This window comes from Gorilla gorilla, chromosome 1 (assembly GCF_029281585.2).
Source record: "Gorilla gorilla gorilla isolate KB3781 chromosome 1, NHGRI_mGorGor1-v2.1_pri, whole genome shotgun sequence".
Taxonomy (NCBI): domain Eukaryota; kingdom Metazoa; phylum Chordata; class Mammalia; order Primates; family Hominidae; genus Gorilla; species Gorilla gorilla.
The window spans coordinates 169575032-170728464 of record NC_073224.2 but is presented as its reverse complement, the minus strand read 5'-3'; the positions used below and the strand labels follow the sequence as shown (position 1 = coordinate 170728464).

Genomic DNA, 1153433 nt, shown 5'->3' with positions numbered 1-1153433 from the left:
TTTGGCTACAAGAATCAGTAACAAAGATGATGCTGGTTTGAGGTCTGACAAGCATTTGCTGGACAGATGCCCTCTCAGAAATTTTATTTTGTGTAAAGTTGAGATGGCTGTTGTGAAAGGTTGGAGTTTTTGAGTCTTTTATGATAGTTCTTGTTATCAGGCATTCATGTCTGAGAACCCTCCCTTTATAGCTTTTTTTGGCTCCATTTGTCAGGGTTTTTAACACGAGTGACTCCATTTTGATTCTGCTAACTGTCACAACTGTAAGCACTCAAGAGAAGCCAAGCCACACCTTCAACACTTTGTTTAGAGATTCTTCCCAAATATCCAATTTTATTGCTCACAAATTCTATCTTTCACAAAACACTAGAACCAAGCAGAATTCAGCCAAGTTATTTGCTATCACTTTATAAGAAACACAGTCTTTCCTTCATGGCCCAATAATATGTTCCTCATTTCCATCTGAGAACTCATCAGAATGGCTTTTCTGTCTGTATTTCCAAAGCTTCTTTCACATTTTTAGATATGTGTTACAGAAGTACCTCCATTTCTCTGTACCATTTTTCTATCCTAATCAATTAGGGCTGCTATTAATAATAAAATACTATAAACTGGGTGACTTATAAACAACAACTATTTGTTTCTGATAGTTCTGGAGGCTAAGAAGTATAAGACCAAGGAAATTTTGGTGCCTGGCAAATGCCTATTTCCTCATAGGTGGTCATCTTCTCATTGAAGCCTCACATGAAATGACTAGCTAGCTCTCTGAGACTTTTTTATACAGGCATTAATACCATTCATGAAAGCTCCACCCACATGAACTAATCACGGTTCAAAGTCCACACCTCCTAATACCATCTCCATGGGGTTTAGGCTATTAGCAAATAAATGTTGAAGGGACCCGAATCTTACATCCACTGTACACTGTAACAGACCAGGAGTTTATAGTAAACTGTTTGCTTTAATGCATTCCAAAGAAAACTCTCAGCCAACTTTTCTCTTTGGCAAGCAATTCTTATTTTGAGTAATTTATCTGCACAGATCATATTTATTTAGCCTTTATTTTGCCTGGTACTGTGATATCAGGAAGTAAAGAAGGCATGTTTCTTATCTTTTGAGAGGTATAGGAAGAATATATATATATATTTACATATATATATATATATATATATGCAACTGACCATAAATACCAAGCAGAATAAAATAAGTGGTAGACATATTTCTTACATTGTATGTAAGAAATATTCTAAATTTAATATTGGAAATATTGTAATATGAAGGAGGAGAAGAAATGGGAGAGTTGATCATGACTGGGTTATCAGGAAAGGCTTTATGGAGAAGGTGAGCTGAGAACCCTGATATATGGATAAAAGCTCAAAATTATGAAGACAAACTCCAGAAGAAGACATGTTATGATGTATAAACCTACACAATCACAGCAGTCAACCAAGTAACTAGCAAATATCTAACAATAAGTGATTATTAAATTAATATAAAAATTAATTTAATGGTGTGTATTTAACATTGAACAGGAAGAAAGATCAAAGTCACAAGGTTATGAATGTTCATGTGGCATTTGGGTAGTGAGTAGTCTGAAGAGTCTGAATGATGAGTTATTTGGCAAGGTTTATGGACAGGTACTTATGGAAGAAAGAGGAAATGATACTCATAAAAAACAAGTAGGAATCAAATTGTGGAAAGCCTTGGCTTTTTAATTGAAACTTGAAGTTAATCCATCAGGAAAAGGCAAGCCTGTGACTTTTAGCACCTAGCATCTATCACAGTGTGTTAAACAATAGTAAACAATAAGTGTTTGCCGAGTGAATAAATAAAAATGTGAAATAACATATGAGTAAGAGAGTAACACTCATCAGTTTATTCAACAAATATTTGTTGAGCACTGCTCTGTACTAAGCACTGTGCTACAAAAGCAAGAAAGAAATTATCTTTGTCCTCATACACCTCCCTGGCTACTGTGGCATACACACGTCAGTGAGCAATGATAATGGTATATGAGATGAGCACTAGAGAGGTGAAAAAGAACGTTCTTTGGAGCAGTTCAGAAAGATTTTCTAACCTAGTTTATGTGAATTTTCAGGTTTATTTTATTCTTATTTTTTCAGGGAAAAGTGGTTAGTGAAGGACAAATAACATAAGAAAATGACCTCTATGTTAAGGCATAAAATATGAGCAAGAGTTACGAAGAAGAAAGAACAAAGTGTGCAAAGATTTAAAAGATAGAAACGTTAAGTAAACCATTCAAAGAAAGCCATAGGAAGAGCTATCCTGGAGATATAGAAAAGAAAGAGACAAAAGATAAACTTATAAAACTGAGAAGCTAAATGCCAGGAGGTCAGTGAGGTAACTAACACAGTAGTTCATGGGAGAAGTGACTAAGGCAGTGGCAATGGGAATGGAAGAGGGGGACATCTATTTAACTGTCATGTACTCAATGTTCAATAAATACTACATGGCAACAAAATCTGGAGACTGATTGCTTATGTAGAATAAAGTAGAAAAGTCAGACAAAATTGACCCTGAGGTTTAAAGTTTGTGGCATTAAATTGATTTTTACTATGTAATTTTACATTGGAAATACAGTCATTATATCAATCAGTGTTCTCCAGAGAAACAGAGCCAACAGGACATATGTATAGATACGTAGAGAGGGAGATTTATTATTATTATTTTATTTTATTATTGAAAATTTGGCTTACATGATTATGGAGGCTGAGAAGTTCTAAGATCTGCTGTCTCCAAGCCAGAGACCCAGAAAAGCTGATAGCATAGCTTCAGTCTAACCCCAAAGGCCTGAGAACCATGGTAACCAAAGATAAAATCCAGTTCAATTCCAAAGGTCCAAGAACGAGCAGGACTCATGTCCAAGGGCAGGAGAAGATGGAAGGCCCAGATTAAGTTGAGAGTGAATTCACCCTTCTTCTACCTCTTTGCTCATTCAAGCCCTCAGTGGATTGGATGAGGCCCACCCACACTGGTGAGGATGATCTTTTCTCCTCAGTCTACTGATTCAAATGCTCATATGTTTAGAAAACACCCTCACACACACACAGTGTTTTACCAAGTGTCTGGCCATCCTGTAGGCCAGTCAACTTGACTCATAAAATTAACCATCACAGACATTGAGGAAATTTTGAGGCTAAGTTAGTAAATTAGTAAATTTAATTGTATGTATTTTATATACATTTAAGAAGTTGATGAGGTTCAGGGCACACTGCCCCAAAATATGGCACCTTGGCAATTGAGAAAACGGCAGCAGAAAGCTGCTCTCTCTTCCCCCTCGCCTTTCTCCCCTGAAGTAGATCATAAAATCTTCACTCCAGAGGTACCCTCTCTATAGTTGGCACTAAGGAGTATTCTTATCCTCCAAGACACAGACACATCAAAAAGAACAAACAGAACTTGCTAAATTTCCCTCAGTTTATTACCAATAGATCAGTCCCCATTTGCTCAATCATACCTCAGTTTATTACCAATAGATCTGTCCCCATTTGCTCAATCATACCTCTGTACCACTGTCTACTCTTCATCAAACCTAAGAAGAAACCTAAGAATAAGAATACATGTTTCCCTGTTTTTTGGGGTCTTCATTTCTAAAGAACCTCTGTCATGGTCATGTAAAATTTATGTGAAAATATTTGTATGCTCTTCTTTTGTTAATCTTTTGTTATAGGGGCCACAACGATGAACCTTGCAATGGGTGAGGAAAAGAAATTAATTTTTTCCCTTACAAAATCTACCTACCATCTCTTTGGTATTACCTAACAGAGTGTGAAATATTGTATTTAGAGCTCAAATATCATATTGGTAAAGGGCAGTCCTCAGGAAAATCCTCTTCCTCACACAACCTTGTAGCAATTTTTCCTTTCCGTGGAAAGCAAATGGGATTAACAAATGGTATTTTCTATTGTTCTTAAGCAAGAGATTGTCAATATGGGATTAACCTTTCCAAAAAGGTAGGCTGCTTCTCTACATTAAGAGAATATACAACACCTGAAAATCTCCTACTCAAAGGCTTTTAACTTTTGTTTAATCTTTTAAATGTATATGCCTAAATAAATAACTTGCAGGAAAATATGTTCCTTTGAACATTGAATAAAGCAAAACAAAATTATGCTTGGATATTTCTTAATTTCTGCATAAGGAGGATAATGATAAGAATCAGAATGATCTCTTCTCCCTTGATGAAAGTGTTTCCCACAGAAGCTTGTCCTTAGGCTGCTACCAAAGATCCTTCCATGTCCACTCTTTTCCCTAAGCGAGCCCTTATTTCTTAGAACATTGAAAAATCCCATCTTTGACAAAGATCCACATGCAGTATTGCTTGGCATTTACTTAATAGGGAATTAAAGGAAAGTGAAATCCCTTCACTGGAGTTTGTGTATTGATGTTCCAAAATATCTATCTCACTGCAACCAGAGAAATCAAAGTATAGTTTAGCCCAGAGAGCAAGGCATCCATCATTTTGGGAGATCTTGGAATATTTAGAAAGACAGTTATAGCATTTGAGCCCGTGAGAAAGAGTAAGAGAGTAGAGACAGAGAGGGGAGGGAGAGAGGAACAGAGAGAAAGAAAAGGAGAGAGGTGTGAAGAAAGGGGAAGAAAGGAGAGGGGAGAGAAAATACAAAATAGTTGAGGCCAAAACTCAGAGGAAAATATCTCTAGAGAGGCCTAGTGAAGACAGAAACTTTTAGAGGAGAAGGCTGAGATGAATAATTTAAACTGAATATTTTGAAGAAACAAAATTTTAGGAGAGAGGAAAAGTGAAACCAATTTAATGGAAGTCGTTAAGAAATGGTTGAAAGGGTAAAGACAGAGGCGAGACTATTGGATCTGACCACGAGGAGTTCTTTGGTAATTCTGATAGAGCCATTTTCACAAAACATTTCTACTAGACACAAGGGAAGAGAAATGGATATTGTAGAGATCATATTTATGATGGCAGTGATAAATGTGAAATGAGATAGGGAGTGTGTGAAGGTGAAATGTTTTTGGATTTTAAGAGAAGTCGTATTTCTACAGCATTGTGGCCTATTACCCTGAGCTCAATTTCTTAGTCTTAATAGCTGTAGTAAGGTCTAGTGGGATGACAAAATTAGCCTCCTGTGGAGAGTCCATTTCTCACTAAGTCCATCCTTCAATATTTTGAGCAAACAACAGAAATTAAATACACAAGGTCGGTGCATTTCAGTCATTCAGGTTAATCTTTTTAATTCAGATACATTAGCCAGATAGATGACACTTACATTTCATTACTTTTCAAGTCCAGTTAATCCTTAATCCTAATTATGCCTGACCTGATCCAAAGTGAACAGAAATTCATTTTCAATGAAGTAAACAGGAACTATAGAGCTTTTGTTATTTGTTAGAACAAGCCTTATTAAATAGCAAGCATCTGCTCTCCATTCCAATTATTGTTCATAGGTTTTAAGAGTCTAGGTTAAGTAGAGTTGTCAGATTTCACTTTTTTGGGTAATGAAGTCAGAAACATGAATTAATCACAGCTTGAATTTGTGTTATATATTGCAGTTTGCTAGCACATTTATTACTTTATTTGATTCTGATAATGCTGGGAGGTAAGTAGGTTTGACTCCTTACCTATATAATGGCAATAAAAATTATGCTTTCATTATAGGGATGATGTGAAGATTAAATAAGTTAATAAATTCAAGGTACTTAAAACTGTACCAGGCACATAGCAAACGTTCAATAAATGGGAGCTGCTTTGGTTGATACTATTATTATGATTATTAAGGTCAGTGTACTTTGTATAGTCTGTATCTCACTGAAAGAAGAGGGAGAGAAAACAGGATGATCAGAGGGACAGGGAAGGCAGAACAAATGGAAAGAAAAAGGATGGATTAATGCTGGGCATATAGATGAGAGAATCCGAACCTTGCTGATTTGAAGAGGCTCTTTGGGTTAATGCCATGCCATTAAGAAAAGTGGATTGAAGCTGATATATTAAACTGGTATTGATTAGCTTTGTAAATGTCCATTCTCTTGCAGTCAGTAATGGGAGATCATTTAGCTAAGAAGAAAGTGTGAAGACACAGGGCATTCTAGGGATTAAATTAAAGGACTGAGAACCACTGACCATCTGTATGACCCTGTGTGCTTGAAATTAGTCTGTCGGGGCCTGAGCTACCTTCTCTACAGCATGGACTTAAATAACAGTTTCTTATGTTTATATTGCCGTGAGGCTATTAAAGCCAGAAAGGCATTTGGGGTCCTTCACATAGGCTGAATCCAATAATAAAGAATGTCAACAAATTGCACCCTCAGTTGTTTTACTCATTATTTGCTTTGTTCTATCTAGCCTGAGTTCAAACCTTCATTATGCCTCACCTGAACAATTTCATAACTTAATACTCCAGTTCTTCCTCCCCTCAATCCATCTGCAATGGTATCTACCAAACATATATATGATCAACTTAATCCCACTGCCCAACAAATAATCAAGTCAAACTGCAGCCTGGGTTTCACAACATGAGACTAGAATTTTTATATTAAAGCTTAGTCATTAGGTCCTTGGTTCTACACTTATACAGACTAATTTCCTATTGCTGTTCCACCATCATTAGCTGTGTGACTTGGCCTTTCCTGATTTCTATTTTTATTTATTAAAAAAAACTTTACTGCTTATTATGTATCAAACACTTTACAAATATTAACCTGTTTAATCTTCTAACTTGCCCTATACAGTAAGATCAAGTCCATTTTACAAATGAGAAGACTGAGGCACGGGGCGATTGCTTACTACACTAAAGTCACACAACTTATAAGTTATAGATGTGAGATTTAAACCTGGTGGTCTAACTCCAAGTCTGCATTCTACTTGTATATTGTGCTGCTGTCTTATACTCTACCACCAATCACTTCAGACTTCTGTTTATTTTGATAATATAGCAAGTATTTTTATACTACTGAACAAAAGATGATATGCTTTTTAAAGACAAGAGCACATTGTTGTTCTTAAAATCCCCTGTAACTAGAACAGTGCTTAGCAGGAAGTAGATCATACATGAATAAATTAATCAATCAATCCATCAATCTGTCAGCCAGAGTCCCCGATGCAATTTTCCTTCCATTAGTAATACAGGATCCCAGGTACTGTCTTTGACCCTAGAGTAGAATAAAGTTCCCAGAAGACCCAGAGTTTAGATTTAGAAACCTCAGATTTAAGTTCCAGTTCTGCTGCTTCCAAACTCTGTGGCCTTGGCCATGTCAATTAACCTCTCTGTGTTTTTCTTTCTTCAACCTCAGAGAAAGGACATTAATACACACACACGCACACACACACATCACAACTATTGCAAGGATCAAATAAGAGAAGCTATATGAAAGTACCTTGAAAAGTTCTATAAACAACTGCATGAGTTTGTTAATAATAGGAAAGTAATGATTCCCCGTTGTAGTCCTCAGAAAGGGAATAGGCTAAAAGACTGATTTAGGAGTGTTACTAACTACAAAAGTCATCTATAGTAGCTGGAACAAATTGACTTGAAAACTAGGCAGTGCTGCTGATAGTTCATATTTGAGAACAAGTGCAGTTTTTATGAACTGCTATGAGCTGTATCAAGGTCTTTTAGCTTTCTGGAACCCTCATTTTCAGAGTAAGTAATCCATCAATATACCTGGCCCTATTCTCCTCCTCCAAGTTGCCCTCATTGTCACCTTCATGACAGGAAGTGGACATCACTGTTCTTTACATGGAAACTCCACCAAGCGCTCTGCATGCACTCAGGGAGTTGTCCACATCCACCCCACTTCTGTTTCTATGATGTTCCTGGATACAGATTTAGATTTTGTAAAATGTTTTCGTGTTTTTTTACATACTTATAGCCTTGTCCTTTGAATTTGATTCCCTAACTTGATGATTTTTAACAAAAAATCTGGTTCATAATCGTAATAATGCTGCCTCATGGCACTCTTGGAGAAACACTGACCTTATCCCTCCCTCCCAGTTTCAACTCAGCTCCGAGATCATGCAGGCTTATGGCAGCCCCCAGATCAGGCACCCAACTGTTGAAAGGAAAACCTTAGACAAATTAAACTTAACGGAGTTTAATTGAGCCAAGAATTACTGGCAAATCCTGCAAGACCCAAATCAGAATAGGTCCAGTGAGGTTCCAGCGTGGTTCCACATGATTCCACATGGTTCCAGTAAGGTTCCACATGGTGGAAGAACATTTAAAGATAGAAAAAGAAAAGTGAGATATAAAAAATGAAATGAGGTATAGAAACAGCCAGATTGGTTACAGGCCAGTGTCTTTGCCTTGTCTGAACATGATTTGAACAGTTGGCTGCCTTTGACTGGCCAGACTTCGTGACTGGCACAAGAGTAGGTTACAGTCTATTTACATATCCAGTTAGGTTATGGTTCATTCTGTATGGAGAAATTTTTAGGCCAAACTTAGAATATGTAAGGAGGCAGATTTAGGCTAGAATTAATTTAACACAACTCATCACGTTCTTTGTAAAACTGTACTTCTGAGTATATGTGCTTTGTTATTGCTGACGAGAGAGCTGATTGCTAAGCTTGGTAGTACATGTGGTATTCTCTATCTATTTCGGAAAAGTCATGCACCTATGTGAGAACCTAAACATCATGTAATAAAATTTACTTACTTAGAAATCTTGCATTGATTCATGTTTCTACCCAACAAGAGTTTTAAAATAAAAGAAGGGCTACTTGGGAAGCTGAAGTGGGAAGATTGCTTGAGCCCAGGAGTTTGAGATCCAGCCTGGGTAACAAAGCAAGACCCAGTCTTTGTCTAAAAAACAAACAACTTAATTAATTAATTAATTTAAAATTAAATTAAATTAAATTAAAAAGACCATTAAAGCCAAAGCAGCACATGTGGCAGATGCTTTGCAAATACAGTGTTCTCAAACCGGAGTTTATTAAAGCCCATTGTCTTCCTTTGGCATGAATTGCTAATATACTTCACTAATGTGAAGCTCCTTGCAGAAGAACTTCACAAATTCTTGATACAACTCAATTCCCTGTCTCTGCCATCTGGGTATAGGGTGACAGAGAAGTAAAAAAGGCAAGCTAATCAGATAGAGCCATTAAGATCCCCGCCGGGCATGATCACAAATGAAATGATTTCACCTCTGCTGCCTTCTTGGCTAATTGACTGGTACTTTTTAAAGTCATTCTAATTCAAATTCAGTTCCTGAGCCCTCATTCCTTAAGTTGTTCTAATTTGTACCAAAATGAGCCAAAAGAGGTTTCATCAAAGGTCAATTTTCAGACTCAAAGAGGATGAGCCTTAACAAAGAGATAGTTTAAGTAAGGCTTAACTACTCTCAACCAATCAAAGAAAGAAGAGTGAAACTTTGGGCAATTTTAAAATAAATATATTTTGGAGAGTATAATATCTTATTGTCTGTTGAAGATTTTTGCTCTCATAAATAAATCAGATGCATTTGGGAGCATCAATCTGAATACAGTCCTTATAGTCAGCAGATTAAAAATTTCCCCTTTCAATCTTCTTAACCCAATATAATTTAAAAGAAGCTATGAAAATATAGATAAAACAAAAGAAATTCTCAGTATTTCAAATCTCAAATTCTAAAAATGCACAAACTCAGTTTTCTTTTTACCAGAAGTAAAAAGACCTGGGTTCTCTTCTCAGCTCCAAACGTTTCCACATCAAATTGTTTATTCAAAAACAATGATTTAGTGTCAACTCTGTGCTGTTCAGTGTTTCAGACCCTAGAGATACAGTGGTAAGAAAAATTGCACACTGCATTATGCATCTTAGTTTGTAGTTATAAGAGAGAGAAGTTTTTTTTAAGTAATCATATAAATATACAGGCATCCCTGAGAATTGATCCCAGCACCCTGGCATATACCAAAATCTGTGGACACTCAAGTTCCATAATCAGCCTTGCAGAACCACGTAAATAAGAAAAGTCAGCCCTCCAAATATGAAATTTTATATCTCACGAATTATCTATTTTCATTCCAAATTTGGTTGAAAAAAATCTGTATGTAAGTGAACACAGGCAGTTCAAGCCCATGTTGTTTAAGCATCAACTGTATATAATTTCACACAGTGGTTAATTATATATTTTAAAAATAACTCTGTAAAGAAATAAAATGTGAAGTGGTATAGGGAAATATGTGAAACCAGGAATTCTACTTAATATATGGTGATTAAGGAATCCCTCTGTGTAGCTAACATTTGAGCTGAGCCTTGATAGGATGGTTACTCACATTCTATAAACCTCACACTTCTTCGCTAAAAAATGAAAATAATATAATATATATACCATGTAAGGTTGTTAAAGTTATTAAGATCTTGCATTGGCCAGGCGCGGTGGCTCACGCCTGTAATCCCAGCACTTTGGGAGGCAGAGGCAGGCGGATCACGAAGTCAGGAGATTGAGACCATACTGGCTAACACGGTGAAACCCTGTCTCTACCAAAAATACAAAAAAAAAAAAAAAAAAAAAAAAGCCAAGTGTGGTGGCGGGTGCCTGTAGTCCCAGCTACTCGGAAGGCTGGAGCAGGAGAATGGCGTGAACTCGGGAGGCAGAGCTTGCAGTGAGCAGAAATCATGCCACTGCACTCCAGCCTGGGCAACAGAGCGAGACTCTGTCTCAAAAAAAAAGATCTTGCATTGGAGGTTCTTACCAATCAAATGATATTGTATTTTAAATACTCAATGAATGAGATTAATGTTATTGTGTTAGCTATTACAGTGATGACAAGATTGGCTATATTTGAATAATCAAACAAGTAGCAAATGTTCTGTAGTGTGGATGAAATCAGGTGGCATCATTGTTGAAAATATGTAGTTAATTAAGAAACTAACTAGGTAGAGTGATTACAACATAGCAATAAAACTAAAAATATCAAAAGCCATATTATGGCCTATCACAGTTCTATTACCACTCATTATCATATTAGATCAAAAATAATTCATCTTATTTATGTAGTACCTTTTATCTATGCATTTTAGCATGCCTGGATCATATCCGATTGAGTTAGGGAAGTCATTCCTGTGGATGTTTGATAGTAATAAGTTTTGACAGTTATAATACCACAAAGTTGAATCAGAATTTTACAGGTGAGCTTGAGTCTTGTATATTATACAGAACATGATTTTCCATCCCTGTAGAACTTCAAAAGCGGCAAGATGGTGTAGAATGTACATTTATTTGAGAATCACAGATCCAGGTAACAATTATTCACTTGTCACTCACTAGTTGTACCTAACATCCTGAGACTTAGTTTCCTATGTGTAAAACAGAAGACAGTAACTCCTAATCACAGGATACTTTTGATGTTTAAGTGATATACAAAAAAATCAACTAGCACAATGTTGGTGAGAGTCATGAGAGAGCAAATATAGTCCCTCTCTCATAGAATTTACTCTCATGAGGAAAAGAGACAAAAATAAATATGATTAGGATTGGGCAAAATACTATTAAAAATAAAACAATATAAAAATATGAAATAGCATGAAAATATCATGAAGAATATTAAGGGCTATTTTTTGTAGTTGTTCCTGTTTGGAAATAAACTTGAAGGGAGTGGAGGTCATATTTTCTTCAGTTGCTTGGTAGAGAGACTAATACAACAAAAATGTCATACTGAAAAAATTTATTTGATAAAGGTGATTGATTATTGCAATTTCGAAGTAAAAGTAGGTGAGGTACTCTGGTTAATGCTACAGGAAAATAACAAGCTAACTAACAGACAGTGTCTCATACATCAATGAGTCTAAAATCCAGAGTGGGGTGAAAAGGTAGGAATACCTTTGGGCGTAGGAAAATAGTCCTCCTTTGTCTGGAAAGATCATCTTCTGAAACAGCTCCTGGAGGAAAGAACAAAGACAAGGAGATGCAAGGGAGAAAGAAAACCTGTCTTGCCAGCAAATCACCCCAATTAGCTCCATCAACCAAAAAGTTGATTATCTTTGTCAGAACCACATCCTTCCCAGTGGCCACGAAAACAATGCAGAATGCTACAACTGACATAAAAGAGAAACAAATAAGTTGGCTCTGTCCCATATGAGATAAAATAAACAAACAAAAAGAAATCTCTGGTGATCCTCCAGATTTGGGGATTCCAGAAGTTTGTTTCCATTGAAAATAACTTTGAAAGTACTCCAATTTAACTGATAAATTTAGACAAAATAGATTGTAAAAAGAATAATTAATTGCGAGGCCATTAAGCTGAGTGACTTTTCCTGCCTAAGCAAATTGAATTATCATAACCTTAGAAAAACAGAATATTAACCAATCAGAAACTACCAACTAAATTCTAACTAGAAACTTTGCCAGTCAGAAACTATTAAGTTACCTCTAACTATGGACTCTCCACTTGAACCAATAATTATTTTCTCTGTCTTGCTTCTGGGAATACCTTATAAAAGTTTTCCACTTGTGCCTCTTCATGGAGCCCTAAACTGCTAGTGGTCTGATGCTCCCCAATTCATGAGAGGCCGTTTGCTCAGATAAACACTTCAAAATTTTGATGTACCTAAGTTCTCCTTTTAAAAAATTAACTTTATAATTGCCAAGTAAGTCTTAGGAGGGAAGTTCTCTACTGTTAGTTACTTCACCTTGTCATTTTTTCCTTGGATATCCACTCATTTAAAGAACAAAAGTTGTGAGCCACCCAAGCCAAAAGAAAGATACTGGTCTCTTTCGTGTAAGATAAATACAAAGATTTTGCTTATATTGCTTCAGAAAATGTGTGCCAAAGAGTAAAAGAGGCCATAGGGCTCCAGCACACTGTATATTTTTCTTACACAGAATAGAAACTTAAAGATCATTATTGAATACTTGTCCCTATTTTACAAGACTATTTGTTAAAAGGGCATGTTTACATACTCTCTGGCAGCTCATTAATTATCCTGCCACTTCAGTTGTGGAATGTGGAAACCAAAAAAAAAAAAAGAAAAGAAAAGAATCTAGAAATGGGAATTTCATTTTTTTCCCTTTAAACAGTACAATTTTTATATATACATGTGCAGTGTATTTCCTTCAAGCAGATTTACTAGCTTCTGCCACTCACTTAACTTCTCTTGTTTCTTAGGAAAATGCAAACTCCTTGTCTTACTGAGAGCAGTAGGCTCCTTGCAACACAGAGTATTAAAAAATTTGGCAAATACAAACCCCAGAAAGAGAAAAACAATTAATGAATAGGCCAAATGCTTCATCAGCACTCCATTCTTATTCTTAAGATAAACACCTATGAAAAAGTACTAATCCATTTTATTATTTTAATAAAATGTAGAATTGGGCAGATATGTGAAACAGGAGTCCTGAAATTCTTTTGAATAATAATTCTATTCAAATATTAAATGTCATATTTGTTGAGGATGAATGAGATAGGGAGCAGTGGAGTGACTTAGTCAAGTTCACACATTAAGTCAAGGGCAGAGGAATCAGATATGCTGATTACCAGTAGCATGCCCTGTTCCCGTGAATGTGCTGAGTGCAGTTATGGACTCTTTACCAGACACATCAATGTAAGGGAAAACACTGAAGCTGCTAGCAATAATAATAGCAACATTTTCTTTTAAAGGCTGAAGGAAAGCACCCAGCCACAGAAAATTGCTCTTTGAATCTTAAAGGTACTTAACGTATATAAATATGTTAAAGAACATAAGGTGGGTGGGATAACATCAGCAGTACCTGCCACTCCACTTCCAGTTTGTAGCATAGAGGAGAGAGGCCTTCTGTTGTCATCTTTGTGCTCCCCTACCACATCCATTGGCAGAGGAATGCTGTCAACCCAGCATGTCTCTGGATATCATGAATACCAGAGTCAGATACATTTTGACAATGATGGGCGACTACCCTTGAACTTTAAATATATCTAGAGATATCTTTTTCTCCAAGAAACTTGAAGATGTTTCTGAAATAAATATTTAGGCTCTTAAATTATAGATTGCAAAGGCTGTAAAATCATAGCAAAAGTATCAAAAGAATCAGCTTCCCTCCAGATCACAGCATGATGAGATTTGAAAACACAATATTTCAAAGGAGCCATGTTCTCTGGTTTGATGTAACTTATATGAAGTGCTAGCAGCCCTATATTTTTAACCACACCAATAAAAGTATAGCGTTATTAATTATTATAATAGGCTAATAATTTGGAAGAACGGAAAAATAATGTCTACTATTTTTCCATTTCTAGTCCTTTCTTGTTAAGAGGATTTTTCCTGTTAAATACAGATTTAAGTGTCTTAGAAAGCTGTAGTTGGAAATGTGGAAGATCTTTGTTGTGGAGGCAGTGCAACACAGTGGTTGAGGGCCAGCTCTGTAGGCAGTCAACCTGAGTTGTACTCTCAACTTCACTGATTACTAGCTCTATATGATGTCATAATTACTTATTCTCTGTGTCGGATGTAACTTATTTGCTTGGTACTCATAGTACCACCTTCTAGTATGCCCTTCTTTACAGAGTTTATAAGGCTGAGAACTATAATACATTTCACAGATGTTCTTGCAGTCAGCCTTCTGGAGGCAAATTAGGTTCACCAATTAGGTGCACTTAGTCAAGTGCTTGAAAGTTGGAGGGGAGATTATGTAGACCATATTCTCATTGCAGTTAGCTTTTATTCTGGCTAAAAATACCATGGAAATGAGGGCTTTTTCTGCAGCAGTGCATTAGTGTCTAGATTTGTAAATATCAAGAGAGAGCTGTGATGTTTTCAAGAGCTCCCTTATCTTGTATTCCAGTTCTAAACTGTGCAGCTCCAGCTGTATGTTCTCAGATTGAGTAACTCAGCAGGGACCTCCTGATCCTCCACCTTTTTCACTGGAGATTAGGCCTGCCTGTTATCTCCTTTGGGTGGTGTTCCTAGGCTCCCCACCGAGAGTCCACTCCTTCCACTCTTCAGTGATTTTTGGAAGTACCTTAGTCTATGTGTTAAATCCATTTCTGCATAAACTGCCTGGAATAGTTTGTTTCTTGGACTGAAAACTGACTGTTAAAGCTCTCCTTCAGCAGGAGCTTCCTCATTTGTAAACTGGTGCAAATTGGGTGCTTGTTAAAGTAAGGGTATTGTGAAAATTCAATCAGATGGCTGTGTGAAACGTTGGACCCAACACCAGTCATACAGTAAGCGACCAGTATACATTAGGTATTATTATTTTAGATGTCAATTTAATGCTGCACTGCCCACTGATGTAGTCTTTCTAAATTTTGTGCACTTATTCAGTAACAGTAATAGGAACAATTAAGAAAGAGAAATTGAATAGGAACAATTGAGATAGTTATACGTATTTTTAGGGTTCATGTGATATTCTGATACATAATGATGAAATCAGGGTAACCGGGACATCCATCACTTCAAACATTTACCTGTAAGATCTCTTGACTGTATGAATAACAAGGCAATAAAACAGGCATATTCCATAAAGATAGATATGGGTCAGATAATTATCTGGAAAGAGAGGCTTCAAGACAAAAGAGGAAATCTGTCTCTGGCCAGCAAAGAAAATAATAGTAGGATGATATAGGAATAAGGAAGCAACTGAGAGTGAACGGGATGGAGAAATCTTTTAGGCCAACTCTGTCACATTAAAACAATTAACTGTGGAAATTTAATAGAAATGAGCTCGTACTGGTTTTACAAACCAGAATGTAAAACTTTTAATACTAGATAGCCAAATGTCGTTGGGTAAAGCATTTCTTTTTTTTTTTTTTTTTTTTTTTTTTTGAGACGGAGTCTCGCTCTGTCGCCCAGGCTGGAGTGCAGTGGTGCAATCTCGGCTCACTGCAAGCTCCGCCTCCCGGGTTCACGCCATTCTCCTGCCTCAGCCTCCCGATTAGCTGGGACTACAGGCGCCCGCCACTGCGCCCGGCTAATTTTTTGTATTTTTAGTAGAGATGGGGTTTCACCGTGGTCTCGATCTCCTGACCTCGTGATCCGCCCACCTCGGCCTCCCAAAGTGCTGGGATTACAGGCGTGAGCCACCGCGCCCGGCCCGGGTAAAGCATTTCTTTTTCTGTCTCCAGTACCTGAAATGCCTGCTGCCTTCTTCACTGCCCCTTAACCAAGAATCATTTTATTGATATTTTATCTCTGACATAAAAGAAATGCAGTATATTCAGGGGTTTAATTTTAAAAGCTATCGGAAGTAAGGATTATAAGAGTATTTATAGCACAGTCCTTAATCATTTTGCCATCTTTTAGATATGCTTTAAATTAGGCAGTTGCTCCCCCACCTTTGTTAGGTTAAGTCAATCAATCCTGTCTGTAAGTGTAAGTAGTCTCTCCTATGCAAATTGGAGGTCACATCATAGGAGATAAAATTAAAAGAGGCCCTACAAAGAGACTTTAATGAAAGCTATTGATCTGCTCATTACTTGGCCTTCAGTTTTTAGACGTCATTAGCAGGAAAGAACTTAACTGAAAAGCCTCATTAATACAGGGAAGGTGTGCTAGCATGAGAAATGTATGAAGGTAAAAACAGATATCAGAACTCTTCAGACAGGTGTAAAGTAGTCCCTGTGCAAAGAAAAGAGCAGAGAAAATGCCTTTCTAAAGGCAGCTTTCCTTTTGCCTCATGGTTGTCCCAGCAAAATAATTGTGATTATTAATTATAATAAAATAAAATACATATTTAATTATAAATTAGTATACAAATACAACTTTTCAATAGAAATCCATTTTTTCCTGTAACTGTTTATGCACTTCTGAAATCTTAAAAATTATAAAACTAATATATAGAATCTATGACCCCATTGGAAGCAGAGCCCAGATTCCCTGATGCACCATTCATGTGAGTTCGCTATCATATTACACTTCTTCCCCCATACTTTGTTATTTGCAATTCATATAATTTATGCCCTAAAGTGATTTATTTTTTTCTGAGGTATCTGGTAAGACTAAACACACAATTTAATTTAAGTGTTTCATTCTCAGCTTTACATTTTATTATATACTGGGTAACACTTGTGTCAGAGAGATTCACAAATCTTTATATAAATGTCTTTTCTCAACATTTCAATTAATTGTCCATGGGGTAAATCTAGTTTTAGAGAAATTCATAAATCTTTATATGAATGTGACAGTCATCATGGAAACTAGGTTTTGAGAAACATAATTTACAAAGTTTAAATGAGAGTCCTCATCTTTACTCTCTTAATAGACTGTGACAATGTGAGACAGTTTTTAGTAAAAAGTCACAAAAATAACAAAGAGGGAAATCCCGAGAAAAGTGAGGAGATGGAGAGTATTATTTTTATTTTTTATAAAGTCAAAATATGCCTTTGTTTTAGGAAAGATAAATTAGAATTTCAATGGGATGGAAACACACATTATTGGCATCTGAGCAAGCCACACCAAACTCATTAGGAAACGTCCTCAAGAAATTTTGGCTTTTCTCCTGATCTTGTCAAAAATTCTAGTGTTTCTTGCTAGTCAAATGAAAAGATGGCTCTGTGGTTCAAGCTGGATTCTGCAGTTCCCTGGGCTCGGCTTCCTCTTGAAAGTCCATGAGGATAAGGGGAAATCTATATGAGTGGGACTTCAAGAAAAATAGAGCAGGTGTGCTTTTGTCTCTTTCATACATTTCACTTATGATTTTGTTTAAAAATAGGAATTCACTCCTTAAAAAAAGAAGTCATCCCTATCATTTGAGTATATTCCCAGCTCTGCAATTCTAAGACTCTAAATGGCTGATTTACTTGTCAGATCTCACTTTTAGTAGTTGAAGTAAGCCATGTCAGAGGAAATTTGCCTTAGAAGTGGAAATAAAGGAATGTGGCCAGTGGAAAATATAGGGTAAGATTTTCTTTCCCGTGAGAAAATATATTAGTTAGGCCTCACATTGCACCCTGCTGTCTTGAGTTCACCCTAGTGTGGGTATAACTTCTGTTAGAATCAGCCGATAGTAGGCGGTGGCCAAGTCTTCAGCATGCGGTTACACTCACTGAGTTAACACATGTTTCCCGAGCTCTTACCAGGAGTTCTTTTGATTCTAGGCCCCAGAAATAAAGAGATATATAGTCCTGCTCATTGACCTCTGAGACTTACAGTGTTATGACAGAAGCAGACATTACACAAATCTACACCCAATAAAAATGTTCACTCTTTTAAAAAGTTTTTTATTCTGAAATAATTTTAGATTTTCAAAAAAGATGAGGAGACAGTACAGAGAGTTCCCAACAGTCTTCACCCAGTTTCCCCTAATGTTGACCTCTTACATAACCATGGGATATTCATCAAAACTAAGACACTAACGCTAGTAAATACCACTAACTAGAGACTGTATTTGGATTTTTCCAGTTTTTCCACTAATGTCCTTTCTTTGAAATCCAATCTAGGGTACCACATTGCGTTTAATTGTCATGCCTCCTTAGGCTCCTTCCTTCTGTTTCTCAGTTTTCCCTAACTTTTTATGACTTTGATACATTGGGAAAAGAACTAGTAAGATGTTTTGTAGAATGTTTCCCAGTTTGGGTTTGTCTGATGTTTTTCTCATGATTAGAGTGAGGTTATGGGTTTTGAGGAAAAGTACCACATAGGTGAAGTGCTATTTCATGTTGTCACATTAGGAGTACATGCTAGCAACATGACTTATCACTGGAGCTGTTAACTTTAAGTTATTATTTTAACTTTTTCATATACTATTTTTTTTTTAATGGAGTCTTGCTCTGCCACCCAGGCTGGAGCGCAATGGCATGATCTTGGCTCAGTACAACCTCTGCCTTCTGGGTTCAAGTGATTCTCATGCCTCAGCCTCCTGAGTAGCTGTGACCACAAGCTCATGTCACCTCGCCCAAATATTTTTTGTATTTTTAGTAGAGATGGGGTTTCACCATGTTGGCTAGATTGGTCTCAAACTCCTGACCTCAGGTGATCCACTTTCCTAGGCTTCCCAAAGTGTTGGGATTACAGGCATGAGCCACAGCCCCCAGCCTTTCATACACTATTTATTAGGAAGGAATCGCTGAGTCCAGCCCACACTTAAAGGGAGGAAAATTTAGCTTCTCTCTCTGGAGGGAGGACTGTCTAAGCTTATTATTTAGAATTGCTGTCTAAGAAAGAGTTGTCTCTTCATCCCATTTCCAATAAAAAGTTTTACAAATTATGATAAGAGCTATGTAGGAAAATAAAAGAGAGATGTAGGAGAGAATAACAGGAGAGATCTATTTGGAAGCTCTATAAACAAGATATCAGCCTTCAGATGTCCTAGACTGATACCTGTAAGGACATTAGAGAAGCAAAAGAGAAAATGACAGGAGAAAAATGTACCCTTACTCATGTCCTTTCCTCCCCCATCACCTACAGCAGGGATAACTTACAGATATTCAGAATTAGTGGTGCGGGGAGACAGCATCATAAAAAAACAAGGCAAAACCAAAAAATGCTACATTTTTTTTCCTAAGGCATGAACAGAACTTGTATCGGGCAATGATGGCTACTGTTGAAACAGTATCCTGAAGCAATTCTTGAAGAAGCAGCTAACTTGAGCAAAAGAAAAGAAAAAGATCACAAGTTAATTTTGCTCTCTGGGATGTACTAGAAAGATTACTTTCTCTTTTTCATACTTGTTAAACCCAGTTTGTGTACAAAAGATAGGAATTATAATACACAGTATCACAGGATCTGAGATTGATATATTTGAGGTGTACAAATGAGAAGGGTAATTGAGGTAAGGATATGGAGGACATAGGATGGAGTTGGCATCGCAGAGCCAGCTGGACTGAAAGGAGTCAGAATGAGTTCACATCCTAGTTTAAACCCACGTAGCCCTGGCTTATTGGACTAATGAGAAACTGGCAGATATAGATGTCTGACTTCAGAATTTTTTCTCAGTGGAATGTGAAACCACAATCCCCTTGTGGGTTTGCAAAATTATACAGAGATAAAATACAAAATGTTGAGAAAACAAATATTTTAAATAAAAACTTAAGATAACCAAATTATGAGACCAAAGAGGAAACAGATTGGTTAGTTAATTGGTACTCTACTTCCAGCAGGAGAGAAGATAAAATAAGCAGACAGAAGTGCTATCTAAGCTTCCCTGCCCTTGTTTTATGTGCTTTAACTTTCTTTCCACAGCTCTCAATCCTGTGCCCTATTTTGGAGCCTTTTTTTTCCTACTCATCTTGTGAACCTCAGGACACTGAGGAAATTTGATGTTCAGACATTTTATTTTTAGGATATCACATTATGTAATATCTTAGGCTGGTGTCATTCATCCCAAAAACTGCTGTTTTGAACGAGAACTGAGACAAATGTGCCCAGTGTATATCAATCTTTTACATCCAACCTGTCTCAAAAACACCTATAAAAGCTCAGTAATCGCTTCGGAAAACATTTTTCTTCTTTCCATTAACAAATATGTATGTGACTCTAGGTTCATTTTCAAAGTCTAATGCCTGCATCTCTATTTCTGGCAGTATTTCTCAGGTAATTAACATTCCTGGGAGCACAGTCAGGCACAATACTAAAAAAGAAAATTTTTACTTATTTGATTTTTCTGCTGTGTAAAGAATGTTACAACTCTACTTCATCGTTTGAAAAAATACACTCTTGTTCTCCCATCAAGGACATGCATAAAAGCAAAATATAGAAAAGGAAAAAGGAAAAAAAGTTACAAATACAAGGAATAATAAAAGATGTTGCATGTGTACTAAGGCTCCAAATATCTATAGGGCTCTGCCTGATAAAGGGCCCACAGTCACGTCTGCCCACCACTCAATGTGATCTTTTCATCTCAAAAAAAGAAATTTTGTGGGGTGTCACTGACAATGAGACCAGTGTCAATTTAAAATTCCACATGGAAAACAATAGTGAGCTTCTGATCAACAATTGTTGTAAAGTCAAAACATCTTATACTTTTATGCTGAATTAGTAGAGTTGTTTTGATATGATATTTATTTAAAAGGCTTTTCATCAACTCTATCAATCATTTCCTCAGTGCATCTTGGTAATGTAACTGGTGTGATGTTTAAACAGAAAACTGCAGCAGTAAAGTGGGACAGCAGTCCTAGAGTGCTGCTGAAATGCCCGTGGATCAGCCAGCCTACTCATTAGCTTTATTGCTAACAAACAGGAAAACCATGCATATAATTACATGAATTGCAGAGCCAGCAACACAAGTTGGCACTGGGAATTCGTTCTCTGCCACCATTGCTTCATCAGGATCAGACATTGCCTGTACGCCTTCAAAGGGGCAAAGGGTTGGAAACAAAATAAGCAAGTGTTCTTTTTTCACTGTAGATTATTTTTCACCCCTAAGCAAACCTCTCTCTAGCCATGGACAGCCCACCTACTTTTAGAAGTCAGTGCACACAATGAGTCAGTGAATTTAGGCTTCTTGTAACTAGTGTCAATACAATATTACTAGTAATGTTACCAGTGATGTAAAAAATAATGACAATATTATAGAGAATATGACTTAAGAACTGAGATTCAGAGAAGTTTGAGTTATTCAAATTTACAAGCCTAGTAGTGTGTGTGTGTGTGTGTGTGTGTGTGTGTGTGTAGGGAAGCTGGAGCCAGAACCTAGGTCTTCTTGCCTGTCTAGCATCTTCTACATGTTCTTGTTTATTGTCATCACTACAGTAGGAGATAAAACTTTTGAGGCTCATTCACTGACAGCATGCCTCTAAGTGCCATGATCAAACATAAATACAGGACCAAATAGACTTACTACTTGGAACTGCTTTGAGAATTCTTATATTCTTACTCTATATGGTTCCTTTGGATATCAGCTTCATCGTTATTTTGCATTTCTATTATTTCTTCTATGAACTTAAATATGATAATATGAATAATCCACCAGCATGGCTCCTGACACAAATCAGACATTCTCCATTCTCCAGATACATTCTTATTTCTCTCTTCTAATGTAGTAGAAGGGCTCCCACCTTGGGACACAAAAGACTTTTACTGACAATGATTTTTAGTCATTCTAATTATTCCCTGTAGTGTGCAGTTTATACCAACTGCCCTACTTTTCCTAAAGAGTTGATATAAAAATTGAAGGAGAAAATGCATATGAAATTATTTAATTTATGATTCATTGGCTGATTTTACTTCAAAGCTAAACAGAATTTTTATGAAGGATTGTTGCTTGAAGCCATTGGGATTCCTTTTCTCTAGGAAACCAGACCTCTCACTATCCTTGATTTTCTTTGGCAAATCATGGTATCTATTGATTGTAGAAATTCTTTTCAACATGTCAAGTGCTTAGAGATTTATAAGCAAAGGGGAAAAAATCCCTGTAAGCTTCATCAATCTGAGGATATTTGCAAGATGAAATATTACCATGTAAAATGAAGATAAATCACAGTTCCAAATAGCCTTGTGGCTGGACGCCTCCCAGTGACCCACCCCAGCTCATAGATGCAGCTGTGGCAAATAATAGCCAGGAGTGATGATCATTGTGCTTTCAGTCCGTTACCACAAGCCTGATATACATAAAATACAGGTCAAAGCATTCTATTTAATGCCATATTTATCTTCGGAACATGAAGCATGAGAATGTTGTTATAGTACTAAAGAAACAGGAGTGATAAATGAATAGTTTCCTAAATGCTATTTAAATGACTACATACAACTTCTAGCTCCTCATTGAAGTATAAATTCCACAAGAGAGAAGACCATGTTTGTTTTCTACTATCTCTCAGGACTTAGCAAAGTGTTTGTCTCATATCAGTACTCAATGAAATACATGTAGATGACTTAATTAATTAATTTTATTGAGATCTATATTGCTGCACTTACTTACTTACAACTGTTTTTCTTTACTAAACCATCCCCCAGTGTGGGAAGAGACTATGTTGTATTCATCTTCTTTTTCTTTTTTTTTTTTTCAAAGATGGAGTCTCACTCTGTTGCCCAGGCTGTAGTGCAGTGGCACAATCTGGGCTCACTGCAACCCCCACCTTCCAGATTCAAGTGATTCTCTTTCCTCAGCCTTCTGAGTAGTTGTGATTACACGCACCCTCCACCACGCCCAGCTAATTTTTTGTATTTTTTAGTAGAGACAGGGTTTCATCATGTTGGCCAGGCTGGTCTTGAATTCCTGACCTCAAGTGATCCACCCGCCTTGGCCTCCCAAAGTGCTGGGATTACAGACGTGAGCCACCACACCCAGCCTGTCGTATTCATCTTTAGCCACCACCTATGTAGGTGCTCATTCAGTGGACAAATGGCTATAAGAAGAGACACAGTATAAAGAGTAGTTGAGGTCAGTTACTTCTCCTCCAGGTCTTAAGCATATGTAAGAAGAGAATAAAAATTCCGTAATGGGGAAAGTTGTTTTCAAGGATTAAACCAGCAGGAAGAGGAACTGATCAATGAAAAAAGAAATTATTATGGATAGAAAAACTTATAAGAAAGACAAAAAAATGGGATTTTCTAGGCATAGGCTTATTAGCACGGAAGACTGAAGGTAACTCTGGAACAAGTTGAGAAGAAAGAAATGCAGGGAATTCATAAACTCAGAGAGGTTTCTAGAGAGTGGTAAATACAGCATAGTATATTGCTTTTTAAATGTCAGAGCATAAAGAAAATTTCAGAGTTAAGTTATGGATTTCAACAGTAAAAATTTAAAAGAAACAGCATGGAAACAATTGTTGGAGGGTTAGTGATGTGTTTAGATGTAATTATGTGAAGAATATGGCAGTTTTCATTATGAAAAGCTGTGGTTAGAAATACAGGAAACTGTTTTTTAAGCTAAATGAATTCAGATTGCTGGAGATGATCCAGCAGCTGCTGTGCATAGAATTTAGTGTTTGCGTCTTGGAGACTAACACATTATATTTGGCCTTTAATTAAAAATGATTTATTCAATGCTTTCTCAGAGACGATATGAAATTTATCACAAATTATATTCAGACATTTGAAAATTCTGGGGTAAAAATTAGGCAGTGGCTGTCATTTATACAAACTTTTAAAAATGTACCTCGCTGTCATATAAAGATGAATTTTAACAGTTTGTCTGTTACCAAAATATGCTTCCTAAAAATTATGAAAATAAGAATCTTAAAGGTGAAAAAACTGGCTGAGCAATACTTTGTATTCCTCAAAATGATTGATTTGTTGATTTAAAATTACATTTATTTTAAATTTTAAAAGTCCTTTCCAGTGTATAAACATTATCACCTAACAGATAATAATAATTCAGTAATCAACCATAGTGAATTGCGTGGTGATGCTTAAAGCCAATAATTTTTGTAGAAAATATTTAAATATATCAGTGAATTAAAATGATTGTTGTTATGCTAAAGTTAACACTTAAAGAACCAATTGTCCTATTTTAGTTACAAAAAGATATACTGTGTGTTTATAAAAAGGTTAAACAAACAAATTGGTAAAATAGCAAACATTTTAATACACATTGATTACAGGTAGGACTTCTACTTCTAATTAATGTCCTCACTATCTGGATTTTTTAATGAAGATCTGAAATAGCTACACTATTGTTGTCACTTGAGTTGCTACCAGTCAAATCTGAACAGTTCAAGTGTGGGTTAATGTTTCTGTCTGACTGGTTGGGGATTTATTTAACTAGATTTATCATCCAGTTAATGTTAAAATTAGAATGTTAATATTGATTTTGATTCAAGTCTAACAAGCACTACACATGATAAAGTTCAAACTAGAGCATTTGACTACGTAATTATGGGCAAAAGTCAAAGCTAAAATCAAGTATTTTATAAGTAATGTTTTGTAGACAGTTTCAAGTTTCAACTGTTTTATAAAGAGCAATGACATAAATTGAATGACCTTAAAAAAAAAACAGCTCTGGAGCACATGTCTAATTACGTCATGAACAGCTGTGAGTTTGACTTCCTTAACTTTTATTTTAAGCATAAAACTATTGTGGCAGTGCTATAAGGAATATAATTAGGTTTAATTGTCTATTTACTTATGTGCGACAATGAAATCAAAACGTCTTTCTAAAAAAAAAAAGAATTTATCCTACTGATGAGTTTTCAGATAACTGTCAGAATGGATGTTTATTCCTGTCTCTCGTGATCTGTTTAGGCACATGGGTTTTTAAACAATTGACAGCATAAAATACCTGTTTACCAGTACCTTTTATATGACAAAACAAATTTGAGATAACTATAACGTAATTTTGTCAAAGTTTATTTGAGAGATACAATATACCAAAAAAATTACATGCAAAGCAAACTGTCCATTCACTTTTCCAGATATTCTAAAATATCAAGCTAGGTCAGTGAAGACCTAAACATACAGATTATATATTAAAGGCTACAAACACTCCAGAGTTGCTTCTTCTGGATTGTCTTTTGATGTGATGATAACTTAAGCCTACATTGACAGTCGTAAGAGATAGTCTTGTGAAATTCAATTTAGTTAAATGAATTATTGAGCACCTGTTATGTGCTAACTATTAGACTGAGGGAAAAATACAACAGTAAGCAAAACAGAGATAGTCTCAGCACTGATGAAGCCTGGAAAAGTGTCCAGCTAATTACAACTCAGAGAGATAAATGCTGTGGTGGGAGCCACATACAGTATTCTGGGAGCCACAAAGAAGAGCATGGAAGGCAACCTGGTGGTTAAAGAAGGGCTTACTGCAGAAAGTAATATCCCAACTGCTGATTTGAGGGATGTGTGTGAGTTAGCCAAGGAAAAGGACAATGTCATACATCATTAAATCTTCTTTTGTCAAGAAATATCCTCAAGAGGATATTTCCAAGTATATTGTTGTTTTTTTTTTAATGTCAGAATGCTATTTTTGGCTTTTTTTTTTAAAAGTAGCCATAAGGTCTGGCCTTAATACTATGATTGTTAGCTTATAAGAATTCAGATCAAGTGGTTAGGTGACTGTGAGCTAAATGTTTTATCTAGTTTCTGGCAATGACTTATGTCTCTATTCCTTTTTTATTTTATTTTTCAACCAGTTTATTTCTTGTAAATAATTTTTCTGGTTCCTAATGCATTACATGTTCAATGTAGAAAATTTTAAAATTTTCTACAGTGATTTTGTATCCTGAGACTTTGCTGAAGTTTTTTATCAGCTTAAGAAGCTTTGGGGCTGAGGCTATGGGGTTCTGTTATAGATATAGGATCATGTCATCTGCAAACAAGGTCAGTTTGACTTTCTCTCTTCTTATTTGGATGCTCTTTACTTTTCTCTTGTCTGATTACCCTAGCCAGGACTTCCAATACTATGTTGAACAGGAGTAGTGAGAGAGGGCATCCTTGTCTTGGGCTAGTTTTCAAGGGGAATGCTTCCAGCTTTTGCCCATTCAGTATAATGTTGGCTGTGGGTTTGTCATAGATGGCTCTTATTATTTTGAGATACATTCCTTCGATACCTAGTTATTGGGAGTTTTTAACAGGATGGACATTGAATTTTATTGAAAGCCTTTTCTGCATCTATTGAGATAATCATGTGGTTTTTGTCTTTAGTTCTGTTTATGTGATGAATCACTTTTATTGATTTGCATGTGTTGAACCAAATATTATATTGTATACCAGTATGAAGCCTACTTGATCGTGGTGGATAAGCTTTTTGATGTGCTGCGGGATTCAGTTTACCAGTATTATGTTGAGGATTTTTGCATCGACATTCGTTAAAAATATTGACCTGAAGTTTCCTTTTTTGTTGTATCTCTGCCAAGTTTTGGTATCAGGATGATGCTGGCCTCATAGGATGAGTTGGGGAGGAGTCCCTCCCCCTCAATTTGTTGGAAGAGTTTCAGCAGGAATGGTACCAGCTCTTCTTTGTACATCTGGTAGAATTCAGCTGTGAATCCGTCTGGTCCTGGGCTTTTTTTGGTTGGTAGGCTATTTATTACTGCCTCAATTTCAGAATTTATTATTGGTTTGTTCAGGGATTTAGTTTCTTTCTGGTTCAGTCTTAGGAGGATGTATATGTCTATAAATTTATCCATTTCTTCTAGATTTTCTAGTTTATGTGCATAGAGGTATTCATAATATTCTCTGATGGTTGTTTGTATTTCTGTGGGATCAGTGGTAAAATCCCCTTTGTCATTTATCATTGTGTCTACTTGAATCTTCTCTCTTTTCTTCTTTATTAGTCTAGCTAGTGGTCTATTTTATTATTTTTTTTCAAAATACCAGCTCCTGGATTCATTGATCTTTTGAATGGTTTTTCCTGTCTTTATCTTCTCCATTTCAGCTCTGATTTTGGTTATTTCTTGTCTTCTTCTAGTTTTGGGATTTGTTTGTTCTCGGTTCTCTAGTTCTTTTAGTTGTGATGTTAGGTTGTTAACTTGAGATCTTTCTAGCTTTTTGATGTGGGCGTTTAGTGCTATAAATTTCCCTCTTAACACTAGAGCTTACCTGTGTCCCAGGTAAATTCTGGTATGTTTTATCTTTGTTCTCATTCATTTCAAATAACTTCTTGACTGCTGCCTCAATCCCATTATTTACCGAAAAGTCATTCAGGAACAGGTTATTCAATTTCTATGTAATTGTGTGGTTTTGAGTGAAATTCTTAGACTTGATTTCTAATATAATTGCACTGTGGTCTGAGAGACTGTTGTGATTTTAGTTCTTTTGCATTTGCTGAGGAATATTTTATTTTCAACTGTGTGATTGATTTCAGAGTAAGTGCCCTGTGGTGATTAGAAGAATGTATGTTGTTTTTTGGGGGGCTGAGGGATTGGGGTGGCAGACAGTTCTGTTGATATCTATCAGGTTCATTTGATCCGGTGCTGAGTTCAGATCCTGAATATCTTTGTTAATTTTTTGTCTCAATGATCTTCCTAATATTGTCAGTTGGGTGTTAAAGTCTCTCACTATTATTGTGTGGAAGTCTAAGTCTCTTTGAAGGTCTCTAAGAGCTTGCCGTATGAATCTGAGTGCTCCTGTGTTGGGTGCATATATACATATATATTTAGGATGGTTAGATCTTCTGGTTGAATTGAACCCTTTACCATTATGTAATGCCATTCATTTTTTTTTTTGTTGGTTTAAACTCTGTTTTGTCAGAAATTAGGATTGCAACCCCTGCTTTTTTCTGTTTACCATTTAGTTGGTAGATTTTCCTCCATCCCTTTATTTTGAGCCTATGTGAGTCATTACATGTGAGATGGGCCTCTTGAAGACAGCATATGAATGGATCTTGGTTCTTTATCAAATTTGCCACTGTGTGTGCTCTTATTGGAGCATTTAGCCCATTTACATTTAAGGTTAATATTTATAGGTATAAATTTAATCTTGTCATCTTGATGTTAGCTGGTTATTTTGCAGACTTATTTATGTGGTGGTGTTATAGTGTCAGTGGTCTGTGTACTTCAGTGTGTTTTTGTAGTGACTGGTAATGCTCTTTCCTTTCCATATTTAGTGCTTACTTCAGGAGCTCTTGTAAGGCAGGTCTGGTAGTAAAAAACTCCCTTAGCATTTGCTTGTCTGAAAAGGATCTTATTTCTCTTTTGTTTATGAAGCTTAGTTTGGCCAGATATGAAATATTTAATTACCTAGAATATTTCTCAGCAAATAATAGATTCATAATAAATATTTTTATTGACAAAAAAAGAGATCACTCTATATACCCTGTTTTGTGACATGGTGTTGTTTTTGCTTAATAAATAATATATGTAAAAAAATTTATAAAAGTAATATCAATCAAAAATCAGATATGAAAATAAATTGCCCAGAAATAACTTCAAAACAATCTTCAAATAAGAATATGCTGTATATTCAGAATGTTTAGATAGAAAAAGATAATGACATAGATTTTTTTAATTGAACTACACTGCATTTTAACTAACTGTTTACTTATCAATGTATCATTAATGCCTTCTGATATCTTTAAATCCTATTTGGCAAAAGTAATTTAGTGGTTATATAACAGCTTATACTCTGAAAGTATTATAATTAATTTATCAACTAGAATTATTTTCAGACATCTTTTTTTAAAATTTAGCCCACATACACAATTCAAACTTTCCCTTAAGAAATATTTTATCGAAGTATACCTCCATCTTTGTTTTCTTTTCTTTTCGTTTATTTTCTGGCCTTCATATAGTGTAGTTTTTAAAAATATTGAATATCCATCTCTGCTGTGAAAAATTGTATTGTTAATTGAGATTTGATTAGGATACTGAGAGTTGGCAATTGGGCCAGCTACCTAGGAATTTCTGAAAGTGCCTTATTTAAATGTTTATACTTTTCTTTAGGTATTTGACAGTTTGATTTATGATATATTGTAGTTTTTTCAACTTATTTTGATTTTATCTCATATGTAGTTGAAAGTTATTTCTGGAATATATTAAAACTCACAAGAATGTTTCTTTATGTTTATATCTTTGGTTATATTCTTGGGAAAGCACTTCACCATACCAATATCTACAAAATGCACACACACACGTATATATTTCTTTTTTTTTTTCTTTTTTTACTTTGGTTTCCTATACTCTTAACTTATATCACCTTATTTTATTTTACATACTCTCTTACATGTTGTTTTAAGTCATTTCTGGAACAAAACAGTATATAAATAAGAATATATTTCTTAAGATCAAAACGAACTGAAATCTGAACACATATATTTAATGTTTAACTTAAAAAACAATGAAAATATTTTAAAGTAAAATCTTTATTATTTTTATGTAAATATTAAATTAGCAGCTTATAACTTGACTGTAAAAATCATAAGTTTCACTGAGTTAAGGGATTTATTGTGAAATGCAAGGTATATAACATTTAAATATAATTTTGAAACTGAGAGCATATTTTCACTTAGTCATACTAATTAATGGTCTTCATCAAGAGAAAGTGATAACATCTTATTTAAGCCCAGAAAAGCATAATTTTCATAGCAGAGGTGCACAAGTGTGTGCATTGCTAGTCTTTACTGTAGACATTAATCAGCATTCAGCATTTTCCTGTGATGTTCATGAGAAAAGATCCATTAAAAATGATAGCTTGAGGTAATCTTTTTATTGCCATGTAATTGGGAAAACTATGTTTTTCCTATTTTAAGCATAAGTTTAGTCTCTGGAGATGACACATAAGCATGCGATGGCAAAAGCAAAAACTTTTGCCTCCTCTTAATCAGTAGCTTTTGGATATATACTAAATTGGACCAAATGGATTAAACACACATAAAAGTCTCTAATATTTTAGTGTCTATATTCATAATTTTGGTGCTGAGTTGAGACATTTGATTTTGCTGAAAACTAATTTAGTCATTACAGTGGGTAAAATTTTTTTTATAGAGAAAAGAATATGGATTACAGTCAGAAACATCTGGGTGTACCTCCCAATTGGCTAGCATGTTGTATCTATGACTTTGAAAAATTATGCAAGCTGCATGTCTCAGATTGTTATCTATAAAATAAGAGTAAAATAATTACCTTAACATGGCTTACTCTAATAATTAAATTAGGTTACAATAATGTAATTTTAAGGCATGAAGCAGCCAGCCCAGAATAGAGAAGGTTCTCAATGGTTATTTATTTATTTTTCCCTTAAATATTAAACTTCATTATTCATGTTTATATAGAAGAAAGAAACTTCAGTTTAGCAGTTAGGATATTATAAGCATTACTGGACACTTTTTTGACAGTAAAAATTTATTAAATATTTCTGGTTCAAAGTGGTAGAATAAAGTTCACATTATCCAACTTTTTCTTCTCAGATACCACCACATTCAGCAAGAATAACAAAACTAGAATCATAAACACTCTTTACTATAACTATGGGCTGTCTTATGGCTACAATATGCAAAATATATAGAAGTGTGGCTGCAAGTAATAAACACCAAAAATGCTGAAGTAGGAGTAAAAAGAGAATGTCAATCCAGCAATTTCACTCCTAGTCATATACCCATAAGAACTGAAAGCGAGGACTCAAACAGATATTTGTACACCAAGACATAGAGCAGCTTTACTCACAGTACCCAAAAGATAGTAATAACTCTTCCATCAACACTTTAATGGATTAAAAACTGTGATGTATACATATAATAATATACTATTCTGCCATAACAATTTTGTTGTCATGCCACAACACAGATAAACTTTGAAAATATTGTGCTAAGTGAAATTAGCCAGACACAAAAGGAAAAATAGTGTATGATTTCATGTATATGAGGTATCTAGAATAGGCAAATTTATAGAGAAAGAAAGTAGAATAGAGTTTACCCAGGGGAATGGACAGTTATTGTTTAATGGGTACAAAATTTATGTTTTGGGTAATGAAAATGTTCTGGAAATAGATAGTGATGATTGTTGCACAACGTTCTGAATGTACTTAATACCACTGAATTGTACACTCAAAATCATGAAAATGTTATATTTTATATTACATATGTTTTACCACAATATAAAGGGGATGCAGAATACCACTGACTACAGATCTCAGAAAAACTGCGAAGTAAACCTCTCCAAGATGAAGGAAATGCCCTTAAGGGAAGAACCACAGTATCATATTTACAACAAAGAGAATAGAATATCTTGCCCTAACAATGGCTACTTTTTTAAACTTTTGTTTAACTCTAAGTACCAAAATAGGAAAGAAAGTCTACATTGTGAGCAATCTTACAGCTACCTGGATCCACTAGCATGCTAAAGGTGAAAGCTAAAAGATTTCATTCAATCCAAATAAAAATTTCTGCTGACCCAAAATATGGCCTTGGTATCCTGCTAACATAAATCTGCTGCAAAGAATTAGCTGGGGAGAAAAAAAATCACAACCAAAAGCCAAAGTGAAGAGCAGGAAAAATAAGCTGCAGATTACAATCACCCACCAGAAAGATGGTATTATGAATAAATCAAAATTATACTCAAATATGACCATATATTGGATTTTTAATTATTAATGAAGTAATGTTATTAAACAAGACTATAGGCAGAGATATAAGAGTTCAGAGAAGCAATTTGGAGAATTATAGAAGAAATAAAGAAAAAATAGAAGCAGCTCAAGAATAAATAGAAGTGAAAATAGATACTAAAGACAGGAATGAAAAACGGAACAAAATAAAATGGAGATAAATGTCTGACAAGCTTATAGAGAAAATGATAAATATCAAAAATAAACAAAGGAGATTTGAACTTCACATTATAGAATTCCACAAAAAAAGCAAATTAATGAAACAAAAGAAATTTCAAGAAGTAGAAGAATTAACAGGGGCTATCTAGCAAAATTTGGTATCACATAATTGATCTTGTTAAATCTGTTAAATATCAAATGTGAAAAATAAATCCCTGTTTAACAAATGCTAAAGTTGAGGCCAGGACAGTAGCTCATGCTTGTAATCCTAGCACTTTGGGAGGCCGAGGGGTGGATCACCTGAGGTCAGAAGTTCGAGACCAGCCTGACCAACATGGAGAAACCCCATCTCTACTAAAAATACAAAATTAGCCAGGCATGGTGGTGCATGCCTGTAATCCTAGCTACTCGGGAGGCTGAGGCAGGAGAATTGCTTGATCCCAGGAGGTGGAGGTTGCGGTGAGCCGAGATCACGCCATTGCACTCCAGCCTGGGCAACAAGAGCGAGACTCCATCTCAAAAAACAAAAAACAAAACAACAACAACAACAACAACAAAAAAGCTAAAGTTGAAAAAAGAGGGCATGGAAAGGAGAGGAAGATAAAGTCATATCTTCATTTGTCAATAAGAACCCCTCAGAAAAACTGGCCTCATAGTTTATCTATGAAGTTCCTTTCCATAGGGTTCCTGGCCAATGGAAAGTAGAGACTGTCACTTTCTGACAGACCTAGAAACCTCAAGTTGTTTTGGGTCCTCAAGAAGAGAGGGGTTCACTCAATTCTTACAGGTATTTTTAGGTGCAAATGGATCCTTGGCTGGGCTCAAGAGGCCTTTCGAAGTCAAGTCTGAGATTCCTAGTGAGAGATTCCAGCAAAGCCCATTTAGGAGAGCCCAGTTAGACAATGATTCTTGCTGTACTCTGTGTGGGGTAGTCAGACCAATTATAGTGGGACTGAAGCTTATTTTGCAGGTAGGTTGGTACTGCTGTGATTTGTTTTTGGTGCAAGTGGGGGACTGAAGAGAAAAAGATTATGTTTCAGAAGAAACCCATAGTGTTTAATATTTGATTCCTGGGTGGCCATGCAGTCACCCCTGGTATGAACCTGCCGACAATGTCCATCCTCAACATGTAGCAGCCAGAAGGATTGATGACCACATTCCCCATGGTTGAGGAAATGATAAATTGAAAGGGAGAGACTAAAACCCACCCAATTTTCTCATAGAACCGATGTTTGTGGTTTCATCTGAATAAACATAGAAATTGACTCTCCCAGTCTTAAAACTTGAGAAAGTTTTATTTGTCTTATCTGAGTTCCCCTCCCAGGAAACCAGCCATCAGTCCTCCCAGATACTATCAAGGAACTGAATCTTGCCAGATCACTGCATCTGGACACTGAGATGCAGGACCCCTCACCTGTCATGATTGCTCAACCAACCACCTGCTTCCTATTGACAAACTCCTCTTCTTTGTCCCTTCAACATTCCTGTTTTCCCACACATAGCTACATTTCTTCCCTGCCATAAAAACCCCTAATTTTATTTGGTCAGGGAGATGGATATGAGAATTATTTCCTATCTCCTCAAGTGCAGCACCTGATTAAAGCCTTCTTCCCTGGCAATGCTCACTGTTTCAGTGAATGGCTTTCTGTGTGGTGAATAGCAGGACCTAGACCAAACCCCTGGCATTTCAGTAACAATATCAGAAGTACCAGAGTCAGGGGTAAGAATGGTCAGTTTGAGCTTCACGCAGAAGCTGACATTTGAGCAAAATCTTGTAGACATTAAGGCAGTTAGTTGTAAGAAAATTTTAAGGGTTTTATAAGAATATTTTAAGGACTTCATAAGAATATTATAAGGAAGTGCTAATAGAAATATCTTAAGGCAATAACACACTTGCAATATTTGAAGAAGTACAAGATCAGTGGATTTAGAGTAGAATAAGCAAGAAGAAGAATAACTGGTGATTAAGTCTGTGAATGAATATGGGTCAGATCATGTAGGGAACTGCAGGTGTAAATAAAACCAGCATTGGAGGGTTTGTGCAGAATAGTGACACATGATCTGAATCGCAATTTAGCAAAATTACTCTGTTTGTTATGTTGAGATTAGATTGTAGGAGAGCAATAATGAAAGCAAAGAGATCAAGTCAAGAGGACTTTCCAATTGCCCAATGATGTGGTTTGAATCTGTATCCCTATCTGATATGGCTTGGCTCTGTGTCCCCACCCAAATCTCATTCTAATTGTAATCCCCATGTTTCAAGGGAGGGACCTGATGGGAGGTGATTGGATCATGGAGGACAGATTTCCCCTTGTTTCTGTCAATTGTGATAGTGAGTTTTCATAAGATTTGGTTGTTTAAAAGCATGCAGCAGCTCCCTCCTCTCTCTTGGTCCTGCTCTTGCCATGAAGATTCCTCCTCCATCTTTGCCTTCTGCATGAATTAAAGCTCCCTGAGGCCTCCCCAGAAGCAGATGCTGCCATGCTTTCTGTACAGCCTGCAGAACAATAAGCCAATTATACCTCTTTGTTTATTAATTATCCAGTCTCAGCTATTTCTTTATAGCAGTGTGAGAATGGACTAATATATCCAAGTAAGAAATGTCAGTGGCTCTTCGGTGTGATAGTAGCAGAAATGATAAGTGGTTATACTATTTCTATATTTTGAAGGGGCAGTCAATAAATTTCAGAATAATAAATACAAATAAGTATTAATATATTAAGAGTTTATTGTCATTTATATTAAGAGAAATTCAAATTAAAACTATACTAAGGTATAGCCATTAGAATAGCAAATAAAAAATATATGTAATTGCAAATGATAGTGAGGATATGGAGCTACTCGAATTCATATACATTGCCGGTGGTGGTGTAAATTAATATGACCACTTTTTTCTACTTATGACCACAAATTTAGCAGAATCTACTAAACTCAACATATGTATACCCTGTGATTTCATAATTTTACTTCTAGGTACAAATCTAATAGATATGTATATAGGGGTCTACTGAAAGACATACATAAGAATGTTCAAAAATCACTATTTGTAAAAACCACAAACTGGAAATTTCCCAATGCCCATCAGCAGTAGAATATAAATTGTGGAATAATTGAAATCAGAAAAGTTCCTTTATCCCTCCCACAGATGGGGGGTGTGGCTAACTTCTTCAGTGCCTCGCAGCTCAAAACTCTAGGGGGAGCATGCGGACAGGCAGGTTGTGGGGCTCCGACCCCACGGCAGCATCTAGCGATAAATGCTTACAGTGTGTGTGTGTTACAGTGTGCTCTGATTCAGTTTAGTCGTTGTGTTCATCAGCTCAATTCGACCCTCTGCCTTATCGCAAGGAGAGAGGGCTTTCTGTATCCTGGGTTCTTGCCTTGGTGTACCAGAAAAATTGGATCACATGAGGGCTTGGAGGATGGGTGCAAGGTTTTTTATTGAGTGGTGGTAGCTCTCAGCGAGGTGGATGGGGAGGCCAGAAGCAGGATGGAGTGGGAAGGTGGTTTTCCCTGGAGTCAGGCCACCCAGCAGCTGGGCTCTCCTCCCACCACCCCGGCCAAACTCCCCAGCGTTCCACCAGTCGATGGCCTGCTGACATCTACCGGTGCCTGTCGGTGTGCTCTTCTGCCTGTGTGTTCCTCTCGACATCCAGCCACTTGTGTCTGTGCCTGCTAGGATCTCAGGGTTGTTATAGGCATAGGATGGGGGCGTGGAGGGCCAGGATGGTCTTGGAAAATGCGACATTTGGGCGCAAAACCAGAAATGCCTGTCCTTACCTAGGTCTGTGGGCACTGGCCTGGGGGTTGAACCCTAGTCAGGGACCCGCCTTTTTCTACCCAGCACTCCCCTGCCCCCTCCCGTATCATAATCACACAATGGGGTATAATACAGAAATGAGAATGAATGAGAAATTGCATCTCTATACAAAAGTATGGATAAAGCCCACACACAAAAAAAAAGTTGAGTGGAAGAATCCAGATACATAAATCATCATGGAATCAGTTCACATAAAGATCAAACCCAAGAAAAGTTAATCTATGGTGATAGAAATCAGATAGAGGGCTCCTTTGGATAAGAGTTAGTGACTGTGCCTAGGAATACAAGGGGGGCTTCAGGGATGCTGTGAATGCCGTTTCTTGATCTGGGTGCAAGTCATATAGGATGCCAGCCCCCCTCATTTTCTTAATCCAGTCTATCATTGATGGACATTTGGGTTGGTTCCATGTCTTTGCTATTGTAAATAGTGCTGCAATAAACATATGTGTGCATGTGTCTTCATAGTAGAATGATTTATATTTCTTTGGGTATATACCCAGTAATTGAATTACTGGGTCAATGGTATTTCTGGTTCTAGGTCCTTGAGAAATTGCCATACTGTTTTCCACAATGTTTGAACTAATTTACATTCCCACCAATAGTGCAAAAACATTCTTATTTCTCCACAGCCTCACCAGCATCTATTGTTTCCTGACTTTTTATTAATCGCCATTCTCACTGGCGTGAAATGATACCTCATTATGGTTTTGATTTGGATTTCTCTGATGATCAGTGATGTTGAGCTTTTTTTTTTGTATGTTTTTGGCCACATAAATGTCTTCTTTTGAGAAGTGTCTGTTCATATTATTTGCCCACTTTTTATAGGGTTGTTTGATTTCTTCTTGTATATTTGTTTAAGTTCCTTGTAGATTCTAGATATTAGACCTTTGTCAGATGGATTGATTGCAAAAATTTTCTCCCATCATGTAGGTTGCCTATTCATTCTGATGATAGCTTCTTTTGCTGTGCAGAAGCACTTTAGTTTAATTAAATCCTGTTTGTCATTTTGATTTTTGTTGCAATTGCTTTTGGTGTTGTTGTCATGAAGTTTTTGCCCATGCCTATGTCTTGAATGGTATTGCCTAGGTTTTTTCTTCTAGGGTTTTTATGGTTTTGAGTTTTATATAAGTCTTTAATCCATCTTGAGTTAATTTTTGTATAAGTTGTAAGGAAGGGGTCCAGTTTCTGTTTTCTGCATATAGCTAGCCAGTTTTCCCAGCATCATTTATTGAATAGGAGATCCTTTCCCCATTGCTTGTTTTTGGCAGATTTGCTGAAGATCAGATGGTTGCAGATGTGTGGTGTTATTTCTGAGGTCTCTGTTCTGCTCCACTGGTCTATATATCTGTTTTGGTACCAGTACCATGCTATTTTGGTTACCGTAGCCTTGTAGTATAGTTTGAAGTCAGGTAGCATGATACCTCCTGCTTTGTTCTTTTTGCCTAGGATTGGTTTGGCTATATGGGGTCTTCTTTGATTCCATATGAAATTTAAAATAGTATTTTCTAATTCTGTGAAGAATGTTAATGATAGTTTGGAGGGAATAGCATTGAATCTATAAATTACTCTGGGCAATATGACCATTTTCACAATATTGATTCTTCCTATCCATGAGGATGAAATCTTTTTTCATTTGTTTGTGTCCTCTCTTATTTCCTTGAGCAGTGGTTTGTAGTTCACCTTGAAGAGGTCCTTCACATCCCTTGTTAGCTGTAGTCTAGGTATTTTATTCTCTTTGTAGTTACTGTGAATGGGAGTGCATTCATGATTTGGCTCTCTGCTTGCCTATTGTTGGTGTAAAGGAATGCTTGTGATTTTTGCACATTGATTTTTTATCCTGAGACTTTGCTGAAATTACTTATCAGGTTAAGGAGTTTTGAGGCTGAGTTGGTGGGGTTTGCTAAATATAAAATTATGTCATCTGCAAACAGAGACACTTTGACTTCCTCTCTTCTTATCTGAATACCCTATATTTAGTTCTCTTGCCTGACTGCCCTGGTCAGAACTTCCAATACTATGTTGAATAGGAGTGAAGAGAGAGGGCATCTTTGTCTTGTACTGGTTTTCAAAGCAAATGTTTCCAGCTTTTGCCCATTCAATATGATATTGGCTGTGAGTTTGTCATAAATAGCTCTTATTATTTTGAGATATGTTCCATCAATACCTAGTTTATGAGAGTTTATAACATGAAGGGATGTTGAATTTTATCAGAGGCCTTCTCTGCACCTGTTGAGATAATCATGTGTTTTTTTCTTTGGTTATGTTAATGGGATGGATTACAGTTATTGATTTGCATATGTTGAACCAGCCTTGCATCCGTGGATGAAGATGATTTGATCATGGTGGGTAAGCTTTTTAATGTGCTGCTGGATTGGGTTTGCCAGTATTTTATTGAGGATTTTTGCATCAATGTTCATCAGCAATATTGGCCTGAAGTTTTCTTTTTTTGTTGTTTCTCTTCCAAGTTTTCTTATCAGGATGATGCTGGCTGAATAAAATGAGGGAGGAGTCCCTCATTTTCAGTTGTTTGGAATAGTTTCAGAAGGAATGGTACCAACTCCTCTTTGTATTTCTGTTAGAATTCAGCTGCAAATTCATCTGGTCCTGGGCTTTTTTTTGTTGGTAGGCTATTAACTACTGCCTCAATTTCAGAACTTGTTATTTGTCTACTCAGGGATTCGACTTCTTTCTGGTTTAGTCTTGAGAGGGTGTATGCATATAGGAATTTATCTATTTTTTTCTAGATTTTCTAGTTTATTTGCATAGAGGTGTTTATAGTATTTTCTGATGGTAGTTTGTGTTTCCTTGGGGCCAATGGTAATATCCCCTTTATCATTTTTTTTATTGTGTCTATTTGATTATTGTCCCTTTTCTTCATTAGTCTAGCTAGTGGTCTGTTTTTTGTGTCATTGTTTTGTTTTGTTTTTCAAAGAACCAGCTCCTGGATTCATGATTTTTTTTTTTTTTTGGAGGATTTTTTGTGTCTCTAACTCCTTTGATTCTTCTCTAATCTTAGTTATTTCTTGTCTTCTGCTAACTTTTGGATTAGTCTGTTCTTGACTCTCTGTTTTACTCGTGATGTTAGGGTGTCAATTAGTGATCTTTCTAGCTGTCTGATGTGGGCATTTTGTGCTATAAATTTCCCTCTTAACACTGCTTTAGCTGTGTCTCAGAGATTCTGGTACATTGTATCTTTGATCTGATTGGTTTCAAAGAACTTCTTGATTTCTGCCTTAATTGCATTATTTACCCAGGAGTCATTCAGGAGGAGGTTGTTCAATCTCCATGTAATTGTGTGGTTTTGAAAAAGTTTCTTAATCCTGAGTTTTAATTTGATTGCACTGTGGTCTGAGAGACTATTTGTTATGATTTCAGTTCTTTTGCATTTGCTGAGGAATGTTTTACTTCCAATTATGTGGTCAATTTTAGAATAAATGCCCTGTGGCACTGAGAAGAATGTATATTCTATTGATTTGATGTAGAGAGTTCTGTAGACATCTATTAGATTCACTTGATCCAGAGCAGAGTTCAAGTTCTGAATATCCTTGTTAATTTTCTGTCTTGTTGATCTAATCCTGACAGTGGGGTGTTAAAGTCTCCCACTATTATTGTGTGGGAGTCTAAGTCTCTTTGCATGTCTTTAAGAACTTGTTTTATGAATCTGGGTGCTCCTGTATTGGGTCCATATATATTTAGAATAGTTAGCTCTTCTTGTTGAATTTACTGTTTACCTTTACATTTACCATTATGTAATGCCCTTGTTTTTGTTTTTGCTTTTGGGTTTTTTTGGTTGTTGTTATTTTGATATTTGTTGGTTTAAAGTCTGTTATTCAGCGACTGGATTGCAACCCCTGCTTTTCTTCTTTTCTTTTTTTTTCTTCCCATTTTCTTGGTAAATATTTCTCCATCCCTTTATTTTGAGCCTATGTGTGTCTTTACACATGAGATGGGTCTCCTGAATACAGCACACCAATGGGTCTTGATTCTTTATCCAATTTGCCAGTCTGTGTCTTTTAATCGGGGCTTTTAGCCCATTTACATTTAAGGTTACTATTGTTATGTGTGAATTTGATCCTATCATTATGATGCTATTTGGTTATTTTGCACATTAGTTCATGCAGTTTCTTCATAGTGTCATTGGTCTTTATATTTTGGTGTGTTTTTGCAGTGGCTGGTAACAGTTTTTCCTTTCCATATTTAGTGCTTCTTTCAGGAGCTCTTGCAGGGTAGGCCCAGTGGTATCAAAATCCCTCAGTATTTGCTTTTCTGGAAATAATTTTATTTCTCCTTTGCTTATGAAGCTTAGTTTGGCTGGATATGAAATTCTGGCTAAAAATATATTTTCTTTAAGAATGTTGACTATTGGCCCCCAGTCTCTTCTGGCTTGTAGAATTTCTGCTGAGAGGTCCACTGTTAGTCTGGGCTTCCCTTTGTAGGTGACATGGCCTTTCTCTCTGTCTGTCCTTAACAGTTTTTCCTTCATTTTGACTTTGGAGAATCTGATGATTCTGTTTCTTGGGGTTGATCTTCTCATGGAGTATCTTAATAGTGTTGTCAGTATTTCCTGAATTTGCATATTGGCCTGTCTTGCTAGGTTGGGGAAGTTCTCCCAGATAATATTCTGAAATGTGTTTTCCAGCTTGTTTCCATTCTCCCCGTCACCTTCTGGTACTCCAATCAATCGCAGGTCCAGTCTTTCTATGAAGTCTCATATTTCTTGGAGGCTTTGTTCATTTCGTTTCTTTCTTTTTTCTCTATCTATACTTGTTTGCATGCCTTATTTCAGCAGGGTAGTCTTCAAATTCTGATATTCTTTCTTCCACTTGGTTGATTCAGCTACTGATACTTGTGTATGCTTCACAAAGTTCTCGTGCTGCATTTTTCAGCACCAGCAGGTCATTTAAGTTCCTCTCTAAACTGGTTATTCTAGTTAGCAATCCCTCTAAACTTTTATCCAAGTTCTTAACTTCTTTGCATTGGGTTAGAACATGCTCCTTTAGCTCTGCACAGTTTTTTGTTACCCATCTTCTGAAGCATACTTCTGTCAATTCTTCCGTCTCATCCTCTGTCCAGTTCTGTGCTCTGATGGAGACACGTTGTGATTATTTGGAGAAGAGGCGCTCTGATCTTTTGGGTTTTCAGCAATTTTTCATTGATTCTTTCTCGTCATGAGTTTGTCTAGTTTCAGTCTTTGAGGCTGCTGACCCTTGGGTGGGTTTTTTGTGGGGCTTTTTGGTTGTCGTTGTTAATGCTGTTGTTGTTGCTTTCTGCTTGTTTTTCTTTCAATGGTCAGATCCCTCTTCTGCAGGGTTGCTACAGTTTGCTGGGGATTCACTTCAGGCCCTATTCATCTGATTCTCTCCCACGCCTGGAGATATCACTTAAGGGGCCTGGAGAACAGCAAAGATGGGTGCCTGCTCCTTCTTCTGGGACCTCTGACCTCTAGGGGCACCAACCTGATGCCAGTAGGATCACTCCTGTATAGGGTGTCTGAAAAGTCCTGTTGGAAGATCTCACCCAGTTGGGTGGCATGGGGGACAGGACCCATCTAATGAAGTACTTTGTCCCTTGGTGGAGGGGGTGTGCCTTGCTGGGGGGAAATACACTTGTCTGGGCTGCCTGGATTCGTCAGAAATACCAGGAGGAAAGGCTAGAACTGCTGGTCTGCAGAGACTGTGGCCACCCTTCCCACTAGGGGCTCAGGCCCAGGGAGATCTGGGTTCTGTCCCTGAGCCTCTGGCTGGAATTATTGGAGTTACTGCAGGGAATCCCCACCCAGTGAGGACAGATGGGTCAGGGGCAGGCCTGAAGAAGCACTCTGGCTGCAGACTGCCACATCCAGTGTGTTGGGCTGTGGGGCACAAGTCTTGGGACCAAACCCTCCAGTCTCCCTGGCTCCAGCAGGGGAAAAGCACAGCCTGGAGCTATAGAGATGGATGTCGCCCTTTTCCTGCCCAAAGAGCTTAGTATGTTAGGCAGTTGCCAGTCCCAGTGCTGGCTGCTGCCCCTCCCACAAGGAGCTCCAAGGGCTTAAACAACTGGCAGCCACAGCGTGGTGCTGGTTGCCCCTCCTCCCAGAACTCAGCAGGCTTAAGCAGATTACAGGTGAGAGAGGCTGATGACGATCTGCGTGTTCCGGGGTTGGAACGCTAGGCCCCGGTGGCTAGGTTTGCGATGTTGTACCTGACCGAGTTAGAGAAAACGCCACACTTTGAGACGAATTAGGAGTCCGTTTATTTAGCCGGCGGCCAAGAGATGGCTAACGCTCAAAATTCTCTCCGCCCCGAAGGACGGGCTAGATTTTCTTTTATACTTTGGTTTAGAAAGGGGATGGGGGGGTGGATCTAGTTAAAACAATTTTACAGAAGTAAAGTAGTCAAAAAGTTAAAAGGATAAATGGTTACAGGAAAGTAAACAGTTCCAGGTGCAGGGGCTTTAAGACCATTACAAGGTGATAGACCCGGGGCTTTGGGCTTTATCAATCGGACTAATTCCTGGGAACTTCGGATATACCTTGCCACAGTATCTTATCAGTTAATTGCATTCTTGGATGTGCTGGGAGTCAGCTTGCACAAGTTAAGTCCTTGAGGAAGGGGCTGCCAGTGAAAGAGCCAAGATGGAGTCTGTCTGGCTCTCTTAGCTAAGGGAGAGTCAATTCAGGTGGAAACAAGGCTAGGTGATTAAAGGAAAGGGAGAGTCTAAAAACAGGGTTAGTAAAAACCAGGTTGGGCATTACAGCGAGTGGGGGTCTTCTGATCTGTGGGTTGCACAGTTTCATGAAAAATCACGGTTTCCCCTCCCGTGTAGCATACTCACTCACCACTCACCGTCTCCCTTGGCCGCGGGGAGGGGACTCCTCTGCCCCATGTGGCTCTCAGGCTGCAGGACCACACTGTTCCTTCTCTCTGCGCGTCACGCCAGCCTTCTAGTCAGTTCTGATGAGAGAACTTGGATATGTTGGTTGCTGGTGAAGGATTAACACTCTTATTATGTTTTTCTCCAATGGGAGTCACACGCTGCTGTTTCTAGTTGGCTATCTTGGCCCCACCTTATACTTTATTTTTAGGTTTTTATTCTATTGTTATAAGAATACTTAGCATGAGATATATCCTTTTAACAAATTTTAAGTGTACAATACAGCATTGTTGACTAGAGATACAATGTTGTGCAGCAGATGTCTAGAACTTACTCATCTTGCTTACCTGAAATTTTATAACCATTCATTAGTAATTCCCCATTTCCCGGCCCCCCTGGCTCCTGGTAACCACCTTTCACTCTTTGATTCTAAGAACATGACTATTTTAGATTGTTCATATAAGCAGAATCATGCAATATTTTTCTTTGTGTGACTGGTTTATTTCACTTATCATAATGTCTTCAAGTTTCATCAATGTTCTTGCATTTTGCAGAATTTTCTTCCTTTATAAAGCTGAAAAATATTCAATTGTATGTATATTCCACATTTTTTTTTTTAGCAGCAGGGGTTTAATAGGCAGAAGAAAGAGAAAGGAGAAGGGAAAGATCCTATTCCACATTTGTAATCCATTTTCTGTTCAAGGACATTTAGTTTGTTTCCATATGTTGACTATTGTAAATAATGCTTCAATGAACATAGGAGTGCTTATATCTCTTCTAGATCCTAATTTCAATTCTTTAGAGTAAATATCTAAAAGTGGGATTGCTGGATTATATGTTGAAGCCCTTGACTGCATTTGGTATTTCATTCATTGAATTATTCAGTTTCAGGATTTCTGTTTGATTCTTTTATTATTATTTTTTTTTTTTTATTATACTTTAAGTTTTAGGGTACATGTGCACATTGTGCAGGTTAGTTACATATGTATACATGTGCCATGCTGGTGGTATATCTCCCAATGCTATCCCTCCCCCCTCCCCCCACCCCACCACAGTCCCCAGAGTGTGATATTCCCCTTCCTGTGTCCATGTGATCTCATTGTTCAATTCCCACCTATGAGTGAGAATATGCGGTGTTTGGTTTTTTGTTCTTGCGATAGTTTACTGAGAATGATGGTTTCCAATTTCATCCATGTCCCTACAAAGGACATGAACTCATCATTTTTTATGGCTGCATAGTATTCCATGGTGTATATGTGCCACATTTTCTTAATCCAGTCTATCATTGTTGGACATTTGGGTTGGTTCCAAGTCTTTGCTATTGTGAATAATGCCGCAATAAACATACGTGTGCATGTGTCTTTATAGCAGCATGATTTATAGTCCTTTGGGTATATACCCAGTAATGGGATGGCTGGGTCAAATGGTATTTCTAGTTCTAGATCCCTGAGGAATCGCCACACTGACTTCCACAATGGTTGAACTAGTTTACAGTCCCACCAACAGTGTAAAAGTGTTCCTATTTCTCCACATCCTCTCCAGCACCTGTTGTTTCCTGACTTTTTAATGATTGCCATTCTAACTGGTGTGAGATGATATCTCATAGTGGTTTTGATTTGCATTTCTCTGATGGCCAGTGATGATGAGCATTTTTTCATGTGTTTTTTGGCTGCATAAATGTCTTCTTTTGAGAAGTGTCTGTTCATGTCCTTCGCCCACTTTTTGATGGGGTTGTTTGTTTTTTTCTTGTAAATTTGTTTGAGTTCATTGTAGATTCTGGATATTAGCCCTTTGTCAGATGAGTAGGTTGCGAAAATTTTCTCCCATGTTGTAGGTTGCCTGTTCACTCTGATGGTAGTTTCTTTTGCTGTGCAGAAGCTCTTTAGTTTGATTAGATCCCATTTGTCAATTTTGGCTTTTGTTGCCATTGCTTTTGGTGTTTTGGACATGAAGTCCTTGCCCACGCCTATGTCCTGAATGGTAATGCCTAGGTTTTCTTCTAGGGTTTTTATGGTTTTAGGTCTAAGGTTTAAATCTTTAATCCATCTTGAATTGATTTTTGTATAAGGTGTAAGGAAGGGATCCAGTTTCAGCTTTCTACATATGGCTAGCCAGTTTTCCCAGCACCATTTATTAAATAGGGAATCCTTTCCCCATTGCTTGTTTTTCTCAGGTTTGTCAAAGATCAGATAGTTGTAGGTATGCGGCGTTATTTCTGAGGGCTCTGTTCTGTTCCATTGATCTATATCTCTGTTTTGGTACCAGTACCATGCTGTTTTTGTTACTGTAGCCTTGTAGTATAGTTTGAAGTCAGGTAGTGTGATGCCTCCAGCTTTGTTCTTTTGGCTTAGGATTGACTTGGCAATGCGGGCTCTTTTTTGGTTCCATATGAACTTTAAAGTAGTTTTTTCCAATTCTGTGAAGAAAGTCATTGGTAGCTTGATGGGGATGGCATTGAATCTGTAAATTACCTTGGGCAGTATGGCCATTTTCATGATATTGATTCTTCCTACCCATGAGCATGGAATGTTCTTCCATTTGTTTGTATCCTCTTTTATTTCCTTGAGCAGTGGTTTGTAGTTCTCCTTGAAGAGGTCCTTCACATCCCTTGTAAGTTGGATTCCTAGGTATTTTATTCTCTTTGAAGCAATTGTGAATGGGAGTTCACTCATGATTTGGCTCTCTGTTTGTCTGTTGTTGGTGTATAAGAATGCTTGTGATTTTTGTACATTGATTTTGTATCCTGAGACTTTGCTGAAGTTGCTTATCAGCTTAAGGAGATTTTGGGCTGAGACAATGGGGTTTTCTAGATAAACAATCATGTCGTCTGCAAACAGGGACAATTTGACTTCCTCTTTTCCTAATTGAATACCCTTTATTTCCTTCTCCTGCCTGATTGCCCTGGCCAGAACTTCCAACACTATGTTGAATAGGAGCGGTGAGAGAGGGCATCCCTGTCTTGTGCCAGTTTTCAAAGGGAATGCTTCCAGTTTTTGCCCATTCAGTATGATATTGGCTGTGGGTTTGTCATAGATAGCTCTTATTATTTTGAAATACGTCCCATCAATACCTAATTTATTGAGAGTTTTTAGCATGAAGGGTTGTTGAATTTTGTCAAAGGCTTTTTCTGCATCTATTGAGATAATCATGTGGTTTTTGTCTTTGGCTCTGTTTATATGCTGGATTACATTTATTGATTTGCGTATATTGAACCAGCCTTGCATCCCGGGGATGAAGCCCACTTGATCATGGTGGATAAGCTTTTTGATGTGCTGCTGGATTCGGTTTGCCAGTATTTTATTGAGGATTTTTGCATCAATGTTCATCAAGGATATTGGTCTAAAATTCTCTTTTTTGGTTGTGTCTCTGCCCGGCTTTGGTATCAGAATGATGCTGGCCTCATAAAATGAGTTAGGGAGGATTCCCTCTTTTTCTATTGATTGGAATAGTTTCAGAAGGAATGGTACCAGTTCCTCCTTGTACCTCTGGTAGAATTCGGCTGTGAATCCATCTGGTCCTGGACTCTTTTTGGTTGGTAAACTATTGATTATTGCCACAATTTCAGCTCCTGTTATTGGTCTATTCAGAGATTCAACTTCTTCCTGGTTTAGTCTTGGGAGAGTGTATGTGTCAAGGAATGTATCCATTTCTTCTAGATTTTCTAGTTTATTTGCGTAGAGGTGTTTGTAGTATTCTCTGATGGTAGTTTGTATTTCTGTGGGATCGGTGGTGATATCCCCATTATCATTTTTTATTGTGTCTATTTGATTCTTCTCTCTTTTTTTCTTTATTAGTCTTGCTAGCGGTCTATCAATTTTGTTGATCCTTTCAAAAAACCAGCTCCTGGATTCATTGATTTTTTGAAGGGTTTTTTGTGTCTCTATTTCCTTCAGTTCTGCTCTGATTTTAGTTATTTCTTGCCTTCTGCTAGCTTTTGAATGTGTTTGCTCTTGCTTTTCTAGTTCTTTTAATTGTGATGTTAGGGTGTCAATTTTGGATCTTTCCTGCTTTCTCTTGTGGGCATTTAGTGCTATAAATTTCCCTCTACACACTGCTTTGAATGCATCCCAGAGATTCTGGTATGTTGTGTCTTTGTTCTCGTTGGTTTCAAAGAACATCTTTATTTCTGCCTTCATTTCGTTATGTACCCAGTAGTCATTCAGGAGCAGGTTGTTCAGTTTCCATGTAGTTGAGCGGCTTTGAGTGAGATTTTTAACCCTGAGTTCTAGTTTGATTGCACTGTGGTCTGAGAGATAGTTTGTTATAATTTCTGTTCTTTTACATTTGCTGAGGAGAGCTTTACTTCCAACTATGTGGTCAATTTTGGAATAGGTGTGGTGTGGTGCTGAAAAAAATGTATATTCTGTTGATTTGGGGTGGAGAGTTCTGTAGATGTCTATTAGGTCCACTTGGTGCAGAGCTGAGTTCAATTCCTGGGTATCCTTGTTGACTTTCTGTCTCGTTGATCTGTCTAATGTTGACAGTGGGGTGTTAAAGTCTCCCATTATTAATGTGTGGGAGTCTAAGTCTCTTTGTAGGTCACTCAGGACTTGCTTTATGAATCTGGGTGCTCCTGTATTGGGTGCATATATATTTAGGATAGTTAGCTCCTCTTGTTGAATTGATCCCTTTACCATTATGTAATGGCCTTCTTTGTCTCTTTTGATCTTTGTTGGTTTAAAGTCTGTTTTGTCAGAGACTAGGATTGCAACCCCTGCCTTTTTTTGTTTTCCATTTGCTTGGTAGATCTTCCTCCATCCTTTTATTTTGAGCCTATGTGTGTCTCTGCACGTGAGATGGGTTTCCTGAATACAGCATACTGATGGGTCTTGACTCTTTATCCAACTTGCCAGTCTGTGTCTTTTAATTGGAGAATTTAGTCCATTTACATTTAAAGTTAATATTGTTATGTGTGAATTTGATCCTGTCATTATGATGTTAGCTGGTGATTTTGCTCATTGGTTGATGCGGTTTCTTCCTAGTCTCAATGGTCTTTACATTTTGGCATGATTTTGCAGCGGCTGGTACCGGTTGTTCCTTTCCATGTTTAGCGCTTCCTTCAGGAGCTCTTTTAGGGCAGGCCTGGTGGTGACAAAATCTCTCAGCATTTGCTTGTCTGTAAAGTATTTTATTCCTCCTTCACTTATGAAGCTTAGTTTGGCTGGATATGAAATTCTGGGTTGAAAATTCTTTTCTTTAAGAATGTTGAATATTGGCCCCCACTCTCTTCTGGCTTGTAGGGTTTCTGCCGAGAAATCCGCTGTTAGTCTGATGGGCTTCCCTTTGAGGGTAACCCGACCTTTCTCTCTGGCTGCCCTTAACATTTTTTCCTTCATTTCAACTTTGGTGAATCTGACAATTATGTGTCTTGGAGTTGCTCTTCTCGAGGAGTATCTTTGTGGTGTTCTCTGTATTTCCTGAATCTGAATGTTGGCCTGCCTTGCTAGATTGGGGAAGTTCTCCTGGATAATATCCTGCAGAGTGTTTTCCAACTTGGTTCCATTCTCCGCATCACTTTCAGGTACACCAATCAGACGTAGATTTGGTCTTTTCACATAGTCCCATATTTCTTGGAGGCTTTGCTCATTTCTTTTTATTCTTTTTTCTCTAGACTTCCCTTCTCGCTTCATTTCATTCATTTCATCTTCCATTGCTGATACCCTTTCTTCCAGTTGATCGCATCGGCTCCTGAGGCTTCTGCATTCTTCACGTAGTTCTCGAGCCTTGGTTTTCAGCTCCATCAGCTCCTTTAAGCACTTCTCTGTATTGGTTATTCTAGTTATACATTCGTCTAAATTTTTTTCAAAGTTTTCAACTTCTTTGCCTTTGGTTTGAATGTCCTCCCGTAGCTCAGAGTAATTTGATCGTCTGAAGCCTTCTTCTCTCAGCTCGTCAAACTCATTCTCCATCCAGCTTTGTTCCGTTGCTGGTGAGGGACTGCGTTCCTTTGGAGGAGGAGAGGTGCTCTGCGTTTTAGAGTTTCCAGTTTTTCTGTTCTGTTTTTTCCCCATCTTTGTGGTTTTATCTACTTTTGGTCTTTGATGATGGTGATGTACAGATGGGTTTTCAGTGTGGATGTCCTTTCTGTTTGTTAGTTTTCCTTCTAACAGACAGGACCCTCAGCTGCAGGTCTGTTGGAATACCCTGCCGTGTGAGGTGTCAGTGTGCCCCTGCTGGGGGGTGCCTCCCAGTTAGGCTGCTCGGGGGTCAGGGGTCAGGGACCCACTTGAGGAGGCAGTCTGCCCGTTCTCAGATCTCCAGCTGCGTGCTGGGAGAACCACTGCTCTCTTCAAAGCTGTCAGACAGGGACATTTAAGTCTGCAGAGGTTACTGCTGTCTTATTGTTTGTCTGTGCCCTGCCCCCAGAGGTGGAGCCTACAGAGGCAGGCAAGCCTCCTTGAGCTGTGGTGGGCTCCACCCAGTTCGAGCTTCCCGGCTGCTTTGTTTACCTAATCAAGCCTGGGCAATGGCGGGCGCCCCTCCCCCAGCCTCGCTGCCGCCTTGCAGTTTGATCTCAGACTGCTGTGCTAGCAATCAGCGAGACTCCGTGGGCGTAGGACCCTCCGAGTCAGGTGTGGGATATAGTCTCGTGGTGCGCCGTTTTTTAAGCCGGTCTGAAAAGCGCAATATTCGGGTGGGAGTGACCCGATTTTCCAGGTGCGTCCGTCACCCCTTTCTTTGACTCAGAAAGGGAACTCCCTGACCCCTTGCGCTTCCCAGGTGAGGCAATGCCTCGCCCTGCTTCGGCTCGCGCACGGTGCGCGCACCCACTGGGCTGCGCCCACTGTCTGGCACTCCCTAGTGAGACGAACCCAGTACCTCAGATGGAAATGCAGAAATCACCCGTCTTCTGCGTCGCTCACGCTGGGAGCTGTAGACCGGAGCTGTTCCTATTCGGCCATCTTGGCTCTCGAGTCTGATTCTTTATATATATATATATATATAATATCTATCTCTTTGGTAAATTTCTCATTCATATCCTGAATTATTTTTCTAATTACTTTGTATTGTTTATCCATGTTATTATGTATGCCAGTGAGCATCTTTAATACCATGGTTTTGATTTTTTTTTTTTCAGGCATTTCATAAATTTTCTTTCATTGGGATTGGTTGCTGAAGAATTATTGTGTTCCTTTGGAGTGTCATGTTTCCCTGCTTTTTCATGGTTATTGTGATCTTTTGTTGATACATAAGTGCATCTGGTGTAATAGTTTCTTCTTTCAATTTTTTTAGTTGGCTTTTGCAAGAGGAAGAAACTTTCCTGTAGATGTATTTATGGTGTTGGTTAGGTAGAGTACATTAGCTTTGATTATGGGTATGTGAAGTAGTATAAATTTCATATCTTTTTTTGGCTGTAAATAGCATCAGTGGTATATGAGATTTCCTCAGTGGTTTATGGTATGGTTTTTAATGGATGCTGTAGTGAGGTTTTGCTGGTGAAACCAGATCAGTCAGTACTGAGGCACCAAGAGTGGGAGCAGTGGCTGGCTGTGCCTGTCCTTGGGGCCCCCAGGTGATGTACACAGGCACCATTGTTTACAGGTCAAGGAGGGCCAATTCTTTGATGTCCCGTCTGCTTGCTTAGGTGCCAGTAGTGGCAGCAGTGGGGTGGGTGAGTAGGCAAGTCTTTGGGCAGCTGGGCAGCATATGTGCTATGGGTCATGGTAGTAGTAATAACAGGACAACCCTAGACCTCTAAGGCATCACTTTGTGTTAGCAGTGGCTGCAGTGGGACGAAAGGGCCAGTTCCTAGGTTCCCAGGTGGCACATGTGGGGGGTGTCAGCAGCGGTAGTGGTGGCACACTGAATGAACCCTTCATCAGGCCCCTGGAGGAGTGCCCAGATGCCGGCAGTGGTGGATGGGGTGAGTAATCCCCAGGCCTTCAGACAGCTTGCCTGGGTACTGGAAGCAGGTTTTCTAGGCCTGTAGTTAGACACCCTAGTACTGCACATGTAAGCCTGTGGCAACTGACAAAGTAAGCTTATCTCCACAAACCCAGGTAGAATGCATGGTTTCTGGTGGTGGGGGTAGTGTCAGGTGGTGTAGGCCTATTCTCAGATCCCTCTGATGGCACACATGAGCATGGGGTATATAAGCAGGGCAGGGCAAGCTCCAGGCCTCTGGTCAGTGTGCTAGGGCACTGGCAGAGGCATGTGTTCTGGGGTTGTTATTAGGTCTCTGGTACTGTGTATGTGCACCTGCGGTGATTGACAAGGCAGGGCAATATCCAGGCCCCTGGACGCCATGTTCAGGCACTGAAGTCGGGGTGATGTCTAACCAGGCAGGTTTGTCCTCAGTCCCGGCAGTGGTGTGCATGGGCACAGGCTGTGGTGAGCAAGGCAGGGTGTTCTCTAGGTCCTGTGCAGCCAGCTTGGGTTGAGGCAGCAGAGGCAGCAGTAGGTGAGGCAAGCCCATCCTCAGGGCAGAAGCAAGTATGCAATGGCCCTTCTTCCACTGCTGAGGCGGGTGGGTTTTCTGTCTGTGGTATCCACACTAACCAGGCTGGTTTCAGGCTCTGGAGAGCGCACTCTTCAATCTTTAGCATTGGTAGTGGCAGCAGCAGCAGTGCACAGGGAGAGCTTGTCCTCAGGGTGAATTCAAGTGCTTGACAGCTTTGCTGATGGGGGAGGGGGTCAGGGTCTGTCTGTGGTAGCTGTACCAGGCAGGTGGCTGTCAGGCTCTGGGAAGCACATGCTTTGCTTCTGGCAGTGGCAGTCCTCAGAGTGCATGCAAGTGCACTATGACTCAGCCTGTCTCTGGGACAGGGTTGCTATTGATGACAGTGGCCCTAGGCAGGCAGGTTTCAGGCTCTAGAGAGCATTTATTTGGCTGTAAATGCTTCATCTCCCTTTGTCATGAGGGCAGCCTCCCTAGTGTGCTATGCCGCCCTTTCCCCAGCATGCAGGTTGCTGTGTGGGCTGGAATGCTGGCAAGCCAGCCACTCTGCTGGGTTGAACCTGCGTTGCACCACTGCAGCCTTTGAGGCAGATGTAGGGAGATATCAGTGGGGCTCCATGGACAAGGAGATGCAGGGGGTGTTCGGTCCAGAACAGGATGCAGTCTGGTGCAGGTGGGATTTCAAAATGGCATCATGCTGCAGCTGCCCAGAACTTGGGGGGTGCATGGGCCTAACATGCCACTCTCTGGAGCAGTACCATCGTGAGGACTCCAGGGAGCTCTCTATGGTAGTTTCAGGAACCACAGAGGACAAAGGGCTCCCTTGTTGCTAGTATTGCAGTTCCCGGTGAGCATGTGGACAACTGGAGATGTCTCATTTGCCCTTTCTCTTGCACTGGGGCATCTCTCCAGGCTCCTGACTGATCCCAGCCAGCTGTCCGCCTTGCCTCCCTTTTCTTCAGTACCTCACGTGTTTTGTGTCATTTCTCTGATGGATTCCAGCATTCTCTCTTGGATATTCTATACAAAGTGTGATTATCCACTCGCTATTTTGGTTCTCCTTTGTGGAGGAGGCAGGTGTCCGGTGCCTCTAGTCAGCCATCATGAAGCCCCATGTGTCCTTTTTAAATTAGGAACTTTTAGAGCTCAATTGGCAGGATGTCCATTTTCAAATGCCAGATATTATTTGCTTAGGCAATTTAATCCCTATGTGTGACATTTTCTTTCCAAATAAAGTATAACGACATGCATATGTAACCACATATCATGATTTTAAGTAATGCTATACTCAAAATCTTTTTATCTATGTTATATAGGATCAAAATTTTGTTTTGAAAGATTCTTATACAGCACAAATTTACCACTTTAATGTCAGAATAGACTTATTGATTGATTGACTGGTTAAGTTACTCACTAAGCATATTTATTATAGGCTGACTATATGGAAGACACTGGTAAAGGCAGGAAATGTTTGAGAGTTGCTGCCATCAAGGATTTTCTAGTTCAGTGGGAAAAATAGCTTTATAAACAAATTATTGTAATCAATGTTAATATATTCAGAAAGAAAAATAAGGGGCTACAGGCATAGAGAAGAGAGCTCACAAATTTCAATTTTTGGAGAAAGGATTCACAAAGTGACTGATATTTAGGGTCTTGAAAGCTAAGAAAGAGTTCTGCCCTGAAAGAAAAGGGTATTCCACACAAATGGGGAAAAAGAATCTTCCACTCAGTAGCATGGAATATATGTACACAACCATGAATGGGGGGAAGAAAGAATGTGCTCCAGATATGTTCCAGAAGCTGCAAGTCTTGTGCTCAAGGTGACTGGAGTACAGCATGCATGTGTCCAGGAGATATACCAGGACAGGTTGGAAGAGGGGCTGTACTGGGGAGCTTTGACCTATATCTATAGTATGGACAATAGGAAGGCACTGAAGAGTGTATAATCCATGAATAAAACCAAATTTCCTGGTTTTGTAACAAAGAAAAGGATGAACCGAGAACTTGGGCAAGTTAAGAGGTAAGGAGGCTAGGTCCCATAACAGTTATAAAAATGAGTGAAAAGTTCTGAGGGTCTGAACTAAAGCAGTTGTGGTAAAACTATGATTGGAACAGAGAGAGATTTGATAAGTATTTAGGAGGTAAACTTAAGATGATTTCTAATTCGAAGTAGTTAATGCATATGTGTGTATATTCATGTGTATACTGATTCATTCATTCATTTCAAAAATGTCTATTGTGCAGTCTTTATGTAAAATACCATAATAGATCAGTTACAGTTCCTACTGAGCCAAATCACAGGTGAGAAATAAAGAAATGGCATATCTAAATACCTGAAAGGGAAAGTAAAATGTGATTAATAGCTCACCAGTCAGAAACTTGATCTATAAAGTGTAAAAAGACTTGGAAAAAACTTGAAAGTAGAGTATTATAGACATTACTAGCACATTATCATGTAAAATGAAACATTGATTTTGAAAATTAGGGCACAACCCATAGGCATATTCATTCTAGGAATACTAGTTACTTTATGTAACAAGCCTTCATATGTACCCCCTGAACCTAAAATAATAGTTTAAAAAAATAGAAATATATATATCTCAAAACAAAACAAAAAAAGTGAAATGACTTTCTTTTATCTTCTTGAAGATAGTGTTATTAAACTAAAAAAAAATATGTATTAAAGGCTTCCAACCTTGTGTTTAGAGTGACACAGAGGGAATGGAAGGTATTTCAGGCTGGGGAAACAGTAGGAACAGATGAAAAAGTGAAAAGGAGATTCCCTACCTGACCAGTATTAAGACTGAATTTTTAAGGAGGATCATTTCTTAAGAACATGGATCTTAATGCTAGGGAAAGCAGCCTTACTGTGAAACATAAACCATTAACAAGAACAAAGAAAAGGTGAGGAGAAGCAAATATTTATCATTATTTAGAAACTACTCATTGAAAGACAGTAAAATGCCATTAAGCACTGGGTCATTAGAGGGTTGACCTTGGATGAGCTGCTTGAGGTTTCTGTACCTACATTTTATCTGTGAAATAGAAATAATAATACTATTTATGGGATTATTAATTAGTTGATATGTATAAAGTACTCAAAACAGAATATAACACATAGTAGCTACTCTGTAAACATTAGTTATTATCATATACAATATTATAGGCAGTTTTTTATGGTAGAGAGCTCATAACCTATGGCACATGGTAGGTTCTCAAAAAATATTTGCTGAAAAAAGATGAAGAAATGCTGAAAAAGAAAAAAATATGAATATGAATTCCTGCTCTGTTATTCACGATTTTTGTGATCCCGGGCTAATGGGTTAACTGATCCATGCTGTATTTATTCATTCACTTATTAAATAAGCACTCACTGAGTATCTATTTTGTGCCAGATACAATAGAAAATGAGACAGATCTGTTCTTTGTTTTTATAGAATTTACCTTTAGAGGAAAAGACAACAGCAAACATGTGAACAAACACATAATAAGAAGAATTTCAGTTTGTGATAATCATCCCAATTCTCTCATCTTCAGGTGGAATATAGCAATACTTACCCTCTGATATGGTTTGGCTCTTTGTCTCCACCCAAATCTCATGTTGAATTGTAATTCCCAGTGTTGGAGGAGGGACCTGGTGGGAGATGATTGGATCATAGGAGTGGATTTCCCCGTTCTCTTCTCATGATAGTGAGTGAGTTCTCAGGAGATCTGGTTGTTTAAACATGTGTAGCACTTCACCCTTAGCTCTCAGTGTCCTGCTCTGACATGTGAAGACCTACCTGCTTCCCCTTTGCCTTCTGCCATGATTGTAAGTTGTAAGTTTCCTGAGCCCTCCCAGCCATGCTTCCTGTACCGCCGAGGGAAATATGAGTCAATTAAATCTCTCTCTTCATAAATTACCCAGTTTCAGGTAGTTCTTTATAGCAGTGTGAGAATGGACTAATACACCCTCTAAAGTCACAGTAATGATTATAAATAATATGCATAAAAGTACTTGCATAGTGCCTGGAATAAAATGTAAGCAAGTACTCAATGACTCACTAGTAGTATCATCAGTAGTCAAATAAATATAGCATGATTTTGGCATTTAGTAGCCAATGGTTTAATAAAGCTGTCAGAAATGGACAGTCCTTGGGCTGGCCAATTGTTTTTGTTTTTATTTTATAAATAAAGTGTTATTGTAAGTAAAGTTTTTGTAAATAAAGGTTTCTGGGTTTTTATAAACAATCATGCCTATTTGTTTATATGCTCTCTAGAGTTGCTTTCTTGCTACAAAAACAGGGTTGAGTAGTTACAACAAAGACCATATGGCTCCCAAGCCTAAAATTTTTTATCTGGCTTTTTAAAAAGTTTTCTAACTCGTGATCTAGTGTTCTAGTTATGCTGTATTTACAAATAATTAGATCTAACATAGGGCTATTATGATACATCCAGTGATGGATATAAATCTTTTATGTTGTATAAGAGGAGAGATTGCTCCCGATTATCAGAGAAATCTTCCTAGGGGAGAAAATATTTGAACTAGACTTTGAAAGACAAATAAGAATTTAGGAGGTGGAAATCACTGGGGAGAGGGCATTCCAGGCAAATTCTATATAGAGAAAGGCCTTAGTTGAAGCATAGTATGTGACACACACTATGATTTTAGGAAATGTTTAGTTATAAGGCTGAAAAACATGGGAGGAGAAACACTGAGAAGTTTTTTTAAAACCAGACCAATGTGTTTGAACTTAATTTGGTAGGCAATTGAAATTCACTGAAAACTTCTGAGCATGAGAATGACATAATCAGTATTTTAAAAACATTCATTTGCCAATTGGTGTGCAAAATAAATTGAAGCAAAGCAACATTTTTTTAAAAAGGCAACTCTCAGTAAGTGACTAAAAAATTCACACAGGCATAAGATAATGAGGCTTAATTAGCACTAGGATGATAAATGGGGAGAGAAAATATGACCACAGATATTGCCACAGTTCTCTAACAGATTGTGCATGCAAGGTAGAATTGGGGGAAAGAGTGAAAGCTGGTATGCGCTAACAGCATAAATGGTACTGAGAATTGATAAGAATGATGAACAACGTCAAAGTCAGCAGAGAAATCAAGATGAATGTGGACTAAGAAAAGATCAGTGGATTTTGGTGTGTAGGAAGTCAATTGTTTCCTCTAGAGTGATGGCGACAGATGTGAGATTATGACTTAAAGAGGTGGTGTGCTTGAAGAAAAAGGGGAACAGAAACTATTAAGATGGTGATAATAAAACTTATCATCATTGAGAGTTTATGATGTGCCAGGTAGTGCTTTAAGCACTTCAGGGAACTACTTCATTTAATCTGCATAATGACCCTATGAATAGTCACTGTTATTATCATGCCCGTTTTACAGATGAGGAAATTAAATTTCAGCGTGATTAATTTTCCCCAGGCTTTCGCGGTTAGTTATGCTAGTGTTTGAACTCAGATAGTCTGACATCAAAGCCTTGTGCTTAGCCACACAACTGCACTGCGTATCCCGCAGGAACAACAAAAAAGTAAAGTAAAATGAATCAAAGCAATGGTGCTTTTAAATTTTCCTGTTGGTTATTGAAATTTTTTGTTGCTGTTTGATAAGTGTTACCTGACTACTATTTATAAAGAAATCTTCATTGTTATGTAGATGATGGCTGCTTAATTTAGAATCTAACATCTAGTCATCAAAAATGTAGCATGATGGTATTTTCACTAGTTAGCTTCTTGGTAAGTGTTGAGAGGAGAGAGAGGAGCTACCTAAGGCTGACCTGGTTTGTAAAAGAAACAGCAGGACCCTGCAACCACCTCCTATAATTGTGGTTTCCAATTCCCCAGCTTCCTGTGTGCAGCAGAGGTGGCCTCTCTGGTGGGCCAGTTCTGCAGGGCTGTTCTGTGAATAACTTCTAGAAGTTCAGCCTAAAGCCTGTCAGACTGACCTCCAGCTCTCTCAGTGATTTTGTAAGCACCAAATTCCCTCTGTTAAATTCCTTTTTATTTAGTCTACCTGGAGTGATTTCTGTTATATGAACATTAACTTATCCTATAGAATATTGAAGTAATAAAATTAGCAAGCATGAGATTGATGACATTGACATTCCAGGAATTTCTCTGGAACTTCTTTTTAAACATTCTCTTCCAGACAAGGGCCGTGCACCATCAGGCAAGGGTGGGATTAAAAATGATGTTTCTTTACTTGTGGCTGTTTTCCAAATTGACAAGTGGGTAGAGAAAAATGCCAACAGCCAATAGATAAGGTTTTTCAGGTTTAAGATTTGTGTATTTGGATACATTTTAATTCCTTGTGAAATTGACCGGAATCAAATAGTCTTGATGCCTTCTAGGATTTTAAGGAAACTCCTCCTAGAAAATCTGCCCAGTAGCTGCTGGTGGCCATTCCACCCAAAGCAATCCCTGGGCTTCTGAATCCACACCAACAGGAACAAGTTGTTAATTCTGTGCACTTCCTAGAAGAGCAGCCTCTTCACAGCCTGAGACAGGTGATTTTGGGGGATTTTATATTTGCTCTTAATTTCCAGTTGAATTGTATTCTCATCTGATAACACAGTCTATACTAATTCAAATTTGGAATTGAATGACTTTTTCTTTGCAGTTTAATATATAGTTTGTTTCTATAACTGTTTCATGGGTGAGTTCTTTTTTTTTCTGCACTTCTCTATGGACCTATATTTATTCACCTTTCTTATAAGTTCCATTAAAATCCCTTCTGTTCTTATATATTTTTTCTATTTAGTCTAACGTGGAAAAAAGAGATGCATGTAAGATTTGGTTTTCACTATTTTGTTACTATGACATTTAAGTATCAGGGACAACTATGTCCTTATTGTGGGTTTCTGCATTATGATTATAAAGTGGTACTGCCTATGTAATTTAATTCTTCTTAAATTTAATTTTGTCTCGCATAATTTTTAAAACTTTAAATACATGCTCACCTGGCCTTATTGAAGAATCATGAAATTTAAAGATAGTTAATGAGCAAAAAGAACCACCACCCCAAAGATAGTGTCAGTATTTCTTCTCTTTCACAGTCAGCCTGTTTAATCTGAAGTTTGTAGATAGAAAAATGATTATATCTTGCAAGGGTCATAAATTGTTTGTATTTGTTTACATATTTTTTCTTTATATGTGAATAATTGGGGGATTAGAATTTAAGTGAGCCTTAATTCTCAATATTTAATCCCCTCAAAATCCCAGGTAAAATGTTATTAAGTAATTCTCCCACTCTTTAGTCAATATAATAGATTTTATTAGGGCTTTTAGTAGAAGCATGCTATTTTCTACCAAGCTTATAATTCATATAATAGATATTTCATAGCTTTGTGGACTTTTTCTTCAATCTCATTGGGAATTTTAGAAAATTAATCTGATTCACCAGAAATATTACCTGAATAATTCTTACACGTGTTAAATAACCACAATGAAATGAAAATATCTTGAAGGGCAACTGTGCCACAATCCAGACGGATAGTTATGATTGGGCTTGTTTGGCTAATCAATGCTTATAGTCATCATTTAGATCAAATCTAGAGTGTCTGCCTTTTTTTCTCTTTTATTAGTTTTGACCTTCCTTTATATAGTCATGACACGCTTAGCAATCAGATTAGAAAATTTATTTTTGGCATTTGAAAAATGTCCTCAACTCTGAGGGGCACCCACTGCAAATGAACAATAGATGCGGCTCGTGGGTTATTACTAGTTGGCACTTAGTAGGAGCAAAGAAATGTACAATAGAACTGAGGGAAAAAATCTTATTTTATACTTTTCTATTTTTCTATTTCCTCTTAGATTTTATTTTTAATTTGTCAAGTTTATTGCTTTTCATACTTATTAATTTTTAACAAAGTTCTCAACATTAATTGTTTTATAGCAGCTTCCCTACTCAACCTAGTAAAGTCTTGATAATTTTCCAAACTGGAAGATACACTTCTACTGTGATGAATCTTTTCTCAAATATTTTGGCCAATCTGATGCCTCTCCCCCAAGAAGTGTCTGAGTTTACAGGTATCTCCACATTTATGACTTCATTGTCTGGTCTTCCACAGGGCTAATTTGTGAGTCTATCCAGATCCTCTATGCTGGTTTCACCTCCTGTTTTCATTCCTTCCTCTGCTCTTTCAATTCCATGTTACCCTGCCTCTGTTTGTCTACTACTGACCCATCCCTGTCACCTGCTAGGCTTCTTCTTCCTCTAAGTCTATGTCAGCCTAAATGGGCAGACTTATATCTTTATTCCTTGAGTCAAGATTGTCATCACAGGGTTTGCTGTGAAGAGTATAGAATGATTTTTGCTCTAGCAGTTACTCAGACTAGTTCAGTGTTTTCAAGTCTACCATCTAATATGCAAAAATAATGATCTCACTTAAGTCATTTTACTATATTACTTTTTAGAATCTTTCTTCCATTTATGAACATTTACACTTGGTACCCTGCATACTGCTGGACAGATTTCCCTGCATAGTGGCAATCTGGTGACATTAAACCACACTTCCATCTTTGTATTCTTCATATCTGCTCCTCAAGAACTTACATTCTCACTAGAGACTTACTGGATCACACGGTCTTTTGAGGGACTCTTCTCTAAATCATAGGTCACAGATCAGGGACCTCAGGTCTCACATGTTCTGTCTTCCTGGCTTTCTTGACTATATTATCTGTCTGGCATCCCCCAGACTGATCCTTTCTTTGAAAAGTAAAAATAAAAAATATTATCTTTCTCTCTGACACATACACTTAATATACACAATCACACACAGAAACTAACTCAGAAAAGACTAGGGATGGATCAGCTATTTCTAGGGGATTAAATACTGCTTCATGTGGATGACCAACTAATGTATTTTTAAAAGTAAGGGTCATGTTTATACAGCAATATATAAAATTTGAAATGATCAATTATTTATACAAATACAGCCTACTATTGTCTTAATTTGCATACTTGTTAAATGTCCCGAAATTTTTTGCCTGTGCCATTGGCTACCAAGATTTAACTTTATTATAGAAGCAGAGATAATGTCTATTTCCATTGCTTTCAATAGCATGAGGGCAAGGCTTACTAGAAGATTTTTTTTTTTAATAAGGATGAGATTAAGTCAGGCCTATTGTCATGTTTAATCCCAGAAAGATTCAAAGGTGAGATTGATAATTTCTTGAGACAAATCCCTAAATTAATCAGCTATACAAGACATCACTGTCAATCAGTATCTAGCTATAATTGGTCCCCAGATTTTTCTTTGTACTGCCCATGGCCTCGTAGGACTAAAGGGAAATTAGATAAAGCAAAGACTGGTTAGCTCACAGGCACTTGGAACATTTTTTAGCTATTAGAAGTCACAATATCCCAATCCAAATCTAACTCAGAGAAAGACTTTCATGAAGTTCTTTGGGTTTCAATATTAAAGTTTTTCTCCAGTGTCGCTTCTAATCTTTTTCCTTCTATTACATCCACCAAACCAGGTAATGTCTATCCAGTCCTTGTCTTTTATCTGAAATCACATGTTATATATATTTAAAAAATCTTCTAGCACCAAGTTTAGCCATTGTGCCTTTGAAGATTTTAAATATTATAAATCTACATAGATGAGTTTCTTTCAAGGAGCTAAATAGGTAAGCAATAGGTTCAATAGTTTAAAAACAATTAGTGGGCACAATGGGGAAAATGAGACTAATCATTTATTACACGTTGAGGAGATAATGGTGCATCTTATTTATAAAGACAAACAAATGTTACTTTCCTCTTTGCTTAGTGTTGGTAGGAAAAAGGATTCAAAACTTGTAAATAAGCAAAAGGATGTTTGCATATCTTTTCAATGTCACACTAAAACATTGTTTAACAGAATCACAGAACCTACAGTTACTTTTTTAGAAGAATATATTACTGTTTGACTTTGTTATTTACTACTTATTAAGAGTTAAGACTGTAAAGTTATATGTGAATTTTGAGATTTTTTATCAGGTAAAAATAGAAATAGTTTCTGTTGCAGAAAAGTTGACCTTACAGTTTAACTGTAGGACACTAATCTTTTTTTTTTTTTTACTCTAACCTAGTAATCTTTTTCTGATATTCCTTTATCAATTATCCTATAAATAATCTGGTTCCTAAATAGTCTTTGAAGCATCTTAACTATCATTCAATTACCCTCATTAATTAGTGAGATGAATAAATTTTGGGCATATGTTTATTTTACGTTTGTATGAGGGTCAAAAGTGTACCTTCCGAAAATTATTTTTTGTTGTTCTATTCCAACTCTGCTTGAATTCTAAGCCTTTTATTGCAATCATTTTTAGACTGTATGGCAAGTGCTTCTGCAAATGTAACTCACTAATTCTCCACAGATTATGAAATTAAAAGGATTCTCCAAAATGAGGAAAAGAAGGCCCCTTCGGTGAATCTACATTGTTTTGCTTAGGCACTAATCTCATCTGATTTCCTGGGCTTCCTGACAGAGGAAACAACTACTAGAATAGAATGAAGATAATCAGCTGACATGGTCCTTGAAGGTTCAAATTGGACCATTATAAATGTGGTTTCCAGGCTGCCCCCAACCATCAACTGTCTGTTATGTTTCCATGTTGATGCTGTTTTGATTACTGTTATGTTAACATTTCTTGCCGAAGCAGGCCTTTTGATTTTACCTTCCGGCCCCTTCACTTCCACTATACAAATATCTTGCTATTGCTGCTGGCCAGTTAACTGGGGTGCCAAAGGAAACCTAAAATATCATAACACAGTTCTTATATTCTATTATATTTTGTAAATAAAAAGGATTCAATAGAAAACAAAACCATTCAAGGAAAGAAACAGCAGGTGAGTACAGATTTCTTCTGTGATAATGGTTTTAGAACTAAGCAGATATATTTATTTTCTACTTTTAAGATCAAAAAATTTGAAAGAACATATCAAAGAACCAACATCATTATTACAGAAGTTCCCAGGGGTCAGAGAAAACAGACTGCAAACAGTACTGTGGGCACTGGATATGGCCACTGTGCAGACTTCAAAGAGCAAAGAGGGTCTGAAGGATGCTAAAGTGGTTCTGTTGGCAAGTTCTAAAAATGGTTTGCCAAACGGCATTTTAAAGCTGGGATAAATTTTGCAAAACCCCAGGGTAATAACTGACATGGAATGGAAATAAATCCTTTTCTGATGTTACCTGTGTAGCCCAGCTTGTTTTTAATCCTTGCATCCTGAAATAGAGGCAATTAATAGTGGGCATTTCCTGTTATTTTCTTTTCCAGGAAAAAATCCTATTGTTCTTATTTTAATTTCAGTGTGGTGCTATAGTATTTATCTTAATAGTTAGCTGGCTTAACAAAAGTGACTGAATAAAACATTTTGACTTACTAGGCTGATTAGTTCCATAAAATTAACTGCATATTTGGTGAAGCAAGCAGTGGAGGTTTGGTAGGGAGATTGTAAGACACTCTTACGTCTTGTGTGTTTGTTTACTGAACTTATTGAATTACTTTGGTTCAGAGACCAAATACTTGAGCTGTATGTGAAAGTAAAATAACAAATTGAAATAATTATATTTTGTTTTTAATCAAACCAATTATTCAATACTTTATAGACCAAAGACTTGATTAGACAAACATACTGTGTTTTTCCAGAATGCACTTAAATGACTTACGTGCTAGTGTGTATTTTTAAAACCCATACAATGAAATTCCTGAACATACTCAAGAAATCTGACTTTAGAATATGCCGACATCTCTCTGAGGGAACACAGCAGGAAATCCAGCATCTGCTACAGCAACAGGAGAAATCCCTTGGTTTCAAAACCGCCTCTGTCTTAATTTCTTGTCCTCCTTTTTGTTAGCTTATTTAACCTGCAATTTTATAATTAACGTACAATGTTTTCAGCTCACTAAAAATACTCTTATTCAACGTTTCTCCCCTCATGTGGATACAGAAGCCCTGGTGGATTTTCAACAGGTTAGAGAAATGTCTCTTTTTTTCTGAGCTTCTCCACTCGGCACAGAGTTTTACAAATTGAATGCCTCATCATAAAGCACAGAAGAGAAGAAGATATGACTACTGGTGTGGCATTTGGATCAAACAGTCTGGGTTTAATTCCTTGATCAAAAATAATAATAACAAAATGACCCATTGAGGATGTTTTGTCTGGAAGTCTAAGGAACCTTTTAAAATGTCAGGCCTGACAAAGAAAAAGCCATATATTTCCTTTAAAATTCAGAAGATTATATGCCGGAATAAAATTCACATTCTATCTTTAATGTGATTTTGCATATTTAATTCTTATTCATTAGGTGTTGATTTCTTGGTTAAATTTACACAGAGAAATCTTATTTTCCTAATTTAAAGGGTCTTATGGGAAGCATCTCAGTGGCTTTATCTACTGACATCGGTGTCATCTTTACATCTTTTCTTTTGAAATTTCTTTCCTTTCTTTTTTGCTTAGCAAGCCTTTCTCCATCTAGCAATTAGAAAATGCCTACCATATTAATCAGGATTCTTTCAGATATAAAAATCTAATTCAAACCTGCTTGAGCAAAAAGAAAAACATAGAGGAAATGTATAAATTCTGATGGTATGCAGCCTGCTCTCCTCAACTCCTGTCACTTTTTATAATAATATTCTCTTTTCCTTAGGTAAAGATGGATACCATGGATTGCAAATATCATTAGGAATTTGTCTCTCTTCATTCCTTCGCTCTACTTCCCTCCAGGCAGTCTCTACATGAGGTGGCCTGTGGTAATTTCAAACTTACCTCATCCCAGCCTAGTAACCGCAATGGACACAAAGTGCTTCTTTCCCGAGAATTCTAACAAAAGTGTATAATCTAATGTTTATTGGGATAGTGTGGATGTCTTTTCATTTGCTTGTGTCCTCTTCAATTTATTTCATCAGTGGTTTATAGGTTTCGTTGTAGAGATCTTTTACTTCTTTGGTTAAGTTTATTCCTAGGTATCTTTTTTTGTTTTTGTAGCTGTTGTAAATGAGATTGCTTTCTTCATTTCTGTTTCAGCTAGTCTCAGTATGGGTGGATGGAAATGCTACTGTTTTTGTATATTAATTTTGTATTCTGCAACTTTATTGAATTCATTTATCAGCTTTAAGTGGTAGGCTGCTGGTGGAGTCTTTCAGTTTTTTATATATAAGATTATGTCATCTGCAAACAAAACCAATTTGACTTCCTCCTTTTCAATTTAAATGCTCTTTATTTCTTTCTATTGCCTAATGCCCTGGCTAGGACTTTTAACACTATGCTTCATGAAAGTTGGAAAAAGTGGGCATCATTGCCTTCTTTCAGCTCTTAGACAAAAAGGCTTTCAATTTTTCTTCATTCAGTATGATGTTAGCTTTAGGTTTCCCATATATGGCCTTTATTATGGTGAAATACATTCCTTCTAAACCTAATTCATTGAGATCTTTTCTTGAAGAGAAGTTAAGTTTTGTCAAGTGCTTTTTCTGCATCCATTGAGATGAGCATATGGATTTTGTTTTTAATTCTGTCAGATGTGATATATATCATTTATAGATTTGCATATGTTCAACCATTCTTGCATTCCCAAGAAAAATCCCACTTGATCATAGTGTATACTGTTTTTGATGTACTGTTGGATTTGATTTGCTAGTATTTTGTTGAAATTTTGTACATCTATGTCAATCAGGGGTATTGGCCTGTAGTTTTATTTTGTTTATGTGTTCCTGTCTGATTTTGGTATCAGGCTAATGCAGGTCTCATGGAATGAGTTTGGACGAATTCTGTCTACTTAATTTTTTTTGGGATTATATTTTGAAAACTGTGTGTTAGTTCTTTTAAAGTTTTATAGAATTCAGCACTGAAGTCATCTATTCCTAGCCCTCCTTATTGGGGATACTTTCTGTTACTGATTCTATCTCATTACTCATTATTGATCTGTTCAGAGTCTCTATTTCTTTACGGTTCAGTCAGGATATGTTCTATGTGTCCAGGAACTTATCCATTTCCTCTAGGTTTTCCAGTATGTTAGTGTATACTTGTTCAAATTATTCTCTAATGATCCTTTGCACTTCTGTGGTATGGTTGTAATGTCTTATTGTTTTTCATTTTATATATTTGGGTCTTCTTTTCTTTTATCTTAGTCTAGCTAATGTGTTGTTGATTTGGTCTACCTTCTCAAAAAAACACGTTTTTATTTTATTTAAAAAAAAGCTTTTAAATTTCTGTTTAAGTATCTATTTTGTTTATTTCTTTTCTGCTCTTATTATTTCTATCTATTAATTTTAGGGTTGGTTTGTTCTTTCTTTAATAGTTCCTTGAGATGCATTGTTAGGTTATTTATTTAAAATCTTTCTACTTTTTTGATGTAGACATTTATTGTAGCTTCTCCCTTAGTACTGCTTTTGCTGTATTCCATGGGTTATGTATATTATGTTTCTATTTTTATTTGTTTAAGGAAACTTTTCAATTTCTTTCTTAATTTTTTCATTGACTCACTGGTTGATCAGGAGCATGTTGTTTAATTTGCATGTATTTGTGTGGTTTCCAGAGTTCTTCTTGTTTGGAAAAGAAAAAAAAAGAGCTGAAAAAAAGTTGAGAGTTGAATGTTAAAGTCCCCAGCTATTATGGCATTGGAATTGATCTCTCTCTTTAGATCTAATAATATTTTATTCATATATCAATATGCTCTGATTTGGGGTACCTATGTATTTACAATTGTTATATCCTCTTGCTGAATTGATCCCTTTATCATTACATAATGACTTCTTTTTTCTCTTTTGGTAGCTTTTGATTTAAAATCTTTTATTTGATATAAGTATAGGTACATCTGCTCACTCTTGGTTTCTGTTTGTGTATGTATTAGTTTGTTTTCATACTGCTTTAAAGAAGTACCTGAGACTGTGTAATTTATAAAGAAAAAAGGTTTAATTGACTCACAGTTCTGCATAAATTGGGAGGCCTCAGGAAGCTTACATCATGGCAGAAGGTGAAGGGGAGGCAAGGAATATCTTACATGGCAGTAGGAGAGAGAGAGAGAGGGCAAGTGCAGCAGATCTCATGAGAATTCACTTTCTGTCAGAACAGCATGGGGAAATTCACCCTCATGATCCAGTCACCTCTCACCAGGTTCCCCCCAACCCCCTGACATGTGGGGATGATAATTTAACATGAGATTCATGTAGGAACAGAGAGCCAAACCATATCATTTCACCACTGGCCTCTCCCAAATCTCCTGTCATTCTTACATTGCAAATTACTATTCTCCCTTCTCAACAGGCCCCCAAAGTCTTAAGTCATTCCAGCATTAGTCCAAAAGTCAAGATTCAAAGTCTCATCTGAGACAAGGCAAGTCTCTTCCACCTGTGAGCCTGTAAAATAAAAAACAAGTTGGTTACTTCCAAGGTACAATAGGAGTACAGGCATTGGATAAATTCTTCCATTCCAAATGGAAGAAATTGGCCAAAACAAAGGGGCTACAGACCCTATGCAAGTCCAAGATCCAGCAGGGTAACCATTAAATCTTAAAGCTCCAAAATAATCTCCTTTGATTCTGTGTCTCACATCACATCTAGGGCATGCTCATCCAAGGGATGGGCTCCCAGGGACTTGGGCAGTTCCACTCCTGTGGCTCTGGAGGGTACAGCCCCTGCAGCTGATTTCACAAGCTGGCTTTGAGTGCCTGTGGCTTTTCCAGGCACACAATGCAAGTTGTTGGTGGATCTACCATTCTGAGGCCTAGAGGATGGTGGCCCTTTTCTCAGAGCTCTGCTAGGCAGTGCCCCAGTGGGGACTCTGTGTGAGGGCCCCAACCCCACATTTCTCCTCTGCACTGCCCAAGTAGAGGTTATCCATGAGGGCTCTGCCCCTGCAGCAGAATTTTGCCTGGTCATCCAGGCATTTCTATACATTCTTTGAAATCTAGGCAGAGGTTCCCAAATCTCAGTTCTTGTTTTTTGTGTATCCACAAACCCAACACCACGTGGAAGCTGTCAAGACTTGGAGCTTGCACTGTCGGAAGCAATGGTGCAAGTAATGGCCCAAAATGTACCTTGGCTGCTTTTATCTATGGCTGGAGCTGGAGCAGCTGGGATGCAGGGTGTCATGTCCCAAGGCTGCACAGAGCAGCAGGGCCCTGGGCCCAGCCCACAGAACCATTTTTGCCTCCTAGGCCTCCAGGCTTGTGATGGGAGAGGCTGCTGTGAAGATCTCTGAAATGCCCTGGAGACAGTTTCCCCAATGTTTTGGTGATTAACATTTGGTTCCTTGTTACTTATGCAAATTTCTGCATCTGGCTTGAATTTCTCCCCAGAAAATGAGTTTTTCTTTTCTCCCACATGGTCAGGCTACACATTTTCCAAACTTTTATGCTCTGCTTCCCTTTTAGATATAAGTTCCAACTTCAGACCATCTCTGTCTTTGCGCATATGAGTGTACACTTTTAGTAATAGCCAGATTACCTCTTGAAAGCTTTGCTGCTTAGAATTTTTTTCCACCAGATACCTTAAATCATCTCTCTCAAGTTTAAAGTTCCACAGATCTGTAGGGCAGGGTCAAAATGCCACCAATCTCTGTTCTAAAGCATAGCAAGAGTGACCTTTTATACAGTTCCCAATAAGTTCCTCATCTTCATCTGAGACCACCTCAGCCTGGACCATATCACTATTAGCATTTGTGTCACAACCATTCAACAAGTCTCTAGGAAGTTTCAGACTTTTCCTTGTCTTCCTATATTTTTCTGAGTCCTCCAAACTGTTCAAACCTGTGCTTGTTACCCAGTTCCAAAGTCTTTTCCACTTTTTCAGGCATCTTTATAGCAATGTCCTACTTCTCTTGGTACTAATTTTCTGTATTAGTTTGTTTTCTCACTGCTATAAAGAACTACCTGTGACTGGATAATTTACAAAGAAAGGATGTTTAATTGACTCACATTTCCACATGGTTGGGGAGGCCTCAGGAAACTCACAATCAGGGCGGAAGGGGAAGAGGAAGGGGAAGCAAGGCACATCTTACACGGTGGTGGGAGAGAGGGGGAAGTGTCACACTTTTAAACCATCAGATCTCAAGAGAACTCATTCACTATCATGAGAACAGTGTGGTGAAATCAGGCCCCATGATCCAATTACCTCCCACCAGGTCCCTCCCCTGACAGGTGGTGATTACAATTCAACATGAAATTTGAGTGGAGACACACAGCCAAACCTTATCAGTGTGGGATATCTTTTTCCATTTATTTACTTTCAGCCTATGTGTGCCTTTACAGATGAAATGAGTTTCTTATAGGTATCATATCATTGGGCCTTTTAATTTTTATTTTTTTTACTTATTTAGCTAGTCTATATCTTTTAATTGGGAAGTTTATTTGTTTACATTCAAAGTTATTATTAAGAAGTGAAGCCTAACTCCTTTCATTTAGTAATTGGTTTGTGGCTGTTTTGAATGTTCTTTGTTCCCTTCTTTATTGTTGTCTTTGAAATTTGTTGGTTTTCTGTGGTGATAAAGTTTAATTTCTTTCTTATGCCCATTAGTATATTTGATATAAAAAAGTGATTTTTATCATTTCATGTGCTTCCATGATGGCAGTTATTACCCTTTTTCTTTCTGATGCAGGACTCCCTTAAATATTTCTTGTTAAGGACAGTCTAATGGTGATGAATTTCCTCAATTTTTGCTTATTAAGGAAAGATGTTATTTCTCCTTCATATCTGAAGGATAGTTTTACTGGGTACAGTATTCTTGCCTAGTAGGTTTTGTTTTGTTTCTTTTGTTTTGTTTCTTTTGTTTTGTTTTCAGCACTTATATCATCCCATTCTCTTCTTGCTTGTAAGATTTATGCTGAGAAATCTGCTCTTAGCCAAACGGGGATTACTTAACATGTGACTTGACACTTCTGCTGTCTTTAAACTTCTTTAACTATAATGTGCCTCAGAGGGGACCTTTGTTGGTTGAAACTATTTGGAAACTTTTGGGTTCCTGGGATCTAAATGTTCATGTTTTCAGAGATGAGATAAATTTTCAGTTACTATTTTATTAAATAAATTTTCTATGATTTTTCTTTATATATTCTTTTTCTGAAATTCCCATAATGTGAGTATGTGTTCACATTTTTGTCTCACAAGTCTCTTAAGTTTTCTTCTTTTTTTAATTTCTTTTTTTCTCTCACTAAGCTATTTCAAAAGACCTGTCTTAAAGTTTAGAAATTCTTTCTTCTGTTTAAACCTGTCTGTTTTTGATGCTCTTGCTTTTATTTTTTATTTCAATCATTGAATTATTCAACTCCACATTTTCTGTTAGGTTCTTTTTGTTAGGTTCCATAATAATTATCTCTCTGTTGAATTTCTCATTCTGATAGTGAATTGTATTTTTGATTTTGTTAAATTATCTATCTGTTTTCTCTTGTATCTTACTAAACTTTCCTCATAATCATTATTTTGAATTATTTTTTCACGCATTTCATAGATTTCCTTTTTTGTGGGTTCTGTTACTGGAAAATAATTGTGGTCCTTTACAGGTATCATGTTTCCTTGCTTTTTCATGTTTTTGTGTTCCTACATTGATATCTGCAAATCTGGTGGGATAGTAGCCAATTCCAATTTTATGGAGCAGCCTTCATAAGAAAAGACTTTCCTGTAGATATGCCCTATAGAATAAGTTGGGTAGGGCATTTTTGGCTTTGGTTCTAAGTGAGTGTGGCACACAGCAGTTCCATTGGTCAAAAGAGCAAAGTTGCCTGTTGCAGCAGGTGCTGGGCCAGCCAGCCTTTGGTCCCAGGAAATGCGTGTGGTATTCAGGATCAGCAGTGGCAGTGTGGTTAGATAGCTGATCCTTGGTCCCTGGGGACACATGCCTTGCTTCACCCATTTGTGAGAGTAACCTCCCTGCTATGCTGGGCCACTCATTTTTTAGTGTGAATGGTGCTGAGTGGGCTCAGGTGCCAGGTTCATGATTGTACCTCTGAGTCTATTTGGGGTCATGGCACTGCAGCCTTTCATATGGGTGTGGTGGGATGATAGTGGGACCTCAGAGATGTGGAGATGCTCAGGGGCATTCGCTCCTAGTACAGAATACACTCCAGCAGTGACTCTGTTCTCAAATGGTACTGTGCTACAGCAGCTTGTGTACTTGGCAGTTGGGGGTACCCAGTGTGACTTCCTTCTCTTGAGCAATGCAGCTGCATGGACTGCAGGCAGCTTCTTATGCTGAGCTCCTGGTCTTTGAGGACTGCGGGTCTCTCCTGTAGCTAGAATACCAGGCATCCACAGTGGCAAGGGGGACCACCAGTGATCTCATGCCTACCTTTTCCCTACAATGAGGAGTTCATCTTGTCTTTGAGCAAATCCCAGCTAGGTGCTTCACTCTCCTCTCTGTGCTGTCATCCTGAACTTCTATGCTTTAGAAGACTTTTGTCACTTCTGTCCTAAACTGCAGTGTTCTCTCCTAGACACCTTGCAGGAATTGTAGTTATAGACTTGTTTCCCTGGCCCTTCCTATCTCATGATTTTGACATTATTTTTCACACTAATTTTGAGTGGCATCAAAGTTAAAACCACTTCTATATTTGTGAAGATTCAGTGAATATTTCTTTTTTTATTTGAATTATAAAAATCTCTTTTCAACTCAAAGTAATGACTGACTGATTATACACTCATCCTATAGAATGGCAATGACATGAAAATCCAAATATGCTCTCATCCTTTTATACCTTAAAACATTTAATTCTGATTTTTCAAGCATCTAAACATCTGTTTGCCAAATAGAGAGCTTGAAAAGTGTTAAAAACATTTGATTGGACAAGTATTATACCTTTATATCAGCTCTCAAATTTCAGGTGTTACTATCTTTAGCAATCCAGCCATATTTACCACATCTGTGAGTGATTAATAATTACTGAAGTAGGTTTATGCTGATTTTCATAAAATTAGATTGATAAGACGATATTTGACTTTAAGGTTTTTAAAAACTTTGCATCACAATTTGGAATATGGTGTCTATTTTGTGTCTGTTTGGATGTGGAGTATTGATTGAGTTGCTGAGTGAAATTTCTCAATACTAAGGTTGCAAACCTTTAGAAAGAGTTAATACAGCACAGTATAATTCATTTCACTTTTAAGTGCTGATGCATAATACAAGGGTTTATTATAACTATATATGACAACATTTAACACATTGTTTGTAACACACATGATACAATGTAGTATAACATACTGTATTATAATTTGTTGTGTACTTTCATATAGAGCAAGAACTATGCAATTCATTTCACTAGTTCACTGCTTAGCCTAGGGCTTTAATAACAAAGTATTTGATAAATGATTTTTGAAAACAAATCAATCAATACATGTACAGGAGTTCTACATTTTAATATATGAAGTTTCTAGTAATGAAATGAATATCAATGTTTTCAGCATATAAATTAATCCACATAATGATTTCTTTATAGTTGCATTATCTTTTATTATAAATAATCAAATCACAATTAAGTTAGTAACTGGCTAATGTTAATTTTAAAAAAATCGCCTAAAAGTTTAGGCCTGTGATACATTTTTTAATGTTTTTATTGTTTTGTTTATATTGAAAGAAAAGATCATATGTATTTATTGAGTTCAATATGGTTTTTTGAAATATATATATATTATGGAATAACTAATGGTTTATTTTAAAATTTCCATCCGTCTTTGAAGCCATTTAATCAACTAAGGTGTGTTTGTTGAATCTATCAGAGGGGAAACATGTTTAAACTGATTTTTTTTTTCGTTTTGGAATGATCTTGTCACCGTGAATATTCTTATCATATTTGTGACTTGAATTTTACATGTTTCTATATTCATAATCATATTTTACTTTAACAATCTTATATAAATATAAAACTAATATTGTTTAATTACAAACACTTGAAAAATACAGAAAAGTAAAAAGGAAAAAGTAACCCATATTTCCATGAATGAAATGCCCCATTTATAAGTATGTTATAATGCAATTCATATGTAAGTAGCGTTACATTTGTTTACATTTATACATTATAATAATGTACTTCTGTTTTATAGCCATTTTATGTTTTACATAACATTTACCAACCAGGCAATAAATATTTTAATAACATTATTTTTAACATCGTACATTATTTAACCATGATTTAATAAATTAATTCCTCATTGTTGAACATTTAGGTATTGCCATGTTGCTAGTATTATTAAATATAATGTCCTAAACCTTCTTATATCTGTTTTTGGTTTGTTTTGTTTTGTTTTTTGAGACAGAGTCTCGCTCTGTCGCCCAGGCTGGAGTGCAGGGGCGTGATCTCGGCTCACTGCAACCTCCGCCTCCCGGGTTCAAGCAATTCTCTGCCTCAGCCTCCAGAATAACTGGGATTACAGGCATGCACCACCACGCCTGGCTAATTTTTGTATTTTTAGTAGAGACGGGATTTCACCAACTTGGCCAGGCTGGTGTTGAACTCCTGACCTCGTGATCCACCCACCTCGGCCTCCCAAAATGCCGGGATTACAGGCATGAGCCACTGTGCCCGGACTCTTCTATCTGTTTTTGCACACATATCTGCAATTTATTGGTAGACAAAAACATAAGTGAATTGTTGTTTCAAAGTATATGTACATATTTAAGCCACACTTCACCTAAAAGATTATTTCAGCTTCCATTGTCTTCTCCCAACTTAATTATAGAAGTATTTGTTTCATGGTATTTTTAAAAAATCACTATAAATTGAATAAGCAATTTGCCTTACCTCACAACATTTGTTTCACAACCACTTATAAATTGTAATGAACTCCTCTGATATTAGACAGTATCAATAGTATAAAGAAATAACTGCAATTATAATCATATTCAGTACTGACTGAGCGCTAACTAATGTCTGGCACACTCCTAAGACCAGCATGCTGTAGCGTATTAACTCACTTAATTTTGCAACTCCTATGCGGTCAGTACTATTAGTTTTCCCATTTTAAAAGTGAAGAAACAGTCACGAAGTTAAGTAATATGTTCGTGGTAAGAGAGATAGTGAGTGACAAAGCTAAGTACTCTGGCTCCAGAATCTATATCATTAATCATTATGTTGCAGTCTCTAATATGGCAATTGAGATATGAATAGCCTGAATAATCTATTTTCTATTGATTGGCAATTGGCAACCCCTAGTGTATACTTCATGGAAACTATGTCCAATTTTTTTAAAGTGCTTACAGACTTATTTTAGATTAAAATGTTTTCAGGTGAAAGTAATAGCCATTGATCGGGCCCTTACTTAGGGTTTCATTTATAAGATGTTTTATGTATACTGTTTTAAAATATGGAAAACTGGACATCTTTCCCCTTGTGGGATAATGTATCAAGTATAATATTTGAAGAAAGGAAAAATATGATCTGATGGATACCTCAGCAAAAGCATTGCTAGTCTTTCTATGAAAGCTAATCAAATATGTTCATAGCTGGTACAAAACAGAACCCTCTAGATGAATTTCATTTGAAATCTCTTGTTTCAAAAGGCATGTTTACTTCTGAAAGGAAATTAACTACTACAAAGTCTTATTAGCCTAAACTACAAAAGAGATTAAATTGCTCCATTCTTTCCTACAGCTGAGACCTTGATCTATTAATTTTCCTTACTCTCTTAGTCTACTTTTCCATATCTGCTTATCTCTTCCTTTAAATTAAACAATGGAACACCACGGACTTCGGAACCATGCAGAATGATGCCATCAGGTAAGAATAATATAAGAGGCCAGTGCAGTGGTTCGCACCTGTAATCCCAGCATTTTAAGAGGCCCAGGAGAAAGGATTGCTTGAACTCAGGTGTTTGAACCAGGCTGAGCAAAATAGGGAGACCCCATCTCTACCAAAATAAAAAATTAACTGGGCATGATGGCATGTGATAGTAGTCCCAGCTACCAGGAGGCTAAGGTGGGAGGATCGCTTGAGCCTGGGAGGTTAAGGCTGCAGTGAGCTTAGATTACACCATTGCACTCCAGCCTGGGCAACAGAGTGAGATTCTGTCTCAAAAACAAAACAAAACAACACAAAAGAAAAGAACAATAAAAGGAATGAGGATTATAGTAACACTGTTGTACATGGATTATTTCATACTCAGTCTTTGAGGTAGATAGCTTTCTTATCGTCATTTTACAGGTGAAGAAATGAAGGCATAAAGACATCACGTGAATTACCCCAGAATACACAGCTAGTAGGTAGAAGATCATAGACTTCAACCCAAGCCCTTTGACTCCATAGCACTTGCTTGTAATTCACTATTATCAGATTTTCTATAGCATTGAAGTAGCAATCACTATCTAACAGAGTTTCTGTGAAATTATCTATCACAGCGGCTGGAACATGATGTACAATTAACAAATAATTGAATTGTTGTTGATATTGCTATTGTCCCATTAAAAATATACCTTATTATACATGTTAAATATTTAATACACACAAATAATATATTTATTATGAATAATCATAAAACAAACACCTACCCACTACCGATTTTAAGAAATAAAACATGACCACTGCCTGTAAAACACTACACAGGCCAGGTACAATGTCTCATGCCTATAATCTTAGCTCTTTGGGAAGCCAAAGGAGGCAAATCGATTGAGGCCAAGAGATTAAGGCCTCTCTAGCTATCAAAGTCCTAGGTGGCTCATATGGTTTTGTTGTGTCCCCATCCGAATTTCATTTTGAACTGTAGCTCTCATAATACCCATGTGTTGTGGGAGAGACCCAGTGGGAGGTAATTGTATCATGGGGGCAGGTTTTTCTCATGCTTTTTGTGATAGTGAATAAATCTCATGATATCTGATGGCTTTCATAAAGGAGAGTTCCCCTGCACATGCTGTCTTGCCTGCCGCCACTGTGAGATGTAACTTTGTGCTTCCTTCACCTTCTGCCATAATTGTGAGGCCTCCCTAGCCATGTGGAACTGTGAGTCCATTAAACCTTCTTTCCTTTATAAATTACCCAGTCTTAGGTATTTCTTATAGCAGTATGAAAAATGAACAGGACAGTGGGGTGTGGCTGTAAAGATACACAAAAATGTGGAAACGACTTCGGAACTGGGTAACAGTTAGAGGTTGGAACAATTTGGAGGGCTCAGAAAAAGATAGGAAAGTGTGAGAAAGTTCAAAACTTTGTAGAAACTTGTTGAATAGCCTTCACCAAAAGCTGAGAGTGATACGGACAATAAAGTTCAGGCTGAGGTGGTCTCAGATACAGATGAGGAACTTGTTGGGAACTGGAGTAAAGGTCACTCTTGCTATGCAAAGAGACTGGCAGCATTGTGCCCCTGCCCTAGAAGTCTGTGGAACTTTGAACCTGAGAGAGATGACTTAGGGTATCTGGTGGAAGAAATTTCTAAGTGGCAAATTGTTCAAGACCAAGCAGCACTTAAAAGTTTAAAAAATTTGCGGGCTGATGCTGCAATAGAAAAGAAAACCCCATTTTCTGGGCAGAAATTCAAGCCTCCTGCAGAAATTTGCATAAGTAACAAGGAGCCAAATGTTAATCACCAAGACAATGGAGAAAATGTCTCCAGGGCATGTCAGAGACCTTTGTGGCAGCCCCTCCCATCACAAGCCTGGAGGCCTAGGAGGGAAAAATGGTGTCGTGGGCTGGGCTCAGAGCACCCCTGCTTTGTGCAGTCTCGGGACTTGGTGCCCTATTTTCTAGCTGTAGCTAAAAGGGACCAATGTGCAGCTCAGGCCATTGTTTCAGAGGGTGCAAGCCCAAAGCCTTGGAAGCCTCCACATGATGTTTTGCCCATGGGTGCACAGAAGTCAAGAACTGAGGTTTGGGAACCTCTGCCTAGATTTCAGAAGATGTATGGAAATGCCTGGATGTTCAGGCAGAGATGTGCTGCAGGGGTGAAGCCCTCTTGGAGAACCTCTGATAGGGCAGTGCAGAAGGGAAATATGGGGTGGGAGCCCCCACACAGAGTCCCCAATGGGGCACTGCCTCGTGGAGCTGTGAAAAGAGAGCCACTGTCCTCCAGACCCCAGAATGGTAGATCCACCAGCAGCTTGCACCATGCACCTGGAAAAGCCACAAACACTCAATGCCAGCCCATGAAAGCAGCCATGAGGGGTGGCTGTATGCTGCAAAGCCACAGGGGTAGAGCTGCCCAAGACCATGGGAACCCAACTCTTGCATCAGTGTGACCTGGATGTGAGACATGGAGTCAAAGGATATCATTTTGGAGCTTTAAGATTTGACTGCCCCACTGGATTTTGGACTTGCATGGGTCCTATAGCCCATTTGTTTTGGCCAATTTTTCCCATTTGGAATAGCTGTGTTTACCCAATGCCCGTACTTCCATTGTATCTAGGGAGTAACTAGCTTGCTTTTGATTTTACAGGCTCGTAGGCAGAAGGGGCTTGCCTTGTCTCAGATGAGACTTCAGACTATGGACTTTTGAGTTAATGCTGAAATGAATTAAGATTTTGAGGGACTGTTGGGAAGGCATGATTAATTTTCAAATGTGAGGACATGAGATTTGGGAGGGGCCGGGGGCAGAATCATATGGTTTGGTTGTGTTCCCATCCAAATCTCATCTTGAATTGTAGCTCCCATAATTCCCACATATCATGGGAGACATCTGGTGGGAAGTAATTGAATCATGGGAATGGGTCTTTCCCTTGCTGTTCTCATGATAGTGAATAAGTTTCATGAGATCTGATGGTTTTATAAAGGGGAGTTCCCCTGAACACGCTCTCTTGCCTGACACCATGTAAAATGTGACTTTGTTCCTCCTTAACCTTCTGCCATAATTGTGAGACCTCACCAGCCATGTGGAATTGTGAGTCAGTTAAACCTCTTTCCTTTATGAATTACCCAGTCTTGAACATGTCTTTATTAGCAGCGTGAGAACAGTCTAATACAGTTGGTGTCATGCATGGAGCTCATCTGTGATCCCCTGGACACTGCAAAGGAAATAGGACTCATTCCAGATTCCGAGTATTAGTGGAAAGTAGCTCTTAAGACACTAATAGATTTTTTTTTCCTCTAAATTCTCAGCAATTGTCTGCCGTGGATGACACTTGAAGTTTAAATGTTTCACAGTCTGATGCCAAGTAGAGCTGGTGAAGAAAGCAGGGCATATTCCTGTTTCTGTGCCTTCAGTTTCTACTTCCCCCTTCCCTTCTCTCTCCCTTGTAAATGTGGTCTTTAGTTTTAACACTTTACCAAATTTTCCCCATTATCTTAGTTCTTCAGCCCATTTTCCTTTATTTTTTCAAACATTGTCACGCATTGCATAACATTGTTTCTGTCAACAGTGGGTAATATTACAACAGTGGTCCCATAATATTATAAAATCATATTTTTATTGTACCTTTTCTATGTTTGGATATGTTTAAATGCATAAGTAGTTACCATTGTGTTCCAGTTGCCTACAGTACTCAGTACAGTAACATGCTGTGCAGGCTTGTAGTCTAGGAGCACAAGGCTATATCATATAGCCTAGATGTGTGGTAGGCTATACCAACTAGGTTTGTGTATGTAATCTCTATGTTGTTTCACAAAGATGACATCACCTAATGATCCATTTCTCAGAACATATCCCCATCATTAAGTGACTCATGAGTATATTTGAAAATACCAACCAGTATTTCTAAATCTCTCATTTTCTTTTTTTCTTAAAATGAGTATCTCCTGGTTCTCCTATTATTATTCTGTATCTTACTTGTTTATCTCATTTGCTGGTTGCCATTCTACTTCCTTTTTCCTAAATATAATTTCAAATGATTTGCCTTCATATTATTTTTTCATAATTTCCACGCGACCTTCTGTTGACTAACCCATTCCTAGAATTCTGAACTATTGTCTAACCTCTCTTTTGAATTCTTGTTCCTCACTTCCAACTTGTTATAGGTAGCCTTACACACATATCCCACATCTATTCTTAGTATAATCTATAACTGATCTAATTAGCTTCTGCCCCAAAATTGGCCATTCTCACGTTTCTTGTTAATAATTAAATGCATCGACATTATGCCCAACACCCAAACACAAAACCTTAGTGCCGCAGTTCTCAACCTCTCAGATAAATCTTTCCTGATGAGCGCATTTTTAACATTTGTAAGGCCTGTTGAGTTGGGATTGTCATAACAATTGAGGTTTGCTAGTACCAGTAAGTACGCAGAAGGTAAGAATGCTACACATCTTGCAGATCAAGCTGCCCATGCACCAACGAATTGTTCTACATTTTGAATGAATTTAAAATGTCCTACTAGACATTTAGATAGGTGAAAAAGAAAAACCTATTTTAGAAATTTCCTCAGCATAGAATCTAACTGTTTTACATAAAACATAAAGAATTTTTGGCAAAGTTTTAATATATATTGAATTTCCAGAAATTCATACACTATGTAAATTGTCCTTTTTCCTCAAACATTGCCAGGAGTTTTTCACCGTTATAGAAAAGTATATCATTGTTGGCAACACAGCTCATGGTGTTTGAGTCAGCAAGTACACAAGCAGGCCATAAGTTTGCATTTGCAGCTGTTGCAATTTATAGTGATTATTCATGTGGATGCAAAGATCTGAAGAATCACTTTTTCATTTATTTACTCATTCAAAACTTATTGACTTTATTATTTCCTCACAGGTTACTTATGTTGAGGATTTATATACCTTAGTATTTGCTATAAATTATTTTTCTTTAATTTCTCTTTTATATGTCACATTTTAAAAATTTAATCACTTTGTTTTGGGTATATAAAAAATTACCTTGCAGAGTAAACAAAGGGAAGTTGTTAGTAATATTTTTATATAAAGGGAGTTTAGTGGTCTCATAGAATTGAGAACTATTAACTTGGAGTCCTTTGTAAATTTTCCCTCTCTCCTCTACTATCATAAAAATATTACCAAATTCTATAAATGTAGGTTTCATTAATATTCTATTTTTAATAATCTTAACTTTTATTTTAGATTCAGGGAGTACACATGCAGGTTTGTTACATGGTGTGATGCTAAGGTTGAGTTGTAATTGTCCCATCAGCTACATAGTGAGCATAGTGCCCCCAAAGTCTTTCAATCCTTGCCTCCTCATTACTATTCTTACCTGTTTTTTCACACATTACTATCATTAATTTCAGTTTACATGCTCTTCATCTAAATGCTCAAAGGCTTCCTAATTAACTTTGTTTCTTTGAAAGTTTAGGTTATATAGGTTTTTAAAATATAGGCTTTGGAATCAGACTGACATAGATTTATATTTTATCTTTTCACTTATTATAGCTTAATTGTTTTTATATTTAAGAAGAAATTGTTCATATCCTTTGCCCACTTTTTGATGGGGTTGTTTGTTTTTTTCTTGTAAATTTGTTCAAGCTTTTTTGTGTATTCTGGATATTAACCCTTTGTCAGATAGATTGCAAAAATTTCTCCCATTCTGTAGGTTGCCTGTTCACTCTGATGATAATTTATTTTGCTGTGCAAAAGCTCACTAGTTTAATTAGATCCCATTTGTCAATTTTGGCTTTTGTTGCTATTGCTTTTGGTGTTTTTGTCATGAAGCCTTTGCCCGTGCCTATGTCCTGAATGGTATTGCCTAGGTTTTCTTCTAGGGTTTTTTATGGTTTTAGGTCTTAGGTTTAAGTCTTTAATCCATCTTGAGTTAATTGTTGTATAAGGTGTAAGGAAGGGGTCCATTTCTAGTTTTCTGCATGTGGCTAGTCTGTTTTCCCAACACCATTTATTAAATAGGGAATCCTTTCCCCATTGCTGTTTTTGTCAGGTTTGTCAAAGATTAGATGGTTGTAGATATGTGGCATTATTTCTGAGGGCTCTGTTCTGTTCCATTGGTCTATATGTCTGTTTTGGTACTAGTACCATGCTGTTTTGGTTACTGCAGCCTTGTAGTATAGTTTGAAGTCAGGTAATGTGATACCTCCAGTTTTGTTTTTTTTGGTTAGGATTGTCTTGGCTATACGGGCTCTTTTTTGGTTTTATATGAAATTAAAAGCTCATCATCACTGGTCATTAGAGAAATGCAAATCAAAAACACAATGAGACACCATCTCATGCCAGTTAGAATGGCTATCTTTAATAAGTCAGGAAACAACAGAAACTGGAGATGATATGGAGAAATAGGAATGTTTTTACACTGTTAGTGGAAGTGTAAATTAGTTCAACCATTGTGGAAGATGATGTGGCAATTCCTCAATGATAAAGAACTAGAAATACCATTTGACCCAGCAATCCCATTACTGTGTATGTACTCAGAGGATTATAATTCATTCTACTATAAAGACACATTCACACGTATGTTTATTGCAGCAATGTTCACAATAGCAAAGACTTGGAACCAACCCAATTCCTCATCAATGGTAGACTGGATAAAGAAAATGTGGCATATATACACTGTGGAATACTATGCAGCCATAAAAATGATGAGTTCATGTCCTTTGCAGGAACATGGATGAAGCTGGAAACCGTCATTCTCAGCAAACTAACACAGGAACAGAAAACCAAACAGCACATGTTCTCACTCATAAGTGGGAGTTGAACAATGAGAAAGCATGGACACAGGGAGGGGAACATCAAACACTGGGGCCTGCCAGGGTGTTGGGGGCTAGGGGAGGGATAACATTACGAGAAATACCTAATGTAGATGATGGGTTGATGGGTGAGCAAACCACCATGGCAGGTATATACCCATGTAACAAACCAGCACATTCTGCACATGTATCCCAGAACTTAAAGTATAATAATAATAAGAAAGAAGAAACAATATTTCTTATCTACCAATAACAATGTTGTTGGAAACAAATAGGCAATGTGATATGCCTAATGTATAAAAGTAAATATTCATTTAATGTTAGATGTCTCTTTCAGATCCCTGTTATGTATAAGGTAATCATAACATTCTAGATTTTCTAAAAGAATCTTGATTGTACTGTTATATACAGTTGCCAAACCATGTGACATGATGTTAGGCTTAGAAAATAAGGTGAACATAATTACAATGTATCTTTTGGTGTATGCGGTGAAGTCTCAAGTGTGTATGTATCCACAGCTCAAATAATTGAGAACTCCTTTAGTAACAGGCATTACATGACCTCAGGAGATAAATTTTCATTACTTCTCCAATAATCTTGCAGCTAAATTTGATGCCGGGCATGAGCCAAATTTTCTTCTCCCTTGCAAACTGCCATTTCTACTGAATGTCAGGAGCTTACTTATTTTCAGCTTACTTTTTTTATAAACTCTATTTCCATTCAATTTCTGCTCACCTGAAATAAAAATATGAAGTACTTATCAGAAAGCAGGACTTTTTCTGCCTTGCTATAAATGAAACATTCTTGAAAATTAATGTGGTACCCTAAGTTAACAGCAGTAATTTGAATGCCTGCATGAATGCTACCTAAAGGAACTGGAAACATAAGTCTTTTGTTATTATCATTATTATTATTATTTGTAAGGCCCATTTCAGAAGATTGTTTATTTCCTCTAGTTTGGACTTTCTTATTTTAAATATTCATTTGTAAGATAAGTTGTCAGAAAGCTAGTTTGAATCTGCAACACTGGCCAGTTTCCTTAGATGACTTTCTTAAACTTTCATGGATTAGTTCATTTATGTCAGGAATATTCCCAAAAGGAGATGAGAGACAACTGTAGAAAAGAAGGAATGAGTCAAGTCTGGGACATTAGGGACAGTAAAAAAAAACTCGCCTTTAACTGATTTTAAAGGGCTTGGTATACCCACAGAAATACAGAGCGGGAGCTCAGAGTATCTTGAGTCAGCAAGGAAAATGTGTCAGGTTGTTGGTGAGACAAGATTTGTAGGCAGAGAGGAGAACATCATTCCAAAGATGCAGACTACAAACAGTTCTGAAAAATAAATACAAATGTATTGGGAGGATTACAGAGTAAGAAAATATGAAGAGGATTAGGGAACAGGGAGATGTAAAATTGATCACATTAGATTGAAAGAGATTTTGAAAGATTTTGAAAAGAGAAGAAAGGAGGAAGCTTGAATTTAATAGAAAATGTAGGTATCAAATTGTATATGTGTTGATAAAAACATTGTCAGACAAAACATACAGTCAAAATCCAGGATGAATATGCTTAATATAAGAAAACTAGATGGCTCTTTTAGTTAAATCAAACAAAACCTAGAGTTTCATGTATGACTTTACATTTGCAGCATCTATTTTTTAAAACATAAGTCCATTGTCAGGTGTCCAGCAATTAAATCAATAGCTTTCTTTTACTGTTAATGACAAAAATTAATCAAATTTGAAATCATCTAGATTTTCTAATTAGCTAACATTTTAGAAGCTAGAAGATTCTGGCTATACTGTTAACCCAGACTTTCTGAGAATTAATTTAAAATGTCAACGTTTAGGGACATAAAATACAAATGATCATTGGAAATTCTGCTTCCAGCCACCACAGGAAGTTATAGAGTAAGTGGACTGAAATTGCCATCCTGCTTTAAACAGCTGTAACACTACACAAAATATACAAGGCAACTGATTTCGGCATTGGAAAACCTGCAGTGCAGGACCGGATACTTGAGAGAAGTTAACACAAGGGGTGGTGAACTCCCTGTTCAACCCTTTCCATTTAGATGGAGGCATTCCCCTGACCATGGCAACAGAAGGTGGACACCCAGTAGAGTACAGTGAGAAGCACAGACTGGAGCTCGAAGCTGCTGAAACACTTGTAATTTCCAGGGCAGAGAACCAAAGGATAGCTGTGGAAGAAACTATCAGAAGTCAGGAGAGGGTGCCATGAAATTTATTGCCAAGGACAGTACTGCACATCACAGGGCAAGATTCTGCAATACCTTGCAGAAAGCAAGTGTTGTGGGTCTGAGAGTGGAATGATATGCCAATAGACACACAGTGCTGAGAGGCATTGGGGTTCTAATCTAGCTGTGGGGTAGAGACCTCACTGAATGAAGAACCTCTGACATTCAGTAAGTAAGAAAGAGTAAGGACCAAAATAACAGCCTAGAGTAAAAGCCATATCCTAGAACTGCAGTAAAACACTAAAATAGATTATTTTTCCAGTAAAGAATAAACTCAAAGTTGATGAGATCAAAAGTATTTGCTAGTAACTTAATTACCTGCCAGAACAAAATTCAGTGTCAATTAAAAGAAGACATCATAATCTAGACTCTCTACAACACATGATTCACCAAGTCATCCAAAAGAATTCCACATGTAGTGAAAATAAGGGCATTTTCAGGTAAACAAAAGCTAAAGGACTTCATTTTTAGTAAACCAACACTACAATAAATGCTAAAGAATTTTTTAAGGCTAAAGGACATTATACTAGATAAAAACATGGATTTATAAATAATGTATTAGTTTGCTATAGGTACTATGGCAAAGGACCACACACTGGATGATTTAAACAACAAAAATATATTGTCTCACCATTCTGGAGGCTAGGAATCTGAGTTCCAGGTGTTGGCAGGGCTGGTTCCTTCTAATTCTGGAGGCTGTGAAGGAAAGTATGTTCCATGCCTCTTTCATAGTTTCTGGGGTTTTACTGGCAATCTTTAGTATTTCTGGGGTTGTTGAAGCGTCACCTGATGTCTGCCTTTATCTCCATGTATCATTTTCCCTGTGGGTGTCTCTGTGTCCAAATTTCCTCTTTATATAGGACATTAGTCATGTTGGATTAGGGCCCATTCTGTTTACCTCATCTTAATTAATTAAATCCATAAAGACTATTTCAAGTAATGTTAATTTTGAGGTTCTGGGAATTAGAACTTCAACATATAAATTTAAAGGGGACATACTATAACCCTTAATAAACAAGGATAAGGAATACTAGAAGGTATAAATAGCTGGATAAATATAATAGACTACTGTACATTTTTTCCTTTACTTTTTTAAGAGATAATTGATGGTTTAAATTAAAAAATAATAGCATTGTCTCATAAACTTTATAATGTTTATAGAAGTAAAATATATGACAATATAACAGTGAAAGGAGAGGAAAAATGGAGTTATTTAATTGTAAGGTGTATTTTTGTTCAAATTTAATGTGAAATACATAATGCTAACTCTAGGAAGACTTCGTAAGTCACAGAAGCATATCGGAATACAAAAGTAGACGTTAAAATGAAAAAACCCACTAGAATAATAACAATGGAATACTCAAAAATATTTATCTAATTGAACAGAAAACAAAAAAGAAGAAATGAAAATGGGGACAGACCCATATAGAACAAAAATTATACAACTATCAAGATTTTTTAATTAAATTAAAACAATATAAAGATTACATGAAATATAGCTGAATTAGGCACTCTAATTAAAAGCTGGAGATTCTCAAGCTGAACAGAAATGTATATCCCAACTACACACTGTCTACAAGAGATGTACTTCAAACATAAAGTCAATTCTTTATGACTTTTTAGATAAGTAAATATATAGAAAATATATATCATGCAGATAGTAACTTTAAAAAGGTAAGTATGGCTATATTAATATTAGACAAAATATATCTCAAGACAAGTAGTATCAGAGATGAACATTGCTTCAAAATGACAAAAGCGTCAATTCTTCAGGAAGTCAGAGTGATTACATATGTGTCAGTGTACGTCAGTGTGTACACATATACACACACATGTGTGTACTACATATGTGTCTACATGTGTGTATATATTATATATAATTACATGTATTATATATGCGTCAGACTTCAAAATACAGGAGGCAAAAATGGCAGAAATAGATAAATAAAGCAAATATGTAATCATATTTGGAGATTTTAACAGTGCACAGTCAGCAATTGATAGAACAACTAGATTACAATCAACCAACTCAATCCAACTGATGTAGAATACTGTACCCAAGAACTACAAAAACCACAGTCTTTTCTGAAGTGTACATGGAACATTTACCAAGGTAGACCACCTACTGGGTCACAAAATACTTCTCATTAGTTGCAAAACATTGATTCTTCTAGAGTATGTCCTTTGATCACAAGAGAATAAAATTAAATTGGTAATCAATAAATTAAGATAGCTGAGATATCTAGAAAATATCCAGTTATTTGAAAAGTAAACAAGACACTTCTACATGAGCCAAGGCTCAATAAAGAAATGACAAGGGGAATTAGAATTTATAATAAGCAACTATAATGAAAAAGCAACATAGTAAACATCGTGAGAAACAGCTAAAGCAGTGCTTAAAGGGAAATTTATAGTTCTAATTTCTCATGTTAGAAAAGAAGTAAAATTTAAATTCAATGTTTTAATTTTTTAGCATGAGAGGGTAGGAAAGCAAGGAAAATTTAAGTCAAGTAGAAGCATGAAAAATAGGACTAAGAATAGAAATCAATAAAATGGAAAACATATAATAGAGGAAAATAGCAAAGGCAAAGTTGTTCCATTGATAAAATCAATACAATTTTTAATACTGTAGATAAAATGATAAGGAGCAAAAGGGAAGAAAATATAAATTACCAATATCTAGAATAAAATATGAGATAAATCTATATATCTTACTATATACTAAAATGATCAAAAGGAAATATTATGGACAATATAAAGCTAATAAATTTGATGACTTGGATGAACTGAACAAATTCCTTGAACTACATGACTCAAAAAACTGAAAAAAGATGATAAACTAGAAAATATAAATAACAATTATATGTTAAAAGAATTCATTATCAAAATCCTCCCAAAGTAACACTCAGGCCCACAAGATGTTCTTGTGAATTCTATGAAACACTGAAGGATGAAAACAATAATCATCTTCACAAATTATTTTAGAAAGTAGAGTACCCAAGAACACTTCCCAATTTATTTTATAAGGTCAGCATGTCTCCAATACCAAAACCTAAAGTATTAGAAATAAATTGAACAAAAACAATGTAGGACTTCTACATTTAAACCACAACACTTTGCTGAGGTAAATTACAGAAGGTTTAATTGAGTAGTGATATATCATATTCAATGATTGGAAGATACATTGTTAAAATATGAACAGACCAATTGAACAGAATTTGTAGTTCAGAAATAGATTTTAATCAAAGGCACCAAGGTAACTGAACAGGGAAAAGAAAGTCTTTTCACAGATTGTGCATCTCAATAAATGAGTAGACAAAAATAAACCTTGACCTCCTAACTCACATGATATCCAAACTTTAATTTAATTAATTATTTTTTTAGAGAAGGAATCTTGCTTTGCTGCCCAGGCTGGAGTGCAGTGGCACAACCTTGGCTCACTTCAGCCTCAACCTGCTGGGCACAAGTGATCCTGCCACGTCAGCCTTCTGAGTAGCTGGGACTACAGGTGCATGCCACCATGCCTGGCTAATTTTTGTATTTTTTGTAGTGAGAGTCTCACCGTATTATGTTGCCCAGGCTGGTCTCAGACTCCTAGGCTTAAGTAATCCTCCTGCATTGGCTCCCAAAGTGCTGAGATTACAGGTATGAGCCACTGTGCCCAGCCCAAAATTTAATTTTTGACAGATTATAGAATTAAATGTAAAAGGTGAATGTATACTGCTTATAAGAGAAAACGCAGAAGAATATCTTTTTGACCTTAGGGTAAGTACCAACTTTTAGACAGGATACAGAAATTACTAACATAAGAAAGATAATAACTCATACATCATCAGTATTAAAAACTGCTCATGAAAAGACAAGTAAAATCAGGAGCTGCAGAAGGAATAATATTTTGCAATACACATATATGACTAAAGACTTGCATCTGGTATTAAAAAATTTTGAAGATGAGTAGTAAAAAGGAAACACTGTAAGTCTTAAACATTTCACAAAAAGAGATGTAGAAATACTCAACTCATTTAGTCATAAAGAAAATGAAAATTTAAATCACAATGCAATGCCAATTTACACTAGAGAGGATAAAATTTAAAAAAATGGCAATGTGGCAATGTTAAATGTTGATGAGCAGGTGAAGCAAATGGAAATCTTATACTTTGTTGTCTATTAGGAAGAAAGTGTAAAATAATATAACCACTTTGGAAAACTCTCTGGCAGTTTTTTTTTTTTTTTTTTTTTTTTTTTTGAGGCAGTGTCTCGCTCTGTTGGCCAGGCTGGAGTGCAATGGCGTGATCTCAGCTCACTGCAACCTCCATCTCCTGGGCTCAAGCAATTCTCCTCCCTCAGCCTCCCAAGTAGCTGGGATCACAGGCATGGGCCACCATGCCTGGCAAATTTTTTGTATTTTTAGTAGAGACAGGGTTTCACCATGTTGGCCAGGTTGGTCTCGAACTCCTGACCTCAGATAATCCACCCGCCTCGGCCTCCCAAAGTGCTGGGATTACAAACGTGAGCCACCGTGCCCAGTAGCAGTTTATTAAAATGTTAAGACAACCTACATTATGATTCAGTAATATCCTTACGTATTTACCCAGTGAAAATGAAAACTTCCATATACTCCTAGGTGTTTCCCCAAGAGAAAGGAAAACATATCCACAAAAGAGAAAGTTTACATGAATGTTTATATGTTTAAACATATATATTTATCCATAATATGAGAACGTTTATAGCAGTGTTACTTATAATGATAAAAAAACTGGAAACAAAGCAAATGTCTGTTAATGAGATAACGAATAAATATACTCAGAAATTCAGCAATAGGAAAACAACTGAACTACCAATAGACACAGCAAAATGGACGAATCTCAAAAATATTATGTTGAACAGAAGAAGCCAGGTACCATGGAGTACATATCATAGGATTATGTTATATGAAGTACAAGAATAGTATAAAATTAACGTATGTTGATAGAAATGAGAACCTATGGCTGGGGTCTGGATGAAGTGAGTGGTTGGAAGAAAGCACAAGGGAATTTTCTGAGATAGTAATGAAATTTTATATGTTGATTTGAGTGTGTGTTACAAAATTTTGCTAAAATATATCAAATCGTACCCTTACAATTTTTACATTTTACCATATGTACATTTTAACTCAAAATATTGATCATGATAAACCATCTCAAAAACTATTGTTAAAGTTCAAGTGCTCATTTTTCAAATATCTATAGAATCCCTCTGCCTTACCTAATGAAAAGTCAACTATCTTCAACCTCCTCCTCTCTATTCTTATAAACCAGCTCTTCTTGTTTTTCATATCATTTCCAACAATGGCAACATTCTTCTCCCAGTCAGTAAGAGCTTGGAACATTCGATTTATCTTCTCTAAATCTCTTTCTTTCAAGCCTGTTGTGGCCAAATCCAGCCTCCTTTTCAGAGTTACTTTTTATCTCATATCAACATTTTAATTTAGACCAAAGGTGAGTATGCTTTTTCTGCAAAGGATCAAATAGTAAATACTTTAGGCTTTTCAAGCCATACTATTCCTGTTGCAAAGACTCAACTCTGCCTCTGTAGCACAAAAGACATCTGATATAGACAATCTACAAACAAGTGAGCATGGCTGTGTTCCATTAAACTTTATTTACCAAAACTGGTTGTAGGCTGGATTTGGCCAGTAGACCAAAGTTTCCCAACACTTGATTTAGACTCTCATTGAGGTTAAAAATTTTGAAAAATATTTTGACCTTTAGTTACTTCAGTAAACCCAAGCTGCCACTAGTGCCATTAAAATTTATTTTCCAAACATCATCCAAAGTGATGGTCAAAAACATAAACCAGATCATATTATTCTGTGGCTCGAAATCTTCCAGTGACTTCCCATTGGTCATAAAATAAGACACTTAATCTTTAGTATGATATTTAAAGGACTTCCTATCCTGGCCCTTGCCTACCACTTTAAGCTCATCTTCTATCACTCTATGCTTTCTTCGCTATGATTTGCCCACATTGTCTTTGTGAATCAATAATTCACACTAAGCTTCTTTTTAAGGGGACGTTTTATTTCCTGTCCTTCTGCCTGGATTACTTTTTCTCTAATCATCACAAGCCACTTCTTTTTATCATTCACGACTTAGCAGAAATGGCACTTCCTCATAGTATCATTCTAATATAACCCTCCAAGCCTCTGTCACTATTACGTTATCCTATTTTACTTTTTTTTTTTCTTGAGACGGAGTTTCGCTCTTGTTGCCCAGGCTGGAGTGCAGTGGCGTGATCTTGGCTCACTGCAACCTCTGCCTCCTGGGTTCAAGCGATTCTCCTGCCTCAGCCTCCCCAGTAGCTGAGATTACAGGCATATGCCACCACGCCTGGCTAATTTTGCATTTTTACTAGAAATGGGGTTTCTCCATGTTGGTCAGTCTGCTCTCGAATTCCTGACCTAAGATAATCCACCGCCTCGGCTTCCCAAAGAGCTGAGATTACAGGCATGAGCCACTGTACCTGGCCCCTGTTTTACTTTTTATAGCATAAGTCTCTAGTGTTATTTCACTTATTTATTTTTTGTTTATTTCTGCTGTGTTTCCTATACTACACATTCCACATAAAACAGCAACTTTGTTTTATATTCATTACTGTCTCAAATAATACCTGGCCACAGTAAGCACTCAATTAACATTTGTTGCATGCAAGCATGCATGCATGAATCCTGAATCACATACACAACTAGGAGGTCCATTTTCATACACACCAGTCAATCTGGACTATCAGGTCTTCCCTAAAAGTCCCATCTTTTTCTTGTTATTCACTCATTTTACACACACACACACATGCCCACATGCATACACACACACACACACACACACACACACACACACACACACACTCCTATTCCTAGAAATCTTACCTATGCTTTTAGGCTCTTCTAAAATGTAATCTACTCTACGAAGCATTTTTAATTCACTAACTAAATGCAATCTCCTCCTCACTTTAAATCAAATTAGAATTATACTAGTTGTAGGACATTTATCTTACATAGATATTCATTTAAATTAATCTGGACATTTGCTTTTCTCTTCTAAGCTACAGTCATATGTCACTTAACAACAGGGATACATCTGAAAAATGCATTGTTAGGTGATTTCCTCCTTGTGTGAACATCATAGCGTATACTTACACAAACCTAGATGGTATACCCTACGACCCACCTGGGCTATATGATATAGGCTATTGCTCCTAGACTGTAAACCTGTATGGAATGTTACTGTAGTGAATACTGTAGGCAACTATAACCGAATGGTTGCTATCCATGAATACAAATATAGAAAAGACAGTAAAATACAGTATAAAAGGTAAAAAAACATAACTTATATAGGGCACTGACCATGAATGGAGCTAGCAGGACTGAAAATTACTCTGGATGAGTTGGTGAGTGAGTGTTGAGTGAATGTGAAAATCTAGGGCTTTTCTGTTCACTACTATAGACTTTATAAACACCTTCCTCTTACTGTACAGTAAATTTATTTTTAAAAAATTCTCTTACTTCAGCAATAAATTAACCTCAGCTTACTGTAACTTTTTGCTTTATAAACTTTTAATTGTTAAAATAGTTTTGACTCTTTTGTATGAACACAGCTTAAAACACAAACATATTGTACAGCTGTACAAAAACATGTATATCATTCTATAAACTTTTTCTATTTTTTAATTTCTTTTTCTTACTTTTTAAAACTTTGTTAAAAACTAAAACACACACACATTAGCCTAGGCCATCAATAACACTGTCTTTCACCTCCACATCTGGTCCCACTGGAAGATGTTCAGCGGCAATAACACACATGGAGCTGTCATCTCCTAATAGCAATACCTTCTTGTGGAATACCTCATGAAGGAGCTACCTGAGGCTATGACTACCTTTTTTTGTTTTGTTTTTACAAGTAGAAGGAGTACACTCTAAAGTGATGCAAGTATAGTATAGCAAAGGCATAAACCAGTAACATATTTATTATCATTATGAAGTGTTGATGCAGGCAGGTGAGCCCCCAAATTGGGGCTTACCCCAGGAGGGTTCTTGGCTTCACCTAGGAAAGAATTCAAGGGAGAGCTGGTAGTGCTCAATAGCAACTTTTATTTAAGCAGCAGTATACAGCAGCAGTAGACATACTGCTCCTTGTGAAGCAGGGCTACCCCATAGGTAGTGTGCCCAGGGTAGCAGCTCAAAAGCCATTTTGCAGTCATATTTATACCTACTTTTAATTATATGCAAATTAAGAGGCAATTTATGCAAAAATTCCTAGGATAAAGGTAGTAACTTTTGGGTTGTCAGAGCATTGCCATGGAAAGGGGTGTTAGCTTCTGGGTGTTGCCATGGCAATGGTAAATGGACATGGCACACTGGTGGGCATGTCTTATGGAAAGCTGCTTCCATCCCTGCACTGTTAAGCTAGTCTTCAATTTGGTCCGGTGTCCAAGCCCCATATCTAGAGTCAAGTCCCACCTTCTACCTCAGTATTACATGCATAATCTATATGCTGAATTTCTATAGGACTGAAAGAACAGCAGGTTTGTTTACACCAGAATCACCACAAATGTGAGCAATGCTATGGCATTACACCTACCATGTCATTAGACAATAGGAATTTTTCCCCTCCATTATAATTTTATGGGACCACTGTCATGTATACAGTCCATTGTTGACTGAAATGTCAGTATGTAGTTCATGACTGTGTAAGTCTTTGAAGGTGAAAATTAGTTTTAATATATCTTTATATGGTTTCCAGTACTTAGGTACATTTCACTAAGCTCTTTCTGAATTTCGTTGACTTTGAATAACAAGGACTCAAATTATATATTAATGTCATTTTAATGTACAAAATAATCATAATGGTGTTATAGAAGTCTAGCTCATGCTACAGTGAAATAATTTTTGTATTAAATTTTTATAAGATTTGCTGGTTTCCAAAATTAATACTTAATATTTTATCTTAATTTTTGAATATTTTTACATAATATTATTATTAAACAAGTAAAAATACAATAAACCATTAGGATTTCTTGGCACTCTTGGAGTTGTTTTTTAGGAAGAATTGTGGGAAAGTGCTAGCTCTTCTCCAGTATCTGTTCTTTCCTTCATCTACAGTTACTTTTTACTATGAAATGGGACACAGACCAACTGGAATAAATACTACTTTGTATTGCCTGCCTTGTAACTAAGTGTAGAAGCAAGTAAATGCTGCCTAGTGAGAAACAAATGAATTGTCTTTCTACTCCTCTCTGGAATGTGGACGTAATTACTGCAGTTCTGTAGCCATCTTGAACCATGGGATGATCTTGGGAAAGGAATCCACTTTTAATAAAGCTACAAGATAGGTCAGGCTCATAAATTGTGGCATATGCCATATTAACCTAAGACTGACCACACTACTTCTGACTGTGGCAGAAAATTAGTCTTTACCTTGTTCCAACTGTTGCCAGTGGAAGGGTAGCCAAGTTCTTGGCATCTTGAACAAAGAATTGAACAAAATGCACAAACAAAGCAAGGAAAGAATGAAGCAACAAAATCAGTGTGGGGCAGGCCTAAGCATAGGGGTTCAAGTGCCCAATTACAGAATTTTCTGGAGTTTAAATATCTTCTAGAGGCTTCCATTGTTTATTTGGTGTACCCCTTATATAAATAAAGAGGATATTCCAGTGATAGCTGAAGTGTTTCCATTTGATTTAGTTCTAGGAAGTCCTTAGGTTCTCTGCTTCCATGCCCTATTCTCCTGATTTATGCCCTGAAAGATGTGATCCCCATAAATCTTTATGGTAGGCAGAGGGACCACTGGTCTTTCTTCTGTAACCACTTTATTCTGGCTTGGGGCATAGCCCCTACTTCTTAGGGATCATGGAACTCTTGCCCTGCTTTGTCTAGTGGAGGCAGGGTAGCTCCTTGATGGCCAGGTGTGGAATGGGCTGGAACCTTTGTGGCATGATCAACTGAAGCTTGATAGTGTCTAGGAGAGGGGAAATGAATTTGGTTAAAAGATTTAATGGGAACTTCAAGGGGGTGGATACCTATGCTGTCAGGAATATTTGTTATAGAGATTTGCAGGAGAAAAACAAAACCTGGTCTGTTCTAGGGTCTATGTGTTTCCTTAAAGTGTTGGCATAAGCGACTTCATTTTGGTTTGGTTTGGTTTGGTCTGTTGAAACCTAGTGCATAAGCTCAGTCCACAGCAGTGAACTACCATAATTTTGTTTAAAAAAATTCCCCCTTTTTGGTAAGGTTCTCACTTAGGTGAGAGTGTGACCAAACCTTAGGTCCTTAGTGCCACTCTCAGTTAACATCATTTTGGGTTTCTGGTCTCAGCATGTCACTCCTAGTTTACAGTGTCCTCATGGTCACACATTTCTTTCTGCTCTTGTCAGTTGAAGAGATATCATTTGAGATTCTAGAGATGGCTGCATGTAAACATATAAAACACTTGAGAGAATACAGCACTCCAGGGAGACTATTATTATGACTATCGGGAGGATAATACCAAGAGTTTGGAGTACACTCCTTACCCAGGGTCCCCATAAACTAAGCCTCCTAAAATCAAAGACATCAAAGAATGAGCTACATAAAGAGTCTACTCACTTAATTAAGCAATCTCTTTATTAATCCCCTACCACTGAATCTCTATAATCTTCATTTGATGTGTTTCTCCATAGGCCACAAGTGTCAGGAGCTGCACAGATACTTCTCCATTCAGCCAATTCTATCATAACTTTCACAAGAGAATTTAAAGTCTGTTGTGGAACCATAGGCTTTATAGGAGAATCTGGTATAGAGCCTATTATGAGGGATACATTTCTAATCATTGCCTCTTTTATTCCAAATCACGGAAAAAGGACATAAGGCCGGCTGCAAAATCCTTCATAAATAAACGTATACCCATAAATGTACACAACAGACCCCTTTTTCACTTCTAGTGCTCATAGAGGAATAAGCAAGGAAAAATATTTAAAGATAAGCATTGTGTGATATTAGAGAAGTCTTGATCCATGATCTTGAGAAAAACTATTCACATCACGCTTCTGGGAAGAAACTTCCCTGGTTAGCTTTACCTTAAGGGTTCCAATGGGTGTACAATTCCAACAGTATGGAGGGACTCCACTCAGTTGTGACACTATGAACCCAAAGTTCAAGGTTCCAAAGTTTTGCTTCAGTGTGGATGGCAAGGACAATCTTTCTCCGATGTTCTCAGAAGATCTAATCTTAGGGTTCTAGACTGTGAATAGGTTGATTGTCCTCAGTGAACCATAAAAAGCTTTCTTTACCTGGTGAAAATACACTGCATCATAATAACTTAGTTATATGTTATTTAAGTGTGTTGAGTGTACTTTCATAAATAGAATTTGCGTCATATTTCTCTCTCTGCCTAATTTGTCCAAAATTTGTAAACTATTTGTGACTATTCTTAATTCATGGCATATTCATGTTATAACATCAGCCTTCTTGAACAGGAGAGCTTTTATATAACCAGAAACCATGCACTGAAAATAACAATTGACAAATAACGAATCTGTTTATAAAATGTACAAATCGCCCATCAGGTGACTCAACGTACCTGACGCTTTGATTGTTTTCCCAGGAATATGGGACCAAACATTGGTTACAAACTGTTTTAGCAATTTATTAGCCACCACACCAATATATTCAATTTGTATCATTTTATCTTTTCCATGGTGAGTCATGGAATGCAGAACTTTTAATTACAAAAGCTTTAAGGACTCAGGAATGACAAGGTGGCCATCCTTGTTCTCCATGAATACATGCTTAATTAACATTCAACTTATATCCTCTTGAATACCAGTTATTTCTCCAAATTAGGTGAATAGCACTGATAACTGATGGGTTATCATAGATAATTTGACTTAGACTGTGGAGTTCATTCAAATGGTATAAACAATTTCAGTATCAGTTGGCTTAACATGAAAATCTGGCAAGGTATTTTATTGGTATTCAATTAATTTTTTTGCCCTACTTGGGTTAGTAGTTTTATACATGACATTTGGTTCTTTCTCTGGTGTAAAATAACTTAAAACAATTTTTAAAAATAAAAAAAGCAGTTTATGACCTTGAAGTATTTAGTGAACCTAGTATCTGACCCACATAATTTAGACCAAATGTTTACATTTTTGAAGATATCCTTATTTTACCAATAATCTTTAAAACTGTCTTATTTCCCAAAGATTAGTTAAGTGACATGAACTAAATAAAAACTATTATACTTTTCACTTTTCTGACAAAATATTTGATTGAAGTTCTTCTTATTATTAAACCAATTAATTAAAGCTTTTTTACACAACACATATAAATACATAGACAGATAGATGATAAAGAACTCATTCCCTAAGCCAGAAATCGAACCCTAAACCCAGGCTGCCATTGTGAAAAGAGAAAACAAAGCCACATGGTTACAAGGTCCAGATCTCAAGGACACAGCTGATCAGTTTGCTGGGCCATCTTAAACAGTGGGCCTATGGCGTCCTAGGTATGCATTTTATCCTAAGATACCCCTCTTTATGACACAATAATACAGAAAGACACACAAAGCACACCAGATTCACTACAGCTTAAGACCAGCCTCAAAATTCTTTTTTGCATTAATCAGAACTTTACAGAGGAGATAAACAGTGACTTTTACCATTCATTTAACCATTTTGTACAGAGAGAGGTGTCAGAGTCTGAATGGTGAGAAATAATTCTTACCCTTTGCTGGCATGCCAGGCTTCTGGGTTCCCTTTCCCTGAGCAACCCTTGCAACCCTGTTCTGTCTGTATGCAAAGATATACATTGCCATGAATTAAGAATAGTCGCAAATAGTTTACAAATTTTGGACAAATTAGGCAGAGAGAGAAATATGACTGAAATTCTATTTATGAAAGTATGCTCAACACACTTAAAGTATCAGGAAGCCTAAACTCCAAAAAGTTAGTGTAAGGTTAAAAAGCTGGTGTGCTCCATCAATTCCTGCCAGCCCAACAGAGGTAGCCTAGGAATTCCAGATAAATAGAACACATGCTAACTTGCTAGAAATGTGTAGGAAATGAAGTAACTATTCACAGAACCAAATAAAAGCCTTTCACTAGAAACTAAAAAAAAAAAAAAAAAAAAATTATGGTTTTCCATATATGCACACATAAGCAAAGCACAGAGAATAAATAGTAAATTAATTAAAATTAGAAGCAAAAACAAATAAAAAAGAAACCAACACTAATGTTTTTAACTCAATCTCAATCTACTCTGGAGATTACAGTGTTACCTAGAGCCCACAAAAAACCCACATAATGAATATTTTATTCCTGATACACATTCAATGACCTTAAGTCCGCCAATATCATCAAACATCCTGTGGAATCAAGAAATTCACTCTAGGCACATGACCAATAAGTACTCCAGTGCCAGCACTATTCATGAAAAACAGTAAATATAGTGTGAAGCAATGCAAGCATGTATGTGAAATTTGGTTCCACACTAAATCCAGCTTCATGCTTAACTGTAGTAAAACAAACAAACAAAAAAAAGAATTGCCAAACTGCTGATGAATTTCTTTACAATACTTCTTATTTTACTTTAATCAAGACTAAGAGCTTTAATTATGAAAATGTTAATTAGCCAAATGTCTCCAATTCTATATCAGGTTTTAAAGAAGATTTTATTATCTAAACTTATTTTTTACATCTTTCTCCGCTACTTACTGGTTCCTTACTACATTGTTTCATAAATAAGCTTTTCAAATCTGTAATTTGAACTAACTTTTAGATAACATCTGAATTAGACAAAATTATTATTTTACTCATTAATAACACAACCCTTTCTGGCATATTTTGTATACAGAATTATGTGTTAACTAGAATTCTTATCCTCAGTAACCTAAAACTTTGGTGAAACCCTAAAAAGCAAAAAATCCTGAACTGTCAGTATTGGGCATTTAGGTAAGAATTCCACGATTTTTAGAAACATATTTCCCCAAATCATAACCCTTTCTTAACTGGAAATGATACAGATATTCAACGAGCATCAAAAATAATTTTAAGATTTAATTTACACAAAAGTTTACCTAAAATATTTATCCCATTCATTGAACTAAATTCTTTCACTTTTAACAGTTTATCTAGATTACTTCTGTAAACTGAGATATTAGACACTATCATTTAAAGTTAATTACTTCTTTTGTTAATCACATTTTTAATAGTCAGTAAACATCAGGTGCTCACCTAAACCTAAGTAAGAGCCTCAAAGTTAAATACATAGGTATTTTACCAATAACTCAGAAGACTTAGCTAACGTTAAATTATTCTCATTTGTCAAAAAAAAAGGCATGCAAACCAAGATCATTTTGTTTTGGCTGGGTTTATAATTTTATAACCTTCTATGCCAAATGCTGACATCTCAAAATAACTAGCAAAGACAAACTTAAAATCTAGAAAAAAAAGTATGCTGACAATTCTGAAGGCATTTCTATTTTTATTTTACCAATAATTTTAAAGCTGGCTTGTTTAGTAAAGTTATACTTAAGTAGCATGAACTTGAAAATTGCTTAGACTTATTTGCTTAATTTATGGGCACTCTTTTGCTTATAAGCCAATTCGGTAGCCACAACATATAACAATAAGTGTACATACAAATAAACACATCTAGACATGTACACACACACACACACAAAGACCTGATAGCTTTGAACCCTAGCCGTGAGATAGCAATACAAGCTCACCAGTTTTACTTTGTTTGCCTTAATAGATAATCCAACGAAGGCCAGGAACCAAAATTTTGGGGAAAGCAGTTTCCATGGCAGTTTGATTTTTAAAGACCAAACCTCCCCACACTCCAGAGAACACGGAGGCCAAACAGCACCAAAGGAGAGCATCACACGTTAACCAGCCCTACTGCTTAGAACAGCAGCACAAAAGCCTGGATATATCCAATGCCCTCCCACTTTCCCATTCGACAGTAAACTCCAGATTCCAAACAACACTGGGGCCAAACAGTATTGAAACTGTGAGAGAAAGTTCTAAGGAGGGTTTAGCGCTAAACCTCAGAACCTTTGCCAAGGATGTCCCTTTTGGAGAGGTTGAGCCACAGGATTCCCTGGGGCGTCCCCTTGTGAGGTCCAATCTTAGAGTGCCAGACACCTCTGACCTTAGGTGGGCACCAGTGCTGCTTTGCATGCTTTCCTCCAGGGGTGATGGCCTACTATGAGCTTCCTTTGGTTCCTGGGTATAATCCCTGACTTTTAGCATCCTTATGATTTGGTAAGGCTACACTTTCCCATGCTTCCCATTCCACTAGAGTGATAGCCATGAACTACAGTGATAGGAATTGGAGTCTGAGTAGTCTTCTTTTGTCCTTAGCCAGTTGAGTAGGGGAAGGGAAGAATTTAGCATAAAAAAGAAGGTTTAAAAGTCTCCTGAAACACGTGGGAGTTTGCTCTGAGCTGCATCACACTATGGATCAGGGATCACAACTGGAAAAGATAGAAAGAGTCCTTCAGAACGGCCCCTGGCTAGAACTCTGCAGTTGCCACCATGTTTAGGTGCTACCCACCAAGGGCCCCAAGTTGGAAAGGAAAAGAGAGAGGGAGAGATTCCTCTGTATGAAGCAGAAAGAAAAAGGAGAAAAATAAATCCCAAACTTTGGGCTTACCTCCTGGCTAGCTTGCCAAAATATGTTACTGGTGGAGGGTGTCCAGGTTCTTGATGTCTTGGAAAAAAGAATTGGACAAAACACACAAACAAAGCAAGGAAAGGATGAAGCAACAAAAGCAGAGATTTATTAGAAACAGAAGTATACTTCACAGTGTGGGAGCAGGCCCAAGCATACGGGCTCAAGAGACCAATTACAGAATTTTCTGGGGTTTAAATATCTTCTAGAGGTTTCCGTTGGTTATTTGGTGTACACCTTAAGTAAATGAAGAGGATTTTACCTGTCATAGCTGAAGTGTTTCCATTTGATTTAGTTCTAGGAAGTCCTTAGTTTCCCTGCCCCCAGGCCCTATTCTCCTGGCTCACAATTATTCTTATTTCTTTATTTTTGCTTGTTTATTTATTGTTATTATTATTATTTTCACTGGAATGGAGCCACAACTAACAGAATAATATTTCCAGAGTTTAAGAAAGTCAGCATGGAATTCAATAGGATTGAAACTGATTACTAACTACGATGTTTATTTCATATATTGTCTTGAACCACTTACACAGCTGACCTAAGATCCAATTCTTTCATCTGTAGAATGGGCAAAACAACAACAAAAACTTGCTTGATAGGATTGTGGAGAGGAGCGAATGTCATAATAATACATCAAGCATGTAATACACAACAGGGCACATGGAGGTGCTAGGTTAGTGTTAGCAGTTACTAATAATATTTACTAATGTTACTATTTTGAAGCCAGTTTCTTATTCTTCTTATTTTAATATGACTTTCAAAACAAAATCATAGAGATTAAATCAAGGACCAATCCTCATAAGAGTTGATGAAATGAGCGAGAGGTAGTGTACTTCTGAGAGGTGTTGACAACACTGCTCTAATTCATCTAGCATATCACAGAAACTGGCCCACAGCTCACAGGTAACCAGAGAAATCTGCAGTATGACACGATCATCACAGCAACAGCCAATATTTTTAAACTGATTAGTATGTGCTGGTCCAGAAAGCATAGAGAATATGCTTACCTCAGTGGCTGGCCACTGATGTTAGTCGAATCTGAATTTATCTCTAGACAAATGAATGTCTCAAAACTAGACAAACTTCATAGGAGACATGATCTAAGCCTAGAAAAAAATAGTAAAGTAAAAAGACAAATAGTACAAAGTCTAATTATTAAAAATTTGGAAAAGTGCTTGATGAATGTGACATCTGCCTTCTGTTTTACATTTAAGGCACTTTCCTAAATATTATCTCAGACCTTTTATTTAATACTAAACTAATTTAGCAGCTCAACAGAATTTCTGATAAGGCTTCAGTATGCTAATATGCATTACAAATCTCTAAGAGATGTTATAAAATTAATCATTTCTCATTCATTTCCCTTCAAGCATTATTAACCTTCCATGGGTCCAGAATTCCACAGAACACAGCTTAGAAAGTGTTTACACTGAAAGGTTTTGAGGTCTTTAGGTGTATGGCCTTTGCTTCAATCAAATCTCTATCTTCAGAACCAAGATCACAGATTTTTTAAAAAAACAACAGCAAATAAAAACAACATTTTAATGCCCATATCAAATAGTTAATGGCAGAGATGGGATTTAATTATTATTTGCAGTCTTCTGCTATGTGAACTCAGGTGGTCAGGCTTCCTGCTGGAGGTGGAGAGGAGATAGGGCAGAAAGGATATCAAATTGGTAATTAACAAATAAATGCTCTGGTAGTGTGACTTGAGGCAAATTATGCAAACGATCTGGGCCTCATATGCTTCCTCTGGTAGGAAATAGAGAAAGAATTAGCTTAATGACTTCTGAAATGCCCAGTATCTCTAAAATTATCTTATTTGATTTGAGTTTTGAAGGAATGACGATGTAAATTGGTGAAGAAGATGAGAAAGATAGTTTCAGTTATGTGGAGAACAACTTGACCCTTCAAAGCTATCTGTTGGCAGACTCTTCCTAAACCTGAGCAACCATCACTAGTCATCTTGTTTAATTCATATTGCTTATGTTTTTAATCTCTTTATTATTATCAATAACAGTATTAATAACAATAATAATGGTTGCTTAAATTAATAGAGCATCTTCATTTCTTAAAACTGTTTCATCATTTATTTTCCCATCTTATCCTTTGCTAATTATGAGGTAGAAAGTGAAGGCAGACATATCTCATTGTATCTATTCTGTTAAGCAACAGGGGATTTGCATAATGTCCCCCAATAAGCAAAATGCAGAGCCAAGGCCTACTGACTTCCAGCCTTATGTTCTTCTTTAAAAAATGCTTTTTCCTTTCTCTCACTAACATTTAAATTTTTTTAAACATGTAGACCTCTTCCAGATTTATATTTATCAACATTAATTTTGCACAGGGATTGTGACTTCTATATATCTGGAGCCAGAGCTGCTTATTTTCTTTAAGCCCTGCAGCTTTCTTCCTTACCTACCTATAGATGATTAAAACATCTCACCACTTGTAGGGATGCCCCTTGTAACATCATTGTAAATGCAGACTTCAAATCTCCTCTGATGAAAATGCCTTAAATGTCAACTCACAGATAAAAGTATCAGGCATTGAAACCGTATCAGAGATTTGATCGTTCTCTCTTTAAAGGCAGTTTTCATACAAATTATTTTATATATTCACAGTATAATAAAAGATAAGAAAGTATTTTAGGTTGCAAACATGTTTGTCAATTACTTAATGGTGAAGATGATGTTGGTAATAAAATGTAACTACAAAATTTGGCAATGAAATATAACTACAAAATACCTGATAGATTAGTTAACACAATAATGTTCAATAATTCTCAAATGATGTATCTTAAATGCGTAAAATCATTCCTTTTATGTGGTAACATTTATTCTTCCATTAAATATTCATTGACCAACAACTTTTGCCAGGTTTTCTGCTAGGCTCTGGTGGATTTAAAGATAAGCAAGATAAAAAGAAAAAGAAAATCCTTGGCTTCAAAGACTTCATAGTCTATTGGGGCAGAGAGGAGAGAAACAGCTTTATATTGTTAAAGTTCAAGAGAATACAGCTCTAATGGCAGGTCCTTTTCAGGACCAGTTCAGAGAGGAGGTGAGGCTTGAGTTGAATCAAAAAAGATGGATGGAAATCCTCCAAGTAAAAAAATGGGTGGGGATATGGTAACTCCAGGAACAAATTTTAAAATATGGAAAAGGCATATCACTTTACGGGTAATGGATACTCTTTGTTATGGCTAGATTATGCATATGGATGTGAGAAAGATCTATCTGATGGCTATGTGAGGAAAATTGGCTTGTATGAAAGCGTGTGGAAAGCTTGCAGAAATCTGAATGAGGATAGTGTCTCTTGTATTGGGTTGATCACCAAGTGAGAGAGAGATATAATGAAATAGAAAATTTTGGATATAGAATCAATATGGGTAATGGATTAAAAAGAATAAATAAAAATTTTTCTCAAGTTGTATGTATTAACAGAAAAGTAGTTACTTTGAAAAGGGAAATTTGGGAGAACAAGGGTTCTCCATTACACATAATATTAACTATCCAAGTAGAAATATAGAAATTTGGATACACAAGTATATAATGTAGGGAAGATTTATAGGCTGAAATTATAAATTTTAGCTACATCAGTATAAAGGTAAGACTTGAAACAAGGGTACTAATAAGTTCACCTAGAGAAAAAGTGTACGTAGAGATATCATTCAGTACTTTGGCTGAGAATATATAAGGAAGAGATTATTATTTGAAGAAAATAACTGCTATTAGAGAAAATCAAACCTCATTCCTTCCCTTCCATTACCAAGTGCAATCCAAGAGTGTACCTGCAGCATAAACAAGAAAGTCTCTCTGCAAAAAATGAAGGCATTACTTAAGTTTGAGGATACTCATTTGTGGATAGAGATTGCAAAGCAGATAAAATGCTAGCTAACTTTAACATGGGCTGCTCTTCTTCCTCTTCTACCTATGTTATAGAGGGACCTATTCTTTCAGGACAAGAATGACCCTTTTGTCTCTTCTTTTTGGTAGACGACCTTTCTCTTTCCCATGTGACTGTGAAGCCAAGGACTATTTCTCTAACCTGGGCAACCTTGATGCAAACAGCTTTGACTATATCTGTTTAATGAATTTAATTTTGTTAATTAAAATAAATTAGCACAATGAACCATATCTGATATGTAAATAAAACTTTGAAATGTTACAAATGGAGTATTAAAATTACTAGCAGAGTATCCTTCTGTGACCACTGTTTTTCATTGTTGATGTCAATATTGTCAGGCATTTCTCTTTCTAAATCTTCTCCTATATTTTTTACGATATGGAGGCTGATGAACAATTTCTGAAAATGTGAATATGGGGTAAAAGAATGTATTCTAATCAGTCATATTTTAATTACCTGTCTTAAGGAGATCTGTTTTATCTAGCTTATATCTTGCTTACAAGCCTCAACTAACCAATTAGACTGAAGCAAATGTAATATTTCTTATTGACCAACTTGTGAATGGGTCATGGTTCACACCATGACTGAAAACTCTTCCAGGGGAGGGGTGAAGACAATGTGTGTTCTTGTTATTATCACACAAAGCCAGAAAGTGCAGTTGTAACAATAGATATTCACTTTATTTTTAATTTTTATTTTAGGTTCAAGGGTACATGTGCAGGTTTGTTATATGATAAACTTGTTTCATGGAGTTCATTGTACATATTATTTCATCACCCAGGTAATGAACATAGTATCCAATAGGTACTTTTCAGTCCTCTTCTTCCTCCCACCCTCCACCCTCAGATAGGCGCTAGTGTCTGTTGTTCCCCTATTTGTCTTCATGTGTTCTCATCATTTACCTCCCGCTTATAAATGAGAACATGCAGTATTTGGTATTTTGCTCCTGTGTTAGTTTGCAAAGGATAATGGCCTTCAGCTCCATCCATGTTCCTGCAAAGAACATAACCTTATTCTTTCTTATGGCTGCATAGTATTCTGTGGTGTATATGTACCACATTTTCTTTATCCAGTGTACCAATGATGGGCATTTAACTTGATTCCATGACTTTACTATTGTGAATAGTGCTCCAATGAACATACATGTGCATGTGTCTTTATAATAGAACAATTTATAATCCTTTGGGTATACACCAGTAATGAGATTGCTGGATTGAATGGTAGTTCTGTTTTTAACCTTTGAGGAATCACCACAATGCTTTCCACAATGGTTGAACTAATTTACACTCCCATCAGCAGTGTATAACCATTCCTTTTTATCTGCAACCTCACCAGCATCTGCTATATTTTGCTTTTTAATAATAGCCATTCTGATTGATGTGAGATGGTATCTCATCGTGGTTTGATTTGCATTTCTCTGATGATCAGTAATATTGAGGTTTTCATCATATGCTTGTTAGCTGCTTGTATGTCTTCTTTTGAAAAATGTCTGTTCATGTCCTTTGCCCACTTTTTAATGGGGTTTTTTTTCTTGTAAATTTAAGTTACTCATAGATGCTGGATATGAGACCTCTATCAGTTGTGTAGTTTGCAAATATTTTTCCCATTCTGTAGATTATCTGTTTACTCTTGATAGTTTCTTTGGCTGTGCAGAAGCTCTTTAGTTTAATTAGCTTCCATTTGTTGATTTTTGCTTTTGTGCAATCACTTTTGGCATCTTTGTTACAAAATCGTTGCCAGTTCCTTTGTCCAGAATAGTATTGCCTAGGTTGTCTTCCAGGGTTTTTACAGTTTTGGGTTTTACATTTAAGTCTTTAATCCATCTTGAGTTGATTTTTGTATATGATGTAAGGAAGTAGTCCAGTTTCAGTGTTCCACATAGTGCTAGCCAGTTATCCCAGCACCATTTGTTGAATAGGGATGCCTTTCCCCATTGCTTGTTTTTGTAAGCTGTGTCGAAGATCAGATGGTTGTAGGTGTGTGGCCTTATTTCTGGGCTCTCTATTCTGTTCCATTGGTCTATGTGTCTGTTTTGTACCAGTACCATGCTGTTTTGGTTACTGTAGCCCTATAGTATAGTTTGAAGTTAGGTAGTGTGATGCCTCCAGCTTTGTTCTTTTTGCTTAGGATTGCCTTGGCTATCTGGGCTCTTTTTAGTTCCATATGAATTTCAAAATAGATTTTTCTGGTTCTATGAAGAATTTCTTTGGTAGTTTGATAGGAATAGTATTGAATCTATAAATTACTTTGAGCAGTATTGCCATTTTAACAATATTGATTCTTTTTATCCGTGAGCGTGGAATGCTTTTTCATTTGTTCGTGTCATCTCTGATTTCTTTGAGCAATGTTTTGTAATTCTAGTTGTAGAGATGTTTCACCTCCCTGGCTACCTGTATTCCTAGATATTTTATTCTTTACATGGCTATTGTGAATGAGATTGCATTCTTGATTTCACTATCAGCTTGTGTGTTGTTGGTGTATAAGAATGCTAATGATTTTTGCACATTAATTTGTTTATTCTGAAACTTTACTGAAGTTATCAGTTTAAGGATATTTTGCACTGAGACTATGGAGTGTTCTTGGTGTAGAATCATGTCTTCTGCAAACAGGGATAGTTTGACTTCCTCACTTCTTATTTGGGTGCCCATTATTTCTTTCTCTTGCCTGATACTTTCACCAGGACTTTCAGTACTATGTTGAATGGGAGGGGTGAGAGAGGGCATTCTTGTCTTGTGCCAGTTTTCAAGGATAATGCTTCAGGCTTTTTTTCTATTCAGTATGTTGTTGGCTTTCAGATTGTCGTAGATGGCCTTTACTATTCTGAGGTATGTTTCTTCAATTCCTAGTTTATTGAGAATTTTTGACATGTAGGGATGTTGAATTTTACTGAAAGCCTTTCTACATTATTGAGATGATCATGTGGTTCTTGTCTTTAGCTCTGTTTATGTGATGAATCACATTTATTGATTTGCAAATGTTGAACTCACCTTGCATCCCAGGGATAAAGCCTACTTGATCATGCTGGATTAGCTTTATGATGTGCTGCTGGATTCACTTTGCCAGTATTTAGGTGAGGATTTTTGCTTCAATGTTCATCAAGCATATTGGCCTGAAGTTTTCTGTTTTTGTTGTGTCTCTACCAGGTTTTGGTATCAGAATGATGCTGGCTTCATAGAATGAATTGAGGAGGAGTCCTTCCTGCTCAATTTTTTGGAATAGTTTCAGTAGGAATGAAACCAGTTCTTCTTTGTGCATCTGGGAGAATTCAGCTGTGAATTCGACTGGTCCTGGGCTTTTGTTGATTGGTAGGCTATTTATTACTGATTCAATATTGGAGCTAATTTTTGGTCTATTCAGAGAATCAATTTCTTTCTGGTTCAGTCTTGGGAGGGTGTATGTGTCCAGGAATTTATCCATTTCTTCTAGATTTTTTAGTTTATGTGCATAGAGATGTTCAAGTTGTCTCTGATGGTTATTTGTATTTCCCTGGGGTCAGTGGTAACATTCGTTTTGTTGTTTCTAATTGTGTTTATTTGGATATTCATTCTTTTCATCTTTATCAGTCTAGCTAGCAGTCTATCTATTTTGTTAGTTTTTTTTTTTTTTTCGAAACACCAGCTCCTGAATTCATTGATTATTTGAAGGTTTTTTTGTGTCTCAAGCTCCTTCAGCTCAGCTCTAATTTTGGTTATTACTTGTCTTCTGCTAGTTTTGGGGTTGGTTTGCTCTTGCTTCTCTGTTTTTTTTTTTAGTTGTGGTCAGGTTGTTAATGTGCAATCTTTCTAACTTTTGGATGTGGGCATTTAGCACTGTAAACTTCCCTCTTATCACTGCTTTATGTATGTCTCAGAGACTCTGGTAATGTTTATCTTTTTTCTCATTAATTTCAAAGAACTTCTTGATTTCTCGCTCAATTTCATATTTACCCAAAAGTTATTTAGGATAAGCTTGTTTACTTTTCATGTAACTGTATGGTTTTGAATGATTTTCTTAGTCTTGAGTTTTATTTATTTTTTTTTTTTGCACTGTGATCTTAGAGAGTGGTTGGTATGATTTCAATTTTTTGTTTTTGGGGGTTTTTTTGCATTTGCTGAGGATTATTTTATGGCTAATTGTGTGGTTGATTTTAGAGTATGCACCATGTGGCAATGAGAAGAATGTATATTCTTTAGTTTGGGGGTAGAGGGTTCTGCAGATATGTGTCGGGTCCATTTGGTACAGTGTTGAGTTCTTTGTTAATTTTCTGCCTCGATTATCTATCTAATACTGTCAGTGGGATGTTGAAGTCTCCCGCTATTATTGTGTGGGAATCTAAGTCTCTTGGAAGGTCTCTAAGAACTTGCTGTATGAATCTGGGTGCTCCTGCATTGGGTACACATATGTTTAGGATAATTAGGTATTCCTATGAAATTGAACCCCTTACCATTATGTAATGCCATTCTTTGTCTTTTTAAATCTTTGTTGGTTTAAATTCTGTTTTGTCTGAAATTAGGATTGTAACCACTCCTTTTTTCTATTTTTCACTTGCTTGGTAGATTTTTCTCCATCCCTTTTTTTGAGCCTGTATTTGTCATTGCATGTGAGATGGGTCTCTGAAGACAGCATACCACTGGGTTTTGCATCTTTATTCAGCTTGTCACTCTGTGACTCTTCATTGGGGTGTGCAGCCCGTTTAAATTCAAGGATAGTATGGATATGTGTAGATTTGATACTTTCATCATGTTGCTACCGGTTTATTATACCACCTTGTTTTTGTGGTTGCTTTATAGTGTTAGTGTTCTGTGTACTTAGTGTTTTTTGTAGTGGCTGGTAATGATCTTTCCCTTTCATAGTTGGTGCTTTTTTCAGGCCCTGTTTTAAGGTAGGTCTGGTGGTAACAAATTCCCTCAGCATCTCTTTGTCTGAAAAGGGTCTTATTTCTCCTTTGCTTATGAAGCTTAGCTTGGCTGCATATGAAATTCCTGGTTAGAATTTATTTTCTTTAAGGATGTTAAATATAGACCTCTGATATCTTGTGCTTGTAGGGTTTCTACTGAGAGTCTGCTGTTAGTGTAAAGGGCTTCCCTCCATAGGTGACCTGTCCTTTCTCTCTAGCTGCCTTTAACATATTTTCTTTCATTTCAATCTTAAAGAATCTAATGATTATGTGTCTGGGAGATGATCTTGTGAAGTACTTTGTAGGTACTCTCTGCATTTCCCGAATGTGAATCTTGGCCTCTATAGTTAGTTTGGGGGAGTTCTCATGTATGATATCCTTAAATATGTTTTCCATGTTGCTTCCATTCTCCCCATCTCTTTCAAGGATGCCAATGTGTCATAGATTTGGTCTCTTTACATAATCACATACTTCTCGGAGGTTTTGTTCACGCCTTTTTATTCTTTTTTTCTTTATTCTTATCTGACTTTCTTATTTCAGAAAGTCTCAATTCAAGCTCTGAGATTTTTTCCTTCACTGGGTCTATTCTGCTATTAATACTTGCAATTGCATTATGAAATTCTTGTAGTGTGTTTTCCAGCTCTGTCAGGATGGTTACATTATTTTCTATATTGGCTATTTTGTCTGTCAGCTCTTGTGTCATTTCATTGTGATTCTTAGCTTCCTTAGATTGGGTTTTGTTGTTCTCCTGAATCTCAATGATCTTCATTCATATCCATATTCTGAATTATATTTGTGACATTTTAGCCATCTAAGCTCAGTCAAGGACTCTTGCTGGAGAGCTAATGCAGTTGTTTGGAGGAAAGAAGACACTTGACTTTTTGAATTGTCAGTTTTTGCACTATTTCTTTCCCATCTTTGTGGCTTGATGTTCAATCTTTGAGGCTGCTGTCTTATTTTTTCTTACCATTTGATGACGTTGGGGGTTTGCTTGTGGTATAAGGGGGCTTTAGTTGACTGGCTTCATTTCTGGAAAATTTTAGGGGGCCGTGGCTCAGCTCATAACTCCTGGACTGTTTGCTCTAACTCTGGGAGACTGGTATCTGGCCTTGCCTTTGTTATCTGGCCCCTCAAGGTTAGGACCTGCTGCGCTGAAGAAACTGAGTTGCTCCCCAACCGCAGGTCACAACATTCTGATGGGCGGTGTCAGCCAAAGAACTTCATAGTTCTGCTACATAGGTGGCAGCAGGATCTGTCCTTCTTCACATCTGTCTGCAGCAGCAGCATCACCAGCACAGCAGGGGTACCCCTTGTTAGCTGAGACAGGGTGCTAGTGGGTGCTGGTTGTAGGCCTCCATGCAGACGTTTGCAGCAGCAGCAGTGGCAGTGCAGCTCAGGGGTTTGGGGGATGCCATCAGCAACTGTATGCATTCTAGCTGGTGTCGTGGTGGTGTTAGCATGGGGGCAGGGCACTGGTGGCTGCAGGATGGTTTGTGTTGTCTGTGCACATTCATACCGGTAGTGGTGGCCACTCAGGCCAGGGGCAGGTCCTTTGTATTCCATGTCTAGTTTCATGCCAGTGGCAGTGTCAGCACAGGGGCAGGATGCTGGTGGGTGTGGGACTGGCAGACAGGGTGCCCTCCAATGCTCTGACAACAATGGTGATGTGGTGGAGAAGGGGTGCACTCCTGTTGGCAACAGTGGCAACATGCACACTGGTGGGGAAGGGAAGGCAAGAACATCCCAAAGCTTCTTGAGGGGGTGTCATGGGTGGTTGCATGCAAGAAAAGCAGTATGGGTGAGGCTGCAGTGGAGGGGATAGTAGGGGTAAGCTGGTTTGTTTCCATTGGGGCTGCTCTGCTGGAGCATCCTGTCAGTCAGGCACAGTCCACTAGTATAGGAGCTATGATGTGGGCCCCCAGGAGGTATCTGGGGGCTGCAGTGCAAGCATGCACAGCCATACTGGGCCCCAGGAGAGGCCAGCAGACCAAGTAGTGCTCAAGTTAGACTGGCCCCATCTCATGGGCAAGATTGTCCTGCAGAGTTCAGTTTCAACTTTTCCCCTAGGGCTGAAGTCTCATATTGAAGGAAGCTGAGTCTGGGGGTTGAGTGTCCCTGGCCATGTTTCCCTACAAATGCTCCTGTTCCAAGCCCTCTGGGCTTTGCAGGGGCTGGAGTTCTGCCCCTACCACTTCTCTAAGTAGCTCTCCCTGTCAGCTCAAGTGTCTGTGGTGGTCATGGGACCCCATCCTCTTGGCAGGATTCCAGAGACGTGTCGTGAGAGCAGGTTGCTCCTTATTTGTTCAACTCACCCCTTCTCCAGGAGTCACTGGGGCCCAGGAATGAGTCCTGGTGTGCAGAATCCCCATGAAACATTCCCAGCTTCCTCCAACTTCAGCCCAGTGTCTGTGTGTTCCCTCCATTCAACGTCAATGCCTTTCCTCTGAAGATGTGCTAGAAGTACACCAGTCTTTCCAATGTCCCATTCCCTTGGTGGAAGATGTTCCTCTTGACTATGTCTAGTTGGTCATCTTGGAGCAGCTCCTGGATATTCTCTTTAAAATAACCTGGAAATGTAGTAATCTTGACCTGTATTTCCCTTGAGTGCTGGCAAGATTATTGCTTTGCCATCCTATTTTGTTTCTCAGGAAAGTCAAACCATAACTACATATGCTGTTCAAGTGACAAAGAGCACAAAAAGTGCCATAGCCGCACATGTAAATGCAGCATGCTGCTTCTGGTGGTTTCCAGGGAATAAAGTTTGTTCATATGAAGAAAGTAAACATATAGAAGGTAAGAATTATTCATCCATTTAAATTTCAATGTATGTTTTCACAGACAATAATAAAAATCTTCTCAGCATTCCTATGCTTAGTGTTATTATAATTTTATAGATGAAATCCAGAGAGTATATAGATTCACCTAATCTTACGGGAATAAGTAACCCAACTAAAGTTCAACACAAGACTCCCCAGAAAGGTTCATGAGCAGCTAGAAGAGAAAATGAGATCTCAATACATTAATCATGACAAGTGCAATAAGGAAAGAAATCCTAGGTAATGTTCTACAAATGCTTAGTGAATTTTGACACACTCAATAAAGTCTTCAGAGTCTCCATAATCCTTTATGAGACTCTTCTTTGACCTTTTTGTTTCCCAACCTGCTTCATTTAGCAAGTACAGTTTGCAAAGTGAAGATGCTGATACCCAAGTGCCCTCCACTCCAAGCCCAAGATCTTCACTTTCTTTCCAAGGGGGAAAAATAAACAGAATCGAGGCAGATGTGTGTGTGTGTGTGTGTGTGTGTGTGTGTGTGTGTGTGTGTGTGTGTGTGTGTTGATCACACTCAGGCTAGAGATAGTGACTGGACCTAAGACTGAATTTATCTCCAAATGTAGACCGACAAACCAAGTTAAACAAGAAGGATTATGAACACACAGTAAAAATGAAACCAGAGTAGGTTTAATCTTCTAAAATATATACATATATATTTACTGTCACTTTGAGAATTTGGTTTATTTGATAGCTTGGATAAATATTTATGTATTACATCATGCATTTGAATTTAATATAAAATCAGTTTAAAATATTCCCAATTGCAACATAGCTAACAAGCTGAATACTGAATAGGATTACTGTTGTAAGTCAGAGTGTTCTCCTGGTTTTCCTTAGGTGAAATGATATTCTCATATGCATGCCCCTAACATCAAATATATCAACATGTTATCAAAAGGCCAGTTTGGAAGACTTCCATTTTCAATTACTCCCTTATCTAGTCAAATAGAATTACAATGAATAAAAAAATTACAGCCAATGTAATTCCAAACATTAGAGGGTAGACAAGAAACAGTCTCTTGCTCTCAAAGAATAATGCCTTACCTGAATATGACACTTTGTTATTTTTAACTTTCTTTAACACAAACAATCCCATTTTTGTTTCCTTTAATAAATACTCCATTTTATAAATAAGGAAACTGGATCAGCTACCTAAAATTACGCAAGTGGGATGAGGTGGGCCTACGGCTAACATTAGATGTCTGGTCTACTTTCTAGTCTCTAGAAGTCTCTGGCACCAACTTCCTCTAGTATTTCCAGAATATGTTATTTGCAAATTATAAATTTTGTGGCAAATTAAGGCAATCATTTATTGTAAGGACTAAACTTTCATTAAAGCTACTTCACTATTCAAAACCAAGAGGCTATTTCTCTTATTGCAATAATAAAGTTTAGAAGTTCTGCTTTTGTTGCCTTTCTCTTCTGATAATTGGAAGAAAAGAGAATGGAAGGGAAGATAAAAATAAGACTGAGTGAAAACAGAAGAAACAAAAAGAAAGGAAGAAGAAGAAGGAGGAGGAGGAGAGGAAGGAAGGAAGGAAGGAGAGAGGGAGAGAGGGAGGGATGGAGGGAGGGAGGGAGGGAAGGAAGGGAAAGCAAAGGTGGGAAGAAAGGAAGGAATGATATTGTGAAATTATTCAGATTAATTGTTTTAGCTATATTAAATATAAATAATCCAGAAGATGGTAAATCTATCTTTTCTTCACTATTTAAGACAGAAGGTACCTAATGTGTAGCTGTTTTATAATTTCCACAAAACGATAAGCTAGTTCATAAGCAGGCTCTCTCAGCACCAATTCTCTTATATCACCTAGATATTATTTTCAGATGAAATCTAAGTACTTTATTTCATTATTTATAGGTTTAAAATATACTACATGTATGACATACAAATAAATGTTCTTTTTCAGTTCACTAATTCTACAATAAAAGCCTTTTGATTCTATTAGCCAAACATTCCTGAGCTGGCAGATAGAGGCCTTGGAAAACAGTACAAATGCTTGCTTATCAAATTACATCTTGCTTATAAATTAAGAAACAATTCAAACAGCAATTGTTTAACATGCATAGCTACTTCAATAGAAAGGGAGAGATGGTTTCTGGACTCTAAATTGAGTATAGTTTGAATTTGAGGAAACCTGATGTTAATAAGTAAAAGTTTTTACTATGCAGCATAATATGACTTTTATATAAACAATTACTTTGTAGCCTTTTGAAATTATACAATTGATAACACAGAGGAATACTTCATTTTTAATAACTTAAAACTTTTATCCTATGAAATTTTCATAGCAGAGCTTATCATTACTCTGTAGCACTATTTGTAAAATGTATTGCTAAAGCCCTGCTCTTAGGGAAAATATATTCTAGTATAGTGGGAAAAAAAAAGAAAAAAGAGAGAAACAGAGTTAGAAGAATTTGATTATGTTAAAATTGTTTATTTAGCATATTGCCTAAAATTTCCCATGTATGAGAAAGTGTGATTTCCAATTATTGAATACATTTCTATGTTCCACAGCCATATAGAGATATAACTAAAGGTGGAAAAAATATCACCTACAAGAAACAAAATATAAAACAATATTCATGTAGGGATTATATTTTTAGGAAACTTCTTTATTCTTTTATTTAGCAAATATTTATTAAGCTGTTATTCCATTGAGGGCACTGTGTTTGTTTCCCTGGTATGTAGCAATCCATCTCCTCATGGGGGTGGTCATGTGTTATGAGAAGAGTTTTGACTTTGGTATATGTAGACCAGGGATTAATTTTCGAATCCATCCCTTGTTAGTGGGCTAGCACTGCATTATCCTGAGATTGTTTCTTATCTGCAAAATAGAAGTACAACAGATGTGTCATGAGTTCATGAGCATTAATTGAGATATTGTCTATAAATCAAGTGGCAGAGCATCTGATTTAGAATTCAGTAGTTCTTGGGATTTTTGTGCTGAAAGAGGTAAAACCAAAGATATTTACATGCTAATAAAATCTCTTTCATAATGAGAAAATAACTTTATGTAAAAATATGTGCTGAAATCACTTAAGAATGATAAAATATTTTATAATGATAAATAAATAATAATGACATTTATTTTAGTTTCAAAATACTTAATTATTAGTTATTGATGATGGTTAATTTTATACGTTAATTTGACTGGACTAAGGGATGCCCAGATAGTGGGTTAAACATTATTTCTGAGTGTATTATTCAAGATGCTCCCATAAGAGATTAGCGTTTGAATCAGTTAAACAAGTGAAAAAAAAAGTCTATCTTCACCAGTGTGAGTAGGCATCATCTAATCTATTGAGGGCCCCAATAGAACAAAAAGTGGAGGGAAGAAGGGCGAATTTTCTCTCTTCTTGAGCTGGGACATCCATCTTCTCATGCCCTTAGTTTTGGATCTTCTAGTTCTCTGCCTTTAGACCCTGGGACTCACATTATTAGCGTCCTGGTTCTCATGTCTTCAGACTCAAACTAAATTATACCACTGGCTTTCTTAGTCCTCTAGCTTGTAGACTGCAGATTGTCAACTGCTCAGCTACCATAATCTTATGATCCATTTCCCAAAAAGTAGGAATATATATATATATATATATAAAACCTATAAATAAAGAATATACGTATGTATATTCCTTATTTTTGGGAAATAAGGTACATGTATTAGTCTATTTCTTCAGAGAAACAGAACCAATAAGGAATTTATATATGTATCATATATATTCCTTGTTTTTTATTTATATACATTATATATATATATATATATATATATGGAATAATATTCATGATGGTTAATTTTATATGTTAACTTGACTGGACTAAAGGATGCCCAGATAGCTGGTTAAACTTATTATTAAAACATATATGTATCAACAAACATATATATTCCATATATATGGAATATATATTATAATATATGGAATATATATAAATAAGAACTAAAGAATATATATCTTATAAATAAATAAGGAATATATATATTAATTATTGGTTCTGTTTCTGTGAAGAAACAGACTAATACATGTACCTGACTAATATATTTACCTTAGGTTTAGAGAGTTTGAAAACATATATTCAAATATAAATAATATTAACTAAAGAAATAACTAGAAATCCATAACTAAAGTTAAGAAGTGACATGGCAAGCATTTTCAAAGTTTTGTCATGTTCCCTGGGTGTCCCTCCTCAATTATACCAGCCTTATTCACCTTCAAAAGGAAACTACCATTCTGATTTGTGTGCTAATAAGCCCATTACATTTCTGTAGTTTTTGCTATGTATACTGGTGACTCTAAGGAATATATAATTAGGGTTTTCTATTTTCACATTTTTAAATTACAAGGTTATATTTTGTTTGGTTACATGATATATTCCTCCCAATATTATGTTTTGGGAATTAAATTAATCTAATTCATAATTGTAGTTAATTTATTCTGACTGCTGAGCACAATTGTTAATTCTACAACTGATCAGCATTTAAAATGTAAACTTTTCTTTTTTCTATTGCAAATGCTATTGCCTTGTAAATTGCCTTCTGCAAATGTGCAAAATTTTCCACAATGTGTACACCTAGGAATGAATTTTGCCCATTCGACTTTACTACACACTGGCAAGTTATCTTCCAAAGTGTTTGCAGCAATTTTCACCTCATGAGCAGTGGATGAATGTTGCCATTGTGCTGCATGGTTGTCAACACATTGTGTTTTAAAATGATATGTTATTGAAACATCAATATACACTTCCGGGGTTGCTAATAAATTTAAGCGTCTGTTCATGTATTCAAAGGTCATTCATCTACCTCCTCTATGAAATGCCTGTTTGCTTTTTGTTGTTGTTGTTCAATTTTAATTGGTTGTTTCCTTTTTTTCTTGTTGATTGATTGGTAGGATACTAATCCTTTGTTGGTTATATATGTTGTGAAATTTTTTCTCAGTTCTTAGTTTGTACATTGTAGTCTCTGTGATGTCTTTTGATGACCAAAAGTTCATAATTTTAATCAATAATATATTTTATGTAAAATATATTACACTCTATCATGAGCATTTTCTGTTTCTTGCTTAATAAACTGTCTCCTTCCCTGAGGTCATAAATTGTCCTGTAATAATTATATAAGTCTCCATTCCCACTTACATTTTTATTCATCTACAGTTGATTCTTTAAATGATGTAGAGTTAATCTGACATTTTTTCTCAAGTGGTAAACAATGATCCCAGAACCATTTATGAAAAACCATACTACTCTCCATTGATATACATTGCCAACTGTCAAAAATTAAGTTAAATTTTCATATATGCATGTGATCATTTCTGAACTGTCTATTCTGTTGCATTTGTCTAGAATTCTATTCTTGAACCAATGTGGTATTATTAAAATTACTATAGCTTCACAGTAATTTTTATTATAGTTAAGAAAATATTCTTCTTCAGGACTAGTTTTGGCCCTTTATTCTCTCAAATAATTTTAAAAACTAGTTTGTAAAATTTTACAAAGATCCTGAGAGAATATTGATTAGAACTGATCCTTAGAAAAGTGGCATTTTTATTATAGTGAACGTTCCTAACTAAAGATGTAGACACCTATTCATATTCAGGTCTTGTATAACATCAAATCAATGTCAAAATATTTTTCACCAAGCTCTTGAACTATTTTCTTAGCTTTATTTATAGATAGCATTTGCTTTTTCCTCTTCCTATAAATAATAAATGGTTTATCTTGAATTACATTGTTTAGTCAATCATTACTTTTAGTTTACATATTGGTTTGGTATCCATTATCCTTGTTAAGGTCTTGTATTAATTCTACTATGCTATCTGTGGATTTTTAACTTCAATTTTATCATCTGCCATCATGACAGGTTTTTTTTTGCATTTTACTCACAATAGCTTATTTGTTGTTGCTGTTGCTGTTGTAACTGTGCTGCCAGGACCTTCAGTGCAATATTAAGGAAAAGGGGCAAGACTGTGAAAGTGGGCATCCTTGCCTTGTCTCTGATATTAAAAAGAATAATTTCAACATTTCACCTTTATATACAGCATGCGCTCTAAATTTTTTTTTTATGTGTCCTATGTCAGCTTAAGGAAGTTCCTATCCTCTTTTATCTCTGTTTGTTTTTACTTCTTGAATGGACGTTTTTAGAATGCCTAGCCCTTACAAATGATCAAAACAAAAAGTCTTACACTTTCTAGCTCCCAGTGATCTTCCCCATCTCCCTTTCCATCCCACTTCTACTCTACCACAGTCCCAGTCACACTGGACCCATTTTTACTCCTCTAACACTCCAGTCATGCTTCTACCTCATGTTTTTGTTTGATGTATCCTCTACTCTTTCCCCAAAATACGTGCATGTGTTCCCTCTTCCTCCTTCACAGTCTTTGGGTTATTACTAGAAAGTCTCCTTCTTAAAAATGCATTCCAGGGATGCCCCACTTAAAATTGCAATTCTTACTCTCACTATGATACTTACTGTTTTCCTTCCTCACTTTATCTTGACATTGGAACTTATTTGTAGTATGCTATATGTATATTTTTTATCTTGTTAGTGTTTTATTAAGGAAAAATTTCTCTGTAAGTATGAATCTCTGCTTTCACAAATAAATCAACTGAGAAACTGTGTTAGAGACAAATAGACTTGATTCTGTCTCCTCCATTAAATGCTTACTATCATTCTAGGTAAGCTGAGTGTTCTTTGTCAAAAGGGAAAATAGTTCAAGAAGCTTTCAGTAATATATAAATATATTTGCTGCAATTTATTCCATTGATCATGTCTTCTCTGACTAGGCACAAGGGCTAAGTTATGGTTATAGTTGTTGTTCATTTGTTTTTTATATTTTATCTATGAGATAATTATTGTCTCAATTACAGAAGAATACAGTTCCTTTCCTAGTTAAAAAAAAAGTGACATATAGGGTAACAAAAACTTATTTTTTAACATGAAGCAGATTGACTAGAACTATGTTTCTATGGCTACTAAAATTATCCAACAACAAGAGATAAAATAACAGGCAGATTACTGAATATTATGGTCTCAGTATATTTTGTTTTCTTATGGGCATTTTACAAGTAATAACAATTGTCTTTTATTTAAACTAGAGAAAAAGTGAGTAAATTTTCACTTATTTATAGAATCACTGCATTGTGGTAGACAAAAGTAAGCTTGTTGACTTTGTCTGACTTTGAGCTGTTGTTGGTAGTTTTACAAGAGGAGGAAGGATTAGGTAGATTATAAATGGAAAAAGGGCATTGTATTAGTTTGTTTTCATGCTACTGATGAAGACATACCGAAGACTGGGCAATTCACAAAAGGAAAAGGTTTAATGGACTTACAGTTCCACGTGGCTGGAAAGGCCCCACAATCATGGTGGAAGGTGAGAGACACATCTCACACGGTGGCAGACAAGAGAAGAGAGCTTGCGCAGGGAAACTCCCATTTTTAAAACCGTCAGATCTTGAGACTTATTCACTGTCATGAGAACAGCATGGGAAAGATCGCCCCCATGATTCAATTACTTCCCACGAGGTTCCTCCCACAACAAGTGGGAATTCTGGGAGTTACAATTAAAAATGAGATTTGGGTAGAGACACAGCCAAACCATATCATTCTGCCCCTGGCCCCGCCCAAATCTTATGTCCTCACACTTCAAAATCAATATTGCCTTCCCCACAGTCCCCCAAAGTCATGACTCATTTCAGTTCAAAGTCTCATCTGAGACAAGAAAAGTCCCTTCTGCCTATATGAGCCAGTTAGATCAAAAGAAAGTTAGTTACTTCCTAGATACAGTGGGAGTACAGGCATTGGGTAAATACAGCCATTCCAAATGGGAGAAATTGGCCAAAACAAAGGGGCTACAGGCCCCAAGCAAGTCCGAAATCCAGTAGGGCAGTCAAATCTTAAAACTCAAAAATGATCTCCTTTGACTCCATGTCTCACATCTGGGTCACGCTGATGCAAAAGGTGGGTTGCTATGGTTTTGGGCAGCTCTGCCCTTGTGGCTCTTCAGGGTACTGACTCCCTCCTGGCTGCTTTCACAGGCTGATGTAGAGTGTCTGTGGCTTTTTCAGGCACACAGTGTAAACTGTCAATGGATCTACCATTCTGGAGTCTGGAGGATGGTGGCCCTCTTCTTACAGCTCTACTAGGTGGTGCCCTAGTAGGGACTCTGTGTGGGGACTCCCACCCCACATTTCCCTTCTGTACTACCCTAGCAGAGGTTCTCCATGAGGACCCCACCCCTAAAGTAAACTTCTACCTGGGCACCCAGGCATTTCCATACACCCTCTGATATCTAGGCGGAGGTTCCTAAAACCCAATTCTTGACTTCTGTGCACTCTCAGGCTCAACACCACATGGAAGCTGCCAAGGTCTGAGGCTTGCACCCACTGAAGCCACAGCCCAAGCTCTATGTTCGCCCCTTTCAGCCATGGCTGGAGTGGCTGGGACATGGGGCACAAAGTCCCTTGGCTGCACACAGCATGGGGACCCTGGGCCCAGCCCAGAAAACCACTTTTTCCTCATGGCCTGTGATGTGTGGGACTACTGTGAAGACCTCTGACAAGCCCTGAGGACATTTTTCCCCATTGTCTTGGGGATTTACATTTGGCTCCTAATTACTCCTGCAAGTACCTGCAGCCAGCTTGAATTTTTCCTCAGAAAATGAGATTTTCTTTTCTGTTGCATTGTCAGGCTGCAAATTTTCCAAACTTGCATGCTCTGTTTCCCTTTTAAAACTGAATGGCTTTAACAGCACCCAAGTCACCTCTTGAATGCTTCACTGCTTAGAAATACCCTTAATCATCTCTCCCAAGTTCAAAGTTCCACAGATCTCTAGGATGGGGCAAATGCCACCAGTCTCTTTGCTAAAATATAGCAAGAGTCGGCTGGGAGTGGTGGCTCACAGCTGTAATCCCAGCACTTTGGGAGGCCGAGGCGGGTGGATCACCTGAGGTCAGGAGTTTGAGACTAGCGTGGCCAACATGGTGAAACCCCATCTCTACTAAAAATTCAAAAATTTGCTGGGCATGGTGACACACATCTGTAATCCCAGCTACTTGGGAGGCTGACGCAGGAGAATAGCTTGAACCCAGGAGGCAGAGGTTGTAGTGAGCCGAGATTGTGCCTCTGTGTGTCTCCAGCCTAGATGACAGAGTGAGACTCTGTCTCAAAGAAAAAAAAAAAAAAGAAAAATAGTAAGTCACCTTTACTCCAGTTCCCAACAAGTTCCTCCACTCCATCTGAGACCATCTCAGCCTGGATTTCATTGTCTATATTGCTATCAGCACTTTGGCCAAAGCCATTCAACAAGACTCTAGGAAGTTCCAAACTTTCCCACATTTCTCTGTCTTATTCTGAGATCGCTAAACTGTTCCAACCTCTGCCTGTTACCCAGTTCCAAAGTTGCTTCCACATTTTCAGGTACCTTTTCAGCAGCACCCCACTCTACTGGTACCAATTTACTGTATTAGTTCGTTCTCATGCTACTGATAAAGACATACCCAAGACTGGGCAATTCACAAAAGGAAAAGGTTTAATAGATGTAAAGTTTCACATGGCTGGGAAGGCCTCACAATTGTGGTGGAAGGTGAAAGATATGCCTCACATGGTGGAAGACAAGAGAAGAGAGTTTGTGCAGGGAAACTCCCATTTTTAAAACTATCAGATCTTGTGAGACTCATTCACTATCACAAGAACAGCATGGGAAAGACCTACCTCCATGATTCAATTACCTCCCACAAGGTTCCTCCCGTGACTCGTGGCAATTCTGAGAGTTACAATTCAAGATGAGATTTGGGTAGGGACACAGGTAAACCATATCAGGCAGACTGTGGCCAATACTGCAGATTAGCTTTTCAAGTCCCTTCCAATCCACTCTATTGGGGAAGCTGAAAAACTTAAAGCTTCTCACCGTGGGGTGGGGGGACTAGGATGAGACAAGTGAGGTGTCTAGGCCCCAAAATTTAAGGAGGCATTCAACTTCAAGCTTATGCAAGTACGGGACTGGCATGTGAGAATGAGTGCCTCCTTAAACTTTATGCCCTGGATATCTTTCTTGCCTTGCACTAGTCCCAGTCTTGCTTCTCAGGTTCCCTGTAAGCTTATCTCCATATGTGACCCAGCTTCTGCTAAGACAGTGCACCTTTGGAGATTTAGAAGTAAGAAGTGATGCAGGATCCCTGCTCCTGGGAATTTTTTTGTTACTACTGGAAAGCAAGGATGAGAAACTTGGTGTTTGGGTTTTATTAGCATCATCAGAGGTTTCAGTAATTGGTCCCCACATATGTAGGCATTGAAAGGAGAATTCAAGGAAGGACATTCATTTGCTGGCATGAAACAAAGATGTGCTGAGTAGTGGGGTCTTAGAGCTAAGAGTTTGATGGCAACATCTTGATCTTCAGACTTCAGCAGAGCTGGGATGATCCTGGAACCAGGAACTAAAGAAGCAGCTCCTGACTCCAGAAGCTTCCTGATCAGACAGGCAGCAACTCCCTTAGTGGCCTTTCTATGTTGGTGTTCAGGAAGTAATCTTAGATGCTTAACCTCCAGCTGCCCTTTTGATGTGCCAACAGTTTTCTTAGCACATTATTTCCTTTTTGCCTTTCTGATACCTGCGACATGAGCCTTGACTGATACAAATAGAGAATGAATGGTTTTCTCTATTTCTCTAAAGACTAAAATAAGGAGTTTTCTGGTATATCACCAGGATTGACTAGAAACAAATGAGTCCCCAGAAAATATGTGTTTAATACATATTTCTTTTTACATATATACATATGTTTATATACATATATTATTTTTAATATTCACCATATTAAACATATAGATGCTAGTTTAGACTGATAAAGAGAAAATTCACTTTGTGCCATGCAAATAAATCAATCAACAATTCTGTGATTGTGATTAGACTCTGCTCTAGAGTCTGGGAGATGAGAAACACAAAAAATATATGATATAAGTTCTTCTTTAAAAAACATATAACTGGCCGGGCGTGGTGGCTCACACCTGTAATCCCAACACTTTGGGAGGCTGAGGCGGGCAGATCACGAGGTCAGGAGATCAAGACCATCCTGGCTAACATGGTGAAACCCCATCTCTACTAAAAATACAAAACAAAATTAGCCGGGCGTGGTGGCAGGCGCCTGTAGTCCCAGCTACTCAGGAGGCTGAGGCAGGAGAATGGCGTGAACCCGGGGGGAGGAGCTTGCAGTGAGCTGAGATTGCACAACTGCACTCCAGCCTGGGTGACAGACTGAGACTCCGTCTCAAAAAAAAAGAAAAGGAAAATATGTAACTATAATCATTTATCATTTTAATGAAAATAAAGAACTCGAAGTTATGAAAATAAGATTGCTCTCCAAGAAGGCAAGAAGTTTCTGTAAGAGCCAATATATAATGATTCAGGACATTCATATTCAAAGGATCTAACTGAATATATGAGTGATTACAAAGAAAGAGTCTATCAATGAAAGGGGTGAGGGACTGGTCTGCCACAGAATAATGATAAAAGAAGAGTCACAGAGGCAAGACTGTTGTCTCTACTGAAGTACTGGCCAGAATAGAGGAGCCATAGTCACGGGTCTTGAGTAGCTCCAGTTTCTACCGCATTGGAAAGAGCATTCCCATTATACAAACGTGACAAATTATTATAGCTTTATACCACTACACTTCCGGTTTCTCCAATGCCCTTTATTCTATTTTTTTGCCCCAAGTGATAGTTTAATTATGTTTTGGAGGAAGTATACTGATCATGTTCATCCACTTTCTGTTTTGTTGCAGTAGCTATACGTCTCATAAACTGTGATATTGCTATTCTTTCCTCATTCATCACTCTTCGATTCACTTTATGGGTGTCTGTGGCTACAAAATATATTCCTTCTTGATATCTTCATAAAATCAAGTTTGAAGACTAAAAACTGAAGGCCTGGACTCTGGAAAATTTACCAGTACTAACCCATGATGCCTCTTCTCAGAAAACGAATGCATCCTTCCACAGGAAACAGGCACAAACCAGACACTGCAAGACAGCAAGTAAAATGTACTTTCCTAGAAGCATAAAAGAATGACTCTTATAGGTCCTATGCTACTTACTGACCCATTTCATCTGAACTTCTAAAGTTTCTAAAGCTATGCCCAAATTTTCTTTTCCTGTACAGGTATATTGAAATCTAATCCAAATAATGCATATATACTAAAATAGAATATCCATGTCATATAATTTTAAATGGCAGCAAATGTTTTCTATATGATTTATTATTCTAGATGATCTCTAAAATAATTTTCAACTATACAAATCTAGAGTATCTAACATGTTCACCATCTCTTTAGGTTCCTGAGTGCTTCCAATATGGCAGATTTAATGTTAAATTATGAATGCTTAAAAATAAAATTTAATCTAAACTTCAAAATGCTTATACTTCTTTTTCGTCATGTAGGCTTCAGTGAATAGTAAATGATTTACAAATGTTTCTTGATAATGATGAAACAAGTTTATTTTAACTAGACTATGCTAATAAATGAATTATACCTTCTATAATTTTCTTCTATAGCCAAATTTGAGAAAATGAGTAATATATTTGCCACTTAATCTCTTTATCTCTTTTAAAAAATAGTCAGGATAATTTAGATTCAATTTTGTACCAAGAGAAGGGGATTGTGACTTGGGATTTGTGGACCCTTTACCAGCCCTCCAAAGTATATCTAATCCCAGACTATTTATAAGCCACAAAATATCATCCCCAAATTTTTGATACAATAATAATATCTCATAACTCATTTCTAGTGCTTTGCATTTTTAAAGGTGCTTTTGCAGCTATCATCTATTAACTTTAGCTTGTAAGCAAACTTGTTCTGTAGGCTGGACAAGTGTAATTTACTATTCCTATCACGTAGTTGTAGAAAATGGGACTTACAGGGTGTTGTACTGGGTTCCTACTCACCTGCTTACTTAGTAGTAGATCGAAGTCTGAATTGAAGTGTTTTTTTCCTTCCTTAAATCAACTATATTAAGGTATAATTTACAAACAATGCAATTCACTCATTTAAAATATAAATTTGGTGTTTGAAAATTTTATATATCCATGAAACCACTATCACAATAAGGATTTACAACACCTACATCAACTAAACCAATTCTCTTGTGCCATTTTGCAACAAATCCCTCACCACCACCACACATGGCCCTAGGCAATCATTGACAGGTTTCTCTCCATAGAGATTGGTTTTACCTCTTCTAAAATGTCATATAAATGAAATAGTGCAGCGTGTGCATTTTTGTGTCTGGCTTATTTTGCTAAACATGTATTTGAGATTCACTCAAGTTGCTGTGTGTGTCATTATGGACTAAGACCTTTGAATCCTACAAATGGTTATTTCTAAGAGACAGTGTTCTAATGCTCCCTTCTTTCCATTCCAGCTTTAAATAGCCCTATATTTTCATTCCATTGGACTATTAAAAGTCTCTTAACTAATATGCTCATTTTGAGTCTCCAGCCTATCTATCGTACTGTTAAAGAGTGCTGTTTCAAATATACAGCTTTGTCAACCCATTGCCTAACATCACTTCTCCTAAAGCAGTAGTTCTCCAAATGCTCCACAGAATGTAATGGGGTGGCAAGAGGAAGATGGGTAAGCTCTGCTTCTGGATCCACCTTTCTGCCTTCAATTGGAGCAAACCAATGTCTTATCCAGTTGTATATCAGACTTACATGAAAATTTTTAATTGTAGAAAAATTTATTTCCTTTAAACATTTGTAGCTAATCTATGGAACACATCTATTCTCTGGTGACTGGCTGCCCCTCCAATTTGTGTTTCATACAGAACCCCCTCTTCAGTCATTTTTCTACCATCACAGATATAAATCCCACATAGCCATGCACCACACCCTTAAATCACCAGGCTCTTTCACTGGCAAGTCCTTTGCTCCAACTGCTCCATTTTCCTGGAGTAGTTTTCTAACCCCCACTTTTACTTATCTAGCAAGCACATACTCATGGCTTAAGACTTTAAGCTATAGGTACATCTTATTTATGAAGTTTCCCATACTTCATTCCCTAATATGTAGAAATAACAGCTTCTTACTTATAACCACAGTTTCCTAAACATATTAACACTGTACTGGGAAAATACTTTTTTATATCCATGCCCATTTTTTAGTAATTATATACATTTATATGATTATCTTGAAAGTAACCACTGTACATAACACTGACACTAACCAATGGCCACAGCTAATTTATATGGAGTAATTCATGACTCAACTCAGGCCAGTGAGAGACTCTCCCCACTTGCTGCCACCTAGACACATCCATGGTTCAGGATGGGCATGTGATACAGAATAGGTCACTCAGAGGTCATAAGTTTTCATTTTTTGCTTAGGCTAGTTCCAGTTAAACTTTTGTTACTTGTGACTGAAAACACTTCTAAAAGTTTTTAACACCAAAGTGCATTTATTTGTTTTTTCTAATTTGCATTTTATCTTTCTTTTTTTGTTATTATACTTTAAGTTCTAGGGTACATGTGCACAACATGCAGGTTTGTTACATTGTATACATGTGTCATGTTGGTGTGCTGCACCCATTAACTCATCATTAACATTAGGTATTCCTCCTAATGTTATCCCTCCCCGCTCCCCCAACCCCACAACAGGCCCCAGTGTGTGATGTTCCCCACCTTGTGTCCAAGTGTTCTCATTGTTCAATTCCCACCTATGAGTGAGAACATGTGGTGTTTGATTTTTTTGTCCTTGCGATAGTTTGCTGAGAATGATGGTTTCCAGCTTCATCCATGTCCCTAAAAAGGACATGAACTCATCCTTTTTTATGGCTGCATAGTATTCCATGTTGTATATGTGCCACATTTTGTTAATCCAGTCTATTATTGATGAACATTTGGGTTGGTTCCAAGTCTTTGCTATTGTGAATACTGCTGCAATAAACATACATGTGCACGTGTCTTTATAAAAGCATGATTTATAATCCTTTGAGTATATACCAAGTAATGAGATCTCTGGGTCAAATGGTATTTCTAGTTCTAGATCCTTGAGTAATTGCCACACTGACTTCCACAATGGTTAAACTAGTTTACACTCCCACCAAAAGTGTAAAAGTGTTCCTATTTCTTCACATCCTCTCCAGCAGCTGTCATTTCCTAGCTTTTTAATGATTGCCATTCTAACTGGGTGAGATGGTATCTCATTGTGGTTTTGATTTGCATTTCTCTAATGACCACTGATGATGAGCTTTCTTTCATGTGTCTTTTGGCTGCATAAATGTCTTCTTTTGAGAAGTGTTTGTTCATATCCTTTGCCCACTTTTTGATGAGGTCATTTCCTTTTTTCTTGCAAATTTGTTTAAGTTCTTTGTAGATTCTGGATATTAGCCCTTTGTCAGATGGGTAGATTGCAAAAATTTTCTCCCATTCTGTAGGTTGCCTGTTCACTCTGATTATAGTTTCTTTTGCTGTGCAGAAGCTCTTTAGTTTAATTAGATCCCATTTGTCTATTCTGGCTTTTGTTGCCATTGCTTTTGGTGTTTTAGTCATGAAGTTCTTGCCCATGCCTATGTCCGGAATGGTATTGCCTAGGTTTTCTGCCAGACTTTTTATGGTTTTAGGTCTACCATTTAAGTCTTTAATCCATCTTGACTTAATTTTTGTATAAGGTGTAAGGAAGGGATCCAGTTTCAGCTTTCTACATATGGCTAGCCAGTTTTCCCAGCACCATTTATTAAATAGGGGATCATTTCCCCATTTCTTGTTTTTGTCAGGTTTGTCAAGGATCAGATGGTTGTAGATGTGTGGTATAACTTCTGAGGGCTCTGTTATGTTCCACTGGTCTATATCTCTTTTTTGGTACCATACCATGCTGTTTTGGTTACTGTAGCCCTGTAGTATAGTTTGAAGTCAGGTAGCGTGATGCCTCCAGCTTTGTTCTTTTGGCTTAGGATTCTCTTGGCAATGCAGGCTCTTTTTTTTGGTTCCATATAAACTTTAAGGTAGCTTTTTCCAATTTTGTGAAGAAAGTCATTGGTAGCTTGATGGGGATGGCATTAAATCTATAAATTTCCTTGGGCAGTATGGCCATTTTCATGATATTGATTCTTCCTATCCATGAGCATGGAATATTTTTCCATTTGTTTGTGTCCTCTTTTATTTCACTGAGCAGTGGTTTGTAGTTCTCCTTGAAGAGATCCTTCACATCCCTTGTAAGTTGGATTCCTAGGTATTTTATTCTCTTTGCAGCAGTTGTGAATGGGAGTTCACTCATGATTTGGCTCTCTGTTTCTCTGTTATTGGTGTATAGGAATGCTTGTGATTTTTGCACATGGATTTTGTATCTTGAGACTTTGCTGAAGTTGCTTATCAGCTTAAGGAGATTTTGGGCTGAGATGATAGGGTGTTCTAAATATGCAATCATGTCATCTTCAAACAGGGACAATTTGACTTCCTCTTTTCCTAACTGAATGCCCTTTATTTCTTTCTCTTGCCTGATTGCCCTGGCCAGAATTTCCAACACTATGTTGAATAGGAATGGTGATGGGGGCATCCCTGTCTCGTGCCAGTTTTCATAGAGAATGCTTCTAGTTTTTGCCCATTCAGTATGATATTGGCGGTGGGTTTGTCATAAATAGCTCTTATTATTTTGAGATAGGTCCCATCAATTGTTTATTGAGAGTTTTTAGCATGAAGGGCTGTTGAATTTTGTTGAAGGCCTTTTCTGCATCTATTGAGATAATCATGTGGTTTTTGTCTTTGGTTCTGTTTATATGATGGATTATGTTTACTGATTTGCATGTGTTGAACCAGCCTTGCATCCCAGGGATGAAGCCAACTTGATCATGGTGGATAAGCTCTTTGATGTGCTGCTGGATTCGGTTTGCCAGTATTTTGTTCAGGATTTTTGCACTGATGTTCATCAGGGATGTTGGTCTAAGATTCGCTTTTTTTGTTGTTTCTCTGCCAGGCTTTGGTATCAGGATGATGCTGGCCTCATAAAATGAGTTAGGGAGGATTCCCTCTTTTTCTATTGATTGGAATAGTTTCAGAAGGAATGGTACCAGTGCCTCTTTTTACCTCTGGTAGAATTCGGCTGTGAATCCATCTGGTCCTGGACTTTTTTTGGTTGGTAAGCTATTAATTATTGCCTCAATTTCAGAGCCTGTTATCGGTCTGTTCAGGGATTCAACTTCTTCTTGGTTAAGTCTTGGGAGGATGTATGTGTCGAGGAATTTATCCATTTCATCTAGATTTTCTAGTTTATTTGCATAGAGGTGTTTATAGTATTCTCTGACGGTAATTTGTATTTCTGTGGGATTGGTGGTAATATCCCCTTTATCATTTTTTATTGCATCCATTTGATTCTTCTCTCTTTTCTTCTTATTAGTCTTGCTAGTGATCTATCAATTTTGTTGGTCTTTTCAAAAGACTGGCTCCTGGATTCATTGATTTTTTGAAGGTTTTTTTGTGTCTCTTGTCTCCTTCAGTTCTGCTATGATCTTAGTTATTTCTTGCCTTCTGCTAGCTTTTGAATGTGTTTGCTCTTGCTTTTCTAGTTCTTTTAATTTTGATGTTAGGGTGGTGATTTTAGATCTTTCCTGCTTTCTCTTATGGACATTTAGTGCTATAAATTTCCCTCTACACACTGTTCTGAATGTGTCCCAGAGATTCTGGTATGTTGTGTCTTTGTTCTCATTGGTTTCAAAGAACATCTCTATTTCTGCCTTCATTTTGTTATGTACCCAGTAGTCATTCAGGAGCAGGTTGCTCAGTTTCCATGTAGTTGTGCGGTTTTGAGTGAGTTTCTTAATCCTGAGTTCTAATTTGATTGCACTATGGTCTGAGAGACAGTTTGTTATAATTTCTGTTCTTTTACATTTGCTGAGGAGTGCTTTACTTCCAACTATGTGGTAAATTTTGGAATAAGTGTGATGTGGTGCTGAGAAGAATGTATATTCTGTTGATCTGGGGTGGAGAGTTCTGTAGATGTCTATTAGGTCCGCTTAGTTCAGAGGTGAGTTCAAGTCCTAGATATCCTTGTTATCTTTGTCTCCTTGATCTGTCTAATGTTGACAGAGGGGTGTTAAAGTCTCCCATTATTATTGTGTGGGAGTCTAAGTCTCTTTGTAGGTCTCTAAGGACTTGCTTTATGAATCTGGGCAGTCCTGTATTGAGTGCATATATATTTAGGATAGTTAGCTCTTCTTATTGAATTGATCCCTTTACCATTATGTAATGGCCTTCTATGTCTCTTTTGATCTTTGTTGGTTTAAAGTCTGTTTTATCAGAGATGAGGATTGCAACCCCTGCTTTTTTTGTTTTCCATTTGCTTGTGTATCTTCCTCCATCCCTTTATTCTGAGCCTATGTGTGTCTCTGCGTGTGAGATGGGTCTCCTGAATACAGCATACTGATGGGTCTTGACTCTTTATCCAATTTTCCAGTCTTTATCTTTTCATTGGGGCATTTAGCCCATTTACATTTAAGGTTAACATTGTTATGTGTGAATTTGAGCCTGTCATTATGATGTTAGCTGGTTATTTTGCTCAGTAGTTGATGCAGTTTCTTCCTAGCATTGATGGTCTTTACAATTTGACATGCTTTTGCAGTGGCTGGTACTGGTTTTTCCTTTCTGTGTTTAGTGCTTCCTTCAGTAGCTCTTGTAAGGCAGGCCTGATGGTGACAAAATCTCTCAGCATTTGCTTGTCTATAAAGGATTTTATTTCTCCTTCACTTATGAAGCTTAGTTTGGCTGGATATGAAATTCTGGGTTGAAAATTCTTTTCTTTAAAAATGTTGAATATTGGCCCCCACTCTCTTCTGGCTTGTAGAGTTTCTGCTGAGAGATCCGCTGTTAGTCTGATGGGCTTCCCTTTGTGGGTAACCTGACCTTTCTCTCTGGCTGCACTTAACATTTTTTCCTTCATTTCAACCTTGGTGAATCTGACAATTATGTGTCTTGGAGTTGCTCTTCTCGAGGAGTATCTTTGTGGTGTTCTCTGTATTTCCTGAATTTGAATGTTGGCCTGCCTTGCTAGGTTGGGGAAGTTCTCCTGGATAATATCCTGCAGAGTGTTTTCCAACTTGGTTCCATTCTCCCCGTCACTTTCAGGTACACCAATCAAACATAGATTTTGTCTTTTCACATAGTCCCACATTTCTTTTTTTTTTTTTTTTTTGAGACGGAGTCTCGCTCTGTCACCCAGGCTGGAGTGCAGTGGCGCGATCTCGGCTCACTGCAAGCTCCGCCTCCCGGGTTCACGCCATTCTCCTGCCTCAGCCTCCCGCGTAGCTGGGACTACAGGCGCCCGCCACCATGCCCGGCTAATTTTTTGTATTTTTTAGTAGAGACGGGGTTTCACTGTGTTAGCCAGGATGGTCTCGATCTCCTGACCTCGTGATCCGCCCGCCTCGTCCTCCCAAAGTGCTGGGATTACAGGCGTGAGCCACCGCGCCCGGCCCCACATTTCTTGAAGGCTTTGTTCATTTCTTTTTTCTCTTTTTCCTCTGAACTTCTCTTCTCACTTTAATTCATTTGATCATCAATCATGATACCCTTTCTTCCACTTGATCTAATCATGTACTGAAGCTTGTGCATTGATCACATTGTTCTTGTGCCATGGTTTTCAGCTCCATCAGGTCATTTAAGGTCTTCTCTGCTCTGTTTATTCTAGTTAGCCATTCATCTAATCTTTTTTCAAGGTGTTTAGCTTCTTTGTGATGGGTTTGAGCATCCTTCTTTAGCTCAGAGAAGTTTGTTATTACCGATCTTCTGAAGCCTACTTCTGTCAACTCATCAAAGTCATTCTCCATCCAGCTTTGTTCCATTACTGGCGAGGAGCTACGATCCTTTGGAGGAGAAGAGGCACTCTGATTTTTAGAATTTTCAGCTTTTCTGCTCTGGTTTCGCCCCATCTTTGTGGTTTTATCTACCTTCGGTCTTTGATGATGGTGACCTACAGATGGGGTTTTGGTGTGGATGTCCTTTTTGTTGCTGTTGATGCTATTCCTTTGTGTTTGTTAGTTTTCTTTCTAATAGTCAGGACCCTCAGCTGCAGGTCTGTTGGAGTATGCTGGAGGTCCACTCCAGACTCTGTTTGCCTAGGTATCACCAGCAGAGGCTGCAGAACAGAAATATTGCAGAACAGCAAATGTTGCTCCCTGATCCTTCCTCTGGAAGCTTCATCTCAAAGGGGCACCTGACTGTATGAGGTGTCAGTCGGCCCCTACTGGGAGGTGTCTCCTGGTTAGGCTACTCGGGGGTCAGGGACCCACTTGAGGAGGCAGTCTGTCCATTCTCAGATCTCAAACTCCATGCTGGGAGAACAACTGCTCTCTTCAAAGCTCTCAGACAGGGTGGTTTAAGTCTGCAGAAGTTTCTGGTGCCTTTTGTTCAGCTATGCCCTGCCCCCAAAGGTGGAGTCTACAGAGGCAGGCAGGCCTCATTGAGCTGCAGTGGGCTCCACCCAGTTTGAGCTTCCTGGCAGCTTTGTTTATTTAGTCAAGCCTCAGCAATAGCAGACGCCCCTCCCCCAGCCTCGCTGCCACCTCACAGTTCAATCTCGGACTGGTGTGCTAGCAGTGAGCAAGGCTCCATGGGCGTGAGACCCCCTGAGCCATGCACGGGATATAATCTCCTGGTGTGTCGCTTGCTAAGACCATTGGAAAAGCACAGTATTAGGGTGGGAGTGTCCCCATTTTCCAGGTACTGTCTGTCATGGCTTCCCTTGGCTAGGAAAGGGAATCCCCTGACCCATTGCACTTCCTGGGTGAGGCAATACCCTGCCCTGCTTTGGCTCACACTCCGTGGGCTGCACCCACTGTCCAACAAATCCCAGTGAGATGAACCTGGTACCTCAGTTGGAAATGCAGAAATCACCTGTCTTCTGCATTGCTCACAGTGGGAGCTGTAGACTGGAGCTGTTCCTATTCGGCCATCTTGGAACAATCTCCTATCTTTCTCTTTTTAAGTATAATTTTTTTTTTTTTTTTTTTTTACAAAAGACAGGGCCTTCCTCTGTCACCCAGGCTACAATGCAATGGTGTGATCATATGCAGTCTCAAATGTCTAGGCTCAAGTGATCCTCTTGCCTCAGTCTCCAAAGTGGATGGGACTACAGGCATATTCCACCACGCATGGCTTATTTTTAAAAAATTTTTGTAGAGGTGGGGTTGCACTACATTGCCCAGGCTGGTCTTGAAACTCCTGGCCTCAAACAATCCTCTCACCTCAACCTCCTAAAATGTTGAGATTACAGGCATGAGACAGCACACCTGGCCCTAGATTTGCATTTTACCTTGACTGCCTTCTTGGTCTTTATATATCTAACACCTAGCCCAATGCCTTCTACAAAATGGATATTTAATACATACTCAAGGAGTGAATGTACAAATGGGTGAGTGAAAAAAATATGCCTGTAGAACATAATCATTGAGAACTTATAGCAGTGAATTTACTTAGTAATTAAAATTAAAGGCAACTATACATAAAATATGCAGAAAAACTGATGGAATTTAACATAATGAATATGATAGAATAAAGGCATAAACCCAAGTGGATAGAGAAGGATTAAATCAGAGAACAAGTAACTTGAAATTTCAGACTGCCATAAGGATCTGATAATTTTGAGTCTTGTAGGGTACCTTCTTTAATAAACTTTTTTTTATACACAGTCTTCCTTTGGTATCCATGGAGAATTGGTTCTAGGACTCGTCCATGGATACCAACATTTGACTGATATTCAAGTCCCTCATATATTAATAAAATGATGCAGTATTTGCACATAACCTAAACACATCTTTCCTATTACCTAAATTATCTCTAGATTGTGTGTAATACCTAACACAATGCCTACACATCACTTCATTCATGTGGGATTAATGTAGCACTCAGGGCACAGCAAATTCATATTTTGCTTTTTGAAACTTTGTAGAAATTTTTTCCCTGAATATGTTCTATCAGAGTTGGCTGAATCCACATATGTGTAACTCACAGATACAGAGGGCCAATAGAGACCAACAATATATACAATTGCTAATAGTGATCTCCAGGAACCCCAAAAAACATGAACCAAAATTGCAGAAGTAAGCATTTTCACAGATGAGCAGATAAGAGTGAAAGTCACAGTATTGGCCTTTGCTTTTTAACATAAATAAATGAGGTTTGTGTATTCATTCTTCGATGGATAATATATAATAGAACCTGATTAATATCTCATGTAATCTTCAATTTAAGGTGAAATAATAAAGATCATTTGACCTCTAGACTTTCTTTAAATGTCATTAAAGCATTCATATAAATAATGATATGGAGAATGCATTTTCTTTATTTTACCACAGAATTTGATTTAGTGCGTAAGGAGTACCAGGCATTTGTTATACAAAATCAGTACAACAAAGACCATATCCTAGAATGCATTACAATACTATAGGGGAAATCAACAGAAAACGAAATTATAAGACAAAATGATAAAGTGCTGTAAAAGGGTATGAATAAAGCACAGCAGAGGTAACCTTAAAATTCACCAAACAAAATTCTCAAAGATCTTAGTAAAGAGATTGAAGGATATGATCTATTCTGAAAGTGAGTGTTTTAACAACTATTTGCATCTCTTTAGCTGAGTGTAGCAAATTTGATTGGCTGTCTCTTCCCCGCTTCCTCATATTTCATTGAGTGTCATATTTACTAAAGTGTTCTGGGGAGAAAGGGTAATTCACTAAATAGAATAGAATCAGAATGGGAGAATGATTTGGGCCCTATTATTTGTTACCATCATAAATATTTATTGCATATTCTTGTGCTTGATCATCTACAAGGTGCTAATTCTTATGAGCTTAAAAACCAAGGATAATTAATGAATTACCTCCATACATATATGAGATACATTTAATAATTATGCACAGGTAGGACTGACCTTATGAAAGACGGGGATGGGCAGCTCTTTATTTGATTTGAGAAATACAGGGTCTTACCTGCAAAAGGGGTTAAACATATTAAAGTTTGATTTGGCAGTGAATTTGTTTCTTGTGACTGAAAACACTCCTAAAAGTTTTTAACACCAAAGTGCACTTATTTTTTTTTCAAATTTGCATTTTATCTTTTTCCTTTTAATTAAAAAAAAATTTTTTTTAAAAAAAGGACAAGGTCTTCCTCTGTCACCCAGGCTATACTGCAGTATATTTAACCCATAAATGGGTTAAGAATATTACCTTCCCACAGGGCTGCATTTGAATAAATTTCTTTTGATGCAACCTGTATTTTTTGTTTAAGCTATTTCCTTTAGAAAGTCACTTATATTGTGCATATGAATTTACTGGAAAAAGAAGGCTCATTGGAATGCTGGCAATGGCTAATGTGCTCATGTGTCAATTAGTGTCCTGTCCTAAGAACAATATGAGGAGATAGGATACAAAATTGTTAAGTCTTTCAGGAACAGAGGGAAACTAAAAGCATCTTGAGGATGAGAAGACTTTTTTAAAAAACAGATCCAGAAAACAACAACAACAACAACTACAGTTGGACGAAAAGAAGGGAACGAAGCTCAGAAAATACAGAGAAGCACAAACCATTCCAACATGGAGAAACCCCATCTCTACTAAAAAATACAAAATTAGCTGGGTGTGGTGGCGCATGTCTGTAATCCCAGCTACTCGGGAGGCTGAGACAGGAGAAATTCTTGAACCCAGGAGGTGGAGGTTGCGGTCAGCCGAGATCACGCCATTGCACTCCAGCCTGGGCAAAAAGAGTGAAACTCCATCTCAACAACAACAATAACAACAAAACACGCTGCTTCACACTTTATATTGTATGTTATCCTTGTAACCAATGTGATTTATATATCTTTAGTACAGTGTGTGTACATGCGTGTGCGTGTGTGTCCTATTTTAAGTAACCTACACGTTTATACAAGGGATTGCTATTGAACACCTACATGTGCCAGAATATTGTGGGAATTGGAGATGTAATAGTAAGTAAGAACCCAGATTTCTACATCTTAAAGAGCTTACAGTATGGTGGAAGACACGGGCACATTTAGTGAAATACGCTGTATGATAGGAGATATGCTGGAAATATGGGAGCATTGAGAGGAAGTTATGTCTGATGTGAAAGGTTAAGGATGGCTTCCAAAACCAGGGATCTCTGAGATGAGATATGCAGTATGGGCACAAACGTGCCAGGTGAGCCAGGAGAGGTAAGAAGTGAGAAGGCAGAGAGGGCAGCATGCGAAAATATCTAGCAAGAGGAAAGATAATACCCAATTCAGGGATCTAGGAAACATTTGCTAAGGCAGAGAGGGCAGCATGTGCAAATATCTAGCAAGAGGAAAGATAATACCCAATTCAGAGATCTAGGAAACATTTGCTCCTCTAAAGTTTAGAGGATGAAGGGGGAATGTTGAAAGATAACAGCAGGAAAGTGTATTAGAATTCTTTTGGAGCAAGACACAAAAACAGATAGCTCCCAGCTTAAGTAAAGTAAGACTATATTACAAACCTAATATGATACATATCTCATAAATCCAACTCTCAGGAATCTCTTTGGCTTCAATAAAGAAAGGAATTGAGAACTTAAATGGTATCAAGATTGCCTCTGCATCATTCCTCTCTGCTCCACTGCCTGGGTTGGCTCCATTCTCCATGCTCACTGCTGACAGACTGTCTCTACTCAGTAGAGAGATAATTTCACCCTCCTTACTTCTTATAGTGGATACCCAGGAAATTATTTGTTTAGTGCCTTGTCTTATACTGAAAGACCTCCTTATACACCCATCCTTGTGGATTCCAGTAGCAATTTTGTACCTAATTGATCGATACAAAAATGGACATTAGGCCCAAGATGATACAATAAGAATATTTCCCCTGGCCAACCTCTTTAATGGAGACATTTTAAGTTTGGTTTATATAGGACCAACATATCACCATGAGGCTCATATGAGGAGTTATTTAGAATTAGGTAAGGGGCTAAGCAAACGCCTCTGCAGGTATTCACTACAATATGATAAATGGGATTGAGAAATTTGGACTAGAATATATTAAAAATGGGTTCATCAAACTGCTGAAACTTTTTCCTTTTTTTTTTTTTTTTTAAATGGAGCCTTGCTCTGTCGTCCAGGCTGGAGTGCAGTGGCATGATCTCGGCTCACTGCAACCTCCGCCTCCCGGGTTCAAGCAATTCTTCTGCCTCAGCCTCCCAAGTAGCTGGGATTACAGGTGCCTGCCACCATACCTTGCTAATGTTTGTATTTTTTTAACTAAAGACGGGGTTTCACCATGTTGGCCAGGCTGGTCTCGAACTCCTGACCTTGTGATCCACCTGCCTTGGCCTCCCAAAGTGCTGGGATTACATGTATGAGCCACTGCACCTGGCCTTTTTTGCTTTATTAAAATAAAAATTGTTTGAACTAGTGTGCTTTTCTTGTATATTTAACATTTGCTAAATTTTCATTTGCTTGCAACTTATTAGGAGCAAATTCACTGCAAAAACAAAGTGAATTTCTTGTGTGGTTGAGTCCCTTGGTGCATGTGAATTTCTGACATCAGGTCTGAAGATGTGAGCCATCTCATCAAATACCACACTGGCCTCCACAGAGCTCTCCATGATTATTTGATCCTTCAGACTCCATGCGAGCTAGAAGTGGTGGGTGGGAGCAGATGCTATCCAAGCATTTCCATCACTTTTGGCATTTTGGTTGCTGATCTGATAACATTTTCCTATATTTATTTTGGATGTAGTCCTGCAATTTTCTCCCAGGCACTACTATCTGCACTTGACAGACTGTGTACAGCAGAAGTGCTGATCCTTGATCATGGGGTAGATTATATGACATATGAATGGTGCAGTATGCTACACACCAATAAGCAAATCCCTTGGAAAAGCATGGAATAGTACAAACAGGCTGAGTGGCCCTTTCTTATTCCTACTGACACTGTTTTGAAAAACAGTTTTAAAAAGCCCTGGATCCTGTCATATTGAGAAGAAAAGGACATTTTTGTTTCTTGTGCTGTCACAAGTAAGAAGAATAACAACTATCTTTTATTAGGTACATGTCATGTTCCAGGTACTTTGAGTAATAGTAGTACATTCATATGGGAATCTTTCTTACTTGGCTTTGGTTGAGATTTAAAGTTGGGATGGCAGGGAGCACAACAGATACCTCTTCTGGTTATTACCAGGTGACAAATGAAACCAACATTTAGCAGCTGAAGCAGCCCTTTGATTGTGCTGACGAATTCTGTGGGTTGGGAATTTGAATGCAGTATCCAAGGCCTCAGCCGATTCCAAGGCAGGGGGTAATTCAAAACCCAGAGACCAAAATCACCTGAAGTCTCATTCATGCACACTCCTGGCACTTGGGATGGAGGATTCAAGGACTAGAATTGACAGCTGGAGTTCCTCCCCGTGTCTTCTCCAGGTGTCTTGGCTTCCTCATAGTATGGCCACGTCAGGGTACTTGGCCACTTACATGAAGCTCAGGGAATCCAGTGCAAGTGTTTCAGCAAACAAGGCAGAAGCCTCATCACTTTTCATGACCCAGCATCAAAAGTCACACAGTGTTACTTTTAATATATTGTATTGATCAAACCCCACCCATATTCAAAATAACATAGATCTTCCTATTAATGGACACCAAAATTTTGGTACCATGTTTTCAAAAAGCCAAAGTATCAGACCACAAAGGCAAAGTGGCATTGTCAGTTTAGGCTGCTATAAGAGAATACCATAGACTGAGTAACTTAAACAACCAACATTTATTTCTCACAGTTTGAGAGCCTGAGAAGTTCAAGATCAAGAAGCCCATAGATTCAGTGTCTAGTGAGGACACTTCCAAGTTATAGAATGCCAAGTTCTTTTTGTATCTTTACATGGTAGAAAGCAGAAAGAGCTCTATGGGGTCTCTTTTATGTGAACACTAATCCCACATATGAGATTGGTATTACCTCCCAGTCGAAGTGCCTCCCAATCTAATTATTTCCCAAAGGCCCTGTCTCCTAATACCATCACATTGGAGGTAAGGATTTCACCATATCACTTTGGTGGGGAAAGGGTACAAAAATGTAGATCATAACACTTACCATGGTTTAAAAATTATAAAAATGGTATTGCAGCCAGTAACAGTGGCTCACACCTATAATCCCAACTTCTTGGGAGTCTGAGGTGGAAGGATCACTGTAGTGAACTATGACTATGCCACTCTACTCCAGCCCAGGCAACAAAGAGAGACCCTGTCTAGAAAAAATATTGTAAAAATGGTACTGAAATTCTTAACTCACCATCTACCTCAAGGATTAAAAAAAGATGTGAAGGATTAGAGAAAGCAGACATGAGAACTGCTTTGGAGAAATTGTCAGTATTTCCTGTATTCCGCTGCTCCATGTCAACCGCTATGAAAAACAGAATGAGAGGAGATAACTTTGCTCTCGCCTGAGAGGAAGAGATGCTTTCAGAGTTTGGAGAGCCTGATATGATATGCATCTCCTTAAATTTGAGGGATGCAGTGACTGGTATCTGACTCATGCCTAAAATGTCTAACATTAGCAGTTTTGACTAGCTGAAATAGTCTACAGCAGCAGAATAAAATAGTCTTCACTGAAGCAAGCCACCTTTTCAGAGTTTGGCTGGCTAAGGACACCTGTGTGATTTCCATATGTCGGAAAAGAGATCACTGTGAATTGTCTTCAAAATGACTCAGCTGGGCACGGTGGCTCATGCCTGTAATCCCAGCACTTTGGAAAGCTGAGGTGAGTGGATTGCTAGAGCTCAGACATTCGAGATCGGCCTTGGCAACATGATGATGCCCCATCTCTCCAAAAATATAAAAATTAGCTGGGCGTGGTGCTGCGTGCTTGTAGTCCCAGCTACTCAGGAGGCTGAGATGGAAGGATTGCTTGAGCCCAGAACGTCAAAGCTGCAAGTAAGCCATGATCAGGCCACTGCATTCCAGCCTGGGTGACAGAATTAGACCCTGTCTCAAAAAAAAAAAAAATAGAAGAGAAATTACTCTATGCCAATCTCTTTTCTTCAAAGATTAAGAAGACCTTGGCATAAAGAAGCTAGGATTAGAAGGAAGAGCTAAAGGGGATTGGATGTTACCAGCTTGAAATTATCACCTGCACCAAGGAACTGAAGTCAAAGATTCACAGAAGTGATGCAGGGAATATGTAAATGGTTTCAGATATCCACCACACCTAGAAAGCATCACTGCAAGATTACAAGTAAGATCTCCTTTGTCTAATAACTTTCCCATCTCCCATTGTGTTACGAAAGAACCATCTGGTAATGGAAGTGTCATTTGAAATCATAGTAGAATCCCATTCACACTAGAGGATAAGGGAAAAGAAAAGTTTTTAATTGAATGAGAATCCTGTGTTTCAACATCTATGGACTGATCTGTTGTTATTAAAACCTGGGAAAAGAAAGTATTCTTGGAGTACCTGAGAATGACTAAATGTTCTGTGATATCTGCCAGAGATTTTATACAGGATTACAGATAAATGAGCCCTAAAAAGATGACAATTGGCAGGATCAGTTGGTAAGAGATAATAAAAAATTCTTGCTTCCTAACTTTTTCAAGTATTTCTATAAAGTTGACTTATATACAGTCATGCACTGCATAATGAGATTTTGGTCAACAATAGATCATATATATGACAGTGGTCTCATAAGATTATAATACTGTATTTTTGCTGTACTTTTTCTATGTTTAGATATGTTTAGGTACACAAATAGCTAAAATTGTGTTACATGAGGACAGTACAATAATATATTGTACAGGTTTGTAGCCTGGGAGCAATAAGCTATACCTTATAGCTTAGGTTTTCAGCAGGCTATACCCTTTAGGTTTGCATAAGTACACTATGTTGTTTATACAACAACAAAATTACCAGTTGATCTATTTCTCAGAATGTATCCCAGTCATTAAGCAATGGATGACTATATATTAAATTTATTTCATTCTCATAACTCTATTGAGGTAGGAAATAATATTCTCTGAGGCAAATAAAGGATGGCTATAAACTCTTTGTCATTCTTCCCATCAAGAGCTGGAGTCTGTGTCCTCACCTTGAATATAGGTCATCTCTGTGATTGCTATCATAAAAAGAACATAGCAGAAGTGATACTGTACCAGGTTCCCCTGACGCCTAAAAAGACTGACAGCTTCCATTTCCTTTCTCTTGGAAAACTCTCTCCAGGGGTCTGGAAGACAATGAAGTCCAATTACTCTGAGAGCACCATGCTAGAGAGGCAGTGTATAAAGCTGACTAGTGCCAGCAGAGCCCAAACATTCTCCCCACACAGGTCCCAGCTCAGGGAGGGAGTGAAGTCATCTAGGATGCTCTAGACTAGACTATCTCCCAGACGAATACCGTTGAATGATTCTTAGTCAATACCTCATGGAGCAAAGAAATTGTCCAGCTAAGCCCTGCCCAAAGTAATGACTCATGAAATCACGAGCTATAATAAAATAGTTCATGGTTATTGTTTTAAGACATTGAGTTTTATAGTAATTTGTTGTGCAGTAATAAATAGCCAAAATATCTCCAATTATAAGTAAGGAAACAGACTAAGAAAGGTCAATATTTTCCCAAGAAAACCTGTTTAACAAATGGACAAGAGTAATATCCTTATAAAGCTGACCTACTAAAAAGGGGAATAGAGATAATAAACAAGATAAAGGATAAAGGAGAAAAAATAAAGCAAGGAGTGGATAGAGGTTGAAATATAAGAAGTGGTGGCCAAGCAAGGCTGAACTGAGAAGTTGACTATTGAGTAATGAGCTCAAGGAATTGTAAGAAAAAAACATGTGGAATCCAGGAGAGAATATTCTAGGCAGAGAGAAAAGAATATGCCAGAGGCACAGACAAAACCAATATTTTCAAGTAAACTTTGTATTATTCTGTTCACATGTATGAAAGATTATCATGCACATTATTAGTAATATGCAGTAAAGAATTAAAATGAAGGTGGCTTAGACCAAGCTAGTAATAGAGCAGATGTTGTTGAGAAGTACAAATATTTTGAAGGGAAAGTCAATGGAATTTGATGACATATTGGATATGGTATGTGAGAGGAGTCAAGATTAATTTCAGTGTTTTGACCTATGTAACTAGAAAACTGGAGTAGCCGTTAACAGGGATGGTGATAGCTTTGGTAGATCAGGGTCTACTCTGTGGGAAGAATACAGCAATGAGCAGATGAGTGGATAGAAAGGTAGCTATAGATGGAAGAAAAATGAAAACACATAAATGTCACCAATGCTGAATCTAAACTCAGCTATTCATACATATTATAAATAACTAGTATTTATTGAGTTCTTATAAAGAATTAGGTGTTATACCATGCTTTACTTACTTCCTTAATCAGAGTCCTGTTAGGAAAACAGCAAGTATGTCAAATATTTAAACAGAGTCTATTTTACGTAGGGAATCAGTTACACAACTGTAATCACATTTGTTGTCAGCTTTCCCCTAGATCTGGAAAAATAAAATGTTACAGAAATGTAAGATTAGGTAGATACCATGAGCCAGAGTCAGGTAGTCAGGCTAGAACTCATAGAAAACAACACAATGTTTTCAGGAAAAAAAAAAACAGTGGTGAGATGTCAGGTGGATGAGACCTAAGACATTTCAAATTTGCTATGGTAAAGCAAGTATTGAAAAGTGCTGTCCTGCTTTTTGGATGTGTCAACTTGGCTAGACCATAGTTCCCAATTATTCAATGGAACATCAATTTAGGTGTTGCTTTGAAGGTGTTTTGTAGATATGATTAAAGTTCATAATCACATTATCAGTTGATCTGAAGTAAGGGAGATTATCCCAGATAATCTGGGTAGCTGTGATTCAATCAATTAAAAGGTCTTACAAATAGAGCTGAAGTTTCCCTGAAGAAATTCCATCCATGGATGTCACCTCTACTTCATGTCCCAGAGCTCTAGTCTGCCCTTCCTGATGGCCTGCCTTAGTGATTTTAGATTTGCTGAGTCAGCCCCCACAAACAACATGAGTCTTGCAATAAATCTTTCACCTTCAGGTGAGGAACTATGGGAATGGAGCACACACAACAATAAGAAGATGGAATCATGGTGAATGAAATAACTTTTGCCTCAGCCATGGGGCTTTAGGTTATCTTTTCTGTTTGGATAGTAGTCAGTCCTTACCATGGGAGCCAATCACAATCCCAAATGCCATAATCCTGAACACCATAATTTTGAACGTTGAAATCCAGAAAGGTCAAAATTCTGAAATATAATTCTGGAAAAATGATAAAATTATTTAAAATAAATTTACTTACATGTTTAAAAGCGGATTTATTTGAGAAACATAAAAATACAACAGAAAACTTCATAGACCACTTACATAATAGGCAATAATAGCATACATATTTTTGAAAGCATAAGCACTCAGGTATACTAACAAGAGTCACACGGGTATTTTAGTCATTAGCAGGAAAACTGGATTCATGAATAAATAGCTCATATAACTATGGTAATTTGAAATACCATGGTTGACAACCTATGTGTTTTGACAAGATCAATCAAAAACCTTGATAGGTCACCAATACATTTACAGTCATCCAAAAAGCCAAGATCTGAGGAAATTTTATCTTTCACAAATGCAGATGTACAAAAAGGACATCTCTACATTTATTGAGGAAGTTTCAATGTTTTTATGTACAAACACAATGCTTAAATACAAAGTCAATATTGCGATAATGCACCTTTGTGGAGTCAAGTTTGCAAAAAACACATAAAACAAATTACGACTTCATAAACGTCTACACGATTTATACCTCTGGTATTGTAAATAATGCAGAGATGAAATAAATACATAGCATAGCAAATTGTACCAAAATAATGCTGACAACTCAAAACAGTGAGAGCAAAATCCAAAAAACAACAACAAAAAAAAACCTAACAAGGAAATTTGGTGTATGAGAAAGCATCTTACAGGGGTAGATTAAGGGCAATTTCACAGAGGTAGTCCATAAGAGCTGGCCAACTTTCCATTAACTATATTTCAAAATCTTGCATTGCAATGAATAGCTGCTTTTTCCTTGGAGAATTTTTTGCATGGCTTTCCTTGGAGAATACATTCATATTAATTTTTTTTAATAGAGGCAAGGTCTCACTCTGCTGCTCAGGCTGATCTCAAAATCCTGGGCTCAAGCAGTCCTCACACTTCAGCCTCCCAAAGTGCTAGAATTACAGGCGTAAGTGACAGTGCCGGGCCTCACATTCATTTTCTAAGTGGTGTTGCTCTTTTTGAAATTATTTTGTGATTCAATATACATGGACATGAGCATGCACTATTAAATTTTTCCATCTTATGTGCCATGCTTCTATGTAGTTTTCAACACGCACAAGTCAATTTCACATGAACTCATATATGGACCACAAATTTGGTGGAGTGGTGAGTGAACTGCAACACCATTGCAAGTCTTCTTATCCTAGAGTGCATATAATTATTTTCAAAGCAGTCAGTAATTTCACTGGTTTTTTAAAAAAATTTCTATTTTAGGTTCAAGGGTATATGTGCAGGTTTGTTATATAAGTAAACTGTGTGTCATGGAGGTTTGCTGTAGAGATCATTTCATCACCCAGTTAATAAGCATAGTGCTCAATAGGTAGTTTTTTCATTCTCTCCCTCTCCCCACACTCCACCCTCAAGTCAGTTCCCATATCTGCTGTTACCCTCTTCGTGTTCATGTGTTCTCATTGTTTAGCTCACATTTATAAGTGAGAACATACAGTGTTTGGTTTTCTGCTTCTGCATTAGTTTTCTTAGTATTATGGACCCCAGTTCCACCCATGTTGCTGCAAAGGACATGATCTCTTTCTTTCTTATGGCTGCATAGTATTTCATGGTGTATATGTACCACATTTTGTTTATCCAGTCTACCATTGATAGGCATTTCAGTAGATTTCATGTCTTTGCTATTATGAATAGTGCTGCAATAAAGATATGTGTGCATGTGTCTTTATGGCATACAATTTATATTCCTTTGGGTATATACCTAACAATGGGATTGCTGGATCAAATGGTAATTCTGTCTTAAATTCTTTAAGGAATCACCACACTGCTGTCCTCAATGACTGAACTAATTTACATTCCCACTAGCAGTGTATAAGCATTCTCTTTTCTCCACAACTTCACCAGCATCTGTTATTTTTTGAGTTTTTAATAATAGCCATTCTGACTGATGTAAGATGGTATCTTGCATTTTTGATTGCATTTATTCAGTGACTAGGGATGACAGGCATCTTTTAAGGTGTTTGTTGGCTATGTGTATGTCTTTTCTTGAAAAGTGTCTGTTCATGTTCTTTGCCTACTTTTTAATGGGATTGTTTGCTTTTGTTTTTTTGCATGTAAATTTGTTTAAGTTACTTATAGTTCCTGGACATTAGAACTTTGTTGGATGCATAGCTTGCAAATATCTTGTCCCATTCTGTAGATTCCGTTTACTGTGTTGATTGTTTCTTTTGCTGTGCACCAGCTCTTTAGTTTAATTAGGTCCCATTTGTCAATTTTTGTTTTTGCTGCGATTGCTTTTAGCATCTTTGTCATGAAATCTTTGCCAGTTTCTATGTCCAGAATGATATTTCCTAGGTTATCTCGCTTTTTATAGTTTTAGGTTTTACAGTAACGTCTTTAATCCATCTTGAGTTGACTTTTGTATATAGTGTAAGGAAGGAGTTCAGTTTCAATCTTCCACATATGGCTATCCAGTTATCCCAGCAACATTTATTTTATAGGCAATCAATTCCCCATTGCTTGTTTTTGTTGACTTTGTTGAATGTCAGATGGTTGTAAGTGTGAGGCATTATTTCTGGGCTCTCTATTGTGTTCCATTGGTTTATGTGTGTGTTTTTGTACCAGTACTATGCTGTTTTGGTTACTGTAGTTGTGTGGTATAATTTGAAGTTGGGTAACATGATGCCCCCAGCTTTGTTCTTCTTGCTTAGGATTACTTGGCTATTCAGGTTCCTTTGTAGTTCCATATGAATTTTAAAATAGTTTTTCTAGTTCTGTGAAGAATGTCATTGGTAGTTTGACAGCAATAACATTGAACTTATAAGTTGTTTTGGGCAGTATGGCCATTTTAACAATATTGATTCTTCCTATCCATGGGCATGAAATGTTTTTCAATTGTTTGTGTCATCTCTGATTTATTTGATCAGTGTTTCATAAGTCTTGTAGAGATCTTTCTCTTCCCTGGTTAGCTATATGCCTACATGTTTTATTTTTGTCTGTGTGGCAATTGTGAATGAGATTCCATTCTTGATTTGGCTCTCAGCTTGGATGTTGTTGATTTATAAGAATGTTACTGATTTTTGGCCGGATGTGGTGGCTCACACCTGTAATCCCAGCACTTCGGGAGGCCGAGGCGGGTGGATCATGAAGTCAGGAGTTTGAGACCAGCCTGAGCAACATGGTGAAACCCCATTTCTACTAAAAATACAAAAATTAGCCAGGCGTGGTGGTGTATGCCTGTAATCCAAGCTACTCAGGAGGCTGAGGCAAGGGAATCACCTGAACCCAGGAGGGAGGCCAAGAGGGGGCTGAGGGTGGCTCAGCACAGGCCTGCAGGTACCTCTCAGCATGAACAGCCTGGGTGCCATGGACAGTGGTAGGAGTCAACAGCCTGGGTGCCATGAACAGTGGTAGGAGTCAACAGCCTGGGTGCCATGAACAGTGGCAGAAGCCTGGACAGAAAGGAGAAGGTCTCCAGTGAAACTCCACCTTCAAGCCAGGGATGGCCTGAAGCTTGGGGGCTGGGCTGCCAGTTCTGTGGACTGGAGTGAGCACTTATCATGTTTTTTCTGGCCCTGCCCATGGCCGCCTATGGACCAATCAGCACACACTTCCTCCCCTCTGAAGCCCATAAAAACCCTGAACTCAGCCAGACTCAGGCAGATATTGGGATGACCTGCCTGTGGAAAGAAGCTAACCACTTTGGGTCACTTGAGAGCTTCTCCATCGCTCAGTGAATCTCCTCTCTTCCTTGCACAGCCTCCAGTTGTCTGCATTCCTCATTGTTCCTAGATGCAGGACAAGAACTCGAGAGCTGCTGAATGGTGGGACTGAAAGAGCTGTAACACAAATGGGGCTGAAACATGCCCCCACTTGCCATGTTTCAGGCAATAAGAAGGAAAGAACTGTGGCCCTTTGGGGATCCCAAACCTAGGGGCTCCCTGAACCAGGGCTGTGACACCCTCTTTGGGGTTCTATGGTTCCTGGCATCTCCAAGCTTCTAGATACCAAAGCATTCCCCGGTGCCTGCAGTGGAAGGCACTTGCAGTACACTTGATCCAGCCACAGCCTTGGATGCAGCCAGCACCTGTGCTGGAGCCTGCAGCTGCTCACCCCTCTGCAGCCAGCACACCTGGCTGTGCACAGCGTCTGGACCCCATGCTTGCTCACCCACCCCTCACTTCTCTGCTCCTGGCCCACCCTGGCAGGCATGGGATCCAGGCCAGTAGTGCTCCCAGGGGAAGCCTGCCAGGCCAAGTGGGCAGAATGAGACCAGTGGGCTCAAGCAAAACTTGGGCAAAGGTGCCACCTTTCACAGATTTCTGGCTGGAAAAGTTACACACTACAGATCCTATGACACTACCAGTTGGTATGCTCAGCCATGGGTGGGGTGGCTGTTCTGTGGTCCTGAGCCAGGGGCTCTGTTTAGTGAAGAGTGTGGGGTAGGGCCTGGGAAGAGAGACTTGGCTCCCCTCCATATGGTGGCTGCAGTGTGCTGGAGTTGCCAGCACAGCCACCAGGCCCTTTGTTCCTTCCCCAGCCCGAGGGCAGTTAGGGCAGTACCACTTCAGCTAAAGTGATGGAGGGGCTGTGGATTGTCTCTGGGATTTCCTCCAGAGAGAAAAGCAGAGCTGCCACCCACTGAAGTTTTCAGATAGAGGCAGCGTAGTTGTGCTAGGTCAGAAGGACCCACTAAGTGAGGAGAAGCAGGGAAGGGAACTATGGGGAAAACAGTCTGGCCACTTTTCCATGAGGTGGCTTCACTGTGCTGGGGTTCCGTGGCAGTCCCTAATCACCATGCACCATCCAGAGCCTGAGGGCAACAGGGTGAGGGCTGTGGGGCAGCAAAGCTGGTGGCCAGCCTCTATCTCTGGAAGCTCCATCCCAGGGAAGTACAGAGATGCTACTGGTCTGAGAGCCTAGGCAAGTTTGGTGTGGCCATGCTAGAGTCCCAGGCCAGTGGGATTTTTCCTGCGAGGTGCATTGGAGGCAAGGCTTGCAGTCTGTCCCTGCTCAGATCCATAGTTCTTGTCCCCTTCCTGGGAGCGTGCAAGGGAGCCTGACCTCCCTGTTGCCAGACCTGCAGCTGTGAATGCCAGGATGCCCAGGGATTCAAGGCTCCCAGGACTCTGGGTGTACATGAGCAGAAGCCAGACTCCACAAAGCTCTCCATGTTAGTCTGGAGGCCTAAGTTGTTGGGGGTAATAGCAGATCTCCTGAGCCCAGAGTCGCAAAGGTCCATGGCAGAAGTGTGGGCTCCTGGGGATTCTCACTCACTCACCATTTCCCTGCAGTGTGAGGTCTCTCCTGGCTCCATGCCATGCCTGGGTGGGTGGTCATCCTGTCTCACTCCTCTCCATTCTCCATGGGTCGAATTGTTTCCTTGATGAATCCCAATGTGTCCACCTGGATGTTGCAGTTGAGGAGCTAGTATTTACTTGACACTTTTTCTTCTGTGAAAGCAGCACACACTAGCTGCTTCTAGTCAACCATCTTAGTGCCTTCCCTATCACTGGCTTCTTAAGGCAAATGCAACTTTAATTTATTAAAAGCTCCTCGAATGTTATCAGCTGGAAGGGATTCCACTGCAGGCAAATGATGCATTTTTATTTTTATTGACACATAATATGTCTTCATATTTATGGAGTACATGTGATATTTTGTTACATGCATAGAAAGTATAATGAGACAGTCAGTGTATTTAGGGTATCCACCACCTCCAGCATATATCATCCAGGATATGGAAACATGTCCTATCTTCCAGCTATTTTGAAACATACACTACATTGTATAAATAAAGGTTTTGATCTTTTGGGATTTCAACATTCAGGATTGTCAATGGAGATTGTGTGTTTGGGGATCATGATCCAAATCTGTGAAGTAAGATAGTTATAATAAGCTATAGGCTAAGTTTGTGGAATATAGTGAGCATTCAATATCAGTAGCTGTTACTAGTGGCCGTGGTTGTTATTTTCACGTGTTTGCTGGAGGGAATACTTGAAATTCTTCCCAGCTAAGTAAATTAGAAGACCAGTCTTTATCAGTAACTTATTTTGCTGGCCCACAAAATGCTAAAGATCTCAGATAGGAAAAATGTCACTTTTTCTCATTTGTTAGAGAAGGTAATTCTGGATTGTATTTAATGAGCTTTACATCTGTGGACTTGAGGCTGAGTCATTCATCAAAGTCTGCTATAAGTCTTCTCTACCTGCTCTAACAGTGGCAGTGTCTCTGCTCCTGGTGACCCTCATATTGTGCTATCACTCACAGGTGTTAAACCTGCTTTATCCATGACATGGCTTTTATATACAGAACCTCCAAGCAAGCTCCAAAGTGCTTTATCAAAATTGGGCACTCTGAAAATGAAAAGCCCAGTGTGTGTGCTGAAAGTTATCATAATACACGATCTCAATAATTGGTTCCACAGAGCAAAGGACAGGCATTTGGGCTATGCTGCTTAGAAAGCTCTATGTGGACAAAATCTCTTTTCTAAGACAGAGATTCTTTGCAGAGAGTAAGGATGATGTAATGAGATAAGCATTGAACCTGGCATCAGGAGAACTGGCATCCCAGATCAGTTTACATATGAATTTATTCCAATGGTTTACATCTCTGTGTCTCAGTTTCCTCACTGGGAAATTGGAGATAATTATACCTACTCCAGAAGGCTCTGTGAGGTAATATATGTGACGGAACTTTCCACTGTGCATATTAAATAGTGTGTATATGAATCATGTTTGCACAGGAAACATTTAAATGTCAATTCCTGGGCCCTCCACCAGAGATGTGGACTTAGATCTGGGGTGAGACCGACAAATTTAAATATTGATCATGCATTCTGCAGGTTATCTGCAAATATTGATCATGCAGGTTATCTGCTGACCATACTTTCAGAAACTTTGGAATTTTTGTATATTGTGTACATATGAGTTACTTAGTACTACTAATGGCTATAAAAGAAGCAAATGTAGTAAGTTATTTTCTCTGTTTGAAAATATTAAACAGAAGACTCCCCAAGTGAAATATGTGGATTCAGAATATTCCTGTCTTCCCCACTATTTTCAGCATAAGTATTCTTATCAAGAGAGAAGCAAGTGATGAAAACATTAGTGTACCCATAAATAAAGACAGATTATAAGGCCTTATTGTATCATGTGGCTAAACAAACTTAAGGCTTGAATATAAATAGAAAGACTGAGATAGAGAACAGAGGGTGACATAAACTAAATGTATCTTTGTTTTGGCTTGAGTAAGATAGGCCACTAACCTGTGGCTTCTCCTTAGCCACATAGCTATGGCCTCAAAATTAACTAGCAGTGTCTTTTTAATCAATATCAAAGTCCTGGGACAAAGTAATAAATGGGGAAAAATCAATACCTGAAGGAATATCACAGTATTTCTGTCCTATCAAAACCAGGCTCTGAGCCACTATTGTCTGTGCAATTTATACTCTAGAAACAGGTGTTATGATTAGTTTCCAGACACCACTATTACAAGCACAGGTGACCTCTACCATCCCTGTTACCAGGAAAGCTATTTACAGAGACAGAGTCAGAGTTTCCTTCTGGGTTATTATTTGAAAGGTGCATAACGGACTCCCTTCTCTGGCCAAAAATGTATTTCTTCCGCTGACCTGTCCCAGCTGATTTCATATAACCTCTCTTAAAAGAGCTTTCAGGAATCAACTAAGTACTTTTGATGAGTTAAATTAAATAGATGTTTTATTATATGGTAGGAAGAGTCAGAAACACAGGAATATTCTGGATTCCTATCTCTTTTAGGAAGTTAAGTAGTCATTAGCGGTCTTAAATTACATTTTGTAAGTTTTGTTTCAGACAATGTAAACTAGTTTATTTTTAAAGAACTCTCCTGCTTAGAATGACTGGAAAATTGCAGACAAAATAATAAAGTAAGGTCTGTGTGTAAGCATTGTTTGTAAGCTATCAAGGAAATAAGGTTCATCAGACCAAGATCCGAAAAATGAAAGAAACACAGAAATGTGAACCTGATACTTGGGACAACTCACTCCCTTAAAGCATTTGCTGATTTGAAAGTGGAAGTCGAGAGGCTAAGAAAGTGAAACAAGAACTTTTGGTAGGTTCAGAGCCTAGGGGAATAAAAATTGGAGATCAAAGACCATCAAGAGTGAAGGGTCCCAAACTGGGACGTCAAAAGTTTACACCCTAGGAATAAGAGTCAACCTGAAATATACCAACCCTTTCAAGATTAAAATTTTCTCAATCCCTGTTTTTATGAAGGTAGCATGCTCTTCCCCTAGGTATCTGACAGGAGCAAATTCATGACCCCACTAGTGTAATATATCATTATCCAAAACTTCAAATTATCTCTAGAAATGTTTACCTGATCTTTTCAACCAGTGCTACTGGTTTAATTGGATTATCTGCACAGAAAAACAATGGCTTCATTTTTACTTTGTACTGTACACAGAAAATTCCAGTTATTTAATAAAACTAAAAGTGAAAGGCAAAACAGTAAAGCTTATAGACCATTACAAGAGGTAATAACTATCTAGAAGAACATTTTTAACTACATTAAAATTAAAACCTCTCTTAAACAAAAGAAATCTTTAAACGTGAGCAAAACAAAACGTGAGCAAAACAACCTATAGACTAACACATGACGTTTGCAAAATATGTTGTATCCAGTAGGATGTGAGGCCAGATTATACAAAGAATTTCTGTAAATCAATAGGAAATTGTCAGACCCCAGTGGAAAAATGAGCAAAAGGCTTGAACAGGCACTTCAGCTGAGAGGACACCCAAATTGTCATCATTAGGGAAATTGAATGAAATGAAAAATAAAACTGCAGTGAGCCATCATCACATAGCCACCATAATAGCTAAAAAATTGTAGAAGATTGACCATAGTGTTGATAAACACATAGAGCAATAAGAGCTATCACATACTGCTTGCAGAAGTAAAACTTAGTATAATTACCCTCAGAAAGCTACATGAAAGTAAGTATAAATGAACATATACATGCTTTATGACTCAGCAATCACCATTCTAGAAATGTGTACACATGTGCACCAAAAGACAGTTATAATTTGGAAACATTTACAGAAGCATCATTTACAATTGCTCCAAACTGGGAAATAACCCAAATGTGCATCAACAGATAAATAATTGTAATGTATTTAAACAGTTGAGAAAATATAGAGAATAACAAGAAACAAACCTTTGCTACATACAACGGCGTGAATTAATCTGGCAAATACAATATTGAGTGAAACAATTTAGATTTTTAAAACTCTATTACTTCATCAGTATGAAATTCAAAATAGGTAAAACTATCTTTGGTGTTAAAATTCAAGGAAATGGTTGCCCTTGAAAAGGCAGTGTTTAATGCTTTGAAAGGGGTATGGTTGGGGGAGAGGGGCTCTGATTTTTTTTATTATTCTATTTTGTGACATAAGTGTGTATTACATGGGTATGCTCCTTTCTGATTATTCATCACTTGTGACATTGTACTTTACCTATATTAAACCTTAATTTTTTTTATACTTTAAGTTCTGGGATACATGTGCAGAACATGCAGGTTTGTTACATAGGTGTACACGTGCCATGGTGGTTTGCTGCACCAATCAACCCGTCATCTACGTTAGGGATTTCTCCTAATGCTATTCCTCCCCTAGCCCCCACCCCCAACAGGCCCCAGTGTGTGATGTTCCCCTTCTTGTGTCCATGTGTTCTCATTGTTCAACTCCCTCTTATGAGTAAGAACATGCGGTGTTTGGTTTTCTGTTCCTCTTTACTGTTTTAGTTTGCTGAGAATAATAGTTTCCAGCTTCATCCATGTCCCTGCAAAGAACATGAACTCATCATTTTTTATGGCTGCATAGTATTTCATGGTGTATATGTGCCACATTTTCTTAATCCAGTCTATCATTGATAGGAATTTGGGTTGGTTCCAAGTCTTTGCTATTGTGAATAATGTTGCAATAAACATACATGTGCATGTGTCTTTATGGTAGAATGATTTATAATTCTTTGGGTATATACCCAGTAATAGGATTGCTGGGTCATATGGTATTTTTGGTTTTAGATCCTTGAGGAATCACCACACTGTCTTCCACAATGGTTGAACTAATTTACACTCCCACCAACAGTGTAAAAACTTTCCTATTTCTCCACATGCTCTCCAGCATCTGTTGTTTCCTGACTTTTTAATGATCACCATTCTAACTGGCATGAGATAGTATCTCATTGTGGTTTTGATTTGCATTTCTCTAATGAGCAGTGATGATGAGATTTTTTTTCATATGTTTGTTGGACACATTAGAGTCTTCTTTGGACAAGTGTCTGTTCATATCCTTCACCAACTTTTTGATGGGGTTGTTTGTTTTTTGTTGTAAATTTGTTGAAGTTCCTTGTAGGTTCTGGGTATTAGCCCTTTGTCAGATAGATAGATTGCAAAAATTTTCTCCCATTCTGTAGGTTGCCTGTTTAACCTGATGATCATTTCTTTTGCTGTGCAGAAGCTCTTTAATTTGATCCCATTTGTCAATTATGGCTTTTGTTGCCATTGCTTTTGGTGTTTTAGTCATGAAGACTTTGCCCATGCCTATGTCCTGAATGGTATTGCCTAGGTTTTCTTCTAGGGTTTTTATGATTTTAGTTCTTATGTTTAAGTCTTTAATCCATCTTGAGTAAATTTTTGTATAAGGTGTAAGGAAGGAGTCCAGTTTCAGTTTTCTGCATATGGCTAGCCAGTTTTTCCAACACCATTTATTAAATAGGGAATCCTTTCCCTATTGCTGTTTTTGTCAGGTTTGTCAAAGATTAGATGGTTGTAGATGTGTGGTGTTATTTCTGAGGCCTCTGTTCTGTTCCATGGGTCTATATATCTGTTTTGGTACCAGTACCTTGCTGTTTTGGTTACTGTAGCCTTGTAATATAGGTTGAAGTCAGGTAGCGTGATGCCTCCAGGTTTGTTCTTTTTGCTTGGGATTGTCTTGGCTATACGGGCTCTTTTTTGGTTCCATATGAAATTTAAAGTACTTTTTTCTTATTCTGTGAAGAAAGTCAATGGTAGCTTGATGGGGACAGCATTGAATCTATAAATTTCTTTGGGCAGTGTGGCCATTTTCATGATATTAATTCCTCCTATCCATGAGCATGGAATATTTTTCCATTTGTTTGTGCCCTTTCTTATTTCCTTGAGCAGTGGTTTGTAGTTCTCTTTGAAAAGATCCTTCGCATCCCTTGTAAGTTGGATTCCTAGGTATTTTATTCTCTTTGTAGCAATTGTGAGTGGGAGTTCACTCATGATTTGGCTCTCTGTTTTTTCTATTATTGGTGTATAGGAATGTTTGTGATTTTTGCACCTTGCTTATGTATCCTGAGATTTTGCTGAACTTGCTTATCAGCTTAAGGAGATTTTGGGCTGAGACGATAGGGTTTTCTAAATATACAATCATGTCATCTGCAAATAGAGACAATTTGACTTCCTCTCGTCCTATTTGAATGCCTTTATTTCTTTCTCTTGCCTGATTGCCCTGGCCAGAACTTCCAACACTATGTTGAATAGGAATGGTGAGAGAGGGCATCCCTGTCTTGTGCCAGTTTTCAAAGGGAATGCTTCCAGCTCTGCCCATTCAGTATGATATTGACTGTGTGTTTGTCATGAATAGCTCTTATTATTTTGACATTTGTTCCATCAATACCTAGTTTGTTGAGAGTTTTTAGCATGAAGCAGTGTTGAATTTTATTGAATTGTAAAGGTCATCAACACTATGCAGAAACTGCATCAACTAATGGGCAAAATAAACAGCTATCATCGTAATGACAGAATCATTTTCACACATAACAATATTAAACTTAAATGTAAATGGACTAAATGCCCCAATTAAAAGCCACATGCTGGAAAATTTGATAGAGTCAAGACCCATCGGTGCACTGTATTTAGGAGGCCCATCTCATGTGCAAAGACACACTAAAAATAAAGGGATGGAAGAATATTTATTAAGCAAATGGAAAGCAAAAAAAGCAGGATTTGCAATCCTAGTCTCTGACAAAACAGACTTTGAACCAACAAAGATCAAAAGAGACAAAGAAGGCCATTACATGATGGTAAAGTGATCAATGCCACAAGAAGAGCTAACTATCCTAAATACATATGCACCCAATACAGGAGCACCCAGATTCATAAAGCTAGTTCTTAGAGACCTAGAAAGAGACTTAGACTCCCACATAATAATAGTGGGAGACTTTAACACCCCACTGTCAATATTAGACAGATCAATGAGACAGAAAATTAACAAGGATATTCAGGACTTGAACTCAGCTTTGGACCAGGCGGATCCAATAGACATCTACAGAACTCTCCACCCCAAAGCAACATAATATACATTCTTCTCAGCACCACATCACACTTATTCTAAAATTGACCATGCAATTGGTAGTAAAACACTCCTCAGCAAATGCAAAAAAATGGAAATCATAACAAACACTGTCTCAGACCACAGTGCAATCAAATTAGAACTCAGGATTAAGAAACTCACTCAAACCACACAACTACGTGGAAACTGAACAACCTGCTCCTGAATGACCACTGGGTAAATAATGAAATTAAGGCAGAGATAAATAAGTTCTTTGAAACCAATTAGAACAAAGACACAACATACCACAATCTCTGAGACACAGCTAAAGCAATGTTTAGAGGGAAATTGATAGCACTGAAGACTCACAGGAGAAAGTGGGAAGATCTAAAATTGACACTCTAACATCACAATTAAAAGAACTAGAGACGCAAGAGCAAACAAATTCAAAAGCTAGCAGAAGACAAGAAATAACCAAGATCAGAGCAGAACTGAAAGAGATAGAGACACGAAAAACCCTTCAAAATATCAATGAATCCAGGAGCTTGTTTTTTGAAAAGAATAACAAAATAGATAGACTGCTAGCCAGACTAATAAAGAGGAAAAGAGAGAAGCATCAAATAAACACAATAAAAAATGATAAAGGGAATATCACCACTGATCCCACAGATATACAAACTACCATCAGAGAATACTATAAACACCTTTATGCAAATAGACTAGAACTAGAAGAAATGGACAAATTCTTGGACACATACGCCCTCCCAATATTAAATCAAGAAGAAGTTGAATCTTTGAATAGACCAAGGATAGAACAGGTTCTGAAATTGAAGCAGTAATCAATAGCCTATCAACCAGAAAAAGCCCAGGACCAGATGGATTCACAGCCGAATTCTACCAGAGGTACAAAGGGGAGCTGATACCATTCCTCCTGAAATGATTGCAAACAATGGAAAAAGAGGGACTCCTCCCTAACTCATTTTATGAGGCCAGCATCATCCTGATACCAAAACCTGGCAGAAACACAACAAAAAAAGAAAATTTCAGGCCAATATCCCTGATGAACAGCTATGCGAAAATCCTCTTTAAAATACTGGCAAACCAAATCTGGCAGCACATCAAAAAGCTTATCCACCACGATCAAGCTGGCTTCATCCCTGGGATACAAGGCTGGTTCAACATATGCAAATCAATAAATGTAATCCATCACATAAACAGAACCAATGACAAAAACCACATGATTATCTCAATAGATGCAGAGAAACCTCAATGTTTAAAGTTAACATTAAATCCTTGGTGCAAGGATCCTTGGTGCAAGCTGATTTTTCAAGTATCTTTTTTTTTACTGTAGATTGTGAGCTTCCAAAGGACCTTGGCTATTGCCATTTCCAAGATTATGGCCATGACCTGCAATTGAATTAGAATCTTTCAGAATGGGACCCGGGAATTTCTTTGTTTGTGTTTTGTTTTACTGTATTTTTTTTACATATGCTAAGTGCTTTTTGGCAGCCAAGATTAAGGACAACAGCACTAAGGCCTCTAAGTGTTTCTCGGTTGCACTTATATACACAAAACTATTTTTCCCCTTTTGTACCCAATAGTTACATTTATTAGTATGCAAATGTGTATAAGGTAAAACAAACATTTTATTATCTTTCCATAATTATTTCTATAAGCCCAATTTTTGCAATAAAAGATATTTGATCTTCAGATGAAACTGAATTATTTGTATTTAAAAGACTTTTTCTTCATGAATGATTTATATAAAACTTAAGTTTCTGTTATATTTAGTGTATTGAGTTTTATCTCAATATAGAATTTACTGGGATTCATCAAGCATTACTTAAAATAGTAAAGCTCAGAATACAAAAATTATGGGAACTTTGCAACTATTATTGCCTCCTTGTTATTATATCTGAATGGGAAAAAAAAGAATTAAACCTGATTTATATAGGCCTTTAGAGGCAGACATTGAGCTAGATGATATCCTTCCAGATAATTTAACATATTATTATAACGGTAGGTAGAAGTCTAAGATGTCTCCCCAAGATTTTCCTTGCCTCTGAAGTGCATGCCCTGTATAATCCTAGGGATCATGAAGACAATAGATTTTACTTCTCTGATTAGGTTGTGTTACAGTTGACTTTAAGAAAGGGAGATCATCCAGGTGGGCTTGACATGATCACATGAACCCTTTAGAGTTCTGTCCAACTCATAGCAGAAGAAGTTGTAAGAAAGATGCATTCTGGCTGGCAGTAAGAAAGCAAGCATCATCTTGTAAATTGCCAATAGAGAGGGGTAACCATGAGGAGTTGAGGCCCCCAGCTGATAGCCACCAAGGAGAGAAGGATCTCAGACCTACTATCACTAGAAACTGACTTCTTCCAACATACAGTGAGTTTGGCAGGGGACTCCAAATCTCAAATGAGAACTGCAGCCCCAGAAGACATCTTGATGTCAGCTTTTGGCTACTTTGAGCGAAGAATCCAGTTGTACCATGTCCATACTTATGACCTAAATAACTGTGAATTGACAAATGGGTGTTGTCTTAAGCTGTTAAATTAAGGCAATTTATTACATTGCAATAGAAAACTAATACAGATTTTGGTACCCAAAAGCCAGGTGCTACTGTAACAAATACCTGAAAATATGGAAGCGCTTTGGAACTAAGCAGTGAGAAGAAGCTGGACATTTGAGAACAGTGTTGAGAAGCATGCCAGAGAAAGCCTCAATTGCCTTGAACACACTGCTAGTAGAAATACGAATGTTGAAAATGCTACTGATGAGGGTTCAGGAGGAGAAGAATATATTATTGAACATGGGAGCAGGCAGGTTGGATCCTTGTTCTATAGTGGTGGAAACTGTGTCCTACAGTTATGTAGAAAGCTGAATTTATATGTGATGAACTTGGGTACAGAGCTAAGAAGATCTACAAGCAAGTGATTGAAGATTCTGCCTGATTTGTGGCTTATAGTAAAATGAGAGAGGAAAGGTGAGAGATTGAGGGAAGAACTATTAAACTAAGAAATTCGCTGTCTGGAAGCATATTCTAGAGAAAAGACTGACCCTTTTGCTGAAACTTCAAAAAGCCTTTTGCTGAAACTTCTAAAGATCAAAAGGTCAGAGTCACAAGATATTAAGGGCTTGCCCTACAGAGCATCTCAATCAAACCAGAAAGCCTTGAGGAAGCTCGAGAGTATTATTCCTAAACCACCTCAACAGAAGGCCAGAACAGAAAAGCCATTATTTCAAAAATCTGTGGATGTTGCCTTTATCTAATAGAATAAATGCCCTATGAAACCACACAAGGTCCACAAAATTCTTGAGAATAGTATGTCAGCAGAAACATTTCCCGCTTGGAGGACAAGAAACAGAAAGAGTGTGAAATAAAAAGAGGCTTTTGAACGCTCAGAATTTTATAGGAAGGTTGATAAAAATACTCAGCCCCACTGTGGATAAACAGAGATGACTCAGAGGACAGAAACCAAAACTCGAAGGTATAACCAAGTCCCAGGAGGCAAAATCAAGAGCCTCGGAGGATTGTTCCTAGGCCTAGAAACCTAATCAAGGAAGTCTGGCTGGATTGTCCAGCGGGATTACAAGACTTCTTACTTTATTTTAATATTAATATTTGTGTTTATTTTTGGTTCTACTTTGAGCAGGAATGCCTGTAATTGTTATCCTATGCCTGCCCCATGATGATTGTTTGTTGGGAGTGTTTGGGGCACATAACATGTTTCTTTAGTTTCAAAAGTTCAAAGATGTAGAGGAATTGCGTCCACAACTTTCATTTAATGGGTTACTCATTGCCACTTGATTTAAACGATTTAGATGAGGAAATTTGGGACTATGAACTGAGGCTGTAATGAGATGAGATCTTTGGTCACTTTGGGAAGTGGAAGGGGAAGATATAGACTGGACTAAAAGTGTGCAGCACCTTAAGGATAGAACAAGTGGTATATTCCTTAGGTAACAGGAAATCAGAAATAACTCATTAATTTTAAAAAGTGATAAAGTTCAAGAAATGCCTAAAGTAAAAGGCTCTGCCTCTGTAATGTAAGATTTTTTTAAAAAAAATTAGTGTGTGAAATGAGGCATCATTCAGAAAACGAAAAAAATTACTGTAAAATAAGCTTGATCTCAAAGAGATTTAGCTTCTTGTCAGGGATGACCCTACAGATTTAAAGGTTACATAAAGTAGGATGTAAAGATTTTTCATCATTAATCATTTTAGAATTTGCATTTTGGTTGGAAATATTCATTGAGCTCTTTGATGTTTCAGAAATTATAAGCTTTCTTCCCTTTATGTCAAGAATGGTTGCGTAAATACTCTCATGTTTGTATTTATTTATTCCTTACAGATTTAAGGCAAGTGCCTCATCAGTATTACATATGTGATAGTATTTTAAAGTATAAATTATAAAAACCTTAATTTCCCCCAATTACCTTTATTTTAACTGTAAAGGATGCCATTTCTCCCAGAGTATTATTGTACCATGCATTCAACTATAATGAGCCTACTTTTTTTTTGTTTAACAAATTCCAGAGTTGTATGCTTTATGCTCCCAAAAACCTTGTCACAGTTTCTTTAGCAGATTATGACCTCCCGCACTGTAACTGATGACAGTATATCCTGGATTTATAATGTGAATAAATCTTCTAGACTCTGTTGACTGTGGAGTTTTCTGAATTTTAGCAGAAGCATTGAACCATAGTCCCACCAATTAATGATAAATCAGCTGCAATAATAGAGCATTTTCACAGAAATTTTGGCATAGGCCTGAGCAATCTAGAAACCGTGTCATATGAGGAATGACTAGAGAAATTAGGGACATTTAATCAGGTGGAAATGATGCATACTTAGCGTTCACTAAAGGGGCTGGTAGCAATGGGAGAACATTAAATACAAATCACTATTTGGAAGTCATATCTAAAACCTTGATTTTTTTTTCAGCAAAATAGTTTCTCCTAAATGATCTGTGATCATTTTCTAGGACAGCTAATTGATAGCCTATCAAGTATTCATTGGGCACCACAAACTTTACTGTTTGTGTAGCAGCATCGGGTGAAATTGATTAAAATTCCTTTCAGCACTCTCTAGGATTCTATCTTGCAGGATTTCTGATGTAAAGAAGGCCAACTCAGCTGGTACAAAAAGGAAAAAATACATGACTCAAGGTGACCTATATTATTTTTGAAATAGAAACTTTGCCTAACAGAATTCAAAGCAAAAGTAAAAGCATATTATTCCAAAAAGATCCGACAGCAACTTTGGAATTCATCTGGTTCAAACTCCTAATTTTTCTAATGAGGAAACTGAGACCCAGGGAGTTGAGGTGACCTGCCTATGATCACACTAAGGTCACACTCCTAAAAGATAAACAAGTGAACTCCAGATTCCTGGTACTTAGGTTGTAGCTCTCAGCACTGGCCTGGGCTGTGTTACAACTGCAGCTCTGTTGGTTATTTATTCCTTACTGAATATCCTTAAATATTAGTGTATCCTTCCTCAATTTCCCTCTATCATCTCACACAGTTAATTGACAATATTGATTTCTTCTTCTCTTCCCTATCCTTCCACATCCTCTCCAACCTCACACTAAACACTCAAAGACCTAACTACTTCAGTGGAATAACAATGGGCAGACAGCTGCCTGATCTCAAGTAACATGGACTTGAGGTCTTAGGGACAAAGTAGCAATACTAAGAGGGGAAAAACTATTACTTGCTATTGTCAGAGCAGATCAGAAACCCTGATCAGAAACCAAAAGTCATGACAACGAAAATAAAAGGGAAGAAGAAATATAAAGAGGTGATTCTGTAGGAAACCTAGGACTAAAAGATTTCTAGACACAGACAAAGCACGAAATTTTGGTGACAAACTCCCTTTCCCTTCCTTGACCTTCTGAAGCTCTGATCCTACTCATTACATAAGAGACCCACATACTTGCCCTAGAATATAGACACTGTCAACAAACTCTGACACCAAACTTACATAGAAAAACACATCTCCTACAGGTTTCCAGCCCTTTCTGGAATTGTTTACTTACACTAGGGACAACAACACAAATATTAAGGTGCTGTTCTCTTTTATTTAGTGGGTTTCAAATATTTTTTATAGATTTTTCTGATGATAGCTTAAACATTTAATAGAAAACTAGTTCAAATTGGTTATCTCAAAATTTGATCTTAGGATTCAGAATGAAAAGAAAACTTGTTTTTAGCTGGCAATGCATACTTCGGCTAACCCCACCAAGCACCCCCAGGCCTCTGTCAATGTATTTTTTGGTTTAAATATGTGTATCAAGTACTATGTAGGATGTTAGTCTGTTTATTCTCAGATCCTTTTATGTGAGGCATTTCAATGTGTAGGGTAGTTCAGTCTATTCTTCTGTTTTCACTTAGAAATTTTATTTCCCTTCCGCTATTATACATTTTATATTCTAAATAGGAAAGTGCATTAAGTAACCATTGATTTTTTTTCTCCCACTCTCCTCTGCACACTGAATACTTTTGAGAAAACATTAGGCTTCCACATGGGAATCTAGGTTAAGTATCAAAATATATTTTTTACACAGTGAGGCTAGAGTGGGATTGATAGAGATGAAATATTGATGTCATTTTTTGATGATCAATTAACTGCTTGTTTTCAAAAATGTAATTGATAAAAATTTAGAGGAAATTATATCCATCCATATACAGTTGGAAGGTTGAGGTGTTATAACATCTATGTCAAACAAGTCCAAGGACTCCAGCATGGATATACAGTAGTCAGTAAACCCAGAAAATAAAGAAGCCTTGATAAAATACATTTGGTAAGGTATATTGCTAACTTATTTTATCCATCCAGTGTTCTCCTGACATAAAAGTCAGAAAGGAGCTACTTTGGTCAAATATCTATCTGTAACAAGGCCTGAAGGTGTTCTTAATCTCGGGACATATGAAGACAAAATGCCTTGTTAAAAATGACCAAACTCACCATGAGAAAATAGACGTCAACTTATGTTACTATACGTAATTATATACTACTTATGCTAAATTATATTTAGGTTGCAATAAATATTTGAAATTTATCCTTTTTAAAGACTGACAGAAATGAGATTCTGTGTCTTTAAGTCTAAGTCTCTTCTCATCCTCTTCTGTTCCTCATTCTTCTGCCTACATGGCCTATGTACTGAATCATGGGATGCTCTTGTTTATACTCACTTACAGTGAATGTTGATATCTTGTATTTGGCTAACATTTCTAAATCTGGAAAGTATGTTATCTTTCTTCAAAGCTAGGTTGAGCACTAGATCCTTATCAATGGTATGTTGTATGTATTGGGAAAGCCACAAATTGGAGTGTGTAAAAACTGAAGTGTTATATTTTATTTTAGTGGCCTTAATTTATTTTAAATATAATTTCAGAAATTGGCTGTACAAATTCCAGAGGAAGGGTGGGTTTATTTAACACTGTGGTCTTCCCATGTTAGGAGTGAGGTAACACAATAAAGTCTATATTGTTGTTTGTCTATTACAACACCTATTGACACATACATGTTCCCATCTGACCTATGGTCATAGATTCACCCAGGCTGCTGTTTATTCCAAATTTAGGGCACTAATCCCTATGCCATGGCTGTACTGCTCTCCATGCATAAAGGATATGTTTTATGAATTTGAAACACATCAGGGTCTGGGTACCTTTCACACTAATACTTTGGAAGGCACAACTTTAGCTCTATGAGCATTCTTAATGTGTGGTCACACCAAGTGTATCCTGAATAATTTCCTATATCCTTCCTCAAGAAATCTTCATGTGGTGTGGCAGGGGCAGAGCGCAAATCTACTTCTTGAGGAAATGCCACATACTAAGCTGTTTACATTCTCTCTCATCCTTCTCTCATTTTCTCCCAGAGAAACTCCATCTAATCTGGGGAGAGAGATAAGGTGGGTAGTCTGTTTTCTCATCCTTTCTTTCAAAGTTATCACTTGTGTCATGTGATATCTGAGTTCTTGAGAGTTTAGGCTTTTGAATAACTGAGGACTGCATTTTGGTAATCCTATAGAATTTTGCTTTTTAAAATGCTGTATTGTTCCTCCAAAGGGAGAAGTACAAAGGGTACAAGAAAATCTGAGGAAAACTCTTTGGTAAATATTTCAAATACCAGCCTTGGTATTTGCTTTCCTCTAAAATGGTTTGCACACATCCTGCTGTGCCTTCCAGCACTATGTGAATTTCTCCTCCAGTTGCCTCTGTCTTCTACACAAACTGCAACAACAGGAGGGAACGTTACTTTCCCTACAAAAGTGCTGATTTTTAATTTTCTGTTTACGACATTAGTGGCTCCCCTATTGAGAAGAAATATGGATGCCATGACACACACTGAGCTATGTCATTAAACATTTTCCACTCTGCCACACCTCCATCCTGCTGGCTTTGGTAGCCCAGCAGTATAATCATGTAATAAAACTATACTCAATATTTGATGAGCTTCAGAAGCATATAATAAACTCTTAAGTGCTATTGATATATGTAATGCCAAGCAATCAGTACAGATCAAAGAATCAGCTAGTTTAGCAGGATGAGATCCAATTTGAGCTGCTGTCATTGAGGAAGGAATGACTCAATATCAAGAGTATTACAGTAATTGACTTCTGTTGAGTACAGTGCAGATGTTAACACTACATTGCAGTAGAGTAACATATTTAATAAGTAAATGACACAACCTCAATCTTGGCTTAAAGGACAGTAGCTGAATTTGCTGCAAGGCCGACATATAACATGAACACTATAGACTCTATGTCCATAATACATAAACCTTATGACTGCTAATAATTAATTAAACTGAAGAATTATTGTCTTCTACAACACATCCTTCCTGAACCTTAACTGAACTATGTTGTCTGGTTAGAAAAAAAAAGTTAAAATAAAATTAACAAGTATATAATTAAATTTTAAAAAGCAGGACAAGCATCATATGAGAAGTAATTTTTTAATGTGTTATGGAAGGTAGATTGAATGTTCACATTCAGTTGGAGAGATCCAAAAGTCTTCATGGAGAAGTTGTCACCTAAGACAAGTTTTAGAAGATGACTAAGACTTTAAATAGCAGACATCATGCATAAAAGTAAGAAAATATTAACTTGAGTAAGATGGAGAATAACATGACTAAATAAGAAAAATATGGGGGACATCCAACAAGTAGGTTTGATCTATGTGACTGGAGCATAGGGTAATTAAGAGCAGAAGGTAAACTAAAAATGGGTCTGGAATTGGTAGGTGCAGCAAACACTATGGTGCATATATACCTGTGTAACAAACCTGCATGTTCTGCACATGTATCCCAGAACGTAAAGTTAAATTAAAAAAAAAAAAAAAAACTAACTACGACTCCTGCAAAAAAAAAAAAAAAATTGGGTCTGAAGCCAGATACTGAAAGACCCGACATATCAAGTTAAGAGTATCTACCAAAGTTGTTAGGCAATAAGAAGCTACTGTGGGAATCAAACTATGTTGACTGTGTTTTCTGCAATTTTTCTGGATTGAGAATAAGCTGTCACATATAAAAACTAACTCTTACTCTTTTTTCTTGATCCTTTTTTCTATGTCTATTTTTAAATCTAGGTTCCCAATGTCAATCCTTGTATTTCACTCACCTCTGCCACATAAACACACAGACACACGTACGAATGATCATGTGTCCACACAACCTGGCAAACTCCTTTCCAAGCTGACCTACTACTTGTTGTTTTATTATTGCCTATGTGTATTTTTTTTTCTACCATGAAAATATACTCAATAGTTTTAGATTAAAATTATGATGATTTCTGGTCAATTTTTTGAGAAGCCCAACTTCCATTCACTACATTTTTTTCTTTTGCTGTTTATATCACAGAGGCTAAAAAAAGAAAAAAATAAATACTCACTCTGTCAGATTTTCTTGCAATGGAGAGCTGTCCTGTGATAGATATCTTGGTACAGGAACACAAATCCTTTTTGGTGGCTTCTGGGAAAGCTCTTGCCCAGGCACAAGGGTTGAATTAGTATCATTAGCACCACTTCCTTCCTCTGTCTTCTTCCTGAAATGTGAACATGATGCTTGTAACTGAGGATAGTGGGGAGACCAAGGGGATTTCAGAAATGCTGGTTTTGATATCTTTGAGCTATTGAACTAATACTAACAGACTATCTACATATATCTAATTATATGAGAAAAGTAAACCTCAAGTTGCTTAATCCAATGTTAGTATACTTGCTGCCAAAACAATATTCCTATTATACGATGTTTATTTACTTCACATAAATCTTGACTTTACGTAAATCTATAGAGTGTGTTTAAGTCAAACAACTTATTTGCTGCAGTCCACATATGCCGAGTCTCACTTTTTTCATTTATAAAATGAGGAAAATATCACCTACTAAGAAGAATTATCAGAACTAAGGGCAATAAAACATCTAATACAGGATTTAAAAAGACATCTAGCACAAGGCCTGGCCCAGAGCAGTCAACAAATAAATACATTAAAATAAATGAATAGATGAATGAATAAGATATTTATACCTCTGAGAAGCTCATTTGAATGGTATTAAATTTTTATTGGGTTGATTGCTTAGATGTATCTTTGAACAACCTTTTTGGTGATCTTTTCTTGCTATTAGAAGAAAGTTGAACATCAAAGAATATTTGCAACCAGTCCAAATATAGATTTGGAGGTCAGTATTATGTCTACAGTCAAGGTAAATGATTGAGACAGCATTTTGGGTTTGGTGTCTCTACCTTGAAGCAGAACTTGATACTAAATCAATCTTGGTGATCAATAGGTGACAAATATCATATTCAAATTTAATGCTGATGTGATTTCACAATGTTTGGAAACTTGCTAATGAAACCTTTTGACTTCTATGACCCAAGATTATATTCCTTCTTTATTTGTGAATGGCTTAAACACTTACTATACAGATAGTTGGATATACTAAAAGCTCTCAACATTATATAGGAACTACAGAATACTGTTTGTCAAGGACTCTTGCTATATTATGATTCCACTCAATACTATTGACCTTTAGCATGATGCTGACTGATACTAAAAAATATTTATTAATTTAGTGCTTTAACAGCAAAGAAGCAGCCATTGTATGAAGAGGAGTATTCACATTTAGTCACTGTCAAATCAATATCACGCTCAAGAATTTGATACATGAGCAGAAGATAATATCTAGCTCCTAGATGAAGAGGATGCATAGCAAACAAAGTCAGATCAAAAGAGGTTGAAGAGTATGTAGGTTGAAGCTGGCAGCTTGGGGACTGATCATATCAATCTTCAGCATCTTCTTGTAAGATTAATCTATGACAATTGGATTTGTATACAGATTCTTACAAAACTTTATTTAGAATTTTTGAAACTGATTTTGTTTTCAATCACAAAAGTTGGCTACAAGGTCTTGTATTTAATTACATCAAAATATTTTCCTTTATAAATGATTCCTACCCAGAACTCCTGCTGAACATGTAGAAAGTCAGAAGAAATTTTACAGAGGGCTCTTTATTGGGGCTCACTCCCAGAATCTAGGTTGAACCTTTAAAACAATAAACATGACCTCATTGGTCACAATGTCACAAGTGAAAGAATCATGGACTTCAAAAAGCTCCAGTAAAACTCTTTGCTTTTGAAGTTGAATAAAGGACAAGTAGAAATATGCTCAGCATTTAAACAATTTAATATTCAAAGAAAAATTTTCCATTCGTAGCATTTTTCAAGGTCTTCATATCAATGATGTGAATGTATTGTTTAGTTCCTTTATTATTTCAGTGGATTGTAATGTGGACACTTTCTTCACACATCAACATAGGAGAGAGCAAGGGTGGGAACTTTTGAACAGAAATAATGGATGTGGTTTTAGATTTAAAAAATTTTTCTCCAGTAAAAGTGAAATTTTTCCTAAATTTCCCAAAAATATTTTTTTATTAAACAATAAACAAGTATTTCAAACCATACTGAAGATAGTGGCTTTTCATGTCAAAATTTGCTAGATAAATTAAGATAGAGCCGGGCACAGTGTCTCACTTCTGTAATCTCAACAGTTTGGGAGGCCGAGATGGGTGGATCACTGGAGGTCAGGAGTTTGAGACCAGCCTGACTAAATGGTGAAACTCCGTCTCTACTACAAATACAAAAATTAGCCAGGAGCGGTGGCACAGGCCTATAATCCTAGCTACTCAGGAGGCTAAGGCAGGAGAATCATTTGAACCCAGGAAGCAGAGGTTGTGGTGAGCTGAGATTGTGCCATTGCACCCCAGCCTGGGCAACAAGAGCAAAACTCCATCTCAAAAAGAAAATAAAAATAAATAAAAAATAAAAACAAAAAATAAAAAATAAAGATAGAATAAGCTAATCACAATGGCAATACCTTTGGTGTATGTCTTCACAGTCAAGGAGCACTTTGCTAACACTAAGAAGGGGATAAAAAAAGAAAAAAGCACATTTGTGTTTATGGAAACTTAACATAAAGGTAATTAAGGTAAGGACTGAGATTATATCATTCTGAATTAGAGGTGGGCCCTAAATTCAATGAGAGAAGCCACAGAAGTGACAGAAAAAGTTACACAGAGACAAAAAATGGAGGTCACGTGAAGACAGTTGCAGAGACTGAAATTATGCCGGCAACAAGCCGAGAGATGCCAGGAGCCACTGGAAGCAGAAAGAGGCAAAAAACCACCTACTAGAGCTTTTGGAAAGAGTATTACCCTGCTAACATCTTGATTTTGGACTTCTGACCTTCAGAACTATTAAAGAATACATTTCTGTTGTTTTAAGTCATCAACTTTGTGGTCGATTGTTGCAGCAGCTCTAGGAAGTAAATATAGGTATGTTCCATCCTCTGAGACTTCTTATGCTTTGAAAGCTACAAAGTTCAGATACTCATTTTTCCAACATTCCTTACAGACAGGGCTCAGGCCAAAGGTCTAGGTTCTGTCACAGATTTAGTTATCTATTGATAAATACCAGTAGCCACACTCTTGGTGGCTTAAAAAACACACACTTTTAATTTCATAATTTCTGAGGGTCAGCAGTCTGAGCAGCACTTAACCGGTGGATGCTCTGTCTTGGGGTCTCGTAACACCTCAAATTGTCATCCAGGGTTGTAATCTCATCTGAGGCTCAACTGAGGTAGGTTCTGTTTCCATGTTTATGTGGTTATTGGCAGCATTCAATTCCCTAAGGATTCTGGACTGGGGGCTTCAGTTGTTGCTGGCTGTCATCTGATGCTACCCTCAGTTTCTTGCCAGGTGGTCCTTTTCAGCATGGCTGCCTGTTTCCCCAAAGTCAGTAAGGAAAAGGGTCTCTTTGGAAAAGGAGTATTACAGTCTTATGTAACATAATCGCATACCTTCCAATCACTGTTTTCTATTACTTACAAGCAAGTCTCAGCCTCTGCCCACACCCAAGGGGAGGGGATTACACAAAGGCCCTAGGAGGTAGGTATTGTAGGAGCCACCTTAGAGTCTGTCCACACAGTAAGTTGGACCCATCTGTACTTTAAATGGGGAAATGGTGACATAGAGAATTAGGAAGAGTGAGGAATCCATTCTGGAGTCACTAGCGATAGTGGCAGCAGTATTCTGCCCCCAGGACAGCGGTCTCCAGGGTCCAATACCTGCGTTTTACTGGCAAAATACCAGTACTAGTAGGGGGTGCTACTGAGACTTGAGTTCATGGGGAGGAGCTGCTGTCATCAAATTAGTTCTAAAGCATGATTTTGGCTATGGTTTTGGCTACAAAACCTCTCTTGCTTTTACTCATTTTATTCGTCTGTTTCTTAACCTTCCCTGTGATTTTGTGAGCTACCTGAAAACTTTCTAATACATTCATTTTATGCTTTAATCAACTACACTTGATTTCTATTGTGTGTAATCAAGAACCCTCACTGATACACTTAGTAAACTAAAGATTGCTTTCTAGGATTCCAGTCTGCCTACCTACACCTCTCCTGCCTTTCCTTACTATAAACGATAGAGACTACAATCATTAAACTTGGATGTAAACATAATCTTGTTTCTCTCTAGAAGAGCCTCCCTGACTCCTCAATTAGGTTAAGTATTCCATCTATATGTTTCTATAGCATTTCCCCTTCGTAACAGTTATTACGCTTGACTGTCATTATTTTTCAAATAAAGTATTCCCAAGTAAACTCAAAGTCTCCTTTCTCCACAGCCTTTATTAACCTCTAAATCAGTGCTGTTAGATAAATAGAGTTTAAGTGCTAAAATAATAAAGGTATAAGTGAAATTTTATTACTATGTTCTCTATAGTCCCAGTCCCACCTAGTAATCAGTTGTGTCTAACATTGGATAGCTCTATTTGTCAAAAGTGTAGAGTTAACCTTTGCTGTCATTATTTTGAATTTTTATTCTGAAAATACTGGTTGCAAAATTCATTCATGCTAAGAATTCACATTTCCTTAATTCAGTGTCAGAAAGCAGAAGTATTATTTCATCTTTTTGTCTACCTAGATTCCTTATACCATGTTCCAAAACTTTATGATATTTATACAATAGCAGATTAAATTCTTACTGGATGTTTGCAACCAAGTTTATCTGTTTTATTGCCATATATTCACTACACTTTCAATATTCCTTTTTTCTTCCCTTCACATATTCTTTGCTGATCTACTATATCACCATGTTCTCTCAGCATAGCTTTGTTTATATCTTTCCTTTCATTCCAGTGCTCACTTCCTCCTTCTACAAATATTGAAATGCTACTCATCCAACAAAAATATAATGCTTTCTGCTACCATTTCCCTGCCAAGCCCAAAGTGACATTTTCCTACTTCAAACTCTCACACTTATTATTTTATAACTTCTGTAATAATTATGTATGTCTTATCTCTTTTAGTACAATATAAGTTGCTTGAGTATAATGTATGACTGATTCATCTTTATATTCTCTGATTACTTTATATATACCAGGCATGCTGTAAATACCTGCCTGATCTTACAGTGAGGAGAATATAGGATGGAATGGATATAAGAGCAATCCCATTAAAGACTACCTGTGGATATTAGTCATCTTACAAACAAAAGATTCTGAGTTCTCTAAATTGCTTCATGTGAGATGTAACACAAAACCACATGTGAGTATAACCTAAAAGAATTGTGTAATCCAAATAATACCATGCATAAAAACCTTGTAGAATTAATCACCTCCCTCAGTTTCTGTAGTATTCATTAATGGTACTGTGTGCCAAATATTTTTGGATTTATTCCGTCTATCTTCCAGGCACAGGCACAATTTGGGATTGTGTGGAGTTATGTGACTTGTTCAATGAGTGTGAGTGAGAGTGACATCTGCCAATCCAAAGCCATAGAATTTAATAGCCTAATGAGATTTTAAGAGACCTTCTTGCACTTGGGCATGGTGACTTACTGCATTTGAGATGATGCCACCCCACATTCTGGGTCCCTGACACACTATGATGAAGAGAGCTTTTTGCTAACCTAAAATGGACATTTAGCATGAATGAGAAATAAAACCGTGGATTGTAAGTGACTGAGAATCAAAGTTATTTGTTAAAATAATGTAAGCCTACTTATTCTAACTGATGATACGTTTATTTTCTTTACCATCCAGGAAGCCTGGAGATGTTTAATAATATAGTATGCTTATGATTTTTAATTTCTCACTATTCTTTGCTTCACATTTCCTGTCACCAACTGTTTAGAACATCAGCCATAATTTATGCACATGCAAAAGGAAGTTAAAATTATTGATGGGAAAAATTAGCTGTTATGAATTGGATATGGAGAATGATTTATTCAATAAAAATATAGGAATATAATAGAATAAATTCTTTTAGAAAAGAAGTAAAGGATTATATGTAGAACATCATTAATATTATACTACTCTCATATTCCTATGGACTTTTGTTGTTTATTTTGAGAATTATCTATAAAAGAAAGACAAGATGATGAATGCAACTGATAAAATGTGTGGGTTTTAGGCTATGATTATAAAGGTAACTTTTTCTATGGTAAAAATCTGAATTTTTATTAGATGAGCATGTTCATAGAGAAAATTTATATTAATATACAAATATATTATTATACCTTTTAAAGAAGTGTGTTACATTTGTCATATGTTACCCCAAATTTTAATGAATTATTTTTCTTTTATAGAAGATCTAAATTTTAGAGATAAGTTACTTGCCATAGGACACAACTGCAAGCAATAAAAGTTTAAAAAATAATATGGTCTGCACACTTAGTCTTGGAGTTAACTATTTTAACCATCTGATGGCCAAGAAGCAATTTTAGCATAATAAGCTTTTTCTATAGAAGATTACAGTAGGAATTCTAGCCTAGAGGATCCTTAATTATGATGAATTAAGAATTCAAAATACTTAATTATGATGTTATTTTAGCTCACTATGACTTTTGAGGTGTTAGGAAACTTCTTTATGTGTCTAAGAAGGACCATTTATGACAATGGTAAAGTATGGAGAGGCCAGTAAACAAGGGGGCCATCACAGTCTTATGGGAGCCATGAGGAAGGATAGAGTAAGGTCTTATCTTGGAACATGCAAGGGCAAGAGGAGTTGAGGCGAAAGAGTGAAAGTTTTCATAACTATTGTTATTTTCTAGGCATACAGGGCTCAAGATAAAGTTTATCATCATCAATCCCAAATCCAAGTTTCAGTCAGGACACAGAAATCACTCTAAGTACTTTTTAACAAAGAGAGATTTCACATAGGGGATTAATTGCTTACAAAATCTTTGAGAGAACTAAAGATGCAAAAGGTCAGGGATAACTTCTGCTATCTTTTAGGTTCACCACTACAGGAATAGTGTGGAAAACCAGGTGGTAATAAGGGTCTGCCAACCAGGACAAGGAACTCCAGAAAACTATTATTGATGATCACAGCAAAACCTCTGCAGAAATTTCACATCTGCTGAAGCCCATGGCATTTGCCTAGCACTGCCAAAGGAAAAAATAATGTCTTCTGGTCTCCATTCCACCTTCAAAATCATGCTCCACTGCACCTTGTTGTTAGAACATAAATTGTATTCTATTCCATAGAGTCAAGAGAATCTAGAGAATTTGATTTCTAAATTCCCAGCTCCTTCAAAACAGAAGAAACCTTAGAAGGGTTTTGCTGCTTGCAAAATGAAATTAAACCTGCACACTTATTTCTGTTCTCTTAATAAAGACTTTGAAGAGATTAATTCATGATACCTGCAATGTTTCTCAGATTTCCTTGGACAATCTCAAATCATTCATACCTGTGCCTCTCCCTCACTTTTCAGTTGCCCTGCTCCCAAACACCTTCACTCTCATCCACTTTTTTTTCTCTTTGTCCTACTCCCTTCCCTTCATTCCTTTATGCTACTCAACTTAAAAATGAAAAGCAAACAAATGAACAACAACAACAACAAAAACATTGAACAAGCTTTGGATTTCCCACTGGATGTAAGCTTCAGGCTTTTAAGAAATTGTATGAAAATTTCCTAAGCCCACTCAATGTGTTTGTCTTTTAAGTTCTTAGGTGTTTATGAGATCCTGGCCACTATGTATATCTAATCAAACTGACTTTTTTTTAATATAGGACCTAGTTCCTTTCTTTTGTTTACTCACAACAGCACTCTTGAAAGTCACTATCAGTGCAAAACGTTTGGCCTGACTGGGTAAGGGATACGTAACAACACCATATGGCAAAGGTAAGATTAGATATTCAACACTTCTTTTTATTTGGCCACCCATACCACCGAGAACTTCTTTCTCTTGTCCTTCTCTTCCCCTGTTTTCACCTTCCTTTCTTCCCAACTCCTAATCACTCTTCGTTTCTTATGCAGAACGTAAGTTTCAGATCTCCTTTTAGTTTCATGATCTCCTTTTACACTACAGTAGGTGCAGGGAGTTAAGGAGCATCTCACTTTCCCTTCCCAAGGAGACCTATGAAGAAGTATTTTATTAAATGAAAAATCTTCTACTCTGAACAGCAGTTATGTCATTTTCATAGCGACAGAAGTAGTGGCCAATATTGTTATTCTAAGTGGAGCAATTTATTTTGTACTATGCTATTCAAAGAAAGACCAGTGCTTTCATTCTCAGTTCTTAACCTCATAAAAAGGTGAACTGTATAATTAGTACAGAAGCAAGCTGAAAACCAGAATGCACAGAGAAACAGACTATTGTTTTTACTAGTTTGATAATCTGGCATAGAACCCAGAGCAACACAGGCTTCCTTAGTGAAGGCTTCAGTGATGTTTGAATGAGTAGAGGAATTGCAATCCTCACTTCCTGAGCCATGTTTGAATTATTTCTATGGAGAAATGGTGGGTGAAGTGGATAAGGGTGCAGAGCCTGGACTCAGCCTGCCTGAATTTGAATCTTTTCACTGGTACTTAATTGTCATGCAATCTAGAAAATCTGGATGTAGGACAACTTCGCTAACATTTCTAAGATTCTGTCTCATGGAAAAGAAATGAAACACAGACAAAAATATTCCCTCCCTCATAGCCGTTGAAAGGACTAAATAAGGTGATATGTGTAAAGCATTCAACAACACACACAGATATGTGCATTAATGCACACATGCTTTTATAAAACGCAAGTTACCAAAACAAAAAAACTCATTGTCATTCCAGGCTCCTTTCTCCACTCAGCCTCCATATCCAGTTGTTCACAGCATTTAGCCAATTATACCTTTTAAATATCTTCCAAATCTTTTTCCTCCCTACTTTAGTTTAAACCCTCAAAAACATCTCCTGCCTATACTGTGGCAATCACATCTTAACTCATTTTTATTATTATGGTTGTGTCATACCCCCACCCACCCCACATTCCCATTGATTACTTACACCACAGCCAGTGTTCTCACTGTACAGAAAATGTGATGTCTAACTCTAATTTAAATGCCTTCACTGTTTCTGAAATACCTACAGAGTAAACTTTAATCTATATATTTTAGTAAATATGAACCTTATCATCCAAATTTGCCAACATCTACAACAGTGAGCATCAAACTGCAGAGCGTATCAGACTTTCCAGGGATATTGCAAAAAAAAATGCAAATTTTAGATCCTTACTCCATGAACAGCCTCATACGCTAAGTCTCAATTAAGACCATCAGTCTGAATTTTATCACTTAATCCAGGAAAGTCTGAAGCAAGATTCCTGTGGTCATCCCATAAGACCTGTGGCTTCACTCTGTAGCCACATAGTCACCCATTTCTTCACTACACCCACTCTCTGTCTGCCCTATACAACCAGTGGGTCTTCAAATACAATATAGTTTAAATGTCTTCATGCCTTTACTACTATTTCTACTTCTTGGAAAGTCCCCCCACCCATTCTGTCTAGCTAATTCTCATTCATCTTTCAGCATTTCATTCAAGGTCACTTCTATGTGAGGATATCCCTAGTCCACTCATGGGGCTGTCTATCTTCTCCTGCATTTCAGTAAGCTCTTGTACTAACCTCTACTTGTGCTTGTTGCATTGGGTTACAAGCGAATTTTAAATGTTATTCCTCCCTACTAGACTATGAAATTATGGCATGCAGGGAAAACTTCCTACTTATTTTTGTGTTGCCATTATTCAGTACCTGGCACATGCTAGGTGCCCAAGAAATAAATATTTGTTAGCTGAATGAATAAACTAATAAATATTAGAAAGTCACTTACTTGGGATTATTTAAAAATTGAAGTCACCTCCACATGACAAGATATTTCTTCCACAAGCTTTCTGCTCTTATTCGAACAACAATCTTTGGATACCATCTCAAATCTTTACAAGACTAAGAGCTAAATGTTATTAACTTTATACTTAAAACATCTGACAAAATTGAATGCTGTTTTCTATTTATTTGATTAGTTGGTTTAACTGAATAAGAAATTACAAGACTCTGATGAGATAGAACGTGGAAAGGTGTTTTACTTTTCCTTTATTCCCTTTTAAATACGATGGCTGGAATAACCCAGGTGTCACCTGAAATGTTGATGACTTTGCCTGAAAGTGGAATTCTCTAACCATCTGCAGCTGGTGCAATTCAGTTGACTGTGGATGATCTATAGGTTTACCTGACACTTGTAACCAAGCTCTGTCGGCACAATAGAGTGACCATTTAAACAAGGGCTAGCATTCTTTCCAACTTTTTACATTTTCACTGAAAGAAGATATTAAAGACTAAGAGTGTTGAACTTTACCTGAGTTTTGTGCTCCCAGAAAACAGCAATGATTAAGAAATCCTTGTATCCTTTTGTATTTTTAGGAAATTGCTTATTACAAAGAACCATCCTTTCTCATGTGATTTATGTAAGACTCCCAGATGACCTCCTTGTTTTTCTATGACAAAGCCAGATGCAGATCCTCCAAATGTTCATTATTTGTCTTCTAAATGATTAGCTAAAGTTTTTACCCCCACTCACCGATCTGGAAAAAATGCCTGCTAATTTGACTTCCCATAACTGTCTACAGGCTTCTCTGCTTTCTTAGGCTCCTGAATTGGGCCCACCCTGGAGCTTAATAAGCAAGCACTGAGAGCTTATTTATGCATTAGAACATGGAAAAACTCCATTTAAAACCCCTTCTTCAGATTCGGCTGGTTGTCAGAATGACACGTCTGCTCAGTTATCCACTCATGCCCACCTGCTTATCCAGCTTCCCATACTCATGCACCAAGGCATCAGGGTAGATAAAGAGGTAAGTCATGATTTTCTTCTTGTCAAAAGGCACTGGTCTGCAATAATTTCTTCTTTAGAATCATCATAGAATAGTCTTTATGACAATTTATTAAATGCAGAAGGATGAGAAGAGTAAAAAACGCTGATCATACACTGAGTAGGGTTGCTCCTAGGGGCTAAAGAATGTGCTAGGATTTTACTTCTCAATGAAATTGGAGGAAACCAGAATTAAAAGGTAACTAATAATGTATTTCTTAAATAAGGTAACCATGAATCAAGTTTGAGATTTAGTTATGGGAACCAGTAAACACACAAAAGTAGATTACCAATTATCAGACTTTTCTTAATTTTAATAGGTAGAAGCACAAGGCATTAGGCACTTCAATTTCTGGGCATATTACCCTAGGAATTGCAGAGAGAAAAGTGCGGAAAATTATAGAGGAGAATTGTCTAATACAAATGTCACACTGGCTTTTAAAAAATTGATTTACTTACCTTCAGTTGGGTCCTGGCATACAGCTGGAGGCGCTGAAAGATTTTTGTGAGAAGGGTAAAATCTTAGGCAGCTCTACTTAGCATGATTGTTTTTTTTCTCAATTGCATGATTCTCAATTAGAGTTCTTTATCCAGGGTATTTGTTAATTGAGATATCTCTGTACAAGGCAGCCTGGCATGCAGTGTATTTATTTTAAAAATGGCATTGTTCTTTGGCTTGAAATTCTACTACATAATACCAGACTGTTTAGGTTTTGTAAGTTTACAAATTGAATGTTTTATTATGTCCCAATTCTAAGCATGTTATAGAAATCATTATCTTTTGCCTGCATAGTCTAATCACATTGCTAAGAAATATAGATGTGATTAGAAACACTTTGATATTCAATGTAACACAATGACTTTGAAAAGTGATATTTATGGCTGATAATATGTATGCTTCATTATTCTCTATCTGAGCTATCATTGTCTTAAAGAATGGAGATAGCTATCCTTATAGTAATGAGGATAGAATATTCAATAAAAATTAACAATAAAACAAGAAAATAACATTTCCCAAATTCCACCATTACAACAGTGGATGACTTATAAAAAATAAGAATATCAAGAGAAGGTAATAGAAAACTGTTAGCAATTAAAATTTAATTATAAAAAGACTAGTAGTACTAGGGTAGGGGTAGAAATACTGAAAAGCCATCATCTGGCACATATGATTAATCATGCAGCATTTTACCAAGCACTCATCACTTAATCAAAAACAGAACAGTTACTTTTACACAACTATTAATATTAGAATAGCTCCAAATTCATATTAAGAGGGATTCACAACTGCTGGGTAGAATAGTACTCCTGTTCTGCATTATGCTATTTTTATTTGGAAAGTGTTTTCTCTTAATTACATTGGCTATCCACCTATATCTTCCTATTTAGGAAGATTATTTTTCTTTTAAGACAAGAGTTTCTATGAAATTTTCTGGACCTAATGCACTGAAATCAAATTTGACTATTTCCAGTATAGACTACTCCTCCTCACAGAATCTTAGTCAACTTCAGTTCTTCTACCCACTTCCTCGACTCTCTTTTTAAAATTCTATTTATAAAATATGGCCATGGAAGAAACAACACCATGTTTCAAAACATATTGCTGATCTTATAGGACACCACCCCAACCTCACAAGGTGTTGCCTCCAACATGATACTGTAGTCAATTAGTTAATGGGCCATTTCTACATCTGATAAGGCCAGCTGCAACATGGTAATTGAGAAACAATGAATCCTATAGTTTTAAGCCATTGCTATGCTTCTTTTTCTGTAAAATTAGTTATTTTGTCAGGAACAATCTTTTTTAGCATATTATACTGTAAATCGGACATTTTATGAGTCCACATATGGAAGCATTGCAAGTATGGAAGCTACATTCGTATCAAGAAAAAGTGTCTGACCAGTTAGGATTAACCACTACTCACTTCATGAGAGAGAGGCTCTGATGTAATTATTCTGCTACCAGTGCCTTGGTGGTGGAGCACATACATAGTCTTCAACCTCTGATGCCACATCCACCTAGCCATTGAGCAAGTACCATGTGTTAGGTTTCCTAGGGCTGCCATAACAAATTATCCCAAACTGAGTAGCTTAAATCAACATAGTTTTCCTTTTATAGTTATGGAGGCCGGAAGTCTGAAATCATGGTGTTGGTATGGTTGGTTCCTACTGGAGGGCCTTAAGGAAAAATCTGTTCCACCCCTCATCCCTGGATTTTGGAGACTGCCAGAAACCCTTGGCACTCCTTGGCATAACTTCAATCTTTGCCTCCATCTTAAATGACCTTCTTCCCCGTGTGAATTCGTATCACAAATCTCCCTCTTCTTTCTCTTTAAAGTATACAAATTATTGAAATTAGAGACCACCACTAAATGTAGGATGATATTATCTAGAGCTTCTTAAATTAATTGCATCTACAAAGACTCTATTTCCAATTAAAGTTATATTTACATGTACCAGGTCCTAGGATTCAGTAATAACTTTTTGTAAGACATAATTCCATTCTATGCAGCAGTTGAAGAAAAGTGATTGACTGAACTTGACTGACTACAACTAAAAGGTTTTTTTTTCTCCCTGAATATTGAGATATTTTTCTGCTCTGAACACCCTTTGTTATTCACATGAGGCACAAATATCATCATAATCTGTGCCTGTCTTAACATGACCACCCATATACCTCGTCTGTACATCTTTTTAATAACAATTCACCAACCTTTTTCTCTCCAAGTTCTGACCATTTGGCCAAACCATTAGCCATGCTCCATGAATCAATGTAAATACCTTCAGCGTAGATCCATTCATTGTAGATTCATCTCTCAATTAAAGTGTCAGTAAGATGTACTGCTTTAATTTCTGATGTACTTTCTTTAATCCCTTTCAGAGAATTCCTTACTCTTTATCTTTCAGGAATTTCCTTAAGTAGAACTTTAATGTTGCAATAGTTCTCTTCTGGCTAGTGCAAGTATATTGTGGAGAATGATTAGTAAGCCCAGACCAATATTTTTCTCTTTCACTCAACTAGGTGTAAGAAAATTTCTGTGATAGGGGTTGGTACACTATGGTCCATGGGCCAAATCTAGCCCTCTGCCTGTTTTTATAAATAAAGTTTTAGGAAACCACAGTCATATTCATTTGTTTACATATTGTCTGTGACTGCTTACACACTATAATGGCAAAATTGAATAGGTATGATCAAGGCCATAAGTCCACAAACCTAAAATATTTATTTATCTAGCCCTTTACAGAAAAAGTTTGCAAGCTTGTTCTATGAAGTCTTAGAAGTCGGTTGAAAGAAAGTAAACGATATAGTTTTCATAATAGTCTAAGATCACATTCCATTAGGCCTTCAAAACCTATTCATGGCCAATTTTGTATATCTACTTCCACTTAGTGATGATATACTGGTATACTCACTGAACTGATGGGTCAGATAAGTCCCATCTTGATCATTTGGACCAAGTGGAGAGAAGCTTGCATTGCATAACAGATCTGTTACAAATTTTATCTTGCTTAGGCACCTCTTAAAACTATTAAGCTTATGGGTTATTTAGTAATTGGATAAGAGAAGCTCCCATCAATAGAGTATATGTTGTTTGTAAAACATTATGCCTTTTTGTTAGTGGTAGATTTTACCACTAAGAATGAAATTCTTTTTCCAATTTGTTCATGTCTCAGATTACTATATTAAAACAAACTTTACTAAATTCCCAGAATTTTCACAAATATGTCTTCCACACTGGGATTTTTGTGTTTTGCCAAGTCATTTAAGACATTTCTTGCAATGATGTCTAATTAGGAGAATGTTGTCAATGCAGGGGACCAGTGGGTGTTTTTGTAAAGGCAAAATGGTCAACATGCGCGTGATATAGATCATGACAAAGAGTCAAAGAGCTGACATATGTCTGAGACAACACTCTACGGCATACAGTTGTCACTGTCAGATGATATCAAACTCTTTCTTCTAGTCATCACTAAACAGTGTTAGAAGAGCATTTTTCAGCCCAATAACTGTACCAAATGCCAGTGGCTGTGTTGATTTGCTCCAATTAAGAGCTCAATCTGGAACAGAAGCTGCAATTGGAGTAAACACCTGGTTAGGTTTAGGATAATGCAGTCATTCTCCAGGACCCATAGAACTTTTTAATAAGTCAAAAAGTAAATTAACTGAAGATGTTACAGGAATCACTACCTTGCATCTTTCAAATCTCTGATAGTGGCACTACTTCCTGAAATGACCCCAGAGATGCAGTATTACATTTGATTTTCTATTTTGGTAGGTATTGACATTTCAGTAGCTTCTACTTGGTCATTCATAATAATAAACCTCACTGAACAGGTCAGGAAGCCAATGTGGGGATTTTACAGGTTGCCAAAAATATCTATTTCAGCTATACTTTCAGGAACTGATTGTCTGCAAAATCACTGGGGCTATCTTTGAGAAGGTCTTAGGCCCAAATTCAATTTAACACCTGACCTCTATAAGCCCCTGTTTGGACTATTGAACCACTGTGTTATTTTAGGTCTCTGGGGATTAATGTCACATCAGAGCCATTGTTTAGTAATCCTCAAAAGGTCTAGATGTTTCCCTCTATTTCTTCAATTTCTTTAGCAAAGATGAAGATTTACAGTATTACTTGTGACAGTATTTCAAAGCAATTTGATTTTCCCTTCAATAAAGTGGCTCTGGATCTGTGTTATTTTAGGTATTGAGACTAGATAAAAACCACTGTGACAACTCAAGTCAGAGTTCTAAGCACCAGAGCTAAAGTTTTATTTTGATGTTATTTAGATCAAGTAATATTTCAGTAGGCTCTTGAGCCCTTTCCTTCCTAGGAACACCATGCTTACTTAGCCACTACCAAAACTCCTTGCAGGTGAAACATTGTAATTGCTCTCTGGTTTTGCTGCCATTTTGTTAACTATACCCCAGTTTGTATATGTGTTTTAAGTACTATCAACAGGCCTCCTCTATTCCAGGATCCTATTATCCAAATATGGATACATTCTAAGGTTCTGGGGTTGGGGCTTCAATATATAAATTTGGGCAGGAAGGACAGAATTCAGACAATAAGTGTCAGGTAAGTGCAGCCATATCAATAAATTCATCTCAGTGTAAGGTGATTTCATCCTCCTTGTTCTGGTACAATCCTATGTAAGTTTCTTAGTCTCTGCTGATACAAATTGTCAAAATCTTGCAAAATTTTTAGTGGCTAGATTATCTCCTCAATGCTGAGACTTTATATTTGTTGTGCTGGGACTATCTGAGGTATCTGATGCTAGTTAAATGGAAATGAAGGCTAGTGGGATGACAATTGAGGAAAATGGGCATCGTTAGATAAGGTCATTGATGCTCTTCAAGCAAGAGATGACTAATTTCCTCAAATAGAGAAGAAAGGGTTGCTCTTACAGTCAAGGGAGGCTCTGATTCTATGGGAGTTCAAAGTTCTCTAATCCATCAAATCCACCTGAATATAATTCTCATTCTCACGGTCTCACTCCTTTACAGTCATTGATTTAATATCAGAGACATGGAAAAGCTGAATTCAACTTATGTTGTAATTCTATAACCTACATAAAAGTCTTTGTATCCCCAGTGTAGTAGCTATTCAGCATCTCAAGAAGTCTTTCATCATTGACCCTGCTGAAGACAGTGGAATAAAAAACACCAAAAGTCTGGCTACTCAAAGTCTAGATATCTTGGTCCTAGAGAGAGTATCACATTACACAGAAACCACTCAAGGTTTTTAAAGGAGGCAGAAATTTTTTTTTTTTTTTTTTTTTTTTTTTGAGACAGAGTCTCGCTCTGTCGCCCAGACTGGAGTGCAGTGGCGCAATCTCGGCTCACTAAAGGAGGTAGAAATGTAATCCAGGCTTGATTTTTAGGTAATTTTTCTGTTTCTGAAATAAGAGAGAGAATTCCAGAATTTTAGATTTAAAAAAAATGTCAGCAGGGCTAAAGGAACAAGAGTTTGTGCTATTATCCTTGGATTTAAGAAACATGAGAAGTTATAATCATCACTCCATAGGAGTCCAAAGGTTCCCTCAGAGCTGATATTCCTCAAACTGCCAACTCTATTCTTTCGCAGGAGCTGAGTGGCTCTCACTCAGCATTGTCACTTCTGGAGCCATTATCTGCAACTGGCCTTGCTGGAGCTATTGTTGCTGTTACTTCCTAAGGCAGACTGGCTTCTACCTTCCCTCTGCCTGGTAATCTCAATTGAGTGATTCTCACAGTCTCTAGAAATACTCCTCCACAGCATTTATTTTTGTTGATTTGTTTTCTCAACAGGGTTTTTCTAACCTAGAGATACATTTAAGGAGGTAAAAGTCAAGAGAAGTTTCTAATACATCTGAACACAGACATCTGTGGTCTGTGGCCTCGTGGCTCCTCTCTTTACTGGGATTCTGCCAGCTTCAACAACCAATGAAGCCCCTTCCTCACTGCTACTCTCGATTTACATGACCATCCCTCTTCTGTCCATAATTTTGTTGGTAGATAGGTCAATGTTACTGATTAAACTACAGTCAAATCACTGATCCTAACAACCTAGTAGACCTTCTATATTCAAATATGAGTTATCTAGCTTTTTTATCTAACAAATAGTGCTTTAAAAATACTAACACCTTTTTGAAAGGTGATAGACCGCTAGCAAGACTAATAAAGAAGAAAAGAGAGAAGAATCAAATAGAGTCAATAAAAAATGATAAAGGGGATATCACCACTGATCCCACAGAAATACAAACTACCATCAGAGAATACTATAAACACCTCTATGCAAATAAACTAGAAAATCTGGAAGAAATGGATAAATTCCTCGACACACGCACTGTCCCAAGACTAAACCAGGAAGAAGTTGAATCTTTGAATAGACCAATAACAGGCTCTGAAATTGAGGCAATAATTAATAGCTTACCAACCAAAAAAAGTCCGGGACAAGACGGATTCACAGCCGAATTCTACCAGAGGTACAAGGAGGAGCTGGTACCATTCCTTCTGAAACTATTCCAATCAATAGAAAAAGAGGGAATCCTCCCTAACTCATTTTATGAGGCCAGCATCATCCTGATACCAAAGCCGGGCAGAGACACAACAAAAAAACAGAATTTTAGACCAATTTCCCTGATGAAATCCTCAATAAAATACTGGCAAACCAAATCCAACAGTACATCAAAAAGCTTATCCACCATGATCAAGTGGGCTTCATCCCTGGGATGCAAGGCTGGTTCAACATACACAAATCAATAAACGTAATCCAGCATATAAACAGAACCACAGACAAAAACCACATGATTATCTCAATAGATGCAGAAAAGGCCTTCCACAAAATTCAACAGCCCTTCATGCTAAAAACTCTTAATAAATTAGGTACTGATGGGACGTATCTCAAAATAATAAGAGCTATTTATGACAAACCCACAGCCAATATCATACTGAATGGGCAAAAACTGGAAGCATTCCCTTTGAAAACTGGCACAAGACAGGGATGCCCTCTCTCACCACTCCTATTCAACGTAGTGTTGGAAGTTCTGGCCAGGGCAATCAGGCAGGGGAAAGAAATAAAGGGTATTCAATTAGGAAAAGAGGAAGTCAAATTTTCCCTGTTTGCAGATGACATGACTGTATATTTAGAAAACCCCATCATCTTAGCCCAAAATCTCCTTAAGCTGATAAGCAACTTCAGTAAAGTTTCAGGATACAAAATCAATGTGCAAAATTCACAAGCATTCTTATACACCAATAACAGACAAACAGAGAGCCAAATCATGAGTGAACTCCCATTCACAATTGCTTCAAAGAGAATAAAATACCTAAGAATCCAACTTACAAGGGATGTGAAGGACCTCTTCAAGGAGAACTACAAACCACTGCTCAATGAAATAAAAGAGGGTACTAACAAATGGAAGAACATTCCATGCTAATGGATATGAATCAATATCATGAAAATGGCCATACTGCCCAAAGTAATTTATAGATTCAATGCCATCACCATCAAGCTACCAATGACTTTCTTCACAGAATTGGAAAAAACTACTTTAAAGTTCACATGGAACCAAAAAAGAGTCTGCATTGCCAAGTCAATCCTAAGCCAAAAGAACAAAGCTGGAGGCATCATGCTACCTGACTTCAAACTATACTACAAGGCTACAGTAACCAAAACAGCATGGTACTGGTATGAAAACAGACATATAGACAAATGGAACAGAACAGAGCCCTCAGAAATAACAACACATATCTACAACTATCTGATCTTTGACAAACCTGACAAAAACAAGAAATGGGGAAAGGATTCCATATTTAATCAATGGTGTTGGGAAAACTGGCTAGCCATATGCAGAAAGCTGAAACTGGATCCCTTACTTACACCTTATACTAAAATTAATTCAAGATGGATTAAAGACTTAAATGTTAGACCTAAAGCCATAAAAACCCTAGAAGAAAACCTAGGCAATACCATTCAGGACACAGGCATGGGCAAGGACTTCATGTCTAAAACACCAAAAGCAATGGCAACAAAAGCAAAAATTGACAAATGGGATCTAACTAAACTAAAGAGCTTCTGCACAGCAAAAGAAACTACCATCAGAGTGAACAGGCAACCTACAGAATGGGAGAAAATTTTTGCAATCTACTCACCTGACAAAGGGCTAATATCCAGAATCTACAATGAACTCAAACAAATTTACAAGAAAAAAACAAACAACCCCATCAAGAAGTTGGCGAAGGATATGAACAGATACTTCTCAAAAGAAAACATTTATGCAGCCAAAAGACACATGAAAAAAAGCTCATTATCGCTGGCCATCAGAGAAATGCAAATCAAAACCACAATGAGATACCATCTCACACCACTTAGAATGGCGATCATTAAAAAGTCAGGAAACAACAGGTGCTGGAGAGGATGTGGAGAAATAGGAACACTTTTACACTGTTTGTGGGACTGTAAACTAGTTCAACCATTGTGGAAGTCAGTGTGGCGATTCCTCAGGGATCTAGAACTAGAAATACCATTTGACCCAGCCATCCCATTACTGGGTATATACCCAAAGGATTATAAATCATGCTGCTATAAAGACACATGCACACGTATGTTTATTGCAGCACTATTCACAATAGCAAAGACTTGGAACCAACCCAAATGTCCAACAATGATAGACTGGATTAAGAAAATGTGGCACATATACACCATGGAATACTATGAGGCCATAAAAAAATGATGAGTTCATGTTCTTTGCAGGGACATGGATGAAGCTGGAAACCATCATTCTCAGCAAACTATCGCAAGGACAAAAACCAAACACCGCATGTTCTCACTCATAGGTGGGAATTCAGCAATGAGAACACATGGACACAGGAAGGGGAACATCACACTCCGGGGCCTGTTGTGGTGGTGGGAGGTGGGAGGGATAGCATTAGGAGATATACCTAATGTTAAATGATGACTTAATGGGTGCAGCACACCAACATGGCACATGTATACGTATGTAACAAACATGCACATTGTGCACATGTACCCTAAAACTTAAAGTATAATAAATAAATAAATAAAATAAATATAAATAAAAATATTTATAATATTTTTTATTTATAAATGTTACATAAAAAATATTTATAAACAATATATTTATAAAATAAATATTATATAAAAATATAAATAAAATAAAATAAAAAAATAAAAATACTAACACCTTAATCTTAATATGAACTTTATGAAAAAAATGTAGTCATGCTCCACATAATAACATTTTAATCAATGATGGGCTGCATATATGATAGTGGTCCCATAAGGTTGTAATGGAGCTATATGATGGAATAAACTATACCACCTAGGTTTGTGTGTGTATATTCTATGATGTTCACATGACAAAATCACCTAATGATGCATTTCTCAAAATATATTTATGTCATGAAATGAGCATGCATGTAGTATTATTACCTCCATCTTACAGCTGAGAATTGAGGTAAATAAAGGTTGAATGACTTGTTTAAGGGCATATAATTAATAAATGGTATAGCTGGGAATATCAGCCCAAGCAGTCTGACTCCAGACGCCATGCTCTTAACCAAGATGCTATGCTGCTTATGAAGCTAAAATTTTATAATTTTATAATCCATTTTATGTATCATAATTTAGTTTCATAGTATGAATTTTCTCTTGATGTTGTCTCTATCTCGCCTTTGCTAAACCTCCCCAATGCACATGTGAGTACACATCACATCTGTGTACGTACGTGCATGCACACACACACATATACATGCATACATACTTCGGGCTTCAGAAATATTGAACCACTGGTTGTTCTCACAGCACAATCTGTTGCTTCCTACTTAAATTATTTTGCATTTTCCTCCTTCTCCCTAGTATGCCCTCCCTTACCTTATTAGCCTGAAGAGCACTTCTTTATGTGTGAAATTCTCCTCCCCCACCATGCACATACTCCAAATAGAGTTTGTAGCTTTTTTTAATCAGTGAAGTTTGTACACACTTCTACTACTGCAGTTGTTATTTATATGTCTGCCTCTGTTATTACACTACATGCCCAGTGAAAAAAAAAAACTCAGGTCTCATTTATCTTTATAGCCCCAGCGCCTAGCATAGTTCCTCGTACATAGTATATATTCTGTAAATATTTTGTCATGTTTAACTGAAAGCCATTTTTCCATTCATTTGCTTAAAACAATCTTCAAAAAGTCTATTGACTATATTTTTAAAAACCTAAAATCCCTTAGCACATTGGTAAACCCTCCTTTGTTTGCCCACAATTTACTTTTCCAACTTCAACCCTCACATAAATACAGGTAAAAACACACACCACTTTGCGCTCCAGCAAAACAAAACTGGGATCCCGTGAAGGTTTCAGACCACAATTTTTAGGGGGAGCAAAATTCACCATTTTACAAACACATCTTGTGGTTTCTTGCTTTGTGCTTTTTCTCACATTGTCTTCTCCATCTAGAATGCGTTCTCCAGTTTCCACTGTCCTCTGAATTCTGCTGAGCTTTCAGTGCTCCACTTAAATGCCATTCCACATTAGATTGTCTTTTATTCTCTAAATCAGATGAAATTTACCGTTTTATCTTCTGTTCGACCACTCACTATACTTAGCTCTCCGTCTAATTTATAAACGGCCATGCTTTATTTCATGCAATGCAGCGTTAGCTCCGTGGAGGCAGGCACCGGCACGTATTTAACTTTGCATTTTCCTTACCATCTCCTCAAAGCACTTTGCATTGAATCTTGCCCCCATACAATTTCCCAGTATTTGCTATTGCACTGACGTAGTAGAGTGATACTCCTGCCCACGTTGTTACTCATTGCTAAGTATAAACACGTGTATTTTACGATCCAGTAATAATTAAGGTATGCTAATAGCAGAATAAATATGGCTCACCAGTCACATTTCATTAATAAACACGTAGATTCATAATACTTGAAAAAATAAAGTCAGAAAGTAATACAAGTGGCTACCATTTACTAAGTGCTTACGGTATGTCAGCACTATGTTACCCATTGATCTAATAGTGAAAGTTTTAGCATCTGTATTTTTGAGATAAGAAAACCAAGGCTCAGAAAGTTTAAGAAACACGCCTAAGATCACACATGTAGTAAGCTGAAGAGCTTTGAGTTAAATCCTGGTCAGTCTCCTGCACCTGTGCTCATAACACAACCCTAACTATATTTCCCACTTTTCATACACAAATACATTACCCTGAGCATTTTACGTATACTATCATATTTGATCCTTACAATAACCTACAATAATCTCGTAAGGTAGGTATTATATTCTTCACCTTACAAATGAGAAAACTGAGATTCTGGAAAATTAGTTTATTTCCTAGAATTCAAACAGCCAATACATGATAGAGTTGAAATTTGAACCAGGACCCACTGATGTCAATCTTAATCCTAAATTCTATACTGTCTTCTGCATGGATTTTTCTGCTCTAGCACTTTTTTTCGTTTTTGGCTGTGGACTATTTGGGGTGTGGAGAGGAAGCCATAACAGACTCACCAGGTTTTAAGATGTTTTCTTCTGGTAGATAAAGGACTTTGAATGCCCCTAATTTACAAGCCATTATCCATTTTATACTGCTAAACAATTTCTTGTTTCCCCTGGCCTTGGAGTAGAAGAAAGACCCTAAATCTACATCTAATTGATTCGTTGGGCACCTAGTTCTTATTCCATGAAACATTTTTGGAAGGATTATTGATTCAAGTGTGAGCTGACTTTTAATTAGTTTATCTCTTTCTTACAATAAAATTTATATTTAAATTGATCAGCAGGCAGGTAAATAACTCATGGCAGGTATACATGCACTTAAATTCTCAATCAGTGTCTGACATTTTGGCTTTGATAGAAACCTTGTGTTCAGCGATTTGTTGAGACACACTAAGGTTTCTAAAGGGGAGAAGCCCATACTCTCAGGCAACAGCCGGTAAGGTAAACACGGGGGGCTGGTGCTAATCCCCAGGAAGGGAAGGAGAACTGAATCCCCAGCCTGGCCTGGCCCTGATGCAAGCAGCCAGGCCTCACCACACTGCATCTACCCATTAGAGCAGATACCCCAGAGAAAAGGCAGCTGCATATTGGCATCCTAGCTAATTTCCTTACCAAAGCAGTAGGCTTATGAAAAAAATAATAGGAACAGTGATGCCTTTCACAGTTAATAGTTGTAAAGGCTTTTCCTTGTAGCTGTACTTCTCAAGTTCCATGGGCATATATCTTGGAGATATGTATGCACTCCAGAGGTTGGCACAGCTTCTGAGACTGTCAATTCTATTCTGTTTTAAGTAATGTAAAACATTATTTCATATTAAGTCAAACATAGGTATATTACGAAGTAGACTGAAAAATAAGCATAAAATTTCAAGATAAAACTACAACTTCAAAGAAACATGTCTAAGTTTTACCTATAAGTTGTTTCAGTTAACTTGAATTATTCATTCAGAACCTTAGGGAGGTTGCTTTCACTCTCTTTTCCCATTGGAGGTACTTATGAAGAAAGTTTGGAATGCATTGATACATAGTTCATTTAAAGTTTATAAATCGGAAAAATTCTTTTATAATTTTACTAAGTCAGAATGATTTTTATGGTTGTAGGCTAGGCATTCTAAGATTTGCAAGATATATCTATAATTCTTGCCTTTCCCACCATCCACTTTAAAACCACTCAAAACTCTGGGTATTTCCTGGAGAATATGGGAAATAAGTGGGTGTTCTAAGAACATGAAAGAACCCACCATACTCTACCTTTGTGCTTTCCGTGAATGTTGCATTAGCACTCATTGACCATTTATTGTCTTTTTTTTTAACCTCTCGGATTAGCTGTTTGTTGTGACTCAGTAAACTGTTTTGGATGGCATAAGTGATCAGTTGATATTTTAGATAACCAATGGCTCACTTTTTCAAACTTCAGTTCATAAGAACCTACAATTAGCAGTAATTCTGCCAACATTCCCCAGTTTCTTTCGTAACTTGATCTCATAATTATATCTTATGTGGTACTTCGTCATTCTAGCCTAAATGTTTTATCATATTTCTTATTTGCAACTTCTCTTCTATACAGATCTTCAAAGGACAGCTCTTTCCTTCAGTGGGTGCAATAGCACATAGCACTTGGGAATGGTATTATGGAATGATTTAACGCATGCCCTCTGATGTCTGTAGACCTGGGTTTTATTCCCAGCTCTACCGCTGACAAGCAAATTGTTTAACTTTTCTAGAATCAATTTCTTAGTAGTATAATGAATACAATATCCTCATGAAACACACAAGCATGGCACATGTATACGTATGTAACTAACCTGCACATTGTGCACATGTACCCTAAAACTTAAAGTATAATAATAATTAAAAAAAATAAATAACATGCTAAAAAAATTAAACAATCACTTAAAAAGCACTCTGTTCTTAACTTAGAACGTCATCAAAAAATGATAGTCATATTTATTATTGTTGATATTATTTTTAATATTCACGTGTAATATTAAAACTTCAAAAACCTTATTTTTACAACGCAATAAAGTTTTACAAAGTTGTCCCATTGTAGGCAGACCTATGCCATCCTACTTGTAAAAGTCCAAAGAAGCTGAGAGGACAAATAATGTGGCTGACATATACAGTTCCTCAGAAAGAAACATATAAACATATAATGGGCATTTACAATCAGAAGCCATGTCTATTTCTTAGGGAGCAGCAAAACAAGATGGTGAGTCTGCATGCTATTGTGGCCCAGACCCAAGGAAAGAATATATGTGCTTCAGAAGGGGTGTATAGGACAGTTGCTTAAAGGTAGGATTAATTGTAAGTATGATAACATCAAAGTTGTCTTTACCCAAGGGCAGGATTCACAGTAAGTACATGCTCTTACACAAGGAAGAGTAGATGTAACAGAAATCTTAGAGGCCTTCTCCAAACCAGGGTTAATCAGAAGTCAACATGATGGATTAGTATCCAAGATGGAGTTGCTTTAGCCTTCACAAAAGTAGCTACTTAGGTCAAGATATCAGCACACTTAAAACCTTGCTCATGCCTCCATTCAGTCATTAAACGTCTCAAGGAAATGATATTTTTACTTCTATCATCATGCTATGGCTTGAATGTCCCCTCCAAAATTCATGCTGAATTTTAATTGCCATTGTAATAGTGTTGAGAGATGGGACCTTTAAGAGATGATTAGGTCATAAAGACTCTGTCCTCATGAATGGATTTATGCTGTTATTGCAGGGGTAGGTTAGTTTTCTTGAGAGTAATTTCATGATAAAAGGAAGAAGTCTGGCCTTCATCCTCTCTGACTCACGTACTTGCTTGCCCTTCTGCTTTCCACCATGGAATGATGCAGCATGAAGGCCTTTGCCAGAATTAGGTGCCATGCTCTTGAACCCCTCAGCCTCCATAACTGTGAGCCAAATAAACCTCTATTGTTTATACATTAGTTAGTCTTTGATATTCTCTTACAGCCGCTGAAAATGGACTAAAAACAGAAAATCGGTACTGAGAATAAGATTGTTGCCATTAAGAAAACAAAACAAAAGGTAAACCTGAAAATGTGGAAGTGGCTTTGGAACTGGAAAGTGGATAGAGGCTGGGAGAATTTGGAGGAGCAAGCTAGAAATAGGCTAGATTTCTGGTGAGTGGAGCTTTAAGGGCAATTCTGGTGAGGGCTTACAAGAAGAGAAGAACTGTAGGAAGAGTCTGAAACTTCTTAGAGGTTACTTAAGTGGTCATGACCAGAATGTTGGTAGAAATATTGACAGAGAAACCATTCTGATGTGGTCTCAGTTGGGAATGAGGAAGAAGATACTGGAAATTGGAGTAAAGGTATTCTTGTCATACAGTTGCAAAGAACTTGGCAGAATTGTGTCCATGTCTTTGGACTTCATGAAATGCAGAACTTAAGAGTAATGAACTAGGATATCTGGTGGAAGAAATATCTAAGGAGCAAAGCACTCTGGCTACTGTGTGGCTACTTGTGAACACATGCAATGAAATGTGAGAGAAAATAAATGACTTAGTGATGAAATTTATAATTGAAAGAGAAGCAGAATAAAAAGATTTGGAAAATCTGCATTCTGGACATGTGAAAAGTAAAAAGGCATGTTTGAGAGAAAATACTAAGAGTATGGCCAAGTAATTGTTTGCTAAAGAGAATCATATGGATAGAAGGGAGCTAGGCGCTGTTCATCAGAACCATGGGAGAAAGACTCCAAAGGCATTTAGATCTTGGAGGTCGTCTCTCCCATCACAGGTCCAGAGCTCTAGGAGGGCAGAATGTTTTGGGAGAATGGGCTTGGGGCACACTCTGTGGACTCACTACCCAAGGCTGCCTCAGGATTCTTCTTCCTGCATTCCAGCACCATGCCCCTTAGGCACCCCCAGCCATGGCTCAAGCAGGCCCACGTATACTTCAACCCACTACTCTGGAGGTTACAAGCTATAAATATTGGTGGTGTCCATGTGGTGCTAATTCTGCAGTAATGCGGAATGCAAGACCTGTGCAGGCATGGCTACTTTCACCCTATATTTCAAAGGATGCTGTGGACAGCCTAGGGGCCCAGAGAGTCTTCTTACAGAGATGGAGCCACTGCAGAGATCTCCTACCCTACTAGGGCAATGCCAAGTGGAAATGTGAGGTAGGAGTCACCACAGAGAGTTTCCACTAAGGCAATTCCTAATAGAGCTGTGGGAGTGGGGCCATCACTAAGACCTCAGAACTGTAGAGCAACAAGTGTGCAATGCCAACCTGAGAGAGCTGCAGGCACTAGACTCCAATGGAGAGAGCTGAAACATGGGCTGAGCCCAGAAAAGCCATAGGGACATGGCTGCCTGAGGCCTTGGAGGCCCAACGGCAGTAACGGTGTGCCCAGGATGTAGGACATGAAGTCAAAGGAAATTATTCTGGAGTGTTAAGATAGTGGTGTTCCCTGTGGAGTTTTGGACTTTGTTGGAATCAATTACCCTTTCTTCTTGCTTATTTCTCTCTTTTGGAATGGAGTTGTCTGTCCTGCACCTGTTTCACCACTGGATTTGGAAGCACTTAAATTGTTAATTTCACAGTCTCACAGCTGGAGAGTAGTTTGCCTCAGGATTAATTGATCCTTCAGTCTCACTTATGTCTGATTCAGATGAGACTCTGGATTTTGGACTTTTGAGTTGATGCTGGAACTAGTTGACAGTGGGGCTACTGGTATAGAATGAGAGTCTTTTCTATGTGAGAAGGACATGGGTTTTGGGGGGCCATGGAAGGAATGCTATCATTTGAATGTCACTTCCAAAATTAATGTTGAAATTTAAGTGCCATTGAAACAGTGAAACAGATGTCAGACCTTTAAGAGGTGATTAGGTCATAAGCTCTGCCCTCATGAATGGGTTAATGCTGTTGTTGTGGGAATGGGTTAGTTATCATAAGAGTAAGTTCTTGATAAAAAGAATGATGTTTGAACTTCATCCTCTTCCTGTCTCATGTTCACTTCCCCTGCTGCCTTCCTCCATGGGATGACATAGCACAAAATGCATTGCCAGATGTTGGCACCATGCTCTTGGAATTCCCAGTTGAGCCGAATAAACTTCTATTGTTTATAAATTACCTAGTCTGTGGTATTCTGTTATAGCAGCAGCAAACAGACTAAGACACATGATAAATTAATTTTTGTCTGTGTTTGTAATTTACATGCATACAGTGAGATTACATGTACTCTTCTGTGTCTGACTTCCTTCTCTCAATATTTTATTGTGATTCCTTCATGTGGTTGCCTACAGCAGCAATTTTTTCATTTTTATTTCTTCACTGCATCAATATAAAATATTTTCATTCATTCTTTCGTTGATATTTATTCTACCATTAAATGTTGATAACATGTATTTCTAGTTTCGAACTAATGTGCTAATGCTGCTGTGAACATTCTTATACGTCTTTTGTTCTCATTTTTGTTAGGTTTATACTTTGTTTGGAATTGCAGGACTATGAAATGCATATCTTTGGCTTTAGTAGATACTACAAAACACTTTTCTAAAGTAGTTGATGTAATTTACACTTGTACTAGCAATGTATGAGAGAGTTGCAGTTGCTCCACACCTTCATCAACAGTTGGTATTATCAATTTTTAAAATTTTGCAGTTTGAGTATGAAATGGCCTCTGACTGAGGATATAATTTGTATTTTCCTTATGATTAGTGAGGTTGAACACCTTTCAATATGCTTATAGTCAATAGGATATATTCATTTTGTTTAAATCTTTCACTAATATTTCTATAGTATCTACTGTCTTTTTTATGACAATACAAATTTTGTGCATACCATGGATTTTAGTTCTTTATAACGTATCTGTATTTCAAATATTCCTATTTATTATGTGGCTGGAGTGTTCATTCTGCTAATGGAGATTTTGATGAACAGATTTTTAAAAATGTTAATGAAGTCCAATTTTCTATCTTTTCCTTTGTGATGAATTTTTTTTCGTGTTTCTAAAATATTTGCTTATCTCAAGGCCACAACATTTTTTTAGTGGTATCTTCTGGAAGATTTACTGTGTTAAATTTCACAGTTGGGTGTAAAAATCATATCTTTATATATGTGAATTAGAAGTTAAGGTTCTTTTTTCTCCTTTAATTATACCAATCAATCTAGCATCAGGTATTTAAAACACCATCATATTTTCCTCACTGCATTGCGGTGTCAACTTGTTGTAAAGTGACCATATGTAAGTGGGTTTGTTTCTGAGCTTTCTGTTTCATCAGTCTATTTATCACTCCTTGCACAGTACTATACTGTTTTAAATGTACTAACTCTGTACTAAGTTTGTATACCTGATAGTATAAATCCTAGCTCAACTTTGTTCTTTAAAATATTGTCTTCACTATTCTTGGGCTTTTAGGTTTCCATAAACATTTTGAAATTGGCTTGTCAGTTTTTAACACCCCACCTCAAAAAATGTCTTGGGCTTTTAATTGGGATTGTATTGAATCTAAATTTTTGTAGCCTTAAAACATTTGATATAGGCAAATATTTTACAAATATAAATATTTTTTATAAATAAACCTATTTCTTCTTGGGAGGAAATAATATCTTTCCAATACTGAATTTACTAATCTATGGATATTCAATATTCTGTCATTTATTTAGGTCTTCGATTCAAAAAGAGATTGTTCATTCTCTCTTTTGTCTTGGTCAGTTTTGCTAAGAAGTCAGCATTTTATTTGTTTTTACAAACAATCAACTTTTAGGGCCTCCTTTGTTGTATGTATGTTTTTATTTCATTGAAGTCTACTATATTGCATTATTTGCTTTATGACACATTTTGTGATATTTTCTGTTCTTTTTGTTGTTTTTTGAGACAGGTGATTATAATCATTGATTTTCAGCTTTCTTATTTTCTAATTTATGGGTTTATATCTAAACGTATATCTCTAGCTGTTCTTCATGTTTTGATAAGTCAAATTCAAATAATTTATTCTGAATATTTTCAAATTTTTATTTTTAAATAACCCATAAGTTACTTACAAGTGTGTAGCTGAACTTCAAATCATTTGGGGATTTTCTAGCTATCTTTTTTATTATTCCATACTAGCTTAAGTTCTCTGTAGTCAGCAAATTCTCAGAATTATCGTGAGATTTGCTTTATGGCATAGTAATCTATCACTTTTGGTAAATGTTCCATGCGTAATATGGTTTGGCTCTGTGTCTCCACCCAAATCTCATCTAGAATTGTAATCCACAGGTGTTGAGGGAGGGACCTGGGGTGGGGGCAGTTTTCCTCAGCTGTTCTCCTGATAGTGAGTGAGCTTTCACGAGATTTGTTTGATAAGTACTTGGCATTTCCTCTGTGCTCTTTCTCTCTCCTGTCACCTGTGAAGAAGGTGCTTGCTTCCTTTTGCCTTCCACCATGTTTGTAAGTTTCCTGAGGCCTCCCCAGCCATGCAGAACTGTGAGTCAATTAAAACCTCTTTTGTTTATAAACTATCCAGTCTCAGGTAGTATCTTTATAGTAGTGTGAGAATGGACTAATACGATGCGTATTTGAATACAATGTGTTTTCTTCATTCATTGATGCTGTGTTTTAAACATGTGAATTAGAACATTTTGTAAATTATGGTGTCTACCTCTCACTAACTTTTTGGTCTGTTTTTTTCCTCTCAGTTACTGACAGAGGTATGATCAAATCTCTGGCTGTAATTATAGGTTTTCCTGTTTCTCCTATAATTCTGCCAGTTTTTGCTATGGATATTTTGGATCCATGTAATTAATTGCATACAGATTATGAATAGTATGTTTCTATTGAATTAACACTTTTATTATTGTGAAAAGTATCTTTTGTCCCTGGTAATATCTTCTTACATTGAAGTCTAAGCTGTCTTCTATTAGTATAGCTCTCTGGCTTTCTCTTAATCATGGATTTTATAGTGTATCTTTTTTCATCATTTTACTTTCAATCTTTATCTGTCTTTATGTTTTTCACTCTAATATTAAAACCTGTCTTTTTAATTGGATGTTTAGTTTATATGCATAATAAAAATACTAATTTATTTTGATTTTAATTTATCATATTAGTTTTTGTTCTTTGTTCCATCTCTTCTTTTTTTTCCTATTACTGTCTTATCTTCTATTTGTTGGATCAAGCATGTTTCAGTATTTGTTTCCCTATTAAGCTTGTTAGTTACACTCTCTTTTACTGTCCTAATTGTTTCCTTAGAGGTAACAATAAATATTAAATTAGTACAATAAATGTACTAATTTAAGGTAGAATGTACCTTAATTTTCCATTTTGTAACGTTTTTAGAACAAAACACTTTTTACTTCACATCCAACTTCTACCCTATTTTTACCATGCATTGCAGTCATACATACTATGAAACTACTCAAGACAGATAATTAGTAAACCAATTATGAACTGATTGTTTCTCAGCCCCAAACCCAACCCTGTTTGCCTGCTTTTCTCAAATTCAATGGCACCCTCTGAATGTTCCCCTTGCCATCTGGAGTAATGCTAGACTTTGTCAATAGAGGACACTGTGATGACAATAGATGACAATAACAGCAAGGAGACACTCTTTCTGGCTGGGGTATTCCATGTTTTTAGTTAGCATACCCAGCAAAGCTCACAGACCAGTTTCAACCAAACCTTCAGGACTTGCTTTCCTCACCCAATGGCCATTTCCAAGTGCACCATTTTCTCTGTTTTGGCAGCCATGGCTGAACCCATTTCTCCCCACCTTACAGCACGTTCTGAGAAGGTCCACTGCAGTGCTTGCCTGGCAGCTCTGGCCACACCCTCAGGCAACCACCTTCCCCCTTGGAGGTTTTTTTCCATATGTCAACTCTAGCCTGCCCACACGTCCCAGCACTAGCAGGACATTTCTAAAGATCATTCCTGCCCTATTACCTCTGGCATCTTGCTTCACAGCTGTTAGGCAGCATTTGCTGTGGTACCCATGCTCTCTTTAAAGAAGTCTGCATCTCAGCTTCGGGGTGGGGAAGCTGTCTCTTGAGTTCTCAGTTTTTTAATTTTATTTTCTGTATTCTCTCAACCTAGAAATATCAGCTGTTTTATGTTTGTTTTGTATGCACATACTACTAATGGACCCCTTTAAGTCTTTACTGTCCTTTTTAGTAGTTAGTTATCTTTGAAATGTACAATTCTTCACATCACATTTTCTTTGTTCTAATAACTGGTTTGGTTTCTGTCTCCTGACTAATATACTCAAAATTGGTGTTTCCATAATTTAGCATTTCCGATGCTTTTTTCCTTTCTGCATTTCTGTGATTCCATCTGAGAGCATTTTCTTTTTGTCTAAAGAGTACTCTTTAGTGTTTTTATAGTGCATGTCTGCTGACAATAAATTATTTAAATCTTTGTCAAAAATGACTTCATTTTACATTACTTAATAATTAATAATTTTGCTTTGTGTAGAATCTGAGGTTGGCAGTTACTTCTCTTCAGCACTTTAATGGTGCCATTTCTTGTTTTTGGTTTTACCATTTCTATTGATGAGTCAACTGTCATTCCCATTGATGTTCCTTTGAAAATAATACATCTTTTCTGTTTGTTCTTGCAGAAAAAGTTGTAGATTTCCTTTGTGTTTTTAAGCAGATTTTACCATTATGTGCCTAGAAATGGTTTTCTTCACACTTTTTCTTAGAATTCACAGAAATTCTTGAATCACACTGACTTGACATGGTTCATTCGTTTTGGCAAATTCTCAACCACTGTTTTTTCAACTATTGCCTTTTTCCCAGTTCCTTTTCATCTTCCTACTGTGACTCCAATTATATTTATATTAAATCTTTTCATGCCCTTTTCACTCATGTAATTTTATTTTTGTCTGTGCATCAACTCACAGACTCTTTATTGACCTGTCTTCTAATTTACTATTATTCTCTCCTATAAGGTCTAATTAGTTGCTCAAATAAATATACAAAGTTTTTTATTTTCCATTATTAATTTCTCGTATACAGTATTTTCATTTTTTTTTTTTACGTAGGCCTTTTGTCTCCACATTTTCCTCCATTTCTATGAACACAGCAACATGCTGTAATGTCCTGTTTCACATCTTCAATATCTGGATCACACATAGATTTATTTCTATCACAAACTTTCTTCATCATTTGCTCTTGCTTCCTGTTAATTCTTGATTAAGCAACAGAAGTTTTATAAAATTTACAAATATATATTTATAGTGCATACCCTGTTTCGATTTTTGTTGTTTTATTTTTATAATTTTTGAAGTATTTTCTAAATAAAATATAGATTCTAGGCTGGGCTTGATGGCTCACTCCTGTAATCCCAGCACTTTGGGAGGTCGAGGTGGGTGAATCACGAGGTCAAGAGTTTGAGACCAGCCTGGCCAACATGGTGAAACCCCATCTCTACTAAAAATGCAAAAAATTAGTGTAGTGGTGGGTGCCTGTAATCTCAGCTACTCAGGAGGCTGATGCAGGAGAATCGCTTGAACCCGGGAGACGGAGGTTGCAGTGAGCTGAGATTGTGCCACTGCACTCCATCCCTGGTGAGAGTGAGACTCCATCTCAAAATATATATATATATATATATATACACACACACACACACACGTATATATACACACATATATACACACGTATATATACACACATATATTCACACATATATACACATATATATATATATATATACACACACACATATATATATTCTATATCTAAAGAAAAGTAAAGTTCACTCTGACAGGAGTTTTTCTGCATGTCTATCTTTTTATAGGGCCTAATTCTAGAATTACAGTTTCTAATTAAAGTCGTTATTATAAACCACTACATGTTTATTACTGGTCTTTTCACTTCATTCTGATATCTTCTAATATCTTTTTATGGAAAAGTATATGTAATGTATTTTTGGAAAGATTATACAAAAGTAATATGAAATAAATATCATCTTTATTAAGGGAGTGGGTCACATTTGGAAGAGATTTACTTTTGTCCTTAGGCATTCATAATATAAACCTAGAACAAATAATTGTTTTTGAAATGTAACAATTGCTATTAAAACAAAGAAGAATATTCCAAGCATTTAAAATATTTATAGACCTTGTAAAGTCACACATAGGTCACAGCTAGACATTTAATTTCTGGATATATGTCATCATCACTTAATGTTTTAAAGCCAGAGAATTTCATATTGAAAAAATATTTGTGGAGGAAAAACAAATCTTTAAGCAGTGGTGTAGGTACATGACTATGGGCAAAGACAGGGAAAAAAATTACAGATGATACAGAGGAGAAAATGACATATAACAAAAGGTAATATTTCCAAGGAATTTTATATTCCACCATTGTGGAAAAATTGTATTTGTATAAGTCATATCTAAATGTAACATAACAAGTCAGTATGGTGAGAAAGGGTATTAAAATAGAATTGCCTGGACCTGAGTGTTAACAGGCAACAGAGGCAGACTACAAATTTCAGTCTGGAGGAAGGTATTTTCTTCCTATATTTTACTCCTCTATCTGCACCTCCTGAGGGTATAAATAAGCAATAGTTTTCATAAGCAATACTGTCTGCCTAGGTTAATTCACCCTGGGACCACTGCTATATAATAATTTTGATACCTACTCTCTCCTATGGCCCAATACTTGAACAGTCATGTTTACATAATAACTTATAGAGGTGGAGCTACTCCAAATATCTCAGTTTTCAAACATTGGACATTGATCCATATGGCTTCAGGGATAATGAACTCGGATCTCAAAGGATCTCCATATTTTTAGTAACAATACTGTTAATTATGCAATGGGATAAATATAAATAAAATCAATCTTCTTGTTTTTCTATGTTCGACTAAAGACCATTATGTGTATGATGGTCTGCGTTAACAAGATTGGATGTCAGAATATTGACTGCTAACTTTAGGACCTATGAAATGTTGAACTTTGATGAAAGGAAGAGTAGATAATTATGCAGTAGGAACTCAACATGGCTTGTTAAACAAATCTTTGGTGGTTTTTGTCAAAATCCAATACAAAGTATTGAACACTACAGACTGAAGTTCCTGGATTTCAAGAGAGATTTCAGTTGAAAAAATTATTGCAATACAATTAGAGAATTGTTTGATTTTTATTAAAAATCACATTTAATAGAAATTATTTTGTAAGTTTAGGAAAACACAGGAAAATGACAAACCCAGAACACTTCATTTTATATTTAATTTTTATATTAAATTCTGGGGCACATGTGAAGGTTTGTTATATAGGTAAACATGTGCCATGGTAGGTGGCTGCACCTATCAACTCATTACTTAAGTATTAGGTCCAGCATGCATTATCTATTTTTCCTAATGCTCTCTCTCCCCCAACCCTACCCACCAACAGTTCCCAGTGTGTGTTGTTCCCCTGCTGTGTCCATGTGTTCTCATTGTTCAGTTGTCACTTCCAAGTGAGAACATGCAGTGTTTGGTTGTCTGTTCCTGTGTTAGTTTGCTGAGGATAAAGCCTTCCTGCTTCATCCATGTCCCTGCAAAGGACATGATCTTGTTCCTTTTTATGGCTGCATAGTATTCCATGGTAAATATGCACCACATTTTCTTTACCCAGTCATCATTGATGTGCATTTGGGTTGATTCTATGTCTTTCCTACTGTGAATAGTGCTGCAATGAACATACGCTGCAATTAACATACAATGATTTATATTCCTTTGAGTATATGCCCAGTAATGGGATTACTGGGTCAAATGGTAGTTCTGGCTTTAAATTTTTGAGGAATCACCACACCATCTTCCACAATGGTTGGAATTTACACTTGCATTTCCACCAACAGTGTAAAAGCATTCCTATTTCTCCACAACCTCACCAGAATCTGTTGTTTCTTGACTTTTTAATAATCGCCATTCTGACTGACACAAGATGGTATCTCATTGCTGTTTTGGTTTGCATTTCTCTAATGATCAGTGACGTTGAGCTTTTTTTCATATTTTTTAGCTGCATAAATGTCTTCTCTTAACAAGTGTCTGTTCATGTCCTTTGCCCACGTTTTAATGGGATCGTTTGTTTCTGGTAAATTTGTTTAAGTTTCTTATAGATTTTGTGTATTAAATCTTCATCAGATGGATAGACTGCAAAAATTTTCTCCCATTCGGTAGGTTGCCTGTTTGTTCTGATGATAGTTGTTTTTGCTGTGCAGAAGTTAAATTCTATCCCATTTGTCAATTTTGGCTTTTGTTGCAATTGTTTTTGGTGATTTAGTCATGAAGTCTTTGCCCATGCCTATGTCCTGAATGGTATTGCCTAGATTTTATTCTAGGGGTTTTATAGTTTTGAATTTTCCATTTAAGTCTTTAATTCATCTTGATTTAATTTTTTTTATAAAGTATAAGGAAGGGGGCCAGTTTCAATGTTCTGCATATGGCTATCAGGTTCTCTCAGCACCATTTATTAAATAGGGAATCCTTTCCCTATTGCTTGCGTTTGTCAGATTTGTCAAAGATCAAATGGTTGTAGAAGTATGGTCTTATTTCTGAGTTTTCTATATCCATTGGCCTATGTGTCTGTTTTTGTACCAGTACCATACTGTTTTGGTTATTGTAGCCTTGTAGTATAGCTTGAAGTCTGGTAGCATGATGCCTCCAGCTTTGTTCTTTTTGCATAGGATTGTTTTGGCTATATGAGCTCTTTTTTGGTTCCATATGAATTTTAAAATAATTTTTTTCTACTTCTGTGAAGAATGTCAATGGTAGTTTTAATGGCTATAGCATTGAATCTATAAATTACTTTGGGCAGTATGGCCATTTTCATATTGATTCTTCCTATCCATTAGCATGAAATATTTTTCCATTTGTTTGTGTCCTCTCTGATTTCTTTGAGCAGTGGTTTGTAGTTATTCTTGAAGAGGTCCTTCACTTCCCTTGTTAGCTGTATTCCTGGGTATTTTATTATTCTCTTTGTAGCAATTGTGAATGGGAGTTGACTCATGATTTGACTCTCTGCTTGCCTGTTGTTGGTGTACAAGAATGCTTGTGACTTATCCACAATGATTTTGTATCCCGAGACTTTGCTGAAGTTGCTTATCAGCTTAAAAAGTATTTGGGATGAGAGGATGGGGTTTTCTAAATATAGGATCATGTCATCTACAAAAAAAGACAATTTGACTTCCTCTCTTCCTATTTGAATGCCCTTTATTTCTTTCTCTTGCCTGATTTCCTTGGCCAGAAGTCTCAATACTATGTTGATTAGGAGTGGTGACACAAGTCATCTTTGTCTTGTGCTGGCAAAACATTTTATTTATTTATTTATTTATTTGTTTATTTATTTATTTATTTATTGAGATGGAGTCTCACTCTGTCACCCAGGCTGGAGTGCAGTGGCACGATCTCGGTTCACTGCAACCTCTGCCTCCCAGGTTCAAGCAATTCTCCTGCCTCAGCCTCCTGAGTAGCTGGGTTACAGGCATGCACCACCACACCCAGTTAATTTTTGTATTTTTAGTAGAGACAGGGTTTCACCATGTTGGTCAAGCTGGTCTCGAATTCCTGACCTCAGGTGATCCACCCACCTCGGCCTCCCAAAGTGCTGGGATTACAGGCGTGAGCCACCACGCCCGGCCAAAATGCTTTATTTTAAATACTTCGGTTTAGATCTTCAAAAGTCATTTTCTGCTTACCAATAATTTTTTTTTCTGTATTTGGTCACCAATCAAGCTTTCATTAGTTTTAAGAAATGTATAGCTTATATTACAAAAGCATTGCAATGTTTCTGGAAAAAAAATTGATGACACTCTCAGTGAACATTTCCACTTGAAAATTCTCTGAAAAAGCTTGCAATGTTAGTTTCATTTCATCCAGACCTATTTTGTTCAAGAAACTCTGCTAGCCACAGGGAGAACAAAGATAAGTAATAGAGATTTCCCGCCATTAAGAGATAAGACACGAATTTGCAGGAGGATGCGCTATGCTAGTTTAAATATGGATTTCATCCTGGTTTTCTAACTAATCTTTCAGCTTCCTCAGGGAAAAAAAAATTAGATATTTGATCATATTATGGGTCAAAACATAGTAATGAATTAAAATGAATGTCAATACAAGCTATTTTATTTTTTATTTATCATACTTACAAAAATTTTATATAGGTGAAATCATGAAATAACCTCTTCTTTATAAAAATAAGAAAATATGGCCCTGAGATAAAGTAAGTCACAAAGCATTTCCAAAATCTTTTTTTGTGAAAGCATTAGTTGTGTAAGATTTTTTAAATAAGAAGAGTTATAAAAACAATTTTGTGGGGCTGGGCACAGTGGCTCATGCCTGTTAGCCCAGCACTTTGGGAGGCCAAGGCAGGAGGATCAGCTGAGGCCAGGAGTTTGCGACCAGCCTGGGAAACATAGTGAGACCCTGTCTCTCCAAAAAAAAAAAAAAAGAAAAAAAATGTTTTGAAAATTTTCTGGGCTTGGTAGTGCATGGCTGTAGTCTCAACTACTCGGGAAGCTAAGGTAAGAGAATTGCTTGAGTCCAGAAGTTTGAGGATACAATGAGTTATGATTATACCACTGCATTCCAGCCTACGTGACATGGTGAGACCCTGTCTCAAAAATAATTAAAATAATTTTGTGAAATTTCCATCTGTGAAGAATCCCTATATATAGTACATTAAAATTTTTGCAAGATCATCTGATTTAAAAATTCTATTTCAGTTTGTTTAGCCTAGCTTTTCCCAAATTTATTTAACCACAGATCCTCCTTTGTGAAATACACACAAAAAAATGAGTTGTGACAATGCAAAAAGAGCAATATCAGAATTTTTATTCTCAAGCCTAGATGCTTTCTCCTAAGTACACTTGGCTGGCCAAGTGATGATAAAAGAGTAAAGTTAACATCCTCAAGTGGAGATTGTTTCCATGGCATGAGTCTTGTAAGGCAACTGACTAAAAAGTGAAACATTGACCAGAATGCAGAAAGGAGCTATGTAGGAGAAAACATCAAAAGTTTCTGGAAAAAGTCTATGTCATGCTTAACAGCAAGGGCTCTGGATCCAGATTGCTTGTATACGAATCAACTTCAGGCATATGAGCAGTAGGACACTGAAATTTTCACTCAATCCTTGCAGGCCTTAATTTTCCTGTATGTAAAATAGAAACAGAGATTAGCACCATCATGTATTATGATCACTAAATTATTTAATATGATTCAGGCACAGTGTGTGGCACCTAAGAAACAGCCTTTAAGTTTATAAATAAATAATCCTTAAAGTTTTTTTTCTTTTCAAGTCTCCTACTTGATGAATTGTTTTCTTCTAATTGGGAAATTCCATTTTTCTTACAAAGTCAAGTTCACTGGACTAACACCCATCGATACCATATTTGGGAAATGTTTAAAAATGTATTTCTGGAGTGAATAGAGTGAATGGAAAAAAGGAAATACTTCTTTATATATGCTAGCCAAATCTTTAATGCATGTTCATACCCAATACCTTGGGGCATATTCACTGGAGAAAACCAGCCAACCTCCTGTAATAAGAACAACAAATTATTTCCTGTATTGGTCCCTGTTGCCTCCAAATGCTTGCTTGTAGGCCTTGGTTACATAATGTTAATAATAATAGTCTGTTTACTCAGTGCTTACCATGTGCTGTGTGCTCTTCTTAGGGGTTCGTATGTCATTTTTCAATAAATCCCTACAACAATCCTGTGCATGGGATATTGTTATCCCCATTTTACAGATGAGAAAATAATGAGAGATGTCTTCTTGCTACTAAATTTAAAGTTTCATAATTTGAAAAAAAATTCCAAATGTTTTCAGTTTTTAACATAGAAAATAGCTATTAAATAAGAACCTTTTTAAAATATAGAATTGTTGGGGACAATAATCAGAGCTTACAGGTGGATATTCACAATTTTTCTGTTATACACCAAGAAGAGCATGGATACTTACCCAAACTTATGAGATTGCTATTATTATTCCATGTTACTGTAAAACAAACTGAAGTTCAGTGAGACTAACTCACTTTGTCTATGTTCACAATAAAAATGATTTATCTCCTTTAAAATAGGCTAAAAATTTTGAACATAAACTGCAGATACTTTTACCACCAAAGCTAGAGAAAGAACTGTTAGCAGCAGAGTAGGTATGTAGGAGATTATTGAACAAAGGAAGGTGCTCCAGTGCTGAGCTAGAAAAGTAAGACATAACTCAGATCAAGCTTTAGTGGGATTTTTATTACTACTCATTTTTACTGCAAAGGCTGATTATGGATTTATATATCTTATCAAGAACAAAGCATAAGGAAGTTACTTTAGTATGTGTTAAATAGGACAAACAGAAGATGAACATTTAAATATTTCAGTATTTCCAATACAGGCATATGTCCACCTCTGAATTGAGCATAGGTATTTGAACCACTGTTGCAATTATAGGAATGGTCAAGAGAAAACTCACAAAGATTTCTTATTATCTCTGATCTTAGCCTGTTTTGTGTTATTACAAAAGAATACATGAGACAGGTAATTTATAAAGAAAAGAGGTTTATTTCACTCACAATTTTGCAGGCTGGGAAGTTCAAGGGCATAGGCCTGACTTCTGGCAAGAGCTTTTGTGCTGCATTATCACACGGTGGAGAATCTCAAAGACAAAGCAGACAGGTGTGAAGACATCATATGGCAGGACAGGATGCAAGAGAGTGAAACCGAAGAAGCCAGACACTTTTTAATAACCTACTTTCTCAAGAACTAATCCATTCCCATGAGTGAGCAAGAACTCACTCACCCCAGCAGGAGGGTATTCATGTACTCATGAGGGATCCCTCCATGACCTAAAAAACTCCGACTAGGCTCCACCTCCCAATACAACCATGCTTGGGGATGAAATTTCAACATGAGTTTCAGGGGAAACAAACAAATCATATCCAAACCATAGCAGTATCCATTTATATCTGGTTTCCTTAATAAAATGACATGGAGCACCCTCCAAACAGCATAAATATGCATACCCTAGTTAAGTGCATATTTTCAATTCACTGAACAACCTTCAGTTTCAACAAAGAATGCATTGTTTATTTTTCTCTGTACAAAAAGCTTGCTGTGAGTCTGTCTCCCCCAGGAGAAAAATAAATAAATTTCATGACTTTGTAATTGTCATCTTAAAAACTTTCTTGCCTTCATTTAGTTATTTAAGAAAAAAATCTTTGCAATGCATCAAGTACTGTTTATGTCATTGTAAAGGTTGGAAAAACATCAACTAATTGTCAGGGAAAAATTCAGTTTATATTCAAAGTTTCCAACATTAAATATTGTGAAAATGCAAAGAAGCCCTTCTACTTTCACTTCTCACTTGTAGGATTTAGATCTACTGTCTAAAATATGATAAAATATTGGGTGACAAATTTCCTTTGAATACAAGGTGTGGAAACTAAAAAAAAAATGTGATTCAGTTCTCTCTTGTAACCTAGATATAAATAATGCCTGGATTAAAATTCTTAGCACATTCAGAGAACTTCAAGTAGTTCATGGTGGCCATAATGTGTAGGTTAGAATCCTGGGCTCTAGCAGTAGGCTAGCTTGTTTTTGAATCCCACCCAGCTATGCCACTAACTGGTTTCATGACTATGAGCCATCAACTTTACTTTTCTTAATCTCAATTTTTTCTTATGTAAAATTGTAGTAATTATAACAATAAATTAATAATAAAATATATGTTTAAATTATTTATGTATTAATTTCCAATATAAAAGAATGTTATTATAATAAAGCTTTGATGAGATAATGAATGTAATCTACACATCATGCATTGTAAATGGTAGCCAGTATTACTTCTTCAGCTAGATGAAAAATCGTATTCGAATTGGAGGGGTCATACCCACAGCTTGAAAGTCTGTTATTCCATGTAAGGATTTCAGATTTCATACTGTGGTAGACAATGAACAATCACTAAAGAATTTTACCCAGAAGACTACTATGTTGCATTTTGCATTCTAAATGATCATTCTGCTTGCTATATGAGGGATGCACTGGGGGGCACAATAAGGAAAACAGTTACAAGACTATTCAAATGGTCCATGAGAGAAATGATAATTGCTTGAACTAAGTCAACCACAGAAAAAACAGAGCAAAATGTATGAGATTATGAGAAGCTAGAAGTAATGGAACATAGTTACTAATATATGCTGCAATGTGGGAAAGGAGTGAATCAAGAATGACACCCAACTTCCCAAGGGATGACTTTTATCAAATACAATAGTATTTTTACAAATACAATAGTAGACCCCGGTAAGGGAATGTTGGGAGTGTGGGGAGGATGTAAGGAGGGCTAAGTGAATGGAAGAAGGTTAATTTTGAAGAAGTAGAGTTTGAGTTATCTCTGGAACATAAAATCACAGGTATTTATTATGCAATTTGTTACATTGGTTTTAATTTGGAGTTCAGAACATTCATGAGTCACCCACACATAATAGGTAGATTAAGTTATGAGACTGTATGTGATTGCTTATACAGACTAGATAGATTAATGAGAAGAGATCTGGAATTGAACATAAAGAAACATCAAAATATAAAATATAGGTAGAAGAAATAGTACTTAAAATGGAGACTGGGAAGGCAGAGCTAGGTAGTACAAGGGAAATAAGGAGATACTAATGCCAATGAAACAAAAGTGGAAACGTATCAAGAAAAGCAAGTGGTAAACCATGACAAACGTTGCAGGTATAAGTAAAATAACCTTAGGACAAAATAAATATCATATGATTTGGCAATTGAGTCATTTGGGATGTTTATAGACGAGTTTCATTGCAGTGGAAAGACTGTAATCAGATAGCCAAAGGTTGAAGTAAAATGAAAAGTTCTGGTAGATTGTCTTTTTCCAAAAGTGGACACAGCAATATTGCTGATCCCAAATCTTTCAGAACCTTGCTACACACCATCATAGGTGGAGGCTGTTTCCTATTTCCTTGAACCTAGGTAGGGCTTTGTGACTGCCTTAATGAACAGAACGCAGCAAAAATGATGCTGTGTGACTTCCAAGTCTAGATCATAAAAGGAAATAAATGTTTTGTGCATCTCCTCCCATATTCCCTGACACCCCTCTCTCATTCTTGAAACCCACTATCCACGTTTTAAGAAAGTTCAGACCACATGGAGAGTACATGTATAGATATTCTGGCCAACAGACTTAGCTATCATTTCAGTTGTAATCCCAGCACCAACTGCTTAAGTGAGCAAGCCTTTGAATGATTTTCATACCTAACCTTTCAGCTGCTCTAGCTGATACATTGAAAATAGACATAAGCTGTCCCTGTGGAGCCCTTCTCAAGTTGCAGATTAAATATTCTAGATGTTATAGGCCACTAAGTTCGGAGCCATATTTTACATAGCCATACTAGTACAAAAGCAAAGGAGAAGAAACCATAAATATAAATTATCCATTGAAAAGCCTTAGCACTGAAGAATTGCAGGATGAAAAGAAACTAATAACCAGATGAGCATAGAGTCAAGAATGTTAAGGAATCTTTTTAATTTTGTTATTAAAATAAGGTCAACATGAACCCTAGAAGATGTAACATGAAAATGCGTGTTAGAAAGAGGAAAGAATCATTGGTGTAAATTCTATGTCCTGGTGGATACAAGGGATATCACATAGAGAGCATACGAAATGTGATAGTTGTGAATAGGGAAACTGACATTTGTACATAAATAGATGCTTGCAGATGTGGACACAGGAAGTTAAAGAAGATCATTCTCAATATTCTAAGTTGTCTCTATGAAATCAGAGGCAAATCATCTGCACTGAAAAAGAAGTAGTGACGTAGATGGTAGGGGGAAGGGGTATGGTGTGCAGAATAGTAGATTTTTTAAATAAGGGAGCATGTAGAAGAAAAACAAAAGGAGGAGATAATCAATAATAATTTTAAAAAATTGCTAGGCTCAATTGAAGCTAGAGACCATAGTTTTTAGTGGCAAAATCCTATCAGCTGTATCATTTCATTTTTAATAATGCTTAGTACCTCAGATGCCTGATGATATAAGCATTACATAAATATAGCAGCTCACTGATTCGTCCTTTTTTAAACTTTCTGCAGAGAGGCACTACACTTAGCTAAGAGTTCTTGGATATGGAGCCGAGTCCAGCAATGTCAAGGAACAACTCACAAGCTGTAGGGTTCAGAGCTACAGGATATAACTGGAGTGTCTGTATAATTCAGCAGTTACTCTCCCTTTCCTGACAAATACCTCCTTAACAGCATCCCCCAATACAGGCAGCTTTTTGCCTCCAGGAAATTTATTCTATTACCTACTCCTTATTCTAGGTACTTACTACTTACTTCTTTCAGAGCTGATTAGTGCAAAGTGAATACTTGACTCTACTGCACCAATCATATTGTCTCTGAGGGAATTTGGCATTGGGATAAAAACAGATTCAGTTCATTTCTTCCTTCCCAAAACTTTAATGATTAAATTCAGAGGCTTTAAAATATCTATATGTGAAATATTTAAAGTTATATATATGGTGATAAATAAAACTAAATTACAGAGAGAAACAAAACCAAGAAATTGGTACAGAATATTGTCTAGGTTTCTAAAGATTTTTCTATTACTATATCTTGATTTTTTTAACTGAATTTTTGCCTACAGGATATAGACAGACTGATAATATAGATATGGAGATAAGTGTGGATACAGGCATAGATATAGAGATAGATAGTTGATGTAAGAGATTGTCTTACAAGTATGTAGCCAGAATCAAGAATATAAAAGAAATTATAGAAGAGACTCCAAACTGAAACTCAGGCAGTGAGACAGAAATCAGAAAGATCCAAAAGAAGAGTAACCGGTGGAAAAAAAAAAGTGGGAGATTTCTCTTAGAATCCTTAGAATTCCATGCATAGAAGTTTCATAGCATGCCCTCTGTGACCTGGAGAGAATTCTCAAGGGGTTGAAGCCAGATGAACAAATAATACAAAACTATATTGTCAAAAAATAAATGAAAACTTTTAGTTCACTAAATATACTCATGATTATTTTTGAGAACCAGAGTAAAGAAAAGCATTTGATACCTGTTAACCTATAAACTGTTCATACTGTAGAAAACACACATCTTTTTATTCCATATATTTAATTAGCAGATCAGGCACCGTGGTTCACACCTGTAATCCCATCATTTTGGGAAGCCAAGGCAGGCAAATCACTTGAGGCCAGGAGCTTGAGACCAGCCTGGCCAACATGGCGAAACCCCATCTCTACTAAAAATACAAAAATTAGCCAGGTGTGATGGAGCACACTTGTAATCCCAGCTCCTTGGGAGGCTGAGACAAGAGAATTGCTTAAATGGGGGAGGCGGAGTTTGTAGTGAGCCGAGATTGCACCACTGCACTCCAGCCTGGGCGACAGAGCAAGACTCTCTCTCCCCACCCCCAACCCCCACCCAAAAAAATTCAATTAACAAACATCATCAAATTCCCCTTATGCCCAATCCTTAACTCTGAGGTTAACCATTATATAGTGTGACCTCTATCACCATTAACTAGTTTTGTCTATTTTTGAAATGTATGTAAATGAAATCACAGAGTAGATACCCTTGTGTCTGGCTTGTTTTGCTCAACATTATGCATATTAGATTCAAACATGTTTTGCATGTAGGAGCAGTTTGTTTATTAACATTACCAAATAATATTACATGATATTAACATAAAAGTCATTTTCTCATTTGAATTATTTGGACATTTGGATTATTTCAAGCTTGGGGCTATTAAAAGTCATGCTTTTATTGGATATTTTTGTGCATGGCTTAGCTGCAAATATGAATACATTTCTGTTAGGAATATACTTAGGGAAGAAATTTCACGGTTAAGATATGCATATTTTCAGCTATAGTTCATATTATGAAACAGTTTCACAAATGGTTATACCAATTTACATTTCCACCAGCAGTGTATGTGAGTTCCAGGCATTCCACATCTTCACCAACACTTGGTGTCACGGATCATGTTAGTTTTAGCTGTTAGGGTGCATGTGTAATCCTTTTCATTTTTCTATTAGATTTATTGTCTTTTTTCTTAAATATTTGTAGAAGTATTTTTAATTTTCGATTTTGTTCTTATTTTTAATTTTGGCTTCAAATCTTTTTTCATTTATATGCATCATAAACATTTTTTTCCTTCTGTGTGGTTTGCTTCCTCACTCTCTTAAGAGTGTCTTCTGAAGAAATAAAGGCCTTAATTTTAAGGTCATCTATTTTATCAGTCTTTTCCTTTGTTGTTAGTGTTAAGTAAATTAAAATGGAGAGCAAGAGGTAGAGCAAGATACAAATAAAATCCTCGAGCAACCATCTTCCTGCAGGAACACAAAATTGAACAGCTATCCTCACAAGAAAACACCCTAATAAGAGCCAAAAATCAAGTGAGCAATCACAGTACTTGGCTTTAACATCATATCAAGGAAAGAGGCACTGAAGAGGGTAGGAAAGACAGTCTTGAATTGCCTACATCAACTCTTGCCCCCATACCCTTGGCAGAGGGAGAACGAAGTAATGGTAGAACTTTGTATTGGCATCCAGTGCTGCCCTGTCACAGTGGAAAGCAACTCAGGGCAGAATTCAGCCAAGGACAGAACATTTAGACCTGCCCCAGACAGAGAGGAATTGTTCGTTCCAGTAGTTGGAGCTTGAGTTCCAGCTATCCCCACCATCACAGACTAAAGTGCTCTGGGGTACTAAATAAATATGAAAGGCAGTCCAGGCTACAAGGAGTACAATTCCAGGGCAAGTCCTGGTGTTGTGGACTTGGTGTGCTCGTGACCCAGTGATACACTAGCTGGGGTAGCCAAGGGAATGCTTATGTCACTCCTTCCCCAAATCCAGACAATGCAGCACACAGCTCTCGCAGAGACTCCTTTTGCCTGGGCAAAGGAAAGGGAAGAGTAAAGAAGACTTTGTCTTGCAACTTGTATAGCAACACAGCCACAGTAAAATAAAGCACCAAATGGACTCCTAAAGCACCCATTCCAGGCCCTAGCTCCCAGAGGACATTTGGAGATCCACCCTGGGCCAGAGGGAGACTCCTACCCTGAAGGGAAGGACCCTGTTCTGGCAGGATTCATCACCTGCTGACTGAAGAACCACTGGACCTTGAATAAACATCAGCAGTAGCTAGGAAGTAGTCCAGACAGGCCTTTGGTAAGACTCAGTACTGTGCTGGTTTCAGGTGTGACCCAGCACATTCCTAGCTATGGTTGCCATGGGTAGAGACACTTGCTTGAGGAAAGGAGAAGAAATAGTCAAAAGGACTTTGTTTTACGACTTGGGTACCAGCTAAGCCAAAGTAAAATAAAGCATCAAGCAGACTCCTAAAGTCTCCAATTCTAGGCCATAGCTCCCACAGTACATTTCTAGATCCACCCTGAGCCAGAAAGGAACCTGCTGCCCTGAAGGGAAAGACACAATCCTTGCAGGATTCACCACCTGTTGGCTAAAGAGCCCTTCGGCCTTAAATGAACATCAACAATAGCCAGGCAGTAATTGCCACAGGCCTATGATGAGACCCAGTATTGAGCTGGCTTCAGATGTGACCCAGCACAGTCCCAGCAGTGGTGGCAGTGGGAGTGCTTGCATCACCCTTCTCTCAACTCCAAGCAGCTCAGTATGCAGAGAAAGACTCCAGTTGTTTGGGGGAACGGAAGGAGAGAGCAAGAAACACTGCCTGGTAATCCAGGGAATTCTGCTGGCTCTTACCTAAGGCCACCAAGGAAGAACTTCTGTGACTCTGCAAGAGTCACAACTTCAGTGGGCTTGGGATGCCCGCAAATGCAGATATAGTTGCAGTGACCCAAGTGTTAGATCACAACATTCAATTCCCTTCAAATATTTGGAAAGCTTTCTAAAGAAGGACAGGTGAAACAAGCCCAGACTGCAAAAATTAGAATAAATACCTAGCTCTTTTTATTTATTTTTTATTTATTTATTTATTTATTTTTGAGACGGAGTCTCGCTCTGTCGCCCAGGCTGGAGTGCGGTGGCGCGATTTCGGCTCACTGCAAGCTCCACCTCCCGGGTTCGCGCCATTCTCCTGCCTCAGCATCCCGAGTAGCTGGGACTACAGGCGCCCGGCTAATTTTGTGTATTTTTAGTAGAGACGGGGTTTCACCGTGTTAGCCAGGATGTTCTAGATCTCCTGACCTCGTGATCCGCCCCCCTCGGTCTCCCAAAGTGTTGGGATTACAGGCGTGAGCCACCGCGCCCGGCTAAATACCTAACTCTTAATTGCCTCAACATTGACAAACATCCACAAGCATCAGGGCCATTCAGGAAAACATGACCTAACCAAACGAACTAAATAAGATACCAGAAACCAATTCCACAGTAAGAGATATGTAACCTTTCAGACAGATAATTCAAAATAGTTGTTTTGAGGAAGCTCAAGAAAATCCGAGATAACACAGAGAAGGAATTCATAATTCTATCAGGTAAATTTGACAAAGAAAAAGAAATAATTTAAAAGAGCCAAGCAGAAATTCTGTAGCCAAAAAATTCAGTTGACAAACTAAAGAATGAATCAGTCTCTCAACAGCAGAATGCATCAAGAAGAAATAATGAGTACCTGAAGACAGGATATTAGAAAATACACAGGCAGAAGAGACAAAAGAAAAAAGAATAAAAAAGAAAGACGCATGTCTACAAGATACAGGAAATAGCATCAAAGGGGCAAATCTAAGAGTGGCCTTAAAGAAGAGATAGAGAGATCAGGGTAGAAAGTTTATTCAAAGAGATAATATCAGAGAGCTTCCGAAATCTAGAGAAAGATATCAACACTCATTTACAAGAAGGTGATAGAACACCAAGCAGGTTTAACCCAAATAAGACTACTTCAACACATTTAATTATCAAATTCCCAAAGGTCAAGGGTAAAGAAAGAATCCTAAACACAGCAAAGGACAAGAAGCAAATAACATATAAAGGACCTCCAATATGTTGTTACATTCTTTTTGCATTCTGTTTAAAAAGTCTTTGCTTATCTCAAAGTCATAAAGATATTTTCCCATGCTATCATCTAGAAACTTCAAGTTTATTCTTTGCATTCATATAAATAGTATATTGGGAGTTAATTTTTGTGTATGATTTGAGGTAGAGTTCAAGCTGTGCCATTTTTTATGCAAATGACCCAGGACCCTTTCATTTAAAAAAACATTATTTCTCCATTGTACTAGTGTCATTTTATGAGCATATGTGTCAGTCAGTTTTTTTTGGACTCTATTTCATTTGTCTGTTAGTCAGTCCTTCCACCAACACAGCACTCTATTTTTGACTGTAGCTCTTACGTTAAATACATTAAACATTGATTAGTGACAATGTTAAGCATCAAGGTTTGTTATCCTGAAGATAGTCTTGGCTATTGTTGGCTCTTTGCATTTCCATATGTATATACTTTAGAATTACTTGTCATTTTCATAAAAAATAAGATCTTGCTGCAATTTTGATTGGGATTACAGTAAATATATAGAGTAATTTGGAAACAATTGACATTTTTATAATATTGAAACTTCCAATCCATGGACATGATATATTATCTATAGATTCATCCGTATTGTAGGAGAAGCAAAATTTTACCTCTACTTTCTCTGGGTTTTTCAGCCGAGCCTAATAAAAAGAAACTGACATAGGACAGATTAACAGGAAGAAGTATACAAATTTACTTAAGTTTTATGTGTCACCAGATCTTCATAAGAAAATGAAGACCCAAAAATGCAATTTGTATGTGTGTATATATATATACATATATAGATACATGACTTTTAGTTCATCCTAATGTATTGACATTTTTATGATTGTAAAATGTCCTTTTTTCTCTCTTGTAACACTGCTTATTTTGAAGTCTATTTTATCTCATATTAATATAATGATTATAGACTTCTTTTGCTTGTTGTTTGCATTGTGTATTTGTTCCATCTATTTTCAGCCACCCTCTGTCTATATTTAAAATTTATCACTTGTGACAACAAATAGTTGGATCTTCCTTTTCTTGAATCCATTCTAACAATCTTAGAATTTTAGAGTGTTTACTACATTAAAGTTTAAACAATTAATTACATGATCAAATTTAAACATGATGATTGTTTGTTTACTGATTAACATTAACCTCACTCTGTGCTTTTGGTCTCTGTTTATCCTGACCTGCCTTTTGCATTGCTTAAATACGTTTTTTAGAATTCTGGTTTAATTTTTCTATTGGTACTTTAGTTGTGCCTTTTAGTATTGCCATTTTGGTGGTTTTTCAAGGTATTTCAATAAACATTAATAATGTTTTACAGTCTAGTTAGGGCTAATATTGTAGTATTTCATAAAACAGATGTAGAAATTCTGTAATCATGTAGATCACCCTTCCTTGTTTATGCTATAATTATCGAATATATTAACATATATTATAAACTACAAAAGAAAATGTCATAATTTTGCTTTAAGTAATACATGTATTTCAAAGGAAATTGAAGAAGACATTTAAATCACCCAGATACTTAACAAATTTTGATGCCATTTGCCATTTCCTCCTAAAGAGTCAAATTTCCATCTAATCATTTCCTGTCAATCTGAAGTACTTCTTTAGCATTTCTTGTAGCACACATCTGCCAGCAATAAATTATCTTAGTTATTTTTTAACAATATCTTCATTTGCCGTCTGTATTAAATAATATTTTCATTGCATGTAGAATTCTAGGTTGAATTATTTTTCTTTTAGCACTCTGAAAATGTTATTTTGTTATCTTTTTGGTTCTATAGTTTCTAATAAGAAATCAGTAATTTATTTTTCATCAATGAGCATAGTTATAATAGCTACTAAAAGTCCTTGAAGGCTAATTTCAACATGTGGGTCTTCTTGGTATCCTCCATTTTGTCTTTTCTCTTGAAAATTGATTGCATTTTTCTGCTTTGAGTTTTTGTGTTCATTGTTGTTGCTTACACTGTGGACATTGTGAATGTTGTTTGCAAGTCTGAATCCTATTATAATCCTCTGAAGAGTTTGGATTTGTTTTTACCATACATCCTTTCTCTTGATCCTAATTCTTGATATGTCAAAATATATTTTCCACAGGCTTGGGATAAAGTTATCCCTCTCTAGAGTTGATTTACCCTCTACTCTGATGAGTAACAAAGAACAAATCACCTAGATCTAATCATGCCTGAACTGACTTGAAGCTGGCTTGCAGTCTGGCTGAAACTCTTTTCTCCATCTTCCTAGAGGAAAGCCCTCCAGAATTATTGATTGACAGCCTGGGTTGTATTTTAGAGCTCTCCTTCTTGGTGGCTCCTAAACTCCATTTCTTTTCTCAGCATCAGAAGACTGCTAAAAACTCTTCTCTTTTTTATAGTCACTTTCTACATAATTCTTAGCTTCTTGCCATTTACAACTGCAATGGTAAATGTTTTGGTGGTTAAACATGTGTTCAGTGTCAAGGTGACTTACTTGCACCTTTGTACTCTCCAAGATCTTATTCTTTCAACCACAGGTTGCTTTGGTAACTGCAAACCAAATTTTTATCTTTCCATACTGAAGAGTTGTCTTGAAACTTGAGTGGCTTCTCTGCCAGCATCTACTCTGGCCAGTTCTTTGGCCTCTTGGCCTCCTGACCTCTTGACCCATACTGAAAATGGGCAAATGCATTGAGAGGAAAAAAAATGCAGAAAGTTGGAAACACTTCAATGAATTTTCCTTCTTTGTTTGATCTGGCTACCCTCATATCCTGGTAGCTTAGAAATTCTCTAATATCTTATAGATTTTTGTGGGTTTTTTTTTCTTGACTTTCATAAGTCATAGTAAAAGTGTTAGTCTGCTACAAACTGTCCCACCATTGCCAGAAGAGGTCCCTACAATAAATATCTCCAGAAATTTGCCAAATTATTTATAACAAAATATTTATGATTATGTTATATTACACTGAACTGGTGTTCTATAACTTTCTTAATGTCTTCCTATTTATTGCATTTACAATAATCTTATTTTTAAAATTTTTTGCAGTGGGCATAGTAATTTATGTGTTTTTTTTTTCCCCTGAGGAATTTATTTTTTTCCAAATGAATTCCCAGGAGCAAGAAATCCTTTAGTGTTTAAAAAAATATGAACAATGTATTGCTCATTAAAGGCTTTTTTTGGATAACCTTTCAAAAGGATTGTACCAATCTATAACGCCACATAAAATGTATAATTGCTGCATTTTTATTACAAGCTCTCCAGCAGCGAACAATTTTATATTTAATTTTGGATGATTTAATAATTATAAATAATATACGTTATTTCAGTTTAAATTCTCTTTGATCACTTACAGAGTTAAGAAGCGTGTTATATGGGCAGACCAGGAGTAATTTCAAAGACTGCATGTCAGTAGAGCTACGGGGGAAGTTTTCATAATTGTAACAGCACATGAGTTCATTTCGCAGTTGTTTCTGGTGTATTCTTCCTTGTATTCTCAGAATTTTGCACAGGCTATGTTCAATAAACATTTATTAATTACTACCATTCTTCTTTCATTTTTCTTTTATTTTTTAATGACTTTAGACAGAGTCTTTGAAAAATATTTCTGATGCTTTAGTTGCACATGATACAAAATTGTGGCTTATCTGTTTAAAGCACTTACCATATGTCCAATATCCTCCTTTCCTGGATGCCTCTTTCTGATCTATTTTACCATCAGGAGAAATAATAGATTCATAAGTTATGTATCTGTTATCTAGACTTAGATTGGTAGATTTTTCCTTTTTATCTGTAGCAAACTGGCAAAGAGGACACAATTGTATTTCTGGACTTGAGCAGGCACGTAATAACAAAGTTTTGAAAAATGAGGACATTATTCAAGGCTGCAAGATAAAGCATGACAGACAGAGTTTTTGATTGGGCAAACAGTCAGTTCTGCTCAACCATCATTCTGTAAATGCCCATCTTTCTGTAAGCAAAAATAATGCAGCTAATTTATCATCAGTAGTGTGGTTTTGAGTTGCTTTTCCAGGAGTAGTAATCAATTTGCAATAATTTTATCTTGTATTGTAAAATTTCCTGACAAATTACAATTATGGCAAAGCAGAAAATATTAATTTTTTAGATAATAGTCACTTTAAAATACATAATATCCTCTATAAATTTTTATAGGCTCTTCACTTAGAAACAAAATACATGCATCTTTATTTTCTCACAAACTATTATGTTTGCTGTGTTAAATTCAGATGTACAGTTTATTCAAGCAATAGCTGCAAATGTCCTAATTTAATTTGTTTGCAGTTCTTTTTTTAAATATGAAGTCATAAACTACTTCACATTAAAGATAGAATCTCTTGAGTTACACAGGTTAAAATTTGTAAAAAGGAGAAAATGCATTTGCTAAATAAAAATAAATATAAATACATACTTTAGATCTACTCTCACCTAGAAAGATAAACAGGTAGAAAAATATTTTCTTTTACATAGAGACGATAAAGAGAAAAATTTTAAAGCTTGGAATAAAATTTTATTTATTTGGTTTTATTTCCGGGTTGGAAACAAACTTTAAATTTGTCCAGTCCTTACTATCCAGTGAATCAATACCCTTTCAGTTATCTCTCATAAATAGTTTTCTACATTTTGGGATTTCATGGTTGAAGAAAGATATGCATTTCAGGAAACGTCCAGAGAAACAAATGTTGTTTCGATAACTCATCCATTTTGTTAAGTTAATGACAATAGAAACAGCAACCAATAAAACCTAAAATCTACAAATATTATTTTCCAATAAAAAGTGGATTTGAACACCTAAATAGAGGCAAAAAATAGTCTCAGGGTAAAGACAGACTTTTCATCAAATCCATTAACCTTTTAGAAAAGTTGTTATTGGTTTTATAGTTTCTTTTTCTCACTTTTACATCTTCATGTGCAATATTTATTGCCAGAACTACATGTCAATTACATGGGTATGTTCACTTTGCTTCAATAGAACAAAAATTGTTTAAAAATTGGAAAAATATAAAAAAACTTTCCCCACTGCCTGGAGCCAATACTCAGACAAACATACATCTAATCTAAACACTGCCAACCACAGAAAATTTACTGCTTTATAAAATTGGAAAGCTTTAAGTTTTAAAAATATTTTTATTATTTTAAAACAAAAGTTACTTCCCTATAATTTCCTTTCATGTTCTCTAGGTAAGTCTTTTGGAACTATTTAGAACAAGTGCATTCTCCTTTTCTGTAAGAATTAAGACAATTAGTGAAGTAAAAGGGTTGGGATCGTATTAGTAGTTTCCAAATGTCTTCATGCCACATTTCAGCATTTTCAGGGACTTCTGAAACCCAAAGCTTTGAACATATTCAATACAACTTTCCAAAATTTAATGGGCTAGTTTATTTCTTGATTTGGTCTGAGTTCAATCCTGATATGTGAGCTTCAGATAATGATGGCCATCTTTGAAGTAAGCAAGAAGCAATAATCAGATACCTTACCCACAGAGTGCCAGAAGGCTTTTCTTCTTTGGCAGCACCTGCGACTGCATTCCTGGATCAAACAGTGGAAGGTGCATTCTGTTTTCTAACTGTCGAAAATGCCTTTCCACCACAAGTCTTCATGCGCAGCATGGTTTTCTATCGCATGCGTGCCATTATAGCACTGCCCTTATCTAATGAGAAGTGTCCCTGGAGGCAGACATGAATCTCACTTGCTTTCGAGAGATGTATCATTTGTCCATGGTTACAGAAATAGTGGTGATCTGCTCCTGTGTAATTTAACATCCTCCTCTTGCAACATTCATAGGAATCATCTAAGGGAGTAAAACCTGAGTAACAGTATCACGGCATTTAACCAAAGGGATATAATTCTAATATTATTCTCATCCTATTTTCCACGCTGCTACAACACTTTTCTGTAAGTATGTTCTTTGCTTTTATACTGGTATCATATTATTTTCAGGATAAAACTTAGGGTCTTCTATGTGGATTAGAAAATCTTTCTGACCTGATCCTGCCTGCCCTATCTGCATCACCTTTTGCTGTAACTACCCTGACTCAAAACTCTGACACTGAACCACAAGTTCCTTGAAGCCCCACGCTCATTCTTGCCTCAGTGGCTTTGAGCTGGTTACTTCCTCTTCCTAAAACGCCTTGTGCCAGCAATCTTCTTCTGGCTTATATACCAACAGTTCTCTTCTCGTCAGATAAGCATCCCCTAACTCCTGCATGTCTCTATATTACCGCAGCATGCCACATGCAGCTCCATTCTGTACAAGCCACACTTATATTAGAGCTTTCATTTTGTATTTCTATGGATTGTGAGCATCTTAAAAGTAAAGACTCTAACATATCTAACTCTATATCCTCAGCAGTTTTCACAGTGCCTGGCACAAGCTAGTCTCCTTGGATAATTTATTTTTCCTGTTCTCCATTTTGATAACTGATAAATGCTCTTTCATATTATCTTTTCTACAGCCAGCTGTACACATATATAGGAAAGCTGGCCAGAAGATAGAATGAAAATGGAAAGAAACATACCCCGCCATACCCCAATGCATATCAAAAGAGCGTATTAACCTCATTGCCAAAGTTGTCCAACTACATGGTGAATACATCATGAACCTTTTGATATATTTTGTCTTACTAGGTGTAATTGTCATTTCCCTTTTTGGTAGTGCCGTGATATTTGGCAGTTTTGTAACAATACATAGATTCTGCTGTTAGTGACAACCACAGTGCCTGTTTGACCACTGTATGTAGAATAGCTGACAACTGTGAAGTTGGGATGACAATGAATTTGTCATGCATTCTTATAGTGACAAGTAGAAAACACTGCTTTATATTTTCAGCTTCTGGATAAGTACACTTTGTATCTTCTTTCAAATATTTCCCAGTCATCATGGCTGATGGATTGACAACCTCAAAATCATTTTCTCACAGGAAAAATTTAGCAAAGCATCACAACCTGGTTCAAGATAGAATAAAGTTCGGAAAATAAAAGAACATGGATGAAAGAAAATACAGGGTGCATCAGGACATACACTACTTAGATTGAAAAGAAAAGTCAGAAGACATTTCTCTGCATAAGATCACTCCACCTTTATACACACACCTGCACACACATGCATTTTTTGTGTGTGCAGTAAAATAATAAATGCTGCCAAACAAAAATTCTAAAAACAAAGCACCTTTTTTCTTAGTAATAATCTATCAATAATAATCAGGTAACCAGCCATTTTAATTAAAAAAACTAACCAATTTCTCTTTGGAAACCTCAGCAAGTCTGTTGCTATTGATTTGATCAGTAGAATTGGCATATCTGTGTGGTGGGCTCCACCATTCTCAGCATATTCAATCACATGTTGTATTGCAAGTGTGGCATAGGCAGAGATGGGGTGTAATATGAGAGAGCTATTTACTCAACACCAACTCTTCACCAGCTATTGGGTCAGTTTTATTACATGATTATTTAATCATTATGTGAACTCCATGGGTAGTTGTATCTCCTCTTTGTGAAGGAGGAAGCTGGCTCAATTATATAGGCAACCCAGAATTCAAATCGATGTAAAAATGACTTCATAGCCCCTACTTATGCTATGGTGTCACAATATCAATGAGATATCTCATTTGTGGTTCCATTTTCATCTAGTCTACATCAATACTGAGTAAGACAGGAAATAGTTCATGAGGAGCTGCCAAATAGGTGACGTGTATATTTTACCCTATCAAGTTGGCCCAGTTCATATGCTTCAGTATTATTTGCTCAAATTTCTTAAAATCCATAAATCTAAGTATTACTTCAGGTCTACATAATCAGAAAACTTAATGGGTAGAGCCCAGTATCTGTAGTTTTAAAAGCTTCATGGATTATTCTAATGTGCGTGCTAAACTATTTTCTGAACTTTTCTATTCTTTTAAATCCATAATTACTTATTGAAAACCTACTAAGGCATCTACCAAAGGCAAATTTTGTTACAAGGACCTGGTAAGTACCAAGAAATACATGTTATTATTTTCCTGACATTTTCCCAGGGCCTGGAAAGTGACTTTGATTGACCAAAGATTGTCTCAAGGGTGCTTTAAATATATAAAGAATTCATCAGCCTATACAGATGTCTATCACATACAGGTAAAACTAGGTACATTGCTTTGCTTATGCTCATCAGGAAACAATCTAACCTTGGTCTCTATTTTTTATTGGCAAGAGTGATATACAATCCTATGGACACATGTTCTGGCCTTTTCTTGAATCAAATCAACAAACAGCATGATTTTGGTACTTGAAAAAGAATCAATGAAGTTTGAAATATTATGCTAATGGTCCCATTACATTATGAATAATGGCCTTATTTTCTTCAAACTAGAAAGAAAATAAATTTTCTCTAGATGGGGAAAAATAATTTACTATTTAGGAAAAATCACAAACCACAGATTCCTGGTTTCCAGTCAGGCACATAAAGAGCTTAGAAGTCACCACTCTACCCTAACAAGTGAAAAGCTAAACAAACTGAGAAATCAACAACTCTTCTTACATCTATCAGGGATTTCAGGTCACTCAATTCAAACACTGCTACTCCCAAAATTAGAGAGACAGACAGGCAGATACAGAGAATCACACTTCACTGGAGCAGAAACTCACTAGTAGGAACCTCCACATGAACTACTGCAGAAGTAGGAAAACTAAACTATAATTGACCACTCGCTGGAGGCTTGATATGGACAAGTATGAGAGTTAAAAATTTCAGGTAGACGTAATCATAGGACAGCCTTCATGCTTTAGTGAGTTTTCCCTCCAGGAGACCTACCAGGTCCTCACAATGTATGTCAGGGAAAAAAAAATCCCCTCCCTGCTTCTGTCAGGGAGAGGAGAAAAGGAGCCATTTTATTGTTTTTTGGGTTTTTTTTGTTGTTGTTGTTATATATATATTTATTTATTTATTTATTATACTTTAAGTTCTAGGGTACATGTGCACAACATACAGGTTTGTTACATATGTATACATGTGCCATGTTGGTGTGCTGCACCCATTAACTGGTCATTTACATTAGGTATATCTCCTAATGCTATCCCTCCCACCTCCCCCCACCCCACAACAGGCCCTGGTGTGTGATGTTCCCCTTCCTGTGTCCAAGTGTTCTCATTGTTCAATTCCCACCTATGAGTGAGGACATGCAGTGTTTGGTTTTTTGTTCTTGTGATAGTTTGCTGAGAATGATGGTTTCCAGCTTCATCCATGTCCCTACAAAGGACATGAACTCATCATTTTTTATGGCTGCATAGTATTCCATGGTGTATATGTGCCACATTTTCTTAATCCAGTCTATCATTGCTGGACTTTTGGGTTGGTTCCAAGTCTTTGCTATTGTGAGTAGTGCTGCAATAAACATACGTGTGCATGTGTCTTTATAGCAACATGATTTATAATCCTTTGGGTATATACTCAGTAATGGGGTGGCTGGTTCAAATGGTATTTCTAGTTCTAGATCCCTGAGGAATCGCCACACTGTCTTCCACAATGGTTGAACTAGTTTACAGTCCCACAAACAGTGTAAAAGTGTTCCTATTTCTCCACATCCTCTCCAGCACCTGTTGTTTCCTGACTTTTTAATGATCGCCATTGTAACTGGTGTGAGATGGTATCTCATTGTAGTTTTGATTTGCATTTCTCTGATGGCCAGTGATGATGAGCATTTTTTCATGTGTCTTTTGGCTGCATAAATGTCTTCCTTTGAGAAGTATCTGTTCATATCCTTTGCCCACTTTTTGATGGGGTTGTTTGATTTTTTCTTTTAAATTTTTTTAAGTTCTTTGTAGATTCTGGATATTAGCCCTTTGTCAGATGAGTAGATTGCAAAAATTTGCTCCCATTTCGTAGGTTGCCTGTTCACTCTGATGGTAGTTTCTTTTGCTGTGCAGAAGCTCTTTAGTTTAATTAGATCCCATTTGTCAATTTTGTCTTTTGTTGCCATTGCTTTTGGTGTTTAGACATGAAGTCCTTGCCCATGCCTATGTCCTCAATGGTACTGCCTAGGTTTTCTTCTAGGGTTTTTATGGTTTTAGGTCTAACATTTAAGTCTTTAATCCATCTTGAATTAATTTTAGTATAAGGTGTAAGGAAGGGATCCAGTTTCAGCTTTCTGCATATGGCTAGCCAATTTTCCCAGCACCATTGATTAAATAGGGAATCCTTTCCCCATTGCTTGTTTTTGTCAGGTTTGTCAAAGATCAGATAGTTGTAGATGTGTGGTATTATTTCTGAAGGCTCTGTTCTGTTCCATTGGTCTGTATCTCTCTTTTGATACTAGTACCATGCTGTTTTGGTTACTGTAGCCTTGTAGTATAGTTTGAAGTCAGGTAGCATGATGCCTCCAGCTTTGTTCTTTTGGCTTAGGATTGACTTGGCAATATGGGCTCTTTTTTGGTTCCATATGAACTTTAAAGTAGTTTTTTCCAATTCTGTGAAGAAAGGCATTGGTAGTTTGATGGCAATGGCATTGAATCTATAAATTACCTTGGGCACTATGGCCATTTTCACGATATTGATTCTTCCTATCCAAGAAATGGAATGTTCTTCCATTTGTTTGTGTCCTCTTTTATTTTGTTGAGCAGTGGTTTGTAGTTCTCCTTGAAGAAGTCCTTCACAAAAAGGAGCCATTTTAAAATACACCAGAACAGTCTATTCTTCACAAGGCCTGCTCTCAGGAGAAGCTATTTTACCAGAACCTAATCTGCTGGGGTTTTTATCAGAGTCTGACATACCTAGGGAAAAGAAAATGCCCAACTCAAGTTCCCGCTAGGCTTCCAGGTGGGAGAAGAAAATAGCCAGTTCTAGGCCCTCTAGCCATCCTGTCCTACCTAAGAGGGGAGAAACACTGAGAAGCACTTGAGAAGTTCATAGTTCATGAGCACAGGCTCACCAAAAGACTGAAACCTAGTCATAGGACCACAGTATGCATCCCTTTCCTTCACACCTTAACACTATTATCAAAGTCTCATTCATCACAATTCCTTTTACCAGAACATCATGCACATCTTCCAACAAAAAATTACAGGCATACTAAAAAGGGAAGAGATGGAACATGCATCAGAACCAGAGTCAGATACAGCAAGAATGTTAGAATTGTCGGATCAGAAATTTTTAAAAATCTGTGATGAATATGTTAAAGAATTTAATGGAAAAAAGTAGACAACATGCAAGAACAAATTGGCAGTATAAACAGAGGTGAAAATTATAAGAAAGAATCTAAAAAATGCCAGAGATCAAAAACACTAACAGAAATGAAAAATGCCTTTGCTGGACTTACTAGTAGACCGGACACATCTGAGGAAAGAATCTTTGAGCTTGAGTGTATTATAATAGAAACTCCTGAAACTGAAAAGTGAAGAGAAAAAAAAAAACTAGAAAAAGAAGAACAGAATATTCAAGAACTGTGGGACAACTACAAAACGTAATGCTAATGTGTAATGCGAATGCCAAAGGAGAAGAAAGACAGAAAGGAACAGAAGCACTATTTGAAGCAAGAATGCCTGAGACTTTCCCCCAAATTAATGTCAAACACCAAACCACAAATTCAGGAAGCTCCGAGAAGACCAAGCAGAAGATATGTTTTAAAAAAACTGCACCAAAAAATACATATTATATTTAAATTTCAGAGAATCAAAGACAAAGACAAACTCTTGAAAAGGGCCAGAGGAAAACCACACCTTACCTATAGAGGAGCAAATGCAAGAATTAAATACAAGCAAGAAATATTTGAAGTGCTGAGAGAAAACAAAACAAAAAGTATAGAACTCTGTTACCCTGCAAAATTACCTTTCAAAAGTGAAGGAAAAATAAAACTTTCTCAGACAAACAAAAGCCAAGGGCATTGTTGCCTGCATTGCAAAAAATGTTAAAAAAAATTTCTTCAGAAAGAAGGAAAATAGTAGAGGTCAGAAACTCAGATTTACATTAAAAAAGGAAGAACATCAAAGAAGGAATAAATGAAAGTAAAATATTTTCCATTTTTTATTCTTAATTGACCTAACACATAACAGTGTTTAAAATAATAATAGTAGCAACGTATTTGATTATATATTTCATATATATGTATATGTAATTTATACATATTTAAATATTTATATATGTCTTACATATATACATATACATATATACACTTATGTATACACTTATACATAAGTGAAATGAATGACAGCAATAATATGAGAGATAGAAGAAGGAATTAGTAATACTTTGTTTTGATAAGGTACTTGCACTATTCATGAAGTGATAAAGTGTTGTTTGAGAGTGGAGTTGGATTAGTTGTAAATGTATATTGTAAACGCTAGAGCAACCACTAAAAATTTAAAAAGGAAACATGTAATTGATACGCTAAGAAAAGAAAGAAAATGGAATCAGTGAAAACCCCAGAGGCAGAAAAAGCATGGAAGACAAAATAGGAACCGAAAATAAGGGCAACAAGTAGAAAACAGTAACAAATATGGTAGATATCAATTCACCTATATTAACAACCACTTTAAGGGTCAAAGGTCTAAATACACCAATTAAAAGACAGAGATGGTCAAAGTAGATCAAAGCAAGATCCAAATACATATTGTTTACAAAAAACTTACTTCATGTAATATATAAAAATATATGAATAAAATTGATGGAGAAAGATATACCATGTTAACACTAATCAAAGAAAAGGCAGGAGTGGCAATTTCAAGCAAAATCTGAGCAAATTATTTTGAGGATATCAGCAAATTGATTCTAAAATTTTATTTAGGAAGGCCAACTACCCAGAATAATCAAATAATACCGAAAGAGAAGAAGTCACAGGATTGACACTACCTAACTTCAAGATTTTACTATAAAACAATACTAGCCAAGACTGTATGGTATTGGTGAAAGAACAGACAAATAGATCTATGGAACAGAATAGAGAGCCCAGGAATAGACTCACATAAATGTAGTCAACTGATCTTTGGCAAAGGAGCAAAGACAATGGCAATACAATGGAGCAAAGATACTTACTCAACAAAGGGACCATTTCAACACATGGTATTAGAACAAGCAGACATCCACAGGCACACACAAAAAGGGCCTCAACACAGATCTTTCATCCTTTGTAAACATTAACTTAACAATAGATCATAGACCTAAAGGTAAATTATAAAACAATAAAACTTTTAGAAGGATAATGCAAGAATAAATCTAGATGACTTTAGGTATGGTGATGATATTTTAGGTATAACATAAAAGGCATATTCCATGAAAGAAGCAATTGATAAAATGGGTTTTCTTAAAACTAAAACTTCTACACTGTGAAAGACAACATCGAAAGATTAGAAGACAAGCCACAGAATGGGAGAAAATATTTCCAAAGACATATCTGATAAAAGACTGTTATCCAAAATACACAAAAAGTGCTTAAGAACTCAACAGACAAACCAACAACTTGTTTTTAAAAAAATGAGTAAAAGACTTGAACAGACACCTCACAAAAGTAGATATACAGATGGAAAGTATGCATATGAAAAAATGTTCAACATCATATATCATTTACAAGTTGCAAATTAAAAATAACAATGAGATACCACTATTGCCTATTAAAATGACCAAAATTTGAGAGGCCGAGGTGGGTGGATCATGAGTTCAAGAGATCGAGACCATCCTGGCCAACATGGTGAAACCCCATCTCTACTAAAAATACAAAAATTAGCTGGGGGTGGTGGTGTGCCTGTAGTCCCAGCTACTTCGGAGGCTGAAGCAGGAGAATCACTTGAACCCAGGAGGTGGAGGTTGCAGTGAGCTGAGATTGTGCCACTGCACTCTAGCCTGGTGACAGAGCGAGACTCCATCTCAAAAAATAAAATATACATAAAAATAAAATAAAATAAAATGACCTAACTACAAAACACAGGCAATATCAAATGCTGCCAAGGAATTTGGCAAGGAACAATAGGAACTCAGATTTATTTCTGGTGGGAATGCAAAATGGTACAGCCACTTTGGAAGACGATTTGATCATATCTTAAAAAACTAAGCATGCTTTTCTCATATGGTCCAGCAATCATGCTCCTTAATACTTACCTAAATGAATTGAAAGGTTATGTCCACACAAACACCTGTACATGGATGTTTATAGCAGCTTTATTTATAATTGCCAAAATTTGGAAGCAAACGAGATTTCCTCCAGTAGGTTAATGGATAAACGGTGGTATATCCAGATGATGCAATATTATTTAGCCACAAAATAAATGAACTAGCAAGCCATGAAAAGAAAGGGAGGAAACTTAATTGTATTACTAAGTTAAAGAAGCCAATCTGAAAAAAATTACATGCTTTCTCTTTCAGTTATATGACATTCTGGAAAAAGCTAAACTATGGAGACAGTAAAAAATGAGTTACACCAAGAGGGTTAGGAGGGGGAGAAAGATAAATAAGTAGAGCACAGAAGATTTTTAGGGCAATGAAACTATTCTGTGAATGGCAGATACACATCACTATGCATTTGTCAACACCTATTGAATATGCAACTCCAAAAGTGAAACTTAATGTAAACAATGGACTTTGGGTGATAATGGTGTGTCAATATAGGTATATTGATTGTAGCTAATACATCACTGTAGTGTGAGAGATTATGTCAGGGGCCAGGGAGTACATGGAAACTCTCTGTACTTTATGCTAAATTTTGCTGAGACCCCAAAACTTTAAAATTAAAGTTTATTAATTTAAAAAAATTCCCAAACTATTTAATATTATGTCATAGTCCCAAAGATATTCCTTAGGAGTGAAAATAATATGCAGTAAGTAATACCCATGATTTTTAAAAAAATTTGGGACACATTGATCTCGTGATACTGAATTTGTTTAGATCTCTGTCTTTACCTGGAGAAAGTGAATAATTTGTTAATGGATTAGGACTCAACTCATTCCATGGTTTACTTATTTCACTTAACGATAAATGCCTATTATAATTTGACTCCCAAAAAGGGACAAGCAACAAGAATGTGCTTTTTTAAACCATTAATCAACACTCTATATTTTCTCATTAAAATAGCAGGCTACATTCTTAGTGAATGACCTACCATGTTCACAAAATTGACAATATTGAGGAATATTCTTTAGATTCCTTGGTTATAAACAACCACTTTATTGTCTGATTAGAGATAATCTGCACGCACACACACATAACGATATAAACCACAAAACTGCTATTCACAGCCATAATGCTTTTTGCCATTGTGTGAACTCTCAACTCCTACCTTTCTGCTCCACATATACATAGGACCTATGGGACCATGCACATAGCCAGCATGATAAAGTTGGGGGAAACAACCTCCCATGTACTCCATGTACTCAATATTATGCATGGGCTGGTTACTAGCTTCTTTGTGCCTCAGTTTACTGTTTGTTAAACATTCCTTATGACAACCAACCATATCAAAGGAGAAGAAAATATGAACTAACATGCAAGTATAGAGATGCTGCTACATAAGCAAAATCTTACCAAACTGTAATATTAATGTGGAGTGATAGGAAGCAAGGAATTGAGGGTTAACAAAATTTCCCTTAATGGAGGGAATGTTTTGAGAATTTGAGAGGTTCTGAGAGACCTTGGTGGTTTGAACTTAACAAAGATCTTATGCAACCAACACCTGTAGCTTGGTTAAGGGAGTGTAGGATACAGCTGCTTAAAAGGAATTTTCCATCTCTACAGGAATCTAGCAGCCCAAAGGGACATTGCAAATAGTAAAGATGTGGGCTACGGAACAGCAGGCTTAAAACCCCCTATCAAAGCGGGAAATAAAAGGTCATTCTCAAAGTGGGTAAGTAGACATTTATCCAAAGGTCAGAGGGATTGAGCACACGTGAGCGCATCTTGAGAGTTTGTTGGCTTGGTGTCAAAGGACATTTATTGATGGGACACTGAGCAGTGTCACACAAATGTACTTTGTTTCAGCTTAATTGGACTTTCCCCCAGGTATCTAGGGTAAGTAATGCTAGAGGTATCTGGGGACCTAAAATCAGAGAGTATGGTGGAAAATATGATGATGTACTTCAACATATCAAATTTTCATGAAATTTTTTATGCAAGGAATTTTTATAATAATATCAAAGTTTTAATAGTTGTGGTTTATACTATCTCAAGAAGCAAGGACAAATACAGGTTATTCATAGACTACTTCTGTTCATACATTCCATATATGTTTATTGAATGTCTAGTATGTGTCAAACACTATTGGCCTTGAAGTTGGGCTGAGTCTCAGTCAGCAGTTTTTTCAGCAAACTGGCCTTACAGGTGTGTCAAATATTAGTAAATGATCTAGGTGCTTTGAATGTAAAGTTATCCAGAGGTAAAGGACTCTGGATAACTTTACAAAATCAAAGTAGCAAAATCATCTTTACAAGATAGTAAACATAAAGAAGCCGCACCCAAGTTAGAATTTGGAGAAGAACCAGATTCACAGGAGACTTTGGTTACCTCAGGTCGTCATTCAAAGCTCGAGGAACAGCAGTGATACTTCCAACTCATGTGATGGAGTGAACAACAGCATGAATGATAACTGGCAGAAACAGCAAATAGTGAGAATATTTACCAGGGACACCGCAAAATGAAAGGACTTCAGTGTCATTCTTCTCACTCAGTTGAACTGAGAGCTAAATGTGCTTTTTCAAATCGTTCTATTAACCAAGTACTCCATAAACAGTATGGACCAAGGATACAAGAGTGACACAAATAAATAAATCTAAAAATTAATGATGGATATAGGGGGAAACTATTTCTTAAAGAAATTAACAACAGCCTAAAAGCAAAGAAAAAATGAAAATATATAGATCTCTGCAGATGAGTCATGAATCTATAAATATAACCTCATTTTACTTAACTCTCACACCAAAAGACAAAGATCAGCCAAAAAGGTTTAAGTACTAGATCCAACATGTTGATCTGTCTCTACCCCATATCAGTTCAGTTTCAAAGGAACTTTGCCAAGACTGTCTCCTTTGAAAAGGGTACATAAAAGCACTTCAGAATTTTCCCTTAGGAGAAATATGAGTCATCATTTGCTTTATACAAGTTTCTGTGTGATATTCAAGGGGAAAAACAAAATACCTGCTTTTAGAGATGGTGTTAGAAACAAATTTCTTAGACAAACTGAAAACAATGCCTCAGAAATGAAGAAATAAAATTTCTTAGACAAACTGAAAACAATGCCTCAGAAACAATGCCTTGAAATGTGTGTTTCAAACTTAAAATGTCTGTGAATGAGGTAAAACTATTTGTAGGAAATGTATTTGTATCTGTATGAGTCAAGGTTCCCCAGAGAAACAAACTAATGGGATATGTATATATATCCAAAAATATTTATTTTAAAGAATTGGCTCACACAATTACAGAAGCCGGCAAGTCCGAAATCTGCAAGGCAGACCGGCAGACTGGAAGACATGCAGGGCAGACTGGCAGGCTGGAGGATTGGCACCCAGGAAGCACTGCTACTCAGTTTAGGTCCAAAAGCTGTCAGGCTAAGAAACCAGGACCCAGTGTTGCACCTCAAGTCTGAAGGGTGTGTGGCATGATTCTCTCTCTCTTGACAGAAGTCAATCTTTTGTTCTCTTCAGGTCTTCCACTGCTTGGTTGAGGCCCATTGACATTTGTGGAGGGCAATCTGCTTTATTCAAAAGTCACCAATTTAAATGTTACTTTCATCCAAAAACTCCCTCAAGGAAACCTCAAGAACAATGTTTGATCACATATCTGGCATCATGGCCCAGCCATGTTGACACATAAAATTAACCATCACGGTATCTATATAACCCACATTATTTTTTAAAAATTTTAGTCTTTTGTCCAAAAATCATAAACACGTTTCCAGAGAAGACCCCCTAAATGTAGAATATTATATTGATTGCCTACAATTATGAAATAAATGAACTTTTCATAGCTCCTGTTAATACCAATACTTCAGGCACCAAATTCTCTGACATTTTTCTCAGTGGGTCAATAAATAAGCTCAAAATTTGCCAAAGAATTATGTCTGTGCTCAACAATTACAGAAAGAGAGTATGAGAGACCACTATTCCCAGAAGAGAGTCCTTTACCTCTGGATAACTTTACATTCAAAGTACCTACATCATTTACTAATATTTGACACACCTGTAAGGCCAGTTTGCTGAAGAAACTGCTGACTGAGACTCAGCCCAACTTCAAGGCCCATAGTGTTTGACACATACTAGGCATTCAATAAATATGTATGGAATATATGAACAGAAGTAGTCTATGAATAACCTGTATTTGTCCTTGCTTCTTGAGATAGTATAAACCACAACTATTGAAACTTTGATATTACTTATTATAAAAATTCCTCGCATAAACAATTTCATGAAAGTCTTTCAGTCTGGAATTTGTGTCTTTGATATCACTAAGTGGTGCTCAAGCTAATTTTTGAAAGTGTTCGAAATTCATTTTTATTTATGCCTGCATGCAGCTCTCAATACAAATGTATGCTCCTTTTATTATGTATTCCTTTCTTCTTTCTAATTCATCCCTTTCTTTTCTCTTCTTATTTTTCTCTTTTAGCATTTTTTGTTTCTCTTTTCTTCTTTGCAGTGTTTTAGGCTTAAAAGAGCCCTCTCCTGCCCCGTGTGATATTATTTAATCCTTTTACAGGCACTTGAAACTATAGTCATTCAGCTTTTCAATGGTCTTAAATTCAATCATTTGTTATTTGCATTAATGTGCTTCAGTGTTTATCTCATAGAGTTCTTTCCACAAAGTGTAAAGTTAATGACAGATATTATAAGGATGAATCATGATTGATGAAAATGATGGTGATGATGATGCTGTTGTTGGCAAATGACTTGCAGAGTGGACTACTGACATTTTTAACCGCCTGGCTTCTCTCTCATTTTGATAGAATAACTGCCCTTTGACAAACATCCCTTTTAAACTTTGCTTTTTAATTTTTTTCTAAGTGAGACAAACAAACAAAATTGCACCTGGCAAATGCTGATTAAGCCGAGGGCAAATGCCTGACTCTGGAGAAAACTCATATAGGTTGGCCAGTGATTTGTGGAATTGTTAGAAAAGAGAAGCTGGTTTATTATTATTCCAACTCCAGGACTTTGATATATAAAAGACTCTGTTAGTAAAATGTGCTACAGCTGGGAGGTCACAATAAAAGTTTACATTGGTGGCCATTGCCCAAATATATGTATAAATCAATCAAGCAGAGGGTGGATGGAGTTAATGGTGTAGATAAATACAGCCAATTCAGGAGAGTAAGAGTACAGAGAGATTGTATAGCACCTGAGAGATGCAGAGGAGCCTAATTTTACACTTGAAATTTCTAGTTCTACTTCTTTCTAAGATTCATGAGATCCCCAGGTGGTTTTCTGTTTCTTGATATCAGAAGAGTCATAAAAGATTTTCAGGAGTCTCTGCCTCAGAAGAAAGAACAATTATAATTTTTTATGTTATCATAACCTTCAACATATACTTTACATAGGTATATTTGTTCAGCGTCTACTGTATACAAAAGCCTCCCCAGAAATCACAGAAATAGTATAGGATATAGTAAAGAAATAGGATATAGTAATCCTGTATTTTATCTTCACAGAATTGGATGAGTTTTAGTAGGTCACATATTCCAGCAAAAGCATGTTTCTCTTAGTTTCCCATGCAGCTAGGTGAGGTCACGTGAGTAGCTTCTAGCTGTGAATTGGAAGTGCTCTGTGCAACTTCTAGGTGAGGTCTTTAAAGATGGGGAGCATGCTTTCTGTCCTCCCTTATACTTTTCCTGTTGAGTAGGATATAGCCATTACAGTAACAATCATCTTAGACTACAATATGGTAGCCAGACCATGGTGATGGCAGTTTCTAATATTATGGACCTTTCATTTAAGATCTGGATTATTTACCCTTGTATTCTTGCATGAAATCTCCATGTTATTTAACTCAATGTTACTTTGTCTTTGCTGCAGCAGCCAAAGAGATATACTAACAAACAACATTGATGAGAAGGAGAATCTGTTAATAGGAGGAAGGAAAAGCATCAAAGGTAATTAGATGAAGTAAGATGATTTAGTTTTGGAATTTAGAAGGAAGTGCATACTTCAAGATGTTAAAAGAAATAGGCAAAAAAAAAAAAAAGAGGAAAACTGCACAAAGTTAATGTGTTCTCAACCACAAAAATAAAGTGAGTAAAGAACACAGCAGATGTTTCCCCAAATATAGTTGAGGTAGTGGTTAAGGATGAACTTCATATGCACCCTCCTGATTGCCCTAAAAAAAAGTATACTTCTCTATGTTTAATGTAATCTACATGCAGATATAGAAAAAAAGATATAACCTGCTACATATTATCTAATTAGCGCCTCATCCAGGGTAGATCCAGGTATTTCTGCCATCAACAATAACTAAGGTCATGGTTAGAGAACTTTAATTATATAGAAAACGATTAATTTGAACTTGTGCTTGAAAAATCTCCTGTGAACGGCATGCTCGTTTTTCCCTAGGACTTTGCTAAAAGTAATGTAGATAATAAGTATGTAGTCCGTATCTACAGTCTCACCAATTCCGGTTATTGGCCTTACTATCTTGAAGAACTCTTTATCTGAGAAATGTTTTAAGTTCTTTTTCTTGGTGACCTGTGCGAGATGCTTTGGGATTCAAGTAATTGTAGAAGCTTGCTGTTAGATTGTTTTCCTTGCGCTTATCATCAACCAGGGAGAATGGAATGGCCCAGCGAGGGCTGTGGGAGAAAGGGAGGGAGACAAGAATCTGTAGAAACCTTAAGAGTTTAATAAAGGTTCCAAAAACAAATATGCTGTATCTAGATCTGTAATCAACATGAAACGTTTCTGTTTTGATGATAGTGGGATGGACTGTCCTCTCCACAGCTATGATGATGGTTAATCTAAGATAGAAAGCAAATCTTAATTAGACACGTTAAATGCATTTATTCCTATTAAATATTGGCTTCATTTCTTGTAGGACAACAATAATGATTAATGTTACAGAATTGCATTTGTGTAAACATAGATTTTAGTACTTAACAATAATTATAGAAAGCTGTGAACTTGGATTTCCAAGGACAGAGATAAATAAAGAAGGAAATAATACTAATTTATATAGACATATTATATCCTAAATATCAGAATAATAGTTTCTTCCCTTGAAAGACTTAGATAGTTTTTGCTCGGGGAAGCCTTCTCAGAATTCCTACCCGTGTATCTAGGTTAGGTGTTTCTTTTCTGTGCTTCAACAGCACAACTTATCACTCCATTATAACACTTTTGTGAATTTATTTTTCTGCCTCTATACAGTAAACTCTCTGATAGTAGGAACATATATTACTTGATCACCATATGTTCCAGTTATCAATTTCCAGATAACAAATAACTCCAACACATTGTGGCTTAAAGGAACAATCATTCTGTTCACAATTTTGTAAACACATGTAACAAATTATGTACAAATTCTGTTGTAAACAAATTCTGTAAAATTCTGTAAACAAAACAGAGTGTAGAGCCCTGCCATTTGGACAGGACTCAGTGAGAAAGTCTTGGCTTTGTTCCACACAGTGGATGAACTGGGGCTGGAAAATCTGCTTCCAAGATGGCTTCTTTGAATGGTTTGTGTATTCATTATCTATTACTGCGTGACAATTTACTTCAAATGTAGCGGCTTAAAAATATAATTAGCATTTGGGGTTTTTTTAACACAGTTTCTGTGGATTGAGTATGCGAGGAAGAATTAGCTGGGTGGTTCTGCTCAAAACCTGTTCTCAGAACAGTTTTGTGGTTGCGAATAGCTGGGTGGTTCTGCTCAAAACCTGTCATGATACTGTAGCCTAGGGTTGCAGTCACCTGAAAGTATGATGGAGGCTAGAGAATCTTATTTATAAATGGCTCACTCACACAGATAGGGAGCTGGTATTGGCTATTTGTAGAAGACCTGAGTTCCTTACCACAAGGACCGATCATCGGACTGCATGACACAGCAGTTGGCTTTCCTCAGAGTGGTCTAAAAGACAGCAAAACAAAAGCTGCAATGGCTTTTAATGCTTACCCTATGAGGTCACACGCTGTTATTTCTGTAATATCTTGTTGGTCACACAGTTCAGTCCTATTCAGTGTGGGAGGACCCTATACAAGGCCATGAATACAAGAAGGTAGGAATTATTCTGGCCACTTTAAAGTCTGGCTACCCACCACAGCTGCTATATTGGCATTAGCTATTACCTGTGCTTTCCCATAAGGCTCCTTGGACTTCCTCAAAGCATGGTGACTGCATCTCAAGAGAAAGAACAAGTAAGGAAATTAAGACGCAGAAAGTAACACAGTGACTATACCAGTTTTTAAAGCCTATACCCAAAGATGGATACATTATTTCCACTTTATTCTACCAATGAAAGCAGTTATTTATCCCACACAGAATAATCTATAGAAGAAATGATAAAGAATTTGTGATTTTTTTTTTTTTGAGATGGAGTCTCACTCTGTCACCCAGGCTGGAGTGCAGTGGCACTATCTCGGGTTCAGGTGATTCTCCTGCCTCAGTCTCCCAAGTAGCTGGGACTATAGGCTCGCACCACCACGCCCGGCTAATTTTTGTGTTTTTGGTAGAGACAGGGTTTCACTATGTTGGCCAGGATGGTCTCCCTCTCTTGACCTCATGATCTGCCCATCTTGGCCTCCAAAAGTGCTGGGATTACAGATGTGAGCCACTGCGCCCAGCCATTTGTGATCATCTTTACAGTCATGTGTATGACATATAAACTAAGCACAATGTTCTGAATTCCATAGGCAATCATTAAATATGGGTTCAAAACATGAATGTATTTTGAGTTTAATTTTTAAAGTATTGATTGGTATAGTTATATGCAATAAACATTTTAGAAATGAAATTTTTACATACACTAATACATTCACAAATAGAATAAATAAAAGATGCTTTTATGTTCCAGTTAAAATGCATATTATATTATTTAATATTAGCCATTATCATTTCTTCCATGGAAGCTGCTTTCTCAAAACATTTTTTTTTTCTGTAAAAATGAGTTTTGAGTGGAACCTGAGACTATTAAAGGCTATGATGACATAATACTGTTATTATTAGATCAGGCACGTGGCTCACATGCATAATCCCAGCACTTTGGGAGGCTGAGGTGGGTGGATCACTTGAGGTCAGGAGTTTGAGACCAGCCTGGCCAACATGGTGAAACCCCGTCTCTAAAAAGAAATGCAAAAATTAGCCGGGCATGCTAGTGGGCACCTGTAATCCCAGCTACTCAGGAGGCTGAGGCAGGAGAATGGCTTGAACCCAGGTGGTGCAGGTTGCAGTGAGCTGAGATTGTGCCACTGCACTCCAGCCTGGGTGACAGAGCGAGACTCCATCTTAAAAAAAAAAAAAAAAAAACTGTTACTATTTATGGTTGAGTTAGTAGACAATATATAGTACAGCCATTAAGGAAACTTCATAGAATTTATTTGAAGGGATGAAGACCTTTACAAGGTAGAAAAATCAGAAGACAGCTAAGATAAAGTTTCATAAAATGTCTTATAACATATGGCTTACTCATAATGAACTATACTAAGAAAGTATAATTCCGAACATTTATTTTTTTTTTTGCACTGTTATAAAAAGATATACCCAAATTGGTTCAGGCAATACTCACCTAGTTTAAAAATAGCACTTAAAGCATAAATGTCTATGTTGTTTATACTTTTTAACAAAGAGCTAAGTGTATTTTTTGAAAGGTAGTAAAATAAAATTTCAGTTCTGTTGGATCCAGTTTCACCTTTAGACAATTCTTTTAAACCAAATTATAAAGGTTTTATAAAAGCAAGGTAGGCATTTAATTACTATCCCAAGAGCAGTACCATTCCAATATAAGTCAGTAACAACACATATTATCAATCAAATTGAATTTTCAAGACTGCTTTGTGCAGAATACACACTTGATTATGTACTTTGTGTCATGAATACTTTTCTAAGGACCTTAATCCATATTGGCTTTAACCCTGTCCCCTAAGGTTCTTTGTGGCATTCAATCTGGAGTGAGAATTTGTAGTGAATAGATAAACAGTATGGTGTCTAGTCGTTGTATGCAACCATAGCATGGACTGGATTTTGTTGCTATTTCACAGCTAAGCACAAGCTGCAGCAACTTGACCATGACCTGAATAATCAGAAAAAAAATGTGCATTAATTTTCACCTTGAATAGCTATACTGAAGTTTTATTTAGCAAATAAATTGTCCATAAAGTTTTCTCTTTATTAACACTTCTCCTAGTAAATTATTTTGAAAACAAGGCAAAGTCTATAATACTTCTCTATATTAAATACTATACACAGTGAAGGTAACTTGGACAGACTGATATGTGTTCACAGGGAAAAAAGATCCCCTGCTTTATTACCATAAGTCAATAAATAGAAAAAAATTCTTTTCAGAGGTGATATTTAAACTTAAATCTGAAATATGAGAACACGGCAGATTTCAAGGATCCCCAGGAACATGATTTTGCAATGAAAGAAAAATGCAGAGCAGAGGAAAGAAATGAACCTAGCATATACAAGGGAATTTCAGAAGCAAGTGGCTGAAGGGTAGAGATGAAGCAAGGAGGAGGGTGATACAGTATGAGTTTGGACAGGTGGGCAAGCAACAGCTTAGGCAGACAGTAAGTGCCATGATAAAGAATGCAGACTTCTTTCCAAAGACAGTGAAAGTGATGGAAGCGTTTTAAATAAGAAAGTGTTATGATGAGATAAAAATTTAGCAAATACATTGTAAAGGTGCAAAGGGAAATATGGAGACAAATTAGTACCTGATTCCAACAAGGCTGCAGATGGTGGTTACTGACACTAGAGTGGAAGTAGTGATGATGGAGCCAGAGAGGCATATTTGAAATGCATTGTATAGAACCAGTGGGACTAGGAGTGGATCAGATGTGGGATCTACACGAGATGAAAATATTAGGAACAATTACCAGGTTCCTGAATTTAGCAACTGAATCTATTTTAGTGCCATTTAGTGAGATGAGGGTAGATTAGAGGAAAATATTTAGAAGAAAACTTATATATTATAATTTGGGTATATGTTAACTCTGAGATGCTTATGAACTATGTAAGTGGGTAACAGTTCTTACTTTGGTTATAAGAAGTCAGAATATCAGGGGAAAATGTCCATACTGTAGGTATAAATATGGGAGTTCACAGCATAAAGATGATTTTCAAAGTCATAAGAATTGATGAGTTCACCCAGCAAGAAGATATAAAGACAAAGACCAATGACTGTGCTCAACACGGAATTGTAATAGTTTAGTATAGAAAGAGAAGCTAAATTCTTTGGAAGAAAACCAGTGAACCATAGTATTATTAAAAATTGAGAAAGGATTTGTTCAAAAAGACAGTGGCCAATTAAGTAGAAAGATACTTCGAGTTCCAATAAGATAAGCACAGAAAATCTCCCATCAAGATTTAACAATATGGATGTGTTTTGTAAATTAGAGAACATCAACTGCAGTGGCCTAGTGGGGACAGAAGACTGATTAGAACGGTTAACAAAATGAATGGGATGTGAAGAAATGCAGACAGTAGATGACTCTTACAAAATATTTTACTATGGGAAAAAAGCAAAGAATTGTGTAGAAACTAGGGGCATATGTGGGATCGAGGGCAGATATTTTTAAAATGGGAAATACTCTAGCAAGTTTATATATGTCTAGAAATCATGCATAGTAGAAAAGGAGAAAATGATGGTGCAGAAAAGGGTTGTTGTCAGAGTGTCCTCTTGCCTGGCTGATGCAGAGGTTTAAAAAAAAAAAGAGGAAGCATAGTGAGACTCTGTCTCTACACAAAATAAAAATTAGCCAGGTGGCTGTAGTTCCTAGCTACTCAGGAGCCTAAGGTGGGAAGATCACTTAAGCCCAGAAGGTAAGGCTTCAGTGAGTAATGATCCTGCCACTGCACTTCAGCCAGAGCAAAAGAAGATTGAGGTTTTAAAAGAAAGAGTCATTTTCTCAAGAAGACTAGAAGAGTGGAATGTAGAAAAAGAAAGAAAAGATGAGGGGTACTTTCTCTTTTACAACTGGAGAAATCAGGGACAGATGGGGCAAGGTATGAAATAATTATTTCACAGAGTGAGAAATAAATGTTATAGGAAAACACAGCAAAACTAATGTGCAGAATCAGGGACCTGTTTGAGGTTTGTACTTATGAATTTAAAGTGAAACCAGTGCTGTGTGATTATCTCTGGCAATATTCATTTCCTTGGGTACAGGCACAGAGGAGTAAATAATGTTGTTACTCTATGATTGGGGATATATCAGGTGATAACAGAGGGAGAGAGGGGCAAGTGAGCTAGGGATATTTGCTAAGATATGAGTATAGTTATAGACAAGGGAATTTAACCTGGACAAGGAATGCAGTAAAGAGGGAGGGAAAGAAGCAAAGAGATAGTGAGTGATGGTAGAGAGCCTGTTTAGGACTCAGGGAAGTTGAATAATTAAAGAAGTTGTGGTTCTAGAGCAAATGTCTTAGAAGTATAGAAAGTTATGGTTAGATATTGGGATATTTGAAATCTAAATCTAAGAGAAACCTCAGTTTCTGGTGATTGCCACATCCAGTGTGTATCTAGAGGAGCAAATGACTAGGGTGGAAGTAATAGTCATTGGAGGTGGAGAGGGAAAGAACTCAGATTCAAGTTTCCACAGAGATCATTGATATATAACCTACTAACGATGCGTGGGGAGAAAGACTGTGAGCCGAGAACAGAAGTCTTCAATGTGCAGTAAACCAGATTGTGATTGCTACCCCTACGAGGAATGGAGCATATTTATTTTATTGAATTGATCTTTTTAATGCAATCAGATTTATTTCTTTTCAGTTCACATAAACTCATGAAAAATGGAACTTTTTCCAGTTCAAGTTTTTCAGTTATATATTCTGAAAATTTATGCATTATAAACCAGAACACTTTGCTACTGCAGTTCTGGGAAATGTTGAATCTAGAAATGACGAGGGAGAGCTGTTGAGGATGCAAGACAAAACCAGGGAACTCACAGAGGAGCAAGACACCTAGGAGCAGAAGAGAGAAAAATCCAGGAGCAAACTACATGGGAATGGAAAGGGGAAATTAATTTAGGAAAAAATAATAATATAATATTAAAAAATGCGTTATCTATTCACATCTTTTCTCCACTATATATGAGCTGAAAACCTTAATTATTATGTAGCCTAGTGTTTTGAGCAGAAGAGCAAAATGGAGATAATACTCAAGATATCTGGTGGTTTTAAAACTTAAATGAGGAAATACATCTGAAGTTCATTTATTAGTTGTGGTACAGGCTAAGATATTGTAACAAAGAGATCTAAAATTGTAGTTACTTAAAAAAGAAATAGTTGTTTTTGTTTATATGGGGTTTTTTTGTTTGTTTGTTTTTTTGCCACTAACAGACCAGGGTAGGTAGGTGAACTCTCCTTTGCAAGGCCAGCCCAGGACTTCAGTTCTTTCCACCCTGTCATATCCTACGGTGTGGTTTTCCTTTCTCATGGCTGAAACTAGCTGAACTTCATGTCTGCATGTCTGTTAGGGAGGAGGCAAGAAAGAGTGGAAGTCCAGGGCAGACAGCTTATCTTCAGGAAGTTGACACATACTGTACCTGTTATTTCAACTTGCATCCCACTGGCCCAAACTTAGTCAAATGACTAGTGTGGTCTTTAGCAGGCTAGTCTCATCCTCAGCCTTAATTTGGGGGCTTTGGAATCTATTACCAAAATTAGTAAGAGGAACATGAATTCTGGGGGAGAATTTCAGTCCCTATCATGGTACCTATCATAAAAATTGACCCATATTTTTTCTAATTAATAGTTTCATTAACTACAGTTTCCAGATATTTTTTATTTCTTTATTCAGCCTTTATCAATTTTACAGACATTTAAGTGCAAGCACAATGGATTTTTATTTATAAATATAGGTAAAACTGAATTTGTTAATGATTATAGACCTAACCTATCAACAGTTCAAAAACACTTTACAAGTACAAGAATTTAACCTTGTCTTTGGCTGAGCCTATTCACATAATAAAATGGTAACACAGTTCATAGTTTAGGTAGACAGAGAACTTTAAAATGGAGCATACACTCAGACACTCGTTATGTCTGGAGACGGATGCACATGACTCTATTATTTAACTAAGTGCAACAGATTTCCAGCCCAAAGAAAACTACTCCTAAGTAGCAAGTTAATGCAACAATCATAAATCACATCTTATTCACTTAATTTGGTAGATGGCTTCACAGTAATACATTATCTCTGCTAAAAAAAAAAAAAAAAAAACTGTGACTATTTAGTTTACTTACCTCTATTTTACTTATTAAGCATCTTTTTGCTTTTGAATGCCTCTGATTGTTCATCATATGTCCAGGGAAGCAAGAGAACATTTGCCTCTGATTCCACCAAAACATTTCCAATAATGGGCCTATGCTAAATAAAGCAGCTGTAGAGGCACCAGGGACATGGAAATCAGGATGTTAATGAAGAACTGAATGCTCTCAGATTTAAAGAGTTTCCAGGGACATGGCCCACGGAACTAAAACAGGTCATTACTACTCAAAGTAAATTTTACTGGGGAAATAAGGTATTTAACTTCTATTGACAAGTGAAGAACTTTGTAAGACGAGGTCTGTAAAATCAATGAAAAAAAATTATACAAGTGATTTTTATTTAAAACAATAACTTTTTAATATATGTACCTATGTAAAGTGCCTCTTCACTTCCCTCTTTGAGTCAATATGCATCATCTCCTTTAAGGTCATTTTATAGTTCTACTTCTCCAGAAGGTTTTTCTTGATTATTATACTCCTATGTTCTATTTTTAATTCTTTAAAAATGTTTGAAACCTTTCTATACTTGTTGATATCTGGGTCTGTGAAACAGAAACAATATTATTATGATTTTATTGTTTCGCTACTAACATTATCAATAAAATCAGGGAGGGAGAGAAAGAAACCAGCATATACTTAGCACAAGATATGCATGTGTTATTCACATAAATATTTTTATTTATTTCAATGCAGTATTGTATAGTGGTTGAAACTCAAGTTCCAGAATCAGACAGTACCAGGTTTTATTGCTGACTTGCCAATTTTTGCTTAAATAACCTCAGGCAAAAATCAGCCTAAATTTCTTCATTTTGATAATTATAGAACCTATCCAACAATGTTGCCGAATGATGATATGAAGTAACATGTGTAAAGCTCTTAGATTATCCTAATATGGAATAAACTGTAAATAAGTATTAGTTAGCATTGTTGCTATTACCAATTCCTTCTGAAGCAATAGTTATGATAACTCTATTGTATAGGTGACAAAACCAAATTTAAAGGTTGCGGGTAACCTGAAAATACATATAGAATGGAAGATTTAGAATTCAAAACCTTGTCTGAATTCTAATGTGTTGTGCTTTCTTATCACTTTTTTGTTTCGTTTTGTTTTTTGTATCTTCCTCTCCACCAACACCTAAGCAAATACTGTTTTTTTCAGAATGACTACTAGAAACAGCAGCTCATTTGGAGGAAGAGGGCTGATTGGTTATTCCGTATCTTGAGTGGCTTGAAATAGAAAGATAATAATTGCTTTTTCATACACTTTGGCTCCTTTGCTTTTCACATGATGTTGTTAGATAGGCAAACGTTTTTACTATTAAGTAGCTTTTGTTCTGCAAATCCATCTGCCTTCCTTCTCTGTCTTCTCTTTAAGGGAAGGGAGAGGACGGAGAAGGAACTAAAATGGATCCGACCAAAAGCAAAATGTGTAGACAGTGAGTGGACAGTGAAGGAGCTCTGCATTGGGTCTGAAAAGTCTGGATTACAGGATTACAGACTCCAGAGCTAACATTTTTACTATGTTACATGATGCTACTTCTCCTTGAGAGAAATAACATTTATTATCTTCTTAGAAGCAGTGTAAGGACTTTTAAGCTGTAAGTTTTGTGCCAAGCAGAGTTTAAGACAAATCCAAGTTCAGATATCGAAGAGAGAATATATAAATATCAAGTTTAAGTGTCAACATTCCGAGTCACCGAATTGTCACTGTATTGTCCATCCTGTTTCGGAGAGCAATTTGCAACCCAGCCATAGTCATAATATTCGTATATATGTATATAACTGAAGTTGAGTACTCCTAAGGTTTAGTGCTGATTTTAATTCATAGGAAATTTATTTCTTTTATCTCAATATATGTCAGTGTATTGGCAAGCATGTTCCACTTCTACATATATCATTTTGTGAAGACAGGTGGTAAAATGCTCTGCGTGCTACTGGTGTATGGACCTACTTTTTTACCACCATTTTATTATTATTGATTTTTAATCCCAGTGTATGGACCCACTTTTAGGAGTAATGTTATGGAAGTTGCTTTAGTGGGGGCAGGATGGGTGGCAGGGAAATAGTTGATCATTGCATTGTTGTGTGTGTGAGAGGGGATGAGAAACTGAATTAAGTGGAGATGTGGTGACAGAAAAAAGGTATGTTAAAATACCTGCAAGCATCAGGCTAGATTAATGCTTGGAATTTAAGAGGAAAAAAGAAAGAGACTCGGGATGAAGCTCAGATCCGGGTTTTGATGACAGGTTAAAAGGTTTGTAAAAGAAAGGTAAAAGTAGGAACAAGTTGAGTTTTAAGGATTATAAAATCACAAAGGTCATGCAGATGAAATTCAACTATATACAGTAAAAAAATTTTTAAAAATGTTTATCTGAAATCTTATTTAATCATTTAAAAATCTACATCAACCACTATGTGCTTCTAAGCATCATTTAGGGATATTATTCTTATTTTAAGATGTAACCCAAAGCTAAATGTAGTATTTTGAAGACATTCGTTAAAAATGTTAAAAGCAGTATTTTGAATCTGTCTGAAACTTTCTCTTTGTTCAAGGTTTGTTTTGGCTTAATGTAAGATTCTCTGACCCAATATAAATATAGTTTACTCTGGTTATTGCTGGAACATTTACAGATGAAAGTTTTACATATTATATAGTGGGTTATATTTGTTTTAGTTAAAATGATGTCCTAAAAAGGATTTAAAAAAAAAAACCTTAGCTCATTGCTTTGATATCATCATAACCAGGCAGCATTCATTCCATCCAGAGGCCATGTCAGACATCCAGACTAAGGTAAAACACTCATTTAATTTGAATAAGCCAAGGACATTGCAAATACTACCACAAATCAAGAATTCCATTTTAGCACTTTTTTTAATTAAAGAAAGTGAATTTTATCCAGATTTCTCATACATTGGGATACCAACAGTTCAGATACTCTAGTTCACCCAGCTGTTTACCAAAATTCAGAATGGAGATTTTAATTATGAATAGAATAAAATAAAATATATATTTTACTTTTATAGGTGGGATTCTATTGACATAGCCTTAGACAAGGCAGCACAACATTAATCAACACTTCATTTCTTTCTATCTGTCACAAGGACATTTTCGGTTTTAATTCTACTTGATTGGAAATAGAAAACAGTTTTGCAGCAGTGATTACAGCTTTCTTTACCATTGTTCCCACTTTCCATATAGAAGCCCTTAACTACAGTGTCAAAATAGCATTCTAATGACGTAAATTTTCTAATAGATGTGACTCTTTTAATTTGTTTCTTCTTATTCAAAAACTTTATTTATGTATTTATGTATTGATTTAATTTTTTTGAGACAGAGTCTTCCTCCATCACCCAGGCTGAAGTGCAGCGGCACAATCTAAGCTCACTGCAACCTCTGCTGCCTGGGCTCAAGCAATTCTTCTGTCTCAGCCTATTCAGTAGCTGGGATTACAGGTGTGCACCACCATGCCTGGCTACCTTTTTTTTTTTTTTTTTTTTTTTTGAGACGTAGTCTTGCTCTGTCGCCCAAGCTGGAGTGCAGTAGCGCAATCTCGACTCACTGCAAGCTCTGCCTCCCGGGTTCACGCCATTCTCCTGCCTCAGCCTCCCGAGTAGCTGGGACTACAGGCGCCGCCACCACGCCCGGCTAATTTTTTTGTATTTTTAGTAGAGACGGGGTTTCACCGTGTTAGCCAGGATGGTCTCGATCTCCTGACCTCGTGATCCACCCGCCTCGGCCTCCCAAAGTGCTGGGATAACAGGCGTGAGCCATGGCGCCCGGCCCTACTTTTTAAAATTAATTAATTTATTTATTTTTATCGTACCGTAAGTTCTGGGATACATGTACAGAACGTGCAGATTTGTCATATAGGTATACATGTGCCATGGTGGTTTGCTGTACCTATCAACCCTAATTTTTATACTTTTAGTAGAGGTGGGTTTTCTCCATGTTGGCCAGGATGGTCTCAATTCCTGGCCTCAAGTGATCCACCTGCCTTGGCCTCCCAAAGTGCTGAGATTACAGGCGGCAGCCACTGTGCCAGGCCCACTTGTCTATAAAATTAGATAAACAACCCAATTCTCAGAGTTAGTGCAGGAGTGAGATAATAATTGAGATATCAAGTGAGAGTAAGATAGTAAGATATTGAGATAGTAAATACAAGGCATTTTGTAAACCTGCTAAATGTAAATAGAAAACCCTATTAATTGCAAAAAGTAACTTGTGCATTCAACAAACATTAAACATTAAAAAAACATTAGCTGGACACAAACTGTGTGCCAGCTATTAGGGATATGAAGATAAACAAGGCAAAAGCCCTTCTTGTAAGAAAATCCCAGTCTAGGTGGAGATATGGTAGCATAAACAAACACAATCTGTTTAATACAATATGACAGTAAACACAGTAAGGTGTGCACAGGGTTTGAGAGTATGTAGAGAAGTACATATCTACATCTGCCAACAGAATCACTTATGGGAATTCCTGAAGGGTGAGTAGGAGTTGTTCATTAGGTTAACAAGGTGAGCATGGCAGTCTTACCTTAGGGATAGGATGTCCAAAAGTAGAGAAGCTTAAAAGGAAATGTTGAAGCCAGGCATGGTGGCTCCTGCTGAGTAATCCCAGCATTTTGGGAGGCTGAGGCAGGAGGATGGCTTGAGGCCAGGAGTTCAAAACCTGCCTGGTCAACATAGCAAGACAGTGTCTCTATATTTAAAAAGAAATGAAAAATAAATGTTAAAAACAAAAAGGGAGTGTTGAGACTTCAGATTCCATGAAGATGGAGTAGCTCTATTCTTCCAGGTTCTGTCCCTTACAATTAAAAAAGCTTGAACCTAACTAAGTAAGCATAGGAAATCTCTAAAAGGTAGGAAAATGTGGAAAACCTAGGGAACTCAGGATTTGAGGAATGACTCAGTGATGAGTTCCCTGGTTTTTCTTATTGCCTCTCATACATCTCAAAAATGGTGCTACAGACACTTCCAATCCACACCACCAATAAGCACAGAAAAAAAATAGGGTTTTTAAAAAGCCCTTACTCCTGATAAAGGACCAGGAAAGGGGTGACTAAACAACAGAGAACGTTTATGGCAACACTGGTCCTACTTCAGCCAAATATCACCTGGGAAAATCATACCTTCCCCTGTCCAAGCCATCGCTCCCTGTGGTTTGAGTGAGCTCTCTGCCCCTAGAATAAAGTGATGCTCTCATTCCCCTAACAAGTAGTGTCTACAAGACAGAGTGAGAACCACATGGTGTCAGCAGGTTCTAGTGGCCAGCTGAACCACTGCTACCACCTATCAAGATTCCAGTGGTGTGAGGAAGAGCTAGACTAGTAGGTTGACAGCTCAGCTCTGTGGGGAGCAGTAAAGTGACCTGAATCAGCCCCCTACTTCTTCCTCTCCAGCAGGGAATTGTTCTTACTATCCCACTTGGATATAATCCGGCAGTGCCCACTTTGACAGAGAAATATCATCAGGGTCAAGGGAGAAGGTGAACTTCCACCATGCTCATCTGCAATAAGGCAGTGTGAGTCTCAAAGTCACAAAATAAATAATCTAAATTCTTACTGCAAGTAATTAGAAAAAGAAGAGCAAAATAAAACCAAGGCAAATAGTAAAGATACAAAGAGAAATCAGTGAAATTGAAGACAAGAAAACAATATAAAAAATCAATGAAAACAAGAGCTGGTTCTTTCAAAAGGTCAATAATATCAATAAACATATAGCAAAGTTAACAAAAATAAAAAGAGAGAAGAGAAAAAGCACAATGAAACTGGAGATATCCCTACACATATGGCAAGCATTAAAAGAATAATGAAATACTGTAAACAACTACATGCTCATAAACTTGACAACGGAAGAAATGGACCAATTCCTTAAAAACCACAAATCAGAAAAACTCAACCAAGTTAAAACAGATGTCCTGGATAGTCCTACAACCATTAAATACATTAAATTTTATTTTAAAAACTCCTGAAGAAGATATATCCAGGCCTAGATGGCTTTACTGGAGAATTCTATCAGGCTTTTGAGAAAGAATCAACACCAATATTATAAAATCTCTTCCAGCAAGTAGAAGAGGTGGAAAAACATTCCAACTCATTTTCTGAAATTGGTATCATTCTGATACCCAAACCAGACAAAGAATGCAACCAAGAAAACTACAGGCCAATATCTCTCATGCAAATAGATGCAAAAATTCTCACAATGTTAGCAAAAGGAATCCAACACTGTGTAAACAGAATTATGTACCATGACCAAGTGGCTTTATTCCAGGTATGCAAGGCTTGTTTAATATTTGAAAATCCATCAGCAAATGTAGCTGACCATCTCAATAGACTAAAAAAGAAACACCACATTGTGGCATCAATTGATACAGAAAAAGCACTTGACAAAATCTTACACTCATGCATAATAGAAAACCCTCTCAACAAATTAAGAATAGAGGGAAACTTCCTCACCTGACAAAATCTGCAAAAATCCTATAGAAAACACTGTATTTAATAATGAAAAACTCAGTGCTTTCCCTTCATGATCAGGAACAAGGTAAGGATGTTCACTCTCACCACTTTTATTCAGTATGGCACTGAAAGTTCTAGCCCTTACAATAAGGCAAGGAAAAGAAGTAAAAATTGTACATATTGGAAAGGAAAAAATAAAACTATACCTATATCACCATGACATGATTGTTTATGTAGGAAATTCCAAAGTATATACTAAAACAAAAATAAATTCTTAGAACTAATAAGTGAGTTTGGCAAGGCCAAAAGGTAATACAATACTAACACTCACAAATCAATAACATTTCTATATACGACAATGAACATACACAATCCAAAATTAGAATACAATGCCATTTACCAAAACTCCAAAGAAAGCGAAACACTAAGTATTTAGTTGTAAACTTAACTAATCATGCACAAAATCTGTATTCTGAAAATTACAAAAGACAGATGAAAAAATCAAGGAACAGCCTACCTACATATTTGAAGATTAATACTGTGTTCATGGATTGGAATGGAAGGCTCAACTTAGTAAAAATATCAACTCTCCCCAAGTTTATCTATAAATTTAAATTTAATAAAATTCCTTTCAAACTACCAGCAAGTCTTTTGTAGACATAGACAAGATTATTCTAAAATACATATGGAAAGCCACACTCTCTAGAATACCTAAAATAATCATGACAAACAATAAAGTAGAAGAAAAGGAATCACTCTGTCTGATACTAAGGCTATTATATAGCTACATTGATCAAAAAAGTGTGATATCAGTGAATAAGTACACAAAAAATATGACAGAAAATACAGAAATAGGCCAACACTAGTCCATACAGCAAAATGATTCTTGAAAATGGTTCAAAAGCAATTCAACAGAGGATGGAGGGGGAGTATGAACTGCATCCAGTGATATCCATTTTTTCTTTATTATGCATTCCTTTTCTTTACTTTTTTTTTTGGTGGTTTGTTTTCTGATTTTTTTTTTTTTTTTGACAGAGTCTTGCTCTGTCACCCAGGCTGGAGTGCAGTGGCACAATCTCAGCTCACTACAACCTGTGCCTCCCAGGTTCAAGCCATTCTCCTGCTTCAACCTCCCGAATAGTTGGGACTACAAGTGTATGCCACCATGCCTGGCTGATTTTTTTTTTTGTATTTTTAGTAGAGAGGGGTTTTACCATGTTGGCCAGGCTGGTCTCGAACTTCTGACCTCAGGTGATCCACCCACCTCGGCCTCCCAAATGCTGTGATTACAAGCGTGAGCCACCACACCCAGCCTTCTTTATTATGTATGCTATTAACAAAAATGTTTGAATCCCGAGATATGGAGACCATAAACAAGCTACAACATTTTTAAGTATAAAAATATAACTAGGGGTTCTAATAGTTTATTTATTTAATCCAATAGATCATCTTGTATACTTTTGGGATGTAATCACCTCATTTTGGTGATGGCCATTATAAACAAATAAAACTTGGTATTCTTTTTTTGGTTGTTGTTTTAGAATAACATTTTATTCTATTTATTTTCCTGAAACCACTGCCCTGACATATTACAAAAGGCTAAATAATATAGGTGATATTCTCACAGTATTAGTCAGAGCACACCACAATTCTCTATAGAATATTTTCTGTATTATTCATAGTGGGAAATTAACCACTTTCTGAAGGCATGAGAAATGTGAAGTAGCTTGAGTTTGCTCATTATATTTAAAATATGAGTGATAAGTTTGTAGTGGTAAGGGTGCAGGAAATAAAAATGTACTTTTAAAATTTTTCTTCTAACCAGTCTTCTCTTATACTTTATTCATTATAGTTCCATGCAAAATACATGTTAATTGAAAACTATAGCTTTTCCAGTATGCATACATGTGTGTATACTTTCATATTCCATTCTGCTAAAAGCTGATGAGGACTTACTGTACTAAATACATTACCATAAAAGGTTTATGTTCTCTGTTTTTTTAAAATTTTTTTCCTGGAGCTTATGGAAACAGCTTATAACAAGTAATCTCTGAGTTTTTTATAGACAGGACAAACTTTTTGTGTCGTATTTCTTCTTATGTGACCTATAGTTATACTTTGGTGAGTAAATGTTAGAAAGAATACTTTGTATATGAAGTACAAAATAATCAATAACAAATACTCCAAATGCATTATGGAAAACACTAAGGAGGACTTCCAACAAATATTGTGAAAATTTTGGAATAAATATATTTCTAAATCACCATCTTTAAAAACCAAGGATTTTAATAATAACAAAAAAAGCCCAAATAGAGAAAAAAATATTGTCTACCCCGATTCCAGAATAGAACTCAATATTTTGCCACAAATTCTAATGAAAACTCATCTGATACAAAACAGTCTGGACCAGGTTAAGGAAGGATGCTAATAACCAATATACAGCTCAGTTGTAAATTCAATAAATATGTGTTCATTGATTACACAGATAAACATAAGAGAGAGTCAAGGAGACTTCACCTGTAGTATTTCATGACAAATGAACTTAAATAGCATTTATTCTACTTAAACATAAGTAAATAGAAAAAAAATAGGACCTTACCAAAAATGTGACCAAAAATATATTTTGCAATCAAGGACAGCAAAGAAATCGTGGGTTTAAGAAGCAGAAGTTATGATAATCAATTAAATGAAAGAGACTGAAACAGAACAAGGCAATAAATTATAGAGAACAACAATGATAGTGCAGAACTTATGTATAAACCTAGTAAAAGAAAGAAGGCAGTCAACTTTTCAGAAGACCAAAGCAATGACATGTGGTGGAGACTTCAGAAAATCACAAATAATACACTGAAAAACAATCAATGAAAAGGTAATAAATGAGAAAGACAACAGATATCCAGCAAAAAGATTATTGGTGTGCCTGGAGAAGAGAACTGAGCTAGTAAACACACACAAAGAAAATCAAATTCAAAATATAAATGAAAGAAAACTTTCCTGATATGAAAGATGGCATAAATCTGCATCTACAAAGTGACTCACTGAATCTACTTGGCAGTAAAAAATAAATAAATAACAAAGCCTGACAATTACAAATTTTTGTCATAAATTTTATATTTTAAATTTTTATTATTTACATTGCATTTATAATTATATATGTATAATACATAATTAAATTTAAAATATTTACTTTCTCCAAGAAACATTTAGTTAGAAGTACTAGGTCTCCTATAAAGGAATAAAAAGTAGGCTGACCTCAGATTTCTCTGGCAACTATAGATGTGAGCAATAGAGCAGTGTCCAAAGCTGAACAATAAGGGTACAAATCAAGAATGTAACCCCATCAAGATTGTCATTTACTCGTATTGGTAATAGAGACATTCTCAAATACACCAGGACTCTGAAAGCATCACCTTTGTATCCTCCTTCAAAAATAAAAATAAATGTTTAAAGTATTTTGGGAGAAATGAATAAAAATAAAGAATGTATAAATAGTAAAGCCATTGTCCCGATCTCAGAACTTACAATCTCTATTTTGAAACTCAAAGCTGAGCAGTGACTTCTTTGTTCAGTCAGTATCTGTCTTCTCTGATACAGTGAATGGTTTCATGGGTAAATGGCCACAGAACAGTAAGAAAAGAGACAGTAAGAAGAAAAGAAAATTTGGTTCATAACCTCAAAATACCTCACCTCAACTGCATTTAGGAGGAAATATTTTAGCTCAAACTTTCTGCTTATAGTTCTTTAGTTTATCTCATTCTTCTACTAACCTGTCTATTGATTTTTTTCCCAGATAGTCAACATTTTTTTCCAGTATTTCTAGTTTTTAAATTACACACAGCATCCTCAGAAATAGTCTGTTATATCTTCATAAATACTATTTATTTTTCTTTTTTTTTCTTCTTTTTTCTTTTTTTGGAGACAGAGTCTCATTCTGTCACCCAGGCTGGAGTGCAGTGGTACAATCTTGGCTCACTGCAACACCACTTCCTGGGTTCAAGGGATTCTCCTGCCTCAGCCTCCCGAGTAGCTGGGATTACAGGCACACACACTACACCCGGCTAATTTTTGTATTTCTAGTAGAGATAGGGTTTCACCATGTTGTCCAGGCTGGCCTCAAACTCCTGACCTCAGATGATTTGACTGCCTCAGCCTCCCTAAGTGCTGAGATTATAGGTGTGAGCCACCGCACCCTGCCCTGTTTATTTTACCAATATTGATGTTTAGTTAGGTGTCTCTCTTTCATGGTACCTTTTTAAAAATTGTCAAAGATTACTGGCTATCTTCCCATATTTGTACTGAGATTCTCTCTTTGCCCTCCTGCCTCTGGTTCTTGTGAAGGATTATGAGGAGAAGTGGGCTAGTAAGTTGTCTTTGGAGTTCGGGTGCCACCTATCCCTGCTAGAGTTATTAGCTAATGTGAGCACTATCTGATTTCCCAGGTTTCAATGTAGACTTTTACTCATTTAAAGCTGCAAGCAAATATACCAACTACTCACTATTCAGTCAACCATGAGGAAAGAAAGGGACAACCATCCAACTGCTCCAAAAGCAGATCACCAAGCGATCACGCTATCATTTTCTGTCCCTTCACTTCTATCCATGCTCTCTGAACTCAGTTTCCACAAATCACTCCCATCACCTCAGGAAAGTTTTGCTGATATTCTTTACTTTTTATCTCAGCAATTCCTTGAAATTTCTGATCTAGTGTCCTTACTGACTTCATTTAAGCAGAGCAAAGTGTTAAAATAGGGCCAGGCGCGGTGGCTCACGCCTCTAATCCCAGCACTTTGGGAGGCCGAGGCGGGCGGATCACGAGGTCAGGAGATCGAGACCATCCTGGCTAACATGGTGAAACCCCGTCTCTACTAAAAACACAAAAAATTAGCCGGACCTAGTGGCGGCGCCTGTAGTCCCAGCTACTCGAGAGGCTGAGGCAGGAGAATGGTGTGAACCCGGGAGGCGGAGCTTGCAGTGAGCCGAGATCGCGCCACTGCACTCCAGCCTGGGCGACAGAGCGAGACTCCGTCTCAAAAAAAAAGAGATAAAGTAAGAGAAGACCTTTGGGGAGATGGTGTTTGAACACAGACCTGAATGAAATGAGCCATAATATCTTTAATATAATATAATTTACTATTACATTGTTATATATCTAGAAGACTAGTATTCCACATAGTAAGCATAGCAAATATAAAATCTCTGAGTAAAGAATATGCTTGGCTCATTCAAAAAATCCAGTAGGACTGGAGTACAGTGTGATCATTGCTTCTTGGTAGAAATGAGAAGGGTAAGACCATGACTGTGTCACAATATAATGAGGGTGACAGAAACACAGACATACAGAACAATCCAAAAGGCAATACGATCAAAATATGAGAATAATTATGTGCCAAGCGAGTATAGGAATGGGAGAGACTAATTCAGACAAGGTAGATCAAGCAAGATTTTGTGAAAGACTTGGGAAATGAGCTTATCTTTAAAAAAGGGGGGTTAATTTTGTGTTTATGTAAAAGTGTGAGTTTATTTGTTGACCTTGCAACATGATTTAATGAAAGCCTTCATAATTTGTAAAGGGTTGCTTTTGTCTCAGTAGTCTAAGAAGTCTCATCACTGCACAGGCATTGCAAAGAGAAGAAAGAGGCCAGAGAAAGTTGTGATCATTACCCCTTCCTAATAAGGGCAGACTTGAAAATGACACTCATCACTTCTACTTACATTCCATTGGTCGAAAGTTTAATCACATGGCCAACTTTGCTGCAAATGCAGGTTTAGAAGTGTAACCTTTATAACAAGTTGCACACTACCTAGCTAATCGCTATTACATTGGAAGAGGAATGAAGAAATATGAGGGAAAATTGAGTGTCTATATCAAACTTTCTTTAAAAAAACGTTTATAATTCCAATAACCAAAATATGTCAGTTATAAACTGCTTAAAGCTCTACTGATATATAAACTTCAGTTTTATTAACTATTTCTAATAGTTAATATTGAGTATCAACTTGTTTGGATTGAAGTATACAAAGTATTGATCCTGGGTGTGTCTGTGAGGGTGTTGCCAAAAGAAATTAACATTTGAGTCAGTGGGCTGGGGAAGGCAGACCCACCCTTAATCTGGTGAGCACAATCTATTCAGCTGCCAGTGAATATAAAGCAGGCAGAAAAACGTGAAAAGGAGAGACTGGCCTAGCCTCCCAGCCTGCATCTTTCTGCCATGATGGATGCTTCCTGTCCTTGAACATCGGACTCCAAGTTCTTCAGTTTTGGGACTTGGACTGGCTCTCCTTGCTCCTCAGCTTGCAGATAGCATATTGTGGGACGTTGTGATCATGTAAGTTAATAATAAACTCCCCTTGATATATGTGTATGTATATATATATATATGTGTGTGTGTGGTCTGTGTGTGTGTGTATATATATATATATATATATATACATGTATATATATATCTCCTGTTAGTTCTGTACCTCTAAGAGAACCCTGACTAATACACTATTTAAAGAATCACATTCACCTTAGGGTGGGGCTATATCCACCTTTCCTCATATTTAGCTATAGATATTATATGGAATATTATTTGACTTGTTGAAATACTGGGCTAGCAGATTATAGCATAAATTCTTTGAATTAAGTAGACATTCTCCATCCAAATGACAAATACTTCATAGGTTACCTGTCAGAGTCCGAGATGTATTGAATGGAATTTTTATTACTTTATTCCCCATCACTTTCATGGATTTTTATATTACCATTTGTATGGGTCTTTTCTACTTCAAATTTGATAGATATGCATATTATATGAAGTACTCTATATTTATGTTCCCTGGAAAGGCCGGAAGTTGAGTAAGCACATCTCGAAACTGCTCCAGTAAAAATGCAGTTGCACACATCATGAATACATTATTGCTGTTGCAGCATCTGCAGTGCACGTGGCACAGACTGCTGCAGGCTTTCATTAGACTGCAGCAAAAGGCAAATATATGCTGCTCTTTGCTCCAAGAAGAAAATTCTGCATATTTTTTGTGAAAGTATAATCCCCAAATTTGCATCAACTGCAACAAAACACAAAAACCATATATAATTTCAACAATTGTGATTTTCCATAAATGTAAGTTTAAGTAATTCTACACATATGCTAATCTGCAAAAGAAGTTTATTGTTCTATATTATCATTGACTTCAAAATTAAGATTCTGAATGAATGTTAATTTTCAATCTTGATTTGTTACACAGGTATTTTTGTGACCAGAATTCATCTACAAACACTATAAATATCAACAGAAGAAATAATTTCTAATGTATTAAATGATGTAAAAAATAGCTATTTTCTGTTACTTTCATTGCCTACATAATAACAAATAGTCCCATAGTTTAATAAAAAAGAAAGAAGAAAGTAGACATTTCAATAACCAGGTACATTTTATTTATTTTTTGGAGGAAAGAAACAATTAAAGTGTATTAAAGAAAATATCACCATGGAAATCAACCCTAATTTACAGAGCCCCATGACCAGTTTATTTTGAAAAAACTAAAAATTAGAAGCATCAGAATGATAAGACATTGAGTTGGTAAAAGATAATGTCATAAAAATGGAACAATCAGAGAAGAATGAGATTTTGAAAATTTTAAAATTACAACCAAAATAAAAATATTCAGAAAAATAATTGAAAATGTTGGAAAATAACATCACTTTGGAGAAGTAAAAGATATCAAAAATAGAAAGGAAGGCTAAAAAATTAAATGGCCAATATAAAGGATCATATATCTGAATAATAAAATTTTTGAAAGAACAGAGAAAAAGAAGGGCGATATTATAAAAGAAGTAATAAATATTTCCTAAAACCAAAGACATGAATCCCTGCACTGATAAGACCCAGCAAGCTTCCACCACATTAAATAAAAAGGATTCATACCAAGGCAGCATTATAAAATTTCAGAATATTAAGAAATCCAAAATGTGGATGCTGAGAAAATTCTAAAAACTCAGACAGGAAAAAGTTAAGATTCAAAGGCATGAGAGGACAAAACGTCACTAGACTTCTCAAGAGCAACTCGGGATGCTAAAAATCAATTAGCAATGCCTTCAGTATGTTGAGAAAAAAAGGAGTTTCAACTTAAAATGTTATATCCGGCCAAACTCTTAACCAATGGTGAGGGTGAAATTTTTATCATATAAGAGTAAAAAATTACTGCCTGTCATGCACCTTACTACATGACCAATGAATGGTATGCTTCAGCAAGATAAGGGAATAGAGAAAGAAAGATCTCAGCAACAAAAAAGACAGGCAAAGGGAATTTCCAAAATGTGGGCAAAAGAAGTCTCTGGGTGGCTGCTATTTGCCAGGGTGAGAAAGAAATCTGTCCAAATTAGAGCAAAAAACACAAAGAGTTATATGAAGGAAGACTGGGGTGTAGAAAAAATAAAAGCATGGGAATGATAGATCATCTGATGTTTGGCAGTCTTTGAAAATATTACTGCAAGGTATTTGACAGACTTGGTAGTACTTCGGAAAAAAATAGCAATTGCTATATGTAACACTAAACAAATGGATAAAATGAGACAATAATTAGCTCCAGGTAAAATTAACTGTTCTTTTAAAAAGGAAGCAGAGTCCTGAACAACACGGAGGTTAGAGGTGCCATTCCCCACTCTGCAACAGTCAAAAATCTGTGTATAGCTTTCAAATCCCCTAAAACATAACTACTAATAGCCAACTGTTGGCTGGAATCCTTATGGATAACATACATAGTTGATTAATCCACTCTGTATGTTATATATATTATATATACTATATTCTTTAACATAAGTTAGAGAAAATAGAATGTTACTAAGAAAATCATAAGGAAGAGAAAATATATTTACTATTTATTAAATGGAAGTAGACCATCATAAAAGTCAGTCTTCACCATCTTCATATTGAGGATGCTGAGGAGGAGGAAGAAGAGGAGGGGTTGGTCTTGCTGTCTCAGACGTGGAATAAAGGGAAGAAAATCCATGTATAAGCCATGTATAAGTGAACCCATGCAGTTCAAACCCATGTTGTTCAAGAGTCACCTATATAGTCATGGTATACCACTTGGCTCTGTAATTTGCGTAGTCCTAGTAATGTAAAAACTGACTATTGATTTCACCAAAAAATATAATATGGAGAGGAGAGGAGGGATGTTAGCTCATCCAAACTCTTAACTACTATAACTTAAAATTAAATAGATTCTGTCAAAATTAATCAATCAAAACCAGGCATAGTGGCCTGTGCCTGTAATCCCAGCTACTCAGAAGCCTGAGGATCCTTGAACCCAAGAGTTTAAGACCAGACTGGGCAACAGAGCAATTACTCATCTCAAAAAAAAAATCAATAAAAAGCAGAATATGTGTCATATTTAGATTTATGGATGCAAACACCAGAAAACACCAGAAGCAGCAGCTAAAAATTGGAAAGTGGCTGCCTCTAGAAAGCATGACTAAAAGATAGAGAGTAATTGCTGGACACAGCTTCTTTTTTAATATAAGGGTAATATTTTATTATATGGACAAAATTTAATAATGTGCAAGGAGAAAACAAATTGATGCTTCCTCTGCTGTTTCAAATATTAGCTGCGGTCTTCTTTTGTTGTTGTTCTTTGTTTTTTTTGCGTAAAATTTCTAATAGGTGCAATAACTATTTTAGGTTATCCTCAGACAATAAAGTATCCTCTGCTCATTTTTAGACCCAGCATAGTAACTGCATTGTCCACACTCAGGTCATGATAGTCGAAATCCATATTCTTTCCCAATTTAAAGCTTTTCCTGGATCCTGCCTCAGTATTGCTGTGGGCTGGGTGTGCTGATGGGAGAGAATGAAAGCCTTCTTCTCTATTTAGTGCGTTTTCTTTTCCGTAACCTCCTGATTTCTTTTCTGTGGTGAGGGCACTTTTGTGAGTTTCTCCAGGATACTTTGTCTTTTGTTTTTTTCCGAGACGAAATCTTGCTGTTGTCGGCCCGGGCTGGAGTGCAATGGCACGATCTCAGCTCACTGCAACCTCCTGCAACCTCCGCTTCCGGAGTTTCAGCAATTCTTCTTCAGCCACCTGAGTAGCTGAGATTACAGGCGCCCGCCACCACGCCTGGCTAATTTTTTTTTTTTTTTTTTTTTTTTGAGACGGAGTTTCACTCTTGTTGCCCAGGCTGGAGTGCAATGGCGCGATCTCGGCTCACTGCAGCCTCTGCCTCCCGGGTTCAAGCGATTCTCCTGCCTCAGCCTCCGAGCAGCTGGGATTACAGGCATGAGCCACCACGCCCGGCTAATTTTGTATTTTTAGTAGAGACGGGGTTTCTTCATGTTGGCCAAGCTGGTCTCAAACTGCTAACCTCAGGTGATCTGCCCCCTCTGGGCCTCTCAAAGTGCTGGAATTACAGGCGTGAGCCACCACTCCTGGCCCAGGATACTTTTTCTAAGGTTCCCATCACTGAAGCTTGTTTGCTGTGGACAATAATGGCTCGCCATTGGTAACCTGTCCTCCTAGGATGGTAACCTCGGGCTCTAAATTCAATGATAACACTTTCAGCCTATAAGATATACTATTTTAAGTTGTCTCCAGACCATGAACATCTTATGGGTCAAAGGGGCTCATGGGAGAAAGTCTCATATCTCTGCCAGGCAAAGTAGCTTCCTTACAAGGCAGCCTCCCACTTTTGCTCTGCTCCAGGCAGGCAACTCCACCTGCTCATTTTCACCTTTAACCTTTCCAGATGTGAGTTGCTTATTAGTTCTCATGTTCCTTTAAAATCTAAGAGATGTGTACAAGTTATCATAGTGATCCTGTAAGACTCCTCTCATGTATCTTGAGATGTGAGGGAGTCATTCCTTTCCCTCCACTTTATAGTAGTGAAAACCACATAGCATGTGACAATACTTTCCAGGAATCTTCTCTTCCACTGCCTCCCATCTTATTGCTGAATGTGGGTGATTATGAAGGCTGGAAGAATGTTTCACAATTGCTGAGTCTATATAACATAGGTCTACAACAGACCAGCTTCAGAATGCAGGGGTATTTGGGAGCTATTTTTTTGCTCCTGGCCTTTAGGCATCAGCTAAAACTAAAAAAGAAGTCTCTATTTATTATCCCATTGCATTAGATTTTTAGTAGTTTTTGAACTATGTACTTTTTTTATTTGGATAAAAAATAAAGTGTTTTTTTAAGTGAAAGCATAATAAGATGCCACAATGTGAACTAAATTTTTAACTGACTTTTTTTTTGTCGGGTTTCTTGGTAAAGGAAAATTTGGAAACGTGTCATCGTAAAGCAGCAAGCTTCAGGTACGAATCATGGATCTGACATGCAAAAGTCACAAACTCAAATGCCCACAACAATCAGACATATAATGTACATGCATGAAGTAGTGTAACTGTGCTGTAATAAGAAATGTATTTGGTCTTTGTCCCCAGTTCCTGGCACAGAGCTACTAAAAACCGTTAGAATTTCTTAAGTGATAGGAGTGTCTTTTCTTATTCATAACAAGGTACTGAGTTCAGATCACACATGATTTTATGCCAAGAAGGTGACTTAAGGTGTAGCCCCAAGATAACCTCAGGATTGGAACTGGTCACCAGAAAAACCAGGTGATTAGAAGGTTGAAACTTACAGTACCACATGAGCTCTGGGGAGGTGAGAGGGTCTAGAGATTGAGACTTATAAAAACTTTTAAGCAAGGAGATTTGGACAGCTTCTAGGCTGGGGAACACATAGACACCGTGAGGTTGGTGAGCTCAGAGAGGTCATGGAAGCGCTACACACCATGCCCCATTCCTTGAACTATGCATCTATATTTTCTGGCTATTCTTGAGTTGGATCCTTTGTAATAAACTGGTAATGTTAGCACTAGAGAATGTATCTGAGTCATGTAGCACTAAAGTATGTTAGTGGCAGTGAATCTGTATGGGTCTGCAGCAACCTCAAATGCTTGCCTCCTCAGAAGAAAGAATTTGACTGAGGAGCACATGGCAGAGTGAGAGACCAAGGCAAGCTTTAGAGCAGGAATGAAAGTTTATTAAAATGCTTTAGAGCAGGAACAAAAAGAAGTAAAGTACACTTGGAAGAGGTCCTAGCAGGCGACCTGAGAGATCAAATGCGTGGTTTGACCTTTGACTTGGGGTTAGCATGCTTCTGAGGTTGCATTACTTCTCACCTGATTCTTCCCTTGAGGTGGGCTGTCTGGATGCACAGTTGCCTGCCAGCACTTGGGAGGTGAGCATGTGCAATGTGTTTACCAAAAATCATGCATATGCTCACTTGAGGCGTTCTTTCCTTACTGGTCAGATGTCCTTAGGGGAAGGTCATATACCAGTTAAACTCTGCTATTTTTGAGGGCTGCATGCTTGAGCCCACTTACCCAACCCTTGAGATTTTATCAGGAAGCTGCTGATCACCAACTTTAGGTGTTTCTATCTATTGGGAGACCCCGTTTCCCTTGAATCAGCTGCAGCCGATTATTATTTTAGAGAGGCAGTTTAACAACTGCCTGCCCATCACCTGATGGTTGCCTGGCATTCCTGAGGGCTAGGGGCTCTCCTGTCCTGTTTATGTCTGACTAACTACCTACTGTAACAATGAATGTAAATAAAGTGTTTCCCTGAGTTCCATGAGCCATTCTAGCAAATTGCTAAATCTCAGGAAGGGGTCATGGAAACCTCCAATTTATACCCAGTGGTTGAGAACTACAGGTGGCCTGGGATTTGTGACTGGCATCTGAAATGAGGGCAGCCTTGTGGAACTGAACCTGCAAATCTATGGAATCTAATGCTAATTCCAAGTGGTTGTTGTCAAAATTGAATTGAATGATTGGACACCTAGCTGGAGTAAGATAATTGGTGTCAGAAAACACCCCAGAGTAACCTTAACAAAAACTACAATGCAAGTATACTGAGAGGAAGCAACCAGTGTCAGAAAGATGGGAGTGAGTAGTGAGGATTTTAAGAGTCCACATAATCTAAAGCAGGCAGCTACCACTCAGTTTCAGCTAACTATGCAATGATTTTAAATATTCCAGTTTCAAAGAGGAACTCTTAAAAATAAAAATGACAGCTGCTTGAAAAAAATCAAAAACATTTTTAAAACAAACTTGTCTGTCAGCCAGATCTAGCATGTGGACAACCTCTGGACTGTGGGTTTCTTTGCACAATGCCTGCAGTGTATCAATGCTATTAAATAGGTAAATTATTTCCCCCGATACTGTGCAACTTTCTCTGAGACAATTGGTTCTAGATTACGGAACCAACAAAACCAAGGTCAATAACTCAGTTCATTCAATCATTTAACAAATACTTATTGAGCACTTATTATGTATAAAGTACTATACAATACAAAGAAATAAGACAATGCAAAGGTCTACGATTATAAAACCTTCCTTTGTGTAAACATTAGGGTCAGAATCTTCAATCAAGTAGTTAATCTGTCATAGATCAAGTGTATCAAAAATAAAGACTTTCAAGAAATGAAAAATCCTTTAAGGAGAAATAACTGATGAAAATTAAATTATAAGCTTAACCTAAGTATAGTATAAAAAGACAGTAGATTCTTATAGAGAAAAGATTAACCATGCTGTTGGTGACAATATCTTTTATTATAATTCTTTAATGCTATTGGAACTGGGCACACACAGCGACAACTTCTCCTTTAATAAGCAGTGGCATCAAGAATTTCTTGTATATCTTTTAGAAACCTATCCATCTCAGACCCTCAATTGCAAGAGGCAAGACAATATCTTGAAATGAAACTGCCTCTGTAGCTGGGAACCAACAACATGTTTACTTGATCTAATCAGAGTACCAATTTTAAGTCCTTTGCTTTTCCTGTGTTTCTAGGGCTATGAAGAAAAATTAAATATGAATCCCTTGAGTTCACATGCACACACACACACACACACACTTAAAAGACAGTTGTATCCTTCATATTTTTTATTGTTGTATCTTTCCATATTTTACTTTTTCATTTGTAACCGTTTTTTAAAATATAACTACTATAGGCTGGGTGCAGTGGCTCACACCTGTAATCCCAGCACTTTGGGAGGCCAAGGTGGGCAGATCACGAGGTCAGGAGATTGAGACCATCCTGGCTAACACAGTGGAACCCTGTCTCTACTAAAAAATACAAAAAAAAAAAAATTAGCCCGGCATGGTGGCGGGCGCCTGCAGTCCCAGCTACTCAGGAGGCTGAAGTAAGAGAATGGTGTGAACCTGGGAGGCAGAACTTGCAGTGAGCCGAGATCATGCCACTGCCCTCCAGCCCAGGCAACAGAGCAAGACTCCATCCAAAAAAAAATATATATATATATATCTAGTATAAACATTAGGATGTTATTTGTAGATATTCTACACACATCTTCAATTTATAATGGAGTCTTTTATGAGTTTATTATCTCAATAATGTAAATAAATATAATCATCAGAACCCCAGTAAACAGCAAAGTCATGGCTTATATATCTGGTTTACATTCTCCTTTTCTCCAGCTATTCAATTTCCCTTAATTAGTGCCTAACCCATTGTGTCAGATGCTCTCAGTGCTCTGATCAAATATTCAGACACCTTTACCTATTTTCCATGTATCACCTGCTGGTGTGCTATTCCTCCCAATAGCTGGAAGTTATCACCCATGTATCTTTGCTGTGGCTGCTGGCTACTTTATCTGCACACAAGGAAGGCCAGAAGTACCCCCCGTTCCCCACTCCCCAATCTCAGTAGGCAGCCCTTAACCAATGACAGATGTGTACAGGAGTTCAGAAGCTCCTGCACCCTTGCCCCTGTCAACCTTAATAACAAACAGAGACTTGGTCTTTAATAGAAAATGATGTTTATTTAAGAATAGGGTATTGCAGTGGGAATACACGTGCCATAATAAGCTATGTGCATATTCAGAGAAATAGGGAAGACAAAGGTTTTCAAAGGAAAAATTAGGAGGATTACTTGTTTTGACATAATGATCCTTGGCTACAAGAATCAATAAAAGGATGGCATCAGTTCAGTGTTGGACTGGCAGCTGCTGGGCAGATGTCTCCATGGAAGTATTTTGTGTGTGTGTGTGTAAATAATATGGTTTGGTTCTGTGTCCCCACCCAAATCTCATCTCAAATCATAATCCCACATGTTAAGGGAAGGTCCTGTAATCTCCATGTGTTGAAGGAAGGAGGTAATTGGATCATGGGGGCGGTTTCCCCCATGATGTTTTTGTGATAGTGAATGAGTTCTCACGAGATCTAACGGTTTTATAAGCATTCGGCATTTCCCCTGCTGGCACTTCTCTGTCCTGCTGCCATGTGAAGAAGGTCCTTGCTTCCCCTTTGCCTTATGCTGTGATTGTAAGTTTCCTGGGGAGGAACAGTGAGTCAGTTAAACCTCTTTCCTTTATAAATTACCCAGTCTCAGGTAGTATCTTTATAGCAGTGTGAAAATTGATTAATACAGTAAGGTTATGATAGCCTTTGTGTGAGATTGTGGGTTTTGCAGATTCTTTTGTGATAGTTCTTGTTATCAAGCAAATGTGCAGGAGAACCCTCCCTTGCTCTGGCTCTATTTGTCAGTGTTTTATTGTTGTTGTTTGTTTGTTTTAAATACAAGTGATTTCATTTTGATTTTGACAAGTTTCAAATTTCTCCCTTTTGATCAAGATCTTTTTCCAAAAGCATCGCTGATCAATCATCCTGTAGTTAGGTTTTGATGTCCCTCAATGCCAGGATGGACCTGTCCTGGGTTGCTGATTTGTTTCTGTGTTGGAGGGAGTGGCTGGTGATTAGGAATCATAGCAAAGCACTTTCAGCCACATTTGAGCAACAAGGGAGGGTTGAAGGGAGTGGCTCTCAGGCTAAGTCTACCTGAAGTCCATTGTTAAGTTCAGTTGTGTCTGTTCCATAGGCTTTTGCTATCATCTCAAAGTGCAGGACCAGCATTATTCTGTTAGGAGTTGTATTTGTGCAGAACTTTAACAAGTAATAGGTGCAAATTTGAAAAAGGGAAAATGCAAAGCAAAATTAATATTACTATAGTAACCCCAGTTTGTGTAATGGTTTTGAGTTGTGAATCTAAACTTAATAGCAACCAACTGAATAAATAAAATGACCATGGGGAATTAGGTGAGACCTGTTGTAACCATGTGAGTTGTTTTGTTATTTTGTGTGTATAAGTGTCTCAACTTCCTCAGAGGAATTTATCTAGGCGCAGCAGGTAGTACTGGCGATAGCACAGACATTTCCTTATTTAACCATTGGATACTAAAGGATCCCTTTGGTCAGGTTCTGTCAAGTTGTTAGCAGAAGCTACTGATTCACAAGTTTTAAGCATGCTACTGTTCTGCCAAGTGAAAAAGATAGCATTAAGAGGAGTAAGAGTCTCATGTTATGGAGGTTTGTTCCAACATCTTGGGAAATGCTACCTACAGAGTAAAACTGTCAACTTCCTGTCCTGGTTTGTAGTTTGAATGTGTCTGATTTGGGCACTGGGCAGCTTAGTGAACTTTCCTTGTGACTCATACCTCAGGCAGTGAGACTGGTTTCTTAAAATTCATCTAGTTTTAGCTTATAGGGCTTCAGGAAGAGAACAACTCCCATTTTTAGTAATTCTATAGAAGAAAGTTGGATTGGAGGGATCTAGAAAAATCCAAGATCTAGTCTAGTCTGTAGGTAGATAACAAGAACTTGAAACAATGCAAAAAGCTACAATCTAATAGCAGGTGTATCATAGCTATTCTTTAGAAACACACCATTTTCTCTCTACATTGATCACATAGAAATCTTAGATCTAAAAGTCTCTTGAGGCTAGAAAGCCAAACCAAAGCAGTCTTAAGTTTCTTGGGCCTGCCAGGAAGTGACAGTTTCTATTCATTCACTGTAAGGCTGGGAACCCTTGAAGCCAGGCATTCTTTGCACATTCTCAAATATGACATTCCAGTCAAAACCTAGGTAATATAACCAATGTTTCTAGTTGTATCCTGTTATAAAGAGAGAGAAGATTTTCATTGAAAATATATAAACAATTATATTGTCATAAAAAATAAGACTACTCAAGAATAATGTTTAAATTTTGAAGGGACCAAGCAGGGTAAAAAGGCAAATACTTCCACCTTTCTTCACAAAAATATACTTTACCAAATTGCTGTAAACTGTAGACAGCATAAGAGGGAATATTTTCTTAATTCTGAAAACATGTCTGTAAAGAACAAATATTGTTTCAAATAAAAGTTATCAAAACATGATCTTTATCAGTTACTTAAGCTCATGTGATTAATTTTTACTTTGTCTTATCTTTATTAAGTTTTATAAACCAATCAGTTATAGTGAGGAATTTTTTTAATCCTGGAAATTTTTCATTTTATTTATTGACCTTAAGGTTATTAGAAACCTGCATTTAAAGTATTTGTTAGAGTTTTTTCCATGAATCTGATTACGAATGCTTTTAAAGGAAAATCAACACGGTAATGCTAGATGACAGACTTTGAATAACTATGGTTAAAATTATGAAGAAAGTTTATCATAACCAGAAATTGTAGTTACTTCAGTGGCATACAACATAATAATCAGAATTATGACTGATGACATATTAGATTTCGAAGAGTTTACACAATTTTAGAGCATTCATATCAATCACATACCCATAAACGTAACTGATAGATCTTGTATCACTCATCATTTGGCAATGCCTCCCATACAATTTACCAAAAAAGTATAATCATTTAACGTCTCTGCAAGATGAAAACCACATTCTTTGAGACTCTCCAGAGGTCCAACTGGAAAACCCCAAAGTTAATTTTAGACCAAAAACTTAATTTAGGGTTTTGATCCTAGGGAAATCTGCCAAAGATGTAAGAACTTTCACATTCAAAATACTTGATCAAAACAAAATCACAGGTCATTGTTAAATATCAGTTATTCATTTAACCAGAGTGATATTCAAAGAAGTCAAACGCAATACAGAAAGTTACATGGGTATGAAAACCTTAACCATCTTAAAGCAGAGTATTCTCAAGTAAACTAAAACCTAATAAAGACAATGCGGAAATTATCTTGATAAAACGTAAACTCTGATTTTTCAGGCCACTTACCAAAAAGATAAAAACTTCATGCAGCCTGATTGCTTCTCCTTATTGGAAGCATACTTAGGTATCCTGGAAGTTGAACTCGATGAATTTAATCAGACACAGGAAGAGTGTTTACGAGGTTCTGAGTGTACGCCATATCCTAGAGGAAGGCAAACAAGAAAACCAGTACATTGATCAGGGGAATACATGGCTCTTAGAGAAAGTAAAAGTGTGTGAAATACCTGGTTACATAGAACAATCAGGCATATCAAGAAAAGTCAAGAGTACAGAATCCAATTATACTGGAAGAAAACTCTGCTTTTCTAGGCCTTTAATATAACATGAGAGTTAAAATCAGAGAAAACAGTTACAAGAGCTGATGCAAATTTTGAAGGAGAGCATTGTCATCCCAGACAAGCAAAAAGATACGCATTTTCAAAAAGAAAGAGACGAGAGAGCTGAAGGCAATCATGTCAACAACAAAAACAGCAATACCTGACTCATTCACTATTAACTGTGCATCCAACACTCTTGTAAGCTCTTTATATATTCAACTTATTTCATTCTCACAATAATAATATGGTTCCCATTTTATAGATGGAACTTAAGCACAGAAAGATTAAGTAACTGGACCAGAACTGTAGCCAGACAGTCTCATGCCAGAGCCCATAATTCTAACTGCTATGCCAGTGGAAAACTTTATTTATTTATTTATTATTTGTTTTCTTTTAATTTCAGGAGAATTACTGTTAGAAGTCAGTATTTGTCCTGTCTCTGATTCCAAATCTGGTGTAAAAGATCTAAGCAAGATCTAAGCAAGACTACCAAATCTAACAATTTTTAATATTTTAATGTGAGCTTTGTATCATTGACTCAATTGATTTCACCATGTAAAGCAGCCACGTTACAAAAACGGAATTTTCAAACAAATCATTATTGTCCGAATAGATACAACTTGATCTAGTCAAATACAGCATAATTAAATCTCAGTGGTAATGGATATTTTAAACACTTCAATTTAAAATGAACATTTTATTTTGCTAAATTTCATGACTAGGCTAAAGTCATGTTATATTTCAATGTGTTGAAAAGAATCATAGCATATTTGATAAAAGAGGATACAAACAAATGGAAGAACATTCCATGCTCATGGGTGGGAAGAATCAATATCGTGAAAATGGCCATACTGCCCAAGGTAATTTACAGATTCAATGCCATCCCCATCAAGCTACCAATGACTTTCTTCACAGAATTGGAAAAAACTACTTTAAAGTTCATATGGAACCAAAAAAGAGCCCTCATCACCAAGTCAATCCTGAGCCAAAAGAACAAAGCTGGAGGCATCACACTACCTGACTTCAAACTATACTACAAGGCTACAGTAACCAAAACATCATGGTACTGGTACAAAAACAGAGATATAGATCAATGGAACAGAACAGAGCCCTCAGAAATAACACCACATATCTACAACTATCTGATCTTTGACAAACCTGAGAAAAACAAGCAATGGGGAAAGGATTCCCTATTTAATAAATGGTGCTGGGAAAACTGGCTAGCCAGATGCAGAAAGCTGAAACTGGATCCCTTCCTTATACCTTGTACAAAAATCAATTCAAGATGGATTAAAGACTTAAATGTTAGACCTAAAACCATAAAAACCCTAGAAGAAAACCTAGGCATTACCATTCAGGATATAGGCATGGGCAAGGACTTCATGTCTAAAGCACCAAAAGCAATGGCAACAAAAGCCAAAATTGACAAATGGGATCTAATTAAACTAAAGAGCTTCTGCACAGCAAAAGAAACTACCATCAGAGTGAACAGGCAACCTACAAAATGGGAGAAAATTTTCGCAACCTACTCAACTGACAAAGGGCTAATATCCAGAATCTACAATGAACTCAGACAAATTTTCAAGAAAAAAACAAACAACCCCATCAAAAAGTGGGCAAAGGACATGAACAGACACTTCTCAAAAGAAGACATTTATGCAGCCAAAAAACACATGAAAAAATGCTCACCATCACTGGCCATCAGAGAAATGCAAATCAAAACCACAATGAGATACCATCTCACACCAGTTAGCATGGCAATCATTAAAAAGTCAGGAAACAACAGGTGCTGGAGAGGATGTGGAGAAATAGGAACACTTTTACACTGTTGGTGGGACTGTAAACTAGTTCAACCATTGTGGAAGTCAGTGTGGCGATTCCTCACGGATCTAGAACTAGAAATATCATTTGACCCAGCCATCCCATTACTGGGTATATACCCAAAGAACTATAAATCATGCTGCTATAAAGACACATGCACACATATGTTTATTGCGGCACTACTCACAATAGCAAAGACTTGGAACCAACCCAAATGTCCAACAATGATAGACTGGATTAAGAAAATGTGGCACATATACACCATGGAATACTATGCAGCCATAAAAAAATGATGAGTTCATGTCCTTTGTAGGGACATGGATGAAATTGGAAATCATCATTCTCAGTAAACTATCACAAGAACAAAAAACCAAACACCGCATATTCTCAGTCATAGGTGTGAATTGAACAATGAGAACACATGGACACGGGAAGGGGAACATCACACTCTGGGGACTGTTGTGGGGTGGGGGGAGGGGGGAGGGATAGCATTGGGAGATATACCTAATGCTAGATGACGAGTTAGTGGGTGCAGCGCACCAGCATGACACATGTATACATATGTAACAAACCTGCACATTGTGCACATGTACCCTAAAACTTAAAGTATAATAATAATAAATTAAAAAAAAAAGAATCATAGCATATTTGAAAAAGTGCTAAAGCTGGCATTTTAGTTTTGGTTTTATGCTTTGAATTTTTTTCCTCTTTCAAATAAGGAAGAAGAACTAGATTGTTTCTAATTTTGCTTCTAGCTCTTACATTCATAAATAGAAAACTGATAAAATTTCTCAAAAACATATTTCTTACAGTGTAAACCTATATGTACTTAAACATGGTTATATTAAAAAGCCCCAAAGCATCTGAATTTATACACTAAAACATTTTCATATATATTATATATGTGTGTATACAAACACACACATATAAATACATACACACATACACAAACACATACACACATACCATTTTAGAACATGTATTAAAATATTGATTAAGCAAATAGCCTTTTCTCTCTCAGACAAATAACTAAAGGCTAAATTTTCACAGGCAAATTTGGAGTATGTCTGTTAAGTACATTGTTTCATTGGCATTCTAAAAACTAATATAAGACATTGGTATGGTTTTAAGTGTCAATTATAGTTTCTCTCTTTGAGTCAAATGAATGTGAAACAGAAAGTAAGTTTAACTACTTGACATAGAGCACAAAAACACCAACATTAATTTTTCTTTTTCTCCTATATAGTTCTAGTAAAAGCAGTTACTTATCAGGTATTCACTTTGACCCAAGAGCTTTGTCCACACATCGGCCCTCAGCACACAAAACAGCTCTCAGCAAAGCTAAAACAGACACAGCAGACAAAATAATGTCAGAAATTCTAGCTTTTCTCTGATATGGATTTGATATTTTATAATACGCATTGAGGGTAATGAGTTAAACTTTCAGTACATAGAATAGCACTCAGGTTGTCTAGAAAGTCACACTAAAACTTGGAAACAGCCTTATGGAATAGAGAACTATGTATTTGGAATTAATGTCTTGCATAATCATCCTGGTTGTATCTGTGACCTGTGGGTATTTTATCTAATCTTTGGCTTCTTTATCTATAAAGAGAGGATGAAGATGATACTTACCAAACAGGGTTGTTACTATAAATTCTCTACTAAGCTAAAAATATATAGTTTTCTTAGTAAATGAGTACAGTAAATGAATTCAGATTTCTCTCCTAAGCACTAAATGTGTACATCAGCTGTCCAACAATGAAACCAAAAATACTGTTAGTTGAGCACTTATGATGTGTCAAGATTTTTAAAAATGAAAAGACTACCTACATTATTGGTAGAATAAGTTGTCATGGAAAAGTCTTCTGCTTAAATATATAGACTACTTGATGAAATATGGAAATGTAAAGATGCATAACTTAAAATAGAAAAGATGAAAAGCCTCAGATAACAGAAGTAATGAAATGCCATTTCAATAAGAGCATGGGTTGATTGCGTGAGAATTTGGGGAAGCATTACACCACATATAATCCCTAAATATTAGGGTTTGTGATTCTAACAAACAGCAGGAAGCAAGAGATGAGGCCTTGGCTCACAACAAGGTAAGGATCTAAAAGTTAGATATATGTGCTAAGGTGACACCCTAGAAGAGCTCATCCCCACACTAAAATGAAAAAAATTAAAGCTCCTATCTCACCCTGGGTTTGACATGGTTTGGGAGTTCATACTGACACTATTTATATGGAATAGAAATTTCAAACTTTGAAGTATAAAAGTTGGCCCAAGAGGAGTAAAATTCTGGTATTCTAACTATGGAATTCCAAGAAAAAGCAAAACTTTGCATTAAGGAAAGTTTTACAACCCAGGACACATGGGATGCCCCCAGGGATGGAAAATACAAACAAACAAACAAACAAACAAAACAAACAAGCAAATAAAAACCTCCATAGAAAATGACCATGGGGGAAAAAAAAACTGATCAGCCACCTCCAAGTAAAGAAATAATTCATCAAGAGGGAAAGTTAGAAGAAAATAGAAACAGAAGAATTAGCAACTGAAGAAATTGACATTAAGTCTGCAATAACCAAACATTCCTGTTTAACAACAAAACAACAGTAGCTAACATTAATCTTGTGCTTACTATGAGTCATGCACTGTTCTACCTGCTTTATACGCGTTGTTATTGTATTTTTACAATTACATGTACAACACGAAGACAACTTAAAAGACCGGTCATCTATAAAGACAATATTTAAATGAATAGCAACAATAGTAAAAGTCTTACAGACTGAAAAATACTGGAATATCTTCTTTAAAATGCTACAGAAAAATAACTTATCAATCTAAAATTCTATAATCAAATAAATTATAAACTAAGAGTGAAGAAACAAGCGTATTTTAGACAAAGCCTAAAAGAGTTTGCCATACATAAACCCTGTTTCCAATAGCCACTAAGGTCTATATTTTAATAAGGAGAAATTCAAATCCAGAAGAAAAGAATGTTATGTAAAGAATAATGATAAGCCTAGTAATTGGTATTGGCAAATCTAATAAGCATTGAATATATAAAATCATAATGATGATGATGACTAATTTGTGGATATAAAGTCAAGTTGGGACTAAAATACTGGACATCAGCATGTAAGATGAGAGGGGAATGTAAATGTTCTAAAATCTTCATAGTTTTCTAGAGGAAGTTTAATGGATTAAGGATAAATTTTATTAAGTCAAGTATTTAACAAAGGAGTAAACATGAAAATGCATAAACCTCCAATCAATAGAGGAGAAGAAAATAAAATGGTTATGAACACATTAGAAAGTAAGAAGGGAGTAAAAAACGCTAAAAGTATTGTAAAAAGAAAACATGAATAAGATGTTAAATATAAGTCAAAATAATCAGGAATGACAATAAAAATAAACATAACTAATTTAGTCATTGAAAAACAGACCACTACACAATCTATGCATGTAACAAAATTGTACTTGTAGCCTATAAATTTATATATATAATTTTTAAGAAAGTTTCAGATCATATCTAAATATTAAAGTCCAGCTATTTAATAAGACATTCACCACTATTTCAGACACACATTGAACATATAAAGATAGACAATTTTTAAAAAAGGGATAGAATATTGTATGCCAGCCAAATACTAACTAAAAGATGCTGTGGTTCCATTAATATCAGCTCAAACTGACCAAATAGCAAAAATATTATTTGGGATGGCAAAGGCAAAATTACAACAAATTTAGTTATAGATCTAATTGGCTTTTATTTGTGATTCATGACTCAGGGGCAGCCTCCGTTCTATAAAACAGAGTGAGTGCTCCACTGAACAATGTCAGAACAACGAGTTTTGTAAAGTGGGAGCAAGGAAACAGAACAATAGGTAAAAAACAGATTGGTTAACATCAGGGTGCTTCAGGTTACTTTTCTGTAGGAATTAAGGCAGAGGAGACTTTCTTATTACCCTGACTCAAGTAGACTAGAATCTCCTATTTTCAGGGAAAAAAAAAAAAAAAGAACTGGTCTGTTTGGTAATCTGTTTGCTTCCTTAAAACTTCAATTGATTCTGTGGCATTAACATGAGTGACACCATTGTTTGGTCTGGTCTGCTGGGGTTAGGCCAGGGCCTCTGTCCAAAGCAAGCACCTCCTTTAATTTCATATAATAGGACAAACAAGTATAGCACTCATCATGAAGAAACTATAATTCTAAATACACACACACTGAGTAACAAATCCCTCAAATACATAAAGCAAAATTGACAAGATTACAAAAATAATCACAAGTAACCACGATAATAGTAAATTTTTAATTGATGGATTGTGCAAACAAACATTAGTGAGAAAATGGAATATTTAAACTACATAATTATTAAATAAAACATTGAACTCATCAATTAGAGAATCCGTTTTCTTCTCAAGCACATGGCACGTATAGAACATGCTCAAAATTTGATCACTGTCGTAGTTCATTTTTTTTAGCTATAAAGGAATACCTGAGCCTCTGGATAACATAAAGAAAAGAGGTTTGTTTGGCTCAAAGTTCTGCAGGCTGTATACAAGAAGCATGCCACCAGCATCTGCTTCTGATTCAGCCCATGGCAAAGGGCAAAGGGGAGCTGGCTTGTGCAGAGACCACATGGCAAGAGAGTAAGCAAGAGAGCATAACGTGCCACATTCTTTTCAACAACCAGCTCTCTCAGGAATGTATAGAACCAGAACTCACCCCTCTCGAATCCCTCATCCCAACCCCCTACCCCCCAGGCCATTAATCGATTCATGAGGGATCCACCTCCATGACCCAAATACCTCCAATTAGGCCCCACCTCCAGCATTAAGGGTCAAATTTCAGTAGGTGATTTGGAGGAAATAAACATCCACACTGCAGCAATTACCTACTAAACTACAAAGAAAATCTCAACAAAGTAAAATACAAATTACAAATTCAATAATCTCTGTCCATAAAACATTCTTACACTCAATAACACTCCCTAATCACTACATGATTTAAAAAAGAACTATAATTCCAAATATCATATTGGAACAACTCAATGAAGAAATATGAATGCAAACTGAAAAATGTTAAGAATATGACAATAAAGGCACTAAAAATACAAACTTTTGAGATGTCACAGAGAAATCAATGGCATTAAAATGTAAAAAGATTAAAAAGTAATGTTAAAAATTATGTAAGAACAAAGTAAATCAAAAAATCAAAATAGTGAGAGAGACCGGGCACTGTAGATGGCGCCTGTAATCCTAGCACTTTCAGAGGCTGAGGCAGATGGATAGCTTGAACCCAGGAGTTGGAGACCAGCCTGGGTAACATGGTGAAGCCCCATCTTCGAAAAAAAAATACAAAAATTTGCCAGGCATGCTGGTGGCCACCTGCATTCCTAACTACTCAAGAGGCTGAGGTGGAAGGATCACCTGCCTGAGCCCAGGAGGTTGAGGCTGAGGTGAGCCATGATTGTACCACTGCGCTCCAGCCTGGGTGATAGAGTGAAACCCTGTCTCAAAAAATAAATTAATAAATAATAAAATAAAAAAAAGAAATAGTGAGAGGAAGGTAATAATGAAGATATACATAAAAAGTATTGAAATATAACACAAAATGACAGAATCAATAAAAGTAAAAGCTTTTAATTGTGATGTTAGGGTGTCAATTTTAGATCTTTCCTGCTTTCTCTTGTGGGCATTTAGTGCTACAAATTTCCCTCTACACACTGCTTTAAATATGTCCCAGAGATTCTGGTATGTTGTGTCTTTGTTCTCGTTGGTTTCAAAGAACATCTTTATTTCTGCCTTCATTTCATTATGTACCCAGTAGTCATTCAGGAGCAGGTTGTTCAGTTTCAGGTATATACTCAAAGGATTATAAATCATGCTGCTATAAAGACACATGCACACATATGTTTATTACGGCACTATTCACAATAGCAAAGACCTGGAACCAACCAAAATGTCCAACAATGATAGACTGGATTAAGAAAATGTGGCACATATACACCATGGAATACTATGCAGCCATAAAAAAGGATGAGTTCATGTCCTTTGTAGGGACATGGATGAAGCTGGAAACCATCATTCTCAGCAAACTATCGCAAGGACAAAAAACCAAACATCTCATGTTCTCACTCATAGGTGGGAATTGAACAATGAGAACACTTGGACACAGGAAGGCGGTCATCAAACACCAGGGCCTGTTGTGGGGTGGGGGGAGAGGGGAGGGATAGCATTAGGAGGTATACCTAATACAAATGACGAGTTAATGGGTGCAGCACACCAACATGGCACATGTATACATATGTAACAAACCTGCATGTTGTGCACATGTACCCTAGAACTTAAAGTATAATAATAATAAAAAAAAAGACAGTGTGGGGCAAAAGTCAAATATGAACCAGCCCTATGGCTTTTGTCAGCAAAAAAAAAAAAAAAAAAAGTAAAAGCTAAATCTAGAAATACCAGTGAAACGTGGAAGTTTATTTAAAAGCTAGGGTTGGGGAAAGAGGGAAAAGTGAGAGACAATTATTAATATTTAAAATGAAAGAATCCAGAAATACAAATCTGATACACAGTATAAAATATTAATACCGTAAAAACAAATAACAGCAAAAAGCCTCCTTTCTAGAAAGTTCCTTCCCCAAATACCTACATTGCTTTTTCTTTGCCTACATTTAGTCTGTATTCAAATATGCCTCCCAACTGACTGGTATAGGTAGTTGGATGGAAAAAACAATAACATATTATTACTGAGTGATATGACAGCATATAAAACCAGTCAAATCTACAAACCCTTAGAATTAATAACTAATTGAACTAATAGCTATTTACTAATCAGAAGTTTCTGGATATAAGTTCAATATCTAAAAATTAATAATAATTCCCATCTTATATCAATATCAGTTAGAAAATACAAGTTTTAAAGAAATGGTTATATTTACAATATGAAAATAATTTGTAACTAAACATAAATCTTAATGGTCAGAAAGATCATGAACGCATGAAAGAATATTTTATTATATCTAGCAATCTAACATATTCATCAGTTGTAAACCCATGCTTGCTAAAAGATAAATTTTCCCTAAATTGAATCTGTACATTCAATGCTATTCCAATCAAAATTTTATCAGGGTTTTTCAGTAATTTTTGAAAAGCTTAATCAAAAATTTGTGTTTTGGTTAATGGATGAACCAGAATAGCCAGGAATATTTTGAAGTATAATGAAGGGGAGCTTGTCCTATCAGATACTAGAACTTACTATATTTATTTTATTATAGACTCATTTGATATAGTGTCACTTGTAACAGTGAAACAGAAATGGTTCCACAAGTACAGAGGAAATTGATTTATAACAAATTTTGGAAATTAGTAGAAGAAAGACCAAATAGTTAATATATGGCATTGGGAAAATCAGCTATCATATGACATAACAATGAATTATTGCTATTTTCTTCTCATTTCCAGGAAAACTCACCCAAAGAAACTTCAATGTTTTTATCATCCAGTATTCCTTTAACTTGAAGTTTTGTTTATTTGTTTGTTTGTTTTTTGGGTTTTGTTTTTTTTTTTTACCTGCCAGTATACCAGGCTCTTGATCTTTCCATTTTATTTGTTTCTTTCTGATCTCAAGCTCTTCCCTAGATTTCTTGGTTGATTACATGAACCACTCTCTCATCAACACCCTCAGATTCTTCAAATTCATGGGGTTTTTTTGTTTGTTTTTTGTTTTTGTTTTTGTTTTTTTATCTTCCATATGGAAAAATCCCAACCTTGGATCAATTTCACAGTTGGCCTTTTCTGATCCAGAACACTGACTGCATGGTAAAAATTACACAGTCATGCACACTGGGGCCATGTAGATTCAAATTCATGGATTTCAGTCTCAGCACTCGATCACTGTTTATATTTAACCAGAACTTTGGTTATCTCCTCTATAGGACTTTTTGGACCTTCACTATTTTTTCAGTTTTCTTCAAATCTCCTATTCTAATTACTCTCAGCAAATATCTTTCCTTCCTACTTTAACAAAAATGTAAGGCTGTTTGGCCTGAAATACCTCGTCTCCTCTGCTGTCCACTTAGAAACATTTGACATTTTTGCGCATGCACACTTCTTTCTTCCTACCTGCCTCAGGAGCAGAGGTGGCTCTCATCCTATTCTTGATGTAGCCTTCCTTTTGTAATCTTGATCTGACCCAACTTCATGGCCTTTGGGACCTTGCTCTATTCTCCTTTCTCTATATCTTCAATAGCTTACTCTGAGTAACTCATTTCCCTCCATGTAAACATCTTCATGTATCACCCATCAAAAGCAAATATTTCCCATCGAGGGTCTCCCCTCTAGCCACTGCCCCATTTTACTCGTTCCTCAACCAAGCTCCTTGGAAAAAAAACAGTGACACTCACTGCTCCCATTTTCTTACCTCCCACTCTTCAATCTCCTAAAACAAGCAAACAACAAACAAAAATGTCTTAACATCCCCAGGAAGTTCATGGATCATTTAGCAGTGCATCCCAAGTTCTCATCTTTCTAAACTTTTCACTTGTATTTTACTTGTGGTTCATTTGTTCCTTTTTAAAACTCTACATTCATTCTTGGCATTTCAAGAAAATTTGTATCTTGAAATATTCTTTTTGTCAAAAGGTCTCTGTGATCAAGTTTAAGAGAAAAAAGCAATAGATCACTTTTTTGCAGATCTTTACATACATGATTATATTTAAGTGTAAACACATACTTTTTTACTCCTCTGTCATAAAAATCATGCTCACTACAATATTTCCATTAGTCTAGCTTCAGAGAATGGAAAATGGAGTGAATATTTTCTCTGGAAGGAGTATTCTATGGATGAAAGGAAATCTGGTCAAATCCTGGGGAAGTGGAAATTTCGCCTCTTTGATTTCAGATAGATACTTGGAAGGAGAAGAGACCCTGGAGAGGAGGAATTAAGCGATGGGATGTGTGTGGCCTGTTCTTTCATTTCCAGCCTAAAGTAGGGCTGTTTGCTATGTAGGTGAGGAGAAATTCAGGGCCAGAAAGGCCATTCTGTCATTGGTTTTAGTAGGGAGAACCTCCTGCAAAATTATTCTGCATAACCAATGGCAACTATATTAATGTGTTTAAACAAAGTCAAGTCAGTGGCATCATGTGTTTGGACAGAGGCTAACAAGAGTTACCCGTCCAGTGTCAATTCCAGCTTGCCCTGTGGGTTTAGCAGGTGTCCATAAGTTCCAAGTGGCCTTCGAGAGGCACGCAAAGCTGCTGGCTGGCAAGCTTACCCTACGAGTTGCTGTGACTGGGAAAAGTAACTCTGCAGTTGTAGATTAGGGTTCAGTTAAGGTACATCCAGACCTCAAGTGCTGGTGAGGACTAAGATAGGGTCGAGTTATCAGGGAAGACAAGAGGCCCTGGCCAAACTCAGAAAAAACATCATATGCTCACCAGCTGCCAACTTGGATAGTAAATTTTAGCTGAAAGAGCAGTGACCAAGTAGACAAGAGAGTAATCGCTGCAGAGTCCAAAAGGAACACCCATAGATACAGGGCTCTCTTTCTAAGACAAGAACACAGTAATCTCCTATAGAAATCCAAATGCCATTTGCGGGAAAAGCAGAAGTTTGCAGAACTGTGAAAAACTGAGCATGTACCTATAAGAATTTAAACTAATTTAAACTAAAAATTATTACCACTAGGTAGTTTTTAAATTTAAAATGATCTTTAAAAATAAAAAGCAACTCCCTAACTACCCAGAAAAGTGAGCGTGAATTAGAAATATTAGATTTGAAAATATTTTAAAAGTTCACATTTTACACTTTACGTGATTGTGCTGAGTGCATTTAAAATGGCACCAAGAAATTCCCCAGATATAATTACAGCAAAACTCTTTCTTTCTTTCTTTGTTTTTAGCACCTATTAGCATGCAATAGAAGAGATATTCTGAGGAACTTACTTGATTACTCTCTGCTCTACGAATTTATTTTCATGATAATTTGCTTTCACAGTTTCTGAATTACTCAAGTTTCTCCAGAGAAATAGAACCAATAGGACAGAGAGAGCCAAGGGGTGTGTGGAGAATAGATATATGCCTGGCAAGTTCACATCTGATCCGAAATGTGGGCCAGTAGGCTTCAGACCCGGGAAACCTGATGGTGCAGGTGGAATCTGAAAGCAGTTTGCTCAAGAACTTTCTCTTCCTTGGGAAGGCTGGTTTTTTTGTCCTATTCAGGCTTTCAGTTGATTGGATGAGACCCACCCACCTTACAGAGAGCAATCTGGTTACCCTAAATTCACTGGTTTAAGTGTTAATATCATCCAATAACAGTTTTGCCCTCATCTTTCTGCCTTTTCATTTGCAATGTCGTCCATAGGTTCCTTTTCCCCTGCTAACTCTCGTTTCCTGAGATATCTACTCTTGGTCCCCTGCTCCTTTCTCTCCACAGTCTTTTCACTATTTCATTTAGTCTCACAATTTTAATTGCCTTTTAGACACTAACGATGTAAATCCATCATACCTATGATGTCACCTTTAAGCTTCAGGTGCATATATTTATATTCTAGCAGTACCAATTCATTTGGCATGTCGTAAACACAGATTCAACAGCTTCCAAATTAAACTCTCCAAATTTCCCTTTTCCCACTCCACTCCTTATTGCTACCTGCTAACATTCCTTCTTAGCCTAATTCATCTCCTAGTCCTGCTGACATAAGCTCAGCATTTTAAAGTTGTAACAACTTAGCTGGGCACACAAAGCTCTGAGTGACCTAAAACCCATTTTTTTCTAACTTCATTTTTTGAAATACTGAAGTCTGTATACATGTTTTGTCTCCATACCTTATTTCAGGGTTACTCTTTGGCCTAGAGCACTATCCCATCTCCTGTTTATTCACCTGGGTAACCTCTTTTCAACTCTGGATGTCATTGCCTGAATCTGCAGACAGAATGAGGTGTTTCCCTGTCTTTCTGTGTTCTACTCATTTCCCTCTGCTTGTCTAGCAGAGCACTGACATTAGAAGGCTCAAAATTCTACTCTCAGGGCTAGAATGATTCTAGCATGTTCCTGCTCCTTGAGAGCAGAAGCATTCTACATCTTTCTAGCCTTAGCACCTATCACAATGCCAAGGAGAGAAGGCGGTTAAAAAGATTTTTTTTTTAACCTTTGCATTGAATGTACAGGTTAAATTGGCTGACTTTACAAGGTTTCTGAAGAGCAGTAGTTCTCAGACTTTAAGACCCTTGAATGTACTTAAGGTCTTTACAAGTAATGTGAAAAGCCAAAACTATTTTCATAATAATATCAAGACATTGTTTGCTTTATTCATTACATTGAAATTTTCACTAATGGTGCAAGAGCAATGGTCAGAAAAATTGCTGGCTTTAAGGCAAGAATCAAGGTGGTGGCCCTGAGCTATACTGTTAGCCATTGCATTTTACCACACACTTTCATTTTAAAAATAAAATTACATAATAGTCATATTAATAATAATAGAATATCAGTTTCACTTAAGAATGGTTTTGATGAAAAAATAAAAATTTTAATTTTATTAAATGTCAACCTTTGAATATACTTCTTTTCAATGTATCCTGTGGGAGAAAAATGAGAAAAATGCCAAAACACTTCACTACATAACCAAACATATTTGTATCAAGAAAAGCACTTGTGTGATTGTGTAAATTGCAAGCTGAAATAATCTCTTTTCATAGAGCACCATTTTAATTTGAAAGAATGACAAATAGCCAAACTATAGCTATTCATACTTGGATATTTGGCACACGTTTTCTCAAAAATGAACAAAGACAGCCTGACATCTCAAGGACAACTGACAGTATTGTTGCCAGTAATAAAATTTGAACTTTCAAGTGAAAGAGTTTTGGAAAACTTACATCTGCTTCTGTAAGCTTGACAGCTTCCCAAGACAGACTTTCCTGATGAGATCAGTGGCAATATTAATAAATATGATGTTTATTGCATAATGAAATATGTCAACATTGGAAGATCTGTATAAATGAGTAAACTAATATTTTCAAATGAACATGCATGACAGTACAAAATTATACATGAATAAAAGATTCATTCAAAATTCAAGAGAAGCCAATGGATTTTGTTGTAACAGAATACAGAAAATCCAGTGATATGGTTTGATTGTATATTGCAACTACCTCTTATAAAGTACCACATGTCAAGTTTTAGAGTACTATCGAGGAAGAACATACAAAATTATCTTAAAATACTCATTCTTTGCCCAGCGTGGTGGCTCATGCTTGTATTCCCAGCACTTTGGGAGGCCAAGGTGGGCAGATCACTTGAGGTCAGGAGATTGATACCAGCCTGACCAACATGGTGAAACCCCTTTTCTACTAAATATACAAAAACTAGCGGGGCGTGGTGGTGCATACCTGTACTCCCAGCTACTCAGGAGGCTGAGGCAGGAGAATTGCTTGAACCCGGGAGGAGGAGATTGCAGTGAGCCGAGATCGTGCCGTTGCACTCCAGCCTGGGCAACAAGAGCAAAACTCCGTCTCAAAAAAAAAAAAAAAAACTGAAACAAAACAAACAAACAAAAAAACTCATTCTTTTTCTATTCACATATTTATGTAATGACTTTGTTTATACGCTTCAACCAAAAAATATACAGCATGGATATAACAGATAAAATAACCTAGCTGTCTTCTATTAAGTTAGACATTAAAGAGATTTACAATAATATAAAGCAGTGCCCCTCTTTTTAATGAATTTTAAAATTTGAAATATATCATTATTTTTAACAAAAATTTACTATTTATGTTAACATGTAATAGGCTTATTAATGTTATTTGAAATGAATTAACAATTTAAATTTGTTTCCAGTTTTAATTTCTAATATGGTAAATAAAGACAGGTATAACACATATTTTTAAATCTCTTTATGATCCTGAATGGTTTTTAAGAGTGTAAAGGGGCCGTGAGGCTGGGTGCAGTGACTCACTCCTATAATCCCAGCACTTAGGGAGGCCAAGAAGAAAGGACAGCTTGAGCCCAGAAGCCTTGGCAACATATAGAGACACTATGTCTACAAAAAAAAATAAAATAGAAAAATTAGCTGAGGGTAGTGACTCATGCCTATAGTGCCAGCTACTCAGGAGGCTGAGGCAGGAGGATCACTTAAGCCCAGGAGATTGAGGCTGCAATGAGCTGTGATCATGCCACTGCACTCCAGTCTGGGTGACAGGGTGAGACCCTGTCTCAAAAAATAGAAATAAATAAATAAAGGAAATCTTGAGATCAAAATGTTTACAACCACTGCTATGGTAGTATTTACCTTAAGCTGTGAACAACTGACATAGATGTATTTTTCACAATACCACTGATTCCTAAATTGGTTACATTACTTAAATATTTATTTAAAAATATATTTAAAGTAATTTATTCTGTATGTTTTGATACTCAATTAGACCACTGGTTAGAGAGGTGTATGGACCACTGGTTAGAAAGGTGTATGCAGACCAATCTTCAAATCCTGGCTCCATGACTTAGATGCATTAGGAGTAAGGAAGGAGAGAAAAAATGGATGTCTGTTAGAGGTGATTGAGAGAGTGTATCACAGTTTCCAATTATTGTGAGAGGATTTGATTTTGCTTATGGGATAATTTGACTTTCCTGCAGTCATGACATCAGGAATGGCCGTGAAATTTGCTTTACCCAATGAAATGTGAGTTGAAGTGATATATGCCAATTCATCATGAGGTTCTGACGTTTTCTTTTTCCCTCTCCCACAAAGGCCCCCAAGTCTCATACAGGGCTACTCCTTCAACCTGGGTCCCAGAAGGAAGAAGACATGGAGCAAAACTGTATGGACAATGTAATGTGAACAAGAAATAAAGCATCATTTTTGTAAGACAGCATAACCTAGCAAAATTTGATAGATGTACTAGGTCACTAATAGTGTCTATCACCATAGTCACTGTTTATATAGATAATATGATAATTACTTATTTTATGAATAATAATCTTATTATAATACCTTAATATAGTAGGCTCTTGGTGAATAAGAAATGCAATTGACTTTTTAAAAAAACTTATCCTCACCCATTCACTTCTTTCTTCCCATGAGAACCTCATTTTACTTTCATATAGTAGCCTTTTCTATGCAGGAAAAGGCTCATGATTCAGGACAAATGTCTTCATTTCTTTAGCTCTGAGATAGCCCTCATTATTCTAAGAGTCCTATTCCTCCTTGTCAGAAATTGGTCAAAGAACATGCAAATGTGTTAGTCAGTTCAGGCTGCTATTGAATATAAAATGTATAGCAGACTGAGTAGCTTATAAACAACAGAAACTTATTTCCCACAGCTCAGGAGGCTAGATGTCCAAGATCAGGGTGCCAGTATGGTCAAATTCTGATGAGATCCCTTGCTAAGTTTTGAATGTCACCTCCAAAACTCATGTTGAAATTTAATTGCCATTGTAGCAGTGTTGCAAGGTGAAAGCTTCAAAAGATAGTTAAGTCGTAGAGGGCTCTGCCTTTCCTGCATGAATTGATGCTGTTATCATGGGAATGAGTTAGTTATCAAGGGAGGGGGCTCCTGATAAAAGGATGAGTTTGAACTCCATTTTCTCTGTGTCTTGCATGCTCATTTACCCTTCTACTTTCCTCCAAGGGATGACCCTGGCCAGGTGTCAGCTGCATGCTTTTGGACTTTCCAACCTCCAGAACCATGAACCAAATAAATCTCTTTTCTTTATTCATTACCCCAGCTGTGGTATTGGGTTACAGTAGCAGAAAACAGACTAAGATAGCTATCTTCCAGGTTGCATCCTGCAGTCTCCTCAGTATATCTTTACATGATAAAAAGAGGGTGAGAGAATTCTCTAGAGTTTCCTTTATAATGGCACTAATCCCATTCATGAGGGTTCTACCCTCATGACCTAATTATCTCCCAAAGGCCCTCCTAATATTGTCACATTGGGAGTTAAAATTTTAACTTATGAATTTTTATTTTGGTGGCGGACAGGGTGGGACAAAAACATTCAGTCCATTGCAACAAGTGACCCAATTCCAGCTCCCTGAAACAAAACCTAGAAAAATGTTTGGTGGAAGATTCTAGAAAATTTTTCTTTCTTTTCACTTGATATATTTGTATATGAACAAGAGAGAACATGGATTCAATTGCTACTAGCTATAATCCAATCATCTAGGTGTCTGTAAGTAGGGATATAGAAAGAACCTGGGTTTTTAACAATACTGTTGCGATATTAGATCAACCAACCCTGAGACCTATTCTCCATTTGGACTTCATATTATTTGAGCCATTGACTTTTGTTACTGTTAAACTAATTTGAGTCATATTTTGTGATCTCTATAGCCAAAAGCATCCTAAGTGCCATAAGATATCTATTTTTTATTATCAAATTTCTTACAAAGTAGAATTTTATAGATTTTTGACCCTCATATGTTGCTTTTTGCCATAGGTAATAATTTGCAGGGAAACTCATGTTAATGTTATTCCACTAGTCTAAATCACCCTCCCCACCCATTTGGCTGACTTATTCAGGCCCCAGGTAAGGTCTTTTAAACTTCGGGTTTACATTTTTCATAGCAATGAGAATTTATGATACTGCACTAACAGATTTGCTGCTTAACTACAATTGCTAGTGGTTTCATAAATGCATCCTTATCTTTTCACACTTTTGAGAACTGTATTTGATAATAAAATTATACTAATCAAGTAATGCATTGATGACTATCCAAGGATGCTGTAATTTTACTCCAAAATGCACTGTTGATGTTTTGTCCATCATATTTGGTGTGTGATCAGATATTAAATAGATTAAAATATAGACTAAACACATAGTTCATGTCTTTTAAACTAGGCCCATGAAAACTACCCCATGAATCTGTAAAATGTAAGAAAATGCATAATTAAGTGTAACTTAAAATTGTTGGTTTTTTTTCAGTAATAACAAAATATCTGGCAGGAGGTAGCCCAGGATTGATTCAACAGGTGAAAACTGTCAGCATGCTGAGTCAGGTTATCAGTGATTCTCTGGGCTTTTCTTCATAGTCTGAACATGACTGCCACAGTTCCACATGACTTTCTCAACTTATACAATTCAAAGTCAGAAGCAACAGAGAGCACGAGTCTTTTTTTATTCCTCTTTCTTTTCTTTCTTTTTTTTTTTTTTTTTTGACTGTGGCTTCCTTCTGGACCTCTTTCTTTTTTATCAGAAAGGAACTTATTCTCCTAGAAAATCAGGGCATACTACCCCTCCCATCTTATGGCAAATGCAAACCAAGCACTGACAAAGTGTTATGGGATTATTATGACTGGCTAGCCCTCTTTTCTTTGTCATATTGATACTCAATATCTGAACAAAATTGGGACTTCATTAATAAGTAAGAAGAGGGTACAGCCTGAATATAGGCAACCAAAAATATCTTCCCCTTACCTTTCCTATGTGAGATGTAATTTCATCCTGTTTCTCCTAAACAACTATACTCTCTCCCAAATTGAATCAACCACTTATCACTTTGGAAAATTAAAGTTGTTTTCACCTACTTCAGAAGACAAGTAGGTTGACAGTGCAAACCGAGAAGGATGGGAAGGACTAGTCTGCAAATCAGTGTCATTCACCTATGCATAATAGAAAAGGTGACCCAATCTGGTGTATTCAACACCTGGCGACTTAACAGATAGCACGTTTCCTAAAATAATGACATTTCAGCATAAAAAATCACAAATGATGTAATCTCAAAATAAAAGGTAGTTCTCATGAAGAGTACAGCTGTAAACCTACACTGATAATGCATAGACAGACGTAGATAGGTAGGTCAATTTTTTTTGCTACGTTTGAATTTCCCTCTGGACCAAGACTGGTCCTCAGATTAACAGTGTAAGTGAGCTAAGTACACATTAGAAGTAATATCTAAACAAACTGAGGCATTGGATAGCAATATTTAGAAAAAATACAAATCCCTTTGTGCAGTCAATTTCCCATCATTTTTTCTCTAAATTTCATCATCAGTCACAGATTAAAATAATCCAACTTTACTAGTCCCATCTTTCTAAGTATCTTTAATTTATTCATTTATTTAGTCTATTGGCACAAATTGAGCATGTATTGCGTGTAACCACAGTGATAGATGCTTTAGGAACATAGTGAAGTAACGCAGGGGTCCTCAACCTCTGGGCCATGGACTGTTGGCAGAACCAGGATGCACAGTAGGAGATGAGCAGCAGGCAAGTGAGTGACAATTCATCTGTATTTACAGCTGCTCCTCATCACTCTCATTACCACCTAAGCTCCTCCTCCTGTCAGATCAGAGGCCGCATTAGATTCTCACAGCAACACAAATCCTATTGTGCATGCTCCTTATGAGAATTTAATGTGATGATCTCCCACTGTCTCCTTTACCCCCATATGGGACCATCCAGTTGCAGGAAAAGAAGCTCAGGGCTCCCACTGATTCTACATTATGGTGAATTGTATAACTATTTCATCATATAATGCAATGTAGTAATAATAATAGAAATAAAGTTCACAATAAATGTAATGTGCTTGAATCATCCTGAAACCATCTCCCCCGCTGCCCTCCACCAGTCGGTGGAAAAATTGTCTTCCATAAAACTGGTCTCTGGTGCCAAAAAGGTTGGGCACCACTGATGTATAGAACCAGGTCCATTCTGTCAATACTCTCCCCATTCCCCAGTTCTGTTCATCAGGTTCCCAAGGTATTAAAATGTCTTGCTTAAAACTTATCAAATAAAATGAGAATATTTTTGTCTTATTTTTCCTTTTTAAGTTCTTTGTGTTACTTACTGTGTGCATTTCTCTCTGTTATAACAATGACTATCTTCTTTGCCACATTTAGAAGAAGTTGCCTTTAATTTTTTTTTTTTTAACTTATAGGATTAGCTTTACAATCAGGCGTATCCTCTTCTTATTTGCTTTCGTAGTGCTTTCTCCTTCATAGAATTTACTGTGAGAATAGGCGAATTATGGCTTGATGTCTATTTTTCCTGCTAGCCTACAATCTGTATTAAGGCATAGTCAGAACCAGCCAGTGCACCATCATATCCCCAGTACAAAGAGCAGTTTCTTAAACATTGTTAGAACCCAGTCAGGTTTTCTGAGGGAATAAATGAATGAATTCATAACCCAATTCAGCGTTATCTTCATTTTTCACTGTCAGTGGTTGGTTTATACCAAAGCAACAAATATCCATTGAGCAAAGGTTGAATGAGCACATGCTACATGTCAGGTATAAAGGTTGAATGAGCACATGCTATGTGTCAGGTAATGGAGAGTTAAAGCTTAGGCTCTCAAGGAGCTTACGGTACAGTGAAACTTATTTGACTACATTTGAAAAGTTGAATCTGATTTATAAAACCAGTAAAAATGGTGCCTAGCCATTCATCCATATCACTCTCCAGACATTACTTTTCTTTCAGTATTTTAAACAAACTTGAACATAAGGAAATTGCTTTAAATCCAAGCTATATAATCTGAACTACAAAAATAATGATCACAGTTACATGGATTTCTTTCCACTCAAATAGTGGGATTCATAAGAATTGTTAAATACTATTTTTATTTTGGAAATGTGGTATTTTTTCATATTATTCTCCAGCTGTCTGACCCATGCTTCAAGTGCCATCTCTTATAAGAAGTCTTTAGTGATTCCTCCAGCTAAACGTAATCCTACCTACTGCATAGAATTGTTAGGAAGAGTAAAGAACAAATTTATGTGAGTGCACTTTCTGAACTATAAATATTAAACAACCATTAGTTTATTCATTCTTTATTTCAACAAATTTTGATTTTCCACTATGTATCAGCATCCATTTTTCCAGACACTGGACATACACTAATTAAGAAAAAGACAAAAGGTATCTCATGAAATTTACACTATAGTGAAAGAAACCAACAATTAAAAATGTAAGTAAAATGTATTATGTGTAGAGCTAAATGCTTAGGAGAATAAAACAGAAAAGAGTGATATGAGATAAGCATATGTGGTTAAAATTTATATAGGACGATTGGGAAAGGTCTCATTGAGAAAGTGATTTTTGATTAACAATCAGTAAGTAAGAAGGTGAGCTCTATGGGGATCTGGCAAAGAAGAACTCCAGGCAAAGGAAAAAGAAAATACAAAATTCTCTAAAGAGGACTCGTGTTTGGAATATTGGAGGAACAGTGAGTAGGTGTGTGGCTAGAGTAAATGAGTGAGGGGTAACAAATAGAGAACGAGGTCAAGAGATCAGATACATAGATTATATAAGGACTCAATTATCAAATACGCCAATCAATCGGTTATTGGCAATTAGTTTTTATAATTAACAATAAATATTTCCCTACTTGAGCACTCAAAGTGCACTTTAATGGTACCTCCTTAATGGTGCTCATCATTCTCTTTCTTGCATTCATGGCTATTCTTCTCTATCAGATCATAAGATTAAATCTTACTTATCATTTTGTACCTTTCAACATTACACTGAACAAATTGCTGCCCATAAAGTTATGAGACTAAAACCCGAATCACTTAATTGACCTTTACTGGTGTTTTTATCATAGAAAAATGGCCATAAATATGGCTCACTCTCACATCAGCCAAAGAAGGATTCACTGAAATTTTACAAGTTTTATTTAGTCACCGTCCAAACACCTGATGATTGACCCTATGTAGATATGTACTTTTCCAAATTTTGTTTGAGACTATTAATGTTCTCTACAAGTTGCCTAGATGGTCCATATTCATTCAGTAAGTCAGCAAAGGCTATTCAATGACTACCACATGCCAAGCATTATGAGGATACAGTGGTCAATATGATAGACATTATCTCTGTTCTCTAAAACTTACACTCCAGTGGGGAAAACATTCAATTTTGTAGTTGTAATGCTTCTGATATAAAAGTGAATGTTTTTGCTTCTAGACTAAATTAACATTTAACTATGAAGGTTAATGGTAAATAACAACTACCATTTACAGAGCTTTTATGTGCGCCAAGCATGTGTGAAACACTTTATAGGTATTGCTCTATTTAATATTCATACAATCTAGAGAAGTAGATATCATTCCTATTTTCTAAATGAAAACACTGAGGCACTGATAGTTTTAAAATTTTGTTTCCGAAATACAGACAGTGTTTTGCAGAACTGAGATTTCAACTGAAATCTGCCTAACTTCAATGTCTTATTCTTAACCTCATAGACTGTGTTTCTAACCAGTTACCTCTTTAGTGTATTATATGAAGTTTTGTATATATTGATTACTTTAGTATGGCAAAATGTCAGGAGGAAGTAGGGGTTAATTTTGGGCTTCCTGTAACAGTTTTCTCATAATGTCTGAGCACTGTAAATGTCCTTACAATATCCAAGTTATCAGATGTTACTTCATGTGATATTGAAAATTAGTGTGTGAGTGACCATAAGGAGAGCAGTAAGAGTATAAGTAGGATTCAGGACAACTCAAAGATAGCCCAAGCATATTAATTCTTAGTGAAGGTAATACCTAATTATTCTAATTAGTTGTTATTTCGAGGATTTTTTGTATATGTCTTCACAAACACTTCATGGTTGCTTGAGCTAATTTTAAGAATGCAATTTAAGATACCATGTCATAATGAAGCAGCATCGTTGTCTGGGGTAAATACCCAAGGTTCATTGTCCTCCGCCAAGAAGATTAAGAACACAAACACACATGAGGAGTGAATTCAGGAGCAGAGGTTTCATAGGCAAATGAAAGAGAAAGGAGAGCACTCTGCTCTCTCTCTTGTGAGAGAGGGGAATCCAAAAGGGAAAAGCTGGCCTGCAGCGGACGGTAGCAGATTTTGTAGGCAGGCTTGAGGAGGTGGTGTCTGATTTACATAGGGCTCACAGATTGGTTTGACAGATGTGACATTTACATAGCATGTGGAGAAGGCTGGTTGCCCCACCCTAATCTTATTATGCAAATAGTCTTTCCACTTGGCCAGCGCCATCTTGTCTGATCCTTACTGTACATGTGGCTGGCCAAGAGAAGAGAAGATGGAGCGGCCATTTTGATCATGCCTAGTCCCAGGTAACCTTTTCCTATTGGCACAACTGCCAACATTCACCTGTGCAAACTTCCAACTTGCTCGTCTATTTCTGCAGCTTGATTTTACAGGCTGCTCTCTGTTAGAAAAGAAAATGATTTGGGGGCTGCTTTTCATTAAAAGGAAGGCCTTACCGAGGATTCCTTAACCTCACTATCTGCCTAAGTAATTCCTTTTTAACTCCTACATCAATAATTTGACAACATATCTTTTTTGAGAACTCCAAAAGATGCAGTGTGCTCCTCTGTCCCATAAAGTAGGCAGAGAACTGACAAAAGCTTTAAAGGAATTGCTTTTATGTCAGAGCTTTATGAGAGAGTTAATAACAATTTCTCTGATAGATAATTTGTCCCATGTACTGTAAAACAATCATAATCTAGACTTTACTGTCCAGGCTAAGAACAGGACTAGAACCTATTGTCATAATCTCTGAAACATATAGTCATTTTCTGATATGGGCATTATCCACAAGTGCATATTTGCATGCTCTTCTTAAGAGCTTTAAGATACCCTGAGCTTTGTGAGTTATATAGAAAAACAGTTTTCTATATAGTTATATAGAAAACTGCTTGGATTACTAGACAGAGGTGATTTTCAACACCAACTAGCAAGGACTTAGACATCTCCTCTCCTTTATGAAAAAATTCTTGATTATCCCACTGTTGAATTCATAAAATATTTCCAGTTGATGTATTCATTCGGAACTAGTCATGCTCTGCCATAAATTCTTACTACATTTTTATATGTATAACCCACATGTAAGTTGATCATTCTCATAGGCAGATTTTTCTCACCCATTCAGAAGCTGGTAGGTAGTCTTTGGAGGCCTCATTGTTGCAATAAGATTCTAAACACAATTAGCATTTTCTCACTTTAGTCTTTTTTGCAAAGATTTGATAAGTTACAGGGCAGAATCACATTTTGGCCTTTAATTCCCTTAATCTCACTACGTGATTTTCCAAACTTTCTCATTCCTTGTGATTTCTTCTCTAGTTCTACACCAAATAGTGTCCAGTATCCTAGCCTCTACCCTTTTCTTTGATTTTCTCTTCATGGCAATTGTCAGCACTACCACTGCCCACTTGATTTTGCAGAATAATGTATCCAGTATCACCTTCTACCCTCAATTATCACACTCATGCCCATTTTAGTCCTCCAAAAATATGACAATAATAATAAGCAATTTCCGCTACAATGAATGATCACATCCTAGGAAACAATGAGAGTTACAAACAATTCTAAAAGATTTTTGTATATTTTACCTTCCTTACTGGTTTGAACATCCTTCAAGGGATTGCTTTGTAATTGTCTATGTCATTTAAAGTTTTTTGCACTAGGCACTCTAATATATGTTGTTTGGTTTATTTCCCCAGAATATATCAGCTGTGAAAATAAGTGAAAGAAAGATTTTCTTATCTCCAACATTTCTGGGAAGGGGTGTGTCTGTGGATTCTATGTTACTGGAAAGAGACAATCCAGTAGTCCACTTTGTCAGGAGTGTTTCAAAGAACATCTGTGAACCCACTGGACTTCAAGTTCCTACAGGCTAGAGATTTGGTCTATTTCATCTGCATTGTGAAAGGTCCTGGAGACTGAGAATCAGGAATTACTAGACTATAATGGATGAGATTTATAAAAAATAAGATGAAGGTAAGCAGCTGCTCTGCTATATTGTGAGGAAACTAGAACAAAGACACAAAACGAGTTGCAAGGGTATATGTACATGTTCTGCTTGTGTTTAAGAGCCTATCTATGTTGCATTTTGAGTTATCTTGCTGGAGGATAAGTTTGCAAGTTTGAGGCAAAAAGGCTTTGTGCTCTTGTGGTAAGATCATCAGGGAACAGCTCTCTGGGGGTGGTGCAGTGCATAAGAGAGAAACTGGCTAGTGGTGGAAATAATACACTCCTTGGAAAAAGAAAAAGAAAATGTAAAATGGAGTCTACCTTCTGGATGCAAAGAAATTCTCATCATCACGTGAGAGCAAGGTACCATATATTTGCATCAACTATATTGATTATTGAATAAGTTGTATTATGTGGCTAGGATATTTTTACCTTCTTTCTATTCTCTAAGACACCCAAATATCTAAGCCAGTCACTGCCAAGTTAGGTAGTCTTGCTATTATAATTTATATTTTTTATTGCACTTAAAGTGTTTTGCTCATAGTATGTGCTCATTAAATGGGTCAGACAACATTTTGTACAATTAATCACGTATTCAGTAGAAGTAAAACGTGCAAACAGAACTTTAAAAGGCTTAAGTTTTATAATTTTATAGAAATCAGCTAATGTCCTATAATTTAAAGAAAATGGGCATATTATTGAACACAGAAACAACATAATAGTGAAAGCATAAATAAAAAGGAATTTTTACTTAAATCATTTTGATGTAGATTACAGTTACAAAGATATTTGAACATACATTGTGGCTAATATAAGCAGGCAATTCCATCTTAAATTAAGAAATTTTTAATGTAATAGCTCTTCTACCTTTATAAAGTTTCTATTTATTTCTAGGAAAGTAACCTAATCTATTTAAATTTAATGTTAACATAGCTTGAAGATCTTAAATTAACCAGATGTGTACTTTAGAGAAACAGGAATACATCTAGACATATTTAGATATACACAATCCCTAAAGGTTAAATACCATGGCGAGAGCTTCCTGGTTCTCTTAGATATGCGCTTAACATCATAAAATAACCTGTTGGATTTTAGAAGATAGTGTCAACATTCTGATCCAGTATCTACTTATGTAATAAAAGTAAATCACTTCCACAGGTTTAATACTGCAAATAAATTGCATTCATAATGATTTTCATATTATCTATTCATTCTCAAAACTTTTCAGATTCTTACTTATTTTTAAGCGCTTTGTATTATATAGAGAAACTACTGTAGAGAAAAAGACACTTCATTTTTATTTGAAATCAAATATCAAGCTTAAAACAAAAATGACTGACTGAACTGTATTTAATTTTATTTTCTTATGCAGGAAAAAATATACTAAATAAGTCAAGCTCAGATATACTGGTCTATGGCATTTTCAAGCCGTGAAACTAAAAAAAAAACTAAAACAATGTTATTGAGTTGAAAATTACACAATGTGAACTAACAGTGTGTGATGACAAGAATAAGGTTATCAAAAACCTTTTGGCTGTACCTATGTAATGCCGAATTCCTGTATGAATCTTAAAACATTTCTTTAACTCAAGTGGGGTAAGGTTAGTTTATTGATATGGTTTAAATCTTAGAGAATATCAGAGATTCTCAGCTCTATGAACTTTTCCTGAAAGAAATGAGAAGGAGCTGGACGATGGGATAGTGGGGATATATAATGAGTTGACAAAACTTCAACACGTTTTCCTTTTACTACTATAAGGTATCATGAAACTTAACTAAAAACTGATTTTCTATGGGAAAAAATTTATATCTATATTGATACCTAATTTTCATGTATTTTTTGCCACAGATAGAAAATATGGTGACAACAAAATTTTGGCCATTTATAAATAATAAGGTAAGTCCTCTGCATTTCAAGCTTATATAATTCTGTATTTCAAATTTTCGTTGTTATAGAGATTAAATAAATGAAATATGTTTGTCTATCAGACAAGGAACAGTTAAATGATGATTGGTACACAGTTTGGTAGTATGAAAACAGGAATTCTGAACATGAACTAGTTTAACATTTTGGGAAGGAAAGGTACTATCAAATTTTCGTAAATGTATAGTTTTTGTATTGTCAATAATATTTCTAAAAAACATATGCTATAAAAGTGTTACACAAGAATGCAAAGACATATGTACAAAAATATTCATTGCAAAAATTGTTGCAATAGTGAAAAATTTAGGATCCATCTAATAATCATTAATAGGAAAGGGGTAACATGCATGATAGTACATCATGCAATAAGATTCTACGAAGCCTATAGAAAGAAGGGATGATTAGTACATTGGTACTAAAATAGAAGGATATTTCACAATATATTCAATAAAAAGCAAGTTATAAGGCAGTTATATATAATAAGAATACATTTCTGGGAGATAAAACCACTAATATAACTATGTTTCTATACACTGAATAAATTTAGAGAAGTATTCGATATTAATAACTGCAGTTATTTCAGGTATATGAATTATACAGAGCTTTTATATTTCACAACATAAAATGTCTATATTGCTTTGGATCTTAACAATAAGAATATATTACCTCCATGTTCAGAAAATATAAAAAATATAAAAACTGTCAGAGAAATAATTAGGTAATTTTTGTTCCTTTCTTGAACAATGCTATAATGCTACTAGTTTTTTATTACATAATTTCTAGTTTATTGAATTATCTTGTATGTGTTTATCAGAAAATTTAAAAAGAGCTGAATTTGCTTGGCTTTCAGTTTTTTAGGTCTCAGTGTTAATTGTTAACTGAACAGTCAGAACACCTTTCATGATTCAACTTGTTTATGCATTTTGTGTTTACAATATGAAGAGATTTCAATCAAGTAATTACCATTAATGCTAACCATGAGTGTGCCCTACGATAAAAAGTAACAAATTTTGCATCTAGCTGATGGAAATAACTACTATTTAAAAGAGATTTTTGCTTACACTGACCCTGAAAACATATTAGGGTCATTAAGAAAACAACCAAAAATATGTTTTTGTTTGTTTCACTTAAAAGCTATTGGTAAGTAAAGTTACCATTATGTCCTGTGTAACAGCATCACGGTGGCAAGGCTTATGTAAACAGATGTTAGTCTACTTCCAAAATATGGCAGGCTAAATACCATGAAAATACCTCTAGGACAAAACACCTGGAAATGCTGGGGAAAAAATAACAAACTACATTTTTTATTGTTTTGTGAACAGTGAACTTCCAAAAAAGAAGGGAAATGTTTGGAGACCAAAATTAAGAGAAGCCACAATGGTAAGAAACATTAAGTTTACAATTCTGCTAAAGGAATTTGTCCATTTTCGTAATCTAGAACTTGTCTACAAAGTGGTAGCTGAACAAGATCCTAGACGTCTAACCTAAGAAAAGTGGGAGGTAACTGAGATCTCTACTTAAATGTGAGATCCTTGAAGGGTTACATCTTCACTAAATGGTTTATTTAGAAAATATCTACCCTCTTGAAAATACAGATTATAAGACACTTGTCTGCTTCAATCTTGATTCTAGGTGGGGAAGAAAGTCGTTCTAAGGATTAATAATCACAGGTGTGTCCTTTTCAGCCCTCGGGGTTTATCTGAGTCATCTGGGAAGTCCACAGCTTAAGTTGAAACAGTTTAGGTAGTTAGCTCCCTGAAGCACCTACAAGAAACAAATAAAAATCCTCATTGGAAAGAAACAACCAAGGGTTTATGTAATTTCCCCAGATAAAATCTAACCCAAAATCCAAGAAAACATACCAGCATAAGCAAAACTAAGGAGAAAATAAATTAGTACCTCAAATTAGATCCCATGGAATTCAGATAATAAAATTATCAGATACAGCATGAAATATGCTATATACAGCATATACAATTCACTCCTGTATCTGAAAGAGTGAATCAAAAATATGGGGAAGGAACATGATGCTTTCAGAAAAGATTAGAAAAAATTGGCATATAACTTCTTGAAAAAAAATCAAAAAATTTTTTGAGAACTTTTGCATCACTGTTCATCAGGGATATTGACCTGAACTTTTCTTTTTTTGTGTTGTATCTTTGCCAGGTTTTGATATCAGGATGATGCTGGCCTCATAAAATGAGTTAGGGAAGAGTACCTCCTTTTCAATTGTTTGGAATAGTTTCAGAAGAAAAGGTACCAGCTCCTCTTTGTACCTCTGGTAGAATTCAGTGTAAATCTGTCTGGTCCTGGGCTTTTTCTGGTTGGTAGGCTATTTATTACTGCCTTAATTTTAGAACTCCTTATTGGTCTATTTAGGGATTCAACTTTTTCCTGGTTCAGATTTTGGGAGGGTGTACAAGAATTTATCAATTACTTATAGATTTTCTAGTTTGTTTGCAGAGAGATGTTTATACTATTATTTCATGGTTGTTTGTAACTCTGTGGAGTCAGTGGTAATATCCCTTTTATCATTTCTGATTGTGTCTATTTGATTTTTCTTTCCTTTCTTCTTTATTAGTCTAGCTAGTGGTCAATTTTACCATTTTTTTTTTTTTAAACAGCTCCCTCCTGGATTCCTTGATGTCTTGAGGGGTTTTTGTGTGTGTGTGTCTCTATCTCCTTCAGTTTGCTCTGATCTTGGTTATTTCTTGTATTCTGGTAGCTTGGGGTTTGTTTGCTCTTAATTCTCTAGTTCTTTTAATTGTGATGTTAGGATATTGATTTGAGATCTTCTAGCTTTTTGATACGGGCATTTAGTGCTATAAATTTCCCTCTTAAAACTGCTTCAGCTGCGTCCCAGAGATTCAAGTAGGTTTTCTCTTTGTTCTCATTAGTTTCAAAGAACTTCTTGATTTCTACCTTAATTTCATTACTTACCCAGGAGTCATTCAGGAGCAGGTTGTTCCATTACTATGTAGTTCTGTGGTGTTCGTGTCTTAATCTTGAGTTTTAATTTGATTGTGCTGTGATCTGAGAGACTGTTTGTTATTATTTTAGTTTTTTTGCATTTGCTGAGGAGTGTTTTACTTCTAAGTATGTGATCAATTTTAGAGTAAGTGCCATATTGGCGCTGAGAAGAATGTATATTCTCTTGTTTTGGGGTACAGAGTTCTGTGATATCTATCAGGTCCATGTGATCCAGAGCTGAGTTTAGGTCCTGAATATGTTTGTTAATTTTCTGTCTCAACGATCCCTCTAATATTGACAGTGGGATGTTAAAGCCTTCCACTATTATTGTATGGGAGTCTAAGTCTCTTTGTAGGTCTCTAAGAATTTGTTTTATAAATCTGGGTGCTCCTGTATTGGCTGCATGTATATTTAGGGTAGTTAGCTCTTCTTGTTTAATTGACCCTTTACCATTATGTAATGCCCTTCTTTGTCTTTTTTGATCTTGGTTGGTTTAAAGTCTGTTTGCCAGATACTAGGATTGCAACCCCTGTTTTTTTCTGTTTTACGTTTGCTTGGTAAATATTCCTCCGTCCCTTTATTTTGAGCCTATGTGTGCCTTTGCGCATGAGACGGGTCTCTTAAATACCGCACACTGATCGGTCTTGACTCTTTATCCAGCCCGCCATTCTGTATCTTTTAATTGGGGCATTTAGCCCATTAATATTTAAGGTTAATATTGTTATGTGTGAATTTGATCCTGTCATCGTAATGCTAGCTGGTTATTTTGCAGACTTGTTTATGTAGTTACTTCATAGTGTCACTGGTCTGTGAACTTCAGTGTGATTTGTAGAGGCTAGTCATGGCTTTTCATTTCCATATTATGTGTTTCCTTCAGCTGCTCTTGCAAGGCAGGCATGGTAGTAATGAATTCCCTCAGCATTTGCTTGTCTGAAAAGGATTTTATTACTCCTTCGCTTATGAAGCTTAGTTTCGCTGGATATGAATTTCTGGGTGGAAAATTCTTTTCTTTAAGAATTTTGAATATTGGCTTCCACTCTCTTGTGGCTTGTAGGGTTTGTGCTTAGAGGTCTGCTGTTAGTCTGATGGGCTTCTTCTGTAGGTGACCTGGCCTTTCTCTCTGGCTGCCCTTAACATTTTTTCCTTCATTTCAAACTTGGAGAATTTGATGATGATGTATCTTGGGGATGCCCTCTCTCACCACTCCTTTCAACATAGTGGAAGTTCTGGCCAGCACAATCAGGTAAGAAAAAGAAATTAAAAACTTATTTAATGGGAAGATACAAAGTCAAATTGTCTTTGTTTGCAGATGATATGATTCTATATTTAGAAAACCTCATCATCTCAGCCCAAAAGCTTCTTAAGTTGATAAGCAACTTAAGCAAAGTCGCAGGATGCAAAATCAATGTGCAAAAATCACAAGCACTACTATACACCAAAAACAGGAAAGCAGAGAAACAAATTACAAATGAATTCCCATTCACAATTCCTAAAAAGAGAATTAAATACCTAGAAATACAGCTAACAAGGGAAGTGAAGGACCTCTTGAAGGAGAACTACAAACCACTGCTCCAAGAAATCAGAGTGGACACAAACAAATGGAAAAACATTCCATGTTCATGGATAGGAAGAATCAATATTGTAAAAATGGCCATGCTGCCCAGAGCAATTTATAGATTCAATGCTATTCCCATTAAACTACCATTGACATTCTTCATATAATTTAAAATAAAACTATTTTAAAATTCACATGAAACCAAAAAAGAGCCCAAATAGCCAGGACAATTGTGAGTAAAAATAACACAGCTGGAGACATCACACTACCTGACTTCAAACTATACTACAAGTCTACAGTGACCAAAAGAGCATGGTACTGGTACAAAAACAGACACATAGACCAATGTAACAGAAGAGAGAAATCAGAAGTAAGACTGCACGTCTACAACCATCTGATCTTTGACCAACCTGACAAAAACAAGCAATGGGCAAAGGATTCCCTATTTAATAAATGGTGCTGGGAGAACTGGCTAGCTATATGCAGAAAATTGAAACTGGACCCCTTCCTTACACCTTATAAAAAATTAACTCAAGATGTATTAAAAACTTAAATGTAAAACCCACAACTATAACAATCCTAGAGGAAAATCTTGGCAATGCCATTCAGGATATAGGCATGGGCAAAGATTTCATGATGAAAACACCAAAAGAAATAGCAATAAAAACAAAAATTGATAAATGGGATCTAATTAAACTAAAGAGTTTCTGCACAGCAAACAAACTATTATCAGAGTGAACAGACAACATGCAGAATGAGAGATTTTTTTTTGGCAATCTATCTATCTGACAAAGGGCTAATATCCAGAATCTACAAGGAACTTAAATTTACAAGAAAAAAGCATACAACCCCATTAAAAAGTGGGCAAAGAACATGAACAGATACATCTCAAAAGACATTCATGCAGCCAACAAACATATGAAAAAAAGTTCAACATCCCTTATCATTAGAGAAAGGCAAATCAAAACCACAGTAAGATAACATCTCAGTCAGAATGGCGATTATCAAAGTCAAGAAACAACAGATGCTATTGAAGTTGCAGAGAAATAGGAATGCTTTTACACTGTTGGTGAGAATGTAAATTCGTTCAACCATTATGGAAGACAGTGTAGTGATTCTTCAAAGATTGAGAACCAGAAATACCATTTGACACATCCATCCCATTACTGGGTATATACCCAAGGGAATATAAATCATTCTATTATAAAGATACATGCAGGCCAGGTGTGGTGGCTCACGCATGTTACCCCAGCACTTTGGGAGGCCGAGGTGGGCAGATCATGAGGTCAGGAGTTCAAGGCCACCCTGACCAATATGGTGAAACCCCATCTCTACTAAAAATACAAAAATCAGCTTGGTGTGGTGATGCATGCCTGTAGTCCCAGCTACTCGGGAGGCTGAGGCAGGAGAATCACTTGAACCCAGGAGGCAGAGGTTGCAGTGAGCCAAGATTGCACCACTGTACCCTAGCCTGGGCAACAGAGTGAGTTTCCATCTCAAAAAAAAAAATAATATACACACACTTATGTTCATTGCAGTATTATTCATAATAGTGAAGGCATGAAATCAACCCAAGTGCCCATCAATGATAGACTAGATAAAGAAAATGTGGTACATACACACGTGGAAAACTATGCAGCCATAAAAAGGAACAAGATCATGTTCTTTGCTGGGACATGGATGGAGCTGGAAGCCATTATTCAGCAAACTAACACAGGAACAGAAAATCAAACACCACATGTTCTCACTTTTAAGTGGGAGCTGAACGATGAGAACACATGGACACAGGAAGGTGAACACACCCACAGGGGCCTGTCAGGGGCAGCAGGGCACCATGGCTGGTGCATGCTGGGCTTAATACTTGGGTGGTGGGTTGATAGGTGCAGCAAACCACTGTGGCAACCATTTACCTATGTACATCCTGCACATGTGTCCTGGGAGTTAAAATTAAAAAAAATTAAGAGCATGCAATTTCTTAATATAATAACACAATTTTAGAATTAGGAAAACTTTTGCTTGCTTTAACTACATAATATCCATTTTAGAATGAAAAAAAGCATTTAAAATTTTTGTATACCTATAAAACCACCTAGAGATGGCAGAGACTTTTTCAGAATGTTTGTATATGGTAATGTGTTGGTGAAGTTATCTACATTGTTTTTAAAGATATATTTCATTCTTGACTAGTCTTTTTACTCAGTTTTTATCTAAGGTAAACTTTCTGTTGGAGTACTGGCATGATAAATTTAGTCTGAATTTCTTGTGAGACAGAATTGCTAATTTGTTATAACACTACACAGAACAAGGTCTTGTGAAATAGCAATCTGTTTTTAAAAGACTTGTGGTGTGAGAAAAATTTTAAAAACTATTATGAATTTGCATCATGCTTAAAAATTAATAGTACATAAAGAAAGGATGAAGAATAGTCAAACATTTTGAAGAACAAGATGAGGCTCCTTGTTCTCCCTAGATATCAGTGCTGATTATAAAGCTTGAGTAATCAGGACAGTTTTTTCAGTTTTCAACTTGCATAGAATAGAAAGAACAAATTGCACATCCCCAAAAATAAACCAATGAACTGATACATGATATGCTATGCAGTAATGTAAGCATTCATTCCATGGGGAGGAAAGTAGAAAAGTAGAATGAATCCCTACCTCACACCATACAAAGAATCAATTTCAGATGATTTAAAGTCTGAAAGGTAAAACATTAAAGTTGTAAGCCTTTTAGAATACAACATAGAAAAATACATTCATAACCTGGGTGGGGGGGGTAATAAAGGTTTTCTTAAGCTAGATATAAAGCATATTCCATAAAGGAAAGTATTGATAAAGTTATCAATTAAAGCTTATTTTTATAAAAATACACCACCATGTGAAGATTGAAAGCCAAAGAAGTGATACAACTGACAGAGGATTAAAATCTAGGCTACACACACAGACATAGATATACAAATCAAGAAAACCCAATGAAAATTAGTGAAATATATAAATAAGCAATTCATATTGAAAATGGGAATGGTAAACCTATTAAAAGGTGCTCAACCTCATAAGTAAGCAAGGAAATGTGAATGTAAACCTTAATAAAGTACCTTTTTACACCCCTTAGACTGGACAACATGAAAATGTCTGATAATACCAAGTATTGCCAGAGTGTGGACCAAGAAAAACTCTTACAAATACTAATAAAACTGTAAACAATGTGAAAAACAATTTAATATTGACTGTGTCATACCCTGAAACAGAAATCCACTCCTAGGTGACACATTAACTAGAAAAATTTTTATGCACATTCATAAAGAGATATAAACAAACATGTTCCCAACAGTATTATTTATAATAGTAAAAACTGTCATCAGAATGTGAATGTGATGAGTTTATACAATTAACTATTATGCAGCATTAAAAATCAGTCAACCAGAGTGACACATATGAAGATGAATCATTCTTATTTACATACTGTTGATATTTTAAAAATCAAAAGCAATTTGCAAAAGAATGCATACTGTATTATATCATTTATATAAGGGTTACCTATGCTAAGCGATACAAAAATATTGTTAGTACTCAAAGTGCACAAAATGTATAAATGTATAAATGTACAAATAAATACAAAATTTAGAAATGAGGATATCTTTTGTGTGTGGGGGAATGGGGTGGACAGAGAGAGGAATGGGAGAGGAGGCTTCAGTCATATCCATAATGCTTTCTTAATGGGCATAATGGGTATATCAGTGGTCATTGTATTTTTTCATCTTAAACAGGCAAATTAATGTTTAGAAAATAATTATTCAAATGAATTAAAATCCACAATAAAGAAGCATTTTCTTTAGCTAGAACAGATTGTTAATTTGAGAGGCCAATTTCATAGTAAAAGCCCTCTAACAAATTCATTTGAAGAAAAATCTTAATGACCTACCTCCATTTTCTATTCAGAACCTCAGCCTGGTTTTTCAAAAACTAACCACAAGCATCACTCTACACCCTTACAGTACCCCACTCATACTGATCCTGTCTTACTAAGGTCTACTGTCTCTGAGGTTTTCAGACCTTCATCTTCATGCATCAAAATTCAGTAATGTTTTCTATTTCCCTAATTACCAGTATCTAATTAAGCCAATCCTGTTAAGATACTAACAACTCAAAAACTAAAAGTGTTATCTTCTCTATATGTAGTTTTATTTTAATGAGTAATTGACAAAGGGGATATCTTTTACGACAAGTGTAGCATTTCAGGCATCCAAAGGGAAATATTCAAAGATATTTGACATCTTATTGTTTAATATCGCCATGAGTTTTATTTTCAAATAAGGTTAGTCTTGCTTATCCTAAGAAGCATTATCATTTCAAAGATTTTAGCAGTGTGGGTCAAAGAAATTGATTAACAACTTGCAAAATTTTATAGCCTTAATGTCTAAACATTTATAGATGTAATAGGAACATCAAATCTGTTAAAACTGCCTTGATCTAATTTGTAAAATGGTGATAGTTTTTAGTGTTAGGCCTCTGCTTGAACAACATCCAAAGTATATTTAGCATTCATCTTTCTCCAATTTTTAGACAGTCATCTGCATTTCCAGAGGGTTGATGACAGGGCAGCTTGAAGTTTAAAGACAGCACCTGAATTTGCATTTCAATAGTTCCATAATTCTATGAAACCACTGAAATCTCTTCAATGTCTCATTGTTTAAATAGTAAAGGTGGCCAGATTTTGTTCAAGATTCATAATCTTACAAAAATATGGAGCCGTTGTATTCAAAGCTTATTCTAAAGAGAATACCTTCTCTTTACACCTTATAATCCTGTTTGTTAAAACCCGTAACCATTAGGTGGACATCTGAACATATTTAAAACATTTTATCCATTGGATTTTTATGGTCCAAAATCAAGATTCTAGGACAAGATAAATGGGAAAGGAGGACATGTAGTTTGAAATGCGTTATATCAGCACCATCAATTTTTAATTCGGGGTTCCAAAATTATCTTTTTCTCCATTGGAAAGGAATACGTTTGTTTTCACGTAGGAAACTACTTCCACTTAACACACAGAAGGTAACTTCATTGGTAGGTATGCTGCCTGTATGCAAGGATCTGCAGTTACTCATAACTGGCTGTGTTTTTAAACAGAATAATTTTTGTCAAATATTTTGATACAAAAGAATGAAGCCTGAAGTTAAAATAAGAAATTCTGGGCTCAAGTGCAGGGCAACTGGACACCCTTATGAGATGAGCCTTTGTGCCCTTCCTGTAAGTGTGGATTAGATTACCCACCACCTAGATTTAAGAAAGGATTAAATGAAAGAATATATGTGAAAGTACTGTGTTGACTGTATTAAAAAGAACTGGAAACCCATAAAGGACCGCTATAATTGTGTAATTGTTGTGCCAGGTTATTTTGTCAATACATTTTTAATTAGCACCTAAAATATTTCATGTCACTTCATCCAGCAGAGACATTGAGATGTGGCAAAATGTTTAAAAGGACAACACTATAGGTGAAAAAAAGCAGAGCACAACAGTAGTCAATTCAAAAAAAATTCTTTTAACAATTTTATTCCATTTCCTTGCCATTTTCAGAACCCTTTCTTTTGGTGTTTTGTAACAATATAAAAAACGATCTGGCTTTTCAAAATATACTCCTTTTCCTTTCTATATGCAAATGATATGAAACACTGGCAAGTTGTCCTTAAAAGTCAGCCCACCTTCATGGCCCAGATAAAGTGGGCAATAATTCCTCTCTAGGTCCTCCGCACATTAGGTGCCAGTCTTTGAAGTCTCTTCCTAGACAATTTCTAGCAGCCAGGAAACATAATTTTTGACCTTGAAGACTTTAGCATTCCAAATCTAAGAATACAATCAGGTGTGTTTTCTTTTGGCAAACTGTGAGCTTACACACACCCCCAGAGTGGCATTTGAATGCTGTGCACAGTCTTGACTGTGTTCGAGGTTAGAGAACTAAAGACAAGATTCTTTCTCTCTTGTAATGAAGAAACAAAAACCACATAGCCTATATTCCACAAAAGAATACCAGCATAATATATCCTTTTTTAAAGATGTAATTCATTAGATGTGTGTAGAGAATAAACGTGTAAATATAGGCTGGGAATGGTGGCTCACGTCTGTGATCCCAGCATTTTGGGAGGCCGAGACAGGTGGATCACCTGAGGTCAGGAGTTTGAGACCAGCCTGGGCAACATGGTGAAACCCCGTCTCTACTAAAAATACAAAAAAATCATCCGGGCGTGGTGGCACGCGCCTGTAATCCCATCTACTCGGGAGGCTGAGGCGGGAAGATCGCTTGAACCGGGGAGGAAGAGGTTGCAGTGAGCCGAGATCGCGCCATTGCACTCCAACCTGGGCAACAAGAGCGAAACTCCGTTTCAAAAAAAAAAAAAAAGTGTAAATATAGTACTAGCTTCATCGATATGTCTTGCTGCTTCTGGGACTTTAGAGAAGCGTACGAGAAGAAAAGAAAGTGTGTGTGCCTTTACGTAAGGGAGCATATGAGAGAGAGAGAGAGTGTGTGTGTGTGTGTGTGTGTGTCAGAGGGAGAGAATGTTCATGGCAGGAGGAGCGGCGGTGAATATATGAAGGGAAGTTGGGAAAACCCTTCCCTTTTTGTGCATTCCCAGGGCAGCAGCCGCAACCCCAGAATGAGGAGAGGACTTGAGAGCAGGCACAAGGTTCGCTGCCATGACTGATGTGAAGCGACCTGACGCACAAGCGGAGACTTATCTCCTTGGCAGCCAACAACCTGCAGCAGGCAAGGCGGGCGGGGGAGGAAACCCCGAGGAGGCGCTCCCGGCCGCCTCTTTGCTGAGATAGCAGGAGCAGCAGCCTGAGGAGCCACGAGCTCAGCGTCACTAAGCTAGTGCGGGTGCAGGGGCGCTCAGGCAGGCGCACAGGCCGGGAGCCGCTTCTGCCGCTCAGGCGGCCGCGCTGCAGGAAGCCAAGCCGCGCTGCCCGAGCGCCCGGGGCTGGCCCGCGAGCGGGAGGAGCCGGCGGCCGCGCTCCGCCCCCCGCTGAGATTCGTGCCACCTGCCTCGAACACCACGGAGGCGAGAGGAACCCAGAGAGCTCGGCCTCTCGTCCCGTTCTCGAAAAGCAGCCTATCGTGACGGAGCCGGGAGAAGGCTAGCGTTTCAATCCTGTGCAGGACTGGGATTTTTCTTCTCATAATTTGGGGGAGCCGGAGTAGAGGTCAGAGGGACAGGCGAGGATCTCAAAAAGAGACCGAGGGTTGTGAACATGGTTACCCCCTCCTATCATTGGAAAATCTCCTTGACATTTTTCACACTTTGAAGCAGCTGCAGCTGGTGTCGTCGGAAAAGGGGGTGGGAAAAAAGAGAGGGGGCGGGGAGAGCGGTGAGACACAGCCAAGAGCCATGAGCGGCGCCTCCTCGCCTGCCAATCCTGGCACCTGTGCGCCGAGCCACTGCACCGAGGAGGACCCTACTCCGGGTGAACACCGGGCTTGAAGCCACGGACACCCAGCCCCAGTGCAGCGGGTTCTCGCCGGCGGGACCTGCAGCCGCCCACTCGGGCCACCGCCACCGCCTCCTGCAGTTGCGGAGCGCTCAGCCCCTCCGAGACGCCCGCTGCGCCCTGGCCCCTGGGGATCCTCGCCCTGCACAGGCGCGGCAACGGGCAGGGGTTGTTACGGAGTTGGGTGCAGGATTCGCCTTTCCTGCTTGTCTCTTCTCCGCCCAGGATTTATTGTCTGTGGAGCCTTCTGGGGGCGGGGAGGGAGCTGCGCCTCCGCCACCGCCGCCGCCGCCGCTGCTGCTGCGGTCGCTAGCGCGGCGCGCTGGGTAGGCTGAGGCTGGGGAGTGGACGCGCTCCTGCCTCCCCCGCCGGCGCTTCGGGCTTCCCCTCAGCCGCTTCCCGCGGGAACCTCTCCAGCCGTCCACCTGAAGGGCACTGGCATCATGGTCTAACGTGGCACCTTCCTGGATTCCCCTCTATCTCCTGTTCTTCCTACCTTCTACTCCTTCCCTCCTCTTCTCCTCCTCCGAGGACCCTGGCGCCCACTCCACTGCGGACCCCTGAACACTTAAGGAATAACCCTTGGCAGCTGCACGACTACGCTCTCCAAAACCTCATGGGCAGTTTCTCCCGCCGGCGATGTGAGTAAGGCACGCTCGCTCCGTGGCGGAGGGTGCTGCGGGGGCCCAGCCGCGTGCGGCCGCGGCGACCGTAGGCGCGCGAGGTGTGGGACCCCAGAGGCCGGCCGGGGGCGGGGGTGGCAGGGCGGGAGGCTTCGGCGCTCGCGGGGAGCTGCTTGTGCGGTGGCCGAGGGAGGCGGCGATGATGTGGTAGGTTGCAGAGCATTTGGAAATGGGGTGCTAACTGGGCGGGTGCATGGGAGCACCGAGTAGCTTGAGCTGGCAAGAGACCTTAAAGGGTTACATACTGCGAAAAGGAAAGGTAAATGTTGGGCGCTGGTGCTGGGACCATTGGTTCCGCTGAAATTAGGTTTAGCTCCTCGTTATTATCTTGGGTATCTCCGGTCAGCTTTTTTCCCAGAGGTGCCTGAGGGATGAAGCGCGTGTTTGATCGTGACACACACACACACTCACACACACTTGTGGCAGGACGCACTTGTCTCTTTATCTTGGAAGGTGTTGTATCAATGTCTCGATGTCTGTTTGAAAAAATACAATTAGAAGATTTTTCTGTGATTGGGATTGAAGGGAAAGGGTGGGGTTTGGGGGGATGGAGGGGAGGAAGGAACATGAAAGACTGGAGGACGGAAAGAAGTGGGGGAGCGTGTTCCCTGGGAGTCAGGGAGAACCTTGCCTCCCTCCCTGTCAGCTAGACAACTCCTGCCCACACATCTCCTTTGTGTGGCACGAGAAGCTGGTGAACCTGCCTATTCCCAATCCAGCGCTGGGTCCCCTTGAGGATCTTGCGTCCTCCTCTCCGAGTTATTAAGGATGCAGGACGTGTTTCGGATTCGACGTGGAAAGAGGGAGGGAAGCACATTAGCATTAAGGTAATCATGGCACCCTGGCTCGTGGACTATTAGATTGGCTACCAGTGGTCTCTAATCTTACTGTTTGCAGAGTCAAGAATGGGGGCGGGGGTTGGGGGACTGTATAGATTGCCTTTTAAAATAGTGTGACTTCATAATAACGGAGATGGCTGCAAGATTGCTTCCTTACACTACTTCTCGGCCATCAGGGCTGAATAAAGGACCCGCCTCCGCCCTCTACTCCCGCTCTTCTCTGGCTGTCTCTTCCCCATCAAGTCATAAAGCGAGCGGGTTGGGCGAGAGGGCACAGCTCGAGGCAGAGAAGAGACGGGGTCACTTTCACAACTCCCAGGAATCGGCTTCAGAAAGGAACCATCTGCGACTCCCACGTTCCTTTCGAAGTTCTCCTTCAAAAGGAATTACAAAAAAAAAAAAAAAGCGATGGGGGTGGGGATCGGTAAGACACAGGGGTCCTCCCCCTGCTCTTTTCAATTACTTTCCCAATACTCTTTCAACACATCGAATTTACCTGCAGTGGTAACTGGGTCAGCAGGTAAATAGATTTGTATCTGTACATGTCGAAATGTGGCTCTCCTGATGGATGAAAAGCAATTTTTTGTGAGCATATTCTAACCTAGGCGAAATTGCTAAGCACAATAGAGATTTTTATAGCGTGGGCGAGAAGAGTGCATTCCAGCGAAAGCAGGACACGTGATCCCTCCAACGGGTGAGATACAGTATTAGGAACTCGATTTTCTTTGTTCCAGCCTGAGCCTATGAGATGTTCAGCATCCTGGTTGCTTAAGTCCTCCTATAGAAGGAAAATAATAATAATAATAAAGTTGATCGGAGGCGAAATAGAGGGAAAATAAGCACAGGTAGACATGCGTGAACGGTTTGAAAGCTTCGCCTCTGCCTTTTTTTACCGCCCACCCTTCACCCCCACCCCTTGCTCCAGCCAGCCCCCTATTTTAAAATGAGGCATTTCCTCTGGGAGACGGTGGAAAAGTTCTCCAGCCCCTGCACACGTGGGTTCTCCAGCACTTCAGAACCTGCTGTGATTCGCAACAGATTACACCACCTTCCCAGTCCAAGTGTCACGCCTCCGTCCAGGCTTCCTTGAATTGGCTTCCAGGAAGGACTCTAAGTGAACTACCACGAGGTGTTTTTTGTTTGTTTGTTGTTTTTTGTTTGTTTGTTTTTACAAAAGACAGTAAAGCAATGAAGTCTTTACTTTTTAGAAATCATTGATTGCACAGGGGGAAAAATGAGCAAGTAGGGATGTAGGAATGATTTTATGTTTCCTTAAGATTCATATGGCTAAAGTATATTGGGGGTGTGTTTAGTGATTGCGTTTGGACTTCTGAGGTGTCTCAGGCCTGTGGAAAATGTCCTGAGGTCAGAATATTTATTAATTTAGTGGAGATATAACTTGTTTATGACCCAACATTTAGAGTTACCTGACTTGGAGATTTCTTATTTCATTTTCACTTAATGTTTTATAATCCATCTTAGTAGGCTAAAGTTTTTAAAAGGTGGTTTATTTATGTGTTATGCTGCATTGCATCATACTAATATGTAATGATAAGAAAAAGTCAATTTTCATGACTTATTATGAGGTGAGAGTTCTTTATACATTTTTAAGAAAAAACTGACTATCCAAGAAAAAATGTGTACTTACCATGGCCAACACTTAAATTCTACATCACTTGTGTCTGCACATATGCAGCTTAGAATTAGAAACAACTTCATAAAGAAACCTGGTCCAGTTGCAGTAGCCATGTTTTATTCAGAATTTTAGTGCAGCTTTAGGCTGTCATTAACATTTTCCCAATTAAATTCTTATTCCACTTTCTTTTTTAAGCTTTTAATTTTTCTAATTCCCTTATAAAATACAGAACATAAGCTTAAAGTGTTTTTGTGAGTCTGCATTTTTGTTTTCTTTGGATTTCAAAAAATCACGAAGATATAAATTAATATGAATGTTATTGCTTATGAAAGTAATAAACTATATTATCTATATGATGTTCATTCCAGTGGTACTTGTAGATCTCTCTTATTTCAGCATATAGTACATGATTAAATATTTGATACAAAAACTTGGTCTTGTTAATCACAACTTTAAAACATTCACTTTTTAGAACAGGTAAAATATTGATGTTAGGTTTTAATTGATGTATCAAAATTACACTTATAGATACTAAAATTTTATTTTCTGAATGACTGTGGCCCCAATATAAGAAGGAATCACACATTCCATGAGATTATAACTTCATTGCTTACTCAGATTAACCGACTACACGAAGAGTAACCAATTATTGATGAATTATTATCTGAATTATTTATGGATTCTTATTACATTTTCTTTCTTCACATAAATTATTTCATAGTTTTTTGAAAAAATTATTTCAAACATATATGCTGTTGAACACAATAGTTATAATAGCCACACTATCACTGAAAGACATTATTTGTTGTATTTTGTTGTCTCTAATAGCAGTGACTGCTTTGCAGAGTATCATCCACATTCTTTTTTGGAGCCATGTAAATTTGCAAGATGACTTTAGGGGAATGTTAATTCAAATCTGTGACATATAACAGACTTTTAGTTTATGACGAGCCGAGTTACCATTAACTAATTTTTATTGCCACGGAAAGATATCATTGGAGATGACTCTAGGCTCTTTGGAGAACGTTGAAGTTTTCACTCTGAATTTCTTTAATTTAGCAGTCAACATCAGTCTTCAATAGAGAGTTTTCAATGTTTCAATATTAAGAAATAAAATTTTAATATAAAGATAGCAATTTAAACCTATAATGAAGCAAATTATATTATATTCTGATGGAACAAAAAAGCAAATTATATAAGCTATTATAATTAAATCAAATGCCTAAATCAAAAAAAAAGGAGATTCATAGACAGGCTTCACATATGTTTTAAAAAACTTATTTGTGAATTGTCAATAAAAACTCAAAATGAAAAGTGGCACTATAAATCAACAATGTTCGAATGATGGTTGCCACAAATCAATAGTATTTTTTCTTTATGTGGCTTTTAACCATGTTATTTATGTGACTCAGGTTTCAATCATTAGAAATAATTACATTTTTATAGAAACAACTGTAGAGTATTACCCTGAGATAGTGAAAGAGGAGTAAGAAAAACTTAGGTATGTCTAGAAGTAATATGCAATCTTAGGTAATACATCTCTTTTAACAAGGTAAAACAGAGGTGGCAATAATTACTATTTTATAACTGCAGGACATACCAAAGAAGACAAAGGGGTACATGAAATGTGGTTTGGAAATTTTAGAAGAGTGAAGTATAAACTTTTTTGTATAGATTAGTTTTTCTGTAGTAATGTGTGTGTGGGGTATGTGTGTGTGTGGTTCTGTTTAGTGATAGCATAGTATAATTATGTATATTATATAATGGTGTAATTAAAAGCATGCCATTTAAATAATCAAATATGTCTATTTCCTATCTCAAAAAAAGTGAATATGCTCAGAAATCCATGAACATCACTTGTCATATTGCCTCCCCTACCATAGTACCTGAACTGTAATCATAATTATAATAAGTTACTGCTTGCTAAACTCCTACCATGAGTCATGTGCTTTACTTCAAAATAATCCTATAGGAAGCATGATTCTCACTGTTTTAAAGATTAGAAAACTGAAACTCAAAGACAGCAAGTGGCAAATCCATGCCACGTGGAAAGTGATGGGCCAAGATTTAAGCCCAGATTTGGCCCCTGTTCATTTTTCCCCATTCTGTGCTCTCTTCTTCATGGCATAAATTGAAGTTCGGTAAATAACTGAAATCTGTAGATTATGGAAGTTTTTCCTGGTGTACAAAGAAAAATTAAGATTTTGAACCAGCTTTTGAAAGCTGTATATTTGGTGATAATACACCCTATTATTTTTGGACTATTATTTAATGTAGGTATAGAAAATACTGTTGCTTATTATCTTGGAATAATTCATGACAGAAATTCAATAATCTAGTAGAATCTGTCATATAAAAGTACATTATGGAAGTTTTCAATGAAGCAAATTTTGAGTCAATAGCTGTCATGTCTATTTTGAAACTATGATGATGCACTTGATAATTAAGCCCCTGGGGAGGCATCATATATGCTAATTAAATTATTATTCATAATAGAAACATTATCATTTGTCATTCAAAGACATGAGAAAAATATTAAATACATTAATAACCCAAAGGATTTCCTGTGTACACTCATTCTCATTTTATTGTTCGTCTCTTAATAAACTACTTAAAATCTCTATACAAAATATTATTTTATTTCAATACACGTGAAAGGAATAGTAGTTGTCAGAGATGAAGCATTGAAATGTCTATTAACATTGACATGATGTGTTTAAATATTTTAACAATGGAGCAGTTGTTTACATTGTTTAAAGAATTCATTTATAGGCTTCTTAAAGATGCAGTTTCTTCAGTTGTGCCAGGATATTTTTGCTGTACATGAAGTTCAGTAAGGTTGAAAGCATACTTAACACAAGGGGATAGGTATGCCCAAGGTAGTATCATAACAAATGGCTTAAGTTAAAAACAGTGGAACTCTAGGATACTTGTGTGTGTGGCGGGGTGGGTCAGATGAGGGAGATATTTAAATGTTGTAGTACTCAAGAGGTAAAGTAGTATGAGAACAAGTGAGAAGCTATTGATTTCAATTATAGAAAAGAGGTAGCTGACCTTAAAACAAAACAATAGCATAAATATTATCATTATCATCATGAAATTTTCATAGGTAAAAAGAAATGGTACTGTGAAAAGCAGAAAAACAGAGCTAACAGAGGAAAATTTGGGACAAACAATTGGAAAAGAGCTGTTAGACAAGTCACTGAGAAACTAGAGGATTTTATGTTATTATATTGAAAAAGATAAGAATACTCTGGTGTAGTGGCAAAATACTTTATAGATGCTTGGCCGTATTGTCAATTTGTTCAATAATGGAAGGAAAGGTAAGAAATGAACTTTATTAAGATAGTGCCTAAGTATTATGAAGACATTTGTTGCACTAAGAAGGTAGGTAATGGACACAAAGCTAAAATATGCCAGCTGAACTTAAAGAATTAATGTGTCACAGATGGTGTAACTAAAACAATTAAAAATTGCAAATAATAGACTTATAAATACTAACTACTTAAGTGTTCTGCATCAAAAGTATTCATCATTGTAGTTCTTACCACCAGTAGGCACCTTACAGAACCATGTTGGATGGAAATATACCTTGGACCACATATTTTGAGCACTCATAAAATTAAATAGTTACTATCCAGTGTTATTCTGATCAGTGTAATTCAAGACATGAAAAAAATTTCTTCCCTATATCAAGTGTGATTAATTTATTAAGACAATTATAAAAGCTATTGTAATTAAATCAAATACCTAGTTAAACTTAGAGTGAGTGTTAAATATTAGCGAAGTCCTTAGGCTAATATCGTATTGTTGAACACTGGGCACACCACACACATACACATACAGCTGTAATTGTTCTATTTCACAACACATATGCACACACAAACATAGCTGTAATCTTACTATTTCAGGAGTTTATAACACTTCAGAGCTGAAAAGGAATTTAGAGGGTCTCATTTTATAAAAAGAAGAAACAGAGGCCCCACCAAGTATACTTTCTTGCTGAGGGTCATCCAACTGTTAATGGGAGAAATAGCAATAAAATCAGGTCTTGTAGCTCCCACTGTCTGCCAGTAAAATCACACCCTTGGAACTACTGGGGTCTCTTACACCCGAGCAAAGTAGAAGAGAGAAAGGAACCTTAATTCAATAGATCCAATTAATATAGCTAGCCAATTTGATGACACTATCCAAAAAGCATTTCTTTTTCATTGACTTTTTGGCCTGAATTTCAATCTGAGTTTAATTTTTGGTCTTAATTATGCCCTGAGTTTTTATTTGGCTTAAGCATTTTGGACAATTGCCTTATCCTCCACTTTGACTTGACTGTCTAGGCAGACTCCTATGCTATAAATTTAACATCTGTTAAGTATCCTATTTTTAAAATATCTTTATTTAAGAAATGTGGAATTAATTTTCACTAATATTGAAGCACTCTAAATTTGGATACTATATCCTTTCTTAAAACATTAAAATTAAAATGTTCTTTTTAAATCATTGATCTTTTTAGGATAATGCCAGCTAAATGAATGTTAGATGATGAAGAAATGTTCAATTCATTTTAAATAAATAAATTATCTTCTAAATTTGCTCATTTTATTAGGGGTCAACCAATGAGTTTTCTCACCAAAAATCAAGGAGGACTTTAAGTGCTGTTAGGGCTTTCTATAAACTATTACTTCAAATATGAATTAGGAAACCATTCTAATCAGGAAAATAAAATACAATACAGTTGGAATTTGTAAAACAGACTCATTTCTGAGAAGTTTTTTGCATTATTAAGTTACATTTTGGGCTGGGTGACTGTAATCCAGCACTTTGGGAGGTTGAGGTGGGATGATTGCTTGAGTCCAGGAGTGTGAGACCAACTTGGGCAATTCAGTGAGATGTTGTACCTACTTTTTTTTTTTTTTAAGTAGCCAAGAGTGGTGGTGCTCACCTGTAGTCCCACCTACTCAGGAGGCTGAGGTGGGAAGATTGCTTTCGCTTAGGAGGCAGAGGTTGCAGTGAGTTGAGATCACACTACTGTACTCCAGGCTGGGTGACAGAGTGACACTCTGAAAAAAAAAAAAGTTACTTTGGAAGGTCCTTTAAAATAGTAAGATCCTTCCTTCTTCTAAATACCTGGTTAAACATCTGTTATGACTTAGTTCTTCTGTTACAAGACAAATTTGAAATAAACGTTTCATTTATATTTTTTCTAATGCTAAAATTCTTAGTCCACCATATCTAGAAGCTTTGATTACAGGTAAATTTAAGGCAAGATGTTTTATAACCCGCCAGCAAACCATATTAGCAATGATTATAAAGCATTTTTGAAATTGTGGTATAAAGCTCTTAAAATAAATATTTGGGTTGTAAACAATGAAATGTAGAAATATTTACAAAGAAAAGTTTTGATTAAACAAGATATCTACATACTTACACAGTCCCATCTAATAACCCTTTTTAAAAGACATAACTCCTTATTAAGGAAATAATGTTTTAAATTGAAGAAACACCATGATGACTAAATTAATGCATCACATATCAGCACATTAGCTATGCTTTTCATTTGTAAAATGGTTCCTATTCATGCCAGCTTTCAGTGTACTGTTCAGAGGCTCGTGGGTGTGATGGAACGGAACATATTTCTGCATCTGTGAATGTAATCCCACACACCATTTTACATGACAAAATCTGAATGTCCTAAGTCTAGGTGTTAACAGTAATACAAGATGTCAACTTTTCCCAGTCCAGGGTTCGAATTATTCCAAAATAATACCTGTTTTATCTTTTGCACTATCTGATTTTATTTAATGAGCGGTTATTTACACATGTAATATAAGGAGGATGGACGTTTTTTGTTTGTTTACTCACTTTTTCTGCCTCGTCATATCTAAGGTTTGCTTCCTGCAGACAAAAAGCAAGCCACTGAAACTCAAACACAGTAGACATCAATGTGGGACGTGAACACAGGGGGCTGGATACAAAGATGATGTGCTTTTGTACTTTGGTACAAGAAGAAACTACTAGAACTGTTATGCATGTTTAAGTTCCATATAAAAATCATAGGTAAACTTACCCATAATTTATATAAAGGAATATGTTGTTAATCTCCTTCCCCCTCTTCCCTAGTAGAATTTCTTTGTATAATCATGTGTGAAAAATAGATAGAAATGCATGAAAATCTGATGGTAGTTTCTTTTGCTGTGCAGAAGCTCTTTAGTTTAATTAGATCCCATTTGTCAATTTTGGCTTTTGTTGCCATTGCTTTTGGTGTTTTAGACATGAAGTCCTTGCCCATGCCTATGTCCTGAATGGTAATGCCTAGGTTTTCTTCTAGGGTTTTTATGGCTTTAGGTCTAATGTTTAAGTCTTTAATCCATCTTGAATTAATTTTTGTATAAGGTGTAAGGAAGGGATCCAGTTTCAGCTTTCTACATCTGGCTAGCCAGTTTTCCCAGCACCATTTATTAAATAGGGAATCCTTTCTCCATTGCTTGTTTTTCTCAGGTTTGTCAAAGATCAGATAGTTGTAGATATGCGGTGTTATTTCTGAGGGCTCTGTTCTGTTCCATTGATCTATATCTCTGTTTTGGTACCAGTGCCATGCTGTTTTGGTTACTGTAGCCTTGTAGTATAGTTTGAAGTCAGGTAGTGTGATGCCTCCAGCTTTGTTATTTTGGCTTAGGATTGACTTGGTGATGCAGGCTCTTTTTTGGTTCCATATGAACTTTAAAGTAGTTTTTTCCAATTCTGTGAAGAAAGTCATTGGTAGCTTGATGGGGATGGCATTGAATCTATAAATTACCTTGGGCAGTTTGGCCATTTTCATGATATTGATTCTTCCTACCCTACAAAATCAGAGAAAATTTTCACAACCTACTCATCTGACAAAGGGCTAATATCCAGAATCTACAATGAACTCAAACAAATTTACAAGAAAAAAGCAAACAACCCCATCAAAAAGTGGGCGAAGGACATGAACAGACACTTCTCAAAAGAAGACATTTATGCAGCCAAAAAACACATGAAAAAATGCTGACCATCACTGGCCATCAGAGAAATGCAAATCAAAACCACAATGAGATACCATATCACACCAGTTAGAATGGCAATCATTAAAAAGTCAGGAAACAACAGGTGCTGGAGAGGATGTGGAGAAATAGGAACACTTTTACACTGTTGGTGGGACTGTAAACTAGTTCAACCATTGTGGAAGTCAGTGTGGCGATTCCTCAGGGATCTAGAACCAGAAATACCATTTGACCAAGCCATTCCATTACTGGGTATATACCCAAAGGACTATAAATCATGCTGCTATAAAGACACATGCACACGTATGCTTATTGTGGCACTATTCACAATAGCAAAGACTTGGAACCAACCCAAATGTCCAACAATGATAGACTGGATTAAGAAAATGTGGCACATATACACCATGGAATACTATGCGGCCATAAAAAATAATGAGTTCATGTCCTTTGTAGGGACGTGGATGAAATTGGAAATCATCATTCTCAGTAAACTATCGCAAGAACAAAAAACCAAACACCGCATATTCTCAGTCATAGGTGTGAATTGAACAGTGAGAACACATGGACACAGGAAGGGGAACATCACACTCTGGGGACTGTTTTGGGGTGGGGGGAGGGGGGAGGGATAGCTTTAGGAGATATACCTAATGCTAAATGATGAGTTAATGGGTGCAGCACACCAGCATGGCACATGTATACATATGTAACCTGCACATTGTGCACATGTACCCTAAAACTTAAAGTAGAATAATAATAAAATAAAATAAAGTAAAAAGAAATGCATGGAAAAAAAGTTGTATTTTAGTCCTGGTAATATCGATGAATACTTCCTTGTTTTAAATGCCACTTAATGGTTTTAATATTATTGCTTAACAATGGAAAAAAATAGCATATTTTAGTTTAGAAGATAGAAACTTTATTGGGTGTCAAGAGTTATAATTTAATGAATCAACATAATAAAATGTAATGTGATAGCTTCTAGTATTTATATTAAAAAGGAAGGTAACAAAAAAATCCTAAAATGTTTACTTGGGTTTTGTATTCTCTTTTTCTGGATGTGAGTCCAGTGAGAAATTTACCCTCACACTGAGTAAAGATCACCATTAATTTGAATATGAATATAGTTTAATGAAACTTCAGAATCCCTTGGTTACATTCTCCACATATCTTTTTTTAAAAAATAAAAAAGGTTAAACCTTTAAACTGTGTGATTTGTGTGATCACACAAAGGTCACTTTATATTGGTATTTTTAGGATACTTCAATATATGGACCATTCATTCATTCCCAGCATCATTGTTTAAATAATTATTTAAATGACTGTTTCCCAAACCAGTATGTATGTGGAGACTCACTGGATATTTTATCCCAAGCAAACTAGCTCACAGCCTGGTGCAGAAAAAGATGCATGTTGTGTGAATGAATGTTTGAATGAATGAATGGTTCCACTTATTCTTCTGAATGCCTCTAAATGACTCTTGTAGCCATTAGCACAGTTTCCCTCAATTCCTTCTTCTCCTCCTTTCTGAGAACATCATAGGATTGTGCTTCCCAGCCATAGCCATATGACTTGCTAAGGTAAGGAGTGTCTCTTTTGAATAGAAGCTTTTTTTTTTTTTTTTTTTTTTTTTTGGTAGAGCCAGCATCTTCCCATGTTGCCCATGCTGGTCTCAAACTCCTGGGCTGAAGCAGTCCTCCTGCCTTCGCCTCCCAAAGTGTTGGGCTTACAGGTGTGAGCCACTGCACCTGGCCTGAATAGAAGTGTTTATGACCCAGTGCACTGCTTGCTCTTTCCCTAATATAGTAATTGTGGAAGCACATGTCATGATAGAGCCTCCATCGTCCTGGTCCATGAACAATTACACTAAATGCAGTCCTCCTGGCACATAGGTATTTGACATGTGGTGTGAGAAAGAAATAAAGCATTGATATGTTGGGATTTGGGGAGTTGTTTGTTAATAGAGAATAACCTACTCTTCCCTCCTTCTCAAATGTATTGAGTTTCAAAGACAAAGGGTAAGTGAAATCCTATTCTATTAAAAGTAGAATCCTAATTTCCAGTTTACAGTGTCACAACTACAGAAATAAGTATGCTACTAATTTGGATCGTAATATTAAAATATATTACATTTTTTGACTGGTTAAAAATATAATTTTTAACAAAGCTATTTAATACATAAAGATATTATTTTAAAGATAAAAAAATCAACCTAGTTGAGAAAATTTTATAAGTCTTAAGCACTTTGACTTTCTCAGTTGGTAATTTTGTGCACAATCATATTTTAATACACCAGAAGTCTAAGAACTAAGCTACTGTTCTTGTACAACTCAGGAATAGCTCCACCGATTTGTAAACAAATCAAAGAAACTAGGGTGCAATATATTTTTTCATTCTGTATATTGTTAGGAGAACTTTTATAATAAAAATCTACCATATCTACTGGAATCTGCAACTTTTTCAGTTTAATAAATTTTACTAAGTTCTTGCCTGCCTGCATTCATTCATTCTAAATATTTACTGTGTGCCAGGCCTTGTGCTAGACACGGTTGAGTACAAACCTGGTCTCTGATTTCATGGAGTTTACAGTCTAATGGTATAGACAGACCTTAAATAAATAATAATTCTAGGGATATATAATTACAAATTATGATAAAAGCTAAGAAGAAAAAGACCAAGGTACTTAGAGTGAATATTTTGAAGTTCTGAGAAGAAGTAGCATCTTTGATGAACTGCTATTTAAATAAAACCTCTAAGATGATAGAAGTTAGCCAGACAAAGAAAGAAGACAGGAGTATTCTAGTCAGGGCAAATGGCAAATGCAAAAACTTTAAATCAGAAGAGGATGGTACATTGGAGGGCAATGTGATTGGCAGGAGGTCAATGTGACTGGATATGGGGAGCACAGGGAGACTGGCACATTATGAGGCAGACATGAGCCAGACATCCAAGGACTTACTGACCAGGTTAAGAATTTAAGTCGTTTATCCTACATTCTGTGCAAAGTCATTAAGCATTTATGAACACAAAAGTGGTGTGAATTGATTGACATTTTTAAATGATTACTTGGGCTGCTATGTTTACATAGCTTCTACTTAGATGAAGGTGAGAGTGGAAATAGGGATTCATGAATTAGGAGATGTTTACAGTGAGTTGGACAATAAATTGTCTTGGGCTAGAATTTTGGTAGTGGAAATGGAAAGAGATAGATGAAAGTGAAATAAGCTTTGTAGAAGGTATTGGATTCACTGCTGAATTGATAGTAGTGAGGGCTAACAAAAGAAAGTGTGGTATCAAAGATTATTCCAAGATTTCTGGCATGAAAAACTGGATACATATAGGTACAATTTGTTGACTGGAGAATCTGGAGAGGGAACTAATTTATTCGTGTATAACTAGAACATTGACAGAATGAAGGAAACTGAATAACGCTGACATATTGAAGAAGCATCAACTTGTAAACACTTATTCCTATATAAAATTACTGGAAATGAATTGAATACTTCTATAGGGAAAAGTAATTAAAGCCTCTTTTTAAGAAAAAAGTTTTTAAATACATGAAAATTGGGTATGCATTAGAGTGACTCACCTTATATTGCTATCTTGGCTTTGTTTTAATTATTTTTTTGGCATGAAAAGAAAATACTAACTTCTTCCATCTTTACTCACTATGCTTTACAGTTTGGAAGGGCAATTTACTCCTGGTCCTTTTATACTTGGATTCCTAAGATGAGTAGAAGAGTGTAAACCATTGATAGTGTTTGTTTTAAGCCACCCATCTCAAGCACTTCCTTAGCCTCTTGCAGCACTGTTGCTACCAAGGGATCCATGCTGTGGGATTCTCTGGGCAAGGTTACACCCATTTGCAATTTGTCCCATATGTGGTACCTTTTCCTGGAGCTCTTCATCTTCAAAATTTTTTTCACTGCTGAGTTCTGTCATTTAAGACATGCTATAAATTGTTGCCCAGAGGGTGTACAAATAAGTAGAATGAGAATCCTTTGCTCATGGATACATAATCTAGGAATGTATTTAGCTGAAAATAAAAGAAGTATTAATGATTAGTAGCTTAACTAAGATACTTATTTTACCCTTTCTTCCAGTTAGCTTTTGCAGTGGTAATTATAATCTCAAAATATCTCAGTGGCTTACACCACAAACATTCATTTCTCCCCTACAGACCTGTGGAACAGCAGCAGCTCCACTCAGCTCTCTTTACCCAATCTTCTCACTCCAGGATCCAAGCTGAGGGAGCAGCCTTCATCTCAGATGTGCTGTTTTCCCAGTAGAGGACAGGAGCAAGAGGCCAAACTGGCCGACTGAAGTTCAATGAAAGCTTCTGCTCACACATAGCATATTTTAGGTCCATTTGCAGTCCTTTGGCCAAAACAAGTCACATAACCAAGCCTGGCATGGCAAGGGAACAAATGGTTAAGCATCCATCTGGTATAAGTGGCTCAGTGGTGCCATCAGGAACTCCAACTCATTCCAAATCTTTATCTATTTCTTTGGTAGTAGTTTAGCATTTATACTTTGAAAGACAGTTTTTTCCTTCTTAACATAACTGCCTCTGAGTGGACTGGCACCAAAGGAATGGCAGTAATGGATATCCACCAACTGTTGAGTTCCCTGGGTCTCTTCCTTGGCCCTTGTATCCTGGCCAGCATGCAAGTCTGTTTAATGCAGTTGTACTTATGAATATGTTTTGATTTTTTTCTGCTTTGATTAGCTTGAAATGTATTTTACAAATTTCTCAAGTAAATTACTTTTGCCCTATTTTCCTAAGTTATAAGATATTTGGGGAAAAGTAACATTCATATTAACATTTAGATATTAATCTAAATATCTAATATCTAAACAAATCAGTTTTAGTTTGGTTAAACAGTTTCTTTCAAGCACTGAAGTTTAGTTATAAAATAAAATTTTATTTTTTTATAATATCTGGAGGATTTATGGAGCATTTTATATTTTAGGAATGGACATACTTAAGAATTTTTGAGGTAACTATCAATTCATAAAGCCTTAAATTCCCTTTCATATTCAAAACCTCATATATTTTAATTTTGCTCAGATCTACTGTATCTAAAACTTTGGATTATAACTATTATTTATTAAATTAACTATACTTTTACAAATAAATTTTTTGTTTTATTAAATAAAATCACTAAAATATGAAATATAATCTAATTAATTAAATTCTTCAGAAGTAAATAGATTATTTATGTTGCTACTTCCTTAGGTGTTCTTGGGAAACTAGTTGGACTCCTACTTTCAAGGGTAACACAGTCACCACTAGGTCAGTGGTTTTCAAACATTTTTATAATTGGGGACTGCTTTTATCCAGTGAAATATTACAAAGAACTCCAGTACATAAAACAGAGACAAGTAAGACTGCTGTGTTTAAAATGACTGTGTTTTATGTTCAAGAATTATTATGCCAATGTATAATTATTTTATAATTTCTCACTTCCTCTTTTAACAGAAAAACAACTTACCCCCAATTGGGGAAATGATATAAAAATATAGGCATTATTTGTTATTTTCAGCTACAGATTTGTCAACAAACTTGGGGTTGAGCAAAGTCATTTGAATTGTTTTATGGGTACAAATAGGGCTGCATTGCACTATCTGTCAATTTTTTTCTTTGATTGACAAAGGGTGATATTATCCACACAAAGACTTTCTGAGGGGTTCATTTCATCACACCAATTATCAGTATGTATGCAAGGCCTCTCCAAGACAGAAAGGTATTTGGGACTGCCAGTTCTGCCTCTTAATGAATATCTTCTGTGCCCAGCTAAATAAGCAAAACGGCAGAGAAAAACACAACTTTAGGGTAATCTGCAGCAGATGAAAAGACTTACTCATTTTGATGAATATGGCTCATTAGGGTGGCTGGTTTTGTAGTTGTCAATGCTTGGAATCGCTTACTTCTCTCATCCTAAATATCCAGTTGACATCGGCTATAGTTTTGTGAAAGTGAACTCCAGGCTGATCAGCAAAAAATAGTTTCAGAGGCAAAGGTGGAAAGAATTATTATTTCCTTAAAATTTATTTCTCTGTTATCCCATTAGACAAAAATATTTGAGGTTATTTTGGGGGTCTTCTATTCTAGAAGACTTAGAAGTTTTACTACTCTTTGTTGCCTAACCTCCGTTACCCCCTTGCCATCTGCTGCCCTGGCCTTCAAAATTTTATTTTATCAAATGTCTCTCAAAATTGTGTTTTGCCAACAGCTGTGGTTTAGTAGCATGCATAGTTGAATTTCAGTAATACCAAAGATATGGATTTAAATTTGTTTTCTGTTACTTTTTAGCTAGGTGACCTCAGAAAAGTTATTTTAACTCTCTACATCATAACTTATCCTAAAAGTGAACATAATACCCATCTCACATAAATACTGTGAAGATAAGTAATTTTAATTAGGGAAAGCAATCTAACACACTATTACCGTAATAATTCTTTAGAAAGAATACTTTAGATATACAAATTGAATCATCTTACCCCTTCCCCAGTTAAAACAATTTATTGCTTTGCAATTTCTTTTGAGATAAAGACAAAAATTAATATGTTTTCTTATGAGGCATAGGAAAACATATGGATTCCTGTAAGTCTAGCTATTATCTACACTCCAGCTTCACTTCCTCAGTGTCCACAAATGTGAGTGTTCTTTCAGACTAGAAAAGGCCTTGTTTCCTACCACCTCAGGCCCTTTGCCTGTGTTGTTCTCATTAACTTCTCTTTTTACCTGGTTAACTCCTATTTTATCTTCCAATTTCAACTCAGTGATCACTTCCTAGAGGAAGCCTCTACTATCATCTTCTCTTTTGGCACTGTACATATAGCAAAATGTTATACAAAATGTTCCATCCATGTTCATTGATTGTAAACTGCTAGACTGATACACAGTTATATCTTCCTGATATTTTGAAATGCTTTATCTCAAATATTTACAAAACTACTTCAAAATGAATTTGTATTCAAATGGAATAAAAGGAGAAGAAATGAGTTAATATTTATTGGGGGTCTACTATTATTTGAGGAACTCATCTAGGCATAATGTATATACTTTTCTTTATGTAATCCTCACCATATTTACTCTGTGAGCAAATATGATTTTTTAACAAAAGAATGAAAATATGTAATCATTAAAGATCTTTGTGCCAATTCAAGGAGCAAAAGGGAAGCATATACAATTTATAGACTAAAAAAGTACCTTTCTCTTTTGTTGAAGAGATAGAGGAATCCAGGAAAGTTTTATTACATCAGAAAAATTCTGTGTTGTAGAATATTCTAATCTTTCCAAAGATGCCTTTACCATTTGCATATATCAGGCTAGATGAAATGCAAAGCTTCTAAAAAGTTGATAAATAGTATATAACTTGGACATAGTGTAATATATTTACAAATTGTGTCATTATGAAAATAATTCCCATCATATGTATAAGTATCTATGATACCAATACTAATTTGCAACATAAACACAAAAAGAGATACTTTGAAAGAGTCTGCAGATGTCAAGAATAAGTTGTGAGCTATCACAGTAAACATTTCTTGGAAGTACAACATGTGATAAAACACTTGCATCCTGTTAAATTAAGGCCACGGACCCTGTCAGAATGACACAGCCAGCCACCAGTGAGTTCAGAAAGAACTACATAAACTATTACCAAGAAATATATCCTTGTAAGACTTTTAATTAGCAAACTGTTCCATTGTTTATCTTAAACATTGCACAAGAGACTGCTTTTGCTTCTTTTATGTCACAGACGAAATCAGCTACTAAAAATCTGGCTTACAAAAATGATTCTTAAAATGAAGAAACTATAAATTTCTGTAAATCTGTAAAGAATTGAGATTTACTGTAGACTTAAATCTACTGTTGTTAAATAGTGAAAGTACCAAGAGCTAGTCTGATACTCAGCCAGCTTTACTACCTCCAGATGTTAGAGGATAAGTCAAAATACTGAAATAAAATTAATTTAAATTTTTGTCAATTTAAAATACTGACCTACTTAAAAGACTTCTTTCCTTGTCCTTCCTTCCCTATGTGTAAGAACTTAGATATTATTGTAATTGGTCTGTCTGACTTTAGTTTCTGTCACCATCTGTCAGACTAATCTTTGTAAATGCCTTCTTTGTAGAATTAATTTTCCTTTTAGAAGATCCCCAATAGTTTCCCCTCGACTTAAAAAAATTCTCATTTTGGCGGGGGGTGGGACAGGCACAGATCACTTTATTGATGGTACATGGCAAAATGGGGCTCCCTAAGCCTCTTCCAGTCTTCAGGGTGTCTGGCATGAAAACTGTGAGATGGGGAGATTTTCAATGTGGTGGGGGACTGGATGCAGCAGGGACTCGCCAGCAGCTGAGGGCCTCTCTGTTTTTCTGGGATCCTAGGGGGAGAATTCAGTGAGGTACTGCATACCATTTACTTAAAATTATTCCAGTAACTCTTGATAACTGTTATTTATTATTATCATAATTGAAGAATGAAATAAATCTTTCAGCTAAGTAGACATCAGTGTCGATTTTGAAAACTGAACTGTTGATCTAAAAAAGGCATTTTACCAAAGTTTATTCTAGGCATTTTGAGTGTTATTTAAGGCTGTAATATTTGCGCCTTAATTCTTTAAAATACTACCCTTTGTTGATTATTTAGCATCAAAAGCTGAGATTCTAAGAAATTCCATTTATTGTTAAACTTTGGATTTTCTATTTTCCGAATTCTGAGGAACAATATAGAATTCAAGTGACTCTAGTAACTCCCAGAATGTTCTTGCTGTTTCACATTTCTATCTAAATAATGACATTTGTAGAGGTTTTTTCTGGCATTCAGTATACTTACCTGAAGAAATATGTTGTACATGTTTGCATATCTAGATATCTGTTGTGCCCTTGGAATATTTGTAAGTATGCAAGTAGTAAAATGTGGTATAATATAACAGTGTTTTTCTGATTGATAGGAAATGGCTTCCTTCTTAAATCCCTTCTCTTTGTCTTCATATTACTTGCTCATCCAAACTTAAAATATTCTACTTCTTTCTTCCCTTAAGAGCATATGCTTTTTCTTCTAATTTTATGATCTCCAATTTCTAAATAGTTTTCATTTTCCTCTTCTCTCATTGTACCCACAACAGTTCCCCAGTTCAGGACTCTTTAATGTCTCCTGTGCCTGATTCCAGTGGGCCCTGAGTGGACCTCACTGATCCCTCACTTCCTTTGGACTTTTCTTCCTTCAATCTCACCTCTGTGGGTGGGGTCCTCCCATCTTGAGATTTTGTGAAATACAGGCCTATATAGGACACTTCTCCTGATTAAATCATCACTGACTCCTTGTGCCCCAGCTCTTTGATGTGGATAACATATTCACACAGTTGTTCTGCTCTCACCCTCTGATAAGGTTTGGCTCTGTGTCCCCGACCACATCTCGTCTCAAATTGTAATCTCCACGTGTTGAGGGAGGGATCTGATGGAAGGTAATTGGATCGTGGGGGTGGTTTCCCCCATGCTGTTCTTGTGATAGTGAGGGAGAGCCATGATAGTTCTTGTGATAGTTCTTGGAAAAGCTGATGATTTTAAAAGTGTTTGGAAGTTTCCCTATTATTATCTCTCTCTCCTGCTGCCATGTAAGACGTGCCTTGCTTCCCCTTCACCTGTCTCCATGATTGTAAGTTTCCTGAGGCCTCCCAGTCATGTGGAACTGTGAGTCAATTAAACCCTTTTCTTTATAAATTACCCAGTCTCAGGTATCTTTATAGCAGTGTTAGAATGGACTAATACACCCTCCTATGTGCATTTGATATTCTGGCCACACTGAGCTATCAGGAGCTCTAAAAATATACCCTGTCTTGCCCAAGCCTTATTATTTGCCAGAAATACTGAAAAATTCCTTCTATTCATTCCTTAGGTTGTAGTTCCAAATGTCATTTTCTCCATGACAGCTTTCTATACCTTCTGCCTCCTTCCATCCCAGGGAAAGTTAGTGGTTTTTTTCCTCTGTGTTTTGAAAGTGATTTACATACATTTCTACTGTAAGACTGACCATGTTATATTTTAATTGTTGATGTGTCTCTTTTTCAGTAAGATGACCATTATTTTATCAGAAATGGCATCTTATTTTTTTTGCATACCTAGCTCTTAACATACATTATCTATTCAGTAAATATTTATTTGAAGAATAAATGAATAGCAAAAAAATGAATAAACCAGATGTGAAATTAATGACTAACCTATAGACACATCATACTTTATCAGGCATAATGTGATCAGGCCTATATTCTAAATTATATGAAATAATATATTAAGCATGTAGTTTTGTAAATTGAATAGATAAATATAAAATAAAACAAATGCAATATAGTGGATAAAGTATGAGCTTTGACATTGTAAAACCTAAATATGGATTCTAACCATGCCAAGTAATAGTGAGGAAATTTGAAACAGGCTGTATAATTTTTGTAAGCCTTGTTTCTTTCATCTGTATGAAGAAAAAATATTAATATCTATCTCACCATTTGGTCGTAAGAATCAAATGAGATAAATGAATGGAAATATTTTCTAAACTATTAGTCTAGAGGTTTTTATAGTTTAGTAGGTTTAAATTTATAGTCACTGTCACAAATTCTGATGTGACAAAATATAACTTTAAAAAATCTATAACTGATATCAAGGTATTTCACAAGGCCTAATTTCTGTACTTGTTAAATTTCTGTTTCCTTGACGAACTTATCAAGTTGCTTCATGTCTGAGACAGTATGTTCTTCTTTCCTTCTTCTCTATGCAGTTAGTGCTGCTGCTCCTGCTGGGGTCTGTGTGTGTGTGTGTGTGTGTGTGTGTGTGTGTGCGCGCGCATGTGATGTAATATACATGTTATATACATTTTTAGCTCAATTTGTTCATATCAATATCTAAGGTTTCTGAGAACTTTTTGTGTTACCACTTCATTAAAAAGGGTGTGTGTGTGTGTGTCTGTGTGTGTATGTCTGTGTGTATGTGAGAGAGAGAGACATGCTGTGGGAGGGGTACTTATTCCCTGTGCCATCCTCTTCCTCTGCTGTCTCTGGCCTCTGCTGAGGTGTCCAACCACTGGATCAACTGACCTCACTGAAACTGTCCTTAAAATTTCTGTACATCCGTCAGGACTACTAATCACTCAGGTATCTATACTTTATGTTCTTATCTGAACTCTCCATCCTTTCAAATCCTTCCACCCTTTCAGCACTTCATGCTCACATCAGAAACATTTAGCTCAGACGCGTTCATGTCTCACTAGGGTATGAAGAATCCAATCGGGAGTGAGTCCTCTGGCCCATGTCTGTAGAGATCTCCCTTAGTCTCTAAATGGACACTTTGTTGCTCAGACCAATTGTAAATCTGAGATGTTCTTAGAGGTTTGTAGACTTCCAGGGTTGTATTTTGGGAAGAGAAGCACAAACTTGAATAAGGGATGCTATTAAAACTATTAATATTTGGATGTTTCTGCCATACCCACCCTGAACTTTTAATCCTAGTGATGGGCCCCTTATTAGGCACCCACTAGGATTCACACTATAGTTTGACTTACTTTGAATCATTCTCTCTTTCTCGATGGTGAAACACTCATTTCCCTTGGGGTGGGAAATCAGATACTACATCAACCACTCTTTTGTAGTCTGTGGCTAATAATCACAATCTATGCCTGTTTCTCCTAGCTTCATACATAATGTCCAGCTTTTGAAATTTCAAGAAAAATCTCTCAGCAAGTGTTTGGCTTTCTGACTATTATGTCAGAGAATGACATTAAACACTATATTTTGAAATTCAAGCCTGAGCAATAGCTTCTTTGTCCTCAGCTATATTTATCCTCTCCTTCTGCAATGAAAGCCACTGCCTCCACAGTTGTAAGGAAGAAAATGTAGGAAAAAATATTATCCATGAAGTATCTACAAATATTTTCTGTTCATAATATTATTAGTATAATCATCTGCAATTTGAAGATTCCACTGTTTCTTTAAGCTACTGATAATATCCTAAAATTTCCCCAAAATATAGGTAACAAATTTCATTGTTCTGTGTGGTATAGTTCCAACTAGATTATAAGCTAAAGTCAGGAGGCATGGTTAAGTTTCCTGATCTATAAACTGGGGCTAATAATGTCTATATCATCAAGTTATTCAGTATTAAATGTGATATAGCACGTGGTAGGTGCTCAAACAAGTTAACATCTTAATCTTACTTTCATGGTGTTATGTTGTATTCCTCCAAAGTACTTAAAAGAATTAGTTGGCAACCAGGATCAGCAAAATCTAATAATATTAACAATAAATGCAACAGCTCACAATTATATCCTGTGCTAAGTAAGTCCTACTGTACTCCAAAAATGGTCCGCAACAATGGGGACTGGAAAGCCTCTTCCACAAATCACTACCATGACAAGTGAAACACATATAAAAGAGACTGTAGCATCACATAAAAATAGCTTTTCATGTCTTTGGGGCATTTAGAAAGTAGTAGGTTTCTAACTGGTGTGTCCAGCTAATCACAATGCCAGCCATAGGCTAATTGCATCTGCCTATATTGTATTGTTAGGCTCTTTTAGATAGTCTCTGGTTCCAGCCAGTTCTTTAGTCCAGGCTCGATATCAAATATGAGCTTTAGAGATAAAAAATTCATACAGGAAGTAATCTTTGTAGAAATTTAGCCTCTCTGAGTTCTTTAATCTCACAGAGAGGTAAGGATTGAGAAATAATTAATGTTGAAAAAAGTTTAAAAAATATAAAACATGATGTAAAATGTCAGAGACAAGTATTATTATTACTATTATTGAGAAACAATTGTTAGAAACTATAACTGTTTTTTAAATATAGAATACCTTAGCTACACATAAAGTTTAATTTTCGATAAAGATGATGATGAATTGACATTGGAAAAATTAATTCTAAAAAATCCTATTAAAACATTGATCATTGATTTTGTATTACATACCAGAGGAATACCCTGTGCCAAGCCAATTATAGGAGTTTGCTTGCTGTATCTCTCGAAACTTTTCAAAGATTTCCTGACAATAAGCAGGCAGAAACAAAAACGTGACAATCAATGCCAAACAAACATGAGATGTTCAGTTACTGTGGAAGAGCTTCCACAGAATATACATTTTAGTTCAATTTGTTCATACCAGTATCTAAAGTGTCTGAGAATTTTTTTGGGTTGCCACTTCATAAAAAGGGTGGGAATAAGAAGCTATTTGACAGAACAGTGGTTTCCTCATAGATGTCAAGAGGAAAAATCTCTCTGCCCTGCAAACATACATCACACATACTTTGAAGGAAGGCCATATGATCCTCAAATAATCTCCCTATAAAAAATTGTAGTAAAACCGATGGCTTCCGTGATGGATTTACTCTAAGGGCATTTATAAACCTGGTCCTTAGTGTTTTCACAACTCTATGGTTCCACAGTTTTACATAATCCAATATCACCAAGATAAATATTTTTATTTTCCTATATTATCTGGAAATTCACCAGAAATCTAATATGTGATTCAGGATTGATGATCAGGTGAGTACTTACCTATCCATTTCTTCATCCAATCAGAATAAACAAGAATCAGATGAAGCAAGGAGTGGCCATTTTTTATTCTTATTAATGAGTCATTAGCAAGCTTATCACATCCATCTGCAGATGCTCTCTTCAAGGTTGGTCTACTGTTTTACCTCAGTAATACAAAAACTCCCTCCCCCATATCATTTCTTCTTTTATTTCCTCTTTTTTAATTCTTTTTGCCTTGTATACATTTATTCAAAAATATATTAATCTAATTAAGTTCCCTATGTGCAAGGCAGTATGTCCAGTGTTGAGGAAGGAATTGATCTCTAGTCTCATTCACCTTATAGTCTACAGGAAGATAAAGGCAATTACATTACTTTGTGCTGCTTGCTATAGGGTAGCATAAGTAAACAGAACTCTGCCATAAATTTAGTCCTAACTCTCTCGTTTTATCTTTCCTCTTTCCCCTCCCTCACACACATATACACATACCACCCACAACACATGTACTGTATCTCTTTAGTTTGTAAAAAGGTGCAGACATTCCATTTAAATAAAAATTTTAAATGAAATTAAATTTTTACGTAAAGTCTGCTGATTCAAAAGAACATAGGAACATTGCCTAAAATGGATCTGCCTCTCAAATTCAGGCAGATTGTATTGTAATTCAGACAAACAAAATAATTAGAAAAGAAAGAGTGAGTGCATATATTTTTTTTACTCGAAAAAAGCTGACTTTTTAGAAACACTTGAATATTTTCATAACTTTTAAGCTTTAAGTCGTTACATTAAAAGTACCTAATGCTAGCCAAACACTATTGTAAATGTTCCATCTAGCTGGCGAAGATCGCCTGATTTGAGTGCAGGACTGAATTTATGGCTGTTTTCTTTCTGTTAAGATTTTGGCTGAAGCATAGCTGAGCATTTAGGGGAAATTGTGGAAATTTAAGAACGTATCATAGGAGTAGAAATGCTAAGCCTCTCACTTTTATATTTAGCGATAACAGCTAATATTTTCATTTACCAGATATAATTCAGTATATGCCTGACACATACAAGTACTTAAGCTTCACAACGTATCTGGGAAAAAGAAAAATTTATATTCCCAATTTTACAAATAAGGAACGTGTGGATGAGTGCTTGGGGAAGATGAGTAATTTCCCCAGGTCTTAAAAGGCAAAGCTAGGATCCAAACCTGGGAATCCTGACACTTGAATGCTACCTTCTAATATCTAAAAGTTTTTAGCATTTTTTCTTTTTACATAAATATTTTAAACACACCCACACAATGCAAGTTTAATTCTTATATATTGTAAAAGTTCAAATATAGCTGATCCTGGCCATGCATCTCACTTCTAAACAAATGTTTCTAATTAATATTTGTTTAATTCTGTATACAGGTTTTTCAGAGAATCAGTTCCAGAGAATTAAATTTGTTTGAATTTGTAGTGTATAGCATGGAAGACAGGCTGAGTAATGAAACATAAAAAAGAACATTTTAAAACTTGAATTATTAAGAAATCTCATTATTAGAATTTAATTAAGAAATTAAAAAGTCATATTCTATTATAAGCAAATTCGTGAAAAATAAAGTAAGGTCATGAACAACCTACAGTAGAATCCAAACGTATTTAGTAATAACAAAAAAATATTTGGACATGTAACACATGCTTTGTATTGTTTTTTATTGTTTTTATAGTTTTGCTTTTAGAACCAATCACAAATGGTTGAAGGGATATTTCAAATGTATTCCTAAGCAAATAGGAGATATTTATTTTCAAAAATATACTGACAGTTTAAGGTGTCAGCAAAAGATTTGGGTGTGTGAGATATACTATAAAATACATAAGTATTCTCATATGATTCTCATTTTTTTCTTAACCTTAATATCCTCTTGTTTTTAAATGCTCTGTTTTTGTAACACCAAATTGCAACAATAAGGAAATGTTTAAAACTTACAAAACACAGCAGTTTTCATTTCTCATGTAGTCTTCTTTTATTTGCCTTTTAGGCGTACATATTTACAGTTGAAATCAGAGACTGGGCATGATTTTCATCTTTTGTCATTTAAACAATAATTTGTGAGCTGGGTATTCAGAACACAGGTTTTGCAGTCAGGTAAACCCGATCTGAGTCTGAATCTATGTTCTATTATTTCCCATCTGTGGAAGCAGGGGCTGGGAACTTCTTACAACCATGAATACACACAATTGACCCTAACTCCCTTAACACAATCTATCCCTGGGCAATATCTCCTGAGTCTTTGCCACTCATAAGCTGAGAGACCTTAGGAAGTTTTCTTAATTTTCTGCAGGTATTTTTTTTTCCTTTTGAAATGGAGATGACAATTCATATTGTGGTATATTGAGATGGATGGATAAAATAAAGTGTCTAATATATTGAACTCAATAATTGGTAGAAGTTATTAAAATATTAATTTTTACTGTCCGTATAACATTCAGTGAAGTTGACATACTACATACCCATCTAGTTTAAACAGATATACACAGACATTTTCCCTATTATTAGTAATTACCAAATTACATCTTTGTGTACGCTGCTCTTTATCCCCTTACTGTAAACTCATTGAGATAATTTATTAGAAGAAAAACTCTAGCATGTTAGATTATGAACAATTTTATGACTTTTTATGTGTACCATTAATTTATTTTCCAAAAGGATTATAGTAACTTTTAGTGTTTACTGGGACCAGTTTTATTTGGCAAGCATTCCAGATATAAACAATCAAATAAGTATTCTCATGTTTTCTTCTTCAAAGTAGCCCCTAGGACGGCTCTGCTTTGATGCTAACAATTCTGTTACAGCTCCTAACCATTCTGAAATGGCTTTGGAATTACTTTTATTACCTGCCTCTTGGGGCTTCATATTGAATTTTCCCTCTCCTTCCATTCCTATATTCTACACTAAGTCTTGTCCATACTCCATCCGTACAGACTTTCACACTCACGCTATTATCTTGTTATTAGTATACTAGTCCAGATCCTCATAATCTCTAAACTGAAATATTCCAGTTGCATCTTAACTTATCTCTGCCACTCATATTTTTCCCCTCCAAGTCATAGTCTCTGGTGCTAACGGGTATCTTTCTAAAACCTAGATGTGGTCAAATCATCACCTTGCATTGAATCCACTCATGCTGTTTCTCTCCTCAGTGACTTTGTTACCTGTTTGTTTGGCTGACTCTTACTCAACCTGGAAGACATGCTACCTAAACTATATGAAAAAATGAAGAGTTTTTCATCAGTCCCTTTTATTATTAACATACATAGAAGATGACATTACTATACCTAGTGTTTTGTAAAAATGATCATTTTTTTTACTGTTTATATATCAGGCAACTTCTTTAAACATTGAATATAGACCAACTCATTTAAACCTCACAGCTGTGTTATGAGACAGGCACTATCAATGTCTCCACTTTTCAAATGAAGAAACTAAGACACAAGCATGTTAAGCAATCCCAGCACTTTGAGAGGCTAAAGCAGGTGGATCATGAGGTCAAGAGATCGAGACCATCCTGGCCAACATGGTGAAACCCTGTCTCTAGTAAAAATACAAAAATTAGCCAGGCATGGTGGCGGGCACCTGTAATCCCAGCTACTCGGGAGGCTGAGGCAGGAGAATCGCTTGAACCCAGGAGGCGGAATTTGCAGTGAGCCGAGATCATGCCGTTGCACTCCAGCCTGGCGACAGAGAGAGACTCCATCTCAAAAAACAAACAAAAAACAAACAAATAATGTTAAGCAACTTGCTGAAGATCTGCAGTTGATAACTGATGGGGCTGGGTTTCAAAGCCAGGAAGTCTGGCCTTCAGCCACTACTGAAACAACAGCATCCTAGTAACTCATATATTTTTCAATAGTGGTTACTCTGCTGCAAGTACTAACTTTACAACCTTATTTTCCCTGCCTTGGCTTTCCTAACTGTGCTAATGGACACAACCACACTTAGTAAAGTTTAACTTGTACTGACTTCACAGCGTGTCAGATGTGGTGAAATGATGCATGGCATTCCTCATTTCGACAACATTTCAGTCTGCCAGATGGCACTTCAATAATATATTACGGTGTATTACGAAGACTGTACAGATATCCCAGCATTTACCTCTTGAAAATACTTAACTACAATTATACCATTTAAGTCTCCAGTCACTTTTCCTTAACTTCTACAATAAAGCACATATTTTTATTAAAAAACATTTAATAACATACCCAGTGAGTGATTGCCTACTCGTAGACTGTTAAACTGTCTCATATAAAGTAGCTTGTGTGATTTGATGTGAGAATTTAATTACTTTTTAAGTGAATCTTTTATACAATTATCCTTAATCACTCACAAGACGATGATACCTGTGAGTCTGCATCTGCAGAAGGACTGCCCAGGTGCTTTAAAGCATAAGACTTCTTGTTTTCTGTTCGCAGGCAAGTCCATTATAAGAAGAGCACCAGCGTTATTCTAACCAGTTTAAGAAGATTATCTCCTTTGCTCTTTGCAGCAATACTAGTGTCACTACCCTATTTGGATAAAAAGTTAAAAATCCGGAGAGGTTAGATAACTTGATCAAGGTCACACAGCATACTAAGTGATTAAACCGGAACAAAACCCTGGAAATTTGGCTCCAGAGCCTTTATTGTTAATGACTGTGCAACAGCTGTCTCACCATAATGTAATGTCCCTGTGCCTAGATTCCTGCATGTAAATCTGATAATACTTATTTCTTCACAGAGGTCAGTTGAGGCATAAGCAAGCTGGTACATAATAACATGCTCTAAATTCTGATGATAAACCACCTGATGTAAACAATAGTATCCATGGAAGTGTCACAGAAAGAACCTGTTTTATAACTAAATTGTGGTTATAAATACATGTTAAGCTTTAAGTGGGACAAACTATTTTCTTTCAAGTGAACTGGAAGTCAATCATTTGAATATTGGAAAAATCTGTCACAAGATTTAGCTAAAAGCTAAACCACTTATCTTCTCCTTTAGAATTAAAACTTACTTTTAAACATTTCCTTGTACCTATTTTGAGAGCAAAATGGATGGCAGATGATATCAAATGAATTCCCACAAGTTCACCCACAAATTGACTTCAGATTCATTGTGCAGTGTGTGGTTATAAAGTGAGCCATGTTCCTCTTTCTCCTCTTTCACTGGTGTCAGTTGGTTGCATTTGGTGTACATAGAGCTAATTTCAGTGTATTGAGTGAGAACAATCTGGTGTCAGTCACTTACTGTGTTGGTGAGGCATGCAGAGAATGATTAACTTCAGATATTAATTCAAATTTTTAACTGATGATTTTATATAACTGAAAAATCAAAGCCAATAAGTATTCACTTTCCAAGTTTCCATTTTCTAATATTTTCCCCTCTTATTGGAGCAGTAATCAAATGAATGATCAAATAAAAATAAGTCTATATGTGATGGTAAGTGTCTTATGACATTTACTTTTAGGTTTATCTTTCAATTTTAAACATAGTTTCAGTGTCTATATTAATGGAGGGGAGGACTAGGAGAAGGAGTAAAAGACAGGGGTTAGATAGACCTGGGAATTAATCTTATTCCACCACATTCTAGCTAACCTTGGATGGGTTATTCAATTTTGCTGAATCTCAGGTTCTTTACCTATAGAACAAGGATACCTGTCTGAAGAATCATTACATGAGTTAGAGATAATATATGTAAAGACCTTAATATGTTGCCTAAAACAAAATAAAAAACCAATAAATAGTATCTACTATTACATATGGTTTTCCCACTCTTCTAGGTTTCTACCATATGCTATAAATAAAAAATTTCCATTAAATGAGACTGGTCTCACTAGCTATAATTTGAGCAATACATCTTCCAGATTGAATTTGAATCCTGGCATCAAGCATAATGTCTCTAGCACCTAAGAAAATGCCTGATCCATAACAAATCTCAATAAATTGCTGTTGACTCAAAAAATGTATTGATTTGAAACCCCAAAGTGGCAGATTTCAGAATGGATGTGAAGATACAAAGTAGAGCTATCCGAGGGACATTCTTCTAGATGGACATCTATTTCACATGATGGCCGTTTACGTGTAACTTCAAAATAGAGTACTAGGATATTAATTCAAAGAATTAGCATCATGCAATACCATGCAGCAATATGATCATTTTCTTTGCAGTTTGCACCTTTCCAAGTATTTGTGATCTCATTTAAATCATAGTAATAGAAAATAGGGAGAGTGGAAACAAGAAAGACTCAACTACCTCTCAAAATAATCACTAGAGAATATTCTAAGAGACTCCTTTCATCTACCAAACAGAATTTTTAAAGTGACATAAAATGATTTGTTGAGCAAAATCCTGCTAATATATACTTGAATCGATTTAAAACCGAATGTGTTGTCCTGTCTGCTAATGCATATCTGGTAGGATGGGTTTAGTCACAGGTAACTAAATTCCAGCTTTCTAATGAGGTGTGGGCTTTTCCTACTCTGCTGCTATAGGGTCAGGTAATGAAGCTTCATTTACCTATGATCCTGAGACTAAACTTTCAGGAATATAGTCTATGGTAAAATACCAGAAAGTATGTTTTGATCTGGTTTAAATAAACTAAAATAAGTAGTGATGGCAAGATCTTGGGCAAAATCAGTAGTACAATTATGGCCTGATATATGAATATATATATTTAGATATATCTATCTATCTAGAGAGAGATTTATTTTAAGAAATTGGCTCACATGATTGTAGAGGTTTTGCTCACAGGATAGGGTAGGTTGTGGAGACTCAGGGAAGAGTGTGTGGGTCCAAAGGTAGTCTACTGGCAGAATTCCTACTTGCTAGGGGAAGTCAATCATTTTCTATGAAGCCCTTCATCTAATCAGATGAGGCCCACCCACATTATGAAATGTAATCTGCTTTATTCAAAGTCCATTGATTTAAATGTTCATCTCATCCAAAAAACAACTTCACAGAATAATGTTTGACCAAATATATAGGCACCATGATCTAGCCAGTTGACCCATAAATTTAACCATCACACATTCCAACATGTTTCCAGCCAAAAATGTTTCTCAATACAAAAGGATATTGGATGCAATTAGTTAAAGATCCCATCAGCAAAGTCAATAATCCAGCATTCTACAGATTTCATGTTCCAAATATTTCTACTGAACATTATTCACTTTGGTCCCATTTGAGGCTCTTACTTTCTTTAAATATCCACTTGTTTCAGACTATTTCAGGTCATCAAGGAATTCATATATTTTGTTCATACATTTCCTACCTGACCTAGCATGACAAATGAAGCATAATAATTGGCTCAAATGTGACTGAAGCTCTAGGAAGAATCCCTATAAAGTAGAAAAAAGAAAAACAGCATGTATGTGTACCACTAGCTGATGTATGCCACACAGGAATGAGGTAGACATTATCTCAGTTTTACAATAAAAAAAAGGGCCAGATAGGATAAGTTATAGGTCTAGGATCACACAAGTAGGATGGGATATAGTTGGAGTTTATGCCCATTTCTTTGTGGTACATGTTCTTTTCCTTTTGTTCCATGTGCCAAAAATAATTGTGTATATCTGAAGATGCAGACTGGCAACTTTCTTGCCACTTATCTTGTTGCAATTTTCTTTTAGTCTGTGAGCATATGTGCAGGCTAACTTTGCACTGGAAACCTTCTATTCTCATGAAATAATTTATGTAATTTATAACAGGGGACTAGATAGAACATAAAATGAACTCTAGTCTTTATGTCCTAAGCCATTTTGTAAGCTATTTGCCAGTATCTTTAAAACTCATTATAAATAAAATCTATAATAAGATCTCTGATTATATATGCTTTAGAAAATAATATTCATCAGGGAGTCACATGTGACAAATTAGAAGCAACATACTATAAGTGAAAACTAATAGAAGTTGAAGCTTGGGTTATATAGCCTTGGCTCCCAATTCCTTGGTTCTGGGATGGCAGCAGACATAGCTGGTTATCTGCTTGCCGTCCAGTCCCTTTTTCTTCCTTGCTGGCAGAGCTCCAATTTTATTTGGATATCTTTCCTTCCCCACAAGTCCTGGGGAAGGATAAATCTATTTTCACCTCCAGGATAAATCATGGTTGTTCTAGCTCAAACATTGCCATTCCGGTCTCTTTGCCAAAGATTGGTTTAAACCCAGTTCTGAGACTTGAAAGGAGGTCTGCAAAAAACGTTTACTCACTCCTAAGAAGACACACAGAAAATAAACTGCCACTTTGAGCAGAATGGGCAGATAGAAGCTACCTAGTTCCTTGTGATATTTTGAGACACAGATTAGACTAAGTCTAGAGCCACTCCACCTCTAGGCTTTACCCTACAGGTCAGGCAAAACAATTCTTAAAAAAAATTATTAAATTTTATTTTAAAATACATTTAGATTTATAGAAAAATTGCAAAGATATTACAGGGTGTTCCCATATAACCCTACACCCAATTTCCTCTTTATTATCATGTATTAGTATAATACATTTGTCACAATTAATGAACTATTATTGAGATATTATTAACTAAAGTCCATATTTTATTCAGACTTCCTTAGTTTTTACCTAGCATCCTTTTTATGTCCCAGAGAATCATCCAGGATATCCAGGATACCACATTGCCCTTAGTCATCTTGTTGCCATAGGCTCCTCTTGGCTCTGACAGGTTTTCAATGTTGCGTATTTGTAATGACCTTGACAGTTGTGATGTGTAGTGCACAGGTGTTTTTTTAGAATAGTACTTAACTGGGATTGTGTTATTTTTGTTCTCATAGTTAGACTAGGTTTTGAGAGGAAGGCAAGAGAGATAAAGTACCATCTATATCAGTATGGACTCATTGATGTTGACTTTATATTTTGAGTTATAATCCAATACTACTTTGTCTATTGTATAGCACACCTTGTTCTAGCTTTCACTATTCACTGCTCTTCATTTGGCTCCTATGCCCCTTTGACTTTCCCCATGCTTTTTTCTTGTAATAACTTTCTTGCTTCATGGACAGTACAAGATACTCCAGGCTTATCTTGTATTTATTTTCTGCTCCAATTTTAGAATTAGCCATTTCTCCAAGGATCTCTGGTTCTTTTTTTTTTTTTTTTTTTTTTTTTTGAGACAGAGTTTCTCTTTTGTCACTCAGGCTGGAGTGCAATCGCACGCTTTCGGCTCACTCCAACCTCTGCCTCCCGGGTTCAAGCTATTCTCCTGCCTCAACCTCCTGAGTAGCTGGAATTACAGTCACCTGCCACTATGCCCGGCTAATTTTTGTACTTTTAGTAGAGACGGGGTTTCGCCATGTTGGCCAGGCTGGTCTTGAACTTCTGACCTCGGGTGATCCGCCTGCCTCAGCCTCCCAAAGTGCTGGGATTACAGGCATGAGCCACCGTGCCTCGCCTCTGGTTCTTTTTATTAAAGAATTGTATTAAAAACCAAGATCAGGACACTAGGTGTACTATTGCGGTAAGAGTGTCATTGCTTCCAGGCCCTCTCCGCTGACAAAGCAAGGAAATATATGTGTGTATACTAAAATGTATAGATACATATATTCAGAAATATTTCTGTTTGTAACCATCTGTGTCTGTATCAGCCAAACATGAGTTCATACTCTTTCCAACTCTAATCCATTACTGCGTGGATCATTCTAGCCTCCCCCTTTTGCCTCTCTGTAACCTCCCCGTCCAACAGTAAGAAAACTGGTTTCCAACATCTACCATCCATCTTTTAATGTTTAAATCCGAATATACATGTATAATGGTTTCAGAACTATTCAATCATATTCTTGTGGGAACCTATTTTCTCAACTAGAGGATAATGCTTCTGTGTGGTTACTTGTGCCTTTAGTGTTATAGGCTCTTTTCATTTACAAAGTTACTTAGATCGTATTTTTCCCCAGTTAATAATGCCACTTTTAATTTAACAATTTAATCTTTGATTTGTTAATGATAAATATGTTTAAAACAAATATCAATATATAAAACTTTTTCCAGGTCAACATGGGAAAATAAAAATATTGGGTTAGGCTACTGACCTCTTTTTTACTATTCCCTTTTTTGCTTATTAACAAGGATAAAGTGAATATACATGCTCTTTTGAGGCCCAGAGCATTTTCAAATTTAAAATTTGTTAGTCTAAAGTATTATTTTTTGCACCCTGCTGCTTTGGGACAGCTGAATTCAGTTTTGTAAGGGTACCTCCACTAGTTCACACGTGTATTTTCTTTGTAGTTTTTATGATAAAAACATTATTTAAATAAGAAAACTTTGAAGTATGTAAATCCAACAATGTATAAAACATTCTTATATACCTGTCATTTAGTTCAAAGAGAATCTTAAGAAGTTGGAAGGGCAAATTCTATCAGTTTTACTTTACAAATAAATGAATTGAGACTCAGTTACTTTTATGTTCACATGACTTTAAAATGTCAGAACAAGAACAGAACCCAGATGCTCTGTCTTCTGTCATTCAATTATACATTTTCCAGAATCTTTCTGTTTTCTCCAAATGGATTCAATCTAATACATACATTTCATTTTTTTTACACTTCCATAGTCAACCGACGGTATTGATGACAAAAGTAACATTCCTAAACAGCAGTGCATGGTTGACTGTAGCTTTGCGTTAGAATATTGTACACAAAGTACAAGATGGTGAATGTCCTTTGGAATAAACTAATGACTCTTTCAAGTGGCAGACAGCTAATGCTATGATAATATTTTATTATTTTACAAAACCTTAAAATGGAACATTTTAAATAAAATAACATTTGGTAAAAATAAAGTTGATTTTAAAAGTATTGGTGTTTATTACTAATGTCAAATCTTTGTTCTATGCTATCATAGTATTTAGTTTTCTAGGGCTATCATAGCAAGTTGTCACAAACTGGGTAGCTAAAACCAACAAAAATGTATTCTTTCATAATTCTCGTGACCAGAAGTTTGAAATTATGATGTTAGCAGGTTGAAGCTCCGAGAGAGAATCAATCTGTTCCATGCCTCTCTCCTAGCTGTTGGTGGCTCAAGAATCATTGGCTTACACAGTCATGCACCGTATAATGATGTTCAGGTTAGCAACTTATGGCATACACAGCAGTGATCCCATAAGATTATAATACCTTATTCTTACTGTATCTTTTTATGTTAAGATAAATTTTGATACACAAATACCATTATGTTACAATTGCCTGCAGTATTCAGGATAGTTACCTGCTGTACAGATTTATAGCCTAGGTGTGTAGTAGCCTATGCGATCTAGGTTTGTGTGAGTACACTTTACTCTGTGAGGTTCACACAATAACAAAATTGCCTAACAACACATTTCTTCGACTGTATTCCCAGTGTTGAGTGAAGCATGACTATACATGCATTATTCCAATTTCTAGCTCTGTCTTCACATGGCTTTTCCCCTTTATGTCATTTCTCTTTTTCTCTCTTACATGGATACTTATGATTGGATTCAGCACTCGCCATAAATCCAGCATGATCTCATCCCAAGATTTAAAAACTCTATTCCCAAATAAAGTTATATACACAGATACCAGAAGTTAGGACTTGGTCATATTTTTTGAGGCAATTATTCAATCCACTACAGATATATAGCTTAGATAGAATTCATGAATACATTTTGTTAATTACGTTATCCTGGTGACATTTGGTAATGCTAATGGTAGTTGTGATAAACAGAACTGCTCCCTTGCATCTTAGGAAAACAGTTTAAGTACGAAGTATTTTGCAAATAATTTAGTATGTTATAGTTGTTACATTTTATAATGCTTTTGTTACATAAAGTGATAATTTCTACATATACTGTAATTCATATTAACTTGTATTACTGAAGTAGCATTCTGCTAGATCTTTTTTACAGATATTATACAAATAGGATATCTGTTTGTCTAATATCTTAATCCAGAAAACTAATAGAAATGTAAGTTTATAAGAAAAATGTAAGTAGAAATTCTTACTTTAATTATTGCTTTTTAGGTCCTAGAGGCTAGATATTTTGTACACGGTAGCTGAAAAATAATTGTATTGTTTTGTAATAACTCTTTGATAACATTGCAATTTCTTATTTTCTTTTAAATTTATTTTATATTATTTGAAACACCAGAATGTAGATGACAAGTTAGGAAGCACAATAACCACTCCCGTTTGTGGTTGCTTTGCTTGTGCCTTTTTCTTCCTTTATTCTTAGTAGTTTGATACATTTGTGATATTAAAAGATAATTCTATTTTTCATTCCCAAAAAATTTAATAAAAAATAAGTGAATAATTCTTCAAATATATGAATAGTGTAAAAAATTCGAATATCAAATTTATAAAATTGCTTTTTTTACCTTATCAAACTCTTGAATATTTTAAGATTTTGTTTCCTTTTCTTCGGACCTGGGGAAATGATTTGTATGCTTTGGACTTTTTAAAAAGACAAGCTATGGCTTCTGTGTTGTTTTCTCTGGGAATTTACGTAGATGAATTTTTCAAATTCAAAATCTAAAACTCCAAACCTCTCAAAAATTGTATAGTTTGCTAATTTTACATGATTTGGCCAAGTCATTCCATATTCTATCCTACAAAGTTAATGCTACAAAGTTAAATGCTACCATTTTATTTTTGGTCTTCAAAACAAACTGATTCTTCATTTTAAATGTGTCAATAAAAAATAATGCGAAGTTATGTATTGGCCCTTTAAAGGAATTTACAGCTTGTAAAATCCCCAAATAGTTCTCTTGATTGGTGAGAGGCAGATGAATTGTAGAAGTCTGCTGTTAATATTCAAAACATGAAACTAGAAAAACATTAATTCACTAATGCCTTAACTTGATTTAGTGATTTGGTTTATTGGATTAGCTCTAGCAGACAACAGAACCCCAAGAGAGTAACACACATGATAGATTGAGTTTTAATGAAGGAATGTGATGTTTTTGGCATCACTTTTTATTGTTTTATGAGTTTTGCTGTAATTATTTTTAAGTAGTTCTAAATATACCATTTTTTTTTCACATTCCCTGGGTTTGCTTACATTAGGTTTTAGCTGGTAGCATATATTAGGGTGGCTCTAAGGAACTTCTTGCCACGTTAAGATTTGTAAGATAAGAAAATAAGAATTAAAAAGTGTCCACTCTGTAAAAGAAAGTTAAGCTATGTTACTACTAATGACATTACACAAATAAATTAGAAAAGACACTTCATGCACATATAACAAAATGTTAAAACTAGTCTTTCAGCAAATGTGTGAGAACAATCTAGTTTTAACATGTGATACCCCATTGAACATCAGAGTGATTGGCTAGGCTGGCTTGATAGGCAGGTGTCTTCTCACCTTAGTGAGGATGTGATATGGTGTGGCTGTGTCCCCACCCAAATCTCATCTTGAATTGTAGCTCCCATAATTCCCACATTATCATGGGAGAAATCTTGTGGGAGGTAATTGAATCATGGGGGCGGGTCTTTGCCATGCTGTTCTCGTGATAGTGAATAAGTCTCAGGAGATCTGATGGTTTTATAAAGGGGAGTCCCCCTACACAAGCTCTCTTGCCTGCTGCTATGTAAGACGTGCCTTTGTTCCTCCTTTGACTTCTGCCATGATTGTGAGGCCTCTCCAGCCACGTGAAACTGTGGGTCCATAAAACCTCTTTTTCTTTATAAATTACCTAGTCTGGGGTATATCTTTATTAGCAGCATGAGAGCAGACTAATACAGGATGATTGCCCTAATTGACCTGGATGATTCTATTAAATACATAAAATGCATTGAACAAAGCTATTGAGAACTTGCTTTGTGCAGGGCACTTACTGCATGTCATAGAGGATGCAAAAATTAATAAAGCATCATCTCTTATTTAGAAGTAGTTCTGTTAAGGGACATGCAATGTGTATATGGATAATCATGATTGATGCTACTGGGTAAGTGCTATGTGATGATAGTTTTGATTACGTTTAGAAAATCCACAACTGGCTCAGGTACTGGAGCACAGTTCCTAGAAAAGGAGACATTTCATTTGGGTCTTAAAATATAGAAAGTATTTTAATAGACCAAGAAGAAATAAACATATGCTACAGAAAACACACACACATATGCTCAAGTAAGAGGACATGAGTTTTTATTTATTTATTTATTTAGAATGAAAATCTACTTTGACTAGATTGTAGGGTTATTTTAGGGCTCAATGAGAGTTATGACTGGAAAATAAAGTGTGCCAGACGTAAGGAATGATTCTAATGCTATGCCAGAAAGTTAGAGTAATATTATCTAAAAAACTTAAGACAAACTAAAAGTCACTTTTTTATCTTTCAAGTAATTGTGTTGTTCTTTTTAAATGGATAAACTACAGTTGCTTTAAGTGCGTATATGTTTATACATGTCTCAAACTTTCTGGACTGAACTAATTCCCTTTCATGCAAGTACAAAATGCTCTTAGCATTCACACATTCAGCATTTGAGATTTTTTACTAAATAAGGAGCTCTTCAGAAATTCCATAGCACAATAATCTGGTTTTGCTGAGGCATCACACTGAACAGCATATCTTTAGAGCTGGTTCAAAGCTATTCAGAACACCCCAAGCCTAGAAAACCATCAGTTCTCTAATTATGATGTCACACATTTAGTCTGAGAAATATAACAATGGTATAAGGGATTCACAAGCAACTTAGGATGAACCCTCCTCTAAATGTCAAGGATTTACTTTGCTCAAATATCATAATAAAGAGTTTTTAAAAATCTCCTATCTTCAAAAATCATTCACTCTCCTATATCCTACCAAAGAAAAAAATAAGATACCAAAAGCTGATAATTAAAATCTTATTAATTTCCAATGATGTCACTGTAATATGCATTTATACTAAAAGAGTTTTAAATTAGTATATGAAATCTCTATTATACTGTACAAGTCCAGCTATTTATATTCCAAAGGAAAAATAAACCTAGATTTATTAAAGGCTTAAGGTAAAGTATACTTTTGATGAAGTGTTCATGAGCTGTAGAGTCCATGGCAGTTTGACCCACTTGTGTACTATCTTATAGATTCTTTCCTTGAGCAATATGGGGGAGGGGGTAGGTGTAGAATGAATTGCAACAACAGCCAACAAAAGCATCATTGCATTTGGTTAATACTTTCTTTTTTAGAGTTTTCTTTTTATTATTGGGAAATAGAAGATTTCAAGAAACAAATTTTAACAGGTGCCATCTTGTCAGTTTCAAAGTGACTTTGGGTTCCTTATAATTCATGCTGGCTGTGCACCTACACTTAGGTTGTCAATGCTGGGCTTCATTATTTTTTGGAGAAACATTTGGTTTTATGATTTGACTATAGGAGATAAATAGACATTGGTGATACTCTTCAGAATGAAATGAAGTGACTGAAGAGTTTCAGGTGGTCCAGCGATGCGAATTTTTGTTGGTTTGGAATATTCAGTCTACTTTTCTATATTTAAAACCCAAATGAAGTATGGTTTAATGCTCTTCTGGATGGAAGCATGGTAATTGGGCTCCTGTCTGATTCTTTGGCAAGATTTTGAGTGTACTTGTTTATGTTTTTGAAAGGCAAGTAGAAGTCATTTTAATAATCTCCTGGACTTGGTTCACTAGGGCTCATCTCAGACTCATTGCTACTTTCTTCTCTTTTAGAATAATTTCTCATTTTATTTTATTATAAAGGAGTGATTTAACACAAAATTAACATTGTAAGCATTGCTAAAAATGACAGGCCCCTCCCAATATTTTTAGAAAGTTTTTTTTAATTTTCATTTTTCTTCCCTTTATACCTTGATATACATTTTGATTGGTTCCTACTGTTACTTTTTCTGCCTTATGCATCTCTAAGCTTAGCTTTAGCTTGTTCATATTTAGGATAAAAAATGACTACTTTTGATTTATAAGTCTTCCTAGGTGAATCAGCCTTGATGATAGGTTAATTTTGTCCTTATTTCATTGAAAAACATTTTGTTCTACATTTTCTAGTGTGTGTGTGTTTACTAGAAGCCCAGCAAATCTAATTTTTTTCCCATTGAAAAGATTTTCCTGCCAAATGATTAGATTAGGTACAGTTCTATCAAAGACATTGTCAGTAGATTATGTTCAACTAGAATAGTCAATATCAATTTTTAGTTTGTCCTGAGGAATAGCAGGTATTGACTCTTCTATTTGGAATGATATTCCTTATCCTAGAAGGTCAGTTTCCTGAAGAGGAACTTGTGTAAACCCTTCCCAAATGAACCTTGGAGTTGTCATTACTGTTGGAGCCCATTTCAAAGGGATATATTTCCTGGTTTTGAGCACGATCTTCTGTTTCTTCTGAAATACGTTTATCTTTTAAAGCAAATAGCTGACGTGGGAGGTAGTAACATTCTTTTCTCATGTTGGATGATATCTTGGACTTACCTCACTTTGGGTTTTTCATTTCCCAAATCTCAAACTAACATTCTATTGTTGTCCAGCTAATTTTCAATAATATACAAGTGTCGGTGATTATTTAGCATAGCATATCTACAAAAAATTTGTCATTTACCAATTTCTGCCAAGTTTTTCTTCATTTCTTTTAGTCTTCAAGGCTAATCTGAAAGGGCTTTTTAAGGCACCTTTTCTTGGCCATTTTCTCTCTTGGCCACCACCTCTGCCACAGCCCTCCTTTATATTCCAAGGCTCTGCAAGCCTATTAGCATGGCCCTGGGCCCCAAGACTATGGCATCATCTCCAGTCACCTATGACTTCTGCAAGGGTATTTAGAATTGTCTGCTGCAGTTGCCCACTGGCTGGCTGAGAGGTAGTCACATGAGAAGATCATGCTGCCAGCCAGTGCAGGCAGAGCCTAACTCAGCCAGTCAGTGTCCCATAACACCTTAAAATCGCTTAATAAAAAAGTACCACAGACCAGTCACGTTGCCATATTCAGTTCCTAAAATAATTTCTTTACAGCTTCTTTAACAAATTCAGTTATATTTGTTAAGTGCTTAAACAGGCTGTACATTTTGCTGAGTGATTGACATACAGAAGTGGACAAGAGATGTAAGAACTCTGACCTTAAAAATCCTGTATTTTACCAAATATTTTACCTAAGTAAATTTAAAGTAAGAACTGGCATCTCCTATAAATTGCTCTGTCTCTCTCTCTCTCTCTCTCTCTCTCTCTATATATATATATATATATATATACACACACACACACACACACACACACATATATAAAATTATATATATATAATTTCATACAGAAAAAGATATATTTAACAGGAAATATGTTCATATTACCTAACATGATATGATTTTATAAAATTGGCATTTCTCCATGGAAAAAAATGTCCAGATAATGGGATATTTGAAATATGAGCAGAGGCAGCTTGAAAGCACCCAGCTTTGCAGTTTGGATGGGAGAAAAACTAGTCTGTAAAAGCAAAGAGAAAGAACAGAGGGAGACTATGGACTCCACAATTTGACCTTGGGCTAATTTGTTTATTACAGTTCTTAGAATATTGCTTTTGATCTTTCATCAGAAACTGTGATATACTCCAGTTATTTAAATCTGACTCATGTCTATGTATTCATAAAGGTGATTAATTAGGCAGAACAGTGGTAGAAAATGATTTAATATGTTAATCTATATATTATTCTAATCTCAGCTGATGAAAAGTTTTATTGTATGAAATTGAGATGAAATAAATTTGTTAGTTTATCTTAATTTTTTTCATATATATACATAGAGAGAGGAAATAAAGTAAAAGTGCAAGAAAGAAAGAAAAAAATAAAAATGACCACTGTTTATCAGAAATGAATACTGATGACACTCAACTCTAAAGATATCTTGTTAATATGTGTACTATTATAATTACCATCTTATGGATTAAGAAGTTAATGCTTAAATGAGTTTAATATATGTGATGGTGCTCAGCTGGTACATGGAATAGATGCTATTTGAACCTGTCTGCTTAAGTTTAAAGCCCTGTTTTAGCCAATGTGAGAACTGCTCTTCTAAGTTACAATTTTTAATGAGTAATATATATCTACTTTATCTGTATTTTCTGATATTTAGATTGTTTCTTTTAATTATACAATGCAACAATAAAACATTGAACATTCCTGCCCATTGTTTACATAGAATAATGCCTAGAAATGAGATGACTCATACAACTGGCATTTTATAAGCTGTATTCCAGAAAATTTTTCACAATTTTTATATTTATAACCAAAAAGAAAGAATGTTAAAATGGACCCACTATGTCCAATCAGCTATCTTCAATAGTGATCACCATTTTATTACTCTTGTTTCACCTATGTTGGTATTTATTTTGCTTACTATAACATTTTAAAGAAAAATCCTGATATAATACCATATAATTTCACCAACAAGTGTTTCAGTGTATATCTCTGACAGAGAAAAACCAAACTCTATAATGGGTTCTTGTCTCTTTCTTTCTTGCAATTTATTTGTTGAAGAAACAGGATCTTTTTTCTAAAAAATATTCAATACCCTAAATTTGACTAATCCTTCACTGTAGTGTTCAACCTGTTCCTTTTTCCCTCCTTTTCTCCTGTGAACTGATGGTTAGATCTAAAAGCTCAATGAGATTCAAAATCAGTTTTTCTTTGGCAAGAATATTTTATCTATGGTGCTGTGTACCATGTCAGGAAGTATCATAATTGCGTAACCATTTTCAGTGAGACAAGATTGGTCATTGGGTTCAGGCACATGTCCTTTAGTCTGTGTCTCCCACTTCCTTTTTCTCCCCTTAGCCTGAAATTGATGACTTCTTGTTGTTTTCTATGTCTATGATTACTACTAATTTGATTTTTTAAACATGCTTATTGGCCTTTAAAGTGTCTTTGTAAATAGCTTCTTTGTCTTTTGTTCATTATAATGTTTGGTGTTGTGGAAAAATAAATATTTTTGTTGTATTTTAATGTAATTAAATTAGTGATATATTTAATTTTTTACATAGGACATTTTTAAGAGAGACCACTTTTAAAAATATGCTTAATGTAACAAGAAAACACATACAAGATTGTTAAGTATATTCATCTCCAGGGCAAAAATATTTCACAAACATAAGAAAAAAATACTTTTCTACACCAAATATTTTAACAAATATAGTTTTCAATAATAAACATCTGCAGACTGAGAATTACATACCAACAGTCCTTGATTTCTTAATTAAATCTATTGTAGGAAAGACCATTGCTTTTCTTATTAAACACACTTAGGCAAAATGCAGCTTTATGATGACATGATACAAACTAGTATAAATTTAATTAAAGTATTTTTATAAATATACATAGTATTTGCTAAATTGAATTCAACAAAAGGCAAGTAAACACATTGTGTTTTCATTCTCAAAACACTTTTGTCAACAGCTCTTTTAAACTTTAACTTTCCCACTAATACTTTTGAAACTTTTGACCAATGATTTTAACTATAATTTATCAAAAGCTAAGTTAAAGTCACTCCACTTTAAAATACTTTATTTTTCCACCTTTATCTTTTTTTCATATATCGTCTATATTAAACCTTTGTTTTCCTAAGTATTATAAATATTTTTCCTAGGTTGTCATTTGCCTTTTACCTTATTTACCTTATTTTGATTTTATATTAATTTTTTTAATATGTGAGATAGTATAGGTCAGTACAATAAATTCTAATTCGTGTTCTATCACGTTGTGTTTCATGAAGTGATAGTTGTATTCTGAAATGTTGCTACAGGAAATACTGAATTAGTGAGTACTGAGTCATTGCTCTTAGAGGAAATACAAGTTTAGTTTCCTGCAAGCCTTTAGCCACAACATGTTCATTAACTGATCAAAACCTAATCTTGTTTTATGTGTTTCTGTTTAAAGACACTTCACTTCATACATTTTGCTGATTAATTAATGTTGAACTCATGGCCAACAATGCTATAACTCATGCCTGAATCAAGCTTACCTAACACGCACATTGTCTCCGTAAGGCACATGGAACCCTTTTTGCTCTTAGCAACACTAGACAGTACTTCAGCACTATGATAGCTGTTTTCAACAGTGGAATCTCCAACAAAAAAAGCACAGGAAGCAACAATGTGGCACTAAAGATCTCAAAAAGAACATTTGTTGTTCTAGATCCCTGAGGAATCGCCACACTGACTTCCACAATGGTTGAACTAGTTTACAGTCCCACCAACAGTGTAAAAGTGTTCCTATTTCTCCACATCCTCTCCAGCACCTGTTGTTTCCTGACTTTTTAATGATCACCATCCTAACTGGTGTGAGATGGTATCTCATTGTGGTTTTGATTTGCATTTCTCTGATGGCCAGTGATGGTGAGCATTTGTTCATGTGTTTTTTGGCTGCATGAATGTCTTCTTTTGAGAAGTGTCTGTTCATATCCTTCACCCACTTGTTGATGGGGTTGTTTGCGTTTTCTTGTAAATTTGTGTGAGTTCATTGTAGATTCTGGATATTAGCCCTTTGTCAGATGAGTAGGTTGCGAAAATTTTCTCCCATTTTGTAGGTTGCCTGTTCACTCTGATGGTAGTTTCTTTTGCTGTGCAGAAGCTCTTTAGTTTAATTAGATCCCATTTGTCAATTTTGTCTTTTGTTGCCATTGCTTTTGGTGTTTTGGACATGAAGTCCTTGCCCATGCCTATGTCCTGAATGGTAATGCCTAGGTTTTCTTCTAGGGTTTTTATGGTTTTAGGTCTAACGTTTAAATCTTTAATCCATCTTGAATTGATTTTTGTATAAGGTGTAAGGAAGGGATCCAGTTTCAGCTTTCTACATATGGCTAGCCAGTTTTCCCAGCACCATTTATTAAATAGGGAATCCTTTCCCCATTGCTTGTTTTTCTCAGGTTTGTCAAAGATCAGATAGTTGTAGATATGCGGCGTTATTTCTGAGGGCTCTATTCTGTTCATTGATCTATATCTCTGTTTTGGTACCAGTACCATGCTGTTTTGGTTACTGTAGCCTTGTAGTATAGTTTGAAGTCAGGTAGTGTGATGCCTCCAGCTTTGTTCTTTTGGCTTAGGATTGACTTGGCGATGCGGGCTCTTTTTTGGTTCCATATGAACTTTAAAGTAGTTTTTTCCAATTCTGTGAAGAAAGTCATTGGTAGCTTTATGGGGATGGCATTGAATCTGTAAATTACCTTGGGCAGTACCATTTGACCCAGCCATCCCATTACTGGGTATATACCCAAATGACTATAAATCATGCTGCTATAAAGACACATGCACATGTATGTTTATTGCGGCATTATTCACAATAGCAAAGACTTGGAACCAACTCAAATGTCCAACAATGATAGACTGGATTAAGAAAATGTGGCACATATACACCATGGAATACTATGCAGCCATAAAAAATGATGAGTTCATGTCCTTTGTAGGGACATGGATGGAATTGGAAATCATCATTCTCAGTAAACTATCGCAAGAATCAAAAACCAAACACCGCATATTCTCACTCATAGGTGGGAATTGAACAATGAGATCACATGGACACAGGAAGCGGAATATCACACTCTGGGGACTGTGGTGGGGTGGGGGGAGGGGGGAGGGATAGCATTGGGAGATATACCTAATGCTAGATGACGAGTTAGTGGGTGCAGCGCACCAGCATGGCACATGTATACATATGTAACTAACCTGCACAATGTGCACATGTACCCTAAAACTTAAAGTATAATAAAAAAAAAAGGACATTTGTTTATAACATGATGACACAACAAAGCAAACATCACCTTAGCCAAACTCAGCTGGAAATGTGCACATCGAATGACTCAAATATTTTACCATTTTCTGCATGCACATGTCCACAAATGACCACGGAAGTGTCACAAGCATTGATTTTGAGGTACAAATTAATTCTTGCCAGTAGGAAGCTACATAAATTTGTAAGCTATGCATATTGAGGATCGACTGTAATTTCCTTCATGATTTTCCCTTTGCTTTTCTATGTCACCCACATTTAATGATGACTTAGAATAATTCGTATGCTACCCTAATATCATTGACTTATATTGCATTAAAAGTGAATAAATGTATTTAAGCAAACTGAAATAATAATATACCAAACCAGTGTTTTCAGCAATAAAATAGTATACTATATATTTTTCAGACTTAAGAATTAATGCTACTATATCAAAACTTGATCTGATATGAAATTTAAAAATCATCACTCATACTTTCTTGCAATCAATAATAATTATATTTTATATAACTTTCTATTTCATTTCACTAGACTTAGTATCCCAATAACTTGAAAATACTTGAATACTGATGAATTAAAGACAATTAGGTTATTGGACATTCTGCTGTATGCTTTAATATACTGGGTTTTATTACTAGAAAGTGGCTACAGCCTAGCATGAATGTAAGAATAATAAAATATTCTTACATTCAATATAAGGAAGGTGGAAGATTAGGTTTATTCTAAAACTCTTGTTACTGTCATAGAAGCTTTCTTTTGACTTAAGGGAATACCCATAATGGTGAAGGAACATGTAAGGAATTTCTGGATATTGGTGTGAAGAAGTGTCTTTTTTGAATTAATTTGTGTATTTTATACCATATACTGTAATTTACCTAAATAAGTTCTAATGTTTTGACTTAATTTTGTAACCGTAACTGAAACATATGTATATACCTATATAGTCATTTTTACAATTCTATATTCAATATATTATTATCTCTGCTATACAGATGAAGAGACTGAGGCTTAGGGATTCAAATAACTTAATAGGGTCAAGTAGCTTGCCCAAGATCACATAGCAAATAGTGCTAAAGCCAAGACTCATCCTTCTACCCCCTCATTACAAGCTCTAGACACACTAAACAAATTCAGGTTCTCTATGTGCCATATTTTTTCTCACTCCTTCACTTTTTTACATGCTACTTCATCTTCCTGAAATAATCTTGCCTACCCCACCCATCTTCACTTAATGAACTTTCAATCACTGTCTTAGCCAGTTTGGCCTGCTATAACAAGTATAGCATAGACTAGATGGCGTAGACAGCAAACATTTCTCACAGTTCCAGGACACTGGGAAGTCCAAGGTCAAGATGCCAGCAGATCCTGTGTCTAGTGAAGGCCTTCCTTCCTGATTTGCAGATGGCCATCTTCTCATTTTAGCTTACTTAATCTGGCAGAGATCAGAGAAAGAACCAGCAAGCTCTCTCAGGTCTCTTCTTATAAGGACATTAATTCCACTCATGAGGGCTCCATCCTATGACCTAATTACCTACTTCCCAAAGGCCTCCCCTCTAGATATTAGTATCATTACATTGGGGGTGAGGATTTCAACATATGAATTTATGGCGGACACATTAAGTCCATAGCACTTATCCTTTGATTTTCACCTCAAATATCATGTATGAGGTGCCTCTCAAATGATACCGCTGAATGCTCAGTGCATCTCTGTTGTTATTTACCACAGTGTATTAAATGAAGCAGCCTTCTTTGCCTGCATTTTCAATTGGTGAGGTCAGAGAGAGCATGTGTCATTCACTGTTACATTCTCAGCCCGTAGCACAATGACTGGCATACAGTGGGAACATTTGATTTGAAATATTTGCTCATTAAGTGGATGTATATTTCAAATGTTGGGCAAAGCAACATGTTTCTAGATTTGGCAAGCAGAAGCATTTTGATAACTACTGGTGGATTGCCTCAAACCATTATAACTGGCTTATGGGAGGAAGTTAGAAAAGAATTATTCTGGAAGTATGTCTTTGTGCCATTAGGTTACACTTGCAGAATAAATGGCAGAAAAAGTACATATCAAATAAGAGAGAATAATGAAAGACAGTTACAGATTTTATTAAAAGCCTGGAAAACAATCAGGAATAATAAGAAAATATAATAATATTTATCTATCCTACAATTGTGATAATTATCATTTATAAAGTTTCAGACATTTGAAAATTATCATTTATGAATGATAATTATCATTCATAAAGTTTCAGACATTTGTTCTTGACAAATCTGCCCACTTTTCATTTCATGTTCATTAAGAAATACACATGGATACATCATATACAAACATAAACTCTTCACTGAAAAATTTTATTGGTTTATTTACATTGCCAGGAGCATTTGTTAATCACCTTTGTGCTTGAAGTGGCGTATGTGATAACAATGGAAAATGAATGTGACAGACACAGGTCCTCTCCTCAGATTTTGTTGTAAAGACAAACGCCAGGAGCATAATAAACTGTTCATTATGAAAAACAATTTCCAAATGCAGTCCCATTTATTTCAAGCAATATCAAATACAATTAGAGTACACCCCTGGAGTACATGATAACTGTGTATCGCTATTTTCTTTGCCACTAAAACTGAATGCAAATCAGCTGGGGAATGTGTTCATTTTTACCTATTAGTACTGTAGGCAGATAAAACTCTCATTTGCCCTGGCCTCTGAGGCACGTTGATATCATTGACCAAACACCAATTTGGACTGTGCTCTTTTGTGCAAGAACAGGAGCAATTTAAAATGACCCTTAGGCAACCTTCATTGTCTTCATTCATGTTTCCTTTCTTGGCACTGATTTACTTATCTTGGCTCTCCTGTTAACTTCTGTGTGACTTGAGGGATACAAAAATTTAACAACATGTGTGATCTCTCTTATTTGTAAAATGCAACAAATCTACTTACTGTGGCAATGTGTGAAATTCCTAATGACACCAGGCAACTCTAATTTCTTGACTGACTAGAAATAATTTGCCCCAAATTTACAGACTAGGCATGGGTTCTAGAAAAAGTCTCTCAGTGTGACATATAGATACCTTCGCAACCTATCCCACCTAACAGGATAAAACTAGCTGAAGTAAATTTTATTTGTGGTTTTGCAAGAGCCTGGGATAATTTTCTTCTACTTTTTCCATCTTTGAGCCAAATATTTGGCATAAAACAATCAGACCAAATATAAATATGCTGAACTATAAATCCATGCAATTATCTCTGCTTTAAAATTATTGTTAAATTTTATCACCAATAATCCCTTTTATGAAGAATTTATAAACACTTTTGTAGGAAACACTCTTAGCCTCCCTCTCCCTTGCCACTTCCATTTAGGGACTGAAAATTAATTTCTTTTTAAGAATTTTTTATTTCCATCTCCCTTTCCTCATATAAAGATTAATTCTCATTTCCTCAGCTTCCCTTGGAGCTAGGGTTGGGTTTGCAACAACAGTTCTGATCAATGAAAATTCAGCAGAAGACTACTGGGAGTTTCTTAGAATATTTTTGCTTTCCTTGTAATAGAAGCAGGGACTGGTGATAAGGTGTCTTCTCCCTTCTCATGTTGAAAGAAAGTTGCATTAGCCATCTTGAGGGAAAAAAAAGCATAATAACAGACAACATGGAGTTGACATTGTTAAGCTACTCAATCAATGCCAACAGCTTTCTACTTTCAGAATTCTAATCATGTGAGAAAAATAAGACTTTTTGAAATTTAAGCCACCATAAGTGGATTTATTTTAAGCTAAACACAGTCTTGAAACAAGATGAAAGAGTCTACATATACATGCAATTTTATATACATGCATATACATATGATTGTTAATAAAGGAAGAAATTTGAGAAGAAAGGGTTCAAAAGATTCAATTGTACAAAATTCAGATTTGGGTTACTGTGAGGTTAATGAAAAATCACTACTTTAGCATAATTAGTATAATTAAAGATTAAAAAATTTATACAGTTCATGACGAATCACATACTGAATTGGAAAATCTCAAATGATCAGGAAGCAATCCCTTCCTATGGCTAAACCCCACACTTACGCCCCACCATAGGAAAGACATGAATTTTTGCTCCTTGGGGGCTGGTCAGAGGATGGAACTTAATCACGAATTATGTATTACCCAGATTTCTATTAATTTACTCTAATGAAAAAGACAAGGCAAATTTTAATTGTGTTTATCAAAGAAATTCAACAACTGTTTCTCTACTACCACTTATGAATCCAATGTCATGTTAGCATTGTGAAGTATACAAGAAAGCACAATTCTTAATACCTGTCTTTAAGTAAATATCGCATTTACTTAAAATAGTCTTCAATGTTGTAATCATAACGCAGTAAATAAAATTTAATGTCAATTTTAAATGTCTGGGAAGTTAATTTTTCATTGGTAAAGCCTAGGTCTTTTGGGTTACTTTAAACAAATATGCCTAACTTTTGCACTTACATTTGAAAATGATTAATGGATCAATTATTCTCTATTAAAATTAAAATTGCTAGTACTATACTGTACGTAAATCCATAATAGTACCCTCATAATAAAAATTTTTAGTAAAATTAAAGTATTCTATAAGATAGCATAGTGAGACCTTCAAGCTTTTTGTGAGTTTGCTTCCTCAATTAAGCAATCAAAGTTTCAGCAACCTTTTATTTAAAGTTATTATTATATTATAGAAAGCTTAATGTAAAATGTTTCTTTCCAATGGCTTGATGACTTGATACATTTATGGACTTTATGATGAGGAAAGATAATAATGTAAAGCTCAGACAGACTACTATTAGAAAATAAGTTTCACTTAAAATATTCCACATTGCTCATGAGTGACCAGCTTAGTTTAGGCTCTGCCTTAAAGATATGCTGTCAAAAATGTCAACCTTGCTAGGCCTCTAGAGAAATGAAGTGGTATATTTCACAGGAGAAGGGCATATTCAAAATGGCAAGGGATAGGCTACTGTAAGGACGATGCGAGTAACTTAGGAATTGTCCTATAATAAATCACTTATTTACAACCAATCAAACTTCAATGTTTTGAATATACTACTGGAAAGTGAGAGGAACGTATGTTCATAAAGAAACTCTGTCAGAACTTGTGCCTAACTGTATATCACTAGATAAAATTCAAATGTTAGAAGTCAAGGTTATTCACTGTCCTTTGAGAAGAATTTAATTTTTGTAACGTATTTGCATTTGTAATCCTACATCTATATATCCCAAGCTGCATGTCAAAGAAATTCAATTTCGAATCCGTAACATGGCTGAGAATTGTAGTGGTCAGTTTCACTGTTAATGCCTCTCTTTTTCAAACATTTGATTCACAGCTGTGATAATTGAATGGCTGTGCAAATTATATTGGAATATGAGCAGAAGCAGTTAGAATTTGGGGTTCAGTATTAAGCAGGACTAGTATGGCATATAATGCAAATCGAGTCAAATGCAAATATGTCAGCAAAAGCAATCATATTTATATGAGAGGAGGGACCACATCTGATTTGCTTACCATTGTATCACCAGCACTTGCTACAATGCCTGGCACTAGTAGTTTCACAATCAACAGTTTTTGAGTCTCCAATTTTAAAAAGTTTAGAATCATTTTGGGAGTCATTTATAAGAATGTATTAGTAACAAGGATAGATTGTGGTGCAAAAATCTTTGTGAGCTGAAGGTTGTTATATACTCACAGTAAAAAAAAAAAAAAAAAAAAAATCAGAACTACTCTGAGACCTTGTGGGAGCTGGAGTCTACAAGTGGAGGAAATGATTTTGTCTGCAGGACTCAGCATCCGGGCCCTTAGGGTAGTCGGTTAGTATAAGCACTAATAGTACCTGTTGCAGTCTGCTCTTCCTAACTTCATGTATCTGTTTTACACTTCTTCCCACACATAGGGTGTACTCACTCCTCCTCAGGGAAGTTAATCCAAGATTGCATTTAGCCACTGGATCCAGGTCAACATATAGCTACTTGGATAACAAGCAGTTCTCCTTATGGAGAACTGGCAGAACGTGGGCCTGCAGCCCACAAACTAAAAAGAGAAGTAATCCAAAGCCCCATACGTGATGACAATAAACAGCGTTGGGGCATAATCAGAGGGACATAATAGGAACTCTCTCTAAGATAGAGAAATAATGGAAGACACTGGCCCATAACAATTATGAAATCTGACTAGACAAAATGGGAAGATCCCTACTACGGTGGTGGTGGTTTAAGGGAGTGGTGTCCCTTAATTAGAGTTCCATTCTGCTATGTAAGAACACACTTATCTCATTTTTTCCCCCTCGGGAACTCTGGCTCCAAGCTCTGGGAATTTCTTCTTTTTCCATTACTCTCCATTACCAGATCTGATCGAAGCACTGGGGCTGTGCCTTTCTTGAGGGCTACCTAATTTTCACAGCCCGCATCTGTCTCATGCAAGTATTGAGGCCAGAGAGTTATATAAATACCAAAGTTTCAGGTTCCTAGTTTCTTTGGCCATACAGTTTCCTTGAGAACTTAGTAAGCTTTTGATCTATTTTATTTCAGTCAATTCTGTTTCAGCAACTATACCCAAAGTTCTTTCATCTTCATTCCAGTGTCTCTCTGCTTAATCACTGCTACATGAGGCCATCCGACATAGTTGGAGAGGCTATATCCTTTGTTCCATCTTTGCTATGAAGGCTGTCTTAGTCAACTTAGACTCTCAGAGACAATTGTTTTTGGTCTTATCCTTTATTGCAAGAAGCCTACAAGTAGTTGGTTTTCACATTCCTTCAAGGCTTCAGATTTATGAACTTCTTCTTCCCTATCATTTCTGCTAATGAAACCTGCCAATTCTTGTTTGAGCTCAGCTCTTTCTGGTAATATTCTACTTAAAACAGCAATAACAACTAACACACATGACCATGGTGATATTTTCTCATCACTTCGCCTAAAGCTATAGGATCCTGTAAACTGGTGCCTGCTTTCCAAGTTATCACTAGTAATAGTTTTACCAAATATTTGAAAAGGCAGAATAAGGCTTTCTAGCCTCATAGCTTCTGTCTCCTTGCCACCTGTGTTGTGAACACTTAGTATTAGCTTAATGACCAGTATTTTAATTTTGTGTCATAGTTGCACCCAATTTCAAACTATCAAATTTAGAAGCACTTACTGCTGCAATAAACAACCTTGACAGTGAGTGGCTTAGACAATAAATGCTTATTTCTGAATCATGTCTCAGTCCAGTGTAGATCTGTGTTTGGTGGAAGGGTCAGCATGTGTGAGGGCTTTGCTCCAATCCATCAAAATGTATGTCCCTTTCATCTGTGATTTCACTTTCTCCTGATCAGCAGTTCTCAAACACCGGTCCATGGACCTGAAATGGAGTGCTCTGCAAGATCAAAACTATTTTCTTAATAATATTTGAACATTATATATCTTTTTCAGTATGTTGACATTGGCACTGATAATAAAAAAGCAATGGTGAGTAAAACTACTATTATCTTAAAGCAGTGGCATCAAACTGTAATACTAGTACTTCTGTTCTTCACTGCAGCTCTCTTACTGTCAAAACACCACCGGTTTCTACTAAGAATGTCCTTATCATTATCATTCATTCTGCATGAAGAAATGGGAACCACATATAAAGAACTGCTGCACACAAAAGTACAATTGTTGTCTCAAGGAAAAGCTCTTGAAAAGTCTGAATTTCAAGCTGAATTTGTCTTTTTTCCCCTAAGAAATACTATTTTTGCTTGAAAGAACAGACAGCTCGGACTTGGACATTTCATTAATTTCTCCCAAAAATTAACAGAGTGAGCTAATCATTTAAAGGACAACAAACAGAAGGTATTTGTGGCAAATGGGTTCAAGTGAAAATTGGAATTTTGGAAAACTTTTATCGGCCATCAGAAGCTTGAAAAATTCTCAATATTTAAAAACTTCTCTGATAAGATTGGTGGTGAGATTGATATTGTATAATGAAATGTGTCAACATTTAGAGAATATGTATAACTCAGTGAACCAGTAGTTTCCAAATGACCAATGAATGAAATTGCAAACCTATGTATTAGTAAACAGTGCATTAAAAATGAAAGATAGAGTCATGGATTTTAATATAACAATATAAAAAGTTCATTGCTTTGATTGCAGATTCTATCTTGCAAAGAGACTTCAAGAAACAATGAACTTTTGTGTCATATCAAAGAAGAATATCCAAAATATTCTGAAGACACTCCTTCCTTTCCCAACGATTTATCTGTGTGAACCTGGATTCTTCATATGCAGAAGTAGATATGATAAGCCAGCTATCTTACATGAAGCCAATATTAAAGAAATTTGCAACATTCTTCTCACTATTTTTTTTCTTTTAGAAACCGTAGCCACTTTGATTAAACTGTTTTTTAAATTAACATTTAATGACTTCAAATGGATTGATAACTATTTACATTTTTTTTTACTTTTACACTCTAAATACAGTAAATATATTAGATATAATCCACATTTTTTAAAACAAAGCTCCTTGGGCTCCTTGGATGATCAATAATTAATTTTAAAATTATATATATAATGTATATATGTATATAAAATGTATTTTTATGTATATAAAAATTCTAAGCCCAAAAAGTTTAAGAACCACTGCTCTAGAATTGCACTCTTTCAACTGGTAATGGGGAAGAAGACTAAGTATTACAAGTGCAGGTTTTAATAGTTTGGCCCCAAATTGACACATATCACTCTCATTTATTTGCATTAACTAGACTTCAGTCAGACAGCTACATCGTGCTGCAAGGGAGCTGGACGGTGTCTTGGTGTATGTCCAGAAATAAGAGAAGAATACTAGTGAGCACTGACCATCTCTGACATGGCACTGAAAGTCCATAATGACTATATTTTAATGTGACTGTAATTGGAAAGTTCTTAACGATATTCCTCCTTTCATAGGATATTGTTCTCATCTTCTCCTATTCATTTCTACTGGATGTTTGCCTGTCTTGTAAATATGTGTCCTCCTTTTATGTAAATGCACTTTGTTGAACCGTAACCATGAGTTGGCCTTGACAAGATGCTTTACTTGTGTTACTTAAAGTAATACTTACAAATATCTTATGAGGTAGTTTTGTTATCCCTGTTTCACAGAAGTCTAGGTAAAAGACTGAGATAGCTTACCCAAAATCCCCTGGAATTAGAATTCAAATCTAAGTTTATCTCACTGCCTTTTCTCTGTTCTTTCTACTTTCTTATATTTCTTTCTTCTTTTCTTTTTCTTTTTTTTTTTCTTTTGAGACAGATTTTCACTCTTGTTGCCCAGGCTGGAGTGCAATGGCGCAATCTCATCTCACTGCAACCTCTGCCTCCTGGGTTCAAGCGATTCTCTGGTCTCAGGTTCCCGAGTAGCTGGGATTACAGGCATGTGTCACCATGCCCGGCTAATTTTTTATGTTTTTAGTAGAGACAGGGTTTCTTCATGTTGGTCAGGCTGGTCTCGAACTCCCAACCTCAGGTGATCCACCCGCCTTGACCTCTCAAAGTGCTGGGGTAACAGGCGTGAGCCACCGCGCCCAGCCTCTTGTATTTCTTTATAGAGAAAAATGACTGTTCCACATCAGAGTCTGACCATTTGATCTGCTGTCAGATTCTATTAGTTCTTACATATTCTGTAATTCAGATTGGATCTTAAAACATCAGCGAATCTTTAGAACTGAATTTACATCATGTTCTTGACTCAGATGCATACAGGAGATTTTCTCTCCCTAGAAAATTTCCTAGTTGAAATATCATAATTGTTTAATAATCACATGTGATCTCTTTACTAGAATAAGGTCTTTATTTTTCTACTGTCAGAGTGTTAGCTTTCAAATTGCCTTGTCAGGTTATATTATATTTTTTTGTGAAAGTATGCCCATACCAGACTTTATAGCTGGTCTAGCAGCAACTGGAATTGTATTCAAAGCTTCTTTCTATGCCTTGGCCTCTTTCCTTACTGCCATGTAGTTTCCCTAAACCCTTACTGGACTGGACCACTCTTTTTCTGACTTCTATTGCATTCTGTCAGCCATTTCCTTTCATCAGTAATGTCTTCTTCATTCTATTCAATGCTTTTGATTCTTCAATGTCCCTCTGAACCATAACCTTTCCCAAAGCTTTACCAGATTATTATCTATAATGTTTTCCTTTCTGAACTTGAAGTTTTCTATTTGTATCTTTTTTAGAGACTCTTATATGTTATATTTTACCTTATCTCTATTTGCATATTTGGCTTATCCTGAAATTAGACTAGTAACTTCCTCGAACAAAGAAATGCTAGCTACTCATCTTCTGTCTTAACAATGCCTTATACATAACAGCTGTTAATTCTGTGTGACTGTAGGTGAATATTATTTCTCCCCTTCTCAGTTTACTAATTATCCACTAATAGGCAAAAAATTCTGAGTTTTAACATCGTAAAGAAAGTAAATGGCTTTCCAGATTATAATTCTCTTGACACTAGTTTTGGGACAGAAACTTTCTTGTTTATATGTGGCTTACACTTTCACTTTAATTATTCTACAAATGACTTTGTCTACTTATGGCTTTTAAATTAGTTCAGACCATTTCCTACATGCTAATCTATTGAGAAAAGTCATGAAAAGATGAAAATTGTCTGTTTTCTAAGAGTCTGGAGATAATTTATTATTTTGGCCCCACCATCTCTGATATGGACTTCAGGACAACCCAAGATTATTCTAAAACTGGAATAAGACATCATAGACTTTATATATTGACATACAAAGATGTAGAACTCTTAGGAAGTACTGGCTCTTGCAAAAACACAAGACCTGAGGTAATGTTGAGAATTAAGAGATTCTGGAGAACTATATAGAAACTCACCTTGAGGGTGGTGGTGGTTAGAAAAACAATAAGGAATTTTTATGGGACTCAAGGTCTCAGGAGAAATAACAGTGCTCTAATCATATGTGTTGCTTTTCCAAGGAGAGGAGAGATCTTCGGAATAATTCTCTATAATGTATCAGAAACCATGCTATTATTCAATTTGGCAAGTAAAAACTCAAGTTACTTGGCAAATGAAAACTCAAGTTACTAAATATAGGCCAGGATAAGAAGCTTACCAGTCTATTTGAGGTGGCTACTCTTAAGAGATGATGGGCTCAGGTCCTTCTTAAGACTGTGTCTGAGTAGCTCCTACTTCCTTGTCTGTTTCCTCTGGACAAGAAGCAAGTTGTCTACTGCTGGGGGTGTTCAGAGTATCCCTGTAAATCAGAGTTCAGGTTTTCTACCACTTGGATCTTTGAGAAGGGAGAGAAAAAGCCTTTTACCCGTATCCTAAGTTCTGATCCTATCTGAAAATAAAATTCTTCCCTGTATAACTGACAGTGAAAATTGACATTCCTTCAGGGAAACTCCAACTCCAACCACAGGAACATGACCTTAGGAAACCTTGTGAAGGAAAATTAATTAAAATTGAATTGACTTAAATCAATACCTTTGGGGTTATGGAGTTTTAAATGGTACTTTAAGACACAAGATAACTTTTCTGTAGTCCTCCATGACTTGGAAATGGAGTGATTATCTATTGGCACAGAGAAATCTCAATCAACTGAGAGAAAATGAACATTTTAATCTGAATTCCAAAGATACATAGCTCTGCTACGAGAAAAAAAAAAACAGGTCACATAAACCTACCATAAACCTAAGGAAATTACCAATTTAACTTCTAAGAACAAATAGTTGATTTTGCTTACCTTAAGGCAACTTAGAAAAAGACATACTTTTTTTTTTTTTTTTTTTTTTGAGGCAGAGTTTCACTCTTGTTGCCCAGGCTGGAGTGCAATGGTACGATCTCGGCTCACCGCAACCTCTGCCTCCTGGGTTCAAGCAATTTTCCTGCCTCAGCCTCCCGCGTAGCTGGGATTACAGGCATGCACCAGCACGCCTGGCTAATTTTGTATTATTAGTAGAGATAGGGCCACTCCAAGTTGGTCAGTCTAGTCTTGAACTCCTGACCTCAGGTGATCCACCCACCTCGGCCTCCCAAAGTGCTGGGATTACAGGCGATGCATGATATTATATTTATGAAATTCAGTTTATCCATGTTCATTTTTGTATAGCTTCTATTGTTTGGCCATATTCACCTCTATTTGCTTGTTTCTTTGTTTTTGTAATGATTGATGAACACTGTATGTTTCTCATTTGGGGCTACTATAAATAATGGTTCAGTGAACATTCATTTCGTGTACATGTGCACACATTTCTCTTGGCTATATATACCTAGGTGTAGAATGGCTGAAAAATAAGAAACATAATACTCAACTCCAGGAGATGATGCCAAATTGTTTCCCAAACTTATTGTACTGTTTACAGTCCCTCCAGAAGAGAATTTCTGCTATTATATATCAGCCCTAATGCATAACAGTACTATTAGTAATTTTTAATTGTAGACATTCTGGTGGACATGTAGTAGAATCTCATTGTTTCAATTAGCATCTTCTTGATAACTAATGATATTGAGCACCTTTTTATATGTTTATTAGCCATTTGTATATGTTCATTTAAGAAGTTCCTGTTAAAGATGCACATATATATATATGTATATATGACAATTCATTTTGGTCTTATTTATTAAGAGAAATCCTTTATTCCACATAAATATTCTATATTGATTATTTGCAAATATCTTCTCCCACTCCATAGTTTGTTTTTTCCACTTATCATTCAACAAGCAGAAGGGTTAAATTTTTTTAATATCAAATTTATTAATCTTTTTTCAGTGGGGTAGGCTTTTTGTATCCTGCTTAAGAAATATTTAGATATCCAAAGTCATGAAAATATTATCCTGCATTAAATTCCGAAAGTTCTTTGATTTTTACATTTTAATCTACACTCATCTAAATTTTACTTTTGTATATGTCGTGATGTGGATGTCAAGTTTTATTTCATTTTGTCCATTATGACTACCCAATTCACCTAGCTGCATTTACTGAAAAGCTCATCCTTTTCTGAATGTTTAGCAGTGTCATCTTTGTTACTAATCAAAGTCCACATATGCCTAGTCACCTTCTGGACTCTTGTTTTTCATTGATCTATTTCTCAATCCTTAAGCCATTACCGTATATCTTTATTACTGTAAACTTATATTAATTTATACCATTTGTGAGAATATTCTCTTTCCTTATTCTTCAATACTGTCATAAAACTAAGCTATACCATCCCCATTTTCATATACATTTTAGAAACAATTCGTCAAAGACCTCAAAAAATTGTCATTTTTATTGAGAATATTTGTGTAAGGCTGGCATTATTTTTTCCTTAAATGATTAGCAAAATTCATTTCTAAAGCCATCTGAGCAAGGAGTTTTCTTTGTGGGGAGATTTTAATTACAGATTAAATATCTTTAATAGTTAAAAGGAGTATTTTGGTTTTTCTCCTCTTACGTCAATTTTACTAAGCTGTATTTTATGGGAATTTGTCTTTTAACTTGATTTCAAATATGTGAGCATAAACTTGGTTATAATATTCTTTAACAATTTTTTATATTGTGGAACCTATAGTGATGGCCTCATTTTAATTCCTGATATTTATACCTCCACTATTTTTTTTTCTGAATCAGTCTTAGGATCTTTATCAATTTTGTCAGTCTTTCCAAAGAACCAAGTTTGGGCGTTATTAATTATCTGCACTCTATGTTTTCTTGATATTTTATTAATTTATTCTATTAACTTTACTATTTCCCACCTTCCTATATTTTTAGATGTTTAATTTACTGTTATTCTTAAGAATTGTAAATGAATGCTTGATTACTTATATCCAGACTTTATTTTTAATTAATATATTCATTTATAGCTATAAACACCTCACAAGTTTGGCTATAAATAGATTTTAGCTATAAACAAATATAGCTACAAAATTCCCACAAATGTGGCATGTAGCATTTCCATTATTGTTGTTTCAAAAATATGTTTTAATTTGTATTTTGAGTTCTTCTTTGATCCGGGGGCTGTTTAGAATACTTTTTTCTGAATTTCTAAACATCTGGAATTTTCTAGTTACCTTTATGCCAATTATTTCTTGCTAAATTCCAAATATTTGAAATTTGAAGAAACTCGTATGTTCCATGTGTATTTGAATACAATGTGTGTTTTGCCATTGGTCTGGTGTTCTATAGATGTAAATAAGATAATTTTTTAAAAATCGTATTGTTCAAATGTCCTATATTCTTACTAATTTTGTTATTGCTTGTTCAATGAAAATTTCTCACTATGATTGTAAATGATCTATTTTTGCTTTTAATTCTATCAACTTTTACTTAACTTATATGAGGCTCCATTATTAGTTATGTAACATCTGAGAATATTCTGAGATGGATTTCAGTCCATCTTGGGACCCGTTAATATCTGATTCATTCTTATTTCTAGGGTGTAACCCTCAGGAACATCTTGCTTGAGGACCTTGATCTTATTTTGGCCCCAAAAGACTGTCAGAATCTATGGTATGTTTTGAGAACTGGCAGATGCCACTGAGGAAAAGGCTAGACTCAGCTTTCTGGGTATTTATTGCCCTGGATCTTGACCCCATATTTCTTTACTGCCTTGTTAGCTCTCTGATGCATTTACTTAGAATCTAAAAAAAAAAAAAAAAAAAAAAAGTCCAGATTTTTAAATCTATTTTCAGTTAGAAGGGTTGGTCTGAATTACTTTCATCACCATTAATGAAAGCAGATTTTTAAATATTGCTTATGATTTTATTCCTCCAGAAGTTTCACTTTAGTGTAGACATTTCTTACAGTACTTTATTTTAAAATTTTATTATGATTATTATACTATAAGTTCTAGGGTACATGTGCACAATGTGCAGGTTTGTTACATACATATACATTTGCCATGCTGGTGTGCTGCACCCATTAACTCGTCATTTACATTAGGTATATCTCCTAATGCTATCCCTACCCCCCCGCCCTCCTCCCCCCCATGACAGGCCCCGGTGTGTGATGTTCCCCATCCTGTGTGCAAGTGTTCTCATTGTTCAATTCTCACCTTTGAGTGAGAACATGCGGTGTTTGGTTTTTTGTCCTTGCGATAGTTTGCTGAGAATGATGGTTTCCAGCTTCATCCATGTCCCCACAAAGGACATGAACTCATCCTTTTTTATTGCTGCATAGTATTCCATGGTGTATATGTGCCACATTTTCTTAATCCAGTCTATCATTGATGGACATTTGTGTTGGTTCCAAGTCTTTGCTATTGTGAATAGTGCCACAATAAACATATGTGTGTATGTGTCTTTATAGCAGCATGATTTATAATCCTTTGGGTATATACCCAGTAATGGGATGGCTGGGTCAAATGGTATTCCTAGTTCTAGATCCTTGAGGAATCACCACACTGACTTCCACAATGGTTGAACTAGTTTACAGTCCCACCAACAGTGTAAAAGTGTTCCTATTTCTCCACATCCTCTCCAGCACCTGTTGTTTCCTGACTTTTTAATGATCACCATTCTAACTGGTGTGAGATGATATCTCATTGTGGTTTTGATTTGCATTTCTCTGATGGCCAGTGATGATGAGCATTTTTTCATGTGTCTGTTGGCTGCATAAATGTCTTCTTTTGAGAAATGTCTGTTCATATCCTTTGCCCACTTTTTGATGGGGTTGTTTGATTTTTTTCTTTTAAATTTGTTTAAGTTCTCTGTAGATTCTTGATATTAGCCCTTTGTCAGATGGGTAGATTGCAAATATTTTCTCCCATTCTGTAGGTTGCCTGTTCAATCTGATGGTAGTTTCTTTTGCTGTACAGAAGCTCTTTAGTTTAATTAGATCCCATTTGTTAATTTTGACTTTTGTTGCCATTGCTTTTTGTGTTTTAGACATGAAGTCCTTGCCCATGCCTATGTCCTGAATGGTATTGCCTAGGTTTTCTTCTAGGGTTTTTATGGTTTTAGGTCTAACATTAAAATTTTATCATTAGAAAAGTCTTCCCACTCAGAGAATATCGTGAGTATATTATTCTCTTAATTTTTGTTGTATATGTTTTGGTTTCAATTTGTTTTTTAAGTCTTCAATTGAATTGGAATATAATTTGGTATATAATGTAAGATAAAGATCTAACTCCTTTTGCTCTAAAAGCTTAACCAATTATTCCAACTTAATTAGTTTTTACAAATACCACAGTTTACAGTTTACTTTTGTTGGCTTTATATTATACTTAATATATTTGGTATATGCCTCTTTTCACTAGGCATTGTATTCTCAAAATTGTTTTCTTAATACCATATTTAATGGGGAGAAACTGAAGCTTTCCCAGAACAAGGCAAAAATATCTCTCTCACTACTCGTTCTCAGCATTGTACTGCAAGTCCTAGCTAATTCTATAAGAGAAAAGAAGGAAATAAAAGGTATATGTATTGGAAAGAAAGAACGAAAATTGTCTTTGTTTGCAGATAACACAGTCATCTACATGAAAAGTCAGAATGAGTAAAAAAAATACTTTTGGAATAAGTGCTTATACCAAAGTCATAGGATAGAAAATCAACACACAAAAGTCAGTTGCTTTTTTATATACAGCAATGAACAAGTGAAATATGAAATTAAAACACAATACCGTCTATATTAGCATTCCCTCAATGGAATACTTAGGTGTAAGTCTAACAAAATATGTACAAGATCAATATTAGGAAAACTGCAAAACTGTGATAAAAGAAATCAAATAACTAAGTAAACTAAGAGATATTCACCATTTATAGATAGGATGATTCAATATTGTCAAGATCTCAGTTCTTCCCAGCCTGATCCATAGATTCTATGTAACCCCAATCAAAATATCATCACGTTCTTTTTGGATATCAACAAAGTGTTTTTGAAGTTTATGTGAACAGGCAAACACACAAATACCTAACACAATATTGAAGGAAAAGAACCAAGTCCAGATGATGAAAGTACCGAACTCCAACTACTATGAAGCTATAGTAATCAAGACAATGTTGGTATTGGCAAGGAATAGACAAATAGATCAGTGGAACAGAATAGAGAGCTCAGAAATTAACTCATAGAATATAGTCAATTGATCTTTGACAATGAATCACAAACAGTACAATGGAGAAAAGACAGTCTCTTCAACAAATGTGCTAGAACAACTGGATATATATGGGCAAGAAAATGAATCTAGACACAGACTTTACACCCTTCACAAAAAATAGCTCAAAATGGATTATAGACGTAAAGGTAAAACTTAAAACCGTAAGACTTCTAGAAGATTACATAGGAGAAAATCTAGATGACCTTGGGTTTGGAAATGCATTTTTTAGCTATAACACCAACGCATGATCAATGAGAGAAATCATTGATAAGATTTCATTAAAATTTGAAATTTCTGTTCTCTGAGAGAAACTGTCAAGAGAATTAGGCAGCAAACTGGGAGAAAATATTGGCAAAAAACATAACTGATAAAAGGCTGTTATCCAAAATGTACAACTCTTAATATTCAACATAAGAAAATGAATTATCTGATTAAAAAATAAGCAAAAGATGTGGACAGATACCACTTTGGCAACTTTTTTAGTTGAATAGAGATTTTGTTTGAAACTACAAATAAGAATACATAAATTAAGAAGTATTAAAATATTTATAGTATTTAGACAGTATTTCCATCGAGGAGTATATTATGCCTGCCTTGAACCATGTTATCAGCTGGAAATACCAACTCTTTGTAACCTTACACTTAAGCATCCCACTCTGCAACCTGCACGTCTCCAAGCTCAGTCACTTGGTCTATAACCTATTATTCAAACACACAGAGATTCTAGTCCCAGGATGACTACACCTTCTCTCTCCAGATTCTCTTTATTTCATCTCTATTTTGACATAGTTTTGACTCTTTAGTATGTCACTTTATCCAATGTATCTTCAATATATTCTCAATTACTTTCTCTTTGTTATTCTTAATTACTGTCATGTTCTTTCCCTCTCTCTCTGCCTATGTTAACTGTAGAGGAAAGTAAATAATGCATAGATTGATGCTATTAAAGTTAATATTTCTGTATTTTACTATTAATCTCTTGTTCCCATTTTATTCAGTAACTATTTCTTATCTTTGTCACTTCCCCAAAATCTAACTTCACTATCACCCTTTCAACTCTCAACAGCTGAGCTAGTTTTCTTCTTAAATCACAGAGAATATAGACATCATCAGATGTGAAATTTATCAATTTCTTGTCACCAAATATGTAATCATCTTGGCATGTGCACCTATCCTCTTTTTTTCCCTCCAGTATCCTGCTTCCTATAATGGTGATTTCTGTGCCTGTGCATTAGATTACATTGTATTCTGCCTCCATCCATGCATTTATCCATATTTTCTGTATCTCCAGCATCTCTCTATTTTCTTGTTCCTTCCTTCCTCATTTTAACTTCTACAAGAATTTTCTATTAATAGCAAACAACTTCGGATGTCTTCCGTATATATAATCTATTTCTCTGCTATCCACCGCAAACATTCTTAAAAGAGTTGCCCACTTACCTATTGGTGGACAGTTTTCAATATTGTGCTATTTCAAACAATAGTAAAATTAGCACATATTTCTATAGGGTAGATTTACAGAATTCCTATTAATAGGTTGAGAGTTAAGTGTTTGAAGGCATGATACTTACTGCCAAATTGGCTTATAAAATGTCTGTAACGATTGCCAATCCATCTACAGTCCAGTTTACCTATATTTGCTACCTTTATTTTGTTATTAATAACGAATATTATTTAATCTAAAATCTAAATGTTTTAATCTAAAATCTGAAATTTTCTGTCAATCATTTTTAATTTTACATACTTTTGATTAATCATTTTACTTCATAGTTTCAATTTTTTATTGATTAATAATATTGGGCACCTTTCCAAATATTCATTGGCTATTTCTTTTTCTATTAGTTGCCTATTTCCTATCTTTTACCCTTTTATTTTTATATTTCTTGGAGCCATTTGTGAATAAATATTATAATTTTTTTCTTTTTTAATTGCTTGATATACCAAATAAAGTTGAAATTTCTGCTGTGTGAAAGAAACTGTCAAAAGAATTAGACAAGCAACAAACTAGGAGAAAATATTGGCAAAATACATGATGTATAAGCAATTTTGTAAAAATTTTGTAAAAATTGCTTATATAGCCAGATCTGTAACTTCTTCTTTTTGGCTTTTGGGTTACATGCTTTAAAAATCACTCCTTTTGAGGAAATTGTGTACATTGACTGCCTGCACTTCTTTTTTTCATTTTTTTATTGAATCTTAATAGAAGTACATATTTTCAGAGTACCTGTGATAATTTTATACATCCATATAATGTGTACAGATCAAATCAGGGTAATTGAAATGTCTATCACCTTAAATATCTTTTCTTTATGTCTGCACTTTTCGAAACCCTATTATACCTTAATTCACTGCAATGTGGATTTCTGTCTTCATTGGTCGACTTAACTTGCCCTTACCAAGGCTGCAAGTGACCACAGTAAGCACATTTTCTATGAAATTTTTTTTTCTGCTGTTTTACATGATACCATATCCTACTCATTTTGGTCCTTGCTTTCTGACTACTCCTCAGTCTTTACACGCCTTGAACTCAAATCATCTCATTGTTGATATTCTTCAGAGTTTTGCCATAGGACCGCATCTCTCCTCATTTTTCAAAACTCTGACTTGTAGCTACAAGGTTTATCTCAAGGTTTGATGTCATCTTGATGATTGTGGATGAGGGTGATGTTCTAGTTTTGTTTGACATCATTATGGCCAGGGCCCCGGGGAGGCCAAGGTCCTCCCCCGACAGTCGCTTCTTTCCCCTCTCCATAAAGCCCCGTGAGAGCTTTTTTGGCAAGAGTTGCCAAAAAGTAAAGAGAAAATGCCATTTTGTTATCAAAGGTGGGCTGGTGTGAGATAACCCTCAATGCAGAGCTCTGTTCAATTAGATAATAGTGAAGTGTTTAGGCTTCTTCTACCACTTCTCCTAAAAGCCCGATCTCTACCTTTGGATCTTACTACACCCTAGCTGGCTGCTTGATAAACTCAAACTCATAATCATCCTGCTCAGTGTGTTCAGAGTCTGTTTTCAACTCTCTTGCCAGAGTATACATCTTAATGTTAAATCTGATCATGTCTGTTTCCTACTCATATCACTCCAAAGCCTCCCTTGTTGACTTAAGGTTTAAATACAAAACCTTTATCATGTCTTACAAGACTTTCTGATTTAAAGTCTTTCCTCCTTTTCCAATACAGCCTCTTTTTAAATTTTTAAATATTTTTCTTCTCTCTGCATCAGCCAGTCTGAATCTTTAGGTTATCTAATAAAATGTCTTCTCTATAACCTTAGTGACTTTGTGCAAGCTGTTCCCTCTGGCTAGGACCCCATGCATTTCTTCCCGGGGCAAGTGGCCACTCCCACGTGCCCACAGCACCCATTGTTTCCCTCCATCCCTCCAGCAATGATCACATTATATTGTACTTCCCCAGATACTTCACATTGTAGCTTCCACACTAGACTCTGAGCTATGCGAGGCTAGGACACAGTTTTGTCCTCAGCACCTAGCACAATACCTGCACTGTGATATATGGCTTATAAATAGTTATTAAATTTACAGTTAGCTGAGTGCCAAGTACTCCCTTATAGCATTTTAAATTTTCTCTATCATTACTTCTAAATTGTATATAATTTTGATTAATCATTTTATGTAATTAGAGAGATAAAGCCCACTTTACTGATGTTATTTTTCAAGAAGCCATTTTACATTAATTTTCCCTTTAACGTCTTTTAGTACTCCAAATCACTGTTCTATTATCATCATATTTTGTTCTCTTCTCATAGTGTTTTGCCCCACTGTGGTTATTTGATGACTTGGGTTTATTGAGTGAGTAAGTGATTGAGTTAATGAGTAAATGCCTCTCACTTTTCCCCAAGCAGACACTAAGTGCCATCCAAGCAAGTACCGAATTTATCTTGTTCATTATTGGAGTCTCAGTGACTAGAATAATGACTATATATGGGATTAATTAATAAATATGTAATTTTATGACTACCATTTTGCTAAGTAGTTTCTAATTTTAGAAGTAAAATTAATTAAAAATTAAATAGTTTTAATTTTCTCTTTGGCCCAAGAGTTAAGTAGAGCATTTCTATAATTTCCAAATAATTGAAAGTTTTTTCTTTCATTTTTGCTTTGTATTAGTACTTTGTAATTTTAATGCAGTGAGATCACAGAAATAGAGTATTTACAATTGTACTATTGAAAACTTGTTAGGTCTTTCTTTGTGGGATAATATCTGAGTAATATTCTTAAATCTTCCATGATTACTTCATAAAGTTTCCATAAGATACCAAGTTTGACCTGGAACTATTAAATCAACAATAATATAATATCCAGGTGTCATTCCTTATATATTTTTTGTTTACAAGTTCTGTAAAATACTTTCTTAAAAAATGAGTTGAATCTACAATTACTGTCCTTTTTATTTTAATTTTCTTGATTCTAACACTTATACAGATTATATGTTAATGTCCTGTTATTGTTAAAGATTAATGATTATGGAATAACTTTATCTTTTTATCAAAATTATATTACTGTATCTGTCCAATTTAAGGTGATTTGCTTTAAAATGTGCTTTTAATTTTTTTTGTTATTTATTTATTTAATTTTTGAGACAAAAATCTCCCTCTGTCACCCAGGCTGGAATGCAGTGGTGCGATCTCAACTCACTGCAACCTCTGCCTCCCAGGTTCAATCAATTCTCCTGCCTCAGCCTCCCAAGTAGGTGGTATAACAGGCATGTGCCACCATATCCAGCTAATTTTTCTATTTTTGGCAGAGATAGTATTTCACCATGTTGGCCAGGCCGATCATGAATTCCTGACCTCAAGTGATTTGCCCACCTCTGCCTCCCAAAGTGCTGGGATTACAGGCATGAGCCACCGTGCCCAGCCAAACATGCTTTTAAAATGTTATATTTTATAAAAACTCTTTTTATTGTTTTACTTATTTATTTTTTAATCTAAGGCCTGCCATGGGGCTAGCAGACCCCTCACCTTGGCAAGAGGAAATAATTCTTAAATAATATTGTCTTAATGTTTGATTTCTTTTTTTGTTCTTGTTTGCTGATATATTTTTGTCTAAACTTTACATTTAATCTTTCCTGTCATTTTGTTTTGAGTGTGACCCTTGTAAATAGCTTATAGTTGTACTTTGTTTTCTGATCCAGTCTGAGTCTTTTCAACATGTTAGAAGAATTTAACTCACTTATACTTAGTGACATTAAAGCTAATATTTAATAAAAAATTAACATTTTGAAAGTACTTACAATCTGTCATGTGCTACTCTAATTTTATCTATTAATAGATTTAATTTTTATAATAGTCCAACTAGATAAAGAGTATGAATATACTCATTTTACAGATATGGAAACTGAGACATAAAAAGATTATAAGTGATTTGTTAAGGTCACAAGGGTAAAAAGTGAAAGAGCCATGAAGTGTTCCTAAGTAGTCTGGCTCTAGAGCTTGCTATAGCTACAAGCTATATTGTCATCTAATTTTATGTTGATTTTGAAAACATTAGATAATACATTTTGTATTCATGTGGTCTGCAAGATCTTTGAGATAATCATTTTAAAATGTTGCAGATAGATTCCTTAAGAATCTGTTTTCCCATGTGGCCCAGCTCTTCCGTGACAGTTTTCATCTATGCTTTGAGTCCTAAAAATACTTCTTGGTTCTGGAAGAATAATGCTGTTCATACCTGATTTATGGTTCTATCGAAACCTTGTAACTTTTATGTTTTCCGGATAAGCAGATGCTCACTCTGTCAACCTAACTATGAATTCCGTTAGATTTCTTTTCCTTTATGTCTATGAAATCCAAATTACCCTTTCTCTCTTAGCTTTGAGCTCTGGTTGTATGTACACAATTCCTGTGACCACCTTTCTTAGGGTACTTTGGACATGGCACAATGCAGCCACTGGCATCTCAGCTTCTGGGATGGTTTTTAAACTTAAAGATGATTACAGAAAGCCAGTGATCCTAATGACAGAGTCAGACTGGGCTGCAGACTGAAGCACACATAAAAGAAAATTTGACTGAGTGGAAAATTGAGAAGTGAGAAGCAGAAAATGTCTGACGTTCAAGACATTCAAATTAAAATTGCTTGTTTAAACTTTTTATTTTAAGTTCAAGGATACATGTGCAGGTTTGTTACATAGACAAACTTGTGTTACGGGGGTTTGTTGTACAGATTATTTCATCAGGCTAGTACCCATAACTTGTTTTCCTGATCTCTTCCCTCCTCCACCCTCCACCCTCCAAAAGGCACCAGCGTTTGTTCCCCTCTATGTGTCCTTGTGCTCTCATCATTTAGCTCCCACTTATAAATGAGAACACGCAGTGTTTGGTTTTCTGTTCCTGTGTTCATTTGCTAAGGATAATGTCCTCCAGCTCCATCCATGTCCCTGCAAAGAACATGATCTCATTCTTATTTATGGCTGCATAGTATTCCATGGTGTATTTAGTGTTCGCTTTAAGCTTAGAAAATGTGATTAATCCATAACTACCAAAAGACTAAAAAGAATTCTATTAAAACTGCTTTTTAAAAATGTTTATTATGGCAGTAATAATTTTGGTGCATTGAATTTAAAAGGATAATGCAGTTATTTTGAGAATCTAAAATAGATAATAGATAAGGTCAAAAAGCAAAAATTAGAGGTAATAAATGGTATAGATAACCAAACAGTGCAAACTTTGTATTTTTGACCAAAAAAGATTTTTTAATTGTTTATCCATCTAAAATGCTTTTGTAATAAAAATAATTGGAATTTTTCCTGTTGAAATTTATTTTACAGACCACATTTTCAATATAATCTTTTTATGATGTCTGGATTTTAAAAATAATAACAATTTAGAACAAAGGATAATGTTTGCTCACAGAAAACAACCAAAAGTTGATGGTGTGCTTGCACAACCTAGCAATATACTCCAGAACCTATGAAACTAATGCAATTAAAGATATATCAAAATAAGATACACATCACGTTACTGATGTTTTTTAAAAAAAATAGTATGTCAGTATTAATGACATGAATCATAGAAAATCATCTAATAGCGGATATTAAATTAGTGAAAATGAGCAAAACACATATCAATTTTTACCTAAATCATGCAGATATTAGTAAATAAATTAAACAATTTCCCTTAATAAATGGGATTTGTTCATCTTTTTAAGTTGGTAGGTAAAATATTAAATTGAAAAAGTTTGTTTAGGACATATTCATTGAATGATTGAATAAATGAATGAATACCAAACCTACTTCCTTGTTTCAAAGAATCTACTATGCGTCAATTCAATAGTACCTAGGATAAGTGTAGAGTTATATATTTCTTGAAAAAGAATGGCCAGATTTGTGTTTTCAGGTCATGCAACCACATATGTGATTCTATTCAGTTCCGTTCAATTCTAAATCTATTGAGAAATTTTTATGTTACTTGTATATGACAGTTTCATCTGTTAGGCATTTTTCTTAGGCAAAATGAGAATTCAAAGTCCAGCTACATTTTAGAATATATTCTCCTCACCAATAAATTCAAAAAATGAGTTCTACTATCACTACAAATCCAGAGGATTTTACATCCAGACACAGATACACACACACACACACACACACAGAGAGAGAGAGAGAGAGAGAGAGAGAGAGAGAGAGACAGATACATTTTGTAGTTAGCAAGTAGGAGGATTAAAGGCTATGGTTATCTAAACACCTTCTGTAATCTTGTAACCATTTTTTTTCTTATTATGGCTGTTCAGAAGTTCCAGCAAAATGTTAAATGCAAACGTTGATAATGGATTCATTTATTTTGTTTTTGGCTATAAAGGGAATGTTTCTCATGTTCACCATTAACCATGATATTTGCTTCTTTAACCTTTCTCAGGTCAAAGAAATTTCGGTATTCCTCATTTGTTGACAAATAAAGACCTCAGAGTTGAAATTCACCTAAAATATTTCTGCACATATTGAAGTGGTTGTATTATTTTTATCCTTTAATATATTCATTGTAGGAATTACAATGGACAGTCTAGTGTTAAACCAACCATGCAGTCTGGAATACTTGGAAACTTATATTGATCATAAAAGATATAAATATTTATATCTGACTGGATTTAATTTGCTAATATTTTATTCATGATGTTTCAACTTTGTTTATGAATGAAATTAGACTCTAATTTTCTTCTCTCATATTGCCCTTGTTGTGTTCTTTGGTATAAAAGTTACAGTGACTTCGTATTATTGGGAAACTCTCTCTTCCCTTCCTTCGCCTTCACCCTTCTCTCTCTCTCTCTCTCTCTCTCTCTGTCTTCCCCTCCCCCGCTCCCCCGCACACAGAGTTTATATAATGTGGGTTAACTAAACACCTAGATTCAGTGGGGGGATTTAGGGTGGCATTTGTTTCATTTTGAGGAGGTAGGTTTTAAACTACTGAATAAATGTCTTTAATAGCTCTAAATAAATTTAGGTGGTTTTCTAATTCTTCTTTGAGTTTGTTTCACATCAAGGTCTCACACTGTTTTTATATTTTCCATAAAAAATATTATTGTCCTTACATCTTCATATTAAAAATAATTTTGTTCTAAGTCTTGGGGTTAATTCTAAATAAATATTTGAGCATTGCAGAGCTGGACAAAAGAGTAGCAATACAAGACTGCTAGTTAGAAGGCCTGATCTCTTATCACATCCCACAACCCACTTATCACAACTAAACATGGAGGCTTTGGCAAGATATTTAATCTTACCAGCTCTATTTCTACCTAAAATTTTGGAAAATTGACTGGATTTTTTGGGAATTAAATGAGGTAATTTATTTAAAAGTCAAATAGTATTCCTCAGGGTTATGAAATACACATTAATTCTCTTTCCCTTTCTTTTCTTTCATGACTATTTGTAAACATCTATTCTGTTAAATAGTTTTACCTTATGTAATCCATCTCCCTGTAACTAACATATTTTACTTAATTACACAGAATCATTTTAATATGTCAACTGTTGATTTTCTAAAGGACAAAGAATGTTTTTTAAAGATAAGCAGAGACTTGATGAAGCAAAGCTGAATTTCTTAAGCCTAGTGCAGTAAAAGAAAATGCCACCTTGAGATAATCTTAGTATTAGTCCAGAATAGAAAGGTGACACATTTTTAGGGTTTAAGAGCCTTGCCTGAGATTTTAAGGCCGGTTTTGCAAAGAGAGAGAAAGGGTGGGATTGGAGGGCACAATGAAGTGAGTCTTGATGACCAATATGTTAGTGTCAAGAAAAGAAATTTTGGGTTAGTTTACAGAATTATCTTTCAGAAGCAAATATTTCCTAGAGAATAGCCAAGTTTATTTTGTTTGTTCTCAATTTTAATATAAAGATGGGAAGGTATGCACTGTCTCAATGTTGCTTAATTTAAATACAAGAAAGTAATCCAGTTCTCAGTAGCGTTTAACACTATGTCAAAAATTATATTCATTTTAGTACTAAATATTAATCATTCATTTGGTCATTTCTAACCCTGTGCCTGAATACAGACTATTATTGTCTGGGAATAATTAATTCAGATCTGTACTTCTGTTTGATACGTCATGATCAAGTGTAGAATTTCTGATGGTAGTCATTCCAGTTTCTGAAAGTGGCATATATTCTTGTTCTTTTCATTAGAAAATCATTTGTTGCATTTTTAATGAGACAGAACAGTGACTGTGGAGCAGCACTTAAAACTGGAGATAACAATTTGATTCCTATAATGGATGCAATAGAGGATTAGTATCCTTGGAGTTTGTAGTCTGCTTGCAAGTTAAGAACCGAGAGTATATCAATTAAGCCAAGAGCACTCACCCCTAATCTGAAGAATCTGTAGAACCAGATATGGGTACATTAAATAAATTATCTAATTTTACTATTTCTTTGTTTTATGAAATTATTTTTGTTTTTTGGAGCCATAGAGATCTGTTCAAATGAAAGTACAATGTTCTTCACCTAAGACAACACATATTCCACTTCAAGATTATTATTATATTTAAAGCAACTCTGTTTTGAATCACCACTTGACCAATTTTATGAACCTCTTGGGTGAGTTCTATGGTGTATTGTCTTGTTATCCTCCTCATCTTTGCACTGTACTTTGTTATAGCAGGTAGCCATCTGCCCAATTTTCAGACCTCCAGTAGAAAGAGTGAAACAAAGTGTGAACAAAGAGGTTTGGGCTGAAAAATTTAATCTAATCCAAAACTCCTTTTAGTATCTAAGTTTTTTAACTCAAACTGAAACCCAGTTTTCTCTTTCTAAAATTTTCTATTTTTTTGTCAAAGGGGGAAAACTGATGGTCCAAACAGGATTCTGGATAATATCAAAGACTAACTTAATGACAGGTATCAGTTTATTAAGTAACAGATCCTGTCTAAATTATAGGTAGTAACCAATGGACTTTTGTGTCCCAAATTTAGTAAGAGTTATTAAAGGCTACCCAATGATCTGTTTCAGCCACAATAACCAAATGGTGTTTTTGAATAGTATTGTAATGTTCTGTCATGACTCATCAAGAATTATCATGCATTAGATAATGAAACTTTTAGTATATAGATCATCAGTTACCCCTAAAGCAAAAATTTAGAGATGAGCCTAAGTGGTATGGTTTTCTAATCACTTCTGTAAAAGTGAAACATCAGCCTCACAATTATACACCAGTACTTCTTTAGCTTTTCTGCAAACTCTATTTTTGTGAAAATTTTACTACCCAAACAAGCTCTATGAAAGGACTCTGAGTGTTGATTCTGTGAAGACAGGAGCCTTCCTGTATAAGGACATCTTTAAAGGGGTTTTAGATTTCTGGCTCTCTGGCCCATGGCATTGTTTGCCCTCAATTAATGCTTTAGTAGTTAGATCAAATATCCAGGAAACCAAGTCACTTACTTTTATAAACTGGTATCAAAAGAAGCTGAGTAGAAACAAACTCAATGGCTAGATTGCTTATATATTTTAGCTAAATCGTAAGAAATTAAATTGCTGCCAGGATTTGAATTATATCAATACCTACAAATGCAAAAAGCAATATTAAGGATAGAAACTTTCAAGAATCATAGTTACCAGCTTAAAAAAAAATCGGTTAATAATCCACAACTTTAAAACAGGAAAGAGGAAAGAAAATAGCTGGGAAAATAAAAACGTGCAGTTCGAACCATAACTGTCTGTGAGTCTAGATATCTGGTTCTTGTTCTGTTGGCATTAGGTGCAAGATATTTACTTCTTGCAATTGTCTACTTGATCTGAGGGTCTTTGGCAAAAACTTTATCATACTCTCAAAATTTGTCCATTTCTGGAGGGTTCCTAAATGTCTTCAGCTTGAAGTCTCCAGAAGGATACAGGTCTGAGGAAAAACATTCTAGCATTTTACTGTTGTTAGTTTTTAACAGTACCAGATAACATCCCTTTCACTGTCTTAAAGGAGATTTTTTTTCTGATGTCTTTTCCGCAAGATGAAATCTCTCAGAACGTTATAATGGTAGAAATTGAAATCCTCTATTTACATATAACACACAATTAATTCTTGAGGATGTAATCCATGATTGTCCTGGGAGGAAGAACATGTTATAAACAGTGTAAACTTTTTGACTTGTATAATAGATACTTTTTGACTTGTATAATAGTGAGCACTATGATTGTTCCTGATTAGTAAGAATAATGAATTAATAACTCAGAAACAAAGTCACTTTTTAGACTCATTATGCATTGTTCTTTTTAGAGAACACAAGGGTGTTTCTGAGAAATACACAATCATTAAACATAGATATTTTAATTTATTATGTTAATATAAATAAATATTTTGTTATATTTATTTTATTTAATTAATATAGGAGGACTGAATTTCTCTTTTGTCATTTTTTTAATTCTAAGTTTGGTAAATAAAGTACCTGTAATTTTGAGTTAATTAAAATTTGAGAAATGAATCACAAATAGTTCCATTGTCTTTTCACTTGTAATATGGAGGAGCAAAGATAATTCAGGTTTAAATGAAATCTTAAAAGTTTTATTATTTTGAGTTGCTGCTTGAATTTGGAAAAGAAAAAAATCAATAAAGGTTGTTAATGCAGTAAAATACTAACATAAGTCATAATATCTACAAAGTCATTATTGGCAATATTTCATAAACACAATTAAGATGTTTATTAGGAAATTACCTTTCAAAAATAATGAAATTTTCTTTCAAAATGATTCAGGAAACAAAAAAGTTCAGAGGGTTCAATAAAATATTTTTGGTGATACAAGGAAATTCTTTTACCTGGATAGAGAACTTGGACGTTTTATGACAAGACATCCCAGATTCTGAATTTATTCCTTTACTTTTTCCATGTAACAAGTTATAGTAATATTTTATAAACTTTTTACATTAGGAATAAATTCACTCACTCTGGAACAACAGTACTCAAAACAATTTTGAAGACAATTCATATATTTATTCCACTTATATATTTCTCATACATTTCATATATTTATTCATTCTCCATCAGCACTAGAAACCTAGACAAACTGAAATTACCTATCTCAGACCTTTTACATGGACAGTACTTTAAGTTTGTCTTCTATTTTCTTTTTGTTATAAATCTTTCAATTAATCCTTAATACTCTGTTTATTTATTTAGACATATACAAATATATATGAGTAGAGGGAAATAAAGGGTAAAATGAAAACGCTAAACATTAGCTTTAAGAAATTAATCAGCATTCATGTATATATTACTAAATTTATCATATTGATAACCTTTACAGCTTATTAAAATTACAAACTACTTATAATTTGTATGCATATTTTTATTCCTATGGAAGCATTATAGCTAGCATTATCTCAATGTTTTATATTAATTACCACCTTTAACCAAAATAATCAACTTGCTTTTCGGGCAAAAGAGAACTAGAAGATGAAAAATTAATAATTTTGTAGCTATATTTTCTATAAGCACACTTTTTTTTAGAACTTAAACAAATTTTAAAATATATAATCATCAAGACATTTGTACATAGCATTGCTTGATAGCCATTCTACATATAAAAATTTTAAAAGTTAATTTAAAACTGTATGGTGACATATGCCTGTATCTTTTCCTTAAAATTAAGTAGTCAAATATCATTTATTAGTTAACTCGTTTTAATAATAGTAAAAAGTTTTAAGTTGAATAAAGATCTGGAAGTTATAATTTAAGCTAGCCGTTAGAACTTCATGGTTGGTAGCATGGTAGCATTAAAATAATTCATAACAGTAAACCATTTAACTGATGCTTAATATTATTTCATGTGGTTGAATACAATTTTAGGTTTTTATAATTTGAAAACCTTTGAGGAAGCAATAATAGTTTACAAGGCCTATTGCTATTATGATAATTTTATAAAGTTTAAATCATGAAATGTTATAACTAAATTTTCTTTTAATAAAAATACTATGCCGATGCTATTTTTACATGGGTACCATATCAGAGAGAAAAATGTAGTCATTTTACATTTTAAATTAAATCACTCTAACTTATTCAAAATATCGCAAATCTTGCTTGAAATTTTTCTACTGCAAATAAACCATTATATTCAAATATCAAAAAGTTATGATCAATTAATGTGTAATATTTCCCAAGAAAAAAGGAAAAGATAAGGATAGGAAGGTAAAAAAGGAAATATGAGAAGAAATCACCTTCAAGCAAAAGTAAGGAGATCTATTATAGTAAATATAATAACTTACTTTTTAGGCAGACAAGACAGAATCTGTTCATGAGGAGTTTCTCTTTCTTTCTCGTCTTTTCTTTTTCTTCTTGTTTGCTCTAAAGTGCCTCTCAAACACACTCAATAATGTCAAAGTTTTCTCAAAATAGCCAGTGCAACTTCAGATTTTCCCTGATAAAATCATGCCAGTTAAAAAGATATGCATATGGCTGACAACATGAAAACATCATGTGTTTAAGTAGAGGTTTTAAATAGACTGAAAACTTTATGAAAATTGCAAAAGTCATTGTATCAGTTGGTATTCTCTAGAGAAACAGAACTAATGACAGATGATACATAGATAGATAGATAGATAGATAGATAGATAGATAGATAGATAGATAGATAGATAGATAGACAGACAGACAGACAGATAGATAGATAGATTATATGATAGATTGGAAGGGATTTATTGTGGAAAATGGCTAATGTAATTATGGAGGCTGAGAAGTCCCATGATATGCCATCTGCGGGCTGGAGAGCCAGGAAAGCCAGAGGTGTAATCCAGTCTGAATTAGAACCAGGGGAGCTGATGGTACAACTCTCAGTCCAAGGCTGAAGGCATGGGAATAATGGGGGCAGCCAGTGGTTTAAGTCCTGAAATCTGAAGGCCCAAGAAGCAGGGGCTCCTGTGTCCAAGGGTGGGAGACAATGGGCCTCAGCTCAGGAAGATAGGGGAAGCATTGGATCTTCATCTGTCTTTTGTTCTTGGTTCTAAATGGATGAGATGATACCTGCTCACATTGTTGAGCTTGGATCTTCTTTACTTAGTCTGCTGATTCAAATACTAATCTTTTCAGGAAATACCCACACAAACACACAGAGAAATAGTGTTTTACCAGCTATCTGGGCATCCCTTAGCCCAGTTAAGTTAACATATAAAATTAACTCTCACAGTCAGTAAAAAAAGAGTGCTTGTACAAATGTGTATCTGCAGAACCTGGCCAACTGCCAGCCAATATCACATGAGGGCCCAACAAAACAACTCTTTTCTCCAAAAACAGAAATTCCTCTGCAGCACATTCTCCTCCAGCCTCCTTCAGCTGTTTTCCTAATGGTGTGTCCCACATTCTTTTGCAGTTCAAGTCCTCTTTCCCAATGATGAGCAATATGTCTTATTAACCACAGGAAAGTTTTGCTCCTTGCTAGGTCATGTGATGGATGCACGTAAACTACCCTAATCCCTCTCTCTGTTTAAAATTACTCTCAACTTCTTTGCTCTCTTTACTCATCAGGCTGAGGGATTAATGTCAGATTACTATAGGAAGTTGACAGAAATTCCAAAATTGTATGATTGTTTTGAGGCATCCTCCACTCCCTTATTTGATTTGGAAAGAAGGCCAAGTAACCCCTCTGCTGGCCTGTGAAGTGTATTTTCTGGTAACAGCATAATTAGGAATTTAAAAAAAACTAGAAGATCCCTAAATGTTCTAAATTAAACAACGTATTTAAAAATAACCCATGCATTGAAGAAGGAATCACAAACAAATTAAAAATATTTCAAGCTGAATAGAAATAAAAATGTAGCAAAATTTGTGGGATGCAGTTAATGCAATGCTTGGCAAAATTTTTAGTTTTAAAGGATTTCATTGTTTCAATGTCCTATATATGGTCTGTCTTGGAATATATTCTATGTCCATGTGAAAAGATTGTCTGTTCTGCATTTGTTGGATATAGCGTTCTATAAATATCCATAAGAACAAGGTGATTGAGAGTGATATTCATATCTTCTGTACTCTTACTAATTTCCTCTAACCTTTTTCAATTTCCAAGAGAGAGGTATTGTGTTTTTTAAGTATGGTTGCATATTTTTGTATTTCTCTCTTTTTTTCTGTGAGTTTTTGCTTCGTACATTTAGAATCTCTTACTTGGTGCAAACACATTTACGGTTGCTACATCTTCCTGATGAATTATCCTGTTTATCATTATCAAAAATCTCTGTCTCTCTTTTTAAAGTCTTTGTCTTATATTTTACATTTTTCTGATAAAGCTGTAGCCTCACTAACTTTCATATGCTTCCAGTTTGCATGATAGATTATTTTCCATCCTTTTATTTTCAGTGTACTTCTTGTAAACAGATAAAATTGGTTCTTGCTTTTTTAACCATATGGTTTCACTGGTGACTTCTATCAACTATTAAAGGAAGAAATATTACCAATATTAAGCACACACGTTCAAAAAATACTGGAAGAGTAAACACTTCCCAATTAACCTTGATACCAAAACCTGGTATCAAGTTTTTTGCTAAGGAATAGACACAAAAATCTTTAACAAAATGTTAGCAAATTTAATCTACCAATATATAAAAAAATGCATCATTAACAAATTAGGCTTATCTGAGGATTAACACTGAAAAATCAAACAATTTTATTCACCATATTAACAGGATAAAGGAGAAAAACCTTGTGACCATCACAATAAATGCAGAAAAAAGCATTTTACAAATTAAATAACCTTTAGTCATAAAACCCCTTACCAAGTCTAGAATAGAAAAAAATTTCCTCCATTTAATAAGAGTGCCTACAAAAATCTATAGCTAATGTTAGACTTAATTACTCGAGTGCCTTCTTCAAGATAGAGAACAAAGCAAGAATATTCATTGTTGTAACTTGTACTCAACATTGTATCAGAAGGTCCAGCCATGGTAGTACAGTAAGAAAAGGCACAAAGTTTGGAAAATAAGTAAAATCTTTTTTTAATCACAGATGACATAATTAATTTTATACAAAACCCAAAGGAATCTATAAAGCCAACTACCTGAAATAATTAAGACTGACAAATTCTAAATATGCAAATTCAATATAAAATAATCAATTGTATTTCTGAAAAATTTAAAACTGCATTAACTGTAGCATCAATAACTATAAAATACTTACTCATAAGGTGGGCCTTCACCATATAGAGGCTCAGGCCTTCAGTTCTGGAAAACTACCTTGTCTTTCTGCAATGTTTCCTTCATTTTGTGTGTTCTTTATGGAATTGCAATTAGTTAAGATACTTGACCTCCTAAATTAATAACATGAATTTTCTTTTCCCTTTTTGTTCAACTCTCAACATTTTCTTTATATTTTTCATCATTCTTCACTTTTAGAATGAGGCACAGAGAACCTGGGTAATTCTTCAGGATCACTCAGTCTTTGTTTGAACTGCTCTTTGGAAACAGAGCACATGACTTTAGCGACTACACAATACTGCTTTTTTTAGAAAATGCTTTTGTAATGAATAACCTGATGTTTAATTAATGAGTGTATCCTATAGGGCAGAGAAGCCACAAAAAGATATTAAAATGCGTTTATAATACTATGAGAAAATATAAAGATGAGGTTTTATAAACGTGATACCATAAAATGTTCCAATTGTTTTGGTTTGGAACTATGATAAATCTTGGTATTGAATTGATTTTTCCAGCAAACATTTACAATAAAATAGAACTGGAATTTTTTCTTGTTCCAGATTGCAAATTCCTCAAGGTCAAAGGCCATATTATATTAAGTTTTATACCTCAGAATGGAATAATAGCTTGTTATAGATGACTTATCACTGATATTCTAAAATTTTGGAAGTCAAGTTATTTATATGAATGATTAAAAAGATGTACATTATGGCTAATTGGACAGCATACTTATAATTAGGCTCAGAGCTTACTCCCTTTTTTTCAAACTGAAAGTATGGATAATACATGCCATATGTTTTTAAACTCATTTTTGTAACTATAACTTAAAATTGCTATTAAAGTGCTAGAGCCTTATATATTTATTTTACTTTATTATTTTTTCCATCTGCTAAGGGATATTTTAAATAGATATGAGAGTCTGATGAGTATCTTTGCATAGATTTCTACTTAAGCCATTGTTTACATTTTTCTTCATCTTTTTGGAATAAGGCAATAAAATAGTGTAAATAAGTAAATTCATATTTCAAACAGTTATAATAGTATGTGGTACATATATAACATTTAGAATAGCGCTAATATAAAAAGGGATATTAGGGACTTACCAATATTTGGCTTTGTAGTTTCATGCATAATCAAAGTTAAATGTTGACTTCTAATTTGAAAGTCAACACTTCCTAATCTAGCTGGAGTCCTTGATGAAACTCCTTGGCTGCATGTGCTATGCTGTCACAAAGAGGGAAGCTGCTACCATTAAAGACAGGAATGTTGGTCTTTGAGCATTCCTATGCAATCTTCGCATGGCTTCAGTACACATTCTCTGCTTCCTATGATATCTACTCCTTGGTTCTGAAAAATCTGTATCAATTTAAAACCAGTGCAGCCGAACCTCTATAGTAGTGCTTATCAATCCTGGCTGCACTAATACATCTGTTAAATGATTTGACACCAACACAGTCTTTTTTAATAAATCTGAAATAGGGTTTAAGGATCTCTATTCTTAAGAGGTTTCACTGGCTATTCAGATTGAGTACCCTGCATCATGGGAGCTGCTTTTAGAGGCAGCCAGAAGTTGGGTCCAGCAACCACATATCAGAGCTGGCCTACATCATTCTAAAGATTACAACATCTAGAGGAAAATCTTGGAAAGAAAAAAAAAAGTCATAGTAGGAAACAGAATCCTAGAATATATGTCCCCACTAGAAATGTATTATAGGCACAAACCAAAAGATTCCTGCTATTAATGCCAAAAAATATATAACACATTTTCAGGTCTTTTGGTCTTCAGTGGGAAATGAGTTTGTACTTAAATGGGCAGAAAATTAGCCAAAAGTCATCCACACACTTTGCTAGCCAGCACTAGATGTGTATAAGGCCCATGGGGTGGACGTTTGAATTCTACTTTCCTACCAGATTTAACTTTCTTTTTATAATGCACCCTTTAAAGATTCTGTGAAACAAAAGAATGTCTAATTTTCAAATTAAAGTGCCTTTATTTTGCTTTCAATCTTGAGTGCTAGAACTCAAGTGGATGTAAAATGCTAAATTTTTGCTTACTTTCCTCAACACAGAAGATATTTTCAGTTCTGGCAACCACCTTTGTGGATAAACTGGCCATGATTCTGATTTTGATGCTCTGTAGGCTCCCTAGTAACTTTCAAGAATTTATTTTGTATCTAATGTTTTCCATTCCTTCTACAATTTATTTAGTGTAGATTTATTTTTACTTGTTTTTTTTCTAAAGCCTATAGGCCCCTTCAATTTGAAGCTTATATTTTTATTTACTTCTGGAAAAATATCTGTCAGTTCTTCAAATACTATTTCTAACTCATTCTCTCCTTTTCAAAATCCCATTATATGTATATTAAGTATGCATAAGCAATCATACATGTTTCTTAATATTTCTCTCATATTTTCTATCTACTTTAGACTACATGCTACACATGGGATGATTTTTTCAATTGATATATTATTTTATTGAGTGTATATTTGCTATTTGCTTCTTTTCCAAATTTACCTGAGATAGCTAGCTAGCTAGATACATTCCAGATCAACACATGTAAAATTCAGTGATTCTTTCAATAGATTTCTCTAAATACAAATGAAAATGCCTTTAGCTAATATAAAATGTTTTCAAAAGTTTATCTAGTAATCCTTTTTTTCAGATTTATTTCTAGGAATTTTAATGATTCAATAAGAAAGTATGGATTTCCGGAATACTAGGTTAATAACACTAAACAAGGTAAATAGACATGGACCCTGTCTTCATGGAACATAACCTTTAAGAAAAAATACATACTTGATGTTATGATTGTTTGGAGGTTTAAATGAGTGTGTGTAACATTTAGTGTGTGTCTCTTGGTAATTGTTCATAAATTAACTATTATTAATTTGTATGAAAATAATACTCGAGGTGTTATGAAAAGTGAATTGTATGGTTCTGTGGGAGTCTGTAAGAGGAACAGGGAGATCTCCTGAGGAAGGCCTAAGAACGACATACTCACTAGATGAGCAAGGGTGGAGCCTATTAATCCTGAAAACCAATTATTGTCCTTCTTCTGCCTTGCTCCATGTCCAGGGAGAAGACCTATTAGCTGGTTTCTGGCTGCAACTAACCAGTGGGAGACACTGGTTGGAGAAGAAAGAGAAATGGGAAAAGCCAGAGTATTTCTCTCCCACCACAGGGGCCTTCACTAGCAGCAGCTACATATCCTCCATCACGTTTTTGGCTCCTGCCCAATAAGCCTACTAAGGTTTCAACCTCTGCTATATGAATCAAGGCCCTGGGCTTCCGAAACATGCCTCTTCCTGTTTACATACACACTGGCTTCCAGCTCTTGCTACTCTCTGCCCTCTCTTGGACTTCTCAGCTCCTCCACCTCCTGTGTAACCAATTTCCTTGCACTCAATTCTCTCTGTGACAAATATTTGAAGTGGTTTTTTACTTTTAGTAACACTGTGAGACACTAGGTTAAAAACAGGTGATGAGATATGTTGTAGACAGCACAAAGAGTATACTGAAAGGTCTCACTATGAGAAAAGGCAAATGGGATTGTATTTTTATGGATTCTAGAAAGCTACCAGAAAATGTTGAGAAAATATTCTTTTGAGAAAGTAATCATGTGCTGGCACAGAATTAAAGATTTTTTAAAGATTTATTAAACATTACGATGCAGTTTTTCAATATTTCCCATTCTCTAAAATGTTATTACTATTGGAATGTGAACACACAGATATTGTTAGATTCTGTCTCACTCACTATACACTTCAGTACCTGGCTTCACCACTCACCAGTTACATGACGTACAAGTTACTTTACTTTTTGTTGCCTCAGTTTTTTCATACATAAAGTGGAAATTATAATAGTAACTTATTTACTTCATAAAGTACCTACAATGGTGCCTAGTTACAGTGAGTATTCTCAAATTGTTAGTTCTTGTTTTGTTCTTATTTTTTTTCCTCAATTTTGAAGGGAGAGAAAGCTATGGGAAGTGAGGATGATATATGTGCTTTGCCTAACCAAGATTTTAAGCAGACCTACAGTACTACGGAAGAAAGGAAGTGAAATCTGGAAATGTTACTAGGCTTCAGATTTTGAAGATTTGTGTATGACATATAAAAGGTAATTAAATATCTAGAGCATTCAAAAATATTCTGGGACTGCTTTAGATAATGAAATTGGAAGGAAATGATAATAGAGATTAGAAGTAATTTGGAAAGTTCTGGTAACCCTCTAGGAAAGATGTCAACAAAGAGACCACTAGCCCATATGGCACCTTTGCTAATTGAAAAATGACTCCCCTTCCTCCATGCACATGCAATTCCATGCAAAAGTATATGGTTTGGTAGACAGGCTCCTAAGCCTGGTTCTTTTATGCAGTTCACAAACTGCCCCCAGCTTTTTGTGCAAGCAGCTTTAGACATTACAAAATAGCTTAAGAGTGGTAAAGATGGCTTAAAGAATCAAAGTGATTGAAAAAAAAAAAACAAAAACACCCTCACAGGATAATTCTTGGCCTTCAATGACAGTCACATAAGGATTAGGCTCACTCCTCAAGGAGATTTAACAGATATGAATACTTTATGGATTATGACAGGCAAGCATGTGATAAGAGATGGTAAGATACAGTTAGAGAATCCATCAATGTTTTCCAAAACAAATATTAATTTCAAGTCAGTGTGACTCTTTCTGCTTAATGAAACTCAAGGACATAGCACAACAGTAATAATCTTACTCCATTATTAATTTTGTGGTTTTTTCTTCAAGGAAAATTATTTCCCTGGCACATATTAATTTTATTTATTCCTTATAAAAGAAGAGCAAATTTGTTTTTTAATATTCTTTGGAATATTATTGAAAAACATTTTCATAAAAAGCCAAGCATCAGCCAGGCGCGGTGGCTCACGCCTGTAATCCCAGCACTTTGGGATGCCAGGACGGGTGGATCACGAAGTCAGGAGATCAAGACCATCCTGGCTAACATGGTGAAAACCCGTCTCTACTAAAAATGCAAAAAATTAGCCGGGCATGGTGGTGGGTGCCTGCAGTCCCAGCTACTCGGGAGGCTGAGGCTGGAGAATGGCGTGAATCTGGGAGGCAGAGCTTGCAGTGAGCCGAGATCGCGCCACTGCACTCCGGCCTGGGTGAAAGAGAGAGACTCCGTCTCAAAAAAAAAAAAAAGAAAAAAGAAAAAGCCAAGCATCTTTGGCATTTGTTACACAAGAATACATTGCTTCATACATGTAGCAAATATTCATTAAGCATGCATTATAGGCTATCTGTGAAGTCTTTGTGTTTGATACACACGTCTTTAAGCTTTGTTTAAAATTAGTGTTTTTAGCCATAGCTTCCTAAACAAAATATAATGTTGTGCAATTTCTTATAATCAGAAAATTTTAATCATTTCTTTTAAAATATACTCTGAGTGCTTCAAATTTTCAGACACTCCTTGGCAGAATTTGGGAGCATATTGCAAGCATCATTGGTTTGGCACTGTCGATAGCTTACCTAATTTACTGGGTATATTTTAGCACATTTTTCATTTGGTTATAGCTGCCACTGATATAAATGCTATCCTCACATGAAAGTTACAGCAGTAGTGACAAGTATAGATGTCAATTTCAAAATTATGGACTGAAGCATCGAGCTAAATTATTCCCTGAGACAGTTTGGCATGTCTAGATTCATGAAAATAAGTGATGAATGTCAACTCTTTCTAATTAGGTGACATGCTGGAGGTACCATATGAATACAGCTAAGTTTTGGCATGAACTTAGAGGCATAAATATGTTAACTTTTCCATATTTTATTCATATACTGTATAAATAATTTCAAATCTGCATATTTATTTAAAGATATATATTTTTAAAAACATTGTTTTCTGAGGCAAGTTTAACCTGGTTTACAAATCATCCTACGGTACTGATTAGAAAAAAAAAGTGCACTACATTTGAAGCAAGAGCAACTATAACTTTCTCTATAGTTGAGAGCAAAATTACGCATCCTTTGGGACATAATGGAACTTTGCAAATCCAATTATATCTGCCAATTCAAAGAGTTTTCATTTTGTCTTGCTGTATCTACCAAAGTTATTTTTAAAAGCACTGGCAGATAAAATTAACATAATTTATTTAAAAGTTAAAAGAAAAGCACTGTGGGAGTACTGACATCAGTAAAATGACATAATAAGAAGTCCTAGCCCCTCCACAGAAATATTGATTAAGCAATAATACATGGAGCAAAATACCTTTATGAGAATTCCAGAATCCAATTAAAAAGTTGCAGTATCCCAGGTGAGCACAAAACTGAGAACACTTGCATTAAAACAGGTAAGAAGAGCAATTTCACTTTACCTGCATCAGCCCATTCCCAACACCAAGAGAGAATGTCCTGGCTCCCTGCTTCTCTGTCAAGGGAAAAGAGAAGAGTGGAACATGCATGTAAAGTTCTAGCTCTTTGGAGGGCTGTCTGGGGGACTGGTTTCTGTCAGTACCTCATTCAGAGCACTGACAGAACTGGCAGAGTTTGCATTCCTGGAGGCCCACTGAGAACAAGAAGAGGAGGGCATGGCTTGGTCCAATCAGCATGACTTGGTGTGAATAGAAAAGTTACACAACTTGAAGCTTCTCCTTCAGGAGGAAAGGAGAGGAGTGGAGAGTGTATCCTGCATTTCAGCTCCTGGAATGGCTACCCAAGCAACTGGTAATAGTCTTGCCTTACTTAGGGCCCTGATTAGAAGCCAGAATACTTTGGATTTGGAGTTCAACTCTCCTTACATCTCAAGGAACTGTCCAGAACAATTAGGCAAGAAAAAGAAATAAAGGGCATACAAATAAGAAAGAGATACAATTTTCTCTGTTCACAGATTACATGATGTTATACATAGAAAACCCTAAAGATTTCACAAACTGTTAGAACTAATATATCAGTTCAGCAAAGTTGCAGGATACAAAATCAACACACAAAAAATAAATTACATTCTGTACATTAACAATGAATAATTCAAAAAGGAAATTAAGAAACTTATCTATAGTAACACCAACAAAAATAATTAGGGAAGCAAAAGACCTGTAAACTGAAAATTATTAAATATTGATAAAATGAATTAAAGAGGACCTAAATAAATGAAGAGGCTCTTGTGTGCATGGATTTGAAGACTTAATATTGTTAAAATGCCCATGCTACCCAAAGCAATCTACAAATTCAATGCAATCTCTACCAAAATCCCAATGGCATTTTTAAAGTGAATTGTGTAATTGTTTTTTCAATTCTATAATTTGGAAAAACTCCCCTATCTCCCGTGGAACCTCAAAGGACTCTGAATAGCCGTAACAGTCTTCAAAAAAAATAATAATAACCAAAATAGAGGCTTCACATCCCTTGATTTCAAAACTACAGTATTAAAACATTATATTACTGCCATAAAGACATATAGACCAATGGAACAGAAGAGAGCTGAGAAATAAACTCACTCATATATGTTCAAATGATCTTTGTCAATGGCATCAAGACTGTACAATGGGGAAAGGATAGTTTCTTCAAGAAATAGTGTGGGGAAAACTGAATACCCACACACAAAAATCAACTCAAAATGGATTAAAAATTTAAAGATAAGATGGGAAACCATAAAATTCCTAAAAGAAAACACAGAAAAAGCTTCTTGCCAATTGGTCTTGGCAATGATTTATTGGATTTGACACCAAAAACAGGGTCAACAAAAGTAAGGATAGATATGTGGGATAACATCAAACTAAAAACTTCTGCATAACAAAACAATCAACAGAATAAAAAGGTAACTACAGAATGGGAGAAAATATTTACACATGACATATCTGATAAGGGGTTAATATTCAAAATATACAGAAACTGTTAAAATTCAAAAACAAAATAACCCAATTTAAAAGTGGGCAAATAATTTAAAAATTTTTTTCCAAAGAAGAAAAACAAGTGACCAACAGATCTGTGAAAAGATGCTCAGCATCACTAATAATCGGGGAAATGCAACTCAAAACCACAATGAGGTATCACCTCTTATCTGTCAAGATGGTCATAATCAATTTTTTTTAAGTGTTAGCAAGTATGCGTGCTAATAAAAAAAAAGAAAACTGTTAGCAGGGATGTGGACAAATTAGAACCTTTTTGCATTGTTGGTAGGAATGTAAAATGTGCAGCCACTGTTTTCTAACAGTATGGAGGTTCCTCAAACTTTTATAAAAAGAACTACCATATAATCCAGCAATCCCACTTCTAGGCATTTATCCAAAACAATTGAAATCAGGATCTCAAAAATATATTTATGCCCTTATGATTATTTCAGCCTTTTTCACAATAGCCAGGAGGTGACAACATCTTGAGCGTCCACAGTAGAATATTACTTGCCATAAAAAAGGAAAGCCTGTCACGTGCAAAAACATGGATGAACTTTGAGGATGTTATTCTAAGTGACATAAGCTAATCGCAGAAGGGCAAATACTAAATGTTTATACTTATGTGAGGTATCTAAATAGTCAAACACATAGAAACAGAAAGTAGAATGGTGGTTTCCAGGAGTTGAGAGGAGAAAATGGGGAATTGCTGTTCAATAACTATAGAATTTCAGTCATGCAAGATGAAATAGGTCTAAAGATTTGCTGTACAACGATGTGTATATAATTAATAATCCCGTAATGTACACTTAAAAATTTGTTAAGAATTTAGATCTCATGTTATTATTTTTTTTTTTTTTACCACAACAAGCAAAAGCACTATAGGACTAGAATAGGCATGATACTAAGCACCTTACATTTATGTTAGGAACAAAATGAAAATATCAAAGTGTGAAAGTACAAGAAACTTTAGATAAAAATATCAAAAAAGGGGAAACTTAAAACTTATGTCATTGATTTAATTATGTTGTTATACTTTCATCTTATCAATGGAAACTATACGTATAAAATGCAAATGAAATTCTGGGTGAATTATAATAATGTAAACTGCTGATAGTTTACCTTTTATTTCAACAAATTCAAGTGAGCAAAAATATATCATAATTGCTTTTTCTCCATTTTAATTCCTGATAGAGCCTTGCTTCCAAAATTAGAGTTGTGATAACAAGTCATGATAACCCTTATTGAAGTTGCCAGTCTTATTACACAGATCATGTGCCAAATAGACTTTAAGATGCCTCTATATCAGTGCACTTATGTAGTTATGCTAGGTGAAGAAGCAATGTTAGTACTCTAAATATAGGAAATCCAGCTTCTTAATTTAAAAAACCCATTTGTGAATCTTTTTTCTATAAGTTCATTTTTACAAAGATGATAACTGCTATTAGGTTTCAAGGGAAGTTATACATATTATCTTTCTTCAAACAAGTGAGAAAAAAGTTGGGACAAGTTAATAATGAATATGGCAACTTGCCTGCTACTTATTCACCATTAATAAATGATAAATTGTTTTAATAACAAACTGGCTGTGCTTCTCAGAAATGAAATTAATTTTTAAAATATACATTTTGATAAATTATCAAAATTATCCATTCCAAATATGTTGGCCAATATTTCAAATAGTTTGGCTTCAACTTGGATGTCCTGTTGTCATTCATCAAAATTGAGGTTTTCCCCTAAGCTGGTGCAATGTTCTATATCTCGAAGCTAATTTGTCTTATCCAACCAGTAGGCAAATTAATCCCTGGAGCAAGTTAGGCACTTCAAGAAAGCTATGCACTTGCTCAGGTTCTGTGATAAATTACTACTCCATAAATATTTAATGAAGTTAAATAAAAGAGTTCACAAACCTTTCAGGTATGGTTGAATATATTTACTACTAAGACAGTTGATAAGTTATGGGTTACATTCAAGTGCTAGTAATATAAACCACCCAAAACTGTCCCAAACCAACCTGTGTTTTATTTTTTCTGTAATTATCTCCACTACCACGTAGGAGGCTGATGAGATAGCTCAGAGACACCCCTGGAGAGTACAGCTTCTTGTAGTTTTCTGCCTAGCAATTTGGCTCTTGTCTTCCTGATGTTGTGTGCATGTTGTATTCGCCACTGATACCGTCATATCCATATTACAAGCAGAAAGATGGGAAAGGCAAAGTGAAGAAGACACTGAGAAGCCAACAGAACCTGTCTTCTTTTTCCTTTTAAAGAGCTTTCCCTAAGACTCCTAGTAACTTTGGCTTATATCATTTTAGCTTGTATTGGGTCACATCGCCACTCTTATAGTCACTGAAAGTTAGGAAATGCAAGATTTTAACATTTATATACAAAATTGGGGCTCTATTAGTAAAGAAAACGAAAAAGGATAAAAGGCAGCTAGCAACATCTTCCAAAACATGCCTGAATAAAAATCTTTGACTTTTACTTGAACGTTAATTGATAAATGCAAGAAATTTTATGGTTTGTTTCTTGAGCTATAGATACTAGAATTTTATCACATGACATGTAAATGATTTAAAACATAGTTTGTACCTAATGTTAATAATGCTTCCTGCAAGTCAAACCATCAAATCTTCAGTGTGGCCCAATATTGTAAATAAGAATATCCTGACTTAATATTAGCTATTTGAAAAGCCTGTATGTTAATTTGAATATTAGACTACATATTGAAATTAATGTTTCATATTTACATTGTTTTCCAGATAAGGAGACATTTGAACTGCCTACATTCTCACTTACAGTTATGGCTGTTTCATATGTTGATAAGAATGCCTTTTGTCAAAGAAACAATAAGTGGTTATTTAATTTAGATTTGATATACACAGAAATGGGATGCAAAAGAGCCAGTTAGTATATTTTTTCAAGTAGAAAAAAATAGTAAGAATTTTAAGCATTCCCAGTACCATAATCACCAAGATGGAAACATGCTTACTTTTTTGTCAGCTTTTAAAATTTTACCCACAAACATTACTCTAAGGAAATTCCTGAAAATTTGAGTTCTTAAATTTATGAGATGGTATATTGTCAGTTTGACATACTTGCTTCTGTAATAATAATAAGCTATGTAATAACATGAACAAAACTGCAACTGTATAATAATTGTTAGCAAGGCCTGATGAGTGATCCTGCAAATAGACTATATTATATCATATTTGTCATATGAGTTTGTAGCACTAAGGTAGACTAATGCTGTTTTGAAACAATGTAGTACTTGGTTCAATTCCAGTATGTGGAATGGTAACTTTCTTTTTTACTAACTCATATTTTGGGGAACCTTCTCTGAAATACCCATAAACTGAAGACTTCATAGTTAAAACTGCAGGTGTTATATTATCAAACTCTGTTGCAGCATATGTTTATTTAACATTCGTCAAATGGAGTACTGATTTGTTCAAACCACTTTAATTGACATTGAGGCTACAGTGGTGAACATGACTTGATTTCTTCCCTCAAGGAGTTAATAGTCTGATTCAGTGAATGCCAGTGGTAATTCACACTTGAAAGATGCTTCCTCCGTGTTATTGTAATGAGAGGGCTCTGGGTTAACCACTTGGGTATAACAATAACAATAGTAGAAATAAACAATTTTAGCAACAATGTAACGGGAAGTATCAAGAAATAACTACCATAATCCTTTATTACATTATAATTATTTAAAAGGAAAAGAAAGGGAATAGAAAAAAAAAGGAAAGGAGAGGAAAAGGAAAACTAAAGGAAAGGACAAGACAAATATTTAATGAGAAGCAAAACATTATAATGTTTCATTTTATTGTAAACCTCCACAGTCTGTTATAAACCCCAAATTAGATACTTATATTGTGTGTCTGTGTATGTATGTGTGTGTGTGTGTTACTGGTTACTGACCTAAATTCACACTGACCTAATTTCTCACCAGCATTTCTATGTTACTAATGTGATAAACATTCCTAACATATCATTATTCTATGATTAATCTGAAAGACTAAAAGAATAATATTTTACAAGTATAGTGACTAGCTAGGAGGATTATAATTATTTAAGACAATTTATTGGAATTTCAATAGCACTATCTTTTGCATAGATGATTTCATGCAAAGGATTAGCAGTGCTTCAAGATATTTATTATAGGTAGAATTATTTCAGAATGACATATAAAATCATATATGGAAGCAGATTATAAGTTTATCTGTATCATCCAATTTGAAAAGTATAAGATTCGCAAGGATCCTCTTCATCCAGGTGCTATGTATCTGAACTGCCACAAGTAAAATGTATACATTGTATTTTTCCCCGATGGGTCTTCTGTATGTAAAGTATTAAAAGTTATAATATTGAATTAATTTACCCTATGATGTTATTGACTTACCTAGGTCTGCAGAGAATGTAGAAGGGATAAAAGCAGAGAAAGCATAGGAAGAAAGGAAAATTAACAAAAGGAGACTTGAGGGCTCATGCAGATGAATTTTCTTCCTATTTTAAAATTTTGTCTAGGAATAGTCCTGCCAAAATAACCAGTTTTTGTCATGTTATGTTTCAGGCTGTTCCTTATTTCAGGTTCTTCACCACAGTCACAGACTTATTTATCCTCTGTGCTTTTTCATAGAACATTTACCCGTGAAATAAATTCCTTTGATTTAATACTATCAAAAATGATGGGAGCCTTTTGGTTAAAATCCATATACTATTTTATTGATTCTTTCCAATGTATCTCATAGCAGCTGTTTTTCAATTCATCATTTTTATACCCATAGAATCAGCATTTAATGGCTTTTACTTGAGCCTAAAGTAACAATATGTATTCTTAGTAATATTATTCTGATGTAATACAAAAAAACTAGGGTTAACAGAAGTGTTAGAGATTTTGGAATGAGTGAAATGTGAATCCTATCTTTGCTACTTCCTGTCTGTGTCATTTCTGGCAGCTTAGAGATGGCATTTCTAAGGCTCCATTACATCATATTTTTAGTATAACATATTTTAACTAATTCATATTAGCTTGTTTTATCTCTTCTAAAATATATCATCATGACAACTGAATTTATTTGTTTTTTAAAATGGGATCTCCATTATTGTCAGCATGAAGCACTAAACACCCTGAAAGTACCTTTCCATAAAAACAACTAAAAAATCTGGATAAAATACAGGCGATATATTTTTAAGTGAGTTGCCACACTGGCTAAAAAATTAGGAAGTAGCTAGAAGCTAAATCAAGGAGAACCTCCTAGAAGGTAGGTAAGAATTGAAGGTAGATTTAACTGTAGACCTTCAGCTCCTGTTTAGTGGCTGGAAATGCTCTTGGAGTCTGGAAATAAAGCTTAGATATTCTTTGGAGTAAAATACACTAATGAGGACCTAAAAAAAATCCTCAAAGACAAATGTCCAGAAAAGTAAGTTCATTATATAAAACATACAAAGAAACAAGAAACCATAAAAGGAACCACATCCTGTATCAAAGTCAGCAGTAACAAGAATCAGAAGAATCACATCGCAAAGTTTTTAAATACTAGAACCTTCTAAAGTGTATGTGTTTCAGGAAATACACAATGGAAACGGGAGAAAAGAACAAGAGTCTATAGCAATAAATGGGTGGATTTCTGAAAATAAGAAAGGTATAATTAAATAAACCAACAAGGTATGATGACACATCCTGAGGCTAGCAACAGCAAAAAGCCATTTTTGCCTCCATGTCTAAAGGAGCATAGAAAAGGAGAGGTTACAAGAAATTGGAGGTAGCTGTAATTGGAGCTATAGGATAGGGTTGTCCAAGAGGAACTGCAAACTTTGGTAGAAGAATGCAGCTTCTGCTCACCCACAGCCTACTAAGGAGGCAGGTTGGGAAATAAATACTCCTTTCTCTCCCCACACTCAAATGTCCTGCTGGTACTTTTCATTGGCCAAGCATACCTGGACACCAGAGACAAGAAAACTTAGATGATGCATAATAGAGAGGTTGCTGAGCCAGAAAATAGAGCAGAATGGAGAAGAGAGAATCTAGAGGGATGAAAAGAGAATTCCCAACACAGGAGAACAATGAGGATAGAGTGAAAAGGCTTAAGCTACAAACAGAGTTATAAAAGGAAAAAAATAAATATTCAAAGATAAAATAGATGACAGCATTTCAGAATTGCTGAGAGACAATGCATCTCTAATCCAAAAAATAAAACCAGTAAAAAAATGTATAAATAGACAATGTCATAGTGAAACTGAAGAACACCAAAAACGAACAAGACCTTAAACAATCAGCCAAAAAAAAAAAAAAAAAAGATTACCTTTCAAGGAAGGACAGTTGAATAATAACTGATATCTCAACAGCTGCAATGACTCCATAGAATACAACCATATACATTTAATTTCTCATCTAGCAAAGACATTTTTCAACAAGAGGGACAAAATATGGACATTTTCAGAAGAACAACAGAGAGGGTTTAAAAAATGTCTTGATACACTTTAAAGAAAATTCTAAAGGATGAAGTTCAGAAAGAAGGAAAATAATCAAAAGGCACTACATACAGTAAAGAATAGTAAACAAATATTACATACGTAGATATATCTAAACATAGAAAAATCATGATTTCCAAAGTAGAAAACATAAAAAATAAAATGAAACAAGAAAAAAGGGTCCCAATTCAAAAGAAGAGAAGAAAAGCAAAATGCAAAATCTGTATAAATAGCACAAAATAAGATAGTAGACTTAAATTCAAGTTATCAGCAAATCAGATAAATGCAAATATAATGTTCTGATTTAAAACTGAATTTAAAAAATCTTTTAAAATTCACAACCATATTTTTTTTCAACAAGCATATCTTAAATATAAGAACCCCAAAACAACTTATTGCCAAAGTATGGAAAATGATATTCCAGGCAATTAATACTCATGAGGGGTTCTGCAACTATATTATCAGATAAGCAGATTTTAAGGCAAATATTATTTTTAGCTCTTACAGTCACTACATAATGATAAAAGGTTCAATCCAACAGAATATTATAACTTCTGTATACTCAATAATATAGTCTCAAATTACATAAAGCAAAAAGAAATGACAGAACTGTAGGAAAAATAGACAAATTAACTATCATATTGGGGGCAGTGTTTATGCTTTTCTCACTAGTTAATAGACAAACAGAAACAAAATCAGCAACATTCGAATTAGTACACATTCTTTCCAAAGCACACCTCAACAATGAATTCGGCAAAAACGTAGATAAAAGCCGATGTTAGATGTTGATATGCAGTAAGGTAAAAGAAAAAGTGCAGCCTGGTAAGGAGGATCAAGAATGTTGATGTAGGAGTGGTATGCCAAGTGTAGGATTAACCATGGTTCTCAGGAAAGGCCCCTGAAAAAGTAACATTTGAATAAGGACTTAATGAAGGGATTCCAAAGAGAAGACATTGCTAGTTTAAAGGCCTAAGGTGGGAGAATATTGTCTATGCTCAAGTTGATTAGAAGGGGAAATAAAAGATTTGAGGGAAGGTTACAGGCAGCCAAACATAAAGCGGCTTTGTAAAGATGTCTTTTGCTCTGTGTGAAATAGGAAGTCCTTGGAATGTTGGAAGCAGTGCAGTGACACAATTTGACTCATGATTTAAAAGGACCCTCTGGATGTTGAATTGAGAATAGATAATGAGGGAGACGGATTGTAGCATAAAGGCTCTACACATATGCTCTAACATTCCTTTAATGTGTTATGTATTTAATATATTTACATTAATATAAATAACTTATTTAGATACGCACAAAAGAAGCCAGTAGAAGATAGCCAAAAAGAAAAAAGAAAAGTCCTTGGCCATGTTTGGGGTAAGGAACAGAAAATGAAATGCCAGGTTCAGAGTTTAAAGGGGAAGTGTTATGTCCCAGAGATGTGATACTTCCTCATGACTCCACAAAGTTTTAGAAAAAAAAGAACAAAGATTTTTTAATGCTCCTGGAACTAACACAGAACTATGTGATGTCCACTGACCACTTCAAGCTGCTAGTATATTCACTCAATCGCAAATAAAAATTTTATTTTTCCCAAGAACCTGTCTTCCTAAATAAATGAGTCATTTTGATTCTTCTTTCCCTAGTAAAAGATACAGCATATTCCATTTTCTCATCTCAGTATAAAATTCTAAGAGATTAAAAGTATTTTATGCCTTACAACATCCCAGAAATTATAACCATGAGTGTGATCATAATGTTTTATTTTTCTCATCCATGAGTCATAGCCATCAAACAGTACTCACTTGATTAATCGTAACAGTTCATTTATTTTAAAAAATGCTGAATATCTTTTACTCTGAGTGGTCAGCACCATCTGCAACAATCTTAGAGAATTTACCAGGAGAACATTGTGTCAATACTCAAAAAGCCCATGATCTAGTGACTAGAAACCATTGCCTTATGATCATAACTACAGCTTAAAGATAATCACCATGGGTAGGACCCAGAAGGAGAGCAGGCTGAAGGCAGAAGTCCAGGGAAGCACTTGGTCTTTACTTCCCCAGATTATAAAATGAATGTCATTGATATTCTATGTATGGTATATATTTAGACATTTATGAACATTTTGAAAAGAATGACATTTTTTTCATATTTGCCAGCTCTCCTCATTTCACTTTGAGGAAGGAAAGCATGCTTTTCTTACAAAAGCATTACATTCCCTCCACACACATTTTTTATTCTGCATCTAACAGCTACCATATATGGTAGTAGCTCCTTCCCTGAGACATAAGAAGCCTCCAGGGGAAGGTGCAATAATCTGAACATGAGCAGAACAGTTTTTTCATTTAGGCAACTTTGCTCAGGTGGGAAGATTGTAGGAATCAGAAAACCTGAGCTTGAATCTGGCTTTGCAGTGACCTTGGACAAGTGGGTCTTAATTTCTTTGTCTCTAAAATACTAAACCCACAGGTCTTATCCTCATCTTTATGAGGATAAATAATATATGTAAAGATGCTCTATAACCATAAGCTCATTAGTGCTGTGTAGGGCATACATTTATTGCTAAAACCATTCATTCAATCATTTAAAAATAAATATTTAATGTTTGCTGTGGTCAGTGTTGTTTACAAAAGGTAAAATCTAGATTTTTCAAGACATTCATAATGATACCAATCTATTCTGAATTCTATTTCTTAATAAATAAAGTGAGAATAATGTACTATTGTGTTTGCTATTTTCCTATATGTGTGACATGGCGATGCACAAACAAGTTTCTCGTTGCTGAAACATTGCTTGTCTTTGTTCTTTTGGTAAATCATTGCTGCCCTTACAAATGAAGAATTTTGTTTAGTTTCCAACTGGACAGCACTTCACATATCTTTTTGTTTTGTTAAGCATTTCACTCTCTTTTAAGCAGTTTAGGTGTGGTTAACATGTGGTTTCTTTTCACACTAATCTTGCCGTTAAACTTTAGATTGTCCTTATTAACTATCAACTCAACATAGTTGGCTGAGATAATTGGGTATCGATTATTTTTGCACTGTCATTTGCAGTTCAAATTGGATCTTTATAAACACTTGAGACTATTTATCAATGGCTATTGAAACCTTGATATGCATGCTTTCAGCATAGCCCTGGTCTGGGGTTTGGTTCACTGTGCTTCAAACTCTACTTTCCTTGGAAAAAAACTTAGTACCTCACTGATAAGGCAAGGCATGTGTCACTGCTTCTTCAACAGTTTTCTCATTTCTCTTGAATTCAGAGCCAAATAAGGAAATCTAGAATTCTGAAGAGGTTTCTTGGTTTTAGGGTTTCATGAGGTTGGATGGTCAGAGTGTTGCCCTGTTCTTCTTTTTCCCTGGGCAGGACAGAGAAGACTATTTATTATTATTTCCAACAATAAGATAGAAATCTTATTTCTTCTTTTTCCGTAAGAATGGTTAGTCCTACTTTCATTTTTAATTCCTTTTTTTTATTTTTTCTTACCATGAATTATTTCTGTTGAATTTTGAGACCTACAGAAATGTGAGTCATATGTATGTTCAACAGTCATGCCAAGTAGAGGCTTTTAGATGTGCTGTAGTATGTAATACAGTTGTCACATGGTTATTTAGATTCAATAAGTTAAAATTCAATACATTTTTTAATTTTAATTTTTAATTTTTAAGGACACATAGTAGGTGTATATATTTATGGGTTACATGAGATATTTTGATACCGGCATGCAATGCATACAAATCATATTAGGATAAATAGAGTATTCATCACCTCAAGCATTTATCCTTTGTGTTAGAGCAATCCAATTATTCTCTTTTAGTTATTTTTTAATTGCACAATTAAATTATTTCAACTATAGTCACTCTATTGTACTAGCAAATATTTAATACTAGGTCTTATTTATTCTTTCTAATTTTTGATACCCATTAGCCCTCCCTACCTCTTCCCCTACACCCTCACTACCCAGCCCAGTCTCTGGTAACCATCGTCCTACTCTCTGTCTCCATTAATTCAATCGTTTTACTTTTTATAAGTGTGAGCATGTAAAGGTTGTCTTTCTGTGCCTGACTTATTTCACTTAACATAATGACTACCAGTTCCCTCCATGTTGTTGTAAATGACAGGATCTCAACCTTTTTCATGGCTGACTAGTATTTCATTGTGTATATGTACCACATTTACTTTAGGCATTTATCTGTTGATGAACACTTAGGTTGTTTGCAAATCTTGGCTATTGTGAATAGGTCTGCAATAAACATGGGCTACAGATATCTTTTTGATAGACTGATTTCCTTTCTTTTGGATATATATACCCAGTAGTGTTAATGCTGGATAATAAAGTAGCTGTTTTATTTTTAGTTTTTTCAGGAACTTCCAAACTGTTCTCCATAGTGGTTGTACTAATTTACATTCCTATCAGCTGTGTACGAGGACTCCCATTTCTCCACATCTCGCCAGCATTTGTTATTGCCTGACTTTTGGGTAAAAGCCATTTTAGCTGGGGTCAGATGATATCTCATTGCAGTTTTGATTTACATTTCTCCGATTTTCAGTGATGTTGACCACATTTCATATAACTATTTGCCTTTTGTATCTCTTCTTTTGAGAAATGTCTATTCAGATATTTTGCCCATTTTTAATCAGATTATTAGATTTTTTCCTATCATATTGCTTGAGTTCATTATATAATCTGGTTATTAATCCCTTGTCAGATGGGTAGTTTGCACATATCTTCTCCAATTCTGTGGATTCACTTTGTTGATTGTGTCCTTTGCTGTGCAGAAACTTTTTAACTTGATGTGATCCTATTTGTCTATTTGGGCTTGGTTGCCTGTGCTTTTGGGGTACTCTTCAAAAAATTTTTGCCCTGATCAATGTCCTGGAGAATTTCTCCAATGTTTACTTTTAGCATTTTCATAGTCTGAGGTCTTAGATTTAAGTCTTTAATCCATTTTGATTTGATCTTTGTATATGGTGAGAGATAGGTGTCTAATTTCATTTTTTTTTTTTTGCCAGTGGATATCCAGTTTTTCTACAACCATTAATTGAAGAAACTGTCCTTTCCCCAATGTGTGTTCATGGCAGCTTCATCAAAAATGAGTTCACTGTAGATATATGGATTTATCTCTGGGTTCTCCATTCTGTTACACTGATCTATATGTCTGTTTTTATGCCAGTGAAATGCCATTTTGTTTACTATAGCTCCGTAGTGTAATTTAAAGTCAGGTAATGTGATTCCTTCAGTTTCCTTCTTTTGCTCAGGATGGCTTTTGCTATTCTGAGTCTCTTGTGGTTTCATATAAATTTTAAAATTGTTTTTTCTATTTCTGTGAAGAATGTCATTAGTATTTTGATAAGGATTGCCTTAAATTTGTAGATTGCTTAGAGTAGTATGGACATTTTTACATTGATTGATTCTTTGTTCATTGTTGATTCTTCCAATTCATGAACATGGAATATCTTTCATTTTTGTGTGTTCTATTCAAATCTTTGTATTAATGTTTTATAGTTTTCATTGTAGAGATCTTTCACTTCTTGAGTTAAGTTAATTTCTAGGTATTTTATTTTATTTGTAGCCATTGTGAATGGGATTACTTTATTTAATTCTTTCTCAGATTGTTCTCTGTTGGCATATAGAGGATACTACTGATTTTGTATGTTGATTTTGTATCCTACAACTTTACTGAATTTGTTTATAAGTTCTGATAGTTTTCTTGGTGGAGACGTTAGATTTTTCCAAATATAAGATCATGTCATCTGGAAACAAGGATAATTTGACTTCTTCCTTTCTAATTTGTATGCCCTTTATTTCTTTCTCTTGGCTCATTGCCCTATCTAGAAATTCCAGGACTATGTTGAAAAACAGTGGGGAAAGTGGACATCTTTGTTGTGTTCCTGATCTTAGAAAAAGGCTTTCAGGTTTTCCCCATTAAGTATGATGCTAGCTGTGGATCTGTCATAGGTGGCTTTTGTTATGTTGAGGTATGTTTCTTCTATCCTCAGGTTTTTGAAGGTTTTTAATCATGAAGGGATGTTGAATGTTATCAAATGCTTCTTTAGCATCAGTTGAAATGATCATATGGTTTTTGTCCTTTATTGCATTGATAGAATGTATTACATTAATTGATTTGCATATGTTGAACCATCTGTACATCCCTGGGATAAATCCCACTTGTTCATGATAACTGATCTTTTAATGTATAGTTGAATTTGGTTCGCTAGTATTTTGTTGCAAATGTTTGCATTAATATTAATCAGTGATATTGGCTGATAGTTTTCTCTATTGATGTATCTTTGGGTTTGGTATCAAGATAATACTGGCCTTATGAATGAGTCTGAAAGTATTCTTTCCTCCTCTATTTTTCAGAATAGTTTGAGTAGAATCGGTATTATTTCTTTAAGTGTTTGGTAGAATTCATCAGCGATACCATTGGGTCCTAGGCTTTTCTTTGCTGGGAGACTTATTATTATGGCTTCAATCTCATTATTAGTTATTGTTCTGTTTAGATTTTGGATTTCTTCATGGTTCGATCTTGGAAGGTTGTATGTGTGTAGGAATTTATCAATTTCTTCTAGATTTTTCAATTTATCATCATATACTGGCTCATAGTAACCACTAAAGATCTTTTGAATTTCTGTAGTATCAGTTGTAATGTCTCCTTTTTTATCTCTGATTTTATTTATTTGAGTCTTCTCCCCCTTTTTACTCTGGCTAAAGGCTTGTCAATTTTGTTTTCTTTTTCAAAAAAATGATTTTTTTCATTGATATTTCATATTGTTTTCTTAATTTCAAATTCATTAATTTTGGTCTGATTTTTATTATGTCTTTTCTTCTACTAATTTTGAGTTTGGTTTGCTCTTGCTTTTCTAGTTCTTCAAGATGCATCATTAGGTTGTTTATTTGAAGTTTTTCTTTTGTGATGTAGGCACTAATAGCTATAAACTTCCTTCTTGGTACTGCTTTTGCTTTATCCCATAGGTTTTGGTATGTATTTCCATTATAATTTGTTTGAAGACATTTTTTCATTTTCCTCCTTAACTTCTTCATTGTTCCACTGGTTATTCAGGAGCATATCATTTAATTTTCATGTGTTTGTGTATTTTCCAAAATTCCCCTTTTTATTGATTTCTAGTTTTATTCGCTTGTGGTCAGAGAAGATGCTTAATATTATTTCACATTTTTTGAATGTTTTAAGACTTGTTTTGTGATTTAACATATGGTCTATCCTTGAGAATGATCCATGTGCTGAGGAAAAGAATATGTATTTTGTAGCTCTTGGATGAAATGTTCTGTAAATATCTATTAGGTCAATTTGCTCTGCACTGCAGATTAAGTCTGATGTTTCCTTGTTGATTTTCTGTCTGGAAGATCTGTCTAATGCTGACAGTGGGGTGTTGAAGTCTCCAGCTTTTATTGTGTTGGGTTCTATCTCTCTCTTTAGCACTAATAGTATGTGTTTTGTATACCTATGTGCTCCTGTACTGGATGCATATTTATTTAAAATTGTTATATTATCTTGCTGAATTCATCCCTTTATCATTATATAGTGACTTTTGTCTATTCTTATACTATTCATCCTGAAATATATTTTGTCTGATTTAAGTATAGGTACTCCTGCTCCTTTTTGGTTTCCATTGGCATGGAATATCTTTTTTCTGTCCCTTTATTTTCAGTTATGTATGCCTTTATAGGCAAAGTGTGTTTCTTGAAAGCAACAGATCATTGGGTCTTGGTTTTTAATCTGTTCAGTCACTCCACAACTTTTGATTGAAGAGTTTAGTCTATTTATATTCAATGTTATTATTGATGAGTAAGGACTTACTCCTGCCTTTTTATCATTTGTTTTCTGGTTGTTTTGTCATCTTCTCCTCATTCTTTTCTTCCTTCTCGTCTTCCTTTTAGTGAAGGTAATTTTCTCTGGTGATATTATTTAATTCATTGCTTTTTATTTTTTGTGTACCCATTGTATTTTTTTTTATTTGAGGTCACCATGAGGCCTCCAAATACTATCTTATAACCCATTATTTTAAGCTGATAACAACAACACTATTTGCAAAAACAAATGAGCACAAAGAAAACTAATAAAAACTCAGCACCTTAACTTTGCCTTCCCACTTTTTAACATTTTGTGTTTCTTTTCTCTTTTTATTATACTTTAAGTTCTGGGATACATGTGCAGAACGTGTAGTTTTGTTACATAGATATACATGTGCCACGGTGGTTTGCTGCACCCATCAACCCGTCATCTACATTAGGTATTTCTCCTAATGCTATCCCTCCCCTAGCCCCCCATCCCCCGACAGGCCGCAGTGTGTGATGTTCCCCTCCCTGTGTCCATGTGTTCTCATTGTTCAACTCCCACTTATGAGTGAGAACATGTGGTGTTTGGTTTTCTGTTCCTGTGTTAGTTTGCTGAGAATGATGGTTTCCAGTTTCATCCATGTCCCTGCAAAGGACATGAACTCATCCCTTTTTATGGAGGCATAGTATTCCATGGCACATATAGGCCACGTTTTCTTTATTCAGTCTATCATTGATTGGCATTTGGGTTGGTTCCAAGTCTTTGCTATTGTGAATAGTGCTGCAATAAACATATGTGTGCATATGTCTTTATAGTAGAATGATTTATTATCTTTTGGGTATAAACCCAGTAATGGGATTGCTGGGTCAAATGGTATTTCTGGTTCTAGATCCTTGAGGAATTACCACACTGTCTTCCACAATGGTTGAAATAATTCACATGCCCACCAACAGTGTAAAAGCATTCCTATTTCTCCACATCCTCTCCAGCATCTGTTGCTTCCTGACATTTTAATGATCGCCATTCTAATAGGCATGAGATGGTATCTCATTGGAGTTTTGATTTGCATTTCTCTGATGACAAGTGATGACGAGCTTTTTTTCATATGTTTTTTGGCCACATAAATGTCTTCTTTTGAGAAGTGTCTGTTCATATCCTTCACCCACTTTTTGATAGGGTTGTTTGTTGTAATTTTTATTTATATCTTATCATACTGTCTATGTCTTGAAAAGTTCTTATGGTTTTTTTCATTGGTCCATCCTTTAGTCTCTCTACTTAAGATAAGAATAGTTTATACACCGCAGTTACAGTGTTATAATACTCTGTGTTTTTCTGTGTCCTTACTATTACCAGTGAGTTTTGTACTTTTAGATGGTGTCTTATTGCTCATTAATGTCTTTTTCTTTCTGATTGAAGTACTTCCTTTAGCATTTCTGGCAGAACAGATCTGGTGTTGATGAAATCCTTTAGCCTTTGTTTGTCTGGGAAAGTCTTTATCTGCATGTTCAAAGGATGTTTTCACTGAATATAGTATTCTAAGGTAAAATATTTTTCCTTCAGCACTTTAGATATGTCATGCCATTCTCTCATGGCCTATAAACTCTCTACTGAAAAGTCTGCTGCAAGACGTATTGAAGCTCCATTGCATGTTACTTGTTTTTTGCTCTTGATGCTTTTAGGACCTTTTCTTTATCCTTGACCTTTGGGAGTTTGATTATTAAATGAACTGAGGTAGTCTTATTTGGATTGAATCTGCTTTATGTTTTCTAACCTTCTCATACTTGGATATTGATATCTTTCTTAGGTGAGGAGTTATCTGTTATTATCCTTTAAAATAAAATTTCTACCCCTACCTCTACCACCTCTTTAAGGCCAGTAAGTTTTAGATTTGCCCGTTTGAGGCTATTTTCTAGATCTTGTAGTCATGCTGTATTTTTTTTATTCTTCTTTCTTTTGTCTTCTCTGACTGCATATTTTCAAAAGGCTGTTTGCATGCTAATTGTTTTTTCTGCTTGATCAACTCTGCTATGAAAAGACTCTGATGCATTGATGCATTCTTCAGTATGCCAATTGGATTTTTCAATTCCAGAATTTCTGCTTGATTCTTTTTAATTATTTCCATCTCTTAGTTAAATTTGTCTGATAAAATTCTGAATTCCTTCACTGTGTTATCTTGAATTTCTTTGAGTTTCCTCAAAACAACTATTTTGAATTATCTGTCTAAAGGTCACATATCTCTGTGTCTCCAAAGTTGGTCTCTAGTGCCTTTTTTAGTTCATTTCATGAGGTCATGTTTTCCAGGATGGTCTTGATGCTTATAGATATTTATCTGTGTCTGGCCATTGAAGAGTTAGATATTTATTGTAGCTGTCAAAGTCTGGACTTGTTTGTGCCCATCCTTCCTGGGAAGGCTTTCAAGGTATTCAAAAGGACATGGGTGTTGTAATTTAAGCCATATCTGCATTAGGGAGAACCCCAAGTTCATTAATGCTGTGGTTCTTGCGAACATAGAGGTACTACCTTAGTTGTCTTGCATAAGATTCAGATCGTTTCCCTTACTTTCTCCCAAAGAGAGTTCTTACTCTGTTCTGAGCTACTTGGAGCTGTGGATGGGATGATACAATCCTGGGACTGCACTGGATCAGACCTAAAGCCAGCACAGCACTGGGCCTCACTGTAACCACTCTCTGGCTACCACCTATGTTCAGTCAAGGCCCTGAAGTTCTAAAATCAGCAGGTAGTGAAGCCAGTCAGGCTTGTGTCTCTCCCTTCATGGTGGCAAGTTCCCCCTGGCCCCAGGGAGGTCCAGAGGTCCCATCTGGGAGCCAGGGACTAGAATCAAAAACCTTAGGAGTATACCTAGTATTTTAATTTACTGTAGCTGAGCTGGCAGTCAAACCATGAGACACAGTCCTTTCCACTCTTCCCTCCTCTTTCCATTGGGAGAAGAGTCTTAGCCCATGGCCACCATCTCCACAGGCCGATGGGGATTAGTGCTAGGCTACCACCAATATTCCCTTAAGGCTCAAGGGCTCTTTATTCAGTTTGTGGTGAATGCTGCCTGGCATGGGACTCACTATTCGGGGCAGCGGGCTTCCCTTTGGCCCAGGATAGGTCAAGAAATGTCATGCAGGAGTCGAGGCCTGGAACTGGGGACCCCAGGAGCCTCCTTTGTGCTCTTTTCCTCTGTGGCAAAGCTGGTACCTAAGGTGCAAGACAATGTCCCCTTTACTTTTCCCTTCACTTTTCTCAAGCAAGAGGAGTCTCTTCCCATAGCCACCACAACTGGGAATGTGCTGAGTCTCACATGAAGCCAGCAAGTCTGAGTCTCACCTGAGGCCACAGCATAGTATCTGGGTATCACTGTTGGTTATTCAGGGCCCAGGGGCACTTTAGTCAGCAGGTAATAGATCCTTCCCCTCAAGGCAGCATGTTCCCTTCTTGCCTAGGGTGTGTCTAGTAATATCATGTAGGAAGTAGGGCCTGGAAAGGGTGCCTCATGACTTTGACTGGTGCCCTATCCTACTGTGGCTAAGCTGGTATCAACAATTCAAGACAAAGTTTTCTTACTCTTTTCTTTCCTCTCCTCAAGCAGGAGGAAGGAGTGAGTCTCTTTTGGAACCATGAGCTGTGCAGCCTGGAGTTAGAGGAGAAGTGGCAGACACATTCCCTTAGCCAACCAGTTGGTATCTCAGTAGGTCACATATGCTCCCAAGTCCACTGGCGCTGAGCCCAGTTCAGTCCTAGGACTTACCTTAGAGTTGCAGTTCCAGTGTCCTAGACTGCCTTTCAAGTTTACTTATGGCCTCAGAGCATTTTAGCCCATGGTAGTGAGGCTTCCTGGAGCTCAATTTCCTACTGCTGGGATGGGCAATACTCCTGCGGCTAGGGCTCGTTTAAAAACTCCCTCTGTGGTCGGGCATCAGCTGAGTTCAGCCTAGTTATGCTTTCTGCTATGACAGGGGCAGCATTGAGTTCAATGCGATGTCATGCAACGGCTGCATTCATCCTGTCTCAAGTGCTAAGATTCTCCATGCCATGTGGCCGCTGCTGGGGGATGGGGCAGAGTAATGTTTGCAATTCAGGACTCTTTCCTGCCCTCTTCAATGCCTCTTTCAGTGACATGAAGTTAAAACCAAGCACTGTGAGTGTTCACCTGGTTTTTGGTTCTTATGAAGGCACTTTAAAAAAATTTTTTTATTATACTTTAAGTTCTAGGGCACATGTGCACAACATGCAGGTTTGTTACATATGCATACATGTGCCATGTTTGTGTGCTGCACCCATTAACTTGTCATTTACATTAGATCAAGGCACTTTTTGTTGTGTGCGTAGATAGTTGTTAAATTGGCGTCCTATCAGGGTGGGGGTGGTGATGATCGGTGGAGCCTATTTGGCCATCTTCCTCTGCCCTTCTACTTAATACATTTTTTAAAAAAAATTGTATTAAGTAAAGTTCAGTTCCTTAGTCATACTAGCCACATTTGAAGTGCTCAGTAGCTGTATGTGGCTAGCAGCCACTTTATTGGACAGCACAGATATTGAACATTTCCATCATTGCAGAAAGTTCTATTGCACAGCCCACTTCATAGTTAATAGATCTGAGGTCAGACAGATCTGGATTTAAATCTTGATTTTTGCACTTATTCTATGTGTGATCCTAAGCAAGTCACTTATATTTCTTAGACTTAGGTTAACCATGGATAAAATACAGATGACATGGATAATGTACATATAAAGAACCTAACAAAGCACCTGGCATATAATAGGCATTTGAGAATATTTATATTTGAAACCTTTATTCTATTATCCCAACTCCCTTTTCCTCCAGTGAGCCAATCATTCTCCTATGTCCTCCTCCATCAAGTGTAAATCTATTTCAACTAGATTTTCATCCAGACTTCACATCCTTCATTCACTAGCCACACTGCCATCTCAGTCCATGATTCTAGATTAGTCCAAACATATTCCCTGATCCAACTGAGTCAGCCAAACCTTGTTAAGGGATATCATTTCACTATTGAGATTATCAGCAGTGAGTTGATAATGTAAATGAGCAGCCTGTTGGTTCCTGTGAGTGACCTCCAGGCAACTTGGCAAGTCTTTGATTGTGCTCTTCTGGCTACTCTTTTCATTTTTGATAATTTCTATTCTAACTGCAGTCTCTTCCTCAGGCCCTACATATCTGTGTTAATAGACAACTTTATCACCTGAATGAATTCAATGGACTTGTCTTCCCTACAATTCCAAGTATATATTTTTTATTTACAGAGGTTCCCAAATGCCAGGATCTAAACAAGTGTACACAGCTGGCTGGCTACTTTAGAAGCACCTGATTAATCTAAAAAACAAAACAACAACAAAAGAAAACATCAACTAGGACTTGAACTCAACCTACTGCATGATAATCTTCAGTACTGGGAAAATCACTCCTTGGGTGATTTTGAGACTTAGCCAAATTTGGGAGACACCATCAAGAATGTCATGGACACTTTTTGCTTGTAACTCTTAATTGCTATTTCATGCTATTTGATATTAACCTGGCTGCCCTTATTTCCTCCTAGCAGTTGAACACGTAGGCTGCACTTTTTCAGAGCTCTTCAATGAGTTGTTAGAGCATCTGTCTCACCTGTGGTCATTACATTTAATCTCTCCTTGCTAGAATTGTTAACACACTCCCACTGGTGGCTTGCCAAGCTTGAGAGTAGCTAGAACAGCTCCTTTGCAGTGACCTGGCTGTGCTCCAAGATTTCATTTTTGGTCATTTTGTCTGACTATTTAATGCAAACTGTAGATCATAGATAATGGTGGTGAAAGAGTTCAAGTAACCAGAAGTGTAATCTTGAGAAGATGCAAGTTTCAGTTATATAATAATTTAGACACAAACATTGCTGGGCAAAATTATTAACTTCATTTTAAGTATGTTTCCAGTGGGCATCACATATAGCATTCCAAGGAACAAAACGACTTTTAGTATTTTTTTTATATTTTCACCTATTTGTGTATCGTTCATGTAATTTATAGTGAATTGTTTTGGCCCCAGTTATCTTTTTGGCAGTTCTCAAAAACTTAAAATGTCGCTGATGGAAGCAAAAATTTCAGTGACAATAGCAAAATGATAAGAAATCAACATGTAATCAACATATTAACACTAAAAACATATATTTGAATATAAATATCATATTTATATATATTTTACATCTATAACACATAAATATGGAGGCAGGGTCTCGCTCTGTTGCCCAGGCTGGAGTGTAGTGGCATGATCACGGCTCACTGCAGCCTCCACCTTCGCGTCCTCAAGTGATTCTCCCACCTCAGCCTCCTGAGTATAGATATTAAAATATAAGTATTAATATTATGTTAATGATAATTTTACCAGAATTAAAAATACATTATATATTTGAATCTCAGGTATTCAGTCCCCTAGTGGAATTATAATCATGAACTCATGGAAATAATGGACTAAGAAGCAACTAGAAAAGTCCAGAAAAGATTGGTTAAATCTTAGTTGAGCCTTCTTCTACTTCTGATGTGGCCATGAGCAAGTCACTGAGCGTATCTGGGCTTAATTTCTCCATCTTTAAAATATTCTTTCATAAAGTTGTTCAAAGGATTAATGAAGTAAATGGTAAATGGTAAAGTAAATGAAGTAATTTACTTCATGAAGTGATAAAGTAAATGGTAAATATATTACAAAATATTTTGATTGTTTCTAAGGTCCAAGGTAACTATAAAATTTTGAAATATTTTCTAAATTCTCTACAAAACCTGTTATTTTGTAGAACTTTAGTTAATTCATGATGACGACAACCCACTTTTATCCCTGTTAGTGTCCTCGGAAAATTGTCATTAGTAATCCCTTAAATCTTATTGATAAAAAAGGAAGTATATTTAATTAAGTTCTTCATCTATGAAAATTGGCCATTTATATACCTGGATATTTTGTGTTTCCCTAATAATCAGAAAATTTCTAAGCCAATTTTTTTTCCTCAACAGTACTGTTTTCATTTTCTTTATTAAAGACCAGTTGTAATATGTTTCCAAATATATGGAACATTTAAAATATTAGTATATGATCACATTTTTATTTGTGATAATCATTATTAATAATAGCTTTATTTACCGAGCTCTCCATTGTGACAGACACAATGCAAAGCATTTTACATGTGTTACCATATTTAATCCTCACAACAATCCTGTTGTGTATGTAAGCACGTTAAGTAAGGCACAAAGTATGTGAGTAACTTTACCTAAAATCATCCTTTAAGAAACAAAAAGAGAGGTTAAGCCCAGGCATTCTGATTCCAGAACTGAGGAACAGTACATTTAAGCCATGCTACATTGCCAGCATTGTATAATCTCTTGCATATCTGCTCATGAGTATTCCCAAAATACAACCTCTGAACACCATGATTCCTGGGAGGCTAACCTGAGGATCTTGGATACCAATAGTAATCATTTAAATCCTCCCATAGCCTTTGAAAGTACTTTCTAATCTGTTTTTGAGTTTTTCTGACATACCCTGAACCATAATTACATGGAAATCAAGTAGACCACTTTTGTTTTCACATATTCGATAGAGATAAAAAGGAAAAATAATAGCCTATTCAAGAGAGTAGTTTTCATGTATTCCCCAACCAACATAACTTGTCATTCCCCATCAGAGTGTAATCACAATGAGAAAAAGTGTTTTTAAAAATTACACTACAATTTTATGTAGACATTTGCATGTGCAGATTCTGTTTGCTATAATTTACTATCTTAAGCTTGTAAATACTAGTGAATAATTATAAGCTCACTTAAATTGTTATTAGATCATCATGGAGATTTCTGCATTTGCTGAAACACATAATCAAAATTGTGCGATGAATTAATTCAAGAGGCAGAAACTAGAAAATTTGATATAATTTAGTTCGCATAGCTAATCTTCATGATGAAACTGCAGGGACAGACCTAGAAGCTTAATCTTCACCCCGCCCCCCACACGCACACATATAATGTTGAAGCAATTTATGTCTTCAATTCTTCAAGTTTCCACTTGGTTTCCTGTCACTGTATTATCATTATCTTGAGAGAAATAACTTTTTCTCACTTGACATGAATTTTGAGTGAAACTAAGATTCAAGTTATCACTTCACATTAAAAAACAATTTCTTATACTTTACAAACATAGGGATAGGCATATGAGTGCATGCACACACACACACACACACACACACACACACACACAAGCACATAAAGCAGCCTCTACATATGAATAGACTGATTTCAGAAAGTATATTTGGAAGACTTTTTTTAAGCCCCAATGATAAGTTCCCATAGGAGTAGTATTATGCTACTATTCCACCACAAAAAGCCTTTTTATCTCATGTTTTCCACCACTGAACATACTGCTTTTGTGGGATGATCCTTTGTCAATTTCCCCTCCAGACACAAGGAACATAATTCTCTGTCTATGCTACTAATCCTAGGAGACCCTCTGCCAGTATACCCGTAATAATCACACTGTTTTCAATGGTATGCATGCTATCAACCAGGACAGTTATCAAAACCAGTGATATCCCTGGTTGAGGATAATCATATAGATATTAAGAAATCATGTTTATATTTTCAAAATGATAAATACTATGATTTAGCTCCAAATTTTCAAATCCTGAGCATTCAATTTTTTTAGTGTTATAGAAGTTAGTAGAGTGTACATTGATGTGCAAAACTGTAAACTTTACTGAAAACAGAAAATACTGACCATAAAGTATATGCCGTTAAAGATGCTCACCCAAGTTGTGTTTGATTAATTTATTATTTTCTGGTTGTCAGCATCGCCGTGTAACTAGTAACTGAAAGGTACAATTTATATTAACCACTTTTTTCAAGAAATCACAATTATTAGAATTTAAAAACATTCTGATTCAGTCATTAGTAAGGAATGAAATCAGCAATTCCATTCTTGAAAACTGGTACTTTTTAAAAAATTTTCTTATTTCAATAGCTTTAGGAGTACAAGTGGGTTTTGGTTACACAGATGAATTGTATATTGGTGAAGTCTAGGATTTCAGTGCACATGTCACCTGGATAGTGAACATTGTACTCAATAGGTAGTTTTTCATTAATTACCCTTCTCCCACCCTTTCCCTTCTGAGTCTCCAGTGTCCATTATACCACTCTGTGTGCTTTTGCATACTCATACCTTAGTTCTTACACTTAAAAGTAAGAACATATGGTATTTGGTTTTTGTTCCTGAGTTACTTCATTTAGAGTAATGGTCTCCACTTCCATCCGAGTTACTGAACACTATTTCATCCTTTTGTGGCTGAGTGGTATATTCCATGGTGTGTGTGTGTATATACATATATATATCTATATACACACACACACACATATAAACACATATACATGGTGTGTGTAGATATATATGTGCATGTGTATGTATTCTACATATATATACCCCACATTTATATATATAATATGTATGATATAGTATATATCATATATATCCCACATTTTCTTTATCCACTTATAGGGTGATGGGCAGTTAGGTTGATTTCATATCTTTGCAATTGTGAATTCTGGTGTAATAAACATATGAGTGCAGGTGTTTTTATGAAATAGTGTCTTCTTTTCCTTTGGGTAATCAGTAGTGGGATTACTGGATCAAATGGTAGATTTACTTTTAGTTCTTTGAGAAATCTCCATACTGTTTTTCATAGAGACTGTACTAGTTTACGTTCCCAACAGCAGTGTATAAGTGTTCCTTTTTCACATCCATGCCAACATCTATTGTATTTTGACTTTTTAATAATGACCGTTCTGGCTGGGGTAAGGTGGTATCTCATTGTGAAAAACTGATATTTGAAATGTTGGTGAAAGATATGCTCTTTCTTTCTGAATGATGACCTTATTTTTTTAAATTTATTTACTATGCAAGTAATTACTCTTTAGTTGATAGGTCTTTATTTTATTCAGCTTGGGCTGCTATAACAAAATACCATAGACTCGGTGGCTTAAACAACAGACTATTGCTCTTAGTTCTGGAGGCTAGGAAGTCCAAGGTCAAGGTGCTGATAAATTTGGTTCCTTGTGGAGGCCTTCACCGTGGCTTGAAGACAGCTTCCTCCGTGTGTCCCCACATGGTGGAGAGAGAGAGAAGTCTACCTTTTTCCCTTTTTGTCTCTCTCTCTCTCTTCCTATAAAGACACTAATCCCATCGTGGACGTTCCATTCATAACCTCCTCTAAATCTAATTACCTCCCAAAGGCCCTACCTTCAAATCACACTGGGGGCTGGTGCTTCAATATTTGAATTTTGTGGGGACATATTCAGTCCATGGCAGTCTCTAATTAGAGAATGTGCATAAGTTTCATACACATGGTGTTTTTAATTTTTTTAAATTGGGATGCTGGAAAAGTCAAGCACTCTTCAATTTACTATGGTCCCCGATGCTCCCTGCCAGCTTGCTCCTTGCCAGATCATCTTCATGGTGTTGTCTAGCAAAGTTCTGTGGGTATTTGAATTTTAGACCATTTAACTTGTAAACATTTATCCGAAAAAAAAAGAGTATTAAAATACTCTTCTGATTCTCTCTTATAGGATGGAGAACCTAATAAGGGGAAGGAATCCCCCGCAATACCAGAGAAGTCCTTGTAAAGAGGTTCGTGCAGCACTTCGGAAGAGGCCTGAAGAGGAGTGTAAGTATGTTTAATAGGATTAACTGTGTTCTAGATAGATTTTGGTGAGTAGCATAGTAAAATGAAATGAGTGACCTTTAAATGGTTAGTCAAGCAATAGACTATTTGTTGAGTCGAGTTGATCTTTTAAAATAAGTTACCATATGTTATCTGAATGTAAGTGCTTACTTAGAACATTGCTTTCTTAAGAATATTTCTCTGGTACTTCAAGATGTTCTACTGATAATCAAGTTCCATGTTCAAATGAGATGGGAAAAGGCTGTACAGTCTGACAAATCTTTCTGGTATATTTATACCATGCATGGTAATGGTTCTGAGACGTCCTGAAGTAAAGAAACTTTTGAAATGTATCTAAAGTCAACACTTTCCAGTTTCCATTTAGCCACAGGGCTCTTTTAACATTTTTTTTAACTGAGAACTTTTTAAAACCACTGCATTAGACAAAATAATAGATATCTGCCGGTAAATGTAAACCTGTTTGCCAAATGGTAACATTTGATTTAATTGAATTTAGGAAAATGTTCTGAAAGATAGATACCATGAATCTCAATATAAAGTCATTTTAGTTCATCCTCAAATTATTAAATACTAGAATATGCCATTGGCTTTGGGGATTATATTTATTTATTATCTGTAGCATGTAGCAGATTGTTGGAGACTCTTGACATAATATTCACATTTTAAGTTTATAAAATGATCCATAATACTAAGTTTCCTCATGGTATTTGCATATAATTATTTTCAGGGAACGAAATCACATTTCATTATGATAAAAATTTGTCAGAATTTTGTCCTTTTACAGGAACTTACATTTTGCAAGGATAAAGCTAATGTAGTGGGTTCACTGAAGTATACTGTTAAGTAGAATTTTAAGATTATATTGGCGTTTTTAAATTAGTTTGAGGTATACTGCTCTGGGTAAAGACCAACTATATTAAAGCAGGACACACTCATGGCAAATGAATTGTTCTTGTTTTGTTTATTATAAAGTTAATAGATAACCTTACTGAGCTGACATATATGTCATTCAATAGTGTTTTGGCCTTATTTAACCTGGTACATTTATGGCTTATAACACCATAAACAATATTTAACTAAAACTAAAACTTGAAACTAAAGATAGAGTTCATGGGCATTTATAAGATGCTGACTCTTGCATAAAAGTATTGCATATTCCTGTTGGGTTTATAGAAACACTTCGAGGTTTCTTCTCTATGCTTCAAGGAGACCATCAGTTTAGTCTTTGGTACAGTTCTGTAAATATTTAAATAAAACTTAGAAGGGATATTTGTAGATATGTTTGCAAATGGTTATCACAGAGTTGCCATTTAACATAAAGTGATTTTTCAGGGCTCTTGTACTGAGTTGGTCTAAGCCAGGGGTTGGCCAGTTATGGTTTGTTGGTGAAACTCAGCCTGACACCATTTTTGTAAGTACAATTGTATTGAAACACAGCCATCATTTATTTATTGTATATTATGCACAACTGATTTTGCACTACAAAGGAAGAATTGAGTAGTTGTGACAGAGACCATATGCCCACAAAACCTAAAATATTTACCTGGGTCTTCATAAAAAATCTTTTTGAACCCTGGTCCAGGCCAGTGGTTCTCAAATTGTGATCTCCAGGCTAAGAGCAGCAGCAGCAGCATCTGGGAACTTGTTAAAAATGCAAATTCTAGTGCTGCAAGCCACACCTACTGAATCAGAAACTCTTAGAGCAGGGCCTGGTGACCTGTATTTTAAGAAGCTCTGCAGGAGATTCTGATGTAAGCTCAAGCTTGAAAACTACTAGCCTAGGTAAAATGATTGACATCAGATGATACTAAATCGTTATCTATACAAAAGAGGAATAATCATTGGTATAGTTCATAATCAGGTTTTATTGTTCTCTAATATAAAGTATGTATGTTAAGCTACCTAATATGTGCTTAACAAGGTACGTGATATAACCGTCACTTGTGTTATAAATTCTCATCAATTGGATTGTGACAATCAGGGAAGTCTTTGAAGTGTCACCACAGAAATTCAGCTGGAGTATGTTATTGAACATGGAAAGATGTATTGAAAAATGCAAAATCTATAAAATTGTTTTCTCTTGCATAGAGGTCTTTATTTTCCCCTGTTAGTACAATGAGCAATTCTACTTGCTCTGTGACAGACTAGTGTGAATTCCATGAGAAAAAAAAAAAGCCACAATTTTTTTTTTGTAATAGAAGCAACATATCATGGTAGTTAAAACTATTAACTTTAGAGACAAATGAAAGGATTTATTCTCTAATTTCACCAGATGCAGGACCAGGAATAGTTATTTTAAATATAAAATCCAGTTTATTTATCTGAAGAAAATGAGGACATGCTAGAGCCTACTTAATAGAATTATTTTAAGAGTTAAGGGAGATATTTATATTAAGTAGTTGGTACAGAACCTAGGATGTAGTGAGTTTTCTTTTCTCTCTTCTCTTTTTCTGTCTCTTTCTTTGTTATTATTGTTCTCTTATTTCAAACTAAACATTTGTTTGAGGATAATAAGGCATTTTTTGAGATCAGGAATGCAAATGCACACATATTACCACCACTATTTTTAGAAACAATAATGCATGGCAAAGAAGAGGTTCTAAGTAAATATCATAAAGCTGAAATTCTTGCAGCAATGTTAGATGGTTATTCATGTTTGATATTAGTTTAACACAATGGCCTAGTTGTTTTTCTGTGATTCTACAGATTCAGTATAGATGTACACCAAGACTTGTCAGTCAACTCCCACACAAAGGTGCCACCTTCGAAAACTATCATAGAAAGTCAAATCGTAGTAGCTTTTCTGCACTAAGAATTGAAAGGAATAAGGAAACTTGGTTCAGACCATAGGATCCTCCAGAGTAAGGAAATCACTCTTTCGTTGGGAGATACTGTATATGGGAAGGTTTTGCTAAATAGTATACTTTGTATTGTTTTCTTTTATAATTCTCTATATCACTTTACAATATTTGCAATGTTAAAATCAACATAGACGTAGATCTAAGTTATTTAACGGGAATTATATCTACCTATGCTGCATCTGGCATAGTCAAATAAACTTTCAGTAAAAATGGATTATTGTGGAAGACAGATTTTTAAACATGTTTAAGGTATTCCCCATTAAAATACAAAATAAAATAAAAACTTTGTCCTCAAAGCCACAGCCCCTTTCAACTACAGCCCTACACTCTTGTTCTCTGTCCAGGAAAATGTTTTGATTTATCTGAGATTTATCTATACTTGCTCCATTTACTTGCCTCCCACTCACTCCTCCAAACCAGTCCAGTCTGATTCCTGTCCAGTCACTCTACTGAAACAGCTTTTGTTCAGAGCACCAGTAATTTTTTATGTTGCTATAATAGTTTTCTATTGCTATGTAACAAATTAGCACAGACTTGTGTCTTAAAACAACATTCATTTATCATCTCACATTTTCTGAAGGTCAGGAGTCCAGAGTTCGCTGCTTCAGTTCTCACCAGGTTGAAGTCTTATCAAAAGTTCAACTGGGGAAATAATTCACTTCCAAACTTATTTAGGCTATTGGCAGAATTTGTTTCCTTGTGGTGGTATGACAAACAGTCCCAGCTTTTTGTTGGCTGCCAGCTGAAGTCACTTTTAGGTTCTAGAGGGCTCCAGAAGCTCCTTGCTGTATGGACTTTCTAAATTAGCCAATTTACTCCCTCTTCTCAGGGAGAATTACCTCTCTTTTAAGTACTTTCACCTGATTAAGTCAGGCACACCCAAGATAATTTCAGTTTTGATTAACTCAAAATGTGGGATCATAATTACACCATTGCCTTTGCCATACTTTATTGTCCAGAAGAAAGTGATAAGTCCAGCTTATATCCAAGGAGAGGGGATTATACAGGGTTCAAGCATCAAGGAGTATGTTGTTGATCATGGGGCCATCTTAGAAGTCAACCTATCATTTGCTAATCCATCAAGCATTGTTTTCAATGTTCATTTTACTTGATTTTTTAGCAGGAATCAATACTGTTGACCATGTTGTCCTTTTGAAAACTGCAATGCTGTTAATATTACTGTCCCTCCAAGCTGTATATGTTAAAACCCAATTGATGTTATAATCATGAGATAGGCATTTTGGAGGTAATCTATGACAAGGAACCATCTATGAACCAGAAAGCGGGACTTACCATCTACCAAATCTGCCAACATCTTGGTCTTGGATTTCCCAGCTTCCAGAACTGTGAGAAATAAATTTTTGTTGTTTATAAGCTACCTAGTTCATGGAATTTCATTATGGCAGCATGAATAGGCTAAGAAAGAGATCATCTAGTGCTTTGGCTACCATAATAGAATACTTTCCTGATTTTTCTATAGTCCCTCTGGTTACTCTTTTGCATGCTCAACTTTCTCTTTCCAGCCATTATAAATTAGAATTTTGGAAGACAGTTTGAAGTCTTCTTTTTTGTCCCAAATATACTTCCTCTACAAACAATGTCATTACTTGCAGTATTAGTTATTCCTATAATCGGATGACTCACAAATTGATGTCTCTAGACCAAACGTCTCTCTGTTCATCCCAATGTGCACTTGACACATTCTTGAATGTTTCAACAATGCAACAAACTCAACAAATCCAAAACCAAAACTATGATCTTTCAAAGCCTGAGCTTCCCCCAGTGTTTTCTGTCTGAATGAGTGATGCTGTTAATCATCTAGATTCAAAATTCATAAACCCGGGAGTCCTCTTTCACACATTTCTTCCCCTTTTCTCTCCTACGTTCACTCTAATTTCAAGACCTCTCAACTTGACCTCCTACATATGTTTTGAATCTGTTCACAAATCACCTTTGCAAATATTCTGTGTAAGATTCTACCAAATGCTCCCCAAAGTGGCTTTCCTGCATACTGTTAGAAAACCCTCCTAATCTTAAAATAACCCTACGGTTTTCCATTGCTCATTCAAGAAAGACAATAGCCATACTGTGGATTATAAGATTTTGCAGAGTCTAGCCTCCACCCACCCATTCAGCCTCATCTCATACTCTATTCCTGTGCTCTCTGTGCTTCAACCAAACTGGCTTTCTTATAATTATTGATCATATTCAGTGATAAGAGAAAAATACGTATTTTGAAATAATATAGAACTAGAGGGAAGAAGTTAACCTGGAAAGGAAGAGTTTGCCTTCAAAAATAATAAATGAAGAAACTAGAAGAAAAATTAAAAAGATTAAATTTTTGATAGTCACAAGAAATACTCTAAGAAATATCTGCAAAATAAACAATGTGGAAAAACTTTTTTAGAGAAAAGAAAAAGAAAAATGAACATTATTGAGCAGGGAATTATAAAAAACTAGACATGAAGATCAGAATTAAAATCTTTACTGGAGTCAATAGAATAATTTACATGTAAAAATATCAGAAATTGGAACAATTGGAACTGGAAGCACTCCATGAATACAAAGGAAAGATGATGAAATAATAAATAATAATGGGAAACAATTACATGTGGAAAAATGGAGAATGAAAATCCAACCTAAGAATTATAAATTGTCTTAAAGGAATCAGAACAATTCAAACAAAAATGATAAAAGATTTAATGTAATGTACTTTTTGAAGTTATTAAAATATCTGATTGTATATTCAAATGTTTTCTGATGTACTGTATAAAAATCAGTTATATAAGATCCATACCCAGATACATACAGACAGATATTTTAGAATTATACTATCAACTCTCTGAGCAGCAAGAACTCCCTCTTATTCACTATATTAATAACACATGACATATTGCCTGGCGGTTAGTAGGTGTTCAACAGATATTTTAGAATGAATGAGAGTGAGTGAAGGAATTAATTACTTAATTTCAAAAATAGAAATGCATCACAAGAATCTGCTGGAAATAAAGAGATGGGTAGGGGAGATAAAAAGAAGAGAAGGAGTAAAAGGAAGGAAAGAAAGGCATAAGGAAAGAAAAAGAGAAAGGGAGAAAGAGAGTTGGAAGGAAGGTGAAAGAAGGGGAGGGAAGGCCAAGCTTTTGATTCTGGAACAGATGGCATAGACTCACCTTTCCTGATACTCAATTCTAAATGAAGCTAAACACTCTAGAAAAATTCTTCAACAGACCATTTTGAAAGGACTCTGAAAGCTTCAGAGAAGAAGGCAAACTGACTAGGACAACAGGACTTGAAGAAAGACATCATGGTATGCTTCTTGCATTTTCTTTTTATCTCCCATATATCCCTGGAATGCATACCAGAGAGGCTTGCAATCTGGTACTGTCAACAGGCATGAAGAAAAGAAGGAAAAGAAAAAAGCAAAGCCCACTCTCTCAGTCCAGAGGACCAAGAGAGAGAAAAACAACAGAGGTTTGGAAGAGAGCCACCAATATCTTATTCCATAATCCCAATCGACAGGCAGTTCAATTCACCTGCAGAAACAGAACAGTAAGACCCCAGGCCATCCCTGCTCTGCTCTCCCTGGTGGGCAGACCTATCTGGTGGTAATGGTGGCAGCAGTAAAGCCCTATGTCTTCCTATCTTTCACCCAGTGTCATAAAGAGACCCAGGCTCAGTGGCTTCTGTGCCTTCCCAGCGGTTTACCTAGGAATGTTAGAGAATCCAGAGCAGCACTTTTAACTCTAGCAGATGACACCAGCAGAGTTTTAGCAGAAGCCCCGACAGTGCCAGAAGAATTAAGCAGACCAGATCAGCATTAGCATTATAAAAAATCAGAACACTAACTGCCATTGGAACTAAAGCCCACAAAATTAGTCCAAAACCTATAAGCTAAACCTAAACAGGATACATACCTGCTAAAATAAAAGATTTCAATAGGGTTAAAAGTCTCCTAACATAATAATCAAAATATTCAAAATGCAGTTGACTGTAACTCATCATACCATGAACCAGAAAAACCACAGTCTGAGAAAAGACAATCCACTGACCCCAATACTAAGACGAATTAGATAATGGAATTTCTGAGAAGGAGACCGAAGCATCCATCATAATAATGCTTCAGGAGACAATTATATAATCTCTTGAAACAAGTGAAGAAAAACAGAAAATCTCAGGGAAAAAAAAGAAGTTATAAAAAAGAACTAAATGGAAATTACGTAACTGAAAACCAAAATTACCAAAATAAAAATATCACTTAATTGACTCAATAGTAGAGTGAAAATTACAGAAAAGAGATTAAATGAATATGTAGATTAGTGGAATTTACTCAATATGAACAACAAGGAGAATATACACTAAACAAAAATGAACAGAACCTCAGGGATTTGTGGAAAAATAATAACATATATAATATTTGTATCATCAGAGTCCCAGGAGAGGAGAAGGAGTATGGGACAGAAAAAGTATTTGAAGAAGTAATGGTTGCAAACTTCTAAAAGTTGACAAAAGACGTAAATCTAGATATTCAAGAAGCTGGGTCAACTCCAAAGAAGATAAACCAAAAAAAAAAAAAATCCACAACAGGACATTTCATAATTAAACTTGTGAGAACCAAAGATAAAGAAAAATATTTAAAACAGCCAGAGTGCAATAACACATTACATATAAAGGAACAGAAATGACACATTACATATAAAGGAACATCAATTAAAATGACAGCATATTTTCATCTGAAACCACAGAGGCCAGAAGGAAATGACACACAAGATTTTCAAGTATTATAAGAATTGTCAACTCTGAATCCTATATCCAACTAAACCATCCTTCAGCAATGGAGGAGAAATAAAATCACTCTCAGCAGAAAGAAAACTGAGAGAATTTGTTGCTAACAAACCTTCCCCAACACAATGGCTACACAGAACTCTCCAAACACAAAGGAAAAGTTTAACAAAAGAAGACTTGTACCTTCAGGAAGTAAAGAACAGTAGAATGAATAAAAACAGAAGTATGAATAATAGAATTTTCTTTACCTTATGTTTCATGGTTGAAGCAAAAACTATAATGCCATCTGATGTGGTGCACATGTATGTAGATGAAATAAGTCAATTAATATTTAAAAAGTGGAAAGGGTAAAGGGACCTAAATTGATATAAGGTTTCTCTACTTCACTTGAAATGGTATAACACTGGTACCAGTATACTGTGATAAGTTACATATGTATACTGTAATACCTAGAGCAACCACTAAGAAGACTACAAAATAATACACTCAAAAACATTATAAGTAAGTCAAAGGTGAACTAAATATACTCATGTAACCTAGAGGATGTGAAGGAAAAAGACACATAGAAACAAGAAACCAAGAGAACAGAACAGAAAACAAATAATAAAATTAGATGTATTAGACTTAAGTCCTAATACATCAATAATTACATTAAGTGTAAATGGTGTAAATACCATGGTTAAAAGACAAAGCTTGTCAGATTAGATAAAAAAGAAAGACCAACTATATGTTGCTTATAAAAATGTCCTTTAGATGCAAAAATAAAAAAAAGGTTAAATATAAAGGGATGGAAAAAGAAAGACCATGCTAAATTATTTAAATGAAAGCTAGAGTGACTATATTAATATCAAGATAAAGGTAACTTCAGAGCAAAACATATTACAAGGGATAAAAAAGGTCAGTTCATCAAGAGGACTTAACAATCATGAAATTGTATGTATTCGATTTAATTTTACCAATATGTATTTTCTTAAATTTTGTTTCATTAGCTTTGCTGTATCTTTTTATTGATTTATCTTTTGTTTAGCCCAACTTAGTTGTCAATAGCAAATAAATCCTTGTTAGCATAGTTGTGGTTGTGGTCTGCTTAAAAAAAGAAACTATTATTTTAGGACAGGCACATTGGCTCACACCTGTAATCCCAGCACTTTGGCAGGCTGAGGAGAGTGAATCACCAGAGGTCGGGAATTCGACACCAGTCTGGCCAAGATGGCAAAACCCTGTATTTACAAAAATACAAAAAAATTAGCTGGGTGTGGTGGCACACGCCTGTAGTCCCAGCTACTCAGGAGGCTGAGGCAGGAGAATCACTTGAGCCCAGGAGGCGGAGGTTGCAGTGAGCCGAGATCACACCACTGCACTCCAGCCTGGTCTACAAAGCAAGACTCCATCTCAAGAAAAAACAAAAAAAAAAAAAAAAAAAAAAAGAAAAAGAAAAGAAAAAAAGAGAAATTATTATTTTTATAGAGAAATATTTATGATGGTGTAATATTTTTCTGAAATCAACCTGAGTCAGTATTATGTACACTAAAAATACATGATGCCTCTCTATTGAGTTTTTGAATAATAACAAATTCACTGAAGGGTTTTGGTTCCTTTTTTTACCCTTCTAACAGAATTTCTTTAATATTAGCAAGAGATAACACTTAAAATTATTTTGTGTTTATATAACTGAATGTTACTCTTTCAAATATGAAAATATTCTAATATTAACCAGCTTGGTAAAAATCATTATGATTAGTGACATTCCTACCTTCATAGTAGAAGCCACTGAATATGATTTAGCCTTTTTCTAATAACTTAAGGATGGTTTTATAACCTGCCATTATTATAAAGTGTGATAATGGAATTCTGTCTGTTTGCTTCCCTCCATATCAAGTTGTCAGCTGTTACTTTTGCTGTGACTGTTCTTGCTTTTTAACTACCTCTTCTTTTGACATTCTGTTTTCCATTTTAGTTTTCTCCTTCAAGAACTGAGAAGTCTGACAAACCATTCTTGTTAAGAATTGTATATTAAACATGTGCCAATGAATCGGGGATTGAAAATTAATCACGCTTCAGATGCTTTATGGTAAATCAGCTAAAAGAAGTAAGGAACATTAGTGAAATGTAAGGAGTAGGGTTCATTTGTTTAGTAGATCCTGGAGCCACCCCTTTTCCAGTTGACGTCACCTCAAGTCTGTACTCAGTCCCCAGATACTTGTGTTCTTTATCAGTTCCTTTTTTGTAAGCCATGTCCCAGTGACCCAACTGTGATGTTGATGACCTGGTGCTACTGTGGTCAGGAGCTTATGCAACAGGGGGTAGGGGAAAATCTCATATCTACTAAAGAAATTTGATGGTTTGCATAACTGGAAGTTTAGAAATAAGACAGGCGTCAGAACTTCACCATTCTCTGGGTGTCAGCTTTATTCTTGGGCTGGCAGCGATGTTCTGCAGTTATGAACCTCACACATGTGCATGAAAATTTGCAGAGGAAGAAATGCTATCTGTTTCTTGGATTCTTTTTATGGTTTTTTTTTTTTAAAAAAACCTCTTAGAAGCCTTAGGAAAATACTCCCTATTTTATCATTTTATTGGCCTAAATGATGTTACATCCCTATTCATGATCATTACTGTACACCAGGAGAATGCTACGTACTCATTGGCCTCACCCTATTGTGCTAGACCAATCACTTTCAAGAGCTGGTTTAATATTAGAAGTAATCTCAGATTTTGTATTTGCTATTTGGCTTAGCATAAGTAATGGAGCAGGTAAGATTACTCAACACTGTATCTCATATTTTGCATATACTACATATTTGTCTATACATACTCAACTATCCCAAAATATTTTATGGTTGTGAATTGGAGCAAAGGATAGAGGAGGTGGTACTTGGGATATCAGGAATCAGGGCACTAATATCACAGTGACTTCCAGGCACCTATAAATTATTCAGTTCCCTCTTTTTCTGTTTGAGCCCTGTAGTTTATGAGCAGTTTACATTGTCATCATCTTCAGTTTCTCCTTTAAATTCCTTAATCCAGTTTCTTTCCATTTTAAAACCAGACTCACTTCCCCTATGTCTCACACACTATGGTCAGCCCTTCTTCCTTTCAACCTTAAACAACTGTTAGTCAGATTTTACAGAAAGGGCTGCAGGAGCTCAGAAAGGTTCAGTAATTTATGCAATGTCACATAGCTAGTAAGTGCTGAAGCTGAGATATAAACCTAAGTTTAACTCTAAAAGCTATCTTAGTCCTACTGTTTTATGCTATCTGCCTATACCATGCTATGTCCTCATTTTCCCTCTCTGGAATTCATCTTCTGCTTAACCCTTAAATTTTTAAAATATAAAACATCATACCTACAAAGAAATGCCTATAACATGTATGTATAGTTTCACAAATTATAAGTTAATATTCATGCTGCAATATCAGAGACACCGAACTAAACATTCCTACCCAGCTCTGCTTATCTCTAGTCAGGTGCATTCATTCCAGTCTTCCCCACTCCTCGTTGCTTAGGTTCATCATTATGGTGACTGTTACTAAGTTTTACAACAAAGCTGAAAGAATACCGTATATGATTTTAGTACAAGGGGGCTCAAGACAAACAAGTGGTCAGTGATTTCTCATTATCTCTAATAGTAAGCTAGAAAATCCTATTACATATTATGCTTCTATTAATACCTTGGGTTCCAGTTAAACAGTGTCATAACAATAAATTTAAAAAGTGAAGTTATACTCAGCTGAATTCTCTATGCACATCCAAAATTAATACAGTTGATTATTTTAGCATAATATAAAAATAAGATTAAAGGATTACATCAAATTAGATTCACAGCCTGAATATTCTTAGACCTTCAGAAAATTGAAATCAAGTTAATGCAAATTTGGTACCAAGTTGAAGTATTTTAGGTATATTTAGATGGTTTTTTCATTCAAACTTCAGGCAAATAACTTACCAAAATTACATCGTAAGCTCTTCTATGGAAGGTCCATAGCTTTGCTCCAGCCTCCATAGTTATTTTTGCAGCCAAACCCTTCCTGAGATGCTACATAGGATATAATTTTTTTAAAGATCCATTGCCACTTATTTTCCTAGCACCTCTGGCTTAGCAAATTAGTCGTTTGTGTAGAACTTGAGCTCCCACTGGGCTTTTTAAAAAATGCAAATATCTCTGAGGAGTAACTGTAGTCAAGTCATAAAACTTCATTCAACATGAAAGTGTTTTCAGATCAATGGCCTCAATGACTAGAAGGAACCAGGTAGCAAGCAATCTTTGGATGTCCGGGAAGAAGTAGGAAAAAGTCAGAAAAATATTTAAGTGAGGGATTTGAAAAGCAAATTTCAACTACTACATATTTTTGACAAAGGTTAGTTTTGTTATCTGATGAAGGATTTTTTTGAATAAAATTTCAGCCCTTTTTACACCCTTCCTTTTGTATTAGCAGTAACTATTTTGTTATTCATTCCTTCCTTATGAAAGCTTCCCTGATGCCTCTCCTCCTCTTCTTGGCAGACGTCAGGACTGTTAAAGGACCAACAGGTTCATATGCCCACTATGCAATAACACACCAGATACACTGAGACAGCTGGATTTGCCCCAGAGAAAAAGCTAAATGATCACAGAGCAGAGCACCAAGTGCGGAGATGAAGGAGACCCTCAAATCCATTTCCCCATCCTGAAGTTCTGGGCTGGGCTTTTTAAGGGAATCATAGAGGGTAAGGGGCTGGAAAATTGGAGTTGCTGGTTGAGGTAAGGAGAATGAAATCATCATTACATGGAAACCCATTCTTTGGTGACTCAGCTTCTTGTGGGGTCTTTCAGACCAGCTTGTGTCAATAGGGTCCTACAGAGCAGCTGATATCAGCAGTTTTACTAGTATGCAGGACCTGAAAGAATATCTCAAAGGGAAAACAGTGTTTCATAATGTTCAGGAAGTTATCTATAGAGCAGCTAAGGGGAAATAATCCTGTAACAGGGTCTGGGTGATTCTGAGGTAATAGGCCCCAAACAACCATGGGGAAGCAGGTCAGAGGGCAAGCTGGCCTAGTGTTTAACATTGAATGGGCTGAAAGTTTGGTTTATTTTTGTTTCTTGTTTCTCCTCCTCCCTTCTTACCTGAATAATTTTATGAAGTTTATAGGGATGGTTTCAGGACCTCCATTCTATCTGTTCCTGAAATATTACAAAAAGATTATTATTGTAGCACTCATCTAATTGTATTTTATCTCATTGTTTGCATGTCTATTTCTTCCCCAGTGAGTTGTAAATTGCTTAAGGGCAAACAGACACATCCTATTTATCTGTCTGTCACTAACATTAAGCACAGCATTTGGTATACAGTCATCACCCTAATAAAGTTTGAAAAAATAAAAAGGAATGAATTATAAAGGATACAACTTGGCCAGGTACAGTGGCTGACCCCTGTAATCCCAAAGCTTTGGGAGGCTAAGCCAGGTGGATCGCTTAAGCTCAGGAGCTTGAGATCGGCCTGAGCAACATGGCGAAACTCTGTCTCTACAAAAAGAATAAAAATTAGCCAGGAGTAGTGGCACATGCCTGTAGTCCCAGATACTCAGGAGGCTGAGGTGGGAGGATTGCTTGAGCCTGGGAGGTCGAGGCTGCAGTGAGTTGTGATTACACTGCTGCACTCCAGCCTGGGCAACAGAGGGAGACCCTGTCTCAAAAAAAAAAAAGAAAGAAAAGAAAAGAAGCAACTTGATTTAAGCCACAGTAGTTGTAGTTGAAAGTACAGTTGGAGTTTAAAGGCATCCAATAGATAACTTTCATATTGCAAAACAATTTTGAAACCAATTAAAATATTGACAAGATATCAGACATTATTTTTAAGTAATAAAGATCCTTATGATGCTTGATCTTTACTATTTATAAAGGCTAGATTGGAGAACACAGTTGGGATTTTTGGCAACCATGGGGTTTTTCATAATATACTCTAGAAATGGGCATAGCTATCCACCTAAACACAGCAGTACAAGAAACCACCGGGCTTCTTTTTTGGGGAACTCCTCCTACAAAACTTACAGCAGTGAGGAGCAGATGAATGTAGTGTATCTTACCTGAAGCAGTTCCATCTCAAAGAAAGATGGAGGAAGGTACTGGGCTACTTATGCCCAGTTCTCCTCCAGTATTTATTAACTGGGTAAATCACCTCACTTCCTAACGGAGTTAGAAATGATATAAGAAGTCAAGAGTATTGGGGAAATCCCTCTACACAGAAAATAGATGAGTGCATGATAAGTACCTCACTTCTAATGTTCCCTAAAATCTTTATCTCTTAAGCCATTAGGCTTAAATATTAAGCCTTTAGACAGCTAGAGGGGCATTTATTAGGGCAGCCTTTACCCAGATATCAATCCCTACTTTTTCGTGGGTCCTTCTGAGATTACTGGGAGCAGAGAGGAGGAGCAATGTGGATTTAACTCCAAGACCATTCTAAACCAAGGCCTTGACCCTTCATATTCCACTGTCATCTCAAATTGTGTCTTACATTATTCTTGAAGCTTCCAAAATATGATGATCAAATTACACTCATTTATTCAACCAATATTGACTTAATGTCAGCTGTATGGCTCTCCCTCTTGTGTGCTTGTAATACACAGCATGTTGGATAATTTTGTATGTAAACTTGACTGGGCCACAGTATGCACAGATCGGGCTAAACATTATTTCCAGGTGTGTCTATGCGAATGTTTTCAGAAAAAAAAATAGTATTTAAGTTGGTGGCCCTCCCTAATATGGGCCTTCCCTAAAGCAGGCAGCCCTCCCTAATGTGGGTGGGGACCATCCAATCCATGAGGACGTGAATAGAACAAAAGTGTGGCTCTGCTCACCGCTGGAGCTGGGACATCCATCTTCTCCTGCCTTTGGTGCTCCTGGTTTTCAGGCTCGCAGACACGGACAGGAGTCTACACTGTTGGTTTCGTGTCTCGCATGCCTTCAAACTACATCACTGGCTTTCCTGGGTCTCCAGCTTATGAACAGCAGATTATGGAACTACTCAACCTCTATAACTGCTTGAACCAATTCCTTACAATAAATCTCATTGACCCCTTTCTATATAAATTGATAGATTAGATATAGATATAGATGATATAGACATCTATATATCCCATACAATATTTAGGCTCATTACTACTAAAAAAAATTCATTGCTTATCTGAGACTCAAATTTGACCGAGTGTCTGTGTTAGTCAGTGTTCTCAGGAGAAACAGAACCTATAGAATGTATGGGTATGTATATAGAGAGATTTATTTTAAGAAATTGGCTCCCATGACTTTGGAGACAGGCAAGTCCAAAATCTGCAGGATAGGCTGATAGGCTGGAGACCTAAGGAGGAGTTGACATTGCCATTCAAGTCTAAAAGCTATGTGCTAGCAGAAATACTTTCTATAGAAAGGTTGGTCTTTTTCTGTTAATGCCTTCAACTGAGTAGATAAGACCCACTCACATTATGCAGGGCAATCTATTTTACTCTAAATCCACCAATTTAAATGTTAATCTCATCCAAAAACACCCTCACAGAAACATCCAAAATAAGATTTGACCAACTATATGGGCACCATAGCCCAGCCAAGTTGACACATAAAATTAGCATCACAAGTGTCTTTTATTTTTATTTCCTAAATCTGACAACTCTATTTCAGGGGGTCTGAACTGAGTTGCTAAGGGTTTAAATTGCTCCCATAGTCAATCTCTTTCTTTCTTTAACAATGTGAAACTGGCACTATTTAACGTACTTTGTGTTTTAGTTTTCTATTGCTTTCAGAAGCAAGCATATATTTTTTAAACATATTTTCTTAAATGTCTCATGAGGTTTCACGTGAGAGATATGAAATCAGTAAGTTCTGAGTCTTCCAAAGGCCTACATTGTTCAAGCAAATCATGTCCATTCTCTCCTTCCTGGGTTTGATAATCCCATCCAGGAAAAAATTTCTCATGAAGTCACCATCAAACCCAAGCCTGGACTTGATCTCTTATTGTTCTGCCTGCCTTTTCCAAGGCCTCTTGTAACTTGCCTCATCTTGCTGCATTTCCCCTAATTCCTGAGATTTCTAGAGTGTTCCCTTAGGGCAAGGCAATTACATGTATCCTCACCTATAATAATTTTATCACTTTGAAACTCATCTCAGAATGCTTTAAATTTTTTTTATCTTTTGCCTTCTTATATCTGCTCAAGTTTCCTGGACATTTGATATAGTGTCATCATTCTTCATGCTGTAATTCTCTAATTGCTCTCACTCTGGACTTGTTATCCATACCCTTAAAAGGCTGATTTTCCCTGATTTTTTTCTCCTCTTGGAGATTCATTCCAGACATTCCACACTACTCTCTGAATTTCGGTTTCTCAGCTTCCGTTAGATATCTTTAGGCTTCAGTCACAATTTTTTGACCTGGTGATATGGTTTGGATATTGTCTTCCCTCCAAATTTCATGTTGAAATCTGACCTTCAAAGTTAGAAGTGGGCCTAGTGGGTGGTGTTTGATTCATGAGGGTAGCTCCCTCATGAATGACTTGGTGGTGTTCTCATGATAAAAAGTGAGTTCTTGCTCCGAGTTCACATGAGATCTGGTTGTTTAAAAGAGTGTGGTACCCCTACCCACCCCCCCACTTCCTCTTCCTCCTTCTCATCATGTGATATGCCAGTTCACCCTTTGACTTCCACCATGATCATAAGCTTCTTGAGGCCCTCACTAGAAGCAGATGCTGGCACCATGCTTCTTGTACAGCCTACAGAACCATGAGCCAAAATAAACTTCTTTTCTTTATAAATTACTAAGCCTCGGGTATTCCTTTATAGCAACACAAATGGACTAAAACAGAAAACTTACTGAGGAGTGGAGCATTGCTATAAATATACGTTCAGAACTGGATAATAGGCAGAGGTTGGAAGAGTTTGGAGACCTTGAAAGAAGACAGGAAGATAAGGGAAAATTTGAAACTTTTGAGTGGCTTGTTAAGTATTTGTGACCAAAATGCTGATAGAAATATGGATAGTGACATCCAAGCTGATGAAGTCTCAGATGGAAATGAGGAAATTATTGGGAACTGGTATAAAGGTCACCTATGTTATGTCATAGCAAAGAACTTGACTGCATTGTGTCCATGCCATAGGAATGAATATGTGGAAGTTTGAACTTATGAGTGATGACTTAGAGTATCTGGCAGAAGAAATCTATAAGCAGAAAAACATTCAAAATGTGGCATGGCTTCTTCTAACAGCCTATCATCAGATAAAGGAGCAAAGAAATAAATTTGGAAATTATAATTGAAAGTGAAGCACAGCATAAAAGTTTAGAAAATTCACAGCCTGGCCATGTGATAGAGAAGGAAAGGCTATTTTTAGGAGACGAATTGAAATGAGATTCAAAGCCACCACCTGCTAGAGAGCTTTGCATGACTAAAATGGAGCCAAGCACTAATAGCCAAGAAATGGGAAAAAGGCCTGAAAGGCCATCAGAAATCTTTGAGGCAGACCCTCCCATCATAGGCCCAGAGGTCTAGTGGAAAAGAATGGTTTCAGGGACTAGGCCCAGGCCCTTGCTGCCCTGTGCCACCTCAAGGACATAGCTCCCCACATGCCAGCCACTCTGGCTTCAGCCTTAGCTTAAAGGGTCCCAAGTACAGCTTGGACTGTCACTTCAGAAGGCACCAACCATAAGCTTTGGTGGCTTCCATGTGGTGTAAAGTCTGCAGCTGCACAGAATCCAAGAATGAAGGAAGCTTGGCAGCTTCCACCTAGATTTCGGAGGATGTATGGGAAATCCTGGGTGCCCAAGCAGAAACCTGCTGCAGAGACAGAGGCCCTGCAGATAGTCCCTACTAGGGCAATCCCAAGGAAAACTGTGGAGTCAAGAGTCCGCACTGGAGCACTGCCTAGTGGAGCTGTGGGAATTGGGCCACTGCCCTCCAGACCCCTGAATGTTAGAGCAACTGGCAGCTTGTATCCTTGGCCTTGACAAGCTACAGGCACTCAACTCCAACCTGTAAGGGCACCCACAGGAGCTGCATCATGCAAAGCCACAGAGGTAGAGTTGCCCAAGGAGTTGCCTTGGGAGCCTGCCCGGTACAACAGTGTTCCCAATTTGTGGGACATGGAGTCAAAGATGGTTTTAGAGCTTTAAAGTTTTAAGTCTGCCCTGCTGAGTTTCAGACTTGTGTGGAACCTACTGCTCCTTACTTTTGGCTGATTTCTCCCTTTTGGAATGGGAAAGTTTACCCAATGCCTATACCACCATTATATCTTGGAAGTAAATAACTTGTTTTTTTAATTTACAGGCTCATAGGAGTCTCAGATGGGACTTTGAACTTTGGACTTGGGACTTTTGAATGATGCTCGAATTAGTTAAGACTTCTGAGGACGATCAGGAAGTGATGATTGTATTTTGCAATGTGAGAAGAACAAGAGATGATGTGGAGGGACATGAGTGGAATGACATGGCTTAGATATTTTCTCTCCTCCAAATCTCATGTTGAAATGTGACCTCCAGTGTTTAACATGGGCCTAGTAGATGTGTTTACGTCATGGGGCAGATTCCTCATGAGGCTTGGTGCTGTCCTCGTGATAATGCATGAGTTCCTGCTCTGAGTTCATGTGAGATGTGATTGTTTAAAATCACTCTCTCTTGCTTCCACTCGTCATGTGATATGCTAGCTCTCATGTTGCCTTCTGCCATGATTATAAGCTTCCTTAAGACCTCACCAGAAGCAGATGCTGGCACCACACTTCTTGTACAGCCCACAGAACCATGAGCCAAAATAAACCTCTTTTCTTTATAAATTACCCAGCTTCAGGTATTCCTTTACACGAATGCAAATGGACTAACACATCTGATAATAGCTGAAACATCTGCTTTTCTATCTTCCTTTTTAAGATCAATCAGATCTGGGTCTATCCTTTTGCTTTTAATATCTGTTTCTTTCAAGCATCAAGATTCCATTCTCTATTTCATGGCTATCTAATTTGTGTCATAAAATCTCTATGTTTCTCATAAGGAAATCTCTCTTTTCCTCCAAAGTAATCAACTAGTTTTTCTATTTTTTAAATTTTTTTCCCACTTCTTCCGTTCTAATAAGAAAACTAAAACATGCCTCATTCACACAACTGCAATTCCTCCTGGATATTTTACACAAACTCAATTCTTAAAATCCAGGTGCTCCAAACACAGCCTTTATTCTTTCTCTTCATAGCCTTTAAGTGTGCAATAATTTTAATAACTTGTTTGTTACCTTTTTCAATTCCACTGAAGATAGAGTAGATTCTCTGTGTAGTAAGCACTTGCAACTGCTTTTCATGTTTTTTAATCAGATTCACTACCCCACTGTGAGCAAAACCATAATAAGTGTTCTCTGAGTTACAAGACCATGGACAGTGCTTGTGTGGTAACACAGTTCAAAGATCGAGATCAAACTGCAGTAGCTCAGCCAGTATCTACTCAGGCCAGCAGGGCCTATACGCTAATGATAAAATTGTCCCATCTGCCCCAAAACAACTATTTGCTTAGGAATAAAACTGCTATGCCCTACAATAAACCCCAAAGTCAAAATCTTGCATAGCTAAAGCTGACAGCCCATAGCCCTATGCCCTAGTTTCGCTAAAAATGTCTCCAGGTGTTATTTGAGTCACCAAAATCTACTTTGTGTCTATTTATGTTCATTAGTGATGAAACTGATATTGGAGGAGGTGGTTTAAGTGCATGGCTACAAGGATCTTCCTAAGACTTAGTGCATCTAGCCTCATCCCATGGGGCTTACTGCTGTACAACTGAGGCCTTGGAGGCAAAACCAAATATCCTCAGGTAGACTCCAGAAGAAAGATAGGGGAAGTGTCTGAGCTTTGCATCTGTGCTCACATCTTCAGACCCTGCCAATCAGACAATTCTTTAAACATTTGTGAGAAAGAAAAAATGGGGCAAGAGTTCAGGAAGTTTGGGGAAAATGCCTCCTCTTGAAGCCTGAGAAGTGAGCAACAAGTCTGTCCTCTCCAACAATACTCCAGTGGCATTTATAACTATCCACAAGCTCTGACAGAAGTTTTTGTGGACTCAGTCTGCCATGATGTGACTGCACATCAATATCTAGAACACCCGTTCTGGATTAAGTCCAATCGAGAGAGCCTCTTTTGATAAGACTTGCATATATTCAAGGCACATAATTTCATGAAGATTGCCCTATTTTAGCTTAATTTAGTTTTCAACCCCCAGCACTTTCTTATACTGATGACAGTCTATCTGATATTTGACAAAAATCATGCATTGCCAAAACATGTAATCCAGAATGTCTTCCAAATCATGCCCCAGAAAGCAATGGCTCTCGCCAAAGCTACAATTAACTAAATGAACAAGAAGCTTCCCGTAATCTTATAGAGAAACCCACCTAGATCTCCTTTTATTATTTCTGTTTCCTAGGAATATCCATAAAACTGAATAAAATTTCTAGTACCCTTCTTCACCCCTGCAACCAGGCTCATGGCATTCTCCTTCTATTCTAGACATCCCAGTATGTATAACTGAGAGTTTGAACAACCATATTTCATGACACAATTAAGATGTAACTGTATCTTCATTATCTTCTGTGCATTGAAAGGGGGATAGTCTTACCCTGCCTTGATATCATTAATTGATCGTTAGGTAATAAACAGCCTAGTGATTGCTTTAATTCATAAAACATGGTCTCAATGTTGTTATTAGACTATCTCAGTCCAAATTATTGGTCAACAATGCTTTAGTCTTCATTCAAATTTTAGATTTTTCCTACCTCACTCACCTTCCCATCTGTAACTCTCTGTCTGTCTGACTTTAGGCTATAAAGTATAGTCAAACTTACTCCTATCCCTTTCGCCTTCTCTCTGACTTCTTTGCTACCATTTCAGAGCTCCTTGAGATTTTTATTTCATATATATATATATATATATATATATATATATATATATATATATATATATACTTTAAGTTCTAGGGTACATGTGCACAATGTGCAGTGTTGGTGGGACTGTAAACCAGTTCAACCATTGTGGAAGACAGTGTGGCAATGCCCCTTGAGATTTGAAAAAGGAGCTGGAGACACTTTGTGGAGAAAGGGAAGAACTTACCTGGCTAGAGGACTTGCCCATCCCTAAGAGAAAGTTCAAACTACTGTGAGCTATTATCATGGCTTTTCTTAAGAGAATCCCAGCCGAGTGCAGTGGCTCACGCCTGTAATCCCAGCACTGTGGGAGGCTAAGGCGGGTGGATCACGAGGTCAATAGATCAAGACCATCCTGGCCAACATGGTGAAACCCCATCTCTACTAAAAGTACAAAAATCAGCTGGGCGTGGTGGTGCACACCTGTAATCCCAGCTACTTGGGAGGCTGAGGCAGGAGAATCACTTGAACCCAGGAGGCAGAGGTTGCAGTGAGCCGAGATTGTGCCACTGTACTCCACCTGGCGACAGAGCAAGACTCCATCTAAAAAAAGAAAGAGAGAATCCCTTCAGTGGCAGAACTTCTTTCCTGACCTCTGCAGATACATCTCTGTTTTGAATGTCCTTGCAACTCCTTCAGTAGCATCTAGAAATTCAATATGTGTCTCCAAGTTTTTGCCTGTGGGGTTCATGTGTCCCTCCAGGCAGCTTTATTGAACAGGGCCAAAGATGGCCCCACACAAGTTATCTCCTCTGTGTGGCCTACTTCTGATGGACAGGAAAACTTGCACGTTTTTTGCTTTCAGCATGGAGATAAATCCTGATGCAGCCGGGTAGCCTCCCATAACCCACTGACATCCTGAATTACTTCTCTAAGTGTGAGCCAAGCACCAGTCTTTTATGTTTTCAACTGCAGGGAATTTATTTCCAGCTGGCTGAGGGGTCCTATGGAAGCCTTTCTCACTAAACTGAAGTAGTAGAGAGTAGCATCATTGACTTCACCCCTGGGTGGAAAAGGTACTCATGTTATGGTAATAGCTTTTGGGGAGATGTTCCTTCACAAATTCACCTTCTTTTCCAACATTCTGATCCCTTTTAAATCAGTGATCTAGGGGTCCAAAAGGTGCAGATCTAGGGATCCAAAAGGTGCGGACCTGAACTTAGCTAGCACAAAACAGTCAGGAGTGCTTTAGTTTGTAGATCCTGAAGCCAAACTGTCTGTGTTTGGGTGATAGTTGTATTACTTACTAGCTGTGTAACTCAGGCAAGTCACTTAATCTTCCTTGCCTCAATTTCCTCTTTGGAAGCAACAGTAAGTATTGAGTTAATGTATGTAAAGCATTTAGAACAATTCCTGGCATATACCAAACACTATGTAACTATGTGTTGTTAGTATTCCTTTGTAAATTCTTCATATATTGATCTGGCTTTCTTATTCCCTTTACTGAAATCTGTATTTTAACACCCTGTAATACTTACGAGTATCCTGTTCTTCTACTGGCCTAGCAGAAGCCCACATTAACCTTCATGTCTCCTTCCTCACAGCATAGGACAGGAATGTGAAAGATTTCCATCTACGGTGAGGCTGGCTTCGCTATTTTATAGAATAGCAATGCTAGCCCCAAAAGAAAATGACGTAGGAGCTTAGAAACACACCCAGCTACCTCAGTCAAGCCAAGGGGGAAGAGAGGACCAAGAGAGGAAGAAAGGAACAGGGATCCAGAAAATTACAGGGAACTTGGTTATAGGAGTTTGTGTTTATTCTCTCTCAGTTGCCACCATTAATATGACTCAGTTCCAGAGTTTGAAATTACTATGTCCCCATTTCAAGTTTATTTCTCAGCAGAGAAATAATGTGATCAGCCCAAGACCAGGGTCATGTTGTGCTGTATATCAAGGCCATTCCAGAAAGAAGAAATCCTTGCATGTCAGACAACCCGTCAGTAGTCCACTGTAGCTCTGAGCCCATGACTGTCCTGCGCCCGCTTGTGACTTCCTCATTGTTGTTAACCTTATGCATCCTTAATTTCAAACCTGCACCAGCCCTAGCTATGAAACTACAAGTGATTGCATTAGGTTCAAGATATTTTTTAAATTCTACTAAATAAAACTGTACTTTTGGCCTTAAAATTATGGATGAAAGGTACAGACCAAAGCTCAATAAACTCCTCTCTAAATTGTCAAATCAGATGTTACATATAAGGTACTAAAAAGTACCCTAGAAGAACATATCAGTGAGAATACCAACACATTTCAGATGTTTCAGGCTCATTGAAGTAAATGAGTATAAAAATTCCTACCCACCCCAAGCAGAAATACTATTCATAGAATATTGTGCTGTTAGTTTTTCTTCACTAGACCCTTAGGTCGGTGGAAACACGGACTGTGATCTGTTGCATCCATCTGTATCACACACACTGAGCCCAGTGCCTGGCACGTGGAGATGCTCGATACATACTTGCTCATTGAATGACTGAATTAGTGAATAGGGCAGAAGACATTTTCATTTTAAAAAAAAACCATACACTTCCATTTTTGTTCTCATCTCCCATATTAAATGAAAATGAAAGTCATTATAATGATAGCATTTTAAAGTCAGATATATTTATGAATTCGTGTTCCTTGACATTTACTGATGAACCCATTAATGACTAAAAGTCTGTTTCACATGAGGCTGTTTTTATATGTGGAATATGTAAGTGTTCCTACGAAATAAAAGTCCTGAAAACAAGGAATGCATTCTAGCCTCTTTGGAAGATTCTCTGGTTTTATTAAATTAAAGAAAACTTAACTATTTAATCACAGCATGGTATTTTAGAAACAGTTGACTTAATTTACTTTCAAATTAGTGCACAGAGGATATTCATAACTAACAATTTAAAAATCGTATCACTAGTGTTATACAAGCTAAAGGAAAGATTCCATTTTACGTATTTAAAATGCTTGAGTTGATGATGTGTCCATGCGGTATAAAGTTCAGAAAGTCTTTGCATTAATAATTTTTAAATTCTGTTTTAAGTTATTTACATTTTTATAACAATATCCGAAAACAAAGCATTGTGTTTTATTTTCTGCAACTTTGAACACCTTCTAGTCAAAAGCAAAACCAAATACTTCCTTTTTAATTTTAAAAGCAAAAATACATGTGACATTTGTGCCACTTGGCCACATGCCCAGAGAACGAATAATGTTACCTATCTGCTCGTGGGTCATCACACACCGTATTTAATCAAGAACATATTTTCACCTATAGTATTTGACATGTCACATGCCTATCAGTTTACTGTCAAGCAAGACAGAACACATCATCAAGTGCATCAGTTCTTACTGCTCTCTTTTGGAACACAGCACTGCAGATGACAGTAAACATGACAGCTTTTGTGATCAGCAACATTTTTGTGGCATCTTGTTATTAATAACACTTTGGCTAGACAGTATTTCCAGGGATAATCCATGGTAGAACAATCGTTCCTGCATCATTGACCGCAAAATGATTTTTAAGCCTTTCCTGAGGCTTTTTCTTTTCAGATTTTTTTTCTCTCTTTGGCCAAACTCTTAACTAACTTTGTTATAAAATTAATTGGGAAGGGGACAAAATGGGAAAGAGACCATTAAGACTAACTTTTTAATTCTTGACATGGAGGCTATTCAGCAACTTTTAAGAGCCACAATGTGTATGGAGGTATCCAATCAAGAATAAGTGTGGTAGAGAGGCGGACCTAAAAGACAAATATAAATGATGGAAAAATGATTTTTGATTGAATATGTAATTCCAGCACTTTGGGAGTTTATTATTAAGATGAATATTTTTGATGAGATGCGAAATATAGATAGTATCCTAGGCACAAAATAATATTACTTAGTAGCCATAAGGACTTTTATGTGTTTTTTTCTTTAATCAATAGCAGTCAGGAAAGGGTGAGCAGTTTTATGACAAACCATTATTCAGATGTGTTTTCCTCTCCTAGGATCAATTGCACTGTTTATTACATGGATGTAATTAAGCAAAGTTCAGCAGGTGACTTGTTCTCTGGCTTACTGATCTGTCTGCAGAGTCCAGCCTTTAATTACTTAATGTTTTTAGTTCTTATGAGACCCTAGAACAGTCTGAAGAGAAAACAGTAAAATTTTATATGAATTTTACCTCAAAATACATTTTACTTTTACATCAAACAATGAAAACACATTTCACTTTTACCTTGTCCTGACTTATTTTATCTTGAAAAATTTCACAGGACTGAGTCTCTCCTGGGATCATTTTCTTAAATTATAAGTAGTAAAATTAAATAGATTATTTACTTTCAACAATTGTTCAATATTTCAAGGTAAAAATAAATCTAGTTTTACTTCATTTCATAAAAGTAATACTATAGTTTTACATTTCTATGACAAATCTAAGTATTTTAGATAAATTTTTAGATTTCCTAGAACTAATTTACTCTAAGACTTAGCAAAATTTTGTTTCATTTCATATTTTTATTCAGAGTAATGGAACCATGAGAATTGAGGAAGAAGATTGTATTACACTTATACTGTACTAGCTGGCTAGTTTATCAAAGGAAATATTACTTTAGAGCTATTTATAATTTGTATTATTACATATCTATATATCTATTCTAAGAACAAATTTACATTTCTGATCTATAAATCAGAAATTAGGAAACCTTCAACAGTTACGTAATTGTTGCTTCAAACTCATAAGTTATTTAAGTATGTTTGCCGGTGTGTGTACATATAGCATGTATATGATGTTTATATTAATATGTATTTGCTTCACTTTGAGGTTTGCCTTTTAATTAACAATCCTTCCTAGTTAAAGAATATCAACAAAAAAGTATGCATAGGTAGATAGTGCAGATAATAATGTAGTCAACTTTATCACTGTTCTTTATTTTATCTAAAGCGTTTACCATTTCTTTCAGAAACTTGAAAAAGGATTTGGTCAGCGTTCTTATTTATAGGTGTTCTAGGTTCCAAGATACATACATCAACAGATTAAATACCTTTAAGATTTTTGTAACAAAATTAATGTGCTTCTTTGTAACAGATAAAGAAAATTTATAACCTATACTTTTCCTTCATTGCCTGTCTTCCAGGAACCACAAATATACAGTTGGTGCTAAGTCACAATAGATATATAAGTTTTGTGATAAGTTATCTTTTTCTTTTCTTTTTTAACTTAAAACTAGTTTATAAAAGACTTTTTTTCACTTAAAACTGGTTTTTGTCTATCTTTTATTATGTCTCTTCAATTTTTTGAAGGAGATAAAGGGAAATACAATTATAACAAAATAAAATGTCTGTTTGTGTGTACACTTTATTCATTAGTTCAGTAGGCAGTTACCGACCCCATGATATGTGCACAGTTTTTAATTAGGTGCTTTACGTAGACTGAATCTCTTCTGATCTTAAGGAATAATCCATCCAGCTTCCATTTCCTCATCAATAAAATGAGAAATATATTACTACTTCCTAGTGACTTCCGTTGTAAGTTTTTAATGTTCTAGAATGGCTTTTGTATATGGACTATTTATGGCTATTCACAATTTTTAATTTTTATTTCATGAAAGTTAACATTTTTAACTGAAATCTAGTATTTTAGTATGTCTACAGGAACATACTAAATTATTATTCTGTTTATGATCAGTTTTAATAATCACTTTATAACTTTATTATTTCCAGACTTTGTTAAAAAATCTTTTATTTCTTCATAAATCTAATACATTGTATCTATTTATTAAGCACTTCAAGCCCAGATATAACAAGCAAAATATCCCCAAGGACTAAAACCACTCTTGTAAATCTAATCAATTATATGTATAAATATAGTAAATTTCAAATTATCTTAAGTATTACAATTGTTAGCCAATGAAATAAAATTCTCCTACATATTTCAACTACAAATCAAAATTCAATAATTTATTTCTCATTTCATTTGTAATCACATGTCCTCATACCCTAAAACCAAATTCCTTTAAATATTATGAACACTTTAAAACACCATTTATAGATTTGTTCCTACATTAAACCCAAAATTATTTCTGTAAAATGTTTTCTTTATTATCTCAATTTCTAATTTGTAAACTTTCCCAATATTAGAAAGACACTGTTACCCACTTCTTCTTACACAACATTTACCATTGTAATAATAAGTAATCCCCAAAACTCAGTGTTTACAACAACAAAAGTTTATTTTTCACTACAATTACTTGGCTCCATATTGGCTAGGGCTCTGCTCTACCTTCTCTTTGTTCCAGAATTTAGAAAGAAAATGAAGCCCACAGCTGTGATTTGCCACAGAGGGAAGAGGACACTGGTAGAAGCACAGCAGAGCTCTTAAAGCTTCTCCTTGGCGTGTATTCTATTAGCCAAAGTGAGTTGCATTGTCTTGCTAACATCATTGGGACAGGATGTGTAATCCTTCTGTTGAAGTCAAAATAAAACATAGAGATAGGCCTCTAAATTAAACATTTTCTTTGAGAGTCACAGACTTGCAATCCAGGGCATACACACAGATGAGGGTTATCTTCAGTATGTCTGAAGAACAAAGAAAAGGTTTAGAGTTTTATTAAAAAGAGAAGCGTTTTGGAAGAAATCTTGACATTAGAGAAGAGTGGTAAGTGAGGATGGTAGGTAAAACTAGCTCTAGAGTCATGGCAGGTTGTTTCAGTAGCTACTACATAAAACTGGTATTTGGGTTACAGGAGGCCATTTCAGCAGCTGGGCTTGAGAAAAACTCAGTTATTGAAGATGGTGCTATATGCCCCAAGTGTTTTATCTCCCAGGCCCCTAGACTCTGATTTTGGACATGACCAGAATGACCTAATTTGTATGGTTAATTTTTAACACTCCCAGAGGTAGGAACATCCATACAGATGAGCTTGATAGTATAAAGAAATGCTTCAAATATTTTTGATCCATCAATGCATTCTACCACATCTTCCCTCCAAAAAATAAATGGTCATATCATTACCTGATTATTTCTTATATGAATTTGTAACCTAGCACACAGGATGCAACTCTCTTCTTTTGGTAATTTCTTTGCTGCCTGATTGAATGCTGAATTATTTTCATGCATTTGTCTGGCTCTATATTCAAGTTAATGGCCTTGTCTTGAGGCTTAAATTAAATAATGTAAATGAAAGCATCTACACACCCTTAGCAAATATAAGTAGGTGTGTATTATTTCTTGTTCTTTTGTTTCCAGCTTCAACTTTACTGATTCCATTTTGCTTACATAGTTCTGTGGTTCTTGTTCAGGTCCAACTATCTTGAGCAAAATCACTCACCTGTGCATAGATAAGAGGAATTTTGCTGTCCTGTCCTCAGTTACTCTTGAGTGTTCCAGTCATTTTGACCTCAGAAACAGAGTCTAGCATTCGTCACTTACACCCAACCTTCTGACAGCTCTAGAAATTATATTCTCATTCATGCAGCCTTTTCACATTGGACTTTTTAGAGACTAGATCACACTGTTTTCTCATAGTACACTAATTGTTGACAATCAACAACCTGCAAGTCATTTTCACACATGGCCTTAAGAAATATTTCATTCATCCTATAATGTATTTGTGTACTGTTTTTTTAAAGCTGCAAGACGAATCTAACTAGCCTGATTATAGAAGGATTTGAAAGTCAGGCAGAGGAGATAAGATTTAATGATGTAGGAAATAGACAATAATTGAGTTTCTGAGGCAGGAACACAGCATGGTGTCATTATCACAGTGTGGTAGAGTATGGGATTTATGTCAGACTTTCCTGTATTGGAATTCTGTCCCCACCAATATGGCCACAGCTTCCCACCCATTAACGAAGAACACACTACCTGTGTCATAGAGATGTTTTTATTCATTGATTCAACAAATCTCAAGTGGTTCCTACTTTGTATTCGATGTTGATGAATAAAATAAATTTGGTTCTGGGCCTTATGATGCTCACAGTCTAATGACAAATACAGAAAATATACAAAAAAGGATAAAATTACCAGTAGAGAATTGTGATAAGGAATCAGAAGGAAAGAAACAAGTTTTAGAGTGTGGTAGGATGTGTCTTTAAGTTGAGCAGTAAGGGAATTAAGGGTCTAAAATGATGATGATTAATGAGGAATAAATAAACAAAAGTTTCTGTAGCTGTTGAGAATCCTCCCATGTCCATTTGATCCTTGTTATTCCAGTCATGCCATGGCATGTAAGTGCAGGCACTGTCATATCTGCCTGAGAACAGTCTTTCAGCTTGTGTTCAGTGCAGCCTGTAAGTACAGAGGAGAGAATGCCCCCAGATGCAGCCTTCCATTATTGACAGATGGGAGTAGAAGAATAGATAGCCAACCCTCTTCATCCCTCTGCTGAGTCACCCTGAGGCATATTCCACAGTGTCTGTCAGCATCTGCCCGCAGAATAGAGCCTCAGTTACCCAGACTGGTAATCTGCTTTATTACGCGCCAATTTCTGGCTTCCTTTCCTTCCCTGTTTTATTTCTTTACTCTTTTATTGGTGTTTCCTGGTATTCCCTCCCAAAAAAATTATTTATTCTCAACTCTGTCTCAGGCAGTCTGAGGCAGGGGAAACCAACCTGAGAAAGATATAATCTCTAATCACCTAGGATAATATCTAGAATAAAATATGCATTCAGTAAATGCTAATTTTCCTTTTCCTCACTCTTGTTTCCTTGCCCCCAAGTCAAACATGCATAATAAAAATATTTTAGAAAGTCATCTCTAGACTAGATTATAGTCTTGGAGGTAGGTAAAGTTAGAGTCATAGAGACTCGTGAGGAAGCAGACTCTTGCTTTAGAACTAATGAAGTGCGATAAAGACCCAGACAGACCAAGGTGAGATGCAGATTTCATTTTGTTATAATGGTCAGTTTATGACTCCTCTGTATCCTTCACTGCACATTATATACTCTGCTGGACCACATGGTTCTAAGGGGTGGTATAAAAGAGTATTCGTTTTGCAAAGAAACCCTTGAGTATCCTTTATATACACTATTAGGCTAACAAAAGTAGGCTGAGAGATCAGTCATGTTCAGTAAAATTGGTCAGAGCTTCACCAGTCCTTCTGCCTTATCTGGCATTCTTAGAAGTACCAAGTGGAAATGTAGAAGGGCCTCTGATGTCCATCAGCACCCTTAAAGCCACAATATATACATATGATGCATAAAACCTAAGTAAAAACAATGTGTTTGCTATATATATAAGTGAATTTTCAAGTCAAGTATTTCTGTCTTCTCTTCCAATTCATTTCCCACCTTTAAGCTATCCTTCAACAGTCCCTATTGGCTGTTGTAAAATTTAAAAATTAATTTCCTACCAGACTCTACAAGGACTGATCTCCCCCATCTATTACTGAAACCCCCTCCTTCATGCTTAGTAGGCTTAGGCATACTGACCATCAGGTTCCTTAAAATATGCCACATACCTTAGTGCCTTTTTGAACGTTGTTTCTTCTCCCAGAATTTTCTTCCTTTGGGTGTTCACTAAAATGTTACCACCTCATTGAGGTCTTTATCTGAGAAGATATGTCAGTTAGTTATTACTGTAATAGTGTGTATATCAATAACAAAATTCCTGTGGTGTGCAATTCTAAACATCTATTTAGGCCAAATGTGTGAGCATTGGTTGGGGGCCTGATGGTAAGGATAGACTTCACTCAGTGGTTGTGCTGATCTCATATGGGCATGTTCACGTCTGGAGGTCAGCTGATCTAAGGAGTCTCTGTTGGTACAACTCTGCTCCATATGTCGCTCATATTCCTCCTAGGACCAGTGGGCTAACCTGGACAGGTTTCTTTTATAGCCTTTATGTGTGGCAGAAATGGAACAATGTGAGCAGAAACACACAAGACCTTTTAAGGGATAAATTGAGAACCGGTCCACCATTACTTCCACCTATTTTATTGACTAAAGCAAGTCACAAAGCCAAACCCAACCAACATCACTGGTATATTCCTTCTATGAAAATAAGGGGGGGGATTAAATATTTCTGAAATATTATCCAATCTACTACAAAAAGTCTCCCCTGTTACTTCAGTTCAGAGCACTCAGATTGTTCCCTTCAAAGCAATTGTATTTTCTGTAACTATTTGGTTAGTGTCTGTCTTGCTCATGAAACTTTGTATTAGACAGGAAAGAATAGACTATGCAGTGGTAAGAAATTAAACTCCAAAATTAAACTCCAAAATAACATAGTAAAGTTTATTTCTCCTTCATGTCACAGTTCAGTGCAGATTGAGAGGCTCTCATTTGTAGCTATGCCAACTGGGTATTTGCAGCTTACCAGGGAAACAGAGGATAAAAAGATCACAAGATTATATTTTTCCAGGGTCAGGCCTAGAAATATTTTTTATTATGTTCACCCATCATTGACCAGACTTTCAGTCACATGGCCACAGTCTAGCTGTAGTAGGAGGTGGGGGCAGAAAGAATCAATCTTCTTATGTACTAGGGGAGAAAAATTGGTGTGGTGAACACAGCTTTGTTTTTGTCAGGACTACGGGGTCTTTGATGACAAGAGTCTTCTCTAGCTCCACAGCGCCTAGCAAATGAAGCTCTTAATTTGTTCAATGAATGAATGAATGCTATCTGACTCGAAAGTCAGGTTTTACATCTATGAAAAGAGAATAAAGATACATGCCTAACAAACAGAATCATTACCAAGATTTAAGAAATACTCTGTATGATAGAGAGTTGTGTTATAGGAAAGACGGACTCTCTGGGGCCTCTTTCAGTTTATGACTTCACTTCTGTTTCAAAAATGCATAAGAAATATTGAGTATGAGTTATAGTTTGTATTAATGAAAAATTATTGATTTATGCAACTATGTGTGTGGATATAGGAAGCAAGACTTTTTAAGTTTATTTCTTATGATAATGGTAGGGAGAGGGAAAATTATTGATTTATACAACTATGTGTATGGATATATGAAGCAAGACTTTTTAAGTTTCATTTCTTATGATAATGGTAGGGATGATCTAGAAAAAAAGTCAACCGGTGTGGTGTCTTACACCTGTAATCTTAGCACTTTGGGAGGCCAAGGAAGGTGGATCATGAGGTCAGGAGATCAAGCCCACCCTGGCTAACAGAGTGAAACCCCATATTTACTAAAAATACAAAAAAATTAGCCAGGTGTGGTGATGGGTGCCTGTAGTCCCAAGGTACTTGGGAGGCTGAGGCAGGAGAATCACTTGAACCCTGGAGGCGGAGGTTGCAGTGAGCCAAGATCACGCCACTGCTCGCCAGCCTGGGCGACATAGCAAGACTCCGTCTCAAGAAAAAAAAAAAAAAAGAAAGAAAGAAAAAGTGTCAAGACAGGATACCCAGAGCAGAGAAAGGCAGAAACAGTGGCCCAGTTTAGCTCAGAGTCTTCACTACAGCTTCAGGGCTTCCTTCTCTTGCCAGCAGCAACCAGCAAATGTCTATTCCTCCCTGTAGGGTTTACAGATTTGGAGATGGGTGCATGTTTAAAGGTAACAATGAAAGCTTTATAGATATCTACAGTCTCTGTTGTTTTCATTTTCTGTCTTTTTCTTACTGGGCTTAAGGCAAAACCATGTGCATGAAAGAAACTTGAAGAATCTTGGTTTTGTTTCCTGAAATTTAATTAAAATGTATTAAAGTGGATAAAATGCTTGGAATATCTAAGGCAGTGACCCATCAGAAGCCCTTTATGAACCCCTAGATTGTACTGAGTGGCCCTCTTCCGGATTCCTATGATACAATGTGTACACATCCAAAATAGCACTTCTCAGATTATATTTAAATCTGTTTTAGATCCCTGCCCCTCAAAGATAAGCTCTTCTGCAGGGCTTATTCATATTGCATCCCAGAGCCCACACTGACTAGATAACCAGAACTTAGTCTCAATTTGGAATTATCTTTTCCCTTTTAGTTTCTGAAGACATTTATATATAGACTTTAAAGACCTGCTTTTAAATTCAAGTGACTCCTAGGGCTTGCTGCAAAAACATTCTTTGCTCCACCCAGATCTCACAAGTCCAGTGTTGAGTGTATGGCCTCATGCTTTCTGGAAAGCCCTCCAACTCTGATTCTTACAGGTTGAGCAGCTGTAAGATGTAACAACAAATCCTAATGAATCTCTGAAGATATTGGTGACCTTCAAAATATAGTAAATTCTCCCTTGCTGAGGATGGCTGTGGTGTAATTTTTCCTAAAATGATAAACTGAGTGTGGCTGTTTAAAATTTCTGTCAACCTGTAATTCAATCTAAATATGCTCTCTGTCATAATTGTTGCTTGGAGTAATGCTTATCACATTTCTTTGATATCCAGTGCCTGTACTTCAACAGCTCCTAGCACATTGTTGGCACTAAATAATCAATGACTGTTAGTGATCATGTCACAAAACACTAGAGAACATTGACCACGAGACTGAGTTAAAGTTCTTAGCCAATTCAATATCTGTTTCAAAGCATCCTTGACATTTCAAATCCCCTGAATTTTTCATTTACTCAGTAATTGAAAACCTAAATCTAAAACTGTGGTATTATCACAAGTGCCCACTGCACCCTCTGGATTCAAAAGGTTAATTTTAATGAACTTTTAAACATTTGCATTAGGCAATTTCATTTAAATATAATTGAAATGTGAAGCTGGGTAGTTGTAGTGCTTGGCATTCAAATCTGGCCTATTTACCGTGTCGTCATGGCTCAAGTGCTGTAGCAACACTTGATAAATATTACAGTGTCTAGAGTCATAAACACTGATTATAAGCATAACTGAACAAGGTCTTTGCCCATGGGAAACCATGTTTTAAGTAGGAGCTTGTACCCTAAGGACTTTTAACCGTACTTTCCACTTTTGAGTAGCATGTCGGAGGCAGGTCAAACTGGAGTCAAATGCAGCTTGGGCCACAGAAAGATGTAGAAAGTTCAGGAAGTATATGCTGGTGAGAATTAGCATGTACCTAATACGCACAATGAGTGGGGGTCTTGTGTCATCATTTACATATAATCAAAGCACTGCATGAGGAGATTGTATTTCAAAAATTTTGACTAAAAATCTAGAAACCAGAAATGCCACTAAAAAGAGTTATGGCCCAAAGCAAGGAGCCTTTCAAAAGGCTTTCAAACAATACTTTCATATATAAGTTATCTCATAAAGTCGTTTAAAATAGACTTTAACCTGGAGGCTCAGTCACTCAGCCAAATGTACCCCCAACCAATGAGGACAGTGGTAGCACTGAGAAAAAGAACACACACACACACACACACACACACACACACACACACGTGCGCACGCACAAGTGCTTTAAAATTTAATTTTTTAAAGTGTTTTATTTAGGAAAAAAAGGGCCAGGTGCAGTGGCTCACGCCTGTAATCCCAGCACTCTGGGAGGCCGAGTCGGGCAGATCACCTGAGGTCAGGAGTTTGAGACCAGCCTGGCCAACATGGCAAAACCCTATCTGTACTAAAAATAGAAAAATTAGCCAGGCTTGGTGGCGGGCACCTGTAATCCAAGCTATTCAGGAGGCAGAGGCAGGGAGAATTGCTTGAACCCAGGAGGCAGCGGTTGCAGTGAGCCAAGATTGCGCCATTGCACTCCAGCCTGGGTGACAGAGCGAGACTCCATCTCACAAAACAAACAAACCAACAACAAAAAAAGAACCATTAGGGCTAGTATTCTGGTCTCTATTATAACCAAAAGTTATTTTTATTTCTTCTTTCAGCATTAAAAATGTAATATCACTAGTGACTAAGTGCATTTGGTCTCTTATAAAAGAATAATAAAATACTGTGTTTAAAAGTATGTGTGCTTTGCTGGCTTTATTTCTCTTGTATGAAGGAGTGGGGTGATGATGTCCATATTGCATTAGCCATGGAAAGGCCCAATTTCAGCTATCTGCAAAGGAAAAAAGCAAGTCTATGCATACTTAAAATAATAACTGCTGCCTATGTAACACAAAGATCTGTTGTTCTAAATTTAGCCACATATTCCCTCCAGTGTATTGAATGGCGAATCTCCCTGAACGTGGAGGGGCACGTTTTGTTTTCAACAAAATGACAAGATTACAGACAACAAGAATGTAATAGTTTATTTTTAAGATATCACTTTCATGGATACTGTAATAATATATTTTAGGCATATAATTTTATCTATTGTAATAAAAAATAATAATAACAAATACCCTTCTTCTAAGGAGAGTGTTTGCTCTTAAGAAGAACTTATTTTAAGGCCAGGCACGGTGGTTCATGCCTGTAATCCCAGCACTTTGGGGGGCCAAAGCAGGGGGCTCACTTGAGCCTGGGAGTTCCAGATCAGCCCAGGAAGCATAGTAAGACTTGGTCTCTCAAAAAAAAATGTATATATATATATATATGTACATTTTATATATATATATTTCATATATATATATATAAAATTAGACAGGTGTGGTGACCTTCACCTGTAACCTCATCTACTCTGGAGGCCGAGGTTGGAGGATCACTTGAGCCTGGGAGGTCAAGGCCACCAGTGAGCCGTGATTGTGCCACTGCACCCCAGCCTGGATGACAAAGTGAGACCCTGTCTCAAAAACAAACAGAAAGAGCTTATTTTACCTTTTTTTTTTTAACTATGAGATGTTAAGTTTGATGATTACTGCCATTTTACAGAAAAAGAAATTAAATTATCTGATTCCTGTTTTCTAAGTTGTAGGCCTATGCTACATCAAATGGTATTTAATCAGACTGTTGAATGACTGTTTCCTTAATTTCCAGCTACGTTTATGATCATTTCAGCTAAACCTTAGTTACTTGAATTACACAGAGTTGGAATCTGCATGGCATCTCGTATGAAACTGATCAAAGGGTTTGAATTCTGGGGAATAGAGATAATTGTTTAACATTAATACAGACTTTTGCCCCAAATAAGAATTTCCAGTCACAAAATGTTAATCACAATAGCTGAATGCTTGTGTATCAGACACCTAAGAGCTTTGCTCAGAAAATTTACCCAGTAATCTTGCTAATTCCTGGGACTCTCTTCTTCTCTCTCTCCTTATTCTGTCTCTTATTAATCCCAAAGCTAAACTCATCCAGCACCCTAATAACAAATATTTTGTACAATTTGCAAAAAGAGTCACATGCAGAGAGGTATGTTATATGGACTGGCCACAGCCTAACACCAATTCACCTTGCTCTCCAGGCCTTCCCTCTTCCCGGAATGAGATTCTCCTTCTGCCACTCCCAGACACACTCAACTCCCCTGAGTTACTTCTTCTACACCAAGAGGACATACTGAGGAATTTTTCCAACAATATCTAGTCTCCCTCTAGGAGGAAATTTCTTACCAACAAAAATTTGTCCAGTTTAATACATAAGCAATATTTATCAAAATTTTTAAAAGTATGAAGTGCTTATACTCTACAATATACCATCCCTGAAGTTTGTTGAAATGCAAAGATAAATCATGGAGGAAAGCAGCTTATGAAAAAGTTACAGTTTAGTCATTTGATGTGATGAAACATAAATAATTAGAATCTATTGAAAAGTGTTATGAGAGGAAATGAGAAATGGCAATTAAGAGGACAGTGAAATATTACATACAATTGAAAGGAATCAGGAAAGGCTTCCTGGAAGAGGAAGCTCGTTATCTGGACTTTGATGAGAGTGATGAAACCACAGACAGAAATCAGTAGAAGGGCAGTCCTAGCGGGAGGAACAACATGAACAAAGATGTAGTGGGGGCCAGGGTGGGGAAGATTCCACCAAGTGTTTCAGTCTTCCTGGTTCATAAAGTATGCATTGAAAAACTGTTGTGGGTAAAGTCAGGGGCAGAGAATCACTTTTTAACTTGAATAGCAAGATTAGGCATCTGATTTTTTTTTAATTCTGTGAACAGTGGCAAGACCAGAAGGAGCATTTTTACCACGTTAAAACCGTAATTTCTATCTCACTTTAATAATGCATTTATTATCAGGAAATTATGTCTGCCTAAACACACCATTTGCTAAGCTTTATTGATTCTAAGACTATGCATTTTGTGCAAATGAAGAATTGTATCAATTAAACATAATCTTCAGCATTTTATCTTCTATTTATATATTGTCACCGTAGCTTTTATTTTCCAAAATATCCTTTAGAGTTCCAAATTCAAGAAAAGATTTTAGTATCTAAGTCATATTGTGTAAATTGGCTTGTTTAAGTAGATCTTGAAGTTTGCGGCCTTTTGGTTTCCTTTTTTAAATTTTTAATAGAACCATTGCACTAAGTAATAATGATAATCAATCCTCCCTTTAAGACTTTTAAGACATACCAGGCCCTGCCTGACTCTGGACATGAACTAGGTACTTCTCTGTCCCACTGATAAATGGAAATTCTCTATAGTCCTGACTTACACGTTTAATGATTATATAGAGAGTCTTGGGTTTTACAGATATAGATATAAAGGCTCTATATTGAGTATTCAAATTAATAAATTTAAAGTACATTTTCTTTTTTATTTCCCATATCAACCATGGGATAATAAATGTATAGAATACAAATTGCAACACCAAGTTAATATGTTTATCTCCATCAGTCTCATGCAAGTCACTTTTCTAAAATACACTTAATTAGAAATGCATCTGGGGATTTTGGGCTCAATTATTTTAGTTATAATGTACTGAATACATTAAGCTATGACTATATGCACATATAATAACTAACAATGTCAAAGCATTTAGTTTTGTTTTAATTATCACTGGGAATCACCAAATCAGTGTTTAAGGTATAATAGCAAGATATAAAATTTTATCGATTCAGAATAATTAGAGGAGAAGGCAACTCTAACCTGTATGAATCTAAATTATAAAATATTTTTAAAATTTTTTTATAAATTCAAGATAAGGAAAAATACATTTTACATTTATTATTTAGTTATTAGAAATAAAATAGGCAAGAAGGAAAAGCACTGTACAAAGCATTTTTGCTTAAAGTATTGCATTAAGGAAGAATGTTGGACAACAGTATCATCCTTTTATTCCACCCTGGATTTATATACCCACAGCTCTAATGTTTAGTGGCAGTGTTTGTGGAATTATTCTTATAGGATATGTAACCTGACAATTAGGGAAGCATCTAATTAAGCTCTTCACATTCCATTCTTGCTTATTATGTTCATTTAGATGCATTTGTCAATTTATAATTGCAGTTAATTGAAATTTTTTAAATTTTCTTTTTTTTTAAGGAGCCCGCTACATGAAAAAAAATGCAAGTCAAAGTGGTCACAACCTAGAAGTCTGCAGAGACAGGAATAACTAGCAAGTAGATACTATATTATTTTACTATGCTTAAGTATATAGAATTCAGTAGTGTTATGGGAATTTTACTCTATAATTACCAAATAGTCTTGTAATTTTAAATTTATACTTAGCAGTTTTCATGTTAACCTATATCACATCACAAAAATAATTAGGAAGAAACATGGTAACTATGAATCTCAGGAAACTCATTTTCTGTCAGTAATAATGAAATTACTTTTATAAGAAACATGAATTTAAATACTGTGTCCTCTCTCAGGTCTTATTTTTGGAGCCCCTAATTCAATACTTATTCCTTCATAAAAAGAGTAAATGAATCTGCCTATGTCTTGTGACATATTTATCCACTGTGTAAATGCATTGATTCCTCTCATAAGCCATTCATAAATATTATTTTATAATAATGCTTCTAAGAAATAAAGTGAAATTATATTCCTTTTTGAAGGTTACATTTCAAAAATTCAAGGTGATATCAAATGAAATCCAGGCACAAAGCGGGAGCTTTGCATTTATCAGTATTTCCTGACATTTTCAAGAAATGAAATAGGAGGTTCAATGATAAAAGCATGCAATGTTTAGATAAATGGATAAAAAATGAACTTAAGAATGTGGGAAGAGTAAATAAGATTATTTGAATAGCAAGAAGAATCTTTGAAAATCTCATTGCTCCATATTAAAGTGGTCAGAGTTGATTCTTTATCCACAAATGTATCTTGAAAATTGTAATAGAATCAGAAAATACTAAAGCTAAAAGGATTTTAGAAAGTATTTACATAAATATTTCATTGGTATGGAGAAGGGAACTAAGTTTGCAATTAAAAACTGATTTTACATGTATATCTACATATATACATATATACATACTTTTTTTCAAGATAGAACTTAATACAGCTAGTTCTTAATTTAATAGGACTTATTCAATAGTAATGATTAAAATATACATGCAAACAAAAATGTATACAAAATGATGGCAGTATCCATAATCAAAATTTTGTGCATAAATGTTTTATATTTAAAATTTTATAGTAGTAGATATTTCTATAACCACAGAAAATGTGTAAAATTGTGTTTCAATTGCTTAGCAGTACAGATTCCAAAAAAATTATATAAACCAACAGACATTTCTTCCTTTTCAATCTTCTTTGATGGCTTTATGAATGACAGGTCATGAATGATAAATACTTCACAGATAACTCTATCATATATTTATACAATTGGAACCACACATTTTGATAAGAAGAATACTAAGCAATGACTCAATAGAGATGAAATACATTTTTATAATGAAAATTATTAGTCCTTAGTGTATTTGATTTATAAAATTAGACTCTTCATCTTAGATTGCCATAAAGTGGCACACGCTTATCCTATGAGGGGGTGGAAAGGCAAGCACCTTCAAAATTCAAAGTTCAGTTGGGCCAACTTCATATTGAAGGAGGGAAAATTGTAAAACTGTGTTTATAGATACCTTGATAATAGTCAGTATTAGCTTTCGCTGAGAAGGAACTCTAGAAGGCCATAATTTAAAAGATATTGGAACATGAAAGAAAGAAAGAAAGAAAGAAAGAAAGAAAGAAAAAGAAAGAAGAAAGAAAGAACAAAGAAAGGAGGGAGGGAAGGAGGGAGAGAAAGAGAGAAAGAAAAGAAAGAAAGAAAGAAGAAAAAGAAAGAAGGAAGAAAAAGAAAGAGAAAGAAAGAGGAGGGAGAGAAAGAAAAGAGAGAAGCAGAGACTAGAAAGAAAAAGAAGAAAGGAGAGAGAAAGAAATGAAGAAGTAAGAAGAGAAAGAGGAGAGAAAAAGAAAAAGAAAGAAAGAAAAAAGGAAAGAAAGAAAAAGAATGGAAAAGAAAGAAAAAGAAAAGGAAAGAAAGAAAGAAAGAGAAAAAGAGAGAGAGAAAGAAACATTTGGTAGCAATATGAGACTAGACTGCAGGGAGTTTGGTGCTGGGAAACAGGGAAATCAATGGCTTGTTGTAAGCCAGGCTCAGGAATGTGGTAGAGATAGAGAAGAGAAGAAGAACTTGATTTGAAAGGAATATCTTCTTTGCCAGATTCCACAGCAACTTCGTTTGTGATCTCATTATTTGAGACCTGGAACACTAAAAGAATAACAGTTAACTTCAATAGAGGATATTAAAACGGTAACTGTAGCTTGGAACATAACATTCGTATGTCTCCTGCGTAGCAAAATGGGGGATGATCACAGGGATAGTGAAAACACAGAACTGGAGCTCTGGGATTGGGTAAAGCATGGGTTGATCTATTTGAATAGAGATGCTGATAGAAGCTGCCAGAATTTTATCAGGCAAAAAAACGTACTGAGTGAAAAGGAAACATTACCACAGGTAGAACTTTTAGGATCATCAATGTTCAGTCATCAAAATTCCGTTCGAAGAGGAATTAGCCACAGAAACTGATAGAAATAAGAGAAAAACTGACTTCCAGTGTCTTTGTTTTGTTAAAAGAAACCAAAGAAGTCAAGAGATTCAAAGAGGGCAACAGTGTTAAATGCTCCTGAAAATTCTAGGAGAATGATTGAGGGAGAAAAATCTTTTGGATATTGCAATTAGTCAGTAATTGGGAGCCCCAACAGAGCTAATCCAACTTTCGATGCCAGATGGTTTTCGAATCCTCTTCAACAGCATCTTTATTCTTTATCTCTTTCCTATATCAATCCCAATGATTCATTTATGTTTTTCAGACTTATCTATGGGTAGTTTTATTTTTGTAAGTCAGATTTACTTATTCTCAGAATATCATTCAGGATATCGTTATTATAAACACTTTAAGTCTCCCCATAATTTGAATAGCAAATTCAATTTAAAGTATGTTAGTTAAGGAAGTGTTATTCTTGGGTAATCCCATCAAATATGCATGACTTATTCCATCTAATAATCTAAAAAGTAATTTCCCACATTAGAGTGACAAATATTCTATTTGCCTCAGAAATGATAATTTCAGTCAGTATTTGGCATAGACTAGGTACTCATAAGTAATTATTCAATGAATAAATGAATGAATGAATGAATGAATGAATGAGTTCTTTCCTCTCTTTGGATCATTCCCACATTCTTTTTGTTTTTAAGTAATCCTATATCATCTACTTGCAGAAAATACACTCAGAATTATCTAACTATTTTCTAATCCTTAAATAAACAAATAGGACTAAAAAGAACATGAGATTACATAACACTCTCATGTGCGATTTTCCACCTGATCCTCATTAGCTCTATTTTTATTTTTCTTGACCTAGCATTATGGACTTAATTTTCATAATTGTAATCAGAGCATAACAACCACTAAATCTTTTTAAACTGTTTTTATTTAGAAAGATTAGTCTTAAATCTTTGTATTGCATTATTTCTTTTTCTGTCTACAGTAAAAAATGGCTTTATTGTTTTATTTCAGGTGATATAAATAATTCATGTATATTGTAAAAACCTCAAACAATACAAAAAAGTATGATGAAGAATGTAAAAATCACTTTAAAAACCACTCAAAAGATAACCACAATTAACATTTATATTATTTATGGATTGATCACTTTATCATTATAAAATGTTACTTTTTATCTCTAATAATGCCTTTTGCTTTAAAATCTACTCTTTCTGTTTTTAGCACAAACACTGCCAACTTACATTTGGTTAATATTTGCATGGCTTTTCTTTGTGCACCCTTCTTTCAACCTTCTGGTTCTTATATTTACGATCTCTTGTAAGCATCTTATAGTAGCCTTTATTTAAAAAAACCTAATCTGACAGTATTGATGTTTACTTGGGTTATGTAGTCCATTTACATTTATATTTATTAAAATAAACTTGGGTTTATATCTATCATGTTACTATTTATTTTCTCTTTAACTCACCTACTTATATTTTTTTCTCTCCTTTATTAATTTCTTTTGGATTTTGGAAATAAACAGATACTTCTTGTTATTCCATTTTTAATTTGTTAATTTATTAGATATACATTCTTATACTGTTCTTATAGTGGTTACTCTAGAGATTTCACATTCATCTTCAACTTTTACAGTCTAACATGAATAATTACTACTAGCAATTCCCTGATATTGCTAGAATCTTATAAAATTTTAACTCCATCTTGTGCCATTATGAAGACATTTTTCACAGTTTAAGGATTACTTAGAACATTTCTATTCATGTTTATATAGTCAATATCCATTCATATTTACCTGCACATTTACTTTCCCATTGTCATTCATTTCTTTTGCATATCTGTGTTTCCATCTGAAAATATTCTCCTTGTGTCTGAAGGAGTCATTTTAGGATTTCTTTTAGTGCTTGTATCCTGGAAATACATTTTCTGTTTTTATTTCTCTGGAAATTCTTTATTGTATCTATGTTTCTAAACCTTATTTTTGCTGGTTATAGAATTTCTTTCAGCACCAAAGATTACATTCCATTGTCTTCTAGCTTTCATCCTCTCTGTTAGGAACAGTCATTAATCTTATTGTTGCTCCTTTGATGCTTATTGGTTTTATTGTTTAAATAATGTTTAAATATTTTTTAATTTTTTTACTTATGATAAAATACTCATAACATAAAAGTTACCATCTAACCACTTTTAAGTGTACAGTTCAGTGACATTAACTACATTCAGGTTGTTTTGCAACCATCACCACCATCCATCTCCAGAACTCTTCAAAATAATCCTGGAAATCTTTATACATCAACTAGTACAGACTAATGTATCCTTTCTTTTCTTTTACTCAGAATTCTTTTTATTTGAAAAAACATAGACTTTATTTTTACAGCAGTGTTAGATTAATTGCAAAACTTGAGCAGAAAGTACAGAGCATTCCCATTCGCCATCTATCCCCACACATTTACAGGCTCCCCCACTGTCGACATCCCACACAAGAGTGTTATATTTGTTATAATCGATGAACCTGCATTACCATATAGTTATTACTCAAAGTCTGTAGTTTACATTAGGTTTTACTCCTGGTGTTGTATATTCTATGGGTTTGGACAAATGTGTAATGACTTATATCCACAATTATAGTATAATACGGAATAGTTTCACTGCCCTAAAACTCCTCTGTGCTCCATCCTCCCTAATATCTGCCAACCACTGAATTTTTTTCTGTCTCCATAATTTTGTCATCTCCAGAATGTCATATAATTGGAATCAAACAGTGTGTAGTTTTTTCAGATTGGCCTTTTTCACTTAGTAATGTGCATTTAGGTTTTCTTCATGTCCTTTCATCGACTGATAGCTCATTTCTCTTTAGCACTGAATAATATGCCATTATATAATATATCACAATTTATTTATTCATTCATAAAGTACTCTCTTTAATGGCCACATTCGATTTTATATCTGGATAATTTTTATTAAAAATCTCTTAATCACAATTTATTTATTCATTCATAAAGTACTCTCTTTAATGGCCACATTCGATTTTATATCTGGATAATTTTTATTAAAAATCTCTTAATTAGGGATAATTTACTATCCTGTTTTCAATTTTTTGCCATGTAAAATAATGGTATGTGAGCCAAATTGAATCTATCATTATTTACTTACATTTCTCAAAGGATATATACATCCTTAGGTACAGACTTGTTGAGAAACAAGTACTTTAAGAATATTATTATTTTTAAAAGTATTTTATTGTGTGAAAATATACATAAAATACAGTTTACCATTTAACCTTTTTTTAAGTGTATACCTCAGTGGCATTAAGTACATTCACACTGTCATGCAAAAAAATCATCTTTAATATCGATGGGTAACAGCTCATGTGATTCAAAAATCAAAAGCTTCTAAATGATAAACTGAAAATAGTCTCTCCCAACTCTATCCCTAGCCAATTTCCCTCTCTAGAGAGAATTAACTGGCATTATCAGCTTCTTATATAAATTTCCAGAAATAGTTTTCACATATGTAATCCTATGTACACATATATATATATTTTCTCCTTTTCCATAGAAAGTGTAGCACGTTTAGACACTGTTCAATGACTTTTTTACTTAATAGAAAATACTAGAAATAATTTCATATATGCTCACAGAAAAACTTTCTAATTTTATTTTTTGACAGCTCCTTACTGTCGTACATTGTATTGATTTATTTTGCAGCCAGTCTTTTGCTATCATGAACATAGCTGCTCTAAATGAGCATATGCAAGACTGTTTTGCATCTGTGTAAGCATATCTAGAAGGAATAAAATTGCTATGTACAATGGTATGCCTTTTTGTAATTTTGCTAGATTTTATAATGTTGCCTTGCATACAGCTTCTTCCAAATTTTTGCCATTATCCATAATGTAGTGAATAAGACTTTCTAAATTTAATAGATGGATAATGCACTCAAAAGCTGTGATGGTTTACATTTTCATAGGATTATATATTTAATATCCTTTGCCCACATTGCTACCCAGAAGTTGGGTGTGATCACTTTTCTCATTTTTCTCATTCTGCCAGGCATAAAGTAATGTCTGGATTACTTCAAGTTGCATTTTTCTATTAGAGAGATTCAGCATTGTTTCATATGTGTATTAGTCATATACTCTTCTGTAAATTGTATATTGATATTCTTTGACTTTTTTTATTGTTGGTTTTTTCTTATCGCTTTGTAACTACTCTTTGTATGCAATATATACCATATATGGTATACACAATACTGTTTGTATGTGATATATACACATATGTACACTCTTTGTATGTAATATATATGCATTTTCTTTCAAATGCATTGCAAATATTTTCCGCAGCTTAAAATTTGATTTTATGTTAGTTTTTTGCCATTTTTATGTTAGTTTTTACCATCATTTTTAAAGGTATATGAGGTAAAAGACATCTTTTGTTTTTGTAATGGAATGAACTATTTAATTCTATTATATGTGGTTCTTCTATTTATAATTTCTATTGGTATTTAATTCTCTCGAAGCAGTTAGGTAATTCTTATTAATGACAGGATGTCTGTCTTCCTAAATTATTTAATTATTTTTATTTTGACCCACCTATGATTGTGAAAAAGTTCACTTTTACAATTAGGGAACTTTTAACATCTGCTAGGAAATGCATAGATGACTTCATACGTTTTTTATATGGCTATCCTGAAAAAGTCATTTCCTAGATAACAGATGTCAATAAATGGAAAGCAGCACAACTTCATTTGAGACTTAACATATTAAGAGAAAAAATTGTCTCAAAATACCAAAAATGGGAAAGGCATACAGCTGATTTTTTTATCATTCTGACAGTAAATAAGTTGCCAGAAGTCCTTCCGACTTCTTTCTTGTTTTCCTTTGTGTTTTACTGGACAGTTGTCAGAAATTATTAATAAGAGAATTTGGAAATTAAAACTTTCATTTTCATGACTATTCATTTCATATGATATTAGAGAACCTTCTATTTTTTACAAGTTACAGTGGTAGAAAAATATCTTAGTCCTTTTGGGTTGTTATAACAAAATGCCATAGACTGAGTGACTTATAAACAATCAACGTTTATTTCTTACAGTTCTGGAGGCTGAGAAGTTCAAGATCAAAGTGCCAGCAGATTCAGTGTCTAATGAGGTCCCCTTCTTCATCGGCAGCTGTGCTCTCACTGTAACTTCACATGGTAGAAGGAGCAAGGGAGTCTCTGGGGTCGTTTTTATATGGACATTAATCCCATTTTTGAGAGTTCTGCTGTCATGAATTCAATACCTCCCAAAGGCCCCTTCTCCTAATACTTTACTTTGGAGGTTAAAATTTCAACATATAAATTTTGGGGATGAAAACATTCCATTCACTGCAAGTAGGACTCAAGGCTAGCAAAGACACAGAAGTCAAGGAAGCAGTAGTTAAAACCACATGTTCTGGAGTTGAATTGTCTAGTTTAAAATCTAGCACTATCTTCTATGACTGTTTAAAATTGAGCACATTCCTTCATTTTTCATTGCTTCTTTTTCCTCATCTGTGAAAAAAATGGATATAATTGTACTCATCTCTTAATATTGTCTAAGTGTTGGGAATAAAGCAGCAAACAAAACTGATAAAACTTGTGCCTTTCAGGAGAATCGCTTGAACCTAGCAGGCGGAGGTTGCAGTGAACCAAGATCACGCCACTGCACTCCAGACTGGGCGACAGAATGAGACTCCATCTCAAAAAACACATGAAAACCTATGCCTCTGTGAACGAGTTATTTGGGGCTATTCATATGGAATATAAATGTGAGAGCAGTTTGAGAGATGGATTAGAATAGCAAGCAACAGGACACATAGCACATAACATGCAATAAACATTGCTTATGATAATTATTTGAGAATCAAGAAATATAAATCAAATTGGACAAATTTATTTTTGAAAAGAAGCTCTTGCTCACAATTTGTAAAGAAGAATAAAATATGATAAATTATACAAAAAACTGACAAATGTATGCTTTTTTAACAGTAGGATTTATTTATGCAACTAATGTGTATTGGGCATCTGTTACCTGCTGAGTACTATTCTAGGTGCTGGAACTCTAGCAGTAAATGAGATGAGAAGTCACAGAGTCTTATACTTGTGGGTGGTAGAGAAACTCCAGAAAATTATACAATTTTGTGGTTATTGAATTTTTTTAAATAAAATCATTTCACTGTACTATAGGAACTTGCTATTTTAGAATAAATCCTTTTCAACTGTTACTATAAATAATTACACATTTATTTGGTTCATATATTTAGTTTTTTTAAAGTGTGATAAGCTTATACTATTACAAATACAGTTACCCTTGAACAACGTAAGGGTTTGGAGCACCAATCCTCCCAAGCAATCACAAAACCAAATATAACTTTTGACTCCACAAAAGCTTAACTACTAATACCCGCTGTTTACTGGACAATTAATATATATATATATATATATATATATGTTTTATATATATGTATATTACAGAGTATATTAGACACTGTATTCTTATGATATGGCCAGAAAAAAGACAATGTTATTTTAAAAATCATAAAGAAGAGAAAAATATATATACTGTTCATTAAGTCCAAGTGGATCATCATAAAGGTCTTCATCCTTGTCTTCACATTGAGTAGGGGGAGGAGGAGGAAGAGAAGAGGTTGCTCTTTCCATCTTGGAGGTGGCAAAGGTGGAAGAAAATCCACGTTTAAGTGGGCCAATACAATTCAAACCTGTGTTGTTCAAGGGTCAACTGTACTAACTCCAAACAACTTCCAAGTTCATAACCTACTGAAAGTATATCAGTCATTCTGTTAGGAAGCCAAAGAGAAATTTTAAATAATATAATATTGTCCATGAAGAATAACCTAAAATTGAAAACCAATTGTTACAGGTTAGAGGTGGCATTTATATGGGCAGAAATTGGAAATCTAAAGAATGAAATTGACGACAAGATTCTTCAGATTCTGTATAGGTACGAAATGCCAACATACACTCAAGGTGCCTAAACGTTTTTAATATGATTAGAGGAAGTTATTGGAACTCTGGGGTGAGCCAGAAATAGTCAACACAGGAAAGAGAGATAGGAGGCAAGAAGGGAACTTGTCAAACTGTGTTTGTCTCTCAAGGCCATGATGGCCAGAGAGAGACTACAACCAGCTTCACATTCCAGGCTCCTGTCCAGACCTGTGCTGCTCTGGGGAGCCCTGCATGACCCAGCAGCTTGGTTTCTGTGCCCTGAGTGTTCTGATACCAGGAAATCAAGTTTTGATGCTGCCATGTCTGTTTGACTATATTTCTAAATCATCTGTGCTGAACAAAGGGCCTGGACCCTACCTGTAGCCTAGACAGCACTCTCTAGCTGGAATTGACTAACTGAGTTTAGTTGTTTAAACTAAAGCTATAACCATTAACCTAGAGAAGGATGGAACAGCAGAAGAGAGTAAAATTCACATTTGTCGAGTCATTTCAATGTAGTCAAAATACATTCATACACACATTTTCTTACTTAGCCTTCATATTATCTCTATAAGTAATATGAGAAACTGAGATGCAGAGAAGTTACTTATGTGGCTTTTTGACAGTTACCCTGGTTACTAAAGGGAAAACCATTGCAGTCTATTTCTATATGACTTGAAGGGCCATTCTATTTCTACTGTATTGCCAGGAGGAAAGAGTTTCCTTGAAAGAAGTTGGATGAAGAAGCTATCATAAAATTTTATCACCGTAATAAACCTCTATAGAGTTATAGGCTTATTAGATAGAAATGTAAAGATTCCTTAAAACAACAACAATGGAACGATGACAATAGTTGTATTGATGTCATTAAATATGGCACCACTGGTCATAGTGTAAAGGATAGATTGAGGGAGATTATGGCAGAAGGTAGAGAGAATGGCTACCAGGAACAGTCATTGGATATCCAGGTAGCAATACTAAGTGGGTAAGTGTGTTTCTGAAATGAAGAACAGAGATCTGGGCTAAAGATGTGGATTCAGGAGATTTTACCATGAAGATCATAACTAAAGCCAAGGGTATAAATGAGGTTGACCAAGAAAAGCAAGAAGCAAGGTAAGAAGAGAATAGAGAGCAAAACTTGCCTTTAAATTTCTTTAAAATTTGAAGATGTAAGAGGGCCAGAGTCAATTATGTCCACAGAAGAAAAAAAAAAAAGACTACCAAGGAAAAAATAACAGAATTAAATAAAAAACTGCAAAGAAAAGAAAGTCTGAGTTCATAGAATCTGGTGGTTAAGATATTTGGGGACCTGCAGGAGAGCTTTATAACCATGTAGGTTAAGCTACTGACTGTGTCTTAGGTCAGATTCCTTTGAAACAGACTCCAGGGTAAAAATTTGTGTGCAGGAGAATTATTGGGTGGTTCTGGGTAGAGAGAGAATTTGAACTACAGTGAGGTTGCAACACATGCCTCAATGGAACCTAAGGGTAGCACTGGAGCTGGGAAAGCCCTTCAGTATTGTGCCAAAATGAGGCAAGGCAGCTGGGCTTTCAAACCAGCCTCAGTCATTGGAGGGATGTATCCTGGATGAGGTAATTCCCTTTAGTCAAGGGCAGGGCCCAGAGAGGGATGCACTGGTGAGCCATTAGTCGCCAACCTTCCGGCAGCTGGGAGAATGAATGATTCCATCCTGCAAGGGATCTGGGATGGTCAGCACCTCACAGCTTCCCAGGAGAGAATGAAGAAAATGAATGTGAAGAATGCTTTGCTGTAAGGGGTTTTTATAATGATAGCCACTAATTCTCTCTTCCAGATTTTCCCCGCCATCATCTTTTTGCCAATCTGACTCCTTTACTGACAGATTTTCTTCTTAGATAGCTACTTCTTTTACTTATATGTCCTGCAATTAAGTAGCTGTCTTTTCTTTCACTGTTTCACTGAGTTGTCACTAGTACCATAGGGGACAATACAAGTCTAAGTGGATTCCTATAGCCACTCCCATTAATACTTATGTGTAAAATTACCATACTTTACAGAATTGCTTTTTCTAGATCAATTTTCATTAGAAAGGAGGCTTTCTGTGTGAGCTCTAAGTTGAGGAACTTAGAAACTATAAACCAAGACTTGATGTATTATTTGAAGGCGCAGAGTGTATTGAAGAGTCTGGTTTTACGTATTTTCTGTGGGACTTTACATTTCCTTAGAAGAAGACACTAAATAAATAGGCTACAATTATAACTATGAAATCTTACCATAATCTTATGTTCATAAATATAGAAAAAGATTAAATAAAAGCTGTTAATCATTTTGGCAATTATTAATTTATGGAAGCTCTGAGTGTGAGGATGGTGTAAAAATAGTTCCCAGAAGGGATTTGAATCAACATGAACTTACATCCTCGTGTCAACCATTTTTATCACCCTGTGTCTTTCCATTCCCTGCGGGTGCTTAATACAATATCCAGCTGTCTCTGGCAGTCACCTGAGATGTGTATTTACTGGCAGTTTTATTACTTTTTTCAGAATATACAGTACCATAGATTTATTTCTCTTTTTAATGTATTGATAGAATAGTTTAATATTTAAGATGTATTAGTGACAGGTTTTTTGGAAAGTATAAGTTTCTAGTCTATTAAATTCGATTTAACCAAAAACAACCCCCACTCACACCCTCCCTATTAAAAAAAAATGGGAATCATGTAGCATCTTTACTTAGATCTAACTAGAAACTGTTTGAAATGGGCAGATTTGTTCTTGCTTTGAAAATACCATATAAACAAAAAAAAAGTCAGTCCCATCTGTCAGATTGCCTGGAGAATGCATTTAACAAGAAATGAAGCTACATTAAAGGCCATAAAATATGCAGCAAGGGAAGGAAGGATAAAGCTATCCTGCAGTTCATTGGCTTCACCTACTGTGCAGTGTACTCCTTGTGAACAAGACAGATTAGATAGTTATTGCTACATCAAAATATCTGCCATTGTGGAGAGTAAGAGAATTGGAAAAAGAAAAAGGGACTCCAAATCCCAGCTCTTTCCATGATCATGAGCCAAAGAAATGTGAAAATTAATTACATTTTCTTTCATTTTATGAAATTGGATCAACTTTTCCTAATAGAGAATAGAACTTATTTGCAATAAAGGAAGCTTCAACTTCGTTCATACTGTTACCCATTTGGCAATTGAAAGAAGTGAACTTCAAGTTTTGCAGCTGAGCCTAAAGGAAAAGGAATAAATTGCTGAAGAGTGTGCACATAAGCTGGATAATGGCAATAGTATTGTATTAATCCATTCTCACACTGCTAATGAAGACATACCTGAGACTGGGTAATTTATAAAGGAAAGAGCTTTAATTAACTCACAATTCAGCATGGCTGGGGAGGCCTCAGAAAACTTACAACCATGGCAGAAGGGGAAGTAAACATGTCCTTCTTCACATGGCAGCAGCAAGGGGAAGTGCTGAGCAAAAGGCAGGGAAAGCCCTTTATAAAACCATCAGATCTCATGAAAACTCACTCACTATCACAAGAGCAGCACAAGGGGGTAACTGCCCCCATGATTCCATTACCTCCCACTAGTTCCCTTCCAAAACATGTGGGGATTATGGGAACTAAAATTCCATATGAGATGTGGGTGGGGACACAGCCAAACCATATCATTCCACCCTGGCCTCTTCCAAATCTCGTGTCCTCACAATTCAAAACACAATCATGTCTTTCCAGCAGTCCCCCAAGGTCTTCACTCATTCCAGCATTATCTCAGAAGTCCTAGTCCAAAGTCTAATCTGAGACAAGGCAAGTCCCTTATATATGTGAGCCTGTAAAATCAAAAGCAAGTTAGTTACCTCCTAGATACAATGGGGGTACAGGTATTATGTAAATATGCCCATTCCAAATGGGAGAAGTTGGCCAAAACAAAGGAGCCACAGGCCCCATGCAAGTCCAAAATCAAGCAGGGATGTCAAATCTTAAAGCTCCAAAATTATCTTCTTTGACTCTATGTCTCACATCTAGGTCAGGCTGATGATGCAAAAGATAGGCTCCCATAGTCTTTGGCAGCCCTGCCCCTGTGGCTTTGCAGGTACAGCCCCCCTCCAGGCTGCTTTTATGGGCTGGCATTCGGTGCCTGTGGCTTTTCCAGGCACACAGTACAAGCTATAAGTGGATCTACTGTTCTGGGGTCTGGAGGACAGTGGCCCACTTCTCACAGCTCCTCTAGGAAGTGCCCCAGCAGAGACTCTGTGTGGGGGTTCCAAGCCCTCATTTCCCTTCTGTACTGCCCTAGCAGAAGTTCTCCATGAGGGCTCTGCCCCTGCAGCACAATTCTGCCTGGTCGTCCAGGCCTTTTCAGACATCCTCTGAAATCTAAGCGGAGGTTCCCAAACCTCAGTTCTTGACTTCTAGGCACCTGCAAGCTCAGCACCACATGAAAGCTACCAAGGCTTGGAGGTTGCACTCTCTGAAGCAACATCCCAAGCTGTACCTTGGCCCCGTTTAGCCAAGGCTAGAGCAGCTGGGGCGCAGGGCACCAAGTCCTGAGGCTGCACACAGCAGGGGGCCCTTGACCTGGCCCAAGAAACCATTTTTCCCTCCTAGGCCTCCAGGCCTGTGACGAGAGGGGCTGCCATGAGGGTCTCTGCAATCCCTGGAGACATTTTCCCCATTGTCTTGGTGATTAGTATTTGGCATCTGGTTACTTATGTAAATTTCTGCAGTGGGCTTGAATGTCTTTCCAGAAAATGGGTTTTTCTTTTTTACAGCATTGTCAGGCTGCAAATTTTTTAAACTTTTATTCCCTGCTTCCTCTTAAGTGCTTTGCTGCATAGAAATTTCTTCCATCAGATACCCTAAATCATCCCTCTCAAGTTCAAAGTTCCACAGATCTCAAGGGCAGGGACAAAGTGCCACCGGTCTCTTTGCTTAGCAAGAGTGACTTTTACTCCAGTTTCCAAGTTCCTCATCTCCATCTGAGACCACCTCATCCTGCACTTTATTGTCCATATCACTATTAACATTTTGGTCAAAGCCATTCAAGTTTCTAGGAAACTCCAAACTTTCCCACATCTTCCTGTCTTCTGAATCCTCCAAGTCTCTAGGAAATTCCAAACTTTTCCACATTTTCCTATCTTCTTCTGAACCCTTCAAACTGTCCCAACCTCTGCCTATTACCAGTTCCAAAGTAGCTTCCACATTTTCAGCTATCTTTAGAGCAGCGCCCCACTACCTGGTGCCAATTTACTGTATTAGTCTGTTCTCATACTACTAATAAAGATATACCTGAGACTAGGTAATTTGTAAAGGAAAGAGCTTTAATTGACTCACAATTCAGGGTTCAGGAGGCCTCAGAAAACTTACAATCATAGCAGAAGGGGAATCAAGAATATCTATCTTCACATGGCGGCAGCAAGAAGTGCCGAGAAAAAGGGGAAAAAGCTCCTTATTAAACCATGAGATCTCGGCCGGGTGCAGTGGCTCACACCTGTAATCCCAGCACCTTGGGAGGCTGAGGTGGGCGGATCATGAAGTCAGGAGATGGAGACCATCTTATGCTAATACAGTGAAACCCTGTCTCTACTAAAAATACAAAAAAATAGCCGGATGTGGTGGCAGGCACCTGTAGTCCCAGCTACTCGGGAGGCTGAGGCTAGAGAATGGTGTGAACCTCGGAGGCTGAGCTTGCAGTGAGCCAAGATCGCACCACTGCACTCCAGCAAGACTCCATTCCCCCCACCCCAAAAGAAACCATGAGACCTCATGAGAACTCACTCACTATTACAAGAACAGCAGCATGTGGGTAACTGCCCCCATGATTCAATTACCTCCCACCAGTTTCCTCCCACAATATGTGGAGATTATGGGAACTACAATTCAAGATAAGATTTGGGTGGAGATATAGCCCAACCATATCAAGTATAAACTTACTATTGTCTTACCAAAATGTGGAAGAAACACAAGAAAATGTGCTTATTTGGAGGATGCTAACAGGAAATAAACTGTTCCTAACTTAGCCCTCTGAAAAAGAGAATGATAAATGTATTTAGACATCCTCTTCAAAGGTAGCTTTTTGTTTGCATTGTACATTTGAAAGGTGTTCACTTTGCTATTGCAGAACCAATTTGAAAAACATTATCTGGGACAAAATGTTCGATGTCCAACGTATTAAAAGGTGTCTCCATCTATGAAAGTTAGCAAATCTATACAAGGATTCTCTATTGATGAATTTTGAAAGAGGGAGAATATCATTAGATGTTCTGGGCAGTTTATAAGCACTTATGAAATAGGAGCTACATTATTACAAGATCTTGCTTATTATTAGTGAGAAGTTATTTGGGTACTTCCAAGTAAAATGTGAAAATGTCCTCTCTACTGTCCCTAAATTTTCTCCTTATAGAACAAAAATAACATGTTTATTGCTAACTAGTTAATATATTTAAAATACTAGACAAAGTGTTTTGCTTGATTTCTTTTATACCAATGGAATGATTATTTGAGCCATTCAGTGCCTAGAAAATGAAATAAAAAAGGAAAACAGTCTCTCAATTAAAAAAAGTATTACATGTTACAAAAGTAATTCCAATTTAGTAGTAATAATAATTAGCTAGTTTTTAAAATACTGACTTTATTTAAAAATGTCTGGAAGATAACTTCAAGAAAAAGCTAAGTATTTTTTTAAATAAAGGAAATATTTAATACTAGGGCAAAAAAAGATTTTTTAAAGGTTGTTTAGAATTTTTTAAAGTTCGATAGATTTATACAATCTAATGAAAAATAGGAAAAAAATACATACAGCTAATTGCTCAAGGAAAGACGAACACTGTTATGACTAAAATATCCAGTCAGTGAGAAATTCCAAAAGCTCTGGTCAGGTTTTAAAAAAGTCCCTGAAAACTTAGAAATAAAGGATCCAATAGTTTTCCCAAATTCACAGAACTTTAAAAGAGCAATTATTTAAAGGCCAGTATGTTAACATTCTGTTGCAAGAGAATTTTTTTTAAGTTTCATATTGACAAGCAGGGACAATAATCTAGAAAGATTAGATTTAAGTAAATATAATAATAAAGTCCCATACTGAAGAAAACAGAATTCTTCAATCCTCAATTGGGCTTAATATATACTTGCAATATTTTGATTCTAAATTTTGACAAAATGAAGAGCTCATCTGTCTCCTTTTTATATACAAAAATATTTTAGTTTACTTGAACTAAAAATTAAATGTGAATGAGGATGGGGCTGCAACTGACACACTTTTATGAAGATACTTCAATAGAGTAAACCACTTTAACACCTTAGATATAAAGCATATTTATGGTTAATAGGGATTCCATACATTACTGAGAAAGTGGGAATTAATCAATGGCCCAGGAATTGATCCAGAGGCTCTGTGCCAGGCAAATGTGATAGGGATATCTGATTTCTAGAAGAGATTCAGTGTAAGAAGAAATCTAGATGTGTTTCTGCAGAAAAGACAATTTAAGAAAAAATACATAGAGCATGTATTTTCTTATCTATTTAAGATATTTAGAGTTAGAGAATCACAAAAATGAGGATCAACGTGCTCTACTTATAAATGAGGACATGTGAAAAAAGATGCTTTGACTCAGATGGTGTGGCTACTTAATGGCAGAATTGAGACTAGAATTCACTTCTCTTGACTCTTAATTCAGAGCTCTTTAATGGAATTCTGGCAAGATTCCTGATGATACTTGATGTTCCCTGTTAGACATGCAATTAAGCTTATAATTGGTCCTTGTTCCACTTCTCTGTGAACATGACTTTCTTCAGATTATGTGAAATGGCACATTATTCACCCAGGGACAGAGAAGAGAGTGTAAAATTAAGTCAGTGAAGTAATTTTATTTTAGTCCTCCAGGAAAGGAGGAAAAATGACATGATTGGATTATTTGTTACTTTCAACTCATGTTTCCTTATTTGCATTAACTGAGTACCTGATTCATCTATGTTAGCTACAAGTGACTGTCAATTTACTTTTTATTTTAGTTCTGAAGAATGCTAAAATAAAATTATTGTAAATTGGGGCCTCTCCTGTTGTAACTTCAAATTTCCCCTGAATTTTGGTGCTATATGTCATGCCCAACATTGCTCTTCTTTAAACTGTCAAACCATTCTTTGCTAACACTAAAAACCTCTTCCACTTATTTCTCAATACTGCACCTGTTTTTGTGCAGAAAAACAGTGCCTTTGCTAAAAATGTCATTTTGTTCAAAGGCATTTGGCTCTCTGCATCAGATTATGCATCTATAATAGCAGAAGTTTTCCATCTCAGAAACCATGTCATCATACTTTCTTTTTATTGTTAATTGTACTGATCGCCCACCAACCAACTCAGCTAGTGTTAGTGTCTCCTAAATAATCCTATTGTAGTTTTTAGGTTATTATAAATAGGAGTTTGAGTTGATGAGGTGGTTCTTTTATTTTTAATAAGAAACCTCAAAAGTTGGAGCTGTGCTTGAAATGACATAAATAGCAAAACATTAAGGTTGGGAGTGTCACATATATTTATCAGCAATCCAAGTTCCTATTTAACTTTTTTTGTTTTATATTAGTTTGTTTATCTTATTACTAAAGCAAAACACAGACATTACAGAAAAATTAAAAAGTACACAAAGTCAAAATAAAGAAAATTTAAAGCATCCATATGCCATCATAGATTACCCCTATTAAACTTCAGTTACCTCTATCTGAACACCCTTTCACACACATATACACATACCATGGACCCATGAGAAGGGATAATTTTGAATATGCAGTTTGTTGAGCTTTTCTTACTCTTAGAAGTACATAGCAAAGATTTTTTAAATAAATATCATTTTAATTAAAAAATTATAATACAGTATGTGAGTTTTACATGACCATTATGTCTGAGTGAATAAGAAGTATATGAACCAGTGAACTAATATAAACAATATGAACATCTTATCATCATTATCTACAATATCATTTTAATGGCTATATAGTATTTCATTCTAAGTGCATTCTGTATTTGTTTAACCAGTTCTCTATGGCTAAATTTTAAGTTCTTCTAAATTTTCTTTGCTTTTATAAATGATTATGCATGACTTTATACATATTTAACTCTGGATAGATGTTTATGGGTAGAATTATTCTTTAAGTAAAATTTCTGAATAAGAGTTTTGAATTCCTTACTTTCTATTTCTTTACTTCCTGTTTCTATAGGAAATAGGAAGCAATTAGCAATAGAAATTTAATTTGGTTTTATGCTTCAGACATTTTTTACTCCAATTTTAGTGGACTATAGACAAAATGATTGATAAATACTTCTTTTAAGTTATGTAGATAAATAGCATGTTTATTCAATGGCAATATACAATAAACATGAGAACAATAAAATGTTTCTAGATTTTTCAGAAACTATCTATAAAAAACTGTTAAAAATAGGAAAAAAAACCACCTATATAATCTTTACCTAGATTCACCAATTGCCAACATTGGGCCACATTAGTTTTATGTAAGTTGCAGATATTATGATACTTCCTCTTTAAATATTTCATATTACCTCTCCTAAATTAAGGACAGTTTTTTCTATAACCACCATTATCAGGTGGTTTTCTATAACAACATTATCAGGATTAAGAAAATTTGTAATAATTCCATAATAATATCTAATATATAATTCATATTTAAATTTCCCCAGTGGTCCCACAAATGTGTTTTATGACTGTTTTGTTTTTAATCCAATCAGTGTTCATGCTACAGTAGTTTCTCTGCGTTTCTTCAATATGTTTGTTTTTCATGACATTGACTTTTTAAAAAGTCTTCTCCAGTCATCTTTAAAAGGTCCCATATATTGGATTTGTTAATTATTTCTTCATTATTGTATTTAGATTATCCATTTGGGCAAGACTACTAGATTGTTGGTGCTGTGTGCTTCTTATTCTATCACATCAGAAGGCATATTATATTAATTTGTCCCACAACTGGTGATACTAAATTTGACCACTTAGTGGAGGTGATGCTAAATTCTTGCATAGTACATTTTCCCCTTTGTAATTAGTAAATAACGTGTGGGTTTTGAAAGTGTGTGAATACCCTGACTCTAACAACTTTTTTACCCAATAGTTATAACTTCCACTGATGGTCCTTGACTGAATTCTCATTTGGGACTGCAAGATGGACATATCCTATCATTTTTCTACATGGTATTAGCATTCTTTCCAGAAGCTTCCTTTTTATTCCTCGCCCCTTTCTCTTTCTCTCTCCCACTCCCTTCCCTTCCCTATCTGTCTCACTCCCTTCCTTGCAAAACTTCCTTTTCAGTCTCTCTCTCTACCTCTCTCTGCCTGTCTCCCCCCACCACCCCACACCTTATCACTATGGGGTCATGAATTTATTTTTGATTAAATGATTTTTTAAATTCAATAAAACAATAGAAATTTAATTGTAAGTCTAGCTCACTTTGGCTGGTTAAAATGCTCAAAATTATGGTGCTGAGAAAAATGGATACATTTAGTAACATTAGCATTGTTCTATTTTTTAATAATAATTTTGATGCTTTCCTACAAGTCTAATGATAACATGTTGAAATCAATTACTTCACAATTTCCCTTTCCAAAAAGAACATTTGAAATTTAGGAGATTAAACACTACAGAAAAAGTATTCTGTAATGTACTTTTTGAATTCTCATAAGATTTGACTACTTTTTCTGACCAATTCACTAAGAATAGAAAATTATTGATTTATTCAGTAAACCAAGTAGGTTTAAAATTTTAACATTCGGTAACTCATTTGGCTGTACTTCATCTCTTAGCAAACAAGGAATATTGTTTATAATTACTGCTTTTCTATTTTTAGCTTTTTACACAAATAAAATTACTTAATATTTTCTTCAGACTTTAACAGAATCCAGTAGTATTTGAATGACAAAGAGACATTTTTATCATCAAAAGCAGGTTTTCAAAAATAATTTATCAGTGTTTGGGAATAAGTTAGGTAATGATTCTCTTTCCAAGGAACAAAACATCTTCTGAGAGATAAAAATTTTTACTGGGAAAGTTACAGAAAATTTGGGTTAATTTTAATATAAATGTGTGTGTGTGATGAATAAATACAGTTTTTATAGTAAAGCCATCACCTATTTGAATATGAATTCACTCAGTCATGGCTTTGGGACTTTGCTGCCTTATCTGAGGAAAGGGGACCAGGCTGCGGGTTCTTTCTCTTCTTTCTCCGTGTTGAGGCTCACAGTAGGCCCTTGCCTATTTAATGTAGCCATTGTAATTATTATCATCACCATCATTATCTTTATACTGCCTTTGATATTATCAGCCTTTGGATTAATGTGAGACAATAAGTTGTAAACCAAGGTTCTGAAAGGATGAGTCTTTTTTTATAGAAAGGAGTTAAAGGTGACCTTTTTGTGTTGGTCTTTATACTGTTTACTTCTTCATAGCTAGTTCCAAGCCTGCCAGTGCCAAACTCAAATTGTTACACCTCCGATTCGTTTACATATAGCCCAAATTATTATACTGTAAGCTACTTAGAGTCTGCCTGCTTTGCATTCTTTACAAAACTTCACTTAATATCCACTAGCCAGAGATTAGACAAACTCTGTGATATGATTCAGCTGTGTCCCCACCCAAATCTCATCTTGAATTGTAGCTCCCATAAACCCCACGTGTTGTGAGAGGAACCCAGTGGGAGGTAATTGAATCTTGCCAATGGGTTTTTCCCATGCTGTTCTCGTGATAGTAAGTCTCACGAGATCTGATGGTCTTTTTAAGGGCAGTTCCCCTGCACAGGCTCTCTTGCCTGCCACCATGGAAGACATGCCTTTGCTCTAAAGATCCCTCGCCTTCCACCATGATTATGAAGCCTCCTAGCCATGTAGATGTGTGAGTCCATTAAATCTCTTTTTCTTTATAAATTACCCAGTCTCAGGTATTTCTTCATAGCAATATGAAAAAATGGACTAATACACCCCGTAACTATTTGATGCTACCGTTCGTAGCTTTGACCCAGAGACTCCCCCACATGGCTGCTGAGTGACATCAGCTAGACATATAAACCCCCTGTCCAATTCCCTGCTTTCCCAGAATTTCCTTGCCCTAGTTTACTTCTATGTAGTGGTCCCATGCTATTGTATCTGGAAGGTCTTCCAGTGTTAGACACTTCCCAGAAGTCTTGCAAACCTGTCCAAGTGCCGCCTAATAAAGACTGTTGTGCAATACTGCCATCTTGTGGTTGTGTCTTTTCCTTGATTGGCTCCAAAATCCTTGAACTCACCACAGTCTCTCATACCAGAGTTTTGGATCAAACACTAAGAAGCTGAGAGTCTTTTAATAAATATTAGGGCTGGACTTTACTCTTTTGCTTTGTAAGACAGGAGGCAAAGGGAAGGATGGGCTTTGGTCTATGTTTATTTCACAGCCTCATCCTAGGGAATTTGATTGTGGACTCTATTGTACTTTGTCAAATAGGAAATCTGACTATTTGGCAGAAATGGCTTAATCTTATTCCAGAGGATGACACATCTTGTCTGGGCTTACTGAGATCGGTTTTGGTGTCAAATGAAGGCTGAATTGCTTAAGGAGGACCATCTGTGTCTCACTGAGACCACCAAAAATGGCCATGTACCGAGTTTTAATAAGTAATATTGCATTGATTACTTCACTCAGCTTTCTTTAGAGGGAATGTTTCTCTTTTATTGGGAAGGTAACTAGAATGATAGAGCTGGTAATTGGCAGAGCTGGGATTTGCACCCCGACCCTGTCATCTCATAAGCCATGGTCTTGCCTTCTTATCATCCTGTTTACCTGCGCCAGAGCTAGTACTGATCTACAACTAAGTATTTCACGGGACCTTTGAAAATGATACAAATCTATTTTTTTAATATTTTTCTTCATCTTTGTACTCCTTTCCTTGTTTTTCTATTGTCAATTCATTAAGTATCTTATAAAATTGAAACTTCAAACTCTTTAAAATAAAAATCCTACTTTTAGAAAAATTGCCTTTGTGTGTTTTTCTTATCACACAAAGTGTTACTTTATCAGTAGGCTGCTGTATGAGCCCGTTGCTTAGGGAGACTGAATAATACCCCTTTGAGAGAGAGAAAAAGAAAGACTATTTTTATTCAAAATCAACATAGTTGGGGTTCTGTTCCTTGTAAAGGCAAGGCCCCCCAGGGAGAGTTTAATGTGAGAGAAATAAGACACAGAAAGAGCTAAACTGCTTTATTTAATAAACTATCAGGAATTACACATTTGAATCTTGGCAGACAGAGAAGAAAAAAAACTTAAGTGGACCCTGGAGACAGAAAAAAGTAGATAGGTAGGAGAAAGTTCTTGAAGACACTTTATAGCTTGGAAACAAACAGGACCTAGAAAAAGATGGCCAAGTGAGAAACCCCTTAAAGAGGAAAATCGGACTATCATTATGCCGCAAATAGCAGCTTTTAGGTTACTGGGTATAATACAAAATTCCTGTATTGAACAATAAAAAGGATTTGAGAGGCTTGACTAAAAGCAAGATAGCAGTAGCTGGTCACTATGGTAACCAGAGGTAAAACGATGCTGATGGGAAAGAACACTGTTAAGATTAGGTTGAGCTTATGCATAAAGGACATAGAGAAAGAAAATCAAGTTGCTTTTTCCATATATTCTTCTCTGACTTAGAAAATGAGAGATAGAGGGGAGATAGGTACTAGCTAGCAAATATCATGATATAAACCATACAGTTTTTCCTGGCCTTGCTAGGGGCTAGCAGAAGGCAGGCCAAGCTAAGGGTGAGCACAATAATTAAATATATTAGTCACAGAAGGGGCAGCCATAGGGCTTTCAGCTGGTCCCCTGTAAGCCCAGGAATGTAGAAGAAGAAATTCTTTCTACCCACCAAGGATAAGAACAGCTTGAGGCCATCTTTCTACTACTGCCAAGCCTGCTTGGCAGCTGTAGGATGATTTAAACTGTGTAGCCTCAGAATGAATACAACATCAAAGAGCAAAAGATTGTAATAAGATTGGGAGCACACTTTTACAAAGTTAATTGATTGGACTGTAGGCCTTTGTGTTCATTTTTTTCAATTGTTCCGACTAGGATTTACATTTTTATTATCAAAGGAAAAGTGAGCTGTTTACTGGTTAACTGGACAATTTACTGGTTAATTGTGCTAGGTAATTTACATCTCATTTAATTTAATGAGTAGCTAGTTACTGAAGATACAAAGTCATATTTTGCCAAAAACAAGTTTAATTTGTGTACAATGGTAGCTACAAATCTGAATTTTCAAGACGTCAATCATCAGAGAAGAAACTGGCTGCTGATTTATGCTATTAAACAAGGAATTATCATTAAGCAAACTGAATGCACTTAAGTGTACAGTAAAAAAGGTCTTCTGTTAGTTAGAACCCGGTTTTATAACTATCCAGTGTTTACAGATATGAGCAGCATTGCAACAGAACGCTACTGAAGAAAGGAAGAAAGCAACCAAATGGAGGAAATAGGCAATGAGAGGTTAGAGGTTCTACTATATGATTGGTCAGTTTTCTAAACAGAAGGAAAGAAGCACAATGGTTTACGATGGCTCTGCAGACCATGGATGGCTGGATAAGTCTTCCAAGGCTGCCATAGCAAAACACAAACCGGGTGGCTTAAGCAACAGAAATTAATTTCCTCCTAGTTCTAGAGGATGAAAGTCCAAGAACAACGTGCTAGCAGGGTTAATTTATTCTGAAGCCTCTCTCCATGGTTTGCAGATGGCTCCTTTCTTGCTGTGTCCTCATGGGGACTTTTCTCTGTGTGTACACATCCCTAGTGTTCCTTCTTCCTCTACTTATAAGGACACCCACCCTTTCATATTGGGGCCTCAACTTTGTGACCTCTCTAAAGGCTGTTAAAATAAAAACTTCAGCCGAATTAAATTTAAAGGAGTTTAATTAAGCAATGAATGATTAGCAAATTGGGCAGCCCCCAGAATCCCAGCAGATTCAGGGGGACTCCAGTACAGCCACGTGGTAGATTTATGGACAGCAAAAGGAAAGTGAGTTACAGAAAACAGAGGTGAGGTACAGAAACAACTGGGTTGATTACAGCTCTGCGTTTGCCTTATTCGAACAGGGTTCGAGCAGTTGGCTACATGTGATTGGCCAAAACTCAGCGATTGGCACAGGTGTGGGCTATATTTGGTTTACATCTCCACTTGTTACAGTTCACGGTGTACAGAAAACCTTTAGTCCGAACTTAAATATGTAAGGAGGCAGCTTTAGACTAAACTGATTTAATAGCCCTGTCTCCAAATACAGTCACAGTGGGAGTTAGGCTTCAACATATGAATTTGGGGAAAACATAACTCAGTCCATAACAACAGCTAATGCCCTAAACAGAGCAGACTAGTGGAAGTATTCATTCATAAATATATACAATATTTATTGTAAATATTGTACATATGTAAATAATAAATAACGAATATTTATTAAGTATCCATTATATGTACTAGGTACTAGAGGAACTGCATTGACCAAAGGCAAACTTGCATGTTGTTCTACAGGCTAGTGGGTAAGGGGGTCATGTCAACAATTTTACTACATGACATGGAAAGTGCTGAGCTCACTGAGCTATGCAGGAGCATTTAGCAGGGGCTCCTAATCTATACTGGCAGATAAAATATACAATGCCAAGTTATGCTTAAATTTAAAAAAAAAACAGTTTTTAAATATAGATATGTTCAAAATATGGCATGGAGCATTCCTATACTATCCATTGTTTGTCTGAAATTTACATATAACTGGGTATCCTGGGGTTTTTGTTGTTTGTTTGATTGTTTTTGTTTGTTCGCTAAATCTGGCACCTCCATAATCCAGGAGGTGACATGTAATCTAAGACGTGAAAGAGTAAGAGCAGGAAAAGAAGAGGAAATGAAAAGAAAAGAAAAGAATCATGGACAAAAGAGAGATACTAGAGACTAGAAGTGGAACTAGAGGCCAGACCACCAAATGCAGTGTAGATGAAAACCAGTGATGAGAAACAGAAATTTGACAGTGATTAGCGTAGAAAGAGAACACAGAGACAGGTATGAGGAAGAGAGGGAAGAATTAATAACCAAATCCTACTAGCCTCCAAAAGTATTCAGAATAGGGGCAAGCTAAAGAAGACTTACCAACCATGACTAGCCAGTCACCGAGTCTTGCTGATTACGACTCTAATTTAGTCATTTATTCACTGGATTTTTTTTTGCTGTGTTCACTCCTTTCTTCTGTACCTCCTTTCTGGCCACAACTTCTTCAGGAGCCTTCTAATTAGTTTCCCAACCTTCTTCAAACTCTTCTCCACAGAGCAGCAAGATACAAATGCAAATCTGATCAGACCCTTCTCCCACTTAGAAGCCTCACCACATTTCAAAATGAACTTCCATCATGTGTGTAAGCCCATATAAATTATTCACAAAGTGGCCCTGAGATTTACACAGTGAATGGAGACTGCAACATAATTTTAAAAGAGCAAGAACAGAAATATAAAAACATATATGTGTAGGTGTGTGTTTTTATGTGAGTTATGTGACATAAAAACTCAAAAGAAAAACAGCCTAAAATCCTTAAGGTTATAAATTGAATAAAGTACAGGGAGTACATGAAATAATTGGAATTGTAAGTATTACTTTTGGAGAAGATATGAACAATCCCCGTCAAAAATTATTATTTTACATATGAAAAACTAAATATCAAATAGTTTAGGACACTTATTGGTTTGCATCAGAATTAGGGTTAGAATGAGCATTTCTTGACATCTTAATATAGTTATAATCATCCCGCTTTATACAAGTTATATATAACTAAGTAACATACAATATTCAGTGAAAAGATTTGCAAACCAATAATTTTAGTGGCAAACATTTTATGAGTAAAATAATTTTATATAATCATATATTTTATATTGGGTGTGTTTAGCATCTTTAGATTAGATGTTCATTAGAAGATATGTGTGTGTATGTGTGTGTCTTTTTGTGTGTGTGTGCACACAGTCATGTATGTAAATACTGTGAGATATCTCAACAACCAGCTTTGAATACTTTGGGATATGAGACATTTATTTAATAATGTTTACTAAATTTTGCTGTAGCATGATCAACCATTCTGAGATTAAAGCAGAAAAATAGGGTAACTATTATTTCACAGAGATATACCATAGACCTTGGTTGTTTTAAATCTTTGTGACTGAAAATATAATTATATTAATGCCTTTGGCTCTATTAAACCTGACCTTATTGTTTATAGAGCATAATTGTAATGTATAAATGACAAATAATTTTTTAATGTTATGTATTCCTTTTGTACTCAGAACAGAAGAGCATTTCTGAGCCATAGATTTACTAAGAATAACAAGATATTCTGTTGTTAAAGCAAGCAGAGTTGTTGTCTGGTCATGTTTATTATAACCTACCACTGTATTATTTAGAACATAAGTGTCACCATAGAAGATATTTTATTAGAAAGATGTGTTGTCATTTAGAAGTCACCCATATGTAATGTCTAGTAAAGTATGAATATGCTTCGACTTTTCTTTCTGATAAAACTTTAAAAATAAATTTGAATTACCACTTGGCTAGGAATGGCTATTTTCGAAACAAAGAATTCTAGAATTGTCTGTGTTAGTCAGGAATTAGCAGGTTAGGGTCAAGATAAATCCTTAGATACAGCTTGACAGCTTACCACAATAAATGTTAGAAAGTGCTCTAAGAGCAAAAGAAGAGAGTAACTTACATCCTGAGGAAGTTGGGAAAGATCTGCAGGAGTGACATTTGAACTGTCTTAAAGATGATGATTGATTTCTCCAAGAGTAAAGATTATTCCTAGCAGAGAAAAACACTTGCAAAAGCACGGAAGAATGCAAAGGTATCATGGGTGTGTGTTGGGCAGGAAGAAGTTGACCATATATGTAGGGTAGGCCATGAGGAAACCAATTAGAAAGCAATTTAACATGTCAAAGCGAGAGAAGAAGACAGCGTCCAACATTCCAGCATTGTTAAAAAAGGAGGAGCCACATTTAAAAATCGGACTTATTTATGACATTGAAAGCGGGAAATGACAGAAAATATAGAGCAGATGATGCTTCCAAAGGTTTAGTGTAGGAGATGGAAAAGTGTTGATTCATTAGCTAGAAGGTGGAAGTACCTAAGGTCAGTTTTGGGGAAGAAAATAATGACAATATATGTTAAACATTGTTACAAGTTTAAAGTACAGTGAAAACAACAATGGCTAAGAGTCTGTACAGAGGGAAAAACTTACTGAGGAAAACAGTTTTATGAGACTTACTTGAAATGCAAACTTGTAACAAGAAAAAAAAGCCTGTTGTCTGATACTCTGATATTGAGATTGTATGATTGTATGTATTCACTATACTTCTTTTTAAAGTGGAAAATTTCTCTAAAATGCTAAGATGCCCTTTAACTACTTACTATCCACTACCCAATTCTGTCTATTGTAATTTTTTACCAAACAGCCCATCAATACTCATGATAACTCAGAGGCAAGCAGAAAAAAATATTTATTATACTAAATATGTTTCCTATACTATGATTGGGGAAAATATATTTCTAAAATATAAATAAAATGCTTAACCTAAGAAGGTTAAATGACTACTATACATTATCTAATATATTTACTTATTTCCAAGTGCCAATCTTTTCCCCTGCTTCAAAACCATATGCTCTCAACTGCAATACACACGTATATACATACACATGTACAATATATATAAACTCATTTAATGATTGCTTTTCTACTATCCTTAAAGACTGAGTAGGTGGTGCAGGTGAATGACGAAATTATGTTACTTTTCTGCTTCAGGTTAGATTTGGCTCTTGGTTCAGAGACAGTCTAGGAAAATAGTTGTCACTAGTGAATGAGAAATAAGGCACATTTTGTCTCCATCGATGTTCATTTCTGTAGCTTGTTTTGTTCTCCATATATCTAGAAAATGTGAAATAAAAAAAGGATTTGTCCTGAATGCATTCATATGTTAATCTCACTATAATTGCCGGAGGTGGATTGAGTTCCAAATGGGTTCAAGAAAGAATGTGAAACACTGAATTTAAATTGCTAAGGAATTATTTGGTGTGTGGCATTCTATGTCAGTAAGATATATAAATATTCTTGATCTAAGGCTTAGTGCAAAATTTCAAGCCCACTCAACGGAAGTGCTACCATTACCAAGAGACATTTCCATTTGAAAAGATTTTGTTTTCCACTGTCACTAATGGAAAACAAAAATAAATATTTTTTCCCATTTATCATGCTATTATAAAAATACACTTCCCTAAAAATACACAACCAAATAAAAGATAACATAGTAAAATGCTGTAAATTCCATTAGTCTTCAACATGTAAAGATGTACCCTTTATTTAATCATTTACATGGTTCTCTTATAATGGATCCACCTGCTCAAAAACCATGGCCAGTAGTAAACTTCCAAAAATATCTGGATTGTTTATACGCTGTGCTGGAACTCTACCTGAGAATTAACCTAATTATCAAAATGAGACAGTTCCTATAACTAAAATTGCAAAGCTATGGCATTGGCAGATGATCTCGTTCAAGATATGAGAAGGGAATTCCCAGAAATGATGTTTAAAGGCAGTGAATGGTGAAAAAATAGTTTCCTATTTGTAGTCCATTGAGTTAAATCAACAAACTAATATTATAAGCATAAATCAAAGGCATAACAAATAAAGATACAGACTTAAAACACTTTACACTTTGCTTCACTAAACTGACAAAGATTGAAAATAAACCTACCATCTGTTGGCACTGGTGCAAGAAAATTGACATTCATATACAATACTTTGGGGAGTATACATTGGTAAAAATAATTGAGCAATTTTGCAATACTTGATTAGGAAAGGTGTTCAAATCCTTTCAACCTAGTAAATGTACACAAGTTTATATTTTAGGTTGTTTACTAAGGCATTAATTATAATTTGGAAAAAATGATAATATAATTTCCTAGTATAGGAAAAAGATTGGCCAAATAAATTAGTAGACATATCACAACAGAATATTTCAGTCTTCAAAAAATATGTTTCAAGGAATATTTAATGATATGAGAAAAATATTCACAGTATAATGCTACATTAAAAAGCATAACACAAAACAATGTATTAATTCTTAATAATATATTTGTGTGTTGGTGTGTGTGTGTTTGTGTATGTATTTCTTAGTGGTGCAACCTTAAATGAATGACAGGAAATAATCTACTACATTAATAGTGCTTTATTTCCAGATCATAGTAATATTATGAATTTTATTTTCTTATTTATACTTTTCTATAATTTCAAAATTCCTAATAATAAACATACATAATTTTTATATTCTGAAGAAAATAAATAGTAATTTAAATAACAAAATTCTGATTGAGTAGAATTATGTGTCCAAAATATCTAAATAGTTCTTTCAGTACTCTTATTTTTTGCCTCTGTGCCAGTGTACAAATACTCATTAGTAAAGTATCACCCAAATATATTTCACATGATCTAGTAGCTAATAGTGTATTTTCTAGGGTAATGTAACTTCTATTTTTATCCTCTCTCAAAAGCTCTTCAATTTACATTCATGATGAATTTAGGATATCCATGTTAACATAAAGTGCTCTCTCTTTTCCACTATATCTCATTCTGCTTCATCTGAATGGGATACACCCATTCATTTTCACAGGATGTCCATCATATCCATTTTTCAAGACATTTTTGAAATCTTTACTTGATCCTTTGGGTCAAGTTTTTAGGCTCCAGTAGTTTGTTATAATCACTATGTGCATGGCTCGAAAACACTGGGAATTATTTCTTCTGGATGTTTACTTCTGAAAATGAGTGGGCACCTTATTGGTTTTGTTCTCTCTGTGGAATCATACATGTTTTTTAGAGTATCTAATTTTGTAATCTTATTGAACATTTTTTTACCTGTATCTGAAAATATAGTTTTAAATCCTCTTCAAAAGATTGATGAATCTAATTCCAAACAAAATGTATACATTTGCTTTGTTTATTTATTCATTTATCTGTACAAAACAGAATTTTACCGAGAACGTATTGTATGTCTGCCATGCAATGTCTGCCATCTATTAGCAGTACATATAAAAGACAGTCTGTGGTCTAATAAACAGCTCATGCTACCTCTAGAGATTGACAAGAAAACAATGGTAATAAGTCTATGCCAGAGTTGGGCCCTAGGTTCTATAGATGTCAGAGAAGAAGCTGAAGACAGGTGTCGTATTAATTTTCTAGAGCTGCCATAACAAATACCACAAACTGGATGGCTTAAACAACAGAAATTCATTATCTCACAGTTCTGGAGCCTGGAAGCCCCAAATCAAGGCAAATCACTGTTGGCTACTTTTGAGGGCTGTGAGAAAAGGATGTGTGGTTCTGGGACTCTTTCCTTGGCTTCTAGATAGCCATCTTCTCCTTGTGCCTATTCCCATCATCTTCCTTCTGTGGACCTCTGTCTTTTCACAAGGCCTACTTTTTAGAAGGACATCAATCACACTGGAGCATACTCCAGTATGACTTCATCTTAACCAATTATATCTGCAACAACCCCTTTCCAAATAAGGTCACACTCTGAGGTAGTGACGTTTAGGACTCAAAAAATGAATGTTGGGAGGAACAGCATTCAACCTATAACAGGGATTGGAGGGAAATTTTTCTATGAAGTTAACCCTTGAGTTTAGTTGAAAATGATAAGGAAAGTAACTCAGGAAAGATGAACATGCAGACAGTTCAGGAGAACAAATAGGAAAACACAAATGTGCAAAGGCATGGGACATAAGGTGCCTGTATGGGTGTGGTCCCAGAGGAGACCGATGTCATGCCAGAGGCTTGTATGTCCAGCTCAGCAGTATGTAATTATAGTGAAGGTAGCAGAGAGCCAGTGAAGAATTGTATACATATTCAGAGTGGAATTTTAGAAACAGCTACGCTGGTAGCACTGTGGTTTCTTTTGATTAAATTCTGTCCACCAGCAGGACCCCATTATCTGAGCATGCTTTTTTCATTCTATTCTCTTAATTCATTCAAATCTTGTTGCCTTTCATCATTTTCTAAATAATTTAATTCAGTAACAATTACATTTCATTTCAGGAAGAAATGAATAAATTTCATTTATGGCACTTATTACAACATGAATCAGGATAAGTATTTAAATATTCAGGATATTGTAAATTGTTTTTTGAAATTGTACTTTGATCCCACATCATAGACTAACAGTAAAAAAAAAATTCAAAATGGTAACAAAATCATTCCGTTTTTAAATGAGCTTCTGATTCTTCCATTTCAAGCATTCATGAACCTTTCATTTAACAATTGTTAAATCTGTGAATGCATTCACACATGCCTTTAACTTCCTTGCAGAAGGACTCTTAAATTAATTCTTTTATTTTAACTCTTCTTTCACCCTGCGGGTGACATTAAGCAGGCTTGTATGTTTCATGAATCTCTTAAAAATCTTTCTAATTATAAAGTAACTGCCTAAATTTATACCCAAAGCAACTTAGTTTATTAAAAGATTATCACAACAAAACCCTGGTAATTTAGTTGAGTCTCAAAATTGTAGCATTTGTTCTAAGTATCCCGAAGGCACAAGTACAGCCATCATCAGCATTAATTACAATACTAATAAACTTAAAAGATATCAGAAGTTATCTATAGTTATGATTGAAGAATGAGTATAAAACAGCATGAAATATCATTTTAAAATGCTTTCTCTACATTGTTTACATCAGACAGAAAAGATGGGTCTCTTATCCTGTGTTGTGAAGGGCACCAAATTAACATTGCGTCTCATCACAAAAGGCAAGGAATCTCTGGGATGAGACAACTACATAGAAAATGATTTCCTACTAGTGCTTACTAAAGCTCCTACTCAAATCTCTGGAAGAAGCTGTGGAGTAAAATGCTTCACATAAAGTGGAAATTTTAACAAAATAAATTTTGACCATCGGTATACTCAAAGTTTTATTAAATAAAGTATTTGATTAAAACACATTTAAAAGTACTATACACACCTCTGGCTTCTCAATAGACCATGCCAAATCATTGATCTTTGTCTTGATAACTGACTCATCATTAAGAACATAAATCTTGTACTACAGTATGAAAATTTCTCAGGAGATCTTAAGGTGTAAGAACATCATCTGAGTAACATATTCAAGGATCAGGTAAGTGATTAGACTGAGGGTCCTTCCAAACTTGAGAGTCTATCGATAAAATAGCCTCTATCTGACTACTTCTGCTCTGCTCTTTTATTCTGTGTCTTTTTATTCTTTTATTCTGGGTCAAGCCTTCAGATATTATTCCAGAAACTAATTACTTTAGGTTATTACCTTATGAAAGTTAGATCTTTGAGAGTATCCTAATGCTTAGAAATGTGTTTCTTCATGCTGCTCTTGGGTCAGGTTCACAACTTGCCTGGAAGCCAAACTCTTCAAGAAACATAGGTGGAATAGTTTATTACTGAATTAGAACTTGTCTCTGAACTTTGGCTAATTTTAACCTGATGTTGTAATTTTCTTTCTACTGTCCTTACATGTATATTTGCATATTTAAATAAGTTAGCCGACAAAAATGTCAAGACAGAATGTGTGGAAAGAGAAAAACAAAAGTACTATAGTATAGTTCTTCACCCAGGTGATATGATGAGGACAGATTTTGAGTGAGTTTGTATATGCCACTACTTAGTACAAACCTTCTCTCAAGGAATTGCTTCTAGCTTGATCCTATAATCCATAAGTTGATGTTCTTTAGTGTTACAATGACTATAATAATGGTGAAGAGTAGAAGACGGACCAGGAAAGCAGCATTATTTATAAATATGGAACAGAAGATTTTTAAAAAGAAGACAAATTTAAGCTTCAATAAGTGCTCCAAACTCAAATTCTGTGGATTTTGTTTAACAAGGCACACTATGACTAGAAGACAATGACCTAAAGAAATTAAAGAGTGAAACGGAACGTTCTATCAACCAAAAATTTCCAGTTCTCAGGTTTCTGTAACATCAGCTACTGTGATGTTTTAAGATTTACAAATTATAATTACAAACAAATAAAAATCATTCAACATTATTTTTAAAAAATATAAGTTTTACCATAGATTGGTAGGGTTGACATAGATGAAGAAAATGGATGAAAGATATTCAGTTTTGGGAGTAGTGTAAGCTAGAGCATAGAATAGGGAAAGTGTCTTCACGGAAGTAGAAGGTAGAAAAACTGAAAAGTTCACGCCTGTAATCCCAGCACTTTGGGAGGCCGAGGTGGGCGGATCACGAGGTCAGGAGATCGAGACCATCTTGGCCAACATGGTGAAACCCCTTCTCTACTAAAATATAAAAATTAGCCAGGCATGGTGGCATGTGCCTGTAGTCCCGGCTAGTCGGGAGGCTGAGGCAGGGGAATCGCTTGAACCCAGGAGATGGAGGTTGCAGTGAGCTGAGATCACACCACTGCACTCCAGCCTGGCGACAGAGCAAGACTATGTCTCAAAAATAAATAAATAAATAAATAAATAAATAAATAATAAATAATAACTGAAAAGTTAGGTTAAAGAGAACTTGAATGTCAAGCTACAGAATCTTGTAGAGCACCCTTTTATAAAATGGGTAATTCAGAATACTAATGAGGAAAGATTGGTTAATGGGTAAAAAAATACAGTTAAGAGCAAAGGAGCAAGTTCTAGTGTTCAGTAGCACAGCAAGGAAACTCTTATTTAGCAATAATGTATTGTATATTTTGAAATATTTAAAAGATTTAGAATGTTACTAACACAAAGAAATGATAAATGTTTGAGGTTTTACATATCCCAATTACTCTGATTTGATTGTCACACATTGTACACTTGTATTAGAATATTGCCTGTACCCCATAAATATGTACAACCATATGTATAATTAAATTTTTAATTAAAAAGGTATCTAGAAAACATTGGTTTGAACAAGGATAAATGTAGTTTTTTAATTTATCACAAGACCTCTGCCTTAGTTCATTTGTGCTGCTATAACGAAATACTGAGTAATTTACAAGCCGTGGAAATTTATTTCTCACAGTTCTGGAGACTAGGAGTCCAAGATCAAGGTGCCAGCAAGTTCAGAGTCTGTTGAGGGCCCAGTCTCCCCTTCCAAGATGATGTCTTATTGCTGCATCCACTGAATGGAATTGTTGCTGTGTCTTCACATGGCAAAGGAACAGAAGAACAGAGCCTAAACTGGTTTCCTTTAGCCCTTTTGTAAGGCATTAATCCATTCATGAGGGTGGGGTCTTCATGACTTAGTCACTTCTCAGAAGGCCCCACCTCTTGATATCACCACATGGGGATTAAGTTTTAACATGAATTTTGAAGGGGACATAAGTCAAACCATAGCAATTTCCACGAGTTCTTAATATGCTAATGCATATGGGATTATGATCTCCTCTCAGCTTATGTCTAAGAGGAAGATGTAACCCAGGAGCATGGTCTGGGAAATACTGTTGTTGAAAATGTAGACTCAGTGAAGCTTTTAAACTGGGGAATGGATGTGCATTTTAAGAGATTAATTAATGTCTTAAATGTGTGTGTCAATATGTAAAAAGGATAAAACTCTAATATTTGCTTTTATAGCAATTATAATATGCAGTTATGGATTTATTTAAATAACTTTTTATTTGATGTTCATCTCTCTTACTATCCAATAAATTCAGTAGAGCAGGCACCATAGCTTTTTAACTCATTTGTATTATTCAACATATAAACCAGTATCTAACATATAGTAGACAATTAATAAGTATTTATTACATGTCTAGAAATAGTGTACTTTTGTACAGTATTTTCATTGGCATTACTACTAGAAGATGGCAAAGGTCTGAATTAGATTGACTGAATGGTAAAGAAAGGAAAAGAAAGACATAAAATATTTAATATAGAAGGAAAAAAGGAAAGAAGGAAAAGCAAAGGAGGACTGCAAGTACAGAATTAAGAGAATTAAAGTATAATCAAAAAAACAAATTATGAAGGAAAGCACAATGTCTAGTAAGGAGGAGTAGGAGCTTAGTAAATATGTCCAAGTTCTGCTTTTGACAAGTGGAGTTTTATTTAAATTTGGCATCTCATTAAGCCGTTAGAGGCAAAATCAGAGATGATGGTCTATAGTAAGAATCATTCATAGAAAGAAGCTCTTTGAAGTCAGGAGATGAAAATTCCTGTGAAGACCATGTAGAGAAAGAACAGAAGCACGGCTGTTCTTAGAGGAACTAATTTGCCTTAAGTAGAACTTAAAATATGTAATAAGCTCCTTCTTGATAATAGGCACTATGCTTTTCTTCTTGATTTCATGTTTATTTGCTGATATGATACATCAGCATTAAAGACCGTAAGGAGATTTGTCCCAAGAACAGTCCATTGATCTTGGTGAAGAAAAACTGGTTTCCCTGTATTGATAGCAAATCAAACCATGTACAAGGATTACAGACTTTCCGATATTGTGATAAGATGAAAACAAACCCATGAAATCTGGGTAGTTTTCAAATGTGATCATTTCAAGAGTCAAAATATCAAATAAGCCTCAGATGCCCCTTTTGGAGTACCAGAATCACCATGTATATTCTCTTGATAAAGGGGTTTCAGAGATGTACTTGAGGGTAGGTAATGATTTTAAAGATGTTCTTGAAGTAAGACATGGAGCGAGTCTGGCAGATTTCCATATCCCTGTGGCACACTTAATGAGGAAAAAGGTTTCTCAATGAATAAGTCAGATACATTTGTCATTTGAAAAATGCAAGACTGTGCCAACTAATGAGGACAGCCAGGATATTTGTCACAAGAAATCTTGGAAAGACTGAACTTTCCTTTGTCTCTTTCTCTTTCCAGGTATGGAATATTAGGCAAGGATAACATAAATGAGCATTGGTCTAAAATTCTAGAGAATGCATAAGTATTGAAAGTTGAATGTTCTTAATACATATATTGTCATTATTTCTATCTGCTACAGGTATAATTCTCAAGTGGTTGAAATTATCTTTGGTTTAAATTGTCAGTAGGGAAGGATTTGAAGAAGGTAGCAAGATGAGTCTCTCTGTTATTCACCTAGGTTAGGCCATGCTAGCAAGCACTGCTGTTCAAATGCGTTTGACTCTGTGGGAGAGTATTGAAAAGGAAGCTATTGACTGCACACTGCGGTTGTAGAAAAAGAAAAATCACCATTAGATATTCAATTTAAATTGAAAACAATATCATTCAAGAGAGAAGGGAATCCATGCAGCATTGTGGAGAAACCAGAAAAGGATGTCCTTATCTTTGATTTTAAGAAATTTACTAGAAGGGCCTTAACAGAAAGAGATGAATACCTGTTTTCTTCTTGCCTTTTTTAATCCCTTTGAAAAACTGCGAATCTAAGAATTCCTCTTTTGGCTGTGTGCAGACATGTGGTAACACAGGAAACCGGATTGTTACTGACTCAAGTCCAAATACTGCGTATAAAGCAATGTGTTCTCTAATGTATACTGGACGGTGGCCATGTTTCAGGAAAATGTGGATATGTACTTCCATATATTATATGTGTAACATATTTGTGATTTCTTGTGTATTATGCTCAACTCAGTTTCTGAAACACTTTCTCCATTCCACCATATTGTATGCTCATCCTTTTGATATTAAAAGATCACTGGATAAGCAAATTGTTTCCTTTCCTGCTACTTCCTCATTCTGTTTTCTACCTATAAAGTATCCTTTACATAAATCATTGTCTCGTGTGTGTGTGTGTGTGTGTGTGTGTGTGTGTGTGTTAGAACTACTTCTGGTAAATTCATGTCTGTAGATTCTTATATGCTGATCTATAAATATTGCTATCAAGGTAATGCAGAGTCGGCTAACAGGAAAATCAATGGCTTTAGGGCACAGATAATGAGATCCAAGCCTAGGTCTACTAATTATTTTGTGTATGACCCTATGCACATCATAGACTCACTAAACCTAAATTAGTTTATCATCAAAATGTGGAAAATAATATATGATCTATTTCTCATGAAAAAACAAGGTGACAGATTGTAAATTTGTTTGAATTTTTGCAAGTATTGTACAAATAAAAGTAATTAGTCATATTTTACACCCGTATTCATTTGCTTATACAGGTAATATTTTAATATATCTACTTTAAATCATAGACTTGGCAAGTTACCAGAAATACATATTTTTGAACAGTCTAGGCATGCTCTCTAGCCTCATAAAACTTTCAATCTAGTAAAGAAGATTGATATTGAGTGAGTAATTAAAATATGATCAAAGTGAATTACAGCATATGGTAATATAGTCCCAAGAATCACAACTTACCTTGATGAACAGAAAGAAGCCATTCTCCCTTTTTAATTTAAATTTTTTAAAGCAAAGGAAATGTACCTTTGTGCCTTATGCAGAGGTAGCCATAGATCTGAAGGCTCTAGTATAGGAGAGGTCATATAATCTTAAAAATACAAAGGAAGCCATAAGTGTAAAGAGCACAGAAAGCAATAAGAAGTGTGGTACCTGGCCAGGTTGTGCAACGGGGCTGGGTGTGAATCTGGAAGACAGGAGTCAGACAATGAGACCATATCGTACTTGGTAGGTCATACGAAAAATTTTGGACTTTACTTTGAGGACAGAGAGGAGTCATTGAAGTATTTGCAGCAAGAGAGTGACAAATCATATTTGTGTTTTCAATAGGTCATCTAGCTACACTGTGGAGTGAGAACAATAGAAAGAGAAACACAGGAATAAATGCAAGAGATGATAATGGTTTGAACTAGGTCAATAGGCAGTTGAGATGAAGAAAAACAGGCTTGTTCAGGAAATGTTTAGGGTATTTAATGTTTAGGAGATGGTGATTGTTTAATGTGGAAAGTGAGAGAATTGGAGGAATCAAAATTGATGCCAACGTTTCTGTCCTGAGAAACTAGGTCAGTGGTACTGCTGTTTGCTGAGATTGGTAACAAGGGAGGAGGAGGTTTGGGTAGAACAGTAATTGCTAACACTAAGTAAATGCTTACAACTTGAAGATACAATTTTAAGTGTTTTGTGTGTATTCTAGTATTTTACAGATGAGGAAACTGATAGAGGTAATATAATGTGCCCTGGGTCACATAGTCAGGCAGTTTGCTCCAGCGTCCAAGCTCCTGACAATGATAATGTGCTACGGACCGCTCAAGAGCATTATGCCAATTATGTGCATGTGACATACACCTTCTGAGAAATGTGCATCTTTGTAAGTTGTGAGATGCCTATAAAACATAAAGTAGAAATGACGAGGAAAGTAAATCTGCGTTAGACATTTAAAAAAATGTATGGTCATCCACTTACCATTTAACTTATGAAAAATGAAGTGAGATTTGGGAAAGCTGAATGATATTGTAAAGAAAAAAAGGTTACAATTAGAAGGGTAACAGTCTAGGGGACAAATTCTAACACTGTAACTCTCAGTGTCTGGGTAGAGAAAGTGACACCTCGAAAAACTGAAAGGGAAGAACCAAAGTAGAAGGGTAAGCGTCAGAAGAGTTGATGTCAGGGACGCGAAAGGAAGAGTGTTTTTAAAAGGACAATATAGTTCTGTGCTCAGAACTACTTGCTAATATGTCAACTAAGGAAGGATTAAAAGGATAAAAGGAACTAAAATCAAAACTTCCTTTAAACATTGAAATTAACCTCTTGCTTTCCTAATGTATCTATTCTTATAACAAAGACTCCACTAACATTGAAATGAATCTCTCACTTTCCTAATGCATCTATTCTTGTAATGAAGACTCCACTAAACTAAAAGGAATATATATATACACACATATATATATATTATCTATCCTTGCAAAATATATATATTTATATATATGCAAAAGTATATATATATATATTTTGCAAGGATAGAGAAAATATAAAAGGAGACATCAGCAGATAAGAAACTTCAGAAATTTTTAGAATACAAGAAAGATGTATATATATTTATATAAATGCAATGTACATCTACATTGCATATATATGTGTGTACATATATACATACATATATATATAGTACAAGTTGCAAAGCACATTATTAGCAACATTATAACAAAGTACCCACAAAGGGATATGAAAATAGATTATACACCACAGACCTTCTTAGAATCTTGGAAATATTGGGTACCAGGCAAGAAATTGAAGAGACTTAGTATTGAAAATAGGAAAACTGACTGAAAGTCTCTATATACATAGTAACATGGCTATACCCCAGGCAGAAGGCCAGAATATTTTTCTCCAGAATATTTTTCCTGAATATCTGTTGGCTTGCTGCCAGATTACCCTGCACTAAAACCTATCAAGCCTGCAAAACTTCCAATTAGCTTTTGAGGGTTTCATTCTTCAGTATAGGAAGACAGTCAGGGATCACCAGATATTTGTGGACAACCTTTACCATGAAAAATGAAGATCAAAAGAAACAAGCAGAAAGTAGAACTCAAATAACACAGGGACCAAGGGGAAGAAGACAGAAAGTCTATAGTTAATATGTTCTGAGAAAATGAAAATGATATGGCACCTTGAGACACAAATAGGATACTATGAAAAAAGATGATTCAGGAAACAACATACAACTCTTGTAAGTAAAAATACACTATTAGATAAAGGGTAAGTCAAGACATGGATTTAGGAGATAAAGTTGTGAAAATCTCACAGAAAATAGACTAAAAAGACAAAAACATGGAAATTTCAAAAGAAAAAAATACTTGAATTGTAGGATAAGTCCAAGAGATAGGTCCTTCATCCAGTTAATGGAAATCACAGAAAAATGATTTTTTTAAAAAAATGAAGAACTTATCAATTAAATAATAACAAAAATTTAACAGAATGCAGGATAAATGCTTCCAGAGTGAAAGGGCTCATCAAGTACCTAGTATGATAGATTAAAAAAACATCAAAGCATATTCTCATGAATTTTCAAGAGTGAGGAAAAATAAAATTCTAAAACTTTCTGGTGGAGAAAAATGTGGGTGTGAAATAGGATTTTGAATAAGAATGGAACTGAGTTTCCCTGGAAACTAGAAAATATGATAAATAAAAACTTTTTTATTTGTAAAGAAAAGGTATTTCTGACATGCAAGTCCTCAAAAAATATACCTACCATAGATCCTTTTTCAGCAAGTGAACAGACATTATGCTCCACAAATGAAGGAATAAATCTAGAAAGAAAATGACATGGGGTCAAGAAAATAGGAAATATAACACAGGAAAGAAATGAAAAATTCACAGGATGATAGTGAAGAGTAATTCTAGGATGACAGCTGGAAAAGCAACCACTCCAGACTAAATCAAAAAGATATGTTATTTCTAAAATGTTACTCCAGAGCGGAGGTTAAGGGGAGTCATGGAGTAGCACTACAATCAAGTTGTTTAGAAATTCAGGGGGAAAACCCCTACAAAGTTGAAAGTTATTATGTGTGGGGAGCATAAATCAGGAATAGAAGGAATTGTGGTTGAAAGTCCGTAAACTAGATACCAGAGTCATCAATGAAAGAATGGGAATGTACAACAGATTGGTAAACGAAAGGTGTGAGGACAAGTAGAAAGATATTAATACTTTCTACTTAATACTTCCTAATTAATAGAGCATGAGACCATCAAATGAACAGGGATTTTAGAAGATGAGAGAAGATTCATAGTTTTTAAAGTGCAAGGGGGACAGCAATCCCACCTTCCAACCAGAAATCGGCTAATCAGCATGTGATGTGAGAAAATCAGCATGCTCTGCTTTTAAAGGCTATAAGGTATCTAATTACCTTAGGGGAGAACCAAGTTTTAGTTGGGTCTATGAGGATGGGAGTGAGGAGCATTCAATGAAGAGAGACTGAGCCTCAATAAAGATGTTTATCATGGTATACACACAACTGAAGAATTCCCATGGAGCAGAGGGGAGAGAAGAAGCTGGGCCAAGGAAGTAGTTCAGCCTGTTGTGGGATGAGCAAAGAAATACAAAAGATGACTAGAAGAGTTTTTGTTAAGGAATGGGAAAGTGCCCTAAGTGAATACAATTTCAAAAGTTTTGGTAGACAGTGGACACTGGCCAAATGGTTTAGGTTCAGGCCTGGATATTGTGTTTTTCCTCTTAGTTCATAATTTAAAATGTGCAATGATAGCAACACGGACATCAAGAAATAGCCATGGTGAGTGAGAGACGTTGGGCAACAAGAAGCATGAACAATTGATTTATTATTCCTCTGTGGATACAGAAGCAAATGGGTGTGTGCCGTGGGTCAGCTCTATTGCATCACTGGGGGTGGGTTAATGTGACTACTAGATACTCAGATTAAAAACCTGGAAATCTTTCAAGACCCTCCCCTCTCTCCCACAGCCTCTCTTTCCACCTCTCATTTAATCTATCATCAAATTTTAGATTCAGCTTCTTAAATATCTTCCCAATCCATCACTTCTTTTCATCCTCGCTGCCACTACCATAGTCTATGCTATCACCACTTCCCTTTACAACTGCAATAATCACAACAAACATTTACTAAGTGCCTATTATATATAATATGTTAGACACTTATGAGGGTGCATATACTGGGTGCCTACTATGTGCTAGATGCCAGGTAACAACATGAAAGGCATCAGTCCTACAATCAAGAATTTCAAGTAAGGTTATGTAAAACAATAGTTACAAAATCTTGCGATTCTGGTTCCCAGAAATGAAAAGAACAGGAGTTGGAGAGATAGAAAGTAATGGAGAAGAAAGGTCAACTTTTTAAATGTTTTTATTCAGCCTTCTACAGATTACCATGTGAAAACAATCATCTATAAGTATTTATTCATGAACCTGTCCCTAGAATATCCTTTTATTAATTTCAGAAGTTGAACAATGAAAAAGGATCACTTTAGGCTGAACATCTAGCACCTCTTAAAGCACGTTCTACTTGATTGCCTCCAAATATTTTTTTCTTCTAACTTTTACTTATGTTCATGGGGCACATGTGCAGCATTGGTTACACGGGTAAATTGTATGTTGCAGAATTTTGATATACAGATTATTTCATCACCCAGATAATGAACGTAATACCCAACAGGTAGTTTTTTGAATCCTCACCCTCATTCCACCCTCCACCCTCAGGTAGGCCCCAGTGTCTATTGTTCCCTTCTCAGTGGCCATGTTTGCGCAGTGTTTAGCTCCCACTTATAAATGAGAACATGCAGTATTTGGTTTTCTCCTCCTGCATTAATTTGCTAGATAATGATTGTCTCCAAATTTGACTTAACATGAGCAATTTTAAAAACAAAATGCTACATTGTTTTTATAAATGTTACTAATTTCTAAGCAATAAATTTGTGTTACTAAGTGAAAATACATTAGCAAGTTAAATGCAAGTTTCGAATTCATGTTTATTAAGTTTTAATTCTGTAGTTGGCAAACTGCACTATGTACTGTAAATTTAAGGATAACTGAAACAAGATCTCCTCAGAGAACTTGCCTGATACATGGGGAAATAGCACACACAATTAGGAAAACAATATGATTAGTGGTGTGGGAACTCAGAGGAAGATGCTACTCATCTTTCCTAGGAAGACATTCACAGAGATAGTGACCTTTTCGTTAAAATAAGTTTTTCAAGCAATTATCAGTAGCTGACGGTGATTAGGAGGAGAGTCCTAAGTATATTCATTTATTGATTCATGCTTTCATTTGTTTATTCTACAATTGTTGTTAAATACATACTATATATCAAGTACCAAGATAAATACAAGAATGAACAAAATAATCACTGCCCTGAAAGGCCTTACTGTTTAGGAGGAAAAAATACATGAAAAACAGTAGATTGAATAAAATGTTGAAGGTGCCATGATAAAAGTCTTCGCAAAATTTCATGGCATTTGGTCAGTTTAACCTAGAGGAATAGGAGAAAGATGTGTCAGGAGTGTCACAGGAATTTCTACCATAATTACAAGTTGTTTTATCCCATATTACAAGGTTTGTAAAGATAGATCCCCATTTGGAAGTGAATAACCAATCCAATTATAATCTGTAGTTTCAACGGAATAAAAACTCCATGAAAACAGGGTCTTTGTTCAATGCATCACTGTCTCCACTAGAGCAGTGCCTAAAACAGCTGTTATTCAGTAAATATCTATTCACCGATGAAATTTGTGGGCTAAAAAGAGTACATCATAAACTTTGGGATTGAAACATGAATATTTTTACAGAAATGGGAGAAATGTTTTCTTCCGCAAATTCCGGAAGTTTCTGTTCTACACTGTAATTTGTGTAAAAATAGAAAACATATTATAGCTCCATGTTTCAAGTGAGGAGGTAAGCATGACAGTAGCGTTGAACTGAGACAGGATTGTATCCTAATTCGATTCTGCCATTCCAAAGCTGTGTGATGATGGGAAATCTCTCACACTTTTTGAGCCCATTTTCGAATTTGCTAGATGGGAATAAAACCTATTTCACGTACCTCGCAGGGCTGTTTAAGGATTTAATGATACAATGCGTGTGTGTGTCCTGCTTTAAAGTATTCTAGACTGTATACCAAAATTAAATTTCTAAGCTTTAAATATTGCAAGAATGCCTTCCAAGGGCACTGGATAAGCTGTTTTGTTTTGTTTTGTTTCTGCGTTTCTCTAGTGCAGTGCCTGGAGATGACCACCAAACGGAAAATCATCGGCCGTCTGGTGCCATGCCGATGTTTCCGAGGTGAAGAAGAAATCATCTCAGTTTTAGATTACTCCCACTGCAGTCTTCAGCAGGTGCCAAAGGAGGTCTTTAACTTCGAACGAACATTAGAGGAGCTTTATCTAGATGCCAATCAAATTGAAGAACTACCCAAGGTAACTTTTGACAACCTAAAATATACAATGTAAATGAGTGTTTCATAACTTTCAAAGACTTTATTATAATGGTAATGTGAACTATGGGCTCCTATCTAGGTAACTGACAAGTCATTGAAATTGATATAACTTCCCCCAATATTCTCATTACCTTTTAATGTTACTCCATTTATGATTTCACGGGCCTCTGTTAATAACAAATTGAGCTCTATGGAAACCACCATTTGATGGATTATGCCTCGTTATCTTCATTTAAAATGACCTCTATAAAAATATAGAGTAGAGGGTTGAGATCAATAGTTTATGTTTAGAAAGAAAGGAAAAATATGACACTACTCCAGAACTGAAAATTTGTGTGTTGTATATTAAGGTGACATTATATTACAACCTTGAATTGTATGCTCTAAGAAATGCTTTTACACACATTAATACTATTATGAAAAACATGTTTTTGTACCTGTATGTAAAATATTTGATTATTACAAGTAGCACTGGATGTATGTGGCATATAACTAGTAAAAAGTTTACTAGGAATTTGAAACTATCAAACTTTGTGCACATACACACACACACGTGCACACCTGCACACACACACACTGCCATTATGGCATTGTGCCATGCAAAGAAAACCAGGTCTCCTGTGACCTTAGTCCTTATTGCAGAAAAGACTGGATGATAAGAGATTAGCTAAAGCAGACCAAGACCACACAGCAGAGAAGTTCAAAATCTAAATCAAGGGATCCTAACAGTCACCTAAGTAAGTAACCCAGATTAAGTAGTTAGCATGGTATTTACCTGTGAAGGATTTATACGGCTGAGAAGGGAAAAAAACATCATGCACTCAATTTCTGTTGCTTATGCTAAAAAGTAAAAACGTATATTAAATATGCAGTAATCAGAAAAAGAATCTTCCACAATAAAAACTTGAAATTAATTATCAGAATCTGATATTTCAATATGCTGATCAAAATAAATTATGAATAATTATTTTTATTTAAAGTTATAAATTATCATTTGCCGGCCTTTTGGCTAAGATCAAATGTAGAATTATAAATTGTGCTGTTTACATAACACTTCAAAGTTAAGAACTTTTTAACATGTACTTCAAAAACAATATACTTCATTTTTGACAATCTGTGTATTGTGTCGTCTGGGATATTTCCTTAGATGACACTATACACAGGTATAGTGTATTTTTTAGAGGTAGGTCAGGCCTATAAAAAATATTATTGACTACATGGATTCACACTAGGATTGCACATCAACTAAAGCCTGGACTGAAATGGACTGTCTGTTGTACCAGATGAGGAACTACTTAAGGGCAAAGATGGCACCGTATTCATCTCTGTTTCCCGGTACATGGGCAGGCATGATGAATTTCACATAATAGATACTGAGTCTCTGTTGTCCCTGACTGAGAGAACAATGCAGAGAACTTCATATGCCACAGGACTTGATTAGCAAAAGTATATAAGGTTGCATAAGTCATAAATGTGGTAACCCATTCTAATTTAGGAAAATAGGAATGGGGGGTGGCGGGTTTCTAGGTCAGGCCAATCTAGGATTGCCAGAAAGAAATAGAGGACACCCAGTTATATTTTACTTTTAAATTCAGAAACAGACAACATTTTTGTAAAATTATGTCCCAAATTTTGTATGGGACACATTTACACTAAAAAAATTTTTTTTGTTTACATGATGTTCAAATTTAACTTATCATCCTGTACTTTTATTTGCTAAATCTAGCAACCCTAGGCCAATCTGGTCATTTTAAATCTTTTTCCATTTCTATGCAACAAATTTTGTAAGATAGGTAGTAAAAACATGGTTAATTTATCAAGCAAGTATTTATTTAATATCCACTCTACTACACAGTACTTGAAGCTTTAGAAGGGTTACAAGAGAAATAAATCTCAATCTCTGCCCTTCTGGATCTGACAACCTAATTACAGAGAAAAACTGAAGCATTAGAGGCAAGTGCTCAGTGATGTATAATCGGAGCCAAAGAGCCAAGTACCATTGTAGAGCGTATGTATAGAGAAGAGCTCCATTTTTGGAGAAGTAAGGGAAGAACTTGACCAAAAAGCACAGATGGAAAGTTTAAGATGCATCAAGAGTTGAAAGGAGCAGAGTTGTGAAGAGTCTGGAACTGCAGGTGCATGGAAGTGGATATGGGCAATATGTAGGGAGACTGGGGGAGGACTCAGGTTATGAAAGTTCTTGAAAGTCACATAGTATTGTTTGGCTTAACGCATTGATAAGATAATTCCATTGAAAAGTCTTATACATCAAGGAACTCACTAGGATCCTAAGTAGGCTTGGAAGAGAAATTTTAAGATATTTTGTCTGTTTGGTTAGTTAAAATAATTGACTAACAATAATTAAAAATAATATAAGTACACCAAAGACTTAATATATTTCACCCGTGCATTATAGTTAAGGAGAATTTATTATCCTTTATCATTGACCTGCCTTACATATTTCAAAGAAGTTTTACATAATCTTTAAAGGTTTCTGTGAGTTTCAAGGTTGAATTTTTTTACTTTCATAAAACAGCCATGTAAGCTAGTTTCCCTTAAAGCATCTGATATATTGAAATATGATCTAATGATCTGATATTGAGGTATGATCCAAACAGTACATAGATGTATTTGTGCATTACTGGAAAAAAATAGGAAATACAAAAATGCAAGGAATAATGTATCAGAGTTCATTATATGTGTTTCAAGTAACAGAAAACCCAATACAAACTGACTTTACAAAGAAATAGGTTTGATTGGCTCTCGTAAGTGTAAGGTCCATCTCAGGACAGTAATCAGAATTGATGTGTTTCTATTCACCTTGGCAGGAACAAATTTATTCTGAAGCTGACTTTTCTCATGGTAGCAGAATGGCTGCAGGAGTTCTAGGGTTCACCTCCACAACATCCAAAAACAGAAATATCTGACTCCTTAAAACTCCTTCTGAGAAGGACAAAAAATGTCTCCCCTAAAATTCTTCAACTAATTTGTCTGCAGATCTCATTGGCGTTAATTGTGTCACATGTTTACTGCTGATGTAATTCCTTTGCTATCTGAGTACAGAATTAGCTACTATAAGAAAAGTGGATTACTGTAATTGGGCTAAATAATAACAGGTCACCTCTGTAGAGCTGTGGCTGCTGGTAGCAGTACAAGGGGAAGGGGTGGAAAGGGTAAAACAGCTGTTGCAGGGATAACCATAATGTGCACTATAAAGAAACTGCTATAAAATAATTATTTCAGGAGGAAAAATGCCTCAAAATCAAAAACTATATATAAAGTTTTTAATGGCCTATAGGCAGAGCATTGAGCTCTTTAAGGATTTAAATCTTTAAAGTTAGATTAAATAAAAATTATTTTTGTCTGCCATTTTATTTTATGGTTTTCTTTGAGTTGTTATTCAGATTTGTTGAGTAATAAGATAGCCATTTTTATTCTTGATATTACATCAAGTAAGAATTATCTTTTATATATGTATTTATTCTTTGCTTTCTGATATTGTACACAGAGAATATTATAATTGGTCATGAATCTCTACTATAAGGTGTTATATAATACAATGGGTAGAGAACAAAAAGTCAAGGTAAAAGGCATTAGGGAAGATATATCAAGAGTGTGTCAGAAAAGATACAATAATAGATATGAAAGAACAGGAAGTATTTTGATTAGGAATAGTTCAATCTGTGTGTCTTAATTTTCTATAGTGAAAGGTAAAAATACAAAACGACATGCCTTTCACACAGTGATAGAAATCCACGCAGCTTATAATTTAGTACTGTTTTGCTTGTTATTTTGAATTAGGAACTTAAAATTATAGACAGAGTAATAGACCATAACAGGTGCATATTATATATGAAGTAGTGTAGGATGGTAAATTTGAAAAAAAGCAATAAAGAGAAAAACTGCCAAAAAAAACTTCTTGAAACTGAAGAACTTTAAAAAAGAGATTATAATTAATTTTGGAAAAGCCAACATATGACTAAAATTGAAAGACCTGGAGAGTGAATTTGGTAGATGAAATCAATTTAACCACATGTAAAAGAAATGAGACTAAATTTTAAGCAGCATACTTTCAACATTTTCTCAGCTTAAAAGTTTACAACCCACTCCAAAAATATTTTAGAGATCAAGAACCAGAGCTTTTGACCCAGACAAATCTGGAATTATATCCTAACATTGGTATTTGGTTAGAAAAGTATTTTTCTTGGAAACCTGTTTCTTCACTAGTAAAACTGGGGAACTAACAACACTGTCTCCTGTGGGTGGGTAGGTGGATAGATAGATAGATAGATAGATAGATAGATAGATAGATAGATAGATAGATAGATAGATAGGTAGATAGATAGATAGATAGATAACTGGGCAAGATGATGTCAGTGGAATACCTGGAATAGAAAAATATTCAATAACTGGTATTTATTATTCTATCACAGCTGAAATAAGATTTCCATGTTAATTTACCCCGAATCAAACACAAGTAAGATTATGTAACATCTCAGGATAGTTCTAGGTGTTGACTATTCGACAAAAAATACTGTGGCATGACATTCTCTTTATCTGAAATCTTCAAAGACATCTTCTAGGAAAACATTACCTGGTCCATAAAACGTGATAGGGTTCTGAGCCTACACAATTACATCAACACATTTGTGATAATACCACTACTTCCCCAGAGAATTTTCTTGACTCACACAGTAACAATATTACATTATTTTTATTAGAAGCAACCCTGGAGATTATTTAATTTAGTTCTCAATTTTTACTGATAAGTAAATCCAAAGGGAAAAGTTAATTGACTTTCCTTAGGCCACATGGCATGTTAGAGTCCTATCCAAAATTATTACCAAAGACTACGTATTAGGAAAGGAGAGGTTATGCTGCAGTAAAAACAAATCAGAGTCTCAGTGGATAACTAAACAGAAATTTTGCTTTTTGCCCATTAGTGCTGGCAGGGACCACTGCTCTTCATGAGCCCATCCTAACAAGTAGTTCAACTTTCCACCCAATGCAGAATCATATGCTTATTATTTCTCTTGCAATGGTCACCCAAGCTCTTTGTGAACATTTTTAGCAATGGAAAAAAACTAATTTAAAGGATAGACCATTATATTACCGGAAAGTTCTAATTTTCAGAAAACTCTGTAATATGTTAATGATGTTTCCCTATTTCCATCCATCTATCTATCTATTCAACACTTGGCTAGGAGCTCAGGGTGATACAGATTATTAAGGTATGCCTTCACTGAACAAGAAACTGTGCATCCATCGTCACTGTCTTGATCCTTCAAATATTTTTAAAAACTCATGTACTTTGCTTAAGGGTTCTCCTTTCTAAGACAAGTTTCCAACTTCTCTTGACTATTTTTCAGACATGCTATCTAGACTCCTAACCATCATAGTTACTTTCTTCTGCACAGATTGCAGTTGTTAGCTTGGTTTTAGATATTGCATTATCAAATAAAAATATCCAAGTGAAAGTACCCCAAAAAGCAATAAACAAAATGTAATCAAACTCAGGAGAGGAGTCATAGTTGGAGACAGATATTTAAGAGTCATCCTTTCAAGAAGTGAGTTAAAATCAACAGACAAAAAAAAAAAAGTCTTAGAAAGGAAAAAGACAATTGCAGAGAAAAAAATATTAAACTTTAAAAAGTGAAATGATAGTATAAACTCACTGCTGGAACTTGCCCAGAAATTGTTTGTGTTTCCCCCAGCAGTCATGACAACTTTGCATACAGAGGCAAAATTGGGAAATTTTATTATGCTCATGAAGCCAAATAATCTCTCCATGGGTGAGAGGAATGCAACATCCCAACTGATTTTGATCTAGCTTTCTATAACTTATAAAACCTATTTGCTCTAATGAACAGAAGACAAAGAGAGCAATTTACTGTGTAGCACTTTCAAAGCTAATTCTAGATATTTTCAATCCTCTAAGACATTTGAGATTTAAGGTCTTCCTCATTTCACTTATAGAGATCACACATTAACTGTTTTGTGTCTGAAGGGTGAAGTTCTTGCTTCCTATCAGAGTGCCATAAAACACTCAGAGTGGATACAACATTAGTGAGATGTAGAAAAGTTATACAGGTATTTTAAAGTAATTAGCAGGAAAACCAAGCTATGTATTCTTAATACTTACTCATTTCCTGGAGGCACATTGATGGTGTCTTCATTTGATGCTTTTACCTCATCATGCTTTTACCTCAGCATGATGCAGATCAGTTGATCCCAGGCTTCTGGATTGAAAAATCCAGCAAACTGTGGGAACTAACATTCTCTTTCTTTTGCTAAGTAAACATTTTTAAAACACTCATATATGACTTTTATTATTTAATTGTAAATGCTTTCACACCCAAATGTAGAAAACAATCATAAGCACAAAACAAATGGCATCCTTCTACAAGAAAAAATAGGCAGTAAACTTACACTGTCTTTTTTTCTTAAAAGTTTTGTCGAGATGTAATTTACATTCCATCAAATTCATTTTTACAAATTCAGTTGTTATTTTCACAGAATTGCACAGCCGTCATCACTGTCTAATTCTAGAACATTTTCATCACCCTTTGAGAAACCGCCCATATCTATTAGCAGTCATTCCATGTTCCCTGCTTCTCCTCGCCCCTGGCAACTTATTTCTCCATCAATTTGCCGATTTCAGAAATTTCATATAAACAGAATTACATAGCATGGGTCCTTTTGTGACTGTCTTTTCACTGAGCAACATGTTTTCAGGGTTCATCCATGCCATAGCATGTGTCGGTACTTCATTCCTTTTTATTGACAAATAATGTTCCTTTGTATGATTATACCGTATGTCATTTTTTAAAAAAATAGAATGTAACACTTTTATAAATGCAGAAAATTTGTTATAAAATGTTATTTTTATATAACACATATGTGTAACTATTTTCTTAATACAAATCCATCAGTTTGGAGCTTTATAGTCTTTAGTATACATAAAGTTGAACTCCAATGCCCAAATTCCTCCAGTATTTAGGGTTTTGTTTTTTATTTTTATTTATTTATTTTTTAAGAGACAAGAGCCTCACTCTGTCGCACAGTCTGGCATGCAGTGGCACAGTCATAGCTTACTGCACCCTCGAAATGCTGGGCTCAAATGATCCTCCCTCGTCAGCCTCCTGAGTATCTGGGACTACAGGTGTGTGCCACCATGCCCAGATAATTTTTTATAGATAAGTGGTACTATGTTCTTTGTTATGTATATTGTACAAGCTGGTCTCAAACTCCTAGCCTCAAGTGATCCTACTGTGTTGGCCTCCCAAAGTGCTGGATTTACAGACATGAGCCACCGTGCCTAGCCAATCCAGTATTTTGTTTTAATTAGGCACTGGTTGAAATTCAATTTCATAAAAGTCTGCAGTGAAAATGAAGGTAAATTTTTAACAATATTACACTCAATATAGAATATTGTCAGTAAGCTGAGAGGTGCCAGAAAAAAACAGCCTCCATATATCTACAGTTGCTTGCCCTAGGTGAGGGAAAAAAAAAACAGACATTAAGAAGCCACATCCAGGTGAGGGCTGCAGGAAGACAGCTGTATGGTGCTCACTACTCCACGCCGGCCACTCATGCTGGGCTTTGTAGCTGAAACACCGATCATTCAATATAAAGCAGTCAGGGATTTATCACAAAGGTGTTTTAGGCTGGTGAAAATTTTGTCATGGGCTGGCTTCAGTCACTGGCCCATGAAATAGCAGAAATCCTCCCCAACTCTTTAGAAAATAAATGAACAACAAAAATGCATCTGAGTCATGCCAGCTAGAGCTCCATGTTCATGACTGGTAAATGGGCTCTGACAACTGTGCTGGAGCAGTTTGGCCACATGAATGCCAAACAGGCTTTCTCCTCGGAGACTTTATCCTTGGTTTTTCCACTGCCAGGCTTGCTTTGCCCCATGGCTTGCTCCTTTGTTTCCTTCAGATCTCTGCTCAAACATCACTGGAGAAGCTTTTCCCCATTATCTCATACAAAATAACAACACACACTATCACCACCACTTATTCAGCCTGGACAAAATTTTAAGCCTCATTGTGTCTCTAAGAGATATCTCATACAACTTGATTGTGTTAACCAGTATTAAGATACTGCCTAACTACTTTATCATTGCCATAAAACATCACCGTAAATATCTCCCTCTGATATGCTGTCTATTATTTTACAAGGAATGAGAGCTTTGACAGTGGCCATAGGTGAGAAAGGAAGGGGAAAGTTGGAGCATATCTGCATATGCATAAAACACAGAAAATATAACTCTCTCATAGCAGTTTTTACATTTTTGATGCTGATCCTGGGAGTTGGGATGACATGGGATAGTTTATGTGATTCCTCCATAAGCCAGGACCTAATACAACACACTCTTTGCATTTTTCCTTCCTCCCAAACTCTTAGTACTTTTATCCATATAAATTAGAGCTGTCACATAATGTTTGCTCAAATGAAGGAATGTGCTGTTTGAGTCTAAGAGCAGTCAAGATGTCATGGAATGTGCTTTTATGTTTGGGGATGTGGGGTGGAATAGGTTTTCTAAAATTCTTTCCAAACAATATTTTGTGATTCACTAGTATAAGCTTCTTTTTAAACAGACAAAAATAACCAACAATAGAAGGAAGCATTCTGACAAACAGCATAGTAACTATAGTTACCAGTTATTATCACAGATGTACTACAGTACAATGTAAAGAATTCTGGTAAGAGAGGACCTAGGTTTAACACAAGTTCTGCCACTAATTAGTCATGTGACTTCAGACATATTGTTTAACTCCTTTGAGCTTTAGCATCTTCATTTGCAGTAGTTGCTCGTCTAGATTTGTTCTTGCCCATCTCCTACAATTGTGGTGATGATCAAATAATATAAAGTATGTGAAAGTAATTTAAAAAGAGCAAAGTAATCTACAGGTTGAGCTTCCCTCATCTGAAAATCTGAAATCTGAAATGCTCCAAAATCTGAAACTTTTTGAGCACAGACATAATATTACAATTAGAAAATTTCACACCTGATCTCATATGACAGGTCATAGTCAAAACATAGTCAAAACTTAGTTCCATGCGCAAAAATTATTTTAAAACATTGTATAAAATTACCTTCAGGTTATGTGTATAAAGTGTATATGAAGCATAAATGAATTTTGTGTTTAGACTCTGGTCCCATCCCCGAGATATCTCATTATGTATATGCAAGTATTCCAAAATCTGAAAAGAAAATTGAAATCCAAAACACTCTGGTTCCAAGTATAAGGGATATTTAACATGTATAACTGTTGAGTTAAGAGAAATGGCTTATTTTAATAAGAAACAAGAGTTGTTTAGTGAAGTTGTTTTGCATATTTAAAATAAAGACAAATATAACACTAAAATAACAGAAAGTTCTTTTAGTTGCTTAACCAATGGCTATAGAGTACTATTTAATATGGATTTACAGTTGTGTCAGTTAGTTTTTTTTTATTGTAGGCCAGAAAAACCAACTGGCCATTTTAGGTAAAGATGAACACTTACTAGAAATATATCCAGGCTCATAGAATTAATAGGGGCCTAAAGAACTTTACATGGAAAAAGGACAGGAACCAAGAGAGTTCTAGACTGCTACTCAGAATTCACAGAACAGTGATGGTCTGGGCCACACAATGCTGATCTTCTGAGGATGGCAATTTACAAAGACCTCCATGTAACCATGATGGTTGTTCAAGATTCAAATTCCTGCTGCCTCCACAATGTACAATGAGGGATGTCATTAAAAGGAAGATCAAGGTTCTAATGGAACAAGGGGAAATGGATGTCTGACAAGCAAAATAAACAAAAATAAAGCATCCTCTAATATTCTACATATTATATGCTTTCAATCGATGCTTCTTTTCATTCACTGATATTTGTAACTTAAGATGTATTAGTTCAAGGCCATGTTTTTCTTAAAACTTTAAGTAAAATTATTTGAAAACAAGGACACTTATTTATTTTGTGTGAGGTCTAATGATATCAAAGGAGCCATGGAAGAAAGATTTTAGGGTGACAAATTTTGAAATGCTATTTCATGGTAGTGATTGTAGTTTATCAAAACTTGAATGATCATTGATTATTTTTTTCCTCCTACTTAAAAAGGAATCTTTTGAAATGAAAAAACTACTTGTATCACTATAATTGCTGCTTAAACAATTGTCATGACTGAGAATACGAAATGTGTTGCTCGAGATTTAACACAGCCTAAACTTGCAAATGTAGAACAAAAAAAAGCCACTTGTTTAATAAAGTTGCCCCATTTTAAAATTTCATGTTAACACTAATTCCCTTAAGGGTTTGTCTTTCATAAACAAGGAATGTTCTGTAGTCTTGGCATAAGTAGCCCCACATATATCTATGGAGGGCTCTCCTTAGATCCTGGGTTTGAATAAAGGTTTAAAAAATGACCTTTTAAAATGTCTCACTTTCTCACCAATGATTTTGTGCATGATTCTATCCTCCAGTAGAAAACTTAGATTCACCTGACCTAAGTCATGTATCCACTCTTCGATTAATGTTTCCAGAAATACAAGAACCTATAACTAACAAGGTTGCATGATTTTGTCCCCCAGCGCCAAATGTATACAATTTTTCTGAATATATAAAACTACATCCAGGACAAAACTATCTCATATATATGCATATGTGATACATAAATGATCAAAATTTGACTCTGTTTAATCTCTTTCCTAAAGCATCTTTTTTTCCATATATGTTCTTTAATTGCAATTATTTTGGCATTTAAATGAATGCCATTATTTCTTTCAATAAATAAATAATGTAGATTAACTCTCTAAAGCCCCAAGGAAGAGTGAGATGAAGGACATGAAGATTAGCAAAAACATAGTTTGAATGCGGAAAATAGTAAATAATTTTGGCTTACTCAGATTTTAGTTTTTGCTTAAAATGGTTTATTATTTAAAAATTTATAGTACCAGCAACTCTTAATTATGTGAGTCAATGAGGAACTGACATCTGTAGTATCCCAGTCATTTTTTGAGCAGTTTTATAATCTTCTACAAGTTTATAACGAGTAAGATGACTTACTCATGCCATCATTTATTTCTAACCTTTACCCAAATATCAAATCTCATTAAAATCTGATTCAACAATAAATTTGCTGATTTTTCCTGCCAATTTTTGAGAAATGATACAAAAAACTCAAGATTTTAGGTAAAATATATCAATTGATTTGTTTGTTCATTCAGCAAGCATTTCTTGATTACCAATTATGTGCAAGCATTGTTCTAGGTGCCAGAGATATATTATTTAGGAAGATCAACAAATTTCTATTCTCACAAAATCTACCTTGCTCCAAAAGGAGCATGTAAATCAACAAACAATTTAAAATAAAAGTGTTAGGTGATGGCGAACGCCATTATGATAATAAAGCAGGGGGCCAGGCACGGTGGCTCACACCTGCAATCCCAGCACTTTGGGATGCTGAGGATGGCAGATCACCTGAAGTCAAGAGATCAAGACCAGCCTGGCCAACATGATGAAACCCCATCTCTCCTAAAAATACAAAAAATTAGCCAGGCATGATGGCGGTGCCTGCAATGCCAGCTACTCAGGAGGCTGAGGCAGGAGAATCGCTTGAACCTGGGAGATGGAGGCTGCAGTGAGCTGAAATCGCGCCACTACATTCCAGCCTGAGCAACAAGAGTGAAACTCCGTCTCTAAATAAATAAATAAGAAAAAAGAAAGGAAAAGAAAATAAAATAAAGGAGGGGAATTGCTGAGAGGGTACTTGAGGTGGAAAGTGCAGTAAATGCCTAAAAAAGGATATTTTGTGTTGAGTTCTGAATGACAGCGAGGGGTCAACCATGCAAGATCATGCAAGATCAGAGAAAGAACCTTCTAGGCAAAGGGGACACTCTAAGGAGTGTGGCATATTTACAGGACAGGAAGAAGGAGGGTGTGTAAAGAATGAAGGGAAGAGTGGTACAAGGCGCCACAGGAGAGGCAGGTGGGAGAGGTTGCAGGAGAAAGACTGGGGCTAAATCATACAAGTTCAAATAAGCTAGGAATGGTCTTAAGATTTTATTCTAAGTGACATGAAGGGACGCTGAAGAATTCTAAGAGAAACAACGACATGAAATTACTTTTATTTTAAAAATACCATTCTGGCTGCAGTGGAAATACATTGTAGCAAGTCAAGAGCAGAGACAGAGATTAGAGGCTATTGCAGTTGTTCAGGTGAGAGGTTGGTGGCTTCAACTAGACTGATCATAGTGAAGAAAAGAATTTCAGACTATGTTTTGTAGGCAAAGTTAACAAAATTTGATAATGAAATGGATTTGGGAGATAGGAGATTAGGACCAGAAGGGAAATTTAGAAAAAGTTGCTATTGATAGAGGAGGAAAACAAGGAAAGAAGGGTTTTTGAGGATATAGGAAGAAAATTTATGTTGTCATGAAAGCCAAGAAAAGAACAGAAAGTGTTTGAAAAAGAGGGAGTATAAACTGAGAGATTGGCTAAGAGGATAGAGGAGAGACCATTGTATTTGCTAGTATGGAAGTCGTTGGTTACCTTAATAAGAGTAGTACAGTGAAAACCTGATTGAAGTCTATTAAAGAGACAATGGTGAATATAAACATCTCTACTTAAAATGTTTTGTTGTTAGGGAAAGCAGAAACATGGGACCAGCTAGAAAAGTGTATGAAGTCAAAATACATTTTGTTTTAAGATCAGTGACCTGAAGGCACATTTGCTCATGACTAGAATTAAATAAGAAGAAAGGGGGAGAAACTAGATGCAGGAAATTGATGGAATAATTATAGCACCAAAGTCCTGAAGGCAAAAGGATAGGAGATCCTCAGAATGCATGAAGGGGAGGAATAGATGTACTTCATTCATTGTAATGAAAGAGAAAGAAGAAAATATGGGTGCAGATGATGATGGTTGGGAGGACTTGAGGGACATGATAGACACTGAAGTTTGGTTCAAACCATAGAGGTTCCAGTGTGTGAAAGAAATGCTGTGAGCTGAAAGGACGGGAAGTGACAAACTGAGAGGGTGAGAGAGTGGGGTACATGAAATTTGGGATTAAAGAGGAATATCACTTATAAAAGGAATTAAGGGCCTTAAATGTATAAATTAACTGTATTTTATAAAGTTTCTTCTTAAAGTGGTGGGTAGTTGAGAAACAGATATCAAAGGCAAGTTCTCCTAAAGTCTCCTTTATTGGCTTATATGCCTGGACCAGAAGAAACCGAAAAGACAGATGAACAGCTAAGAAGGCAGGAAATGCAACAAAAGTTTATTGATCATCTGCTCTGTGCTAATCACTTCATATGCAATAGCTTTTCTGTCCTCAAAACAACCCTGCCTGATAGGTTTTGTTATCTTCACTAAATTTAAGGACCTTAAAGCACAACGAGGTTAAAGAATGTACTAAAGGGTATATAACTAGAAAATAGAGCTGGGCATGGTGGCTTGCACTTGTTATCCCTGCTACTGGGGAGGCTGAGGCAGGAGGATTGCTTGAGCCCAAGAGTTCAAGACTGCAGCAAGCTATGATCACACCTCTACAGCCTGAAAGACAGAGTGACACCTGATTTTACTGGATTGGCCATCTTGATACTGGGGAAAGGAGCAAAATGGGTCACAGGTGACACCTAGGTTTCTGCTACAGGATATCTGTGTAAGCAAAAAGAAGGGAGGCATAGAATCCAGGGACCAGGGACCAGTTCAGAAGAGCAATAAAGGAATATCTTACAAAGCCAGGTGGGCATCACCTTGAGAGAGCAATCTTCCCATGCTGCAGCCGGCTATACAGGGCACAGGAGTGAATTGGTCTAGAATAAAATGTAGACCTACCAATTTATCCGATGTGCTTTACGTTTAGAAATATAATTGCTTGACATTTGACAGAGCTTTTTGAGCATTTGGAGAAAATTAAGGATAAATGTATAGAAAAAACAAGCTAAAAAATAAAGCAACTTCAGGAACAAAAAAAACTTTTATGAGTAGCATATACATAGGATGAACAAATCTAGAAATCTAATGTACAGCATGAGGACTATAGGTAATAAAACTGTACTGTATATGAAATTGATGCTTAATGAGTAGATTTTAGCTACTCTTGCCACAGAAGCAAAGAAAAGTGAGGTGACTTATATGTTAATTTGCTTCACTACAGTAGCCTTTTTGCTATCTATGTGTATTCTGTAACATCATGTTACATATTTTAAATATACATATTACATTTATGTTTAAAAAAACTTTTATGAGTAAAGCAAACACAGGGAACAAATCCATATTATTAATGACAGCATTTACTACTGATTTAACCGAAGATTTGGATGTAAGTATGCTGGGAAGATTAGGAAAAAAACTGATGGTGGCTTTGGTGGTGAGAGATGATATGATTTTTCAAGTGCCATAATATGAAATAAATACACGATCTCTACAATTGATAGAAAAAAACAAAGAAATATATGCACATCTTTAGAAATGTAGAAGAAAATACAAGAAGTAATAGCTAAAAGAGTTGAAAGCAACTATCTCTGGAAGAGAGATTGTGGGATGTGAAGAAGAGGAAAAAGAACTGAGATATTTTTATTTAAAAAAGTTTAAAGAGAAAAACAGAATTGAGCTAGAAGAGAAAAACACAGGGATTAGTCCTTTGGTAGAGCTGATCAAATTTGACAATATAATAGCACTTCCTTTTGAAAATGATTTATCAATGCGTCTTATAAAAGCCACACTAATGAAAATATATGTCCAGGGCGCAAGTATATTATAAAACATGATTTGAGCAAATAAGGTAAAAAGTAAAAATGTAATTTCATTAAGGTGTTTCAATTTCTGCTATCTGTTCTTTTCACTACTTCTTTTAATAGTTGTTACTTGGTTATTGCATGTTTTAATATTATTCATTTCCAGCTTAATCGTTAGTATGTGACTTGACAGTTTGTTATACTCTAGAGAATTAATCCCCTGTCAACTCCAAAAGGCTGATTTCATTCTAGAAGTGAGTCCAAATTGCCACATTAGTGGAATGCCCTCTCTGATTTAGAACCACTTTGAGATCCAATTCTTGACCAGGCACTCTTAGAAAGTCAGGCCACTCTTAACTTGTTACAGAAATGTAGGATTACTTCATAGAGATTATGAAGCTGACCTTGCATAGAACTGACTTCTAGTCACATGTAAAATTCATATATAGACATTTGCTTTCAAAAATTAGGAGAGCTATATAAGGCCAGGAGTCAGGATCTACTATAGCAAATATGTACTGCGTCCTTCTATAATGACAATTAATTGAATGATTTCTAAGAGAGAACCATAAATATGTTACAGAATCAAATGCGAAATTCATCTGAATTGTGAAGATGAAAAATCATATTTACTGTATTCTGTTGTTAGAGATACTGTGGCAGAAAAGTTTAAGAGACCCTGGACTAGACTTCAGAGATAATGAGCAGTTCCCCAGATTATGAGAAATGATGGGAAAGAAAAGAAGCAAAGGATATGAATAATGTAAGCTCACCCTTATTGCCTCCTAGCCAGCATTATTTAATTTCAAAGGTCAGCTCCAAAATCCCAATAGAGCCTCTAATTACAGAGACAAAGAGCAGCCCGAAGTGAAAAGTCTGGGGTAGGGAAAACCACTAAAGTCTTAGAGTTGGGCAGACTTAAGTTTGAATCCCAGCTTGGGGAAGGTTCTCAGCCTCAGTTTCTCTCCTATGTAAACTGGAGAATATAGCATCTACCTTGAAAGATTGTCTTACTCCTATCTTATTTTTATCATCTACTGACCCTGTGGTAATTCTTCTTCACGTTATATATTATATAACATAATATATGTGAAATGTGAGTATGGTGTCTGCAAAACATAACCTTTCAACAAATGACGGTAATTGCTATGAGCTACAATACAGTAAAGAATACAAAAAAGCTGGCCTCTCCCTATAAAATGAGAAATGATAGTTGCACTTTCCAGAAAGGAAGTTATCTTCTATTCCAAATTAACAGTGATATAAAATGAAACAAATCTTTTGCAGATGCTTTTTCTTCCAAAATGTATGTGGAAATTAATTTTAATAAAATCCTAGAGATATGTATCCCTTCTATGCATAGAGGCAATTTGTTGTTTCTATAACGAACCTGAAACAGCACTAAGAGAGTTAAGACCAGTCAGAGATTAGAGGAAACACCAATATTCTACCTCTTTCTTTAGAACCATTTTACTGCTTCTTGGTTTCCTGGTAATAATGCAACCTCACTAACTTGCTATTGATTTTTCATTTTGGGATGTGTGTGGGGGTGTGTGTGGGTGGGTGTGTCTGTGTGTGATATTTACTGCTTCTTGCTTTCCTGGTAACAATGCAACCTCACTACCTTGCTATTGATTTTTCATTTTGGTGTGGATCTGTGTGGGTGTGTGGGTCTGTGTGGGTGTGTGGGTTTGATATTTATTGCTCAGACAGTTAAGTTTCTGTTTTCTTTAAATTTTAAGTGGATGAATTAAAGGTTTTTTTCCTATTTTTTGAGATTCTTTATGGTGAATTTCCCATGGCCCTCAATGGAGTCTTCCCTGTGTGTGAGTGACCTTAAATAGGATTGAATTTTAGCTTTCTACCAAGAGCCCTAAATAATTAAGAGCTGACTGATAAAAGCTTGTAGTATATGTTTATTCATTAATATTAATGATATTTCCTTCTGTCATCACCAATGGAACACTGCCAGCAGCCTACCGACAGAGGAACCCTAACACTTGGGAGGAATGGGGCAGAGCCCGGGCCCACAGAGGCAGGGTATGCGGGATGCCAACAGCAGGAGGAACTCTTTTTAGAAGAATGAAATCAGGGATGTCAGAGTGGAGTGTTCTCAGAAGGGAGGGATGACATTGTTAAATGGAATAGGGAGGCCAAGAAAGGCAAGAACTGTATAATCCATTCGACCAGGCAATAAAGTGTCATTTGTATCTTTTACAATGCCTACTTTAGGGGAGCAAAGGGGAAAGCTCCTTGATCTTGCTGTTCTCTCTGGGTTATCACCTTCATCTATTCTCATATTCTCAGTGCCACAGTGAAGACTCACAAATCTATGATGCCAGCTCAGCCCAGTCTCTCAGTCTTCAAACTTGTACATGCTTGCTGAACTTACTTGAAGATTCACACTCAGCAAGTGTAATTTCCCCCTTGAAACCTATCTCCTGTCCTGTATTCCCTGTTTCATTGGTGACTATCTATTCAGTTTGGATACCAAGACAGTCATCATTTACTCTTTCTATTTGTTCAGCTTCCACATCAAATCAACAGCCAAGATTTTGTTACCTAAATATGCCTTAAATCTATCTCACCTCTCCACCCTATGACTGAAGCCTGTGTCAGACCTTCATCTCACAGCTGACTAATGGAATAATCTCCTTGCTGTTACCTTAAACCAGCCTTTTCCCCCATTCTGTCCCTCACACAGCCAACAGTGACCCATTCCAAATATAAATATGACCAGACTGTAACCTAAGTTAAGGAAGTTACCTGTCTCTAACTTCAGGGGTAAAAACCATGCAGCTTAGCATGGAATGCTGACATGAAGCCTCTATAGTCTGGCTACAGCCTGTTTCTGCAATCTCTTCCTTCTTCTGCTCTCTTAGGAAGTGTTCCTGAAACACAAAGCTTTTCTTGCCTGTAGGTTCTTGCTGTTTCCTCTGCCTGGCATGCTACTTTGATTCATCTCAACTGTCACTTCCTCCCACAGCCTTCATTATTCACTCCCTGGCACATTTGTTCCACTCTCCTCTGTGCCTCTATATTACCATGTATACAATTCCATAGTTGTACTTGCCAAACCTGTGGCAATTATTCATTCTCTATATGTTTATTGAATGCTTACTCTGTTCCAGGGAAACAAAGGTGGAGAAGAAAGACACTAATGTGTGTCTGCCTCCCCTACCAGAATACTAAACTATGTCTATTTAATCTTTGTTTCCATGGGAACTAGTGCAGTGTTTAGTCCAAAGCTAGCTTTTCACTAAATATTTATTGCATAAATACTTATAATTTTGTAACAGTGGGTTATAGAAATATATATGCAAGAGTATATGAAAACACAGTAGAGAGACAACCAATCCTGCTTTGCTTGGGGGTCAGGGAGGTCCACCTGGCAGAAGTGCATTGCTGAAGACGAGACTAGAGCACAATCTAATTGGGTTTTTAGATTAGAAATGGAACCTTAGAGAACATGGAACTAGCTCAATAATGTGGCTAAGTATGAATGGAGTCAGAATTCAAATCCTGGTCTATCTGATTCCAAAGTTTATAATCTACTTGTTAGCACTACCAGTGGAGAAAATCTCCAGTTATACCATGAGCCATCTTCTCTCTGGTTCACTGACCTGGGCAGAGCTAGTCAGCAAAGTTAGGCCTTTTGTCACTCACAACTGATCAGGGCATAGAAGGGCAAAAACAAATACACACACACACACACACACACACACACACACATATATACATACACACACATATATACACATATATATATATACACACACACAAACATATATATGCATATATATACACACACACACACACAGATACATACACAAACCAGCTTACACTAGTATGGAACTTTAGATTAATGCCATTCAGGCTAATTGTTCACATACCACATTGATTACCCTCTATAGACAAAGCCAGTAGTTTTTTACATGTCAACTAACAAAAATTTTACCAACCAATAATTACTAAAAAAGCAACAAGAGGAACCCCCTTCAAAGGGACACCTATGAACAAGCATGCTCATACACACATATCCTTTATAATTTAGCTTAATAGAGACATCAGGAATTTACCCCAAATACCCAGAAACAATGAAGCTGGGTTGAAATTAAGAACACTTAAAGCTATGTTTTAAATTCAGCTTTCACATTTTTCTATTTCATTGTGGATATTATTAGCTTGCTACCATCACATAAAGTAATCAAGGATATGTAAGTTAAATAACATTTTCATTTAAATATTTTTAATGCAAATTATTATTGAATACAGTAGATATGGCAATGTGCTGTGCCTTGTATATTCAAAGCAACAGCTGTTATTCCAATAAAACAGATATATTCCCTTCCTTCTAAGACAATGGCAAACATTAAAATAACCTTCCTCTTCCAAAGGGAAAAATGATTCAACAACATCTTTGTACAAACTGTTGTTTAAAAGATCTGTATTTTAAAAACAACAGCAGTGATATTTATTGTTTTCTAGGATAAAATCCCTAGGTATCTATTGTAGTCACAATCTTTCTGCAGGAAATAAAAGAGCTCTTCTCTGCAGCACATTCAGCATTGTTAAAATGTACTAGAAAGGACTATAATTGTTCCCTTTTCCTGTAGCTCCAATGTTACTTGATACTACCAGCACCTGTCCAGTACTATACCTGTCCCACCAACCCTACACCATCACTACTACTAGGCACATTAAAGTCTTGTTTGACTACAAAATCTTCTCTTCTTTGTCCATGCACTGCTGGCACCAACTCTTAATGATTTCTCCTCTTAGCTGTGTCACTCTGCTCACTTCTACTAACAGTGCTTTCATGAAGACTCATTATTTTTCATCTGGAGGTTTTCTAATCTCCCACCTGCCTGTCTGTTCATAGGTGCCAAATGTTTCTCAAAAACAAAAATCTGAGTAAGTCACTTCGTTGCATATGAATATTTAAGGGGTAGATGTCAGTGTGGGAGAGTAACATAGAATAGTTTTAAAAGCACACAATTCCACGTATTTAAATTCTCTACATCAAGGAAAAAAGTCTAGGGATATTTCTTTGGGAATAAAATGTTCTTTGCAAAGCCATCTCTCTGCTATAGTATTTATTACATTGAATTTTATTTATAACCATTAGTTAACTGTATACGTGAGGAAGGGGATTCTTTGTTATTCATCTTTGAATCCTGGCACTGTGCCTGTCACTGAGTAGATGTTCAAGAGGTGCTCACTGAACACAAGCAGTCTAGGGGGAAGGGAAAGGATAGAAGGGAGGAAGAAAGGGAAAAGGAGAGATAAAGGGAGGGAGAAAAGAAGGAGGGAAAGGAAGGGTAAATGATGTCACAATTGGAAGCTTACAATTTCACCAAGTATGTATATAAAACCATTTTTACTCTCTTATTACTTAGAGTTGGCTCTTTTCTAACAAAAAAAATTATTAACACTTGTTTTAAACAAAGGAAATTTTAAAATATTTTATTATAATGTGCACAGTATAATTATTTCTTTGAAACAACTTTCAAATGAACTGAACATCCTTAAAGGAATTCAAAGGAAGAACTTCTAAGAAACCAGCCATTCAGTGAGGCCAACTCATTAGACAACCATTTCTTTTCCCTGGTGAAATCTACATGTGCCTACATATGGCATCAATAAGCCTCTCACTGAATATTTATGATTTAATATAAAGCTTTTCAGGAAAAGGATTTATCTTTTGAAAATTCACACACAACTAATACTTTTGTATTTGTGGTGAAAAACTATACAGCTAATTTTATTTTTTCTGAGAAACTAAACTATGTTTGGGATATAGTCATCTACATTTATGCCATTTTTATAATGTTCTTAATTTTCCAAGCATGAGTATAAATATGTTAATAAAATGCTAATCCAAATTATGATTTTTGCATTTATATGGCACTTTGCTAACCCCAAAGTGCTATAACATATACTCATATTTACTCTAAGCGCCTCTCTGTCAGTAGATAGTTGTTGAGTCTGAGTCTTCTGTAATTCTTCTGGGGCCTGCGGCCTTTGTGAGGGCTCACTGGATCCTTTTCTTATCCACTCTCCCCTCCCAGAAAGCCTGTGAGAGACTGTTGTCAGTTCTCACCATTATCTTTCCAAAGCTCAGATCCGATCATTCAGAGGCGATAGTGTGCTAGTATAGAAATGGCTTTGTGGCCGGGCATGGTGTCTCATGCCTGTAATCCCAGCACTTTGGGAGATCGAGGCAGGCAGATCACTTGAGGTCAGGAGGTCGAGACTAGGCTGACCAACATGGTGAAGTCCCGTCTGTACCAAAAATATAAAAAATTAGCCAGATGTGGTGTGCACAACTGTAATCCCAGCTACTCGGCAGGCTGAGGCAGGAGAATCGCTTGAACCTGGGAGGTGGAGGTTGCAGTGAGCTGAGATCATGCCACTGCACTCCAGCCTGGGAGACAGAGCGAGACTGTCTCAAAAAAAAAAAAAGAAAAGAAAAGAAAAGAAAAGAAAAGAAAAGAAAGAAAGAAAGGGAAAGAAAGAAAGGGAAAGAAAGAAAGGGAAAGAAAGAAAGAAAGAAAGAAAGAAAGAAAGAAAGAAAGAAAGAAAGAAAGAAAGAAAGAAAGAAAGAAATGGCTTTGTACCCACACAGAACTGATTTTGAATCTTAGCTCTGGCACTTGCTAGCAATATGACCTTGTAAAAGTTACCTCCTGAGTTTTCTCATCTACAAAATAAGGATAATAATACCTTATTTACAACATTGTTGTAAGTAGAGACAATATACATCAAAGTGTAGTTTAATCACTTGCACCTATGTAATAGGCACACACAAAAATGGTGACTATCTTGCTATTATGCCACTCTCCTACATAGAATATTCAAGAAAGAATAACCACTTACTGAGAAGGTACAATGTGCCAAGCATTGTGTTCCACACTTTCCGTACTGCAGGAACTGGAGAAACTACTCTACAATCTTGTAATCACAAAACTCAGACATCCATGTTTCAATAGGTATAACCGTACAGAACACTACAAAAGTATGCAGGTGGAGCATGTAAACAGGTCTTAATCTGTGACCTGGAACTTGAACAACAGAGTAGAGGGGAGGTGGGATAGGGTGGAGTGGAAAAGAGCTCCAGCTGGAGACTGGCATTTGTAAAGTCAAGGCAGAGTACACAGGTGCAGAAACACAGCTGCTGAGTGTGGCTGGAGATGTGGTAATGCAGGACAGCAGAGGAGAGGTATGGATGGAGAAGGGCCAGGGAAAAGGGAAATGGCAAGATGAGAAATTGGAGAGGCGAAGAGCCTTGAAAACCACATTAAGGAATTTGGACTGTCCTGAAGAGAGCAGACAACTACTGAAAAATTATGAGGAGGAGATGGACCTAATCATATTTGCTTTTTTAGAAGGAACATGCCATCACTTCCTTTCTCAGTGGCCATTAACCTAGCCCACAGATCCATGCCTGGGCTCAGGTGATTTGCAAGTTCCCTGAAATTGATTGCAAATGTGTGTATTTGTGTGGGTGGATGCATGCACATGTGCATATGTGTGTTCTCATAAACATTTTTCTGGAGATAGCAACTAAAAGGTTAACTCAAAATTGTGAAAAATGACCGTCCAAACACTTCCTACAGGATAAAGCTCAGACCCTTACAGCCTTTCACATTCTGACTAAAACCCACATTTTTCATTCCTCTCCACACAGCTTACAATACAGCCACTTGCTTTTTGTTGTTGTTACCATTCTGAATGTGCTTCTGAGCCTTTCTTTCATGTACAGCCTCTTGGGCTTTTCTGCACCTTCCAATCTTCCCTACCTCCCCATCCCCACCTTCTACTCAGAAAACAACCCCTCTCTGTAAACATGGTTGAAGTGTTTCTTCCTTCTCCTGGCATTCTCTCATATTTCTTTCCCATTTTTTAAGAAAAGCACAAAAGGAAGTCATAGAACTCTGGTGACCCAGCTAGAGTGAGAGAGGGATAGACAAATAGACCAGTAGGCTAGAAATAGAAAGTCCAGAAACTAACTCACACTTAAGTGGAAATCGGATATACAAAAAGGTTGTCTTGCAAACCAGTGGAGAAATAATGAAGTTTTAAAAAATGATTCTGGAGGCCGGGCACAGTGGCTCACAACTATATTCCCAGCACTTTGGGAGGCCGAGGCAGGCAGATCACCTGAGGTCAGGAGTTCAAGAGCAGCAACATGGCGGAACCCTGTCTCTACTAAAAATACAAAAAATTAGCCAGGTGTGGTGGCGAGCGTCTGTAATCCCAGCTACCCGGGAGGCTGAGGCTGGAGAATTGCTTGAACCTGGGAGGAGGAGGTTGCAGTGAGCCGAGATCACGCCACTGCACTCCAGCCTGGACGACAGAGCTAGACTCCCCATCTCAAAAAAAAAAAAAAAAAAGATGCTGGAATAACTGGTCATCTATAAGGGGAAAAGAATAAATCCTTACTTCACATCATTCTCAAAAATAAATTTCAGATAGGTCAAATCAAAGCATTAAAACATTTAGAAGAAAAATAAATAATTTTATTCTTCAACTTTTGTGTATGTGCACTAGCAGATGTATATTAGAATATTCTTAGCAGCATTGCTCATGTTAGAAAAAAATGAGAAAGAGCCCAAAAGCCATGAACAATAGAACATATAAGAAAGTCGTGTTATATGAAACATAAAGCAGTGAAAGTGAATGAATACATTTTGTACATTAACATTGAATACTATTAATAACACAATATCAAATGAAAAAGGAAAGTTGCAGGTGGAAATATACAGTATTACTCCATTCATATAAAGATAAACACACAAATCCAAACAATATATAATTTTAAGATTATTAAACCTGTTGTAAAAGCATAAACAGAAGCGAGGGAATTAGTAAAATAAAATTCAAGAAATTGGTTGCCTCTCAGTGGTGGTGGGTAGAAGACAAATGGATATGATAGAGAGGAGCATAGGTGAACTTTCTTCAACTGGATTGAGAAATATGGGTCTTAGTTTTATTATAGTTAAAAAATACATATTACATACACTCTTGGGTCTGTGTATTTCACAATAAGACATTTTAAAAGAGACAAACGATAATAAAATAAATACAATGACTCACAAAAGACATGGTTCCTCTCCTTGAGGAGCTCACAGTTTGATGCTTGCTTCAGTTCCTGTGTCCTCCTTGTTCCATAGATTGTTGTGAAGGGCTTGTTTCTTAACTGTTGTCTCCCTTCTACATCCTTTGGGTTTATTCTGTTGCCTTTTGTTGTTAATTTTCTTAAGTCGCATGCTTAACTCATTCATTTTCAGCCTTTTGTCTTCTCTAATGTAAGCATTTAAGGCTACACATTTACTACCTATTATTCTGGCTATATCGTGGCATTTCTATTATGTAACATTTTATTATTTAATTGTTTTGTAATCTCCATTATCATTTATTCTTTGGTGCATGAGTTATTAAATTTTAGTTTGTAAGTATAGAACACAATATAAATGTTTTTAAAGTTATTTTTCAGTTACAAATTTTTAACTTAATTGCATTATTGACCAAGAAAGTGGTCTTTTTGTTATGAATTCTCTGGTGTTTGCTGAGACTTCCTTTATGTCTAGCACATGATCAACTGTAAATTTTTATATGCATTTTTAAAAAATACTGTGTAGTAGTTGAGCTCAGTGTTCTATATGTGTCCTGTAGAACAAGCTCATTAATTGTAGCCATTAGTTCTTGTATAGCTTTTTGTATTTTTGTCTGTTTTTTAGTCAATTATTGAAAAATGTGTTAAATATCCTGCTATGATAACAGTTTTATAATATCTCCTTGAAGGTCCATCAAATGTTCCTTTAAATATATTAATGCTACTATACAAGGTACATTTATAATTGTTATACATTCCTGGTAAACTGAAGTGATTATCGTTATATGATCACTCTCTGTCTAGTAATGTATTTTGCCTTAAATCAGTATTGCTGTGTAAACTTTCTTTTAGTTAATTTTGACAGTTTTACAACTTTGCATCAAGTTTTGGGTGCACCACTGTTAAACAACATAGAGATTGCTTGTTTTTAATTTTAATCCACTCTGACAGTCTGTTTCTTAATTGGAGAAATTAATCCATTTTTACTGAAGGCAATCATTGATGCATTTGTATTAATGTATTTCACTCTATTCTGTATTTTTATCTGCGTTGCTACTTCTGAGTCTTTTTTCATTGTATTTATCAAAGTCTTTTCCACTTCTTTATCTCATTCCATTTATTTTGTCTCTATCAACTAGAAATCATACACTTTATTTCTATTTTTTCATTTGTTATTCTAGAAATGTAAACATACCACTTTAACTTAACTTGAATATTTAACTTTGATCTAAAATTAATCAGTATCTTTGCCTTCCTCCCAAACAATCAAAAAAATCTGAAAATGTTTGTAATATAATATAATAATAATCTGAATATGAGTGCCTTCCAACAATTCTGAAATTCCTCCACTACCTCACTCATTTTATTTTCTACGGTTTCCCAAAATTCCAAAAAGACCTTCTTACCGTGTCTTCCATGTCATTTAAGCAGTCTTTTAAATCCTACTTTTATTTCTTTAAACATATTAAGTGCATTTATTTTACATTTTAAGTTTCATAATTCCATTATATCCACCATTTGCAGGCTTGATTCTTTGTTTTTCTGTAACATCTCACTCAAGTCAATTATTTTATTATATATTTAGTGATTTTTTTAAAATGATGTTATGTTTTTTGCAGTGTTATCTGTGAGACAAAGGCCTAAATTTAAAGCTGAGTTCTTTAGAGGAGACTTGTGTATGCTTCTACCTGGCACTTGGGGCAATACTAACACAGGACCACCTATAACTCTCAAGTGGGTTTAAAGAAGCCCCATAAATACTGTGAATTCCAGTCTCTAACACAAGAGAGGTCAGTCTTGTGGTTGGCAATTCTTAGAAGACTTTTTTTGGTCTCTCTCTCTCTGTCTTTTTATTATTTTTTCTTCCTTCTTCCTTTCCTTCCCTCTCTCCCTTCATTCCTTTGCTATTCCTTTCTGTCCTCCATTCTTTCCCTTCCTTTCCTTGTTTTCTTCTTTTTCATCCTTCTTATTTTTTCTTCTTTCCCTTCCTCCCTGTATTAGTCTATTTTCATACTGCTGATAAAGACATACCCATGACTGGGCAATTTACAAAAGAAAGAGGTTTGTTGGACTTATGGTTCTACATGGCTGGGGAGTCCTCACGATCATGGTGGAAGGTAAAAGGCACATCTCACATGCTGGCAGACAAGAGAAGAGCTTGTGCAGGGAAACTCCCCTTTTTAAAACCATCAGATCTTGTGAGATTTATTCAATCACAAAAACAACACAGGAAAGACTATGATTTAATTACTTCCCACTGGGTCCCTCTAACAACACGTGGGAATTATGGGAGCTACAAGATGAGATTTGGGTGGGGATACAGCCAAACCATATCATTCTGCCCCTGTACTCTCCCAGATCTTACGTACTCACATTTCAAAACCAATCATGCCTCCCCAACAGTCCCTCAAAGTCTTAACTCATTTCAGCATTAACTCAAAAGTCCACAGTACAAAGTCTCATCTGAGACAAGACAAGTCCCTTCCACCTATGGGCCTGTAAAATCAAAAGCAAGTTAGTTACTTCCTAGATACAATGGGAGTACAGGCACTGGGTAAATACAGCCATTCCAAATAGAAGAAATTGGCCAAAACAAAGGGGCCACAGGCCCCACGCAAGTCCAAAATCTTAAAGCTCCAAAATGATCTCCTTTGACTCCATGTCTCACATCCAGGTCACGCTGTTGCAAGAGGTGGGCTCCCACAGCCTTGGGCAGCTCTGCACTTGTGGCCTCGCAGGGTACAGCCCCCCTCCCAGCTGCTTTCGTGGGCTGTCATAGAGTGTCTGCAGCTTTTCCAGGCACATGGTGCAAGCTCTCAGTGGATCTACCATTCTGGGGTCTGGGGGATGATGGCCCTCTTCTCACAGCTCCACTAGGGGGTGCCCAAGGAGGGACTGTGTGGGAGCTCCGACCCCACATTTCCCCTCTGCACTGCCCTCGCAGAGATTCTCCATGAGGGCCCTGCCCCTGCAGCAAACGTCTGCCTGGGTATCCAGGCATTTCCATACATTTTCTGAAATCTACTCAGAGGTTCACAAACCCTAATTTTGGACTTCTGTGTACTTGCAGGCTCAACACCAAGTGGAAGCTGCCAAGGCTTGGGGCTTGCACCCTCTGAAGCCATGGCCTGAGCTCTATGTTGGCCCCTTTCCGCACATAGCACGGGGCCCTAGGCCTGTGGTGGGAGAGGCTGCTGCAAAGGTCTCCAACATGCCCTGAAGACACTTTCCCCATTGCTTTGGTGACTAACTTCAGCTCCTCATTATTTATGCAAATTTCTGCAGCCAACTTAAAAGACTTGCCCCCATGATTCAATTACCTCCCACCAGGTCCCTCCCACAATATGTGAGAATTGTGGGAGCCACAGGATGAGATTTGGGTGGGGACACAGCCAAACTGTATCACTCCCTTTCTTCATTCTTTTTCTTTTCTTTATTCCTTCTTCCCCCTCCCTCCATCCCTCCTGCCTGCCTTCCTTCCTTCTTTCCTCCTTCCTTCCTCCCTTCCTTCTTTTCTTCCTTTTTCACTCTTCACTCAAAGCCAAGGCTGAGAAATACATGTATCCCCTGCTAAATCCCTTTGCAGACCCAGTTTTTTTCTAGTTCACTCACTGGGGGTGGTCTCTAAGCCAATCTCCCACTCTGTTCAGACTCCAAGCAGTCTTCTATCCTTCCACTTGCAATATCTGTAACTCAGGCTTAACCCATCAAGGACCAACAGACTCCACCAGAACAAAAGCTAAATCCAGACTCATGTAAGTCTATGTGTTATTTTTCTTGTTATTCTGGAATTCAAATAATTGCCTCAAATTACAATCAGAGCTCATTTTATACAATAAAGCAGTGGGTGAGTGTGAGGGTGTTTAGTTTTGCTGTACCAAAAGATTACTCTTTAAATATTTAGTTCACCATACTTCTGAAACAGAAGTTGATTTCTTTTCATACCTTTATCTTTAGTGCTGAAGACAAATCATAGCACATAATAGGTATTCAATAAATATATTTTAGATGTGTATAGATATTGTAGGCTCATACCATTCACTCCAAGATTCAAGTATCCTCATGTTATCAAGCAAATATCTGAAACTAGCTTGAGCTACATATTCTTTGAGTTGAGATTATCTTTAGATGTTTCAACAAAGGTGTGACATTATTGCCTCTTTAGCCTTCATCTGGCTATCTTCTGATTGCTCTCTCATGTCCATTTTTTCACACCTTTCCTAGAGACATTTCCATAAATCAACTCCAGCACCATCAACAATAAAATCTGGTACAGATATCCTACCTGTGCATTTTCATTACAACTGATATTTACCCCAACATAAATTTCAATTAAATTAATTAAAACTTAAATGTCTGAATAATAAAGCACATTAATGCCTGAATATGAAAATATATTAATGTCTGAATATTAAAGTATAAAGAATCTGGGCTCAAGTATAGTTGTTTCCCCTGCACTTAGCATAGTGTCTAGCTTGTAGCAAGTATCAATAAATGGTTTTTCATGAACGAATGAATGAATGAATGAATGAATGAATGAAATATTTTGGAATATACATTTTTAGCTCCAAATGTATTTTTATTTTCAACTTTTGAGGCTTTTTTCTTTTTGTCAGCTCTCAGAGAAGACATCTAACTACTGTGTTTCAGTTCTAAATGTTTACTTTGGTGTCAGTAATTTATATTGTATAGTCTTCTCAAACCAATTTCTTCAGAGTTAAATTGCTTCCTTTAGCCCAAGAAAAAAGAACACTTTAGTACCCAAATATTTTAAGACTTGAAACAATTTTACTGTTTTTGAAATGTAAAATACCATTAGCAAATGAAGACAGGATAACCATGCCTTTAATTCAATTCAAGTCTTTGAGAATCATTGAGTTTACCATGACCACTAACAGTTTTACTCTAATTATAATAGCTATCAATTATATTTGCCGTATTCTACTATATTGAAGAATTACATGTATTTTATAATCATTCCTCATTTTAATTCAAAGCTTTTGAATCTTGAAAGAGCTGTTAAAATGCCTTAATTTCTTTGCCAATTTGTATTCTTCATAGTTATATTAAGAAGTTCACTGTTTTATATTTGAAACTTAGATTCCACTGAGACTGTTTACCTGTTGAAGTTCCCAATCCAGTGAACTACCACTCTTAGCTGGAATATAGCACTCTCTTTACTTCCCTTTTAATTATCTATGCAGAATTTCAAAAATATTTCTTCAGTATATACTATGTACGATACACTGTACCAGTCACTTTGGTGTATAGAAAGAAGAAACAGGTTGATACCAAGATGGATCAGCCATGATTCCTGCCTCCATCATCTAGAAAAGTAAAAAATAAATTATTATATAGGTGTGCCTCTGTATCTGGTACATAAATATTAATAACGGCTTACAGTTTTCATGCTTTACTGTGTGACAAACAACGTCTTACATTTTCACAAGTACCTTATTTCATCAAATATTCAAGGCCATTGATTATAAGACACATCAATATTGTAGTACCATTAAGGAAGAAAAAAAGACTCCTTAAAAATCATAACTTACTCCTGACTGCAGGGTGCATTCCAAATATCAAAGATGTTAATATGTGAAAATATGTGTGACTTAGAACTGATGAATCTATTAACTCAAATAACTCTCTCAACAACTCTTCAAGTTAGGTAATGTATTGTTCTCATTTTATAGGCAAGGAAACTGATGAGTTCAAAGATATTACGTAATTTGCCCAAGATTGCACACCTAGTAAATAGATGGGTGGAGGTTGAACACACTTCAATCTGATTCCACATACCATATTCTTAGCTTCTCCACCAAGGAGATCTTGGATTCTTTTGTTACAGGCTGTTCAGAAGTTTCTGTGTCTTTTCTTTCTGATGTGACTTCATTTAAAGTTGAAAAAGAATACTGGGACTATTAATTCTTGAGCTCACTTCAGAATTTAGTTGGGATGATGAGCAAAATTTATAAAACAAACAAATTGTGTTTTGAAAATCATTAGCCTGAACATGGCTTGAAATGGTTATATAATAGTGATCAGACTAGAGAGTTGTTAGTAAATCTTACCGAAATCAGTCATAAGACAATTGCTTTTTTTAAATCTATGAATCTGTAACTGACCACACTGTATGCAGATATAGATGTAATAGTTGTAACAGAATGATAGAGACTGGAATAAGTATAAATTAACTTATACCAGGAGTGTAGGCATCTGTTTTCCTATTTATTTAGAAGGAAAATTAATAGTAGAAACTATCCATCAAAGTATGCATCTGAGTTCTCTTTTTGAGGTTTCATACAAAGAAATAACAACATTTATATCTAAGATATTGACAATTAATTCTACACTACAGGAAGTGTTACGAATAGTCTTTGTAAGGCACCAAACATGACCCAAAGTAAGAAACTGCATATTTCATATTAAGTAACAACCAGCCCAATTTATTTTTTAAAGGCTAATGAGTTAAGACATAATGACCATGTGCTACATTGTTTTTGCCTATAAATAACGAATTACATGGGAGAACAAATGGTAGTTAAATGTACTGTAGGCCAGTTTCATAGTCATGGATACCAGACTTCATCTGCGGAAATTCAGCAAAACAGAATTAGAAATGTCAAACAGAAAAGATCTCATTAAGATAATTCTTCCAGAAATGAATCAAAAATTCTGTCCCAGATGTTCATATCTGGCAGGAGGCAAGATGAATTGGACAGAGCTAAACCATCTAATTTATTGTTTCTCAAAAGATGATACTGCAAACACCTATATCAAAGTTTCCAGATCACTGGTGTGCTTGTTAAAAATGCAGATTGTTGACCCCCTTACAGGACCTATTTGAGTAAAGCTCAATAATTCACATTTTAAAGAAGCATCTACCTCAACCAGTGAATATAAGCATGCTGGATTTCACAGCTATTACTTTAACACTTGGCTCGTTCCCACCTAATACTTTGGACTGATGGCAGAAATGAAGCAATTACGAGTGATTTTTTTCACCAAATATCAGAGGTTAAATGTCTCATGCACCAAATATTTATGAAGCAGTTGGGGGAGGGAGCACAAAAGAAATGTGAACTCAAGTATTCCAGTTTATTGCAGTTTTTGCATATTCGATAAACAACTGTTCAATGTGATTACATTAAAATAATACCTCATGAAATCTAATGTGGTCACAGAAAAAGAGAACTGAGGTAATCCTGGTAGCTGTCAGAATAGAAAAGAAGGGACAACTCCAGAAGTTACTTAAAAGAAAAAGCAGTCAGTGGGGGATTCAGTGGTAAATTGAATGTGAGTGGTAAAAGAAGGGGCAAAATAGAATATCTTGGGTTTGAGTCTGGGTAGCCAAAAATAGAGGCACTACCATGGGAATAGAACGTGAAGCCATTCAGAAACAATTGAGAAGATGAGTATGGAGGAAAGTGAGGCTTTTATAACTGGCTCTTTTACTACTACGTATATAAACATGGTGACTTTAATTTTGTTACTGAGTTTATGAATGAATTTAACCAAATTGAGATCTAATTAATGATTATTTTCTATTACAGCAATTGTTCAACTGTCAAGCTCTACGAAAACTAAGTATTCCTGATAACGACCTTTCAAATCTGCCAACCACTATTGCTAGTTTAGTTAATCTTAAAGAACTCGACATCAGTAAAAATGGTAAGATTTTTCTCTCATCATAAAATACCTGGAATTTTTTAACTGAAAATGTGCTTTAATATCTTCTCTTAGCAAATAATCTAAAATAACTTTTTCTTTGATTTTGTTGCAACTGTAGTTTAATGCTCTTGTAAAGTTAAATCCTAAATTTTAAGTCGAAGACAGACATCCTGTCTCTCCTCCTCTTACTAATGTGCTTGACTCGTTCAAGTCTTGTTTCCCTCTGCATTCAGACATGTGATGTAATCTTTTCTAGAATAGTTTACTGCCCTCACAAAGCTGACCTCTCTCATTCTCAGAGTAACATTTTTTCTCAACATGTGTCAAATATCACCTGCATAACAAGGCCTACCTGTTCACCCTATTTGAAAATATACTCTTAATTTCCCTTACTGGGCTTCAGTTTTTTCCCCTAGCACTAACCATCCTCACAATATTGTATACTTTACCTATTTCCTATGGTTATGGTATATTTTCTCCTAACTGAGAATGTAAACTCCAATTCATAACAGGAAGAATTTTTCTTTGTTTTGGTCACTAATGTGTCCCAAACATCTAGAGCAATGCCTAATAAATAATAGGAATTTAGTAGTTTTTGTTGTATTTCTGGACAGACTTGTATATCTGGTGTTTTTGTTGATGATGATGCTGATGTTGATATTCAGGTTGATTATATTTTCTCCTGAGTATTTATGGGAGTGACTTAGAGCTTCAGAGAGTCTCTCGCATCCTTGTTCATTCATTAAATCTTCATTTCTTTCTAAATGAACTCAGCTCTCCCTTTTATTAGCAAGGATCAGTCAAAAAGGGTTATGTCTAGGTACAATGAGGATATAAAATAGGACCCCTTCATCATTAAGATAGTCAGTTAAACTTCCTGTGTGTGCACCATATCTGCACAAGTAGTGCTTTGGTTATTTATTTGGTTATATTTAGTGCCGAGGAGACAGGAATGCAGGCATGAACAAAACAGATCCTGCCCTTCTGAAGTTTACGTTCAAGTGGGTTGCCCATTAAACAAGTAATTGTAGATGATTAAATAAGCAATTTTGTGTGAAGATGCATTCAACATGAAGGGCATGCCTAGAGAAGGATGCAATCCAATCTTTGTAGTTAGGGAAGGTTTTCCTAAGAAGTGATAACCAGATAGGACCAAAAGAAGCTAGATAAGATTGGCTTGACATCCTGGGAAATAAGGATCTGTTTTGTGAAAGACCACCAGAAAAATATCTTGGTCACATGTAAATATTACTTTCCTAAGAAATTTGGTGCCTTTAGAGCTCCATGACAATATCTCAGTAGCCTTGTCTCTGTTCATTTGACCAGAACTCTCCTCCACAAATATCTGCAATGCTCATTTCCCTATCACCTTCAGGCCTTTTCTTAAATGTACTGTCAACGAAGCATTCCCAGACCACCCTATTTAAAAATAAGATACTGATATTATTATTCAATAGAAGCACATTTTACTCTTTCTTTTTTTTTCTTATATGAAAAACTGACCCACTGTGTATTTAAATTATTTATCTATTGTCTGGAATCTCCTTACTAGAATTAAAATTCAGTGATGCCCTGAATTTTTTGTTGTTCTTTTGTTTACTGCTATATTACCATTGCCTAAAACAGTGTGTGTCACATTTTAGGAGCCCAGTAAATATCTATTCAATGAATTCATGAATGAATGATTGTTCCAAAACATGGAAAACTTGTTGAAATTTACCAGTGTGAAGTGCTAGTGATTTTCTTAATTCAAGTCTTTGAGAGTAATTGAGAAGTTAATAGAATCACTGTGGATAAGACTGACACTCTCAAATAATCAGTGAAAATTATAAAATACTATACAATGAAGTACCTAATTATAAAGCACATGTTACAATGATAAATTCTTAGACAATGGTGGATTAATTAAGACTGCTGTATTATTAGGGAAGAGTTCAAGTAAAAGATGTTCCCTGAAGATTTTCATGAAACACTGTAGCATCTGAATAAAGAGAGTATTTCATCTGAAGGAGACAATCAGAACATAAACAGGGGACACAGACCTCTTTCTACACCAATTTGACTTGCCACTTAGAAGGTTTTCAGGAAGAGTTCAAGTAAAACATGTTTCCTGAAGATTTCCATGAAATCTGAATAGAGTATTTCATCTGAAAGAGACAATTAGAACATAAACAGGGGACACAGACCTCTTTCTACACCAACTTGACTTGCCACTTAGAGGGTTTTCAGCAAGACAATTCTAAAAGTACCATATACAGATGTGTAAAGAGAAGAACAACTAGGTTTTGACCCATGGAAAGATGACCTTAGGGCTACCATGCTTTGAGAATAGATTTACCTATTTGTATAGATTTGTATTTCTGTACAATAAAACAATTACTACTACCTCTTTATTTATATACATTCACACTTCAAATTGTATTTTTGTTATAATTTCTGAGAAATAGTATATGGACAATTATCACATTCCTTGATTTTCAGGCAGGATTAGCTGGATATTCCAAGTAAAGAAAAATCTACCTTATTTTTAAAGAAGATCTGAAAATAATTTCTCACCCAATATAAACATGAAACTCCTAAATAATTTGACATTTTTGTGAGCATGTAAAAGTTTCTGATGGCTCTCTTACATCAAGAAATGTTTGCTCTTAGAAGGTGAACCACAGGTTATATTTTTTCAACTCAGAAGTATCTGTAAGCATCCTTAGAAGTTTTTGCAACTATTACTTCGGGGCTTTTAGCTATGCTTATGATTCTGTATTTTCTGGAAATATTTATGCAAAAAGTCATGCAAAAGATGGCGAACCACTCTGCAATACTAGTATAGTACTATAGGCTTGATGAGTATAATGATAGCAGCCATTGCTAGAGCTTACACAAACAGTAAAAGATTTCATCACATCAGCCATTTCAGAAAGCCATACCTAAGAAAGCTGTCACTGCCTGGCGCGGTGGCTCATGCCTGTAATCCCAGCACTTTGAGAGGCCCGGGCCAGGGGATCGTGAGGTCAGGAGTTTGAGACCAGCCAGGCCAACATGGTGAAACCCCATCTTGACTAAAAATATAAAAATTAGCTGGATGTGGTGGCACATGCCTGTAATCCCAGCTACTCAGGAGGTTGAGGCAGGAGAATTGCTTGAACCTGGGAGGCGGAGGTTGCAGTGAGATCACGCCACTGCCCTCTAGCCTGGACGACAGAGCAAGACACCATCTCGAAAAAAAAAAAAAAAAAGCTATCACTGATTCTGTGACAGAAAACTAGACAGTTACTTAAGGAACATAATACATCCTTTGGGAATCTGTCAAGTGAAGAAAGAGTAGATAGCAAAAAATAACTGCAGTGTCAGAATCACAGTTGGCAAGGTTGGAATAGCCCTGCTGAAAAAGAGACAAGACCTGAGAGAATACAAGCCGTATTGGTATTTAGGGACAGGACATAATAGACTATTTTGAAACGGAGACTCATTCAAATATTAGTCAATCTAGGTTAAAATCTAGGTGCTTAAATTAGTTGAGTGACCCCTTAAAGAAATTAATTCACTCTAAGGTCAAGATTCAATCTGATCTGGATTGTTGATGTGGCCTCCTACCTTTATTTTTCATGTCCAATTCTACTGCCTGTCATCCTGATCCACCGTTTTTCTTCTCTATAATTCAAAAATACTATTTTATATTAAAACCTTTAGATAAGTGAACTATTGTGTACAGAAAGATATCTGCACAATTTGAGTAAACAGATTTTTTTGGTTTTTTTTGTTTTTTTCTTATTTTGTTTTTCCTAAATGTATTCTTTCTCTTTTCTTTTTTTTATTTTATTTTATTATTATTATACTTTAAGTTTTAGGGTACATGTGCACAACGTGCAGGTTTTGTTACATATGTATACATGTGCCATGTTGGTGTGCTGCACCCGTTAACTCATCATTTAGCATTAGGTATATCTCCTAATGCTATCTCTCCCGCCTCCCCCCACCCCACAACAGGCCCCGGTGTGTGATGTTCCCCTTCCTGTGTCCAAGTGTTCTCATTGTTCAATTCCCACCTATGAATGAGAACATGCAGTGTTTGGTTTTTTGTCCTTGCAATAGTTTGCTGAGAATGATGCTTTCCAGTTTCATCCATGTCCCTACAAAGGACATGACTCTAACCACAACTCCAACTGGTCATCTCTCTTCCATTTCATGCTCAGGTAGTACCAGGTTGTAATTTCCAAATGCATCAGGCTGGTTGCTTGTGACACAAGGAATCATATTATCTTCTTATCTTCTCTACCCAAAATACCCCTTCCTCCCTACTGCTGTACCCCATCAACCAGACAGAGTCCTCTTCACCTTTAAAAAGACATTTCAGTCAGGCGCAGTGGTTCACGCCTGTAATCCCAGTACTTTGGGAGGCCGAGGCAGGTGGATCACCTGAGGTCGGGAGTTCGAGACCAGCCTAGCCAACATGGAGAAGCCCTGCCTCTACTAAAAATACAACAAGAAGAAAAATTAGCCAGGCATGGTGGCACATGCCTATAATCCCATCTACTCCGGAGGCTGAGGCAGGAGAATCGCTTGAACCTAGGAGGCGGAGGTTGCGGTGAGCCAAGATTGTACCATTGCACTCCAGCCTGGGCAACAAGAGCGAAACTCCATCTCAAAAAAAAAACAAAAAACAACAACAACAAAAAACAGACATTTCAGATGTCATTTACTCTAAGAAACTTCCCTGACACTGTATACATAAGGAGAATTAATTCCTTCTTCCTCTGTGATACTTTTTTACATTGTATATGTTTTTGTTTTGAACTTATTTCACTTTTTAATTTAATTTCTATATATTTGACTAGATTGTGAGACCCTTGAGATTAGGAGCTATCTCATTTATTTCTCTGTTTGGAACTACTAGCACGATACCCAGTATACATGGTAGGCATTCATCAAATGTTTGGCAGGTAAATAAGAATTATATAGAGACATTCTTTTAAAAATATATAATGTGTATTTAATTACATTAGGGACCCAACATAGGATAAGGTCCCCATCCAATTGTTTTAACCGAGTGCTGGAAAAGATAGAAATGACACTCCGATAAGTAATGAGTAGCCACTAAAGTCAGCTCTAACCTGCCATATAATAATATATTTAATGGTTTTTTTCCTTAGAATAATGACTACCTCATATCAAGCTTTGGCCTTTCCCCTGAGCTTCAGACTAGAATAACAAACTTCATTTTGGGCATCACTATATTTATTCCACAAACACTCCCAATATAAAGTATTGAAACCCAAATTCATCATTCTCTCCAACCTGCTGTTTTCCTCCATTGTCCAGTTCTCTGTTAATGTTACTATGATCTACTCAGGTTTCCAAAGCAAAAATTCATTCTCTTCTTCAACTTCCATATCCATTCAGTCTTCAACTCCTGCCAAATTTACCTCCTAAATATATGGCAGGTCTTTTTCCTTCTTACTGTTCCCATTGTTACATTCATAAACTAGTCCCATATCTCTTTCCTAGATTACTTGATAGCCTCCTAACTGATCTCATCTCCATTATTGCCACCACAATTACCAAACCCATTCTCCACAAAATAGCTTTAGCACTCTTTCATAATTGCTAATATGACTGCATTACTCTCCAATATAAGATATGTCATTTGAACTAGGGTAGAATGTAGAGTTCCTAACACAGAATTAAAAGTACCCGCAACTGACCTCTATTAACTCCTACATTCCATCTGCCAATTCCACCACGCATGATTTGCACTTTGTTGTTTTTGTTTGTTTGTTTGTGTTTTTTTGAGACGGAGTCTTGCTCTGTCACCCAGGCTGGAGTGCAATGGCATGATCTTGGCTCACTGCAATCTCTGCCTCTCAGGTTCAAGCGATTCTCCTGCCTCAGCCTCCTGAGTAGCTGGGATTACAGGCGCCTGTCAACATGCCCAGCTAATTTTTGTATTTTTAGTAGAGATGGGGTTTCACCATGTTGGTCAGGCTGGTCTCGAACTCCTGACCTTGTAATCTGCCCTCCTCGTCCTCCCAAAGTGCTGGGATTACAGGCATGAGCCACCGCGCCTGGCTGATTTGCATTTTTTAACTTTATGGCCTAGATACTGAAGAGCTTCCTCAAATAGTGAATCTTGGTGACTCTATTTACATTATTTCCTCTTTCCTCTGACTAAATCATTTTTTACACCTCTTTTTACCTGGTTCAATCATACTTATTACTCAAAACTCAATTCAGTTGTTATTGTTTCCACGTGGCCTCTGACCTGACTAAATTAAGTCAAGGGTCTCCCCTCTGTACTAATACACCCTGTGTATTGTCTATCCTAACACTTAATATTGTATTAAAAATGCTTGATAGTTACATTAAAATATTTATGCACCTTTAATTTTTAAACTATTTTAACATTTTAAGCATGAAGATAATAACATGAGACACCAATGTACCCATCATGGAAATTAAAGTGTTAATATTTATTATAGATTTCATACTTTAGCGGATTTATTAGTAAATATAAGGTTAGAGAAACTTGTAAATGCTCATCTCAATCCCTTCCCACTTCCTCCTTCTCAGATTTAATGTCTTTAAAATTTCAGTGAAGTGCTACCACATTGTATATATTATTCTTCAAGTTTTTCATTCTATATTTTCTAAGATTTGTCTTTGGTGTTAGTTATACCAGAAAATTACCAATGTCCCCATTGCCCCATATCTGTGTCACACATAGGGTTATTAAATATATTAATTGTTGGCCAATCAGATGGCTATATAAGAGTAGCTTGATACTTTATATTTCCCTAATCACTAGTGAAGTTGGCTTTTTTTTTTCTTTTTTTGTTTTTGTTGGCTAGTTTAGAGTCTCTTTCTTTACAGTTGTCTCTTTGGATTCATTTTAATTTTGAATGCTTGTCTTTTAGGTTTTTGGTGACTTGAAAGATTTATATACTCTGAATGCTAGTTTTTTTTTTTTTTTTTGGTTATGTGGGCTACAAATATTGTCTCCCAATTTGTAGCTTGTCTTCACTTTGGGATGCCATTTGTCATAAAGAAGTTACCAATTTATTTTTAAATTTTATTTGTATACCTTTAAGGGATACAACAGTTTTGTTAGGTGCATACAATGCATAGTGGTAAATTCTGGGCTTTTAGTATAACCATCATCCAAATAATGTACATTGTACTCATTAAGTAATTTCTCATCCTTTTCCCCACACCCCACCTTACCACCCTTCTGAGTCTTCTGTTTCTATTAATCCACACTTTATGTCCATGTGTACACACTGTTTAGCTTCTGCTTATAAGCCAGAACATGCAATATTTGACTTTCTGTCTCTGAGTTGTTTTACTTAAGATAATGGCCTCCACTTCCATCCATGTAGCAGCAAAAGACATGATTGCATTCTTTTTGAATTGCAGACTAATATTCCATTGTATTTGTGTGCTACATTTTCTTTATCCATTCATTTATTGATGGACACCTAGGTTGATTTCAAATCTTTGCTATAGTTTGCAAATATTTTCTCACATTCTGCAGACTTTCTGTTCACTCTGTTGATTATTTATTTGACTGTACAGAGGCTTTTTAGTTTAATTGTCTCAATGTCTCTTTTTGGTTTTAATTGTGCTTTAGAGCACAAAAGCTCAAAAGGTCTTAAGTCATGAATTATTTGCCTAGTTCAATGTCCAGACGTGTTTTCTCTGGATTTTCTTCTAGTATTTTTATAGTTTCATGTTTACATTTAAGTCTTTAATACATTTTGAGTTAATTTCCATATATAGTGAGAGATAGGGTGAGTTTCATTCTTCTGCATATGGCGATCCAGTTTTCCTAGCAGCATTTATTGAAGAGGGTGTCCTTTCCCCAGTGTATGTTTTTGTCAACTTTGTCAAAGATCCATTGGCAAAGATATGTCACATTATCTCTGACTTTTCGATTCTATTCCATTGATATCTGCATTGATTTTTATACAAGTACCATGTTGTTTTTGTAACTATAGCCTTGTAGTATAATTTGGGGGTCAGGTAATTTGATGTTTCCAGCTTTGTTCTTTCTGCTCAGAAATGTTTTGACTATTTAGGCTCTATTTTAGTTCCACATTAATTTTAGGATTGGTTTTCCCAATTCTGTGAAAAACGGCATGCATATTTTCATGTGGATTGCATTGAGTCTATTGATTGCTTTGGTCAGTATGGTCATTTCACCAATATTAATTCTTCCAATCCAAGGGAGTGGAATGTTTTCCCATTTCTTTGGGTCATCTACAATTTGTTTCACCAGTGTATTGTAGTTTTCTTTGTACAGATATTCCACCTCCATGGTTAAATAGATCCCAAGGCATTTTATTCATTTGCAGCTATTGTAAATGGGATTGCTTTCCTGATTTGTTTCTCAGCTTGTTATTGGTGTACAGAAATGCTATTGATTTTTTGCACATTAATTTTGTATCCTGAAATTTTGCTGAATTCCTTTTTCAAATCTAAGCATTTTTTGAGGAGTCTTTAGGGTTTTCTAGGTATAAGATCACATCAATAGTAAACAGAGATCATTTCACTTTCCCTTTTCCAGCTTGAATGCCTTTTATTTCTTTCTCTTGGTTGAATACTCTGGCTAGGACTTCTAATACTGTATTGAAGAGAGTAGTGAAAGTGGGCATTCTTGTCTTTCAGTTTTTACAGGGATTGCTTTCAGCTACTCCCAATTCATTGTGGTGTTGGCTGTGGATTTGTAGTATATGATCTTTATTTTTTTCAGGTATGTTCTTTCTATGCCTAATTTGTTGAGGGTTTCTATCATGAAGGGATACTGCATTTTGTCAAATGCTTTTTCTCTTATCTATTGAGATGATCATATGGTTTTTGTTTTTACTTTTGTTTATGTAATAAATTGCATTTATTGATATGCCTATTTTGAACCATCTTCGCACACTTTGAATAAAACCAACTTGATCTTTTTGATGTGCTATTGGATTTGGTTTACTAGTATTTTGTTGAGAATTTGTGCATCTATGTTCACAAGGATATTGGTCTATAGTTTTATTGTTGTGTCCTTGTCTGGCTTTGGTATCAGGATAATACTTGCTTTCTAGAATGAATTATGGAGAATTCCCTCTTCCTCAAGTTTTTGGAACTGTTTCATGAGGATTGGTACCAGTTCTTCTTTGTAGGTTTGGAAGAATTTGGCTCTGAATCCATCTGGTCCTGGGATTTTATGTTTGGGGAGATGTCTTATTACTGATTCTATCTCACCACTCATCATTGATCTGTTCAGGATTTCTATGTATTCCTGGTTCAATATTCGGAGGTTGTATGTTTCTAGGAATTCATTCATTTCCTCTGGAATTCTTAGCCTGTGAGCAAAGACTTATTCATGGTAGTCTCTGATTATCTTTTGTATTTCCGTGGCATCAGTTATCATGTCTCCTTTTTTATTTCTGATTGTGTTTATTTGGATCTTTTCTCTCCTTGTCTTGATTAGTCTAGCTCATAGTCTATCAATTTTGTTTATCTTTTAAAGTACCAACTTTTAATTTCATTGATTGTTTGTATTGTTTTTGTTGTTGTTCTCAGTATCTTTTAGTTCTGCTCTGATTTTTTTATTTCTTTTCTTGTGCTGTGTATTTGGTTTGCCTTTGTTTTCTAGTTCCTTGGGATGAGCCTGGAAGTTAGTCTGTGACCTTTCTATTTTTTTTTTTAATGTAAGCATTTAATACTATAAACTTCCCTCTTAGTACTACTTTTACTGTATTCCATAAGTTTTGGTAGGTTGTGTCTCCATTTTCATTCATTTCAAAATTTTTTTTCTAATTTTTGTCTTAATTTCATTATTGACCAAATATTGTTCAGGGGTATATTGTTTAATTTCCATTTATTTGTGGTTTTGAGAGTTTTCCTTGGTTTTGATTTCTAGTTTTATTCCGCTGTAGTCTGAGAATATACTTAATATGATTTCACTTTTTAAAAATTTATTGACACTTGTTATATGGCCTGTCATATGGTCTATCTATATTGGAGAATGCTCCATGTGCTGATGAGAGGAATATATATTCTGCTGTTGTTAAATCGAATGTTCTGTATGTCTATTAGGCCCATTTGGTCTAAAGTCCAATTTAAGTCCACTGTTTCTTTGTTGATTTTCTATTTTCAATAATCTAAGTGTTGTAAGTGAGGTGTTGAAGTCCCCCACTACTATTGTATTGCATCTATATCTTTTTTAGGTCTAGTAATGTTTGTTTTATAAATCTGGGAGCTCCAGTGGTGAGTGCATATATTTTTAGAATTATTACATCTTCTTCTATAGTTGATCCCTTTATTATATAATGACATGTTTCTCTTTTGTTTTCACTGTTTTTGATTAAAGTCTGTTTTATCTGACATAAGTATAGCTACTCCTACTCTCTTTTAGTTTCCATTTGTGTAGCATATCTTTTCTCATCCCTTTACCTTCAGTTTGTAAGTGTCTTTGCTTACCAGTAAGGTGAATTTCTTATAAGCAGCATATAGTTAATTCATGTTGCTTAATCCATTCTACTAATCTATGTCTTTTAAAGGAACATTTGATTCATTTATATCCAAGATTAATATTGATTTGTGAGGTTGTTTTTCCTGTTGTAATGTTTTTATCTGGTTGTTTTGTGGTTCTTTGTTTCTCTCAATGTAGTAAAATGTATTACTCTTTATTGCATAATTTTACAAATTATTTAAGAAAATCTTCACTACTCTAATATCACAAAGATATTTTTCTATATTTTCTTCTAAAACTGTTTGTTTTTCTTTTCACACTTGGATATTTAATTCATTTGCAATTTATTTCTATGCTCTATATGATCAAAATTTGTCTGTTTCCATGTGAATAGATGATTGATTGTTTCAACAACCTTGTGTGGTCCTTTGTTTCCCCCACTGATTTGTAATTCTACCTCTTTTATATACAAAAAGCTTTTCCCCAAACTATTCATCCTGCTCCATTGCCTTATTTGCCTATTCCTGTGCTATTACAACATTGTTCTAATCACTATAATCTAATATTCAGTCTTAATATCTGAAAATACAAGTCCACTTTTTTTTGGTTTTCATTTTCAAAAGTGTTTTGCCATTCTTAATACTGAATTCTTCCACAAGAATATTAGGTTCAACTTGTTGAGGTACATAATCTATTGGAATTTTAAAAATTGGCTTTAATTGAAAGATTAATTTGGGAAGAGTTGATATCTTTGGCATAGTGAAAGTTGTAATTCATGAATATGGTATTTCCCTTCATTTAGGTCTTACTATGTGTTGTTCAATAAAACTTTGTGACTTCCATCAAGAATATGTACACATTTTGTTAGAGTTATGTTTAAGTACTTTAAGTTGTTAGCTTTACAAATTGTATCACTTTTTAAGAAATGCATTTTCTAATTTTGGTAGATTCTATGTAAAAACATTACTAATTTTGATGTTTTGATTGTACATTGAGCTACAGAGCTGAATGTAAGTTCTAATATGTAACCAGCAGATTCTTTTGCATCTTTATTATAAAATCATTTTATCTACCTGTGACAATATCCTTTCTTTCTAATCCTATACCTTTATTCTTCTTGAGTCCGTTTTTCATAAATTACAATCTAATTAGGAAATAATCTACTTCATCATACTTTTTTTTAATTTATTTTCACGTATTATCCACAGTTTTCTCTTTCATAAATCTCTACTACATCTGTGACTGTTTTCTCCATTACATTCCTAACATTGTTTCACACCATTTATCTTTTAGTCTTTTTAGCAACTTTTCCAGAGGTTTTTCTACTTTATTAATCTCTCAAATAACACTATTTTTGCTTGTTGGTCTTTTCTATTATTTGGTTTGTTTATTTGTTTGTTTTCCAACTTATTAATTTCTACTTTCTACTGCAGCTATCATTATTATGTCCCTTCTTTTACTTTCTTATGGTTTACTAAATTGTTTTCTGGTGCTCTAATACATTTGGGACCTTTTTATTCACCGTTGTTTTTACTGAAATACATTGCAGACTACATGGTTTTGATGATACTGAGTTCTTATTAGTTATTGCCTTTCACATTGTGGCCAAGTATATTGTTAATTTTTTAAATGTTTCTTCTTGCTTGTAATAAAAATATATATTCTTTTATTATTAGGTATAGGCTAGAGATCTACTAATAGTACACTTTATTCTCCATTACATTATAAACTTCTCTAAGACAAATACCACATTTTATGATTTTTACATACTTGGAACATTGAGAGTACCCAACACTTGAAATATTTACCTTCTTGGAACATTAAAAACACCTAATGAGCTGGAAATAAATCAACTGGAAAATGAAGTTTTGATCTCTTATGTTCAGTAAAACATATTCTTTCTTTGAAAAAATAAGTATATTAACATTGACCTTTCTAAAGAAATTTTGGTTAGTTTTACTAAAACCTGGTTAGCTAGCCAGCTATCTAGAGGAAATATATAAATATCTACATTGCACGTAAATTATTCTTCCTTTCTAAATTCTTTTTGTTCCCTAATTATATGCAGCAATTTATAAGTAAATGCGTCAGCTTTCTATGCCAATGAATTTTTGTCCATGATTCCTCTCATCTTAATTCAACAGTAAAATAAAACTCCTATGTGCATCAGAGATGAATACGTTTCATGATATTATGATTTCTAAATAAGTAGTCCATGCATGTTTGTGGAGACAATACCTGGTCATAATGAAGTAAATTGTTTTGTTTTGTATGATAAAGCAAGATAATGAATTATAAGATTTAATTAGGCAGTGATTCTATTTCAAGTCTGATTGTTGATTTGTCATTGCTTTATAGAGACTGCGACACTATAATTTAAGGACTTTAATGAAAATGAATTAATTTGAAAGTGCTTCTAATTCTGCAGCAATTAAGTGATTTTTCTCTCATCCACTAAAACTTATTTCTATACAAGAATGGATTTGCACAGCATCATAGTGGGAAAAAAATCATTATTGTTAGTTATCATGAAAGGCAATCAGAATTGAAGGCATTATTATGTGTTTTACCAACTTGCCAACTATTCCACCCCTTCCCTCAAATACATGCAAAACACTGAAGACAAATCATATCCTCTATTTGAAGGATAGGAGGCGGACTTTTTTTCTCTCAAATAGGCTAGAAAAAGCATATGTGGGTAATCAGTTAAATGATAGAAATCTTTAAACATCTGAGCACATTACTCTTGAGACTCTAGTAGTGTATACATTATAAATTCATAAAGGGGTCTACTCTGTGACGCCTTGTATCAGGGAGAAAATGGTACCATGCAATTGTTCTCAATAAGCAATAAATGTGTTCTCTGGTGTCTGGCAAACCATTACACCATTTATTTAGAGTAAAGCTCATTATTTTATTCTATTAAATATCTCACTTTCAACACTGTTAATGAGTTATTTATCTGAAATGTGATCACTAGCACTTCTTTCACTTTAAGACTACCTTCCCTTTCTACAGAATCTACTTCTCCTCTGGGTTATGGTGTTAAAGTAAACTGAGGATTGACTCCTTCTGTTTCCATTAAAGAACATCATTGTAACAAAACCTAGGTTTTTTTATTATTATTATTTCCTCCTGCCACCTTTTCAGCTTAATGCTGGAACTTTTAACTCTTTCTAATATTTTCATTAGGACATAAAATAAACAAATAATGCCTTATGTGTTTCACTAGCACTCATTCCATGGGAGATAAAACTTAACAATCTGGTTATGTACTAAATACAAGGAAGAACACTTCCTCACCCTTTTGAAATCTGTCTTGGGCTCTTTTACATAAACTGATCAATTTTCCTAGAGTTGCAGCAGAGCTAAGTGATGAATCTGTCTTCCATGTCTCAGTAGATCCTTTAAAAAAAATTAAAAGAGCAAACTTAAATGGGCAATGAAGCATTGTGAGTCCTTCCTCTACAATGCCATGCTACCTTGCAGCTTCAGTGTAAACTCCTTGAAAACGAGAATGAACGTTGCCTTGTTTCTAGATCCATAATAGCCCCTATCGATGTCCAGGCATAGTGAGTGCTCAGTAAAGTGGTAAATTGATAAGGAAGGAAAAATTCATTTGTCAAGTATGAAGCAAGATTATTAAACAGTTCATTTCACATAAAAGACTCAATGTGTTTGTTGTTGAAGCAGAGAGAGAGAAAGAGAGTGAGAACAAGAGGAATTGAAGTGTCACTTAAATTAACTCATTTAGACTAAGTCAAATTCATTCCCATGTGAACTTACTGTTGGCCAAGGTCATAAGCACTCCTCAAAATTTTCCTCAGATGTGTTTGTAAGACAGAATCAGTCGTATGACTCTCTCTATTGATTACCAGCATTTGGCTTTTCACTTTACAATGCTACTAAAATAGGCAGAGTCTTGCAGTAAGTCTTTTAACTCTTCTTGCTGAGTTTCCCAGTGAGCTCCTGGCTCCCTTTACTGGAGTGGTTAGAGGTAAAGCAAACCATTTTAGTCTGTTTGCTCTTTTGCTATTGTGTTTTTTTTTTCTCTCTCTCTCTCTCTGTCCATGAGATCTGACTGGCCTACACAATTTCTGCCAAATTTACTAACCTGATAGCTGTATGCATTTTTCTTCTAGTATACAATATGTTTCCCTTCTGAAATCTCCCTATAATCTGCACTTCCTACTCAATAGAGTATTGCCCCATTTTTACTTTTGTTTTAATCACTGTGGTCATAAATTATCCCAGCAATGTTTCTTATTGCATTACCATGGTTAAATGAGTGTAATCAATGAAATTTAACATATCTGTGTTGACTTGAGTTCTTCATGAGTTTGGTATTGAACCTTCTTTTTAGTGTGTGTGGCTGTTTGCCTCTACACCAAAATGAGAATGGTAGACATGAAGATTTCTGGTGTCAGCTTTGTCATTTTTTCCATCATCTTCTCTATAAATGATACCATCAGCTATAATTGCTTCAGGCTGATACTCAGACAATTTTAAGGAGGCATCTCTTCTTACTTGCTCCAATAGCTATTGGTCGAATTGCATATAAAAAGTACACCTGTATTGGGTGCATATATATTTAGGATAGTTAACTCTTCTTGTTGCATTGATCCCTTTACCATTATGTAATGTCCTTCTTTGTCTCTTTTGATCTTTGTTGGTTTAAAGTATGTTTTATCAGAGACTAGGATGGCAACCCCTGCTTTTTTTGCTTTCCATTTGCTTGTTAAATATTCCTCCATCTCTTTATTTTGAGCTTATGTGTGTCTTTGCACACGAGATGGGTCTCCTGAATGCAGCATACCGATGGGTCTTGACTCTTTCAATTTGCCAGTCTGTGCCTTGTAAATGGGGCATTTAGCCCATTTACATTCAAGGTTAATATTGATATGTGTGAATTTGATCCTGTCATTATGATGCTAGCTGGTTATTTGCCCGTTAGTTGATGCTGTTTCTTCATAGTGTCGATGGTCTTTACAATTTGGTATGTTTTTGCAGTTGCTGGTACCGGTTGTTCCTTTCCATGTTTAGTGCTTCCTTCAGGAGCTCTTGTAAGGCAGGCCTGGTGGTGACAAAAATCCCTCAGCATTTGCTTGTCTGTAAAGGGTTTTATTTCTCCTTCGCTTGTGAAGCTAGTTTGGCTGGACATGAAATTCCGGGTTGAAAATTTTTCTCTTTAAGAATGTTGAATATTGCCCCTGACTCTCTTCTGGCTTGTATGGTTTCTGCCGAGGGATCCACTGTTAGTCTGATGGGCTTCCCTTTGTGGGTAACCCGAACTTTCTCTCTGGCTGCCCTTAACATGTTTTCCTTCATTTCAACCTTGGTGGTTCAGACAATTATGTGTCTTGGGGTTGCTCTTCTCGAGGAGTATCTTTGTGGTGTTCTCTGTATTTCCTGAATTTGAATGTTGGCCTGTCTTGCTAGGCTGGGGAAGTTCTCCTGGATAATATCCTGAAGCACGCTTTCCAACTTGGTTCCATTCTCCCTGTAACTTTCAGGTACACCAATCAAATGAAGGTTTGGTCTTTTCACATAGTCCCATATTTCTTGGAGGCTTTGTTCATTTCTTTTCATTCTTTTTTCTCTAAACTTGTCTTCATGATTTACTTCATTAAGTCGATCTTCAATCTCTGATGTCCTTTCTTCTGCTTGATCAATTCAGCTATTGATACTTGTGTATGCTTCACAAAGTTCTCACGCGTGTTTTTCAGCTCCATCAGGTCATTTATGTTCTTCTCTAAACTAGTTATTCTAGTTAGCAATGCATCTAACCTTTTTTCAAGGTTCTTAGCTTCCTTGCATTAGGTTAATAAAACCCAGATTCAAAAAGCAAGTTCTTAGAGACCTACACAGAGACATAAGACACCTACACAATAATAGTGAGAGACTTTAATACCCCACTGTCAATATTAGACAGATGAACAAGACAAAAAATTAACAAGAGTATTCATGACTTGAACTCTGCTCTGGACCAAGCGGACCTAACAGACATCTACAGAACTCTCCACCCCACATCAACAGAATATACATTCTTCTCAGCACCACATTGCACTTATTCTAAAATTGACCACATAATTGGAAGTAAAACACTTCTCAGCAAATGTAAAAGAATGGAAATCATAACAAACAGTCTCTCAGACTACAGTGGAATCAAATTAGAACTTAGAATTAAGAAACTCACTCAAAACTGCACAACTACAAGGAAACTGAACAACCTGCTCCTGAATGACTACTGGGTAAATAATGACATTAATGCAGAAATAAATAAGTTCTTTGAAACCAATAAGAACAAAGACACAATGTACCATAATCTCTGGGACACAGCTAAGGCAGTGTTTAAAGGGAAATTTATAGCACTAAATGCCCACAGGAGAAAGCAGGAAATATCTAAAATCGACACCCTAACATCACAATTAAGAGAACTAGAGAAGCAAGAGCAAACAAATTCAAAAGCTAGCAACAAAAGCAAACAAATTCAAAAGAAATAACTAAGATAAGAGCAGAACTGAAGGAGATGGAAACATGAAAAACTCTTCAAAAAAAATCAATGAATCCAGGAGCTGGTTTTTTGAAAAGATCAACAAAATAGACTGCTAGCCAGACTAATAAAGAAGAAAGAGAGAAGAATCAAATAGACACAATAAAAAATGATAAAGGGGGTATCACCACTGATCTCACAAAAATACAAACTACCATCAGAGAATACTATAAACACCTCTATGCAAATAAACTAGAAAATCTAGAAGAAATGGATAAATTCTTGAACACATACACCCTCCCAAGTCTAAACCAGGAAGAAGTTGAATCCCTGAATAGATAAATAACAAGTTCTGAAATTGAGGCAATAATTAATAGCCTATCAACCAAAAAAAGTCCAGGACTAAAAGGATTCACAGCCAAATTCTACCAGAGGTACAAAGAATAGCTGGTACCATTCCTTCTGAAACTATTCCAAATAATAGAAAATGGGGGATTCCTCCCTAACTCATTTTATGAAGCCAGCATCATCCTGATACCAAAACCTGGCAGAGACACAACAGAAAACAGAAAATTTCAGGCCAATATCCCTGGTGAACATCGATGCAAAAATCCTCAATAAAATACTGGCAAGCTGAATCCAGCAGCACATTAAAAAGCTTATCCACACCATCAAGTTGGCTTCATCCCTGAGATGCAAGGCTGGTTCAACATACGCAAATCAGTAAATGTAATCCATCGCATAAACAGAACCAATGACAAAAACCACATGATTATCTCAATAGGTATGGAAAAGACCTTCAACAAAATTCAACAGCCTTTCATGCTAAAAACTCTCAATAAACTAGCTGTTGATGGAATGTATCTCAATATAATAAGAGCTATTTATGAGAAACCCACAGCCAATATTATACTGAATGGGCAAAAACTGGAAGCATTCCCTTTTTAAACCAGCACAAGACAAGAATGCCCTCTCTCACCACTCCTATTCAACATAGTATTGGAAGTTCTGGCCAGGGCAATCAGGCAAGAGAAAGAAATAAACAGTATTCAAATAGGAAAAAAGGAAGTCAAATTATCTCTTTTTGCAGATGACATGATTGTATATTTAAAAAACCCCATCGTCTCAGCCCAAAATCTCCTTAAGCTTACAAGCAACTTCAGCAAAGTCTCAGGATACAAAATCAATGTGCAAAAATCACAAGCATTCCTATACACCAATAACAGAGAAACAGAGAGCCAGATCATAAGTGAATTCCCATTCACAATTGCTACGAAGAAAATAAAATACCTAGGAATACAACTTACAAGGAATGTGAAGGACCTCTTCAAGGAGAACTACAAACCACTGCTCAAGGAAATGAGAGAGGACAAAAACAAATGGAAAAACATTCCATGCTCATGGATAGGAAGAATCAATATCATGAAAATGACAATACTGCCCGAAGTAATTTATAGATTCAGTTCTATCCCCATCAAGTTACCATTGACTTTCTTCACAGAATTAGAAAAAAATATTTTAAATTTCATATGGAAACAAAAAAGAGCCCACATAGCCAAGACAATCCTAAGCAAAAAGAACAAACCTGGAGGTATCACGCTACTTGACTTCAAACTATACTACAAGGCCACAGCAACTAAAACAGCATGATACTGGTACCAAAACAGATATATAGACCAATAGAACAGAATACAGGCCTTAGAAATAACACTACACATCTACAACCATCTGATCTTTGACAAACCTGATGAAAACAAGCAATGGGGAAAGATTTCCCTATTTAATAAATGGTGTTGGGAAAACTGGCTAGCCATATGCAGAAAACTGAAATTGGATCCCTTCCTTGCACCTTACACAAAAATTAACTCAAGTCAGATTAAAGACTTAAACATAAAACCTAAAACCATAAAAACCCTAGAAGAAAACCTAGGCAATACCATTCAGGATATAGGCATGAGCAAAGACCTCATGACTAAAACACCAAAAACAGTGGCAACAAAAGCCAAAATTGACAACTGGGATCTAATTACACCGAAGAGCGTCTGCACAGCAGAAGAAACTATCATCAGAGTGAAGAGGCAACACACAGAATGGGAAAACATTTTTGCAATCTGTCCATCTGACAAAGGGCTAATATCCAGAATCTATAAGGAACTTAAACAAGTTTACAAGAAAAAAACAACCCCATCAAAACGTGGGTGAAGGATATGAACAGCCACTTCTCAAAAGAGGACATTTATGCAGCCAACAAACATACGAAAAAAAGCTCATCATCACTGGTCATTAGAGAAACGCAAATCAAAACCACAATGAGATACCATCTCCCACCAGTTAGAACGGCAATCATTAAAAAGTCAGGAAGCAACAGATGCTGGAAAAGATGTGGAGAAATAGAAATGCTCTTACACTGTTGGTGGGAGTGTAAATTAGTTCAACCATTGTAGAAGACAGTGTTGCGATTCCTCAAGCATCTAAAACCAGAAATACCATTTGACCCAGCAATCTCATTACTGGGTATATACCCAAAGGATTATAAATCATTCTAATATAAAGACACATGGACACGTATGTTTATTATGGCACTATTCACAATAGCAAAGACTTGGAACCAACCCAAATGTCCATCAATGATAGACTGGATAAAGAAAATGTGGACCATATACACCATGGAATACTATGCATCCATAAAAAAGGATAAGTTCATGTCCTTTGCCGGGACCTGGATGAAGCTGGAAACCATCATTCTCAGCAAACTAATACTGAAACAGAAAATCAAACACCGCATATTCTCACTCATAAGTGGGAGTTGAACAATGAGAACACATGGACACAGGGAGGGGAACATCACACATGGGGGCCTGTTGGGGGTTGGGAGGCTAGGGGAGGGATAGCATTAGGAGAAATACCTAATGTAGGTGACAGGTTGATGGGTGCAGCAAACCACCGTGGCACGTGTATACCTATGTAACAAACCTGCACATTCTGTGCATGTATCCCAGAACTTAAAGTATAATAAAAAATTTTTAAAAAGAGTACAAAGACTATGAACTAAGTTTCCAGTGCTTCGCATCAGTAAATGATTCAGAAATAAAGGACTTTGTTACCTGAGCATAGCACTCAAAAAACCAGAAAGTTTATACTATCTGAAATTTGGCCTAAGAAAAATATAGAACAAATGGAGCTTACAATGATGCTTTAAGGATGCTACATAGTCAACCCTGGTTGTGCTTTAAACACAGAGTTCCAGAAAGTTAAGGTTGTTTGTATTTCACCTGAAGAGTACGTATGGAACAAATGTTATAAATGCTGCATCGCCAGTCTTGTGTAGCTAAAACTTATATCCCAACGTAGTTTAAATCCTAGATTTGATGGAAGCAGTTTAACACAGGTTAATATGATAGCGTTTGAAATAAGCTAGGCCTAGTTTCAAACCCTGGGTAACCTCTGAGCCTCAGTTTCTTCATTAGTTAAATGGGAATAATGAATCACTTTACAAAATTATTGTGCAGATGGAATAAAGTGCTTATTACATTTTCTCAATACCCTCTGTTCTTTCTATTCTTTAAGTTTAATCTAATTTAATAGATATACTAATATCTGACTTGCCTTCTCAAAATTGAAAAATAAAATTACAAAAATTTTATAGCAATTAAAATATCAGATGTAGATATTGAAATCTTATAAACACGTTTCCTGTCTTTATTTCATATGAGAGGTATCATTAGGACTTTTGTCTTTATTAGCATATAACATTTATATCACAGAGTAAACCATTTGGGCTGATGATATGTGTAAAATTCAGAAAACATAAGCATTCAATATGCATTATTCCTATTATATGTGTATTGATTTATACAAAAATTTATAAGGAACAATTTTTATGCACTTGAGAGAACACTAAATCATTCAAAATTTGGTATTTGTAAAGAAGTATGTTATGTCTGTATGGTAGATGTTTTAGATCATCACCTCAAGCTATTGATGTGAAACTGTAACTAGATGCAATTTAACAAGAAATGGCTGAGTTTCCATTGTTTTCCTAGCATTAACTTAGGTACTGTCAGGAATATCAAGAAATTGAGTGTCAATTGACGAATCCATAACCCCAAATATCTGACCCCATTCTCCCATTTCCAGAACCCTCCCTATCTTCAACCATCTTTTACCCCATCAGAACCACCAATCCATTATATTGGCATCTTCTCATGCACTTCTCCACAACATCGATGTTTTCTCTGCCCTCTTTATATGGTTCAAATTCTATAGTCAATTATCAGATTACTCCCTTGTGGACCCCCTTGATACCCTTTCTTCTCTCTCATGTCACTGTGCTTGCTCAGCAAAATTACAACCCTGGCTGAATTCAACTCTCTATGTAGTGCTGAAAGAAACTAGCAAAAAGACTCAACCATACCAACTGATTGAATTCACGCTTGCAAATCTGAAGTGCAGTCTTGAGACTTACCAGTGATCATTTCATACTTCCCTAGTCCATTGACTCTCCCTCTGTTCTGGGGACAATTTCGTATCTTCTCTGGCTTCAAACCATCCATACCTCCTCTCCCATCTTCATGACTACTAATCCTACTCTTCTGAAAAAACTAAAGCTCACTTCAGAGAAGAAGCATGTCTCATTTGCTATTTGTGAATATGGCAATTTTCCATTTTTTAAATTAAATATACCATTTTGCCTAAAAAACATAATGCTTCTCATATAATTACTTTAGAATACAGTCCTTACTGTAAATGGTTGTTCAGCCTAGGTTTGAATATAACCTAAATATAATAAGCTTGGGTCTCCAGGGAAATCAAAAGAAGTGAACTTGTGGGTTCCCTTAGAAGAGAGTTCATTGTGGGCCTGTGATAGAAATTTTTAGTGATATCTCAGCTGAAAAATAGAGATCAGAGCTTGGATTACGTGGTCTACAAATTATTGACCCTGTTTAATCACAAGTCAGAATGTTTGGAATAAGATATATTGCTCAAATAAGGCTATTTATTCCATGTCTGAATGAATAAATGTAAAAATCAAAACAAAGTTATATCTTAGAAAACATGCATATGTATATATACAACAAATATATATAACATATATAAGTAAATATATGTACATACAAATTTCTTTATAAATTTGTATGTCTGGTTTCTGAGGACCAGACAGAAGATTACAAAGGTTGATTAATAAAAGTATGGGCTTTATTTGTCTAATGACATATCTAACAATTTCAACAGGTGGTTGCATAATGGATTAAAAAAAGATATGGTGTTTTGAAAATTTTATTAAATCCCATATATATCTATTCTCATCTGTAAACACCCATTAGATATTTAAATAAACCTTCTACTCTTGTAAATGTGTGGTTCTTCATTTGAAAAATGAAAATCATATTGCTTAACACAGCTTCAAAATTATTGAAAGAATAAAATGATTTTTTCACAGTGACAAAGTGAAGTGTAAGTTACCTTACACTTATTAATTAAAATTCTTATTCATACAATAATTTTATCTAGAATTTTTCAAGTACTTATTAAGAGCCAGACATGATACTCAGTGTTTTACATTCATATCATCAAATACTCAGAATAACCCTTTGAATTCAACAAGAAATGACTAATTCTTTCAAATATTATAATGCCATCTAAGATTAAATGCTCAGTTAAGTGACAAAACTGGTACTTGGTCACCTTTCCAACCTGTGCTTTTAACCACTATACTTTTAACTACTACTATTTCTCTGTGTTTTGGTTGAACTCCTAGGTGAAGATATGCTCAAAGAACTTTCCCTAAACTCTAGAACTCATATATTAATATACATAGTGAAGAGCCACTGGTAACCTACTTTTCTAAATGTGTTCCAAGAAATTAAGCAAATTAAGATAACCACGAAAGCCTCAGCAAAAATGTTGCTGAGCATAAACTCCATCGACTCAATAGCTGAAACAAAAGCATACTCATACTTTCTTGCCACATTTTGATTTTCCTGAATTTAATGTTTGTTTTGTTGATTTTATTGCTTAGCTTTTTGTGTGTTTTTTATCAGTCCAACCCAGAACTCTCCCTAAGCTGCATAAATTTCCTGTCAATATGTTCAAACACATTAGTTGTTCTTTCACTTATAGCTCATCGGGCAAAAATTCTCTAGGAGCTTTTTGAACTGATGCAATCTAGAGTGTGTGCTCTCCAGGCCTGCTGTGAGCCTTTGCCTTGTGAAACCTCCACCATCATTCTGGGGATTCCCTTTGCCTCTCTTATGTTGGACCATCTGGTTCCTGGTTACATTTCTTCCTTAATACATCATTTTGGTGACAAACATCCTACAGAAGATCTTTGGAAAACGGTGTGTGCAAAATAAAAATTTGGGGAACTTGAACATCTGAAAATATCTTTTAAAAAAATCTAGGAGGTTATTACTTCCAATCAGACAGCTTATTTTCAGCTCAGTTAAGTTTAAAATTTTGTTAGCTTTTCTCTTTAGTATCCTCAGAAGTTTGGCTGTGTCTTTTTTTGGGAATACCCTTCCACCTGTTTAGTAAGGACAAGGCAACTTTAAAAAATTCTGTGTTCTTAGGAAATGTCATTTATTTGGCAGGGATCCCAATGTGCAGCACAGCTTGATCCCCCTTCACAGTCCCCAAAACAGCTAGGCTTGACACCAGAAAGCTCTTTCAATGACAGCCATTCATTTATCAAATTATTCTGAACTTAGAGAATATGGCTTTAAACAAAAAATGTACTTCAAGAAGCTCTTTCTCAGTCTGTTCAGGGTGCTATAACAAAATACTACAAACTGGGTGACTTATAAACAACAAACATTTATTTCTCACAGTTCTGGAGGCTGGGAAATCCAAGATCAAGGCACTGGGAAATCTATCTCATGAGGGCCTGTTCCTCATAGACCCTCATAGACCTCAATTGGCATATGGCCCATTGTGTCCTTATTAAAAAGACCACTGGGAGCAGCCTTGCCCCTTCTCACTATGTCTTCAGCTGGTGGAAGGAGCAAGACAGCTCTCTAGAACCTTTATTTATTTATTTATTTATTTATTTATTTATTTATTTATTTACTATTTGAGACCTAGTCTTGCTGTGTCGCCCAGGCTGGGGTGCAGTGGCATGATCTCAGCTCACTGCAATCCCCGCCTCCTGGGTTCAAGCAATTCTGCCTCAGCCTCCTGAGTAGCTGGGATTAGAGGTGCCTGCTCTCACACCCCGCTAATTTTTGTACTTTTAGTACAGACGGGGTTTCACCATGTTGGCCAGGCTAGTCTCGAACTCCTGACCTCAAGCAATCCGCCTGCCTCAGCCTCCTAAAGTGCTGGGATTACAGGCGGGAGCCACTGTGCCCAGCCTTGGGGGCCATTTTAATAAGGGCACTTATCCTATTCATGAAGGCTGTGCTATCATGACCTAATTATCTCCAAAATGCCTCACCTCTTAAAAACGTATCACTTGGGTGTTAGGATTTCAACACATGAACTTGGGAGGATACAAATATTCAAACCGTAGCAGGAACATTCTGACAAATCTGCAGCCAGTATTTCTTCTCCAAGAGTTGTTTTAGTAATTGCATGGTTTTATGGGCATTTCTTATCTCTATATTTTAGTGGAAGGCCTGAAGTGTCCCAGTGAAAAAGGTGTTGAAACATTTTTGACAGTGTCCTTGTTTCACAGTTGGCATTTGACTATGTTTAACTGAAAGGTAGAATGTAAATATTTAACTTCCATTTTCTATTTAATTTAAAAAATAACTATTTTTTCAAGTATACAACACAGTATAATTACTAACTATAGTCCCCATAGTATATATTAGATCTCCAGAACTTGTTCATCTTATAACCGAAAGCTCATACCCTTTGGCCAACACCTCCTCATTTCCCGCACTCCCCAGCACCTGGTAACAACTATTCTACTCTGTTTCTAAGAATTAGACTTTTTTAGATTCCCCGTATAAGTGATATGATGCCATATTTGTCTTTCTATGTCTAGCTTATTTCACTTAGCCTGTCTTCCAGGCCCATCCATGATGTTCCAAATAGGAGGATTTGCTTATGCTTTAAGGCCAAATAATATTTCATTGTGCACATATATACTATGTGCATATATTATATGTATAGATAAGATATACATATATTATATGTATAGATAAGATATACATATATTATATGTATGTAGGTTTTGCTGTGCAAAAACTTTTTTATTTTGTATAGTCCTACTTGCTTACATTTGCTTTTGTCGTTTGTGCTTTTGATGTCACATTCAAAAAAACCATTTCCAAGTCCAATGTCAAAGAGCTTTACCCCTACTTTTTATTCCAGAAGTTTTCAAGTTTCAGGTCTTATATATATATAAGTTTTTAAAGTTTCAGGTCTTATATATAAGTCTTTAATCCATTTTGGGTTGATTTTTGTGTATTATCTAAGATAAGGGTCCAATTTCATTCTTCTACCTGCGGGTTTCTAGTTTTCTCAGCACCATTTGTTGAAGAGACTATCCCCATTGTGTTTTTGGTACATTTGTTAACAATCAGTTGATTGATATATATGTGGCTTTTTTTCTGGGATCTCTAATTTATTCCAATGATCTCTAAGTCTGTGTTTGTGCCAATATCAGCCCGTTTTGATTATAATAGTTTAGTAATGTAATTTGAAATGAAGAAAGGTGAGGCTTCCAGCTTTTTCTTCTTGCTCAAAATTACTTTAGCTACTCAGAATCTTTTGTGATTTCATATAAATTTTAGGATTATTTTTTCTATTTCTGTAAAAAAGTCATTGGGATTTTGATAGGAATTGCATTTAATCTGTGAATTACTTTGGGTAGTGTGGAATTTTAAACAACATTAATTGTTTCACTCCGTGAATACATGATATCTTCTCGTTTATTTTTGTCTTCAATTTTTTCATCAATATTTTGAAGTTTTAAGTGACATAGATTTTTCACCTCAGTCAAATTTATTTCTAAGTGTGGTATTCTTTCCCACACTATTGTAAGCATTGTTTTATTTCTTTTTCACATAGTTTGTTGTGAGTGTATGGAAACAAAATTGACTTTTAAATGTTGATTTTGTAACTTGTGCTCTACTAAATTTGCTTAATAGTTCTACTAGTTTTTGGTGGATTGTTTAGGGCTTTCTATATATAAGATGCTGACATCCACAAACAGGGACCATTCAACTTTCCTTTCTGACTTAGTTGCCTTTTATTTCTTTTTCTTGCCTAACCCTCTGGTTAGGACTTTCAGTACTATGTTAAATAGAAGTGACAAGAGTGATCATCCTTGTCATGTTCCTGTTCTTAGGTGAAAAGCTTTCAACTTTTCACTGTTGAGTATGATGTTGGCTGTAGTGTTATCATATGTGGCTTTTATTGTGTTGAAGTACATTTCTTCTATACCTAATTTGTGGAGAGTTTCATTATGAAAGGATGTTGGATTTTGTTCAATGCTTTTTTCTGCATCTAGTAAAATGATCATGATTCTTATCCTTCATTCTCTTGATGTGGTGTATCACATTTATTGATTTGTGGATGATGAACCATCTTTGCCTCCCCAGGGTAAATCCCATTTGACTGTGGTATATGATCCTTTTAGTGTGCTGTTGTATTGGGGTTTCTAGTACTTCATTGAGGATTTTTGCATGTATGTTCATCAGGGATGTTGGCCTGTAATTTTCTTTTTTTGTTGTTTCTTGTCTGGGTTTGGTGTCAAGGTAATGCTAGTCTTCGAAAGATTTGAAAGTGTTCCCTTCTCTTCAATTGTTTGAGAAGGTTGATATTAATTTTCCTTTCAACATTTGGTAGAATTCACAGTGAAGTCATAGGGTACTGGGCTTTTCATTGTTGGGAGATTTCTGTTTACTGATTCAATCTCCTTATTAGTTATGTCTGTTCAAATTTTTTATTCATGGTTCAGTCTAAGCAGGCTCTATATCAATAAGAATTTATTTCTTCTAGATTATTCAGTTGTTTGTTGGAATATAATTTCTTGTAGTGGTATCTTATCATGATTTGTATATCTGTAGTAACAGTTGTAGTGTCTTCTCATTCATTTCTGATTCTACTTATTTAAGTAGGTTCCCTTTTATTCTTACTGTAGCTAAAGGCTTGTCAATTTTATCTTTTCAAAAAGAACAAATTCTAGTTTCATTGATCTTTTCTGATTTTTCTTTTGTCACTGCTTCATTTACTGCTGCTCTGATATTTGTTGGGTTTGTTCTTATTTTTCTAATTACTTGAAGTGTAAAGTTAGCTTGTTTATTTGAGATCTTTCTTTGTTCTTAATTTGGCATTTATTTCTATAAACTTCCCTCTTAAAACTGCTTTTGCTGAATCCCATAAGTTTTGGTATGTTGTATTTCTATTTTTTTTGTATCAAGATTTTCTTTTAATTTTCCTTTTGATTTCTCCTTTGACCTAATGGTTGCTCAGGATGGTACTATTTGGTTTCCACATATTTGTGAATTTTCCAGTTTTCCTCTTGTTAGTGATTTCTGGTTTTATATATATCATTGCTGTTGGAAAAGATACTTGATATTATTTCAGTCTTTGTAAATTTTTTAAGACTTATTTTGTGGCCTTGCATATAATCTTCCTGCAGAATATTTCATGTGTACTTGAGATTAATGTGTATTCTGCTGCTGTTGAATGGAATGCTCTCTCTCTCTCTCTCTCTCTCTCTGTGTGTGTGTGTGTCTGTGTGTGTGTGTGTGTGTGTGTGTGTGTATCTGCATAATCTACCCTGTTGCAAGCAGGGTATCGAAGTCCCTACTATTATTATATTTTATTCCATTTCTCCTTTCAGTCTGTCAATGCTTGCTTCATATATTTAGGTTATCTGATATTGGGTGCATATATATTTAAATTATATCCTCTTGCTGAATTGACACTTTTATCATTATATAATTACCCTCTTTGTCACTTGTGACAGGTTTTGACTTAAAGCCTATTTTGTCTGAAATAAGTACAGCTACTCCTGCTCTCTTTTTGTTTATATTTGCATGAAATATTATTTCTATCCTTCAGCCTACATAGGTCCCTAAAGTTTGTTTCAAGCACGTGTAGTTGGGTCATGTTTTTTTCACCCATTCAGTGACTCTATGTCTTTTCATTAGATAATTTAGCCTATTTACATTTAAAATAATTATTGATAGGTAAGGACTTACTATTACCATTTTGTTGATTTTTTTTCTGATTGTTTTATAGTTTCTTTGTTCTTTCTTTTTGCTCTCTTCCTTTGTGATTTAATTTTATATAGTGGTATGTTTTAAATTATTTGTTTTTGTCTTCTGTGTATCTACTATAGGTCTTTGCTTTGTGGTTACCATGGGGCTACATTACAACATAGGCTATGTTATAACATCTTATAGTTATAACACTATTTTAAGCTGATAATAACTTAACTTTGATCACTTACAAAAAATCCACACACGACCATGCACATACACACATTTTAGGTATTTGATATTATAGTTTATTATTATTATCATTATAATACTTTAAGTTCTGGGGTATATGTGCAGAACATGCAGGTTTGTTATGTAGGTATACATGTGCCATGGTGGTTTGCTGCACCCATCAACCTGTCATCTACATTAGGTATTTCTCCTAATGCTATCCCTTCCCTAGCCCCCCAACAGACCCCAGTGTGTGATGTTCCCCTCCGTGTGTCCATGTGTTCTCATTGTTCAACTCCCACTTATAAGTGAGAACATGCGGTGTTTGGTTTTCTGTTCCAGCGTTAGTTTGCTGAGAATGATGGTTTCCAGCTTCATCCATGTCCCTGCAAAGGACATGAACTCATCCTTTTTTATAGATGCATAGTATTCCATGGTGTATATGTGGCACATTTTCTTTATCCAGTCTATCACTGATGGACATTTGAGTTGGTTCCAAGACTTTGCTATTGCGAACAGTGCTGCAATAGACATACATGTGCATGTGTCTTTATAGTAGAATGATTTATAATCCTTTGGGTATATACCCAGTAATGGGATTGCTGGGTCAAATGGTATTTCTAGTTCTAGATCCTTAAGCAATCTCCACACTGTCTTCCACAATGGGTGAACTAATTTACACTCCCACCAACAGTGTAAAAGCATTCCTATTTCTCCACATCCTCTCCAGCATCTGTTGTTTCCTGACTTTTTAGTGATCACCATTCTAACTGGTGTGAGACAGTATCTCACTGTGGTTTTGATTTGCATTTCTCTAGTGACCAGTGATGATGAGCATTTTTTCATAAGTTTGTTGGCTACATAAATGTATTTCTTTAAATAAGTGTTATGTACTTTCTCTTCTTATTCTGGGTTTTCTATAATCCTTATTTTATTTCTCTTGAGGGTGTCCCATAAATCCCATAAGCTTTCTTCATTCCTTTTCATTCTGTCTTCATTTTTCTACTCTGACCGGATAATCTTAAATGGGCTGTTTCCGATTTAGCATTTGTTTTTCCTGCTTGATCAAGTCTGCTGTGGGAGTTCTATATTGCATTTTCCATTTCATTTATTGTATTCTTCAGCTCCAGAATTTCTGGGATTTTTTTAATGATTTCTATCTCTTCATTTAACTTCTTGTTTTGTTCATTGTTTTCCTGATTTTATTGATTTGTCCATCTGTGCCCTCTTGTAGCTTACTTAGCTTCCTTAAAATATTAATTTTGATGTTTTTGTCAGGCAATTAATGGAGCTTCATTTCTTTCAGTTTGGTTACTAGAAAATTGTGTTCACATGGTGGCTCTCGCCTGTAATCCCAGCACTTTCGGAGGTTGAGGCGGGTGGATTACCTGAGGTCAGGAGTTCAAGATCAGCCTGGCCAACCTGATGAAACCCCATCTCTACTAAAAATACAAAAAATTAGCCTGGTGTGGTGGTGGGCATCTGTAATCCCAGCTACTCGGGAGGCTGAGGCAGGAGAATCACTTGAACCTGGGAGGTGGAGGTTGCAGTGAGCTGAGATTTTTGTGCCAATGCACTCCAGCCTGGGCAACAGAGCGAGACTCTGTCAAAAAAAAAAAAAGTGTGTTATTTTGGTGGTGTCATATTCCCTTGTTTTGTTTTGTTTGTATTCCTGGAAGTCTTGTATTGTTGTCTTTGTATTTGAAGAAGCTGTCACCTCCTTCAGTCTTTACTGACTTGCTTCAGGAGAGAAACACCTTCACCAGTCAGCCAGATGATGGATTCTGAGTCTCTCTCAGACTTTTGCTGTGGATGTGCCTGCTCCACCTATTTTGTTTCCTCTTGGGCAGAATTTCTTAAGATTGCTTGCCCTTTCTCAGTCCCACAAAGCCAGGCTGTGTGCTGGGAGTCTCTCACTTGTTTTTTTAGGCAATGCTCTGAAATGCTAAAGTTTGTGTTCCTTCTCCCAATCCCACAAACTCAAGGTGGCTGGCTGTGTATGCTGGCCAGACAACTGCAAGTGCTCACACTCTCTGTCAGGCACATGAAAGGAGCTAGCTACAGTTATAGAAGGGAGGCTGAAAAACACAACGTGTTGGGAGGACCTATGAATCAGTTATGGTGGTCCACAGGTGAGGCATACCGAACAGGTCATGGGCAAACTTTGTGTTGGAGAATAGTAGAATATACAGCTCTTTGTTAAGTTTTGAACGTTGGTTGCTGACAGTCCGTACCTCTCCTCCCAGCTCCTAGCCTTTCCCAGCCACTCAGCCTTGTTGATGCCCTCAGTATTCTAAGTGGGGCAAGAAAGAGGTAGGCCTCTAAGACAATGTCCCACACAGTTGGGCAAGCCTCACTCACTATATTTTTACTTTCCCTTGTGGGGACAATTGTGAGTTGAAGGAGTTTCTCCTGGCATTGAGCTGTGCTAGCTTGAGGGTGGGGTGAAATGGGTAAAATGAAACTATTCTCCTTACTATCTTCAATGAGTCTACTCTCATAAGCTTTGCTCCAATGATATGCTGGAATTTGTCCGCTGGACTCCCAAACTCCCACAAAAATACTCTCATCTGCAGGTGGTTGCCAAAATCAGTAAACTGTGAGATGTTAGAAAACTCCCGTTCTGCCATCTTGCTTATGTCACTGAAAATATCTTTATTCCACACTCATTTTCATAGTTTGGGAATATTAGTTTGGTGGTGTATAGGATTTTAGTTGAAAATCATTTTCCTTCGGAAGTTGGATATATTTATGTATAATTTTCTTATTCCAAATATTTTTGAGAAGTCAAATGTCATCTAGATCTTGATCCTTTGTGTGAAACCTGATTTTTCTCTCCCCTCTTAATCCTCGATATTCCTTGAATGAGTGAGCTTTTCTAATCTGAAATAATCTTATTCATTGTTTGAAATTACTGAAATATTCTTGAATTGTTCCTTTAGTATTTTCTATCTTTTGTGTTCTCAGTTTACTCTTCTTTGAACTTCCATTACTCAGATACTAAAATGTCTGAACTATTATAAATTCATCTTTACTGTCTTTTTGCCTAATATTACCACATTTTCTAGAAGACTTCTTCACATTTATCTTTTGATTCTTCTATAGTTTTTCTTTCAATCATTCTTCTGAGTTAGAACATCAATTTAAGAAAAATGTCATGAAGTCTTTTTCATCCCATTTTTTATGTCTGTAACCTTGGCACAATGTCTGGCACTTTTGAGTCTTCAAAGAACAGCAGCTTTAAAAGTGTGTGTGTGGAAAAAAAAAGTGTGTGTGTGTGCATACACGCACATTAATAATGTATATATTCACAGTATATATATTATATTCTTTCAGCACACTAATTCTTTTTCCTGTGTTCTCTAAGGTAGATAAATTTTATAGGTTTATACCTGAAGCCAGATAATTTTGATATGTTTTTGGTTCTTTTTTTGACTTACATCTTCTGATTCTTTTTTATTTCTAATAATTATAGATAGCATTATTACAGCACTTTGTGCCAATTGCTTTTCTGTATAATCTCTTTTAATCCTCACTACAACTCTATGATAAAACCATTCATATAATCACTATTTTTCAGAGTAGGAAACTAAGGCATTGGGAGTTTAAAAGACTTGCCTAGGGCTACCAGCCAGAAGGTATATAGCTAGGATTCCATCTTGAGCCAACAGACTGTGCTCTGAATTATTTTAAATTTAAACTGTAAACAATATAATACAAATTTTTAAACAAATAATATAGCACCATTTTCACCACAGTAGACAATTCCATTTTCAGTAGAAGATAAAGAGACGTCATCTTTTTCTTAAAATCATATTTTAATTCACTTCTGCCTCCATGTCCTGATTTACACGTAATTCAAGCATATACCATTTTAAGGCGGGGACCTGTGGTGATAAGGCATCATGCATAGCAGCATGCAATGAGCCCAGATTGGAGAGTGAACAGAAAAAGCTAAACGGAGAAAAGGAGAAATTTATACTCCTGTCCATTGAAGATATTTAAAGAATTTTACGGGAAAATGTTAAGAATAATTCACAACTTAGATTATTGATATGGCTGCCATTTTTTTAGTGACTATTTAATGGAAGAAGTTCTAGGTGTTATGGCCTTCCAAAAACAAGAGAAACAGGCTTTTTCATTAAATTCATACACAATGGATCTCCCAAACTTTTGGAGGCTCTTATTTAGAAGTCAGAATAGTTCTGTAATAATTTTAGGACCACATGATTTCTGGTGAAATTTTAAATGGAGAGAAATGGCGTGAGAAACATCGCAAACCCCCCTTTGTATCCCTTTGTACCCCTATTTGGCAGTGGATAAGTGACCTGTCCTGGATTTGACTACCCTGCTGCTTCAAGGGCTTTGAAGTCCTGTGGGCATGGTATTCTAGATGAATGAAATCTAAAAAGGTGGAATATTTTGTTTCTTGAGTATCCATCATCAAAAAGTTCAATTATATCCTGCCACAAAGTGTTCCTTATCCTTCTGTCAGATATGAAGTACTGGGAAAGGCCAGTTCTTTTTGAAAATTTTTGCATCCTTGATAATAGTTTCAAAAATTGAGAGAAAGTGGTACTGCAGGCATATCACATAATAACAGCTTCATATAGCTTCTTCCCTTCTAACTTTTGCAGGGCCTACTACATTGATCCATTTCTGTCAATTGATTGAAATGTCCCCCACATCTTTTATTCCTCTGACCCTCACATTTATGGATTAGGTTTGCAGCTTTTGCATTTTCAGTTTCATAGAAAAATCTGTGTTTTCCTGTCACACAGCCAGTAGCACAGCTGTGACAGCAGATGAGCAATTCTCCAAGGGCAATCAGCCAGGCTGGCTACCTCAGAGACCCCAGGGAGGACCCAAGGAAAGCTGCTTGTCTCTTCACACTTTCAGGCAGATGCAGAGCTACACTCTGTACAGCCAACAAAAAAGAATTGTATAAAATTTAGCAGAGCCCCATGTTAGTTTGGGAATATCTATCAGTTTTGGGTGTATTCTTAAGTATTTTTCACATGTATAAGTTCAACCTTCCTAACCTTATAAAATGATTATTGGAAGTAAATATTTTATCGTCTGTTTTCTTTACATCTACTTGTTCTCCCTTCTCTCAGTAGTAGCACTATAACTTAATAACTTAAGCTATTTTTATTTCTTTAGGTTACCAAAGATCAAAGATTTATCTTAGGCCAAATACACAATTGTCCTCAATTTTACATCCAATTTTAAACTTTTATTATAAAATATTATTTAACATTCAACCTTTATTAAAAATTATGTATATATGATTAATAATATTGATATGTTATTAAGTTTTTATTTCTACTTAAATGCTTATCCTAAATGGTGTTTACACCATGTACTGACTCATAGTTTTAATAATTATCTAAATATTAGAACTATAGTTTAAAGAATATTTGTTGGAACATTTTCATGTACTTTGTTTTTTTCACATTTTAGGTGTACAAGAATTTCCAGAAAACATAAAGTGCTGTAAGTGTTTAACAATTATTGAAGCCAGTGTCAATCCCATTTCTAAGTGAGTATGAGTGATTAAATTTTATTTGTATTTATATTTCCATTGTATAATAATGTACCTAAATAGAGGAAATGCACATCATAATTTAAATTTAAATGTAGCATTGACATAGCATTTAATAGAATGATGGGAAAAATTAATCAGAATAGTTTGACAAAAGATGATTAAAAACATTGCTGAGTAGCAAGGAAGACCCAATTGGCAAAAGATGGTATGACTTTGAAACAAACTTTGTCACCATTTTCCACAACTCTCAGGTAACACTCCATAGATAAGAGTTGAAACTAATAAAACAGTTATTAGTTATGGTCATGGTGGAAAACTAGCATCAAGGACTGCCAGAAGTTCAAGATACTGCAAGAGTTTAAGGTATTGACAAGTGCATAAAAATAACCTATCATGTAGATTAAGGGAATTAAGTATGACCAGAAATAGAAAGTACTTGTATACCGGAGATTGCAGCAAGAACAAAGAGATAACCCTAGGAGAATAGGAGAATGGAAGACATGGATAATAGAGATGCTGTGATCAGAAAATGGGTATTTGTAGTCCAAGATCTGTTCATTAAGAAATGCCATAGAAAAATGATGCCTGGCAAGTGACCATGTTGGTAAATTGAGCATATGGAGTAGTGACAGAAGTCTGTGGAATCAAGTAGGTCAGGAAGCAATAAAATAAATTGATTGGAGGAGTCATGAACCTGAATGTTAAAGTCAGTTAATAATGGAAGTAGAAATAAAATCTAGAGAGGCTCCTGACAGTTGTAATATTTAGAAGAGGTTGAAACAAGTCAGTTGTATTGGGCTGCAAAAAATGAGCTTCAGAGTAAGACTGGCATTTTAATTATACAAAGCTGACAGTAAGATTTGAGAAAAATTCCTCGATCTTTTGTCTGATGAAGTGTAGGAGACTGGGGGAAACCGAAGCCCATTGGAAAGACATTTAATGGATGGAGTGTTTTTAGAAGAAGACATAAATAAATTTGTCAAAGGGAAGTTGATGGGAAATTTTATACCAGTAGAGTTGAGGAGAGGGAGTAGTGAAAGTGGTTCTCTATGGATGATGGGAAGAGGCTCTAGACAAGGTGAGGAGTGAAATAGATGTAAAAGAATGAGATCGAAGTTTAGATGGAGATCTTTATAGTGAATGGTTTGTGAAATAATCTGAGGCCTTTTGTAGGAAATGTAAAACATCAAGCAACAAAATGTGTTTAAAAATTAGTTTCTCTTCCTGAAAAGTAAATAGGGAAGGAAAAAAAAGAGAAAATAAAACTCTAAAAAGCTTTTCCCAAAACTCTTAGACCAAAATGCAATTTTTTCAACATCTCAGTGAAATAGATGTTACTAATTTCTCCCACCAGGACTACAGTCATGTCCTTGACTTGAGTCAAAACAATCCAGTGCTGATGATAAATTGCTTTTTTCCCCCTAATTATTTAATTCTAGTAGCTCGTCTTATTTAGGAATCTTGGTAGGTCTTTGGGAGTGGCAGCCAGATTAGAAATTACATCTCTGAGAAATTTCAAGTCTATGGTTTTATTGGATATGTCTAATTCCCTTCATATGTATAACTTTTTAAAAGATAAATAAATATGACCTATTTCAGCAAAAATGCATAACACTGTAAACATTAAACAGTTTTGAAATTCATAAAAATTATGAAAAGTCAACATAAATTGTTTATCAAATTTTAAAGTCACGTTTTTAAATATGTTATTTCTATACAATAAAATTTACTCTGGCCAGGCATGGTTGCTCACACCTGTGATCCCAACACTTTGGGAGGCCAAGGCAGGAGGATCGCATGAGTTTAAGATTGGCCCTGGCAACATGGTGAAACCCTATCTCTATAAAGTATGCCAAAAATTGGCCTGGTGTGGTGGTGTGTGCCTGTAGTCCTAGCTGCTTGAGAGACTAAGGTAGGAGAATCACTTTAGCCTGGGAGAACAACGCTGCAGTGAACCATGATCATGCCCCTGCACTCCATCCCGGGCAACAGACTGAGACCCTGTCTCAAAAAAAATAAGATTAATTCTATTTAGGTGTATGGTTCAATGAATTTTAACAAATGTATACAGTCATGTGACCATCTCCATAGTCAAGATATAGACTATTGCATCATCTCAAAGAATTCCCTTAGCCCAGTCATCCACTGACGATTACTATCCCCATTGCTTTGTCTTTTTCAAAATGACAAATAAATGATATCATACTTTTGTGTCTGACTTCTTTTACTTAACATAATGATTTTGAAATTTGTTTGTAATTTTTCAATAATCAGTACTTTATTCCCCTTTATTGCCAGGTAGTATTCCATTGTATGGATATAACATTATTTGTTTATCTGTATCTCAGTTGATAGGCATTTGGGTTGTTTCCAGTTTTTGGCTATTATGAGTAAAGCTGGAACAAACTATGCACAAGTGTTTGTGTGAGCATGTATTTTCATTTCTATTGAGTGAACCCCTAGAAGTAGTTTTCTGAGTCGTATGGTATGTATATGTTTAACCTGATAAGAAACTTCCAAACCAGTTTCCCAAAGCTATTCAATTGTGTGTTACACCAGTTCAGGTGTTCAGAGTTCAGTTGTTCCTCATCTTTGCCAGAATTTGGTTCTATCAGTTTTTTATTTTTTTCCATTTTAGCCAGTGTAGTAGAAATGGTATTTCAATTATGGCTTTAATTTATATTTCTAATGTCTAATTAGCACCTTTCCATGTATTTATTTATAATCTGTATTGCTTCTTTGGTAAAGATTCAAATTTTGTGTTCATTTTTATTTGCTTGCCTTTTTATTATTGAATTATAAGAACTATGTATATATTCTGGACCTTTAGAAGATATTTGGAAGTGAAGATTTGCTCTTATTCTATGGCTGATCTCTTTATTTTCTAAGTAGTACCTTTCAAAGAGAAGGTTTTAAATTTGATGAATTTCTATTTAATAATTTTTAATGGTTTCTGCTGTCCTTTCTTATCTAGGAGATCTTTGCTAAATTTATAGCCATAGTAATTTTTCCCTGTGCCTTCCTCTGAAACTCTTATAGTTTAGGTTTTACAGTCAGGTCTACGATCCATTAAAAGTTGATTTTGTATACCTTGTTGTAAAACAATTGATCACGTATATTTGAGTTTATTTCTGGATTTTTTATTTTTGTTAATCTATATGTTTGTCCTTACACCAATTCCCTACTGTATTAATTACTGTAGCTTTATATAATAGTAAGTCATGAAATCAGAAAATATAAGTCCTTCAACTTTGTTCTTCATCAAAATTGTTTGGGCTAGTATGCTTTTTGCTATTCTATGTAAATTTTATAATTAGCTTGCTAATTTATACAAAAATCTATAAGCCTGTTGGAATTTTGATAGAGATTGCATTAAATCTGTAGATCAATTTGGGTAGAACTTAACATCTCAAAAATATTGAATTTTCTCATCCCTGAGTATAGTTTAGCTCCATACTTATTTAGGTATTTTAAATTTTATCAATGTTTTATAGATTTCAGCATACAAATTTTGTTCATTTTATTCTAAGTGTTTTATTGTTTTTGTGCTATTGCGAATGCTTTTTCATTATTCCAATTGTTTACTGCCACCATGTACAAATACAATTGATTTTTAATATTTATCTGATCTTCTGCAATCTTACTAAACTCACTTACTAATTCCATTAAATTGCATGTGTAGATTTTTGGGGAATTTTCTATGTAGAATATCATATTACATGTGAATAAGACAGTCTTATTTTATCATTTTTTATCCATATGCCATTTATATGTTTGTTTTTCTTACCTTTTGGTCTTGGCTAAGACCTCCTTTACATGTTGAAAATCAGAGGTGAAAGCAGGCATCATTGCCTTGTTCCCAATCTTAGAGAGAAAGCATTTATAGTTTCACCATTATGTGTGATTGTTACTTGTTTTTTAAATATATGCCGTTTATCAGATTGAGAAAATTCCCAGTAACCTGACATTCACTTCCTTTTGAGCCCTCACTAGCAGGGCCATCAAAGTTTAGATTTCTTCTAAAAGTCTTTTCAAGAAAATGTATGCTTTATCATGTTTTTTTAACATTCTTCAGTCTGTGACCACTGAGTGCTTTCAAAGGCACTGCACGTTTTTAGAAATTAGTTATAGCAGAACCCCAATTCCAAGCATCAAAAATCTTTATTAATTTTCTAATGCTCTGAAACAAATCGCCACAAATGTATCAGCTTAAAACAACACATATTATTTATTTCTCAATGTCTGTGGGTCAGGAATTTGGGCATGGCTTATCGGGGTCCCCTGCTTCAGAGTTTCACCAGGCTGCACTTTTTGCTGGCTGTCAGCTGGAAACCACTCATGAGACCTGAAGACTGTGTGCGGTCCCCTGCCATATAATTCTCTCCAAAGGCAGTTTTGAGTCTCTTAGCCTGATGGAGTAATATAATGTAATTTAGTTGTGGGAGCAACATTCCGTCATATTTGCCACATTCTATTTATCAGTAGCAAGTCACAAGTCCTACCAACACTCAAAAGAAGAAGATTATACAAGGGCATGAACATCAGGAGCCTGACGGCAGGGCATTTAGAATGTGTCTTCCACATATCTGATATTTGGTTTGCTGAGTTTATTATGAATGGATGTTGAATTTTGTCAAAGTTGTTTTTTTATAACACCTGATCATATGGTCTGTCTTTTTTAGTTTGAACCTATGGTGACTCATACTGATTGATTTTTGATTATCAGCCAATTTTGCATTCCAGGGATCATGCCTACCTGATTAGGAAGTATTACTTTTTTTTCTATATTGATGGCTCTGATTTGTTAATATTTGTGAGGGATTTTCCCATTTATACTCATGGAGCATATTAGTCTGAAGTTTCTTATCTTGTAATTTCTTTGTCTGGTTTTGCTCTCAGGGTAACACTGGCTTCATAAAATGAGTTGAGAAATGTTATTTTCTATTTTATATAACAGTCTAGCTAGAATTGGTGTTTATTTTTAATATTGGTAGAATACGGAAGTGCAACCATGTAAGCCTGGAGATTTCATTATGAAAAAGTTTTAAATTACAGATTTAATTTCCTTAATAACAATTGGACTATTCAAACTACCTATTTCTTCTTGCGTTACCTTTGGTAGTTGTGTTTTTCAGAAATTTGTACATTTCATATGTTTTCAAATATTGGCATATTGTTCTTCATAGAATTTCTTTATCTATTGGTCCTTTAATATCTGTAGGTTCTCTAGTGATGCCCTCTCTTTCATATCTGGTATTGGGAATTTGTGTCTTCTTTCTTTCTTTGCTTAATCAATCTGACTAGAGATTTATCAATTTTGTTGATCTTTACAAAAAAAAAACCCAGATTTTTGTTTCATTGACTTTTTTGTATTGCTTTTCTGTTATTTTCTAAGAAATCCATAAAGTATTATGTAAGTCCTTTAATATAAAAGTTATAGTTTTCAGTGTTACCATTTTAGTTTTACTTTTACATGTGAACTTTATACTATAAGCTAGATGCCTTAACCAAGTTATTGGTGAAAATTATTACAATAAAAATTGAAAATAACTCCTCAATGGGAAAAGCAAGAACTAACATTTATTGAGAACCTATGTCTTAAACTTTTAGATACATTATTTCATTTTAATTTTTACAGAAACCTCATTATGTAGATAAATATTATTACCTTTTTATAGAGAGAAATGCATGAAGCCAGTATTTAAATTCCTAAGTTTCTTTCACTGTATTTCACCATATTTGATAAAGTATTTTTATTTGCTATAGGATACATTCTCAAAAATTTAAAACATTCTTGATGCTCAACAATGAAGAAATTACTAGTAAATTACAGTACATCTATGGGGTGGATATGAAAGTTATAAGCAGAGTGACCAAGTGTCTCTGTTTGCCCAAATCATCTCTGTTTACTATTCTTGATTTGGCATATTTATTAATAGCTGCCTTTTAACTCTCACAAATGTCCTAGTTTGAATTATAAATCATGTATTCACTCGATTTACACAGCAAAATTAAAAGATAATTATACATTAAAGGGAGAAATAATGATACAAGTTTGCAGTGTTGTTAAAACAATTAATAGATTAGAAAGAATTAAATGAAATGATAATCATGGTTGCGCTAAGGAGGTAAAATTATGAGTTACACTTTTATCTTTATTTTCCAAATGTTCTCTAACATTATGATGTTCGTTTTATAATTTTAATCTGCATAAATGAAGATGTTTTGATGTAAAATGCCTTTCCAGCTAGAATAGAAACTTCTACATTGTGATCTTATTCACAACATATAAAACTTAGAATTTTATATGGTTTAACTGTTCTATTAGAGGTCAGATGCTTGTAATATGTTTTCATCAAACTTCTAGAGTAAATGCAATTAGAAAAGAAAAAAATGTTGAAATAAGGGTGACTGAAACTGATCTTAATTTGCCTATTCCAATAGTAAAAATTAGCAATTATGAAAGTATTTAAAATAGTATTCTATTTAATGTGTATTGAAACATCAAAATAAAATTCTTACTAAATAAAAGTATTAAAATTTCTTTGATTTTCTGATTCTTACTATGGGATAGGTAGTCATTCAATCATTAGAGCAAATCTGAGCAGCAGATATTAGTATTATCATCTTACAAATAAGGAAATCAACTATTGCAAATTTAAGTAATTGCAAAGGTCACATGAAAATAATTTGAAGACCTGTGATTATAATCAAAGTCTTCTGATATCAATACATGTGCTCAACTGCTAAACTATATGAGTGTCTGGGTCTATTGTTATTCTATCTTTGTTGTAGTTTTTTAGCTGATATATATAGATGTACATTTTGGGTGGGCACATGTGATAATTTGATACATTCATGTAATCAAATCAGGATAATTGGGATATCCATCACTTTAAATATTTATCTTTTCTTTACACTAGGAACATTCTAATTCTCTTCTGACTATTTTGAAATGTAAAATTAATTAATGTTAACTAGAGTAACCCTACTGATCTATCAAACACCATATCTCATTTGTTCTATGTAACTGTGTATTTGTACATACCACTTTTAATATAAGCAATTAATAAAAGGAAAGTATTTACTTAGCAGAATGAATTATTTGCTAATTTATAAAACATATATATTCTTTGAATTTTTAAATAAATCAATTACATGTGAAAAGCCACCAAGTTATTTTAGGATAGTAAAATCATTTCATTATTGAGAGTTCCTTACTTAATGTCACAGATTGGATGTCATTGAATACTTTGCAGGAAAGTAAAGGCAACTTATGATTGTCATCTTCATCAAGTGTATCCAGCTTGCTATGGAATATTTTCTTCCTCACAGTTCCTCATACATTTTTCTGGAAGTGATTATATTGACAAGTCAGGCCCTTGCCTCTATTAGAAACTACAAAATGTACCATAAAATTAATGATAAATAACTCCTCAATGGGAAAAGCAAGAACTAACATTTATTGAGAACCTATGTCTTAAACTTTTAGATACATTATTTCATTTTAATTTTTACAGAAACCTCATTATGTAGATAAATATTATTACCTTTTTATAGAGAGAAATGCATGAAGCCAGTATTTAAATTCCTAAGTTTCTTTCACTGTATTTCACCATATCTGATAAAGTATTTTTATTTGCTATAGGATACATTCTCAAAAATTTAAAACATTCTTAATGCTCAGCAATGAAGAAATTACTAGTAAATTACAGTACATCTATAGGGTGGATATGAAAGTTATAAGTAGAGTGACCAAGTGTCTCTGTTTGCCCAAATCATCTCTGTTTACTATTCTTGATTTGGCATATTTACTAATAGCTGCCTTTTAACTCTCACAAATGTCCTAGTTTGAATTATAAATTCTTTGAATATCTTTGAATATCTTTTCTGGCAGACTTACTGACTGTATATATATGATTTTTCAAATAACATCAAATCCATTTTTCATTCTATGTTATTTTCAAAGTACAATAATGGACAGTTTAAGAGATTTTAAAAATTCCTTATCCCCAAATAATTTATAATTTTTCCCAGGAATAGAAAATTTCCAATACTAGTACAAAGTATTATTGTATAAACATTCAACTAAATCTATGAACAGAATCCTATGAGGAAAATAAAGAAGACATTAATTTTGAATCTAAGTGCAGAGTAACCATTCAATAAAAAATTCACGTTGAAGTGAGTTGAAATAAAACATAGATGTCGTTAAATAAGACATACTATGTAATCGTATTCTTAACTCCACATTTTTAAGAAGAAAAGTTCAATAGAAAATGTCAATTCATCTTTTTTTATAACCAGCCTGATAAAAACTGACTTACTTTGCATGCTGGTTTTTCATATAACCTATTTTTGCTGGTCCAGTTTTGTCACTGGAATCTGAAAAATGTGGTCAATTCTTAAACTCTGAAACAAAATGTTCTATGTAATAAGCCAGATTCTTCTAGGGCATAAGCATTACCAAAGAAGAAGCAAAAAGGAAGTATATTTTTGATCAAAGAAGTAGTACAATATCATTTATTACATACATATGGAGAATAATAGACTGAGAGAAGCTGCATAGCTTTGATATATAGGAAAAATATCTGTCCCTACCAGTAGAAAATTAGTATTTTAAAAGCTGTTTTTTACTGAGTAGTGACACTGTTAAAATAAATTATTAGATTAATGGTTTTAACATTTGTCTAATTTTACATGTATCATATTGATCATCTTTTTTGAAAAGTCATATGTAAGTAGTTGTTTTGAATTACAAGACATCAAAGATAATAGTTAAATTCCAATTGAAATGTATTTAACATCTGTGCCATTCTCATAACAACTGTCAGACTATCAGGACTTGAGCTCTAATGCATTACAACAAAGTAAAATACAGAGAAAATTAATAACCTACCACAGACTTTCATTTCTATAAGATCAAGTTCAAACCTTTGAGTTGAGTATTCAAGGACTGTAAACCCTGCCCTTTCCTGATATTCTTAAATATTAACTCTGGATACTCTCATACATAAAGTATTTGCTGCAGAACTCATCTTCTCTTTGTTACACATCTCAAGTGTTTTCTTACCTCTACATTATAAAAACCCTCATTTTTCACTTGCCTGCCTTCTCTTTCTTTTCTACTTCTATAAATCCTATGTCTCTTAAAAGCAAATTTATGGCAACATCCTCTATGAAATCATATCCACAGAATTCAACTCCAAAATACAAACTAGAACAATACATTTACAGTGAAAATAACCAATATCAGAATAATATACAGTAAGTCTTCACTTAATGCCATTGATAGGTTGTTGGAAACTGCAACTTTAAGTGAAAGGACATACAGCAGGTCTTCAAATAATGTTGTTTCCTTCAACATTATTTCATTATAATGTTGTAGAGAAGATAAAAAATTGTTCTGTTATACATAGTTTCACTTAAATTTGCAGTTTCAAAGAACCTATCAATGACATTGAGGACTTATTACTAAGAATGTATAAAGAATTGCCATAAATCAGTACGAAAATATAAATGTGTTTGTTTTAGATTCCCCAGAAGCAGATGTTTAGAAAAGAATACAGCAGTGTATTTAGGAGATAAGCCCAGGAAATACTTGTTGAGAGTGTTTTTTCAAGCTGTTTACAGTATTTGGCCATTGGACTTTAACTTTCTGGGGAACTCTGGGTAACAGTGTAAAACACATACCAGGGTTATCAAACACAACGGGAGAGGGAGCAGAGGTATTTATATTCCTACTTGTCATTAGTTGAGTACTGTCTCTGAGAGGGACATTAATTCCATGGAACTTGGGCTACCAGGTGCATGAACAGACCAGGCTTTAGCAGCTGAAGAAAGCCTTCAAACAAGAAGGAAAGGGGCAGGCGATCATGATTTGTTCCAGTGTACAACAAAATTATAAAGGCAGGGAGTTCTCTGGTTGGGGCACCAGTAGAAAAATAGGTAAAATAAGTAAACATGTATTTCACAGAAAAGGAAACAAATCTTGCTAATAAACTTTTATTCCTAACTAATCAGCGAAATGATGATTATTACTATTTTATATTTACCAAATTGGCAAAAATGAAAAAAACTAACAAAACCGAGGGTTAGGAAGGACATGGAAAAAAGGTGGGACTATTTTGAATGAAATTTGGCTACATCTAGTAAACATAGACTTGCATCCCCTATGACCAATGATGTCACTTCTAAGGATGTAACTTAAGTAATATTTTGTAAATGTATACTGTATGTTCAAAATTATTCACAGAAGCCAATATTTATAATAGCAAAATGAAAAACTAGAAACAGCTGTAGGCCAGGCATGGTGGCTCATGCCTGTAATCCCAGCAGTTTGGGAGGCGAGGTGGGTGGATCACCTGAGGTCAGGAGTTTGAGACCAGCCTGGCCAACATGGCGAAACCCTGTCCCAACTAAAAATACAAAAATTAGCAGGGCGTGGTGGCAGGTGCCTGTGATCCCATCTACTCAGGAGTCTGGGGCAGGAGAATCACTGTAACCTGGGAGGCGGAGGTTGCAGTGAGCCGAGATTGCACCATTGCACTCTAGCCTGGGAGACAAGAGTGAAACTCTATTTCAAAAAAAAAAAAGAAGAAACAACTGTAATGTTCATTAGAAGGAAAATGTTAAATCGTTTATTCATACAGTGGAATACTATGCTATGATAGCCAATCAGTCACGTCAAAATGGATGGATTTTTTAAATCTAATACTAATTTTTTTAAGCCTTGGGAAAATGTACACAGTGTGATTTGATTTATAAAATGTTCAAAACCATGCAAAACCATACAACATGTTTTGTTTTAGGGAATTAAATATTTGTAGTAAAGCTGTTTCAAAACAGAGTAGTAAACATGATTCAGGAATTTGTGGGGCAAATAGGAAGATGTAGACAGGGAGGGACACCCAGAAGATTTCAAAGATACTGATTCTTTTTCTTCATTCTGTTGTGGGTACACATATATTCTTTTATACATATATGTACGTACACACACATACATACATACAAATACAAATATTATATGTATATATATAAGTGTTTTATATATACATACAAGAAAGTATTGGACATAGGAAGAGAAACCATGAAATAAAACGCAGATATAATGTCCCAGGAGAAGGAAGAGAAGCAGGAAAATTGTAGTAGAAGCAAAGGAGAGAACAAGCAGTGATGGCAACTGTTGCTAGGCAGCATAGGATCCGAAATAAAATGAGGCTGATGGGATTGGAACTTAAGAGGTCAGTGGAGGCCTTGGTGAGTGCATTTTCAGTAACAGAATTGAGGTAGATGCCAGAAAACAATGACTTGAGTAGTAATAAAAAGCAATGAGTATAGGCAGATTTTTAAATAAGTAAATGCAAGGAGGAAGATAAGCTGTAATTTGAGGAGAAGGCAAATTTGAAGACTATTTAAGAGTATTTTATAAAGTAACATAATCTGGACTAGACTATACATAAAAGCACTAAAAATGTTTAAATAGAAATTTACTAATAAAAAAATTAATATTCCTCTGAAAACAAGTCTCCTGAGAAATCCTTGAGTTAAATCTTTTTACATTTAAAATAATTATTTCATCTAATTTCTAAAACTCCCCAAAGGTTATTTTCTTAATTTTTTGATGCAGTTTATAGCCTTTATGATTGTCTAATTATCTTCTCAATGTTCTTTGTCATTTTTAATAAATATGAATTAGACCAATTTGAATCATGATTTACATACATGTTGAGCAGGCACTAAAGAAATTATTAGTTAAGGGGACAACATACTCCTTCACTTTTCATACTGGGCAACTTTAGTCATCGCTGTAACAAATTGTAGACAAATTTTGATGATTAAGTGAAATAGTAACTGGATGCTCTTGCCTGACTATATATGTGAATATTCTGTTGAAAAAGGAACATTAGTTTTAAAATTACAAACAAGCCAAACAACTTGAGATTTCCATGAAAAATGTCCTGGCTAGCGTGCATAAGGTTAGGCCAGCAATAAGAGATGATGTTGCTGATTTTAGCAGTGACATAAATCTTAGTATAGGAGAGTAGCATGGAAGTGGATAAATGCTATTTACTTTAATAACAGGCAAAATTTTCGAACTGTAACAACATGCTCAATAAATTCTTTCATTACTGTAATACCAAAGGAGAGTTGAAAAATGTATTACATTTCTATTTTTTCTCCTCAGAGATACATATTTTTTTGTTCTGTTTCTATAGCAACATCAATGCAGTGACTAAAACTTTAACTCCTTTTTAGACTACCTGATGGCTTCACACAGCTCCTAAACCTGACCCAGCTCTACCTGAATGACGCCTTTCTTGAATTTCTTCCAGCCAATTTTGGAAGGTAAGAATAAGAAATTTAAATTATGCAATTATATCTCACCTTAGGTAAGTGCTTTACCAGTGCCAGTTGATGAGACTTCAAAAGTGACAGTTGTGATTAAAGATAGGCCTCATTATTATTCAATAAATGAAACTCTGTTAATTAATGAAACTTTTGCAAAAAAATAAAGTAAAATTAGGCCTTTACATGACATTAATAGTCAAATAAATTCTAGATGAATTAAAGAGTTGGATATAAAAAAAATAAAGCCAGAAATTATCTGGGGGAAAAAAAGGAGATGAATATTTATGGCTCTTTTGTTGAGAAATACCTTTATAGGCATAGAAGCAAAGAAAAATATCATAAATGGATAGATATGATGACCTAAATACTTTTAACATAAAGTATCAGAAAATCAAAGATTTAAGGTAAAACAATCAACTGAAAAAATAGTTTCATTATATATGAAAAACAAATTATTTATATATTTAACATAGAATTCTTACATATAAATATGAAAACAAAGATTTTAGAGAAAAATGGTCAAATTACAAGGAAAAAGCAATTCATAATAACACATATAAATGGCTGGGGAACACATAAAAAAGTCTGTCTTCGCAAATAATAAGCATAATGCAAGTTAAAACAATAAAAGTCTGTTATGTTCCAACATATTGCAAAAAAATTTTTTAGAGTGTAAGAACAGAGATGATCTCATGCTCTCTGATACGATTGCAGAATGTTATGACCTTCATGCAGGGCAGCATGCTTTTAAAACCTTTGAAAATGTTTACAACCGTTGCCTTTGTGAATCATTTCTAGAAATGTCTATTGCCATTGTCAGATATCCCACTAGGATTTATGGACAAGTTTATTGTTATTTACAATGTGAAAAAAGTGGAATCACACATCTGTCTAGGATATTGGTTAAATATATTATGGTTCATCTATATGATAGCACTATATAATAATAATATTATCTTAGGGAAGTATTTTTTAAAATTCTTAAGATGTTTCCAATATGAATATGACTCTGTATGAAATAAAAGACTGTATCTTAGAAGTAAAATTATGAATAATTTTTCTTGTTATCTTGACATGTTTTTCAATATTTTTCAGGTGTTCTACAATGAACTTTTTTGTGCAAAAGATATATCTCAATAGCTAGGACATTTTTAAGTTGACTGTCAACTGCATTTATGTAAATGATCGTCTTTGAAATTGTTCAAATAATAGACTAAGTATAGCTTGACACCAATCTGTTAACTGAAGCTCGCACAGGACATTAAGAACTCAGTTGAATAATGAAGTCACTTAACATGTGACAGCCTCCATTTACATACTGAGAGCACATCAACATTTCCCAGATCCCCTTACTTTTGCAGATCACGACATCACTACACTTATGAACAGCATATACTTGAGCAGTTTTAAAATTCACAGAGCATCCAAAGAGCACTGTTTGGCTTCTAAATGAATTGGCATTTCATCATTCATCCATAGAATCTAGCCTTGCCTTTCTGGTACTGACCACAGCCTTACAATATACTTTGGATTTATCAAATCAGAAAATATGTAATTATTATCTTAAGATACATTTTTTTCTTGAACTTTTAAGTTCTCTTTAAGTAGTCCTAATGTGAGAAAAAGATTTGGGCAAGTGAAAAACATAATACCAATACCAAAACCACTTGAAAATAGAATTTAATTTTGCATAAATTGCCTGCAAAAAATATGCTCTATTTTATTATTATAATCTGAAAATGTCTTTAACCATCAACTGGATAGTTTAACAAGAGGACACTTAAAATTCCTTTTAAAACCTGAGATTCTGTACTCCTAAAAGCCAAAATCAGTACAAAATATTATACTAGTACAATTGTTGAGAAGATTTGAGACATGCAAATGTTTAAGAAATCTCCTTTGCTAGCAATATACCCATGCCGTGAAGAACTGAATCACTTTATTTCATATACAGATTGATCATTATAAGATTAAAATTAAATAAAAAGCTTGATAGGAGGCAAAAAAAAAGAAAGGAAAGAGATCTACATGAAAACCTAAAAATACAGTAAATATGGAAGATGTAGATGAAAAACTTCAAATGGTAAAATATTTCCCCAAACATTAAGGATTCAGAGAATCCAATTAATCTCTGTTCTAAAGTAGCTTCATCTGAGTACATTTTAATGTTCAGTATGGACATAAATAACAATAGTGTGTCCTAGACTGCAAAACTTAACAAGTAACTAAGTGTGAAATGCATTCCTAATCACAAATGTTACTCAAGCAAAAGAAACTATGAATACCTCTCATTCTTTTCACATGATTTCCCCAACCCGAGCATTGTCACGGGACAGATGATGTGACAGATTTTTACATGCATAACATTTTCATAAATGTTAAAATATGCGCCTTAGAGTCAATGAAATATGGTATATTGCAGCACTTCTCCCATTGTGTAAATAATGAAAATAATAATAGCCAATTCTTATTAAAACTTGTGATATACCAGAAATTATGCTTTACATGTATTACATTATCTAATGTTCCAAACTGTATAAATCTGATACTGCTGTCACAGACTTATGGATAAAGAAATTGAATTAAGAGAGGTTAAGTAATTTGCCCAGTGTCAGAGAGGCAGAATATGAAAGAGTTTGGATTTCACCCAGGTTTGTCTTCCTACAAAGTCCCATTTTTTTTAACTCTATGCTATAGTATTTGCTTTTTAGTTTATTTATAATCTCTTGAGAGATTATTGCCATATTCCAGTGAACACAGCATCTGGTATTTAGTATACATTCAATTATCTATTGAATGGATAAAATTAAACAACAAATATATTTTTATAAAACATAGGAAATTTAGAAGGCTGGAATCCAAAGATATCTTTAAAATATCTCAGTTAATTTTAGGAAAATGATTTTTGTCATTGCCCAGTATTAATGTAACCCTACTCATAATCAATATGTATATTTCTTTAAAATCTATAAACATAGTAAAAAAAATATTTGGACATAGCTGTTTGAATAGTGATAATGATAGTTTACCATAGTAAAATTTATTTTTATTTTAATTTTTAATTATTATGGGTACATATAGTTGTATATATTTATGAGGTATGTGTGATATTTTAGTACAGACATACAATGTGTAATCATCAAATTAGGGCAATTGAGGTATCCATCACTTCAAGCTTTTATCATTTCTTTGTGTTAGAAATATTCCAATTCTACTTCTTTAGTTATTTTTAAATATACATTATTGTTAACCATAGTAACCCTATAGTGCTACCAAATACTAGATCTTATTCAATAATTTTTTAGACAGAAATACTAAGAGGAAATTTTTAAAATTCATTTCTGTAGACTTGTCAAATTGCGGATCTTGGAGTTAAGAGAAAATCACTTGAAAACTCTACCAAAGTAAGTGACTGTGTATTTTCTGAATTTTGAACTGTGATTTTTTTCACTAGTAAGAAAAATAACTACTTTTATTTTGTCTGTGTTTTGGCACTTTGAGTTAATTTATCTATACATTTTTCCTAAAGGCCAAAAAGTATGGTATACTGTAAAAGATTCATATTACATGAGAATGTATTCTGTTTTATAAAACTGTAATTACAGGTAAAGGTGGAAAGAGTTCGCTTAAGTTTCTTCTCATGGCTGAAAATACATGCCAGAAAAGTATTGCACTAAAGCATATGAAATTGTCATTCTTATAGCTAAAAACAATAGTGTCACAAGGTTCAACCTAATAGGATGCTTAATTCTTCAAGTTAATTTATGGATTGTACTGTATCTTTCAGTTTTTACATCAAGAATATGCCAGAAATTTTTAGGAAAAAAGATTAAAATTTTTCAAGAGATCGTAAAGTGGTTTAGGTAGAAGTTATATATTCTTGCAAATTGTTCATTTTTACTAGTCTATTTAAAATTTGGCTTACATAAAAATATAGGATATATTTTCAAGTAAAAACTAATCCCTAAAATTTTATGCAATGTTTACCATAATAAAATGCTTTGTTTCACCCAGCTTTGCCTTATTCATGTGTAACAATAGAATTTTGTGTTTTACAGTTAATTATTTTTGAAAGTCAAAATGGGTTTTTTACTCAATTAAATCAGTATAACTTGTATATGTTATGATGAAAATATTTAAAGTACTATGTTGCTATTATCACCCTTCTGCAGTATTATAGAAAAATATTGAGTACAGTGAATAATTTTTTAAACATTTCAGTAGGACTTAGATTCATCTGTTGAACCAAAATGTGACCTTATTTTTTACTTATGAAATCCTTTTCCTAAGCAAACTGGATTGACTAATATTTCAACAACATACCTTCAAGTGCATTTTATGTATGATATTGTGTATTAATTGTCATTGCAATATAATGCCACAATTATGAAAATAACTTTCAATAATGATATGGATTTAATTTGAATATATACATAAAGATAAAACACCTCCTTAATCCTCCATAAGAGAAGACAAGGAGAGAGCATAGAAATGAGGAAATGTCTGCATATTTCACCATCCTGCACTTTTGAATTATGCCTTTCTCTAAGCTAAAGCATTGGGTATGGGCCTAACCCAAGGAACCCCTCCCAGGTTGGGGGCATAAACAGGTGGAAATACGGTTGAGGGTGTTAATCATTCAAGTGGAAATTTCCTGCAAATGCAGCTAGTGCCACTGAGTCCATCCCTCATGCTTTTGTCTGCCACATTTAAAGTAAGTGGAAACATGGCTAACTGGAAGCTAAACCAAGATAGAAAAGCAGTTGTCCCCTTCACCTAAATATATACATTTAGGTCAAGGGAAAAATATTGAGTATGCAGAGGAGAATCATTTTCCCTCTGTTCTCAAATAATGGCTTTCATTTGAAGTACAAAATAAACCTGACATAGGTTGTTAGGTTTTCAAATATATATCTTTAAATATGAATTTTAAATATAAATTAAAACCTGGTATAGATTGATAATATGGACTTTATATGAAATAGCTGTGTGAATAAATCAGAGTAATGAGAAACTATAATAACAACAATAATTGGTGCTGGGGTATTGTGCAGGCTTTGAGATTGTGGCCCAGTATTACACAGAATTAAATTAAGTAGAATAATATGCATAAACCAATTTGGACATAGAAAAATGTTGTAAAGATATATTAGAACTGATGTTGGGTCTCTTTGATAGACTCATACACATATAACTTATATAGCTGTTACAGCTTTTACACTTTAAGAAACATTTTCAAAGTTACTTGCAATCTAGTGTGTTCATTTTATAACTCACAGGCCAAAATCTAAAGAACCAAATTCAGGCATAAAATATAGATAACTTTAGTTTTGGGTCTATAGAATGAGAATTGCAGAAAGAAATTCTTCTTTGAATAAAAATAAACTTTGTTTTCACTATGTATTATACCGTTTGATCACCAGTCTATACCTCATGTAACTTAAAGCTACATGAGAGCATTATAGTATCCTTTATTTTGCACTCCCAATAAAAATAAAGGTAAAAACATAGTTTTAGGAAAAACAATTTTAGTTTAACAATAACTATTCTGAGAAGAGATAACTCATGATTTCCTTAGGGATACAAACAAGATGTTGGATTGTTAGTTATTTTCTCTTCTTTTCATCTTTTAAGTTTATATGCTTAGCAATCTGTGCAAAATGTGAATGTGTGCAAGGATTATAATATAACATACATGAAGATGTACATCCTTTAAGCAAACTGATGGAGACTCTTAGATGTATGCAAATTCTAGGATAATTTTTTTCAGTTACAAAAACAAATTAGTATTATGTTTCCTTATAATGTTTATGATCATTCCTCTACATACATCAAGGAGTAATAAAATTAAGTCCTTTGGATACGCATTTGCCTAAAACTCATTGAAATAGTCAAGTCTTGATTATTTGTAATAATAGAATACAGTGAACTTCTGAAAATAACTAGATTGCCAAAAGGAAAAAATGTTAGATTATGTGATACAGTTTTTCCTTACACAAGAATTATCTTCCTAATTGTGTTTTTTGAGGGATAGTCAGAAAATGTGTAGATGGTAGAGAGAATTCAAATGAATGTTAGATGTCAAAGGAAAACCAAGCCTTTGTTTGCTTATTTGTTTGCTTATTTATTCCCTACTTCATTTGTTTGTGTAAGAGTATCTCAGGGTTAGGAATTAAAGAGAAGCTAGATTCTCGGTGATGCTGTCTCAGCGTGTCTCATGAGGCTTGAATGGGCTAGGGTTTGCCTCAAATCTCACTCAAATGGTGGTTGGCAAATGGGTTTCTCACTGGTGATAGACTGGAAGCTTTCCATTCTTTTCCTATAGAAGCTCAGGTGTGCTTCTCTATAGGGCTACTCTCAATGTGGCTGCTTGCTTCCTTCTGAGCAAGTGATTTGAGAGAGAGAGTGTGCATCTAAGACAGAAGCCTTGGTCTTTTTATAATCTAATCTCAGAAGTGATATACTATGATGTCTACCATATGCTATTGATCACAGAGACCAAATCTGGACCATTTCTTCCAAAGTATGGAAGAAAACAACGTTAAGACTATAAATACCAGGAGACAGGGATTAATGGAGTCCATTGTAGAGGTTCCTACCACAGGTCTTGCTCTCAGCATTGCTGGTCTAGAAATTCAATGCTGACATATACTAGATGCATCAGATGCAGAAGGCCGACGCACACAAATCAAATGCACAGGGGATTTTATCTTAGCACAGCACACTCTGTTTTCCAGAACTCCAGCTATATTGGTGTTCCTCTTGAACAAAACAAGTGTGTTCCCATTTTGGAGGCTGTCTAGAATTTTCTTTCCACACATCTTTGCATCATTAGATCTTCCTTATGATTCATGTCTCTCTTCAGATACTGCCTCCTCAGGGGCCTTCCCCAATTATGTCATCTAAAATAGTCTCCCTTCTTCTTTATACCATTTCATTATTGTGTTTGATTTTCATCATAGCACTTACCGCTCTCTATATGATTTTGACTCTTTGTTTACTTGGAGATTATCTCCTCAAGACAGTATGAGTGCCATTAATGAGACGTTATTTCCACTTGGTCACTGCCGACTCTCCAGTGCCTTAAACATGGTAGACATTCCAAACCAGAATGCTGAGCTATGGATTCACAATGACAAGTATCTGTCATGTGACCTTGACATTTTGCATCACTTGATTATTTTTCTCCACAGAAAATTATATGGGAAGCCAAACATTATAATCAGATTAGTCTTGGAGAGCAGCGTGAAGTCAGACAAGGACAAATGATTGGGCTTTCTCAATAGCTGATAGCCCAGACTTGGATTTTATAAACCTACACACATTTTCTCTCTCTCTAGATGGTTTCAAGTTAGGCATAATAGTTAAGACATGACAGGGAGAAAAATAACTTCATATAATTAATATTTATAACAACTAAATAAAATACAAAAATAGTATAACTGCTTTTTATTAAAATGTGTCACATTTCATCAAGAAACAAAATATATGTCGAGATAAAAATGAAGGGATAAAAATAATTTTTTAAATGAAATTTAGAAATTTTTTCCACAGAAGTAACATAGCATCATATAAATGGTTGGTAATAATGGTGGGTTTTAACTTCAAATAAAACTGTTCCATGTGTGTGAGAAGAATTTTTCTAATACCCTCAAGTTAAAATAAGGCCTCATTCATTAATAATTTATCAAGGCCAAGACTAACTTTGTTTCAACTAGAGTTAAAATGTATTATGTAAATGCATGTGTTAATTATGAAACTATGAAGTAATATGAAGAAAAAGAAACATAAATTAAGGTAACATGAATATTCATGTCTCCTGATGCACAAGGCATGAAACATGATACCTCACTTTGCTGTCATATACACTGACTAAGAGAGGAATGTTTCAAATATATTCCAACAGGATTACTGGGGCAATATCAGTAAATACAGTAAAACCTGATGAACATATTCAAAATTGGGAAAGTGGATGGATTTGGTAGATGAAGAATGCTAAGAGTTGTTGGAAGAAGTTCTAAGTGGAAAGATAAATCTGAAGTAATGACAGTATCTTTTGGGTCAGTGACCCTTCTGAGAATCTGAAAAGAGCTATGGAATATAGAAAAGTATTAATTCTAAAACGCAGGTTGTATCTATTTTCAGTATATGAATAACCTATTGTGAATATGCATGTTCTTATTTTCACCTAGAAGTAGACTATTTTGCCTTTTATGTAAAATAAGCCACATCAAAATACCTAGTATTGGCCAGGAGCAGTGGCTCACATCTGTAATCCCAGCACTTTGGGAGACCAAGGCAGGCCAATCACTTGAGGTCAGGAGTTTGAGACCAACCTGGCAAACATGGTGAAATCCCGTCTCTACTGAAAATACATAAAGTAGCTAGGCATGGTGGCATACACCTGTTACCCCAGCTACTCAGGAGGCTGAGGCAACTGAATCGCTTGAACCTGGGAGGCGGAGGTTGCAGAGATCATGCCACTGAACTCCAGCCTGAGCAACAGAGTGAGACTCCATCTCAAAACAAAAACAACAACAACAACAAAAAAACCTAGTATAGAGCACCAAAAAGAGGGACCTCCCGATTTTAGGAATCAAATTTGTCAAATGGATAATTTTAGTCATATAACCGTTTCTAGTACGTTCATTGAAGAAGATTTTTTTAAGAGGAGAATATTTTATTGAGTAAATTTTATTTTGGGTTGTTAATAGGATTAGATTTCATTATCATCTGTGAAGTTTTTTAATTTCCCGTAGTAGAAATTATTAAGGAATTATTTAAGAGAAAAATTTTCCGAAGTACAAGCATAAATGATACTTTTAAACTACTAAACTAGATATCTCATAAATGGTGTATCTATTATTTATATGATTTTATCCCTTGGGCATCATTGCTTTTATTAAGTGATTTTGCCCCTGAAAACAAAGGTTCAGAAACTCTGTACTACCACCTTTGTGAATACCCAAGGACATGTACACAACATAAATATACTCACAGAAGATGCCAATACATTAAAACTTAACTGGACATACTCTTCCAAAAAGATTCACTTTAAATTACATACGTAAATTAAAACCAGAGCTACACCGACAGCTGCACACTGTTAAGGAAAGATATTAGATCATGAAAGTCAAAAAAGGCTAAGGGACTATTACAGATTCAAGAAGACTAACGAGACTAAAAGAAATGTCATTCTGAACTGGTTCTTTTGCTATAGAGGACATTTTTGAGACAACTGACAAAATTTGGGTTTGAAGATTAGATGGTAGTAATGTATCACTATTAATTTCCTGATTTGGTTGGTTGTATTTTGATTGTGTAGAATGTTTGTGTGTAGGAAATACCGAAGTATTTGGGAGGATGGGACACCAGATTAGCGGTCTACTCTCAAGTAATTCAGAAAAACATGATTTTTAGTTTTTAAACATTTTTGTAATTTTATAACTGTTTCAACAAAAAAGTCACTTTATTTTTTATTGTGTTCTTCAATTTCCTTTTTAATTTTTTTATCGTGGTAAGACTACTTAACATGAGATCTACCCTCTTAACAAACTTTTAAGCATACAATACAGTATTGTTAGCCATAGGCACAATGTTGGACAGCAGATGTCTGCAACTTGTTCATCTTGTATAACTGAAACTTTACACCAATTGAACAACTCCCCATTCCCTCCTCCCCTCAGCCCCTGGCAGCCATCATTTGATGCTGTTTCTGTGAGTCTGACCATTTTAGATACCTTGTGTAAGTGGAACATGCAGTATTTGTCCTTCTGTGACTAGCCTATGCCACTTAGCAGATTCACCCATGTTCTCACATATGGCAGGATTTCCTTCTTTTTTGACGTGGAATAATATTCCGCTATATACATACATACCACATTGTCTGTATTCGTTCATCTGTTGTTGGACATTTAAGTTGATTCCATATCTTGGCTACTGTGAATAATGATGCAATGAACACGGGAGTGCAGACATCTCTTCAAGATCCCGGGGTCAGTTCCTTTGGATATATATTTAGAAGTGGGATTGCTGGATCATATGGTAGTTCTATTTTAAATTTTTTTAGGAAACCATTCACTGTATTTTACCATACTGTTTTCCATATGAGCTGTATCATTTTCCAATATAACAAAGGGAACATAAAAATGTGTTTTAGAAATATGTTTTCAAAGATAAATTCCTTAAAAATAAAGATAAAAGCACTTTCAACACAGATAAAATTATTAACTGTATGAAATATTTGTCAATATATAGGTTAAGAGAAGAATTTGCACTTCCATACTAAAATGCTAAGGCCATGAGGCCTATAGTTCGAGCACTTTGGGAGGCCAAGGTGGGAGAATCACTCGAGCCCAGGAGTTTGAGACCAGCCCAGGCAACAGAACGAGGCCCTGTCTCTACAAAAATTTTAAAAAATTAGCTGGGATTGGTGGTGTGTGCCTGTATTCCCAGCTACAAGGGAGGCTGAAGTGGGAGGATCACTTGAGCAAAGGAGGTAGAGATTGCAGTGAGCTCTGATCATGCCACTGCACTCAAGCCTGGGCAACAAAGTGAGACCCTCTCTCAAATAAATAAATAAAAGGCTTAAATATGTGTAAAAAACAGCATTTTAGAAGTAAAGGTTCTATGTATGTGAGTAATATATGCACTGTGTTTTTTTTCCTAACCTGAATGGCAATAAATGCTACATATTTATAATTATCACTCAAATTTCTAAACTATTCATTTCCAAATACTGTGTTTTATTTTTCATATAAGTTCATTTATTCTTTTTTAATAAGATTACTCCATAGACAGGCTTATCTAAAATATAATAGATTTGCTATGTTTTCTTTTTTTAAAATCCTTCCTTCCTTTGTTATCTAGTTTACTACCAGTTATTATCAAAATAATGAAGAAAGCTCATAGATTAATATGTATTCTTAACTGGACAGGTGTGACTAAGTCATGTTTCCATTCTCATTTCAGTGTCCTATTAATGAATTTATCTCGCTTGGCATTATGCTACCCTACTAGCTATTTTAATGAAATACATCAATAGGTTCCTTAGTGCCACTGTAATGAAAATTCCATTGTCAAGGACAGCTTACAGAATGGCTTTTTGATGTTTCTATTAACTCTGTATTTGTAATTCTGTTTTGTAACTGTAATACATAATTGGATACTGTGTGATTGTGTAATCATATTACCTTACGCTTTTACCAATTTATATCAATTTACAAGGTACAGTGTTTTTGCTGAACCCATGGTACCATCCTCTTCAGGATTATCTTTATCAAAACCCTCAGTTTGACAAGCTAACTAACCAAGGGAAACCACATTAGTGCCCTCTGCTTTTAGAGAATTATACATAGAAACAGATATTTTTTTTACTTCTTCTCACTTGGTGTTATATTTTCAATTCAAATGAAATAAGTGGATAATTATGACATTCTATATTTAAAAGTATTCTATAAATTATAATGGATTATAACAAAGTGATTATTAGAGTCACTTCTAAAATATCAAACATATGCTTTCCATAGACTCACAAAGAAAACACTGAGTTCTGCCTTGTGAACGAATTGTACTTATTTTTAAACTTATACTCTCAACACAAAATTAAGAATGATAATATTATGGTTAGCTAAGGATGTGGCGACAATGGGAAGAGCTTGGAAGAGGTCACAAAAACCAAGTAACGCCATGGTATTCAAATTGCTCTTTTCAGACTACTTCAAACAATAGCTACTCTGATCCCTGATGATTAGTTTACCAAAAGATAAAAACTGCCTGCAGTAACAGTGAGGCTGAAAGCACTCAGCTTCAGTTTTATAAGATCTCGGAGGCTTAGTCTCTAGTGGAACAATTAGCCCACACTCTTACTTCTGTTTCGCTGAGAAGAGCTGTAAAGTACTTGAGTGGGAATGTACTTTGCAGTCAAAAGGCCCTTGTTGCTTGTTTATGGGTTATTTACCTTCTTTGAATCTCAATGTCCTTATTTGTAAAGAGTGCTGGATATCATTACCTCTTTTAAGCTGGGAAATATATTTTGGGTAAGAGTTGATGAAAATAAGGCTTATTATCATTTAGACCCAGGAAAAATTTTAAATAAATTTAGTATACACTGGCACTTAGAAAATCTGGGTGTGTGCAAGAAAAGATTGACATGAGTTCTAGATATTTTTCATTTTATCTCATAAAAATATCTTTATCATAAATGAAATAATGTTTTTAGTTTTTTATAATAAATTCTTAAAAATAATGTGTGTTGCTAACATGCCTTTCTTACTTCACCAGCAGTACTCTAATGAAAACTTACACAACTCATTTTCTGTCATTCTCAATAAAAAGTATAGAAAATGTTTAACTAAATGATCTAGTTATTAATTCTTAATGACTTTTTGCTTTTAAAATTGGTAGCTTCTTTAGGCAAATATTGAATTTAGCAACTAAAACACGTGATAGAAATTAACACTCCACAAGGATTAGGAAAGGCATACATCCATTGTTTGTATCTTCATGTATGTTATAAATTCATTATTGTGGATTTTTGTTATATCCTTTATGGTTTCTAAATAAATGTAGTATTTTTCCTAAATGAATGTTCTGAAACATTATACTAATACTGGCTTTTGTCTCAGGCCAGAAAATACACAAACAACCTAGTTAACAGATATATTCCTGTGGTCTCAGGTATTACCTCCGTGCTGATGAGCAGCAAACATTTATTTCTAACCTGAACTTTTTACCTGAATTGCAATTCCATATTCCAATAGCCAATATCAAATGTAATATTCACCACATGTTAACATGGAAATCATCCTCCTTGCTCTTTTCCACCCACCACCCCATAACAAAACCAAACTTGGTTAAACCAAATCAAACAGAAATCCTGTTTCTTATTATACACTGCCTAATGACAGCACTACCCACAGAATCACAGAAAGTAGAACTATCCATCTCATTTTCCTCCCCTACTAGCCCCAAATCACTAGCCATCAACTTAAGTCACATCTGAGCATTCTTCCCTTCCCACGTTGTTGCCCTACTTGAGTTTCTTAATAACACTCGCCTGTGCCTTCAACAATTCCTCCCCCTTCTCATCTCTACCATTGGAATACATCTTCCTTATTGTTGTCAGAGCTTTCTTATTAAAACATACCAAGGCACATGTCAATTTGAAAGCGCAGAATGACTGCTCACAGCTTTCAGAAGACAAAATGTCAAGAATTGTCATAGCTTGAAGTCAACATTTCTGGCTTCATTGCCTCCCAACACCTTCACAATCTCACGAGGTTTCTGCTACATCCAATATACAATGCACCTTTATATCTCTAAGCATCTTTCTTGAGACATTCCCTTTTTCTGTCTGAAAAACTCCAAATTATCCCTTAACTTTCCCACCACTTTCACCATGAAATTAGCCATAGATTTTGCATTCTGAGTGGTAGCTTAGAAATTCTTCTTGAGTTTTTGCAAGGCAAAGTTTCCATGGGAATTTGGATCTAATTATAGTTTTACTCAGAAATATAATAAGCTTAATTCTGTGAGGGTTTTTTTGTTATCTTGAATACATTATCTGAAGCTTTAACTCCATGGTTCAACTGTCAAGTAAGCAACTGCTGAGCAGTGTGCTTTCCCTACCCAACTGCAGATTTTGGAATGGCACAGTCTCCGCAGCAGTGGACACATAACAGGTATTGAGGGACTGATTTTCACCAGGCTCTCTTCTATGATATTTTGGTAGATGCACAAAAAAATTAAAAACAACCCTGAATTTCATCATATATATTTTATTATAGCATCTTGAAAGATTTCCCTACCACCTATGCTTTGATTTTTACTTTTATAAAAGACCCTTCATGCATAAACAACAAACTACCCCATTATTGATAGCTGGTTCAATAAGACACACCAAAACCGCTGAAATGTATCTAACTCTCCATAGATTTTCTGGTTTCCTCAGGTCTCCTCTCTCCTCTCTACTCAAGTCAGGGTTATTTCAGGTCTTTCAATATGCAAAATACATCTTTAAAAAGCTCGCTTTTCTGTCGAACAGATGCAAGGGGGAATATTTCTAAATTGCTATAGTTTGCCACAGTTTCTGTGACATTTAAGATAAGTGGCTGAGCAATATTAAAAATAAAAATTCACATAAGAAATTAACTTCATGATATTAATTTCTTTAGATGTATATTTTATATTTTCTTTTGGCAATATGAGGTTATAGTTTGTCCTTTCATGGATTTAAAAAAAAAATCATTTTCTTACCAAACTAATTTTTCCATTGTGTTTAGTTTTATATTGTTTATATTGCATATACCCCAAACCTTTACCTAACTACTTTGCATTTCTATTCCTTTTGCTTTAAATTTAACCTTTTCCCATAACTTTAATAGGATTCCTGTTCACATTTACTACTTAACAGCAATCTTTTCTAGTTATAAAATAAATGCACTATAATTTTATGAGCAAGATTAGAAATAAAATTAGATTACAAAGCTATGAATCTTATCAAGCATTAGCTGTTTACATTTATGTTCATTCTAAAATGATGAGACAATATCTTACACTACATGAATTGGTTAAAAAGTAGGAGCATTATTTAGGAAATGTTCAGTGGCACTGTGGATAAATGAATTATTTTGTATTTTAATTATAGTAAAAAGTCATTAAGGCTATCTATTGGCTCTGGATTATACTGAAATACATCTAAAAACAGCAAAAACTTCATTTTGCTTAAATGTTTCACTGAATTTTCAGAAGAAAATGGAACAGCATTTCTTATACTAAATATAACTTAAAGAGCATCTTTTAAACTATTACTTTCATCTAAATGGATATACATTGTAAAATATAAAACACATTTTAAAATATATGTATTTTAATATATATACTTTAGTTTTATAAAAGGAAGACCTAATACCTAAAAGCTTTACTTTAGAGAGAATATAAAACGAAAAATCTTTGGCTTCCTATTGTTCATACAATAACATCTAAACCCCAAAACATGGCATTCCAGGCTCTTCACAATCTGACCCCAACTTCTCCTCCTACCACTGCCTACTTAATTCCCTAAATATGACTCCCAAGTTTGTGCCTCTGAAGACATACTGATAAGTTCTCACTTTATATAATGAACAAGTCAGTTAAAAATAACTTTAATTGATCATGTACCTAATAGGTGTCAGACACTATTCTCAGTGCCAAGGAATCTAACAATTTTCCACTGTTCAATGACTTTCAAGTGTGGTGGAAGGAGACAGATAATAAAATATAAACAAATAAATGAGTAAGATTGGTAACTGCTATGAGGAACACAGGATGATGTTATAGAGAGAGGTGGGTTTTTGAGGGTTCATGGGGATGTTGGGTGATTTGGGGTGGGGGTTGGTTTTTTTGTTGTTGTTTTTTCTAGGCTGGTCCAGAAAGACCTTTATGAACAGGTCCGGTTTGCATCTAGATTTGAATGGTAGGAATGATGAAGTTGTAAAGAAAGAGAAAGAGCAAAAATAACAACCAAAGAAAAAAAGAAGAAAATCAGGTGTACAAAACTTGTGATGGCAGCAAGCTTGAGATGTCTAAGAAGCACAAGGCCAGAGTAGTTGAACATGCCCAGTGCAAGGTGAAGGAATGTGAAAGGACAGTGGGGTAAATTTATGAACTGCCTTGTGAGCCATGTTGGGAAATTAGGATTGTATTCTGATCATAATGTGAAGCCATGGAGACTTCGAGCAAAGGAAACATGTGATTTGATCTTAGCTTTACAATGAACAGTCTGACTTCTCTAGAGAGAAGGGATTTTAGGGAGACAACACTGAAAAACGGACACCAATCAGGAGATGATTGCAATAGTGAAGATGACTAATGTTGATGACTTTGTCTGAGATTGCAGTTATGGAGACAATGAGTGGGAAGATTTGTGATCCATTTTGGAGGTAGGTCCTTGCTGATGGACAGAATGCGTGGTGAAAAGAAAAAGTAGGAATCAAGGCACATTTCCAAATTTTGGCTTTAACTAATTGGATATGGTGACACAATTTCCTATATAGAGAAACTTTGAAGAGTAGTAGATGAGGGGAATTGGGAATTTGATATTGGCAATGGAAAGTTTGAGATGTCTATTAAACAATCAGCTGTTGGTAGCTAGATACATAAATCATCTGCTCAGGGAGATAGATAAATTTAAGAGTCATCAGTGTATAGATTATATTTAAAATTATGAAACTCTTTGAAGTTATCGAGGGAGAGAACACAAACAGAGAAGAGATGAGGAGCCAGAATTGAGCTTGAAACATTTATAGTTTGAGCATGGAAAAGGAGCCTATAAAAGATTATGAGAGTGAGCAGCCAGAGAGTTAAGAAGAAAACCAACTGCAGGTAGTGCCACTGAAGCCTAGAAAAAAATGTGAGAGGGAGGAGTCAATTGTACCAAATGTTACTGAGAAGTCAATTAAGAAGGAAAAAGAAAACTAAGCGTTGGCATTAGCAAGATACAGGTCATTGAGAGGAGTTTGATAAGAGCTATTTTTAGTAGCGCATTATGTGCAGCCTTATTAGAGTAGTTGAGGAGAAAATAGGGATTAGCAAAAAGAGACAACAAGCACAATTTCTTCCATTTTAACTGCAAGATGCAGCAGTGCAGATGTCAGTAACTGGACAGGCACATTGCATCATGAAAAGGACTTTTTAAAGATAGATCTTAGTGGAGCATACTTGCAGGCTGATGAAAATGACCCAGTAGAAAGAAAGGAATTAATGATGCAGAAGAGAAGGGAAATAATTACCAGAAGAAATGCTTGAAGAGGTGAGGGAATGGGATGTAGAGCACAAATGGAGATGATATCCGTAGAAGCAGGGACTCTTCTAACATGGAAACACTGGTGGCCCGGGAGTGGAAAGATAAAAACGTTCTCAACTAATTTCTTTGATGTTCTCTATAAAGCATGGAGAGTCATAACCTGAGCACAAGTAGAAAATATTTAAGAGATTTAAGGAGACAAGAAAAAGCATGAAAGAACTCTGAGAGTGGGAAAGTTAATGGACAAGGGTGGTGTCCTAGAATCTTCTGGCGGTGTTGACCACCTATTTGTGATTTCAGGTTATATATTTGAAGAAAATCCAGTCAGAAAAGTTAGGCAATCTTCTTCAGAAAGTCAGATACTTTGCAGGCATAGAAGGAGACAGCCAGACAGCTGGAGTTTACCAAATTAGCCAGATGGAAGAGGAGGGGACAAGGAAACATAGGTTGTTTATGGGATAGTGACTGGGATCTAGAACTACAAAATTTAAGATGGGAGGTAAATGTGAAGATATGAAAAGGTCAGGAAGAAATGTTTTATTTGTCTTTCTCTCCTTTTTGATATACCGTAAGTCTTTAAAGTGCAATCCAAATGCTACTCTCTCTACAAAGTGTCTCATGACACCTCAGGCAAACAATTATTCTTTTCTCTTTGTTATATTGCCTTTTGTACATTTCTCGATGGGAGCATTTTTCACATTATGTTGACTTTGTTGTCTACGTGTATATCCCCAAGAAGACTGTAACTTCTAAGGGAAAAACTACATATATCTTATTCATTCGTCTTTATTTTGGCAACAATGTGGGGCATACAGAAGGCTTGCAAAGAACGTTTACAATGTAGCATGGAAGGAAGTGCTTTAGTGCCTAGACTCATGCCAAGCACTTGATGGAATCCTGTGAGTACTTGACTGATTGGCAGGAACAGAAATGAATAGGAAGTTAAGCTCTGTGATATTTTCTTATACAACAGCTGGCTCTTGATTATTGGAAACTTAATGACTCAAGTACAATGTTCATTGTTTATCTTTCTTCTCATTTCACTTGCATACCTATAGCCATTACATCCATCACTATCCTTGGCGAGAGTTCGCTGCAGATGTCAAATTGTTTTAGTATCTTTTGCTTTTTTAAAAATGTTGGCAATGTAATAACATGGCTTCAACTGACACTTTTCGGTTATATGTGGACTTTATTTGCTTTCTTAAGTTAGTTAATTGAACATATTACCAATTTGAATTGAAAAAATAAATATCAACTTTGGGTATATTCTTAGGTGATGTTTCCTTATAGGAAAATTTCTTACAGTACATTTTAGATGGAATGAATTTCCATAACATTATGTAAAATGAAAATGTGTTCTAAAGAAAGAAATGACGAAAAAGTTACAGTGTATTGTAAGGCAATATGGCCTTTTCTAGATTACCAAATATTGTTGCCTGGTGAGCAAACTGTGTAAAACACTTTGTATCAGAATGTCCATAATGCAACTATAATTGCTATAGGTAGCTTTTACCAAAGCTTCTGTAGCGTACTAAATGCATCATGCCTGAAAATTTTACAAAATCTTTAAGTCATCCCTGATGCCCAAATGCAGCTACTGTAGATCCTCCTTATAAAGCTGATATTGTGAGAAAAAACTAATAAATTATAAATACTATGTTCAAATGATTGATTTATGATCTATCTAAAATTATAAAATAAGCCATATTTTACTGGAATTCTGTTCTACTTGAGTTCTTAATAAGAAATTAGCACCTTCCATTTGTTTCTCTTTTTTCTTTCTTTCTTTTTTTTTTTTTTTTTTTTTTTTTTTTTTGAGACAGAGTCTTACTCTGTTACCCAGGCTGGAGTGCAATGGCGTGGTCTCAGCTTACTGCAACCTCTACCTCCTGGGTTCAAGCGATTCTCCTGCGTCAGCCTCCCGAGTAGCTGGGACTACAGGCATGTGCCACCACACCCGGCTAACTTTTGTATTTTTAGTAGAGATGGGGTTTCACCATGTTGGCCAGGCTGGTCTCAAACTCCTGACCTTGTGATCTGCCCACCTTGGCCTCCCAAAGTGCTAGGATTACAGGTGTGAGCCAGTGCACCCCGCCCATTTGTTCCTCTTAAATAATTTTAAATAATTTCTGATAGAAAATGTTGCATTTGAAATGTTTTAGACTGTTGCAGAAAGAAACATGTGAAAGAGTCTAATCCAAGATGAAGGCAGAGCTAAACTCAGCAAATGGTAGGAGAAAATGGATGAGAAATATGAACTCAGCTGATTTAGGGAAGCAGACAGCTTTTTCCTTTTATAATAACAATGAGAAATCTGAAATCCTTGCTTCGGTTGTAATTCAGTCACTTATATAAATATTTTCCAGTGTTTATATTAAGTATAATGATTAGCATTCAATATTGGTTCATAAGTAAAATTTACTACCTTGTAAAGCCTGGCAGATATTTCACTGATAAAGTTTTGAATAGATGATACAGAGTCTCATTAAATTATGATTATGTTTGTTAGTCCCAGTTTATCCACAGAATAAGCATTAAATAAGTAAATCAGCATAGTTCCAACTGTGGCCTGTTTTTTAGTTGAGATCCTTGGATATATTTGAAACAAGGATAATTAACTTCTCTAAAATTTCTTTTATTGTTTTCCATGATATTTTTCCATCTGTAGTTTTAAATAGAAATGCACACTGATTCTTCACCCTTGTATTACTAAACAAATAAGATGAAACAGGAACATGAAACCAAGCACAGTGGCTGGTCTGTAATCCTAGCACTTTGGGAGGCTGAGGTGGGAAGATCACTTGAGGTCAGGAGTTTGAGACTAGCCTGGACAATGTAGTAAGATCCCATCTCTACAAAAAAATAAATTTAAAAATTAGCCAAGCCTTGTGATGTGTGCCTGTGGTCCTAGCTACTTGGGAGGCAGAGGCAGGAGGATTTCTTCAGCCCAGGAGATGAAGGCTGCAATAAGCTAAAATTGTACCATTGCACTCCAGCCTAGGCAACAGAGCAAGACCCTGTCTCTAAATTTAAAGAGAGAGAGAGAAGCAAGAATATGAATTTTTTGGTAATGATAAACTACCTATTTTTAAACCAACTTACTGAGGGTAACTTGATCCAAGGGGAATCCAGATATCCAGATATCTTTACACTCTCATATAGAATGAAGTTATTACTTGAAAATTATATAGTAAAAATGAGTATTCATTTGGGGGAAAAACAGCTGTTAGATGAGATGTTCCAACAGTTTAATAGCAAAATTAAAAGTATTAAAATCTAATACAAATTTTAAAAATATGCCAGCATTTTTAAAAATCAACAGTTCTATTGGTGATTTTTTTAAGTTTACAAAATAAAATCTGGATTCATTTTCCTTAACTTAGCCTTTGGTTCCCTGCCTTTAGCAGAAACATCATGGCGAAGTGGAGGGCACCTGGGCTTTAGAGTGCAGCAAACATGATTCCAAATCTTTTTCAACTCTTAGTACTTTCATACCTTAGAGCAGGGCATTTAGCCTTTCTGATATGTATTATGTATTTAGGCATTATATGTAATATGATATATGAATTATACCCAATATTTTCTTTACATGGTTGATGCATGATGAATGAAAGTGGTTGTTAAGTTTGCAGAGGGAAGGAGCAAAAATGAAGCCAAGAGAAGCTTCTCAGAGGTTCTCACTAGTATAGTAGTCCTTGCTTAAGATAAAAATAAATCTAGTTCTTTTAATGGTGATGTCAGGGTGTCCATTTTAGATCTTTCCTGCTTTGTCTTGTGGGCATTTAGTGCTATAAATTTCCCTCTACACACTGCTTTAAATGTGTCCCAGAGATTCTGGTATGTTGTGTCTTTGTTCTCATTGGTTTCAAAGAACATCTTTATTTCTGCCTTCATTTTGTTTTGTACCCAGTAGTCATTCAGGAGCAGGTTGTTCAGTTTCCATGTAGTTGAGCGGTTTTGAGTGAGTTTCTTAACCCTGAGTTCTAATTTGATTGCACTGTGGTTTGAGGGACAGTTTGTTATAATTTCTGTTCTTTTACATTTGCTGAGGAGTGCTTTACTTCCAGCTATGTGGTCAATTTTGGAATAAGTGCGATGTGGTGCTGAGAAGAATGTATATTCTGTTGATTTGGGGTGGAGAGTTCTGTAGATGTTTATTAGGTCTGCTTGGTGCAGAGCTGAGTTCAATTCCTGGATATCCTTGTTAACTTTCTGTCTCATTGATCTGTCTAATGTTGACAGTGGGGTGTTAAAGTCTCCCATTATTATTGTGTGGGAGTCTAAGTCTCTTTGTAGTTCTCTAAGGACTTGCTTTATGAATCTGGGTGCTCCTGTATTGGGTGCATACATATTTAGGATAGTCAGCTGTTCTTGTTGAATTGATCCCTATACCATTAGGTAATGGCCTTCTTTGTCTCTTTTGATCTTTGTTGGTTTAAAGTCTGTTTTATCAGAGACTAGGATTGCAACCCCTGCCTTTTTTTGTTTTCCATTTGCTTGATAGATCTTCCTCCATCCCTTTATTTTGAGCCTATGTGTGTCTCTGCATGTGGGATGGGTCTCCTGAATACAGCACATTGATGGGTCTTGACTCTTTATCCAATTTGCCAGTCTGTGTCTTTTAATTGGAGCATTTAGCCCATTTACATTTAAGGTTAATACCGTTATGTGTGAATTTGATCCTGTCATTATGATGTTAGCTGGTTATTTTGCTCATTAGTTGATGCAGTTTCTTAAGAGCAAACACGTTCAAAAGCTAGCAGAAGGCAAGAAATAACTAAAATCAGAGCAGAACTGAAGGAAATAGAGACACAAAAAACTCTTCAAAATATCAATGAATCCAGGAGCTGATTTTTTTGAAAAGATCAACAAAATTGATAGACCACTAGCAAGACTAATAAAGAAGAAAAGAGAGAAGAATCAATTAGATGCAATAAAAAATGATAAAGGGGATACCACTACCGATCCCACAGAAATACAAACTACCATCAGAGAATACTATAAACACCTCTATGCAAATAAACTGGAAAATCTAGAAGAAATGGATGAATTCCTGGACACATACACCCTCCCAAGACTAAACCTGGAAGAAATTGAATCCCTGAATAGACCAATAACAGGCTCTGAAATTGAGGCAATAATTAATAGCCTACTAACCAAAAAAAGTCCAGGACCAGACGGATTCACAGCCGAATTCTACCAAAGGTACAAGGATGAGCTGGTAACATTCCTTCTGAAACTATTCCAATCAATAGAAAAAGAGGGAATCCTTCCTAACTCATTTTATGAGGCCAGCATCATCCTGATACCAAAGCCTGGCAGAGACACAACAAAAAAAGAGAATTGTAGACCAATATCCCTGATGAACATCAATGCAAAAATCCTCAATAAAATACTGGCAAACCGAATCCAACAGCACATCAAAAAGCTTATCCATCATGATCAAGTGGGCTTCATCCCTGGGACACAAGGCTGGTTCCACATACGCAAATCAATAAACGTAATCCAGCATATAAACAGAACCAAAGACAAAAACCACGTGGTTATCTCAATAGATGCAGAAAAGGCCTTCAACAAAATTCAACAGTCCTTCATGCTAAAAACTCTCAATAAATTCGGTATTGATGGGACGTATCTCAAAATAATAAGAGCTATTTATGACAAACCCACAGCCAATAACATACTGAATGGGCAAAAACTGGAAGCATTCCCTTTGAAAACTGGCACAAGACAGGGATCCCCTCTCTCACCACTCCTATTCAACATAGTGTTGGAAGTTCTGGCCAGGGCAATCAGGCAGGAGAAAGAAATAAAGGGTATTCAATTAAGAAAAGAGGAAGTCAAATTATCCCTGTTTGCAGATGACATGATTGTATATTTAGAAAACCCCATTGTCTCAGCCCAAAATCTCCTTAAGCTGATAAGCAACTTCAGCAAACTCTCAGGATACAAAATCAATGTACAAAAATCACATTCTTATACACCAATAACAGACAAACAGAGAGCCAAATCATGAGTGAACTCCCATTCACAATTGCTTCAAAGAGAATAAAATACCTAGGAATCCAGCTTACAAGGGATGTGAAGGACCTCTTCAAGGAGAACTACAAACTACTGCTCAACGAAATAAAAGAGGACACAAACAAATGGAAGAACATTCCATACTCTTGGGTAGGAAGAATCAATATCGTAAAAATGGCCATACTGCACAAGGTAATTTATAGATTCAATGCCATCCCCATCAAGCTACCAATGACTTTCTTCACAGAATTGGAAAAAGCTACTTTAAAGTTCATATGGAACCAAAAAAGAGCCCACATTGCCAAGACAATCCTAAGCCAAAAGAACAAAGCTGGAGGCATCATGCTACCTGACTTCAAACTCTACTACAAGGCTACAGTAACCAAAACAGCATGGTACTCGTACCAAAACAGAGATATAGATCAATGGAACAGAACAGAGCCCTCAGAAATAATACCACAGATCTACAACCATCTGATCTTTGACAAACCTAAGAAAAACAAGAAATGGGGAAAGGATTCCCTATTTAATAAATGGTGCTGGGAAAACTGGCTAGCTGTATGTAGAAAGCTGAAACTGGATCCCTTCCTTACACCTTATACAAAAATCAATTCAAGATAGATTAAAGACTTAAACGTTAGACCTAAAACCATAAAAACCCTAGAAGAAAACCTAGGCAATACTATTCAGGACATAGGCATGGGCAAGGACTTCATGTCTAAAACACCAAAAGCAATGGCAACAAAAGCCAAAATTGACAAATAGGATCTAATTAAACTAAAGAGCTTCTGCACAGCAAAAGAAACTATCATCAGAGTGAACAGACAACGTACAGAATGGAAGAAAATGTTTGCAATCTACTCATCTGACAAAGGACTAATATCCAGAATCTATGAAGAACTCAAAGAAATTTACAACCTGCACATTGTGCACATGTACCCTAGAACTTATAGTATAATAATAAAAAAAAATCCACAAAGACAAGGGCCAACCAGGCTACACCAATATTAGCATACTAGAAGGTCTCTTTCTCTTTTTCCTTTCTTGTTTTGCTTTTTCCTTTCATCCTTTGAGTTGGGAATTGTGGCAGGACCTCTGGATTCAAGGTTTACCATTTCTGACCTTGCTTTGCCTGCTTTGCTTCACAGTGGCAGTTACACAGCAGGATCCAGATGACAACTGCTCAGGAAGTCAGAATATTTATATCAGAATCAACTCTTCCTATCCACTAAATTATGAGTCATAAGATATTTGCTCTAAAATGCCCATGGTGCTTGTGCTCATTTTGCATTTCCTGAGTTATCTGACCTCTAGTTCTCAAGGAATGGTCTTTTGAGTCTTTTTATTTATCTTGGTAACCTCCTCAATGCCTAGAATCTTGTCTCTAGAGACAAAGAAGTCATTACATAATGATAAAAGGGTCAATTCAACAGGAAGATTTAACAATTGCAAATATATATGAACTCAACAGCAGAGCACCTAAGTGCATAAAGCAAATATTGACAGATCTGAAAGGAGCAATTGACAGCAATACAATAAATTTCACTCTTAACCCCAAGTAACTGATCAGGAAATGAATGTCACTATTCATAAACAGAAATAAATTTCCCTACCGCCTCTGCCCAAAAAAGTTTGCATGGATCTAGAACCCAAATCGACTTCTTCATATACAACTTATAATGTTGCACATTTTCACTGAGCGTGACAAGCTGTGTATCATCTGTGTATATGAGAATCATATTAAGAAATGCATTAGAATTGAGAGTCTTGATTTTTTCAGCAAGTAGAATGAAAACTAATTTTAATACGTCTCATTTTGAAGACAGTAAGTATATGCATCATGATTCCTGAAGTTTATTCAACAACTTTTCTAACACATTATTTTGGCATCACACACCTATATAGAAGGCTTACTATATAGGTGGTATCAAAGCTTTATTACATTAATTTATGATCCCAAAATCCAATATGCCATTGACAGAGAGCTAATTTAAATATTCTTTCTTCCTTTGTCAGGTAGTGAAGGTTTTTATTATTAGTTGATCCAAGAGATTTTATTCCCTTTTATTTTGCTCTGATGGCAATTAGCATTAATGGATTCTGATATATATTTAAGTCCATTTCTTTTAACAAGTGTACATTAATCACCTTTGGGGAAGCTTTTCTTAGCCAAATTGTATAAATTTAAACGTTAACCTTTCTGTAAAGGTAATGCTTTTGTTAAGAGCTAACAAAGTTGAGAAAGAAATAAGGATTCAAAATAGTGAAAAAAAGTTTCTTAAAATGACAGTATGATATGTTCATTTTGACCCATTTTAAAACCAACAAGAAAACTTTCCTAGAGAACTTACTCAAATTAATTAATTTAGGTTTTAATAATGTGTTAATATTTGTAGAAATTATATCAATCTTTTAGTATTAGTAAGTTAAATTGAACTAAGTGATGTGGTTTACACTGAATATCTCTATTTCTACTACAGCCAACTTACGATCTCAATTCTCTTTTTTTCCAGTGGTTTCCAAAATTCACAAAATTTAATTCACCATTCTATTCCTATTATATTTTTCTTTGTTTATGCACACATCAATACTCTCATCAGGGTTTTTGTTTTTATTTGTTGTTTTTTAAACTTTTAAAAGTTTAAAATAGCTGAAATACATTCTTTGTTGAATTCTATTTTCCTAAAGAGTCAGCTGGCATTGCATTTTTTGTTTGGATCATTTTTTTCCATGTTGCTTGGAGAATCTCTTCACCTCATCATTTCTCAGTGCTTTATACCTGCCAGATACTAGACTAAAGTACTTTATATGTATTAATACTTTAAACTCACAAAGTATAATTATAATATAGGTACCATTATCAGTTCCCATTTTATAGATGAGGAAAAAAAGACTTAAGGAGACTGAGCAACATGACCAATATTGCACAACCCTTAAAGGTGGATTAGGGATTCAAAGACAGATCTGTCTTACTTATAAATCTGAGTGGAAATAACGATGACTGACAGTTATATTCTTTGCTAACCATATGGCCATATTATGTACACTTAGCAAATCTGAGGCCTAATATATACTAGAATGAATAAGAATATTTTATAAGATGATTGGAAATAAAATGAGTAGATTAATATCAATAGGTTTTTTTCTTTCTAGAAAAAAAGCATTAATGAAAGAAACAGAAATAAATATTCCATTCACTAGAGCAACAAAACCTATGTAATATTTAGGAATAAGTTTTACAAGAAAGGCATATGCTTCTGAAATAAAACTATACATTCTTATTGAAGGACATAAAAGAAGATTTGAATAAATGAAAAGACATACATAACTTCTTATATGGAAAGATTTAATATCATAAAAGTGTTATCTCTTCCCAAATTATTCATTAATGAAGTTAAATATTTGTCTAACCAACTTTCCTTAGAATTCCAAAGGCTTTTAATTAAATGAAATAATCTTAGAGTTTATAGGAGACAAAATACATTATAGGTTATATATTTGGTTCACTTGAGGCTCAGGTCAAGGAGAGAAGTAAGTGAAAGAGTGTGAGAAAGAGGAGGAAAACCCTCTCATTTTATAAGTATAATTGTAAAAATTAAAATTACAATGAAAAAGCATATATGAAATAATTCGTTATAAATTTATGAAAGTTATATTTTAATTTTATGTATATACAAAGCATTTTTAAATAGAAAAGTTGAAAAGGACTGCCATTTAATTACTTCAATTGCTATTGGCAATTTGTAAATTTTTGCATTCTTATCTGCCACATCATTAATAATGTTCATATTTTTCTAGATAATGTTCACAGATAATGTTCTTTAGATAAATTCAGCAAATAGTATTCTTAAACAATTCAGCAGACACAACTTAATATGACCTTGTTTCAACATATTGATTTAGAAAAAGGAGAATGTTAGTGAAAAATATTGCAGTGGTGACAAAAGAATCTCAAATACTTCTTAATGGATTTTAACTCCTAAAGAGTAACAGATTCAATCTACATTTTGAGTCCTGCTGAACATGACAAGCAATTTAACAAGTCCAGCCTACAGAGACATAGGAGCAGAAATCAGACCAAAAAGGAGCAACCTCGCAAACAGATCTGATAAAAGTTGAGTTCATCTCAACTTTTCATCCAAGGAGGTAGAAAATCAAGTTCAAGGATATATGCTAGGGAATAAAGTGTTAAGCTGGGCCATAGAAGTGAAACAGCAGGATTCAGCTGTCCATACAGGTGTCCAACTAGAATAGCCGTGACAGAAAAGGCTAATGGAGAATCTTAATTCTAAACCGGAGGCTCTTTGCTTTATGCCTTATACCCCGCAGTGTCTGTGTGTGGCGGAGCTGGAAATCACAGGTGTTCTTGCAGTTCAAACAGAGACAAGTGCCTGTCAGGCCCTACCCACACTTCATAAAATCAGTTGCTACAGTGTAGCTTTCTGGTACTTTTTTAAAGTTATCGGAAAAACAGGGTAAGTTTATCAGGTCAAATTACTTATAATTGTGCCTTCTCTGTTGAGATAATTCTTCAGATCCACGGTAGCTGTGTGTCAGGGCAGCAGGGCAGTCTCTGGCTTGTCTGTACACAAAGAGCACTGTCTAGCTTGGATGGTCATTAGCACACCACCTTTCAAAATTAACCACAAAATATCCTTGGTAAAGAAGTCTAATCATCACCCTTCTCATTTATAACATAAAAGAAACCATCTATGGCCCAAGATAATATTGAAAAACATTTGCAGTAAACTACACAACTCTCAGCCAGACCCTCAAGTCCAGGTTGAACGTGGAAAACTGGTAGTGTGTTCTTATAGATGGCATATAGATTATTATGATGGGCAAAAATAGAGAGTGGGATCTTAAAAGAATCAGGCTTCTTTCAATGGAAATGAAACTTTATAATAAAATCAAAAATTAAAACTGAGTATTTTCACTGATTATTATAGGGAGGAGTACAGTAAAAGACCCCAGATATTCAGATTTCTGCCTGGGAATAATTAGTCCTGGACAAAGCCTACCAAGAACTAATAGTCATGTTACCTTCGAATGTCCACTTTAACAGAAAATTCTGAATCATCAGAACAGAGTCTATTTGCCCTGAATAGCTGGAAGTATTTGGAAAATTTTCAGCAAATGCAGTTAACTAAAGATATTGCCAGTTAAAGAGTTTCACCTAGAGAACATTATTGTAATAATTTTTTAGAGTCATTGTTCATATCTTTTTTTATTATATTTTAAGTTCTGGGGTGGTACATGTGCGGAATGTACAGTTTTGTTACATAGTTACACGCATGCCATAGTGGTTTGCTGCACCCATCAACCCGTCACCTACTACCCCTCCCTTAGACCCCCCACCCCCAAACAGGCTCCTGTGTGTGATGTTCCCCTCCCTGTGTCCATGTGTTCTCATTGTTCAACTCCCACTTATGCATGAGAATGAAAGAAAGTATATTTTAGAGGTGAGTTATCATCCATGTATTTCAATGCATCACAGGTACCTTAAAGTCAAGAGTTTCAGTATTGAATTCATCATTTACATCACTATCTGTACTTTTTTCAGTATCTCCAAGCTCAGTTAATAGAAATAACATTTTTTAGATCCTATGAATCATCTTAGGCCTATTTCTTACTCCCACATCTGATCAGTCAACAAGTTCTGTCAAATCTGTCTATTTCGCTTATTCATTTCCTTCTGTCTGGAACTCTCTGCCCCCAGAGGCTGACTCCTTTTTTATCATTTAAATCTCAAATCAAATGTCACTTGCTGCAAAAGGTCTTTGATGACCCTCCAATCTAAAGTAGCCATTCCAACCCCAGGCACCTTCCAAAACTATTTTAATTTCTACATAACACTGGTTAATATTATAAATTCTCTTATTTTTTACTTTTCTCTCTCATTTTAAAAACTTGTCCTTGAGAACAGGAATCTTGCCTAGCTTGTTTATCTCTGTATCCTTATTGCCTAGTATTCTGCCCAGTGCATGGTATGCATTAATAGGTTGTACTTTTTAAATTCATTCATTAGAGCATTATTTCAACAAATATACTTATTAGACATTTCTATGCCCTGCATTGTGTTAGGCATAGGAAATATGGTAATGGACAAAAGTAAACCCTATCTTTGTCCTCATGTAGCTTACATTTAATCAGAGAGACAGACATTAACAGAATAACTACATAAATAAATGTAAACTTACAACTATGAGTAATTACTCTTTTCTCTTAATCTCTATTACCATTGCATTAGTTCAGGTTATCATTATCTCATGCCTCAACTGTTAAAATCAACTGTTTCTCTGCCTCCACTCTGCCACACTCCACTCTGTTTTTCCAAAGCTAAAATGCAAATTCAATGTCGCTTTCCACCTTAAAAACCATAATAACTTCAATGACATTCAAGAAAATGTTTCTATACTCCTTAAGATAATGGCCCTTCATGACCTGCCTATCATCTATCTCTCCTTTCCCTCCTCATGCTGTATGCTTCAATCACCCTAAATTACACTCTTATCTTGGGGCCTTTGTATATGTCATTCCTTCTGCCTGATACGTCTTTTTCTACTCTCTGATTAACTTACCTACTTATCTTTTATGGCTCAAGGAAGAAAAGCTCTTTCAGAAAGCCTTTTCTGGACCCACTCAGACTGGCTCTGCCATCCCTCTTATGTGCTCTCTTAGAAAAAAAAGAAGAAAATAATAATAATTTCATTGTGCTAGAATTGTTTATTTATTTGCTTGTTTCCCTTGCAGGTCTATGAGTTCCCTTATGGGGACTCACAGATAGAAATATGAATGTCTTTTATATTTCTATCTCCATTGCCTAGAGCAGTAGCAAGTATGTAGAATGAAATAGTTGGAAGAATAGTTGGATGAATAGATGGATGGAGGAATTTGCTTGATAAAACTAAAAACAAAAGTCTATAATGATATTCAACAACACAGCTTCAAACATGTACTATTAAAATGTGTGTGAAAAAGCATATTGGTCAGAACAGAAGGCTAGTGAAGCCCATTTGGATGTTTCAAATACTGTGACAGTCAGCACTCAGTAATTTGGTCACTAAATTTATTTCATGTTTGTTAATGTTAAGAAGAGAACATTAACTATCCGTAGCCCTGTGTTTGAAGTGTCAGAAGATAGGGTAACATGGGAATTAAATCAGCAGACTAAAGGCAATTTGCAATATTTCTACTAGTGATGACACACTGATTAAAACAAAGAGTATCGACATTCTCTGGTCTTCAGTGAGGAACTTTGTAACTGAAGAAGAAAATTCATGGTTACAAGTTATTTGTCACTGGATATAAGGAATTTCTAACAAGTAGAGTCAATACCCTATCATGTATTAAGGAACGCTGAATATTTAATCCAGTAAATAAAGTATAATGCTGGCCGGGTCTTACTGTGGCAACTGGGAATATATGACAACTATTGCTGTCCTGGGAAAACAGTGACAATTATTTCTAGGGAAGAGGAGCATAAGGGCACAAAGATTGCTGGTCCTTGAAAAAATCTCAGCATCTGTTTGCCATGAGAAAGTTGTTTGTTGCCATTAGCCTTTAGGGACAGAATGAGTAAACAACAAAAGCATTAAAATAAGGTGACTCTGGTTATTTCACCTGAGAACATCCCAGTGGAGGGGAACTACTTCCACCCTACCCGCAATGAACCTAGAGAAAACAACTTTCCTTGCTTGAAAGGGGTAACTTAAGCACCAGGGCAGGTGCTTATATATCAGCGATGGTTCCAGTAGAGGCTTCAGTTGACAAGATGGTCAATACGACATCTGCACAACATGCAGCCAGCATTCGTTTAAAATGTACTCAGTTTCAGGCACTCGGTTGCATGATGCCTATCAGGAAAAAAAAGCTAAGGGTAGCTATAAGAATACAGCTAAGGTGAACTTTTGAAGTGCCAACACTAATAGGCACCAGATTCCTACAGCTGAGGAACTAAGGCCCTTGAGAGCATCCGAATAAGCAAGCTGCGGAAGACAGTTCCTTTTTTTTTTTTTTTTTTTTTTGAGACGGAGTCCCGCTCAGTCCCCCAGGCTGGATGGAGTGCAGTGGCCCGATCTCTGCTCACTGCAAGCTCTGCCTCCCGGGTTCACGCCATTCTCCTGCCTCAGCCTCCCGAGTGGCTGGGACTACAGGCGCCCGCCACCATGCCCAACTAATTTTTTGTATTTTTAGTAGAGACGGGGTTTCACCGCATTAGCCAGGATATTCTTGATCTCCTGACCTCGTGATCTGCCCGCCTCAGCCTCCCAAAGTGCTGGGATTACAGGCGTGAGCCACCGCGCCCGGCCCGACCATTCCTTTTATGTAAGTGATAAAGATAAACAGCGCTATTGAACAAATACCAGTCACCTCAGGAGTGACCTGGCAACCAGCCTGTGGCCAGGATAACCTCAGATTCACCAGCAGTAATGAGTGAAAACAAAGCTCCCTAGGTGTCTCTGCCAAATGGAAAATAACATTTTGTGGCAGATAGAAAGTTTGGAAAGAAATAGTTAACTATGTCTGAAGGTACCTGTAACTTTCAATAGTGGATCAGCTACCATTTGGCAAGATGAAACATTCTCAAATGGCAAAACAATGAAGCACAAGATAAATTCAACACAATGCTCTTGCTTTAGTATATTATTATTTCTAACACTCAAATGTTGGAAAGGAAGAGCCCAGGAGGGTGAGTCTTCTAATGATAAAGGTTTGTTGTGTTTGTCTATTTTAAAATCACTGCACCTGAAAAGAAAACAATAATAGATGGTGAAAGTGAGAGAAAGAGGAATCTTCTCCTTACTTTATCTCCACTAAGGCTAAGAGCTCTTTATGGGAGCTGTGGTTTTGAAAGGAGACAGAGTTGTTGTGTCAAAGGTGGAAGAGGACTAGGGTCTGCAAGTGGAGCATCAAACCGGAGGGAAAGTGGAGAACCAGCAAAGTGTGAACTCAGCAGCAGGCTTGGTGATGAAAGGGTATATCGTTTTACCCTCCCAAAGTGAACTTAAAGAATATTTGGAAGTTAGAATCTGATGGCATTCAGACTTTGCAAGCATGGACCTTCTGATTCCAAGGGTTATTTATCATTTTCTATTCCTAAATCTTCTTGCTATAATTGTGGCTAAATAAGAGGATATTTACATCTTATAAAATGAAAGCATCGGAACATTGTTAAACATCATAATAATAAAAATCATAGCAATAAGCATGCCTTATAGTGGTGTCATTCAAAGCAAAGTTTCCCCTCAATTAGACTCAAAATTAATTCATTAGCACTGAATGTCAGTTCTGCATTAGTGCTCCTTTGGTAATGATTACTCACTGCCAAGGCTCCATTAAATTTCCAGTTAGAAATGATGAATGTGCACCTCTATTTATCACTGCTTGTGATTTTATGAGTTATTTTTAGAATAATAATATTTTTAGCAATGTATCTATTGTTTTTCCAACATTTCTTAATCAACTAAGCCTTGGAAAGTTTATATATATTAAGCTCACAGTAGGAGTAAAATGTCATATATTTTTCAGACTCTTTGAGACACTGGAATAAATAAACTAGCAAAGTCTCTATTACAGAGAACTTTATAAAATTATAATACACCTTAATGTCAAAGGAATTTAGAAATGTGAAAAAATAGTTTTTATTTTCATTCTGATTATGATTTTATTACAAGTTCTTTATTCTTTAGTCTCCTCTCTCTTTTAATATTCTTCCTACATTGAACCTATAGTGAAGATATTGCCAACATAGGTATTTAGACATGTTATATATTTTTAGTTTTTATAGATTCTTCTATCAAATTTCCAATCTTGGGATGGAATCAGGTACACAGACTCATAACTAATAATCACAATATAGTTTTCTGAGAAGCACTGATGTAAAATAGAAAACTCAGGCTGATTCACTCAGGTGTTTGTGAGAAAGATTGAATAGCATTATACATAAGGTACCTAGTACAGAGCCATACCAAAGGATTGGAACTTGGTTTTGAAGGATGCAATGATCCACTGAAGAACATTAAGCTAGGAGTGACATCATCAGGTTTGCATTTTTCAAGGGTAACGAACAGTTATGAAGCAAATCTGAGGAAGGTGGAATTGAGGAGTTTAAAGACAAAAGGATGGGTTTAGAGACCATTTCAATAGCCTGGAAATTACGAGAACCAATTTAAATCAATGGCAGTGGAATGTGGAATACAGGGGAAAGATACAAGGTGTGCTTAGGAGATAGAGTCGAAACAATTAGTAAATGACTGAGTTTGAATCGAGAAAGGTTGTAGGAAAAGAGAAGTCAAGGATAACACACTGGTTGTTAACTTGGAAGACTTGGTGCTTGATGCTTGGGTGAATTATTATGCTATAAACAGATGCAAAAAGTTTGAAGAAAATTAGAGGATGGGACAGGTACTAGATTAAAATAATGAGTTTCATTTTGAATATATGAAGTTTTAGCAAAATTCCATAAAATTAAATTAAGTAAAATTTTACTTCCATAAAAGTAAAATTAAGAGGTCCAAGAGATACACAGACCCAGAGACCAGAGAGAGGTCTAGAGTTAGAGGTATGAGAATCATACCATACCATTTATTATTTTACGCCCAGAACAATCAAAAACATCTTCTGAATTTCTGGTTATAGAAGAATAATTAGATTTATTGAAGTAAGCCAACAGGTGGACTATATTACGAAGCCATTAAAATTGTTTTTTAATGATGGGACAATGCTCAAAAGATAATATTAAATCAAATTAAAAAAATGCAAAATTTTGTACAATAAAATCTCTATTGTTTAAATAAAATAGGCCTTAAAAAGATGGAAGGAAAATAATTAAACAGTTATAATGCTCACATTAGGGTTAAGAGTTTATGGTAATTTTTCTTTTTTTTCTATGAATCAATATTTTACAAGTTTTCTATGTGCATTTCTTAAAAGTCATTTTAGGGTGAGGATAGGCTCTTGGAAAGATATTGATTAAACTGAGTCTAAAGAACTGATAGAGTTGAGTCAGATGAAGAAAGCAGTGTTAGCAGAGGTACAAAGGTGAGGAATATAGTGTGTACTTGAAACTATAAGCAGTTAAGAGTTGGTGAAGTATAGAATGATGGCAGAGAGTCATCAGAGAGGAAGCTGAATAGAGAGAGATGGTCACACTGTGGGGGTTTGCTACATTAAAATTATATCCTATGTGCTCTGGGAAACTCTTGAAGAAATATACATAAGGCATGTATTCATTTGCTAGGACTGCCATAACAAAGTGCCACAGACTTGTTGGACTAAACAATAGAAATTTATCTTCTTATAGTTCTGGAGGCCAGAAGTCCAATATCAAGGTGTCAGCAAGGTTGGTTTCTTCTGAAGGCGCTCTCCTTGGCTTGTGAATGGCCATCTTCTCCCCATGTCTTTACATGATTTCTCTCTCTATCTATCTATCTATATATATATATGTATATATGTACATATGTACATATATATATATATATCTTAATCTCCTGTTTGTATAAAGATATCACTCATATTGGATTACGGTCCACCCTAGTGACCTCATTTTAACTTAAATACTGCTTTAAATACCTTATCTTCAATATAGTCTTATTCTGTGGCACCAGGAATTGAAATTTCAACCTATGAATTTTGAGGGAACACAACTCAGCCCACAATGGGGAGTGATGTGGTTAAATTTCATTTGGTAATCATGTGGAGTTTTGAGGAAGAAGAGATAAATCAACAGGTTATTGTAATAATCATGGCAAAACTCGGATTATTCTATAGAACTTTGTTAACAGAGATGGAGAGAAAGGGACAAATTACTGAAATATTTAGGAAACAAAATTGGCACAGGATTAAGGTTACTTGGATGTTAGAAATGAGAGGGAGAAGCCTAATCTAGGTCTCTGGATTTCTGATGTGAATGACCCAGTAGATGGTGATATCATCAATGAAGGTTAAAAAAAAAATCCAAAGTAAGAAGCTTGTTCAGAGAGGAAATGATGAATTCAGTTTGAGGAATCCAATTACAGTTACCTGAAATACAGTTAGATAGAGGACTCTGAAGCACAAAGACAGATAATTGGGCTGGAAGTCTAGATTTTGTCTTTACTATTCTCATATGTTATGTGAAACTATGGGAGCCCATCCTCACATACCGAATGATAAAAACAATATACTTAAAAGAAAAGAAAACCAACATTTATGGGACAGGCAGAGAACAAGCCCCTGAAAGAGACAGTAAAGTATGAGGTGAAACAGGAAAGGCACTTATCATAGAGTCCAAGAGAGTAGAGAGCTTTGATATAGGGAATAATCAATAGAGATCCCAAAGGTAAAGATTGATAAATGTTAGCTGGATTTGAAATCAGAAGGATTTTGGGACATTTATACCTAATAACAATTCCTTAGGCTTTCATGTGCTAGCCAATGGATAAAGCATGGCATGTGTATGATATTTCATTTTGAGATTCATTATAATAGATCGAGGAAACTGTCACTATGTCCATTTGACAGATTGCAAAGATTATATCTCAAGACAGTCAAATACCTTGCCTAAGTTCAGCCTGAGAACAGCAAATGTGGGAGTCAGTTCTAGCTTTCATCTTACGTTACCAAAGCAGGTGTGATAAGTGGAGGGGCTCTAAATTCAGAGAGCAGTGGGGCAATGAATGAATGGTTGGTGAGGAAGTAAGATAGACTGCCCTTTTCAGCAGGGAAGAAGGTTTAGTACATTGCCTACACACAGTAGATGCTCAATAAATTTTAGTTCAGTGAACAAGAAATAAATGTCAACGTGTGCTAGCTATCAGGTTTACAGGTTAGGTGTGGAAGAGGAGGTAGCAGAGGTGTCGAGTACACACAGCCCAAGGTTAAGGAGCCAGTAGAGAGAATAATGCCAAAGAAGAAAAGGGAAAATTTAGCAAACCAGGTCCTTCATAGAAGAGGTTGATTGAGCCTGGTATCAAGTATAGAAGCAAGAATTTTACCTGAGTAGATGGACTCCTTCCTTGAGATTGAATAAAAAAACAGTGAGGTATAGAAATAGGTGTATAGGGACAAAAGGCAGATTGTTTCATCTCCCAACAATCCCCTCCATATTAAGCTCCCTTATGAAAAAAATATCTCACCATTCCTAATAAGTTATTTCCTTTAAAGTTTTAATAAATGTATACATGCAATTCCCGATGCCTAGAATTCCTTCTCTTTTTTTGTATAGTAAACGGTTATGGAGAAATAAAGACCCAAATTATAAGTTAGCTCTTAAAATTATTTCTTGAATTCTCCCAACATTCTATCACTCCCTCCATTTTCCACCTCTTAGAGCACTCACTCCCTCTTCTGTAGAGGCTTGGAAGCCATAGATAATTATGCTTCCATTTTTTATTAAGCCTTTTGAAACACTTTAACATATCAACAAAATATTTGAAAATGTTATAAGGTATGTCTTAGAGCAAGCATGACTTAGCTTGAACACAATTGCATGTATTTAGCTCAAACTTTTATATGCCAACAATTATATGATGTACATTTTCTTAATGGTTAGCTAAAGACTGCTCTAGCAGATGACTGCATTTTGTAATAAAAATATACTCTTAATTCATTGACTTTTAATAATGTTATACCACAAATGATGCATAAATTGGGAAAATTTATACAATGTATTTAAAGAATAAAATGTTGCTTGCCATTATAAAGATTTATGTATTGATCACCTTGATGTTTAAAGAAAATGATGTATACTTATGCCCTATCTTCAAAGCCAAATTGTATGCTGTAATACCTTAAGCTTTCAGCTGGTGTTAAATTTTGGCTGGTTCAATAGTGGGCTGAGAATATTGATTGCTATATTACTGTTCTGTTAGCCAATTTTATTTTTGAATAATCTATATGCCCTATGAGAAGATCAAATGATACGGCAGAGAGATCTGAGACAAAACACTAAGATTCAATTGTTTTAAGTTCAGCAGGATTAAGTTGCACATTTCAGAATCATTCAAAAATGCACCAAATGCATAATTATATTCAGTTTGCGTTTGAATTTGAGCTATGTAGCATGATCCATGTGTAATTTATAAAATATAGTCGAGTATTTAAAATATAAAAATATAATATTCTTTGTAATATTTTACACATGCTGTTATTTTCCTTATATCAGCAAAATAAGAATGTGAACTTTATAAATATACATTGAGAGAGTTAAGATAATCATGTGAAATGGCTATATCAATCTGTAAACACCTCTTTTAAATGACTATTTAATATTCCATCCAAAAATAAATACATAAAACCCAACTTATAGCAAGATCCATGAGACAAAATATTCTCACAAGGAATCTGTTTATGTATTGCCTGTCAATTAAACATGAAGCTAAGTAATTTTTGTTCAAATAATCTATGTATATTCCCAGTGTACCTATTATATACATGAAATTGTTCAACCTTTAGAGTATTTGCCAAATTTTTCTAATGTAAGTAATAATTATATGGATTTTAGAACTACACTTCTTACATTCTATTGTGAAAATATTTTAAGATTCATGTGCACTAATTTCAGTTGTATGCAAAAATACTGTAATGAAACATTATATTTTCATTTTTTAATGGAAAATATACAAGTCTCTTTAGATGGATCAAAAAGAAATTTCTAATGCAGCTAATGTGTTAAACCATCCTTTAATATTCTGTGTAGCCATAATTGCATTTGTCTGAGCATATCCAACGTTTAAATTAGTACAAGTTGATAAAATTGTAGCATTTAATTAGTTTGAATAAATGTAGTACATAAAAAATTGTAAACAAAATATGTGTAAGTTATTAATTGAAATGTGATTGGTGGCTTTTCTGGAAGAAATGGGGAGAAACTTAAAGTAGAGTAATAGCATGATTAATTTATTCAGGATGGTTTCTGCTGAAAAATTATGTTCAATAAGAATCTGTCATGACTTATGATCATTTGTTACTCTACAGTATATCAAATATAATGGAGTCAGGTGCACAAGCTGTAAAAGCAACTGTTATAAAAATGCCAGTTTCTTAAATTAAAAAGGTGGTTACTTAAATGATTTAATTCCAAATATCCATACTTTATTAATTTGAGCTATTGCTGTATCTAGAGATTATAAATATTTTTATAAATGATTTTGCTCTCATATATACATTTATCATTCTGCATTCAAGTCAATGGTTTTTAAAATTTCCTCTGAAGATCCAAATTACACATATTTTCATTAAAACATAGAGATGCCTGGCAAAAGTTGCTATTTAAATATTTAACAGAAAAATAAATGGGAAGAATAATTATTTGTTTACAACCCAAAACATTATTTCAATCAAAATTCTTTTAATGTAATAAAATGTGTTCTTCTACAGTATGTTCATTTACATATACCTCTCTCATTGGTGTCTTTCAATGATGTTTTCTCATATGAGATCTTTTTCAAACACTATGGAGATTAAACTGAATTATCTTAATATGATTTGAGCTGCTATACTGGAGAAGAAAATTTCATAGAAGGGAAATTCATAAATTTTGTCATTTTCAGAGAGTGTAGGGGACATTAAAATTCATAGTAAAATATCAATGTGTCCATTTCTATTATGCCTTAAACAGTATGCGTTAATCATGCTTGTTATCTCAGAGAGTTATTGGAAATGAGTAGAAGCTTGGAAGTGATAGTGTAAGCAAGTAATTTTCATGACAATGGCTTATCACCTGATGATCATCATATGAAAGTTTTGCTTGCTCCTTTCAGGGGGTGTGCATGTTTTTCATCATCTGGCCCAATTCCACTCTGAGTTTAATTTTCTGTTTTTATTTTATCTAACATTTTTTCCTAATCCTAGAACTATGCCTCTTTACAAAAATATTACTTAAAACCTATTTCTACAGAATTACATTAAAACAAGTAAACTTTCTACCTCCCTGTACTGTAAACCAATTGGTAATTATTTTAGTCACCTTCTGCATTAGGAGTTCCATCTTTTGGGCATTGAAATTGATTTTTTTCATCTTAGCATCTGAAGATCCAGAGTGTGCCCCTTGCCCAATCGCCTGAGACTATACAGTGACACCTACAACAGAGGATGTGGAGGGAGCAGCTTTTCGGGCACCAGAAATGGCAGCATCAGGAGCATCAGCACGAATAGACTTTGTAGAGGTAGTTCTCCCAAACTATATTATGAAACCAAACATTTTTGGTGCGCTACCTGCTGATGGGGGCTGCCTTCTTACTGCCTAGTATCTACAAAATGTTTGGTCTTTGTTAAAGTTTAACGATGACATTTCTGACTAATATAGAGAGACCTGATTTTTTTCCAAGTGTGTTCGGTTGCCGTAACTTTCAATGAATATGAAATTTTATCAGTCTCAGAAAAACATTAATACCCATATTTTTATCTAATTGATTTCACTATTTGTTATGTTAAGGTGCTATTGTGTATAATTTTTGTATATATTTTTAAATGGGATCAAACTAAGCCATAATTTAAAAGTCATCCTAATGCAGTAAATAAGATAATTTCTCTAGTTTGTTAAATTCTTCAGAGACCGAATATAATTGCTCGTTTTTCTGTCATACTCCCTGATGATGTTCCATTGTGGACTTATTTTGCAAAGTTCCCAGATGGCACAAGTCAAAATATGAAATGCTGATGATTGATTGATTTTATGTATCCTTTCATCTTATGTAATTTAATGTGGAACAGTTATTTTGTAGCTCTAAAATACATTTGTTAATTAACCATATTGGCTTTTCATGCAGTTCAATGGCTTATAGCATTTCAATTTGCATAGAAAATGAGTCTCTGTAATGATACTTTTGCTAAATAAATAACAATCGACATAATGGGTTCATTTGCTTTTAACATTTTATACATACAATTTAGAAGTAGGATATATTTCATATTGAAATTTTGAAAAGCTTGAAATTCAACATACAAAGGTCACCATCTTGCTGATGCCTAATGCAGTACAGCAAATTCATTCTTCATCCCATATTAACTCCTTTTTGGAACAAGTCAAAATACAAATAATTTACAATGATTGTGTTGGAGCTATTGCTTGATTAAATACAATTCAAAGATTCTTTTTATAAAACAGGTGTGAGCAGGACACATTGAGTTTACGGGCTTTTCCTATTTTTTTGGTTCTATTTCATTTTACTGCCTAGGAAAGAAACATTTTTTTGTAAAACCTATGCTATGGAGCTGAAATGTACTTTCTTGAATATTTCTATTCTGTTTTATGAATATCAATTATGTGAAATATATAAATATAAAATTGTCTTAGAATGCCTAACTCTTTGTATAAAACATATATCCGAAAGTAGATGTTGATTTTTTGTTCAAATTGTGTAAATGCTGATTTTTCCATGAGTACTTATGAAGATCTATATGTAAAAATTTTAAGTCTGCTTACTGTGTTTGTACCACCTTGTTTTTAGCTGTGTATACTATATGCTAATTGACTTCTGTCATTGTCACATATATTGCATATATCTCTCAAAAATTAAAAGGTATATTGCTATTCTAAAAATAAAAAATGTAAATTCCTGACATTGCTTTAGAATAAGTTGCACTATCTTAGTGTAGTTTTATAATGTGTTCTTATGAATTCTCAGTGCCCTTCAAATGCCACCAATTTGTTTAGCTTTCCGAAATTTATTTTAGAGATTACTTAAAAAGAGATTACTTAAAACATTCTATGTGAAAGTAGCTTTAAAGATTAAAGAAACATTGCTGTTTTGACTTTATGATGTTCTAAGTAAGAAACTGGACCTTTCATTATTAAAGCTTAAAATCTGATACAGCAGCAATAAAAGTCTGCATCAGTGTGCAGACTGTTGAATAATTAACCTTACTGCAGTAAACCATGTTGCCTTTCTGGTCTCGATAATATATAACAATTGAAAACTTGTATGCGTAGCATAAAGGAAACTTTTCTTAATGAAAAGAAATTAACAAGTAAGTGGAATAACTGCTATCAAAGCTAAAGTTCTTTAAAACTTAATCAGCAGAAGTGATTATAAAAGTAAAAGGTTAAAATAAATACAATTGAATATAATACATGATTTATTTTGCCCACTGTCCATGTTATATGTCCTGGTTAGTGCTTCAACAATCATAAGTGATTGTAAATTCATTCATAATATTTGTGTGACTCTAATCTTTTATTCTAAGAGGAATTATGCATACCAGTTTAACAAAATACTGCCTGTGTTTATCTGTGAAGTTTCATATATTTTCAGCCTCAATATATACTTTTTAAAAAAAACAGGTAAAATGATAAGATGAAATATTTTTATATGCATCTATATTGAAATAATTGTATTGAACTGTCTTTTATAAATATATTCTATTGATTTTACATTCATGAGTAGTAGGATATGCATATTAAGCCAAAATTTGGCTAAACATATTCAATAAAGAAAAACAACAACAAAAAAGACCCCTTAAGAAGAAGGCAGTACAGTATGTGGCTACCCATTCTGTACGATACAAATACCATACAACCCTTTCCTTCTTCATAATATTAGACTACTCTCAGGAACCTGGGGCATGATGTGAACAACACTCTGTATTGCCTTTCATCATTTCATTGGCATCTCATGAAGAGAAGCCAGTTGTTATGTCTTTTAGGAGTGCCTCAGAGAATAGAATACATATGCCCGTATGTTTCTCAGAAGTTACAGGTTTCTGGAACTTCATTAAGAATTTCATAACTGTATTCTACCAGCCATATTTTTTGTCCATATCAAATTTTGCCAATTAAGGTTCCTGCTATTTTGTCTTATCTTTTTAATCAAATCAACTTTTCTTGAGCCAAAACTGGCAGATCTAAATTTTGTCACCAAAAATTATGATTATTTTATCAGTTTTTAAAGGGAAGGCATGTTAGGCATAGTCAGTTTTATTTGTGTCACTTGTTTCTGCCACTAGCAATCAATATAAGTTAATAAAGACTGATAGTCTATATTTATTCATTGGCATAAAAAATATGATTACCAGGGCAAAAATATAGCATCTGGAGGTCTAGTAGAGTAAAAATAATAATTCCAGAACAGATGGGTTTAGAACAGCATGAGAATGTGGAAACTACATCTTGCTCAAATCTCAATGAGGCAAAAATCTTTTATCAAACAAGTAATTCTTCCAACCCTCACACACGTACAACTTGCTTTGATTTCAGCTGTATTTTACATATAGATAGAACATCTGAAATCCAAGCTCTTCATCGCCTCTTGTGCTTGGGCAAATTTTAGAGAAATGCAAACCTTTAATTCAATCCAATTCAATAAACACTTGTTGAGGACTGACTGTGTGTCAAGCACAAGGATTAACACTAGAAACACCATGTACAAGGAGTCCCTGCTGTTTAGAAGCTTAAGGTCTGATAAGGAACAGAGACAAGTGAAGCATTATATTCAGTACAGCATAGTATATAGGATTATGGAGATGTGATGAAGTCCCAGAAAGAGTACAGAGAAGTTCTATTTCTTAGTCCTATCTGTAAAGTCCAGGTGATGCCTGAGGAGTCTTTCAAACCATAAATTGGAATTTTAAAGTGGGCAAAAGGAAAATGAGTGTTGCTCATACAGAAAACCCCATGTCACAAGGGGTTGAATATGTAAAATAGAAAGCATGAGGAAGGAGTAACCATGAGGTAGACAGAGAAGAAACTGTGAAGGGGCTCTTATGACATGGTTGGACTTTATTTTCTGGGCAATAGAGAGGTTTTGATGAAATGGTTTTAAGCAGCGGAATGACACATTAGATTTGTAAGTGATGGGATAACATTGGCTAAGTAAGAATTCAAACTCCTTGCTAAGCAAGCAAATAACAAAAGCCACTCTGGGCCAAGTGTAGTGGTGTACACCTATAATCCCATTGCTTTGAGAGGCCAAGGCAGGAGGATCACTTGAGGCCAAGAGTTTGAGGCTACAATGAGCTATGATCACACCACTGCACTCCAGCCTGGGCAACAGAACAAGACCCTGTCTCTAAAGCTACTTAGACAATTCTTTTCTTTTAAACCAGTTTTATTGAGGTGTTTGAAATACATACCATAGAATGAACTCATTTTAAGTGTACAATTCAATATTTTTAGTAAATTTATAGAGAAGTGCAATTATCACCACAATTTAATTTTGGCCATTTCTATTACCCAATGCCCAAGTCCTTCCTGCTTATTCGCAGTTAATCCCCATTCTAATCTCCTTTCCTACCCTAGCCCCAGGTAACTACTAAACTGCTTTCTGTCTTTATAAATTGTCCTTTTCTGAACATTTCATATAAGTAGAATTATTCATGTAGACATCTTTTATGTCTGGTTCCTTTCACTTAGCATAACACTTAGCATAACCCATAATAATCTGGCATAACCTGTAGTGAGGTTTCTGCCAGATTATTATTAGACAAACAGAATAGACATATTTTACTCCTAAAAAGACTATGAACACTGGGAAAACAACACGTGTGATAAGGATGTGGTGTGAGACTATCAAAGGTGTAGAGGAGACAAGAAATTGAGGGACCAAGATAGGACAGGATGGCAGGGAAAAAGAGTCAGCTGGAGTAGAAGAATCAGAAGTGCAGTTACGTGAAAGTAGAAGAAAACATGTCAAGATATTTTAATAAAATTTGCTGAAGACTGAAGATTTGAACTGTATTGCCTCCCTACCTTAAAGATTTAAAACAGGTATTTGTAAAGATTGGACTTCCTGTTTGTCGTTACTACTAGATTCTAGATACTAGAGGTATCACAAGATTCATAGTTTCTTGGAGAAGTAAAGTCACTTCTCCAAAGAATGCTTATCTTAGAAAAAAAAAAAAAACAAGAATGCTCTTAAATAGTGACAGACTGACATCTGCATTTAAAACATAAAGGGGCAAAAGTGCGTCTAGAACAAGCTGTGTTATCTTTGAAAATCCACTGTGGAGTCAACGGGACATTTTGATAGTCACACTGAGATTGGAGATACAGTGTTTTTAGAGAATGCACGACTGATTTAAGAATGCTTGTTCAGATGAAGAAACAGACTTAGGTGGCATGATGAGGTCACTCAAGTCACAAAAATTTAAAAATTCTTTCTGCAGGAGAAGACAAGGCTTCTGGCAGATTTTCTGAGTCTATATTCAAGATCCACCCCACTAACTGAGAATGGCTGCCTTGCTGATTTGACTGTTACTGTAGAACTGAAGATAAAGTGAATTTTGGAGTTGTTTGTGTGATCTACTAGTTACTAGAAAAATCACAGGTTTATAGTGCAGCTAATGGGATAAACAGACTTTGATTTTAGGGCAGTGAAGACACTCTGCATGATGGATAATGATACTATATATATAAATAAATGTATATATATATAAAAGAACAAGCTGTGTGTGATATATATTTACTCTGCTATGTATAATATTTATATATAAATATATATTATAAAATGTATATATACATATATTTATATATATGGTGTACATTTGATGGGTTTGGACAAATGTATAATGACGTGTATACATGTCATTATACATTTGTCCAAATCCGTCAAATATATATTATAATGTATCCATGACGGATACATGTCATTATACATTTGTCCAAACCCATCAAATGTACACCGAGAGTGAACCCTAATGTAAACTGTGGACTTTGGGTGACTATAATGTGTAGATGTAGTTTATCAGTTGAAACAATGTACCACTCAGGCCGGGAATGTGAATATTAGGGAAAGCTATGCATGTGTTGGGGTGGGGAGTATATGGGAAATCTCTGTGCTTTCCTCTCAATTTTGCTGTAAACCTAAAACTGCTTTAAAAAAAAAAAAACAAAAAAAAAGACTGCGCACTGGCCAGAATATGCCTGCCACTTAGTTGTTACGAGGAAGGGACAAACTCAAAAACAAAGAACCCACTGAGTAGGAAATCTGACAAAAATTTCCAGGCCTAATGTCATGACTGGCCTCAGGCCAAGAACTCTGATGAATGAAATTGGAGTCTCAGAAGACAGCACCAAAGACGGTTTCTGAGAGGCTACTGAAAGGACCCTCTCTCGAGAAACCACGTCTCCAAACCCCTAGGAGTGGGAAGTGGTCCTGCCAAGCACGGTTCCTAGAGGGGCCCAGCGGTCCGCTGTGGCCTCGGTAGGAATGAGAGATTTCTCAGCGCTGGTTGGAAATACTGCAGAACATCCAGGCGGGGTGGCACATGCCTGTAGTCCCAGCTACTCAGGAGACTGAGGCAGGAGGATTTCTTGAGCCCAGGAGTTCTAGGCTGTAGTGTATTATGCCGATCGGGTGGCAACACTAAGTTTGGCATCAATATGGTGACCTTCCTGGAGCGGGGACCACTCGGTTTTCTAAGGAGGGGTGAACCAACTCAGGTCGGAAACGGAGCAGGTCAAAATTTCCATACTGAACAGAAATTCTCAGGAACAATCCCAGGTTAAGGACTGCAGATTCATTCCCTAAGCCATGGAGTCAGGGTCCCCTGCCTTGGTCAGGGTGAACGGGACAAACCCGGAACCCTGAAGGTTGGTCTTGTTTGCTGCTGTTAAAGTAACAAGGAGCTATTTTACCACCCATAAAACTAAGACTCTATTCCTTAGAAGAGAGGAGGTTAACTACTAATACGAATGTGTTTTAATTACAGGAAGTTGGTATTTCTCCGGGAAATGCTCCGAGACGCTGGAGAAATGTTTGCATACTCTGGGTAGGGGAGAAAAAGAGGCAAATTAAAATGGGATGGGATAAAATGGAGATTTTTATATTTTTCCTTCCTCCTTGCCCACTTAGCTTTGTTCTCTGTGTCCACTTCCTGAGAGAAGAAAAGACAACAGTCACTGCAAGATGCTCTCAAATAAAAGTCAAAGGAGGAGAATTATTCTCTCTCGTGGGCTCCTTGTGGGAGCTGGAGGTGAGAGGACATCAGGAGCTTGCACTGTAGGACTTCAGCGCTGAGCAAGGGGATGGTCAGGGCAGAAGATGGGGTAGACGTGATGTCAGGAAAGAGAGTTCTTTGGGTAGGAGAGTAAGGTTTTCCTCGGAGTTTTGGTGTCCTATGCAGTAGGATAGAAAATATCAGTAAGAAGTGCTGTGAGCCAAGTTCTTAGATCCCCTTAAATGTTGACAATAACCTCAGGACAGAAATTGCCATTTGGGGTCTATGTTTCTCTAAGTAGCCTTTATGAAAATATCATGGGAGTGAATACGAAGGACAGGGAGACCAGTTGCTGTAATCATGACAAAAGAAGGAGAGTATGATTGATAATAGGGAAGAAAAAGTAAACAAAATTGGGAGACATTTTTGGAAGTGAAATTCAAAGGACTTTCATCAGAGTGTAGCTTATTCTTGTCATATATAAGGAAAAAAAGAAGAAGTTTTACAAAAACTGCTTCTAGGTTGTTCCTTAAATCAGGGCTTTACTCTGTGGCTTTGTGATTTAATTTCAAAAGTATTTTCCAGAAAAAAAAGACACAGCCATGTTCAAAGCAACTAGCAACAAATTGCAAAGCCAGAATAATGCATCTTGCATTTATAACTGTTTTTGATTGACTTATAAATCTGCTTCCCTTTATTAGTTTGACTAAGATCCAGTCCAAATGTCAATGCCTCTTTGAAGATTTCCCTGGATCCCCAAACATGTGCACATGGGACTTTGGATATAAAATTTCTAAAATGTTATCACATCATATTTTAATTAGTTGTTTGAAGGTCTGCTTTCTTGAGCTCTTTGAAAGCGGGACTATGTCTTATTCATCATTATATCTCCACTGGATAGAAAAGTGCTTTGTCCAAAGTTAGATTTGTTAAATGAATAGAGGGGATATGGCAATCAGAGGAAATGCAATCTTCTGCTGAGTGTCAGAAGTACTATTATATACAATAACAACAAAATTAAAATGTCTAAAATCATTCCCTATATCTATAAAAATATGAAACTATTTCCAATATTATTCCTATCAAAATTTCCAATGAAACCAGTACTTGTATGTGCTATTAGTTCTAATCATGCTACTAGAACATTGTTGAGTTTGAAATTGTTAGCATCATTCAACTAATATGCGTATAGCTGTCACTTCCTTTTGAATTATTATGACACCAAAAGCTCAGGCAACAAAAGAAAAACAAATGAGACTAACTCAAACAAAAAAGTTTTTACACAGCAAATGAAACAAGTCAACAAAATAAAAAGGCAGGCTGGGTATGGTGACTCACACCTATAATCTCAGAACTTTAGGAGGCCAAGGCAGGAGGATCACTGAGGCCAGAGTTCAAGACTAGTCTGGGCAACATAGTAAGATCCCCATCTCTACAAAAAAAAAAACAAAATTAACCAGGAGTGGTAGTGCATGCTTGTGGTCCCAGCTACTTGGAAGGCTGAGGTGGGAGGATCACTGAAACCGAGGAGATCAAGACTGCAGTGAGCCATGATTGCACCACCGCACTCCAGCCTGGGTGACAGAGTGAGACCCTGTCTCCAGATTTAAAAAAAAAAAGAACAAGTACAAGGCACCCTATAGGCAGGGAGAAAATATTTGCAAACTATATATCTAATAAGAAGTTAATATCCAAAATATATTTTAAAAGTTCATACAACTGAATAGCAAAAAAAAAGCAAACAAAAAATAACCCAGTTTACAAAATGGAATCGACAAAGGATGTAAATAAACATTTTTCCAAAGAAGTCTTATGAATGACAACAAGTATATGAGAAGATGTTCAACATCACTAATCATCAGGAAAATGCAAATCAAAGCCATGAGTTATCACAGTATACCAATTAGGATGGGTATTATCAAGAAGACTAGAGATAACTAGATATTGGAAAGAGAGTAGAGAAAAGGTAAATTGCTAAGAATGTAAATTGGTACAGCCATTACAGAAAACAGTACGAAGATTCCTTAAAAAGTTAAAACTACCATATGATCCAGCAATTCCCCTTCTGTATATATTATAACCAAAGAAAATTAAAAAATCAAAGAGAGATTTGCAGTCCCACGTTCATTGCAGGATTATTCACAATAGCCAAAATATGGAAACAACGTAAATGCCTACTGACTGATGAATGGATAAAGAAATTGCATCATATATGTACATACCTACACACACAAATATAAACACTATATAAATATCATTTAGCCTTAAAAACAGAGATTCTGCCATTTGTAACAACAAGGATGAAACTAGAGGACATTTTTCTTTTTTTTTTTTATTATACTTTATGTTTTAGGGTACATGTGCACATTGTGCAGGTTAGTTACATATGTATACATGTGCCATGCTGGTGCACTGCACCCACTAACTCGTCATCTAGCATTAGGTATATCTCCCAATGCTATCCCTCCCCCACCTGCCACCCCACCACAGTCCCCAGAGTGTGATATTCCCCTTCCTGTGTCCATGTGTTCTCATTGTTCAGTTCCCACCTATGAGTGAGAATATGCAGTGTTTGGTTTTTTGTTCTTGTGATAGTTTACTGAGAATGATGATTTCCAATTTCATCCATGTCCCTACAAAGGACATGAACTCATCATTTTTTATGGCTGCATAGTATTCCATGGTGTATATGTGCCACATTTTCTTAATCCAGTCTATCATTGTTGGACATTTGGGTTGGTTCCAAGTCTTTGCTATTGTGAATAATGCTGCAATAAACATACGTGTGCATGTGTCTTTATAGCAGCATGATTTATAGTCCTTTGGGTATATACCCAGTAATGGGATGGCTGGGTCAAATGGTATTTCTAGTTCTAGATCCCTGAGGAATTGCCACACTGACCTCCACAATGGTTGAACTAGTTTACAGTCCCACCAACAGTGTAAAAGTGTTCCTATTTCTCCACATCCTCTCCAGCACCTGTTGTTTCCTGACTTTTTAATGATTGCCATTCTAATTGGTGTGAGATGGTATCTCATGGTGGTTTTGATTTGCATTTCTCTGATGGCCAGTGATGATGAGCATTTTTTCATGTGTTTTTTGGCTGCATAAATGTCTTCTTTTGAGAAGTGTCTGTTCATGTCCTTCACCCACTTTTTGATGGGGTTGTTTGTTTTTTTCTTGTAAATTTGTTTGAGTTCATTGTAGATTCTGGATATTAGCCCTTTGTCAGATGAGTAGGTTGCAAAAATTTTCTCCCATTTTGTGGGTTGCCTGTTCACTCTGATGGTAGTTTCTTTTGCTGTGCAGAAGCTCTTTAGTTTAATTAGATCCCATTTGTCAATTTTGTCTTTTTTTGCCATTGCTTTTGGTGTTTTGGACATGAAGTCCTTGCCCATGCCTATGTCCTGAATGGTAATGCCTAGGTTTTCTTCTAGGGTTTTTATGGTTTTAGGTCTAACGTTTAAGTCTTTAATCCATCGTGAATTGATTTTTGTATAAGGTGTAAGGAAGGGATCCAGTTTCAGCTTTCTACATACAGCTAGCCAGTTTTCCCAGCACCACTTATTAAATAGGGAATCCTTTCCCCATAGCTTGTTTTTCTCAGGTTTGTCAAAGATCAGATAGTTGTAGATATGCGGCGTTATTTCTGAGGGCTCTGTTCTGTTCCATTGATCTATATCTCTGTTTTGGTACCACTACCATGCTGTTTTGGTTACTGTAGCCTTGTAGTATAGTTTGAAGTCAGGTAGTGTGATGCCTCCAGCTTTGTTATTTTGGCTTAGGATTGCCTTGGCAATGCGGGCTCTTTTTTGGTTCCATATGAACTTGAAAGTAGTTTTTTCCAATTCTGTGAAGAAAGTCATTGGTAGCTTGATGGGGATGGCATTGAATCTGTAAATTACCTTGGACAGTATGGCCATTTTCACGATATTGATTCTTCCTACCCATGAGCATGGAATGTTCTTCCATTTGTTTGTATCCTCTTTTATTTCCTTGAGCAGTGGTTTGTAGTTCTCCTTGAAGAGGTCCTTCACATCCCTGGTAAGTTGGATTCCTAGGTATTTTATTCCCTTTGAAGCAATTGTGAATGGGAGTTCACTCATGATTTGGCTCTCTGTTTGTCTGTTATTGGTGTATAAGAATGCTTGTGATTTTTGTACATTGATTTTGTATCCTGAGACTTTCCTGAAGTTGCTTATCAGCTGAAGGAGAGTATGGGCGGAGACAATGGGGTTTTCTAGATATACAATCATGTCGTCTGCAAACAGGGACAATTTGACTTCCTCTTTTCCTAATTGAATACCCTTTATTTCCTTCTCCTGCCTAATTGCCCTGGCCAGAACTTCCAACACTATGTTGAATAGGAGTGGTGAGAGAGGGCATCCCTGTCTTGTGTCAGTTTTCAAAGGGAATGCTTCCAGTTTTTGCCCATTCAGTATGATATTGGCTGTGGGTTTGTCATAGATAGCTCTTATTATTTTGAAATACGTCCCATCAATACCTAATTTATTGAGAATTTTTAGCATGAAGGGTTGTTGAATTTTGTCAAAGGCCTTTTCTGCATCTTTTGAGATAATCATGTGGTTTTTGTCTTTGGCTCTGTTTATATGCTGGATTACATTTATTGATTTGTGTATATTGAACCAGCCTTGCATCCCAGGGATGACGCCCACTTGATCATGGTGGATAAGCTTTTTGATGTGCTGCTGGATTTGGTTTGCCAGTATTTTATTGAGGATTTTTCCATCAATGTTCATCAAGGATATTGGTCTAAAATTCTCTTTTGTGGTTGTGTCTCTGCCCGGCTTTGGTATCAGCATGATGCTGGCCTCATAAAATGAGTTAGGGAGGATTCCCTCTTTTTCTATTGATTGGAATAGTTTCAGAAGGAATGGTACCAGTTCCTCCTTGTACCTCTGGTAGAATTCAGCTGTGAATCCATCTGGTCCTGGACTCTTTTTGGTTGGTAAGCTATTGATTATTGCCACAATTTCAGAGCCTGTTATTGGTCTATTCAGAGATTCAACTTCTTCCTGGTTTAGTCTTGGGAGGGTGTATGTGTCGAGGAATTTATCCATTTCTTCTAGATTTTCTAGTTTATTTGCGTAGAGGTGTTTGTAGTATTCTCTGATGGTAGTTTGTATTTCTGTGGGATCGGTGGTGATATCCCCTTTATCATTCTTTATTGTGTCTATTTGATTCTTCTCTCTTTTTTTCTTTATTCGTCTTGCTAGCAGTCTATCAATTTTGTTGATCCTTTCAAAAAACCAGCTCCTGGATTCATTAATTTTTTGAAGGGTTTTTTGTGTCTCTATTTCCTTCAGTTCTGCTCTGATTTTAGTTATTTCTTGCCTTCTGCTAGTTTTTGAATGTGTTTGCTCTTGCTTTTCTAGTTCTTTTAATTGTGATGTTAGGGTGTCAATTTTGGATCTTTCCTGCTTTCTCTTGTGGGCATTTAGTGCTATAAATTTCCCTCTACACACTGCTTTGAATGTGTCCAAGAGATTCTGGTATGTTGTGTCTTTGTTCTCGTTGGTTTCAAAGAACATCTTTATTTCTGCCTTCATTTTGTTATGTATCCAGTAGTCATTCAGGAGCAGGTTGTTCAGTTTCCATGTAGTTGAGTGGTTTTGAGTGAGATTCTTAATCCTGAGTTCTAGTTTGATTGCACTGTGGTCTGAGAGATAGTTTGTTATAATCTCTGTTCTTTTACATTTGCTGAGGAGTGCTTTACTTCCAAGTATGCAGTCAATTTTGGAACAGGTGTGGTGTGGTGCTGAAAAAAATGTATATTCTGTTGATTTGGGGTGGAGAGTTCTGTAGATGTCTATTAGGTCTGCTTGGTGCAGAGCTGATTTCAATTCCTGGGTATCCTTGTTAACTTTCTGTCTCATTGATCTGTCTAATGTTGACAGTGGGGTGTTAAAGTCTCCCATTATTAATGTGTGGGAGTCTAAGTCTCTTTCTAGGTCACCCAGGACTTGCTTTATGAATCTTGGTGCTCCTGTATTGGGTGCATATATATTTAGGATAGTTAGCTCTTCTTGTTGAATTGATCCCTTTACCATTTACCATTATGTAATGGCCTTCTTTGTCTCTTTTGATCTTTGTTGGTTTAAAGTCTGTTTTGTCAGAGACTAGGATTGCAACCCCTGCCTTTTTTTGTTTTCCATTTGCTTGGTAGATCTTCCTCCATCCTTTTATTTTGAGCCTATGTGTGTCTCTGCACGTGAGATGGGTTTCCTGAATACAGCACACTGATGGGTCTTGACTCTTTATCCAATTTGCCAGTCTGTGTCTTTTAATTGGAGCATTTAGTCCATTTACATTTAAAGTTAATATTGTTATGTGTGAATTTGATCCTGTCATTATGATGTTAGCTGGTGATTTTGCTCATTAGTTGATGCAGTTTCTTCCTAGTCTCGATGGTCTTTACATTTTGGCATGATTTTGCAGAGGCTGGTACCGGTTGTTCCTTTCCATGTTTAGTGCTTCCTTCAGGAGGTCTTTTAGGGCAGGCCTGGTGGTGACAAAATCTCTCAGCATTTGCTTGTCTGTAAAGTATTTTATTTCTCCTTCACTTATGAAGATTTGTTTGGCTGGATATGAAATTCTGGGTTGAAAATTCTTTTCTTTAAGAATGTTGCATATTGGCCCCCACTCTCTTCTGGCTTGTAGGGTTTCTGCCGAGATCCGCTGTTGGTCTGATGGGCTTCCCTTTGAGGGTAACCTGACCTTTCTCTCTGGCTGCCCTTAACATTTTTTCCTTCATTTCAACTTTGGGGAATCTGACAATTATGTGTCTTGGAGTTGCTCTTCTCGAGGAGTATTTTTGTGGCGTTCCCTGTATTTCCTGAATCTGAACGTTGGCCTGCCTTGCTAGATTGGGGAAGTTCTCCTGGATAATATCCTGCAGAGTGTTTTCCAACTTGGTTCCATTTTCCCCATCACTTTCAGGTACACCAATCAGACGTAGATTTGGTCTTTTTACATAGTCCCATATTTCTTGGAGGCTTTGCTCATTTCTTTTTATTCTTTTTTCTCTAAACTTCCCTTCTCACTTCACTTCTTTCATTTCATCTTCCATTGCTGATACCCTTTCTTCCAGTTGATCGCATCGGCTCCTGAGGCTTCTGCATTCTTCACGTAGTTCTCGAGCCTTGGTTTTCAGCTCCATCAGCTCCTTTAAGCACTTCTCTGTATTGGTTATTCTAGTTATACATTCTTCTAAATTTTTTTCAAAGTTTTCAACTTCTTTGCCTTTGGTTTGAATGTCCTCCCATAGCTCAGAGTAATTTGATCATCTGAAGCCTTCTTCTCTCAGCTCGTCGAAGTCATTCTCCATCCAGCTTTGTTCCGTTGCTGGTGAGGAACTGCGTTCCTTTGGAGGAGGAGAGGCGCTCTGCATTTTAGAGTTTCCAGTTTTTCTGTTCTGTTTTTTCCCCATCTTTGTGGTTTTATCTACTTTTGGTCTTTGATGATGGTGATGTACAGATGGGTTTTTGGTGTGGATGTCCTTTCTGTTTGTTAGTTTTCCTTCTAACAGACAGGACCCTCAGCTGCAGGTCTGTTGGAATACCCTGCCGTGTGAGGTGTCAGTGTGCCCCAGCTGGGGGGTGCCTCCCAGTTAGGCTGCTTGGGGGTCAGGGGTCAGGGACCCACTTGAGGAGGCAGTGTGCCCGTTCTCAGATCTCCAGCTGCGTGCTGGGAGAACCACTGCTCTCTTCAAAGCTGTCAGACAGGGACATTTAAGTCTGCAGAGGTTACTGCTGTCTTTTTGTTTGTCTGTGCCCTGCCCCCAAAGGTGGAGCCAACAGAGGCAGGCAGGCCTCCTTGAGCTGTGGTGGGCTCCACCCAGTTCGAGCTTCCTGGCTGCTTTGTTTACCTAAGCAAGCCTGGGCAGTGGCGGGTGCCCCTCCCCCAGCCTCGCTGCCGCCTTACTGTTTGATCTCAGACTGCTGTGCTAGCAATCAGCGAGACTCCGTGGGCGTAGGACCCTCGGAGCCAGGTGCAGGATATAATCTCGTGGCATGCCGTTTTTTAAACCGGTCCAAAAAGCTCAATATTCGGGTGGGAGTGACCCGATTTTCCAGGTGTGTCCGTCACCCCTTTCTTTGACTCGGAAAGGGAATTCCCTGACCCTTGCGCTTCCCAAGTGAGGCAATGCCTCGCCCTGCTTTGGCTCGCGCACGGTGCGCGCACCCACTGACCTGCGCCCACTGTCTGGCACTCCCTAGTGAGATGAACCCGGTACCTCAGATGGAAATGCAGAAATCACCCGTCTTCTGCATCGCTCACGCTGGGAGCTGTATACCAGAGCTGTTCCTATTTGGCCATCTTGGCTCCTCCTCCCGAGGGCATTTTTCTAAGTGAAATAAGCCAAACACAGAAAGAAAAATACTACATGATCTCATTTATAGTTGGAATCTAAAAAAAAAAAAAACAGACAGAAGCCGAGAGTAGAACAGTGGTTACCAGCTGTTTGGGGGTAGGGAAGATGGGGAGATGTAGCCCAAAGGAAACAAACTTGCAGTTGTAAAATGGATACACGCTGGAGACCTAATGTACAGCATAAGAATATATTGAGTACTTGAAATATGCTAAGAGAGTGGATCTTAAGTACAGTCATACCTCAGAGATATTGCAGACTCAGTTTCACACCACCACAATAAAGCAAATATTGCAATGAAACTATTGTTTTCCACTGCATATAAACATTATGTTTACAATATACTGTAGTCTATTAAGTGTACAATAGCACTATGTCTTTAAAAACAATATACATATCCTAATGAAAAAATATTTTATTGCTAAAAATTCTAACAATCTTCTGATGCTTCAGCAAGTAGTAATATTTTTGTTGATAGAGGGTCTTTCCTTGATGTTAGTGACTGCTGACTGATCAGGGTGGTGGTTGATTAAGGTTATGGTGGCTCCTGCAATTTCTTAAAATAAGACAACAATGAAGTTTGCTGCATCGATTGACTCTTCCTTTCATGAAAGATTTCTCTAAAACATCTTTCTCTTTAAGATGCTAAGATTTCTCTGTAGCACGTGATGCTATTTGATAGCATTTTACCTACAGTAGAACTTCTTTCAAAATTTGAGTCTATCCTCTCAAACATTTGTGGCTACTTTATTAATAAGTTTATGTAATATTCTGAATTCTTTCTTGTCATTTCAACAATGTTCACAGCATCTTTACCAGGAGTAGATTCCATCTCAAAAAACCACTTTCGCTAGGTGCAGTGACTCACTCCTGTAATCCCAGCACTTTGGGAGGCTAAAGCAGGTGGATTACTTCAGCCCAGAAGTTCGCTATCAACCTGGGCAACACGCCAAAGCTCTGTCTCTACAAAAATATACAAAATTAGCTAGGTGTGGTGTCATGCACCTGTAGTCCCAGCTACGCAGGAAGCTGAGGTGGGAGGATCACTTGAGCCTGGGTGGTTAAGGCTTCAGTGAGTCAAGACTGTGCCACTCACTCCAGCCTGGAAGACAGAGTGAGAACCTGTCTAAAAGTAGAGTAAGGAGATAGAGAAGAAGAAGGAGAGGAGGAGGAGGAGGAGGAGGAGGAGGAGGAAAGAAATCACTTTCTTAGATCATCCATAAGAAGCAATTTCCTGTCTGTTAAAGTTTTATGAGATTGCAGCAATTCAGTCACATCTTCAGGCTCCACTTCTAGCTTTAGATCTCTTTCTACCACATTGAAATTACTTTCTACACTGAAGTCTTAAACCCCTCAAAGTCATCCATGAGGGTTGGAATCAATTTCTTCCAAACTTATGTTAATGTTGATGGTTTGATCTCCTCTCATAAATTATGATTGCTGTTAATGGCATCTAGAATGGTGAATCCTCTCCAGAATGTTTTCAATTTACTTTGCCCAGGTCCATGTGAGGAATCACTATCTGGCTATACAAAATGTATTTCTTAAATAATAAGGCTTGAAAGTCAAAATTACTCCTTGACCCATTAACAGCAGAATGGATGTTGTATTCACAGGCATAAAAACAACACTAATCTTGTACATCTCCTTGGGAGCTTTTGGGTGACTAGGTGCATTGTCAATGAACAGTATATTTTGAAAGGAATCTTTGTTTCTGAGCAGTAGGTCTCAACAGTAGTCTTAAAATATTCAGTAAACCATGTAAACAGAGGTGTTGTCATCCAGACTTTGTTGTTCCATTTCTAAAGCACATGCAGAATAGATTTAGCATAATTCTTAAGGTTCCTAAGATTTTCAGAATGGTAAATGAGCATTGGCTTTAACTTTAATTTACCAGTGGCATTAGCCTCTAATAAACGAGTCAGACTGTCCTTTGAAGCTTTGATGGCAGGCATTGATATTTCCTCTTTAGCTTTGAATGTCCCAGATGGCATTTTCTTCCAAAGGAAGGCTATTTTATCTATATTGAAAACCTGTTTTTTATTGTAGCCACCTTCATTAATTATCTGAGCTAGATCTTCTGGATAATTCACTGCAGCTTCTACATTGGCACTTGTCGCTTCACCTTGCACTTTTATGTCATGAAGATGACTTATTTCCTTAAACTTCATAAACCAACCTCTGCTAGCTTCAAACTTTTCTTCTTCAGCTTCCTTACTTTTCTCAGTCTTCATAGTATTGAAGAGAGTTAGGGTCTTGCTCTGGATTAGTCTTTGGCTTAAGAGAATGTTGTGGCTGGTTTGATCTTCTGTCCAGACCACTACCACTTTCTCCATATTAGCAGTAAGGTTGTTTCACTTTCTTATCATTCATGTATTCACTGAAGTAGCACTTTTGATTTCCTTCAAGAAATGTTCCTTTGAATTTACAACTTGGCTAACTGTTTGGCACAAGAGGTATAGCTTTTGGTTGACTCCAGCTTCTGACATGCCTTCCTCACTAAGCTTAACCATTTCTAGCTTTTGATTTAAAGTGGAAGATCCACAAATCTTCCTTTCACTTGAACACTTAGAGACCATTATAGGGTTATTGACTGGCCTAATTTCAATATTGTTGTGTCTCAGGGAATAGAGATCCCAAGGAGAGGGAGAGAGGAATGGTCTTTTGGTGGAACAGGCAGAATATACACAGCATTTATCAAATTAACTTTTCCATCTTATATGGGCATGGTTCACGGCTCCCCAAAACAATTACAATAGTAGTAACATCAAATATCACTGATCATTGGCTGGGCATGGTGGCTCACACCTGTAATCCAAGCACTTTGGGAGGCCAGGGTGGGTGGATCACTTGAGGCCTGGAGTTCAAGACTAGCCTGGCCAACATGGTGAAACCCCGCCTCTACTAAAAATACAAAACTTAGCCAGGTGTGGTGGTGTACATCTGTAGTGCCAGCTACTCAGGAGGCTGAGGCAGGAGAATTGTTTGAACCCAGGAGGTGGAAGTTGCAGTGAGCTGAAATCATGACACTGAACTCCAGCCTGGGCAACAGAGTAAGACTCTGTCTCAAAAACGAAAAAAAAAAATCACTGATTATAAATAAATATAATAGATAAAACAATAAAGGAAAAGTTTAATATTACCAAAAGTGACACAAAGACATGAGTGAGCACATGCTGTTGGAAAAATGGTGCCAATAGACTTGCTCAACACAGGGTTGCCACAAACCTTCAATGTGTAAAAAATGAAATACCTGTGAAGCACAATAAAGTGCAACAAAATGACACGTGCCTGTATTCTCATCAGAAAAAAAGAAAAAAAAAAGTGAAGTGATGGGTATCTTTATTCACTTGATTGTGGTAATAATTTCACAATGTATACATATATTGAAACATCACTCTGTATATTGAATATATACTATTTGTTTATGTCAATTATAACTCAATAAAACTGAATAAATTGAAAACTCCAAAGTATCGTAAAAGGGGAGCAGTTATATTTCAACTATTGGAAAGATGGCAGCGGCATATCAGGCAGAGAAAATAGTGGATGTAGGAAAGTCTGACATATATTTATTGAATGAGGAGTGGCCTGGTTTTCTGATCAGGGAAGTAAGTTAAAAACAGTGGTAGAAATAAAAGTGGAAAGGTAGGGTGAGGCGTTTGGATCTCACTAAGTGGTAACTCTTAAAGATTACCTATGTGAGTAGCAAGGACACAGTTGGTACTCAAGGCATGAGTTAAAAACTCAAATGAGAAAAAAAATGTTGGAGCAACACCACGCAGATAAATCCAATGATGTATTTAAATACGATACAATACAATACACATCTTTAAAATTCCTTCTGGTACTGTAATTGACCTGAAGATACATGAAATCGTATGAATTACTACTCAAACTGTCATCCCTCTAACAAAACAGTAAGCCAGACAAAACTGATTTAGCCTATAAGTTGTCCCTTATTCCATAATAATGAGAGGTAGATACTATTTATTTACTGGACATGCCAAGCTCTTTACCTACATGCATTATTTCACTGACCCTTGTAACAACTGAGTGAGGTATTTGTTGTCATTCTGTTACACACGAGAAAATTGAGTCTCAGAGAAATTAAACAATTATTTACTCAAGATCACTTTGATTGAAAGTGGCAGAAACCAGATTCAAACCCCTTCTCTCCAGTACTCCATCTTGTATCAACTTGATTGTTTTGCCTACAGAGTATAGTTTTGCTTGAATTCTGTTTAAGAAATCAAATTACTTATGCTAGTGTTGCTTATTTGATTTACCTCCAAGGCACTTGATTAAGAATCAAATTATATTAATGTTTCTTGTGAATGATAGATATTCATCACATGTTACAAGAATTGCTTATTCTCTTGAGGTGTTTTTCATTTTCAAAAATACATCCAGGTACATTTTGGGTTCTTGAATCACAGATTAACCATTCAGTCCTCACAATGGGAGACTGAAGAAATAATCAATGGGTTTCATATGGTTAAAAGAGTATCAGTTTCTTTGCAATAATGTAATACTATCCTTAATTTACGACTCGATGTCTTTAGCTATCAATTTTATTTTTCCAACCTTTTAAAATCAAGGTGGTTTCTTTTGCATTTCCTAAGATTCAAGATTGAAAATGTAACAAAATCTCAGACAGCTAACATGTATTAAACTTTTCAAAGCACATGAAACAATGCTTTCAGAAATACGTTTTTTGAACTACACATTAACCTCGTAAGAGGAGCATAAAAAATATTTCCCATTCAACTAATAAGAACTTTAATGTCATTTGGTATGGATAATACACTAATTTTTGTTTCAGCTTATGCTATGTATTGAAATACATTCTATATTTTTTTCTTGAAAAAGTGTTTGGAATTGTAATTTTATTATAAGTAGAAGCTTTGTAGAAGAATTTTATACAAACTGGTAAAACTTTGAAATGTAAATGATTTCCTACAATAATTACCATAAATATGGGTAAATAGCTCAGAATGTTTCTATATGTAACCACTGAGTAATATACTTTCAGTATTCCTTGATATAAGTTATGGGAACCATGTAGCTTCTAATAATATCAAGGCATATGCTATTTTAAGAGATTTTTTAATTTAATTTTTAATATAAAATTTCTCATACTTGAAAACCAAACTTTTTTTTTAGTCCTCTCAATGAGCTCTTGGTTTTGAGGAAGAGATATTCTAGGCCAAAGAAAGTCATGTGCAAAAGCAGAGAGATGAATGAGAAACTGATGAACTGTGCAGGATACAAGGAGATTCATTGGTGTGGGAGGCATCGGCTACTGAATGTCAAGACATGAGGTTTGAGCAATAGAGCAGAGCCTATTCAAGAGTGATTTTATATTCCAGTATAACGGCTAGATCAACAAAGAGAAATAAACCTCATTGCATTGATTTTTCAAGAAATAGTGATCATTTTATTTTACCTAATCTAGGGACCAGAATCTAATAGGTAATATAGTTGCTAATATTTATTGAGCTCTAAATTCTTTACGTGTGTTAATCCACACAGCCCTCATAGTATCTTGAAGTAGGTATTATTATTTTCCCCATTTTACAAATAAAGAAACTAAAACACAAAGAAGTAACTTGCCCAAGGTCAGGAAGCTGGTAAGGTGTGGGGGAAGGATTTGAACCCTGGCAGTGTGACTCTCGCCTTGTTCTTAATTACTATGCACAGCTGAATAGAGACCACCCAAAATGAATTCAAGATATGAGGATATGTGATGATTTTGTTGGAGGTTTGAATACATATTGAATTCATTTCCTCACATTTGTTAGTAAAATATCCTAGCCTCCTTTTTGTTTTTGAAAACAGTTTTATTGAAGTACAATTGCCATCTAATAAACTGACATACTTAACATGTACAAATTCACAATATTCAACAAAGAAAAGCAACCTAAATGTCTATGGACAGATGAATAAAAAATGTGGCATTTGTACACATTACACATTATGTGTAACTAAAATATTAATCAGCCTTTAAAAAGATGAAAATGCTACCATTTTTTAAAACATGGATGGACCTGGCAGACAGCCTCTGGAGGCTGAGGCAGGTGAATTGCTTGAACCCAGGTGGCAGAGGTTGCAGTAAGCCAAGATTGCGCCATTGCGCTCCAGCCTGAGCAACAAGAGTGAAACTCCATCTCAAAAAAAAACAGTTATTAAGAAGGTAGATCTCATGTTGAGTGTTCTTACTACAAAAATAAATGAACACACACACAAAAACCCAGAAAACAAAAAAGCAAGGGTACAGAAGGAAACTTTTGGAGGTGATGTAAACCTCCTATCTGGATGGTGGCAATAGAAACTTGAATTTATAATATATACAAACTCACCAAACTGTGTATATTAATAATATGATATTTTTGTATACTAATAAACTCTAAATAAAACAGAAAAATGTGTAGAATTTTACAAGTTTTGAAATATATACATACCAGTGAAAGCATCACTGTAATTAAGATAATGAACAAAATTCATCAGCCCCAACGGTGTCCCCAAGGCACTGTTCACCCCACTCCCCACCCAGACAAATATTGTTCTGCTTTCTATCACTATAGATGAGTCTGACTTTTCTGGAGTTTTATGTAAATGTAACTATACAGTATATTCTCTTTTTCTGCCTGGATTCTTTCACTGAGCATAATTATTCTGGGATTGATCCATGTTGTAATGTTTATCAGTTTTTATTGATGAATAATATTCCATTGTAGAAATATTCCATGGTTGTTTATTCTTTCACCTAGTGATGAATATTTGTGTTGCTTCCTTTCAGATTTGGGCTATTGCAAATAGGCTGCTATGAATATTTATGTACAAGTCTTTGTATGAATGTTGAGGAAAAGAAGCTGCAAAGAAAATAAATGTCTTCATTTATATAGGATACAACGTGAGGCAAAATTACTCTATGGTATTAGAAATTACAATACTGGTTATCTTTTGGGAAGTATGATAGTGACTAAAAGGGTGCCTGAAGGGGGGCTGCTTTTGGACTCTGGTAATAATATGCTTCTTTTTTTAATTGTATTTTATATCAATGCATAATAGACGTACATATTTTCAGGGTACATGTGATAATTTCATATATTCATATAATTTGTAAAGATCAAATCAGTATAATTGAGATATTTATAACCTTAAATATTTTTCTTTTGTCTATGCTGGAAACATTCAAATTATTCTTTTCTAGCTATTTGAAATATACAATAGATGATTATAAATTATACTCACCCTCCTGATCTATCAAACACTACATCTTATTTCTTCTATCAAACTATATATTTGTACCCATTAATCAACCTGTTTCTTCATCTTGATGTCGATTACACAGATAGTCAGTATATGAAAATTCAGTGAGCATATTTTAGATATTTATTATTTTATAGGTATCTTATACATGGATTAAAAGTGAGGCTGCTGAAATGGTTGTGGCTAGATCTAGATGATTCTCTATACATTGCCTGACTGGTATGCCTGTTTCTTATTTCAAAGCCTTATTACTATTCCACTCATAAACTCCCAGTATCCTCTCTGTCCTTCCTCTACCATTGCCTTTATAGCCTGCACTGTAATTATTTTTTTAGTTTAGGTCTTTCTTGTTACACTATAAATTTTCTGCAATAAAAAAAAGAGAATGTCTAACTTTTCAGCTTTGTTTTTATTCTGCGGCATGGTACTTGGTGCAGAGTAGATATTCCATGGACCCTTAGATGAATACTATAAAGCCTTCTTTGTTGGTTGCTTATGCTTCTGCTCAAAGGTTAGCCTCTGAGTCTTCATTATTTGACTTCTACTAGAGCCTTCAGTTCTCCTATTGTCTACAAATTATTGACTAGGTTTTGTGATATTGAGATTTTCTTTCAAATGTAATGCTTTGTTTTAGCATCATTTTTCCGATGATAATAATTTGTGTTATTGAGTACTTACCATGTACTCTGTTTAAGCACTTTACATCTGCTACCACTCTTTGAAGATGCACAACCCAACAATATTCCCATTTTATAAACAGGGAAACTGAGGTACAGAGAAGTAGAATGTCATATCACATTGCTAGTAAGTGACAGAACTCTAATTTGATTCCAGACAATCTGACTTCAGAACTCATGCTTTTATTCAGTTTAGTCTTTTATGTGTATATATGCTATATCATATCATTATGTTTCCTCAATTCCTTTAGAACTTCAATAAAATATTAGCTTTTCAGAGTGGCTTTCTTTGGGCACTTTACATGAAGTAGCATCCCTTACAATCTGTCTATAATTCTTACCCTGCTTTATTTTTTTCACAGCACTTACCACCACTCTGTATGTTGTATATTTATTTCTACTTCCTTCTCGTACATTTCTCCCCACAATAATGGTATTTCCATGAGGGCAGAGACTTTATCTGTTTTGCTTTTGACTTTACTCCTATCTCATAGATAAGGCCTGGGACATAATAGGTGTTTAATAAATATTTGTTGAATGAATGCATGAATGCTTCATAGAATCCATTTATGCTATGGCATTGTGGTGCTAAGTACAAAGGGACAGCAAAGGTTTATAAAAAAAAGATGTTCTAGCAGAATCATTTTCTGCTTATAAACCAAAATGGATCTTTATTAGACAGAAACATGGATACCAATACATATTCCATGTAGCACGATTGCACATGCCGTGTCAATCTTAATGCAAGGCCATTTTTGAAGAGTCTTTGAAGATACAGTGTCATGTGAGCTTTTATTCTGGGGAAACTTCTGGCAAATGGGAGTTGAAAGAGAGTTTCTATATTACTTGCATTTTGTCACTTGCATTTTGGAAAGATTTCAATGGCTGCTCCGTGCAGAGTGGATTATAGCGGGCACAATGGAAGACATGGTAACCAGTTAACAAAGTTGTAGTGTTAATCCATGGGAGAATTAACTGAAGCCTTGAACTAGAGCTATAAAGTAGCTATGTAGATGAGAAAGGATGTATTTCAGAGAGAGTAGAATTCATAGGGCTTGGTGAGTAATTCATCATGGGGTAAGGAATACCTTCCAGGTTTCTGTTTTAGGGAATATCAACTACATAGACAGAAAATAAGGAAGGTCTGGAGAGATGATGAATTTTGTTTTCAACATAATAAATTGGAAAGGCACATGGTATATTCAAGTGGAGCCAGTCAGTAGACAATAAGAAATTTAGACCTAGAACTTCGCACCTGTGGTTGGAGAGCTATATTTCAAAGTCATCAAATGCCTGAAGTTACATAGGGAGATTATGAAGAATATTGTTCGATTGGATTCATATGTATCACACAATAACTAATTGTGATTTTAGCTGAAAAGGACTTTAATGGGAGGACCTTGAATAAATGCAATAATTGATAGCAAGACAAATTAAACTTAGAAACTAAGCAAAAGCAATTTTAAAAGAACACTACAGTGTAATACCATTGCAACAGCACCGAACACTGAATGCCACAGTTTGCACTGGTACTCTGCCAGCGCTGGGCACTGGCCACCGCTACTGCATCATCAGCTTGCAGTTTCTGTTGCTATCATCACTGCTGCTGCTGCTGCTGCTGCTCAAATGATAATCAATTCTAAGTGGTCAGGAACTTCTGTAGATAGTATCTGTGGAGGATAAGAAGCATGTGTCTGACTTGTATCGCCTGAGCGCCCAATTCACTGACACCAGAAAGGCTTAAAAGCCAAATATCTGGTTTCTAAGAGGGTTAAAAGTTGAGACCCATCAAGAAGATACCACCAAATATACTTAGTTAACAACATTAGGTTCATTCATTGCTGCTGCATCAGAGATCGTATACCATGGAGAACCACGCAGCATCTCAGTAAGAGGGAGTTAGAAAGGACCTAGAGATTATGTTGAAAGTGTTCAAAAAATGGGGATTATCACTTTGGGATTGGGCATTCTCTCAAAATGGGACATTTGGCTATTGGAGATTTTAGTATTTTTTTTATCTGTGAGCAGAAGGAATGGAAAGGAGTTAGAGTTATTGGAGAAGCAGCAGTAGTCTCTCATATTAGCAGAAGCACAAAGTCTTTGTTTTTATCTCTATTCAGGCATAATTATGAAGTTATCTTGTTTTTATTTTGTATCATTGTGGTCACAAAGAATCGTCGATCACTGATGATGTTTCATGGAATTGTTTATGATCAGCAGGGAAATACCATAGCATAGGTGGTGGTAACCAGACCAGCTACCAGCTGTTCGTTGTCAGGGATGCTTTTACCTTTCTGGAGAGGAAACTTTGCCTCCTAACAAGACTCCTGAAGTAGAGAATTGCCAAAATGCCAGATGCCAGGGAGCCAATAAAAAGAAAAAATTACTAAAGCCTACAATTTCCAACTATTCCGTATCACTGTAACTCAGGATTCAGCAAATTGGGTCAGATAGTAAATATTTTCCCCTTTGTGAGCCATCAGGTCTCCACTGTAACTACTCAGTTCTGCCATTGTAAGCACAAATGCAGCCATAGATAATATGTAAACAAATGATCATGGCTGTATTCCAATAAAACGATTGCTATGGTTTCAATGTGGCCCCTCCAAAATTCAGGTGTTGCCAATGTGGTAGTTTCAACAGGTGGGGCTTTTAAGAGGTGATTAGGCTGTAAGGACTGCTCCCTCCTTAATAGGATTAAGCTGTTTTAAAAGCGGCTTTGTGCAGCTCTTCGGCCGTATGAGGACTTAGCCTTCCTCCCTTCTTGGAGTGTACAACAAGAAGTCCCTCACCGGATGGCAGCGCCTTGATCTTGGACTTCCCAACCTCCAGAACTGTGAGAAAATAAGCTTCTGTTCTTTATAAATGACCCAGTCTGTGGTATTCTGTTATAGCAGCACAAACAGACTAAATAGCTTTGCTGTAATAAAATTTATTTTATGAACACTGAAATTTGAAATGTATATCCTTTTCATACATAATAAAATATTATTATTTTGTTTTTTCCAACTATTTAAAAATGTAAAAACCATTCCAAATTTGTAGGCTGTATAAAAAGAACAGTGGACCAGATTTGGCCTGCAGGCTATCAGCTGCAAACCCTTGCTCCAACTAATAAACAATATTACTGATAGGAGTCTGTTGCCTGTGAGATGGGTATGGAAGAGAGTCAATAGTTTTTATGGGATCACAAGTACACATCGTGTGGATTTGGAAGAGAAGTAACCATAATAGAGGTTCCATTTAGTTTTGGTCCTTATCATAAAACCCAGAATCTACATCTGTTTTAATAGCTTTTAAATTAAGAAATAGTGATAAACTAACACTTCATTTTTCTTCTTTGTATTCTAGGATAAACTTCTTCCCATACATTTTTAAAAATTATTATTTGTTGGTCAGCTTCAGAGGAGAGCTCTCGGTTGCATACAAATCAAGAGTGTTGATATTGTTTTCTTATTTTTGATCTATAAAAATTATGAGTTTTATTGTAGCATACAATATTCTTAATAAATATTCTCCCCAACAATTCTACCTTAAAAAGCAATTACTGGTTGAGCATCACTAATATGAAAATTCAAAATCCAAATTCTGAAATGCTCCAATGAGCATTTCCTTTGAGCATCACGTTGGCACTCAAAATATTTCAGATTTTAAAGCATTGTAGGTTTTGGATTTTCACACTAGGGATATGCAACCTGTATTCTCAATTGCATGTTTTTAATCTGAGGAGTCCTCTGAGATATATTTAAAATGGCTAGCTTTAGCCTCATGACCTCCAAAACTAAATCTACCAGAGAATGACTCCCATGAGAGAACCGAATTCATTTAGCCACTATAAATAGTTCAATATGCCTGTAAATTACAATGTATACAATGGTTTTGCAGGCAATTAAACCAGAAAGGTAAGCTGGTGTCAAATTATAAGGTTCCTTGAATGCAATATTGAGGAATTTAGACTTTTTCTTTAAATAATTATATTTCTGAGCCCAGAAATGATATGACCAAATTATTTTGGGGTTTACTCTGGTGACGATGTTATGGATTGGAAGCAGCTGAAAGTGGAGGCAGGCAGACTAGTGAAGAGGCTGTTACAAATGCCTGGGTTGCCATCATCCAAGAAGTAAGAAGGGCAAAACTAAAACAGTGGCAGAGGGGATGAAAAGAGAGTACACATTCAAGAGATAATAATGGAAATAGAATATATAGGTGTTTGTAACTAATTGGAGAATAATAGAGAAAAAAGTTGAGAATAGCTTCCATGTTTCTATTAAAGGCTACTGGGAGCATAGTAGTAATACTCATTAAAATAGCAAATAGGGAAGAGGCAAGTTATTTCTCCTTGTTTCATTTGAACTCCTCCCTTTTCTTATGGGGGAAGTGGGCTTCCTCATCTAGTTTTGGTGCTAACAGTTGTTCTCCATTCCTAAGAATGAAACCCTGCTCACAGTGTAAAGTTTCAGCACAGTTTTACCCTGGGAACATGACCTACTGTAGCCTGATAGGGAAATAATTGTCTGAACCAGCCTTCTCCAAGAGCGAATTGCTCTTGAGAAATAACTCTCTCTTCCTTGGCCATTAATGTTAAGAAAACAAAAATCATCTTTGATCTCCTTCATAGTGCAGAGAACTTTATTGAAAAAACTACATTGCTATTTCTAAAACATGCAAAATACTTTTTACACTTAACTGAATGCTGATGCTAGTGTTATTTTCTTTGCTTGGGATTCCCATTCTACCTTCTCCATCTGGTGAACTCATTATCTCTTAAGCCCTAATTCCAGTGTTATCTTATATAAAGCCATCTGTAGATCAAGCCCTGATTACAAGCTCTCATAGTACTCTGACTTCTGGGTATCATGATTCCCAACTGTAATAAATTAATATATTAATTTCATAATAATGTAATATCTAAATTGTATGATAGAATGTATGCTCCATCAGGGCAGGAACTGTGTCTGCTTTGTTAATCCTTGAATTGCTATGACACACATAATAAGACTTCATAATAGCCATTATTATTACTAATTGGGAGCTTTTATAACTACTCCATTAGGTTGTGAGGACCTGAAGGCAACAGCCACATGTTAATCCCCATCCTTAGCCCAGTGCCTAGAACCTAATACATACTCAAATGATGTTTGTTAAATTGATTTTAAAAATTAGTTATCTGGTTGATGAAATTAAAAAGCTTTAATTGGGACCAGGTGTGGTGGCTCACACCTGTAATCCCAGCACTTTGGGAGGCTGAGGTGGGCAGATCACTTGATTCCAGGAGTTTGAGACCAGCCTGGGCAACGTGGTAAAACCTCGTCTCTACAAAACAATACAAAAATTAGCCAGGCATGGTGGCATGCATCTGTAGTCCCGGCTACTCAAGAGACTGAGGCACAAGAATTGCTTGAACCCAGGAGGCGGAGGTTGCAGTGAGCTGAGATCGCCATTGCACTCCAGCCTGGGTGACAGAGCCAGACCCTGTTTCAAAATGAAACAAACAAAAAAAAAAGCTTCAATTTTCAGAGATGTTATAAAGTGAAGTATCAGTATAGTACAAAAGTAAAGAGACTAGATAATCAACTTGTTTTGTCCACATGATAAAAATAATGTGAAGAATCAGACTTTTCTTGCTCTTTGAGCAATTAGCCAAGTGTTATCACACTGACAAAAAATTAATCTTTATTCAATAAAATTCAAGTTCAGAAACATACTTTTTTATGAGAGTATGTTGAAAAGCAATGGTTGATGCAAGATTTGCTTTATGGAACTATAATTACCCATAAGAAATAATCCAATTAGACTTCGTGTCTTTTACAGTTCTTTGACTGAAGTGAGTTTTCATTATGAGGCACATTTCACAATGGTCTCGTTTAGAGTAGATTTCTTACCCATTGTTATTTTTATTGTACAGTCCATTATTTCTGATAGTTGTCCTATTATATTTTATTTCACAACTTCCAAATGCTGATTGATAATAGTCATTTTTTTAGCATGATAATCTTTATGACAAATTATAACCATGGGAAAAAGTTATTCCTGGTCAGGGCCAATCAGAAAGTTATCCTAAGTGAAATTTGTTCTTAAGTTGCCATTGCACCAGAGAGCTGGGCAAGATGGTTGAATAGGAACAGCTCCAGTCTGCAGCTCCCAGAAGAGACCAACACAGAAGGCAGGTGATTTCTGCATTTCCAACTGAGGTGCTCAGTTCATCTCACTGGGACTGGTTAGACAGTGGTTGCAGCCCACAGAGGGCGAGCGGAAGCAGGGTGGGGCATCCCCTCACCTGGGAAGCGCAAGGGGTCAGGGAACTCCCTCCCATAGCCAAGGGAAGCCATGAAGGACTGTGCCGTGAGGGACAGTGCACTCTGGCCCAGATCCTACACCTTTCCCACAGTCTTCACAACCCACAGACCAGTAGATTCCATCAGGTGCCTATACCACATGGGCCCTTATAGCACTAAATGGCCACAAGACAAAGTGGGAAAGATTTAAAATCAACACCCTAACATCACAATTAAAAGAACTAGAGAAGCAAGAGCAAACAAATTTAAAAGCTTGTAGAAGACAAGAAATAATTAGGATAAGAGCAGAATTGAAGGAGATAGAGACACAGAAAACCCTTCAAAAAATCAGTGAATCCAGGAGCCGGTTTTTTGAAAAGACTAACAAAATAGATCACTAGCCAGACTAATAAAGAAGAAAAGAGAGAAGAATCAAATAGAAACAATAAAAAATGATAAAGAAGAGATCACCACTGATCCCACAGAAATACAAACTACCATCAAAGAATACTATGAACACCTCTATGCCAATAAACTAGAAAATTTAGAAGAAATGGATAAATTCCTGGATACATACACCCTCCCAAGACTAAACCAGGAAGAAGTCAAATCCCTGAATAAACCAATAACAAGCTCTGAAATTGAGGCAATAATTAATAGCCTACCAACCAAAAAAAGTCCAGGACTAGATAGATTCACAGCCAAATTCTACCAGAGGAACTGGTACCATTCCTTCGATATTTATAGACACTATTCACAAATATACCAGCAATATAGGTTTTAGCATTCAAATGGTAAGAGAATAATCTCTAGGAATATCTTACATAGAAGGAATAACTGTGTGGAGTCATAAACAAGTTGAATCTGATGCTATATTATTTTAAGAAGAAACAACCTACAGAAAAAGAATTTTTGAGTAATTTTTGGAAGATATAATAAATATTAAAAAAGAAGAATACTAATTTGAAAAATGTTAACATATTTAATTCTGAAGTAATTAAAAGTAAAAGAAACAATGCATGTAGAATCACAGACATGGTTTCTGAAAAGAAGAAATTACAAACATTGGAAATCACTCTGATATCCACAGAATAATTGATGAAAAAACCATGCAAATGGAAACCTAGAATATGGGAAAGTTAAATGTGGGGAGGAAAAAACATAAAGGATACTCTGAATCTTAAATGATTTATAAAAATTTCTTTTTTAGTATTTTGAATAACATAAAAAATTATGCAAATATATTGCTATATATTTTCTATTTCTTTTTAACTTATTTAAATGCACTTTCTCCTGATCTTTTTGTTTTTTTACATTTTTAAAAATTTATTTTAGGTTCAGGGGTACATGTGCAGGTTTGTTATATAAGTAAATTGCATGTCACACGGGTTTGATGTACAGATTATTTTGTCACCCAGGTAATGAGCATCATACCCAATAAGCAGTTTTTCTATTCTCACCCTCCTCCCACATACAACCCTTGAGTAGGCCCTGGCGTCTGTTTCCTTTTTCTTGTCCGTATATACTCAATATTTAGCTCCCACTTATAACTGAGAATATGCGGTATTTGGGTTTCTGTGCCTGCATTAATTCACCGAAGATAACGCCCTCCATTATGTATAATTACATATGTAACATTCTACATTTACATCATAGAATATTACACAGTTATGAAAAAGAACTCAGCTATGTCCTCAATGGTAGACTTTATTCTATCTACCATTGATGGGCATTTAGGTTGATTCCATGTCTAATTCCATGTCTTTACTTTTGTGAATAGTGCCGTGATGAAAATACACATGCATATGCCTTTATGCTAGAGTAATTTATATTCCTTTGCGTATATATCCAATAATGGGATTGCTGGATCAAATGGTAATTCTGTTGTAAGTTTTTTTAATTATTATTATTATACTTTAAGTTTTAGGGTACATGCGCACAATGTGCAGGTTTGTTACATATGTATACATGTGCCATGTTGGTGTGCTGCACCTATTCACTCATCATTTAGCATTAGGTATATCTCCTAATGCTATCCCTCCCCCCTCCCCCCACCCCACAACAGTCCCCAGAGTGTGATATTCCCCTTCCTGTGTCCATGTGTTCTCATTGTTCAATTCACACCTATGAGTCAGAACATGCGGTGTTTGGTTTTTTGTCCTTGTGATAGTTTGCTGAAAATGATGGTTTCCAGTTTCATCCATGTCTGTACAAAGGACATGAACTCTTCATTTTTTATGGCTGCATAGTATTCCACGGTGTATATGTGCCACATTTTCTTAATCCAGTCTATCATTGTTGGACATTTGGGTTGGTTCCAAGTCTTTGCTATTGTGAGTAGTGCCGCAATAAACATACGTGTGCATGTGTCTTTATAGCAGCATGATTTATAGTTCTTTGGGTATATACCCAGTAATGGGATGGCTGGGTCAAATGGTATTTCTAGTTCTAGATCCCTGAGGAATCGCCACACTGACTTCCACAAGGGTTGAACTAGTTTACAGTCCCACCAACAGTGTAAAAGTGTTCCTATTTCTCCACATCCTCTCCAGCACCTGTTGTTTCCTGACTTTTTAATGATTGCCATTCTAACTGGTGTGAGATGGTATCTCATTGTGGTTTTGATTTGCATTTCTCTGATGGCCAGTGATGGTGAGCATTTTTTCATGTGTTTTTTGGCTGCATAAATGTCTTCTTTTGAGAAGTGTCTGTTCATGTCCTTTGCCCACTTTTTGATGGGGTTGTTTGTTTTTTTCTTGTAAATTTGTCTGAGTTCATTGTAGATTCTGGATATTAGCCCTTTGTCAGTTGAGTAGGTTGCGAAAATTTTCTCCCATTTTGTGGGTTGCCTGTTCACTCTGATGGTAGTTTCTTTTGCTGTGCAGAAGCTCTTTAGTTTAATTAGATCCCATTTGCCAATTTTGTCTTTTGTTGCCATTGCTTTTGGTGTTTTAGACATGAAGTCCTTGCCCATGCCTATATCCTGAATGGTAATGCCTAGGTTTTCTTCTAGGGTTTTTATGGTTTTAGGTCTAACATTTAAGTCTTTAATCCATCTTGAATTGATTTTTGTACAAGGTATAAGGAAGGGATCCAGTTTCAGCTTTCTGCATCTGGCTAGCCAGTTTTCCCAGCACCATTTATTAAATAGGGAATCCTTTCCCCATTGCTTGTTTTTCTCAGGTTTGTCAAAGATCAGATGGTTGTAGATATGTGGGATGATTTCTGAGGGCTCTGTTCTGTTCCATTGATCTATCTCTCTGTTTTGGTACCAGTACCATGCTGTTTTGGTTACTGTAGCCTTGTAGTATAGTTTGAAGTCAGGTAGCATGATGCCTCCAGCTTTGTTCTTTTGGCTTGGCAATGAGGGCTCTTTTTTGGTTCCATATGAACTTGAAAGTAGTTTTTTCCAATTCTGTGAAGAAAGTCATTGGTAGTTTGGTGGGGATGGCGATGAATCTATAAATTACCTTGGGCAATATGGCCATATTCACGATATTGATTCTTCCTACCTATGAGCATGGAATGTTCTTCCATTTGTATCCTCTTTTATTTCATTGAGCAGTGTTTTGTAGTTCTCCTTGAAGAGGTCCTTCACATCCCTTGTGAGTTGGATTCCTAGGTATTTTATTCTCTTTGAAGCAATTGTGAATGGGAGTTCACTCATGATTTGGCTCTCTGTTTGTCTGTTATTGGTGTATAAGAATGCTTGTGATTTTTGTACATTGATTTTGTATCCTGAGACTTTGCTGAAGTTGCTTATCAGCTGAAGGAGATTTTGGGCTGAGACAATGGGGTTTTCTAGATATACAATCATGTCATCTGCAAACAGGGACAATTTGACTTCCTCTTTTCCTAATTGAATACCCTTTATTTCCTTCTCCTGCCTAATTGCCCTGGCCAGAACTTCCAACACTATGTTGAATAGGAGTGGTGAGAGAGGGCATCCCTGTCTTGTGCCAGTTTTCAAAGGGAATGCTTCCAGTTTTTGCCCATCCAGTATGATATTGGCTGTGGGTTTGTCATAGATAGCTCTTATTATTTTGAGATATGTCCCATCAATACCTAATTTATTGAGAGTTTTTAGCATGAAGGGTTGTTGAATTTTGTCAAAGGCCTTTTCTGCATCTTTTGAGATAATCATGTGGTTTTTGTCCTTGGTTCTGTTTATATGCTGGATTACATTTATTGATTTCGGTATATTGAACCAGCTTTGCATCCCAGGGACGAAGCCCAGTTGATCATGATGGATAAGCTTTTTGATGTGCTGCTGGATTTGGTTTGCCAGTATTTTATTGAGGATTTTTGCATCAATGTTCATCAAGGATATTGGTCTAAAATTCTCTTTTTTGGTTGTGTCTCTGTCCGGCTTTGGTATCAGGATGATGCTGGCCTCATAAAATGAGTTAGGGAGGATTCCCTCTTTTTCTATTGATTGGAATAGTTTCAGAAGGAATGGTACCAGCTCATCCTTGTACCTCTGGTAGAATTCGGCTGTGAATCCATCTGGTCCTGGACTCTTTTTGGTTGGTAAGCTATTGATTATTGCCACAATTTCAGAGCCTGTTACTGGTCTATTCAGAGATTCAACTTCTTCCAGGTTTAGTCTTGGGAGGGTGTATGTGTCGAGGAATTTATCCATTTCTTCTAGATTTTCTAGTTTATTTGCATAGAGGTGTTTGTAGTATTCTCTGATGGTAGTTTGTATTTCTGTGAGATCGGTGGTGATATCGCCTTTATCATTTTTTATTGCATCTATTTGATTCTTCTCTCTTTTCCTCTTTATTAGTCTTGCTAGTGGTCTATCAATTTTGGTGATCTTTTCAAAAATCCAGCTCCTGGATTCATTAATTTTTTGAAGGGTTTTTTTGTGTCTCTATTTCCTTCAGTTCTGCTCTGATTTTAGTTATTTCTTGCCTCCTGCTAGGTTTTGAATGTATTTGCTCTTGCTTTTCTAGTTCTTTTAATTGTGATGTTAGGGTGTCAATTTTGGATCTTTCCTGCTTTCTCTTGTGGGCATTTAGTGCTATAAATTTCCCTCTACACACTGCTTTGAATGTGTCCAAGAGATTCTGGTATGTTGTGTCTTTGTTCTTGTTGGTTTCAAAGAACATCTTTATTTCTGCCTTCATTTTATTATGTACCCAGTAGTCATTCAGGAGCAGGTTGTTCATTTTCCATGTAGTTGAGTGGTTTTGAGTGAGTTTCTTAGTCCTGAGTTGTAGTTTGATTGCACTGTGGTCTGAGAGACAGTTTGTTATAATTTCCATTCTTTTACATTTGCTGAGGAGTGCTCTACTTCCAAGTATGTGGTCAATTTTGGAATAGGTGTGGTGTGGTGCTGAAAAAAGTGTATATTCTGTTGATTTGGGGTGGAGAGTTCTGTAGATGCCTATTAGGTCTGCTTGGTGCAGAGCTGAGTTCAATTCCTGGGTATCCTTGTTAACTTTCTGTCTCGTTGTTGTGTCTAATGTTGACAGTAGGGTGTTAAAGTCTCCCATTATTATTGTGTGGGAGTCTAAGTCTCTTTGTAGGTCACTAAGGACTTGCTTTATGAGTCTGGGTGCTCCTGTATTGGGTGCATATATATTTAGGATAGTTAGCTCTTCTTGTTGAATTGATCCCTTTACCATTATGTAATGGCCTTCTTTGTCTCTTTTGATCTTTGTTGGTTTAAAGTCTGTTTTATCAGAGACTAGTATTGCAACCCCTGCCTTTTTTTGTTTCCATTTGCTTGGTAGATCTTCCTCCATCCCTTTATTTTCAGCCTATGTGTGTCTCTGCACGTGAGATGGGTTTCCTGAATACAGCACACTGATGGGTCTTGACTCTTTATCCAATTTGCCAGTCTTTGTCTTGTAATTGGAGCATTTAGCCCATTTACATTTAAAATTAATATTGTTATGTGTGTATTTGGTCCTGTCATTATGATGTTAGCTGGTGATTTTGCTCATTAGTTGATGCAGTTTTCTTCCTAGCCTTGATGGTCTTTACATTTTGGCATGTTTTTGCAGCGGCTGGTACCGGTTGTTCCTTTCTGTGTTTAGTGCTTCCTTCAGGAGCTCTTTTAGGGCAGGCCTGGTGGTGACAAAATCTCTCAGCATTTGCTTGTCTGTAAAGTATTTTATTTCTCCTTCACTTATGAAGATTAGTTTGGCTGGATATGAAATTCTGGGTTGAAAATTCTTTTCTTTAAACATGTTAAATATTGGCCCCCACTCTCTTCTGGCTTGTAGGGTTTCTGCCGAGAGATCCACTGTTAGTCTGATGGGCTTCCCTTTGTGGGTAACCCGATCTTTCTCTCTGGCTGCCCTTAACATTTTTTTCCTTCATTTCAACTTTGGTGAACCTGACAATTATGTGTCTTGGAGTTGCTCTTCTCGGGGAATATCTTTGTGGTGTTCTCTGTATTTCCTGAATCTGAATGTTGGCCTGCCTTGCTAGATTGGGGATATTCTCCTGGATAATATCCTGCAGAGTGTTTTCCAACTCAGTTCCATTCTCCCCGTCACCTTCAGGTACACCAATCAGACGTAGATTTGGTCTTTTCACATAGCCCCATATTTCTTGGAGGCTTTGTTCGTTTCTTTTTATTCTTTTTTCTCTAAACTTCCCTTCTTGCTTCATTTCATTCTTTTCATCTTCCATTGCTGATACCCTTTCTTCCAGTTGATCGCATCGGCTCCTGAGGCTTCTGCATTCTTCACATAGTTCTCGAGCTTTGGCTTTCATCTCCATCAGCTCCTTTAAGGACTTCTCTGTATTGTTTATTCTAGTTATCCATTCGTCTAATTTTTTTTCTAAGTTTTTAACTTCTTTGCCATTGGTTTGAATTTCTTCCTGTAGCTCGGAGTAGTTTAATCATCTGAAGCCTTCTTCTCTCAGCTCGTCAAAGTCATTCTCCGTCCAGCTTTGTTCCATTGCTGGTGAGGCACTGCATTCCTTTGGAGGAGGAGAGACGCTCTGCTTTTTAGAGTTTCCAGTTTTTCTGCTCTGTTTTTTCCCCATCTTTGTGGTTTTATCTACTTTTGGTCTTTGATGATGGTGACGTACAGAAGGGTTTTGTGTGGATGTCCTTTTTGTTTGTTAGTTTTCCTTCTAACAGACAGGACCCTCAGCTGCAGGTCTATTGGAGTTTGCTAGAGGTCCACTCCAGACCCTGTTTGCCTGGGTATCAGCAGTGGTGGCTGCAGAACAGCGGTGGCTGTAGAACAGCAGATCTTGGTGAACCGCAAATGCTGCTGCCTGATTGTTCCTCTGGAAGTTTTGTCTCAGAGGAATACCCAGCCGTGTGTGGTGTCAGTCTTCCCCTACTGGGAGATGCCTCCCAGTTAGGCTGCTCGGGGGTCAAGGACCCACTTCAGGAGGCAGTCTGCCCACTCTCAGATCTCCAGCTGCATGCTGGGAGAACCACTACTCTCTTCAAAGCTGTCAGACAGGGACATTTAAGTCTGCAGAGGTTACTGCTGTCTTTTTGTTTGTCTGTGCCCTGCCCCCAGAGGTGGAGCCAACAGAGGCAGGCAGGCCTCCTTGAGCTGTGGTGGGCTCCACCCAGTTCGAGCTTCCCGGCTGCTTTGTTTGCCTAATCAAGCCTGGGCAATGGCAGGCGCCCCTTCCCCAGCCTCGCTGCCGCCTTTCAGTTTGATCTCAGACTGCTATGCTAGCAATCAGGGAGACTCCGTGGGCATAGGACCCTCCAAGTCATGTGCGGGATATAATCTCCTGGTGTGCCGTTTTTTAAGCCCATTGGAAAAACACAGTATTAGGGTGGGAGTGACCTGATTTTCCAGGTGCCATCTGTCACCCCTTTCTTTGACTAGGAAAGGGAACTCCCTGACCCCTTGCGCTTCCCGAGTGAGGCAATGCCTCGCCCTGCTTCGGCTCACGCACAGTGCGCTGCACCCACTGTCCTGCACGCACTGTCTGGCACTCCCTAGTGAGATGAACCCGGTACCTCAGATGGAAATGCAGAAATCACCCATCTTCTGCATCACTCACGCTGGGAGCTGTAGACTGGAGCTGTTCCTATTTGGCCATCTTGGCTCCACCCTGTTGTAATTTCTTTGAGAAATTGCCAAACTGCTTTCCACAATGACTAATCTAAGTTACCTCCCCATCAACAGTGTTTAAGTGTTCCCTTTTCTCCACAACCTCACCATCATCTGTGATTTTCTGACTTTTAGTAATAGCCATTCTTACTGGTGTGAGATGGTATCTTATTGTTGTTTTGATTTGCATGCTTCCTCCCTCTTAAATCATGGAGGGAAATCTTTCTCACAGTCTCCTCCAGCAGAGTCCTCTTCCTGTTCCAGTGGCCAGAACTAGGTCATAAGTTCATGTCCTAGTTGCAAAAGAAATTTGGATGATGACTATATGACATTTCTCATCTCTGATGCAGGGCAGGTTCTGCTGGCAAGTAAGAAAGGTAGTTGCATGGGAAATAGCCATGGCTACTTTGACAGATTACTTTTAAAGGTCCTTAGTCTCTAAAGTTTAAATTCTCTGACAGCTTAGTCATGGAGTTATGCCTATTTGATACACCTGTCAGGGTATCAACAATCTAAGGCCAAACTATGTAAAATCACAGTTAGACCTCTGCAGATAGAAAATATTTGAAAAAAAAAACTACAATAATTTTAAAAATACAAGTAAGAAAACAACACAGTATAACAAATCTTTACAAAGCATTTACATTGTATTATGTACTTACATTGTATTAGGTATTCAAAGCATACAGGAGGATGTGTGTAGGTTAGGTGCAACTACTATGCCATTTTGCAGAAACTAGAGTATCAGTGGATTTTTTATATCCATGAAGGTCATGGAACCAATTCCCCCAGGGATACTGAGCAACGATTGTACATAAATATTAATACTCAGAAAGCCCAATATAACAAGTAATAACTTTTTCAATGAAATATAGCCAGAAAACAATGAGCCTGACACATTGTGTGTCCTTGTGTATGCACACATGCATATGTATGTGTTAAAGGGGTCTTTTAGAAAAGAAATTTTGTGGTGGTGGTGGTCCTTGCCCAGTTATCTACAAGAGTTTTAAAACAGCTTAACTTGGCTTAACTATTTTTTCAGTAACATTCAACATCTCTTCATAAGCATATAATATAGGTTGCAATATGTTCTAATGAAAATGGGCATATTAGTAACTGATTATGTTTCTCATAACCTTTTGATTGGACTGCTGCTTTATGCATTCTAGGACCTTCAGCTCTGACAGAGTAGCCCCCCGCCCTCAGAAATAATGTCATTGTTCTTGCTTATAGGGCACCTTTTCCCTCACAAAGAGCTCAAAAGTTCTATCAAGCATGATTATATCTTTGCTGTGTAATCGTGAGTTAGGATTGCACAGTAATTTTCAGTCAGTGGAAAATTCATGTACAGCATGAATGAATAATTGGTTCTGGTTATAAATTCAAGAAGACTATATAGAAAGTAATGAAATTCAGGTTTCTCTTCAGTCTAATTAAACCCTTCATTAAAAGCAGTAGTGCAGTATTTGTCCTATAGCCAGTTGCTGTTATTAAGGTACAATTTTACAACTTAATCTTTCTGTTTTATTTAGCAAATATACCTTACTGTATAAACAAGATGTATTCTTAAAAGGTTACTAGTGAAGTTACTTCTTTGTACAGAATCTTTTTTTCATATTGTGCATTAAACTAGAGATAATCATAGGAAAGAAAACTTTTTCAATAAGACATCAAAAAATTAACCTAAACTGTTCAATGTTGAATATCTAAAAGGAAAAAATATTTCCTAAGGAAATCCTCAAAATATGTGACAGCTTAATGCAAATTATATATTTTCAATGTTCATCCTAATAATTTAAATACTGCAAGGAGTAATACCTTAACTGATAAACATTAACAAAGCGGTTTAAAAAATTAGGTCTTCCCAATATTGTTTTACAAAATAATAGATGTTTAATTTGGTCACATATCCTTTTGGAAGATGCCATAAGCCAGTTTGACTTTTTGTTGTTCTTGAGGGAAGTTGAGTTGAAATGCTGAAAAGTACAAACAATCACAGCTGTGACTTTGGGTTAAGATATAGTATTAACTAAAGAAAACATTTGATCATAGAAATTATGTTTATCTGCCATCGGACACTAGGTATTTAATGTTTCCTGGTTTATAACAACAAGTTACATTTTCTCATAATGAGGTGTTCCAGAAGTTTCCTTTTTTTGTGTGTGTGAGATGGGAGTTTCACTCTTGTTGCCCAGGCTGGAGTGCAATGGCGCGATCTCGGCTCACTGCAACCTCCACCTCCTGGGTTCAAGCGATTCTCCTGCCTTAGCCACCCAAGTAGCTGGGATTACAGGCACCCATGACCACGCCTGGCTAATTTTTTGTATTTTTAGTAGAAACGGGACTTTACCATGTTGGCCAGGCTGGTCTCAAACTCTTGACCTCAGATGATCCACCCACCTCGGCCTCCCAAAGTGCTGGGATTACTGATGTGAGCCACTGTGCTCGGCCTGAGTTTGCATTTTTAAAGAATATAAAATCCTGGGCCTTGCAGTCTTCAGTAACTGTGCTGTAAAGAGCAATTTATTTCTAAAATTTTATAATATGCAGTTTATTCAAAGAGATGAATTAATAACAAGAGAAGAACATGATTATGTGATAAAATTGACAGATCTAAATCATAAAATCCAAATGTCCATTAAACACAGGACACAGACTAAGCAAAGTGAAAAAATTCTTTTTTTAAGTGTCATTAAGAGAGAGACATCAGACAGCAATAACTGGGAGAAGTTTTCCTGTCCTTGTGCCATGAATAGCCAGTAATTGGAAAGAGTGAGCACATTTGAAAAACAAGTTAAAAACTGGAATGCATAAGTCCATGCCAAAAATTTGCAGAATCCTGAGTCAGCAAATCCAAGTTGCTGCACTGGAAATTTATGGGAAAACAACATTCCAGCCAAATTCATGTGGCTTCAGAGGTAATCATACATTTAAATGGATAAAACCTCTGAATCTAATAGAAAGAAAATCATAGATTGTACAATTTTGTCAAAGTGACAGATGTACCAAAATATTGCATAAATTCCATCACTGCTTCAACTGGAATATTTTCCAGCTTTGCAATTGGATAAATGCTGTAAAGTGATAGCATGATAGGAAGGACTTAATTTTAATAAATGCAACCAAAATGAAATGACAGCATTAAGAGCAAATGTCTCTGGATTCCAGCAGTGTTCCTCATTATTTGAAATAATACATACATATAAATAGTTAAGGATTTCAAATAATACACACATATAGTTATCTAGTGACAATTTTATAATAATAAATATCCTCAATCCTTAATTTATCTGTTATATCTTTATTCATGGTCTGGAAACTTAAATATTCTTAGACTTTAAGAACAGGTATAGAATAGGGTTGATAGACTATGTCTTGTCCAAATCTGGCAAGTCTGTTTTTGTAAATAAAGATTTGTTGCAACAAAACCATGTCTATTTGTTAACATATCATGTAATATAACAATGGTAGAATTGAGTAGAGACAGAGACCATATGGACTGGAGAGCCTGAAACATTTGCAAAGTGGCCCTTTACAGAGAATGTTTGCTGACTCCTGGCATAGAATATAGTGAACTGTAGAGCACATATTTTTCATAAAAACATTCATATTTAAACAATGGTCAAGCCAGACAAAACAGGCCAGATTCAGATGACTGGCCAGTGCTGGAAAAAGAGATGAAGATCCTGTGTCAGCACTGTCACTGATTTTCTGTGTGATATGGAGCAAGTCACCAATTCTCCTCTAGTAAAAAGGGAGTGGCTCCCTTTGCTGAGGTTACAGTGCATAAGGCCAAATGGCAAAACCACATCATCTTTAAGGGGAATGTGACACTAAGCCAAAGAACTATGTCCAAAATAATCATAAATGCAAGGAGAGCCTGAAGTGAATATTGGAAGCGGAGGCCCAGAGCCTAACAGGTCAGAGTTTCAAGCAGACAAATGAGGATGATCTAATCTAATTTAAATACTCACAATAACCTACTTAAATATACCTAGGGCTGTGTTTTCATAAATTAAGTATGTCTATGATTTCACAGACTGAGACACACAAGAACTGTTTCATCTTCTGCAAAATGAAGTTTTGATAGAAAAAATTCTGGCAAAGTGTGCTTCTAGTCTAAGAAATGTCCTGCAGGAAAGAAAAAAAGAAAAAGTTCCTTGGTTACATAAACAGGAAGTAGTTTAAACTATTTCCATCTGTTAGAGATTCACAACGAACATTTGTATATTTTGTCTGAGAAGTCCTGCCAATAAGAAGCGTAACATTTTTTTCAACAAGCTTTGCCAAAATGTACTGGCCATCTGAAATTTTTTAAAAATCATGCAACACTTATAAATCCTTAGAAAAACTTTAGAAAACACTTTCTTAGACAATCTCTAAAGCTTTTTCAAACTCTGAAAGCTTTCACTAAGTATTTTAATAACTAACACAGAGAGTATTTATCATGTGTCAGGCACTATTTACATGGTTTACCTATATTAACTATTTAAATCATAACAGTAACCCTATAACATAGGGATTCTTATTATCATTCTTATAGATGACAAAACTGAGGTTCAAAGATGTTATTTAGCTTGTTCAAAGTCAAACAGCTAGTAAGTGGTGGAACCAGGATTCAGACCCAGGTAGTTTGAGTCCAGGGTCCATGGTCTTAGCTATTTTATATATATATAAATTTATATATATATTTATATGTATATTATATATATGAAATATAAATATATACATATTTTATATATAAAAATAAAATTTTATTTTATATATAATATAAATATATTATATATAAAATAAAAATATAAATATATATTTTATATATATATATATAGTTTTGTTGTTGCACTTCAGATATTCAGAGAAGTAAAAACTACCTAAACATCTCACCTAATATTTCTTTTATTATTTGAATTTTTAAAAAACCTATTATTGGAAATGTCAGGAAGTTAACACAAGATTTGAACATACAGAGACTGGTGCACTTTGCCTTATCTGCCTTTAGCTCCATGCATATTCCACAATAAGTGAACTAATGTATCCTCATTACAGTATTCATTAAAATAGGCCTGTCAGGATTTCTCATTGACCACTGTTAATTAATTGTAGCTGCCTCCTTGGCAACTATCAATTAATTATAGATGCCTGATAGAAATTGAGTGGTTTCTCTTTGTAAATATTCTAGCATTCCAGCTTCTTACTGGTAAAGAATCATTCATTCATGCCTGTGTAAATGTCTTCATTTAACCGTCACTGGTTGAGAAGCTATTTATGTTGTGAATAACATTGGCAAGTTACTTGCTCTCATGGACTTTAAATCTAGCAGAGGGAGAAAAACAACAAATAAACAAATAAAAACTAAGATATTTTCAGTGGTGTTAATAAGAAAATAAAATAGGGTAATATATAAAATGAAAGCAAGAAGGATAGTTTATTTTGGTTGGTGGAAAATGGACTAACATATGAGCTGAGATGAGGAAAAGGGACTGGCTATGAGAAGATTTACAGGAATAACATTACAGGCAGGAGCAACAGCAATAATAAAAGCAATGATTTAGAAATTTTACACATTTCAACAATTTTACATGTATAATGTGACTATAGATTGGTAAATATTTAATACCACCATTTTTGTTAGAACTTTCTCCTTAAGATAACTGAGTTAATATGCAAATAAGTCTAAATAATCAGCAAGATATTTGGTTCAGAGGGATGAAGTTCCAATAGTTAGCATTACTGATGCAGAATGTGTGCCAAACTTGTGATCAAGTCCTAATATTTGCTCCCTGACCTACAGTAGTGATCATATCTTCAGGTTCAGCCATTTGTATAAGTAAATCACACCAATGGACTTCCATGTGGAGAAAGGGAGATAGGCCCCAGAGCCACCAGTGCCTACTTTCATGAAGAAGGAGTAGAGCCAGTGAGTGCATTCCTCAGGTAGGCTAGTTTGAGTAGCTAAGGGCAAGCCACGTGGGAACCCACCTGGTAGCATAAGGAGGTAACAAATGGAGGTAAGATGCTTACTTTTCTGACAATCAGTAAAGAGAGGAGACATTTGACAATGTCTGGAGACATTCTGATGGTAACAACTGTAAAGAGTGCTGCTGATATCTAGTGGGTACTTTCGATGCTGCTAAACATCTTAGAGTGCACAAGATAGTCCCCCACAACAAACAATTATCTCATACAAAATGTCAGTTGTGCCAAGGTTGACAAACACTACATCCCAGAAGTTTCCTTTTCCATTCATGAGAGTAGGACAATAGACTTTCCTGCAACATACTCTAATGGGAATTTTTAGAGCTTCTTCACTTTGGACCAAAATCTTTTAAATCCTTTGAGGATGTATTGCACATATAAGATTATGTGCATAACGCTATCTCGAGCTACAATCTCAAAAAAATCTGTTGATTATATCTCAACTTTAGAATTACTCTTTCAGTATTTTCATTATTTCTCTTTACATTTGCAAGTACATGTGATTTTTATAACAAGTTTCTCTAAAACCTAGCTCAAATGCCACTTCTTAAAATTATTCCTAATTACTGAACTGTTTGTTGTTCCTTATTCTGTGTTCCTATAGCAATCTATCCATACTTTTATCGTGGCACTTGTCACTCTATGAAGTAATTATTTATTTAAAGGTCATTCCCATTTAGAAAATAAGCTCTTCATAGTAGAGGCTGTGTAGGATGTGCTAAACATCCTACAATGCACACGATAGCCCCCTATGTCAAAGAATTATAACCAGTCCAAAATGTCAGTAGTGCTGAGGTGGAGAAACCCTGCGTCTCTGGAATCTTTGTAACTCCAGTGCCCACAGGGCGCCTGCCACAAAGAAGCACGTTATAGGAATGAATGAATGAATGATTGCTCACAAAGAACAATGCTAACATAAAAATACCATGAGTTCTATTTTATTTTTCTGAGAAAATCTTACTTGTTTGTATGCTCATGAAATTAAGAACCCTGTTACATATGTTCATCTAAAAGGAACATTTTTTTGGACAATTTGACAGAATGATTATAGTTTAGCAACTGGCACACGAACAAGAAAAGTAATAGACTGTGTTATGGACTGTCTAAAATCTTGTGGGTAAGTGAAGACAGTCAAACTTAGAAGAGTGAAATACAGCAAATAATACTGAATGCCATCTCTGAAAACAGAAATAAGAATGTAATATTTTAAAGGTACAAAACGTAGGGAAACAGCAGAAAGACAACTTCAAAAGTGGAAAATGTAATGACAGAATGAAACTATAGTGATAATAATTAAAAACTGATGGAAACTACGGTCATATAAATAAAATGAGATAAAATTAAAATAGAAGAAATGGTATTTTAAATAAATAAGCTTCAGGAAATGGGTTATAAAACCCTATGGGACAGCTTTTCTTTCCCCCAGAACGAGCAAAAGAAAATTGTTGCCCATTCAAAAGAATATCAAAGGAATAGTAGGAAGCTATATTATAAATTTTAAAATATGGTTTCCCGGGGATGAAGTTATGAACCAAAGGTTTCAAAAGCAATAGAAAAAGACTTAGAGGTGGCATAGAGTGTACCTTTCTTCCCACAAAAGGAATCGATCAAATTTAAACTACACTAATATAAAGGTAAGAAATGATTTTTTTTAATACATTGTCTTGGTCAGAAAGTATCTAGAGAGTAGAGTTTAATTCTAACTGCCACCAGGCCCTCAGAGATAGGAAATGTTTCAGGCTCTGCAGTCCATAGGGTGTCATTCTCAGCTATTCAGTTCTGTGGTTGTAGTACACAAGCAGCCAAATGTATTTACTAGATACATTAGCAAATAAATATGACCCTGTTCCAACAAAACTTTATTTACAAAAACAAGAGTGTGAGGAGGAAAGATGGCGGACGAGGAGAAACTGCCGCCTGGCTGGGAAAAGCGCATGAGCCGCCCCTCAGGCCGAGGGTACTACTTCAACCACATCACTAACGCCAGCCAGTGGGAGCGGCCCAGCGGGAACAGCAGCAGTGGCGGCAAAATCTGGCAGGGGGAGCCCGCCAGGGTCCGCCGCTCGCACCTGCTGGTGAAGCCAGTCAAGGCGGCCCTCCACCTGGCGGCAGGAAATCACCCAGACCAAGGAGGAGGCCCTGGAGCTGATCAGCGGCTACATCCAGAAGATCAAGGCAGCAGAGAAGGACTTTGAGTCTCTGGCCTCACAATTCAGCGACTGCAGCTCGGCCAAGGCCAGGGGAGACCTGGGTGCCTTCAGCAAAGGTCAGATGCAGAAGCCATTTGAAGACCCCTGGTTTGCGCGGTGGACGGGGGAGATGAGCGGGACAGTGTTCACGGATTCCGGCATCCACGTCATTGTCCGCACGGAGTGAGGATTGGGGGCCCAGGCCTGGCCTCGGGGTTCCCCCGCTGCCTGTTGGCCAGTGGCCGAACCCCCCACTCCCTGCCACTGTCACACAGTATTTATTGTTACCAAAATGGCTGGGAGGGGGCCCTTCCAGACTGGGGGCCCTGGGGTTCCCCACTCCCTGTCCGTCCCCAGTTGGGGCTGCGACCTCCAGACTCTCCATTAAGGAGTTGACTTCAGCACGGGAGGGAGGCTCACAGACCCAGGGCAATGTGGTGGGAGGGGTGTTCCAAAGAGAAGATCTGGTCAGCAGAGCCGCCCCATGTCCCACCAGGTCCTGGAGGCAGATGCGAGGGCCCAGAGTTGTTTGTAGTTAGGCCACGCTTCTCTGTTCAGTAGCAAAAGCAACACTCGTGGGCCCAGCTGTGGGCCCTCTGAGCAACTTTGCAGCACCCTTTCACCCCAAATTAAATCCGGAACCACTAAAAAAAAAAAAAAAAAAAACCACCAAGAATGCCAGATAGACTTGAGCATGCTCTGTTTTGGAAAATAAACATTGGCAAATTTTAGTAAGTCTAAATTGAATAATCAATTTGTTTAGGAGTCTGGAAACACTATTATACAAGGGATTTAAAAGATCATTAATATTTATCCTATACAAAGATAAGTCCTATTACTAATAAAATATTCCTTAAGACACTGAAGCATAAGATATCACTCATTTCTTCTTTTAATAAAATTAGTTTTGTCTTGGGCCTCAACCACTGGACTGGCAAAAATCCACTCTCAGCTTTATATCATACTCTCCTGGGACATCAGTGAGAACTACGGAATTCATAGAATCCCAGAAATTGCAGAAAGACCTCTGGTCTTTAGCTCATTATGGTTCTCACTAGAATACATGTTTGCCTAGAACTATACAGTCAAGTCAAAAGCAGGTGACCTACTATTCCTATGAGCATTTCTTATTCATTTGACACACTTAGTTACTTGGTCCTTCATCTGGGCCCCCAATACTTTGGTGCTTATTGTTTGTTTGTTGGGTACGTGGTCTCAGAGTAAGGTTTGAGAGAATGTGCCACTCCATATTCTCAGGCTCAGAAGACAATTTAATTCTCTCCTCATGGGCCCCAACTATTCCCCAAGCCCCTTTCCCTAGAAGCACCTATTCAGTGGTATAGATTTGGTGAGAGGTGTAGCAGATATTCTTACAACATTGGCCAAGGTTTCACAACCATCTTTGGGCTGCTGGTGGTCCCACACAGGACGTTCTGGGTATCTTGAAACATATTTTAAGGTCTGGGGGGAGAAAGGAGACTGATAGATTTGGAAAAAGTAACAATTCAAGAACGTGTGTGGTAAACTCCAAGTAAGTCATGCAAAAGGAAGAAAATGGAGTGTGGGTTAAAAAGGAGAATTCATTTTAAGGTAGAGTAGATAAGATTTTATTCCTCAAGTCTTTATTTCCAGTGAAGACTTTTTGCCTGAGCTCCAGACACACACATACACACACACAAACACACACACACACACACACTTTTTCCTAATATAAGTGTCTTGCATTCACCTCAAAGCCAATATAGTATTTAAAATACAATCCATTACATTCAACCTATCTCCACCTTAGATTTATTCCATTCTAATATACTCTCACTCCTATTCAACTAAGAGACTATCTTTAATTTTTTCCTCTCCTTTACATCTGACATCCAGTCATCATCATTAATCAAGTCGTGTCTTTTTCCAAAGCATCTCTCCTATCTGCCACCACATTATTCATATTGCCATTGCCTTATTTCTGGCCCCAATTATATCCCACATGAATTTCAAAACAGTCTGTTATCTGGCCTTATGGCTAGCATATCCTGTCCCCATTGCCCACATCATTCCAAGTTGCTGATGTGAGCTTTCTAAAATAAAAAGCTGGTATCTTTTTCCTACCTGAATCTTAAAGCCTTCCATTGCCTTCAAGCTAAAACTCAAATTCCTTGGCTTGACACAGGAGATAACCTCATGATCTAGTGCTTACCTACATATTATTTCTTACTACTTCCTACCGTTTTTCTTATTTCTTATCAATTCTTACATTCTTTCTTTTTTTTGTTTGTTTGTTTGTTTGAGACGAAGTCTCACTCTTGTCCCCCAGGCTGGGGTGCGATGGCACTATCTCGGCTCACTGCAACCTCTGCCTCCCAGATTCAAGCAATTCTCCTGCCTCAACCTCCTGAGTAGCTGGGATTACAGGCACCTGCCATCATGCCTGGCTAATTTTTATATTTTTAGTAGAGACTGGGGTTTCACCATGTTGGCCAGGCTGGTCTCGAACTCCTGACCTCAGATGATCCACCTGCCTTGGCCCCCCAAACTGCTGGGATTACAGGCATGAGCCACCGTGCCCGGCACATTTTTCTTACTATTTCTGCTAACCTGCAGTTCCTTGAATGCACCATGATCTCTTCCATCCTACCTCTTTGACATTTTCTCCTGAAATGACCATCTCCCCTGACACTCTAACCTCATCAGCTCCTCCAAAGTAAAGCTTCAGTAAAGCCTTCTATTTTCTATTCCTACCTCCCCCAAGGCAGAAAAAGTACCTCTCCTTTTTGTTCTCTAGCAACCTACACGTACGATTTTTACGGCAAATGCCATATTGGGTAGAAATTGTTCATTCCACTTGTAATTTCTCTCGATTATGAACTACTTAATACTGGGGACAACACCTTTCATCTTTAAAACCCTAAAACTTGGGAGAAAATAGAAAATCAATGTATTTTTGTTATGGAATAAATAATTTTGAGTGATAAATGGGTAAAAAGCATATTGAATAGAAGAAAGAGCATTGGCAAAAGCTTAAAACTTCTAAAACTAATCATCTCAAAATTACCACTAATCTCCATGTTGTCAAATTAAGTGGTCAGTTCTCAGATCTGTCAGAGGCTTTTGTCACAATTGGTCATAGCATCCACCTCGAAATACTATTCTTTTTATTTTTTTTTTAATTATTTTATTTTATTATTATTATACTTTAAGTTTTAGGGTACATGTTCACAATGTGCAGGTTAGTTACATATGTATACATATGCCATGCTGGTGTGCTGCACCCATTAACTCGTCATTTACCATTAGGTATATCTCCTAATGCTATCCCACCCCCCTCCCCCCACCCCACAACAGTCCCCAGAGTGTGATGTTCCCCTTCCTGTGTCCATGTGCTCTCATTGTTCACTTCCCACCTATGAGTGAGTACATGTGGTGTTTGGTTTTTTGTCCTTGTGATAGTTTATTGAGAATGGTGATTTCCAATTTCATCCATGTCCCTACAAAGGACATGAACTCATCATTTTTTATGGCTGCATAGTATTCCATGGTATATATGTGCCACATTTTCTTAATCCAGTCTATCATTGTTGGACATTTGGGTTGGTTCCAAGTCTTTGCTATTGTGAATATTGCTACAATAAACATACATGTGCATGTGTCTTTATAGCAGCATGATTTATATTCCTTTGGGTATGTACCCAGTAATGGGATGGCTGGGTCAAATGGTATTTCTAGTTCTAGATCCCTGAGGAATCGCCACACTGACTTCCACAATGGTTGAACTAGTTTACAGTCCCACCAACAGTGTAAAAGTGTTCCTATTTCTCCACATCCTCTCCAGCACCTGTTGTTTCCTGACTTTTTAATGATTGCCATTCTAACTGGTGTGAGATGGTATCTCATTGTGGTTTTGATTTGCATTTCTCTGATGGCCAGTGATGGTGAGCATTTGTTCATGTGTTTTTGGCTGCATAAATGTCTTCTTTTGAGAAGTGTCTGTTCATGTCCTTCGCCCACTTTTTGATGGGGTTGTTTGTTTTTTTCTTGTAAATTTGTTTGAGTTCATTGTAGATTCTGGATATTAGCCCTTTGTCAGATGAGTAGGTTGCAAAAATTTTCTCCCATTTTGTGGGTTGCCTGTTCACTCTGATGGTAGTTTCTTTTGCTGTGCAGAAGCTCTTTAGTTTAATTAGATCCCATTTGTCAATTTTGGCTTTTGTTGCCATTGCTTTTGGTGTTTTAGACATGAAGTCCTTGCCCATGCCTATGTCTTGAATGGTAATGCCTAGGTTTTCTTCTAGGGTTTTTATGGTTTTAGGTCTAACATTTAAGTCTTTAATCCATCTTGAATTCATTTTTGTATAAGGTGTAAGGAAGGGATCCAGTTTCAGCTTTCTACATATGGCTAGCCAGTTTTCCCAGCACCATTTATTAAATAGGGAATCCTTTCCCCATTGCATGTTTTTCTCAGGTTTGTCGAAGATCAGATAGTTGTAGATATGCGGCGTTATTTCTGAGGGCTCTGTTCTGTTCCATTGATCTATCTCTCTGTTTTGGTACCAGTACCATGCTGTTTTGGTTACTGTAGCCTTGTAGTATAGTTTGAAGTCAGGTAGCATGATGCCTCCAGCTTTGTTCTTTTGGCTTAGGATTGACTTGGCAATGAGGGCTCTTTTTTGGTTCCATATGAACTTGAAAGTAGTTTTTTCCAATTCTGTGAAGAAAGTCATTGGTAGCTTGATGGGGATGGCATTGAATCTATAAATTACCTTGGGCAGTATGGCCATTTTTACAATATTGATTCTTCCTACCCATGAGCATGGAATGTTCTTCCATTTGTATCCTCTTTTATTTCATTGAGCAGTGGTTTGTAGTTCTCCTTGAAGAGGTCCTTCACCTCCCTTGTAAGTTGGATTCCAAGGTATTTTATTCTCTTTGAAGCAATTGTGAATGGGAGTTCACTCATGATTTGGCTCTCTGTTTGTCTGTTATTGGTGTATAAGAATGCTTGTGATTTTTGTACATTGATTTTGTATCCTGAGACTTTGCTGAAGTTGCTTATCAGCTGAAGGAGATTTTGGGCTGAGACAATGGGGTTTTCTAGATATACAATCATGTCGTCTGCAAACAGGGACAATTTGACTTCCTCTTTTCCTATTTGGATACCCTTTATTTCTTTCTCCTGCCTGATTGCCCTGGCCAGAATTTCCAACACTATGTTGAATAGGAGTGGTGAGAGAGGGCGTCCCTGTCTTGTGCCAGTTTTCAAAGGGAATGCTTCCAGTTTTTGCCCATTCAGTATGATATTGGCTGTGGGTTTGTCATAGATAGCTCTTATTATTTTGAGATACGTCCCATCAATACCTAATTTTTTGAGAGTTTTTAGCACGAAGGTTGTTGAATTTTGTCAAAGGCCTTTTCTGCATCTTTTGAGATAATCATGTGGTTTTTGTCCTTGGTTCTGTTTATATGCTGGATTACATTTATTGATTTGCATATATTGAACTAGCCTTGCGACCCAGGGATGAAGCCCACTTGATTATGGTGGATAAGCTTTTTGATGTGCTGCTGGATTCGGCTTGCCAGTATTTTATTGAGGATTTTTGCATCAATGTTCATCAAGGATATTGGTCTAAAATTCTCTTTTTTGGTTGTGTCTCTGCCTGGCTTTGGTATCAGGATGATGCTGGCCTCATAAAATGAGTTAGGGAGGATTCCTTCTTTTTCTATTGATTGGAATAGTTTCAGAAGGAATGATACCAGCTCCTCCTTCTACCTCTGGTAGAATTCAGCTGTGAATCCATCTGGTCCTGGACTCTTTTTGGTTGGTAAGCTATTGATTATTGCCACAATTTCAGAGCCTGTTATTGGTCTATTCAGAGATTCAACTTCTTCCTGGTTTAGCCTTGGGAGGGTGTATGTGTCAAGGAATTTATCCATTTCTTCTAGATTTTCTAGTTTATTTGCATAGAGGTGTTTGTAGTATTCTCTGATGGTAGTTTGTATTTCTGTGGGATCAGTTGTGATATCCCCTTTATAATTTTTTATTGCATCTATTTGATTCTTCTCTCTTTTCTTCTTTATTAGTCTTGCTAGCGGTCTATCAATTTTGTTGATCCTTTCAAAAAACCAGCTCCTGGATTCGTTAATTTTTTGAAGGGTTTTTTTGTGTCTCTATTTCCTTCAGTTCTGCTCTGATTTTAGTTATTTCTTGCCTCCTGCTAGGTTTTGAATGTGTTTGCTCTTGCTTTTCTAGTTCTTTTAATTGTGATGTTAGGGTGTCAATTTTGGATCTTTCCTGCTTTTTCTTGTGGGCATTTAGTGCTATAAATTTCCCTCTACACACTGCTTTGAATGTGTCCAAGAGATTCTGGTATGTTGTGTCTTTGTTCTCGTTGGTTTCAAAGAACATCTTTATTTCTGCCTTCATTTTGTTATGTACCCAGTAGTCATTCAGGAGCAGGTTGTTCATTTTCCATGTAGTTGAGTGGTTTTGAGTGAGTTTCTTAGTCCTGAGTTGTAGTTTGATTGCACTGTGGTCTGAGAGACAGTTTGTTATAATTTCCATTCTTTTACATTTGCTGAGGAGTGCTTTACTTCCAAGTATGTGGTCAATTTTGGAATAGGTGTGGTGTGGTGCTGAAAAAAATGTATATTCTGTTGATTTGGGGTGGAGAGTTCTGTAGATGCCTATTAGGTCCGCTTGGTGCAGAGCTGAGTTCAATTCCTGGGTATCCTTGTTAACTTTCTGTCTTGTTGTTGTGTCTAATGTTGACAGTGGGGTGTTAAAGTCTCCCATTATTATTGTGTGGGAGTCTAAGTCTCTTTCTAGGTCACTAAGGACTTGCTTTATGAATCTTGGTGCTCCTGTATTGGGTGCATATATATTTAGGATAGTTAGCTCTTCTTGTTGAATTGATCCCTTTACCATTTACCATTATGTAATGGCCTTCTTTGTCTCTTTTGATCTTTGTTGGTTTAAAGTCTGTTTTATCAGAGACTAGGATTGCAACCCCTGCCTTTTTTTGTTTCCCATTTGCTTGGTAGATCTTCCTCCATCCTTTTATTTTGAGCCTATGTATGTCTCTGCACATGAGATGGGTTTCCTGAATACAGCACACTGATGGGTCTTGACTCTTTATCCAATTTGCCAGTCTTTGTCTTTTAATTGGAGCATTTAGTCCGTTTACATTTAAAGTTAATATTGTTATGTGTGAACCTGATCCTGTCATTATGCTGTTAGCTGGTTATTTTGCTCATTAGTTGATGCAGTTTCTTCATAGCCTCAATGATCTTTACAATTTGGCATGATTTTGCAGCGGCTGGTACCAGTTTTTCCTTTCCATGTTTAGTGCTTCCTTCAGGAGGTCTTTTAGGGCAGGCCTGGTGGTGACAAAATCTCTCAGCATTTGCTTGTCTGTAAAGTATTTTATTTCTCCTTCACTTATGAAGATTAGTTTGGCTTGATATGAAATTCTGGGTTGAAAATTCTTTCCTTTAAGAATGTTGAATATCGGCCCCCAATCTCTTCTGGCTTGTAAAGTTTCTGCCAAGAGATCCACTGTTAGTCTGATGGGCTTCCCTTTGTGGGTAACCCGACCTTTCTCTCTGGCTGCCCTTAACATTTTTTCCTTCATTTCAACTTTGGTGAATCTGACAATTATGTGTCTTGGAGGTGCTCTTCTCGGGGAGTATCTTTGTGGCGTTCTCTGTATTTCCTGAATCTGAATGTTGGCCTGCCTTGCTAGATTGGGGAAGTTCTCCTGGATAATATCCTGCAGAGTGTTTTCCAACTTGGTTCCATTCTCCCCATCACTTTCAGGTACACCAATCAGACGTAGATTTGGTCTTTTCACATAGTCCCATATTTCTTGGAGGTTTTGTTCATTTCTTTTTATTCCTTTTTCTCTAAACTTCCCTTCTCGCTTCAGTTCATTCATTTCATCTTCCATCACTGATACCCTTTCTTCCAGTTGATTGCATCAGCTCTTGAGGCTTCTGCATTCTTCACATAGTTCTCGAGCCTTGGCTTTCAGCTCCATCAGCTCCTTTAAGGACTTCTCTATATTGCTTATTCTAGTTATACATTCATCTAAATTTTTTTCAAAGTTTTTAACTTCTTTGCCTTTGGTTTGAATTTCCTCCTTTAGCTTGGAGTAGTTTGATCATCTGAAGCCTTCTTCTCTCAACTCATCAAAGTCATTCTCCGTCCAGCTTTGTTCCATTGCTGGTGAGGAACTGCATTCCTTTGGAGGAGGAGAGGAGCTCTGCTTTTTAGAGGTTCCAGTTTTTCTGCTCTGTTTTTTTCCCATCTTTGTGGCTTTATCTACTTTTGGTCTTTGATGATGGTGATGTACAGATGGGTTTTTGGTGTGGATATCCTTTCTCTTTGTTTTCCTTCTACCAGACAGGACCCTCAGCTGCAGGTCTGTTGGAGTTTGCTAGACGTCCACTCCAGACCCTGTTTGCCTGGGTATCAGCAGTGGTGGCTGCAGAACAGCGGATTTTTGTGAACCGTGAATGCTGCTGTCTGATCGTTCCTCTGGAAGTTTTGTCTCAGAGGAGTACCCGGCCGTGTGAGGTGTCAGTCTTCCCCTACTGGGGGGTGCCTCCCAGTTAGGCTGCTCGGGGGTCAGGGGTCAGGGACCCACTTGAGGAGGCAGTCTGCCCCTTCTCAGATCTCCAGCTGCATGCTGGGAGAACCACTGCTCTCTTCAAAGCTGTCAGACAGGGACATTTAAGTCTGCAGAGGTTACTGCTGTCTTTTTGTTTGTCTGTGCCCTGCCCCCAGAGGTGGAGCCTACAGAGGCAGGCACGCCTCCTTGAGCTGTGGTGGGCTCCACCCAGCTCGAGCTTCCCGGCTGCTTTGTTTACTTAAGCAAGCCTGGGCAATGGCAGGTGCCCCTCCCCCAGCCTCGCTGCCGCCTTGCAGTTTGATCCCAGACTGCTGTGCTAGCAATCAGCGAGACTCCGTGGGTGTAGGACCCTCTGAGCCATGTGCAGGATATAATCTCCTGGTGTGCCATTTTTTAAGCCCATTGGAAAAGCACAGTATTAGGGTGTGAGTGACCTGATTTTCCAGGTGCCATCTGTCACCCCTTTCTTTGACTAGGAAAGGGAACTCCCTGACCCCTTACGCTTCCCGAGTGAGGCAATGCCTCGCCCTGCTTCAGCTCGTGCATGGTGCGCTGCACCCTCTGTCCTGTGCCCACTGTCTGGCACCCCCTAGTGGGATGACCTCAGTACCTCAGATGGAAATGCAGAAATCACCCGTCTTCTGCATCGCTCACACTGGGAGCTGTAGACCGGAGCTGTTCCTATTTGGCCATCTTGGCTGCCAGCCTCTGAAATGCTTTTCTTACTTGGCTTCCAGGACTTTTCATTCTTCTTATTTTTTCTCCTATGTCCCTAGTCACTTTTCAGTTTTATTTATTTGTTCTTCATATCCATTTAGACCTATTCTCTTTTTATCTACATTCATGCCCTTGGTGATCTATATTCTCAAGACCTCACAATAGTATTTTTTCTTCATCTGTTATAGGTAAATGCACAAACTGGCCCAGTTGGAAAGACTTGACCTAGGCAATAATGAATTCAGTGAGCTGGTAAGCCATCTCTATGCTACCATGCTCAAATTATGTCTTTCCTAGACTTTTTTCTTGATGTCTGTGCTTGTTTATGCAACTGAATGATTAACATCTCTCATTGACTCTAGAGTAGAAATTTCCAACTGAACACCTAAAACTGAACTTCCAGTCTACCCAAAACCCTGCTCCACTTGGTCTTCCTCATCAGTCACTTGCAACTCCGTCCTTCTAGTTGTTCAGACCAAAACACACCTTTAGTCACAGTCAGCTCTCATTCCCCACAGCTGACTCATCAAGACATTTAGTTCTTAACTATATCCATAACCCAACCACATCTCAACACCTTTACCATTGCCTTATTATGGCCACCGCTGTTGCCATAAATTTTTTATAATAAGAAAGAAGTAAAATGGATTCAGTCCAAGCCACCATCACCTCTTATTTGACTTATTACATTAGCCTCCTCTTTGATCTTCCTTCTTCTACTGTTGTCCCCCTCAGTCTGTTTACAAGCCTGAAATCACAGATATTCTTCTAAAACAAATCATTTCAGAAACATCTTTCATAAAAACCTTTCAGTGACCCCCTATCCTACTCAGAATCAAAGCCAAGGTCTCTACATTGTGCTGTAAGATCGCATATTATGCAACTCCCCATTACATCATCTTTTTACTCCTCCCTCTCTCTCTCTTTTTTAGCCATACTGGTCTCCTAGGATGTCTTCAAGCAAGTAAAATGTCCCTGCTTTAGAATCTCCATATTAGCATGCTTTTTCATTTCCTCTCCACCTTGGCTCCCATTTCGTATTCTCATTGAGGCCTTACCTGATCACCCTACTAAAAATTAAATCCTTGTATGAATTCTCCCTATCTACCTCCTCTGCTTAACTTTTCTCTGTAGCACTTGTAACCTTTTAATATGTTATTTTATTTTATTTTATTATTTTGTTTACTCTCATTCTTCCCTGCTGAATGTAAAGTCGTTTGAGGTAGGAATTTTTATCTGTTTTGTTCTCTGCCATACCCCAGATCAGCACATAATACTCTCTCAATAATAGTTGCTGAGTGAAGAAAGTGTACATACTTTTTTTGCATTTCTGAGTATCTGATAGTGTCTGGATTGCAGTAATATTTCATTTAAGGTTCATAAAAGCCCTGTAAGGTAATTTCTACATCCATTTTAAATGTGATAAAACTAAAATTTCTAAGATTTCAATCAATGGTGTCTCAAGAATTCCTGTATAGGCAGGACTTAAGGACAGAATTCTGATTAGTGGAGAGATAAAAAAAAATCTTTTAGAAAAGCACTGTATTTTCTCATAACGTATGTTTACTTGAGATCACTTTGAGAAATGCTGACTGCATATGGAGTGCACTTGGGTTCCCTGAACCTTTGACATCAACTCTTGCCTAAGGTTTGTGTATTAGTCTGTTTTCACACTGCTATAAAGAAGTGCTCCAGACTGGGTAATTTATATAGAAAAGAGGTTTAATTGACTCACAGTTCCACACGGCTGGGCAGGCTTCGGGAAACTTAAAATCATGGCCGAAGGGGAAGCAGGCATATCTTACATGGCGGCAGGCGAGAGAGAACATGTGAAGGAGGAACTGTCAAACACTTATAAAACCTTCGTATCTCATGAGAACTCTCACTTTCATGAAAACAGCATAGGAGAAACCACCCCCATGATCCAATCACCTCCCACCAGGTCCCTTCCTCAATATAGGATTATGGGGATTACAATTCAAGATGAGATTTGGGTCAGGACACAGACCAAAACTGTATCAGTTTGACAACTATTCATAGCTATAGCAGCTTTCAAGTCAATATGTTTGGGAGACAATGACTACAATTTGTCTGTAACAGAAGTTCATTTAAAGGAGTAGAAAATAATAAGACTGATGATGAAATGGTTCCATATTATGAGATTTTAGAATGGTTTGCTGAGAATTGGTTTCAGCCATTGATTCCCAATCCTGTGGTGACTCTTAAAAATATTGAAGTGGGGCCCCACCCTACACCTCCCACTGGTGTAGATATTTAATAAGCTTCTTGGATTTTTGTTAAGCAGCCAGCCCTGCATGCCAACCATATTGGCATTTGTGAACAGATGCTGTAGCTTTTCAGATGGCAGCTTGCATAGATTTTGTGTATTTGAGATTTACTTGTTGCTGAAGAGTACCCCCAGTTTTGTGCACTACACAATCAGGTAAATCTGACAGGAAGGTGGTTGGAATGTCTTTTAGAACAATGTATCATGCACTGCCTCACAATAGTATTTTTCTCCATCTGTTGTAGGTCAATGCACAAACTGGCCCAGTTGGAAAGACTTGACCTAGGCAATAATGAATTCGGTGAGCTGGTAAGCAAATGCATTTTCTAAACCTGATAAATACCCTTCAGGAGATTCTTTCTTTTGCTCTGTCTTTGTAAACCAAGGTATTAACTTGATTGCACATTTGCATTTGCTAAATGTAAAAGTAAAAACCTGGAAGTTAATATTAGCTTTCACTTTTTGGAAAAAAAAATGGAATTGAGCCAGATACAAATTGATAGTTTTGAGGACCAACTATGTGACAGGTACCATGCTTAGTATGTTACATATGTTATCTCTTTTAATCCTGATTGGACATGTTGCCATTTTAACCTAATGGAAATGAACTTAAAATGGTCACTGTCATACATAGCTATTAAGTGCCTGAACAGGGATTAAACCCAGACTTGATTAAATGCAAAGACCGTACCTTGAAAACCTGCTTTGGAGGCTTCTTGGTGCCAGTGCGTGAGAGAAGTAAGTCACCAATGGCATTCTGGTTCTTACTATATTGAAAGCGTCTTTCTAGTGAACCCATATTACTACTTCACTACTGGCAAGACTGGCAGAATTCTGCCTGCTCCTTTTGAGCATCCATTTTGTTTAAAATTTGCCTGAAGACCAAACTCTCAGATGCAAATCAGAAAGCATATACTTCTTTACAAGACGACTCAGCTTTCTCTATTCAGAAGTCTTCCACTTGAATATCTCAAATTTCAAAAAATTCAATTCATCTAAAGTGTATTTTAATTATTTTAAAATTAAAACATTTAAGTAAGCAATCCATTCCCTGTCCCAGGTCTGTTACTAGCTATGTGACTTTGTGCAAGTTGCATAACCTCTTTTCGCCTTATTTTCCTCATGTATAAAATAGGGATTATAATGTTCTCTCTTACACAGGGCTTGTGTGAGAATTAAATGAGATAATGTATGTACAGGACCTAGCAAAATTTATTCTAATAAATGCCAGTGTGCAAGGGTGAAAGGGTTTAACTCACACTGTATTTTGAATGCACAAAGAAAATTAATTTGTTTTACTTCAACCATAGCTGATCTGATCATTACCCCAGCCTCCATCAGTTGTTTATTAAGGATGAAAACTGAGTTTTATTCTTCTGTGATTAAGTTTAATATGATTTAAGAAGTTAGATAGTCCCTTTAGGTTGTTTTCATCTTTCTTGCATAAAAATTCCTAGTCTCTCATGTTCCTCTCTCCATCCCCTGCTTTCCTCCCTAAGATGGAATTTGGGTATGTGCAGAGGAGGCTAAATTTCTTTGTGACCTGGGCAATAAGGACTCTCTGGCCTCAAGCTAGTTTTCAGAAGTAGGTTGGCAGCATATGCTGGTCTCTGGGCTGCTGTCTGCAGCTGTTGCTTCGTCCTGTTAAATCGTCAGCTCTAAATCCACATTCAGGTCTTCTGGCTCAGATAAAACTCTCTAGGAGCATTGGCCATCTTCCTCTTTGGGCATTGCTATACTCAGCTCTCACTGGCTGTAAATGAATGAGACTGTGCCCTGTCCTCCCTCCAGCACAGGATGAGCAGTCCATCCCCAGTTTGTGTTGTGAAGGGCCCTCACCAGCCATGACCTCAGTAGTGGCCCCATGGCCTGTCTGCTGGCTCTGAGAGTCCACATAACATACAAACTGAGAGACACCAAGTAAAGCTGAATTCCAGAGACTTCTTTGCCTGTCAGATTACACTGTCAAATTTACTCTGCTTTGGCTATACCTAGTGTTGTTACAAAGCAGTTTGCAGGGTGGCCTCAACACAGATATTAAGGCAAGAGTACCTCGTAAATACATAGCTTAATGCACCTCAGGAATTTTTAAAGGAGATATTTATTAATGTAGGTAGAGAGATTAGTGGGGTGGTAAATAACAGATAGTGGCAAAACTAGTAGTTTTATACTTATTGTTTTAAAAATAAGTTGTTAAAGACCTAAGATCTGCCCACACATTTATTAAGACATGTAGGTCAGCCTAATAATTGAAAAACATGGAGGGTACCTTTGGGTCTGTAGCTCACTCTCTAACTTCAACTTCCTTATCAATACAGTAAGGGCATCAGTCTCCTCTATCTTATAGGCTTTTTGAGAGAATTTCATGTGAGATAATCTACAACAAATATTCAGTATGTTAAATGAATTTCAATTCTGTCAGGTATATTATTCTGCAAGTGCTTCATATGAATATGTGTGAATCGGTATTTTACTGTAAAGATTTGGGTCAACAATGATGAAAAGGGTGGGTTTATTTTTCAAAACTAGTTGTACTAAAAGTAAATTTTAAATTATTTTAATAATGTATGATTTATGGTATCTAAGAAATCCTACGAGCAGAAATAACTTTTATTTTGTGTTATGCCAGTATTTCATGCCAGGCACAAAATAAGTCTCTTTTTCTATTTTCTTACTTTTGCATTTGTTCTAAGAGGTTTTATTTGGTAGTGCTTAAGTATTTGAAGAGTATAACTGTGGAACTTTACATTTCTGATGTTACTCACTTTTAATCATAGTTTGACTATTACTAGTCATATGCATGGAACTGGCTGTTGTTGTAACAGTAACAACTTTGAATGAGAAAATAAGAGATTTTGCTCTGATAAGAGACCTCTAGAAACAATGTCATGTGGAGGAGAGGAGATCAAATTCTATTCTGTAGCTAGATATTGACACCGTAGGAGATTATCATTAGATGATTTATTTTTGCATGACATGGTAAAGAGACAATGTGGAGAGTAGATGACTATAATTTTAAAAATAAAATGTGAAGGCCTAATGAGAACAGAAGTTGGCTTGCTTGAGAAGCAATGTATAAGATTCAGAGTAGAAATGTCTACTTATAGAAGCATTTGTAATAATGAAGAATTCTAAACAAAGGGAATTATTTTATATTTTTAATAGCAATTATCCCCAGAATATATTGAACAAAGTTCTGAGAACATAATAGATATTTTGGGGGGGGTTTTTTGTTGTTTCTTTCATGAATTGTTTTGCTCAACATAAGATGAATAAATGTTCATTTTTAAAAAAATAGGAAGTTAAAAAGTGAAAAAATGAGAGTAAGGATCATTTATGATTTCATCCTATATATAACCAGTATTAATATTTTTTGGTATATTCTTCCCTTTACTCTCATTTTCTTTAATGAAGTCAAACAAGTATTATTTGGGGTCAGGTCAGAGATGGAACACTATTAGGCTGATGTATGGAACTAGATAACATCAACCCTTAGGATCATCCTCTTTGCTGACCATGGCCAACCCTCCCCCTAGTCTAGACCCAGCTTCCAGCTGCAAGCCTCCTTCACTGCCTCTCTCCTCTCCTCCCTGTGCTGGACAAAAGAGGGCTGTTCTATAAAGGAGAGTGTCACTTAAGGCCCCAACAGCTCTGCCATGGGAGCCTTCATCAGAAGAGTCAGTTATAAGAAGCAAAACGTGCTTTTTTGTAAGCCAGAAAGAAAGAAGAGCCCAGCCCAGAGGAGACTAACAAACTAAGTGAGAAGTAGTCTATATGTGGTTTAGAGTTCGGGAATTCAAAGAAAGCAGCATGGGTAGGGACCCACTGACCCAGAGTGGCAATGGGTAGCAGGGAAGGAAGGCAGGGAGTACAATGGTTATTGGAGCAGCATCTCCCCTTATGTGAAATTCCCTTATCTTTGCCCCCACCAAACCCCTACAAAGGACTCCTAAAAAGAATAACTGGGGAGGACTATTTCAAGAAGGACCCAATTTCCTTATCCTGTGCTATTCAACCAGGTAGTGCTTGAATAGATTTAAAATTTTGCTATAAGTATGGCATAATACATACTGGTTATATGTGTCTGCACAGATATTTCTACCTACCAAATTGGAATTATAATGTGCATTCTATTTTATTTTAAAGCATGGTTATCAAATTCGAAATCTAGATTCCTTACAGGCATTGTAATATATAACCTTTCTTTGTAGCTAAACTAGAAAGACTGTCAAATAATGGATACAAAATAAACACTAAATTAAGTTGTCTATCCCTGATTTCTAATGAGATTGATGATTTTTTCATATGTTTATGGCAATTTGTGTTTCCTGTTTTGTGAAATGCTGGTTTGTGTATTTTTGCTCACTTTTCTATTGGTAGTCATTTTCTTGTTGATTTATGGAGATCTTTGATATATTTCACATACTAATCCTTTGTTGTCTGTAGGTACTACAGTTATTTCTTTTCAGTCTCTGGAGAGTCTTTTTATTTTCTACCTGGCATATTTTGATGGATAGAAGGTCTTAATTATAAAATAAGAAAATATATACTTTTTTGTGGGTAGCACATTTTCTGTTTTGCTTAAGAAGTCCTTCCCTCCTCAAAGCCAAAACGTGTTTTTCATATGTTTTCTTCTAAACATTTGAAGGTTTAATTTTTTCATAATCAAATTCATTTCTGTGGGGGGCGTAATTATTTATACTGTGTACTGTGTATTTTTTTTTGCAGAGACTCAGCTTTCCAAGCACCATTTATTAAGTAGCATTTCCTTTCCACATGGATATGAGTGTCACCTCTTAACAAAATATGATTTCTGTACATTCATGAGTTACTTTCCTCATTTTCTAGGTACAAAAACTACATGATTGTAATTAGCACAAACAATAAATTTTGACAGTGGATAGGGCAAGTGTCTCAAACTTAGGCATCTGGACATTTACTTTTTGTATGCATTTAGAATTAGTTGATCAAGTTTCTCAAAAAGAAAAAATGTTAGGACTTGATTACAATGGCATTGACCCTATAACTCAATTTTTTATTGGAACGATAATAAAGAGTTGACATTTCTATCATATCAAATCTTTTTAGGTATCAACATGACATACATCTTCATTTATTTTCTGTTTTAATATCTGAGTTTTATAATTTTCTTCAGAAAAAGATTTCACACATTTTTAATTAATTTATTCCTAAGTACATTATTTTTAAATTGTAGTTATAAATGTACTTCTTCAAAAATTATAGTTTCCAGTTGCTTGTTGCAGGTTTTTATTTTTTCTTCCAAATTTATTTAAGGTTCAGGTGGTGCATGTGCAGGTTTGTTACATGGATAAATTGCATGTCACTGGGGTTTGGTGTACAAATGATTTCATCACCCAGGTAGTGAGCGTAGTATCTGACAGGTAGTTTTTCAATCTTCACCCTCCTCCTACCCTCCACCTTCAGGTAGGACCCCAGTATCTATTATTTCCCTCTTTGTGTCCCTGTGTGCTCAATGTTTAGCTCCCACTTATAAGTGAGAACATGTGGTATTTGGTTTTCTGTTCCTGCATTAATTTGCTTGAGTTAATGGCCTCCAGCTGCATCCATGTTGTTGCAAAGGAGATGATTTAGTTCTTTTTTAACACTGCATAGTATACCATGGTGAATATGTACCACGTTTTCTTTATCCAGTCCACCATTGATAGGCATCTAGATTGATGCTATGTCCTGGCTATCATGAAAAGTTATTGCAGGTTTTTTTTTACTTATATCTAGCTATCTGCTAAACCCTCTTAATAAAATGAATAATTTGTTTATAAATTATTTAGGGATTTCTATGTAACTAATCAAATACCCTGTGAATAATCACAGTTTGTTTTCTTGCACCTCAATTTTTAAACACTATTTCTTTCTCTTGCTTTATGTGTGACTAGTACTATGTTGAAGTGAAGCAACTATCATTGTCTGATTCCTGATTTTAATGGGAACACCTATAATGTTTTGTCATTAATAATTGCTTTACCATTAGCTTTGTATAGATATTCTTTATCAGGTTCATAACATCCCTTCCTGCTTCTAGATTACTAAGAGAATTTAGCATGAACAAGGACTAAACTCTATGGGATGTTTTGTCTGCATTTATTGATATTCCATTTTTTCTCTTTTATTCTGTTAATACAAAATTTCTAATGTAAAACCACTTTTACATTTCTGAAATACATACATGGTTCATGATCTAATCATGATCATGATCTTCTATATAAACTATTTGGTTCATTCCTGCTTGGAATTTGTAAAAATCTGTACTCATTAGTGAGATTTGTATACATTATTCTTGCATACTTTATCTGTAGGTTCATATTACTCATCAATTTTGGAAAATTATCAGCCCTGTCTCTTTAAATGTTTCCTTTTACCTATTTGCTCTGTCTCTCCTGCTGGAATTTGGATTAAATAGAAATATGAATATAAAATCATAAGTGCTTAGGAATCACTAGCTAATTTTATTAATTATTTTATGTATTTTTTCCTGAAAAAGCAATCAATCAGAGAAGAAGAATTTTAAAATATTTCTTTCATATCCTTAAAGAGAGGCTTTCTTACCTTTTTACATAAAATTATACGGTATTAATTTCCTCAGAACTTGGAGACTTGATGATGAGGTCATTTTGAGAGTGTTTTCACCTTTTTTTAACTACTTAATGTACTCATTACTCACAAAGATATTTCTAAATTATAGGCTACTCAATTTCTGGATTAAAGAACAAAATATGATTTTAAAAACAAAACATTGAAATGATAGCAGCAAAAATATTTAAAGAGCAAGAAAAGTTATTCTATGTGAAAAAGAAAACAATATTTAATTTTTTAAACACAATGTAAAGTTGGATTGAATTTAAAAGTTCAAAAATTCAGCAGGAAATAAGTAGTGTCATTTTAACTAACATTTGAAACAGTAAATCAAGCAGTCTTTATAAAAACATTTCATAAATTCAGCCATCCACAAACTATATTAGAAGACTTGTATTCTATAAAACTGCTTTATAGAAAAGCTTTAAAAAAATTCTGCACTCTACAAATCACCATTTTAAATGCTTAGTAAGGCTACAGATTATAATAAGGGAGAATTGTTAATCTCAATATTCAAATGGAATTTGTTTCTGTTGGCTTTACTCACTTTATTTCATAGAGTCAAACAAAAATTTCAAAGAAATGAATTAAACAAAAATTCCTAGAATAGAGATATTCTGAGCGATACAGTTGACAAGAAATAGATGCTTTTGGCTAAATAAATGATATGAATGTGTTTTCATAGAAATTTGAGACAATCGAGTACTTATGCTAATGTTTTCATTATAACTAAAATTGACTAGAATTAAATTAAACTCATTTTACTAAAAGCATGGCAGCCAATAGTCTCACCTCCCTAGTTCACCAAAGGTGTGCTCATTTTTAATTACCTAAAATGCATGTATACCTGAGGCAAGCACTATATTTACATAGCCAGTAATTTCCTTATAAGCAATTACAGCATAGGTTTGCCACACCTACTAATCAAATTGTATAATTTATTCTTCAAGTTGTACTCACTTTTTAAAAAGAGAAAAATAATGAAGTACAATTTGTCATCACATAACTGGCCACCCAATTTTAAGGAAAATACTTGAAACATGCTAATTTACTCCTTCATTTTTCTGCATTTGTAAAGCCACTAAGGCTGTAGATTATGTAGATTATATATATATATATATATATATATATATATATATATATATATATATAATCTACAGCCTTAGTGGCTGTAGATACATATATATCTCACAGACATTGCCAGAAGTTATTAATACATCAAAAGAAACTTGAAAAATGAAACTTATTTTTGAAGTTATTGGGAGTATGTCAATTTCTGTATCAATGAGAGTCCAGTCAGCAGGTGAAAACTATACTGATTATTTAACAAAGAAAGTTTAATAGAAAGATGGTTTATCGTGTATGAGAGAACTGAAGGAGCAAAGGGGGGGACACTGAAAAAGGAAGTATGAAAAGGTGAAATTGGGTCTTCGACTTCTAAGGAGGGGCCGCCACAGGCTAGTGCTGGTGTTTCTGACATGAAGAGGCTGATTCTAGTTATGTGGAAAAACTACACACTGGAAACACTTGCTGTTACTGAATTCTAGTGTCACCACAGTGAAGTATTGCTGAGGAAGTGCAAAGAGAAGCCAAATGTAAATAAAAAGAGCAAGTCCCTCTTCCTCCTCCAGCCTCTCCCCAGGACACTCAATTGTTAGAGCCTAACATGGAGCCACTTGTCAAAATGGCAGTGTGGCTAACCCCAGAATTACAAAGTAGAAATTAGAAGAGTTAGCTCACAGCTGAAAAGCCACTGTTTAATAACCAGCAAGTCGGTACTGTGTCCTGAAAACAATGGACAAGAGAAGTGTTGATTTTTGTGACTCCATTTTGACGTCATTTTCTCCAGAAAGTTTTCCTTGCACCTAGCAGAGTACCCAGCTCCCAACTGGTACTTGACGTTTGTAGAACAAATCATTTGATTTTAAAAGCAAACAGATCGATCAATTCTCATCATCAGAATCATGCCTATATAAATACAAATTTTTAACTCTAAACAATAGTAGAGGTAGAGAAAATACTTTAATTTGTCTGAAAAGCAATCATTCCATAGTTAGCTGTCTTTTGAAGCATCAATCCCAATTTACTTTGAGACATACTTCCAAATGAGTTTCTTGATGAAACTTTAAAGTACAAAATTTGAAATTGTGACCAATAAATACATACGCATATGCAAATATGCATATGTACATAAATAAATAAATCTGCCGTCCCACTAACTCTGAAGTTTGAAAGGAATTCTTGAAGAATCATTCAATTAAAATGAACTTTCTGGCTGAAACTAATTACAGAGATACTTCTTTCAGAGGAGGATCAAATTGGGGTCTCCACTTTTATCAATGCAACATCTCTTGACCTATGGCTTTAATAAGCAGACTCCACTGTCATACATTGAAGTAAAGGAACTCCTTTTCTTGCTCTTGAATTTTCCCTTTGCTAGCAGTAAAATAAATCATCTTTGCTTCTGTTTTCCAAGGAAGCAGCTTTTCCCTCATTGCCATTTCTCATTAACAAAATATCATGACTGGGCACTATGAATGAAATTAATTAGCTCGGTTTGCGTTTCCATGAATGGATTTTTCTGAGAACGGCATGTATTTCCATGCAGTCGAATACCCTGGTGATTCTGTCAACGGTTTCTACCAGAGAAATTGAAGGGGGAATAATGTGTAAATTAATTAAAAGCTCCCTGATGGAACCAGAGTAAAGCATATTAAATAGGAATTCAAATGTGTAATCAAGACTTTACAAAGAATCTCCCCCTGCAAAAATAAAAAAAATCAGACTTTACAAGGAAAATAAAAGTATTCTGCAACCAAGGAGTAAACCCTATATACGACTCCTATTCACAGCTCGAAAACATACTTGAGTTATGAATAGGAGTTGTAAATCACCCCAAAAAGCCAAGAAAAATTATATTTAAAGTAATTCAAACTAAAATCTTCATTTATATGCTGAAATGGAAATATCTGGATGTATTGCCTAAAATCGAATTAATAGAAAACAAATGTTATTTGATTTCAGGTTTCACAACAAACCAAAACTAAAAGTAACAACACTGAGGAGAAATATAAAGAAAGGAAAAGATGATATGGGGTGGGGAGATGTCATTGGTTAGTCTGGCTGGGTAAGCTTCAGTCTCAGAAGGTAGCATTTTAGTAAAAACTGAAAGGAGGTCAGGGAGTGAGCCATGCAAATGTCTGGCTGGAAGATTGTTCTGTGCAGAGGGAACAGCAAGTACCAACACCTGATATGAGACCAAGCCTGACCTGTGGACAGCAAGAAGCCCAGAAGGACGCAGTAGACCAAATGAGAAAAGTATCGGGAGATAAGTTAATTTGTGGGTGGGAGAGAACCCTGTAAGACATTTTTAGGATTTAGGATTTTATTCTGAGTAAAATGGGAAGTTCTTTGGAAGGGTTTGAGCAAGTAGAACCTCGATCTAACTCACATCAAATTATGTTACTTTATATTACATTAGGTCATATTAATTAATTACATTATCAAGACCACTTTACTATGTTGAGAATAGACGGGTCAGGCAGTGTGAAGGTAGAGTCAGGGAAAACAGTTAGGAAGTTATTGCAGTAATCTAGGCAGGAAATATTAGCATGCTGGATTAGGGTAGTAGCAATGGAGGTGGTAAGAAGCCAATTTCTGGGTAAATTTTTAAACTATAGCTAGAAGAAGATATGGTAGGATCTGAATTTTGTAAATTGAGAACACCTATCAAAAATTAATACAAAATTAGAAATACATAATTAGATACAAAAAGGAATGTTATTCAGAATAAAAAAAGAAACTACAAATTTTAAATTACAAATAAAAATCATAAAATATAATTTTGAAAGCTGACAAAATACCACAAACATCATAAAATCGTGGAAAATAACATAATAGCACACATCTATAATTCTTCCTTCCCCCTTACATTTTGGTTTCATGCTCTTTGACAGCCTTTCCATGTGACAAACATCGTGTAGTATTTTCTTTGGAGATTATAGAAAAACAATCCAGTCTTTCCTTTAACATGATTTTTAATATTGATAGTTTGGAAATGCTTACAATTTTCATTGATAAGACTTGCAGAATTTTAGGACTGTTGTCAAATTTGGGAAAACATTTGCCTCCATACATTCTAAACCTTCTTTTTCCTCCACCACCTACGTACTTATGGTGCCAGGAACCAAAGAACAGGTTTATGTCTCAATACATGCTCTGGCCCTGCACCTTCATGTCCTGATGGTCAGGTGAGTGGGCACAGTGGGCAGTAGGACGATTTCCAGAAGCCATTTCTAAATAAAATGGCTAGCTAGCACAAGTTAAGTACACACAGAAATTATTGCAAATCATATAAACATATTCCACAAAACCCGTATGAAGGGTATCCCCATACAACTTCCTTTTAGCAAGCTCTGCAAAATGCCTGGGGCCATTCAATCACCATAGGACGTGATAGAAATTGCAACAGAGGAGAAGCAAAATAGAAATTCTAGTTAAAATATCTTACTTTTATCCAGAATTCCAGGCCTACATATATACCTGTGTTACTTTTCTATTTCTGAATGTTAACAAATTACCACAAATTCAGTGAATAAAGGCAATACAAAATTATTATCTTACAGTTCTGGGAGGTCAGAAGTCCTAAAATCCAGGTCTCATCAGGGCTGCACTCCTTCTAAAGGCACTAGAGGGGAATCCATTTCTTCTCTTTTCCCAGCTTCTAGAGGCCACTTGCATTCCTTACGTGGCCCCTTCCTCACATCGCCTTGATCTCTGCCTCTCTCATCACATTTTCTCTACTGTCTCTGACCCCCTTGCCTCTCTCTTATAAGGACATTTGTAATTACACTGGGCCCCCTCAGATAATCCAGGATAATCTCTCCATCTCAAGATCCCTAAATTAATCACATCTGTAATTTCTTTTACTATGTAAGGTAACATATTTATAGGTTCTTAGAATTAGGATGTGAACATCTTTGGGGTGTCATTATTCAGTCTACTACAAGTTTGTCCAGCCCTTGGCCTATGAGCCACCATGTGGCCCAGGACGGCTTTGAATGCAGACCAACACAAATTTGTAAACTATCTTAAAGCATTATGAGATTTTTTTGCGATTTTTTTTAGCTTATCAGCTATCATTAGTGTTAGTATATTTTTATATGTGGCCCAAGACAATTGTTTTTCTTCCAATGTGGCCCAGGGAAGCCAGAAGATTGGACAGCCTTAGTGTACTACAGTACCCAAGGAAATTGAAAACGCTGTGTTCACACAAAACTCGTACATGAATATGCAAACCAACATTATTGATAATAGGCAAGAAGTGGAAACAATAGAAATGTCCATCACCTGTTGAATGGATGTGCATGATGTGGTATATCTATACAATGGAATAGTATTCAGCAACAAAAAAAAATGATTAAAGGTCCGATATGTGCTACAACGTGGTTAAACCTTGAAAACATTATGCCAACTAAAAGAAGCCAGAAACAAAAGGCCATGTGTTATATGATTTTACTTATATGAAATGTCCAAAATAGACAAATCCACAATGACAAACAGTAGATTGGTGCTTTCCAGGGTCCAGAGGGAGAGGAGAATGGGGAGAATGGGTATGGGTTTTTTGAGAAATGATGAAAATATACTGGAATTAGATAGTGGTGATGGTTGACAATTCTGTGAATATACTAAAAACCACTTAATTTTATACTCTAAAAGGGTGAATTTTATGATATATGAGTTATATTTCAATGTTTTAAATCTTATAAAATAAAACAATCTTACTTTTGCAAATATTCCAAAAACATATGGCCCAAGTGAACACTTTTCCAGGCTGCCTCCCGGGATCTAGAAAGGAATTCATGCAAATAGGGCTTTAAAGCTTAAGCTTCATTAACTTCAAGGTAAATCTGCCTCTAGGTAGAAGCAACAAGATTTGTTGACAGATCAGATATCAGGAATAAGAGGGAGAGTAGTTAAGTGTAACTTCAAGATTTGAGACCTAAGCAACTTAAAAAATGAAATTTCTAGTTCCAAATAGGAAACAATAAAAAATGAAAGTTTTTTTTTTCAGTTCTTATTTTTTATCATGGTAAACACACACACACACACACACAACATGAGATTTACCCTCTTCTCAAATTTTTCAATAGCCATTTCATTATTGTGAACTAATAAGCACAATGTTGTGCAGCAGATCTCTAGAACTTTTCTATCTTCCATAACTGAAAACTTTTGCCCACTGAACTGCACCTCCCCATTTTCCTCTCCCCAGCCCCTGGAACCACCATTCTGCTTTCTGCTTCTATGGGTTTGACTTTTTCAGATATGTCGTTTCAGCAGAATCACGCAGTATTTACCTTTCTGTGACTGGCTTATTTCACTTACCAAAATATCTCCAAGGTTCATCCATGTTTCTACATGATAGGAATTTCTTCTTTCTTGAGGCCAATTCATATTTCATTACATATATATGCTACTCATCAGTTAATCCACTCATTCATCAATGGACATGTAAGACATTTATTTATTCATCCATCAGTGGACATTTGGGTCACTTATACATCCCAGCTATCGTTAATAATGCTGCAATGAATACATAAGGACAAATTTTTTGAAGTCCCTATTTCAGTTCTTTTGGATAAGTATCCAAAAGCATGATTGCTGGATCATATAGTAGTTTTATTTTTAATTTTTTGAAGAAACTTCATATTGTTTTCCATAATGACAGCACCATTTTACATTCCCACCAACAGTACATAAGAGTTCCAATTTCCCCCACATTCTTGCCAACGCTTATTATTTTGGTTTTTTTTTTCTTGATAATGTTCGTTATAACAAGTGTGAGGTGATTTCTCATTGTGGTTTTGATTTGCATTTTCCTGATTATTACGATGTTGAGCATTTTTTCTTATACCTGTGGGTTATTTGTATGTCTTTTTTTAAGAAATGACTCTTAAGGTTCCTTTCTGTTTTTTAACCAGGTTGTTTTACTATTATTGAGTCTTTTTAATTCCTCATATATTTTAGATATTGATCCTTTATCAGATATGTAGTTTGCAAATACTTTCTCCCATTCCATATGTTGTCTCTTCACTCTGTTGATCGTTTCCTTTGACTTGCAGAAGATTTAGTTTGCTGTAATACCACTTGTGTATTTTTACTTCTTTTGTCTCTGCTTTTGGGTTATATCCAAAGAGTCTTTGCCAAGAACAACGCCAAGAAACTTTTTTCTGTATTTTCTTCTAGAAGTTTTACAGTTTCGGGACGTACATTACTTAAGTCTTCAACCCATTTTGAGTTGATTTTTGCATATGGGGTGGAATAATGGTCCAATTTCATACTTCAGCATATCCAACTTTCCCAAAAGTATTTATCAGAGACTATCCTTTCCCCATTGTGGTGTTGTTGACACCTTTATTGAAGATCAGTTCATTAGTATAAATGTGGTTTTATTTCTGGGCTCTCTGTTTTATTTCATTGGTCTATATGTCTGTTCTCTGTGCCTGTACCATGCTGTTTCAATTACCATAACTTTTTAGTAGATTTTGAGATCAGATAGTATGATGCCTCTAGCTTTGTTCTTTTTGCTCAAGATTGCTTTGTCTATTTGTGAACTTTTGTGATTTCATGCTTGTTTTAGAATCATTTTTTATAATTCTGTGGAAAATGTCAGAATTTGTATGGGGATTGCATTAAATATGTAGATCACTTTGGGTAGTATGGGCATTATAACAATATTAATTCTTCCAATCCATGAATATAGGATATCTTTCCACTTATTTCTATCTTCTTCAATTTATTTCATCAACATTTTATACTTTTCAGTGTACACATCTTTCACCTCTTTGGTTAAATTTATCCCTAAGTATTTTTTATGCTATGATAAATGGGATTTTCCTGATTTATTTTTGGACAGCTCATTTTTCTGTATAAAAACTCTATTAATTTTATGTTGATTTTGTATCCCACAACTTTACTGAATTTGTTTATTAGTTCTAATTTTAGTGGAACCTTCGGGGCTTTCCATATACAAGAGCATGTCATCTGTAAGCAGAGACATTTTACATCTCTTTTCTATTTGCATGCCTATTTCTTTTTCTTGCCTAATTTCTCTGGCTAGGATTTCTGGTATCTGTTGAACAAAACTGGTGACAGTGTGCATTCTTGTCTTGTTCCTGATGTTAGAAGAAAAGGTTATAGTTTTTCAGTGTCGAGCATGATGTTAGCTGTGGGCTTGTCGTGCATGACCTTTAGCATGTTGAGGTACATTTTTTCTTTACTTAATTTGTTAAGAGTTTTTATCATGAAAAGATGTTGAATTTTGTCAAATACTTTTTCTGCATCTAATAAGATGATCATATTATTTTTATCCTTCATTCTGTTAATGTGGTGCATTTCAAATATTGATTTGCACATGTTGAACCATCCCTTTATTCCAGAGATAAATCCCACTTACAAATGTTCTGTGTGCCCTTGAGAAAAATGTTTATTAAGCTGTCCTTGGGTGGAATATTTTGTACATGTCTGTTAAGTCCATTGGTATACAGGGTTTATCAAGTCCTGTTTTTTGGGTAATTTTTTTATTGATCTGGAATGTTCTAGCCATTGTTGAAAGTAGAATATTGAAGTCCCTTACTCATATTGTGTTGCTTTCTATTTCCTCCATCAATTCTGTCAACATTTGCATCATATATTTAGATATTCTGATATCAGGTTTGCATATATTTGTAGTTGTTATAGCTTCTTGGTGAATGGACCCCTTTATCATTATATAATGTTCTTTATTTATTTTGACAGTTTTTAAAGTCTAATTTGTCCGATATAAATATTACCAGTCTTGCTGTCTTCTCATTACCATTTGCGTGGAATATCTTTTTTCATCCATTCACTTTCATCCTATGTATGCCTTTAAAGTGAATAGGCCAGGCGCAGTGGCTCATGCCTGTAATCTCAGCACTTTGGGAGGCTGAGATGGGTGGATCACCTGAGGTTGGGAGTTCGAGACCAGCCTGGCCAACATGGTGAAACCCCATTTCTACTAAAACTACAAAACTTAGCCAGGCGTGGTGGTGCACACCTGTAATCCCAGCTAATCTGGAGGCTGAGGCATGAGAATCACTTGAACCAGGGAAGCAGAGGTTGCAGTGAGCCAAGATCGCACTACTGCACTCCAGCTGAGGCAAGATCATGCCACTGCACTTCACCCTGAGCAACAGAGTGAGACTGTGTCTCAAAATAAATAAATAAATAAATAAATAAATAAATAAATCTAAAGTGAATCTCTTGTAGACAGCTTATAGTTGGGTCTTGTTATATATCTATTCAGTAACACTGTGTTGTCTCATTGGAGAGTTCAATTTATTTACATTTAGAGTAATTACTGATGGAGAAGGACTTAGTATTGCCATTTTGTTAATTATTTTATCCCTGTCTTATAACTTTTTTGTGTTATTTTTCTTCTCTTTCTGTTTTCCTTTGTGTTTCATTCATTCTTTATAGTTATTTGTTTTGACTCCTATTTCATTTTCTTTTGTGTATCATCAATAGGTATATTTTGGGCTTACCATAAGGCACTCATAAAATATATTATAGTTATAACAATTTATTTTAAGCTGATAACAACTTAACTTCAATCATATACAAAAACTCTACACTTTTACATTTCCTCAAGTCCACTTCATGCTTTTGATGTCACAGCTTATATATTTTTATATTGTATATCTATCAACTTATTTTTATAGTTATATTTATATACTGTTGCCTTTTCATTTCTGTACCAGGCTTAACAATGGTTTATGCACTACTACAATATTCCCCCTTTATCTGCAGAGGATATGCTTCAAAACCCACAACAGATGCCTGAAACTGTGGATAGTACCAAACCTATATATACTATTTTTTTACATATACATACCTATGATAAAGTGTAATTTATAAATTAGGCACAATAAAAGACTAACAGCAATAACTAATAATAAAATAGAGCAATTATAACAATATACTGTAAAAAAAAGTTATGCAAATGTGATCTCTCTCTCTCTCCCCCTCTTTCTCTCTCTCAAAATATCTTATTGTGGTATACTAACTCTTCTTGTGATCTGTCAACCTGATAACTGAGAAGGTTACTAGGTGACTAATCAGGTGGGTAGTGGGTACAGCATGAATACGTTGGACGAAGGGGTGACTCACATCCCAGGAGAGACAGAGCAGGACAGTGTGAGATTTCATCCTGTTACTCAGAACAGTGCACAATTTAAAACTTATAAATAGTTTGTTTCTTGAATTTTCCATTTAATATTTTCAGATTATGGTTGAACACTGGTAACTAAAACTATGGAAAATGAAACTGTGGATAGGCAGGAGATTATTACAGAATGACATACTATGTATTTGTTGATATGTTTACCTTTAACAGTAAGCTTTATACTTTCATATGCTTTTGTGTCACTGTTTAGTGTCCTTTTGTTTCAACTTGAAGGACTCTCTATAGCATTTCTTGTAAGGCAAGTCTAGTGGTAAACTCCCTCAGCTGAACCACTCCAACTGTAAAGTAATTATATTTTACACTGGAGGAAATTCTATTTCCTCCAGTGGATTTTCCCCTACCCCAGTCTTCCTAGGCACTCAAGCAGAGTGCTACATATTGTCTATGGTGAGTGAGCAAGCAGATTTACAAACAAGTACATATCATTTGGGTCCTTCAAGAAATGTGGGTGGCAGTAGGGGGCCCTTCTTTATATGACCAATTCCCAATTTATAGCCTCCTCTGCACGACTGAATAATCAATGTTGTGATTGATGTGCCAGCTACTTTTATGAGGCACTCTAGCTGAGTTCCAAATGAAGAGAGCTCCCCAACCCACCATCTCCTCCAGCCATTGATATAGGATTCTTAAGGCCTAAAGCTTTACTTGACAGCAAGACGTGGATGAAGAATTACTGATGAGGACAAGCACATTATAGACTTTCAGTGTTGTTTCGATTGTGCCAACCTGAAGTTAGGTAGAACACTGCCTCCTTCTATATCTGACTCTAGTACTCATATTAGAAGTCAGTGGGAGCAGACATTTAATGAGAATTCTCAGCTAGTGAGATAACTCTAAGTACTAAGCCGTAACTGTCTAGAAATCTTTCAGTCTCTCCTTATGGACTAACTATGGCCTGTTTTGCTCTCAGCCCCTGCTGTTTCAAGTCTGGAGATTTTGTTTAAATTGTTAAGCTGATTATATTGCTCTTTAGTTACAAAAGTAGTTGTAATACAGGAAAAAAAAAAAAAAAAGGAAAAAGAATGGTCCCCTCACCAATCTCCCAGTCCCACTCCCCAGAGGTAGGTACAGTTTAACGTCTTTCATGCCACTTCTTTCTCTATGCATTTACATTTACATGTATGTGCATCTTTTTCACTTAAAGATATATTAGGCTGGGCACAGTGGCTCACACGGGTAATCCCAACACTTTAGGAGGCCTAGGCAGGCAGATCACCTGAGCCCAGGAGTTTGTGACCAGTCTGACCAACATGGCAAAATCCTGTCTCGACTAAAAATACAAAAAATTAGCCGGCTGTGGTCCCAGCTACTCCAGGGACTGAGATGGGAGGATCACTTGGCCCTGGGAGGCAGAGGTTGCAGTAAGTGGAGATTGCATGGCTCCACTGCAGTCTGGGTGACAGAGCAAGACCCAGTCCCAAAGAAAAATAGAGAGAGAGAGAATATAAATATTGTACATCTTTTATTAGTTTTATTCTTTTATTTAATCTATAACCTATTGATGGGCATCTTTGTTGTTTCCAATATTTTGGTATTTTAACAATGCCATAAACAACTTTTTATGTATACATGCATATACTTGCAAAGAATGGATTCTTACGGTAGAACTACTGGATCATTGGGTGTGCATATTTTACTTTAATAGATAGTAAATTTTTCCTTCCAAAAGCATTACTAATTTATATAAACTTTTGCTACTTATTTAAAAAGCCAAGCAATTCTGACATCCCAGAGGGACTCGTTTTGGTTTGTGTTATCACAGGCGATTGACACTGATTTTTTAATCGAATTGAATCTACTTCGTTTCTTCTACAAAATTCTATGCGTTTATGGCCTCTTTATTTTTTTTTCCTTTTCTGTCCACTAGCAGCAGCATTTTTTTTCTTTCACTTGTTTTCAGTGAAAGAAAATCTGAATCAGCTTACTCTTTTTCCATTCACCACATGTTTACTCTATGTTTATGTAGCTATTCTCAAGAATTGAGAATACAAAACTTAATGAAACACAAATTTTGCCATTCAGAAATCCAAGCCTAATAATAGTAATGAAAATGAAAGTACCACAGTTAATAGACAGATAGACATATGGATGGATGGATGGATGGATAGATGATAATATACAAAACTGAAGAGTGACTTTTGGAGGGAAAGGCAGAGAGGTCCAGGGTAAAGAAATAATTGAAAGGTAAATAAGGAAGAGATAACAACTCATAGACATGAGGAGTGATAACAGAAGACAAGGCTTAGAAAGCTTGAAGAAATTATATAGGCTGGAGTTACAGATCATTTTGTAGAATAAAGGGAGGCAAGATTAGAAAATTAAACTGAAATAAGACTACCAGAGTCTTTGAATGCCATGCTAAGAATTTAGTATTTATCCCATGAATGACAAATAGTCTCAAAAATTATAAGCAGGTAAATAATATATTAGGGCCTACATTTTAAAATTTGCTCTGACATGAAAGATGAGTTAATCAACATTTTTATTGTAAACTAAGTGTTAGAAATTGTGGTAAGTGCTAAAATTTTAATAGAAACAGATGGAAACCAATGATAATTGAAAATTATTATAATAGTTTCAGAAATATGATACAGCCAGAACTAAGGTGGAAACAGAGGAGGAAAAGAATAGAATGAAAAAATAAAGAACTGAAAGAACACAAGGGAGATGAATAAAAGAGAGAAATAATCTGCTAAGTTGCTTTTAGTTGTAATCTGGATGCTTTGGGCATAATGTTAGAATTGAAATAAGAATATAGGAGGACAAAGAAATTGAGTAGGAAAAGATGAAACAGTTCTGAACACACTGAGTTTGAATTGCCTTTGGAACACACAGGTGGAAATATCTAAATAATAGAGAGTAAACAAACAACACAGAGAATGGGAGAAATGTTTTCAAACTATGCATCTGACAAAGGTCTAATATCCAGCATCTATAAGGAACTTAAACAAATTTACAAAAAAAAAAACCATTAAAAAGAGAACAAAGGACATGAACATACTTTTCAAAAGAAGACATACATGCGGCCAACAAACATATGAAAAAAACCCCACAATATCACTGATCACTAGAGAAATCAAATCAAAACCACACTGAGATACCATCTCACATCAGTCAGTATGGCTGTTATTAAAAAGTCAAAAAATAACAAGATACTGGCAAAGTTGCAGAAAAAAGGGAACACTTATACACTGTTGGTGAAAGTGTAAATTAGTTCAACCACTGTGGAAAGCAGTATCACAAGTCCTCAAAGAGGTAAAAGCAGAACTACCATTCAATCCAGCAATCCCACTACTGCTTGTATACCCAGAAGAATATAAATCATTCTACCATGAAGCCACATGCATGCAAATGTTCATTGCAGCGCTGTTCACAATAGCAAAGGCATGGAATCAACCTAAATGCCCATCCATGACACACTGGATAAATAAAATGTAGTACATATAGACCATGGAAAACTACGCATCCATAAAAAAGAACAAGATCATGTCTTTTACAGGAACATGGATAGAGCTAGAGGCTATTATCCTTAGCAAACTAATGCAGGAACAGAAAACCAAATACTGCATGTTCTCACTTAAAAGTGGGAGCTAAATAATGAGAACTTATGAACACAAAGAAGGAAACAACAAACACTGGGGTCTACGTGAGGATGGAGGGTGGGAGAAGGGAGAACAGAAAAGATAACTATTGGGTACTAGGCTTAATACCTGGGTGAAGAAATAATCTGTACAACAAACCCTCATGACATGAATTTACCTTCAATGTACCCCCAACCTAAAATAAAAGTTTAAAACATAAATTAATAATAATAAAAGATAGTTAGAAATACAGATTTGAAACTTAGTAAATGTGACTGAGCTAGATAAATATTTGAGAATCACTGATGAAATTGTCCCTATTAAAATGGATAAAAACAGAAAATAAAATGTACAGAATCAGAAGAAAAAGGGGTTGTGGAAAATAACATAACAAATACATAAAAGTTTTACAAAGTTTAAGATGTTATATAACTAATTATTATCACTGTTTCTGAACAATTGAACCAAACTACTAGATCTAATTGAACTTCCACAAAATCAAGGAATTTGTCCCCCTGGTTCACCAGTATATTCCAGAACTTATAGAATATTGTCAAACATATGATATGTTTTTAGTAAATATTTATTCCTTGCCCAAATGCATTTATTGAATGCCTTAGACATATGTATTTATTATATGGGTGGATTAGGAGTCATGATATTTCCCCATGAGAGTTCTCACAATTCTCTGCCACAGCCACACTGTTGAATTTGTAAAGCCAGATCATTAACTCTGAAAAAAAGTCTTCCTTAAATTTATAGCCCAATTAATACCACAGAAATCGGTCATTACTTAAATGTTGAAACAGTTGGCTTTGCAGGGTAATTATTATTTTTTCCACTCCAAGTACACATTTTTGTCTTATGTTAATAAGACAAATACAAATTTAAGAAAATGTTTACAGTTAATGTGGAGAAAATGAAAAAGAAGCATACATCTATAGTAAGATTCCCAATGAACTAGAACTGCATTCTTCATGTTCAGGCACCTCCAGTGTCTTCACAGCATGACTAGAATATTGTTAACAGTGACAATTTCTAGTTTAGTGCCAACAAAATAGAGAAAACCCTGGTGGTGCGTGGTCCTCCTACATGCTGTGGGAGCCCTCCTTTGGAGAACAAAACAACCTCCATTAATCAGTCAACAGAAATTTTTTGAACTCCTACTGTTTGCCAGGCATTGCACTACATTCCAAAGGGCTTATAAAGAAATGTGAAGCCTGCCCATGCCTTCAGGAAAAGTATGTTTGTAGGAGAGACAAGGCAAAAAAAAAAAAAAAAGTGTATATTGTCAAATCAGTTGTCAAAGGAATAAATGCTATTCTGTGGTGTAGTATTCAAGGTCTCCTAAGATCTGGCCCAGTTTACCTTTCTGGAGTGTTTCCTTAAATCCACCGCTACAAGGACAATTGTTCTTCTCGTAGTCTTTACTAACCTAAATTGAACTGCTTGCTGTCCTTCATATGTGCAGCATGCTTCCTACCTCTGTGTTCTTGCTTTTACTAATTCTTCCTTGTGGAATATTCTTGCTTTTCTTATCAGCAACTCTATGCTATAGTTTGTAAATCTTATCTTTTCCTCAAGGAACAACTCAAATACAGCACCTTCTCCAAAATTCCTTGACTTTACTAGCTATAAATAATCTTCCCCTCCTCTAAACTCCTCTACAAAGAGATCTGTACTGCACCCATTATTTTTGCCTTATGTCTTAGTTGTCCCTATTTATGGAGGTGCATAATCATGGCTCACATCTTTCCCTTCTCCCTCCTCTACTGTTTGGTGAATAGTGCCTATAACAGATTCTAACCTTTGGGAACCTACTGTGGTTTCAGTGCATCAAGTGCTGTTGACTCTTTCCATTTCCTGTTTTCCCTGAAACCATCTCACAAGCCTTTTCATTTTTTTACATGTAATAATTACATAATATATCTGTATTGGGATTAACCAACTGCACTAACTAGGATGGGAACTTCTTGAGGAGCTCCTTGAAGAGCACTCATCTTAGTGACTCCTGTGTCCAAGCAGTGTATGTTAAAGAAGCATCCGCAGATTACCATCAACACTTGTTACAGATTTTTATTTCTAGGCCACACTTGTAGAAATTCTGTTTCAGTGAGTTTGGTGCAGAGCTCAGGAACCTGCATTTTATCAAATTCTCTAGATGATTCTTATCTGATAAATATGAAAATAGTCACCAGTTAATAAGTATAGAATTTGTTGAATAAATGCTTACTTTTTTCTCTCTCTCTTAAACTATAAGCATCTTAAAGGAAGGACATGTGTTTCTACTAAGTACCTGGCCCAGCCATTTGAACATAGTAGTTTCTCAAACACTGTGGAATTGGTCTATGTTAATGGGGTGACTTATGACTGGGGTAATTAAGATAAGCTTTCTGTAAGGCTCAGAATTATCTGAGCCTTGAAAAATGAGTTGGATTTGGATAGGTGGGGAGGGGAGAGAGCATCCTGGTCAGGAGATTGACATAATCAAAGGAAAGGGGTGGAGGAAACACAAGCGTGCTGTGGGTTGATGATTAAATTAGTTTAACAAGAGCAAGAGATTCTTGTGGCAGAGGAATGAAAGATGAGGCTGCCTCCCCACTGTATAAAATAAACATTTGTTAGCAGAGCTCTCATTTTTGTTTCAATTTAATAAAAGCAAAAATAAGTGATTTTGATGTGATTAATGACCAATAAGGGGTCCACAGTGCTGACTTGGCGAGCATCCACCTTTATGGCACATGTAGAAACACAAGATTTAGTACAGAATTAACTTGCCCAAGCATCTGTTCACAAATCCATATGAAAAAGAAAAAATAGACCAAAGCATATGTTATAAGCTAAAGTCTCAACAACTTCTTTTTCATATCATGTTGATAGGAATTCACATTTTTAGCAAAATCTCTTATTGACTGGGTAATGTGAATTCAAATATAAGATAACCACAATAATTATAAAGAAAAACTGTTTTTTTAAGAAAAGCATTCTGTTCACACATGAAGAAAATATTAACTTGTTACAAAAAGGACAATAAATTTGTAGTTAAAATATATTCCTTCTGTCTTATGACATTGTCAGCACCAACCTATACATTTATAATTAAGTCACTTGGGCATTTACTCATTCACTGATCTGATAAATAGTTATTAGCAATCTACTGCTTGCAAAGCTATACACAAGATGTTAATGGCAAAGCACTATGTGCATGATACAAATTGAAGATCATTCTTACATGGAAGAGAGAAGAAAGATTGATTAGAATAATTAGGATCAAATTATTATTCATTTCTTCGTTCATTCAACAACTCTTAGATGAATGAATACAGCCCATGACTTTGCTTTGTTCTCTGTTATATGCCACACACAGAGCATAGCACTTGATATATAAGTGCTCAATAAATATTTGTTGGATGAATACTTGTGTTGATCACTTTTTCAGGTTCTCAATATACAAAAGTAAAGTAAAAACAGAGATGTCCTTGCCGTCAGTGAGTTCATAGTATAGTGAGGAAGACAAATACTAATCATGTGCACTCAGGAATGTAAAATTTCAGCTATGCCAAGTGTTGAGGAGCCTCTATCAGATTTGGCCTAACATACAAAGACTTCCTGAAGAAATGATATTGCAATGAAATCTAAAGAACAAGTGGAAATTAACCAGGCTAAGAAAAGGAGGAGGAGTGTTTTAGGCAGAAGAGGGAGCAGGAAAGAGCATGATGAGTCCACTGTGGCTGCCATGCAGATTGAGAGGGAGTCACAAAAATGGGAATGGAAAGGCAGGTGGCTAGGGTGAAAGTGTGTAAAGACAACTCTTCGGGACTTCAAGTTTATAAATATTGGGCAAGATTATATAGATAAGGAAATATATTGTTTAAAGTTAATAAAATCCAAATCAGGTTGATAAAATTGATATGTTTGCAACAGACATTTGGTTAAAATTAAAACCTCAAAACTCATTGCTCATCTGTAATATAAACGAAAAATTTGTGTGATGAAACCAAGCAATTTTTTTTCAGTGACTAGCAAAACAATTGAGCATGTAATTCCAAATTACATAACCTTGGCCCTTGTACATTGAGCCAATAAATATTATAATTTTACTAAATTACACAGCAGCAATTAGCCCTCAAATGAGGGTTAATAACAAAATCAACACAGTATCATAAAAATAATTTGGGTGTACTGATGTAGAACTATATTGACAAATTAATATACCCTGACAAACAGTTCATTCAACTTTTGTGTAAGACTAATAAAAAATGCCTAATTTATTGATGTAGTTCACATGATAGAATTTATGCAGAGAAAAGTAAAGCTGAGACTCTTAAAGAGCAGTTGTGGAATGTGGAAACAATGACATTAAAATATGACCAAAGAAGTAGCTGACTTTACTCTCTCAGTAGTTATTATAAAGTATTTGGTCAGGTAGACTAATATTATTTTACACAATTTCTTTAGTTTTTCCTCTTGCCTGTATCGTAGTATAATTTTTACCACAGTATTTAACTCTGGATACATATCTCTGTCCATTAACCTATATCAACATTTTGTCTGAGATAATATTATAGTAATATTGAGTTTCCCTCTTCTCCACACCCACACTTATATATCCCATAACACAGAGCTGCATATGGGATTGGTGCTTGGTAAGTACTTGTTAAATTTTCAGGAGTGGACAATTAGAATACTTGTGAATAAATATTACAAGTTTTAACAGTAATAACGAGAAGTATTTTAAGTTCTGAGTAAGTTTAGTTTATTAATGTTATTATTTGAGTAGTCAGGTTGGGGATAGATGTTGAAGAATGTTATAAATTAATTGTCCCTTACCAGTTTATATTATTTATGTAGGATATGGAAAATAAATATATTAAATATCCAGCAATAGTTACATCATTTCTATTCTAACCTGATACCTAATTGAAAATAAGTATAAAAGTGAAGAATAAAAATTAGAATGTATTGTAAAAATAGGATATAACATATTCAGGGTAATAAAACTAACTGTAATATATTTAGGAATAATAAAATAAAACAAATATGAAAAATGAATAACTCATTTTCCACTTAAAATAATCCATTGAACTCTAATAGTGTTTAAAAATTTTGCATTTTTTTAAAATGCAGTTTAAAAGCCCATGATGTATAACACACGAGATTTTATTGCTCTACATAACATTACTATGCAGTGAAGTCAAGTAGGATAAGTATAAGCATTCTTACTTCTCTAATGGGTAAATTGAAGCACAGCAAAATTAAAGGTTTCTACTGATGACACTAATCTTTTTTCATTTAACATATATTTATTAAACATTCACTTTTTTCATTTAACATATATTTATTAACATTTAACATATATTTATTAAACATTCATTTAACATATATTTATTAAATACCCACTAGGTAGAGGCCAGGTGATGACTCAGTTTAGCATTTTCTATCTACCACAAATTGAAGACAGGATAACTTTGGAACTGATACATGAATGAATTTTTGTTATGACTCGGTTCTTGCCTGCCTCTAATGAGGTATTTTTCTACCAAACACACAACCAAATGGTCTTTACCTGGAAAGACTTACAATTTTTTTAATATAGATTCTCACTTCCATTGAACAAACGTAAGGTACTGACATAAAAAGCAGACTATCTACCTTAACATTTACTGACTTTGAGGCAGAAAAGATAATGCATGTACACTTGACAGCTTAACTTCTCATTTGATGAAATGCTCACTATTTAACAGATTGGTGATATAATTTTTTTGTTACTTTCTCTTCAGGTAATTGGGTATTAAGTAGTTTAGTAGAGAGTGAATGCTCCTATACTAGATATTGATTACCAACTTTCAAAGAATTCAAATTTTGAATTACATTGAAATCATGCTGAACAGAAGTAGTCTTTTCTGATTCAGAAGGTATTTCAATTTTGCAGTACATCTTTATGACCCGAATGTTATTGCCAACATTTTTTGCAACAGTCACACTGCTGAGTACCAGAGATTCAGAGATGCAAGTTCTACTTTTTTTTTTTCTTTCTTTCTTTTTTTTTATTATACTTTAAGTTTTAGGGTACATGTGCACATTGTGCAGGTTAGTTACATATGTATACATGTGCCATGCTGGTGCGCTGCACCCACTAACTCGTCATCTAGCATTAGGTATATCTCCCAATGCTATCCCTCCCCCCTCCCCCCACCCCACAACAGTCCCCAGAGTGTGATATTCCCCTTCCTGTGTCCATGTGATCTCATTGATCAATTCCCACCTATGAGTGAGAATATGCGGTGTTTGGTTTTTTGTTCTTGCGATAGTTTACTGAGAATGATGGTTTCCAATTTCATCCATGTCCCTACAAAGGACATGAACTCATCATTTGTTATGGCTGCCTAGTATTCCATGGTGTATATGTGCCACATTTTCTTAATCCAGTCTATCATTGTTGGACATTTGGGTTGGTTCCAAGTCTTTGCTGTTGTGAATAATGCCGCAATAAACATACGTGTGCATGTGTCTTTATAGCAGCATGATTTATAGTCCTTTGGGTATATACCCAGTAATGGGATGGCTGGGTCAAATGGTATTTCTAGTTCTAGATCCCTGAGGAATCGCCACACTGACTTCCACAATGGTTGAACTAGTTTACAGTCCCACCAACAGTGTAAAAGTGTTCCTATTTCTCCACATCCTCTCCAGCACCTGTTGTTTCCTGACTTTTGAATGATTGCCATTCTAACTGGTGTGAGATGATATCTCATAGTGGTTTTGATTTGCATTTCTCTGATGGCCAGTGATGATGAGCATTTTTTCATGTGTTTTTTGGCTGCATAAGTGTCTTCTTTTGAGAAGTGTCTGTTCATGTCCTTCGCCCACTTTTTGATGGGGTTGTTTGTTTTTTTCTAGTAAATTTGTTTGAGTTCATTGTAGATTCTGGATATTAGCCCTTTGTCAGATGAGTAGGTTGTGAAAATTTTCTCCCATGTTGTAGGTTGCCTGTTCACTCTGATGGTAGTTTCTTTTGCTGTGCAGAAGCTCTTTAGTTTAATTAGATCCCATTTGTCAATTTTGTCTTTTGTTGCCATTGCTTTTGGTGTTTTGGACATGAAGTCCTTGCCCACGCCTATGTCCTGAATGGTAATGCCTAGGTTTTCTTCTAGGGTTTTTATGGTTTTAGGTCTAACGTTTAAATCTTTAATCCATCTTGAATTGATTTTTGTATAAGGTGTAAGGAAGGGATCCAGTTTCAGCTTTCTACATATGGCTAGCCAGTTTTCCCAGGACCATTTATTAAATAGGGAATCCTTTCCCCATTGCTTGTTTTTCTCAGGTTTGTCAAAGATCAGATAGTTGTAGGTATGCGGCGTTATTTCTGCGGGCTGTGTTCTGTTCCGTTGATCTATATCTCTGTTTTGGTACCACTACCATGCTGTTTTGGTTACTGTAGCCTTGTAGTATAGTTTGAAGTCAGGTAGTGTGATGCCTCCAGCTTTGTTCTTTTGGCTTAGGATTGACTTGGCGATGAGGGCTCTTTTTTGGTTCCATATGAACTTTAAAGTAGTTTTTTCCAATTCTGTGAAGAAAGTCATTGGTAGCTTGATGGCGATGGCATTGAATCTGTAAATGACCTTGGGCAGTATGGCCATTTTCACGATATTGATTCTTCCTACCCATGAGCGTGGAATGTTCTTCCATTTGTTTGTATCCTCTTTTATTTCCTTGAGCAGTGGTTTGTAGTTCTCCTTGAAGAGGTCAAGTTCTACTTTAAAAGCTCACAATAGTTATAGAATTATCAGTAAAAAGAAATTTCAGGTTAGTGGTTTGCCAATAAAAAATAATGACCTTATTTGTTTTCCATTCAGTGAACTATCTAAATTGGAAAAATTATTTATCTACTCCAGAAGAAATGAAACATTTTTGGATATTTTCAGAGGTTAGCTCATAGGAATGCATAATAATAGAATGTGATGCAGTAAAAAAATGTATTTTCAACATTTCAAATATTAATGAGAGAAAACAGATATACTGTAGATACTATATAATTTACTATAATTATAATTTGTGTTAATGAACACCTATATATCATCTAATGATTCTAAAATGAAATATTGCATTGGCAACTTCAAATTTTCTCTATATCTTAAAAATATTTACAGCCATAAAATTTCCTTTAATCAATTGGACTTTAATGTAAGTTTTGCATTTAGACATTTAAAATTGTTTTTTCTTCTCTAATTTGCTATCTGCCCTTTATCGGCTGACTTTACTAGCTAAGTACTTAGTCTGACTTATGTAGCTGTATTTCAGGGATCCTAGCTCCAAAATGGAGGTCATAAAGACTTCCACAAGAGCAATTTTCAGTGCCCTATCAGAGTGGGTTGAAGTGTGAATGGGAGATAAGGAAGCAAAGGCAAAGAGTTGGGCACATTATTTCTACTGTGATCCTGTGAGAAACAGAGCAAACAAATAGGGAAGTAGATGGAAGGATCTGTAGCATCTATAAAAATGGTATCTTTTTAATCATGGAATAAACCAAGGCATGTTTGTGTGCTGCTGAAGGTGACCTAGTAGAGACAGAGGTTGAAAGTGTGTAGGAAATAAGTCGAGATCTAGAGTTCCTGTAAAGATAGGAAGAGATTTAGATCTCAGATGGACAGGAAGGAAACACAAATTTGAGAGAGCCAGAGGTAGTTAATGGGAGAAAACTACTGAAGTGACCGCAAAACACATAAATGTATTGCACTAAATTCAGACTAATTGTATCCCCAATTCAACTTCAACTAAGCCAGATCCTAAATATGCCACATTTTGTCAGAGGAAGTATGATGAAGGGAAAGTGAACGTAGCAAAATACAGCAGTCTTAACCAATTGTCTTAAAATATATTCCTTTGCAAATTCTCTAACTATGCTTGTGAGGAGGCTGAAGCCCAAGCTTTATTACCTTTGGAGTAAATCTATCTATTATTGTTTGTGTTTGTTTCAGTAAATAATAGGGTAAGTGATGAGCTGTGGTAGAAAGAGGACAGTTTTGACTAGATTGAAGAATTATGAAAGAGTCTCAGAGAGTTGAAAAGCAAGATGAGGAAAAGTAGCAAAGTTGCAAGCATTATTCAATCCCTATTTCAGGTATTTGTCTGGAATTTAAAGTTAAAGAAGTCAGCCAAACTGTGATTTTCTCCAACAAATCTTCGGGCATTTGCAGAAAAGGCAGAATGTTGGATTCAACCAATGTTAAGTTCAACTAGGGAAATGTAACAAAAGAAACAGTTTGCTAAGTGATGTTTGCAAGAAATTGTTCATAACGATGGACTGTTAATGAATCTCAGCTTAGGAAGGAAGGAAAGATAGGTAAATAGAGACAAGGTAAATTTAGCCTATCAGTGATATATCAATAACTGTGGCAGAGCAATTCTAGGATACTGTAATAAGTGAACTGAAAGTATAGGAGGTGACGATCAGCCAGTGGTATATTTGCAATTGAGATTTCAAAGGTAATATAGATCATTGTGATGACAAATCTAAGTGTTATCTTTGGAATAAGTTACTGAGGTGGAGAAGAAGAACAGATTGGTTATGAACATAGATCATTTATTTTGTTCAATTTAGATGGAATTCTTGGAGCAGTAGCATGCACAAGTTACCTTGGAAGGAACTGGAGCCACAGAGATGAACAAGATTCAGTCCTCTGCTTCAAGGAGCTCAGTATATATATGCAAAGTGCTACAGTAGGGATACTAACACAGAAGGAAGGATACCTAACCCAATCAGGGATCAGGTGAATGGTCTTAGAAAACAACATTTGTGTATGTTGAACCAACCTTGTATCCTGGGGATGAAGGCTACTTGATTGTGGTGGACAAGCTTTTTGATGTGCTGCTGGATTCAGTTTGTCAGTATTTTGTTGAGGATTTTTGCATTGATATTCGTCAAGGATATTGGCCTGAAGTTTTTGTTGTTGTTGTTCTCTGCCAGGTTTTGGTATCAGGATAATGCTGGCCTCATAGAATGAGTTAAGGAGGAGTCCCTCCTTTTTGATTTTTTGGAATAGTTTTGGTAGAAATGATGCCAGCTCTTCTTTGTACATGTGGTAGAATTCAGCTGTGAATCCGTCTGGTCCTGGGTTTTGGGGGTTGGAGGCTATTTATTACTGTCTCAATTTCAGAACTCATTATTGGTCTGTTCAGGACTTCAATTTCTTCCTGGTTCAGTCTTGGGGGATGGTGTATGAGTCCAGGAAGTTATCCATTTCTTGTAGATTTCTAGTTTATGTGCTTAGAGATGTTTATAATTTCTGATGGTTGTTTGTATTTCTGTGGGGCCAGTGGTAATACCCCCCTTATAATTTTTTATTTTGCCTATTTGATTCTTTGCTCTTTTCTTCTTTATTATTGTAGCTAGAGAGCTATCTGTTTTATTAAGTTTTTCAAAAAGCCAGCTCCTGGATTCGTTGATCTTTCAAATGGTTTGTCCTTTCTCTATCTCCTTCAGTTTGACTCTGATTTTCGTTATTTCTTCTGCTAGCTTTGGGATTTGTTTGCTCTTGGTTATCTAGTTCTTTTAGTTCTGATGATGGGTTGTTAAATTGAAATCTTTCTAGTTTTTTTTTATATGAGCATTCAGTGCTATAAATTACCCTTTTAACACTGCTTTGGCTGTGTCCCAAAGTTTCTGGTATGCAAATCAATAAATGTGATTCATCACATAAACAGAACTAAAGACAAAAACCATATGATTATCTCAATCAATGCAGAAAAGGCCTTCAATAAAATTCAACATCTCTTTATGTTAAAAAAAACTCTCAATAAACTAGGTATTCAAGGAACATACCTCAAAATAATAAGAGCCATATATGACAAAACCACAGCCAATATCATACTGAATGGGCAAAAGCTGGAAGCATTCCCCTTGAAAACTGGCAAAGGACAAGAATACCCTCTCTCACCACTCCTATTCAACATAGTGTTGGAATTTCTGGCTGGGGCAATCAGGCAAGAGAAAGAAATAAAGGGCATTCAAATAGGAGGGGAGGAAGTCAAACTATCCCTGTTTGCAGATGACATGATCCTGTATCTAGAAAAGTCCATTGTCTCAGCCCCAAAACTTCTTAAGCTGATAAGCAACTTCAGCAAAGTCTCAGGATATAAAATCAATGTGCAAAAATCACTAGCTCCTCTATACACTAGCAATAGTCAAGCTGAGAGTCAAATTACAAATGAGCTCCCATTCACAATTGAAATAAAAAGAATAAAATACCTAGGAATACAGCTAACAAGGGAAGTGAATGATCTCTACAAGGAGAGCTACAAACCACTGCTCCAAGAAATCAGACATGAAACAAACAAATGGAAAAACATTCCATGCTCATGAATAAGAAGAATCAATATCACTAAAATGGCCACACTGCCCAAAGCAATTTATAGATTCAATGCTCTTCCCATTAAACTACCATTGACATTCTTCGCAGAACTAGAAAAAACTATTTTAAATTCATATGGAACAAAAAAGAGCCCAAATAGCCAAGGCCAACCTGGGCAGAAAGAACAAAGCTGGAGGCATCATGCTACCTGACCTTAAACTATGCTACAGGGCTGCTACAGTAACCAAAACAGCATGGTACTAGTACAAGAGCAGAAACACAGACCAATGGAACAGAACAGAAAACCCAGAAATAAGACTGCACACCTACAATTATCTGATCTTCAACAAACCTGACAAAAACAAGCAATGGGAAAAGGATTCCCTGTTTAATAAATGGTGCTGGGATAACTGGCTAGCCATATGCAGAAAGTTGAAGCTGGAACCCTTCCTTATACCATATACAAAAATCAACTCAAGATGGATTAAAGACTTAAATGTAAAACCCAAAACCATTAAAACCCTAGAAGAAAACCTAGGCTACAGTACCATTCAGGACATAGGCATGGGCAAAGATTTCATGACTAAGATGCCACAACCAGTTGCAAAAAAAAGCAAAAATTAACAAATGGGATCTAATTAAACTAAAGAGCTTCTGCACGGCAAAAGAAACTATCAACAGAGTAAACAGACAATCTACAGACTGGGAGAAAAATTTTGCAAACTATGCATCTGACAAAAGTCTAATATCCAGCATCTATAAGGAATTAAAATGTACCAAGAAAAAAAAACATTTAAAAGTGGGCAAAGGACACGAACAGACACTGCTCAAAAGAAGACATACATGCACCCAACAATTACATGAATAAAAAGCTCAACATCACTGATTATTAGAGAAATGCAAATCAAAACTACAATGCAATACCACTTCACACCAGTCAGAATGGCTATTATTTAAAAGTCAAAAAACAACAGATTCTGGTGAGATTGTGGAGAAAAAGGATCACTTATACACTGTGGGTGGAAGTGTGAATTAGTTCAACCATTGTGGAAGATAGTGTGAGAATTCCTCAAAGACCTAAAGAAAGAACTAAGATTTGACCCAGCAATCCCGTTACTGGGTATATACCCAAAGGAATATAAATTGTTCTGTTATAAAGATGGATACACACGTATGTTCATTGCAGCACTGTTCACAATATCAAAGACATGGTATCAACCTATATTCCCATCAATGACAGATTAAAGAAAATGTAGTACATATACACCAAGGAATACTATGCAGCCATAAAAAAGAGCAAGATCATCTCTTTGCAGGAACATGGATGGAGCTGGAGGCCATTATCCTTAACAAACTAACACAGGAACAGAAAACCAAATACCACATATTCTCACTTATAAGTGGGAGCTAAAGATGAGAACACATGGACAGATAGGGGAAACAACACACACTGGGGCCTACTGGAGGACAGAGGGTGGGAGGCGGGAGAGAATCAGGAAAAACGACTAATGGATGCTAAGCTTAATACTTAGGTAATGAAATAATCTGTACAACAAGTGCTCATGACACATGTTTACCTGTGTAACAATCCTGCACATCCTGCACATGTACCCCAAACTTAAAATAAAAGTTTTTTTAAAAAAAAAAAAGAAGAAGAAGAACAAGGGTCAGGCGCGGTGGCTCCTGCCTGTAATCCCAGCACTTTGGGAGGCTGAAGGCAGGCGGATCACCAGATCAGGAGTTTGAGACCAGCCTGGCCAGCCTGGTGAAAGCCTGTCTCTACTAAAAATACAAAAAATTAGCCGGGCATGGTGGTACATGCCTGTAATCCCAGCTACTCGGGAGGCTGAGTCAGGACAATTGCTTGAACCCAGGAGGCAGAGGTTGCAGTGAGCTGAGATCTGGGCCACTGTACTTCAGCCTGGGTGACAGAGCAAGACTCTGTCTCAAAAAAAAAAAAAAAAAAAAAAAAGAAACAAAGAAAAAGAAAACATTTGCAAAGACCAGATTGCAAGATCAAGCATGATGCCTTTATGAACTGCAGACAGTTGAGTTTTCCTTCAGGCTGGAGGGTACAGTGAAAGGAGAGCCCAAGAAGTAAGCAAGGGTCAAATAAGAGACTTTTTGTATGATATGGCAAAGGCCTAGTGGGGGCTTTGTATTCTTTGGATAATGGGAAGACTGTTTCAAGCAGGAGTAATTATACTGAAATGGCCCACAGGCTACAGTGTAGATAGAAGATGGAGGAAGGTAGTAGCCACAGTTTTTTGTGTTTTTTTTGGAGAAAGAATATAAGACAAGTTTGAATTATAAAATGAGAGTTCATGTGTTACACGGTCTTTACTCTTAAATTTAGATTCAGACGAAGTCACCTAAGTTTGTGGTGTAGGTGGAGGGTAATGCATTAAAGTGCAGATCATGAAACCTGAATTGCTTCTTTTGTCCAGTTGTTAACATTTTGTAGAACCCAGCCCAGGAAACATAAAATACTGGAATGTAACATCCATGAGGGTTTGTCTATTTTGTTTGCTTTTTCTCCACTACTCAGTACATGATAGGCCCTTAATAAAGATTAACTGAATAAAATCACTGAAGGAAATAAGGTCTATCTTTAGTATCTGATCTCCTCCTATGCTACCATCATTCTAAGGCCTCCTGCTTAAGTAACATCATGCTAGGTGTGAACCACTTGTAATTTTTCCCCAGAATACTCCTTTACTTTTGAACCTTACTCATCATATTTTACAAAACGAAGATAGCTATATGACTTTGGGCACATTCATTTGGTTTTTTATGCCTAAATCTCTGTAAAATAGAGATAGTACCTAATGTCCATTCAGCATTGAACACTTACACTTAGAACCAGTCACTGTCCTAAAAACTTTAAATGCCTTAACACAGTTAATCCTCAGTATCCTCCTATATGGGCTATACTACTGTCATTCACCTATTACATATGAGGAAACTGAGCCAAGATAAGTCACACAACAAGTAAGCGACAAAGCCTGGATCTGAACTCAGTCCATCTCCTGAGACCATGCTCTTAACCATTATGCATACTGCCTGTCCAGGGATGCTACCCCACTCATTGGACAGTCATGAAGAGTCTACATAAAAACACTTAGAAAAGTGCCTTACTATAGTGAGTACCCAATAGAAGTTAGATTTTTTTGTTGTTATTGTTTTACTCTATTTATAGCTTCTAGGATCTTATATGTTCATTGATAGATGAGTCACTATTTCTCAAAGGAAATCAGATTATTTCATTTTAGACAGATCTAATTGGGAAAAAGTCATTGTTTGTTTGATGCTCACTTAACACTTAACTTCCTGTGACTTTCCTCATTGTTTCTAGTTCTGAACTGGGGATAAAGAGAGGCAAGCCTAGCTCCACTTTCTTAAAACAACCCTCAGATATTCAAAGGAGAGTGTTTTTGACACCTACATAGTCCATTCTTCAGTCTAAGCAGTTTGAATCACTTGCTGTTTCTCTTATGGCATGGTTTCCAGATATTCTGGTTTGATGCAGATACCCTTATACCTGGCCATCTAGATGAAAACAAAATATGATAGCTCATATGTGGAGTAATAGCTGCATATAAAACAGGACATTGAGAGAAAAGATTTGAGGATAGTCCTGTCAGTCTGAATTATATTCTCAGAGACAGTTATGGTGCCTTCCTTGCATGGAGTAGGTAGTAATTCTTGACTGAATGAATTCACTTACACACAAATGTGTTAATGAACCCTGGGCTTACTCTTTACTTAAATCCCTATTCTTGTTCACATGTACTTCTGCTTCTGGTGCTATGCTTCTGTGATTGGTTTGGGAAACATATAGTAGGACATCATATTTGTCCCTATTAAACTTCATTTTGTTTGAGCTATCCAGTCTTCCAACATTTCAGATCATCTTGGATACTAATTTTGTCATTTCGTGTATTGTCATTCCCTCCAAACATCATGTCATCTGTAGATTTCTCCTCTGGGCCATTAATACAATCCTCTGAGTATTTAAATGGAATATATTATGCTCATATTCTATTAAAATATTCATAAGGGCTTATGGCTTAAAGTGTTTTAATTAATTATAAATCAATCACATCTTAGCAGTACATTTTATCATGAATTGCCATTAAGAATATCTACTTATTTATTCATTCAATAATTATTAAAATATAAAATTTTTTTTTCCAAAATATCACCCAAATTTGAGTAATTAAGTTTTTAAAAAAAATTTAAAAATTTATGAACATTTTAATGTGATGGGCTTCTGAAATGAATTTGAAAAACGTGAAATTAATGTAAACTGAAAATAGGGTCAGACCTTATGGTGCTAACCTTTTCATCATCAAAGAAATTAACTGAAAAAGCTAAACAGTCTCAAGGCATGTAATACATTACTATTGGGAGAATGTACAAGTAGAGTTGTCATCAAAAGGTGAACAATATTAGTCATCTAATTTCATGTATCAGAAAGAATTTCCACCAAGTACTATGAAATTCATGAATAAAAGATTTCCCACTTGTGAGAACTAAAGGGCTAGTAATAAACCCTTATTGTTAAATAAAAGATTTAAATAAAAATGGAAGAAAGTTTCTTAAAATGAAGTCATACTTCCTTGGTGGATTGCAAAATCTAAATGTTATTAAACAAAGATAGTAAAATTAAAAAGAAATAAAAAGTTATACCCTGAAATATTGATGATCTCAAAACTTAGAAAAAAATGTAATAACTGGAATATCTCAATAAAATATCATAATTATGTCACTTCAGTTAGAGAATATAGCTTTAAAAATTTTATTGGCCAATTTGCATTTATTAATTTGAGAAAACACCTTTACCTTCATTAATTCAGATTAAAATTTTAATTTTAAAACAGGTTTCATTCTGTTGCCTTCCAGTTGTATATTGCTTCTGGGAATAACAAGTTTTTTTAATTACAGTATCTACCATGTAATCTCATACAATTTTAAAATTTAAAGGTCTCTTGTATTTTACTAGTTTTACTTTGACAAAATTAGATAAATGGCAGATTATGTTTTTCATTAGTAACATTTCTCTTAACCTCATTTCATCTTAACCTCACAGGTATAAAAATAAATACAATCAAATTCTATCATCCAAATTGGTAGAATAATAGTAATTCATATAGTCAAATAAATGGGTAGGAATACATTAGGAAAGCCAGGAGAACCCACAGACTCTCTGAAGGAAGCAGATTGCTCCTGCAGGACCTGGGAGACACCCCAAATACTGTGAGTGCCCAAACCGTGAAATGGGAAAGGGAGATCATCCACCCCGAGCACATACACCCACCAGGGAACCTGAACGTCTAGATTACAGAAGAAGATTCTGACCTTACCTGGAGCTGAGTCAATTTAGAGAGCCGAGCAAAATACAGGGGTAGAGGAAGCAGTGGGAAAATCCCTAAGCCATTTCTATCTGGTCTCACAGGGGTCCTTAAGCAGGGCTGCCAGAGGCACTGGGCAAAGTCCACATGGAGAAGGAAACCTCCAGTTGAACTTTGTAACAATTTGAACTGATCAAGAAGTCTCCTGGCCAGAACTCAGGGGAGGGTGTGAATCTGGTGTGCAGACTCCACAAGTTGGGGAAGAAAGAAAGCCCTACTTTCGCAGCTGGGAGGCAGGTAGCCTGGGGCAAGTTCTCAGCCCTGTTCGCCCACTGCCTGGAAACAGACTCTGTGCTGTTGGAAGGGGCACAGTGGGAGTGAGACCAGCCCTTTGAATTGCGTGGGAGGTGGGTGAGACCTCTGACTGCCACTTTTCCCTACTTCCCTGACAACCAGCATGACACAGCAGAGACAGCCATAATCCTCCTGGGAACATAACTCCATGGGACCTGGGACCCTCACCCACATCCCCCACAGCAGCCACAGCAAGACCTGCCCAAGTAAAGTCTGAGGTCAGACATGCCTAGCCCTGCTCCCACCTAATGCTCCTCCCCTACACCCTCTGGTAACTGAAGACAAAGGGAAGTATACTCTTGGGAGTTCTAGGGCCCCACCCACCACCTGTTTCTCCCCATACTGCCACAGCTGATACTTTCTTGAAAGCGCCACCTCTCAGCAGGATGCCAGATAGCACAAAAATAGTGCATTAATCAACCACCAAAGCTAAGGAACCTCACAGAGTCCATTTCACGCCCCCTGCCACCTCCACCGGAGCAGGTGCCAGTATCCACAGCTGAGAGACTCAGATGGTTCACATTATAGGACTCTGTACAGACAACCCCCAGTCCCAGCCCACAGCCTGGTAGACTTGCTGGGTGGCTAGATCCAGAAGAGAGATAACAATCCTACAGCTCAGCTCTCAGGAAGCCACATCCCTAGGGAAAGGAGGAGAGTACTACATCAAGGAAACACCCATGAGTCAAAAGGAACTGAAGAACAGCCTTGAGCCTTAGACTTTTCCCTTCAACAGAGACTACCCAAATGAAAAGGAACCAGGAAACCAACTCTGGTAATATGACAAAACAAGGTTTTTTAACACCTCCAAAAAATCACAGTAGCTCACCAGCAATGGATCCAAACCAAGATGAAATCCCTGATTTACCTGAAAAATAATTCAGAAGGTTAGTTATTAAGCTAATCAGGGAGTCACCAGAGAAAGGTGAAGCCCAATGTAAGGAAATCAAAAAAATGATACAAGAAGTGAGGGGAGAAATATTCAATGAAATAGATAGCATAAATAAAAAATAATCAAAACTTTAAGAAACAATGGATGCACTTATAGAACTGCAAAATGCTCTGGAAAGTCTCAGCAATAGAATTGAACAAGCAGAAGAAAGAACTTCAGAGCTCAAAGACAAGGTTTTCCAGTTAACACAATCCAACAAAGACAAAGAAAAAAGAATAAGGAAATATGAACAAAGACTCCAAGAAGTCTGGGATTATGTTAAACGACCAAACCTAAGAATAATGTGTTCCTGAGGAAGAACAAAAATCTAAGTTTGGAAAATATATTTTGAGGAATAATTGAGGAAAACTTCCCCAGCCTTGCTAAAGAACTAGACATCTGAATACAAGAAGCTCAAAGAACATCTGGGAAATTCATCACAAAAAGGTCGTCACCCAGGCACACTGTCATCAGATTATCTAAAGTTAAGACAAAGGAAAGAATCTTAAGAGCTGTGAGGCAAAAACACCAGGTAACCTATAAAGGAAAACTCATCAGATTAACTGCAGATTTCTCAGCAGAAACCCTACAAGCTAGAAGGGTTTGGGGTCCTATCTTCAGCCTCCTCAAACAACACAATTATCAGCCAAGAGTTTTGTACCCAGCAAAACTACACAGTCTTTTCCAGACAAGCAAATGCTGAGAGAATTCGCCACTCTCAAGCCAGCAATAAAACAACCGCTGAAAGGAGCTCTATATCTTTGTGTGTTTTTTTTGCTTTTTGTTTTTTGGTTTTTTTTTTTTTTTTGAGACATAGTCTTGCTCTGTCTCCCAGGCTGGAGTGCAGTGGCGCAATCTCAGCTCACTGCAAGCTCCGCCTCCCAGGTTCACACCATTCTCCTGCCTCAGCCTCCCGAGTAGCTGGGACTACAGGTGCCCGCCACCATGCCTGGCTAGTTTTTTGTATTTTTAGTACAGACAGGGTTTCACTGTGTTAGCCAGGATGGTCTCGATCTCCTGACCTCGTGATCTGCCCACCTCGACCTCCCAAAGTGCTGGGATTACAGATGTGAGCCACCGTGCCTGGCCAAGGACCTCTAAATCTTGAAACAAATCCTGGAAACACATCAAAACAGAACCTCTTTAAAGCATAAATCACACAGAACCTATAAAACAAAAATACAATTTAAAACAAAAAACCAAGGTATACAGGCAATAAATAGCATGATTAATGGAGTGGTACCTCACATCTCAATACTAACATTAAATGCAAATGGTCTAAATGCTCCACTTAAAAGATAACATAATTGTAGAATGGATAAGAATTCACCAACCAACTATGTGCTGCCTTCAAGAGATACACCTAACACATAAGGACTCACATAAACTTAAGGTAAAGGGATGGCAAAAGACACCCCATGCAAATGGACACCAAATGCGAGCAGCAGTAGCTATTCTTACATCAGACAAAAACTTTAAAGCAACAGTATTAAAAAAGAGAAAGAGGGTCATTATATAATGATAAAAGGCCTTGTCCAACATGAAAATATCACAATCCTAAATATATATGCACCTAACACTGGAGCTCCCAAACTTATAAAACAGCTACTACTAGACCTAAGAAATGAGATAAACAGCAACACAATAATAGTGGGGAACTTCGATATTCCACTCACAGCAAAAGACAGGTCATCAAGACAGAAAGTCAACAAAGAAACAATGGATTTAAACTATACCCCAGAACAAATAGACTTAACATATATTTACATGACATTCTACCCAACAACCACAGAATGTACATTCTATTCAACAGCGCATGGAACTTTCTCCAGCATAGACCACATGATAGGCCACAAAATGAGCCTCAATAAATTCAAGAAAATTGAAATTATATCAAGCAATCTCTCAGACCACAGTGGAATTAAACTGGAAATCAACTGCAAAAGAAACCTTCAAAACCATGCAAATACATGGAAATTAAATAACTTGCTCCTGAATGATCATTGGGTCAAAAACAAAATCAAGATGGAAATTTAAAAATTCTTCGAACTGAACAACAATAGTGACACAACCTATCAAAACCTCTGGCATACAGCAAAGGCGGTGCTAAGAGGAAAGTTCATACCCCTAAACACCTTCATCAAAAAGTCTGAAAGAGCACAAACAGACAATCTAAGGTAACATCTCAAGGAACTAGAGAAACAAGAACAAACCAAACCCAAACCCAGCAGAAGAAAGGAAATAACCAAGATCAGAGCAGAACTAAATAAAATTGAAACCAAAAAAATACAAAACACAAATATAACAAAAAACTGGTTCTTCGAAAAGATAAATAAAACTGATAGACCACTGGCAAGATTAACCAAGAAAAGGAGAGAGAAAATCCAAATAAGCTCAATTAGAAATGAAACGAGAGATATTACAACTGACATCACAGAAATACAAAAGATCATTCAAAGCTAATATGAATGACTTTATGTACACAAACTAGAACACCTAAAGGAGGTGGATAAAATCCTGGGAAAATACAACCTTCCTAGCTTAAATCAGGAAGAATTACATACTCTGAACAGGCCAATAACAAGCAGTAAGATTGAAATGTTAATGAAAGAATTACCAACAAAAAGAAGTCCAGGACCAGACAGACTCACAGCAGAATTCTACCAGACATTCAAAGAAGAATTGATGTCAATCCTTTTGACACTATTCCACCAGACAGAGAAAGAGGGAACCCTCCCTAAATCATTGTATGAAACCATTATCACCCTAATACCAAAACCAGGAAAGGACATAATCAAAAAAGAAATCGACAAATCAATATCCCTGATGAACATAGATGCTAAAATCCTTAACGTAATACTAGCTAATTGAATCCAACAACATACCAAAAAGATAATCTACCATCATCAAGTGGGTTTTATACCAGGGATGCAGGGATGGTTTAACATACACAAGTCAACAAATGTGATACACCACATAAATAGAATGAAAAACAAAAATCACATATCATCTTAACAGATGTAGAAAAAGCATTTAACAGAATCCAGCATCGCTTTATGATTAAAACTCTCCACAAAATCAGCATACAAGGACATACTTCAATGTAATAAAAACCATCTATAACAAATCCATAGCCAGCATAATACTGAATGGGGAAAAGTTGAAAGCATTCCCTCTGACAACTGAAACAAGACAAGACTGAAACTCTCACCATTCCTCTTCAACATAGTATTATGTTGAAGCCAGAGCAATCAGACAAGAGAAAGAAATAAAGGGCATCCAAATTGGTAAAGAAGAAGTCAAACTGTCGCTGCTCTCTGATATGATTGTTTACCTAGAAAACCCTAAAGACTACTCCAGAAAGCTCCTAGAACTGATAAAAGAATTCAGCAAAGTTTCCAGATAGAAAATTAATGTACACAAATCAGTAGCTCTTCTATACACCCACAGCGACCAAGCGGAGAATCAGATCAAGAACTTAACCCCTTTTACAATAGCTGCAAACAAACAAAATACTTAGAAATATACCTAACCAAGGAGGTGAAAGACCTCTACAAGGAAAACAACAAAACACTGCTGAAAGAAATCATAGATGACACAAACTAGTGGAAACACATCCCATGCTCATGGATGGGTAGAATCAATATTGTGAAAATGACCATACTGCCAAAAGCAATCTACAAATTCAGTGCAACTCCCATCAAAATACCACCATCATTCTTCACAGAATTAGAAAAAACAATCCTAAAATTCATATGGAACCAAGAAAGAGCCCACATAGCCAAAGCAAGACTAAGCAAAAAGAATAAATCTGGAGCCATCACATTACCTGATTTCAAACTATACTATAAGGCCGTAGTCACCAAAACAGAATGGTACTGGCATAAAAATAGACACATAGACCAATGGAACAGAATAGCGAACTCAGAAATAAACCCTCATACTTACCGCCAACTGATCTTTGACAAAGCAAACAAAAAGATAAAGTGGAGAAAGGACACCTTATTCAACAAATAGTACTGGGATAATTGGCAAGCCACATGTAGGAGAATGAAACCGGATCCTCATCTCTCACCTTATACAAAAATCAACTCAAGATGGATCAAGGACTTAAATCTAAGACCTGAAACTATAAAAATTCTAGAAGACAGTGTTGGAAAAACCCTTCTAGATATTGGCTTAGGCAATGATTTCATAACCAAGAACCCAAAAGCAAATGCAATAAAAACAAAGATAAATAGCTGGGACTTAATTAAACTAAAGAGCTTTTGCATAGCAAAAGAAACAGCAGAGTAAACAGACAACCCACGGAGTGGGAGAAAATCTTCACAATCTATACATCTGAAAAAGGACTAATGTGCAGAATCTACAACGAACTCAAACTAATTAGCAAGAAAACAAACAATCCCATCAAAGTGGGCTAAGGACATGAATAGACAATTCTAAAAAGAAGATATACAAATGGCAAACAAACATATGAAAAAAATGCTCAACATCACTAATGATCAGGGAAATGCAAATCAAAACCAGAATGTGATACCAACTTACTCCTGCAAGAATGGCCATAATCAAAAAATCAAAATATAATAGATGTTGGCCTGGATACAAGTGAAAGGGAAACGCTTTTACACTGCTGGTGGGAATGTAAACCAGTACAACCACTATGGAAAACAGTGTGGTGATTCCTTAAAGAGCTAAAAGTAGAACTACCGTCTGATCCAGCAATCCCACTACTGGGTATCTACCCAGAAGAAAAGAAGTCATTACATGAAAAAGATACTTGCACACACATGTTTATAGCAGCACAGTTTGCAATTGCAAAAACATGGAACCAACCCGAGTGCCCATCAATGAGTGGATAGGGAAACTGTTTATATATAACTATATATTTTTTAATATATATATTTTATATATATAAATACTATATATATAAATACTACTAGATACTATATATATACTATATATAAATACTACTATATATAGTATATATAATACTATATATAAAGTACCATATATATATATATACACACACACATATATAAATACTACTCAGCCATAAAAAGGAATGAATTAATGGCATTCACAGCAACCTGGATGAGATTGGAGACTATTATTCTAAGCAAAGTAACTCAGGAATGGAAAAACCAAACATCGTATGTTGTCACTCATATGTGGGAGCTAAGCTATGACAATGCAAAGGCATAAGAATAACACAGTGGACTTTGGGGTCTCAGGGGGAAAGGGTAGGAAAGGGGTGAGAGATAAAAGACCACAAATTGGGTGCAGTGTATACTGCTTGGGTGATGGGTGCACCAAAATCTCACAAATCAGCACTAAAGAACTTACTCATGTAACCAAACACTACCTGTTCCCCAATAACCTATGGAAATAAAAAATTTTAATAAAAAAATAAAATAAAAACAAAGTAATGGAGCAGCCTAAAATTGCATATACATGGCAGGAGTTATTGGAATTTGTTGCAGTCATACAAAATATATATTTTCTTTGTGTTAATATTGATGTAACCATTTTCGTAGCTCATTTTGATTGATCATGGTAAAATCACCTTGAAAAGGATACACTCTGTTGCCCAGGCTGGAGTGCAGTGGCACAATCTTGGCTCACTGCCTCGTGGGTTCAAGCGATCCTCCTGCCTCAGCCTCCCCAGTAGCTAGGATTACAGGCAGGTAACACCAAACCTGGCTAATTTTTGTATTTTTAGTAGAGATGGGATTTTGCCATGTTGGCCAGGCTGGTCTCAAACTCCTGACCTCAGGTGATCCGCCCACCTCAGCCTCCCAAAGTGTTTGGATTACAGGCATGAACCTCCATGCCCAGCCATTTTGTGTTTGATTTTGATCTCTGTTTTACAGAGAAAAAAACACTGCAGCTGTAAAGTAGACATCTTCTATGTTCCCCCTCCGAGTCGTATTCCAATCCCTCCTTCACCAAGGAAATTACTTCTTTGAATTTGGCATACCTCTATTCCATATTTCTATTTTGAAATGCATGTGTATGTATTCATCAGTATATAGCATAGTTTTTTTGACTTGTGTAAATTGATTTGTGCTATATAAATTTTCTGTACTTGCTTACACAATATTGTTTGCAAGATCTATTCATCTTATTTCATACATAAAAATATAGATAATTCATTTTCATTGCTGTTCATTTTAACAACATATTACTTTTTCATAATTTACCTTATACTGTTGTTTATTTAGGTTGTGACCAACTTTTTAATATTATTCTGTAATTAACATTTTTATGTTGATTTTTCTATATTTTAGATTATTTAGGTAGGATAGTTGCTTAGAAGTAGATATGAAAGTTTTTGAGGTGTGAGATTCATATTTGAAAATGTTTTCCAAAAAAATTACAGTTTATAATCTCAAAACCCATTTATGAGAGTGCTCATCTTATAGCACTTTCACTAGCATTGAATATTCCAAGTTATTCTGGAGTTCATTCACTAATTTTTAATGGAAACAACTGACTTTGTGATTAAATTAAGTAGCATAGAAAAATGTGATCAATGTGTTGGTTGGATGTAAGCCATTTAGTTAAGTTCCAAGATCCACTTTAAAATCATCTATTGATTATGAAATGCTATTGTATCATTTTATGTTGTGGTTTTGTCTTCTTTTCAGAAAGGCCATGGATCTGCTATGCTTTATCTGTGCTATTCTTAGGAAGTTTTTGAAGCTTCCTCTGTAATACATTTTATTATAACATCCAGTAATGAAAATATCTTTTTTTAGAAATCAAGCATATGCTTTACTTTCTTTATTGGGTATTTGTGATCACCAACTCTCTTCATTATTTTGGAATTTCAATTTTAAGCTCTAAGATGATGTCATCTTTGTAGCCAGAAGACCTGAGCAGCAATATCATCTGCAGTTATGTAAATTTCATCAAATTATTCTCATTTTCCAGAGGAAATTATTATCAGATTATTTATCCATAAAGTGGGATTATTATCACCTTATTACGTTCTTAAATAGATTAAATGAGATCCTTTAAAATAAAGTAGAAATATAGATTAGAATCACTGATCTCTTTCCAAGTAGCCATAGATACCTAAAGTCCCCAGTAAAACCCAGAATTAGAGAAATTTCAGAGGTATGATTGATCATCTTTCTCTGCCACTTTGCCTGACACAGCCAAGAGAGCAATTTATGCAGTGCATCACAGGTTGCCCAAATCCTTGGAAATCATGAAAGGCCTTATGTTCCCACAGCATCCTCCCCCACCTACACACCAAGATTTTATAGTTTGTACCTTAGCCAACTCTCCCCAGAGTTACAGTTTGAATTTTGCCATTATCCAAAACAACTTCAGAAATCTTGAATCTCTAAATTCTACCATAAATTCTAATTTTTCCTTCTTCCACTTCTGTCTGTCCCCTCGCTCCTGCTACACTCCTCTCCGACCTATGGAAACCTGAAGTCTTTTGTTTCTTCTATTTTCTCCTAGACTCAGTTCCCTTCCTGGCCCAGAAAAAAAGTTATAATTGTTATCATTGATATAACTCTTTTGATTGCTCTCAGTGATGCCTCTCAAACTACTTCAATATGGACCATTCTCCCCAACTGCTGATGTATACAAAATTCTTGTTCCCTTATGTTAACAGATTACCTCATTTCCTACTTCATCAAGAAAATTTGAGATCTTCAGAAATGCCTCCCTCAACTACCAGCCCTCCTTCCACCATGCCAACTTACACCCATACCATCCCTTCAGTCTTCCCTCCAGTCTGAACAAATGAGGTGCCTCACTTCTATTCAGTGTCAGCCCCTCCCCTTGTGCTGTCAATCTCCTCTTCATTGTCCCCTCTTGGAATTTACTCAGTTTTTTTTTTTTTTGTACCATCTTATCTATCTTTAACCTGTTCCTCTTCGCCAGTGTCTTCATGTCAGCTTTCCTTTCCCTTGACCCCTCAGTTTTTTTTATAGCCCCTTAACTTTTCTCCTCTCCTCTCATTCAGGCTTTACAAATAATATTCTACCTGTATTGTGTCTATTTATTTTCTTCTTATTTATCTTCAGTTCACTGTAAGATAGTTATCACCTGAAATGTCTGTCAGGTGATTAGTCACGGTTATCTAGAGGGACAGAACTAATAGGATAGATAGATAATATAAAGGGGAGTTTATTAAGTAGTATTAACTCACATGATCATAAGGCCCCAAAATAGGCCCTCCACAAGCTGAGGCGCAAGGAAGCCAGTTCAAGTCTCAAAGCTGAAGAACTTGGAGTCCGATGTTTGAGGAAAGGAAGCATCCAGCATGGGAGAAAGATGCAGCCTGGGAGGCTAAGCCAGTCTACCCTTTTCATGTTTTTCTGCCTGCTTTATATTCGCTGGCAGCTGATTAGATTGTGCCCACCCAGTTAAGGGTAGGTCTGCCCTCCCCAGCCCACTGACTCAAAAATTAATCTCCTTTGGCAACACCCTCACAGACACCCCCAAGATCAATACTTTGCATCTTTTAATCCAATCAAGTTAACACTCACTATTAACCATCACAGTGTCTATCACCAAGGTTACTAGTGACCTACTGTTTTTAAAATGGAGTGGGTATCCTCGATCTCTTATTTCACTGGACACCTTTCCTGTGTATGATGCTCTTGTTCACTTCCTTTTTCCTAACACAACTCTATTCATTGGACTCTAGTCACCCTTACACTTCTGGACACCATTCCTTCTTGTTGCTCTTCCTGTTTTCAGCCCTCAAGTATTAGTGTCCCTTAAGGTACTGTCCTCAATCAACTCACTCTAGTTGCCCTCACATTCCCCTTGGAGAGCTCATTCACGTGAGTTTCTACTTCCGTGATACTTCTAAGTTGTATCTCCAGCTAAAACCTATTCTCTAAGCTTCAGATTTTGATGCCAACTGATTCCTGGTAATCTCCACCTATGTCCTCCAGGAACCCGAAGTTAATTATGATCAAAACTGAATTCAGTCTCTCCCATTTATCTGCTTCCACCCCAATACTCTGCATCTCCATTGGTGACATCACCACATGCTGGGAAACTGGAAGACATGTTTGTGCATGACTCACTCCCTCGCCCCCATATCCTGTCACCAAGTCCTACCATTTTTATCTTTTAAATGTTTCCTGAAGCAGCTGCTTTTTATTCCTCATTACCTCTTTCATTACCAGCCCTGTTAAGTTTCCTGTTTTTGTTTTTCTTTTTTCGAATAGGATAGAGTATATATACAGAACACCAATCTGCCAAAATCACTTCCCATTAAAAATATTTTAATTATGCTCCTTCACTTATGCAACAAAGTCTATCTCCTTTAAAAAAAAAGAAATACAAGCTTTGAGTTTCTTGAGGGCAGAGACCATACCATGCACTATGACTAGTATAATGCCTAGCACTTAGAAAATGTTTAATTAGATCTTACTTAATGAAGGGATGAATAAATTATAGAAGTGCTGTGTATCCATTCTTCTCATTCTTTTTTTCATACATTGTCACTGTGTGGCAGTGACAATACTATTTACCAAATAATCCACATCCTCCCTTTGTATTTCCCAGCCTTCCTTGTGCTAAGGGTGAGGCCATATAAATAGTTCTAGACATTGAGTTATAAGCATAATTGCTGCATGGCACTTGCAGCCCAATATCTTTAAGAGCAGTGGTGAATTTTCCACACTCTCTCTTCCCTTGCTTTGGCTCTCCTGACAATCTTGAGATGGTATCACAAGATAACGGGGCAGAAACGCATGCTGGACATACAGTAGTAGGAATAGTGGAAAGTAAGCCTTCTGTGTTAAATCACTGAGATTTCAGGGTTAATTTGTTAAAATAACATAATCTAATCCACCCTGAATAATAATAATGTTTACTGTTACAAGTTTATACATCAGTCTCTGTCTTACTGTATTCATATGAGCTTTTGTTGAACCTTGCCCAGTGGGCAGCCCGTTTGCTTCTCCTTACATATGCATAATGCATAGGAAAAAAACAAAAAAACAAAAAAAGCATTGGGAGGCTGAGGCAGGTGGATCACCTGAAGTCAAGAGTTTGAGACCAGCCTGGCCAACATGGTGAAACCCCGCCTCTACTAAAAATACAAAAATTAGCCAGGCGTGGTGGTCTGTGCCTGTGATCCCAGCTACTCGGGAGGCCGAGGCAGGAGAATGGCTTGAACCCAGGAGGCGGAGGTTGCAGTGAGCTGAGATCGCACCACTGCACTCTAGCCTGGGTGACAGAGTGAGACTCCGTCGTCCGCGAGGAGAGGAGGGCAGGGAAGAGGAGGGGAGGGGAGGGAAAGGGAGGGGAGGGGAGCAACACATGACTGATGTTTTCCAACTCACCTGCCTGTTGCTAGCCAGCCCTCTGTCTCAAAACCTCTGCATATCAGAGTGTGCTCCCTACACATGATTTATGTTTTCCATCCTTGCCCAACCTGACATATAGGCAGAGCAGTTCATTGCCTGTTCCCTATGATCTAAGTGACAGTAGAAGTATTTTTCTACATGCACACACACACATCCTCCATACTACCTCATGGATGCCTTTGATTTCACAGCAGAATGCCATGTCTCTAATTTTAAATTTCAATCCTTGTTATAAAGGAAACTTCTCCCAAGAATCGTACCATGTTCTATTGCAAGCACAGGCTAAAGGAATCAGAGACTATCTCCAAAGTAGATCTGGAAGTCTTAAGCCCTCCTAATTTGTTAAGGATGTGTAGATAACCTCCAATGACCTACAATTACTAATATTCTCATGGTAACTTTGATATAATTCCATTCTTTTCTGCAAGTATTCTACAAAGTGCACTGCTTTTGTATTTTGGAACCTAATTAGATTCCAAATTTTATTGAACTGTTTTGTATTTTGTTGTTTCAGTAAGTAATAATTGTTTCAGTTAGAAAAAAAAAACACAGAAAATCTGCCTTCCAGGCTTATATAATCTTACCAGGATCTATCCTTTAGCTCCACTTTCTGTAGAAATGCTCCATCCTTAGACAGGCTCTCCTCTTTTTGTCATGCGTAAAGTTCCCAGGGCTGCAGAGAAAAGCAATAAGCAATAGTGTTTTCCCCAGAAGTCACAAAGATTCACTGCTTTGTATGTGTTCTGAATGGGCCATGTTCCCATCCTGGATCAATCTCTGTGGCCAGGTGGATACAATGCACTTGTTAGCTGAGGCCTTAATCATCTCCCAAAGTGGTAAAAAACAAACAAACAAAAAAGGAATGGGCTTCAAAGGAAGCACAAGGCCTAAAAATAGGGAAGGGGATAATTTCTGGGGAAAAATTAGGCTACCACTAGGAAGGTTTTGATGTTGGCAGCAATAGCAACCTCTATTCTCTCTATACAGTCTGCTGCCTGAAGTTAGAATTTAGAGACAGCATCTAGTTAGAGAAAGAAAGTGTTTCTTTATATACTACATGTTTCACTTTGATCATATTCTCTCTGTCCCTTCTCTGAACTTTTAAAACATATTCTAAAGTATTCTCCTATATGCTGTCTTGGTTTTAGTTATTTATAAATATTTCTCTCCCCTAGATCTAGATGTAGATCATCAGCTATTTCAAGGCAAGTACTGGTGGTTATATGGCATGTACATACAAGGCATGTACTGCATTGTACATTACATGTAGTAGGCATCCCCAACTATTCAACAAATAATTATTCATTGACAAAATGAAAGGATTAAAAGTCCATGGGTCTTCAGGTGGTAGCTTGGGGACTGATTTTTTAAAAGTCAATGGGTCTTATTCATCTTATGCATAGTATTAGGTTGGTGCAAACATAATTGCCGTTTTTGCCATTGAAAGTAATGGCAAAACCACAGTTACATTTGCACCAACCCAGTATTATCTCATCACAGTTCTGTAACCCCTGTGTGTGCATGGATGTTTGTGTGCAAGGTGCTAATACACACACAGTAAGAAGCTACTATGTGCCCATGGTAAGCAACAGGGATGTGAGGATATAGTGATTACAAAACAAACATTCCCCAGGTCTTCAAAAGTTTATACTCTAGTGACAAAGACAGACGCTTATCACATAGAGTGTAATCAGTGCTCCAAAGAATAATTGTAAGGTATTCAGGGAGAATGTATGTGAGTAATAGATCTTCAATTTTATTATTATTATGCTGATTCCAGATCAATTCCAAATTGGCTGTCAGGGAATACCAGTTTTCCTAGAGGTCTGTTAAAGGTGGAGTTTCTTAGATGCTTAACACTAGATTCCCAAATAAAAGCTCAAGATCCAAGAAATTACATCTTATATTTGTGATAAGTAGAAACTAATTTAATTTTCTTTTCCTCTCTCCTTCCTCCCCACTCTCTCCCAGCCTGAAGTTCTGGATCAAATACAAAATTTGAGGGAGTTATGGATGGATAATAATGCATTACAAGTGTTACCTGGGGTATGTAAGTTTTTATTCTACCATGTTGTCTAATATGTGTTATACATTTGTTGTATTTGATCATAATCTCAACTCTTAAATTTCAGTATTTGTGTTTCAAAGTAAAATAATACTCATTAGGAGTGTTCAGTCACCAAGTGTTTTCACCAATTTTTTTTTTAGTATTTTATGTATCTTTTTGTGAGTGTTATAGGTGTACAAAACGTAAGAAAGATTTTTCTTATTCCATTTGGAGTATATTTGTCATCTCTTCCCACATTTACTGTTCTTTAAAAGCTGAAAGAATTTATAGTTATATTTTTAAAAAGCAAAATACCATATATAATACCAAGTTTTATTTTTACAAAATCAACCTTATTCTTACAGGTAACTAGACAATGGTTTTTATTCATTTTGTTAGAGCTCTTCTACAAAATAAAAATCTCTCTCGGTTCAGGTGATTTTCAATAGAACCCATGTGAATTTTTGAAAATGGCAAGGATCATTCAGTATTAAAAACAGAAAGTTAAACCAGAGTCAAATTTTTTCCTCAACTAAAGGCCACCCCAGTACTATCTCCTGAGTATAAGTTTACCAGTCAACTCATTGAGTGTGATTATTCCTACTTTTTCCATCTAACAAAAGAATGTTCCCATAAAACACTGCCCCTTGCCACTTGCATACACACACACACACACACCAAGAGAGAGAGACAGAGAGAGAGCGCAAACACAAGTCTCCCTATTGTTTTGCATAACTCCAAACTCCTGGCATTGGTCTAAGTAGCCACAGCAGGTGAATATGTAATAAATCTGCAGCCAACACAGAGGTTTAGATGTGTATTCTCAAAACCAGTTTTATTTCTTTTTTGAATTGACATTAAAAATTACTTAAGATGACAGCAAAACCAAGAAGAACAAGACATTTATTCTGTCTTTGAATAAGCATAAGACCACATAAAGGAGAAAATCTGAAACAAAGATTATGGAAAAATAATTAATGCTTTTATCAAAAGATGCATTTATACCATCAAAGACACAAAACAGAAAAATATGCACATCTATTGTTCACTGATTTATTTAAAAATCATGTACCAATAAAGCTCTATGAATCAGAAACTATGCTAATGTCAGGGTTACAAAGATAATATATTCAATGACCTTGAATATGTTTGTTTGAGAAGCTCACACATAGCAGGATAAACAGATCTGGATTTCACTACTCATAGCAGAGCCTGATTTGTGCTATAGTCGAGGTATGTACAAATCCTGAGGCAACACAGGTGAGACACTTACCAATCCCTGTGTAAAGATTGAAGAATCAGAATATATGCCAGCTAAAAGTTTATACCTCTTCTTCAATATATTTATTTATTAAAAATTACATAGCATTTACCACGGGCTAGGCATTCTCTCTGTGTTTTACAAATGTTGATTCATTGAATCCCTACAACAACCCTATGAAGTAAGTTCTACTACCATCCCCATTTTATAGATGAGGAAACTAAAACACAAAAAAAGTAACTGGCCCAAGATAACACAGCCAGTAACCCAGGGAGCTGTAATTCAAACCAGCGCCAGAGGCTGCTGTTGACTGTAAAGCTCCCAAAGGCTCTCTATGGAACCAATAGAAGGTACAAATGCGAATTTTACTTTTCACAATGGTTACATTCCCAAAATCCACTGTGCAAATCACTCACATGCCAAATTTCTCAATAAGTTTGTTATTTAAGTGGAAAGGCAGGGATGAAATCTTCCATAAAACATATAATGCTGCCTAATTTGTCTGTCTTGAGAGTAGATGTTTCATGTGTACTGCTAGCTTTATATAGATTCCTTACTTTATTTTGTATACTTGCACTTGGTATTTTGTTATACGCTGTGTGGGAATACCCTACACCTCCCTGCCAGAAATAGCCGTGGCTTTCTGGATGTTGGTGCTGGCAAAGAATTGCTTTTCAGTTATCCCAGAATACTTGACTTTGAATGGTTCATCTTGAGTGCCGTCTCCAGCCTATGTCTGTCAGTTTCACAGAATAATTAAAACATTTAATATCATTAGCCATGGGGAAAAGAAGCACATTCATTTTTTTCTTAGTTCATGTATCATAATAAAGTTAATATACTTTGTGAATACTTTTGAATAGTCTGGGCTATTATTTTCCACTGTGTTTTTCACAAATCAGAGAAGCAAATAGATAATGATCAAATATTTAGTCTTTTACATAGTTCTGTCTTGTGACCATCAATCTAAGGTTAATCAACCAAAATATGACTAAATCATGTATTGAATTCACATTTATTTTAAACAAACTCCAGTATCTTCTTTTACTTGTGGCTTCTACTTTCCATTTGCTGCACTGCTCACCTATAGACCCCTCTATGCCCAGAGAATGTGGGATCAACATTCAGTATCCTCAAGTACTGTAAGAATTTATGCCTTTACAGTCCTCAGGCTATGATTGCTTTGATACAGTGTTTTCAACATCAAAGTGTTATTCCAAAAAGAATGTTTAGGAATTGCACACCAAAATGCTAAATTACGCTGAAGATAGCAATGAAGGAATCTGAAAGCTTCAAGGAGAAAATAAATTTTCTCATGATATCTCATGATAAAGGAACAAAAAAGAAACACACACACACACACACCATTCTTTCATTGCTCAATGGAAAAGAAGAGTGAACTTAGGTAACATGATAGTTCCTTGGGATGGAAAGCTATGAGTAAAGTGACAATATTTTTCCAAGTGACACATTTCCAAGCATGAGGAAAAACTGACTCATCCAAAGTACTCTGATTCTAGCTAGCAAATATTCAGTCACTCCAAGCCTGTGCTCACACTCTGCACCCACATGGGAAGCTGAGGGAGCAGGGCTGGAGATTTGTACTGGGTTAATTAAGGATATGTGCCCTCCAAATGGGCTTTGTAGCCTGTAGTCTGATAAAATTGAGTTTGAAATCAGCTCCACCCCATATTAATGGGATAACTTTGGAGTGTTACTTGTAGTACATGCTCTCATGCATCCTTCTCCAAGACTTAAGAATTTACTCTATTCCCCCAGCTTCTGGAAATGCTGCTTGCAGCTCTCCAGCCTTCTTCAGAAATTGCCTCACGTAAAGAGAACATCTTCCTCCACGGTCATAACCCAATTCCCAGAGACCTCCATCCAATGATCAGTCAATGCAGGTATATAAAGGCTCAGCCCTTCATCCTCTACTCAGAACAACTTCAGGGCAATCCCAACTTCAGTGATCTTTGAAGTGCCAGCCAAGGACTTTCTTAAGACTTCATCACAGCCCAACTTCTTTGTCTACCCAATCCTGCTCCCTTTCTTTCCTATCTCTTCCTTTCTACTGGTGTTGATCCTAAACACTCTCAAAAACTTCTTTCTTTGTCTCTGCTTCCCAAGGAATCCAACATGTGACATGACTTAATGTCCAATATTTAATATGTGTTAAAATGCAGATTCTGATTCAGCAGATCTGGGGTGGGTCTGACATTATACTTTTTTTTTTTTTGGATGGAGTCTCGCTCTGTTGCCCAGGCTGGAGTTCAATGGCATGATCTCAGCTCACCGCAACCTCTGCCTCCAGGGTTCAACTGATTCTCCTGCCTCAGCCTCCTGAGTAGCTGGTATTACAGGTGCCCGCCACCATACTCAGCTAATTTTTGTATTTTTAGTAGAGACGGGGTTTCACCATGTTGGTCAGGCTGGTCTCAAACTCCTGATCTCGTGATCCGCCCACCTTGGCCTCCCAAAGTGCTGGGATTACGGGCGTGAGCCACCACGCCCAGCAGAGATTATACATTTCTAACAAGCTCCCAAGTGGTGTCAATGCTGCTGGTCTGCCGAACACATTTTGGGTAGCAAAAATATAAAATATTGAATCAAATAATATATATAAAGTACTTAGCATAGTGCCAAGTGTGAGCTTGTGTGTATGTAATAAATTTATGTATTTATTGTGTATTTGTTTATTTATACTCTGTCAAGTAATTAGAGATGGTAAAGTATGCACAGGTAGACCAGATAAACACATGAACCATTCGTTGAGTAACTGAAATGTGTGGAACATTTATTTACAAAACATGCCCTAAAGGAAAAGGAAAATGAGGACCTTTGCCCTGCCCTAACTCCTCTAGTCCGTGTCCCACCCACATGTTCACTCCTTGCCCAAGATATGGGTTGATCCTTCCCTCTCCTCAGAAATCAGTTACTAATCCAATCATTCCACTTCTAACTTTCTCTGGAGTCCATCCCCTCTTCATCCTCACTTCTGCTGCCTTAACAGCTAAAATACTTCTATATCCCTCTAGCAGATCTCCTTGACTCCAGCTTTTGAAAGTTCCCTGAAGTTACTACTTCTAAGCATAAATCTGTTCATGTCATTCCCCATCTTACAATCCTTTTGCTTTCCTTGCCTATAAAATAGAGTTTGCGTTTCTTCACATGACATAGAAACCCTTTCAGCAGCTGGCTTCTCCCTGTAATCTCAACTTCATCACTATACTCAGCCACTTTGAATTTCCCACTCTTCCTCAAACATAGCATGCTTTGTCACACTTTATAAAGGCACGTGCTGTTCTGCCTTCCAGGTACAGGTTCTCTTCTTTTGATGAGCAGCATCTTCCAGGCCATTTGCAGCCCTTCCCCGTTCTATGGCATTCACTACATGCTTTTTTATTGCACTTGTCACAGGGTATTATAATTATTTCTTACTTGAAAGTTTCCTTCATTACTGAGAACTCCTTATTGATAAAAACTTTGTCTTCATCATGGCAAGTCTGTCCCCATACTTAGCTGTCTTATTCTTGATTGTTCTTGAATACATAACACAGATATTGGTGCATAGTAGATCCGTCAAAAAGGGCCATTGAATGAGCAAAACATTGACTCTAATTAATAGGGTAATCTCCAAAATTATAATTTAAAACCTTTCTTATGCATTTGAAATTTTAAGGATCTACATGTCAATGTCATTGTTTCAGTGGCAGCTTATTTAGTTGGGAGTTATTTATTTTATTCAGTGCCAACTTCAAGATTATTGTATGTTTTCTAACTGCTGCATTGAGATATAATTCACATACCATATACAGTTCTGTGGTTTTTGGACTACTCACATAGTTGTACAACCATCACCACAATCTAATTTTAGAACATTTTCATGAGCCCTAAAAGAAAACCTGAACCTATTAGCCATAACTCCCATACTCCCCATCCACCCAGCTCCTAGAAACCCTACTCAACTTTCTATCTCTATGGATTTGCATATTCTGGACATATCATATAAATGGAATCATACAATGTGTGGTCTTTTGTGACTGGCATCTATTCCTTTTTATTACCAAGTAATATTTCATTATATGTATATGCCACATTTAATTTATGTGTTCATCAATTGATGGACATTTGGGTTGTCACCAATTTTTGACATTGTGAATAATGCATCTGTGACCATTTGTGTAAGTTTTTGTGTGTACATATGTTTTTATTCTCAGTGGTATATGCCTATAGTGGTATAACCCTATTTATTGTTGAGTCATTTTGAGAAACTGCCAAACAGTTCTTCAAAGTGGCTATACCATTTTACGTTCCTACTAGCAATGTTTGAAGTTTACAATTCCTCCACATTCTTGCCAACACTTGTTATTGTTGTGGTTGCTTTTAAAATAAACTTTACAGTGTAGTGGTTCTTACAACTTTAAAATGTCTTGTGAAAGTTTCTCAACTAACCCTGAGTTTATGCAATGTCATCAAGTCTATAGGGAAGTTAAAGATGTTGGTATACCTGGATATGTCAAAAAACAGAATAGAAACAGTTGACATGGACATTTCTGGATGTGAAGCCCTTGAGGACCTCTTATTGTCATCCAATATGTTGCAACAATTGCCTGATTCTATAGGTGAGAATATAATATTTTGTCACAAATATTTATGTCAAATATACCATTTTCTTTTTTGGAAGTATAGTTTGTCTATAGATATAGGTAATATGCTGTTAGCCTGATGTTAATAAATTTTAAAATGTGCTATGGAAATCATAAAATAGTATCTAACAAATATCTTAAGTGAAATATTAACTCTGGTTTCCAAATTCAAGAAGGCTCTTCTGTTAAAATGATCCTACCAAATTGATATTGTTTAAAAATTGTTATATCTCCAAAGTTGCAAAATGTTATTATAAGGAGTATGTATGTTTTCTTTAGAGTAATTTAATAATCATGTATGTATCCTTATATTATGATAGAATTACAATAGCTTCCATCCATAGGATGTTGCTATATTCTACTTGTAATATTGTTGTAACATTGGTATAATGTAGGAGTAACATATAAAAAGTGTAAACATAAAATGTCTTCTTAGTTCTATTATTTTAAAAAAGTCACATTTCCTTAACATGTTAAGATTCATTAGATCAAATAATTTGCCTGTTAGTATATAAAAAGCACTCATACATTTCTGTTTAAGGATGTTTATATGGGCCGGGCGCAGTGGCTCATACCTGTTATCCCAGCACTATGGGAGGCCAAGGCGGGTGGGTCACGAGGTCAGGAGTTCGAAACCAGCCTAGCCAATATGGTGAAACCCCATCTCCACTAAAAATACAAAAAGTACCGGGCATGGTGGTGCATGCCTGTAGTCCCAGCTACTCGGGAGGGAGGCTGAGGCAGGAGAATCGCTTGAACCCAGGAGGCAGTGGTTGCAGCGAGCCGAGATTATGCTACTTCACTCCAGCCTGGGCAATAGAGGGAGACTCCGTCTCAAAAACAAACAAACAAAAAAAGTTTATATGAGTAAAATAGTGAAAGACTCATTTAAATAATGTGTAAGCTTTTTTGTATAGGTATCTTGCTGTTAGTATTTGTAAGAGAACTCTACGAAAAGGGTAATCATTAAATTACTTAACTTTGTAACATAGATTTTAACCTCTTTGAAACAGATGTGTTATATGTTCTGGAACTTAATCATTATTAAGATTGACTGAAGTTCAGAATCAGTCTTATATTAGCAATGTGGTGATCTTATCCTTCGTGGATGCTGCAGATCCAATCCAAGCCAACTTGTGACTTGCCATGGTTTTCCACAGTGAATTTTCTGTTTCCCTTTTCACTAGCTCCACATATGAGTTGTAAATTTTTAATCATTATTAAGTTCCAGAACGTATAACTTTTAAAAATTAAGCCATATCCTAGGTAATCCAGTTGAAGATGAGGCAATTTTCCAAATTTTTCTTCAATACATTATTACTTCTACTTAGCCATTCTTTGAGGCTGATAAAGAACATTAGTTTTAGCAAAATTGTGGTCCATCTTTTCTTTCTTCCTAGAATTGTTGACTTTTTATTTACAAAATCCCATATTTTATAATGATATTTCTCTAACTTGCTCAATCATGGGTCTTAACTGAGAGTTTTATTAAACACTTCCACATTTCTAGGCTTTGTCTCTTAAGATTCTGATTCAGTAAATGTGACAAGCCCCCTGATCTGTACTTTTATTAAACATCTTAGATGAAACTTGTGATCAGACAAATTTAGGAAATACTGGTTTATGTTGTAACAGGTAAGGAAGTATGATTATAGAGAACATCCACTGATCAAGATGACAGAGCAACTTAATACGTAACCTTACACTCCTACTCACCACCATCCCATACCGTTTTAAATATATCTTGAAAATATAAAAACTCTATATATTCCAAGAACATATTTTTCTTCATTACTGACTCCTCAGTGCCAAGAACTGTGCCTGGCATATTCTACGTGCTGTTTGAACACTTAGTAAATAAAATAATTTAGCCACACTCACCCAGGCATGGTGGCATGTGCCAACAGTCCCAATTACTCAAAAGGTTGAGACAAGAGGATTGCTTGAGCCCAGGAATTCGAGTCCACCCTAGGCAACATAGCAAGACTCCATCTCTGAAAAAAAAAATTCTAATTTTTAAAAAAGAAAAATGATGTTTGCTTAAGAAGAATGAACATCAACCTCAACCTGTGATAGAATGGAAATCCAGCAATATCCCCAGGCCTGATGGGCTACAAACCACAAACAGCAGCTGTAAGTTCAGTTCTTACCATGAAATAAGAAATAGAAGGACTTTAAGCACAACAGAGGAATCAGAACTTACAAAAGATTAAGGCGGGACCTCTTTTCTGTGAAAAGGGACTGAAAAATTTACAACTAGTATGTGGAGCTAGAGAAAAGGGAAACAACAGAAAATTCACTGCGGAAAACTATGGCAAGTGACGAGCTGGCTTGGACTGAATCTGCAGTATCCACAAAGGATAAGACCACCAACATTGCTAATATAAGACTGGTTCTGAACTCCAGAAACCTGGGGGTCAGGTGGAGGTAACCAGAAAACTGCCAGACAGGGAGAAGTGAGCATAGTGAAGGGGGAAACATTCACCCTCACAAATGAGCTTGCAAACAAAAATGTTGAAGGAAACTAATGTTGCTTTGACAACCAAAAATTCAACCAAATAGGAGAATTTACCCTAAGGGAAACAAAAGTTATCAACCAATATAAAAACTATTTTAAGCATGTATAGAACATCAAATAGATAAAAGAATAACAATTAGGTGTTACAGCCAAATAATTAGGGCCAGTGAAAGAGGAATCTTTTATATTTAAAATGCTGAAACACAAATAATAAAACTTATCAAACAAAAACATGAGCTATGACTAAAAATAGATGGTTAAGAAAAAGAATCAATTAAAAATCCTGAAAATGAAAAGGAAGATATTGGTCAAAGGACACCAAGTTGCAGTTAGACAGGAGGAATAAATGATAAGTATTTAAATTGACAGATATGTTAATTAGCTTGATTCAATCATTCTAAAGTGATACCACTGCATCACTATGTACCTGATAATTATATACAATTTTAATTTGCCAAAAAGTTTTCAAAAATAAATTTTGAAAAAGAAATCCTGGAAATTAAAATACCACATTAGGTATGAAATACCACATAGGGAAATTTTAAAATACAACAGCTATAATGAAGAAAGTATGATATAGTCAGGTATAGAATTTGTAAGTTGGAAGACAGTGCTGAGGAACAGAACAGGCACATAGAAATTTGTTAATAAGAAATATTAAAAATTAGTTAAGAGACACAGAGAATAGAATAGAAATTGCATTCTAAAAATGAAAAAGCAAAAAAATTACCTTCTCCAGGAATAAATACAGAATTCCAGAAATACAGAACAGAATAAATGGAAAAGAGGAACTATTCAAAGAGAAAATAGTTGATATTATTTTTCAGCATTAAATACACAAGTAATTTATCATAATAAATGCATACACATAGTGCTAAAAGAGATAAATGTAATAAATTTGCACTGGCTCATTGTTCTGAAACTGCAAGGACAAAGAAAAACATTGTTTAAAGCTGCCATAGAACAAAAAGAGCTTATCTACATAATAATAATTAGAGATGTCATCATTGTCGTCAGTGACAATATCTTCTGGATAGCGGAGTAATATCTTCAAAGTACTGAAGGTTAGTTACAGGCAGATTGGATTTCTATACCCAAGTAAACATTCATTCAAGAGTGAGCACACAACAAATATATTTGAACATATACCAAGAATAAGAGAATCTGCTCTTAAAAGATGTACTTTACTTAGAAAACAAAAACAAAGTCAGAAGGAAGGAAGTGAATGCATAGAGCAATGGCAAGCTTTACCAAATTTACCAACTTAATTTGGTAAATTAAGTAATTTAATTAAGTAATTTAATTTACCAGCTTAATTTGGTAGAAATTAAGAAAGAAATCTCTTCAGTATTTCTTAGTTGGGAGTATAGGATGAAGAGATGGAGACTTGGAGAAGGGCAAAAGTAGAGAGAAGGAATAGGATAAAATACCTTTGATTATTCTAGAGAAAAGAGTCTAAGCACATATGATATAGAAATGCAATAAAGATGTTATTTATGAACTTAATTTGGTAAATTAAATTAATTAAATTACTCAATTTGGTAAATGAAGTTGTTATATCTAAATAATTAGTGCCTGTAAAGAGGAATCTTTTATATTTAAAATGTTTAGACAGGATTAAGGAATGTGAAGGACCTTACCTTATTCAAGCAGAGGCTAGAAATACTGCATAACTTTAGAATTTGCATGAGATATTCAGTTAAATAGACATGTTAAAAATGTAAATGTATCTACCTAATAGAAATGAAGCTGATACTTCCAAACCAGGAGAGGAGGGGAAAAGTTCTGAAATAAAATATTCATACGGTGGAAGAAAGAAAAATAAAATGTAAAAATGATAAAATAGAAGTTATAAATAAGATGGTAAAAATAAACTCAAATTGTCATAAATCACAACAAATGTAATAGATTTAATTGATTACACTTATTCTATTAAAAGATCCAGAATTTCAAGTTCAGCTATATTGTGGTTATGAGACATATCTAAAACAAAACACAGAAAGTTTGATTTTACAAAGGCAATAGAGTTGGTTACCAGACTGGGCAACACAGCAAGTTCCCAATTCTACAACAAATTAAAAAATTACCCAGGCACAGTGGCACACACTTGCAGTCCTAACTACTCAGGAAGCTGAGGCAGTAGGATTGCTTGAGCCCAGGAGTTCAGAGGTTGCAGAGAGCTATGATTGTACCACTGCACTCCAACCTGGGTGACAGAATGGGAACTTTTATCAAAAAAAAAAAAACTGGTAAAAAATGAAGCATTATTATTAACATGATATAATTGTTTGTATGAAATAGTTTCCTTTAAGAAAGAAACTAGGAAATTAGCCTTCTGGTCTGAAGAAGTCAGCATGTAATAGGTAACAGAGAATATCAAGCTAGACACTGGATTGGCATATGACAGACTGGGATAGGTAGGTGGTATTATATATTTTACACCTTCATTTATGACCTGAATGGTTCTCAAAGTAACTGTTGTAGTAGCTTACTCCTTGAACTATCTTTGGACCTTATTGACCTGTCAGGGAAATTTGTATTTATACATCTGCAGAGTTGCCACAGTCCCTGATTCTAAATGTAGAGTAGCTGACTCTCCTCAGAGAATTCCCTTTCTTGGTCAAAATAAATATCTGGAATAGGAAACTGAGAGCTCTGTTCTGAGGCCCTAGAATGGTTCATTAGTGATAATTGGATGGTGAATTGCATCGTGTCCTCCTTATTTGGAGCATGGATTATCTATTGGACTACCAACATTTAAAAGAATAAAAGATAAGAATCTTCATAGTATTAGTAGAGGGATATGGCAACTTAAATAAAATCTTTACTTTCTTCATGGCTTTTTTAGTTCCTCTGCAGCTATCGGGTATTTGAATGGAGTGATATACTCAACAACAAGCCCTGTGTGCTGAGTCACTTTCCCTGTGCTGGTTCCAGGGCAAATGAAAGGGACTCTTTTCCTCTTCTAGATGGAGAGTTTTCATAATCAGCTTCTCTGGATAGCAGAGAAACTCAATAAAGAAAAATAAAAGAAAAAGAAAGATTTTTTGCTTAATAATTTATCTTACTCACTTAAAGGTTAAGGGCATGGGCTTTATAGTTAGGTTACTTAGAGTTCTGATTCTGGCTTTTCTACCTTACTTGCTGTGTGACCTTAGACAAGTTACTTAATCTTGCCTCAGTTTCATCATCTATTAAGTGATAGTAGTAATAGTACCTGACATATAGTAAACAACTATTGTTACAATATAATATTCATTATAATCTTAGATTTGATGAGTGCACAACTATTTGCTTTCAAAGTTCTATTATATATTTGTAAATGTAAATATTAGCAAATTATATTAATGTTTAATGTATTAATGCTGATTGCATATATGTGTGTGTAGTTAAAATTGTAGGAAAAGGCCTTCTTTTTCTATCTCTTCAGTATTTCTTAGTTGGGAGTATAGGATGAAGAGATGGAGACTTGGAGAAGGGCACAAGTAGAGAGAAGGAATAGGATAAAATACCGTTGATTACTCTAGAGAAAAGAGTCTAAGCACATATGATATAGAAATGCGATAAAGATGTTAAATGCTGGAGGAAGACATGAGCAACAAGGGTGAGGCTTGCAGCCTAATTTCATCCCAGGGGCAATCATAATTCTACAGAAGCTCCAGACTCTGTCCGAAGAGTATCCTCTTGGATGGAATATGAGTGTTGGCAAAATAGCCACATCACAAATGAGTGAGGTTCCTTTAAACCCACAGACTTGGAGCTGAGCAGGAACTAAATTGCTTCAACCTTTAAAGATATTGAAAAAGATGCACTTAACAAAAGTTTCTTGTGAGAGCCACTACTCCAGTCTTCAGGATAATCTGTCACATCAACATTTAGCCTTAGGCCCCAACCTGCCTCAAGGTTTTCTCTCCATTACTTCAGAGCTGGAGACTATGATCCTCTGAGAGTACTTTGCACCCTGACTTTGTGATGTTTGCTCAGTCGTCTGTAACCCACTCCCAAGCTTCTTGTGACCCGATTTAGTGATGTTGAGACCATCAACCCACATCCAGCTCCACTGGCAGGCAGGACACTCGTCTGATCCAGGCTACCAAGTCACAAAAAACTTAGCTACAATTCATACTTTCCTGTTTTCTTTCCACAACTCAAAAACAAGCTCAGGTGCTCTTTTATATTTCCAAGGCTGATATTGTAACATATGCTCTGGAGAAGCTAAAATGATTCAATCACCTTTTGAACATAGATGGATATGGCAGTGGATGTTCAAACTTCAATGATAAATTGCCACAATGTGAACTGTCCCTTTCCCAGGTGATGTTGTTTTCAAGCTGATGTATTCAGTTCCAAGGTACTTGCTCATAACAGTCTGATAGTGATAACATTTCTCTCTACTGCAGTAGAGATTCTGATTGCTTCTGAAGAATACGTAACAGAGCATACTGAAATGTGAAGTGCAGCCACAGCTTTACTTCAGACTTTTTGTGACTTACTGTATGCCTGTTAGGAACTCTCAAAATATTTTAGAAATATGGGCATGATCTATAGCCAGTTTCTCAAAACATGTTCACAAAACACTAGTTCAACAACATACTGTGCACCACACACACACACACAAACACACACACACACAGACACACACATGAATTCCATAATAAATCTGGAGAGTCACATTGGTATGTTAAAAGCTCCTAGACAAACTATTAAAGAAAGCTATTTAATTTTGTTTAATTTGGCGTCTCTCAAAACATATATGATCATGAAACTTACTATGTCAATTAGTAAATTTTTTTTTTTTGCAGAATGCAGCAATCTATAGTGTACATGTGTAGTTCCAATGTAAAACAAAATTTGTTAAGTGTTAATGCTTTGCCCTTGGATTTGGACTATTTAAGCCATATCAATATTGTAGGTTATTTTATGGTTGGATAAGGAAGTTGATTATGCCAAATGCAGCTGTTCTTCAATTACTATGTGGCTATTGCTCATTAAAACCCTGGGAAGAAAGCAAGCCATTAAGGGTATGGAGGCCATAAATCAGATAATGAAAGATAAATAGTTGTAACTTAAATTCTTGGCCAGTTCTAAGTTTTTGTGCTTATTGCTGATCCAAGGCAGGATTTATGGTGCCAAAAAGAATATGAGGTCATACGTTGTAAATTTCCAAGAACATAATTATAACCGCTGCATTGCAATACTTCAGTATTCATTTTCGTTGATCATTGGACTTAATTCAGATTTGTTTTCAATTTGTATCACAACAGTGATGTTAGTTATTACTGCTTAGAAGTTAATTAAATATTAAATCACAGCTGGCTTGAAAATTTTCAACTGGTCCATTTGCTGAAGAATACAAAAGGGAAATGTAGTAGTAGTAGTGTCAACTGGGGTGTATGTGGAGCTGTATGTTTTGTTTATTTCTCTGCGTTTATATTCTTGAACTGTCATTGATGTATGCAATTGTTTTGCAACTAGAAGGTCAAAATTAGACTACACACAAACGTCAGTTTTATGAGTGTGTATTAGCAGAGTGCGGCCAATTAGCATGCCAAGCATTCAACACCAGTGATTCATGTGATTTCTTTTATATCACATTTCCTATCATAATCTGCTCTTATGTATTAATCAACCTTCTTCTCTGTTTTAGGACTTTTGAAAAAACTAACAACTCTAAAAGTAGATGACAATCAACTTACAATGCTACCCAATACAATTGGAAAGTAAGTGCCAACTTTTCATACCAGTCTGCCTCTCAAAAGCCAGAAACTAAAGGATATATTGAGTTTTCTAATTCAAAACATTTTCTACTAAAGATACCAATAATCCTGTTCATCTGTCAGCTTATTTTAAACCATATTTTATTTATATATATTTGTGTATATCTTAATTTTATATCTAAACATTGCATTTGATATCCAACTTTATAATATCATGAGAAATGTTTACCCATGAATCTTTCACAAGGAAAGTGATTACCCAGACTTTCAATTATACTCTTGCTGATATTTTTCAGATATTATTAGTTTGATATTGTTGACTGAGTAGCAGCTCTGAATTCACTTCACTGTCTCTTGCAAAATTAAACCAATTTCTATAAGGCTCTGCAATATGTATATGTTACCATTACACTATTAGTAACATTTAATATTTATAGAATCTTAATGTATTTTTAGAAGCTAAGGAGAAAAGCGTCTGCTTTAGCAAGCATTTTTTAAAACTTCAAGATGAAAGTCTAACATTGCCTTTTAAAGATAAAATATACTCCATTTATTTGATAACAATTTATTTCTAATATTGTCATTAACATTTGGTTTACAGTTCTTTAAGAACTATATATATTATCAATGTTCCATTGAAGTGCTTTTGTTTACAATCTGTGTAAAGTGAGAAATCAGTAGAGGCTGTCTTCATTCTGAAATTATGTAAGAGCATTTTATTGAGATCTTGCCCTACATCTTAGTGTGAAGAATCATATAAATTCTTTTTTTTTTAATTTATTATTATTATACTTTAAGTTTTAGGGTACGTGCGCACAATGTGCAGGTTAGTTACATATGTATACATGTGCCATGCTGGTGCGCTGCACCCACTAACTCATCATCTAGCATTAGGTATATCTCCCAATGCTATCCCTCCTCCCTCCCCCGACCCCACAACAGTCCCCAGAGTGTGATGTTCCCCTTCCCGTGTCCATGTGTTCTCATTGTTCAAGTCCCACCTATGAGTGAGAATATGCGGTGTTTGGTTTTTTGTTCTTGCGATAGTTTACTGAGAATGATGATTTCCAATTTCATCCATGTCCCTACAAAGGACGTGAACTCATCATTTTTTATAGCTGCATAGCATTCCATGGTGTATATGTGCCACATTTTCTTAATCCAGTCTATCATTGTTGGACATTTGGGTTGGTTCCAAGTCTTTGCTATTGTGAATAATGCCGCAGTAAACATACGTGTGCATGTGTCTTTATAGCAGCATGATTTATAGTCCTTTGGGTATATACCCAGTAATGGGATGGCTGGGTCAAATGGTATTTCTAGTTCTAGATCCCTGAGGAATCACCACACTGACTTCCACAATGGTTGAACTAGTTTACAGTCCCACCAACAGTGTAAAAGTGTTCCTATTTCTCCACGTCCTCTCCAGCACCTGTTGTTTCCTGACTTTTTAATGATTGCCATTCTAACTGGTGTGAGATGGTATCTCATTGTGGTTTTGATTTGCATTTCTCTGATGGCCAGTGATGGTGAGCATTTTTTCATGTGTTTTTTGGCTGCATAAAGGTCTTCTTTTGAGAAGTGTCTGTTCATGTCCTTTGCCCACTTTTTGATGGGGTTGTTTGTTTTTTTCTAGTAAATTTGTTTGAGTTCATTGTAGATTCTGGATATTAGTCCTTTGTCAGATGAGTAGGTTGCGAAAATTTTCTCCCATTTTGTAGGTTGCCTGTTCACTCTGATGGTAGTTTCTTTTGCTGTGCAGAAGCTCTTTAATTAGATCCCATTTGTCAATTTTGGCTTTTGTTGCCATTGCTTTTGGTGTTTTGGACATGAAGTCCTTGCCCATGCCTATGTCCTGAATGGTAATGCCTAGGTTTTCTTCTAAGATTTTTATGGTTTTAGGTCTAATGTTTAAGTCTTTAATCTATCTTGAATTGATTTTTGTATAAGGTGTAAGGAAGGGATCTAGTTTCAGCTTTCTACATATGGCTAGCCAGTTTTCCCAGCACCATTTATTAAATAGGGAATCCTTTCCCCATTGCTTGTTTTTCTCAGGTTTGTCAAAGATCAGATAGTTGTAGATATGCGGCGTTATTTCTGAGGGCTCTGTTCTGTTCCGTTGGTCTATATCTCTGTTTTGGTACCACTACCATGCTGTTTTGGTTACTGTAGCCTTGTAGTATAGTTTGAAGTCAGGTAGTGTGATGCCTCCAGCTTTGTTCTTTTGGCTTAGGATTGACTTGGCAATGCGGGCTCTTTTTTGGTTCCATATGAACTTTAAAGTAGTTCTTTCCAATTCTGTGAAGAAAGTCATTGGTAGCTTGATGGGGATGGCATTGAATCTGTAAATTACCTTGGGCAATATGGCCATTTTCATGATATTGATTCTTCCTACCCATGAGCATGGAATGTTCTTCCATTTGTTTGTATCCTCTTTTATTTCCTTGAGCAGTGTTTTGTAGTTCTCCTTGAAGAGGTCCTTCACATCCCTTGTGAATTGGATTCCTAGGTATTTTATTCTCTTTGAAGCAATTGTGAATGGGAGTTCACTCATGATTTGGCTCTCTGTTTCTCTGTTGTTGGTGTATAAGAATGCTTGTGATTTTTGTACATTGATTTTGTATCCTGAGACTTTGCTGAAGTTGCTTATCAGCTGCAGGAGATTTTGGGCTGAGACAGTGGGGTTTTCTAGATATACAATCATGTCGTCTGCAAACAGGGACAATTTGACTTCCTCTTTTCCTAATTGAATACCCTTTATTTCCTTCTCCTGCCTAATTGCCCTGGCTAGAACTTCCAACACTATGTTGAATAGGAGTGGTGAGAGAGGGCGTCCCTGTCTTGTGCCAGTTTTCAAAGGGAATGCTTCCAGTTTTTGTCCATTCAGTATGATATTGGCTGTGGATTTGTCATAGATAGCTCTTATTATTTTGAGATACGTCCCATCAATACCTAATTTATTGAGAGTTTTTAGCATGAAGGTTGTTGAATTGTGTCAAAGGCCTTTTCTGCATCTATTGAGATAATCATGTGGGTTTTGTCTTTGGCTCTGTTTATATGCTGGATTACATTTATTGATTTGCGTATATTGAACCAGCCTTGTATCCCAGGGATGAAGCCCACTTGATCATGGTGGATAAGCTTTTTGATGTGCTGCTGGATTCGGTTTGCCAGTATTTTATTGAGGATTTTTGCATCAATGTTCATCAAGGATATTGATCTAAAATTCTCTTTTTTGGTTGTATCTCTGCCCGGCTTTGGTATCAGGATGATGCTGGCCTCATAAAATGAGTTAGGGAGGATTCCCTCTTTTTCTATTGATTGGAATAGTTTCAGAAGGAATGGTACCAGTTCCTCCTTGTACCTCTGGTAGAATTCGGCTGTGAATCCATCTGGTCCTGGACTCTTTTTGGTTGGTAAGCTATTGATTATTGCCACCATATAAATTCTTAATGTAACAAATTTGGTATTCTCAAGAGGGGAAAGCCTTATTTTTTTAAATAGCTTTATTAAGTATAATTGACATACAAAAAACTGCACATATTTAAAGTCTACAATTTGATAAGCTTTGACATAGCTAAGAAGCCTTGAAACTGTCACCACTGCAATGAAGACAGCGAAAATGTCTGTTACCTCTCCCCCAGTCCTTCTCCCCGTCACTCCCTCACCACCCGCCAAGTCAGCATATAGCCCCTCATCTAGAAAGCTTCACTTTTATAGAGTGGAACAACTTGCTAAAATTCAAACTCAGATGTTCAGACTTTGAAGAGTAGTAAAAGTCTCTGCCATTTTTTTTTTATTTTAATGCCCTCACTATACAGTGTGTTTCTCTGTACAGTTACTTGCATTTTCTCCAGTATAGAGCAGAGAGAACTTAACTTTAGGGGTACACAAAAGTAATTATCTTTATCAGCCCGATGCTTTTTAAAAGCAGGCACTAAGATAGGCACTAGTCTTTCTTCTTTGGGTCAATACTCAGGGGAAACTGAATTCAACTTCTTTTATCCCTACTTAACGTCATGATTGGTATTTGCCTCTTATGTTCATATTTCTTATAAAACTACTCTGGCTCTTTGAAGACAAATTAAAAAGCATCAGTAGCCTAAAAATAGACAAGGAAAGGTAGCTTTTTCAGTAGGAAGTAGAACCCTGACTTTGGTCATCTTGAGAACTAGCTTTGCTGGTAATTTTTGGCCAGAATTTTGGCCTCTTGACCTCCCAGGTGAGGACCTCCCAGCTTTTTCTGGAGTCTGGTATCAGCCCATGACCACCACTGGATACATGTGTGCCTTGAGCTCCGGTCACATCCCAGAGTGAGTTCCTGCCTCTGACCTTCACCAGCAGTACCTCATGCCAGACTTTGCCTCAGGAACAGGCAACTTGAAGCTCTAACTCTGTCTCCTCCCCAGCAGCCAAGTGGGGCTTGCAGCCTGGCTCTGTACACACAGCCTAAACTACAGCCAGTCTTAGTTTTTATGTTACCACCAGAATTTAGTCATGTCCTTTGAAATCTTCCTGGTAGTTGAATTGTAAATGTTGAGAAAACTGAGCTGTTTAAATAGTGACCTGGTATAAGCTTTTATACTACTGTATTCAAAAGGAACAGATTTGGAAACATCAGTTGGCTGTCAGCAGCTTTCACTTGCTTGGACAAAAGGCTTATTCCAGAAAAGCAGGGTGAGTGACTGAGAATTAGAGCATCTATGAACACTGAGAAGGCAGAATAGGGAAGCTTCTTATTGAAAGCTGCTCATTCTCATTAAATTTTCAGGTGCCACAAAGCCAGAAAAAAATACTTATGTTTGGTGACAGAAGCAGTATTTCAGAAGAGCTGGACAGAGTGGGTGCTTTGTTGAAAGACCCGATAGAACTTTAATAGAGATTCTTAGGGAAGTAGGGAGAAATCAGTGCTTCAATTGGCCATCATCAATATAGCCAATATAATAATGGAACTGTCCAGAAAACCACTGAAGCATTAGCTGGGTAGACGGAAGTATCCACTCAAAATTAATAGGTACTAATAGTTCAGGTGTTCTCTGACACTTCTGATTCTGTCAGTTCTGGACATCATCTATGTGAATTGACAAGAGGGCAACCAGCATGAGAGATGTGGAACTGTGATTTATAGGAGAAAAAGCAGAAGAAATTTGGGATGTACATCTTCCAGAAATTTTTTTTTTAAATCATCTGAAGTAGGGATGTAACTACTTGAGAAATAGAGTATCTAAAAGTGTGGGACCATAGGCCCAAGTCTTCTTCTGTAAAGTTCCTGTTCCACTTCCAGACTTATTGGCACACTGTGCTCTTCCTCACTGTAGGCCCTGGGAGCCCAGAAAGCTGCTGCTGCCACCCACTCTAGTTCTGGACTCGTTCTTCAATAATGGCTTCAGAGTAGGGGAGTACTTTCAATTCCCACCCTACTTGCCTTCGAAGACACAAATGTCTAGGGATCTTTGCTATAGGGCTTTCCTGCTAATTACTGGGGAAACATTGCCAGAATATAACAAAAAATTCATGCTACAAAGTTCAGAAATTTTATTATAAAATGTATAAACAGCCTATACAGGCCTGATGATAGTGATAATATGGTCATGCCAATAGTTGACCACATATACAACTGTGCTCCCATAAGATTATAATACTGTATTTTTACTGTACCTTTTCTATGTTTAGATACACAAATAGATGCCATTGTGTTACAATTGCTTACAGTATTCAGTAAATCACATGTCGTATAGTTTTGTAGCCTAAAAACAATAGGCTATATCATATAACGTAGGTGTGTAATAGATTACACCATCTAGGTTTGTGTACATACATCTATAATGGTCACACGGTGATGAAATTACCTAATGATATATTTATCAGAATTCATCCCAGTCATTAAGTGACGCATGACTGTAATCACATCTGCCATTCAGTAATCGTACCACTCTTCTTGTTCACTAGGCTTCAGCCACACTGGCCCTTCTCCTGTGCCTCCAATAAGCTGGGCTTTTCCCTGTCTCAGGGCTTTCTTATTTGTTGTTACCTCTACCTGAAATATTCTTTCCCCACTCTTCATAAGGCTGACTACTTCACATCCTCTAGGTCCATACTCTTAAACATCAGTGAGCATTCAAATTATCTGGGAATTTTGTTTAAAAGGCCGGTTCTGATCCAGTAGGTCTGGGACCTGAAGGGCCTGGGTTCTGCCCTTGTCACAAGCTCCTAGGTGATGTTAAAAATGCTGCAGATTCACGGGAAACATTGTGAATAACATGGCTATAGATTTAGATTTAAATATATCTTCCACAGTGAGGCCTTCCCTAAATGACTTTCCACCAATATAATCACCAGCAAATTTCCTGTCCCTGTTCCGACTGTTTCTTTCATGATACTTTTCACAACCTATAATTTTTATTTTATGTCATCTCATTATTTTATTCTGTCTCATAATGTATATACCTCACCTCAATTAAGATCATTTTTGTTTCCCAGCTCTAGAATTGTATAGTTTCTGAAAATTATCAACACTAGATCCTAACCTACTTTTGTTTTTGATTCCATTATAGTTGTTGTATAGTAATCAGAACAACTATATAGAAATCGAAATCAGTGTTCTTTAGTAAGAGGATGAGAATATCAAACATTAATGATGTTTGTAATGAGTATGGCTTCATATTTAGAACTGTCATGCACCTACTTTCCTACTGAATGCCTTGATTCAGAGTTAAAATACAAAATAAGAAATAGAGAAATAAAAAAAAGAAATAGAGAAATTATGCAAGTGAATATGGATGCTAGGTTATTCACATACTTCGTTTTATTCTCATTTTAGTTTTAATGGATAATTATCTTAAAAGTATTAAAAAGTTTTATCAAAAATAAAAGTTTCATAAATGGCCAGACGATTTATGTTTTTAATGAAACATTCTATCTGTAACTTAGGGCAATGAAAGCCTAGAAATGTAAAGACCAGACGCAGTGACCAAAAATATTCTTATTCTGCACACGGAATATTTCAGTATTTCAGACTTATCTTAAAAACTCCTGGAAGAATTCATTTTTCACAGTTAAAATGGATTCCATGACATTTGTGCCAAATGACTTGTAAAATTAGTTATTTTGTTGTTGCTGAACCTTACTATGTGCCTGGGAGTTTCAGCAGCTCTAAGAGTTGAATATCAAATAACAATGAGCACCTTTTTTTGTACTCACAGTGTTCCAGACCTCATGTTTGGTGCTTTCTTTACAGGTATTATCTTATTTACTTAAAGGCCTCATTAGCATTATTTGATATGTATTATGTCCTTATCAACAGATACAGAAACAGAAGCAGAGAGAAGTCACCAGACTTCAATGCCAAGCTGTTAACTGAACTATATGTGATGCGTCTTTATATATGTGATAGTTGTAAATATGTTATTTTGTAAATAACTTCATATTTGGTCATTCAGTGGGTCCCATAAGTCTAGCTGCGAAGGAGATACCACAGACTGAGCCTTATGTTCTTTCCTTTGTGGTCTTGGGTAAAAGCAATAAAAACTTAGAAATCTGAATGGTTGTTTTTAAAAGCTATTCCTTCGTAGAGTGTGGTCAAACAGAAAGACTGCTGGACTAGGAATCAAAAAATCTAAGTGTCTATGCAAAGCTAGATAAATCCCTTCCTCTCTATGGGCATCAGAATCCTGAAGGGTAATACATGTGGCTTTGAGATGTGAAGTGACTTGCCAAAGGTCATTAATAGCTATGACATAAAAGCAAGCTTCATGGACAAATAATTTTGGAGGACTCTGTATACAAGTTAAAGAAACACTGCTAACTTATCATTTCTTTTTCCAGATGTAATATCAGTCTCATATTTATCTTTTGTATCATCATTTAACTTTTTGCTTATTTTGCCATGTCTTCTCAACTAGAATATAGGCTCCTTGAGGGCTGGATCATGTCTTGAACATTTCTCATTTCCTTCATTGTGCCAAGACAGTATGGCCCAGAGGATTGTTTGCAAGCCTTGGAACTAGACTTTGGTTTTGATCCTGGCTCCTCCACCCATTCACTAACTGACCATGGGCAAGTCATTTCATGTCTCAGAGCCACATTTTTCTCATCTGTAAAATGGAAATAATAATAATTGTCAGAAATTGTTGTGGCACTTAGAACTAGATAGCCTTCAATAAATTATTACAGTCATTATTTTATTAATAGTAAAATCCAAAAAGACATTTATTTACTGATCATTGCTTATGTTCATCTATATGAGGTTTGGTGATATAACATGAATGAAATATCTGGTTCTAAAAAAGAAAAATATAAGTATTTGCAAATGTAGTAATAGTACAATGTCTTAGTCTGCTCGGGCTAACATAACAAAATATCATGGATGGGGTGGCATAAACAATAGATGTTTACTTCTCACAGTTGTGGAAGCTGGGGAGTCCAAGTCCAAGGCACCAGCAAGGTAGGTTTTATTCTGAGCCCTCTTCTCTTGGCTTGTAGGCGACCACCATGTTGCTGTGAGTTTACGTGACCTCCTCTTTGCATGGGTTGGTTGTCGGAGGGAAGAACAAGCCCTGGTTTCTCTTCTTGTAAAGGCATTAATCCCATCATGAGGGCCCCACCCTTATGACTTTATCCAACTCTAAATTACCTCCCTAAGGCCCCATCTCCAAATACCATCACATTGGGGATTAACACTTCAACATATGAATTTTGGAGGAAAACATTCAATCCATAACATATATCTTTTAAACTTACAACATCTACTCTTAGGAGATGAGGTGTTTGAAATTGTTTCCATGCTTTGTGACAGAGTCCTGAAGAATAAACTGTTTTGAATCATAGCAGTTGGTTTTCAAGTCAAAGAACTTAGAGCAATTTAAAAAAGAAAAGAAAAAAAATAATGCATTTGCCAGAGTAATAAAGGCATCTTCACATCAGCACACACAAAGTTATTGAGAAAAGTACAAAGAAATGATCAAATGGAATTTCATTGATGATTGTATAAGATTTCAGTTAAAGCACAAAACCACTAATGATATCCATTTAAGAGTCATCCTCCTTCACTGCCTACTTCCTCCTCCACTTCCTTCCCCAGCATTTCAGAATTGTGACTGTTTATGTCCTGTGGGCAAATATTAATTGCAGTACTTACTCCTGCATGCATGAAATGTTTCCATATTTTTCATTAGTTAAGAAATCTTTCAGTCTCCCAACTTGGAACATATAGTATCTTTTAAAAAAAAAAATAGTATTTGCTAATGAATGAACCTATTCTCTACTCATCGGTTGCAGATCTGTTCACTAAAAAATACTTTAAACAATGTTTCACATTTGGATGATATTTTTCTCCAATAATCTAATGTAATTTTTTTGCAAATTTTATTTTCAAGCAGTCTAATCAACTTTCTAAATAGTGAAAAGGAAAGCAAAGGTTTCTAGTTGTTTTAGATAGATGGGAAAATTGGGTTCAAATGAAAAGTTTATTATCTCTATGATAATGATAGCTGCTTAAAATCACTCAACATTTCAGAGGTAAAATCTAGATGATTATGTTTCTAATGAATGCGTTTTTGTCATACTTTCACTGAATTCAGCATAGGCCGTGAGATTTGGTACTAAAATGGGGTGTGTTTTATTTGGAAAACAGTATAGAAAAGAATTAGTCTGACTAAAGTTTGCAAATTTCCTACCATTATTTAGAAGCAGCCCAAGCAACTTATGTAATGTTAAAAAGAAAATTAAGAATGGAACCTAAAACTTGATTCCTAGCCTAAATCAAATGAAATTGATTGTAGAATCTCTGAAAATGAGTATAGTAGCAAAAGTTACTTAACATTTGCTATATGCCCATTCTAAGTGTTTTACATGTACTAATTCCTTTATGTGTGTTTAGGCCTTATGACACGTGGTTAAGTACTGCTGTCACCCACTTTTGCTCAGTGATGAAACTGAGGTACACAGTAATTAAGTAACTAGTAATTATTAGTGTCTAGACTCCAATCCCAGCTTCCTGGCTGCAGTTGGGTGTCTACTTTCGGTTATACTGGCATTTTTAGACAGTGAATAGTTAAGCAGCTCACTTTTGCCAAACAAAAATCTCTCTCTCTCTCTCTCTCTCTCTCTCTCCCTCCCTCTCCCCCCCCCACTCTCTCTCCCTCTCTCTCTCTCTTTCCCTCTTCCTCCTTCCCTTCCTCCCTGCCTCTACCACCCTGCCTGTCTCTCTGTCCTATATTCCTCTCTACTTCTCTACTAAATCTTTGTTAATACAATAACAGTTCTTCAGAGTCATCTGAAATTTACCTCCCCCACATATTACTAAACAATTTTACATTTTGTGGAATAGAAGGCAGTTTTGTTTTATGAAACCACTGATCTTAACAAGGGAATATCGCAGGACAACTTTTACATGTTTCAGAAATAGATTGTTCAAGATTCTTTTTTTTTTTTTTTCCGGGTACTCTACCTCGTAACAGACCACTTTAATGGGATGTGATATCTATTCCATTTAGCATTCAGGGGTTTTGCATATATTTAATCTTCATTGAAACTCTGTATGTTAGATGTTATCAACCAGTTTTATAGGTGAAAAAACAGGGGTTAATAGTAGATAAAGGTCACTCAGCTATTAAGTATCTACACTAGAATTGGAGCCCACGCCTGTCTGAATATTTTCCACTGAATTATATTACTTCTGTTAAGAATTAAAAGTGAATTAAGAAGGTGAAGCCCAAAGCCAATTATTTTTATATTTATTATCATCTACATTGATCATAGATTAATTATATCTAATGGTCACCAATGATGTTAAAGTGAAATTATAAATTATCTATGTAGTATATTCACAATCTTTCTTCCCTATTAGCTAGGTAATTGAGGGTTAATGATACAGTAATATTTTCCTATCCAAGAGCAACTCATAAACATGAAACTAAAGTAGAGAAAACTGTACAGAATATTTTTAGAAACTGAAGTCAATACTGCTGATTTCAAACATTATTACCCCCAGTAGCATCATTCATTCTGAAGCATACATGACCTAAACACAACTATTGTAATATTTATATGTAGTTTAGCATTTATTGGTATGTCTATTTTATGTGTTTAAATGATACTGTTGATAGATTTGGAAAGGTTTTATTTAAATCCTTGCAACTTATTGTGTGGCCCCTGCACTGGCAGCATCTCATCATCTAGGAGCTGGTTATAAATGCAGGACCTGGGCCTCTCCCCAAACCACTGAATCATAATCTGCATTTTATTAAGTTCTCCTTGTAACTGGCATGCACACTGAAGTTTGGGAAACACTGCTTTAAAGTACTTCACACATTCTTTGCAACTTATTTTTACTTTCCACAATTATAAAAATAAAGCATCTGAGAAAATAAAGGTAACCTTTGGTCTTTTTTTTTTTACTTCATTACAAATGTCAGTGGCAATCTGATTAAATATGATAACTGTTTTAATACCGGATTTTGTATTAAAACATCTTAAATGATTTTTAACAAAATAGCCACCAATAAGGTCAGCTGGAATTGTAGGTTATGAGTTTGAATCTTTGGAATTTTAGAGATCATTGAGGAATATGTGTTTTGCATCTGGAAGATCTTTGTTGCAACCCAAAGATGTAAAATACTTTCAGGCTCTAAATTATTAATTCCTTATTGCCCATGGTGCAGTCAAAATGTTTTTTTAATACAGGAAGTCCTTGCTCTGCAGAGTAGTGCGGGACTGTATAGAAATCACCAAACAATTGTGGGCGCCTGTATTCCCAGCTACTTGGGAGGCTGAGGAAGGAGAATCACTTGAACCCGGGAGGCAGAGGCTGCAGTGAGCCAAGATCGCAACACTGCACTCCAGCCTGGGCCACAGAGCAAGACTCAGTCTCAAAAAAAGAAAGAAAGAAAGAAAGAAAGAAAGAAAGAAAGAAAGAAAGAAAGAAAGAAAGGAAGGAAGGAAGGAAGGAAGGAAGGAAGGAAGGAAGGAAGGAAGGAAGGAAGGAAGGAAAGAAATCACCAATATGTGTTTTTCCTACTGAATTATCAACACTCAACACAGACTAGTTTTGATCGCTGATGTGTATGGGATTTCCCACACCAAGCAACTCTGCAGTTCTCTGTGGATACCAGCTGGGTGCCCTACAATTTAACTCAATTTCGACACATCTACCTGAAGTTAGAATCAGATCCCACAGGTTCAGGGCTCAGTCCCACAAAACTATCCCCCTTTTTCAGATGCCAATCACAAGTCCAGGCCTCCTGTACTTCTGGCTGACCACCTATAAATTGGGGCTTCCTATCACTCCCTTCTGAGGTTTAATCACTTGCTAGAATAGCTCACAAAAATCAGGAAAACACATTAACCAGTTTATTATAAAGAATATTACAAGGGATACAAATGAGCAGCCACATGAACAGGTACAAAAGGAAAGGTGTGTGAGAAGGGATGAGGAGCTTCCATGTCCTTGCTGGGTGTGCCACCTGCCCAGCATTTCTATGTGTTTAGCAACATGGAAGCTCTCCAAGCCTTGACCTTTTGGGTTTTTGTGGAGTCTTCATTATATTGGCCTGATGGATCACATCATTGCCCATTGCTGATCAACTCAACCTTCAGTCTCTCTCCCCTCCCCAGAGGTAAGGGGGTGAGACCGAAACTTCCAGCCCTCTAATCACAAGGTGGTTCCCTTGGCAACCAGCCCCCATTCTGAGGCTATCCCAGAGCCCTTAGCCATAAGTCATTTCATTAGCATTCAGAAAGACGCTTATCACTTTGGCAATTCCAAGGGTTTTAGGAATTCTGTGCCAAGAACTGGATGAAGGTCAAATATGTATTTCTTCTTATAAATCACAATATTTCACAGGGATCGTAAAAATGACCTTGCAATCTGAAACTGTGCAAAACAGTCTTAATAATCAATGGGAAACATTATGATTGTTCTTAGAAAAGGTCTTTAAAACCTTTTGTCCAAGCTTTAAATACTGTTAATGTAGGTTACAAATGCATAGGAAAAATGAAAAAAATAGTAAAACTAATAGTTATTTTTGTATAATGTAATATTAAACATTAGAAACACTGAGAATTAAGGCTTATTTTAATTTAAAAAACATATCAGGGTTAGTTTGAACAATGCTTGCCTTCTTTTCATGATATGTTGTTAAACAGTGTGAACATCTTTTCTTTGCATTAATGAATTGTCATGTTCCTTTTAAGTTTAGATCCACTTCCAAAATTTTATCTTTTGTGCTTTCAGTGTCATGAGATATCTCTGAAAGTTCCTTTAATGTGAGGTTTATTGCCAGCAACTTCCTCTGGGACATCTTCATTCTTTTCATCACACTTTCCTCATTTATGTATATAAGTTTGCCTTCACTAGGTCCTCTGGAAGCTTATCTAGAGTCTTTCTAGTTGTAGCAGTGTCAGCATTCCCATGGGCAACTATTTCTTCTATGATTTCATTTACGTTAGATTCAAATTTATTTGTACAATGTGCTTGTATTAGTCAGGGTTCTCTTAGGGGAATAGAACTAATCAGATATATATATATATATATATATATATATATATATATATATATATATATATATATGAGCTTATTAAGTATTAACTTATACGATGAAGGTCCCACAATAGGCTGTCAGCAAGCTGAGGAGCAAGGAAGCCACTCCTAGTCCCAGAACTGAAGAACCTGGAGTCCAATGTTTGAGGGCAGGAAGCATCCAGCACAGGAGAAAGATGTAGGCTGGGGGGCTAGGCCCATCTCACCTTTTCACATTTTTCTGCCTGCTTTACATTCACTGGAAGCTGATTAGATTGTTCCCACCAGATTAAGGGTGGATCTGCCTTCTCCAGCCCACTGACTCAAATGTTAATCTCTTTTGGCAACACCTACACAGACACACCCAGAATTAATACTTTGTATCCCTCAATCCAATCAAGTTCACATTCAGTATTAACCATCACAGTGCTAAAAGTTTATTCTATGCTCTATGCATATTACTTATTGTTACTTTCTGCCATGATGCTTGAATGTTTTAAATTGTATGTTTCATGTCATATTTCATCTAGAACACAGGTAAAGAAACTGCATGATCACCAGTTGTAGCATGAATAGCCTATTCAAAAGTCTGTTTAAGATAATACACTTTAAAAGTTGAAATAACTCCTTGGTCTATAGGCTGGATTAATGACGTTTTCCTTGGTGATATAAAGCAAATTTTCACATTTTAATTTCAATCTCCAAGAGAATTAGGGTGACCAAGAGCATTATCCAATAGTTGTAGTGCTTTAATGGTTAAATTATTTGGTCTATAGTATCTGTCTACTGCTGAGAGACAGGAAGGCAACACATGTTTTGCTGTCTGTGTGTGAGCCAAATAACAGAAGGGCAATGACCAATCATTGACAGACTTTGAAGGAAGTAACGTGACCGGTCACTGATCACAATGTACATCTGTTATTCACATTGTAATATGTGGACTGAAGAAACTGAGATGCAGTTACTCATCTGAATACCAAGGTAACTGAAATTTGAGCCAGTTTGTTGGGAGACTGGTGTTGTTGAATGAAACATGACAACTGAAATGTTCACACACTGGAATTGTGCAAGGTGACAACCACCTTACCAAGACCAAGACTAACTTCAATACATGTTTTTATTAAAAAAAAAAGAAAAAAGAGAGAAACCTTAATTATATTATTTTCATTAAATACCTTCTTTAGCTTCTGCCCCTGAACATAAATCTGTAATTTTTATTTTAAAAAATTCCTAGTATTTATGACTCCTTGCTGAGTACACGACCCCAAACTATTGATAGAGACCTCTTTTATGCAATTCTAAAAAATTTATTGAGTGCATTATATATGTAAGACCCAGTGCTAGACTTTCTTTTTTTTTTCTTTCTTTTTTTTTTTTTTTGAGAAACAAACTCTGTTACTAGATCCCTCACATATATGGATTCCTGCCCCCATAAACACACATACACAGAGTAACACAGTTATGTACACTTGGCATCCCAGCAACATAACCATCCCTGCAAACAAGGGGCCTCAAAGGATGTTGAAACAAATTTAACTGGTTTACTGATAATAAGAGGAAAAATGTACTGAACATGTATTTTATGACAGGTACTGTGCTAAGTTCTTAATAACATTTCATTTTAGAGCAACTGCATGAGGCAGGCATTATTAGTATCCTCGTTGTAAATATAAAGAATCTCCAGCTTAGAGAGAATTTCTATGATTTGTCAATATAAAAGGAAAAATTTTTACTTAAGCAATACTTTCCTAAGAGCTGTTACTCAAAATTGAATGCTGTTTTTCACCACAACTCATTCTAATCAGCTGAATCTGTTAAGGTGATGAAGTTTGAATGACCTTGGTCAGAGTCAGACTGATCCTAATTGCATTAGACTTTTTCATGACCCATGGACAGTGGTACTTGACTTGCTTAGCTGCACACAGACTTGTGCACTCATCCCACCCTCTCTATAATGCAAATTTTCAACCCTTAGTGAGTATAATCATCATGACCCACTATCACCAGCCCCTCAGTCACTGATTTTTCCCCTCAGAGTGCTACTCAGTGAATTTCTTCCCTGATGTATTCCGTTGCATATCAGATAAATAAAATCTGCTTTGTTTTTTGAGCTGTGGTGGTCTGTATTTAATTTATTGATACCCAAGATAATACAGTTAGTAAGTTACAAAGCTGGGACACAAATCCATTCTGACTTCAACCCATATGCTTAATTTCTGTGTTCAATTGTTAAATAAATAATGGAAGCAAATTGCATTCAAGCTAACTAGTTTTAACATAAAAAAGGATGCTGACCAGGCACAGTGGCTCATGCCTGTAATCCCAGCACTTTGGGAGGCTGAGGAAGGTAGATTACTTGAGGTCAGGAGTTTGAGACCAGCCTGGCCAACATGGCAAAACCCCATCTCTACTAAAAATACAAAAATTAGCTGGGCGTGGTGGCAGGAGCCTATATCCCAGCTACTTGGGAGGCTGAGACAGGAGCATCACTTGAACCCAGGAAGTGGGGGTTGCAGTGAGCTGAGTTTGTGCCACTGCACTCCAGCCTGGATGACAGAGCAAGACTACATCTCAACAAAAGAAAAACAAAGGATTCTAATTCTACAACCTTACTCCACCTAACTCAAATTCATTTTTCCCTTTACATTGGTAGAATCTTCACCCCTGGGGGTTCCTTCCTATTATAATAATAGCAATATAATACGAATAGTAAGAACAGTTTAATAATAATTTCAACAATACCAACACCAACTGCAATGTATCTGGTGCTTACTCTGTGCCAGGCCCTTTTTTCCCAGCTATCTCAAACCAGGCATTGAAGTATCTTGTTGCCTTGTGATAACTTCAATGTACAGCTATACAATTCCTTTCTGTAGATCTGAAGTAAAGCCGGCTAAGTATGGACTGGTAGGGATTGTGACAAACTGGAGGCAAACTGAAGAATTATGCCCACTTGAAGGCAGCAGCTATTAATCCATTTCCATTACTTGTCATGGAAGAATACAGACCCCGTATTGACAGAGCTTTCTCTGTTTCAAGAGGCATCAAAACTCTGGATCATTATGTAAAATTTTAAATACTTAAATAATTTAACACTTTCTAAAATACCACTATATAAATCAAACAAAACACATCTGCAGGCTGAAATGAGCCCTGTCCGTAGCACCTGCTAAGAGGCAGGATGATACAGTGACTCTCTACTGTCTGCATTTAATTCCCAGAGTTGTTATTTTGTGTGGCCTTGAAGAAGTTAGCCCCTTTAAGCCTCAATTTTCTTATCTGTAAAATGGGCTTTAAAATATTACATATCTTAAATAGTTTTTATGAGGAAGAGAATTGGTGGTTTTTTTTTTCTTTAATCTCTAAAATGCTTAGTAAAATACCTAACATTTTATCAATGTTTTGTTTTTATTGTTTCTCCCAACTCAATCATCCCCTGGACCTGCCCTCTCCACCCTTCTCCTTACCCCATGACAGTTATAGTCACTCATTCCAAGGATACACATTCTGAACATCTGGCTACAAAGAACACCTAAGTTGTAAACAAATGAAAAATTATTTTGTCGTTTTCAATGGCTGTTAAATAACAGGTAAATTTAGAAAGGAAAAAAGTAAACTATATTTATTTTACCAAGTTAAACCATTTATTTGATAGTATTAAATCATTTGAACTGGTAAATTATATAATATTATGTTGTCACCACATGAATAACTTTTGTTTTGGTGAATTTTGGATATGTGGCTTTTTCAAAACATTTTCCTATCTAAACTTTTAAAATGTCTAACTAATGTATTTAACTTTTCAGTTTATCTTTATTAGAAGAATTTGACTGTAGCTGTAATGAACTGGAGTCACTACCTTCTACTATTGGCTACCTTCATAGTCTTCGGACATTAGCAGTTGATGAGAATTTCCTTCCAGAATTACCCAGAGAAGTGAGAAATAAACTTGTTTTCTATTTATTAACTTTTAATTAATCTGTTTTGGAGTAAAATCTTAACAGGTAGAATAGCAATGTAGATTCATGAGTTGAGCTGTGAATATATATATAGGAATTATCTACATATATATTTGCTAATTATTCTATTTTAAATGACAAGTTCTTATATTTGACCCAGAAATTGCATTTGACTTAAATCTCGCATGCAAATAAAAGTAAGAAAATAAAAGTTAATTAATGCTAGGAAATAACATTTAAAGTCAGTTAATTTATATCTTTTGGTTTTCAGAATAGTTATAAATAATATTTTGGAGTAATTACATTTATATTTCTGTAGCAAACTTTTTAAATGTACATATGCTTTTTAAGGTATCATGTTGCATTATAATATTATTTTAACTTCTGGATCCACCAAGAGATTCTGTTAATTTTTACATCTAAGTGGGATTTTACTTACTAATATCAAAAAAGTATAAAGTATATTTTTTTAATTTACTTGGTGCTCAAGTTTGCTGTATGTGAAGTACATTTTCAATTGAGCATTTTCTACTAAACACTCTTATAATGATGCAACAATAAACAATATATAATTATTTTAGAGCCAAAACATATTATTAAAAATGACAAAAAACACTTTAATGTGAAGCAAAACTAACTTTGCCTAGGAAATGTCAACAATATTGTATTTTTGAGTGTGTATGATCTTCTGTTATAAACAAAGATATATTAGTACTCACTTCGACAGACAAAATTATATGATATATGAAAACAATAATGTTAGCAAGTATTTTAAGCATAAAATTATAAAGAAAATTCTTCATTTTTAATATGTAAAAGAAAATTTGGTATAAATTCCCTTAATATCTAAAATAATATATATAATATACGTATATTTTAAAGAGCTATATTATAAAAACAAAACAATGCACATGTTAAAAGTTAAAAATAAGAAAATCTACTAAATTGTTTTAAAAATTAGAAAAATTAATATAAAAATAGTATTGTGCTCTGATTTTTTTACCTATTTTCTTTTGTTACCTACAGATTGGAAGTTGTAAGAATGTAACAGTCATGTCTCTACGCTCCAACAAATTAGAATTTCTTCCTGAAGAGATTGGACAGATGCAGAAACTAAGAGTCCTAAATTTGAGTGACAACAGGTATTTTTGCAACATTTCACAATCACATATTAGTTATTTGCTGAAAGCAAATTATAGTTTTCTTGCCTATAGTTTTGATAACATTTTCTGCGTTTTGACATATACGGAATGCAAATACTGATACTTTCCTTAAAATAGCAGAAGGTAAATTATTTTTTAAACCAACTATTTCTGAATTTTGTTATTTGATTATATCAAAAGCATATGTAATGTATTAAAATTATATAAATATGAATCACACAAATTTATATACAAAAGCCTTCCCATATGCAGAAAGCATAATAATATGAAGACATGGAAAACTATAATAAAAATATATAAAATATATTAATAAAAATGTGCATATCTATGTATGTATGTATGCACACATTTGTGTTTTCACGTCTATATTTTGGTCTCCAACAAATTAACTGGGCAATGTGTATATTTTCAATTCCATCAAAGTGCTCATAAGAATACTGACAACGAAATGGCTGTTTAGTCATGTTTAGAGCAGGATGAATGAGGAAAGGATAGGTCCTTTACTTCCAATAACGGCATTATATTGATAGATGGGTAAAAAGAAAAAGTGCAAAACTCAATTCATCTTTGTTTCCACCTACTCTATAAAAGATAATTATCCTCAAATAGGAAAGGATAAAAACAAATATTGACTAGAGATAACTGCTAAGAAAATAAAATAATCACAGAATATAATGCATGAGCTCTATGTTTTCAATAAGTTTCAACTAGGCAATTGATAATAAAAGGAACTGAGAGAACTTGCAATGAAATGATCAAAGATTAGCTTTTATGGAATCATAAGAATAATCAGATTTTAGAAGTTTCAGGATAAGCATTGGAATTCTCATTTGTTTCTTAGTTTAAGGAAAAATGTGAACTTTAAAACTTCATTTATTAGTTAATAATATTCCCACATAAGGGAATAAAACTTTTTATTAAAAAGTTTGGAATGTTATTTATAGTATCAGGTGACAAGGAAGCACCAAAGCTTTATGCATCAAGAGCAAGTCATGTCAAACCAACCTTGCTTCCTCTTCTGACTGTGTTACTAGCCTGGAAAATGAGGAAAATACATTGAAAGTTGTTTCTGACTTTTGGCAAGATGTTTTTTAAAATCTCTAATTATATTGTTATAAATAAGATTAGGAAATTCTTGGTATTATGAATGAAAATAATTCATTCATCATATGCAAAATATACTTAGCAAATATTATCAATGATCCATAATTAGAAGTTCTATTAATACTTTGAAGATACTTATTCAACAACTGTAGCAGATTTGAGTTCACCTGCAATGAGCCAGACACACTGCCAGGTGCTAGGGTGAAATTTATGAATAATACATAGAGGAGCTCACAATATCAGAAGTTTAAAATCACTTCATCAGGACAGAAATATAAGCTTAAGTTATGTCCTAGTACAGTTGCTGGAACATACTATGGAGCCAAATTACTATTTTTAAATTAATGAATCAATCAGTAAATCAAGCAGAGATAAAAATCAATATTCAGCTAAAGTTAGGCCAAAGTTAAATATTACCACCAGAGAAGGAACTGTTTGGAGAAAAGATTAAATAAGAAATGTCATCCAAAAGTAATGATTATTATAATTTTGTATTTAAAATGTGCTAGATTTTTAAAGTTTGACATTATAGTTAGGAACAATGATTCCTCTGCCTTGTCAGCTGCAAGATTGCTCCTGTGGTCAATGTACTGCACATTTATGTTACCAAATAGGAGCTCACTTGCAATAGAGGTCACTGGAAAAGGAAAGAAAATCAAGGGTACCTTGCCCTTTTCTAGCAGTTTCTTCATATTCTACATTTATGACTGGATTGATGATGATATCATGGATGTTGTTTACATGATTCTGGATAGTTTTGCACTCATGTAATTTCAATGCAGCAGAACTGACATTCTGCTTTTAATATACCCCATACGTTGTGAAAAACTCTCCCAATAAGATCTTACTTCACAATTTCTGGCTTAAGTGAATTGAAATAACTTTTAGTTAGGAATAACTTTTAGGGGTAATTTGGCTTAAAGTTATAAATGTTACTGTAACAATTATATAAAAAAGAATTGCGATATAATTTAATATCAGTTATTCTTTATATTCATGTTTATATTTTATAAATATTTATTAGCTCAGAAAGGTTATTATATTTTTTCTAAAGTTATCTATATAATGCAGTTTTAATATTTCTATTGCCTTTCAATCTCTTTTCATATTTATTAGATTTTAAGAAGTGTTTAACTGCTTTTGCTCATAAAATTAACTATAAAATTAATTTTTAATTACTGTAAGATTGCCCACTTCCATTATCAAAATAAATTTATTTGTCTATTGGCTGACAGAATTCTAATACATTAAAGACAAGGAAATTTTCATTCTATATTATATCTAAAATGTTTATCTGTATTCAAAAGTGAATATCCAGAAGTTAGTAATAAGTCTCATTGGCATGCCTTGTTTGTATTACTCACTTTGCTAACTAGCTTTGATGGTAACCCATGTGATCTCAATGTGTTGATCATGCATAATTTGAAGGATGGCAGATAGTGTGAAGTACTTTGGCCTTCCAAAGGCTGAAGCCAAAGCTAAATATATAATTTTGATTGAATACCAAGGCTAATATCAAGTTATACATCTTAGAAGTGCTAATTTTTTAAAGATTACCCCTTTGAATATCTACTACACATTGCATGAAGGTCAAAAGAACATACTTGCTGAAGGTCAACATAATATTGGGAGCTGTACCTTCCTTTAGTAGTAAAACAAGCATGGCCCTTTGCCCTCATGGAGCCTACAGTTTAGTTTTCAAGGGATAGCAAAGAGTAAGCAAATTATCACAAAAATAAATGTATAATTTAAAACTGCAATATGTTCCATGAAGGAAAATACAAGGTGCTTTGAAACCAGATTGAGGGAAGTAATTTAAATGAGGAGTCAAGAAAAGCCTCTTTGAGAAGACGGCATTTAAGCTAAGAGTGAATAGATACGTGGGATTCAGTAAAGTGAAGTAAGAGAGAGAGTATTCCAGAAAAAAGAGCAGGCCGATAGAGCCAGTTGTCCTGATGGGACTGAGTCAGGAAAAGAGTTGCAGATAAACTTCTGGAGGGATTTTTAGGGGCCAGACCTTTTAAGCTCTAACCATACATGTTAAACATTTTTTATTTTTATTCAGATACAAAGGGAAGTATTTGAAGGGTTGTAAATAGGATATTTTCATTTTTTTTAAATATTGTTCAGGCTGCTCAATGGAGAAGGGATTCGAGAAAAGAATGAAACCAACAAGTTAGAGTATTTTAAATAATTCTTAGAAATGAACTATTATCCATCTTTACCCATGCTATTAGACTTTTTGTGTTTTTGCAGATTGAAGAATTTACCATTCTCATTTACCAAACTTAAAGAGCTTGCAGCTTTGTGGCTTTCTGACAATCAGGTAAAAGGTTTTATTGCCTGATTTATTTATTAAGATGAACTACAATTGAAAGTTTGAATTACTAATTTATTCCCAATAGATACCTTTGACAGCAGCTACAAAATGTAGATTGTTTTTATCCCCAGAAAGAGAGAATTTTGTAAAGATAGCAATTCAAACATTGCTGAAGTCAAAACAGTACTGTAAGCCCCACCCTCCTTAAATAGTTCTATTTAACATCTACTTAATTCTCTGAGATCTAATACACAAAATGATCATTTTTATAGCTTTTTAACTTCTAGGTGGTACACGTAGGTCCTTAGAGGATGTACTTTAATTATATCTCTGAAGGTAAAGAATAAGAAATTGTTACCGCAATCCCCACAACGGGGAATTATTATCCTCTATGTTCCTCGTTCTTCTTATCCTTTTAATTATAATCAACTTAATTCAAAAGCTTCATTAATGACATTTGAAATATCAGGCTGGGCGCGGTGGCTCATGCTGTAATCCCAACACTTTGGGAGGCCGAGGCACACAGATCACTTGAGGTCAGGAGTTCAAGACCAGCCTGACCAATGTGGTGAAACCCTTTCTCTATTAAAAATACCAAATTAGCCCAGCACAGCAGCATGCCTGTAATCCCAGCTACTCGGGAGGCTGAGGCAGGAGAATCACTTGAACCCGGGGGGCACAGGTTGCAGTGAGCCTAGATCACTCCAGCCTGGGTGACACAGCGAGACTCTGTCTCAGAAAAAAAAAAAAAAAAGGAATTTGCAATATCTTTTTGGCAACTATTAGTATTTTCTGTAAAATTGTTTTGATATTATTTTTTATCCTCTTGAAAACAGATTTTAATTGAATCAGTAATATTGCATTAGTAAATAATTTTATTAACTGGAAAATAACAAGAAACCATTGAAGATAACTGATTTGCCTACAGAAGAACTAATGATAGACAATTTTTATATAGTTTATTAGTCCTCTTTTTTCTGTGATCCTTAAATTTTGAAACACCTATCCTCAAATATGAATGGCTAAATGAAAACAATTCATCTTGAATTTAGCTCATCATTATTTTCTGAGCATAAAAGTAGCATTACTGGTACGTGAATTGTTCATATTTACAGTCATTGGACACTTGTGGAAAATTTAACATAACCTTTACAAATTATAAAATCTAAATATAAGAATATTGTTTGTGTTCCTACAGTAATTACAGCATTTGCTTCCATCTGAGTCAAAAATTAGTAATTCAAATTCAAATCTTATCAATAAACTATAGATTTTTCAAGGCATCAATATATCATCATAAATAATTTCTGGACTCAATGTGAACTATGCTAATGTAATAGTATATTCCACAGTATTGCATTATGGGAAAAAAATATGATTTACTATTCTTGTGGGAGAATGAACAGAGCAGTGACTGTATCATTTAACTTTTATTTAGAACAGTAATGTAATGTGGTTATGACTCAGTTTCATGAGACAAATTGATATCAAAAATCCCCTTTGTGTTTCACTCCTATTAATGTCATTAAATAAGCAGATTTTTAGTATATTAGATAATATCATTTCCAATATATTTCTGACATGGACTATCAGAGTTCTAGAATATCCCTTCAGAATGAATATTTCTGAAATCAAATTAATAACAGAATGAAATATGCACAGAGGTCAATATATTATGATAGATCAGGTACAAGTACAGTTGCTTATCTATAAAGTGGACCCTGTCTTTGGCTATAAAAATATCTCTTATAAATAAGTGAATGCTGTTTTAACCTAATTAAATTCATAGATGATCTTGCATAGCATGAATTTGATAGCAAATTCCGTTTGTCTTTCTAGGGCAATAATCCATGAAAATGAATAGGCATATAGAACCGTACCAAAAGCTTACTTAGTTGAAACAATTTAACACATTTTGAACTCTTCAGGATTAAATCTGACATTGCCCAGTTGAATAGGTTTTGATAAGTTTTGTAAAAGGATATATATACTAAAGAAGAAGAAAACTTTATTATGAAAATCTTAGAATATGAAAATATTCCTCAGTAATAGTATTATTTCATGTTGTAATTTCTTATTTTATTTCTTTTTTCACTTTTTCCCCCCAATGTTTATTTATCTGAGTGAGACCAGACTATTGACTGTTATATATTTGCAATTGTATTCATCTAATTTGTATGTTCTTTGCTTCTAGTCCAAAGCCCTTATCCCTTTACAAACAGAAGCCCATCCAGAAACAAAGCAAAGAGTATTGACTAACTACATGTTTCCCCAGCAGCCTCGTGGTGATGAAGGTAAATTGTCAGTAGAAATTTCTTCTCTACTTATAATGATTATGGATAGAAATAACTAATTTTATTCGGATCTCTGGCCAGGAGTACTGGCACATGGACAAGCTTATAAAGATAATTACGTGACACACAAATATCATTTGGGGATGTACTTTAAGCATAAGTCTTATTTTCTACTCTATTTTAGATAAGCTTCCAAAACAAAACTCTTCATCTTTATATCTTACATAAAAATAATGTTGATTTTTAGGAGCAACTATTTCTCTTTATGGATTGCAAGACACATGACTAGTAAAGCAAATCTGGTAACTAGCTAATTGAAATGAGCTAAGAGCAGTCAGATCCTAAGGAAGTTTCAATGAACTGGTTTAGTTGCTGTGTTCAATTATTGCATGAACACAATTTAAACATCTAGTCCAATGATCTCTGGACTCAAATTATTTCATGGTCTAAGTCAACCATAAATAGATACTTGTAAATAAGACCATTCTTTCAAGTTGAGTTCCCCTAACCAATATCCCTAAATCCTTTTTCAATAATTAAATCTTCTCTTCTATGATCACATTATTCATTTAAAAAGGTTAAAAGAGCTTTTTGTCCTTTGCTATTTGAAACTTAGCATAGGCTCCTTAGCCCAAGCCAACACAAGCTGATATGCACATTTTCTATAGTTATGGAGTAACAATAATTCTTGGAAGAGTAAACTTATTTTAATCCAGCCATGGATTAAATCTACCCAATCCATGTGAATGAGGCCAACTTGTAAAAGAAACCATTTGTTTATGTATTTCTTATTTCCAGGGATAATTATAATAAATGACTTTAGTCTTTGACCCCCAAATGTAAGTGAATCATTTTGGAATATTTTAGGATATTTTTCTTTAAATTTTGTCTACAGAAGTAGGAAAAGAAAAGATTGTTTTAATATGCATTTTTGTAAGTCAATAAAATTAACCTTTTGAATTGATAAAAGAAAAGCCACCATGTTTACATATTTTATAAGAGACATCTTAAGGATTATGTTATATTCATGCAGCTTTACTTATATTTTCATTTTAATAGCTCTACATTATCAAAATATTTAACTTCAAAAGAATATAGGGAAAAAATGAAAAGTATCTCATATTCACTGGTCATTTCTGAGATATGATCTCACAGATTGAATCCCTAATTTGTCCCAAGGTAGATTCAGTTAGGTAAGGTGTAGTGTTAAGGAATTAGCCTAGCTGAGTTTGCTTTTGTTTTTGTTTTTTTCTTTGAGAAAAGAAAGGTTGGTAATTGAAAAGTTTCCTCGAACTTAAATTAAGTCATCCTTTGGTTTTCCAGGCAGGAGTGTAATAAATGAGTTTTCAGAATGCCTTGTAACAAAGAAAGACATATATGATAAAGGACCTCCTTTGGAAAAGAATTTAGCCTTAACTAAGTACTTTTATTGCATTTTCATGTGATCTTTGCCATAATGTTGCAAAGAAGATATTATGATTAGCCAACATTTTATGTAAAAAAAAGATTTATAAGCCATTTCCCTGTTAATTTGACATATTTAAACTAACGGAAACAGACTAAATTTTCCACGTTTTCTACCATAAAAACAAGCTCCCCTCATTGACCCCACAATAAAGGGAAAAGGTTGCAATCTTAGATACCTTATTGCAAAGTCAATGTTATGTGGTAACTTTTATAAAAGAAATTTGTATAGAGTTTAGCAGTTACAAGTAAGGATTCTATTTAGACAGGAACAGAATCCTGCACTAGCCACTGAGAAGTCTCGTAACACTTTGAGCAAGTCCCTTAAAACTCATTAGTAAAGTAAGGATGAGATTAGTAATACCATTGTGTTGTTGTAAGGATTGAAAAAGATAACGCTTTAAAATGCTTGGTCTAACTCTCTATATTACTATTATTTTCCTATGGGGACCCCATTTCCTACACTAGAAAATTTCCCAATCCTGAGTATTTTAGGAATACTGAATTTGAGTTAAGATTACAAAAGACCATGTAATAAATATCAAGGGAATTTTATTCTTTTCTCTTTCCTTCTTTCTCTTTCTTTTTTTCTTTATTTCTTTCTTCTTCATTTCTGTATTTGTTTGTAGTATCTATCACCATTTTTGCATACTGTATTAAATACTTTGTGTAAAATTGTTTTTTAAAAAAGCAATAATACTTTGGAATCTAACTGTAGATTTCCAGTCAGACAGTGACAGCTTTAACCCTACACTGTGGGAAGAGCAGAGACAACAACGCATGACTGTTGCCTTTGAATTTGAAGACAAAAAAGAAGATGACGAAAATGCCGGGAAAGTTAAGGTGAACCTTTTAGCTTTTGTTTCCTCTTTCTTCTCCTTATCTTTTTGTTTGTCCGTTGTTCTTATTCAGATAGATTTTGGGACAAAGTCAGATACTTCTTCAAGTCTCATGGTGGTACCTTTCATTACAGCATGCTGGTAGTTCTGGAAGCATTGGTGTGCTTCAGAATGAGACTAATGTCCCAAATCTGAGTGAGCAAATTTGAAATGCCACTTCATCCAACAGAATAACTGCATGAGAGAGATTCAAGCTGAGGGAAAGTAGAAAAAAAAAATCTGTGTGATAGACTTCATCTAAGAACCTTATTTCATTGTTGACATGCTACACACTACGATGATTTTTTTTTTAATCACTGAGCAAAGCGTCATGCAGACTGAATAAGGCCAAAATAAACATTTCTGGAAGGGCCAACAGATTAATATGTTACATTGGCATTAAAATCTCTGAAAAGTTTTGTGTCCTTGGGCTATTCAAGAAGAATTTATGAGTTTCCTTAAATATGAGAACAAATTTTAAGGAAGATTGGTGCCTAATGGCAGGTGATGTTCCTTAGGGAACATAACTTCAATTTTTTTTACCTCAAAGTATATTTTAAAAGATCTTTTATAGGGACTACTAGGTCAAGTAACAAGATTGAATTTTAAAATGTGTATTTCTCCATTACTTACATTTTTAATTATCATCAGGATTGATTTAGATGTTCTCAACATCACATTTTCATGTTGGCATGGCAACATCTTGAATCTCTCATTTACTTTTTATAACATTGTATGTGTACTTTTTCTATCATGGCTACTAACAGCTCTCACTCTTAGTGACTAATTACCTTTATAATTGCATATGTGTTCTATTAATAAAGCTAGATTGTGTGTTATGTTTTTCTCTGTCCTCTCCTTTCCACATTTTCTAAACTTTATTTCTTAAATCAGCACATGAGCACTTACTGGCAAGGCCTACCAATATCGTTACGGAGAACCCAAAATGGATTCCCAAATCCAAAATAACAATTTTGTTAAAGATTTGGGTTTTAAAAAAAATGTCTCTAGATAGTTGATTAGTGCTGTCTAACAACCAAAGAGACATCTTTTTGAACTTGTGAATTCCTAGAAAAAATAATGCTAAACTTAAAACATACCTTCAGAACATTTCAGTTCTTTTACGGATTTCGTATGTTAAATCCAGAACCAATGGATGATGCATTCTATACCGGACTTCTGATTCATCTTTATATTTCATTGAATTACCAAAAATTGCATGCTTCTTCCTGAAATTCTGTATTCAAAGAATGCAAGATGAAAGTGCATTTAATATACTCTGGTATATGTGTCAATGAAAACGTAAAATATAGTAAATACTTACAGTTATTTAGAAGCCCTGTTTGTGTGTTATGTGTTCAAGTTTGTTTATAATCAGAGTAGGTTCATTATACTTTAGAGTGTTTTTTCTCTGTGTTTATTTACATTTGGTTTATTTATGTATTAATGAAATAATGTGTGTTTCAAAATCTCAAACTACTCAGTTTTGACTAATTTGAATATTTCCAATGCCATTGGCTATTGGACAAATTAGAGCACAAACAAACTTCTAAATAAATCATCATGGAAGTATGATGAATAGAATATATTGTAATCTTACACTAAAGTAATCACACTTTTCTGGTTCATTACATGTACATTAAATTCAGCACCATTTTACCTTTAATTTACATGAAATTTAAAAAGGAACCATTGAACTATGCTTTCAACTTTCAAATGGACTAGAGTATAATGCCCTACTTACAGTCTGTATAGTGTAGTATGAATGCTGCATTGTGTGAAGAAATTGTGACCCTTTAGCATCATATAAAATTAGTACTGTTTTATACATGGATTTAAAACTAACTTTATGATCATTATTTTAAATGCATAACTCAGAGTGAAAGAAAAAGAGAGTAGAAAAATGATAAAGTGAAAGTATTGCTACAGTGCTCCTCTTTCTCCCAGAAAATGGAGATTCCTTCTCCCACAGGATCTCTCCTGCCAAGCCCCCTGGGAAAGGGGCCAGCGTGGGATTACTCTCCAACCTGCCAGACTGTCTGGCGATTGCTGCACACCATGGGCCAGGTGTGATCAGCAGATCCAAGATATGCCCGTCCCCCAGAATGACCCACAGCTGGCATGGGGTTGTATAAGTGGCCTCCAGCAGGAAAGGAGCATGTGTACTCCATTGCCAGTTGCAGCACAATCCACCACTCTTCCCTCTCTAAGTGGCAGACAGGTAGGCCTAGGTGTCTGGGGTAGGAGAATCTCCCATGTAGAGGCAACCTTGGAACAGTGGTTTATGGGGTATGTTCTGCATGATTTGGGGTAAGAAATGTTGATCACATAGAAACCTTCAAATTGCCAGTGTTTTATCTCAATTTAACATTTTGTTTATTGACATTGGCAATGGGGTGGGGAGGACTAAGTCAGAGGGGAGGGAATATCAATGTGAGGTGCCTATTGGTGGGATATCTGGCATGGTTTTTGAGTTGGGTGCTTTATTTTTTTTTCTTTAATTTAAAGTGTGGGAATACCAATAGTTGGGCAGAATGTTGATAACACTATTGATACATTCTAAATTGTCCCCTCCACATATATGCACATTTTTTATAATGTGAATTCTGGGGGAGATTAAATAGCTAAAACTTAATTCTTAAAATAGCATCAGATTTAAATTGAGATTTGCTGAGGGTGGCCTTTAAGCACAAAGATAGACATCTGTTGAAAAGCATCAATTTCCTTTAAATTGAAGACACAAATCATATGAATTCCTGTAAGAGAAGATTGAATTGGGAGTTGTGGCAAATAGGGCTTCCTTATCTCTGTGGTTGGGTGTTTTAAGAGGCTAATGGGGGGAAAAACATGTCTTACTGGAATATGAAAGAACACTGCATGTCTTGTAAACTTTACTATCCACATGTAATGGACTAGATACTTATCCATTGTCTTATATTTTTGCTACAATATAAGGCAAGCTGAGAATGCATTTTCCTAAAATTGCTATAAGTTTCTTTTCTTTGTATAACATTCCAACTAATTCTCAAAGTAATATAATATTTAACAATCAATGATCAAAGTATTAACTAATATTTCTCTTACTGGAATTTACAATCAAATCAAATTAGAATTTGATCATGATGTGAAATATAATATATTATATTACATAATATATTATAATATATTAAAAAACAGTTGTGTGTGAATTCAAGATATCATTTCTAAATGCCCTAGCTATTAACCTTAAGTGATTCTTTATTGCTACATTTTTGGGGGTCTCCAACATCTTGCAGCTGCTATTTGCATTTACTGCACTTTATTTAGATCTAAGATACAAAGAATGTTGTGAAACATTTCTGTTTTTCAAAATTAAAGTAATATTTTAGTAAAAATCTTGCATTTTAATAAAATGTATATGTGAACTGAGCAAATACTTTATAGTGAGTGATCAACACAACACAGTTTTGCAAGAATATAATTGATTTTCCTACCTATGTGTATAATAAATGAATTTATATATTTTATCTCATGCTGGAATAAGAGAACATTTATAGTCTATGTATTTAGATATATACAGAAATTGCTCTTATATTTGGGTATTACTTAACTATTAGTATAACTGGGTCTATGATCATGTTTATCCACTTCTGATGCACTGCATATATCCAATGAAAAATAAAGCAAAGCAATCTATAAATGGGCATAAAATATGCTTGCATAGAACTTCCAAACATAATACAATGATAAATTATAGTTTCATCTTTAAAAATTATAAAATATTGTGTTACTTAGCTTTATTTTAAAAAATAGAAATTATTTTGCCATTTAACTCAGAGAAATTCACATTTTAAACTTACAGTATTTCTTCCACAATATTGTACAAATATGTGCTGCACCCACACTCTGAGCTAAGTAACACTTGTGTAGCATAAGCACTGGAGTCAAAAGACCTAAGTCTGAATATTGCATCTACTAGCTATGTAATCTTAGGCAAGTTACTTACATGGTCTGAGCCACACTTTTCTTTCTGTAAAGTGGCAACAGCTGCTGCAATGGGTTGTGAAACTTAAGTGAGATTTTATTATAATGATTAATTATATAATATTTAATTATTAATCATTTATTTTAGTGTATAAATATTAATTTATATTTAAACCTATAGAATTAATAATAATGTTTACATAAATAATTAATAATAAATTAAATATCCCTGTAAAACATTTATCATGGTGACTGGAACATGGGAGATACTGAATTAAATAACTGTTGCTATGTATAATTGAAAAAAAGATCCAGACAGTTACAGATATTATGTTTAGACATATACAGAGTAGAGTCAAGATCACCAAAGGAATCCAGATTTTTAAAATACATTAAGTAAAATGTGACATTAGAAATAGTATCTCATCTCTGCATAGAACTTACAGATTTTCCAAGAACTTTCACATTTTTCACATTTTAGCTCCGGATTAACTCAAATTTGTAGGAAATATATTATCATTTCCATTTTACATGAGTAGAAACAACAGAAAGATTAGTGGATGATAGCTAGTTGGGAATAAATCTGTGTCTTAAATTTAAATCTTCTGACTCCAAGGCCAGTAAATTCTGCTAGTAGGCTAGTAAGTGAGAAGCAAGGAGCTTATTTTTTAGGTGAAACAAATCCAAGCTTTATAAGACCTGGAACTTCCTCAATTTAAGGGGGGGGGGGGGGTCCTCTTTCAGGAAAAGAATATAAAATGACTATGTAAATAATAGGGTCCCTCACAAGACTTTGGAAGAGGTGTGTAGCTTAAGCTTCATTAATGCATAGTAAATCTATTTCTAGATTTAAATGTTGTCACAGGAATAAAATATTCAAACATATTCTGGTGATGTGACCAAAATATCACATGTACTTGCTTATAAAATAACCAGAAAATATTAGTACCATGCCAAATAGTGATCTCATTGTGTCAGATGGGACACAGCATCTAACAAAAAATACATTACATTATTCAATGAAGTATTTAATTCACTTAAGGAAGAACACTTCACATTTCTTTTGCCTTCCATTCAATTTCTAAGTGTAGTTTTAGTGTTGGGGATTTTTTAAGTTGCATAGAATTTTAATGTAATGCCCTACTTTAGCTTATTTTTTATTCACATACAGCTGGTTATAAAAAATAAAATGTTCTTAATTGGCATGATAGTCATAGCATTCTACAACTTACATTTTTAATGTAATTTTTTTTTACTTCTAGCACTTTGATGTCAAGTACTTTTAAACAAGCTCAATGATATAATTTAAAAATTATACTTAATTTGTGATTAACATTTCTAATACCAACTTAAACAACAGATCTAAGAATGCATGCATCCCAATGGACTGTGTCTAGTAGTCATATCATTCCTTTTATGTTTATTTAAGAATACATTACAAATTAAGTACCCTGGGATTTATTTATACTACAATCTAACAACTTACACTTTTTTTTCTGTCAATTCTAACTTTGTCTTGGGTTATATTTTTGTAGCTATATTTCTATATATTATCAATGTCATCCTTATTTATTTGAGAGTTTAAAGAGATTAAACTACATTTAAACAGCACTTACATTAACAAAATTATCTGGTTTTTCATTTGTTTTCCAAATATTTACTGGAATAATAATTTTATATCTTTAATATTAAAAGGAATGTTAGAAGTCATCTAGTGAAGTCCAATTCCAGTATTTGATGAGAAAAATGAGCCACAAGGAAGACAAAATGTTGAGAAGAATAACACAGTTGGTGGATTTGCTAAAACTGCAGATGGGCAAAAGTGTTTGAATTCACATTCATAGTTTTCAGATCTATATCACCATCATAGTTTCTTACATCCCATGAATTACATGGGTGTGTGGGGGTGGGTGCGGATGTGCCCCTCACTCTTTCTCTCCCTTTTCCAATCTTCCTCTTCCTTTCACTGCTTCTCTTTCACCTTCTCTCCTCCTACCCTCCCACCCCCACACACACTTTCCACAGATACATACCTACCACAATCACATAAATCATTTCATTTTGTAAAGTTGATTCTACTCAGATGCAAAACAGGATTGTTGGAACAAGCCAGGCCAAGTAAATCCTTTTTTTTCCAGTCCCTTTTAATTCGCTTGCACAACTTGTACTTATTCTATTTTAAATATATTATAACAAGTACCGTGATGATGAAATATTCTATATGGAATGTCTCATATTTTCTCCCTCTAAATTTAATGCTAAGAATAGTCATTAACATGTGTTCCCAAAAGTTAGATTGATAACCTAACATGAATTCAAGAATGGAAATAAGTAGCTGGATAGATAAAAGCCAAAATTTACACATGTACCTAAAATATCTTAGAAAGTGGTCCCAATTTTTAATTTCTCTTCATTATAAGATATTACTCAAGAAGCATGTTACTTTCTTAGGGTAAAAAGTAAATATAAAAACCACCCTGAAGCATTTTTTTCCCTTAGGGATTAATGGGAATTAGCTATCCTACCTTTTGATATAACACACTGACTAACGGAAGGCTAATGCCTATTTGAGCAGCAGATATTGTCAACTCCCCAGTTTTTAACATGCAACTCTACTTGTAAAGTTTTTGGGGTCTCCTCCCATCAGCTGCATTGCTACTCAAAAGATACTTTAATATCAACATTATTACTTATAAATATTAAAATAGGGAAGAGAACAGTGTCTAAAGTAAGAAAGCAGCTGCTATAACTTGATTAAATTTTTCAAATTACCGATCACTTAAGTGTTTTGACCTACTGCTATTTCAGCCATCTATAGGGTAGGTCTAAAGACAGAATATGATTCAAAATTAGTTTATAATCTAGAAGGGTGGGAAGGGGTGAGAAGTCCCAGAAGGCTGAATATGAGAACACTATGCGTCCTACTCTATAACAGAGTTTCTCAGCCAGCTCAACACTCACTGTATTGCATTTGATTATACTACTGAATATAAAATGGGATAGTTTTGTGAACATGCTTGCTGAAGTTATTTTTATGTTAAATTTCTTTTTGTAAACTTCTAGGTTGAAATAAACCTAAAACGATATCCAACTCCTTACCCAGAGGATTTAAAGAATATGGTAAAATCTGTTCAAAATTTGGTGGGTAAGCCAAGCCATGGAGTGCGTGTTGAGAATTCAAATCCAACTGCTAACACGGAGCAAACTGTGAAAGAAAAATATGAACACAAGTGGCCGGTAGCCCCAAAGGAGATTACAGTGGAGGTATTTGAAGGTTATTGGTAATTGCCAGTGTGGTTTGGATTTTTTGGAATTTTAAATATGTTTTTTAACTGAATAGATCTTCCTTGATAAGTGCATTTTTTTCCTAAAATATAAATGATCTCTCTACTTTTTCAAACTATGAGGGTTGCATTTAATCAATCATAGAAAAATGATACCCTCATGGCCTAAAATCATTAACATAGCTCCAAAAGTTCCAATACACACAGAATGAATAAGTTCGTCACCCAGCAAAGCCTGGCCAGTGAGTGCGTTATATCATATTAGTGACATTATTTTGGCTACCCCAAACTTTTATTGTATTAATCATTAAGAAAGACTAATCCAAGATTTTCTATTATGCAAATCTCATAAAATTCCTAATTAGATCTAGAGCACAATTTTTAAAATGTTTTTATCTTTGGGTTACAACTTTTCTAGGAAACACCGATTAACAATAAAAAGAGGACATAACTTTGAAATTTAGATTTATGGAATCTAGTCATGTGAAGCTTAATTCCTATATTTTAGAATGAGTTAGAAATCCATCCTTATTGATTTTGTGGTCTGAAAAGAATTCAACTACACTTATGCCACCTCTACTATTTCATCAACTCTTCAGCTAATTTGGTTATCATATTTTTATCTTCATTAGAAACATAATTGATCTGAGTACATCTGTAAGTTCACATAACTACTTCTCCAAAATCTAGAGTGGCAAAACTCTTTTACAAATCTGCATTTCAGAGCATCATTTTGTTGCATTTATTAAACACCAACTGCATATGTAACACTGTGCCAAACACTGTGAGAGAAAAGAAATATGAAATGTGTCTATAATACCCCAATAATTTAAAGCCAATACACTTAAGACACATGAAACAATTAAAGAGCATATTATTTAAAATATGATCACATGGTTAGTTGAGTGATGGAGAATATAATGCTCCAAGTTTAGTTTAGACTGTATATTAAAGGTAGGGTGATTCGGTTAAAGAGGAAAAGGGAGGAGGGCATTCCAAGCAAAGGGAAGATCTTGAGCAAAAATAAGCATAGTGTGCACATCTGCCAGCAGAGGTACCAACCTACCCTAGAGGAGGGGAATACAGCTAGATTTCTAAGGGAAAAAAAATTAGCATTCATTTTCATTGTTTTTTGCTTATAAAATCAGTATCATTATACTTTTTCCTTTCCAAAATATTATGCACATATTATAGTAAAGCAACAGACTGTTCTTTTATCTCAAAGATCTCGCTGCAGTATAAAGGGGAAGGAAACCAACATTTAGCAGATACACACTAAATACATACATATACGTTTTATATTTAAATATCGTGTAATCACAGTTTAACATCAAAATAACGAGTGGTCATGAAAATCTATAAACTGGATAATTTTACTATAAAATAAGATTCTAAAATGTCTTCATGTAGGGATGGGATAGATGAGACTTTGGTCATGAATTTCATAATAAATCTTAAAACTGTCTCAAAATCAGGTCAAGCATAACAAATCCAAAATTAGATTTAAAGTTTCCTTTGCAAACTTGCTTTTGCTTTCATGTTCCTGATCTTGATCTCACTGGCACCATTATCTTCCATTTCACTCAAGTAGAAATTTGAGAGATGTCCTGATTTCTTTTTCCTTCTTTCTCTCCACTTCCTGTCTCTTCCAAATAATTACCAAAGCCTGTGCATTCTCACCTAAGTGTATCATTTCTACCTCCTCAAGCCCTCAACTCTGTCCTGCATTACTATAAAAAAATACCCACTTTTTGGCTTCCCTTGTCCCCAGCCTCCTCATTGCCTTGTCAATGATCTTTCTAAAAAAGAATTCTAATCATTTCCTTGCCCTCCTTAAAAACACTACAGTGACTTCTTATTGCTAAGGCTAAGATTAAAGCTCAACTTTCAGCTTTAAATTTGTCTGTGTGATTTGCACCACCCCTTTCCTAGCTTTCTTCTACTAGTCTTTTCCTCTTGAACAGAAATTTCACTGGTAATTTCAATACTTGATCTAAAATTGAGATTCTAGATCTTCTCTCTCTAACTTTTAAGCATCCTACAGCAAAGAGGAACTGTTGCTTTCTGTATTGTCCTCCTGTCTCAAATTAACTGCAGCCAAAGTAAAGGGTCACACTCTATTTTTCAATGTCCAGATTTAATAAATGCAGACAACCAAGCATTTAGCTGATCAGTGCATACTAAACATTTATAATATGTTTTGCACTTGTATGCCATTTTTTGAATCATTGTTATTAGTTCATACTGCAAAGGATATGGAAGAGGGTATTATACACTGCATGATATATTTATTCATGTGATTAAATATAGAAAACCCCCAAAAAAGGAATAAAGGTAGGCATGACCAGAAGTGGAAAACGGAAAAAATAAATAAGGTAAAAAGATTACAAATGCAACTAAGGGGAAAAAGGAAAGGTAAATATTTATTGCTCACTTTCATTTTGCCAACTAGATGCCAATAGTTTTAACATACATTATGCCAGACAAAGAACAGGGCTGGCGGAGCCATAAGAAGAAGGAGGACAGGGAGATTTGCCTTTATAATGCTTTGTGCAGTTTGCATTTGCCTTTTCCCCAGATCTCTTTACATGGCTAGCACTTCCTCATCCTTCAAGTTTCAGCTTAAAGGCCACCTCAGCAGGAAGGCCTTCCCTGATCACTCTGATCAGTTGGACCCTCTGATATCCTCTATCATGTCACATTGTCACATTAAAGATGATGAACAGTTATGATTACTTTGTTTATTGACTTCAGACTGTGAGTTTCATGAAGGCAGGGATGCTTTCTTTCTTGTCCATCCTTGTATTGCCTGAGTCTAGCACAGTGCCTAGGATAGAGTAGGAGCAAAATAAATATTTGTTGAATAAATGAATGATTGATATAGTCCAGTATAATGACTCTGGTAACATGTCTGTCTCTCCATTCAATTAGATATTCATTGAAATCAAGGACAATTTCTGAGTTTTTTTGAATTAATAATTAATTGATACCTATCCACACTTCATCACCTATGTGTTCAATACACTCTTGGTATATAAATGCCGACAGCGTCTCAGTGGTGTTATCGTGATCCTAGACCAAAATAAATACCTAGGAGTTTCATTTAAGTTGTTATATCCAAACAGCTTAGTAAATATTTATGCCCTACTTTGTGGTCATTTGAAAAAATCAATGCACATAAGTTGAAGGAGAAAATAATATTTTTACCTTATTCTTAAGAAATCAAAGCCAAAATATTAATGGCATACATGCACCTGTTAAACACCACCTATCTTCTCACAGCTAGGAATCATAGTAGACACCACAATTTTAATTTCTGTTTATCATTGATTTTCAAATGCCACTTGGTTTTTTATCACAGCAACCACCAAAAACCCAGCTTCACAAGGATTTTCTTTTTCTTTTTTTTTTTCCTTTTTCTTTTGAGACGGAGTCTCGCTCTGTTGCCAGGCTGGAGTGCAGTGGTGCGATCTCAGCTCACTGCAACTTCCGACTCCCTGGTTCAAGCGATTCTCCTGCCTCAGCCTCCTGAGTAGCTGGGATTACAGGCACGTGCCAGCACAGCCAGCTAATTTTTGCATTTTTAGTAGAGACGGGGTTTCACCATGTTGGCCAGGATGGTCTCGATCTCCTGACATCATAATCCACCCACCTTGGCCTCCCAAAGTGCTGGGATTACAGGCGTGAGCCACCGCGCCCGGCCAAGGATTTTCATCAAAAAGAATGTGTGATCTAATGTTGTAACTGAGAGCTACCTCAAGCTAGCCATTTGCACAGTGTCTGTCTAATGTCAATTATTGCTTTGTTTCCCTCAAACATTTAATGTAACTCACAGTGTCCCTGTTAATTGCAACAACACCCATGGGTGCCTCAGAGTACAGTTTGAGAATCAAGGGGTAGGGCTTTTAAATCTAGCAGACATGAATTGAGATCTTGGCTCCACCTTGTGACCTTGACAAGTCAAGTCTCTAAAACCTTTCTGATCCTTGGTTTCTTTATCTTAAAAAAAAAAGCACAAAACAGAAAATATGATAACACCTATTTATATACAGCTCCAAGCACAGTTATTGACACAGAGGAAGCCTACAGTAAATAATTCCCTCTTCTTTTTCAAGAGAATTATGTGCCAATTCCTTCCCCATCCTCCTTTAATCCTTCTGCAAGTAACTACCAAGATACCTGTTCACCATCCGAAAATGTTCTGCATTTTTCCCTTTGTTAGGGGACTCAGCCCAGTTTTTTTCTATAGAGGAACATCTTTCTTCCAGTAACAGAGAATTGTCAATTACCCTCAAAATTTTCCTTAAATTACTTTTATTCATGCTAGGCCTAGACTCTCAAAAGCTCAGAAATAAGCTTGCTTTCTTTCCTTTGACTTCTTTCTGAGGCTTCTTTTCTTTATGGCAGTAGCAGCCAAGATGCAGTTTGAACAGTGGAAGGGCAATTGTGAGAAAAAGGACATTTTACCTTTTCTTTCCCTCCCATTTCTGTCTCCTCACCAGAAAGAAAATATGGTTCAATGTACTTACAGTGGAATCCCCACTAAATTCTGTTTTCTACCAAAAATTTCCTCTGTCGTTGCCCATAGAAGTAGTCCCCAAAACTTTGCCCACTTTTCCAAAAGGAGCTCAATTCCTCTAGCCTCTATAAAAGAATTTATAGAAACAAAATTAGTGATTTATTTCCTTTGTTGGATAGTTAACTTTACTTTGTGAAACCCATGTGAGAAATGAGCTGTTCTCAGGATAGACAATACAGCATACACAGTATCACATAGATCTTTGAGTAGCACAGATCCCAGTTCAAATCTTGGCTTTACCACTTATTAGGTTTGTGACTTAGAATTATGATTTTACCTCACTGAGCCTCCATGTCCTTATCTGCAGAACAAAAAATGATGATAATAAATAAATACCACATAATGATAAAAAATAAGGTTGTCTTTTAAATAATTGACAAGGATAATATAGATAGAGTGTTTAGCATAGTAGCACCGCAGCAGATGTAATCAGTGCCATGTAATTTATGGCCATTATCATCATTGTCGTCATTATCATCATTGTCATCATCATCATCATCACTTCGTTCATAAGGGTAAGAGAATCTACTCAGATCAGTGCAAATTCATCATTCTTGTTTCAATAATGTCCTTCTAAGAAGAAATACAAGTTCATAATTAGCTGATAATCATCCTCTCTTCCTGGTCACTAAGGCTGTTTTTGATTCACAATAGAAATTCTGAAACAGGATCAGAAACTTGAACCTGAGTCAAACCAGAGCTACCATGCAGAGTTCCGGTCATAATTTTGGTATACAAGTTTGAAAGTCGAATCAATACAAACAAGATGACCTGAGTACTGAATGTGTAGAACATAAGGGAAAAAAAGCAAAACCCATAATTGTGTTAACATTCTGTACTTGTACAACTATTTGGTTTGCTTTTTTGTGTTTCTGTTCTATTTTTGTTTTTCTTTTGAATAAAACAAAATTCCCATTCTTGTAATTAGGTATCATAGGAATATTTTTAAATTATTATTTCAACAAATAACTTACCTTTAGATTCACAGAATGTTAGTACTAGACAGGAATTGGCACTAATTCCTATTACTGATTACCTTTATTTTAATGATGATAATGCCCAGAGAAGTACACTGACTTTCCCAAGGTGACCTGATTAATAAAATATAAAAATAGAAATAGGATGAAAATATGACACCTTGTAACAAATTTTTTGGCAAGTCAGCATATTTTATGCCTTTCAGGGTACTGTTTCTCAAACTCATATCTTCTTATAAATTTCTCCAAAGGTATATAAAGGCTTTTATCCTCCATTCTGTCACCTTAAAACTGTCATACATTTCTTATGCTAAATCTTTGAACTAACTTTCAAAATCAATCAAAATGAATAATATGTACCCTCTGAAATAATTTTCAAAATCAATCAAAATAAAGAAAATATGGCCTCTTTAAAAGAATTTATAAAAAAAAAAGTCAGCGATTAATTTCTTTTGTTGAGTAGTTTTCTTTCCTCTGTGAAGCCCGTGTGAAAAATGAGCTTTACTTAGGATAGGCAATATGGCATACACAGTGTCACATAGAACATCTTTGAGTAGCAAATATAGCCTCTTCAACTACTGAATTTTCCATTCTACTCCTTTTCCTGTTCCTCTTTGCAATCTGATACCTCATTTTAAGTTCTTTGTGTGCTCACAGCTGAGCTCACCAGGAGGCAGCACAAGGTAAGGAAAGATCACTGGAATGGAGCCCAGGAGAATCCTGCTGCAGTGCTGGATCTTCGTCTAATCATCTGTGTAACCTAGGCCTAAGCTGAGTCTCAGAACCCGCCTCTAGAAAACAAAAGCATTGGACTAAATGATCTTTCCCTTTTCTTTTATTGAAATATTCTATTTAAAAAATTAACAAGTAACAGATATACCCAAGTTTTTCAGGCAAATATTTCCATACAAACCTAACCCAAAAGAATCCCAAAAGATAGAACTTAAACCAAGACGTGCTTCTCTGCAATAACCAAAGACCTGAGCATGTCACTATGGGGGTCCTTGGCAATATATAAAATTTATAGTAAGAGTTTCTGCCTGTTCATTATACCAACCGATTAGTTTTAAGACAGGACTTTTTAAATTTGCAATATTTTTGTCCTCAAGTATATTTTTTTCTCTGATTTAACAAAATATTTCTAAATATTTTACATTAGTGCCCCAAACTCACAAGATACTAATGAATTAAAAAGCTGAAAAATTCTCATTTGAATTAAAATTAATCTTAAGGGAAAAGAAGACATAACGATAGCTGCTATGCATAAATATATATCACTACTTATGGGCATAGATAATGCATTTTTATATCTAGAAGAAAGTGAGAATTTGGTATTTTACCTTCCCCTAATGCTCTCCACCCTACCTGGTTAACTGAAAATAGTAATTTGAATTGTGGAAGTTTAAAATCTTGGGTTTTCTGCATGTTTATTTGTCATTATGAAGTTATAGTCGTGTATCGATGTTGCTCGTTACACTCAAAGAACGGATATAGAATGAAGATTTAGCATGCTAGATTAGGTGTGAGAAAAGCAGGAACCTCTGGAAGAACACATGATAGAACTTGAGAAATTGAGGAGATGATCACTTGGGATACAGTAGAAAGTTAGGAGGAAAGCGGTGGGAAGAGCAGGATTTATAGGACCCGACAGTGAAGTAATGTAGCCAGGGATGCACAAAAAAAAAAAAAAAAAAAAAAAAAAATCTTAATTGGTCAGTGATATACTTTCCTCTTAAAACTCTTAGAGTTAACCACTTAGAACAATTACATGTGTATATATCATATTTGTGTGAATCATACTGCTCATATATGGCTTATCATAATTCAGTCTGGTGTTCTAATGAGTTATAGCTCATCTCTCCAACTAGATTATAAACTCCCAGAGGGCACCAGCCACATTTTGTCTTTCTTTGGAACCTCCACAGTTCATTGCACAGTGCCAGGCATATAAACAACATGCAAGAAAAATTGATGAATAAATGGACTCACTTACATTAGAAAAAAAAATTTAATGCTTAACTCAGAGATACATATGGTTTATTTCTCCCAGTGCCTCACAGTGAACTGAATTCTAGAGTCACATTTTTTAATCTGAGCCAAGTAAAGATACTGCCACTTTGGTTAACCATTGTTTAAATGTTTACTTTCCTTGTCCTGTATTATTATATCTCTCAGGATTCTTTTGTTCATCCAGCTAATGAAATGAGGATTGGGGAACTTCACCCTTCATTAGCTGAGACCCCTCTGTACCCACCCAAACTTGTTCTGCTAGGGAAGGACAAAAAAGGTAACACTGTGAACCCAATGTGGAAAATATGCTACAAATGCATGTGCATGATGAATCGCCAGTTGTAAATTATGATACACCATATTCTATACAAATGTTTTACAAATATGCATTTCTAACCTTAATCGGTATGGTTTCCATTTTTCATACTTGCTTTTCCGTGTAACTGTCAGTGTCATAGCATTATAACATTTTCCCCTTTAAATTTCAGAATCAACTGATGAGTCTGAAGTTGACAAAACTCACTGTCTGAATAACAGTGTTTCCTCAGGCACTTACTCAGACTACTCGCCTTCCCAGGCTTCCTCAGGATCCTCTAATACCCGGGTTAAAGTGGGGTCCTTGCAGACAACAGCTAAAGATGCAGTACATAATTCTTTGTGGGGTAACAGGTGTGTTTAGAATTCCCTCCTTTTGTTCCCAAACGTTTATTTTCAGCAACTTTTTAAAAAATGGAATCTTCTTAATTTTGGAATTGTATTCGGCACACAAGTGGCATAGAAGACAGAAGGGGCAGGTAAGCAAATGTTGTTCACCTGGGACTGCCAGGAACAGATGAATCCACCTTACAGGGAGAGGCCATTGTTTAAGGAAGACATGGTAGGAGTTAACAGGATGAGATGGTAGAACAAAAAATTTAAAAAATAAAAAAAAAAGTGTTTGCCCACTGATACTTATTGATGAGACATGGATGTTTTAACATACAAAATGGCATTATGAATTAAAATAAAATGCCAGTAAAACACTTATGTGTCTGGTCCAGAGTAAGTGTTCAATAAATTTTCGTTGCTATCGTCATCATAATTTTATCACCACCTGGAAGAGTCAGAATGTATTTTAAAGTACTTAATCTTTCCAAAATGCCTCCTCCTCTATATTACTCTAATTTTACAGATGAAAAAACAAAAACCACACACAGAGCACAATAAAGTGACTCAATAAGGCAGTGTTTTCCCAGTTCTAATTCCATTTTGTAACTTATTGCTATGTTTTACACTACAAATAGCAAATTAAAATTGTTATATAGGTAGTCAATAACGTTTACTCATATTTTACTGACAATATTGCCACTGTTGGCAATGTCTTCTTTAGTAATTCATGAGTAACTTTTCCTAATCATTGATGCTCATAATAAAAATCTTAACTCTTTCAGTTTGTAAATTCATTATTTGCATTATCTCAGTATCTGCTAGAAATAACATGGTCAGTGGTACAAACATGTCAATGATCTAAAGTCATAATATAATTTACATTCTACAAAACATACCTGAATATGCTCCCTATACAATAGCATTTAGTGTCTTCAAAACCTGACCTTCAAATAAAAGTCATCTGAAGACAATTTAGATTCATTAGATACACCAAGCATTTGTAAGAAAGGTACTCTCAGCCAATAGTTTGAAATGTACCAAATCAGAATCTCCAGGAATGGGTATCAGGAATCATATGATTCTAACTATCAGTCAGGTTTCAAGACGATTACTTAAGAACTACATATTTCCTTCATTGATTCCTTCAACAAATGTGTATTTAATACCTACTATGTGCCAGGCATTAGTCTAGGCCTGCAGAGAAAAAGATCTCTACCATTGTGAGTTTATATTCTAGCAGAGGACACAATACAAGATACAATACACGTAATAGAGAAGTAAATTATATAGTATATTAGAAGGTGATTATTACTAGGAAAAAATAAAAGTTAAAGCAGGATAAAGGGATGGATTTTTAAAATATGAAATAATAATACTACCTTAATCATATGTCAGGTGAGGATTATTGATCAGTTAAACAAAGGATGATGGCCCTCTTTGCTGCTTGTTCTCTTTCTGCCAAAGACCCAACTCTTCGTCCTTTTCAATTTCTTCTTCCCATTGTGTTCACAGGATTGCACCATCTTTCCCACAGCCTCTTGATTCAAAGCCATTACTCAGCCAGCGGGAGGCTGTTCCCCCAGGCAATATACCACAGCGTCCTGACCGGCTGCCCATGAGTGATACTTTCACTGACAACTGGACTGATGGCTCGCATTATGACAACACAGGGTTTGTTGCTGAGGAAACCACAGCCGAGAATGCCAACAGTAATCCTCTCTTAAGTTCGAAATCTAGAAGCACATCTTCGCATGGACGCAGGCCTTTGATCAGGCAAGACAGGATTGTTGGTGTTCCCCTGGAACTCGAGCAGTCTACACACAGACACACACCAGAAACAGAAGTGCCTCCTTCCAATCCTTGGCAGAATTGGACCAGAACCCCTAGTCCGTTTGAAGACAGGACCGCTTTTCCTTCCAAATTAGAGACAACCCCCACTACCAGCCCATTGCCTGAAAGGAAAGAACATATAAAGGAATCTACTGAAATACCTAGTCCTTTTTCTCCAGGCGTACCATGGGAGTATCATGATTCCAATCCCAACAGGAGTCTTAGTAATGTCTTTTCTCAAATCCACTGCCGCCCGGAATCTTCTAAAGGTGTTATTTCAATTAGCAAAAGCACAGAGAGGCTTTCCCCCCTAATGAAAGATATCAAGTCTAATAAATTCAAAAAGTCACAGAGTATCGATGAGATTGACATTGGTACATATAAGGTGTATAACATACCATTAGAAAACTATGCTTCTGGGAGTGATCACTTAGGAAGCCACGAACGACCAGATAAGATGCTGGGACCAGAGCATGGTATGTCCAGTATGTCTCGAAGCCAGTCAGTCCCAATGCTGGATGATGAGATGCTCACCTACGGAAGTAGTAAGGGGCCACAACAACAAAAAGCTTCTATGACAAAAAAAGTCTATCAGTTTGACCAAAGCTTCAATCCTCAAGGATCAGTGGAAGTGAAAGCTGAAAAGAGGATACCACCCCCTTTTCAACACAATCCCGAGTACGTGCAACAGGCCAGCAAAAACATCGCCAAGGATTTGATTAGTCCTAGAGCTTACAGAGGATACCCACCGATGGAGCAAATGTTTTCATTTTCTCAGCCATCTGTGAATGAGGATGCTGTGGTGAATGCCCAGTTCGCAAGCCAAGGGGCCAGGGCGGGCTTCCTGAGAAGGGCCGACTCCCTGGTGAGCGCCACAGAAATGGCCATGTTTAGAAGGGTCAATGAGCCTCATGAGCTGCCCCCAACTGATAGGTACGGCAGACCCCCATATAGGGGAGGGCTGGATCGCCAAAGCAGCGTTACAGTGACTGAGTCCCAGTTCCTGAAAAGGAATGGCAGGTATGAAGATGAACACCCTTCATATCAAGAAGTGAAAGCTCAGGCGGGAAGTTTTCCGGTTAAAAACCTTACCCAAAGGAGGCCATTGTCTGCGAGAAGCTACAGTACAGAGAGTTACGGTGCCTCCCAAACCAGGCCAGTTTCAGCTAGGCCTACTATGGCAGCTCTTTTGGAAAAAATACCATCTGACTATAACTTGGGTAACTATGGTGACAAGCCATCAGATAACAGTGATTTAAAGACGAGGCCTACTCCTGTGAAGGGAGAGGAGAGCTGTGGTAAAATGCCTGCAGACTGGAGACAACAGCTGCTTAGACATATAGAAGCTAGACGGTTAGACAGGGTATGTCTGGTGTTTCTCTGTAAGAATATCCCTCCTGCCTTTAGTGTTACTTTATTGGCATTTCTAAGCACATGTAGTGAAGCATGAACTACATGAATGAATTAGATGATCAGTATTTTATTTATCTTTATATTGTGGGGAAAATGGATCATAATAGTTTTTCATGGATGTGGCTAAATGCTCTTTGAGAGTTCATAACCTGCAGGTGAATTATTCATCAAATCTAACCCAAATATTGTTAGTAAGAAAGAATTCAACTCCATTAGAGGGGATGGTGCTTCAACTGCTTTCTAGCCATTAAGGCAAAATGCCTCTCCTAGGACGCAAAACTGTTCTCTAGTGACTTAAAGAGTATGATTTTTATTGAACCTATATAAAGTAGATATTTCCCCCGTTTCTGAATGGACTCACTTATATTAAAGTCAGGCCTAATTTGTTTATAAAATTTGCACATAGTTACTGCTATGGGACTACTAGTTATTATTTTTAATGAGCAATAATTTTCCCAACAAGAAACAGAAAAATAAGCAGGGATTGAATGCCCTCCTACACATTATTTTATTTAATAAAAATCCTGCCATTTAGAATGTTGGTTTTTATATAGAAAGAAATATTTAAATTCAGATTATACTACAGACAACAAAAATAGTTGATGTCTTTATGAAGACAACAAATGAAAAATTAGTATGTATATTGCAGCAAAAAAGAAAATTAATTCTAGTTCAGTTAAAAATTGAGTCACAATAGGCGAGGCATGGTGGTTCATGCCTGTAATCCCAGCACTTTGGTAGGCCCAGGCGGGCGGTCAGGAACTCGAGACCAGCCTGGCCAACATGGTAAAACCCCATTTCTACTTAAAATACAAAAAAAATTGGCCAGGCATGGTGGCACACACCTGTAATCCCAGCTACTTGGGAGGCTGAGACAGGAGAATTGCTTGAACCCAGGAGATGGAGGTTGCAGTGAGCCGAGATCACACCACTGCCCTCCAGCCTGGGTGACAAAGTGAGACTCCATCTTGGAAAAAAAAAAAATTGTGTCCACAATAAAGCATGTAATATACAGGGATCAGGGACAGAAAAAAAAAATCATATGATGCCTAGAATTACATTTTGTTGCCTGTTCGAATCTCTCTAAGAGAAACCTGTACTCATTTTCTAGAACTATCTTCAATTGACCATCATCATTCAGTGTACTTTGTGGCTTTTAGGGTAGAGGGCTTAATGTGCTCTGCATTGACATTAGAATCTTAAAGATCCTTTTTGTGAAAATGGGGCTTTTTGTTCTCATTTTCTAGGGCTGAATGCTCAGTGTAAATTGGGGATCTGGGTAATAATATACTATCGCATTGTCTCACTCAATAGTTTTATTATTTTATTTGGTGTCCTGCTAAAAGCATGGGTCACTGCATTTGTTAGGTATTTCTTTAATACTGAATTTTATGTTTACAGGTTTACTCTTTTCAAATAATTATATTGCTTGTAGGTCGTGTCTACATGACAAGAAAACAATTTCTTTTAGGGAAGGAGTGAACTAATAAATGTGGGTGTGGGTGTTAGTTTCTCAATGTGGAAATTGGTTCTGCCTTGCAAAATATTTCATCAGAATGTCTGTTTCAAATAGGTTTGCTCAGTCCCATTGAAGGGAGCCTCATCAAAGCCTCATGACTGGCTGTCAGTGGGAGACACCTGGTCGGTTGTCACCATGCCTTACTTCAAGTATACCCTCCATGTAGACAGATAACTTGGAGGGCGAAAATATTTGGGGCCAAATAATACAGTACAGTTTGGGAACTCTGGCCTCGTGTAGACACGACCATACGTAACAGGGTAAGATGAACTAGTCAAGAAAGGTTATAAGAAGCTTTTTGGAGCATATGTACAATGACTAGTAATTTGAGGCAACAGAGGAATGAGTGAAAACAACTAATGAAAAGGAAAAGATAAAATTCTAAGCATTTGGTTCCATCACTTAGTTACTGGTGTCCCAGATCAATGGTTCCTCTCCTTTGACCCCAGCGACTGAAAAGTGGGCGACTCCTCTAGATGAAGCAAGAATTTTAAGCAGGAATATAGGGTTAGGGGAGAGAGATTTGAATCAGCAAAAGTTTGGAGGCCCTGCCTATCCCAGATAACAAAAAGCAAACTCATGTGTTTTTCATTGCTATGATGACACTTCCCTTCTGACTTGATCTTCATATAACCTCTGTTTGTGTACAGTTCCCTAGGTGTCTTTCATTTTTCAAAGCAATTTCAATGTACATTCAATAGCTTCTCATTTAATTCCAAGAAATTAACTTACCTTAGAGTATTGCTTTGAGTCATCAGATCCTAGAAGCTCTTTCTTTTGTTTTCTCCAAGTCACATTTCTTTCTGTCTTTCAGTTGAGTTACTGAGCTATTCAGGCTATATCTTTCGTAAAACTTCCCAGCTACTCAACAAGATGAATTCAGGGTACTGAAGCACGGACTTATTATGTAAAACCAGTTTCGACATAGCTGTGCTACTTAACATTCTGTCCAAAGGCAGACTGCACCAGAGAAATAAAGTGCTTCTTTCCCAGTGAAATTTAATTGGGTCATTTGAACCCTGAAAGTCAAATAGTTACACAAGAAATTACAAGATCTCTGTCCATTCTACGTAAAAGACAATTGCCTAGAGACTTGGACGTTGGATAAGCTTAACAGTTCAACGTAATGTTGGTGAAAGATCTAAGTGTGGACCTTGAAGAGGCAGCTCCAAGAACTACCCTAGATAAAAGATGCTTGTTTCCTCTTTTAGTTTAACCACAAGACCCATGCTTTCACTGCAGAGCCACACTATGACAGGGAATTTAAAACATGAACCCATATGTCTGAGACTGCTTCTGTTCTGCAGAAGCTGAGAGAGCACTAGACTGGAGGAATTTTAAACCTTAAGGAATTTTCCAAGTGCTAGATCGAGATGTTCAGTGTCTTTTTCAATTTTGGCATGGTGACAATGGAAAATCTCTATATGAAATAATAATGAATCCATAACAAATATGATTGGTAGACAAGCACACCATCAGGAGTATAATAATCTTTCAGCTTCACTCAATGAAACTTTGACGCTAAAAATCATTACTTTGATAATATTGCCCTCAGAATAGAATAGCTGCCTGCTGTTAATGTTCAGTAATATTTGGCTTAGAAAAAGTGTGCTAAGTTAACTTCTGTGATTTTTTTTTTCCAAAATGAGAGAATTACTTAAAGGGGCCAAATGCTGTCAATGATTACATTTCCATTGTAGATTGAAGGAGGAGATTGTACTGTGCAAACAATTTGATAACAGGGTATCTAAAATTTTACGTCTAATTTTCAAATAAAGTTTTATAGGAAAAAAATTATCTATCAGTCACTTAAATGCAAATACCACTAGAGTGTTCTATAGGTATTTGTATATATTAGATAATTAGCATTAATAAATCAATAAATTATAATTGCTTTAATATTACTATGAAATTTCTTTAGTTTAAAATATAATTTTTAAGAAACAAAAAATAGAATATTTGGATCCACATAAAATGTATTTGATTGGTTTAGCTGAATTAATAAGTAAGTTCAATCAAGCCTATGGCAAGCTCAAATGGCATTTTGACCAGCTGTTTTTCTGAGTTGCTGTAATTATGCCTACAGACTGAGCAATGAAGGAGACTGATTTTGGCTTTAACATTGCAATGCATTAGCTTAAGACAAAATTAGAAACTAATATTTGTCTTTCACAAGTGATGATCTCACAATGTGAAAGAGAACAAAGATCTGCAGCTGGTAAAATTTAAGATCTCACTGTTCGAATTTTTAAATGAATAGACTACCACAGACGAATAATACTTGTCCAAAGTCACTACTATCACGATGTGTAAGAGACAGAATTTATGACGTTGAGTTAGCAGCAGATGTAAAACAGAATGTATCTTCTTTGCTTTTTGTCTTTTCTGTAGTTTTGGATGGTACTCATTATGTGCATAACTAACACTGTTTACTGTATGCTTCTGTCTGATCAAGTGCATGTTTTTTTAAAAAGTTACTGTTTGCCTGCCTAAAGTTAAATGTTATAAATTTAAACATGTTCATGTAATTTATCAGTTTGTTGAGCATGTGTTCACACCCTGTCACATGATTATTTCCTCTACTCAGAATGCTGCTTACAAACACAATACAGTTAACCTTGGCATGCTGCCCTATGGAGGTATTTCAGCAATGCATGCAGGCAGAAGCATGACTTTAAACTTGCAGACTAAGTCTAAATTTGATCATCAAGAACTACCTCTTCAGAAAGTAAGTATGGACTGCCCTACATGTGTCAGCATACCAAAGCCAATTAATGTTGTTTGTTCACTTAATGTGTTTAGGCTGTACATACAACCTGCTTACTATAGGCTCCTATGAGTCCAAAAAGCACAAGGGCGAGTATTGTAGAGCCTGAACTCTTAGCTGCTAAATGAATATTTGTAGCTGGACTGATTATCAGGTTCCTGCTTTTTGGATTGAGCTTTGCTTTTTGGATTGAGCAGGTACATGGCTTTTTGTGTTGCTTCAAGGTTCATTTTTCTTACTATTCATTTCCTTTTTTCCTCCTTTGTTTTTCTTTATTTTGTGTTTATATATATGTTTTTTACTTTTTTGGAGATAGTCCTATCGTCCTGGTGATGCATTCTGAGAACAGAGCTCAAAATTATTGTTGGATTTCAATTGATTCTTTTGGAAAAGACATAGATTCCTAAATTAGGAGAATTAAGTAGCTGGTAGTTATAAGTGCTTCTTCAGCCCATTTTTTTGTGGGAACTGTAACACAGAAGAAAAATATGAGAAACAAGTTTGTGGCTTAGGAAACTAGGTTAGTGGAAAAGTAGCAAGTTTGCATGGTATTAGATGAAAATGTGGGAACACTGAAAGGGAATATACTGAAAGAGGAAACATTTCCATTGTTAAAGGAAAATTTCTGTTTGTTTAATTCAGCCAAAACTGAGAATGCACATTTTACATTTAGATCGATTAATGTCTTCTGTCTTAGTTACGTTTTAGTGGAAACCAATGAGTCATTTTCACAGTATGTCATTATGCCTATATATTTATATAGTCATTAGCCTAGTAAGTTTTTATGAAAAAGCAGTGCAAAGTAGGGATAATAGAATGACAGTAACTTCTAAACACTTCTTCCCTCTTAATAAAATGAATGAACATTATGACTCACCCCATCAAAATGAGGTTCATAAGACCTCAAATTCCTGTTTTATTGTTAATCTAGTTTTTTAATAACATTCCCAAACTGTGGACAGTTTGGTTCATACTATGAGTAGAATAACAAAATCAAGAAGACATTTATAGCCACAGCTTTTTTATCACTCACCATAACTTTAAAAAAAAAAAAACTAAATTGAAAACTTTTGAATGTTGTTTTTGCTGTGCCCGGTCTATACTGCAGGACCAGTGGAGTGCTGGTAACTTTCTCTCCAAGGAGAAAGACAAGGCCTTGATTTGTGGCATCTGCCAATGTCAGCAATATAAATACTCTCCCTATGGCTAATTTCAAGGTACCAACTTAATGTCACTGAACTTAGAATTGGGAAGATTCACGTGCAGTTGACTCTCATGAGCCAGTACAAATTGGCTCCAACACACCATCAGCATGACTATTTTTACTTGAGTTCCTACTTTAATGGAACCTGTTCTTCATGTCCTCTCAGATGCCCAAGACTCTCATCCTCTTCCCTAAAACAAAACCAGTTTTCAAAAAGACCTTGAAACTTAACTGCATTAAGGAATAGATGAGATATCACAACTTTAAATAGGCACCTTTCTTATAGGGCTTGCTAATTAAATAGAAATCAAACCTTAGATTAGTCTGCTCTCACACTGCTAATAAAGACATACCCAAGACTGGGTAATTTGTAAAGGAAACAGGTTTAATTGACTTACAGTTCCACATGGCTGGGGGGGCCTCACTATCATGGTGGAAGGCGAAGGAGTAGCAAAGTCACATCTTACATGGCAGCAGGCAAGATTGCTTGTGCAGGGGAACTCCCATTTATAAAACCACCAGATCTCATGAGACTTATTCACTACCATGAGAACAGTATGGAGGAAACTGCCCCCATGATTCAATTTTCTCCACCTGGCCCCACCCTTGACACACATGGATTATTACAATTCAAGGTGATAGTTGGATGGGAATACAGCCAAACCATATCAAACCTTTAAACTAAAAAAATTGAATTTCAAAATTCAGTGAACAAATTAAAGAGATCTTGGCATGATGGAAGCTATTGCCTGAACCCCCCTGAAGTTATATCATATGAAGATGCCCCTATTTGGCTTAATTTTTGGCCATATTTACTTATCAATCTGACAATATAGATATATGCAGTATCTGAAAATGCCAATACACTTGAAACAGTGTTTCCTAACATCTAAATTACTCTCCAGATATAAATTAGATATCACTGTATTAGCATATTAATTTCCTGATGTCATTTGGGGTACCCTAGAGAATGGACTCACTATTACTGCGAGCTCTAAGAAGAAATAATACAGAGTTATATTTGGGGACTTTCAATAATCCTCAGTTGAGCACAGAGATGACCAAAACGAATTCTCTTTGGAAGCTACATTAATTGCAAATCAAGAATCATTCAAGTATTGAAAGACTCCACCTCAAAGTAAATTATCGTCAATATTTTATTATCTGCACCAAAAAAAGAAGAAAAATAGAGAAGGCAAGGGAGGAAAAAGATACATAGGCAGGGCAAGTAATGCATTACTCCAAAAGATTTTATGATCCAAAACTTACCACTTTAAGTCCTATAAACTTTAAGCATTTAGGCATCTGGGACAGCTTTCCCACCCCATCACCAATGCAGGAACCTTATCAGGCACTGGATAGTTAATCAGCTGCAATAATAGCTCTGGGTTCTGCTTCCTCCCACGAATTCCAGTCTAAGCCTCTGTCCCTTCACTTTTGTACCCTGATACGTCTCTTGTACAGAGCTTTCATTTGAAAATTTGTTAGGTTTTTCTGCCACACTCTAGAGTCAAACTCTCTTTAAAATGCAGTCTCTCCAATTATTCCTCCTGGGCGCCACTGACCATTGCTAACAGGTCCCATGATTGAGGTTCAATTTCCCTGAACCCTTCTCCCCAGGAGAGGAGATAGGCAAAAATTACTTAACTTTGATTTAGAAATGCATAAAAATCTGTTATAACATGTTTATCTTTCTACTTAATATAGTAAAAATTACCGTCTCCGGTCCTTAAGACTTCTTTACAGCCCCTAAATACTCATTAGCCATAAGAACTGTACTAAAATATAGGGTAAGACCAATTTTTAAACAAACATTTTCAGTAAATAAAACTGACATAAATGTTTCTTCTCCTGTGGAAATTCTGAAGCTGTCCTTTTATTCATAAAATTATTGAATGATAATACTGGCTATCTCTAGTTAGATCCTGTGGCAAATGACTCTGGGGTGTCCTAGAAAGAATGAAGGAAGTTTCCTAAGGAATCTAATGTTTTCACCTGTTAGAATTTAAGCACTGGAAATGGAGTTGTAGTATCCATTTGTGCAGGTGCTGCTCTCCGAAGGAAACATGTATCCCCACCCTCTCTGTTTGCCAAGGCTTGCCTCTTGTAACTAGGACAAAGAAGAAACTTTTTTATATTTCTTGTCCTGCACCAAGGCTGTCTTTAAACAAATTTGTAATAAACTAATTAAAGGATATAATTATTTGTGAATGAAGCTTGAAGAACTCTGCACTTGATAAACTATTTACATAGTGAATATTTATATGAGCAAAAAGGGAGCACTCTTCAAGATTTTGCAATGTATTTTAAATATTTTTCATTTTTTCATATTTATTACATGTCAGATCAAGTATGGTATGTTTTTCATGTATTACAAGCTAAATATAGGCTTTCTATACTATAAAGAGTAAATTACATCTTCTATAATTTTATAGAACTCTTTAAGATATTAAGAAAATGCCAACAAATATAACAAAATTAGTTTAATAAATTTAATTTCCTTAATATATTCATTTATTTAGATGCTTATGCTAATTTCCCAGAAAATTTAGTAATACTTAGGAACCAGAACATTTAGAACATATAAATCTTTTATTAAATTATAGAATTATTAGTATTTTCTATTGATTTTTTATTCATTCATTCAGTCATTCATTTATTCATTTATCATTTATTTACTGCCTTTCCAAAAAGCATATAAGGCAACTTTCTATGATGTTATTAATGGTTCCATGTGCTTCTTTGGATGTGTTTTATTTGTAATTAAGCTTAGCTATCGTCTTGAAATTTTATGTTGTCATAGAGAAATACAAATTGTAAAATGCTAGTTCAAACCAGCATTTTTAATATCAAAATTAATGGTAGAATGGATAGATATTTCCACTGGGAGAATAATAAAGACAAGGATTTATTGAGAATCTACTATGTACCTGGTGCTATGAGGTACTTTAACTACATTTTGTCTTGCAACTCATAAAACCCTCAAAGTACATATTTATCTCCATTGTATAGATGGGGAAACTGAGGCTCATGTGTCACACAGAAGAACTCACCTGTATTGTCACTGTTTCACTGTCATAACTCCTGCACTTAGCATAGTAGTAGGTAGAATTTAAATCTGCTTCTGCCTGGTGCCCACATACATACTCCTTCTACTCTATGATGATGCTTTCTCAAATGTTTGTAAAACCTAACATTTTCATAGAACATGACTCATAGGTTAAAAAGCTCTTCCATATGCATTATTACCTCACATTGTCTTCAAAATAATCTAGATAAGTAGATATTATAGGATGGAGAAAAGAATACACAAGTAGAATATATTAACTAATCCAAAACATATCATGACCCCAATCATGCCGTGTGTGCTACAGTTAGTGCTTTCTTAGTTAGCTGAGTTTAGTGAATGCTAGTAATTATCTTGTGCTTTTTCAGATCCACTTGCATTTCCTGAGCACTCAGTATCACCAAGAATTATTTTTGGTAGCAGTGAAAGGCTTAAGGTTATGGATCCAAGAAAACAACTCATTAATCATCCAGGCTACTGCAGCCCTAGACACAAGCAGGGCTGGGGAGAAAATCATTGGCCTTTCCTATCCCCATGTCTGCAAGTGGCCGGCTGCTAATATAAATAGTGTGGTCTCTTCTATAATGGATAAATTGATAATTTTCTCTTGTTCGTTTTTTAATTTCCACCACCATAACAGCATACCATAGCATCCACTGCTTGTTTGCTTATTGAATTAGGCATTAATATAAATTAATTATAATTTCAGGTGAGGGAAGGCTAAAATAGTAGAAATATATGTAATAAATTATCTTATCATAGAATTTTGCATGGAAGAAATTGGCCTCACTATCTGTTTTACTAAAGTTGACTGAAATTAGTTAGTTGATATTCATCCTACCAGATTTTGAGTTAGAGAAATTTAGATAGCAATATTTGCACCTAAACTATTTTTAAATGTCTAATGTCCTTTCTTTCTGGATATATGCAAATGACTCAGTATCAGATAGTACCAACATTTGGTATGCATTTATTCACCCTAGTGCCAAGACTTAGTGGCTTATTTAATGCAGTTTTTTCTGCTGAAAGCAAAGCAAGATTTATGCTGCACCTCAGGGCAACTCATGCCTATAATTTCTATTGATTCTGCTGCATTTATTATTGGCTACCTGTCCCTCAAGAAAGATTCACTTACCTTTCTAATTATGAAAAAAGCTTTCAGCCTATAAATCCAAATAAATTCTTATAGACAGTGACTAAATTTACCAAAATAATAATTTAGTACTCATGTGGAATTTCGTTATAATGGAATTCTGGTTTTAAAATAACTTGGGCATTATATTACCACCTTCAGATTGAAGCCTATGAAATCACTGTCATTTAGATCCAGGCTTGGCATATTTTTACCTTTGTAATACCTATTTTTTCCAAAAGATATGATGGAAATGAATAATATAACAATAATTTCACTGGAAAAACTTTGGGGGAGATTGTTTTTAACAATTTTTACTGCAGATTTTTGAATCTGTGGTAATGTCCTTTATGAACCATGTGCCAATTATTTAGCAAAAGAGATCCTTGTATTCTTAAGAGATATGCCCTGAGACCTTTGCAAATTGCCAAATTCTAATACCACTCTCATATAATTGTAATAATAAGTGTAATTTCACAAGCATACTGTACACCCATCAATTAGCAAAGCTGCTGTACCATCTAAGCTTATTTAACTCACTTATGTGACTACTGTGCACACACATGTTTATACACACATATATACATAAGAACACACATGCATGCACTTACTCATACAAATGTGCAGACATATATAGATATAGAGAAAGAGGCGTACATATGCATGCACGTTTATGTCTCAGCAAAATTAGAAATTACTTGATCAAATAGATACTTGTGATCATTCATAGCAGTGAAAATTACGAATGTTAAATCCACAAATACCCACACTCATCTTTGGGCACAGCATTTGTTCCGCAAGACTTCTACTCGGCATTATTGCATGTCTTATCAAATACAATTTCTGATTTTTCACTAAATCACACCAGCCATCTTCTGTATTATTTTGAAATATTTAAAGACCTGCAGAGTTTAGAAGCTAAGGAAATAGTGCATTGTGATGATTTTCTGTGTTATTATATTTAGTTATATATGATGAGGAAAATAAAACTCATTCTTACTCCTTAAAATATCCAAAGAAAATATCAAGAATGTGGTACAAAAAAATAATTGAATTAATAGCTGAACCTCAGTTCAATTATTTTCTCTGGAATATTAAATTTCAACAGTGATAGCTTCATTTTTTTTAACATTTTTCAGTAGCTCCTTTTAGCCTTTAATAGAATTTTAACTGCAGAGCTACTCAATTTATATACAATGGCTATACTCCTTTGGGAAGGAATATGCACATGATTCTCTTTTTGGTCTGCACCACCACCACCACCACCACCACCATCATCAAATGTCAATAAATTGTTTTTAATGATCTTTCTATTTCTGCAGACTTAAGCCATCCCTAAGGTGTCTCATGCAAGAAAAACAAAAAGGCCAGAGTATTCTTAAAAGGAAATTGCTTTCAGGAATTTCCTTTAATTTTGCTACCTAGTGAAAGTATCTTTTTAATGTGTCTGCATGTTTATGTTCCTTTTGGCCCCTGTAATAGAGACTTGGTGTGATTGTTAATTCTAATTTTGAAAAGAAATAGATTAATTTATAAACTAGTGAAGCACCTACACCATTATATTAGGATTTTGACTAAAAGGATCTCGCATTTTTTAACACCAAAAAGAATTTTGTAATTCTCAGTTTCTCTGTAACTGGAAACATGTCTGGGTGGAGGAAATACAGATAGAGATGGGGAGGATATGGAGAAAAAGGAAACCTATGTTAAATTGTGGCCACTTCTTAAAAATCTACATTGCACAGACCTGGCCAAATGAACATACTAATTATCCCAATTCACTAGCAAACAAACTAAGTCAGAAAAGATAAATACTAAAAATTCAAAAAGAAAACCCTGGCCAGTAATGCTTAACCCGAATAATTATGTTTTAACTCTTAATCTTAATTTTTATTTACCATATTTTAATATCTAGAAAAAATTGTGTATGGGCATATGTAAACATATTAATCTGGAAAAGGTAAACACTAGAAAAGCAATGCTGGAAAACAGACAGTCATTGAATAGCTACCTGCTAATTTTGAAGTAACATATACTTTAAACATGTTGTCTAGATTGAATTTTTCAAATAAACACACATCAATTCATTCCTAACTCAGGAGCTTAAATTCAGTACCTTTTTTCTCTTTTTTTTTCATACTTTTTGATAGGCTTATGAAAAAAGAATTCACATAACCAAAGAACAAGAAGAAAACTGAGTTAATTTTCATTATATCCATTAGATCCTAGGAAGACTTCATCTAGTGTCATATTAAATCCTTTTTTAGAATTTTTCCAAGCAATGCTTTTAAAAAACTGCTTGTGGTTAGAATGCAGGTAAGGAGGTTCTATCATTGTTTTTCAGAAGAGAACAAACTAAGACCACTCAATATAACCAGATAAAGCTTAGCAAACGCCCATTTTTAACATGTTTTGATGAGAATAGCCCAGTTCTCCCTTTCTAGGTAGGGTAGGAGGACAATTCCTTACACACAGTATAGCTGCACACTCTCTAGCTGGGCTTTATCAGTAGGGATCCTTTAGAACATGTGCAGAAAATGGCATAGGAAACACTGGAGTATAATAGCTCAACCACAGAAGAATTCCCTCAGGAAACCAAGCAGTACTTGTGTATCTTACACACTAGGGAAGAAAGGAGCCTTTGTGAAAATATATGTAAATATACCATTGTACATCCCTCCACTGGAGGCTTTCTGATGGTATGTGATTGCTTGCTATTACTCAGGTTAGAATATGAAATTCACCCAAAATAAAGACAGGCAGGTATTAGTATTTGTTAAAAATAATAAGCATGAAATCAGCCAAAATAAAATATTTATGACGAGTTTAAATTTTAATATATATCATTTATATAAATAAATAAATTTGGTAATCAAAACAGTCATGATTTACTTACACTATGATTCTAATAGCACAGTTTTAATAGCATATTTTTGATGTCCCCCCAAAGCTATTTGTTGATAACGCCATAGTACTATAAATCTTGCACTATGCCAGTGTTAGCACTATTTGGGTTTAGTGCAAGGCATATTCTCCCAGAATCAATACAACCTTATAAAATTTATTTTAGGTTATGGCTTAGAATATTAGAACTTATATTCTATGTATTATATGGTTTGAATTTCTATTCTAAATGGTGAGATTATACTAAAATTAAGCAAGTTTTAAGTGCTGTGTTTTTAACAATTGTAACAATTGGTTAATTTTATTCTGATTATTTTTATTCAGGTACTGTAAATAATCTAAATTTTTCCTTAAAATTCAGTGAACAACTCTAAGATGGTTATTTTAAGTGCATTTTTCATTGCTTCCAAAAAGCTTTCAATTTACAGTTCTTACCCAGTAAATAGTATATAATATTTCCAGTTCAGGATGTATGTTTTTCTGCAATTAAACAAAATTAATTTTACCATGATCATTAGGGACTCTTTTCAGAAAACTATGGTAAACTTCTACTACATCACTAAAGAATGCCATACCATTTTTGCAATAGACCCCGTCCCAGCAAAGCAACATTTTAGACAATGGACAAGAAGATGTATCTCCTAGTGGCCAATGGAATCCTTATCCACTTGGGAGGCGGGATGTACCTCCGGACACCATTACTAAAAAGGTAACCAATTTTTAATTAACAAGACAAACCATGAACCTTGCACAATCTACTGCAATATATAATAAATATTTTGTGTCTTATCATAATTTCTAAGTTTGTGATAACTTTAAGGTAAATATTATGCTACTACACGAGTTTGGTTAACTGTAAGTACATTGAAATGAATGGAAAATAAACACTGCCAACTGTTCAAAGTTGGTAATGAATGTTTACAAACAACATCCTGCAACCTCTCTACAGATACTCTTACCTCTTACCACCCACCTTTGAAAGGCACATATAGAATGATATGTGACATACTTCCGACTCTCTTGGCTTTAACAGTGTGTTGTAACCAGTTTGCATAAAAGAAAATTTGATTCACTATTTCTAAAGTTATGACAATTGATTCAGCAAACATTTAGTGAACAACTATATGTACATTGCTATGTGTGGAACACTTGCTAGATATTGAGGAAACAAAAATGAAAAAGACAGTTTCTTGCTTCAAGAGCCTTTTTATCTAGTAAGGTGTGCTGAGTGATAAGTAGGTAATTATAATATTACATAACAGATCCCCACAACAGGAGTAAAAAGAAAGCCACAACTTGGGATAAGATACTTGCCACATATATGAGAGAAGGGAGAATTTGTATTCTAAAATATATTTTTTAAAGCTCTTACAAATCAGTAATGAAGACATACAACACAGTTTTTTAAACTGGTAAAATACAAGGGGAATCAGGTGGGTAAATAAATACTAAAACAAAACTGAACCTTTTTATCAATCAGGGAAATGCAAAAGAGATGCCATTTACACTTACTAGACTGGCAAAAATTAAGAAATCTGAAAAATACAAGTCGTTTTTAGGTATAAGAGCAATGGAAACTCTTTTAGACTTCTTATTGGAATATGAAACATTATCACTTTGGTAACAAATTTTCCTGCAAAGCTGAATATGCACATACCCAACATTCCATCAATTCTCCTCTTAAGGTATTAAACTAGAAAAATTATCGTACATGTCATTCAGGGTACTTGAAATGTTTCCAATACCAGAAAACTGGGAAAAGCCAAATGTTTACCACCAGGAGAGTATGTAAATAAATTCTGTTAATTACACAAAGGAATATTTCAAAGCAATAAAAATTAGTAAACTATAATTACAATAATGTGTATTAACTTTAGAAACATAATTTGAATGGAAAAAAAAGTTTCTGGAAATGGCATACATATGTAATACCATGTTTACAAATCCCAAAACAAGCAAAACTCAAAATATACTATTTAAGCATAAGTACATAAGAAACCTATTGTTATAAGTAAATGGTAAATGTAGTATTCAGAATTGTGGTTATCTCTAAAGGTAAAGTAGGGGATGGAATCAGGGAGAAAGTGGATATTATTGCTGGAACTATTCTAATTCTGAAATTGAATTATGGTTCTTTACACTCTATTTTTTTTTTTTTTTTTTTGAGACGGAGTCTTGCTCTGTCGCCCAGGCTGGAGCGCAGTGGCGCAATCTCTGCTCACTGCAATCTCCACCTCCCAGGTTCACGCCATTCTCCTGCCTCAGCCTCCCGAGTAGCTGGGACTACAGGGGCCTGCCACCATGCCTGGCCAATTTTTAGTAGAGACGGGGTTTCACCGTGTTAGCCAGGATGGTGTAGATCTCCTGACCTCCTGATCCGCCCGCCTCAGCCTCCCAAAGTGCTGGGGTTACAGGCGTGAACCACCGCGCCCGGCCTACACTCTACTTTCTAAGCTCATGAGTGTTCATTTTATAATTGTGCTTTGTAACCTACATATGTATTACATACTTACATTCTTTGTAACTTAAGTGATTTTTCCCTTGATGACCACTTCAATACTTCAAAAATGCATTAAATATCAAATTTTATTTTATCCAAAATATTTGGTAATGCCACTGATTTACATGCATTTATTTTATGCATGTTATTAATTTGACTATTGGGTAATATTCAGCACCACAGGTAAATATAATATGATGTGGTTAATGCTAAGATGGGATACAGGGCTATGACAGTACCTGGAAAGGGCACCTGTTTAGTGAAGAAACTAAGAGCAGTGGTGTCAAATAAGACTAGAGGGATAAGCAGAAGCCAGGTCATGCTGGGATTTATCCTGTGGGAAATGAGAAGGGGAATATAAAGTATTTTAAACAGAGAAAGGACATGATCAAGTTTTTATTTAAAGAGCACTCTGACAGCTTTTCAGAGAATGAATTAGTGAGGAGAAAGACTGGAGGCAATGGAACTAGTTAGGAAGATTCTATAGTAATTCAGGTGAAAGTCAATGGAAACAATGGGTGGTGGAAAGAAATGCTGTATTAGTCCATTCTCACATTGCTATAAAGAACTACCTGAGACTGGGTAATTTATACAGAAAAGAGGTTTAATTGACTCACAGTTCCTCAGGCTGTATAGGAGACATAGCTAGGAAGGCCTCAGGAAACTTACAATCACTGTGGAAGCAAAGGGGAAGCAAGCATGTCTTCACATGATGGTAGGACAGAAAGTGAGAAGGGGGAAGTGCTATATACCTTTAAACAACCAGATCTCATAAGAACCCCATCACAAGAACAGCAAGAGGAAAATCCACTCCCGTGATTCAAACACCTCCCACTAGGTCCCTCCTTCAACACATGGGGATTACAATTCAACATGACATTTGGGTAGGGACACAGAGCCAAACCATAACAAATTCATAGATCCAATATCATGATAAATATTAGAACCAAAACAATCTTGTGATTGGACATAGGGCATAGAGATAGATAAAAGTTCCAAGGTTGATACCCAAGCTTCTAATGTGGTCAAGTGAGTGATGATGTTCCATTCACTAAGATGGGAAATACAGGAAGAGTAATAGGTGGAAGTGGAGGAAGAGAGAAGAGTTTAGGTTTTTACATGTTGATTTGAGGTAGCTTTAAGGCATCCAAGTGGAAATGTGCAGTGGATGTTTGGATATATTTATCCTAAGTTCAGTAGAGAAAACTTAGCTGGAGATTCAAATTTAGGAATCATTAGAACATGTATTATTGAGCCATGAGTGAGGTAGAAGGATGACCCAGAACTCCATGGAACAGAACTCCATGGAACACCAACATTTAAGACATGTACAGTACATAGGAAGAATAGGCAGAAAAGAAATAATCAAAGATTAGATCAATACAGCGATTTTACTGCAAGCTGTAGAAAATTCAAGGGAAACATTGTTGAACTTCAAGGAAATACTTCACTAAACATAAGAAGTAGTTGAGATTTATACTATGCCTCAACTTTAGTACTTGGTTCTCTCTTATTAAATACTTAGGGTTTTATTTTCCCATTCCACTCTGCCCTCACGCTGTTGGCTCTATCCTAAAACTGGTTTCTCTCATAATTATAAGATTACTACCAATGGCGATTGGTAATATGAACTTCCTCTTTCAAATCCAGCAAGAGAGAGAAGTAAGCTTCTAGTAGCTCTCTCTTATGTGCAAAACCTTTCTTCCCTGAGTCTTTCAACAAGCCTCATCTTACATCTCATTGACCCAAAAGAGCTAAGGACTTCCCATCCTAGAAAAAGAAATGGAGTTATATGACTGGCTTTGTCTGATCAGTTGGCATAGAGTAGACAGGGCTCTCAATTTCAATTATGCAAGAAACATGTAAAGGAAAAACAAGGGAAAGTAACACTTTGGAAATAGTGAGGGAAAAATGTTTTAAGGAGGGAATGGTCAACTGTCAAATGATGCACAAAAACGTCAAGCAAGATAAGTATGACTAAAGGCTCCTTGGATTTAGCAACAAGGAGGTCATTGGTGATCTCAGCAAAAGCAATTTGCTTAAATGTTGGGGGGGAATCCATAGGAATCTGCATTAAGGGGTAAGTAAAGAAACCTGTAAAACTCAAGAAAGAAGTAATGTACTAAATGTACCATGTCTTCTTCCTACTATTATGATAAGCAGGTTCTGATTATCCCATATTATATAGCAATTTTGCCTAAAATCCGAGATTTCTGAACCTATAAATAGATATGTCCACCTATCACCTCTCAGAGTAGAGAGAATAAGGACCACTTTAAATATTCAAATTTAGTTTTTATTATATATTATATATTAGTTGAATAGTCAAGTTAATATTCAGTGAGACTCAACCTAAGGAAAGAAAAATGGTCATGGGAGTATTAGCCTGGGCTGCAAAATTTACTGAAATAGATGCGATAATTATACTATTAGTTATTGGGTTTCTATTTGATTCTACAATGACATTTTTAAAAGTTAATATTTTTGTAGTTGTCACGGAGTGAGCAGTTAGGCTAGACATAATGGGAATGGAAAGATAGAAAGTGAACTATAAATTGAATGGGGAATCAAAGGAGAATAAGTGGTGAAGAATTCTTAGCCAGTGTCCAATTTGAGTCTATTTCTCCAAGCCTCTGTAGATTTTTTTTTTTAAATCTTGTCTCTCTAACTAAGCCATCAGAAACCACAGTAATGCTGTAGGGATTTGGAGGGAAATTATGGAAAGTCTTTGACTGAACTTGTGGCTCTCTGTTCTGGCTATCATAGATTTTTGGTTACTCATGGCCATGCCAGCCAGTACTTCAAGCACTATAGAGAACAAATGTGGGTGTCTTCCAAGCTGTGGGTCCAAAACCTTAGACACATAAAGTAATTGGACAAGAAGTGTTTATTTCTCAGAATTTTGCTCCTGTATCTATTGTGCCTGTCCTGTGCACCTGAGAGTGGCAAAGTGATGGAAAAATGCCAAGAGTGTTAAATGCTGTCTTTTTTTTTTTAAGGGAGTAAAAGTAGGTGGTAGATTTTATTCCTCTCTTGCTATGCAGTCCCAGACTCACATTTTTTTTTATTTTTTTTATTTTTTTTTTGGCAGAGTCTTGCTCTGTCACCCAGGCTGGAGTGCAGTGGTGTGATCTCGGCTCATTGCAGCCTCCCCATCCTGGGTTCAAGTGATTCGCGCGCCTCACCCTCCCAAGTAGCTGCGATTGCAGGCATTCACCACCACGCCTGGCTAATTTTTGTATTTTTAGTAGAGACAGGATTTTGCCATGTTGGCCAGCCTAGTCTGAAACTCCTGACCTCAAGTGATCTGCCCGCCTCAGCTTCCCAAAGTGCTGGGATTATAGGCGAGAGCCACTGTGCCCGGCCCAAAATCTCAAATTTTAATGTCTATTAGTATTAAAAGTTTAGGATTCACTGCTAGAAGAACATTTTATAGCTATGTAAATCTGCCACCCCAAAATTCCAGGCAGTATTATATGAATACTTTAAGAACTGCTGTTTAAAACTTTTGCAATTGCTGAAAACAACCATGGTTTCAGAAGGAGAATTTGTATTTTAGAGTCTTATTACATCACTTCTGTTACTCCTACAGTCTATCGGATTATGCCACAGTCACTATAGTCAGAATATTTGGTTTCATGTATTAAATCTTTACATAAGGCACTGTGTTAAATGCTTTAATGTATTTCTTTATCTAACTTTCACAGCAACTATATGAAGTAAGCACTATTATTTTGTTAAAGAAGAAACTCATACTCAGAGGTTAGGTTACTTGCCAAGCTCACCTGGGTAACTTATCATTTTATATTTCCCTCCTATATGTAACAGAAAATAATATGAAGGTGATACTATAAAAGATAAACGCAAAAACATGTTATTTTAAATTCAGACATTGCACTCTGATTTGGTCAAATCCTCTATAGGGATGACGAGGCTGTTTTGCCCTAATTCTAAAATGATACTCTTTTAAAAGTATTAGGAGTCTTAAACACATTGAATATCCATAAAATGTAAAATTAAAGGATAATATCTGCAAGAGTATGTTAGAATGATAGAGCAGAAAAACATTGCAGCCAAAAGGCTACAGTGACATATTAAAACCAATGAAACCAAACACTTTGCTTCTGGAATGGATAACCAAGAAACTATAAAATCCTAGCATTTTAAAATCTGAAAATTCTTTAGTAACAAAAGACTAGGCATTCAAAGGTCTCCTTTAGCATCAGTGACTCTTTCCACCCTGAGTGTCTGTTCCCTCCCTGAGTGTTCTAGGTTAAGTGCATAAAGACTTGGCAGTTGGAGTAATAAAGATGGATAACAAGGGTCAATATCAGGATGGACACAGAGGAAGAGGAAGGCTTTAAAAATTTGCTGATTAGTTTTGGCTCACAAACTTACCTCTTATGCTGAACTTGCCTCTGATTTTCTCACATCTACAATATCAGTTCAGCTATTAAGCACTTCAGGATTGCCAGGATTGTCATCTCTGAGACATGCCTAGGAATTTATCAGAAGAAGAAACTAGAAGAAAGTGTGTGTGTGTGTGTGTGTGTGTGTGTGTGTGTGGTCATTTTCAAGTTCTTATTACTCTTCCTTTACCCCACCCCCACCCCAACCCCAAATTGTCATTTTTGCTTTTTGTAAAATACTTTTTTAAAGATTTTTTAATTAAGTTTCTCAGGAGGAATATTCATTTCTTATTTTAATTATGGCATTTGTCATGTTTTTTAATGTAATACATTTCAATGCTTCTTTCTATAAAAATTTAGAAAGGTAAGATCTAAAATATCTTTTGAAAATCATAAATTGTTTTTCTGTCAACCATATGGCCAAATCATCATTTGTGCTTTAAAATAACTGGATCAAATTCCTACTGGGATTTTACTTGGTAATATAAGTCAGTCTATTATAAAAACTTTTCAGAAGATCAGAGTAAACCAATGTCATTTAAAATAAGTACAACTTATTTAAAAGATATTTAAAAGTACAACTTAAGAAAAATCACCTTAACCTATATATCTAGAAATTTAAATAAATACATTTTATTATTTTATAAATATCTAAAATAGATAATTATGTCCAGTTGTGGTGGCTCACACCTGTATTCCCAGCACTTAGCACTTTGGGAGGCCGAGGCAGGCGGATCACTTGAGGCCAGGAGTTTGAGACCAGCCTGGCCAACAAGGCAAAACCCTGTCTCTACTTTAAAAATGTCAAAAAAATTAGCCAGGTGTGGTGGTGTGCATCTGTAGTCCCAGCTACTGGGGAGGATGAGGCATGAGAATCACTTGAACCCAGGAAGTGGAGGTTGCAGTGAGCAGAGATCATGCCACTGCATTCCAGCCTAGGCGACAAGAGCAAAACTCCAACCCCACCCCCCCAAAAAAAATCATTAAATTACAGTCACTGAAAAGTAAATTTATTGAAATTGTTTTCCACTGAAAAGAAATATTGCTATCAGTACTCTGTGTATGTACAACTGGAATAAAAATAACTATAATTTTTGGTTTTTGTAATTTAACTGAGAATAGGCATTGTGCTGTTGAGGTCCCTTATGTCAAAAGGTTGGGGTGAATGTAGCTTATTTAAATAGAAATAGAAGAAAGTCTGAAATAGATGAGAGAGAGAGATGAGGATTTAAATATTGGGGAAAAAATAGATGGCAGAAAGTAGAGTAGATCATGAGGCTGTAAGCAAGCAAGTCAAGATGTGGAAGAAGCAGATATGAAAATCAACCAGGTAAATATTACATATAAGAGATGCGGAAATAGAATTGTTTCTTATTTCCGTTAACCTCAAAGTCAAGAATATCTGTTCTGGTTTAGAGTAAAATTGAAATTGAAAAATGATTCTAAAACCTGAGTGATTGTCAATGCTGTAACTAAATTCTCCTTTTGTACAGAAGCAAATATATCAAGTAGAATTGTTTTTTGCCTTAGGCTTTGTATTTTTTCCCTCCCAAAGAAATGCATATTGTTAACAGTGAAGAACCCCCAGGAGTTACGTCTTTACTTCATTGGTCCATAAGCAAATGAGAACAATCTTCTCCATCACTGGGAGTAATACCAGTCTCAATCATCACTTCTCTTTCCTGGTTCTCTTTCCCAAGCCTCATAAGCAAATGAGAACAATCTTCTCCATCACTGGGAGTAATACCAGTCTCAATCATCACTTCTCTTTCCTAAGCCTCATTTTTCTCCTCCGAGAGTAGCAAAGTTTTCACTGATCAGAGTTAATGTTGTTTCTGGTAGACTAGGCAGTCCCTAAAACTCAGAAACAAATTGGAGTTCCTTTCAGAGAGTCATTCTCAATTCCAAACAGCTTTCTAAACGCTAGGAAAAGGGATCTTTTGAGTCATTAGATAGATGGAGATTCTCTGTTTCTCTCATCTTGTTCCCCTACCCTCCTTTTGGTGGTGTCACTTAGAACTTTGTGTCAAGCAGTATAAAGACTGCATTGGTTTCTGTGGTAACAGCATATTCTGCTGAGGCTGCTGAGGAAAAGTAGCTTCAAGAGACAGCAGCCAAATGCATTCACTGTCAGTAAGCTCTGCCCAGAAACAAGAAATGAGTTCAGTGAAAGGCCAGATTGATTAAATCATATAATTATAATTTTTAATTTAAAAAATGTTTGGCACAATCTGTAGCCCCTGGAGAGACATTTCTTAAACAGAAATTATGCAGTTTTTCTCTTGACCAAAAGCCATTTTTTTCAGGACATAAAAAAGTGGAAAAGTAGGAAGATATCAAATGTGTCCAAATAAAAAGAGCCTTCATCTCCAGTGAGACTTTGAAAATTACCTCTAGATCTACAGAAATGCAACCATACTTTCCTTGCAGTTTTGGTATCTACTAGAAATAACTAGAACTGAATTATTTGTGTGACTAATAAGTACCTACTCTTTAATTTCACCTCTGGTTGAAAAGGAACTTTTAAGTAGTAGTTACAATCATGCCGGTCACCTGAGAGGCAGTCAACCACTGTCACACAAACATCCTCCAAGTTAGGACAGGTTAGGAGAAGGAGAGGTAGGTAGATGAAAATTATACCTTATAGAACTTTTGATTAGCGGTCATTTACTGATAACATTGTCAGGCACCCACCAAACACCAATAGGAGGCTTTTGAGATTTCTGATGCTTATATTTAGTGATATATTAGTGATATATTAAGACACCCCTTTACTTTCCCTGCCTATCAAATCTATGCCTGTATCCCTACTAAACTTGTTTCGGTATGGTCTTTATGGCAGTAACATTAGTTATTGCTCTGGAACAGAATAAAAATGCACTGTTGAGGTTGTAAAAATTGTATTGTGCAGAACAATCCAAAGAACAATTATATGAATATCTGCAGGCTCAAATCAAGTTGCACTCCTTTTACGTAACTTTGCCAGTAATCTTATTCAGATGAATTCCATATACTCTTTTAAAACATATCCTAATTTATATATTATCATGTTATTTTTTCCAGAAAATCAATAGAGCCATGCCTTTTGCTATACTTGGGAAAATAAGACTAAATACGTCCCATTAGAGTTACTGTCCCCCTAACTGCAAATTATTGATGTAAGATAGAGATGGTATATACATATGTAGACTTGCTTGTTAAGAATTATTAGCCAATGCCAAATAAACCAAAGTACATGACCTGGAGGAAATCAAAAATTCCATGGAAATAAGACCTTTCAGAGGCAGCTCCATGACTTAGTAATAGCAGCTGAATCAGGAAAAAGGGTTTGAAAAAATCAATGAAATAATTTATTTAATGATCCATTTCAAATATGTATTTTGTTAATCTGAAGAGCTAGGATAATATATTTCTAATTGATTGATTTTAGTATTATTTAATTCATAGGTGTTTTTAAAGCTTACTCTATTTCTATTGTTGTTAGATTTGTTCTCAGAAATAATGGGGATAGGAGGTTGTGAAAATGTGAATGGAAAAAAATCTCTAACGTAAAGCAAAAATGACAGCTGAATAAAATATTGTTTAATTTACAGTCACTTTTGTATTGGATTTTTCTTAAGACAACATTATTCTTTAACTCACAAAGCATACCTTTATTTCCTAATACCAGTGCAACAATACAGCTGTCTGCAGTATTGAAGGACATCACTGTCACAAAATCGGGGATTGTCCTCATCCAGTCTCACTCTAAATTATTTCCTTAATAAAAGTGTAAAGCCAAAAATGTCTGTCAAAAAGCTATCAAGTCAGAGGTAGAAAATAAATTTGCCATAGATTAAAGCAATAGGAAAACGGGCAGATTAAATTACTTACTCCATCAATATTTGACATAGATGTTCCTTAAAACAAATGACCGTTCTTCAGAAAATTGAGATAAGTCAATAGCATTTATATTGTCTTTGTTTGGGGAGAAATCTAAAAGCAAAAATGCAGAATTAATCCAATGCCATAAAAATGTTCCTGGTTGAATATGTGATGAGAAGTGATGATTGAGACTGGTATTACTCCCAGTGATGGAGAAGATTGTTCTCATTTGCTTATGGACCAATGAAGTAAAGACATAACTCCTGGGGGTTCTTCACTGTTAACTTGAAGTTCTACATAACATGACAGCTGGCAGAGATCAAGGATAGTTGCCAGATAGAGATGTCAAAATGATAAGATTCCATTTCTTGCCGCTTGATCTTTATCTGACTTACTCTACTAGCTGTAGGTTCTTAGAAATCTTAAGGGTGAAATAAATTGTTGTCAAACTTTTATCGTTACTCTTAACATCTTCCATTTTGGGAATATATGTCAGCATCATCACAAAACAAACCATAGGTTGAAAAGTGTAGACTCATCCTCAGTTTCATCATTCTGCTATTAAGGATACTCCATTGTTTTTTAATTTTGGCTAATAATTTCCTAAATCCATAGCTATGTTTTGTTGGTTGACATTTAATCACAGGAGAATGTACTTATAGAGATTCAATATGCCAGAGATGACTGCCTTTGTGTATCAGCCAGCTGCTATGCTAAGACACTTACACTGAAGTGAAATGTTCTACCACCTCACTTTTTATGTGTCATTGGAGACACTAAAGTATATTACCAGTATCTGACTCCAAAAAATACAAGATCAGCAAATATTTTGAATGCCCTCTAAAATTACTGCAGTGTGCCACCAGAATGAAATGTCACCAAAACCCCAGGACAGGAGAAGGAACATCTTCCTGCCCCCTTTATTTTTAGCTGCAGAGCTTCCTTCCATATATTTGTGCAAGTTTGTCTTCTGACACTGAAATGGGAGAATATAGATTTTGGCATCAAGCTGGCCTAAATACAAATAAAACAGGATGAAAAGGTTCAGCTTAATAGGTTGTTATAATCAGAAAAAGAATATCTACAGTACATACAGTAGGCACTGTACTAAGATGCTTACCTTGCAAAACACTCTCATATCATCTTCACAACTTTATGGGACCAGGAGTTAGAGGTATGAAATTGAGAGATACAGGATTGGAATCCAGTGTTGTCTGGGTATACAGCCTACTCTACCCACTAATTATTCCCCTCATATATTTTATCACACACACCCCTCCCAACAAAAAAAATCAGAAAACATTATAGCATAGCCCATTGCACTGTTAAATAACCTCAACACCAGGAATATATTTGATATATATATCGCTAGTACTTTTTGGCACTGCTTGGTATTTGTTGTTGTTGTTGTTGTTGTTGTTGTTACATTTTCAAAAGAGAGAAACTCATGCACTAGTCACATTTTTTAAAGAATTTTTGAGTCTTCTTCAATTTGTTTTTATTGGTCTACGCAAATCAAAATTTTTAGGGATTTTGAAATGCATCTGTTTTCCAAACCTTCATGTTCTTTAATCTGAAACATTTACAAGTTGTTTAGTGACCTTTGTGAATCTCAGAACAAAAAGAATCAGGAGCACTAAGCACAACTTAAACTTTAAAAGTTCTCTTAAGCACTAGAGGCCTTTTCTTCATATTGAATTTAGTTCATTTTGTTAATTTTGTTTCTCAATAACATAGTACATCAAACTTCTTGAGTATATTCTCTGCGATTTCTGTTAACCCTTCTTGGTTGATGCTGCCACCGTTTTCCACAAAATAACCTGAGTCCTGTCACCAAAACTACCTGTGAAAGTGATACAACTGCACTGAATATTGACACGTCCAGCAAAATGATAATTACACTAATACAGGGTACCTTGCATAGGTGATACACTAAACTATGTAGTAAACTGTAATACGAAAAATACTCAGCTTTTTTTTTAGTTCTTACTAAGATCTTGTCTTTTGTTTTCTTTTAAGCAAAAGTTCAGGAGAAATGTTCACCTTAACTTTGTCTTTATTGGCCCTTGAGCATATTAAACTTTGCTTCTCAGTTTTCCCATCTAACAGGAAAGGACGATGATGCTTATCTTATAGAGTGGCTTTGAAAATTAACCATGATTATGATGTAAAATACTTATCACAGTGCCTGTTATGTAAGTGTTTAATTAATGGTAGCTATCATAATATTTATTATTTTGGATAAAAATCTATGTGAATTATGGATAAGCTAACTTTCATTTAGCTTTGTTCCTAACAATAGGTTGTTAATGAGACCAAAGTCATGAGTTAGCATCTCTTTGAATTAGTTATCCATGAATACAGACTCCTCTCTTTACCTAGATGGTTGTATTCAAAACATATACAATGATGGGGATGGAAATATCTAGGGGTGAAAAAACAAAGATGAATCACAGCAACCTAAAATATTAGTCATGTTAATAGTGCAGAGTAAGTAGTATCATCTTGACTTATGGTAGAATGTATTTAGTCCGTTATTGTATATTCTGTCCCCATCCATAAAAGAGGCCACATCTCAACATCTGAAACAAAACGCATAATTTACTGCTTGCATACAAATAACTTGCAAGGTACAACCACTCTGAGCTAAATAGGATTTGAAGAAGCAAGGAGTTGAGTGACTGGTGGATGTTCAGAAGTTAGAATATTTAGGAGTTAGTTGGCAAAACTTTCACTGGGAGAAACATGGTTACTTGACTCAGACTGTTGCTGACTGGTTGACCTTCAAGTGCAGTTTCTAAAGCAAGTTGTTACTGATTGATTACAACAGGTTTAAAATCAGTTTTTTCCAGTGGTTATTTATTGCTATGACCAGACAGTGAGACCTTCACTCTGCAGTTAGGAACTTTTGTTCTCATTGCCATTAGAGTGCTATATCCCAAGCAATACACTCAGTGTATTGCATTATCTTCTTTAATCTTCACCATTTTCTCTTAAGCACTAATTATTATATCTGCATTTTCATCTGATAAGCAGAAATCTTAGGTACCTTGCATAAGATTGCATAACTAAAAAGTGACAAAGCAAGGAATAAAATTCAGGTTCATTTGACTCCAAAGACTATGTTATCTGTACTGCATGTATAATTATTTTTTAATTAACTCCTGGCATTTCTATAACCCCCTTCATTTATTTAATTTTGCCATTTCAAGAATGCTATGTAAATAGGATCTGTATGTATGTAACCTTTTGGGATTGGCTTTTCCAGCATACTTCTCTGGAGATTCATTCAGGTTGTTGTATGTGTCAATAGTTCTTTCCTTTTTATTGCTGTGTAGTATTCCATAGTATGGATATATCACAGTTCGTTTATCATTTACCTATGGAAGGATATCTGGGTTATTTTCCATCTATGGCTACTATGAAGAAAATTGCTATAAACATCTGTGCGCACCTTTTTGTGTGAACCTAAGTCTTCATAAGTCTTTGGGATGAATGTCCAGGAATACAACTGCTGGATCATATGGTACTTGCATGTTCAATTTGTAAAGAAACTACCAAACATTTTTCCAGAGTGGCTCTACCATTTGACATTGCCAGCAGCAATATGTGAGTAATTTAGTTTTTCTTCATCATCTCCTGCATTTGGTGTTGGCACTGTGTTTTGTCTTAGTCATTCTGTTAGGTGTGTAGTGATATATACACTTAGTGAAAATTAGCTCAGATTATGAGGTGAATTATGCAAATATTGTGGTTTTAATTTCAATTTCCATAATGACTAATAACATTGAACATCTTTTTATGTACTTATTTGCCTCCATCTGTATATCCTCTTTGGTAAAATGTCTCTTCATATCTTTTGCCCATGTTCTAAATGGATTGTTTAGCTTTTTGCCGTTGAGCTTGAGAGTTCTTTATATATTCTAGGTACTATCCTTTATCAGATACATGATTTACAAACATTTTCTCCAACTCTGTAGCTTGACTTTTTTTTCATTCTTTTAGCATTTAACATTTAAGTCTGTGATCTATTTTGAGTTAATTTTGATATAAGATTTGAGACATAAGTCAAAGTTCATTTATTGTGCTTGTGGATGTCAAACTGGGCCAGCACCATCTGTTGCAAAGATTCTTTCCTACATTAAATTGCTTTTGCATCTTTGTCTCAAATCATTTGGACATATTTTTGTCGATCTGTGTTATCAGTTCTCTGCTCTATTTCATTAGTCTATGTGTCTGTCCCTCTGCAAATACAGTAACACATGGTCTTTCTTGATTACAACTCTAATAAACTTCAAATCAGATAGACTGATTCCTCTCACTCTATACTTCTTTTCCAAACTTGTTTTAGCTATTCTAGATTCATTGTCTTTCTGAATTTTAGGATAATCATATGTATTTAGAGATAAATCTTGCTAGAATTTTGATAAGAATTAAACTGGTATATCAATTTGGAGAGAATCTTTACTTTTTAAGTCTTTCATTCCATAAGTATAGTCTGTCTCTCCACTTATTTAAATCTTCTTGGATATCTTCATCAGCATGTAAGTATAGTTTTCAGCTTATAAGTTTTATACAAGCTTTGCTTAATTTGTACCTAAGTATTGCATTTTTTGAATGATTATACATGGTATTGCATTTTAAATTTTGGTGTCCATGTGTTCATTGCTAGCATACATAAATACACTTGATTTGTGTATGTTTATCTTGTATCCCATGACCTTGCTAAACTCACTCATTAGTTTTAGATTTTTTTGTTGTTGATTCTTTTGAATTTTCTATCTAGACAGTGTCATCGTAAATGAGAACAGCTTCTTTTTTCTTTTCAATCTTCATGCATTTTACTTCCTTTTCTTCCATTATTTCACCAACTACAACTTTCAGCACTATGCTGAATAAGAGTAGTGAGAGTGTACATTTACGTCTGCTCCTGATCTTAGTGGTAAAGCATTTGGTTTTTTGCCATTAAGTATATTAGCTATACATTTTTGTAGATGTTTTCTTTATAGAGTAGAGGAAGTTCCCCTCTATTCCTATTTCTCTGAACACTTTCATCATGAATGGATGTTGAATTTTGTCAAATACTTCTTCTGCTTCCATTGATATGATCACGATTTTTCTTCTGTAGCCCATTAATATGGTGCATTACACTGACTGATTTTCAAATATTGAACAAGCTTTGTATCACTAGAATAAACATCTCTTGGTCATGGTATATAATTCTTTTTATATATTGCTAAATTTTCATTGCCAATATTTTATTAAGGATTTGTGCATCTATATTCATGATGGATATTGGTTTATAGTGGTTTTTTTCTTCCCTGCTTCCTTCCTCTGTTTCTTTCTTCCTTTATTTGTTTGTTTTGTTTTTTTATTTTTTTGTTATCAGGGTAATATTTGTTTCATAAAATAAAGAAGTATTCTCTCTTCTGTTTTCTGAAAGCGATTGTGTAGAATTGGTATGAATTTTTCTTTTTTCTTTTTTTGAAACAGTCTCATTCTGTTGCCTAGGCTGGATTGCAGTAGTACAATCATAGCTCACTGTACCCTTGAACTCCTGGGCTCACTGATCCTCCTACCTCAGCCTCTCGAGTAGCTAAGACTGCAGGTGTGCACCACCACAGTGGCTAATATTTTATTTAAAAATTTTAGAGATGGAGTCTTACTGTTTTGCCCAAGCTGGAGAATTCTTATTTAAATATTCGGTAGAAATGTCCAGTGAAACCATCTGGGCCTGGATATTTTTTTCCTGGGAGCTTTAAATTACAGATTTTATTTCTTGATAGTTGTAGGGCTGTTCAAGTTATCTATATTTTATATTGGATGAGTTGTGGTAGTTTGTACTTTTCAAGGAAGTAGCCCATTTTATTAGAGTTGTCAAATGTATCTATGTAGTAGTTTGTAGTATTACTTTTTTATTATTATGTCTAAAGGGTTTTTGTAGTATTACCTTTTTATTATTATGTCTAAAGGGTCTTTAGTGGTATCCTCTCTTCATTCCTAATTTTGGTTCATTTGTGTCTTCCTTCTTTTCTTCTTTTCAGTCTTGCTAGAAGTTTGTGGATTGTATTGATTTTTTCAAAGAAACAACTCTTTGTTTCATTAATTTGTCAGTTGTTATTCATTTTCAATTTCATTGATTTCTGCTCTTCTGATTATTAAATTCCTTCCTTTTGTTTACTTTGGGTTTTTTTTGCTTTTCTTTTTTCTGGGCTCTTGAGGTGGGAGCTTAATGATTAACTCGATACATCTTTTTTTCTAATACGTGCAATTTAGTGCTATTAATTTTCCTCAGCACTGCTTTAGCTGTTCCATGAATTTTGATATGTTGTAGTTTCACCTACTTAGAGTTTAAAATATTAATTTATTTCCCTTGAGATTTCCTCTTTGAACTGTGGATTATTTAGAAGTGTGTGTTTAGTTTTCAACTGTTTGAAGATTTTTGTTTTTTCTGTTACTAATTTTAATTTGATTCCATTAGGGTTAAAGAACACACTCTATATTATTTCCATTATTTTAAATTTGTTGGGTTTTGTTTTCTGTTTCGGGATATGATCTATCTTCATAAATATTCTATAGGAACTTGAAGAGAATCTGTATTCTGTAAGTGATAATTGGATATGATTAGTTAATGGTATTGTTGAATTCTACATTTTTTATAATTTTCAGCCTAGTTTTTCCATCAGATATTGAGAGAAGGGTGTTAAATTCAACTAAAATTTAGATTTTTCTATTTCTCTTTCAGTTCTATCAATTTTGCTTCAAATATTTGCAGCTCTATTGTTTAATGTGTACACATTTAGGATTGCTACGTTTTCTTGGTGAATTGAATCGCTTTTCATTATATAAAATCCCTCTCTGTCTCTCTCATAAAGGTTTGTTTGCACTGAAGTCTACTTTATCTGGTATTAATATAGCCATTTTCCTTTTCTTTCATTAATATTTGCATGATATATCTTTTTAGATTCTTTTACTTTCTACCTACCCATATCATTATATTTGAAGTGATTTCTTATAATCTGCATATAGTTAAGTAATGTTCTTTAATCTACTGTGCCAAAATCTATCATTGAATTTGTGTATTTAGGCTTCTTACATTTAAAGTAAGAATTGATACATTAAGATTTAAGTCTCAACTTAATCTTTTGTTTTCTGTTTGTGCTTGGTTTTTTTAGCTTTTCTGTTTTCTTTTTCTTCCTTCCTGTGGGCCACCTGAACATTTTTCAGAATTCCATTTTTATTTATAGTGTTTTTAGTGTTATATATTTAGTTTTGAGTATTTTATATTTATAGCATTTTTAGTATATCTCTTTCTACAGCTTTTTTTAGTGGGTGCTCCTGGTATTACATTATGTATACATAACTTACAAGAGTCTACTGGTGTCATTGTTTACCAGTTCAAGTGAAGTACAGAAACCCATTATGTTCATCCTCCTCTGTGAATAATTGTCTTTAATATTTCCTCTACATACATTTAAAGTCATATCAGATGGTGACATAATGTTTACTTCAATCATCAAACATAATTTCAAAAATTCAAGAGGGAAAAAAAGCTCATTGCATTTACCTGTATATTTTCTTACCGTGTTTTTTCTTTCTTCCTAATGTTACAAAGTTTTTTCTTTTACCATTTCCTTTCTATTTAGGAAACATCCTTTAGACATTATTCTAAGATAGGTCTGGTAGCAACAAATTGTCTTTGTTTTCTTTCACTTGAGAGTGTCTTTTGATTTCCCTTTCATAGCTAAACAATATTTTCACAAGTATAGGATTTTAGGCTAACAATTATTTTCTTTCAGCCCTTGAAAAAAATTATGCCACTACTTCTGTCATCCATGGTTCTCAATGAGATACCCACTGTTATGCAGAGTCTTCTTCCTCTATATGTAAGGTGTCATTTTTTCTCTGGCTGCTTCTTAGATTTTTCTTGTCTTTAGTTTTCAGAAGTTTAATTATAGTGTGTCTGTATTAGTGCATTCTCACACTGCTATGAAGAAATACCCAACACTGGGTGATTTATAAAGGAAGGATATTTAATTGACTCAGTTCCACATTGCTAGGGAGGCCTCAGGAAACTTACAATCATGGCGGAAGGCAGAGGAGAAGCAGACACCTTCTTCAAAGGGTGGCAAGACAGAGTGAGTGCAAGCAGGGGAAATGCCAGATGCTTATAAACCCATCAGATCTCATGATATCCACTCACTATCATGAGAACAGCATAGGAGAAACTGCCCCCATGATCCAATTACCTCCACCTGGTCCCGCCCTTGACATGTGGGGATTATATGGATTATGAGGATTACAATTCAAGATGAGATTTTGGGTGGGGACACAGCCAAACTATATCAGAGTCTATTCATAGATTTCCTTGGGTTTGTTCTATGTGGAACTCTTGCTTCTTGAATCTCCTTCTTGCTTGCTTCTTGAATTTCCTTCTTGCTTGCTTCTTGAATTCTTGCTTCTTGAATCTGTAAGTTTATTTCTCCTTACCAAATTTCAGAATTTTTAAGCCACTATTTTATCATGTAATTTTTCAGCCCCAACCCCTTTCTCTTCTCCTCGTGATAACATGATTATTAGAACTTTTGTGTAGTCCCACAGCTCCCTAAGACTCTGCTCATATTTTTGTCAATGTGTTTTCTCTCTGTTATTCAGATTGAATGATTTGTATTGTCCTGTCTACCAGGTCACTGTTTCTTTCCTCTGTTTTCTACAATCTGCTGTTAAACCTATTCACTGACTGAGTTTTTGATTTATTATTGTATTTTTCAGCTCTAAAATCTCCATTTGTTTCTTCTTTATATCTTCTGTTTATTTGCTGAGACTTTTTAAAAATTTTATATATTTTTTATTGACATGGTCTCACTCTGTCTTCCAGGCTAGAGTGCAGTGATGTGATCAGAGCTCATTGCAGCCTAGACCTCCTGAGCTCAGGTGATCCTCCCACCTCAGCCTCCCGAGTAACTGGGACTACAGGCACGCATCACCACACCTGGCTAATTTTTTGTATTTCTTAAAAAGACAGGGTTTCGCCGTGTTGCCCAGGCTGGTCTTGAACTCCTGGCCTCGACTGACCCACCTGCCTCGGCTTCCCAAAGTGCTGGGGTTATAGGGTTGAGCTACAATGCCCGGGATCTTTGCTGAGACTTTATATTTCTTTGCTGATGATTTCTAGTTTTTCATTTGTTTCAAGTGTGTGTGCGTAATTGATCATGGAAGCATTTTTAAGTGCTGCCTTAAAAGTATGATAATTCTAACATCTTTGTCCTCTCAGTATGAGCATCTATTGATTGTCTTTTTTTATTTGGCTTGAGATCTTCCTGATTCTTGGTATGATGAGTGATTTTTTAATTAAAACTTGGGCACTTTTATATTATGTTATAAAACTCTGTATCTTACTTAAAGCTTCTGTTTTAGCTGCCTTTCTCTGACACCACTCCAGTTGGGGAAGGGTGGGGTGCTGCCTTGTTATGGCCAGGTAAAGGTAGAAATCCAATTTTCCAATTCAGTTTCCAGTGACAGTTGAGGTAAAGGCTTCTCATCATTGCTAAGTGAGGATGGAAGTTTCATCTCCCCACATGGTCTCCACTTGGTGGGGGTAGCATCATTACCACTGGATGATGGGGAAAGTCTTGACTCTCTACTAGGCCTTCTCTGACACCACCTCGTTAGTAAGGTAAACGGTGCTTCATTACTGCTGGGTAGGAGTGGAAGTCCAAGCTCCTTGTGTGGTCACCACTGACACCACTGGAGAAGAGGGGCTTATTACTAGTTGATGGGAATGAATGCTGTGCACCTACTTGCCTTCTCTAACACCACTCTAGCAGAAGTGTTTGTACGCCTTGTGACATCCTCACAAGGGTAGAAGTCTGGGCTCAACACTTGGCTTTTGCTGGCATTGTTTGGGGTGGGGCTACAGTTTTTTTTATGGTATTCAGCTGTAGTGGAGGAGTTATTGTCTAAAAGCATTCTGTCTTGTTAGACAGCATCTTTCCTATCCATTGGTTAGACAGAGTAGGCTTTTGTTGAAGCATTGTTTATACCTATTGGCATTTTCAGATTGTCTGCTTCTTCAGCTCCAAGTCTGTGATATATGACACAAAAATAAGCCCAGAGAACTTACCACCATGCTGTGACTTGTTCCCCAGGTCCCTAGCTAGTCTGCCTTCTCTTTATTATTCATAGTCTTCTTGCATTTATTTATGTGTAATGCCCAAGGTTTTTTAGTTGTACTTAATGGAAGAAATAGGGCAAAATACATCTACCCCATCTACCTGGAAGCAGGTGTCCCATTGGCCTAATTTTTAACAACTAACCTGCATTAAAAAAAAAAGTTGGGGTGCCACAGAAAACATGATGTGAATAGAAAGTAATAGGACTGGGTTTTTGTTGTTATTGTTGTTTTATAAAATTACTGATACTGACTTATTTATACAAGTGCTAATTCCTCAAAATCAGTAAGTAAGTTATCCTTTGGAGATGATTCTGCTTCCAAACATTTTAAGAACTCTTTTGGATTTAATTTTAGGGAATGACTTGTGTTCTTTTGAACATTCTCAGTGGCATAAATTGTAATCTTTTAAGGCGGTGTTTGATTTTTGGAAGCAAGCCCAGGTGGTTCAAGAGCCAAGATGGGTAATAAAACAGATGACCAAATTGAGTAACATAATATACTTCTTAGTCTAACACTCTTTTTTAAAAGACCAGTGTAAACCAAATCATTTTTACAGTGATAAAGCCATGTCTTTTATATTATACAAAACCTCCCAAATACTTCCAACTTTCACATAATAAGCCTGATTTGCTGTGGGATGAATTTTGCGTGAACAGTGCCGTTTGCTATCAAATCAACAATTCTTTTCTGTGGTTTTTGACATAAATATTTTCTTGAGTCTTATAGATATTAGAGTTTTCCCTGTAAACTTTGACAGTTTTTTAGGGGGTCAACTTCAAAACAACATACTCCATGACTATTCTCCTCAAATACATGTTATTTTTTACAACCAACCTCCCCTTGAAAGTTCCAAACAAATGTCAAATTTTCTCTGTTTCTTTTTACTATTCAAAATGTGTAGCACAGGCTTTACAGAAACCTTCATGTTCAAATTCCCCTTCAGTATGAGTCAGTGTTCTCATAGCTAACCCTCTGCATGAATAAGTCTAGTCTCTTACATTTTCTACATTTTCATCAGTTCTTTGAACTTCATCATGAACATCCTTATTACTTTTCTCAAGCCTTTGTGCCAGTCAAAAACAACTTCCTCTTTACAGTCCTTCTGAACCATTATTGTCCCTCTAGATGTCTTGTCATTTATGTTTGTTTAACTTTATTTTAAAAATTGTGTAATTCTTTGCTTTCTACAGCTGTCATTCCCCAACATCATTCATCACAGCCTATAGCCCAAGAGAGACAAAAAACTGCTGCTGCTGCTGCTGCTGCTGCTGCTGCTGCTGCTGCTGCTGCTGCTGCTGCTGCTGCTGCTAACAGAATGACTTTACAGCATGTTCTTTTCATGCCCATTGTTTGTTTTGCCAAGCCATCTAAGAGCATGAGCTTAATTACTTCATACTAATAGATTACTAAATACAAAAGCATCATCCTATTTGCTTAACTGTAAAGCTCGAAGTCACATGCACAGCATCTAAAACAGATGATAGACCTAATTCACTAAGTAGGGAATTGCCTTTTGGCAAATTAAAGAGCTGCTAAAGAAATTGAATAATATATCCTCTCTCAACAACTTGATCCTTTTGTTCCCTTTCATGGTTCCTTTTCAATTCATAGTTCAACTAATGAGGGTGGGTGTCAATTTGCGGGGAAAGGGTGTCAGTATAATATAGTGTTTAAAAGGATGACCTTTCATAGACAGACTTGGTTCAAATGATGGTCCTGTCAGGTTACCAGTTGTATTACTTGGGAAATTTACTTAACCTCTTCCACCCTTAGTTTTGTCCTCAGCAAAATTGGATAATAAAAATTACCTCCTTAACACTATTGTGAAGTTTAAAGAGGTGATATGTATATGGTGTTTTTTGAATGTAAACACTCATTTACACTGAGTGTTTGGGTAGTAGCTATTATTTATTAAATGCCAGTTACTGTGTCAGTCATTAAAAACTGTAAGTGGAATATGATGCTTGCTCTCAAAGAGTTCAAAATCAGCATAATCCTGAGCTCACATCCTGTCCTATCAGAAGAAAAAATATACCCGAAAAGTAAGTCTGAAGGCTATTACACTGGGAGTTCAAGGCTGCAGTGATCTATGATCACACCACTGTACTCCAGCCCGGGCGACAGAGTAAGACTCTGTCTCTAAAAATAAAAATTAAAACTCAATTCAAATAACAAAGGCTACTATAGTTCTCCAATATATAGCATTAGCTTTTCACCCTTGAATAGACTAGTACTACAATACTCTAATCAACAAAGTAATCCATAAGCAGTTATTAATTTTCCCATGTAGATTATATTTCATGGAACCAAGCTATGTTCTGGATCCTTCTAAGTTTGTCTGGGTGGAAAAATGCTTTGCTTATCTATATGATCACTTTCAATTAAACTGCCAGTTGTCACTTCTGCTGGTTCAAGCACTGACTGAAGACCCATGAATATTCTGCCAGTGGAAGCAGATATAAACTTAAAAATCAATTGATTTGTCAGTAGCCAGGCCAGTCACCCTCAGTCAGATAGTTCCACCCCCGCCTCCTCTGACTCCTGAAATCATTTTCTCTAGCTATGTAACTGGGCATGCCAGTGAGTTCATTCAGAATACAGCGGCACAGGCCAGGCACTGTGGCTCCAGGCTGTAATCCCAGCACTTTGAGAGGCTGAGGCCGGTAGATCACTTAAGGTCAGGAGTTCAAGACCAACCTGGCCAACATGGTGAAACCCTGTCTCTACTAAAGATACAAATAATTAGCTGGGCATGGTGATGCAGGCCTGTAATCCCAGCTACTTGGGAGGCTGAGGCAGGAGAATCACTTGGACCTGGGAGACGGAGGATGCAGTGCACCAAGATCGTGCCACTGCACTCCAGCCTGGGCAACAGAAAAAAGACTCCATTGCCAAAAAAAAAAAAAAAATACAGCAGATCAAAATGTGATACTGAGCTTATCATGGATGCCCTCTCCTCCAAACAAAAGAACACAATGCAACTTACACCCTCTGGAAAAAAAAGAAAAGATATTCCATGGCAGCAAGCAAGAGTTGAATTTGCAATAAGGAAAAACTCGACCACAAGGGTGTTCAATCTTCTAGAATGGCTGAAAAGGCTGCAATATCTTCTTTCATTAAGATTTCTGAGAAAGGAATAGATACAACAGAGAAATACAGATTTGCCCTTTATGAGATTATCTTAGTTGTATTTATGAGGTTATAGATCTGTAATCACTGGATATGCATTGGACAGAGTTGGATTGATAATTGATTTCACATTGTGCTGTTATAGGCTGAAGCCCTTTTTTGCATCTTTTCCTCCCGTTTCTCATGTCTGAGATATCTTTACTGTTTTCAAATGTGAACAATTGTAAATTATACCAAGACAGTCAATTGGACATCTAAAATATAATCAAATGGTTGTTTATTTTGCCTTACATATTGCCAAATAATAATTTTTAATATTTTCTTTTGAAATTGTCTCTTGTTTGGAATCCAGCAATATATTTTTCCTCTGCAAATGATTTTTCATTATCACTATAGTGTTTTTTATGTTGCTCTTCTTTAAAAACTTTAAAATAATTAAATTTAATCTCTTCCATGAATACTTATTTAGTAATTATCTTTTTTATTACTCCAACCTAACGTTTTCATAGTAATCAAAAATCTTGATTAGTCAGGATATTTCACAAGCTTTCCTAGCTAATGAATTCAAAGATGAAATTCACTTTTGAATTCAAGTCACCTATCCTTAAAAGATCAAGAGGAAAGAAAATGAATTCAGGAAATAAATCCCCACATCTTTCAATAGTAATGGGTGAAGTACTAAGCACAGCACTAAAATATATGTTTAAAATTATTCATGATCAGCATTCATTTTCTATGTTAGACCTCCATGTTAAACCATTCTCAGTTTAGAAAGTCATATTCTGGCTTACCAGCTCACACACAAAACTGCTTGCTTGGTTGGTAGAAAAGACATCAGATAGAATGACGCAAGGAGCTGGTGCTAAAATGAAGGTGAGAAAACAGGAGTCAACAAAGAAGTACGGGTATGATCATATCATTTAAAGATGAGAGACCGCAGCAAGCATACCCTCTCTCCTCCACCTTTAAGAATTCAGAAATGATCATTTTTGGTTTAAATAAAGGGTACTGATTAATCTCTCTGAAAGCTCATGACTAGATGATCTTCTGCAGAGAGAGCTCATTTCGAAGACGGTTCCATAGCTAGTGCCCCCACAGGAATTTATCACATGATTAATTTTTAATGTAACTTAGAGATTTCAAAGGCTGTATTTGAATAATGGTGATAATTGATAAATATTGGTTTTACTCATCTGAACAAACTTACTTGCTTCAGAATCAGAAAACTGTTTCCATCATTTTCCCCATGGTGTTACATATATTAACACCTCTCTGTAACTCTCTGGTATATTTCAAGATGAAATACCAGATACAGCTCCCCTTTATTTTTAAGTTGCGACTTAATTTTCTTCCTGAGATTTTTCAAACTGAATTTTGTTCCTTTAAAGGGAGGCTAAAATTCTCTCTGGCAAGCCAGCAGATGACTATGAATGTATTTAATGTGACCTTGCTCCAATATTAACATTTTCACAAACCACAGTAGGCAGACCCTTACTGTTTCTTCATTATCCTTTCCGGCCATGGCTGAGAGCCCAAATGGTGCCGCTTTACCAGAGAGGTATTCTGTACGTGCTTTCTACTTTAATCACATCCTTTCAGCACCATGAATCTTTGCCTGACAGATTATCTTCTCCACAGGCAGGCAGCCACATCCAGACGTTGATGGGGTCCCAAAGCCTTCAGCATCGCAGCCGGGAGCAGCAGCCATATGAAGGAAATATAAACAAAGTGACCATCCAGCAATTTCAGTCACCATTGCCTATTCAGATCCCCTCTTCACAGGCCACCCGGGGACCTCAGCCTGGACGGTGCTTAATTCAAACTAAAGGGCAAAGGAGTATGGATGGATATCCAGAGCAGGTGAGAAGTGTTTCTTTATTACTGAAAAATTTTCAGGTAAGAAAAGTCCAAAGAATCCATGGTTTGCCTTCCCTCATTAATGTGGTCCAGGACACAATGCCATCACCATGTTGAATGGGGTAGGGCCCTCTGTGGGGATTTTATCATTCTTTCCAGTGGTTAAGGACTACAACATATAGGAATTTATGGTTGGTAAAATACCCATTTTACAAAAGGAAAAATTGATCGGGCAGAATAGTTTTTCCAGTACTATCCTACACCCTCTCCTACCCACTCCTAACTCCAATTTAGCTCTACAGTACAGATTTTGAACATTATAAAGGACTTCAATGGATTAGGTATATTTACCAAGTCCACTGTTGAAACCTTCAGTGTGAAACTAAACTATATTATTTCCCCCATCTGTGGGAATATCTTTTAAAAGTCCTATCTTCTGATTGTTGAATGGTGCAGAGATAAAGCTTTGCTATGAAGATAATTATAAAGAACAGTTAGAAGGGAAATGTTTCTGACATGCTTCAACAGTTACTGATAAATGTCATGTAGCAAAAAGAATTGCGCTCTTCAAACCTATCTAAAATTAGGATTTGCTTTTCCATTGTAGAATCTGTTTTAGTTCCTTAGGACTGGAAAACTGAGTGGGATTGCATCTATTGAACTATATTAATCTTAGAAAGTAAAACATTAAGATCTTAATACACTCTTAAAATTAATTTCTCTTATTTCATTATTCAGATAGATAGGCAACATTCCTACTGACTTTCCTAACTTTTAATATGGTCTATAAAAGCTTCATTTTATTATTACTTATCAAAGTTTTTCATATCACCCCACCTAACTTTCTAAACATATCAAAATTAACTTCATTCTCCAGATTTTCCCTTTATATTGTTAAGAGCCATTTATCATTTGGATTCCAAGGGCTTTAAACATCTCCTCTATTTCTTAATATCCTTCTTGAAGCCTAGATTATGTACTAATCATTCTCAGAATCATAGGTACGTTGTAAAGATAATCTTCTCCCTCTCCTGCCTTAATCTAGGTCAAGTGTTGAATTTAAGGTATCATAAACCAGACAGGTGCCTTTAATCAGATAATGATATGGGGTTTTTAATTCTCCAGATACTCTTAAAAGTTAATACAATTTTAAATTATGCTTTACCAAAGGCATCTTAGGAGGTTAAAAAATTATTCATAGATATTACTTGCCCACAAGTATCATAACTCAAACCAGTTCTCTGATTTAGTTATTCTTATTAACAGCTACATGGTTTTTTCCTCCCAGAATCAATGCATTTGAAAACGCACTGAGATTAATGCTATCTGTTTTCGCCTACATTGAAAAGTAGGTTTAGTGTTAGCATGCAGTTATTCTGAACACCCTAAATTTAAAGGCTATTTTAATACTATTTCCCTAAAAAATGTAAATTATATAAAGTTTGGCTAGTAAGAGGATTACTAAGTTTTAAAGTTTACACATGTATTGAGTTTAGAACACTATGATTATTTCAGAAAAAATGTATTTATAGTAGCTCTCAAATGTTTTCATCCACAGCTTGATAACATCAAGTACATTTTAAACTGAGAGATAAAATTTAAGCATTCAACTGAATGCTTAAACCTGTCTGAACTATAACTCAGAATTGTAGAACTGCCTATATGTTAAGGAAGGGACTTAAATATAACACCTTTTGGTGTCCCAGTTTTTTCTGCCTTGGTTTCAGGCTGAAATGGTTTTAGATGTATTGTACATTTCAAAATAGCTAGAAGTGAGGACTTGGAATGTTCTCAACATAGAGAAATGATAAATGCTCGTGGTGATAGGTATCTTAAATGCCTTGACTTGATTACACGTTCTGTGCATGTGACAAAATATCACATGCACCCCATGAATATATACAAATATCATTATGTATCAATAAAACAGACTTTGGAGCGAAAGAAAGCCTAAAGGCATTTAAACAACCAGTTCTGGTCCCCCAACTATGCTACCTGTCATCCCGTTATAAACCTTGAGTCAGTTTCTTAAAGCTGTTTTCACAATTGGCCAGCTCATATTGGCACATTGTCATGTGCTCCTCTTCCCAACGGCACCTTCAATGACATCATATTAATAGGTTGAAGTTGTGGGAAAAATTATACCAGGAACATCAGCAAACACTCCGAATTAGGGCACTCTCCAAACCCCAACCAGCCGTTTATTAAATATTTTCCAGCACACCACTGACTACTACCCTGATTGCTTTCATCTCTTTTTCTTTTTCTAACCTCTCCACTTCTTCATTTAGCTTAGTGTTCAAGAAAGAGATACTAGGACTAGGTCTCAGAATTTGGAGTTCTAGTTTCATGTTTATGTTTATTAGCCACTTGTCCTTGGCCAAGTTGTTAACTCTTCCTGAGCGTCTGTTTCTCTCCTGATCAAATGAGAACATTGCTACCCACCAACAACATTCAAAAAGAATTTGTCAGAGTCAAATAATACAGTTCTACATACACACACACACACACACACACACACACACACTCCCCATAAGCTTAGCACTGAGGGTATAGAAACAGAAAACAGTAGAAATATAATATTTTAAGAATTCAAATATTTGAAGAAACTTAATGATTATCAGTCCCAGCCTCCTTCATCTACAAATAGAAAAACAAACCAAGAAACATTAAAAGAGGCTGAAAGGTTATATATTTCACTCTCATAATGAAACTATTTCATGTGTGTTTTACTTTCCTAAGTTATATTTCTTTTGAAAATTCAGACCTTTTTAATAAGTGTATGTGGCTGTGTGTTTTAAAAGAAGACTTTTATTCCAAATTTAACCAGGAAAAAAATGGAGAACATTTAAAACATGTAAAGACTTTATCTAGATTCACATGAAAATTATGGAGTAGTGATTTAAGTGCAAAGAGCAGTGAGGTAACATAAAATTTCTAATGTGGATTTGGGGCATATAAATCAAAACAGTCTATTTTAATAAGACATTTCTAGTGGTGCTATAAAAGAGCCATAAAGAGAAAAGCAAAGTTCAACTTAAATTATCTAACAACAATGGTAAATTTGGTCAGGTACAATATGGAAAAAACCTAAATTATTCAACATTTTTAAGAGCAAGGAGACACAGTAAACGTGGTACAAAGAAAGTCTACTCAGTATAATACAACACAATAATTTCTGTTAAAGTAAAGCTTGGAAACTTTAGTTAAACAGTAGTCACTTATTGAAATATTACAGGTAAAACAATCTGATTACAGTGAATACACATTTTTTCATTCAGGAAAAGGAAATCTGAATGAAAATGGCAAAGAAAGGGACAGCAGTTACCATATATTAAGCACCTGCTATGTGTTTTACACTCTATTTCTCACACACAGGTCTGGCATCAGAGGCATGTGACCTGTAGAGCTGCATAAGGTCCTGCACTTAAAAGGGCCCCACATTTGGATTAATGCCCTGCTGTCACCATCTTGTAATTCTTAATAGTTGTTGATCAAGGAGCCCACTTTTTCATTTTGCATCAGGCCCAACTAATTATATAACCGGTCCTGCTTACATATACTATTTTATTTAATCCTCATAATAATCTTATTTTCTTTTTACAAGTGAAGAAAGCAAGGCAGAGAGAAAATAATTTATGGAAAGTGTAATTGGCCAAGCTGGAATTTTAAGTCAGGTTTTTTTCTGACCCCAGTCCAAGTCCTGTGTCCTAATCTTACTGTAAAATTCACCACATGATCTCAGTGCCCTCTGTGTCAAATGATATTAATTAAACCTGCCTGAACTATAACTCAGAATTATAGAACTGCCTTATGAAGTGTTCAAGTGAACTCACATGAATACTTCCAATTGCTTTGAAAAGAAAAAGCTACTGAACAAATGGAAACTTTTATTATTAATGAAAACATACCTCTGTATCCCTTAATGTCACCCAAAGAACTAGTGTATTTTTACCCTGATTAAAATAAGTTCCATGTGGAAATGAACATATATAATAAGTGCCAAAACTGACGACATTGAATGAATTAGAATGAGTGTCATTTGTTACGTAAGCAGAGTATTGAACTTTGTTTAACCATAAAGAAGCATTTAGTAAGCTTTGAGGCTCCTCTTCAGTGATAAAACCATCTAAACTTTCAAACTACCCATCACAATAAAAAGGACAAAATATTCAAGAACTCTAGAAACCTAAACTTCTGGTTTAATGCACTTATTTTCACGTTTATTTTTCAGAAATAATGAGTATCAAGTCTGTTTTCAACTCTAGGTTTAAATTAAATATATGGAAGTTATGTTTCAACTATAAAATGTTACCCAGATTCAATGTATTAATTTCCGTAGACTATAAATCTGACTTCAAATAATATCTGCAGCAAAAACCATGTGCATGTCACCTGAAGTTCATTATCAGGGGATTTTACTTGAAAAGGAGATTTTAATGCATAAACCATTTAGATTACTTACAAACATAATAGAGGGTAAGAGTCAGAATTGTATTAAGTAGTGAACTGAATAAAACAGCCAGAAAGTGACGATTTGACTCCCATTCCACATGGAAAACCCTTCATCAGAATATTCATCCTATTAGATCTCTCCTTTGTGTCGCAGTGTAACTGAAGAAGCTTAAAGATCCCATCCACCTTATCCTCCCCTTCACAATATGGTAATGCTTTATATAAATTGTTCTTAACCGCAGCTGCAGAATCTGTTGAGGGGCTTTAAAAAACACTGATGTCTTGCTCTCATCCCCAGATAAACTGATTTTAATAGCCTGCATGTGACCTGGGCAATGAGACTTTTGAAAACTCCCCAAGGTGATTCTATTGTGTAGCCAAGGTTGAGGAGCACTGCTTTAGATGTTCTATAGCTCAACAATTTATCAGCTGAATAATATATTGAGAATATCACTATTTAAAAGCATACATAAGTTGCCCATAAGCTGTTGGATATTTTTAAAAGAAACTAACATCAGCTTTGTTTCTCCCTTTTGCAAATGTATAATACAAGACACAGTATATTTAAATAAGTAGATAGTATAGATGCCAAAGCAGAAATAAGAAGGAAAAACATCAGCATGATGCTTCAAACCTTTCAAAACCCTTTTATGTATTCACTGATTTAATTTAATTGATAATGCTGTGATATAGGTAGAGCAGTTTCCATTTTATAGACTACAAAACTAAGACTAAGATAAGTTCAATGTCTTGCCTGTGGTCACACAACGTAGAAGCTGGGCTGGGATTAGAACTCAGTCTCATGAGTCTACCACATTACATGCTGCAGCCTGCGTCACATGTCAAGAGTAAATTGACACTGGAAGAGCGAAACGATGGAAAAGTCAAGAGTAGCCAAGCACACAAGTCAAGAGTAAATTCACATTGGAAGAGTGAAACGATGGAAAAATGCACCCTTCACTCCATGTCTGCCCTGGACAGGGGGACCTCCCTAACATATCAAAATGGCAGGAGCCCAACCAACCTAACACATCAGAATAGCAGGAGCTCCATGGCTGTCTCCTGCCAGTGCCTGCAAGTATACATGCAAATTAAAGTTTGTGCCTGAAAGAGAACTTCTAAGCTCACATTAGAATGAGCCTCAGAGAGTTATAAAAAATGATATGCATCCATCATATTTAAGGGAAAAAAAGTTCCAAAACATACTCACAAGGAGATGCTGTAGTCTATCCTGGAAGAAATCACTTTAATACTTAATATTATGTGGAATACATAAAACAGTTAGCTGAGAGAGAGGATTTCAGACATCTCTTTAGATTAGATGCTCTGGTCAACTGCCCAAAGAGCACTCAAGAGTTCCAGGTCAGGACTTCATTTATTGTGTGCAGGTGAAGAAAACTACATTCTGCTGAGTGGTGTAAGAAGAAACATTTGGAGATATTTGTTTTATTTAAATTATAAATTTTTTAATTAAAAGGGAATAGTTCAGTAAAGGTATTTGTAAAATAGGTATTAATGTAGTTTTAATCTATGTTATTTACTCAAGTTATTTCAGGGACATCCTGTGCCTTATCCTGTCCCACTTAAAGAATTGCTATTTGTGAATATTTCCCCCATAGAATTTTATTCTCCAGTCATCAAAATAATGCTTCAGTTCTGAATTTGTAATTCATAGTTTGACACAGAGAATGTGTGACTCAACATCAGAAATTCTATCAATTGACTTTATAAGTTGTGTGCAGTCATATGGTAGAATGCAGTAAACATTGCAGTGGGAATAAAAAGATTTATTTCAATGTTGCACTAAATACATATTATCTTGTTGGTTTCCTTAAGTCCAAAATGAAGGAAATGAAATGACTAATCTTTAAAATTTATTTCCAGACTAAAAATGCATTTGAGTTTCTGTTTCCTAGACACATACAGAATCAGCTAATTTTTTCTGAAAGACCTAGAAAGTGCTACATCAGGGGATTTTATTAGTCAATCTTGATACTAGTACATCTTTTTTTTTTTTTTTTGAGACAAAGCCTCTGTCACCCAGGCTGGTGTGCAGTGGAGCAATCTCACCACAGCCTCCACCTCCTGGATTCAAGCAATTCTCCTGCCTCAGCCTCCCGAGTAGCTGGGATTACAGCATGCTCCACCACACCCAGCTAATTTTGGTATTTTTAGTAGAGATGGAGTTTCGCCATGTTGGCCAGGCTGGTCTCAAACTCCTGGGCTCAAGTGATCCACCCACCTCAGCCTCTCAGAGCTCTGGGATTACAGGCGTGAGCCATTGCACCCAGCTGACCAGTACATCTTTTGGAAAGATTTAACTAGGAATTTTAGCTGGATTTGAATCTTTCATTCACAGGAGGAAAAGATTTGAATATAGAAGAATTTGTATTTCAAAAAATATTAATTATCCTTGAATATTAACATGTATACATTTTTATAATCACTGTTTCCTTTTTGAGCCTATTTCATGGGCTTATTAGAAATTTTGGAAAATGCAGAGAAATTTTATGTGTATTTTGTATGGCTAAGTAATGTACATAATGTAAGTCAAAATGAAAAATTATAATAGCTTATTATTGCATAGCACTCTTTATCATAAAACTGCTGTTATATAATAACCCATAAAACCAGGAGCTAAAAGTAGCAGTAACTTTAATTTCAAGCTTAATTTACATACCATGAAGCATTCTTTCTGCTTTTGTCAAGTCCTATCGTCAAATCTCCATCCTCATCTCATCTGACCTCTCAGCCATGTAGTTTGACCTTTTTCTCCAAAATTTGTATCCCCAGCCTTCGTCTCTCTCCTTCACTCCAGAAGTTTATATGCAATTAGCTACTTGTTGACATCTCATCCTGGATGTCTGATGAGTTTCTTAAACTTAGCATGGTTTTAGAAAACCACTTCCTGCTGCTAACTCTACCAAACCTACTTCCCCATTTCAGTTAATGGCCTATCACCCCTTTGATATGACCAAACGTCCTTGATTCCCTTTCCTCACAGCCTACACTCAATCCACAGCAATTTCATCAAGGTATGTCTTGAACCCACCACTTCTCACCACCCACACAGCTACCATCTTAGTTGGCTGTAACCTCACACCTGACTACTTCAAAAGCTTCCATATTGCTTTCTCTTCTTCCAGTTTACCTCCTTTTGTCTATTCTCCACTACTAAAGTGATCTTTTTTAATAAACGTAAATTATATTACACCATTCTTCCTCTTAAAATGCTCTAGTGGCTTTCAACATTTCTGAATAAATTTTAAATCCTTACTATGGTATAGTGTCCCTGCAGATCTAGCCCCACCTTCCTCTCCTTCTATTCTTTAGCTCTGTCATGATGACCTTGTTTTTTAACGGCTTTATTGATATAATTTATATACAGTAAAGTTCATCTGCTTAAAGTGTATAATTTATTGTTTTCATTACATTTTTACAGTTGTGTAACTATCACTATAATCTAACTTTATGACATTTTCATCATTCAAAAAAAAACTTTGCATCCTTGAGCAGTCACTTTCCATACTCCCTCCAGCCCTAGACAACCACTCATCCACTTTCTGTCTCTATATATTTGCCTATTCTGCACAATTAATATGAATGGGATCATACAATACATGTATTTTTGTGATTTGCTCCTTTCACTTAGCATAAGGAACTGAATGTAGCATGTATCAGTATTTCATTCTTTGTCATTGCTAAATGATATTCCATGGTATGGATATACCACATTTTGCTTATGCATTTATCAGTTGATGGTTGATGGACATTTGGGTTGTTTCTACTTTTTGGCTATTAAGAATAGCGCTGCTGTGAACATTAATGTACAAATTTGTGTGGAGATATATGTTTTCATTTTTCTTGGGTAGATACATAGAGATGAAATTGCTGAGTCATATGGTAATTATGTTTATCATTCTGAGGAACTGCCAAATTCTTTTCTAAAAGTGGTTACAACATATTAATTCTGAACAGCAATGAATGTGGGTTCCACTTTTTCCACATCCTTACCAGTACTTATTATTGTTTGTCTTTTGTACTGTAGTCATCCTGTTCATTAGTATCTCATTGTCATTTTGATTTACATTTCTCTAATGACTAATGATATTGAGTATATTTTCATATACTTTTTGAATGTTTATATATCTTCTTTGGAGAAACGTCTTTAAAAATATTTTGCCTATTTTTAAATTTGGATGTCTTTTTATTATTGGATTGTAAAAGTTATCTATATATTCTGGATATACAACCGTAATCAGATATATCATTTGCAAATATTTTCTCTCATTCTGTGGGTTTTCTTTTCACTTTTTGATGGTCTTCTTTGAAGCACAAAAGTTTTTAGTTTTTATGAAGTCCAACATATCAATCTCTTATATCGTCGTTGGTTTCATATTTAAGAATCATTGCCTAATCTAAGGTGATGAACTTTACTCCTTTTGTATTTTCATCAAAGGGTTTTATAATCTAGCTCTTATGTTTCAGCCTCTGGTCTACTTTACATAACTTTTGTGTATGGTGTGAAGTATGAGTACAGATTTATTCTTCTGCATGTGGGTATCTTGTCCCAGCACCATTTATTGAAAGACTCTTCTTTCTCCCAGTGAATTACCTTGAACCCTTTGTCAAAATCATCTGACTATAAATGTTAGGATTTATTTCTGGAGTCTCTATTCTATTAAACTGATCTATGTTGTTTCTTGACGTATGCCCTAAATCCATCTTTAGGGCATTTATAATTGCTGTCCCCTTTGCTTGGGATAGTGTTTCATTTTTCTTATTGTTCATTGTATGATCTTTGGCATCATTCACATTTCTGCTCAAATGTGACATACTCAGAGAGGGTTTTTTTACCTACTCTATCAAAAATAGCTCTTTCCTGAGGCAAGAATAAGCTTAAAATAAATAAATAAGTAGAATAACTCCTCACTCCATTTCAATTACTCTCTACTACCTTTCCTGCTGTTTTCCACAGTTCATCCCACTATCTGAAATTACTTATTTGTTGTTTATGTTTGCTATCTATCTTCCTCATTAGAATGTAAGTTCTTTGAGGTCAAGGATATTTTTATCTGCCTGGTACTTAGTAGGGAATCAATAAATATTTGTGGAATAAAGTCATAAATCATTATTTTGGCAACAGTTTTTATTTTCAAAGCTACGACATTTTTCCAGAGAAGTTTATTTCAAAGTCATTGATAATTGAGGTACTCTTTGAATAACTGACATTCCTTCTAAAACTCATCATGTATTTTAACAAGGAGTCATCATATCCTTTTTATTAAGGAAGGCAGGGAGAATTTTAGCCTTTATTCTTATTTATTTATTTATTTACTTATTTATTTATTTTAGTGAGAGGGCTCACCCAGGCTGGAATGCAGTGGCACAGTCATAGCTCACTGCAGCATCAAACTCCTGGTCTCAAGTGACCCTCCTTCCTCAGCCTCCTGAGTGTCTAGGACTACAGGTGTGCACTACCATGCCAAGCTAATTTGTGTAACAATCCATTTTATAAAAAAAGCCTTTCCAAAATAAGACCCAGTATTGTAATTAGAGTAAGATTAACACAGACCGGAAGTTATCAAGTAAAGTAGAATTATGGAAGCAGACTCTGAAAGACCATTGATTGCACTACTACTGCATATGTTTTCAGCCAAACCATTCATTCTTTAAAACCAGTCTCTTAAAAGAAAACTGAGTCTGGCGTGGTGGCTCATGACTATAATCCAAGCATTTTGGAAGGCTGAGATGGGAGAATTACTTGAGCCCAGGAGTTCAAGACCTCATCTCTACAAAGAAAATTTTAAAATTAGCCAAGCATGGTGACATGTGCCTGTAGTCCCAGCTACTCCAAAGACTGAGATGGGAGGCAGAAGCTGCAGTGAGCCAAAATTACGCCACTGCACTCCAGCCTGAGAAACAGCAACACCTTATCTCAAAAAAATAAAAAACAAATTAAAAGAAAATTAAAATAATGGTTCTCATTAAATAAGCTATTTATTAGCTTCCTAGACCTAATCTTTTACTAGAACACTGCATTTCCTCTTTGCTGATCCTCTTTAGTTTCAGACTGCTTCCTGGATGTAAGGTATTCTGTCCTCTTACATTTTATGGCTTCTTTGGGCCTTAGCAGGCAGGTGGAACTACTTATATGTGAGAGGAATACTCTCTCTGACATGCTTTATGAGACCCAGTAGTCACAATACAACCTATTAGCCATACCTTAGCATGCCCAAGAGCAGTCTAGCCTCAGATCAGAATTTATGTTTGTTTGTCACATTTATAAAACTACAGTGTCATCATTATTTCTCTTATTAAAAAATATTAAGGCAGTTCTTCATACACTTGGCACATGTGAAATTTGTTTCTCTTAGATTTTTAGTGCCTTCCAGATTTACAATAATATAAAATAGATATAGTCACTACCTTGAAAGAGAACAACTGGAAACTACTCTCAGCAATTTACTTTGTAAATTAAACCTGTTACATTTGTTTCCTTTGAGTTTTATAGTGGCCTGGAGAAAGCCAGAACTGCATATACCTTCTGCATATTATGTTGTGGCAATATGAAATGTTCACATTAGAAAGATATAACCCCACTTTTAAATAATATAATTGGAAATGCATAGAAACATTGAAAAACACAAAAGAAAAATGTTTTCATCATATTGGTTGCTTTCTTCTCATTTTCTAATTAATAAATAATAACAAAGAGATCAACTAGCACAGTGAATAAGGTTAAAATATTTCTTTCAGCTAGATCAGGCTATTATAAGTTTATATTCATAAACTAGGATCAATATAAAAATACAAAGTATTATAAACTGTAAATTCTACCACCTATGATAACTAGTTTTAACAAATCTAGCTCAATTGAAGGAAAAGTTATAATTAAACATCTTTAAAATAAAATAAGGGACAGTACTTATAGTACATTTACTCATAATTTAGAAACTATTCATTAATGACTACATAAAAATCACATTAGTGCATAGTTTTTCATCTTTGTGTTGCCAGTAAACTATCTAATATTTAAACATTATATTTACTATTATGAAATATGACAGTGAATTAAGTATAGGATTATTAAACAGACAAACCTAATTGATCCAGGTTCCAGTGACAATATGTGCTAATTAAGTCAGAAATAGGACTCAGTTTGCCTTGAACTAAGAGGTGGGGATTGAAGATAGTTCACAATAAAAATGTAAAGAGTGTTTTGGGCATTTACATTTGCCATAAACAAATTAGTAGGCTAAGCAAGAATTCTGGGGGTTAAAATGGGCTACTTAAGAAAGCAAATGTTTACAATCACTTTTAAGAATTCTTCCAATATGTAGCTATGTAAATACAAAATATATGCCAAAGTGTGTCATCTTATGTTTTTTCTTAACTCTTTATTAATCTTTTGCCTGCTAACCTTTGGTAACACTTGGTTCACCTAATACTTACTCTGTACTTAAAAGTTGTAAAAGAGTTGGGCACAGTGGCTAACACCTGTGATCCCAGTGCTTTGGGAGGCCAAGGTGGGAGAATCACTTGAGGACAGGAGTTCGAGACTAGCCCGGGCAACACAGCAAGGCTCTATCTCTAGAAAAAGAAACAAACTGAAATTATTCAGGCATGGTGGCATACACCTGTAAGTCTCAGCTATTTGGGAGGCTGAGGCAGGAGGATACTTTGAGCCCAGGAGTTCAAGTGAACTGATTGCAACACTGCACTATAGCCTGGGTGACAGAGTAAGACCTTGTCACTAAAATAAATAAATAAGTAAATAATAAAAAATAAAGTTACAAAGTGTTTTTTCTTTATGTAACCAATGTATACTGCCTCTTGGTCCGAAGTCTTTCAATTATCTGGGATCACCCTGTCCCACTTTACCTGGAGAACTAACATTTTTACCATAGCCCACATACACATCTCCTGCTCAGGGTCTCCAGGAATTCTTAGGTTTGTTAGAGTTTCTCTAGGTCATCCCTGGCACTGATGTCATTTCTGCTGAGTTCTTGATCTACAGTCTTTTTATTAACTTCTATTATTGCTATCATTTTTACTACAGCCTTATCCCAAGGCGGACCCTACTCCTAATGCCATCATTCCCCCATACTACTATAAAACAAAAGTCATGTTTAATAGACTTTCATTGATGATTTGGGATGTTGGGGAGGTAATATAACAGAGCATTAGAATGTTTGCCCTTGTGTTGCATATTGGCCATTCTCTTTCCCTAGCAATGTCTCCATATTGTTGACCTCTTTCTTTAACTAGACCTCATCACACTATTCTCCCCTTTCTTCTAAGGTTCCTAACTCCTACTCCAGGAGCTGCTGCTAGACTTGAAACTCTTCACTGAGCATTTCATTTTTCCTTTTTTTTACCCTCACACAAGCTGTGGCTACTTTCTCAAACTAAAAGATGTAATATTCCTAAATAAAGAATTATCTAACAAGGAGATGAATTATTCTACTCTACTACAAAGCAGGCACAATTTATTTAAATAGCCATATTTTCTTTCACTCTACATTTTAAAGTTTTGTTTCACTTATTCAGACACTCCTTTCTAATCAACCTGAATACATGTGCATTTATGGTTGATAGCTAAGATAATGCATAGTATTTTAAGTGTTTATAAGAGTTTTAACTTTTAAAAATGGCTAATCAAAATTTAGTCCTGTACATGGTAACAAATAAGTACTTGCTAATATCTTCTTGCCCAGGTAATTTCAAGCGAGTTTCCATCATAACTGATGCATATAGAAACATTAAACATTCTGTCAAAGTTTATATTGTCTTTTGTGTATCAACTCAACATAGGCTAACCCTAAGAAATCAAGTGAAATGTGAATCTTTTCTACTGAAATACAGGTATTTGAAAATATTTAGCTTTGATAGCTATTTACTTACCTTTTTATATCTTTTTTACATAGTTTTGTGTGAGAATAGAAAAGAATCCTGGCCTTGGATTTAGTATCAGTGGTGGAATTAGTGGACAAGGAAATCCATTCAAACCTTCTGACAAGGTAAGAAATGAATATCTTGTTGACAATATTAATTAGAAAAATACTATCTCCTACAGTAACAAAGGTTAGAAAAAAATTCAAGTGTTTTTGTTGTGTTTTCATGAGCTAGCTAACTCTGAAGCCAATTAGAAACTTTTTCAGCACAGGGATAAAAGAATTTACTGCAGTGCTTGACACATACTAAGAATAAAGGGAAAAGTCTCTAAACATTCTATGTAAAAGGCAGAGATTTTTTATATTTTTGTGGGGAGTCTTTGTGTTTTCTTTTTGTTTTTGCTCCACAGTTGTCTATATTTGTAAAGAAAGGTATATATACGATTTCTAACAAGTTGTTTCCAAAGGTTAACTTGTAAGTCACTTATTTAGAAAACTGTTTTCTCACAGTAGCAGAATGATTACATAGTAATTCAATGCAAAGGCAAGCTGACTGCTATCTCTTCAATTCATCAAGCATGTAAAGAATTTTGCTAATAGAATTGTAGAGTTGAGAAACCACAGAAAACAAATTTTTTATGAGAAAATCAGTTAGCATTAGCAGAAGAATTAGGTCCTGCTCTCGTACTTACCCCTGCTTGTCAAACTATGGAATTAAGGCACGCCAACTCTAACCTCAACCATTTCCTGGACATTTAAGATGTTGCCCTTGCTCACATGTGACCTGCCTGACGCCGATGTGAACCACCTGATTTTTTATTTTTTAAATGTTTACCTGGTGCTATAGAACCTGCCCTGCTACCATCAGTGTTTAATACTCTCAGCTTTGAATCAATTAATAATTATTCAATGATAATTGAAGCTATCTACTTTCGACCTCATCAAATTGCATTAACTGACCCCATGAAACTTTAGGATGATGAAGAAGGAAAAAAATTAAATATGAATAAAACCTCCACAGGCTCTGTACTTACCTTTGAGTCACAACCTGGTCCATATCCTCTCAACTCATCACAATTATAAAAACCTACAGATTAATTTCTGATTATGAGACCTACTTCTGAAAAACCTGGGATGCCATTACTCTGGACCTTTCTGTAGCCCGAAACAGAGCCTTTAACACCACATTTTCCTCATCTTCCTCCCAGTGATCTTGTTTCTTATACTCTTCCTACCCTTCTTCCTTTCCATTTTGGGGAAGGTCAGGAGAAGAGGTTGGTCCAAAAGGAAGAATTGGTCGCATGATTATATACATTAGGAATGAAGAGACCAGAGGAAAATCTCCAGTGACCAAGGATGGGAGCTCCTTTGGTCAACAGGCTGGAGCAGCTACTCATATAAAAGGAATGTATATGAGGCAATCCTATAATTAGGGGAACGCCAGTTGGAAACATCTGTTCATAGGTAACTAGCATATTTCCATTTTGAAATGATGTTAAGGATACCATTGATTTATTACAATTAAAATATTCATGGCTTAGTCAGACCAACTGTTTACTTAATTTTAATAAATTATTGATACATTGTAAAGAAGCATAAAAGTTCAAAATTATCAGAAGCTTGATGACATTTTTTAAAACCTCAAATCATTATGTCTTATTTATCTTGACTCCTCTTTTTGTCTTTCATTTTACATCTCTTTCATAAATTCTTTCAATGAAAAGTCACTAACCTTATGATACTTAAGAGAGTTGAAATTCAAGACATATTTTTCTGTTCTTTCTCACCAGCATATAAATCTTTTCACTATATTTTTGGAAGGTACAGGGTAAAAAAATATTTTTAAATTAAGGATGAATAGATTGTTAAGTAGTCAAGATGTCAGAATACTGTTGCATTTCTGCTCTTTTCAACTGAAAGAGACTAGATCTCAGGCTTTCAAATCATTGCCTGTAATTCTTCCACTGTGATGAATATGAACACTTTATAGCTATTCATTTAATTTATCATTTGTAACATTTTGATGACTCTAGTGAGACTGAACTATGTCTATGATCTTATAATTTGCTCTTTTGGTTAAATGTAACAGATAAAGCACTTGAATTGTATAATGTGTCCATTGAAAGATTTCCCCTAAAAAGCACTTTTCTTTGGCTGATTACACTCTAAAATCATTCATAATCTGAAAAGTAAATCTCTATTATTATAAAATTGGTGGGAGCAACTAGGAGTTCCAAATCTACAGAAAAATCTCAATACTGCCTTTCACTTATTGACCAGTTTTGGTGGCATGCCAAACATATGGGGACACTTTGGTTAACTGTTCAGAGGATCTAAAGACACTGACTGACAATTTACATAAGAATTCAGTCCACTCACAAGGAAAGGGATTAATCTATTGGAAATTCAGCTGTGTTTTTTTAGCCCTAGTGCCCTATTCTGAAAGTGTTGCATAAAATTTAGAGTAGAACCCAGTGCCTGAAACTACCTAAAAATATTAAACAGTAAGAAAATGAAAATGTTGAAAAACAGATTGGTTTTTCATGAAATGGCTGATTTACAGCTGGAAGTAAGAGGAACCAAGTTAAACAGATGTTTAAGATCAAAAAATACTGCCTGAGCCTGAGGTAGACTTATAAGGAGTCTAGTCATGCAAAAGTTTAAACTTTAATATGATACATACTCTCTTCAAATAAATAAGTCATTGATTAGGAATATTCTCAGAAATACACTATATTATTTTCCTTACTGCTCATGGATGTTTGAATGTTTTGCTGCTCAAAATTCTAAGTATCCAAGAACATCTGAATGTCTTAGAGGTACTGAGGAATTTCTGTAGTGAAGTTAATTAATACATTTGTTCCATTCTCTTCATTATTGTTGACGGAAACTAGTTTCAGGGAAATGACAAGTACCAATGTGAGATAGCATCCAAAACGATTACAGCCAGACAGGGAAAGACTGAAACAGTCATCTCAAAAAGCTGAGAGCCACAGCTGAAGCAAAAGTGAACTATATTGTTCGGTCTGGCAGACATTCTGATCTACGTTCTGGGGTAATGTGAGATTGTTGCAGAAAAACACTTAGGGTAGCCCAAAAGTTAACTGAGGCTTTATGGAGGAATCAGGATTAAGCCAAATATAAGGGAATATTTTTACCAGACTTTGAGCATTTAGAACAGCATCTCATCTAGCAAACTTAACTCCCCTTCAAGATCCAAGGTAGTCTTGATCAAATATTGGCTCCTCCAGTTAAAGGGATAGAGCACAATTAGCCCTGCAGTTGATATTGTCAAAACAATGTTTCTTAGTGAAAAACACCAGTTCATTCACCATAGAACTCATTATTTCAGTGTTCACTGTCAAGCAGAAACTGCTTTTACATACTTGGAAAGAGAAAGCAGTAGAACACTGGATGGAAATTAGTTGCCTCTGTCCTCTCAATGAAGTGTATAATAGCCATGATCTGTTTTATTACAATAAAGAAACATTGCTGTCAAATTATCAAGATACTGCAGAGAGATGAAAGATTTTGAGCCAACAAATCTGATAATAAAGCAATAAAAATAATGGCCTTTTATTGAGTATATACAAAATGCTGGGCACTGTATTAGGCTCTTTATAAATATGAATTTATGAATTTATGTGATCTTCATAACTATTTCTGTTAGTTGAGTAGTATTATTATTCCCCATTTTATTGAGGCCCAGAGGGGTTAATTAACTTGCCCAAGGTCATTTAGCTGATCTGTGGCAGACAAGATTTGAAACAAAACTGAGCTGACTCCAGATGCTTTTCTTAATAAGCATTATAATACATGCCTCTATCTGCAAATGTCACTTAGCAGAAGAGCCACATGACAAATTTATACCCTGTAGAGTTGAGACTAATATGATATTCTAATATTGAGAGTATTACAGAGCCCTCTAATTAGTCATAGTCTAGATATTTTTTTCAACAAGTCCTTGGGAGTCAGCATGTATTCTCTGTTGAACCTAGATAATTAGGAGCATACTGTACAGAGAAGATTGCTAAGCAATTATATAACTTGTGGACTAAGGTATCATTACAGTGGTGATTCTGCCAATGGAGCAAGCCACAATATTCTTTGCTTGTATGTAAGCACTCATAAAATAATAATTTCCGATTGCAAAATTTAAGGAATTTACCAGTATAATTTCCACAGGATGTTGTTAGAAAGAGGAAACTGCATTAATAGATAACTGATGCCATGCTGTTGTAACATTTTATAAGGCAACCCAGGACTCTGCAAATGAGAGAATTTTTAATGATGCATTCACAAAACTCATCATTGAGGGATTCATGTTCTTCCTTGCTCCATCTGAGGGAAGAAGAACTAAGCTCCTGGATCTTAAAGAGATTAAAGAAGACTTATAGCCCTTTCCCTATATGGTGTAAAGGTGTTGCACTGAACAGTTGCATGAAGAATTATCTACTCATAGTATCAAAATGAAAGCTGTTTTATGGATTCAGCCCATCCTCAAAGGACCTGACAGCAGCAAATATACATACTGGGGCATTGGGGCCAGAGAATCAGTTATCCTCCACTGTCCACCATTTATGTGGAGAATAGTCATAAGTGCCTAAGCTCAACAGATGCCAGAGAGCTCATCCATATTTCCACTAAGTTGGGCCATCTAAATGTAGCCATAGAAATGATAGAAAAAAACAAATTCATGGTTTTTTTAAAATGCCTTAATTTGCCTATGGTACAGGTAAAATTCCAAGCCATCGAAAGGATATTAGCAGCATAGAAAATGTAAACTATTATCACCAATAAACTCTAAATAAATGTCCTAGAATTTCAGAATAAATTACTATAAATTATTTACATTACATTTAAATTATTGCCTCCAGATGCCCAAACAGCCTGCAACAGGACTTAAGCCCCTCCTCTTTTCACTCCATTGTTTTTGTGTGGATGTGGATATTACATCAAATAAAAGTTTTTACATGATTAATATTAAGAAAAGAAGGACCCTTAGACATGCAGAATTGAAGCTTTTATTTAATACTTTTATCCAAGGATAACAATACTCAGAGGCATGCGGGGCAATGGCAAGTTCAAAAATGCACAAGAATAATGTTCCAGTTTTGCTCAACTTCATGACATTGGGTGATCCATAAACAAAAGCTTGCTAAAGATATGCTTTTAACTTATAAAAAAGGTACATACCATATGCCTATTTCCTGTCAGGTTTTCTCCATGGATATAAAAAATGAGAATAGCAAACGTATTTGTTTAAAACTCCATATAGCATAAGATGTATATTTACTACATGAATATTAAACTACTTTTAGCACATTTCCTTAACTTTGTGCAGCTACTAGACAAATACAATTTATTGTATATGTTTCTAAATTCATTTTGTAAGTAATATAATTTATATATGTGTCACATCCTTAATTCCACTTCAAGTGATTATGTAAGGCAAAGTAATTTGAAAAAATTTATGCATTATGTGAAAATAAAATTCAGGAGCAAGGGATAGAGATCAAATTGTTTTTGTACTTCAGACTAAATTTAGGAAGAGGCTGAAATAGTTTTTATTTTATATATAAAATGATTTTTAAAAATAAATTTCAAGCATAAATTCTTTTATAAACATAACTGATTACTTCAGCTGCATCTTAGTCATATTGCAGTTTGAGGTTCAGAATGCCACTAGGTTGTTTGAAGACATTAAAAGTGAGATGAGTTCTTTCTTTAATAAAAAATAAATTTTCACCTTTCAGTTCATTGTCTTAATGTTGGAGTAAAAAGTCCAAGATCTATTCAGAAACATTGGTAGAAATGAAATGTAGTCTTCACACTCTCCTACAAATAGTATTCCTACAGGTGTGACGATTTATACCAAGCTTTTTTTAAAAGGTATGGTAGCATGCTTTAGCCAATTGAAAAATGTCGGTATCTAGACATTGTAATAGAAAGGAGACATGAATTTCAGCTTAAGAAAGCAAATAAGTATCATTAATTCTTCAGGAAACTTTCACTGGGGCGTAAATGTGAAAAAGTAAGGTCACTAAAAAGTATCAATGTAAAGCTAATGAACAATTAAATAAATGCATATATGTGTACTTTGGAACCTAAACATTTTTTAATCAAAATATGAAAGCACTTAAAATTAGCTTATCAATAAGATCTTACATAATTACTAAAAAGAATAACCAATAAATCCAGAGTTAAAGAGTAAGTAGTAGTAGTTTAGGATTACTGAATAAGGTACCAAAGTACACATATATGCATGTTGTTTTTTTTGGGTTTTTTTGTTTTTTGTTTTTTTGAGATGGAATCTGGCTCTTGTCGCCCAGGCTGGAGTGCAGTGATGTGATCTCGGCTCACTGCAACCTCTGCCTCCCGGGTTCAAGCGATTCTCCTGCCTCCGCCTCCCGAGTAGCTGGGACTACAGGCACCCGCCACCACGCCCAGCTAATTTTTGTATTTTAGTAGAGACGGGGTTTCACCATGTTGGGCAGGCTGGTCTCGAACTCCTGACCTCAGGTGATCCGCCCACCGCGGCCTCCCAAAGTGCTGGGATTACAGGCGTGAGCCACCGTGCTTGGCCTATGCATTTATTTTATTATTCATTAGCTTTACAATATAAATAGTATAGTTTTACATAGTCTAAGTATCTGATTCTAAGTACAGTAGAAAAGAAAACTGCTTCCTATATTTAAAAATCGTGTTGAATAAACCCATCGCCATGCACAAACCACATTTCCATTAAAAGGGAATATCATTTAAACCCTGAGGACATTCATTAATAGAAAACAAGCAACCTCTCTAGTGTGGAATTAAACATTAAAATGATTAAAGAAAAGTCATATTTATTTATTTGTCTTTTTTGTTCATTGAGGTATACTGAGTTCTCTGTTGAAAGAGAAAAAAAAAAATCACATGTTCCCTTTGTCCTCTCTGTCAACGAATGTTTCTACCTTGACTCAGAACGACTAACTTAATGGAGTACCTAGACTTGGCAACCTTTGCTTATTCCTACACTGAAAAAAAAAGACCCATGATATGTTCGAGTTTTGTGTGACTTGCACTGGCTGGCGTAGCTTCAGCTGGGGTGGTGGCATTAGCTGAGGTGGCTTCAGTTCCCTGAAGGTGTTCATTTCTGGGCCATAAAATGAGAATGGCCAAAGAGACGAAGAGAGAATCGAGAATGGCTTTTACTTCTAAATATTTGCTGATACTGCTGAATGGGAACTGCTACCCCTTCATTCATCAGCCACAGGCAGTCTCAATGCTTTTACTCTGTGTGGCATAATTATCCTCCTTTAAATACACTGTCAGTCTCAGATGTGTACAACTACAGTGTCCTTTTTCTTTAACCTATGCCTTTTTAAAAACACATAGGTAATGAATGAAAATATCAGCACTGTAAATTTTTAAATAATTATAGAAATATTGAGACTAAATATGATTCCCCCACCCCTTTCATTCTGCTCTACACCACCTATGCACAGACTTGGCCTAAGAGCCACTTTATTAGTCAACATATCAAGAATTCACAACTGTAGTGTCTTCTGGCACTTGCCCCCAGCCTTTCTGACTTCCTGAGCCACCTCTAAGAAATGTTCTAGCATATTCTAACCATATAATGATGCGTTAGCCATTGAATAAAACCATATTAAACCTATGAGAATCAGTTTGACTGAATATAGCTTACAACAAACAATTTTTCACTTCAAAAACCTTATTTTAGCAGAATTGGTTAAAGAAAGTTTCACTGAATTTTTCTTTTTTTTTTTTTTACCTTTTTTTTATTATACTTTAAGTTTTAGGGTACATGTGCACATTGTGCAGGTTAGTTACATACGCATACATGTGCCATGCTGGTGCACTGCACCCACTAACTCGTCATCTAGCATTAGGTATATCTCCCAATGCTATCCCTCCCCCGTCCCCCCACCCCACAACAGTCCCCAGAATGTGATGTTCCCCTTCCTGTGTCCATGTGATCTCATTGTTCAATTCCCACCTATGAGTGAGAATATGCGGTGTTTGGTTTTTCTGTTCTTGTGCTATTTTACTGAGAATGATGATTTCCAGTTTCATCCATGTCCCTACAAAGGACATGAACTCATCATTTTTTATGGCTGCATAGTATTCCATGGTGTATATGTGCCACATTTTCTTAATCCAGTCTATCATTGTTGGACATTTGGGTTGGTTCCAAGTCTTTGCTGTTGTGAATAATGCTGCAATAAACATACGTGTGCGTGCGTCTTTATAGCAGCATGATTTATAGTCCTTTGGGTATATACCCAGTAATGGGATGGCTAGGTCAAATGGTATTTCTAGTTCTAGATCCCTGAGGAATCGCCACACTGACTTCCACAATGGTTGAACTAGTTTACAGTTCCACCAACAGTGTAAAAGTGTTCCTATTTCTCCACATCCTCTCCAGCACCTGTTGTTTCCTGACTTTTTAATGATTGCCATTCTAACTGGTGTGAGATGGTATCTCATTGTGGTTTTGATTTGCATTTCTCTGATGGCCAGTGATGGTGAGCATTTTTTCATGTGTTTTTTGGCTGCATAAATGTCTTCTTTGAAACCAGCGAGAACAAAGACACAACATACCAGAATCTCTGGGACACATTCAAAGCAGTGTGTAGACGGAAATTTATAGCATTAAATGCCCACAAGAGAAAGCAGGAAAGATCCAAAATTGACACCCTAACATCACAATTAAAAGAACTAGAAAAGCAAGAGCAAACACATTCAAAAGCTAGCAGAAGGCAAGAAATAACTAAAATCAGAGCAGAACTGAAGGAAATAGAGACACAAAAAACCCTTCAAAAAATTAATGAATCCAGGAGCTGGTTTTTTGAAAGGATCAACAAAATTGATAGACCACTAGCAAGACTAATAAAGAAAAAAAGAGAGAAGAATCAAATAGACGCAATAAAAAATGATAAAGGGGATATCACCACTGATCCCACAGAAATACAAACTACCATCAGAGAGTACTACAAACACCTCTACGCAAATAAACTAGAAAATCTAGAAGAAATGGATAAATTCCTTGACACATACACTCTCCCAAGACTAAACCAGGAAGAAGTTGAACCTCTGAATAGACCAATAACAGGAGCTGAAATTGTGGCAATAATCAATAGCTTACCAACCAAAAAGAGTCCAGGACCAGATGGATTCACAGCCGAATTCTACCAGAGGTACAAGGAGGAACTGGTATCATTCCTTCTGAAACTATTCCAATCAATAGGAAAAGAGGGAATCCTCCCTAACTCATTTTATGAGGCCAGCATCATTCTGATACCAAAGCCGGTCAGAGACACAACCACAAAAGAGAATTTTAGACCAATATCCTTGATGAACATTGATGCAAAAATCCTCAATAAAATACTGGCAAACCGAATCCAGCAGCACATCAAAAAGCTTATCCACCATGATCAAGTGGGCTTCATCCCTGGGATGCAAGGCTGGTTCAATATACGCAAATCAATAAATGTAATCCAGCATATAAACAGAGCCAAAGACAAAAACCACATGATTATCTCAATAGATGCAGAAAAGGCCTTTGACAAAATTCAACAACCTTCATGCTAAAAACTCTCAATAAATTAGGTATTCATGGGACGTATTTCAAAATAATAAGAGCTATCTATGACAAACCCACAGCCAATATCATACTGAATGGGCAAAAACTGGAAGCATTCCCTTTGAAAACTGGCACAAGACAGGGATGCCCTCTCTCACCACTCCTATTCAACATAGTGTTGGAAGTTCTGGCCAGGGCAATTAGGCAGGAGAAGGAAATAAAGGGTATTCAATTAGGAAAAGAGGAAGTCAAATTGTCCCTGTTTGCAGATGACATGATTGTATATCTTGAATTTTTCACTTTTCAATTTGTGATTTTAAAATAGTGCAGATAGTGTCAAAAAATTATACAACCAGAGGGGCTTTGAGGGAGCCTTCAGGAATTATAATCAGAAACCTGATTATCAATACTATTTTAAGAATAGCTAAAAAGAAGAATCCACAGCCTCCTACAGTTCCCACTCCTGTTTTTAATCATTTTTACTATTTTATGTTATTTGTGAAGCTGAGAGGAAAAGCCATTAGGGACTCTGACTGGATCAGTAAACTGTACAAAGCTTAGCAATTCAAATATTCACCACAAGTTGGGGTCCCATATTAAATACAGGCTTTAAAGGATTTATAAAATAAAATAAATGGTAAATATTTCTTTTATTTTTTCCTAAGAGTCCAGAAATCCAGAAGGATTGCAAGTGAATGAATATGATTATTGACTTTTAAAAGAACATATGACAAGCAAGTAAAAGAAAATTCAAGAATTTCACTAAGAAATAAACAGGATGCAATGCACTGTCAGTCACAATAGACAGACATCCCAGACATGTTTAATTGTTAAACAATAGTAGAAATACTAAGCAATTAATAAAAGTTAAAACATATAAAGTAACCAAAACCAAACACAATTTTAGCACTTACGTTCAAATTATCTAAAAAAGAACAGCCCACAATTATCAGTATCAAACTATAAAAAATATTCTAGTACTTATATATCATTTCTAAAAGCAATCTCAGAGAAACAGGAATAAATTGCTTATTTTTGGTTGCTTTTAACAGGTCTGAAGAGCATCATCTTGAAAACTCTCTCTCTCTCTCTCTCTCTCTCTATATATATATATATATATATATATATGCTACTAAACAAACTTTTAGAATGACCAAAAAGAATGATGCAAGTCCAAAGACCAAACAATGTGTATTTATTTTGCTAGAATATTACATTTCATTATATTGCCACTAAGAGATTTGTGATACCATAGTCCATTTCTTTGGGTTGCACTAGTCTCTTTGTTGCTCCAATGCATTATTAATACATTTTTTTACAAATGCAACCAAGTGATTTCCGTTGTAATATTTACTTTTTTAAAAATTAATGAAACTGAAATTCCTTTCTATGTGTAAAATTTTTGTTAAACTTTTAGAAGTCTTTAGTCAGTTGCAGAATTTTTTCTTGTATCTCTGCCTTAAATTTTCTGTTTCTAAAGCAATTCTCCTTCTGTTCATCTTTTACAGATTTTATACTTAACTGTTTCGTGATGTCCTTTTCTTTCTCTCTCCCTCTTTCTGTCTTCTTCCCTCACTTCTCCTCTCTCTTAAGTTCTAATTGCCATAGGATAAATCACTTCTCTTGATGCATATAAATTTATCAGTTGCTAAGGTAGCAAATTATTCAAAGCCTAAAACTTGATGCATAGCAATTAACCTTAAAATACTTTGTCATCACACTTTTGATTCATGGAGAGGAGCACTATTGATAATACCTTTATCCTTGATATGTCAAGTGTTCTAATAATCATAGGGACTAAGTAAATATAGGCTCTTATGTATATCTAATGTTGTTTCTACAAGCCACAATATAGCTTCAATAGTGACATTGCCCACATTATGAAAGAAGATTAATATTTGCTTCTTTTTTAGAAAAAAAGTTTCCCCCTAAAAATTGAATCTATGGCTCTGTTTGCTGTTTTCATGAGTCAGTTTTGCCTCTAGAAACACTCTTTGAACTTCCATAGTTATATGAAAGCATGAAATGCTGTATGCTATTTTTAACTCATGTGTTCCGAATTGTAATTGTATATAATTTTTACTTGAGATATAGTCTTTCTAGAAACCAATTTCTCAGCATCAGCTAGAGCCAAGACTTTTCAGAATTTTAAGGAAAAGCATATTTCATACGTTGAAGTCATAGGTCCCTTAAGACAAGTTCTATTTTGGTATCTACATTTACAATGGCTGAGACTGTCACAATCGTTCACCTTCATCATTAAAAAGCCATATAAAGTTCCTTTCTCCTCTAAACTTAGAATGTTAAATGTTGGCCTTGTAAACTAACTTTCTAAGTCCTTTAAGGTTTATGTCCAGGGATGTAGAGGCTAGGTAACCAGTAAGGCAAGGTCAGATCTTAACAATGCAAGAAGCCTCCCAAACTTATCCTTTTCCAAAATTACTGTGAAAAGCAAACTTTTCATAAGCCCATTATGAGTACTTCTGGAATAATCGCTTATGACTTGTATAAAGACTATTAATAGTTTTTAAATGAGGTGGAAATGGGAAATGGCAGCAGATCATGCCTATGTGGCTCATCCTGCTAGCCCTCTCTAGATTAGCTTTGGTTCAAACCTAGAGGAGTCCCTCTGTGATGCATGAATCCACAGGATCTGTGCCTGTCTCAAACATGTCTGAATGCTGATGTCTGAGAAGAGCAAAGATTTCCATTCTTTTGAAAGGAGCTTCCAGTACCTACCATGTTGCTCTGTTGTGAGATACCCTCTAGAGGTGGTGCTGAGGGAAAGCCATTGTGCTTTCAAGTCACTAAAGAACCCAAGGTGAGAGACATAAGAAAAACCCACTTAGAGATGCCACAAGCCACTAACTACAGTGGATTCTATTAGCCATTACTATAAAGGGTTGATACTCCTGACTTGGAGCTACTAAAGGAAGTAGTCCCTGAAAGTTAATAAAAAATCATTTAGAAAGCCCTCCAGATGGGACTCATGTCCACTACTAAGAGTGAACAATAACTGGAGCCATTATCACTGTGAGCCACAACCAGGAAACCATAGATGAGGCAGGAGGAACTTTCCAGCCCCTTCTCATCCCCTTCCCTAAATAAGAGGTGCCAATGTCCCCTTATTTGTTAGGAATTCAGAGGAAAGATGGCAAATATTGTCCTTTCAATATACTCTAAACAGAGAGGAAAAGAATTTTTTCTGCCAATAAATCTGGTATAGTTGGAGACTCAGAAACTCTCAATGTGGGCTTTGCTGGATTAAAGACCTTGAGTTGTAGATTGAGTTTCAGACTTTTTTTAAGAAGTAAAAATAGAGATGGGGTCTCACCATTTTGCCCAGGGTGGTCTCAAACTCCTGGGCTCAAGCAATCTGCCTACTGCAGCCTTCCAAAGTGCTGGGACTAAGGGAGTGAGCCACCGTGACTGGCAGAGTTTCAGACTTTTGATAATTAAAGTAACATTTATTGATGCTATACTGTGTCATCCATTGTTCTATTTTATATGGACTCAGTCACTTCATCTAACAATTCTATAAAGTATGTGCCATTTATTAACCCATTGTACTGATGAGGAAAAGTCCATAGAAGTTAACTTGCCCAAGGTCACCAATTGTAAATAGTGAACACAGACAGGTAAACTCAAGAGCTATGCTCTTGACCACTACTTGTACAGTGTGGTAGACAGAAAAAATGGCTTCTCAAAAACATCCTAGGCTGGACACAGTGGCTCATACCTGTAATCCCAGGACTTTGGGAGGCCAAGGTGGGCAAATCACCTGAGTTTAGGAGTTCAAGACCAGCCTGGGCAATATGGCAAAACCCTGTCTCTACTAAAAATATAAAAATTAGCCAGGTGTGGTGGCACATGCCTGTAGTCACAGCTACGCAGGAGGCTGAGGTGGGAGGATCACCTGAACCCAGGAGGCAAAGGCTGCATTGAGCCATGATCATGCCACTATACTCCAGCCTGGGCGACAGAGTGAAACCCTGTCTCAAAAAGAAAAAAAAAAAAACCTAATTATTCAGAACTGTGAATATGTTACATTACATGGCAAACAGGACTTTGCAGATGTGGTGAAGTTAAGGACCTTAAGATGAGAAGATTACCCTGGATTATTCAGATGGGCCCAGTGTAATCACATGGGCCTTAAAAATGGAGAATCTTTCCTAGCTGCAGTCAGAGGGAGATGTGACAGCAGAAAAATGGTCAGAGAGGTTCATCATTGGTAGCTTTGAAGATGGAAGAATGGGATCATGAGCCTAGGAATGGGGACATTTCCTAGAAGCTACATAAGGCAGAGAAATGGATTCTCCCCCTGAAGATTCCAGAAAAGAATGCAGCCGTACCAAAACTTTTATTTTAGCCCAGTGAGACCTATGTTGGACTTCTAACCTACAGAACAGTAAAATAATAAATTTGTGAAGTTTTAAGCCACTAGATTTATGGAACTTTGTTACAGCAACAGTAGAAAACTAATATATATTGCCTTATTGACAAAGAAGGTTAATGATTCCCTTCCTATGGGACTTGACAAAAGCAGAGAGAATGCTTCATGGTATGTAAATTAAACTTGAAATTAAAGTTGCTGCTACTTTTAGCTCTTGGTTTTATGGGTTATTATATAACAGCAGTTTTATGATAAAGTTTTATGATAAAGCTATGCAATAATAAGCTATTATAATTCTTCATTTTGACTTACATTAGTACATTACGTAGCTAGTTTTAAATGTATTGCATCATAATTTGTCCTTCATTTAGCATTCTGCCAAATGTTATAAGAAACTGAACACATTTAAGATCTTGCTAGCAGAGTTGAAAGATTTGTAAGATACCATTATTTGGATATTTGATACACACAAGTTGGCTTCTTGTTGTTTGGAAGTTAGGAGATAGCTTTTCACCAAACAGTAGGAAGTTATTGTTTCTAATTTTTAGAATATAAACAGACTGATTATTTCCCACCAAACTCTGTCATCAGTGCCAAAGTATTCTTTAAAATCTCAGGATAAAATGAGTTGTTACAAAGAGCTTTTTCAAAGCAGGGTCAACATTTTCACATTTCTCATCAATGTTCATCATAAAAGAGACCACAAAATGGGTTTAGATTTATCTGGTCTCTTTCATATAGCAATGTTTATATGCCTAAATACAATTAAAAATTAGGCCACTGACCTTTGCAGGCAGTCTTGGGAAATATTTCACCTCCACAAATAGTGAATGCCACAGACCATGATCAAACAAAGCAGTCATTGCTTTCTGCTTGGATTAATGTGGCAGTATGCTGGCTGATAGGATATACATGGAAAAAAGGAAACTATACCAACGGGCAGGACCATTTTTTTAGTTGATGAAATTTATTGATTGAAAAGACATAATAAAGTGAAATAATAAAGCTTTCAGAAAAAAGCAATACATGCTTTGGAAGACTCAGGCCACCATAAGAGTAAGCAAAGCAAGTCTTCAGAACAGAGGTTGAATCCTCCAGAGCTATGTGATGAGTGAAATTAAACCTGCCACAGACACCACATTTGTATTCTTTCAGCAGTCAGGTGTGGAGTGTTGCTAGTTCCTCCCAGCATTGCAGATATGATGGCCTTAATTCAGCTTCTATGATCTGGATTCATACAAACATTATTAAAACTGTTCCTGTACAATGAGCTAAAGAAAGGCAATCAAAATTAACTGAGTAGCAGACATTTTGACTGCTGAGATAAAATAATAGCCAAAAACAACTTCACTTCCAGCAATCAGAGATGTAGTGGCTTATTTTGGGCAAAAGAGTCATTCTGCCTATTGTACAGAGACCCCAGTAGCAAAGGAGGGGCTACCAGGGGAACTGATTGTATATATAGTCTCTTCAAATGATGGAATATGAGAGCTATTTGCCTAGTGTGGAAAGAACCATGGGGATTATAGTTGTTGTCACAACTAGTGCCATTCACTGGCCTGGTGGATTAATCATTGAGCCTTATTTAACTGTCTTTTTTCAAACAACTAGTTTTCTTTTTCTTTTGAATTGACCATTTTTACAGCTGAATTGGCCAATGCTGTTAAAGCATCACTCCTGAGTGCCACCATTAACCCAAATTTTTTAAGTTTGTTTTATTTTCTTAATCTTATAAGTAGTGCATAATCATTGTAGAAAAATAAGAAAACACAAATAAGGAAAAAGAAAAAAAAAGATCTGATGTCCCATTACCATGTATTACCACTGTTAATGCTTAGAAGATATCCTTGCAGATATTTGTCCACACAAATATATATATAAACACATTTCAGCAAAAATAGCATCCTACCACACACAATGTTTTATAACCTGCTTGTTTCACTAAACATTTGTGTACTTCTACATCAGCCATTTAGGACTTCACTTTTAATGGCCACATATCATTCTACTGTATGGATTTACTATAATTTCTTTAATCAATGCCGTGTTATTAGACTGTTAAGTATAGTTTGTAATTTTTGTTATTACAAATAATACTATGATGAACATATTAGCACATGTATATTGCATATTTGTCCAGTTATATCCTTAAGTCCTAGAAGTCTAATTACTTGGTTAAAAGTTATACAGTTTTCTAGAAATTTTGATGCCTATCTGTAGTGTCATCTCTAAATAAGAAGGAAAACAGATTAAAATATGAAAGATAAAAATCATTCAAAAGTCTTAATAGGTTTCATAAACTTCTGAAAAGCCAAGTGAAAACACAAGTAGAAGTATTTTAGTTTGGGTCTGTTATCATTTACACATACACACACATATACACACACACACAAAGTTACGAGCTTAAGTGAGTCATGTTTACAGATCAGCAAATAACATGCTTTTCTAAATAACAAGCAAGAATATCAAAATATTGTCTTCTATTTTATTAATAATGCTTAGGAATAAAAAACTATTAAAGTTATATTGAAATATAGTTGATATACTACAATTTAAAGTGTACAATTAAGTGATTTTTATGTGTTCAGAGTTGTGCAACCATCATGATTATCTAATTTCAGAACATTTTTACTATGTACAAAAAGAAACTCTGTACATGTTAACAGTTACTCCCCAGCTACTGGCAAATGCTAATCTGCTCTCTGTTTCTATGCATTTGCCTATTCTTGATATTTCACATAAAAGGAATTGTATAATATTTGGCCTTTTGTGACTTGTTTCTTTCACTGGGCATAGTGTTTTCATAACGTTTTCTTCTATGTTGTAGCATGTTTCCATACTTTATTCCATTCTATTGCCAAATAATATTTCATTATATAGATATATACCACATTTTGTTTATCCATTCATCAGTTTATTCTTGGAATGTCAATTAAAATCTTATCACAATCATGTTTAAAATCTTTCAGTAGCACCTGAAATTGGTAAGAAGGTTTATGAAAGGCCATCTTAATCTTGCCCTAACCTACTTTTTGGCCTGATCCTCTGCTGCGCTCCCAATCCCATCCACTACCACCCTTCCATCAGCACTCCAGCCATAGCAGAAACACTTGAAATTTCCCAGATATAACAGGCACACTCACTTATGTGCTGTCCCCTCTCTCTGCAATTTCCTTCTTCCCCTTACCTGTGTGGATGACTTTTGCGTGTTCTTTGTTATTCAGCTATCAGGTATCTTCTCCTCTTGGAAGAACCTAACACACAAATGTAAGCTGGGTGCAACATATTTTTACAATCTGTTATACCTCTATCATAACACTTGTCACAATGTTTATAATTATTGGTTTTCTTGACTTCTCCTCCACTAGATTGTGAGCTCATTAAAGTCAGAAACTATATTCTGTCTATCTCTATATCATGAGCCATCCAGGCCTAGCATGTGGTACACATTCAATATATGTTTTCTTTCTATACATGGTCGATGAAATTAATCTGACTTTCTTATAAACTGCATTAATCAATTTAGGGATTTTATAACCATATAGTCATAAACTTTATTTAAAATGCATGTTCCAGTTTGCTTATGTTTAATTTGTTCATATACATTTTATATTAAAATTCTCAGTAACATATGAAACAATATGCATTAAAATAAACCAGACGTATATATAATTCTAGTAAAGCTTTTAAAGTATACAATGAACTTAATAACCTATCAAATAGAGACACTTTTTCAAATACCTTCAACTGCCTTTAATGGAGACATAGTTAAGTAGAATAACTGAAGACAAATTCAGAATTTATACAAAAAATGATTCAGCATCACATTTCAAATGATTTAAGGAAAAAATCATTAAGAATATGCCATGAGATCAATTTATAAATCATAATTGCACTTTCAAAACATGATAAGCTTCTTTTTGCAAGCAAAAATGTTGCTTCTCTTAAACTTGACTTGGAGAGTGCTGCCTTGCTTAAAATACTATAATAATCTTTGAAGCCTACATGCATAAACTGTTTCTGGATCTGTTTTCACTGTTTTCTATGTGAATGAAGATTTGTCTAAGTAGGCCTGGTTCTTGGTAATAGAATCCTAACCTCTGTTACTTCTGACTTATAGGGTATCTTTGTTACTAGGGTTCAGCCTGATGGGCCAGCATCAAACTTACTGCAGCCTGGTGATAAGATCCTTCAGGTAAGACAGACAAAAGAAATGCATGCAAATGTCATACTGAGACAAATATGTAACCATGTTACCAAGTTAAATGATTTGAATTAAATGATTGAAAATAAGTCCTTCTCACATTGCTTATTTGCCTTTATTGTTTTGGGGCTGAAAGTCAAGTCAAAAACAATTCAGTCTGACAAATCTTATATCCCTAGCACCTTACACAGTACTTGGCACATGACAGATGTTTTGCATATTTTTGTTGAATTGAATGGAATTACTTGATAATATAAGAAATATATATATTTTATATATATATGAATCTATGCATAGTTATCAAGTAAGAGTAAGTGCCCAAACACAGTATGTGTGTGACTTTCATGAGGGAGAAGGAACTGGTCCATATTTAATTTCTCAACCGCAGGCTTATTACTGTTTGAATGCTATGAAATACATAATACATCATTCTACTCCCCCTGCTTAGATAAACAAAAGTTTAGCTCTATATAAGGTGACTTTTTAAAATGCATTGTGTGATGGAAAATGACTTTCACTAACTTAAAGCTCTGCATATCAGAAAAGGTTCACCCCAATAAACAATTAAGGAAATACTTTACATAAACTCATTTATTTGACTTTTTTTGTCCTTCTCTCTGAATTTACTGTCTTTAATTTTTTGCTTTGTTTCTTATCAGTGATTTGAAGCTCATTAATTCACTTCCTATATAAGAGGTGCATAATCATTTTCTACATTCCAAGGAAAAGCTCTTAAGCATTATCAATGTATTTAAGCTTCAGTATTTTGACTTAGAACCCCAGAAATTTCCCGATATATAAATAGGTGGAACTACTTGATACTGCTGATATTTGACCATCTGCAACAGTTATGAAATGGCTCAACATTTAGATTCACTGAGAAGACAAGACATGTGAAAAGGAACCTTAGATCAGCTATACAAACACAGTTGACATGTGAAAAAGGAACCTTAGATCAACTATACAAACACAGTTTAAAAATGCAAGGATCCCCTCAAGTCAGCTCCAAGGAGATCTTCTATCTCCAATGTACTGCGTTCTCTCAGAAAGTCCTAGAAAAGTAGAAATCCTAAGATTGCTTTAACATTTCATTCTCAGAAATGTTTTTTGGTTTTGTTGTTGTTGTTGTTTGGTGGTGGTGTTTTGTTTTGTTGTTGTTGTTTTGTTTTGTTTTTGTTTGTTTTTTTTTTTTGAGACAGCGTTTCACTCTTATTGCCCAGGCTGGAGTGCAATGGCACGATCTCGGCTCACCACAACCTCCGCCTCCCGGGTTCAAGCAATTCTCCTGCCTCAGCCTCCCAAGTAGCTGGGATTACAGGAATGTACCACTACACTCAGCTAATTTTTGTATTTTTAGTAGAGACAGGGTTTCTCCATGTTAGTCAGGCTGATCTCGAACTCCCAACCTCAGGTGGTCTGCCCGCCTTGGCCTCCCAAAGTGCTGGGATTACAGACATGAGCCACTGTGCCCAGCCTCTCAGAAATATGTTAAACTAATTAGCAAGATCACAATCACCTACTCAAGTTTTCAAAAATGATAGTTCTCTGAAAAGTGTTTAAGCTACTTCAGCCTGTGCCAATGTCACAATAGAAACACCACCCAGCAGGCCTGAGTTCATTCTATGCAGGCAGAAGATGTAAATAGCAGTTGGTCTTTTGAGCTAGAGCTGAGAAACAATAAAAACCACACATATAATAATCTAAAATTTTCCTTTACCACTTTATTGTAGAAGTTCTATATTTTTGGATAGCCTAACTAGTCCTTTGATCTTAGATATTTTACATCATGTCTATGGGCCTCAAATTCATTATGTGTAAAATGAACTGCTGTTTATATTATATCTGAAATCCCTCCTAGCTCAAAAATTCAACTCTTTGAAAATTGTATGAATTGTAGTGAAAAACAGCTGAGAATAAACTAACAACATAACTCTCTAACATTTGGTAAATGCTGCTCATTAGCAAAGGAAATGGCTAATTTTTTTCTCCACTGAATTTCAAAGAAATTATTTTAAATCCTAGAGTCTGGAAAAAAATATAGCCAATTAATCTCAGATCTCTTACCTACTAGAATGTGAAGCTGGGTAGAGAAGTATGCTATAGCTTGACACAACGTTACAGAGTTCCTTCCTCCATGACAGAAGCAAAATAAAGATTTTTCCCTTTTGCTAGAATTCAGAAATGTATATGTAAGTATTATAACAAAATTATACACAGTATATCTTGCAGATGGAAACATAGGTTAGTGTCAGGCCAGACATGATGGCTCACACCTGTAACCCCACCACTTTGAGAGGCAGAGGCAGGAGGATGGCTTGAAGCCAGAAGTTTAAGGCCAGCCTTGGCAGCACAGTGAGACTTCGTCTCTACAGAAAATTTAAAAATTAACCAGGTGCAGTGGCGAGCACCTGTAATCCCAGCTACTAGGGAGGCTGAGGTGGGAGAAGTGCTTGAGCCCAGGAGTTGGAGGCTGTAGTGAGCTGTGATTATGCCACTGCACTCCAGGCTTAGTGACAGAGCGAGAATCTGTCTCAAAAAAATAAAAAATAAAAATAAAGACATGAGTGTCTACTTGCAAGGTATTAGAATGCTCTTTTCTGGCTATGAAATTCTAGAATTATATGTGGGGACATGAGGGTTATGAGGATTCAGTATTTCTAATCCTGGAGAGGTAAAAACAACAGCAAAGTGCAAGGAAATGGATTCCTCATGCAAGAAGTAGGAAGAAATTTTCAGCCAAGAATACTGCAGAAAAGCTGCACCCAAGATGTCTCTTCTCTCCACAAATGACTATCAAGGATGTGACATTTTATTTTTGCCATAGAACTCACTTGTACCTAGTCCAATAAAATCAAAGCCCATTTTCAATAAAGGAAAAAGTACATGGACTTTAATCAAATAAATTATGTATTTACAGTTTCAGTCATACTAATTAAAAAGCATACATGGCCAATTATACTTTCTGAAAGAAACGAGAATGGCTAATTCTAAAATGAAATTGTTTGCAATATCAGATGCTAAGAAGGCAAGCTATATATTTATCTATATATAATACTATTGTCTCTTAGTTTAAAGAATGCTGGGAAAAAATGGGTTAATAACATTGAGTTATCTATCACTTAAAAGATCAGAATCATGTGTTTTCAATGGAGCGAATTTATTTACAAAGCTTAATGGCAATGTTCAACCTGGAGAATTGAAGTAAAAGAAGAGAAAAAAGAAAAGAATGGCCCTCCCTAAGTGACAATACTTTTGGGGTTTAATCTAACCCAATAGCAAATAGCAAAAGATATATGAGAGAGCACAAGAGATATGTCTTTCCTAATCCCTCTTCCCAAACCCAGAATTTATTAGATCTCTTTCTTTCTCTATAACTCTTTATACCATCCACTCTTTTCTTCTTCAGCTATGATATTATGAGCATGTTATTTGAATTACATGAAGATGTGTGCAATAAGGGATGACGTTAATTAAAACACATTCACATCATTTTTCTGTTGTACTGTTCATTTTCCCGGAACAGACACATTATAATTACTCTAAGACAGTGTGGCATATGGAAAGAGCAACTGACCCTTCATAGACTCACCTTCTGTTAAGTTCAATTATATAACAGTAAGAGAAAAAACTGAAAGCACATGGAATATAAAAATATGCTGGAATAAGCCATGTGAATTTGCCAATATTTGAAATGACAGTTTTGTTAATTTATCGGCATAGTTTCTTTTTTCTAATGTTCTTTCCAGCTAAAAAATTCAGTCTAATTCATTATACATTTTATGATTCAAAATATATATGAATACAGAAAATCTAGTAATTATAGTTACTCTGTTGAAAAGATGAATAGACTGGAAAAAAATATATACTGTACCTGATAGTTAACAACATGATTCACAGTTGTAACCTAAAACTCATTCGCAAGTATGTCCTGTTCAATCAGGGAAGCCAAACCCTCTCCTCTTCATTTACCCACCCCCATCTCCATACATAAGCCTAATTTTGGCAAGAAAGAGAAATTATATAATTTATAGAGATTTAGTTGATGACATCCAGATTTTGCCAATAACCAAAACAGATTTTTCTAATATGAGATATATAAATAAGGTACTTAATTGAAGATAATTTTATAGTCTCTTTTACCTTGTCATCATTTTAAGGGTTTTGGAATTTGCAATCCAAACATACTCTTTGTCTATGGCTGTATTTCAAGATGCTAAAAGAGAATAATCAATGAGATAATAATTCAAACAAGCTAGATATTTTTCTTTTTTTCTTGTCTTAGAAAGAACCTTGGCCCAACAATTCATATAGACAGTTCAAGAAACTACTGTCAACAATAAGTCTATCAACAAATACTTGGGCTGTTAGCAGAGTCATTATTATTGCACTTTTTTTACTTTTTTAAAGTTAGTTTTTGGTAAGTTGTTCAGCTCAGAGCATCTTCTCTTGGCCAAAATCATGGGGTTTGATGCCCATTAGACCTATTATCATTGCTCTGTTCTATAATCACTGACAATTCCACTCCACATCCTGATTAGTGTCTTATAAGGGAATATCATTAGAAGCCCCTTAATAGGTAGGAGGGAAGTCATGTGTCCTAAGGGAGCTAATAGCTAGGGAGACAAGGTGAATGTATGCACTCATTAGGAAACTAATAAAGTACTTGATTTTGTGATGTATCTAATAAATGTTGTAGCTGTGTTAAGGGAATGGAGTGATTAATGTAAAAGTGTGTATCCTGGGATGCAGAGAGGATGGCCACTCACAAAAATACAAGATGTAAGACCCTCCTCTTCTTACCTCCTCCAGTGAATCACTGAGGGAGAGGGAGAGGAGACCTGTGTGGCAGGGTGCACTGGGGATCATGGAGATCTCTGGTTGTGGAGGGAGGCGAAAGAAGGGAGTTTATTCCTGGTGGAGCAGAAGTTCCTCCAGGCTTAACAGAGAGAAAAGGAGGAGGAGGAGGAGGAATATCTGTGGGCTAGACTGGCATGAGTTTTCAGGAGCAGGGGTAAGAAGTTTATGCTAGAAAGGGTGAATATGGAGTATAAAGGAGAGAATATTGGAGAGGAAGACCCCAGACTCATGTGTTAGAGTCATGAAGAAAGGAAACCCTGGGATTTTAATAAGTTTTTCATGGACTGGGAGAATTTCAAACATGGAGATGAGTTGGAGTGAGGCTCAGGATGGCGATAGGGGGAGACAGCGAGCAAAATATGGCATTCAAGGCTCAGAATGGGAGAGGTAAGTTCAGACTCCACAAAGAAGTCTAAATGAAATGTCTGTCTATGGCTGGATCTGTTGTACACAGATATATATACAAACACTGAATCACGCTTCCTTGTCTGAATGGAAATTTGATGGCTCTCTTAATGACCAGTAGGTGTGATCAGCTTGCTGAGAGAATTTTCTTGCTTAGGTAAAGCTCACTTACTCAACAGCCTCAGCTATAAGAAACAAAAACATAAGCTAGAAAATAAACAAAGTGCTTCTGAGGATCCATAATTAATGTCACAAAGCCCATGCACTAAATCTCACTCCTTTTACTCATAAGAGAGAATTTATATCATACCTGGGAGTCTTTTATCTAGTTGTCCAGACCACCAAGGTGAAAGCCTTTGGCTCCAGGCTCATTGCCAGAAGCAAGAAGTCATAGCCAACAGCTTCACTCTGCAGTAAGAGAGAAACTTCTTTTAAAAGCAAGAAACAGAAGAGAACAACTTCTTTTGAAAGCCAGAAACAAGATTTTCAAAGCACGTTGTACTTTTAAAGTAAAAGCAGATTGTACTTCTAAAATCTTGTTTCTGGCTTTTAAAAGAAAGTTTTGTACTTTCAGTGTAGAACAGTTTTCTCAATGACATTTTTTGACCTATCTTCAAAAAAAAAGAGTTCATGGTCAACTAAGTTTTGAAATCACTTCATACTCTATCCCTTGTTTCAGGACTTTACACTGTACTAAACAGGCTAAGAACTCTGAGAATTCTTACAGATATATTTTTCAACATATTTAACCATACAGTCCTCTTTACCAAAGCATCAATTAACCACTTCCACACAACACATTTTGGGAAATGTTTGTTACAGAAACAAACTAACTGGGCCATGTATGTGCCTAAGAGAGTGTTGATGTTCACAGTTATTACCGTAAATCATTAAGAAACGGTTAATGTTCATTTTCTGAATTTTAAAAAATTCCTTAAAAAAAATCTTCCAAAAAAAAACCTGAAGAGTGAGAAATTGTTTATGGTTAAAATGAAGTGTTGGACCCTTAAAGAAATAAAGTATTTAAAAATTGTACTAAAGCATTTCCCAACAAGGCCAAGTAAGTTCCACATTTCTATAGTTTATCTTATTTGTGATTAAAAATCAAAAGCACCAGAGACGCTGAGGGTGGGGGACTATGGAGGAATAATCACATAACTTTTAATGTTTAGGTAAATAATTGCTTATAATGATATAATACATTGAAGAGTAAGATTTTAATACAATTGGATTAGAAGGGAACTAGAAATAGGTTAAAAACTATGTTGGTCAGGCACAGTGGCTCACACCTGTAATCCCAGTGCTTTGGGAGGCACAGGCAGGAGGATTGCTTGAGGCCAGGAGTTCAAGACCAGCCTAGGCAACATAGCAGACCCCATCTCTACAAAAAAAATTAAAAATTAGCCAGGCGTGATGGCACACATGTGTAATTCCAGCTACTCAAGAGGCTGAGGTAGGAGGATCCTTCAAGCCCAGGAGGTTGAGGCTGCAGTGAGCTATGATAGAGCCACTGCACTCCAGCCTGGGTTACAGAATGAGAACCCATCGTTAAACTGTCTTTTAAAGTGTGGTTTTATATGCCAGATTTTGGCTGCATATTTTTATACATTTAGTTTTGTTCATAATATACAAAGTTCTTGCACAGAAAACCAATAAAAATGTTGAGGAAATGCTTTTTGAAAATCAAAAAACATTTTGAGTTATTTAGTAAAACATGAAAACCAATAAAACAAATTAAGTTTTTTAAGATGACTCTATCCTTCATAGTTTAGTTAATAGAAAAGTAACATCCATTAAGTGTCTTTATTGTGTCATTTAAATCATACAACTCTGCAAGATATCTATTACTGACAGATGTTCGATAACTTATTTGAGTTCTTCCATTGTCAACAAAATAACAAACAGAGAGAGACTCTTTAAAAGAAAATGGTGTTTATTTGGGAATAGAGCATTGAAATGGGAATACATATGCCATAGTAAACTGTGTATGTATTCAGGAAGGTAAAGAAAGACAACGGTTTTTAAAGGAAAAAGTAAGGATTATGTAACTACTTTTAAATAATTATCCTTGACTACAAAGATCAATAGCAAGGATGATGCCAGTCCAAGACTGGACAACCAATTGCTGGGCAGATGTCCCTGCAGAAGTATTTTTTGTGTAAGGTTGCAATGGTTTTTGTGTAAGATTGTGTTTTTGCAGTCTTTTGTGATAGTTTTTGTTATCGTTTTGTATATCTCATACTTGGGTATACAAGTATGAGAACCCTCTCTTCATGGCCTTCCCCGCTCTATTTGCCAGGTTTTTTGTTTTGTTTTGTTTTGTTTAACACTAGTCACTCTATTTGATTCTGACAACTTTCACACCATTACGCAATACTGATTTCTCTGGAGCAAATTTTGCTGATAGTGTCATATTTATTACATTTTCTAATTTATTTATTTACCTGGAAAATGTGCATCAAATGCCCACTGTGTACAAAGTATTGTGCCAAGCAATGTAAATTATGTTATATGAATGTAACCAAGTTACTGCCTTCCACAACCTAGTCCTGGAAATAGACATACCCAAATTATACAGAGCAGGAACAAAGCAGGAGGAGAGATAAAAAGAGCTGAATATAAAACATTTGATAAAATGAACCTGTCATTTAAGAGCCTGATAAAATGTCATTTAAGAGCCTGATAAAACATTTGATAAAATGAACCTGTCATTTTTATCAAATGAGCCTGTCATTTAAGAGCAAGCTCTTCATCAAAATGGAGACCAGCCTGGCTACAAAGAGCCCCCTGAAAATTAGGGGTTGATTTTGCAGTTATTCTTTTTGTGAAAAGTAAAAGGAATGTGGCTTGTTGGGAAATTGGCTTGCAAATCAAGGTAGGAAATTTATTTGTTGAAGATGATCATTTGATATGTTTGATAAAAAGAAAACAAGCATTCAAAAATCAGAGCAGATAAATAAATTTATTCAGATTTACTATTTATTATCAGTTCCACACCTGAGTTTCTATTCAAATAATTCAGTCTTCAGTTGAGTATATTCTATCTTGCCATATCTTTTATGAGCCTTAATTCATGAGAAATTCAAGCTGCAGTACATGTGTGTACTTAACACAGAAGAGAAATTCTTGCCGGGTGCGGTGGCTCACGCCTGTAACCCCAGCACTTTGGGAGGCCGAGGCAGGCGCATCACGAGGTCAGGAGATGGAGACCATCCTGGTTAACACGGTGAAACCCCGTCTCTACTAAAAATACAAAAAATTAGCCGGGCATGGTGGCGGGCGCATGTAGTCCCAGCTACTCGGGAGGCTGAGGCGGGAGAATGGCGTGAGCCCGGGAGGCAGAGCTTGCAGTGAGCCAAGATCGCGCCACTGCGCTCCAGCCTGGGCGACAGAGCAAGACTCTATCTCAAAAAAAAAAAAAAAAAAAAAAAAAGAAAAACACAGAAATTCTTATTTATGTTTTGTTCTGCAAAGGTTTTTTTAAATACTAGAATAAAACTCATTAAAACTTCAAACTTTCTCACATTTACAAAAGCAATGTAAATTTTTCATATGAACTCTCTAAGAACTGAACGTCTATAATTCAGGTTTTTGATAGAAAGGAAAGTTTATTAAATAGCTTGGCGTAGAGTCAATGTAGTATTGATTATGGAGTATACTTAGCCCTAAATATATCCCAATACTTAATGAGAGTACTCTTATCAGATTAAAATTTGAAATGAGAATTAATTCTAGTTAGTTAATGTGAAGCACAATGAGGATTATCTGAGATTCCTACTCTTTCTCATAATACCTGGCAATCAGGATTGAACACCATGAAGGCTTGCTCTTAAGGCACTAATTTGGTCACTGCATTGTTTCATTTTCCCTCATCCTAAGAGCTGTAGGCATTCAAAGTGCAAGATATCAATGTACTAATATTTCTCTAACATACAAAATTTATGTGTACTGGTCCTTTAAAAAGGATTATCCCTTGGGTGGTGAATTTAAATCAACCAGAAATCACATGCCCGTATCTCTAAACTGATTTCTTTTTTTGGAGTTTAAAATGAACTGTGCTGTCCTCCCTATTGGATAATCCCACCAACCCTGTGGCCAGGCCTTCTCTGAGCTATTTTTAAGCTTAGAGCTTTGGATAATAAGAATGCAACAGAATTTCTAGGAAAATTACAACATCATCTGGACTGTTTCTGCAATATAAACATCTATAATTTATCCATTTAACAAAACATTTACCAGAAGGTAATCAAACATAAATCCAGGAGAGAACAAGAGAGGAAATTCAGAAACTAAGTGTGTTTTATGATAGATTGATGAGCTGTAATTGCAAAGCTCTACTTTTTGTTGGAATTGCAAATACTATTTTCATTAACCTTCAGTCTTTTCATGTCTAAATCATGAAAAGAGACAATTAAAAAACATTTTGTGGCACAGAAGATATCAAATAAAAAATTAAATAAAGGAGAGAGAGCTTCTGGAAATAATGTAATGATTATAGTAAAATGTCCCTTCATACTTTCAAATCAGCTAAAGCTAGAAACCCATTAATTACATATTTTTTAAGGATTAAATTTTCAGAATATCTTTTCCCTTTTTAGATTGTTTTCTTCGTAACTTCATTTCAACTTAAGCCATTTATTTCTCATTTTTCATTAGGTTGCAATTTCCTCAAAATTGTACACATTTTATTCAAATCTATGCTAGTGTGTTTATATAAAACATATAGGTAGCCAAATGCAGCAATAAAATTTAAATTTTTTATTAATTTAGCATTTGTTCTTCAAATCGTCTTTTGCATAGTATGCATATATTTACTAATATAATAGACATACACGTAAATCATATGCATTTATTTTTTCAAAGCATCATTGGGTTTATGCCCTGCAATGAACATTGCACAGTACCACCATTTATTTCCTCAGCCTCTTCTTCTTCTACGCACACACACACACACACGTGCGCGCACGCGAACAAAAATGCAAAACTCCATTAGTTGGAATATTGTGATTCTTCTGGTCTTTATTTTAACTGGAGAAGCCCTACACGAATATAGTAACATAGTTGTTTGATTCCCTGTCCGAACTATCCAAGATGTAAGCCTGATAACCACATTCATTTTAACAAATACAATGTCAATTCATTTTGCTCTTCTGTCCTAAGAAAAAGTAAGTTTCTCTGGAACTGAGATTTATTCTATTATCTCCTTCCACTCAAAAAAAAATGGAGATTCAGCATTTCTGTAGATTTTTAATTTAGGACTAAATGTTATTTCTACCAATATTTTTAGAATAAGTTAAATTAAATGTGATAGAAATCTGAATGAGAATCACAGTTTGGCAACCACTGTAAAGAACAGAATTATCTTTGGAGGTGATATAGCAACAATTTTTTAAGGGAAAAATGTTCATTATTTTATCATGTCCAGTGAAATGTCAGCTCAAATTACTTGACATGATTGTGGTCTTATTATTTCAGTGAAGTAATGAAAGAAACAAGAAGAAGGAATATTACATTATCAGGTGATTCAGCCTTAGCCCTTTCCCTCGTTGTATGACCTCAGACAAGTTGTTTGGTCTCCTTAAAATGAAGGTCTTTCATTTATAAAATGACAGGATTAGACTAAACCAACAGGTTTCACACTGGGCTTTCATGAACAATGGGGGGTGGGAAGGTATTGGCAAGTAAGCTGGTTCACTGGATTCAATCTTTCTTCCACCTCTCTCCCTTTCTTTGTCTCTCTCTAAAAAGATCTGTCTAAATGTTCTACATATTGGGCTCTCTTCCTTTTGAAGAAGAGGTTTTTTGAACTAACACCTTGTTAAAAAAAAATAGCCCCTCTACGTAAGTTTATTTTTATGGTTGCTTCCCATGCTAAAGCCTATGGTCTAAAGTCACATGTTTTGGATTTGGTGCTTTTTTTTTGTTTCTTAGAAAAATGATTCCACACATGAACCATTTTTGAACGCTTTATTCTGCACATACTGTTACAGAATTTACCTGAAAAAAAAAAAACTGTTAACATACTGAGGGCTCGAGGAGACTCTAGGAATGAGACAAGACAAGGACTGTGGTCCTTTGGGAATCACACTTGTTCTATGCCTCAGTGAAACAGCAAAGAGAAGATGTCCCTCTCTTCTTTGCCCTCCTCTGAACTACTCTAGCACTTTATTTTCATCTTCAGATATTAATTCAATTCAGCATATATGTACTGGCGGTTCATTCTACATGTGGCATTTTATGTTATTTTTAGTTATGTGCATGACTTATTTCCCCTCCTGAATGGCTACTTTTTGATTGGAGACTTCCTCTTTCATCTCTTTCTTACTACCCATCCCCAGTGCCTAGCACAATGCCTACGGAAGTGAGTACAAAACAGACATTCTTTTTTTAAAAAAAAAATGGGATTACAGGCGCCCATTTTTTTTAAATGGCTAAAGTAATCACATTGAGAGCCGACTAACCTTCTTTGAAGATCTTTCATGATAAAAGTACCACTCAAAATTAACAGCTATGATTAATTTGCTAAGTTTTATACCAATTTCGCCCTTAACACTGATATTTTTAACATTGATACGATGTCAAGTATGATGATGAACAACATACCATTCATGGCCTCCAAATCCTAGAAAATTTTTTATTTCTTTAACTGTGAGATATTTAAATTTTGAACAATTACCTGAAAATTCTCAGTGGATTTTTAATTCATTGCAATTCTAGGTTTGAGTGTGCAGATAGAGAAATCTCAGCACTCACAAAGTCACTATTATGGTTTGACAATCAAGAACTCCATTATTAAAGTTCAATTTTAATTTCACAATTAAGTTACAACTTTTGGTCAAATTGAAGGCATTAAGGTATTTTGGTCAAATTGAAGGCATTAAGGTAGTCAGTACATCCCTCAAAGCTACAGTGGAATAAATAATTATTTCATGCAAGTTTGCTATGTTCTTGATGTCTGAAACAGGTTAAGAGTAGAAAAAAGAATGGCCCATATGCTGTATTCTTTACTCTTCATCACCAACTGATCAGAAATAACATCAAATGTAACCTCATTGTCTGATTTTTAGTATAACGCAGAGCAAGAAATTTGAGCTGTATAACACACCCAAACTTCTACTCAACTACTGTTTCCTGACACTGAAACAGCCAGTGCCAACTTCTGTGGGCATTTTCATTTATTAAATGTTGTTAAGGAATGTATTTAAGATTTCTTTAATTCAAAGCAAATTTTTACTTCTAATTACATGAATTTCCAAGAATTTATATTCTGTTATCTAGTATTTTTTTACTGGCAGATTTACTATGGTTTACAAGTGTAATATTTTGGAATCTTCTTTACTACATCATTAGTCAATCAATTTTAATGAACTAGTGATGAGATATAATGTATCATATAACTTTCATCTAAGTTTTAAAGGCTGTATGGCATTTCTAGAGATATAATGCTGCTTTAAATTTGAAAAAGCTAAAGTCAATGAAAGAGTCTAATTATTAAGTGATTGGTTATCTGAAATATTAATCATATTTTAAGAAAGCGTAAAAATAGTAAGTAAAATAAAAAAGGCAATGTGTAACCAAAATAAGTATCAGTCCATTGAAAATTGAAGAAGTCAACCAGTGAACTGGCTCTATTACCTCTATTCAGCCAAGCTGTCAACTTGACTGCCTCTTTTCTTAATCAACTGAGTCTCAAACTGCAAAGAAAGCAATTACATAACCATCAGTCATTCAGTTGCCAAGATTTATTTCTATCAAGTTTCAATAAGGTTGTATTTAGTTTTGCCTTTATGGCAGTGAAGGCTTATGGGATACACTTCTTTCTGTGTTAATAATAAAAATCATTCCAATCAAGACAATCTGCAACTTAATGTAGAGAAAATCAGAGACCCATAGCACTCAATACAGAGAACAATGTACATTTTGTGACATAAATATCACATAATAGACAGATGGAACTCTGAAACTGTAACCTTAGGCTATGTTTAAACTGAATATCAATTGCTTATATCAATGATTCTTAAACAGAAGACAGCAGACATGTCCTCTGTTACTAATGTCAGTGTGTTTTATCCCCAAGGGATGCATTCCTTAAGTATACTGGATTGATTGAGAACCACTCCTATAGATAATAAGTATACTTGCATTTAGCAATAAGGGAAATAAAAAATATTTCTCTAATATAAAAGTGTATAAACCAAGAACTTTCCAGTGAGTCAAAATAAGATTTAAATGTACTATAAGTGTCCAGTCATGTTTGGCATGATTGAAATATTTGGTCATGCTGATTAGTTTATATTAGTGTTTATATAACACTAAGGTAATGGCCATATGCCCCTTTCCAAACCACCCTAATCAGCCCCTGCAAAAACAAATCAGGACAACAACAATGGAACTGAACTACTATGTCACCAGTACATCTATCTGTTATTGACCAGGGTATCTTGATGATTAGCACAGTGGCAAAGACATAATCGGTACTTAATAAATATTTGTTGAATTGATAAATTTGGTTGAATCTGGATAAAAGTAGTTACTTCCATAATTGCGATTCCATTGTGAATTATAAAAACTGATAACTTTTTGTTGCTCAGTGCTCCTGTGAATTTTATGAATAGAAACAACGATACAGTGATAATAGTTTACATTGATTGCCCTGTTTTATTTGTGTATTTACAGGCGAATGGACACAGTTTTGTACATATGGAACATGAAAAAGCTGTATTACTACTGAAGAGTTTCCAGAACACAGTAGACCTAGTTATTCAACGTGAGCTTACTGTCTAAATATTTTTTATAAATAGTGAAGATACGTCTAGCCAGACCTAATGTTCAAAAATAAATTTATACATAGAAACAAATTTTGCCAATTGCTGGACCAATGGCAAACATTAGTGCCAAATGTATAATACTATATGTTAGCACTGACCATCCTTAAAAAATGTTAACTCTATAAATATGATGTTCATGTGGTTATGTATTAGTTTTAATTGTCAGCCTCTGGCTGTGCATTGGTGCAGTTTTGTTTCTGTTTCTGTTTTTGTTTTTAATCAAATAAGTTTCTTCTCAAAGTGGATTTCATATAATTTCGGAGCACGGAAGCACACACAAGCTCTTTATGAATTCTGCTCTCCATCAGAAACACTGCCTCAAAGTTGTATATGCCTTTATATAGAAAATACAAATATAAAGAATTGTAATTCCCATAAAATATTTCTAGCACAAGGTATATGTTGGCATATATACAAAAAGAATATAGAGAAAAACAATATTTTCATAAACTAAACATCTCAGATAGAGAAAAAATATATCTTAAAATAAGACTTTACTATATTGAATCTTTTTCAATAAAAATTACATGATAATGCCTTATGAAAGTAACTGTACATATGGTATAAAGTGTTTATATTTGGTTCCATATTCATTTGCTAAATTCTCATGACACAGAGTGAAATATTTCGTAAATTAGCCATTTATCTCTGGGACCCAAATAAAAATAGGATGAACTAATTTGTTCAATGCCTTTAGCTAATTACAATACATGCAGAGTTTAAAAACAGGCTAAAGGTCATTGTAGTTAAGTCTTTTTCACCACAAATTTAAGCAGTGGATGATGGGTGGCAGGAAAGGTATTGCTTTATTTCTTTCAAGTTCATGTTGATTATAAATTGTAGCCCCTGTGATTTCTTTACTTGTAAATGTGGAATTTATTTGTGTGTTGCTTAATCTAATTTGCTACTTTTTAAATTATTTAAAACGAGTTTTGGAAATTGATAAAATTTATCATTACGAAAGACTGCTGTTAGAAAGTTATGGTAGGTGATTTTAAATCCTTGGTATTTAAATATGAAACTTCAAATATAATTTCTCAGAGCTGTGGTCTACCTGTATCATTAATTTCAATGGCTGTTTTTCTGGGCAGAAATAGATAAAATACTTTTTTTCCAAAAACAGTTTCAAGGTATTTAAAATCCTGAATGCTTTTTCACTGGAGAGAAAGACAAGCATGGTTAATGTAGAATTATTTACTTTTCCATTGAAACTATTTTCCTGCATAAATGATCAAAATTTATTTTATAATCCTTCAAAATACTTATCTTTCATATTAGTCATTAATTTAATTACAATATTAATTTGAATTTCCAGGATAATTTCCCGGAGTTGGTTGCATGCATTATCTTTCATAATTTTACATAGTTCTTTTGTTATATAATGAATTTACTTTACATGCTAGTGTTTCAAGTATTGTATGAGGATTTTCACAATAGTATCACTGAATGATGTCACCAGAGCTCTGAGAATAATATTTGTAAGTTAACTGTTTTATGGGGACATCGAAAATATTGTATTTTTGTAGGGTCTATTAAAATGAGTGTCACTTATTAGAAGTACAGTGGTATTTTTTGGCAATAGAATTTGTCACTTGGGAGAAAATAATACTTCACTTTATAGATGATGCACTAATTTTGATGTTGCTTTATGTCAGGGTGACATTATACCATGATTTTATAGGGTTTGACAATTAGCTAATGATTAACTGATTGGCCTATTTAGTATGTTTCCCAGAAGTAACTTTTAAATGCATTTTAATATATTGAGAGTTTCAGATGAGAAATGTCTTTCAGAGACTAATTTTCTTTGTTGAACACTCATGTCAAGCCACCATATCCAGATATTATAGGATGATCATCATTAATCAAGACAGAGGCCTTTACTGGCCTCATAAGATCACTTAAAGAAAAAAAACTCATGGCTGTAGTGTGGTGGCAATGAAACATCTGAAATCATCCCATCAGTTTTTCTTCATCTTTTATTGGAGAAGTGGGAGAAGAGCCAGATATAGAACTGCCCCAAGTCTTTTTCTTATGGTTTCTATATCAAACCCAGGGCTTCAGGAGATCCTTCTAAGACACACAGCTGAAAGGATCATAATCCTAGTAAACACCTCTGCCACTCCTGATGTGACAACATTGTCCTGAGCCACTTCTTTAGTACTTCCTGTTCTGCAGTTCAGAAATGAGGAAAAGAGAAAAGGGACCCTTGACCAACTGGAAAAGTTATCTGATATGCCAAAGCACCTCACTGTCAATAGTACTGCCATGTTGCATACTGAGAACAGGCAGGTAATAATGAAAACAGGCAGGCCAGGCGTGGTGGCTCACACTAGTAATCCCCACACTTTGGGAGGCCAAGGTGGGCAGATCACTTGAGGTCAGTTCAAGACCAGCCTGGCCAACATGGTGAAACGCCATCTCTACTAAAAATACAAAAATTAGCTGAGCATGGTGGCGGGCACCTATAATCCCAGCTATTTGGGAGGCTGAGGCATGAGAATCAATCGCTTGACCTGGGAGGCGGAGATTGCAGTGAGCTGAGATTGTGCCACTGCACTCTGGCCTGGGCAACAGAGCGAAACTCTGTCTCAAAATAAATAAATAAATTATTTATTTAAGTAGAAAAGAGGCAATTTTTTTTAGGTTGACTGAATAGAATCACTAAACACTTGAGGGGTATAAACCTCACTAATTCTATAGGTGATGAAAACCAATTATACATTGATTTTTGATTATTGACTTTTTGCAGTAACTGATTTTGCTGCCTGAAATTAGAATCTGGTTATTTTAACAATAAAAAAAAGTCAAGGGTGTGCCTTTAAAAAAAAAAAAAAAAAGAAAAATCAATAACAACAAAAAGAACTGGAATTCATGATGGCTCCAGTAGATTCTACCTCTTGGTCTTTAATTTTTATTGGACTGTTTCTGAGGAAGGTGTTTATATGTGATAAGTCAGTAAGATCTAATGGAGGAGACTGAGAAAATTAGAGGTAGAAAGAGCAAGTGATGAAATTACTAGTAAAATTGCAAATTTTGCAAGACAAATAGACATTAGTGGACAATTTTTAAAACTATTTACAACGCTCATAATATTTTGTCATTAAAGCTCTGCTATGATAACTCCAGCCTTCTGATGACAATACAATAACCTAAACATACATAGTAACTCCAAAGTATAAGTGCATTTTTGACAAGGAATATTCAAAGTCAGTATGAAATACAACATTATGCTAATGTATTGCTCACTGAAGCCTATAAAAGATATGTATCTCCATTACTTAGAATTGTAATTATTAGGTTGCTGAAAAAGTAATTGCGGTTTTTACCATTAAAAGTGCGGGCAAAAACCACAATTACTTTTGTTCCAACCTAATACATAGATGTAAAACAATCTCAGTTGTTTCTGGACCTTACCTTGGATCACGACCTTTGAGATGGAAAACAGCTTTAAGGAGAGACTGACAAGCCAATGTTAATTTGCTCTTAATCTTAAAGATGATTGCACACATATCACTAATGTAATTACTTATTTAAAAATAGGACTGACATATCTTTCAACTGGTGAGCTAAAGAGAGAGAAGATTCAGAGGGGAGAAAACATGGAAGAAATTAGATTTATATATTCAAATATTAAGTGAAAAGTATCTGAATTTGTCAAAATGGTTAGATGAAAGAAACCAAAAAAACCATTTTATTTTTAATCATAAAATCTATTTAATATATATTTAATATCTATTAATATTTAAGCTTTCCAATGTAAACCTTGGGAAAATGTAGTGTGCTTGCCACCTTGTCTTTCCATTTAGTATGTTTACTAACTGTTAGGGACAGTCTTAACGCTGTCCTTAACCAATTTCTACCCCTCATTAGCACACCGATCAAATATGTCTGATGAATACATTCTTATCAAGAGGCAAGAGTACAACATAACCAGGTCAAAAGCCATACTGAGGTAGGACTACCACTCAAAGTCTTTGATAAATTCGATCAAACAACATATTTGACTAATTCGTGATATGCCGACCAAACAGCAAGTTTATTGGCACACTGGGTCAATAAAAAATTATGCAAATAATGAAATCCAATAGGTTAAGAAGATGGGTCCTTTATCTAGTATAAAGAAAAGCGGGGTTGAAGTTCCACTGTAGTTCCTTTCACAGAAATGCTAAATCTTACTGAGCTTAATTAAATGTTCAAACTCTGGGTTGGTAATGTGTCCTCTCTTCACACTTGTAGCTACCTGATCATCTGGGACTTGGGGGGCATCTCCAGGTTGGTGATCACTTGCATGAACATTTTTCCTTAGCAATACAACCACCTTCTGTTAAGAAAAGCATCTTGCCTTGACTCAGAATATTTCCCATCACCCACCAACACCATACCCAAAGAATACATTATAGCAAGAAAACAGAATGTGGGCTGTGGACAAATAGATGTGCGCTATGTATAGAAAGCATGTGGGTCACTATTACAGGAGATCCTGAGTGTCAGCTCCATTTTGATCTAAACTGTTCAGGAAATCTATTTTCCAAGATGCACCACTTGTGCAAACTAAGGTAGATGCAATCAAGTTTTCCAGTCATATCCTGAACCTTCTGGGGGCATTTCTGTTTCTAGCGTGTAAAACTGACCTGTCTTCATTGCTGCAGTTGTTGCTATAGATCCGTCCCTCCAACTCCCCATGTTTTTCCAAAGGCAGTGGATGTCTGCGTCTATCCTGCTGAAACAAAGATAAGAGACCCTCTTAGAGTGATAGCTGTTCGGAGAGCCTTGAGTATCAACAGATGGTTACAGCTCCCAATTTGGGAGGAACTTTCTTGGGTAATGCAGGAACCTGGAGTAGTAGCATTAACTAAGGCCCAAAGATGGAGTGCTTATAATGTTACTGACAACAACAAACAAAGCCTGTGTGCAATGGTGGGGGTGGCAATGCCTTTATAAAACTGTTTCCGCTTCTGTTTTTAAAATGTTGGGTTTTGCTGGGTTGAGGAACTTTCTCTAAGCCTCTCAGCTTCTTACTGAGACAGGTTCCAATCTTCCTTACTTTCAACACTGCCTGCAAGAGAATGGTTTGGAAACACTCCCTGGTAAGGATATAAATTGCACAGCTTCTACTTTGGAGAATTCAGAGATTTTTGAAAAACCGAGGGGGCAAGTCTACTCTAAGTTTTTATTTAAAAACATACAGTTAAAGTATAGGAATATTGAGTCCCTTGGGATTTTAACCATGTGATTATGTCAACCTTCCCTAAGAACAGTTCTATGGGAAGTAAGGAGAAAAGACCTGAGAGAGGAGAAAATTTACTGGTTAACTTCAGAGGCATTTCTTCAGCTGGTAGAGTCTTCCCAGTTGGGTTCTGAGCTCATGCTCTTTGTAACAACACACTGAGCACTAAGCAATGTAAGAAATGGGCCTGGATTAAGGCATGCAGAAATGAGAAGGATACCTCTGCAGCTCTGTCAATACTTCCACAAATTGTCTGCAAAACACCCCTTTTGTGCCTAATTTTGTTATGGCAGCACCTCAAAAGGTGGAAGGTTGTGAAATTCACGCAGCATTTATGTAAACATTCCATGACTCTTATTAGTCTACGGTTGGAACCACTATGTAGTCCTACCCAAAGACAAAGTCTGGGTCAAATTTCCACAGGTGAGATTTTGAAACCTAGCATAATTTTCTCTTCTCCTTTTTTGCAAAAAAGACTTTTATGTGACTTTTTCTTTTCTTTCTTTTTTTTCTTGAGACAGAGTCTTGCTGTGTCACCCAGGCTGGAGTGCAGTAGCGCCGTCTTGGCTCACTGTAACTTCCACCTCCCAAGTTCAGGCAATTCTCATGCCTCAGCCTCCTGAGTAGCTGGGATTACAGGTGCGTGCCACCACACTGGGCTAATTTTTGTATTTTTAGTAGGGACAGGGTTTCATCGTGTTGGCCAGGCTGGTTTCGAACACCTGGCCTCAAAAGATCCACCTGCCTCGACCTCCCAAAGTGCTGGGATTACAGGCGTGAGCCACTGTGCCCAGCATTTTTTCATTCTTTAAGCTAGCATAGATTTCACTGGGTGTAGAAATTTGTGTTGAAAGAAAGTTAAATGAATCACCCAATCTTTCTCTAGTTTTGAAAATGTATTTTTTATCACTGTTGCACAAGTGTATTGTTTGTGCTTATTTTTTTCCTTCTTTAAAATAACAGGTTGAATAAGCAGCCTAACAAATAGCCAAGTATCTTTACATCCAGAGTAAAGTATCTTAGTACAGGGAACTTTATTTTCATAGCAAACTCTTGTACTTCCTCCACAGGAAAACATTTACTGTAGCTGAATCTCTGAGGCCTAAAGTATATTATTCATAAACTGAAAACATTTGGAGACATTTCATTGAAGAATATAACAAAAACATTAAATATTATGATTATAAATATTAAAATAAATATTTGTTGGGCATCAACTACATATCAGGTACTACGAGGGATGTAATGTGGTCCCCTCAGCACAGAATCTCACAGTCCAGAGGAAAGATGAGAGAAGTTCCACATCAAAGACAGTACAAGGCAATGTGGTGAGTCCCTTTATTCCTGCCCTCAACCATCCTATTGCAAAAGGAAATCGAGTCTTTATCTAGTCAAATCTGTTTCAGTTTGAGCATGGTTTGTTCCATTTGGAGCTACAGATAGGTCTTCTGCTGGCTCTTGTGACCTTCACACAGCTCACATAAAGAGTGTCACGAAGCCGGGCACGGTGACTTATGCCTGTAATCCCAGCACTTAGGGAGGCCGAGGCAGGTGGATCACTTGAGGTCAGGAATTGGAGAGCAGCCTGACCAACATGCTGAAACCTCATCTCTACTAAAAATATGAAAAATTAGCCGGGCATTGTGGCACGCACCTGTAATCCTAGTTACTGGGGAGGCTGAGGCAGGAGAATTGCTTCAACCCAGCAGGCGGAGGTTGCAGTGAGCTGAGATGGCACCACAGCTCTCCAGCCTGGGTGACAGAGTGAGACTCCATCTTAAAAAAAAAAAAAAAAAAGTGTCACGAAAAGTGTGAGCTAGACAAATATTTGCCAGGATTTAGGGCAACATTTGATAGGCTAAACGTGGCAAGTGTGAATGCCTTACTAGACAAGATAAATAGCAACCAGAATCTCTTGAATCTCTGGAAGAGGAGTGAGAATTTTGCCAATTTGTTTGTTCTAAAGAGGAAAGGAAATGAAGAAAGGTGTTCCTCAACTTGGTCCAGCATTGTGTCTGTATGCCCCTGACATTATGGGAGAAGGAGATGGAATTCAACACTTTAAAAAGTGTGGGGGGGTTGCTTGAAAAGAGTCTTCTAGGTTCAGCGGCCCCAAAAAGTCCCTCCTATGACCACTGTCAGGGAGCGTGGGAATCCATGCTGTCCAATGTTAGAATGACCCACTCAGAAATGCAAGGAGTTGAACAATCATTCAGCTGGCTGCATTTCATGTTTATTTACTTCACTTTTTGGGTGGAGAACATTTTCACTACACACTGCTCAAGTGATCCCCTGAAAATACTGTTTGCATGAGATTGGATCACACATACCCATGTATCATCAACATCTATTCTTCTAAGGAGTTCTGATCCTCTGAATCTGGAAATTGTTTTCTTTTCTTCACCCTATGCATACTCAGTGTTTTAGACACATATAAATCCTTACTTTTCCAAGTATTTGCTGTGTTTTATATTTCAGCTTTTGCCCACACTATCCCTCTACTGGAATGCCTTCCTCTCCCTATTCCCTTTCTAAATTATTAAAATCATATGCAGCCTTCAGAGCCCAGCTCAAACAGCATTAGAACCATGAAACCCTCCCTAGTCTTCATGGAAAAAAATTTCTGTACTCAGCACTACCATATTAATTTTTTCTTATGTTTTTTAGTATCTTTCCCATTCTGCCTGAGATCATAGCTATTTGGTGTTTGTTTTTCCTATGAACTTTAAGCTTTTTGAGAGAGAGGATCAGACAATACTTAACAAAGGACTTCTAGACAGAAGAGCCTCAGGAGAGGTAAAATGACCAGATGTTTTGTTTATCATATATCCTTAATGCCTGTCATAGTGTCAGAAACATAGTATAGGTTCTCAATAAATATTTGTGTAATTATTAAGTGGATGACAGGCCTGGCACATAGTGCACTTTATAAATATTGAACTAAACAGCAAATTGATCTTCAATTTGTGTAACCTTAAACTACCAACCTTTCATCTTCTCAGTTGACTCAAAATTCCCAGTTAAAAAAATTTCTCCTTTTTAAATCAGTCTTCCTCCTCTCTTCAGCATTTTTCTAAGACATTTTTGGTCTTTTCTGCTGTGTTTCAGCAGTTACATTTAATTTTCCTTTTGTGTGTTCTAAGGACCTTAACACTATCCAAAAAGTAACACCATTCAAAAAGTTTAAGAAGTGGCTTTTATTTAATTGGAGCACACCATATCTATCCTTTTGATTTGATTGGGTTTCATTTCTCTTTGAGAAGAAGTCATGCACATTGTCACTTAGTAGATTACGTTACCTAAGCAATTTTTACAATTTGGATGTGGAGGGAAGAATAAAAGATGTCATGAGAGAGACGAGGCTACGGAAATGTAGTTGAGAGAAAGGGGTCTCCACCCACCTATTTAGCTCTAAATTTTAATCAAACTGCTGCCAAATGCTGCCCGTCCTTTAAGTAGATAAAAGAATAGTCTGTCTGCAGGCCGTTGGCCACAGTTGAGCATGACAATGTTTACACACTGCATTTTGGCATCATTTCATGAATAGATCCCACCCCCTATATCCCTAAAGTGAAGATGTCATATAGTTCAGCCAAAATTATCAAGCCACTGTAAAAGCTATATAATTGATATGATTAACTATTTAGATAGAGCACAGAAAAAAAATCAGGGTTACCTTGACAAAACCATGTTACCCCTCCCAAACTTTTATAGAGATAGAATCTGGCCTGTTGATCTCAAAGTAGAAAGAAAGCATGCTATTTATACTGCCATGATCTTTGGCTTCATTAGATCCTTCCCCTGAAGGGCCAAAAAATGGAATCCAGCCCCTTAAAAGAAAAATGATATCTAACTGGGAATCTAATGATATCTAAGACCCCCAGGTTGGTAAGCTCCTAACCACAATCCCTTTATTACCTCATGGGACCTTAATTTCCTTTCAAGTAAAACATTTCTGTCCTAGCTTTCTCACAAAAATATTTCCCATGTCTTTCTATTTGGGTTTCATAGCTAAGTAACTCCAGAATTGAGTGAAATACTCCGAAACATTAAATGTTTTGTCATTGACTCTTTTACTTATACTATTAATATTAATTACTCTTATTCTACCTCTGCTTTTTAATTTCTTTGTATAAAAAGAACTTGATAACTATCAAGTTAATTATGTCTTCTTCTCATAAAATTTTTGATTTAGAAAGATTTAGATAAAGTCATAGTATATCTTGAAGGAAACAGCCACCATTGCTGTCTTTGATAGCATGATGCCTCAAACTCTCCAGGGGCCTACTCTTTGGTATCTTATAGCCCAGTGTCTATACATTTACATGGGTAAAAGAATGCCAATGTCTCTTTGAACAAAAATGAATGAAAAATAAACTGGAAAAGTGAAATATTAATTGAGAGAGTGACATTATCTTAGGATAGTAAGAATATTTTAGAATAGTAAGAGTACTTTAATGAAATATTTTTAAGTAAGAGCATTTTAGAATAATGAGAATAATGAGTGAGTAAGGAACAAGAACAGACTAGGGCTGGGAAAGAGGGGAATTAATAAGTTATTAAGGAAGAAAGAATGAGAAAGACAAAAGAAGGGCAATAGAGGACTGATACAGAGAATCAGAGAGGAACTGGATAAAAGAAATCAGATTCAGGCATATCCTCCAGTCTCTTCGTTCTGGTGACCATGCCCCTTCTTCAGACAGCCCTGAATTCCCTTCCTCTCTCTCTGCTCTCTCTTGGCCAGAGGAGTAATTGTTCAGCTCTTCTTGGTTTCTGGCTTCCCTTCTGCTCTTCCAGATGTCAAAAGAAGAGTTTACAGTGAAAAATAAGGTGCATATTAGAAATATATTTAGTTTAATTGCTATTCATTTCTAGAAACTATTTTTGTCTAACGTCATAGGTAATGTTTTAGTCATACAACTTCTCAGAACAAGGAAAAAAGTTATCTCATTTTTAAAAATTACCAGAGTACTTTTCTTTTCTTTTCTTTCTTTTTTTTTTTTTTTTTTTTTTTTTTTTTTGAGATGGAGTCTCACTCTGTCATCAGGCTGGAGGCTGGAGTGCAGTGGCACGATCTCAGCTTACTGCAACCTCCCCCCTCCGAGTTCAAGCAATTCTCCTGCCTCAGCCTCCCGAGTAGCTGGGATTACAGGCGCCTGCCACTGCACCCGGCTAATTTTTTGTATTTTTAGTAGAGACGGAGTTTCACCTTCTTGGCCAGGTTGGTCTTGAACTCCTGACCTCGTGATCCACCTGCCTCGGACTCCCAAAGTACTGGGATTACAGGCGTGAGACATCGCGCCCGGCCGTACTTTTCTTAAATAAAGACTAATGTCAGACAGTGTGGCTATAGGTAAAAGCTCTGTGGAGAAAGGAGCAAAATTATTGTCCTATCATAAGACAGAAAGGGACCCTGAGAGGATCTGGTTCATCTGTCTATCTTCAGGGAAGGATTCATGCTATTCTTAAATTACTGGAGCGAAGGGGTGAACATTTCCCTCTGTAACCCACCCTTATAAAGCAACAAATTGTGTTTCATCTCAATAAAATCCTCTAGTTTAAATTACTGCGTTCAACTCTGACAAATACTATCCTCATATTTAGTAGTACACATCCACATACTCTTTTAAAGAAACATGTGTCTGCAGTTCAGAAGAGCCACCACTAGATGGAGACCTCATATCTACGTTTTAAATCCCAGCCTTGGCAATTCTCTAGCTTGGGGGAGCACAGGCTCTACACAGTCCGATTTTTGTTGTTGTCGTGGGTGTTTTTTGTTTGTTTGTATTGAGACAGTGTCACTCTGTCGCCCAGGCTGGAGTGCAGTGGCGCGATCTCGGCTCACTGCAACCTCCACCTCCTGGGTTCAAACGATTTTCCTGCCTCAGCCTCCCGAGTAGCTGGGACTACAGGCATGCACCACCACGCCCGGCTAATTTTTGTATTTTTAGTAAAGACAGGTTTTCTCCATGTTGCCCAGGCTGGTCTTGAACACCTGGGCTCTATCGATCCGACCGCCTCGGCCTCCCAAAGTGCTGGGATGGCCTTACACAGTCTGTTTTTATGCCCCTTGTGCTGTTACAATTGCTAACAACACCCCTTTCCTTTCTCCTTTGAGAAAATTTGAAACAATGCTCTAAATTTACACAATTTAAGAAAAAAACCAAGAGCTTTGAGCTTATTTTAAGCAGTTTATGTGTTTTTTTACTAAACCTCTCAGGTTGTATCAATCACCCAAAACCTAATGAGACAGAAACCACTTTCTCAGTGAGGCTTGATTGTTTAAAGTTTTGATGTTCCTTAATTGTTCAGTTTAATTATTGTGCCCACCAGTTTAATAGTTCTTCTCTAATTTGTGTTTTCCAAATATTTTGCTCCTATCTCCCATTATTTTAGCCACACTTCCTTCAGGTATGCCCATTCCAAGTATGTGGGAATAGATTTGTCTCAAGTTACTCAAAATTTATTTTTAAAGTTAACTTTCCAAAACTTAAACATCAGGAACTGTGGTTAAGTTTGCCTAGCCTTCTTTATGTAATTCTAAAACTAGTCCAATCTGAATATGTGTGCATCTGGGTATAGCTTTATTTCCATCTGGCAATAACTAGGCATCTACAATAAACGCCTAATTTTTCATTTTATTTATGTGTATGAGCAATCAGCATAATATGACAGATTTTATTTTATTATGAAGTGAATAAGAAATGTATTTCGAAATGTATTTCAAAATGTCTCTCACAAAGTGATCATTGGATTCCCAAGGTAGTTTGCAATCTCCCCAGCCTCTCTCCTTTCAGTGGGAATATCTGGGTGTTGAAGGCAGAGAACCCCTGGCAGCCTTGGTGACATGTGTCCTCAAGCTATTTTGGTTCTTCTTAGTCATTTGAAATTCCAGGGCCTCTGATGGCTGGATCATTGCTAAAAAGGCCAAATGTTTTTGTTTACTTCCTCTAAGCTAATTATATCCTCACCCTCACAGCTTAGCCAGCCTCCTGGTCTGAGCTTCTTTGCTAATTCCATCAAAGCCCTACTTATATGGGTTTCAGGTGTTCCCCTGCCAACCATTTAATCTTTTTTTCTTCCAACCCGGAGCAAAGGTAGAGGGAAAACAAGGTGTTCTTTCCCAAAGTTTATGTGAAGCCATTTATATCCTCTGGTGTTTTCCTCCAAAAAAACAATTTCCTTCTAGCCACGTGATCACCAGATACTAATACAGAATACTCTTTCTTAGCAAATTCAATTTAACCTTCTTTGGGGGTTAATATTTTATAAGTTCTTTCTGATCTCAAGCCTGCCAATTTTAGTGCACCATTTTGGGTTTGTTTACCAAGTGTTCTTCCTCTCTTTTCAGAGAAGTTAAATATCTCCTTAACAAATTTAAATTGTACACAACAGTGCCACCCATTTTAAAGCAAATACGGCAGGTGTCCACTATTGTTTTGGATACAGCTTTTGAGTTTTTGATTTGCCTGATGTTCTATTTCATCTTTTTTATTCCTTCTATTTTCCATAACCTTTTAATGATAGGTTTAGTTGTAAAATCCAGAACTATTTAAATACTAGAATGAAAATTAGATAGAATTTTACTGAAGAGTATAAGAGAAAACGTCTTGAAAGTTTCTATGTATGTATTCCAATTGTGCTTTTTGTTTCTTTTTTCCTTTCTTTTCTTTTGCACTACCTCAGATTTTTGGTATCCACTATTAACGAAGTATTTTTTTCTTTGTCTTCTATGGATAATCTTAATTTTTTATTCCTAGGAGCAACCTCTAGGTCAGTGCTTGCTATCCAGCCACTAGCATAGTTCCCCAGGAGCAGGCTATGATCATCTCCTCAAAGCACGGGGGCTTGTGGCTTATTCTTTTCACTTTTTTACCCATCTCCGTGCCATACTGTAGAACAAACATCATTTTTTTAGTTCTGTCATGATGTAAAGAGGTGAGAAGCTCTGCTTTTAGGTACAACAAATGGAAATATCATCTAGGCTGGGTTGGGGTGCAGGACCCCCAGCAGCTGTGGGAAGAGAAGAGAGCAGGAGAAGCTGTCACTTAAAATGCACTGAGATCCTTTTGAAACATCTCATGCACTCCTCCCCAACCCCGACTCCAAGGGTGCTGCTTGTCCAGCTGTGTCACCTCCCTGACAAATAAGTGAATATCCGTCATATTCAAGACTTCACTTTTATTGATGATCATTAAGCTAGAATCTGTAAAAGAGAAAGTTGTTAGATAGTGAACAAGTCCCATTCTCTAAAAGTGATTTTTTCTCCAGGATATCATCATCCAAACTATTCTTGCCCTGTAATATTTGTCTATACTGTCTTGATTGTTTTAAACCAGCCATCTTTGATAGCCAGTTTTGGGATATAAATCTTCAGCCATACTTGTAGAATCGTTCAACTAAGCAACAGGTATCTTGCACTTGATAGGTTCTCACAGTCTCATTATGATCAAGACAGATATTCTAGCAGGACATCACTGCTATATTCTTTATAAAACCATGAATGTTGCTAGCAAACAGTTCAGGCATTTCTTTGTGGCCATTTCCCAGAGAAATTCAAACTTGGGAATTAATATCTCTCTCTCTCTCTCTCTCTCTGTGTGTGTGTGTGTGTGTGTGTGTGTGTGTGTGTGTGTGTCTATATATCTTATCAGGCACTTTTTTTTTTTGCATTTCCACATTTCCCAAAAAATGATAGTTACTATCCCTGTCACCTAGGGCCCTAAGTCATCATAAACTACTCAAAGTGAAGGGACTATATTTTCTTCTTTTGCTTGGTCTTGCCATAAATATGCCCCGCAGGTTCACCTATACCCCAAAATATATACTTATATTTTGAGTATTCATCCAGACCTGTAGGTTTGAATCGAGAGATGTTTAAGTAATTCTCTTGTAAGTCTGCCTCTGGACCATTCTAAGGTTTGTCCTCTAGCCAATCTATATGTTTATCCTTTTTAAAAAATTATTTAACTGTTAAAACAATTTGCCTTTTTCTCACTGTGCGTTCAATTTAATCAACAAATGTTAATGAACAAAGGGTTATGTTCAAAATTCTATTATAAGAACAATGGAAGATATAAATAAGCCATGGTCCTACCCCTCAAGAAACACAGTCTAGTGGGGAGACACACAAAAAGTCTAATAAATGCTATCGCGTAGGTACAAAATATGAGGAAAGAACACTGTATTGTCACTTTCTCTCACAGTTTAATAAAATGGCAAATGCTTTCTTTCTGTTTTATTGCTTTTTTAATGCCTTTTTTTTTTTTTTTTTTTTCTTAGGGTCTTGCTCTGTCACCCAGGTTGGAGTGCAGTGGCATGATCATGGTCCACTGCAGCGGCATGATCATGGTCCACTGCAGCCTTGACTACCTGGGCTCAAGTGATCCTCCCACCTCAGCCTCCTGAGTAGCTGGGACTATAGGCATGCACCACCACTCCTGGCTAATTTTTTATTTTTTGCAGAGACAGAGTCTTGCTATGTTGCCCAGGCTGGTCTCGAACTCCTGAGCTCAAGTGATCCTCCCACCTCAGCCTCCCAAAGTGCTGGGATGATAGGCATGAGCCACCATCCTTGGCTCTATTGCTTTTATAATATGACCTAAGGAACGTTTTTCTGTTATCTCAGGAAGGAAAGTTCTTGTCCCTTGTATATATATATCTTGTCAAAAAGGACAAGGCTCAGGTGACAGTGGGGACGTAAATAACTGCAGTATCATCCTGAATAAATCATATCACGGAGAGATAGTCACAGGTTAGCTAAGCTCCAGCTTTTCACTTTTCTTGACTCTGTCTTTCCAAGGAGTAACCCTTTTGGGTCAAAGTCAGAGGGGGCTTGCTGGAATCAAGGGCAGCTCCTCCTTTCTGGAGGAAGGAACTTCATCTTAAGGCTTCATAACAAAGGCTTACTGTTCCACTTAAAGGGATCAATCTGAGGGAAGAAGAGAAGTTAACCTTTAGTGCCCCTTGAAAGCTTTAAAATAATTCTTTTGTGTTTTAAACACCTAAGAAAAATGTACATACATCTGGTGGACTTGCATATCTTTAACACTTATCATGTACCTACATACAAGGAAAACATTATACTCTTTACTGTTAGCAAACACTCCACCACTGGGGATTGCTTTGTGTTTAAGTACCTAATAGGACCCACCAGAGTTCAGTAAGAAATGCAACTTGAACAGCCCCTGAGATAAAATTTTCTAGGAAGTATAAAAACTAAAGAATGCCTGGAACTATGCAGACATAGATCAAGTCTCATGCATGTCATTTAGACAGACAGCTGAAATGCTGACATGGCCTATCCAGCCAGAGCCTTCAATTAAGAGTTCTCCAATGTTGACAATTTCAGCTGCCCTAGCAGCCTCTCTAAGCACTAAGTATAGCCATCTAAGTCCTTACAACTTATTCTAAGGGAAGAATCTCTTTAGAGATTACATTACACCAGCAAGAGAATATTAATAGTCCATATGGCTTTATTTCCAACAAAATCCCAGAGTTTTTGCTTGCTCTTTGAGGTAAAAATCAAAGATTTTTCACTCAGGATTAGCCTAGATGTAGAACAGCGACTGTATAATAAAGTTGAGTTCAAAAAGTGTATGAGTTCAGTTATGGTCTGGAAAATTAGCTGCCATTTTGTGATGAAGTGTTTGGTTTTTCCTTGTAGAAACTTAGTGTCATTGCCCATCAACTTAGAAAATGTGAATTGATTAAACATATGTGATGGATTGTGCAGCATGCTTACATTTGAAAATGGAGATTGTGCCTTTAAATACTTAATCAAAGGACTCCTGACCTTCAAGTACCAGTTTGGGCATATTACTGGAGATCCAGGTTGAAAGGTATTGAAAAAAAAGCTCTGTATCTTTGTATATTCAGTTGTCAACATGGAGAAGCCACCTTTTAAAAAAGATCAGTTCTGTAAAGCATAATGCCTACTACACAGACATCATTATTCTACTTAAAAGTCTTTTTTTTAAATTCCAAATACTTGTGGTAGTAGAAAGCAATAAATATTCTAAAATGAGGGATATTGGTCCTTTTGTGACTGAGCTATATGATAAACTAAGGAAAACTACAGAAGTTATGTCTATTAACTCTTTAAGGTACATGATATAGCAAATAATCATTTATACAACCTCATAGAAAGTTGAGAGGATTAATCAAATTGTTTCAAAATTTTTAAGGAGCCAAATTTAAATTCTCAATACCCTATGAGATTTTTTAAACTATTTTAGATTCTTACCTGAAGAATGCATAGATGTAGTAAAACCATTAAATACAGTAGTATCTGGTGGCCTTTCTGTGTGGAGGAGCTCGTTTGTCCAAGGTATGATCTACCAGTGAGAAGATCAGTGCCAGGTCACAGAAAAAGCTAATCATTTTTAGTTTAATCCTGACCAGCTAGTCTTCCTCCAGGCATCAGCTACCCGATTTTAAAGAGACCATATTAGAAATGAAAAGCAGCAGTCTCTATCATATGTTAAATTCAAAGGCATAGCTGCTCGTGAAGACCCTATTATGTTTTATTTGCCTATCGGAGAAAGAGATCTGCCTACCTGTCTTTAGGAAAAAGCAATGCTTTATGTAGCTTCAATTAGTCCTACATCAGGTTATTCTAATGCTTCCTACTGCAAAAACCAAGCCCATAAGTCTCCAATCCTAAAAGTCACTAGAATATTGATATAAGGAATTCTGTAAGTGTCAGCAGTATCTCAGTATTCAAACCTCTGTTTAGGGTCCTGCATGTACTATCAAATTGGCCTCCAAACAGCAAGTAATAGAACATTCAGGTGTTTTATTGGATTTCAGAATTCAGATTCAGAATTAAGTACTCTTGGGATAAAGGAAATTAACGAGCTTTTGACATTTCAAGAACTCATTGAGATTGTCAAAGGCTTCAGTAATGAACTCTAACAAATAGATCCAGAAGTCATAAGTGAGAAAGAAAACAAGCATGTCTAGTGAAATCTGTCCAGTGTACGTAACACTGCACAAAGAGCGTATTTTATTCAGACCATTTGGATTCAGATGTACCCTAAAGACAACTACGCTATAATGGCTTGTCTCCTACTTCCTGGCCTCTAGCCCTACCCATTGCCCAGGTGGACGTTATGTTTTTAGTTTTTCCTTTGTGGGTGAGGGAAGAAGAGGACATCAGGTGAAGTGTGCCATTACTATTTGAAAACTAGCTCTGCAGGAAGGGTTAAATCAAATCCTTCACAGGGTGACCTTCCTACATCTCCTTAGAGCAACCGCATTTCAAAATAGGCCAAAGCTGAAGTCATAGGAATGAGACATTAATTGTAGGTTTTCAGGAAAGCTTCGGAGACACGGCAGGTATAGTCTCCCTAGAGCCTTTGAAAATACAACATGTAGGTCCTTCTCAGATTATGCTGAAACTCCAAATCCTTGTTAAAGGTTTTCCTGGACTCCTACAGTCTGGTTTGATCAGTTTATTATTAAGTACTGAATGACAGAGAAGGGTGCACAGGGAGGACTTGTATCACATGAAGTAAAATAATTATTTCCTTAATGAGAAACTTAATTCTAGGGTACTTACAATAGCTGCCTTATTGGGGGAAGGGAGGGCATAGATTTGCAAATGGTGGGTTTTTTCGTTTTTTTATGTTGGAGTAATTGAAAAGATACATCAAGCAATAATAAACTAGATGTGCAATAATCTTGTCGAGTAGTATGTGCTGGTTTTGGAAAGGTGAAAAGAAAATTGTTACATCAGGCTGCTTTTATCAAGCTAAGCATGGGCATGCCTTTCCAAAGGGTATATTTGATCCTACGGTTAATTTTAACATTGGGCTGCAAGCTTAACCTCATCAGGAGTGGAATTAGATTTTACAAAGTTCCCCTTATCCAAACTACAGCACGCTTACTACTTTCTCCTTCCATTTTCCACACCTCAGCCCCCTAGGACCAGCTACTGGTAAGTCATTTTGTCCATTTTCATTGATCTGGCCACATAAGGAACATCCTGTTTCTTTAAATCCTCAATGCTTAAATTGCCATGTAGAAATCAACTCCCTATCAATTTTCTACATTTAATCCTTGGCTTCTTGTCATATTTTCATTTTTCTGCACTGGTTCCCATGGCAACAAGTCTGTTGGCAGAGAAAGTATGACTCTGCTTTTAGCCTTCTGCACAAGACAAAATCCTTCTGGTGATCCTCAGGCAAGTATCATATAAAAAGTCAGGAATTGACTACAGTTCCCTTGGCTAATGCCTCTAATCCTTTACTCTCTTGCATGCATTTTCCACCTTATTCCCAAACCAGGCTTGAGAAAAAAAGCATTCAAGGGCCCTGCCCAGTATCTCTTTACTGATACAAGTATTCAAAGGCCCTCCTATCCAATCACAGCCGCAAAGACTGAATATTTTGGTTCAGATGGCTTTCCCTTCTCCCTAAGTATCAGTGACTTAACTGACATAAATGCATAATTAATGACAAGGACCACTGGGAGCAGCATCGAGAAGCAACTTTCAGTCATTTTTCTATAAACTTTCCTCAGTTCGCAACTGAGGTGTAGCCCAGGGAATAAGTATGTCCTGAATTGAGCCTTAAATCAGTGTCTAATAAGGCAATGGAACACTCAAGCAGATTTTCCCCTAATGAGTAGTTAAGTGGCACAGGAGGAGAGGCCAAGGAGTCATCCCAGAGTTCTAAGCTCATAAAGAGGAAGAGATAACAAAAGATGTAGATAAGAGGACATTGTTAACTGGTGGCTGCAAATGAGCACGGGAGCTTCATTCAGTTGGGACAATTCAGGGTTCAGGTACGAAACAGGTATGAAGCCTACTGAAAAATAAGGAAATGGAGCATGGAGAAAGAAAGGGTTTTTAAGAGTTAACAGTCAGTAGAAAGGGAGCCTGCAAATGAGAGAATAGCTTCATGCAGACTTTGGCCCAACTCTGTCTACAAATATTTTTGCAAATAATGTTTCTCTTAATAAAATGATATATTTTGTTTTGAACTTTGGAATTCCATTGTGGCTTGGCACTAAATTATAGGCCTAGCAATCCTAAATCTCCTATGTCCTCAATATCTAGAAACAAGCAGGAACTGTTTGTCAGAAATTAAACAGGACTTATTTGAATGTGCTTTAAAAAAAAATCAATGAATTCAGGGGAATGAAAATACATGTTAGAAATTAAAATGTGGTTATCTCAGCTATAGTTAAGAAAATTATCAAATGTAAATGATCCCTTTTTTGCTGGATCTTATAAAATATGTGATACTTAAGTACACTGAAGTTTTAAAGTTAGCTGCTTATATTGTACAAAGATATTTTTGGCTCTTTAAAGGTTATTTTCCTATATTAAGAAAAGCTTTCTTATATTGAAAACTTTTATTGTGACTCAGGTTTTGTGTCTATGTATAGGCACACATAAATAGGAGGTGTTTTTCTTTGCACATTTGTTTTGCACAGCTAAAATAATAAGGTTAAATAATGCCCAGGTATGCAGGTCAATTGACCTTTTTAATAGCTTAACGAAAGCATTTGACAAATGGACAAAAGAAATCACATTGTATTTCTTTGTATCTCTCCATTCCTCTTACCCTTCCCCAACCCTCTACTAAAGAATATGTCTTATTTAGTCAGGAAATCTTATGTAATATTTTTGGAAGGTCCATAGGAAAAGCAAGATGAAACTCTCAGGCAGACAACATAAAGCAGCTCCCATATCTGCTAGAAAGGTCATTAATTTTCAGAATATATTGTTGAAATAATTTTTATTTTCAATACTTGTAGTCTTTCCACTCAGAGGACTCTTATTTGTCTTGAATGTGGAAAAGGCATCTGGTTCAGGTCAGTAAGGACTGTTGTATGTTAAGTTTTACTCTAGAAAATTTGGTTTTAGCTTTGATGACACCTAGCGTCAGTGGAATGCAATGAATGCTTAATACTTCGGCTTTATAATGTTTGGGCATTTCTCTTTAACATCCTCAAATACACTTTCATCCTTGAAAACACAAGCCTATTTTCTGTTTGAAATGAAGAGAAAGGTAATTGACAGACAGATAAACAGATAGTTTTTGTTTGAAGAGCCAATCAAGTTTCTCTTTGTACTCAGTAGGGACTAAAGGAAGCTTAAGGATAATGACATTGTCTTCATATGAAGAAGAAATTTTTTACTAGTGGAAAATTAGAAGTAAATCTACCAAATTCTGTTTGTAAATTTTAAAGACCACCACAAAAGACCTTGAAAAAAGTGAAACTACTGCAAGATTACTGTTGCTTATTGAAAGTAATACAGTTTTATTTTTTCCACTTTATAACTGCCCAAGGGCTCCCCCAACCAGCTATATATAAGAAAACCATAACATGAACTAGGCTCTTTCTATTCAAAAAAGAAATATTAAACTAACATAAGCAATTCTAAAGGAAGACAGTGGTAGGTTTTCAGATGGTTTGTTAAGAATTATATGTAAAAGGATACTAGATATTATGTTTTGGATGTTTTTTAAGTATCTATGAAAATTATTTTTTCCTAAACGATTTGATAATTGATTACTTTTGACCTCAGTTATTTTGGGGCATAATCCTTTTACTACTCTATAAAGAAGTTCTAATTCTACCTATATGAATTTGTATTTTCCCATATGCCAAACACACACACATAAATTTTCTTTTTCTCATTTCAGCTCATATAATTCAGTTAGTGAAATATTTCACTCTTCTGTAAGTTTAAGAAAAATTCCTAAGCAGTGATACAACTTTGGGTCGCTATTTTAGTAAAATGAAGACAGTCTCTAGACTTTTTTTTTTTTTTTAATGATATCTGACTTCACTACCATATGTGCAGCACAACAGTGACATCTTAAGGCCAAGTAACCAGAGCTCCTTTAGCCAGAGAAAGAACTTGAATTGGGATCTGATTTCAAAGAAACCCCATTATACTATCAAGTCGTTTTCAAATTTACAATATTCGACTGGTAGAGAAAGTGCTTCTTTATGACTTCTTTTGCAGTCTTTGTGAAACTTTTAATGTGCAATAGTAAACATTGACATTTTACATAGACATATTGTATATTAATGCATGCATTTCACTGCATAGTTTATTGACACTACCCTTGTAAAGCTTTTATGGAAGAACCAACAAGCCACAGCAGTATAGCAAAAGAGGCTTAATCTTTATAAATTGGGGCCTTTTCTGTCTCTTTGCTAGCCTAGGTGGCTGTATACAAATTCGGGTGGGAGGGGGCAGGAAACATCTCTTCACATTTAAGGTTTTCTACTTGGGTGTACTCTAGCCAATTCAAAACAAATTGCTTACTTTAATAATACAATTTTACCATTTTATAAAAAAAATCAAATCACAACATGTTTAACTGAAATGGCTGTATTGTAATTAATATTTTGAGATAATTGTGATTTTGAGCTTAAATTATACATAAAAAATTGTCATTTTTGTATGTGTTAAAAAGACTACTATATCACAATTAAAAGTACTTTTTAGTTGAACTACATATTGATGTAAATAAAACTGAATGAAGACATATTTACTACTTTATTAACATAGATCGTGAATGTACTTACTGGTTTTTTTGCAGTATGAGACCATAACAACCTTGAAAGCTGCTTCATTTTATGTGCAAAGAAGTCCTATGAATCTATATTTTAAATTTACTGAACCAGTGAAATTACTTACTGTCAGTTAATTTGCAAATGCAAGCTGTATTCTCCAGTTTTATTTTATGTACTGACACTAATTGGTAAAGGTGTACAATGTGATTAGAATGCATTTTGAAGATGCTTTCTGTACAGATACAAAATACAGGGACTAAAATAATGCTGTGCAGTGTATAGCAGAGCCATTTTTCGGCTTTGGTGTACTCAACTTTTTCAGTATTTAAAAAAGTGTTTTGAATAACATAAAAGTCTCCTTATTGTATAAATAATAAAATGTCACCTTATTGTAAAGTGTCTTTTGTTTACTATCAAAGCAGACCTCGTAGTCAGCAACAGAGTTGTAATAAGAAAAAGGCATGTTTTTGTTTTTATTTTTTATTTTTTTGAGATGGAGTTTCACTGTTACCCAAGGCTGGAGTACAGAGTGGCGCGATCTCGGCACTCTGTCATCCTCTACCTCCTGGGTTCAAGTGATTCTCCTGCCTCAGCCTCCCAAGATGCTGAGATTACAGGCACATGCACCATGCCTGGATAGTTTTTTTTGGTTTTGTTTTTTGTATTTTTAGTAGAGACGGGGGTTTCACCATGTTAGCCAGGCTGGTCTTGAACTCCTGACCTCAAGTGATCTGCCCGCCTCAGCCTCCCAAAGTGTTGGGATTACAGGCATGAGCCACTGCCCCCAGCCAAAAAGGCATGTTTTTTTTAAAATGAAAACATAAACATTGTAATCAATATTTGAAAAATGTAACTTTTATTCTGAACATGTAGTATTTATCTTTATTAGCAATTTTTTTCATAATATAAGCATGCCTCAATCATCCAAAAGCTATCTATCTACCTATCTATATAAATTGATATACATGCTACTGAATTGACTTCTTAACAGAATCATATGGTAAGTGTTATAATGACTAATCAACCTACTTCTGATAATTTTGGTGTAAACAAAAATGATATTTAATTTTTATTAAATCAAGTTTACCTATATCAAATTCCCTTTTAGAAAAACACTGCAAGTTTAGTCTTACCAAGATTGCAAGTAAATTTTAAAATTATGGTGCTGTAAATAAAAAGGTTTTAAGTTGAAATGTGTACTGAGATTAGCCATATCACAAAAGTCCTATCATGGGTAATGAAAAGTCTTATTTTTAATATATTTTTGTTTCCTTTTTCTTTTGACATGTGGCCCAAGATAAGAAGGTCTTATTTTTTAAATGCCAAAGAACAGTATTCAACAAAATTCGATTTAATTTTATATCTAACAAAAACATAGAAACTGGCTAGTCATATTCAAGTCAATTGGTCACATTGTATGGAATACAAAAATAAATGAGAAAAAAAACCAGTTCTACAAAAATGCTTTGTTATTATAATACTAAACCACATTAAATAAAAATTCATTTTTGAAAAAACTGCTTGCTATAAGAAAATGAAAGTTAGTAGGATAAATCATATGCAAAACATTTAGAACAAGTGTATGAACACATTGTGGTTATCACCATTACAAATGTATACAACACCTTACAAAAATCTTAAATAAAAATGTAAAAATATTTACTGGCAGTGAATATGGCCCAGGCTAATTATACCAACGGGTAGGTGATACTGGGAAACTACAAGATCAATTAACAATAATCACCTTTTAAGATGACACTAAAACAAATGTTACATCCTCCTTAGAATTAACCAGGGTTAATAATACATGACAAGGGTTATAAAGCAACTCCATGTTAAGTAGGAATTCGGTCTCTCAAATATTCAAGTATAGCAGCTGTTCCTTTCATTAATATGGCTGCTCGAGGAACTCGGAATGGATTTCCATCCAGTAGTAATGTTCTAAACAAAAGAGAGAAATTGAGAATGTAAACATTTTCCATTAACAAGGTTTTTCGTCTAATTTCATTTGCAATTTTATAAATAAAATTTCTGTATTTTTTTTTCTATTTGCCCCTTTTTATTTTTATTTCTTTTTTTGAGACAGAGTCTCACTCTGTTGCCCAGCCTGAAGTGCAGAGGTGCAATCTCAGCTCATTGCAACCTCCACCTCCCAGGTTCAAGTAATTCTCATGCCTCAGCCTCCTGGGTAGCTGGGATTACAGGTGTGTGCCACCACACCCGGCTAATTTTTGTATTTTCAGTAGTGAGGGGGTTTTGCCATTTTGGCCAGGCTGGTCTCAAACTCCTGGCCTCAAGTAATCTGCCCGCCTCAGCCTCCCAAAGTACTGGGATTACAGGAGTGAACCACCATGCTTGAGCTATTTGCCCCTTTTCATATCTGAACATTTAAACATTAGAATTATAACTAATTAATAACCCAAAACATATTAATTGAATACTTACTTTGTGAAAGGTACTGAGCCAAGTAATTTATATTCAGTCACTCTTAACAATCCTATTTTCTCAACAATCCTATGATATAAGTACCATTAATAGTTCTGTTTTAATAGATGAGGAAATACAAATTTAGGGGGGTAAGAAATATTGTCTAAGATCAAACAGCTACTAAATGATGGAGCTGTGATTTGAACCACCCTTTTATCCAGCCTTCTCAACCTTATTAAGTGACTGTATACTAAATGGTCAAGTAAGATTTAAACAAATATCAGCATGAGTCATCCAAGCCAAGGACTGTAATGTAATCAATGTATCACCACCACTGCTCCACCGCCTGCCTCCCAAAACATTAACACATTCTGCCCTCTCCCTCCTTTGAGCAGATACACATATATAAATCTATTTACATGTTCTGAGAGTTCAACTTAAGATTTAAGAGCTTGTTTTGTTTCATTATATAATAAAATATCTTCAATTAAGAGAGGCTTTTATATTATTTTTAACAGTTAAGTGTTTATGTAAACAAAAATCAAAGGACTCAACCATATTGTTGATCTAAATTATATCTTCAAATATTTCTGTGTTTCTTGGGAATTCTTTTAAAGACTTATTTTCTTAATTTCTAGAAAAAAAGTTGATTACAGTTGATCCTCATTATTCATGGGTGCTATATTTGCAAACTTGACTACTCACTAAAGTTTGTACCCCCAAATCAATGTGTGGCACTTCCGAGGTCATTCATAAACATGCACAGAGGAGCAAAAAATTGGAGTCACCCCACGGGCATGTTCCCAGGTGAGACTGAACAAGGTGATGCTTTGTCTTCTTGTTTCAGCTCTTATACTGTAAACGGGTCATTTTGGTGGTTCATTTAGTGCCACGCTTTTCAAATTTTCATACCTTTGTTGGTGATTTCACTGTGTTAAATGGTCACCAAGTGTAATGCTAAAGTACTGTCTAGTCTTCCTAAGACAAATGTGGATTACGAAAAAAATACATGTGTCAGGTAAGCTTTGTTCAGGCATGAATTATAGTGCTGTTGGCCATGATTTCAATGTTAATGACACAACAATAAAATGAAGTATCTTACTACAGAAACACACATATAACAAAGTTATATATTGATTGGTTGCTGAAAATGTTGTGACTAGACTCTTGCAAGAACCTAACCCCTGTATTTCCCCCAGAAGCAATAGGTCAGTATTCACTAACTGGGTGTTCAGAGTGTCTATAGAACATAACTGCCACAAAGAATAAGAATCAACTGTATTTCTCTCCTATAACTTACTAACATGAGGTACTAGAGCAGATACCAGTGTTGCTCCAGTGAAGTAAAATATACCAAATCATTCCTATGCAGTTTTCAGCAATTAAATTACTTCTGACACATTCTGCTTAACTACTTGGCTTTCTGTTGATACTTCAAACCTCCTTTATATTTACTTAATAAGCACTTACTGGGTGTTTACTATGTTTTAGGCACTGGGACAACTCTTTTCCAAAGAAAGACCCAAAAATCGTTTAAATAAGTCCAAATGAAGCATGATGGGAAATCAGGGACTAATTCTGCTTGGAGGACAGGGAAGGCTTTCAAAGGTGACATTCAATAGGCCAATTATTGATGAAAACAGGGTAAAAGTACCTGATGCTGAGGGAACAGCAGATGTAAAGAGTGAGAAAGACTGTACTGGGCTCGAAATAGAATGGTGGTAATCTGCAATCAATTTCAAAAAAAAAAAAAAAAAAAAACCTGTATTCAAAGCTAAGGAGTTAATATTTCCCCGACATTTTTATGCAGTAGAGACTCAGGTTATAAACATACACAGTGATAGCGAAAAGCCACTAGAAACAATTAGTTATTATATTCACACATATACCATATAAGCAAAACTAAAAATATACATTTGGTAAAATTTGAAAAACAGAATTGGGACTCTGGGTTTTGTTACTTGTTATTTTTAACAGGATATTAAATCTGTTACTTTAACTTCTTGCAAATTTATCTGAAAAACAGAAACAAATCACTTCAACAAATCAATAAAATAAATGAAACAATGCAGTAGAATGGTGTAGTTACCTTAAGTTTACACAATTACCGAGCTCTGGTGGAATTTGTAAGAGGTCATTATTTTGAAGGTCCAACGTGGTCAGATTTTCCATCATCTTCATTTTCTGAGGGTCCACAGATCCAACCTGATTATTACTAATCAGAATTGTTTCAAGTGTGAAGATATGATATAGAACTTCAGGTAGCATTTTAAACCTATTAATACATGAACAGAACACCTAAATATACTGGAATCAGACCAAAATCATTCCTTAAAACGTATTATCTTAAATTTGACATGACAGTTTTTTCTTTAGTGTATGTTATTCTGTAATTGGCATTAAGTCCTGTATTTGAATTTTACAAAAAATAAAGAGAAAGGGCTAATTTTGAAAACCTTGAAATACATGTTAAACAGACAGACTTGTAACAGTTACTATTTATTGTATAAAATCAGCAAAACTTCAGAGTAAATTCTCCCATGTTTTTCTGTTCACATTCAAGAGGAAATTTTCTCTAAATGTATCCATGCAGGTATTCTTCCTTTCACTTTTACTTCTTATGAAACATAATCACTCCCAATATATTAAGTAAAATTCAAGATTTATATTTTGCTTTGACTGAGGCTTCTAAAATGAGTACACTTTGGGTTCTTAAAAAGATAACAAATTAGCATAGACTGCTGGCTTTCTTGTCCAAGCAACCCTGAAGATGCCACAAGATATGGGAAGGCTAATAGCTCTCAAAGCAATACTTGCAATTAACATAAAATGGCTGAGGACCCCGCAGGGCACAAAGGCTAGCACAGTTTTAGCATGAGGTGAACTGCAGCCTTGACTAGAAAACAGAAGAATGGGCAGGAACGAGAGCTTTCGCCTTTTCATTTCCGCATACCGCCCCCTTCCCTTGCTGCCTTGATGAAAAAAAGCAATAGTGAAGTGTAAACTCAAGGCAGTGCTGAAGTTCCAGTGAGACTAGAGAAGCAATAGCCAAGAGTACAGATGGACCAAATGACCCCTTAATAGGCTCTTCTCTTCCCTCCCTGCAACCCATGAACAAGATAATTACCTGATAACACGGAAGTTTAGGCTAGCTTTTGGCACTTCCCCAAAGACATTACTTGCAAGGCAATTGTTAGCTCAATTGACAACACAATATAAAACTGATAGCTCAATTCACAAGTAAAAATTAGGAGAGATCTGAGAAGTGCACATATTTTAAAATAATGACAATAATGGTGCAATCTATATACTAGAAAGGACAAGTAATGGAGCAGACAGAAGAAAAATTAAAATGAGCAATATTTTAACATCACTATGCATTAGCTTCCTCATCTATAAATGAGGAATAATAATAATACTAAACATATACACTTGTTATAAGGATTAAACGAATGCATTTGAAGACCTTAGGACATTATCTAGGTTGCATTAAATATTAGCTGCTAATATTTTATTTTTTAAATTTTATTTATTTTTTGAGACAGAGTCTTGCTCTGTCACCTAGGCTGGAGTGCAGTGACGCAATCCTGGATCACTGCAACCTCTGCCTCCTGGGGTTCAAGCGATTCTCCTGCCTCAGCCTCCTGAGTAGCTGGGTTTACAGGCCACCACCACGCCTGGCTAATTTTTGTATTTTTAGTAGAGATGGAGTTTCACCATATCGGCCAGGCTGGTCTCAAACTCCTGACCTCAGGTGATCCGCCCACCTCGGCCTTCCAAAGTGCTGGGATTACAGGTGTCAGTCACTGCACCTGGCCAGTTATTCATATTTTAATTGTTTTTAGAATCCATTTTCATCATAAGAAACAATGTGACATAGTTGTTAAGAGCCCAACTTCTGGAGCCAAACCACCTGGACTCAAATCTCAGCTGTATAATTTACTATTTATGCATACCTTAGATGAGTTATTTAGCTTCTAATCCTTGATTTTTAAATGAACACAGTAACAGAACCTACCATGCAGGGTTCTTGTAAGCCTGAGCTATTACATGTAAAGTACTTAGTACAGCACCAGCAGAACAATAAGCTCCCAATAAATATTAGTTGCTCTTAATTATCTGCAGTATCTCGATAGTGTTTGCAGAACAAAATCTAAGTTTCGTTGAGCACAAAAAGCTCAAGGTCTGGCTACTGCTTACTTGCCAAACTTTATCTGTTCCTTCTACTCCTCTACCTGCTTGCTTTATTGTCCAAAGCACATTGAACTTCTTGAAGTTTCCCAAACACCCCATATGTTCTCACATCTTTGTGCCTTGGCATATGCTATTAGCTCTAACTAGAATGCTCTCTACCTGAATGGCTGGCAAATGTCTATTTTTCAAACCTCAGTTTCAATGCTATCTCCTCTACCTTAAGGTAATCTCAGAAGACATTTTCCCGTGCACTATCCTTCCATTAGAGCAATTGTAATTATTTATTTTGTCTTTTTAGGCTACAGGTTTCTCAAAATGGTAAAAAGGAATGAAAAATACGTTAGACATCAACTATGAGAATTCAAAGAAAATAATATTTTTAACTCTAAGAAGAACTAAGTGAAAATAAAATCTGGATATTGAAATAAAGTAGAAGGGGACTTTTTGTTTTTTTGGCTTTTGTTTTCTCCAATGAGAAAGATCTACATATTTCCACAGAATAACAATTAGAATTGTCTGTTCTCTTACCTATTAAAGGAAAGATTGATCGTTTGCAGTCTTACCAGTGATTTCATTTCTTCTGGCAAAGAATTTAAAAAATTGTTCCTAAATTGGAAATCAAAACAGAAGATTTACAAAGTTTGAAAAATTTTACAAGTTTAATTTATAATTAAAATGTTGAGCAGGAAAAAAAAAATGTAGATCAGTTTATCAATCCTTGATCTGACTTTATAAAGGCTGAGTTCTGAGAATTCTGAATCAGTCACATACCGCAGTTATTCGGTTAGTATGCCAAATCCTAATAATACCAATATGCAACCAATTGATAATGCAATGAATTCTTTACAGGTTTAATAGTGACTACAGGATAAACACTGTAAACTAATTAACTCCTTCAAAGTGGGGTCTTTAATATTTCCCCCATGTCTATAATACCACATAAATATTCCATCGGTGTTAATATATATGACACAGACATGAAATTCTACTCTAAGAGGAATTTAAAAATTATTTTAAAAATGAACCAAGAAGTTAAAAAGATTCTATTAAGAGATTTGGAGTTTTCTACTCCATAGGTATAAAGCAAATCTATTCCTACTCTAAGTTTAGAATTTAAATTTACACAATGACTATTTTTTTTTTAGCTCTTACAATGAAACATGGCAATAAACAAAATCTCATTTACTGTTGGAAAGATCTGGGAGCAATGTTAGAAGAAAAGTTAACAAAAAGGTAAAAGGATTTTAGAGCCACTATAACTACTAATAATGAAAATACCTGTGAGAAAATTATTCCCAACTAGATGACTACCTATTACAAATAAATACTTTTCTCTAACCTATTTCTTTGTGTTCAGAAGTCAAGCCTAATATGTAAAGTCATACTTTCTACAGTACAAGCTATATTCTTTTTCTATATCTACATTCTCTGTACTTTTCTCCAGTTATTGTCTGCATTAAGTTGTGTTGAATAACCCACTCAGCTGGTTTTATACTATTTACTTTCAGAAAATAAACAATGTGAAAAAAATACTTTCCATGTCTTATTTGTAATTTTGCTTAGAATGGGTTAATATTTTCAGTAATTTTGTCTTATGACGTAACTTGTAAATTGCTTACAAATTATAAATGTCTGATTACAGTATTTTTCCTAAATTCTGTCTTGGGTTTCCTAAACACTATTTTTGGATTCTCCTAAACTATTGTTAATAAATAAAGGCCAGTTTCCATACATACCTAGGAAAATATGAGGTAAAAAGAATAAGTTAGGCAAAACTCAAAGACAAGTTATAACTTTTTAAAAAGTCAAGCAATAGTATCAATAAATACCTGAGATCTAAAAAAGTCAATTTCTGAAGCACACATAACTCCAAGGATATAAAGGAAAGTTTATTAAAACTGAGATCGACATCAGAAACCATTTCCTTCAGTTCTACCATCCTGAAACAAAAATAATTTTAAAATGTTAGCACTTGAATTCACTGCCAGAACTTCAAAACTGTAAGCAGATCAAAGGGGGAAATTCCTATATTTAACTTCTGCTAATTATGACTTTTTGTACCTTTTACTTTTTCACAGGAACATTAATGAGTTTGGATATGTAACTAATAAAAATAATTTTTTAAAAAAGGCTCACTCTTATCTGTCCAAAAGTTTCTATTTGGCTTTATATATACATTAAAGTTTCACTTAAAAAACTATTTATCTTATATTTAAACCAACTATGGCACGAAGGAGAAAAATCAAACCTAGAAAATTTTTATACTTTATTCTATTAATAACTTGAATCCATAAAACAAATTGTTAAACAGACATCCTGTAACACAGTAGTTTTCTACTACATAAGTAGTCTATTACCACTAAGGAGCTTTAGTTTAAAACTTAAAGAGGAAGAATTAAACATTTCTAAGTAAGCCTAATCAAGTTTTATAGTTTTATTCCTGTTATTAATATGATTTACTAGCAAATGAAAGTTGGCTGGGCACGGTGGCTCACACCTATAATCTCAGCACTTTAGGAGGCTGAGGCAGGTGGATTACTTGAGGTCAGGAGTTCAAGACCAGCTTGGCCAACATGGTGAAACTCTGCCTCTACTAAAAACACAAAAAATTAGCCAGGCATGGTGGCGGGCACCTGTAATCCCAGCTACTCGGGAGGCTGAGTCAAGAGAATTGCTTGAGCCTGGGAGGCGGAGGTTATAGTGAACTGAGATCATGCCACTGCACTCCAGCCTGGGCAACAAGAGCAAAACTCTGTCTCAAAAAAAAAGACAACCAAATGAAAGTTAAATTACAACTTAGTCTATCTCATTAGCAAAGAAAAAAAAAAGAAAGGATATAAAATGCTGTGCAGAAAAAGATGTAGTGAAAGAAAATGAGTTTCAATGTGTGACTGATAAAACTTGATAAAACTTTTTTTGATATATCGAGTCAAACTCTGACTTAATAATTTTTCTAGAAATCTGGCCTAGAGAAACAATATGTTTCCTTTATTGTCATAATCAACCTTAAATTATATAGTTAAATTACATTTTTAAAGTATGGTTTATAAACAGAAAAATACTTATGACAAATAAACCAGTCAAGATACAAATTATGGCCAAGCATGGTGGCTCACACCTGTAATACCCAGCACTTTGGAAGGCCAAGGCAAGTGGATCAGTTGAGCTCGAGTTTGAGACCAGCCTGGGCAACATGGCAAAACCTGGTCTCTACAAAAATTAGCGGGGTGTGGTGGCATATGCCTGTAGTCCCAGCCACTAGGGAGGCTAAGGTGGGAGGATCACTTCAACCTGAGAGGTTAAGGCTGCACTGAGCCGCGATTGTGCCAGTGAACTCCAGTAGGGGCAACAGAGTGAGATCCTGTCTCAGAAAAAAAAAAAAAAAAAAAAAAAAAAAAGACACAAATTTCATGTATAACTTCAAATGGAGAATAGCTTGAAATAAAATATGCAGTATGCCACAAAGTTAACCGAGTAAATCAGTGATGAAACTACAACTGATATATTCCTTTATTTATTCCAAAATTTTATGAATATGTATTATTTTTATAATCTTTGGTGAAAAGCATGAATTGTTAATTAAAATTTTCTTAAAAAGGGAAAGTGGTTTGGGAACTTTCTAGAGGAAAGCATGGCTTTTTCAATGCAACATGTCCATGTAATAAGGCATGTCTTGATTATTTTCTTGACATTCTAAGTTGCTCAAAATGTGATATAATAGCTGTGTCAACAGAATGACATTATTTTGCAAAAGAAGAGCCAGATAGCGAGATAAAATGGGGCAGTAAATAATAAGTAATGTCTCTTAAGTATATCTTTATTCCCAATTAACTTATTTGATCTAGGACCCCCCCCCCCAAAGCAAACCTGTCCTATCTGAGAGCAAATCTAAATGCTCAATTCTATCAAATATCCTCTCAGTCCTTTAAAACAAGAGAGAACCAGAAGATGGACTAGAGATCCCTTTTGCAATGGACTATCTTAAATTTGTCGTCTTTTAAGATCTACATTCCCTAAACTATGCTCTAAGAAATAGAAAGCAAATTATAGTTTGTCTCACTTTTTAAAAGCTTTAAACATCTAAAAAAATTTTGATAGTCAGATGAAAGTCATTCCACTTTCTCAATTCATCACATCACTCTCCTCCACGACATCACCTTTTTTTTTCCTTTTAAGTATTTACGTGCATAAAAGCATTAGGCTCTAGTTAAATGCTTTGTGTGGATTATGTCATTTAGTTTAATTCTTATAAACAGGCACTATCATTATCCCTATTTCACAGGTGAGAAAACTAAGAACAGCTAGTTAACCTGTACAAAAACTATACAGCAGGTCTGGGATATGGTATAAGCAATTGACTCTATTGCTCAAGTTCCTTATCAGTACCCTATCCTGTCTCACATTGGGTTGTTTTAATTGCTAGATTATCTGTCAGCTTTCTTTGGGTATATAGTTTACTGCTAGATAACAAATGTTTTTTAAAGTTCAACAATATACTAAATTAACACTCATAATCTAAAGATTTTGCTGTAATTAACAACAAAAAATGTATTTAACAGTACAATGTATAAAGCAAATGACTGCATGTGAAGAATCCTTTTCTAGGAGAAAAATATTAACAGGCTTCAGTTAATTTTGCTTTTCCTATCAGTGGAAAAATTAGTGGCTTGGCAATTCATTAACATAAAGCCCCAAATGGAAATTCCTATTAATCCACATGGACCTGATGTTAGACAGTCTCTTAACAATTTTCCCTAATATTTCATTATATGAGTATATATATATATATAATTCCCTATATTTCATTATATGGGAAAAATAATGTTTTTAATAATTCTTATACCCATTTTCCAAGTTTAAACATAAAAGAAAAAGAAACAAATTTTTTTAAAACCTCTATACCTCTCAGAACAAATGATAAAACTGTGTCAGTAAATACTTAATGACATTTTGCTAAATCCCTCTAATATTAATAATGTAAAAATTTTTACATATAGTTTTAAATTTAAAAACCAATATGGAAAAACCAATTTAAAAACCAAGATGGAAAAACAACAGAATGAGTCACAACCTATAGACATGGCATCACAGTTCTTACCTTTTTGGAATTTCACATAGTTGATTCTTACTGAAGTTAACAGAAGTGATGATGTTGCTTTTTACTGCATCAAACACCTCATCAGGAATCAAAGTTGCTTGTTTATCACTAAATGAAAAATGGTTTTAAAAAACGAACCATTCTTAGCAGTCCAAAAAGATATGATTATTACTCTTCATTTTTAAAGGTGTTTAAAGATTTTATGAAATTTTTCAAAGCCATTGATTATACAATTTTGTAACAAATGCCACATAATCTACCAAGCCATAAAAGGTTCACTGTTAGGAATTCAGACAACATATTGTGTTATAACATATTGTGCTACATTTTCTGGGCATTCATATACTCAATGTGAATAACAATAGATATTTATCTTCGGAGTCTAAGATATCTACAAGTCATATAGCAAATGGAGCCCATTCCTTTACCTCTGAGTAGAATTAAATCTATAATTTTAAAAGCTAGTTGTTGCCCCGTCTTAAAAATCTATAAGAGGAGTTTTCCGTCAAATTTGTTTGGGTATATAATTTCTGCAAGATAATAACTTTTTTAAAAAGTTCAACATTATACTAAACTAACTAAAATTAGTTTAATTAATTTAAAATTAGTTTAATTTTAGTTTAGTAACCTGGACCAATTTCTCTCTCCTTTAGTATGTGACAAGGTAGACAGAGCAGTGGACTGAGATTAAACTATTCCTATTTCTACCATTAATGAGCTTTATAACTTACCTCCCCTGAATCTCAGTTCTGTGACATTAGAATCTGAAGGACTATTTATTGTTATTTATGCCACATGTTTTCAAATGTAAATATAAATATATTTCCTCTTTATTACAATTTTCAGTAAGGTTTTCAATAAAATATAAATTTAATCTTAAATGAAAATACAGTAGTTCCCCTTTATCCAGACCCCCCGGGAATGCCAGAATCTTCTGAGAGGACTGAATCCTATATAGTATACACCATATTTTTTCAATCTGATAACAAGATGACTACTAAGTGACTAAGGATGGGCAGCATATACAGCATGGATATGCTGACAAAGGGATGATGCATGTCCCAGGTCATGAGACATGACAGGTCAGAGAGGGCCGGTCAGAGAGGGGTAGCATAAAATTCCATGACACTACTCGGAATGTGCGCAATTTAAAACTTATAAGTTGTTTACATCTGGAATTTTCCATTTAATATTTTCGGACTGCACCTGATCACAAGTAACCCAAATTGCAGAAAGTGAAACTGTGGATAAGCGGGACTACTATATAGAACTCTAACATTTGCAGATTTAACTGTTTTTTTAACGTAATAATTAGCCATTATCCTTACATTCTTCTTTTAAAATTATTAGTGCTTAACACAATGTCATCTACCTTCAAGAAACTTCAACGGAATGCCAAATGAATGACTATGAACAGAAAAACATTACATATAATGTATAATATGGAAGAACTGTATAAGAAATGCATTGTAATACAAATATGTAAAAAGACAGCCTACATTTCACAGTTATTATACCTTCTACTTCTGCTTTAGCATCCCACTTTCTTCTGTGTAGATGCAGCATTTTCATCTCTTCAATCACAAATGCTCAAGTTCATGGGGAACTGACTCATGCTAGTCAGACTTAAAAGATTCATGCTATTTAAAAATTTTAGTTGAAAGCATTTATGCCTTGAGATTGATAATTTAAATTTTAAATAGGACACTCCTTTACAGTTAAAGTCTTTAAGAAAAACAAATTTGAATAAATTTAGAATCAAAGCAATCTAAGATTATGCTTTTGTGATATCTGTGCCTTTAAGAAATGGTTATCCCAAATAAAATTGGACCAATACTACTTTATAGATTGTCTGCATGATTAAAAGCAACAGCATATGTACCTAGTACAACACCCTAGATCCCCTTAGAATAGAGACTCAATAAATGGTATCTGTATAGGAGGGAATGGAAGCCAGAAGTCAGGCATAAAAGAAATTCTAAGCTAAAAAAAGCCTAAGTAAGGCAGGAATGAAGTCTGTCTCATCAATCAGTTTATTTATGATACCTAGCACAGAATGTGATACTTAGTAGACTCCAAAAATATCTACTGAATAAATGGGTATATTATTTGGAAGATAAGATATGATAAGTTGGCTAGGCATGGTGGCTCATGCCTGTAATCCCAGCACTTTGAGAAGCTGAGGCAGGAGAATCACTTGAGCTCAGGAGTTCGAGAACAGCCTGGGTAACATAGAGAGGCCCCATCTCTACAAAAAATAAAAAAATTAGCTGGGCAGGATAGCGTGCAGCAGTTCCAGCTACTTGGGAGGCTGAGGTGGGGGAATCGCTTGAGCCAGGATGTTGAGGTTACAGTGAGCCGAGATAACGCCACTGTACTCCAGCCTGGGCAACAGAGCAAGACCCTGACTCAAAAAAAAAAAAAGCTAAGTTGCCATGCTCTGTAAGAAAGAGTCAAATATAAGTACAGAAGAGTGCTACCTGTGTTAGTGTGGCAAAAGAAACTTAGCTTAGAGTAGTGATTTCTAAGAGTGGCAGGCAAGAGGTGAGAACAATATGAATGAAACACAACAAATGTGAAATGGAGACCGTATCCTGACTGCTAAGAAGATAGTTCCTACTGATACGTTAAGGATAAAAGACCATACACTGATGTTGGCTGTGTAGATTCTTGAATAAATCTAGTCACCTATCTGACTTCAGTCTATATTCTTTTGTATTTTCACTACAATACCCATAAATGAACCAATTGCTACAAAAATTTTGACAGTATTGCTTATGTTTTTGTTGTTGTTGCCTTAGACAGTACTGAAAGGATACTTTACAACTACCTTCAATCTCTGAATAGGTATCTTCTTTTCCCAATTTCATATACTTCCATAAAAAATATTTAAAATTTTTTGGCTTTGTCTCAATGTATATACTAACATTGTAATTTTTTCAGTTTTGGAATATTTGCTACCACAGCACATTATTACTATGATACATTATTTGACTTGTGTTCAGATAAATTAGCAGGGTACAACCTCTCAAGCTTTGCCTGCTGGTCAAGGTTTTCATTAACTAAATGATACTGGTTTCTTATTTACTAACATAGACACCCACCAATATGAAATTCTCTCTGGATGCTGATTACTGAGTCAAAGAACTTTATTATCAATACTGTCATTCTTTTTTTTATAACAATAAAATGTTCCCATTATAAAAATATCACTATTAACAAAACCATCTCTCTCTCAAGCATAGTAAAACACAAACTGCAGAAGGAATGGACACTGAAGGTCATTTATATTTTTAATATCCTTCTATTTTTATTATACTTTTAATATCCTTCTATTTCATCATGGTTTTTTGCAATTATTATTATTCTAAGTCAAGTACTCTGATGAATTTTTCCTCATCAATTGTCCTTTTTACTGAAGGGTTTCTTTCTGAAAAGTTTCCTATGTGTTTGGTAATGTTTAAAAAAAAATAAATTAGGCCAAGCATGGTAGCTCAAGCCTATAATCCTAGCACTTTGGGAGGCCAAAGCAGGAGGATGGCTTGAGCCCAAGAAGCTCAAGACCAGCCTGGGCAACACAGTAAGACCCTATCTCTATAAAAATAAAAATAGTAATAATAATAAATTACATACCTATAGTCTAATATTTTTAATGTAATGATGGCATGTATATTGACTCTGGATTCACTTGGTAGTGTCATGGCAGTCTCAGTAGCAGACTCACTTTGGCTAGGTCCATCATCTGGCAAAAGAAAAGTTATATGAAGCCAATATTTATACTACAAAGCCATTGTTAAAATTCTTGATAATATATCAAAACAGTGTACGTGATTTCTAGATATTATTGGTGAGAATGCCTTTAGTCATAAGCTTTATTTCCAATGACTCAAATCTCAATCTGGAATTTAATATTTAATTAATAGAAAATAAAGTTACTGTAGCATGGTTTCAAAACTGTTTAATGAATCCTACTGAAAGGAAATTTAGCAGTAAGAAAGAACCTTCATAGAATAACTATGATGTATAAGAAGAAACAAATAACAAGTAATCCTTCCTCTTAAGTAAAATAATATGGTCCACTAGAAGAAATTTGTTAATGGAAGAAAACCATTATTTCCCTCAAATGTCTACCAAATAAGCATATGCTTTTTAGTTCAGGAGACAACAAAATTGATTATCCTCAATCACTTGAAATTTGACAATCTGCATAACTGAGTAAGTCTCTGGTACATTTTATATGTTACGATTTTTTTCTTAGCTAATGCAAGACTTTATTTTTTATAGATATTTTCCTAACATGCTTGCATACTCACACATTCACACACCATCAACCACCTTACTAATCTCCAGAGACTGTTTAACACTGTCATCATATGGTATACATATTTTTTAAAATACACATTTTAAAAGAAATGGCTTTGTGTTATTTTTGCAAAAAAGACTTGAACGATAGAGAAGTAAAATAAGACTATCACTTTTCAACAATGTGAAAACGATGAAACAGTCCCAGCATTAACACATAAGAGCAGAAGGCACGCCAAAAGAAAACAAAAAAAATTAGTAGTATACCTGATCTTGCTTCAGCCCAGTAGGCATTCAATAAACATTTGTTGAATATTACTAAGTATATTTCTCTTGCATTGAGCTCATCAGTTATTCATTAGTCAATAATGATTAAGCTATTATTGCTTCCCAGGCAAGTATCATATGAATACTTTATTCACAGAAGTAGCACAGAATAAATGACAGAATATCAAACAGAAATGAAAGACATCAAGGAAAGTATTAACATCAAGTTAATGCTCTAGTAGTAGTACTACTCCCCTAGCAGTTTGGTTAAGTTACTTTAAATAATATGTAATACAGTGCCAAAATTAAATAAGCAGAGAGACACTATTAAACCAGCAACAAAATCCAGCATTGTTTTTAAAATATCTATGTATACTACCATGATCGTATAATGAGGTAGGGTATTCTCAACAATTTCCAAAGAGCTCCTTTTAATAATTAGCATCAAGGAGAATATAAGGAGAGAGTCTATTGTCTCTGGGGAGAAGACTGTTGCGAGAGAGATTTCCTTTCATTATATCTTTGCGTATTGTTGTTTTTTTAACCATGTGCATTTACTGTCTTTTTCATTAAAAAAACTACATTTTTAAAAACATCAAAATTTCAAATTGAAAGGGCCATGTAAGTGCCAAACACAATAAATAAAAGTAGAACCACACCAAAGTTAATTACCATAAAATTTCAAACAATGGCAACGAATAGAAGATCCTATAAGTTTCCAGAGAGAGAGAGAAAAAAAAAAGTTGTAATTGTACAAGTGACAAGAACACAGCCAAATTAGAGGTCAATCACATAAGCAAGAACGCAGATATCTCATTATTTTTTTTTTTTTTCTGAGAGGGAGTCTCGCTCTGTCGCCCAGGCTGGAGTGCAGTGGCGCGATCTCGCACGGCAAGCTCCGCCTCCCGAGTTCAAGCCATTCTCCTGCCTCAGCCTCCCGAGTAGCTGGGGCTACTGGCGCCCGCCACCACGCCCAGCTAATTTTTTGTATTTTTAGTAGAGACGGGGTTTCACCGTGTGAGCCAGGATGATCTCGATCTCCTGATCTCGTGATCCGCCTGCCTTGGCCTCCCAAAGTGCTGGGATTACAGGCGTGAGCCACCGCGCCCGGCCATGGAGATACCTTTTTAAGAAATTTTCGGCCGGTGGCGGACGCCTGTAGTCCCAGCTACTAGGGAGGCTGAGGCAGGAGAATGGTGTGAAGCCGGGAGGCGGAGCTTGCAGTGCGAGATCGCGCCACTGCACTCCAGCCTGGGCGACAGAGCGAGGCTCCCTCTCAAAAAAAAAAAAAAAGAAAGAAAGAAATTTTCAAATGTATTCATTTGGTGAGTTTGGAGGGCATGATGGGTGATTTAGTTGAACGAGTATCACCTAGAACAAAGTCTTCAGAGCTTCAATTTATCCCTTTGAAGCAAATAGGCACACTGATCACTCTGCCTCTCCAGAAGGTTAAGGGGTTGGAAAAGCTGATGATCCTGTCTCTTAGAAATAAGAGTAAAAAACTAGAGTCCATTTGGTTATTTATTTGTTCCTTCATTCTATAACATTATCCATCACACATAAACTGGTAGGTACTATTATAAGAGACGAACACAGAAGATGAACTCGATCTAGTGGACAAAATAAACAAAAATTACAAAATAGTATGGTAAGTACAGTAATACATGTATGTTGAATGTATTTTTATGGGAGCAGTATGTGTTGAGGGTAATCCCCAAGAGAGTAACCACCTCAGAATGGAGTGAGAAATTACAAGTTCTTGTCAATAGTAGAATTGAAAAGAATTTGCCATCTTTTAAACTTCTCCATTTCATTTTTTAGATTTTTTTAACGTTTGATTTTATTATCCTGTATTACTCTTAAAATGAGAGGAACTAAGTGAACCATCATTTTCTGAGGCAACAGGCTGGGGGTTGGAAGAACGAACCTTAGGAAAACTACTAAATGTGTTAGCCAGGCCTGTAGAGTATAACCCCTAAGGATGGAGTGGGTGGCTACAAAAAAAAAAGCAGATAGTTCTTGGAGAACATGCAGAGCTAGTTTGTCCCCTGAGAAGACATCTGAGAGGGACAGAGGCATAAAATGCCCCAAAGTGTGGTCTCCAGAACAGCAACATCACCCTAACATGGGAACTTGTTAGAAATGCAAATTTCCAGGCTCAACCCCAAACCTATGAATCATAAATTCTGAGAGTGGAGCCCAGCAATCTGGTTCACCAAGCCCTCCAGGTGAGGCCAATGGACACTAAATATCCAAACCTATCTCTTTAGTGAAGCACCCCACTTTTATCACATGAAAGATGATGAACATAAATTGATAATACATAACCAGTAGCAATCCCTGGGTCTAGATCTAATTACTACAAATGTATTCATTTATCCCCCAAACTGTTACCGTGCTTGTACTCTGCGGCAGTCATTGTACTAAGTGCTGGGGATATAAAAATGAGTAAGACACTGTGAGTGATAAACTATGGCCAGGTCTATTGTGCAGAGTCCATCCTAAGCCTGATAACAGAGACAATAATTGCCCAAAGACTGTTCCTTAGTACAAGATTGCAAAGAAACTAAAAATATGATTCCAATTCATTAATATATAATTTACTGGCATAAATTATTTTATGCCCAATTTATGAGTTTTCTATGGTTGCTTTAACAAATTACCACAAACTTAGTGACTTAAAACACACAAACATTATCTTACAGTTTTGTAGTTCAGAAGTCTGCAATGGGTCTCATTGGGCTAAAATCAGGGGTTTGGCAATGGCAAGTCTGTATTCCTTTTTCCTTTTCTTTTCTTTTTTTTTTTTTTTGAGACGGAGTCTCACTCTGTTGCCAGGCTGGAGTGCAGTGGCACCATCTTGGCTCACTGCAACCTCCGACTCCCTGGTTCAAGCGATTCTCCTGCCTCAGCCTCCCGAGTAGCTGGGATTACAGGCACGCGCCACCATGGAACTTTATCATGCCCAGCTAATTGTTGTATTTTTAGTAGATACGGGGTTTCATCATCTTGGCCAGTATGGTCTCGATCTCCTGACCTTCTGATCCGCCCACCTCGGCCTCCCAAAGTGCTGGGATTACAGTCGTAAGCCACCGCCCCCAGCCTGCATTCCTTTTTCTAAAAAGAATCTGATTCCTTGCCCTTTCCAACTTCTAGTAGCCACCTCATATTCCTTGCTTCATGGCCTTCCTCCTCCATGTTAAGCCAGCAACAGTGGTTCTTCGCACATCCTATTATGCTGACCTCCTCTTCTGCTTCTCTCTTCTACTTTTAAGAATCCTTGTGATTATATTGGGCCAACACAATTCATAATAATATCTTTATTTTAAAGTCAGTCAATTAGCAATCTTAATTGCCCTTTGCCATGTAAGGTAACCCATTCACAGGTTTCAGGGATTAGGGTGTGGCCATCATTGAAGGGTCATTATTATGTCTATCAAAGGTAGCATAGCTAGATGATCCTGGTGACAGAGCAAGAAATTAAACTCAGAACACAGATCAGAATCAGGTGATAGAGCTTGAATAAAGGCAATGTTTGCAATCAAATAAAGTAATTAAGCTTAATGCCATGATGGCAAAATTGGGGTTGGCACCTGTCTTAGTCCATTTGTGCTACTATAACAAGATACCACAAACTGGGTAATTTATAAACAATAGACATTTATTTCTCACAATTGTGAAGGCTGAGAAGTCTAAGATCAAGGCCCAGCATTTGGTCTCTGGTGGGGGCGCTCTTGCTGTGTCCTCATATGGCATAAGGCAGAAGTGCAAGAGAACACTGCCTTCAACCTCAAACCCTTTTTTTATAAGAGTGCCAATCCGGCCAGGTGCAGTGGCTGGGATCACACATGTAATCCCAGCACTTTGGGAGGCCGAGGCGGGCGGATCACCTGAGGTCGGGAGTTTGAGACCAGCCTGACCAACATGGAGAAACCCTATCTCTACTAAAAATACAAAATTAGCCGGGCGTGGTGGCACATGCCTGTAATCCCAGCTACTCATGAGGCTGAGGCAGGAGAATTGCTTGAACCCAGGAGGCAAAGGTTGCAGTGAGCCGAGATCGCGACATTGCACTCCAACCTGGGCAACGAGAGCGAAACTCCGTATCAAAAGAAAAAAAGAGTGCCAATCCTATTCATGAGAGTGGAGCCCTTAAGATTCAAATCTCCTCCCAAAGACCACAATTCTCAGTACTGTTGCACTGGGGATTAAGTCTCAACAAAATTGTAGAGGGGAAACCATCACTGAAACCACAGCAGCACCCACTGGGGAATTTTACCAATCTGGCAGGACCTCACCCTTGGCAGGCACAGTATCATCACCACTGGAACATATCTCCCGCCAATAAACTGGGGAGGCTCTAGAATCTGCACTCAACATCTCCAACTTGAGATGCTCTTCTTACAAGGGTCTTTTTTTTAAATCTAAAATCGATCCTTTGAGCTTATCACAAACTGTAATGAGTGTAAGATTTGCATGTCAGATTGCTAACTTGCAAACCTCAAACCCAGTCCTTAAAAAGATATTTTATAAACAATAAAAACAAATTTTTAAATTATAGTCCATTGATATTTACCTAGCCTATTGATGTAGAACAGAGAACAAGTAAATAACTATCAGGATTATTTGAAAGTCTGTGATAACCAAATAAGAAGGTTTAATACTATTTAGATGAATCAAGGACATTGTAGGGTAATTCCACACAATGCTACCTCATGAAATTGAGATCCTAAAAACACACCTTTCAAAAAGGTATTATCTGCATTCTACAGATAGAGATGTGTAGGCTCAACATAACAACACATCAATTAAAATATAAAAATTATAATAATGATCATCTGTGGAGAATGATTTAAGTACTCTAGAAAAATATTAATTTTTCAAAAATAATAACAATTTCAGAGTTATATTTGTAGGATATCTGGGACTTGTATATGTACTCTTCCTAGCAAAAGGTAAATAACAGTACATTGCGGAAAGTTTATCTAAATCCTACATGAATTACTGCACTTCTGCTAGACACTGGGAAGAATATAAATTAATCACAACCAAAACTTAATAAGCTTTAAAAGAGAACAAGATTTTTCTTTGACACAGTGGAGTCTGAGGAATCTGTGGACCACGTTTCTACATTTGAAGCATCACAAACAAGTGCCTTTTAATGAAAGTTTATTTTAAACTGGTACATAACTTCATGCTTCTGGATTGTTCAGTTTCTTTAAAGTTAGCAGTCTCTACTCACTTCAGCCAAAGTTTTTATCTCATTTTACCAGCATCCTTTGAATCAAATGATCGGCACTGTTTTCAATTTTCACCAATCCCTTTTCTACCTCTAAAACTGAGAAAAGAGTAGTTAAAAAGCAGAGAAGAAACGCTGAAGGAAAAAAAAATATGAAGCAATGAAGTGTCCCAACTTTTTCCTCAAAGAGCTCCAGAAAATTTAGAGATAATTAAATGAAATTCCACTCTAACTATTGTTTAAATACTTAGGCCCCATTACCCCAAAATCCAGATTTAATTGGGCTAAAGTCTGGCCTGGGCATGTAGTTTTTAAAAAGCTCCACAGGTGATTCTTATGTGCCTCCAGATACGTATGTAGATTGCTCTTTCACTGAGCATCTTTTCACTGAGAAAATACTTATTACTTATAAATAATAAAGTTATGCTTTGATAAGGAAAAAGTCTTGGGCCTTTGTATGTATGTGCAAAGTTAAGTATTAATTCAAAATAAATGTTTCAGTTCTATTTGAAATTCCCCTTAGATTATGCACACACATAATTGTTCTCCATATGATTATCACAATTTTGAGTCTTGCCAATATATGCTTTGAATAATTCAACCTATTTTGAAGTCCAAAGGGATTTTCTAAGTATGTATTTTCTAAGTATGTATACCTGTACAAATACCAAGAAAAATGGAAGAGATAATTAAACCCCAGAAACAACAAATGTCAGGAAATACCAAGGGATTATTTAAATGTGATTGAACAACCAGGGAGAGAAGGAAGAGTGGTAAGATGTTAATAATATGACCAATTATTGGCAAGAAGCAGAGCAACAAATAAATAATAAATAAATATGGCCTGGGCATGGTGACTCATGCCTGTAAATCCCAACACTTTGGGAGGTGAGGCAGGAGGACCATTTGAATCTCAGAGTTCAAGACCAAAATGAGCAAATAACAAGACTCTGTCTCTACAAAAAAATAAAAATAGCCTGCTGTAGTGGTGCACACCTGTAATCCTAGCTACTTGGAAGGCTGAGGCACAAGGATTGCTTGAGCCCAGAAGTTTGAGGCTGCAGAGAACTAGTATAGTGCCACAGTACTTTAGCCCAAGAAACAGAGCAAGACCTTGCTTCTAAATAAAAAAAAAAAATCAAAAATTAAAAAAATTCTTTTTAAGTAAATTACTCTCTCAGGCTTTGAATATTATTATTGAGATATTCCTCTTTTTATTATTTTTTAAAGTAGCTGAGCTGGATATTTTCTACTTCTGAACTTCTTAGACAATAAGGCCATTCCTTACATGCATTTGTTTTTGGCTTGGTTTTCCCTTGCTTTACAATCTTGTTCTAAAAAAATTTTCCCCATCCCCAAAAGAAAGGAGAAAAAAGGAAAAAAAAGAAAAAAGAAAAGAAAGAAACAGGGAAAGAGACAACATAAAGGGTTGAAAGATAAAAGAGCTATGAAAAACTGAGAAGAAGGCAAAGATACATATATGGAGAAGTTCTCAGTAAAAGATTCTACTGACATTTGGCCAATGGGCTTTCAATTATTGCTTATTGTGGCAGACTGCTAGTTTTGCCCAATTTTTGTTCTCCTTTTGCGTAGATTTCACATAGAAAATATACTTCCCAGAGATCAATTTCCATCATGACAGCAAGAGGAGCTCTGTTAATCTGCTCCGCAGAAAAGCTGGTTAAAAAGTGTTAAAAAAAAAAAAAGAAAAAGAAAAAGGTCAAGGAGGATGCTGAGCTGAGCATGGTGGCTCATGCCTATAATCTCAGCACTTTGAGAGGCTAAGGCAGGCAAATCATCTGAGGTCAGGAGTTCAAGACCAGCCTGGCCAACATGGCAAAAACCCATCTATACTAAAAATACAAAAAAAAATTAGCTGGGCGTGGTGGCAGGTGCCTGTAGTCCCAGCTACTCAGGAGGCTGAGGCAGAATTCCTTGAACCTGGGAGGCGGAGGATGCAGTGAGCTGAGATTGCACCACTGCACTCCAGGCTGGGTGACAGAATGAGACTCTGTCTGAAAACAAAAACAAAAACAAAAAATAATAATAATTTAAAGCCTCTGAAAAGGATTCTATTTCTATTTATTTTGAGATGGAGTCTTGCTCTGAGTTGCCCAGGCTGGAGTGCAGTGGCACAATCTCGGCTCACTGTAGCCTCCACCTCCCAGGTTCAAGTGATTCTCCTGTCTCAGCCTCCTGAGTAGCTGGGACTACAGGTGTGTGCCACCACTCCTGGCTAATTTTTGTGTTTTTAGTAGAGATGGGGTTTCACTATGTTGGCCAGGCTGGTCTCGAACTCCTGACCTCAAGTAATCCACCTGCCTCAGCCTCCCAAAGTGCTGGGATTATAGGCATGAGCCACCATGCCTGGCCTTGGAAATGATTCTAATAGCAAACAGCAAATGAAGAAATAGCTGTTCAAGAAAATCTATGGAAATTTTGTAAGAGGTGAGTCTGTGGTATTTGAACCTAGACTGCTCCCTCTCTCCCCTCTTCTAGATCAGAGAGGCAGAAACTCCACTCCAGAAGGCTACAACTGAGAACACAGGGTTCCCTCTCCCCCAACCCTCCAGCCCCAAACCCTATCTCCCAGCCAGAGGGCTTTCTTCCTGAGAGGAGTGTCAGCATTTCTCATCCTGCCACCAGCTTCCTGTTGCTAATGCTAAATCCCTGATGAGTAGGGTGAGGACTCCCTTCTTCCACTCTGGTCCCCTGCACAGAAAGGAGGCTCTACCTTGAGCTTGGCATGATGAGAATACTGGGGCCCTGACTGCTCTTCCCCTGGCTCATAAGTTGCCGGTTCAAAGAAAGGAGAGGCAAACCAAGAGAACCTAAGTCTATTGCTGACTCCTTCTACTGAGTGTTCAGCTCCTAGAGGAGAGTGTTACTATTAGAGAAGCTTGCCATCTTCCATATTCCCAGCTTCACAGCCTGTGCTCAAAGATTTTGCCTGGGGGAGAAACAGGTCATAAAAACGGTTCCTAATCTCTTCCCAAGGGAACTGACTTCACTCACAACAAAGCATGAAAGCTCTCAAAAACAATGAAGGTTATGGTAAAAGGCAGTTGGGATGAAATTCCTGGATCTACTGAAGATACAGCCTAGACTGTATACAAGCAGACTGTACACAAGCTAGCTCACAGGAGAGAACCAAGGAATAAGACAACTACAGAAAAGCTGAATGTCTATAATAGTATCAGACAAAACAGACTCAAAACATTTTTTTATGTCAGGGGCACATTATAATGGAAATTTAACAACATATCCTTAAACAACCAATGGGCCAAAGAAGGTATCAAAAGAGAAATCATAAAATACTTTGAGATAAATGAAAATGACACAACATATGAAAACGTATGAGCTGTAGATAAAGCCATGCTTAGAGGGAAATTTATAGCTATAAATGCCTATGTCAAGAAACAAGATCCCAAAATCAATAACCTAACTTTCCACCTTAAGATACTAGAAAAAAAGAACAAACTAAACTCTGGAGTCCTGATGAGATAAGTAAGCAACAATGAAAAGGGGTCCCAGGTGGGGGAGAACAATTGTTCCAAGAGACAGCTAATCATAGACAACTCTAATCACAGACGACTTGCTGGCACAACATCCTGTTCCCAAATACCTCGCTCTGTACACAGCCCCAGCAGCAAGACCTCGTTCCACATAGCCCACTCCAAGCATGAACCTATAAAACTCCCCTCCAGCACCTGCCTCTTGGCAGACAGCCCCTTCTCTGCTGTGCTACTTGTTGCACCCTTGCAACATATCTTTGTACTTTCTCTAATAAATCTGCCTTTCTTTACTACAGCTGTCTTGGTAAATTCTTTAACCACCCGCAATGCTGGCCCCAGTCAGTCACACCTGCAATAGAAACCTAAACCAATTAGAAGGAAATAAATAATTAGAGTGTTAATTAATGAAATAGAGAACAGAAAAACAATAGAGAAGATCAATGAAACTAAACGCTCATTCTTTGGAAAGTCAACAAAACTGACTAATATCCAGCAAGTGTGGCCTAGAAAAAAAGAGAGAAGACTCACATTACTAGAATCAGAAATGAAAGAGAGGACATTATTATTAACCTTACAAAAATGAAAAGGATAAACTATGGCAACCATATGCCAACAAATTAAACAACTCAGATAAAATGGACACATTCCTAGAAAGATAAAAACTACCAAAACTGACTCAAGAAGAAACAGACAATCTGAGTATATCTATAACACGTGAAGGAAGAGTAATAAAAAAACCCTAGCCACAAAGAGAAGCCCATGCCTAAATGGCTTCACTGCTGAATTCTACCAAACATTCAAAAAATTAATACCAACTCTTCATAAATTCACCCAAAAAACAAAATAGGAACGAACACTTCCCAATTCATTTTATGATGCCATTATTAGGCTATCACCCAAACCAGAAAAAAAAAAATCACAAGAAAACAACAGATCAATAACTCTCAAATTCTCAACAAAACACTAAAAAACAAATCTAGCAACATTTACGAAGAATTATACACCATTACTAAGTGGGATTTAACCATGGATGCAAGCTGATTTATCATCTGAAAATCAATTAAGGTAATACAGCATATTAACAGACTTTTTAAAATCACACGACCATCTCAACAGATGCAGAAAAAAAATTGACAAAAACTCAACAACTCTTTTAGGACAAACACACTCAAAAACCAGAAATAGAAGGGAAATTCCTTAACATGATAAAGGGCATCTACAAAAAACCCACAGCTAACCTAATGTTACTTAACAATGAAAAACTATAAGCTTTCCCCCAAAGATGTCCAGTCTCAGTCCTTCTATTCAGTACTGTCCTGGAGGGTCTAGCCAAAGGAATTAGGCAAGAAAAGGAATAAAAGGCATCCAGATTGGAAAGGAAGAAGTAAAACTATCTCTATTTGCAAACAACATAGTCTCGTATATAGAAAATCCAAAGGAATACGTCAAAAAATTATTGGAACTAATAGTTTCATCAAGGTTGCAGGATATAAGATCAGCATTCAAAAATCATTGTATTCCTATACAGTTGCAAAGAACAGCACAAAAATGGAATTAAGAAAACAATTATATGCCTAATAGCATCAAAAGGAATAAAATGCTTAGAAATAAACAAGTATAAAACTTATAGTCTGAAAACTATAAAACATTGTTTAAAGAGATTAAAGATCTAAAATGGAAAAACATTCCATGCTCATGAATGGAAGACTTAATATTGTTAGGATAATATTCCCCAAACTGATCTACAGAAATACATAAACTTTATCTTTGTAGAAATTCACAAGTTAATTCTAAAATTCATATGGAATTGCAAGAAATCCATAATAGCCAAAGCAATCCTGAGAAAGAAGAGGAGCCCTCCTAAAGTAAGAGCCCTCAATCTTCCTGATTTGATTTCAAAACTTACTACAAAACAACGGTAATCAAGACAGTGTGGAACAGGCACAGGTCAGACATATAGATCAATAGAATAAAACTGACGGTAGAGAAATAAACCAATACATTTATAGTCAGTTGATTTTTTACAAGAATGCCAAGACCATTCAAAGTAGAAAGAATACTCTTTTCAACAAATGGTGCTGAGAAACTGAATAGCCATGTACAAAACAATGAAATTGGACCCTTACCTCACACTGCATATAAAAGTAATTCAAAATTGATCAAAGACCTAAATTTTAAAACAATGGCAGTATAAAATGTTTAGAAGTATAGGCCAAATCTTTATAACCTAGGATTTTGTAAAGCTTTCTTAGATTTAAAAAAAAATGAACAAAAAAAAAAAAGAAAAATTGGACTTGCTCAAAATTAAAACTTTTATACTTCAAAGAACAACATCAAGAAAATGAAAAGACAACCCACAGAGAACTATAAAATATCTGCAAATCATATATTTAATAAGGGATTTGTATCTAAAGTATGTAAAGAACACTTACAGCTCAATGATTTAAAAAAACAAAAAATAGACAAAGAATCTGAATAGCCATTTCTCTAAAGACGCACAAATGACTAATAAAGCACAGGAAAAGATGCTCTACATTAATACTCATCAGAAAAATGCAAATCAAAGCCACAATAAGATGCCATTTCAGACCCAACAAGATGGCTAGAATCAGAGTCAGATGACAAACGTTGATGAGGATGATGACAAATGTTGGTGAGGGGAATCAGAACCCTCATATACTACTGGTGAGAATGTAAATTGGTGCAGTTGCTTTGGAAAACAGTTTGGCAGTTCTTCAAATGATTAAACATAGAGTTATCATATGACCGAGAAATATGTTACTCCTAGGTATATACACCCAAGAGAAATGAAAACTGAAACCTGTACAAGAATGTTTATTACAGCATTATCTGTAATAGCCAAAAGGTCTTTCTGATCTACTAACTCAGTCACCATTTGTTCACTTATGCTATGGCCTAAATGTATGTGTTACCCCAAAATTCCTATGTTGAAATCTAACCACCAAGGTAACAGTATTAAGAGGTAGGGCCTTTGTAAAGTAACTAGATATTGAGGGCAGAACCCTCATGAACGGGAATAGTGCCCTTATAAAAGAAGTCTTAGGGGGCTCATTAACCTCCTCTTGCCATGTGAAAGCATGGAGAAGGTGCCATCTATGAGAAACAGGTCCTTACCAGACACCAAACCTGCTGGTGCTTTGATCACAGTTCTCTAGAACCATGAGCAATAAATTTCTGTTATTTATAAATTACAGTCTAAGATATTTTATTATAGTAGCCCGAACTGACTAAACAACTCACTTTCCAATGTCCACATGTTTTTTATTTTTCCCCCATTCTCCCTATCTTTATGGAAGTACACCTTTAAAACATTTCCATTACCAATTTTCTTTTTGTGGGGTTTCTGGAAAGAATAAAATTATATGCATGGATTCACTCTCCCATCTTTGGATAGAAGCTGTCTAGCAGAAATGTTTGTACATAACTGTAACTTCCACTAAGTTCATCTTGGCTTTCTGTTCATAAAATTTTGATCAGTCTGACATGACCTCTAACTGATTCATGACAGAATAATCAATTTGTTCTGGACGAGAAAGCATATTTGGAGAAGGAAACACTTTCCTTGGTAGAAAATAAGAGTCTTAGAAAATTATTTTAATAATTCACTTGAAGGATAAAGTAGAAAAAATAGCTAAACTACGCAATTATCTTACTCATTTAATATATGTTGACTGGCAACATAGTGCTAAGCTAAGCTATGCATAACCAACAGAGTTGTGAGGTAAATTAACAGCTACTGCATTTAGCCATTATGTTTTGGAGTGGTTTGTTACTTAGCATAGCACTCGTACGACTATTTTTTTTTTCAAAATGTTTTAGTTTATTCTATAATGATAGACATGAAACAAAAACTGGGTATATGACATGTTTAGTGAATTATTAAAAATTAAGTTTATTGTATTATTTTCACTTTTGGTACATGTTCTTGCTAAATTAACATACCCTGAAAAGTATGTTTTGTCTTAATTTTTGTCAGAGTTTAGCAAAGCTGTGCACGAAAAATAGATAATGAAATACTTGTCAATATACTTTCTAGTCAATAGAACCCATATATCCTGAAAGTCAAGTTTTACTCCTTTTTCAAAGTTGAAGTACTAAGTGCTTACTGAATCTTTTTTGTTAAATTTCCTAATTGGCAGACTTAACACAATTCAAAGGGATTACAGATAGAACATTATTATTGTGAGTTTAAAGATATTTTTATAACCTCAGCATAGTTACAGACTATATGGATTTAGAATTAGAGCCACACATGCCAGGATCTATTACTTCCAAATATGTATACCCAAATGACATTTAAATTTATGTACTATTAATTCTTCACTACTTTTTATGAATCCTTCAAAATATAAGAGAATATTTTAAAGTACCTTTGATCTTGCTTCGTAGATATTTTAGGACTTCTTGTGTTCCTTTCTAGAAGGGTGGAGACAAAGACATTCACCAAGACATGCTTTGCAGTTTTATAGATCAACATATATGTCTGAATTTTAATTTAACAAAGAGCTGAATTCCAAATATACTTACACTTAAAATTTCTCTTCGAATTGTTCTCAAAGGATTTCCTTCTAATGCCAAAAATTTCAAATGAAGGTTCCCCAATGAATAGGGAAGACTATAAAAGATTAAATTGATTTCAGGGAAAGCATCAAATATAAGTGTACTCCAACCATAGTTAACTATAAAACATCATATGGCAAACAACATATCACAGAATAGTCTCAAAGAAAGGCCAAGTAATGCAGACCTAAAACATTTCCTTTCAAGATAAATGCTAAACATATAAAAGAAAAATCAGATTTGTTTTCAAAATTGTCATGCTGAGATTAATTTTTAAAAAGTGAGCTATAAAACATTTGTTAAATTATAACATTTGCTAAAAAAGTAAATGTTAAACATAAATTTGAATGAATCAGTGATTCAAGATAGACATCCTCACTGATACTAAATGTTTTGATTTTGCACTTAGAGCAAGGAAACAAAATTCTAATTGAAAAAAGATGACAAATAGAAAAAGATAATTTTTGAATGTCCAATTCATGTTTCCATTCAATAAAGAAAGTCATCTTCATCTCTGGCACATTTTAAAAACCATTCATACATAAAAATTCAATATCAATAAAATCTATTAAGCATCTACAAAATATAGGGCACTGGTATAGCGATATCAAGATTCTTGTTCTCAAGTCCTCAGTTAAACAAAGGAAAAAAACACATACAGCTAACTAAAATATAATAAGTATTATCTTACAATGCTGGTGGGAATATAAAATAGTACAGTCACTTTCGAAAGTGGAGTCTTTTAAACATATGGTCACTATACAACTAAGCAAACACACTGCTACACGTTTACTCAGGAGAAATGAAAATAATGTCCACACAGAAACTTGCACACAGATGTTTACAATAGCAAAAAATCAAAAACAACTCAAATGTCCATCAACTAACTACTGAAAAGACACATGAACTGTGGTATATCTATCTCTGTACAACAGAATAACACTCAGCAATAAAAATAAAACTACTGATACATACAACCACATGAATCACAAAAACTTTATGTTACATGAAAGAAGCCAGACACAAAAACTACATTCTATGTAATTCCATTTATGTGACATTCTAAAAAGGACAAAACTGTAGTAACATAGCACATTAGTGGTTGCCAGGGGTTGGGGTATGGAAAGGGAATTGACTGCAAAAGGTATGAGGAAACTTTTTAGGGAGATAGAAATGTTCTACATGGCTGTGATTACGGTTACACAAATATATACCTTTGCCAAAAATCAACAAGTTGTATGCTTGATTGGTAAATTTTATTGTATATAAGTTACATATTAACAAATGAATATGATATAAAAAGCATATATAATAAGACAAATGCTAAACAAGTCATGTTGCTATGAGAGTAGAAATATAGACACTGGTGGGGCTTTACGGGGGAGAAGGGAGTAGCAAAAACCGGATTTGGGCTTAAAGTGAAAAATCAAATACTATTAGGCAAAAAAAAAAAGCATTCTAGGGTAAAGGAATAAAACAAAGAAAGGGTTGGTATATTTATAGCTCAATGTAGTCAGAGAGCAAGACACCTGTATGAGCGAAAGATGACAAATGATAAATTAAGTCTGATTGTAAGGCACCCTTGAATGTCAGGCTAAAAAGTCTAGAGTTTATCTTACAATATGGTGGTTCCCAATTAATTGCTGGTTGGAAGACCAGAAGCATCAAATTCTAGGAACTGTTTTAAAGAAAACAAAGAACAAAAATTCTAGGGTCCTGCCATCAGAGATTCTGATTCATTAGTATCCCAGAATCAGTATTTTTTTTTCTTAATGTTTCTCAAATGATTCTAAAACGTACCCATATTTGGGAAACAGTGCTATGGCAAGGCTTTTAAAGTAAATACATTCCAGCGTTCTTAGAATTTAGTTCTAGGGGGTAACTAGAACTAAATTTTACTCTAGTAAGAGTAATAATACTAATACTAATGATAATCCAGTTAGAGTAAGTCATAAATATGTCTGCTTCTATTATCATATCAAGCTTGCTGTTAAAGACAAAACCTAATTAGTCTTTCTTTCTCTGTACATAATTACTGCTCAATCAATATTTAATGAATTCAATTTAGAAAAAAGGAACCTCTTGGTTTTTTAACAAATATTTCAAATTATGAATTATAACCAAATACAAACACAATTTCTATTCATTTGATATTTAAACTTACCTACTAATATCATTGTTGCTTAGGTCAAGCCTTTCCAAGGACTGTAGTAGTATAATTTCATCTGGAACAGATTTTAACTTGTTATCCCTCAGGTCTAGCACAAGAATTGAATTCAGATGTTTAAGATGTTCTGCCTCTAACATTTCAATCTGGTTTTCACCTACATGCAATTCCTACAAAATCAAAGATGAGTTATGTGTATCTCTGTATTCAATTTTATAGTAGATAATGAAAATAAAATTGTAGGTACTCTTAATTTCAAGTGATTGAAAAACACATAGAAAAAATGCAACTTTATAAATATCAAGATGTTTAAATTTTCAATTATATTTAGGCTATCTTTCAGCTAAAGAAGAATGGCAAATGAGAAAATTTTTTGGCAATTTAAAAATAATTAAACGTTGAATCTGGCAGAAACATCAAGTTTATAAAACCAAAGTAGGCTGGGTGCAGTGGCTCACGCCTGTCATCCCAGCTCTTTGGGAGGCTGAGGCAGGCAGATCACAAGTTCAGGAGTTTGAGACCAGCCTGGCCAACATGGTGAAACCCCATCTCTACTAAAAATACAAAAAATTAGCCAGGCGTGGTGGCGCGTGCCTGTAGTCCCAGCTATTCAGGAGGCTGCAGCAGGAGAATCGCTTGAACCCAGGAGGCGGAGGTTGCAGTGAGCAGTGATCACACCATTGCACTCTAGCCTGGATGACAGACCAAGAATCCATCCCAAAAAAAAAAAAAAAAAAAAACCAAAGTAGAGAAATAATTTAGTAGTTACATTTAAATAATAAAAATATAAATCCAAAAACTACTTGCAAAACAAAGTAATATCAGTTTTTTAAAAAGTTATTGATATTATGCAGTTGGTCCTTGAACAACAAGGGTTTAAACTGTGAGGGTCCACTTTTATATAAATTTTTTTCAGAAAATATATTGAAATTTTATTTGGAGATTTGTGACAATTTGAAAACACTTGCAAACCAACTGTGTAGCCTAAAAACATTTTAAAAATAAAAAAAAGTTACATATGTCATGAATGCATTTAATATATGTAGATACTAGTTTACCACTGACTACCACAAAATATATACAAATCTATTATAAAAAGTTAAAATTTATCAAAACTTACATACAACTTACAGAGAAATGTAAACAAATGTGAAGATGCAGTCATAACTACATAAAACTAGGCCAGGCACGGTGGCTCACGCCTGTAATCCCAGCACTCTGGGAGGTGGAGACAGGCGGATCACCTGAGGTCAGGAGTTCGAGACCAGCCTGGCCAACATGGCGAAACCCCATCTCTATTAAAAATACAGAAATTAGCTGGGCGTGGTGGTGGGCACCTGTAATCCCAGCTACTCGGGAGGCTGAGGCAGGAGAATCACTTGAACTCGTGAGGCAGAGGTTGCAGTGAGCTGAGATTGCACCACTGCACTCCAGCCTGGATGACAGAGCGAGACTCTGCCTCAAAAAAAATAAATAAATCAAAGATTCTGCCTCAAAAAAAGAAAAATCATAACTACATAAAATTAACTGTAGTACACACTGTACTACTGTAATAATTTTGTTGCCACTTCTTGTTGGTACTGTGGTGAGCCTATGTTGTGAGTAGCCACTTAAAACCTGTATGAAGCTAATCATTTCCAGGTGAGCAGTTCAGCTCTCCAGTAAATTGTGTGTCACAGTAAAAAATGATCTCTTGCAGTTCTCATGCGTTTCTCATACTGTTTAGTGCAAAACCATAAATTTCAAATAACATCATGGGACTAATATGAAGTGCCACTAGTGATGCTGAAAGTTCTCCCAAGAAGCAGAGAAAAGTCATGACAAGAAAAGTTGAATTGCTTGACATATACCATAGATTTAAGTTGCTCACCATTTCAGACAGATGATTCATCTTATAAGCAGATGATATAAACTTATGGTATCAATACAGCATGGTACTATAAACACAGTTGATCCTTGAATGACAATGGGTTTTAGGTTTGAACTGCACAGGTCCACTTATATGTGGATTTCCTTCCACCTCTGCCATCTCTGAGACAGCAAGACCAACCCCTTCTCTTCCTTCTCCTCAGCCTACTCAACATGAGGACAATGAAGATGAAGACCTTTATGATGACTGACTTCCATTTAATTAATAGTAGACACATTTTCTCTTATGATTTTCTTAATAAGATTCTTTTCTCTAGCTTACTTTATTGTAAGAACATAGTACATAATACATATGGCATACAAATTATATGTTAACCAATTGTTTATGTTATTGGTAAGGCTTCTGGTCAACAGGAGACTACTACTAGTTAAGTTTTTGGGGAGTCAAAAGCTACACACAGATTTTCAACTCCATGGGGGTCAATGCCTATAACCTTTGCATTGTTCAAGGATCAACTGTAATCAGTTTGTTACTTAACATTTTCATTAGTGATTATTTTATATACTGATTTGCCATTAATAGAAACTATAATTATCAGATGGAAAATTTTTCTTATTAAAGGAAAACTTTTTCAGTTCATTTTATATATCATCGCTCTGTTTAAAATAAACTCTTTTAACACTAGAGCTTAAAGGTATATATAAAAAAGGCAAATCATGGCAAATTTACAAGACAGCATTAATTCTACACACTTAAAGCCAAAAGAATGTAATTCATTTCAAACATACTTGATTATGATTAGGTAAAGGTGAGAGGTGACACTTTATAGAACGAGGTACATAATCCTGGTTGGTATTCCAGGTCTCCTACTTACAATTTTAGCCTCTTTATCTACTATTTCTCCAGTTATGAACTACTTGTCAGATGAAATGGACAAATCTCTATTTTTCAAATTATTTCTTTTAAAAAATGTATTACTAAAAATACCACTAATGTAAGTAATCATATTAAAATTCTGAAAAGTATTAACATAGGAAAAACACAGTACTTATAACTAATACACACTCCCAATGTAAAACAAGATTAGCTCCTTTAAAAATGCATTTTAATAATTAACTTTTGGAAAATATAGTTATTTAATAATCAACTAAATAGTACCTTCAATAGACTACAAGAAGGAAATTCTGGTAGAAAACGTAATTTATTCCTCCGCAAATAAAGCAATTCTAGTGATTCCATGCCAGCCAATTCAGGAGGTATAGTTTCCAAGAGATTTGAATTACAATCCAAATGCTTCAACCCTGTAATATATATTCGGTAAAAAACAAAAATAGAGAAAAAAAAAATAGTTTCTGATCATATACAACTTTAAAGAATGTGTAAGAAATCGCTATGAGGACTTATGAACCTGTGCCATATAATCAAGAATATTCAAACACCACTGAATTAAATAAATGTAAATTTTTCTACATTTAATTATAATTAAAGAGAAATAGTAACATAAAAATTATTACTTAGGCCAGTTGTGCTGTAATGCCAGCACTTTCGGAGGCCCAAGGTGGGCGGATCACTTGAGTTCTGGAGTTCAAGACCAGCCTGGGCAACATATAGTGAAACATCGTCTCTACTAAAAATTAAAAAAAAATTAGCTGGGCATGGTGGTGCATGCCTGTAGTCCCAGCTACTTGGGAGGTTGAGGCAGGAAGAATGCTTAAGCCTGGGAGATCGAGGCTGCACTGAGCTATGATCACGTCATTGCACCCCAGCCTGGGCAATTTAACAACAGTCCTGGTCATTTTTGTAATACATTTCAAAATAAAGTTCTGGTACTCTGTTAAAGTACAACTAAATGTACTCTGTGTAACAGCTTAAAAGTATCATTGTCATGGCTGAGAAACGAAAGCATCTGGTCATTAATAACACTGGATATTAGAAAAATTACTATAAACTCAAATGTATTTTTAAGTTGATTTATCAACTTAAGTTGAGATGTTCCTATCTCTCAAGATATTTCCACTCAATTTATGAAAAAAGTCCATGCTGCTTATGTCTTTGTTCTAGATATATTTTACATTTAGCTGCTCTTTATAATATCCTTATTGAAAAAAATGACAAATACAGCAAAATCTTAACTATTGGTATCCCAGGTAAAGACTCCCCTAAAATGTCAATTTGATTTAGGGCAGATTTAACTTATTTTAAAACTCCAATTTTAAACAACAAATAACTATTAATCTAAAGCAAAACAACACAATTTTAGAAATTTACCTCAAAACTATCTGCAATTGAATGCAGGCAATCATTTCTATGACTTGCCAAACAAAAGGGAGGTTTTTAAAATTGAAGAAGGCTTACAAATGATCAGAAAAAAAAAAAAGGCTAACCATCAACCAAGAAATAGTAACAAAATAACGGTTTTTTTATTAATTTATTTTATTTTTTGAGAGAGAGAGAAGAGGTCTCACTATGTTGCCCAGGCTTAAGTGTAGTGGATATTCAAAGGGGCAATCCCACTACTGATCAGATGCGAGTTTTGACCTGCTCTGTTTCTGACCTGGGTTGGTTCACCCCTCCTTAGGCAACCTGGTGGTCCCCCACTATGGGAGGTCACCATGATGATGCTGAACTTATGTGGATACCCGATTGGCATAGCGCACTACAGCCCAGAACTCCCTGGGCTCAAGCGATCCTCCTGCCTCAGCCACCTGGGTAACTGGAACTACAGACACATGCCACAGTGCCTGGTAATTGAACAGTTTCTTTAAACAAACAAACAAAAAAATCACTAATGATTTTAGACTCTTAAGAATTTTATATTGAAGTATACTAATTTAAAAGGTACTAAAATGTACCTTGACTTTTTTAATCCCTTAATGTTAGTTCTACAATACTTCAGATATTATGGTTTGATGGCAAACTTTAACAGAATCAATAAATTTTGACATTTCGGTTTTTTCAAAAAAGATTGACAACCTGGGACCTCAGACAAAACAAGACTTATTTCTCGACATTATTACTTATGGACCATGAGGAGGCTACAGCTATAATACAACTACATATCATAGGTAGATTCACCAGTAAGAGGGGACTAAACTCTTTATGAATGTTGAATGAATGAATGAAAGACAGTATAGCTTAGGTATATAATCCTACTACAACGAATAATCATATTTTCTTCTTTTTCATATGCCTAAGTATCTTTATGATGGTATTTCTTTAGACAGTTGATACATAATAATGGTCTGGAGAAAATCTGACTAGTTGCTATTGTTTGCATTTACCACTATAAAAATCTACTACTTTAGTTCTCTGTAACTATATTAAAAATTACTTTCTAAATGTAAGTTGCACCAACTTCAAATTTATGTATTATGTAAAACAGAAAATATTTACTTTTCATTCTATTTATTTCTGCTGGCAAACTCTTCAGTTCATTACTAGAAAGATTGAGTCGCACCAGACTGGACAGAGAAGAAAAACTAGCAGGAACAGTTGTAAGATGATTGTTTGAAAGATCCTTTAAAAAGAGAAAGACAAAATAAATGAATAAACAGTAAAAAAATAAATAAATAATGCCCTAAAAAGGATTTCAAATTTTTTAAGGAATTACAACATAAAAGAGACTACTTAAGATGTGATAAGTTGTGTAACCCTCATTCACTGAAAATTTCACAGATCATCATTCATTTCAAGATTGATTTTCAATATCTGCAGGCCCACTATATGTTCATCAATGGTAGTAGACAGGATATAAATGAATTCTAACTTCAAAAATATTTTACATAACGGATTCGGTTAAAACTAAGTCATGCCATATTATGCATCATATTTTCAATGCAAAAATTCATGTATTCATCCAATATTTATGAAGTGCCTAAGAAGAATTAGGCATATTATTAATAAACTGTCATGTGAAATGAAAAACATCTTTGCAAGAAAGAAAAATTCCTGAGAAAAGGAAAAATGAAGCTGAAAAAAACGGCCATTCAAATTTTTGAGGAAAAAAATATTTTCTATTGGTTCTTCTGCTGACCTCAGAAAGTCAGATCTGACTGGTACCAGAAGTCTACCCTCTACTCTTCATTCACTCAAGATTGCTTAATTAATCGCTATACCTCAATGTTTCTTTAAATGATTATGTTTGTTTTCTCTTTAAATAGTTTTAAGAGAACTTTTTTTTGAAACTCCCTTTAAAAGACGTTGTTATGAATCAGGTAATTTTTATAACACTCAAATTAGGTGTAAATTGCTCCACTACATAACAGCGAAGTGTTAAGTAGTGTCAATGGCAACAATGAATAAGATTTTCATTTAATATAACATTAAACAACCTAACACTAAACAATTCATTTAATCTAACAGTAACATTTTGTAACTCTGAAGAAACCGAGAAGATAGAAAAAGGTAAAAATACTGGATCAAATCTTTTTTTTAAAAACATACTGTTATAATTATTTTATAACAATATATTATCATAATCTACAACATACAACATAACATATTCTACAACTCTAATACTAAAAACTCTAACAATCAAAAGATTGCTAATAAATAAATATTTTGTAATATCAAAAGTAACTAACACTAAATGCAATGTGGTATCCTGCATTGGACTCTGAAACAAAAACAAGGACATTAGTGGAAAAACTGGGAAAATCTAAATAACGTCTGCAGTTTAATTAGTCTTGTACCAATGTGAACATCTGAGTGCTCCTGTGGTTATATCAATATTAACATTAAAGAAAGTTGGATGTAGGGTATATGAGAACTCTTTTACTATATTTGCTTTTCTATAAACCTAAAATTATTCTAAAATAAAAAGCCTAAAATAAAAAGTTACTAACAAAAAACTTAATTCAGAAATTGTCAAAGCATTTTTAAAAACCCAAATAATTCTAATAAACCCCCTTGTAAATTCTACATAAAATTACTAATAAAGTTAAATAATTACTGCAATTAGTAATTGTTAGATATAAAACATAAATACACTATATAAATTTATCCATATTTATGCCAAGTCATTCCTTTAACAAATAATTAGTTGCATTGTGCTAAGCAGTTTTTATATAAGTTTAAGAAATATTACTAGTTTAAATTATAGGTGTTTAATCTGTTTTAATATATTGTTGCTCACATTTATGATTTATTTGATACTGAGTCTGTAGAACACAATTCTGAAATGAAACATTCTTTCATTATGTAAATGAGTCTCTGGGAACATGTGGGTGGATAGTAGAAATTTTATTTATTTTAAATTTTCCTTTCAGCTCTCAACTCCAAATGGACTCTTTTAAATCAACTGCTACCTTTTACCACCAATTTTTATAAGAAAATCTGATAGCTTCCTCCTTTGCCATTCATTTTATCTACCTATGCCTTTTACTTATTTCCCATTTGATCATATGGAAAGACAAGAAGACACTGAAGGAAATGGTTGAGAAGAGTATATATTTTGACTTTTAAACTCTAGAGCAAATGAGGGAAATATCAAGGAGGATGTATACACAGCAAAAATAGAAAAGGAGTAATTTCTTCCTTTAATGAAAAGCAAGCTAAAATGACAGGAGTTTTCCAAAACATGTAAGAGGGAAAAGAATAACAATGCAATATGAATTAACTACGTGGAGTAGATATTATATATTAGTACCTTCGATTTAATACAGCTAAAGTCTTTCAGATGGTATAGCCTACAGTGGAATCTTATTCCTTTGGTGGTAAAATGGAAAAAAAAAAAGAGATGGATACACTTTGGAGTCAAAGTGACTTACACTTAAATTCTAATTTTGTTACTTGTTAGTTGTGTTACTTTTGACAAATTTTCTTTTCTCTGTCTCTTTCTTTCTTCCTTTCTCTCTCTTTCCTTTTCTTTCCTCTCTCTCTCTTTTTTTGAGACAGGGTCTCCTGTCACCCATGCTGGAGTGCAGTGGCTCAATCATGGCTCACTAAAGCCTCAACCTCCCTGACTCAGGCAACTTCCCTGCCTCAGCCTTCTGAGTAGCTGAGACTTACAGGCACGTGCCACCACACCTGGATAATTTTTGTATTCTTTGTAGAGACAGGGTTTTTGCCATGTTTTCCAGGCTGGTCTCGAACTCCTGGGCTCAAAAAATCCACCCACCTTGGCTTCCCAAAGTGACAGAATTACAGGCACGAACTACCAAACCTAGCTCCAAATTTCCTTTTTATCAGCTTTGCTTTCTTATTGTATTAGGGGATATTACATTGCCATATGTAATGCCCAAAGATAAATGTCTATTGTTTTTATTATTCTTAATAATACGACTAGGCTAGCAGTGGCTCATGCCCGTAATGCCAGAACTTTGGGAGGCTGAGGGTGGATCATTTGAGGTCAGGAGTTCAAGATTAGTCTGGCCAACATGGTGAAACCCCGTCTCTACTAAAAACACAAAAATTAGCCGGGCAGTAGAGGTGCATGCCTGTAATCCCAGCTACTTGAGAGGCTGAGGCAGGAGAATCACTTGAACCTGGGAGGTGGAGGTTGCAGTGAGCGAGATCGCGCCACTGCACTCCAGTCTGGGTGACAGGGTAAGACCATGTCCCCCCAAAAATAAAATAATAAAAATATGACTAAAATAATATTTGTATTGCTTTACAGTTATCTCTATTTAAGGTAAGTGAAACAATAGAATTAAAATTTTGCCAGGAAGTGTGGCCATTCTGAAAAGTAGAGAAGACAGACCTTCAATGAATTACCTGGACATTTGGAAGGCAGAAGGGCCACAGGTAATATAAAGAAGGAAATGGAAATGGGCATAGAAAAGAGAACTGGTATATGCTAAAGACAACTTTCCTCTATTCTGCTATGCTGTAAAGCCTCTGAATAACAAAGTAATCTTCATTGCACCTTTCCCAAACTCTTCCTAAATTAAAACTTAGAGTTGATTTCATAATACAGGAAAACCAAATTTACAGTGACAAATTTAGCTATCTTATTGAAATGCACATTTCTGATAATCTAATCACAAAATCAGCTGTCCATGTTCCCACAGTTTCAATCATCTATCTTAATTTCTCAGCCTGATGAAAAATCCCACCAGCCCCAAATTGTACAAAAATTGGAAAATCAGAACTTACTAAATCTTCTAAATTGGAAAGTTGTTCAAATCCCTCTGATATGCAGGTTAATTCATTATGCTGGAGATACAGGCACTTCAGGTTTCTTAGGTTTGTAATTTCTTCAGGGAGTGTTTTCAGTTTATTATGGCTATTGGTTGATAAAATAAATGATGAATAATTTAGCGGCAATACAATAAATATTTATCAAAGACATTTCTTGCTAACCAATGACACTGGACTCATAAAAATCAAATATAGTTACTAACTTTAAGTACTTATCAAAATTCATATCCAAAAATATGTACTCATTAAGATAATAATAATCTAAAGTAACCACACTGGGGTTTCAAAGAAAAATAACAAAGAAATAAAGGCTTTTAGCCAAACATAAATAATTTGTGATGTTTTGATTGCATGGTTATAATCAACTCTTGATTTGACATGCAATGTGATAGGACATACTAGACACTTAATTTGTTATACTGTGATATGCTTTGGTTGTATCCCCACACAAATTTCATCTTGAATTGTACTCCCATAATTCCCATATGTTGTGGGAGGAACCCGGTGGGAGATAGTATGAATCATGGGAGCGGTTTCCCCCATACTGTTCTCGTGGTAGTGAATAAGTCTCATGAGTTCTGATGGTTTTATCAGGGGTTTCCAATTTTGCATCTTCCTCATTTTTCTCCTGCTGCTGCCATGTAAGAAGTGCCTTTTGCCTCCCGCCATGATTCTGAGGCATCCCCAGCCATGTGGAACTGTAAGTCCAATTAAACCTCTTTTTCTTCCCAGTCTCAGGTATGTCTTTATCAGCAGCATGAAAACGGACTAATACATACTATAACTGACTTTCAGAATTTTGGCAAAACTATATGCACACATATACCACAATGGAGTTACATCTTATATGTTCGGTTTTAAGGCAAAAATAGCTATTTCTGTTTGAGGACCTAGGATGTCAAGTTGAATGTAATATGGAATTCCATTCTTCTTCATACTTGGTCTTTTCAGTTAAGCCCTTCTGTAGAGATATTCAGTGAAATGGTTTAGAAGTCCCAAATCATGGAGGATGATACACTCCATGATAATTAAGAGATGACTGAACTAGTTCCCAGGTTTATCACAACTTAAATATTCACTTATGAATTCCATGCTATTTTCATGCCATATACAGTTACTTTACAAATAACAGGGGGAAAATGGGAAATACAAGGTGCTTACAATAACCCTAAATTACAGTAAAATAAAACTAGTTGGGACAAAAAAAGTCAAAAGATGTCTTCTAAAACAAGAACCAATAATATTGTTAAGTCGGTTACTGTTATTGGTTACCTAGCTGAAATCTTTGCACACTTGATAGGGATCTAACTGGGGAGAGATATAATTTTAGCTATAGATTTCCTCCATCTCCTTTTCTTAGCTAATTACTCCATCCTAAGATTCATACTTTTTTTAAACTTCTTCACTGGGAACACACCTACATACTCTTAAGTATAGAATCTAAAGCTTAAGCCATGTCACCCAACACTTACTGCTTCCTCTCTTCCTCTCAACAATCCCCACGTCTATGCCTTTGACTTGTAAGGGGAAGATACTGTGATGGAGTTCTAAATAATTAGCACCTTTTTATGTATATATATTTTCATTGGCCAATGGTAATTTTATGTTTTCCACCAAATAAGGAGTGTTACTGGGAGGGACTATTTTCCCTCAAACCAGTTAGCTTATCTCCAGAAAACAAACTTGACTATATTACATTACATAGATCTGTAACCGTATCTATTTTATAAGCCACAGTTTTTCAAACTATGCTTTAAGTTCCTGAACCATGTTTTTCTACTCCAAAATAAGACCTCTTTAAATCTTCTTTCCCATAGCCTATGTCTATATAACAAACAAAGGCAAAGTTATTCTCTCTTAAAAGTCTGGGTATGTATCAGAGAGCAAACAGAGTTAGCTACAATCTTTGCCACTGAACATCCCATGTACCAGTATGTCCATGACAGTTACAAAAATATATCCGTAGAATCCCAGGAGTCCTTGGAGAAGTTCAAAAACGACTACTAATAAAAACTATGAAGTATTTCATTTATGAAAGAATTGTTTTACATTTCTTCCTTATTGTTTAGATATTTTTAGAATATCAAGGTAACTTAAAAGTTGAGACATCAACAAAGAGGTTTACTACAATAACAAACCACTAAGAATTGTTTTATAAAAAAAAAATTTAAGCATTTAAAAAAAATCAACTAGCCTTGCATTTGTAAAATCAGAAATGATGGGGGTAATGCTAAAACAAAGAAAAAAACATACAAACTAAGAATTAAAGCTTTAAAAAACTTAAAATTCTTATTCACTTTAACTACATTCTAAGATAATTCAAAATTATTTTTAATGTTGAGAAAATTTAAAGAATATTAGATCTAAACCATTATAAGTGCAATAATATAAGTAAATAAGCTTAATTTTTACCTGACATTAAGTTTCTGAAGATTTTCTAGCTCTCTTATAGCAGAAGGAAGGGATGTCAACTGATTATCATGTATCTAAAAGTTTTTAAAAGACAAAGTCAATATTCTTAGTCTTATCATTAACAATATATAAGCTTTGCCAGTGTACAAAACTATTAGTCAGTAATCTCCTGTTCCTCATATTCAATGGCAACAAGTTGAACTACTGTTCAACATACTTGTTCTGTATGTAGAACAGTTTGAAGATGACCAAACAGCTGTTCAGAAATCATGAAGTAAGGCCAGGTGCAGTGGCTCACACCTGTAATCCCAGCACTTTGGGAGGCCAAAGAAGGCAAATTGCTTGTACCCAGGAGTTTGAGACTAGCCTAGGCAAATTAGTGAGACCTTGTCTCTACAAAAAAAAAAAAATTCTTATTAGTCAGGTGTAGTGGCGCACACCTGTAGCCCCATCTACTCAGGAGGCTGAGGTGGGAAGATCACTTGAGCCTAGGAGGTCAAGGCTGCAGTGAGCCCACATTGTGCCACTGCACTCCAGCCTGGGCTACAGAGTGAGACCCTGTCTCAAAAAATGGAAGAGAAGAGAAGAGAAGTCATGAAGTGTTAAGTCATCCACTTTAAATATTATACTAAGAAAAATTTCAACTCATTAGTAGAGTTTCAATTTCAAAGAAGAGATGAGGGGGTTAGAAACTAAAAACAGCTCTCTGATATGATTTATGTCAATATATACAAAAATTATATGAGAAAACAGAAAGGGACTTTTCTCATGTTCTCACAGAATCAGTTTTTAAGGTAGAAAGAACCTTAGAGTAAGCCAATCCATTCATTTTACAAATGAAGAAAATAAAAAGTTCCCTAAAAATTGATCTATTTAGATTCTACTTTTCAACACATGAATTGGAGGACTTTTTATGTTGATAAGTAAAGTATACCAGATTGTGAAGCCTGCAGATTATGAAATATACTCCTTGTGCTTCACTTTACCACAGGACATGGCAACAAAGGACTAAAAAGAATCCCTGAATAAAAACACAAAAAAATTAAGTTCAATAATTTAACTCAATGAGGTTGAAGGCAAGTAATATATATACATATAGACTTGCTTTAATATCTAGAATAATAATGATAAAAATTGTAACAATAGGCCAGGTGCAGTAGCTCATGCCTGTAATCCCAGCACTTGGGAGGCTGAGGCAGGAGGAGAGTTTGAGGACAGGAGTTCAAGACCAGTCTGGGAAACACAGTGAGACCCTCATCTCTATACACACACACACAAAAATAGCCGGGTGTGGTGGCATGCACCTATAGTCCCAGCTACTTGGGAGACTGAGGCAGGAGAATTGCTGGAGTCCATAAGTTCAAGGCTGCAGTGAGCCATGATCACGCCACTATTTTGCCTGTGCAAAACAGTAATAAGAAAAAAAAGACGAGCAGAAATAACCACTTGTTGAATATTGATTCTGTTTGTATTCATTAACTTATTTAATTCTACAAACAAAATTTTTAAATAGGTAGTAGTATCAGTCTTGGTTTAGAGATGTGGAGACTAAGGCACAGAGAGGTAACTCTCCCCAGGTCACACAGCCATTAATAGCAGAAGTCAGAATTAGAAACTTGGTGTTCTGATCCTGCACTTTTAACCATTATGCTATGCCTAGAATGATAATTTACTATCTGTCCTTGCATTACCAACTCAACATGAAAGGTTTTCTGCTACCAAAGCCTAAATTTAGCTTTAGAGTCTCTTCAATTAATAATCCATATTTATAGTCAGTCAACTTACATCAAGAACAGTCAGTGCAGGCAAGAGTCGTAGGTCATCTGTAAGTGACTGAAGTTTATTGTTTGATATTATTAGTTTGGTCAAATCTGTCTGCTCCCACCATCTTTCAGTAGCACCAAACGAAAGATTCTGATTAGCTTCCTCAGGGATATCCACATTTATTCTCCAGACACACTGCGGCACTAGTTCCATCAGCACCACACCAGGAAAAAAAAAAAAAAAGATGAAAACCAGAACTAGATACTAAGTGGCATGCTTTTATAATAGCCATTCCATTTATCTATTGAAAAACATTTTCTAAAACAAAAAATAAGTTAAATAGCAATAAATATAACTAGAGTGAAAGTTGATTTTATTTAAAAAGGCTATATATCAATAATATGTCCTCTACACATTAGCTCTCACTTTAACCTTCATTCAACTATATTTACTAGGTTTACATATACTGAATAGCACATACACTGCACAGCACATTGTGGTAAATATGTACGACAAAGAATGCATTCTACCATCAGGCTAACAGATTAACAGAGAAGGCATGGAAATCAACATGTATATGTAATAACTTTTATAACAGAAGTATATACTAAGGCTCAGAAAGAACTAGTAATAATGGCTAACACTTATAAATACTTATAACATACTAATTCACTTAAACCTTGGAACAATTCTGCAAAGTAGGTGTTATTATTCCCATCGGATGGATGAGAGAAATAGAGCACAAAGAAAATGTATAATTTGGCCAGGGTTACAAAGCTAGACAAGTACCACAGATGTGATTCAATGCCTGGCAGTGCTATATTGTCTTGCTTTCTATTAACATTTGGGAGAAATATCTGACTTTGGTAGCTACTCTTTATTTTATCTGACATACAATTTTATTTCTTATGGCACCATACAACACTGTGTTATGCTATTGCAGCAAGTGATGACACCTGTATAGAAAATAAGACTGTACAAATTGAGCAGGGATAATTTGAAGCTCCAGAAGGTAGAATGCTGTAGTGTTGCAGCAAAGCTATTTTAAATAGAGTCCTTCACTGCTCATTAAAAGTAGAACTACATTTAGGGATGATGTAGAACTTCAAGCTGGTATTAATCAAGGCAAAAATTGGTTATACCTTGCTGCCACAGACTATCATTTCAAAACCATCAGAGACTAAATGAAAAGGTATAGTCAAAGTTTCAGATTCAGGACACTTAAGTGCAGTTTTGGATGATTAATCAGATAAAATGGGGTTACAGAAGCAAAGCCAAGCCCCTGAAAGGCATGAGACTTATACTCACTGAAAAAATGAGCTAGCCAGTTGTAGTGGCTCAGGGCTATAATCCCTGCACTTTGGGAGGCTAAGGTGGGAGGATCACTTGAGGCCATGAGTTTGAGACCAGCCTAGGCATCAAAGAAAAATCATATCTCTTAAAAAAAAAAAAATCAGCTGGTGTGATGGCACACACCTGTAGTCCTACTACTTGGGAGCCTGAGGCAGGAGGATTGCCTGAGCACAGGACTTTGAAGTTCAGTAAATAACTGTGATCACGTCATAGAACTCCAGCCTGGGAAACAGAGTGAGACCCTGTCTCTAAAAACAAAAAAAAAAAACAAAAAAAAAACTTAAAAAAAGAAAAAGAAAAAAAACTGAGCTATCTACATTCATATTAAAATAAATTATAAGGTCCCTCTCTTACTCCTTATGTCTGATTAGGTATTCTCTGCTTCTCTACTCTTCTGCCACGGATTCTCCATTAGGTATTAACAACACAGAATATCAATCCACCTGTGTTTCTGTTGGTGGATGGAGGTTTACTTTTAAAGTGAAGCAAAATAAAATAACTTTACCATTCTTGACTGATTTGAGAGCCAAAGCACCATACAATTTATCATCATCATTGTTATTTTGGTATGTAGGTATGGATAATTAGTTAAGTAGGAAAGAGAAAAGGAAATCAGCCAAGCAACTGGCATGTGAATTTACTGACAAAAAAGCAGCCAACAGAAATGTGGTCACATATATATTTTACTAAAAATAAATGTGACTCTTGAAAAAAAAAAAACTACTAAATGTGCCATATAGTATGAGTCACAAACAAAAAGCTCCAGATTTAAAAAGGCAAGATAAAACAATACAAAACACCAAGGAAGTATGTAGAAAAAGCTATGTGAGATGCACCATTCTACTCCTAAAGATGAGACATAGAACATTTGTGCATGCATCTTTTTCTAACATCTATACATAGGTATATTAAGGCCATTATACCTAAAAAGCAATGTGATAACAAATGTCTTTTTTTGGATGGAGAAAGGTGGGGATAACAAGAAATTTATACACAACATAATAAAAATACCTGTTACCCATCAACTATACTGAGTATTAATGTTTTATTATTATTATTCAGATATTTTTATTAACAAACTTGTCTTTGTGGGAACCATCAAGGGGCAGATACATGTTGATACTGTACTATTATTGAACATGTATCAATTTGCTTTTCCATAAACAATTACTTACTACTCATTCTTTTCCCCACTAATCATTTTTGAGGTATCCCAATTTCTTCCAGAGCTTACAGCATCAAGATTCATGTCACTGTTGCAACTGTCCCATAAGAACCACTAAAAAGCATATATAGTCTTAATTATTAAGAAATTCTGTGGAGCTATCCTACAAGTAGTTTACCAATATCTAAAATAGAAACTACCCACATAAAAATGAATGTCAATAGCATATAAATATCAAAAAAAATTACTATGGAGTTGGATATTATAAAAAATTTCAAACATATACATAAATTTAAAGAGTAGCATAATGAAATCAGGTAGTGTGATGCCTCCAGCTTTGTTCTTTTTGCTTAGAATTGCCTTGGCTCTTTGGACTCTTTTTTGGTTCCACATGAATTTTAAAATAGTTTTTTTCTAGTCCTGTGAAGAATGTCATTGGTAGTTTGGTAGGAATAGCACTGAATCTGTAAGTTGCTTTGGGCAGTATGACCGTTTTAATGATATTGATTCTTCCTATCCATGAGCATAGGCTGTTTTTCCATTTGTTTGTGTCATCTCTGATTTCTCTGAGCAGTGTTTTGTAATTCTCATTGTAGAGATCTTTCACCTCCCTGGTTAGCTGTATTCTAGGTATTTTATTCTTTTTGCGGCATCTGTGAATGAGACTGTCTTCCTGATTTGGCCCTCTGCTTGGCTGTTGTTGGTGTATAGGAATGCTAGTGATTTTTGTACATTGATTTTGTATCCTGAAACTTTGCTGAAAAGGGAACCCTTACACACTGTTGGTAGGAGTGTAAATCAGTTCAACCATTTTAGAAAGCAGGATGGCGATTCCTCAAAGAGGTAAAAACAGAACTACCATTTGACCCAGCAATCTTATTATTGGGTACATACCCAAAAGAATATAAGTCATTCTACCATAAGGACACATGCATGCAAATATTCATTGTAGCACTATTCACAATTGCAAAAACATGGAATCAACCTAAATGCCCATCACTGACAGACTGGATAAAGAAAATGTGGTACATATACATCATGGAATACTATGTAGCCATGAAAAAGAACAAGATCATGCCTTTTTCAGGAACATGGATGGAGCTGGAGGCTATTATCCTTAGCAAACTAACACAGAAGAAAACAAAATACTGTATGTTCTCACTTATAAGTGGGAGCTAAATGATGAGAACTCATGAACACAAAGAAAGGAACAACAGACACTGGGGTCCTCTTGAGGGTGGAAGGTGGGAAGAGGGAGAGGATCAGAAAAAAATAACTAACGGGTATGAGGCTTAGTACCTGGGTGACAAAGTAATCTGTATAACGAATCCCTCTGACACAAGTTTATCTATATAACAAACCTACACACGTACCCTTGAACCTAAAATAAATGTTTAAAAAAAAACAGTATAATGGAATAAAACTCCATGTATCCATTGTCCAGTTTTAATAATTATCAGCACATGTCTAGTGTTGCTTCATCTATAACCCCATCCCACAATGATCTAAGCTACAATCTTAGGAACCCAGAAAAAAGAATTAATTAAATCCAAAGAAAGCAGAAGCAAGGAAATAAAAGGTGGAAATCAATGAGAGAGAAACAAACAGAGAAAAAGCAATAAAAAATACTTATTTAAAAAGACTAATAAATTGATAAACCCTTAGCTAGACAGATGAAGAAAAAAAAGAAACAAATTATCAAAATCAGGAATCAAAGTGAGAATGTCATAGATCCTACAGATGTTAAAAGGATAAGGGTATATTATGAACAACTTTGTGCCAACAAATCCAACAACTTGGATGAAATGGATAAATCCCTAGAATAGAAAAAAAAAAGTACAACCACAATAGAAAGTAGCCTTGCATCTATTAAAGAAATTGAATTAGCTACTTAAAACTCCCCACAAAGAAAATTCCAGACAGACATTTTCACTGGTGAATTCTACTAGACATTTAGAGTAAAAATAATACTAATTCTACATAAACTCTTTCAAAACATAGAGAAAAGAACAGTTCCCAATTCATCTTATAAGGCCAGTCTTACTCTGATGCCAAAAGCAGATAAATACATTAAAAGAGAAAATAAAACAAAAACTACAGGCCAATGTATCTAATGATTATAGACCCAAATTCCTGAACAAATTTTGCAACTCTATATAAAAAGGATAACATATCATGATCCAGTGCGAGTTATCTTAGGACTGCAAGGCTGGTTTAACATTTGAAAATTAATCAATAAAAGCTACCATATTAACAGAAAAATGAGAAATACTATGTGATTGTTGAGATACAAAAAAAGCATCTGACAAAATTCAACAATAAAAACTCAGAAAACTAAGAATCAAAGGGAATCCCTTCAACCTTACAAAGGGCATCTGTGAAAAACCTAAAACTAACACCATACTTAATGGTGGAAGACGCAGTGCTTTCTCTTTAAAAGAGTATACAAGGCAAGGATGCTCATTCTCACTACTTTAATATTTTACTAGAGGTCTTGACCAATGCAGTAAGACAAAAAGAAGAAAAAGAAATAAATAAAAGAAACAAAAGGCATTCAGATTGGACAAGAAGTAAAACTGTCCCAATTAACAGACAATATGATCATCTATGTACAAAGTGCTAAGGAATCTACAAAAAAATTATATGCAGTCAATGAGTTTAGAACAGTCACAAAATTCAAGCTCAATACAGAAAAATCAACTATGTTCCTATGTATTAGCAATCAAATAAAAAAAGTTTAAATGTTAAGATTTACAATACAAGACATCCGAAACCATGAAATAGTACTAAATGTACAAAATATGTACAAGATCTGTATATGAAAATACAAAACATCGCTGTGAAAACTTGAAGGTCTAGATAATAAAGAAATGTAACATAAGACAGCTTGGAAGACTCCATATTACAAAGATGTCGCTTCTCCCCAAGTGACTTATAGATTCAGCACAATCCTAATAAAAATCCCAGAAAGCTTTTCTGTAGAAATTAACAAGCCAATTCTAAAATGTGTATTGAAATGCAAAAGAACTAAATTAGGTCAAACAATTTTGAAATAAAAGAACAAAACAGGAGGCTTTATAGTATTTGATTCCAAGTCTGACCATGAAGCTACATTTGTCAAGATAGTGTAGTATTAGCATAAGGATAAACACATAGGTCAATGGAAAAAGAGTTCAGAAAAATTCCATACAATAAAATATTGAAAATTGATTTTCAACAAAGGTGCCAATATTTTTAATAAAAAAGGAATCATGTTTTCAACAAATGGTACTAGAATAACTATAAACTATAAAAATGAACCTCAACCTTTACCTTGTGACACACTCAAAAATTAACTCCAAATGGACCACAGACTTATATGTAAATGATGAAACTAAAAAATTCTAAAAGAAACAAAGGAAAAAATTTTCACAGCCTTCAGATGGGCAAAAAATGTCTTGGGACAGAAAAAGTTCATCATAAAAGAAAAACAATTGATAAACTAGATTTCATAAAAATTTATAACTTACATGTTTCTAAAGCTACCATTAATAAAATAAGCTACACTGGGAGAAAATATTAGACAGATACTGATATAGTTATCTGAGACGGAGTTGTATCTCAAATATATACAAAGTCTTGTTACCCAAGAATAAAAACCCATTTAAAAAAAAAAAAAGACAAAAGTTGGAACAAACACTTAACAGAAGATATACAAATGGCTAAAAGGCAGTAGAAAAGATGCTAAACATCATTAGTTTTAAAGGACATGCAAATTAAAACCACAAAAAAATATGCCAACACAGCCACAAGAATGGTTAATATTTAAAAGACTGACAATACAAAGTGCTGGTAATGAGGTGGAGCAACTGAATCTCTCATATGTTGCTAGTGGGAAACAGTTTGGTGAATTCTTATAATGTTAAATAAATACTTTTTGGGTTTTTTTGAGACAGGGTCTCACTTTCTCACCCAACCTGGAGAGCAGTGGCGCAGTCCTGGCTCACTGCAACCTCCGCCCCCCGGGTTCAAGCGATTCTCTGCCTCAGCCTCCCGAGCAGCAGCTGGACTTACAGGCATGTGCCACCATGCCTGGCTAATTTTTGTATTTTTAGTAGAGGCAGGGTTTCGCCATGTTGGCCAGGCTGGTCTCGAACTCCTGGCCTCAAGTGATCCACCTGCCTCGGCCTCCCAAAGTGCTGGGAGTACAGGCGTGAGCCACCATGCCAGGACCTATACTTACTACTATACAATACAGCAATTCCATTGTCAGGTATGGATTCAACAGAAATGGTATGTCTACACAAAGACTTGTACATGAGGCACAGAGATCCATCATCTTATCTCACCACTGTCCAAGACACAGACATACCTTCCGTTTGTAAGACCTACGAAATGTTTCTAAGAAAAAAAAAAAAAGACTATACAAGAAAGCTTATAGCAATTTTATTCATAACAGCCAAAAACTGGAAACCACTCAAATGTCCATCAACAGACTAATGGAGTCCCTCTCCCTCTCCCTCTCCCCACGGTCTCCCTCTCCCTCTCTTTCCACGGTCTCCCTCTGATGCCGAGCCGAAGCTGGACTGTACTGCTGCCATCTCGGCTCACTGCAACCTCCCTGCCTGATTCTCCTGCCTCAGCCTGCCGAGTGCCTGCGATTGCAGGCGCGCGCCGCCACGCCTGACTGGTTTTCGTACTTTTTTGGTGGAGACGGGGTTTTGCTGTGTTGGCCAGGCTGGTCTCCAGCTCCTAACCGCGAGTGATCCGCCAGCCTCGGCCTCCCGAGGTGCCGGGATTGCAGATGGAGTCTGGTTCACTCAGTGCTCAATGGTGCCCAGGCTGGAGTGCAGTGGCGTGATCTCGGCTGGCTACAACCTCCACCTCCCAGCCGCCTGCCTTGGCCTCCCAAAGTGCCGAGAGTGCAGCCTCTGCCCGGCCGCCACCCCGTCTGGGAAGTGAGGAGCGTCTCTGCCTGGCCGCCCATCATCTGGGACGTGAGGAGCCCCTCTGCCTGGCTGCCCAGTCTGGAAAGTGAGGAGCGTCTCTGCCCGGCCGCGACCCCGTCTGGGAGGTGAGGAGCGTCTCTGCCCAGCCGCCCCGTCTGAAAAGTGAGGAGACCCTTCACCTGGCAACCGCCCCGTCTGAGAAGTGAGGAGCCCCTCCGCCCGGCAACCACCCCGTCTGGGAAGTGAGGAGCGTCTCCGCCCAGCAGCCACCCCGTCCGGGAGGGAGGTGGGGGTCAGCCCCCGCCAGGCCAGCCGCCCCGTCCAGGAGGGAGGTGGGGGGGGTCAGCCCCCCACCCGGCCAGCCGCCCCGTCCGGGAGGTGAGGGGCGTCTCTGCCCGGCCGCCCCTACTGGGAAGTGAGGAGCCCCTCTGCCCAGTCAGCCGCCTCGTCCGGGAGGGAGGTGGGGGGGGTCAGCCCCCCGCCCGGCCAGCCGCCCCGTCCGGGAGGGAGGTGGGGGGGGGGGTCAGCCCCCCACCCGGCCAGCCGCCCCGTCCGGGAGGGAGGTGGGGGGGTCAGCCCCCCACCCGGCCAGCCGCCCCGTCCGGGAGGTGAGGGGCGCCTCTGCCCGGCCGCCCCTACTGGGAAGTGAGGAGCCCCTCTGCCCGGCCAGCCGCCCCGTCCGGGAGGGAGGTGGGGGGGTCAGCCCCCCGCCCGGCCAGCCGCCCCGTCCGGGAGGGAGGTGGGGGGGGTCAGCCCCCCGCCCGGCCAGCCGCCCCGTCCAAGACGGAGGTAGGGGGGTCAGCCCCACGCCTGGCCAGCCGCCCCGTCTGGGAGGGAGGTGGGGGGGGGGTTCAGCCCCACGCCCGGCCAGCCGCCCCGTCCGGGAGGTGAGGGGCGCCTCTGCCCGGCTGCACCTACTGGGAAGTGAGGAGCCCCTCTGCCCGGCCGCCACCCCATCTGGGAGGTGTACCCAACAGCTCATTGAGAACGGGCCATGATGACAATGGCGGTTTTGTGGAATAGAAATGGGGGAAAGGTGGGGAAAAGACTGAGAAATCGGATGGTTGCCGTGTCTGTGTAGAAAGAAGTAGACATGGGAAACTTTTCATTTTGTTCTGTACTAAGAAAAATTATTCGGCCTTGGGATCCTGTTGATCTATGACCTTACCCCCAACCCTGTGCTCTCTGAAACAGGTGCTGTGTCCACTCAGGGTTAAATGGATTAAGGGCGGTGCAAGATGTGCTTTGTTAAACAGATGCTTGAAGGCAGCATGCTCGTTAAGAGTCATCACCACTCCCTAATCTCAAGTACCCAGGGACACAAACACTGCGGAAGGCCGCAGGGTCCTCTGCCTAGGAAAACCAGAGACCTTTGTTCACTTGTTTATCTGCTGACCTTCCCTCCACTATTGTCCTATGACCCTGCCAAATCCCCCTCTGTGAGAAACACCCAAGAATGATCAACAAAATAATAAATAAATAAATAAATAAAAACAGACTAATGGATAAATAAATTGAATTGTATACACAAATGGACTATTATTCAGCAATTTAAAAAACTGCTGGCTGGGCGTGGTGGCTCATGCCCATAATTGCAGCACTTTGGGAGACCATAGCAGGAGGATCATTTGAGCCCAGAAGTTTGAGAACAACCTGGGAAAAAGAGCAAGACTTCGTCTCTATTAAAAACAAAAAAATTAGCCAGGCATGGTGGCATACACCATGAGTCCCAGATACTTGGGAGACTGAAGCAGAAGGATCACTTGAGACCAGAAGTTTGAAGTTGTAGTGAGCTACGACTGTGCCACTGCACTCTAGCCTGGGCAACAGAGGGAGACACTGTCTCAAGAAAGAAAAAAAAAGAACAACTGATGTAAACAACATGGATGAACCTCAAAAACATGATTCTAAACAAAAGAAGCCCTAAGCGAAAAAAAAAATTGCAAATGTATTATTTCATTTACATGCAATTTTAAAAGAAGTAAAATTAATCTACATTGACAAAAAGCAGACCGGTAGTTATGTGGAGCCAAAAGTAGGACTGACAGCAAAGGGGCACAAGTAAACTTTTCAAGATGTTGGAAATGTTCTATATCTTGATTGTAGTACTGGTTACATGATGGTATATATTTGTCAAAAGTCATTAAACTGTACACTTAAAATGGATGCAACATACTCTTTGTAAATGATACTTCAATAAAGTTAACCCCAAAAAAGAATAATTTTAAAATATAGGTGATGTAACACATCAAGGCAATTCTATTGGAAAAATATACACATATAATATATATCAGAGGGTAGATACAATATCCTTAAGCAGCATGGCTCAACAGAACTTTCTACAATGACGTAAATGCCCTACATTGGCACTATTCAATAGGATAGCTACTAGCCACATATGGCTACTGGGCACTTGCAATGTGGTTAAAGTAACTGATGAACTTGATTTTTAATTTTATTTAATTTTGATTATTTAAAAGTTAAAAAGCCAACATGAGTACAGGCTTCCACAATGGACAACATGGCCCTTAAAGATACTGGGGGCGGTGGGGGGGATGAAGATGTATAGATGTATTTTTTTTTTTTTTTTTTTTGGAGAGCCTGTCACCCAGGCTGGAGTACAGTGGTGTTATCATAACTCACTGCAGCCTCGAACTCATGGCTTCAGGAGATCCTCCTGCCTCCGTCTTCCAAGTAGCTAGAACTATGAGGACTACAGGCATGTGCCACCACATCCAGCTTATTTTTTGTAGAGACAGGGTCTCATTATGTTGCCCAGATTGGTCTCAAACTCCTGGTCTCAAGTGATCCTCCCACCTTGGCCTCCCAAAGTGCTGGGATTATAATCATGGGCAATCACACCTGGCCCCCCCAACCCCCGGCTTTTTTTTTTTTTTTTTAAGCAAACTGTCTTACTCTTTTTTCCACTGGTAACAGCTAACTATAGAAATGAGGACTCACAAATGGGTTGATCACAGAGAACTATCTAGTTTGGGGAGGACATTTATATGATATGGGTGGATAAAGAGACAGAGAAGAAATAAAAAACATGCTTAAAATGGTGTTTGCACAGAAGGATAAAAGAATGTGGCTGGGTGCAGTGGCTCATGCCTGTAATCCCAGCACTTTGAGAGGTCAAGGCAGGTGGATCACCTGAGGTCAGGAGTTTGAGACCAGCCTGACCAACATGGTGAAACCCCATCTCTACTAAAAATACAAATTTTTGTATTTTTAGTAGAGACGAAGTTTTGCCTTGTTGCCCAGACTGGTCTTGAACTCCCAGGCTCAAGTGATCCGCCTGCTTCGACCTCCCAAAGTGTTGGTATTAAAGGTGTGAGCCACAGCACCTGACCCTGTGTCACACTTCTTATTCTGTCCCAAAAAACTATACATATTGAATAGGGCAAATTCTCATTACCCTAAAATAGTAGGTTTTCTTGATGATTAGGTGCCCTAGACCCAATTACTTAACTACACAAATAAAAGCTAACCAAACTGCTCTCTTCAAGATAAGGCAGGATAGCCTTACACTCATATTTCCCTTTCAAATAATTGGTTTCCAAGCTAATTTAACTGGCTTATTTAATGAATTATCCTCTTAATTTGCCTTTCAGATCAACAGTGCAGTTTCCATTAGAATTTACAGTATTCTTTTGTTCCAAACTCTGGCACCTTTTATTTTTCCTCAGTTTTAGATAATCATCCAATAACATTCTTGCACTACTGTTCTACCATGGTCATGCAACTGGAAAGCAACAATCAACACCTCCAACTCCATCTTCATTTTATCTAGTCCGACGAAAAAGAGCTGCAATATTGAACCAAACTGACAACATATTCTCATATTGCTGCTCATAAAAAGAGCTGTCACTTACATGTACAGTATTTTTCTTTGAAGTTGGTTATTAACAATTATTCCTATTTGAGAATATCTTTCTAAATAAGTTATAGAACTGACACTCAGAATGATTACTTAAAAATTGCGAACAAAATTTTGAATGTTTAAATATTAATACATATTAATTATAGTAGTCATAAGATGGACTATTATACAGCCACTAAAAATAATAAGATTTTTCAAGTGACAAGGAAAATGTACAAATAGAAGCCAGAAAAACAGGCGTCAGTACAATTCTAAATTTGTTAAAAATAAAAAATAGGGCCAGGCACAACGGTTCATGCCTGTAATCCCAGCACTTTGGGAGGGTGAGTTGGACAGGTCGCTTGAGCTCAGGAGTTCAAGACCAGCCTGGGTAACATAGCAAGACCTCATCTCTACAAAAAATATAAAAATTGGCCAGGCATCATGGCACATCCCTGTAGTCTCAGACACTCAGGGGGCTGAGGTGGGAAAATCACTTTTGAGATAAGGAAGTCAAGGCTGCAGTGAGCCGTGATCTCACCACTGCATTCCAGCCTGGGCAACAGAGTGAGATCCTGTCTCAATCAATCAATAAACTAAATTAGATAAAAAAATAAAAAATAGCAGTCAAATTATACATAGTCTCACAAACACACACACACACACAAACACACACACACACACACACACAGTATTAGAAGAAAAACCTCCACAACATTAACAGTGACTAACTCTGGTTGGCTTCTTCACTTTTTATGCTTTTCTCTATAGATTCTAATCTTTCTACAGCAGACCTTTTATGAATACGAAAATAATAAACGGTATTTTTCAAAAAAGAACTAGAGCCTACAAAAACAAAGTACAGTTTATCCTCACACAATATGGGTTTGAATTGCACAGGTTCACTTATATATGGATCTTCTGCTGCCTCTGCCACCTGTGAGAAAGCAAGACCATCCCCTCCTTTTCCTCCTCCTCCTCAGCCTACTCAATGTGAAGATGAGAATGAAGACCTTTATGATGATCCACTCCACTTGATGAATAGTAAATATATTTTCTCTTCCTTATGATTTTCTTAATAACATTTTCTTTTCTCTAGCTTACTATTGTAAGAACGTAGTATATAATACATATAATATACAAATATATGTTAATTGACTGTTTATGTTATCAGTAAGGCTTCTAGTCAACAGTAAGTTATTAGTAGTTAAGTTTTGGGGGAGTCAAAAGTTATACATGGATTTCCGACTGCACAAGGGAGTCAGCCCCACAACCCCTGAATTATTTAAGGGTCAACTGTATACCTAAACACCCCAAAGAGTAACCAGGTTTCAGTTATGGGTAAAAGTTAATACCCTCAAGACTTACTCTACCCAAATAAGTTTAGGTAGAGTAAACCTCTTTATCACTGTACTGGACTGGGTTAATAGTCTAGTTAACAATCCTATCAGGTTAATAAAATCTCTCACTGCCCTTGTACAGCTTCCACTAAGAAAATTTCTATTTAAGGAGGCTACCATCTAAGAGCAAGAATCAACAGAATTTTAACTGTTTTTCATTATATATGTAAAAATTAAAGACTAAGTTTTGTTTTCCCAATGTAGAAATATCAGGAATGGGGTCAGGTACAGTGGCTCACACCCATAATCCCAGTACTTCGGGAGGCCAAGGCAGGAGGATTGTGGACACCGGGAGTTTGAGACCAAGCTGGGCAATATAGCAAGACCCCATCTCTGCGAAAAATTTAAACATTAGCCGGGCACAGTGGTGCATGCCTGTGGTCCTAGCTGTTCAGGAGGCTGAAGCAGGAGATCACTGGAGCCCAGGGGTTCAAGGTCTAATAAACTATCATGCCACTGTACTCTAGCCCGGTCAACAGAATGAGACCCTACCTCTAAAAAAAAAGAAGGAACAGAAATGAATCTACTTTACAAATATGACTATGTAAATGTGAAGAGAGAGAGAAAGAATTAAAGTATAACATGAAAATTTAAATTATTATTTAACAAGTACAATTCTTAATAATAAAGCTTATGTTAAAACACTTATGAGACTATGAATTGTTTGAAGGTGTCATTAATCTTTATTTCCTCTAGAACTATATCTGGAAGAAACATAGTAGATAAACAATAAATGCTATTTGAATAAGTATCTGTGTAACTCCCTATAGCATACAAAATAGTTTCATATTTATCTCATACATTTCCCATAAAATGCCTCATATATGTGTATAGAGAGAGAGAAAAAAAGAGAGCATGCAAGAGAGAGAGCAAGGCAGAAAGCGCAATCTGAAAGAAGCCATGTTTTAAAGTATCTTTTGGCCTGGGCATGGTGGCTCATGCCTGTAATCCAAGCACTTTGGGAGACTGAGGTGGGAGGATCACTTGAGGCCAGGGGTTCGAGACCAGCTTGGACAATACAGTGAGATCCAGTCTCTACAAAAAATAAAATAGCTGGGTTTGGTGGCACACACCTGTAGTTCTAGCTACTTGACAGGATGAGGAGGGAAGACGGCTTGAGCCCAGGAGTTTGAGGCTGCATTGAACCATGCCTGAGCCACTGCACTCCAGCCTGGGTGACACAGCAAGACCCTGTCTCTAAAAAAAAAAACAACTAAATATATTTTGAATGTAAATCATAATTTGAGGTACTAATATTTTGGGGTAAAAACAAAAGATAATAAGACTTTTTTTAGATTAACATATACTAAAAATACAACATGCAAGGAATCAGTACAAGGGACAAGTTAGTAAGTTTATAAGAAAAGAAAATAATAATCACTTTCTGCAATTACTTTTGACTGGGTCAAAAAACACCTCTGCTGCATTTATCTACACTTCATATGACACAAAATTTAAGAATCGTAACCAACAAGCCACCAGCCTATTTACATATGTCACTTACTCATTGAACAATCAGTTGCTGAGCAGAAACAAGTGGCATAAAAAGACAACTATGATCAAGAACAAGGAAACGAGCCCAGTGAAAAAACGTGCAAAAGTTCTTAATAGACACCTCACCAAAGAGATATACAGATGGCAAATGAGCATATGAAAAGACACTCAACATCATAGGTCACTAGGAAATACTAAGTTAAAACTATAAGATAACACAATACAGGCCGGGCGTGGTGGCTCACGCCTGTAATCCCAACACTTTGGGAGGCTGAGGTGGGTGGATCACCTGAGGTCAGCAGTTCAAGACCAGCCTGACCAACATGGAGAAACCCCGTCTCTACTAAAAATACAAAAAAAAATTAGCCAGGCGTGATGGCATGGGACCCTGTAATCCCAGCTACTCAGGAGGCTGAGACGGGAGAATTGCTTGAACCTGGGAGGCAGAGGTTGCGGTGAGCCAAGATCACGCCATTGCACTCCAGCCTGGGCAACAAGAGCAAAACTCCATCTCAAAAATAAAATAAAATAAAATAAAATAACGAAATACACCCAATAAAATGGCTAAAATCCAAAAACCTGATCATACCAAATGCTGATAAGAATGTGGAGCAGAGAACTTTCATTTATTACTTGTGGAAATGTGAAATGGTACACATTAGTAGTCTGACAGTTTCTTACAGGGCTCAACATAGTCTCTTATATGATCCAGTGATCATGCTCCTAGGCTCTTATCCAAATGAGTTGAACATATATCCAGACAAAAACCTGAACATAAATGTTTACAGCTGCTTTATTCATAACTGCCAAAAACTGGAAGTATCCAAGATGTCCTTCAAAAGGTGAATGAACAAAATGGTACATCCATACAATGGAATATTACTCAGCAATAAAAAAATAAATGATTAAGTCATCGAAAATACATGGATGAACCTTAAATGCATACTGATTAGTTAAAAAATCAGTTTGAAAACATTATGCACTGGTATGATTCAAATTAAGAGACATTCTGGAAAAGGTAAAACTATAGAAACAGGAAAAAGATCACTGGTTGCCCACAGTTCAGGGGAAGATGGGTAAGGAATGAATGGGTAGAGCACACGGGACTTTTAGGGAAGTGAAATTATGCTGTATGATACTCTAATGGTGGATATATGACATGCATTTGTCAATTTCATAGACCTGTACAACAGTAAGAATGAGCCCTAACAAACCTATGAACTTCAGTTAATAATAATGTATCAATATTGGTTCGTCAATTATAATAAATGTACTACATTAATGCAAGATGTTAATAACAGAGGAAACTGTAAGCTGGAGACAGAGGGTATATGAGAATATAATGTACCATCTGCTCAACTTTCATTAAAACAGTTCGTTAAAAAATTTTAAAGTATGGTTGTTTGGGGGAAAGGTAATTTTTGTTAGTGTCATTATTATTATTTTAGAGACAGGATCTCACTCTCTTGCCCAAGCTGGAGTGCAATGGCACAATCATAGCACCCACTGCAGCCTCCAACTCAGGCTCAAGCAATCCTCCCACCTCAGCCTTCCAAGTAGCTAGGACTACAGGCGCACACCACCATGCTCATCTAATTCTTGTATTTTTTGTAGAGATGGGGTCTCACTATGTTGCCTCAGGCTGGTCTTGAATTTCTGGCCTCAAAGCGATCCTCCTGCCTCTCAATTTGCCAGAGTGCTGGGATTACAGGCATGAGCTACTATCATTATTAAAGTATAGGATGCTGAAAAGAGGCCTCAAAGTAAATAGTTAAGGGAAAGGTTTAGGAAGGCTTTTGTATGCTGTGCTAAAAACTTTACCTATACCGTATCTTCTGGGCTATGGGAAGTCATTAAACGTTTTGAGTGATGTAAGATCTGTTTTGGAAAAATAACTCTTGGTAATGACACTAGGATTTAGAGTGTGAGGGTAGTTGTTGTTGTTGTTTATGGACAGGGTCTCACAATATTGTCCAGGCTAGAGTGCAGTGGCTATTCACAGGTGCGATCATAAGGCACTACAGCCTTAAACTCCTGGACTCAAGTGATCCTCCTGCCTCAGCCTCTGGAGTAGCAAGAGTGAGATGTAAAGTAAAAACTCCAGGAAACCAACTAGAAGGTGCTGCCATGATAACAGCAATGGTGAATTTTTACTGTGTACTTTTTATGTACCAGGCACTTTATTTCATTTTATCTCATTTAGACCTTAATAGGTCCTGTTATGACTCCTGCATAATAAATGAGAAATTAGGGCACAGAGTGATTAACCATCTCAACGTTATGTGAGCAAAGATAGGAAGATATGAAGCACGACCCCGTAACGAACTACAAATAGTTCAGAATTATAGTGGTTTGCCTATCAAAGTTTCACTGACAAGTGATGAAACTGAGGGCTACATACAGCCAGACAGAGAAAGACCTTCTATATTATAGTAACAGGGATTCCTTTTTTATATATAAGCTACAAATACCATGAGTTTCTGCCATTTATATCTTTCCCTCCTATGAAATGCTGTTTATTCACTCATTTAAAATCATTTTATGTACCAGGTAAAGTGTTAGGTTCTGGTTATACAACAATAACCTAAGCAGTTCTAATACATATCATCACGGACCTAACAGTCAGAATCCATGTTCTCTCTTAAAGTTTAACAGACGAAACCACCTGAGTCTAGTCAATAAGTACATTCTAGCACACCACTTATGATTTGAGAATACTCATTCACTTACTTATTGCTTCCGCAAAATTTAATAAGACTCTACTATGTACCAAGCACTATTTTCAGTGATAGAAATACAACAAAGCACAAAACAAAGCTCACTGACTTCATGGTATTAACCTTTTGGTTGGAGGGCAGAGAAAACAAAAAACATAAATGATATAAATTCTGATAGTGATAAATGCTGTTAAAAAATTAAACAGGTAAGAGAACAGAATGTTAGCATGATAGGTATGCAAGTTTAGAGAAAAATGTTTCAGGTTTTGGGGAAACCAAGTATATATATATATGCACAACTGTAGTTTGAAAATGAGTATGTTCCCATTGATCAAAAACTCTTTTAGGTGGAGTAAGGATTCTGTGTCTTTTCATTCATTCAGAAGCATTTGCTTGCCTAATATACTTTATACATGTCACAATAAGAAAGCAATCATTAGAAGGAAAATGTAAGGTTTTAATCAGTCTTAAAACCTAAATATAAATGAAGAAAAACATTACAGGAAAAATGCTCTATTTCTCCATCTCTCCATTCCCCTCCCTCTCTTACACACACACACGCACACACACACACACACACACACACACGACAATCAGAAAAGCATCTGGCCATTCATTCATGGTACCCAGATTTGTGCTTCTTGGTCTTTAACAGGTTTCTCAGGATGTCCCCACATTCAAACACTCTGTGTGGCATCTATCCTGATCTTCAACTTAGAAAATATACTCATTATTCCTTGTAAGTCGGACTCTGCACAGCTGCATACAGAAGAGCGTCTCGGCAGGGAACAGTGCAGGTTCACAAAGGGGCCGATAAAACATAATTTTAGCTTTGGTAATTGCCCTTGAAGATTACAATAAGAGGAGGAAAATAAGGGCCAAAGAAACAAAAGATTTGCCCGTGATTTGATAGCTGGTTTCGTCACATATTATGTTGCTTATCCCACAGAATGTGGGAATCCCAGAAAGCGCCCCCTTTAAATTTAGACCGTATTTTTAGCAGGGTCCCTTTAACAGAGATTGCGGGAACCTGGGAAGGAACTGAACTGGGCTAACCAAACCGGTCGAAATGAGCACAGGGATTAGATTAGAGCACAGAAATTCTGGCTAGCAGTCTGAGAAAGGGGGCCAAAGCCAGCCCAGAGAAAAGGGAGGTTGCCTGGGCCAAAGGCTTTCTGACAGGAGACACAATAGGGTCGTACCTCTGGGTCTTACCTTCACTGAGGTTTCTACCCGACAGGTTTAACTGGCCGCTCTTCCTCGCTGCCTTCAATAGCCCTTGGGGTACCGAGGTACCGCAGTCTCTTCCACCTGCTTTGAAACCAGCGCGGGGATCCTGCCCCGCTATCCGCTTCAGGCGCGACATGTTCAAAGTCCTAGGTCCAGAAGCTGCAGCCCCACCCGTGACGCTTAAAGGTGGCGCCGTTGGGATGCCCCGCTCCTTTCGTGAGCGCGCGCTCTGGGCGCTGGGCTCGCGGCCTCGCGCTGGGCCTTCACTCTCTGCGGCGCAGTCCAGATGTCGTCAGCACCAGCGCCTGGGCTGGAGGACAGAGAAGCCTTTTCCGTTGCCGGTGCCGGTCTAGCGTCCTGGAATTACTTCAATCAAGTAAGTGCGTTTAACGGGCTTAAGAGGGGCTTTCGGGTTTATTGTTTGCACTGTTACTGCGACTCCAACCTTCTCCTCTGTGCTTCCACCGTGGCGAGGGTGTGGGGAAAGAGAACCCTCTCTTCTCCCCTCTCCTAGTCTGAACGTGGGCCTTGACTAAAACTTGAGATCTGGGCGCGGTCGGCAGCCTTTCTGGACCCCAGCCTGTGTTTGTCGCTTGTGGTGGTGGCGCCAGACCTCTGGCGTACGGAGTAAAAGAAATTCTCTGTTCTTAAGGCCTGTACTCTGACACCATTCTCGTTGTATTGAGGGTATATAGCTTACCCAGCAGAGGAGGTAATGTGAAATGGAAGGACTGGCAACATAGAAGACAAAAACAAAAATCCTTAAAATTTAATAAATGTTCTGTGTATCAGACAGTTTAGGGAGACAAGTAGTGGTACAAGCTTTAGTGAAGCTCAGACAGCTTGGATTTTTGAGCCCTAAAAAGCAAGTTCAAATCTCAGCTGCTTCTTTACTTTAGAAACTGTTAACTTTAGGCAGTTTACTCAACCGCTTTTAAAGCCTATTTCTTTTTTTTCATTACTTTGGGGATAATTCCTACCGCATAAGGTTTTTGAAATAAGTGAAGATAAAAACTAGAATCTTGAGCTCTCGGTGAGTCCAGAATAATAGCAAATGAAAATTTTGTTCAATATAAGTCGGTGTTTCCTAGGAAATTAAAGTTTTCATCTGAAATGTACAACTTATTGATTCAACAAGTAATTATTAAGATTAATCCTGCCTAGTATGTACTGTCCTGGGTGCTAGACTTTTCTTTTGCCTGAAATGATTTTGTTTTAAAAGCATATGCCAGGGAATACCATTCTAACCCCCATCAAGTCTACTGAGGATTGGTAGAATAGTTGAAAGCTAGGATGAAGGCCCTTTGACAAATTCTTCATCACGCACTTTTACCTGAGTCCAGGTTATTGCTACCTGTAAAATTCGGTTTTTAACTCTACCCTTTTTGTTCTTATTTCTGTGGCGTCCTTTACACTAATATCGAACAAGAGAAAGTTACCAATAGTTGTTACCCTACTAAAAAAGCAAAGAGTGGATTTTTGTCTTTTTTTTTTTTTTTTTTTTGAGACAAAGTCTCGTCTGTCGCCTAGGCTGGAATGCAGTGGCGTGATCCCGGCTCACTGCAACCTCCGCCTCCCAAGTGATTCTCCTGCCTCAGCCTCTCCAGTAGCTGGGATTATAGCCGCGCACCACCACACCTGGCTAATTTTTATATTTTTTAGTAGAGACGGAGTTTCGCCATGTTGGTCAGGCTGGTCTCGAACTCCCAGCCTCAAGCTATCCGCCCAGTTCGGCCTCCCAAAGTGCTGGGATTACAGGTGTCAGTCACCGTGCCCATCCTGAGTTTTAAAGGAAAACGACCGTAGCAGCTTTTGCAAGGTTATTAATGAGGTCCCTGGTCAGCTTGTCTTCACAGTAATGGTAATAGCTGCCTTACTGGGCCCATACCAGGCTCAGTGCTAATAATACCTCTGTTTGCTATTTCTTATTTAACACAGTGACTAATTTTGCAGATAAGGAAATTGAGGCTAAAAGGGGTGAAGAAACTTACCCAACCTCACAAGTTTCTCTGAATAGCACGACCGGGAATTTGAACCTAGATCTGTCTCCAAAACCTTTCTTTTTAATCACCATGACTTCCCTAGTGGCTTTTCATAATTCCCAACTTGCTTTTTTTTTTAATCCTGTAATCATTGTAAGAGACACTTCAGTTGTTTTTAAGAAGATTTCTTTATTAAAGAAGCACCTTTTTCTCTTTTATAGTAACAACCTACCTTTGGGGAAGAAACAACCCACCTTTGGAGAATTGAATTGCTCAAGTACAAAATTTTACAGTAACCACCCCTCCCCCTACAATAGATTCTTCTTTCGTTCTTTTTTTTTTTTTTTTTTTTTAAGAGACCAGGTTTCACTCTGTCACCCATGATGAAGTACAGTGGTGCGATCACAGCTCACTGCAACCTCGAAATCCTGGGCTCAAGACAGTCCTTCCACCTCAGCTTCCTGAGTAGCCATCACACCACCATGCCCAGCTAATTGTTTTTATTTTTTGTAGAAACGAGTCTGTGTTGCCAAGGCTGGTCTTGAACTCCTGGCCTCAAGCTATCCTTCCATCTAGGGCCTTCCATAGCACTGGGATTACAGGCATGAGCCACCTCAAGCAATCCTTCTATCTAGGGCCTTCCAAAGCACTGGGATTATAGGCATGAGCCACCACACCCTGCCTAGTTCAATTTATTAAAAAATAACAGCAAGGTATAATTTTTAAATTTGTTGTTCTTGAAGTTAAATATTTCATTATTGACATTTAATGATACTGTATTAAAACATTGTTTCATCTTGTATAAGGAAAGTATCTTCTGTTTAATGGCAAAGAGTAATTCTGAAAAAAAATCCCAGTGGCCATATGCTTGTGGTAAACTCCAATAGATATAAACTGACAAATGTAGGAATGTACTAGTTACTGTAATACAGTGTATGGTGTGTGTGTGTGTGTGTGTGATATGGAGTCTCGCACTGTCACCCAGCCTGGAGTGCAATGGCTCAACCTTGGTCACTGCAACCTTCACCTCCCAGCTTCAAGTGATTTCTCCTGCCTCAGCCTCCCAAGAAGCTGGCATTACAGGTACGCACCACCACACCCAGCTAATTTTTTTGTATTTTTTTAGTAGAGGCGGGGTTTCACCATGTTGGCCAGATTGGTCTCAAACTCCTGGCCTCATGTGATCCACCTGCCTCGGCCCCCGAAATTGCTGGAATTACAGGTGTGAGCCACCGCACCCAGCCTGCTGTATTGTATTTATGTAGTAAGTGCAGATTGAGCAAGTTACAGTAAAAATTATTACCTAATGCAATAGAGAAAATAACGTTTTGTCTCAAATGGATGGAAACTGAAAGCTAATCAACTTCAACTGAGCTTCTTTATGAAAAAATAGTTATATATACTTATGTGAGAATTAGCTCCATTTCCATTGTTTTAAGGAGAATACATTGAAAGCAAAAATTCTAACTCTTTTTCAACACTGGCATTTAAGTCAAAGTATTTGCTTTTTTAGAAAAATTGACTTTATATACATTACTAAAATAATGTGAAATGAATGTCTCCTGTGTCAAGGCTGGAGACTACTGCATAGCTACCTTTTGTAATGGAATTGTCCAGCTAGAATTTATTATATTCATTTTATTTAAGTGATGAAAGGCTTCCCTCTTCAAGCTTCTTTGCTAAATGAGAAAAGAAAATGAAGAAACCAAATTTATGTTAAACCTAAAAATCACATTGGCCAAAGGGTACAGTTTTGTTTCATAACAGAAAGTAAGACTGTTATCAAAGTATAGAGCAGCTTGTCTCTACCATTAAAATTTATTAAGACATAGATGAAAGGTACAATTGATGAGATGGATTATTGAAGTCTGAAATTGTAGTAAGGGTAAATTGAGTTAATTTGGCAGATTTGCAAGCACATTTCTTTATAAAATGGAGTCAAGTAAGAGCAAAGTGTATTTGTTTTGCAGACATTCTAGGAAGTTTCTTTTTGTGTAAAGTAACAAATTTAGACTATTTTGAATTGTATTGTGTTTATCTTTCAGAATATTGCCTTATGTATGAGAGCTGCTATCTTACGGTAAAAGTTGTTTATTGAGAGAACATTTTAGTTTTCTTTAAAAATTTAGACTTGCAATTTCACATTTGTTTTCCCTTCAGGGCTATAATTGCCAATTTTAAGAGTAGCTGGGAGAGGACATTCTTTTTTGTTTGTTTGTTTTTCCTTTTTTTCTGAGACAGAGTCTCAGTCTGTTGCCCAGGCTCACTGCAGCCTTGACCTCCCTGGCTCAAGAGATCCTCGCATCTCAGCCTCACAACTAGCTGGGACTAAAGGCACCTCGCTTCTTTTTTTTTTTTTTTTTTTTTTGTAGAGATGAAGTTTTGCCATATTGCCCAGGCTGTTCTCAAACTCCTGGACTCAAGCAGCCCACCTGCCTTGGCCTCCCAAAGTGTTGGAATTACAGGCATGAGCCACGATGCCTGGCCAAGAAGACATTCTTTTCTTTTCAGTGAAGGCAGTACATATTTTGCATTTTACTGATAGTTTCAAATGTGGCTTTGAAATTTGTATTATGTTGTTACTGGAGTTGTATATGGTAATTTTTTCTAATGGAGAGAGTGCATTGTCTTTGGAATAATGCATTTGTATATTCTTTGTTTTCTCTGCTTCTCTTATATACTTTTGAATCGTGAAACAGCTTGCTCTAGGAGGTTTAATATTTGATTCTAATATTTTCTGCTCCCCCCCCCCCGCCTTTTTTTTTCCAAGACAGAGTTTCGCTTTGTCACCCAGGCTGGAGTGCAGAGCTCACTGCAGCCTCAAACTCATGGGTTCAAGTGATCCTTCTGCCTCAACCTCCTCCCCATGCCCCCCAGTAGCTGCGACTGTAGGCTCATGCCACCACATCCAGCTAATTTTTTAATGTTTTATAGAGACAGGGTCTCCCCATATTGCCCAGACTGGTCTCAAACTCCCAGGCTCAAGCAATCCTACCACCTCAGCCTTCCAAAGTGCTGGGATTGGCCAGGTACGGTGGCTCATGCCTATAATTCCAGCAGTTTGGGAGGCCAAGGCAGGCAGATCCCATGAGTTCAGGAGTTAGAGACCAGCCTGGGCAATATCTTGAAACTCTGTCTTTACAAAAAATACAAAAATTACCTGGGTGTGGTGTGGCATGCACCTGTGATCCCAGCTACTCAGGAGACTGAGGTAGGAGGATGGATGGCTTCACCCCAGAAGGCCGAGGTTGCAATGAGCTAAAATTGCGCCACTGTACTCCAGCCTGGACAACAGAGCGAGACCCTGTAGGGAATTACAGGGATGAGCCACCATGCCCAGCTCTCTCCACTTGCAACACAGAAAAATTTTAGTCCCCAGATTTAGGAAAATTTTTTTTCCCTCTTATATGAGGGCTTTTTTTAAATGTTAGTTTTATTTACTTGAAGGTGGAAGAACTAGTTAAAAAAAAAAATTATGAAAAATGCTTTTAATTTGGGGGTTTTCTGGTTTATTTCATTATATTATAAAAAGAAACTGAAACAAGGGTGGTGGTAAACCAATCCTGCTTATGTCATTTTCAAAAAAGCAGTATAATATTGAGATTTGTTTATCGGTTGTTCTTAAATCAGCTGGGAGTGTTTCCTATTATTCACAGTGATTATTACTCATAACCTTTAAAAGCTAGTGCAGTATTCTTGCTCTTTTTTCCAAGATTAATATGTTCTCTGACTTAAAGTCTCAGATTTTGTATTAATTGTATGGATTTTATTTATTTATTTTTTTTTTTGGCTTTAAACTAGTAAAGTAATACAGAAGTAAAGTTAGGGCACCAAACCCTATGTTTATGTTAACACATGCACTACTGAGTAAGTCTGTTTTAAAAACAATTTCAATCAAAATCCACTATTTTAAAATTTGACTTTATATCCACCCCCTCCCACCCACAATTTTGTTCAATTGGATTCTGCTTGCAATTTCATTTACTTTAAAAAGGGAGACACAGTAAATGTTTAAAAACGGCAAATACTGTTTATGTAGCAAAGCTCGCCTACAGTTTTAATAAGACATGATATGGTCCCTGAGACTTTATCCTTAACATCAACTTAAGGAGAAAAATCTGAATAATTTGGTAGTTTGTTAACAGTCACAATCAATACATTGTTAATTTAAAATTTGATACTTAGATTTCTAGGCCACATATTTATACTCACAATTTGGTAAGTGCTAGTTTAGCTTTCAGAATACCTTCAAGACTGCTCACAATTTTTTTTTCTACTTGAGGTTGGTTTTTTTCCATCCTTTGCAATATCACAGTTACATATACTTAAATATTTTAAAGGTATGCATCATCAGAGTGTTGAAATACTAGTGGACATTTAAATACTTGGTACCTATGATGCAAATCTGTGAACCCAGCCATCATCATTCTAGAGGTACATGTTTTTCACTCAACACTAAATTTATCAGCCATCAATACAACTTTATGGCCATCTTAGAGGTGCTGACATTTTTGCTTTTCTTTTTAACTCATTTCCTAGAAATACTACATCTCTACCGTCTCATCCCTCCCCTAAAATAATTACTTGATCAGTATCTCCAAGTGCTTTAGACTTCAGCCTGAGCTAATTGTGGCTTGAAACTAACAACAGTTTATTGTTTCAAGTGACTGGGGTGGCAATTGGTGGAGAGAAACATGGCCCTTAAAAACTACTTACTGTACTTTATTTTTAGGAACTAAAATTGTTTAATTTTAGTAAAGTTGTGAGTAGTATTTTACTTTTAAAATTTATGCTTTGGTTATTTGATAGTTTTTTTGTTCTGACCCATGTCACGGTACTTTTAATTAATTAATTAATACTTATTTTTTTATTTTTGAGATGCAGTCTCTGTTGCCCAGGCTGGAGTGCAGTGATGAGATCTTGGCTCACTGCAACCTCCACCTCCTGGGTTCAAGCGATTCTCCTCCCTCAGCCTCCCCAATAGCTGGGATTATAGGCACGCACCACCACACCCGGCTAATTTTTGTATTTTTAGTAGAGATGGGGTTTTGCCATGTTGGCCAGGCTGATCTTGAATTCCTGACCTCAGGTGATCCACCCACCTTGGCCTCCCAAAGTGCTGAGATTACAGGTGTGAGCCATTATGCCTGGTTTTAATTTAATATTAATCAAAGATAGGTACAGTTGTTTGTGTCTTTTCATGTTGGTGTCATGTTTGTATTGCAGTAGCCTCTTAAAGGAGAAGGGGCATCTAATAATGGTATAATTCATATCTTTAACTTAACTGTTTATAGGGTAGGTTCTTATCAATTTAATTTTTACAATAATGCTATAAAGTAAGACAAGTATTACTATTGTTAGTCATCAATTGAAAAGATGAGGAAAGCCAAGTGTGGTGGCTGATGCCTGTAATCCCAGCACTTTGGGATGCCCTGGTGGGAATTCAAGACCAGCCTGGGCAACATAGGGAGATGCTGTCTGTACAAAAAGTTTAAAGTATTAGCTGAGTGTGGCGGCGTGAGCCTATAGTCCCAGCTACTGGAGGGGTGGGGGTAAGGGGCTGAGGCAGGAGGATCACTTGAACCCATGAGTTTGAGGTTGCTGTGAACTCTGCACTTCAGCCTGGGTGACAGAACAAGACCCTGCCTCAAAAAAAAAATTTAAAAAGAAAAGATGAGGAAATTGGAGAGTTTTTTCCGACTTTCTTGTAATGACATGTAACATTTGTTGGGTGCCTATGTGTTGGGCACTCTGCTAAGTGCTTTGTATTCATATTTTTAATCTTAGAAACTTCAAATGGCATCATTATCCCCATTTTTCACATAAGGGACACATTAGCTCATGTGGCTAATTAGAAGAAGTATTTATTACAGTAGATGAGAACACACATAGGTGAGTAGAATCAGGGAATAGAATAGAAGCCACTTATGTTTTTTACATTTATATAGTTTGAATATTTAGCATTAAACTTATTGCTTTATAATTTTTAACATTCCACAAAAAACCTATGTTAAAATATGAAATCTAAATAAGCTGTTCTCGCTGTGTAAACTAACTCTTCTGAGGTATATCTTTCATGTGAGTTTAAATTTTTCTGGATTTATTATGACAAGACATAGTAGGAGACAGTACAACATAGTGGAAATACAGGCTTTGGAGTGAGATGTAGTACCTGGTTTGGTTTTTTTAATCCCTGCTCTACTATTACCTGCTTTATATGTTAGACAAGTTGCTTAACTTTTCTAAGCCTTAGTTTCTTTATTTATAGAATAGTCATTATAATAGTAATTTATTCTAAGCATTTGTATTAGTATTCTCACTTATTATCCTCATAACAACCCCAATGAGGTGGGCATTATTATTACCCTCTTAGTTTAAATAAGGAAATTGAAGCACCAAGTAATGAGCTGAAGTTCACACAATTATCTTAATTGGTAGAGTCCCTTCAGGTTGACTCTAGGGCCTGCATTATTAATCACTCTAGCACCTTTTAAGTGTTATGAGGATTGAAGGTCGTTTTAAAAGCATTCAATTAATGTAATTCAGTCTTATTAATGAAATGTACTGATTTGAGTACACTTTCACTTTTTTTCCAGTTTTAAGTAAGTCTTTAAAAATAATTTTCCTTCATGAAGAGAAAGTTAATTTACTGCATGGGGGAAAAAACATAAAAGGTCAAATAGTGCATATGTTTAATTCCTCGATTACGAAAAACGTATTAAAATGCATGAAACTATTAGAGGTAAAGATACATATAACTCTACTGGATATTTTCTTGCATTGAACTTTTTTTTATTTTTTAAGATTGTGAAGCATTCCCTCCAATGGCTTTTTGTCAGTTAAGACTCCAAAAGAATCTTTTATAACATAGAAGATAGTATTGAGAAATCAGTGTCTGGAGCTTCCCCAGCCAAATGTTTCTTTTGAGCCGATTAAATAAAAAAGCCAAGCAAATCTGTACAAATAAATTGATTCTGATTTTCCAAGCAATACATGTGCACTATAGCTGAGAATACTGTGCACACGATGCAAGCACCAGAATCTTAATGCTCTGACTACTACTTTTTTCCTCTATTTAATCATAAAACAAAGTTGTAAAAAATGGTCACAGATAGATTTTTGCCTATAATTTTAGGGTGTTCACAGACCCTGCTCTGTCAATTTAAAAACATACATATAAAATCCTTGCTATTGAAAGACAATATATATTAAACGATATGAAAGAAGTAATTGAAAATAAACACAGGTAGACTTTTTTTCTGTCCTGGTATGTGTGTCCATGTGTTCTTTTGTCTGTCAGTCAGTCCCCTAGTGCTAACTCATCCTTATCCTCTCCCCTTCATTTAGGTGAAGAATAGGAGCATGGGATTTACAATCTGATTTTTAAAAAGATATTAATATTTATAAAATTGTGTAAATTTATAGAATTAGAAATACAGTAGAAATATTATCTAATTTATAGAACTAGAAATCAAAATATATCTGCAGATAAGTTTTTTTGTTTGTTTTTTTTTTGAGACAGAGTCTTGCCCTGTCGCCTAGGCTGGAATGCAATGGCACAATCTCAGCTTACTGCAGCCTCCGCCTCCTGGGTTCAAGTGATTCTCCTGCCTCAGCCTCCGAATAGCTGAGACTACAGTTGCACGCCACCACGCCCAGCTAGTTTTTGTATTTTTAGTAGAGGCGGGGTTTCGTCATTTTGGCCACGCTAGTCTTGAACTCCTGGCGTGAAGTGATCCGCTCACCTTGGCCTCCCAAAGTGCTGGGATTATAGGCATGAGCCACCACTCCTGGCCGTAAGTTTTTTAAAACTTACGGATTTGTAACCAGCAATTTATTTCCTAGGTTCTTCTTATGGCTCTCTATAGCTAAAGGGGAAAAAAATTATAGCCAAATACTTTGAGAGTTTGCTCAACCAAATTTCCCTCTAAATGGAACAAATACATACCATCTTCATTCACAAAGCCTTTGCTGCATGCATTCCCTTAGTATACTTTATTGATAAGCCATCTGCCTTACAAGAATTGAGCAGATTGTATGAGGCATTTGTAAAGTTTCTAGCCCATAGGTGATGGTAGATTTTTTGTCTAATGCTGGACTTGTTCCAGTATGATATTGTTAGGTATCAGAAACCCAAAGACTGATAAATTGCCTTTTCTAGCCTCAAAAAATGTATTTGCTTGGGGGTGGAGGGAAGAGCTATTTAACAACTAATTTCATAAAAGGCCTGTTGCTTGTGCCGATTTGCAGAATTGTGTTAATTGGGAGGACTCCACTGTCTTTTCCATTAGTGTGAACAAAAGTGGCTAACAAAAAGGGACTTGATTTATCCAACTGCAAACAGGGTTCCCAGTGGGTAGAGGGATTATGCATACCTGTGTCTGCTCTTCGTTTTTTTTCCTTTTGAGACGGAATTTCGCTCTTGTTACCCCAGGCTGGAGTGCAGTGGCACAATCTTGAGTCACCACAACCTCCACCTCCCGGGTTCAAGCAATTCTTCCTCCTCGAGGAGCCTCCCAAGTAGCTGGGATTACAGGTATGCGCCACCACGCGCGGCTGATTTTGTATTTTTAGTAAAGACGGGGTTTCTCCATGTTGGTCAGGCTCATCTCGAACCCCCGACCTCAGGTGATCCACCCACCTTGGCCTCCCAAAGTGATGGGATTACAGGCGTGAGCCACCGTGCGTGGCCTGTCTGCTCCCCTTTATCTAAAAGACCTTCCATCTAAATACAAAGATCTTTTTAGAAGCTTGAGATGGAAAAGAACTAAAGCTTGTTCATTAGGACTAAGAGGATTAGTATTGTTTTACGGATGTGTATAAAGCCTCATTGTCTAATATTATTTGACATGCTTTCCTGCCAATATCACGCACCAGTTAATTTTTTTTTTTCAATGTAGCAGTAGTGGTTCCCTACGTGTCCTACCTGTGAATCTTCAGAGTATTATGGGGAACCTGTAAGTTATTTCTTGTGTTTCAAAAGCCTATCAGAAATCATGCACTTTTCCATAATGTGACTTTATAGGCCAAATGATAGGTTAACTTTTTTTTTTTTTTTGAGATAAGGTCTCACTCTGTCACCCAGACTAGAGTACAGTGTCACGATCTCAGCTCACTGCAGCTTTGACCTCCCAGGCTCAGGTGATCCTCCACTTCAGCCTCCCAAGTAATTGGGACCACAGGTGCACACCACTACACCCAGCTAACTTTTTTGTATTTTTTGTAGAGATGGGGTTTCTTTGCGTTCCCAGGCTGGTCTCAAACAACTGGGCTCAAGCAATCCACCCACCTCTGCCTCCCAAACTGCTGGGATTACAGGGATGAGCCACCATACCCAGCTGCATTAACTCATAATAAAATTGATAATAATGATCATTTATATATAACTAGAAGCTTTCCCTTACATCCAAAGATGAGCTAATTGAACCTTCTCTGTGCATACTTCCTTCACTTTGCTTTCCACATGACAAGACTTCTGAGTCTCTCTCTGAAGTATAAACTGGAATGCATTCACTTCACAAAGAGTGGACTTCTTTTCTTGAAAGCTTCAAACTTGTTCTTATCCTTAGGGTCTTTCTAATTTGTTATTTCCTCTGTCTGGAATATTCTTCCTCCAGAAATCCAAATGGCTTGCTTCTTCCTTTTAGTAAGGTCTCAGCAGATAACACTTTTTCCGCCATCCCCTGTCCTATTTCATTTCATCACAACACATTACTCCTTTCATCTTTGTGGGTTTTTTTGTGGTTTTTTTTTGTTGTTGTTTTTTGTTTTTTTGAGATGGCGTTTCGCTCTTCTTGCCCAGGCTGGAGTGCAGTGGCGCAATCTCAGCTCACTGCAACCTCCGCCTCCCAGGTTCAAGCAATTCTCCTGCCTCAGCCTTCCAAGTAGCTGGGATTACAGGCATGTGCCACCATGCTCGGCTAATTTTGTATTTTTAGTGGAGGCAGGGTTTCTCCATGTTGGTCAGGTTGGTCTCAACTCCCGACCTCAGGTGATCCGCTTGCCTTGGCCTGCCGAAGTACTTGGATTACAGACATGAGCCACCGCGCCTGGCTGTGTTGTTTTTTTATTGAAAGTCTGCCATACTAGACCTGAAGTTTTATGGTATCAGGGACATTCACTTCCTTTTCCCTACTCTATTTCCAGCAGCTAGGAAAATCCTTGGAACAGATTTACGTACATAATATTTGAAGAAATTTGTGAGTTTTTTGACTGCCTCTTAATGATATTGTAGATACAGTGAATAAAACAGGCATGAATCCTGTCTCCAGATTCTATATTTTCTATAGTCTTGTTTAATTGTGAGCCTAAATAAATCTGAAGTGATTTAAAACTGTCATAGATTGGTTATATTTATTCGCTTTAATATATCTGTCATTTGTCTTCAGGTATATGTCTTATTCCTATGTAAAACAGACATTAACATAATTATTTAATCTATTAGACCTACAAGAATCTTCAAAATTATGATTCAACTCTTCACTTGGCTGACAAACTGACACAGGTTCTTAGAAGTGAAGTGAAATTTTCTCAAATCACATGCTTAATGACAGGGGTGGGTTTTTTTTGTTTGTTTTTTGTTTTTTTTGTGTGTGTTTTGTTTTTTGTTTTTTGAGACGGAGTCTTGCTCTGTTGCCCAGGCTGGAGTGCAGGGACGCGATCTCGGTTCACGCCATTCTCCCGCCTCAGCCTCCCGAGTAGCTGGCACTACAGGCGTCTGCTACGACACCCAGCTAATTTTGTTTTTGTATTTTCAGTAGAGACGGGGTTTCACCATGTTAGCCAGGATGGTCTTGATCTCCTGACCTCGTGATCCGCCCGCCTTGGCCTCCCAAAGTGCTGGGATTACAGGCATGAGCCACTGCACCTGGCCAACAGGGCTGGTATTTTAAGCCAGCCTTCTAACTTTAAATTCAGTAATTTTTTTTTGTTGTTAGCTGCTAAATGATGTGAAAATAAAATATTTTAAAATCCTCTACAGTTGAATAAACTTTTTGCCACTTAGTTTCTCTACAGCAAAGTATCATCTATTTGTTCAGTAAGTTATTGTACATAAATTGGCTTCTAGTGGTTTAAAGGATTTCATTACAACTACCTTTTTCTTTGGTTTGAATTTGTAGTTTTAATTATGAAATGTGTCAAACATACAGAAAAATGTAGAGTCATATAAAAGATTTATCTGTACCCATCACAGAGAATAAATAAGTGTTAACATTTCAGGAAAAAAAGAAAAAGGCATGAACCCTGACCTTCTGTTATTTGTCCTTTTATCATCAAATATTTTAGCATGCGTGGCATATAGTAGGCACTCACAATAAATGTTAAACTATTAAGTATCTGTAACTGGCAGTTACATATGTGTGATTCAAAATGAGAAAATTAATTACCATTCTTTGTATTCACAGATACTTATTTATGAGTGACGTGCAGTTAGTTGTACAATCAGCCTCCATAACCATGTGTTCCACATACTTGGGTTTAACCAACCCCTATCAAAAATATTCAAAAAATAAAAAATAATGATATTAAAAATAAAAGGTTTTAGAAATACAATATAAAAGCTATTTACATAGCATTTACATTGTATTCAGTATTAAAGTTGAGTATCCCTAATCCAAACCAAAATCCAAAATGCTCCAAAATCTGAAACTTTCTGAGCACTAACGTGGCACAAGGTAAATGCTCACTGGAGCATTTCAGATTTTAAATGTTAGGATTAGGGACGCTAAATCAGTAAATATAATGCAGATATTCCAAAATCTTTTTTAAAAATCCAAAATCCAAAACACTTATGGTCCCAAGCATTTTAGATAAGGGTTACTCAAGAGTATGAGGGTATGTGCTTACATTATATGCAAATACAGTTGTACCAGTCCTGAGGTGAGTATTCATGGGGAATTGATACCAGGACCCCAGAGGATATCAAAATACACAGATGCTCAAATTCTTTATGTAAAATAGGATAGCGTTTGTATATAATCTGTGCACATCCTCCCAAATATTTTAAATCATCTCTATACTAATAATAATAATACAATGTAAATGCTGTGTAAATAGTTGTTAGACAAGAAGTAAAAAGTCTGTACATGTTTAGACCATCAATTTTTTTCCAAATATTTTCAGTCCCAGGTTGGTTGAATCCACATACATGGAACCCATGGATACAGATCAAATGCTGTATTACACAACACCATTTTATATAGGGGATTTGAGCATCCTCTGGTTCTGGTATTTGTGGGAGGGTCCTGGAACCAATCCCCCACAGATAATGAGGGACAGCTATATGCTTTTCTTTAAAATTCTGAAAAGTCTTGGCTCTAGCTAATGTTAGTTGATTTCTATGAAGGCCATAATTTGTAATTTTGCTGAGGCTCACATTCAATCAACCCATCCATTTTCTGTATAAGCACTAGTGAAAGTCACTTAGCCAGTTGGCTCTACACCCAAATCTCAATAACCTTGTGCTCTAATCTCTCACATATTGCATCTTGACTGCATTGTGCCAAGAGGTATTCATTAATGTAGATACTCTGTAAGGCTTCAAGTTTGTTTGTTTGTTTTTACCTCCAAAACATCTAAAACTTTTACCTCTAAAAACATTCAAGGTCAAGTAAATTATTTAGTGAACTTTCTTAAATAACATTGTCATTAAGGTATATTTGTGCGTGTGTCCAGCACATTCATTGGGACTGACTGTGTGACAGACATTGTGCCAGGTTCTGGACTGACCCAGGAAGCTCACGACTTTGAGTGATACATGTCAATAATAAATATATGTATCTTCTGTTACTTAGCAGAAAAGAGGAAGCCCTAACAGCTTGCAGAAGTCAGCAGTGAGGGAAGGAATGCTCTACAGAAGATGACAGATAAGATGAGTGATGTTATTAATAACTTGTTTATAGGCACAGAGACATTATGGTTTTTGTCATGTTTGGGGCACTACAAGTCACTGGACTACACACTGGATGCAGTTGAGAGAATAGTTCAGATGAGGTTGAAAACAAAGGCAAGGATTTTTTTAATAGTCAAAAGCTTCAAAATTATTTTAAGCAAGAATATGTATGTGAAACAAGTTTTTCTTGAGAAATTGCAGTATTTTCTTTAGAAATATATACTTGAATATATTTAAGTACTGTAAACTGTGTTTCCAAAGTCAGCTATTGTGGAATTGGCTGGGTGCAGTGGCTCACGCGCCTGTAATCCCAGAACTTTGGGAGGCCAAGGCGGGTGGATCACCAGAGGTCAGGAGTTGGAGACCAGCATGGCCAACATGGTGAAACCTCATGTCTACTAAAAATACAAAACTTAGCCTGGCGTCGTGGCAGGCGCCTGTAATCCCAGCTACTCCCGAGGCCTAGGTAGGAGAATGGCTTGAACAGGGGAAGCGGAGGTTGCAGTGAGCCAAGATGGTGCCACTGCACTCCAGCCTGGGCGACAGGGCGACTTTGTCTCAAAAAAAAAAAGTAATCCATTGTGAATGAATGTACAAAACGCTTATTAATAAGTGTAATATTAAAATATATCTTTTCTGCAAGTTTTAGTGACAAAACAAATTAGTTACAGATTTAATGTTACCAAAATTCATGTACATTGAAGATTTCGGGACATTTTATACTGGTGGTGGTGGGGTGGCATCTTAGCTTGGGTTTAAATATCATTAGTAATCGGATAGCTCTGTAGATGATTATCAGTATATAAAGACATCGTGAGCAGTATTTAATAAGAAGAGTTGCTGAAGTGACTTTTTGCAGGAGGATGAATGCTTTTTTAAAAAAAAAGTTTATACGTGCCTCTTCGCTCTTCCAAAAAAAAAAGAGAGAAGAAAAAGAAGAATAAAACGAGAGACGAAGGTGGATAACACCTTTCTCTAGACCGCAGTGCCTCTCATTTCTCGGGCTGCAGGCGACGGCTGCTGGGCCTGCGCGGGGTGGAGCCGACGCTGACGCGCGCTGCGCCGCAAGGCATTGTGGGAATTCGGGCCCGCTAGTGTCGTGGTTGGAGGCGAGGTGGGGCGGCCGTTTGTTTTCTCGTGGTCTCGAGCTCGCGCGCTCTCATCCCCTCCCCCGCGGCGTGCGGCGGGGCGGAGAAACGGCGGCGGCGGCATCGGCGGCATCGGCAGCAGTAGCAGAGGCTGTAGCATCGGACACCCTCCTCTCTCCCGCAAACCGGTTCCTCTTCCCCCTCCTTCTCACTGTTTGTTGTGTGTTTGATGTGTTAAAGCAGGAGCGAGAACCCGAGCAGCGCCATGAGCAACACTACCGTCGTCCCCAGCACTGCAGGTCCGGGCCCCAGCGGCGGGCCCGGTGGCGGAGGTGGTGGCGGCGGAGGCGGCGGCACCGAGGTAATCCAGGTGACTAATGTCTCCCCGAGCGCTAGCTCTGAGCAGATGCGGACTCTCTTCGGTTTCCTAGGCAAGATCGACGAACTGCGCCTCTTCCCGCCGGAGTGAGTATCGTCCACCATCACTGTTCCTGCTAACGCCGCCTCAGCCTGGGCCTAACACACGCAATTTCCTTAGGCCCCTGTCGCTGCTTCCCCGGGCCAGGCTGCTTGAGTGGCTGGTGGCTGTTGGATTTACTTAAGACGGTTGTGTTCCAGGCCTACAAAAAAATGCAGAGAGGCAGGGCCAGGGCTTTTTGGAATTAGGAAACACTGGCTGTTATTCTCGGGAGATTTTTTTTTTTCCGCTTTAAATTGTGCCAACGTGGTCGTTTGGCTTTGAGGACTTAACGCAAGACTAACCGCAGTCTGTACGTCGTATATAGGTTAAATCCATTTTTAAAAAAACTGAGTATTTGTTCTTTGCGTTCTTGGAAGAAAGGTAACAAAATTATTCATGCCTGTGTTAATTTGGTGTTAAACTTTGTAGGTTGTTCACTTATTGTTATTGGCTGTTATGTGGTTCTGGCCCAGCAATATAATTCAAAGATCATATTCTTTTTGACAGACGCTTAGTTTAGTGAGCCTGATTACTTAATTTTTATAATGTCAAAAAACGGGTTATAAACCAGAGATTTTCCTTTGTTTGAATAATATACAGATTTGTGATATTTCACAGTTGTTCTTGAGAAGGATTTTTATAAATGTTGAAATTTGAATTAGAGTGTATGACTTTTTATCCTTTTTGTCTCACTTTTATTTTGAAAATTATTTCTATCGCAAGAATATTAAATAAGTGGATGAATTGTAAAGAAAAAATAGTTAAAAGAAGCTAAGAAGTAAGATAAAGTGTACTATTAAAACAGACAATTGGAATAATAATAATAGTCTTGTGCTTTTTGGAAGACTTATTGGTGAAGTGACAATTCAAATGTCATTATCAGTAAATATATATTGAGAATTTTATGATGTCACTTAAATACTAAACAGGAAATTGGAATCCTCTAAGAATCTACTGTTATGGTACGTGTAACCATTAACTTTCTGCTCAATAAAATAATTGACAAAAGTTTATCATAATGAGATATTTGTTAAGTATTAGCATATTTCATCACTTTCCACTTAAAATACTTTCACAAGATTATTGGTGTTTTCAAATTGGTATGTTTCTAATTTTTAGGGAAATGTACATGTGGAGAGAGGATTTACTTAGTTTGCATGACGTGGAGTTCTGGGAACAAACACGTAAATCTTTATTCCTGTTATTTTGACAGATACTTGATTTGGTAATGAAAGACAAATAGCTTTCATAACATGAACATACAAAAATAGATGCTTTGCTGTTGTTCAGTTTTCTCAAGACTTACTGTTTTAAGCTTGTAAAATTAATGAACAGTAAAATAGCAGAAAATAGTGATACCTTGGATGATTTTAATAGTTTTATTAGTGAGATATTTGAGGTATTTGATTTACTACAATTCTTTCCAATCCTACAAGTTAAAAATTTTGTTAATGGTTGCTGACTTTTAAATGCTGTTTATTCTCTGAAGGCAGTTTTATGATGCATTTAGAAAAAAGGTAAGAGAGATATAGGCATTATACTGGTTCATCTTTTACCTAATGCGTGACCAGTATACTAGAGGAAGTTGTGATGGACCAGAGTCTTTTTGTTTTGTAATCAAATGAATAGTTCCTTCATAACCAGGACAGCTAGTGTGTGCTTGAGAATGTCTCCCTCAACTATATGATCTGGGATACTCTGCATTAAAAGGACTACTTTCCCGGTATTGGGAGAAAGAGAGAGAAATTGACACATTTTTACTCTGACTCCTTCATTTATCTTCCCACATGCAAGATCATTTTGTCTTTTAAAATGTACAAGGTTACAATAAGTTAAATGTTATTAGTGGCCTTCTACATTTGATCAGTAATGTAGATGGCTACTTTTATTTACTTGATGTTGCATTTTGTTTTTTTAACTATAAGTTTCAATACACTAATTTGACTTGCACAAGTTGCATATACTTCCCAGTGGTCCACAGGGTTCATCATTCCAAAAATATTTATTCATAACATTGAATGGCTCAGATTACATAAAATTCTATCTGTTGTAAACAGGTCACCTGATTGTAACTATTATCTACACAGTTGGCCTTCTTCATCTCTGGGTTCCACATCCATGGATTCAGCCCACTGTGAATTGAAAATATAAGGAGAGAGCGTCTGTACTGAATATGTACAGACTTTTTTCTTGTCATTCCCTAAACAGTACAGTATAGCAACTATTTACATTGTATTAGGTATTATAAGTAATCAAGAGATTTAAAGTATGCAAGAGGATGTGCACAGGTAATATGCCATGATTTTATTTTTCCTCCACCTCTTCCCCCTCCCTGCATCATTTTATATAAGAGACTTGAGCATCTGTGGATTTTGTTATCTGCAGGGAGTCCTGAAACCATGGATATTGAGGGAAAACTATATGATTTCCCCCAAGAAGGCAGTGACATGCACCTGTAACTCTTTTTCCCCTAGACATATGTGTGACAAGCTTAACTACTTTTGTTTTTCCGATGTCACCTTAATCAGAGAAAACTTCCCAGACCACCCTATGTAACATAAAGCACCTCTGCTGCTGCTTTATTCTCCTTAACACTACTTTTTTTCTATAGCACCTGTCACCAGTTGACAAGTTAAGTTTAACAACTTCTCTCCTGTAGAATATGAGGTGCTTTAAAATACATGTATGACTGAACCTCACCCACACCTACTGAAACTCTTCATTTCGGTTCTGAATGCCTATTTTGGGGAAACATTTCTGGGATTATGACAGACATTTCAATGACAACCTGCTCTAGGAGGTTTCCTGCATTGTCATTTTTAAGTCCATTTATTCCTTCTTTTAAACCAGAATTTCTGGCCTGTAATTTTACTGAGAAATAGAAATACTATCTTTACAATAGGTGATATTCTAACTGTCTCTACAGCATGATGGCTCTGCAGCTATTTGAAAGCATCTGTCAGTGAACCCCACATATACTCTTTGTTAAACTGTTATTTTGATTTTGGTTGTTTCTGAAATGCGTATTGGAAATGCAGCATTGTTTGAGTATCTATCGTGTGTGAGTTGCTTTCTAAATGTATCTTAATCCTTACAAACCCGGAGGAAAAAATGTTTTTGACCCTGTTTTACAAGTTCGCGAACTGAAATTTAAATAGGTATTTTTTGTATGCCCAAGCCATACTGCCAGTGTCAGAACTAGAACTTGAACCCAAGTTGTGACTCTCCTTTACCACTTGATCAGGAGTTTGCTGATTTAGCCAAGTAACTTGTAAGATCTTCACATGCTTTCTTTTAGTGGGATTACCCAGCAAAGTGCTTATCAGGTGATGATCCCAGTGAAGTATGTCACAGTTATGCAGTAACTTAAGGCTGCTGTAATACGGAGATACATTGAAGTTCATTAGTAACTTTTCAGTGACCCAAAATGGATACTTTAATGGTTATATAAGTATAAATTAGTATATTAGGTAAGGGAAAGAGTTTAGTGCACCTTTAAAGAAAAAATGGTTTTAATCGATGCACCATTTTATTGTATATTTCTTTACATAGTGAGAAGGGGGCACATGAGGTCAGCAGTCAAGTTTTCAGGTTAATGTCGTCTTTGTCACACACCTCCTTTTGGGGGTTTCGGAGATACTTTTATTTATGAGCTCGAAATTCTCCACTTAGCACACTATTAAGGTGGAAATTGGAAGGCTGATATCAGTGGCCTAAACCTGAAGTTCTCGTACGTTAGTAGGCATGAATACCTTGTTAAGAATCTGGGCCTTCATATAAAAAAGATTCTCTACAGACCCTTAGGTGAACAACGGAAATCTCAGGTTTTCTCTGTGTAGTCTAGAAGATTCTGAAATAGCCCTCAGAGGACACGTAAGAACTGTTAAAACCTACACCACCGCTCTTAGTTGGAGGACAGAAGTGGCATGCAGGACTCACTTTACCCTATCTTGTTCCTCATTTCTCCCTACTTTATATTAATTCTAAAGAGATACGGAGTAAAATATGTGTCGTATTTGGAAGCAGTACTTCCACAGAATTTTAGAGCACAAAAATTAATTTCAGGCATCAGTCCTCTATCTTATATTAACATACTATCTTATTAAGATAAATTTTATTAGGAGGCTGAGGCGGGTGGATCACCTGAGGTCAGGAGTTCAAGACCAGCCTGACTAACATGGTGAAACCCCATCTCTGCTAAAAATACAAAAATTAGCCGGATGTGGTGGCGTGTGCGTGTAATCCCAGCTACTTGGGAGGCTGAGGCAGGGGAATCGCTTGAACCTGGGAGGTGGAGGTTGCGGTGAGCCGAGATCGTGCCATTGCACTCCAGCCTGAGCAACAAGAGTGAAACTCCATCTCAAAAAAAAAAAAAAGAAATTTTAATCGAAGAAATGTAAGAATGTAATTGTGGGCCCAGATACCATCAAAAACTTGTTTTAAACCCATCTAAAAGAGGCCATTTGAAGTGGAGAGAGATGAAATTATATTTCTTATTCACAGTATTCAAATTCATATTTAATCTGTACCCTACCATCACTTAACAGGTTTTGATATAGCCAAAATAATTGGAGCATTCCTATGCCATTAATGAGTAGGAAAAAAAAGTGAGTCACTTTAAGGTTGCCAAGTATAAAGAATACAATTTGAGCACGGGGGCAGTACTTTTTTTCCTAAAGAACTATTTATTGAAAATATCATATTTGGGAGTCATTTCTTTTAATAAGATAACAATAAAAAGTGTTAAAAGAATTGGTAGAGGTCAGTTTTAAGAAGTGTTAAGTGCCTGCTATTTCCCAGGGCATTGTGTTGGGTGTTAAGAATATAAGATGATAGCATTAAAAGAGCTTTGTAATTTAGTGATGGAAACATGGATGTCAGCAAAGAAATGTGAAGTGCCATAGATTACTAAACCTGCTAAAGTACTTGACAGTGAGGCACACCTGCAGCCCCATCTATTGGGGAAGCTGGAGTGGGAGGCTGGGTAACATAGTAAGACCCCTCCCATTTCTTTAAGGAGAAATTGCTTAAACATTCTTTTTACTACTGCGGGTGCAACATTGTTAAATTTTATACCAGCAGTGTTTCACATCTAAAAACCACTGTATTCTTTAAGAAACATTCAACAGTGAGCCTGTATAACAAAGTGGCTTAACTTGCTTGTGGATATCCTGTTAATTTTGCTTTGAACTTGGGTTAGGGTCTGTGTTTAGCCTGGGAGGTCCTTGTAGGGAAACTTGTATCAGAAGTTCTAATGGGTTTGAGTTCTCAGGCCATATATAGCATCACGTTAGTGTTTGAGTTGTGATAAAAATTGTGGGGTTTTTTGTTAGGCCTAAATTAAAAGAAATTATTTTTCTTTTCAACAATGAATCTGAAATTCTTAGTATAACCAAATCTGATGCAGTTACAATTTTATGTACACATTGGTGTGTTTCATTTTTTAGAAGCTGTGAAGCCTCATTCAGATAGTGTTAAAATATAGGATTTTCCTTTTCATTAATGAGTCCTATGATGTAAGTGTTATATTGATGTTAAAATGAAGTAGTTTTGTACCCTGGGTGCATAAAATTGTCAGAGAGAATTAAAGGAGAAAGAGCTCAAACTTCATCAGAGATCTTGATTTAATTGATGTGAAGAGTGTGGATTACCCCCAACCCCATGACTCTAATACACATTAGAGTGTATTAACTAGGGATGGTGTGTTTATTTCTGCCTTAGGGCACTAGCTTTCCAAATAACTTTTGGTATGGGCTTGAGCCATCCCTGTATTCATGCACAGAGTTTCAAGGCAGAAATTTGAGCTACCCGGTAACTTAACAGTTGAAAAAAACCCTGCTTCCTGTGTTATCTGTCTTACCTACACTGCCATAGCTTGCAGTTTAGCACTTGTCTTTCTTTTACCTAAGGAAGTAATTTGTTGAGGGAACTAGCCCTTTTGCTTATTGAAACTTTGCAGGGTAGCACTAGTGGAGCGTAGTACTATTCCCATGTGTGCCTACATTTTTTCTTTTATCTGAAAGTGCTCCAAGCCAGAAATCCTTGATTATTTACAGTGCATAAGAGTTCTTATATGCTGTGGGTAAAAGAGTGCAGGGCATGGAACCTGTTTATTTTATGCAGTTCAAGAAAACTCATTGATTATTGAGTACATGTTTGTTCTCATGATATTCATTTGTCCCTGATGTAAAAATTGTTCATCTTTCTTACTCTGAGAAAGCCATTAGGAAGTTTCTAAGCCCCAAACTACTGTTACCTGTATCTAAAAATAGCTGGTATTGGTATTATGAAAGAAACTGTTGACAATTTTGTGGTCCCCTCAGTCTCTGAGACTTTAGTACCAAATTGTTTTTAACCTGATACACTGTAAATATAAGTTGTGATTATAAGTTTTTATCTGAACTGCAATTCACTACATTATTTCAGTGAACAGTATATTATTGAGAATGTTTTCTTTTGAATTTAACTACATTAGTATACAGTTAGGTTTTTTTAATCTGTTTTACTTTTGAAATGTGTTGGTTTGTGAATTAGCATTTGTTTTAACTGCTATTCTGTTTCTCTTTTATGTTATTTGTTTATTTTTTAGTGATTCGCCTTTGCCAGTCTCATCTCGTGTCTGCTTTGTTAAGTTCCATGATCCAGACTCAGCAGTTGTGGCACAGCATCTGACAAACACTGTATTCGTTGACAGAGCTTTGATAGTCGTACCATATGCAGAAGGTTTGTGCTTTGTTTAACTACCTGTGTGGGCATCCTAAGATGACCATCTACCTCAGTAGATGTAGAGTGAGCATTAGTAGCATGTTAAATCTAAGCTATTAACATTTTTAAACCCTTGTTATACTGCAGTCCGTAATTTTTGCTTGCAGATTTTTTTTAATTCTAAAAATTAGAAATTAGGTCTGTTATTATAAGGTATTTACCTTTTGTTTTCTTTTAAAACATTTTTAAGTTGTTTAAAACCATGTCCCTTATTGTAACTCCCTGAGATACATCTACTTAGTTAATTTAATGTTAAGTTTTATGAAAAAGCCCTGAAGGTAAATGATTCACTCCATGTATGCTTACAGAGCCTTCAAATAAATGCATGATGTTATTTGTTTTAAATAAATGAGTAGGTTGATTTTATTTTCTTAAAGCTTCCTCACATTGATAATCTGGAAAAAAAAAACACATTGAATTTCAGTATACCAAGGGTTGCAGTGATTTTGGTTTTCGTGAAAGTTCAAGATTTCCTGTAGCTTAGGTGCCAAATGGGCACTGGGTGTTTTATTTTATGCCAGATTTTCTTGTTCATTCTTGCTATTTCTAGAATATCTCTAAATAATAAATTCTTCTCTCTGTTATTTGTGTGTGTGATTTTTATAGTGGAGAAGGCAAATGCAAAACCCTTCCAGATGCCTGAAAAACAGTGGGTCCTCTGCAGCTACAGGGGATTCTAGACATTAACTAAAGGCCAGCAAGCACTCAAGTGCCCCAAGTGTTTTCCTGGTGTAACCATTTGTTAACTACATTTTCTCTCTTTTTACATTTTAGGCTGTTAAAGTAATTTGACAGAAAAAAATGAGCAGGTTTTTTGGATCTAAAAAGCCACTGTGACAAGAAATTTTAATACCATTTTGTAAAATTTTCTAAGGCGTATTTTATAATTAGTTTGTTCCCAATGTACTGCTACTTTATTTGCATTTTGGTAACTATAAATTTTACTCGAATCACTGAAATATGATAAAACTGCTGGATTTTAAGTTAATAATTTAATATGCTGACCAGGATTTAAATGCTTTCCCCTTTCCTTAATAAACTGGTCAGTGGAAGTGGAATCTTAATATTGTTCATTTTAGATACTATCTGAAATCTTTGAAAAGAAATGTGAACATTTACACCATACCTTGTAAAAGTTGTGAAATGTCTAGTCCTTAACACTTAGAGAAGTTGCCTCTGGTTTTCTAAAGAAATTAACTTATATTTATAAATGGGTTAAGGCATGTTATGTAATAGTACCTCTGTCTCCATGATATTAAAGTGTATGAGCCCAGTTTTAAGGTTTTGTAATGTATAGATAGATAAATTTTTGAGTTAGTGTGTTTTGGTTAAGCAATTTCTTTTATGTCAGTGTGCCTATTGTAGGATAAGACCATCAACAGAAAATTTACAGAATTCAAATTCAGGATGAATAAAATAGAGTATAGGTCTTGGAACAAGGGTCAAATCATGTGAGTAATATGTAAAACATTTTGGTTAGCCTGTAAATTTAAATTTTTTATTGGCTAAGTATTATAGTTCCCAATCCCTGAACATAATACAGTATATCATATAAATGACTTTCATAAATATTTTCAGGCCATAGTAATTTTTCTAGACCTATTTTTGGAAGTGAAGTGTTTAGGAATATACAGTATATAGAATTAGGGGAATATTTCATTCAGAATTCTATTGTTGGTGAATTTAATTCTGGTATGATATGCTGTATTAATGTTACCTCCAGTAAATACAATTCCCTCCAGATTTAGCTATTACACTTCGGTGTTAGCTCTTGGTCAGTGTTTTAGAACAGTAGACATAGTCTACGGTAAGGAATAGTCTTAATTGGTAAAACTAAGATAGCTGAATTTGGAAGGAACTCTTAATAGTAATGGATTTGGGGATTTTTTAGGTTCCTTGGTTAATGTTTGTTTCTTTTGTCTGTTTCTTTTTCTTTCATTTCTACACATTCATGCAGTATTTCATGGTTCTATCAAAGCAGCAGTAAAAAAAATACTCTTGACGCATGAAAATTAACTGGTGAGGGGCCTCATTGCTATTTTTAAATTGTAGTTTTATTTTTAAATAGTCTTTTTTTAATCAGAGGATCAGATGCATGACTTTTTTTTTTTTAATGGATGCAGATCTTCTATCAGGTGTCTCACAATAAATTCAAGAGGATTATAGTTTGCCAGAAATGTTGCAAATGCTCTAATTTGAGTAAGATGTTGATACTGAATATATCCTCTTGAGACATAATTTTGCATGCAAAATTATCCCATAATCTTTGTAGGTTTGTTAATATTGATGCATTACTGCCCTATATCTAAATGATCTTCTCCCCCTTCCCCTCCATAACTCTTGGTATCTAAATTGATGACAGCTCTGACACAAGCAAGATAACAGTGCTGTGTAGTATACATTTGTTTATATTATCGGCACTTCTCAGTATAGGTGGAAGGAACCATTACCTTTATTTAACAGTGGTTTTTCTTTTTTGTTGTTGTGTTTTACAGTTCTTTTCCCTGGTTCAGCCTGAACTATATACCAGGCCCTGCTGAAAATACCACCCAACAGTTTTCTTCTGCAGCTTATCCAGTTTCTCTTAAGTGCCCTGTACATATTGTATGTTTTATGATGAGATGCAGTTTCTTAATATGTATTACAGAAATACTACTGGTATTTGCAAATATGTAGTTTAATTGTATTATTGAACTCTCATTTTGGGGGCTTGGGCACATTAACAGATTAATCCATCTGTATAGGGCTTTTGCTGTTGGATAGAATTTAAATTGTCTACATAAATATTTGTTTTAGGACCCTTAGATTTTATCTGAATACACAGATTAGGCTTTAAAAACAGATATATATGTCATTTTTGGCTTAAGGAGTTTGGCTAAGTTAGCTTTTCAACTGGCACTGTATGGCAGCACTTTTTGGTATGGTTAGCATGGCACATGGCGAAACATAAAGCATTTTACTGTACAGGTAAGGAATGTGCCATGTTGTTTTACCTATCTCTCTTTCTCTCTCACTCCCATGCACACATCCTGTGTGTATTCAGAGACCTTCAGAAACATTCATATTCATTTTCATGAGTCAGCAAAAGCCCTACGCTTGATTCCAACAGAATATTTCCTTTACATACTTTCTTCTCTTAATTTTTACAAAATTTGTATGGTAGGTGTAAAAGAAAATCATAGTAACTGTACCATATTATTAACCCCTAAATCAAACTTTTTTTGTCTTGTGTATCTTGATTTTTCTGTGTGCTTTATAGTGAAGCAGCCGACACGAGTCGTTGTTCATAAAACAGCTTTTGAAAGTTGAGAGCACACCCCTGGAGAACCGACTGTGCTTGCTTACGTTTGGTTCATGACTTAAAAATCGAGTACAGGTGATGAAATCTTGGCAGTGTTAACAAAAAAGTAGTGTGTATTGTGCTATTTTTTTTTTACTCTAGAAACTTAACCATTTGTAGAGAAAAAGGAAACAAATTTTCACACATTGAAGTTCATTCTGACATAAAATTAATGATAAATAATCATAGAAATCAAGCTTTGTATTTTAGCGAACATAAGTACTTTCAACAAACTCAGGTGGTGTATCAGGGAGACATTTTCTGGGTGTTTTTGTGTGTTTTCTGTCTTAGAAAAGAATGTGTTCTAATGCAAGGATGTTTCTCTGCAGGAGTTATTCCTGATGAAGCTAAAGCTTTGTCTCTGTTGGCACCAGCTAATGCAGTGGCAGGTCTTCTGCCTGGTGGTGGACTCCTGCCTACTCCTAACCCACTTACCCAGGTACTAGTTCTATTGAATTCTTAAAGGGTGGGGAAAAAAACAGAATTGTGGATAAAGCTAAACATATTTGAGCTTTGTGAGTACTCATAAGATTCTAGTTCAGATAGCATTATCACATGTCTATATCAAAATCACAAATAGTATAGAAGATCTCTTAGACTTTTGTATTTTAAGAACATTCTGAAAAATCATAAAATACCTGTTCTATCACTTTTACCATTGCCTCTCAAAATAACCCGTGAGTAGTTTTGGAACAGTCTCGTGAGGCATGAACACTTCTCTGAACACACTGTTAAAAATATGTTCATTTGGACCAGGAAAGAAAACTGAAGTTAAAATTTCACAAGTGAGCCCTTCATTTTTTTTTCCTTCCCCTTTATCTTTTCCTGTTATTTGGGGGGTTCTGAATTACATAGGTGGCTTGAAAACAAAGGCAATTCTTGATGGAGGTGTTTGATATGGGAATGTGAAAGAAAATTGGTTGCAATAGTGTTTCTAACACTGACAGTGCTATACGAAGCTTATCATTTTAGAACTAAAAGGCACTTTAAATACTGTGTATTCTAATTACTGAGATTGTAACTGGTCAGTAGTTTCAAAGATTGTAGTGAATGAGCCTCAACTGGAAATTTATAAAAGCATTCTTTCTAGTGTATCATTTTGCCTGTCTAAATAATTGACTAATTGACTCTTAACTGTGAAGTGCACTATAGAATGAAAGATTAGGAGTTCCTAAGCTTTTTAGGTGTGACTTTTATCACTTAACTCCTAGGTTATTTCTTTTAACCTATAAAATGAGGATCTAAGTAATTTTCTTTATTCTTTGTTCTGTTTTGTTTTTTTTGGTTTTTTTGTTTGTTTGTTTTTGTTTTTTTGAGATGGACAGAGTCTCACCCTGTCACCCAGGCCGGAGTGCAATGGCACAGTCTCGGCTCACCGCAGTCTCCACCTCCCTGGTTCAAGCGATTCTGCCCCAGCCTCCCGAATAGCTGGGACTACAGGCATGCCACCATGCCTGACTAATTTTTGTATTTTTAGTAGGGATGGGGTTTCACCATGTTGGCCAGGCTGGTCTTGAACTCTTGGCCTCAAGTGATCTGCCCACTTTGGCCTCCCAAAGTGCTGGGATTACAGGCGTGAGCCACCGCGCCCAGTCCAGATCTGGGTAATTTTCTAAATTCCTTTAATGTATAAAGCTATGCAATAGCTATGTTGGACAGTAAGTTAAAATAGTATTAACACAGCATTTTGCCTGTTATGAATAAACAGTTAAATTATAGAAAGTTTGATAGTTTGTATTTACTAAATAAACTGAAACAAGGAGAACTTGTAGCACAGGTGGAGAAAGTGAGGCTGTTTGAAAAGCTACAGATGGTTTTAAAGTAGCCTCACTTTCATGGTTTGTGTCTATTACATTATGGATTAATCAGAACTGGTGTCAAGCAGGTGGCAGAACCCTGCAGTGATTTGAACAGGGAACATTTAAGGAATTACTAACTAGTTATAGGAGTTTACTAGGGGAACTCTAATGAATACAGGAATCACAAGTGTAAGAAACAACCACTACCTCTGAGGCTGAAGCAGAAGGAACACCCATTTAGTTCAGGGGACTCCTCTTTCCCCATCTATGCTGAAACTTAGATTTGTTTTTGGAAGGGTGACTAGTAAATAAGTTCTCTTGGGTGCCCTGGGGAGCTGCATAAGGAGTTGGTACTAAAACTTACTGAGAGGTGAGGGCTACTGGGTGTTTGACATGGTGCTGCAGGAATAATCAGAAAGGGGACACAGCAACCAGGAAGAGCCCCTTCCTTAGTCAGTGTCCTTCCAGCACTCTTTCCAAATGAAGTCTTATATCATGGCAACTGTCAAAGGAGAAATGCTTTATAAAGGTCCTGCCTCCAGTATCACAAAACAGCAGGGCAAAGAATAGTAGATTTGGATCCTGAGAAGCAATAAATAATTAAAATCAGCACAAGAATATGTTGAAATATTTTGTCTTTTTTTCTTAATCTAGGATTTAGGGGGGAAATGTGTTGTAATGGGTGGAACATGGGTGTCATATAGAGCAAGACTCCTATTTCTGTTAATAGATTGTTATTGGACCACAGCCATTTGTTTAGGTATCGTCTCTGGCTGCTTTCAAGCTATGATGGCAGTAGTTACATGGTTTGTGTACAACTGAGGAGTTGTACGGAGACCATGTAGCCTGAAAACTCAAGTTGTTATCTGACCCTTTACATTAAAAAAGTATTAACCCCTGGTATAAGGAACTGAAATGAAGTTTTAAATAAATAAAATTTGACATTTCACAGATTGGCGCTGTTCCACTGGCTGCTTTGGGGGCTCCTACTCTTGATCCTGCCCTTGCTGCACTTGGGCTTCCTGGAGCAAACTTGAACTCTCAGGTATACCTTAGTAACTTCAAATTTTTCACCCATTTTTAGAGAAGATCTGTTTCATTAACTGTTGGTTTGCATTTCAAGAGCAGAAGCTAATGGCTATGTTGTAGTAATTTTTTTTCTTGTTTAAACTTGTCAGAGCTTTAAACAGTCACTGAATGACTAACTCCTTATCCATTAATGGATTTCTTTTATATAGTTCAAAATAGAAAATAGGTTCACAAGAAGCCAGTACATTATCAGTGTGTCATAGAGTCAGAGTAAATAGTCATGAAAAGATAAGAATGTGCTTTATAATTTTTCTATCATGAAAATTTTTCTTTTATTTTAATTTAGCTAACCTTTTTTTCTGAAGTTCTTTGTAGAGATCTTTTGTATTATATTGGCTAAGCTGTTTTGAGTTTTACGTGTTTCTTAATGTCAAAAAGTCTTAAAGGAGACATAATTCTATAATATCTAGACTGTTCAGCCTCATAATCTTTAGATAACTTGCTAAAGCTGCTCTATCCAATACTGTAACTACTGATGTCACCGGTTTTTGTTTTGTTTTGTTTTGTTTTTTGTTTTTGTTTTTGTTTTTTCTTTTTTAATGTGGCTACTAAAAAATTTATGTTTCATGGCATGTAGCCTGCATGGATTTCTGTTGTTCAGTTTTCGGCCTAGAAAATATCGGTCATTTATTGTTTTATGTATTCTCATTATTCTTATGTTTTATTTTTACAGTCTCTTGCTGCAGATCAGTTGCTGAAGCTTATGAGTACTGTTGATCCCAAGTAAGCGTTTTTTCTTTGTTTTCATTGGTGATGTGGTATCTGAATGTCTACAGAATTAAGAGTTTTTTTGATAGCTTATAAGAAAGTTATCAAGTTATCTTTTCTCAAGACAAGCAATATGTATTGTTACCTAGAAACAAGGAGAGAAATACAGAAGTAAGTAAGGTCCTCTAAACTATTTTGTTTTAGTGTCATTTGAGTCTTGAATAGTAATTGTAAATGACTTATACCTGGATGATAGCGAAAGAGCTAATAAGGGGACAACTTCGTTTGAAGATCAGAGGCTGAGTCCTGAGGATAGTAGGAGTTAGAGGCAAAGCTGAGGGAATCACTATCCCAGAGCAAAGTAGTATTACATATTATATAATTAATAGCCAACATTTTATTTTAGGTGCTTTTGATAAGTGCTCTTCATGCTGTCACAGAAATTGTTTCCGACTTGATGATGTGACAAATTCATCAGTTTTTTTCACTGGTTATTTGTTGGCATAATAAATTTGAACTTCATACCTTTTCCCCTTAACTTGGTGAAAGTCACTATCAGTAAGAGAGAGCATGAAAAGGACAGAATCGTTCGACTTCAGTAGTTAGTGGACTTTTTTCTTAGAAATTATCTAAAAATAAAACCAAGCATGTACCCATCACCCAGCTTATAAAATAAAATAGTACCAGTACAGTTGAAGCTTCCTATATACCCATTATTTATTACATTTCCCGTTCTGCCCACAAATAACTACTAAATTTGGTGTCTATAATTTTTTTTCTTTCTTTCTTTTTTTTTCTTTTTTTTTTTTTTTTTTTTTTTTTGAGAAGAGTTTCACTCTGTTGCCCAACCTGGAGTGCAGTGGCGCAAACTCAACTCACTGCAGCCTCCGCCTCCCAGATTCAAGCAATTCTTTTGCCTCAGCCTCCCAAGTAGCTGGAACTACGGGCACAAGCCACCACATCCAGCTAAATTTTTGTACTTTTAGTAGAGACGGGGTTTCACCGTGTTAGCCAGGATGGCCTCACCTGACCTCATGATCCACCCGCCAAGGCTTCCCAAAGTGCTGGGCTTACAGGCATGAGCCACCGTGCCCGGCCTACAATTTTTTTTTACATGTATAAACCTGTAAGGGGCATCTTTAGCCTTTCCACTCAAGACTTCATGTGTAATTTTGGTAGGCCTTTGGCTTCTGCCTCAGTTCCTCCCCACCTACAAAGTAAAAGGTAATGCTCTTCCCCAAAAAATTAACTATGTCATAAATTTTTTTTTTTTTTTTTTGAGATGGAATCTCACTCTGTCGCCCAGGCTGGAGTGCAGTGGTGCGATCTCTGCCTCCTGGGTTCAAGCAATTCTGCTGTCTCAGCCTCCCGAGTAGCTGGGACTACAGGCGCCCGCCACCATGCCTGGCTAGTTTTTTGTATTTTGAGTAGAGATGGGATTTCACCCTGTTAGCCAGTATGATCTCGATCTCCTGACCTCGTGATCCACCCGCCTTGGCCTCCCAAGGGGCTGGGATTATAGGCGTGAGCCACCACACCTGCCCAAAAATTTTTAATTTATATGAATAAAAGTTCTTAGCATCAGCATATTTTCTTGTACTGGCATTTCTAAAAATGTGTTTGTTTATGGAAAGTTAATGGATGTTCAGCAAAATAGGTATTTTTCTAATTCCAGATGACTCTTAGTCATTAAAACAAATACTTGTAAATATTCAAAACAGTGCTATGCTATATGTTGTTTACCAAAGTTATCATGGAGTCCTCCCCTCCCTTTTTTTGAAGGAATATTTTGCTAAAATGATGTTATATACTTAAGTATTTATTTGAAATGCTGGTGTGCATTTTAAAATATTTCAGATCCCATTTCTTGGTTCTGTTTCAGGTTGAATCATGTAGCTGCTGGTCTCGTTTCACCAAGTCTGAAATCGGATACCTCTAGTAAAGAAATAGAGGAAGCTATGAAAAGAGTACGAGAAGCACAGTCCCTAATTTCTGCTGCTATAGAACCAGGTAAACAATGTTTATGCAATTTTGTTGTGTGATTCTTGGCAAAAATGATTTTGACATAAATGTGGAATTGTGTTGAGTGACACCTTAGTTGTTTAAAATGTTGTAAATTCTGATAAAAGATTGTATAGTGGAGTGCCACTCAGACGTATTTGGAGACAATTCTGGTGGTCACAGGAGTACCAACTGCATCTAGAGGGCAAAGGACCAACATGTTGCTAGATATCATGCAACAAACAGCACAGCCTTCCACAGCAGTGGTTAATCTAGTCCAAAATGTCAGTAGGATTATCTAATACTTGATACAATATTTTGTTTTTCTTATTATTTATGTTTATCTGAGTTGGGATAGCCTAATTTTAAATTTTTTCATTGATCAAGAGAACCTAGTGAAAATGCTTCTGTTTAAAATGATATTTCTTTAAAGAAAATTAGTTGTCTTTGCAGATTGTCTTTTTGAGAGTGAATGAATAGATATCATATTATCTGCCCATATATATTTAGATCTATGGCCCTGGATTTTCTTTCTTATAAATCTTATTCATTAATAAATGGGAATGTTTTTTAATGTGCCTATTATTAGGAAAATAATTTTAAAGTATAATAGTGGATAAACTCATACCACATGCTTTATATGTATTATGTTATTTAACCAGGAAAATGTCAAATAATTAGCCACAGTCACATGGCAAGCAGTAGGAACTTTTAGATAGCACAGCCGGGTGTATGTAAAGTTTATGACACACCGTGTTCTAACTGCTGTTTATATTGAAAATATATGATTAAAGTGACTGAATGTAGTTTCTTTATGAACTGATGTTTTTACCAATATTTTTATGAATTTATTATAATGACATTCACAATAAATTGAACCCTATTAATGAAATGACTTAAATGTAAAAGAAACTCAATCTCACTTTGATGATAGTCAATGAATGTACAATACAATGACTTTATTTCTCTTGTTATGTCCCCAGTTAAGGAATTTCTTATGTGTAGTTCTAGATTTCCTTTCTATATTTACACAATTGAAAATTGGTAGGGAAGAGGAGTGATGAGCAGATAATAGGAAGTGAGCTAGCTTACTAAAATCTGATTCTGTCACAGAAGTGGACTAAAATCAGTGAGTGAATCATGACTTTCTGCATTTGGGGGCCAAATATTGAGTCTGTGAAGAACCAAGGAAAGGAAAGGGGACCCCTCATTTAGAACCTTGTCAAGAGTAAATCAGAGCCAGAGAATGAGAAATTTACCCTCTTTATAGACTGCTTTACAGAAAACACTTCACAGCCTCTTAAGTCTGGCAAGTAAAATAGTCAAAGGAACCTTTAGCTAGCTGAGAATTAGAAGTCTAATTTGGATCTACCAAAAGCTTGGATGATTTGCAATTTACAGTATTTCAGTAAGCTTCAAAATCGTGATTATAGAATGGTTACTTGTGACATTCAAGGGTTGTATGTAAAAGCTGAAAACTAAGGTGAAAAAGTATTAGAATAACTTCTGAAAGGGAATAATCTTCCTATTTAATGTGTTTTTTTGTTTGCTTGTTTTTGTTTTTGAGGGGTCTCACTCTGTTGCCGAGGCTGGAGTGCAGTGGTGCAATCACAGCTCACTGCACCCTCCATCTCCAGGCTCAAGCAATCCTCCCAGCTCAGCCTCCCCAAGTACCTGGGACCACAGGCACACACCGCCATGCCCAGCTAATTTTTGTATTTTTTGTAGAGATGAGGCCTCACTATGTTGCCCAGGCTGGTCTTGAACTCCTGGACTGAAGTGTTCCTCCCGCTTCAGCCTCTCATAGTGCTGTGATTACAGGCATGAGCCACTGCGTCTGGCTCCTATTTAATAACTTCTAAATGCAATTTCCTTTTTCTTTTAAATATAGATAAGAAAGAAGAAAAAAGAAGGCATTCAAGATCAAGATCACGTTCTAGGAGGAGGAGGACTCCCTCATCTTCTAGACACAGGTTAGATTGCTTTTTAATCAGTTATACCTTAGACAAAGATAATTTATATATGTCACATCTTTTTTAATTTGCTATTAATCTGTTATCCTCTGGTTAAAGTGTTTTAGTAACCTCTGCTGTTAGAGTGTGTGAATGACTGTTCACACATGTAAAAAGTAAGAAAAGCAACAGACGAAATAGATGATTTATGCTTTAAAACCCCCAGAAATTCAGAGGTGGTAGGAAAGCATTGGAACTAGAGCAACAAAATGAAAAATAATTGATTCATTGAATTGTACAAGTTTCCAAATACTGACTTGTATTTGTTATCTAGTGTCAAAAAATGACATCTGGTAATAATCACCTTAGATCAGATCAGTAAAACGCAAGTACTAGGAATCTGGCATGCTTACAACAATGGAGTCATTTTCCAAAATTTAATTTTCTCAGATTTTTATCATTTGCAACAGATTCATCTGTTTTCCTTATATAATAGACTTCATTTATTTTTCAAAAAATTGTCTGCCAAATACCCAAGTCTAAATAATCATAGTTTGTAGATTCTCAAAGGTGATAATGAAAAAGCAGTTAGTTCAGCTCATAACTCAACACAGGTGTCTTCCTTAATATAGCCATTATACTTCATAAGCATCAGAAGTGATTTATGCATACTTTCTATTTCATCACACAGAATATTACTCAAGAGACTAGATTTAATTCTGCTACTATATTAATAGTACTGAAGGGGGATTTAATAAAATTAACTTTACTGCTTCATCAAAGACGTCTTTATAAAAGTGGCATTATTTTTTTCTTTTACTGCAAGTGCATACAGAAATGCTAGTGAAGAAGATAGTGACTCCTAGGGCAGTTCAATAGCCCCTACCTTGATTTGTGTTGAAGAGTTCAGTATTTTTACCCACTGTGGCTTTTGTGACATTGGTGCAAACGTCAACACAGTGGAAAAGGCAATAATTTGTTATTATTTTGAAAATAATTTTGACCTTATGGACCCCATAAAAGGGTCTTAGAGCATCCACAGTTGTGCAAATGACAATATGAAAGCCATTGCTCTAGGTTATTCACCAACTATTTCAGCCATTCTTCGATTTTCTTAATTTCCAAACTCAATCCTAATTGGCCTAATTGCATCCTAGTTCTTCTAGTCAGAACCCTTTAGGATTGACATTCAGAACTAGGATATTCCAGTTGTGGTTATTTACTTCAGCCAGTTTCATCTTCACTTTACATACCCCTCCATCACTGGACTTTTTTTTTTTTTTTTTGAGACGGAGTCTCTTGTTGCCCAGCCTGGAGTGCAATGGCACGATCTTGGCTCACCACAACTTCCGCCTCCTGAGTTCAAGCGATTCTCCTGCCTCAGCCTCCCGAATAGCTGGGATTACAGGTGTGTGCCACCATGCCTGGCTAATTTTGTATTTTTAGTAGAGACTGGGTTTTTCCATGTTGGTCAGGCTCATCTCAAACCTGCGACCTCAGGTGATCCACCCACCTTGGCCTCCCAAAGTGCTGGGATTACAGGTGTGAGCCACCATGCCCGGCCATTCACCACTTGACTCTTAAACCTTCACTCCTGGGTTCGTCTCTTCTGGAACCTAGTTCTGTCAGTTGTCTGCCTTTTCTTAGTGTCTGTTACCCCTTAGTTTTTACCAAGGGTTAGATAAAACCATTTCTCCTGTCTATTGTCAGGATTTTTGAAAGAGCAGTGTGACTTGAATCCTAGACTTTGTCACATCTCTATTAAAAGCACTTATTTCATAAAATATCTAAAAAGTCACATTTCTGTCTCAGAGATGACCTTTTCACTCTGTTTTTATCTTTTAATATCATTTTCTTATTTTAAGTCATCTCTTGAAGTATTACAGGGGTTATCCTGTATGCTATGTCTGTTTATTCCCTGTCACCCACCTTATCCCACTCTGTCTCATTCTTAGAGTTGTCTTTCAGAAACCCAAATACAGATACTGAGAAGTTCCTTATTGCCTTGATAAGGTGATACGTAAAACCTTAGAATGGCTTTCAGGGTTCTTTACTATTCCGTCTGGTTTATCTTTTTACACGTGTCATTTGCCACTCCAAAAGTTACAGGACTAATTGCCTCAACATACCATTTTCTTTATGTCTTCGTGTTTCTGCTCATGATCCTTTCTGCCTAATGCTTTTCCACATCTTCCATTTCCGCTTTGAGGAACTCCTTTTTCTTTCTTCAAGATACAATGCTTGCAGTCTTAATCTTCCATGACAGTGCTCTCATAGTTTAGTTTAACCTCTGCAATAGGATATACCTCATGATTACTGCAATTTATATGTGTTTCCTTTTACCGAACTCTTATGAAAAAGGAGAGCCTGGGCCGGGCGGGGTGGCTCACGCCTGTAGTCCCAGCACTTGGGGAGGCCGAGGCGGATGGATCACAAGGTCAGGAGATTGAGACCAGCCTGGCCAACATAGTGAAACCCCGTCTCTCCTAAAAACACAAAAATCAGCTGGGTGTGGTGGCGCGCGCAGCTGTAATCCCAGCTACTCAGGAGGCTGAAGCAGGAGAATCGCTTGAACCCCAGAGGCGGGGATTGCAGTGAGCCAGGATGGTGCCACTGCACTCCAGCTTGGTGACAGCGAGACTCCGTCTTAAAAAAAAAAAAAAAGGGAGAGCCTGTGTCTTTTCCTTTATATTAAATCTTACTGGGACTCTCTCATTTTAATATTAATTACTTTACTATGACCAGTAAAAGTAGAAGTGAAATATGTCCCTGAATCCAGATACTTGTAATACATCGTAACGGAGATCATTGTTGTGGGTTGCGGTAACCCTCACCACACACACACACCCCCCACACCCCCCACACCCCACACCCGCCCCAGGCTCAAGCCATCCTCCCACCTCAGCCTCCTGAGTAGCTGGGACTACAGGCATGCACCACCACACCTGGCTAATTTTTGCACCTTTTTATGTAGAGACAGGGTTTTACCATGTTGCCCAGGCTGGTCTCGAACTCCTGAGCTCGAGCTGTTTGCCCACCTCGGCCTCCCAAAGTGGTGGGGTGACAGATACAAGCCACTGAGTCCAGCCCAGTTGTAGTATCAAGCATCACATAGTGTGTTAAATGACCATGACTTTCACAAGCTTTTTGACTTTATTAAAAATATGTTACACTAATCTCTTTTGCTGGTTGTTAAAAGCTCATATGAACTAGTAAGTGTAGAAAAGTGACGGTAGTACATTCCCTTTGAAAACAACTGTTTAATCTCTTAAGGTTATGATTCCGATATTTTATATGCCTATATTTCATTCAAAGTATATTATTGGTGCCTTTTATTTAAATCAGGCAGTGTAGTAATTGCTCAAGAATACAGTCATGAAAAGACTTACTTTCCCATGTCTTTGTAGAGCCTATGGTAGGGTAGTTAAGTACATAAAAACATCTTAGGATGTGGAGATGTTATTGCAAGGAATTGTTTAGTAAATAGTTTCAAATATGGCTGAAAATAAGAGATTAAAATTAAAGTTAATTGAGTTCAATAACTCAAATAGTTTATTGAGGCATTACTGTGGGTTTTGAGGCAGTTGTTTTAGGGAGTTATGGCAACAGAAGCTATATTAGTACATCAGTAAGAGGAAAGAAGGACATCAATATTTAATGTACAGTCCCTCCGTATATGCAGGGGATTGGTTACAGATCCATCTATACCAGAATCCATGCATACTCAAGTCCCCTGGAATCCACATATAGGAAAAGTCAGTCCTGACTATACATGGGTTCCTCATCCTTCGAATACTGTTTTTAATCCACATATGGTTGGTGGCAAAAAAAAAAAAAAAAAAAAAAACAGTGTGTAAGTGGACCCATGCCGTTAAAGCTCATGTTATTCAAGGGTCACTTGTGTGTGCCTACACTAAGGCACCGAGCTAGACTGTATATACTGCATTTAATCTTTGTCATTATTTGGTGATGGAGGTGTTGGTGATGGAGGTGTTACTACCCTTGACTGCTGAAGTAACAAGGTCAGAGAGGTTAGATAATACTCTTAAGTTACCTGGCTTATAAATGAGAGTTTAACACAAGTCTTTAAGATGTCCGTACTCTTTCTTGTACCTTGAAAAGAAAAGTAGGCAGAAAATTTAGACTATATTTGGAATGTTGCACAGAGAGAAGTTGAATGGTCACTAAAAGTTAAGTGATCAGGACTAAGCAAAGGATTGCAACTTATTTTTAAAATAGAAGAGAATGGGCCGGGTATGGTGGTTAATGCCTATAATCCCAACTCTGGGAGACCAAGGTGGGCTGGTGGCTTGAGCCCAGGAGTTCAAGACCATCCTGGGCAACATGGCAAAACCCCATCGCTTAAAAGATAGAGGAGAATGAGTTTTAATGCAGTAGGGAGGATGACAACATCTAAAGGTTAATTGTGCTTCTTAGTCCTGGAAGAGCCAGGTCAGGACACAATGGATGGGGGCTCGGTGCAGGGAGTAGAGAAACAGATATGTCAGGGAAAAATGAGAGTAAAAGAGGCAGTTTATACAAATTGTATATATCTATAAAAGGTCTGCATTGCCTGGAGTTTCCTAAATTGTGGATTAAAGGAGTGGAATTTGTTTCAGAGAAAAATTCGAAATAGGAGATGGCAGCACAATAAGTGGTTTCTCTTTATAAAATAGAAATAATAGTGGCATTTACTTTATGGACTTACGAGACCAATTTGTAGTTTATATATAGCGTGATATAAGTATTTGATTTATGATGAGGAAGGTTTAAGCTGCACTAATGAGGAATCAAATAAGAAATACATGCTAAAATGCTGTATAATTGTATAAGATGATGCAAATAAGTCATATTTTTATTCTTCATGATCTAGTAGTATTTTTAACCTTGGAGTTGTAAGTACAGTGGGCATAGAAGGACCTATCTGACAGGTTGAGCAAATCATTAAAAGGTGAGGAATTCCAAGTGTTAAAAGGTATTACTAATTTCTAATGTGTTGAAAGTGTTTGTTCTATGGGCTAAATAATAGCAAATGGAAGGGAATTATCCCCCATTTAATTGTTTAGTCCATATGTCTGAATCTTTTGTCTGATACTAAGCACAAAATTTATAGTCTTTTTACATTTATACACATGTATTGGCTTCCTTTTACATTATTAGACGGTCAAGAAGCAGATCGAGACGGCGGTCACATTCTAAGTCTAGGAGTCGGCGACGATCCAAAAGCCCAAGGCGGAGAAGATCTCATTCCAGAGAAAGAGGTAGAAGGTCAAGGAGCACATCAAAAACAAGGTATAGCATTGGGTGAGAAAGCAAATTTTAGGGTTCCCAGTACCCCTAGTACTGTGCTACTTAGTAACAAAAGAGGTGGTTGGGATGGGGCAGAGAAATAGAGCTAGACAGGGGAAGAAACTGTCAATATTTGAGTTTGAGGAGGCTGACGTTTGCTTTCTGGTGCTTCCTTATAAACTGAAACTTCAGCTTACAGCTGAGGGCCTAAGTAAAATTTCTTAGTAGTAGGAATTGTTAGCTGTCCTGCTACCTTCTTTCATAAGAAACACCTTAACGTTTTATTTCCATCTAAAAATACATTCAAAAACCAGTCTTTTCGTGTAGAGCCAAACACTTTTAAATTAGTATGCCCCCAGTCATTTATAGTTGTGAGGCATACAATTTCACAGCACTTAATTTTTTTAGCAACTACTTTTTATCTCTTGCTAAAATATTTATCTTAATTTTCTAGAAGCAACTCTATATTTGGCATTATTTTGTTCATTTATATATTTAGTTAAATCATGTCATTAAGTACAGCTGGGGACACAACATAACTTACTCTTGGGAAGCATAAAACTCAACTGATGAGAACAGAAGAGTGGGGGTAGCTTTACTATCATTGTTAAACCTGTAATAATGGGGCTTTTAGTCCTTATGTGCTGCAGAGTGAATCAAACAAGGTAGATTAATAGAACAGTTATACAAAGGAATTAAGCATTTCTTTAAGGACTTTCTGATTACTAGGAGAGGAGTGATGGATTTAATTAAAGGGGAGGAACTGTTAAATGATGATTGCTACTTGCTGATATAGGAAGAGGTTTGAGAATGACTCGAGTATTAAATTCTGAAAGATTTGACTAGACTCACCGGGGGGCATGCTTTCAGGTGGAGAATGGTGTTTCTTGAAATAACAATATTTTGATGTAGTTGGACTAGAAAATGAGGTCAGAAAAATATAATGAGACCGATCGTGGAAGGCTTTGTTGTTCACACTATGCACTTGATCCAGGAGGCAACTGGAATGGGTTGAAAATGGTGAACAGGGAATTAATATTTTCAGGTTTGTACTTTAAAAGATTTCTGACAGAGTACAGAATCAGTTTATGGAAGGCATGACTGGGACCTACTAGGGGACTGTTCTAGTAATCTAGGAGTTAGATGATAAAGATTCAAATGAAGAGGGAACCAATGATAAAGATTCAATGAAGAGGGAACCGAGGATGACCAGAGAAGGGAAAAAAATGAAATAGAGAATGCAGAATGGAAAGATTAGCTTAGAACAGTAAGAGAGGGATACTTTGATTCTTAAAATTAGAGAATAGTTAAAGAGGGGGATTGTTATGAGACTTCTCATTCAACAAATATATGTCGTTTATCTACTCTTTGCTTAGAGTCTTGGGGAGAATGATGATCTTGGGGAAAAAATATTGTGAGGAGTAAAAATTTATAGGAATCTGTAAAAAAAAAAAATGAGTTATGGCTGTAGTCAAAATCTGCTGGTATTTTCTAATAAGCCCTGAATGGTTCATGATAGCCGCAGAAAAAGATAGAAGCTTGCTTGATCCATGATAGAGGTTGACATGGGATGTGTGTCTTGGAAGAATATTCATGATATTGATGGATGATTTTGGTAGTGCTCTATGGGTTTTGGCCTGATAGGAGAGGTGGGTTGGGAAAGTGGTAATCAGCTGAGAGAAAAAGGAGTCTTGAGGAGCCTAGAGACAGTTAACTTATTGGTGTTTACCAAGCATATTTCAAGCCAACATCCTAGTTATTTTCTCACCCATAGTCTACTTTAGTCTACTTGGGAGAAAACCTAGGATAATAGGATTTTAAAAGAAGTTATTGTACTTCAAATATGCCACATAAAGTATTATTTTTAAAACAGTTTCTGTCAGAATAACATTTATGCTTTTAAGGATGGGATTAGATCTGATTATATTTTTGTGTTTGTAGTGCTGTATAAATTGGCATCAGCTGAGTCTTCTAATGCATTCATAAATTGTGTTCATTTGTTAGAGATAAAAAGAAAGAAGACAAAGAAAAGAAACGTTCTAAAACACCACCAAAAAGTTACAGCACAGCCAGACGTTCTAGAAGTGCAAGCAGGTAAGGTGGCATTGTGAATTCTTGGCAATTATTTTTTTAACTTTGCTTCTAACAGTATCAATATGCTGTCAGTGTGAAGTCTTTTCCAGAACATAAGTATTTCAGTGTTGAAAAAAGTTACATTTTGCTGTTATTGAAAGTTTTTAAAAGGCAATTTGTGAAGAATAATGTAGTTTATTTTTCTTTTTACTTAATATTTTATGGTCTAGAGTATATTTGAAGTAACATGGAATTCAAGAGAGGTGAGTTTTTCTCTTTATAGTTTAAGTTTTAATGGCTAAACCATACTGAATTGTTCCATTAAGTAAGCTTATTATAGTAAGCTACATTTATCATCTGCATGTTAGTACTTGAGAATTTTTCTATCCCTTTTAATGACTGTTGAATTAATGGGAAGCAATGCAGGTTCTGGTTTGTGTCATTCTTAGACTAATTCTATCTTTAAGCTGTCAGTGAAAATTGAAATGTTGCAGACTTTACTGCACAAAAAGCACATTTTCATGCTTAATTTGGGATTTATATGATAGTAAGGGCTGGACTTCATTCCATTTTTCAGATCTCATTCACATGTTTTGCTGCAGTGCTTGTTTTATTCATCAACATTACTTAAATTCACTAGGAGTAGGTTCATGCCATATAAAAAAAAAATAACTGAAATGTATAAAAGACCTAAATGTAAGAGCCAAAACTATAAAACCTTTAGAAGGAAACAAAAGTGAATCTTTAAGACCATGAGCTTAGTGGTTTCCTAGATATGACTTCAAAAGCATAAGCAACAGAAGAAAAGAAAATTTTGGAATTCACCACAATTTAAAACATTTGTATTTCAAAGGATACTATCAAGAAAGTAAAAACCTAGAGTGCTAGATAGAAAATTCTTTATATATTCTCTATTAAGAACTCTTACAACTCAGCAATAGACAGGCAACCCAATTTAAAAATGGCAAAGAATCTGTAGCCATTACTCCAAAGGAGATATGCAAATATCTAGTAAGTACATAAAATCTGTTCAACATCATTAGTCACCAAGGAAATACAAACCAGACCACAGTGAGATATGTCACAGTCACTAGGATGGTTATAAATCAAAAAGACAGATGATAACTGAGCCTGACAGATGATAGTAAGTGTTGATTAGGATATGGGGAAATTAGAACCCTGTGCATTGCTAGTATGAATATAAACTGGTACAGGTGTTTTAGAAAACAGTCTGGCATTTCCTAAAAATGTTAAACATAGAGGTTTTTGACCCATCAGTTGTACCCCTGGGGGAAAATGAAAACATTTTCACAGAAAAACTTTTATGTGAATGTTTGTGGCATTATTTCATAATAGCCAAAAAATTAACTATCCATTAACAAATGGATAAACAGAATGGTGTATCTATACAATTGAATATTTTTCAGCAATAAATAAGGTTGATACATGCTACAGTATGGATGAAACTTGCAAACATCCATGAAAGGCCGTGTATTGCGTGATTCCTTTTATATGAAATGCCCAGAATAGGCAAATCCATAAAGATACCAAGTAGATTACTGATTGCTGGGGAGATAGGGAGGATTGGAGTGATAACTAAAGGGTAGGGAGTTTTTGGGGTGGTGAAAATTTGCTTAAAAACTAAATTTTTAAGGATGAAAATGAAACCAAATATAAGTACAGAAGGAAATGCTGAATCAGGCCTGAGGGATAGGTGGCAAAGAGATAGAAAAGATGGAAGGTACTACATATATTTTCTTACCTTAAAAACTGTTGAGGCTTTTTTTTTTTTTTTTTACCTGTTGCTTTATATAATGTACTTGTAAGTGCCTTCTCATGCTGTATTATTGGATCACTCTAAATTAAGGCATCTTCTGTGAGTTATTAAATACCCACTGTGTTTGTAGTTGTGCTACAGTCTGTTGAAGGACACGGAAATGTAATATAAAATATTTCTTCCGTCTAGAGAATTTGGAGTTTCAGTTACATAAGACAGTAGCAAAAAGTATAAGGTGCACAGTCGTGACAATGTTTGATAAGTGAATGCTCAGTTATGTGTAACGTTTCCAGGACAAGGGTCACAGAGGGCTATGTAAGTAGAAAAAAAGCTTCATTTGGAAACTAGACAACTAAGTACAGGGTTTTTTAAGTCTGATAACTTTTGAGAATCAGGAACAGAATTTTTTTTTTTTAAGTTACAGTAAAAAGGAGGGGAAGGCTGTATATCGGCTGTATATCTTCAAAGTAATTGGTGAAAGCAGGGTTGTTGGGGGACTGCAGGGGGGTGATTTTGCTAGAGCATAAGGTTTCTACCTTTCCACTAACTAGTTCTCTGAATTTCATCTAATGATTTAAAGGTGAATGTGGGGATATTTTATTAGTAACTACCTTCTATATCACATTATTGAATTATTCTGTACTTACTCTGAACACTGAATGTTTGAACCAAAAACTAACTTCTTCAGTAATAGTTTACTTCACACGTCACCCCTCTTGCATTAGTTTTGTTAAATCAGTTTTTTCTCAAGCTTAATATTTCTAACATTTTGTCATCAATTAAAAGAATTGCTAGAAATTAGGAGTTTTCTTGAGGGTAGTAAAGGGAAAGATTCATGGTTTGCAGATGATTATATTACTCATTTAATTGTTTAGCTTATACCAGTATTGTGAAACAATCTTTCATTTTTCTGTTTTTTTGAGACAGGGTCTCTGTTGCCCAGGCTGGAGTGCAGTGGCCCTATCACAACTCACTCCAGCTTCAACCTCCGCAGGCTCAAGTGATCTTCTTGCCTCTGCCTCCTGAGTAGCTGGGACTACAGGCATGCACCACCACACCTGGCTAATTTTTTTGTATTTTTTGTAGAGACAGAGTTTCACCATGTTGCCCAGGCTGGTCTGGAACTCCTGGGCTCAAGCAATCCCCTCACCTCAGCCTGCCAGAGTGCTGGGATTATAGGCATGAGCCACTACATCCGGCCATATCTTTCATTGTTAGAATCATCTATGATGTGTCTGCATTTTTAAGATCACACTGTATTTTAAAACCTAGTTTGCACATTTGTGATTCTAGAGAGAGACGACGACGAAGAAGCAGGAGTGGCACAAGATCTCCTAAAAAGCCTCGGTCTCCTAAAAGAAAATTGTCTCGCTCACCATCCCCTAGGAGGTAAGAATGTTAATCATTTAAATGTATTTTTTATATTTTTCAGAGGTTTTTCATTTTAAAACTGTCCTTTAGCTTTTCAGCAGTTACAGTTCTTAAGAATGTTTTAATGTATTCTCCTTCTGACTTGTGACTTAAACACCATTAAGGATTGAACATTTTAGTCCTATAAACAAGTTAGTTTTGTAGCGTATGTTACTTGTGTACTTTGATCGTCCAAGGTTTTGAAGTTGGATCTTTGCTGTACTACTTATATCCTGTGAAATTGAGTCAGGCTCATCATCTAAACAAGTTAAACCTGTTGCTGTACATTCTACTGTCATTCTAGACATAAAAAGGAGAAGAAGAAAGATAAAGACAAAGAAAGAAGTAGGGATGAAAGAGAACGATCAACAAGCAAGAAGAAGAAGAGTAAAGATAAGGAAAAGGACCGGGAAAGAAAATCAGAGAGTGATAAAGATGTAAAAGTATGTTTACAAATTGATTTATTTTTATATTTGGGTTGATGTTGGTACTTTCAGAAGTTATTTTTCTTTGGAGAAGTTTACTTTTATTATTCTCCTTGGCAAAGCAGGTTACACGGGATTATGATGAAGAGGAACAGGGGTATGACAGTGAGAAAGAGAAAAAAGAAGAGAAGAAACCAATAGAAACAGGTTCCCCTAAAACAAAGGAATGTTCTGTGGAAAAGGGAACTGGTGATTCACTAAGAGAATCCAAAGTGAATGGGGATGATCATCATGAAGAAGACATGGATATGAGTGACTGAATATTGCTTCTGAGGGAATCCAACTGTATACCTGCATCAGTGTCATTCCTTTGTGTGATTTGTTAATGCTGTATTTGTTCATCTCAAACCTAGATGTATACAGCTCTGAGTTATAAATGGTTATAAAGCTCCTGTTACTGATATTAGTTATTTACATCAAAAAGCTTTTAGAAAATGGTACGAGGTAACCAATTCTTGTCATGGTGAAATCTGATTGAGTAACCAAGCAGTTTTACTATTCTGGTGCTGCTTCATAACAAAAATGAAAAGCTGCATGCATCTACAGCAGGCATGGATTGTTTATGTCGTATGATATCCTTTATTAAGTAAGTTCACTTATAGTATTTCTATAATTTGATTCATTGCCGTAATAGAGCCATGTAGGAAATGCACTGATTGCATGTTATTGTGGCAAGAATATCCTAAATGTCATTAAAATCCTCCAACATGATGGATCTACTTATGGTCTTGTTTGTTGACATGACAAATTAACATTCTTATAGTTACATCTGGAAATGAGCATTTGAAATAGATAATCCTTTAAGCCTTGTGGCAAAATTTTTGTGGCTTTTGTTTAACTTTGAAAGGTTATTATGCACTAACCTTTTTTGGTGGCTAATTAGGGTTTAAATACAGAAACAAGATTTCAAATAAAACTGTCTTTGGCAGTGAGTAAATAGCATATTTTGAAGTAGAGTTGTATACTTTTTCATAAGATGTTTGGGAATTTTTTTCATGAAGTAATAATTTATTCCACATCTACATCAGTGAAAGCTATCTACCTATCCTGAGTCTATCTTAAAGGAAAAAAAGAAGAAAAAAAAAAAACCTTATCTCTTGCCCTTATTTTGAATTTTCCACTCTTTCATTAATTTGTTTTAAGCTCCGTGTTGGAAAAAAGGGGTAGTGCATTTTAAATTGACCTTCATATGCTTTTAAAATAAGACAAATCTACTTGATAATGTACCTTTATTTGATCTCAAGTTGTATAAAACCAATAAATTTGTGTTACTGCAGTAGTAATCTTATGCACACGGTGATTTCATGTTATATATGCAAAGTAGGCAACTGTTTTCTTAGTTACAGAAGTTTCAAGCTTCACTTTTGTGCAGTAGAAACAAAAGTAGGCTACAGTCTGTGCCATGTTGATGTACAGTTTCTGAAATTGTTTTACAAGACTTTGATAATAAAACCCTTAAACTTATGTTCATGTTCCTGTAAAACTGTATTTGTATTTATTTACGCTACTGAATGTATGACATTTACCTCATTCATTTTACAAATTCTTTCCCTTTCTGTCCACATATTTCAGTATAGTAAAAAGAGGAAGTCTATCACTGTAGTGATAATTGCCATCAAAATTGTCAAAAATGATTTAATTTCTATCCAAAATAGTCCTTTTCTTAGCTTAGTATCATTTTATTGCTTATTTTTTGTGTGGGAATGGGGTTGGATAAAGCAATGAACTTTAGTATAAACAAATCCCACCTATATCTAGCAAATTTATATTTTCGGTGAAATATAGATATTTGCCTTTTCTGGAGTAGTATAGAAGCTGTCGATATGTATCTACTGTACAGTACTAAATAGTATTCATTTATGAAATGAGTAGTGTTTGGGTGGCTGGGGTTAAGGGAAATTGAGACTTGGAATTGTAGCTTTTATCCAAGTTTTGAGTATAAATAGGGTTTTGTTTTGTTTTTTTTAACCTAAAAACTGAAATGCCATATAGAAAAACAGCATTGTTTTTACAGTTTGTAGTAAGTAACTTTTTAAAGATTTTATCAAAAAGAATTTTGTCTATAGTGAGTAAAAGAAGTTCTAATAATGGTCCTAATCACTGCATTTTTAAAAAACAAAGTTCAACACAAATGACATTTGTTTTAAACTTTAGTAGATAAAAGGTGAACAATGTGACATGGGCATTTTTGTAAGTCAAAAACAAATTTCACATATGGTAAACCTAATAACATTCACAGTGTGTTCCCTCACTTGTAATCTCTGAATACAAATATACTAGCTTTTCTAAAGGGAATCATTTTTTTATAAGTAGTGCCACTGACAAGATGCTGCAGTGGAGATTATCCATTCTTAGGATTATTTTTAGTGAACATTTTCTGCACAAAGGTAGTGTTGCACTGGGACACAAGCCTTTTAACAGATAACCAGTTGAAATCAAACACTGCCTCCACACCGAGTTCTGTTGTGTATTTGATAGTAAATTGATTTAAAAATAAAAGTGGTTTTTGTTAGAAAAATGTTTTGTCCTTATTTATTTGCTTAAATCCTTTAGGAGTGAACAAGAGGTGGTAGCTATACAATGAGCTTTTTTAAATGGAAAGATAGAGTCCAGTCATGCATTTGGTCTTTATTTCATAGAGCTGGAGATAACTGTGTTCCTTACCTTCAGTTTCCTACGGGTAAAATGGAAGTGATTGCTACCTTGCAAAGTACAGACATACCTCGGAGGTATTGTGGGTTTAGTTCCAGACTACTGCAATAAAGCAGTTCATGAATTTTTTTGGCTTCCCAGTGCATATAAAAGTTGTTGGCTGGGCACTATGGCTCATGCCTGTAATCCCAACACTTTGGGAGGCCAAGGCAGGAGTGCTTGAGCCCAGGACCAGCCTAGGCAAAATAGCAAGACCCTGTCTACAAAAAAATAGCCAGGTGTGGTGGTGCACACCTGTAGTTCTAGCTACTGTGGAGGTTGAGGCAGGAGGATCACTTTGAACCCAAGGAGTTGGGGCTGCAGTGAACTATGATCATGCCACTGCACTCCAGGTTGGGTAATAGCAAGACCCCATCTGTATTTGTAAAACAGTAATTTTTAAAATGTAGCCTTCGATGCCTGGGACATTAAATAATAGCTGCTACTTGATTATGGGGCCCTTAAAAGTTATGTAACTAATAATTTGTGTAGGGGGTAATGTTAAAAGCACAAAATAAATTGCATACCTTTTATTGAAAAGGCTGTGTTGCCCTTAACTGTTTTCATGAAGATGGATCTTAGGTAAGTTTCCTAGTGGCAATTCTATACGTGGAAGACAGAAAAATGTAAATAGGCACTTGGGAAAAGGAATAAAAGGAAGGAGAGGATAAAAATTACTGTTAACCTTGGAGCTACATCTTAAAACTGAGTCAGGTTCTGGAGTGTGCATTATACAGCTTATGTCATGCAGATTACAGTATTAATACATCAAATTTATCTCTAGCAAAATTATCACTTTCAGTTGGGCACTAGATGAAGGGTTGGATCCATGCATGCTGTTTGATACACATCTTTTCAAATGGAATTGAGATTTCTTTTCCCTCAGTCTGCCTCAAAACCAGCTAATGCATTTCATCCCTGTGCTGCTTACACTATTTTTTCTAATCAAGTACATGTGGTTGTGTTTTAATTAAATATGGGTGTAATGGAATTGTTACTCGTACTTTTAAAAGCATTCAGAATGTCTATTAAGGTTTTATTAGCAGAAGTAGTAATTATACCTTTCTAAATTTCTCAATGAGACAATTTTTGGAGTGGTAGATATTTCGAATTTCAACCTGTTTTACTCCGTTTTGTTTCTATTCCCATTTTCATTTTATGTCAAAGTATATGTGAAATTTATTTAGACATTCTTAGCAAAATATCTTAGGTGAGTACCATGACAATTCTTTTATCAGTGGTAATATTCTTTAGAATATACTTAAGGTTTATCATAGAAGATGGTTAGCAATCTGTGTGTGTGTGTGTGTGTGTGTGTGTGACGGAGTCATGGTCATCGCCAGGCTGGAGGGCAGTGATGCAATCTTGGCTCACTGAAACCTCCGCCTCCCGGGTTCAAGCAACTCTCCTGCCTCAGCCTCCCGAGTAGCTGGGACTACAGGCATGCACTACCATGCCCAGCTAATGTTTGTAATTTTACTCGAGACGGGGTTTCACCATGTTGACCAGGATGGTCTCTGTCTCCTGACCTCGTGATCCGCCTCCCAGAGTGCTGGGATTACAGGCATGAGCCACCGTGCCCGGCCGATGTTTAGCAGTCTTAAGACAATTTACAGTCTGATATGACTAATATTTTTAGGTGACCAATTAAAATGTTCTTACAAAAATAATGGAAGTGACACATTCACATCATTCTCAGATTTCTCAATTTCTTAAAGGTTATTTTTGCAATGCACTGTCACTAAAATTAGTACCATGATGTCTTTTTTAAAAAAAAGCTAGTTAGGGCTGGGTGCGGTGGCTCACGCCTGTAATCCCAGCACTTTGGGAGGCTGAGGTGGGTGGATCCCTTGAGGTAAGGAGTTCGAGATCATCCTGGCCAACATGGTGAAACCATCTCTACTAAAAATACAAAATTAGCCGGGTGTGGTGGTGCATATCTGTAATCCTGGCTACTTGGCAGGCTGAGGCAGAATAGCTTGCACTCAGGAGGCAGAAGTTGCAGTGAGCCAAGATCACGCCACCCCACTCCACTGCACTCCAGCCTGGGTGACAGAGCGAGATTCTGTCTCAAAAAATAAATAAAAATAAAAGGCTAGTTTGCTAAAATATGGTTTGCGCATGAGAAATTGAAGGTCTAGGGTCACAAAAAATAGAATGTTCCAAATGATGTTTAATATCATTCACGTTCAGTTATCCCAAAGTGTAATTTAAAAAATTACTTTCTAGCAGGGCGCGGTGGCTCACGCCTGTAATCCCAGCACTTTGGGAGGCCGAGGCCGGCAGATCACGAGGTCGGGAGATTGAGACCATCCTGGCTAACACGGTGAAACCCCGTCTCTACTAAAAACACAAAAAAATTAGCCGGGAGTGGTCTCGGGCGCCTGTAGTCCCAGCACTGGGGAGGCTGAGGCAGGAGAATGGCGTGAACCCAGTAGGCGAAGCTTGCAGTGAGCCAATATCGTGCCACTGCCCTCCAGCCTGGGCGACAGAGCGAAACTCCATCTCAAAAAAGTTATTTTCTGAAGGGCATGGTACCTCACACCTGTAATCCCAGCATTTTGGAAGGCCCAGGCAGGCAGATTGCTTGAGCCCAGGAATTCAACACCAGCCTGGACAACATAGTAAAACTCTGTGTCTTTAAAAAAAAAAAAATTCGAAAATTAGCCAGGCATGGTGGCACGGACTTATACTCCCAGCTACCTGGGAGGTTGCGGTGGGAGGATTGCTTGAGCCCGGGAAGTGGAGGTTGCAGTGACCCAAGATTGCACCACTGCACTCTAGGCAAAGCGACAGACTGTCTAAAAAAAAAAACAAACAAACAAAAAAAAACGGTTGAGCTTTCTGAAAATATACTAAATGTAATTTTGACGTTATATTAAATGTAAAAACTGCTTTTTTATTCACTAAGTTGACAAAGTTAAAATGTGTTCATTTAGGCCGGGCGCGGTGGCTCACGCCTGTAATCCCAGCACTTTGGGAGGCTGAGGCGGGCAGATCATGAGGTCAGGAGATCGAGACCAACCTGGCTAGCACGGTGAAACCCCGTCTCTACTAAAAATAGAAAAAATTAGCCCAGCGTGGTGGCCGGTGCCTGTAGTCCCAGCTACTCGGGAGGCTGAGGCAGGAGAATGGCGTGAACCCGGGAGGCGGAGCTTGCAGTGAGCCTAGATCGTGCCACTGCACTCCAGCCTGGGCAACAGAGCAAGACTCCGTCTCAAAAAAAAAAAAAAAAAAAGTATAGTACATACAATTATGTACCATACATAATACTTGGTAATAAATTATTACTGGTTTATGTATTTACTATTTATTGTTGCAGTATGTGTGTTCTACTTATTAAAAAAAAAAGTTACCTGAAAAACAACCCCAGGCAGGTCCTGCAGGAGGCATTCCAGAAGTATTGTCATCACAGCAGATGACAGCTCCATGCATGTTATTGCCCCTTAAGACCTTCCGGTGGGACAAGATGTGGAGGCGGAAGACAGTGACATTGATGATCCTGACCCTGTGTAAGCCTAGCATAATGTGTGTATGTTTTAGTTTTTTTTTTTTAAAAAAAAAGGTTAAAAAGTAAGGCCAGGCGCTGTGGCTCATGCCTGTAATCTGAGCACTGGGAGTCCGAGGCCAGTGGATCACGAGGTCAAGAGATCGACACCATCCTGGCCAACACAGTGAAACCCCGTCTCTACTAAAAATACAAAAATTAGCTGGGCATGGTGGCATGCGCCTATGGTCCCAGCTACTCGGGAGGATGAGGCAGGAGAATCACTTGAACACAGGAGGCAGAGGTTGCGGTGAGCCAAGATCGCACCATTGCACTTCAGCGACAGAGACTCTGTCTCAAAAAACAAACAAGGTTAAAAAGTAGAAACAAATTTTATTAAATAGAAAAAAGCTCACAGAGTAAGGATATGAAGAAAGAATATTTGTGTATAGCTGTACAATGTGTTTTAAGTGAAGTGTTATTACAAGAGTCAGTTTAAAAATTTAAAGCACTTTGGGAGGCTGAGGCGGGTGGATTACCTGAGGTCAGGAGTTCAAGACCAGCCTGACCAACAAGGTGAAACCCCCGTCTCTACTAAAAATACAAAAATTAGCCAGGCGTGGTGACAGGTGCCTGTAGTCCCAGCTACTTGGGAGGCTGAGACAGGAGGATTGCTTAAACCGGAGAGGTGGAAGTTGCAGTGAGCCAAGATTGCGCCACTGCACTCCAGCCTGGGTGACGGAGAAAGACTCCGTCTCAAAAAATGTATATAAAATAAATATAAAAAATATATCTAGCATAGCTTAACTGTATGTTTATGAAGTCTACAGGAGTGCACGGTAATGTCCTAGGCCTTCACATTCACTCACTACTCTCTCACTGGCTCACCTAGAGCAATTTCCAGTCCTGCAAGTTCCATTTATGCTAAGTGCCCTATACAAGTGTACCATTTTTTATCTTTCTATATCATTTTCTTACTGTAGTTTTTCTATGTCTAGATGATACACAAATATATTATAATGTAAGTACAATTTGTGTAATGTGCAAATTGTCTTAGAATTGCCCACAGTACTCAGTACAATAATATGCTGAACAGTAATATGCTGAACCAGCTTGTGGTCTCGGAGCAATAGGCTTTATTGTATAGTCTAGGTGAGTGGTAGGCTATACCACCTAGGTTTGTGTAAGTACACCCAATATGGTTCTCACAATGACAAAATCACCTGATGCATTCCACAGAACATGTACCCATCATTAAGTGACACACAACTGTATTTAGAACATCCCAATTACTGTCATCCTTCTTTAGTCACCAAGAACTCTATATATGGGAGGTACAGGTAAATAAGTGGTGGGTTTTATCTTTTTGGTTATATGTTAGACAATGTTTCTACTCTAATTAAAGTCATTTTCACCACAAAACATGATGAAAACCAAGAATGATTAACAAGCACCTTTCTTAGAAGTTCTTAAGATTTTGCTTCAATATTTTTCAGTGTGTGGAAAAAGCAAAATTGTAATTCTATGTACCATAGGTACCATTATGACTGAAAGTATTACTCTTCTAAAATGAACTGTAACAATTAAAAAGCTCATCACAAGGTAAGCTCACTCCGTAAGGATGGTTTGCATGATGTAAAAAATGTGATTCTTAACATGTCATGAAATTTTTAGGTGGCAACCAGAGTTACTATTGCCCCAGATTTCTGACATAAAATGCTTTGCAAGAGTAGTTTTGGCTAATTTATAGTATACAAACAATCATGGGCTTTTACCAAGCTTAGTTCTGCTATCTTTACAAGTGACTTAATACCTCCTGTCCATTTCTCTAGTGGGGGCAAGTTTTACACCAGTTGCTTTTCTCTAGCATGTTTGTAAATATGGGTAATATCAATGAGCAGAAGGAAGCACCTTTAATTCAGCAGTTAAACACAGGTTTGGACTGCACAGGTCCACTTACATGCAGATTTTCAACTGAACCCCTAACCTCCATGTTGTTCAAGGGTCAACTGTACTTATTTACAATATTTACTTCAGTCCTTTCATGGCCTGGAAACAGGATCTTTGTCTTCTGCAGACTTAGGGAAAACTAGGAAGAGGGCTCATTAAATAATCATTATTCATCACCCTCCCCCAGGGTGTGAATAATAAACTGTATGTGAATACTACTATAAAACCCCATTTTTATTAGCATGAGTGGGGCTTAATTCCAGTTCTGAGCAGAAGGAAACAGTTTTTCATCTACTAACATGTATCAGCAGACAGATGTGACAGTTTCCAAACCATCATCTGTACTTCTTATACTCACAAAAATCAGGGCATCTACTTCATACTACCCTTTTATGAAGTTTGGCAATTCTCTGTATGTGAATGTCTACAGAGGGCAAATTGTCTCATCAGAGAATTATTTTCTCAAAGATGGAAACCATATCTTCTCTGGATACCATACCAGTGGGCAAGAATATTAACCATTTCTAAATGGCCATTGAAGATGACTATACAATTGTCCCCCTACCAATTTAAACAGTTTCAAAATCACAAATGGAGAACATATAGAATTTTGTGTACCTATATTGCAAAATCTTGATTTTTCGTGTGGTATTATGAAGACATATGGTGTTTTGACTTATTCATTTGAAACACTGCATATAGCTTCATTCATTAACTGGATTAAAAGGCACATTTCAAAAAATCTTCATTAAAAGTAATACTGTGAAAAGTTTATTTGCATCGATTAATTCCTTTTTTTCACCATCATAAGAGATATTGACATTTGTTTGCTCTTTGTGATCAGAGAAAAGACATTTTGGAATGGATAATCTGTTTCTACCATTCTTTAAAGAAAAAAGCTTTAAAAACAAAATTCAAGTGCAAAAATTTCCAGTAGTCTTCCTACCTCCAGTGTACCCCAGCAAAATATTCATAGCTGTGCTGTTAGGAAATTAATCAACCACAAGCTTCAATTACCCACTTTTTTTTCTTCCTTAAGGTGTCTGTACTTATGAAAACATATATAGCATATTCCTGAAAGTATACCATATTCCTACAAAGTAAGGGAGCCTAGAAGCAACAGTGATCACTGCCTTTCAGTGTCTCCAACCCCATGTAACCACTGATAGGATAATTCAGTCTCTAAGTCATTTTGATCTACCCATTTCCTAAATAACAGGGATCAACTTCTATTCAACAAAGCTAGTCTGGGTTTACTAACACGTTCCCCCAAAATTCAATAGGTCCATGTAAGGTAGTAATTAGGTCTTTCAATTTTTAACTATGATTATTTTTCTTCATTATAAAATGTATTTAATGTCAACATACGCAATGCATGTATCAGTATGGAAGATGCAGCTTTAAAGATGTTTATTTAAAATTTTTCTTACGGTTTATGCTTTGGATTTTTAAATCATATTTTCAATAAGGGTCTCTAAACTCCTTTCAAATTACCTAAAATCCTGGAAAAAGTTTAAGCTACTGGTCAGTCTAAAAAACTTGACAGATGCATTCTTGAGACATTCATCAGGATACATTTTAAAAACATCAATCTAAGTAAGCTCTTCAATACAACATGATACTTTGTAACTGTTATACATTAATCCCCCCAATTTATTTTCATACTTGGACCTTCAAACCACCTTGGAATAAATAAGAAAAATTTTAAGTGCAAAAATGAGTAATACATGATTTTATCACTTTGGAGACAATGAAATCAATATTTTCCTGTGATTTAAAAAAAATAATAGGAGTAATCAATCTTGTGTATACTTCTGGACTTTAACTTGTAACAAATATATTGTTAGCATATAAAATGTTTTTATCTTATTTTGAAAGGATTAAATATGTAGGGTTGTCCAAAATATGTGTATTGTTTTTTAAAACTGACACCAATGCATCCATATTCTACTAAAAACAAACAAAATAATCAGACCAATGTGCACTTATTAGGAAGCAAGTTTAAAAATTTGGAATTTTTTTTTAAAGTGCTGAGATTTGGAAGAGGAATATCTTTAAACATGCTAACCATTACCTTATGACGACCATTAACAAGGACTCAAACTCAAGTTTAGAAAAAAAAAAAATAGAGGTTCTATGAAAGGAAGATTAGTAACAAACATTCAGGTAAAAACAAATAGCACCACAATGAATTGCACTAAGGTGCTAAAGGAGGTACCTTATTCCCTGCAGAGTGAACGCTCCTTCTGAAATGTATTGCAACATATAAATGCAATTGTTTAATGGTTACCATTTGGTTCATTCATCTACAGAAAATTGCATTCCTTCTAGTTCATTATATTGAACAAACATTCAAATTACTGAACTATACATAATGTTACATAGTTTACATTTTATGAAAACAAAGCTCGAAGGAATATTTATAAATGTCACCTTGCATAAAGATGACAAGTTTAAAAGGGCTCCATATCTCTTAAGACATTTGATTTACGTTAATGGTCCAGGAGTGTTTTAGATATAGATATAGATATAGATATATTTATATGCATATATATTTCAACAAGAAGTGTAAAAATTTTTAAAAACAAATCACAGCACTCATAGCTGCTTTACATACGAAGGTCTTAGGGTCATTAATGTGTCAAACTATTACATTTATAATATGTATATTTTTAAAAAGACAAAAAATGGCACATCAGAAAACTCGCTAAAATTCTTATTAGAGGCCCATTTCACTGTATCGTGTTACTGATGTGTCGATTCAATGTGTAATTCCCTTTTCTTCACTGAAAGCATTTGTCCCTTCTATTTGGATCCACTTCTAGGGTCTCTGTATTTTCTTTCCTTGGTTAGATGGCATCCTTTTCCACGTCAGTTAAAGATCAGGAAAACGGCTTGGGTCTTCCTTGTAGTCATCAGGTATAGTAAAGATGGAGCCATCAAATTCATCGTATCGAAACTCCTGAAAAGTCACAGTGGCTGTGATTGTGGGAAACACAGGTATATCTACAGAGAGAACATCAATGATAACATTGTAAAATCAAATGTTAATATTCATAGACTACAAAGTACTACTGGAGATGTCCATACTCCTTAAAATGTAAAAAAAAAAAAAAAAATACTCAAGAACCAGAATAATTCAAATATATGTAGTACTGAGTGTGTGTTTCAGGGAGAGTTCTGGGTATTGATTAGTGAGGAGAAAAAGACATTCAGGCATCCAGCATTATATTGAAAACTCAAGATCCCATGTCTTCCTAGTCTTAAGAATATAATGCCAGATTCTACCAGTCTTTTTTTCTTCTTCTTGGGGCAGAAGGACAGCTACTTTTGTACTTTTTGCATTCTGACTTTTTTCTCTTCAGATTATAGTATATTTACTATTCTGACTCTTTGAGCTGATTTATTTTCATTCTTACTAGCCCAAGTAAAATACTCTAATCCTTTTTTGTTTTAAAACATTAAAAACAACCTATCACTTAAATATGTGGGATAAAAACAGTCTCATCAGAAATGGAAAAATATCATACCACCACAGCCTAATCTTCCAAATGAAATATATTTCTAGCTGAAATTGTTTAAGTAAAATCTAGCAATTAAAATGAGCAAGTTAATGATTACATAAGAATCAGAAAGAGTAAAATAAATAAAATGAACAAATACATTAAATTAAATGTTTAGTTTTATTCCTCATATGAGTTACTGACATGAGTACAAATCATAAAGCCTGGATTCAGATTCCTATAAATCATTTTACTCATGAGCCTCAGGGATTTCATATGTAAAATAAAGAAACTCTGAAATTCCCTTAAAACTCTGAAATGAGGTTGGGTGTGGTGGCTCACACCTATAATCCCAATATTTTGGGAGGCCAAGGCAGGAGGATCACTTGAGCCCAGGAGTTCAAAACCAGCATGGGCAACATAGGGAGACCCTGTCTCTATTTAAAATAATAATAATAAATCATTTTTTTAAAAACTCTGAAATGAGTATATGAAAGCTAATTCAAGTGTCTACCTAGGGTAAGGGCACAGAGTAAATTAAGTCTAACTGATATAAGCTAGTATTTTATTGCAGAAAGTTATGTTCCTATGTAAAAAGGAAAACAAAATACCTTAATTAGATTTAAACACAATAATCAACATAACAATTATAGAGTTTCCAGTTATTTCTGGGGGAAAAAATTATTCCTTTGTACCTACTATATGCAGATGCTATCCTAATCCAGGGGTCTGTACACTAAGTCCTATTGCCAGGCCTATTTTGGTAGGGCCCATAAGCTAAGAAAGTATTTTACATTTTTAAATGTTTAGGGGAAAAAAAGAATAGTATTTCATGAAGTGAAAATTAGGCTGGGCGTGGTGGCTCACGCCTGTAATCCCAGCACTTTGGGAGGCTGAGACAGGTGGATCACTTGAGGTCAGGAGTTTGAGACCAGCCTGGCCAACATGGTGAAACCCCATCTCTAACAAAAATACAAAAATTAGCTGGGTGTGGTGGCGGGTGCCTATAATCCCAGCTACTCAGAAGGCTGAGGCAGGAGAATCGCTTGAACCCAGGAGGTGGAGGTTGCAGTGAGCCAAGATTGTGCCACTACACTAGAGCCTGGGGAACAGAGCAAGACTCTATCTCAAAAAAAAAAAAAAAAAAAAAAAAAAAATTACATGAAAGTCAAACTTCAGTGTCTGTAAATAGCTTTTTTGGAACACAACATGCCCACTCATTTACTTACTATCTATGGCTGCTCTCATTCTCCAAAAAGAGTAGTTGTGACAGAAACCATAGAGCCCACAAAGCCTAAGATATTTATTATCTTTCAGACAAAGTTTGCTGACCCCATTCTAGGTTTCGGATACACATCACTAAATAAGAAACAAAATTCATGCAATTATAGAGATTACACTGGTTGGGAGGGGCAGACAACAAATAAATGATGATGACTATCTAGAAAAAAATAAAGCATGACAGCAGAATAGGGAGTCTCAGTGTTGGGGGTATGAGCTGTTGAATAGGGTGGCCAAAGGAAAACCTCAATGAAGGGACTTTTCAGTAAAGACCTGAGATAAGAACAAACCATGCAGTTGCCTGGAGGACGAAAATTCCAAATAGAAGAACACGAAGTACAAAAGCCCTAAAAGGAAGCATCTGGTTTAATCTCGGAACAGCCAGGAGGCCAATGTGGGTGCAGCCAAATGAATGAGAGGAAGATTAGCAGGCAATGAGGTCAGAGGGGAAATAGGCTGCCAGATCAGGTGGAGTTTAGGCCAAAAAAAAACACTTCAGCTTTTACTCTGGATCAGGTGGAAAGCCAACGGAAGGGTGTGACCGGGGTAGTACCATAACTGGAGTTTTGGCAGATGTAGTGAGAATATAATACAAGGTGACAAGAGTGAAGAGGGAGATGTGCTCCAGAACGAGCAGCCAGAGAGGGAGAAAGAAAACCAAGAGAGTCTATCAAAGAAGTCAGAGGAAAATGCAGTGACTTGTCTCAGTTATTCATTGAGCCAAGGACTTCAAAATAAGAAAAGTCAAATCTTGAAGAGATTAGTATAAAAACAGAAAAGTTTCTACTACATTTAACAATAAGGATCAATAATAAATAAACAGGAAGAGAGAATCTGTAATGAACTAAGGAAGTGAGTATGCTTTTTATTTTGAGACAATTACAGATTCACAAGCAATTTTAAGAAATAATACAGGCCAGGCACAGTGGCTGACACCTGTAATCCCAGTACTTTGGGAGGCCAAGGTGGATAAATCACTTGAACTCAGGAGTTTGAGACCAGCCTGGGCAACAAAGTGATGAGACTCCATCTGTACGACAAATACAAAAATTAACTGGGTGTGGTGGCTCCTGTCTGTGGTCCCAGCTACTTGGGAGGCTGAGGTGGGAGGATGGCTTGAGACTGGTAAGCAGAAGTTGCAGTGAGCTGAGATCATGCCACTGCATTCTAGCCTGGGCAATAGCGTCAGACCCTGCCTCAGAAAAAAAAAAAAGAAAGAAAGAAAAGAAAAGAAAAAGGAAGGAAGGAAGGGAGGGAGGGAGAGAAAGAGGACGGAAGGAAAGTGAGAGGGAGGGAGGGAAGAAGGAAGGAAGGAAGGAAGGAAGGAGGAAGCAAGGGAGATTTCCTGTAGCCTTTATTCAGTTTTATCCAATTTTAACATCTTACAAATAATACAATATAAAAATCAGGATATTGACAGTATAGTAAAACATGATGAATATTTCCATAACCACATGTTGTCCTCATGTTGGATCCCACAGTGTTGCCCTTTTATAGCCACAATTGCTTCTCTTATGCCTCACCCCTTCTGTAGTCCCTGGCATCTACTCAACTGTTCACTGCCACAGTTGTTTTCACTTCGAATACTTTATATAAATGGAATCATACAGTATATAATTTTTGGGATTGGCTTTTTTCTACTCAGTATAATTCTCAAGCAATTCATCTAGGTTGTTTCATGTATTAGCAGTTCATTCTTTTTATTGGTGAATAGTATATCCCATGGTATAGGTGTATCATTGTTCATTTACCTGTTGAAAATTGTAGTTTTGGGCTATTACAAATAAAGCTGATATAAAATAAACATTTGTGTACTTTTTGTGTGTGTGTGAACATACTCTTCATTTGTCTGATCTAAATGCCTAGAAAACTAATACAGCTATTCTAGCTTCTTTGCCTTTCCATCCAAATTTTAAAATAATCTTGCCTATGTCTATAAAAATATCTTGCTGGCATTTGTCTCTCAGCACTGCTTTAGCTATGTTCCACAAATTTTGATATATTGCAATTTCATTTTCATTCAGTTCAATTTATTGTTTTATTTCCTTTGAGACTTCCCTTTGACATATAGATTATTTAGAAGAGTGCTCTTTAAGTTTCCAAGTGTTTGGACATTCTCTTGTTATTTTTCTAATATTAATTCCTAGTTTAATTCCATTGTAATCAGAGAACACACTCGGTATGATTTTCGGTTCTTTTATATATATTCAGGTTTGTTTATAGCCAATATGGTCTACCTTGGTATATGTTCCATGGGCACTTGAAATGTATGTGTATTCTGCTGTTGTTGGGTAGAGTATTCTATAAATGCCAATTAAATCCTTTGGCTTATGATGTTGTTGATTGTTCTACATCCTTGCAAATTTTCTGTCTGTTGTTATATCAATTGTTGAGAGAAGGGTGTTGAGTCTCCAGTTATAATTGTGGATCTATTTTTCCTTTCCATTCTTTCAATTTTTGTTTCATCTATCTTGCAACTCTGTTACTTGGTATATATACATTTAGAATGGTTACATCTTCTTCATAGATTGACCCTTTTATCACTAAATAATGTCCCTCTCTGTCTCTAATAATTTTCTTTGCTCTGATATCTGCCTTAATTTTAATACGGCCAATCCTGTTTTCCTTTGATTAGTGTTTGCATGATATATCTTTTTCCACTCTTTCACTTCTAATCTGCCTATATCATTATATTTCAAGTGAGTTTACTGAAAATAGCAGACAATTGGATCATGGTTTTTGTTTTGTTTTTTTTTATTGAAACAATCCTGCTCTGTCACCCAGGCTGGAGTGAGTGCAGTGGCGCGATCTTGGCTCACTGCAACTTCCGTCAGCCTCCTAGGTTTAAGCAATTCTCCCACCTCAGCCTCCCAAGTAGCTGGGATTACAGGGATGAGCCACTGCACCCAGCCTGGATCATGTTTTTTAAACCACTTTACCAATCACTATCTTTTAATTGGTATATTTAGACCATTTACATTTAATGGCATTATTAATATGTTAGGGCTTAGGTCTGCTATTTTATTTTTTGTTTTCTGTTCATTCTCTCTGTTCTTCATTTCTCTGTTTTCTTTTTCTTGCCATCCTTAGGTTACCTATTTTTTAGAATTTCATTTTAATTTATCTATGGTGTTTTTGAGTTATCTCTTTTTTACAGCTTCTATAGTGGCTGCTCTAGGTATACATTATTGTGTGTATGTGTGTGTGTGTCTGTATCACAATTTCCCGGTGTCATAATTTTACCAACTCAAGTGAAGTAAACTTATCTCCCTTCATGTCCCTATACCTTCCCCCCATTTAAAATATAATTGTAAATAGAAAGTAAGAATAGAGAGACAAAAGTAGGCTTTCAAATAGCTTGGCTGTGAAAAGCAAAGATTAAAGCAAGTGCTGGTGGAATTACAGGTGCTTTTTTTGTTGTTGTTGTTGTTTGTTTGATTTTAAAAGGGGAGAGACCTGAGCAAGCCTAACAACTGAGGGGAAAAATGCAGTACAGAGAGGTAGAAGGAAAACGAGAAATATGAAGTCACTCATACAGCTAGTTTTTTTTTTTCCCCCTTGAGACAGAGTCTTGCTCTTGTTGCCCAGGCTGGAGTGCAATGGCGTGATCTTGGCTCACTGTAACCTCTGCCTCCTGGGTTCAAGTGATTTTCCTGCCTCAGTCTCCTGAGTAGCTGGGATTACAGGCACCCGCCACCACACCTGGCTAATTTTTAGTAGAGACAGAGTTTCACCAAGTTGGCCAGGCTGGTCTCGAACTCCTGACCTCAAGTGATCCACCTGCCTTGGCCTCCCAAAGTGCTGGGATTACAGGCGTCAGCCACCGTGCCCGGCGATACAGCTAGCTTTTTAAAAGAGCTAGGAGGAGAATAGATCCATAATACAAATGAAGACATTACTCAAGCTAAGAAGAGGGGCGCCACTTCCAGTGAGATAGGAAGATGAAAGAAAAGGTTGGGCTTGGGGCAGAAAAATCTGTATGGGGTGTTGGAAGTAGTGAGGGAGGTCCCATTTCTGATATTCTCTTTTTGTATCAAAGGAAGTAAAAATCATCGGCGCTTAGATTGTAGGAGAAAGTGGTGGGGGAGGATGAAGATTTGATGATGAAAGAAGGTCAAATTTAGACTTTGAGCAAAATGAGAGAAGAAGCCAATCAGAGAAAAGACCATTCATAATCAGCACTTAAAGCTCTGGCTGATTCTGAAAACATGTAATTGTGTTAACAATAATTTCCAAATTTTTTTTTTGATTTTTTATTTTTTTTTATTATTATACTTTAAGTTTTAGGGTACATGTGCACAATGTGCAGGTTAGTTGCATATGTATACATGTGACATGCTGGTGCGCTGCACCCACTAACTCTTCATCTAGCATTAGGTATATCTCCCAATGCTATCCCTCCCCCCTCCCCCCTAATTTCCAAATTTTTATAATTTATCCCAGTTGTGTTTTTTATCCTAAATGTAGAAAAAGAAATGGTGAAAGATTAAACATACACAGGAGGAAGTTTTACAGGGTTGGTTCAAAAGAAGGACAGAGAAACAAAAGAGAAATAGTTAAACAAATACCCCATAACTTTAAGTATACAAGCAAAAGATTATTCCTTGTTAATAATGTGGTTCTACATCAGAGAAATGCCTGCAAAAAAAGGATTGCAGATTTTTTTCTTCTCATATAATGAAAATATTTCCTTTGCATAAAAATAAATGTATTGTGGGGTTTGATTTGGGTTTAGAACTTAAAAATAGATGTGAATACAGAGATAGTTTGAAATTCTCAACTGTTTAACTCCTGTTCTCTATTCTGGTTTGTCATGGGTCTCTTCACAGTACCTAGAAGGAGTCTAAAACTTGAAATATTTCCTCACCATAGAAAATGGCAGTGGAGTTTCAAACTTCTGCAGAAATGCTAACACAAAGATCCCTTATGGCTATGGCACACAGCTCTGAATTGCATTAGTTTTCTAACCATTTCTGCCTAAGATCTTATCACTGATTTCTCCAAGTAGACACTGGCTTCCTAGTGCTTTTGAATTGCAAAGGGCAACTAGAGTGACATTTTGAAAATCACTTATTTAAAAGTCATTTTTCATCTAGAAAATGTTTATTTCCAAGTGTGCAAAATTGTGAAGATCAGGTTTAATTTTTAGCAATGAAAACATTTTGGCCTAAGTATTCTGAGATGTGGTTTTAAAAATATTGAATAAAACAAGATACATCTGAAGAATTACAGCACTCATTAAATACTGAGTGGTTGAATTGATGGATAGTGTTAAAGGAGCTCCTGAAGCTTGAATTAATGCTAAATCTAAATCTAAACACCCAAAACACCTTTTAATAGTGTCTTCCTCCTTGGTTTCTGATATGTTAGAAAACTATATGCAAAAATGAGTGTACTATTTCTAAAGATCATTGCTTAAGATGAAATTAAACATTTAGGGCTGAAAAATAAAACATATGAGTATTACTTTATCCATCAACAGTAACTGCTTACTCCAGAAACATTCTCACTACACAGAAACTGAAAGCATAGCTGAAAATCTGGGCTAATCTCTAGTCTCCCTATTTCACATGAAAAACATTATTACAATACATCATTAGTTTACCCACACTTTTCTTGTGTGAAATAGATCCCTTACATTTAATTTAAATCAAGTAGAATAAGAATTCTCATCAGGCACTTTAAATATTTGACAAAACATAAATAAATGCATATAATTACTGAAAAACTTTACGAAAATGTAAGCAACGAGGAAATCTATTTTCCTTTAAAACAGCAGCCCCCAACCTTTTTGGCACGAGGGATCTGTTTTGTGAAAGATAATTTTTCCACAGACTGGTGGGGGTTGGGGAAGTCTTTGGAATGAAACTGTTCCATCTCAGATCAGGCATTAGATTTCATAAGGAGCATGCAACCTAGATCCCTCACATGTGAAGTTCACAATAGGGTTCATGTTCCTACAAGAATCTAATGCCACCACTGATCTGACAGGAGGCAGAGCTCAGGCGGCAATGCTCACTAGCCTGCCGCTCAGCTCATCTCCTGCTGTGCACCCCACTCCTAAAAGGTCACGAACCAACAGAGGTGTTGGGGACCCCTGCTTTAAAAGAAATTGCTTATTAAATGTTAATAAACAGCTCCATATTCCTAATGGACACTAAAATTATATCTAATTTTTTCTCTTACCTAATTTTACAGGAAAGCCTGGAGGAAGCTTCATCTGAACAAATTCTCTAAGCTTGTTAAAGTGCTTGAAGGGAGCTACTACTTCTAAAACATTCAATAATCTGAAAAATGGAAGAAGAAAAAAATGTTTTCATTGTTCAAATTGACTTGTGTCCTTATGCTTTTCAACTACATGCTTCAAACTTGGACAGTAGTACTGACTTCCAGATACTAAGGATGAGTAAATTACAGACTTTATTCCTCCTAACTTTTTACTCTATAATGGTTTACAACTTTTGATTGTGCAGCCATAATTTTCACAATTGTTTGATTTTAGGTCCATATTTAGATGGACTCAAAGCTAGTAACTAGATTCACTGTTTGGGTGGCTGATTTCCACTGTCAATTTATTGTGTGTGTAAAAGGCTCTTATGTGCTTAATATTTGTTGATTTCCTGCATATTTGATAAATGATTGCTTCTTATCTTTATATTTAAAGGGAAACTTGACTCACATAAAATTTCAGGTTATACTATCTTTCGCTCTAAACTACAATTTCATAATATCTCTTAGCATTCTATATCATATTAGTCATTATGCTATAATTTCTTTCATCTTTCGGTTGGATGGATTTCTTTTTTAAGTAGTAGTATTTTTCTTTGAAAAAAGTCCTACAACTGCTACGTTTCTTGAATTCTTTTGTGCTTGAGAATATCTTCAGTTGCCTCCATACATAAATTAAAGTTAGAAATACTGACAGATCACACTTTTGTTACTTCAGAAAAGTAAAGACATATGAAAAAATGGAAGGCCAGGCTGATTTTACCCCTTTTCTGCCCAGATGCCTTTGGATTTCTTTATCAACAACTGAAGCCCAATAGTTTGATCAGGATAATTTTTGTTACTAATCATTCTGTACCAATTTTTCATGGAACCTAATGTCATCCTATAGATTTAGTTCTTCATTACAGAGAAATTTTCTTCTATCATATTTTGAATATTATTTTGGTTATACTTGGATGCCCTTTAAGTGAAACATGAATGACTCATATTGAACCATTTTTGTCCTCCATATCTATTGCTCGTGTAATTTCTTTAATCTCTTCTACTGAATTCACCAAGACTTGTCAAAATTTAATTTTCAGTTACATCTATTCTGTTCATTATTGTTTCTACTGTATGTAATAGTGCCATTTAGTGCTCAATTTATTTCCTCAGCTTTACAATCTCCTTTTCATTTCACTTTACTGTCTTATATTCTCATCTCAGAAAGATCTACTTTACTGATTTCGTGTTCTTTCTTGTTTTCTATGGCATTTATAGGTAATTTTCTTCTTTTTTTTTTCTGAACCTTTAGAATAAATTATTTGTCTGGCATTTGTATGCTGTGTTCTGTATTTCTTTTTTTTTTTTTTTTTGAGATGGAGTTTCGCTCTTGTTGCCCAGGCTGGAGTGCAATGGCCTGATGTCGGCTCAACGCAAACTCCACCTCCCGGGTTCAAGTGATTGTCTCAGCCACCCAAGTAGCTGGGATTACAGGTATGCACCACCACACCCGGCCAATTTTGTATTTTTAATAGAGACGGCGTTTCTCCATGTTGGTCAGGCTGGTCTCAAACTCCCAACCTCAGGTGATCCACCCGCCTCAGCCTCCCAAACTGCCAGGATAACAACAGGCGTGCACCACCGTGCCCGGCTCCTTATTTCATTTTCTTTTTCAAGAGTAGTGGTTATAACTGCCACATTTTATAAATTTTAAGATATTCTTTTTTTCTCATGTAACGTATCTGAAATTAGGATAACTCCTAAAATTGATGACTTCTTAATATTAGCTGCAGTTTTCTTCTTTATTAGCAAGTAGAATATAAAATTGGTGAATCTTTGGCCAGGTGTGGTGGCTCACATCTGTAATCCCAGCACTTTAAGAGGCCCAGGTGGACAGATCACCTGAGGTCAGGAGTTTGAGACCAGCCTGGCCAACATGGTGAACCCCATCTCTACTAAAAATACAGAAATTATCCAGGCGTGGTAGCACATGCCTGTAGTCCCAGCTAGTTGGGAGGCTGAGGTGGGAGGATCACTTGAACCTGGGAGGCAGAGGTTGCAGTGAGCTGAGATTGTGCCACTGCACTCCAGCCTCGGCAACAGAGTGAGACTCTTTCTCAAAAAATAAATAAATAAATAAATAAATAATAAAATTGGTGCATCATTGAGTCAACTGGGTCCTAGATATGACAAATTTTGGCAGATGTGTAGGTGTGGCTAACTCTCCACATTTTCTGAGACTTATCTCTCTCTGACATAACTTGAGGGCTGTATAGAACAACCTATCTACTTATCTAAAGCCTAGATGTGGGTAAAGCTCAGGTATGCATGTACTTTTTAAAAATATATGCACCCTGCTCTCTTCTCCGATCATTTTTAAAAAATGTATTAGGCCGTTAAAAAAAATTAATGCATTAGGCCAGATTTGAAAGGGAAGGAACTAGTAAGAGAAAATTGCCCAGTGCTTCATCTCCTCCCTCCCACTTTAGTGAGGAGCCTAAAACTATAGTTGTATCAGTCAGCTCTTGCTACCCATCTCTCATTCCAGCTATCTCTCCAAATATTTTTAAAAAGGAGCATCCAATGAGTACATGTTTGAGAGGATATATTCAATATGTTTACCACAATATTGTTGAAAATGGTGACAAACTACAAATAACCAAAATGTTTATCAGTAGATGAATGATAAAATAAACAACAGTATATCAACACTACAAAATAACAAGGAAAAAGAATAGACAAAAATATAATCACTGTAAAACTTCAAGACACACTCATTTTTTCTTTTTTCTTTTTTTTTTTTTTTGAGACAGACTCTCCAGGCTGGAGTGCAGTGGCACGATCTTGACTCACTGCAATCTCTGCCTCCTTGGTTCAAGCGATTCTCCTGCCTCAGCCTCCCTAGTTGCTGGGATTACAGGCACGTGCCATATGCCCAGCTAGTTTTTGTATTTTTAGTAGAGATAGGGTTTCACCACGTTGGCCAGGCAGATCTCAAACTCCTGACCTCAGATGATCCGCCCACCTTGGCCTCCCAAAGTACTGGGATTACAGGCATGAGCCACCATGCCCAGCCAAGATACACTCACTTTTAAATGAAAACAAGGAATACACAGAAGAAAACGTGAACCATTCCCCCATTTTTATTTTAAAAAATGCAAAAACACGGATAACTCTAGACAAAAATACAAGAAATAGTCATTAACTATTGATGTGTTAAAATATCACATTTTATTCTGTAAATTTCCATACTTTTGGATTTTTTTAAAACAAGCACGTATTCACGTATTACTTTTTATAATTTAAAAACCTACTCGGCTGGGCGCGGTGGCTCACGCCTGTAATCCCAGCACTTTGGGAGGCTGAGGTGGGTGGATCACCTGAGGTCAGGAGTTTGAGGCCAGCCTGGCCAACATGGCGAAACCTCATCTCTACTAAAAATACAAAAATTAGCCGGGCGTGGTGGTGGGCACCTATAATCCCAGCTACTCGGGAGGCTGAGGCAGGAGAATCGCTTGAACCTGGGAGGTGGAGGTTGTGGTGAGCCAAGATCGCGCCACTGCACTCCAGCCTGGGCGACAGAGCAAGACTCCATCTCAAAAAAAACAAAACAAAACAAAACAAATCTACTCAAAAATTTATCTGGTGAAAGTAGTAAAAATCAATACTTTTGCGAACCAGAAAAGTTCTAGAACAGTGCACACACTATCAAGGCAATGGCTATTTGCTTTTCATTTCAAAGGTCTCAAATGCACCACTGGGGTGCAAATATTATTACAGCCTTTAGGGTTTAATAGTTTCTTTCATAAACATTTGTAGTTAGTAACAAACTTACAACTCTATCCCTAAGGGAAATTCCTGGCTCATGGCTATCGTAGCTTTAAACGTTTTCTTACTCTCTTTGCACACCAATTCTCTACCCAGATGAGGAGCTCTAAAATGGGAGGAAAAAAAATGTTAGGAAACTTTTTCCACAGTCTATCACCTTCCTAAGAAGCATCTGTCATCTTTCAATGACATTCATTAATATTTCAATTTTTCTTACTCTGTCTACAGAAATAAAATTATGCTAAAAGAGAATAAGATATGTATAAGAAATTAAGACAAGGGCAATAAAAAAGAATAGCAAAGAGTAAAAGTTCAGAAATTATTAGATCTAAACTAATTTCACATTGAATATAATTTTAATAACCACTATTTTTAGGAATAAAGAAAATCATTAGTAAAAAAATTTTTAAGGTATCACTGTATATCTTTAAAGTCACTTATTCAATTCAATCTTCTTTACTGTCTATTACAGCCTCTGCATTGATCAATAAGAAATATTGTGAAGAATAAGGAATTCTATATTAACTATTATCAAAAGAAAATTATCAATGTAGCATAAAGATCTAATTGGCTTTTATTTGCAACTCTAGCACAGGACAATACCTAATTCTGTAAAATAGAATGAGCGTTCCAATAAGCTGAAAAGAGGAGGTTAGCTTTATAGACTGAAAAGGCTGAAGTGAAAACGGTGGGGAAAACAGGTGATCTGGTTATTTCAAAGTTGCTTTCCTTATACAGTTAAAAAAACAGAAGACTTAGTTACTATGTTGACTCAGGTTGCCTGGAATGTCCTTTTTTTTTTTTTTTTTTCATTTTAAACTGGCCCATTTCAAAGTTCAGTTTAATTATGTAGTACTTAGCAGAAGTAACTACATTCTGGTTTGGTATGGTCTGCTGGTGCCTAGTGCATGCAGGAGGCTAATCTAATACAATAATACCCTTATACATTTTGTTTAACACCATAAAATATTAAGGTCAGGCGCAGTGGCTCATAGCTGTAATCCCAGCATTTGGGAGGCCGAGGCAGGTGGATCATTTGAGCCCATGAGTTTGAGACCAGCCTGGCCAATATGGTGAAACCCTGTCTCTACTAAAAATACAAAAATTAGCTGGGCATGGTGGAGCACACCTGTATTCCCAGCCACTCGAGAGGATGAGGTGAGAAAATGGCTTGAAACTGGGAGGCGGAGGTTGCAGTGAGCTGAGATCACGCCCACTGCACTCCAGCCTGGGCGACAGAGCAAGACTCCATCTCAAAAAAAAAAACAAACTATAAAAATATTAAGATGGAAACATCTTGGAGAATTCAGAAAAATACAACAAAACTTTCAATAAGAAAAAAAATGACAACTTCTTCCTAAACAGGAGCAGGAAAGTAATATTTTATATTTTATTCTCCACCAAAAGGAAATAATGGTTGGCCAGGATACAATTTTTACTTATCCATTTATTAAAAATAAACCCTTTCTTTATTCATTCATCATTCTTTTAGTCAATAAATATAAACTGAGTATGAGCTATGTGGTAGGCACTCTACTGTTAGTAATATTACATCAGCAAAGGTCCTATGGAAGGACAGTGAGAAGTAGTCTAGCATAGGTTGAAACTAAAGGATAATGACAGGTGAGGAGCTTGGAAAGGCAAAAAGAAGATAAATAATGAATGGCCTTGCACACTATGCTAAAAAATCAGGATAATCACAAAATAGAAAAGCTCATCATACAATGGGAAATCTCAAATAAGCAACTGTCCTGCGCAATTTCCTACATCATATTTCCTTAGAACAGTGTCCTTTAGTTTTTTAGGTGTGTATAAATTGACAGGAGGGATACAGAAAGATCTACAACCATTTGCAAAGAGGGTACATAATTTGGGACACTTTAACCTTATCATATTTAATCCATATTTTTAAAAGGTAGAAGAATTGCTTCAGTCAAAAATATACCAATAATTCTCTCCAAAATAATTTACGCCAAAATATTCACATATTCAGTTTTTACAAATTATTCTTTCTAAAAACCAAATAATACATAAACAAGAAAAAAACTTACTTTCCATTTTCAGCAGATATATATTCTTCCCATGTAATAGTGTTCTGAGGAGGAGGTGTAAGAGACTGTCTTCGAATCGGCTGCCAAAAAAAAAAAAAAAAGAAAGAAAGTGGGGTGGGGGAGAAAGAAAGATGTTATTTTTTAAATATAAGATTAAAATACATCGTAAACTATTAAAACTAACAATCTACTTAATCTCTTCAATATAATACTTGAAAAGGTTCCTTCCAAGATCGTTCCATGGTGGTTTAAGCTCTATTGGTAACATTTATTATCAATTTTTTTTTAAATCCCAAAAAGACAAATATCAAAATAACAACACCCATTCATTCAATGCTTCAATCATCTAAAATGTTCCTGTCATTATACTAGCTGCTGAACATGGAACTACAGAGAAGTGTAAAAACTAACTCTGGGCCAGGCATAGTGGCTCATGCCGGTAATCCCAGCACTTTGGGAGGCCAAGGCGGGTGGATCACGAGGTCAGGAGTTCAAGATCAGCTTGGCCAAGATGGTGAAACCCCATCTTTACTAAAAATGCAAAAGAATTAGCCGGGCGTGATGGTGAGTGCCTGTAATCCCAGCTACTCAGGAGGCTGAGGCAGAGAATTGCTTGAATCTAGGAGGTGGAGGTTGCAATGAGCCGAGATCGCACCGCTGCACTCCAGCCTGGGTGACAGAAGCAGACTCCGCCTCAAAAAAAAAAACAAAAACAAAAACAAAAAACTCTGATTCAAGGAATTTACAATTCAGTTGGAAAGAAAAAAAAATACAGACATGAACAGTTAACCAGAAATATAAAAGAGCATATTATTAGAGGCCAAATGAGATTATAGAAAATAGAAAATATATCAGAAAAGATAACAATCTTCTGTGGGTAATGATCAAGACTATGCAATTGGACTTCAGATTTAAATGAAGATGAAACAGAGTGTTTTTAAAACAGAGAAAATTAAAGGTAAAAAACACAAGAAGACTGATTTAAACTCAGATGGGAAGTTCAAAACGGAGATCAACAGTAGATGGTAAAAATCGCAAAGGTCAGATTTTAAAACTTTCACCCTATCTTTGCTAAATATGAATTTCAATCACTGTAAGATGAACTGGCAATAAGGAACTCAACTCTGGAGCAGAAAAGGAAATTGGAAATTCCTGGGCCAGGTGCAGTGGCTCATGCCTGTAATCCCAATACTTCAGGAGACAAAGACAGGAGAATCACTTGAGCCCATGAGTTTGAGACCAGCCTAGGCAACATAATGAGGCTGTTTCTTAAAAAAAAAAAAAAAAAAAATTAGCTGAGTGTGGTGGTGCATGCCTGTGGTCTCAGCTGCTTGAAAAGCTGAGGCGGGAGGATCACTTGAGCCCAGGAAGTTGATGCTGCAGTAAGCCATGATTATGCCACTGCACTCCAGCCTGGGTAACAAAGTAAGACCCTGCCTCACAGAAAAAAAAAAAAAAGAACTGGCCAGGCGTGGTGGCTCATGCCTGTAATCCTAGCACTTCGGGAGGTCAAGGCAGGTGGATCACTTGAGGTGAGGGGTTCAAGACCAGCCTGGCCTATATGGTGAAACCCCATCTCTACTAAAAATATAAAAATTAGCCAGGCGTAGTGGCTCGCACCTGTAATCCTAGCCACTCGGGAAGCTGAGGCAGGAGAATCACCTGAACCCAGGAGGCAGAGATTGCAGTGACCTGAGATCACGCCACTGCACTCCATGACCCGAGATCACACCACTGCACTCCAGCCTGGGAAACAGAGCGACTCTATGTCTCAAGAAAACAAAACAAAAAAACCTCATAAATTAAAAAAAAATTTTTTTTCAATTGCTAATGAAAACCTAACAGGACTGTGGAGCAAAAAGACAATAAGTGAAAGACTAATATGAATAATAAAATGTTAATAACATTGAGAGGGTCTCATTCAAGAAATGTGGTTTAACATATAATTAGTGTAAGATGTTAATGAGCCGTATATTAGAGTTGTTAAAATCAAGGATTGTTAAGACACAAAACTGAGTTAGAATCCCAGCTCCAATACCTGGTAGTTGTGTGAATTTGGGCAAGTTACTTTCTATTATGTCAACTTAACTCACTTGCAAAATGGGAATTGGGCCACTAACTCATAGTTAAAAATTAATGGAGATAACGTATATAAAAAGCTTAGTGCAGGTCAGGTGTGGTGGCTCATGCCTATAATCCTGGCACTTTGGGAGGCCAAGGCAGGTTGATCCCTTGAGCTCAGGAGTTTGAGACTAGCCTGGGCAGCATGGCAAAACCCCATCTCTACAAAAAATACAAAAAAAAAAAAGTAGCCAGGCATGGTGGCGCACACCTGTGGTCCCAGCTACTTGAAGGACCAAGGTGGGAGGATTGCTTGAGCCCAGGACATGGAGGCTGCAGTGAGTTGAGATCATGCCACTGCACTCCAGCCTATAGGACAGAACATGACTGTCTCAAAAAAAATAAAAAAAAAGAGAGAGAGAGAAGCAGTAAATGGAGGAAAAGCTTTTTCTCTACCCTCCGTTTTCTGCCTAACTACAGAGTATAAATTTTGCTTCACTGGAGATAACTCTATACTCTTACTAGCCCAGTGACAGCACCAGAGGAATCTGCAAACAAACCTTACTCCTTTCCTGTCCTTGGAAACCTAAAATCACTTTCATTTGTCCTGTCATTTCTCTACAAATTTATTGTTCCTCGTTGAAGATGCTATATAAGTAGAGTTCTAAGCCACTATTTTGAGCTACTTTTTTTTTTTTTTTTTTTTTTGAGACATAGTCTTGCTCTGTTACCCAGGCTGGAGTGCAATGGCACAATCTCGGTTCACTGCAACCTCTGCCTCCCAGGTTCAAGCAATACTTCTGCCTCAGCCTCCTGAGTTGGGATTACAGGTGTGCATCATCAAGCCCAGCTAATTTTTGTATTTTTAATAGAGATGGGGTTTCACCATGTTGGCCAGGCTGGTGTCAAACTCCTGGCCTCAAGTGATCTGCCCAACTCAGCCTCCCAAAGTGCTGGGATTACAGGCATGAGCCACTGTGACCAGCCCTTGAGTTACTTTTCCTTGGGGTTTCTTGTGTGGTGTGCAGCACGCATTAATAAACTTGTTTGCTTTTCTCTTATAAATCTGTCTTTTGGTACGAGAGTCCATCTCAACTAAGAACTAAGTTTGGAAGAGGTAAAGTTTAGTTTCCCTTACGGTATAATGGAGGCCAAAAGAAAAGACTGTTTCAATATCACACTACAGAGACTTTGAAGAGAAAGAAGCCTGAAAAAGCCATAAATTTTGTTGGTTAGAAGTCACTGATGATCTCTGAGTAGCAGCCGAGGGATATGGAAAGAAAGGAAACAGAGTTTTTTAGTATCAGGCAAGATGAAAGACAATGTTCTTTCCTTGAGAAGCTTATCAAGAGTCACAAAAAGTAAATACTTATAATTGAGGGTGACAGGGGCTATGATATAATTGAGGGTGACAGGGGCTACAGAATGATATAAACATGCACAGAAGAGGTTTATGACAGACTAGGGTAGCCAAAAGACATGGACTGGTTGATTCCTGAGTTGAGGAGTCTAAAAAAGAACAAAAGAACTGGTTGAAGGAACTGGGGAAAGCAGAATGGTGAGAGAAAGCATGACATACTGGGAAATTGCAAGTGTAGTGTGTCTAGTTGTACGAGTAGTATACATGAAGATTAGTAGTAAGAGAAAAGTGGCCAGACACAGAAGAGAAAAAGTAGCCTGAAAGGGTTTTACATATGAAGTAGATCACATTTTACTCAGGAAGCAATGGACAAATATTTGGAGCAATACAATATAGTAGCTAAAAACACCAACTGTGGAGCCAGAGTGATCCAATTCTGGCTTCGACAATGACTAGCTGACTTCGAACAAATTACTCAACCTCTTTTGCCTCAGTTCTGTCAACTATATAACCTCAGAGGGTTTACTGTGATGATAAAAATGGGCTGTTAAATGTAAAGTGCTTAAAATAGTGCCTCACGCATAGCAAGTACTGTATACATTTTAGTTACTGAGCATAGCCATTACATGATTCAATCTATTTCAGGGTGATTACTCTGGTGGCAGTGTATTTAGGAAGCTATCTCAGTAATCCAAATGAGAAATGATAAGGTCATGTTGTTTAAAAATGGAAGGACAGAAAATAGACTAAATAGACTCAAGAGATCCTTAGGATTTTGTGATTGATCAGATATAGAGATAACAGGAAAGCTAAGAAGTCTAAGAAGAAATTTCAGGTTGCCGGCTGGGGTAAATAAGGAGATAATGGTGTTACTACCTAAGACAGAGAAAAGAGGAAGGAGGAAAGAAAGCATTATCTGATTCAGACACACTAAATTTTAGACATCTATGTTTATCCAAGTAGAGGTAGGCAAAAGCACTATAGATGTGGTGATATGAAGGAAGAATAGAGTTAAAGGTATATATCTGCTTGACAGTTACCAGTCTTTATGTACTCACTGATGATATGTCAGAGATTGCTAGTTGTCTCCCCAGTATCTGTTCTCCCATTAGTCTTTGTGAAAGAACCTCTCTTCCAAATTTTTGTATGAGCACATGACTTCCTAGAATAGACTCCTTTTCTAGAAATCTTTGCAGCTAGGTGTTATCATGTGACTAAATTCTTTTTTTTTTTTTTTTTTTTTTTTGAGACAGGGTCTTGCTCTGTCACCTACACTGGAGTGCAGTAACTCAATCACACCAAACTGCAGCCATGACCTCCTGGACTCAAGTGATCCTCCCACCCCAGCCTCCTGAGGAGCTGGGACTACAGATGCATGCCACCATGTTCAGCTTGTTTTTACTTTTTTTTTGTAGAGACAGAGTCTCACTATGTTGCCCAGGCTGGTCTTGAACTCCTGAGCTCAAGCAATCCTCCCACCTTGGCCTCCCAAAGTGCTGGGATTACAGGCATGAGTCACCATGCCCGGGTTAAATTCTAACCAATGGAATGTGAGCAGAGTGATGTGTACAACTTCAGAATGGGTTCTCAAACAGAATAGGAATGCCTTCTCCTTTCTAATTAGCACTTTGGGAGGCCAAGGCGGGCAGATAACCTGAGGTCAGGAGTTTGACACCAGCCTGGCCAACATGATGAAACCCCATCTCTACTAACTACTCAAGAGGCTGAGGCAGGAGAATCGCTTGAACCCAGGAGGCAGAGGTTGCAGTGAGCTGAGGTCATGCCACTGCACTCCAGTATGGGCAACAGAGGGAGACTCCATCTCAAAAAAAAAAAAAAAAAAAAAAAAAAAAAGAATTACTATTCCTGCTGGCTGGAATATGAAACTGGTACATATCATCTTTTTTTTTTTTTTTTTTTTTTTGAGATGGAGTCTCGCTCTGTCACCCAGGCTGGAGTGTAGTGGCGCGATCTCGGCTCACTGCAAGCTCTGCCTCCCAGGTTCATGCCATTCTCCTGCCTCAGCCTCCTGACTAGCTGGGACTACAGGTGTCCACCACCACGCCCCGCTAATTTTTTGTATTTTTTAGTAGGGACGGGGTTTCACCATGTTAGCCAGGCTGGTCTCGATCTCCTGACCTCCTGATTTGCCCGCCTCAGCCTCCCAAAGTGCTGGGATTACAGGCATGAGACACCGCGCCCGGCAATATAAATCATCTTATACCATGTGGATGGAAGGCCACATTCTAGGAATGGCAGAGAAGACAAAAGAAAAAAAGCTGTCTGGGATTAACCCACAGAGCAGAGAAAAACCACACAAACTCAGATTTTTACATGAGAGAAAAATAATCTTTTATCTTGTTTAAGTCACTGTTCTTTTGAGATTTCTTATAAGCAGCCAAACTTATATCATAACCAATACCAAATTCCAAATTTACAGTGGGAGATTATACATAATACTATGACATGTAGCAATGGCTTATCAGTAGAATGACAAAGAGGCTTAAAAGCTAGTTAATGACCCTCACAAATGCTGTGGCAAAACATTAGGTAAAATAGTATCTAGTGATATGCTAGAAAGCAGAGAGACATGCGTTTAATAGAACCTTTAATTTTAGGGGAAACCGCTGGAAACATTTAAGATTGCTGCTCCAACCTAGAACCACAGCAAAGACTAATCCCATACCCACCGAAATCTCTATCTATTAATATTTTTAATATTATATATAACATTTTCATGGTAAAGACACATTTGTCATGTGATTAGATAACATGGCATGTCACATCATTATATTTTTTCAGGTAATAACTTTTCCATATAAGTTTCTACCATTTCCAAATAAATTCTTTCTAAACAGTACATTATACATTCCCCATCTTAGTAAAGACTGTAATCAATGTAATTTAACCTTTTATTGAGCACTTTATCTCATCATTATAAATATCAATTATCATATTCTAAAAATGTCTTTCTAGTTTAAGTTTAAATTAGTCCTTCATTTTTTTCCAAGGAATCCCAAATAGATTCAAAGTCCTTTAGTATATACTGACGCTTCTAGCTGAATCCTTCAGTGCCTCCTCTATACTGATGCCATGGCTATCTAATGAAACAGGAAGACATAAAGGTTGGTGAGATACCAGATAACTCTTTAATGTTATTTTGCCAAATCAATTGGCTCTGTAATTGAAATGCCTTCAAGCCTTTCCCTCATAATTAAATGTAAAACTTCTGACGACTATTTTCCTTGAAGCATATAGGAAATACTTTATTTCTAGGTTTGTTATTATTCTAATATTTTATATGGCAAAGCTTTCTGAAAGTTTAAGATATTCATGTATTTTATTATGTATTCCTCTTTAGATTTTTAAATAAAGAAAAAAAATCCATGCCGGGTGCGGTGGCTCACACCTGTAATCCCAGCACTTTAGGAGGTCGAGGCGGGTGGATCCTGAGGTCAGGAGTTGGAGACCAGCCTGACCAACATGATGAAACCCTGTCTCTACTAAAAATACAAAAATTAGCCGGGTGTGGTGCCCGTAATCCCAGCTACTCAGGAGGCTGAGGCAGGAGAATTGCTTGGAGCCGGGAGACGGAGGTTGCAGTGAGCTGAGATCACGCCATTGCACTCCAGCCTGGGCAACAGAGCAAGAGCGAGACTCCATCTCAAAAAAGAAAAAAAAAATCCATAATCATGAATAGGGCTTAACTCAATATTCTGAACATATAGTTGGCACAGTATAAGTGCTTTTATCAATGACTCTGACTAAGGTATAAATGGAGCATTGTTCCCTACTCCAATGATAACTGATTACAACAAGGAGCTAAAAATACAAGAACAAATACCCATGATTTAAGAATTTCTGAGCACTTAAATTTTGCTATCAAAAATTTTGTCAAAAATATATACTAAATATTAGAACCACATCTGGGAAGGAAGAGAAAAAAAAGCAGAAGAGGCACAGTAAAAGTAGTCAAATGGCAAATAATTCCTTCTGAATACTACCTATAAGCCATTTCTTGCAGAAATTGAAATAAAATTTTGGCTGGGGATGGGGGACAAGAAGAAACCCAAAAGCTATTTATTTATAATAAAGCATATAAATTCATTCCAAAAAGGAGTAGACATTTATTTTTAAGAATGGAAATTCTATTAAAACATGGCTTTAAAATATATAATTTTAATGTATTTTGAAAAAAATAAGAAATCATACATATTTTCTAGATTTTTGAAACTTTTAATAATTCTCCAAAATCAAAAATATGTTTTTTACTATTATGTGCTCTACTAGTTTTTACTACATTTACCAATAACATATTCCCAGGATTATTTCTTAAGGTTTTCCCCGCTCTTTCCTGACTTCAACTTCCCAGTATTTTGAAAGAATTGCTAAGACGTGTTAATACCTGAATATACAGAAAGAAGAAACTATAACAAAGACAGACTAAGAAGCAAAGAACTTACAGCAAGAACAGGCTTGCAGTCAGGTTCCTAACATAAAAGCCCATCTCTGCTTCTCTATCTTCGTAACTCAGACAAATTAACTTACTTAAACCTCAATTTCTTTTTTATAAAATGGGCAATGGCACTCACCTCTTTAGGTCATTACAATAACTAAACCAGATAATATATGGAAAGTACTTAGTACAAGGCCCATGCTAACAACTTCAATGTTTTAAGCCAATATCAATAAGAAAGAAAACTTTGTTGAGGTGTATATGAATTCAGTTTTTGTTGCTGTTGTTTTCTTTTTTTAGCCAGCTACGAAAGACATCCAATAAATGTCATTTTTAACCTGCAGAAGCTGAAATTGAGCTTATGGCACTCAGCTCAGAATAGGCCACTGGAGAATCCTTCATTACTCTCTGATAAAATATAATGCTTTCCACACAACTGTCATTAATTAAATACATCTAAGTTACTAACCTACAATTCACCATGACTTGAAAATTAATATAGCACATGTCTATTTCTACACTTGATTTGTTCTTATATTGTCAGCTGTGACTTTGAAAGCGTCAATTTTCAATACTGATTTATAATGTCTTTTTTTTTTTTTTTTGAGATGGAGTCTCACTGTTTTGCCCAGGCTGGAGTGCAGTAGCATGATCTCAGCTCACTGCAACCTCTGCCCCCTGGGTTCAAGCAATTCTCCTGCCTCAGCCTCCTGAGTAGCTGGGATTACAGGCACACACTACCATGCCCACAAATTTTATTTGTATATTTAGTTGACATGGGGTTTCACCATGTTGGCCAGGCTGGTCTCGAATTCCTGACCTCAAGTGATCTGGTCGCCTCAGCCTCACAAAGTGCTGGGATTACAGGCGTAAGCCACTGCACCCAGCTATAACGTCTTTTAAAACTTTAAATTTTCAAATCTAGTTCACCATTAAAATGGAAATGTCTCTTGAATTTATTTGATAGGTCTCTCCTCTTTCACCCCCTGTTGTTTAACCTCACATTAAATAATAGAGTTAAACACTTTTTTTTTTTTTTTTGAGACAGAGTCTCGCTCTGTCACCCAGGCTGCAGTAGGGTGGAGTGATCTCAGCTCACTGCAACCTCTGCCTCCCAGGCTCAAGCAATTCTGCCTCAGCCTCCAGAGTAGCTGGAATTACAGCATACCACCACACCCAGCTAATTTTTATATTTGCAGTAGAGACAGGGTTTCAGCGTGTTGGCTAAGCTGGTCTCGAACTCCTGACCTCAAGTGATCTGCCTGCCACCGCCGTGCCGGCCAAGTTAAACTTATATATACCTTTCTTAAAAAGCTTATTATGTAGGCTTAAAAGAACTGTACTTCTAAAATTATAAACAAAATGCATACAAACATTTATTTTCTTCTTTAATGACCACTATTATATATATATATAAACTGCTAACAGTTCCATGCTGCTTTCCAGGTGTTAAATTCTGTGTCTGTGTCTAAGAGAAAAAACAACACACAGCTACCAGTATCTTTCTATAATTAGACCTATCAATTCTATTTTGTTGTTCTTGCATCTTATACCTTACCTAATTAAACCAAATCAAATTATATGTATTGATGAATATCTGATAGAATTACTATTAATATTTTCTTTAAATTTCTTCTAAAAAGATTTATAATTGAACTCTGAGAATATTCTCAAATGCAATTCTTCGATTCCTCCTTATCAAAAGTCCAAATAACATATAACAAGGTACATTTTGTTATTCTAAAAAAATTTAAAATATAATCTTAAAAGGATTACTATGCTGACAAATAACAACAAAATCTTGGTTCCTAGTAATTATTAAATGACTTAAGTGAGGTTGAAAAATAAGACTAATTTTTTAAAAAAAAATTAATGTTAGTATAAAAAAGTCCCTTCTAAGATCAAGAAAAAGCCATGTGCACCTGCTCATACCATTTTTATTCACTATTATACTGGTGTTACTCCCCAGTACAGTGAGGTAAGAAAAACAAATAAAACAAATAAGAACAGGCAAGAGAAAAGTAAAACTATCTTTATTATCTGATGACATAAGCATTTGTAGAAAATCCTAAGTAATATATAAAAGACTACAGAATAGGCCAGGCACGGTGGCTCATGCCTATAATCCCAGCACTTTAGGAGGTCGAGGCAGGCAGATCACCTGAGGTCAGGAGTTCTAGACCAGCCTGGCCAACATGGCGAAACCCCGTCTCTACTAAAAATACAAAAACTAGCCGGGTGTGGTGGTGGGTACCTGTAATCTCAGCTACTCTGGAGGCTGAGGCGGGAGAATTGCTTGAACATGGCAGGCAGAGTTGCAGTGAGCTGAGATTGTGCCACTGCACTCCAGCCTGGGGGATAGAACAAGACTCTGTCTCCAAGAAAACAAAAAATAAAAATAAAATAAAATAAAGACTATAGAATATATAAATGTAGAAATATAAAAATTACATTTATTTCTATGTATAAAAACAAACTAGGAAATGAAATTTAAAGATAATCTTTTATGATAGTCTCAAAAATATTAACAATTTACACGATAAATTTAATAAAATATATGTAAGATTTATACCCTGAATACTTCTGAGAGAAATTATAGAGAATCTAAATAAATGAAGAGATACACCATGTTCATCAAACAGAAGATTCAATATTGTTAAGATATCAAGTCTCACCAAATTGATCTATGGATTCAACACCATCCCTATACAAATCTCAGCAGGCAATACAACGGAGGAGGAACAGACTTCTCAAAAAATGATGCTGGAGCAACTGGGCATCCAAGGCAAAAAAAAAAAAAAATAAACCTTTGACCTAAACCTCATGCTTTCCACAAAATTAACTCAAAATGGTCATTTCCTTAAATGTAAAATATAAAGATATAAAACTTTTAGAAAAAAACACAGGAGAAAATTCTAGGAACCTGGAGCTAGGCAAAAAGTTCTCAGATTTGGCATGTGACATAAGATAAAAAATGATAAATTCGATGTCATCAAAATAATAAACTTTTTTTCAATGAAAGCCCACTTTGAGAAGATGAAAAGACAAGCTATGGAGTGAGAGGAAATATTTGCAAAACACCTATCTGACGAAGAATTAACATCTAGAAAATATAAAGAACTTTGGGCCAGGCATAATGGCTCATGCCTATAATCCCAGCACTTTGGGAAGCTGAGGTAGGAGGATCCCTTGAGCCCAGGAGTTTGAGACCAGTCTGGGCAACATGGTGAGACCTTGTCTCTCCAAAAAATAAAAAATAAAAATAAAAAGTTAACTGGGCATGGTGATGCATGCATGTAATCTCAGCTACTTAGGAGACTGAGTGGGAGGATTATTTGAGTTGAGGCGGTCAAGGCTGCAGTGAACCAAGATCGTGCCACTGCACTCCCGGTCTGACCAAAACAGTGAGACCATGTCTCAGAAACAACAACTTTGAAAACTCAACAGTAATGAAAAAAAGAAAATCCAATTAGGAAAAGAGCAAAAGGCATGAAGAGACATGCTACAGAAGAGGATATACAGATAGCAAATAAGCCATGAAGAGATGACCATTCAATATCATTAGCCATTAGGAAAATGCAATTAAATCAAAATGGGATAGGATTGAACACTACAGAATGAGTAACATAGAAAATAATGACAATACCAAAAGCTGGCAAGGATGTAGAAAAACTGGATCATTCATACACTGCTGACGGGAATGTAAAACGAAAAACACTTTGGCAGTCTCTTACAAAACTAAACATTCAACTAACTACCATATGACATAGAAACTGCACTCTTGGGCATTTATCCCAGAGAAATGAAGACTTATATTACATTCATACAAAAACCTATATGTGAATGTTTTTTGCAGCTTAATTCATTATGGCCCAAAACAACCCAGATGTTTTTCAACATGTGAATGGTTAAACAAACTGTGGTACACTAATACCATGAAATACTACTCAACAAAAAAAAGAACGAACTATTGATACATACAACTTAGATAAATCACCAGGGAATTATGCTAAGTGAAAAAAGAAAACCCAATTTCAAAAGGCTAAGTACTATATGATTCCATTTATAGAACATCCTTGAAACAGCAACACTAAAGAAATGGAAGAACAGTTTAGTGATTGCCAGGCATAAGGGACAGAGAGAGGCTAAGGGGGCAGCAAATGTGCCTATAAAAGAGGTACATGAGGTATCGTATGGTGGTAGACATCTTCTGTGTCTTGACTACAAATGCCAATATCCTCGCCATGATACTGTTCTATACCTTGGTAAGACGTTACCATTGGGGGAAACTGGGTGAGGCATACATGGAATCCCTGTATGACTTCATACAACTGTATGTGAATTTACAATATTTCAAAACAAAAAGCTTAATTTAAAAAAATCCAAACAGGCTTTTATGTTGAAATTGATTTATCTACAGATTCAACATTATCCCAATCAAAATCCCACCACGTTTTTTATCTTTTGTAGAAAGTGACAAATTGAATTTAAATATTCATCAACTATAAAGTTCAAAATCCTATGGTTTATATGGGAAGTGTTTCCTTTAATTTCTGATTAGAAGTTGAAAGCTTAATTATTTAATTTAATTAATATTAATTTGTTCCATTATGTAGCTATCTGGCATTAAACTATGTTTTAATTTCAACTTGCAAAGTACAGCTGCTTAAAATGCTACTTAAAGACCTCTTTAACTATTCAAATACATCCGGTTACAACCTCCGCCCTTAAGAAAATCAAGTTGTCTATCGTAAGTTTAAATGTACATAAATCAGACCAGAAGAGGCAACTGGCAAACAGTCCATGAAACAGCATTCTATAAAGTCTTATTTCCATATACTTATCCCAAATTAGTTTGTTGCCCAAATTATTATTATTATTTTTTTAGACAGTCTTGCTCTGTCACCCAGGCTGGAGTGCAGTGGCACGATCTCCGCTTACTGCAAGCTCTGCCTCCTGGGGGTTCACGCCATTTTTCTGCCTCAGCCTCCTGAGTAGCTGGGACTACAGGCGCCCGCCACCACACCTGGTTAATTTTTTTTTTTTTTTTTTTTTTTTTTTTGTATTTTTAGTAGAGACGGGGTTTCACCATGTTAGCCAGGATGGTCTCAATCTCCTGACCTCGTGATCCACCCACCTCGGCTTCCCAAAGTGCTGGGATTATAGGCCTGAGCCACCGTGCCCAGCCTGTGTTGCCCAAATTTTTAAAAAAGTAGCATTAACCACAACACAACAAAATCACTTTTTTCAAAATAACCATATAAGTCCAAAGAGATGGCCTTTTGTCTGGTCAACAATGGGAGAAGATAGCAGCCCTGTCAAAGACTGAGCTCAGCATTCCCGCTATTAATTCATCTCCATTTCTATTTCCTGAGTGCATTTTGTCCAGTATTTCCTACTGACTGAGAGATCAGTAAATACTAGCAGGCTCCTGGAAAAATGAAGTCTGGTGAAGCTTTATCCCAAAGTCAGAAGAAAAATGAGGAGCACAAATGAGATGTGGCAGGAAGGGGATAGGATCACACTAAAGTGGCATGATCACAATTTTAAACATTTTACATAATGTACTCAACTAAACGATGGCTGATTCACTCAATATATGATCTTTCTAAATATTAAAATGTTTTACTGACAAACATAGTATTACCATGAATTAGTTGAAACCTGGCATACTATTCTGGAAACTCTGACCATCACTAAAACATAGAATCCAGGACAATACTACAGGGAAAGGGCTAAACATTCCAGCAATTCAAGCCTCTTTGTAGTATGTAGCAGCCTTTTAACCTTTTTATAACTTTGACTCACAATTTATATTACAATCCAGCACTCACACATATGCATGTTTATACAACACACACACTCTTGAAACTATTGTTTCATGAAATAGTAATGACTCTCATTATGTGTAATGTGCTCTGATTTTTCTCCTTTTTTTTTTTTGTGACAGGATCTCACTGTGTCACCCAGGCTGGAATGCAGTGGCAGTGGCATGATTATAGCTCATTGTAGCCTCAGTCTCCCGGGCTCAAGTGATCGTCCTGCCTCAGCCTCCCAAGTAGTTGGAACTATAGGCTCATGCCACTGCACACAGCTGATTTTTAATTTTTTTAATTTTTAATTTTTTAGTAGAGGCAGGGTCTTGCTCTGTTGCCCAGGCTGGTTTCCACCTCCTGGACTCAAGCAATCCTCCCACCTTGGTCTCCCAAAGTGCTGGGATTCCAGGTGTGAGCCACTGTGCCTGGCCTACCATTTTTATTTAGATACTAATTTTTTTAAGTATTGCCAACAACTGAGGGGAGAAAAGGAAAAAAAAGTAGTCATGGCCCACTAAATTAATTTCTTATAATCTACTAAAGGATCTCTATATTGCAGTTTGAAAAACAGTGCTATACAAATGGCAGTGAAACGTTAACATCTGGGAAATTTTTTTTTTTGAGACGGAGTTTCGCTCTTGTTGCCCAGGATGGAGCACAATGGCGCAATCTCAGCTCCACAACCTCCACCTCCCAGTTTCAAGCGATTCTCCTGCCTCAGCCTCCCGAGTAGCTGGGATTACAGGCATGTGTCACCATGCCCAGCTAATTTTGTAGAGGCGGGATTTCACCATGTTGGCCAAGCTGGTCTTGAACTCCTGACCTCAGGTGATCCGCCCACCTTGGCCTCCCAAAGTGCTGGGATTACAGGTGTAACCCACCACGCCCGGGCCCATCTGGGAAATCTTGATGAAGGTGTCCAAGAATTCTTTGTATGACTCTAGTAATTTTTTGGAAATATAAAATTATACAAATAAAAAATAAATTTAAGAATGCGTCTAAATTCACTTCACAGAGGAATAAGATTTAAGGAGCAGTTACCATGTCTCATACATCTTTTATTTCCTAATTTTTCCTCCCCTTTCCTTACTGTCACACAATTCTTTGCATATAGCATGCTTTCAGTAAACATATGCTAAACAAGAAATATATGGGAAGGTGTAAGTCAGAGATGACACCATGAAGTAGGTGGATCTTTAGCTGGGCCTTCAAAGCAGCGGATTTTGATTAGCAAAGCAGAAAGAATTAAGCACCTGTAATCCCAGCTACTCGGGAGTCTGAGGCAGGAGAATCGCTTGAACCCGGGAGGCGGAAGTTGCAGTGAACCAAGATCTTGTCACTGCACTCCAGCCTGGGCGACAGAGGGAGCTCCATCTCTAAATAAATAAATAAATAAATAACACTAGGGGCCAGGCACAGTGGCTCACATCTGTAATCCTAGCACTTTGGGAGGCTGAGGCAGGCAGATCACTTGAGGTCAGGAGTTTGAGACCAGCCTGGCCAACATGGTAAAACCCTGTCTCTACTAAAAATACAAAAATTAGCCAGGCCTGGTAGCAGGGCCTGTAATCCCAGCTACCTGGCGGGGATGAGGCAGGAGAATCACTTGAACCCAGGAGGCAGAGGTTGCAGTGAGCCGAGATTGAGCCACTGCACTCCAGCCTGGGCAACACAGCAAGAATCCGTCTCAAAATAATAATAATAACATTAGGTTTCACGCTTTTAATCTATTTATTAATGAAGACTCAAAGATAAAGTACAGATTCACAAAAAAATCCCAAAAGACATTTTTTTGTCTTCATAATAATGACATCAACGAAATGAAGATTCACAGAAAAAGGTAACACATAGTAAATAAAAGCTGTGAGTACATTTATATACTTACTGAATGCCACCAAGAATGAAATCTATCCCCTCTCTTCTTAGAAAACTACAAATTAGAAGAATTAAAAATTATACCTCAAAATTCTGTTCCATTATGTTTCCACCTTTACTCAAACTCTCCATGATGGCCTTATTTCGAAGAATATCCTCTTCACTGAGATGTTCTCTTCTTTTCCTTGATTCTAAAACAAGTCCATTCACCAGATAAAAGTCTGCCAAAAAGTTTCCTACTCTTTCCTAAAACAAAACCAAATATTTAAAAGTAAAATTTTTAGGTTAAAAAAAGTGTCAAGGTAATATATTTTTCCATAAATATGTAACATGTAGGTGAAAATAAATATTCCTTTGGTACTTGAAATTATCGAATTATCTTACATTTTCTAGGTTATACAACATATACATCTAAGTTGTTCAATAAGTTGAAAAATACACAAAAGCATACATTTCAAATCAGTAAAGAGAAATTTAAAATACATAAAAATGTATGGTAGTTAATTTGCAAATGATTTTAAATAAAATTGCCACATAGCATTTCTTCAGATCCTACTCCCAAGTAGCACAAAGCTATCTCAAAACTATTAAGCTGGCAGTCAAATATCACGAGTAACAAGGAGGGGTCAGGGATAACACTGTTCCCATTTTATAGATAGAAAAAAAGTGGAATAAAAAGAAATAAATAGTCCACGTCACATAAGAATCTCTAGTACAACCAGAATTAATGACCTGTTCACATTCTCTATTCTCTAACAGGCACCAAACTTCAAGTTACAGCTGCTTGTTTTCAACAAAGAAAAGAGGAAAAGAGTACCCTTGCTCACCAATACAATTAAAGTGTTTCAGGGAAACTCAAGTGGTGTAAAGGACACCAAGAAAAGTCATTACTTTCTTTCAATAAAGTCCTCTTAAACCTTCAACATTAACTTTTACCTTTTTCAGACCCACAGGTATTCAGAGTTTGAAATACCTTACTTAAAAAAAACAAAAAAACGATAAATAACTTACTGAAAACAAGCTTCCCATTTCTATCTGCATGCAAATCACATGTCTCCACACCCTGCTGCTGTTTACTGACATTCCAAAACTACATGTTCAGAGTTGTGTTCCAGTCCACCTTGCAAAAAAAGCAAAGCATTCTGCACCTGTTTCTACCTACAAAATGGGAACCATAAGTATTACTGACTCCCTCCTTACCTGTCAAAGATTTAAGAAGATCACCTAGATGCTTCAAGAGCTTTGAGCTGCTTAGCAGTAGTACTAGATGATTAGCAGTTTCAATTTTTATCTTCTCTTGAAGTGATCCATCTAATGCTGCCCAGAAGAACAAAGTACAAACAAATAAGACTTTAAAGCCAACAAATGGACTGCAATGTAGGACCTCACAACTGAGAATGCTATAATGCCATTAGGCTTAGAGAGGAAAATCAGTGAGCTTAGATTTCCTAACAGAATTTATCTGTGGCTGGGAAATAACCAGGTGGTAATTATCAGTTTTTGAAACCTTATAATAAAAAACCACTTAGTAAATGTAAATTATCATATCAACAAAATGTTAAGTGTGTATTCCCCATTACCCAGCCACTTAATTTTTTGCTACTTATAATAGGCAAAGGCATGTAAAAGGATGATAAACACGTCATTTATAATGGCAGAAAACTGGACACAAATTTGTCTATTCATTTAAATGTCCAAAAACAAGACTGAATAAGTTAAGTTACAGTATATCCATCATATAGAATACTATGCAATTGCTAAAAAGAGTGAACTAGCACTACATGTACTGGTAAGAGAAGACTTCTACGACATACTAAAGAATGAGGAAAAAAAGCCAGCTGCAAAACAGTAGAGACGATACAACACGACACTTTATGAAAAAGTAAGCATCAACAACAAAAGGCTACCTATTATTATGAGCTCATATTTATGTATGGAGAGCATAAAAAAGGTCTGGAGGATATAAAAACTGGTGACATTCTGCAAGGGGATGTGGGACTGTGGGCAGTGGCCAAGGAGGGCTTTTTAGCTTTATGTATAAAGTTAAATGATAATTTTATGCGTCAGCGTGGCTACGCTATGATGCCAGGTGTTTGGTCAAACACCGGTCTAGATGTTGCTGTGAAGGTATTTTTTAGATGTGATTAACAATCAATGGACTTTAAGTAGAGCTAATTACCCTGCATAATGTGGGTGGGCCTAATCTAATCAGTTTGAAGGCCTTAAGAGCAAAAACTGAGGTTTCCAGGAAAAAAAAAAAGCAATTCTGCCTCAAAACTGCAACACAGAAACCCTGCTGGAGTTTCCAGCCTGCAGATTTCTTTTTCTCTCTTTTTTTTTTTTTTGGACAGGAGTTCACTCTGTCACCTGGGCTAGAGTGCAGTGGTGTGATCACTCACTGTGGCCTCAACCTTCTGGGCTCAAGTAATCGTCTCACCTCATCCTTCCAAGCACCTGCGACTATAGGCTTGTGCCACTTCAGCCATCTAATTTTTAAATTTTTTGTAGAGTCAGGGTCTTGCTATGTTGCCCAGGAGGCCAAGCCTGAACATTTCTAACTGAAGAGCACAATATCCACTCTTTACTAAATTTCCAGCCTGCTAGATTGCTCTACATTTCAGATTTGCCAACTCCTACAATTTCATGAACCACTCCTCAAAATAAATCAATTTCTCCCTCCTCCTTCTCCTCTCCCCCCTTACTCTTTTTTTCTTCCTCTCTCCACTCCCCTTCTATCTATTGGTTTTGTTTCTCAGAGAACCCTAATAATGCTATTTTTCTTATTTCTCCATTGAGAATATATTCATTTCATTGTGTATAATAAAAATAAATATAATTTTTAATAGAAGTCAATCTTGACCCTGACTTGATGTGGTCACTTACTGCTAAATTTAAAATTTTATAAACATGCTTCTTCATACAGCTCATTCAATTTATTTTTATTTTTATTTTTATTTATTTATTTTTTTTCAGACGGAGTCTCACTCTGTCTCAGGCTGGAGTGCAGTGGTGCCATCTCGGCTCACTATAACCTCCACCTCCCCAGTTCAAGCGATTCTCCTGTCTCAGCCTTCCGAGTAGCTGGGATTACAGGTATGCACCACCATGCCCGGGTAATTTTTGTATTTTTAGTAGAGACAGGTTTTCACCATGTTGGCCAGGCTGGTCTCGAACTCCTGACCTCGTGATCCGCCGGCCTCGGCCTCCCAAAGTGCTGGGATTACATGCATGAGCCACCATGCCTAGCCTCAAAATTTTTCGAATATATATTTGAATAGTCTTATATAACCTCTTGCTGACAGATACAATGGGAATTACGGAAATAATTTACACTAAAGGGGAAACTTCCACTGAGATTTGATTTAACGTTTCTACAGTGTTGCAGAAACGTAAGGTTATTTAATCTTAGTCATATGTATAGAATACAAGAAAAAAATATTAAGTAAATGAGAAGTCTGAAGTAGGGAGAAAAACAGGTTCAGGGAAATAGAGTCAAGTTTATCCCTTTTTGTAGTCTTCTTATCGAATAAAGCACTAGAAATATAATGGAATCATGTGAAAACATTGTTCCCTGTATAATAACAAGACAGCTAGCAATAAGAGTCTTTCCTGACACAGAATTCAAATGAGCTCAGCTTTCTTTCCTGAATTCTCCAAGGACACATTCTGACTCTAACCATCCATTATAATTCCTTATCTGGATTCAAGGAAGAGAGAAAAAAACTACTTGGAGACAATTCTGTAAGCTACTTCTTGCATTTCCATCATGTTATTTTGGAAATATTAAATACCGAACAATGCTTAAAGTTTAAAAATCTAGATTTGCACATACTGTTTTATCTTCCCGAAAAAGCCATCCTGTCTGGGCACGCGTGAAAGAAATTGATTTTGTTGATAAAGTTGCAGAATAAATATCACTGCTCATTAAAATATCCACCTCTTCTTCTGTTTCCATCTCTGATTCCTGGGATGGGAGCAAAAGTTAAATATAAAAATCTAGGTTTTTCAAAAGTTCTTAGTACTACATATGAAAATATCAACAATTATAATGGTACCAATTTTTAAAGACAAAAAGGATAGTTTCTAAATAATGTGAAGTGTTACTTACTCTAAAAAGAATTAGATGTTTAAATTGTACATATTAATATCTTCTCTAAGTTAGCATTATGACTAATTATGAATCTATAAAAGCAGGACACATGAAATACAGTACTATTATCCCGTTATAGATATGTAATGGAAGCAGTACTAGATTACCCATTATAAAACTGTATAGTCCATAGAGCAACTTTTAAAAACAACTTTAAGAATTAAGTTGACAGATCTGAGAAAAAAGCCCAGATAAAGGATATTTTTCTTTCAATACAGATTAATCTTACTTTAGTTCTTTTTAATGCAAAGATCTACCACTGTCATTTGAGCCTTTCTTTCCCAATAAATTGTAAGTGGAAGAAAGGAAGGAGAGAACAGAAGGGAGGGATAGAAGAAGGGAAGCAGCAGAGAGGGAAGGAAGGAAAAGAAGTAAGAAGGGATCTTTTCTGTATTCCTTATAAAATGGAAAGGAATCCATAAATATCAACCGTAATTTCTAAACTTAATGAGTAGTCATGCTTCAGGTTTTATCCTGTACATATTCCCTAGTGCTGGTATATAATAATTGAGCAATAATTATTTTTTATATGAGAAAAAAGGAAAGTTTTGTGCTTGCTTCAGGGACAGAAGACTAAATGATCAAGTACAGAAGAGTAAGTGAGCAGGTATAAGATGAGATTCTATTCCATAATAGGCCAAGAAAGATACCCTAACTAATATTTAAGACGTTATAAGGAAGAAAAAAGGCAAAACCTAGGGAGTTGTCTGGAGAATAATAACTGTCCCTAGGGTTTACAATAGTTAGAGGCTTCATTCTCCAAACCTCCTTATTTCTAAGTTCCCAAGAGGCCCATTTTCTATTCTTCACCATCTAACTTTAACCTACATAGAGTCCCTTTCTGGTTTTTTGTTTTTTGTTTTTTGTTTTTTTTTGAGACGGAGTCCCGCTTTGTCGCCCAGGCTGGAGTGCAGTGGCACAATCTCGGCTCACTGCAAGCTCCTCCTCCCGGGTTCACACCATTCTCCTGCCTCAGCCTCCTGAGTAGCTGGGACTACGGGCACCCGCTCCCATGCCCAGCTAATTTTTTTATTTTTAGTAGAGATGGGATTTTACCATGTTAGCCAGGATGGTCTGGATCTCCTGACCTCGTGATCCGCCCGCCTCGGCCTCGTGATCCGCCCGCCTCGGCCTCCCGAAGCGCTGGGATTACAGGCATGAGCCACCGCGCCCAGCCCATATAGTCCCTTTCTGAATTTCCAAAAACAATACCATTGGCGACCGGGCTAGGTGGCTCATGCCTGTAATCCCAGCACTTTGGGAGGCCGAGGCAGGCGGATCACGAGGTCAGAAGATAGAAACCATTCTGGCTAACATGGTGAAACCCCGTCTCTACTAAAAATACAAAAAATTAGCCGGGCATGGTGGCACGCGCCTGTAGTCCCAGCTACTCGTGAGGCTAAGGCAGGAGAATCACTTGAACCCAGGAGGTGGAGGTTGCGGTGAGCTGAGATCAATCACGCCACTGCACTCCAGCCTGGAGACAGAGAGAGACTCCATCTCAAAAAAAAAAAACAAAAAACAAACAAACAAAAAAATAGTAATGGCTTGGGCCTGGGACAGTACCATTTTCTCTACCCCTACAAGTAAAGAATGCAAAATCTTGGTGTTACTGCTAAAGCCATAATAGATGAAAATGTATTCCTGGTAACCCAAATTAATTCTGAACACAATATTCTTTAAAAAAAAAAAAGTTAGGTTGCAGTAGTTAAACAGAACTGTTAAACACTATACTTCAAATATATTATGAATCAACTAGAATTTTATATATTAGCTTGGAAACTGAACACTGTATAACCCATTGTCTATGAGCAAATTTGCCTTACATTTCAAACATCCTATTTTCAATAAACTTTTGGAACAGAATTCTTATATAAATCAGAGACTATCTCTTAACCACATCACTGAAAAAGATCTGCTGTTTTAATTAATTACATTGCTTCAACATTTAATGAAGTTATTACTTACACATACATACATATTAGGATAAACAACAAGTATTCTCTGCCCTAAGGAATACTGCTCAAAATCTATCTTTCCTGTATTGTAGGCATTATAAAATACATAATACATATATGTATGTATACATACATACCTTAATACCAGTACATACATAGCTTAATACCTTAAAACTGGTACCCTTAATACCAGTTCTTTGGTAATACTATGACATCCACAAATACTTACGGACTACTAGCCTTAACTTCTAGCTTCTCTTTCAAGACCCTATTTCCAATTCACTTATTGCCTAGTTGGCTATCCTGTTGTCATTTCATAAGTAAGAGGTCAAATTATTTAATAAATATCTGAGAGTCTCACATATGAGTAAGCAAACTATAATCAGCTGCCTGTTTTTATGAATAAAATGATAATGGAATATACTCATTTATTTACATATTGTCTGTGGCTGCTTTTAACAACAGCAGAGTTGAGTAGTTGTGACAGAGGCCATATGGCCCAGAAATATATTTTAATATCTAAAAATATTTATTATCTCTTTCTTCACAGAAAGAGTTTACCAACCTATAGCATAGAATGTACTGATGCTGTATTAGATACCAGGGAATACAACAAAAAGAACCCCATGCCCTTGAGGAACTTAGACCAATAGAAGGGAAAAAAGCCATGTCAGTAAATGTAACATTAGAAGCTTTATGGTTCCAGATTTAATAGGAACATAAGGACAACAAAAGTCATTTGGTGGGAGAGAAAGTAACACCAAGTGCATGCCCTACAGGTGTGAGGGTGCAAAAAGAAAAGCATTCCAGGAAGTGGAAAGAACATGAACAAAGGAATAAAGGCCCAAATAGCCTGGCACATCTGACAAACTGCCAAGAGTGCAGTGTGAGGGTATCTAAAATAGCAAGGTAAGAAAAAGGCTAGAAAGGTGAGCAAAACTCAGGTGACAAAAGGAACCATGCCATGCTAAGGAGATTAGATTTCACTCTTTAGGTAATGGGGAACTTTTTAAGTATCTCTAAGTAACTAAGGTTTCACAAATGTGTTTCTAAAGTTTAATGTATCTCCAACATGTGGGATAATTTAGAAGCAGATGAGAAGGGAGCCAGGAAGATCATTTATAAGACTTTCCAATGGTCCAGTTGAGAAATAATGAATATTTAAATTACAGTAGTGACAGTGTGAATAAAAGAGGAATAATAATGAGACATTAAGGAGAAAGAAATGACCAGATATGTGCTCTGATGAGAAAACACAGAGTACAAGAAAAGATATCAAAAATAACTCCTAGGTTTCTGACTGAATAGAGAATGACATTCTTCAAAAGAGGAAAAACAGGAAAAAGAGCAGGTATGGAGGAAAAGTATCAAGGTTAGTTTTAAATAAGGTGAATTTTGAGGTACCTGGGAGACACACATGATATCCATTAGGCATTTAAACAGATAAGCCTCTACTCAGAACTGTATGGACACAAACATATATTTGTAAATCATCAACCCATAGGACTGTGGGAATGGAAGGGATTATTCTGGCAGTTTGTAAAAATGAGAACCACATCAAGGGCATATCAATGGTTTTTTAACACAAAGATATGGCATGAGAGAAGGAAAATCATGTCGTACTTGAAGAGGGAAAGGACAGAGAAAGGAAAGGCAGCCAAAGAGTTAGGAAAAGTAAGACTGCAGATAGAGCCAAAAGAAGTATTCATATTAAGGAGATAAAATAAAGATGGTCAACAACATTAAAAGAAGGTAAGATAAAAAGATAATACATGGTAAAGGTCCAGCACAGGTTCAACAAATGAAAACTATAAATGAGAATGAAGAGAAGCTGGAGTTCATTGATCTAGGAGATAATCAGTTGAATTCTCAGCAGGCTCAATGGACTGGTCAAGATGGAGACCAGAGGATAGAAATATAAAAAATGAAAATAGGCCAGGCGCAGTGGCTCACGCCTGTAATCCCAGCTCTTTGGGAGGCCGAGGTGGGTGGATCATTTGAGGTCAGGAGTTTGAGACCAACCTAGCCAACATGGTGAAACCAAGCCTCTACTAAAAATACAAAAATTAGCCGGGCTTGGTGGCGGGCGCCTGTAGTCTCAGCTACCCTGGAGGCTGAGGCTGAAGAATTGCTTGAACCCGGGAGGCGGAGGTTGCAGTGAGCCTAGATCACGCCACTGCATTTCAGCCTAGGTGACAGAGCGAGACTCCAGTCTCAAAAAAAAAAAAAAGAAAGAAAAAGAAAAAAGAAAAGAAAGCTAGTGGTCAGGAAACTATAGCTTTAGGAACAAACCATCTCAATTATACCTTAAGCTTTTAAGCAAATCATACTGAGGTTTTGCTAAAAACCTATACTTTTTTTAAACGATTTAAAGGAATATTGATAAGACAACATGCTCACCTCATGATGTATTCGCTGATAAACTTTTTGTTCATTGTCTAATACTACAAAAGATTCAGAGGGCGCCGCATCCCCATTGAAAATGAAGCTTAGATCCCCTCGTTGGCACTTCATGTCAGTAAAGTCTATGAGAGTTGTGTCAAGCCTGTGAAACATGGGTGGATGATAAACTCTGACAAATATAATTTTGATAAAACTTCACTAATAATTAAATAAGCTGTTCCTTTTAAACTCAAACCAAGATGCTAATACCATATTGCAAAGTCAAATTTATAGATAAAAACAAATTTATAGATAAAAACTAAATTTAAAATATTCTATTAAAAAACAAAACTACTTAAAGATATAATCCATTTTAGCTATATTTCACTTTTCTGAATATACATATATATTTTCTGAATATATATATATACACACACACACACATATATATATACACATACACACACACACATATATATATACACACACATATTTCATTGACCCAGAAAAAAAGATGTTTCCCCATATTTGGGGTATTTCCCTTTCTGCTCCCTTGTTTCCTACCATTTCCCTTACTGTAGCTACTCAATAAAAGTGAACGGGGAAGGAAGAAAAGGAACGCAGACCTGTCTGACATTATTCGATCCCTTTAAGAGCAGGTTGCTAGCTCAGCAGAGTACTTAAGACCAGACAGCAATGGATGGACCACATTCTTGGAATTGAGAACTCCTCTTCTGATATACACCCGTAACCTTATGCCTAACCATCTGATACCAAACCTTGCTTTATCCTTCAACTTGATAAACCATTTAAATTCTTGGCCTTTGTATCTGACTTCTCAGATTTGGACTAATACTCTCTTTCCCAACCAATATCTCCACACCCTGGAAACCTTACAGATCATTCTGTATCTAATACTCATGGATTCACACATTTGTGTGTTTACTGTTCTCTTTGGTAACCTGGACCTGTCATGGTCTAGCCTAATGCGCTGGTCTCAAACAGTATTCCACAAAGCACTACTTGCCGAAATTAGGAAAAATACTGAAAATAAAAAGTTTAAAATACACTGACGTGCTTCAATCTTGCACATGGCTTTATAAATCACCAGATCAGGATCACCCCAGCTAATGGCTGCTCAAAACACACAGTCCTAAAGCCAAGAAACTGGTTGGCCCTGCTGTCAAGAGATGCTGATCACATCCCCAGGAAGCTCCTTTAAGCCTCCGTGAAAAATCCACCCTGGCTACTGAATTTCTAATGCAACTGTAAGAATTCATTACTCTGCAGGTTTTTCAGTTCTCATCACAGACAAGGCAAAGTGAGTTGGTATTCTTGGTTTCCCTAGACAGGAAAAACAGAAATAAAACATGCCTCACATGCTGCATGAAAATAATAACTAGGGTTACATAGAATTTATCATCAAAATTAATAAATCTAAGAATGAAAGTGACACTATTGATAATTCTGCCAGGAAAACAGGGGCGAGCCAGAGCAAAGAGGGAAGTATGGTTGCCTTATGTATCAAGAAGCCCTAAAAAAGTAACTCATCAACTCACACAGGGGCGGCGGGGGGTGGGGGAGAGGCCTGCCCGTTGCTTTATAGCTGAATTCTAGCTTTTAGTCCACTCCCAGAAGCTAGAATTCAGCTTTACTATTAAATAACACCTATCATTGCTTGAGCATGTGTCCTAAAAGAAAATAGTATTAAAAGGGACTCTTCCCCTATCTCTATAAGATGTGGGCTCCTGATAATACCAAAAAGGAACAGATCATTTTATATGTAAGTGCACTATTTGGGCTCCAAGCTTCAGCTATCAGGGAATGTTATGCTCTACATAAAAGAAGAAATGGGCTAAAATAGTCTTCTGCCTCCATTGCCTGCTTGCCTATCATAGGTGAAAGTGGTAGTGGGTTGCCAGGAGTGGGGATGAAAAGGTGAGTAAAGAGATGCACAGAAAGACAGATAAAGAAAGACAAAGACAGACTGACATGGTGACCTTTGAGATTTTAGATCTAGTGATATGTAAAACTAGTTATAGAAACTTCCCAGTTATATAAATTAATACAGCCTATTTTTATTTCATCCATGTTTCTACAATTTTGCAATAAAAAGGGTAATACATTTTCTGTATATCCCTGACATTTTAGATGACCTCGTAAGCTGCATCACATATGCCTCAGTAAATAATGTTAATTATCACGATAACATTTTAAAGTCCTCACTAGTCCTTGGCTTTAAGCCTATGAACCTAAATATTTTTAATTTTTCCCATGTAATTAGCCATGAAGAACAATACGTTCTTTATACAAATGCAAAGATTTGAATAGAAAGTATTATGTTTAAGAAGAAAGCCTGAAAAAATGCCAGATAACACTGAAAAAAGGAACTAAAGGCTTCACTTCAGACAAGAAAATCCTGAAGTAAGACAAAGTGTACAAATATACTTTCAATCAGTGATTACAGATTACCTCTTAATTATTTGTATTTATGGTCAAAATCTTTGTTAGTACTCTCAAGAATAATGTTGCTCACACTTTCCTATTTCTACTAAAGTATTAGTTTCTCTTTGATACCAGAGAAGACATTTCAAATGATTACATGGCTGCCATGAAATAAAAGTCAACTTAAAGATTTCTCTTTGAATATATTTTAAAATTTAGCTTTATTAAAACGGTGTTAAAAAATTGTCTTATGACATTTAAAATAGCAAGTTTTTATTTAATGTTAACAGATTTTTTCCTTTAGATTCTCATCACCTAGGCAAAAAACCTTTTGTCATACATCCTAAAAGCTATCCTCTCCATTAATCTGGTAAGCCTTGTTTGATGAGAGCTTTAGAACCTATCACATTTGTCCTTCATCCTTAGTTACTAGTAAGCCCCATGTCTAGTATCTTGCTAAGTTACTAACTTCCCCTTAACCTACAACCTTTCTCACAATTTTTGTCCCCCAGGCTTTTGCCCTCACGTTCCTGTTTTAACTTCTGTGTGTGTGTGTGACAGGGACTCACTCTGTCACCCAGGTTGGAATACAGCGGCACAATCTCGGCTCACTGTAGCCTCAAGCTCCTGGGCTCAGGTGATCCTCCCACCTCAGCCTCCTGAGTAGCAGGGACTACAAGTGTGTGCCACCATGCCCAGCTAATTTTTTGTATTTTTTGTATAGACAAGATTTCATCATATTGCCCAGGTTGTGTTTTAACCTTTTTGGTTTTATTACCTATAGTTATTATATAATATGTACTAAAACATTTACTTTAAAAAGTCATATATAAATGTGAAACAATTTTTTTCAAAGAGATTCCTTCTTGCCTAAACCTAGGACTCAAACAGAATAAAAACTTTATTTCTTCTGAGACAAGGTCTTACTCTGTTGCCCAGGCTAAAGTGCAGTGTCGTGATTACGGCTCGCTGCAGCCTCAACTTCCTGGGGTCAGGTGATTCTCCCACCTCAGCCTCCCAGGTAGCTGGGACTATAGGCACGTGTCACCATGCCCAGCTAATTTTTAATATTTTTTTGTAAAGATGGGGTTTTGCCATGTTGCCCAGGCTGGTCTCGAACTCCAGGACTCAAGTGATCTACCTGCCTCAACCTCCCAAAGTGCTGGGATTACAGGCATGAGTCACCACACCCGGCCTAAAACTAACTTTTTAAACTATCACATGGAAGGTAATAGTATCCTCCAAAATTGCCTACCATCTTTGGCAAGCACCTATATTAAAAATGTCTAAGTTAATGAAACCATAATAATTGCTAACAAAAGGCTGCTGAATTAAATCCACATCAAAAATCCTTTTCTACTTAGTTTTTCTTCTATTTTTCTGTATTTTCCAAGTTTTCTGTAATGACAGTGCATTTAAGGTACATGAGCACTTTTATAATTAGAAACACCTGAAGAGGTTTTTTTAAAAAACACGCTGGGTGTGATGGCTCACACTGTAATCCCAGCACTTTGCGAGGCCAAGGTGGAAGAATCACTTGAGCCTGTATGTTCAAGACCAGCCTGGGCAATATAGTGAGACCCTATCTTTATTATCTAAAAAAAGAAAAAACAAAAACAACAACAACAAAAAAAACAGAAATATCTACCTTAACCAAATTCTATTGCTTAAGGATAATTACCCTAGAATTTACTTCCAACTAAAAGTTATTGCTTCACTAATTCAAAATACTAAACAATAAATTTCTCAGAAATAGCTGATTTTTAAAAACTTCTGCTTTGTGTCATGGTGAGAAGAACAACGAACAAGAAGTCAGAAGTCCTAGTTCAGCCATTAATTTGTAAAATGCTCTTGTAAAAAAAATCACTTAACTTCTCTGAGCTTTCTCATCTCTAAATTAAGACTTTATATGAGATAATCCTTCAAGTTATTTCTAGTTCTAGACCCTTAAACTTTCAAATTAATATTCTGGAGATATACAGACACACACATACACAAAATTATATATATACATGTATACTATTTATAAATATACCAATATATGCACATATATACATAAAAGTTGGCATATTAACTAGCATTATATATACTTTACAAATAGATAACATAAATATGGCTATATTATTATAAAGCAAAATAAAGAATCATGTAAGTTAAATAGATGTGTTTTCCATCAGATTCAAACATTAATCTTAGTTATAAAAGGAACAGAATGAAGGAAATTAAAATTAGCCTCAAAATATTCACTGGATTGGATAGATCAATGAATGAAGAGATGAACGGATGCACGGATGAGTAAACAAGGGAAGGAAAGACATGAAAGAGATGGAGAAAAAGGCAAGAATTGGGTCTTCCTTATGTGTCCCTTATTCCTTAATAAATCCAGGATCAGGAAGGTAACCACTGTAAATCTTCTTAATATTACATCAAGATCCTCACTGTTTGCCTTCTGGATAGTCTGTAGTTAAATAAGAATAATATCTTTGCTTTAGTCAAGATTTTATGTCTTTTCCACTTTGAGTTTGTTCTCTAAGTAATAAAAAAATTAAAAAAGGTTCTATGTCTTTGGTTTTTTATCTATTATGTCTCGAATGAGATAAAATATTGTGACTCTGTTACAGCATTTTAACGTCATAAAACACATGTAAGTTATGATTACAGGGAAAAAAATCTTCCTCTAAATCTCAACTTTCTTTTACTGAGAAAAAAATCAAATCACCTTACCTGATATTGATACCTTGTTTGTATATTTTACATGCATCGGAAGGCAGAATTCGGGAAAGTAAAGGCACTGTATTTTTAAAAACAAAAGGTAAAAAATAACTACCTAAATTTTGAGATATTTACAAACTTTTAAATTAAAAGAGTAATGTGACATTTTGTTATCAAATTATAATAATTTCCTTTCAAATAGTATTTTTCCATTTAAAAATAAATAAAATATAAAAGGCAATTTTGAGCAACTTCAAATATCTACTATTTACTTGTAATTTCTGTATAGTTTACTATACTCCCATCCCACCCACAAACAAGGGTAGCAGAGTCAGTATGATGCCACTCAGGTACAGACTGCATATTATAGATGAGTAAACAATAACCCTATGGTAACTAAACCCTCCTGAATGGGTAACCAGATAGACCTAAACCTTATCTGATTTTGTAAATATAATTTGGAAAAATTGCAGTAATGTATATAATAGAAAGAGACATCTTTGAAGTGAGACAGTTACATTTGAGTTTGAATCCCAAATATGTGCCTTGGTTATTTAGACTCAATGTACCTGAGTTTCAAAATCTGTAAAATGGGAATCATACTATTTATCTATAGATTTCTACATTCCTATGTTGCTATCTATAGCTCATATACATGCCACAAGCCATATTGATAGTTTTTTATTATTTATTATCTGCTATTTTGGGGAGATAGGAGTTATTCTACGGATAAATAAAGCTGCATAGCAGGCTATAATAAACTACCATGTACAAAGAAATGAAAGAAATGTGAAGCTCAAAATTCTTGAAATTAAGACCATATCAGAGGTACATGTGTACATAAGTGTGTGTGTATCTGTCTGTGTGTAAGATATAGCAGATATATCTTACAAAATTTAGTGTTTTTAAAATGGGTGATAAATTAACCTGAGTTAGAAACAAAGACTGTAGAGAAAATTAAAGGCTAATTTCTTAGTTAACTTTTTCAAAAGCATCAACATTTTCTAATTAACATTAAAGATAAATACCTAATGCAGGCCCGGTATGGTAGCTCACACCTGTAATCCCAGCACTTTGAGAGGCCAAAGCGGATAAATCGCTTGAGCCCAGGAGTTCAAGACCAGCCTGGGCAACATGGCGAAACCCCATCTCTATCAAACATACAAAAATTAGCCAGTCTCATAAACCAGCCTCAAATAAATAAATAAATAAATAAAATTTTTAAAATAAAAAAAATTTTAAATGCTGTAAAAGAAAAAAGTACCTAATGCTTCATGACTCCTTTAGATCCTTAGAAACCATTTAATGCAAAATGACTTCCAGCACTGAAAACTGTTTTCTGAATTTTAGTGCAAAAATAAGAAAAGTTTATTGTCCAGAGAGAATATTAACGAATTGTTGCCCTAGTGAAATAATATAAGAAATCTTCTTCTGACAAAGCTTTTCCTTTCTCAGCTGGGCACGGTTTGGCTATAACTGCAGCCATATGGGAGGCCAAGGCAGGAGGACTGCTTGAGCCCAGGAGCTTGAGGCTAGCCTGGGCAACATAGCAAGACCCTGTCTCTACAAAAATAAAAATAGAAAAATTAGCCAGGTGTGGTGGCAGGTACCTGTAGTCCTAGCTACCTGGGAGACTGAAGCAGGAGGATCACCTGAGGCCAGGAGTTGAAGGCTGAAGTGGGCTATGATCATGCCACTGCACTCCAGCCCAGGTGACACAGCAAAACCCTATCTCTTTGAAAAAAAAAAAAAAGAAAGAAAGAAAAAACTTTTTTGAAACAAAAATTGAGAAGAGCAATAATAGTGTAATTCTATAGATGATCAAAGTTCTTTCATGCTCATTAATTGAGATCCATCCTGAAGTAAGTATTTGGTGTATCATGAACCAAAGATGATTAAAAGTAGATAGCACTCCAACTTAAGTTAATTTAACTTCATTATATCTCATTACTTATTTATTTTTTTAAAGACGGGGTCTCCCTATATTGGCCAGGTTGGTCTTGAACTCCTGGCCTCAAGCGATCCTCCCACCTCAGCCTCCCAAAGTGCTAGGATTACAGGCACAAGCCACCATACCCAGCCAACTTTATTATATCTTTTGAAGTAATTATAACACCCTACAAAAACAGAATTTAATATCATACACTAATACTTTTATTAAAAATCAGGAAAGGAGGAAAATGGTAAGGCAGAGAGAAAACAAGTTGAGGATTGAGAGCAAAAGCTAAGAAAAAAAAAGAAAAGGGCAAGGCGCGGTGGCTCAGAGGTCTGTAATCCCAGCACTTTGGGAGGCCGAGGCGGGGAGGCCGAGGCGGGCAGATCACGAGGTCAGGAGATGAAGACGGTCCTGGCTAACACGGTGAAACCCCGTCTTTACTAAAAATAGAAAAAATTAGCCGGGTGTGGTGGCGGGCGCCTGTAGTCCCAGCTACTCAGGAGGCTGAGGCAGGAGAATGGCGTGAACCCAGGAGGCGGAACTTGCAGTGAGCCGAGATTGCACCACTGTGCTCCAGCCTGGGCGACAGAGTGAGACTCCGTCTCAAAAAACAAATTAAAGAAGTTAAATTATTGAGAAAAAAAAAAAAATTCTGATAGATGTTAATGCATTCCAAAACATAGCAATTTACATTTTCCCAAGTCTGAAATAACTCTTTTTCTCCTCCACGTAAGTTAAACAACCAACCTATTTCCTGTTACCTCAGTATAAGTTTAGCACAGTATTCCAACAGTAGCATAATTCACTAAACAGAAAATAAAAAGTTTTTAAATTTAAATTTTCATTTGGCTACCACTTACTCCCCAATTTCCTTTCTTTCTTTCTTTTTTTTTTTTTTTTTAGACAGAGTGTCGCTCTGTCACCCAGGCTGGAATGCAGTGCCGCAATCTCAGCTTACTACAAACTCCGCCTCCCAGGTTCAAGTGATTCTCCTCTCCGCCTCCCAGGTTCAAGTGATTCTCCTGCCTCAGCCTCCTGAGTAGCTGGGATTACAGGCGCCACCCCCCCACCACGCCCACCTAATTTTTGTATTTTTAGCAGACATGGGTTTTCACCATGTTGGCCAGGTTGGTCTCAAACTCCTGACCTAAGGTGATCCACCCGCCTCGGCCTCCCAAAGTGCTGGGATTACAGGCGTGAGCCACCGCACCCAGCCTACTCCCCAGTTTTCAGAAGAGTTTTTAAGCTTAATGTTTTCTATCTATAATATACAAATAATAGGCCGGGCGCGATGGTTCAAGCCTGTAATCCCAGCACTTTGGGAGGCCGAGGCGGGAGGATCACGAGGTGAGGAGATCGAGACCATCTTGGCTAACACGGTGAAACCCCGTCTGTACTAAAAAAAAGAAAATACAAAAAATTAGCCGGGCGTGGTGGCGGGCGCCTGTAGTCCCAGCTACTCCGAAGGCTGAGGCAGGAGAATGGCGTGAACCCAGGAGGTGGAGCTTGCAGTGAGCCGAGATCGCGCTAGCCTGGGCGACAGAGCCAGACTCCGTCTCAAAAAAAAAAAAATAATAATAATAATATACAAATAACAGTCTCAAATACAGGATGGATTGATTCTGTGGACAACAAATAAAAATAGAGAATTAGTTTTTTAGTTAAAACGTGCTATATGCATAATGCAAAATTTAAAGTAGTGATCATATTATAAATTATTTGACACTTTATAGTATACAAAGGGCTTTCTTCAAAAAAATGATTTTATTTCATATACACCAAAAGAAAGTTTGCAACAGGTGGGGTAGTTAGTATTATCCTCATTTTAAAAATGAAGAATAAAGCTCAGAAAACATATAAAATATGTGATTTGCAATGTCAAATACTTAGGGGCCGGTATTTCTGATTCCAATTCAAAGCTTTTCTATACCTAAAAATCCAGGCTGGAATATTTCAGTTACCTTCAAACTTGTTACTAAGTCTGTGGCTATTTTCTCCGAAGTCTGAATATAAGTAAGAGCATAAAAAAGAGTGTGCTCTACTATCTCAAAAGTAAACTCACCCTGATTTCAGTATTTCTTGGCTTCCCCTTATTTTTCGCTTGCCTTTTTAAAAAATATTATGTGTTTTGACAAGGGAAAGAAATATGCCAAAACTCTAATTAAAGTTTGATCATAAAATCTAATAAAAGATCTAGGCTATCTATAAGCCAATGGGTTTCGTTTTAGAATTATACATGACATCTAATCATCACGTATTAATAGTTGTGACTTTAAATCACTATAATCCTTTATTAGCAATGAAACAGATGTGCTGACTTTTTGCATCAAAGTCAAGTTCTCAAAGAAGAAATACTTTGGACAACTGTCTCAGTGGTTACTTGAGGAACTCAATTATGCAACATTTATAATGTATTGTTTATAACTGTAGATATATACACAATTTTAGAAGTGATTGCATGTATTTATATTTTAGTATAATTAAAATATCACTTTTAAAATATTTTATAACATTTTGTTCAGCAATATACATTGATTATTTTAGAATTCAAACCACTAATGATTACTAAGAGAATCAGTTAAAGAGCCAAAATACTCAAGGGACAACCCAGTTTAGGATCACAAAGCAGGACTGGGGTCTCCCCACATGGGAAAAAAATGGGGTAAAAAAGATAGTATTCAGGTTTTAGGCCAATCTAACTTGGAGCTCCTTTACTACACCAGGCTACTATAAACCTGTTTTTCTATGTGTTCTAGGACACCAGGACTCCTGAATGATATATAAGGCATAAAAGCAAGATGGGACTATTAGAGTAACAAGACTGCATAATCTTTAATAGAAACAAACTAGCCTGATGAGCTAGAGTTATAAAAATGTGAGAAAAAACTGATTAAATTTAGAATTTAAAATTCTCTATACAAGGATTAAACACACTAGAAAAACCTTAATCATCCATGCCATAAAGTATTATGCAGCTGTTAAAATTAGTGAAGTATTTCCACCTGAAATATAGTAAGATGCCTACTATGGGTTGAATAAAAATGACGGCTGGGTGTAGTAGCTCACGCCTGTAATCCCTACACTTTGGGAGGCCGAGGCGGGTGGATCATCAGAGGTCAGGAGTTCGAGACCAGCCTGGCCAACACAGTGAAACCCTGTCTCTACTAAAAACATAAGGCGCATGCATGTAGTCCCAGCTACTCGGAAGGCTGAGGTGTTAGGATCACTTGAACCCAGGAGGTGGAGGTTGCAGTGAGCTGAGATCGCGTGACTGCACTCCAGCCTGGGTGATAGAGTGAGACTCCCTCTCAATAAATAAATAAATAAATGTCAACTTGCATAATGATATAACAGTATGATTCCACGGGAGAAAAAAAAACCTAATTCTGAGGGGTTGTGTATGCATAGCTATGTACACAAACACTTTAGTAAGCACTGAAAAGCATTTGAAAGTAGTCATATGAAATGTTAACAATGGTCACCTCTGGGAAGTGGTAACAGGGAAACTTAAAAATACCTAATTAATTTTCTATAATGTTCAAAACTTTTACAGTGAATATTCTATTAAAAATAGATTAAAATCTTAGTAAACTGAGGATAATTTTAGTATTAAATGATAACTTGTATTAGTCAAAGCTAACTAAAAAGCATAATACAATTTTTAGAAATGTATACAGATGTTATAAAATCAATGTTTAAAATTTACACAAGCTGTAATTTACATAAGCTGGAGAGAAAGTCTGATTTGTATCTAAAAGCTCCAAATAAAGAAGGCAGTTTATCAAAAATATAATTTGTAGAAAATTATTACTTGTTGAAAAGAGGCCAGATTATTTCTCAAGACAGTAGAAAACTACTATTTTTTCATACAGTAGAGAGAAATAAGTGTTAATGGACTTCAGATTTATCGCTGCGTTTACTTTTTCAGAAGAAATCAGAAGATGTAAGAGAATTAGAAGAAACAACAAGTATAATTGTTAATTAAAGTTTAAATCTGGTAACTTCCTAGGCATTGTACTGCTATATGGTATATTGTATAATCTATTTTCTTACTGACAAGTTGAAGCTGAATTTGCAAACCCAAGTGTATTGTGAGAATATCATAACTTCCTCAAGGTTAACAAATGTCAGAATGTAATGTTTTAAATTAAGTTGCATTTATTGACCTCCCATAGACTAGGCCTAAAACTGTGAAATTTCTATTACTTTTTTTTTTTTTTTTTTTTTGAGACAGAGCCTTGCTCTGGAAATCCCACTACAAATTGCCTGGGAAGAGCAGTAGCAGCACTGGATGGGGCTAAGTACTGTAAGTAATCTCCATTTCACAGTCTAGAATTTGTTTATAAATGTATAGAGAAAACTATAGAGCCACAGAATGTAGAACTGAAAAGAAACAGATTTGCTAGTTCAAAATTCCTATTCTACTGACTTTGAATTCTTTGCCCAAAGTTCCTCATTTGGTATAATATGCATACCTGGGAGACAGAGTGAGTGAGACTCTGTCTCCAAAAAAAAAAAAAAAATTAATTTAGATGCTTCAACAAAAACTCACATAAGCTCATTATGTCTAAATCTTTAGAGATTACATTTTTTAAATCTTTAAAAACAACAAAATTTAGTTGTTTAGTTAGTAAAATAAAGGTCACTAGAATCAAATTTCATATTTGGATATGAAAGTTTTCTCTCTAGTGGACTCATGTTTAAAATGAGGAGGAGAAAAACCTTGTTAAGTCAATAAATGACTGCAAAAAAATCTAGGGCAAAATTAGGATCTTTCATAAGTCACTGGAATCAATGTTCAACCAAATAGTATGTAAAGAAAGTGGCTATAAAGTATGCAAGAGGCAAAATAACGGAAAGACAACAAAATATACATAAACAAAAAATGTTAACTAAATTCTCCACATTCAGAGATCTAAGTACTAGATTTCAAACGTCCTTAAATTCAGTAGTCCCATAATCCCATAATTAATTTTCTTTTCTGAAAACTCCTTGCATTCTATTATTAAATTTTAAATGCTGTTTGTAAAACAAAATTTTTAAAACTAAAAGTACCATTTTCAATCTTAAAAATATAAACTATTGGCCAGATGTGGTGGCTCACTTCTGTAATCCCCCAGCACTTTGAGAGGCCGAGGTAGGAGGATCGCTTGAGCCCAGGTGTTCTAGACCAGCCTGGGAAACACAGTGAGAGTCCATCTCTACAAAAAATAAAAGTAATTAGCCAGGTGTGATGGCATGTGCCTGTGGTCCTAGCTACTCAGGAGGCTGAGCGGGGAGGACTGCCTGAGCCCAGGGGTTCGAGGCTGTGGTAAGCTATGATCGTACCACTGCACTCCAGCCTGGGCAATAGTGAGAACTTGTCTCAAAAAAAAAAAAAAAAGATTTATTAAAGTTACTAATCAAGTTGGAATAACTAAATATTATAGGGCTTTATAATGATTACAGTCAATGTCATGAAAAATACTTTTCCTCACAGCAAGTATTAAATTTGTTATCCTAACATTTCTATATGATAGGTATTTTTGTACTTGCATTTCTGCATGAGTACATATTTTATAGTAAAACATAGCATACTCTTACCCCAGCTTTGAAAATCCCAGTGAAGTTCTAGATAAAAGTCACCTAGCTGAAAAATGAAATATGAATAATTACTAAATGCACCTTAGTTAAAAGTTCTTATGCTTTAAAAATATGGCTATTCCTTAAAACATTATAATACATGCATTACTATACTTAATTACAAAGGACAATATGCACCTGTATATTTTATAATATTTTAATTACATAGTAACATATCTGAAACTGGTAAGCATTTAAATTTGTGTCAATAAATATTACACTTCCCAGTATAAACAAAATAACAATAATAATAAATATTATTTTTTAAATAGCTTTAGAAGTGTTATTAAAAATTACTACCAAAATGATTATTTGTATAACCTCATAATGGCATTTAAAAAATGGCCCATTGTAATAGAAAATATTTTTCTGTAAAGGGATAATACAAGTTTATTAAATCTGAAACATGTCATTATATAATATCTATGAAAAAAAAATTTTTTTTTTTTTTTGAGATGCAGTCTCACTCCATCGCCGAGGTTGGAGTGTAGTGGCATGATCTCAGCTCACTGCAACCTCTGCCTCCTGGGTTCAAGCAATTCTCCTGTCCCAGTCTCCCAAGTAGCTGGGACTACAGGTGCCTGCCACCATGCCTGGCTAATTTTTTTTTTTAATTTTTAGTACAGACGGAGTTTCACCTTTTTGGTCAGGCTAGTCTCGAACTCCTGACCTCAGGTGATCCACCTGCTTCGGCCTCCCAAAGTGCTGGGACTACAGGCGTGAGTCACCATGCCTGGCCGAAAAAAAATTTTATTTTGCAAATTAGAAGCTAGACACCAAAGATTATAACTATTAAGAGTATATATTCTAAATATAAGTAGAGCATTACATATATAGCAACATCAACAAGTTAGTCTTTCTTTTTCAAAAAGTGATAAAAGTGAATGTTAATAGTAGATATCATTGCAATATGAGTAAAACATTTTTCTGGCTTTTTCTATATTTCTTCAGATCTAAAAAAAAAAAAAAAGCACCATTAACAGAGACAAGCTATCATCATAATCATCATGACAGGTCTATCTTTCTCCCACAGTTCTTTCAGGCAGCAGAATACAGAGAAGAGAGTAACAATAGAAAACAAACCACTCTCTTTTGTGTGCCAGCATACCCAGCTCTTACCACAAGGAGGTAGGACAGATAAAAAGAGTTTTTGTCACATAAAGAATATACAGGCCGGGCATGGTGGCTCACGCCTATAATCCCAGCACTCTAGGAGGCTGAGGCAGGCGGATTGCTTGAGCTCAGGAGTTTGATACCAGCCTGGGCAATATGGTGAAACCCCATCTCTACTAAAAATACAAAAAATTAGCTGGGCGACAGAGTGAGGCACTGTCTCCAAAACAAACAAACAAAAAAAACTGCCACTTCTAGTAGCAATGGCTTTAGCTGTAGAGAATCTTCTAATTCAAAGGCAAAGGAAAATTATTGCCATTAACTGTGACTTACCTCCTTTTTTTTTCTTTAGAGCTCTTATCTAATTTATTGAAAGTAATAAATCTTTATCTTCATAGTTCAAACTGAGGTGCTTCTACTAAGATCACATTCATACACTAATTATTGCTTAATTTAAGCATGATTTTTACCATTTTTTGGCCCCTAATAAGTGAGAATTTAAATTGTATTATGAAAAAAATGCTTAAAACTACACTTATAATTACTTCCAAGGTGCAAAATTAACAAAGAAATATAGCTTACCTCTTTCAGGGCTTTTAATAATCGAGGTCGTTTTTCTTCAACACTTTCCCTGGATTGCTGCTTAAGCTTCCTCAAAAGAGCTGTAACTAAAGTTTAAATTTTAAAAATAACTAATTTAAATTTTCATCATGCAGTAAAAATACCACTGGCTTATTATACATATAGATAGATAATACATGTACACATATGTGCACGTGCATGTGTGTGTGTATGTGTATGTGTGTATCTACATCTACAATATATTTTGAAAGGCCAAAAATCAAAGAGCAATGTTTAAATTACTGAAGGCCTCTTGGAACAGTAAAAGAAGCGAGACATAGAAGTCAGAGAACATGGCACCTATATAGATAGAATAAGTTAGTAAGCAAGTTTAATAAAACTGGTATGATCCCCAAAGAATAATGAGAAGAGATATTTCAACGTCAACCTATACCATATTCACACTAGCTTTTACTAGTTTTTTAATTATCAGTAACGATTTACCTAACTGTGCCAAGATAACCAAACTCATTCAAATGATGCAATGTCCTAATAGAACACTGACCTCAAGGAAGATCTCAAAAACAACAGATCTCAAAAATCCCACTGGAAGCCACTTTTCTAAAAACACATAATTACCTGCAATTGTTACCAGGTGTATCTGTTCTTTTATCACTGGAGGATATACCTTCACATACTACCAGCACAGTATAAAAAATACAAAAATGAATCTTATTGTACCTGGAAAAAGAACTTCTGAATCTAAGAAAACCTAAAGGTCCTCCATAGTGTATTTTCAATTACTGAGATTTAAGCACATTGCTGAAGTTCAAACCCCAGCTTTACCACTTAGTGGTTGTGGGTAAACTTGGACAAGTTACTACTTAATTTCTCTAAACTTCCTTTTTTTTCCCTCTCCTTTGTCAAGTAAGAATAGAAGAAAGGGCACAGTGGTCTGCACCTGTAGTCCCAGCTACTCAGGAGGTTAAGGTGAGAGGATCACTTGAGCTCAGGAGTTTGAGACCAGCCTGGGAAACATAGTAAGACCCCATCTCTATTAAAAAAAAAAAAAAAATTAGCCAGGGCTTGATGGTGTGTACCTGTGGTCCTAGCTACTTGGGAGGCTGAGACAGGAAGACTGGTTGTGCCCAAGAGTTTGAGGCTGCAGCGAGCTATGACCACTGCACTCCAGCCTGGGTGACAGAGCAAGACACTGTGCCTGTAATTAACTAAATACAATTTTTATCTATTAGAATGAAGGTCTAAAATTCACTGGCAAAATCAATCAATTAATCCTTAATATTTACCAAGATAAGAAAAAATATTAGACTTGAATGAAATAAGCATAGGAAAAAATAAGAACATGGAAAAATGTGCATCGGGGAAAATATATACATCTATACATGCTAGTTTCCTCCTGATTCTAACATATTTTTCATATACATATGCGTTCTGAGGGCTTTTTAAAAATCAGTAAATTATTTTTACTATTTCACAGTATGCATTCTTATAAACCACTTCAAGTCCCATGTGGAACGCAGAAGCAGAAGGCGAATAAAAAAAGAAGGTAGTGAAAGCTTGGACTAGATTTTTTTTTTTGTCCACATAGGTCCAAAATTAGGAAAAATCTAGGGAAGCATGTAAAAATAGTAGGAGCTATTCTTATTTTTAACCACAGGTCTAACTAAATTCCAATATATTTTAAAAAGCCAAAAATCAAAGAACAACGCTTAAATTACTGAAGGTGTCTCAAAATAATCAAAACTGAGACACAGAAATCAGGAATGCAGGACCCAGTTTCAGTTCTACCATTTACTAGCTCGGTGACCTAAATCAATAATTCCCAAATACGAACCTACATTTCTGTGCCCAATTGTTTGAGTTTCCAATGATATACAGAAAATGAGAAAAAATGTGTACTAGAATGAGTTTTTTCTTAATAAATTTTTTTAAAGACTATTCTTCCTACTTTTGGTTTCAAATATCTTTTTTTAAAAATAAAATGTGGATCACAAAAGACAGTAGTTATCGTTTTTATAAAGTTCTGATAGTCTAAAATGAAAAAGTTAGATTCCCTATATCAATCACCAGTAAAAAATTTTTTTCTGGTCTGTGAAATCCAAAAAGTCTGAGAATCAATGACTTAGATAATCATTTAAAGATTCAAGTATGAATCTGACAAACCTTCCTGTTCATTATAATTTAACTTTAATGTCAAAGTTATATTACCCAAATGTAGTACAATTCTTTTTAATGGTCATTGTTTTCCACTATAAGCTCAAGTACCTTAATAAACCTTATTCAATCTACCTTGCCTTCAGATTGAAATGGACCTCAGTTGAATGCAGAGAATGAAAAGAATTCAATTCCTAGATAGAAAGGGTCTTTCAATAAAAAGCAGAGGCTACATATTGTTTTATCAGCCTGATTTTATTAACTAAATATAATTGTAACTGACTGAAGGCATTCAGTAAATAATGACCAAACATCATTAAAAAAGCTGAAGGCATTCAATAAATAACGACCAAACATCATTAAAAAGGTAATGGCAACCACTGTATATAGCATAGTATAATAACATATGCGAAGAGATTCCCTTTTCAATATGACTTCATATTGAAAAATACCATAAACTCAAACTTCTTATGGATGCACATTCAGGAAGCAATTACACGAAATTACCAGTATCCTTTTTAGGGATCAGTATTTGTATTCCCATATTGTAAGAATTTTACTAATACTGATTAACAATGAAGATTAAAATTAGCTTTAGAGGATTTAGGTGATAAGATAATTCATACAAAGACTCAAATGCAAAAGTCCATAAACCACAACTAATTTTACTTTCTCCTTCCTCCTTCTCCGACTGAAGTTTACAGTTTGACCTAAAGCTTTTGGAACTATGCCCTACTGCTCCAAGTATTACTTAAATCTGTTATCTTTTGCGCTCCTCTTCCTTCTAAGCTCCAATCTATTTCCTGCTTCCCACCTGGACAATTCTACCTGATGTACTACAGTTGATTCAAACCCAACAAATCTAACACAAATTTAAGACCATACTGCTCTTGTTCCTATAGTCTATATATCAATTAAGTAATGAAATCACCATCAATCCATAATAGAGACCTTAGAGTTACTCTGAATCATTTTATCATTACCCATATCCAAGAGATAATCCATTCTGTTAAATCAATCTTTGTTTTTTTTTGTTTTTTTTTTGAGACAGAGTCTCGCTCTGTCGCCAGGCTGGAATGCAGCGGCGCAATCTCGGCTCACTGCAACCTCTGCCTCTTGGGTTCAAGCTATTCTCCTGCCTCAGTCTCCAGAGTAACTGGGACTACAGGTGCGCGCCACCATGCCCAGCTAATTTTTGTATTTTTAGTAGAAACGGGGTTTCACCATGTTGGCCAGGATGTTCTCGATCTCTTGACATCATGATCCACCCGCCTCAGCCTCCCAAAGTTCTGGGATTGCAGGCATGAGCCACCACGCCCAACTAAACCTTTCTTTTAATTACTTTCTGATCTATCCCTTCCTTCTCTAAAAACACTATGTCTTTAAGTCAAGCTTACCTCATTTGTTCCAAAAATGTTTTTTTCTAAATATCTCTTGCCTCCCTGACTCCACTGTATTAATTAGAAAGTCTTTTCACTTATCTAATAATATCAAGCCCTGCTTTGAAGTCTTCTGGGGTTTTGCAGAGACTGGAAATTGGGATTAAAATCTTGACTAGCACATAAAGCTGATATCAATGTGGTCTTTTTATCATTACAACTTCATTTCCCAACACTGGTCTTTGCCCCTTCATCCATCTTTGCCATGTATCATTAAGAAGCCAAATACAGGGGCACGGTGGCTCATACCTGTAATCTCAGCACTTTGGGAGGCCGAGCCGGGTGGATCACCTGAGGTCAGGAGTTCGAGACCAGCCTGGCCAACATAGTGAAACCCCGTCTCTACTAAAAATATAAAAATTAGCTGGGTGTGGTGGCGGATGCCTGTAATCTCAGCTACTCGGGAGACTGGGGCAGGAGAATTGCTTGAATCTGAGAGGCGGAGGCTGCAGAGAGCCAAGATCGCGCCATTGCATTCCAGCCTGAGCAACAAGAGGGAAACTCCATCTCAAAAAAAAAAAAAAGAAAAGAAAAGAAACTAAATACATATTGTTCCCTAGCATATGCCTTTTTTTTTTTATATTTCCATGCTTTATACACATTCCACTCTCGCACAGTAGAATGCCTTTACCCACCTTTTTAACTTCTAAAACCCTTTGAGACAGCTTTAATAACCAAACACCTTGCTAAGAACCTGAATAACTTTTCCACTCATCTGTTTCCCCCAAGACTTTGTAAATACTTCAGAATGCCACAGAATATTCACTGGTCTCTCTCCCTAAAGTAGGATGACTTCCTCAATATCAAAGTTAATGGCACATCCTGACTATGTTTCTGACACATCTAGTAGGTATTCAGAACACAAATAGACAATTCCTGGCCTCATACACTCTGCCTAAAGGGAATGGGCAGAGTTCTGACACAATATATGAGCAGAGAAAACTTCCTTGTACTTGAGCTGAGACCTGAAGAATCTTAAGGAGCTGTGACAAAAAGAGGGGGATATATAAGTATGAGGAGTATGAGAAACCAAAAAGCCAGCAGAGCTGACACATAGAAAGCCAGATGGAAAGAAAAAGATGAGGAAGGAGACAAGGAAGTGATAGTATCATACTGGACCTTATAAACAAAGTTAGCAGTTTTGGTCTTTGTCCTCAGAACAGGAGGTTTTAAAGAATTTTATGTAGAGAATAATATGACCAGAAGATGAAACTAAAATATAACAAAATATTAACAGTGGTTGTCTTTTTTTTTCTTGAGACAGGGTCTCACTTTGTCCCAGGCTCCAGGCTGGAGTGCAGTGGCACAATGTCGGCTCACCACAGCCTCAGCCTCCCAGGCTCAAGTGGATCCTCCCATCTCAGCTCCCAAGTAGCTGGGGCCACATACGCACATCACCATGCCTGGCTAATTTTTGTATTTTTTTGTAGAGACAGGTTTTTGCCATGCTGCTTAGGCTGGTCTTGAACTCCCAGGCTCAAGCGACCCACCTGTCTCGGCCTCCCAAAGTGCTGGGATTATAGGCATGCCCCACCACACCTGACCCAACAGTGGTTATCTTTGAGTGATATTATTTTTTTTTCCACTATAATTCCTAATTTTCTACGATGAATGTCATCATTTTCTTATAAGAAAAAACAAAGTTTTGAAAACTCAGGAGAGTTGTGATAAATAAAAGTCCTACTATAATACTTTACTTTTTTCTTTTTTTTTTTAGACAGGGTCTTACTCTGTCACCCAGGTTGGAGTGCAGTGGCGTGATCTCAGCTCACTGCTACCTCCACCTCCCAGGGTCAAGCAATCCTCCCACCTCAGGCTCCCGCGTAGCTGGGACTACAAGCACACACTACCACACCAGCTAATTTTTGTACTTTTTGTAGTGTTGGGGTCCCCCTGTGTTTCCCAGGCTCAAGCAGTCTGCCTGCTTTGGCCTCCCAAAGTGCTGGGGTTACTGGCATCTAATATAATACTTTTAAGAAAAATTTTGATTCTTGATACACAGTCTCGAATTTTCTTCGCAGTTTTTATTCATCTCTTCATTAATTCATTTAACAAATATTGTACCAGAGATAAAGGGGTGAATAAGACAACATATGCATGACTTGAAGTCTCACAAAGCTTATATTATCAAGATACACAGAGTAGGGAACACATACTGAAAAATTAATTAGAAGTATGCAACATATTGCAAAGGAAAAGACTAAACCACTTTGACAATGTACAAGAAGAAGAACTTAACCTACTCTAGAAGTTGAGGAAAGCCTTCTCTCAAAAAGAAATTTAAAATTGAAGCCTAAATGAAGACTTCTAGTTCAATGTAAGATGGCAAACCAATACGAACTGCTGTCTCTCCCTCCACATTAACACCTTTGATGTGCCACAAAAATAAGACAAAGGCCGATAGAATTCCCAAAACTACCATAACATAAGTATACCATGACATAAGTCTGCACAAACTGTGAGCAACTTCTGGAGAGACAAAAGACAACTAGATCCCAGAGTGCATAAAGAAACCAGAGCTGTCTAGATCAGAGAAAGCTAGGAACCATGGGTGAGGGATAAATTGTGGGAAAAAAAGCCTTTTTAGTTGTATCCATATTTCTATCTCATACTAGTCTGGGCTGATCACTGTTTACCAGGTAACCACTGTAAGGCAGAAAAGCAACATAATCTTGAAATTTTATTATTAATTAGTGAAATGATTCTAAACAGTCTCTGACAAGTAGTTTGCATTGTCTGTTTTGTGGTACAAGAATGTTAGCAAAATTATCAGAAATCAGAAAAAATGGACAAATAGGTCACAAAGTTTTTGCCAATAATTAATAATATTAGATTATCTCTGATTTTTCAAAAAACATAAAATGTTACTGTAACACAAGCCAAAAAATCAAAAACTTAAATCACAGTGCTTAAGATAATTTCAAAGTACAGACATAGCCAGGCATGGTGGCTCACGCCTGTAATCCCAGCACTTTGGGAGGCCGAGGCAAGTAGATTACCTGAGGTCAGGAGTTCAAGACCAGCCTGGCCAACATGGTGAAACCCCATCTCTACTAAAAATACAAAAATTAGTTGGGCACTGTGGCAGGTGCTTGTAGTCCCAGCTACTCAGGAGAATCGCTTGAACTCAGTCTCAAAAAAAATAAATAAATAAAAATAAGTAAAGACATATGTTTAACACCATTATACATTTATATTAATATTTCTAATAAACCGTAAGAGATATTCAATTAATTATCCTTTAAATTAGCAGTTAAGTATTTGTTTCATGTGATGGAAAGTAATGAAAATATAAGCACCGAGCAATTATGGTTATATAATTACATAATAATGGACAATGGGATATTATTTAGAATGGCTAAGATATCACTCTACATAAGAAAATCACTTTAAGAACAGACCTCAACTATCTGAGCCTCAATCTTTTACCTTCAAATTGATTGTTAAATATCCTTTAACTAATTTTCCATGAAAATTTTGTTTATTGGCCTTCCCAATAATTATGAATTCTTAAACAGAAGAGACCAGGTCTTTTATTCTCCACATCTTAATACACACACATGCTTTATAGTAAGGACTCAGTAAATACTGATTCTGAGTAAAAGAATCCTTGAGGCCGGGCGCAGTGGCTCACACCTGTAACCCCAGCATTTTGGGAGGCCGAGGCTGGTGGATCACCTGACGTCAGGAGTTCAAAACCAGCTTGACCAACGTGGAGAAACCCCAACTATACTAAAACTACAAGATTAGCCGGGCATGGTGATGTATGCCTGTAATCCCAGCTACTTGGGAGGCTGGGGCAGGAGAATCGCTTCAACCCAGGAGGCAGAGGTTGCAGGTAAGCCTAGATTGTGCCATTGCACTCCAGCCTGGGCAACAAGGGTGGAACTCCGTCTCAAAAAAAAAAAAAGAATAATTGAAAGTCACAAAAGTCACACTACACAGAAACCCAGAAGACAATCTTGTTTCCTCTCCATTCTGTTAATTAGTTAGAAAAATCAGAGGAAGTTTCTTCAGACCAGTTGTTGCAACTCTTATTATCAGTTTCTTTTGGGTTTGCACATTTTTTATCTTTTCCTTGAAATAATTCTAGGATTAGTATTGTTTCTTGCTCTCATGAGGGTCTCCTGATATTTGTCCAGAAAGGACAACTGTCAGTGTATAACAAATAAAAAAAAATACACTCACTTTAGTTGTTAAAATATTACAATTTTATCTCAGTAAATCTTAGACCCAAATATAACTTCACCATTAAAAGTTGTTTATAGGCTGAGCACGGTGGCTTATGCCTGTAATCCTAGCACTTTGGGAGGATGAGGCAGGCGGATCACGAGGTCAGGAGTTTAAGACCAGCCTGACCAACATGGTGAAACCCCATCTCTGCTAAAAATACAAAAATTAGCCAGGCATGGTGGCAGGCACCTGTGATCCCAGCTACTTGGGAGGCTGAGGCAGGAGAACCCCTTGAACGCAGGAGGCGGAGGTTGCAGTGAGCCAAGATTGTGCCATTGCATTCCATCCAGCCTGGGTGACAGGGCGAGACTCTCTCTCAAAAAAAAAAATTTTTTTTGTTTATAAAGTTCAGGAAGTCCACAAAAATGTATGTGTGGTACAATATACAGCTAAATAATTTTTTTTTTTTTTTTGAGACAGAGTCTTGCTCTTGTCGCCCGGGCTGAAGCGCAATGGTGCGATCTCGGCTCACTGCAACCTCCGCTTCCCAGGCTCAGGCGATTCTCCTGCCTCAGCCTCCCAAGTAGCTGAGATTACAGGCGCCCACCACCATGCCTGGCAATTTTTCTGTATTTTTAGTAGAGACGGGGTTTCACCACGTTGGCCAGGCTGGTGGTGAACTCCTGACCTCAGGTGATCCACCCGCCTCGGCCTCCCAAAGTGCTGGGATTACAGGCGTGAGCCACCGTGCCCAGCCTGCCAAATCTTACGAAAGCACCCAGAAGAGCCCAAAACGTAGCATCAAAATAAGACTGAATCTATGTAACACCTAGGAGAGTTCCACATTACGCATTTCTTTAATAAAACTGCCAACGTTTTTTATTTCCTTCCACAAAGTTAGATTTAATTGATCATTTTCAGCCTAAAACTATAAAGATAATATTATCAGCAAGATAATATTCCCATTCATCCAGATTAAGTTTTGTACAATTTTCCACTATTGAGATATACTTGACAAAAATAAGATCTGTATGTGAAGTTGAAAAAAATTATGGGTAGGAGGAGGGAGAGTGGAATAACTCAACATTCAGCATATTATCAAAAAGAATATGACATGTTTTGGAAATACTCTTTTAATGACTAAAACAAAATAGAGACAGTCTTCTTCCTTGCTTCCAGCAAAATCTATACCTACCAACTAAAGCAGATAACTATTGTAACACTATGGTTATTTTTAGTTCCAATAATGGCCTATATAATTAAGCAGTTGCCAAAAAGGACAGTCAGGTATCAATTTTTTTTAAAGTCCTGTATTATGGATGAATAAAAAAATAATCAGAGAACATCAGTAAGGTAGAATGCTGCACAAGAAAAAAAAATTCATAATTTTAAACGTGATTCTTCAATTCTTTCTGTGTTCCACTCAATGTTCAAGTTCCTAAGTCATGAATAATTCACATGTAAGTTTATACATAATTGCAAAAGTTCATATTATGGCAAGTTACAATGAATGAAGAATATTTCAAATTCATCACTTCATATTTTTAGAAGATATATCAACAACAGTAATTCATATTGCTTACTCATCTGTCTATCTCCATAGCTGATGGCTTCCGCCAAAGGGCTCCATCCCTGAGCATTTTTCACCTTGACTGGAGCATTGTGAGCCAAAAGTAAATGGGCACATTCTGCAATATAAAGTAGTAATAATATCAAACATCAGGCAATTTTTAGAATCTCTAAATATAAATATATAAAAGTTTAATATACCAAATTAACATAAATAGATGAAATAAACACTATACCATGTAGAATTATGTAATCTGAAAAATTTCTATGTATCTAACTAAACCAGGTAATTTCAGATCCCTAGATTTAAAAAGTATACATTCTACTGCCTAAAAATAAATTGGATCTCTCTGCAAAGAAGGTATCATGTTCCCTAGTAATTAAATTCCCAAGAGTATTTTTTTAATGTTTTCATACTCTAAAAGATAACCCAAGAACTTCAAGAGTGATTTACTTGCAAATACCTATCAGCTAGTAAGACCCAAAAGAGGATTTGTATGTCCATAATGTCAAACAGAAAGTTCATTTTTTATTTCAGAAACAAAAGTGCTTTCAATAAGAGTCAGTAATGTTTCCAATAAACATTTATTTTTCAAATTTTATAATTGTTATGGTTTGGAAAAATGTTCAGAAAAAGGGCAAAACTCGGCTTATGATACGACAAATCTAGATAGTTTTTCAAATAATCAAAAGAAGTCTAAGGTACAGACCTTTCTATAGGTTGAGAAAACTTTTTCTTTAATTAAAAATAAAAAGTTGGCTGGGCGTGGTGGCTCACGCCTGTAATCCCAGCACTTTGGGAGGCCAAGGCGGGCAGATCACGAGGTCAGGAGATCGAGACCATCCTGGCTAACATGGTGAAACCCCATCTCTACTAAAAAATAAAAAAAATTAGCCAGGCATGGTGGTACGTGCCTGTAGTCCCAGCTAAATGGGAGGCTGAGGCAGGAGAATCGCTTGAACCCGGGAGGCAGAGGCTGCAGTGAGCCAAGATTGCGTCACTGCATTCCAGCCCAGATGACACAGCGAGATTCCATCTCAAAATAAAATAAAATAAAAATAAAAAAACAAATAGTTTATTTAACAGGAAAAAAGTTAAAACTGAGGCCCACGCCGGGCGTAGTGGCTCATGCCTGTAATCCCAACACTTTGGGAGGCTGAAGTGGGCCGATCACCTGAGGTTGGGAGTTCCAGACCAGCCTAGCCAACATGGAGAAACCCCATCTCTACTAAAAATACAAAATTAGCCGAGCACGGTGGCTCATGACTGTAATCCCAGCTACTCGGGAAACTGAGGCAGGAGAATCGCTTGAACCCGGGAGGTGGAGGTTGCAGTGAGCCAAGATTGTGCCATTGCACTCCAGCCTGGGCAACAAGAGCCAAACTCTGTCTCAAAAAAAAAAAAAAAAAAAGACAGCCATCCATCCATTCATTCAATCAATAATTCAGCAAATATTTACCAAATGTCCATTATATGCAATTTCTAAATACCAGGTACTAGATAAGGTATTGCTATCGAAGAGCATAATTCCTATGTTGGAATATAACATGTAAATTAATAACTAGAAAAGAAAAATAATGCAAGATAATGATAAGTGCTTTAAAAGAAATAAGAGTGTTAAGACAGTGTAATGTGGGTTGGCTAAGGTGGGGAACAAATGGCACTACTTTAGCACTATTCCTAGTGATAGAAGAAATAAATATACTAGCAGGGAACTTTATCACAATAATGTAAAATAAATACAGAAATTTCATAGCAGTGTTTCAATCTGGTAATAGTATATAAGAATATATGTACATGAATGTTTATTTTAGTGTTGTTTGTATGGCAATTATACTGGAAACAAAGTGAATGTCCACAGTAGGGCAATAATAGACATGTTGCATCTACATTACATTAATAATATACAGTCATTTTTTAAGACTAGAGTCATATCAGAAGTACAGAGAAGCCAGCTTGAATGGTTAGCCAAATTTGGGAAATTTAGCATCAAAAAGAATAATGGCTAACTAGTTATAACACACTGAAAAAAAAAACTGATAAGCCCATAACAACATCAAGAAATAAAAGGGTGGGCAATAAGTTCTTACTTACAGAATAATGCAATGCTACCTAATAAATGTAGAAGAAATGATAAAATTAGAAAATTTAACATAATACCCCATGTAATAACTGGTTTAGGCAAAGGTCTTTATTGAATGCTAAAGCCACTAGGTAAAAAGCTTTATGCTGGGAATAGGATATTCACATGGAACCAAAGTATTGTCCCAAGAATATTTACTAATAACTAACAGAAAAATGTTCCTTTACAATGGATATATTCGAAGATTATCACTTAAACAATCTAACTTAGTGGCAATTAATGATGAAATAATCTGATATTGTGTGTTTCCAATGTGATATATGTAAAGTTCCTAATATCACCTATGAAATATTCTATCCAGAAATGTTTAACCTGAATCTAATAAAGCCTCTATAGCTGATTTTCAATTCACAGAAAAAACAAAGGATAAAGAACAGGTTAAGAAACATGGAGAGAAAATGATCAGGCAAATCTGAGAGAAAGGACATTCTACAAGTTAACGAGTCAAGACTTTTCAAAAAGTTGGGCACAAAGGTGGGGAAAAGGTGAGCAAATTGCTCTAGATTATGAGACATAACAACCAAATGCAATGAGTCACCCTCAACTGGGTCATGTTTCAGTATAAAAAACCTATAAATGACATTCTGGGAACAATTGGAGAAATCTCAATATGCATTGGGTATGAGATGATATTTTAACAATATCATTAATTTTCCTTGGTGTGATCATGATAATGTGGTTATGAAGGAGAATATCTGTATTCTTAGAGGTGCATGCTGAAGTATTTGGGGGTAAAATGTCATGATATCTACATTTAGTTTTCAAATGGTATAACAACAATATATATAAATAAAGGCCAGGTGCAGTGGTTCATGCCTGTAATCCCTACACTTTGGGAGGCCAAGGGGGGCGGATCATCTGAGGTCAGGAGTTTGAGACCAACGTGGCCAACATGGTGAAACCTGTCTCTACTAAAATACAAAAAAATTAGCCAGGCATGTTGGAACTGGCCTGTAATCCCAGCTACTACGGAGGCTGAGGCAGGAGAGCTGCTTGAACCCAGAAGGCGGAGGTTGCAGTGAGCCGAGATTGTGCCACTGAGCGAGACTCTGACTCAAAAACACAAACAAATAAAACAAACAAATAACAACAAAAAAATTTATATATATAAAACATAAAAAGATAAAATATGAAACAATGTTAATTATTGAGTCTATATGGAAAGCATTTGAATGTTGTGATAATCTTTCAATTTTGGGGGTATATTTAAATTTTTTATAATAAAATATTGAGAAGGATAAAGGAATTAAATAAATCAAAAAAAGGAATCAATTAGAGTCATCCCAACAGGCTTAAAGGAATTTTCACGGTGTACTGCTAAGTGATAGAATTCATCTGCTCAACACAGAAGTATATAATGATTGCATTGTTTAAAAAGGAATGAGTAAACCTAGGTGCAGTGGCTCACACCTATAATCCCAGCACTTTGGGAGGCCAAGGTAGGCAAATCACCTGAGGTCGGGAGTTCAAGACCAGCCTGGCCAACATGGTGAAACCCCATCTCTACTAAAAATACACAAAGTAGCCAGGTGTGGTGGCACACGCCTGTAATCCCAGCTACTTGGAGGCTGAGTCAGAAGAATCGTTTGAACCCTGGAGGCAGAGGTTGCAGTGAGCCGAGACAGCGCCATTACACTCTGGCCTGGGCAACAGAGAGAGACTCTGACTCAATCAATCAATCAATCAATCAATCAATCAATCAATAAATGGAATGAGTAAAAAACTACATACATGAGTGTGTATGTTCAGACACATGCACAAGTATTTCTATATAATAATAAGCATTGAGAAATGTATGTAAGAATATCCAGCAGGTTTTAACATGCGTTACCATATTTATTGGGAAGGGGATTAGTAAGAAGAGGGGATGATAGCCAAGATAAAAAGAAACTTTTTTTAGAAGAATAAAAACAAACGGACCCATCTCCCAAAAAAACATTGGGTTTTGTAAATATGTTTGTATGTATACATGTATAGGGGAATGTAAACATGTAAGATATCTACAAATTTCTATAGCTATTTCATGGTAGACTTTTGAAATAAAAGAAAAATATGGCAAATTACTATCTGTAGGGATTCTACTTCCATGAAAACAAAGTCCCTGTGTTGTAAGTAAAGAGTACGATATGAAGGGATATCCATGAGGCTGTAAATGTTAACTACATCAAGAAAAAAAAAGTAAAGAGATGATGCTTTTATGTATCTATGTATGTATGATTTCAACTGTTTCAACATGCATGTATTAGTAACCAAAAAAATCATTAAAGAAAAAAATAGGCCAGGAGCAGTGGCTCACACTTGTAATCCCAGCACTTTGGGAGGCTGAGGCAGCTGGATCACCAGTTCGAGACCAGCCTGGCCAACATAGTGAAACCCCGTCTTTACTAAAAATACAAAAATTAGCTGGGCATGGTGGCCCACGCCTGTAGTCCCAGCTACTCATGAGGCTGAGGCAGGAGAATCACTTGAACCCAGGAGGTGGAGGTTGTGATGAGCCAAGATTGCACCACTGCACTCCAGCCTGGGCAACAAAGTGAGACTCTGTCTCAAAAAAAAAGAAAAGAAAAAGAAAAAAAGGATACTACAAAAATATTAAAAAGCAGGTTGCACAACAATATCTAAAGGAATACCTCAGAATTCATGTAAGATTTATACATTGTGCTAGACACATATCAACGTTTCTGATATGCCACAGACCCAGCAGAAAAGATGCCCTTCACTCACTAGTCACAACTCAACTGAAGTAGAGATTAGCAACTAACAAAAAATCAGATAATCATAGATATGCTAATAACCTATGACATAGTCTTATAATTTAAAAAAAAAGAACTGGTGGCCAGGCGCGGTGGCTCACGCCTGTAATCCCAGCACTTTGGGAGGCTGAGGCGGGCGGATCAGGAGATCAGGAGTTTGAGACCAGCCTGACCAACATAGTGAAATCCCAGCTCTACTAAAAATACAAAAATTAGCCAGGGGTGGTGGCGCACACCTGCAATCCCAGCTACTCAGGAGGCTGAGGCAGGAGAATCACTTGAAACCAGGGAGCAGAGATTGCAGTGAGCCGAGATCGCACCACTGCATTCCAGCCTGGGTGGCAGGGCGATATTCCGTCTCAAAAAAAAAAAAAACAACCAGATCAATCGAATGTCTTCTCTCAGTAATGTTAACAATGCATAATAAGAAAAGAAGGTAGTTAACAACTAGGCACTAAGGCTTAAATAATGCATAAATGTGCCAGGAAGAACTCAAGGCAAGGACTGTGAAAAACGCAAATTATGAGGAAAAGAAATCACACATTTAGGCCGGAAACAGTGGCTCATGCCTACAATCCCAGCAGTTTGGGAGGCCAAGGTGGGTGGATCACCTGAGGTACGGGGTTTGAGACCTGTCTGGCCAACATGGCAAAACCCTGTCTCTACTAAAAATAAAAAACTTAGCTGGACGTGGTGGCATGCGCCTGTAATCCCGGCTGCTCAGGAGGCTGAGGCAGGAGAATTGCTTGAACTTGGGAGGCGGAGGTTGCAGTGAGCGGAGATCATGCCACTGCACTCCAGGCTGGGTGACAGAGTGAGCCTCCGTCTCGAAAAAACAAACAAACCAAAAAAAAAAAAAAATCACACATTAATAAGTAAGAACTATAAAGATGATCAAATATAGAGAGAACCAGTGAGAAAAATAGGACAGTTGGAAACAACAGAATATCTACAGTTATTAAAGTTAGAAACCATATTAATTCTAAAGTTACTTTAAGAAAAAATAAAAAATTGCAGATCCAAAAAAGACTGAAAATGAATTAAAAGTTGCAGCAACTGGTTTGAAAAACCTTTCTCTCATATTTTCAACCAAAAGGATAAGAATTAAAGATTGGTTTTTCTATATCATCTCGTAAAACTTCCTGAAACCTTCCTTAATTAAGTATAATATTCTTCTTTTCCATCCAAATCCACAGTTCAATAACCTCCCACGTGACATCACTAATATTAGTCAATGGACTCAGAAATTCAGAAAAAAATCAGTCTTCTGTGGTGAAAAACTAACGTTATTCAGTAGGTTAAGATGAGTGAGAGAAGGAAAGCATGTAGAAGTATAAAAGATTCTCTTTACCTCAATCAAAATATTACGTGAACGCCCTGGGAAATTTTGTTGTGTTTATAGACAAGTACAGAAACAGAATGTGCCCTTCAACAATGAAATCACTAAAGGTACAGTGTATCTTAAAAGAAGATAAAAGAGAATAGACTATCTAGGCTGAACAATGATATAATGTAAAAGCAAGGTATAGAACACTAAGGCCAGGCGCAGTGACTCACACCTGTGATCTCAGCGCTTTGGGAGGCCGAGGGGGGTAAATCATCTGAGGTCAGGAGTTCGAGACCAGCCTAGCCAATATGGTGAAACCCCGTCTCTACTAACAATACAAAAATTAGCCGGACATGGTAACACACACCTGTAATCCCAGCTACTACTAAATGAAATCACTAAAAGTACAGTGTATCTTAAAATAAGATAAAAGGAAATAGACTACCTAGGCTGAACGATGACATAATATAAAAGCAATGTATAGAACACTAAGTAGGCCACGCACAGTGGATCTGTAATCTCAGCACTTTGGGAGGCTGAGGTGGGTAAATCACCTGAGGTCAGGAGTTTGAGACCAGCCTGGCCAACATGGTGAAACCCTGTCTCTACTAACAATACAAAAAATAGCCTGTAATCCCAGCTACTACTAGGGAGGCTGAGGTGGGAGAATCGCTTGAACTCAGGAGGCAGAAGTTGCAGCCGAGATCATCCCACTGCACTCCAGCCTGGGCAACAGAGCAAGACTCGACTCAAAAAAAAAAAAAAAAAGAACAGTAAGTATAAAGTAGACGTTTTATTTTCCACTACATATTCCAATCTCACTCTTGTGCAACCAAATATAAAAAATATCAACAGACTTTCAAGTTTGTTTGAGTTATTTTAAAAAGAGAATTATACAAACACATACATAAAGATCATAAGAAAAAAAGCAAAAAAAGGGTGCACAACTGGAAAAATGTTAATGGATCAGTATGTAATCGGTTGTGTCTACTCTATTTGAAAAGGATTCAGGAACAACAAATACCAACATTATTTACAGATCCTGAATCATCTAACCAAGTGTTTCCCAAAATACATCCCACAGAACTCTCATCTGTCAAGATACTTGTAAAAAAGAGCACACATCAAATAACTGTGGGGAACTCTGACCACTATGTCCAACACATGCCCCAACTTGAAACATTACAATGCATATTAGCATATCAAATTTCTAACAAGTTCCACAACAAAGAAAACTTTTTAACTTTTATTTACCTAATATTTTTCAAATTGATTTGCTCTGGAAACTCTATTTTCTTCTAAATATCTTTCAATATCCCATAAAACTAATGTGGTTTTTCTCCTGTACTTCAATGGATGCAAAGAAACTAATGTTTTATGAAATATATTTTAATTTGTTGTTGTTGTTGAAACGGAGTCTCGCTCTGTTATCCAGGCTGCAGTGCTGTGGTATGATCTCGGCTCACTGCAACCTCTGCCTCCCGGGTTCAAGTGATTCTCCTTTCTCGGCCTCCCAAATAGCTGGGATTACAGGCATGTGCCACCATGCCTGGCTAATTTTTGTATTTTTAGTAGAGATGGGGTCTTGCCATGGTGCCCAGGCTGGTCTCAAACTCCTGGCCTTAAGTGATCTGCCCGCCTTGGCCTCCCAAAGTGCTAGGATTACAGACATGAGCCACCACGCCTGGCTGAAATACATTTTAAAACAGGCTGATATAAACCTATGATGAAGCATAATAGTACATCTATCTAAAATCAGAATACCCTCTGTGAGAATATATTTGAGTGGAAAAATAAAATAAAATTAGAACCCTAAAACAGAGATGGCAGATAGGCTTCATTTCACATTCAAATCCTGGTAAATCCATATTAGCTACTAAAGTGCTAAATTAGGAAGGATTCCAGAATAGCAATCAGATTTGGCAAGTTGCATGTTGGCCAACTTTGATACAGACCATATCATTTCTGAATGGTTCTTAGTGAAAAAGAGGGCAAAGCAATACACCATTAAAATAGATTTTAGAGCCAGGCACTCCCAAGTTGAAATTAAAACTTGGCTATTTTACTCTGGGCAAGTTTTGGGGCTAATGTTTTTCTTCCATAAAATGGAGATAATAATAGTACTTCACTCACATGGTTGTGGTAAGAGTTAAATGAGTAAATACGTGTAAAGTACTAGGAAAAGCATCTGGTATATTGTAAATAATAAATTCTAGTTATTTTCTAAAGCTCCAATCCAATGTTCTTTGAAAAAAAAAGCGTAAGTTTTTATCGATCAAATTCAGCTGACTGTATCTGACATATTTTCACCAAGGTTGCTAGAGATGTCAATCATGGCCTGCCCTATCCACATTCCTGCTAAAGTAAACATACTTCCTTCGTATTCCTGATTCCCTCTCCTACCCCCAAATCTCACCCAAGTCAGTCTAGCTAAAGCTAATTTCACAGAAGCAAATACCTATCTTAAAGACAGATAATTCATAAGTCTGCCATCACCCATCACTTGTGGCTTGGCTTGAGATAAACTGGACCAATCAAACTTTTTGCTCAGAAATTTGCGAACCTAAGAAACCCATCTAGTTAGCAGTGAACACCAGAAAGTCATTAAAACTTAGGATCCTAAAAGAATTATTTTAGGTCTGTTCAATTTCAGTAAACAGGAAAAGTCATTCACGAAAAAGGAGAATACCGCAGATATAAAGAACAGCAGACACACCATAAGAGATTGAAAGATGATAAGGAAATAGATAGGAGAATGACTGATTCCTCCAAACATCTTGGTTCCCACTCTTCCTGAGACCTGGCTGGTACCTACTTCTTGAGTTTCTCTAACATGTAGCCTTTTAATGAATACTTCTTTACTTAGAAGTTACTCTAGTTAATCTTCCTTGTTAAGAAGAAAAAAAAAAGCCATAACTATAACATTGAAGATACAGATTTGAATCACCAATTATATAGAATTAAAATAAAAATTAAGGTCAGGCACAGTGACTCACATCTGTAATCCCAGTGTTCTGGGAGGCCCAGGAGGGAGGATTGCTTGAGGCCAGGAGTTTGAGAATAGCCTGGGCAACATAGTGAGACCTCATTTCTAAAAATAAATTTAAAAGTTAGTTAGGTATGGTGGCATGTGCATCTAGTCCTTGCTACTTGGGAGGCTGGAGACGAGAGGATCACTTGAGCCCAGGAGTTTGAAGCCACAGTGAGCTAGGATCGTACCACTATACCCCAGTTTGGGCAACGGAGCAAGACCCTGTCTCTAAAATAAAAATTATATTATCCTGTGGATCATATGCTTCATTTAAAGATTTGAACTTAAAAATCAAACTAGCAAAAGAACTTTGTTTTTCAACAAAACAAGTTCAAGCCAGGGCAACAAAGTGAGAACCTGTCTCTACATAAAATGAAAAAATTAGCCGGGCATGGTGGCATGTGCCTACAGTCCCAGCCACCCTGAAGGCTGAGACAGGAGGATCACTTGAGCTCAGGAGTTCTCAAGACTGCAGTGACCCATGATTGCATCATTGCACTCCAGCCTGGGGAACACAGTGAGACCATGTCTCAAAAATAAAATAAAGGCCAGGCACGGTGGCTCATGCCTGTAATCCCAGCACTTTGTGAGGTCAAGGCAGGCGGATCACCTGAGGTCGGGAGTTCAAGATCGGCCTGACCAACATGGAAAAATCCCATCTCTACTAAAAATACAAAATTAGCCCTATAATCCCAGCTACTCCGGAGGCTGAGGCAGGAGAGTCGCTTGAACCCGGGAGGCAGAGATTGTGGTGAGCCAAGATTGCACCATTGCACTCCAGCCTAGGCAATAAGAGTGAAATTCTGTCTCAAAATAAATAAATAAATAAAATAAAATAAAAACAAGTTCTAGCAATATCCCTAGGCCCATACATTCAGATCAAATGTTTACACTGACAGATACATTATACCATATAACAACAACAGATGTTCATAATGATACTTCTAGATCATTGAAAAAAAAATCTTAACAGAAGTTCATTAGCCTGTCTAAAAATATACAATTATATTTCTTTAAAAAATTGTATCAGCTGGGCGCGGTGGCTCACACCTGTAATCCCAGCACTTTGGGAGGCCGAGGCAGGCGGATCATGAGGTCAGGAGATCGAGACCAGACTGGCCAACATGGTGAAGCCCTGTCTCTACTAAAAACACAAAAAATTAGCCAGGCGTGGTGGCATGCGCCTGTAGTCCCAGCTACTCAGGAGGCTGAGGCAGGAGAATTGCTTAAACCTGGGAGGCAGAGGTTGCAGTGAGCCAAGACTGCACCACTGTACTCCAGTCTGGACAATAGAGAGAGACTCTGCCTCAAAAAAAAAAAAAAAAATTTTTTACTAAACACATTTAAAATACAAAAATCTAGTACTCAAAGCATTGCTATTCAGCTATCTAAAATCCTCACTTTCCAGAATAACCGGGGATCTAAATAACTAAAGTTTTACTGCACTTAGGAATAACCTACAAAAGTAGGTATCTTTTAAATTACCTGCCTATAAGGTTTTTTAATTAAATAATGACTACTTTAATAAATACTTAATAAACAAGTATTGTTTTTGCAATTATCTACCATACAAAAGGCTCAACTTATGACTTTATATATATAAAATATTATATATTAAAAATCATATAAAACTCTAATATGAAAAGTATAATAATAAATCTTAATATTTGGAAATAAGTCTTCTAAAATTATAAATTCCTGCTTGATAAAACAACCAAGTAAGGGAAAAAAACATAGTTTCAAAAGACATACAAGTACAGGATTTCCACCAACACTTTTTTAAAAGGGCCATGAAAAACAAGAAAATATTTACTAATTTCAATATACTAAATTCTAAGTTCAATTAACAAATAAAATGAGTTTTTAAAAACTCAAAAGACAAAATTGATCTTAAAAATTTTAAACTGACTATATATAAATGAAGTTAAACATAAAAAAAGAAAATATTTACTAACCTTTATTTCCTAACATCACAGCAAGGTGTAAAGGAGTATTTCCTAAAAAAATAAAATAAAATAAATAAATCAGAAGGTGTAAAAACATAAGAACATTTACTTAAAAGCGGTTTCAGCTCTTTCAGAAATTTCACTGGCAGATTTTAAGCAAAAATACTGTGACTGCAAAATAATATTGCTTATATAGCAAATTTAAAGTCAGAAGATACCATGATTTCTGAATACAATGTACTCTCCAACCCCTCTAAAAAAAGGATATCCATTTTGAGATTTATTTTTCAAACAGATTTCACAGATTCCTTTTGCTGCTAATTTCTCTTTCACATTATTCTTTGTTCATTTAGCAAACAATTTAAATATCTAGTCATCCTTGGGGACAAAAATCAGTAAGACTGAATCCCAGTCTTCAAGTTGTTCGGAAAGTCTGCTGTTAGAGACAAATATGAAAATAAATAATAATTATTATTTATTAAATAGAAGGGAGTATAGCCTGACCGTGGAACATACGGCAGAGCTCGTAACTTTGCAGAGTTAAATATTGAAGAATGGACCACACTGAAATGAGCCTTAAAGAATTTGTTAGAAATCTGTAGGCGAACAAAAGCAACACTGCCTAGCATTCCAGATTTTTTTTAAAGTGATACAAATCACCACTCAAGTGCAGAAACAATTTATATTTGGGAAACAAACAAACAGTTATTATTAGTGGGGGTGAAGAAGTTATAGAAAACAGTAAAGAATGATATTGGAATGATGAGCAAAAGACAAAGACTTGAAAGCTGTGCTATGAAGTTTGGACTACATCCTATAGTTGATGTTATAGAATGACGAATTTAATTTCAAAATGATACCCTAAGCCATACTTATGATCTAAATGTTAAACCAACAGTAATATTTGAAATTTAAAAGTCAGTAAGTAAAATTTGCTAAATTTCACATATTAGCAATTTTACGAAAGTCATCACATTAACAATTACGACCAAAATAATAAGCGAAACATTATCAAGGGATCACATGCAGGACATAAGAGATGTGCATGTGATAAATTCCAGTCTCAGCTTGACAAGAGATCAGCCATGATTCAAACACACACACATACACACACACACACACTTTTGCTCAATAAAGGCAGAATGGAATGGGAATTGTTGGCAAAGTCAGCAAAATACTATTTTGAGCAAAATTTAGAAAACAGCACAAATAAATTCACTACACTAAAGTCATCTCCATGGCCGGGCACGGTGGCTCACGCCTGTAATCCCAGCACTTTGGGAAAGCGGCAGGCAGATCACCCGAGGTCAGGAGTTCAAGACCAGCCTGGCCAACATGGTGAAACCCCATCTCTACTAAAAATACAAAAATTAACCAGGCGTGGTGGCACCTGCCTGTGATCCCAGCTACTTGGGAGGCTGAGGCAGGAGAATTGCTTGAACCATGGGAGACAGAGAGAATTGCTTGAACCATGGGAGACAGAGGTTGCAGTGAGCCAAGGTCACTCCATTGCACTGCAGCCTGGGCGACAAGAGTGAAACTCTGTCTCAAAATAAATAAATAAAATAAAATAAAATAAAGTCATCTCTGTAATTAATTTTACCAAAAACAAAACAAAACCCTGGATTACAGAAAATCTCTTGATCTTAACTAGGGACAAAAAAACAAGACAGATTTGGAGATATAAGTGACATGTTTTTCACAAATAAGAACTGGAGGTACAAATTTCCATTGGTACTTAGTACTTTAATATGAAAATATGCAATGAAGAAAGCATCTTTCAGCCGGGCGCGGTGGCTCACGCCTGTAATCCCAACACTTTGGGAGGCCAAAGGGGGCGGATCACCTGAGGTCGGGAGTTCAAGACCAGCCTGACCAAGATGGGGAAGCCCCATCTCTACTAAAAATACAAAATTAGCCAGGGGTGGTGGCGTATGCCTGCAATCCCAGCTACTGAGGAGGCTGAGGCAGGAGAATCGCTTGAACCTGGGAGGCGAAGGTTGCAGTGAACCAGGATGGCGGCATTGCACTCCAGCCTGGGCAAGAAGAGCGAAACTCCGTCTCACAAAAAAAAAAGAAAAGCATCTTTCATTATAGGCAGTTTTATATACGAATTTAGTAAAATTGATTTCTCTCTCCTTCCACGTAGAAATTGCATACCTATCTCATGAAGACATTAAAGAAACCACCCCTCCCCTCACAAACAACTGTATGTCGGCAATTTTTCAATTTTATCCAAAGGACGAATAAAGTTAGAGACACTCAAGTGAATTTTCCGCATTAGGAACTCTCAGTAAAGCACAGTTTTCATCCTACTACTAACTAATATGTTCAGTTCAAATAAAATGAAAATGTTTAAGAACAATTTTTTTTTTTTTTTTTTTTTTTTTTTTTTTTTTTTTGTGAGACAGAGTCTCCTTCTGTTGTCCAGGCTGGAGTGCAGAGGCCGATCTGGGCTCACTGCAACCTCCGCTCCCGGGTTCAGGTGGTTCTCCTGCTTCAGCCTCCCGAGTAGCTGGGATTACAGGCGAGTGCCACTACGCCCGGCTACTTTTTATATTTTTAGTAGAGATGGGGTTTCATCATGTTGGCCGGTCAGATCTCAAACTCCTGACCTCAGGTGATCCGCCCGCCTTGGCCTCCCAAAGTGCTGGGATTACAGGCATGAGCCACCACGCCCGGCCCTTAAGAACAATTTTAAACACAGTTATACACTGATAGATTAGGAGCCGTCTGTGGGTCAGATTCATAAACTATTCAGTGCCTTCAGTCTTCAGCGTAATACAAGGTTAAAAAAATCAACATGAGCAAGTAACAATTTTCAATTTGATTGGTCTATAAGGTCCTCTTCCTTCTTTTCAAAATATTGAACTAAATTTCCTAAGTTTACCTAAAAGTAGTCCTAAAAAGCAAATAAACTTGGCCGGGCGCGGTGGCTCACGCCTACAGTCACCGTACTTTGGAAAGCTGAAGTGAACATCTCACTTGAGGCCAGGAGTTCAGAAAAGCCTGGCCAACATGGCAAAACCCCGTCTCTACTAAAAATAGCCGGGTGTGGTAGCGCACACCTGTAATCCAGCTGCTTGGGAAGCCGAAGTAGAAGAATCGCTTGAGTCCGGGTGGCAGAGGTTGCAGTGAGCCGAGATGGTGGCATTGCACTCCAGCCTAGGAAACAAAATGAGACCCTATCTCAAAAAAAAAAAAAAAAAAGCAAACAAACTTGTCGACAATTTGGTGCTAGAGACAAAAGGTCAACACCAACTATGCCAAAACCAAAGCTTTACTTTGAGCTATCATTCCATTTTTTTTTTTTTTTTTTTGAGACGGAGTCTCCCTCTTGTCACCCAGGCTGGAGTGCAGTGGCACGATCTCGGCTCACTGGAACCTCCGCCTCCCGGGTTTCAAGCAATTCTCCTGCCTTAGCCTCCCAAGTAGCTGGGATTACAGGTGCCCACCAACATACCCGGCTAATTTTTTGATTTTTAGTAGAGATGGGGTTTCACCATGTTGCCCAGGCTGGTCTCAAATTCCTGGCCTCAAGTGATCCGCCCACCTTGGCCTCCCAAAATGCTAGGATTACATGAGTGAGCCACCGCGCTCGGCCTTCTAATTCTTTTTTATGTGCATTTTGACAAACTAAATTTTTCTAGCATTGTTTATCTCTTTTCATTTATTGGCATAAAATTTGTTCAAAATATCCATTAATGATATACGATGACATTTGAATTTATACTGATGTAACACTTCTGATTCCTAATATCTGTTACTTGTGCCTTCTTTTTCTCTTGATCAGTATGTTTATTATTATATTATTATTATTATTATTTTGAAACAGGGTCTTGCTGTCACCCAGGCTGGAGTATAGTGGCAAAATCATGGCTCACTGCAGCCTCAATCTTCCAGGCTCAAGTGATCCTCCCACCTCAGCCTCCCAAGGAGCTGGGATTACAGGCACACACCACCACACCCAACTAATTTTTTTTAAATTTTCAGTAGAGATGTCTCACTATGCTGCCCAAGCTGGTCTCAAACTCCTGGACTCAAGCAATCCTCCCACCTTGCCCTTCCAAAATATTGGGATTACAGGCATGAGTCACTGTGCCTGGCCTATTAATTTTATTCATCTTTTCAATGAACAAAGTGTTGGCTTTGTTGCTCTATTTTTCTAATTTAATCATTCCTGCTCTTTTATTACTTCTATTTTATTTGGGTAAAATAAACTCAAATTGGGAAACTAAGCAACTTAAAATTGTTCTTCTAATTTCTTAAAACAGATTTGATGATTGATATTTTAGCCTTTTTCCTAATGTATCTACCTTTTTAAAAATGTCTAGCTTATCTGCATTGCGATCAGAGAACAGGCAGTGTAACTTCAAGTCTGAAATGTGTTGAGATTTGCTTTATGGTTGAGTCTGACTAATTTTTGTAAATGCTGTCTATATCCTTGCAAAAAAAACCTTTTTATTCTGCAGTTGTTGGGTTCAGCATTTCATAAAGATCCATTTTAATGGTGTTGTTCATATTTTTTACATCCTTATTGATTTGTTGTTGTTGTTATTGTTGGCTTGTTTGGTAACAAAGAGAGGAATGTTAAAAATCTCCCACTATAATTGGGGGTTTCTATGTCTTCTTGTAATTCTAGCAAGTTTTGCTCGATATATTTTGAAGCCATGTTATCAAGTGCAATCAAACTTAAAATTTTCATAGATTTTTGGTTAATTGAACCACTTTTCATTGTGAGACATGCACCTTTTTCTCAGATAATGTTTTCTGTTTTAAAACCTATTAGGGGCGGCCACGGTGGCTCATGCCTGTAATCCCAGCACTTTTGGAGGCTGAGGCAGATGGATCAAGAGCTCAGGAGCTTGAGACCAGCCTAGCCAATATGGTGAAATCCCGTCTCTACTAAAAATACAAAAATTAGCCAGGTGTGGTGGCACACGCCTGTAGTCCCAGCTAGTCAGGAGGCTGAGGCATGAGAATCACTTGAACCCAGGAGGCGGAGGTTGCAGTCAGCCAAGATCATGCCACTTCACTCCAGCCTGGGCGACAGAGCGAGACTCCATCTCAAAAAACAACTATTGGGATATTAACACCATTATACCAACTTTTTTGAACTGGTATTTGCATGGAATATATTTTTCAATCCTCTCACTTTCAACTTTTTAACATCCTGATGTTTTAGATATGTCTCCAACTGCATGCAGTTGGGTGTTTTTATCCTACAGTAAGACAATATTTGTCTTTTTAACTGAAGCATTTAATCCAGTTTCACATATACTTACTGATATATCAGGGTCTAAATCTACCATCTTTTTGTGTTTTTTTTTTTTTTTTTTTTTTGAGAAGTTTCATTCTGTCACCCAGGCTGGAGTGGAGTAGTACAATCTCGGCTCACTGCACCCTCCGCCTCCCAGGTTCAAGCGATTCTCCTACCTCAGCCTCCCGAGTAGCTGGGATTACAGGCGTGCGCCACCACACCAGCTAATTTTTGTATTTTAGTAGAGACAGGGTTTCACCATGTTGGCCAGGCTGGTCTTGAACTCCTGACCTCAAATGATCTGCCTGCCTCAGCCTCCCAAAGTGCTGGGATTACAGGCGTGAGCCACTGCCAGCCCAGCCCCTTTTTGTGTTTTCTATTTGTTCTGCCTGTTCTATATCCCTTTTGCTTGTCTTTCTTACCTTCTTCTAGATTGACTATTTTTATTATTCCATTTTGTTTTTTAATCTATCTGGAAGGTATACATATTTTATTTTACTGTAGCAGGAAAGTGGCATGATACATTACATTTTAAAATCATTCTTGTTCTCATATAGAGAATGGATTGGAGGGGGACATAGGGAGACCAGTTATGAGTCTGGTGCAATATTCCCAGGAAAAAAATATAATTAAAATCGGTCAGTCTCAATGTGGTGGCAGAGACAGAAGTAGACTGGTTCAAAATAACTTGCTAATTACATGTGTATGGGGAGTAAGAAGTGGTGAAACAAAGAATGATCTCAGTGACTGGCTTGAGCAACTAGATAGTTAAGGATGTAATTTAAAAGAATGGGTGGCCAGGTGAAAGGGGAGGAGGCAGAAAATGATAACTCCATTTTGGACAAGTTAATTTTAAAATAACTCTGAGATTCCAAGTGAAGACAAATACAAAATCTAGACCTCAAAGGAGAAGTATAGGCTGGAGATATATATATGGCAGTAAAAAAGAAGAGACAGGCCTGGAGCAGTGGCTCATGCATGTAATCCCAGCACTTTAGGAGGCAGAAGTGGGCAGATCATGAGGTCAGGAGTTCGAGATCAGCCTGACCAACATGTTGAAACCCCATCTCTACTAAAAATACAAAAATTAGCCAGGCACGGTGGCGCGTGCCTATAATCCCAGCTACTCAGGAGGCTGAGGCAGGAGAATCACTTGAACCCGGGAGGCAGAGGTTGCAGTGAGCCGAGATCGCCCATTGCACTCCAGCCTCGGTGACAGAGCGAGACTCCAACTCGGTGGAGGGGGGAATAAAAAAAAGAGGAGACGTTTACAATCAAATGTATAAACTCCTGAATATCCCTTTTTGTCTCAATAGTGGAAGAGGTAGCAATAGTTCCCTTTCTTCACTTCTCTATCTTTCAGGCAGAAAAAGAAGTACCATGCTCCAAATGGTAAAGAAAGAAACACACACACACACACACACACACACACACACACACACACACACACACACACACACACACACACACACACACACACACACACACACACACACACACACACACACACACACACACACACACACACACACACACACACACACACACACACACACACACACACACACACACACACACACACACACAACACTTGCTGCTGCCCAGGAGGGGAACTAGATAGGTAGAGATGGGTGAAAGGGAAACTTTTAACAATGTATCCTTTTATTTTTAAGAATTCTAAAGCATGTGAATGTTATATCTATTCAACAAATTTTTAAATTTAAGTTAAGGAGAGTCCACCAGAGTCTAGACAGATAACCTAGGTGAAGAAGTCAAGGTGGCCATGCTCCTGGATAATTAAGTACCATGCTCCAAATGGTAAAGAAAGAAACACACACACACACACACACACACACACACACACGATAACACTTGCTGCTGCCCAGGAGGGGAACTAGATAGGTAGAGATGGGTGAAAGGGAAACTTTTAACAATGTATCCTTTTATTTTTAAGAATTCTAAAGCATGTGAATGTTATATCTATTCAACAAATTTTTAAACTTAAGTTAAGGAGAGTCCACCAGAGTCTAGACAGATAACCTAGGTGAAGAAGTCAAGGTGGCCATGCTCCTGGATAATTATCCTTTGTTTTCTTAACCCCTCGAGAACATAGAGAAAAGGGGGGGTAAAAGCATCAGTACCTACTGAAGTTACAAATGAAACCTTCCATTACAAGTCCAAATTTTAATCATATTATCACAAGATTTATGAACTAGAAGTCAGTTCAGCAATTCAATCCCTCTTTTTACAGATAAGAATATAAACAGAAATACCTTCTACTATTATGCCAATTATGCTCTGCTAATTCAATATTTTAAATGGCAAAATCATCATCATGATCACCTGGCTAACAGTGAATTTACTGTATTCACCAAGTATATCATAAAACTAAGTGCTCCAACATCCTAGTTACTTCCATCTACTATCTCCTCAGTTTTCTATGTCCTCAACCTGCTGCTTAAGCTAATTTATTACACAAAGGATAATAAAAACATAAACTTTGCTATCAACTTTTTATTATGTACTTTTTAAATCTGAAATTGAACACCTTCATTCTAACTTGGTAAACTAAATCGAATTGTTTTGTCGAACAAGTGAAAAACATCCAGTGATATTAAGACCACTTTAGCTTTTAGGTAGGTTTGTTTGTTTGTGACAAAGTCTCTCTATTGCCCAGGGTGGAGTGCAGTGATGCCATCTCGGCTCACTGCAGCCTCCACCTCCTGTGCCTCAGCCTCCTGTGCCTCAGCCTCCTGACTAGCTGGGATTATAGGCGTGCACCACCATGCCCGACTAATTTTTGTATTTTTAGTAGGGATGGAGTTTAGCAAAACTATGTTGGCCAGGTAGGTCTCAAATTCCTAGCCTCAAGTGATCCGCCCACCTCAGCCTCCCAAAGTGCTGGGATTACAGGCATGAGCCACCGCACCAGGCTAACTTTAGTTTTAAAATATGCAAAAAACACTGGCCGGTACAGTGGCTGCAGCCTGTATTCCCAACAGTTTGGAACACTGAGGCGGGAAGATTGCTTGAGCCCAAGGAATTCAACACCAGTCCATGCAACATGGGGAGATCTTGTCTCTACAAACAATAATTTTTAAAAATTAGCTGGGGGCTGGGCATGGTGGCTCACGCCTGTAATTCCAGCACTTTCAGAGGCCGAGGCCGATAGATCACCTGAGGTCAGGAGTTCAAGACCAGCCTGACAAACAAGGTGAAACCCCGTCTCTACTAAAAATACAAAAATCAGCCAGGTGTGGTGGCAGGCGCCTGTAGTCCCAGCTATTCGGGAGGCTGAGACACGAGAATTGCTTAAACCGGGAGGCGGAGGTTGCAGTGAGCCGAGATAGCGCCACTGCACTCAGCCTGGGCAACAGAGCAAGATTCCATCTCAAAAAAAAAAAAAAAAAAAATTAGCTGGGCATGGTAGTGTGGTATGCCTGTGGTCCCATCTACTCAGGAGGGTGAGGTGGGAGGATTGCCTGCGTGTCGGAGGTCAAGGCTGCAGAGTCGTGGTCACACTATTGCACTCCAGCCAGGATGACAAAGCGAGACCCTATCTCAAAAAAAAAAAAATGAATAAATGCAAATAATCAATAGAATGGCTGGCATTTAATGGGTATCTATTAAATGTGTTGGGCACTATGCTATATACTTCTGATACCTTATTCATTTAATTTGCTCAATAATCCTATGAAACAAATATTATTCCTATTTCTCAAGAAGAAAAACAGACCTAATAATAGTTATTTTCCAAAATTACATACCTAGAAACTGGGACAGTTCATGACACAAAAATTTATATTCTTTTTACTGTATTAACAGTTTTCAAGCTTTTGAATCTCAGGACTCCTTTATACTTCTAAAAATTATTAAGGATCACGAAACCTTTTGTATAGATATATCTATTGATATTTACCATATTAGAAATTAAGATTTTTAAAATTTTAAATGTATTAATTTTAGAACTCATTACCTGTTAATATAAAATTTCTTATGAAAAAATTAACTACATTTTCCAAAACAAGTGACATGAGCGGTCTATTTAAATTATTTAATTAAAAATAAAAATAAATTATGTTTCTTTAATGTCTGGCTTAACAGAAGACAGCAGCTAGGTTTTTATATATGCTTCACACAAACTCACAGTTGATAAGAGTAGGAGTATTTTAATACCCTTTTCTGATATTTTTCTTTGCTACTACACCAAAATTCACTTCTTAAAAGTTGGTTGCACAGCTGGGTGTGGTGGCTCACTCCTGTAATCCCAATACTTTGGGAGGACGAGGAAAGCGGATCACCTGAGGTAGGGAGTTTGAGACCAGCCTGACCAATATGGAGAAACCCCGTCTCTACTAAAAATACAAAATTAGCCAGGCGTGGTGGTGCATGCCTGAAATCCCAGCTACTCGGGAGGCTGAAGCAGAAGAATCGCTTGAACCCAGGAGGTAGAGGTTGCGGTGAGCCGAAATCGCACCATTGCACTCCAGCCTGAGCAAGAAGAGCAATATTCTGTCTCAAAAAAAAAAAAGATTGCAATGTGAAATCTAAAATCATATAAATAAGTTTTTTGTACTGTGTTACACTGAAATATATTGGTCTGTCTTGTGCTTTGAATGGATCTTGTACTGATGCATGGTTCTGTAACACCATGCATTGATCATTTGAAAAACACCGGTTGACCAGGTTATGGAAATCTTCAAATGTTGACATATTTCACTGTACAACAGCAAAAAAACCATATTTGGCAATATCACCTCCAATCTGACTAGAACAGTCTTTTATGTACTGGGAACCTATCAAGCTTACCATGATAGAGATAAGTTCTTCACATTTCTACTTTTCATTTGAAAGCTTCAATTTTTTCATTCACAACAAATAACTGTCACTTGTTTTCCTTGAAGTCATAGGTTTACTTCATTATTTTCCAAAAAATATTTGCCATATATTCAAACTGTGATTAACTATAGTTTGTCTGTAAACTGTTCTTTAAAATGGTGTTCCATGAAAAAGGTGGCTAGCTCAGCTTACACTCAAATACCCCTCAAACTTTTTTCTAATACTTTTTTTTTCTATTTTTCTTTTCTTTCTTTTTAATAGAGACAGGGTCTCACTATGTTGACCAGGCTGGTCTCGAACTCCTGACCTCAAGTGATCCTCCCATCTCGTCCTCCCAAAGTGCTGGGATTACAGGTGTGAGCCACTGTGCCTGGCTTCCCCACTCAGTTTAACAATGTTTTCCCTTATTTACCCAGTCAGTATGCAGCAGAGGAGCAAAAGGCACAATCCCAATTATGTCACAAATACCAAAAAAGCATGTACTCAAGATTAGGATGTAATAAAATTCATAATTTTTACAGTTTCATCAAAAACATTAAGTAAAATTGGCTTGTTTTAATTTTTAAAAATTAAAAATTAATTTGCACGGCAGTGAACAATACAATGACTACCAGCCCAGTTTGGTACTTTGACTTGCACTAAGATGTCAACAATTTTACTCACCAGTGCTTTTGAACCACCAATCAAAATGTCTGCAGTGAAAAAGGCAAGCAACGACTAGATATCATAAAAATAGTTTCGACTTTGTGCACCCCCTAACTATAGAACAAAGCAGGAAATTACAAGTACTAGTACAGAGCTCCAGGTTCTACAGACTCCTTCAAGTCTGATCCAAGCAAGCAGTAAAAGGGGATAATTTCTGCATTTTCTCTCAAAAATGCTAATATACTACTAAAATACACACACCGTATCATCTGACATCAAATCCAGCATCAACTTCTACCAGCTCTATCTTCTTATCACGCTCACAGTTTCCCCCAACTATAGTAGCTTTTTATACTGACCCTTGCCTCACACAACAGCCCGAGTGAGCCTTTTAAAATCAAATTGTGTCGGCCGGGCGCGGTGGCTCACGCCTGTAATCCCAGCACTTTGGGAGGCCCAGGCGGATGGATCACGAGGTCAGGAGATCGAGACCTTCCTGGCTAACATGGTGAAACCCCGTCTCTATTAAAAAATACAAAAAATTAGCTGGGCGTGGTGGCGGGCACCTGTAGTCCCAGCTACTCAGGAGGCTGAGGCAGGAGAATGGTGTGAACCCGGGAGGCGGAGCTTGCAGTGAGCCAAGATCGCGCCACTGCACTCCAGTCTTGGTGACAGAGCGAGGCTCCGTCTCAAAAAAAAAAAAAAAAGGCAGTTCATAGAGAAGCATGGTCTCAAACTCAGATCTGATCAATACAGAAAAGGCAAAAGACCTTTTTTACATACTTTTTTATCCCTATTTTACATACTTCAGTGTTGCTCTAAAACTGATCACCCAGCTCTCCCTCAAGAAAATAAATGGTGTAGGAACAGAACCATATTGTTTGTCTGCCTGGCCCCCATCCAATTCTCTAGGAACTGCACTCATTTTCTGGAACCCAAGCATTCTGATAATTACACTGTACTCTGAATTAAAGTAGATTTCTATGACTTAAGAATGGCATTAACTTGGGGCAGCTATCCTACCGAAAACTCAATTCTCCAATGAGTCCTCTAGAATTCAGGATGCCCAGGACCCAACATCACCAATAATCACCCATTTCTGCTACCTTTTTTGCCAAAGCTAAGAATTTCTATTCCCATTGCAGCCCAGTGCAGAAAAGGGGAGAAGAGGATCCTCCCTCCCTTATAAGACATAGCTCTGCAGATGTGTTCTTATCACAACATTTGTAAGCAGTGGGTGAAGTTCTATAGCACTAATGGTGCCACCATCAGGAAACACAGCCACTTAACCCAAGGACAGTTCTACTCTGTTGGAGATGCACATGGGGAAGAAAGACAAGAAAGAAGGAAGATGACATTCATCTAATAATGAAGATCAACTAAATCAACCCTGATCAATGGAATAACATTTCACCACCAAATCACCCCCACACCCAGGTAAGGGGTATAACACACTTTAATGTGTTATAAACTTGAGCCTCTAGACACCACTTTCTTCCTAAGGGAAACTGAGGTCTATCCTACAAAAACAAAGTTTAAAAAAAAACCTACAAAACATAAAGCAAACAAACAAACATAAAACTACTAATGTTCTTTTAAACATAAGCCATCATTTTAACCCTCTCCTGGTTAAAATTGTTCACCAGTAGCTAAATTTTTCTTTTCCATGCAGAGATTAGCTTTATAGTCACCTCTTCTAAAAGAGATTACATATTATTCTTTTGCATCACCCATCATGAAGGTTTTAGTGACTAAAAGTAGAGAAAAAAATACCAAAAGGAAGATACGAGATTTATACAGAATAAACCAAAATAAACATACCGTATGGCCGTCAAATAGATTATCCTATCTTCTCAATCCTCAAATGCACATTTTTTTTTCTGAGATGGAATTTAGCTCTTGTTGCCCAAGCTGGAGTGCAATAGTGCAATCTCAGCTCACCCCAACCTCCACCTCCCAGTCCTGCCTCAGCCTCCCGAGTAGCTAGGATTACAGGTGCACGCCACCATGCCCGGCTAATGTTTTGTATTTTTAGTAGAAACGGGGTTTCACCATGTTAGCTAGGCTGGTCTTGAACTCCCGACCTCAGGTGATCCCCCCGCCTTGGCCTCCCAAAGTGCTGAGATTACAGGCGTGGTGAGCCACCATGCCCAGCCTGCACCTTTTTAATCTTTCTGAAATTGAGATTTTTTCCAGTCGCTGGCTAAAGAAATCTGCCAGCCATGAGGCAGAGATTTTACACATTAATCATTTCACTGTCACTTCCCTGAGGTACCTGCATCAGCAGGAATATTCTCAACTGAATTTTAACTTAAATTCGAAATCTCTAACATTGTGTGAAATAACTTCAAGAACATATTACAATGAAAATATTACAAGTAAATATGAAAATTAACAAGGAAAAATGAAAATTAACCATATATAGAGAAGATGGCTTGTCACCTGCCAGGCAATGTAATTAAAGGCAGGAGAAACTGCCAAATTTCTCAGAATAAATCAGAAATTTTTCACATCTAGGAAAGGCTGGCTTGAGCAATTCATATGTTCAGGACTTTCATCACTTTGGCACCTAAAAGCTTCTGACTAGCATCCAAGAGAAGCTGCTTAGCTTCTTAAAGACATTTAACTCAAGGGAAAAAACAAAATTACAAGTCTAACCAATCAGAAGTACAGTCAAACCAAGAAAATCTTCTATACGTTTCATATTCTCAATTCTCAATTCTCAATAAGTAAAATTATTATCAATTACAAAAAATGTCTTGTCATCATGATCCTTTGCCAAACTATCAATGGCAAAAATTGATTCAGAAAAATCCTTACACTCTGACTGTGGAAAAAGGCTTAGATTCAATCTTTTAATTTTACACTAAAGAAAAAAGTGGTATATAACCAAAGACATAGAGTTCCATAATTTTGTGTACTTTTAATATTTCTTCCCCACCCAAAAAACAGCTGTTATTAAGTGATGAGTCACAATCATTTGGCATATTTGAATACAACGTATACATGATTTTATAGCTGTTACTGTACTTAAACGTACCTCAAGAAATATGTTTGGACCCAGAATACAATACTTCACAAAATAATTGATGACTCAAAAAAAAAATTCCTACTCAACCAATGTTTTACCACAAAAGTAAAAGCTCTATCCTTTCTTCTATTCAACTTAAGTCAGTAACTTGCAAATGCACACACACACCAAAAATTTTACCAAATCAGTGATAGTTTAAACTGAAATAGCTTATGAACTGAACTAAATAGTGACCAAATCAGGATTCAACAAGTTCTCCAGGTACAATAAAGGACCAAAACTAACAAAATAAAATGTAATAGCTCTAAAGTCCTGCGTTGAGGTTAAAAAAATAAATAAATACAAGAAGGGATAGAATGGAAAGACAGCAGATCACTTGAGAAAAAAACATAATTAAAAAATTAACATACTCTTGGCCGGGCATGGTGGCTCATGTCTGTAATCCCAGCACTTTTGTAGGCTGAGGTGGGCAGATCACTTGAGGTCAGGCGTTCCAGACCAGCCTGGCCAACATGGTGAAACCCTGTCTCTACTAAAAATACAAAAATACAAAAATTAGCCAGTGTGGTGGTGCATGCCTGCAGTCCTAGCTTCTCAGGAGGCTGAGACAGGAGAATTGCTTGAACCCAGGAGATGGAGGTTGCAGTGAGCCAAGATTGCACCACTGCACTCCAACCTGGGTGACAGAGTGAGATTCCATCACAAAAAATAATAAATTAATTAACATACTCTTGCACTGCATAACTAAGTATATGCTGCTTTACAGCAATATAGTCTCCCTGTTGTCTTTGCTCACAAGGCTAATGTATCTCCAGCAATAAGGTTAGTTCTGGGCACCATCTTCTAAGGGAAGAATTAACAAACAAGTTCTACTAAACAATGATGATGAAGATTTTCATTTACTTATTTAACACATATAGTATTCGCTATGTTTCAGGGACTATTCTAAGTACTTCACAAACAATGTGATGAGGAATGGATACAAAAGTTAGGAATATTTAACCTGAAGGTAATCTTGCCAAATATCTACAGGGCTATCATGTGGACAAAGCAGCCCATTTATTTGGGCCGTTATATAAAAAAGAAATAACAAACAGGGCTAAGAGATCTGGGCTCCACAGAAAAACCTGAGCTGTCCAATGGTAGAATCTCTTTACAAGACTCTTGTAAGGAACAAATGAGAAACAAATATATTTTAAAAATACATTAAAGAACTTCGCTATAAAACACCAAACGCACATTATGAGAATTGACTTCCTTGCAATATAGAGGGTCCTAATCAATAGAAATACTTACAAAGAGGTTCATGATATGCTTTGGAGTCCTTGCTATGATTCATAGCTTTGAGATTTATACTACATAACTTTAGTGACGTTTCCTTGCCTCTCTAGGCTTTACTTTTCTTATTTTTAAAATGAGTGTATAACTATCTGCTTTGGGCTTGGCACAGTGGCTCATGCCTGTAATCCCAGCACTTTGGAAGGTTGAGGTGAGTGGATTACCTGAGGCCAAGAGTTTGAGATAGGCCTGGACAACACGGTGAAACCCAGTCTCTACTTAAAATACAAAAATTAGCCAGGCATGGTGGCACACGCCTGTGGTCCCAGCTACTCAGGAGGCTGAGGCAGAAGCATCGCTTGAACCCGGGAGGCAGAGACTACAGCAAGAGCAGACCATTCCACCGCACTCCTTTGCAGGGCTGCTGTGAGGATTAAATGTTACAATGTATGTAAACACTTAGCACCCTGCTGACCCACTGGATAAATTGTATCTATAATAAGGACAATAATCATCACTGTCATCATCATCATGTTGTGAAAGGAATCCCTATGGTGAACATAAAACTATGTAATGTATAGTATACTATACATTATATATTAACTATGTAATGTATGTATACTATGTAATACATGGTATAATTGTCTGGCTCTGCTGTGTACCTGTATGAGTGTCTTATTCTGCTATGCACTTATGTTAAAGCAATCCAAAGAGAATATACATCACTTATTTATTTATTTTATTTTATTTATTTATCGAGACGGAGTCTCACTCTGTTACCCAGGCTGGAGTGCAACGGTGCGATCTTGGCTCACTGCAACCTCAGCCTCCCAGGTTCAAGCGATCCTCCTGCCTCAGCTTCCCAAATAGCTGGGATTACAGGCATGCACCACCATGCCAGGCTAATTTTCGTATTTTCAGTAGAGACAGGGTTTCACTATGTTGGTCAGGCTGGTCTTGAACTCCTGACCTCAGGTAATCCACCCACCTCGGCCTCTCAAACTGCTGGGATTACAGGTGTGAGCCACCGCACCTGGCCAAGCTTGCTTTTGTTTAAGTGATTTTATAAGTATTTATCTTCTATAATTTTAAAGGAAAAATATCCTAAAAATCTAAAAGCATCCAGGTTAGTAAAATGTCAAGACTAAAAGTAATAATGTATCAGAAAAATCTATGAGGCTATGGGAGAAAAAATGACTAAATAAGAAGCACATTAAATTGAAGCCACAGTTCCTAGGACACCTCACTGTAGGAGATGAGTATGTACACATTGCAGGGGGGAAAGCAATTATATTTACCCCAGGTATGTGAACCACTGGTTACATTAACCAGAAACATCAACGATATAAGGTCAGCTAAACACAATGAAAACCTTCCTTTAAAAAAGTGAATTTCAAGGCCCGGCGCGGTGGCTCAGGCCTGTAATCCCAGCACTCTGGGAGGCCGAGGCGGGCAGATCACGAGGTCAGGAGATGGAGATCATCCCGGCTCACACAGTGAAACCCCATCTCTACTAAAATTACAAAAAATTTAGCCAGGCGCGGTGGTGGGCGCCTGTACTACCAGCTACTCAGGAGGCTGAGGCAGGAGAATGGCGTGAACCCGGGAGGCGGAGCTTGCAGTGAGCGGAGATTGCACCACTGCACTCCAGCCTGGGCGACAGAGCAAGACTCCGTCTCAAAAAAAAAAAAAAAAAAAAAAAAAGTGAATTTCAGTGGGCTAAGGACAAGAGTTTAAGAGTATACAGGATTCTAATTACTTTGAACAGAATTTGAACTTAAACAAATGTACTCCTAAATGTTGGGTTGAAGAAGACATGGAAGCCCAACAATCCTGTAATTCAATAGCTTCGGTGATATTCATCCATCTCTTCTTTCAAAGGGAGTTAACTCTCAAACCTTTTATCTGTTTCAGGGATATTTCAAGGTAATGTAACTATGGCTACTATGTAGACCAAATTTGAAAAACTTCCTCATAATAGACTAATAAACTGAAGCTACAACCCATCTCCCACTAACAACTGTTTTCCAAAGGGCTAGCATAGAATTACCATCATCAACAAACAACATTATCCTTGTACTATAATAGTAAAATGATTAAGTAATTTAAATGTAGGAAAGAAAAACTGGCTGCAACTTTAACATACTTTTTTGGGGATTTATGATAAATGATAGGTGGTGATTTTATTACAACATTGTAAATTCTGAAAACAAATGCAGTTGTTAGAGAATTATACAGCCAAGAGAAATCTTACTCGTTTTTTTAATCTGAATTTTTGTCCTAAAAAGCCTACGATCCAATGGAATTAAGTGAGCTTATTTTACAGGCAAATATTTCATTGATACGTATATCATTTTGAGCACAAAGTTGGTTGAGTGTGTTCTAACTGAATGTATACAATTTTCATATTAATAGCAGAGCGATCAACAATATTTGCCAACTACCCAGTTTAAAACGGCCTATTAAATGTTAAAATATCAGTGTTCACATTAGTCTTCAATAATAAATTTACTGTTGCTTAAAAGTCAACTCAGTCACATTATTTTTTAGAATTAAACAAAAAATTCAGCTGACAAGGCAAAAAGAAATGGTCAATATAGACTAAGATAAAATTACCATAAAAATCATAATACTATTTTTAGTCACAGTCATCAAGATGAGACATTACTATTAGCAATTATCTACTTAAAACAAGCAAAAAATCAAATCTCTACTTAAACAAAAATCGGCTGTTGGGAAGTCACTTTAACTGTTCTACGTATCAAATACCAACAAATTTCTACTGTGTGGCTTTCAGAAATCTAACATTCTAAGTTTACTGAAAGCAGACAAAAAAGAAACAACCTGGTGGCAGGCAAAATCACAACCAGTTGCAGTCAAGATGGGATCTGTATGTCAGCAATGAAGGGAGGAGGGCAATTTATGCGTTCAAAATTTAAAATGCCAAGGTGGGGGGAAGGGAGAGAAATAAACATATATAGCTCCATAAACAAAGGGAGAAAACCAGGTTGGGTGAGAGGCAACCTAAAATTTCTGACAGTCCAGAATCAGCAAATCGAAGGCCTGTCTCAAACAAAACAGCTTCTCACGACAAACTTTGAAGTGGGCAAGGAGGATACATTCCTTTGCACCCACAAGAACCAACCCCCTGACCACTGGCACGCTATTACTGAGTCGATCATGATTTACCGAACGGCCCGGATGATGGGCAAAAAGAAGAGTCTGCTGGAGGGGGCCTAGGATTCCAGAAGCCTGGGGAGGCACACCCTAGGCTCGGGGAAGGAGAGAGGTGGAGAGGGGCTAGCACTCCTCACCGTGATTATCTTTCTGCCCGATATTGTGCGTGCGGATGAGAGAGGAGAGTCTCCTCACATCCCCCTTGAAGACGCACTCGTGCACCGGGTAGTGTGCGGGGCAACTGCCTCCATCCGCGACGACAGCAACGGGGTTGGTGCCGGCCAGAAGGGCCGGGGACTGAGAGGTGGCAGTCACGGAGGAATTGTGCAGCGGCAGAGCCGGGGCGCCGGGGGGATTGGAGGAGGCCGGAGCTGCCTTCAGCTGTAGCCGGTGGTGATGGTTACTGAAGATCTTATGACAAGCTTTGCCGCCCTTGCCAATCCTGCTTCTGGTAAAGGTGCCGCCGAGGGCAGCCGCCGCTTCCTCATCCCCGGGCTCCAGCAGGTCCCCTTCTTCTTTGCTGGGCTTGTGGTCCCTCCGCAGTGAGCGGATCTTCTCCCCGGTCATCGCCGCCGCCAGGGGCAAGGGGGGGAATCGGGAGGCTCACCGCTGGCGACGGAGCTGGCGCTGCGGCGGCACAAGGCGATTAGAGCGGTGGCCAAGAGCCTCCAGCGCAGCATGAACTCCCACTGAGCCCCCGAGCTTGGGACAAACGCATCTCCCAGGGAAGAGCCGGCTCTCGCCTAGGCACGAAGGGACGCGTGCTCGCTGGGGGGAGCTAGAACTCAGGTGCCCACGACACCAGGATCTCAGTCTCGCCGTCGCAGCCGCCGTCGCTGCCTCACACCGAAAAACAGGGCACGGCCATCTTCCTCTTGCTCCTCTCGCGAGAGCTCCCCCGGGAGTGAAGAGAGAGAGAAAACACCGCGATAAGTGAGCCACCCGCTCCCTCCCTCGCACCTTCTATTCCCAGAATCACTAGGCGCCGGCGCCTCCGAGGCAGCGTGTTTCCTCCCAGAGCTGGAGTCTCCCAGCTGCCAGCCGACCCCGAACCCGCACTCCCGCCAACCGCGCTTTTTGTGGGCGGTCGGAAACCACAGCCTGCGTTGGATATGTTCGGTGCATGTTATAAACAACCACTTAAACCCTCCGGATCTGAGCCTCCCGCAGAGGAATGCAGAATGACGCCACGGCACGCAGGATGTGATGTCACCGAGATGCACAGGACACTCAGTCAATCAACATTTACTGAGCATCTACTTCGTGCCGTATGTACGAAGCTAGCAAATATGTACAGCACCAGTACTGATTGCAAGGAGTACTGTAGAAGAGGAATGACAGCCAAACAATTAAAAGCGGAGGCGGGGAGGTGGGTTGCACACAAAAAAGGGAGGGACGAATTTTAGCGTTGAGTTGTTAGGAAAGTCATAGAAGAGTTTAGGTGCTGACTTTGGAAAATGATGGGCTGTCCAGCAAACGGAAAGAGGGGAGGCCACTCAAATATTTATTAGATGAATGAATTTCGGGCAGATGTCAGAGTTAACATATATGAGGGTGGGGACACTCAAGGAGGGCAAAGAATCCTGTAACTGAAATACAGTTGTATTAGTTCATGGCCAACCTCTACCTAGTGCCAAACTCTGAAGAAACGTAAATCTGCCAACCATAAAACTTTAACAAAGTAACTAAAGCTGGCCACTGAGGACGTAAGGAGGGGGCTTAGCAAAACATCCTAAAGATCTTCACCCATTTAACTCTCCAAAGTCCCTCTATGTTCTGAGAGCAAATACTTCAGATCTCTCTTTTTTCTTTTTTTTTTTTTTTGACAGAGTCTCTGTAGTCCAGGCTAGAGTGCAGTGGTGCAATCTCGGCTCACTGCGACCTCCACCTCCCAGGTCCAAGCGATTCTCCTGCCTCAGCCTCCAGAGTAGCTGGGATTATAGGCCCGCGCCACCACACCAAGCTAATTTTTGTATTTTTAGTAGAGACAGGGTTTCACCATGTTGGCCAGGCTGGTCTTGAACCCCTGACCTCAGTGATCCGCCAGCCTCAGCCTCCCAAAGTGCTGGGATTACAGGCATGAGCCACTGCACCCGGCCAGATCTCTTCTTTCTTAAAGTTTATACTACCGCTAACTCATCTCCGCAAACAAACAACTCGATGGGCCTCTCTTAATCCTCCCCAGTCACTCAACTTTTCACCTCCAATTTTCTTCCCAGTCTGTTCAGATAAATCTGTTTCTTCCTCTTCTTTCTTTTTCGGTGGAGTGGAGAGTTCTGTTTATGTTAAAACATTACCCAATCAACAGTTCAAAGCATCCTCTTGAGACAGCAGTAGAGACTGAAAAAATACATGCAATAATATTTGCTTCTTCCACAATTGCCAATATTTATTGTTAACGCTAAGCCAGGCAGTAGGCTTGGCACTTTATATGCTGTTATCTCCCCCTGATTAGCATTAATATCCTCACTTGACAGTTAAAAAAAACTTGCCCAATACTTCAATGCTAGAATGTGGTACAGTCAAATCTGACAGTAAGGCTAGAGAGAGAGGAAGGGCCAGGTCATGCAGGGCTTTGTATGTCATCTTAAAAGTTTACACTTGGCCGGGCGCGGTGGCTTATGCCTGTAATTCCAGCACTTTGGGAGGCCGAGGCGGGCAGATCACAAGGTCAGGAGTTCGAGACCAGCCTGGCCAATATGGTGAAACCCTGTCTTTACTAAAAATACAAAAATTAGCTGGGCGTGGTGGCTTGTGCCTGTACTCGCAGCTACTCGAGAGGCTGAGGCAGAAGAATCGCTTGAACCCAGGAGGCGGGGCTGCAGTGAGCTGAGATCGTGCCCCTGCACTCCAGCCTGGGGACAGAGTGAGACTCTGTCCAAAAAAAAAAAAAGGAATAGTATTTTTAGAGATCTTTAAACAGGGAATAGCATAATGCAATCACCTTTATAGAAAATTCAGTCACTCAGGCCGAACGCAGTGGCTCATGCCTGTAATCTCAGCACTTTGGAAGGCCGAGGCGGGTGGATCACTTGAGGTCAGGAGTTCAAAACCAGCCTGGGCAAAATGGTGAAACCCTGTCTCTACTAAAAATACAAAAATTAGCCGGGCGTTATGGTGGGTGCCTGTAGTCCCAAATACTCGGGAGGCTGAGGCAGGAGAATCGGTTGAACCTGGGAGGTGGAGGTTGCAGTGAGCCAAGATTGTGTAATTGCACTCCAGCCTGGGTGACAAGAGCAAAACTCGGTCTCAAAAAAAAAAAAAATTTAAAAAAAGAAAATTCAGTCACTCATACTTCAGAGAAGTATGCATCAAGACAGAACTTCAAAGAAGTATGCAGTAAATCAGATGATGAGAGCATGAACCAAGTTAGTAAGAGTGAGGCAGAAAAAGGTTTAAGAGTTTTTTAAAAATGAGTTCAATCTTAGCATATTGAGTTGAAAGTTGCTTATCTGTAGGGAGTTAGATGGTCTACATTTTAGATATTTGCAAGTGATCCTTAGGTGACAGAGAACTAGGTATGCGCTGGATTCAGAAGTTATCATTACACAGTAATTAATGCTCCAGAAGTGGGTGAGTTCCCCAAAGAAAAGTTTATAGAATGAGAAATTAAGAAGGTCCATATAGAACAAAATCTTGAAAACACCAATATTCAAAGCGTGTGTATAGGGAAAGTGGCCAGCATCCTATTACTAAAAACCTACACCAAATAATATCCCATTATACTTGTGAAGTATTCTATCACTAGAGTCTGAATTTGAAATTTCGTTATTAGTGGCTGTCACCCATGGATGTCACCCATGGAATGTGGAAACTCATAAGTATCCCTCCAGTAAAATCAAACACCATACATATCAAAAATAATATTCAGGCCAGGTGTGGTAGCTCATACCTGTAATCCCAACACATTGAAAGGCCAAAGCAGGAGGATCACTTGAGGTCAGGGATTTGAAACCAGCCTGGGCAACATAGTGAAACCCCATCTCTATCAAAAAATATAAAATATTAGCCACCTGTGGTGCTAAATACCTGCAGTCCCAGCTACTCAAGAGGCTGGGGTGGGAGATCCACTTGAGCCTGGGAGTCCAAGGCTGCAGTGAACTAGGATTGCACTACTGCACACCAGCCTAAGTGACAGGTATCCTGTCTTTAAAAATAAATAAATAAATAAATAAATAAATATCATGCTTTTTTATTTTTTATTTTATTTTATTTTTGAGACAGAGTTTTGCTCCTGTTGCCCATGCTGGAATGCAATGGTGTGGTCTCAGCTCACTGCAACCTCCGCCTCCTGGGTTCAAGCAATTCTCCTGCCTCAGCCTCCCAAGTAGTTGGCATTACAGGTCTCCACCACCATGCCAAGCTAATTTTTGTATTTTTAATAGAGATGGGGTTTCACCATGTTGGCCAGGCTGAGTCTCGAACTTCTGACCTCAGGTGATCCGCCCACCTCGGCCTCCCAAAGTGCTGGGATTACAGGCATGAGCCACCACACCAAGACTTATTTTTTGTTGTTTTTTTGAGATGGAGTCTCATTTTGTCAGCTAGGCTGGAGCACAGTGGCGTGATCTCAGCTCACTGCAACTTCCACCTCCCATGCTCAAGTGGATCCTCCCGCCTCAGCCTCCCAAGTGCTGGGACTACAGGGCCCAGCTAATTTTTGTATTTTGTTGTAGAGACTGGGTTTGGCCATGTCACCCAGGCTAGTCTCAAACTCCTGGACTCAAGCCATCTACCCACCTCGGCTTCCTGAAGTGTTGGGATTGATTACAGGTGTGAGCTACTGCCCCCAGCCCATTCATTATTATTATTATTTTTTATAGAGGCTGTGTCTCACTCTGTTGGTCAGGCTGGTCTTGAACTCCTGGGCCCAGGTGATCCTTCCACCTCGGCCTCCCAAAGTGCTGAGATTACAGGTGTGAGCCACTGCACTTGGCCCCATCCATTATTTTTAAGGGCTTGTAAAAATGACAGAAATATAAGATTACAATATATTATAAAAAATGATAGAAATATGATTGTAATACATTATGAAAAATACAAGGATTGAAATTATATAAGCTCCCAATACAATATAGAAAAGGAAGTCGTTAATTCTATTTGGGGAAAATAGAAATTGGATGATCAGAAAAGCTTTCTAGGGCTGGGCGTGGTGGCTCATGCCTGTAATCCCAGCACTTTGGAAGGCCAAGGTGGGCAAGTCACTTGAGGTCAGGAGTTCAAGATCGGCCTGACCAACATGGTGAAACCCCATTTCTACTGAAAAATACAAAAAGAATCAGCCAGGCATGGTGACGTCTGCTTGTAGTCCCAGCTGCCGGGAGGCTGAGGCAGGAGAATGGCTTGAACCCAGGAGGCAAAGGTTGCAGTGAGATTGCACCGCTGCACACCAGCCTGGGCGATACAGCGAGACTCTGTCTTAAAAAAAAAAAAAAAAAAAGAATTAACATCAAATTTTATCTCTTCTTAGCACAGATTTTTTTTTTAACTTGGCATAGAATTCAGAACCAGGAAATTATGTTGAACTAACTTTCCAAATAAAATTTAGCATGTCATTCTATTATGAACATATGCCACAAACCACAATAATATTAGCATTAGTAGTACCTGTGACTTCACAACCAAAAAAACCACAGGTATTTTCTTTTTTTTTTGAGACGGAGTCTTGCTCTGTAGCCCAGGCTGGAGTGCAGTGGCGCGATCTCGGCTCACTGCAAGCTCCGCCTCCCAGGTTCACGCCATTCTCCTGCCTCAGCCTCCCGAGTAGCTGGGACTACAGGCGCCCGCTACCGCGCCCAGCTAATTTTTTGTATTTTTAGTAGAGACGGGGTTTCACTATGTTAGCCAGGATGGTCTCGATCTCCTGACCTCGTGATCCGCCCGCCTCGGCCTCCCAAAGTGCTGGGATTACAGGCGTGAGCCACCGCGCCCGGCCTAAAAACCACAGGTATTTTCATTTCACGTAACAGTTGCTGCAGACAACTCAAAATTTCATTTATAGTCATTAGTACCTCTAAAATTATCTTAATAGGTATGCTCATTGCTATATCTCGTTCTTTAGTTAATAAAGAAGCATATACGTTACTGTATTACAAATTTGCTTTTAAAATATTTTGTTAGCTATTTCAATACTCAGAATTTCCTTTTAATCCAAAATATTTTATGCATTTAAAAACACTGTTCTGAAAATGGGTCCCTGGGTTTCTCCACACTGCCAAAGAGTCAATGGCACAAAAACAGAAGTTAGGAACTTCTTCTTAGGAATCTTTGATGATACCTCCCCATTCGTCTCCTTTTCTCTCGTATCCAACAAACCCATCGTTCTGAATTAGGTGTCCCTCCTTTGTCTTCTTTTTGATTTCCCATTGTAACTTCTGCATGCCTCCTTGATATTCTTGTCTGGTCTCAACTAATCCTTGGAGCTCTCTGAGCACTGGAATCATACTGATCATTGCTGTATGCACAGTGCCCTACAGGGAGTGAATGCTTAATATTAATAATAAGCAGTTGTTGAATTAATCAGTCTATTAGAACACAAAACCCCAAGTATCTACAAGGTACTAAGACAACTGCAGACTCAGTAATGAGATGCTAAATAAACTTCTTAAATAATCCCAATATAACTACACTGAAATTAGCTGCTACACTCTTGAATTCTTACATGAAGCCAAAGAGTAGATATATCATTTAGGACTTTTTGTTTTTCATATAGAAGTAACAATAAATTCAATTGAAACAGGGTTAAATTAAAGGAATGTATTGACTTACATACCAGAAAGGTGCAGAGATAAGTCTTCAAGAGTGGCCCCTCAGGATCCCATGTCAGTTTTTCAGTGAATCTCTCAGTGTTTCTCTCTGTATGAGGAGTCCTCCTCAGGCCTGCTTCCTTCAAGAACACAAGATAGCTGCCAGCAGGTAAAAGCAGCCATGTGCTTCCTCCTTAAGGTCCAAAGGAGTTGCTGCTCCCACATAAATCTGGAGTATGACAGTTACAAGATAACTCAGTCCAATCTGTGTCCCAGAGAATGGTGATTGGCTCAAGCCTGGGTTATCTGACAAACCCCTGTGAAGGAGGGGTTACTCAGATTAGTTTCACCCAATCAGGATTGATCTCGGAGCTGGAGGTGGGGCCCAGCTCTCCAAACAGTGAACTGTTTCATAATGGGAATGAGGTGGGGAATAATGTTGGAGAGACAAATGCAAGAGTGGTCAGCAAAAGTACTATATCCAAAGACTTAAAACAGGATTTTGCTTCAAAAAAATCTGTTATCACAGTGTCTTGAATTCAATATGATAAAATATGTAGTGATTATCAATTATATCAATATGTAATGAGTAAATAACTTCACTGGTAAACACTGTATTTACTTTTTATTCAAATTTTACAAGATAGAATGCAATCCAACAATTCAAGTATAGAACTAAACTACTGGCCAGGCGCAGTGGCTCACGCCTGTAATCCCAGCACTTTGGGAGGCTGAGGCGGGTAGATCACCTGAGGCCAGGAGTTCGAGACCAGCCTGGCCAACATGGCGAAACCCCGTCTCTACTAAAAATACAAAAATTAGCCGGACATGATGGTGGACCCCTATAATCCGAACTATCCGGGACGCTGAGGCAGGAGAATCTCTTGAACCGGGGAGGCAGAGGTTGCAGTGAGCCGAGATTGTGCCATTGCACTCCTGCCTGGGCAACAGAGCTAGACTCCATGCCAAAAGGAAAAAAAAAAAAAACCTGAAAACTAAACTACTGAATTTGCTAGGTAATACTCTGTAGTTCTACAAATTAGCAAATTAATTTCTCTCCTGGTGTAGTTAACTCAAATAATGCTCAATTTGTCTTGAATAGCAGAAAGCTTCTGAAAAATGAATGTTTTTCAACTTTTTCTAATGAGAGTTTTGTTAGATAGTTTATGTGCTCACCAACACCAAACACTGACTAGACAGTTAAATCTGTCTCTAAGAAAGAACGTTGTGAATTTTGCCAGAAATTTATGTATCTGTATTAGCCCTACACAAAGCACCTAATCCCTGTCCTGGTGTCTTCATTTAACAAAAGCAGTAGTATGGTAACATGAAATACAGAACAGCAGTACTGTACAAAATAAAATCTCACTCGTTATATTTTTTAAATGTATCAACAGACTTCCAATTAGGATCTGTAGTTACTAACCTTGCTCAATTCTCATTGCATTGCATACTAATAATGTTTCTAATGTAAATATTAGTGCAAGTTTAGTCTACATCTTTTTTCTTTCATCTTCTCTGAATATTTGTGTTTTATATTCTCACAATAATCTGGAATATGATTTCCTACATTCCACAATGGTTGAACAAGATCTAGGAGTATTTTGTTTGATAGATGATAGGGCTATCTAACTAAATGAGGTCATTGTCTCTGAAATCTGACGACACAGCAGTACACTGACAGATGAAAATAACAAACCATGTAAATCAATACTTAATTCACACATTTTACTTCCATCTCCCTGGGTCTCAGTATTTTTCTCTTTCCTCTAAATCTGCCCCCTTCCTTTCTCAGAGGCAATGCAGAGCACTTTCTCTTTCTTCTACAGTTTCTGATCAGTGGTTATCAGTGATTTTGTAGAATTTCTCTTAAGTAATCAGAAAAAAAATCTGAGAAGCAGGGGTTGCCAGGGAAACCAGAGCCAATAACAGCTGGAAGTTCCTGAAGGAAGAAATTCCTTTGAGACAGATAAAACCTACAGACTGATTTGGAGGAAGAGGGAGAAAAAATGCCAGGAGCACAGTGAAAGGCTGAGTCAATGAGATGAAAAGGAAAAGATAAAGTAAAACATTCATTAATTAAAATTATTTTTAGATCGACAAAGGCTAGAAACAAGAGAATTAGAACAGAGACAGGAATGGGTTTTTTAGTGAAAGAAGAGGTTAAGACACAATGGGTAGGCCCAACACTTTGGAAGACCGACGCAGGTGGATCACTTGAGGCCAGGAGTTCGAGACCAGACTGGCCAACATGACAAAAACCCATCTCTACTAAAAAATACAAAAATTAGTCAGGCTTGGTGGTACATGCCTATAATCCCAGTTACTACAGAGGCCGAGCAGGAGAAATGCTTGAACCTGGCAAGCGGAGGTTACAGTGAGCCGAGATCCAGCCTGGGTGACAGGGCAAGACTGTCTCAAAAAAAAAAAAAAAAAAAAAAAAGGCACAATGAGTAGTGTGTAAGAGATTAAATGGTATAGATAGACAAGGGTCAGTACATGTGTCCATAGCTTCCTGGATATGTTTTATTTTAAATTACTTTATTGCTCAGAATATATGTAACTACATCTGTATCTATAGTCTAAATACTCCGGGCCGGGCGCAGTGGCTCATGCCTATAATCCTAGCACTTGGGGAGGCCGAGGTGGGTGGATCACCTGTGGTCAGGAGTTCGAGACCAGCCTGGCCAATATGGCCAAACCCCATATTGTATTTTTAGTCTCTCCTAAAAATACAAAAATTAGCTGGGCGTGGTGGCAGGCGCTTGTAATCCCAGCTACTCGGAAGGCTGAGGCAGGAGAATCACTTTTACCTGGGGGCAGAGGTTGCAGTAAGCCAAGATCATGCCACTGCACTCCAGCCTGGGTGACAGAGCAAGACTCCATCTCAAAAATAAAATAAAATAAAAATTCCTCAAGAACAACTAACTCAAAACTTCCAAAATGAAACTCATCTCCATCAGCAATCTCACTGACCAAATCCATATTTCACTTCTCATTACCTTTGACTCCTCCCTTGCCATGAGGCAGGAAAATAGGGTCTGGAGGCAGGGAACACAAGGCCAATTCACGCTTCAGCTATGACAGGAAATATCCTCTCCATAAGATGTATGCTGTAAATAACTTTGTAATTTTACTTCATCCTCTCCATTTACATAGGGTGTAACACAAGTAACCAATGGAATCCTCTAGGGGGTATTTACACTCCCCAAAAAATCTGTAACAGGTCCTTTGAGCCCCTATAATGCTCCCACGCTGTGGAGTGTACTTTCATTTTCAATAAAACCCTTCATTCCATCCTTGCTTTGTTTGTGCGTTTTGTCCAATTCTTTGTTCAAGATGCCAAGAACCTTGACCCCCTCCACCGTTAACAGCCATAAACCCCACATTCAACCAGTCACAAAATCTTGACCTTTCTACCTACTTTCTACCTACTGCTCTAAAATGGAACTCTTTCTCTTGATTTTTCCACTGCCGATGAAGAGTCAAACTCTGTCAAATATTTGAAGAGATTTCTTCTGAATCAAATATGAGTGACCATGGCCTGTGACACAGCCCTCAGGAGGTCCTGAGAACATGTGCCCCAGGTAGTCGGGTGCAGCTTAGTTTTATACATTTTAGGGAGGCACGAGACATTAACCAAACACATTTAAGAAATACATTGGTTTGGTCCAGAGAGGCAGAACAACTTGAGGTGGTGAGGGAGACTTCAGGCTATCGGTAAATTTATTTGTTTTTGTTTTGTTTTGTTTTGTTTGAGACGAGTCTCCCTGGGACATCCAGGCTGGAGTACAATGGTATCTCGGCTCACTGCAACCTCAGCTTCTTGGGTTCAAGCAGTTCTCCTGCCTCAGCCTCCCGAATAGCTGGGACTACAGGCATGTGCCACCACGCCTGGCTAATTTTTATATTTTCAGTAGAGACGGGGTTTCACCATATTGGCCAGGCTGTTCTTGAACTCCTGACCTCAAGTGATCCGCCTGCCTTGGCCTCCCAAAGTGCTGGGATTACAGGCCTGAGTCACTGCGCCCGGCTTATAGGTATATTTAAACATTTTCTGGTTGATAATTGGTTGAGTTTGTCTAAAGACCTAGAATTAACAGAAAGGATTGTCTGGCTTAAGATAAAGGATTATGGAGACCGAGTTCTTATTTGCAGAGGAAGCCTTCAAGTACTAGGCTTCGGAGAGAAGAGAATGTAAAATGTTTCTTATCAGACTTAAAGTCTGTGCTGATGTTAATGATGAAGAGGTATAATGAGGCATGTTCAACCACCACTTCCCATCAGGACCTGCCACAGTCTCTGCAGTTAAATTTTAAAAGAGCCGTGAATGAGGAGGAAGTCCATTCAGATAGATGGTTGGAAGGGGGATCTTAGAATTTTATTTTTGGTTTATACCACTAGCCATATTTGGGTTCAGGCTACTATCACTTGAAACTGTCTCCTAACTGATCTGTGACTCCCATTTCCCACCTGTGCTTGCACACACAAAACCTCACATCACTCACCCCTTGGATTGCCAGATGTATCAAATAAAATTACAGGACACCCAGTTAAATTTAAAGTTCAAATATACAACAACTTTTTAGTATAAGTGTATCCCAAATAGGACAGGGATATTTGTAATACTTGAGGTATTGTCCCGTGCAATATTTGGGATGTACTTACACTAAAAAAAAAAAAAATTGGCGTTGGCCAGGCACAGTGGCTCATGCCTGTAATACCAGCACTTTGGGAGGCCGAGGTGGGTGGATCACGAGGTCGGGAGATCGAGACCATCCTGGCTAACACAGTGAAACCTCGTCTCTACTAAGAAATACAAAAAATTAGCCGGGCGTGGTGGTGGGCGCCTGTAGTCCCAGCTATTCGGGAGGCTGAGGCAAGAGAATGGCATGAACCCGGGAGGCGGAGCTTGCAGTGAGCTGAGATGGTGCCACTGCACTCCAGCCTGGGTGACAGAGCAAGACTCCGTCTCAAAAAAAAAAAAAAAAAAAAAAATTGTTGTTTATCTGAAATTCACATTTACCTGGGCACTTCTGTAAACCAAAAATAAAATTGTAAAGCCCCCCAATCATCTGAATGGACTTCCTCCATGGCCAGGGAGCTCTTAAAATTTAACCTGAGAGGCTGGGTGCAGTGGTTCACGTCTGTAATCCCAGCGCTTTGGGAGGCCGAGGCGGGCGGATCACCTGAGGTCAGGAGTTCGAGACCAGCCTGGACAACATGGTGAAACCCCGTCTCTACTAAAAACACAAAAATTAGCTGAGCATGGTGGCAGGCACCTGTAACCCCAGCCACTCAGAAGGCTGAGGCAGGAGAATCGCTTGAACCCAGGAGGTGGAGGTTGCGGTGAGTTCAGATTGTGTCATTGCTCTCCAGCCTGGGTAACGAGTGAAATTCCGTCTCAAAAAAAGAAAAAAAAAAATTAACCTTAGAGACTGCTTGAGGCCATGATGAGAAGTGGGGGTCCGATCTGCTTCATGATACCTCTCAGGCATTAACATCAACACAGACCTTAAATCTGATAAGAAGCATTTACAATCTATTCTCTCTGAAGCCTGCTACCTGGAGACTTCATCTGCATGATAAAACTTTGGTCTCTGCAAGCCAGACATTTCCTTTCTATTGATCCCAGGTATTTAGATAAACTCAACCGTCAACCAGAAAGTGTTTAAATCATACTGAAAGCCCTCCTCACCAACCACTTTGAGTTGTCCTGCTTTTCTGAACCAAACAATGTATTTCTTAAATGTGTTTGATTAATGTCCCATGTCTCCCTAAAATGAGTAAAACCAAGCTGCTCCCGGACCACCTGAGACACATGTTCTCAGGGCCTCCTGAGGTCTGTGTCACAGAACATGATCACTCACATTTGGCTGAGAATAAATCTCTTCTAATATTTTACAGATTGACTCTTTTCGCCGACACCTTGTATTTCGTCTGGCAACCTTACTCACCCCTCAACCATCTGTTTGAGTTGTTTAGAGTTATGGATGTAGTTAAAGTACGAAGCCAAATGTGTGGGAATAATAACGCCAAATTCAAGATAGTGGTTTCAATGGAGCACGAAGGAGAAAAACACCATCAGGGGTATATAAGAAAATTCTACTGTGTGTGTTTGTATTGTATATGTATTTTTAATTTTTGCTTTTTAGGTTTTTCCTCTTTTTAAAGAGTACTTATGTGATTTTTTTTTTCTGTGATAGGTCTTGTCAACGGAAAGGGGTCCCTATCCAGACCCCAAGAGAGCGTTCTTGGATCTCTTGCAAGAAAGAATTCGAGGCAAATCCATAGAGTAAGGTAAAAGCAAGTTTATTAAGAAAGTAAAGGAATAAAGAATGGCTACTCCATAGACAGAGCAGTGGCACAGGCTGCTCAACTAAGAATACTCAGTTATTTTTGTATACCCTAAACAGGGGGTGGATTATTCATGAGTTTTCCAGGAAAGGGGTAGGCAATTCCTGAAACTGAGGGTTCCTCTCCTTTTTAGACCATATAGGGTGACTTCCTGACATTGCCATGGCATTTGTAAACTGTCATGGTGCTGGTGGGAGTGTCTCTTAGCATGCTAATGTATTATAATTAGCATATAATGAGCAGTGAAGATGACCAAGAGGTCACTTTTGTTATATATAAAGTTTTGGTGCCACAAAAGAACTAGCACTCGAATATAAAATTTTCTTTTTAATTCTCAGCAAGGCAAGTTACTTCTATATAGAAGGGTGCACCCTTACAGATGAAACAATGGTAAGCGCTCATTTGGACAAGGGAGGGGAAGGGGTTCTTATCCCTGAAGCACATGGCCCCTGTTGCTGTGTCATTCCCCTATTGGCTAGGGTTAGACTGCACAGCCTAAACTAATTCCGATTGGCTAATTTAAAGAGAATGAAGGGGTGAGTGCTTTGGCGGGAGTCAGGGCAGAGCAGGTAGCAGGTAATTGGAATGAGGTAGGGTGGAGCCAGTGATTGGAATGTAGGGTGGAGCAGGTGATCAGAATGAGTCAGGGTGGAGTACGTAATTGAAAAAGATTGCTTTATGAGGAAGTTTAAAAGTAAAAGGCAAAGAATTGAACATACTGACATATTAATTCTTTGAAAAGAAATTTAGAACTCATATCTAACACCATCTTGCTTTTGGTGGGTTTTGGCTGGCTTCTTTACTGCATGCTGTTTTATCAGCAAGGTCTTTGTGACTTGTATTGTGCCGACCTCCTTAACTTCCTGGGAATGCAGCCTAGTAGGTCTCAGCCTTAGTTTACCCAGCCCCTATTCAAGATGGAGTCACCCTGTTTCAAACACCTCTCATAGTCTTGCTCTGTCACCCAGGCTGGAGCCTTGTCGGTTCACTGGAACACGAGTACTTATGTTTTATTTCTTAAGCTTAGTGATGTGTGTCAGACCTCTGAGCCCAAGCTAAGCCATCATATCCCCTGTGACCTGCATGTATACATCCAGATGGCCTGAAGCAAGTGAAGAATCACAAAAGAAGTGAAAAGGGCCGGTTCCTGCCTTAACTGATGACATTCCACCATTGTGATTTGTTTCTGCCCCACCTTAACTGAGCAATTAACCTTGTGAACTTCCTTCTCCTGGCTCAGAAGCTTCCCCACTGAGCACCTTGTGACCCCCGCCCCTGCCCGCCATAGAACAACCCCCTTTGATTGTAATTTTCCTTTACCTACCCAAATCCTATAAAATGGCCCCACCCCTATCTCCCTTCGATGACGCTCTTTTTGGACTCAGCCTGCCTGCACCTAGGTGATTAAAAAGCTTTATTGCTCATGCAAAGCCTGTTTGGTGGTCTCTTCAGACGGACGTGCATGACATTTGGTGCCGTGACTCAGATCGGGGGACCTCCCTTGGGAGATCAATCCCCTGTCCTCCTGCTCTTTGCTCTGTGAGAAAGATCCACCTACGACCTCTGGTCCTCAGACCAACCAGCCCAAAGAACATCTCACCAATTTTAAGTTGGGTAAGCGGCCTCTTTTTACTTTCTTCTCCAACCTCTCTCACTATCCCTAAACCTCTTTCTCCTTTAAATCTTGGCACCATCCTTCAATCTCTCTCTTCTCTTAATTTCAGTTCCTTCCTTTTTCTGGTAGAGACAGAGGAGACACGTTTTATCCATGAACCCAAAACTCCAGCGCCGGTCACGGACTTGGGAAGACAGTCTTCCCTTGGTGTTTAATTACTGCGGGGATGCCTGCTTGATTATTCACCCACGTTTCAGAGGTCTCTGATCACTGGGGACGCCTGCCTTGATCCTTCACCCTTAGTGGCAAGCACCACTTTCCTGGGGGGCAAGCACCCCCCACCCCTTCTCTCCATGTCTCTACCCTCTCTTTTCTTTGGGCTTGCCTCCTTCACTATGGGCAACCTTCCACCCTCCAGTCTTCCTTCTCCTCCCTTAGCCTGTGTTCTCAAGAACTTGAAACCTCTTCAACTCACACCTCATCTAAAACCTAAATGCCTTATTTTCTTCTGCAATACCACTTGACCCCAATACAAACTCGACGATGGTTCCAAATAGCCAGAAAACAGCACTTTCAATTTTTCCATCCTACAAGATCTAGATAATTCTTGTCATAAAATGGGCAAATGGTCTGAGGTGCCTGATGTCCAGGCATTCTTTTACACATCAGTCCCTCTCTAGTCTCTGTTCCCAATGCAACTCATCCAAAATCCTTCTTTCCCTCCTGCCTGTCCCCTCAGTCCCAACCCCAAGTGTCACTGAGTCTTTTCAATCTTCCTTTTCTACCGACCCATCTGACCTCTCCCCTCCTCCCCAGACTGCTCTTCCTCAGGTCACTCCCCGCCAGGCTGAATCAGGCTCTGATTCTTCCTCAGCCTCTGCTCCCCCACCCTATAATCCTTCTATCACCTCCCCTCCTCACACCAGGTCCAGCTTACGGTTTCATTCTGTGACTAACCCTCCCCAACCTGCCCAACAATTTCCTCTTAAAGAGGTGGCTGGAGCTAAAGGCATAGTCAAGGTTAATGCTCCTTTTTCTTTATCCGACCTCTCCCAAATCAATTAGCATTTAGGCTCTTTTTCATCAAATATAAAAACCCAGCCTGGTTCATGGCTCGTTTTGCAGCAACCCTGAGAAGCTTTACAACCCTAGACCCTGAAAGGTCAGAAGGCCGTCTTATTCTCAATATGCACTTTATTACTCAATCTGCTCCCAACATTAAATTAAGCTCCAAAAATTAGATTCTGGCCCTCAAACCCCACAACCGGACTTAATTAACCTCACCTTGATGGTGTACGATAATAGAGTAGAGGGAGCCAAGTAGCAACATATTTCTGAACAATTCCTTGCCTCCACTGTGAGAGAAATCCCAGCCACATCTCCAGCACACAAGAACTTCAAAATGCCTAAGCCGCAGTGGTCAAGCATTCCTACAGGCTCTCCTCCATCAGAATCTAGCTTCAAGTGCCAGTAATCTGGCCACTGGGCCAAGCAATGCCCACAGCCCCGGTTTCCTCCTAAGCCATGTCCCATCTGTGTGGGACCCCACTGGAAATTGGACTGTCCAACTCCCCTGGCAGCCACTCCCAGAGCCCCTGGAACCCTGGCCCAAGGCTCTCTGACACTCCTTCCCAGATCTTCTTGGCTTAGCAGCTGAAACTGATGCTGCCCAATCACCTCAGAAGCCTCCTGGACCATCACAGATGCTTTTGGTAACTCTTACAGTGGAGGGTAAGTCCGTCCCCTTCTTAATCAGTACGGAGGCTACCCACTCCACATTACCTTCACTTCAAGAGCCTGTTTCCCTTGCCTCCATAACTATTGTGGGTATTGATGGCCAGGCTTCTAAACCTCTTAAAACTCCCCAACTCTGATGCCAACTTGGACAACATTCTTTCATGCACTCCTTTTTAGTTATCCCCGCCTGCCCAGCTCCCTTATTAGGTCTAGACATTTTGATTAAATTATCTGCTTCCCTGACTATTCCTGGGCTACAGCCACACCTCATTGCCACCCTTTTCCCCAGTTCAAAGCTTCCTTCACATCCTTCCCTTGTATCCCCCCACCTTAATCCACATGTATGGGAAACCTCTACTCCCTCCTTGGTGACCGAGCATGCACCCCTTACCATCCCATTAAAACCTAATCACCCTTACCCCGCTGAACACCAATATCCCATCCCACAGCACACTTTAAAAGGATTAAAGCCCATTATCACTCACCTGTTACAGCATGGCCTTTTAAAGCCTATAAACTCTCCTTACAATTCCCCCATTTTACCTGTCCAAAAACTGGACAAGTCTTACAAGTTAGTTCAGGATCTGTGCCTTACCAACCAAATTGTTTTGCCTATCCACCCCATGGTGCCAAACCCATATACTCTCCTATTCTCAATACCTCCCTCCACAACCCCTCTACAACCCATAATTCTGTTCTGGATCTCAAATATGCTTTCTTTACTATTCCTTTGCACCCTTCATCCCAGCCTCTGTTTGCTTTCACTTGGACTGACCCTGACACCCATCAGCCTCAGCAACTTACCTGGGCTGTACTGCCACAAGGCTTCATGGACAGCCCCCATTACTTCAGTCGAGCCCAAATTTCTTCCTCATCCATCCATTACCTATATTGGCATAATTCTTCATGAAAACACAAATGTTCTCCCTGCCAATCGTGTCCAGCTGATCTCTCAAGCCCCAACCCCTTTTACAAAACAACAACTCCTTTCCTTCCTGGGCATGGTTGTATACTTTTGCCTTTGGATAACTGGTTTTACCATCCTAACAAAGCCATTATACAAACTCACACACACAAAAAACCTAGCTGACCCCATAAATTGTAAATCCTTTCCCCACTCCCCTTTCCATTCCTTAAAAAACAGCCCTAAAAGCTGCTCCCACACTAGCTCTCCCTAACTCATCACAACCCTTTTTTCATTACACACAGTTGAAGTGCAGGGCTGTGTGGTCGGAATTCTTACACAAGAGCCAGGACCGCACCCTGTAGCCTTTCTATCCAAACAACTTGACCTTACTGCTTTAGGCTGGTCCCCACATTATTCTGGATACCACACCTGACCCCAATGACTGTATCTCTCTAATCCACCTGACATTCACTCCATTTCTCCATATTTTCTTCTTTCCTGTTCCTCACCCTGATCACACTTGGTTTATCGACGGCAGTTCCACCAGGCCTAATAGCCACTCACCAGCAAGGCAGGCTATGCTGTAGTATCTTCCACATCTATCATTGAGGCTACTGCTCTGCTGCCCTCCACTACCTCTCAGCAAGCTGAACTCATTGCCTTAACTGGGGCCCTCACTCTTGCAAAGAGACTACGCGTCAATATTTATACTGACTCTAAATATGCTTTCCATATCCTGCACCACCATGCTGTTATATGGACAAAAAGAGGTTTCCTCACTACACAAGGGTCCTCCATAATTAATGCCTCTTTAATAAAAACTCTTCTCAAGGCTGCTTTACTTCCAAAGGAAGCTGGTGTCTTTCATAGCAAGGACTATCAAAAGACGTCAGATCCCATCACTCAGGGCAACGCTTATACTGATAAGGTAACTAAAGAAGCAGCTAGCATTCCAACTTCTGTTGTCATGGCCAGTTTTTCTCCTTCTCATCGGTCACTCCCACCAACTTTCCCACTGAAACTTCCACCTATCAATCTCTTCCCACACAATGCAAATGGTTTTTGAACCAAGGAAAATATCTCCTTCCAGCCTCACAGGCCCATTCTATTCTGTTGTCATTTCATAACCTCTTCCATGTAGGTTACAAGGCGCTAGCCCATCTCTTAAAACCTCTCACTTCCTTTCCATCGTAAAAATCTATCCTCAAAAAATCACTTCTCAGTGTTCCATCTGCTATTCTACTACTCCTCAGGGATTTCTCAGGCCCCCTCCCTTCCCTACATAACAAGCTCGGGGATTTGCCCCCCCCCCCAGGACTGGCAAATTGACTTTACTCACATGCCTCAAGTCAGGAAACTAAAATACCTCTTGGTCTGGGTAGACACTTTCACTTATTGGGTAGAGGCCTTTCCCACAGGGTCTGAGAAGGCCACCATGGTCATTTCTTCCCTTCTGTCAGACATAATTCCTCAGTTTGGCCCTCCCACCTCTATACAGTCCGATAACGGACTGGCCCTTACTAGTCAAATCACCCAAGTAGTTTCTCAGGCTCTTGGTATTCCGTGGAATCTTCATACCCCTTAACTATCCTCAATCTTCGGGAAAGGTAGAACAGACTAATGGTCTTTTAAAAACACACCTTACCAAGCTCAGCCTCCAACTTAAAAAGGACTGGACAATACTTTTACCACTTGCCCTTCTCAGAATTTGGGCTTGTCCTCGGGATGCTACAGGGTACAGCACATTTGAGCTCCTTATTGGATGCTCCTTTTTATTAGGCCCCAGTTTCATTCCAGATACCAGCCCAACTTGGACTGTGCCCCAAAAACTTGTCATCCCCACTATCTTCTGTCTAGTCATACTCCTATTCACCATTCTCAACTACTTGTAAATACCCTGCCCTTGTTTACACTGCCGGTTTACACTTTTCCTTCAAACCATCATAACTGATATCTCCTGGTTTTAACTCAAACCGCCACCCTTAAGTGTCTCTTAAAGTGGATAGATAATCTTTCCTCACAGGGTACACTCCAATACTTTCACCCTGATGAAGTCCTATTTTTTACTTTTATACTCACTGTTATTCTCGTTCCAGTTCTTATGCCACCCTCTACCTCTCCCCAGCTATATCCACCATGCTATCAATCTCACTCACTCTCTCCTAGCCATTTCTAATCCTCCATTAACAAACAATTGCTGGCTTTGCATTTCTCTTTCCTCCAAAATCGCCGAGGCCTCGACTTACTCACTGCTTAAAAAAAAGGGGACTCTGTATATTTTTAAATCAAAAGTGTTGATTTTACCTAAATCAATCTGGCCTGGTATATGACAACATAAAAAAACTCAAGAATAGAGCCAAAAAGCTTGCCAACCAAGCAAGTAATTATGCTGAACCCCCTTGGGTACTCTCTAATTAGATGTCCTGGGTCCTCCCAATTCTTAGTCCTTTAATACCTGTTTTTCTCCTTCTCTTATTCAGACCTTGTGTCTTCTGTTTAATCTCTCAACTCATCCAAAACCGTATCCAGGCCATCACCAATCATTCTATACAACAAATGCTCCTCCTAACAACCCCACAATATCACCCCTTACCACAAAAGCTTCCTTCAGCTTAATCTCTCCCACTCTAGGTTCCCACACCACCCCTAATCCTGCTCAAAGCAGCCCTGAGAAACATCGCCCATTATCTCTCCATACCACCCCCAAAAATTTTTGCTTCCCCAACACTTCAATACTATTTCATGTTATTTTTCTTATTAATATACGAAGACAGGAATGTCAGGCCTCTGAGCCCAGGCTAAGCCATCATATCCCCTGTGACCTGCATGTGTACATCCAGATGGCCTGAAGCAAATGAAAATCACAAAAGAAGTGAAAATGGCCGGTTCCTGCCTTAACTGATGACATTCCACCATTGTGGTTTGTTCCTGCCCCATCTTAACTGAATGATTAACCTTGTGAAATTCCTTCTCCTGGCTCAGAAGCTCCCCCACTGAGCAACTTGTGACCCCCTCCCCTGCCTGCCAGAGAACAACTCCCTTTGACTGTAATTTTCCATTACCTACCCAAATCCTATAAAACGGCCCCACCCCTATCTCCCTTCGATGACTCTCTTTTTGGACTCAGCCTGCCTGCAGCCAGGTGAAATAAACAGCTTTATTGCTCAAACAAAGCCTGTTTGGTGGTCTCTTCACTGGATGCGCATGACAATGTATATGCCGATTTTTAATATTACTATGTATTTTGTGTCTGTGAAATATTTATAATAAATTTTTTAAGTCTTCAATAGAGCGCTAGGCAAACTCTAAAGAATCTAACATGGATTACAGATGCCTTCACAGTTTTGCTGACCTTGTTTATGTCTCTAACCTTGCCACTTCCAGTCTGTACACTATGGTTTGGTTATTCACATTTATTCCTCAGAAGATCTCCAAGCCTGTGCCTGTACTCTGCTCTGTTTCTTTTCCTGTTCTCATTGAGTCTCACCTTAATTGTCAATATCTTCTCTGGCACCTTGTTTGTGTCTAGGTTAAGTACTTCTATGTACTCCCAGCATATTTATTGTTTTCTTTTTCTTTTCTTTCCTTTTTTTTTTTTTTAAGATGGAGTCTTGCTCTTGTTGCCCAGGCTGGAGTGCAGTGGCGCGACCTCAGCTCAGTGCAACTTCCGCCTCCTGGGTTCAAGCGATTCTCTTGCCTCAGCCTCCCAAGTAGCTGGGATTATAGGCATCTGCCTCCATGCCCTGCTAATTTTTTGTATTTTTAGTAGAGACGGGGTTTCACCATGTTGGCCAGGCTGGTCTCAAACTCCTGACCTCAGGTGATCCATCCACCTCAGCCTCCCAAAGTGGTGGGATTAAAGGTGTGAGCCACTGCACCCGGCCCAGAATATTCATTACTTTCACCGTCACTTATCAGTTATATATTGTAATTGCTGACTTTCTTCTCTGTATCTCCCATTATAATATAAGTGTCAAAAGCATGCAGACTGTGTCTTATTCACCCTAATATCCCTGGTCCCTGCTTAGTGTCTTGGACTAATGGACCTTCAATAAATATTTGCTCTGGGAATTCATTAATAATGGGATGGTTTATTTCACATTCTTGAGGCAGCTATAATTTTCCTTTTAATGTGAAGCCATTTTATAATCAGTATTTAGATGAAATCATAAAGTCCTATCATCCCATAGTGTGTAGATTAGAAATCACTACTTGGAATAAAGTTCTGTCCTGTTATTCATATTGCAAAGTTTGGTTTCAACATCATCTGTCACCTAAACTACATCTTGATTTAGTTATTAGGATTAGCACATCATTTAAGTGTTCATCACACTCTACTTTTGCAGCTTCCAAAATGGCATTATCTGGGTCATTTTGAGGCATGATCAAGAGTAGAAAAATAAGTGAAGCGATCATACAGTTAATGAGGGCATCCTGTTGCTAAAATCAAAACCTAATGTGGATCCTTGACTTGTTATGAACATTTGGCTCAGGGAATGCAAAGGGCTATTGTTTGGAGAATAGTGATTGACAGTCAAGAGACTTATATGGTGGCCCTTACTACAATGGACTTACCATTTTCCGTAAGCCGGTCCTTAGTGTAACAAGTACAGAAATCTAATTTTGTCAGCACATTAACAATGGGTCTATTTTCCAGGGATGGGCTCGAGATAGGCAAGAATAAAAGACTAATACATCAAAATTCCAATCTAAAATTAATGGTTGAGTGGACTAGAATCACTCATCAGCACATCCCTGTAGATAAACTGCATACAAAGTCGAATAAGCAGAAGGCTGCTTGGTGAACATGGGATACAGAATAAGGGGAGTCAGTTGTTTCATTATAATGTTTAATGGCATTGCATTTTGAAAGCCTGATGTGTCCTGTTCCATGGGAATGAAATTTCTATGACTCAGATGAAGACTCACAAAACCTGAGAAGCACCATCCCCCTCTTCACCAACCATACCTTGCCAGATGGCCAGTGACAACTTGGGCCTCTGTGACCCCTTTTTCTTTGCATTCCTGGATGAATAACATCCCATCCCCCAATCTTATATGCATCTGCTTGTCAGTTTTTTCTTCTTGTTATATTAGAATCTTCAGTGTAGTTATTGCTAAGTTGGTCCCAGCAAGCCATTATGTCTCTTTAGATGATTTTGCAGATCTCTATTCCAATTCACTGTGTGATCATTTCAAATTTTTAACTTTCAAATAACTTTGCTTATTTCTATGATTCTTATATTTTGAGGAAGCATTTCACTTCAGTGTCTGTACACTGAAAACACAAAATTAAAAGCAGAATATTTTTAATGTTTCATCTTAGGGAATAGGAATTAGGAATATTACTAATGATGGGATCTACTCATTCGAATATTTATTAGACATTTTAAACTATTCTTCTGCATGGGCATTCATACACACAAACACATAGATGCATACAATATAGGGCAATTATTCTTAGTTCTTAAAGCTTTTCTAATTAGCTCTTAACCACAGATAACACAAGAGGAGGGGGAAGGAGAGCAGAAAGAAAAGGGGAAGGAAAAGAAGAAGGAACTTAATCATCCAGATTTATATTAAACAAAATATATTGCAACGTGTGTATAGCTTCAGTTTGATGAATCAGCCCCATCCAGCTGTTTTTTTGTTTGTCTGTTTTTGAGACGGAGTCTCACTCTCGCCCAGTCTAGAGTGCAGTTGCCCAATCTCTGCTCACTGCAAACTCCGCCTCCCAGGTTCAAGCGATTCTCCTGTCTTAGCCTCCCCAGTACCTGGATTACAGGCGTGTGCCATCACGCTGGGCTAATTTTTGTATTTTTAGGAGAGACAGGGTTTCACCATATTGGCCAGGCTGGTCTTGAAATCCTGACTTCAAGTGATCTGCCTGCCTTGGCCTCCCCAAGTGCTGGGATTACAGGCATAAGCCACTGCACCCAGCCCCCATCTAATTTTTAACACCATCTTTTCCAAGTATTCTTTCATACTAACAAGGATGTTTTTCTTCTTCTTTTTTTCTTTTTTCTTTTTTATTTTTTTGAGATAGAGTCTCCCTCTGTCGCCCAGGCTGGAGTGCAATGGTGCCATCTTGGCTCACTGCAACCCCCACCTCCCATGTTCAAGTGATTCTCATGCCTCAGCCTCCCAAGTAGCTGGGACTACAGGTGCGCGCCACCATGCCCGGCTAATTTTAGCAGAGACAGGGTTTCATCATGTTGGCCAGGCTGGTCTCAAACTCATGACCTCAGGTGTTCCACCTGCCTTGGCTTCCCAAAGTGCTGGGATTACAGGCATGAGCCACTGCCCTGGCCTTTTTTTTTTTTTTTTTTTTCCCCCAGACAGGTCTGTCTCTGTCGTCCAGGCTGGAGTGCAGTGGCATGATCTTGGCTCACTGCAGCGTTGCCTTCTGGGTTCAGGCAATTCTTGTGCCTGAGCCTCCCAAGTAGCTGGGACTACAGGTGCCCACCACCACGCCTGGCTAATTTTTGTTATTTTTAGTAGAGACGGGGTTTCACCATGTTGGCCAGGCTGGTCTCGAACTCCTGACCTCAGATGATCCACCTGCCTTGGCCTCCCAAAGTGCTGGGATTACAAGTGTGAGCCACCAGGCCTGGCCTAACAAGCATTTTCTATTGTTCTTTATTTCTGAATTTTCAACAAGTCCTAGATATGTGCTGTTGTTTCTTTTGATGCTCTATTGTATGCTGTACAAGGATTATTTCATTTTGAACATAATTTCAGTTTGATGCTATGGCTATTTATCATATGTGTTGTTTTGCTGTACCTATTTTTTTTTTTTTTTTTTTTTTTTTTGAGAGAGAGTTTCACTGTTGTCACCCAGGCTGGAGTGCAACAGCTTGATCTTGGCTCACTGCAACCTCTGCCTCCTGGGATCAAGCAATTCTCCAGCCTCAGCCTCAGGAGTAGCTGGGATTACAGGTGCTCGCCACCATGCCCAGCTACATTTTTTTTGTATTTTTAGTAGAGACGGGGTTTCGCCATGTTGGCCAGGCTGGTCTTGAACTTCTGATCTCAGGTGATCCACCCACCTCGGCCTCCCAAAGTGTTGGGATTACAGACGTGAGCCACCACGCCTGGCTTGTACCTATTTTTTTTTTTTTTTTTAACATCTAGCTTATGTTACTTCAGCATCTCCTTACTTTTATCTTCACTGAAGCCTTTTTTTTTTTTGCTACGAAAATGAAAAATTTAAATGTCATACAACATCGTATTAGATTGATTTGCCTTTTTTTTTTTTTTTTGAGACGGAGTCTTGCACTGTCACCTGGGCTGGAGTGTAGTGGCACAATCTCAGCTACCTACAACCTCCACCTCCTGGGTTCAAGTGATTCTCTTGCCTCAGCCTCCCAAGTAGCTGGGACTACAGGTGTGCACCACCACACCCAGCTAATTTTTGTATTTTTAGTAGAGACGGGGTTTCACTATATGTTGTCCAGGTTGGTCTTGAACTCCTTGACCTCAGGTGATCCACCCACCTTGGCCTCCCAAAGTGCTGAGATTACAGGCGTGAGCCACTGCACCCAGCCCCCAAAATTGTATTAGATTGAAAAGACATAAAATTGCTCTGTTAAATTTCTATAAAAGTTTCTTAATACTTATTCTTAACTTCTGATCAGTAACAAATAGTTATTTGACGGGTACTGATGTCCAAACTACATTTTGAGTAGCACTATCCTGTAAAATCGGGATTATTATTTCTATTTTTTGTTGAAAACAACAACAACAACAACAACAACAACAGAGGCTTGGATAAGTAAAGTAGCTTACTTGAATTTGTTGTTTTTCTTTTTTGTTTGTTTTTGAGACAGAGTTTAGCTCTTGTTGCACAGGTTGGAGTGCAACGGCGTGATATTGGCTCACTGCAACCTCTGCCTCCTAGGTTCAAGTGATTCTCTTGCCTCAGCCTCCCAAGTAGCTGGGATTACAGGCGTGTGCCACCATGCCCAGCTAATTTTTGTATTTTTAGTAGAAACAGTGTTTCACTATATATTGGCCAGGTTGGTCTCGAACTCCTGACCTGGTGATCCACCCACCTCGGCCTCCCAAAGTGCTGGGATTACAGGCATGAGCCACTGCACCTGGCCCAGCTTACTTGCATTTATTCAGATAATTAATGGCAAAGACCAAATTTGTACCCAGGATTGATTCCAGGTTCTGAAGTTTTAAATAAGCATGTTATAATAATTCTGTTCTACAATGGTTCGACAAGAATTCTAAACTTGTGCTGCCCACTAACTGCTAGCCACACATGGCTTTTTAAATTTAAATTGATTTAAATCATATAAAACTAATTTTATTTCTTCAGTTGCACTAGTGACATTTCAATTACTGAAAAGCATGGATGTCTAGTGGCTACCATATTGGATAGTACAGATAGCAAGCATTTGCATCCTCACAGAACGTTCTATAGGACTGTCTTGCTCTAGAATATCAATAATTTATATTAGAGATCATTTGTTTAACTTATAAGTTTGTATTAGATACTTTTGGGTTGCATGGTTGGCACACAACAACACTCCCTCCCTCTTCATGAAACTTCCCTTTCATCCCTAAACAATAAAACAAGGCAGGTTTTATCTTCCATGACTCTCTGACCCATCTCATCAGTCATGGCTGATTGAACCAGCTAAAGCCAAGCCAGATACATGTGCCTTTTATCTTTAGGAGAAAATGTATAGAGATTTTTAAGTAATTTACTTTGGTGAAAAAGTAATAATAATTTACTAATTTGCTAATTAGCTAATCCCAATTATGTTGGGTTTCTTTTGTTTGTTTGTTTTGTTTTGTTTTGTTTTTTGAGACACAGTTTCACTCTGTCGCCCAGGCTGGAGTGCAGTGGCAGGTCTTGGCTCACTGCAACCTCTGTCTCCTGGATTCAAGCGATTCTCATGCCTCAGCCTCCCCAGTAGCTGGGATTGCAGGTGCACATCATCACGCCTGGGTAATTTTTTGTATTTTTGGTAGAGGCAGGGTTTTGCTGTGTTGGCCAGGCTGGTCTCAAATTGCAGACCTCAAGTGATTGACCCACCTCAGCCTCCCGAAGTGCTGGGATTACAGGTGTGAGCCACTGTACCCGGCCCCAATTATGTCTTAGGAGGAAAAAAAAAAAAAAGGCCTACAAAGGGAAATTGGACCTAGGGTCTCAAAGAATACTCGGTCTCAGGTGAAACAACTATAGTCAAAAGATGAGGCTGCATTGTAATAACATGGGGGCATGTAGCACTCTGTGGATGAGATGAAGGAGGGGTAGTTACCAATGAAAAGGAACTAGTCATGAGCTTTGTACGTGTACTTATAGCCAACAATGAGTGTGTACTTACTACCTACTAAACTTTAAAAAAAAAAAAAACAAAAGAGATTCCATAGAGGGTGACTGATTCTAAGTCTTAGGGTAGAAAAAAAAATTGAAATTTATTTATCTATCTATTCATCTATTAATAGTATTACTAAAAAGCAAGGATAATTTCCAAAATTTTAGTGACAATGTTTAAAGGACAAAGGAGACATCTTAAAGCAGTTCCCACCCACCACATTTGAGTATCAAAATTATTATTATTATTTTTAATTGGAACAAATTGCATATATAAAGCTCATAAATTAATAATTATACTGGAAAAATGAAGATTAGTATAATATGTGCAAAAGTTAGTTTTAATATAAAAGTGTGAATATAATAGGAGATTTTCAATTTTTACTGATTTTTTTTTGAGACGGAGTCTCATTCTGTCACCCAGGCTGGAGTGCAGTGGCACGATCTCAGGTTCAAGTGATTCTCCTGCCTCAGCCTCCTGAGTAGCTGGGATTACAGGCATGCACCACCACACCCAGCTAATTTTTGTATTTTTAGTAGAGACGGGGTTTTGCCATGTTGGTCAGGCTGGTCTCGAACTCCTGACATAGGGATGCACCCACCTCGGCCTCACAAAGTGTTGGGATTTCAGGCATGAGCCACCGCACCGGGCCAATTTTTACTGATATTAATTTAAAAAGGAAACATTAATATATAGGTGTTCTAGAACATGTGGAAAAGATGATAAAAAGAAAAAAACACATATTTTAAGTATGCATCTGTTTATAAAATATAGGTGTTTACTTTTTTCTAGCTGTATAAACAAGATATAACTACATAGAGAACTCTAACTGACCCAAATGCTTCCTGAAAAAGTAGATACTATGTTGGAATCAAATAGACTGATCGGCCCCATTGGTAATATATGATAACCAAGCAGAAAGTAGATTTAGCAAGTGGTTAGTACTAGTGGTCATAATAACTACTTTGAAGGGGATTCATATAATATTCCAAAATATTATACAACCAGCTGTCCCAAATATAAGAATTAACTGAAAGTTCGATCTTCTGGTAGATAAAAACTTTTAAAAGACCTTTAGATGGCCCTATTTACTGAATTATAAGTGAGATTCTGATATGGCCTATAAAGTTTCCAGTATTTGTTTCAAACCAGATCCAGTATATTACAATGACATCATCTTACAGAGCAGAGTGGGTCAGTGATTGTATGAATAGGGAATTGTCGTTCACAGCCAGTTGGGTTGTGCTCAGACTAACTTCTTCAGGCAAGTTATTTGACTTTTCTGTATCTCAGTTTCCTTATCTATAAAGGAATTATAGTAGTTTCCATTTCATATGGTTATTATGAGGATTAAACAAGTGAATACATATGAAGCACTTACAATAATGCTTTGTACATAGTATGTGTTAACTATTGTGATTTCTGGGAAAGACCCAGACATTTTACTGAGAACACTGAAATCTGTATAACCGTGTGTATTTACAGCTTCATTGAGAAGACTCATGAAGCTTTATTTTAAAAAGTACACTACTTAAATTACTCACAGCTCAAAAAAACTAAGCAAATGGCCGGGTGCAGGTGGCTCAAGCCTATAATCCCAGCACTTTGGGAGGCTGAGGTGGGCAGATCACTTGAGCTCAGGAGTTCCAGACCAGCCTGATCAATATGGCGAAACCCCGTCTCTACTAAAAATACAAAATTAGCCAGGTGTGGTTGCAGGCACCTGTAATCCCCAGCTACTCAGGAGGCTGAGGTAGGAGAATTGTTTGAGCCTGGGAGGCGGATGTTGCAATGAGCCAAGATCGCACCACTGCACTCCAGCCTGGGCGACAGAGCAAGACTCTTCTCAAAAAGAAAAAAATAAAATAAATAAAAGCTTCTGTCTAATGACCATGGCTTGGATATGAGTTCCCTTGGACTATACAAGGCTCTATCCTGACTAAGAACCAGTGAACCGCAACTGATATGAGATTGTTAAAGGATGAAGCTTTTGGGAGTGCAGGGAGGTCAGAAGAATATGGTAAGTTTATGGCAACCTTAGAGAGTGTGAAAATACTATTTGGCAAACAAATGCAACACCTTATTGAACTGGTGTCATGACTCACTCAGTGAATAACAAACCACCACCCCTAATTCCAATACTAGTGGCCAACTGAGGATAAGTGTAATTTTTTCAGCTGTTGGCATGCCCTTCATAGGTTTCTCCTTCAGGGATCTTTCCCCATCTCGGATAACTTTCTCAGGATTTAGCTCCCCCACCCTCCAACCCTCTATCCGTCTTCCATCTTCTCTGCTTTCCAAAGAAGGCACTCTCAGGAACTTCAGAGTACTTAGGTAGTGGGTTGAGTTGATCTTTTACAGTAATTCTTTATCTGGGCAAAATGTGTTTGGTTGATCTTACCTGAAATCTTACAATAACATAATTTCAGGGACTTAAAGGAAACAAAATGACAATGACAACCAAAGAAACAAAGTAAAAAGACTGGACAATAGCAACCCTTAGCACACTATCACAGGACCCTAAAAGTAGGTGACTTTTCCTTAACTTGGGAATCTTCATTGTTCTTTGTAGAAATAAAAGTATTACTCTCATTCAGTTATTGACCAATCTTTACATACTGGATCTGGACTGTGGATTCTGTACTAAAAATACATTTAAGTTTTAATTAAGTCAATCTCCTGTAATTGTTCACTGCCTGCCAATGAACCCTTTCTTCCACTTACAGTTGCCTCTGGGAATGTATCCATGATCTGTTTCCTTAAATACTTTCTCCTTCTACTAGGTTTTTTGTGGTGAATCTTTAACTTTAGATCAAATTCTCACTTCCTCCTTGATTTTTGCAGCCTGCTGTCACCCAGGACCTTGCAACTAAGGGCTGCTTTGCACTAGTTCCTGTGTCTTTCACTGGTCTTGTTAGTTATTCCAAGTTTATGGCAACATTTATTGAGGTATTACTACATAGGCTTTGCCTATATTAACTCATTTATTCCTATGAGTTAGATACCATGATTACCCTCATTTAAAGTTAAGTAAATTGGGCTTCAAGATTAAAAAAAAAGATATACATGGTAGAACCAGGTTTGGGTTGGGCAGTCTGGGTTCAGAGTGATGTGCTTATTATTGTCTTCACCCCAGCAAGATACAGTCTATTCTGCTATAGCATATGTATGTAACAACAATTAGCTAATACACAATTGGCATATAGGACATCATATCAGTATAATTTGAAAGTTGAATAAATTCAGAACAATTTTTTGTAGGCAAAGGGAGCTGTATAACAATAATAGAATTATAACCTATTGCAGGAGTGATAAAATGCTGCACAGGCAGGAATCCTTTCAGCTCTATTTTAAGAAATAGAAAAATGAGTACTTTGTTTCACAGCTCCTCCCCAGAGAGGTGTACCTCTAGCCTTGCTGAGCTATCAGCTTGTACAGGTTGTACTTTCTCCTCTGCATACCTTTACAGCTGCCCCTCTGTAGCTCAGTGGTCTTCCATCTACACTGTCTTCACAACTGCATGCCAGCATGCCAGCATGCCAGCATTTGTACTCTATTGCTGTTTTGCATTTTTAGTATCCCCTGAAGCAGTTTGCAGATACAACGAGCTGCCTACTTGACCGTCCAAAGTTTCTCAGGGGAGGAGGGTGAGGGGGGACCAATTGTTTTTTGAGTTTTTTTTATAGTAGTTTGGCCATAGATTTGCATAGGTTTTGAGTGGTCTTCCCCAATCCCATTTTGTTATTTTTATTGCACAGCAGATTGTGAGGCTCGTCAGTGGTATATACGTCATACATAGGTTATAGCATCAACTCAAACATCCCCAATTAATCATCATTCTAAACTTGTAATTATCATCCCAAGCTTAGCATTTTCATCATAATAAATAAATTTTTATGGGGTCAAGGCACTAGACTTATTGTTTGTTTTATTACGAACAATATTATGAGGGTATTTTATCACTCCTGCAATAGGTTATAATTCTATTATTGTTATACATCTCCATTTGCCTACAAAAGTGATATAAAATTTATCTAAAAAATGGTTTCTGCCAGTAAGATGCTTAAAATCTACTAATGAAGAGAAAATATGTACATTAAAAAGACAAATAGTAAGGTTGTTAGTGATAGACAAACATGACAGCTAAGCAAAATGTATGGTACCTTTATGATATTGTAGGAGAGACACTAAACTTATAATCAGACAAGCTGGATTTGAATCTAGACTCTATCACTTGCTTTGTGACCCTGGAAAAACACGTAAACTTTATAGGCACTAGTTTTCTTAGCTTTAAAACAGGAATAATTCTAGGCATGGTGTCTCACGCCTGTAATCCCAGCATTTTGGGAGGCTGAGGTAGGCAGATTGCTTGAGGCCAGGAGTTCAAGACCAGTTTGACCAACATGGCGAAACCCCATCTCTAGAAAAAATACAAAATAAAATTAGCCAGGTGTGGTGGTGCAGGCCTTTGGTCCCAGCTACTTGAGAGGCTGAGCCATGGGAATTGCTTGAACCCGGGAGCTGGAGGTTGCAGTAAACCCAGATCATGCCACCGCACTCCACCCTGGGTGACAGAGCAAGACTGTTTCAAGATAATAACAATAATAATAAAATAAAAATAAATAAAACAGGAATAATAATTCAAGGAATAATTAAAAATTAAAAACAGGAATAATAATACCTCTTTTACAGAATTTTGCAATAATTAAATGAAAAATATATGTCAAAGTGCCTGACACTTTCAATGCAGGCACTGAATAAATGTTAATTTTCTTTCTCTCAAACAGTGCACAAACATCATTCAGGTGTCTCAGCGTATGTTTCTAAGGGCTGTACATAAATACAGCTGAGTCATTATTTTGTAGTAATTAAGAGTATGTTATAGATCTGTGCCTTCAGTGCTCAACAATGAAGTCACTGCAAAGTCAATCAGGGTTTTTGATCACTGGGAAGTCAAAGTTGTGTCCTCCTGACTCTGTCCCATTCTTCTTGGTTTTTGTTCTTTGTTTTTAATTGCAGCTTTATTGAGATATAATTTACATACCATATAATTTACTCATTTAAACTATACATTCAATGTTTTTTCATATATTCAAATAATTGAGAATCATCACCACAATCAACTTTAGAACATTTTTTTTTTTTCCAGATGGAGTTTTGCTCTTGTTGCCCAGGTTGGAGTGCAGTGGTGTGATCTTGACTCACTGAAACCTCCGCCTCCTGAGTTCAAGTGATTCTCCTGTTTCAGCCTCCCGAGTAGCTGGGATTGCAGGTACCTGCCACCATATCTGGTTAATTTTTGTATTTTTAGTAGAGACGGGGGTTTCGCCATGTTGGCCAGGCTGGTCTCGAACTCCTGACCTTAGATGATCTGCCTGCCTCAGCCTCCCAAAGTGCTGCGATTACAGGCGTGAGCCAGTGTGCCTGGTACCAGAACATTTTTATCACCACAAAAGTAAATACTGTATGCATCAGCAACCACTCACTATTTTCCGCCTGTATTAGTCCAATTTCACACATCTATAAAAAAACTACCTGAAACTGGGTAATTTACAAGCAAAAGAGGTTTAATTGACTCACAGTTCTGCATGGCTGGAGAGGACTCAGGGAACGTACAATCATGGTGGAAGGTGAGGGGGAAGCAACGCACTTCTTACATGGTGGCAGGTGAGGGGGAAGCAAGGCACTTCTTACATGGTGGCAGGAGAAGAGAGAGAGCACAGAGAAAACGGCCACTTTTAAACCATCAGATCTCATGAGAAAACTCTTATTATCACAAGGACAGTTTGGGGGAAACTACCCGCATCAGCCAATCACCTCCTACCAGCCTCTCCCTAGACACGAGGATTACAATTGGAGATGAAATTTGGGTGAGGACACAGAGCCAAGCCATGTTACCCCCAAACCCTTTATGAATAATTCTATATAACCTGGAAAAACCCCTGAATATCTCACCATTTCCTCAGCTTAGTCTAAGGACCTGCCACATTTTGAAATGTGTTCTTTTCTTTCTAGCATGGTTTGGATAGATATGTACAGAATGGATGGAAACAAGGCAAAGATCTTATACCAGCCACTGGTCAATGGCTAAAGTGCTGAAGGTGATTGAGCAGAGCAAATAGGGAGCATGGTCTGGTAGCTCTGTTTTCAGCCTAAGGTCGATTCTTAAGGACTCAACATGCAACCAGAAAGGAATCTGGTGAACAGCTATCCTGATGACCAATAAAATTGACTCACATGTGATATTCAATATGTATGTATAACGCTTTACTGACTCCTAAACAAATATCTACTTCCCACTTGTGTATCTAACCTGAAATACAGATGGGAAGTAGACATTTCTGTCTACTTGTTTTTCTTACTAAATTCTTTAATTTTTCTGTAACCAATAAAATTGACTCATATGTGATATTCGATATGTATGTATAACTCTTTACTGACTCCTAAACAAATATCTACTTCCCACCTGTGTATCTAACCTGAAATACAGATGGGGAGTAGACATTTCTATCTACCTGTTTTTCTTACTCAATTCTTTAATTTTTCTGTAATTTTTATAGGTAGATCAAGTATTATGGATAAGCATTAACATTTGGAATCACAAGACCTGGGTTTGAGTTTGGACACATTCATTTACTTATTAGTTGTATAAATTCAAGCAAGCTACTTAACTGCTTTGAGCCTCAGGTATCCATCTGTATCATGAGATCATGATAATACTAATCTCAAAAGATTGGTGTAAATATTATATAACATAATGTGCATGAGAATTATTTGAAAATTAAAAGTACTATACAAATGGCTAGGTTTTAAAAATTATTATTGCTGTCATCTGCACTTAAAAAAGCTATATATGTCAATCTAAAATATCAGCACCAGTTTTTCCATGTTGATGACACAATTTTTTTTCAACTAAATTAACACCTCATCTCTACTGTTTCATTTGACAAGAATAATTGAGTTCCGCAATGAACCAAATTATTCCTCCCTTGAAAAATATGAAATGTACTACTGTATTTTCTTTTTCAAAAAATAATTTTTAAAAGTCTACACCCTTGATATCTGATGCACTATTGTATTCTCAATTGGTAAGTATTGAGAAAAAAATAAGTTTATCTTTTTTGTCATTGACCCTCACTAGTCTTCTTTTGAGGTGAATGGGCCCGAGACAGCCAGGTAGAACAAGTGAATGGTTTTAAATGAACTTGCCTTCTAACTTCAGCTCACTCTATGGTAACTTTTTCTTTAGACTAGAAAATTGATGAACATTTGAATTTTTTTTTTTTTTTTTTGAGGCAGAGTCTTGCTCTGTTGCCCAGGCTGGAGTGCAGTGGCACAATCTGGGCTCATTACAACCTCTGCCTCCTGGGTTCAAGTGATTCTCCCGATTCAGCCTCCCGAGTAGCTGGGATTACAGGCAGGCACCACCATGCCTGGCTAATTTTTTGTATTTTTAGTGGAGAAGGGGTTTCACCAGGCTGGCCAGGCTGGTCTTGAACTCCTGACCTTGTGATCCGCCCGCCTCTGCCTCCCAAAGTGCTGGGATTACAGGCGTGAGCCATTGCACCCGGCCGAACATTTAAAATTTTATATGAACCAGGAAACAGGTCCTCAGCAGACACAGAATCTGCGGGCACCTTGATCTTGGCTCTCCCAGCTTCCTGCACTGTGAGAAATAAATTTCTGTGGTTCATAAGCTACTCAGTCTATGGTATTTTGTTACAGTAGCCTGAGCAGACATGGAGCACAAGCAGACTAAGATACAGGGTCATTGCTGAATGCCCCAGATGTTTGAGGTCTTTACACCCTGGTATGAACTCAAATGTCTCCCAGGATTATGAGCTCTGGGAACTGCTCAGCTTTCAGCTACCTAGCAATTGTTCTTTACCTAGCCTTATGGAGTATCAGCAATGCATGTATAGCTTAGTTTTCAACCAAAGACACAAGGAAATGCCTTCTAAAGATTTCTAGAGCTCTTCCTCTGAATAATTTCTTCCCCTCTGGTACTCTGCCAGGCCCGTGGATTCTGATCTCTGCCTCCTTAACTAAAGGAGACCATCATGCTCTGCTTGGGATCCCTTTCCTGCACTGTGGTCTGGAAGGTTTCCCCAGGCAGAAAGCTAGGATGACAGTAGGGTTCATCCTGTTTGTTTCCCTTTTCTAAGATATCATAGTTCCACATGTCTGTTGTCCGAAAATAGTTTTTAAAAACCATATTTTGTCCAGTTTTTTAGTTGTTTACGGTGGGACAGGATGTAAGATACCAGTTACTCTGTCATTGTTTGAAGCAAAAGCCCAATTCTCTTCTTTGGAAATGCATTTTCATTTGAATACCATAAACTGTTTTCAAGTCCTTTTGGAAAGTTTGTGGGAGCATGCTGTTAGAAAAAATGAGGTCAGTCCTTAGGGTATCTTCTGGGTCTCTACTGTGTGTTTCCTCATTAAGAGCAGAGTCACTCTTTCTCTAGACAAGGGCTGTTCAGTGGAACTTTCTGTGATGATGGGAATGTTCTCTCTCTGGGCTGTTCACTACAGTAGCCACTGCTCACATGTGGCTGTTGAGCTTTGAAATGTAGTTAATGCAATGAAGGAACTGAATTTTGACTTTTTTTCATATCAATTAATTTAAACTTGAATAACTGCACATAGCTACTGGCTGCTGTTTGGACAGCACAGATCTAGAAAATTATTTCTGTGTTTTAGAACCCAGTTGTCACCCTAAGGCCCTTTTGTTACCAGCTGCAGCTGAATAAACCTTCTAATTTTCTAGTTCTGAACTTTCCCTCAGTCTGTTTAGTTAGAATACTGTCCCTGCTCCTCCATATCTATTAAAATTCTACCTATCCCTGAGATTAGGATTTGTGAATTCCTTCTTTCCTTCTTTTTCTCTTCTCTCCTCCTTCCTTCCCTCCCTTCCTTTCCTTCCTTCCTTCGTTCCTCCCTCCCCCCCTTCCTTCCTTCCCTCCTTCCTTCCTTCCTCCCTCTCTGCTTTAATTCCTCTCTCCTTCCCTCTCTTCCAGCTTTCCTTGCTTGTTTCCATCTCTCCATTAACAAGCAGTTGTTGAGAACTTACTTTGTGCCAGGCCCTGCCAGACTATGAAGATGAACAGATAAATAATGTCATCTATGACCTCCAGGATATATGAGTCCAATAAGAAAGGCAAATATACAGACAAGTAAATTATAATACAGTTTAGTAAGTGCAACAATAGAAACAAATAAAAGATTAACAAATAACATCTATGTGTGTTTGTTGTAGGGGGTGCTTGTAAGGAGGATGGAATTGGGCATGGAGAGAGAAGGCTTGCAGGAGGATAACTTGATGTTAACTCTGAAGTTTGAAACAAAAATTGGAGGTTGCCAGGTGGAAAAATGAGGTAGAACATTCCAGGTCGAAGGTGTGAATTATGAAACATCTCTATCTGTTAAGGAGACTATTAGCAGTTTAATATTACTGGAGAGCAAAGTAAGTTTGAATATGAGGAGGATGGAGAGGAGTTTTTGGAAAGTGCTAGATTATGAAATTTAAGAAGTAAGCAGGATTTACTACTTCTTTGATATTATCAAGGATCCTTGACTATATTGTGTCAGTGAAAGAGAATATTGAAGACTTTTAATCACAGGAGTGAGAGGGAAGCTAGATAAAAGGCTGTTGCAATAGCTTTGATAACAAATAGTAAGGGTTCTAATCAACATAGTGGCAGTATGAATGAAAAGGACAAGACTACTGGAAGAGATACAAATGGGAGAGAAGACTAATGAGAGGATGTCAGATTGGCAGGGCTTAGTTGGCTAATTGGGTGTGGGATGAAGAAGTGGGAAAAGCCCTGAGTGACTTAGATTTATGACTTTGATTATTAGATTGGTGGTGATCATTCCAACCAAGATTAGAAAGAATTGCAGTTTTGAGGTAAAGGATAATGAACCCTATTTTGGACACACTCAATAATCACTTGGCTATATAGCTCCAGACTTTAAAAGACATGTCTGGACTGAAGGCAGATAAGATTATATCTGTACTTCATTATATACAAAGTGAAGCATGGTGCCATGTATATACTAGATACATTATATACAATGCCAAGCATAGTGCCCTGTATATAATATGTACTAAGTAAATATTTTTGACTTGACTTGATTTTTAAAATCAGGATGAGCAAACAATTGAGACTTCTTGGTAGCATTTTGAATGGGCTTGTAAGCAATATTCTACCTCTTTGAGTGTATTTTTGGGGAAACAAATTTGCATTATTATAATAGGTAACATTTATTTTACATTTACTATGTGCCAAGCACTGTTCTAAAAACTTTACTTGTGTTAATTAATTTAATACAACAACCAAATGTAGAATCAGAGGATTAAATGTGACATATCTCAATTGTTCATCAATTGTTTATCAAATGTGACATATCTCAAATGTATTCAAATGAATGCATTTTGAAGTTTTTTTAAGGTTTTCATTTTATTCTATACTTACCATTCAATGTTAACAAAAGGAATTCCAAGGCTGGGAGCTGTGGCTCATGCCTGTAATCCTAGCACTTTGGGAGGCCGAGGCCGGCAGGTCACCTGAGGTCAGCAGTTCAAGACCAGCCTGGTCAACATGATGAAACTCTGTCTCTACAAAAATACAAAAATTAGCTGAATGTGGTGGCGCGTGCCTGTAGTCCCAGCTACTTGGGAGGCTGAGACAGGAGAATCGCTTTAACCCAGGAGACAGAGGTTGTAGTGAGTCAAGATCACACCACTGCACTCCAGCCTGGGAGATAGAGCGAGACTCTGTCAAAAAAAAAAAAAAGAATTCCTATACTTGGCTTTTAAGATTGTAAGGCATCCTGGTGAACAGCTATAAGTGAAAGGAATTTATAGAGATAAAGAAGAGATAATTTTTATTTTGAGGCTGCAGAGGGCAGACAGAGTTCTGAAAGATAAAACTAGTTTAAGTTATGGAGTCTAAAAAGGCAGTAAGTTGAGAACATTTTCAAAAATATCAGTTTTCTCTTTTGTAGTATAGAGACAGACATGAAGGAAAATGTATACCTTCAACCATCCTGTTCACTTTTCTTTTACTTTAAAAATATCCTTTTAGTATTGATAGAAAAATAAGTTATTCAAGATGCTTGAGCTTCAAAGATTATGGCTTTATTAGGCAAATGTATCCTTTATTCTCTGAAGCATTTTTCTTGTTGAATTCGTGTTCCACTTGTTAATTGGTCATCTTGAGTAGTAATAATCAAATGAACATCTGTGATTTCTTAAGAAATAAATACTAGTTAGGTTGCTTTTTTGTTTGTTTGTTTGTTGAGACGGAATCTCTCTGTCAGCCATGCTGGAGTGCAGTGGTGCCATCTCAGCTCACTGCAACCTCTGGCTCCCAGGCTCAAGCAATTCTCCTGTTTCAGCCTCCTGAGTAGCTGGGACTACAGGTGTGCGCCACCACGCCTGGCTAATTTTTCTATTTTTAGTAGAGACGGGGTTTTGCCATGTTGGCCACGCTGGCCTCAAACTCCTGACCTTAAGTGACCCACCTGCCTCGGCCTCCCAAAGTGCTGGGATTACAGGTGTGAGCCACTGCGCCCGGGAAGATTGCTTTTTTTAGACAGAAAAACCTTGGAATGTATCCTTTTCTTTTTATGTATAAAAGTAAATTTATGGTTTAATAGATTCCTCATTTCATTTTATTTTATTTACCTATTAAAAATTCTTTTTTTGATACAGGGTTCCTCTCTGTCACCCAAGCTGGAGGGCAATGACACAATCATAGCTCACTGCAATGTCAAACTCCTAGGTTCAAGCTATCCTCCTGCCTCAGCCTCCCAAGTAAATGAGGTAGAGCTACAGGTATAAGCCACCATGCCCAGCTAATTTTTCAATTTTTTGTGTAGACAGGGTCTCACTGTGTTGTCCAGGCTGATCTTAATCTCCTGGGGTCAAGCAATTCTCCTGTCTTGGCATCCCAAAGTGTTGGGATTACAGGCATGAGCCACCCTCCCCAGCCAGAGTCATTATTTTAAATTGATGTGTGAGAGTCTGTTGTAACACCTGTGGTGTACAGATCAGTAATAATTGTTCTTGTGTTTTGTAATTGGAAAGGATCAGTAATTTGCCCAACGTCACAGAACTAGTAAGGAGTAAAACTAAAATTTGAATCCAGGTGTGTTAATTCCAGACATCAGTAGCTCAATCACTAGTTTTTTGTTTTTGTTTTTGTTTTTGTTTTTTTTTTAGATGGAGTTTCACTCTTGTTGCCCAGGCCACAGTGCAGTGGTGTGCTCACTGCAACCTCCGCCTCCTGGGTTCAAGCAATTCTCCTGCCTCAGCCTCTGGAGTAGCTAGGATTACAGGCCCACACCACCACACCTGGCTAATTTTTTGTTTTTTGTTTTTTTTTTTTCTTTTTTTTTTTTTTTAATTGATCATTCTTGGGTGTTTCTCGCAGAGGGGGATTTGGCAGGGTCACAGGACAATAGTGGAGGGAAGGTCAGCAGATAAACAAGTGAACAAAGTTCTCTGGTTTTCCTAGGCAGAGGACCCTGCGGCCTTCCGCAGTGTTTGTGTCCCTGGGTACTTGAGATTAGGGAGTGGTGATGACTCTTAATGAGCATGCTGCCTTCAAGCTTCTGTTTAACAAAGCACATCTTGCACCGCCCTTAATCCATTCAACCCTGAGTGGATACAGCACATGTTTCAGAGAGCACAGGGTTGGGGGTAAGGTCACAGATCAACAGGATCCCAAGGCAGAAGAATTTTTCTTAGTACAGAACAAAATGAAAAGTCTCCTATGTCTACCTCTTTCTACACAGACACGGCAACCATCCGATTTCTCAATCTTTTCCCCGCCTTTCCCCCCTTTCTATTCCACAAAACCGCCATTGTCTTCATGGCCCGTTCTCAATGAGCTGTTGGGTACACCTCCCAGACGGGGTGGTGGCGGGGCAGAGGGGCTCCTCACTTCCCAGTAGGGGCGGCCGGGAAGAGGCGCCCCTCACCTCCCGGACGGGGCGGCTGGCCGGGCGGGGGGCTGACCCCCCCACCTACCTCCCGGACGGGGCAGCTGGCCGGGCAGAGAGGCTCCTCACTTCCCAGTAGGGGCGGCCGGGCAGAGGCACCCCTCCCCTCCCGGACGGGGCGGCTGGCCGGGCGGGGGGGCTGACCCCCCCACCTCCCTCCCAGACGGGGCGGCTGGCCGGGTGGGGGGCTGACCCCCCCACCTCCCTCCCAGACCGGGCGGCTGGCCAGGCGGTAGGCTGTCCCCCCCACCTCCCTCCCAGATGGGGCGGCTGGCCGGGCAGAGGGGCTCCTCACTTCCCAGTAGGGGCGGCCGGGCAGAGGCGCCCCTCACCTCCCCGACGGGGCGGCTGGCCGGGCGGGGGGCTGACCCCCCCACCTCCCTCCCGGACGGGGAAGCTGGCCGGGCAGAGGCGCCCCTCACCTCCCGGACGGGGCGGCTGGCCAGGCGGGGGGCTAACCCCACCACCTCCCTCCCGGACGGGGCGGCTGGCCGGGCGGGGGGCTGACCCCCCCACCTCCCTCCCGGACGGGGCGGCTGGCCGGGCGGGGGGCTGACCCCCCCCACCTCCCTCCCGGACGGAGCGGCTGGCCGGGCAGAGGGGCTCCTCACTTCCCAGTAGGGGCGGCCGGGCAGAGGCGCCCCTCACCTCCCGGACGGGGCGGCTGGCCAGGCAGGGGGCTAACCCCCCCACCTCCCTCCCAGAAGGGGCGGCTGGCCGGGCGGGGGGCTGAGCCCCCCACCTCCCTCCCGGACGGGGCGGCTGGCCGGGCGGGGGGCTGACCCCCCCACCTCCCTTCCGGACGGGGCAGCTGGCCGGGCGGGGGGCTGACCCCCCCACCTCCCTCCCGGACGAGGTGGCTGCCGGGCGGAGACGCTCCTCACTTCCCAGACGGGGTGGCTGCTGGGCAGAGGGGCTCCTCACTTCTCAGACAGGGCGGTTGCCAGGCAGAGGGTCTCCTCACTTCTCAGACGGGGCGGCCGGGCAGAGACGCTCCTCACATCCCGGACTGGGCGGCAGGGCAGAGGTGCTCCCCACATCTCAGACGATGGGCGGCCGGGCAGAGACGCTCCTCACTTCCCAGATGTGATGGCGGCCGGGAAGAGGCGCTCCTCACTTCCTAGATGGGATGGCGGCCGGGCAGAGACGCTCCTCACTTTCCAGACTGGGCAGCCAGGCAGAGGGGCTCCTCACGTCCCAGACGATGGGCGGCCAGGCGGAGATGCTCCTCACTTCCCAGACGGGGTGGCGGCCAGGCAGAGGCTGCAATCTCGGCACTTTGGGAGGCCAAGGAAGGCGGCTGGGAGGTGGTTGTAGCGAGCCGAGATCACGCCACTGCACTCCAGCCTGGGCGCCATTGAGCACTGAGTTAACGAGACTCCGTCTGCAATCCCGGCACCTCGGGAGGCCGAGGCTGGCCGATCACTCGCGGTTAGGAGCTGGAGACCAGCCCGGCCAACACAGCGAAACCCCGTCTCCACCAAGAAAATACGAAAACCCGTCAGGCGTGGCGGCGCGCGCCTGCGCAGGCACTCGGCAGGCTGAGGCAGGAGAATCAGGCAGGGAGGTTGCAGTGAGCCGAGATGGCAGCAGTACAGTACAGCTTCGGCTCGGCATCAGAGGGAGACCGTGGAAAGAGAGGGAGAGGGGAGAGGGGAGAGGGGAGAGGGAGAGGAACATTTCTAATTTTTTGTATGTTTAGTAGAGATGGGGTTTCATTACGTTGGCCAGGTTTGTCTTGAACTCCTGACCTCAGATGATCCACCCACCTTGGCCTCCCAAAGTGCTGGGATTACAGGTGCTCAATCACTATTCTATTCAACCTCCCTAGAGCAAGACACATACCACCTCACCACAAACAGCCACACAGTGAATATAATTATTAGGAGATAGAAAACTCTGCATTTTCTGAGCATCTCCAAAGCTTAGCTACTCTGACTTTGTGCTCCTATGGTATCTTGTACATTCCTCTATTGTGATAGTTAATCCAATAAGATGGAATTATGTGTTTATGTGTCTCCCCCACTAGTATATGAGTACCTCCAGGACAAGGACATGGTTCTATTCATCTTCTACTTACAGTATCTGAATCATAGCTTATGTTCAATGAATTTGGCTGAGTCAATAAATGAATAAACACTAGGCTTCCTTTTGTCCAAGCAGGAGGTAGAGTTTTAAAAAAATATTTATTTACTAAGAAATATTTATTACACACCTACTATGTACCAGACCTTGTTCTAGGTGTGATATATATAAGGAAACAAAACAAAAAAGGTATTGTCCCTATAGACATTAATTCTAGTGAGGAGACAGATAACACCTAATAAACACAATAAATAAGTCGTTTATAAATCTACAGTCTTCTAGGAAGTAATAAGTGCTATGAGGAAATTAGAGCAAAATAAGGGACATCAAGATTTGGGGAGGAGGCTGGATGTGGTAACTCATGCCTATAATCCCAGCACTTTGGGAGGCCAAGATGGGAGGATTGCCGGAGGCCAGGAGTTTAAGATAAGCATGGGCAACACAGTGAGACCTGATTTCTATAAACATTTTTTTAAAAAATAGCTAAGCATGGTGGCACATACCTGTAGTCCCGTCTACTCAGGTGGCTAAGGTGAAGGATCGCTTGAGCCCAGGAAGTTGAGGCTGCAGCGAGCCGAGATCACACTAGTGCACTCTAGCCTGGGCAACAGAGTGAGATCCTGTCTCAAGAAAGGAAATTTACAAGAAAATGGGTTGAAATTTGAAATAGCGTAGTCAGGGTAGTCTCACTGAGAAGGAGGTGTCATTTAAGCAAAGACCTAGAGGTGATGGGGGAATCAGCTGTGGGCTATTTGGGGGAAAGGCATTCCCACAGTAGCAGGAATGAGGGAGTAGTTTGTGCAAAGGCCCTGTGCAGGAGCATACCTGACTTGTTCAGGGAATAGGGAAGGAACCCACTTTAAACGGAGGACAGAAGAGTGGGAGATAACAGCGAGAGAATATTGTAGGGCAATTTAAAAACTCTGGCTTTGGCCGGGCGCGGTGACTCACGCCTGTAATCCCAGCACTTTAGGAGGCCGAGGCGGGCGGATCACGAGGTCTAGGGATCCAGACCATCCTGGCTAACATGCTGAAACCCCGTCTCTACTAAAAATACAAAAAAAATTAGCCAGGTGTGGTGGCGGGCGCCTGTGGTCCCAGCTACTGGGGAGGCAGAGGCAGGAGAATGGCGTGAACCTGGAAGGCGGAGCTTTCAGTGAGCAGAGATCAGGCCACTGCACTCCAGCCTGGGCGACAGAGCGAGACTCCGTCTCAAAAATAAAAAATAAATAAAAATAAAAATAAAAACTTTGGCTTTTACTCTGAGTGAGATGTAAAGACATTAGAGTCTTAAGGAGGAGAGACATAACTGGACATGTATTAAAAGGATCACTGGGGTTGCTATGTTGAGGGTGGACTGTGAGAAGGAAAAAATGAGGTCAATTTGGCTGCTGTGGTAGTAATCTAAGAAAGAGACAGTCAAGGCAGTGGAGGTGCTTGTGTCTCTGAGGGTTTAAATGAAGGAATCAACCATAGTATCAGTTGGGTAATGTCATAATGATACTTTATAAAAATGACTCTACAGGCCGGGCGCCTTGGCTCACACCTGTAATCCCAGCACTTTGGGAAGCCAAGGTGGGTGAATCACAAGGTCAGGAATTCAAAACCAGCCTGGCCAACATGGTGAAACCCCGTCTCTACTAAAAATACAAAAATTAGCTGGGCATGGTGGCGAGCGCTTGTAGTCCCAGCTACTGGGGAGGCTGAGGCAAGAGAATCGCTTGAACCTGGGAGGCGGGGGTTGCAGTGAGCTGAGATCGTGGCTTTGCACTCCGGCGTGGGCGACATAGCAAGACTCCGTCCCCGCATAAAAAAAAGACTCTATGTGTTATAGTTGTTTGGTCTAACTCTCTCACTCTCCTGTAAACTCTTCAACACTAGGGACTAAGTTTGTCTTTGTGTGTGTGTGATACGGTCTTACTCTGTCATCCAGGCTGGAGTGCAGTGGCTCAAACTCAGTTCACGCAGATTCCACCTTCCAGGCTCAAGCGATCCGGGTGGAGGGTGGGGGTAGGTTGCAGTGAACACAATAAATAAAATAAAATTTTTGAGCGAATGACTGGATGGTGATATCCACCCTAATGCTTGTGACCCAAAACTTTTGATTAAGGCTCTGTTTTAATAAGCGAACATTTAGCAAGAAACAGGGAAATGGACTTAGAATTTCTGCTTATGGAAAAAATGCCTCAGGGGCTGTATCTAGTCACAAAAAAATGTCCTGTAAAGATTAAAGACATTTTTAATAAGTAAATATGAAGTTATAAATGGGAGAGCATGACTTCAGAACTATTTATAATAAAAACTATTCTACTAGAAACTCAACAATGCTCCAATATAATTGGATAAAATTACCCAGTAGTCTTTAAGGTTAAACAATAAAAAAAATTTTTTTTTAGTGACAGGGTCTCTCTCTGACAGCCAGGCTTGAGTGCAGTGCTTCAATCATAGATTACTGCATCCTCAAACTCCTGGGCTCAAGGGATCTTCCTGCCTCAGCCTCCCAAGTAGCTGGGACTACAGACAATGCCACCATGCGCAGCTAATTTTTAAAAAAGGTCTTTTAGAGATGATGTCTCAACATGTTGCTCAGGCTGACCTCAAACTCCTGGCCTCAAGCCAGCCTCCTGCCTCAGTCTCCCAAGTAGCTGAGATTACAGGTGTGAGCCACTGAGTCCAAAGCTGATAATTTGTTTTGTTGCCATTTAAATAAGGTGGTTATGTAGTAGGCAAACTCTTTTTGGTTTATGAGTGTCAATCTGAAGATATAAGACTTAGAAGCAGTAGCAGATATGCTTATTTTTTTCTCCATTTTTTTCTTGAACTGCAACTAGAGGAGGACCTAATTAGTCTAGCTTACTTTCTCTCTCTCCCTCTTTTTTTTTTTTTTTTTTTTGAGACGGGGTCTCTCTCTGTCACCCAGGCTGGAGTGCAGTAGCACGATCTCCGCCTCACTGCAACCTCTGCCTCCCGGGTTCAAGCAATTCTCCCACCTCAGCCTCCCGAGTAGCTGGGATTAAAGGTGCTTGCCACCATGCCAGCTAATTTTTGTATTTTTAGTAGAGAAGGGTTTCACCATGTTGGCCAGGCTGGTCTCGACCTCCTGACCTCAAGTAATCTGCCCGCCTCGGTCTTCCAAAGTGCTGGGATTACAGGCATGAGCCACAGCACCCGGCCTAGCTTACTTTTTCTACTCTCCCATTTTTCCTCCCATCTTAACGACTATTCTTATATTTTCATATTCATTTTTTTCTTTGGACAGATCTATACTTCAGCAAAATCACTCAAGTGGGCTTTAAGCAGCAGCAGCCTATCTATTTGTAGATTTCCTACATATGCTGGTTTATAATTCATTTTGGAACAAAGTTCCTTTATTAAAAAGTTGGCTTCATTTAAAGCAAATAACACAGTAAATAACTTGGTGATACTGATGTATTCTGATTATTTATTTTTTAGACTTCTTAAGGACAAAGATTAAGTCTTGGTATCCCCTTGGTTGCCTAGCATTTATTCAGTCATTTAACAAATATTTATGGGGCATTTTCTGTATGACAGATACAGAACTTGGTGCTGGTGACACTAAGATAAAATATTGCTCTGTTCCTTTCAGAAATGCATAACTTAGCAAAAGACATTTAAATAGGCAATTACAATGAAACACAATAAGAATTCTTATTGAGACCACATCTGTGGTAGGGAAACTAATGCTGGGGATAGTAGCTTCAGATACATTTTAACTAGAAAAGGAAAAGCTTGAGCTGAGATGTAGAGAATCAGATGAGTGTTAGTTAGTTCCTCTGGAAAGGGGAAGGAAAATTCCAGGATAACAATATGTATAAAGACTCATAATCATGAAAGGATATTGGCATATTCAAGGAACTGAATGTAGCATGGTATGGTTGGAGAAGGGTAGGGAAGGCAAGATCATGATGGGTTTTGGATGGTAGGTGAAGGAATGCAAACTTTGTATTATGCAAATCACTGAACAGTTTTAAACCGGGGCATAGTATGATCAGTTTTGCGTTTTTGTTTTCAAAGTTCTTTCTGATAGCAGAATGGAAGCAATATAGATAGTCTAGGACACATAATAAAATACTTCAGCTAAGACAAACTATTATGCTTGCACATAATTGGCACTGAATAACTGTTGAATGAATACAGGAATGAAGAATGAATAGAGTTCAATATTTGTACTCTTGACATATCACACACATATATACAGCTATAGAGACACAGTACAAATAGAAGTCCTTTCTTGAGAGGAGGGACTTGAGAGTATTGACATGATCAAAGCTGCACTTTAAACAAATTATTCTGGCTGTAATGTGCAAGGTGAACTAACAAGGGTGCAAGCTGGAGCACACAGTAGCACCTGATCAAGGATGCTGCAATGAAGTCTGGGCGTGGTGGCTCACGCCTGTAATCCCAGAACTCTGGGAGGCTGAGGCGGGCAGAAACGCTGGCGTTTGAGACTAGCCTGGGCGACATGATGAGATACCATCTCTTAAAAAAAAAATACAAAAATTATCAGGGTGTGGTGGTATGTGCCTGTAGTCTCAGATACTTGGGAGGCTGAGGCATGATCGCTTAAGCCTGGGAGGTTGAGGCTGCAGTGAGCCATGATCTTGCCACTGTACTCCAGCCTGGGTGACAGAGTGAGACCCTGCCACCTGCACCCCCACCGCCAAAAAAAAAAAAAAAAAAGGAAGAATGCTGCAAGGGGGATGAGGAAGAGATAACACATTTAAAAGATACTGTGATCGGGTGGGCGCGGTGGCTCACGCCTGTAATCCCAGCACTTTGGGAGGCCGAGGCTGGCAGATCACTTGAGGTCAGGAGTTCGAGACCAGCCTGGCCAACATGGCGAAACCCCATCTCTACTAAAAATACAAAAAATTAGCTGGGTGTGGTGGCACATGCCTGTAATCCCAGCTACTCTAGAGGCTGAGGCTAGAAAATCACTTGAACCCAGGAGGCGGAGGTTGCAGTGAGCTGAGATCACGCCACTGCACTCTAGCCTGGGTGACAAGAGTGAAAACTCCGTCTCAAAAAAAACAAGAAAAAGATACCATGATCATGAAGCGATTAAGAGAGAATTGAAGCATTTGCTGGAGAGGGATGAAATATTAAGATTTTTTTTTAAAGGAGTGGCTTGAGCATGATTATATACTGTGGGGAAGGAGTTGGAGAAGAAGACGTGATAAAAATGTTGGAGAAGGTATGAGAGAGGATGGAATCTGGAGTTTAGATTCTCCATTCACTGGTTGTGTGGCTGGAGCAAGTAACGTCAATTCTTTGAACTTCAATGTGTTCACTTGTAAAACTGAGATAATTTCTGTTTTCTGGAATGATGTAGAACACTAGAATAATAGGCATTCAACAAAAAGTAGCTGTTTAGCTCTTACTATTAATGTAAGGGCATAACTTTCAGGTAGGCGAAAAGACACTAAGTGGGTGGAGGAAGTTTGGGGGGCAGAAAGGAAGATGAACAGAGTTCACACCTATTTTCTACAAATATGTCAAGAAGAGAATACAGAAGAGAGTCCTAGAGAAGGGGTTTAAAAGGGAGTGATAGGCCAGGCATGGTGGCTAAGGCCTGTAATCCCAACATTTTGGGGAGCTGAGGCAGGAAGATCGCTTGAGTCCAGCAGTTTAAGACCAGCCTGGGTAACATAGGGAGGCCCTGTCTCTAATTTTTTTTTTTTTTTTTTTTTAAAGAGAGAGATTGGGGAAAGCATATAATAGCTGTGGTGGTCATTCAGAGAATAAACTAACTAACTGTGGACATCTAAAAAATTTTTAATTGGTTTTAAAAGATCAGAGGAGAGAATCAAAGTACTCTCCATTTCTTTCTCATAAAAAATAGCTAGGGGAGGAGTTTGGAATTACTATTTATCATGTTCTCAAGATATCTTTTCCTATACCAGAATTATTTTATACTTTTTTTTTTTTTTTTGAGACAGAGTCTTGGTCTGTCACACAGGCTAGAGTGCAGTGGCACAATCTTGGCTCACTGCAACCTCTGTCTCCCGGGTTCAAGTGATTCTTGCACCTCAGCTTCCAGAGTAACTGGGATTACAGGTGGTGTGTTTTAAAACCTGTCCAGAGAAGCTCTTTTAAAATTGCTGTTGGCTGGATTTGGAAGCTCACGCCTGTAATCCCAACACCTTGGAAGGCCCAGGTGGGAGGATCGCTTGAGGCTAGGAGTTTGAGAACAGCCTGGGCAACATAGAGAGACGCTGTTTTTATAAAATAATAACAATTAACTGGATGTGGTGGCCCACGCCTGTAGTCCTACATACTTCAGGAGTCTGAGACGGGAGGATAGCTTTAGCCCCAGAGTTTGAAGCTGCAGTGAGCTATGACCTTGCCACTACACTCTAACCTGGGTGGACAGAGTAACACCCTGTCTCAAAAAAATAAAAATAATGAATAAATAGATACATTGTTGTTACAAGAAATCTATTACAATAGAAATGGGAGACAGGTGATAGGACAGGAGGAAGGTAATAAGTGTATGAAGAAAAGAGTCTTCTCTTTTGAATTATTTCATATATAGAGGACAAAGGAAAATTTCCTCTTCACCCTCTGAAAGTTCACTGAAAATCACTGACAAGAGGCAGATTAATGGGAGAAAAGGCAATCAAATTTATTTGATCATAGTTTTACGTGACACGGGAGCCTTCAGAATGAAGATCCACAGATGCAGGGGAAACAGTTCAATTGTATGCTTAGGTTCAAGAAAGTATGGACAGCTGTTTTAAAATATGATTGGACAAAAAGGTTGTGATCTAATTTTTTTTTTTTTTTTGAGACATAGTCTTGCTCTGTCCAGGCTGGAGTGCAGTGTGCAGTGGGGCAATCTTGGCTTACTGCAAAATCCGCCTCCCAAGTTCAAGTGATTCTTATGCCTCAGCCTCCTGAATAGCTGGGATTACAGGCAAGCACTACCATGCCTGGATAATTTTTGTATTTTTAATAGAGACAGGATTTCGCCATGTTGGCCAGGATAGTCTCAAACTTCTGACCTAAAGTGATCCACCCACCTCGGCTTCCCAGAGTACTGGGATTATAGGCATTAGCCACTGTGCCTAGTCCATGATCTAATGTTAAGGGACTGAGTTGTAAAACCCAGCAAGATCTGTCTATCTAGATTCTTCTTGACCTCTCTGAGCATGCCTTTCTTCCTTCTGAGTATGGGGCAGGACCCCCTCTGGAATGGGGGTCTTATGACCTATAGTAAAAAAAAAAAGTTTGATAATTTTGTTATGGCTAGTTTTTACACAGAAAGACAGGAAGAAAGTTACAGTAATATTTTCAGGTTTTATGGCTGCCTTTGGGAAAAAGGGGACCAGGTTTCTATGACTGGCATTAAGGAAGAGGGATTCTAGTTTCTATGGCTATCCTCAGGGGAGAATGAAAGGCCTGAGGCAGAAGGGCAGAAGGTCAGAGAGAGCTACTTCTGAGACCTTCATTTTCGGGTATCATTTTTGAGACCCTATACATACTTGGTTTCTTATTCTAAGGCTTCTGTGACCTTTTATCATCCTAATGATAGGCATTATGAATCTAAAGATGGCTGATTAAATGTATACCGTTACATAGAAAAATTGAGTCAAAAGACATGATATGGTGGGGAAAACAATAGTATTTATTGTACAATTTGGCTGTGTTAGACACATTGATTTCTTTTCCCAGAGTCTCCTATTTTCACAACAAATGTTCTCTCATCCCCATGGTTACTATGGGAGCAACCATTATTAGAGCTGCCTCATATTATTATATCTTATGAAGCTTATTGTTAGTATCTCTTTCAACTCCACATTCAGTGATATCACATTGGTAGCTTGAAACTAACCATAGTGAGAATATTTACACTTCATATTGGCAAGGGGCAAGAGGCAAATTGACACCTCCTCCCTCCCCACTCCAACAGCCAACTGTTACATATTGTCAGCACATCACTGCATTTAGTATTCGACAACTGTCCCTTTGGCTATAAACACTTACACAGAGATGGGCACCTGACTCCGGCTGAACCAACCAGACCTTTTCCTGCAATTCATGAAACTAGAACTGAGAATAAAAGCCAAATACTCTCCAGTGGCAGACACAGTAATAAGTAAATCTTAGGACATGTTGGAGAGAAAAGGGGGAATGTATATGTCAATTAGGTCGGAGAGTTAACAACAACAGACCTACAAAGAGAGAAATAAAAATGAAATAGAAGTACAAAGGTAGGCTGGGAGCGGTGGCTGATGCCTGTAATCCCAGCATTTTGGGAGGCTGAGGTGGGTGGATCACCTGAGGTCAGGAGTTCAAGACCAGCCTGACCAACATGGGAAGCCCTGTCTCTACTAAACATACAAAGATTAGCTGAGTGTGGTGGCAGGTGCCTGTAATCTCAGCTACCTGGGAGGGTGAGGCAGGAGAATTGCTTGAACCCAGGAGGTGGAGGTTGCAGTGAGCCAAAATGGCGCCACTGCACTCCAGCCTGGGTGACAGAGCGAGACTCAATATTTAAAACAAAAAAAAAATAAGCAGAGATGAGAGATGGTGAGATAATTTAGGAATATTTAAGCTACTCTTCTATTCCTAAAAACACCTCCATTTCTATTCATGGGTTCCACTAGACACTTCATTTTCATTATAACAAATTCTTCTTTGTGCTAATTTAATTCAAATAAGATTTCTGAACTTTACAAGCTAAAAGAGTCTTAATTCATATGTGGGTCCTCAAATATCTGCTCTTTTAATCTGAAAGTCTCTCAAAGTCTCTTATGTAGTGGTGCTGAAAAAGGTTCCTCTTTGCTGTGGCAGGGCTGGTGGCTATCAACTGAGAATTTGATTTCTGTGCTGTTTCTATAAATCAGGTGGAACCAATCCTACCTCTTTGCAATTTGGTCTCTTATCATTCCTTTTACAAAATAACAAATTAATGTTCTCTAACTTTAAAAGTTTTCTGTAATTTTTAATTTTAAAATAAGCTTCTTCTTATGCTTGAAGTTTTAAACTTCTATATCATAAATATACCATCTGGATTATGAAAAAGAGGGATAATATTTATAACATTTTTGCTCACCTCAAAACTGCTGTTTACATAAAGCCATACTTACCCCAAGTCAAGGCTGCAGGGTACAGTCGTGCAGGTTGTGTTCTTTGCAAAGAGGAGACTTTGTGTCCTGTACAGGACTACCCTGCAGTCTTGGTACAGTTGTTCAGGCCGTGAGTGAGTAGAGGCCCATCATGGGGTTACGGGCTCAAGCTCTCCAACTTTGGCATGGGCCTACCAACCTACCTGACACTACCCAATAGTGAACTTGCTCTTCTATAAATTCTTATAAATTAGTTACCATCCTTTATAGCACATTCATTTGCTAAGTTTCATTTCCCCTTTATTACATAGTGAAATATCTTGAGGATGGGAAACTGCATTTTATTATTCCTCCAGGTGCCTAGAACTGAGACATTTGATTTGGCCAATGAATACCTGATAAATGAAATAATGTGTTTATAAGTGAGCCATTGTACATCAAAGTAGCACAAACCTTTAGGTGTGTTATATTTTGTTTATTATGTAAACATCACTTTCACTACAACTGAAGAGCTCTGTATTACAGCAATATCTATGGGCCAAAACTCTGAGCTAAATAGGCCATGAAAAATGGTATAAGAAAATATCCAACTTACAAAAGAGTAATACAGGCACAACTTAATCTCAAACTGAGACCAAAATATAACTAGTTATTTATTGAAACATAAAGTACTTTGCCTCATTGAATATGTATGTGCCAGGTAAGGGAAATAAGCATTCTAATCAAATTGCAATGCAGGATTGGAGCAAGTCAAAGGGAAGACCAATCATTTGCAAATAGAGGAAATTAATTCCATTAAGTATGCCACAAAAATTCTGGCATTGAAAAATTCAAAAATTTTAGCTCTGTGAACTTGAAAAATATCTAGAACCATTGTTCTAAATAGACATATTTTACTCAGTTCTCTATGTGGGCTCTATTGATAGGCCATTCTTCCCAAGTTCTTATTCTAAGATTCTGATCAGTATGTATCAAGAAGCAGGAACAACTCCAATCTGTGGTTACATTCAAAGCAGGATGTGTTGATTTAACTCCAAAGATTGGACTACTGGGAGCCATATAATCAATAACCTCCAATGATCATATTTCAGTATCTCTGCCAACTTAATTAATGTCCTTGGGCACGGATTTCTGTGTACAATATGTGCATACTGGAGCATCAATCACTCTAGATAGACCTGAATGCTTGATCTTGATTTTAGATTCCTAGGATATACTACCAGTATATCACGGGCAATAGAGAGTCACTGGGATAAAAATTATTTGGATAGAAGCTTCTTCTCCTGCTCTCCCTTGGCCAAAATTTTCATGTTGACTAATTGCAATCTATTGATGGTTAGAATCTTACTTGAGTGCCAGTGAACTTTATTTCTGATGGGAAGATTGCCTACAAAATGGGCTCTGAATTTTCAGATAATTTTATTATTAATTCCATAGTTTAGGCCCAAGAATTAGCTTGAACCCAAGTGCACAGAGCTAAATTACCTAGTTTGTGTCACTGAAGTAATTCATTGAGAATCAAAGTCTCTGAAGGTGAACAATATCAATTTCATTATATATAGAGGAAAATAAGCACATCAGATAAACTATTTTCTAAGCAAAAATGTTAAATTTCCTGCAGGAACCACAGCTGGGCCCTGGGCTCAATTCCTTGGTACATGCCAGTCTGACACAAGGAGTAATCAATGGCCCTTGGAGTCCTGTCCTACCTATGAAAGAAATAGGTGAAATTTCTCTATTATTCCTTCCTTCTGACTATAATCTTCTCTCACTGCCCACTCCTCTTTAGGGATCCTCCATTTCCCAATTGCCTGCATTTTGATACTTGATACTCTGAAGAACATGGAGTAAATCAACAAACTAATTCACTAAGATGGTAATGACTAATTATATTTATTAAAGTTTCTGATCTTGTGTCCCCTTTACTATTATGGAAGGAGCTCCTAGACCTCTGAAGTGAATGAGAGGGGGACCCCAGGACCTAGAAGCACGCACCTTAGCATGAATAACACTCCCTTAGTGAGCCAAATGCACACCTGGGCCTGTCTCTCTCAGGATGACTTTCCAAGCCTACACCTCTTTTGTTCCCCCTACAAACAGCCCTCTGGCAAGCCCTCTCTCCCTAGCTCAGCCAAACATATCTGGCTTCCTCTTCAACTCAACATGACACTTAAGAAAAATATACACACAAACACACAGGCACAGGTACAAACTCACACATGCACGTAACATCACAAAGAAACCTAGAAAACAGTGGGGACTGTTTGAAGGGAGGGATATTTTCTTCTCTTTGTTTATCTATCTTTCCTAAATTTTTGTGGAGTTGATTTGAATTACTAATTCAATTTGAATGTCTAATAACAAAATAAAGATGTGATTTTTAAAGAAAAAAAGACATTAATAACTAAAACATATTATCTCCCTCTCACATCCCTAATTTTTTTTTTTTTTGAGAGGGAGTCTGACTCTGTTGCCCAAGTTGGAGTACATGGTAAGATCTCGGCTCACTGCAACTCCACCTCCTGGGTTCAAGAGATTCTCCTGCCTCAGCTTCCCAAGTAGCTGGGATTACAGGTGCACGCCACCACACCCGGCTAATTTTTGTATTTTTAGTATAGACAGGATTTCACCACGTTGGCCAGGCTGATCTCGAACTCCTGACCTCAAGTGACCTCCCTCCTCAGCCTCCCAAAGTGCTGGGATTACAGGCGTGAGCCACTGCGCCTGGCAACACAGATGATAATTTAACTGCGCCCCCTTCCTCCAGTGCCACATCCTTCCCAGGATATCTGTTTCCCAAGATTTACCCTCTTATGGTCACTTTACTCTCCAATCTCTAGTACCAAGCAAATCTCAAATCACCCCCTACAGGTTTTCTTCTCAGCTCCACAGGAACCCAAGTGTGGAATTCAGCCACTTTTCCTTGATTTTTATTAAAAAACATTTCTATACTGCATACTTTAGTGGAGGTTCTGGGGAAATGCATAAGGTTTATGTCAACGCTGCATGAATAATCCAAAATTGCTACTAGGCTTACTTGTTTTTAAAAATGTACACTCAACATGTCTGCTGACTTGGGTGCAATCTCTAGCTGTGTTGCTCAGCTGGTGTGCTTTTCCCTCTGTCATTCCTACTTGATTGTCATTGGCAATTCCTCCCTCTCATAGCCTCCAAGGCTCTCCCTGTAGCCTCTACCCTTCCTGAGATCTCGCCTTTCACATCCCAAGGCTCATCCTTCCATATGCTCTGCTTCCCCATGGGCATGATCTCTCCTCCACCCATCTCTGCAAAGAAAAGGGACCAATGTGGAGATTATTTCTCTGCTGATATGAAGTATGCTGCCCCTCTCCTGAAGTTAATTTCAGTTTCATGTCACATTTTCTTTCCTTTGTAACTTTGGTCATTGTTAAGACTTAGTACAGGTTTGGTTCCCTTGAACTAATTTTCCTGACCCACTACCCCTAACCTTCCTATCTCCACCCTATTCTCATCAAGGTAAAGTGTCTATCTTTTTGCGAGATACTAAGTATACATGTTTTAGAAACCTCTTCTCTCCTAGAAGACTACATAATTCTCAAATAAAGAAACCAAATCTTATATGTTTATTTAATGCCTCATTTCCTGACAACATCCCTTTGATAATTGTGTGCGTAATAAATGTGTTTTAAAATTTTCATACCTTAGAAAAATTTGCATGTTGAGAGGGCAATCTTTAATGTCTTTTTAACCCTTGGAACTCCTAATTATTCATCAAGATTTAGCTTAATTTTCTGTCTTTCATGAAACTTTCTCTGAGTCCCAATAATACTTTATTCCCACTTTTATTATAACAATACAATCTTTTCTTTTCTTTTTTCTGGGCATGGGGGTGGACAGAGTTTTGCTCTTGTTGCCCAGGCTGGAGTACAATGGCACAGTCTCGGCTCACTGCATCCTCTGCCTCCCTGGTTCAAGCGATTCTCCTGCTTCAGCCTCTGGGGTAGCTGGGATTACAGGAGCCCGCCACCACGCCCATAGTTTTTGTATTTTTAGTAGAGACGGGGTTTTACCATTCTGGCCAGGCTGGTCTCAAACTCCTGACCTCAAGTGATCAACCAGCCTCGGCCTGCCAGTGTTGGGATTACAGGCTTGAGCCACTGCACCTGGCCAAAATTATTTTTCTTTAATGACCAGGTTG

General features: G+C 36.4%; 5 protein-coding genes, 1 long non-coding RNA gene and 1 pseudogene across 22 annotated transcripts; 4 read left to right on the top strand and 3 right to left on the bottom strand.

Moving 5' to 3' along the window:
- Positions 1–302961: 302961 nt before the first annotated feature.
- Positions 302962–873187, top strand: LRRC7 (leucine rich repeat containing 7). Of its 3 annotated transcripts, XM_063697691.1 has the most exons (29): positions 305147–305391; positions 415624–415721; positions 497482–497684; positions 529114–529231; positions 563025–563103; positions 575368–575457; positions 578808–578864; positions 671828–671891; positions 722356–722430; positions 728170–728314; positions 736504–736576; positions 753896–754025; positions 755075–755190; positions 758572–758641; positions 760830–760929; positions 763112–763236; positions 765244–765492; positions 770298–770498; positions 778250–778361; positions 778573–778753; positions 780245–781925; positions 786082–786222; positions 795158–795277; positions 820283–820504; positions 833887–833979; positions 851959–852033; positions 865981–866071; positions 870006–870087; positions 872433–873187. In XM_063697691.1, the coding sequence occupies exons 1-29, from the start codon at positions 305333–305335 to the stop codon at positions 872482–872484; spliced, it is 4902 nt and encodes a 1633-aa protein (XP_063553761.1). In that variant the 5' UTR covers positions 305147–305332; the 3' UTR covers positions 872485–873187. The 3 variants fall into 3 exon arrangements, with proteins under 3 accessions (XP_030860337.1, XP_030860330.1, XP_063553761.1); XM_031004477.3 differs by lacking the exons at positions 305147–305391; positions 671828–671891; positions 722356–722430; ... (18 more) ...; positions 870006–870087; positions 872433–873187 and adding exons at positions 302962–304522; positions 614276–616268; XM_031004470.3 differs by lacking the exons at positions 671828–671891; positions 722356–722430; positions 728170–728314; ... (17 more) ...; positions 870006–870087; positions 872433–873187 and adding an exon at positions 614276–616268 and having other exon boundaries at positions 305145–305391.
- Positions 659464–661025, top strand: LOC129524614 (peptidyl-prolyl cis-trans isomerase NIMA-interacting 1-like; annotated as a pseudogene).
- On the bottom strand, positions 762929–780247 carry LOC109024763 (uncharacterized). 3 transcript variants are annotated; one of them, XR_010130725.1, is made up of 7 exons: positions 780112–780247; positions 776134–776188; positions 775375–775398; positions 773255–775162; positions 767257–767300; positions 764372–764508; positions 762929–763486 (listed from the first exon to the last, which is right to left on the bottom strand). It is a non-coding gene; the product is annotated as an uncharacterized lncRNA (long non-coding RNA). The 3 variants fall into 3 exon arrangements; XR_010130724.1 differs by lacking the exon at positions 780112–780247 and adding an exon at positions 776703–776832; XR_002004289.3 differs by lacking the exons at positions 776134–776188; positions 780112–780247 and having other exon boundaries at positions 773255–775860.
- A 15556-nt stretch (positions 873188–888743) lies between the features above and the next one.
- LRRC40 (leucine rich repeat containing 40) lies at positions 888744–951317 on the bottom strand. Of its 2 annotated transcripts, XM_055350677.2 has the most exons (16): positions 951015–951258; positions 932902–933083; positions 931117–931190; positions 928660–928789; positions 924958–925081; positions 922723–922865; positions 919692–919864; positions 917495–917582; positions 917338–917383; positions 903257–903365; positions 899624–899731; positions 896355–896465; positions 895054–895131; positions 892421–892606; positions 891986–892057; positions 888744–889845 (listed from the first exon to the last, which is right to left on the bottom strand). In XM_055350677.2, the coding sequence occupies exons 1-16, from the start codon at positions 951163–951165 to the stop codon at positions 889740–889742; spliced, it is 1881 nt and encodes a 626-aa protein (XP_055206652.2). In that variant the 5' UTR covers positions 951166–951258; the 3' UTR covers positions 888744–889739. The 2 variants fall into 2 exon arrangements, with proteins under 2 accessions (XP_055206652.2, XP_004026013.4); XM_004025964.5 differs by lacking the exon at positions 891986–892057 and having other exon boundaries at positions 951015–951317.
- Positions 951274–997603, top strand: SRSF11 (serine and arginine rich splicing factor 11). 9 transcript variants are annotated; one of them, XM_004025965.5, is made up of 13 exons: positions 951274–951405; positions 967235–967456; positions 974041–974174; positions 977886–977995; positions 980308–980400; positions 981118–981167; positions 983035–983162; positions 985045–985126; positions 990266–990397; positions 992399–992488; positions 995538–995633; positions 995959–996097; positions 996205–997603. In XM_004025965.5, exons 2-13 carry the CDS (start codon positions 967257–967259, stop codon positions 996397–996399), a joined length of 1449 nt encoding a protein of 482 aa, XP_004026014.1. In that variant the 5' UTR covers positions 951274–951405; positions 967235–967256; the 3' UTR covers positions 996400–997603. The 9 variants fall into 9 exon arrangements, with proteins under 9 accessions (XP_004026014.1, XP_030861300.1, XP_030861294.1 ...); XM_031005440.3 differs by having other exon boundaries at positions 996202–997603; XM_031005434.3 differs by having other exon boundaries at positions 995517–995633.
- A 7408-nt stretch (positions 997604–1005011) lies between these two features.
- ANKRD13C (ankyrin repeat domain 13C) lies at positions 1005012–1099552 on the bottom strand. Of its 2 annotated transcripts, XM_019019725.3 has the most exons (13): positions 1098512–1099552; positions 1080154–1080195; positions 1068958–1069062; positions 1059609–1059694; positions 1057875–1057920; positions 1050368–1050434; positions 1045217–1045361; positions 1040541–1040672; positions 1036793–1036954; positions 1021141–1021220; positions 1019097–1019195; positions 1015238–1015338; positions 1005012–1007273 (listed from the first exon to the last, which is right to left on the bottom strand). In XM_019019725.3, the coding sequence occupies exons 1-13, from the start codon at positions 1098939–1098941 to the stop codon at positions 1007143–1007145; spliced, it is 1626 nt and encodes a 541-aa protein (XP_018875270.1). In that variant the 5' UTR covers positions 1098942–1099552; the 3' UTR covers positions 1005012–1007142. The 2 variants fall into 2 exon arrangements, with proteins under 2 accessions (XP_018875270.1, XP_018875277.1); XM_019019732.3 differs by lacking the exon at positions 1015238–1015338 and having other exon boundaries at positions 1098512–1099280.
- LOC109028477 (putative uncharacterized protein ANKRD13C-DT) lies at positions 1099346–1130340 on the top strand. Of its 3 annotated transcripts, XM_055350761.2 has the most exons (5): positions 1099346–1099743; positions 1111028–1111210; positions 1111327–1111420; positions 1111816–1111867; positions 1112500–1112907. In XM_055350761.2, exons 1-3 carry the CDS (start codon positions 1099487–1099489, stop codon positions 1111412–1111414), a joined length of 528 nt encoding a protein of 175 aa, XP_055206736.1. In that variant the 5' UTR covers positions 1099346–1099486; the 3' UTR covers positions 1111415–1111420; positions 1111816–1111867; positions 1112500–1112907. The 3 variants fall into 3 exon arrangements, with proteins under 3 accessions (XP_055206736.1, XP_055206741.1, XP_063553757.1); XM_055350766.2 differs by lacking the exon at positions 1111028–1111210 and having other exon boundaries at positions 1099352–1099646; XM_063697687.1 differs by lacking the exons at positions 1111028–1111210; positions 1111816–1111867; positions 1112500–1112907 and adding an exon at positions 1130218–1130340 and having other exon boundaries at positions 1099487–1099646.
- Positions 1130341–1153433: the final 23093 nt, after the last annotated feature.

Excerpts from the sequence above, each read along its gene's own strand:
- ANKRD13C (XM_019019725.3), bottom strand. The coding sequence starts at position 1,098,941 with ATGACCGGGGAGAAGATCCGCTCACTGCGGAGGGACCACAAGCCCAGC. Across the intron at positions 1,069,063-1,080,153 it reads TGTGATGTTAGGAAATAAAG|AATGTGCCCATTTACTTTTG; the intron begins GTTAGTAAATAT and ends TTTATATTGCAG. Across the intron at positions 1,059,695-1,068,957 it reads CTATGGAGATAGACAGATGA|TTACAGCTCTTTTGAGGAAG; the intron begins GTAAGCAATATG and ends TTTAAACTTTAG.
- LRRC7 (XM_063697691.1), top strand. The coding sequence starts at position 305,333 with ATGCAGGACGTGTTTCGGATTCGACGTGGAAAGAGGGAGGGAAGCACA. Across the intron at positions 305,392-415,623 it reads GGAAGCACATTAGCATTAAG|GATGGAGAACCTAATAAGGG; the intron begins GTAATCATGGCA and ends TCTCTCTTATAG. Across the intron at positions 833,980-851,958 it reads CATTCAAACCTTCTGACAAG|GGTATCTTTGTTACTAGGGT; the intron begins GTAAGAAATGAA and ends TCTGACTTATAG.
- LRRC40 (XM_055350677.2), bottom strand. The coding sequence starts at position 951,165 with ATGTCGCGCCTGAAGCGGATAGCGGGGCAGGATCCCCGCGCTGGTTTC. Across the intron at positions 919,865-922,722 it reads CTTCTTGTAGTCTATTGAAG|GAATTGCATGTAGGTGAAAA; the intron begins GTACTATTTAGT and ends TTGATTTTGTAG. Across the intron at positions 892,607-895,053 it reads ATCAATCTTTCCTTTAATAG|GTTTAAAATGCTACCTGAAG; the intron begins GTAAGAGAACAG and ends ATGTATTAATAG.
- LOC109028477 (XM_055350761.2), top strand. The coding sequence starts at position 1,099,487 with ATGTTCGGTGCATGTTATAAACAACCACTTAAACCCTCCGGATCTGAG. Across the intron at positions 1,099,744-1,111,027 it reads TTAAAAGCGGAGGCGGGGAG|ATTGACTCTTTTCGCCGACA; the intron begins GTGGGTTGCACA and ends AATATTTTACAG. Across the intron at positions 1,111,211-1,111,326 it reads GGAGAAAAACACCATCAGGG|GTCTTGTCAACGGAAAGGGG; the intron begins GTATATAAGAAA and ends TTTCTGTGATAG.
- SRSF11 (XM_019019681.4), top strand. The coding sequence starts at position 967,257 with ATGAGCAACACTACCGTCGTCCCCAGCACTGCAGGTCCGGGCCCCAGC. Across the intron at positions 967,457-974,040 it reads CTGCGCCTCTTCCCGCCGGA|TGATTCGCCTTTGCCAGTCT; the intron begins GTGAGTATCGTC and ends TTTATTTTTTAG. Across the intron at positions 983,163-985,044 it reads TTCTGCTGCTATAGAACCAG|ATAAGAAAGAAGAAAAAAGA; the intron begins GTAAACAATGTT and ends TTTTAAATATAG.